This window comes from Dryobates pubescens, chromosome 28 (genome assembly GCF_014839835.1).
Source record: "Dryobates pubescens isolate bDryPub1 chromosome 28, bDryPub1.pri, whole genome shotgun sequence".
Taxonomy (NCBI): Eukaryota; Metazoa; Chordata; class Aves; order Piciformes; family Picidae; genus Dryobates; species Dryobates pubescens.
Genome location: NC_071639.1, coordinates 2,742,273 through 3,854,072, shown reverse-complemented (window position 1 = coordinate 3,854,072; position 1,111,800 = coordinate 2,742,273). Strand labels below are relative to the sequence as shown.

Below are 1,111,800 nucleotides of genomic sequence, written 5' to 3'. Positions count from 1 at the left end.
GGGGGAGAGAATCGTTACAGAGCTTCACAGGCAGAGAAGGGCACAACTGACACCCACCAGATGCACTCAGTGCAGTAGTATTTACGATGTCAGTGGACAGGAGGTGCAAACTTTTCTCCAACTTGACTTAAATTCTTCTTCAAGTTCTTAAAATCACAGAATCAGAAGCACAGAATGGCTTCAGTTGGAAGGGACCTTAAAGATCATCCAGTTCCAACCTCCAGGCCATGGGGCAGGGACACCTCCCACTAGACCACGTTGCTCAAAGCCTCATCCAGCCTGGTCTTAAACACTTCCAGGGATGAGGCATCCACAACTTCTCTGGGCAACCTGTTCCTATGTCTCACCAATCTCATAGTAAAGAACTGCTTTGTAATGGCCACTCTCAACTTACCCTGCTCTAGCTTCAAGCTAGAACCTCCCTTCAGGGAGCTGGAGAGAGCAAGAAGGTCTCCCCTGAGCCTCCTCTTCTCCAGGCTAAGCAACCCCAGCTCCCTCAGCCTCTCCTCACAGGGCTGTGCTCCAGACCCCTCCCCAGCCTCCTTGCCCTTCTCTGGACACCTTCAAGTCTCTCAATGTCCTTCTGAAACTGAGGAGCCCAGAACTGGACACAGGACTCAAGGTGTGGCCTAAGCAGTGCTGAGTACAGGGCACAATGACTTCCCTGCTCCTGCTAGCCACACTCTTCCTGGTGCAGGCCAGGATGTCATTGGCCTTCTTGGCCACCTGGGCACACTGCAGGCTCATGTTCTGCCAGCATCAAATCCCTTGGTATCCCCCTGGCTACATTAGTGCCCCACCAGTGAAGCCCAGGCTGTGCTATACACTGCCTCTCTGCCCAGAAATGGACTTACCCTTTCCAGAAGCATGCTGAGGAACCAGCATGCTTCACAACATGCATTTCACTGCCATGCTTTGCCCCAGAGCAGTTCTCAGAGGGGTAACATCCTGCTCAGTGTGATGCATAGACTGCAAAACATGGCAGGGAAACCTTCCCAGCCAGTTCCTGTCCCTGTTCACTCTTTCTGCTTCTTACACTGAGACTGATCTTAAAAAAGACTGCCCAGCCCTGCAGCCTGCCTCAGGCTGAGGAATTCTGAGCAGCAGGCTTCAGTGACTTTTGCAGAAGTATTTTGCAGGACAAACTTCCTACATTATGCACTGTAAGAATTTTGACTCTTAATCAGAGCATCATGGCTTGGAAGAGACCTTTGGGATCATCAAGTCCAAGCACTCACCCAGAGCTCACAATCCCACCACTGCTGCTAAGCCACTGCCACTAACCCACATCCCTCAGCACCTCATCCATGTGGCTTTTAAACACTCCATGGATGGGGACTCCACCACCTCCCTGGGCAACCTGTGCCAGTGCCTGACAACCCTTGCTGGGAAAACATTGCTACTAAGCATAGAATTGTTAAGGTTGGAAGGGACCTCAAAGCTCAGCCAGTTCCAGCCCCACTGCCATGGGCAGGGACACCTCACACTACAGCAGGTTGCTCACAGCCACCTCCAGCCTGGCTGCAAACAACTCCAGGCATGAGGCTTCCACCACCTCCCTGGGCAACCTGTGCCAGGTTCTCACCACCCTCATGGGGAACAACTTCTTCCTCACAGCCAATCTCAATCTCCCCATTTCTAGTTCTGCTCCATTCCTCCCAGTCCTATCACTCCCTGACACCCTCAAAAGTCCCTCCCCAGCATTCTGGAACTGGCTGAGCCTTGAGGTCCCTTCCAACCCTAACAATTCTATGATTAGGAACAATGTCTTCCCAGCAAGGGCTGTCAGGCACTGACACAAGCTGCCCAGGGAGGTGGTGGAGTCCCCATCTATGCTTCTGTGAACTCCTTAAGGCCACCCCCCTTGAGACTTCCACTTTCAAAACCAATCCCAGGGGAAAGAAAAGGACAATAATTAAAAGTGAGTACTTGAAAGTCAGCTGGGCACCTTAAGCTGAGATTCTGGAACACCTCTGGGGGGCCCATCTCAAGACAAGATCTTAAGTAAGAAGCTTTTAGCAAGACTTGGAAGCTTTCCTCAGCCCAGGCACACTTGCTCAGGGATAAGCAGGAATCCTTTGCAATTTTCCACATGGGTCCTGCAGAATCCTAGGAGCAATTTCACACCACCAGGCAATGCAGTCCCACTGCACTTGAGGGGCTGGCAGTGGGTGGTGGAAAAGCACCATGTCCATGTTGTACCTAGGCTGTAATGAAAGAGGTATCGACTATTTTTCAGTGTCAGGAAGCTTTGTCTCCTGACTGCAAGACTTTAACTAAGTCATGGCTCAGGAATGCTGGATAGTCATAATTTCAGGCCTATAAATCATCCTCAGAAGTGTTTTGCAACCAGCTTTTACTGAAATGTTATTACTTCACCCAAAATGACATCAGCAGCACCAGGCAGGGTGTCAGTTATTGCCACGAGTGGGAGCTGCAGAAGCATCCTCATCCTCCTTCAGCTAGCTCTCCCCACCCCACCAGGGGAGAGCAATAGCTGCCATGACTTGACAAAGAGCTGAGAGGATCAGAAGGAATTTCAGGATTCATCTGGCAAGTGGACTTGTTTTGCTTCCTACAAGGCACCAGGCCCTGCAGAGTACCCAGAGAAAGTGGCACTGACAGCACTGAGGGCTTCCTTGAACAGCTTTTCATGGGTTTCATAGAGTGGTTTGGGTTGGAAGGGACTTCAAAGATCATCTGCTTGTAAAATCCTGCCATGGACAGGGACACCTTCCACCAGCCCAGGCTGCTCAAAGTCTCATCCAGCCTGGTCTTCAACACTGTCAAGGATGAGGCATCCACACCTCCCATGGCAACCTGTTCCAGTGTCTCACCACCCTCACTGTCAAGAAGTTCTTACTAATCTCCAGTCTCAGTTTCCCCTCTCCCAGCTCAAAGCCATTGCCCCTTGCCCTCCTACTCCCAGCCCTTGTCAGAAGCCCCTCCCCAGCTCTTCTGTAGCCCCCTTCAGGTACAGGAAGGCTGCTCTGAGGTCTCCCTGGAGCCTTCTCAGCCCCAACTCTCACAGCCTATCCCCACAGGGGAGGTTCTCCAGCCTTGTTCCTTCAGTGCAGTGCTGCAGACCTGTCCTCAAGGTGCCTTTGCATGTCATTTCCTGTGGAAGCAGCAACAGTGACTTGCAGCTGCATAGAAAGCTGTCAGCACAAGCTTGTGTCCCCTTGCACAGGCTCTGCTGAAGCTGAAGCTCACACAGTCTCTGGTCAGCTAAGCACAAGGACAAGTCCCCCAGAAGGCTGCAGACAAAGGCTGCAGAAGGTTCCTGTGGGTTTCTGAAATTCAAAGTGGAGAATGCAGAGGAATCAAGGCAGGAATAGGCAAACTCCCAGGGTGATAAGAAAGGGACCCTTAGGCAGCAGCAGTGGTTCACAGCTGATCAAAAATTGTGCAGTAGTGTCACAAAGAAAGCAAACATCACACTGGGACACACAGTGTACCTCTAGTGGGAGGTGTACCTGCCCATGGCAAGAGGGTTGGAACTAGATGATCTTTAAGGTCCCTTCCAACCCTGTGGTCGTTTGAGGCTGTGCCTTTAAGAACAAACTCTGTGGAGGAGGGAGAGCTAAGCCCTCTCTCAACCTACCACAAACCCAAACCCTTCTATGATTCTATGACACAGCCTGTAATGTACACAAAGTAATTCTTCTTCAAGATCAAGCCCCACCATTAGCCCAGCTCTACCAGGATGGCATTCAACAAGTCCAAGTGCCAGGTGCTGCACTTTGGTCACAGCAACCCCATGCAGAGCTACAGGCTGGGGTCAGAGTGGCTGGAGAGCTCCCAAACAAAGAGGGACCTGGGGGTGCTGATTGACAGCTGCCTAAAAATGAGGCAGCAGTGTGCCCAGGGGGCCAAGAAGGCCAATGGCATCCTGGCCTGCATCAGGAACAGTGTGGCCAGCAGGAGCAGGGAAGTCATTGTGCCCCTGTACTCTGCACTGGTTAGGCCACACCTTGAGTCCTGTGTCCAGTTCTGGGCCCCTCAACCTAAGAAGGACATTGAGAGACTTGAAGGTGTCCAGAGAAGGGCAACGAGGCTGGGGAGAGGCCTCGAGCACAGCCCTGTGAGGAGAGGCTGAGGGAGTTGGGGTTGTTTAGCCTGGAGAAGAGGAGGCTCAGGGGTGACCTCATTGCCCTCTACAACTACCTGAAAGGAGGTTGTAGCCAGGTGGGGGTTGGTCTCTTCTCTCTAGCAACCAGCTCCAGAACAAGAGGACACAGTCTCAAGCTGTGCCAGGGGAAGTCTAGGCTCGAGGTGAGGAGAAAGTTCTTCACTGAGAGAGTCATTTGTCATTGGAACATGATGCCCAGGGAGGTGGTGGAGTCACCATCCCTGGAGGTGTTCAAAAGGGGATTGGATGTGGCACTTGGTGCCATGGTTTAGTCATGAGGTCTGTGGTGACAGGTTGGACTCGATGATCTTTGAGGTCTCTTCCAACCTTGATGATACTGTGACACTGTGTGAAGTCCACCACTAAGCCATATCCCCAAGCAGCATACCTCCAGGGACAGTGACCCAAGCTCCTCCCAGGCAGCCTGTTCCAAAACACTGTGGTATGGAAGTCAGAAACATAGGCATAGGGAAAGACCTGTACTCCCAACACCAAGATTCAGGACAGTGCCATTTCACAGAATCATAGAATCAATATGGTTGGAAAAGACCTCAAAGATCATCAAGTCCAACCTCTCACCCAAGACCTCATGACTACTAAACCATGGCACCAAGAGAATCATAGAATCAATAATTCACTTGCCCAATAGATGGTGTCCCAGTTTGGAGCAGAGATTGGCCCAGAGCAGCATTCCTACCCTGCAGCTGTCCCAGTTCAGGTCATGCACACTAAAGCAATAAGGATAACACAGCCAAGAAGCAAAGGAACATCTGTTGAAAACTTCCTTCTTTCAAGATCTCTTGGACACAGGGGTGGCCTCAGAACCTGAGCAGTGGACACTTCAGGACAAGAGGAAATGCTTTCAAGTTGTGCCAGGGGAGGTTTAGGTTGGAGATCAGGAAAAAATTGTTTGCTGCAAGAGTGGTCAGGGACTGGAACAGGCTGTCCAGGGAGGCCTGGGGCATGTGGGGACATAGCACTTAGGGACATGGTTTGGTGGGCAGGGTGGTGTTGGGCTGATAGTTGGGCTCAATGGTCTTAGAGGTCTTTTCCAACCTTAATGATTCTAGTTTGTGGTGCTATATGTTCACTGGCAAAAGAAGGGTGCAGGCAGAAAGCAAGATGGCTGGAGAACTGACCTGGGTAGAAGGAAGGAGCAGGTTTGAGGAAGGCAGAAGGAAGGAGCAGGTTTGAGGAAGGCAGAAGGAAGGAGCAGGTTTGATCAAGGCAGAAGGAAGGAGCAGGTTTGAGGAAGGTAGAAGGAAGGAGCAGGGTTGAGGAAGGTAGAAGGAGCAGGTCTGAGAAAGGCTGAAGGAAGGAGAATGTCTGAGGAAGGCAGAAGGAAGGAGCAGGTTTGAGGAAGGGAGAAGGAAGGAGCAGGTTTGAGGAAGGTAGAAAGAAGGAGAAGGTCTGAGGAAAGTAGAAGGAAGGAGCAGGTCTGAGGAAGGCAGAAGGAAGGAGCAGGTTTGAGGAAGGCAGAAGGAAGGAGCAGGTTTGATGAAGGGAGAAGGAAGGAGCAGGTTTGAGGAAGGTAGAAGGAAGGAGCAGGTCTGAGGAAGGCAGAAGGAAGGAGAAGGTTTGGGGAAGGTAGAAGGAAGGAGCAGGTCTGAGGAAGGCAGAAGGAAGGAGCAGGTTTGAGGAAGGCAGAAGGAAGGAAGAGGTTTGAGGAAGGCAGAAGGAAGGAGCAGGTTTGAGGAAGGCGGAAGGAAGGAGCAGGTTTGAGGAAGGCAGAAGGAAGGAGCAGGTCTGAGGAAGGCAGAAGGAAGGAGCAGGTTTGAGGAAGGCAGAAGGAAGGAGCAGGTCTGGGGAAGGCAGAAGGAGGGAGCAGGTCTGAGGAAGGCAGAAGGAAGGAGCAGGTTTGAGGAAGGCAGAAGGAAGGAGCAGGTTTGAGCAAGGCAGTGGTTACAGGAACCACTTCAAAGGCGCCACAAGGAGGCAAAAAAGAGCCTGGTTACTGGTTTCAGGGCTGTGCTGCTCACAGCTCGCTGGCAGTGAGCTGTGCTGGTGCGAGGCTGGAGCTGAGGGATGGACGTGTTTATGCACTTGAGCAATCACTGACTTTTCACAGCACTCTGAAAAGATTACAACTGCTCGAGCACAGCAAACTTCCTGGCAATGCAGCCTCTGCCAAAAGCCATTTCCTTGCATCATAGCTGAAGCCTAGGAATCACAGGAGAGAGCCAGGGTCCCAGATCAATATTTATCAGCTCTTGGGCTGGAGGAAGTATTGAGAAAGAGTGAAGCCACATGAGTAACAGATGGAATAGAGATTCTGGTGATGACTGTGGGCCAGTAAAATACATTTTTCCTGGGAACTCCTTTGCTACTTGCTTCATGTTTTTCCCCCTCAAAGTTTCTATTACAAAAGCCAAGAAAGAAGAGAGAAATCCACAGTCATCTTGCTTTTGTTTTGATCCCAGCCAGGCAGGGTCTTCCAGGCTCCTTGCTCAATCAGTTTCAGACTTGAACCTGCAGATAGGATGGGACTGAGTCGCATTAATGTGGTTCTCTGTATTTTCTGGCTCACTGCAGTTCTGGGTCTCAAAATCTGAAGTGGTTTCTGCACCATCAGTCATCTTAGATAAGACAGTAAATTCTTTAGTTCCAGTGCTCTCACTCATTTCTTAGGAGCTCTGAGCAAGCTGATCCAGCTGGGGATGTCGCTGCTAGCTGCAGGGGGGATGGACTGGATGGCCACTGGGGGTCCCTTCCAACCCAGTGCTTTCTATGAACCAGTGTGTCCATGCTTCTGTGATTCTGTTTTCTACAGAATGCAGAATACAGAATTAACCAGGTTGAAAAAGACCTTTGAGATCATTGAGTCCAACCTATCGCCCAGCACCATCTGATCAACTAAACCATGGCACCAACCGCCTCGTCCAGGCTCTTTTCACACACTTCCAATGATGGGGACTCCACCACCTCCCTGGGCAGCACATCCCAATGGCCAATCTCTCTTGCTGGGAAGAACTTTCTCCTCACCTCCAGCCTAAACTTCCCCTGGCACAGCTTGAGACTGTGTCCTCTTGTTCTGGTGCTGGCTGCCTGGGAGAAGAGACCAACCCCCACCAGGCTACAACCCCCCTTCAGGGAGTTGTAGGCAGCAAGAAGGTCTCCTCTGAGCCTCCTCTTCTGCAGGCTAAGCAACCCCAGCTCCCTCAGCCTCTCCTCACAGGGCTGTGCTCCAGACCCCTCCCCAGCCTCCTTGCCCTTCTCTGGATACCTTCAAGTCTCTCAATGTCCTTCTTAGGTTGAGGGGCCCAGAACTGAGGACACAGGACTCAAGGTGTGGCCTAACCAGTGCTGTGTACAGGGGCAGAATGACCTCCCTGCTCCTGCTGGCCACACTATTCTTGATGCATGCCAGGATGCCCTTGGCCTTCTTGGCCACCTGGGCACACTGCAGGCTCATGTTCAGCCTACTATCAACCAGTACCCCCAGGTCCCTTTCTGCCTGGCTGCTCTCCAGCCACTCTGACCCCAGCCTGTAGCTCTGCATGGGGTTGCTCTGGCCAATGTGTAGAACCTGGCACTTAGATGTGTTCAGTCTCATGCCCTTGGACTCTGCCCATCTGTCCAGCCTGGCAAGGTCCCTCTGCAGAGCTCTCCTACCCACTAACAGAAGGGCATGAGAAGTGATTTCAGCTTATTAGTTAAATAACCCAAACCAAAACAATTCTGTGACCACTGTTTACCAGTCCTGTGTAGTTTTCTGGTTTCCAGTCACTAACAGAGACTAAATCACCTCCTGGGGTAGAATAAGTCACTTCCTGGGGTAGACTAAGTCACCCCCCGGGGTAGACTAAGTCACCTCCCAGGATAGACTAAGTCACCTCATGAAGTAGACTAAGTCACCTCCCAGGGCAGACTAAGTCACCCCCTGGGGTAGACTAAGTCACCTCTCAGGATAGACTAAGTCACCTCGTGAAGCAGACTAAGTCACCTTCCAGGGTAGACTAAGTCACCTCCCGTAGTAGACTAAGTCACCTCCTGGGGTATCTGCAGCACATCCCAACTGGACTTTGTCCTTCTTTTGTTGGCAATGTCCTGCTTGGCAGGTGGGCAAGGAGAGGAGCACCACAGTGCCTCAGCTGTGGCCCGTGGGGGTGATGCCTTCCAGAGCTGACAGAAAGTCAGGCACAACAATTCCTACGTGGGAAAAATGTGAAGCGCCGCTCCAGGGGTTGCTAATTGGGGATCTGAGGCTCAGAGGGGCCCAATGCTATCATTTTCTTCATTCTTGTGTTGTGGACTCACAATAATGGCTTAATTATGGTTTTAATTCTGGAAATACAAGTGATTGCTCTGCAATGCACAGGCCCAGAGAGAGAATGCTGCCTTTGTTGCAAGTCTGGCAGGACACAATGCTTCTTGTTTATAACAGCAACTGCATAATTTATTTGCATGCAGGGGACAGTTTGCTCCACTGGGTAGCCTTTAGCCTTCCCTTCCCTGCTGTTTTGAAGGCCCAGGGTATTACAACTGCAATTATATTGCAATAAGCCTTCAATTATCAGGCAAACCAATTGAATCAAACAAGAGCATGGCTCATACATAGCTGCAATTACCTGGGAGGTTATGGCTGCTGGCAGTTAACAGTGCTGCCTTTTACTGCAGCATGAGAAACAGCATCTCCTCATTTAAATATGCTCAAGTATCAGCAAGAATTCCATTGTTCAGGAATATGATGGTAATTATTCTATTATGGTCTTCTTCCACCATACCACCCACAGAGCAGGGGGGAAATGAAGAGTTTGCTGTTCCTTGGGTAGTTGTGCAGTCCCCCTTGCTGCCATCCTGCAGCAGGAATGTTTATACAGAGAGAAGAGAAGAGAAGAGAAGAGAAGAGAAGAGAAGAGAAGAGAAGAGAAGAGAAGAGAAGAGAAGAGAAGAGAAGAGAAGAGAAGAGAAGAGAAGAGAAGAGAAGAGAAGAGAAGAGAAGAGAAGAGAAGAGAAGAGAAGAGAAGAGAAGAGAAGAGAAGAGAAGAGAAGAGAAGAGAAGAGAAGAGAAGAGAAGAGAAGAGAAGAGAAGAGAAGAGAAGAGAAGAGGAGAGGAGAGGTGAGAAGAAAAGAGAAGAGGAGAGAAGAGAAGAGAAGAGAAGAGAAGAGAAGAGAAGAGAAGAGAAGAGAAGAGAAGAGAAGAGAAGAGAAGAGAAGAGAAGAGAAGAGAAGAGAAGAGAAGAGAAGAGAAGAGAAGAGAAGAGAAGAGAAGAGAAGAGAAGAGAAGAGAAGGAGAAGAGAAGAGAAGGAGAAGAGAGAAGAGAAGGCTCCAGGGAGGCCTTCCAGTACCTTAAGGTGGCTGGGATGGTCTTTTTTATAAGGGTTTGTAGTGACAGGGTGAGGGGCAGTGGCTTTGAGCTGGAAGAGGAGGGATTTAGATCAGAGATTAGGAAGAAATTCCTTCTTGTAAGGGTGGTGAGACACTGGAACAGGCTGCCCAGGGAGGTTGTGGATGCCCCTGCTGTGGAAATCCTCAAAGCCAGGTTGGATGAGGCCTTGAGCAACCTGGGCTGGTGGGAGGTGTCGCTGCCCATTGGCAGGGGCATGGAACTTGAAGATCTTTAAGCTCCCTTCCAACCCAAACCATTCTATGATTCTATGAGCCCTCGTGGATTTTATCAGTACCACTGGAAATCAAGAAGCAAGAACACCTTATTCCATTGCTCTTCCCCCACCCCCAGATTTCAATGTTCCACATGAATAGAAGACTTCCAGAAAAGCAGCTGAAGAAAGCATTTAGATGGAGTAAGAAAATGCCTAATCTATTTACCTCAGCCCTTGAAAGCACTGCACCTCCTTGCAAATTAACAATGCACTAATAAATCACAAGCTTTTCAGGGTTATTAAAGCAGACCTAAACCACAACCAATCTCCAAGGGAACATTAGAGATGCACTAAGAGACCTCATCCCCAGGGGAAGCCCTAGAATAGCAATTACAAACTCATGCACACAGAGGCTGAGGCTCAGGTGTAGCCCTCTCCAGGGGAGCATCACCACAAACTGAAGAGATTGATTTCACCTTGAGATCCTTATCAACCAAACTGAAGAGGAAATAAAATCCAGAAAGGAGGTAAAGCAATTCCATGAAGGTGTCCAGAGAAGGCAATGAGGCTGGGGAGAGGCCTTGAGCACAAGCCCTATGAGGAGAGGCTGAGGGAGCTGGGGTTGCTTAGCCTGGAGAAGAGGAAGCTCAGGGGAGACCTTCTTGCTGTCTACAACTCCCTGAAGGGAGATTGTAACCAGAAGGGGGTTGGTCTCTTCTCCCAGGCACCCAGCACCACAACAAGAGGACACAGTCTCAAGTTGTGCCAGGGGAAGTTTAGACTCGAGGTGAGGAGAAAGTTCTTCACTCAGAGAGTTGTTAGCCATTGGAATGTGCTGCCCAGGGAGGTGGCGGAGTCCCCATCCCTGGAGGTGTTTAAGAGGGGATTGGATGTGGCACTTGGTGCCATGGTTTAGCCATGAGGTCTGTGGTGACAGGTTGGACTTGATGACCTTTGAGGTCTCTTCCAACCTTGGTGATTCTGTGATGCTGTAAGATCAGTTTCAAAACAACTGCCTGCTTCAGAGGCTCCCCTGATGACATTTAGGAACCTGGAGGGGATAATGGTGTCAGTAGAATACTATCAACTTGTGCTTTCCATCTTCAAAGGGTTATAACTTATGACTCCTCACAAGGCCCTGGTGAGACAGGTGAGTATCTTATTCCATCTCACAGGTAGATAAACTGATCATTGATCTGGTAAAATTCATGCCAGAGCAGAGGTTAGAAAGCTGTCCTTGCTGACTCTGGACAATCAAATGGAGCCTAAGTCTTTTGTGAACTTTTCTTCCCTGCTTTCCACTTTCTTTTGCCTGCTCCCTTCTTTTGGCTCCAGAGAGGGAACACAGAGTCACAGAATGGGGTTTTTTGGAAGAGACTTTTAAGGTCATTGAGTCCAACCATTCTCTAACTCAAGCAGGGCTAGTACTAAACCATGGCCCTCAGCATCACATCTCTGCCTCTTTGAAACTCCTCCAGGGATGGGGATTTGACCACCTCCCTGGGCAGCCTCTTCCAGTCTTTGAGAACCCTTTCAGGGAAGAAGTTTCTTCTAACATCCAATTTAAACCTCCCCTGGTGCAGCTTGAGGCCATTTCTTCTCATCCTATCACTTGTTACTAGGGAGAAGAGACCAACCCCCACCTGGCTCCAACCTCCTTTCAAGCAGTTGTAGAGAGCAATGAGGTCTCCCCTCAGCCTACTCTTCTCCAGATTAAACACCCCTAGGTCCCTTAGCTGCTCCTCACCAGCCCTATTCTCCAGACCCTTCACCAGCTTCATTACCCTTCTCTGGACCTGTTCCATCAGCTCAATGTCCCTCTTGCAGTGAGGGTCCCAAAACTGAAGCCACAATTGGAGGTGCAGCCTCACCAGAGCCAAGCACAGGGGGAGAACCACTGCTCTGTTCCTGATATAGACCTGGTGCTGCTGCAGCTAATCTTTGTCATCCTGTGAAATGCACAGAAGTGATGTGCACTCAGTCAGAACAATTAGGACTCCAAAGAGCTGACAGGATGAGCAGGAAATGGCTAAAGTTAAGGCCTGAAGCACACAGAAGGAAAGGGTATTGCACTCTGGGTGCATCCCCTCTCTCGAGATTACGAGTCATTTCTCTTCTGCTGAAGCACCTCTTCTGATAGCTGCTGCCAGCAGGGCAGCCTGCTCATGCCATTGCCAAACTAGCTTGTCAGCAAAGCCACCCAGGATGTAGTTTTGTGCCTCTCTTCCCCTTGGAGAAGATCTCTACACAGAGGCTGATTGAACTTTCCTGTTTCCAAGCCCTTCGTTGTTTCCTTCTGTAGCAGAAGGCTATAACTAAACTCTTCATATGTGCCCTGGGTCAACCCAAGAGTATTTCAAGGCAGCAGGCAGTTAAGTCCACACAGATACATAGAATTACTTGAGTTGGAAGGGACCTTAGAGATCATCTACTTCAAACCCCCTTGCCATGGACAGAGATACCTCCCACCAGACCAGAGCAGTCTGCTCTCCTGGGTCTACTGAAACCTGTTGCCAAATCACAGTATCACAGAATCAATAAGGTTGGAAAAGATCTCAGAGACTGTCAAGTCCAACCTATTATCTAACACCTCCTGACAACTAAACCATGGCTCCAAGTGCCACAACCAACCCTCTATTGAACACCTCCAGGGATGGGGACTCCACCACCTCCCTGGGCAGCACATTCCAGTGGCCAATCTCCCTCTCTGGGAAGAACTTTCTCCTCACCTCCAGCCTAAACTTCCCCTGGCACAGCTTGAGACTGTGTGCTCTTGTTCTGCTGCTGGGTGCCTGGGAGAAGAGACCAACCACCACCTGGCTACAACCTCCCTGCAGGGAGTTGCAGAGAGCAAGAAGGTCTCCCCTGAGCCTCCTCTTCTCCAGGCTAAACACCCCCAGCTCCCTCAGCCTCTCCTCACAGGGCTGTGCTCCAGACCCCTCCCCAGCCTCCTTGCCCTTCTCTGGACACCTTCAAGTCTCTCAATGTCCTTCTTACACTGAGGAGCCCAAAAGTGGACACAGGACTACAGGTGTGGCCCAACCAGTGCTGAGCACAGGGCAGAATGACCTCCCTGCTCCTGCTGGCCACACTCTTCCTGCTGCAGGCCAGGATGCCATTGGCCTTCTTGGCCACCTGGGCACACTGCTGGCTCATGCTCAGCTGACTGTCAACCAGTATCCCCAGGTCCCTTTCTGCTTGGCTGCTCTCCAGCCACTCTGACCCCAGCCTGTAGCACTGCATGGGGTTGTTGTGGCCAATATGTAGAACACAGCACTTAGATGTGTTAAATCTCATGCCCTTGGAATCAGCCCATCTGTAAGGCTGTGTGTGAGCAATGGCCTGGGGGCTGTGGGGGTCATTAGAAAGTGTGGATGAGCAGAATTAGCAGCTTCAGACCGTATTCTTTTTGACATTCAAATGGCTGTTTTGCAAGCTACACTGAACCTTCCTTTATCAGTGCTTACAGATGGCTATTTCCCTTGATTAAACTAAGACACAAGAGGCAGTGCAGCAGTGCTGCTCAATGCATGCCTCAAGCCATCAGTGAGCTCCTGTCCACCCAGGGCTCATGCCACTAAGAAATGCATCTTTCTGCTCTGTGCTGACATCACGTCTGAGAACACTTTGCATACAAGATGTCAAAGCAAGTGACACTGTGCTGTACCCATCTGAATGGTTTGCCATGGGCAGGGAAGGGCAACCCAGCTGGGGAGGGGTCTGGAGAAGAGGGCTGGGGAGGGGCAGCTGAGGGAACTGCCTTTTGGAGACTTTGCCACTTTTCCAATCATTTCAGTACAGAGTTCCTCTCTTTTTTTAGCTACAACCCTGAGTTACAGACCTAACTCATGTGCAGCTGCCCAAAAAAGCACAAGCACAGAACCACTCTGCAAGTTCTGCCACTGACTGCAACAGGACCATGGCTTTGGTGCAACAAGAAGCGGCTTCAGTTGCCAAGAACAGCTTTGTGTGCTCTTACTTTGTTTTCCAAGTCGAGAGTCTGGGCAGTGCAATAGCTGGACCAGAGGAGACAGCAGTACCTACCCTCCAAGAACAAAAAGATGAAGAGCTCTGCTTCCCTGCAGTTACCATATACCATCTAGTGATGCAAAAGGAAATTGCAATTCCTAATTTATCATGATGGCATTCACCGAGTCCAAGTGCTGGGTGCTGCTCTTTGGCCACAGCAACCCCATGCAGTGCTACAGGCTGGGGTCAGAGTGGCTGAGAGCAGCCAAACAGAAAGGGACCTGGGGGTAGTGGTTGATGGCAGCTGAACAGGAGCCTGCAGTGTGCCCAGGTGGCCACAAAGGCCAATGGCATCCTGGCCTGCAGCAGGAAGAGTGTGGCCAGCAGGAGCAGGGAAGTCATTCTGCCCTGTGCTCAGCACTGCTTAGGCCACACCTGGAATCCTGTGTCCAGTTCTGGGGTTCTCAGTTTCAGAAGGACATTGAGAGACTTGAAGGTGTCCAGAGAAGGGCAAGGAGGCTGGGGAGGGGTCTGGAGCACAGCCCTGTGAGGAGAGGCTGAGGGAGCTGGGGTTGCTGAGCCTGGAGAAGAGGAGGCTCAGGGGAGACCTTCTTGATCTCTCCAACTCCCTGAAGGGAGGTTGTAGCCAGGTGGGGGTTGGTCTCTTCTCCCAGGCACCCAGCAGCAGAACAAGAGGACACAGTCTCAAGCTGTGCCAGGGGAAGTTTAGGCTGGAGGTGAGGAGAAAGTTCTTCACAGAGAGAGTGATTTGCCACTGGAATGCGCTGCCCAGGGAGGTGGTGGAGTCCCCATCCCTGAAGGTGTTCAGGAGGGGATTGGATGTGGCACTTGGAGCCATGGTTTAGTAGTCCTGAAGTGTTGGGTGACAGGTTGGACTTGGATCCTTGAGGTCTTTTCCAACCTTACTGATTCTGGGATTCTATGATCATTTAAATGAAAGATGGGAATGGTAACAACAGATTGTTGATGTTTTGCTTTCCCTCCACTATAATAAAACCTCGTCCTGGGTCCAGTGGCTGTGGCTTTGCCATCAAGAAACTTGAGACTCCAGCTAGCATTCAAGCTGTTGTTTCTGAAGGTATATGATTATACATAAATTTGAGCTTCAGAGAAGTTGAAGTCTGCTTTATATACTCACAGCATGGTTTGGGTTAGGATGGACCTTAAAGGTGACCTAGTTCCAATCACCTGCCATGGGCAGGGACACCTCCCACCAGCTCAGGTTGCTCAAGGCCTTATCCTGCCTGGCCTTGAACAGCTCCAGGGAGGGGACACCAACAGCCTCCCTGGGCAACCTGTTCCAGTGTCTCACCACCCTCACTGGGAAGAATTTCTTCCTCATCTCCAGTCTCAGTCTCCCCTTGTCCAGCTCAAAGCCATTGCCCCTTGTCCTGTCACTCCCAGCCTTGTCAAGATGTCCCTCTCTAGCTTGCTTTCAGGCCCTCTTCGGGCACTGCACATACAGAGTATGGTTCATGTGTGGGTTTAAGTTAATATAAGTCCTGCAGATTTTAAACTCAGGGCCAAACTCAAAATAAACCCAAAATGTCATCTTGTAGTTTAGGTAAACTTTATGATCTTGAAGATCCCAGAGATTTTCCTTTTCCTCTTTTTTCCTTCACTCATTTTATTTTCATTTTTCTTCCCTTTTTTGTTTTCCTTTTTTCTTCTTCTTTTACTTTTTTCCTTTGTCTTTTCTTCTTTTTTTCTTTTTTCCTACTGTTTTCTTTTTTTATTTTATTTTTCTTTTTTCTTCTTCTTTTTATTCTTTTTAGTTTTCTTTCTTTTTCCTTTTTTTAAACTTTTTTTCTTTTTACTTTTCCTTTTTCTTGATTTTATTTTCATTTTTTCCTTCTTTTATTTTTTTCTTCTTTTTCCTTTTTCTCTTTTCTGTTTATTTTTCTTTCTTTTTCATTTTTCTTTTTTCCTTTTTTCTTTTTTTTCTTGTGCTTTTTGCTTTTCCTTTTCCTTTTGCTCTTTTTCTTTTTTTCCTTTTCCTTTTCTTTTTCTTTATTCCTGTTCCTTTTTCATTTTTTCTTTTTCTTTTTCTTTTTCTTTTTCTTTTTCTTTTTCTTTTTCTTTTTCTTTTTCTTTTTCTTTTTCTTTTCCTTTTTCTTTTTTCCTTTTCCTTTTCTTTTTCTTTATTCCTTTTCCTTTTTCATTTTTTCTTTTTCCTTTCTTTTTCTATTTTTCTTTTTATTTCCCTTTTTCTCTTTTCCTTTTTCTTTTCCTTTTTCTTTTTTCCTTTTCCTTTTTCATTCTTTTTTTTCTTTTTCTTTTTCTGTTTCTGTTTCTTTTTCTGTTTATTTTTCCTTTTTATTTTTTTCTTTTTTTCTTTTTAATTTTTCTTTTCATTTTTTCTTTCTGTTTCTTTTTCATTTGCTTTCCCCTTCCCTTTTCTTTTTTTTTTTTTTTAATTTTATTTTTACTTTTCAAATGCAAGATTAATATTCCCTGTAGATGGAGAGGAAGTCCAACAGGAAGGGATTCTAGCAGCCTTGAGACTAAGGCACAAGATTCACTGTTGGGAAAAGAGTGACAGGAAGGGATTCTAGCAGCCTTGAGACTAAGGCACAACATTCACTATTGGGAAAAGAATGACAGGAAGGGATTCTAGCAGCCTGGAGACTAAGGCACAAGATTCACTGTTGGGCAAAGAGTGACAGGAAGGGATTCTAGCAGCCTTGAGACTAAGGCTCAAGATTCACTGTTGGGAAAAGAATGTTTCAGTCATGGAAACTCTCTGCCTGGAAGGCTAAAAGATTTAAACACACTGCATTGTAAGGCAGTAACCCTTCTGTGGTAGGTTTTTCTTTCTTCTTGTCTGCATGACCATATGGATGCCCTCAATTCAAGAGCAGCACACACTGTGATATGCTTCTGACAGCTGGGGTAATGGAAAAAGTCAATGTTGACTTATTGGCAGAAGCAAATTTTACCTTGCCTGCCAACTGGGGCAATAAAATAAATTTGGTTTGTATGCTGTGTGGAATTTTTTTACTGCCACTAAATGAAAGCAAAACAATCAGACTCTCTCCCTGGGAGTTCACAGGCAGAATGGGTCCAGCTCCAGCAAAAGGAACAGACTGAGAGAACTGAGAAGGAGACCTCACCCTCAGCTCCTCTTCTCCCACGTCTCCTCCTCAGCATCATTCAATGCTCTGTTTTCAAAGGAAAATGGGATGGGTCTCATGATGAAGCAGCACAGCCCTTCCAAAACTGTTAAATAATAGCTTTTTTATTTGGCAGAAGTTGCTACACACATAGATTATGTAAGCAAAAGACTATTATATGAGGTATAGCTGCATTTTCATAGCCAGTTCAGGCCTTAACTAACACTTTTGTGTGCTGGCCACAGCAACCCCATGCAATGCTACAGGCTGGGGTCAGAGTGGCTGGAGAGCGGCCAGGCAGAGAGGGACCTGGGGGTACTGGTCAATGGTAGGCTGAACATGAGCCTGCAGTGTGCCCAGGCAACCAAGAGGGCCAATGGCATCCTGGCCTGCATCAGGAACAGTGTGGCCAGCAGGAGCAGGGAAGTCATTCTGCCCCTGTACACTGCACTGGTTAGGCCACTCCTTGAGTTCTGTGTCCAGTTCTGGGCCCTTCAGTTTAGGAAGGAGGTTGACTTGCTGGAAGGTGTCCAGAGAAGGGCAACAAAGCTGGGGAGGGGTCTGGAGCCCTATGAGGAGAGGCTGAGGGAGCTGGGGCTGCTTAGCCTGGAGAAGAGGAGGCTCAGGGGAGACCTTCTTGCTCTCTATAACTACCTGAAGGGAGGTTGTAGACAGGCAGAGGTTGGTCTCTTCTCCCAGGCACCCAGCACCAGAACAATAGGACACAGTCTCAAGTTGTGCCAGGGGAGGTCTAGGCTGGAGGTTAGGAAGAAATTCTACACAGAGAGAGTGATTGCCCATTGGAATGTGCTGCCCAGGGAGGTGGTGGAGTTACCATCACTGGAGGTGTTCAGGAGGAGACTTGATAGGGTGCTTGGTTGCATTGTTTAGTTGATTAGATGGTGTTGGACGATGGGTTGGATGCAATGGTCTCGAAGGTCTCTTCCAACCTGGTTTATTCTATTCTATCCTTTTCTATTCTAGTCTAGTCTAGTCTAGTCTGAGTCTGCAAATAGTGACTGCAAATCAGTTCAGCCACAGTGCAGCAGGGTTGTCAGTGCTGACTGCTGAAGCAGACATGGATCTCAACACTTTCCAGCTAGTCAGAAGTTAAAAACTCAAGATGAGGCTCTGGACTCAACTTACCTTTTGTACAGGGCTGAAACAACTTCAACTGCCTCTCAGGAGAGTTGCAGCAAAGGTTACTTTGGTTGCTTGACATCATCTTGGGCACTGCACTTGCAGTCTTTGCCTGGCTATAGAGCCAGGACTACCATGGCCAGAGAATTAGGTAGGAACTGGGGTAAAGACATGGCATTAATCAGACAGCCTCCTCTGGCTGTCAGCATGGAAGAGCCCAGAGTACCTCTCCACTTGGAGGGCACATAGTCAACTTGACACCTTCTCTGTTGGGTACAGAGGCTTTGCTGAAGGTGCAGGCAGGAGTGTGGAAAGGGGCAGCATGATACCACACACCATCAACTCCTTTACTGCTTGCTGCAGCCCTGAGGATTCTCCATACTGCCTCCCTAAATTGCTTTGAGATGAGATAAACTCAAAACCACAGCAGAAGGAAAAGAGCTTTCTCTCCTCCCTCCTTAACAGTGCCAAGTGCAGCAAGGATTGAGCTCTTGGTGAATATAAGGCATTGGCATATCTGCAAAGGGTTTATATAGTACCACATACATCTGAAGAAGCAGGGGGGGTGGGGAAAGGCTTTATAAATAGAAACACTGAAATATGGATCAACAGCAATCTGTTGGCAAAGCATCAGCAAAATATTAATGGTGGCACTGCAGACAACAGGGGAAGTGGTGTCTGGTGAGGATTGGTCTGGTGAATCTCCACTTTTTAATCCACTCTATTCATTAATAATTCAGTGGCAAGCAGCAGACATGAATGCCAGATTGATGATACTGTAGACAACAGCAAAAACAAACAAGGAGAAACAGAAGCCAGCAGAGGTAGGGAAGATATAAATGAGGTGGTTTCAGTTGCAGTCAGACAGGTAGGAAGTAATGCATACAAAAGGAGCCATCACTGAAATAGATTGGATGTGTTCATGACAAAACCAGATGCACACACACACAAAAAGAGGATATGTGAGTAACTCCCATTCTGAGTGCAACAAGAGCTGGTAATAAGGACTGACAGTAGTGCAGGCAACATTCTGGAAGATAGAATCTTACTGGAACTTCAGCAGATATTCCAATCTAGTCAGCTGGATATCTAGAGCAGGGTAGATTCAGGTTAGACCTAAGGAGGAAGCTCTTGCAGTAAGAGGGTTGGAACATTGGCACAGGGTGCCCAGAGATGTGGGAGAGGCCCCATGTGGGAGAGGCCCCATTCCTGGAGACATTTAAGGTCAGGCTTGATGGGACCCTCAGCAACCTGATCTACTTAAAGACATCCCTGAACACTGCATGGGGGTTGGACAAGGTGACTTTCCAGGGTCCCTTCCAACCCAACACATTCTGTGGCTCTGTGATATACCTGTGGGCTTCTGACAGCTGTAGTCCAGCAAGGTGCAATGCATTGCACTCTTTGGTTTCTTGCTTTGGTGCTCCCAGATAGAATCATAGAATCAATCAGGTTGGAAAAGACCTCAGAGATCATTAAGTCCAACCTGGCACCCAACACCTCATGACTACTAAACCATGGCTCCAAGTGCCACATCCAGTCCCTTTTTGAACACCTCCTGGGATGGGGACTCCACCACCTCCCTGGGCAGCACATTCCAGTGGCCAATCTCTCTCTCTGGGAAGAACTTTCTCCTCACCTCCAGCCTAAACCTCCCCTGGCACAGCTTGAGACTGTGTTCTATTGTTCTGCTGCTGGGTGCCTGGGAGAAGAGATCAACCACCACCTGGCTCCAACCTCCCTGCAGGGAGTTGCAGAGAGCAAGAAGGTCTCCCCTGAGCTTGGTGGTCTTTGACCAGGGGAAGCTGCTAGCCTCTCCTTCCCTGCCTTCCCCTGACTCCCCCTGTGCAAAAGGGAGAAGAGACAGAAAGCAAAGAAGTTAATGTCAAAACAATGCAGCAAGCACAAGCAAGTTAGTATCTCTCCGGAGAAAGGAGAAGGAGAAGGAGAAGGAGAAGGAGAAGGAGAAGGAGAAGGAGAAGGAGAAGGAGAAGGAGAAGGAGAAGGAGAAGGAGGAGAGAGGAGAGAGGAGAGAGGAGAGAGGAGAGAGGAGAGAGGAGAGGAGGGGAGGGGTTCAGAGAGGGAAGGGAAGGGAAGGGAAGGGGGAAGGGAAGGGAAAAGGAGGAAAGGGGGAAAGGGCAGGGAAGGGAAAAGGAGGAAGGGGCGAAAGGGCAGGGAAACGCAAGGCTGCGTGCAGGCCTCGTCGCCATGGCAGCGGCGCAAAGGGGGCGGGGCAAGGCGGTGTCACGCACTGGCGTCAGGCACGAGCCCCCCCGCCGCGGTGAGCTCCGCCCCTTCGCCCCTCCCCCTGCGTAGCGTCACGGCGCCGCGTTTGTCTCGCGCGTGACGTCAGCGCGTCCCCGCTGTCCCGGCGGCGGGGCCGGAGGAGGCGGCAGGTGACGGCTGCGGCTAGAGCGGCGCGGGCCGGCCCGGCGGGTGAGTGCTTGGCGCCACGGCGGGCGGGGAGAGGCAGCTACCATCACCGCAACCACCACCGGCCCCCTTCCGCGGCCGCCCGGGTCTGGGACCGGCGTCGCCACTTTCCCCCCTCCCCGCCCCCCCCTTCACTGCCGGCGAAGGGGAACGGGCGGCCGAGCTGTGCCGGTTGCCGAGGCCTCGCCCCACGGGTGTGCGCCCTGAACAAAAGGTCGGCGGTCAGCGCGGTGCGGCGAGGGCCTCAACCGAGGCGCCCCGGCGAGGAGCCGTGCCCCGTATTGTTTTGGTGAGGGGAAGCAGGGAGCGGAGCGAGGCGGGGGGGAATCGCCGGCAGCCGCCCCGCCCGCCGGGTCACATGACGGGTGTGGGGGGTGTGGGGGCCGCGGCGGCGCTGGGCGCTGCCCGCCGCCCCTGTGCTCCGCCGGGGGGGCTCGTCCCCGCCCCGCGGCCCTCAGCGCTCCGGGGAGCCGCGACCGGCGGCCGCTCGGCCGGCGGCCATCAGCTCTCGGGGCAGCCGCCGCCGGCCTCCGCTCGGCCCTCGCCTCGCCGGCAGCACAGAACCTGCCGGCGCTTCCCGTAGGCCCTCGCCAAGTCCCTTCTGCCGCGCTGGGGCTCGCCTCCCTTTGCCCGGCTGGAGCTGGCTGGGCGCTGCGTGTCGGGTCGGGGCCCAGGTTTGCAGGTTGGATTTTGCTGGGCGGTAAAAATAGGTCAGGAGCGGTGGCCGCGGCGGCGTCACGCGTGGCAGAATCCCCGTGCCGAACCAGCGCCCCGCTTCCACTCCGCGAGTGATGTGTGCGCTTCCAAACGCCACAGCCGGCTTGCTTCGCTTACCGGTGTGCGGAGCTAGAGTGGAAGTCGTGCGAGCAGCCCTAGGAGCGCAGCACCGGGCGCGTAAAACAGAGGTAACTGCCGTTTGTCGTGCTGCTGTTGCATTGTGCTTCGTGGTCTCGGCTCAGGCGCTGGGATTGCATCCCTTCGGAGCGTTAAAACGGGACGCGAAGACAGGGCTGCCCCTTTGGCGCAGTGCGTGTCGCCGCCGCTGGAAAGATCGTGCCAAAGAGACGAGTTTTTAATGCAGGTGGAAACGGTTGAAGCCAAATTCTGCTCAGGAGAACAGGTCCGGGGAGGAGAGGCAGAGGGAACTGGGTTCTGGAGAAGAAGGAGGCTGAGGGGAGACCTCATTGCTTTCAACAACTCCCTGAAAGGAGGTTGCAGTGAGGTGGGGCTTGGTCTCTTCTCCCTAGTAACAAGTGATGGGATGAGAGGAAATGGCCTCAAGCTGCACCAGGGGAGGTTTAGGTTTAATAGTAGAAGAAACTTCTTCACTGAAAGGTTTCTCAAAAGCCTGGCACAGGCTTCCCAGGCAGGTGGTTGAATCCCGCTCCCTGGAGGTGTTTCCAAGAGGCAGAGGTGTGGTGCTGAGGGACATGGCTTAGCAGCAGCCTCGGCAGAGCTAGAGAATGGTTGGACTGAATTATCTTAAAGGTCTTTCCCAACCGAACTGACTCCAGGATTGTATGAAATGAAAAGTGTGAGGTTTTAAATGTTAGTGTGACTTTTCAGTGCTAAGAACTAAAGCTAGCAGAGGTTTTGTTACTGTTGCATAAACGATGTGTGCTTACACTTCTGCACTGAACAAACAGGCTGAAGGGCAGGGAGCAGAGCATTCAAAACCTTGTGCTTCTGTCACCTTCTGTGATGCCAACAATAGACTCCTGTTTAGTTTTGTGAGCTGCTGCCCCTGGGTAGTGGGCTACTTAAATAATTCCTAAAGATGTTGATGTGCTGGAAGGTGTCAGGGGAGGGTAACAAGGCTGGGGAGGGGTCTGGAGCACAGCCCTGTGAGGAGAGGCTGAGGGAGCTGGGGTTGCTTAGCCTGCAGAAGAGGAGGCTCAGGGGAGACCTTCTTGCTCTCTACAACTACCCAAAGGGAGGTTGTAGCCAGGTAGGGGTTGGTCTCTTCTCCCAGGCAAGCAGCACCAGAACAAGAGGACACAGTCTCAAGCTGTGCCAGGGGAGGTTTAGGCTGGATGTTAGGAAGAAGTTCTTCATAGAAGGAGAGATTGGCCACGGGAATGGGCTGCCCAGGGAGGTGGTGGAGTCACCATCACTGGAGGTGCTTAGGAAGAGACTGGATGGGGTGTTTGGTGCCATGGTTTAGTTGATTAGATAGTGTTGGATGATAGGTTGGACTTGATCTCAAAGCTCTCTTCCAACCTGGTTTATTCTATTCTATTCTAAAGCACCTCTCAACAATGACAGTGTGATACTAATGACCACACAGTGAAGCCTGATTATTGATTTGCTCATTTTGAGTAAGTCTTAAATATTGAATGTTTGCAGGCACTTGCTTTTATATTCTGGTGTGGTTAGTACTGCAATTTCTTTTCAAGTGAATCAACAAGCCAATTGTTTAAACTGCTCTGCTGCAGAATCTGTACTGAGGGAGGGAGAGTTCTGTTCCTGTTTTCTTCCAAATGCACTGCCCTGGTTTAGATGGAGTGGAGTTGTTTGTTTAGAGAGCTGGAATTGCAGTATTGTTAAAGGCTGTTGAACAGTGGACTCATGGAACTGGGAGTGGAAAAGGCTTTTTGTTGGAATAGATTCATTGTTTTTCTCTCTTCTGTGCATGTTAACCACATCTCCATGTACGGAATGGGAGGTGGTGGAGTGACCATCCCTGGAGGTGTTCAAGAGGGGACTGGATGTGGCACTTGTTGCCATGGTCTAGTCATGAGGTGTTGGGTGACAGGTTGGACTGGATGATCTTTGAGGTCTCTTCCAACCTTGGTGATACTGTGAATCATAGAATCAACCAGGTTGGAAAAGATCTCAGAGTTCATCAAGTCCAAGCTATTACCTAATACCCAACACCTCCTGACAACTAAACCATGGCTCCAAGTGCCACATCCAAGCCCCTCTTGAACACCTCCAGGGATGGGGACTCCACCATCTCCCTGGGCAGCACATTCCAATGCCTAACAACTCTCTGGGAAGAACTTTCTCTGCACCTTGAACCTAAACTTTCCCTGGCACAGCTTGAGACTGTGTCCTCTTGTTCTGCTGCTGGGTGCCTGGGAGATGAGACCAACCCCCACCTGGCTACAACCTCCCTTCAGGGAGTTGGAGAGAGCAAGAAGGTCTCCCCTGAGCCTCCTCTTCTGCAGGCTAAGCAACCCCAGCTCCCTCAGCCTCTCCTCACAGGGCTGTGCCCCAGACCCCTCCCCAGCCTCCTTGCCCTTCTCTGGACACCTTCAAGGGATGTTCTTGTCCTTAATTTTTCTTAAGCATTGATAACTTGAGCCGAGTTGTGCTTCATTTCCCCCACACAATGTCCTGGCCCTTGAGTGAGGAGCTAACATTTTGGTGTGTTAACTGAATTGGAATGCTCAGAGCACAGATTCAGTGCTGCAGTGCTGTAGGAGAGCAGCCTCATTTTGCATAACCATGGAGCAGTTCAGCCCCAAAATGGGTGACTGCTCTGCACTTGCCTATGCTTCTGTGGTGCACTTCCAGATCTACCCCAAACAGAAAGGTTATTTTCCTGTGACTGTGTAATAGCAAAGGATAAGGAGTTATAGGGCAGCCTGAAGCATCATCACAGTCAGCGATTATTGCCTATATTCTAAGGTTAAGGAGTAGAAAGGTAGGTAAGGACAGGGAACAGTGAGGGGTTTTTGTCTGTTGTGCTACCCAATGCCCAGGGACTGCTAATAAAAACTCCCCAATAGGCTCAGTGCCCTGAGCTCAGCCTATATTGCCACAGCAGCACTGTCAGACAGGAGGGACATCATTTTCCTGTTTAAACACAACCAGCCACCTTCCTTCTTTCCACACAAGAGTGTCTGCTTTGTGGCAAGTTCTAGGGAAGGGCAGAACCCTCTCTTTTCCTTTCCTTTCACCCTTCTCTTCCTCTCTCTCTCACCCATCCTTCCTCTCCTTTCACCCTTCTCTTTCTCCCTCTCTCACCCATCCTTCCTCTCCTTTCACCCTTCTCTTTCTCCCTCTCTCACCCATCCTTCCTCTCCTTTCACCCTTCTCTTCCTCCCTCTCTCACCCATCCTTCCTCTCCTTTCACCCTTCTCTTCCTCTCTCTCTCACCCATCCTTCCTCTCCTTTCACCCTTCTCTTCCTCCCTCTCTCACCCATCCTTCCTCTCCTTTCACCCTTCTCTTCCTCCCTCTCTCACCCATCCTTCCTCTCCTTTCACCCTTCTCTTCCTCTCTCTCTCACCCATCCTTCCTCTCCTTTCACCCTTCTCTTCCTCCCTCTCTCACCCATCCTTCCTCTCCTTTCACCCTTCTTTCTCCCTCTCTCACCCATCCTTCCTCTCCTTTCACCCTTCTCTTCCTCTCTCTCACCCATCCTTCCTCTCCTTTCACCCTTCTCTTCCTCCCTCTCTCACCCATCCTTCCTCTCCTTTCACCCTTCTTTCTCCCTCTCTCACCCATCCTTCCTCTCCTTTCACCCTTCTCTTCCTCCCTCTCTCACCCATCCTTCCTCTCCTTTCACCCTTCTCTTCCTCTCTCTCTCACCCATCCTTCCTCTCCTTTCACCCTTCTTTCTCCCTCTCACCCATCCTTCCTCTCCTTTCACCCTTCTCTTCCTCTCTCTCTCACCCATCCTTCCTCTCCTTTCACCCTTCTCTTCCTCTCTCTCTCACCCATCCTTCCTCTCCTTTCACCCTTCTCTTCCTCTCTCTCTCACCCATCTTTCCTCTCCTTTCACCCTTCTCTTTCTCCCTCTCTCACCCATCCTTCCTCTCCTTTCACCCTTCTCTTTCTCCCTCTCTCACCCATCCTTCCTCTCCTTTCACCCTTCTCTTTCTCCCTCTCTCACCCATCCTTCCTCTCCTTTCACCCTTCTTTCTCCCTCTCTCACCCATCCTTCCTCTCCTTTCACCCTTCTTTCTCCCTCTCTCACCCATCCTTCCTCTCCTTTCACCCTTCTCTTCCTCTCTCTCACCCATCCTTCCTCTCCTTTCACCCTTCTCTTCCTCTCTCTCTCACCCATCTTTCCTCTCCTTTCACCCTTCTCTTTCTCCCTCTCTCACCCATCCTTCCTCTCCTTTCACCCTTCTCTTTCTCCCTCTCTCACCCATCCTTCCTCTCCTTTCACCCTTCTCTTTCTCTCTCACCCATCTTTCCTCTCCTTTCACCCCAATCATTGAGTTATGAGTTAGGGAGCTTGATGGAAAAGCCCCAGTATTTAGTGACAGAAGGGTTATTTGCTCTTCTGCAGTAATGCTGTAGGTGCTGAGCTTTCAGCCTGTGACAGGGGAAAAGGATGATTTGTGATAGCTGCTTCAAAGTAATCTGTACAGAGTTGCAGGAGTTGAGATCATCTTCATTTGAGGCAGAGCTCAAATGTGGCTGTTGATCTCTTCTCCCTAGTGACAGCATGAGAAGGAATGGTCTCAAGCTGCACCAGGAGAGCTTAGGTTTAATATTAGAGGAAACTTTGTCCCTGAAAGGTTTCTCACAGACTGGCACAGGTGCCCAGGGAGGTGGTTGAATCCCCATCCCTGGAGGTGTTTTAAATAGAATAGAATTAACCAGATTGGAAAAGATCTTTGAGATCATCAAGTCCAACCTATCACTCAACACTGTCTAATCAACTAAACCATGGCACCAAGCACCCCATCCAGTCTCCTCCCAAACACTTCCAGGGATGGTGACTCCACCACCTCCCTGGGCAGCACATTCCAATGGCCAGTCTCTCTTGCTGGGAAGAACTTTCTCCTCACCTCCAGCCTAAATGTCCCCTGGCACAGCTTGAGACTGTGTCCTCTTGTTCTGCTGCTGGGTGCCTGGGAGAAGAGACCAACCCCCACCTGGCTACAGCCTCCCTTCAGGGAGTTGCAGAGAGCAAGAAGGTCTCCCCTGAGCCTCCTCTTCTGCAGGCTAAGCAACCCCAGCTCCCTCAGCCTCTCCTCACAGGGCTGTGCTCCAGACCCCTCCCCAGCCTCCTTGCCCTTCTCTGGACACCTTCCAGCAACTCAACATCTTTCCTAACTGAGGAGCCCAGAACTGGACATAGGACTCAAGGTGTGGCCTCAGCAGTGCTGAGCACAGGGCACAAGGACTTCCCTGCTCCTGCTGGCCACACTGTTCCTGATGCAGGCCAGGATGCCCTTGGCCTTCTTGGCCCCCTGGGCACACTGCTGGCTCATGTTCAGCCTGCTGTCAACCAGTCCCCCCATCATCCTGGTAGGAAGTCCACCATGTGAACATCTTAAAGCTGGATTAAAGGAGCAGATGTGGCTTCTCCCAGCAAGCATCCTGAGAGGCTTTCTAGGGGACAGACAGAGCAGTTACATGCTGAGTGAGGAGATGTTCCCCACTGTCACCTCATGCTCCTGATCAGTGGAGTCGTCCTCCTGCTGCTGCTGCATCTTGACTGAGGTTCAGAATCAGTGTGTGATGGGATGCCTGGATCTGGGGAGTGTGCAGAAGGAAGGGATGCTTGCAGGCTGCTGCAGATAGCTCTCACTATGCACACTCCCTGCTCTTCTAGCACAGCAAAGTAATTTCTGGCTATAGAACACGGCTCTTAGCCACTTTCCAGGAGGAGTCATCATCCAGAGCAGGCTGGGGGGGGTGTGTAGTTAACCACAAGGGCCTTTTGTCCTGTTCAGTACAAGTTCCAAGCCTGGCTTATTAAATAACAATGTCAGGAAATGCAGAGGTTAGCTGAAGTCACTTTGTGAACTGCTTCTTTTGAAGAGCTTTGCAGCAGTTAGAAAGTTGCCTCAGCATCATCATCCCATAATTATGCCCTTTGTGGATTCTTCCAGCTATAATTACACACCTTGAATCTGTGCATTTTGATTGCCTAAACCATCTGCCAGAACTGACCCTACCTTTTTCTCCCCTCTCTACAGCACAGTCAAGTGTCTTACAGAATGGTCTGGGTTGGAAAGGACCTCCAGAGGTCATCTAGTCCAAGCCCCTCTGCAGTCAGCAGGGGCATCCTCAACTAGATCAGGTAGCCCAGAGCCCTGTGGAGCCTCACCTTGAATATAACTAAGGGCAGCAAAGCTGGGGAGAGTTCTGGAGCACAGCCCTGTGAGGAGAGGCTGAGGGAGCTGGGGTTGCTTAGCCTGGAGAAGAGGAGGCTCAGGGGAGACCTCATTGCTCTCTCCACCTCCCTGAAGGGAGGTTGTAGCCAGGTGGGGTTTGGTCTCTTCCCCCAGGCAACAAGCAGCAGAACAAGAGGACACAGTCTCAAGCTGCATCAGGGGAGGTTTAGGCTGGAGGTGAGGAGAAAGTTCTTCACTGAGAGAGTTGTTAGCCATTGGGATGTGCTGCCCAGGGAGGTGGTGGAGTCCCCATCCCTGGAGGTGTTCAGGAGGGGATTGGATGAGGCCCTTGGTGCCATGGTTTAGTTGATTAGATGGTGCTGGGTGATAGTTGGACTTGATGATCTCAAAGGTCTTTTCCAACCTGGTCTGGTCTGGTCTATCCTATTCTATCCTATCCTATTGTATCTCCAGGGCTGGGGACTCAGCCACCTCCCTGGGCAGCCTCTAGATGTGTAGTGTTGTACAATGATGTTGTGAGTGTGCTGCCTCTGGTAGTGGATTGCAAGAGGTAGTAGATAAAAGGCTTCAAGTGATAGCTGCTGAAGTAACAAGAAGGCAGCTCCTAAGATGAAGGCTGGAACACCACACCCACGGCATCAAGCTTGTTGCAAGTGTCTCTTTGATCATAGCACACATAGTATCTTGTCTTCAGTGGATCAGAGGAGCCCAAAACCGAATGTGATTCCAGCTGGTGGCTTCAGATTGATGTGTGAAGAAGGGGGAAGCTGCCAGAAGGATGAGGGCAGAGAAGGTGTGGATAGGCTTGGTCATGTCTGTGTTTTTCCCTTGGGAGCTCTCTCTAAAAATAGCTGCATGGGATGGTACAGGCAGCTCAGCTACAATGAGAAGAACGTGCTTGAGCAATGTGTCTGCCTGCAGTCATCTGCACCTTGCACTCTGATGCTGCTCAGCAGAGCTGGGTGCTTTGATGAAGGGCTCCAGCACAGCAGGTGGAATGCTGAAGGCTCCAGGGCCTTTCAGGGGCTTACCACTCCTTGGCTGGGCTTGACTTTGCTGATTGACAGCTGCCTAAACATGAGCCAGCAGTGTGCCCAGGTGGCCAAGAAGGCCAAGGGCATCCTGGCCTGCATCAGGAACAGTGTGGCCAGCAGGAGCAGGGAAGTCCTTGTGCCCTGTGCTCAGCACTGGTTAGGCCACACCTTGAGTCCTGTGTCCAGTTCTGGGCCCCTCAGTTTCAGAAGGACATTGAGAGACTTGAAGGTGTCCAGAGAAGGGCAAGGAGGCTGGGGAGGGGTCTGGAGCACAGCCCTGTGAGGAGAGGCTGAGGGAGCTGGGGTTGCTCAGCCTGGAGAAGAGGAGGCTCAGGGGAGACCTTCTTGCTCTCTGCAACTCCCTGAAGGGAGGTTGTAGCCAGGAGGGGGTTGGTCTCTTCTCCCAGGCAGCCAGCAGCAGAACAAGAGGACACAGTCTCAAGCTGTGCCAGGGGAAGTTTAGGCTAGCGGTGAGGAGGAAGTTCTTCCCAGAGAGAGTTGTTAGGCATTGGAATGTGCTGCCCAGGGAGGTGGTGGAGTCCCCATCCCTGGAGGTGTTCAAGAGGGGATTGGATGTGGCACTTGGTGAGTCTTGAGGTCTGTGGTGCCAGGTTGGACTTGATGATCTTTGTGATCTCTTCCAGCCTTGGTGATACTGTGACTCTGTTCATGTCTGATCTGCACTCTGTACTGAGATGGTTCTTCCCTTCAGCAAATTAAAGCACAGGATTGTTTCAGCTGGAGAAGGCCTCCAAGCTGATAAGAGTCCAACCTCCAGCCCGACAGCGGCGTGGCCATCGAGCCGCGGCTGCCATGGCTGCAGGTTTATTGAAGGGCTTCAGGGACTGTGACTCCATCACTTCCTGGGCAGCCTGGTCCAAGGCCTGACCACTCCCCCAGTAATGTTTCCTAATCTCCAACCTGACCCTCCCCTGGCACACTTCCAGGCAGTTTCCTCTCATTCTGCCACTTCATACTGGGGAGAAAAGACCAACCCCCACCTGGCTCCAGCCTCCTGTCAGGGAGCTGTGGGGTGCAGTGGGGTCTCCTGACAGCCTCCTCCAGGCTAAACAACCCCAATTTCCTCAGTTGCTCCTCACCAGGCAGGCTCTCCAGACCCTTCACTGTCTTTGTTGCCCTTCTCTGGACATGTCCTCCTTGGAGTGAGGGGCCCTACAAAACATTCTCAAGCCTGCTTTGTATCATTTGTGTGTAGTGTTCTGCAGCAGCTGCAATCCCTTGCTCAAAATGCTTAAGGATCACAGAATCATTTTGTTGGAAAAGACCTTTAAGATCCTTGAGTCCAATCACTCTCTGACCAAGCCTGGTGCCAAACCATGTCTGTCAGCAGAGGAGGCTCAGGGGAGACCTCCTTGCTCTCTACAACTCCCTGAAGGGAGGTTGTAGCCAGCTGGGAGTTGGTCTCTTCTCCCAGGCAAGCAGCACCAGAACAAGAGGACACAGTCTCAAGCTGTGCCAGGGGAGGTTTAGGCTGGAGGTGAGGAAGAAGTTCTTCCTAGAGAGAGAGATTGGCCACTGGGATGTGCTGCCCAGGGAGGTGGTGGAGTCCCCATCCCTGGAGGTGTTTAAGAATAGCCTGGATGAGGTCCTTGGTGCCATGGTTGAGTTTATTAGATGGTGTTAGGTGACAGGTTGGACTTGATGATCTCTGAGGTCTTTTCCAACCTGGTTCATTCTATTCTAAGAACTCTAGGGCTGGTCAGTCTTTTACAGAGGATTCCCAGGTGCTTTCTGTAACCAGGGGTGGCTCTTTTTGGTCAAGACCTTCCTGTTAAGGGTATAAGGCCCCTCAGCCCTCTCTGAGTTTGCAGATTGCTGCTTCCCCACTGTAGAGTCCCCTAGGTGTTTGTTAGAGGCTCCTGGTTTCCAGTGCTGATTGTGTATCTGTGAAATGACTCAGCTCAGGTCCTGGTTGGTGCCATCTGCTAAGTGTATTGTGACTGCCATTACCTGCTGGGCTGCAGAGGGGCATGTTGAGGTGTGAAGGTTGAGCTGCATCCCTGCTATCTCTGTAGAAGAGGGCATGAATTTATTCCAGAGCCCATCCACACTTTATGAAGAAAGGAGGGAAGAGCCTAATTAATCCTTTGTTTGTTTACCCTCAGTATCAAATCTGGGTCATAGAGTTTGTTTCTAAGCTGCTATGAGGACACACAGATGTAGGTTAGTAAAGAGGAGTGGTGAAGGATTCTGAGCTTCATTCATGAGATGAATAGAATAGGATTAACCAGCTTGGAAAAGACCTCAGAGATCAAGTCCAACCTATCACCCAACACCAGCTAGTCAACTAAACCATGGCACCAAGCACCCCATCCAGGCTCTTCTTAAACACCTCCAGTGATGGTGACTCCACCACCTCCCTGGGCAGCACATTCCAATGGCCAATCTCTCTCTCTGGGAAGAACTTCTTCCTAACATCCAGCCTAAACCTCTCCTGGTGCAGCTTGAGACTGTGTCCTCTTGTTCTGGTGCTGGGTGCCTGGGAGAAGAGACCAACCCCCACCTGTCTACAACCTCTCTTCAGGGAGTTGGAGAGAGCAAGAAGGTCTCCCCTGAGCCTCCTCTTCTCCAGGCTAAGCAACCCCAGCTCCCTCAGCCTCTCCTCACAGGGCTGTGCTCCAGACCCCCTGTGATCTCAGAAAAAGAGGGCAGGGATGCAAGGCTCTGAGCTACAGAGTGCTTGAGTAGTCAAAGCCACATTGGATGAGCAACCTGGTCCCTGCCCATGGCAGGGGGGGTTGAAACTAGATGATCTTTAAGTTCCCTTCCAACCCAGACTGTTCCATGACTATGAAATATGGAGAGGACCTCAGGGAAATCAGTTGTTTGCATGCACTGTTTTCTCCTGGATGATCTGATACCAGCCCCTGTTGAGAGGCAGCACAGAAGCCTAGGTAGTCCTGTGGAACTCTTGAGATGAATGTTGTATCCAGAGGGTGAGGAAGGCATTGTGACTTTTTAAACTCTCTGCCTGTAAGGAGTCACTTAGGAAAGGTTACATTTGCATGAACACAACATGCTCCTGACTTTGGGCTTGTTTCTCCTCCTGTCTACATGGTTCCTATATGGAAATGAGCCCTCAGCTCCTTTTGGTTTGAGGTAATTGCCTTTTGTAATACTTCAGACAAAGATCAACCAGGTTGAGGGGGAGGTGTCCCTGCCCAAAGCAGGGAGGGGGTGAACTGGATGATTAGGGTTAGGAACTGGCTGGAGGCTGAGCCCAGAGAGTGGTGGTGAATGGTGCCACAGCCAGCTGGCAGCCAGGCACCAGTGGTATGCCCCAGGGAGCAGTGCTGGGCCCCATCCTCTTTAACATCTTCAGTGATGATCTGGATGAGGGCATTGAGTCCATCAGCAGTAAATTTGCAGATGACACCAAGCTGGGGGCAGGACTTGATCTGTTAGAGGGCAGAAGGGCTCTGCAGAGGGACCTTGCCAGGCTGCACAGATGGGCAGAGGCCAACAGGATGGCATTCAACAAGTCCAAGTGCCAGGTGCTGCACTTTGGCCACAACAACCCCAGGCAGAGCTACAGGCTGGGGTCAGAGTGGCTGAGAGCAGCCAGAGAGAGACCTGGGGGTGCTGATTGCCAGCTGCCTAAGCATGAACCAGCAGTGTGCCCAGGGGGCCAAGAAGGCCAATGGCATCCTGGCCTGCATCAGGAACAGTGTGGCCAGCAGCAGCAGGGAAGTCCTTGTGCCCTGTGCTCAGCACTGGTTAGGCCACACCTTGAGTCCTGTGTCCAGTTCTGGGCTCCTCAGTTTAAGAAGGACATTGAGAGACTTGAAGGTGTCCAGAGAAGGGCAAGGAGGCTGGGGAGGGGTCTGGAGCACAGCCCTGTGAGGAGAGGCTGAGGGAGCTGGGGTTGCTTAGCCTGCAGAAGAGGAGGCTCAGGGGAGACCTCATTGCTCTCTACAACTCCCTGAAGGGAGGTTGTAGCCAGGAGGGGGTTGATCTCTTCTCCCAGGCACCCAGCAGCAGAACAAGAAGACACAGTCTCAAGCTGTGCCAGGGGAGGTTTAGACTCGAGGTGAGGAGAAAGTTCTTCACTGAGAGAGTTGTTAGCCTTTGGAATGTGCTGCCCAGGGAGGTGGTGGAGTCCCCATCCCTGGAGGTGTTCAAGAGGGGATTGGATGTGGCACTTGGAGCCATGGTTTACTCATGGGGTCTGTGGTGACAGGCTGGACTTGATGATCTTTGAGGTCTCTTCCAACCTTGGTGGCTCTGTGATCTTTAAGGTCCCTTGCAACCCAAACCGCTCTGTGATGCAGTCACAGGAAACTGTGGGCCATGATTGATCATTGCAAAACACAAACCCAACCCCAGCCCAGAATCTGAGGATCTTGAACAGCACCCAGCCTGCATCAGGTACAGCAGGACCATGGCATTGCAAGGTGTTTGCTGGTACCTCTGTGCAGCACTGTGATGGTGGTGTCCTTTGTTCCCCATCAGTGTGCAGGGAAGCTGAAAGGCTGCAGAGTGCTGTTGAGCAAGACAAGTGAGGAATGAGCCAGCCCTGGGACAGAGGCCCTGCCACCCTAGCTGCAGACATCTGAAGAGAGCACCTTCCAGTCTTGTGGCATGCTCCAGTAGCCATTCTTCAGAGGAGGTAAGAGTTTGATGAAGTTTTACCCTAACTGTTCAATCATATAATATTTCCACCTCCAGAGGTTACTCAAGGGAACCCAGCTCTCCTAAGCCAGCCTTGTTTAACATCTCTGTTGGCAGCATGGACAGAGGCACTGAGTGCTCTCTCAGCAGGGTTGCTGATGACACCAAGGTGTGTGGTGCTGCTGACAGCTGGAGGGAAGGGATCCATCCAGAGGGACCTGGACAGGCTGCAGAGCTGAGCCCATGACAGCCTCATGAGGTTCAGCAAGACCAAGGGCAAGGTCCTGCAGCTGGCTCAGGGCAATCCCAAGCACTGATACAGGCTGGGCAGGGACTGGCTGGAGAGCAGCCCTGAAGAAAAGAACTTGGGGGTGCTGGGGGATGAGAAGCTCAACAGGAGCCAGCAGGGAGCACTTGCAGCCCAGAAAGCAAATCACATCCTGGGCTGCAACAAGAGAAGCATAGCCAGCAGGGCCAGGGAGGGGATTCTCCCCCTCTACACCGCTCTGGTGAGACCAAACCTGGAGTACTGTGTCCTGTTCTGGAGCCTCTGTGCCAGGAAGGATCTGGAGGTGCTGGAAGGTGTCCAGAGAAGGGCCACGAGGATGAGCAGAGGGCTGGAGCTGCTCTGCTATGAGGACAGACTGAGGGAGTTGGGGCTGTTCAGTCTGGAGAGGAGAAGGCTCCAAGGAGACCTAATTGTGGCCTTCCAGGATCTGAAGGGGACTCCAAGAAAGCTGGGCAGGGACTGTTGAGGGTGTCAGGGAGTGACAGGACTTGGGGGGATGGAGCAAAACTAGAAATGGGTAGATTGAGTTTGGAAGTTAGGAAGAAGTTGCTCCCCATGAGGGTGGTGAGAGCCTGGCACAGGCTGCCCAGGGAGGTGGTGGCAGCCTCCTGCCTGGAGGTGTTTGCAGCCAGGCTGGAGGTGGCTGTGAGCAACCTGCTGTAGTGTGAGGTGTCCCTGGCCATGGCAGGGGGGTTGGAAGTGGCTGAGCCTTGAGGTCCCTTCCACCCCTGACAATTCTATGCTTCTATGAAAACCCAGAGCTTTGCTGTTAGATAAGAGTTACAGTGTGAAGCCTTCCTTGATACCAGTGACCATGTGAAGCCTTCCTTGATGAGAGCTTGTTATAACATCCTGCCCCTGATTTCAGGAGCAGCAGCCTGTGGTCCATTTTGTTTCACTCTTACCACCACAGAGTTGTAATGAAAGTGCTTCCAGGGCCATAACACAGCAGACTGAGCACTCCCTAGATGGTTTCCTTCCTTTCTGAAGGAGCAGCTCTTCAATAAAAATCTGTGTGTCCATCCTCAACTTGCAACCAAGCCAAGGCCCTAGATTTGATACCTAAAAAGGTAAAGCAAAGAAGTATTAATTAGGCTCTCCCTTTCACGCCCAAACTTGAGACAGCATCCCTTGAGCTGACAGGGATCTTCAAGTGCATGATTGTCCTGCATTCTGAGCACATGCAGCTGCAGTTGTGCTTATCTTGGAAGAGTTTTATGTTGCAGGGCAGCACTTGCTCAGAGATAAGGGTTTGCTCCTCCAGCTCTATTCATTTCACACAGACATTTTTCCTCCAAGTCATTAAAAACCACAGAGGGATGAAGAGAGAAGGCATTCCCTCCTTTCTGTTCATGGCCTGTCTAGAAAGGACTCTCAGAGCCCTCCAATGAATGTGTGACCTGTTGATGCCCAGCTCAAACCTTGGCATTTCTCTGCTTGCAGCATGGTGTCAGCATTTGCTTTGCCAGGCTGCCTTGCATTTGTGATCCCAGCACTGCATTCTGATCCCCTCCAGAATCCTGGCCTGCAAGAGGCAGCTTGGATCAAAGTTACTTATCTGCAGGTTGCTTTAATCTTTTGACTCTGGAAAGGGGAACCTCCCAGAGTGCATTCAGGGACAAGCAGCCCTTTGTAAAACTGGAGCATGGGAGTGCAAATCTCTGCTGCCTGTCAGCCTCTTTGCACAGGAGGAGCTCAGTGTCAGGGCACCTGAGCATTCAGAGCCTTTCCCTCAGCCTCAGGTTAGTGCAGGCTGATCAATACCTGAATTCCCTGCACTCTGAACCCTCAGTAGCTTCTCCTCCCCCCTCTTTTCTGATAAGCTTCTCATCATTAACCTCTAGTTTTGGTGTAAAAATCCTGCTGCTAGGTGTGCCCTGTGCAGTGCAAAGACAAAAGTTCCCAGGAGGCAGGCAGGGCTGTGGCTGGTGTGCTGCTCTGAGAGCCACTGTGCAGATCTGTCTGCAAGCCCCAGAGGAAGGAATTCAGATGTCAACCAAACATAGGGGGGCACAGCTGTGTGCTGCTGCAGTGTGGTGGGCTTGTGTCTGGCAGGGGGTTGTTAGCACAGGGGGCAGCCACGTGGGTGGCTCCTGCAAGAAGCTTCTGGAGACATCCCCAGCTCCCAAGTGGGACCCACCTCTGGGGACAAGGCTGAACCAGTCAGCAGTGGTGAGAGTGGCTCAGTGAGAACATACTGAAGAGGGTTACAACCTGCTGGACAACTTCTTTTGTCTTGGAGAGGTGGGGGATGTGAGAGAAACCACTCTGTGGACATCAGGGTCAGTGGAGGAAGGTGGGGGAGGTGATGTTGCAGAGATTTCCTCCCCAGGAATGAGCAGGCTAAGGTCTTGCAGCCCATGGAGGTTAATGGTGGGGCACCTGCCCACCTGCAGCCTGTGGAGGACCCAGAGCAGGTGGATGTGCCTGGGGAAGGCCCTGACTCCAAGGGAAGCCCACACTGGAGCAGTTTGTCACAGGGTAGACTACACCCTGTGGAAGGGACCCACACTTGGGTAGGGGAAGAGTGTGAGGAGTCCTCCCCCTGAGGAGCAAGGAGCAGAGCCAAGTGACAAACTTGACTGAAACCCCCATCCACATCTGCCTGTGCCTCTGGTGAGGAGGAAGTAGAGAACTGGAGAGCAGAGCTGAGCCCCTGAAGAAGGGAGGGGTGAGAGGAAGGTGGGTTTAAGGTCTAGTTGTACCTCTCATCATTGTACTCTATTCAATTGGTTAAGTTGGTGGTGGTTTCAAGTCAATTGAGCCTTTTTCTCTAAGTCAGGTCTGGCTTCTGCCCATGACCTTAAGGACCAAGAGGTCCTTTTGCCTCAGCTCTTCATCCTCCTGCTGTATTTTTATCTCCCCATCCCACCAGAGGGGCAGGGGATAGAGTGAGTGAATGGCTGTGTTTGATTGCCAGCTGGGTTGGTCTGAACTGTGACAGGAAAAAAGTATTCCCTCCCTGCCAGCAGGAGCAGAGAGGTCATTCTGCCCTGTGCTCAGCACTGGTTAGGCCACACCTGGAGTCCTGTGTCCAGTTCTGGGCTCCTCAGGTTAGGAAGGATGTTGAGTTGCTGGAAGGTGTCCAGAGAAGGGCAACAAAGCTGGGGAGGGGTCTGGAGCACAGCCCTGGGAGGAGAGGCTGAGGGAGCTGGGGTTGCTTAGCCTGCAGAAGAGGAGGCTCAGGGGAGACCTTCTTGCTCTCTCCAACTCCCTGAAGGGAGGTTGTAGCCAGCTGGGGGTTGGTCTCTTCTCCCAGGCACCCAGCAGCAGAACAAGAGGACACAGTCTCAAGCTGTGCCAGGGGGAGTTTAGGCTGGAGGTGAGGAGAAAGTTCTTCCCAGCAAGAGAGACTGGCCACTGGAATGTGCTGCCCAGGGAGGTGGTGGAGTCCCCATCCCTGGAGGTGTTTAGGAGGAGAATGGATGGGGTGCTTGGTGCCAGGGTTGAGTTGATGAGATGGTGCTGGGTGATAGGTTGGACTGGATGATCTCTGAGGTCTTTCCCAGCCTGGTCAGTTCTGTTCTATTCTCTTTGAGCTGTAGAGCTTTCAAAAGAGTCATTTGATAAAAAATGGATTAGGAAGGGCCTTGGCCTTTGGAGAGGAAGTTGCAGTGGTGGAAGGGAACAGACAGCACACAGAAATACATTTTTAAGTAAACAGCACTTACTACATGATTGTGAAGAGAAATACAGACACTGAAGCACTAAATCTCTTTGGTTTTCATCCCAGCACGTCTTGATGTGATGTGTGAAGCAGCAGAGGCGTTGGCAGTAACACCAGGCATGCTCTCCTGAGGTAACACTTTCTGCTAGCAATGGGTATGACACCACAGCAGGCTCTGCACAGAACCATAGCATTGGCTTAGCTGGCAAAGCTCTCTAAGCTCATCCAGTCCAACCAGCCACCCAACACCACCATGGCCACTAAACCATGCCCCTGAGTGCCATGGCCACAGGTTTCTTGACCACCTCCAGGGCTGGGGACCCCACCACCTCCCTGGGCAACCTGTTCCAGTCCCTGACCACTCTTGCAGTGAAGGTGTTCAAGAGGGGATTGGATGTGGCCCTTGGTGCCATGGTTTAGTCAGGAGGTGTTGGGTGCCAGGTTGGACTCGATGATCTTTGAGGTCTCTTCCAACCTTGGTGATTCTGTGAAAGACATTTTTCCTCATCTCCAGCCTAACCCTCCCCTGGGCACCATTTGAGGCCATGGCCTCTTGTTCTATCACCTGATCCTAGGGCCAAGAGGCCAACCCTTACCTCACTCCAACCTCCTTTCAAGGATCTGTAGAGAGCAAAATAACTGAGCTAGACAAAGCCAGGGCTGATCTGATGCAGTGTTGGTGGTAGTGCCCTGGAGCAGGTGGCTGGGCTTCCTGACATCTAAAGGGTGATGGTTTTGCAGGGGCTGTTCCTAGCTGCTTGTACAGCAATGCCCAGCTCCACTGCAAGGCTGTTTTGCTGACTGTCAGCATCAGAGTTCCTTGGGGATAGAAATGGCAAAAAAGGCACTTTTTTAGGCCCCATCCCTCCAAGCTGGTTCTTCACCCTCATTTGAGATCTGCTCTGAGGCTTTGCTTGCTAACAAGCAAGAACATAAAGGGAACATGAGCGTGCAGCAGAGTGTGAGAGATTGCCATGGCAAAAATGCAGTTGAGAAGGCATTTGCATATTTAGGGTAGGGTTTTGCAGCAGCTGAAATCCTGCACAGTGCCCAAGTGACACAGTTTTGTCGTCTTCTGCTTTCTCACCATGGGTTACAGGGCCCCTTCATGACAGAACTGAAATACAGCCAGGGAAGACAGAGGCAATGACTGCTCAAGCCGTGGTTTGTGTGCCTTCTGTGGCACTCCTGCTGCTGAGCTGCAGTGGGTCCCCCTGAGCTGCACTCAGCACTAGCAGGGAGCTCACTTGGTGTGTAGGGAAAAAAAGCAGCCAGGCTCTCTTGTGCAAAAGCCACCTCAGCTTTCAGACCTGCTTCTGTCTGCAGCATTCTGGCTGTTCCTGAGCTCAGTTGGAGGGATGGGGTGCCAGGGGGTGTGGGGACTGAAAAATGACTAGAATAGAATTAACCAGGTTGGAAAAGGCCTTTGAGATCATCCAAGTCCAACCTATCACCCAGCACCATCTGATCAACTAAACCAAGGCACCAAGTGCCTCAGCCAGGCTCTTCTTAAACACCTCCAGGGATGGTGACTCCACCACCTCCCTGGGCAGCACATCCCAAGGGCCAATCTCTCTCTCTGGGAAGAACTTCTTCCTCACCTCCAGCCTAAACTGCCCCTGGCATAGCTTGAGTCTGTGTCTTCTTGTTCTAGTGCTGCTTGCCTGGGAGAAGAGCCCAACCCCCAGCTGGCTACAGCCTCCCTTCAGGGAGTTGTACACAGCAAGAAGGTCTCCCCTGAGCCTCCTCAAGAGTAAACATCCCCATCTCCCTGTCCTCACAGGGCTGTGCTCCAAACCCCTCCCCAGCCTCCTTGCCCTTCCCTGGACACCTTCCAGCATCTCAAAATCTTTCCTAAACTGAGGAGCCCAGAACTGGACACAGGACTCCAGGTGTGGGCTAACCAGAGCTGAGTCCAGGGCAGAATGACTTCCCTGCTCCTGCTGGCCACACTGTTCCTGATGCAGGCCAGGTTGCCATTGGCCTTTGTGGCCACCTGGGCACGCTGCTGGCTCATGTTCAGCTGCTGTCAACCAGTACCCCCAGGTCCCTGCAGCCAGGTGCTGCTGCCAGGCATCATTTCTGCTGTGAACACCTAGTCTGAGGCCCTGTCCAGGCAGTCCCTTCAGCAGACGATCACCAGTGGTGTGAAGAGAGACTGTTCTCAAGTCAGTGTTTGCAGCTAGATCAGCTCTTGGGGAGAGAGCTGTAGCTGCTTTAAATCTCCTGAGGAGGCTCCAGAGGGCCTGGCTGGCTGAGGTTCATTAATCAGCACTGCTTCAGGGAAAGAACAGAGGAGATGCCAACATTTGTTTTCTAACTTGGCCTGATAATGTGCTGAAAATTCAGCTGATAAAGATTGGTGCTTAGCAAAAGCAACTCTCCCCACAGTGGATGTACTTTTATCTATCCCTGTGGGGACAGGCTGGGAGAGTTGGGGCTGTTCAGCCTGAAGAAGGCTCCAGGGAGGCCTCAGAGCAGCCTTCCAGTACCTGAAGGAGGACACAGGAGAGCTGGGGAGGGACTTTTTACAGGGGCTTGTAGGGACAGGCTGAGGGGCAATGGCTTTGAGCTGGGAGAGGGGAGATTGAGTGGAGATGAGGAAGAAATTCTTTCCAGTGAGGGTGGGGAGACACTGGCACAGGTTGCCCTGGGAGGTTGTGGATGTTCCCTCCCTGGGGAGGTTCAGTGCCAGGTTGGATGAGGCCCTGAGCAAGCTGGGCTGGTGGGAGGTGTCCCTGCCCATGGCAGGGGGGCTGGAACTAGGTATCTTCAAGGTCCCTTCCAACCCAACCCATTCTCTGGTTGTATGAGTCTCAGAAGAGGTTGTGCAGGTTAGGGCTGCAGTGGTCACTTTAAGGAAGGCAGCTGCTCCGGCCGCTGAGGTCAGAGGTGCTGCTAGGCGGCAGCTGAGCTTGCTCAACACACTGATGTCGGTCTGTTCGACCCGCAGGATGGCCGGCTGCGGGGAAATCGATCACTCCGTCAACATGCTGCCCACCAACAGGAAGGCCAACGAGCCGTGCGCCGGCGCGGCGCCGGCGCTGGCCGTGCCCGAGTGCGCCATCTGCCTGCAGACCTGCGTGCACCCCGTCAGCCTGCCCTGCCGCCACGTCTTCTGCTACCTGTGCGTCAAGGGAGCCTCCTGGCTGGGCAAGCGCTGCGCCCTCTGCAGGCAGGAGATCCCGGAGGACTTTCTGGACAAGCCCACCTTGCTGTCCCCGGAGGAGCTCAAGGCGGCCAGCAGAGGCAACGGAGAATACGCTTGGTACTACGAGGGGCGGAACGGTTGGTGGCAGTACGACGAACGCACCAGCAGGGAGCTGGAGGACGCCTTCTCCAAGGGCAAGAAGAGCACCGAGATGCTGATCGCCGGCTTCCTCTACGTGGCAGACCTGGAGAACATGGTGCAGTACCGCCGGAACGAGCACGGCCGCCGGCGGAAGATCAAAAGGGACATCATAGACATACCAAAGAAGGGGGTGGCCGGGCTGAGGCTGGACTGCGACGCCGTCAACCTGGCCCGGGAGAGCTCCGCCGACGGCGCCGACAGCACGGCCGCGCCGGGGGCCGCGGCTCTGCAGCCCCTGGCGGCCGTTCCCGCCCGGCCTCTGCCCTCGCTGGACGGGCAGCCGCTGAGCCCGGCCAGCCCCTCGCCGGACGCCAGCGACTCCCTGGAGAACTCTTTTGCCCACTTGCAGCTCAATGGAGACAGTATGGCTGAAAGGAGTCACAGGGGAGAGGGAGAAGAAGACCACGAGTCCTCCTCTTCCGGCAGGGTGCCGGCCCCCGACACCTCGGTGGAGGAGACCGAGTCGGATGCCAGCAGCGACAGCGAGGAGGCCTCTGCCCCGCTGCGGCAGCGCCTGCCCTCGGGCCAGCAGAGACACTCCGGCGCGAGCCAGGCGGCGGCGGGCGGCGGGGTGGGCAGCACCAGGTCTAGGAGGCCGGATGGACAGTGCACGGTCACTGAGGTGTAAAGCCAGAGCCCTCCCAGCCCCCGGCCTCGCCCTGCGAATCCTCTGCCGGCAGCGCACTCGAACCTAGCGGCGGCTCTGGTGGGAGGGGTGGGGGGAAGGGGAGAAGCAGATTTGGCCCTCTTCAACCTTAAAGTCTCTTAACGTGTCTCAGCTGGAAGACTCTCTAACTGTAGGGAACTGGGTCGTGCTGTGAGTGGTTTGAAAGCTGCTTAGCAATGCTCAGTTTCCTTGGCAATGTCTCGTGTTTCTTTTGTAGCATTTCCTTCCCCCCCCATCCCCAATGCCCCCCAGGATACTCAGCCCCCTTTTGGCCAATGTATATCTGCTGTACAACTTGGAATTGTCTCCATTACCTGACTGTTGCATTAAGTGTCTTAACTGCTTTCTGCATGGATTGGTGTCTGAAGACTGAAGCAGCGTGGGAGAAGGCAGGAGGTTGGGTGTGAGCGGGATGCTTCATTTAAATGTGAGGAAAACCCCCCCCAATAGATGTGGAGTTTGGAGTTTAAAGCCAATGTGTTTCTACTAGACAAGAGCAGTCATTCACCTTCCCTCAGTGGACATGACAAAGAAATGCTGTTGAACTTGTGTGGCAGGCTCTTCCCTAGACGCTCTTGGTGGCACCCTGGCTGGCTTTGGCCATCTAGTCCCCTGTAGGTTTGGGTTTGGAGCTCCTCCTGGATCTGTCTCGGTTTTGTTACGGAGTTTCTAATTTAATAAAACTACCTTTTATCAGGAACAGCCTCGGCTCTGGCCCCGCCCTGCCTGCCCCCCGCGCTGCGGGGACCCCAGGGGAAACACAGCCTGAGCCCCCGGGGCAGGAGAGGGGATCCTGCCCCTCTGTTCTGCTCTGCAGAGCCCCCAGGGCAGGAGAGGGCACTCTGCCCCTCTGTTCCGCTCTGCGGGGGCAGGAGAGGGCACTCTGCCCCTCTGTTCCGCTCTGCGGGGGCAGGAGAGGGCACTCTGCCCCTCTGTTCCGCTCTGCGCAGCCCCCAGGGCAGGAGAGGGCACTCTGCCCCTCTGTTCCGCTCTGCGGGGGCAGGAGAGGGCACTCTGCCCCTCTGTTCCGCTCTGCACAGCCCCCGGGGCAGGAGAGGGCACTCTGCCCCTCTGTTCCGCTCTGCAGGGGCAGGAGAGGGCACTCTGCTCCTCTGTTCCGCTCTGCAGGGGCAGGAGAGGGTACTCTGCTCCTCTGTTCCGCTCTGCGGAGCCCCCAGGGCAGGAGAGGGCACTGCCCCTCTGTTCCGCTCTGCACAGCCCCCGGGGCAGGAGAGGGCACTCTGCCCCTCTGTTCCGCTCTGCACAGCCCCCGGGGCAGGAGAGGGCACTCTGCCCCTCTGTTCCGCTCTGCACAGCCCCCAGGGCAGGAGAGGGCACTGCCCCTCTGTTCCGCTCTGCACAGCCCCCGGGGCAGGAGAGGGCACTCTGCCCCTCTGTTCCGCTCTGCAGGGGCAGGAGAGGGCACTCTGCCCCTCTGTTCCGCTCTGCGGGGGCAGGAGAGGGCACTCTGCCCCTCTGTTCCGCTCTGCGGGGGCAGGAGAGGGCACTCTGCCCCTCTGTTCCGCTCTGCGGGGGCAGGAGAGGGCACTCTGCCCCTCTGTTCCGCTCTGCGGAGCCCCCAGGGCAGGAGAGGGCACTCTGCCCCTCTGTTCCGCTCTGCAGGGGCAGGAGAGGGCACTCTGCTCCTCTGTTCCGCTCTGCGGAGCCCCCAGGGCAGGAGAGGGCACTCTGCCCCTCTGTTCCGCTCCGCAGGGGCAGGAGAGGGCACTCTGCCCCTCTGTTCCGCTCTGCGGGGGCAGGAGAGGGCACTCTGCCCCTCTGTTCCGCTCTGCGGGGGCAGGAGAGGGCACTCTGCCCCTCTGTTCCGCTCTGCGGGGGCAGGAGAGGGCACTCTGCCCCTCTGTTCCGCTCTGCAGGGGCAGGAGAGGGCACTCTGCTCCTCTGTTCCGCTCTGCGGAGCCCCCAGGGCAGGAGAGGGCACTGCCCCTCTGTTCCGCTCTGCGGGGGCAGGAGAGGGCACTCTGCCCCTCTGTTCCGCTCTGCGGGGGCAGGAGAGGGCACTCTGCCCCTCTGTTCCGCTCCGCAGGGGCAGGAGAGGGCACTCTGCCCCTCTGTTCCGCTCCGTAGGGGCAGGAGAGGGGATCCTGCCCCTCTGTTCCGCTCTGCGGAGCCCCCCGCCCGCCAGTCCCACCCCCAGTGCTGGGCTCCCTGGCAGGAGGCGGACGCATAGCTGTTGGAGCGAGGCTGGAGGAGAGCCACGAAGATGAGCCAAGGGTTGGAGCACCTCTGCTGTGAGGACAGGCTGAGGGAGCTGGGGGTGCTCAGCCTGGAGGGGTGACTCTGGGGGGACCTTGGAGCTGCCTTCCAACACCTGAAGGGATCACAGTCACCAAGGTTGGAAGAGACCTCAAAGATCATCAAGTCCAACCTGTCACCACAGACCTCATGACTAAACCATGGCACCAAGTGCCACATCCAATCCCCTCTTGAACACCTCCAGGGATGGGGACTCCACCACCTCCCTGGACAGCACATTCCAATGGCTAACAACTCTCAGTGAAGAACTTTCTCCTCACCTCGCAGCCCAAACGTCCCCTGGCACAGCTTGAGACTGTGTCCTCTTGTTGTGGATCCTGCAGGAAGGCTGCAGAGGGATTTTTCATCAGGGTGTCTAGGGACAGGACAAGGAGGAATGGTTTGAGAGCAGGCTTAGACTGGAGCTGAGGAGGAAGTTCAGTAGGAGGGTGGTGAGACTCTGGACTAGGTTGTCCGGGAAGGTTGTGGCTACCTCCTCCCTGGAGGTGTTCAAGCTCAGGCTGGATGAGGCCTTGAGCAGCTAAGTCTAGTTGAGAGGTGTTTCCACAGCAGGAGGGCTGGAGTGGGTGATCTACTAGGTGGTGGAGTCACCATCACTGGAGGTGTTTAGGAGGAGACTGGCTGGGTGCTTGGTGCCATGGTTTAGTTGATTAGATGGTGTTGGATGGTAGGTTGGACTTGATGATCTTGAAGGTCTCTTCCAACCTGGTTTATTCTGTCTCTGAGGTCCCCTCCAACCTAAGCCATTCCATGAAAACAGCTTCCTGTGCTTACCAAAAGAGAGGACTGGCTCTGAGGGGTACTTCTGGAAGTTGTTTCCCTGCCTGCCTTGTCTCCCAAACACAGCACTGCTGGAGTGTGTCTTCGTGCTGCCAAATCATCAGGAGTAGGCCGAACCCTCATCTTTAGGTCGCACTCACCAGGCCTTGCTCTCATCTGATCGACTCACCTCACTCTTCCTTCTGGGCAGAAGAATCCTGCAGCCTGGTTTTTACAGCAGAAATGTTGGAACAAGAGTGTAAATTATGTGTAAGTTCTGTTGAATACCTGCATCAGTGGTCTGAGTGAAAGTCTGCAGGTGACAGCGAGCTGGGAGGGAGTATTGAGCTGCTGGAGGGGAGGGAGGCTCTGCAGAGGGACCTGGCCAGGCTGGATCCGTGGGATGAGGACAACTGCATGAGATGCAGTAAGGCCAAGGGCTGGGTTCTGCACTTGGGTCACAACAACCCCGTGAAGGCTCCAGGCTTGGGGCACAGTGGCTGGAAATTGCCCTGCAGAAAAGGACCTGGAGCAGCAGTGGTGTGGCCAGCAGGAGCAGGGCAGGGATCTTGCCCCTGTACTCAGCACTGGCGAGGCCACACCTTGAGTCCTGGGGGCAGGTTTGGGCCCTTCACTACAAGAAGGGCATTGAGCTGATGGAGCAGGTCCAGAGAAGGGCAACAAAGCTGGGGAAGGGTCTGGAGAACAGGGCTGGGGAGGAGCAGCTGAGGGAGCTGGGGTTGGTTAGTCTGGAGGAAAGGAGAGTTGGGGGGACATCATTACAGCTCCCTGAAAGGAGGCTGGGGTTTGTCTCTTCTCCCTTCTAACAAGTGATAAGAAAGGGCCTCCAGCTGCCCCAGGAGGGGTTGAGGCTGGGCATTAGAAGAAAAGTCTTCCTTGAAAGGGTTCTCAAAGACTGGACCAGGCTCTCCAGGGAGGTGGTGGAATCCCATCCCTGGAGGTGTTCCAAAGAGGCAGAGATGTGGTGCTGAGGGCCATGGTTCAGCAGCAGCCTTGGGAGAAGCAGAGAATGGTTGCACTCGGTGATCTTAAAGGTCCTTTCCAACCAGCTCTGATTCCACATTGCTGTTGATGTGTTCCTCACAGCACAGCTCGTGGCAGCACACAGGAGCTGGCTCCATGCCTGCATTAGCTTAGCACACAGTGCCTCCAGTCCAAGTCTGACTTGGTGCTCCAAACCCCTTCAGTCAGAACACCTCCATGTGCCCACATTTCCCTTCAGGGGAGGGGAGCTACTGCTGCAGAAAGCAAGGAGCAAAACCCAACCTCTCATTCTAGACTTAATTCAGGCCCTTCAGCCCAAACCAGTCTACAAATCATTTCATCAGTGATTATCCATCCCGGGGGGTTCTTGACCAAAGTGGAGAAGCAGATCTCTGTTCAGGCAGGATGCTGCTTGTGGCCCCTGGCTGGCTGCAGCTGTGAAGCACTGCAAGCAGTGAGGCTGGTGAGAGCTCAGTAAGCAGTCAGCAAGTTGTGAGCACACTCTTGAGATGAAGCTAGGAGCAAGCAGTAAGTGGCAATTCCCTTCTCTGCTTTAAGCCATTGCCTGCAGCAGGAGATGTGACCTATGACACACTGCATGAGGAGGTTTGCTCCCCGCAGTGAGTGATTTGCCATTTGCACAGCACAGGCAGAGAGAGGCCCAGGGGGGCAGAAGGAAATCACACTGCTGTAAAACCTACAGCATGGCTTCATTCCCACCACTGATAACCAAAGACCCACTAACAGAGCACACCCAGCCTGCAGGGCAGGGAAGTGCATTTCTCTCAGCAGCAAAGCTCATCAAGGCAACCTGGAGAGGAAAAGGCTCTGGGGACACCTCAGAGTAGCTTTCCAGTACCTGAAGGGGGCTATAGGAGAGCTGGGGAGAGACTATTCATGAGGGTTTGTTGTGACAGGCCAAGGGGCAATGGCTTTGAGCTGGGAGAGGGGATTGAGACTGGAGATAGAAGCAATTCTTGACAGTGAGGCTGGGGAGACACTGGAAGAGTGCTCAGGGAGGTTGTGGATGTCCCCTCCCAGGAGGTGCTCGAGGCCAGGCTGGATGAGACCTTGAGCAGCCCGGGCTGAGGGGGAAGCCCTGCCCATGGCAGGGGGTTGGACCTGGATGATGTTTAGGGTCCTTCCACCACAAACCCCTCTGTGATTAGGACTGTTAGAGCTACTGTGCTGTGTGCAAGGGTTTTTAATGAGCACCACACTGCTTCGGTGACTGCATGATTCGGAGTCTTTAAACAAGTCATTGCTCTTCAAGTTAAGAGAACCAAAATTAACTGCTGACAAAATCATCTTCAGCTTTGTTGCAGGAGAGTTCTCCTCCTGCTCTCAGCACCTCCCCAGGCTGCTTCCATGGCTCTCCCCTCAGCGGGTGGTGAGGACAGGGAGGAATCTGCTGGGGCTGCCCCCGTGGCTGCAGCAGGGCAGGGCAGGGACCTTGCCGCCGATGGGAATTAACAAGTCCCGCAGTGATTCCATTCAAGGCCTGGGTTAGGGAAAGCTTTGTCTGCAAAAGGCTCAAGGCAAGCACATTTCCACCCTCATTTGTGCTTTGGTCTTCTAAGCAGCGCCTCCAGATTGGCAGGGCCGCCCCACAGGGTCCCGAAAACCTCCTTCTCTGTCCGGAGGGCAGCCTGCAGGGGCAGCTCTCCGCCGGCCGTCACCACCCTTTTCGCCGCCCGAACGACGCTGGCCGGCCCCGCTGTGTACTGACTCAGCCAGGCTTGGGCTTCCTCTAAGGCTTGGGTTCCTTCTGCCGAGGCCAAGGTCTGCTCCGAGAGCCCCAGGCGCAGAGCCGTCTGGGGGTCCACCGCGGTGGCCCCGCTGAGGAGGCGCAGGGCAGCCCCGCTGCCGACGATGCGCACCAGGCGGGCGCCCCCGCCCCAGCCCGGCGCCAGCCCCATCAGCCTGTGCACGAAGCGAAGCTCGCTCCCCGGGCTCATCAACCTGCGCGCCGACAACGAACGGGCAGAGGTCAAGCTGTGCACCCAGGGCTGCTGCCAGCTCACCCCCACACACTGCCCAGGGCGTGGAGCGCGGGGCTGGGGAGGAGGAGGAGCAGCTGAGGGAGGTCAGTCTGGAGAAGAGGAGGCTGAGAGATCTCACTGCTCTCTGCAGCTCCCTGACAGGAGGCTGCAGTGAGGCTGAGCCCTAGGATCAGGTGTGATAGGATGAGAGGAAATGGCCTGAAACTGTGCCAGGGGAGGGTTAGGTTGGAGAGGAGGAAAAATGTCTTTGCTGCAGGAGTGGTCAGGGATTGGCACAGGCTGCCCAGGGAGGTGGTGCAGTTCCCAGCCCTGCAGGTGTTCAAGAAACCTGTGGCCATGGCACCTGGGGCCATGGTTTGGTGGCCATGGTGGTGTTGGGTTGGACTGGATGATCTTACAGGGCTTTTCCAACCAAAACGAGTCTGATTGTTTGAGTCTCTATTTTCTCTTTCTCTCTGCCTCCAGAGACTGATCCAAGCTGACAGCCGGAGCTTAACTGTTCCCTCACTGCCTTAGCTGCAGCTTTGGAACCTTCTGGCACTGAGAGAGGTAGCCTGGCAGAAGGAAAGGTGCTTGGTGCCCACCCTGATAGCTGCAGCTGGTTCTGAAAAGGGTTTGAGAAGGGCACTGCAGATGGAGGGCAGGTGGCACTCATTCACAGTGCCTTCCCACGTCATGCCTGAAGCCACTGTATGGCAGATCATCTGGGGTTTACCCCAAAACATTGCTGAGAGGGCCAGTGGCATCTGGGCTTGCAGCAGGAAGAGTGTGGCCAGCAGGAGCAGGGAGGTCATTCTGCCCTGGACTCAGCACTGGTTAGGCCACACCTTGAGTCCTGTGTCCAGTTCTGGGCCCCTCAGTTTCAGAAGGACACTGAGAGACTTGAAGGTGTCCAGAGAAGGGCAAGGAGGCTGGGGAGGGGTCTGGAGCACAGCCCTGTGAGGAGAGGCTGAGGGAGCTGGGGTTGCTTAGCCTGCAGAAGAGGAGGCTCAGGGGAGACCTCATTGCTCTGTACAACTCCCTGCAGGGAGGTTGTAGCCAGGTGGGGGTTGGTCTCTTCTCCCAGGCAACCAGCACCAGAAGAAGAGGACACAGTCTCAAGCTGTGCCAAGGGAGGTTCAGGCTGGAGGTGAGGAACAAATTCTTCATAGAAAGAGTGATTTGCCACTGGAATGTGCTGCCCAGGGAGGTGGTGGAGTCCCCATCCCTGGAGGTGTTCAAGAGGGGATTGGATGTGGCACTTGGAGCCATGGTTTAGCAGCCATGAGGTGTTGGGTGGCTGGTTGGACTTGATGATCTCTGAGGTCTCTTCCAACCTTAGTGATTCTATGATTCTCTGATTGTGGTGGTCTTAGCATTGACCTGGAGAGGGGAGGTTCTGCCAGCACCCTGCTGCTTGGTTATAGCACAGTTGGGCTGGTTTCTGTCCCATGCTCCAGAAGGTCCCTAGGAGTTGGATTTCTAACTGCTCACTACAGCAAGGGATGTCAGGCTGGACATTCACTTCTGGCTCACAACAGAGCTGCCTCCTGTTGATGCTGAGGGTGCAACAGCACTGCTCCTCTGCAGAAGGCAGAGTTCATACTGCTCTTTGCAAAGACTTCACAGCTCTGCAGCTTTTCTGGAGCCTGTCACCTCCCCTGCTGCAGAACTCACCCTGGGGCTGACAAAGCCATCTCCCTGGAGCAGCTCTGCCCCAGCAGACTCTGCTGTCTCCACCCAGTGCTCAGCCTGACACACATCAGAGCAGGGGGAAAGCCTCCAGGAACAGAAACATGCAGGAGAGAGCATAAAATCACAGAATGGTTTGGAAGGGACCTTAAAGATCATCTGGTTCCAACCTCCCACCGTGGGCAGGGACACCTCCCACCAGCCCAGGCTGCTCAAGGCCTCATCCAGCCTGGCCTTGAACACCCCCAGGGAGCAGGCAGCCACAGGCTCCCTGGGCAGCCTGTGCCAGTGTCAGAGGTACAGGAGCAGTGCCTGCTCTCCAGAGGATGCTGTGCAGTGTGGGTGCTTACTGCAGTTCAGAAGACAAGGGATGGAAATGACACTTGTGAAGCAGATCAGCTTCTGCCTCAAGCACTAATTGGCTTTCTGAAGGTCAGTCTTGTAACAGCAGGAGCTGCACACCAGCCTGCTCCCTAACAATGAAACCACAGTGGTGAACAGCTTCCTAAAGGGGCAAGGAAAGGACAGCCCTACAAAACCCACCAACCAACCAACAATGCAGCTGCTTGCAGGCCCTCACAGATCCCAGCTCTGCTGCTCTTCACTGGCAGCCTGCTTGCTTGCTTTGTTCTCAAGCAGGGCACCACCAGCATGCATGCCATGCTGCAAAGCACCAGGGCTGAAGAGCTTAGGCTTTATCCCAGCCCCAACACAATGCACAAAGGCAACAGCTGACACACCAGATTGCATGAAAGCCTTTCTGTAGAGACAGTGCAGGGAGGTGGGGTGACCAAAGGAAGACAGAGGAGTGGTGCAGGGGAGGAAAGGCTTTTAGCTAACATTAGCCTGCCAAATCCAGCAGATCCCAGGGAGCTCAGGTCTCCTCTCCAAAGGAAACCACAGAGTCACAGAACATTAGGGGTTGGAAGGGACTTCTGGAGATCAAATCCACTCCCACTGCCACAGCAGCACTACCCAGGGCAGCTCACACAGTAACACATCCAGGCTGGTTTTGAAAGTCTCCAGAGCAGGAGACTCTCTGGGCAGCCTGCTCCAGGGCTCCAGCACCCTCACAGTAAAGTATTTCCTCATGTTGAGGTGGAACTTTCTGGCTTCCAGCTTATCCCCATTGTTCATTGCCCTGTTACTGGGCACCACTAAAAAGAGGCTGGGCCCTTCCTCTTGACACCCACCCCTCAGATATTTATGGCCATGGATCAGATCCCCTCTCAGCCTTCCCTTCTCCAGGCTAAACAGCCCCAGGGCTCTCTCTCAGCCTCTCCTCATCACTCAGATGTTCCAGTCCTCAGCATCCTCATGGCCTCTGTTAGACTCTCATTCCCAGTCCCTCTTGACCTGGGGAGCCCAGAACTGGACACAATACTGCAGGTGAGGTCTCACCAGGGCAGAGCAGAAGAGGAAGAGAACCTCCCTTGACCTGCTGGCCACACTCTTCTTAATGCACCCCAGGATGCCACTGGACTTCTTGGTCACCAGGGCTCATTGCTCTCTCATGGTCAGCTTACTGCCCACCAGCACTCCCAGGTCCTTCTCTGTGGAGCTGCTTTGCAGAGGACAGCCACTAACCTGTGCTGGTGGGTCCAGAGGAGGCCACAAAGATGATCAGAGGGCTGGAGGACCTCCCACATGGGGACAAGAAGGGAGAGCTGGGGCTGTTCAGCCTGGAGAAGAGAAGGCTGCAGGGAGATCTTAGAGCAGCTGGCTGAGTTTACACAGCAATGTGCTGACAGCCACTGTCCCCTGGGAAAGCAGCAGGGAAAACATTACCAAGGGCTTCACTCCAGCTGTGCTCAGCCATGTGGAGCTCCAAACCCAGGAGTGGTCACAGAGAGCCAGGCCTCTGCCTGCAGGAGGTCTCATAAGAGGGGTCAGTAAGACAGTGCTGGGTTTGTTGAATCTGAGACTGTCCCAAGCTCCACACAAAATCCTGAGACAAGTAGGAGCAGGGCACAAAGCTGGGGAAGGGTCTGGAGAAGAGGGCTGGTGAGGAGCAGCTGAGGGACTTGGGGTTGTTTAGTGGGGAGGAGAGGAGGCTGAGGGGAGACCTCACTGCCCACTACACCTCCCTGAAAGGAGGCTGGAGCCAGGTGGGAGTTGCTCTCTTCTTCCTAGCAACAACTGCCAAGATGTGAGGAAATGGCCTCAAGTTGCACCAGGGGAGGCTGAGGTTGGATGTTAGGGAGATTTTCTTACCCAAAAGCTTCTGGCATCATCCCTGCCCTAGGTGATCCTGCTTTGGCAGGGGGTTGGACTTGATGATCTCTGGAGGTGCCTTCCAAGCCTGCTGTGATTCTGTGCTTGTGCTCCTGAAAGCCAGGATGTCACAAAAAGGCTGCCCAACACCCTGGCCGTGCTGCCAGCACCCTGGATTTTGTTGCCATCCCTGCCTGACTCCAGGTGCCACATGAGGACACAGTTCCTGACTTCCAGCCTTCCCCTCGGAGCTGGCACAAGAGACTGGCACAGCGTGGAGGGAGGCAGCACCTGCTCCTGGGCTGTGGGCACAGGGAGAGGGCAGCCAGAACTGCAGGACATGACTCTTACCTCACAGAATGACAGAGCCCTGAGTGCACTGCAGGCCACAGAGGGTGGTGTTTGGCCACCCCCAGCACATTTCCTCAGTGCCTTTGGCTTGACAGAATGCTGAGCATCATCCAAACCCCAGGGTCCAGCAGATGAGGAGGTTGCTAGGAACAAGTTCTGCACCATGAGGGTGGTGGAACACTGGCACAGGTTGCTCAGGGTGGTGGTTGAGGCTCCATCCCTGGAGATATTCAAGGTGAGGCTCAACAAGACTCTGAGCAGCCTGATCTAGTTGAGGATGTCCCTGCTGACTGCAGAGGGGGTTGGACTGGATGAGCTTTGGAGGTCCCTTCCAACCCAGACCTTTCCAGGATTATTGTGTGAGCCTCACCACCCTGACATCCTCCCAAAGGCAAGGAATTGGCCATTGGAATCATAGAATCAATAAGCTTGGAAAAGACCTCAGAGATCATGAAGTCCAACCTGGCACCCAACACCTCCTAACTACTAGACCATGGCACCAAGTGCCACATCCAATCCCCTCTTCAACACCTCCAAGGATGGGGACTCCACCACCTCCCTGGGCAGCACATTCCAAAGGCTAACAACTCTCTATGGGAAGAACTTTCTCCTCACCTCCAGCCTCAACCTCCCCTGGCACAGTGAGACTGTGTCCTCTTGTTCTGGTTGCCTGGGAGAAGAGACCAACCCCCACCTGGCTACAACCTCCCTTCAGGGAGTTGCAGAGAGCAAGAAGGTCTCCCCTGAGCCTCCTCTTCTGCAGGCTAAGCAACCCCAGCTCCCTCAGCCTCTCCTCACAGGGCTGTGCTCCAGACCCCTCCCCAGCCTCCTTGCCCTTCTCTGGACACCTTCAAGTCTCTCAATGTCCTTCTTGACCTGAGGAGCCCAGAATTGGACACAGGACTCAAGGTGTGGCCTAAGCAGTGCTGAGCACAGGGCACAAGGACTTCCCTGCTCCTGCTGGCCACACTGTTCCTGATGCAGGCCAGGAAGCCATTGGCCTTCTCGGCCACCTGGGCACACTGCTGGCTCACGTTCAGCCAGCTCTCAATCAGCTCCCCCAGGTCCCTTTCTGTTTGGCTGCTCTCCAGACACTCTGACCCCAGCCTGGGAATGTGCTGCCCAGGGAGGTGGTGGAGTCCCTGTCCCTGGAGGTGTTCAAGAGAGGCTTGGATGTGGCACTTGGAGCCATGGTTTAGTTGTCAGGAGGTGTTAGGTATTAGGCACTAGGTTGGACTTGATGAGCTCTGAGGTCTTTTCCAACCTGCTTGATTCCATGACTCTATAAGTTAAGAGACTTAAGCACAGGCTGCAGCTCCTGCCTGTGGAGACTTAACCTGGAAACCTACATACTGGCAGTTCCAACATGCCAAGACTGTGACCTAGTAATGGCAACTCAGGCTCGTAACTCCTCCTAGAAAAGACAAGGCAGGAACACTTCCATCAGTGCTCAGGTGCAGAGGGTACAGAGGTTTGGTTTTAATTAAAGAAACCTCCTTCCAGGCTTGTTCACTGTTCCCACACACAAGCAGCAGCAGTATCTCACCTGAAAGCAGCTGCATGAGCCAGGCTTTTGGGCTGTTGTTGCTGTGTTTTGCAATAAGAATCACAGAATGGTCAGGGATGAAAGGGACCTCAAGGATCAGCCAGTCCCAACCCCCCTGCCATGGGCAGGGACACCTCACACCACAGCAGGTTGCTCACAGCCACCTCCAGCCTGGCTGCAAACACCTCCAGGCAGGAGGCTGCCACCACCTCCCTGGGCAGCCTGTGCCAGGCTCTCACCACCCTCCTGGGGAACAACTTCTTCCTGACAGCCAATCTCAATCTCCCCATTTCTAGTTCTGCTCCACCCCCCCCAGTCCTATCCCTCCCTGACACTCTCAAAAGTCCCTCCCCAGCTTTCTTGTAGTCCCCTGCAGATCCTGCAAGGCCACAATGAGGTCTCCTCAGAGCCTTCTCCTCTCCAGCCTGCACAACCCCAACTCCCTCAGCCTGTCCTCATGGCAGAGCAGCTCCAGCCCTCTGCTCCTCCTCGTGGCCCTGCTCTGGACACCTTCCAGCCCCTCCAGATCCTTCCTGGCACAGAGGACCAGACCTGGCCCCAGAGCTGCAGCTGTGGTCTCAGCAGAGTGGAGCAGAGGGGCAGAATCCCCTCCCTGGCCCTGCTGGCCACACTTCTCTTGCTGCAGCCCAGGCTCTGCTTGGCTCTCTGGGCTGCAAGTGCTCCCTGCTGGCTCCTGCTGAGCTTCTCCTCCCCCAGCACCCCCAAGGCCTTTTCTTCAGGGCTGCTCTCCAGCCAGTCCCTGCCCAGCCACCTCTCATGTTTTGGACACCTCCAGGGACAGCAGCTCCACTCTGGGCAGCCTGTTCCTGTGCCACCTCCTGTTCAATTCATTGGGTTAATTGGGTAGGTTTTAAAGGCTAGAAAAGCCCCAATTAAACATGTAACCAATAACCCCTTGCTCATTCTACTCAGCAGCTTTTTGAGCTGCAGCAATGCAGTGAGCATCAGCCAGCCACAGCTGTTCCATGCTTGCCCACACAGCTTGCTAGCACTTCATTCCTCCTGCCCCCCTCTCATATCTGCTCCCTCATGGAGAGCTTCTCAGGTTTCTGTCCCACAGAATAAAGCCATCAGGCCCTGCAGCAGTTGCTGCTTCAGAGTTGGGGCAACAAGAAGTGAGGCTTCCAAAGTGAAACTTCTGCAAGCCTGCTAAAGCCAGGAATTGGTCCTGCTTTTGGGGGCTGGCCTGGGATCAGCCCAACAGCCCAGCACAAAGCTGCTCTCTCTGCAAACCCCTCAGGCACTGATCCTCACCTGACAGCTGCCTGAGTGGCAACCACTGAGGGATATAAAAATGAAGGCAAAGTGATAGAGGCACAGAATGGTTTGGGTTAGAAGAGACTGGGCTGGGACACCTTCCACTACACCAAGCCACCCAAAGCCCCATCCAGCCTGACCTTGAATGCTTCCAGGGAAGGGGCACCCACAGCCTCCCTGGGCAGCCTGTTCCTGTGTCTCACCACCCTCCCAGTAAAGAGTTTCTCCTTCTATCTCTCTTCCCCTACCCTCTCTTGCTGAGGGATATAAAAATGAAGGCAAAGTGATAGAGGCACAGAATGGTTTGGGGAAACCTGTTCCTGTGTCTCACCACCCTCCCAGTAAAGAGTTTCTCCTTCTATCTCTCTTCCCCTACCCTCTCTCTTGCTGAGGGGTATAAAAATGAAGGCAAAGTGACAGAGGCACAGAATGGTTTGGGTTAGAAGAGACCTCAAAGACTATCCCATGGGCTGGGACACCTTCCACTACACCAAGCCACCTAAAGCCCCAAACAGCCTGACCTTGAATGCCTCCAGGGAAGGGGCACTACAACCTCCCTGGGCAGCCTGTTCCTGTGTCTCACCACCCTTCCAGTAAAGAGTTTCTCCTTTCTCTGGCTGAGAGGGCATCTGATCAATGCCTATCAACATCTGAGGGGTGGGGGGCAAGTGGAGGGGGCCAAGCTCTTTTTGGTGGGGCACAGTAGTGAGACAAGAAACACCAGGTACAAACTTGAACACAGAAGGTTTCACCTTGACATGAGGAGAAACTTCCTTCCAGTGAGGGTGAGAGAGCCCTGGGGCAGGCTGCCCAGAGAGGTTGTGGAGTCTCCTTCTTTGGACACATCCAAACCCCACCTGGATGCATTCCTGTGCAGACTACCCTGGGTGATGCTGCTCTGGGAGGGAGGTTGGACCTGCTGATCTCTGGAGGTCTCTTCCAGCCTCTAATGTGCTGTGACACTTGAGGTTTGAAGCAAATCCATGGTACCCAAAATTAAACCCACCAAACCCCCTGCTGAGCCTCCCAGGCACAGAGTGTTCCAGGCACAGGCTGAAACTTGGTGTCACAGGAGCAGGCTTGATGCCAGCCTGAGAAAGCTCCCCCCCCACTTTTCTCCCAGCTCTCTGCAGATGACACAGGACTTTATTTAGAGTCACTGAATCATTCTGTGACACTCTCAGTGCATCCAGTCCCCATCCCCCAACAAGAGCAGCCAAGTCTCAGGCTTCACAGAAAGCAGCCTAGAAAAGCAGCTCAGCTCTTCCCAGCACACACTGCCTCCTCCAAGGCACTTTGGGGCACCCTTCATGACCAGGCTCAAAATCAGGTCCAAAAGCAGTTCCAGTTCCAGATCCAGCCAGTTCCAGAGATACTTTCTTGAACAGGAGTCACTCCTCTGCTGGGAGCCCCCAGGCTTCCTGAGGATGCCTCAATCCTCCTGGCCCAGCTCTTTGATGAAGAGAACTGGGGCCAGCACCACTTGGGACTGGCCACCAACTGGCATTAACCCCATTGCCCACCACTCTCTGGGCCTGGCCTGCTCCAGGTGAGGTGGCTGCTCCATCAGGTTCATGTCTTAGCCACAAAGCAGCCTTAAGCTGTTCTGTGCAGGCTGCAAAATTCTCCATAGAATCATAGTATCAGTCAGGGTTGGAAGGGACCACAAGGATCAGCTAGTTCCAACCCCCCTGCCATGGGCAGGGACACCCCACACTAGATCAGCCTGGCCAGAGCCTCATCCAGCCTGGGCTTAAACACCTCCAGGGCTGGGGCCTCAACCACCTCCCTGGACAACCCATCCCAGGGCTTCACCACTCTCATGGGGAAGAACTTCCTCCTCACCTCCAGCCTGAATCTCCCCACCTCCAGCTTCATTCCATTCCCCCTAGTCCTATCACTGCCTGAGATCCTGAGCAGTCCCTCCCCAGCCTTCTTGGAGCCCCCTTCAGATACTGGAAGGCCACAATTAGGTCACCTCAGAGCTTTCTCCTCTCCAGCCTGCACAGCCCCAACTCCCTCAGTCTGTCCTCACAGCAGAGCAGCTCCAGCCCTCTGCTCCTCCTCGTGGCCCTTCTCTGGACACCTTCCAGCACCTCCAGATCCCTCTTGCAACAGGGGCTCCATGCAGCAGCGAGCTGCCCCCAGAATAATGCTCACACCAAAATGACTCATGCTGGGGATCTCAAATGCTACATGAGTCTTGCCTTCCAAAAAAAAAAAGGAGCTGCAGCTTCTTGGATTTAGTTCCAGCAAACATTTCCATGAGCAAAGACCCAGGCATATTTTACCAGCTGATCTGATGAAGAAAAGACCACTTACAGGTAAAAGGGGGCTGAGACCTGCAATGATCAGGGAAACCTGCCTGCCAGTGTTCAGAATCACAGAATCAGAGAATCAATAAGATTGGAAAAGACCTCAAAGACCACCAAGTCCAACCTGTCACCCAACACCTCCTGACTAACTAACCCATGGCACCAAGTGCCACATCCAATCCTCTTTTGAACACCTCCAGGGATGGGGACTCCACCACCTCCCTGGGCAGCACATTCCAGTGGCTAACAACTCTCTCTGGGAAGAACTTTCTCCTCACCTCCAGCCTAAACCTCCCCTGGCACAGCTTGAGACTGTGTCCTCTTGTTCTGCTGCTGGCTGCCTGGGAGAAGAGACCAACCCCCCCCTGGCTCCAACCTGAAAATATGAAGGAAAAGAAAAGAAAGGATCCAAGTGGTTTATTCAAGGCAGAACCCCAAACCTCTCTCATTTGTGTTCTCCAGCTCCTCTTCACAGAATCATAGAATGGGTTGGGTTGGAAGGAACCTTAGAGATCACAGCTTGCATCAGGTTGGGAGGGACCCTCAAAAGTCACCTTGCCCAACTCCCCCTGCAGTCAGCAGGGACACCTCCAACTAGGTTAGGTTGCTCTGGGCCATATTATGTTTGACCTTGAATGTCTGCTGGGATGGAGCCACCATCACCCCCCCAGGCAACCTGTTCCAGTATTTCACCACTCTCATTCTGCAGAGCTTCCTCCTGATGCCCACCCTCAGTCTCCCCTGCTGCAGTTTCAAACCACTGCCCCTTGTCCTATCCCCACAGTCCCTCCCCAGCCTGCCTGTAGGACTTCTTCAGATATTGAAATGCAGCTCTTAGGTCTCTGCAGAACCTTCTCCTCTGCAGGCTGAACAGCCCCAACTCACTCAGCCTGTAACAGGAGAAGTGCTGCAGCCCACTGGTCATTTCTATAGCCCTCCTTTGGACCACTGTGTAGTTCCATTCTCCCTGCCATGGGCAGGGACACCTCCCACCAGCCCAGCTTGCTCAAGGCCTCATGCAACCTACTCTTGAATGCCTTCAGGGAGGAGGCATCCACAACCTCCCTGGGCAACCTGTTCCAGTGTCTCACCACCCTCACTGGAAAGAACTTCTTCATTACCAGTCCCAGTCTCCCCTTTCCCAGCTCAAAGCCATTGCCTCCCATCCTGTCACTGCAAGCCCTTGTCAAAGGTCACAGAATCATAGAATCAATAAGGTTGGAAAAGACCTCAGAGATCATCAAGCCCAGCCTGTCACCCAACACCTCATGACAGCTAAACCATGGCTCCAAGTGCCACATCAGAGCCTTTTTTGAACACCTCCAGGGATGGGGACTCCACCACCTCCCTGGGCAGCACATCCCAGTGGCAAATCTCTCTTGCTGGGAAGAACTTTCTCCTCACCTCCAGCCTAAACTTCCCCTGGCACAGCTTGAGACTGTGTCCTCTTGTTCTGGTGCTGCTTGCCTGGGAGAAGAGACCAAGCCCCTCCTGGCTACAACCTCCCTTCAGGGAGCTGTAGAGAGCAAGAAGGTCTCCCCTGAGCCTCCTCTTCTCCAGGCTAAACACCCCAAGCTCCCTCAGCCTTTTGAACCCCTCCAGGGATGGGGACTCCACCACCTCCCTGGGCAGCACATTCCAGTGGCCAATTCCTCTTGCTGGGAAGAACTTTCCCCTCAAACCCTAGTGACTCAGGACAGAATCTGTTCCACTCTGAGGACCTACTCCTAGTTCTCAAAGGGAAAAAACAAAGCCCACCCATCCAGATCTTGTCCCCCAGCATTATCAAATTGAGGAGCAATAGCAGCAGAGAGTGTGTTTCCCTCTCTTGTTGGTGTTATTAATTAAGTCCCATTTGGAGCTCCTGAATTGCTGTAATTTGGCTGCACTGGCTGGGTGTGTTAGCAAGTAATGGAAGATGGATCAACAGCTGCAGTTATGATGAAAAGGATGGCAGCACATCAGAGGGATTGCAGCTGCTCTCAGCTCATGCAAATAGGAGTTGCTCCACAATGACTGTAATTACACAGCATGTCACACAACAGAGCTGCACTGAAAGGAGAGAGCCTGGATTTCCAGCCAGCCAAAAGCCTGCCAAGGTTGTGCTGTTCACAGGCCCTGAACTCCTGGTTAGGGATAGGAGGCATGGAAGGACAGGGACCTGTTGGAGTGGCACCAGAGGAGGGCCACCAAACTGAACAAGGGGCTGGAGCACCTCTGCTCTGAGGACAGGCTGAGGGAGCTGGGGGGGTTCAGCCTGGAGAAGAGAAGGCTCTGGGGAGAGCTTAGAGCAACCTTCCAGTACCTGAAGTGGGGAATGGAATGGAATGGAAAGGAATGGAAAGGAATGGAATGGAATGGAATGGAATGGAATGGAATGGAATGGAATGGAATGGAATGGGATAGGATAGGATAGGATAGGATAGGATAGGATAGGGTAGGATAGGATAGGATAGGATAGGATAGGATAGGATAGGATAGGATAGGATAGGATAGGATAGGATAGAATTAACCAGGTTGGAAGAGACCTTTGAGATCATCAAGTCCAACCTATCACCCAGCACCAGCTAATCAACTCAACCATGGCATCAAGCACCCCATCCATTCTCCTCCTAAACACCTCCAGTGATGGTGACTCCACCACCCCCCTGAGCATCACATTCCAGTGGCCAATCACTCTCTCTGTGTAGAACTTCTTCCTAACCTCCAGCCTAAACCTACCCTGGCACAGCCTGAGACTGTGTCCTCTTGTTCTGGTGCTGGTTGCCTGGGAGAAGAGACCAACCCCCACCTGGCTACAACCTCCCTTCAGGGAGTTGGAGAGAGCAAGAAGGTCTCCCCTGAGCCTCCTCTTCTCCAGGCTAAGCAACCCCAGCTCCCTCAGCCTCTCCTCACAGGGCTGTGCTCCAGACCACTAGTTGTAGAGAAGAGCTTACAAGGGCCTGTAGTGACAGGATGAGAGACAATGGCTTGGAACTGGAAGAGGAGAGATTGAGACTGGAGATGAGGAAGAAATTCCTTCCAGTGAGGGTGGTGAGACACTGGCACAGGTTGCCCTGGGAGGTTGTGGATGTCCCCTCCCTGGAGGTGTCCAGGGGCAGGCTGGTGGAGGCCTTGAGCCACCTGGGCTGGTGGGAGGTGTCCCTGCTCATGGCAGGGTGTTGGAACCAGATAATCTTTAAGGCCCCTTCCAAGCCAAACCATTTGATGAATCCATGAGTTCAGGGCCATGACTCCTGGCAGAAACAGCACCTCAAAAGCTTCCCACATCTCACAGGTGCCATCATTAAAAGTCACTGACCCAGCATAGCAGCTCCTCAAACTGCTGATCTTACCTGAAATCACAGGCTGTAGCAAGCTCTGCTCCTCCTCCAAAAGCTTTCCCTTGGACTAGGGCAACACTGATCAAAGGCAATCTAGACAAGAGAGTTTGGGGAGCAAAATTCATCCTTTTTGTACTCTTTTTTTTTTTTCATCCCTTAGAAATGACAAAAGAATTCAATCAAAGCATCTCTAACAGTGAAACTTGAGAAAAAGACTCTGTTCCAGTTCATTCCAAGAGAAGAGAAGAGAAGAGAAGAGAAGAGAAGAGAAGAGAAGAGAAGAGAAGAGAAGAGAAGAGAAGAGAAGAGAAGAGAAGAGAAGAGAAGAGAAGAGAAGAGAAGAGAAGAGAAGAGAAGAGAAGAGAAGAGAAGAGAAGAGAGAAGAGAAAAGAGAAGAGAAGAGAAGAGACGAGAAGAGTTGAGACCAGGTTGGAAGAGACCTTCAAGATCATCAAGTCCAACCTATCATCCAGCACCATCTAATCAACTAACCCATGGCACCAAGCACCCCATCCAGTCTCCTCCTAAACACCTCCAGTGATGGTGACTCCACCACCTCCCTGGGCAGCACATTCCAATGGCCAATCTCTCTTTCTGTGTAGAACTTCCTCCTAACCTCCAGTCTAAACCTCCCCTGGCACAGCTTGAAACTGTGTCCTCTTGTTCTGGTGTTGGTTGTCTGGGAGAAGAGACCAACCCCCACCTGGCTACAACCTCCCTTCACAGAGTTGGAGAGAACAAGAAGGTCTCCCCTGAGCCTCCTCTTCTGCAGGCTAAGCAACCCCAGCTCCCTCAGCCTCTCCTCACAGGGCTGTGCTCCAGACCCCTCCCCAGCTTTGTTGCCCTTCTCTGGACACCTTCCAGCAACTCAACATCTTTCCTAAACTGAGGAACCCAGAACTGGACACAGGACTCAAGGTGTGGCCTAACCAGTGCTGAGCACAGGGCACAATGACTTCCCTGCTCCTGCTGGCCACCCTGTTCCTGATGGAGGCCAGGATGCCATTGGCCTTCTTGGCCACCTGGGCACACTGCTGGCTCATGTTCAGCTGCTATCCACCAGTACCCCCAGGTCCCTCTCTACCTGGCCGCTCTCAGCCACTCTGACCCCAGCCTGTAGCTCTGCATGGGGTTGTTGTGGCCAATGTGCAGCCCCTGGCACTTGGATGTGTTCAATCTCCTGCCCTTGGACTCTGCCCATCTGCCCAGCCTGGCAAGGTCCCTCTGCAGAGCCTCTCTACCCTCCAGCAGATCAACTCCTGCCCCCAGCTTGGTGTCCTCTGCAAATTTACTGCTGATGTCCTCAATGCCCTCATCCAGATCATCAATAAGGATGTTAAAGAGCATGGGGCCCAGCACTGATCCCTGGGGCACACCACTGGTGACTGGCTGCCAGCTAGGTGAGCAAGGAGCACAAAAGCAATTCCCCTTCTAATGTAACTGAGTCCCCAAATGAAACTGCAAGAACAGATATTAAATGGAAGCAAAGTAAAGAAGGAGCACAGAATCACAGCATGTTAAGGGCTGGAAGGGGCCTCCAAAGCTCATCCAGTCCCAACCCCCCTGCCAGAGCAGGGTCACCCAGAGCAGGTCACACAGGGACACATCCAGGTGGGTCTTGAATATCTCCAGAGAGGGAGACTCCACAGCCCCCCTGGGCAGCCTGCTCCAGGGCTCTGTCACCCTCACAGGGAAAAAATCCTTCCTGCTGTTTCCATGGCACTTCCTCTGCCTCAGCTTCCACCACTGCCCCTTGTGCTGGCATTGTCCATAGCACTTTGAGACATGGTTTGATGGCCATGGTGGGGTTGGGTTGATGGTTGGATTTGATGACCTTAGAGATCTTCTCCAAGTGAAACAATTCTGTGATCAATTTGAGTTGGGGCTGTTCAGTCTGGAGAAGAGAAGGTTCCCAGGTGACCTAATTGTGGCCTTCCAGGGGGCTCCAAGAAGGCTGGGGAGGGACTGCTCAGGATCTCAGGGAGTGATAGGACTAGGGGGAATGGAATGAAGCTGGGGGTGGGGAGATTCAGGCTGGAGGTGAGGAGGAAGTTCTTCCCCATGAGAGTGGTGAAGCCCTGGAATGGGTTGTCCAGGGAGGTGGTTGGGGCCCTGTCCCTGGAGGTGTTTAAGCCCAGGCTGGATGAGGCTCTGGCCAGGCTGATCTGGTGTGGGCTGTCCCTGCCCATGGCAGGGGGGTTGGAACTGGATGATCCTTGTGGTCCCTTCCAACCCTGACTGATTCTATGATACTGTTATACAGAGATCAACTTATACAAATGGATTCTAATGCTGAGCCTGAGGGCTCCTTACAGAACTCCCAGGCAAGCAGCACCAGAACAAGAGGACACAGTCCCAAGCAGTGCCAGGGGAGATTTAGGCTGGAGGTGAGGAAGAAGTTCTTCCCAGCAAGAGAGACTGGCCATTGGAATGTGCTGCCCAGGGAGGTGGTGGAGTCCCCATCCCTGGAGGTGTTTAGGAAGAGACTGGATGGGGTGCTTGGTGCCATGGTTGAGTTGATCAGATGCTGCTGGGTGATAGGTTGGACTTGATGATCTCAAAGGTCTTTTCCAACCTGGTTTATTCTGTATTCTGTAACTATTCTGTAACCATCACTGGAAGAGTTTAAGAAGAGCCTGGCTGAGGCCCTTGGTGCCATGGTTTAGTTGATCAGATGGTGCTGGGTGATAGGTTGGACTGGATGACCTCAAAGGTTTTTCCCAACCTGCTTAATTCTGTATTCTGTACTGCTCCTAGCAGTAGGTCTCCAACCTCCTGGGCAGCTTTGCAGAACAAAGCTAACTCCCTAACACTTCCTCTCATAGATGATTTGGGGGGGAAAATAGGGGAATCAAATGAAAAGAGAATATTTCTCTTCAAAGAGCTGTGAGCAGCCAAGAAGGATCCTATCACACAGGGATTTAACAAATGGGATTACTTAAGGGAAGCTAAATCTGAAGGGAAGGGGGGGAAAAGCCTGTTTTTCAGCAGTACCAGATGGCAGAACTGAATGAAGTCCTCTTAACAAGTGGGAAGATTAAATAAATGTATTAAATACATGTTACCTGTGTGGGCTGCAGAAGCTGCTCCTGCTTGCTTTTTAAGAGCTACCAATTCCCACTGAGTCACAGAAGTTGGCCATGAAAATGATCAGGGGCTTGGAGCACCTCAGCTAGGAGGCCAGGCTGAGGGAGCTGGGGGTGGTTCAGCCTGGAGAAGAGAAGGCTCTGGGGTGACCTAATAGCAGCCTGCCAGTACCTGAAGGGGGCTACAGGAGGGGTGGAGAGAGACTGTTTGCAAAAGCCTGCAGGGACAGGTTGGGGTCAGAGTGGCTGGAGGGCAGAAAGGGACCTGGGGGTAGTGGTTGACAGCAGCTGAACAGGAGCCTGCAGTGTGCCCAGCTGGCCAAGAAGGCCAAGGGCATCCTGGCCTGCATCAAGAAGAGTGTGGCCAGCAGGAGCAGGGAAGTCCTTGTGCCCTGTGCTCAGCACTGCTTAGGCCACACCTTGAGTCCTGTGTCCAGTTCTGGGCTCCTCAGTTTAAGAAGGACATTGAGAGACTTGAAGGTGTCCAGAGAAGGGCAAGGAGGCTGGGGAGGGGTCTGGAGCACAGCCCTGTGAGGAGAGGCTGAGGGAGCTGGGGTTGCTTAGCCTGCAGAAGAGGAGGCTCAGGGGAGACCTTCTTGCTCTCTGCAGCTCCCTGAAGGGAGGTTGTAGCCAGGTGGGGGTTGGTCTCTTCTCTCTACCAACCAGCAGCAGAACAAGAGGACACAGTCTCAAGCTGTGCCAGGGGCAGTTTAGGCTGGATGTTAGGAAGAAGTTCTTCATAGAAAGAGAGATTGGCCATTGGAATGTGCTGCCCAGGGAGGTGGTGGAGTCCCCATCCCTGGAGGTGTTCAGGAGGGGATTGGATGTGGCACTGGGTGTCATGGTTTAGTTGTCAGGAGGTGTTGGGTGACAGGTTGGACTTGATGGTCTCTGAGGTCTTCTCCAACCTTATTGATTCTGTGATTCTATGACAGGACTAGGGGCTGTGGCTTCAAATTGGAGCAGAGCAGATTTAGACTGGCTGCACCATGAGGGTGATGGAACACTGGATCAGGTTGCCCAGGGAGGTGGTTGAGGCTCCATCCCTGAAGATATTCAAGGTGAGACTCAGCAGGGCTCAGGGCAACCTGATCTAACTGGGGATGTCCCTGCTGACTGCAGGGGGGTTGGAGTGGATGAGCTCTGGAGGTCCCTTCCAACCCAGACCATGCCATGATTCTATGACTCAAACTTGGCAGGCCAAATTTCCTTCACTCCAGCTGTCTCCTGGCCCTCCACATGTAAGTCTGTAGAGTTCCTTTGTTTCAGTCTCTGGAAAGCCATAGAATTATGGAATGGTTTGGCTTGGAAGGGAACTTAAAGATCCTCTGGTTCCAACCCCCCTGCCATGGGCAGGGACACCTCTCAGCTAGTCTTGGTTGCTCAAGGCCTCATCCAAGCTGGCTTTCAACACCCCAGGGAGGAGGCTTCCACAACCACTCTGGGCAACCTGTAGCAGAGTCCCAGCCCCCTGCTACTGCAGAACTTCTTCCTCAGCTCCAGTCTCACCCTGCTCTCCCTCACATCCAAGCATTCCCCCTGTCCTGTCTCTGGACACCTCAGGAAAAGTCCCTCTGCAGCCTTCTTGTAGGATCACTTTCAGCTATTGGAAGGCAGCTCTAAGGTCCCCCCCAGAGCCTTCTCTTCTCCAGGCTGCACAACCCCAGCTCCCTCTGCCTGTCCTCCTAGCAGAGGTGCCCCAGCCCTTGCATCATCTTTATGGCCCTTAATCTAACAGTTGCAAAATGTCAAGCTCTAATTTAAGGCCATGAATACTTAGCTACCACATGTTGAGCACAAGGGCCAGGATGAAACATGCCTCCTTCAAAGTGTGTCTTTCACTCCAAAGAGCTTGTCCCAGAGTTAGCCAAAGCAGATTGCAATCCTAATCACTGCTTCATAAAGAAAGGTAAATAACATTTGTTACCTCATCAGCCTGGTTAAGGTGTTCTGCATAAACATGCACATATTCATCCCATCCTGCAACAAAGAGGAAATGAAAACCTTAAGTGAGCCTCAAGGGAAGCAATTAAAGGCACCAGATGGAGCAGACAGAAGAATTCATTGTATGTACTCTAGCTGGGGTTTGACTCTCTCCCTCAGCCTCCTCTCCTCCAGACTAAACACCCCCAGCTGCTCCTCACCAGCCCTGAACTCCAGACCCTTCCCCATCAGCTTTGTTGCCCTTCTCTGGGTCCTCCCCAGCCCCTCAATGTCCTTCCCAAAGCTCAGCCCAGTGTTCTAGGTGCAGCCTCACCAGTGCCAAGCCCAATGGGGCAAGCACTGTCAGGCCACCATCAAGCCATGTCCCTCAGCACCACATCTCCACAGGGTTTGAAACCTCCCCTATGGGGACAGACTGAGGGAGCTGGGGCTGTTCAGCCTGGAGAAGAGAAGGCTCCAGGGAGACCTTAGAGCAGCCTTCCAGTACCTGAAGGGGCTCCAGGAGAGCTGGGAAAGGGACTGTCTGCAAGGGCTTGTAGCACAAGGACAAGAGACAATGCTTTGAAGCTAGAGCAGGGTAGATTTGGCTTGGACAATAGGAAGAAGTTCTTTACTGTGAGGGTGGTGGAAGACTGGAACAGGTGGTGGAGGCCCCATCCCTGGAGACATTCAAGGTCAGGCTTGATGGGGCTCTGAACAATTTGATCTACAGTGCTACAGGCTGGGGTCAGAGTGGCTGAGAGCTGCCAGGCAGAAAGGGACCTGGGGGTACTGGTTGATGGTAGGCTGAACATGAGCCTGCAGTGTGCCCAGGTGGCCAAGAGGGCCAATGGCATCCTGGCCTGCATCAGGAACAGTGTGGCCAGCAGGAGCAGGGAGGTCATTCTGCCCTGTGCTCAGCACTGGTTAGGCCACACCTTGAGTCCTGTGTCCAGTATCTCCAGGGATGGAGCCTCAGCCACCTCCCTGGGCAACCTGTTCCAGTCTTCCACCACCCTCATGGTGTAGAACTTGTTCCTAACATCCAAACTAAATCTGCTCTCCTCTAGTTTGAAGCCATTGCTCCTTGTCCTGTCCCTGCAGGCCTTTGCAAACAGTCTCTCTCCATCCTTCCTGTAGCCCGCTTCAGGTCCTGGCAGGCTGCTATTAGGTCTCCCTGGAGCCTTCTCTTCTCCAGGCTGAACACCCCCAGCTCCCTCAGGCTGGCCTTGTAGCAGAGCTGCTCCAACCCCCTGATCATTCTCCTGCCCCTCCTCTGGACCCTCTCCATCAGGTCCATGTCCTTCCTACACTGAGGGGTCCTGCACACAGTACTCCAGTCATCCTGTCCCTGCAGGCCTCTGCAAACACTCCCTCTGCAGCCTTCTTGTAGCCCCCTTCAGGTGCTGGCAGGCTGCTATTAGGTCTCCCCAGAGCCTTCTCTTCTCCTCAGATCTGCTTCTAAAGGTCAAAGTAGTGAAGCAGAGTTTATGTGATGTGTAAATCCACCAGCCCCTCCTCTGAGAGACTGAACTGACATTTGTAAGAGCCAAGGCTGAAGAGCCTAAGTCATGCAGGAGTTCAGAGTCAGGAGCCAATTCCCACAACACTGAAGCCATGCCTCCAAGGGGCTGCCAGCAGGGGTTTTACTCACCCATTACCAGCTCCACTCTGTGACTTGCCTGTGCAATTGTAACAGAAGCAAACTGCACCATCCCTGGCTGAAGAACCACAGACTCACCAAGCTTGGAAGAGACCTCCAAGATCACCAAGTCCAACCTGGCACCCAACACCTCATGACTAAACCATGGCACCAAGTGCCACCTCCAATCCCCTCTTGAACCCCTCCAGGGATGGGGGCTCCCCCTCCTCCCTGGGCAGCCCATTCCAATGGCTAACAAGATCTCAGAAAGCTCATTTCTCTCCCCAAACTACTTGCCTGGGGGTTGGATATGGCTTTGACAGCATTCAGGTCAGAGCCTGAGCAAAAGGTGTTTCCTGCACCACAGATGATGAGGCCTTTGCCATCCTTCCAGCTCTCCAGCTCAGTTACCTTCTCCTGGAGCTCCAGCATCATAGTGCCTGTCACAAGAGAGGAGAAGCAACGTTGTTCACAGGAAATTATCATCACTATCACATTTTTCACCACCAGAAGTAAGTTATCACTGATCAGTGGGCAGCCTGCTGGAAAGCAGCTCCACAGAGCAGGACCCTGGAGTCCTGGTGGGCAGTAAGCTCCCCATGGGACAGCAATGTGCTCCTGTGGCCAAAGAGGCAAATGATATCCTGCAGTGCATCAAGAGCAGAGTCTCCAGCAGGGCTAGGGAGGCTCTGCTCCCCTCTGCTGAGACCACACCTGGAATATTATATCCAGTTTGGGGCTCCCCAGTTCAGGAGAGACAGAGACCTGCTGAAGAGAGTCCCATGGAGGCTACAAGGATGATGAAAGGACTGGAGCATCCCTCCTGTGAAGGAAGGCTGAGAGCCCTGGGGCTGTTTAGCCTGGAGGAGAGAAGGCTGAGAGGGGAATCTTATTAATGCCTGGTTAAGAGGTGTCCCTGCTCATGGCATGGCTTGGAACTGGATGACCTTTAAGATCCCTTCCAACCCCTATCATTCTGTGAATCCAGATCTGGCCATTTTGAGGTTCCCACCATTTCACACTGCTCAGAGAGCCCCCAGAAACCAAAACACAATCATGGGCAGGGTGGGCTCAAGGTACAGCCACCACTTCACATTAATGAAAGGTTCTTGGAGGTGAGAGAGTAAATTATGGTGGAGGACAAAGACATTTAGCTACATCCATCCAAAAGGCACTGGAAAATAGGAGCAAAGTATCTGCTGTCCTTCAGCAGCACAAGGGAAAAAGAGGTAAGAATATGTAAGCCTAAAGCATCTTTGATTCTCTCCCTGGGACCTTTCTAGCAAGGCTGTCCTTGGCTCCAAGGATGTGGATTATGCAGGAGTGGCTTTTTATTGCAGGCTTAAACATAACCAGAGAATGCTAGGGGTTGGAAGGCACTCCTGGAGATCATTGGGTCCAACCCCCCTCCCCAGCAGGGCCACTCAGGGCAGGTCACACAGGAATGGATCCCAGCAGGTTTTGAAGGTCTCCAGAGGAGGAGTCTGAAGAACTTCTTCCTAAGACCCAGTCTGAATCTACCCTCCCTCAGCTTCAAACCATTCCCCTTTGGCCTATCTCTAGACACCCTTAGGAAAAGTCCTTCTCCAGCCTTCCTGTAGGATCCCTGCAGGTATTAGAAGGTAGCTCTAAGGTCCCCCTGGAGTCTTGTCCAGGCTGAACAACCCCCCAGCTCCCTTAGCCTGTCCTCAGAGCAGAGCTGCTCCAGCCCTTGGATCATCTTTGTGGCCTCCTCTGGACCCACCCCAACAGCTCTGGGTCCTTCTTATGCTGAGGACACAAGTCTGCCCTCTTCACAAACTCAAGCTCCTTGGGCTAACAACCTGCTTGAATCTTCAGTATAACCTGAGACTTCCTACTTCAAAACCCAACTCTAGGAAATAAAATTATCACCATTATAATCTAATTCCTGCAGGCTGGCTTCCTTCTCTTCTGTATGAAGCTCAGCTCTAGTCCAGCAAGAGCTGAAACAGGCTCCACCAGGCTTGAACTGCCACCATCAGCATTTGGTTTCCAACAGGGGCTGGCAATTAAGAACAGGGGGAAAAAAGGCCCTAACAGCCTCCACACTGCCCCTCAGCAATTTGCCAGGCACTAGTGCTGTCCCCCAGGGATCAGTGCTGGGTCCCAGCCTGTTCAAGATCTTTATTGATGAGCTGGAGGAGGGCATTGAGTCCAGCAGCAGTCAATGTCCAGATGACACCAAGCTGGGGGCAGGAGTTGATCTGTTAGAGGGAAGAAGGGCTCTGCAGAGGGACCTGGACAGGCTGCACAGATGGCAGAGTGCAACAGGATGGCATTCAACAAGTCCAAGTGCCAGGGGCTGCACTTTGGCCACAACAACCCCAGGCAGAGCTACAGGCTGGGGTCAGAGTGGCTGAGAGCAGCCAAACAGAGAGGGACCTGGGGGTACTGGTTGACAGCAGCTGAACATGAGCCTGCAGTGTGCCCAGGGGGCTAAGAAGGCCAATGGCATCCTGGCCTGCATCAGGAACAGTGTGGCCAGCAGGAGCAGGGAAGTCCTTGTGCCCTGTGCTCAGCACTGCTTAGGCCACACCTTGAGTTTTGTGGCTGCTCTTTGCTCCTAGAGCTCCTAGAGCACTTTAATTTCACAGCAGCTCTCTCAGGAGAGAGAATTTTACAGATCACTAACTGGGTGAGAGAAAATATCTGCTAAATTTGGGTGCCCAGCTTGAGATGTGAGATAGGATTTCAGCACATGAACATTAGGCAGCACTTTGCAGAGTCAAAGCACAGCCACCAGGAGCTTAAATAGCTGCTGCAACTGCTCAGCACTTGCAGCAGCTGAGTTCTGAGCCCCTTCTGTCAAGCAGAGAACACAGGTTGCTATGAAAGCTCAAGTTGTGACTTGTGTTACATCTGAGCCCCACAGCAGACTGGGCTTGCTTTGTTCTTTCTCCTTTTGCCATTGCATCTCCTTTCCCATGCCCCTTTGAACTTGCACAGCTCTATTGTGAGCCAACAATGAAAAGCAATCTCTAGGGAAAGAGGAAACAATGCAGTTAGGACAGATAATCACAGTGTCACAGTATCACTAAGGTTGGAAGAGACCTCAAAGATCATCGAGTCCAACCTGGCACCACAGACCTCAGGACTAGACCATGGCACCAAGTGCCACGTCCAATCCCCTCTTGAACACCTCCAGGGATGGGGACTCCACCACCTCCCTGGGCAGCACATCCCAATGGCTAACAACTCTCTCTGGGAAGAACTTTCTCCTCACCTCCAGCCTAAACCTCCCCTGGCACAGCTTGAGACTGTGTCCTCTTGTTCTGCTGCTGGGTGCCTGGGAGAAGAGACCAACCCCCTCCTGGCTACAACCTCCCTTCAGGGAGTTGCAGAGAGCAAGAAGGTCTCCCCTGAGCCTCCTCTTCTGCAGGCTAAGCAACCCCAGCTCCCTCAGCCTCTCCTCACAGGGCTGTGCTCCAGACCCCTCCCCAGCCTCCTTGCCCTTCTCTGGACACCTTCAAGTCTCTCAATGTCCTTCTGAAACTGAGGGGCCCAGAACTGGACACAGGACTCAAGGTGTGGCCTAAGTAGTGCTGAGCACAGGGCACAAGGACTTCCCTGCTCCTGCTGGCCACACTGTTCCTGATGCAGGCCAGGATGCCATTGGCCTTCTTGGCCCCCTGGGCACACTGCTGGCTCATGTTTAGGCAGCTGTCAATCAGCACCCCCAGGTCCCTCTCTGTTTGGCTGCTGTCAGCCACTCTGACCCCAGCCTGTAGCTCTGCCTGGGGTTGTTGTGGCCAAAGTGTAGCCCCTGGCACTAGGACTTGTTGAATGCCATCCTGTTGGCCTCTGCCCATCTGTCCAGCCTGGCAAGGTCCCTCTGCAGAGCCCTTCTGCCCTCTAACTGACCAACATCTGCTCCCAGCTTGGTGTCATCTGCAAATGTGCTGCTGACTGACTCAATGCCCTCATCCAGATCATCAATGAAGATGTTAAAGAGGCTGGGGCCCAGCACTGATCCCTGGGGGACACCACATAATAATGTGTGTGTGCTGACAGGGAGGCCCTCAGAAAGACAGTCCCTGTGCTGAGAGTGTTTAGCCACAACTTCCTGCTTTAGGTAATGAGTTTATGCACCAGGTTGTAAAAGGGAAACAATCTCAGGTTCCTTCCTCTGAGTAAGAGAGGAGCTGCAGACACATCCAGGTGCACCACCACCAGGTCTGTCCTCCTGTTGGGTTCCCTTCCCCTCAGCTGCCAATCATTAGTGCATGGAGCAGACTGGCATTTTTCACACCAACAGCTCCAGCCTTTGCCAGTGGGCTGTAAACAGATTTGCTGACAGCAATGGAACAGGGAGAGCTGGGCAGGAAGTCAAAAACACCCAGCAAAAAGGGAACAAAGCAGGTGAGACATGAGCAAGAGAACACAAATGTAGCCCTTCCACAGGCACAGAGTGGGCTTGGGTGGAAGGGACCCCAGAGATCATATTCTATTCTATTCTATTCTATTCTATTCTATTCTATTCTATTCTATTCTATTCTACTCTACTCTACTCTACTCTACTCTACTCTACTCTATTCTACTCTATTCTATTCTACCTGCTCCAACCCCCCCTGCCATGGGCAAGGACACCTCTCAGCTAGACTTGGCTGCTCAAGGCCTCATCCAACCTGGCCTTGACCACCTCCAGGGAGGGGGGCATCCAAAAGCCTCCCTGGACAACCTGTTCCATTGTGTCACCACCCTCATACTGAGGAGCTTCTTCCCAAGATTCAGTCTAAACCTCAGCTTAAACCCATTCCCCTGTGTCCTATTGCTGGACACCCTTATAAAAAGACCCTCTCCAGCCTTCCTGCAGGTTCCTTTTAGGTACTGGAAGGCAGCTACAAGGTCCCCCAGGAGCCTTCTCTTCTCTAGGCTGAACAACCCCAGCTCCCTCAGCCTATCCTCACAGCAGAGGTGCTGCAGCTCTCTGCCTGTTAAGAGATCACAGAATCATAGAAACAATAAGGTTGGAAAAGACCTCAGAGATCATCAAGTTCCAACCTGGCACCCAACACCTCCTGACAACTAAACCATGGCACCAAGTACCACATCCAAGCCTTTTTTGAACACCTCTAGTGATGGTGACTCCACCACCTCCCTGGGCAGCACATTCCAATGGCCAATCTCTCTTTCTGGGAAGAATTTCTTCCTAACATCCAGCCTAAACCTCCCCTGGTGCAGCTTGAGACTGTGTCCTCTTGTTCTGGTGCTGGGTGCCTGGGAGAAGAGACCAACCCCCTCCTGGCTACAGCCTCCCTTCAGGGAGCTGTAGGGAGCAGGTAATGGCATTCTTACAGCAAATGCTCATGCACAGCTCCAGCCCTGGCAGATGCAGAGCCTGAACCTGTGCCACCTATGCAGGAAGAGTATTCTAGAAAGTTAAGGAGAGACAGCAAGCACACCTCTCTTGGGGAGCTGAAGCCTCTCACAATCCAAGATTAATAAAGCAAGGCACTTGGTTTTCACAGCTAAGTGTTATCCAGCACATTAAACAGACCCCTGAGCTGCAGCAGCAGAGAATGCCCTGCTCAGGTGATACTCAATCAACCAGCCACTGGCACTGAAGACATAAGGCAAGTGAAGAAGCAATGGAAGCCTATCTGTGTGACTGGAAGAGACCAAATTACAGAAGCTTAAGTTACAGGCATGGCTTTAGATAAAGAACAAAGAAATCATCTCCCACTTGCTGCACAAAGCTGGCATCTTCCCACTCCCCTCAAAACAGCCTTTATGGTTCCAGAGCAAAATGAAAGGAGATACAAGAGAGAGCACAGGAGCAGGACTGTGCTCAGCAGGGCAAGGGAGGGGATTCTTCCCCTCCACTGTGGTGAGATCCCACCTGGAGTACTGTGTCCAGTTCTGGAGCCTCTATTAGAGGAAGGATGTGGAGGTGCTGGAACTCATCTAGAGAAGGGCCACGAGGATGAGCAGAGGGCTGGAGCTGCTCTGCTGTGAGGACAGACTGAGGGAGTTGGGGTTGTGCAGTCTGGAAAAGACTCTGAGGAGATCTTCTTGTGGCCTTCCAGGATGTGCAGGGGGCTACAAGAAGGCTGGGGAGGGACTTCTGAGGGTGTCAGGGCTGGGGAGAATGGAGCAAAACTAGAAATGGGGAGATTGAGATTGGATGTGAGGAAGAAGTTGTTGCCCATGAGGGTGGTGAGAGCCTGGCACAGGTTGCCCAGGGAGGTGGTGGAAGCCTCCTGCCTGGAGGATTTTACAGCCAGGCTGGATGTGGCTGTGAGCAACCTGCTGCAGTGTGAGGTGTCCCTGCCCATGGCAGAGGGGCTGGAACTGGCTGATCCTTGAGGTCCCTTCCAACCCTGACAGTTCTGTGTAAGACAGGTAACTTAAGGAATAAAAACCCCACAAGGAACCAGCAATCCCATCAACCAATTAATACCTGTAAAGGCATTCATTAGCTTTGGGTTGTTCAAAGTCAGTATTGCAATGCCATTGTCTTCCTTGGAAAGGTTGATGGATCCACCAGCAAGCTGCTGAAGTTTCTTCTGTATTGATCCCTCCTCATAGCCATCAGCACTGCTGTACAGGGACAGCCTTCTCTGCTGCAGAAGCCTTTTCTTTGTAGCCTGAAGCAAGTTCTTCCAGAGTGAAATGGCCATTTCTGAAAAGAAATGGGAGGGGGAAGGGATAATAAATAAAGAAAAGGTGAGGGAATTTCCTTTGAAATGCACCTCAGGGCTCTGCCAGTGAGAGAAGCAGGGCAGCAGGAACTGATACAAAGGGGATGCCACCAACACATTCTGGAGAAATCACTGCAGAGTGTGTTTACAAAACTATGGCCTTGAATCTGCTCCCACAAGGTTAACAGGAGTTGTATAAGGAGAAGAAGAGAAGAGAAGAGAAGAGAAGAGAAGAGAAGAGAAGAGAAGAGAAGAGAAGAGAAGAGAAGAGAAGAGAAGAGAAGAGAAGAGAAGAGAAGAGAAGAGAAGAGAAGAGAAGAGAAGAGAAGAGAAGAGAAGAGAAGAGAAGAGAAGAGAAGAGAAGAGAAGAGAAGAGAAGAGAAGAGAAGAGAAGAGAAGAGAAGAGAAGAGAAGAGAAGAGAAGAGAAGAGAAGAGAAGAGAAGAGAGAAGAGAAGAGAGAAGAGAGGAGAGAGGAGAGAGGAGAAGAGAGGAGAGAAGAGAGGAGAGAAGAGAGAAGAGACCTTTGAGATCATCAAGTCCAACCTATCACCCAGCACCATCTAATCAACTAAACCATGGCACCAAGCATCCCATCCAGTTTCTTCCTGAACACCTCCAGGGATGGTGACTCCACCACCTCCCTCTGGGCAGCACATGCCAATGGGCAATAACTCTTTCTATGAAGAACTTCTTCCTCACCTCCAGCCTGATCTCAGTAGCTGAGCCTAAACATTAACATCTCACCATCTTTTCATGTCAGAAATACCCAAAAGTATTTCTGTGCAGAACATAAAAGAGACTGAAGAAATGCATTAAGCACCTTATGTATTCATAGATTCACAGAATGGTTTGAGTTGGAAGGGACCTTAAAGGCCACCTAGTTCCAACCCTCCTGCCATGAACCTCCCACCAGCCCAGGCTGCTCAAGGCCTCATCCAAACTGGCCCTGAACACCTCCAGAGAAGGGGCATCCACAGCCTCCCTGGGCAACCTGTGCCAGTGTCTCCCCACCCTCACTGGAAAGGATTTCTTCCCCATCTCCAGTCTCAGTCTCCCCTCTCCCAGCTCAAAGCCATTGCCCCTCATCCCATCACAACAAGCCTCTGTAAAAGAATCATGGAAATGTTAAGGTTGAAAGAGCCCTTTGGGATCATCAAGTCCAAGCACTCACCCAGAGCTCACAACCCCACCACTGCTGCTGAGCCACTGCCACTGAACCACATCCACCTGGCTTTTAAACCCCTCCAGGGATGGTGACTCCACCACCTCCTGGGCAGCCTGTGCCAGCACTTGAGAAACCTTGCTGGGAAGGCATTTTTGCCAATACCCAACCTGAACCTCCCTTGGCACAGCTGGAGGCTGTTCCCTCTTGTCCTGTCACTGCTTGCATGTGAGAAGAGCCCAACCTTGCCCTCACTCCAACCTCCTTTCAGGCAGCTGTAGAGAGCAATGAGGTCTCCTCTCAGCCTCCTCTTCTCCAGACTAACCAACCCCAGCTCCCTCAGCTGCTCCTCCTAAGACCTGTGTTCATGGAATCATAGAATCAATAAGGTGGGGAGAGGCCTCAGAGCAGCCAGGTAGAGAGGGACCTGGGGGTGCTGGTTGATAGTAGGCTGAACATGAGTCTGCAGTGTGCCCAGGCAGCCAGGAAGGCCAATGGCATCCTGGCCTGCATCAGGAACTGTGTGGCCAGCAAGAGCAGGGAAGTCCTTGTGCCCTGTGCTCAGCACTGCTTAGGCCACACCTTGAGTCCTGTGTCCAGTTCTGGGCTCCTCAGCTCAAGAAGGACATTGAGAGACTTGAAGGTGTCCAGAGAAGGGCAAGGAGGCTGGGGAGGGGTCTGGAGCACAGCCCTGTGAGGAGAGGCTGAGGGAGCTGGGGTTGCTTAGCCTGGAGAAGAGGAGGCTCAGGGGAGACTACCTTGCTCTCTGCAACTCCCTGAAGGGAGGTTGTAGCCAGGAGGGGGTTGGTCTCTTCTCCCAGGCACCCAGCAGCAGAACAAGAGGACACAGTCTCAGGCTGTGCCAGGGGAGGTTTAGGCTGAATGTTAGGAAGAAATTCTACACAGAGAGAGTGATTGCCCATTGGAATGGGCTGCCTGGGGAGGTGGTGGAGTCACCATCACTGGAGGTGTTCAGGAGGAGACTTGATAAGGTGCTTGGTGCCATGGTTTAGTTGATTAGGTGGTGCTGGATGACAGGTTGGACACAATGATCTTGAAGGTCTCTTCCAACCTGGTTTATTCTATTCTATCCTATTCTATTCTATTCTGTTCTGTTCTGGTTACATCACTCTCCTACCACCTACATGTCTCATGTCAAGCAAAAAAATCATGCACAGAGCAAACCAGATTTAAAATATGGAAATCTTATTCCACACACACACCAAACAATACCATCCAAGGCTGTCATGTTCAGCTGTGTGGCTCCCTGCATTAAGAGCTCTTTAATATTATCACTATGGCAATAAAGAGCATCAGCAAGTGCAGGAGCAGAAAACAAATTGGCCAGCACTGCCTGCTGATCATGACTCATGATTAATGACTCATCCCAGGGTATTAGCATCGAATTATCTGCTTTAAAACCAGCTCCTGCAGTACTGGGCAGTGCTCAGGGATGGATTGCTTGATTGATTTCACTTTTAGAATAGAATTAACCAGGTTGGAAAAGACCTTCGAGATCATTGAGTCCAACCTAGCAGCCAACACCATCAAATCAACTAAACCATGGCACCAAGGGCCTCAGCCAGGCTCCTCAACACCTCCAGGGATGGGGACTCCACCACCTCCCTGGGCAGCACATTCCAAAGGCCAATCTCTCTTTCTATAAAGAACTTCTTCCTAACCTCCAGCCTAAACTGCTCCTGGCACAGCTTGAGACTGTGTCTTCTTGTTCTGCTGCTGGTTGCCTGGGAGAAGAGACCAACCCCCAGCTGGCTACAACCTTTCTTCAGGTAGTTGGAGAGAGCAATAAGGTCTGTCCTGAGCCTCCTCTTCTGCAGGCTAAGCAACCCCAGCTCCCTCAGCCTCTCCTCCCAGGGCTGTGCTCCAGACCCCTCCCCAGCCTCCTTGCCCTTCTCTGGACACCTTCAAGTCTCTCAATGTCCTTCTGAAACTGAGGAGCCCAGAACTGGACACAGGACTCAAGGTGTGGCCTAAGCAGTGCTGAGTACAGGGCTCAATGACTTCCCTGCTCCTGCTGGCCACACAGTTCCTGATGCAGGCCAGGATGCCATTGGCCTTCTTGTCCCCCTGGGCACACTGCTGGGCCCCTCAGTTTAGGAAAGATGTTGAGTTGCTGGAAGGTATCCAGAGAAGGGCAACTAAGCTGGGGAGGGGTCTGGAGCACAGCCCTGTGAGGAGAGGCTGAGGGAGCTGGGGTTGCTTAGCCTGGAGAAGAGGAGGCTCAGGGGAGACCTCATTGCTACAACTACCTGAAGGGAGGTTGTAGCAAGAAGGTGATTTGAGCAGCTCAGCCTGAGAAAGCTAAGCACTTAGGAAAAGCAGGAGATTTGAGCTGCAGCTCTCTCAAACTAAAAGGATTTTCTGCTGATCTCTGACAAACCACATCCAAAATTGCAATCAGTATGCAGCACTCTCAATCCATGGCATGACTGTGATTGATTTCCTCCCCCCCTCACTGCCAGTGAAAGCAGGGCACACACACAAAAAAAGACACTGCAGTAACCTACAAAATGATGTAGGACAAGCCAAGCCATGCTTGTTACAGCAAAATGTTCAGCCTGTCAGTTTAATACCATTACATACATTCAGAGATAGAATCATAGGGATTGGAAAGGACCTCCTGGAGATCATTGAGTCCAACCCCCCTGCCAAAGCAGGCTCACCCAGGGCAGGTCACACAGAAACACATCCAGATGGGGCTTGAAAGTCTCCACAGAAGGAGACTCCACAGCCTCTCTGGACAGCCTGCCCCAGGGCTCTGTCACCCTCACAGCAAAGAAGTCTTGTCTCCTGTTGAGGTGGAACTTCCTGGGTTCCAGTTTGTGCCCACTGCCACTGGACCTACCACAGGACACCAGTGAAAAGAGCCTGGCTCCTTCTCCTTGACACCCACCCTTCAGATATTTATAGACAGCAAGATCCCCTCTCTTCTCCAGGCTAAGCAGCCCCAGCTCTCAGCCTCTCCTCAGCAGAGAGATGTTCCAGTTCCTTTACCACCCTTGTAGCCCCTCCTGGACTCTCTCCAGTAGTTCCTTGTCCCTCCTGAACTGTGGAATGCAGAAGTGGACAGAATACTGCAGATGTGGTCTCACCAGGGCAGAGCAGAGGGAGGAAGAGAAGCTCCCTCAACCTGCTGGCTATACTCTTCTTAATGCCCCTCAGGAGACCACTGGCCTCCCTGGCTAGGAGGGCACACTGCTGGAATGCAATCTTAGTCTGATTTAAACACCTCAGACATGCTGCACCCACTAACATCTGCAGCACAGGTTAGGCACAGTGAAAAAAAACCCCAACCTGTCAAGCTAGATATAACCAAAGCTGCAGGCAATTAGAGCCTTCCAAGTGCTTTAAGTGCTCCAGCTTTCCTTACCACTGGTGACAAATAAGAGGTAAGCTTCTAGTAGGGACATCAATAGGAGTTCATCCCACAGTTATTGTACCCCTTACATAAACCAGCAGCTGAGAGCCCATTAGGCACTGATTGTATAACTCTGTGGGCTAGCAGTGTGGGTTAAAACAAGCACCACTTGAGCAACAAAGGAATGACAGCCACCAGGCAGCAGCCATCTATGTGCCTGCTTGCAGACACTCCAGACACAGCAGATGCATTGCTCTGTAGGCATCAGGCACCTTTGTACAATACAGAATAGAATTAACCAGGTTGGAAGAGACCTCAGAGATCATCAACTCCAACCTACCATCCAACACCATCTCATCAACTAAACCATGGCACCAAGGGCCTCGTCCAGAGAATCACAGCATCACCAAGGTTGGAAGAGACCTCAAAGATCATCGAATCCAAGCTGTCACCACAGACCTCATGACTAAACCATGGCTCCAAGTGCCACATCCAATCCCCTCTTGAAGACCTCCAGGCTCTTCTTAAACACCTCCAGTAATGGTGACTCCACCACCTCCCTGGGCAGCACATTCCAATGGCCAACAGCTCTCTGTGGGAAGAACTTTCTCCTCACCTCCAGCCTAAACTTCCCCTGGTGCAGCTTGAGACTGTGTCCTCTTGTTCTGCTGCTGGGTGCCTGGGAGAAGAGACCAACCCCCACCTGGCTACAACTTCCCTTCAGGGAGTTGGAGAGAGCAAGAAGGTCTCCCCTGAGCCTCCTCTTCTCCAGGCTAAGCAACCCCAGCTCCCTCAGCCTCTCCTCACAGGGCTGTGCTCAAGGCCTCTCCCCAGCCTCCTTGCCCTTCTCTGGACACCTTCAAGTCTCTCAATGTCCTTCTTAAACTGAGGGGCCAAATAGAGTTCATTAGCAACAGAGACAATTCACATCTGAACCTTAAGCCTGCAGGGACCATTAAAAAAACTATTAAACTGAACAAAGGGCAAGGGATTTGGAAAACACACAGCTTGCTATCCCCAGAGTTGAGGGGAAGGTGAAGGAAAGGGAAGGAAAGAAGAGGTGTTAAGGCTAAGCCTGCTTCAGCTTTAACCACAGGCAAGAGGAGGTTTTGCTTACAACATTCAAAGATTCGATTTCTTTCACATTTGCATGGCTTGAGGCCACTTGAGGCACTGGTTAGGCCACACCTGGAGTCCTGTGTCCAGTTCTGGGCTCCTCAGTTTAGGAAAGATGTTGAGATGCTGGAAGGTGTCCAGAGAAGGGCAACAAGGCTGGGGAGGGGTCTGGAGCACAGCCCTGTGAGGAGAGGCTGAGGGAGCTGGGGTTGCTTAGCCTGCAGAAGAGGAGGCTCAGGGGAGACCTTCTTGCTCTCTACAACTCCGCGAAGGGAGGTTGTAGCCAGGTGGGGGTTGGTCTCTTCTCCCAGGCAACCAGCACCAGAACAAGAGGACACAGTCTCAAGCTGTGCCAGGGGAGGTTTAGGCTGGAGGTGAGGAGAAAGTTCTTCCCAGCAAGAGAGATTGGCCACTGGAATGTGCTGCCCAGGGAGGTGGTGGAGTCACTGTCCCTGGTGATTTTCAAGAGGGGATTGGATGTGGCACTTGGTGTCATGGTTTAACAGTCATGAGGTGTTGGGTGACAGGTTGGACTTGATGATCTCTGAGGTCTTTTCCAACCCTACTGATTCTATGATTCTAAGTTTGAGAGCCACAGCTCACAAGCCTGAGCTGGGGGCAGGCTGCTGTTGCACATGGCAGGAGTTCCCTGCCTCGTGTGGAGATGTCCTGAGAGGAGGGCTCTTTTCTTCTTGGGGAGGCAGAATGTAACAGGCTTTGTTTAGTTTCTCTCTGGGTGAATCATGTTTTGTCAGAGTGTTTTCTGCTGCCTTCCCCTTGGCATGCTCAAGATCTGCCTGCTGCTTTCTCTTGGCTGCAGGAGAGGGGCCTGCCCTCAGCTTGCTTCAGCTGGTGATTATTAGAGTGGGAAGAACCTGTCAGGTGAGCTGCTTAAGTTAACCCAACCCACGCATCGCTGCGGGAAAGAGGAATGCATAAGTGGCTGAGGTCGATGAGGGCTCTGCAGCCTTCAGGTGGAGGGTGGTGACAAGCAGCTGGCAGCAGTGACCTGTTCACACAGTGCTGGGGGCAAACCCTGCAGCTCAGACCTGCCTCCTGCATCTATTTTTCTGTCTGAAGACAGGGTCCAGTGACTCCTCTTCGCTCTGAGACCCATGCTGCTGTCTTGATTTGCATCCAGGCTGGCCCCCTTTGATCTCACTGCTTGTGAATTCCTCCTCAGTCCAACACTGGGATTTATTTTCTTGCCTTTTTCCTTTCCCCACTGTCTCAGGTTCCAGTCAGTTGGTGCTAAGGATTTTCAGTCATTTTCAACCTTCCTTATTTGTGTGTGTGTGTGTGTGTACAGATGGACTATTGTCATGCTTTGGTTAAGTTTCTCCTTCACTCTCTGCTCTTTCATCTGCTTTTACATTGCAGGGTCACTTCTGCCAGCCCTCAGTGTTGGGTTACCACTCACTTTCCATTCATGAGTCACTGGGAGAACTCAGTGAAGCATCCAACAGCTACAGTCACTGCTCTCGAGTACAGTGACTGGTGAGGCACACACAGGGTTCAACAGTGAATCATATCAGCAGCAGCAGCTTGAAGGACATGCAACTGTTAGAGCAGGTCCAGAGGAGGCCACCAAGATGATCAGAGAGCTGGAGAGCCTCCCCTGTGGGGACAGGCTGGGAGAGTTGAGGCTGCTCAGCCTGGAGAAGGCTTCAGGGAGACCTTAGAGCAGCCTCCCAGTACCTGAAGGGGGCTACAGGGGAAGGGACTTTTGACAAGGGCCTGTAGTGATAGGATGAGTGGCAATGGCATTTAGCTGGAACAGGGGAGATTGAGACTGGAGATTAGGGAGTTCTTTCCAGTGATGGTGGTGAGACACTGGAACAGGTTGCCCAGGGAGGTAGTGGGTACCTCCTCTCTGGAGGTGTTCAGAGCCAGGCTGAATGAGACCTTGAGCAACCTGGGCTGGTGAAAGGTGTCCCTGCCCATGGCAAGGAGCTTGGGCCTAGATTATCTTTAAGGTCCTCTCCAACCTAAACCATTCTGCAATTCAGTTCACATCTTCAGTGCCTTTCTCCATGGTTTTTCTTTGCACTTTAGTGCTTGTCACTGAAATGACAGCTGCAGGAGGTCTTCATCTAGTCAAGACCTTCTGTGCTCCTTGACCCATCAGCTTGCACTTGATGCCTTTGGCAGTGTCACAGAATGCTTTTCTAGCTGTCTTCTTGTCATCTCATTTGAATGTTCTCTCCTCCCTCATCCTTCTCTGTGGATTTTGTGTGTTGGATGCTTGTGTGTTGTGCTTTATCTCAGGCTACCTTCACCCAAACCCAGCAGTTCAGCTGCTTTCTTTTTGTGCAGGTGACTCACAAGTCTGTCCCTGCACATCACACCTGCTGCTTCCTGCCCCATGGGATGTACCAAAAGCACATCACTCCAGCCTTTTCTACCCATTTTCTTTCTTCCCTGGCTTGTGTCCACAATTCAGGTGCTGTCTTTTGAGTCACAGTTTTCTCTGCTTGGGTCTTTTACCTTGCTGATTATTTAGAATCATAGAATTGTTAGGGGTTGGAAGGGACCTCAAGGATCAGCCAGTTCCAACCCCCCTGCCATGGGCAGGGACACCTCACACTACAGCAGGTTGCTCAGAGCCACATCCAGCTCTGTAGTGCAGTGTTTCTGGTTTGTGCCTGCAGCTCAGATGCTTCTCTGGGCTCCCAGTGCCCACTTCCCTGGTTTGCCTTAATTATTCCACTTTTTCAGGTAGGCACTACCCAACCATTGCTCTGGGCAACTGTTCTTGTACTGCAGCTGCAACACTGCTGCAGGCTGGGTGCTGGGTCCTGCACCTGGGTCCCCATTCAGTGCCACTGGCTTGGGGCAGAGTGGCTGGAGAGTTGCTGGGCAGAGAGGCATCTGGGGGTGCTGGTCAACAGCTGGCTGAGCTTGAGCTGGCTGGGTAGACAAGAAGACCACCACCATCCTGGCCTGGATCAGTAATACTGTGGCCAGCAGGACCAGGGCAGGGATTGTGCCCCTGTGCTGGGCTCTGGTGAAGCCACACCTCGAATAATGGGTACAGTTTTGGGACCCTCACTCCAAGAAGGACATTGAGGTGCTGGAATGTGTCCAGAGAATGGCAGCAAAGCTGGGGAAGGGTCTCAAACACAAATCCTGTCAGGAACAGCTGAGGGACCTGGGGTCAAGTTTGCAGCAGAGGAGGCTGAGGGGGAAACCTCAGAGAATCACAGAATCAATAAGGTTGGTCTCTTCTCCCAGGCACCCAGCACCAGAACAAGAGGACACAGTCTCAAGCTGCACCAGGGGAAGTTTAGGCTGGATGTTAGGAAGAAATTCCTCACAGAAAGAGAGATTGGCCATTGGAATGTGCTGCCCAGGGAGGTGGTGGAGTCACCATCACTGGAGGTGTTCAAGAGGGGATTGGATGTGGCACTTGGTGCCATGTTTAGTCATGAGGTCTGTGGTGACAGGTTGGACTTGATGATCTTTGAGGTCTCTTCCAACCTTGGTGACTCTGTGATTCTGATTTTCTTCCTCAAACACACTTGAATTACTTTGAAGGCCCAGTAAAGAAATCAAACAGAAACATACCCAAGCCCAGTGAACCATGATGGCAGGCAGGGATGCAAAAGAGCTTGACAGAAGCAGCCTTTCCAGAAACACACATGGCCCTACCTAAAAACAGTTGATTTTTGGTCACATGGTGAGTACAAGATCTCGAGTTTCACAGCAGAGGGTGAGAGCAACAATTCATCACCTTCTGCAAGGCACTATGCAGAGCCTTTACTTTGTTCAGTGCTTTGATCTGAAGAGGTCCTCTTTGCTTGTGTGAGCAAAGGACCCGACTCTTAACAGTGAGACAAACCATTTTTAGCTTCACAGGAAGCCCACCAGGTGTATTTTAAACACTTTTAAAATACACAGATGCACAGCTTCACAGCAATGGGAACAACCACAGCCAACTCACTGCCTGCTTTTGAGTCACCAACTCCTAAACCATCAAAAGCATAAGCATCATAAAATGGTTTGGGCTGGGAGGGGCCTTAAAGACCATCCAGTTCCAAGCCCCCTGCCCTGGGCAGGGACACCTCCCACTAGAGCAGGGTGAACTCATTCTAGCTGTAACTGCAAACACTGATGCTGTCACAATGATTAGTGTGCCCTGAACACTGTGAATTCAGTGCTCTGAATTCCACTTAGTACCTCAAGGCTCAGCCAGTTCCAACCCCACTGCCATGGCCAGCGACACCTCACACTACAGCAGGTTGCTCACAGCCACCTCCAGCCTGGCTGCAAACACCTCCAGGCAGGAGGCTTCCACCACCTTCCTGGGCAACCTGTGCCAGGCTCTCACCACCCTCATGGGGAACAACTTCTTCCTCACAGCCAATCTCAATCTCCCCATTTCTAGTTTTGCTCCATCCTCCCCAGTCCTATCACTCCCTGACACCCTCAAAAGTCCCTCCCCAGCTTTCTTGGAGCCCTCTTCAGATACTGGAAGGCCACAATTAGGTCTCCTCAGAGCCTTCTCTCCAGCCTGCACAACCCCAACTCCCTCAGTCTGTCCTCACAGCAGAGCAGCTCCAGCCCTCTGCTCCTCCTCATGGCCCTGCTCTGGACACCTTCCAGCACCTCCAGATCCTTCCTGTAACAGGGGCTCCAGAACTGTGTGAAGCACTCCAGGACAGTGTGACACCTGGCTCCTTGCCTCTATACCCTGAACTTCGGGAAGCAAAGGCAGCCTGCACGGGATCACCCCGGGAAGAATGCACCAACTACAGGGGAAGGGGCAGGGTTAGCCGCTTCCCCAGCAGAGGTTTCTTGCAATACCCACATCCTGGCAAGAGCACTGTAGCACTTGGTCTGACCTAGGAAAGTGGTTCCGGCATGGCCTATTTACAAAACATCTATCATTTTAAACCAGTCGGCAAGAAAGGGCTCCGTGGGGCTGGCAGGGGGCAGTACCCAGCTGCAGCCGGAGTAAGACCCAAAGTCTGCGGGCTGGGGCTGAGCCAGCAATGGGAGCGCTCAGCGCAGGACGTCTCCAGGCACAAGCACCGCCGGCCGGCCCGGCACGGCCTCGCCTCGCCTCAGCCGCAGCACCCCGCGGCGCATCCCTTCCCCTCCGCTGCACCGGCTGCCCCCGGGCCCGGGCCCCGCCTCGGCGCGAAGCTCCGACCGGACCCCGCTCGGGGCCACCGACAGCCGCAGGGCTCGGCAGCAGCCCCGGCAGCAGCCCCGAGCCCCTCCGCAGCCCCGGCCCTCGGTGTCCCGGCAGCCGCCAGGCTTGCCGAGAAGGGCAGCGGAGGCCCGCGGCCGGGAACTGACCTGGCCCCGCGGCTCCCCTTCCCGGCGCCGGTCGGTGCTGCGGGGAAAGCGGCCCCGCCGGGAACCGGCGCCGCGCCGGGACGGGCCGGCCCGGAGTGAGGGCCCAGCTCCGCGCCGGGCCTGCCCTGCCCTGCCCGGGCAGCGGGGAGCAGCGGGCGCTGGGGCAGCGGGTGCGGAGCCTGTCCTGCTCAGCCCTGCCCGGGCAGCCGGGAGCAGCGGGTGCTGGGGCAGCGGGTGCGGAGCCTGTCCTGCTCAGCCCTGCCCGGGCAGCCGGGAGCAGTGGGTGCTGGGGCAGCGGGTGCGGAGCCTGTCCTGCTCAGCCCTGCCCGGGCAGCCGGGAGCAGCGGGCGCTGGGGCAGCGGGTGCGGAGCCTGTCCTGCTCAGCCCTGCCCGGGCAGCGGGGAGCAGCGGGCGCTGAGCCTGTCCTGCTCAGCCCTGCCGCAGGGAGCAGCGGGTGCTGGGGCAGCGGGTGCGGAGCCTGTCCTGCTCAGCCCTGCCCGGGCAGCGGGGAGCAGCGGGCGCTGGGGCAGCGGGTGCGGAGCCTGTCCTGCTCAGCCCTGCCCGGGCAGCGGGGAGCAGCGGGCGCTGAGCCTGTCCTGCTCAGCCCTGCCCGGGCAGCCGGGAGCAGTGGGTGCTGGGGCAGCGGGTGCTGAGCCTGTCCTGCTCAGCCCGGCAGCGGGGAGCAGCGGGCGCTGGGGCAGCCGGTGCTGAGCCTGTCCTGCTCAGCCCTGCCCGGGCAGCGGGGAGCAGCGGGCGCGGAGCCTGTCCTGCTCAGCCCTGCCCGGGCAGCCGGGAGCAGCGGGCGCTGGGGCAGCCGGTGCTGAGCCTGTCCTGCTCAGCCCTGCCCGGGCAGCGGGGAGCAGCGGGCGCTGGGGCAGCGGGTGCGGAGCCTGTCCTGCTCGGCCCTGCCCGGGCAGCGGGGAGCAGCGGGCGCTGGGGCAGCCGGTGCTGAGCCTGTCCTGCTCAGCCCTGCCCGGGCAGCCGGGAGCAGCGGGCGCTGGGGCAGCCGGTGCTGAGCCTGTCCTGCTCAGCCCTGCCCGGGCAGCCGGGAGCAGCGGGCGCTGGGGCAGCCGGTGCTGAGCCTGTCCTGCTCAGCCCTGCCCAGGCAGTGGGGAGCAGCGGGCGCTGGGGCAGCGGGTGCGGAGCCTGTCCTGCTCGGCCCTGCCCGGGCAGCGGGGAGCAGTGGGTGCTGGGGCAGCGGGTGCTGAGCCTGTCCTGCTCAGCCCTGCCCAGGCAGTGGGGAGCAGCGGGCACTGGGGCAGCGGGTGCGGAGCCTGTCCTGCTCTGCCCTGCCCGGGCAGCGGGGAGCAGTGGGTGCTGGGGCAGCGGGTGCTGAGCCTGTCCTGCTCAGCCCTGCCCAGGCAGTGGGGAGCAGCGGGCACTGGGGCAGCGGGTGCGGAGCCTGTCCTGCTCAGCCCTGCCCAGGCAGTGGGGAGCAGCGGGTGCTGGGGCAGCGGGTGCGGAGCCTGTCCTGCTCAGCCCTGCCCGGGCAGCGGGGAGCAGCGGGCGCTGGGGCAGCGGGTGCTGAGCCTGTCCTGCTCAGCCCTGCCCGGGCAGCCGGGAGCAGCGGGCGCTGGGGCAGCGGGTGCTGAGCCTGTCCTGCTCAGCCCTGCCCGGGCAGCTGGGAGCAGCGGGCACTGGGGCAGCGGGTGCGGAGCCTGTCCTGCTCAGCCCTGCCCGGGCAGCAGGGAGCAGCGGGCGCTGGGGCAGCAGGTGCGGAGCCTGTCCTGCTCAGCCCTGCCGCAGGGAGCAGCGGGCGCTGGGGCAGCAGGTGCGGAGCCTGTCCTGCTCAGCCCTGCCCGGGCAGCGGGGAGCAGCGGGCACTGGGGCAGCGGGTGCGGAGCCTGTCCTGCTCAGCCCTGCCGCAGGGAGCAGCGGGCGCTGGGGCAGCGGGTGCGGAGCCTGTCCTGCTCTGCCCTGCCCGGGCAGCGGGGAGCAGCGGGCGCTGGGGCAGCAGGTGCTGAGCCTGTCCTGCTCGGCCCTGCCGGGGCAGCGGGGAGCAGCGGGCGCTGGAGCAGCGGGTGCGGAGCCTGTCCTGCTCAGCCCTGCCCGGGCAGCAGGGAGCAGCGGGCGCTGGGGCAGCAGGTGCTGAGCCTGTCCTGCTCAGCCCTGCCCAGGCAGTGGGGAGCAGCGGGCACTGGGGCAGCGGGTGCGGAGCCTGTCCTGCTGTGCTCTGCCCTGCCACGGGGAGCAGCGGGCGCTGGGCAGTCCCCCAGGCAAGACCTGGGGCAGACTTGTCTGCCTGCAAGTGCTGGTGGACAACGAGTTCACCTAGGCCCTTGCGGCCCAGAGGGCCTGTGGCATCCTGAAGTGCATTAAGAAGAGTGTGGTCAGCAGGTCAGGGGAGGTTCTCTTCCCCCTCTGCTCTGCCCCGATGAGGCCTCTGCTGCAGTATTGTGTCCAGTTCTGTGCTCCCCATTTCAAGAGATCCTAAAGGGGAGCCACAAAGATGCTGAGGGAGCTGGAGAGCCTACCTTACAAACATGGGCAGAGAGCCCTGGGGCTGTTTAGCATGGAAAAGAGTAGCCTGAGAGGGGACTTTATGAATGCTGATCAACAGCTAAAAGGTAGAGATGGTGAGGACGGGGCTGGGCTCTTTTCATTGGTGTCCAATGATAGGACAAGGGGCAGCAGGAGTGAACTAGAAGACAGGAGCTTTCACTTGACCTTAAGGAAGAACTTTACACTGAGGGTGGCAGAACAAGAGGACACAGTCTCAAGCTGTGCCAGGGGAAGTTTAGGCTGGAGGTGAGGAGAAAGTTCTTCACAGAGTTGTTAGCCATTGGAATGTGCTGCCCAGGGAGGTGGTGGAGTCCCCATCCCTGGAGGTGTTCAAGAGGGGATTGGACGTGGCACTTGGTGCCATGGTCTAGTAGTCATGAGGTGTTGGGTGACAGGTTGGACTTGATGATCCTTGAGGTCTTTTCCAACCTTGTTGAGTCTATGATTCTATGGCAGAGCCCTGGAGCAGGCTGCTCAGAGATGTGGAATCTTCTCTGGACACACTCAAAACTCACCTGGGCAAGTTTCTGTGCAAGCTGCTCTAGCAGGGAGGTTGGATGAGCTGATCTCTAGAGGTCCCTTCCACTCCCACTGTACTGGGATTCTGTGAGAGAGGGCAGCCTGAGCAGGGAAGCAGTGCTCTTTTCTCCACCCTACATCCACTTATAGGTGACCCCAGGCACCAAACACTCAGTCTAAACTCAAGTACTTTTGCCACAGAAGATTCTCGTTACCCCCAGGGTTGCCAAATACCACACAAGCAGGTCATTGTGTCCTGCAGTGGTCACCTTCATCACTGAGAAAACAAGCCCAGAATGACTTCCCTGGCCAGTGTAATTAAAGATGCTAATTTCCCTGCCATCCCAGAACATCGTCTGCCCTGAGGTTGCTCAAGTTAAGATGCACATCTCTGTTAGGAGGATTCAGCCTGGAGCACAGAGGCTGCTCTCTGACCTCCTGCACTGCTTGTCCTTCCAGGTGATGCACTGTCAACACAAGGGACAGCAGAGAAGAGCCATTAATGCTCTACTGGTGCTGCCAGCCTGAGACCCAGGCTCCCCATTGAACCACAGAATGATTTGGGTTGAAAGGATCTTAAAGATCATCCAGTTACAACCCCCCCTGCTCTGGGCAGGGACACCTTCCACTTAGACCAGGTTCCTAAAGGCCTCCTCCAACCTGGCCTTGAAGATCTCCAGGGAAGGAGCGTCTACAACCTCCCTGGGTAACCTGTTCCAGTGTCTCACCACCTTCGCTGGAAAGAATTTCTGCTTCATCTCCAGTCTCAATCTCCCCTCTTCCAGCTCAAAGCCATTGCCCCTCATCCTGTCCCTACAAACCCTTGCAAAAAGTCCCTCCCCAGCTCTTCTGTAGCCCCCTTTAGGTACTGGAAGGCTTCTCTAAGGTCTCCCTGGAGCCTTTTCTTCTGTAGACTGAGCAGCCTCAAGTGTCCCAGCCTATCCCCACAGGGGAGGTGCTTCAGCCCTCTGATGTATGTACACATGTTTCTATTTAACCTACCAGCCCAAATCTGAGCCTTTTCCAGCAGGCATGATCCTGGCTACTGCCTCCCCAGCTTCACTTTCACCTGCAGCTGGGCTCTGGCTGCTGGGCCAAAGTGCCATGCCAGCTGTAAGCTATCTCAGCATCAAAAGGGAGGAATCCTTAAGGTGGAATTTGGTGTACATTTCCAGCTGGCATACAACGGCAGCCTTGCCCTCTCTGTCCTTCCCCTGGCTGTTGGTTTCCCCCTCCTGCAAGAAGGTGTTGCTGACATGCCAGGCTCCAGATGAAGGGCAGTAAACAAACTCTTTGTTTCAATGCAGATCATTTTGTGTGTTCAAAGCTAAATGTAAATCTGAGCCAGGCTTTGTTGCTCTGTCCTTGGTAGTGTACAGAAGATGGTTCAGTTCTTAAGCATGGCTGAAAGATGTCTCTGGAGATAAATCTTCTCCACCTTTATTAAAGCTCTTTTCCACAGAATCACAGAGTCACCAAGGTTGGAAGAGACCTCAAAGATCATCAAGTCCAACCTGGCACCCAACACCTCATGACTAAAACATGGCACCAAGTTCCACATCCAGTCCCCTCTGGAACACCTCCAGGGATGGGGACTCCACCACCTCCCTGAGCAGCACATTCCAATGGCTAACAACTCTCTCAGTGAAGAACTTTCTCCTCACCTCCAGCCTAAACTTCCCCTGGTACAGCTTGAGACTGTGTCCTCTTGTACTGGTGCTGGTTGCTTGAGAGAAGAGACCAACCTCCTCCTGGCTACAACCTCCCTTCAGGGAGTTGCAGAGAGCAAGAAGGTCTCCCCTGAGCCTCCTCTACTGCAGGCTAAGCAACCCCAGCTCCCTCAGCCTCTCCTCACAGGGCTGTGCTCCAGACCCCTCCCCAGCCTCCTTGCCCTTCTCTGGACACCTTCAAGTCTCTCAATGTCCTTCTTAAACTGAGGGGCCCAGAACTGGACGCAGGACTCAAGGTGTGGCCTAACCAGAGCTGAGTCCAGGGCAGAATGACTTCCCTGCTCCTGCTGGCCACACTGTTCCTGATGCAGGCCAGGATGCCATTGGCCTTCTTGGCCCCCTGGGCACACTGCTGGCTCATGTTTAGGCAGCTGTCAATCAGCACCCCCAGGTCCCTTTCTGCCTGGCTGCTCTCAGCCACTCTGACCTCAGCCTGTAGCTCTGCCTGGGGTTGTTGTGGCCAAAGTGCAGCACCTGGCACTTGGATTTGTTGAATGTCATCCTGTTGGCCTCTGCCCATCTGTCCAGCCTGGCAAGGTCCCTCTGCAGAGCCCTTCTGCCCTCTAACAGATCAACATCTGCTCCCATTGTGGAGAGAATCCTCTGAGAACAGAAAATGCTCTGCTCCCAGGTGGCAGAAAGAAGGATTCATTCCCAGATGAAAATGCTCCCAGTAGCAGCAGAAATACAGTAACAGAGAGGTTGCCTCTTATTTTTCCTCTTAGGTTTCCAGAGGAGGGATTTCTCTGGTAGGATTCCATCTTGCAAGTGTTTCTGGACAACCTCAGTGACTGAAGATCCTGCCCGAAGGTCTTGTCCCCTTTTGACACTGCTCAGCAGGTCCCAGCCAGGTCTGAAGCAGAGGAGTGTGATGGGGGTGTGAGGATGGTGGTTTTCTAGGTAGCACATTGCCACCTAGCAGCACGGAGCGAAAGGAGCACAAACCTGACCTCCAGCTCCGTAAAAAGCAGTTTGCCTCACTTCTGCTTTTGCTGGGTTGTGTCCTACAGGACACGATTAGCACAGGAAGCACTGAATCACAGAATCAATAAGGCTGGAAAAGACCTCAGAGTTCATCAAGTCCACCCTATCACCCAACACCTCAGGACTAACTAAGCCACGGCACCAAATGCCATGTCCAATCCCCTCTTGAACACCTCCAGGCCAGCACATTCCAGTGGCAAATTACTCTTTCTGGGAAGAACATTCTCCTCACCTCCAGCCTAAACCTCCCTTGGCACAGCTTGAAACTGTGTCCTCTTGTTCTGCTGCTGGTTGCCTGGGAGAAGAGACCAACCCTCACCTGGCTACAGCCTCCTTTCAGGTAGTTGTGGAGAGCAAGAAGGTCTCCCCTGAACCTCCTCTTCTCCAGGCTAAGCAACCCCAGCTCCTTCAGCCTCTCCTCATAGGGCTTATGCTCCAATATAGTTAGTTGTGCTCCAGTATAGTGTTGGATGATAGGCTGGACTCGATCTCTGAGGTCTTTTCCAACCTGGTTAATTCTATCCTATCCTATCCTATCCTATCCTATCCTATCCTATCCTATCCTATCCTATCCTATCCTATCCTATCCTATCCTATCCTATCCTATCCTATCCTATCCTATCCTATCCTATCCTATCCCTATCCTATTCTATCCTATTCTATTCTATTTCTCTTCTACTTCTATTCCTATTCCTATTCTATTCTATTCTATTCTTTTCTACTTATCTTCTACTTCTATTCTATTCCTATTCCTATTCCTATTCCTATTCCTATTCCTATTCCTATTCCTATTCCTATTCCTATTCTATTCTATTCTATTCTATTCTATTCTATTCTATTCTATTCTATTCTATTCTAAACAGGAGGTTGCACTTAACCATAAAGAAAAACTACTTTGAGGGTGCTGGAGCCCTGGAGCAGGCAGCTCAGAGAGCTTGTGGAGTCTGCTTCTCTGGAGAGAGGCCTGCTTCTCTGGAGAGAGGTCCGCTTCTCTGGGGAGATTCAAAACCCACCTGGATGTGTTCCTGTACAGCCTGACTTAGGAGACCTTGCTTCAGCAGGGGGGTTGGGCTAGGTGGCCTCCAGAGGTTCCTTCTGCCCCCTACCATTCTGTGACTGTGGGCTGTAACTTGGAGCAGGATGTCCCTGCGTGTTTGAGTGTACAGGAAGACTTAAAAAAGAGCAAGAAAAAGAAAAATAAATGAGGGAGGGAAAAAAAATAAAGGAAGAAAAAGTTAAAAAGAAAAGAAGAAAAAGACAAATTCACAATCCTGCAGAGTTTCTTTTTCCTGCAAAGAATTCCTCTGCTGTCAGGAATATCCTCTGCTCGCAGCGCTGCCCTAGGGCTGTCAGGTCACCCAGTGAATTATTGAGCGTCTTCCCGTCCCCTCTCCCTGCCCCAGCAGCTGGTGGTGGTGCTCTGGCTAACAGAGCAGTGCTTCACCCTGGGCTCCAAGGCTGCCAGACTGAAATATTGAATTCCAATAGATGCAGAGTTCCCTGCTGCTATTTTTGCAAACTCTTTCCAGAGCCAGGGAACAAAGCAATGTCAAATCCAGGCTTAGGTCTCAGGAATTATTGGCTACCAACCAACGCATAACCCCACAGCCAGTTCACGCAGGGTCCCTGAACTGCAGTTTTAGGAGGCAGATGTCAGCAGCTCTGTGTGGAAGTGTGAGAGGCTGCAAGATTCATAGAATGGTTTGGATTGAAAGGGACCTTAAAGATCATCTCATTCCAAGCCCCCCGCCATGGTGGGGAGTTGGGGCTATAACCTCATACTGTATCAGGTTGCTCAAAGCCACATCCAGCCTGGCTGCAAAAACCTTCAGGCATGAGGCTTCCACCACCTCCCTGGACAACCTGTGCCAGTCTCTCACCACCCTCATGGGGAACAACTTCTTCCTAACATCCAATCTGAATCTACCCATTGCTGGTTTTGCTCCATTCCTCCCAGTCCTATCACTCCCTGACACCCTCAACAGTCCCTCCCCAGCTTTCTTGTAGCCCCCTTCAGATACTGGAAGGCCACAAGAAGGTCTCCTCAGAGCCTTCTCTTCTCCAGACTGAACAGCAAATCACATCCTGGGCTGCATCAAGGGAAACACAGCCAGCAGTTCAAGGGAGGCTATTCTCCCCCTGTATGCCTCTCTGGGCTCAGGCCAGCCCAAAGAGCCTGCAAGTCTCTGCCATGTGCTCCTGCCTTTCACTTTACTGGCACTGCCATTTGAGCAGGCATTGATTTTCTGGTGGGGAGTGTACACAGTACCAAAATATGTCATGTGTACTTTGCTTTCCTACACAAGATAAGATCTGACTTCACAAGAGTGCTCAGTTTCCAGGACAGCTTAAAATGCCAGCTCATCTGCCCTGAGGGGGGGCTGGACCCCACATTTGCTGCTCCTTCCTGGGGCTGAGCTCCCTGACTTGGTAGGAAACTGGTTTAGCACAACAATTAGTTTGAATTTTGATTCCAGGGCTAAGGAACTGTTACCAGGTGAGCCTTGGGGACATAAAATAGGGGAAGAGAAGATGGAGAAATCCTTCAGAAGAAGCCCATCCTGGTTTAGTGGCACTGAGCTGTCGATTGGGCTTGGTTGTATTGCCCTTACTGACTCTCCTGTTGGAATCATAGAATAGAATCATGGGGTGGTTTGGGGTGGAAGGGACCCTTGAAGGTTGCCTTGTCCAACCCCTCTGCAGTCAGCAGAGACATCTCCAACTAGATCAGGCTGCACAGGGCCACATCAGGTCTGATCTTGAGTATCTGCAGGGATGGGGCCTCAACCACCACCATGGGCAACCTGTTTCAGTGGTCCACCACCTTCCTAGTAAAGAACTTCCTCCTAATGTCCAACCTATATCTCCCCTGTTCCAGTTTCAAACCATTGCCCCTTGTCCTGTCACTGCAGGCCCTTCTAAACAGTCCCTCCCCAGCTCTCCTGTAGCTCCAAGAATGCAGACAGAATCACAGAACTAATCAGGTTGGAAAAGACCTTTGAGATCAGCAAATCCAACCTATCACTCAACACCATCTAATCAACTAAACCATGGCACTAAGTGCCTCATCTAGTCTCTTCTTAAACACTTCCAGTGATGGTGACTCCACCACCTCCCTGGGCATCACATTCCAGTGGCCAATCTCTCTTTCTGGGAAGAATTTCTTCCTAGCATCCAGCCTAAACCTGTGTTGTGGGCCCCAGGGCTGGACACAGTACTCCAGGTGAGGTCTTCCTAGAGGAGAGCAGACTGGCAGAATCATCTCCCTCCATCTGCTGGCCACTCTTCTTTTGATGCACAGGGAGTAGGTTAGAAATGTGTGGCCCAGGGCAAAGCTAAGTGATGCATGAACATCTTTTGAAGGGGAAGCTTGTCCCAGGGTCAGGCTACTTGGACTGGAAATTTGCAGATGACACCAAGCTGGAGCAGGAGTTGATCTGTTAGAGTGTAGGAGAGCTCTGCAGAGGGACCTTGCCAGGCTGGACAGATGGGCAGAGTCCAACAGGATGACATTCAACAAGTCCAAGTGCCAGGGGCTGCACTTTGGTCACAGCAACCCCATGCAGAGCTACAGGCTGGGGTCACAGTGGCTGAGAGCTGCCAGGCACAAAGGGACTGGGGGGTAGTGGTTGACAGCAGCTGAACATGAGCCAGCAGTGTGCCCAGGGGGCCAAGAAGGCCAAGGGCATTCTGGCCTGCATCAGGAAGAATGTGGCCAGCAGGAGCAGGGAAGTCATTGTGCCCTGTACTCAGCACTGCTTAGGCCACACCTTGAGTCCTGTGGCCAGTTCTGGGCTCCTCAGTTTAAGAAGGACATTGAGAGACTTGAAAGTGTCCAGAGAAGAGCAAGGAGGCTGGGGAGGGGTCTGGAGCACAACCCTGTGAGGAGAGGCTGAGGGAGCTGGGGTTGCTTAGCCTGCAGAAGAGGAAGCTCAGAGGAGACCTCATTGCTCTCTCCAACTCCCTGAAGGGAGGTTGTAGCCAGGTGGGGGTTGGTCTCTTCTCCCAGGCAACCAGCAGCAGAACAAGGAGACACAGTCTCAAGCTGTGCCAGGGGAGGTTTAGGCTTGAGGTGAGGAGAAAGTTCTTCACTGAGAGAGTTGTTAGCCACTGAGAATGTGCTGCCCAGGGAGGTGGTGGAGTCCCCATCCCTGGAGGTGTTCAAGAGGGGATTGGATGTGGCACTTGGTGCCATGGTCTAGTAGTCATGAGGTGGTGGGTGACAGGTTGGACCTGATGGTCTGTGAGGTCTTTTCCAACCCTATTGATTCTATGAATACTCCACCCTAAAATCCCTTTGAAGTCCTGGCCCTCTTTCCTCTCTCTTCCTCAGTTCTCTGCCACCACTCTCTTCCGTCAAACTTGCAGGCAAGAAAGGCCTCATGCCTTGTTCTCCAAGAGCATTTGAATCACACAGAAGTAGGCCAGGTGATAATTGTGCTGCACATTGTAGTGCTGCTTAAATGCCAGCTGTTAATTAAAGCCTTTCCTGGAAAACTAGGCCACTAATTAGGGCAGAGGCAGCCGTTCTCTGTGGGCTCTGATGAAGCAGTGAGTTAGAAACATTGCTTCAGCATGCTTCACTTGGATGTGTCTGAGGTGTGTTTTGCTAGTGAGAGAGAAACAACTGCAAAAAATTAGAAGTCCCTGAACTTATTGTTCTTTCCTTCAAAGAGAGGTTGAGGCAAAAGCTCTGGCAGAGGAATATTCACACGCACACGGATTGCAGCAGGGAACATTGCAGTATTAGGTCCAGATGTCTCCTAGCAGTTGTATAACCTTGCAAGTAATGCTTCAGTGTTCACAGAACCACAGAATCACCAAGGCTGGAAGAGACCTCAAAGATCATCAAGTCCAACCTGTCCCCACAGACCTCATGGCTAAACCATGGCACCAAGTGCCACATCCAATCCCCTCTTGAACACCTCCGGGGATGGGGACTCCACCACCTCCCTGGGCAGCACATTCCAATGGCCAATTCCTCTTGCTGGGAAGAACTTTCTCCTCATCTCCAGCCTAAACCTCCCCTGGCACAGCTTGAGACTGTGTCCTCTTGTTCTGGTGCTGGTTGTAGATATTTGAAATACAAAACACCAACAAACCCACCAAAACCTGCAACAAACCAAATAAAATCCCAACTCTGACCTGCAGAAATGGCACTCCACTCCTCTTCCTGCCCTCAAGAAAAAGGCTCCCCCAGGGAGGTGGTGGAGTCACCATCACTGGAGGTGTTTAGGAAGAGACTGGACGGGGTACTTGGTGCCATGGTTTAGTTGATTAGATGGTGTTGGGTGATAGGTTGGGCTTGATGATCTCAAAGGACTTTTCCAACCTGGTTAATTATGTAACTCTTCATTCAAATGATTTTAGTGTTGAGAAGAGAAGGTTGAAAGGGGATCTCATCAATGTGTATAAATATCTTAGGGGTGGGTGCCAAGTGGAGGGGGCCAAGCTCTTTTTGGTGGTGCACAGTAGTAAGACATGAAACACCTGGTTAATTCTGTATTCTGTAAAATGGCAGCATCTGCATCAACAACAATCTAAATCTCCCCCCACACCCCAAATCTTACAATAGAATAGAATAGAATAGAATAGAATAGAATAGAATAGAATAGAATAGAATAGAATAGAATAGAATAGACCAGGTTGGAAGAGACCTTTGAGATCATCAAGTCCAACCTATCACTCAACACCATCTAATCAACTAAACCATGGCACCAAGCACCCCATGCAGTCTCCTCCCAAACACTTCCAGGGATGGTGACTCCACCACCTCCCTGGGCAGCACGTTCCAATGGCCAGTCTCTCTTGCTGGGAAGAACTTTCTCCTCACCTCCAGCCTAAATGTCCCCTGGCACAGCTTGAGACTGTGTTCTCTTGTTCTGGTGCTGGTTGCCTGGGAGATGAGTCCAACCCCCACCTGGCTACAACTTCCCTTCAGGGAGTCGTAGAGAGCAAGAAGGTCTCCCCTGAGCCTCCTCTTCTGCAGGCTAAGCAACCCCAGCTCCCTCAGCCTCTCCTCACAGGGCTGTGCTCCAGACCCCTTCCAGCCTCGTTGCCCTTCTTTGCTAAACCAGGGCCAGCAGGTGAGCTTTGAGTTTGCTTTAAAACTTTCTAAACCACCATGAATTATTAGGGGGAAAATGACAATAGTGATAAAGGCTCTAAGTGTTCCAGGCCAAAGGTACTGAGTCCTGCAGCTTAGCCATCTTGCTTTTTCTTGCTTTGGCCTGGGTTCAGCAAAGCAATTAAGCTCCTTAATGGTGCCATTCATTTCAGTGACACATAAGCACTTGGCTGAATCAGGTCCACTCTTGAATTACTTCTTGCCTCACAGTGTGTTAGAGAGTTTGAGAGAGCAGCTCCAGTTGTTATCAGTGGCTGTAATGTGAGGTCATGGTACATGTAAGTTCATTAAGGGAAGGCTTAGGGACTGGGATGTGCTGCCCAGGGAGGTGGTGGAGTCACCATCACTGGAGGTGTTTAAGAGGAGACTGGTTGAGGCACTTGGTGCCATGGTTTAGTTGATTAGATGGTGCTGGGTGATAGGTTGGACTTGATGATCTCAAAGGTCTTTTCCAACCTGGTTAATTGTGTTGTCTGCATTCTCACCTGGCTGTGGTACTCGGTGAGATACACATTCTTAATTTGACAAGACTGCAGGACTGCTCTTCAGGTGAAATTAAGACTATCAAGAAAGAGGTGACAAAGGAAAAGCCAATTTGTCAGGGTCCAGCATATGAGATGCAGTGAGGACATGAGTGCATTAAGGACTTGAGCTGCCTCTCTGCCTCTCCCAGGAAGACAATGGCAGGGTGAGAGCCTGCAGCCTGGGAGCAGTGGAGTTTTCATGCTCTCATAGCAATAACATTTATGTTTCCCAAGGGGGCTGCTCCTCTCTTCTTGCCTTATAAAGTCAAGGCAGGAAGGAGCAAGGAGCAAGGCATTAATAACAGTGGCAAGTTTATACAGTGAAGGCAGGAGGAAATTGTCAGGAGAGGAACAAAAATGAAGAGGAGGGGAGGAAGATGGGTGAGGTGCTGCTCATGGAGAGCTTACTTGGCTGCACCAAGACAGGAGACAATCAGATCTGTTTGCAAGGACAGTATTGGCAGGTCAACACTTCTGACATGGCACAGAAGGACCCCTTGCTGTGGCCTTGCTTTGGAGCTTTGCCACTGCAGGGCTTGTACTGCTGTGTGACACTGTGACAGAGCAACCCCCAGGTGTCATCCTCTCTGGGTGGCTGCATGACACAGGTCATAATCCACTTACTGAGGTCTGAGTGAGAAAACTCCTGGTGAATTTCCCTAGCAGGTACCCTGGCGTGGTGACACAGCTGGAGAAGAAACTAGGGAGAAATCTTTGTGATTGATAGGCAGGCAGATTAGAGAGGTAGATAGATAGAGAGGTAGATAGATAGATAGATAGACAAAATGAAGAGGAAGGAAGGAAGGAAGGAAGGAAGGAAGGAAGGAAGGAAGGAAGGAAGGAAGGAAGGAAGGAAGGAAGGAAGGAAGGAAGGAAGGAAGGAAGGAAGGAAGGAAGGAAGGAAGGAAGGAAGGAAGGAAGGAAGGAAGGAAGGAAGGAAGGAAGGAAGGAAGGAAGGAAGGAAGGAAGGAAGGAAGGAAATAGATGATAGACAGACAGGTGTGTGCATACACACCTCTTCTCCTCCTATCACTTGATACTGTGGAGGGGAGACCAAGCCCCACCTGACTCCAAACTCCTTTCAAGGAGTTGTTTCTTCGTGCTTCAGTAATCTCAGCTCACAGCCCTCAGCCGGTCTGGCCTCACCCCTGCCCTCACAGGTAGGCAGCAGCAGCTCTACCACTGTCCCTACAGAGCAGCCTGGACACACTCACCAGGCAGGGGCAGATGTGTGCCCATCTCTCAGTGATACCAACCAACACCTGCTCCATGAAATGTGTTTTCAGCTGTCTTGCAGGAAACTGTTTCCCAGTCCCTGTGGTGGGAAGGAAGCAGCTGCCTGCTGCAGGAGCTGCTTTTCAAAGCATGGAGGTGACCAGCTCTGATCAATCAAGGGAAAAGGGTGCTGTGTAACCCTGCCTGAGTTGGCTCTGCATGGTCATGCATGACCATGGATTAAGCAGCTGTCTTAACCCTTTCCTTCTGGGCTGCATCAAGAGAAGCACAGCCAGCAGGGCAAGGGAGGGGATTCTGCCCCTCTGGTCTGCTCTGGTGAGATCCCACCTGGAGCTCTGGGTCCAGTTGTGGAGCCTCTGTTACAAGAAAGATCAGGAGGTGCTGGAAGGTGTTCAGAGAAGGGCCACGAGGATGAGCAGAGGGCTGGAGCTGCTCTGCTATGGAGACAGACTGAGAGGGTTGGGGCTGTTCAGTCTGGAGAGAAGGCTCTGAGGAGACCTTCTTGTGACCCTCCAGTATCTGAAGGGGGCTCCAAGAAAGCTGGGGAGGGACTTTTGAGGGTGTCAGGGAGGGATAGGACTGGGGGGAATGGAGCAAAATTAGAAATGGGGAGATTGAGATTGGATGTGAGGAAGAAGTTGTTCCCCAGGAGGGTGGTGAGAGCCTGGCTCAGGTTGCCCAGGGAGGTGGTGGCAGCCTCCTGCCTGGAGGTGTTTGCAGCCAGGCTGGAGGTGGCTGTGAGCAACCTGCTGTAGTGTGAGGTGTCCCTGGCCATGGCAGGGGGGTTGGGACTGGATGATCCTTGAGGTGCCATTAACCATGGGGTTAAATGGTGTCTCTGGAAGAGGCCAAGACCTCAGAAAACAGAGCAGCCTTTTGGGAGAGGCAGCCAATGTCACAGCCATAGCTGGAGGTGCAGCCCTGCTGTACCCTGAGCTTACATCAAAAGTGACACAAGTCCTCTCCAAATGCTGCTTCAGACCTCTGCTCTCCTCCTGCATCTCCCTGCCCGTAGCTACAAACGAAACACAAAGGTTTGTGCCTGTCAGCTTTGCAGAACGTTGGCTGTAAGCATCACGGATCGTGGCTTGAGCCAGAAATGCCACCAGGGGGAAGAAAAGTGTTATGTACAGGGCAGCGCCGGCTTTGGCCAGGCGAGCTGGGACCGAGATTCTCCTACAGACCCTTTGGTGGCAGGGGAGGAAAGAGGAGAAACGATAGGGTCAAACAAATGCCTAAGGTCAGGGAAAACTCTCCAGAGAAATCTGATTTTGCATCCAGGTTGTTGCAGTTTGAAGAGGGAACTTCAGCCTAGTCCCTGACTGCAAAGACTGAAAGGAAAGTAAATTCCAATTGGATGCAAAAGGAAACCAATGCTAAGGTCTCTGGAAATCATTGGATTGCTAATGGGATGTAAAGAAGAGGCACAAAGAGGTCTTGATCTCTCTTCTGTTGCTTCTGCTTGCAACTTTCCTCTGTCTCTCCTGTGGCCTTGCCAGGGGTATCTCTGTTTTGACTCCTGTGTGAGGGAGGGAGAAGGGGAGGAGATGAACAGGTCCCTGGATCCACCCAGGGGGGCTGAGGAGTTTCTGTGTTGTTTATAAATTATAAATCACAGAATCACCAAGGCTGGAAGAGACCTCGAAGATATCAAGTCCAACCTGTCACCACAGAGCTCATGACTAAACCATGGCTCCAAGTGCCACATCCAATCCCCTCTTGAACACCTCCAGGGATGGGGACTCCACCACCTCCCTGGGCAGCACATTCCAATGGCCAATTACTCTCTCTGGGAAGAACTTTCTCCTCACCTACAGCCTAAACCTCCCCTGGCACTGCTTGAGACTGTGTCCTCTTGTTCTGGTGCTGCTTGCCTGGGAGAAGACACCAACTCCCTCCTGGCTACAACCTCCCTTCAGGGAGTTGCAGAGAGCAAGAAGGTCTCCCCTGAGCCTCCTCTTCTCCAGGCTCAGCAACCCCAGCTCCCTCAGCCTCTCCTCACAGGGCTGTGCTCCAGACCCCTCCCCAGCCTCCTTGCCCTTCTCTGGACACCTTCAAGTCTCTCAATGTCCTTCTTCAACTGAGGGGCCCAGAACTGGACACAGGACTCATAAATATATAAGCTAATATTTATGACAATAATGTATAATATACAAATGTATAAAAACCCATTATATATTTAAATATATTATATAAATAATTATATAAATTATGTAGTAATGGTGGTGAAGTCCCCATCCCTGGAGGTGTTCAAGAGGGGATTGGTTGTGGCACTTGGAGCCATGGTTTAGCAGTCAGGAGGTGTTGGGTGACAGGTTGGACTTGATGATCTCTGAGGTCTCTTCCAACCTTATTGATTCTATGGTTCTGTGATACATAGTGCACAAGTTGTACATTTGTTGCATTTCATATTTCTGGAGTGTAGGTTGCTTGTACATGGAGCTTCATTTTGCTTGTACATAGAGCTTCATTTTGCTTGTAAATAGAGTTCCATTTTGCTTGTATATAGAGCTTCATTTTCCTTGTAAATAGAGCTTCATTTTGCTTCCAAAACCTTCTGAGCTAGTCTGGAAGGGGTTATTTTTGAAGGGTAATTCCCCAAATTAGTTGGGGGCTTGGAAGGGTAATTTCAACCCAGGCAGACTGAAAGGTTTACATTTACTGCTGCTGGAAGGTGTCCCTGCCTGTAGCAGGGGGCTGGAACTAGATGATCTTTAAGGTCCCTTCCATCCCAAACCATTCTATGATTCTATGACATCACCAGCAGGAAGCTGTTAGATAGCTGAGCAGTTCAGTGAGGCAGAACAACAAAATGCAGGTTGGGAATTGCTCTAAACTCATCTTAAATCTTGGGGGTGCTGGTGGAGGAGAAGCTCAACAGGAGCCAGCAGTGAGCACTTGCAGCCCAGAGAGCCAAGCAGAGCCTGGGCTGCAGCAAAAGCAGCATAGCCATCAGGGTGAGGTCTCACCACTCTCACTCCAACTCTGTCCAGTTCTGGAGCCCCTGTTACAAGAATGATGTGGAGGTGGCCCCAGAGAAGGGCCACGAGGATGAGCAGAGGGCTGGAACTCCTCTGCTATGAGGACAGACTGAGAGAGCTGGGGTTGTGCAGGCTGGAGAAGAGAAGGCTCCCAGAAGACTTTATTGTGGCCTTCCAGTATCTGCAGGGGGCTCCAAGGAAGCTGGGGAGGGACTTTTCAGGGTGTCAGGGAGGGATAGGACTGGGGGGGATGGAGCAAAACTAGAAATGGGGAGATTCAGATTGGATGTTGAGGAAGAAGTTGTTGCCCATGAGGGTGTTGAGAGCCTGGCACAGGTTGCCCAGGGAGGTGGTGGAAGCCTCATGCCTGGAGGTGTTTGCAGCCAGGTGGCTGTGAGCAACCTGCTGCAGTGTGAGGTGTCCCTGCCCATGGCAGGGGGGTTGGAACTGGCTGAGCCTTGAGGATCCCTTCCAGCCCTGACGATTCTGTGATCCTGTGATTCTAAACTGCTTTAAAATCATCTTAGATGTTCCCAACCCTTTTCCTGAGTGGTTTGACTCAGAAAGAGGAGAGCATTCCTGGGAGCTGAATAAACTGCTGCAGCCAGCTCAGGAAGGGAGTCAGGACCTGTTCTCTCCTCAGGAAGCGAAGAAAGCTGAGCTCATGCTGCAAAGCATAACGGAGGCTGTTTGTCACCAGTTAGAACCCAATGAAATGAGCCCCAGCTGTTCCCAGAGCTCTAGAAGGTTCACTCTTCAAGGAAGAAACATTTATTCTTGCAAGAGCATTCCAGAAACCAGACCTCACCCTCAGTGACAGTGTGGAAAACCACCCTGGATGGCACACAGCTTTCCAAGCTGGTAGAGAAGATGTCTGATGAGAGAGTATAGTATTAATGAAAGAAAAGAATGAGCATTGCCAAATGAGGAGTTTGGCCTCCTTTGTACAACTGGAAAATCAGCAGGATGAGACTTGCTCTTCTTCTCTTCAACAGAGAGAGGCTCAGCCTCAACTTGAAAGCTGTCTCCTGGCTTGCTACGGAGCACTTTCTAGTGCTGATCCACCATGCAGAGCCAGAGAGGGGATGCTGCCACTTTGCTCTGCTGAGGCCTCATAGAATCATAGAAGCAACAAGGTTGGAAAAGACCTCAAAGATCATCAAGTCCAACCTGTCACACCAGACCTCATGACTACTAAACCATGGAGTACTGTGTGCAGGTCTGGAGCCCTCAATATAGAATCAACCAGGTTGGAAAAGACCTCAGAGATCATCAAGTCCAACCTATGACCTAACTGTGGTGGGTTGATACCTAACACCTCCTGACAACTAAACCATGGCTCCAAGTGCCACATCCAAGCCTTTTTTGAACACCTGCAGGGACAGGGACTCCACCACCTCCCTGGGCAGCTCATTGGAAGGACATGGACCTGATGGAGAGGGTACAGAGGAGGGCCACAAGAATGATCAGGGGGTTGGAGCAGCTCTGCTATGAGGCCAGGCTGAGGGAGCTGGGGGTGTTCAGCCTGGAGAGGAGAAGGCTCCAGGGACATCTTAGAGCAGCCTTCCAGTACCTGAAGGAGCTACAGGAGGGATGGAGAGAGACTGTTTGCAAAGGCCTGCAGGGACAGAAGGAGCAATGGCTTCAAACTAGAGCAGAGCAGATTTAGTTTGGATGTTAGGAAGAAGTTCTGCACCATGAGGGTGGTGGAAGACTGGAACAGGTTGCCCAGGGAGGTGGTTGAGGCTCCATCCCTGGCAATATTCAAGGTGAGACTTGATGAGGCTCTGGGCAGCCTGATCTAATTTGGGGATGTCCCTGCTGACTGTGGGGAGCTCAGACTGAATGAATCACCTGAAGGGTAGTGGTAGCCAGGTGGGGGTTGGTCTCTTCTCCCAGGCAAGCAGCACCAGTGCCACGTCCAGTCCTCTCTTGAACATCTCCAGGGATGGGGACTCCACCACCTCCCTGGGCAGCACATTCCAATGGCCAACAACTCTCTGGGAAGAACTTCTCCCTAACATCCAGCCTAAACCTCCCCTGGCACAGCTTGAGACTGTGTCCTCTTGTTCTGGTGCTGCTTGCCTGGGAGGAAAGACCAACCCCCACCTGGCTACAGCCTCCCTTCAGGGAGCTGGAGAGAGCAAGAAGGTCTCCCCTGAGCCTCCTCTTCTCCAGGCTAAGCAACCCCAGCTCCCTCAGCCTCTCCTCACAGGGCTGTGCTCCAGACCCCTCCCCAGCTTTGTTGCCCTTCTCTGGACACCTTCCAGCACCTCAACATCTTTCCTAAACTGAGGGGCCCAGAACTGGACACAGGACTCAAGCTGTGGCCTAACCAGTGCTGAGCACAGGAGCAGAATGACTTCTGTATCTCCACTTCTTCTCTTTATTCCATACAGACAAGGCAGCAAAGCTGTGGGCTGGTGAGGAGGGACAATTAAATGCAGACTGCACCCAGGCAATAAATATTGCAGAACCCTTTTTAAAGTTGGGAAAATGTCCCCCAGAGAGCCTGGTTGGGTGGAAAAGAAATGATATCATAGCTTCTGGAGTTCCTCATGCCTTTTTAATGCCACTTTATCCCAGGAAAACAAACCACACCCAAGAGAAGTCTGGCCACTTGCTGATGAACCTTAGCATACTGGAGAAAATCCCAGGCCTGGAAGTATTCAGGGAGGCTTAGGTGGTCACAGGTTGTCTGTGCTGTCATCACATTGCACACAGGATGTGTGGAGAGTGTCAAAGCAAATAGGCAGTCAGCACAACTGCTCACGTTTTGCACTGCTGCCCCAGAGTTATTCTCTGGAGTAATCACCACAGAGATCCCAGCCATGTGTTCAGGGAGCCTTGCATCCTCTCAGGGCTTGGACTAGATGGCCTTTGGAGGTCACTTCCAACCCAGAGCATTCTCTGATTCTATGACTCATGGATCTGCCATCCTTTTCTTTTCTGGTGATGTGTCCTTTTTATTAGTTCTGGGCCCCTCAGTTGAAGAAGGACATTGAGAGACTTGAAGGTGTCCAGAGAAGGGCAAGGAGGCTGGGGAGGGGTCTGGAGCACAGCCCTGTGAGGAGAGGCTGAGGGAGCTGGGGTTGCTTAGCCTGCAGAAGAGGAGGCTCAGGGGAGACCTTCTTGCTCTCTCCAACTCCCTGAAGGGAGGTTGTAGCCAGGTGGGGGTTGGAGTCTTCTCCCAGGCAACCAGCACCAGAACAAGAGGACACAGTCTCAAGCTGTGCCAGGGGAGGTTTAGGCTGGAGGTGAGGAGAAAGTTCTTCCCAGAGAGAGTTGTTAGCCACTGGAATGTGCTGCCCAGGGAGGTGGTGGAGTCCCCATCCCTGGAGGTGTTCAGGAGGGGATTGGATGTGGCACTTGGAGCCATGGTTTAGTTAGTCAGGAGGTGTTGGGTGCCAGGTTGGACTTGATGATCTCTGAGGTCTTTTCCAGCCTTATTGATTCTATGATTCTCCTGGGGCTTCTGAAGTGGCTTGAGGAGGCATTGGCCTTGCAGAGGGGGAGGGGGAAGAAAGGAAAAGACAGAGGTAGGACCCTGAGGGATGCAATTTTGGTCCAAGAGTGCTTCAGGTTTTCTGGGGGTACCCAGCCTATGATAGCAACATTTGAAGGAAGGCTTTAGCAGGGCAGGAGATGAATGGGCAGGGAGAGCCCAGGGTCGAAGCTGGGTTTCAGAGGCAGACAGTAAAAGCCAGCAGCCAGCAGACAGGACAAATTCCAAGCCTGCTTCTGAGTGCCCTGCTTTTGCTGGCTGCAGGAGCAGTGCTAGGGAGGGAGCTCATCTAGCCCTTCCAGGCAGAAAGGAGCACTTTGGGCTGTGATGAAGCACAGAGACACAGTGGAAGTGTCGAACTTCACTGGGGCTGCTCCACTTCCACCAAGCCCCATCTATTCTTGTGTTCCCCTTTGCAGCACACACAAGCTCACTATCCCCTTCCAAACCTCACACTTCTGGGGGCCTCCCTCCTCTGAGGTCATTTTCTGCAGCCCATGTAAATGTCAGCTGCCAGTTGTAAATACTGTTATTGGGCTGGAGCTGTCAGGCAGTGAGGGGGGAAATGATGCAGGCAGCTCCCTTCTGTCTGCTCAGCTCTCAGGAAAGGTCAGCAGAGCCCTCCAAAAAGGACACCCTGTCAAAGGTGAGCCATCCTCCAACACCCATTCTGCAGGAACAGGGGGAGAAAGCAGATGCTGTGGAGCTAGCCAAGAGAGCACTAAAGTGCCAGGGTTTATTCTGGTGCAGAGAAGCTCCATTAGTGACTGCTTGTGGTGTCCAAACCCAAAGTGGCCAGAGAAGGGACACAGCTCACGCTGGCTAATTGCATCCAGCTGCATTTTGTTTGCTTTGGGCCTTGCTTTTTTTAGCCTTCTGTTTGATCTGACTTCCCTCTGAGCAGATTTCATCCTCTGGTGAACATCCCCAGGGATTCCATTTCATCCTCCCTGAGCTGCCAGTGCACAGAGCAAGCAGCTCTCCAGCCCATGAGCTGGATGGGGGTAAAGTTGATGTGCAAGAAGTGTCTCAAGTACACATTTGGCTCGAGAGATTTGGGATCTTTATGATAAACCTAAAACATCCCCTGCCCCTGCAGAATTGAACCAGCCTCACCAGGGAGTCCTCTTGACTTTAAGAGGGTTGCACTTCTCTTCAGTCAAGGTTTCAGGGAGCTGGCAGCTTGAAGCACAGAATCAACCAGGTTGGAAAAGACCTCAGAGATCATCAAGTCCAACCTGTTACCTAATACCTAACACCTCCTGACAACTAAACCATGGCTCCAAGTGCCACATCCAATCCTTTATGAGCACCTCCAGGGATGGGGACTCCACCACCTCCCTGGGCAGCACATTCCAGTGGCCAATTCCTCTTTCTGGGAAGAATTTCTTCCTCACCTCCAGCCTAAACCTCCCCTGGCACAGCTTGAGACTGTGTCCTCTTGTTCTGGTGCTGGGTGCCTGGGAGAAGAGACCAACCCCCTCCTGGCTACAACCTCCCTTCAGGGAGTTGTGGACAGCAATAAGGTCACCCCTGAGCCTCCTCTTCTCCAGGCTAAGCAACCCCAGCTCCCTCAGCCTCTCCTCACAGGGCTGTGCTCCAGACCCCTCCCCAGCCTCCTTGCCCTTCTCTGGACACCTTCAAGTCTCTCAATGTCCTTCTTATATGCAGGAGCCCAGAACTGGACACAGGACTCAAGGTGTGGCCTGACCAGTAAGGAAGGTTGTTCTGCTCGCGCAACCAAGCTGTGACTCTGAGGGTCTATTCTGGCCTTGCAACAGAGGAATCTGGGACCTGTGGCTGAGGACTCTGAGGTTCAGGGCAGATTGTGGCACTTAGCTGACCTACAGTGCAAAAAGACCACAGTATCACAGTATCACCAAGGTTGGAAGGGACCTCAAAGATCATCCAGTCCAAGCTGTCACCACAGACCTCATGACTAGGCCATGGCACCAAGTGCCACATCCAATCCCCTTTTGATCATCTCCAGGGATGGGGACTCCACCACCTCCCTGGGCAGCACATTCCAATGGCTAACAACTCTCTCTGGGAAGAACTTTCTCCTCACCTCCAGCCTAAACCTCCCCTGGCACAGCTTGAGACTGTGTCCTCTTGTTCTGGTGCTGCTTGCCTGGGAGAAGAGACCAACTCCCTCCTGGCTACAGCCTCCCTTCAGGGAGTTGGAGAGAGCAAGAAGGTCTCCCCTGAGCCTCCTCCAGGCTAAGCAACCCCAGCTCCCTCAGCCTCTCCTTGTAGGGCTCATGCTCGAGGCCTCTCTTCACAGAGCTTTGCCTCAAATCCCCCAAATATTTAGGTGCCTAAATTCCCCAAGGGGATCAATACCAATCAGTGGCTGCCTGTTATATAAGAGAGGCAGAGATCATTACTTTAGCTCTGCTCTCAGAGTTCCTGATGCAGTTGTGAAAGAAATAAAACCATCTCCCCAAAGGGGACAAGATTGAAGGGGGAAGGCCACGGAGAGCCTTGCATCCAGAGATGCTCTCCCAAGAACCTCCCAGCCCAGGAACAGAATGATGGAATTGTTAGGGTTGGAAGGGACCTCAAGGATCATCCAGTTCCAACCCCCCTGAGTAGTTTCAGTTTTTTACCTCACTCTATTAAAACATCTCACACAGAATCACAGACAGTATTAAGGGCTGGAAGGGACCTCAAGAGATCATGTAGTCCAACCCCCCTGCCAGAGCAGGATCACCTACAGCAGATCACATCCAGACAGGTTTTGAATATCTCCACAGAGGGGGACTCCCCAGCCTCCCTGGGCAGCCTGTTCCAGTGTTCAGTCATCCTCACAGGGAAATAATTCTTCCTCCTCTTTCCATGGCACTTCCTATGGCTCAACCCACTGCCCCTAGTCCTGTCACTGGGCAGCACTGAGCAGAGCCTGGCTGCACCCTCCTGGCACTCACCCTTTATGCATTTATAAACATACATCCAAGTGCCAGGGGCTGCACACTGGCCACAGCAACCCCAGGCAGAGCTACAGGCTGGGGTCACAGTGGCTGAGAGCAGCCAGGCAGAGAGGGACCTGGGGGTACTGGTTGACAGTAGGCTGAACATGAGCCAGCAGTGTGCCCAGGGGGCCAAGAAGGCTAAGGGCATCCTGGCCTGCATCAGGAACAGTGTGGCCAGCAGGAGCAGGGAAGTCCTTGTGCCTTGTGCTCAGCACTGCTTAGGCCACACCTTGAGTCCTGTGTCCAGTTCTGGGCTCCTCAATTTAAGAAGGACATTGAGAGACTTGAAGGTGTCCAGAGAAGGGCAAGGAGGCTGGGGAGGGGTCTGGAGCACAGCCCTGTGAGGAGAGGCTGAGGGAGCTGGGGTTGCTTAGCCTGGAGAAGAGGAGGCTCAGGGGAGACCTTCTTGCTCTCTCCAACTCCCTGCAGGGAGGTTGTAGCCAGGTGGGGGTTGGTCTCTTCTCCCAGGCACCCAGCAGCAGAACAAGAGGACACAGTCCCAAGCTGTGCTAGGGGAGGTTCAGGCTGGATGTTAGGAAGAAATTCTTCATAGAGAGAGAGATTGGCCATTGGAATGTGCTGCCCAGGGAGGTGGTGGAGTCATCATCACTGGAGGTATTTAGGAGGAGACTTAGATGGTGCTGGGTGATAGGTTGGACTTGATGATCTCAAAGGTCTTTTCCAACCTGGTCTATTCTATGCTATGCTATGCTATGCTATGCTATGCTATTCTATTCTATTCTATTCTATTCTATTCTATTCTATTCTATTCTATTCTATTCTATTCTATTCTATTCTATTCTATAATCAGAACCCCCTCACCTTTCCCTGAGGACAGAGCCACTTCCTGTTCCTGCAGGACAACACTTGAAGCAAGCCCAAGTGAGCAGGGCCTTATGAACCCTGCCTACACCAATATTTGCTGTTCTGAGTCCCAAACCCACACTCTCAGAGAAGTGTGGCCTTTCCCCAGCAGGATGTGGCTGAAGCCATAAAGGAAGAGTGAGTCTCTCCCTCCTGCTGCCTCTTTTCTGATCCAAGGGCAGTGCTGAGCTGGGCTGCAGGGCTGCAGAGCCTTGCCCCTCTTGGCATGGGGCTGCTGTGTCTATTTTTATTTCACTGGTGTGCTCAGCTGGGTTTTTTTTCCTCCCCTTGGCCCAAGCCATGCTGGGACCTTAGCTTCTGAGCCCTGCCTACAAGATTCACAGAGAGAAGGCACTGGGATGGAGAAGCATTAGACTGAGAAGCAGCTCCATGTGCTCTCAGGGCTCCTGTTCCCATGGAGCCAGGTGCTTGAGCACCAGGCTGCACTCCAAGCAGAGACTCCAGCAGCCTGCTGGCACTGCTGTTTCTGATGCTGCCATCAGAGGTCCCCCGGAGCAGAAGCATGGGAAGAAAAGCCCAAAGCTCACTGCCAGAGTGCGTTTTGGCTGAGGTTCCCCTGGCTTGAGCCACGCCATGCTTGTTTACCCGGGAGGCTGCTCTCCCTCCCAGCTTGCCTTTGCTAGCACATACTGACAGCTCCCTGGCAGGGCTTGCCAAAAGCTGTGCTCGTGAGGGAGAGTCAGACTCTTGTTCTGTGCTTCCTCCAACTCTTCACCCGTGGCCATGGCCCCTCCAGCCACCCCAGCAAGCTGGACACCTTCCTGTGGGAAGTGGAAGCTGCTCACCACAGCTCCCTAGCTCCGGACCAGAGAGGAGGAACCAGCAGCTGCTACAGCTTGAGAATGTTCCCTGGGCTTTGCCAAGGTTCCCTGTGAGGTGCTGGGCAAAGCCACCACCCACACAGAGAACCATGGAATGGTCAGGGTTGGAAGGGACCTCAAGGAGCATCCAGTTGGCAGGGACCTCAAGGCTCAGCCAGTTCCAACCCCCCTGCCATGGCCAGGGACACCTCACACTGCAGCAGGTTGCTCACAGCCACCTCCAGCCTGGCTGCAAACACCTCCAGGCAGGAGGCTGCCACCACCTCCCTGGGCAACCTGTGCCAGGCTCTCACCACCCTCCTGGGGAACAATTTCTGCCTAACATCCAATCTGAATCTCCCCATTTCTAGTTTTGCTCCATCCCCCCCTGTCCTATCCCTCCCTGACACCCTCAAAAGTCCCTCCCCAGCTTTCTTGTAGCCCTCTGCAGATCCTGGAAGGCCACAATTAGGTCTCCTTGGAGCCTTCTCTCCTCCAGCCTGCACAACCCCAACTCTCTCAGTCTGTCTCCATGGCAGAGCAGCTCCAGCCCTCTGCTCATCCTCATGGCCCTTCTCTGGACACCTTTTAGCACATCCTTATTTTCCCATCCTTACCTCCCCACCTGCAGAATGGGAAGAGAGTGTTTGCCTATCTCCCATGCTGCCTCTTTTCAAGGCAGTGATGTCTGGGAAGTGCTTTGGATGAAGGGTTCATCGAAGGATCAGGCCTTATCAGACCCCTCACCATATCTGTTTTGTCTACTTCTCCCCAGATATTTTTACCTGGAGCTTTTTGTGGCTCTGATTTTGCTTATTGCCCAGGGATTTGCATTCTCTGCAATCCCCTCTTATTCCCTGATTCTCTGTTTCAGTTAGCTTCTCCTCTAACTCTCAGACACCTGCCTGTGCCTTCCCTCAAGACAAGTTTCATGATCATAGGTGGAAATTCCTTGCAGTGAGGGTGGTGAGACACTGGCACAGGTTGCCCAGGGAGGCTGTGGATGCTCCATCCCAGGAGGTGTTCAGGGCCAGGCTGGATGAGACCTTGAGCAAGCTGGGCTGGTGGGAGGTGTCCCTGCCCATGGCAGGGGGTTGGATGCAGATGACCTTTAAGGTCCCTTCCAACCCCAAACCCACTCCATGGTGTTACAATCAGCAGACCTGGGCACTACCTGTCCTGACAGGACAGATGAGATCAAGCAGTCACATTCCTGCCAGATCAACCCAAGCCCTCAGCACCAGCCCTGGCAGCCTGAAGCTTTCACAGGAGCTGCAGGAGAACAGGCAGTGCCCGGTGTGGTGTGAAGTTAAAAGAGTGATGCAAAAGCAGCTGATAAACACTGAACCTGACCATGCTCTTTGTCAGGCTGCTGTCAGGGGGCTGGGGAGCTTTTGCTCCAGTGCTGGGAGCCTGAACTTGCCTAGTTTTTAAGGGCTTGTGTTATCTAAGTGCAGCCTTAGTAAACACAGCAGCTCCTCCAGCTCCTCTCCATCTTCCTCACCACTGGTGGGCTCTGCCCTTTCCCACATCCTGCCTGCCTTTGCTGGTGCCTGGATGAGAATGGGGCTGAAGAATCACAGCATTGTTTTGGTTGGAAAAGAGCTTTAAGATCAAGTCCAACCATTCACTTCCTCTACTGAGGGTGGTGCTGAACCATGTCCCTCAGCACCACATCTCTGCCTCTTTGAAACATCTCTGGGGATGGGGATTTGACCACCTCCCTGGGCAGCCTGTGCCAGTCTCTGAGAACCCTTTCAGGGAAGAAGTTTTATCTCCTATTCAACCTAAGCCTTCCCTGGTAGAACCTAAGGCCATTTCCTCTTGTTGTAGCACTTTTGGGGAGAAGAAACCACCCCCCACCTGGCTCCAACTCCTTGCAGGGAGTTGTAGAGAGCAATGAGGTCTCTCCTCAGCCTCCTCTTCTCCAGACTAAACACCTCCAGCTCCCTCAGCTGTTCCTCACCAGCCCTGCTCTCCAGACCCTTCCCCAGCTTTGTTGCCCTTCTCTGGATGTACTCCAGCACCTCAATGTCCTTCTTGGAGTGAGAATGGAATGGAATGGAATGGAATGGAATGGAATGGAATGGAATGGAATGGAATAAAATAGAATGGAATAGAATAGAATAGAATAAACTAGGTTGCCAGAGACCTTCAAGATCATTGCATCCAACCCATCATCCAACACCATCTAATCAACTAAACCATGTCACCAAGCACCCCATCAACCCAGGACTCAAGGTGTGGCCTCACCAGTGCCAGTACAGGGTGGCAATCACTGTCCTGATCCTGCTGGCCACGCTGTTCCAAATCCAGGCCGGGCTGCTGGTGCACCAGGCCAGGCACCTGGGCACACACTGCCTCATGTTCAGCTGCTGCCAACCAGCACCCCCAGGTCTGTCTCTGCTGGGTGGTTTCCAGCCACTCTGCCCCAAGCCTGGAGCCTTCATGGGGTTGTTGTGACCCAAGTGCAGGAGCCAGCACTTGTTGAACCCCATGCAATTGTCCTCATCCCATGGATCCAGCCTGGCCAGGTCCCTCTGCAGAGCCTCCCTACCCTCCAGCAGCTCAACACTCCCACCCAGCTGGCTCTAGCCTGGAAACTGCCTGAGGGTGCCTTGAGACTAAAGAGCACTGCCCCCAGCACTGAGCCCTGGGGAACATCACCATTTGAGGCCATGCAGCCATGTTTTGACCCAGCAAAGTCTCCACTCATCCTCTGTTTTCAGAGCACCAGGCATTTCTCAGAGAAGAAGCAGGCCTTTTTTTCCACCCCCACCCCCCTCACTTCAGTTAGGTTTGTTGACTTCTCTGAACCTCTCAGGAGCCAAGAGTCTGTGCCCACAGATGCTGCTGTGGGCCACAGCTAGGTCAGGCTTCATTTCTGAGCTGCTTGGAAAGGCACAGGATGCACAAAAGGGAAGAAAGGGCACTGGTGGTTTCCATGGCAATCCACTACCCTATTAAGAATAATCAATATAATGAAGGTAAGCAGCAGCAATTTGTTCCCACAGAGCAGGGAGCAGGAAAGCAGGGAGCAGGTTCATGCTGTCCACATCCTAACAACAGAGACTCACAGAATCATTGGGGTTGGAAAAGACCTCTGGGATCATCAAGTTCATCAACTCCATGCTCTGTTTTCCCCTTTGGAGTGATTCTCAGTACATCCTGGTGGTACAAATGCCATTTCAAGGCCAGGCTTGGTCTTGTGGAAGGTGTCCCTGCCCATGGCAGTGGGGCTGGAACTAGATGATCTTTAAGGTCCCTTCCCATTCAAGCCATTCTATGGTGAAATCCATTTTAATGCCAGCCTGTGGTGTGCTCTTCTGGCTTTCTGCTGCTTCCCCTTCTCTTTGGGGAGTCAAAAGGCACCACAGAATCACAGAATCACAGACTGCTAGGGATTGGAAGGGACCTCCAAAGCTCATCCAGTCCAACCCCACTGTCAGGGCAGGATCACCCAGGGCAGCTCACAGAGGAAAACATCCAGGCAGGTCTTGAATGTCTCCAGAGAGGGAGACTCCACAGCCCCCCTGGGCAGCCTGTTCCAGGGCTCTCCCACCCTCACAGGGAAATAATTCTTCCCCCTGTTTCCATGGCACTTCCTCTGCCTCAGCTTCCACCATTGCCCCTTGTGCTGGCACTGGGCATAATGATTCTGTGATTTTCCCTGTGGGGTGGCTCTCAGCTGGGCCCCTTTAGCAGAGCACTCTCTGCAGTGTGAGTCAGCAGCACTGGCTGATGCCACTGGCAGGGAAGGGCCACGCTGCTGTTAACCATCCTGGGCTGTGTGTGCCTGAGCTGAGCATCTGTTGTGAGCACTGTGGCCTTCCAGTATCTGAAGGGGGCTACAGGAAGGCTGGGGAGGGACTGCTCAGGATCTCAGGACTAGGGGGAATGGAATGAAGCTGGAGGTGGGGAGATTCAGGCTGGAGGTGAGGAGGAAGTTCTTCCCCATGAGAGTGGTGAAGCCCTGGAATGGGTTGTCCAGGGAGGTGGTTGAGGCCCCAGCCCTGGAGGTGTTTAAGCCCAGGCTGGATGAGGCTCTGGCCAGCCTGCTGCAGTGTGGGGTGTCCCTGCCCATGGCAGGGGGGTTGGAACCAGATGATCCTTGTGGTCCCTTCCAACCCTGACTGATTCTATGATTCTATGATCTGCATTTGTAGATGTGGCCATGGCAGCTCCTTCCTCAGAGCCACAGCAGAGCTGCCTTCAGGGGCCTGGGAGCTGGTACACACATGATTTCTGGCCTGCCTTGGCAAGGCTTCCTCAGCTCCCTGCCATTAGCACATTTTTTCCTTTCAGTGGTCCAACCCTGGAGACCACCCTGAGTTCTTTGTGAGATTTGCTTGGCAGCTCCAAGGCTTTGCATGCCACTTGGATTGTAGTCTATGGATCAGCAGCAGTGCCTGGAACAGTGCCTGATCTTTTGGCTTCCTTTGCTGGTGACCTTCTCTTTCGCTCATCCTCTGCGTGCTCTGATGTCCATCAGGTGCCAGGGAAGCAGCAGCAGCAGGACAGAAACCCTCCAGGGTCCTATTTGCCCTTTCCACATGAGATCAGACACTATAAGGAGGTCTGTGAGGAGAGCAGCTCAGGAACAGTTCAGCTTGGTTGGACACTGTCCTCTGTGTCAAGCAGTGGGCCAGGAGGAGTTCCTGGGGGTTGACAGCTTTGGCTTGTCTGAGCTAACAGCCACGCAGCCAGCCCAGCTCTGGCCCACAATGAAAACAATGAGAGCTCTTGTCAGCCCTTGGAGATGATGTGTCCTTTGGCTGGTGGCCCTCTGAAAGTTCATGTTTGGTGCAGCTCCTGCCCTTGCTGCACAGCAGCCTGGGGGTGCTCCCTAGCACGCTCCTACCCTGCTGCAGGCCACCTCTTCACTCTGCCTGGTGCTCAAGAAAAGACACATCCCACCCCACCCAGCCCAGAGGCTGCTGCCCACCTTCTCACACACCACAAGACCTTGCTAGCAGCAAACTCTTCCCTGCAGGCACAGCAGATGCTGATCCTTCACAGGGCTCTGCAAGCTGCTCAACAGAGCTTCACAGGCCACAGGTGGTGAGGAGTAAGATCCTCCTAGGACTCACAGGACTCTGACAGGAGATGATCCATCAGGCACCCCTTCCTGTGCACTGAGGACATGTTCTTTCCCATGGAGATAGTCATTTATTTGTTTGCTTGCTTATTTTCCCCCTGGAGACACCATGACACTTAGAAGCTCATGATGGACCATGGTGACCTAAGGCATGGGCTGCAGCAAGAGAAGCACAGCCAGCAGGGCCAGGGAGGGGATTCTGCCCCTCTGCTCTGCTCTGCTGAGACCACAGCTGCAGCTCTGGGGCCAGTTCTGGAGCCTCTGTGCCAGGAAGGATCTGGAGGTGCTGGAAGGTGTTCAGAGAAGGGCCATGAGGAGGAGCAGAGGGCTGGAGCTGCTCTGCTGTGAGCACAGACTGAGGGAGTTGGGGTTGTGCAGTCTGGAGAAGAGAAGGCTCCAAGGAGACCTAATTGTGGCCTTCCAGGATGTGCAGGGGGCTACAAGAAAACTGGGGAGGGACTTTTGAGGGTGTCAGGGAGTGATAGGACTGGGGGGGATGAAACAAAACTAGAAATGGGGAGATTGAGATTGGATGTCAGGAAGAAGTTGTTCCCCATGAGGGTGGTGAGAGCCTGGCACAGGTTGCCCAGGGAGGTGGTGGAAGCCTCCTGCCTGGAGGTGTTTGCAGCCAGGCTGGAGGTGGCTGTGAGCAACCTGCTGGAGTGTGAGGTGTCCCTGGCCATGGCAGGGGGGTTGGAACTGGCTGAGCCTTGAGCTCCCTTCCAGTCCTGACAATTGTGTGATTCCATGATTCTATGAATGCTCCTTCACTCTGGAGATACCACAAGAGCTAGCAGCTCATGATGGAGCATGGTGACTTAAGGCATGGGATGAAAGCTCCTGCAGGGAGGAGGCAAGAGCACTGCTTCATGGTCCTGCTTACAGGCACCACTGTAGCCAGAGGGGACTCAGAGCTCATCCCTCAGGAGTGTAGCTGCCTGTGGCACACCTCACATGATGCAGAAAGTGTGAAAGACCTGGAAGGAGACATCAATTCTCTGTCAACTTGATTGGTGCCTTTACTGCCTACTTTGTTCCAAATGTCAGCCAGGCCCTAAAGACACAAAGCAATAAATCACAGCAACAGGACTTGGGGTTGTGTCCTACCACGAAGGACAAATGGAAGGCCTGGCCCTGCAGAACTATTTAGTACCTTCAGGGCACTCTAAAACAGCCCTGGGTGGCTATTCACAGCAGGGGCACACTGCTCTGTGCTGCTCTGGGTTCTGCTGGAGCAGGAGGACCCACAACCTGGAGCAAGCACAGTGTGTAGAAAGCACAACCTGGAGCAAGAACAACCTGGAGCCAGCACAACCTGGAGCCAGCACAACCTGGAGCAAGCAGTGTGGAGCAAGCACAACCTGGAGCAAGCACAACCTGGAGCAAGCAGTGTGGAGCAAGCACAACCTGGAGCAAGCAGTGTGGAGCAAGCAGTATGGAGCAAGCACAACCTGGAGCAAGCAGTGTGGAGCAAGCAGTGTGGAGCAAGCACAACCTGGAGCAAGCAGTGTGGAGCAAGCAGTGTGGAGCAAGCACAACCTGGAGCAAGCAGTGTGGAGCAAGCAGTATGGAGCAAGCAGTGTGGAGCAAGCACAACCTGGAGCAAGCAGTGTGGAGCAAGCAGTATGGAGCAAGCACAACCTGGAGCAAGCAGTGTGGAGCAAGCAGTATGGAGCAAGCACAACCTGGAGCAAGCAGTGTGGAGCAAGCACAACCTGGAGCAAGCAGTGTGGAGCAAGCAGCATGGAGCAAGCACAACCTGGAGCAAGCAGTGTGGAGCAAGCACAACCTGGAGCAAGCAGTGTGGAGCAAGCAGTGTGGAGCAAGCAGTGTGGAGCAAGCAGTGTGGAGCCAGCACAACCTGGAGCCAGCACAACCTGGAGCCAGCACAACCTGGAGCCAGCACAGCCTGGAGCAAGCAGTGTGGAGCAAGCACAACCTGGAGCAAGCTCAGTCTGGAGCAAGCAGTGTGGAGCAAGCACAACGTGGAGCAAGCACAGCCTGGAGCCAGCACAGCCTGGAGCAAGCAGTGTGGAGCAAGCACAACCTGGAGCAAGCTCAGTCTGGAGCAAGCTGTGTTGGCTCAAGGCTAGTGAACAAGAGTTTATTGCAGGTCTTCTCCACTTCTAAGTGCTCACTTTTAAATCCTCTCCCCTGTCTCTGCCAGCAAATGACACAATTACTGCCTGCAATCAGCATTAATTGCACTCCCAAAGTAATTTGCACCAAAACAGAGCCTCCCCCCCAGGGTGAGTCACTTCCAGGTTAGCTCCAGGCAGGGACAAAGCAAAGGAACTGGAAAGGGTTGTCAGAAGTGTGTCAGCTGCATGTTTCTTCTCTTCTTCAGTTGAATGTTCTCTGCTCTCACCTTTGCCATCTTCTGGCTCCAGTTGCATGAATCATTTGGGCCATGTTTGGCTCCCTGCATTAATCATGTGCTTATGTCCTTTGCTCAGGTGGGAGCCTGATTAACCTGCTCTGTATCACACAGGAGGGCTCTGATGAGAGTGAGCATCTGCTGACCTCACCTCTGGGGCTCTGTGAGGTTCCTGCAGGTGTTAGACCAATGGCCTTGCTCAAGAATCACAAATGACAGCACTTGGAAAGGACCTCAGGAGCTCAGCCAGTCCAACCCCCCTGCTAGAGCAGGATCACCCGGGGCAGGTTGCACAGGAACACATCCAGGTGGGTTTGGAATGACTCCAGAGGAGGAGACTCCACCACCTCTCTGGGCAGCTTGCTCCAGGACTCCAGCACCCTTAAAGTAAGGAATTTCCTCCTTAAGTCCAAGTGAAAGCTCCTGTGTTCTAGTTTGCACCCACTGCCCCTTGTCCTCTCACCACTGGAAAGAGCCCAGCCCCATCCTCATGACCACCCTTTGGCCATTGATCAGCACTGGTAAGATCCCTTCCCAGTCTGCTTCTCTCCAGGCTAAAAAGCCCCAAGGGTCTCATCCTTTCCTCATGGGAGAGGTGTTCTGCTCCCCAGATCACCTTCATTGCTGAAGTCAAGGCAGACAATGTCCATTACAGAGAGCCCTGCAGCTGCTCTCATAGCATCAGTCTTGGCCTGTGTGCCCTCATTCCTGAGCCAGAAACTTTCTGTGTCCTCTGCAGAAGGCTGAGGGAGCTGGGGTTGCTTAGGCTGGAGAAGAGGAGGCTCAGAGGAGACCTTCTTGCTCTCTGCAACTCCCTGAAGGGAGGCTGGAGCCAGGTGGGGGTTGGTCTCTTCTCCCAGGCAACCAGCAGCAGAACAAGAGGACACAGTCTCCAGCTGTGCCAGGGGAAGTTTGGGCTGGAGGTGAGGAGAAAGTTCTTCCCAGAGAGAGAGATTGGCCACTGGAATGTGCTGCCCAGGGAGGTGGTGGAGTCCCCAGCCCTGGAAGTGTTCAAAAAGGGGATTGGATGTGCCACTTGGAGCCATGGTTTAGTAGTCAGGAGGTGTTGGGTGGCAGGTTGGACTTGATGATCTCTGAGGTCTTTTCCAACCTTACTGATTCTATGACCCTAACTCAGAGGCTCTGTGGGGCACTGCACTGTCAGCACCCTGCAGCAACAGCTCTGAAGGCACCAGGCTCTGTGTCAAACCCACCAGGGTATCCCAAGGAGGGCTAGGGAGAGTGCTTTGGCTGCACCTGGGTTTGTCTTTAGTGCTGCAGCTGCACTGCCAGAGTCTGAAGGTGCTTAAGTGCTGCTCATGCAGCTCTCATTCAGCTGACTTCAGCTTGATGTGATTTGGCCCTGGCAGAGCACCAGCCTTGCTCTCCTCTGCAAGCCTCTTAAGGGAAGGCTCTCCTGGGAATGCAGGTTCCTGGAGGGTGTGGAGGGAAAGCTGCAGAGCTGGGCACAGAGCCACTCTGCAGGGAGGAAAGACTCAGGGAGGTGCCATCTGCCCTAAAAACCGGGTTTGGCAGTGTAAGCATGCATAGCATGGCTCTAGCTTTTCTGCAGAGGGACCTGGCCAGGCTGGATCCGTGGGATGAGGACAATTGCATGAGGTTCAACAAGTGCTGGCTCCTGCACTTGGGTCACAACAACCCCATGAAGGCTCCAGGCTTGGGGCAGAGTGGCTGGAAACCACCCAGCAGAGACAGACCTGGGGGTGCTGCTTGGCAGCAGCTGAACATGAGGCAGTGTGTGCCCAGGTGCCTGGCCTGGTGCACCAGCAGCCTGGCCTGGATTTGAACAGCATGGCCAGCAGGATCAGGACAGTGATTGCCACCCTGTACTGGCACTGGTGAGGCCACACCTTGAGTCCTGGGTTCAGTTTTGGGCCCCTCACTCCAAGAAGGACATTGAGGTGCTGGAGTAGATCCAGAGAAGGGCAACAAAGCTGGGGAAGGGTCTGGAGAACAGGGCTGGGGAGGAGCAGCTGAGGGAGCTGGGGGGGTTTGGTGTGGAGAGGAGGAGGCTGAGGGGAGACCTCATTGCTCTCTACAACTCCCTGAGAGGTTGGAGCCAGGTGGGGGTTGGTCTCTTCTCCCTAGTAGCAAGTGACAGAATGAGGGCAAATGGCCTCAGGTTGCACTGGGGAAGGAATGGGATGGAATGGGATGGGATGAACCAGGTTGGAAAAGACCTTTGAGATCATCAAGTCCAACCTATCACCCAGCACCATCTAATCAACTAAACCATGGCACCAAATGCTCCATCCAGTCTCTTCCAGTGATAGGTTGGATCTTAGAAGAAACCTCTTCCCTGGAAGGCTTCTCAGCCTCTGGCACAGGCTGTCCAGGGAGCTTCCTGAATCCCCACCCCTGGAGGTGTTTCAAAGAGGCAGAGATGTGGTGCTGAGGGCCTTGGCAGAGCTGGAGAAGAGTTGGACTCGGTGATCACAAAGACCTTTTCTAAGCAAAACCATTCTGTGCTTCAAGATGCAGCACACCCCTTGCAGATAAAGCTGACCTGCCTCTCTGCCTCACTCCTCTTTTCTCCTGGATTCCACTCTGCTTGGAGAGGTTCTCCCAGAGGTGCTAAATGCTGAGTGGGTTCAGCCCCTGTCAGGGCTGGCAGCCCCAGGGCAGCGTGCTGGCAGGACGCTCAATGCTTTGTTCCTGCTTGTGCAGTGAGGATGGGGAAGCTGTAAGGACTGTTCCATGCTGCAGGCACTATAAATAGGGTATGGAAAGGATGCTCTCCAGTGCATGATGTTCCAGTCAATAGCAACAACCTGCCTCCAATTAGATCTGATTGTCTCTGAGCAAAGTATTTACGTTGCAGCGCTGCAGTGACTCACAGCACTGCTTTTGTTACCAGCCAGATGCCATCAGGAACCTTTCAGGCTAATGACTTTTGTCTTCTGCACTCAGGCACTGCACCCAGCACTGCTCTTGATGCAGCCAACATCCAAGCCCCTTGTTCAGCTTACACACTGGACCTGAGCACAGCCTTTGGCACTGTCCCGCACCACATCCCACGCTCCAGGCTGCTGCAGGAGGGGTTCCATGGATGCACCATTCAGTGGGTACAGAACTGGCTTGGTGGCTGCACCCAAAGGGTGGCTGCCAATGGCTCCATGGCCAAGTGGAGGCCCGGGACAAGTGGAGTCCCTCAGGGATCAGTACTGAGACCAGTCCTGTTTAACATCTTTGTTGGCAGCATGGACAGTGGCACTGAGTGCACCCTCAGCAGGTTTGCTGATGACACCAAGCTGTGTGGTGCTGCTGACAGCTGGAGGGAAGGATCCATCCAGAAGGACCTGCACAGGCTGGAGAGGTGGGCCCATAACAATCTCATGAGGTTCAACAAGGCCAAGGGCAAGGTCCTGCAGCTGGGTCAGAGCAGTCCCAAGCACTGCTATAGGCTGGGCAGGGAATGGCTTGAGAGCAGCCCTGAAGAAAAGGCCTTGGGGGTGCAGGTGGATGAGAAGCTCAACAGGAGCCAGCAGGGAGCACTTGCAGCCCAGAGAGCCAAGCAGAGCCTGGGCTGCAGCAAGAGAAGCATAGCCAGCAGGGCAAGGGAGGGGATTCTGCCCCTCTGCTCCACTCTGCTGAGACCACAGCTGCAGCTCTGGGGCCAGGTCTGGAGCCTCTGTGCCAGGAAGGATCTGGAGGTGCTGGAAGGTGTCCAGAGCAGGGCCACGAGGAGGAGCAGAGGGCTGGAGCTGCTCTGCTATGAGGACAGGCTGGAAAACAAGGACACAGAATGCTTTTGGTGTTCAGGGATAGCATTCCCATCTGTGTAGAGGTTGCCTACAGCAGCTGATAGCATAAAGCTCCTTTTGTCACCCTGAAGTGGCAAAGTTGTTTCTATTGGAAGAGACCTCCAAGATCTTCAAATTCAACCATCAACCCCACCCCACCATGGCCATTAAACCATGTCCCCAAGTGCCATGGCCACACATTTCTTGAACACCTGCAGGGATGGAGGCTCCACCACCTCCCTGGGCAGCCTGTGCCAATCCCTGACCACTCCTGCTGCAAAGAATTTTTTCCTCATCCCCAACCTAACCCTCCCCTGGCACAATTTCAGGCCATTTCCTCTCCTTCTATCACCTGAGACTAAGAAGAGCCCAACCCCCACCTCACTCCTACCTCCTCTCAGGGAGCTGTAGAGAGCAATGAGGTCTCCCCTCAGCCTCCTCTTCTCCTGACTAAAGAATCTCAGCTCCCTCAACCACTGAGGTAACCTCAGAGATAAACCAATGCCCCTTTGGTGAGAAGCAGCTCCCTGCTCTCAGTGAGCCACAGATGTCAGAAGCCAGCAGCTAAAAATACTCATCAGTGTGTTACTGGAAAGCTGCATCCCCAAATACCTCTGCTCCTAGTCTGTACCTCCTGGGCACTGAGATTGTGGATTGTGATTGTGTCCTGGGGAGGTGATGATGCCTGGAGCCTGATTCCCACAGCAGTTGTATATCTTGCTGGAAATGGAATTTAGAAAGGACACTGAAAGACTTGAACATGGCCAGAGAAGGGCAAGGAGGCTGGGGAGGGGTCTGGAGCCCTGTGAGGAGAGGCTGAGGGAGCTGGGGTTGCTTAGCCTGCAGAAGAGGAGGCTCAGGGGAGACCTTCTTGCTCTCTCCAACTCCCTGAAGGGAGGTTGTAGACAAGTGGGGGTTGGTCTCTTCTCCCAGGCAGCCAGCACCAGAACAAGAGGACGCAGTCTCAAGCTGTGCCAGGGGAGGTTTGGGCTGGAGGTGAGGAGAAAGTTCTTCCCGGAAAGAGGAATTGGCCACTGGAATGTGCTGCCCAGGGAGGTGGTGGAGTCCCCATCCCTGGAGGTGTTCAAGAGGGGATTGGACGTGGCACTTGGAGCCATGGTTTAGTAGTCATGAGGTGTTGGGTGATAGGTTGGACTTGATGATCTCAAAGGTCTTTTCCAACCTGGTTAATTCTATTCCATTCCATTCCATTCCATTCCATTCTATTCTATTCTATTCTATTCTATTCCATTCCATTCCATTCCATTCTACCCTATCCTACCCTATCCTACCCTATCCTATCCTACCCTACCCTATCCTATCCTACTCTATGTGAGGTTGGAAGGGACCTTAGAGGTCATCTACTCCAACCTCCCCACCACGGGCAGGCTGTTAATAAGTTAATTAAGGAGCCAGAAAACGACTCTGTGTTTTGCATCTATCAAGGACTAGCTTTTGTATCTATTCAAGTGCAGCTCTCAGCTAGAATTTTCCCTCTAGAGTTCCACTCTTTGCCTGGCCCTGAGGAGCTTCCAGGATTTCTGCTAGTCCTTGGCAAAGCTCCCATGGACTGCAGTGCAAGCTAAATTTGGCTGCAGAAGGAGACGTGGCATTTAGTCTGTGTGGTGGTTTGGGGTCTCTCATCAGCACTGGCTGCCCACTGCTGTGCAAAGCCAAATGACAGGGTGCTAAAAGGGAAGATTCTCCTTTTGTTTGCCTCTTTTCTACCCACACAAGTGACAAACAGGCAGGGCAATTTGCCTGCCTGCAGATGGACATCTGGAGCTGCCCAAAAACCCCTCTGGCACAGGCAGCATGTGAGCCTGCAGGGCTCACTAGCTAGGATCCAGGTGTTAATTCCATGACTAAGCTGTGCTGAAGTGATTCAGAGATGACCACTGAGTGACATTTGGTGGTTTAGCATCTCTCAGGTCAGTGTGTGCCCCAGTGGATCTGCCCCAGGGCATCTGCAACCCATGTTGGGAATTCATAGGATCATAGAATTGTCAGGGTTGGAAGGGACCTCAAGGCTCAGCCAGTCCCAACCCCCCTGCCCTGGGCAGGGACACCTCACACTGCAGCAGGTTGCTCACAGCCACCTTCAGCCTGGCTGCAAACACCTCCAGGCACCACCTCCCTGGGCATCCTGTGCCAGTCTCTCACCACCCTCATGGGGAACAACTTCTTCCTCACATCCAATCTCAATCTACCCATTTCTAGTTCTTTTCCATCCTGCCCCAGTCCTATCCCTCCCTGACACCCTCAGAAGTCCCTCCCCAGCTTTCTTGGAGCCCCCTGCAGATCCTGCAAGGCCACAATTAGGTCTCCTTGGAGCCTTCTCTTCTCCAGCCTGCACAGCCCCAACTCCCTCAGTCTGTGCTCACAGCAGAGCAGCTCCAGCCCTCTGCTCCTCCTCGTGGCCCTGCTCTGGACACCTTCCAGCCCCTCCAGATCCTTCCTGTAATAGAAGCTCCAGCACTGGCCCCAGAGCTCCAGCTGTGGTCTCAGCAGAGCAGACTAGAGGGGGAGAATCCCCTCCCTTGCCCTGCTGGCCACACTTCTCTTGCTGCAGCCCAGGCTCTGCTTGGCTCTGCCCAGTTTGCAGCAGTGGTGAAAAGTGCTGGTGAGTGTCTGAGTACAAAAAGCAAGGGCTGGGGAACAGGGTGAAATACACAAGTGTCTGCTCCCTGGAGGTGTTCAAGCCCAGGTTGGATGGGACCTTGAGCAACCTGGGCTGGTGTGAGGTGTCCCTGCCCATGGCAGGGGGTTGGAACTGGATGATCTCGAAGGTCTCTTCCAAGCCAAAGCACTCTGTGATTCTATGACTGGGTAATCCAGGGAGTTACTTATCCAAAACACATTGTTTACTCCTGCCTATTTGGAGAGGACAGAATGGTATTGCAGGCAATTCCAAAGCGTAGTTTGAGGTCAGGCAAATTCCCCTTAGAGGGGGTTGGAAAAGTTTGGGATAATTTTGTTAGCCTGCATCAAAACAAAAACCCAAAGCAAGCAAAAGCAAACCAAAACAAACCCAACCCAACCAAACCAACAAAAAAAACCCCACCCCAAGACTAAAAGCACACAAAATGACCCAGGGAGAGACAGTGAAGCAGGAAGTTGCATCCACAGAATCACAGAATGGGAGGGGTTGGAAGGGACCTCTGGAGATCATAGAATCAGTAAAGGTGGAAAAGACCTCAGAGATCATCAAGTCCAACCTGGCACCCAACACCTCATGGCTACCAAACCATGGCACCAAGTGCCACATCCAATGCCCTCTTGAACACCTCCAGGGATGGGGACTCCACCACCTCCCTGGGCAGTACATTCCAATGGCTAACAACCCTCTCTGGGATGAACTTTCTCCTCACCTCCAGCCTCAACCTCCCCTGGCACAGCTTGAGACTGTGTCCTCTTGTTCTGGTGCTGGTTGCCGGGGAGAAGAGACCAACCCCCACCTGGCTACAACCTCCCTTCAGGGAGTTGGAGAGAGCAAGAAGGTCTCCCCTGAGCCTCCTCTTCTGCAGGCTAAGCAACCCCAGCTCCCTCAGCCTCTCCTTGCCATCCAGTCTAACGCCCCTGCCTGAACAGGATCACCTAGAGTAGGTCACACAGGAACACATCCAGGTGGGGCTTGAAAGTCTCCAGAGCAGGAGACTCCACAACCTCTCTGGGCAGCCTGCTCCAGGGCTCCAGCACCCTCAAAATGAAACAGTTTCTCCTCATTTTAGAGGGGAAGGGAAGGGAGGGGAAGGGAGGGGAAGGGAAGGGAAGGGAAGGGAAGGGAAGGGAAGGGAAGGGAAGGGAAGGGAAGGGAAGGGAAGGGAAGGGAAGGGAAGGGAAGGGAAGGGAAGGGAAGGGAAGGGAAGGGAAGGGAAGGGAAGGGAAGGGAAGGGAAGGGAAGGGAAGGGAAGGGAAGGGAAGGGAAGGGAAGGGAAGGGAAGGGAAGGGAAGGGAAGGGAATTAACCAGGATGGAAGAGACCTTTGAGATCATCGAGTCCAACCTATCACCCACCTCCATATAGTCAACTAAACCATGGCACCAAGTGCCTCATCCAGTCTGTTTTTAAACACCTCCAGTGATGGTGACTCCACCACCTCCCTGGGCAGCACATTCCAATGGCCAATCTCTCTTTCTATGAAGAACTTCTTCCTAACATCCAGCCTAAAATGTGGAACTTCCTGGGGTCCAGCTTGTATCTGTTGTTCCTTGTCCTGTTCCTGGGCACCACCAAAAAGATCCTGGCACCTTCACCCTGACACCCCCCAATCAGATATTGATAGAGAAAGTTCTTCCCAGAGAGAGTTGTTAGCCATTGGAATGTGCTGCCCAGGGAGGTGGTGGAGTCCCCATCCCTGGAGGTGTTCAAGAGGGGATCGGATGTGGCACTTGGTGCCATGGTTTAGTCCTGAGGTCTGTGGTGCCAGGTTGGACTTGATGACCTTCGAGGTCTCTTCCAACCTTGGTGACTCTGTGACATTGATCAGATCCACCACCCCCCACCCCCACACACACCTCCTCTTCTCCAGACTAAACATCCCCAGGGCTCTCAGCCTTTCCTCATGGGAGAGATGTTGAAGTCATCAGGTTGAAAGCACCAAAAAGCCACTAGACCCAGCTGAGAGGAGCCCAGGAGGGAGGCAGCCCTTCGTGGCTGGGTTCTGTGGGATCTCCTGCAGCCTGAATCGCACAGCAAGCATCAGGAGATGCATTTGGCATCGTGTCCAACCATGCCTGAATAATCAGGTCAGTCTTATTTGTTGCTGTTCCAATCTCTCCTACAAATACTGACTTCCTTGTCTGATTCTGACTCACTCAGGCCCCACAGCCATCTGCGATCTGGCAGCTTCTGCCGAGTTCAGAACTGCCAGCAGGAGAGGGGAGGGCTGCTGGGAGAGAGGAGGCAGAAGCTTTTCCAGCCCTCAGCCTGCCTGTCTCTGCAGCATGCTTCGTGTGAGCTCTGCTGGCAGCACCCACAACTTCTCTTGCTTTCAGTGGAAGCTCTGCCTGTGCTCTCTGGGCCTGCCCAGCTCTTGATTAAAGAGGTGTCTTGAAATGAGAGGAGGGCTATTAAATGTGAGGCTTGTGTGGATCCAAGACCTTAACCAAGGGCAGGAGGATGAAGTATTGCAGATACTGGAGCTGGGGGTGTTCAGCCTGGAGAAGAGGAGGCTGAGGGGAGACTTCATTGCTCTCTGTGACTCCCTGAAAGGAGGACGGAGTGAGGTGGGGGTTGGGCTCTTGTGCCTAATTTCAAGTGATAGAATGAGAAGAAATGGCCTCAAAACGTCCTTCTTAAATGAAATTCCATTTCCAGCAAGATATACAACTGCTGTGGGAACAGGCTCCAGGCATCATCACCTCCCCAGGACACAATCACAATCCATAAGCTCGGGGCTCAAGAGGTACAGACTAAGAGCAGAGGCCGGGGACCTCACCACCTCCCTGGCCAACACATTCCAGTGGCCAATTCCTCTTTCCAGGAAAAACTTTCTCCTCACCTCCAGCCCAAACCTCCCCTGGCACAGCTTCAGTCTGTGTCCTCTTGTTCTGGTGCTGGCTGCCTGGGAGAAGAGACCAACCCCCACCTGGCTACAACCTCCCTTCAGGGAGTTGCAGAGAGCAAGAAGGTCTCCCCTGAGCCTCCTCCTCTCCAGGCTAAGCAATCCCAGCTCCCTCAGCCTCTCCTCACAGGGCTCCAGACCCCTCCCCAGCATCCTTGCCCTTCTCTGGCCATGTTCAAGTCTTTCAGTGTCCTTTCTAAATTCCATTTCCAGCAAGATATACAACTGCTGTGGGAATCAGGCTCCAGGCATCATCACCTTCCCAGGACACAATCACAATCCACAATCTCAGTGCCCAGGAGGTACAGACTAGGAGCAGAGGTATGTTGGGATGCAGCTTTCCAGTAACACACTGATGAGTATTTTTAGCTGCTGGCTTCTGACATCTGTGGCTCACTGAGAGCAGGGAGCTGCTTCTCACCAAAGGGGCATTGGTTTATCTCTGAGGTTACCTCAGTGGTTGAGGGAGCTGAGATTCTTTAGTCAGGAGAAGAGGAGGCTGAGGGGAGACCTCATTGCTCTCTACAGCTCCCTGAGAGGAGGTAGGAGTGAGGTGGGGGTTGGGCTCTTCTCCCAAGTCTCAGGTGATAGAAGGAGAGGAAATGGCCTGAAATTGTGCCAGGGGAGGGTTAGGTTGGGGATGAGGGAAAAACTCTTTGCAGCAGGAGTGGTCAGGGATTGGCACAGGCTGCCCAGGGAGGTGGTGGAGCCTCCATGCCTGGAGGTGTTTAAGAAATGTGTGTCCATGGCACTTGGGGACATGGTTTGATGGCCATGGTGGGGTGGGGTTGGGTTGATTCCTTGACTCAGTGGTCTCAGAGAGCTTTCCCAACCCAAACACTTCTGCGATTTGGAACCTGCTGCAGAGAGTCTGTGAAGTGCTGCTGCCAGTCACAGAGCAGGCTGGGCTGCAATCCAGCAGGGCTGCTACGGGAAATACAGCAAGCCTCTCTTAACTTTCTCCACTGCCTTGAAGCTCCCTTGATGACAACCTGCAAGGCAATCAGCTGGCCTTTGGGATGCCCACACCTTCTCCCAGCTAGGACTCACACTCAGCAAACCTTGCCCAAGTGTAGCTGGGAGAGATTTGTTCGTCAAAGAGAAGATTTTTCCTTGGGTCTGCTCAGGTCCTTCTTTCGTGGCTCTGATTCTCAGTGCTCTCCCAAATTCAGGGATGTGAATCATGGAACACTAAGGCTGGAAAAGACCTCTGAGACCATTAAGTCCAACCTCCTACCCAACACCTCCATGACCACTAGACGACATCTACTCCAGGGCCACCTCCAGGGACAGTGACTCCACCACCTCCCTGGGCAGCCTGACCACTCTTGCAGGAAAGAAATTGCTCCTCCCCTGGCACAATTTTAGGCCATTTCCTCTTGTTCTATCTAGGAAGAAAAGACCAACCTTCACCTCACTCCAACCTCCTGTCAGGGAGTTGTAAAGGTCTCCCCTCAGCCTCTTCTTCTCCAGACTAAACACTCCCAGTTCCCTCAGCTGCTCCTCACCATTCCTGTTCTCCAGACCCCTCACCAGCTTTGCCTGAACAAGCTGCAGCCCCTCAATGTTCTTCCTGTAGTGAGGGGCCCAAAACTGAACTCAGCACTCAAGGTGTGGCCTCACCAGTGCTCAGTACAGGGGCACAATCCATTCCCTGCTCCTGCTGACCACACTGTTCCCAATCCAGGCCAGGATGCTGGTGGCCTCCTTGGGCACTGGACAAGTCTGTCACCCACTTCAATGCACAAGCAGCTGGCTTTTCCCTTCCCCAGCATTAGGTGAGATTACATCCATCTGAACATTTGGCTTGGAGGGTGGTGGAGTCTTCATTCTTTCCCACTTGAGAGGGCAGTAGAATAAACCCACACAACCCATCTTACACAGAGCCACTTCTGCTCTGATCTTCTCATAGCATCAGAGAATCAACCAGGTTGGAAAAGACCTCAGAGATCATCAAGTCCAACCTATTGCCTAATACCTAACACCTCCTGGCAACTAAACCATGACTCCAAGTGCCACATGCAAGCCTTTTATGAACACCTCCAGGGATGGTGACTCCACCACCTCCCTGGGCAGCACATTCCAGTGGCCAATTCCTCTTGCTGGTCAGAACTTTCTCCTCACCTCCAGCCTAAACCTCCCCTGGCACAGCTTGAGACTGTGTCCTCTTGTTCTGGTGCTGGTTGCCTGGGAGAAGAGACCAACCCCCACCTGGCTACAACCTCCCTTCAGGGAGTTGGAGAGAGCAAAAGGTCTCCCCTGAGCCTCCTCTTCTGCAGGCTAAGCAACCCCAGCTCCCTCAGCCTCTCCTCACAGGGCTGTGCTCCAGACCCCTCCCCAGCTTTGTTGCCCTTCTCTGGACACCTTCCAGCATCTCAACATCTTTCCTAAACTGAGGGGCCCAGAACTGGACACAGGACTCAAGGTGTGGCCTAACCAGTGCTGAGCACAGGACAGAATGATCTCCCTGCTCCTGCTGGCCACACTGTTCCTGATGCAGGCCAGGATGCCCTTGGCCTTCTTGGCCACCTGGGCACACTGCTGGCTCATGTTCAGCCTACTATCAACCAGTACCCCCAGGTCCCTCCAGACCTCTCACTCTGCCTCCACTTCCCCCCAGAAAGTCAAGAGTTTCCTGCTGTTTCTTTGCCTGCCTCATTGTCCTTCACTTCAAACCCAAGGATGCTAATGCCTGCTCCACAGGGCTGCAGATAAAAACACAGCTGGAAGACAACCAAGGACCAGGGCAGAGCTTTAAGGTCCTAACATCTCACCTCCAGCATGATCTCACGCTGCAGGCTTCCCGTGGGGAGAAGAGTGGTGTTCCCAACCCCCCCAGTTTCATGACTGAGCTGCTCCCCAGTCATTTATGATGCTGCCAAACCAAGCCTAGTGATCAGAAGTTCTCCTTGTGTGACTGCATTAAAGAGCTCTGGGGCTCAAAGCCTCACTGAAGCGACGGAGGTGGACGAATTCCCTCTCCTCTCCCAGCTCCTTTTCATCCAGCTGCAAGCTGCAAGCTGTGGGTGTAATGAAAACCAAATTCTCAGTGTGTCTGCCAAGGAACTTGGAAATTCAAGAATGGCATTTCCTTGTTCCTGACCTGCTGCAGCTGGCCTCTTTCTGTGATGCTCAATTAGTCAGCAGTGGGCAAGAGCATTGTTGTGAGGCACATTTTCAGTGCACAGAGAGTGGGTGTCTCCACGTGGCATTTCAGAAGGAGCAGAAGTTGAGAAGGTTGAGGGGGGTTTTTTTGCTGTGTTGAGGAAAAGAAATGGGGCAAGATTCACCAAAACCTGCTGGGGGTGGCAAGAAGAGCCTTCCTCCCTCCTTGCCTTTCTTGGTCAGGACTCACAGCAAGGAGTTCTGCTACCAAGATGATGAGGCTGGGGAGACCGTGGCCCAGGTTGCCCAGAGAGGTGAGAGATGCCCCATGGAATCATAGAATCATAGAGTCAGGGTTGGAAGGGACCACAAGGATCATCTAGTTCCAACCCCCCTGCCATGGGCAGGGACACCTCACACTACAGCAGGCTGGCCAGAGCCTCATCCAGCCTGGGCTTAAACACTTCCAGGGCTGGGGCCCCAATCACCTCCCTGGACAACCCATTCCAGGGCTTCACCACTCTCATGGGGAAGAACTTCCTCCTCCCCTCCAGCCTGAATCTCCCCACCTCCAGCTTCATTCCATTCCCCCTAGTCCTATCACTCCCTGAGATCCTGAGCAGTCCCTCCCCAGCCTTCTTGGAGCCCCCTTCAGATACTGGAAGGCCACAATGAGGTCACCTCAGAGCCTTCTCCTCTCCAGCCTGCACAACCCCAACTCCCTCAGTCTGTGCTCACAGCAGAGCAGCTCCAGCCCTCTGCTCATCCTCCTGGCCCTTCCTGGACACCTTCCAGCACCTCCAGATCCTTCTCATAACAGGGCTCTGGCACTGGATGCAGTACTCCAGGAGGGGTCTCAGCAGAGTAGAGGGACACAGAAAACCTTGACAAAATGGACTTGTCCTTGACCTCTTAGTTTATTTCCAAAGCCTCCTATTTCATTAAGCTTACACACACGAGGGAATGCTGTGAAGATTTGCTCCTTTCTCTGGTACTCAACAAGGGGACAGACATCGAAGGAAGCGAAGGGGACTGCAGCAGCACCTTCACTGACTGACCAAGGGAAACCATTTCATCCTCACAGACTTCAAACAAAAGAGGCACCACCGGTTTTTCAGAACAAACCTGCTTACAAACTTGGCCCTGGAGGCAATTTGAAGTTTCCCTGCAGTCAGCACCGACTTTTGTTTCACACCTCTCTGCTCGCAGCCTTTCGGCAGCCTTCGGCAGTTGAAGCTGCTGGGCTCCTCCAGGCTCTCAGGGCCACCTCAAAGGGCCATGTGCAAGGCACTGTGGTTTGCCTGTTGTCACAGCTAGAATCTGAAGCCACCTTCCAAATTCTCTTGTGAATCAGCTCAATTGTTTTTCAGATTCTAAGGAGGTTAATGCAGCTCAATCCCTGAATTAGGGGGGACAGGCAACTTCACAGCACTCCTGATTTCCTCACTCAAGCACACAGAGGTTTCTTCCTCTGTGTAAGGATTTTCTGGCCTTTCACCTTTTCCACTGACAACATCTGAAATTGTTGATCTGTTTGAAGCCTTCATATATGCTTGTGGGACCTTCCCCACCACTCACACCTAGAAAGGACCAGAAGCCTAAGAGTGGGCAAGCTGCTCTGAGCCCGGGTTTGCCACGCAGGCAGCAGCAGTGGCATGGGAAGGTGGTTCCAAAGCCTGCTTGCTCCCAACGCTGGCATGCTCAGAACACATGGCCTCCTGTTCCCTCCCTCTGCCAAAGGAAAGCTGTGCAGAGGAAAGAAGAAGAAGGCCCTGAAAGGAAGGCAAAAGGCATGGATTTCCACATGACTGGAGCAGGACAAGAGATCACTATGAAATGAAACACAATTAACTCTCCCTATTGCCATGGGTACACTTCACTAGGACAACAGCCTGTGCTCTCTCTGAAACCCTTTTTACACTCACATGAGATGTGCACAGCAATGGATGAGTTTTGAACAGGCTGTGTGTCTCCAAGGAGGAGAAGAAGAAAAGTTGCAAGCCAAGATCAGGCTGATGTTGAAGCAGAGCCTCTTCACCTCTTTCACCTAGATGCTGCTGTTGCGAGGTACTGTCTCTCCTCACTGCCACACTGTGCATCCAGCAGCAGCCTAGGGAGGGGTGACACCATTCCAAGGGTGCAGGACAGTGTCTGTCTGAGAGGTCAGCATGAGTCTGGGTAGCATCCATCTTTCTTTCAGGCTGTGGGAAGGAACAAGCCAGGCTCTCTGCACGTCATTCAGGTGGCAAAACATCCCTCCAGTGCCACATGCCTACTAGGGTTTGGGGCACCACAGTGATCCTACCTCAAAGCAGGATCTCTGTACTAGATGCAGCTTGTTGCCAGAGTGCAAGCAAACATCAGAAGGGACTGCCAGGAGCCAGGCCAGGAACAGTGGATTAAGCTCAGGCACTCAAGTCTAGGAAAAGAGGCAAAATAAAAAGGAGTGTGGCTGCAGCACTGGGAACAATGGTCCTTGTTCTCCTGCCCTGAGTGGGAGTCAAACCAGTCCACTGTGATCTGAGTTTGCCAAACCTCAAAGTATAATGCTAGAAGGTAAAAAACCAAAGCCCCAAACCATTCAGTTTTACAGAGCTGAGCATGCCCAACCCCTTCCTGCCCTTCAGAAATGGTTATGTTACAGCAGTTGAAACCACTGCAGTGTTTACAGTGCTCTCTATACAGAATGGCACACTGAAGCCTTGCAAAGGGACTGGAAGGTTCTCAGGAATGCTGCAAAAGGCTCAGGTGTTACAAATGAGCAAAGACCTTCATTCAGAAAAAGAGAAATAGGGTGGGGTATTTCCACCTGGGTTGGTAGGGGGCTGGAAGGAGGATGCCAGGAAGCATGACTGAGGAGGCAGCCGAGGGAGCCTGCTGCAGGCACACAACTGTGCAAGGCAACTTCTCTCTGCAGTCACACAATCACAGAATGATAAAATCACCAAGGTTGGAAAAGACCTCAGAGATCATCAGGTCCAACCTGTCACCACAGACCTCATGCCTACTAGACCATGGCACCAAGTGCCAGGTCCAATCCCCTCTTGAGCACCTCCAGGGACGGCGACTCAGCCACAAGAAGGCAGGTTTAGGCTTTTGTGCATTGAGTGCTAGAGCTGTGGGGCCATGTAAAAGCTGTACAAAATAGAACTGTGATCAGGACTGTGCATTTCAAACCTCTGCCTCAAAGAAAGCCCAGGAATAGAATAGAATATATATATCTATATATATATATATTTATAGATAGAGATGTAGGCATATAGGTTGCGGATTCAATGTCGACACTTAGCACAGTTTTGTCTCCTCTAAATACAGACCTGGGACACTTCCTAGCCCAACACATGCACCTACAAAACACAGGGAGCATGCACACAGCTTCCCCTTCTGCCCTCTGCAGAAGGCTCAGGATATACAGCACTATACATTGAGTTCAACTCAAACCCCAGTGGCGAATTAAGGATGGAATCCAAAAGAAACTCCACGTGAGCTATTACCGACCTCCCACCCCCCCCCCCCAAAAGAAAACCCCAACAAAACAAAAGCCCAAAACCCAGAGAGAAAAAAAAAAATCCAGGGATGTAATTATTTCATCTCAATAAAAACACTGAAGACCATGGTGATGATGCTCTAAGATTCAGATGATCTAAGATTCAAAAGGCTTTGTCCGGCACGGCGGTGGTGGATCTCTCCCGGGCGAGAGGCAGCAGCGGGGAACTGCTTGCTCTGAGACATCCCAAAGAGGGTAAGGATGAGGTGTGGAGCTTGCCCAAGGCCATCCAAGCTGGCTGGGGGCTCAGACTACAGAGGTCTCTGCCCGAAAGGACACAGGGCAGTTGTGAGCTGCTCTCCTGACGGCCGGCGGCGCGGAGGGCGACCTGGATGCCCATCGGGAAGGCAAGCGGCGGTTGGCTGGTCGAGCAGGCCGGGAGAAACCTTTCCCACTGGAACACTTGGCTGCCACAGACATCTAGAACAGAACAGAATGGAACACAATAGCATAGAATAGAATAGGATAGAATAGAATAGAATAGAATAGGATAGGATAGGATAGGATAGGATAGGATAGGATAGGATAGGATAGAATAGGATAGAATAGGATAGGATAGGATAGAACAGGATAGGATAGGATAGGATAGGATAGGATAGAACAGGATAGGATAGGATAGGATAGGATAGGATAGGATAGGATAGGATAGGATAGGATAGAACAGGATAGGATAGGATAGGATAGGATAGGATAGAATAAAATTAACCAGGTTGGAAGAGACCTTTGAGATCATCAAGTCCAACCTATCGCCCAGCACCATCTAATCAACTAAACCATGGCACCAAGAACCCCATGCAGTCTCCTCCTAAATACCTCCAGTGATGGTGACTCCACCACCTCCCTGGGCAGCACATTCCAATGGCCAATCTCTCTTGCTGGGAAGAACTTTCTCCTCACCTCCAGCCTAAACCTCCCCTGGCACAGCTTGAGACTGTGTCCTCTTGTTCTGGTGCTGCTTGCCTGGGAGAAGAGACCAACCCCCACCTGGCTACAACCTCCCTGCAGGGAGTTGCAGAGAGCAAGAAGGTCTCCCCTGAGCCTCCTCTTCTCCAGGCTAAGCAACCCCAGCTCCCTCAGCCTCTCCTCACAGGGCTGTGCTCCAGACCCCTCCCCAGCTTTGTTGCCCTTCCCTGGACACCTTCCAGCATCTCAACATCTTTCCTAATCTGAGGGGCCCAGAACTGGACACAGGACTGAAGGTGTGGCCTAACCAGTGCTGGGTACAGGGGCACAATGACCCTACACACAGAAGGCAATTCCTTGCTTGAACAAGTTAGGGCTTTTGTGGAACGCAGCAGGAATGTAGGAAAATATTTGGGATGAGCTCAGAACAGGTGGTGTGAAGCTATTAAAAGGAGCAGAGCCATGCAGAGAATGCACAAGAACAGCCATGGCCATGCACAGGGACTCCCACAGGGGTGGCTGGGGTTTAGCATACATGGAGACAGGTGTCAGACACCAGGAGAGGTACAAAGGGTTAGTGCAAGCCAAGGCTGACCTTCACTTCTCGTTGCTTTTCATATTTGGAAGGGGTTTTTGTCAATGAATGATCACAGAACTGCAGAATTGTTTGGCTTGGCAAAGCCCTCCAAGATCATCCAGTCCAAGCAGCAAGCCAACACCACCATGGCCATTAAACCATGGCCCAAAGTGCCATGGCCACAGGTTTCTTGGTACACCTGCAGGGATGGGGACTCCACCACCACCCTGGGCAGCCTGTGCCAATCCCTGGCCACTCTTGCAGCAAAGAAAGTTTTCCTAATCTCCAACCTAACCCTCCCCTGGCACAATGTCAGGCCATGGCCTCTCCTACTATCATATGAGACTAGAGAGAAGAAAACCAACTCCCACCTCACTGCAACCTCCTTTCAGGGAGCCATAGAGGGCAATGAGGTCTCAACTTCAGCCTCCTCTTCTCCAGGTTAAACAGCCCCAGTCCCCTGTAGCTACACTGAGGAGCTGGAGCTTGTCCAGAGAAGGACAGAAACGATGGGGAAGGGTCTGGAGAACAGGGCTGGGGAGGAGCAGCTGAGGAAGCTGGGGGTGTTTAGTCTGGAAAACAGGAGGCTGAGGGGAAACAAGCTCTCTACAACTACCTGAAAGGAAGGTGTAGCCAGGTGGGGTTGGTCTCTTCTCCCAGGCAACCAGCACCAGAACAAGAGGACAAAGTCTCAAGCTGTGCCAGGGGAGGTTTAGGCTAGAAGTTAGGAGGAAATTGTTCCCAGAAAGAGAGATTGGCCATTGGAATGTGCTGCCCAGGGAGGTGGTGGAGTCCCCATCCCTGGAGGTGTTTAGAAGAGCCTGGATGAGGCCCTTGGTGCCTTGGTTGAGTTGATCAGATGGCGCTGGGTGATAGGTTGGACTTGATGATCTCAAAGGTCTTTTCCAACCTGGTCAATTCAATTCAATTCAATTCAATTCAATTCAATTCAATTCAATTCAATTCAATTCAATTCAATTCTATTCTACTCTATTCTACTCTATTCTATTCTATTCCATTCCATTCCATCCCATCCCATTCCATTCCATTCCATTCCATCCCATCCCATCCCATCCCATTCCATTCCATTCCAATGATACCTCCTCACCAGGCAACATTCTCCACTTTGTACAGGTGAAAATGACAACATAAAATGTGAGATTATGGAGTAAAACACCCAGCAGAGTCATTTTGGGCTTTGCTGTGAACTCAGTCCTTGCCTGGTTATTATTTCTTCTCTCCACACTCACTGATGAAAAGAAACCAGAAGCTTCCTGGGTTTGTGTGTCTGTGCTGCAGTGAGGATGTGTCTGCTAAGCAACACATTGCTGCATCACTGCAGGGCTGTCAGAGAGCCATGCAGCAGCAAATCTGCATGGTCAGATCCTCAGCTGTTGCAATCCACAGAGCTCCACTGCAGCCTGTGAGTTTGTGCCAGTTGAAGGCACACCAGCTGACAGCCTGAACCCACTGCAGCTTCTCAGCCCCAAAGACATTTGCCTTCTCTTTTCTGAGACACCAAGGAGCACATCTCTTTGTGTTCCTGGCCCAGCAGATCTTCAGGATAAAGGGTTTTTTGGTGGCCTTTTACTGAACCTACACCTTGCAGTCTCTTTTCACAGGATCACAGGATCATAGGATGTTAGGGGTTGGAAGAGCATCAAGTCCAACCCCCCTGCCACAGCAGGACCATAGAATCCAGCACAGGTTGCATAGGAACACATCCATAGAATCTACCAGGTTGGAAAAGACCTCAGAGATCATCAAGTCCAACCTGTTGCCTAATACCTAACACCTCCTGACAACTAAACCATGGCTCCAAGTGCCACATCCAAGCCTTTTATGAACACCTCCAGGGGTGGGGACTCCACCACCTCCCTGGGCAGCACATCCCAGTGGCCAATTCCTCTTGCTGGGAAGAACTTCTTCCTAACATCCAGTCTAAACCTCCCCTGGCACAGCTTGAGACTGTGTCCTCTTGTTCTGGTGCTGGCTGCCTGAGAGAAGAGACCAACCCCCACCTGGCTACAACCTCCCTTCAGGGAGTTGGAGAGAGCAAGAAGGTCTCCCCTGAGCCTCCTCTTCTCCAGGCTAAGCAACCCCAGCTCCCTCAGCCTCTCCTCACAGGGCTGTGCTCCAGACCCCTCCCCAGCATCATTGCCCTTCTCTGGACACCTTCCAGCAACTCAACATCTTTCCTAAACTGAGGAGCCCAGAACTGGACACAAACCCTATGGACACAAACCCTATGGACACAAATCCAGATGGGTTTTGAAAGCCTCCAGAGAAGGAGACTCCCCAACCCCTCTGGGGAGCCTGTGACCCTCACAGCGAAGAAGCTGCCCCTTGTGTTGAGGTGGAGCCTCCTGTGCTGCAGCTTACATCCATTGCCCTGTTTCTAAAGCAATCTGTTTCCCTTTTCAGCAAGAAAGAATGGGGGCAAAGGCAACATTTCTGATCTGCTGCAAATGAAATGCAGCCAAACAGAAATTAATTAGGCATGCCAGAATCTCCCTGTATATTCTGCTTGAACATACAGGGAGAAGCCTGCAACTGAGCCATGACTGTGAGGAGACTGCTGCATGACTGGATCCATTATGGAGCTACAATATCCCTTTTCATAGGCAGTTCCAAGGATATCTTGAAACAAGCAGCACCCTGCATGCTGCAGAAAGCAATCTAAGCCCTCTAGGATTTTGACATGGCCAAGTGTGCTCTGGGGAGCCTTAAGAAACAACCTCAGCAAAAGGAAGGAGGGAGGGAGTTAAGACCTGGCTGCAGTCCCCTGAAGAACTGCACTGCAGTTAAAATCCAGCTTTACACAACTGCAGCAGACATCAGAATCTGGCACATGTCTCCACTGGTCATTCTTAGTTCCATGCTTCCACCCTCCCACAACTCTTGATAGCTCCAGAGGAAGTCACAGAATGGCAGAATATTAGGGGTTGGAAGGAGCCTTGAAAGATCCTTGAGTGCAACCTCCCTGCCAGAGCAGGATCACCTAGGGCAGGTCACACAGGAACACAGCCAGGTGGATTTTGAATGTCTCTAGAGAAGGAGACTCCACAAGCTCTCTGGTCAGCCTGCTCCAGCCTCCAGCACCCTTACAGTGAAAAAGTTTTTCCTTACATTCATGTGGAATCTCCTCTGCTCCAGCTTGCACCCTGATTCATACTGATTCATAGTCCTGATTCCTGATTCCAGTTCAAGAGGCACAGGGATCTGCTGGAGAGAGTCCAGTGCAGGGCTACGAGGATGACTACCTGCATCAGGAAGAGTGTGGCCAGCAGGAGCAGGGAAGTCATTCTGCCCTGTGCTCAGCACTGCTCAGGCCACACCTGTAGTCCTGTGTCCAGTTCTGGGCTCTTCAGTTTAAGAAGGACATTGAGAGACTTGAAGGTGTCCAGAGAAGGGCAAGGAGGCTGGGGAGGGGTCTGGAGCACAGCCCTGTGAGGAGAGGCTGAGGGAGCTGGGGTTGCTTAGCCTGGAGAAGAGGAGGCTCAGGGGAGACCTTCTTGCTCTCTCCAACTCCCTGAAGGGAGGTTGGAGCCAGGTGGGGGTTGGTCTCTTCTCCCAGGCAAGCAGCACCAGAACAAGAGGACACAGTCTCAAGCTGTGCCAGGGGCAGTTTAGGCTGGAGGTGAGGAGAAAGTTCTTCCCAGCAAGAGCAATTGTCCATTGGAATGTGCTGCCCAGGGAGGTGGTGGAGTCCCCATCCCTGGAGGTGTTCAAGAGGAGATTGGATGTGGCACTTGGAGCCATGGCTTAGTAGTCATGAGGTGTTGGGTGCCAGGTCGGACTTGATGATCTCTGATGTCTTTTCCAACCTTATTGATTCTGTGAGTCTATGACTAGGGGACTGGAGCACTGCCTGGTGAGGAGAGGGCTGCCTGATGGGGCTTTTTGGTCTGGAAAAGAGAAGACTGAGAGGGGATTTAATAACTGTTTATACACATCTGAGGGCTGGGGGTCAGGAGGGAGGGGACAGGCTCTGCTCACTTGCTCCCTGGGATAGGACAAGGGGCAATGGATGTAAGCTGCAGCACAGGAGGTTGCACCTCAACACAAGGAGGATCTCAGAGCACTGGAACAGGCTGCCCAGAGAGCTTGTGGGGTCTCCTTCTCTGGTGACTTTCAAGGCCTGTGTGGATGTGTTCCTGTGTGACCTGAGCTAGATTGCATGGTCCTGCCCTGGCAGTGGGGGTTGGACTGGATGATCTCTTTGGGTCCCTTCCAACCCCTGCCATCCTGGGAGCTGTGAGCCTGTGTGATTCATCCGGATCCTGCCCTAAAGGATCTATTTCTGCAGAGCTCTTTCCAAGATCCTTTTAGCCTGCCTCATTTGACAATCTTGGAGCTTCCTATCAAACTGAGTTATTTTGGTTTTGTTTTTTTTTCCATGATGAACCTTACCTCTGGTAACTTCTGCCTCTCCTTTCCTTGCTTGAGCTGCTGCCCAGTCTGCCTGGCTGCACTCCTGGGCGATTCTTGCTTTCCTTGCTCAATCTGGAACGCTTCTAAGCACTGACTCAAGGCCTCACAAGCCCCATCTGTGAATTCAGAGTTTGCCCTTGTCCACCTCTCCTTGCAGCACTTCAGAGGGCAGGCAGAAGCCACTGTTGCCTTTTCATAGTTTTTCAAGAGCTTCTCAACCACTCCATAGTTTGACCTTGAGTCGGCGGAACGCGGCCGGCCGGAGAAGTCGCTCGGCCTCCACTCGTGCTCGTGGAGCACCTGCCTGTAACCACTGCCACTTGCAAGTCCATTTGTTTGCTTTTGTGGCCCTGCTGTTGTTGCTGCTCTGACAGCTTTGCTGGGGTGGCTGGTTTCTTGCTCCTTGGCTGCAGGCAGTCTGGGATTGGAAACACAAGGTGGATTTCCAGTCTCTGTCCTGCTAACAGCGGAGTCGCACAAGGGGCCGCAGGGGCTGTGCTCTACTGCTGCTGCTGGGGGCACCTGGTTTGCCTGCAGAGCGTTGTTCCCTTTATCTGTGTGAAACACAGCCCTGTTAAACTCAACAATCTTGGCTGCTAAAGTCTCATTTCTGGAAGACCTGGAGTCTTCCAGAAGGTCAGTGTGCAGGGTGGCAGGGACGTGAAAGTCAGCGCGGTAATAAGGGCTGCTGTGAGGCTTGGGAGTTTGTTTCTGCTGCAGCCTGCTGCTTTGGGCCATATTTCCATCTGAACAACTCTTCTGGGCTGACAGGGGGGAAGGGTCACTTCTGTTGTCTTTGCCCACCTCACAGGCCCATGTGTTGTGACAGAAACCTGTCAGGGCATGGCACTCATTTCTGCTTCCAGCCGTGGCAGCAGCTACCATCACAGGACCCCTCCCGGCCTGCCCCTCGCTTGCACAGGCTGCTGCTGCGTCACTCTGGGTGACAGGTGAAGGATTCCCCAGCTTCCTTCCACTCCTGCAGTCCTGAGCCTTGCCACTGCTTTTGCTGCCTGGCTCTCTCAGTGGTGCTTCAGAAAGCTGTATGATTGCAGAAAGGGAGTTGGTTAGGTGCCGAGAGGTGCTCCGGGGAGGAACTGGTGGAGCTTCTTTCTTCTGCCAGGGTCTGCAGTCTGCTCCTCTGTCCCTGGTGAGACTGCCATGGGACATGTCCCTCAGAGCCTTGCTGGAGCTCATCAGGTTCTTCCTGTTATGATGCTCCTCTGTTTCGAAAGCCTGTGATTCATTGCTGGACACATGATTCATCTGAGGCAGGATAACTGTGCCTTGGGATTCCTCAAAGTCCCCCAGGAAAGGAAGTGACTTCATTCTGGAAAGGAGAGGAGAGGTGCTTTAGGGATGAGCAAGGAGAGAATTCCCCCCATGGGGGCAGGGATTCACTTTTTTCCCCCATGAGCAGGTGTTTTAACACTGCCTGCCTTAAAAAGCTTTGGGAGCAGCCTAGCTGCAGCCCCAGGGTATTTGTAACATAAATGAAGGCTCTGAAGACAAAGTTCCTTCCCTGCATTCCTTTCCATTGCCACTGAAATTCTTTCCTTCTGCTTTCTTTCTCTCAGCTTTTCTGGAGGTTTGCTTGTTTTCTCCCTTACCCTACAGTAAGGACCCAAAGTGGAGCTTGTGAGTTCTGCTGATTCCAGCTAGGAACTGAATGAAGCAAGGCCCCAGTGAATCCCTTGTGTAGGTTACACATGACAGCACAAATCTTCCCTTGAGAGCTGTTCCAGAATCACCTTTCTCAGCCAGGACTTAGAAACAGTGCAGCAGCTCTGACTCTGTTTGCTTTAAAGGTACAAACACTGAGGCAGCTGCAGTAATGCATCAGGGACATGCAGCTGCCTGACTGCCTGGGGCAGGGGAAGAATCACAGACTCACAAAGTGCCAGGCCCTCTCTGCCTGGCTGCTCTCCAGCCACTCTGACCTCAGCCTGTAGCACTGCCTGGGGTTGCTGTGGCCAATGTGCAGCACCTGGCACTTGGATGTGTTCAATCTGCTGCCCTTGGACTCTGCCCATCCGTCCAGCCTGTTGAGGTCCCTCTGCAGAGCCTCTCTACCCTCCAGCAGATCAACTCCTGCCCCCAGCTTGCTGTCATCTGCACATTTACTGCTGATGGACTCAATGCCCTCCTCCAGATCATCAATAAAGATGCTAAAGAGCATGGGGCCCAGCACTGATCCTTGGGATGCCATCCTTAGGATGGCATCTGCCCAGCTCCTCAGAAACCCAACAGCAAAGCCCCCTTCAAAGAAGCAGAGTCTCAAGGGTCATTTTCCTCCTCTCACATGAAGAGTCAAAATGTGGTTTTTTACCTTCTGTGGTTGGACTTCTTTCTAATTTCTTCTTGATAGCTGCACAACTCTTCACTGACCCTGGCAAGTTCTTTCAGAGCCTTTGTGAAAGAGAAAAACAAGCCCTCAGCATAAGCCTTGCACATGGTTACCTCCAGAGTCATTCTGGGGTGGATTTGCATTTAAGAGGCACAGCAGCAGAAAGCAGCACAAGGAAAGATATCAAACTGTCCCCAGGCTGTGAGGAGGGGTAAAGAACATGCTGGTAAAACATTTATGCAGTGAGAAGACAACCAGCAGCAGCAAACCCAGGAGGAAGTAGAATAGAATAGAATAGAATAGAATAGAATAGAATAGAATAGAATAGAATAGAATAGAATAGAATAGAATAGAATAGAATAGACCAGACCAGGTTGGTAGAGACCTTCAAGATCATCATGTCCAACCTATCATCCAACACCACCCAATCAACTAAACCATGCAACCAAGCATAGTAGAGGTGTTGCCCTGCTGGGAAGCTGAAATCAGGGACATGGGCTCACAGAATGCACTGGGTTAGAAGGGACCTCTAGAGGTCATCAAGTCCAATCCCCCCAGCAGCATGCAAGGACATCCCCAACTAGATCAGGTTGCTCAGAGCCCCATCAAGCCTGACCTTGAATGTCTCCATGGCTCTCAACCACCTCCCTGGGCAACCTGTTGCAGTGTTCCACCACCCTCTGAGTAAAGAATTTCCTCAGTTGCTTAGGTTCACGTGGCAGGCCAAAGCCCTCAGCATTTCCCTCACCCTTGTAACTGAAGCATGCTGCTACTTTACTTACTACATTGAGGTCACCAATGTAATTCTTGGTATTTTTCTGGGAAGTTTTGCTGCTGAGGCAGTCTGCAGGCTCCTCATGGTTCTGAAAGGCCAGGCTGTCCATCAACAGGGTGTTGTTTCTGCCCTTGGCTCTGGTTTCTTTACAATCCTGTCCTGGTTTACTGAGCAAGCTCTGTTTTTCCATCCTGTCATTTGTCACGTTGTGTTGATAGCTCATCTCCACAGTGTCCCTCTCATCCAACGTAGGGGAATGCATGGACAGCTGCAGCATCTTGCTCTGGATGGCCTTATTGTCATGGACATTCATGTTGCTCTCCCTTCTAAGTCTTACCTCCTGGTAAAGCTGAAAAACCAACAGAACCTTCTGTTAAATCATGGTACTGGGATGAACCTCAGAGTGAAAGAATACAGGCATCCTGTGCTTGGGATGAGGCTTCACTCCAAGCAGAAAGATGGACATGTGTCAGTAGAAAAGCAGGATACTTCTCAGACCATTACTGTCACAGGATGAGGAAAGAGCTCTTAGCATTCATAAACTCACCATGAGCACAGACACTGCAATCACAGAATCCCAGAATCATAGAATCAGTAAGGTTGGAAAAGACCTCAGAGCTCATCAAGTCCAACCTGGCACCCAACACCTCCTGACTAACTAAACCATGGCTCCAAGTGCCACATCCAATCCCCTCTTGAACACCTCCAGAGACAGTGACTCCACCACCTCCCTGGGCAGCACATCCCAGTGGCAAATTACTCTTTCTGGGAAGAATTTTCTCCTCACCTCCAGCTTAAACTTCCCCTGGCACATGTTGAGACTGTGTCCTCTTGTTCTGCTGCTGGTTGCCTGGGAGAAGAGACCAACTCCCTCCTGGCTACAACCACCCTTCAGGGAGTTGTAGAGAGCAACCTGAGCCTCCTCTTCTCCAGGCTCAGCAACCCCAGCTCCCTCAGCCTCTCCTCATAGAGCTTGTGCTCCAGACCCCTCCCCAGCCTCGCTGCCCTTCATCTCCCAAGGGAAGCAGTGGATTCCCCTACACTGCACAGGAATAGTACTCAGCGTGCCAGGCTGCTGGGCAAGCTCATTTCAACTCCACTATCACCTAGAAAGGTTGGACCAGGTGATCCTTGGGGGCCCTTCCAACCTGGCATTCTGGGATTCTGTAGAACTGTGAAGTCTTTGCCGTGGTTTTACAGCATGGCTTCCACACCCAGGATGAGCTTGGAAGGGATCTCTTGAGGTCAATGGCTCTGCCTTGAGCCAGAAGCTGTATGGTTGGCTTCCAAGAAATAGCAGCACACTATGCAGTAGACACAGTCCTGATGTGATGGATGGGGAGTGTGAGGGAATAGGAGGGAGGGAGAAGGCTCTGGCTGTCCTACAGCCTGTTAAAGGATGTTAGTTTAAGGAGAGGAAGTGAATTCTCAGCCCATACCCCACCACCTGCACTGGAATAGACTCTTCTGGCTGTCAGAGAAGTGGAATTCCTCCCTCTGACTGCAGTGGTAAACCAGTATGGCACAATGGTTGGCATTCAGCAATGTGCTGTCACCTTCTTTCATGCCACCTGCTGAGATCCAGTGGCTTCACTCGTAAATGGAAAGGTGTCAAGAAATGTCACCCAGCACATTCCAAGCAGGAAACTGGGATAAACTATAACCTAGAAAAAACCCAGTGACACCACAAAAGCCTCTTCTGCTTACAGTATCATTTCCAGTGCCAAAAATCCCCTGGCTCTTTATAAACATTCATGCTGAGAGTTGCTCTTCTGAAGAAGAGCACAGAGCAGGCACCTCTGCAGAGCCTTCTGCCGGCTCCCTCACAGAGCCTGAGGCCACCACAGCAGCTTTTGGAAGGAGGCTGCAAGAGAGTAACAGCTTGAAGAACATGTGGCCATTGCAGGGGTAGTGCTGGGGGTTAGAAGCATTCCCATGTTCAAAGACTTGACATCTGACCTCATCCTGGGCTTTCAGATTTCACTCCCAAAGCCCAGCTGCTCATGGAACCTGAGGGCTGAACTTCGCTGTTTCCAAGCAATGAGGGCCACAGATGGAGTCAGCAGAGCAGTAAGAAGGGAGGATGCCTCCTCAGAACTCAACAGTATCATCTCCTGAACCAAAGAAGCCTTCCTGGAGTAATCACAGATTGCTTCAGGTTGTAAGGGACATGTTGTCAATCCCCCCACCTGCAGTGAGCAGGGACAGCTCCAATTAGATCAGGCAGCTCAGGGCCACACCAAGTCTGATCTTGAGCATCTCCAGGGATGAGGCTTTAACCATCCCCCTGGGCAACCTGTTCCAGTATTTCACCACCCTCATTCTGAAGAACTTCCTCCTGAGGTCCAACCTAAATCTGTCCTGCTCCAGTTTCAAACTGTTGCCTCTCTTCCTGTCACTACAGCACCTCCCCCTTGCCTTATAGAGTCACAGAATCATAGAATTGTTAGGGTTGGAAGGGACCTCAAGGATCAGCCAGTTCCAAGCCCCCTGCCATGGGCAGGGACACCTCACACTAGATCTGGCTGCTCATAGCCACATCCAACCTAGCTGCAAAAACCTCCAGGCATGAGGCTGCCACCACCTCCCAGGGCAACCTGTGCCAGTCTCTCACCACCCTCATGGGGAACAACTTCTTCCTCACATCCAATCTGAATCTATCCATTTCTAGTTTTGCTCCATCCCCCCCAGTCCTATCACTCCCTGATGCCCTCAAAAGTCCCTCCCTAGCTTTCTTGTAGCCCACTTCACATACTGCAAGGCCACAATTAGGTCTCCTCAGAGCCTTCTCTTCTCCAGACTGCACAACCCCAACTCCCTCAGTCTGTCCTCATAGCAGAGCAGCTCCAGCCCTCTGCTCATCCTCGTGGCCCTTCTCTGGAGGCAAAAACAGTAGACCTGAAGTGACCTCCAGTCACTTCACCCTGAGTGAGAATGCTCAGAGCTTTGTTTAAAAGTACCTCTTCTATTTTCTTCTGCATGACTTTCCACTGGCATTCCCACTCTTTCCTTTCATTGTCAAATCTCTCCAGCAATTCCATCTTCTCTCTATTCCAGTTCCTCTCGGTGCTCTCCAGTTGCTGACGCAGGTCCATGGTCACAGTCTGTGCAACAGCAAGAAGACAGCTCTGCTTGCTTCCTTTCTGCCCTGGATGTTTCCTGGAAGTTGAGCAGAGACAATCTTACTTGGGTTTGAGTCTAGCTGTCAGGGGAAAAAAACCCAAAATATCCAAGCAAAATTCACCTTCCACTGCACTCAAAACCTTTTGCAATCTAAACATCCACTGCTAATGAACTTGGAAACCATCTCAATGCCTTCTTAGAACAGAACAGAATGGAACAGAATGGAACGGAACAGAATGGAATGGAACGGAACAGAATGGAATGGAATGGAATGGAATGGAATGGAATGGAATGGAATGGAATAGAATAGAATAGAATAGAATAGAATAGAATAGAATAGACCAGACCAGGTTGGAAGAGACCTTTGAGATCATCAAGTCCAACCTATCACCCAACACCATCTAATCAACTCAACCATGGCACCAAGCACCCCATGCAGTCTCTTCCTAACCACCTCCAGGGATGGTGACTCCACCACCTCCCTGGGCAGCACATCCCAATGGCCAATCTCTCTATGAAGAACTTCTTCCTAACCTCCAGCCTAAACCTCCCCTGGTGCAGCTTGAGATTTTGTCCTCTTGTTCTGGTGCTGGTTGCCTGGGAGAAGAGACCAACCCCCTCCTGGCTACAACCTCCCTTCAGGGAGTTGTTTGATAAGGGGCTCTGATTATATAAAAAAGTGATTGAAGGCCTTCAAAATTAACTCAAACCTGGGATGAAGTTAATTACACAAGTTGCAAAGAGTCACTTATAGCTCTGAGATCCACCCCCCAACTTGTGTTGCTCCTTATGATTCTCTGATTTCCTCCTGACATAACTTCTGAGAGGAAAACTCAACCTTCATTGACATCAGCAGCTGGCTGGCTCCAGAGTTTTGCTGCTGTTGTACTGTTGAATTGTCAGGGTTGGAAGGGACCTCAAGGATCATCCAGCTCCAACCCCCCTGCCATGGGCAGGGACCCCTCACGCTAGATCAGGTTGCCAGAGAGTTTTAACTCCTCTTTCTGTGACTCTTTTCTTCCTTCTTTTTCACGCTGTTTGGCTTGGGGGTTTGGTTTTGTTGGGTTGGGTTTTTGTTTGGCTGTTTCTGTGCCTTTGTTTGTGTGGGCTTTTATTTGTTTGGCTGGGGGCTTCCTGCTTTTGTGTGTTTCGCTGGGTGTCGGTTGGTTGGGTTTTGGAGGGGTTTCTGCTTGTCTGCTTTTCCCCCCCCTTACCAAATCTGGAGCCCTGGTGGCATACCCTCGGTCTGCCTAGTGCACTGAGACATCCCCACGGGTATTTCATACACAAGCAGCCCAGGGGGATGGCAAATGCCACGTTCTAATGTGCTGTCTGGATCAGAGCAGTGTCTGTGCTCTTTCTGCATGTCCTAGTCAAGGTCAGAAGCTCATTACAGCAATCAAATTCAAGCAAATAATCAATTTTGTCTCTGTCATCTGCATTTTCACAGCCCTCTCTCCTCTCAAGTGAAAACTGGTTTACACAACTACTTGAGGTTAACATTATTATTCCCCCCCATGTCTTGCCCATGCCCTTTCTACCCACATACTGCAAAACCAGAGGAGTTTGCAGCCAACCTCTAGCAATGTCTGAAATGAATCTGTGGTGACATCAGCTGAGAAGCTGTTTTTCAGCAGAGATTAATTAGATTGGATGTGCACAACCATTCAGATGCACAAACCTACCCTTGATTTCGCAGGGTGTGGTGGGGAAAGAGGGATTGCATTGTATTTCCAATACAGTTTGTAATTTGGATGACTTCAGGAAATGCTAAAGGTGTTTGTTCTGCTGTATGTCACAGGAGTGTGCACTTGGTACAGGAAAAGAAGTGACAATTGAGTGAGTGAAAGAGAGGGGGAAAGAAAAAGGAAAGGGAAATGACAGGGAGAAAGAGTGAAAGAAAGAGGAAAGAAGGACAGAAGGAGAGAAAGGGAAGGAGGGAGGGAGAAAGGGAAGGAGGGAGGGAGGAAGGGAAGGATGAAGGGAGGAAGGGAGGAAGAGAGGGAGGAAGGGAGGAAGAGAGGGAGGGAGGGAGGAAGAGAGGGAGGGAGGGAGGAAGAGAGGGAGGGAGGGAGGAAGAGAGGGAGGGAGGGAGGAAGAGAGGGAGGGAGGGAGGGAGGAGGAAGGAGGGAAAAGAAAGAGAAGGAAAGAAGGAAAGAAGGAAAGAAGGAAAGAAGGAAAGAAGGAAAGAAAGAAAGAAAGAAAGAAGAAAGAAAGAAAGAAAGAAAGAAAGAAAGAAAGAAAGAAAGAAAGAAAGAGAAAAAGAAAGAAAGAAAGAAAGAAAGAAAGAAAGAAAGAAAGAAAGAAAGAAAGAAAGAAAGAAAGAAAGAAAGAAAGAAAGAAAGAAAGGAAGAAAGAAAGAAAGAAAGAAAGAAAGAAAGAAAGAAAGAAAGAAAGAAAGAAAGAAAGAAAGAAAGAAAGAAAGAGAAAGAAAGAAAGAAAGAAAGAAAGAAAGAAAGAAAGAAAGAAAGAAAGAGAAAGAAAGAAAGAAAGAAAGAAAGAAAGAAAGAAAGAAAGAAAGAAAGAAAGAAAGAAAGAAAGAAAGAAAGAAAGAAAGAAAGAAAGAAAGAAAGAAAGAAAGGAAGAAAGAAAGAAAGAAAGAAAGAAAGAAAGAAAGAAAGAAAGAAAGGAAGAAAGAGAAAGGAAGAAAGAAAGAGAAAGGAAGAAAGAGAAAGGAAGAAAGGAAGAAAGAGAAAGGAAGAAAGGAAGAAAGAGAAAGGAAGAAAGGAAGAAAGGAAGAAAGGAAGAAAGGAAGAAAGGAAGAGAAAGGAAGAGAAAGGAAGAGAAAGGAAGAAAGGAAGAAAGGAAGAAAGAAAGGGAAAGAGAGAGAAAGAAAAGGAGAGAGACAAGAGAAAGAAAGAAAAATAGAGAGAAAGGGAGGGAGAGAGAAGGAAGGAAAGCGCCTCGAGTGCTCCCAGTGCTGTCATCCCTGTTCAGTTGATTTATCTGATGCCTGCTCTGAAGAAAGTGACCCAACAAAGTTTTTCTCTTAACTTCCACGAACGCCACACTGCACACAAACACCACTGGAGAGCTATTTAAATAGCTGTCTGCCACCTTAGCCACTTCCCTTCCTCTTTAAGCCTTAGCTGTTCAAAGCCACTGGTTCACCACAAGTCACGACTGTACCTTGCACGGAGTAAGAAACCCTCCCGAAGTTTTTCAGTCCGTTTCTAAGCAGCAGCAGCAGCAGCAGCAGCAATGAAATGCATAGCTAGCTGGGATCCAGTCCTGTGAATCTTGATCTTTTAAGAGAAAGAAGAAAGCTCAGCAAGGCACAGCCTGTCCACGGGGGCAAGCATTTGCAACCCCCCCTTTGACTTAACGCCGCAGCTCTCGCAGGCTGCAGACCAGTTCCCTCCAGCAGCATCCCAGCAGCTGGCTTCCCCGTGACGTCAGCGCTCAGAGGATGGGTTTCAAGCCATCTCCTCTTCCAACCCCCAGCCCTTGTAACTTTAGATCTCTCCTCCTATTTTGTGTAAACAACTCGCAAGCCCAGGACATTTTTAGGTTTCCATAGTGCAGCCCAGTCTTTGCAGCCTGCCAAAGCAGCCAGGGTGAATAGTGAAGCCATGACAATAGGCAATTGGAGGTTGCTTTTATTAGCACCCACCCTGCGCAGGAAGAGTCTCTGCTGCCTTCCACACCCCTTTGATTTGCAGGCTTCTGGTTGTCAGGATGATCACTTGGGGCTGTGCAACTGGGTTGTAAAAAAGGGGAGCTTGTCCCAAGCAGCAGTTTGGTTGTTTGACAGCAATCTTAATGAGCTCAAAGCAAACCTCTCCCCCGCCTAAAATCATTTCCTGCGTTCCAACTATGCTGCCACTTATCACAGAATCACAGAATCAATCACCCAGAATCACCAAGGTTGGAAGAGACCTCAAAGATCATCAAGTCCAATCCATAAGGTTGGGAAAGACCTCGAGGGTCATCAAGCTCAACCTGTCACCCAAGTGTGATGCACAGAACATTGGATGCTGTGTAGTCCTCCTCTCCTGCATTCTGGGAAATGGTGAGAATTCTCTCCCTGGGATATGGTGAGAATTATTTCTCTGGGATATACCCAAACCTTCCTGCTATTTTATAAGGTGTCTGGATCAGATTCTCCACTCTGGTAAGATAATTTGTGTTCACAGCGAAGCAAAGCGCTTCAGGTTGAATGGAGAATGTCCCCTGCACAGGAAACTCATCCCTGGCATAAGGCTAGCAAGGAAGGGCCAAAATCACCTCAGCCTGGATGGGAGGATCCATAGCAAGTGCTGGCATGGGGTGAGGGAAGGCAGCTTATGAAACAGAAATGATCCAGCAAGTGAAAGTCCACGGGAGGCTCTGAAGCCAGCAAAGTGAAATTTAGCTGCTCCCCCTGCTGAGCTGCAAGCAGGAGGAGCTCCACTGGCTCCCTGCAGCTCTGCTCACCACAGGAACTCTTGCACCCTGGGTTCAAAGTGCTTCCAGCTGGCATGCTGAGGGAGACCCCTGGGCAGGAGGTTCATGCCCTGCAGGGAACTTGTGCTTGGATGTGTGTGTGGGCAGTGATTTGACACCCTCCAGGGGAAACTGGTACTTCAGGGAACTTTTGCCCCGCATGGACCTGGAGAAGGGCCACAAAGTATTTGACTCATGCAACAGAAAGCTCTGGGCAAAACCTGCTGTCAGATGGGTGTCTTCAAATGCACTTAGCAGGAGTGACAGATTTTTGTGGGCAGAGCAGCTGATGACAAGAGGATCAGCGAGATGGAGGGCACGGTATGAGGATTCACACGTCCTCTGCCCAGTCAGCACTCTCCTCTTTGGAACAATAAAGCCTGAGCTGTGATAAAATCCATGCACAGCATCAAGATCTTAGCTCTGGGTGCATTTTATAGTAAATACCAAAGCAGGTTTCAGGGCAAAACCATTTTTTCTCCTTATATGGTCTAGCTGCAAGTCTCAGTGTGAATGCATTCCTGGGGGTGCTCATTCTGCTCCCACGTAACACAAATAACAGGCCTGGGCTATTTGTGAAAGTCCCAGAGATGAGCTAAAAATTGAGCAAAGATGCCTGCCCTACAAGACTACCCTGGGTGATCCTGCTTGTGGCAGGGGGGTTGGACTCAATGATCTCTGCAGGTCCCTTCCAACTTCCACCATTCTGTGAAACACACAACTGAATGCTTCTGAAGGAGTTGCCCAGGCTCCAGGCTCTGAGGATTTACAGATTGCCTGCTCACAAAGCGTGAAGTGTGACTCTCTTTTGGGCCAGCTGACACAGCTGGGAGCAGAAGGGAGCCCACAGCTGCAGGCTGGGTGTCACAGCACAGCCTCCTCCCCAAAGCCAGCACAGCTGCATGACAAGTGAAGACAGCCTCTGGACATGTTGGTTTAGTCTCACCCACCGGCGCAAGCTAACTCAGTGTCCCTCATCCTGGTATGCAAACTCTTTGAAGTAAAGCACAGTAAAATGAAAGAAAACAATGGGACTCAATCCCAGGCTGGAGTTCTGACTTGGGCAAAGCTTTCCACGCCTGTCAGCATGAGGAATGAGAAATGTGTGAGACTGAGGGCCTCATCAGGAGACAAGAGCTGGCCCCTCACTCCTAGGTCAAAGGGCCATGTTAAAATCATCCTGTTCTGTGTGGTCTGCCCTAGGTCAACCTGCTCAGGCAAGGGGGTTGGACTTTATGATCTCCAGAGGTCCCTTCCAGCCCCCACTCCATTCTGTGACTTCATAATATGTGAAACTGGACCAGATGATCCTTGGGGTCACAGGCTCACAGCATGTTGGGAGGTTGGAAAGGACCTCTGGAGATCTTGGAGTCCAATCCCCCTGCCAGAGCAGGAACACAGCATGTTGGAGGTTGGAAGGGACCTCTGGAGATCATGGAGTCCAACCCCCCTGCCAGAGCAGGAGCAGAGAATCCAGCACAGGTCACACAGGAACACATCCAGACAGGGCTGGAAATTCTCCAGAGAAAGAGGCTCTACAACCTCTCTGGGGAGCCTGCTCCAGTGCTCTGTGACCCTCACAGTGAAGAAGTTCCTCCTCATGTTGTTAGGTGGAACCTCCTGTGCTGGAGTTCATATCCACTGTCCCTTGTCCCAGTGCAACTTGGTTTATTGCTTAGGACACCCTGGAGAGTAGCAGCAGTGACTTTTGCATTTGAGGAAGAAAGGTTATCCAGCAGAGATGTTCCCTGCCCTGTAGCAGCAGCACACAAAGCAGCAAGTGTGGCTTTCAGGCCTCTGGCACAGGCAAAAAATGCTGGAAGGCTGTTAGAATCATAGGCATTTAGGTTGGAAAAGACATTCAAGAACATCAAGTCCAACCATTAATCCTACTCTACCAAGTCCACCACTAAGCCATATCCCCAAGCACCACATCTACACAGCTTTTAAACACCTCCCTGGGCAGCCTGATCCAATGCCTGACAACCCCTCCAGTGAAAAGATTTGCCCTATTGTCCAGCCCAAACCTCCCCTGGTGCAACTTGAGGCCATTCCTTCTTCTTCTATCACTAGTTACTTGGGAGTTACAGGCTTCCTCCACCTGACAGGCTGCTTCCATACCTGCTGCCAGGATAGGATAGGATAGGATAGGATAGGATAGGATAGGATAGGATAGGATAGGATAGGATAGGATAGGATAGGATGGAATAGCATAGCATAGCATAGCATAGCATAGCATAGAATAGCATAGCATAGCATAGCATAGCATAGAATAGAATAGAATTAACCAGGTTGGAAAAGACCTTCAAGATCATCAAGTCCAACCTATCACCCAACACCATCTAACCAACTAAACCATGGCACCAAAATGCCTCATCCAGTCTCTTCTTAAACACCTCCAGGGATGGTGACTCCACCACCTCCCTGGGCAGCACATTCCAGTGGGCAATCTCTCCTTCTGGGAACAATTTCATCCTAACATCTAGCCTAAACCTCCCCTGCTGCAGCTTGAGACTGCAGACAGACCTTTTGTTCTGTTGGTGAGAAGAGACCCACCTGGCTACAACCTCCCTTCAGGTAGTTGTAGACAGCAATAAGGTCTCCTCTGCACCTTGGTAACCTGGGCAAATCCATCAGGAGTGCAAAGCCATCCCCTGGGAAATAAGCAGAAGGGAAGAGAAAGTCTGTTGTGCACTTCTGAAATGGCAGATGACTTCAGTGGAGAAACAGAGCCAACAAAGTGTTATGTCATGTCCCTTCTCCAAGGTTACATTGGAAATCAGTGGCAGATACTTTAGATGTTTACTTTAAATAGAGCCACTGCAATATTCCCCATAGGCAACTGCATGTGTAATGGCAAAAGTTGGGGTTTGAATATCACTTCCCCTGGCATTCAATCAGAGACAGAAATGTAAGCCAATGGGAATTACGTCCCCGACACTGATGCCTTTGGAAGTCTCCTACTCACCTATCAAATTCTGGGGTGACTAAGGAGAAGGGCATCAAATATCCTAAAGCTCTGCTTGGTTTTGTAAACAACTGGCCAGGTTCATGTGCAGTTCAGCGCTATTTAGAATGCATGCAGCCAGCCATGATTTTGGCACTTTGCTATTTTCCAGCTGCCAGGCATGTTGCTGCACCACAGCACCTGCTCCCCTCTGGTTTGGAGTCTGAGCCACTGGTGACATGTGTCAGCAGACACTTACTCTGTCTCTACACTGCAGCTTCAGGCAAGGATATTTTGGGTTGAAAGAAATATCTCTGCTCCTGGAGAAGATGAGCATTCTGCTATCAAGGGAGTATTTGTAGTGCTTATTTTGCCAGGGAATTCAGAGCAAACTCTGAATAGGAAATGAATTTCATTGACTTTACCTGGCTGCATTCATAGAATCAATAAGGTTGGAAAAGACCTCAGAGATCATCAAGCCCAACTTGTCCCCCAACACCTCCTGACTAACTGGCTTCAAGTGCCACATCCAATCCCCATTTGAACACCTGCAGGGATGGTGACTCCACCACCTGCCTGGGCAGCACATTCCAATGACTAACAACTCTCAGTGAAGAACTTTCTCCTCACCTCCAGCCTAAACTTCCCCTGGCACAGCTTGAGACTGTGTCCTCTTGTTCTGCTGCTGCTTGCCTGGGAGAAGAGACCAACCCCCACCTGGCTACAACCTCCCTTCAGGGAGCTGTAGAGAGCAAGAAGGTCTCCCCTGAGCCTCCTCTTCTCCAGGCTAAACAAACCCAGCTCCCTCAGCCTCTCCTTGTAGGGCTTGTGCTCAAGGCCTCTCCCCAGCCTCGTTGCCCTTCTCTGGACACCTTCAAGTGTCTCAATGCCCTTCTTAAACTGAGGGGCCCAGAACTGCACACAGAACCCTAGAATTGCTTGGGTTGGAAAAGCCTTCTAAGATCATCCTAAAACCACCACGGCCATTAAACCGTGTGCCAAAGCGCCATGTCCACACGTCAGGGATGCTGGCTCCACCACCTTCCTGGGCAGCCTGTTCCAATACCTGACCACATTTGCAGCTAAGAGATTTTTCCTACTCTCCAACCTAACCCTCCCCTGGCACAAATTCAGGCCACTTTCTCTCCTTCTATCACCTGATCCTAGGGAGAAGAGCCCAACCTCCACCTCACTTCAACCTCCTTTCGGGGTACTGTAGAGAGCAATGAGGTCTTCCCTCAACCTCCTCTTCTCCAAATTCAATGAAACCAATGTAGTTAAATTCCTCTGGCAGCATTAGAGGACAAAGCTGCACCTGGTTTCTAAATGGCTCAAAAATTGGCTGGCAACACTGCTGCTGATTCACACAAGTGTAAAACTGGAAGTTGCATGAAAATGGAACACGTATAGAAGTGGATCTGTAGATCCAATAACAAATTGGATCCAGTAAAAATGGGAACAACAGATGCAGGACCTCTTCTTTCTGAAAGAACCTGGGATGAACTCCCTGGCAACACAGGAGAGCAGAAATTTCCTCTTTCAGAAAAGCAGACTCGAGGCTGTCTCAGGGTTCAAATTCAGTAACACTTGGGAGGGAAGATGAATAATTTGCCAAAGTGGGAACTGTGGATCTGCTGTTGGCTTAAAAAGTGAGGTCTGAACTGGTAGGGAAGCTGGCATCACCCAGCTGGTTACCAACATGAAAGCAAAACCTTGCATTCTCCTGGCTCTTCAGAAGGAGCAGCTCTGCTGCAGACAGAACCCAGCGAATCAGCAGTGCTCTGCCCGCCTCCCACGCGCTCCTGCGACAGGATCTGGCTGTGTCCAGCTGCGTTTACTCACTCACCTGTGAGCTGGACTTTGCCTCCCCGTGGGGAGACTCTGCCTCCCCTCTTGGCAAGTCAAATTATTTCATTGCTTGCTGAGACCAAGGTAGCTCAGCTTGGCAAGGCACAGAACACTTATTACGTTGGCTAGAGGTTATCTTCTGCTATGGAGAGATGTCCACGATTAGCTTTCTTGGCAGCTTTCAGACCAGTGAAAAATGGAGAGCTGTGAATTTCCCTGGGGGTGCACAACAGAGAAGCAGCTCCAATCACTCCCTTCAAGCTGAAGGCAGAAGGACATGAGAAACATCTCATCCCTTATGGACATTTCTCTTTACTGAGGTTTGCAGGGAGTGTTCACTATTCTCCTTGCTCATCAAAGGCTGTGGGGAGCTTCTCAAGCCATTTTGGACGCTTTCATTCCTGATTTTCAGAAGCTGCCTGTGCAAGAGCTCCCTAAATGTCCCAAAATGTTTCTCAGCTTTGCTTTGCTGATTTCTGACAATTAGGAGAAGTAAAAACCCAACTCTATCCATGAGACATCACCGTGAGAAATCAGTGGGTTTCTAACTGCCCATCCTGTGCAGATGTTGTCTCCACCTTTTGGCTCAAGAGGTTCACCCTCACCTTTTCTGACTTCTGAGAAAGAAGCAACCCTTTCCCAGTTCCTTTCAAGGTCACAGAATCCTAGAAGGGCTCAGGTTGGAAGGGACCTCAGAGATCATCTACTCCAACCTCCTCACCATGGGCAGGGACACCTCTCAACAAGACTTGGCCAATCAAGGCCTCATTCAACCTGGCCTTGGACACCCCCAGGGAGGAGGCATCCCCAGCCTCCCTGGGCAGCCTATCCTAGTGTCTCACCACCCTTGTACTGAAGAACTTCCTAAGATCCAGTCTAATCCTGCTCTCCCTCAGCTTCAAACCATCCCCCCTTGTCCTGTCTCTAGACACTCTGATGAAAAGTCCCTCTGCAGCCTTCCTGTAGGATCCCTTCAGGCATTGGAAGGCAGCTCTAAAGTCCCCCAGGGTCCTCTCTTCTTCAGGCTGAACAACCCCAGCTCCCTCAGCCTATCCTCATTCAATGTCTGAATTCAGTGTATTAAACTTTCCTACTACTCTACCTTATACTATTACTGATACACTCAGTGTAACCCAAACTCTCCCAACTCATCTTTATTACACACAAGGGTGAGGAAGGTATAAGCAAGTGTGGGTTAAAATCTGTAAGCTTAGAACTTCAGCTCAGATTGAAGCAGGGTTGGTTTTTTTTTCCTCTTAATGGGATTGTGCCAGCAACATTTAAGACAACTCAGATGATCTTTCCTTCCCCTAAGGGGGAGAGCAAAACAAAAATAAACTCCAAACTTCTCCTGCTAAGATCTGATACGACAAGTTTCAGCCTCAAATTATTGTACTTTTGATGTCCAAACTGCCAGCTCCTAAGGGGGAGTTGGGGGAGGGGGGGGAATTGCTCACAGCAGTGACTGAGAGAAAAGCAGCAAAAGGATCTTGGCCCAGTGGTTTGAGAAATATCTTTACAGTTACAGGAATCCACTGTGAAGGACGGTCTGCTTGAAGATGTCTTGGCATAACCTTGCAATAGAAGCTGAGGGAAGAGCTCTGCTCTCTACAACTACCTGAAAGGAAGTTGGACTCAGGTCGGGGTTGGTCTCTTCTCCCTGGTAACAAGCAATAGGACAAGAGGAAATGGCCTTAGATTGCACAAGGGGAGGTTTAGGTTGAATAGGAGAAGAAAATTCTTGACTGAAAGGGTTCTTAAAGACTGGAACTGGCTGTCCATGGAGGTGGTTGAATCCCCATCCTTGGAGGTGTTTCAAAGAGGCAGAGATGTGGTGCTGTTCTGGGCCCCTCAGTTTAGGAAGGAGGTTGACTTGCTGGAACGAGTCCAGAGAAGAGCAACAAAGTTGGTGAGGGGTTTGGAACATAAGCCCTATGAGGAGAGGCTGAGGGAGCTGGGGTTGCTTAGCCTGGAGAAGAGGAGACTCAGGGGTGACCTTATTACTCTCTACAACTACCTGAAGGGAGGTTGTAGACAGACGGATGTTGGTCTCTTCTCCCAGGCAAGCAGTACCAGAACAAGAGGACACAGCCTCAGGCTGCGCCAGGGGAGGTTCAGGCTGGATGTTAGAAAAAAGTTCTATACAGAAAGAGTGATTGCACATTGGAATGGGCTGCCTGGGGAGGTGGTGGAGTCGCCATCACTGGAGGTTTTCAGGAGAAGACTTGATGGGGTGCTTGGTGCCGTGGGTTAGTTGCTTGGGCGGTGTTGGATTGGTTGATGGGTTGGACACGATGATCTTGAAGGTCTCTTCCAACCTGGTTTATTCTATGTATTCTATGTATGTATTCTATGGTTTAGCAGCAGCCTTGGTAGAGTTAGAGAATGGCTGGACTCAATGACCTTGAAAGCCTTTTCCAACCAAAACAATTCTGTGATTCTAACTGGGTTTCATGTGGCCATTTGCCTGGAGCAGAGGGTGCAGCCAGCCTACATCTCTCAGAACTCTTTACCTACTCAGATACCTCCCCCTCATGCCTCTCACTCACAGGGGCTCTGGCTCCTTGCCACGTTTCTGGATACAGAGCTCTTTATCCCAACCACTCTGATGTTGTCCCCTCTGTGGTGTCTAATCCACACAATGCAGTGCTGAAAACCATTCTGACCACAACCATGCACAAAATAGACAAAAGCTGTGACATACAACTGCAGGCTGCACATCAAATGTGGGTTTACAACTCAGCTCTGGCTAGAACACAAATTCTTTTTCTGGGAGTAGGAAGAGGAAAGGAAAAGGCTCCTCACACCCACTCTGCATATTTCTGGCCTGCTTCAGATTTGGTGCAAATCAATTGAATATTAAACTGGTTTCTTATTAAAAATAATCACAGAATGTTAGGGGCTGGAAGGGACCTCCAAAGCTCATCCAGTCCAACCCCCGTGCCAGAGCAGGATCACCTAGAGCAGGTCACACAGGAACACAGCCAAGGCAGGTCTTGAATATCCCCCGAGAGGGAGACTCCACAACCCCCCTGGGCAGCCTGTTCCAGGCCTCTGTCACTCTTATAGGGGAAAAATCTTTCCCCCTGTTTCCATGGAACTTCCTCTGCCTCAGCTTCCACCACTGCCCCTTGTGCTGGCATTGGGCATCACCCAGCAGAGCCTGGCTCCAGCCTCTTGGCACTCACCCTGCACATCCTCATAAACACGAATGAGGTCACCCTCAGGCTCCTCCTCTCCAGGCTACAGCACCCTCAGCTCCCTAGGACTCTCCTCATAAGGAAGATGTTCCACTGGAGGAGAAAGTCCTTCACAGAGAGAGTTGTTAGCTGTTGGAATGGGCTACCCAGGGAGGTGGTGGAGTCCCCATCCCTGGAGGTGCTCAAGAGGGGATTGGATGTGGCACTTAGTGCCACGGTTTAGTAGTCATGAGGTTTTGGGTGCCAAGTTGGACTTCATGATCTTTGAGGTCTTTTCCAACCTTATTGGTTCTATGATTCTATGATTCATCATTTTTGTGTCTCTGTGCTGGACTCTCTCAAGCAGTTCCTTGAGGTCCTTCTTGACCTGAGGAGCCCAGAACTGGACACAGCACTCCAGATGTGGCCTCACCAGGGTAGAATAGAGGGGGAGGAGAACCTCTCCCGACCTATTAACCACAGCCCAGGATGGCATTGGCCTTCTTGGCCATAAGAGCACATTGCTGGCTCATAATCCATGCACTAGGACCCCCAGGTCCTTTTCCCTTTCACTGCTCTCCAGCAGGTCAGTCCCCAACCTATACTGGTCCATGGGGTTGTTCTTTCCCAGATGCAAGACTCTGCACTTGCCCTTAATAAAAGCAGACCAAGTGAGAAGCATCCTTCTCTGTTTGCTTACCTGGAACACCGTGGTGAGCAGGTGTCCTGTTCAGCTGGGTGACTTTTGGGGTGGTTTTCTTCTTGCAGGTCGGTTTGGGGTTTTTTGGGTTGGTTTTGGTAAACAAGTAGTCTTCAGTGTTTTTACAGCAGTGTCTATGACAGAAACTATGTCTCTTGCACTTCTTATCTTGGAGGGTGGACAAAATAAACAAACTGAAAATAATACTACAATGAACAGTAAATGATGAATGGCTTACAGTACAAAAAACAGTGTAAAAAGGAAGACAAGTTTAAATATTGTTGTGTATGAAAGGGATGAAAATAATACAAGGATGAGGATAAGTAAAATGATAGGCTGGAACATCTGGGAAAGTAAATACAAAGACAAAGAGAACAGTCAATTAATGGAATAGCCAGTCCAAAGTCTCAACAAAACAGTGAATCAGGCTAAGCTTGTGGAGGCACCAAGTGCCCATCTCCCATTGACTTCAGTAGGAGCTCTGCATGGTCAGGCCCTGGGACATCCAATTTCACTATGGCTCTGATGTGTTTGGAGAAAACACTAATTACTTTGCTTTAAATTTGTGTCAGCCCATGCAGTGCTCTGCCTTGAAGCTAATGGGAGCTCCACAAGCTCAGAGCTATTGCTAGATCAGAAAGTGAGCATGCCAAATGCCATTTCTCTTTGATTTCATGCAGTACATGGACAGGAAGGAATTGATTAGCTTCAAACTCACTGCGTCTGTGACTTTCTGATACAAGGAAACAAAAGACTAATTAGTCAGCATAGGAGGAAAAAATAATAGCTTTCAGCTTCATCTGGCAACTACTTTAACTGTCAATTAGCAGTGCAGCACAAAGTAAATGAACACAGCAAGAGATTTACTAAACCACTGGATAACACCATGAGCAATAACAAGATTAGGCAGCTACAGGATAGCACAGGAAGATGATGGTAGGTCATTGAGGGCTTTTTTTTAACAGCAAAATATCTTGAGCCAGCAAAGAACTTGCTCCTCAAAACCTCTCTGGAATAATCCTGCCTAAAAATGACCTTTAGTCACTGCTGCATGTCAGCAGAGACCCCCCCCCAGGCCTCCAACTAGATAGAATCAGTTAAAGCAACGCCGATATTCAGGCTGCCATATGGCTCTGTGGTTCTGGGAAGCAGATTTGCTTGGGTTGTTTGTCTCTGAGGTTTGCCATATTGTCTGTGATTTTGGAAAGTCAAGGTGTCCTCTTGTTTAAAATGAGTGAGGTTTTTTCCTTTGTATTCATTTAACAGGACCCCAACTAGTAAGGATATGATCACGGTCATTTACTTGCCCAAAGTGCTGCCTGCACTGCCCTTCCCGGCAACGAAGGCACAACTCTGGCAAACGCAGCTGCAAACTCTGAAAGGCAGAAAACCTTCTGCCTCCTAGAGCAGAATCCTCTGAAATTCCAGGAGTCCAAACTCACTCACTGTGGAACCCCCACCCCTGGAGGTGTTTCAGAGAGGCAGAGACAGGGTGCTGAGGGCCAAGGTTTGGCACCAGCCTCGGCAGAGTGAGAGAATGGTCGGACTGGATGACCTTGAAGGTCCTTTCCAACCCAAAGGGCTCTCTGGTTCTAACAAGGATCAAAAATCACGCAAGGAACAGCTCTTTTTCTCTAGAACGAAGGCTCGTCATGGGCCACACAGCAAACCTGAGGCCTAATTCCCTGGGCAGAGCCTCTTTACCTGCGCGCCGTAAGAAGTAAAAGTCTACCTGACTCACTGACAAAGGTTCGTCTGTGCTGCGGTCATCCGAAGACTTTGGGACTTCCAGTCTGTCGATGAAAGCCTGGAGCTCTTTCCTGAAGGCCTTCATCTGGGCGTTGATCCTGTAAAGAAGCTCATGCTCGCGTATCCTGCTGCCATCATCTTCCTCATCCATCAGTCCAAAGAGGTCCCCATTAGCTACATAAATTCTGGCCTCTGTTATGATGGTGCTCGTGTCAGCAATTAAGCGATCTATTGTCTTGCCCAGCCGCTCGGCCTCGGAGCGAATGTCCTTCATCTGCTGCCTGTCAGTGAAGCTTTTCTGCCACCCCGCCGGGGTGGGGTAAAAGGACCTGGTGGGTGTCAGGCAGCGGATGTTGCGTACCTCCTCGGAGTCGCTCTCCCCTCCGATGGGGCCCTCCCTCTTGCGGTGCGGGGGGCGCGAGTCGTCGTCGCTCTCTTTCTTGCCCGCGTCGCTTTCGGCGTCGCTGTCCCGGGGGCTGCCCCGGATGCCCAGGTGAGAGGCCAAGTCGTAGCGCTGCATGTTGGACATCAGGACCCTGTTCTCGTACTGGAGCTGCATGACCTTGCCGCTCAGCTCGTTGATCTGCATGCGCGCGGCTTTGAGCTCCTCCTGCAGCGCCTCCGTCTTGGCGCTGTCGTGGTGCCTGGAGCTCTCGTGGGCCCCGGACTTGTACTTGTACTTGTTCAGCTCGGCCGTGATGCGCTTGTTTTGCTCCTCCAAGTCGGCCACGTTCCTCCTCAGCAGCTCGGTCTCGTCTTCCACCAGCTGCAAGTGCTGCCGCAACTCTGACAGGGACTCGCTCTGCTCTCCCAGGAGGGGGTTCGCGGTCCCTGAGAAATCGTCTCCTCTGAGATCGTCAAGCTCCGCTTTCAGCCCTCTGTTTTCTACTTCTAGTTCCACTATTTTTCTCCCCAGGATGTTAGCTTCCTCCTCTACAAGCCTCAACCGAAGCTTGAGCTCAGCTTCTCTTGTGGTAGGTGGCCCACCTGCTTCTCCTTTTGGCAAGGGGCTGTCCAAATCCCCGTAAAAGGATCTGTACTTTTGCAGCTCGTGTTCAAATCTGTCTTTCTCTTTATCTATCTTAGCCATCTTCTTCCTCATCAAGGCTGCTTCTTCTTTGACAAACTGTAGCTGGCATTTCAGGTCTTCATTGTCCTCCTGGGACAAAAAGAAAAAGCAGCCTGTGAAGAAACTTGCTGTAAAGCAGGAGGCCTCCAGTGGATGGTCTTAAGTCACAAGGTTAACCATCACAGGTGCACAGCTCTAGAAACTAAGAGATTTTCCTGCACTGATCAATAAATAGATAGAAATAAACACTTAGGGGGAGATGACTTCTTCACTGGTGACTAAAAGTTTGCACAGCCCCCAGAAAACACTTGGAGGGTGGGGGGGGGAGGGGAGGTTGGGGGCACTCATAAAAAGAGCCTTATTTGTTTCTAGGCTTGCAACACTGTGATAGAATTGACAGTGCTCACGAGGCCAGAAGCCAGCACACAAAGGCTCTAGAATCTTGGGTCACTGCTGCTCCCACTCAATTCTTTTGCTCAGAACACAGAGTGGATGAGCACTGGTGGGCTCCACAGCAGCAGTTTGTTCAGGTGGGCTGACTGCAGATGTGGGCTAAGAGCTCTCTGTTTCACAGCACACAGGAAAGAGCAAAGCAAGCAGGCAAGCAAAATGCAAATCTACCAACCGTGAGCACAGTTTCTTTTACAAGGGCTTGTAGTGACAGGACGAGGGGCAAGGACCACAAAGATGATCAGAGGGCTGAGAGAGTTGGAGGTGCTTAGCCTGGAGAAGAGAAGGTTCCAGGGAGGCCTTAAAGCAGCCTTCCAGCACCTGAAAGCATCCACAGCAGAGCTGGGGAGGGATTTTGACAAGGGCTGGGAGTGACAGGATGAGAGACAATGGCTTTGAGCTGGAAAACGGGAGATTGAGACTGGAGATTAGGAAGAAATTCTTTCCAGTGAAGGTGGGGAGACACTGGAACAGGTTGCCCAGGGAGGCTGTGGATACCACCTCCCTTGAGGTGCTCAAGGCCAGGCTGGATGAGGCCTTGAGCAACCTGGGCTGGTGGGAGGTGTTGCTGCCCACAGCAGGGGGGCTGGAACTGGATGGTCTTTAAGGTCGCTTCCAACCCAAACCGCTCTATGATTCCATGATTTCCACCGTGTCCCTGAAGCCCCCACACGAGAATCCAGGCTACTGCTATTGCAACTTACCTCTGTTGGTGTCTGCTGTGACTTTTTTTCTGACTTTGGCAGGTCTTTGCTCCCTCTTCTCTTCAGTGACTGCTGCAATAACAATACAATGAGATACAGTGAGTATTTCATTAAGAGGTATGTAATGCAGCCACTCTTTTAAAACACAGCAAGTCAAACACAACCATAAGAGAATTAATTCCTTGTAATCCTTGAGCTACAAAGTACAGAGGTGAGACAGAGCTGCCCCAAAATGACCCAGCAATGTTACATGAGCATTGGTTTAATCACTCCTGTTACCTGTTTTCTTCATTTGAATACATTAATACGTTTTAAGACTAGCACATAAGCATAGAATTGTTTGGGCTGGAAAAGACCTCCAAGATCATCAAGCCCAAACATCAAACCAACACCACCAAGTGCCATGTCACACATTTCTTGAACACCTCCAGGGATGGGGACTCCACCCTGGGCAGCCTGTCCCAGTCCCTGACCATTCTTGCTGCAAAGAACCTAACCCTCCCCTGGCACTATTTGAGGCCGTTTCTTCTCATTCTATCACTTGATATTAGGGACAGGAGCCCAACCCCCACCTCACTCCATCCTCCTTTCAGGGAGTCACAGAGAGCAATGAAGTCTCCCCTCAGCCTCCTCTTCTCCAGGCTGAACACCCCCAGCTCCAGTATCTGCAATACTTTATTCTCCTGCCCTTGGTTAAGATCTTGGATCCACACAAGTCTCACATTTAATAGCCCTCTTCTCATTTCAAAAGACCTCTTTAATCAAGTGCTGGGCAGGCCCAGAGAGCACAGGCAGAGCTTCCACTCAAAGAAAGAAAAGTTGTAGGTGCTGCCAACCCCCACTGCATTCCAACCTCATTTCAGGCAGCTGTAGAATAGAATAGAATAGAATTAACCAGGTTGGAAGAGACCTTTGAGATCATCAAGTCCAACCTATCACTCAACACCATCTAATCAACTAAGCCATGGCACCAAGCACCCCATCCAGTCTCTTCTTAGACACTTCCAGTGATGGTGACTCCACCACCTCCCTGGGCAGCACATTCCAATGGCCAATCTCTCTTTCTATGGAGAGCTTCTTCCTAACATCCAACCTAAACGTCCCCTGGCACAGCTTGAGACTGTGTCCTCTTGTTCTGGTGCTGGTTGCCTGGGGAACAACTTCTTCCTAACATCCAATTTCAGTCTACCCATTTCTAGTTTTATTCCATCCCCCCCAGTCCTATCACTCCCTGACACCCTCAAAAGTCCCTCCCCAGCTTTCTTGGAGCCCCCTGCAGATACTGGAAGGCCACAATAAGGTCTCCTCAGAGCCTTCTCTTCTCCAGACTGAGCAGCCCCAACTCCCTCAGTCTGTCCTCATAGCAGAGGTGCTCCAGCCCTCTAAAGAGCACACTTTGCAGTGCATAAAATGAAGCAGCATATTTCTGCTTCCATTACATTTGGTTCTTTCTTTCTCTTCTTTGGAAACCCCCCCTGAGCAGTAAAAGCTGAAAGCTGACATTTCAAAGCTCTCCATATGCCCTGCTCATGCAGCCGGCCAAACTCTGGCACTTCGCTTTCTGTGATTGCAGCACACTCCTTCATCCACCAGGACACCATGAAACAGTGGAAGCAGCTGCTCTGAAGAGGAAAAGGTCTCCTGCCATTTGAACTTTTCAAAAGATGGAAGAGCTAAGGATGCTTTGTTCCCCAGCACTCTCCAGCCAGGCCTCATTACAGCTGCAGAGTGCACAGTCAGCTTACACTCAGCCGAGGCACAAATCCTGAGACACAAAAGCAAACCTCAGAACACTGCAGCAATAAGGTATTTGGCTGCAAAGTGATGCCAGTTAAACCTATTTCCTAGGGCTTGCTAGGCTGCTGTTTATTTGCCAGCTCAGCTATTTAGATTGAACACATCCAAGTGCCAGGTTCTACACATTGGCCACAACAACCCCAGGCAGTGCTACAGGCTGGGGTCAGAGTGGCTGGAGAGCAGCCAGGCAGAAAGGGACCTGGGGGTAGTGGTGGACAGTGGGCTGAACATGAGCCAGCAGTGTGCCCAGGGGGCCATGAAGGCCAGTGGCATCCTGGCCTGCATCAGGAACAGTGTGGCCAGCAGGAGCAGGGAAGTCATTCTGCCCTGTGCTCAGCACTGGTTAGGCCACACCTTGAGTCCTGTGTCCAGTTCTGGGCTCCTCAGTTTAGGAAAGATGTTGAGTTGCTGGAAGGTGTCCAGAGAAGGGCAGGGAGGCTGGGCAGGGGTCTGGAGCACAACCCTGTGAAGAGAGGCTGAGGGAGCTGGGGTTGCTTAGCCTGGAGAAGAGGAGGCTCAGGGGAGACCTTCTTGCTCTCTCCAACTCCCTGAAGGGAGGCTGGAGCCAGGTGGGGGTTGGGCTCTTGTCCCAGGCACCCAGCACCAGAACAAGAGGACACAAGCTGCGCAGGGGAGGTTTAGGTTGGATGTTAGGAAGAAGTTCTTCACAGAAAGAGAGATTGCCCATTGGAATGTGAAAAGTCCCTCTGCAGCCTTCCTGGAGGCTCCCTTGAGGGATTGGAAGGCAGCTCTAACATCCCCCTGGGTTCTTCTTTTCTCCAGGCTGAACAATGCCAGCTCCCTCAGCCCATCCTCACAGCAGAGGTGCTCCAGCCAGCAGCCTCTCAAGACCCTCACTGTACCAGAAGTCTCCCTCCTGTTCAGTTGCCTGTTTTACCACCTTCATTCTCAGGGAACAGCTGCACGAAAAGCTGTGTAAGCTGTGCTGCTTAAACTCACTTCAGACCTTCACTCTGAGACAAAGTTTGGCAGCCCTGAGCTCATTATAAATATTTGATCACTGGGATGCATTTTTAAGTAGCTACCCTGAACAAACACCTGACTCCTCAGCACTTAGCACAAATGCCACTGAGCCAGCAAATCACCTGCAGGTTAATGCACAGCAACCCTGATGGGGTTATGCAAGAGTCAGTTCTTGGTCCTACACTAATGAACTAATGCTTCTGCCTGGGAAAACAAAACCAACCAAACCAAACCATATTGGATAAAGGATGGTCAGTGACACAAGCCTTGGGGCAATCAGAGAATATCTGGTTTGATATGACTAAATACATGTTGAACATAGGAAGTTCCATCTGAACATGAGGAGGAACTTCAGGGTGATGGAGCAGGCTGTCCAGAGAGGTGGTGGAGTCTCCTTCTCTGGAGACATTCAAAACCTGCCTGGATGTGTTCCTGCGTGACCTTCTCTAGGTAAACCTGCACTGGCAAAGGGGTTGCACTCAATGATCTCCAGAGGTCACTTCCAATCCCTAACATTCCCTGATTCTGTGAAATATGAAGACATATATCTTCATATGGGTTGCATCAAAGGCAGTGTGACCAGCAGGTCAAGAGAAGTGATTCTGCCACTCTGCTCTGCCCTGGTGAGACCTCATCCAGAGTGCTGTGCCCAGCTCTGGGGCCCCCAGCACAGGAGAGACCATGAAGGAGGCCAGGAAGATGATCAGAGGCTGGAGCATCTGTCCTATAAAGACAGGCTGGGAAAATTTGGGCTGGTCAGCCTGGAGCAGAGAAGGCTCCAGGGGGACCTTAGAAGGCTCCAGGGAGACCTCAGAGCTATGTTTCAATATCTTGTCCAACCCTGCTGCAGTCAGCAGGGAAACCTCCAACCAGATCAGGTTGCTCAGGGCCCCATCAAGTTTGACCTTGAATGTCATCAGGGATGGGGCCTCAACCACATCTCTGGGCAGCCTGTTCCAGTGTTCCACCACCCTCATTGTGAAGAACTTCCTCCTGAAGCCCAACCTGAATCTCCCCTGCTTTGAATGCATGAAACCTGACCAGAGGTTGGGGAACCCAGCAGCAATACTCCTAGAAGTGCCCCACAAGGCAAATGAAGCTCTGAGTGTATTTATGAGTGGCACCAAGGCAATGCTCCAGTTCCAAGCACTTTCTGGGGCACTGCTGCAGGTGCTTCTAATTAATCATTTAATCAAAGAGCTGAACTGCCAGCATCTGTAAAGAATAAAATAATTCAGGCAAGCCTGCAACATAAAACACTCCTGGTAATTAGGCCAGCTGGATGGCTTCATCACTCATGCTTTAGAGGCATGTAGAAGCCTCTCATTGCACACAACACTGATGGAAACAGATGCGTGGCAAATACCTTCTAACTGCAAGCACTCAGCTGTGACCTAAACCTAACCTGGATCTGTTGCTGAGAGAGCCAAAGTCAATTAACACCATCACACAACTGGGATCCAACAAAGCAAACCAGAACTGATAGCCACAGGCCTCATGCTACACATCTGGATGGATGCTGTGGCTAACAGCAGCGACGGAGACAGCCAGATACCACGTGTCACAACATGCCAGCACAAACACACACTTAGAAAGGCTCCATGGACCCCTGAAAGGTTATCTTGGGCTGGAAAGGACCTCAGAGATCATCCAGTTCCACCCTCCTGCCCATCATGGGCAAGGACACCTTCCACTATCCCAGGTTGCTCAAGGTCTCATCAAGCCTGGCCTTGAGCACCCCCAGGGAGGAGGCAGCCACAGGCTCTCTGGGCAACCTGTGCCAGTGTCTCACCACTCTCATACTGAGTAACTTCTTCCTCAGATCCAGTCTAAACCTACTCTCCATCAGCTTAAAACCATTCCTCCTTGTCCTGTCTCTAGACACCCTCATGAAAAGTCCCTCTGCAGCCTTCCTGTAGGATCCCTTCAGGTATTGGAAGGCTGCTCCAAGGTCCCCCCAGAGTCTTCTCCTGTCCTAACTGAACCCCAGCTCCCTCAGCCTATCCTCATAGCAGGGGTGCTCCAGCCCTTGAACCATCTTTGTGGCCTCCTCTGGACTCTCTCCAGCAGCTCTGTGTCCTTCTTCTGCTGGGGACACCAGAACTGGAGGCAGGATTGGAGGTGAGGTCTCAGCAGAGCAGAGTCAAGGGGCAGAATCCCTGCTGCCCACACTCCTCTGGCTGCAGCCCAGCACACCTGCTGGGCTGTAGGAGGGCACTGCTGGCTCCTGGGGAGCTTCTCAGCAACCAACACCCCCAAGTCTCTTTCTTCAGAGCTGCTCTCAACCCACTCTGCACCCAGCCTGGATTTTGTGCCTGGGGTTGGCCTGATCCAGCTGCAGGACCTTGCACTTTGACTTGTTGAACCTCATACAGCTGTCACTGGCCCACTTCTCAAATGAGAATGAGAAGTCTCTGAGCCTTCCTCAACAAGTTAGAGCTCATATTGTGCTCTTCTTTGTTCACCCTGCAGTATTTCACAGCAACACACTGCAGTGTCTCAGTTATAATTTAGTGATTCCCTTGGTAATTTTGGGATGAGAGCTTCTGATGAATGTGTGAACATTCCTGAAGCACAAACCAAAAGAAAACCCACCCCAAACTTCTGCCTGATCAATCAGCACGCTTCCCAAGCTGGAGAGCTGAAGGGGGAAAGCTGAAGAGCTGCACACAAGTGAGTAAAGCCCATGGAGAACATCATCAGCTCATCAAGCTGATCCCAAGGTGCTCTCTCTGTCAAGTGACTCATCTCTCTTTACTGCACAGTGACACACATCACAGGATGGGGCTATAAATGAGTGCAAGGGAGCAAGTGCAAGAAGGAGGTGACTCAAAACATGCAGTTCTGCTCTTTGCAGTGTAGCACTTCCAGGGCAGTTCAGAGGTGGAGCACAACTGTCCAGAGAAGGGCAACAAAGTTGGTGAGGGGCTTGGAACACAGCCCTGTGAGGAGAGGCTGAGGGAGCTGGGGTTGCTTAGCCTGGAGAAGAGGAGGCTCAGGGGAGACCTTATTGCTCTCTACAACTAACTTAAGGGAGGTTGTAGCCAGGCAGAGGTTGGTCTCTTCTCCCAGGCAGCCAGCACCAGAACAAGAGGACACAGTCTCCAGCTGCACCAGGGGAGGTTTAGGCTGGAGGTTAGGAGGAAGTTTTACACAGAGAGAGTGATTGCCCATTGGAATGGGCTGCCTGGGGAGGTGGTGGAGTTACCATCACTGGAGGTGTTCAGGAGGAGACTTGATAGGGTGCTTGGTGCCATGGTTTAGTTGATTAGGTGGTGTTGGATGATAGGTTGGACTCGATGATCTTGAAGGTCTCTTCCAACCTGCTTTATTCCATTCTATTCAAACTGGCACCCTGGTGGCCAACAAAGAACCAGCTGCCTGCCTTGCACAATCATGTAGCCTCTCCTCCTGTCCAGCCTGGCCACAGTAGCCATTTGTTGAGCATTATTCCCCATGGATAATGCTTCCTTTGTTGTACTTTGTGCATCATCCCCTGCATGTGATCTGTCAGCCTGAGGGAAGGTTTGGTGCTCTGCAGACACAGCCCTTGTGCAGCTGTGCTGCACAGGGTAAAAAAGAGTTGTACAAAACACCTGCAAAGTGTCCTGCTTCACAGGACCCAACAGGATCACAGAATGGTGGTGGCTGGAAGGATTATTGAGTCCAAACCCTAATGCCAGAGCAGGATCACCCAGAGAAAATCACACTGAAATATGTCCAGGTGGGTTTGGAATGCCTCCAGAGGTGGAGACCCCACAGCCTCTCTGAGCAGCCTGCTCCAGGGTTCTGCCACCCTCACAGTGAAGAATGTTTCCCTTATGTCTAGGTGGAATCTCCTGTGTTCCAGTTTGTGTCCATTGCCCCTTTTCCTGTCACTGGACACCACTGAGAAGAGCCTGGCTCCATCCTTCTGACACACATGATGAGAAGCTCAACAGGAGCCAGCAGTGTGCACTTGCTGCTCAGAAAGCAAATCACATCCTGGGCTGCAGCAAGAGAAGCAGAGCCTGCAGGGCAAGGGAGGTGAATCTCCCCCTCTGCTCCACTCTGGTGAGACCACAACTCTGTCCAGCTCTGGAGCCACTATTACAGGAAGGATCTGGAGGTGCTGGAAGGTGTCCAGAGAAGGTCCATGAGGGTGAGCAGAGGGCTGGAGCACCTCTCCTATGAGGACAGACTGAGGGAGTTGGGGCTGTTCAGTCTGGAGAAGAGAAGGCTCTGAGGACAACTTATTATGGCCTTCCAGTATCTGAAGGAGGCTACAGGAAAGCTGGAGAGGGACTTTTGAGGGTGTCAGGGAGGGATAGGACTGGGGGGGATGGAGCAAAACTAGAAATGGGGAGATTGAGATTGGATGTCAGGAAGAAGTTGCTCCCCAGGAGGGTGGTGAGAGCCTGGCACAGGTTGCCCAGGGAGGTGGTGGAAGCCTCCTGCCTGGAGGTGTTTGCAGCCAGGCTGGAGGTGGCTGTGAGCAACCTGCTGTAGTGTGAGGTGTCCCTGCCCATGGCAGGGGGGTTGGAACTGGCTGAGCCTTGAGGTCCCTTCCAACCCTGACAATTCTGTGGTTCTATGGCTCACCCTTTAGCTATTGATCAGCACTAATGAGATTCCCCCTTAGGCTGCTCTTCTGCAGGCTGAACAGCCCCAGCTCCCCCAGCCTCTCCTTGCAAGGCAGATGTACCAGTCCCCAAATGTTCAGTTTTGCTACATTCCCATGGAGCAAATGGCTCCTGTGAATGGCTGACAGTTGATACATCATTAAAAAGCAATTTCAGAAGACTTAAGTGCAAACAACCTCTCCAATGCACTTTGGGGGTTTTTTTCTCCCCCCCCCCCCCCCCCCCCCCATTTATGGCAGGATATTTTCAGTGAACTATTACAACAGATTTTTGCACCAAGCTAATTTCTTTCTGCATGATGATTCTCTTCTGAGCTGCAGCAAACTCTGCCTAGTTGGCTCCCTCTGCAATCTGTGCAAGCCCTGGCAGCGTGTTCTGAGCCAAGATGTCAGAAGCACCCCCTCACAGATGATAAATAGCATCCCTGCTGAGGACTATTTTTAAAGGAACCAAATATTTGGGCAGGGTACCAAAGGTAACAGAATTTCACACAAGCAAGTCTGACAGAAGTAACTAAGGGAGGGGATGGGGGGGTGTTACATCTGCAGGGATGCAGCTCTTGGAGAACCAAAGAGACAGAGGAATTTTTGACCTTTTTTCCCCTTGTGTGAGCAGAGTCCTACAGGATGGCATTCAACAAGTCCAAGTGCTGGGTGCTGCATTTTGGCCACAACAACCCCATGCAGTGCTACAGGCTGGGGTCAGAGTGGCTGAGAGCAGCCAGGCAGAGAGGGACCTGGGGGTGCTGGTTGATAGTAGGCTGAACATGAGCCTGCAGTGTGCCCAGGTGGCCAAGAAGGCCAATGGCATCCTGGCCTGAATCAGGAACAGTGTGGCCAGCAGGAGCAGGGAAGTCCTTGTGCCCTGTGCTCAGCACTGATTAGGCCACACCTTGAGTCCTGTGTCCAGTTCTGGGCCCCTCAGTTTAGGAAAGATGTTGGGATGCTGGAAGGTGTCCAGAGAAGGGCAACAAAGCTGGGGAGGGGTCTGGAGCACAGCCCTGTGAGGAGAGGCTGAGGGAGCTGGGGTTGCTTAGCCTGGAGAAGAGGAGGCTCAGGGGAGACCTCAGTGCTCTCTCCAACTCCCTGAAGGGAGGCTGTAGCCAGGTGGGGGTTGGTCTCTTCTCCCAGGCACCCAGCACCAGAACAAGAGAACACAGTCTCAAGCTGCGCCAGGGGAGGTTTAGGCTGGAGGTGAGGAGAAAGTTCTTCCCAGAGAGAGTTGTTAGCCACTGGAATGTGCTGCCCAGGGAGGTGGTGGAGTCCCCATCCCTGGAGGTGTTCAGGAGGGGATTGGATGTGGCACTTGGAGCCATGGTTTAGTTAGTCATGAGGTGTTGGTTGACAGGTTGGACTTGATGGTCTCTGAGGTCTTTTCCAGCGTTATTGATTCCATGATTCTAACTCAGGCTGAGCCCTGTCTCTCATCTCTTTTGTGTAATCTCCTCTCTTTTTGTAAAGAGATGAGATTTTTTCCCCCCTCATTATCCTGCTGTTCTTTTTCATCAAAGCAAACTGAACCTTCCTCAGGTAACAAAATGAGATTCCAGATCACAGAAACCCTTTGCTTAAAGGTACTTTTAGTGAAAGCGTTGCCGGTAAGAGCTGGGCTTTGGGTCGTTCAAACGACCTCGGAAGCAATGAGGCTTGTGAGAGCCCTGTAAAAGCCTCCCCTGCTGCCATCTGGTGCCAGGAGCAAGTAAATCACTTTAAGACTTGGAAGAGCACCACTGATGGGTGAGGATGGCTGTGGCTCATCTGCAGACGTGGTTTTCTACCTATGTTTCTGTTTATATAGATAAAGCACCAATCATCCTATCTATTAACATTCCTTGGAACCACTCTGAGGCACAGACACATAGCTACAAGGGTTTGGGTTGGAAGGGACCTTAAAGATCATCTAGTTAGTGATACTGTGATACTGTGATAGTTCCTACCCCTGTACCGTTGGCAGGGACACTTCCCACTCACCCAGGTTGCTCAAGGCCTCATCCAACCTGCCTTTGAACACTTGCAGGCTTGGAGCCTCTACAGCTCTGGGTAACCTATTTCAGTGCCTCAGCAGCCTCACAGGGGAAAAAATTTCTCCCAATGTCTAATCTAACTGGAGCTGGTGTCAGTCAGAAGCCATTCCCCCTCAGCCTGTCACTCTATGCTTTTGTCAGAAGTCACAGAGTCACAGTATCACCAAGGTTGGAAGAGACCTCAAAGATCATCAAGTCCAGCCTGTCACCACAGACCTCATGACTAGACCATGGCACCAAGTGCACATCCAAACCCCTCTTGAACACCTTCCCCAGCTGTCCTGTAGCCCCCTTCCAATACTAGAAGGCTGCTCTAAGGTCTCCTCAGAGCCTTCTCTTCTCCAGACTGAACAACCCCAGCTCTCTCAGCCAGTATTCACAGGAGAAGCTCTCCAGCCCTCTGATCATTTTTGCAGCCCTCCTCTGGACCTGCTCCAACAGTTCCACATCCCTCTTGCACAGGGAGCTCCAAAGCTGGACACAGCACTGCAGGTGGAGTCTCACCAGAGTGGAGTAGACCTTAAACACCCTAAAATTAACAGCAGCTTACCTCAACCTTGTCCCTGCTCTCTCCATTACCACCTGTTTGAAACAAGGCTCAAACTCTGACATGAAATGAAAAGGAGCTGCAGTCAGGCTGTGCTTGGGGATGGTCTGATGTCAGAGACTCAAACTTCCCCCTTTCAAAGCAGCACAACCAAATAGCCATCTCCAGTGCCCTGCATGCCTGCAGCACAGGCAACAAAGAGAAAGTAGAAATGCATGACCTCAGTAGGATCACAGAGACAAGATGGGAGAGCTCACATGCCTGGAGTGCAGCCATGGATTGATAAAGACTCCAAAAGAGAAGGAGAAGAGTTGTGCTCCACACAACAGAGCAGTGCAGCTGCACACAGCAGTGCTTTGTAACAGGTGATGGCCAGCTGGCAGCTATGGGTAAGGACCAGAGATAAGCATGGGTGGCAGCATTTGGAATATCAGCTACAGACATAGAATCATAAAATCAGTAAGGTTGGAAAAGACCTCAAAGATCATCAAGTCCAACCTGTCACCCAAGACCTCATGACTACTAAGCCATGGCTCCAAGTGCCACATCAAATCCTTTTTCCAACACCTCCAGGGATGGTGACTCCTCTATCTTAGGATGGGAGGGAGTGCTGATCTGATGGAGGGGAGGAAGGTTCTACAGAGGGACCTGGACAGTTTGGATCAATGAGCCAGCTGTATGAGGTTTAACAAGGCCAAGTGCCGAGTCCTGCACTTGGGTCACAACAACCCCATGAAGGCTCCAGGCTTGGGGCAGAGTGGCTGGAAACTGCCCAGCAGAGAAAGACCTGGGGGTGCCTCTTGACAGCTCACTGAAGATGAGCCAATGTGTCCTCAGGTGGCCAAGAAGGCCACCAGCATCCTGGCCTGGATCAGCAACAGTGCGGCCAGCAGGAGCAGGGAAGTGATTGTCACCCTGCACTCAGCATTGGTGAGGCCTCACCTTGAGTGCTGGGGTCAGATTTGGGGCCCTCAGTACAAGAAAGACATTGAAAAGTTGGAGCAGGTCCAGAGATGGCCAACAAAGCTGGGGAAGGGTCTGGGGAACAGGGCTGGGGAGGAGCAGCTGAGGGACCTGCTCCCAGTCCTGATGCAAAAGTGAAGAGCTAGGGAACAAGGAAAGGAACAGAACAAACCAAGGAAGCTGACAGATTTGTATGAGGGGGTGGAAGAATCAGGGGAAAAGGACAAATTTGGCAGAAGAAAGAAGCTGTAACTAAGATATGGAGAGAAGACACTTAGGGAAGGGAAGGGAAGGGAAGGGAAGGGAAGGGAAGGGAAGGGAAGGGAAGGGAAGGGAAGGGAAGGGAAGGGAAGGGAAGGGAAGGGAAGGGAAGGGAAGGGAAGGGAAGGGAAGGGAAGGGAAGGGAAGGGAAGGGAAGGGAAGGGAAGGGAAGGGAAGGGAAGGGAAGGGAAGGGAAGGGAAGGGATAAGGCTGAGAGAGAGAATAAGTGATTATGGTTAAATGGGAGAAGGGTCTTAAAGAGCAAAAGGGCTGTGAGAGAGCCACTGGATTTTTATCCAAGAGACAGAGGGGTAGCTGATGTAGCTGATCAAAGGAACTGGGATGGGATCATCCCTTACCAGTTCTTGACACAGCTCTCCAGGGGTTTGGGGTGTTGGGAGTTTGTTGTTTAACAGCAGTTTTTCTTGTGAAATTTTCAGCTACCCTACTGATTTCTGTGCTGTCTCAGCACTCAGAGATGCATGGAGAGCTAATCTGTGCATAAACAGGGCAGGCAAAGGTTGCAAGGACAAGCAGAAAAGTGTCATTTCTTTCCTGTAGTGCCACAGCAGGTTAGTCCCAAAATTAGGAAAAGAATTCAGTTCCCTTCTTCCAGCTCCAGTGCCCACACCCCCAGACCCTGCTGCCTTCTTTCAGCTCCAGTGCCCACACCCCCAGACCCTGCTGCCTTCTTCCAGCTCCAGTGCCCACACCCCCAGACCCTGCTGCCTTCTTCCAGCTCCAGTGCCCACACCCCCAGACCCTGCTGCCTTCTTCCAGCTCCAGTGCCCACACCCCCAGACCCTGCTGCCTTCTTCCAGCTCCAGTGTCCACACCCCCAGACCCTGCTGCCTTCTTCCCTTTCCATGCAGAGAACAAACCAGACTGACTGACAAGGCAGGCACCATTCCTGAAAACACAAATCCATGCAGGCAGCTATAAACTCCTGAACTGAAGGGGCAGAAGACATCTCAGTTGATGCCAAACTCCCCAGGAGGCAGCAATGGTCCCTGGCAGCCCAGCAGGCAGCTGTGTGCTGAGCTGCAGCCAGAGCAGGGAGAGCAGCAGCACAGGGAGGGGATTCTGCCCCTCTGCTCTGCTCAGACCCCACCTGCAGCACTGCCTCCAGCTCTGGTGCCCCCAGTACAAAAAAGACCTGGAGCTGTGGGAAAGGGTCCAGAAGAGGCCATGAAGATGATCAGAGGGCTGGAGAACCTTCACTATGGAGATGGGCTGGGACACTTGGGGCTGTTCAGCCTGGAGAAGATAAAGGTCTGGGGAGACCCTGGAGCAGCCTTCTGGCAGGGGGTGGGGATGCTACAGGAGAGCTGGGGAGAGACTTTTGACAAGGGCTCATAGTGACAGGAGAAGGGGCAATGGCTTTGAGCTGGGAGAGGGGAGACTGAGACTGGAGATTAGGAAGAAGTTCTTTGCAGTGAGGGTGGTGAGACACTGGCACAGGTTGCCCAGGGAGGTTGGGGATGTCTCCTTCCTGGAGGTGTTCAAGGCCAGGCTGGATGAGGCCTTGAGCAATGTAGCCTAGTGGAAGGTGTCCCTACCCCTGGCAGGGCTTTGGAACTGGATGATCTTTGAGGTCCCTTCCAACCCAACCCATTCTGTGGCTCTGTGGCAGTACAAGAAACATGGAACATCCACACTTTGCTGGAACCCCTTCCAAATGCTGGATGCTTGCAAGCTTCTGCTGCTGTCAGCAACAACTCTTTGTCATGGAAAAGATCCTAACTGTCTGGGTGTTTATTTCCACAGCTCTAAATCAAGAATTCAGACACTCTCTGTATTAAAGGGCAAAGAGATCCCCAAGTCTATAATAATTCACCCAACTGCTCACTGGAGAACTCTGGCTTAGTCTTTATGCAAACACATCTGCAGGCATTTAACTTCTAGAGATGTCTCCAGTCAAGTCTACCATCTTTGGGGCCGTTTTTAAACACAAAGAGAGCTTTGGCTTTGGTCTTGCTCTAGAGATTACCTAACAAAAAATTAAGCTTCTGCCTCCCAACACTTTTAAGTCTTTTAACCATTCTCTGCTCTTGTTCACTACAAAAGAAGAATGAACTTCCCATGGCAGTTACATGAAAGGTTTGTGGGTTTGCAGTACATTTGATGACATTAAAGGAGAGAAATCAGTCATTACATAGTCTGAGAACTGTTATCACACTGGGAAACTAAACTGCTTCATTGTCTTTGGAGATCAACTGTCCCATTGCTTTTAAACTCAGTGAAGTGCAGACCACAACCCAGCCAACAGGCTTTAAGTCACAGTATCACAAAGGTTGGAAGAGACCTCAAAGATCATCAAGTCCAACCTGGCACCACAGACCTAAGGACTAGACCATGGCACCAAGTGCCACATCCAATCCCCTCTTGAACACTTCCAGGGATGGGGACTCCACCACCTCCCTGGGCAGCACATTCCAATGGCTAACAACTCTCTCTGGGAAGAACTTTCTCCTCACCTCCAGCCTAAACTTCCCCTGGCACAGCTGGAGACTGTGTCCCCTTGTTCTGCTGCTGGTTGCCTGGGAGAAGAGACCAACCCCCACCTGGCTACAACCTCCCTGCAGGGAGCTGCAGAGAGCACTGAGGTCTCCCCTGAGCCTCCTCTTCTCCAGGCTAAGCAACCCCAGCTCCCTCAGCCTCTCCTCACAGGGCTGTGCTCCAGACCCCTCCCCAGCCTCCTTGCCCTTCTCTGGACACCTTCAAGTCTCTCAATGTCCTTCTTCAACTGAGGAGCCCAGAACTGGACACAGGACTCAAGGTGTGGCCTAAGCAGTGCTGAGCACAGGGGCACAATGACTTCCCTGGATGCATTTCTGATTCTTTGTCCACTCCACCTCTACTCTGGTACATTTTCCTTCACTTATTTTGTCTCACTGCATTTCTCCATTCTAACTCAGCGCCTCTATTCTGGGCCAGTGGGCATTATCCATCTGTTTCAGCTTCATGAAAACAGCATTGTGTAGACGAGCCCCTAGCTTAAACAGTATCCCTCTACTGACACCAACAGCAAAGACAGAAAGGGGCAAACACCTATGCCAAAGAAAGAAATGGAAACCAGTATGAAAGCAGCACAGCAGGCCAGAGGGAATGATCAGGATAAAGAGAAAGCAACTGCTGATGGCAGAGATCAGAAGCCTTTTAATCGAGAGCAGCCCTGAAGGAAAGGACCTGGGGGTGGTGGTGGATCAGAAGCTCAACAGGAGCAACCAGTGTGAACTTGCAGCCCACAAAGCCAGCCAGAGCCTGGGCTGTAGCAAGAGAAACATAGCCAGCAGGGCAAGGGAGGTGATTCTCTCCCTCTATTCCACTCTGGTGAGACCACAGCTGGAGCTCTGGGTCCAGTTCTGGAGCCTCTATTACAGGAAGGCTCTGAAGGTGCTGGAAGGTGTCCAGAGAAGGTCCATGAGGGTGAGCAGAGGGCTGAAGCTGCTCTGCTATGAGGACAGACTGAGAGAGTTGGGGCTGTTCAGTCTGGAGAAGAGAAGGCTCCCAGGAGACCTAATTGTGGCCTTCCAGGAACTGAAGGGGGCTACAAGAAAGCTGGGGAGGGACTTTTGAGGGTGTCAGGGAGGGATAGGACTGGGGGGAATGGAGCAAAACTAGAAATGGGGAGATTGAGGTTGGATGTTAGGAAGTTCTTCTCCATGAGGGTGGTGAGAGCCTGGCACAGGTTGCCCAGGGAGGTGGTGGAAGCCTCCTGCCTGGAGGTGTTTGCAGCCAGGCTGGATGTGGCTGTGAGCAACCTGCTGTAGTGTGAGGTGTCCCTGCCCATGGCAGGGGGTTGGAGCTGGCTGATCCTTGAGGTCCCTGCCAACCCTAGCAAATTCTATGATTCTAGGATTCTGTGATCCTGCTCTAGCAGTGGGGGCTGGCCTGGATGATCTCCAGAGGTGCCTTCCTACCCCCACTGTGCTGTGATTCTGTGACTCACTATTTACCTTCTTAAAACCTAATTAAGCAGTGACAAAATGGAGTCTGCAGGGAGATGTTTGAAAGCCACAAAATAACAACTTTGGGATTATCTCTTGAGGCAGGCTGGATGTGGCTGTGAGCAAGCTGATGCAGTGTGAGGTGTCCCTGCCCAGGGCAGGGGGGTTGGAACTGGCTGATCCTTCAAGTTCCTTCCAACCCTAACAATCCTATGACTGGGTTCATTTCCTACAGCTGCAGAGCTCCTGATGACCAACAGCTATTAAATTGCCACTATGCTTCACTGTTATCTGAAGATGCCTAAGAAGCAGCAAGGTAACAGCAGCCTACAGTGGTGATCCAACCCATCGGGGGGCAGGAGGAAAGGATCCACACATGGGAAGCTAGAAGAAAGTAGAGCCTAAATGGACAAGAATAATCAAAAAACTGGAGTAAAGGCAAGCTTAACAACAGGTTGTAAGGGTAATCAGAGAGAGATCATGGTCTCATGAACAGGATGAGTGACTCAGAGACTGACACTGAGTTTTACTTGATTCACAGATTGCATCACATTGGAAGGGACCCTCAAAGGTCATCTTGTCCAATGTCCCTGCAGTGAGCAAGGGACACTTCCAACTAGATCAGGCAGCCCAGGACAACATTAAGTCTGACCTTAAATGTCTCCAGGGATGGGGCCTCAACCACATCCCTGGGCAGCCTGTTCCAGTGTTTCACCACCCTCACAGTGAACAACTTCCTCCTGATGTCCAACCTAAGGCTCCCCCACTTCAGTTTCCAACCATTGCTCCTCATTCCATGACTCCAAGCCCTTCTAAACAGTCCCTCCCCAGCCTTCCTGTAGGTCCCCTTCAGATATTGAAATGCTGCCATAGTGTCTCCCTGGAACCTTCTCTCCTCCAGGCTGAACAGCCCCAACTCTCCCAGCCTGTTTTCACAGGAGAGGGTCTGCAGCCCTCTGATCATCTCCGTGCCCTCCTTTGGACCTGCTGCAGCAGGTTCATGTCTCTCTTGTGTTGGGGCACAAACCAGAGTGAAAACAGAAGATGAAAGCCTCAGCCAGAGGGGAAGGAAGCTGTCTAAGGCTCAGATTTCATGCCCATTTCAAACCTGCAATTATCTGGAAAAGCAGCAGACAGTGGAAATAAAACCCCCACCCGTTTCTCCCCTGCTACCACGTCTGAAACTCAGTTCCACTCAATACTACATCATTTACAGCAAGCACTAAAGCAAGTTCCTAAACCCCCTGTAACTTACCATGGAACTGAAACGTCCCTGCCTGTCTTAGCAACTGAAATACACCACTTCTGCTGCATACAAGATCAAAGCAGGCACTGGCACTCCTGCTAGGGAATGGCAGTACAACTGACATTGGTGGCATTCACTGCATTCCAAATGCTGAACTGGAGAGCTGTTTCTACAACCTGAGCTTGCTTATCCTTAGTCAACAGTTTCTCTTTTTACTGCATGCTTTGTTATCTCTGTCAGCCAGGCCATTACTGCTGCAGCACAATTTTCTGCTCACTTAATAGCACAACATCTTGCATCTCTCCAGCAGCAAGTGGAGTCATTTTGAAGATGAATTAGATATAACACAAAATCATGCTTAGACTGGAAGGCCAGGTGCAGCCTCTCACTTCCCAGCACTCCAAAGAACATGACTGAACAAGGAGCAGCTAGATTCCCAGTGTTTGCTTGTCCCTAGCAGCAGCCAGCAAGGGAGGTATAGTGGTCTTTGTAAAAACCTGTGGGGAACACCAACTGCAAAGCCAGATCCCTCTGAGTCCCTGCAGCACTCTTCCTGCAAATACAGAACCATAAATTCCAGTAGTTCAATGTCCAGCATAGAAAGGACATTGAACTGCTGGAGTAGGTCCAGAGGAGGCCATGAAGATGATCAGGGGGCTGGAGCACCCCCACTATGGGGACAGGCTGAGAGAGTTGGGGCTGTTGAGCCTGGAGAAGAGAAGGCTCCAGAGAGACCTCAGAGTGGCCTTCCAGTACCTGAAGGGGGCTACAAGAGAACTGAGGAAGGACGTTTTATTAAGATCTTGTAGTGACTGGACAAGGGACAATGGCTTTGGCTAAAGAGGGGAGATTGAGACTGGAGATCAGCAAAAAGTTCTTGACAGTGAGAGTGGTGAGACACTGGAACAGATTGCCCAGAGAGGCTGTGGGTGCTCCCTGACTGGAAGTGTTCAAGGTCCAGCTGGGGAAGGCCTTGAGCAGCCTGATGTAGTGAAAGGTGTCCCTGCCCATGGCAGGGGGGTTGGAAGTAGATGACCTTTAAGGTTCCTTCCAACCCAAACACTTCCATGATTCTATCAATCTATGAATTGGTTTGGTTGAAAGAGACCTCTAAGATCATCCAGTCCAACCATCAAACCAACACCACCATGGCCATTAAACCATGTCCCAGAGTGCCATGGCCACACATTCCATGAACACTTCCAGGGATGGTGATTCCATCACCTCCCTGGACATGCCTGTATCTTAATGTAAATACAACATCCCAAAGCCTCTGAACTCTGTTACCATCACCTCCACATTTCCCTCCTTCTACAAGAAAACCAAAGTCAGAGTTTGGCTTCTGTTTTGCTTAGGAAACACCAAATCCCCTTCAGACTCTTCTCAGCTTAGTATCATAGTATCAGTCAGGGTTGGAAGGCACCACAAGGATCATCAACCCCCCTGCCATGGGCAGGGACACCCCACACTAGATCAGGCTGGCCAGAGCCAGCTTCCCAATCCCCAAGCTGCACTTCAGCATTCTTTGGAAACACCAACTTTTGCCTGCCATACTTTGCACACCCTGAGTAAGCCCTGGAAGGAAAAGCAGTGAGTTCAGCAGTAAGACTTTGAAACCCTCCAACACCCTGAGCAGGAGGAAACAGCACCACTAACCTCCTTCATCTTCTCCAGCTCGTTCTGCAGTGCTTGCTTGGCAATTTCAACTTCTATAAGCTGCTGCCTCAGTTTCTCATTTTCATCTTCTGTTATGGTACGTTTCTCTTCCACGTTCTCCAGCTCATGATGAAGCCTCACCGACACATCCTTTGCAACCTAAGTGAAATGGAGTTTCAGAAGAAAGATTACACCCCAGAATTACTGCTGCAGCACTTGGTGCCTAAGCAACCTAACCAGAAAGGGCCCTTCTGGATGTTTTCATGTAAGCTGCATGAAAGGAGACAGACAGACAGGGACATACAATCATCGCAGTATCACCAAGGTTGGAAGAGACCTCAAAGATCATCAAGTCCAACCTGTCACCACAGACCTCATGACTACTAAACCATGGTAAGGGTTGGAATGGACCCCTGAGATCATTGAGTCCAACCTCCCTGGGAAGGCAGGATCACCTTAGAGTAGGTCACTGTGGTGACCTACTACTCTACTCTTAAAGGCACAGCCTCAAACGATCACAGTCACACAAGAACTACTAAACCATGGTAAGGGTTGGAATGGACCCCTGAGATCATGGAGTCCAACCTCCCTGGGAAGGCAGGAGCACCTTAGAGTAGGTCACAGAAGAAGTACTAAACCATGGTAAGGGTTGGAATGGACCCCCTGAGATCATGGAGTCCAACCTCCCTGGGAGGGCAGGATCACCTAGAGTAGGTCACACAGGAACACATCCAGGTGGGTCTTGAAAGTCTCCAGAGAAGGAGACTCCACAACCTCTCTGGGCAGCCTGCTCCAGGGCTCCAGCACCCTCACACCAAAGGAGTTTTTCCTCATGTTGAGGCAGAACTTCCTGAGTTCCAGCTTGTGTCCACTGCCCCTGGTCCTATCACAGGACACCACTAAAAAGAGCCTGTCCCCTTCTTCTTGACACCCACCCTCCAGATATTAATAAACATGAATAAGATCTCCTCCCAGTCTTCTCTTTTGTTGGAATGATGTCAAATACATCAAATGAAGATGAACACCAAGCTCTTTGGGGGCTTCTTTCAATGCATCCTCACAGGAAGAGAGTTAAAAAGCACACCCCAAGATGTAATTTCTCTTTGTCATGGAAAGCAATGAGAATGTTGCCATTCAAGCCACTTGCATTGTGTCCTGGGAAACCAGGAGGAACCATAATCAGGCAGCAACAATATTTAAACACACACTAATCACTGTCATGCTGGTGATTTAGACACAGAGCTTGAAGAGCCTAATTTCCTGCTTTTCTTAGAACATGGGAAAGTCTAGTTAATCCTTCTCAGCATTAAGCTAGGGGAGCTCAGGGAGATAGCCTTTATGGCTTTCACTAGCCCCATCTATGAAAAGTATAAAAGCATCAGCACAGGTTCTTTGGGTCTTACCACTGTTTCTCTCCAAGCCATGGTTCTCTTTGGGGAGAGTGCAGAGGGCAACCAAGCTGGGGAAGGGCCTGGAGAATAAATCTGATGAAGAGTGACTGAAGGAGCTGGGGCTGTTCAGTTTGGAAAAGAGGAGGCTGAGGGGAGACCTCTTTGCTCTCTACAGCTACCTGAAAGGATGTTGTAGAGAGGCTGGTGCTGGTCTCTTCTCACAGGTAATTAGTGACAGAACAAGAGGGAATGGCCTCAAGCTGTGACTTGGGTAGGCTTAAACTGGACTTGAGGTAGGCTTAAACTGGACATTAGGAAACATTTTTTCAGGATCAGACTGGTCAGGCATTGGAATATGCTGCTCAGGGAGATGGTTGGAGACTGCCCTGGATGTGTTTAAAGGTGGTTTGGACGTGGTGCTTGGGGATATGGTTAAGGGGTGAACCTTGCAGAGTAGGGTTCTCAGTTGGACTTGGTGATCCTGAGGGTCTTTTCCAACCTGAATGTTTCTGTGATTCTGATCTCAATGTTACTATGCCAAAGAACTCTTCTTGACACACTAAAAATCTAAAGAGCAGAAAAAAAAGAAGAGAGGGGGGATTGCAAGCAAGCAGTCTAGAAGGATCCAACCTCAGAAAACAGCAGCAGCTAGTGACTCAGCCTCTCCTGACAAGAAACCCAGTGTGTGAATTACAGATACAACGCTGCAGTGTAGCCCAGAATCATTCAGCAACCTCCCCCCACCACACAGGCAGCACTCAAGGCACATAATGCCTCACAGAAAGAGGGAGTGGAGGGGAATTTCAATTATAACCACGCTCCAAAGAGACTGCAGGATGAGCTGAGAATCACACCACAGGGCTACAGCTCGATGGCTTTGCCCACGCTCAGTATTGAACTGCTCATCTGGTTGCCCAAGCAAAGGAAATGGAAATCATGGGGGACAGATTTTGGAACAGCATCCTATCAGAATCTGTCCTGGCTCCATAGATACAGGCTGACAGCAGTAAACACAGCCAAGCAACGAGATCATTACTGGCAGTGGGTCTTCCAGCACAAAATTTGGAGGAGCAGCAAACAATGCAGGGAAACGCTACAGAGCATTCTAGATGAGGTGGGGAATGGCACTCACTTATGCAAGAGGCATTTGGCCACAGCTAGATGCACGACTGCAGCTCTGAAAGATTCAGCCCCCCTAGTATTTTACTCATGCAAAATGAACAGCACTGTTTTAGAATCACAGAATCACCCAGGTTGGAAGAGACCTCAAAGATCATCAAGTCCACAGAAGTGTAGTGTCACTAAGGTTGGGAAAAGCCTCTGAGTCCAACCATCACTCCACCACCACCACAGCCATCAAACCATGTCCCCAGGTGCCATGGCCAGGCATTTCATTAACACCTCCAGAGCTGGTGACTCCACCACCTCCCTGGGCAGCCTGTTCCAATCCCTGACCACTCTTGCAGCAAAGAATTCTTTCCTAATATCCAACCTAAACCTCCCCTAGCACAGCTTGAGGCCATTTTGGACAGAAATTCCCCAGAAGTGGACTTGGGAACAGGCCAGAGAACTGCAGATGAGTTAGAATTACAGTTAGCCAGCACCCAGAATTTAATTAGGTAGAAATCTGGCCTTAGGCATCCATCCCTACTCCAGAGCTGAACACCTTCATCAGCTGTGGGAACACCCTGCAAAAACACCCTTCCCCTTCCAAAGAGTCACCTGTAAGGTGATTGGGAAAGATGTGGGAGGAAACATCATTGAAGTGAGCCCTTTGTCCAGCTCAAACTCCAGCCTCAGCTGCTACAGCACTTACAGGATGGCCAAGGGATCAGGCCTAGCCAGCACTGATTTAGGAAGGGCAGGTCCTGCCTCACCAGCGTTGGTGGTAGCCTGAACAGGAGGCTGCAGTGTGCCCAGGCAGCCAAGAGCTCCAATGGCATCCTGGCTTGGATCAGGAACAGTGTGGCCAGAAGGAGCAGGGAAGTCATTCTGCCCTGTACACTGCACTGGTTAGGCCACACCTTGAGTCCCGTGTCCAGTTCTGGGCCACTCAGTTTAGGGAGGAGGTTGAGTTGCTGGAAGGTGTCCAGAGAAGGGCAACAAAGTTGGTGAGGGGCTTGGAGCACAGCCCTGTGAGGAGAGGCTGAGGGAGCTGGGGTTGCTTAGCCTGCAGAAGAGAAGGCTCAGGGGAGACCTTCTTGCTCTCTACAGCTACCTGAAGGGAGGTTGTAGCCAGGTGGGGGTTGGTCTTTTCTCCCAGGCACCCAGCACCAGAATAAGAGGACACAGTCTCAAGCTGTGCCAGGGGAGGTTTAGGCTGGAGGTGAGGAAGAAATTCTAAACAGAGAGAGTGATTGCCCATTGGAATGTGCTGCCCAGGGAGGTGGTGGAGTCACCATCGTTGAAGGTGTTTAGGAGGAGACTTGATAGGGTGCTCAGCTGCATGGTGTAGTTGATAGATGGTGTTGGATAATAGGTTGGATGTGATGATCTTGAAGGTCTGTTCCAACCTGGTCTAGTGTAGCCTATTCTATTCTGTTCTATCTCCTACACTGCAGGCAAGCACCTCACCAGAGATGCCCCACCAACTTCCCCCCAAACCCTGCACACTTGTTAACATCAAGTAACACAGAGCCAACAACAAAATCAGCTCTGGAAGCTGGAACAACAACGTTGCCTTGGGGCAGGAAGGTTCCTGTTCAAATTCTGCCTGCAACAAATGAGCTGCTCACCTCAACAGCATTCTGTGTGGGCCAAAGGTCCCTTGTTTCAACTAGAAATTCCCCTGAGGAAGGGGTTGTTTTGCTTCTTCTGACCAAGAAGACCATTTTGTCAAGAGCCACACAGACAGCTGGACTTAGAGAACTGTCATGGCCACAACAGCCAACATGGGGTTTCATAGAGTCACAGAACACTCTTGGTTGGAAAAGACCTCTAAGATCATCCAGTCCAACCATGGACACAACACCACCATGGCCATTAAACCATGTCCCCAAGTGCTGTGTCCACCTGATTCTTGAACATTTCCATGGGCTGTGACTCCACCACCTCCCTGGGCAGCCCTTTCCAATGCCTGGCCACTCTTGCAGCAAAGAAATTGCTCCCAATAGCCAATCCAAACTCCCCCCTAGCAAAACTTGAAGCAATTTCCTTTCATTCTATCACCTGGAGAAGAGGAGGCTCAGGGGAGACCTTAGTGCTGTCTACAACTACCTGAAGGGTGGTTGTGGCCTGGAGGGGGTTGGTCTCTTCTCCCAGGCAAGCAGCACCAGAACAAGAGGACACAGTCTCAGGCTGTGCCAGTGGAGGCTTAAGCTGGAGGTAAGGAAGAAGTTCTTCATAGAAAGAGATTAGCCATTGGAATGTGCTGCCCAGGGAGGTGGTGGAATCACCATCCCTGGAGGTGTTCAGGAGGGGACTGGACGTGGCACTTGGTGCCATGGTTTAGTAGTCATGAGGTGGTGGGTGACAGGCTCGACTTGATGATCTTTCAGGTCTTTTCCAACCTTATTGATTCAATGATTCTATGATCACTTGATACTAGGGAGAAGAATATGTACAGAGAAGGAATATCAAACAGAAATCAAGAGAAGGGTATTAGCATTTTAGATGGCATTAGTGAGAAAATGACTAGAATGTGTCTTGGACTGGTTCCTACATTTTAATAAGAATGATGACAAGCTGGAAAATGTCCAGCAGAGATGATCCAAGTCTGAAAACCAGGCCTGGGAATAACAGACTCTTATTCCATTAGACTGATCAGACACAAGTTTAAAAACCACCTTGTTCCTGACCATGCATGAAATGGACATTTTCAGCTGCACCCACAGAATCCAATGAGCCTCAAGTAGCTGCAGTCACAGGCTCAAGTGTGGTCAATAAGCTCACCCTTGCTACCCAGAGCTCTGTGATGCCGTGGGAAATGGCAGGATAGAGGAATCCTGATTCAGTAAGAATCACAGAATCAATAAGGTTGGAAAAGACCTCAGAGATCATCAAGTCCAACCTGTCACCCAACACCTCATGACTACTAAACCATGGTTCCACGTGCCACATCCAATCCCTTTTTGAACACCTCCAGGGATGGGGACTCCACCACCTCCCTGGGCAGCACATCCCAATGGCTAACAACTCTTTCTGTGAAGAACTTTCTCCTCACCTCAAGCCTAAATTCAACAACTTCCAACTAGCATAAGGAAGTGGCTTTTCTTCTGTAACTGGACCAACCTAGAATGGAGATGATGGACACTTTACCAATGGTAATCCTGAAATGAGGACTCAAAGTCCCCCTCAACAACAGGCCGTAGCTCATTCCGATGTCATGGATGGACTAGAGCTGATGAGACATGGAAATCTCCTGGGTTGTGTCTATGGTTGCAGGGGCATGTGGAAAATCCCAGCCTCAGGATTTTCAGAAGTCCTGAAAACAGCAGTTTTGTTTGCTGACATCAGTGGAGTCAAGGTTTTTTGTTCTGACTCTGCCAGTATTCGACGAGGCAGAGTGAGAGGTCTGGAGCACAGCCCTGTGAGGAGAGGCTGAGGGAGCTGGGGTTGCTTAGCCTGCAGAAGAGGAGGCTCAGGGGAGACCTTCTTGCTCTCTGCAACTCCCTGAAGGGAGGTTGGAGCCAGGTGGGGGTTGGTCTCTTCTCCCAGGCAGCCAGCACCAGAACAAGAGGACACAGTCTCAAGCTGTGCCAGGGGAGGTTTAGACTCGAGGTGAGGAGAAAGTTCTTCACAGAAAGAGTAATTTGCCACTGGAACGTGCTGCCCAGGGAGGTGGTGGAGTCACCGTCCCTGGAGGTGCTCATAAAGGACTGGATGTGGCACTTGGAGCCATGGTTTAGTTGTCAGGAGGTGTTAGGTATTAGGTAACAGGTTGGACTTGATGATCTCTGAGGTCTTTTCCAACCTGGTTGATTCTGTGATTCAAGCTGCCAGCTCTCTGAGACCTTGACTGAAGAGAACTGTAACCCTCTTAAAGTCACGAGGACTATCTGGTGAGGCTGGTTCAATTTTGCAGGGGTAGGCTGTATTTTGCTGTATTTTAGGTTCATCATAAAGATCCCAAGTCTCTAGAGCCAAATTTGTACTTGAGACACTACTTGCACCACAACTTTACCACAACTGATAGGACTAAAGGTGCAGCCAGGCTAAGTAAACAAACCCTGAAGGGCCACAGTATGCTTGGCCACTGCTACCCCATGAGCTGCACTGGCAGAACAGATAGAAACAGCTGCTCCCAGTATCTGAATGGGCCTGCAGGAGAGCTGGGGAGGGACCTTTTATGAGAGGTTTTGTAAGGATGGAGGATCCAAGTCAGCAGATACCTTAAGAAACTTCAACCTTTGCCTGCTTGCAGCATTCCTGACCCACTTCCCTGCAACCTCTGATGCCAAGTTGCTGTCATTCATCCCCAATATGTATGGGATCAGCACTTGGGTCTGAGTGTGCCAGGCATGCAGATGGTGCAAAAGCATCTCCTCCTGGTTCAGCTCCAGGGAGACCTTAGAGCAGCCTTCCAGTACCTGAAGGAGGCTACAGGAAAGCTGGGGAGGGACTGTTTAGAACAGCTTGTAGTGACAGAACAAGGGTGAACCTTTTGAAACTAGAGCAGGGTAGATTTAGATTCAGGTGTAGATGTAGATTTAGATTAGATTAGATTTAGATTAGGTTTAGGTTTAGATTTAGATTTGGGAGAAGTTATTCATGATTAGATTAGATTAGATTTAAATTTAGATTTAGATTAGGTTTAGATTTAGATTTGGAAGAAGTTATTCATGATTAGATTAGATTAGATTTAAATTTAGATTTAGATTAGGTTTAGATTTAGATTTGGAAGAAGTTATTCATGATTAGATTAGATTAGATTTAAATTTAGATTTAGATTAGGTTTAGATTTAGATTTAGATTTGGAAGAAGTTATTCATAATGAAGGTGGTGAGGCACTGGAATGGGTTGCCCAGATTAGATTAGTTTTAGACTTAGATTTAGATTCAGATTCAGATTTAGATTTAGATTCGAAAGAAGTTCTTCATAAGGAAGGTGGTGAGGCACTGGAATGGGTTGCCCAGATTAGATTAGTTTTAGACTTAAGACTTAGATTTTAGATTCAGATTCAGATTTAGATTCAGATGTAGATTTAGATTCGAAAGAAGTTCTTCATAAGGAAGGTGGTGAGGCACTGGAATGGCTTGCCTAGATTAGATTCAGATTTAGACTAGATTTCATTAGAATTAGATTTAGATTAGGTTTAGATTTAGATTTAGATTCAGATGATTTAGATTTAGGATTTAGATTTAGATTTGGAAGGAGTTTTCATTATGAAGGTGCTGAAGCACTGGAATGGGTTGCCCAGAGAAGCTGTGCATGCCTCATCCCTGGAGGTGTTTAAGACCAGGCTGGATGAGGCTTTGGAGCAACCTGGGCTCGTGGGAGGTGTCCCTGCCCGTGGCAGGAGGGCTGGAACGAGATGATCTCTGAGATCCCTTCCAACTCAAGCCATTCCATGATTCACGAGGAGCAAGCACACAGCGATGTCTTGGTCTGAGGCACTGCCTCCCACTGACAGCCGCCCAGGGGCATACCTTGAGGTCCTGCTCCATGCTGCGCAGGAGCTCGCCGTCGATCTCGCCGGTCTGGGCGTAGCGCAGCCTCTTGCGCTCGGCCTTGCGCAGCCGGTACTGGAGGATCCGGCAGTTCTTGTTGGCTCGCTCCAGCTCGTGCCGCATCTCCTGGAGCTGGCAAGCGTCCTCCTCGAAGAAACTGTCCCTCATCTCGTCCATCTCCGTCCTCAGCTCGTCTATCTCATTCTGGCAGTGGGGCAACAAGGGGACAGGGATGCAACAGGTGGGTCAGAAGCACAAATATCAGCACGGGTTAAGAGAAGGCTGCCAAAATGGAGCTCCTCCCCGCAGGGCCGCCACAGCTAAATACCACCCAGCTCATTAAAAGCTCCGCACCGAAGCGATTACCCCTGCCTGCACCCCCACCACAGGGCCACCTTAACCCTGCCTCCAGCGGCAGTGCCGGGGAAAAGGGCTTTGGGGAAACCCCCGCCCAGGTGTGGGGGTGGGAGGCGGCCCGGTCCCTATTCCCCCGACCCCTGGTAGCCCCCTCCCGCTGCCCCCGCCGCCCCGGCCCCTTACCTTGAGGGTCTCGTTTTCCTCCCGCAGCTTCTCCATCTCTTCCTGCATCTCCTCCTGCAGCTGCGGGCTCAGGGAGCCCTCGGGGGTGCCACTCCTGCCGCCGCCGCCCGCCTCCTCCTGCCGCAGCCCCTCCGCCCCGGCGGCCGCCATGGCAGAGGGCGAGGAGGCGGAGGCGGTCGGGGGAGGCTCGACCGGGGCGGCGGCCGCGGAGGAGGAGGAGGCGGCGGAGGAAGCGCTGCCGCTGCTGCTGTGGTTGCTGCCCTTGGTTTGCATTTGGGCTGCCGCCGCCAACCCCTTTCTGAGGTGGAACTGGATGAGCTCACTCTGCAGGCATCCCTCCTTCCAGTACCCACCGCCGCCCGCCGCCCCGCGGCCCTTCCCTGCGCCCGAGGAAGATGGAGGCGCCGGGGCCGCCTCCCCCGCGCCCTTCAGCGGAGACCGCCCCGCTTTCCCCCGCCACTGCTTGGGCGGCGGCGGCTGCGGCGCCCCCGCCCCCTCCCGCTCCCCCCCGCCGCCGCCGCCTCCTGCAGGGGGCGCCTCCTCGGCGGGCTCGGCGGCGCGCAGCGGCGGCGACTCCTCGGCAGCGGCTTTTCCACCGGCGGCGGGCGGCGGTTCAGCACCGGCGCCGGGCTGGACAGCTCCCGCAGGCCCCACGCCGCGCGGTGCCTTGTCAGCGGCGCGGCCGCGGGCGGCTCTGGGGACCTGGCCCGGCGGCGGGCGCGTCGAGGCGGCCTTGGCGGCGGCGGCGGCAGCGGCCGGGGCGCGGGAGGCGCTGGCGGGCGGCGGGCGCGGGGCGGCGTCGCGGGCGCGGGCCGGGGAGGAGGCGCGCGGCGGCGGCTTCCGGCCGCTGCTGCCCTCGGGGTGCAGGCGAGGCTCCGCGGCGGCGCCCCCTGCCGGCGGCTGGCTCATGGCGGCGCTATCTGCCAGACACGTCCATCACCGGCGGCCTCCTCCTCCGCCGCCGCCGCCGCCCCGGGAGCTGCGGGAGGAGAAGATGGTTGGGGTGGGGACAAGGGAGGATAGCGCCGGGGAGGCGGGGGGACGGGAGCTCCGGCAACCAGCGTGCCAGCTGCTTACCGCCGCAGTGCCCCGGCTGCTCCCCGGGCACTCCCCACCCCGCGGGCAGGGCGGCGGCCCGGGAAGCGCCGGCTGGGGATGCAGCCCAGCGCCGGGCCGCGGGTGCTTCTGAGAGGGACTGCCCACCGCTTGGCTGGGGACGAGCTCGGGTCCCACTCAGCTTGCATCGTGGGCCATTCCCCACCACCACCACCCCCCGCGATGCCCAGCCCACCCCCCTGAGGTCTGCCCCACCACAGCTGAATTTCCATCCACATTCCCCTCTTCCTTCTGCCTTGGCATCGCTGCCCAGCTCAGTGCCAGTCTGGGCTGTACCACATCTGCCTGTCTCCTCAGAGGCCCCTTCCAGCTGTCTGTGACAGCCGACGGGGAAAGAAAGGCTTCTGTACAAAGGGCTGCACACGTGGAAGCAACAATAGATTTCCCTTCAGCTTGGACAGGGACTCTTCCACAGCAAGCTTAGGCCTCCAAACGTCAGGAATTGGGGGGGGTGTCATAAAGGAAAGGGGCCCTTCAATCACCTTCTAGAGATTGGTAGAGTTAGATGATGGTTGGGACTCAATGATCGTAAAGGTCTTTTCCAACCAAAACGCTTCTGTGATTCCATCATTTGTCCCATTTTATTCTCCAGAGACATTGTCAGGGCTAAAGACTGATACAGGTTTGTGACATAGGGCTGAGGCACAATCACTCCAGCAGGTTTTCAGAGCTGAGGAAGCACGGAACACACCCTCACCCAGTACACGATGTGATGTGGTCACCTAAGGTTGCAAGGGCAATTTTACCACCCCCACGCCCCCCATAGTGACTAAAGCAGAGTTTTCATGGCCCCAGCAGCTTGTTAGGGCTGTTAAAAGCCACATCATGCTGCTGATAATGTTCCTTAATATATCCTGCAAATAAAACATGAGACAAAGTAGAAATGGCAGCGTTCCTAACACAGCCTAATGATTCCTTCCCAGAACAAGGCATAACCATTTGTTAATAGCACAGGGAAGAAAGACACAGGACTGGGTGAAGTCTGATATTATACCATTCCCTGACAATTGGTTTACTCCCTAGAACATACTAGACAATGAGACTGTGTTTGCTCAGCTCTCCCTGGCAGGAGCGCAGGGTTTCCTCTCAAATGCACTGTCATTATCACCCTGGTTTTAACCAATACACTGGAAATTAATGCTCAAAAGGACACCATTTGGCAGAAACTTCCCAGACATTAATTAGTCAAAAAGGGGGCATGGGAGTGTAAAACTTAACCGCTTGCTTTGCCTCTCTGTTGAACCACCACAACCAGAATATCCACGCTGCTGCTGTTCAGAGCCACACAGGTACAAAATGTCACTCTTGGAATCCAAACCTACAGAAACTGCAGGAGTATAAAACCCCAGGACTTAGCTTAGATCCTGCATCTTACCCATTGCTACAAACAAACCCAGCAAGGCTTAGATCCTGCATCTTACCCATTGCTACAAACAAACCCAACAAGGCTTAGATCCTGCATCTTGCTCCTTACTACAAAGACAAACAAACCCAACAAGGCTTAGATCCAGCATCTTACTACTACAAACAAAACCAGCAAGACTTCATTGCCTCTTTTTTTTTTGTTACCTATAGCCCAAACCCCTAATTGAAATAAATAATAGCGTGAGGTTCCTGAGGCTTTTTATCTGGATCCTTTCGGGAAGTTTCACTGCAGCAAAGTCACCCGGCTCGGCCGCGCTCTGTCGGGAACACGTCTCACCGTGCATGCCCCCGATTCCAGGACTATGGCTCAGGTGCTTCATTTTTAAGGTTATTTTTCATTCAGCTGGCACAGGGAAAGCCCCGTTTCAGCCGAAGCCCGACATCTCCATCCCTCCCGCCCCCCCCAAACTCCGCCACACAACCTCCACCCCAGCAGCAAACCCACGTGGCGCCGGGACGGAGGTTTTCCCGTCGGGAACGGCAGCCCGAGTGGGAAAATAAATAAATAAAGAAAGAAAGGGCAGCAACAAAAGGGAGGGATGTAGTGGTTCCACCCTTCAGCTTGGGCATCCCCCCTGCCCAAGGCTTCGCCCAGGGCTTCCCCCAGCCGCCCCGGCCCCTCGCCGGCCGCCCGCCTCTCCCTGATCCCAAAGGGAAAGGTTGGGAACGCTCCTGCCTTTTTGTCCTGGATTTAAAGGAGCAGCAGGATTTTCCGCGTTTCTCCTTTACACCCGGGCGGGTTTATTGCACCTGGATCCCGAGCGACGTTCCGGTGTCGGGGACACAAAAGGGCTGGCGTAAGGCAGCCTCGGTACTCACCACCACCCTGTCTGCTCCGGGCTGGCCGAATGCATGCGGCGGGGGGGGCACAGGCAGCGCACACGAGGTTCTCTCAGCAAAATGAGATATTCATGAGCTGACCTCACTGGGCCTGGGAGATGGAGAAGGGGGGAGGGAGAGGGAGGGAGAGAGGAAAGCGGCGAAGGGAAGAGAAAAGAAAAGCTGAAGCGGCAAGAACCCCGCCCAGGCCTGGAGGCTGAGCCGCGTCCCCCCCACCCCCCAGCGCACACGGAGGAGCGGGATTAGAGCGGGGCGGGGGGCACAGCCTGCGCTGCCCCTGCCCGCCGCATCCCGGCCGGCCACCCGGAGCGGTTACCCAGCACCCCGCGCTGCCCGGGAGGCGCCGGCTGCCCTCGGCACCCTCGGCGGGATGCTGACGGGACTGTCCTTTGTTCGCCGCCGGGTCCACGCTGCGCCCTCTCACCGCGGCCCGACCTTGCCGAGACGGGGGAGGCGAACACCCCCTGGGCTCCCGGGAGCGTCCCCCGGCGCGGTTCGGTCATGTGGGCACAGGGAGTAAGGGGCCGTTAACCGTTTACCTGCACCCTGGGTTTCACCGCTTTTGTCATGAGGTGAATTCACCTGTGCTCTGGAGAACCCTGAGATTCCACACCTGAAGTCTCGGAATTGCAGACAAAGAACCTTCCCTTCCCTTCCCTTCCCTTCCCTTCCCTTCCCTTCCCTTCCCTTCCCTTCCCTTCCCTTCCCTTCCCTTCCCTTCCCTTCCCTTCCCTTCCCTTCCCTTCCCTTCCCTTCCCTTCCCTTCCCTTCCCTTCCCTTCCCTTCCCTTCCCTTCCCTTCCCTTCCCTTCCCTTCCCTTCCCTTCCCTTCCCTTCCCTTCCCTTCCCTTCCCTTCCCTTCCCTTCCCTTCCCTTCCCTTCTTTTCTCTTTCCTATCTCTTTCTCTCCCCTTCTCCCTTTTCCCATTATCTTTTCCCCTTTCTGTTTTCACTTTCCCTTTCATCTCCCCTTTCCTTGCCCTCTCAGGAGGAAGTATTTCCCTCTGCGCTGTGTGCACAGTAGGGTTTCATGCCCACAAGTATACCAGGGTATATATGTACATGCACAGATCTATACATACCTCTATATACTAAACCTATACACCCAAATACACTGTGCCTACAGAGACAGTGTGTGCATACATCCATGTGAACACCTCAAATACTCTACATGTGCATGGCTTCAGATACTGATCATAGGAGGTTAAATCCAAACATGAGGAGGAACTTCTCTGTGTTGAAGGTGGTAGAGCACCGGAGCAGACTGCCCAGAGAGGTGGTGGAGTCTTCTCTGAAGTCATTCAAAGCCCACCTAGACACCATCCTGTGCTATCTGCTCTAGGTGAACCTGCTCTGGCAGGGAGGGTGGGACTGAATGATCTCCAAAGGTGCCTTCCAACCCCCACCACTCTGTGATTGCATATACATACATTTATAGAAAGGTATTTGTGAGGTCCTGGTGCAGCCCTTGTGGGAGAGCAAGCTCAGGGGAGACCTCCAGCTGCTTCTGCCCTGCAATCCTCTCCTCCTCTTCTGATATGACAAGCAGGACCCAACACATCTGAAACAGCATATCCTGGAAAGGTACACCCCCACCACACAGCTGCATGTTCTCCAAGCCTTGAGCCCAGGGACTGCAGGAACTGAATATTTATAGATGGGATGAGTTGAGGACAATCAGAAAATAGGAAATGGAACATTTATGCTGAAGATGAAAAATGCTGAGGTGATGAGAAGCTACTTTTAAGATTCATAACATTTAATGATTACTTGAGCCTTTGAAGCTCATAAATATTGACTGCAGTCTTAGCAACTAAACAGAAAAATTGACTGAAAACACGAGGAGTGAAAATACAAAACCTTTCTGAAGTTGGAGGGGAGAGAATCCCCTGTGAAAGGCCGGGGGCTGAATTCTGCTAGAACACCACCTAGGGTCCTTGCCCCTGGGTATGCAGAATAGCAGAGATGAGATCATCACAGTGACATAACACTTTGCCATCTACACAGGAGGACAAGCACAGCAGTGCCTCCCCTTAAGCACTGGACAGCAATTCCAATGGTTCTGCTCCTTCAGTGGCTGAGGTCCCTGACCAGACTTCCCACAGCAAAGCATGACAGCTAGGTTGGATGTTAGGAAAAACTTCATTCCTGCCAGAGTGGTCAGGGGTTGGAACAGGCTGCCCACGGAGGTGTTGGAGTTCCCATCCCTCGAGGTGTTCAAGAAATGTGTGGCCATGGCACTTGGGGCCATGGTTTAGTGGCCATGGTGGTGTTGGGTTGATGGTTAGACTGGATGATCTCAGAGATCTTTTCCAACCCAAACAATTCTATGAAACACTTGCTAATTCCTCTGTACAGAGCACTTCCTACTCTCCTACTACTGCAAATCTTTTTAGACCATTAAATGAGCTTTTTTTAACCTTGCACTTGGGGATAAGGTTTAGTGGCCATGGTGGTGTTGGGTTGAAGGTTGGACAAGAGATGAAACATCACCAGACTGAAAGAGGAGAGGAAAAGAAAAGAGAGGGAGATGATCAGAGGGCTGGAGCACCTCTGCTATGAGCACAGGCAGAGATTGTTGGGGCTGTTCAGCATGGAGAAGAGAAGGGTCCATGGAGACCATAAAGCAGCATTTCAATACCTGGAAGTGACCTACAGAAAGGCTGGAGAGGGACTGTTTACAAAGAAGAGGGACAATGGTTTGAAACTGGAGCAGGGGAAATTTAGATTAGACATTAGGAGGAAGTTCTTTACTAGGAGGATAGTGAAAAACTGGAACAGGTTGCCCAGGGATGTGGTGGAGGAACCATCCTGGAAACAATTCAAGGTCAAACTAGATGGGGCTCTGAGCAACCTGATCTAGTTGGAGATGTCCCTTCTGACTGCAGGGGCATTGGACATGACAATGTTTGAGGGTCCCTTGCAACCATAGAATGACAGAATGATTTAGGTTGGAAGGGAACTCAGAGATCGTCTACTCCAACCTCCCTGCCACAGGCAGGGACATTTAGTCTGGAGAAGAGAAGACTGAGAGGGGATCTGATCAATGCCTATCAATATCTGAGGGGTGGGTGCCAAGTGGAGGGGACCAAGTTCTTTTCAGTGGTGCATAGCAATAAGACAAGAAACAACAGGTTCAAGCTTGAACATAGAAGGTTTCATCTCAACCTGAGGAGAAACTTCTTTACAGTGAGGGTGACAGAGCCCTGGGGCAAGCTGCCCAGAGAGGCTGTGGAGTCTCCTTCTCTGGAGACATTCAAAACTCATCTGGATGTATTCCTGTGCAGGCTACCCTAAGGGATAATGCTTTGGCAGGGGGGGTGGACTAGATAATCTCTTGAGGTCCCTTCCAACCTCTAATGTACTGTGATGCTGTGATGCTGTGATACTTCTCAACTAGACTTGGTTGCTCAAGGCCTTATCCAACCTGGCCTTGCATACCTCCAGGGAAGGGGCATCCACAACCTCTCTGGGCAACCTATTGCCAGCCTCATACTGAAGAACTTCTTCCTGACATCCACTCTAAACCTACTCTCCCTCAGCTTCAAATCGTTCCCCCTGTGATACTGTGAATTTCTCCTCCACCTACAGTTCCAGTTTAAGTCATATAGCAAAGGTTTCCTTCAGTAAGTTAAGACAGGACCCCCTTTACATAACACCCTGAAAGTATGACCCAAGCCTGACCTCCTAGCTTTCAGCAGAGAACACTTTAATAACAGCTTTCAGTAGGCATTTGGAAAGGACACTTCACCAGAAGGTTGCCTGGGTGGCATGCACTTGGTGTGCTGGGGCCACATTGCTTACTCACCTCCTCTGCCCTTTTGGGAATCTGCTGGCTTGTGCTGGGGCAGAACAAGGAGCTGCTGGAGCGTGCTGTGCTAGTTCATGATGCTGGCACTGCCCCAGCTGGCACAGGCTGCAGCTTATCTCCCTGCACAAGGAGATGAGCTGGACATGACTAGTTATACACCAGACCAGAGCCATTTTTCCTCAGATTGGATTAGCCCTCCTTTAGACTGGCCATTAGGAGAGAAATATCTCCTGTAAGAGTGGTCAGGGATTGGCACAGGCTGCCCAGGGAGGTGGTGGAGTCCCCATGCCTGGAGGTGTTCAAGAAACCTGTGGCCATGGCACTTTGGGGACATGGTTTGATGGCCACGGTGGGGTTGGGTTGCTGGTTGGACTCAATGAGCTTGGAGGTCTTTTCCAACCAAAATGATTCTGTGGTTCTATGATTGGTGTTTTTTTTATCCATGGAACATTTCTGATCCAGTGGCTAAATGGCCCTGATGGTTATTGTACCAGGCAGGAGTCTAAGAATAAACACTGAATGCTTCACCACTGCTCACCTTTGCTATTTCCTTGGAAATGGAAGAGCTTTCCAGATGTTGTGAGCAGCAGAATTGCACAGCAGCACAGAATGCTGCTTCAGAAGAGAAGAAAGCTTTATGTGAAAGAGGATCCCACGGGTGAGGGAGCAAAGCTAAGTACCAAATAGCATTTTAAGCTGACACATCTCATCAGACAGAACCATGTTAACAGCGCCCAACAGCTTGTTAACCCAGGCATGTTTTGGCACACACATTTGACCATATCATCACAGAAAATAGTGGTGAGGCTGCTTGTCATGCCTCTCTCCTTTTTATTTCCTCCTCCTCCTCTCCAACAGCTGCTCCTCAGCTAGAGACAGCTACAGCATGGCACATTGAGGCTGCACCTTCTGTTCATTCATGTCCTCATACCTACCGACGCCACCAAGGGGACAGGATGCCCCAGCAAAGGGACGGTGATGCCATCTGTGCCCTCCCTGCCAGCTCATCCCAATGGCCAGGGAACCAGCTTCAGCCTTCATATCCATAAGGAACCTCCTGTATCCCAGTTCAGGATGTCTGTATATTCATGCACTGGCTCATAGCAGCAGCATCCAGCAGGAGCAGGGAGGTCATTCTCCCCTGCACACTGCGCTGGTTAGGCTGCACCTTGAGTCCTGTGTCCAGTTCTGGGCCCCTCAGTTTAGGAAGGAGGTTGAGTTGCTGGAGCGTGTCCAGAGAAGGGTAACAAAGCTGGGGAGGGGTCTGGAGCACAGCCCTGTGAGGAGAGGCTGAGGGAGCTGGGGTTGCTTAGCCTGGAGAAGAGGAGGCTCAGGGGAGACCTTCTTGCTCTCTACAACTACCTGAAGGGAGGTTGTAGACAGGCAGAGGTTGGTCTCTTCTCCCAGGCAAGCAGCACCAGAACAAGAGGACACAGTCTCAAGCTGCACCAGGCTGGAGGTTAGGAAGAAGTTCTACACAGAGAGAGTGATTGCCCATTGGAATGTGCTACCCGGGGAGGTGGTGGAGTCACCATCACTGAAGGTGTTCAGGAGGAAACTTGATAGGGTGCTTGGTTTAGTTGGTTAGGTGGTGTTGGATTACAGGTGGGACATGATGATCTTGAAGGTCTCTTCCATCCTGATCTATTCTATTCTATTCTATTCTATTCTATTCTATTCTATTCTATTCTATTCTATTCTATTCTATTCTATTCTATTCTATTCTATAGAATCCTAGAATGGTTTGTGTTGGAAGGGACCTTAAAGATCACCTAGCTCCACCTCCCCCACCATGGGCAGGGACCCCTCCCACTAGACCAGGTTGCTCAAATTCATACCTGGCTTGGATTGTGTTCCCAAAGGCTGCCATTGGCCTTCTGGGCTGCCAGTGCCCATTGCAGGCTCTCATGTCCACCAAGTCTCATCCACCCCAAGTCCTTCTCTGCAGGGCTGCTCTCAATTTAATTATCCCCCCAGCCTGGATTGATAATGAGGATTATCCCAACTGAGGTGCAGGAGCTTGCACTTGGCCTTTTGGAACCTCATGATGTTCACTTCTCCAGCTTGTCCAGGTCCCTCTGGATGCTATCCTGTCCTTCTGGCATATCACCCACACCACTCAGCTTGGTGTCATCTGTAAACCTGCTGAGGGGGGGAAAAAGTCAGGTATCTGCATGTCTTGTCTTCTGCAACATAGACACTGAGTGAAAAGGAGCTGCAAGAACAGGGTATAAATAGAGCCCAAAATGAGGACTCAGAAGGGATGAGTTAGCTCTGTGCATGTGGAGGTTATAGCCAGGTGGGGGCTGGTCTCTTCTTCCAGGCACCCAGTGACAAGAGAGCACAGTCTCAAGCTGCACCAGGGGAGGTTTAGGCTGGATGGTAGGAAGAAATTCTTCATAGAAAGAGAGATTGGCCATTGGAATGTGCTGCCCAGGGAGGTGGTGGAGTCACCATCCCTGGAGGTGTTTAGGAAGAGCCTGGATGAGGCCCTTGGTGCCATGGTTTAGTTGATTAGATGGTGCTGGGGGATAGGTTGGACTCAATGATCTCGAAGGTCTTTTCCAGCCTGGTTAATTCTGTATTAGGGGAGACAATTACACCCATGTTCCACTTCTGCTCTTTTGCTTGTTAAGCAGCTCTCCTACACTGGCTACCTTGCACCTCCTGCAAACAACACACCAGCTCTGTCTGTGTTCATGGCCCTGCATGGATTTATATACCCATTAAAAGATCACCCTGATGGCCTACTTTCAGATGGTTCCATAGGTTCTCTTCCACAGCATCCTCCTGGAGAAACTGACTGCTCATGGCTTGGAATGTGCTGCCCAGGGAGGTGGTGGAGTCACCAGCCCTGGAAGTGCTTAAAAAGAGACTGGATGAGGCCCTTGGTGCCATGGTTGAGTTGATGAGATGCTGTTGGGTGCTAGGTTGGACTTGATGATCTCAAAGGTCTTTTCCAACCTGGTTAATTCTGTATAAAAGACAGAAAACCTTCTGTAAAACAAACAGAATTCCTCTGCCTTTCCCCCCTCTCCCCCTTTCCATTTCAGGTGGTGTTCAGTAAGATGTCTTTTGTTTTTCCCCCTCAGACACTACAAATGCTGCATTTTGTCTCTTTGTTGTTGTTGTTGTTGCTGTTTTTAGATCAGAATTAAGTGAATGCTGTGCTTGCCAGGCCTGGAGTTAATGAACTGCCAGAAGACTTTCATCATTTGCAAAGACAGCCACAACTGTTTCCTGACATGGGAAGCCACAGAAAAATGCAGATGGATATTGGAGTGGGAACACCTGTCATTCCCCTGTAAAGTATCAGTGGTGTGAAGGAATGTTTTTATTAACATTATGCTGCAATTGATATTATTGATACATTGGGCAGGGTTTGGGTTGGGTTTTAACACAGCTACAGAAGACTCAGGATCAGAGAATCACCAAGGCTGGAAGAGACCTCAAAGATCATCGAGTCCAACCTGGCACCACAGACCTCATGACTAAACCATGGCACCAAGTGCCACATCCAGTCCCCTCTTGAACACCTCCAGGAATGGGGACTCCACCACCTCCCTGGCTCAGGACATCTGTCAGATAGAATCAGACTCATAGAATCATGCAGCTGTTTTGGCTGGAAAAGCCCTCCAAGATCATCCAGTCCAACCATGAACCCAACACTATCATGGCCATCAAACCATGTCCCTAAGGGCCATGGCCACAGGTTTCTTGAACACCTCCAGGGATGGGGACTCCCTGGGCAGCCTGTTCCAATCCCTGACCACTCATTCAGTAAAGGGACTTTTCCTAATCTTCAATCTAATCCTCTCCTTGCACAATTTCAGGCCATTTCCTCTCCTTCTATCAGTGGATCCTAGGGAGAAGAGGCCAACCCCCACCTCACTGCACCCTCCTTTCAGGGAGCTGTAGCGAGCAGTAAGGTCTCCCCTCAGCCTCCTCTTCCCCAGACTAACCAACCCCAGCTCCCTCAGCTGTTCCTCCCCAGCCCTGCTCTCCAGACCCTTCCCCAGCTTTGTTGCCTTTCTCTGGACACGCTCCAGCTCCACAATGTCCTTTTGTGATCGTTTGAGGCTGTGCCTTTAAGACTCCTCTGTGGAGGAGAGAGAGCTAGGTCCTCTCTCAACCTACCACACCTTTTCGTAGCGAGGGGCCCGAAACTGAAGGCAGGACTGGAGGTGTGGGCTCCCACATCCATTTCTGAGGCAGCCTTTGTTTGTTTGTTTCCGTTCCATGTGGCAGCAACCGCTCGAGCGGTTCCAGAGCACCACCTAGTGGCCATGGGCGAGTTTGCAGGCGCCTGCGGTTTCCCCACCCTTACTGCTTCACGTTACACAGGATCAATCGCAGCACCCCGGCGTGGTAGGGCTTGGAAGGGACCTCCGCAAGCGCAGAATGTTAAGGGTTGGAAGGGACCTCCAGAGATCAAGTCCAACCCCGCTGGCCAAAGCAGGATCATCAAGGGCAGGCGGCACAGGAATGGCTGTTACTGAAGGTGTTTAGGAAGAGACTGGATGGGGTGCTTGGTGCCATGGTTTAGTTGTTTAGATGGTGTTGGGTGATAGGTAGGACTCAATGATCTCAAAGATCTATTCCAACCTGGTCTCGTCTCGTCTCGTCTCGTCTCTTCTCTTCTCTTCTCTTCTCTTCTCTTCTCTTCTCTTCTCTTCTCTTCCCTTCTCTTCCCTTCCCTTCCCTTCCCTTCCCTTCCCTTCCCTTCCCTTCCCTTCCCTTCCCTTCCCTTCCCTTCCCTTCCCTTCCCTTCCCTTCCCTTCCCTTCCCTTCCCTTCCCTTCCCTTCCCTTCCCTTCCCTTCCCTTCCCTTCCCTTCCCTTCCCTTCCCTTCCCTTCCCTTCCCTTCCCTTCCCTTCCCTTCCCTTCCCTTCCCTTCCCTTCCCTTCCCTTCCCTTCCCTTCCCTTCCCTTCCCTTCCCTTCCCTTCATTCCATAACCTCTCTGGGCAGCCTGCTCCAGTGTTTCATCACCCTCACTGTAAAGAAATGTCTAGCCATGCCAAGGTGGCACCTCCTGTGTTACAGCCTTACCCATTTGGCCATTGGAATGTGCTGCCCAGGGAGGTGGTGGAGTCACCATCACTGGAGGTGTTTAGGAGGACACTGGATGGGGTGCTTGGTGAGTTGATTAGATGGTTTTGGGTGATAGGTTGGACTAGATGATCTCAAAGGTCTTTTCCAACCTGGTTAATTCTGTTCTATTCTATTCTATTCTATTCTATTCTATTCTATTCTATTCTATTCCTTGTCCTACCTGTGGGCACCACTGAAAAGAGACTGACACCTTCATCTTGAATAGACTAGAAACCAGGTTGGAAAAGCCCAGGAGAGGAGCCTGATGTGTGTATTCCAATTTGACAAAAGAGTCTATAATCCATTCATTTGCAGCTGCCTGTGCAAAGGCAGAGAATCAGATCAAGATGGCAAATCTTCTGGCTCCCTGGCTGAGCTTTTGGAGTTAGTCTGACAAAAATGCAACAGAAATCCAGGAGGAAGTCACAGATTTCAGAAAGCTGCTCTCTGTGAAGCTTGGCTGCTCATATTCGCTGCTCTGGAGGGGCTTTGTCTTCTACTCATTATTGCAGAGCCATAGAATGGTTTGGGTTGGAAGGGACCCTAAAGATCATCCAGTTCCAACTCCCCTGCCATGGGCAGGGACACCTCCCACCAGCCCAGCTTGCTCAAGGCCTCATCCTACCTGGCCTTGAGCACCTCCAGGGAGGGGACATCCACAACCTCCCTGGGCAACCTGTGCCAGTGTCTCACCACCCTCACTGGAAAGAATTTCTTCCTCATCTCCAGTCTCAGTCTCCTCTCTCCCAGCTCAAAGCCATTGCCTCTCATCCTGTCACTCCCAGCCCTTGTCAAAAGTCCCTCCCCAGCTGCCCCTTCAGGGACTGGAAGACATCTCTAAGGTCTCCCTGGAGCCTTCTCTTGTGCAGTCTGAACAGCCCCAACTCTCATCCTGTCCCCATAGGAGAGGTGCTCCAACCCTCTGATCATCTTCGTGGCTTCCTCTGGGTACTCTCCAGCAGTTCTATGTCCTTTTGCTGGGCACTTTCTCCCTTTCCATACCTGCCACTCTCCAGCACTTCCATGTCCTTTTGCTGGGCACTTTCTCCCTTTCCATACCTGCCACTCTCCAGCAGTTCTATGTCCTTTTGCTGGGCACTTTCTCCCTTTCCATACCTGCCACTCTCCAGCACTTCCAGGTCCTTTTGCTGGGCACTTTCTCCCTTTCCATACCTGCCACTCTCCAGCAGTTCCATATCCTTGTGCTGGGCACTTTCTCCCTTTCCATACCTGCCACTCTCCAGCACTTCCATGTCCTTTGGCTGGGCACTTTCTCCCTTTCCATACCTGCCACTCTCCAGCACTTCCATGTCCTTGTGCTGGGCACTTTCTCCCTTTCCATACCTGCCCCTGCAATGTTTCTCCTCACACACCTGTCCTAGGTCTGCAGCATCACAGTTGTCTTTCACAAGTGGCTGCCTGGCTGTGGGAGGTGTGTGCCCAACACACACCTTCCCTTCATCCAGCAGGTTTGGAATTCCTTTCTAATGAGTCCTCCACAGTCCTCTAAACCAAACTGAAAGCTGTTTCTCTTGCAAATCAGCCTGACTCCCTCTGCCGTTGTGAGTGAGGGAGCAGAATCCAATGGCTGTGCTGTACTCCAACTCGGCATAGCAATTAGAACCAACAAGGCTCTCATTCTTGCCCACCACAGAGGCAAAATCAGGCCAGAAATGGAAGGATGATTTACAGCCTCCTATCTTTTCTTTTACTGCCTTTCTTTCCAGTTGTCTGGTACCAGAATTTATTTCCCCTGCTTGCCCAGCAAGGACTCATTTGTTTCTGTGACAAACATATTTTTTCCCCAGCTCTCCTTTCCTTTCCTTGTGAGGAATCTTCTCCCCTCCCCCCTGCCTCTTTCTTATCTTTTTCAGTCTCAGGGAAATGGCTGCAGCTGGAAGAAGATGGAGCACAGCCCTCTCTCCACATGGTCTCTGCAGTCTCTAAGTTGCAAGAGGTGAAAAGATCTCCTGATTGATGTTTCTGAATTGGTTATTCCTTCAAAAAATTAATTAAAAACAATAGAATAATTAAAAAGCTGCTTTAGAATAGGATAGAATAGGATAGAATAGGATAGAATAGAATAGAATAGAGCAGGTTGGAAGAGACCTCCAGGATCATTGCATCCAACCTATTATCCAACACCACCTAATCAACTAACCCATGGCACCAAGCACCTTATCAAGTCTCTTCCTGAATACCTCCAGTGATGGTGACTCCACCACCTCCCCAGGCAGCCCATTCCAATGGGCAATCACTCTCTCTGTGCAGAACTTCTTTCTAACCTCCAGCCTAAACCTCCCCTGGTGCAGCTTGAGACTGTGTCCTCTTGTTCTGGTGCAGGCTGCCTGGGAGAAGAGACCAACCTCCGCCTGGCTACAGCCTCCCTTCAGGGAGTTGGAGAGAGCAAGAAGGTCTCCCCTGAGTCTCCTTTTCTCCAGGCTAAGCAACCCCAGCTCCCTCAGCCTCTCCTCACAGGGCTGTGCTCCAGACCCCTCCCCAGCTTTGTTGCCCTTCTCTGGACCCCTTCCAGCAGCTCAACATCTTTCCTAAACTGAGGGGCCCAGAACTGGACACAGGACTCAAGGTGTGGCCTAACCAGTGCTGAGCACAGGGCACAATGACTTCCCTGCTCCTGCTGGCCACACTGTTCCTGATGCAGGCCAGGATGCCATTGGCCCTTCTGGCCCCCTGGGCACACTGCAGGCTCATGTTCAAGTCCAAGTTTCTAACTGCTGCTGGGATTTGCCATGCTTCACATCACAGAATCACAGAATCACAGAATCAATAAGGTTGGAAAAGACCTCAAAGATCATCAAGTCCAACCTGTCAACCAATACCTCATGACTAACTAAACCATGGCACCAAGTGCCACATCCAATCCCCTCTTGAACACCTCCAGGGATGGGGACTCCACCACCTCCCTGGGCAGCACATTCCAGTGGCTAACAGCTCTCTCTGGGAAGAACTTTCTCCTCACCTCCAGTCTGAACTTCCCCTGGTACAGCCTGAGACTGTGTCCTCTTGTTCTGCTGCTGGTTTCAGTGGTGCCCAGAAGTAGGGCAAGGAACAAAGGGGATAAGCTGGAAGCCAGGAGATTCAACCTGAACATGAAGAGAAACTTCTTTACTGTGAGGCTGACAGGAGCCCTGGAGCAGGCTGCCCAGAGAGGTTGTGGAGTCCTTCTCTGGTGACTTTCAAAACCTACCTGGATGTGTTCCTGTGTGACCTGCCCTGGGTGAACCTGCTTTAGCAAGGGGTTTGGAATGGATCATCTCCAGAAGTCCCTTCCAAACCCTAACATTCTGAGAGTCCATGATTCTATGATCTTTCTATGCTCCTTTAGACAAAACAGATTCCACACCAGCCAGTGTCCTGTAAACACATGAGATGAGCAGCAAGTCTGCAGAGACACCTGCCAGCCTTGCTGTATCATACAAAGCCTAACATTCTTGATTAGTAAGTATTCAGGATGATCAATTACTTTGCACTAGCATCTAGCTGCAGATTTCCTGCTTGGGATGCTTGTGCCATTCTTTTAATGAATCTTTGCCATGATGCTGGTTTTCACAGGCTCACAGCTCACAGGATGTCAGGGGTTGGAAGGGACCCAAAGAGATCATCCAGTCCAACCCCCCTGCCAGAGCAGGACCATGCAATCTAGCTCAGGTCACACAGGAACACATCCACACAGGCCTTCAACATCTTCAGAGAAGGAGACTCCACAACCCCCCTGGGGAGCCTGTCCCAGTGCTCTGTGACCCTTACAGTAAAGAAGTTGCTCCTTGTGTTGAGGTGGAACCTCCTGTGATGCAGCTTGCATCCAGTGCTCCTTGTTCCTATCCCAGGGAGCAAGTGAGCAGAGCCTGTCCCCTCCCTCCTGACCCCCAGCCCTCAGATATTGATAAGCATTTATTAAACCCCCTCTAAGTCTTCTCTTTTCCAGACTAAAAAGCCTTAGGTCCCTCAACCTCTCCTCATCAGGCAGTGCTCCTTCCTTCCTTCCTTCCTTCCTTCCTTCCTTCCTTCCTTCCTTCCTTCCTTCCTTCCTTCCTTCCTTCCTTCCTTCCTTCCTTCCTTCCTTCCTTCCTTCCTTCCTTCCTTCCTTCCTTCCTTCCTTCCTTCCTTCCTTCCTTCCTTCCTTCCTTCCTTCCTTCCTTCCTTCCTTCCTTCCTTCCTTCCCTCCTTCCTTCCCTCCTTCCTTCCCTCCTTCCCTCCTCCCTTCCCTCCTCCCTTCCCTCCTCCCTTCCCTCCTCCCTTCCCTCCTTCCTCCCTTCCCTCCTTCCTCCCTTCCCTCCTTCCTTCCCTCCTCCCTCCCTTCCCTCCTTCCTCCCTCCCTTCCTCCCTCCCTTCCTCCCTTCCTCCCTAGTTATTCCCACTTATTCTCATGCTCACGTTCATCTGCTTGAAATGCCATGCTAAAAATACAAGTGAAGATTTGCTTCATCTGCCTTAGAAAGGGATGCATAATTAATGACAAATTGAAATAAAGCCAACTCTCAGTGTGAGCCTGGTGGGTGGGTTGGTTGGTTGGTTGGTTGTGGGGTTTTTCTTTGCTCTTTCCCAAGCAATGTTCAAACAGCCAACAATTTTCCCCAGTTTCCTAAGCAGGCTTAGGGCTGCATTTGGGTAACTCTCTCTCAGGACAATTAATAGAGATTGCATTAAAGATGTGCTGCCATCTCAGAATCATAGAATCAATAAGGTTGGAAAAGACCTCAGAGATCATCAAGTCCAACCTGGCACCCAACACCTCCTGACTACTAGACCATGGCACCAAGTGCCACATCCAAGCCCCTCTTGAACACCTCTGGGGATGGGGACTCCACCACCTCCCTGGGCAGCACATTCCAATGGCTAACAACTCTCCCTGGGAAGAACTTTCTCCTCACCTCCAGCCTAAACCTCCCCTGGCACAGCCTGAGACTGTGTCCTCTTGTTCTGGAGCTGGTTGCCTGAGAGAAGAGACCAACTCCCTCCTGGCTACAACCTCCCTTCAGGGAGTTGGAGAGAGCAATGAGGTCTCCCCTGAGCCTCCTCTTCTCCAGGCTAAGCAACCCCAGCTCCCTCAGCCTCTCCTCACAGGGCTGTGCTCCAGACCCCTCCCCAGCCTCCTTGCCCTTCTCTGGACACCTTCAAGTCTCTCAATGTTCTTCTTGAACTGAGAAGCCCAGAAGTGGACACAGGACTCCAGGTGTGGCCTAACCAGTGCAGTGTACAGGGGCAGAATGACCTCCCTGCTCCTGCTGGCCACACTGTTCCTGATGCAGGCCAGGATGCCAATGGCCCTCTTAGCTGCCTGGGCACACTGCAGGCTCATGTTCAGTCTACCTTCAACCAACACCCCCAGGTCCCTCAGCCTGACTGCTCTCCAGACATCCAAACATTCCTAACATCCAAACTAAATCTGCTCTGCTCTAGCTTGAAACAACTGCCCCTCATCCTATCACTGCAGCCCTTTGCAAACAGTCCCTCTGCAGCCTTCTTGCAGCCCCCTTCAGGTACTGGAATAACAAGTGGCAGGTTGCTATTAGGTCTCCCTGGAGCCTTCTCTTCTCCACCCCAGCTCCCTCAGCCTGTCCTCACAGCAGAGCTGTGATCATTTCCATGGCTCTCCTCTGGTCCTGCTCCATCAGGTCCACGTCCTTCCAAATCTATCTGCACACCTATCTGTAGGTGCTCAGCTCTACAAATACCTAACTCCATGATCAGCTTAACCTTCACCTTCTGAGCTGAAGATAACAAAAAGTGGTGAAGCTTAGGGTACCACCTTTCAAAGAATAGAATAGAATAGAATAGAATAGAATAGAATAGAATAGAATAGAATAGAATAGAATAGAATAGAATAGAATAGAATAGAATAGAATTAACCAGGTTGGAAGATACCTTTGAGATCATCAAGTCCAACCTATCATCCAACTCCACCTAATCAACTAAACCATGGCACCAAGCACCCCATCCAGTCTCCTTCTAAAGAATTATAGAATTGAATTGAATTGAATTGAATTGAATTGAATTGAATTGAATTGAATTGAATTGAACTGAATTGAACTGAATTGAATTCCACCACCTCCCTGGGCAACCTGTGCCAGTCTCTCACCAGCCTCATGGGGAACAACTTCTTCCTCACATCCAATCTCAGTCTACCCATTTCTAGTTTTGTTCCATCCCCCCTAGTCCTATCACTCCCTGACACCCTCAACAGTCCCTCCCCAGCTTTCTTGGAGCCCCCTGCAGATACTGGAAGGCTGCAGTTAGGTCTCCTCAGAGCCTTCTCTTCCCCAGACTGCACAACCCCAACTCCCTCAGTCTGCCTCCATAGCAGAGCAGCTCCAGCCCTCTGCTCATCCTCGTGGCCCTTCTCTGGACACCTTCCAGCACCTCCAGATCCTTCCTGTAATAGAGGCTCTACAACTGGACACAGTGCTCCAGGTGTAGTCTCAGCAGAGTGGAGCAGAGGGGCAGAATCCCCTCCCTGGCCCTGCTGGCCACACTTCTCTTGCTGCAGCCCAGCCTCTGCTTGGCTCTCTGGGCTGCAAGTGCTCCCTGCTGGCTCCTGCTGAGCTTCTCCTCCCCCAGCACCCCCAAGGCCTTTTCTTCAGGGCTGCTCTCAAGCCAGTCCCTGCCCAGCCTCTATCGGTGCTTGGGATTGCCCTGACCCAGCTGCAGGACCTTGCCCTTGGTCTTGTTGAACTTCATGAGGTTGTCCCGGGCCCAGCTCTGCAGCCTGTCCAGGTCCCTCTGGATCTACCACAGTGTCTACATCCTCCCTGCAATAGAGGCTCCAGAACTGGACACAGTGCTCCATGTGTGGTCTCACCAGAGTGGAGCAGAGGGGGAGAATCAGCTCCCTTGCCCTGCTGGCTGTGCTTCTCTCGCTGCATCCCAGGCTCTGGTTTCCCCTCTTGGGCTGCAAGCACACACTGCCGGTACTTCAAGCACAAAAGCTCCACCAAACTTCACAGGTATCCTTCAAAGGAACTGGGCATTTGCAGCTTTTCTCAGGCAAGGGCCAGCCTGCTGAGAACAAACGCTGGCTGTGTTTGCTGAGTGCTCTTTTGTAACCATTGCTTACCTGAGAAAAAAGCAGCTGAAGATTAGAAAATCCCAGAAGTAGGTGAGGTGAAGGTTGCTGGACAGTTTCATTTTTCTGGGAGTGTAACTTCAAGCCAGACACTGATTTTATCAGTGGTGGGATGGCCTTCACATTCTCTTTGGACTCTACAAATCCTGTGGCTGTGAGCAGCCTGATTCAGTGTGAGGTGTCCCTGCCCATGGCAGGGAGGGTTGGAACTGGATGATCCCTGAGGTCCCTTCCAACCCTAACACTTCTATGATTCTTTGATAGAATAGATTCTCTCCCTGGTATCAAGTGATAGGACAAAAGGAAATGACCTCAGGTTGCACCAGGGGAGGTTTAGTTTGGATGTTAGGAAATGGTTCTTTGCTGCAAGAGTGGTCAGGGATTGGGTCAGGCTGCCCAGGGAGGTGGTGCAGTCCTCATCCCTGCATGTGTTCAAGAAATGTGTGGCCATGGCACTTGGGGACATGGTTTAATGGCCATGGTGGTGTTGGGTTGATGGTTGGACTGGCTGAGCTTAGTGGTGTTTTCCAACTGAAACAATGGTATGATTCTGTGATGGCTTAGCAGGAGACATGAGGTCTTTATGCTGACCATTCATGGAGTAGAATCACAGAACCATTTTGCTTGGGAAAGATCTTCAATATCATTGAGTCCAACCATTCTCCAGCTCTACCAAGGCTGGTGCTAAACCATGGCCCAAAGTACCACATTCTTGCCTCTTTGAAACACCATTTCCACACAGGACAAACACTAAAACCAGAGCTAGCCAGGTGCTGCATGGCCTGCAGACAGGCTGATTTGGCTGCTTCCACTGCTGTTCTGACCTGAAGGGTGCAGGCATTTGTCCCAAAGCCAAAAGACAAAGCTGCCAATGGCAGCACCTGCCTTTTGTCACTGCTGCTCCTCCATCAGCACCTGGAGCCCTCCCTAGAGCACCTCAGCCCCAACCTAACCTTGCCTGTGCCTGTTTGGGGGTGAGCTCTGTGGCATTGTTGTCCCTTTACCAAAAGGAACCAGGCAGGGAACAGGAAGGTGACAGCTAGGAGGAAGCACAGGGACAATAAGGTTAATGGGGAGATCTAGTTGATGTTTACAAACATCTGCAGGGTGGGTGGCAAGGAGAAGGGGCCAGCCTCTTTTCAAAGGTGCCCAGTGATAGGACAAGGGACAATGGACACAAACTGCAACCCAGGAGGTTCCACCTCAACATGAGGGGAAAAAAAATCTTTGCCATGAGGGTGCTGGAGCCCTGGAGCAGGCTGCCCAGAGAGGTTGTGCAGTCTCCTTCTCTGGAGACTTTCAAAACCCATCTGGATGCTTTCCTGTGTGACCTGCCCTAGGTGATCCTGCTTTAGCAAGGGGATTGGAGAGGATGATCTCCAAAGGTCCCCTCCAACCCCTACCATCCTGTGACTCTGTGATTCTGGGACTATGCAATCAGCATTTCATCACCTCAGCCTTTTGGAAGGGTAAGTGCCTGCCATGGGCAGCGCAGGTGTGGACATTTTCTGGTCACACTGCTCCCTCTTAGGCATCTGCTGCTGCTCCCCAGGTGCCACCCGGAGGACAGACCATGACTCACAGCCTGCTCATCTGGCAACTCCACTTCGAGGTCACCAGAAAGAGGGAAGGGAGATAGAGACCTCTGTGTGTGAGTCACCTCCTTGTGCCCAGCCCTCCCCTTTCATTATATAAAGCCACAAAGGGCTGGCTGATGACCATTCACAATGCAGCCCTCCTTTGTCATACCTGCTCTCCTCCTGGCGACTGCTGCCCTGAGCCCAGGGGCTGCCGCGGCGCAGGGTGACAATGAAGCCACCGGGGAAGACGCCTATCCCCCTCTCTGGGAGCGTGCCCCTGGCAACCTGATGGATTTCCCAGTGAAGGCCAACAAAATCCTCATCAATGCTTGGAACTACCTGCAGCGACTAGGAATGTACAAGACCTTGATAAATTCCTCAAGCAAGTATTTTGCAGCCTCTCGGTCCCAGAACGCCGGCAACATCCTCTGGGGATTGCCACTGCAGCACGGGTGGCAGTTTAGGACAGGTAGGAGTCATGTCCTTAAGCCTCTGGAGCAGCACAATGTCTGCCAGACCCACCCTGGGGCATTACTGACAAGGTTTCTGCCTCCTAAATGAGCTGTTAATCTGCTGTGTTCTAACTCTATCCAACTACCAGATTGTAGCTGGGTAATGGTAGTCAGAGGCTGGTTGGCCTCAATGATCTTAAAGGGCAGAATATGCCAAATTAATTGCTAATTTGGGGTATCCTAACTCTATCTAACTATTAAATTGTAGTTGGATAATGGTAGTTAGATGATGCTTGGACTCAATGATCTTGAAGGTCAGAATATGCCAAATTAATTGCTAATTTGGGGTATCCTAACTCTATCTCACTATTAAATTGCAGTTGGATAATGGTAGTTACAGAATGGTTGGACTCAATGATCTTAAAGGTCAGAATATGCCAAATTAATTGCTAATTTGGGGTATCCTAACTCTATCTCACTACCAAATTGTAGCTGGATAATGGTTGTTAGAGACTGGTTGGACTCAGCAATCCTAAAGGTCAGAATATACCAAAGTAAATACTAGTTTGATGTATCCTAACTCTATCTAACTATTAAATTGCAGTTGGATAATGGTAGTTAGAGAATGGTTGGACTCAGCAATCCTAAAGGTCAGAATATACCTAATTAATTACTAATTTGCTGTATTCTACCTCTATCTAACTATTAAATTGTAGCTGGACAATGGTAGTCAGATGATGGTTGGACTCAATGATCTTAAAGGAGGAACATGCCAAATTAATTACTGATTTGCACCAGCTCTAACTACCAAATTGTAGTTAAAAAATGATAGCTAAAGAATGGTTGGACTCAATGACCTTAAAGGACAGAACATACCAAATGAATTACTAATTTGGTGTATTCTAACTCTATCTAACTGCCAAATTGTAGCTGGATAATGGTAGTTAGAGACTGGTTGGACTCAATGATCTTAAAGGTCAGAATATGCCAAATTAATTGCTAATTTGCTATATTCTAACTCTATCTCAGTACCAGATTGTAGTTGGATAATGGTAGTTAGAGAATGGTTGGACTCAATGATCTTAAAGGACAGAATACACTAAATTAGTTACTAATTTGGAGTATTCTAACTCTATCTAACTATTAAATTGTAGTTGGATAATGGTAGTTAGATAATGATTGGACTCAACTGTCCTAAAGGTCAGAATATAGTAAATTAATTACTGATTTGCCATATTCTAACTCTATCTCACTACCACATTGTAGCTGGAGAATGGTAGTTAGAGAATGGTTGGACTCAGCAATCCTAAAGGTCAGAATATACCTAATTAATTACTAATTTGCTGTATTCTACCTCTATCTAACTATTAAATTGTAGTTGGATAATGGTAGTCAGATGATGGTTGGACTCAATGATCTTAAAGGTCAGAATATGCCAAATTAATTGCTAATTTGCTATATTCTAACTCTATCTAACTATTAAATTGTAGTTGGATAATGGTAGTTAGAGACTGGTTGGACTCAATGATCTTAAAGGACAGAATACACTAAATTAATTACTAATTTGGTGTATTCTAACTCTATCTAACTGGATAATGGTAGTTAGAGACTGGTTGGACTCAACAACCCTAAAGCTCAGAGTCTACCAAATTAATTGCTAATTTGGTGTATGCTAGCTCTATCTCACTACTAAATTGTAAGTTGGATAATGGTAGCCAGGTTGGACTCAATGATCTTCAAGTTGTTTGTCCAACCAAAAATCTGGATTCTGGGGTTGTGTGAAGAGCCTCAGACAGTGTGAATTGTGAGCTGAGCTGCCAGTTTGAAGAAGAAATTGTCACTGAAGGGAACAGCCTTGTCTTGTTGAGCAACAGCCATTAAGTTTCCTAATGAGAATAGGTGTTGCTCACAGAGGACTGCTCAGAACCCAGGAGAGCTGGGGTTCAGATGGGCAGGATGGTGCCTCCCTTTTATGGTTGGGCTTGATGGTCTGAGAGGTCTCTTCCAACCTTAATAATTCTGTGATTCTTAATGATTCCCTATTTCAGTTGCTCCTGGCTGTGGTAGGTAGGTTGCATGGCCTGCAGTTGTCTTCTCTTGGTGGCTGGAGTTTCATTCCTTACACAGCTAGGTGGTGTCACCCCACCCTCTGGGGGCTTGTTTCTATTCAATCAGTTTAGGAGTTGTCTCATTGCTTTCTTCAATGTATTTCTTTCATGTTACAGCAATTAAAGTTTGTTCTGTTTGCAGTTTGGTTTGGCTTTGTTTGGCTTTTGATGTCCAAACCCTAATGGCTCATCCTCCAGAAGCTGGCTGTTATCTGAGGCAATCACTCTTGTTTGCTCGTTGGCAGACACAGAAACACCTCTGAATTATCCCCTGAGGCTAAGGCTGCAATATCTGATCAAAGGCTTTACCAGGGAACTTGTTCTTGCACATTCTGCTTCACATGCAGCAGGCAGTGAAGCTTTCCTTTCCGAGCCAGAGTTGACTTGCCTTGATCTAACCCTTACCATTCTATGGCTCTATGAAACCCAGGAGCAAGAGCTCACAGATTCAGGTAGTGTTGTATGTCCAAAGAGTGAGAAATCATAGAATCAATAAGGCTGGAAAAGACCTCAGAGATCATCAATCCAGCCTGTCACCCAACACCTCATGACTACTAAACCATGGCACCAAGTGCCACATCCAGTCCCCTCTTGAACACCTCCAGGGATGGGGACTCCACCACCTCCCTGGGCAAAAATTGTTTAGACTGTGTATGGCTTTCTGATTCTTCTCCTAAGGACAGTTAGCTGTTGCAATTGTTTCTTCCCAACATCATTCCTTTATTATATGTCAACCACAGTTCAGGCCTCTTGATGCTATTGTCACACATCAAACCCAACATCACTTGGCAACAGGCAAGGGCAGGTTGCATCTGTATTTAAGAGGGAGGAAAAATGGGATAAGGATACAAAAGTGTTTATTTTTGCACTAGCAGTAGATGAGACATTCAGTATGGAGGAAAGAATAGGGAAAGAGTCTATGATCCTGTTGGACAGAGACTGTTTACAAAGCCCTGTGGGGATAGGATGAGGGACAATGGCTTCAAACTAGAGAAGAGCAGATTTAGAGTGGAGGTTAGGAGCAAGTTCTTTGCTCTGAGGGTAGTGGAACACTGGAACAGGTTGCCCAGGGAGGTAGCTGAGGCCCCATCCCTGGAGATATTTGAGGTGAGGCTTCACAGGGGTCTGAGCAGCCTGATCCAGTGGAGGATGTCCCTGCTGAGTGCAGAGGGGGTTGGACTGGATGACCTTCAGAGGTCCCTCCCAGCCCAGACCATATCTCCCTCTCTGGAGATATTCAAAACTCACCTGGATGTGTTCCTGTATAACCTGGTGTAGGTGACCCTGCTCTGGCAGGGGGGTTGGGCTGGATGAGCTATCAAGGTCCCTTTCAGCCCCTGTGATCCTGTGATATGGAGCTAAGTGTAAAAAGGGATAAAGCAGAGCTCCTGTGAAGCAAAGGTAGATTGTGCCAGATTAAACCAGTATCTTCAGAGGACACAGTCTCAAGCTGCGCCAGGGGAAGTTTAGGCTGGAGGTGAGGAGAAAGTTCTTCCCAGAGAGAGTTGTTAGCCATTGGAATGTGCTGCCCAGGGAGGTGGTGGAGTCCCCATCCCTGGAGGTGTTCAAGAGGGGACTGGATGTGGCACTTGGTGCCATGGCTTAGTTAGTTCTGAGGTGTTGGATGAGAGGTTGGACTTGATGATGTTTGAGGTCTTTTCCAGCCTTATTGATTCTGTGATTCTGTTCTGACAGAAGGGCTGTTTTGGCAGAGTCCGGCAGTGCATCTCCTCCCTTTGCAAATGCAAAGCATGGAAGGAATGTTTTTAATGACAATTTATAAAATAAGAATGAGAGAGAGAACAGCATATCTGGGGGAAAGAACATCTGAAGGAGGGGACTCGGAGACAAGTGTTGCTAAGGGCTGTTTACAGCCAAGTGGAGGATAGGCTCAGAGATCTGAAATCCTCATTCTTGAGAACGACTGCATTTAGCTTTTTTGTCATTAACAGCCTTGCCAGAGAGACAGCAAAGGGATCTTGCTGATGAGGTTGCAAATAGCTGCTAATGACATACAGCTGGGAGGCACTGTCAAGGCAGAAAGACAGGTAGCTGGGGCAGACGTGAAGGCTGCAAGAACAACGGTGTTAAGCACGGGGAATAGGAGGGAGCAGAGAGAACAAAACTGGAGTGCAGGCCTGGAAGTGGGGTTAGTGCCTCCAGCTCCAAGTAATTTATACAAGTCTTACAATTATCATTCATGCTGCTCAGGCCTCCCCATCGGCCCAAAGCACCTGAGCTCCCAGCCTCTGGGACATCTCGCATGCAGTTCTTCTGCCACGTTTTGTCTTCTTTTTCTTCTCCTCTTTGCACACCAAGGGGGAGTCCTGCCATACAGGGAGAGGATGAGAGAGCTGGGGTTGTTCAACCTGGAGAAGAGAAGGCTAGGGGGAGACCTTATCACCATGGACTAATACATAAAAAGGGGCTACCAGGACAATGAGGACTCCCTTTGTACAAGCAGTGCCATGGGAAAGGCAATAGGTGATGGGGACAAGGTACTGCTGGGGACATTCCCATTGGACTGCAGAAGGAAAAGTTTCTCCATGAGCACAGTCAGACACTGGAATTATCCCCCAAGGGAAACAGTGGAGTCCCTACACTGGTCAGTGCTAAGATGCACCTTGCCAGGCTGCTGGGCCAGCTCATTTCAACTCCACCATCACCTAGAAGAGTTGGACCAGATGATCCCTAGGGTCCCTTCCAGCCTGGCACTCCATGATACTGTGAACTACTGCTGCCTATTGCACACCCTGTGTGAAAGTACAATGCTGGGGGGGGGAAGTCTTTCTGTAAATGTTAATAAATACAATTTTTCATGCAACAAACCCACCCTGTTGGACTGCATTCCACTGCCAGGTCATGCTCTCAGTGCTATCCTTCTCTGGAGGCTTTCGAGACCCATCTGGGTGTGTTCCTGTGCAACCTGTGTCTGATTCTATGGTCCTGCTCTGGCAGGGGGGTTGGACTTGATGATCACCAAGGTTGGAAGAGACCTCAAAGGTCATTCAGTCCAACCTGTCACCACAGACCTCATGACTAAACCATGGCACCAAGCGCCATGTCCAATCCCCTCTTGAACCCCTCCAGGGACGGGGACTCCACCACCTCCCCTCCCCTCTTCAGAGGTCCCTTCCAACCCCTGATCCTGTGATCTTGTGATCCTCTGCTACTGAAGGCTGCAGGCTCGAGCAGCCAACATGCCACAAGGCACAAGTCAGCTGGGGAGGATAATGAGGGTAATCAGCATGCACGTGGCTCCTGACCAGCTCTTCTTCTTGACCAAAATCTGTCAGAAGGTTTGGGGTTTCAAGGGTGTAATGAGATTTAGTCCAGGCCTGACACTGTCATTATTCAGCTGATTCATCAGTGTAAGCATGCTGCAGGGCAGAGCTGGGGAGCTTCTGGAAGGGCTCAAGTCATTGGACCTGACACTTCAAGGAGGCTTCTTGCCTCACTCCATGACTAATTACCACAGACAGTGTCTGTCCATTGTGCTTCTGGGAATGAGGCTGTCTCTACATGTCATGTGCTTAAGGCCAAGCATGCCTTACATGCTGCCAGCAGGAATTGTGACAGCTCTTGTGCTCGCTACACAGAGGCCTGAAAACCCTACTCATCAGGTACACCAAGGTTTGCATGCTCAGCTCCACAGCCAGCCCATGCACCATTAACCTGTAAGGGATTCTGCAGCACACAGCCCAATTAGGGGAGACAATTACAACCATGTTTAATTGGTGCTCTTCTGCTCATTAAGCAGCTCTCCTGCACTGGCAGCCTTGCACCTACTGAAAACAACACACCAGCTCTGAGTGTTCATGGTCCTGCATGTCTACAACTACCTGAAGGGAGGCTGTAGCCAGGTGGGGGTTGGTCTCTTCTCCCAAGCAAGCAGTGCCAGAAGGAGAGGACACAGTCTCAGGCTGTGCCAGAGGAAGTTTAGGCTGGATGTTAGGAAGAAATTCTTCCCAGCAAGAGAGATTTGCCACTGGAATGTGCTGCCCAGGGAGGTGGTGGAGTCACCATCACGGGAGGTTGTTTAGCCTGGAGAAGAGGAGGCTGAGGGGAGAATTCATTGCTCTCTACAACTCCCTGAAAGAAGGTTGAATTGAGGTGGGGGTCATGCTCCTCTGAAAGAGAAGTACCAGGAGATGGAACAAGAGGAAATGGCCTGAAATTGTGCCAGAGGAGGGTTAGGTTGGAGATTAGGAAACATGCCTTTGCTGCAAGAGTGGTCGGGGATTGGCACAGGCTGCCCAGGGAGGTGGTGGAGCCCCCAGCCCTGGAGGTGTTCAGGAAACCTGAACATGGGGACATGGTTTGATGGCCATGGTGGTGTTAGGTGGATGAATAGGATAGGATAGAATAGAATAGAATTAACCAGGTTGGAAAAGACCTTTGAGATCATCTAATCACCTAAACCATGGCACCAAGGGCCTCATCCAGGCTCTTCCTAAACACCTCCAGGGATGGTGACTCCAGCACCTCCCTGGGCAGCACATCCCAAAGGACAGTCTCTCTTGCTGGGAAGAACTTCTTCCTAACATCCAGTCTGAAACTCCCCTGGCACAGTTTGAGACTGTGTCCTCTTGTTCTGGTGCTGGTTGCATGGGAGAAGAGACCAACCCCCACCTGTCTACAACCTCCCTTCAGGTAGTTGGAGAGAGCAAGAAGGTCTCCCCTGAGCCTCCTCTTCTCCAGGCTAAGCAACCCCAGCTCCCTCAGCCTCTCTACACTTCTGTGACTCTCTAATGTATTTACAGTGAAGAATAAATCCAAGTGTAAAGCCCAATCCCTTTACTACACGCTGCAGGAATGCTGACAGAGAAATACAACTGCTCTAAGGAGAAGCAGTTTATGGAGCAAAACAGCAGCAATTGCTGTGCTCCTCTGAGCACAGTTCTGCATGCTTGGTTCCTGTGCATTTTGGGGTTTGTCTCCGTGGGATTTGTGTGTGTGTGTGAAAAAGACTGAGAAACAGTTGCTGTATTATTTCATTTGATGCAGGGAGACTGGCAGATCCTTCCAGTGCAACCTCCTGTGGCTATGAAGATGGAGACCTCCTGTGCATATCTGTAAGGAGCTGGTGGTCCTGTAAGTAAATGCTGTTATTCTTCTCCAGTGTATGATCAGTATCCCAGAAGGCAATTCAGAACCTTTCTTCCCCTTAGGCTTCTACATGACATTTAACAAGTCCGGGTGCTGGGTGCTGCACTTTGGCCACAACAACCCCATGCAGAGCTACAGGCTGGGATCAGAGTGGCTGGAGAGCTGCTGAACAGAAAGGGACCTGGGGGTACTGGTGGACAGCAGCTGAACACGAGCCAGCAGTGTTCCCAGGTGGCCAAGAGGGCCAATGGCATCCTGGCCTGGATCAAGAATAGTGTGGCCAGCAGAAGCAGGGAAGTCCTTGTGCCCTGTGCTCAGCACTGGTTAGGCCACACCTGGAGTCCTGTGCCCAGTTCTGGGCCCCTCAATCTAAGAAGGACATTGAGAGACTTGAAGGTGTCCAGAGAAGGGCAAGGAGGCTGGGGAGGGGTCTGGAGCACAGCCCTGTGAGGAGAGGCTGAGGGAGCTGGGGTTGCTTAGCCTGGAGAAGAGGAGGCTCAGGGGAGATCTTATTGCTGTCTGCAAGTACTTGAAGGGAGGTGGGGGTTGGTCTCTTTTCCCAGACACCCAGCACCAGAACAAGAGGACACAGGCTCAAGCTGTGCCAAGGGAAGTTTAGGCTGGATGTTAGGAAGAAATTCTTCCCAGCAAGAGAGATTGGCCATTGGAATGTGCTGCCCAGGGAGGTGGTGGAGTCTCCATCCCTGGAAGTGTTTAGGAAGAGCCTGGGTGAGGCACTTGGTGCCATGGCTTAGTTGATTAGATGGTGCTGGGTGATAGGTTGGACTCGATGATCTCTGAGCTCTTTTCTAACCTGGTTTATTCTATTCTATTCTGCTCTATTCTATTCTATTCTACTCTATTCTAGTCTGCTCTATTCTACCCTGCTCTATTCTATTCTGTTCTGTTCTGCTCTATTCTAATCTATTCTAGTCTATTCTGCTCTATTCTAGTCTATTCTGTTCTATTCTGCTCTATTCTACTCCATTCTATTCTAATTCTGTATTCTGTTTGGTTTGGTTTTTTGTGGTCGACACCTCTTCTGTTTTTTCACTCCTTGCTGCAGGTATGAACTACTACCTGGCTGCCATACCCTTCCTGGGGGCAGTGGATGCTGGCCTCTTTGGGCAGCTGCCCCATGAGGTAGAACTATTGCCGCCAGCGGAGCGAGAGGCTGATTTCTGCTACAGCGTTGCCGGCTGCCGCGCTCGCTTCCCCGAGCTGATGGATGGCTGGAAGGCCTATTTTGAAGTAAACCTTTTCCCTTCTCTCTTCTTCTTCTTTTGTTTTTTTATTTATTCACATTTTGCAGGAAATTATTCCAGAATATTACCCTTTCCAAGCTGTTCTTGCTGTGATTTGCAAGATTTAGAGAGGCTGCTTTGCCATTAGTAACAGCTTGGTCGAGCGGTAACGGGCGGCAGGAATGGGAAGCGCGGCGCGAAGCGAGTCGGAGATGCAAACTAAGGTCCAGGGTTTGTGCAGGTTGTGAATTGTCTTCCTTCCTTTGAGATGGTTCTGTGGTTTGGAGCGTGGCCCAAGAGGCTGTTTGGTTAAGAGTTACATTTGTGTTCTTCCTGTGCTGCTAATGTTAGCAATGCAAAGTAAGCGTGCAGGACAGAGCGTTACCCTCGAGAGATGGCTTTGTGCTGGCTTCATAGACTAGACTAGACTAGACTAGAATAAACCAGATTGGAAGAGACCTTCAAGATCATCATGTCCCTGCTCACTGCAGGAGGGTTGGACTAGATGATCTTTAAAGGTCCCTTCCAAGCCAAAACATTCTCTGGCTCCATGTAATCACTTTACCAGTCTAAAGGAATCGTCTTGCCAGGGACATTAGGGTGGTGGAACACTGGAACAGGTTGCCCAGGGAGGTAGTTGAGGCTCCATCCCTGGAGACATTCAAGGTCAGGCTCAACAAGGCTCTGAGCAACCTCCCTGCAGGAGGGTTGGACTAGGTGACCTTTGGAGGTCCTTTCCAACCCAAACCATTCTATGGGGCTGTGCTTACACTTAGCTTCAGAGCAGCACATTCCAACAACTCCAAAGCTTACAGGCTCACTGTTTTGTGAGGTATCTGCATAAACCTAAAAGTTTCCTTGGGTTTGAACCTGCCTCCTGTTTTCCTGCCTGTCTCTGCAGTACCTGTTATCTACAGACCACAGAGCCATGAGCCCTGCAGCCTTCTCCTCCTTCAACATGGATGATGCCCTGAGTCTCATGTGGAAGGCACACGTCACCTCCATTGCTTATGCACTGCCCAAGTTCCAGGACAGGTATGGATGGGGATGAGAGAGGTTCCCACCTGCCTGCCTCTCCATCCCAGCACAGGACAAAAGAGTGTCTTAGTTTAGGAGCTCTACTCTTCCCTCTTAGAATCATAGAATCAATGAGGTTGGAAGAGACCTCAGAGATCATCAAGTCCAACCTGTCAACCAACACCTCATGACTGCTAAACCATGGCTTCAAGTGCCACGTCCAATCCCCTCTTGAACACCTCCAGGGATGGTGACTCCACCACCTCCCTGGGCAGCACATCCCAAAGGCAAATCTCCCTTTCTGGGAAGAACTTTCTCCTCACCTCCAGCCTAAACCTCCCCTGGCACAGCTTGAGACTGTGTCCTCTTGTTCTGGTGCTGGTTGCCTGGGAGAAGAGACCAACCCCTTCCTGTATACAACCTCCCTTCAGGGAGTTGTAGAGAGCACTAAGGTCTCCCCTGAGCCTCCTCTTCTGCAGGCTCTGGTCTCTCAGAGCATGGGCTGGCCAGTAGGGGAGGGCTGGCCAGTGGGGGAGGGCTGGCCAGTGGGGGAGGGCTGGCCAGGCTGTGAGAGCACAATGAGTTGCTGGGAGTCGGGGCCTGAGGCAGGAGCTGTCTTTAGTTGGGTCAAAGGCAAGGATGTCAGGAGAAATTAGGTGTGAAGTGCAGAAGAAGGCCCTGAGTGACTGTGGCAGGGCACCACTCAGGATTTGCTACTGAAACCCCCCACGTTTGGGATTAGTGCTTGCCTGCTGTGTCCTGCAGGGCGTTTCAACGATCTGCTACCCTGTGATTCTGGTCTCTTTCAGCTTGAAGTATCTCCCTGAGCCAGAAGCAACTTTTGGAGAAGACTGGGCTAACGCTGTAGATTTCATTGCAGCCACACACTTCTCTACAGACCTGGTGAACACAAACAGCTTCCAGGCTTTCCTGCCCCAGAGGATGCTCGTTGAAGGGGATGTGCCCCCAGGCATAAGTGACTTCACTCCACAGCAAAACCGAGTCCTGCTCTACCTGAGAGTTCTTCACAAAGCAAATAGGCTATCAGGTATGAGCCCAACCTCCCTCCTACTGCCTGCAGTCCATAGGTGTTCCATATCTTGTTCTCTCTTTCTTCTCCACAGGAACCCACACAGGGGTTTGGGGATAGGCAATAGCACAGACACTTCCTAGAGTCTGAATTCAACCAGTGCAGCCAAAAATCCAACCCTCAGCAAAGAGCAGACCAGAGAGCAGATGCAGCAAAGGCATAGCACCACTGATGTGGGGTCACAGAATTGCTTCACCTGGATGAGAGCTGTGAGGTTATCCAGTCCACCATGGCCATCAAACCCTGGCCCCATGTGCCATGGCCACAGGTTCATTGAACCCCTCCAGGGATGGGGACTCTACCACCTCCCTGGGCAGCCTCTTCCAATCCCTGACCACTCTTGCAGCAGAGAAATTTTCCCTAATCTCCAATTTAAACCTTTCTTGGTTCAGCTTGAGGCCATTTCCTCTATGTATCACCTGATCCTAGGGAGAAGAGACCAACTACCACCTGGCACAGAACTCCTTGTCAGGGAGTTGTGGAGAGCAATGAGGTCTCCCCTCAGCCTCCTCTTCTCCAGACTGAACACCCCCAGTTCCCTCACCAGCTTCTCCTCACCAGCCCTGTGCTCCAGACCCTTCACCAACTTTAGTGCCCTTCTCTGGATGCATTTCAGCACCTCAAGGTCTTTCTTGTAGTGAGTGGCCCAAAACTGAACTCAGGACAATTACTTTCCTGGTCCTGCTGGTTACACTTTTCCTGATCCAGGCCAGGATGCTGGTGGCCTTCTTGGCCACCTGGGCACTCCCTGGCTCATGTTCAGCTGCTGTCATCCAGCACCCCCAGGTCTTTCTCTGCTGGGCAGTTTCCAGCCACTCTGCCCCAAGCCTGGAGTGTTCACGGGGTTGTTGTGACCCAAGCTCAGGAGCCAGCACTTGGCCTTGTTGAATCTCATACCGTTGGCCTCAGCACATCAATCCAGCCTGGGCAGATCGCTTTGCAGAGCCTCTCTCCCCTCCAGCAGTTACATGCTTGCTCCCAGCTTGGTGAGGCTGCAAACTTGGTGAGGCTGCACTGAATTCCCTCATCCAGGTGATTGATAAAGATATACAGTGAGGGTTTCACCTGAGACAAATCCATCCTTGTTGGAGCAGATGATATTGGTGGGGTTTTTGTTCCCCCCCTCTGTTTTTCACGGGAACTTTTAAACCCCAGATGGTTTGTGTTAAACTCCAGATGGTTTGTGTTAAACCCCTGAGCCACACCTGAAACTCCCGTAGCTTTAAATGAAGTTATTCGCTCAGGCCCAGATGAGCAAAGAGCTGGTGTGCCTACAAGCGTTCAGGCTGTGGGGCTTGGGTTTCGTCTCTGATTTAAGAGGGCATCTCCGTCCCCGCCGCGCCGCAGCCTCAGGGGATGCCGGCCGCTCACCAGCCCTATACTAAGTTGTGCGTCGCCACCTAGCGGTGAGATTTAGAACCGCACCCTGCTGAGGCCGCTCCGGGGGGCTGCGCGTTCCTCTTTGTGCTTTCTGAGTGAAGGTTCTTTTGACTCTTTGAGTGAAAACACACTCTAAAAATAGACCGGGAAGCCAGGATCCTATGGCATTATCTTTTTTTCCTGCCATAGGACATTCTGTCCTAATGAGGTCTCATCTGGAGGATTGTGTCCAGTTCCCACCTCAAGAGGGACAGGGATAGACTGCAGAGGCTAAGAGAATGCTGAAGGGACTAGAATGTCTGTCTGATGAGGGAAGGATGAGAGCCCCGGGGCTGTTTAGCCTGGAGAAGTGAAGGCTGAGAGGGGATTGGATCGGTGCTTACAAACTCCCTAAGACAAGAAGGGGCTGGAGTCAGGGCTGACCTCATTAATCTTTATAAATATGTGAAGGGTGAGTGTCAGAGGGCAGAGGCAGGCTCTGCTCACTGATGTGCAAGGACAAGGGGCAATGAGTGCAGGCTGGAGCAGAGGAGGTTCCATGTGAATACAAGGAAAAAAGAGGGTGACAAAACAATGGAGCAGGCTGCCCAGAGAGGCTGTAGGAGAGAATCCCACAGGCAAATCTCACAGAATTAACCAGGTTGGAAAAGACCTCAGAGATCATCAAGTCCAACCTACTACCTAATACCTAACACCTCCTGACAACTAAACCATGGCTTCAAGTGCCACATCCAAGCCTTTTCTGAACACCTCCAGGGATGGGGACTCCACCACCTCCCTGGGCAGCACATTCCAATGGTCAATTACTCTTTCTGTGAAGAACTTTCTCCTCACCTCAAGCCTAAAATTCCCCTGGTGTGGCTTGAGACTGTGTCCTCTTGTTCTGGTGCTGGTTGCCTGGGAGAAAAGACCAACCTCCACCTGGCTGCAACCTCCCTTCAGGTAGTTGTAGAGAGGAAGGAATATCTCCTCCTCTGGAGCTATTCAAAACCTGCCTGGAGGTGTTCCTGTGTGACTTACCCTAGGTGATCCTGCTTTGGCAGGGGGGATGGACTGCATGATCCTTTAAGATCCCTGAGGTTGTGTGAGTCTGTGACAAGGGGCAGTGCACACAAACTGGAACACAGGAAGCTCCACCTCAACAGGAGGAAAATCTTCTGGGCTGAATGAAAGCCTTGTGTATCCCTACCCATTGGTAGGCAATTCCTACCCTACCAGCATAGAATCATAGAATCATAGAATTGTTAAGGTTGGAAGGGACCTCAAGGCTCAGCCAGTCCCAACCCCCCTGCCATGGCCAGGGACACCTCACACTACAGCAGGTTGCTCACAGCCACCTCCAGCCTGGCTGCAAACACCTCCAGGCAGGAGGCTTCCACTACCTCCCTGGGCAACCTGTGCCAGGCTCTCACCACCCTCCTGGGGAACAACTTCTTCCTCACATCCAAACTCAATCTCCCCATTTCTAGTTTTGCTCCATCCCCCCAGTCCTATCCCTCCCTGACACCCTCAAAAGTCCCTCCCCAGCTTTCTTGGAGCCCCCTGCAGATATCGGAAGGCCACAAGAAGCTCTCCTGGGAGCCTTCTCTTCTCTAAACTGAACAGCTCCAAGCCTCTCAGTCTGTCCTCACAGCAGAGCAGCTCCAGCCCTCTGCTCATCCTTGTGGCCCTTTTCTGGACGCCTTCCAGCACCTCCAGATCCTTCCTGGCACAGAGGCTCCAGAACTGGACACAGAGCTCCAGCTGTGGTCTCACCAGAGCAGAGCAGAGGGGGAGAATCAGCTCGCTCTTGGGTGGTGCTTCCACTTGAGTCTGCATGAGGGGGGTGGGTGTCTGTTGCCAGACACACTCCCTGTGTGCTGTGTGCTCCCTGCCCATCTGACCCTGTCCCGTTGTGTCTCTCCCCCAGGAGGGCTGTTACTGAAGCTCTGGCGAAGGGCGATGTCTACCGAAGCAGGGAGGGAAATAGGCAGAGAGCTGATTGAAAACTTGGCTTCCAGCGCGATGTTCGACCCAGTGGGGATGGCTGATGACTTGAAAGGAGCAGATCTGACAGTGCTGCTTCTGGAGAAGGAACAGTTCCAGCATTGATTGATCTGTGATCTTTCAGCAGCTGGGTGCCTGCGAATCTGCTCGTGGTGATTTCTTCCAGCAGGGCTTCCTGAGGAGCCCCCTGTGTAGCTCTTTCACATTGAATCAATGTTTTTCAGCCTTCTTTCCCCCTAATCAGCTCATTCTATTTGTTTAACTAATTTCCTTAACAAATAAAGTGCCTTGCAGAAGAATCTGACCTCAGTGTTTTCATAGGATTGTTAGGGTTGGAAGCGACCTCAAGGATCAGCCAGTTCCAACCCCCTGCCATGGGCAGGGACACAGAATCACAGAATCACCAAGGCTGGAAGAGACCTCAAAGGTCATCAAGTCCAACCTGGCACCACAGACCTCATGACTAAACCATGGCACCAAGTGCCACATCCAATCCCCTCTTGAACACCTCCAGGGATGGGGACTCCACCACCTCCCTGGGCAGTACATTCTGATGGCTAACAGCTCTCTCTGGGAAGAACTTTCTCCTCACCTCAGGCTTAAACTTCCCCTGGCACAGCTTGAGACTGTGTCCTCTTGTTCTGCTGCTGGTTGCTTAAGAGAAGAGACCAACTCCCTCCTGGTTACAACCTCCCTTCAGGGAGTTGGAGAGAGCAAGAAGGTCTCCCCTGAGCCTCCTCTTCTCCAGGCTAAGCAACCCCAGCTCCCTCAGCCTCTCCTCACAGGGCTTGTGGCACCTCACACCACAGCAGGTTGCTCACAGCCACATCCAGCCTGGCTGCAAAAACCTCCAGGGATGAGGCTTCCACCACCTCCCTGGGCAGCCCAGCACAGATCTGGGGCACTGTCTTCAGCTTTTGTCGCCACTATATAGAAAAAAGATGTGGACAGGCTGGAAAGTGTTCAGAGAAGGGCCAGGAGAATGATCAGAGGCCTGGCAGCTCTGCCATGTGAGGGGAGGCTGAGAGAGCTGGGCTTGTTCAGCCTGGAGAAGAGAAAGCTTAGGGGAGACCTTATTACCATGGACCAATACAAAAAGGGTGGCTGCCAGGACAAGGGAGACTCCCTTTTTGCAAAGGGTCCCATGGCAAAGACAAGAGGTGATGGGGACAAGGTCTGCTGGGGAGATTCCCATTGGACTGCAGAAGGAAATGTTTCCCCATGAGCACAGTCAGACACTGGAATCATCTCTCAAGGGAGTGGAGACTCTTACACTGGTCAGTTTGAGGACTCAATTGCCAGGCTGCTGGGCCAGCTCATTTCAGCTCCACCATCACCTAGAAAGGTTGGGTCAGATGATCCCTGGGGTCCCTCCCAACCTGGCACTCTGTGGTTCTCTGAGCAACTTGTGCTGCTGGTCCAGCTCCAGGCGGTGGGATTAACACCAGCTCCTTGGGAGTCTCCTCCACACCTCCTGAATTATTCACCAGCTACTAAGTAAATGATGGAAAAGAAAATCATTAGTGTCTTTCCATGCCACTTTCCCAGTCTGATTGGCCCTTTCTCCCCAAACTCAGGGGATATTTGCACTGCAAATGAAGAAATAATTACCAGGACATTGAGCAGTTAAACACTGCTCTGTCCCTTAATGCCCTGGGACAAAGGGGGTTTAATTATTCATTGTCATTTTATGGCTAAACCCTTAATGTACCACCATTAGCTACCAATTTTCAAAGGAAATAACATTAATGAGGTCTGAGAAGATGGGGGAGGTTTTTACCTTAATTACCTGGTTCAGGGATCAGAGTAATTAGATTCCACCAGGCTTTAGGTACAATCTAGACGTAATTACCAGGGACACCAGCTGTTAAAATATTCAGGTAGCTGTGCTCCATGAAAAGTTTGGGAGAAGAATTTGACCTTTGCTGTGATTAGCTTGGGTTTAACCTCAGGTGGGCTTGGAGGCAACGCAAAAAGAGAGCTGTGAAGGCAAACAGGGGAAACAAACTTCCACTTTGCAGACTGCTGCACTGAAGGAGCAAGTATTTCCTTCCCTGGATTTATCATGACCTTAGGATAGGATAGGATAGGATAGGATAGGATAGGATAGGATAGGATAGGGTAGAATAGAATAGAATAGAATAGGATAAGATAGGATAGGATAGGATAGAATAGAATAGAATAGAATAGAATAGAATAGAATAGAATAGAATAGAATAGAATAGAATGGAATAGAATGGAATAGAATAGGATAGGATAGGATAGGATAGGATAGGATAGGATAGGATAGGATAGGATAGGATAGGATAGAATAGGTTAGGATAGGATAGGATAGGATAGAATAGAATAGGGTAGAATAGAATAGGGTAGGGTAGGATAGGATAGGACAGGATTGAATAGAACAGGATAGGATAGGATAGAATAGAATAGAATAGAATAGAATAGAATAGAATAGAATAGAATGGGATGGGATAGGATAGGATAAGATAGGGTAGGATAGGATAGGATAGGATAGGATAGGATAGGATAGAATAGAATAGAATAGAATAGAATAGAATAGAATAGAATAGACCAACCAGGTTGGAAGAGACCTTTGAGATCATCAAGTCCAACCTATCACCCAGCACCATCTAATCAACTAAACCATGGCACCAAGCACCCCATCCAGTCTCTTCCTAAACATCTCCAGGGATGGTGACTCCACCACCTCCCTGGGCAGCACATCCCAGTGGCCAATCTCTCTTGCTAGGAAGAAAGGAAATCCTGCAGCTTTTGGGAACCATCTTTCTCTAGGCAGCATTAGAGAGTTATGGATTTCATCCCATTTGTCCTAACCCAGCAGGCCATGCAGCCAGGTAAAAGCCTCAGAAAGTGGCCAGCAGTTGCACTTTGGAGGTTGATGTGCATTGAAAATGTAGAGCAAACAGGGGATAGTGGATTCTTAGAAAATCCAGGGAAAGTAAGAAAACATATCACAGAAATCCATAACCACCAAATGGTAGGGGCTGGAAGGGACCTCTGCAGATCACCTACTCCAAATTCCTTGTGCCAGAGGAGGTCATACAGGAACCCACACAGGTGGGTTTTGAAAGTCTCCAGGAAAGACTCCACAACCTCTCCAGACAGCCTGATCCCTGGGACCCTCAAAGTAAAGAGGTTTTCCCTTATGTTGAGGTGGAACTCTCTGTGTTCTGGTTTGTACCCATTGCCCCTTGTCTTGTCACTGGGCACCACTGAAAAGATCCCAGCCCCATCCTCTTGCCTCCCCATCCTTTAGCTCTTGTGGGGCATTGATCAGATCCCCTCTCAGGCTGCTGCTCCCCAGGCTAAACAGCTCCAGGTCTCTCAGCCTCTTCTTAGCAGAGTTACCCTTTTACACATTAGGAATTTAAAGTTCCATGAGAACAGAAAGGCAGCCAGGCTGAGCCATGCATCTCTCAGCACTTCTGCCAGACTGAGCTCTCCATCCCAGCATTTGCTCTCTGGTGGTGGCCAGCAGCAGACTGGGGCAACATCAACAGCATCAGGAACAGCAGCAATAAGACAGAGGCAGCTTAATCCCCTGCACAGAATCACAGATTCAACCAGGTTGGAAAAGACCTCAGAGATCATCAAGTCCAACCTATTACCTAATACCTAACACCTCCTGACAACTAAACCATGGCTCCAAGTGCCACATCCAAGCCTTCTTTGAACACCTCCAGGGATGGGGACTCCACCACTCCCTGGGCAGCACATCCCAGTGGCCAATTCCTCTTTCTGGGAAGAACTTTCTCCTCACCTCCAGCCTAAACTTCCCCTGGCACTGCTTGAGACTGTGTCCTCTTGTTCTGGTGCTGGTTGCCCTTCTTGCCCAGCCCTCCATCAGCTGGCAGCCTGCACCTAGATCAGTCTGTACTTAGATCAGACCCAAAGGGTTTGCCAGTCCCAGAGCTGTTTGGCTACCCTAGATAATAAGGGGGGTGGGGGTGGGTGGAAACAGACTAAACCAAACCAAACAAACCCAAGCCAACCCCAAACAAACCAACAAACCAAACCAAATAAAACCAAAACCAACAAACCAAACAAACCAAACTAAACCAACAAACCAAAACAAACCAACAACCAAACCAAACCAAACCCAAAGCAAACCATCAAACAGACCAAACCAACAAACCAAGCCAAACCAAACCGAACCTAACCAAAACCCAAACCAAGCCAAACCGAACCAAAACCCAAACCAAACCAACAACCAAACCAACAACCAAACCAAAGCAAAAATCAAACCAAACTAATCAAAGCAAAGCAAAGCAAACCAAGCCAAAATCCAAACCAACCAACAAACCAAACCAAACCAACAAACAAACCAACAAACCAAAATACAACAAACCAAAGCAAACTAAACCAAACAGAAACTAACAAACCAAACCAAACACCAAACCAAACCAACCAACCAAACCAAAACAAAGCAAACCAACAGCCAAACCAAACCCCACCAACAACCAAACCAAACCAAACCGAAAGAAAACAAAAACAAACCAACAAACCAAAACAAACCAAATCAAAACAAACCAAAAGAAGCCAAACCAAACCAACAAACCAAACCAAACCAAACCATAAAAAACTTAAACCAAACCCAACCAAACCCAACCAAACCAAATCAAATCAAACCAAACCTAACCAACAAACTAAACCAAACCAACAACCAAACCAAACCAACAAACAAACTAAACCAAACCAAACCAACAACCAAACCAAACCAAACCAAACCAAATCAAACCAACAAACTAAACCAAACCAAACCAACAACCAAACCAACAAACTAAACCAAACCAAATCAACAACCAAACCAAACCAAATAAAACCAAACCAAACCAGCAAACAAACTAAACCAAACCAAATCAACAACCAAACCAACAAACTAAACCAAACCAACAATCAAACCAAATAAAACCAAACCAACAAACTAAACCAAACCAAATCAACAACCAAACCAAACCAAATCAAACCAAACCAAACCAGCAAACAAACTAAACCAAACCAAATCAACAACCAAACCAAACCAACAAACTAAACCAAACCAACAACCAAACCAAATAAAACCAAACCAACAAACTAAACCAAACCAAATCAACAACCAAACCAACAAACTAAACCAAACCAACAACCGAACCAAATCAAATCAAACCAAACCAACAAACTAAACCAAACCAAACCAACAACCAAACCAAATAAAACCAAACCAAACCAACAAACAAACCAAACCACACCAAACCCACAACCAAACCAAACCAAACCAACAAACTAAACCAAACCAAACCAAACCAACCAAAACAGATCAAACCAAACCAACAACCAAACTAAACCAAACCAAATCAAATGAAACCAAATCAAACCAACATCCAAACTAAACCAAACCAAATCAAATGAAACCAAATCAAACCAACAACCAAACTAAACCAAACCAAATCAAATGAAACCAAATCAAACCAACATCCAAACTAAACCAAACCAAATCAAATGAAAACAAATCAAACCAACAACTAAACTAAACCAAACCAAATCAACACACGAACCAACAACCATCAAACAACCAAACCCCCCAAACCAAACAAAGCACAGCAGAAAAGAGACAGAGGAAGCTCATCCAAGTGATGCATTGCTGCAAAGCAAAAGAAGACTCCCAGCAGACAGGAACATTGAATAAAGGAGGGAGCAGAATGAAAGCAAAGCAAAACAAGCAGCGACAACCTGCCACTAACACAGGAAGCAGAAGCAACAAAAGTCTTTTTCCTTGGAAACTCTCATTTAATATAGTGTCAGGGATAGATTTCATATAGTGTCAGGGAGTTGAAAGTTAAGATAGGATGAGAGGAAATGACCTCAAGTTGCACCAAATTGCACATTAGAAGAAACTTCTTCATTGGAAAGGTTCTCAAAGCCTGGCACAGGCTGCCCAGGGAGGTGGTTGAATCCTCACGCCCAGAGGTGTTTCAAAGAGGCAGAGCTGGGGTGCGGAGGGGCATGGCTTAGCACCAGCCTTGGTAGAGTGAGAGAATGGCTGGGCTGGATGATCTTCAACACTTTTTCCAAGCAAAATGATTCTGTGATTCTAATATTCTCTAATTCTGTAGTGCAAGTGCCTCAAATAACAATGAAACAAGTGTTAGGGAGACATTCAGGCAGTCAGGAGAGGTAGAGAAAAGCATTACATGCATTAAATGAAGAGAGGGCAAGAATCAAGAGCAGCTTCTTATTGAGAAGAGAGCTTCTGGCCTTTAAAGGGGAGTGCAAGGCAAAGCTGCCTCTTATCTTCCCAGGCACAGAGGCTGGCTGGCTGTGCATGTTGATCATCCAAACAGAAAATGCCATCTCACTCAGGGCTTATGTACACACAGAGTGCTGCAGAAGCAGCTGCTCTTGAGCAGGCCTTCAGTGAGAGCACCCTGGAAATACTTCTTAGGCTCAGAAGAGCTAAGCCTTTAAGCTAACAGGTCTGTGCGGGAGCTTGTGCCAATCTCCTGCAAAGCAAACACCTCGTTATGTGAACACACTTGTGCTCTCCTCAGGCACTGCTGAAGCTGCCTTGCCCCTCTCCAATGAAGCCTTCCTCAGCATTAAGGTCAGGGAATGATAACCAGGTCCCTCAAGGACCCCGGTGATGAGAGTGCAGCTTTGTCAAACACGTGTGAGCAAACAGTGGGAAATCACTCTGGGCAGAAGGGAATCACAACACTTATTAAAGTATTAACCAGTGAACACAAGCCCTTTGCTAGGGTCCTATTCCATGCCTCCTCCCCATCTCCACTTTCCCAGCAAGACTGAGTGTCCTTCCTTTGCAGCACAGCACCATGGCCTCTCCTCCAGGCCAAGAACTGAATAGAATAGAATAGAAATAGAATAGAATTAACCAGGTTGGAAGAGACCTTCGAGATCATCATGTCCAGCCTATCATCCAACACTACCCAATCAACTAAACCATACAACCAAGCATCCTGTCAAGCCTCGCCCTGAACACCCCCAGCGACGGCGACCCCACCACCTCCTCGGGCAGCCCATTCCAGTGGGCAATCACTCTCTCTGTGTAAAACTTCCTCCTAACCTCCAGCCTAAACCTCCCCTGACGCAGCCTGAGACTGTGTCCTCTTGTTCTGGTACTGCTTGCCTGGGAGAAGAGACCAACCTCCGCCTCACTACAACCCCCCTTCAGGTAGTTGTAGAGAGCAATAAGGTCACCCCTGAGTCTCCTCTTCTCCAGACTAAGCAACAGCAAATGCCACTGTCCCTCTCCATCATCTGAAGTGCACAGCCAAGGTTTGCTCTCCTTGCTGTGACAGGGCAGGATGTTGGCTCATAGAATCATAGAATTGTCAGGGTTGGAAGGGACCCCAAAGATCATCTGCCATGGGCAGGGACACCTCACACCACAGCAGGTTGCTCACAGCCACCTCCAGCCTGGCTGCAAACACCTCCAGGCAGGAGGCTTCCACCACCTCCCTGGGCAACCTGTGCCAGGCTCTCACCACCGTCATGGGGAACAACTTCTTCCTAACATCTAATCTGGATCTACCCATTTCTAGTTTTGCTCCATCCCCCTCTCTTTGTCCTCCTTCCTGATGTCTAACCCAAATCTCCAGTGATCTAGTCTAAAAGGAAGCAACCAGTGAAAGCTTTGCCATTTCTAAGCTCTCTCAGCCAGATACTCAAAGTCCTCAATCTCCTTCACAGCCTTTTAAGGGTGGACTCACTCCAGTCTGTCCACATCCTTCTTGTACTGGGGAACCCAAAACTGGGCACAGCAGTTCAGATATTAAGGGCAGCAAAGCTGGGGAGGGGTTTGGAGCACAGCCTTGTGAGGCTGTGAGGGGAGGCTTGTGAGGAGAGGCTGAGGGAGCTGGGGTTGCTTAGCCTGCAGAAGAGGAGGCTCAGAGGAGACCTTCTTGCTCTCTCCAACTCCCTGAAGGGAGGTTGTAGACAGGCAGAGGTTGGTCTCTTCTCCCAGGCACCCAGCACCAGAACAAGAGCACATAGTCTGAAGCTGTGCCAGGGGAAGTTTAGGCTGGAGGTGAGGAGAAAGTTCTTCCCAGAGAGAGGAATTGGCCACTGGAATGTGCTGCCCAGGGAGGTGGTGGAGTCCCCATCCCTGGAGATGTTCAAGAGAGGATTGGATGTGGCACTTGGAGCCATGGTTTAGTTGTCAGGAGGTGTTGGGTGCCAGGTTGGACTTGATGATCTCTGAGATCTTTTCCAACCTTATTGATTCCAGGATTCTATGATTCTATATGGCCTTGCCAGCACTGAGTGAAGTCACCTTCCTTGAGCTGCTGGCAGGAGGCTGTTGGCTTCTTTCTCCTTTCAAGCTACTGAAGTCAGGTGTCTGGCCCTCCAGTGAAGGAAAAGTGTGACAGTCATATACCACATCATCCAGATATCCAGCAGAGGACACCACCACACTCAGCAGAGAAAGAGAATAGAATAAAAAAAGAAGTCAGTAAACTAGACAACAAAAATCTTTTAATTCAAATATCAGCCTGAACTTGCTGGCCTCACAAAACCAAGGCTGCTTTTGAGCTGCTCCAAGGAGAAACACAGATTTAGTGATTATTGGGGTGGGCTAGGGAGGGGGAATGTTGAAAAATGCTTACAGAGTATTTCAGGCATGCTGGGAGCTGTCCAGAGCAGGGCCACGAGGAGGAGCAGAGGGCTGGAGCTGCTCTGCTGTGAGGACAGACTGAGGGAGTTGGGGTTGTGCAGGCTGGAGAAGAGAAGGCTCTGAGGAGACCTTCTTGTGGCCTTCCAGTATCTGCAGGGGGCTCCAAGAAAGATGGGGAGGGACTTTTGAGGGTGTCAGGCAGTAGTCCTCCTTGGGGAGAGACTCAATGTGACAGGGTCAGATGGGCAGGGAGCGCACAGCACACAGGGAGTGTGTCTGGCAACAGACACCCACCCCCCTCATGCAGACACACAGGTGCAGAACAAGTGGAAGCACCACCCAAGAGGGAGCTGATTCTCCTCCTCTGCTCTGCTCTGGTGAGACCACATCTGGAGCACTGTGTCCAGTTCTGGAGCCTCTGCTCCAGGAAGGATCTGGAGGTGCTAGAAGGTGTCCAGGGGAGAGCCATGAGGATGAGCAGAGGGCTGGAGATCCTCGCCTATGAGGACAGACTGAGAGAGTTGGCTCTGAGAAGACCTTCTTGTGGCCTTCCAGTATCTGCGGGGGGCTCCAAGAAAGCTAGGAAGGGACTTTTGAGGGTGTCAGGGAGTGATAGGACTGGGGGGGATGGAGCAAAACTAGAAATGGGGAGATTGAGATTGGCTGTGAGGAAGAAGTTGTTCCCCAGGAGGGTGGTGAGAGCCTGGCACAGGTTGCCCAGGGAGGTGGTGGAAGCTTCATCCCTGGAGGTGTTTGCAGCCAGGCTGGAGGTGGCTGTGGGCAACCTGCTGCAGTGTGAGGTGTCCCTGGCCATGGCAGGGGGGTTGGAACTGGCTGATCCTTGAGCTCCCTTCCAACCCTAACAATTCCATGATTCTATGACACCCACAAGTGATGTAAGCTCTGTAGGCACCTGCAAGCCTCTGCACTAACTCCTGATGCACAAAGTGCTGCATGCTCCACATGCATGGAATGAGAGCAGGCTGAGCAAGATCCTTGATGCTTCAGCTGGAGCTGATTTTAATGAGGATGAGCATTTATCTTGCATAAATGAATGTGAGAGAGTATTGAGACATGCCAAATTAATTAGTGAAAATTAATCAGCCAGTGTCATTTTCAGAGGCAAGCCTGAAGATAACCATTAATATCTGCTTGGAAAGAGCTTTGCTTTTAAGTACATTAAGGGACTGGGGGTTTGTTGGGGGTGTTTTTTTGGGTGAGCATTTGGTTTTTAACTCCTCAGGAGGACTAAACATTTGGTAGGTCTTAGGCTTTCTAAGCATCTTCCCTTTCTCCACCCTGCTGGCTGTGGTTTCTTGGTGTGCCACCTCTGATGGAGCTGCTGTTGAGCCTGCAAGCTCTTGGCACATCAGCTGTGTACTTGCACATCAGTTCTCAGGGTTTCTTCCCTCTGAGCCTAAGCACTGCCAGAGGGATGTGCACTTGTCCTAGATCTCACACTTCTTCAGACACAGCACTTGCTGTGCCTGCACTGCCCAGACTCTCACCTCCAACCTCTGTCCTTCCTTCTTGGCTCAGTTTTGAAGATCATAGCAAAAGCTACAGCTCTAGTGTGTTTCTAGACACCTCAGGCTGTGCAGGGGGTTATGGAGATGGCAATACAGCCCAATTTAGGTACACCCCACCCCTCCACCCCCCACCCTGTCCTTCTGAGTAGCTTTTGTCTCTGGAAGGAGTGGCTTTACTCCCCAGGGTGAATTCCTTGTGGTGCAACCATTGTGTCTGTGCAATAAAGTGCTGCTGAGCATCTAGAGAGACTGGCAGAATCTTATTGTTCATTTGCCAGTTCTGAGCCTTAACCTGAAATACCTGTGGATAACAGAATGCCAGGTTGGAAGGGACCCCAAGGATCAGCCTGTCCAACCTTTACTGAGTCCAGTTCTGGCCTCCTCAGTTTAGGAAAGATGTTGAGTTGCTGGAAGGTGTCCAGAGAAGGGCAACAAAGCTGGGGAGGGGTCTGGAGCACAGCCCTGTGAGGAGAGGCTGAGGGAGCTGGGGTTGCTTAGCCTGGAGAAGAGGAGGCTCAGGGGAGACCTTCTTGCTCTCTCCAACTCCCTGAAGGGAGGTTGTAGCCAGGTGGGGGTTGGTCTCTTTTCCCAGGCAACCAGCACCAGAAGAAGAGGACACAGTCTCAAGCTGTGCCAGGGGAGGTTTAGGCTGGAGGTGAGGAGAAAGTTCTTCCCAGATAGAATAATTTGCCATTGGAATTTGCTGCCCAGGGAGGTGGTGGAGACCCCATCCCTGGAGGTGATTAGGAAGAGACTGGATGGGGTGCTTGGTGCCATGGTTTAGTTGATCAGATGGTGCTGGGTGATAGGTTGGGCTTGATGATCTCAAAGGTCTCTTCCAACCTGGTTAATTCTATTCTATTCTATTCTATTCTATTCTATTCTATTCTATTCTATTCTATTCTATTCTATTCTATTCTATTCTATTCTATTCTATTCTGTTCTATTCTATTCTATTCTATTCTATTCTATTCTATTCTATTCTCTTCTCTTCTCTTCTATTCTATTCTATTCTGTTCTGTTCTGTTCTGTTCTGTTCTGTTCTGTTCTGTTCTGTTCCGTTCCGTTCCGTTCCGTTCCGTTCTGGCTGATAAAGCCATGTGGCTGGGTGAAGAAATGGATGCTCACCTCAGACAACTTCTCATTGCCCTCTCTACCTGTCCCTCTTCCAAAACCCCAAGGAAGCCCCCACCCAGCTGTTTCAGCAGGGAATATCCTTCTGCATATGTCCTACAGAGGTTCAGCAAATCAGCTGGCACCTCAGGTGCCATAAGAATGAGGGCTTGGGGCTGGCATCATTAGCTGAATCCACGAATAAATATGTACAGAAGAACTTCATCTCCTCAAAGGCTCACGAGACATTAGCTGGTCTGGCTTCTTATTTTAGGACAAGTAAGCAGTTTAGTTTCTCAGGGGATTATTATAGTGAAATTGCAGCCTCCTCTGCCCTTCATGAGACGAGAAGGACACATCCAGGAGCAGCTTTTTTTCTTGCAGTCACAGTGGGTCTCAGCATGCGAAGGACACAGCTTCCTGTTTGTTTCAGGTTCGTTTCAGAGCTCTTTTGCTTCAGCTGTCTCTGGAGACAAACAACCCAAAAGGACAGGGTGAAACGGGCAACCCTCACACTTGGATGGGAAAGCCACACAGGGAGAGCGCCGGGGAGCCAGCTCCTGGAGTCCAATTAATGGCTGCGAGTCAGGGTTTGTCTGTGCCATGCGATGGTTTGTCACTGCAATGACACCAGCAAACCCAGAGCTAATGTGAGGCTCCCACACAGCCATGCCTCAGTGCATGACACTCACACCAGTACATTTCTCTTCTGCTGGTGTAGCCTGTGCAGGGAAGGGAAATGTGTGACCCGCACAGGGCGACAGAGCTCATTTAGGCAGTGTAAGAAAAAGTTTTCCTGGTAGTTCTGTGCCTGTGTGGTATTGCTGCTCTGGTAGTCATGGCAGAAGACATCACAGAATCACAGAATGTTAAGGGCTGGAATGGACCTCCAAAGCTCACCCAATCCAAGCCCCCTGCCTGAGAGAGTTGTTAGCCACTGGGATGTGCTGCCCAGGGAGGTGGTGGAGTCCCCATCCCTGGAGGTGTTCAAAAAAGGCTTGGATGTGGCACTTGGAGCCATGGTTTAGTTGTCAGGAGGTGTTAGTATCAGTCAATACATTGGACTTGATGATCTCTGAGGTCTTTTCTCAACCTGGTTGATTCTGTGACTCTGATTCTTTTCTACTTTGCCTTTTCTTGGCTTCTGTTTAAAAGCACCCAGGCTCAGTCAGCTGAGACCATTCCTTTTCCAGCACTTCTGTGAAGTTCAAGGCCAGAAAGCAGCATCCTGACACAGCCTGACACCAGTCCTTGTTCTCAGCTCTCCAGGTGGCTGGAGCGTGTTGTTTCTGTCCTTTTCCAGCCAGGAGCTTACAAGCAGCTATCAGAACTGCAGACAGAAGCTGCCTGCTCTGGTTTTACTGCTGGGTTTTGTTGTTGTTGCTGTTGCTGTTGATGCTGCTCCTCCATGCCTCCATCTCATTTTTGTTTGCAGGGATGTGGGGAGAGACATCACGGCAGCACCAGGGCTGTTCCAGTCCATGGCAATGAACTTCTTCCCCCATTTTTCTTAGAGAGAGAGAGAGAAAAAGGCACAATCAACATCACAGAATCATCACAGACTTTCAGGGGCTGGAAGGGACCTTGAAAGCTCATCCAGTCCTGCCCCCCCTGCCACAGCAGGGTCATCTACACCACAGAATCACAGAATCCACCAGGTTGGAAAAGACCTCACAGATCATCAAGTCCAACCTGGCACCCAACAGCTCATGACTGCTAAACCATGGCTCCAAGTGCCACATCCAATCCCCTCTTCAACACCTCCAGGGACAGGGATTCCACTACCTCCCTGGGCAGCACATTCCAATGGCTAACAACTCTTTCTGGGAAGAACTTTCTCCTCACCTCCAGCCTAAACCTCCCCTGACACAGCTTGAGACTGTGTCATCTTGTTCTGGTGCTGCTTGCCTGGGAGAAGAGACCAACCCCCACTTGGCTACAAACTCCCTTCAGGGAGATGTAGAGAGCTATGAGGTCTCCCCTGAGCCTCTTCTTCTGCAGGCTAAGCACCCCCAGCTCCCTCAGCCTCTCCTCACAGGGCTGTGCTCCAGACCCCTCCCCAGCCTCCTTGCCCTTCTCTGGACACCTTCAAGTCTCTCAATGTCCTTCTTAAACTGAGGAGCCCAGAACTGGACACAGGACTCAAGGTGTGGCCTAACCAGAGTTGAGTACCAGATCACAGAGGACCAGAATCACATCCTGAATGCCACCTGAAAAGCCTGCCAGGCTGAGGCCTTTCCTCATGAAAAACAACCCCAAAAAATCCTCCCCCAAAGCGAGTGATGGAAGTAAAAGGAAAGAAACTTGTGCTGGTAAAAAGCAAGCCCCAGATTTTAAGTGCTTTCAGGGCTTTTTTATTAGCTACTCTCTCTCCAACCATAACAAAAGCTGTAAGTATGTTAATGGTGGCTGTTGCTATAGCAAGCTCAGGCATCTGTAGTCAAGTCCCTGCTTATTGTCCTGGAATGATGAGGTCATGTTAACATCACTGACCCTCTGGCCACACTCAATCAAACTGAACATAGCAATGCACTGAGGCAAGTCTCTCTTCTTTCTTTTCCCTTCCTGCTCTTACCAAGTACCACCCTGGCAGGCTTTGGCCCCTGCTCAGGGAAAGATCTGGGTGGGTGTTGCACAAAGGAAAGGCTGCACATAAGAAATCCTGATTTTCTCCAGGTGCTGCTGGCTGTTGAGCTTCACTTCTGTGTTTCAGCAGAGACAATTTTCCCCCATAGTGACTGAATTTGGATCAACAGATTACAAATGAAATCTGTTCTTATGATGTGATCAAGTTTGTTTTTCATGATAGATCCATATATTATCACAGAGTTGTATGCTATGCATTTCCTTTAGGTGATAGAGCAGCCTGGGCTGCATCAGAAGCTGTGTGGCCAGCAGATGGAGAGAGGTTGTTCTGCCTCTCTGCTCTCCTCTGCTGAGAGCTCACCTGCAGTCCTGCATCCAGCTCTGGAGCCCTCAACACAGGAAGGACAGAGATCTGTAGTGGTGGTGAATGGTGCCACAGCCAGCTGGCAGCCAGGCACTAGTGCTGTCCCCCAGGGATCAGTGCTGGGCCCCAGCCTGTTCAATATCTTTATTGATGATCTGGAGGAGGGGATTGAGTCCAGCAGCAGTAAGTTTGCAGATGGGTGCAGGAGTTGATCTGTTAGAGGGTAGGAGAGCTCTGCAGAGGGACCTTGCCAGGCTGGGCAAGAGTCCAAGGGCAGGAGATTGAACACATCCAAGTGCCAGGGGCTGCACATTGGCCACAACAGCCCCATGCAGTGTTTCAGGCTGGGGTCAGAGTGGCTGAGAGCTGCCAGGCAGAAAGGGACCTGGGGGTAGTGGTTGATAGTAGGCTGAACATGAGGCAGCAGTGTGCCCAGGTGGCCAAGAAGGCCAAGGGCATCCTGGCCTGGATCAGGTTAGGCCACACCTTGAGTCCTGTGTCCAGTTCTGGACTCCTCAGGTTAGGAAAGATGTTGAGATGCTGGAAGGTGTCCAGAGAAGGGCAACAAAGCTGGGGAGGGGTCTGGAGCACAGCCCTGTGAGGAGAGGCTGAGGGAGCTGGGGTTGCTTAGCCTGCAGAAGAGGAGGCTCAGGGGAGACCTTCTTGCTCTCTCCAACTCCCTGAAGAGAGGCTGTAGCCAGGTGGGGGTTGGTCTCTTGTCCCAGGCAAGCAGCACCAGAACAAGAGGACACAGTCTCAAGCTGCTCCAGGGGAGGTTTAGGCTGGATGTTAGGAAGAAATTCTTCATAGAAAGAGAGATTGGCCATGGGAATGTGCTGCCCAGGGAGGTGGTGGAGTCACCATCACTGGAAGTGTTTAAGAGGGGACTGGAGAGGCCCTTGGTGCCATGGTTTAGTTGATCAGATGATGCTGGGTGATAGGTTGGACTTGATGATCTCAAAAGTCTTTTCCAACCTGGTCAATTCAATTCAAATCTATTCTATTCTATTCTATTCTATTCTATTCTATTCTATTCTATTCTATTCTATTCTATTCTATTCTATTCTATTCTATTCTATTCTAGCAGGTCCTGAGGAGGGCAATAAAAATGCTCAGGGGGTTGCAGCACCTCTGCTACTGAGGCTGAAGGAGCTGGGGTTGTGCAGTCTGGAGCAAAGAAGGCTCCAGGGGAACCTAATAGCAGCCTTCTAGTACCCGAAGGAGGCTACAAGAAGGTTGCAGAGAGACTGTATCCAAAGGCCTGCAGAGACAGGGCAAGGGGCAGTGATTTGTAATGGGAGAAGAGCAGATTTAGATTGGATGCTAGGAATAAGTTCTGCACCATGAGGGTGCAGAACACTGGAAGAGGTTGCCCAGGGAGGTAGTTGTGGCCCCAGCCCTGAAGATCTTCAAGATCAGGCTAGATAAGGCTCTGAGCAACCTGATTTAGTGGAGGGTGTCCCTGCTGACTGCAGGAGATGAACCTTAGAGGTCCCTTCCAACCCAACCCATTCTCTGTGTCCATGACTCTAGGATATATTAGCACTTACAGGCCATATTTTTTAATCATGTACATCAAATAATTCGAAGTGGATCATGCTAAAACAGCAGAAATGTCCTGAGGAAGGGAGGGACCATGGGAAATTGTTGATTGATGGGTTCTTGAACTAGAGCTAACACGATCAGATGTTAGGCATTTGGCACAGAGGCAAGAGACAACAGATTTTTGGGCCTGATTTGCCTGCAAGCCAAGCCTAAAGCAGCTAATTTGTTTATTTTGAATAGCCCCTTCCACCAGCTGTGCAGCACACATGCTGCAAAGCCAATGGCTTGAGCTCCATCAAGGATTTTACCTGGCTAGAAACTTCTGCAGGGCTTTTGCCCACATTCAAGGGGAATTTCCCGGGCTTGCATCACATCCATCATTCTCCAAGTGCTCACAGCTACAGGCATGGAAGCTTAAGAGAAATTTTCAGTGCTAGATAAAAGCCACAGCAGAGCACTTCTGATGGTTGCAGGAAGACCATCATTATTACTGTTCATCTGGGAAGGAAGAATAAACTGCAGCAGTGCAGGTTGGGAGGGGATCTGCTGGAGAGCAGTCCCAAGGAGAAGGAGCTGGGAGTGCTGGTGGGCAGCAAGTTCTGCATGGGACAGCAACGTGCCCTGAGGGCCAAGAAGGCCAATGGGATCCTGGGGGGCATGCAGAGGAGTGTGGCCAGCAGATTCAGGGAGGTTCTCCTCCTCCTCTGCTCTGCCCTGGTGAGACCACGCCTGGAATATTGCATCCAGTTCCAGGCTCCCCAGTTCAAGAGGGACAGGGAGCTGCTAGAACTTTCTCCTCACCTCCACCACCTAAACTTCCCCTGGCACAGCTTGAGACTGTGTCCTCTTGTTCTGGTGCTGAGTGCCTGGGAGAAGAGACCAACCCCCACCTGGCTACAACCTCCCTTCAGGGAGTTGGAGAGAGCAAGAAGGTCTCCCCTGAGCCTCCTCTTCTCCAGGCTAAGCAACCCCAGCTCCCTCAGCCTCTCCTCCCAGGGCTGTGCTCCAGACCCCTCCCCAGCTTTGTTGCCCTTCTCTGGACACCTTCCAGCAACTCAACATCTTTCCTAACCTGAGGGGCCCAAATATCACCCTGCCCACACTAGTTTGCATCCATAAGTGATCAGAGGTGACACTCACCTTCCTCCTTCAGAGAGCAGGGGTTTATTTCCAATGCTTGTGCCTTGAAATGCTTTCCTTATGTCTTCAATGACGTTTTCATCCACGTATTCGTAGTCATGCTCTTCTTCACGTTCATTTTCTGCCTCACAATTTGCCTTGCTTGGTAGACCTGAGCAATTAGCAGATAAAAAAATAACTGTAAGGAAATGGGAGACTCTGCCCTTGTCCTGGAAAGGTTGTACAGCTCAGGCAGACAACCACAAAAGCCCAAATCAAAGCCAGCAAAGTTCTCCTCACTTTCCTCATGTTTACAGGGATCTTACATCACAGAACCATAGAATGGTTATGGGTTGGAAGGGACCTTAAAGATCATCCAGTTCCAACCCCCCTGCCATGGGCAGGGACACCTCCCACAGCCCAGGTTGCTCAAGGCCTCATCCAACCTGGCCTTGAGCACCTCCAGGCAGGAGGCAGCCACAACCTCCCTGGGCAACCTGTGCCAGTGTCTCACCACCCTCACTGGAAAGGATTTCTTCCTCATCTCCAGTGTCAATCTCCCCTCTTCCAGCTCAAAGCCATTGTCCCTCCCCCTGTCACTTCCAGCCCTTGTCCAAAGTCCCTCCCCAGCTGTCCTTTAGCCCCCTTCAGGTACTGGAAAGCTGCTCTAAGGTCTCCCTGGAGCCTTCTCTTCTCCAGGCTGAACAGCAGCAACTCTCCCAGCCTGTCCCTACAGGAGCTGCTCCACCCTCTGACCATCTTTGTGCCATTCTCTGGACCCTTCTCTGTTGGGAGCCCCAGAACTGGACAGGGTACAATTTCTTTCTGAAGTTGTGATCCTCTCCTGCAGAGATTTCTTAAGGCCAGAACTAGCACTGCAGGCTGGGGTCAGAGTGGCTGAGAGCAGCCAGGAAGAAAGGGACCTGGGGGTGCTGGTTGACAGCAGCTGAACATGAGCCAGCAGTGCACCCAGGGGGCCAAGAAGGCCAAGGGCATCCTGGCCTGTACTAGGAAGAGTGTGGCCAGCAGGAGCAGGGAAGTCATTGTGCCCTGTGCTCAGCACTGGTTAGGCCACACCTTGAGTCCTGTGTCCAGTTCTGGGCTCCTCAGTTTAGGAAAGATGTTGAGATGCTGGAAGGTGTCCAGAGAAGGGCAAGGAGGCTGGGCAGGGGTCTGGAGCACAGCCCTGTGAGGAGAGGCTGAGGGAGCTGGGGTTGCTTAGCCTGGAGAAGAAGAGGCTCAGGGGAGACCTTCTTGCTCTCTACAACTACCTGAAGGGAGGCTGTAGCCAGGAGGGAGTTGGTCTCTTCTCCCAGGCAGCCAGCACCAGAGCAAGAGGACACAGTCTCAAGCTGTGCCAGGGGAGGTTTAGGCTGATGTTAGGAAGAAGTTCTTCCCATAAAGAGAGATTGGCCATTGGAATGTGCTGCCCAGGGAGGTGGTGGAGTCACCATCCCTGGAGGTGTTTAGGAGGAGACTGGATGGGGTGCTTGGTGCCATGGTTTAGTTGATCAGATGGTGCTGGGTGATAGGTTGGACTTGATGATCTCAAAGGTCTCTTCCAACCTGGTTAATTCTAGCTTTCTATTCTATTCTATTCTATTCTATTCTATTCTATTCTATTCTATTCTATTCTATTCTATTCCATTCCATTCCATTCCATTCCATTCCATTCCATTCCAACCATCAAGTTCATCCAACAGCTGGCTGGCCACACAGAGTTTATCACAGACCAATTTACCTGCAAGTACCTCCTGATACTTTTTAGGCAACTAAATTAGCAAAATACTTCCAGATCTGGGCATCAAAAGGGAAAACCAAAAATAATCCCAAACCCCCATCCCCATGGTGAGAAATGTAATGAAGACCTCACTCACACATGTGGCCACTCTCTTGTTAAGGAGTGCTTGCAGGTTTGCACTTCATTTGCAAGCTGGTTGTGCTTGGTATCAGTAAAAGTAAACTAATGAATAAGAGGCAGTGAAAGGAGCAGCTAATCCCTGTGATTCAGCAAGGGAAATACTGTTTGTGTGCTTAGACTTGCTAATATGGATATAAAGCAGAGATTGCTCATGGATGGCAGAGCAGGACTGCCTTCTTTCCCAAACACAGGCAGACTAAATGATATGCTTCAAAGCAAGACAGCTCAAGGAGAGAGGAAATTAATGTCACCAGGCCAGACTAAAGCACAGCTGTCCCCAGTCCCAAACCTGTGCAGGATGCTGCCTGAAATGTATACATTTACACTTCAATAAAGCATTAAGCAAGGAATGGGCCAAGCTGAACGATCCCAGGGGGATTCTGAAGAGTGAAACCAATGCAATTTGCTTCCCTGTTGGAAAAACAATCTATTAGCCTCAACATGGAATTACCAAATCAGAAGTGCCAGCCCAGCCTGCTAAGGAAGCAAGGCTTCTGTCATCATGCCATCCACCCAGCTGCCATTCTCTTCAGCACTTTAAAAAGTGGGGTTTGGGTTGGGTTGGTTTTTTTCCCCATTTGCAGGCAGATTTGAAAAGGAGGCAGAAGACATAGCATGGTTAGAATAGAATAGAATAGAGTAGAGTAGAGTAGAGTAGAATAGAATAGAATAGAATAGAATAGAATAGAATAGAATAGAATAGAATAGAATAGAATAGAATTAACCAGGTTGGAAAAGACCTTTGAGATCACTGAGTCCAACTATCACCCATCACCATCCAATCAACTAAACCATGGCACCAAGTGCCTCATCCAGGCTCTTCCAAAACCCCTCCACTGATGGTGACTCCACCACCTCCCTGGGCAGCACATTCCAGTGGCCAATCTCTCCTGCTGGAAAGAACTTCTTCCTAACAGCCAGCCTAAACCTCCCTTGGCACAACTTGAGACTGTGGCCTCTTGTTCTGGTGCTGCTTGCCTAGGAGAAGAGACCAACCCCCACCTGGCTACAACCTCCCTTCAGGGAGTTGTAGAGAGCAAGAAAGTCTCCCCTGAGCCTCCTCTTCTGCAGGCTAAGCAACCCCAGCTCCCTCAGCCTCTCCTCACAGGGCTGTGCTCCAGACCCCTCTCCAGCTTTGTTGCCCTTCTCTGGACACTTTCCAATGAGTGAGGGTGGAAGGAGTGTGTATAAATATCTGAGAGGTCAGTGTCTAGTGGAGTGGGCCAAGACCTTTTTGGTAGTGCACAATAATGGGACAAGGAACAACAGGTTCAAGCTTGAACATAGAAGATTTCACCTCAACATGAGGAGAAACTTCTTTCCAGTGAGGGTGACAGAGCCGTGGAGCAGGCTGCCCAGAGAGGTTGTGGAGTCTCCTTCTCTGGACACATCCAAACCCCACCTGGATGCATTCCTGTGCAGACTACCCTGGGTGATCCTGCTATTGCAGGGGGGGTTGGACCTGATGATCTCTGGAGGTCCCTTCCAACCTCTAATGTGCTGTGACACTGTGAGTCCCTCCTCTGCAAGGTGAGTGTGCAGAGGGCAGCTGCTGCACACTGCACTTGGCAGCAGGCAGCAGCAGCAGTCAGTGGCTGCAGGTTGCTTGGCCGCTCAACACACACAGAGCTCCAGACCTGCTCTTTGTCATTTGCTAGCAGTGCCATAAGGAGAGTTTTGGTTATTATCAGGGAAGAGGGAGAGGAGCAGCAGGGGACAACAGGCCTGAATGCTTATTAAAGCAAATTTCATTAATTCTGCTCTTCCTGGAACAATTTGGATAATTGCATTTGCCTTCAGAGTAGAAGGGGAGTGCTCTGCAGACTAAAACTTACCATTAATCTCAGTTGTATTCTCAAGTTGGCAGGACTTTGTTGCTTGGGTGTTTTTTTTCCCTCAGAGGTTTTTGGGTTTTGGTGAATTTTTTTTTCCTTCCAGCAGTGTGCCCAGGGGGCCAAGAGGGCCAAGGGCATCCTGGCCTGTACTAGGAAGAGTGTGGCCAGCAGGAGCAGGGAGGTCATTCTGCCCTGTGCTCAGCACTGGTTAGGCTACACCTTGAGTCCTGTGTCCAGTTCTGGGCTCCTCAGGTCAAGAAGGACATTGAGAGACTTGAAGGTGTCCAGAGAAGGGCAAGGAGGCTGGGGAGGGGTCTGGAGCGCAGTCCTGGCCAATCTCTCTTGCTGGGAGATTGCTAACAACCCCAGCTCCCTCAGCCTCTCCTCACAGGGCTGTGCTCCAGAACCCTCCTCAGCTTTGTTGCCCTTCTCTGGACACCTTCAAGTCTCTCAATGTCTTTCTTAAACTGAGGAGCCCAGAACTGGACACAGGACTCAAGGTGTGGCCTAATCAGTGCTGAGCACAGGGCAGAATGACCTCCCTGCTCCTGCTGGCCACACTATTTCTGTTGCAGCCCAGGATGCCATTGGCTTTCTGGGACACCTGGGCACACTGCTGGCTCATGTTCAGCTGCTGTCCACCAGTATCACCAGGTCCTTTTCTGCCTGGCTGCTCTCTATCCACTCTGTCCCCAGCCTGTAGCACTGCATAAAGTTGGTGTGGCCAAAGTGCAGCACCTGACACTTGGACTTGTTGAATGCCATCCTGTTGGCCTCTGCCCATCTGTCCAGCCTGGCAAGGTCCCTCTGCAGAGCTCTCCAACCCTCTAACAGATCAACTCCTGCTCCCAACTTGGTGTCATCTGCATGTTGCTTTTCTCCTCAGAACCACCTGGCCTTTGATAAGAAACAGGAGTTTTCTCTGTAACTGTTTGGGTTCATTTTCAGAGGAGAGATTTCAACATCCTTATCAGGAATTGGGGTGTTAGCTTGGTCTAGATGCTCTCAAAGGTCTTTTCCAAGCTGCTTAATTCTGTATTCTGAATTTGAAGCAGGATTGGTGCTTTGGAGGGTGGCAGTAGAAGTTTAAAGATCTGTCAGTGAATGGTGCATCTGCTCCCACTCCAAATCCACAGGAGTGTGTCTGTGTTATTAGTGCTGACATATTTTCTAATCCATTATCTTGTGATTTAGCAGAGCAGAGTACACTGCCTGGAACAGACAAGCCTGGTGCATGCCACAGTGGGCTCCAGGGGATCCCTTGGCTGGCCAGGAAGAACTGCTACATCATCTAATCCAATCTTCTGTGCAGTTCTGCAGTTCCCTTTGAATGAAGCCAAATAATTTTGGCCTCTACTAGCACACATCTGTCAGAAAAACCTTGAGCTCTGGTTGGGGGATGTTGGTGTTCAATCCATCACTGCTCTTTAGGGCCAATCTGCCCAGCTCAGACTCACACTGCACTCGAACTGAGACACCAAACTGTACTCCAAGGCAATGAAAGAAGCCATTTCCATGCCAAAAGATGAAACAGTATGATACTACCTCTTTATTTTCATGGAATCACAGAAGATTGGAAGAGAGCTCTGAAATCATCAAGCTCAACTGCTTGCCTAGAGCTCACAACCCCACCACTGCTGCTAAGCCACTGCCACTAAACCACATCCCTCAGCACCCTCAGGGTGGGTGTCAAGAAGAAGGGGCCAGGCTGTTTGCAGTGGTGCCCAGTGATGGGACAAGGGGCAACAGACACAAAGTGAAACACAGGAGGTGCCCCCTCAGTTTAAGAAAGACGTTGACTTGCTGGGACATGTGCAGAGAAGGGCAACAATGTTGGTGAGGGGTCTGGAGCACAGCCCTGTGAGGAGAGGCTGAGGGAGCTGGGGTTGCTTAGCCTGCAGAAGAGGAGGCTCAGGGGTGACCTTATTGCTCTCTACAACTACCTGATGGGAGGTTGTAGACAGGTGGGGGTTGGTCTATTCTCCCAGGCAGCCAGTACCAGAACAAGAGGACACAGTCTCAAGCTGTGCCAGGGGAGGTTCAGACTGGATGTTAGGAAGAAATTCTACACAGAGAGAGAGACTGGCCATTGGAATGTGCTGCCCAGGGAGGTGGTGGAGTCCCCATCACTGGAGGTGTTTAGAAGGAGACTGGATGGGGTGCTTGGTGCCATGGTTTAGTTGATTAGATGGTGTTGGGTGATAGGTTGGATGTCTTGAAGGTCTATTCCAAGTTGGTCTATTCCATTCTATTCTATTCTATTCTATTCTATTCTATTCTATTCTATTCTATTCTATTCTATTCTATTCTAAACATAAGGAAAACCTTTGAAGGAGGCAGAGTCCTGGACTAGGCTGCCCAGAGAGGCTGTGGAATCTTCATCTCTGTAGGCATTGCAAACCCACCTGGACATGTTCCTGTGTGATTTACTATGGGTAGTTGGGGCTATCCAGCCTGGAGAAGAGAAGGCTCCAAGGAGACCTAACTGTGGCCTTCCAGTATGTGAAGGAGGCTCCAAGAAAGCTGGGGAGGGACTTTTGAGGGTGTCAGGGAGTGATAGGGCTGGGGGAGATGGAGCAAAACTAGGAATGGGTAGATGCAGATTGGATGTTAGGAAGAAGTTGTTCCCCATGAGAGTGGTGAGAGCCTGGCACAGGTTGCCCAGGGAGGTGGTAGAAGCCTCCTGCCTGGAGGTGTTTGCAGCCAGGCTGGATGTGGCTGTGAGCAACCTGCTGTAGTGTGAGGTGTCCCTGCCCATGGCAGGGGGCTTGGAACTAGCTGATCCTTGAGGCCCCTTCCATCCCTAACAAATTCTGATTCTGTGATCCTGCTCTAGCAGTGGGGGCTGGCCTGGATGATCTCCAGAGGTGCCTTCCTACCCCCACCCTTCTGTGATTCTGTGACTCACTATTTGCCCCCATAAAACCTCATTAAGCAGTGACAAAATGCAGCCTGCAGGGAGATGTTTGAAAGCCACAAAATGACAACTTTGGCATTATCTCTTGAAGCAGGCTGATCTCAAAATACCTCTCCAAAAACCAGTCCACAAGGAATCAGCTTCCACAGCCATAAGGATTAGTGAATATTCAACACAGCACAGCAATTCTTCACTGCAACTGTTGATTTGGTTACATTTGGAAGTTTCACTATATGTAGTTTCAGATAAGCAGCCCTTTGGTAGGACTCATACACTGACAACATCACAGGATCACAGCTCACAGGATGTCAGGGGTTGGAAGGGACCCAAAGAGATCATCCAGTCCAACCCCCCTGCCAGAGCAGGACCATACAATCTAGCTCAGGTCACAGAGGAGCACCTCCAGACAGGCCTTGAAAGTCTCCAGAGAAGGAGACTCCACAACCTCTCTGGGCAGCCTGCTCCAGGGCTCTGTCAGCCTCATTGTAAAGAAGTGTCTCCTCATGTTGAGGTGAAACCTTACATGTTCAAGCTTGAACCTGTTGTTTCTTGTCTTATTATTGCACACCACTGAAAAGAGCTTGGCTGCCTCCACTTGACCCCCTCCCCTCAGCTATTGATAGACATTGATCAGATCCCTCTCAGCCTTCTCTTCTCCAGACTGAACAGCCCCAGGGCTCTCAGTCTCTCTTCACAGGGGAGATGCTCAAGTCACCTAATCACCTTTGTGGCTCTCTGCTGGACTCTCTCCAGCAGCTCTCTGTCACTCTTGAACTGGGGAGCCCAAAACTGGACACAGTATTGAAGGTGTGGTCTCAGCAGGGCAGAGCAGAGAGGGAGAAGAACATCCCTAGCCCTGCTGGCCACACTGCTCTTGATCACAGAATCATAGATTCAAAAAGGTTGGAAAAGACCTCAGAGATTATCAAGTCCAACCTGGCACCCAACACCTCATGACTACTAAACCATGGCACCAAGTGCCACATCCAAACCCTTTTTGAACACCTCCAGGGACAGGGACTCCACCACCTCCCTGGGCAGCACATTCCAGTGGCCAATTCCTCTTTCTGGGAAGAACTTTCTCCTCACCTCCAGCCTAAACCTCCCCTGGCACTGCTTGAGACTGTGTCCTCTTGTTCTGCTGCTGGGTGCCCAGGAGCAATAAGGTCTCCCCTGAGCCTCCTCTTCTCCAGGCTAAACACCCACAACTCCCTCAGCCTCTCCTCACAGGGCTGTGCTCCAGACCCCTCCCCAGCCTCCTTGCCCTTCTCTGGACACCTTCAAGTCTCTCAAAGTCCTTCTTAAAATGAGGAGGCCAGAACTGGACACAAGACTCAAGGTGTGGCCTAAGCAGTGCTGAGTACAGGGGCAGAATGACCTCCCTGCTCCTGCTGGCCACACTATTTCTGATGCAGGCCAGGATGCCTTCTTGGCCCCCTGGGCACACTGCTGGCTCCTGTTCAGCTGCTGTCAACCTTTACCCCCAGGTCCCTCTCTGGCAGCTCTCCAGCCACTCTGTCCCCAGCCTGTAGCAGTGCCTGGGGTTGTTGTGACCAAAGTGCAGGTGAAAGACATTTGCAAACTGTGTCTTTAAAACCAGTTGTCCATCCAGCATTTTGCCCCATGCTATTTTTCTCCTCAAAACACAGGAAAAACAAGTGTGGCTCGACGACGACATCTTGATGGCTTTCACGTCAGTCACTCGCTCGCCTTCAAAACCTGTTGGAACCAGTGGGTTTTGTAGCAGATGAGGTGTGAGCATCCTCCTAAAGCAAAAGGGAAGCTCATCTTTTCCACATGCCTGTTGCTAAAAAGATGGAATATTCATGCTGCAGTGGAAGAGTTTAACACCACCCCGCTGCCTGGATGAGTTTGCCTTGCGGCGTTTCTGGAGGAAGAGCAGAAACATTCACTTCCCAGTATCACACAGTATCACAGTATCACAGTAACTAAGGTTGGAAGAGACCCCAAGGATCATCAAGTCCAACCTGTTCCAACAGACCTCACAACTAGACCATGGCACCAAGTGCCACGTCCAATCTCCCCTTGAACACCTCCAGGGACGGCGACTCCACCACCTCCCTGGGCAGCACATTCCAATGACGAATGACTCGCTCAGTGAAGAACTTCTTCCTCACCTCGAGTCTAAACCTCCCCTGACACAACTTGAGACTGTGTCCCCTTGTTCTGGTGCTGGTTGCCTGGGAGAAGAGACCAACCCCCTCCTGTCTACAACCACCCTTCAGGTAGTTGTAGAGGGCAATGAGGTCGCCTCTGATCCTTCTCTTCTCCAGGCTAAACAATCCCAGCTCCCTCAGCCTCTCCTCACAGGGCTGTGCTCAAGGCCTCTCCCCAGCCTTGTTGCCCTTCTCTGGACAAGTTCAAGTGTCTCGATGTCCTTCCTAAACTGAGGGGCCCAGAACTGGACACAGTACTCAAGGTGTGGCCTAACCAATGCAGAGTACAGGGGCACAATGACCTCCCTGCTCCTGCTGGCCACACTATTCCTAATACAGGCCAGGATGCCATTGGCCTTCTTGGCCACCTGGGCACACTGCTGGCTCATGTTTAGGCGGGTGTCAATCAGCACCCCCAGGTCCCTCTCCGTTTGGCAGCTCTCAGCCACTCTGACCCCAGCCTGTAGCTCTGCATGGGGTTACCGTGGCCAAAGTGCAGCACCCGGCACTTCTGACGAAGCCACAGAGCCCATCGCTTCTGACGAAGCCACAGAGTTCCAAGTGAAATCAGGCAAGATAATCCTGCATGCAAATTGTTTACCAGAGCTGGGATGAGGCTTTGTCACATTAACAACTCCAGAGCATGAAGCTGAACTGACCTTTGAGCACCCCGGTCTCCGCCAACGGAGCTCTCCTGGTCGCGCCCTCACGGTGCGCCAAAGCCTTTGGGCAAGGGACTTGCCATCCTGAAACAGCAGCAGCTTGATCTGAGCACCACTTCTTGGTGGTGTCTGCAGAGAAGTTCTGAAATTACACAGGAAAAAGACAGAGACTTGATGGGTAACTTGTTACTCCAAGCAGGATGGGTAAGAGCAGCCTCCTGTTGTCCACGCCACCAAGCAGGGTTGCCAGAACATTCAGGCAGGAAAATCCCCCAATACTATAAAAATATTTTAAAATATGAAAAATAGGAAGAATATTTTTAAAGTAGTATTAAGAATATTTGAAAAGTTAGAGGGCAGAAGGGCTCTGCAGAGGGACCTCGACCGACTGGACAGATGGGCAGAGGCCAACAGGATGGCATTCAACAAGTCCAAGTGCCAGGTGCTGCACTTTGGCCACAACAACCCCAGGCAGAGCTACAGGCTGGGGTCAGAGTGGCTGAGAGCTGCCAACAGAAAGGGACCTGGGGGTACTGATTGACACCTGCCTAAACATGAGCCAGCAGTGTGCCCAGGTGGCCAAGAAGGCCAAGGGCATCCTGGCCTGCATTAGGAACAGTGTGGCCAGCAGGAGCAGGGAAGTCCTTGTGCCCTGTGCTCAGCACTGGTTAGGCCACACCTTGAGTCCTGTGTCCAGTTCTGGGCCCCTCAGTTTAAGAAGGACATCAAGACACTTGAACATGTCCAGAGGAGGGCAACAAGGCTGGGGAGAGGCCTTGAGCACAAGCCCTGTGAGGAGAGGCTGAGGGAGCTGGGGTTGCTTAGCCTGGAGAAGAGGAGGCTCAGGGGAGACCTCATTGCTCTCTACAACTACCTGAATGGTGGTTGTGACCAGGAAGGGGTTGGTCTCTTCTCCCAGGCAAGCAGCACCAGAACAAGAGGACACAGTCTCAAGCTGCACCAGGGGAGGTTTAGACTCAAGGTGAGGAGAAAGTTCTTCACCGAGCGAGTCGTTCGTCATTGGAATGTGCTGCCCAGGGAGGTGGTGGAGTCCCCATCCCTGGAGGTGTTCAAGAGGGGATTGGATGTGGCACTTGGAGCCATGGTTTAGTCATGAGGTCTGTGGTGCCGGGTTGGACTTGATGATCCTCGAGGTCTCTTCCAACCTTAGTGATACTGTGATACTGTGAGGACACAGTCTCAGGCTGCGTCAGGGGAGGTTTAGGCTGGAGGTTAGGAGGAAGTTTTACACAGAGAGAGTGATTGCCCACTGGAATGGGCTGCCTGGGGAGGTGGTGGGGTCGCTGTCACTGGGGGTGTTCAGGACGAGGCTTGACAGGACGCTTGGTTGCATGGGTTAGTTGATTAGGTGGTGTTGGATGATAGGTTGGACATGATGATCTCAAAGGTCTCTTCCAACCTGGTTAATTCTATTCTATTCTATTCTATTCTATTCTATTCTATTCTATTCTATTCTATTCTATTCTATTCTATCAGCCAGGACCAAAGCTTGCCCTGTGCAGAGAGAGGACGTGCTGGTGCAGCTGAGAGCAGCTCTGGTGGTGTCTGATCTTTGCAGAATCAAGCCACAACAGCACAATGTGAGCCCCCACTTCATGACAGCCTGCCCCTTTTTAAGGGGGGGGAAAAAAAGTGATAATATATCAGCTAGCAACCAGAAAATCACTGGTAATTGAATCAGAAAAATTGAGGGAGTATATTTGAGAGGAAATCTCATCCCATGGACGTGAAACATAGGGATGATTTTCCTCGGCGTGGGGGTCACGACGTGACAGGAGTGGAAGAGCTTCATTTTTCACCTACAGGCATCCATGGCAATTCCCTCCATTTTCCATGCTAAATACTGCAAGTTTGATCTGCAGGGGCCGAGGGAGGATATTCAGTGCACATTTCTGCAGCTGCTGCTCCTCTCCATGCTTGCTAAAGAGCCCCTGAGGTCAAGCAGAGCTTTAAGCAGTGATGTGATTCACAGAAACCTCAGGGATCTGGACAGAAAGAAACAGGGCTGAGGACTGCTTTGCAGAGAGGACAGAAATGTCAGAAGAATGGTAGAATTGTTAAGGTTGGAAGGGACCTCAAGGATCAGCCAGTTCCAACCCCCCTGCCATGGGCAGGGACACCTCACACTACAGCAGGTTGCTCACAGGCACCTCCAGCATGGCTGCCAAAACCTTCAGGCAGGAGGCTTCCACCACCTGCCTGGGCAACCTGTGCCAGGCTCTCACCACCCTCATGGGGAACAACATCTTCCTGACATCCAATCTGAATCTACCCATTTCTAGTTTTGTTCCATTTGGTGCCTTAACAGAATACATAATACAGACAGAACACAGAACTGTCCATGTTGGAAAAGACCTTTGAGATCATCAAGTCCAAGCTATCACCCAGCACCATCTAACTGACCAAACCATGGCACCAAGTGCCTCATCCAGTCTCTCACCACCCTCATGGGGAACAACTTCTTCCTAACATCCAGTCTGAATCTCCCCACTTCTATTTTTATTCCATTCCCCCCAGTCCTATCCCTCCCTGACACCCTCAAAAGTCTCTCCCCAGCTTTCCTGGAGCCCCCTGCAGATACTGGAAGGCCACAAGAAGGTTCTCTTTTGTACAGGGGGGTCAGGAGGGGTCAGGGAAGGAGAAGATAGTAACTTCCCCTGGTCCTTTGACCAGGGGGGTTCCTGTGCTGTTTATTAATTGCAAATACCTGTCAATCCTGTGTATTTTGTGCACATGCATTGCATTCCATTGTGGATTGTAGTTTTGCCTGTAAATACAGCTTCCATTTGCTTCCAGCTGAGCTGGTCTGGCAAAGCCAATGTTGGGGAGGAAATTTCAACCCACCACAGATTCTAAGAAACAGAACCACTGAAGGCAGCCCATATACCACATATACATCAGACAGCAGGGTTTGACCCCAGCTGCTCAGTAAGCCAAGAAAATACCACAGGAGGTATTACAATTAATAAAACCCAACCAACTTTGGAGGTGCCCAGCAAAAGTAGTGTCACCTCTGAGGCAGACTAGGAGAGAATAGAAGAGAACAGACCAGGTTGGAAAAGACATTCGAGATCATCCAGTCCAACCTATCACAGCCCATTCCAGTGGCCAATCTCTTTCTATGAAGAACTTCTTCCTAACAGCCAGCCTGAACCTCCCCTGGCACAGCTTGAGACTGTGTCCTCTTGTTCTGCTGCTGGTTGCCTGGAAGAAGAGACCAACCCCCTCCTGGCTACAACCTCCCCCTTCAGGGAGTTGTAGACAGCAAAGAGGTCTCATCTGAGCTTCTTTTTCTCCAGGCTAACAACCCCAGCTCCCTCAGCCTCTCCTCACAGGGCTGTGCTCCAGACCCCTCCCCAGCTTTGTTGCCCTTCTCTGGACACCTTCCAGCATCTCAACATCTTTCCTAAACTGAGGAGCCCAGAACTGGACACAGGGCTCAAGGTGTGGTCTAAGCAGTGCTGAGCACAGGGCACAATGACCTCCCTGCTCCTGCTGGCCACACTCTTCCTGATGCAGGCCAGGATGCCCTTGGCCTTCTTGGCCACCTGGGCACACTGCTGGCTCATGTTCAGCCTACTATCAACCACTACCCCCAGGTCCCTTTCTGCCTGGCTGCTCTCAGCCACTCTGACCCCAGCCTGTAGCACTGCATGGGGTTGTTGTGGCAAATGTGCAGCCCCTGGCACTTGGATGTGTTCAATCTCATGCCCTTGGACTCTGCCCATCTGTCCAGCCTGGCAAGGTCCCTCTGCAGAGCTCTCCCACCCTCTAACAGATCAACTCCTGCCCCCAGCTTGCTGTCATCTGCAAACTTACTGCTGATGGACTCAATGCCCTCATCCAGATCATCAATAAAGATACTGAACTGGATGGGGCCCAGCACTGATCCCTGGGGCACACCACTGGTGCCTGGCTGCCAGCTGGCTGTGGCACCATTCACCACCACTCTCTGGGCTCAGCCTCCAGCCAGTTCCTAACCCAGCTCAGAGAGCTGCTGTCCAAGCCAGGGGCTGCCAGCTTGGCCAGGAGTTTGCTATGGGGGATGGTGTCAAAGGCCTTGCTGCAGTCCAGGCAGACTCCATCCACAGCCTGCCCCACATCTACCAGGCAGTCACCTGGGCATGGAAGGAGGTCAGGTTGGTCAGGCAGGACCTGCCCTTCCTAAATCCATGCTGGCTGGGCCTGATCCCTTGGCCATGCTGTAAGTGCTGTGTGATTGCACTCAAACCACTGGAGGGTTTCCCCTGGGAGCTGCTGCTGTTGCTGCCCTGCTGCCCTGGGGGATGGTGTCAAAGGGCTTGCTGTAAGCCCAGGTAGACTACACCACAGCCTGCCCCACATCCACCAGGAGAGAAGCTCTTTGAGCAAGTAAAACCCAAAAAGGCTGTTCAACCTGCTTTGAAAAGAAACAGGAGGAGGAGACAATATATGTGTTCACAATACACAGTATTGGTTTGGCTGCTTTTCTTCTTCTTTGCTTTTCCATTTTGTTGGGGTTTTTAAAGGCAAGATAGCCTCAACAGCATCTCTAGAACATTCTGAGGCAAGAAGGAGGGACAACATTTGTTTAAAGCAGCACAAAAAACCGTGGGAGTAGATATGAAACCAACAGCTGTCACCGTCCCTGCAAATGATGTGAGAGATGTAGTGGCATAAACCAATCTGACCAAACTCAGCTTTTCCAGACAGAAAGTCAAGCTGTTATGTGATTACAAATTACTCTAGTGAAGAGGAGTGCTCATTTGCTGCAGCAATCAGGGCTGGACATGGCACTACACCTTTAGAGTACATCTGTTATGAGTCACCCTTGCTAGTAGATACAGATCATAAACCTTTTTACTGCACTCTTTAAAGGCAGTGTGGAGTGGCTCTCTTTGCTGTGTTTAGAGGCTCAAGCCAAAGCTCTGGATGTGTATCTTTGCTTTGGCATATGCTGCATGGGCCTGGAACAGAGGACATCCAGCTGCTGGAGTGGGTCCAAAGGAGGCCATGAAGATGACCCAGAGGGTTGGAGCACCTCTGCTATGGGGATAGGCTGAGGGAGTTAGGGCTGTTCAGCCTGGAGAGGAGAAGGCTCCAGGGGCACCTTAGAACAGCCTTCCAGTACCTGAAGGAGGCTACAGCAGAGCTGGGAAGGGACTTCAGACAACAGCTTGCACTGCTAGGATGAGAGGCAATAGTTGTGAGAACAAAGAGGGGAGATTTAGACTGGAGATTAGAAAGAAACTGCTTATAGTGAGGGTGGTGAGACACAGGAACAGGGAGGTTGTGGATGCCACCTCCCTGGAAGTGTTCAAGGCCAGGCTGGATGAGGCCTTGAGGACCTGGGCTGTTGGGAGGTGTCCCTGCCCATAGCAGGGGGGTTGGAACTGGATGAGCTTTAAGGTACCTTCCAACCCAAACCATTCTGTGATTCTATGATCTGCAAAATGCTTAATTTGCACTAGAAAACAAAACAAAACCAATTAACACAAACCAAACCAAGACAGACAGACACAAAACCACAAACTATATACAGAGAATGAAAGTGGGATGAACAATTTAGCCCCCAAGCTACAGCTGAAGGTTGTGTAAGAGAGTCATCCAGCACTCTGTTGATGAGGTAGCCCAGAGCAGGTTGAATGAAGATTTAGCTTTAAGTATTTTGGAGAGTATCCTAAGAACATTCTGAGAGAGAGGTAGGGAGAGATGCATCAGCCTAAATGCAACAGAGTATTCATAGTTACTGATTTATAGAGAAGGCTTCATGAGCTTCAGAGCAGCCTACAGCATGACAACCTCTCTCTATCATTTTGCTTCAAGCCTTCATCATGTCTACATGACTTTCTGCAGGAGCAGTTTGGAACTGCAGTGAATCAGAGGCATGACTCACGTTGCATCAGTCATAGAATTGCCAGGGCTGGAAGGGACCTCAAGGATCAGCCAGTTCCAAGCCCCCTGCCATGGGCAGGGACACCTCACACTGCAGCAGGTTGCTCACAGCCACCTCCAGCCTGGCTGCAAACACCTCCAGGCAGGAGGCTGCCACCACCTCCCTGGGCAACCTGTGCCAGGCTCTCACCACCCTCATGGGGAACAACTTCTTCCTCACTTCCAATCTGAATCTACCCATTTCTAGTTTTGTTCCATCCCCCCCAGTCCCTCCCCAGCTTCTTGGAGCCCCCTTCAGATACTGCAAGGCCATGATGAAGTCTCCTTGGAGCCTTCTCTTCTCCAGACTGAACAGCCCTGATTCCCTCAGTCTGTCCTCACAACAGAGCAGCTCCAGCCCTCTGCTCATCCTTGTGGCCCTTCTCTGGACACCTTCCAGCACCTCCAGATCCTTCTTGTAATACATACATACATGGAAACTGCTGACTCCCCTCAGGAAATCTGCTTTATTATGGGAGACTATTAGGACTGATTTATTCCACCTGAAAAGAAACAATCACCTTTGGATTATGACTCATTTGTATCCCAAGGTAGCCTTCTTGCATGATCTATTGGCAAGCCAGCTTATCTTGCACATCAAGGCAATTTTTGCAAGGGCACAGTGTACCCACAGTGAAGGGTACTGACAAGGGTCTGTGGTTTTGTACTGCAGACTTTTAACAGTCTTCCCCACTGCACTGACTCCAGCCCATGACATCAAGCCTTCATTTTCCACAGCCCATTGGAGTGTGGAAAAGGAGAGGAGCTAGTTACAAGATGCGTCGGAAAGGCCGTGGGCAATAAAAAGAGGATCCTCATTTAGCCTCATTAGCATACAGGATGGGAGCCCTTTGGAGAATTACTTGCCTGCAGAACTCCTGAGGCCCTATAAACCACAAATGAACTGCTATTGCCAAAGGAGAGGTCAAGGTTACATCGTTTCAAAGACAGGCTTTAAATCACGTTAGTTCAGGAGTTCATCTCTGCCTAAAAGGGTGCACCAAACATCTGATCACATTAAGCTCTTTTGATCAGGGGTCAAGCCCTTAACAGGTTGCTCCCTCACAAGGTGCTTTTAGAATAGAATAGAATAGAATAGAATAGAATGGAATAGAATTGAATAGAATAGACCAGGTTGGAAGAGGCCTTTGAGAGCATCAAGTCCAACCTATCACCCAGCACCATCTAATCAACTAAACCACGGCACCAAGGGCCTCATCCAGTCTCCTCTTAAACACCTCCACGGATGGTGACTCTACCACCTCCCTGGGCAGCACATTCCAATGGCCAATCTCTCTTTCTGGGAAGAAGTTCTTCCTAAGATCCAGCCTAAACCTCCCCTGGCACAGCTTGAGACTGTGTCTTCTTGTGCTGGTTGCCTGGGAGAAGAGACCAACCCCCTCCTGGCTACAACCTCCCTTCAGGTAGTTGTAGACAGCAAGAAGGTCTCCCCTGAGCCTCCTCTTCTGCAGGCTAAGCAACCCCAGCTCCCTCAGCCTCTCCTCCCAGGGCTGTGCTCCAGACCCCTCCCCAGCTTTGTTACCCTTCTCTGGTCACCTTCCAGCAACTCAACATCCTTCTTAAATTGAGGAGCCCAGAACTGAACACAGGACTCAAGGTGTAGTCTAACCACACCTTTTTGTTGTTGTGGTCCCAAATCTGAGTTCTTTACCACTCAAGGCACAGAGCTGAGATGTTTTAGCACAGTTGTGCACAGAGAAGGAAGGGTGTGAAGAGGTAACTCTTGAGAAATAGGCTGGGGTTTATACACCACATAGCCACAGTGAACAAAAGCAAGTGATTCGGTTACTCAGTGGTCACTCACAACTTTACACATGACAGCAGAAGTTTATTACTCTCTTATCTCAATGGCTACTTTTGCACAGCCAAGGTCTGATGGTTTCCCTACCACCACAATCAACCACACAAAGCCACCTGGTTTGGAAACCTTTCTCTTCTGTGAATGTTAACCGTTTCCTTTCCACATCCCGTTCTGCACCTGCCCACGATGTCACGATTGCTTTGATTTCCATTGCCAGCAGCCTGGGTTCTCCCCAGGATTAAGCAGGGGGAGGCTGGGTGATGAAGCTGTGAGAGATTGCACAGGCAGATGCCACTGCAGGCTCACTTTTGGGCTTCAAACCTTGCATTTAAAAAGTGGCATTTTCTTGAACAGCAGGGACGGGATCGGCTAGTCCTCGTTCAGAGCCGGAGGAAGAACATTTGGACTGCACAGAGCAGCGCGGAGCAGGATGTCACGATCGAGCTCCACACATCGCGACAGAAACGAAAGGCGCCAAGGAACGAAGCCGAGCGGGCTGAGCGGCCAGCAGCAGGTGTCGCTCTGCGCCGCTAGGTGGCGCTAAACCCCGCAACATCCCTGAGCACCTTTGGGCTGCCGAGAGGTGGGGGGGAACCCTGAAATCCTGGGACCAGGGGATCCTCTGATCCTGAAATCCTGGGCCCAGGGGCCCCTTGGATGAGGGAATCCTCTCATCCTTAAATCCTGGGATCAGGGGATCCTAGGATCCTGAAATCCTGGGACCAGGGGATCCTCTGATCCTGAAATCCTGGGCCCAGGGGCCCCTTGGATGAGGGAATCCTCTCATCCTTAAATCCTGGGATCAGGGGATCCTGGGATCTGAAAATCCTGGAATAAGAGGTCCTGAAATCATAGGATCCTGGAATTGTTATGGTTGGAAAAGACCTTTGAGTTCATTGAGTCCAACCATTCTCTAACTCTGCCAAGGTTGGAGCCATACCATGGCCCTCAGCACCACATCTCTGCCTCTTTGAAACACCTCCAGGGATGGGAATCAACCACCTCCGTGGGCAGCCTGTGCCAGTGGTTGAGAATTCTTTCAGTGACGTTTATTCACCTCTTTGAAACCCCGAGCAGCCTGATGGAATTGCAAGGAGCTGGCCATGCTGGATCAAGGCCAATTGTATGAGATTCAATAAGGCCAAGTACTGGACCAAGCACTTGGGTCACAACAACCACATGAATGCTCCAGGCTTGGGGCAGAGTGACTGAAAACTGCCCAGCAGAGAGAGACCCGGGGGTGCTGGGTGACAGCAGCTGAACATGAGCCCAGGTGGGTGGGAAGTGCAACAGCATCCTGGCCTTGATCAGAAACTGAGTCCAGCAGGTCCAGGGAAGCAATTGTCTCCCTGTACTCAGCACTGGTTGAGTTCTGGCTTCAGTTTTAGGGTCTTCAGTCCATGAAGGACATTGAAGAGCTGGAGCAGGCCAAAAGAAGGGCAAAGAAGCTGGTGAAGGGTCTGGAGAACAGGGCTTGTGAGGAGCAGCTGAGGGAGCTGGAGGTGTTCAGTCTGGAGAAGAGGAGGCTGAGGGCAGACCTCATCGATCTCTACAGCTCTCTGAAAGGAGGCTGGAGCCAGTTGGGGGAGTTGGTCTCTTCTCCCTGGTAACAAGTGATAGGACAAGAGGAAATGGCCTCAAGCAACAACAGGGAAGGTCTGGGTCAGATAAGAGAAGAAATTTCTTCACTGAAATGTTTCTCAAAGCCTGGCACAGGCTGCCCAGGGAGGTGGTTGAATCCCCATCCCCAGAGGTGTTTCAAAGAGGCAGAGATGTGGTGCTGAGGGACATGGTTTAGCATCACTTTGGTAGAGGTAGAGAATGCTTGGGTTGGATGATCTTAAAGGGCTTTCCCAAGCAAAATGATTCTATGAACTTTGAGGTTGTATCTGGGACTAAGCAGAGGTAAAATGACCAGATTTGGTGATGTGGTGAAACTTCAAAATGTGATCATTAAACAGGCTTAGGCTTAACTGGGGTGGGAGGTGGGGAGAGGCAAGGGATCAGCCAGCAGGCTGACCTTTAACGAAGGGCCATTATATAGGCACAGTAGGTGCTTTCCAAGAGCATTTCAGGAGTGCTTCAAGAAGGTGATGAAATACTGACCCTCTTCACTGACAGTTCACAGTATCACAGAATCACCAAGGTTGGAAGAGACCTCAAAGATCATCAAGTCCAACCTGGCACCACAGACCTCATGACTAAACCATGGCACCAAGTGCCACATCCAATCCCCTCTTGAACACCTCCAGGGATGGGGACTCCACCACCTCCCTGGGCAGCACATTCCGATGGCTAACAACTCTCTCTGGGAAGAACTTTCTCCTCACTTCCAGCCTAAACCTCCCCTGGCACAGCTTGAGACTGTGTCCTCTTGTTCTGCTGCTGGGTGCCTGGGAGAAGAGACCAACCCCTTCCTGGCTACAACCACCTTTCAGGTAATTGTAGAGAGCAATGAGGTCTCCCCTGAGCCTCCTCTTCTCCAGGCTAAGCAACCCCAGCTCCCTCAGCCTCTCCTCACAGGGCTGTGCTCCAGACCCCTCCCCAGCCTCCTTGCCCTTCTCTGGACACCTTCAGGTGTCTCAATGTCCTTCTTAAACTGAGGGGCCCAGAACTGGACACAGGACTCAAGGTGTGGCCTAAGCAGTGCTGAGCATAGGGCACAATGACTTCCCTGCTCCTGCTGGCCACACCATTCCTAATGCAGGCCAGGATGCCCTTGGCCTTCTTGGCCACTTGGGCACACTGCTGGCTCATGTTTAGGCAGCTGTCAACCAGCCCCGCCAGGTCCCTCTCTGTTTGGCAGCTCTCAGCCACTCTGACCCCAGCCTGTAGCTCTGCCTGGGGTTGTTGTGGCCAAAGTGCAGTTCCCACAGCCCAGGTGAATTTTCTACAAGTGATTGAGACAAATCAAGTTGCATTATGTCATCCACAAGGAAAAGAAAAGGAGCCAAACCACCCAAACAGGCAAGAGTGTCCTGCTAGTCCATCCCACTAAAATCCTTTGCCTGCTTCAGACATTGAGTCCCAAGCTTTTTGTTCTCAGCCCAATGAGTTTCGTGCAGTCATTCCCTGCTCACAGTGCTCACTGAATCATTTATTGGTGAATGAGATCTTTTTTGCTTCCCCCAAATCTGTCCCAGAATAACACAGGGGATGCCTCAAGAGACTTCAAAATGAAGCTTTGCTACCAAAGGGGCTTTTATGTCACCGGGTAACTAGAGCTGTCAGCCTCTTTTCCCAGACATTTTTCTCCTGTTCCCTGTGTGTACAAGCGAAAGAGAACAGAAAATGATGTTGGGCACCCTCGAGTGGCCTGGGACAAACAATGCTGCATGAAATCATCAGGCTTACACCAGCTATTAAGTGTTACAAATCAAGAAGGAGGGAGGTGGGGAGAGGGAAAGGGTGTTTTAAAACCTTTTTTAGCACTAGTTCAAATGCAAAGCACAGAAGTGCACAGTGTCCTCCCAAGCTCCTTCTCTCCCTGCTAAATTCATGAAGGTGGGGGGGGGAGGGGGGAGTGCTTGCTCCCCAGAGCCTCAGAGCAGAGAGCAGTGCTTTAATCTCTGCTGTGATGTATGGGATGTTTGCATTACATTTCATTTTGCAGATTTGTCTTTCTCTTAAGGCCTCTTCTTTCAGGCTCTAACAGCACTCGCTTCACCCGGCACACTGTGCAGTGAAAGCTAAGCATTGTTTGCTGCCTTTCACATGCTGGCAAATGGAAACGTGCTCTTTGCCACATAGCTTCCAAAAAATAAAGCAGGCAGGAGGCAGTGAAGGTCTCCCCCCCCCCCCCCCGGCTCCCCACCCCCAGCTGTCACCTTTCAGTACACCCTGCCTCGTCACCACCCTGCTTTGGCTGCCAGCAGCACTGCCTGCCCACCCTGCCTGGCAGCTGCAGCCACGTTTCTGAGCACTCAGCTGACAGAAATTAGGCCTGGGCTCGCTCAGGCTGGGCAACGAAGCACAGTTAGTAGCCACCTGTGAAAATCCTGGTTTCCATGGCATTTACAGCAGGGGAAGGCAACTGTGGAAAGAAGCGAGAACAGGACCCTGTGGTTTGACGTTGAGTCACAGAATCATAGGATCATAGAACTGTTAGGCTTGGAAGGGACCTCAGGGATCAGCCAGTTCCAACCCCACTGCCATGGCCAGGGACACCTCACACTGCAGCAGGTTGCTCACAGCCACATCCAGCCTGGCTGCAAATACCTCCAGGGATGAAGCTTCCACCACCTCCCTGGGCAACCTGTGCCAGGCTCTCACCACCCTCATGGGGAACAACTTCTTCCTGACATTCAATCTACCCATTTCTAGTTTTGCTCCATTTGGTGCCTTAACAGAATACATAATACAGACAGAAAACAGAACTGCCCACGTTGGAAAAGACCTTTGAGATCATCAAGTCCAACATACCAGCCAGCACCATCTAATTGACCAAACCATGGCACCAAGGGCCTCATGCAGTCTCTTCTTAAACACCTCCAGGGATGGTGACTCCACCACCTCCCTGGGCAGCACATTCCAATGCCCAATCTCTGTTTCTGGGAAGAATTTCTTCCTAACATCCAGCCTAAACCTCCCCTGGCACAGCTTGAGACTGTGTCCTCTTGTTCTGCTGCTGGTTGCCTGGGAGAAGAGACCAACCCTCACCTGGCTGCAACCTCCCTTCAGGGAGTTGTAAACAGCAGGTCTCCCCTGACCCTCCTCCTCTTCTCCAGGCTGAGCAACCTCAGCTCCCTCAGCCTCTCTTCACAGGGCTATGCTCCAAACCCCTCTCCAGCTTTGTTGCCCTTCTCTGGACACCTTCAAGTGTCTTGATGTCCTTCTTAAGCTGAGAAGCCCAGAACTGGGCACAGGACTCAAGGCATGGGGAAGGTTTGCTCTCCTTCTAGGCTACTCCCTAAGCACTGATGTCCTCAGGAGAGTAAAACTGTGCATCTGAAGAGGTGAGTTATGAAGATCTGCTTCTGCATCACAAATCCACCTCACCTTGGCAAAGGGAAGTGCCTGCTTGCTCAAAGACTACGAGGTGCTGCTGGGCGAGATCAGCGCTTAAGCGCGAGACGCGAGCTCCTCTCATTCGCCTTAATGGGACATTAACTGGAAATTTAATTACAAGGGAGAGCTAATTATCTGCAGGTTTGCCAAACTGCAGATGGAATCTACTCAACAGAACGAAATCTGACTGCTGAAACCGATGTGAACCTAAGTGCAGCTGAGCGTGGGGGAAATCTGAGCTGCAACCAAATGAGAAGAACCAAATTCCCTGTAGCTCCCCACGCAAAACCCCAAGCAAGACACCCCCTGCTGCACCACTCCCCCAGGGGTCTCTCCTTCAGTCCTCAGATCCTCTCTGCCCCTAAGAAAAGAAGTAGTCCAAATCACAGAATGTTAAGTGTTGGAACAGATTTCCAGGGAACATAAAGTCTAACTCCCCTGCCAAAGAGGACCACCTAGGGCAGGTCACACAGGAATGCATTCAGGTGGGTCTCACAGTGGGACTCACAATCCCTCTGGGCAGCCTGCTCCAGGGCTTCAACACTCTCACACCAAAGATGTCTCTCCTCATGCTGAGTTGGAAGTTCCTGGGTTCCATCTTACAGCTTACAGTTCCTTGTCCTATCACAGGACACCACTGAAAAGAGCCTGGCCCCTTCCTCTTGGCTCTCACCCCTCAGATATTTATAGATGTTAGTAAGATCCCTTCTCAACCTTCACTTCTCCAGACTAAACAGCCCCAGCTCTCTCATTCTTTCTACATAGCAGAGCTGATCATGTCCTGGGCAGCACATTCCAATGGACAATCTCTCTTGCTGGGAAGAATTTCTTCCTAACATCCAGCCTAAACCTCCCCTGGCACAGCTTGAGACTGTGTCCTCTTGTTCTGGAGCTGGGTGCCTGGGACAAGAGACCAACCCCCACCTGGCTACAACCTCCCTTCAGGGAGTTGGAGAGAGCAAGAAGGTCTCCCCTGAGCCTCCTCTTCTGCAGGCTAAGCAACCCCAGCTCCCTCAGCCTCTCCTCACAGGGCTGTGCTCCAGACCCCTCCCCAGCCTTGTTACCCTTCTCTGGACACGTTCTAACATATCAACATCTTTCTTGAATTGAGGGGCCCAGAACTGGACACAGCACTCAAGGTGTGGCAGGACCAGTGCTGAGCACAGGGCAGAATAACTTCCCATGTTTCCTTAAACCTCTCTTGGCACAGCTTGAGACTGTCTCCGTTGTTTTTGCAGACCTTCCCAGCCCAATCTCCCCTTGAACTCATGATCCACTTCCAGCCTTATAGAATCATGGAATCACTAGGGTTGGAAAAGACCTCAAAGATCATCAAGTCCAACCTGGCACCCAACACCTCATGACTACTAAACCATGGCTTCAAGTGCCACATCCAAACCCTTTTTGAACACTGCCAGGGACAGGGACTCCACCACCTTCCTGAGCAGCACATTCCAGTGCCAAATTACTCTCCCTGTGAAGAACTTTCTGCTCACCTCCAGCCTAACCCTCCCCTGGCACAGCTGGAGACTGTGTCCTCTTGTTCTGGTGCTGCTTGCCTGGAAGAAGAGACCAATCCCCACCTGGTTACAACCTCCCTTCAGGTTTGCTCTGGTTCCCCTCGCTCTGAACGCATCCTGCCCCGCTTCCTCGAACTGTGGCCAGGCAGACCACAGAGGGGGCAGGGAGAAGAGGAGGAGGGAGCAAGATTTGTAACCCAAATTGTTTTCAAGTTCTTGCTGCTGTTCTGCCCTTCCTAGCACCAGCCTGCAAGTCCAGCTGCAGAGCTCCCACTGTGCCTCCTCTTAGCGCACGCCAGCAGCCGCTGTGCGCGGCAGACAGCAGCCCGAGGGAAGCAGCAGGGCACCGCCTCGCCGCGAATTAAATGCTTCAGAACACGCTCAGCTCTCAGAAACTCAGCCTAAACCTGCTCCCTGCAGTTCAGCAGGCATTATTCTGGATTTTCTGAGTTATGGCTGAGAATTCAGCATCAGGCCTCTTTATTTTTCAAACATCATCTGGTTTCCCAGGCCGCAGTGGGGAAGGGGACAGCAGGAGTGGAAGGGGAAAGGAATTGGGTTATAAGTAAAATGCATTCCTCTTGCAACAGGTATGTCTGCAGGCTTGGGAGACATCCCAGAATTTTGCCTTCTCTGATGTGTCCATATATCACAGAGTCATAAATTGTCAGGTTTGGAAAGGACCTCAAGGATCAGCCAGTTCCAACCCCGATGCCATGGCCAGGGACACCTCACACTACAGCAGGTTGCTCACAGCCACATCCAGCCTGGCTGCAAACACCTCCAGGCAGGAGGCTGCCACCACCTCCCTGGGCAACCTGTGCCAGGCTCTCACCACCCTCATGGGGAACAACTTCTTCCTCACATCCAATCTCAATCTACCCATTTCTAGCTTTATTCCATCCTCCCCAGTTCTGTCACTCCCTGACACCCTAAGAAGTCCCTCCCCAGCTTTCTTGGAGCTCTCTTCAGATCCTGGAAGGCCACAATTAGGTCTCCTCAGAGCCTTCTCCTCTCCAGACTGCACAATTCCAACTCCCTCAGTCTGCCTGCATAGCAGAGCAGCTCCAGCCCTCTGCTCATCCTCGTGGCCCTTCTCTGGACACCTTCCAGCACCTCCAGATCCTTCCTGTAACAGAGGCTCCAGAACTGGATGCAGTACTGCAGGTGTGGTCTCACCAGAGCAGAGCAGAGGGGGAGGTACACAGAGGTATGAGGGTATAAATATTTCAGCCTGCCCACTAGAAGCTAGTCTGCTTTGGCAGAAAGAAGCTCTTCTGCCCCATTTTTTTCCACTTGCCTCTTTGTTCTGTATTCTCTGACATAATTTGAAGCTCTGGCAGAGAATTCCCTCGCAGCTGTTTTCAACTGCACACTGCTGGTTAGCAAACCTGGCCGAGGCACAGAGGGGTTCAGTTTGTTGTCCATAATGAGAAATGTCCTAGGGAAGAGCTGGATTCTTCCTCATCAGAAAGCATCACAGAATGTTAGGGGCTGAAAGGGACCTTGAAAGCTCATCCAGTCCAACCCCCCCTGCCAGAGCAGGATCACCTAGAGCAGGTCACACTGCAACACATCCAGGTGGCTCTTGAATACCTCCAGAGAGGGAGACTCCAGAACCCCCCTGGGCAGACTGTTCCATCCTGAAACTTGTGGCAAATTGGGAAGTACCTACTCCCACCAAAAAGATTCTCTCCTAATTACAAGTTCTTATCAAGGCTATTAAAAGGGGACTTTTCAGTCTTGTTCAATTCAGTGCAGGGAATAAAAAGTAAGAAGAGGAGAAGCAAGCAAAAGCAGTTGCTCCTCGGTATCAAAATGAAACCATGCAATACAGCATGCCTGCTTCTGCCCCCCTCCTAGAACCACCTTTTCTCCTTGGCACTGGAGCTGGCTGGAGCTACAGGAGGTCTGAGAGCTCTCCCCAGGTTATCTCCATGGCAAACTACAGGCCCTGACCACCAGCCCACCTCAAGCCAGGTTCTAGATTCAAAATCCTGAGCTGCCTCAATACCAAGCATTCAGGATGGGAATGAAATGTCCTCTTCTACTCATCACTGTTTTCCACCCTCACTGGAAAGTGTTTCTTCCTAATCACAATCTCCACTTTTCCAGCTCAAAGCCATTGCCCTTAGAATAGAATTTAGAATAGAATAAACCAGGTTGGAAGAGACCTTCAAGATCATCGTGTCCAACATACCAATTAATCCCACACCACCTAATCAACTAACCCATGGCACCAAGCACCCTATCAAGTCTCCTCCTGAACACCTCCAATGATGGTGACTCCACCACCTCCATCCAGCCATTGCAAGACCTTGTCAGTAGTTCCTCCCCAGCAGCCCCTTCAGGTACTGGAAGGCTGCCCTAAGGTGTCCCTAGAGCCTTTTCTTCTCCAGGCTGAACAGCCCCAACTCTCTCAGCCTGTTGCCATAAGGGAGATTCTCCAAGATCAAGAACAGTGTGGCCAGCAGGAGCAGGGAAGTCCTTGTGCCCTGTACTCAGCACTGGGCAGGCCACACCTTGAGTCCTGTGTCCAGTTCTGGGCCCCTCAATTTAAGAAGGACATTGAGAGACTTGAAGGTGTCCAGAGAAGGGCAAGGAGGCTGGGGAGGGGTCTGGAGCACAGCCCTGTGAGGAGAGGCTGAGGGAGCTGGGGTTGCTTAGCCTGCAGAAGAGGAGGCTCAGGGGTGACCTCATTGCTCTCTACAGCTACTTGAGGAGAGGTTGTAGCTAGTTGGGGCTTCTCCCAGGCAACCAGCAGCAGAACAAGAGGACACAGTCTCAAGCTGTGCCAGGGGAGGTTCAGGCTGGAGGTGAGGAGAAAGTTCTTCCCAGAGAGAGTTGTTAGCCATTGGAATGTGCTGCCCAGGGAGGTGGTGGAGTCCCCATCCCTGGAGGTGTTCAAGAGGGGATTAGATGTGGCACTTGAAGCCATGGTTTAGTAGTCATGAGGTGTTGGGTGCCAGGTTGGACTTGATGATCTTTGAGGTCTTTTCCAACCTTGTTGATTCTATGATTCTATGATCTTCATGGCCTCCTGTGGACCCTCTCCAAGAGTTCTGTTTTCTTCTCATGTTTGGGGCACCAAAACTGGATGCAGTACCTCCATGTGGGAGGTCACATGTGCAGACTAGATGGGGAGAATCACCTCATGACAGTACTGAGATGGATGTGTCATAGCAAAGGGTTCTCCTAACACAGCTCCTCCTGTATCATCATAGAATGGCTTAGAGTGGAAGGGACCTTAATGACCATCTACTCCAACCTCCCCATGTCTTCTTCCCAGTTGGTTATGTGGCAATGGTGTGTTTTCTTCCCTGGCAGGGACTGTGATGTTCTCCTTGACACTCCTTTCTGTGGCTCCTCCAGGAGCTATTCTGGAGGCAGCAGTTACTCATTTCCAGAGTGCTCTGTTTATTTAGGACACCTTTAAAGAGTCAAGCATAAAAATGCACCTGTACTGCAGAGCTATGCTTTGAATTGCAGCTGAAGTAAATTAAAGCTGGGCAAGTCCATGAAATTTTTACTGGCTTTCCCACTGAAACCTGAGCTCAAGCAGATGAGAAAGGATTAAGCACAGCCTATAATTATTTCACAGCTAAACCTCACATTTAAAACAAGAATGGGAGAGCTGCATATGGGAGAGAGGAAAGGGGAAGTCAGTCAGGAAAGAGAAGTCATTTCCTTCTACACAGTTCCTCAAAGTCATTTCAAATGGGAAATGAATTTTCAAACCAGGTTATGAACATCAACACTCTTGGCTCAACCAAGTGCACAGACTGCTCCATGTCTGGCATAGAACACAGAATCATCACAGATGCACACAATGTTAGGGGCTGGAAGGGACCTCAAAAGCTCATCCAGTCCAGAGCATCATCACCTAGAGCAGATCACACAAGAACACATCCAGGCAAGTCTTGAATATCTCCAGAGAGGGAGACTCCACAACCCTCCTAGGCAGCCTGTTCCAGGCCTCTGTCACCCTCACAGGGAAAAAAATGTTTCCTCCTGTTTCCATGGAACTTCCACCCCTGCCCCTTGTGCTGCCATTGGGCATCACCCAGCAGAGCCTGGCTCTAGCCTCTGGGCACTCACCCATTGATGAGGTCAGCTCTCAGGCTCCTCTTCTCTAAGTTATAGAGCCCCAGCAGCTTTGAAAGGGAGCAGAAAATGAGCAAAGCTTTTACTCCCTCCTTCATCCTCCACCCCTTGCAAATGCCACATTTGCATTGTGTGATCAGTAAGCAGCAACACCTAACAAGGAAACCACACTGAGCCTCATCAGACACACCACACTGCCCCCTCCCAGCTCACAGGGACAAGCCAGGTCTGTGCTCACCCCAAGGGATAGCCAACATGGGATCTCAGAGAGAGCAAGATCCCTCAGCACATCTGGGAGGACACATGCCAGCACCTCAGGTGGACTGGCTAAAGTGGAGTGATGTATTGATAACCCCCAGTTCCCTCAGCTGCTCCTCACCAGCCCTGTTCTCCAGGCTCTCTTCACAGAGAGAGCTGTTAGCCACTGGAATGTGCTGCCCAGGGAGGTGGTGGAGTCATCATCCCTGGAGGTGTTCAAGAGGGGATTGAATGTGGCACTTGGTGCCATGGTTTAGTAGGCATGAGGTGTTGGGTGACAGGTTGGACTTGATGATCTCTGAGATCATTTCCAACCTTATTGATTCTAAGATTCACAGAATCAAAGGTCCCAGATCTTAAGCAGAAAGAAGTAGAATGTAAATAAATCTCTATCTGAGATAATGATAAGGTCTAAATCATAGAATCAGAATTGTCAGAGTTGGAAGAGACCTCAAGGCTCAGCCAGTTCCAACCCCCCTGCCATGGGCAGGGACACCTCACACCACAGCAGGTTGCTCACAGCCACCTCCAGCCTGGCTGCAAACACCTCCAGGCAGGAGGCTTCCACCACCTCCCTGGGCAACCTGTGCCAGGCTCTCACCACCCTCATGGGGAACAACTTCTTCCTCACATCCAATCTCAATCTCCCCATTTCTAGTTCTGCTCCATCCCCCTTAGTCCTATCCCTCCCTGACAGCCTCAAAAGTCCCTCCCCAGCTTTCTTGGAGCCCCCTGCAGACACTGGAAGGCCACAATTAGGTCTCCTCAGAGCCTTCTCTTCCCCAGACTAACAACCCCAACTCCCTCAGTCTGCTTCCATAGCAAAGCAGCTCCAGCCCTCTGCTCATCCTCGTGGCCCTTCTCTGGACACCTTCCAGGACCTCCAGATCCTTTCTGGCACAGAGGCTCCACAACTGGATACAGTGCTCCAGCTGTGGTCTCAGCAGAGTGGAGCAGAGGGGCAGAATCACCTCCCTTGCCCTGCTGGCTATGCTTCTCTTGCTGCAGCCCAGGCTCCACGTGGCTCTCTGGGCTGCAAGTGCTCCCTGCTGGCTCCTGTTGAGCTTCTCATCCACCTGCACCCCCAGGTCCTTTTCTTCAGGGCTGCTCTCAAGTCCAATAATCCCATTGGAGAGATAACAGACATAAAAGTGAGCTGTGCATACTAACTTTCTGTCTTTTTGCTTCCTTCACTCTAGCAGATGCCAGCTCTGGCTTCTGCTGGCTTTGCTGACCTCGGCTGCACTGCTTTGTTGTGGCTGAGTATTAACTCTCTGCTCTTCTCTCACCTCTGTTGTGCACAGGGAGGAAGGGAGCAGGGAGGGGGAAGGTATTAAGAGCCCCCTGGCTTTTCCAGGGGGGGTTCTTGTGCTGTTTGTAGATTGTAAATACCTGTAAATATTGTGTGTGTCTATTTGGTACATAGTCATTGCATTCTGTGTTTCAGATTGCAGTTTTGCTTCTAAATACAGCTGCATTTGCTTTCTAACTGAGCTAGTCTGGAGATTTTATGTTGGGGGATAGTTTTCAACCCAGCACAGTCACACATCAAGACTATTAGCAGAGCTTTCATGTCCCACACTGCAGAGGAGCCTGGAAGCATTGTCACAGGCTGGTCTCCCACATCCCCCAACTCAGCTCTCGTGCTTTGGCTCCAGGAGCAAGAGAGACAGTGTCTGATCAAGCTGGCAGCACTGCAGCTGCAGCAGGAGGATTTTTTTCCTCAGCTGAAATGACTCCATCCTCCCCTCATTTCCTTTGTCTGGCTTGCAAAAGGCAGCAGGCAGGAGAGGAGGAGGCCTGGCTCTTGGCTGAAGTGGCAGTTGGTGCTGCATCAGGAAATGCCTGGCACAGGCAGCCAGGAATGTGGGGACTGGGAAAGACAGACTCACCACAGCCAGCTATGAGATGGCATTCCTAGCTCTGCAGCTGCTCTCTTCTGTGTTTTTCACCAAAAAAACCCAACAAACCGAACCCACAAAACCAGATTGTGAAAGTACAGTGCTGCAGAGGGGCAGGGCACTTCAGCCCCAGCACCAGAGGGACTGTGCTGTGCCCCAGCCATGCCTTGGGCCATCCACCATGAGCAGATCAGAGCTGTTGTAGATGATGAGAACAAAGAGGCATGGGGCAGGAGTGAAGACAGAACAGAACAGAACAGAACAGAACAGAGTAGAATAGAATAGAATAGAATAGAATAGAATAGAATAGAATAGAATAGAATAGAATAGAATAGAATAGAATAGAATATACCAGGTTGGAAGAGACCTTCAAGATCATTGCGTCCAACCTATCATCCAACACCACCTAATCAACTAACCCCTGGCACCAAGCACCCCATCCAGTCTCCTCCTGAACACCTCCAATGATGGTGACTCCACCACCTCCCTGGGCAGCACATTCCAATGGCAATCACTCTCTCTGAGCTGAAACAAAAGAGCAAACGTGAACTGACCACCCCCCAGCCAAGTCACAGAAAGATAACTGAAGAATAAATCATAGAATCATAGAATCAGTAAGGTTGGAAAAGACCTCAAAGATCATCAAGTCCAACCTGTCACCCAACACCTCATGACTACTAAACCATGGCACCAAGTGCCACATCCAATCCCCTCTTGAACACCTCCAGGGATGGGGACTCCACCACCTCCCTGGGCAGCACATTCCAGTGGCTAACAACTCTCTCAGTGAAGAACTTTCTCCTCACCTCCAGCCTAAACCTCCCCTGGCACAGCTTGAGACTGTGTCCTCTTGTTCTGGTGCTGCTTGCCTGGGAGAAGAGACCAACCCCCTCCTGGCTACAACCTCCCTGCAGGGAGTTGCAGAGAGCAAGAGCCTCCTCTTCTCCAGGCTAAGCAACCCCAGCTCCCTCAGCCTCTCCTCACAGGGCTGTGCTCCAGACCCTTCCCCAGCTTTGTTGCCCTTCTCTTGGACACATTCAAGTGTCTCAATGTCCTTCCAGCAACTCAAAATCTTTCCTAAACTGAGGAGCCCAGAACTGGACACAGGACTCAAGGTGTGGCCTAACCAGTGCTGAGCACAGGGCAGAATGACCTCCCTGCTGCTGCTGGCCACACTATTGCTGATGCAGGCCAGGATGCCACTGGCCTTCTTGGCCACCTGGGAAATCTGCAGCTAATTTTGAAGGCATAGCCTAAAACTTCCACAATGTCCTTCTCTGGACACACTCCAGCACCTCAATGTCCTTCTTGGATTGATGGCCCAAAACCAGAACCCAGGACTCAAGCTGTAGCCTCCCCAGTGCTGAGCACAGGAACATGATCCCTTCCCTACTCTGCTGATCCCATTGTCCCTGATACAGGACTCTTATTTACTTAGGTGTAGGAAACATCAAATCACACACAACCATCTAATATTCTGGGTGCCTGGGTCACATTCAAAAGTTTATCTAAATGCTGCAGACCTCAGTTTAGCCTCACCCTCCAACACTGCTTTCTGCTACTTGGATAACTAATAAGATCAACAGCAGGTGACACTGCATGTGACAATGGCTCTGGGGAGAAAACTCTCTAGCCTACCTGGAGCTGGACTGAAGTCTCTCATTAATTTCACATGGATGATCAGAGAGCATCTGTGAGGTAGCAACAGTTTGTGGATAACAGCCCCCCACTTGCCAGCAGAAGCCTTCCCTCCAGCATCACTCATTCCCTAAGAAATACAATGTCACATTCCTCCTCCTTGCCTGGAATCATGGAGGCCAAATGCTGTGAATTCAAAAGCAGTGTCATAGGCAACCTGAGGATATCTCCAATGCCCTTCTGAGCCAGTGCATATCAGGTCAGCAGCTTGTGACTCCTCCCAGCCCATTTGGCCACCTCTAGAACCAGCATGCTAGCAACAGGGTAACAAGACCTTCTATGACAGTAACTGGCTCCCTGTGGAGACCCCATTTTACCCTGGCATAGCAAAGTCAGGCTTCAGTGCAAGTGAGACCTGGAGCAGGGAAGAAGCAGCAGCCACACTCGCAGTGCAGAGCTTTTTGAAGCTGATGAGTTTCATCACAGAATGGATTTGGTTGGAAAAGACCCCCTAAGGCCCTTAAGTCCAACCATCAACCCAACACCACCATGGTCACTAAACCATGTCACCAAGGGCCATGGCCACAGGTTTCTTGAACACCTCCAGGGATGGGGACTCCACCACCTCCCTGGGCAGCCTGTGCCAATCCTTGACCACCGTTGCACTGAAGAAATTGTTCCTAATCTCCAACCTGAACCTCCCCTGGCACAATTTCAGGCCATTTCCTCTTGTTCTTTTGTTCCTTAGGAGAAGAGGACAACCCCCACCTCAGTCCAGCCTCCTTTCAGGGAGTTGCAGAGAGCAATGAGGTCTCCCCTCAGCATCCCCTTCTCCAGACTAACCAACCCCAGTTCTCTCAGCTGCTCCTCCCCAGTCTTGCTCTCCAGACCCTTCCCCAGCTTTGTTACTGTTCTCTAGGCACAGTCCAGCAACTCATGCTCTAGTTTTAGCAGACCTTTGCAAGAGGTGGTCTGTGTGGCTTTGGCACCCAAACCTTTCATTTTCAGTTTTGGGGGGGTTGAGTGAAAGCAGACATTTAGGAAGAAACTGGCTGAAAGACCTTTGAATATCCTTGGAAGCGTCACAAAATCTTCACTGAACTGCCTGGTTTCTGGTCTTAGAATCACAGAATGGCTTAGCTTGGAAGGGACCCTAGAAATGATCTACTCCAACCCCCCTGCCATGGGCAGGGACACCTCCCACCAGCCCAGCTTGCTCAAGGCCTCATCCAACCTGGCCTTGAACACCCCCAGGCAGAAGGCATCCATGACCTCCCTGGCAACCTATTCCAGAGTCTCACCACCCTGACACTGAAGAACTTCTTCCTCAGCTCCAGTCTAACCCTGCCCTGCCTCAGCTTCAAACCATCCCCCCTCATCCTGTCTCTAGACACCCTCATGAAAAGTCCCTCTGCAGCCTTCCTGCAGGATCTCTTCAGGTATTGGAAGGCAGCTCTAAGGTCCCCATGGAGTCTTCTCTTCTCCAAGCTGAACAACCCCAGCTCCCTCAGCCTATCCTCATAGCAGAGGTAGGATTCCCTGGAATTCTCAGAGCATGGATTTTGATCCATTGTACTTATAGTTGAGATTCAAAAAGAAAAAACCCAAACCACCAAACCCAAGGAGAAATAAAAGATCTTGCCTTTAAAATCAGCTTATTCCAATACTTCAGTAGTCTACCCACTTTGCAGATTCACTTGGTGAACACTGCATAAACAGTTTCTAGCATTCAGCCTGGAGAAGAGGAGGCTCAGGGGAGACCTTACTGCTCTCTACAACTCCCTGAAGGGAGGTTGTAGCCAGGTGGGGGTTGGTCTCTTCTCCCAGGCAGCCAGCACCAGAACAAGAGGACACAGTCTCAGGCTGTGCCAGGGGAAGTTTAGGCTGGATGTTAGGGAGAAATCCTTCATAGAGAGAGAGATTGGCCATTGGAATGTGCTGCCCAGGGAGATGGTGGAGTCACCATCACTGGAGGTGTTCAGGAGGAGACTTGATAGGGTGCTTGGTTGCATGGTTTAGTTGATCAGATGGTGTTGGATGATGGGTTGGATGCAATGATCTCAAAGGTCTCTTCCAACCTGGTCTGGTCTGGTCTGGTCTGGTCTATTCTATTCTATTCTATTCTATTCAACACTATTCTATTCAACACTATTCTATTCTATTCTATTCTATTCTATTCTATTCTATTCTATTCTATTCTATTCTATTCTATTCTATTCTATTCTATTCCATTCCATTCCATTCCATTCCATTCCATTCCATTCCATTCCATCCCATTCCATTCCAATGTCTTAGAATCCCAGTTACAAAGTCCCCTCTCTTGTTTCAGCCAACCTGCTCTGAAACCTTCCTGTAGTAAGAGGAAGAAAGCAGAGGCAGTCCAACACTCTGCTGATAAAAAGTGCCACTACTGGGAGAATTTTCTAGGTTTCAATAGCCCTCAGCACACTTCTCTCACAAACTTGAGCATATTCTTTATAGCACTTTCATAATGCAGCCATCTAAAACTTCTATATTAAGCCTTGGATTCAAGCAGGTATTCATTTTTTGGGGGGGGTGACTTTACAGGTACAATTGGTACATTGCTCCCAGCAGACTGGCAAGATAGCATGCAGGAATTATCTCATTTAACTGTAGATCAATGCCATGCCTGCAACTATAAAATTGTAGGCAAATTGTACAGTAACTACAAGGTTATTATCAATCACTTTTAGCTCTGCAGTGCCACAGGAGAGAGGACAGATACTGTAATAGGCTCTCTGCTGAATAGATGGCATTAATAGACCCTGTTTTCTTCCAGAGCCTTGCACATCACTTGCCCTTGATGGCTACTTTAGTCTTGCTAGTGCTAAAAGCAGGGAAATCATAGAAGAGTTTCAGCTGCAAAAGGCCTCTAAGATCATCAAGTCCAACCTTCTACCCAACACCTCCATGACCACCAGACCATGTCCTGAAGTACACAGAATCACAGAATCACCAAGGTTGGAAGAGACCTCAAAGATCATCAAGTCCAACCTGGCACCACAGACCTCATGACTAGACCATGGCACCAAGTGCCACATCCAATCCCCTCTTGAACACCTCCAGGGATGGGGACTCCACCACCTCCCTGGGCAGCACATTCCAATGGCTAACAACTCTCTCTGGGAAGAACTTTCTCCTCACCTCCAGCCTAAACCTCCCCTGGCACAGCTTGAGACTGTGTCCTCTTGTTCTGCTGCTGGTTGCCTGAGAGAAGACAACACCCCCCACCTGGCTACAACCTCCCTTCAGGGAGTTGGAGAGGGCAAGAAGGTCTCCCCTGAGCCTCCTCTTCTCCAAGCTAAACACCCCCAGCTCCCTCAGCCTCTTCTCATAGGGCTGTGCTCAAGGCATCTACTCATTTCTTAAACACCTCCAGGGCTGGGGCCCCAACCACCTCCCTGGACAACCCATCCCAGGGCTTCACCACTCTCATGGGGAAGAACTTCCTCCTCACCTCCAGCCTCAATCTCCCCACCTCCAGCTTCATTCCATTCCCCCTTGTCCTATCACTACCTGAGATCCTAATAAGTCTCATGGCCATGGTGGAATTTAATCTTCTGGGCCAGGGAAACAGTAGTAATACAACGTGTCACAAAAGAGTCTCTTGAGGATTTTACTTCAGAGGAGAATTGAGTGCAGGAGTCACTTGCTCCAGGATTTTTTTCTTGCATGCCTGTATTTCATCTTTCCACCACAAAGAAAGGAAGAGGAGGGTCTTCCAGGAGAGTTAGGTGGCAGAGATGGGCACCATTCAAGAAAGAGGTGTCTGGAGATGATCTCCCATTGCTTCACAATCATTTGGTAAAACTAATGCTTAACAGTATTTCAGAACTACTCACCAGGCTTTGATGTCTGTGTGTAGAGATCTGTGTCTACATCCTCTTGACAAGTTCATTCTTCCAAGGACATTATTAGAATCATAGAAGCACAGAATTTGTTAAGGTTGGAAGGAACCTGAAGGCTCAGCCAGTTCCAACCCCCTGCCATGGGCAGGGACACCTCACACTGCAGCAGGTTGCTCACAGCCACCTCCAGCCTGGCTGCAAACACCTCCAGGCAGGAGGCTTCCACCACCTCCCTGGGCAGCCTGTGCCAGGCTCTCACCACCCTCCTGGGGAACAACTTCTTCCTCACATCCAATCTCAATCTCCCCTTTTCTAGTTTTGTTCCATCCCTCCCACTCTCATGGGGAAGGCTTCTTCCTAACATCCGATCTCAATCTCCCCATTCCTAGTTTTGCTCCATCCCCCCCCAGTCCTATCACTCCCTGACACCCTCAAAAGTCCCTCCCCAGCTTTCTTGTAGCCCTCTTCAGATACTGGAAGGCCACAAGGAGGTCTCTACAGAGCCTTCTCCTCTCGAGACTAAACATCCCCAACTCCCTCAGTCTGTCCTCATGGGAGAGGTGCTCCACCCCTCTAATCATTAACTCAACCTAAGCAACACACCATCAACTTAAAAAGATCCTGGGCTTGTTGTGAATGCAATGTGTAAGCTGATCATGGAATCATAGAATTGGTCAGGTTAGCAAAGGCCTCCTGGATCCTCGAGTCTACCACCATGACCATCAGACCACATCCCCAGGTGCCACGTCCCTGCTTTCCTAGGCCACCACCAGGGATGGTGTTTCCACTACCAACCTGGGCAGCCTGTTCCAGGAAAGAAATGTTCATGCAGGAGAACTATTTTAAAGACTTGGCAGAAAATGGGGGTGGGTGGTGGGGGGAACCCCTGCTCCCTTCCAAAATCAGAGGCTGAGGAGTGCTAAAAGTGAGCAATAATACCACAGAATCACCAAGGTTGGAAGAGACCTCAAAGATTCTGAGATTCACAGATTCAAAGGTCACCAAGTCCAACCTGTCACCACAGACCCCATGACTAAACCATGGCACCAGGTGCCACGTCCAACCCCCTCTTGAACCCCTCCAGGGATGGGGACTCCACCACCTCCCTGGGCAGCCCATTTGACATAGTAATTTTTGCTGGTTTGATCTAGGATTTCACTCTTTTCCTTTTCTATTCTGGGTTTTTTTTCCCCCCCCAACAACAGAAAAATAAACTGCAGAGAAAAATTCCTGCTTAGAGATTTAGTTCAGGACAAAACAGGTTTGCCAGCCAAGAAACCTAACCACCAACCTGCTGAGTGACTGCAGGCAAGTCATCTGCTGTCTATCCCCTCTGCCATGCCTTCTCCATCTATTTAGAGCAGAAGGATGTCTGCTGGGACTGGCACTCACTGCATGCTTCTGCAGGGCTCAGAGACCCCCAAGACCTCCCCTCCACATGGGCCTGTGGGTGATACAATGACTGTAAACATCTGTGCAAGGGATATTTGCCATCACACCATTTCCCAATGGCATTTCATTGCAGCCAAATATCCCACTCTGATTTTCCAGTGATTGGCCAAAGCAAGTCCCCAGGTGTGAGGAGCCCTCCAGCTGCCTAGAAACTGAAGCTCCAGACAGCTGCAATAGCAGTAAATACCTCCCCAGGATCTTCAGAGCCAGCAGTAGTCTTTTGTTCTCATCTCTTTGTATTACCCCTCTCCAGTCATCTTGTACAGCCAATACAAGCATGAAAAATGTGGATAAAAGAATATAATTCCAGCTTGCCTTAGCTCATTTTTCATGGCATAACAAAGAGAAGCACACACACACACACACACATATCTCGAGTGTTGTGTCCAGTGCTGGGCTCCCCAGTTCAAGAGAGACAGAGGTGTACTAGAGAGAGTCCAATGGAGCTAGGAGGATGCTAAAGGGCCTGGAACATCTCTGTGATGGGGAAAGGCTGAGAGCCCTGGGGCTGGTTAGTATGGAGAATAGAATAGAATAGAATAGAATAGAATAGAATAGAATAGAATAGAATAGAATAGAATAGAATAGAATAGAATAGAATAGAATAGGACCAGGTTGGAAGAGACCTTCGAGATCATCAAGTCCAACCTATCACCCAACACCACCTAATCAACCAAACCATGGCACCAAGCACCCCATCCAGTCTCCTCCCAAACACCTCCAGTGATGGTGACTCCACCACCTCCCTGGGCAGAACATTCCAGTGGCCAATCATTCTCTCTGTGTAGAATTTCTTCCTAACCTCCAGCCTAAACCTCCCCTGGTGCAGCTTGAGACTGTGGCCTCTTGTTCTGGTTCTGGTTGCCTGGGAGAAGAGACCAACCCCCACCTGGCTACAACCTCCCTTTAGGGAGCTGTAGAGAGCAGTAAGGTCTCCCCTGAGCCTCCTCTTCTCCAGGCTAAGCAACCCCAGCTCCCTCAGCCTCTCCTCACAGGGCTGTGCTCCAAACTCCTCACCAACTTTGTTGCCCTTCTCTGGACATGTTCCAGCAAGTCAACCTCCTTCCTAAACTGAGATGCCCAGAACTGGACCCTGAGAAGGCTCAGAGGGGACCTCATTATTGTTTATAAATATCTGAAGGGTGGGTGTCAAGAAGGAGGGGCCAGGCTCTTTGCAGTGGTGTCCTGGGACAGGATGAGGGGCAATGGATACAAACTGGAGGTTCCACCTCAACAGGAGGGAAGCCACCTTTGGGGTGAGGGTGCTGGAGCTCTGGAGCAGGCTGCCCAGAGAGGTTGTGGAGTCTCCTTCTCTGGAGACTTTCAAGAGCCATCTGAATGCATTCCTGTGTGACCTGCCCTGGATGACCCTGCTTTGGCAGGGGGGTTGACCTCTGTTTGCAGGGCTCCCTTTCAACCCCTACCATTCTGTGGTTCTTTGAATACTGAATGCTGGAAGCCTTCTAAACGAAGCAGAGGTCTGAGGCCAGACAGCTGCCACTAAGTTAGGGTGAAGGGTGCAAAGAAGAGTTGATTTAAATGTAGTCTGCCAATGATGAAAATGTTTTCATCTCTCTGGATACTACTGAAAGAATCTCCTCCAGCAACTGCCTTGTCTAGCATCAAAACCACAGCGTCCTTGCAGAACTGTGTTCAGCTGAACCTTCATGTATTAAAGCTTCTGAGAAGAGGTAAAACTGCTTCCCCAAGACAAAGAGCTGCCTTTTGTACAGGGTTCACTGTATATTCTGGTCACCATGACAATCACCACCAGCCAGCTCGTGGTGTCATCTGAGACGCCAGAGGGACCTGACTTCCGTGAAATCAAAGCAGAATGCAGCACGCTGTATTCCACAGGGCTGTAAGGCAGCTGAGCACTGATGAATAGCAAGATGAAATGGCAGGCACAGAACCACATGCTAGTAAGGGATAGAATAGAACAGGGAAGGGAAGGTTTGGGAAGGGAAGGTTTGGGAAGGTTTGGGAAGAGAAGAGAAGAGAAGAGAAGAGAAGAGAAGAGAAGAGAAGAGAAGAGAAGAGAAGAGAAGAGAAGAGAAGAGAAGAGAAGAGAAGAGAAGAGAAGAGAAGAGAAGAGAAGAGAAGAGAAGAGAAGAGAAGAGAAGAGAAGAGAAGAGAAGAGAAGAGAAGAGAAGAGAAGAGAAGAGAAGAGAAGAGAAGAGAAGAGAAGAGAAGAGAAGAGAGGGAAGAGAAGAGAAGAGAAGAGAATAAAGCAGGTTGGAAAATCATCAAGTCCAACCTACCACCCAGCACCATCTAATCAACTCAACCATGGCACCAAGGGCCTCATCCAGTCTCCTCTTAAACACTTGCAGTGATGGTGACTCCACCACCCCCCTGGGCAGCACATCCCCATGGCCAATCTCTCTTTCTGGGAAAGACTTCTTCCTAACACCCAGCCTAAACATCCCCTGGCACAGCTTGAGACTGTGGCCTCTTGTTCTGGTGCTGATTGCCTGGGAGAAGAGACCAACTCCCACCTGGCTACAACCTCCCTTCAGGTAGTTGTAGAGAGCAGTAAGGTCTCCCCTGAGCCTCCTCTTCTCCAGGCTAAGCAACCCCAGCTCCCTCAGCCTCTCCTCATAGGGCCTGTGCTCCAAATCTCCGATAGCTTCTCCCACTGCCCATAATCTCTTCACATTACATATAAGCTTCCCATTCCTGTTACATCAACTATCACACCACCTTTCACCTTGGTACAGCATCCTGCAGCCTTTTTCCCCCCTCCCCAGCCACCATAGAAACATAGAATGGTAGGGGTTGGAAGGGATCTCTGGAGATGTGGTCCACCCCCAGTGCCAAAGCAGGATCACCCAGGGCAGGTCACACAGGAACACATCCAGATAGGTCTTGACACTCTCCAGAGGAGGAGACTCCACAACCTCTCTAGGCAGCCTACTCCAGGGCTCCAGCACCCTCACATCCCCTCATGATGAGAGGGAACCTTCTGGGTTCCAGTTTCTGTCCATTGCCCTTCATCCTATGACAGGACACCACTGCAAAGAGCCTGCCCCCTCCTTCTTGACACCCACCCTTCAGATATTTATTCATATGGATAAGATCCCCTCTCAACCTTCTCCAGGCTAAACAACCCCAGGTCTCTCAGCCTATCTTCATCAGACAGACATTCCAGTCCCTTCAGCATCCTCCTAGCCTCCATTTGACACTCTCTAGTATATCCCTGTGCCCTCTTGAACTGAGGAGCCCAGAACTGGACACAGTGCTCCAGATGTGGTCTCACCAGAGCAGAGTAGAAGGGGAGGAGAACCTTCCTTGACCTTCTGGCCACGCTATTCTTAGTGTACTGAAGAATACCATTGGCCTTCTTGGCCACAAGGGCATATTGCTGTGCCATGGATCACAGAGTGGCTTGAGTTGGAAGGGACCTTAAAGGTCATCTAGTTCTAATGCCCCTGCCAGGGGCAGGGACACCTTCCACTAGATCAGGTTGCACAAAGCCTCATCCAGCCTGGTCTGAAACACTTCAAGCTGTTCCAGCAAGGATCAGCTCCTCTTTGCTGTTTGCACACAAGGCAGCCCTCTCCTCTTTAGCAGTGTTGCCATACACACAAGGCTGCCCTGCTGACTCCATCTGCATTTTGTCACAAGGAGAGGCTAATGTGCAAGAATGGCAGCATCAGATCTTGACCAGAGCTATGCAGCAGCATTCCTCAGGTACCACTGGGGCAAATACTCCAGCAATTAATGCTGACAAGACCACTGACCACTGAAACCAGCCCACAGCCTGTATGAAATCACTGACATGAGACTCAAAAAGTAGAAGCAATCAGTTGGCTTCATTGAGGCTGTTCAGTCTGGAGAAGAGAAGGTTCTGAAGAGACCTAATTGTGGCCTTCCAGTATCTGAAAGCTGGGGAGGGACTTCTGAGGGTGTCAGGGAGTGATAGGGCTTGGGGGGAATGGAACAAAACTAGAAGTGGGGAGATTGAGATTGGGTGTTAGGAAGAAGTTGTTCCCCATGAGGGTGGTGAGAGCCTGGCACAGGTTGCCCAGGGAGGTGGTGGCAGCCTCCTGCCTGGAGGTGTTTGCAGCCAGGCTGGATGTGGCTGTGAGCAACCTGCTGTAGTGTGAGGTGTCCCTGGCCATGGCAGGGGGGTTGGAACTGGCTGATCCTTGAGGTCCCTTCCAACCCTGAACAATTCTATGAATCTATGATTCATTGCACAGTTCCTCTGAAATAAAATGTCCCATTAATGGTTACATGTCCAGTGTGCAGGTGAGACTGTCATCAAATCCATCACTACCCAGCCAAAAAACCCGAGGGTGAAATTCCATGCAGTGCAACAGAAAACTTACAGCTGAGGAAGACGAAGTTTTGATGGCCTAAAACAGTCTCAGCAGCCAAATTTCAGCTGCCCCAGGAGCTATAGCTGACATCAACCACTTTTATACCCTACTACCTCATTTTTTAACCAAGGCCCTTCAGAACAGAGGGAACATAGCACAAGCTCTATGAGGAGCAACTAAGGGAGCTGGGAGTGTTTAGCCTGGAGAAGAGGAGGTTCAGGGGAGACCACCTTGCTCTCTACAACTCCCTGAAGGGAGGTTGTAGCCAGGTGGGGGTTGGTCTCTTCTCCCAGGCAACCAGCACCAGAACAAGAGGCCACAGTCTCAAGCTGTGCCAGGGGATGTTTAGGCTGGAGGTGAGGAAGAAATTCTTCCCAGCAAGAGAGATTGGCCATTGGAATGTGCTGCCCAGGGAGGTGGTGGAGTCACCTGCACTGGAGATGTTTAAGCAGAGCCTGGATGAGGCACTTGGTGCCATGGTTTAGTTGATTTGATGGTGTTGGGTGATAGCTTGGACTCAATGATCTCTGAGATCTTTTCCAACCTGGTTAATTCTGTATTCTGTGTTGCCATGAAGTCTGTGAGCTACTGTCCAAGGACGTGTTTATTTCAGTAGTGAGAAGAGGGCAGGCTCAGCAGAGGAGAGATGGAAGGGAGAGCACAAAAATTAGGGTAGTGAAGAGGAGCTGTTCAAAATTAACTCATTGCATCTGTCTTAAGTCATCCAAAAAGAGATAATTTTACCCAAGAGCAAGCCTTCCAAATGGCAATTCATTTCCTGGAGATAATTTAATGACACACCACTCCTTGAGTGCCTGGTACTTTACATACAAATAAAAATGGCAAGTCCTTGCACTTCAGTCTTGTCATCTAAATTAGACTTTGGAGACTAAGTCCTCTGTGGGCATAAATTAGCATAGCTCCACTAATGCTGGAGGAATTATTTATGCAACAGAAAGGGAAATAGTATGGGGGGGGAAGACATTTTTTGACTGTAAAACACCAACTCGGCCCTGGTTGGTTTTATCTAAATTATTAATCCTCTGGGCATCTCCAGTGACTCAGAGATTGTACAAGGTTTGGGGATCTGAAGAATCCACACACAGATTCCTAAAGTGATAGGAACAGGCCTTTCAGCTCTCAGGCAGAGGAAACACAGGCATGAGCTGTGCAGAACAAGGGAACTCTTAGCGCTAAGGCTTGCAGGCTGCTTACATAAAACTCTGGCTTTAAAAGGGCCACGAATGCCAGCAGGGAAATTGGTCATGAAAATGAGATTTATGCTCACATTTAAAGCACAAAAAAATTCCTTGACTATTAATGATTGTCAGAGGCACTGCATTCTCTGAGCTTGCAGCTCCCTCAGTGGAGAGCTTAAATCATAGCATTACAGTATCACAGTATCACAGCATCACTAAGGTTGGAAGAGACCTCAAAGATCATCAAGCCCAGCCTGTCACCACAGACCTCATGACTAAACCATGGCACCAAGTGCCACATCCAATCCCCTCTTGAACACCTCCAGGGATGGGGACTCCACCACCTCCCTGGGCAGCACATTCCAATGACGAACGACTCGCTTGGTGAAGAACTTTCTCTTCACCTCGAGTCTAAACCTCCCCTGGTGCAGCTTGAGAGAGAGCAATGAGGTCTCCCCTGAGCCTCCTCTTCTCCAGGCTAAACAACCCCAGCTCCCTCAGCCTCTCCTCACAGGGCTGTGCTCAAGGCCTCTCCCCAGCCTTCTTGCCCTTCTCTGGACACCTTCAAGTCTCTCAATGTCCTTCTGAAACTGAGGAGCCCAGAACTGGACACAGGACTCAAGGTGTGACCTAACCAATGCAGAGTACAGGGACACAAGGACTTCCCTGCTCCTGCTGGCCACACTATTCCTAATGCAGGCCAGGATGCCATTGGCCTTCTTGGCCACCTGGGCACACTGACCAACATCTGCTCCCAACTTGGTGTCATCTGCAAATTTGCTGATGACTGACTCATGTTCCTTAGAAATGTTGGAAGCCAATAACTACCCTCCTATTTCTTCCCTGCTAATTCCATGTGTTTCAAAATACTGCAGATGAATTCTGCCTTCTTAAAACAAAATTAAATATATATCCAAATGGGACCACAAAATGCAAATTAAGATGAAAGCAAGAAGTGTGCAAGGTTAAAAAAGCTCATGTAATGGTCTGAAAAGATTTGCAGTAGTAGGAGAGTAGCAAGTGCTCTAGACAGAGGAATTAACAAGTGTTTTTTAGAATTAGGATGGAATGGAATGGAATGGAATGGAATGGAATGGAATGGAATGGAATGGAATGGAATGGAATGGAATGGAATAGAATAGAATAGAATAGAATAGAATAGAATAGAATAGAATTAACCAGGTTGGAAAAGACCCTTGAGATCATCCAGTCCAACCTACCACCCAGCACCATCTAATCAACTAAACCATGGCACCAATTGTTTGGGTTGGAAAAGATCTCTGAGATCATCCAGTCCAACCATCAACCCAACACCACCATGGCCATCAAACCAAGTCCCAAAATGCCATGGCCACATACTTTTGGAAGCCATGGTTTAGTTAGTCAGGAGGTGATGGGTGACAGGTTGGACTTGATGAGCTCTGAGGTCTTTTCCAACCTTATTGATGCTATGATTCTTGAACACCTCCAGAGATGGTGACTCCACCACCTCCCTGGGCAGCCTGTGCCAATCCCTGACCACTCTTGCAATAAAGAAACCTGTTCAAATTTCCACCCTAAACCTCCCCTGGCACAATTTCAGGACATTCCCTCTCCTATCTCCTGATACTAGGAAGACCAACCCCCACCTCCCTGCAAAGTCCTTTTAGGGAGCTGTAGAGACCAGTGAGGTCTCCCCTCAGCCTCCTCTTCTCCAGGCTAAACAAGCCCAACTCATTAAGCTTTAGGCAAGGGTGCCCCTGAGGGTGTGGTGCTTTGTAAATCACAATTCTCAGTGAATCATAGAATCACTCAGGGTTGGAAGGGACCACAAGGATCATCCAGTTCCAACCCCCCTGCCATAGGCAGGGACACCCCACACTAGATCAGGCTGGCCAGAGCCTCATCCAGCCTGCTCTTAAACACCTCCAGGGACAGGGCCTCAACCACCTCCCTGGACAACCCATTCCAGGGCTTCACCAGATGAAAGACAGATGTTAGTGAAATAACTGGCAGGAAGTAACATGAAAGACAAAGAGATTTACTTTCTAGCACATCTTAATGAAAATATGGCCCCTGTGTGATTAGTGGCTGGGGAGGCATTCATTAAATCCCAAAGAACAAGAAAGAAACTCAGGGCACAAATCATCCTGCAGACCATTTCTTTTATCTGCCATTGAAAAATTATCTAGGACAGAAGTTCAATGCAGGGAGATGCTTCTGTAATAGGCATGAATGAAATGCAGTGATAATCTTCAAACAGAAAAAGGAAAGCTCAAAAATAGGCTTCAGCCACGCTACATTTGCTGACATCCAGGGAGGGAGAGGGAGGAAAGGACCCCTTCAGTTATACAGCCTGACATGTGAGGGGCAAAATGACAGCACATTGTTACACAGAATCACAGAATGGGATGGGATGGGTTGGACCTCTGAAGATCATCCAGTTCCACCCCCCAGCTGGCCAACTGCTGGACATAGCTGTAGCAGCAGCGATGGAAACCATCGAACCATGGAATGGTTTTGGTTGGAAGGGTCATAGACCTCTACCACCTCCCTGGGCAGCACATTCCAGTGGCCAGTTAGAATCATAGAATCAATAAGGTTGGAAAAGACCTCAGAGATCAGCAAGTCCAACCTGGCACCCAACACCTCATGACTACTAAACCACAGTACCAAGTGCCACATCCAGTCCCCTCTTGAACACCTCCAGGGATGGGGACTCCACCACCTCCCTGGGCAGCACATCCCAATGGCAAATGACTCTCATGACTCTCTCAGTGAAGAACTTTCTCCTCACCTCCAGCCCAAACCTCCCTGGCACAGCTTGAGACTGTGTCCTCTTGTTCTGGTGCTGGTTTCCTGGGAGTAGAGACCAATCCCCTCCTGGCTACAACCTCCCTCCAGGTAAGAAGGGAGTAAGAAGGTCTCCCCTGAGCCTCCTCTTCTCCAGGCTAAACAACCCCAGCTCCTATTTCATGCTTTCTGCATACTGAGTGACCACAAGGGAGGCCATGCAGACACCCAAATTAATTGTGAATTTACAGCCTAGCCCACTTCTCTACATAGCCAAGAGCCATTTATTGCAGTTCATTCTTTGCAGCTAGGCACTAGTGCTGACACCAACATCCCAGAGAAAGTTTCATTTGCTCCTCCAGTCTTCACATTCACTGTCATGACTCCAGTGCTGGTGTCTAGTCAGGGAGAGAATCTTATTATAGCAACATCCAAATGCGACACACAGCAAGGATTAAAGTGTTATCCAACTTGTAGATGCATAAGCAGGCTCCCTGGAAACAGAATCCAGGATGAGATTTTCATTTCAAACCTGTATTTTCCTCCATCTGAGCAGTCAATGGAGCATCTTCCTTTCTAAGTGAGATCCAATTATAATGAGAGCTTGGATTGACAGGAAACATTATTATAACTGAATGAGCTGTCAAATTCATGATTAATAAGGTTTTTCATTTAGGTTCAACAATAGCAGCATCAGACCAGGGGCATATTATTATTCAATAACTCAGAACATTCATAAGAGAGTTTACTTTCCATATTGGAGGGCAGGAGGAGAGCTCTTCCATCTCATCCAGATGTTCATATGAGGCAGAAGTGGTTTCAATATTTCAGCAGGAGATTTTTATCTCTGCTTTCTGCAGATGCAAACCAACCAAAGGCCTCATGCAAAAGCTTAGCCTGCTGGCTAAGGACTGACACAGAATCACACAACATCAGGGGTTGGAAGGGACCTCAAAATGCCATTGAGTCCAAACCCCCCCTGCCAGGGCAGGATCACCTAGAGTAGGTGACACAGGAACATGTCCAGAGAAGGGCAACAAAGCTGGGGAGGGGTTTGGAGCACAGCCCTGTGAGGAGAGGCTGAGGGAGCTGGGGTTGCTTAGCCTGGAGAAGAGGAGGTTCAGGGGAGACCACCTTGCTCTCTACAACTCCCTGAAGGGAGGTTGTAGCCAGGTGGGGGTTGGTCTCTTCTCCCAGGCACCCAACACCAGAACAAGAGGACACAGTCTCAAGCTGTGCCAGGGGAGGTTTGGGCTGGATGTAAGGAAGAAATTCTTCATAGAGAGAAAGATTGGCCACTGGAATGTGCTGCCCAGGGAGGTGGTGGAGTCCTCATCCCTGGAGGTGTTTAGGAAGAGCCTGGATGGGGCACTTGGTGCCATGGTTTAGTCATGGGGTCTGTGGTGACAGGTTGGACTTGATGATCTTTGAGGTCTCTTCCAAGCTTGGTGATTCTGTGATAAGTGGGAGGCAAACCAAGACCTCTGTGGTCTGCCTCTTCACAGCGAGGTGCAACGCAGCAGATCAGCAGCAGGTAGCTCATTGTGCATCCACACATGTTAAAATCATTCTGTGTGCTTCAAGCAGAGCAGATTTTTTTTTTCCCTGCAGTCCATTACTACTCATTTTTATGGGAGAGACAATGAGGGCAAGAGAGTTATGGATTAGGGTAGTCACAGGGGGAAAAGAATGTCTTTGGAAAGAAAAATCCTCCCCCTCACAAGGCCTTTTTATAACAAAGCCACAATTCCCTCCATCCTACATAAATTCTGCTTTCCCACCCCATTTCACAGTTTGATAGAAGATAACTGGATTTCCCATTTTTCTGTCTCACTGGTTCTCAATTTCACCTTCTTAGCCTGTCTCCTTAATCCACTCTTCCATCCAAGCAGGCCTGCTGCTCCGTCACTGCCAGCAGCGTGAATGATTTAGCTGTAAAAACTGTGAGCTAGGGCTGCCTTCAAAAATGACCTTTTAGTCCAGTGTTCACAGAATCAATAAGGTTGGAAAAGACCTCAGGGATCATCAAGTCCAACCTATCACCCAACACCTCGTGACTAACTAAACCATGGCTCCAAGTGTTAGAATGGAATGGAATGGAATGGAATGGAATGGAATGGAATAGAATAGCATAGAATAGCATAGAATAGAATAGAATAGAATAGAATAGAATAGAATAGAATAGAATAGAATAGAATAGAATAGAGTAGAATAGAATAGATCAGGTTGGAAGAGACCCTTGAGATCATCGAGTCCAACCTGTCACCCAACACCTCATGACTACTAAACCATGGCTCCAAATGTCACATCCAATTCCTTTTTGAACACCTCCAGGGATGATGACTCCACCACCTCCCTGGGCAGCACATTCCAGCGGCCAATCTCTCTTTCTAGGAAGAATTTCTTCCCAACATCCAGCCTAAACCTCCCCTGGCACAGCTTGAGACTGTGTCCTCTTGTTCTGGTGCTGGCTGTCTGGGAGAAGAGACCAACCCCCACCTGGCTACAACCTCCCTGCAGGGAGTTGTAGAGAGCAAGAAGGTCTCCCCTGAGCCTCCTCTTCTGCAGGCTAAGCAACCCCAGCTCCCTCAGCCTCTCCTCACAGGGCTGTGCTCCAGACCCCTCCCCAGCCTCCTTGCCCTTCTCTGGACACCTTCAAGTCTCTCAATGTCCTTCTTAAACTGAGGAGCCCAGAACTGGACACAGGACTCAAGGTGTGGCCTAACCAGTGCTGAGCACAGGGCACAAGGACTTCCCTGCTCCTGCTGGCCACACTGTTCCTGATGCAGGCCAGGATGCCATTGGCCTTCTTGGCCACCTGGGCACACTGCTGGCTCACGTTCAGCTGCTGTCAGCCACTACCCCCAGGTCCCTCTCTGCCTGGCTGTTCTCCAGGCACTCTGACCCAGCCTGTAGCACTGCCTGGGGTTGTTGTGGCCAATGTGTAGAACTTGGCACTTGGATGTGTTCAATCTCATGCCCTTGGACTCTGCCCATCAGCCCAACCTGGCAAGGTCCCTCTGCAGAGCTCTCCCACCCTCTAACTTATCAACTCCTGCCCCCAGCTTGCTGTCATCTGCAAATTTACTGATGATGGACTCGATGCCCTCCTCCAGATCATCAACAAAGACATTGAACAGGCTGGGGCCCAGCACTGATCCCTGGGGGACACCACTGGTGCCTGGCTGCCAGCTGGCTGTGGCACCATTCACCACCACTCTCTGGGCTCAGCCTCCAGCCAGTTCCTAACCCAGCTCAGAGAGCTGCTGTCCAAGCCAGGGGCTGCCAGCTTGGCCAGGAGTTTGCTGTGGGGGACGGTGTCAAACGTGACAAGTCCACACCTCTCTTCTTTCCTGTTTCTTCCTCTTTCAGATATCCACACTTCAGGATCTGGCTGTCCTGGACAAGGGTCACCTGCCCTTTGCACCTCTTCAATCAATCAACATTCAGCTGAAAACTTTTAAGCCAGGTTAAAACCTACCTAGGGTCCAGAAACTTCACTGCTGTGCTTTTTATGCTCTTCCTGGTGCAGTCAAAGCACAAAAATGCTGCACACAGACAAAAGTGTGAGGCTTGTCTCTATAAATATCCAAGATGGGAAAATGAAGCATTGTGTCCCAGTTCATAGACAGAAGAGACAGCCACCTGAACAAGTTGCCACCAAGTAAATGAGCGTGGATTTACAGCTCATTAACTACTCCATGGCAACTGTCTGCCTGGTTATTGCTCCCCAAGTGAATGTGAGGTAGCTCTGACCCTTGCTGGAAGTGCAGCAATGGATCTTGCATTTACCTGAGATTTAAGCACCCGTGGAAAGTAACTAATAAGCTGCAAATCCACACTCCTTCTTCACACATGGGAGTTCCTTCAGCTGTCTCGAGGCAATGATATCTCTCTGAGTTGTTTGGTGTCACTAAAGCAGCCTGTCACAGAAGTGGGGAGGTAAACCAGACCTACTGAGCTCTAGCAAACCCCACTCCTTGCAAGGCCAGGCAGAGTGGTTGGGGAACAGCCAGGCAGAGAGGGACCTGGGGGTAGTGGCTGACAGCAGCTGAACATGAGCCATCAGTGTGCCCAGGTGGCCAAGAAGGCCAATGGCATCCTGGCCTGCATCAGGAACAGTGTGGCCAGCAGGAGCAGGGAAGTCCTTGTGCCCTGTGCTCAGCACTGGTTAGGTCACACCTTGAGTCCTCTGTCTAGTTCTGGGCTCCTCAGTTTCAGAAGGACATTGAGAGACTTGAAGGTGTCCAGAGAAGGGCAAGGAGGCTGGGGAGGGGTCTGGAGCACAGCCCTGTGAGGAGAGGCTGAGGGAGCTGGGGTTGCTTAGCCTGGAGAAGAGGAGGCTCAGGGGAGACCTTCTTGCTCTCTACAACTCCCTGAAGGGAGGTTGTAGCCAGGTGGGGTTTGGTCTCTTCTCCCAGACAGCCAGCACCAGAACAAGAGGACACAGTCTCCAGCTGTGCCAGGGGAAGTTTAGGCTGGAGGTGAGGAGAAGGCTCTTCCCAGAATGAGTAATTTGCCCCTGGAATGTGCTGCCCAGGGAGGTGGTGGAGTCTCCATCCCTGGAGGTGTTCATAAAAGGCTTGGATGTGGCACTTGGAGCCGTGGTTTAGTTAGTCGTGAGGTGTTGGGTGCCAGGTTGGACTTGATGATCTTTGAGGTCTTTTTGTACCTTATTGATTCTGTGATTCTTGCAGAGCTGCTGTTGGACTGCCTGGCACATCTCCCTTCGAGGCAGAGCAATGCACAAGCAAACTCAGCTACCCCTCTCCTCATTAACACTGCAGAGCCTGCACATACCACTTATGCAAAACAGATGGATGGGTAAAAGCAGCTTCCAGATAGAGTTTTCTTCAGTTCACACTAAATATTATTTACATTTTCAACCAGTCTGGAATTTAAAGTTTAAAATACTGCAGTGTTTTGGGAATAGCTTTATTCTGCTTTATTCATCAGACTTTGACTCTCTGATCTAGAGACCAAACCAGCACAGACTCTAAGCAGTCTTTCACCACTGTCTTGTCCATCAGGGTGGTGGACATCATGCCACAAACCAGCCAAGAGGCTGACACAATCACAGAATGGTGGGGGGTTGGAAGGGTCCTCTGGAGATCATCCAGTCCAACCCCCCTGCTAAAGCAGCTTCACCTAGACCAGGTTGCCCAGGATCACAATGTCCAGGTAGGTTTGGAATCTCTTCAGAGACAAAGACCTCAAGGTGAGGAGAAAGTTCTTCCCAGAAAGAGTAATTGGCCACTGGAATGTGCTGCCCAGGGAGGTGGTGGAGGTGTTCAAGAAAGGCTTGGATGTTGCACTGGAAGCCATGGTTCAGTTGTCAGGAGGTGTTGGGTGTTAGTTACTAGGTTGGACTTGAGGATCTCTGAGGTCTTTTCCAGCCTGGTGGATTCTGTGATTCTGGGCAGCCTGGTCCAGTGCTCTGCCACTCTCACAGCAAAGAATTTGTTCCTTATGTTTAAGTGAAACTTTCTGTGTTCTAGTTAGTACCAGTTGCCCCTTGTGCCCTCACTAGGCACTACTGAAAAGAGCCCTGTCCCATCCTCATGGCTTCCATCCTTTAGATGTTAATAAACATTGAGAGGATCTCCCCTCAATAGTCTCCTTTCCAGGCCAGACAGCCTCAGATCTCTCAGCCTCTCCTCATACAAGAGATGCTCCAGGCTCCTAATCATCTTCATTTCTCTCCATTGGGCTCTCTGGTAGCTCACTGTTATTTGCTCCCTTTATCTCTCCAGAGTCTCCTATCAAGTGATGCTCTATCAAGACTCCAATCACACTACTTCAGGTGAACCACTGATAAAAGTCACTGCTTACAGTCGTTGCAAGGCTGGCATCATTGTCCCAATTTTTCAGTGGCACCAAGGAAATCAGAATAGAAAAGAATTAACCAGGTTGGAAAAGACCCCAGAGATCATCAAGTCCAACCTATCACCCAGCACCATCTAATCAACTAAACCAGGGCACCAAGGGCCTCATCGAGTCCCCTCTTAAACACTTCCAGTGATGGTGACTCCACTACCTCCCTAGGCAGCACATTCCAGTGGCCAATCTCTCTTTCTATGAAGAACTTCTTCCTAACATCCAGCCTAACCCTCCCCTGGCACAGCTTGAGACTGTGTCCTCTTGTTCTGGTGCTGGGTGCCTGGGAGAAGAGACCAACCCCCACCTGGCTACAACCTCCCTTCAGGTAGTTGTAGAGAGCAAGAAGGTCTCCCCTGAGCCTCCTCTTCTCCAGGCTAAACACCCCCAGCTCACTCAGCTTCTCCTCATGGGGCTTGTGTTCCAAACCTTTCCCCAGCCTCCTTGCCCTTCTCTGGACACCTTCCAGCAAGTCAACCTCCTTCCTAAACTGAGGAGCCCAGAGCTGGACACAGTATTCGAGGTGTGGCCTAACCAGTGCAGTGTACAGGGGCAGAATGACCTCCCTGCTCCTGCTGGCCACACTGCTCCTGATGCAGGCCAGGATGCTATTGGCCCTCTTGGCTACCTGGGCACACTGCAGGCTCCTGTTCAGCCTACCATCAACCAGCACCCCCAGGTCCCTCTACTGCCTAGCTGCTCTCAGCCACTCTGCCCCCAGCCTGTAGCACTGCTTGGCGTTGCTGTGTCCAACGTGCAGAACCCGGCACTTGGATGTGTTAGAACGTTCCCCTCTTCTCCTCAAGGGTTCCAGATTTTCATGGGGTCACTTTTTCAACTTTATTTTAATTTCATTTCCTCTGGGCCATCCTTTTATTTATTTTGCTGTTGCTTTTCCTCTTCGTTTCCCCCAGTAATTGATTGGTTTAGCTCTAAATGAAGCAATTTGCTTAGAACCGTTTCCATCCGTCAGCATATCCAAATGTTCATCTGCACCTTCCTTAATTCCATGTCCTGTAGCAGCAGTAATGGCTTTCTGCAACGAGACTTGCACCTCAGATTGCCTGGAAAACTAGCAGGGCAATTATCTCCTGCCTGTCATTCTGGCAGGCACATTGCTGTCTTCCCCACTGCATTTCGGTTTTGAGAGCAACATCAATCCACAGTAAGTGTCTATTACTCACTTGATGCTTCCCTGGAAATGTTAAGCTTTCAGTATTGTTTAAAAGATAAAGAGGCCTTAATGCCAGCTCTCCATGCTGAGAATATCAGGAAAACTCCACTCATTTACTGGCTGGGGTGTCTACCTCCAGCCCATAGCTGGGACTGAATTCTAGCCTGCAGTGTGCCCAGGCGGCCAAGAAGGCCAATGGCATCCTGGCCTGTAACAGGAAGAGTGTGGCCAGTAGGAGCAGGGAAGTCATTGTGCCCTGTGCTCAGCACTGGTCAGGCCACACCTTGAGTACTGTGTCCAGTTCTGGGCTCCTCAGTTTAAGGAAAGATGTTGAGTTGCTGGAAGGTGTCCAGAGAAGGGCAACAAAGCTGGGGAGGGGTCTGGAGCACAGCCCTGTGAGGAGAGGCTGAGGGAGCTGGGGTTGCTTAGCCTGCAGAAGAGGAGGCTCAGGGGAGACCTTCTTGCTCTCTCCAACTCCCTGAAGGGAGCTTGTAGCCAGGTGGGGGTTGGTCTCTCCTCCCAGGCAACCAGCACCAGAACAAGAGGACACAGTCTCAAGCTGCACCAGAGGAGGTTCAGACTGGATGTTACGAAGAAATTTTTCATAGATTGAGTGCTTGCCTGTTGGAATGTGCTGCCCAGGGAGGTGGTGGAGTCACCATCATTGGGGGTGTTTAGGAGGAGACTTGATGGGGTGCTTGCTGCCATGGGTTAGTTGATTGGATGGTGTTGGATGATAGGTTGGACTTGATGATCTTGAAGGTCTCTTCCAACCTGGTCTGGTCTGGTCTGGTCTATTCTATTCTATTCTATTCTATTCGTTGCTCTATCACCTGCTGGCCCTTCCCAAGCAGAGAAAGGAAACAAGCTTATGAGTTTTCAGCCAAATGAATACCAATATCAATACAAGGGATAAAATAATTATACTCTGCCCAGCAGCAATGCAGCAGCCACAGCATCCAGGAAGGCATCCCTTGAGAGCAGCAGAAGGAGGAAGGAGAGCAGCAGAAGAAGGAAGGAGAGCAAGCAGAAGGAAGAAGAAGAGCAAGCAGAAGGAAGAAGAAGAGCAGCAGAAGGAAGGAGAGCAGCAGAAGCCCAAGCAAGACCTTCCAGCAGGACCTGACCTTCTAGCAGGAAGTTCCCTTCTCAACAAACTTCCCCCTTTATCATGATTGGGATGCTCATGGTCTGGGATACACCTGGAGCCCATTCGAGTCAGCTGTCCTGACTCAGAGCTGCTGGTGGCCTGCAGCCCTTGGCTGACCTGGAAGTCTGGCCCAGCAAAACCAGGACTTGGGGCTTTGAGGTTTCCTGCTCCTCTGACTCCTTGCTGTTGGTTCTGTGTGACTTACAAAGCAATTGGAAAGTGAGAGGGAGAAACAGCATATGGGATGTGGGAAAGGATGTGGGGAGAGAGGGGGGTGGGAGGTGAGACTCCAGAGACAGGGAAATCACCTCCTAAGTAGGGTTGGAGGAAAAGAGAGGAAGAGGAAGCACAGCTTCTGCCTCAGCAGCAACAATGCTGTGCCTGTCAGAGAGAAGCTCTCTCTCTTACATTTGCACACAGGCATTTCTGCATCTGCTAATGAACCACGCTTCCCTCCCCGAAAGATTCTTCATTCCTAAAGCCTACCCTTACCCCTTTCCTTCCTGCCTATCCTGCATGCATTTTCTAATCAGGACTTATTTAGGAAGGTTAGTTCCTTGCCACACAGCAGAGATATTTGTGTTCAATTTACTCTGTAAAGGCTCTAAAACCATGACAAAAAATGCTCTGGAAGCAGGAGAGGAAAAAAGTAATAGGGAGAAGGAAAGGGAGGCGCTGCAGGAAAACTCATTTGCTGGAGAGTGCAGCTTCTGTCTTATCAATTTAATTCCAGATAAGTCTTCATTTTGCTGGGAAGACAGATGTGATAAATATGTTAATGACAGATCTGGGCAGTTCAGTTTGTAGGGCTGCAGAGCCCAGATGGAAGTGATAATTTTTCTTTCCTTTTTCATTTGTGAAATAAAAAGCAAGGAAGTGAGAAAGTTCCTGAATCGTAACCCTGGGATGACTCCTGGAAGGATAATGGGCCTGAGCAGAGAGTGACAATTAACTACCATGCCCCAGTACTTGCTGCTTTATTAAATTCCTAAGCAGACCACTGAAAAGAGCCTTGGATGAACCCAGCTTTCCTTATGGTTTGTCAGGAGTCCAAACAGACTTTGCAGAGTTAGCTAATAATTGGACTCAGCTGTCATCGAGTCCTAGCATCACAGCCTCACAGAATTTCAGGGGCTGGAAGGGACCTCCAAAGTTCATCCAGTCCAACCCCCCTGCCAGAGCAGGATCACCTAGAGCAGGTCACACAGGAACATATCCAGGAGGGTTCTGAATATTTCCAGAGAGGGAGACTCCACAACCCCCGCCATGGCAGCCTGTTCCAGGGTAAAAATCTTTCCTCCTGTTTCCATGCAACTTCCTCTGCCTCAGCTTCCACCACTGCCCCTTGTGCTGGCACTGGGCACCACCCAGCAGAGCCTGGCTCCAACCCCTCAGGACTCACCCTTTGCATATTTATAAGCATTGATGAGGTCACCTCTCAGTCTCCTCTAAGCTGCAGAGCCCTCAGCTCACTCAGTCTCTCCTCATATGGAAGATGTTTTGCACTGGGTAAGAAGAGACCTCTAAAGGTCATTTAGTCCAACCCCACTGCAGTCCCCTGAGCAGGGACATCCCCAACTAGAGCAACTAGGTTTCTCAGAGCCCCATTGAGCCTGATCTTGAAGGTCTCCAGGGATGGGGCATCCACCACATCTCTGGGCAACCTGTGATCCAACACCCTCATAGTAAAGAGCCTCCAATCTAAATCCACTCTACCCTAGCTTCAAACCAATGCTCCTTGTCCAAGTGCTACAAGCCCTTGGCAAAAATCCCTCCCCAGCTTTCTTGTAGCCCTCTTGAGGTACTGGGAAGCTGCTTTAAGGTCTTCCCATCTCCAGGCTGAGCAACCCCCAACCTCTTAAATCTGAAGGATATTTCCTGCTGGAGCTGTTGGTGATGATTTCTTTTGACCATTCTGTCAGCCTGAAAAGTCTTGCTCAGCCTCTCAGCTAGAAAAAAGTTCTGCTGCTTGAATCCCCTTAAAGGGAAGGAAACCAAGCAGGAGACAAAAGGCCTAAGGAAATGGCAGCAAGCCATTTTCAAGCCTTTTCTTTCTTTCAGACTCCTAGCTGAACCATTCCTCTGAAGTCACCAAGTGGAAACTCGGTGTGCTGTGCTCACTGTGGTGGTTCTAACCGTGAAGAGCACATCTGGCTCCGTCGTGTCAGGTGCATTTTCATTTCCAGACGGTGAGGTCCTGATTTGTTCCTCCCACAGGGACTTCTTTCCAGGAACAGCTTGGCAAGAGACTGAGGTGCTTCAGCCTCAAATCAGTGGCATTAACTTCTAGGGGTTTATTAGGTCATTCTCATTATCTAGCTAAGCTCACAAATCAGAAACTGAATGGCTTCAACTATTTAATTTAACAGGGCAGTTAGAGGACCCTGAGGGCTTTATTCCAATCATTTCAGGGAGGACAATGGGGATTTCTTGTGTGTGTGAGAGAGAAATAGCTGCTTGTAGCCCAAGTTTTACCACTGAGCAAAGAGTACCGTTGTTGTTTATCACTGTCCTCAGGTGGGGGGTGCAAGGGCAGTATGATTTATGGGTAGGGAGGATATTGGTTATTAGATAGAAATCTGATATCTAAAATAGCTGTCTGGCCTTCTTCAGGGGACCCTGCTTTAGCAAGGGGGTTGGACTCAATGATCTCCAGAGGTCTTTTCCATCCCTTGTTATTCTGTGGCTCTGGAATGTCATCATCCAACACAGGCAGTTTTGGTTTCCTTTGTTTACTTTGCATGAATTTTCTCTGAGTCTGTCTGTCTTCCTTTCTTTCTTCCTTCATTTCTTTCTTCCTCCCTTCCTTTCTCTCTCCCTTTCTCCCTTTGTTTCCCCCTTTCTCCCTTTGTTTCCCCCTTTCCCCCCTTCTTTCTTCCCCCCTTCTTCCTTTCCTCCTTTCTTTCCACCCTTCTTTCTTTCCACCCTTCTTTCTTCCCCCTGTTCTTTCTTCCCCCTTCTTTCTTTCCCCCCATTTTTCCCCCTTCTTTCTTTCCCCCCTTCTTTTTTCCCCCCCTTCTTTCTTTCCCCCTTCTTTCTTCCCCCCATTTTTCCCCCTTCTTTCTTTCCCCTTCTTTCTTTCCCCCATTCCCCCCCTTCTTTCTTTCCCCTGTCTTTCTTTCCCCCTTCTTTCTTTCCCCCCTCTTTCTTTTCCCCCTTCTCTCTTCCCCCCTTCTCTCTTTCCCCTCTTTCTTTCTTTCCCCCTCCCTCCTTCCTCCCTTCCTTCCTCCATTCCTTTCTTTCCCCCTCCCTCCTTCCTCCCTTCCTCCCTCTCTCCCTCCCTCCCTCTCTCCCTCCCTTCCTTCCTTCCTTCCTTCCTCCCTTCCTTCCTTCCCTCCTTCCTTCCTTCCTTCCTTCCCTCCCTCCTTCCTTCCTTCCTTCCCTCCCTCCTTCCTTCCTTCCTTCCCTCTCTTTCTCTCATTTTTCCTTCCTTTCCTCAATTAACAACTAATACAAAATTACCAACATGTGTGGCCTGGATATTTCTTATCCAAACAAAATGAGCACCTGAGAGGGAAAGGGAAAAGCTAGACTGCAGCGTGGAGGGGAGAGGAGCGATCCCCAGGCTCTGGCAGTGGAAGCTGTGTCAGCAGGAGTCGAGCCAACTTAATTAGCCCTGTGAAGAGGCTGGGCAGAGTGCTTGGTTACTGCAGCTGTATTCTGTTTGACAATTCATCTGATGGCTCTGCACTTTGCTGAACTGTGCAGACGTGTGTCCCTGCAGCGTTGCACCTTGCTCACAAGTGGAAGCAGTTCACAGAATCATAGGATACACAGAATGGGAGGGGTTGGAAGGCAACTCCTGAGATCACCCAGTCCAAACCCCCTGCCAAGGCAGGTTCACCCAGAGAGGGTCCCAGAGGAACACATCCAGGAGGGGTTTGAATGTCTTCCACAACCTCTCTGGGCAGCTTGTTCCAAGGCTCTACCACCCTTAAATTAAAGAAGTTCCTCCTCAGGTTAAGATGAAACTTCTTGCATTCAAGTTTGTGCCTCTTACCCCTTGTCCTGTCACTGGGCACCACTGGAAACAGACTGGTTCCATTCTCCTGACACCCACCCTTGAGCTATTTGTAACCACTGATGAGATTCCCCCCTCAGTCTTCTATTTTCCAGAATAAGAGTCCCAATTCTTCCAGCCCTTCCTCATAAGAGAGATGTTCTGATCCCCTAATCATCTTTCTGGCCCTTTTCTATACCCTCTCAGCAGGTCTCTGTCCTTCTTGAGCAGTTCTGGCACTCATTTGAGGTTCCAGTCCATGCTGGCTGCTAACCTCATACCATCCAGTGAATAACATGGCCAAAAGCACCCAGTCCTGCTGCTGGCCCCAGCGCTCCCTTACCAAGGTCAGAGAACAGCAGGCAGAGACAGCAGGAGCTTCTCTGCCCTCACAGCCCTGCTGTGAGCTAAGAGGCAATCAAAGCACAAGTTGTAGCTAGAGGTGACCCAGCCTTGCAGGAACATTCTCAGGGACTGGCACAAAACAGCTGGGTCTGGGTCCTCTGTGGGTTCATGCAGAAGCAGCATTTGATCCTGAAACACAAAGCCAAGCAGAGCTTCCCAGCTGGGGGCCAAGGAAGCCATTCTTCACCCTCCAGCAAGCAGCCAGAGCTCCCTGAGCCCCAGGCAGGGAGCTGCTTGTGGGAGGAGCAGTGCAATTCATGGGGCACTAAGGCTTCCTTGGGGCTGCCACCTTCTCAGGCTTAAATTCAGCTTGTTAGGACATTTGTTATTCATGCAAATAAGTCCATGAATAGTCACACCATGAAAGGACCTTATTGCTCTCTACAACTCCCTGAAGGGAGGTTGTAGCCAGGTGGGGGTTGGTCTCTTCTCCCAGACAACCAGCAGCAGAACAAGAGGACACAGTCTCAAGCTGCACCAGGGGAAGTTTAGGCTGGAGGTGAAGAGAAAGTTCTTCCCAGCATGAGGAATTGGCCACTGGAATGTGCTGCCCAGGGAGGTGGTGGAGTCACCATCCCTGGAGGTGTTCAGGAGGGGATTGGATGTGACACTTGGAGCCATGGTTTAGTTAGTCATGAGGCGTTGGGTGACAGGTTGGACTTGATGATCTATGAAGTCTTTTCCAAACTTATTGATTCTACAAAAATAGGCAAAGAGCACCAGGTATCAGTTTGGCACAAGTTCTACCTTGTTGAACCCTTAGATGTTCCTGATGTAGATGAAAGAAGAAGAAAAGGGCAACAAGGGCAACAAGGCTGGTGAGGGTTGTGGAACATAGCCCTGTGAGGAGTAGTTGAGGAGCTGGGGTTGTTTAGCCTGGAGAAGAGGAGGCTCAGGGGAGACCTCATTGCTGTCTACAACTACCTGAAGGGAGGTCGTAGCCAGGAGGGGGTTGGTCTCTTCTCCCAGGCAACCAGCACCAGAACAAGAGGACACAGTCTCAAGCTGTGCCAGGGGAGGTTTAGGCTGGATGTTAGGAAGAAATTCTTCCCAGAAAGAGAGATTTGCTATTGGAATGTGCTGCCCAGGGAGGTGGTGGAGTCACCATCACTGGAATTGTTTTAAAAGAGCCTGGATGAGGCCCTTGGTGCCATGGTTTGGTCGATTAGATGGTGCTGGGTGGTAGGTTGGACTTCATGATCTCAAAGGCCTTTTCCAACCTGGTTAATTCTGCAATTCTGTTAAAATGCAGTCTCCCTTGTTGCCATCACAGGCTTCTCCTCTACCACCCATGCCCTCTCAGAGGACTCATGGTGCTCAAGGTAGGAAAGACAATGTGTCCTGTGCAACTTGAAACCTACTGTGTTCCAGCTCAGGATGATTAATCTTATGAATAAGGGATCTCCACGTGTTTCACCTTTCCAGGGAAGGAGACTTACAAGCCTGTAAAACTCAAAGCATTCTGACTGCAGTTCATTATTTATTTATAACAAGTATGTGACCAAACAAATGTCCCCTGGAACAGCCTGCTGAAATTGTACCTCCTTGCCTGGACAGCTGTGGTCTGAGGTTGGTCTCACTCATGAATGTGCAAATCAAGCTCAGATCATTCCTCTCTTGCCCTTATTGCTCTTTCCTCACTTCAGGATAACATTATCTTCTGCATGAGTCTAGTCATCATAGAATGATAGAATGGTAGAAGAGAATCATAGAAGAGACTTTAAAGATCATCCAGTTCCAACCCCACCACCATGGGCAGGGACACCTCCCACCAGCCCAGGTTGCTCGAAGCCTCATCCAGCCTGGCCTTGAACACCTCCAGGCAGGAGACATCCACACCCCCCCTGGGCAACCAGTTCCAGAGTCTCACCACCCTCATTCTGAAGAACTTCTTCCTCAGCTCCAGTCTCAGTCTCCCCTCTGCCAGCTCAAAGCAATTACCCTTCATCCTATCACTACAAGCCCTTGTTGAAGGTCTCTTACCAGCCTTGTTCTCCAGACCCTTCATCAGCTTTGTTCATAGAATCACAGAGTCAACCAGGTTGGAAAAGACCTCAGAGACCATCCAGTCCAACCCCCCTGCCAGAGCAGCATCACCCAAGGCAGGTCACACAGGAGCACATCCAGGCAAGTCTTGAATATCTCCAGAGAGGGCAAACTCCACAACCCCCCTGGGCAGCCTGCTCCAGGCCTCTGTCACCCTCAAAGGGAAAAAATCTTTCCCCCTGTTTCCATGGCACTTCCTCTGCCTCAGCTTCCACCACTGCCCCTTGTGCTGGCATTGGGCAGAGCCTGGCTCCAGCCTCTTGGCACTCACCCTTTGCATCTTTATAAACATTAATGAGGCCACCTCTTAGTCTCCTCTTCTGAGGGAGCCCCACCTCCCTCAGGCTCTCCTCACATGGAAGATGTTCCACTGCCTTCATCATCTTTGTGGCTCTGTGCTGGACTCTCTCAAGCAGTTCCCTGAGCTCCTTCTTGAACTGAGGGGCCCAGAACTGGACACAGTACTCCAGATGTGGCCTCACCAGGGCAGAGCAGAGGGGGAGGAGAACCTCTCTCGACCTACTGACCACAGCCCTCCTAATCCACCCCAGGATGCCATTGACCTTCTTGGCCACAAGAGCACACTGCTGGCTCACGGTTAACCTCCATTCCACCAGGACCCCCAGGTCCTTTTCCCCTTCACTGCTCTCCAGCAGGTCAGTCCCCAACCTGTACTGATACATGGGGGTTGTTCTTACCTTTGGAACCTGTAGTACATCAGACAGCCCTTGCTCTGGTACTGCCATGAGAGGACTGGGTGTGAGTGTTGGCTTTTTGGGAGGCCTGGGTGGTGGCTGGAGGGTTTGGTTCTCGTATCTTCGCACCATGTAGTACTGCTCTTGGCTGATCTCTTCCACCGCCGCCTTAGTCCCGGGCACTACAGCTGGCTGGATGTCTTTGTTCACCAAGTGGACCAACATGTTCAAGCGATAGACAGGGATCTCCCAGCTCTCCATGGGGCTGCTGGCACTGCTGATCAGCAAATAGGAGTCTGTGATTTCCTCTTCCAACTGCAGCCCAGGCACAGCAGCCAAGACGTCCTCTTTGACGGAGAGGTCCCTGACGGACACTTTGACGTTGAAAGGCAAATGGAACTCCCTGCAGATCTCAGGCAGCTGGTACTGCTTGTTGTCATGGATCACCTCCACAAAGCCACCTTCCATGTACATAGGGAGGAGCACGCTCTTGTACCCATCGCTCAGTATTAGTTCGCAGGCTAAAGCATCGATGAGCTCCTTTCCTCCCTCGCGCCGGACCGCGCTAGCCTGGCGCTGCTGGACGAGGAACTGATCCCCAACGCAAACGGAGAAGAGCTCTCTGTGAGGGGAATCAAAGGCTTTTGTGGCCACTACATGAAGCTGCTCCTTTTCACTTCGTGCTAGTTCTAAGTCATAGGCAGTTGGCAGCTCCCGAGGCCTTCTCTTGAACTTGCCTTTGTAGCTCGCAGGGATTAAAAAATGTCTCTTGGGGCAGTCCCTCCTGGTCTCGGAGGCGAGGACTCTTGCTGCCTGGTACTTCTTGTGGATGATGATCTCTTTCCCTGTAGACAGCAAGTTAGTTGGGTATTGGCTTCCTGATGGCCCTTCCATTATCTCAGCAACCATAGGGAATTCTTTGCTCGTTCTCTCGAACACATCTTCCAAAGAGAGTGGCTGAAGGAAAGCCCTCGCGTCGCAGCAGTCTGTTATATCCTTCACCTCAACATCCAGATCTGAGAGGAGGTGAACTATGTCCTTGCGAGCTGAAAAGGAAGAGAAACAGCATTGAGTTGTGTTTTCAAAGGGACACTGGAGTAAAATAGACATGTCCTGGTGGGCAGGCACTAAAAGGGCCTCCCCCAGGGTGTGCACCTCCATATGTTAACATGCACAATGAAAGAGGCCACTCGAAGCCTAAGTGGTTGGAGATACAGGGCTGCCAGATATGCAGGAGACCTCACAGAGGAAGAGAGAAGCAAGAGGTGATAAGGGCAAGAAGTGAAAGGGGGAAGGGGGAAGGGGGAAGGAAAAGGGGGAAGGGGGAAAGGAAAAGGGGGAAGGGGGAAAGGAAAAGGGGGAAGGGGGAAAGGAAAAGGGGGAAGGGGGAAAGGAAAAGGGGGAAGGGGGAAGGGGGAAGAGAGAAGGGGGAAAGGAGAAGGGGAAGGGAGAAGGGGGAAGGGAGAAGGGGGGAAGGGAGAAGGGGGGAAGGGAGAAGGGGGGAAGGGAGAAGGGGGAAGGGGGAAGGGGGAAGGGGGGAAGGGAGAAGGGGGGAAGGGAGAAGGGGGGAAGGGAGAAGGGGGGAAGGGAGAAGGGGGGAAGGGAGAAGGGGGTAAGGGAGAAGGGGGGAAGGGAGAAGGGGGGAAGGGAGAAGGGGGGAAGGGAGAAGGGGGGAAGGGAGAAGGGGGGAAGGGAGAAGGGGGGAAGGGGAAAAAGGAAAGGGAAAAAGGGAAAGGAAAGGGGAAAGGGAAGGGAAGGGGAAAGGGCAGGAAAATGGAAGGGAAATTATTAATGAAATTAATATCACCCCAAAAAAAGGGAGGGTCAATATCTTGGTGTGAAAAAGCCCAAGCTGATTGTTAATGAATGAAGACATTTCTCCCATAACGATCCTGTGTAGAAGCCTTGCATCTTTCTCCTGGCCATCTGCTTTTATGCACTATCAGAACCAAGCCATTGCATTTAACAGTCTGACAGGGACCAACTAACTCTTTTATCACAGCTGAACTTGTAAAATTGTGGGGGCTAAAATTCCAAGCACAAAGCTGACTCTGCAATTAAGGCTTGTTTAAGGATTTGGCTGCAGGTCAGTGCCACCACAGATCACTGACCAGGGCAGTAAAATTTAACAAGCAAATAATATTTAATGACTCCCTTAAATAAGACTTACTCTGCACAGACCTGCACACGAGGATGGTGCAGCCTGGATTCACTCTTCCTTGCAGCAGGGCAGACTGCTTAAAAGTCAGGCTCAGATGTATTTTAGATGAGAGGGTTTTATGACAGTGATTCAGGATCCATTTATTCCAGCTCAGCTGTTGTCACATTGACACCTTCAGGTGACAAATGTCCCAAGCACCACAAGGAAAAGTCATTGAAGGAGAAATGACTTGTGAGAAATGGAGGGGTTTTTTTCCTGTGAGCATGTGGGTGAGGTCCACATATACAGTTTGTGCATTACTAAGAATTGGAAGTGCAGAGGATTCCTGCCCATGGCCTGTGGAAATGCAACTTGCTGTCCCTCTGAGCAAGAAACCTTTAAAATTATTATTATTGATTGGGTTTTTAAAAAATTATTATTATGTAGAATCATAGAATCAGTCAGGGTTGGAAGGGACCACAAGGATCAGCCAGTTCCAACCCCCTGCCATGGGCAGGGACACCCCACACTAGATCAGGCTGCCCAGAGCCTCATCCAGCCTGGGCTTAAACACCTCCAGGAATGGGGCCCCAACCACCTCCCTGGACAACCCATTCCAGGGCTTCACCACTCTCATGGGGAAGAACTTCCTCCTCACCTCCAGCCTGAATCTCCCCACCTCCAGCTTCATTCCATTCCCCCCCAGTCCTATCACTCCCTGAGATCCTGAGCAGTCCCTCCCCAGCCTTCTTGGAGGCCCCTGCAGATCCTGAAAGGCCACAATGAGGTCTCCTTGGAGCCTTCTCCTCTCCAGACTGAACAGCCCCAACTCCCTCAGTCTGTCCTCACAGCAGAGCAGCTCCAGCCCTCTGCTCCTCCTTGTGGCCCTTCTCTGGACACCTTCCAGCACCTCCAGATCCCTCTTGTCATAGGGGCTCCAGAACTGCAGGCAGTACTCGAGGTGGGGTCTCCCCAGAGCAGAGCAGAGGGGGAGAACCCCCTCCCTTGCCCTGCTGGCCACACTTCTCTTGCTGCAGCCCAGGCTCTGCTTGGCTTTCTGGGCTGCAAGTACACACTGAGAGCTCCTGGTGAGCTTCTTGTCCCCCAGCACCCCCAAGTCTCTCTCCTTAGGGTTGCTTTCTAGCCAGTCCCTACCCAGCCTGCATTTGTGCCTGGGATTGCCTCCACCCAGCTGCAGGACCCTGCCCTTGGTCTTGCTGAACCTCCTGAGGTTGGCTTGTGCCCACCTCTCCAGCCTGTCCAGGTCCCTCTGGATGGATCCCTTCCCTCCAGCCTGTCTGCTGGACCACACACATGCTTTATCTTGTGCCTGTTTATAGTTCTTCTAAAAATAGTGAAAATCCATTTTGCATGGCCCCCAAGAAAGGAGTTAATCATGTACCATGAAGCCTGCTCCCCAAATCTGTGTTAAACAGTTAGTTAGGACACATTTAATGCTTCTTCACTGTTGGGTATGATGAGAGACAGAAGTGGGCATGAAATGCAATCAACACATACAAGTCTCCCTGGAATACATGATTAGAAGAGAAACATAGAATCCACCAGGTTGGAAAAGACCTCAGGCATCATCAAGTCCAGCCTATTAACTAATACCTAACACCTCCTGACAACTAAATCATGGCTCCAGGTGCCACATCCAATCCCTTTTTGAACACCTCCAGTGATGGTGACTCCACCACCTCCCTGGGCAGCACATTCCAATGGGCAATCTCTCTTTCTGGGGAAGAACTTTCTCCTCACCTCCAGCCTAAACCTCCCCTGGCACAGCTGGAGACTGTGTCCTCTTGTTCTGCTGCTGGGTGCCTGGGAGAAGAGACCAACCCCCACCTGGCTACAACCTCCCTTCAGGGAGTTGGAGAGAGCAAGAAGGTCTCCCCTGAGCCTCCTCTTCTCCAGGCTAAGCAACCCCAGCTCCCTCAGCCTCTCCTCACAGGGCTTGTACCAAATATTTCTGCACCATTGGCAAGCTGTTGAGAAACATTAACTTTTCAGTGATTCACAATATTCATACAAACTCACATATTTTTACTGCACATATGTCTGAGTGGGCAAAGGAGCACACCTAAGTGAATCCAGCACTGGGAGATGGGCTAGATTCCTGAGCCTAGATGGAGTTGGAGAGAATGAAGCATTTTATGTTGTGAAGATGTGCTTCCCAGCACACACTAAATCACACAGCAAGCACAGCTGAATGGCTCATAATAAACATTGAACAAGTGTATATTGTGCTAACAGTCCAAACCCACTTCAATTTCATTCTCTTTTATCCATTTACTAACATCATTCATCAGAGAAAGCTCAACTGTGGAAAAAAATTGCTGCTTAATCTCCTCATGAATGACATCTGTTAGGATTTCATTTCTATGGAGCTCACTGGTTTGCTTCTAGTAGAATCACAGAATAATGGGATTGTTTTGGTTGGAAAAGCCCTCTAAGACCATTAAATCCAACCAACAACTAACACTACCATGGCCATTAAACAACAAGCAATACAATCTTCCCCAAAGCTAAGCTCTTCTTGTGCAAACTGCAGCAGGATGGCTGCATCAACAAGCAGAATTACAGCAAGGTTCCATCTACTGCCTGGGCTGCCTCCAAGCAAGGTCAAAGAGAATCACAGAAACACCTGGAGATGTTCAAGGCCAGGTTGGATAAAGCCTTAGGCAACCTGGGCTAGTGGGAGGTGTCCCTGGCCATGGCAGGGGGGTTGGAAGTAGATCATAGAATCACAGAATTGTCAGGGTTGGAAGGGAGCTCAAGGCTCAGCCAGTCCCAGCCCCCCTGCCATGGGCAGGGACACCTCACACTCCAGCAGGTTGCTCACAGCCACCTCCAGCCTGGCTGCAAACACCTCCAGGCATGAGGCTTCCACCACCTCCCTGGGCAACCTGTGCCAGGCTCTCACCACCCTCATGGGCAAAACTTCTTCCTAACATCCAATCTGAATCTACCCATTTCTAGTTTTGTTCCATTCCCCCCAGTCCTATCACTCCCTGACACCCTCAGAAGTCCCTCCCCAGCTTTCTTCAGATACTCAAAGGCCACAGTTAGGTCTCCTTGGAGACCTCTTCTCCAGTCTGAACAGCCCCAACTCCTTCAGTTTGTTGTCATAGTAGAGGAGCTCCAGCCCTCTGCTTATCCTCGTGGCCTTCTCTTCTCCAGATGATCTTAAAGGTTCCTTCCACCCCAAAGCATTCTATGATACTATAAATCCATGTGCTGTCTGAATCAACAACTGAGAAAGGAATAAAAAGGCCAATAATATTTTGTTTGTCTTGAAAATGCTAAATATGGGTCAGGGATTCCTGACCAAACCAAATCCTTCCTGCCTATTTCAAACAAATGTTGTGTGCCTAAATTCACACAGTCACAGAACCACAGAATCACAGAATCACAGAACCAGAGAATCACAGAATCAATAAGGTTGGAAAAGACCTCAGAGATCATCAAGTCCAACCTATCACCCAACACCTCATGACTAACTAAACCATGGTTCCAAGTGCCATGTCCAATCCCTTTCTGAACACCTCCAGGGATGATAACTCCACCACCTCCCTGGGCAGCTCATGTTAGGGGTTAGAAGAGACCTCAGAAGATCATCCAGTCCAAGCCCCCTGCCAGAACAGGATCAGTAGAGTAGGTCACACAGGACACTTTGCCATGCTGAGACAAGGAGAACAATGACTTTGATTGCTACTTACATCTCATTACTGCCTGCACTTCATAGACAGGTGTGAGAATCAGGCAGCCCTCAAAATTCTGAGGCAGTGGATTGCAGGAGTCCCAGGCCTGTAAAGTGTGGGAAAGCTTGACAATCCTGTTCCTGCACCTGGGGATCTTCCACTCTGCAATCTCTTTCAGGGTGTACATCTGGTGGTCTTCACACTCATAGAACTCTCCTTCTTGTGAAAGGGGCAAGGTAAAGGAATGAGCCTGGTTGTTTCTGACCACACCACAGGTCACAGCCATCGTCCCGTTTACCTCTGCCACCGAGTTGAAGGTGATCTGCTCATTGTGTTTGATAGTGAGGTTTGCCAGCTGTATATCCTCAGGGCTGTAGAAGCATGGATGGCCAAATCTTGTTGGCCCAATAGAGACTTTTCTTGTAATTTCTTCAATGCTGGCATATGGAGTTCTGTCTGCCACAACCTTGTAAAGACCTGAGAGCAGAAAACTTGCATTATTAAAAGGGGAAATGTCTATAAAGGAAGCCATGGCAAATTTTTAGGTGGATATCTATAAAGGAAGCCATGGCAAATTTTAGGTGGAAATATGTAAAGGAAGCCATGGCAAATTGTAGGTGGTGAATGCAATAAAAACATGGGGACCAAACCACCCAGAATTCTAGAATTGGGGTTAAGTTGTGCATTGGGAGGTTGAGGTTGGATATTAGAAGAGGTTTCTTTCCTGCAGGACTACACAGGGATTGGAAGAGGTGGCCCAGGGAGGTGGTGGAGTCACCATCTCTGGAGGTTTTCAAGCCAGGGAGCTGTTTAGCCAGGAAGGGATTGGTCTCTTCTCTCTAGCAACCAGCACCAGAACAAGAGGACACAGTCTCAAGTTGCACCAGGGGAAGTTTAGGCTGGAGGTGAGGAGAAAGTTCTTCATCATTGGAATGTGCTGCCTGGGGAGGTGGTGGAGTCCACATCCCTGGAGGTGTTCAAGAGGGGATTGGATGTGGCACTTGGTTTAGTCATGAGGTCTGTGGTGACAGGTTGGACTTGATGATCTTTGAGGTCTCTTCCAACCTTGGTGATACTGTGATACTGAAGAAGTGTGTAGATCACAGAATCACAGAATATTAGGAGCTGGAAGGGACTTCTAGAGGTCATCCAGTCCAACCCCTCCCCCCTGCCAAAGCAGGATCATCACTTCAGGATGCAGTTTAGTGGTCACAGTAGTTGGGTTCCAGTTGGACTCACTGACCTTAAAGGTTTTTCCCAACCTTAATGAGCCTTTGGTTCTATAATTGTTTCAGTTGGAAGAGACCTCTAAGGTCAGTGAGTCCAACCATCAACCCAACACCACCACAGCTATTAAACCATGTCCCAAAGTGGCATGGCCACACATTTCTTGAACACAAAGATGGTGACTCCACCACCTCCCTGGCCAGCCTGCTCCAGTGCCTGACTACTCTTTCAGTAAAGAAATCAAACAACTAATATTTGGGTGTCTCAATAAAGATAGCATCAACTAGATGATACAAATCACAGGTGGCTGGAATTAGACTTCTCTGCTCTGCAGGTAATTTCTGACACACAACATTGGAATGTCCATGGTAAAAATGGGGGGGGGGGAAGTTCCTTTCTTTGCCACAGAAAAATAAAATACAAACATCTTAAATTCTTATCTCTCTTCACAGGAAAACGCTGCTTAAGAAACAAACAAACAGACAAAACCCCAGCCATGGTAAGAGGAAGAGCAACAGTAATGTGATTGGTGAAATGCAGGATAGAGAAGAGAAGAGGAAGAAAAGAAGAAGGGCAGAGGAAAAGGAAGAGAAAGAGAAGAGAGAAGAGAAGAAGAGAAGAAGAGAAGAGAAGAAGAGAGGAGAGAGGAGAGAGGAGAGAGGAGAGAGGAGAGAGGAGAGAGGAGAGAGGAGAGAGGAGAGAGGAGAGAGGAGAGAGGAGAGAGGAGAGAGGAGAGAGGAGAGAGGAGAGAGGAGAGAGGAGAGAGGAGAGAGGAGAGAGGAGAGAGGAGAGAGGAGAGAGGAGAGAGGAGAGAAGAGAAGAGAAGAGAAGAGAAGAGAAGAGAAGAGAAGAGAAGAGAAGAGAAGAGAAGAGAAGAGAAGAGAAGAGAAGAGAAGAGAAGAGAAGAACTAACCAGGTTGGAAAAGACCTTTGAGATCATCGAGTCCAACCCAAGCTTTGTATGGTGCATTCTTCTACAAGCAGCCTGGGGATTCCTGGAGCAAATATGCTTAAAGACACAGCACAAATGAAAAAGCAGCAGCTACAGTTCAGAATGAGCTAAGGAAATTGGTTTTAGTTTATCCTAGAATCACAGGAACATTCAGGATGGAAAAGACCCTCAGGAGCACCAAGGCCAACCCAAAACCCTACTCTAGAAGGTTCACCCCTAAACCAGATCCCCAAGCACCACATCCAAACCACCTTGAAACACATCCAGGGTTGGTGACTCAACCACCTCCCTGGGCAGCACATTCCAACTCCTGACCACTCTTTCCATGATTACTTTTTCCCTACTGTCCAGTCTACACCTACCCAGCCATAGCTTGAGGCCATTCCCTCTTGTTCTATCACTAATTACCTGTGAGAAGAGACCAGCAGCAACCTCTCCACAACCTCCTTTCAGGGAGTTGTAGACAGCAATGAGCTCTCCCCTCAGCCTCCTCTGTTTCACACTATCCATCCCCAGCTCCTTCAGTTGCTCCTCATCAGATTTATTCTCCAGGCCCTTCACAGCTTCCTTGCCCTCCTCTGCACTGGCTCCAGCACCTCCCCATCTCTCTTGTACTGAGGTGCCCAAAACTGAACACAGCACTCAAGTTGTGGCCTCTGACAGCACAGACCACCAAATGAAGTAACTCAGAGTTTGGGTGTTGTAGAGCTGTGCCCATCACAAGGCAATTGCAGAGCTGAAGTAGCGTGAGCCATGAGCCACATCTGAGCTCCCCTATCCCCTAGGGACATCATTATTCCACGTTAATCATGCCCTGTGGAGCTGTCTCATTAGGAGTCCACAGCACAAGAAGAATCTGAAGATCTGCACAGCTCTCTATTTGCCTGGGACTTGAGGGCTTAGAAGACTAAACAGTGGGGTTTAGCTGAACTCTGTGATGCAGCTTTCTTCTTCCCCAGACACAGCAGTGGGAAATCCTCATGGAGTTATATTGCAGCTTCCTGAGACAGGCACTGACTGAGGCTCCCTTCCAAGTGAATATAATGGAATGCAGAGGTTATTCCTAGGCCAAGTCTGCAAGCCAGGGGACCCAGGTAAATTAGCTGGTAGCTACAGTGACAAAATAACCAAGCTTCCTTTCTTTCTCTCCTATGAGGACAGACTGAGGGAGTTGGGGCTGTTCAGTCTGGAGAAGAGAAGGCTCCCAGGAGACCTCATTGTGGCCTTCCAGTATCTGCAGGGAGCTACAGGAGAGCTGGGGAGGGACTTTTGAGGGTGTCAGGGAGGGATAGGACTGTGGGGGTGGAGCAAAACTAGAAATGGGGAGACTGAGATTGGCTGTGAGGAAGAAGTTGTTCCCCAGGAGGGTGGTGAGAGCCTGGCACAGGTTGCCCAGGGAGGTGGTGGCAGCCTCCTGCCTGGAGGTGTTTGCAGCCAGGCTGGAGGTGGCTGTGAGCAACCTGCTGTAGTGTGAGGTGTCCCTGCCCATGGCAGGGGGGTTGGAGCTGGCTGATCCTTGAGGTCTCTCCCAACCCTGACAATTCTATGATTCTATGATATTGTCCCATAAATGCTCCCCTTTACTATGATATCTGATCTCAGAGGCCTTTTCCAGCTGAAGCAATTCTATGGTTCTATCTATTTGAAATAAAACTAAGCCCCCAAAGCCAAACATCATTGCCTGGAACCATTTGGAACCTTACTGGAATCACTCTGAATCACGTTACAAACCCAAATGCTTTCCAAACCTAAGATGGCCAGGAAATCTCCACAGCAGGGGACATATGGGAAGTTTGAGAAGCTGAAGTTTGAGAAGCTGAAGTTTGGACATTTTGAGGTCAAACAAAAATATTTCTGCACTTTCTCATAAATCATTAGACTTTGCTGAGAGAGCTTGGTGGGCTACTGAGGGAGGGAACAACAGATGGAAACAGCAAAGCTGGAAAAAACTCCAGCTGGTTTAGCAAGAGCTGGCTCTAGTGCTCCTGGAGGCTGACTCTCTAAATGTAATCTGCTCTGCAAGCAAAGTGCACTGATGACAAACAGTTTGGGGGGAAATTGCAGAGACAAGAGGGACTCCACGTGCTGAACAACTGCAGAAATGCAGATCCACTGTCACACTCCATCAACCATCTGCACCTCCTGGCACCTCACTAGGTGAAGTGCCTGCCTAGCCATAGCAGAACCTCCTGGTTCAGAGCCACGAGCTGCTCAGGCCACAAGGACAGAAAAGATCACAGAACCACAGAATGTTAGGGGCTGGAAGGGACCTCCAAAGCTCATCCAGTCCAACCCCCCTGCCAGAGCAGGATCACCCAGAGCAGCTCACACAGGAACACATCCAGGCAGGTCTTGAATATCTCCAGAGAGGGAGACTCCACAACACCCCCTGGGCAGCCTGCTCCAGGGCTCTGTCACCCTCACAGGGAAAAAAATTATCCTCCTGTTTCCATGTATCTTATCACAGAGTCATAGAATCCATAAGGTTGGAAAAGACCTCAAAGATCAGCAAGTCCAACCTGTCACCCAACACCTCATGACTACTAAACCATGGCACCAAGTGCCACATCCAATCCCCTCTTGAACACCTCCAGGGACAGGGACTCCACCACCTCCCTGGGCAGCACATTCCAACGGCTAACGACGCTCTCTGGGAAGAACTTTCTCCTCACCTCCAGCCTAAACCTCCCCTGGCACAGCTTGAGACTGTGTCCTCTTGTTCTGCTGCTGGTTGCCTGGGAGAAGAGACCAACCCCCACCTGGCTACAACCTCCCTTCAGGGAGTTGCAGAGAGCATGAAGGTCTCCCCTCAGCCTCCTCTTCTCCAGGCTAAGCAACCCCAGCTCCCTCAGCCTCTCCTCACAGGGCTTGTACCAAATATTTCTGCACCATTGGCAAGCTCAACTTCTACCATTGCCCCTTGTGCTGGCATTGGGCAACCCCCAGCAGAGCCTGCTCCTGCATCTTCCTCTATCCATCATGCCCCAAAAGCCATCTCTCTAATCACTCCTTTATTCCATACCAAGATGAGCCTAGAAGTGCCTAACTCTTGTTCCTCCATGCATGTGCTGTGTGGACACAGATAAGACTTCTGCCCTGTGACTTGCAGATGTTGAGAGCTCAGTGGGACAGTTGTGATCAGCTGCATGTGGGGATTGAACGTGGCACTTGGTGCCATGGTTTAGTAGTCATGAGGTGTTGGGTGACAGGTTGGACTTGATGATCTCTGAGGTCTTTTCCAGCCTTATTGATTCTATGTCTGTCAGACCTCATAGGAAGCATCAAATCACAGAATCATAGATTGCAGTGCATTGGAAAGGACCATCCAAGCTCATCATGTCCAACCCCCCTACAATGAGCAGGGACATCTCCAAATAGAGCAGGTTGCTCAGTATGCCATCAAGTCTGTCTCTGAACATTTCCAGGGATGGGGCCTCCACTGCAATCATGGGCAACCTGTTCCAGTATTTCACCACTCTCATTGTGCAGAACTTCCTCCTGATGTCCAACCTTAATCTCCCCTGCTCCAGTTTCAAGCCATTGCCATTGTCACAACAGGCCCTTCTAAACAGTCCCTCCCCAGCCTTCTTGTAGGTCCCCTTCAGATGTTGAAATGCTGCTCTAAGGTCTCCCTGAAGCCTTCCCTTCTCCAGGCTGAACAATCCTATTCTCTCAGCCTGTCTTCACAGGGGAAGTGCTCCAGCCCTCTGGTCCTCTTCATGGCCCTCCTGTGGATTCTCTCCATCAGGTCCATAGCCTCCACATGAGCAGCAGCAACTGCCAGGGACCTGCTGAGGATTGCCCAGCAATATGTTTGCAGAAGGTATGCAGCAGGAGAAAATGAAATCATTTGTGCTGGCACCCAGGGCCAGGTATTGTGCAAATTACCTGCCTCTGCCAGCTTGTCAGTGCTGAAAGGTGTGGTTTAAAATGCTGTTAGATGCAGCCATTGAAGTGTCTGGAGTAACAGGAGACATCTTTGTTTAGTCAGTGTAGGAGCATGGGAAGAACAGCCCTGCCCTCTGAGGCATGGAAAAGAACAAATTAGGATGAGGGTAAAATGAAATAACACAGAGAGTGGGCTTGTGGTTGCAGCAGTTTCTCCCATGCAAAGGGCTGATGAGGGCTTTCTCAAGGATCTGGTTTGTCAGAGCAGAAAAAGAGCACTCTGTAGACTGCAAATATGTTCAGAAAGACAGAGAGCAAGGCTCATTTAAAGCCAATGAACCCAGTGCTCCAGTCACAGAGATGCTAGCCCTGGAGTAACCTAAATAGGAGAGTTTCTGCCAGCATGCACAGGGCGGAAGGATGCACAAACCCATCCTGTGCTAATGGTAACTCACAAGGGAGGAACTAGAAAATAACAACAGAGAAACACAGAATGTTAGGGGTTGGAAGGGACCTCTGGAAATCATCAAGTCCAATCCCCCTGAGAAGCAGCATCCCCTAGGCCAGCTCACACAGGGGCACATCCAGATGGGTCTTGAAAGCCTCCAGAGAAGGAGGCTCCACCACCTCGCTGGCAACCTGCTCCAGGGCTCCAGCACCCTCACAGTAGTTTCTCCTCATGTTGAAGTGAAACCTTCTGTGTTCAAGTTTGTATCCATTGTCTTATTACTGGGCACCTCCAAAAAGAGCTTGGCCCCCTCCACTTGACCCCTACCCCTCAGATATTGATAGACATTGATCAGATCCCTCTCAGCCTTCTCTTCTCCACACTAAACAGCCCCAGGGTTCTCAGTGTCTCTTCACAGGGGAGATGCTCAAGTCCCCTAATCACCCTTGTGGCTCTCTGTTGGACTCTTTCCAGCAGGTCTCTGTCTCTCTTGAACTGGGGAGCCCAAAACTGGACACAGGATTGCAGCTGTGGCTTCAGCAGGGCAGAGCAGAGGGAGAGAAGAACCTCCCTAGACCTGCTGGCCATGTTTCAATCCCATGGGGCAGTCAAGGTTTCAAATATGATTTCCTTCATATAGCTATATTTTAGGGAGAGAAGAAATTTTAAAAACACTAAAGAAGCTTGGATTTGATGAAAAATAGGAAGTATCTTGAGAGTTCACAGTGCAGCAGTACTTCAATATGTCTAGATAGCCACAGATAATGAAGTTCTCGTTGATCACCACAATTGGGCCCCACCAGGACTTGAAAATGGCATTCCAATGAAAAAGGCTTCTAATAAATGGTCACACAAATGGTTCTGATTCAGTGGGTAAGAAAAACATGAAAGGAAATTGAGGACCTAATGGGGAAAAGAGAATGATATGTGAGGACTATACCAGAGAGAAATGTGTATTTCAGAGATGGAAAACGAATCACAGAATGGTTTGGGTTGGAAGAGACCTTAAAGATCATCCAGCTCCAACTCCCCTGCCATGGGCAGGGACACCTCCCACCAGCCCAGGTTGCTGAAGGCCTCATCCAGCCTGGCCTTGAACACCTCTAGGGAAAAGGCATCCACAACCTCCCTGGGCAACCTGTTCCAGTGTCTCACCACCCTCACTGTGAATAAAAGTAAATGAAAGTCATGGCAGAAGATCTTTTCCTGTGGAATTTGGATGAATCTTTGTGTTCCCATTCACTACTACATTTTCTTAGCTTCAGGAAGTGTGTCTTGCCTCCCTCTGCAGAAAAATCACAACCCAGTTTGGGCACTGCTGTCACCTAAACCATATATATGCAGGTGCAAACACTACAGAATCAACCAGGTTGGAAAAGACTTCAGAGATCATAAAGTCCGAGCTATTACCTAATACCTAAACATCTCCTGACAACTAAACCATGTCTCCAAGTGCCACATCCAAGCCTTTCGTGAACACCTCCAGGGATGGGGACTCCACCACCTCCCTGGGCAGCACATTCCAGTGGCTAACAACTCTCTCTGGGAAGAACTTTCTCCTCACCTCCAGTCTCAACTTCCCCTGGCACAGCTTGAGATTGTGTCCTCTTGTTCTGGTGCTGGGTGCCTGGGAGAAGAGACCAACCCCCACCTGGCTACAGCCTCCCTTCAGGGAGTTGCAGAGAGCAAGAAGGTCTCCCCTGAGCCTCCTCTTCTCCAGGCTAAGCAACCCCAGCTCCCTCAGCCTCTCCTCACAGGGCTGTGCTCCAGACTCCTCCCCAGCCTCCTTGCCCTTCTCTGGACACCTTCAAGTGTCTCAGTGTCCCTTCCTAAGTTGAGGAGCCCAAAGAAGGAAGCTGGAAACAAAGAAAACATCCTTTACAAACAAAATAAACATGCAAGCTCCTCTAGTATGCAAAGATTGATTTGGCTTAAAGATTTCATTTATATATACACGCACATAGAATCATAGACTCATAGAATCAATGAGGTTGGAAATGACCTCAAAGATCATTAAGTCCAACCTGTCATCCAACACCTCATGACAACTAAACCATGGCTCCAAGTGCCACATCCAATCCCCTCTTGAACACCTCCAGGGATGGGGACTCCACCACCTCCCTGGGCAGCCGAATTCTGCTTCTATGCTATTGTGTGCATCTCTTTTCATGTATATTTTTATTATTATCTACATATGGATTAGAGATTAAATGTGAAATTCTCTGGAAAAAAAAGCAGACAGGCAAAAGAAGATGCTAAGAAAAAAATTCTCACATGCTCAGCAACACATCAGAGGGGCATCAATGAGGTTACTAAGTCAAGCACTCAAACACTAGGAAACACTCTGAGAATAGAATAGAATAGAATAGAATAGAATAGAATAGAATAGAATAGAATAGAATAGAATAGAATAGAATAGAATAGATCAGGTTGGAAGAGACCTTTGAGATCGCTGAGTCCAACCTATCAACCAATCCAACACCACCTAATCAACTAACCCATGGAACCAAGCACCCTATCAAGTCTCCTCCTGAACACCTCTAGTGATGGTGACTTCACCACCTCCTCTGGCAGCACATTCCAATGGGCAATCACTCTCTCTGTGTAGAACTTCTTCCTAACCTCCAGCCTAAACCTCCCCTGGCACAGCTTGAGACTGTGTCCTCTTGTTCTGGTGCTGGTAGCCTGGGAGAAGAGACCAACCCCCACCTGGCTACAACCTCCCTTAAGGTAGTTGTAGAGAGCAAGAAGGTCTCCCCTGAGCCTCCTCTTCTGCAGGCTAAGCAACCCCAGCTCCCTCAGCCTCTCCTCACAGGGCTGTGCTCCAAACCCCTCACCAACTTTATTGCCCTTCCATGGACTCGTTCCAGCAAGTCAACCTCCTTCCTAAACTGAGGGTCCCAGAACTGGACACAGGGCTCAAGGTGTGGCCTAACCAGTGCAGTGTACAGGGGCAGAATGACCTCCCTGCTCCTGCTGGCCACACTGATCCTGAAGCAGGCCAGGATGCCATTGGCCCTCTTGGCTGCCAGGAGGGGGTTGGTCTCTCCTCCCAGGCAACCAGCACCAAAACAAGAGGACATAGTCTCAAGCTGTGCCAGGGGAGGTTTAGGCTGATGTTAGGAAGAAGTGCTTCACAGACAGAGAGATTGGCCATTGGGATGTGCTGCCCAGGGAGGTGGTGGAGTCACCATCACTGGAGGTGTTTAAGAAGAGTCTGGATGGGGTTCTTGGTGCCATGGTTTAGTTGCTTAGATGGTGCTGAGTGATAGGTTTGACTTGATGATCTTGAAGGTCTTTTCCAACCTGGTTAATTCTATTCTCTATTCTATTCTAAGCAATTGAACAGAAGATTTTGGTAGTAATTCTCAGCCTTGAGTAACCTCAAGAACAGAAAACATTACTACCAAACATTATAGCACTAATAATTTGTATTCAGGCTTGGGGAAAAAAAGGTAAAAGCACTCTTAAGAGCTGAAATTTCAAAATGAGTTGATTATGTCTGGTGCCATCTGATAAAGTTTCATCCTTGACAGTGGAGCTGTAGCCTCAAAGAAAGATCAATCCAGGCAGCAAAATCAATACGAGCGACCAGAAGCGATTACTTGGGTTCTAATTCCTCCATAACATGCATCCACAAAACACCATACCAGGAAAATTTAATGGTAATTCCACTTTGGCTGGAAACTGCCTGACTTCATTATTCTCACAGATCCTTGCTATGAGCTTATTAATTTTGAAGCCAATAACTTTAATGACTTCTCCCGTCGACAGGCAGCATTCGTTGCCAAACATTTCGTAGATGGAGCCTGAAAGGAAACACAAAGGGAGAGGAAAATGTTAGCCAGCCTTTTCTCTCCTTGACAAGTGCCTTAACTTCTTTGAAGGAAAGCAGAAATACTTAAACCAAGTCACTTGAGGTAATACTTGTCCTGTGACTAACTGGCCTACTGCTGATTGTCTTCCTTGGTGTCACCAGAAAATCCACCTTGTGACTGCAGTCATCTCTAGGTCAGCTCTATGTGTGCACTGCTCTCAGATGCAAAGGAAACTGATTTTACTTTATCATAGAACCACAGGAACATTCAGGGTGGAAAAGACCCTCAGGAGCACCAAGGCCAACCCAGAACCCTACTCACAGGAACACAGGAACATTCAGGGTGGAAAAGACCCTCAGGAGCACCAAGGCCAACCCAGAACCCTACTCTAGAAGGTTCACCCCTAAACCAGATCCCCAAGCACCACATCCAAACCACCTTGAAACACAGCCAGGGTTGGTGACTCAACCACCTCCCTGGGCAGCACATTCCAGTTCCTGACCACTCATTCCATGAATTTTTTTCCCCCCTAATGTCCAGTCTAAACCTACCCAGTCATAGCTTGAGGCCATTCCCTCTTGCTCTATCACTAATTACCTGTGAGAAGAGATCAGCACCAGCCTCTCTACAACATCTTTTCAGGGAGTTGCAGACAGCAATGAGCTCTGCCCTCAGCCTCCTCTGTTTCACACTATCCATCCCCAGCTCCTTCAGTTGCTCTTCATCAGATTTATTCCCCAGGCACTTCCCAGCTTCCTTGCCCTCCTCTGCACTGGCTCCAGCATCTCCACATCTCTCTAGTATTTTGTTGCCCACAATACTGGAGGTGTGGCCTCCCCAGAGCTGAGTCTGGTCAGAAGAACCTACATTTGCAATAGATTAGGCCAAACCAGAACGAGGTAGAGCCTAGGATGGGGTAGGTCACCAGCAGCTGCCTCAGCTGACAGTGAAGCTCAGGCAGAAAACGTGCTTTAGCAGGGCACAGAACATAGCATAGCCCACAGGAAACAACAGGCTACAGCAGAAGACAAAACAATACACACCCTAGATGGTGAATAGGGAGAGGCTTGGAGACATCAAAGTGCAACCAGCATTTGAGATTTCTGCAGTAAGAGAACACCTGAAGAAAGTACAAGACACTGGAAGACTGGCAAATTACCAAGGGTAACCCTCACCCCATGCTGGAACAAGCCAACTGATTCTGACTTGGCAGCACAGAAAAAAACACCCCAAACTTCCCTTTTTTTGGCTATGATGCTCAGAACTTTGAAAGCAGGAACAAGGCAATCCACCCAAACCTCTCAGAACTTCCTCAGCAAAACCTGGAAGTGCAGCCTGCCCTGCCAAACCCAGGAACAAACCCTGGAACAAAACTAGAAATGGGGAGATTGAGATTGGATGTTAGGAAGAAGTCTTCCCCCTGAGGGTGGTGAGAGCCTGGCACAGGTTGCCCAGGGAGGTGGTGGCAGCCTCCTGCCTGGAGGTGTTTGCAGCCAGGCTGGATGTGGCTGTGAGCAGCCTGCTGTAGTGTGAGGTGTCCCTGCCCATGGCAGGGGGATCAGAACTAGATGATCCTCGAGGTCCCTTCCAACCCTGACAATTCTATGATTCTATGATCTCTTGTACCAGGCAGAAGAGCAGGAGAGCTGCTGTCCTTTAACCAAACAAGAACAATCTGGCTCTGTTGCAAAGATTTGCTCTCCCTTAGTCCATGCTGCATTGCTCAGAGGCTACAGCCAGATGTCTCTACTGGATACTGCTAGAGACTCCCCCCAGCAGGCTCACTGCTGCTCTAATAAACACATGAAGGATCATCCTAGCACTCATTGCTTTAGCTGGGCTCCATGGGATGCTTTGTGACAGACAGCAAAGTATATGTGCAACACTGCTTTCATATTGGAGTGGGGGGGGAGAGAAAGATTGAACAGCTGTGGAGAGGGTAAGATTATTTTTGTGCTGAACCACCTCCCTGCCCACATCAGACCCAGCAGAGATCACAATCAGCCATGATATGATTAGATATAGGGAATCCCAGAGGACCCAGCATGATGAGCTCTGCATTTCAGGAACACAGAAAGATGAGCCAAGGATTCCAATACTCTCACCTCTGAACAAATATTTGAGCAAACCTGTTCAGAATGTTCATGGCTTCCAGAGGCTTTTTCTTCCCTTCAGTGCATATTTAGACCCAGCCTCTCCAGATCTATGAAAGCAGACTCCTAGAAACCATGTAACTTCTGGAAGCAACTACACTGGTTAGGGGCTTTGAGCACATTTGCTTTCATCTCTGCTAGACAGTCTTTGCAAGCACCTTCCTCAGTGCAAACAGCCCCTGCTCCATACCAGCACAGACACCATGTCATACAGTTAGAATTGATCTTCATTGATGATCTGGATGAGGGGTTTGAGACAGTCATCAGCAAATTTGCAGATGACAGCAAGCTGGGAGCAGATGTTGGTCAGTTAGAGGGCAGAAGGGCTCTGCAGAGGGACCTCGACCGACTGGACAGATGGGCAGAGGCCAACAGGATGGCATTCAACAAGTGCCAGGTGCTGCACTTTGGCCACAACAACCCCAGGCAATGCTACAGGCTGGGGTCAGAGTGGCTAGTGAGCTCTCAAACAGAGAGGGACCTGGGGATGCTGATTGACAGCCGCCTAAACATGAGCCAGCAGTGTGCCCAGGTGACCAAGAAGGCCAATGGCATCCTGGCTTGGATCAGGAATAGTGTGGCCAGCAGGAGCAGGGAAGTCATTGTGCCCCTGTGCTCAGCACTGCTTAGGCCACACCTTGAGTCCTGTGTCCAGTTCTGGGCTCCTCAGTTGAAGAAGGACATTGAGAGACTTGAAGGTGTCCAGAGAAGGGCAAGGAGGCTGGGGAGGGGTCTGGAGCACAGCCCTGTGAGGAGAGGCTGAGGGAGCTGGGGTTGCTTAGCCTGCAGAAGAGGAGGCTCAGGGGAGACCTTCTTGCTCTCTACAACTACCCGAAAGGTGGTTGTAGCCAGGTGGGGGCTGGTCTCTTCCCCCAGGCAACCAGCACCAGAACAAGAGGACACAGTCTCAAGCTGTGCCAGGGGAGATTTAGGCTGGAGGTGAGGAGAAAGTTCTTCACGGAGAGAGTTGTTCGTCATTGGAATGTGCTGCCCAGGGAGGTGGTGGAGTCCCCATCCCTGGAGGTGTTCAAGAGGGGCTTGGATGTGGCACTTGGAGCCATGGTTTAGTCATGAGGTCTGTGGTGACAGGTTGGACTCGATGATCCTCGAGGTCTCTTCCAGCCTTAGTGATACTGTGATTCTGTGATACTGAAATTGCAGAACCCATCAGGTTGGAAGGGAATCTCAAAGGTCACCTTGTCCAACCCCCTGTAGTAAGCAGGGCTATCTCCAACTAAATCAGGCTGCTCAGGAACCCCAACAAGTTTGACCTTGAATGTCTCCAGGGATGGGGCCTCCACCACCTCTCTGGGCAGCCTGTTCCAGTGTTTCACCACTTTCATTGTGAAGAACTTCCTCCTAATGTCTAACCTAAATCTCCCCTGCTCCAGTCTCAAACCATTGCCCCTTGTCCTATACATAGAAGATACATGGTTACATACATAGAATAAACCAGGTTGGAAGAGACCTTCAAGATCACCGCGTCCAACCCATCAACCAATCCAACACCGCCCAAGCAACTAACCCACGGCACCAAGCACCCCGTCAAGTCTCCTCCTGAAAACCTCCAGTGATGGCGACTCCACCACCTCCCCAGGCAGCCCATTCCAATGTGCAATCACTCTTTCTGTATAGAACTTTTTTCTAACATCCAGCCTGAACCTCCCCTGGCACAGCCTGAGACTGTGTCCTCTTGTTCTGGTACTGCTTGCCTGGGAGAAGAGACCAACATCCGTCTGTCTACAACCTCCCTTCAGGTAGTTGTAGAGAGTAATAAGGTCACCCCTGAGCCTCCTCTTCTCCAGGCTAAGCAACCCCAGCTCCCTCAGCCTCTCCTCGTAGGGCTTATGTTCCAAACCCCTCACCAACTTTGTTGCTCTTCTCTGGACTCGTTCCAGCAAGTCAACCTCCTTCCTAAACTGAGGGGCCCAGAACTGGACACAGTACTCAAGGTGCGGCCTAACCAGTGCAGCGTACAGGGGCAGAATGACCTCCCTGCTCCTGCTGGCCACACTGTTCCTGATGCAGGCCAGGATGCCATTGGCCCTCTTAGCTGCCTGGGCACACTGCAGGCTCATGTTCAGTCTACCGTCGACCAGCACCCCCAGGTCCCTCTCAGCCTGGCTGCTCTCAGCCACTCTGACCCCAGCCTGTAGCACTGCCTGGGGTTGCTGTGGCCAATGTGCAGAACCTGGCACTTGGATGTGTTCAATCTCCTGCCCTTGGCCTCTGCCCATCTGCCCAGCCTGTCGAGGTCCCTCTGCAGAGCCTCTCTACCCTCCAGCAGATCAACTCCTGCCCCCAGCTTGGTGTCGTCAGCAAATTTACATCATACATGCCCTTGTAGACAGTCCCTCCCCAGCTCTGATGGCCTCACTGCCTGGGGCTGGTTTCCACAACACAGAGAAGGTAGAGTAGAGCAAACCAAGCCAGAGCCCTAAGGGAAAGAATGGAGCAGTTAAGAGGCTGCCCCTCATGAAAAACCATACAAGTGAAGTAGCAACTACTGCTTCAGAGCAGAGTGCTGCCACCAGGACACAGAGTCAAGGACTAGACAGGACTAGGGGGGATGGAACAAAACTAGAAATGGGGAGATTGAGATTGGATGTTAGGAAGAAGTTGTTCCCCAGGAGGGTGGTGAGAGCCTGGCACAGGTTGCCCAGGGAGGTGGTGGCAGCCTCCTGCCTGGAGGTGTTTGCAGCCAGGCTGGATATGGCTGTGAGCAACCTGCTGCAGTGTGAGGTGTCCCTGGCCATGGCAGGGGGCTTGGAACTGGATGATCTTTAAGGGCCCTTCTAATCCTAACAATGATTCTAAGAGGAAGGTCCCATTTCTCACCATGGGTGGTTCTGAAGCATTTTTATATGGTTTGCTTTTCCTCTGACACAATCACTTACTAGCACATTACCCTACAGAGAGCTGCAGAAGTCTGCATCAGGAACACTGTGACCAGCAGGACCAGGGAAGTGACTGTGCTCCTGTACTCAGTGCTGGTGATGCTTGCACCTCCCATCCTGGGTTCAGTTTTGGGGCCCTCACTCCAAGAAGGACTCTGAGGTGCTGGAGCAGGTCCAGAGACAGGCAATGAATCTGGTGAAGGGTTTGGAGAAGAGGTCTGGTGAGGAGCAGCTGAGGGAACTGGAGCCATGGTTTAGTTGTCAGGAGGTGCTGGGTGATAGGTTGGACTTGATGATCTCTGAGGTCTTTTCCAACCTGGTTGATTCTGTGACTTCGTAGAATGGCTTAGAAAAGAGCTGAGATGTCATCTCCTCCAACCCCCCCACCATGGACAGGGACACTTCTCAACTAGACTCAGCTGCTCAAAGCCTCATCCAACCTGGCCTTGAACACCCCCAGGGAGGAGGCATCCAAAACATCCCTGGACTTCCATCACCTCCTCCTTTATCAGCTCCATTTGTGACAGCAGCAAGGGGCTGGAAGATGATGAGGGTGAGAGGCTGGGAGGAGGGTGGCTAACAGACCAAGGCTGTGATTACAGAAGCCTCATTTGTAATGATACCATAATAAGAATAATTAAAAGGCAAAAAAAAAATAAGGCATTAAAAAAAACACCATGAAACCCTGCCAGCCATGCAAGAAGAAATTCATCTGGGGGGGCAGGGAGGGCTGCAGTTGCACACACAGTATTGATTGTAATTACAGATTTGTCTGCAGCTAGATTGCCTCAGCTGTGATTTTAGCCCTCACTTGGCCATTTGCCTGGAGCAGTACAATGAAGATTACGTTCAGACAAGAAAAATGTTACCTGTGTGATTTGTCATCTAGGCATGTGCAGCAAATATTTGTGCTGCTAAAAGAGAGGGGGGAGACAAACTGCATGGTGGGTTTGGGGGGGAGAAGGAACAAAAAACAAAACCCCAGGCTAATAAAAATCCTGGGTTTCTCTTAAAAGCCATGGCAATTAAAAACCTTGGGAGCACACCTTCGGGGTGACAGCGTGACCCTGGAAGGTTTTGCTGGCAGCTCTGAGGTGTGGAGCCACATCCACAACACAGTGATAAATAAATGTGGAATTCAAATGGCATTTTTCACACAATCACAGAATGTTAGGGGCTGGAAGGGACCTCCAAAGCTCATCCAGTCCAACCCCCCCCCCGCCAGAGCAGGATCACCTAGAGCAGGTCACACAGGAACACATCCAGGCAGGTCTCCAGAGAGGGAGACTCCACAGCCCCCCTGGGCAGCCTGTTCCACTCTTCCGTCACCCTCACAGGGGAAAAAATTCTTCCTCCTGTTTCCATGGAACTTAGAATCATAGAATCAGTAAGGTTGGAAAAGACCTCAAAGATCATCCAGTCCAACCTGGCACCCAACACCTCATGACTACTAGACCATGGCACCAAGTGCCACAACCAATCCCATCTTAAATACCTCCAGGGATGGGGACTCCACCACCTCCCTGGGCAGCACATTCCCATGGCAAATCTCTCTTTCTATGAAGAATTTCTTCCTAATATCCAGCCTAAAACTCTCCTGGCACAGCCTGAGACTGTGTCCTACTGTTCTGGTGCTGCAGGTTGCCTGGGAGAAGAGACCAACCCCCACCTGGCTACAAGCTCCCTTCAGGGAGTTGTAGAGAGCAAGAAGGTCTCCCCTGAGCCTCCTCTTCTCCAGGCTAAGCAACCCCAGCTCCCTCAGCCTCTCCTCACAGGGGTGTGCTCCAGACCCCTCCCCAGCTTTGTTGCCCTTCTCTGGACACCTTGCAGCAAGTCAACATCTTTCTACACTGAGGGACCCAGGACTCAAGGTGTGGCCTAACCAGCGCTGAGCACAGGGCAGTGACACTCACTGCTGGCTTCTGCTGGCCTTGGCTGCATTGTTTTGGCTAAGTTCTAACAACCCTCTGCTCTTTTCTCTTGTACCTTTGTCTGCAGGGGGGTAAGAAGGGGGGCAGGGAGTGGGAAGCTATTAGCAGCTCCCCTGGTTTTTAGCCAGGGGGGGTTCTTGTGCTGCTTATCAATTGTAAATACCTGTAAACACCGTGTATCTTGTACACATTCATTGCATTCCATTGTAGATTGGAGTATTGCTTGTAAATACAGCTTCATTTGTTTCCAGCTGGGCTAGCCTGGCAATTGAATGTTGGGGGGAATTTTCAACCCACCACACAGCTCAGTAATATTTCTCCTCTTCCTTTGCAGCAGCTCAGAGCTCTGAGCTGCATTCAGTGGCTGCTCTCAAAGGTAACACTTGGCTGCTGCTGGTGAGACCCCACCTGGAGTACTGCATCCAGTTCTGGAGCACCTATTACAAGAAGGATCTGCAGGTGCTGGAAGGTGTCCAGAGAAGGGTCACAATGATGAGCAGAGGGCTGGAGCTGCTCTGCTGTGAGGACAGACTGAGGGAGTTGGGGTTGTGCAGGCTGGAGAAGAGAGGGCTCCAAGGAGACCTCATTGTGGCCTTGCAGGATCTGAAGGGGGCTCCAAGAAAGCTGGGGAGGGACTTTTGAGGGTGTCAGGGAGTGATAGGACTGGGGGAATGGAACAAAACTAGAAATGGGTAAATTGAGATTGGATGTTAGGAAGAAGTTGTTGCCCATGAGGGTGGTGAGAGCCTGGCACAGGTTGCCCAGGGAGGTGGTGGCAGCCTCCTGCCTGGAGGTGTTTGCAGCCAGGCTGGAGGTGGCTGTGAGCAACCTGCTGTAGTGTGAGGTGTCCCTGCCCATGGCAGGGGGGTTGGAACTGGCTGATCCTTGAGGTCCCTTCCAACCCTGACAATTCTATGATAGGAATTGTGAGTCAGGTCCAGGACTGCACAGCAGCAGGACATCACCTCCAATGTAACTCCCTCTTGCCACACACCCTTGGGCAGTTTAGCAAGGAGGGCTTAGGAAGAAAATGCAAACAAGACAAAGGGCTTCACTAGGCTGGCACAGAGCAGCATTCAGCAGGGCTGGAGCTCAAGCCCAGGCTGGCTGACTCCCAGTCTAGCTGTCTGTCTGCTACACAGGGTTGCTGCTGAGCACTTCCAAATATCAGACCTCTTTTTCTTTTTTTGTGAAACAAAGCCCAAGCTTTTTCCTGAACAAAATCAAATTACTTTGCAGAGCAAGCTCCAGGCATTACCTCCCCAGCCCCATGAGCCTGAATCCTCGAAGGGAAACAAAAATCCTCCCTTTCATCTCTCAGTAGCACCCACTGAATTCACTGAGCTGGCAGCCTGAGCCCTCTTTGAAAGAAGATCCAAAGCACCAAGAACCTGGCTGCTTTGCAAGGAGATGAAAGATCTCCTGACATGTCCTAAAAGAGGAGAACTTTGTCCTGGTGTCCTTTTCCCAGTGCTCCTTGCTTCGCTATTATGTTGTCATCGGCTGCCCATATGGGTGCTGCCTTCCTGAATCAGAGGTGACTCTGTTCTGCTGTCACACAAATGGACAAGCCCCTGGTGCAGCCATTCAGCCAGAATTCCAATAGCCTGCATTCCCACCCCCACACAGCTCAGCTGAAATCACACTTTTAATCAGGCTGCTGCAGCCTCTTAAAGCGACACGAAGGGCACCGTGTATCTGTCATTAGTGTCAAGAGAGAAAAAGAGATCATTCTTTATGGGCACTGTTTGGGGGTTAGCCAAGTGCTCAGGGTTTATGCTCTTTGGAATTGAGAGAGAGCTATTTTAAAGTTGTGGGGAGGAGAGTTGTGCTTTCACGAGATCATGCTTTGATTAAGCAGTTGGGAAAAGCAACTGATGTCTGAGGGTGAGAAACAGGAGCACCCCCCCTATGGAGACAGACTCAGAGAGCTGGGGCTGCTCAGTCTGGAGAGAAGGCTCCAAGGAGCCTCCTGGGCTATTCTATTCTATTCTATGCTATGCTATGCTATGCTATGCTATGCTATTCCATTCCATTCCATTCCATTCCATTCCATCCCATCCCATTCCATCCCATCCCATTCCATCCCATCCCATTCCATTCCATTCTATTCCATTCCATTCTAAACATAAGGAAAACCTTTGAGGGAGGCAGTCCTGGACCAGGCTGCCCAGAGAGGCTGTGGAGTCTCCATCTCTGTAAGCACTGCAAACCCACCTGGACAAGTTCCTGTGTGATTTACTATGGGTAGCTGGGGCTGTTCAGTCTGGACAAGAGAAGGCTCCTAGGAGACCTTATTGTGGCCTTCCAGTATGTGAAGGAGGCTCCAAGAAAGCTGGGGAGGGACTTTTGAGGGTGTCAGGGAGTGATAGGATTGGGGGGATGGAGCAAAACTGGAAATGGGTAGATTGAGATTGGATGTGAGGAAGAAGTTGTTCCCCAGGTGGGTGGTGAGAGACTGGCACAGGTTGCCCAGGGAGGTGGTGGCAGCCTCATGCCTGGAAGTGTTTGCAGCCAGGTCTGGAGCACAGAGGCTGAGGGAGTTGGGGTTGCTAAGCCTGCAGAAGAGGAGGCTCAGGGGAGACCTCATTGCTCTCTCCAACTCCCTGAAGGGAGGTTGTAGCCAGGCGGGGGTTGGTCTCTTCTCCCAGGCAACCAGCACCAGAACAAGAGGACACAGTCTCAAGCTGTGCCAGGGGAAGCTTAGACTGGAGGTGAGGAGAAAGTTCTTCCCAGAGAGAGTTGTTAGCCATTGGAATGTGCTGCCCAGGGAGGTGACAGAGTCCCCATCCCTGGAGGGGTTCAAGAGGGGATTGGATGTGGCACTTGGTGCCATGGTTTAGTCATGGGGTCTGTGCTGACAGGTTGGACTTGGTGATCTTTGAGGTCTCTTCCAACCTTGGTGATTCTGTGATTCTGTGCATTTGTCACAATCAAAGTCTGACTCTTTTCCCCTGCTCTGCCACTGGTGAAATTAAGCCTGCAGGACAGGAAATTCAATTACCCAGAAAATAATTGCATCAGTATTAAAACAGAGATGATTTTTGCAACATCAAGAGGGAAGCCCCTCCTTGCTGCATGCTCCCTGTGAAACAAAGCCAGTGGTCAGACAGGACTTAGCTTGCTCTGAGCATCAACATTTACTCAACTGTTCAAAGGAAGAATATTCAATCCAATCAGCTGCCAGTGGAGTTTCTGGGGGTTTACTTGTTCCAAGAACATGTTTTAATGAGCTATTGAGTTGTCTTATACTTCAGACTGCAGTGTAGCTCCCTTCTAATCAGGGACTCCACCTGGAGTACTGCATCCAGTTCTGGAGCACCTATTACAGGAAGGCTCTGGAGGTGCTGGAAGATGTCCAGAGAAGGGCCATGAGGATGAGCAGAGGGCTGGAGCTGCTCTGCTGTGAGGACAGACTGAGGGAGTTGGGGCTGTTCAGTCTGGGGAAGAGAAGGCTCCAAGGTGACCTAAGTGTGGCGTTCCAGGATCTGAAGGGGGCTCCAAGAAAGCTGGGGAGGGACTTTTGAGGGTGCCAGGGAGGGATAGGACTGGGGGAATGGAACAAAACTAGAAATGGGTAAATTGAGATTGGATGTTAGGAAGAAGTTGTTGCCCATGAGGGTGGTGAGAGCCTGGCACAGGTTGCCCAGGGAGGTGGTGGAAGCCTCCTGCCTGGAGGTGTTTGCAGCCAGGCTGGATGTGGCTGTGAGCAACCTGCTGTAGTGTGAGGTGTCCCTGCCCATGGCAGGGGGGTTGGAACTGGCTGATCCTTGAGGTCCCTTCCAACCCTGACAATTCTGTGATTCTATGGTTAGGTATTTCCAGGCTGATACATTCCCAGCTCCCTCAGCCTCTCCTCACAGGGCTGTGCTCCAGACCCCTCCCCAGCTTTGTTGCCCTTCTCTGGACACCTTCCAGCATCTCAACATCTTTCCTAAACGGAGTGGCCCAGAACTGGACACAGGACTCAAGGAGTGGCCTAACCAATCACCCCTCATGAGTGACCAATTTCAAACCCTCCCAAGTGAAGCTTTCCCCATAAATCTCCCTTCCTATCTGCATGTTGTGTGAGAATGATTCCAGGTTCCTATGAAACCCAGCTCCATCAAGCTGCTAATCCAAGCAGGACACAGCTGACCTGGCTGACTGTGGAGGCAGCTGGGAGTCTCTACAATCAGAGCATGAATGCTCTGATTTGGTGCCTGCAAGCACTGCAACACAGCCATGCTCCTTCTCATCAGAGCTGCCATTAGCCAGCAAGTGACTTGCTGGTGTACTGCATGTGGTAAAGCAGAAATCAAAAGGGTTGCTGGGAGCAACCTGCCTGAGGAAGGGCTGAAGAATGCTTGCCCTAATGGAATCTCAAGGTGGTCAAAGTGGTCCACTCTCCAGTTTAGCAGGGTAACAGGGGTTACCTCAGGCTCCTTGAAGCACTACTTTTGCCTTTACTAAATGCACAAAAAATGGTAATGCAATCACAGAACAGTGTGCTCTCTGCTGTCAGGTGTGGAGGGGAGCAAAATGTTCAAGAGAGATCCAGCACAGACAGAGAGCTCAGAGAGGGAGGGAGGAAGTGAGTCTCTAGCCCATGAAGATAGAATGGAATAGAATAGAATAGAATAGACCAGGTTGGATCTTTGGCAGCCCTAGATCCTACAGACATCCCAGGCACAGAGCATCTCAAGCACTTCAAGACTCCCCTGAAGCAAGGAAGAATCACAGAATGGTGGGGCACAGGGTTGTGTCCAAATGGGCTTTGAATGACTCCAGAGAGGGACACTCCACAACCTCTCTGGCAGGCTTGGTTCAGTGCCCCAGCACTCTCAACATCCTGCCATTGTTTAGATGGAATTTCTTATGTTCAGGTTTGTGCCCATTGCCCCTTGACCTGTCACTGGGCACTACTGAAAAGAGACTGATGCCATCCTCCTGACACCCACCCTTGAAGTATTGAGGAGGGGAAGGAGGGGAAGGAGGGGAAGGAGGGGAAGGAGGGGAAGGAGGGGAAGGAGGGGAAGGAGGGGAAGGAGGGGAAGGAGGGGAAGGAGGGGAAGGAGGGGAAGGAGGGGAAGGAGGGGAAGGAGGACACAATCCTGATAGTGGACATGGGTGTTACTAACTAACTGTAGACAGGTGCCAGCTGTGAGGGGCAGGAGCCAAGCAGCACATCTGTATCAGTCTGTGTGAGCAAGAAACACCTGTGTGTGTGTGCTGCTGCCGTGTCGGGCCTGTGAGGAAGCCAGCAGGAGCAGAGGCTAGAACGAGGTGGTGCTGCTGAAGCCTGGCTTGCTTTCAGTGCAAAAGTTCCCAGGTCACTATAGCACAAACCATCCCCTGCCAAGGCTGTGCAGCCTCTTTCAGTACCGGCAGTCACCAGCTAAGAGCCTTTTCCACTCACGTGCAAGGACATTGCTGCAGAGTGGCCTGGGGACCATTTCTCCTCCTCTGGGAGGATCTACACAGTAAATGGAAGCACCTGCTGAAATACCCTGGCTCCAGAAGTCCTTCCACTCTGTTTTGTGCAGAAGCAGGGCCCAGCAATAAAAACACCATGACAAGATCTGCAGCAGGAGAACCCAGCAGAACCTTGTCCCCGTGGTGCTCCTGTCTGGCTCTCAACCATCCCTTTGTGCTGTGGCACTACCTGAAGTAGCCTTAAACGTGAGGCAGGGCTTCTCATGGTGACTTTCCAGACTTTGTCAGCCTCTGCTTCTGAGGCAGGGAGCCACCTCTCCATGCCAACCCCAGAAGAGCAGAGCTAGGTTTGAGCAATTAACCTCTGGGAGGTGATTTGTGTTTGCTGGGTTGCTGGCTCTGTGTGAGTGGAAAGCAAATCCATGACTCATTCCAGTTCTCTTCCCAGGATATAACAAGGACTAACTACAGTTCCTTCTTCACCACCTGTGAGAAGCATAGCATCATAGGGTGACTTGAGCTGGAAGCAACCTTAAAGATCATCTACTTCCAAGCCCCCTGCCATGGGCAGGGACACCTCCCATGAGTCAAGGTTGCTCAAAGGCTCATCCAGCCTGATCTTAAACACTTCCAGGGATGAGGCATCCACAGCTTCCCTGGGCAATCTGCTCCAGTGTCTCACCACCCTGGTAGTAAAGAACACCTTTCCTAATGTCCAATCTAAATCTACCCTGCTCTAGTTTCAAACCATTGCTCCTTGTCCTATCACCACATGCCCTTATCAAAAGTCCTGCTCCAGCTTTCCTGTAGCTACTGCAGAGGACCAGATGCACACCATCCCAAAGACCTTTGGAAGCCATTGATCATTAGACTGGTTCATCAAAGGGACAAATTGCAGCTGATGAGAAACTGCTGGGAGCCAACTCTGCCAGCATCCTCTCTCTGCCCCCTGCACATCCTGGTCCCAAGGGGGACCCTGATGCCAAAGACAGGCTTGCCAAGCCCTGCCAGAAAGCACACAATGCTCACCTTGGAAATAGATGCCTGACTGGATTTGGAGGACTCTGGGAAGGGCTCTGGGATCCAGAGAATGAATGAACTTCTCCAGAGTGGATGCCATGGTCCGCAGCAAGGCAGCATGTGGGTGTGACACGGAAGCTTTCAAGGCAGCAGCACTTGCAGCCTGGTGCATGCTGCACCCAGGAGAGCTGTGAGGCTGAGGGGAGGAGCAGCACGGGGAGGTCCTTCTGCTTCCTCCCCCTCTGTGGCTGCTTCCTCCCCCAGCTGCAGCTGCAGTGGGGTGAGTCAGGGCGATGCTGATTTGGTGGCCATGCCACCAGGCTGGGCACCTGCACCCACCAAGGGTCTGCAGCAGGCTAGGGGAGGTGCCAGGGGTGCTGTGGGGCCTGAACTTTGGAGGGGGCAAGAGGAGCTGCCAGTCTCCACCTGGCTGCTGGTGGTTATTGGCCCTGGGAAGAGAAAGCATTGAGTATCAGCCCTGTCTGGCAAAAACTGTCATGCCTGGATGGGGTTGGGTTGGGCTTTTTACTTGGAGCACATCAAAACAGTTTGCTGTTTGTTCTCTTCAAACCCACAAACAGCCTTTGAAGAGCAGAAATGAAACCTTTTTTTTTTCCCCATCTGTTTTTTCCCCTCTTCTTTTGCATGTTTTTTTGCTGCCTTAAATATTGAACCTGTAGTTAAGACCCAGGAATAGAACATCAATGGCTTTGTGAAGTAGATGGACACTAAACCACAACGATGTCATGCACAACAGCCATGAGTTTTTAATGTGCTGATGACTTGGGGGGCTTTGAAGCATAGAATCACCTGGGTTGGAAGGGATCCCTAAAGGTCATCCAGTCCAACCCCCCTGCAGTGAGCAGGGACATGCTCAACCAGATCAGGTCACCCAGAGCCTTATTGAGCCTCACCCTGAATATCTCCTCAGCCACCTCCCTGGGCAACCTGTGCCAATGTCTCACCACCCTCACTGGAAAGAATGTCTTCCTCATGTCCAGTCTCAATCTCTCCTCTTCCAGCTCAAAGCCATTGCCCCTCATCCTATCACCACATGCCCTTGTAAGAAATCCCTCCCCAGCTCTCCTGGAGCCTCTTCAGGTACTGGAAGGCTGCTCTAAGGTCTCCCTGGAGCCTTCTCTTCCCCAGGCTGAACAGCCCCAACTCTGTCAGGCTGTCTCTATGAGGGAGATGCTCCAGCTCTCTGATCACCTTCACAAAATCATAGAATCAACAAGGTTGGAAAAAGACCTCAAAGATCATCAAGTCCAGCCTGTCACACAACACCTCATGACTACTAGACTATGGTACCAAGTGCCACATCCAATCCCCTCTTGAACACCTCCAGGGATGGGGACTCCACCACCTCCCTGGGCAGCACATTCCAATGGCTAACAACTCTCTCTGGGAAGAACTTTCTCCTCACCTCCAGCCTAAACCTCCCCTGGCACTGCTTGAGACTGTGTCCTCTTGTTCTGGTGCTGGTTGCCTGGGAGAAGAGACAAACCCCTACCTGGCTACAGCCTCCCTTCAGGTAGTTGTAGAGAGCAATGAGGTCTCCCCTGAGCCTCCTCTTCTCCAGGCTAAACAATCCCAGCTCCCTTCATGACCTCTCCTAGACCTGCTCCTGCAGTTCCATGTCCTCCTTGTGCTGGGGACACCAGAGCTGGATACAGTACTGTGTGTGGGGTCTCATGAGAACAGAGGGGAAGAATCACTTTGTGCTTGTACAGATGCCACCTTGCTCTCCTCCAAGTTTCTTTGGCTTGGTTCAGAAATGACTGTGCTGCAAACTCCTGACACCCTCACAAAGCACGTGGGCACCCAAGTGAATCGGGGTGGCTCCTGGCTTTGGAATCCTGGAACATTTTAATGCCCTCTGGTTGCATTGTTCTGTTTCCATGAAGGAAGCTTTTGGGTTCCTTGACATTTCCTTAGGGCAGAGAGATCTCTTAGATGTGCTATTCCTATGGCATTTAGGTGGCTTAGCAGGTGTGAACAAAAGGCTGTTAGTAAAACCTGCTGAGAGGGTTGTTTGCCAGTGTCTGGCTCCAGTGAACAAGCTGCTGAAGAACCAGGTTCCCCTGGTGCTTTGGAAAGAGCTGAAGCCCAGGTACACAGAGTCTAAACACCAGTGAAGGGTTGGGCTGACTGTGTGGATGAACAATAAGAACCTGGGGGTATTTTCTATGGTTTATCGAGCCATTTGGTACCATCTGGAGGCACAAAGGCCATCCCATTGATTCTAGTAGGGGTTGGAGGAGATTTTTAATAAGGAGGAGCTTCCAGGTGGTTGTGGCCTCTTGTGGTGGTTTGAGCCTTAAGGGGGACTTAAGAGCTCAGATGGGGGCAAGGCTGAGAATCCCTCCCCTGCTCCCCCCTCCTCTTTCCCAATAGAGAGGAAAAAGAAAGGGAAGGAGCAAATCCACCAAGAAATAATTTGGAGTCAGCTTGGAAGTAGAGAGGTAAAGAATTTTCATTAAACAATATACATGTAACAATAACAGGTAGGGTTCACAAGGGTGAGGAACAAGGGAGGATGGGGAAAGTGTATACAAAACCAGGCCTCTGGAGTCCTTTGAAGAAGTGTGGATGTAGCAGGGAGAGGACCAGGCCTGACCACCTGGCAGAGAAGCAGGAAGGCAGCTGCAGTAGCTCTCATCCAGGCAAGGCAGGAGCCAAAAGAGAGCTAATGGCTGCAGTGTCTTCCTTTTTATAGGCTTGCTGGACAGGGAGGGGGAGTGGAACAGGCCAACTCGGTTCCCCAGGGAGAAAACACCCTCCAGGGAAGGCAAAGCACTCACAAGCCCTCCCCCTCCTGCTTTCAGGGTGGCTGTAACCCATCACAGCCTCCTTTGCTGATAATGGCATTCTGAGTTGCAGGCACACAAAGGCCATTGACAGGCATTTGTCCAAAGTTTCTTCCAGAGTACTTGCTTTGCATACACCAGGAAACTACAGGAAACAAATCTCCAGAACTCCCTCTCCACCTCTTGGTGTGTTTGAGCAACCTGATCTTGTCAGAGGTATCCCTGCTCGCTGCAGGGGGGGTTGGACTTAGATGACCTTCAAGGGTGCCTGAAGCATTCTGTGATTAGCATTGTGTGGCCTTAAATCAAATCTCTTTAATTTTAGCACTGGGTATGAGTTGGACACTCAAGCCTCTGGAAGGTCCAAGTGCTGCCTAGGCAGGCAGCTCCCAGTAATGTAGGGTATTTGTTCAGCCACAGAGTGGACATGAGCTGAGATTTCTAAGCTCTGCACTGGGATGGACTCAAAATCTCAAGCTAAAAATTCTTATCCACTGGCAGGGGTTAATTAGCACTGCCTATCTTCAGCTAGCAAAATGAGTGGTTCCTAAGTGTTTATAAAACATTGTGAAGAGCAAGCAGAGAGCAAATGTGGTTTAATGGCCAGGGGGGTGTTGGGTTGATGGTTGGACTCGATCTTAGAGATCACAACAACCCCAGGCAGTGCTACAGCCTGGGGTCAGAGTGGCTGAGGAGCAGCCAGGCAGAGAGGGACCTGGGGGTAGTGGTTGACAGCAGCTGAACATGAGCCAGCAGTGTGCCCAGGTGGCCAAGAAGGCCAGTGGCATCCTGGCCTGCATCAAGAATAGCGTGGCCAGCAGGAGTAGGGAAGTCATTGTGCCCTGTGCTCAGCACTGGTTAGGCCACCCCTTGAGTCCTGTGTCCAGTTCTGGGCTCCTCAGTTTAGGAAAGATGTTGAGATGCTGGAAGGTGTCCAGACAAGGGCAACAAAGTTGGTGAGGGGTCTGGAGCACAGCCCTGTGAGGAGAGGCTGAGGGAGCTGGGGTTGCTTAGCCTGCAGAAGAGGAGGCTCAGGGGAGACCTTCTTGCTCTCTCCAACTCCCTGAAGAGAGGTTGTAGCCAGGTGGGGGTTGGTCTCTTCTCCCAGGCATCCAGCAGCAGAACAAGAGGACACAGTCTCAAGCTGTGCCAGGGGAGGTTTAGACTGGAGGTGAGGAGAAAGTTCTTCCCAGAAAGAGGAACTGGCCATTGGAATGTGCTGCCCAGGGAGGTGGTGGAGTCCTCATCCCTGGAGGTGTTCAAAAAAGGCTTGGATATGGCACTTGGAGCCATGGTTTAGTTGTCATGAGGTGTTGGGTGATAGGTTGGACTATACCTGGCTACAAGTCTCTCAAAGTCCTTCTTAACCTGAGGGGCCCAGAACTGGACACAGGACTCCAGGTGTGGCCTAACCAGTGCTGAGCATAGGGCACAAGGACTTCCCTGCTCCTGCTGGCCACACTCTTCCTGATGTACAGATCCATTGAAGATTTACACTGGGAAGAAGAATTACTTGAGCTCTCTTCAAACTACAAAAATAGAGTGTTTTGAAATATGTTTGGCACATCTTCAGTGCCTCTGTGACAGCTGGAGACATGTTGGGGAGAGCTTTTTGGGATTAATTTTGACTATCACTCTCCCTCTCTCTCTCTTTCTCTCTCCTTTTATGATTCCTTGAGTGGGACCTGCTTTAATTTATTTTTGAAGAGGCAATGTAGGTTTCTAGATGCTGTTAAAAGAACTCAAATAGTTATTTATGTATTTATTTTAGGAAGAAGTTGTTCCCCATGAGGGTGGTGAGAGACTGGCACAGGTCCCTCCCCATCTTCCTTGTAGCCCCCTTCAGGTACTGGAAGGCCACAACGAGGTCTCCTTGGAGCCTTCTTCTCTCCAGCCTGCACAACCCCAACTCCCTCAGTCTGTCCTCACAGCAGAGCAGCTCCAGCCCTCTGCTCATCTTCATGCCCCCCACCCCCCCACCCCGCTTTCTGTATCCACTTCTTCTTGTAGGCAGCCTTGCTCGATGGAACATATGTTATGATCCAGCCAAGGCTCTTTCACCTTGCCCTTCTCCACAAACCTCATTGAAATTATCCAGGGTTTCCAACAGCCTGTGAAGAAACATCCTGGGGCTCTCACTTTGGAGTTTAAGTCTTTCTGCCAGTCTTTCATCTCGCTTTCAGTTCGCTGCATCTACATTTATTTGACATTCGAGAGCATTTGTGACCCTTGGGCATCTCCTTCAATGTGTTCCCAGCACATGTTCTCCTGGGTGAAGCATACAGTGCAGCAGTTGGACCCTTCTCCTTCCCCTCACCATACTGTGAGAGACACCAAGCCACGGGGTGCTGAGAGCCTGGGGGTGGGGGGGTGCTCTACAGCATCCTGGACCTTCTGGTGCTGAGCATGTTGTGAGAGAGAGCGAGCATCCAGCACAAACAGAAAGATACAGCTCGGAAAGTGAAAGTCTGCAGCTCCCTGCACTTCTCTCTGAGGAATGCATTTACAATTGCTCTTGGAGAATTATGCCAACAAGTTCATTCAAACAGGCTCCCCACAGCTGGAGGATGAAATCTGGAATCTGCAAAGCCACCTCTCATGCCAAGGTCCGCTTTACAAACAACACACTTTGCTCACTTGCGGTTTTGGGCTCCCCAGTTCCAGAGGGACAGGGGTCTGCTGGAAAGAGCCCAACAGAGGGCTACCAGGGTGATGGAGGGACTGCAGCACTGCCCTATGAGGAGAGGCTGAGAGCCCTGGGGCTGTTTAGGCTGGAGAAGAGAAGACTGAGAGGGGATCTAATAAATGTGTATAAATATCTGAGGGCTGAGAGTCAGGAAGAAAGGGCATCATAGAATCACTAAGGTTGGAAAAGATCTCAGAGATCATCAAGACCAACCTGGCACCTAACACCTCCTGACTACTAAACCATGGCTCCAAGTGCCACATCCAATCCCCTCTTGAACACCTCCAGGGATGGGGACTCCACCATCTGAGAGAGTTGGGGTTGTGCAGTCTGGAGAGGAGAAGGTTCCCAGGAGACCTAATTGTGGCCTTGCAGTATCTGAAGGGGGCTCCAAGAAAGCTGGGGAGGGACTTTTGAGGGTATCAGGGAGTGATAGGACTGGGGGGGATGGAGCAAAACTAGAAATGGGGAGATTGAGATTGGATGTGAGGAAGAAGTTGTTCCCCATGAGGGTGGTGAGAGCCTGGCACAGGTTGCCCAGGGAGGGGGTGGAAGCCTCCTGCCTGGAGGTGTTTGCAGCCAGGCTGGAGGTGGCTGTGAGCAACCTGCTGCAGTGTGAGGTGTCCCTGGCCATGGCAGGGGGGCTGGAACTGGCTGATCCTTGAGGTCCCTTCCAACCCTAACAATCCTGTGATTCTATGCTCATGAGACTGTGATGAGTCTTTGCATGACCAAGATGGTGTTACTTAAAGTGAAGATGTGGGAAATGCAGGCTTGAATGTGTCTCTCATCAAAGGAGTTGTTATTCTCTTCTTTTCCCAGGGCTGTCTGCTAAGGAATTTTTTCACCTTGGCATGCTGGACTGCAAGCACAGATAACAACTGGCAGACTGTGTGTGTCCCAGCCCAATTTTGGCTCTTTTCTCCCAAGTGCTGCAGGATGTGGGGCTCTGAAGCTATTTCACTGATCAAACTGGATCGTGTTTTCAAGAGTCAGAATTCTTCTCAGCCTGCAACAATCCTCCTTGACAGTGGCTCCCTCAAGGCCATCATCAAGCAGTTAGATCTCTGAGTGCTTCCTGTTTCACCCCCCCCTGCCTCACCCAGCCCAGTCTCAAACGTTGCTTTTCTTGCTAAAAGTTTTCTTCTTCTAGGAAAAGAAAACCAAAACCAAACCATAACCATGGTCCAACCCCAAGCATCCAGGTGAAGCCTGCAAAGCAGCATTTGGCTCTCAGCTAACAGGGGAGCAGGGGCTGAGGTCATAGAATCACAGAATCAATAAGGTTGGTAAAGACCTCAGAGATCATCAAGTCCAACCTGGCACCCAACACCTCCTGACTACTAATCCATGGCTCCAAGTGCCACATCCAATCCCCTCTTGAACACCTCCAGGGCAGGGACTCCTCCAGTCTCTTCCTAAACATCTCCAGGGATGGTGCCTCCACCACCTCCCTGGGCAGCACATCCCAATGGCCAATCTCTCTTGCTGGGAAGAACTTTCTCCTCACCTCCAGCCTAAACCTCTCCTGGCACATCTTGAGACTGTGTCCTCTTGTTCTGGTGCTGCTTGCCTGGGCGAAGAGACCAACCCCCACCTGGCTGCAGCCTCCCTTCAGGGAGCTGGACCTCTGCCTACTGCAGTTCCCCACTGACTGCACCATCACAGTACCTGCTACCTGCAATCCACATCCCAACAGCTGACTTGGATTTAAGGACAGAGCCTGCTGCAGGCTGTGACTGACTGCTTGAAGGACCCTCTTCAGAAAAGAAAAGGCCTTTGTTCAGCAAGGCTATCATTTGGGGTAAACAAGTGCCTGAAAGGAAGGCACACTGAAGCATAAAAACAAAGCCCTGCACTTCTTCCCTTAGTTTTGTGTTTCTTTTAAGACATTTTAGAAAGCCTTTTGCCACAGCTAAAACCCACACAGCTCTTTTCTCACAGCTGCAATTACAGCTCATTGTCACACCAGCTGAACCAGCTCCTCTGGCTGAAGATGTATGAGAAGAACCTCCACTACATTGAATACTTTTATGCTCCATTTTTATCCTCATCCCAGAAGTTATCTGACCTATGACAACCACAGCTTCTGGGCTGAAGATAGTTTCAACTGGAGGTGCTCAAGGTGTTGAAGGCCAGGTTGGATGAGGCCTTGGGCAACCTCATCTAGTGGAAAGAGTGCCTGCTCATGGCTGGGGGCTTGGAACCTAAACCATTCTGTGAATCTGTTAGGGTTGGAAGGGACCTCAAGGAGCAGCCAGTTCCAACCCCCCTGCCATGGCCAGGGACACCTCACACTACAGCAGGTTGCTCACAGCCACCTCCAGCCTGGCTGCAAACACCTCCAGGCAGGAGGCTGCCACCACCTCCCTGGGCAGCCTGTGCCAGGCTCTCACCACCCTCATGGGGAACAACTTCTTCCTAACACCCAATCTCAATCTACCCATTTCTAGTTGTGCTCCATCCCCCCCAGTCCTATCACTCCCTGACACACTCAAAAGCCCCTCCCCAGCTTTTCTGTAGCCCTCTTCAGATACTGGAAGGCCACAAGAAGATCTCCTCAGAGCCTTCTCTTCTCCAGCCTGCACAACCCCAACTCCCTCAGTCTGTGCTCACAGCAGAGCAGCTCCAGCCCTCTGCTCCTCCTCGTGGCCCTTCTCTGGACACCTTCCAGCACCTCCAGATCCTTCCTGTCTATTACAAGCTCCAGAACTGGACACAGTATTCCAGGTAGGATTTCACCAGAGTGGAGCAGAGAGGCAGAATCCCCTCCCTTGCCCTGCTGGCCACACTTCTCTTGCTGCAGCCCAGGCTCTGCTTGGCTCTCTGGGCTACAAGTGCTCCCTGCTGGCTCCTGCTGAGCTTCCCCTCCCCCAGCATCCCCAAGTTCTTTTCTTCAGGGCTGCTCTCAAGTCAGTCCCTGCCCAGCCTGTATCAGTGCTTGGGATTGCCCTGACCCAGCTGCAGGACCTTGCCCTTGGTCTTGCTGAACCTCATGAGGCTGTCATGGGCTCAGCTCTGCAGCCTGTCCAGGTCCCTCTGGATGGATCCTTCCCTCCAGCTGTTTGCTGCACCACACAGCTTGGTGTCAGCAGCAAACCTGCTGAGAGAGCACTCAATGCCTCTGTCCATGCTGCCAACAAAGACATTGAACAAGCCTGGTCCCAGTGCTGATCCCTGAGGGCCTCCACTCATCACTGGCCTCCATTTGGAGGAGTACCCTCAACCACTTCTCATAGAGGTGCTCCAGCCCTTGGCTCATCTTTGTGGCCCTGTAAAGATGCTATAGTATAGAAAAGAATAGAATTAACCAGGTTGGAAAACACCTTAGAGATCATCAAGTCCAATCTATCACCCAGCACCATCTAATCTACTAAACCATGGCACCAAGGGCCTCATCCAGTCTCTTCCTAAACATCTCCAGTAATGGTGACTCCACCACCTCCCTGGGCAGCACATTCCAATGGCCAATCTCTCTTTCTATGAAGAACTTCTTCCTAACATCCAGCCTAAACTTCCCCTGGCACAGCTTGAGACTGTGTCCTCTTGTTCTGCTGCTGGGTGCCTGGGAGAAGAGACCAACCCCCACCTGGCTACCACCTCCTTTCAGGGAGCTGTAGAGAGCAAGAAGGTCTCCCCTGAGCCTCCTCTTCTGCAGGCTAAGCAACCCCAGCTCCCTCAGCCTCTCCTCACAGGGCTGTGCTCCAGACCCCTCCCCAGCTTTGCTGCTATATTCCACAGGCACTCCAATTTCTGGTTGCACCTCTACTGTCCAGAGAGCAATAAGAAGAAGGTAACTTCCATCAGAGCATCAGCACTTGGCAGAACCGTGTCTCTGCAGCTACTGTTCTACAACAGATTAGCTACAGAGGAGGGAGAGCAAAGTTTTGCACCGTGAAATGGGCAAAGCTCACCCTGGTGTGCACCTGGCAGGGAAACAGATGCAGATCAGCACAATCTGGAGCCACTCTCTGGTGCCAGATGCCATTTTTTGTGCTCATTCCCAAAAGGCTCCAGGGGATTCTTAGGCTTGCAGGAAGATCAGCTTTTAGTTCTGTGTCCAGATGAAAGGATTTGTGCCTTTTTCCCCCCTTTTTTTTCCTTTTTAAACAAGACTGAAGACTTCAGTTTTGAATATCTAGTATTTTTTTCCCCTGCTTGCTTGGTGAGATCTGGGGGGGGGGTGTGTGTGGAAATCTCTTGAGCACAAGGGGATTTCAAATTCATCTTGCTGTAATTTGTGAAGTCAGGACTGGTTTGGTTTGGGTTTTTGTTCTCTTTCCCTCTTTTGATCCAGATGGAAGCTAGGAGGGGCTACAAAAGCCTTTTGAAAGCAAGCTTTTGTATCTCGACAGGGCACAGAAACATCTGTTCTTTGTTGGCCAAGACACTGTTAATAAACATTATTATTAGGTAAGCATCCCAGTGTGCCTGTCATCACACATGTCAATCTCTGCATAAATTAGGGCTCCACACTCAACAGCAGGGAAAGAATTCAGTCCTGGGAAGCGTGAGCCAAAAGAACCTTTCTGCCTGTCAGCCCCCCCCATCCCCCCCCATCAGTCTCTGCCTGAAAGAAAAAGCATCACAGAATCACAGAACCACAGAATCACCAAGGTTGGAAGAGACCTCAAAGATCATTGAGTCCAACCTGGCACCACAGAGCTCATGACTAAACCATGGCACCAAGTGCCACATCCAATCCCCTCTTGAACACCTCCAGGGACGGGGACTCCACCACCTCCCTGGGCAGCACATTCCAATGGCTAACAACTCTCTCTGGGAAGAACTTTCTCCTCACCTCCAGCCTGAACCTCCCCTGGCACAGCTTGAGACTGTGTCCTCTTGTTCTGGTGCTGCTTGCCTGGGAGAAGAGGCCAACTCCCACCTGGCTACAACCTCCCTTCAGGGAGTTGGAGAGAGCAAGAAGGTCTCCCCTGAGCCTCCTCTTCTGCAGGCTAAGCAACCCCAGCTCCCTCAGCCTCTCCTCACAGGGCTTACAGAAAGGCCCCAGAGGGACTCTTCATAAGGGTGTCCAGGAACAGGACAAGGGGGAATGGTTTTAGCTTGAAGGAGAGTAGGTTTAGACAGGATCTTAGGAAGAAGTTCTTCATTATGAGAGCAGTGAGACTCTGGAATGGGCTGCACAGGGAGCTTGTGGATGCCTCCTGCCTGGGGCTGTTCAGGCCATGTCAGATGAGGCCATGAGCAGCCTGGGCTAGTTGAGAGGTGTCCCTGCCCACAGCAGGGAGGCTGGAGTAGATGATCTCTGAAGTCTCTTCTAATCTAAACCATTCTATGTTGTCAGCATCCCAAATTTTGCTCAAACAAAATCTCTAGTAAAAAAACCAAACCAAACCAACCCCAAGCCCCCAAAGCAACAAAAAGCATTAAACAACAACCACCAACCCCCACCCCCCCACTCCCCCTCCACCCCCAAACCACCCCAACACCCAAATAACCCAAGTCAGACCCAAAGACAAGATGTTGCTGCAAAAAAAAAACAAGTTGAAGGGAAGTGGCTGGGGCTAAAACTCTGCTTGTTGACTAAACCTCTCCATGTCCTGAGTGTCTCATCCTCAGCACACAGGAGCTGCTCCTAGCAGCTTAGGACTGTTCACAGCTGCCCTTGGCCTTTCTGCATCTGCAGAGGTTACAAGAACTTTGACTGTTTAAGAAAGGAAAAGCAGCAGCAATAAACCACCACAAAGGTTCTTTGTGAGATTAGGATCACTTACCTCCATTCAGACCTCTACATGACACAGGAAAGTACAGCAGAAAATGAGTTACTTTTCTGTTTGGTACAGAGCAGGGCACTATAAAAGCAGCTTTTAGATTGATTTCAGGATCCCAGGGTTTCTTCTGACACAGCAGCAGAATAAAGCCTAAGAGAGGCCCTTTATGAAGTCGTTTGGCACTCCAGGTGGCCTGGCCATGCAATGATTCTGCAGCCTTTTTTTTTTCCCAGGCTCCCTCTTCCTTGTCCTTTAAGATCTCAGCTCACATTGGAGGCTCCATGACACAGCACTTTCCTACCATTGCTGCTCCAGCTTGCTTCTCACAGCCTTGGGTTTGGAAATGGTCAGCCCATTGGGAAATGGTCAGCCCATTGGGAAATGGTTAGCCCATTTGGAAGAGCACACTCCTGCACCAGCTTCTGCTTTCCTCTTCCTCTCAGGGCTGTTGTGCACCTTGGGCAAGGCAAGGACACACACACACACACACACAAACTACATAGTTCCCTTAGCTGAGTGCCCTCCTGAATGAAACAAATCCCAGTCACTGCTTGCATATGCTGAGGACATTAAGCTTTTCAAACTCATGCCTCTGTTTCCCAGGAAGGCAAAGCCTCCTTCAGAGCTGTTGTTTCCTGAGGGCAGCACTTACCCAGCAAGCAGGAAATGTGCATTCTAGGATCTCACCCACCACCTGGGCTTGGATCTCTCAGGACCTGCATGAAAGCTCAAACTCTGGGCCTCTTCTGCTGGAGCTGGGTCACTATCATAGAATCACAGACTCCATCTGGCTGGGGGAGACCTCAAATATCCTCCAGTCCAACCCTCAAGCCAGCACTGAAGGGTTGACACTAAACCATGTCCCCAAGTGCCAGATCCACGCTGCTTGAACACCCCCCAGGGATGGTGACTCCAGCACCGCCCTGAGCAGACCATTCCAATGTTTGAGAGCCCCTTTCAGTGAAGAAATAGTTCCTAACATCCAGCCTGACCCTCCCCTGGTGCAGCTTGGAACCATATGAATCATAGAATGGTCCAGGCCGGAAGGGACCTCCAAAGGTCACCCAGTCCAACCTCCCCACAGACAGCAGGGACATCCCCGGCCAGACCAGGCTGCCCAGAGCAGGGAAGGTAGATGCAGAGGGCTTCATAAAGAACCCCAAATCCTTCTCTCCTTACAGGGTACTGAGGTTTACCTGCTTTTGTTTTAGCAAACTTGACAGTGCTTTAGACCCTTCCAAGGATTTAAGGTGCCTGGTGTGATCCTTCAGTGTTGGATCCCAAGCTCTGGCTTTTCAGGGAAAATTCAGACCTCATCCTCCTTGGTTACTGTTCTACAGGGCATGAACCAAAACCATGAAAGCAACACTCACAAGCAGCTATGGAGATGAAGATGTTGGAGTCATCACCATTTTAGAGCTCTATTGCTTAGAAGGATGCCTTCAACCACAGGCAGCTTGTACCTTCCTTTGGTTCCCTTCATTATGTGACATGAAAGCAGTTTCACCTTCATGCCTGTCGTGCCTCTTCTTTGCATTCCAGCTTGGTGCCCATATTTACTGTGTTGGTCCAGCCCTCATGTTCTGCTCATGAGGAAAGCAGAGCCTGTGTGGGCCCAGGCTGCAGCTGCTTGACCAGGTCTGTGCTAACATTCCAGCAAGGCCGGCAGCCAGAACAAGTACTTTGAGTAGGAATCTTGCAGCCTGTGGACTGTTGCAGGGCTGGGGCTGATGACACATCACAGTACTGGTGCTGATGACACATCACAGTAGTGGTGCTGGTGGCTTTTTGCTGCCTCAGGGAGGAAAACATTTCCTTCTTCAAGCCCCCAAGGTCAGGAATACTTCTGTCCCCTCACTGCACACTGCACCTTGTGAGAAATCTCTGTTCTGTCTCTGGGGCAGGGTCTCAAAGCCCACCCACTCTCTTCTGCCTTGCACAGGTTTAAGGGAAGGATACTGGAGCAACATCAGCCCAGGGGAACAGAGCTGCTGATCTCACAAAGCAAAACTGGCATTTGCTGCCACTGGGTCAGATAAGAGAGGGGGAAGAGCTGCCCCAAGGAAAGCAAACTGTCTCTTCCTGATTTTATACCAATATATTACACTAATATTTTATACTAACATTGCCCAAGAGAACCCCAAGAGATACCATGCCTGCAGAATGCTGTTTCTGATCTGCTTCTTACACACCATATTCCCTCTGCACACTGTTTCCTGACCTTGCAAGAAAGACTCTCCCACAAGGTTTTCAATCACAAGCAATTGCCAAGGCTCATCAGATCACCTCAGTCAGCTGCAGGCACAGCACTGACATGACTCCCAGAGCAGCTGAACAGCACAGGCAGAGTTCCCATCTGCACAGCAACCACTGGCACCTATCACACTTCCTGCCTGATGGACTCCTGTGTAGGCACAGCGAGCCAGGATTCAGACTGGCATTTACAGCAGGGATGCTCACAGGGCAAACTGGACACAAAGATCTTATAGAATGGCCTGAGTTGGAAGGGACCTCCAAAGCTCACCCAGTCCAACCCCCTCTGCAGTCAGCAGGGACCTCCCCAACTAGATCAGGCTGCCCAGATTCCTGTTGACCCTCACCTTGAATATCTCCAGGGATGGAGCCTCAACCACCTCCCTGGGCAGCCTGGTGTAGAGAGCAAGAAGGTCTCCCCTGAGCCTCCTCTTCTCCAGGCTGAACAACCCCAGCTCCCTCAGCCTCTCCTCACAGGGCTTGCTCTCGAGGCCTCTCCCCAGCCTTGTTGCCCTACTCTGGACACATTCAAGAGTCTCAATGTCCTCAATGACTCAGGGCAAGATGACATGGAGCCTTCCAAATACTCCCTGAAACACTGAGGTGAAAACCAGCACTGTGCAATGATTCTGCAGCTTTTTTTTTCTTAGGCTCCCCCTTCCTTGTCCTTTAAGATCTCAGCTCACATTGGAGGCTCCATGACACAGCACTTTCCTACCATTGCTGCTCCAGCTTGCTTCTCACAGCCTTGGGTTTGGAAATGGTCAGCCCATTGGGAAATGGTTAGCCCATTTGGAAGAGCACACTCCTGCAGCAGCTTCTGCTTTCCTCTTCCTCTCAGGGCTGTTGTGCACCTTGGGCAAGGCAAGGACACACACACAAACTACATAGTTCCCTTAGCTGAGTGCCCTCCTGAATGAAACAAATCCCAGTCACTGCTTGCATATGCTGAGGACATTAAGCTTTTCAAGCTCATGCCTCTGTTTCCCAGGAAGGCAAAGCCTCCTTCAGAGCTGTTGTTTCCTGATGGCAGCACTTACCCAGCAAGCAGGAAATGTGCATTCTAGGATCTCACCCAGCACCTGGGCTTGGATCTCTCAGGACCTGCATGAAAGCTCAAACTCTGGGTCTCTTCTGCTGGAGCTGGGTCACTATCATAGAATCACAGACTCCATCTGGCTGGGGGAGACCTCAAATATCCTCCAGTCCAACCCTCAAGCCAGCACTGAAGGGTCGACACTAAAGCATGTCCTCAAGTGCCAGGTCCACGCTGCTTGAACACCCCCAGGGACAGGGGTGAAAACCAGCACTGTTTTGAGTGTCTTCCCAGGATCACAGCTCACAGCATGTTAGGAGTTGGATGGGACCCGAAGAGATCATCAAGTCCAAGCCCCCTGCCAGAGCAGGAGCATAGAACCCAGCACAGGTCACACAGGAACACATCCAGACAGGGCTGGGAAGGCTCCAGAGGAGACTCCACAACCTCTCCGGGCAGCCTGCTCCAGGGCTCTGTGACCTGCACAAAGTTCTTCCTCATGTTGAGGTGGAACCTTCTGTGCTGCAGCTTCCACCCATTGCCCCTTGTCCTATCACAGGATGCCAGTGAGCAGAGCCTGCCCCTGTCCCTTCTTGACCCCCAGCCCTCAGATATTGATAGGCATCGATCAGATTCCCCTCTCAGTCTTCTCCTCTCCAGACTAACCAGCCCCAGGGCTCTCAGCCTCTCCTCATCCAAACATCTGGGTCTGCTGGCCAAGAACGACTCCTCAACAAGGAGAGCAATGCAGAGGGCATCGAAATAGGAATTCACCTAAAGTAATCTTTAAATAAAAGTTTAATTCACTCTTACTTTACAGATTATTTAAAAGCACCTTATCATTTTACTGTCAGTTCTAGAAACAAAACCAAACCGAAACAAAAACCAAACCAAGAAGAAGACCAACAAGAGACTGGAACCATCACAGCTGGCAAGGTGTAGGAAACCTCAGGAGCGAATGGACAGGAGCTCAGCCCAAGCGCCGCCACCACCTTGTACAAACTCCACTCGGCATCTGGCACCGGTTTATTCAAGGCTTGCTTCCTTGGAAGCCAAGCTTACATGGCTGTAAACACCAAAAGAAACATTGCTTCATTTTACAGTGTGCTGAGCAAACCCTCCTGCTGCTGCTGCTGCTGGTGGTTTCATTGTGTGCCCTCTGTCTGGCAGCTCTCCTGCTGACCTGGGCTTCGGCGCTCCGCTCAAGCCATCGGTTCCCTTCCGACGTGAACGACGCTGACAGGACTGTGCCAGCCACAGCCAAGGCCATTTCGATGTGTGCCTCGCCTTGTGGCGTGTGCCCTTCCTTACAGAGCTTCTTTGTGGGTTTTGATCGGTACAGAACTGATGCAACTGGGGAAAAACTCAGGGAAATGCTGTGATTTGTTGAGGGGGGAGGGCCTGCAGTCCAAGACCCTTCCATGGGGCAGAGCTGCTTACACCGGGCTGCAATCACAAGCATGTACACAGCAAACAGCAACCCCCAGACCCACTCTACCAATGCTTCTCGGCCTGGGCATGAAAGGGAAGTCTCCTGCTCACACTGAAACATACAAAAACTCAACTACAAAAAAATTGCTTACACTTGATTTCAGCCCAAAAAAAGAGATCATTCTTCTTTGCTTCCTTTTGTGTGGTTCCTTCTTTTGTCTTCCAGCCATCAACAACCTCTCCCCACCCCCCCAAAAAAAAGTAATGCAAGTAAACAATAAATACACTGTGCTTTCTCCATATAGACATATTTACACTTGAGTCTTTGGCTTCTGGTTTTAAGTTTTCTTTATAAAGGTCTTTTTGTTGCTTTTTTTTTGTTTTTTCTTCTCTCTGTGATCCAGCCATCATTGCACAGCAAACCAAAAAATAAGCCAGGTTCTTTTAACTATATATAGAATATATATATATATATATATATATATTTATATGCAACACTGGGAGAAAGGAGGGAACCCCACTAGCATTTTGCACTCTCCTTGTACTTGAATACAGCAAAGAATGGAACCTTGCTAGCATTTTGCTCTCTTATAGTACTTGAACAGAGCAAAGGATGGAGCCTTGCTACCATTTTACACTCTTAATGTACTTGAACAGAGCAAAGGATGGAACCTTGCTAGCATTTTGCACTCTTACTGTATCAAAGGATGGAACCTTGCTAGCATTTTGCTCTCTTATAGTACTTGAACAGAGCAAAGGATGGAGCCTTGCTACCATTTTACACTCTTAATGTACTTGAACAGAGCAAAGGATGGAACCTTGCTAGCATTTTGCACTCTTACTGTATCAAAGGATGGAACCTTGCTAGCATTTTGCTCTCTTATAGTACTTGAACAGAGCAAAGGATGGAGCCTTGCTACCATTTTACACTCTTAATGTACTTGAACAGAGCAAAGGATGGAACCTTGCTAGCATTTTGCACTCTTATTGTATCAAAGGATGGAATCTTGCTAGCATTTTGCACTCTTATTGTATCAAAGGATGGAACCTTGCTAGCATTTTGCTCTCTTATAGTACTTGAACACAGCAAAGGATGGAATCTCCCCAGTAATTTACACTCTTATTGTACTTGAACACAGCAAAGGATGGAACCTTGCTACCATTTTACACTCTTAATGTACTTGAACAGAGCAAAGGATGGAACCTTGCAAGCATTTTGCTCTCTTACTGTACTTGAACACAGCAAAGGATGGAATCTTGCTAGCATTTTGCACTCTTATTGTATCAAAGGATGGAACCTTGCTAGCATTTTGCTCTCTTATAGTACTTGAACACAGCAAAGGATGGAATCTCCCCAGTAATTTACACTCTCATTGTACTTGAACACAGCAAAGGATGGAACCTTGCTACCATTTTACACTCTTAATGTACTTGAACAGAGCAAAGGATGGAACCTTGCAAGCATTTTGCTCTCTTATTGTACTTGAACACAGCAAAGGATGGAGTCTTGCTAGCATTTTGCACTCTTGTTGTATCGAAGGATGGAACCTTGCTAGCATTTTGCTCTCTTACTGAACTTGAACAGAGCAAAGGATGGAACCTCACTCCCATTTTATACTCTTAAGGTACTTGAACAGAGCAAAGGATGGAGCCTTGCTAACATTTTGCTCTCTTACTGAACTTGAACAGAGCAAAGGATGGAACCTCACTACCATTCCACACTCTTATTGTACTTGAACAGAGCAAAGGATGGAACCTCCCTAGCATTTTACACTCTTGCTGTACCAAAGGATAGACCTCCCAAGCATTTTACACTCTTACTGTACTTGAACAGAGAAAAGAATGAACCTTGCTAGCATTTTGCTCTCTTACTGTACCTGAACAGAGCAAAGGATGGAAGCTCACTAGCATTTTACACTCTTAATGTACCAAAGGATGGAACCTTGCTAGCATTTTGCACTCTTATTGTACTTGAACAGGGCAAAGGATGGAACCTTGCTAGTGTTTTACACTCTTACTGTACCAAAGGATAGAACCTCCCTAGCATTTACACTCTTACTGTACTTGAACAGAGAAAAGGATGAACCTTGCTAGCATTTTGCTCTCTTACTGTACCTGAACAGAGCAAAGGATGGAAGCTCACTAGCATTTTACACTCTTAATGTACCAAAGGATAGAACCTCCCTAGCATTTGACACTCTTATAGTACTTGAACAGAGAAAAGGATGAACCTTGCTACCATTTTGCACTCTTACAGCAGTTGAACAGAGCAAAGGATGGAACCTTGCTAGCACTTTGCTCTCTTATAGTACTTGAACAGAGCAAAGGATGGAATCTCCCCAGCATTTTACACTCTTATTGTACTTGAACAGAGCAAAGGATGGAACCTTGCTAGCATTTTGCTCTCTTACTGTACTTGAACAGAGCAAAGGATAGAAGCTCACTAGCATTTTACACTCTTACAGTACTTGAACAGAGAAAAGGATGAACCTTGCTACCATTTTGCACTCTTACAGCAGTTGAACAGAGCAAAGGATGGAACCTTGCTAGCATTTAGCTCTCTTACAGTACTTGAACAGAGCAAAGGATGGAACCTTGCTAGCACTTTGCTCTCTTATAGTACTTGAACAGAGCAAAGGATTGAATCTCCCCAGCATTTTATACTCTTATAGTACTCGAACAGAGCAAAGGATGGAACCTCACTCCCATTTTACACTCTTCTAGTACTCAAACAGAGCACAGGATGGAACCTCCCTAGCATTTTACACTCTTGCTGCACTTGAATGCTGCAGGAAAAGATTAAAATTAACCCCCAAAAGCTAAAAGAAGTAACCAAGGCAGAAGAAAAATGAGATTGGAGCTATTGATAACATGCAAGAGGAGGTCGCTGGATGGTGATGGAGGGAAGGCTGCAGCTACAACCACTGAGCACTCCTACTTTGCCCAAATCTCTTCTGACTCTGCTCTTCATTAAATAGTAGTGGTGGTGGTGGTGGTGGTGGTTGTGGCACTAAATGCTGATACTGTATACAAGCATAGAAACAGATTGAGTTCTTTTATTAAGATACACAACTTCATAAGAAAAATACTTTGCATTTTAAAATTTCCACTCCCTCCCACCCCTCCCCACACCCCCACTCCCCCTACCCCTTTTTTTTTCCCCTCCCACCCCCCCTCCCCTAAATTCTTTCTTCACAGGATCAAGAACTGTTGTCAAAACAGTGTGTTCAGACTCAGCTGCTTGGTGAGCTTGGTCACAGCCATTCCAGCTAAGAGGATTCCAAGTACTCCAGTGCAACGTCGTAGCAGAAGCGGTACTGCTCCTTTAAAGGGGGAAAGAAGAGACAGAGACAAAAAGGTAAATGAAGATCCAAAAGCATTAAGCTCATTGAGTTGTTTTGGTTGGAAATACTGAAAGGTGTGGCAGCAGGATCTGCAAACAAGAACAGGCTCTGCTAAGCTAGTGTGCAATTTGAACTTCAAGCCTGACGTGCTTGTGGTTTCTTTCAGGTGCCTGGGGGCTCTTTTATTCAGTTATTTATTTTCTCCCTCCTCTGCAAGTATTTCACAGAACCACAGAATGTTAGGGGCTGGAAGGGACCTCCAAAGCTCATCCAGTGCATCCCCCCTGCCAGAGCAGGGTCACCTAGAACACATCCAGGCAGGGTTTGAGTACCTCCGGAGAGGGAGACTCCACAACCCCCCTGGGCAGCCTGCTCCAGGCCTCTGTCACCCTTACAGGGAAAAAATGTTTCCTCCTGTTTCCATGGAACTTCCACCTCTGCCCCTTGTGCTGTCATTAGGCATCACCCAGCAGAGCCTGGCTCCAGCCTCTTGGCATTCATCCTGCACATCTTTATCAGCATTAATGAGGTCACTTCTCAGGCTCCTCCTAAAGAGCCCTCAGCTCCCTCAGGCTCTCCTCACAAGGAAGATGTTCCACTCCATCATTTTTGTGGCTCTGTGCTGGACTCTCTCAAGCAGTTCCCTGAGGTCCTTCTTGAACTGAGGGGCTCAGAACTGGACACAAAACTCCAGATGTGGCCTCACCAGGGCACTCAGCAACAGCTTTAGCTTAAAAACTCACCTTAATCAGTGAACTGGGAAGGAGCCTGCCATGAAATGCAATGACTTGCTGCTCTGAGCTGGTTTATCAAACATGAGAAGCTCTCCTATCAGTCAGAGAACTCTTGCAGTGAAAGCACCTTGACTGATACATTTCTGCTTCAGTTAGCTGCTGCTGAGCAGTCACCCAGTGCCTGCTGCTTGGACAGCATGGGAACGGCATGGGAACACCCAGCTGGGGGACACAGCTGCTCAGGGCCCATGGCCCACTTTGCACACTCATGCTGGTAGCAAGTGAGCAGATGCACATTTAAAAGAGAAAGTGAAGCGCCAAATGCCACCATACTTAGTGTTTCTCCTTAGCAAGGCTGCTGTTCAGAGCTGAGACTTGGACCCTCAACAAGTTTGCAGCTGAGATCAAGCTGCATGGTGGGACTGATAGGACTGAAAGGATGGAATGCCATCCAGAGGGACCAGGACAGAGTGGAAAGGTGAGACAAGAGAACTTCATGAGGGTCTATAAAGTGAAGTGCAAGGTCCTGCACCTGGGACAGGGCAATCCTCGATATCAGTTCATGCTGGGGGATGATGAGATTGAGAGCAGCCCTGCAGGAAGACTTGGGGGTGGTGGTGGATGAGAAGCTGGACAGCAATGGGCACTGGCAGCCCTGAAGGCCAGTGGCAGCCTGGGCTGCATCCAAAGCAGTGTGGCCAGAGATGGAGAGAGGGGATCCTGCCCCTCTGTTCTGGGGAGACCTCACCTGCAGTGCTGTGTCCAACTCTGGGGCCCTCAGCCCTGATGGAGTGGTTCTAGAGCAGGGCCACAATGATCACAAAGGCTGGGATGGGATGAGGATGGGATGAAAGAGCTGTGGCTGTTCAGCCTGGAGAAGAGAAGGCTCTGGGGACAACTTAGAGCAGCCTCTCAGTACCTGAAGGGGGCTACAGGAAGGCTCAGGAGGGACCTTATGGAAGGGCTTGTAATGATAGGATGAGGGGCAATGGTTTGAAACTGGAGCAGGAGAGATTTAAGTTGGACAGTAGGAGCAACTCCTTTACTATGACAGTGGTGAAGTACTGGAACAGGTTGTCCAGGGATGTGGTTGACAGCTCATCACTGGAGACATTCACTGTCAGGCTTGATGGGGCTCTGAGCAACCTGATCTCACTGGGGATGTCCCTGCTGACTGCAGGGGCTTTAGACAAGATGACCTCTGAGGGTCCCTTCCAACCTGATGAATTCTGTGAGAGGAAGGAGGGAGAAGGAAGGAGAGAAAGCAAGGAAATGAATTCCTTCTCTGCTGTCCTCTTGAGCACACCAAACAAATCTGCCTTTGTGATTTATTTGCTTGCAAAGGAAGCTGGCATGATCCCTGAGCAGGAAGTGGTGAGGCTATCTTCAAAGCTTTACTGCACTCCTTGTTTCTGTTATCTGATCATGTTGCTGAATGCAGGGCACATGACAGGGTTATATATTGTTCTTCCTGGTTTGTTTTCTAACTACTGACTCCACAGCTGCCACTGCTGCTCAAGAGCTGTGAATAAAAACCCTTTCTGCTGTGTGCAGAAACACCCAGCTATGGAAATTCAGCAAGTGGAGGTTAAAGCTACACTTGGAATCCAGGACTGCTTTGAAAGGAGAGATAAGCTTACAGACCACTTATCAGAAACACACACACAATCTACCTTGGCCTCCCTTGACAGTGACACAAGTCATTTTCCATGTGATCTGACCTGTTTTCTTCACAGCAGTGAACTGAAACCCAGGCAGCAGAGCTCTGTGTTGTGTCTCAGAGGTCTATGGCACAGCAAACTGCTAACTACTTATGGCAAAATAAGCAACATGCAGCCCAGTGCTGCTGCTGTCCAGGCTGTGCTGCTAGCAACCATCTCCTTGATGTCTGTGCTGGCAAGTGATGCACAATAATTAGGCAACTCATAGAGTCATAGATTAAAGATGATCCAGTTCCAACCCCCCTGCAGTCAGCAGGGACAGCTCCCACCAGCCCAGGTTGCTCAAAGTTTCATCCAACCTAGCCTTGAACACCTTCAGATACAGGGCATCCACAGCCTCCCTGGGCAACCTGTGCCAGTGTCTCACCACCCTCACTGCAAAGAATGTATTGCTTCCTAATCTCCAGTCTCAGTCTCCCCTCTCCCAGCTCAAAGCCATTGTCCCTCCTCGTCCTGTCACCACAAACCCTTGTCAAAAGCTCCTCCCCAGCTCTCTTGGAGCCCCTTCAGGTACTGGAAGGATGCTCTAAGGTCTTCCTGGAGCCTTCTCTTCTCCAGGCTAAACAGCCCCAGCTCTCCCAGCCTGTCCCCATAGGAGGGTGCTCCAGCTCCCTGATCATCTTTGTGGCCTCCTCTAAGAGCTCCATCTTGTACTGGGGGCACCAGAACTGGAAGCAGTGCTGCAGGTGTGGTCTCAGCAGAGCAGAGCAGAGGGGCAGAATCCCCTCCCTGTGCTGCTGCTCTCCCTGCTCTGGCTGCAGCTCAGCACACAGCTGCCTGCTGGGCTGCCAGGGACCAGTGCTAGCTGCTGGGGAGTTTGGCATCAACTGACACCCCCAAGACCTTCTCCTCCATACTGCTCTTGAGCTACTCCTCAGCCAGCCTGGATTTGTGCTTGGAATCAAGCACAAGCCATCAGAGAAGCTACTTGATACAAAGCAGACACTGGCACCTGGCAAGAAAAGGGCAATATGGGAAGAGGCAGCTCCAGCCATTTTGCAGGCTCAGGAGGTCAGAAGCAATTTTCACTAGTCATAAACTGGAAAAGGTTTTTAATTTCACTTGGCATCCCTGATTTTGGTGCTGCAGGCAGCCATCTGGCTGCAAAGTGAGACTGGCAGCACGAGAGGCAAATGGCAGAGCCTCCCAAACAGTGCCTAACCTGCTTTCACAGGCACCTATGGGAAGCAAAAGAAATCCACTGGGCAGAATTCTTGTTGAGGACTTGCTGCTGTGTTCAGTGTTTGTGACTGAAGGACAAGCACTCCAACTGGACACACAAACACTGACCTGAGGAGGGAGCTGGTTTGGTGAGCTCTGGCAGTGTACACACTGTTCAGTCCTGTGGTTTTGCCCACCCAGGCTCACATTGCTGACACCAGCTTGTCACTCCTATTGTTTATTAGTGAGGTTACCATTTGGATGTGAAGATCCCATGGCTCTTTCAGAATCAAAACAATGTCTTCATTTCATGGACTCAGAATGGTTGGGGTTGGAAGGGACCTCCAAAGGTCATCCAGTCCAACCCCCTCTGCAGTCAGCAGGGACATCCTCCACTGGATCAGGCTGCCCAGAGCCCTGTTGAGCCTTGAATATCTCACTTTATCACAGCAGCACCAAGGTTGGAAGAGACTTCGAGGATCATCGAGTCCAACCTGTCTCCACAGACCTCATGACTAAACCATGGCACCAAGTGCCACATCCAATCCCCTCTTGAACACCTCTAGGGATGGGGACTCCACCACCTCCCTGGGCAGCACATTCCAGTGGCCAATCTCTCTCTCTGGGAAGAACTTTCTCCTCACCTCCAGCCCTGGCACAGCTTGAGACTGTGTCCTCTTGTTCTGGTGCTGGTTGCCTGGGAGAAGAGACCAGCCCCCACCTGGCTACAACCTCCTTTCAGGGAGGTGTAAAGAGCAAGCAGGTCTCCCCTGAGCCTCCTCTCCTCCACGATGTGACATTTGCCAGTCTTACGCTCACACCACGAACCAGCCCAGCCCCGGCCCGGTCTTCGCTATGAGGGGAGTCCAAGCCCCAAACTCCATGTCCCTTTCTTCTTGTGGTCCAAACTAAGTCTTGTGAGCACAGAAGTGAGAAGGCAGCTCACTGCAGAGAGCCTCTGGCTCCACAGTTGGTTGCAGCACCCCTGGGGAGCTGGTGCTTACCGGAGTTTCTACCATGTTGGGTTTGCTGTTGCGCAAAGTCTTCACGGCGTGGAAAACGTCCACCACGTTCTGCCTTTTGACCATCTCCACCACAATGCCAATGGCACAGAACATCCCACTGCGGCCACCACCATTCCTGTGTGCAAGGAGAAGAGCTGGTTACACATCACAGCAGCTTGCAAGAGCCTCCAAAACACCCTTCTGTTCCTGCACCCTTTCTGGGATCCATGAGTCCCAACGGCCGCTTGAGCAATCTCCTGGCAGCTCCAGTGGGTTTGAATCATGGAACTCTCAGGGTTGGAAGGGACCTCAAGGAGCAGCCAGTTCCAGCCCCCCTGCCATGGCCAGGGACACCTCACACTACAGCAGGTTGCTCACAGCCACCTCCAGCCTGGCTGCAAACACCTCCAGGTAGGAGGCTTCCACCACCTCCCTGGGCAACCTGTGCCAGTCTCTCACCACCCTCATGGGGAACAACTTCTTCCTGATGTCTAATCTAACTTGGATCCATTCCCCCAATCCTACCACTACCTGACACCCTAAAAAGTTCCTCCCCAGCTTTCTTGTAGGCCCCCTTCAGATTGTGGAAAGCCACAATTAGGTCTCCTCAGAGCCTTGTCTTCTCCAGCCTGCACAACCCCAACTCCCTCAGTCTGTCCTCACAGCAGAGCAGCTCCAGCCCTCTGCTCCTCCTCGTGGCCCTTCTCTGGACACCTTCAGATCCTTCCTGTAATACAGGCTCCAGAACTGGACACAGTGCTCCAGACGTGGTCTCAGCAGAGTGAGGCAGAGGGGGAGAATCCTCTCCCTTGCCCTGCTGGCTATGCTTCTCTTGCTGCAGCCCAGGCTCTGCTTGGCTCTCTGGGCAGCAAGTGCTCACTGAAATATTTGCTGCTTTTGACCTTCCTCTCCATTACTGCTTTTGAATTTTGCCCTTACAGCCCAGCCCACCACCCAGCCATATAAAACCCAATTTAGAGAGGCCTAAGAAATAAAAAGCTGAGTTCTGTGGCAGGTACAACACTTCCCATTTAGTTCTGGAAAGAGACTCACATAAATTATCTGGTGGCATGAGGATTATCCAGGCAGAGCAATGTCAGGGCATTGCTCATTCACTATCTTGGTGTCCCCCTTGGGGATGCTCCTGAACTATTTTAACCTTAATTTCAAAGAAATTAAGGTAGGCTGTACCTCTTAAATTTAAATTAGCCAGAAGGGTTCCAGGGATGATAAGGAGGGCTGGGCAGAAAGGAGCCACAAGGTAATTGTGAACATTGAAACAGAAGCCTTTTTTTTTTCCAGAAGTAAAGAGAATTATTCAATTTCTGAGTTTCAAACTTTGTATTTCAGTAAGAGGAGAGAGAGAGAGAGAGATTGGTCACTGTCTGCTCAGGAAAAGAAAAAAAACTCAACCATAGGATAGAATAAACCAGGTTGGAAGAGACCTTCAAGATAATCAAGTCCAACCCATCATCCAACACCACCTAATCAACTCAACCATGGCACCAAGCACCCTATCAAGTCTCCTCCTAAACACCTCCAGTGATGGTGACTCCACCACCTCCCTGGGCAGCCCATTCCAACGGGCAATCACTCTCTCTGTGTAGAACTTCTTCCTAACATCCAGGCTGAACCTCCCCTGGCACAGCTTGAGACTGTGTCCTCTTCTTCTGCTGCTGGGTGCCTGGAAGAAGAGACCAACCCCCACCTGGCTACAACCTCCCTTCAGGAAGTTGTAGAGAGCAAGAAGGTCACCCCTGAGCCTCCTCTTCTCCAGGCTAAGCAACCCCAGCTCCCTCAGCCTCTCCTCACAGGGCTGTGCTCCAGACCCCTCCCCAGCTTTGTTGCCCTTCTCTGGACACCCTCCAGCAACTCAACATCTTTCCTAAACTGAGAAGCTCAGAACTGGGCACAGGACTCAAGGTGTGGCCTCAGCAGTGCTGAGCACAGGGCACAAGGACTTCCCTGCTGGCCACACTCTTCCTGATGCAGGCCAGGACGCCATTGGCCTTCTTGGCCACCTGGGCACACTGCAGGCTCATGTTCAGCCTACCATTGACCAGTACCCCCAGGTCCCTCTCTGCCTGGCTGCTCTCTAGCCACTCTGACCCCAGCCTGTTCCTTTTCCAGCCCCCTAGAGCAGTTCCCATTTAAATATCAGGCTCAGAGAAGCAGCCAGTGGTCATTTACCACCAAGTGTTAGGATCACTGTGCTGTGTTGCAGAACTTTCCTCTGATTTCACGTCTCCAGCTTTCAGTCTGGAACTCTCAAAATGAAGTAGGTCTTGGGAAACAAAAAATGCAAGACACAACATGCAAGAGACACAAAAATACCCATTTTGGCACTCAGCATAAAATATTTGCTCACTGAAGCCATCCAGAAATGGATCTGCACACATTTGGTGCCTGAAAAAGATGCTGCTGTGTACAGAAGGAGGCAACACCTCTCACATCCAAAATACTCATTCCCAAGGTACCTTCACCTGCCAGACAAGTCTGAAAGTTGCTGAGATGCCATCACACAGGGCCAGTGATGTTCTCTTTCTTTCTGGTACTCTTTGTTTGTTCAATAAGAGAGCCAAGGGGATGTGCAAGAGGATGCAGTCATAGGAACACTGCCAGCACTCAGACCAAGAACTGCTTTGGAAGCATTCACCTGAAGAGCAGCACAGTCAAAACCATGGGGCTTTCCTTCCCAGTTACTCACAGGCAGTGGATGATGGTCCTTCCCTCCCCTTCTTCACATTCCTCTTGCCATTTCTCAACCTGGAGAATTAACTTCAAGAAGGATCTCTTGGAAGCTGGAACATCTCTGTGAGAAGCCCATCCCAAATACTGGAACTGTTGCACCATCAGGTAGCCCTCCTGTGGCTGAAGGAAACCAAAGAGCTTTAGGTGAGTATGGCATCTCTACATAGAACCACAGAAACATTCAGCTTGGACAAGACCCTCGGGATCACCAAGCCCAACCATTAACCCTACTCTGCAAGGTTTACCCTTAAACCATAGCCCCAAGCACCACATCCAAACCACCTTTAAACACAGCCAGGGCTGGTGACTCAACCACCTCCTTGGGCAGCTCCTTCCAACCCCTGACCACTCTTGGTGGGGAAAAAATTTTTCCATGTCCAGTCTAAACCTACCCAGTGGCAGCTGGAGGCTGTTCCCTCTTGTTCTATCACTAACTACCTGTGAGAAGAGACCAGCACCAACCCCTCCACAACCTCCTTTCAGGTAGTTGCAGACAGCAATGAGGTCTCCCCTCAGCCTCCTCTTTTTCAAACTAAACAGCCCCAGCTCCTTCAGTTGCCCTTCATCAGATTTCTTCTCCATGGTGTGGGTTGGAAGGCACCTTAAAGATCCTCTGGTTCCAACCCCCCTGGTGTGGGCAGGGACACCTCCCACTAGACCAGGTTGCTCAAGGCCTCTTCCAATCTGGCCATGACACAATGGATGAGAAAACCCAAACTAGAAAACATGAAACCTGACTGTTTAGAATCACAGAATCAACCAGGTTGGAAAAGACCTCAGAGATCATCAAGTCCAACCTATCACCCAGCACCTCCTGACAACTAAACCATGGCTCCAAGTGCCACATCCAAGCCTTTTTTGAACACCTCCAGGGATGAGGACTCCACCACCTCCCTGGGCAGCACATTCCAGTGACCAATTACTCCTTCTGGGAAGAACTTTCTCCTCACCTCCAGCCTAAACTTCCCCTGGTGCAGCTTGAGAGCGTGTCCTCTTGTTCTGCTGCTGGGTGCCTGGGAGAAGAGACCAACCCCCACCTGGCTACAACCTCCCTTCAGGGAGTTGCAGAGAGCAAGAAGGTCTCCCCTGAGCCTCCTCTTCTCCAGGCTAAGCAACCCCAGCTCCCTCAGCCTCTCCTCACAGGGCTGTGCTCCAGACCCCTCCCCAGCTTTGTTGCCCTTCTCTGGACACCTTCCAGCAGCTCAACATCTTTCCTAAACTGAGGGGCCCAGAACTGGACACAGGACTCAAGGTGTGGCCTAAGCAGTGCTGAGCACAGGGCACAGTGACCTCCCTGCTCCTGCTGGCCACACTATTCCTGGTGCAGGCCTTCTTGGCCACCTGGGCACACTGCTGGCTCATGTTCAGCCTACTATCAACCAGTAGTTCTTCCCAGAAAGAGAGACTGGCCACTGGAATGTGCTGCCCAGGGAGGTGGTGGAGTCACCATCAGTGGAGGTGTTTAGGAAGAGACTGGATGAGGCCCTTGGTGCCATGGTTTAGCTGATCAGATGGTGCTGGGTGATAGGTTGGACTTGATGATCTCTGAGGTCTTTTCCAACCTGGTTAATTCTATTCTCGTCTTAAAAACTGAAGTTTGCAGTCTTCATGCAGACTGCTTCCCCTTTCTGCTGGCTGTTGAGTACTGGTGGTGTGTAAGCTCAGTGTTGGATGGAAGATGCAAAGCAGTAACAGCAGGTAAAACAGGGGTTGGTGGTTAATTCTACATGTAAGGGTGGCAGAGGCAGCTGTAAATTCTCCTGTGTAAAGGCAAAAATAAGTGATTCATGGAGGTGAGCTAAAGGAGGAGACACTGTGAGGGAGCAAGGGTTTGAGAAGATGCTGTGGTAGCATGAAACAGCACAGCACAGCAAAAAGCCATGGTGCTGCAAGGTGTGAAAGAGCCCACGAGAACACAGGACTTGGAGTGCTGCTGGAGTGGAGACAAAGATGATAAATGCACAACAGTGCAGAAGCCTCCAGGGGCAGAGGAGCTTTCAGAGGTTTCTCACACCCTGCTCTGCAGGATGCCACAATCCTCCCTTTTCTGTTGTGGTTCTCACATTCAGGTTGAGAAGGTGCTGGTTGCATAACCAGCTTCAGTGCTCCTGCTCTTGATTCAGCACAGGAAGCACCTCACAGAAGTCACTGAGTGAAACATCTGCCACTGTAAGTAGCTTACAGACAGAGCTGTTTCCTTCACTGCACACCAAGCAAACAGAATACCTCTTGCACATCCTCTGCTCACATGGACATCACATTGCTCACACAGGTTCACATTAGCTTATTGTGTGGACTCAGAAGCAGCTTTTCCTGCCTTGCCTGAGGAGTCCAGAGTGGCAGCGCAGGATGAGAGGGTGCAGTGAAGTAACAAGTGTGGGGAAGAGAAGTTGAAAGCATCAGAACATTGCCTTTGCACCAAAGCTGTGCTTCATGACACTGTCCTGAGGAAATGTGGTGTTCTAGCTACACATTTCAGAGATCCTTAGACACTATCTGAAGCAGCTTTTTCTCTGTTGTGGTATTTTCAGTTCAATTCTCAAGGGGATTTCCAGAGCTACAAGTCAAGCCACACACAAGCTCCTGGAAAACTTGAAATTACCTCTTCTAAACTACTCCCATGCTGATGAGGGGGAACAAAGGGGATCTGAAGATGAGGGGGGGACAAAAGGGATCTGAAGATGGGGGGGGAACAAAAGGGATATGAAGATGAGGGGAGAAAAAAGGGGATATGAAGATGAGGGGAGGGAAAAGGGATAGGAAGATGGGGGAGGGAAAAGGGATAGGAAGATGGGGGAGGGAAAAGGGATAGGAAGATGGGGGAGGGAAAAGGGATAGGAAGATGGGGGAGGGAAAAGGGATAGGAAGATGGGGGAGGGAAAAGGGATAGGAAGATGGGGGAGGGAAAAGGGATAGGAAGATGGGGGAGGGAAAAGGGATAGGAAGATGGGGGAGGGAAAAGGGATAGGAAGATGGGGGAGGGAAAAGGGATAGGAAGATGGGGGAGGGAAAAGGGATATGAAGATGGGGGAGGGAAAAGGGATATGAAGATGAGGGAAAAAGGATTTCTCCTTTATAGGAAATCATAGAGTCACAGAATGGTGGGGGTTGGAAGGGGCCTCTGGAGATCATCTAGTCCAACCCCCCTGACAACAAAAGGTTCACCTACATCAGGCTGCACAGGAACATATCCAGGTGGGTTATGAAAGACTCCAGAGAAGGAGACTCCACAACCTCTCTGAGGCCCTCAAAGTTTTTCCTTAAGTTCAAGTGAAACCTCCTGTGTTGTAGTTCTGCTCCTCAGGGAAAAGACCCCAGAGCAACAACCCTTAGAATAACAGAATTGTCATGGTTGGAAGGGACCTCAAGGATCATCCAGTCCCAACCCCCCTGCCATGGGCAGGGACACCTCACATTACAGCAGGTTGCTTAGAGCCACATCCAGCCTAGACTTAAAATCCTCCAGGCATGAGGCTTCCACCACTTCCCTGGGCAACCTGTGCCAGTCTCTCACCACCCCCATGGGGAAGAACTTCCTCCCATACTGCTGTCTCTGCTAGAGAAAACGACTTGAGATTAGCACTAGGTAGTGACGCCTGACTGATTTCTTCTGGCTGATCTCTGAAGAACTACTATTATTCAAAGCCTACTGAGCGTGATTTCTCCTGGCTGATGTCCTAGGAAGGTGAGTCAGAGCCTCCTGAGTGCAGAGAGGAGCCCCTTCCCCCGGCACCTGGCTGTGCCCACACTTACCCTGGTGAGGTTGCATATCCTGAAGATGCGGTTGATGACGTCGCAGTCCATGGAGCAGGACATGCACTCCACCTGGATGGGGCCGTAGCGCAGGATCCCCTCCTCGGGCCAGTACTGGGGGCAGCCCTGCCAGAGCAAAGCAGGCAGCACTCACCAGGCAGTCACAGAATTGCCAGGGTTGGAAGGGACCTCAAGGCTCAGCCAGTCCCGACCCCCCTGCCATGGCCAGGGACACCTCACACTGCAGCAGGTTGCTCACAGCCACCTCCAGCCTGGCTGCAAAATCCTTCCACCACCTCCCTGGGCAACCTGTGCCAGTGTCTCACCACCCTCATGGGGAACAACTTCTTTCTCATTTCCAATCTGAATCTACCCATTTCTAGTTGTGCTCCATTTCCCCCAGTTCTATCACTCCCTGACACCCTCAAAAGTCCCTCCCCAGCTTTTTGGAGCCCCCTACACATACTGGAAGGCCACAAGAAGGTCTCCTCAGAGCCTTCTCTTCTCCAGACTGAACAGCCCCAACTCCCTCAGTCTGTCCTCATAGCAGAGGAGCTCCAGCCCTCTTATCATCCTCGTGGCCCTTCTCTGGACAGCCTGTTGCCCTGCAGACAGCTCACTGAACCTTGACCAAGTGACTAGTGTTAATTATCACATCATTACAGGGTTGTTTGAGTTGGAAAAGCTCTCTAAGGTCATCCAGTCCAACTGCCAGCCCAGCACCACCATGGCTGTTAAACCACAACCCCCAGTGCCATGTCTACACGTTTCATAGAATCATAGAATGGTCCAGTCCAGAAGGGATCTCCAAAGCTCATCCAGTCCAACCTCCCTGCAGTCAGAAGGGGCATCCCCAACTAGACCAGGCTGCCCAGGGGATTTCTTTAACACTTCCAAGGATGGTGACTCCACCACCCCCCTGGGCAGCATGTCCCAGTCCCTGACCACTCATGCAGCAAAGAAAGTTCTCCCTCATCTCCAACCTAACCCTCCCCTGACACAATTTCAGGCCATTTCCTCTCCTTCTATCACCTGATACCAGAGTTAAAGGAGAGAATGGCTGTCAGGTCACTGCCCTGCTCCACGTTTTGCCCACACAGTGGATCCAAAGGGCTTGCAGCATGTGATGGTACATGGAAAACTTGAGCCCCAAACCAACCTGTGCCAAGTCGACTTCATTTAGCATCACAAGAGAAGTGCAGCCATAGTCATAGACTAATCTCCAGAAGTCTTTCACAGTGTTTGGTAACGGATGTTGTGTGACAATAAAGGCTGCTGGCTGCCTGTAGCTCTGCAAAGGCAAAGCATTGTATTAGCACCAGTGCAGGAAGGGCTAAAATCACTTCCATTCCAACACTGCAACAGAAAAAGCAGTAGAACAAAGCTGCCACATCAACTACCCTGGATTTCACCAAAGCTGCTGTCAAAAATGCATTGGGGTCTGCAGTAAGAACAAAGAGGTTGCTCTGCTTGGGTCTGCCTTCTCTTTTGTTACAGCCCAAGCCCTGCTTCAGCTCAGACATGGAGAAGCAGCTCAGCTGTGCAGGAGGCAGTTCAGAGGTGCACAAAGCAGTTCAGATGTGCACAGTCCTCAGGGCTCTGCTGAGCTGAGGCAACTCTGCTCCAGGTACTGCATCCAGGAGACCAAGCAGGAAAGCTCCCCATGTAGCAGAGAGGGGTGCAGAGGTCTCAGAGGGTCACTCCATCCACAGCAGGTTACATGTGAGCTCTGTGATAGAACATGCAGACTAAGCTAGATCCCAGGTTCTGGTTAGGTGCCACAGGGTCTCCCATAGAACTGACTCTCAGGATTACTGGGCCCCATTTCCAGCAGAAAGCAGAAGTTAAGCAGCAAAATGCTACCTCCAGATTCCATCTTCTGTATGCTGCATTACACACAGCTGCACACAGGCATTTCCAGCCTTGCCCAGGTTAGCTGGGATGCAGCTGGTAGCAGAGGGGCTAGTTCCTTGCAGCACAGGTACTACCAGCAGCAGGCAGAAGAGGAGAGAGCAGGAGGGGTTTTTGTAAGTGAATTTGCAGCTACAGAGGGAAGGGTTCTGCAGTGAAGGAATACAGACAGGAGCTCTCAAGGAAGCACCAGCAGGTTAATATGAGAAACTGTAAGATGGTGAACATTCTTGTAGGTGGGTAAGATTGTGAGTCACCAGCCAGAGCATGAAGTGCTGGGACTGCTGTGTGCCAGGCAGAGATCCCTGTGGTTAGCATCCATGCTGGTACCACACACAGCTTGGCTGGTTTTATACCACAAGAAGTAAATTAAGCTAGGAGAAAGACCTGGCAGGGTAGCTAAGCCACTTTTGGTAGGGCAGGTTGCCTGTTCAAAGGCTGATATGATGGATCTTCATGTGCAATCACACACAGAATGGTAGGGGTAGGAAGATCATTAAGTCCAACCCCACTGCCAGAGCAGGATCACCTAGAGCAGGTCACGCAGGAATGCATCCAGGCGGACTTTGAACATCTCCAGAGATGGAGATTCCACCTCCTCTTTGGGCAGCCTGCTCCAGTGCTCCACCATCCTTAAACTACAGAAGCTCCTCCTCATGTTTAGATGGAACTTACTCTGTTCAAGTCTGTGCCCTTTACCCCTTGTCCTGTCACTGGGCACCACTGAAAAAGGCCTGGCCCCATGCTCCTGCCACCCACCCTTGAAGTATTGATCAGCAATATATCAACACATCCTTGGAGAGCACACTGTGAGGCCCAGAGGGGGCCTTCCTCTTGCTGTAAATTGTGTAAGTAACAAATTAATGTCCCTAGCACCTTATCTGACTGCAGAATAAGGAGGCTCCCCAGTTTTTCATCTGTTTGGCAGCTTCTTTCTAATGCACAAAGCATGTTGGGGTAGCAGCACTTTGTGTCCTACTTCTGAGGTCTTCCCAGGGAGCACAGAGGAGCAACCAACACTGATTCTTCCTTTGTGTTTTTAAGCACTAAACCACGTCCCAGCTGATGTTTTCCTAGCCCTCTTCCCCAGCATTCCTGGTCTTTCCTGAGACAAGAGCAGAAGCTGAGTCTGAGCTGATCACACTGTCAAAAAGAACAGGCAGGAGAGCTGCTGTCACGCTGGGAAGCAGACACATTTTGGTGGGAACACAGGGACAAGCACAATGCAGAGAGAGGAAAGCTTCCATTTCTGTTTTGCTCTCCAAAGTCCCCTTTTCTTGCCCAGCAGTGGGGTTCCCCTTGCTGAATAAATCAATCTTATATATATATAAAAGAGAAAGGGCAAGAAAAAGCTTTTATTACTCAAAGGTTTAGCTCTGTACTTATAGCCTTGTTACATGTCTTCAATGAAAAACATTACCTTTATTTCTTGCTGCTGCTTTTTCCCCCCCACTTTATTACTGTCATTTCTGCCTTCCCTTACTTGCCTCTCATTGCTCCTCCATTAATACACTGCTTGCTTCCTGTCCCTGCCTGCCACACGCTGTTCCACACCCGGAGTCCTCCTGCCACCCAGCCCTTCAGCCTGCCCTTGTCCTCCTCTCTCCTCAAACCACACTGCTCTCTATGCAGTTGGTTGGTCCTCAGCACATCACTTTTATCCAGCTGCTTAAGTGCAATTCAAAACAATTTTGGTTGCCACCAAAATTCTGCTCACTGCTTTAATTCATCCACTCAGCCCCAGTGACTCCCTAACAGGTTGGTCTCACATTCGGCTCCTCCATTTCCCTGGCACAATAGCTAATGGGGAGAGCAGGGAACTTGCAGTTCAAATGTTTCCTGCACTAGGTCAGGCAGGACTCTGGGATGAATCAGCCCTGATGCTTTCTGTGGCTGTTTGCCATTTTCTTCCAGCATCTCTTCTTGACACTGCAGTTTCTGACAGCACTTCATTTCCGAGGAGCCGAGGATGCTCCTGGAAATCAGGCCACTGATTTATTTACTGTAAAGGTGGCTTTAGGGGCCTAACTGTGGACATGCTACTGGCAGGAACAGGCAGACATCTGACAGCAGAAGTGATGTGCTGCTGTATCATTCAGGCATCTAGGAGCAGGGTTTTCCCGTTATTTTACCTTTTTCTCTGATGATTATAGAATCCTTGAATGGTTCGGGTTGAAAGGGACATTGAAGATGTCCAACCCCACTGCAGTCAGCAAGAACACCTCCCACCAGCCCAGGTTACTCAAGGCCTCATCCAACCTGGCCTTGAACACCTCCAGGGAGGGGACATCCACAAGCTCCTTGGGTGACCTGTTCCGGTGTCTCACCACCCTCACTCTGCAGAATTTCTTCTTCAGCTCCAGTCTCAATCTCCCCTCTTCCAGCTTAAAGCCATTGTCCCTCATCCTGTCACTCCCAGCCCTTGTCAAAAGTCCCTCCCCAGCTCTCCTGTAGCCCCTTTCAAGTACTGCAAGGCTGCTCTAAGGCCTTCCTGGAGCCTTCTCTTCTCCAGGCTGAACAGCCCCAACTCTCTCAGCCTCTCCCCACAGGAGAGTGCTCCATCCCTCTGATCATCTTTGCGGCTTCCTCTGGACCTTCTGTCCCTCAAACTTCCAACTTTAAAGAGCAGCAACTCAAAGCATGAACAACAAAGCCCCCCCAATGCTATCCCCCAATATCCCAAAGAGACAGAGTGTTTTCCTTACTCCCCTGTCTCTCCTGCTTTAATATAGCCTCACCACAAAACAGCAGTGGTAACCTCAGGGCCAGGCAGGTAATGTTTGCTTCCCAACAAGCAGCAGACTGTGGAGATCCTGCTGAGATTTGAAATTTCAAGGCCTGGGGACTAGAACTTAATAATAATCACAGAGTGCTAGGGGCTGGAAGGGACCTGTAAAGATCATCTAGTTCAACCTCCCTGCTAGAGCAAGGATCACCCAGAGTAAACCACAGAGGAACACTGCTAATAAAGGGGAGAATCCCGGGGATGCAGAAGACTGAAGATAACAAAGGGGAGAATCCAGGGGATGCAAAAGACTAAAGACAACAAATCTTATGAAACAGCAAGAGAAGCTGGTGGGGTTTCTTCCCCATTCCCCCCACCCTTCTTTGCTGGGGCTGTTTTAGTGAGCCCCACAGCAAGGAAGAATGACCCTTTCTTAAACCAGCCCGGGCTCCCTCTCGCATTACACATCTTCTCAGGGCACGCGGTGCAGACAAAGGAGATAGTCTCTTACGTCCATAAGAGCAGCATTGATGTAGTTGCTGCTCTCCCCATCAATAGTAATTAAGAAAGGCAGACATCTGTCAGGTGGCAGCATATCCATGAAGCGGTTCTTGTCGTGGTTCCTTGGCAAGCAGGCTATGCTGCAGTCCTCCGCTTGCAGGCGCGGGGTCACGGAATTCAGGGTCTGAGGGAGAGAGGAGGCTGGCTTTAGCATGCTGAGCTAACAGGCAAAGGACTCCAGATTCCCCAAGTTTTCACTGGAAGCATTGCATCAGGGGGAAAATGTGGGGTATAACAGGATCACAGGAGGTTAGGGGTTGGAAGGGACCTCTGGAGATCTTCAAGTCCAACCCCCCTGCCAGAGCAGGAGCATAGAATCCAGCACAGGTCAACACAGGAACACATCCAGATGGGTCTTGAAACTCTCTAGAGCAGATGACTCCACAACCCCTCTGGGGAGCCTGTTCCCATGCTCTGTGACCTTCACAGAGTGAAGAAGTTCCTCCTCATGTTGAGGTGGAACCTCCTGTGCTGGAGTTTCTATCCATTGGCCCTTGTCCTATCACAGGGTGCAACTGAGCAGAGCCTGTCCCCTCCCTCTTGATACTCATCCCTCAGATACTTAGAAACATTTATTACATCCCCTCTCAGTCTTCTCCAGCCTAAAAAGCCCCAGGGCTCTCAGTCTCTCCTCACAGGGCAGTGCTCCAGTCCCTTCATCATCCATGTAGCCCTCAGCTGGACTCTCTCCAGCAGATCCCTGTCCCTCTGGCACTGGGGAGCCCAGAACTGGACACAGCTAGCAAGAAGGCATCAGCAAGGAAAGAGTTCCCAGCTGCTGGGTGGGACAGACTGGGGCTTTTCAAGGTGTGTGGGGGTTCAGCTGCAGGCGTAGAAGGTGCTACGTGCACCACTGAACAGATTCTGCATGACACCAACCCCTCTGAAAGAAATCAAAGACAGAGGATCCTTTGGAGCTCTGCAGAACTCTGAGCTGTGCAAATGCATGCCAAAACTCCCTGTGGTTCCTAGTCAGTGCTTTTATTCCCAGCAGATACTCACTGCCATTCTATTCAAAGGAAGATAGTCCATACTGAAAACAACTTTGCAAAGCACATAAAGAGCAGAGCTTTGTTTTGTGGAGTAAAAGTAAGGGACCAAATGCTATAAACATGATATGAAACCCATTCTCCCTTAAAAGAAATGTACCTAGAGGCAAAAAAAAAAACCAGGGAGAAGTGCTGTCACTAGTTGTGTTAGCAGGAACTGTGAATACCTGAAACTCATCTTTGAGATGTGAAGAGTTTGTCTGAGAGTCTATTCTAATCATATCAAAATAAGCAGCTTTGAATTCGCAGACAGGAATGGCAGTTTCTCCACACAGGCAAGCTTCTAGAATGGCATCATGAATAAAGATGTACTGCTCCTACCAGATCAGGGGGAGAAACAACAAATTAGAACCATTTACAGGCAACAGATCTTCCCTTCTTGCAGGGTAAACAGATCTCCTGCACGCTGTAAAAGTCATTCAAGGCGGTGTCCATCAATCCATTAAACACCACTTTAATACAAACACAATCTTGTTCTAGCTGGGAAGCAGTTGGCAAGGGAGCTTTCTTCAGAAGCAAATGAAATGCAGTAAAACTTCACAGAACAGGCAGAGCAATTCATTTAAGCAGAGGTTTTCAGCTGGCTTGTGGGTTTCTGCGTGCATGGCAGCGACTTGTCGGCTCTGCTCGGTTTGGTGTGCTCAGAATGCCTTTCAGTTTTCCAGTCCCAGCAGGAAGTGCACACTGCTTCAAGCATTACCTGTGTGATTAGCAGTTAGCACAGGATCACACATCACAGGATGTTAGGGGTTGGAAGAGACCCAAAGAGATCATCCAGTCCAACCCCCCCCTGCCAGAGCAGGACCATAGAATCCAGCACAGGTCACACAGGAACACATCCAGATAGGGCTGGAAAGTCTCCAGAGAAGGAGACTCCACAACCCCTCTGGAGAGACTGTTCCAGTGCTCTATGACCCTCACAGCGAAGAAGTTCCTCCTCATGTTCAGGTGGAAGCTCCTGTGCTGTAGTTTCCATCCATTGCCCCTTGTTCTATCACAGAGCACTAGTGAGCAGAGCCTGACCCCTCCTTCTTGACCCCCAGCCCTCAGATATTGATAAACATTGATTAAATCCCCTCTCAGTCTTCTCCAGACTAACCAGCCCCAGGGCTCTCAGCCTCTCCTCACCAGTGCTCCAGTCCCTTCATCACCCTTGCAGCCCTCCACTGGACTCTCTCCAGTAGACCCCTGTCCCTCTCAAACTAGCAAGGCCACAACTGGATGCAATATTCCAGGTGGGGTCTCACTAGGGCAGAGTAGAGGAGGAGGAGAGCCTCCCTTGACCTGCTGGACACACTCCTCTTAATGCACCCCAGGATCCCATTGGCCTTCTTGTCCACCAGGGCACATTGGTGACCCATGGAGAACTTCTTCCACCTGGCATACTGCATTCCCCTTATGTATGCCTGTGCAAGCCAGTACCCCAGCTGTGTGACAGCTGGCTCCAGGCCAGTAAGAAATTCAAGTGTATCCCAACAGAAACAGCATTGCTTCCTGTTGTTTGTTTGTTTGTTTTCTGACTTGCCTTGAGCTATCCTGAGCCCCAGCCACCTGCATTGCCACTTCAATCAAGCCTCCAGTCAATTTCCAGACAATGCCTGGTACATTCACTCACCCCAAGAGTAAGAGATGCAAACGGTGTCTAACAAGCAAAGCGTGAGAACTGTGCCAGCCTCACCCACCATGTGTGGCTGCCCATGAGGTTATTGGCAGCACAAGCATTCACATGTGCCTGTAACAACAGCATGACCATGGCCACAGGGACCATATACCTATTGCCATCCCTGTTTTCTAGATGACCAGCACAAGAACTTCCTGCAATGCCCAGCTTTCTGTTGCTGTGCCAGTATGAACCTCAGAGAAAGTGAGAGGTATGAAGCAAAAGGGAGAGAAAGGAGCAGCAGCAGGAATATTAATTCACATGCAAGAGTAGTTGGAACTGGAATGGCTGAAGCAGCCCCACTGACACACTCCATCCTGCATGCTTCCCAGAGGTTAATGACCTTCCAGAAGGGAGCTTTTATTTGTTCAAGAGGTTGCAGCACGCCATAAAAGTTACACCAAATCACACTGATATGGCTGGCTGCCAGCTGCAGGGATTTGCACGTGGTCAAATACCTCCTCAGGCAGGTGTCCACCTGAAGGACAGGAGAGAGAAGTACTAAACCACTTCAGGCTAGTAGTAAACCACTTCAGGTAGCCTGTCTTAATGGAGGTCAATAAAGATCTGTTCTGTGGAAGCTCAGCGACACTCAGGTGGCAGGATGGGAGCTGTTACAGCTTCATCACTGAGGGCTGTGGAGTTGCTGAAGGCATGATGAAAGACAAAAAGGGCAGAAAAGGGAAAAAGGCTTTGCAATGAGGTTAATAAAGCAGATAACAATAGAGTTGAAAACAAACAAAAGGCAAAGGGAGTGAAATGGATGTGAAATTCCACAGGTAAGTCCAATCATGGAGCAAGTGACTGGAGGTTGTCTAAAACCAGTGGCAACATGATGAATGAATTCCAGCTTTGGGTTCCTGGAATTGCTGATACCAGAGCCAGGAAGAGATGTGACAGACAGTTCCACCATAACATCTTCCTCACCTTCTTTTATCACAAAGCTAGGCAGGCACTTGTTTGTGTGAAGACTGAAAGAGCTGCCAGCCCTGGTCCTGGGCTCTGTTTGTACTGAGCAATGCTCCCCAGGGGAGACAACCCCTGAACAGGGCTGCTGCCTGCTCTTTCCAGAGCAACAGCTCTGACCTGGAATGCTCCAGAAAGCATCAGGGGCTCTGAAGGTAAGCTTGCATACCTCTGTCTGTACCATGTTGATGCGGCGGGACCGCAAGGCTTTGACACAGTTGTAGATATCCACCACACCTTCCCTCTCGGCCATGTCCAGCATGATATCGATCACAATGTAACAGCCTGTCCGCCCTGCACCAGCACTGCAACAACACAAGCAGCAAACACTGTCAGCAGCAGCCCCAGGCAAACACCTGCAGGCTCCACACACCCATTACTGACAGCATTTTGATCGAGTCATTCATTCACAGAAACACAGAATCAGCCAGGTTGGAAGAGACCCCCAAGATCACCAAGTCCAACCTGTCACCCAACCCTATCTAATCAACTAGACCATGGCACTAAGGGCCTCATCCAGGCTCTTCCTAAACACCTCCAGGGATATTGACCCCACCACCTCCCTGGGCAGCACATTCCAGGGGCTAATCTCTCTTTCTGGGAAGAGCTTCTTTCTAAGACCAAGCCTAAACATCCCCCTGCACAGCTTGAGACTGTATCCTCTTGTTCTGCTGCTGGCTGCCTGGGAGAAGAGACCAACCCCCACCTGGCTACAGCCTCCCTTCAGGGAGTTGGAGAGAGCAAGAAGGTCTCCCCCGAGCCTCCTCTTCTCCAGGCTAAGCAACCCCAGCTCCCTCAGCCTCTCCTCACAGGGCTGTGCTCCAGACCCCTCCCCAGCCTCCTTGCCCTTCTCTGGGCATGTTCAAGTCTCTCAATGTCCTTCTTAAATGGAGGAGCCCAGAACTGGACACAGGACTCGAGGTGTGGCCTAACCAGTGCTGAGCACAGGGCCCAAGGACTTCCCTGCTCCTGCTGGCCACACTATTCCTAATGCAGGCCAGTATGCCATTGGCCTTCTTGGCCACCTGGGCACACTGCTGGCTCCTGTTCAGCCTACTATCAACCACTACCCCCAGGTCCCTTTCTGCCTGTCTGCTTTCCAGCCACTCTGACCCCAGCCTGTAGCACTGCATGGGGTTGCTGTGGCCGAAGTGCAGCACCTGGCAGTTCAGACTTGTTCAATCTCATGCCATTGGACTCTGCCCATCTGTCTAGCCTGGCAAGGTCCCTCTGCAGAGCCCTTCTACCCTCTGACAGAACTCCTGCCCCCAGCTTGGTGTTATCTGCAAATTTCCTGATGAGGGACTCAATCCCCTCCTCCAGATCATCAATAATGATAGTGAACAGGATTGGGCCCAATACTGATTCCTTTCATCACAACCACTATCTAACTTTTATCTCTTCTCCTTCCCTTCATCAATGTTCTTTAAATGTTTTTATGTGCCCAAAGCAACCTCCCCCTCCAGTCAGCTTTGTCCCACTAATTAACAGCAAAAAACCACCAACCAAATTTAATTTGTTCCCTTCTTTTATCACCCAGATCAATACTTAAAGTAGAAAATGAGAAGAGAGTTCAATTGAAATCTGGAGGATGATTAAGCTCATGCATCCCAAAATATGACAGATCTTGGGTTTATTTAATAAGATTAGGGAGGATTTTAAAGTTATACAGTACAATAAGAAAGTCCAATGTCTGTTTTAGCAGCCAAGCTCTAAGCTGGTTGAGGCAGCACATTTCACACAGGATCACACAGGATGTTAGGGGTTGGAAGGGACCTCTGGAGATCTTCAAGTCCAACCCCCCTGCCAGAGCAGGAGCATAAAATCTAGCACAGGTCACACAGGAATGCATCCAGATGGCTCTTGAAAGTCTGCAGACAAGGAGACTCCACAGCCTCTCTGGGCAGCCTGTTCCAGTGCTCTGTGACTCTTACAGTAAAGAAGTTCCTCCTTGTGTTGAGGTGGAACCTCCTGTGCTACAGCTTACATAGAGGATCTCTCCTGCTCTAAACCAAGGACACTGAGACTATTGAACGTGTCCAGAGAAGGGCAACAAAGCTGGGGAGGGGTCTGGAGCACAGCCCTGTGAGGAGAGGCTGAGGGAGCTGGGGTTGCTTAGCCTGCAGAAGAGGAGGCTCAGGGGTGACCGCATTGCTCTCTACAACTCCCTGAAGGGAGGTTGTAGCCAGGTGGGGGTTGGTCTCCTCTCCCAGGCACCCAACATCAGAACAAGAGGACACAGTCTCAAGCTGCACCAGGGGAAGTTTAGGCTGGAGGTGAGGAGAAAGTTCTTCCCAAAGAGAATTGTTAGCCCTTGGAATGTGCTGCCCAGGGAGGTGGTGGAGTCACCGTCCCTGGAGTTGTCCAAGAGGGGATTGGATGTGGCACTTGGTGCCATGGCTTAGTAGTCATGAAGTGCTGGGTGACAGGTTGGACCTGATGATCTTTGAAGTCTTTTCCAACCTTATTGATTCTGTGACTAAAGAACCACACAGCCAGATGTGGAAAAGAGCAGTCTGCCTCTTCTGCACCTACCTGCAATGGACAACGATGGGCCCTGCACTCGGGGGGTTAGACAGCTTGACCCTGCGTATGAAGGAGAGCAGGCCTGTGGCGTTGTAAGGAACTCCATGGTCTGGCCAGCCAGTGAAGTGGAACTGCTTGACTTCACGGATTTCATTGTAGCCCCTCTGTAAAGAGAAGAAAACAAACAGGTAATGAAGTTCCAACTGTTTCACAGACCAGATGACCCCAGGACTAACCTCCCCACTCGCTGGAAATGTTCAAGGTCAGGTTAGACAGAGCCAAGGGAGGTTTAGGTTGGATATTAGGAAGCTCTTCCTCACAGAGAGGCTGATTAGGCACTGGGATGCACTGCCCAGGGAGGTGGTGGAGTCACCATCACTGGAGATCTTTAAGAAAAGATTGAATGTGGCACTTGGTGGCAGGGTTTAGCTGATGTGGTGGTGTTAGGTCGTAGGATGGATCTCTCAGGTCTTTTCCAGCCTCAATAATTCTGTGATTCTGAGCCTTGAGACAGTGTAGTCTCTGCCCATGGCATGGGGGTTGGAACTAGGTGGCCTTTAAGGTCTCTTCCAACCCAAACCATTTTATAACACACACCAATGGAACTTATGGTTTTCATCCTCTCACCAATTATTTAAAGCAAACAAAGCTTAAAGATGTCCTTTTTTTCCCCTCTTCATTTAGAGCTTCCTCATTTTCACTTTTGCCATTACCTTTTGTTTCATCGCTGCAACTAAGTTAGATTTATTTTATTTTTCTAACTTAAGATTTTAAATTAGACTTTTTTTAATGACTTTGATGCACCATAAGTGTCTAGAGAACATATCCTATGAAGAGAAGCTGAGGGAACTGGGGATGTTTAGTCTGGAGATGAGAAAGCTGAGGGGAGACCTCATTGCTCTCTACAGCTCCCTGAAAGGAGGTTGGTCTCTTCTCCCTCCTATCAGGTGACAGAAGGAGAGGAAATGGCCTGAAGCTGTGCCAGGAGAGGTTTAGGTTGGAGACTAGGAAAATGTCTTTGCTGCATGATGGTCAGGGATTGGGAGAGGCTGCCCAGGGAGGTGGTGGAGTCCCCATCCCTGGAGGTGATCAAGAAACCTGTGGCCATGGCACTTTGGGACACGGTTTAATGTCCATGGTGGTGTTGGGTTGATGGTTGGATTGAATGATCTTGGAAGCCTTTTCCAACTCAAATAATTTTATGATTCTAACTCTCAGATTTTCAGAAGTTTTGCTAATAAAGCCAAGGGCCTGCTACATTTGCAGGCAAATACCAGGATTAGCCATAATACCACAACTGCTGCTTGCATGTGGCATACAGAGTCTGTGTGCGAGACTGACCTAGCAGCATGAGGATGAGAGTGACTGGAGAGAAATGGGCATGACTCATAACCATGTACTTAAGCTCAGCCAAGAAGTGTGGCTACAGTGGAGAGGTGACTCTCAGAGAGGGGAAGGGTAACTGTCAGCATTTCTGGGGGAATTCCAAATCCCACAGCGAGATGCATGTTTGGATGGCACCAGTGCATTACTGCCAGGGTGAGGTAAGGCTGCCTGCACTACAGACCTGCTAAACAGGGAGGGGGATTTGGTGTTGTAAAGGAACACCTGCAAGCAGAGCTTCCTCCATACTCCCTGCTACCAGGGAACAGTATTTTGCTGAGCCCTTCCAAAAAGTGCTCACCCTTCCCAAAGTGAAGGTCCTGACGACGTACTCGGCGAGGGGCTCCATCTCGACACAAGTCACTTTGAAGTCCCCATAAACTTCTGTGTCATCAGGCCAGTACTTATAACACTTGACCTAAATACAGAAGAGGAAAGCATTTTACAGCAAAGGAAAGGAAAAGCTTGAGGATGCCTTCCTGCATTGATGATCTGGATGAGGGGATTGAGTCCATCATCAGTAAGTTTGCAGATGACACCAAGCTGGGGGCAGGTGTTGATCTGTTAGAAGGTAGAAGGGCTCTGCAGAGGGACCTTGCCAGGCTAAACAGATGGGCAGAGTCCAACAGGATGGCATTCAACAATTTCAAGAGCCAGGTGCTGCACTTTGGCCACAGCAACCCCAGGCAGAGCTACAGGCTGGGGTCAGAGTGGCTGGAGAGCAGCCAGGCAGAGAGGGACCTGGGGTACTGGTTGACAGCAGCTGAACACAAGCCAGCAGTGTGCCCAGGGGGCCAAGAAGGCCAATGGCATTCTGGCCTGCATTAGGAAGAGTGTGGCCAGCAGGAGCAGGGAAGTCATTGTGCCCTGTACTCAGCACTGCTTAGGCCACACCTTGAGTCCTGTGTCCAGTTCTGGGCCCCTCCATTTAAGAAGGACACTGAGACACTTGAATGTGTCCAGAGAAGGGCAATGAGGCTGGGGAGGGGTCTGGAGCACAGCCCAACCTTATTGATTGTATGATTACTATGGACTGCACTGCATCAACCTGTTTACTTCCAAGCTGACCGGGCCCTCACGGCTAGCTGCTGCTCTGTCAAGCTCAGCACCAGCTCCTAGAAGTTCCCTCTGCTTTGCACAGCTCTACTTAGATGCCAAATTAATTTCTAAATGAGCATTTATATGTTGATGTTTTTTTTTCAGTGCTGAGCTATGGAATACATTTCCACTTATGTTAAACAGAGATGCATTTCACATCAGTAAGTAATCCCAGGTACTTTATATTACTCCCTGAGGGATGTGTTACTGCTAGAGTGTAAATAACTTGCTGACTTCCAGCCACTGGTGTTGAAGCACATTTGCTCACAAGTCCCCTTTACTCTGTCCATGTGAGTGTCAAGATACAAATCTATATTGCTGAAATCTGAGTTTTGGCTCCAGACAACTTGACAGTAAGACAGCATCAGCCTTCTTCAGAAGTTAGCTTTGGTTTTACACAATACTGTAACCACAACAACGCCTGGACTTTCCCTTCCCCCCTCCCCTCAGGGTGCAGGGTCTTCCTTCTCAAGACTCTTCTACATCCTGCTGATGGCATGCCTTGTCAGGAGCTTTATCTTGAGGCTGGTAGCATCAAAAGAGAAACCAAACAGAAACTCACTCTCCCAACTTCCACTAAATTTGTGACCATCACCACGCAAGCCGATTGCTCCTGCCAGATCATCCTCCAGAAGTCATACACGGTCTCATGAACTGGACCTGCAAGGAAAAAAACCCCTCCAGGTAAGGCTCTGCAAAAAGAGAACACTGTCAAAGCAAACGCTAAAAATAAACCCCGGTGCTCTTCAGAGCATGAAGACACAGGGCTCAAAGATGAAAGCTTCGGAAACCACACCATGATACCATCCCGCCAGTTCCCAGCCTGCATTGTTATTTCTAGCCAGGGCTGAAGCTTCTCAGTTTAACTGAATTACCACTTGAAAGACATTAACAGCAGGTGGTGAGATGCCAGAGGTTGCTTGCAAGCTGCAAGGACACAGCAAGGTGCGACTATATCTACAGTCACATTTCTAGGCTTGCTTTCCAGCTGTTAAATATGATGTGGTGAATGTGAGCGTCTTCAGATGTTGATGGAGGAGAGACCCATGCTGGAGAGAAGCATCACCCAGGAGGGCTGGTGGTGCAGGCCCTGGGCACTTGAGCACCTAGCTCCTGGCACCGTGTGCAAGTACAGTAGGTGCTGAGCCATGAAGTGCCCACTGAAAGGCATTTGAACTATTGAACTAAACTTGATTACTTTGCAGTGAGGCAAACGAGCAACACTTGCTAGAAAGCTTTGCCCCAGAACCTGACACCTTCAACTGAGGGACAGAGGCTTTGCCACTGTTACAGTGAGCTCAGAAACAGCTCCCTGACCACAGCCCAGTACCACTAAAACACTACTCTATATTTAACACACAGCTGAAGACTCAGCCATAGCCCTTCCTATGCTAGATCTGCATACTAGAGCAGCAGTAAATGTTGGTGCCCTTTAAAACACGACTGTGTGCAACGATTTACATAGTGAAGCAGAAAATAAAACACAAATGCAGATTTAACTGCCAGAGAGAGACCTTTTTGGCTGCACTCACACCAAAGCAACAAAAACTGTGAACAGAAATGGGGGTATCTTGCTTTAAAACAAGCCTAAACGTGGACAGGAATTCGAGCATCCTGCTTTAAAACGAGCCTTTGGTTTGTCTTTTCTGTGTGCAGCTACAACCCAGGGCACAAATAACAAGGTATTTGCAGCCAGCTCTCTGATTACACTCACAGATCAAATAATGACACATCTAAATCTAATTATTTTCCCTTTAATTCATAGCCTCTGATATTTCAGTGCAATCTTAGGCTAATCTATTTGTTTCTCCTCATTGCGAGGAGTTTTATCAGGGACACAAAATGAATCATTTCCATAGAAATGCAATTCTCCACCCCCCCCCCCAACTCCCCTTTTATTAGCAGGGTGTTATATGATAAAGATTTCCCTCACTTCTCCCTGCAAAGAGGTTTTGTCCTTCTCTGGCTTTGCTTTACCCAGATTTGCTGAGATAGCATTTGATTTATTACCACTATCTTCGCTGCCTGCATCCTGGACTAAATCCTGGGCAGTAAAAGAATACATTGGAAATGTGTTATTATACATTTCCAGTAAAATAATGCATGAGGAAAGGAAAAAAAGCCTGGAGGCAGGCTGAAACTGTTCTCCTCCCTGTCCACGTGCCTCTCTTCTCTATTCATCTTCCTAATTGGAAATCACGGCAGTGGCTTCTGACTCTATCAGCTGAATTTATCACCCAAAGAGTTGCTCAATAGCCAATTAACATGATAAATTAGTGCAATTCTTGCATTTATTCACATTCCACCTGAATATGCTATATTCATTTCCCACAAGACAAGATGACAGCTTGCAATAGTGGAGATGCTTTGCTGTCACTCGCTGCCATTATACCGAACCACTGCTGGACACCACAGAGAACACTTGGTCAGTTTGTGTGATTAATGCTGCCAGAGTCTTACCTTGGGTTGCAATGTAGTGACTTGGTCTCTGATATCCCTAAAACAGCAATATAAGTTGGTTTGAGTGCCATGTTACTTAACAGAGAGGGCAAAATAAAAGCATAAGGGCACTACAGTTATCTCTAGACAATGTTTTCAGAACAGACCTAATATGCAAGAGCAACGTGAAGCTCAAAACCTAACAAACCAGTTCATACTGCAAAGATTCAAAGAGACAACAGATAAAATGGAAGTAAGGACACCTGACTTGAACAGACATTGGAGTGTACTGGGAGGGGGCATTCTAGACAGGTCCCTTTGGGTCCAGAAATGAGTCCTCTGGTGACATTGTCTTACCAGAGACATACATTGGGATGCTCATTGAAATTTTAGTGAGAATTTGGTGAAGATTCAGCAACAATCTGGTAAAAATCTTTGCCACCAGATTATCTGTGCTTCCAGCTACTCCAGTATGAGAAAACACAGACCTTTTGTCTTTGTCCAAACAGAGGAGGACTGGAAGGCACAAAGACTTTGTGCCTGAGCCCTAACAGGGACAGAGCTGAGGACTGTGGTGTCTGCACAGAATCAAGGGCCTGCTGCAGTGGAGTCTTCTGCAATAGTATATACACATACACACATATATCTATTTAGGTAGGTAGATAAGCCTACATAATTAGCTTGACCATGAATGAGCAATGTGCTCTTGTGGCCAAGAAGGCCACTGCCATGCTGGGCTGTGGTTAGCAGGTTGAGGGAGGTTCTCCTCCCCCTCTACTCTGCTCTGGTGAGGCTACATCTGCAATATTGTTTCCAGCTCTGGGCCCCTGAGGTCAAGAGGGACCTCAGGGAACTGCTTGTAAGAGTCCAGCACAGCGCCACAAAAATGCTTAGGGAGTGGAACATCTTCCTTACAAGGAGAGCCTGAGTGAGCTGAGGGCTGTCTAGCTTGGAGAGGAGGAGCCTGAGGGTGACCTCATTAATGCTGATAAAGGTGTGGAGGATGAGTGCCAAGAGGCTGGAGCCAGGCTCTGCTGGGTGATGCCCAGTGCCAGCACAAGGGGCAATGGTGGAAGCTGAGGCATAGCAAGTTCCATGGGAACAGGAGGAAGATTTTTATCCCTGTGAGGGTGACAGAGCACTGGAGCAGGCTGCCCAGGGGGGCTGTGAAGTCTCCCTCTCTGGAGATATTCAAGACCCACCTGGATGTATTCCTGTGTGACCTGCTCTAGGTGACCCTGCTCTGGCAGGGGGATTGGACTGGATGAGCTTTGGAGGTCCCTTCCAGCCCCTAACACTCTGTGATTCTGTAAGTAAGCCTTTCCAGCTGGCTGGGCTCATGCCAGAGCTGGGGCTACCGTACAGCTTTCATCAGCTGCATGCAAACAAGAGCTGCTGCTCTTAAGGCAGTCATTCAGAACATATTTTGACGGGTGCCAGCAGCATTAGCGACAAAGAGGAAGGAAACTTAAGTACTGCTGGGGAGGTGACAATGCAGAATCACACAATGTGCAAATGTGAAAGTGGAACTCCAATTATTTTCTAGGTTATGGTTTTATTAGGCTGCTTGACTGAAGTGCTGCATGACAGGGAAGTCCTTGGATTCCTGCTATTCACAAGGTTCTATAAAGAAGGGAAGCATTTCAGTGTACCCAAGGAGTTTATCTCCTTTTCCACTGACTGCTTCATTGTCCTGTCCAGAGTGAAAGCACCTTCCTCTGAGGTTTATGGAAAAAAAAACTTCTGAGTATCTCACTCCTGGCTTTACAGGAGACCAAGATTGCATCAAAGGACTAGAAATAAATAAATAAATCCTGGAGTCCTTAATATCAAAGTCCCAGCTTCAAATGAGGAAAGTGGAACCTGTGCTGTGCTGCTTTCCACTCAGCAATGCTTTCCTACAGAAGGTAAAGGTGCCACTTTAAAATTGCCATGTGCCAGTTTTAATTTGGAGCTTTCCTGTCTGGTTATAACATGATTCAATTTACTCCTAAATAAGAGAAACAACCTCCTGAGGGAGCTGGAATTATTGCAAATCTGAGAGAGCTCTCTTGCACAAGGCCTCAGGCAAAATATCACAGGGCCTAATACTTCACAGAGACTGACACCTTCAAAATACCACAATAAAAAGACAGCAAGACACCTGGAGCTAAAGCTTTATATCCTTGGAAAGCCTTAGATAATTTAGCAGCCAACACTGGACAGGAAAAATTAGTAAGGTGCAATTGTAAAACAAAAGGAACCACAACCATGTATTAAAAAAAATAATGGGCTGACTATTCCAGGGTCTTTGGAATTACTTTGAATACAACAACTTGTTTATTCTCAGGTTAAAAAGCTGTATTTTGTTCATCACAACACCTGGCAGTAGTTGTTTCATTTTCCTATATAGAATAGAATAGAATAGAATAGAATAGAATAGAATAGAATAGAATAGAATAGAATAGAATAGAATAGAATAGAATAGAATAGACCAGGTTGGAGGAGAGAGGAGGAGGAGAGAGGAGGAGGAGGAGAGAGGAGGAGGAGGAGAGAGGAAGAGGAGGAGAGAGGACGAGGAGGAGAGAGGAGGAGGAGGAGAGTGGAGGAGGAGGAGAGAGGAGGAGGAGGAGAGAGGAGGAGGAGGAGAGAGGAGGAGGAGGAGAGAGGAGGAGGAGGAGAGAGGAGGAGGAGGAGAGAGGAGGAGGAGGAGAGAGGAGGAGGAGGAGAGAGGAGGAGGAGGAGAGAATTAACCAGGTTGGAAGAGACCTTTGAGATCAGGTATTATTTAATTTTCATTTTAATCAAAGCATGGAATTTCAAGCTTTAGAGGTTTTTTTTGTAGCAGTGAGAGGTTTTCCTCAGGTGAGAATTTCTCCTACATTAATATATATATATATATATATATATATGTGGATGTGCATATACTTTGCAATGCCTAAATTAGCACCTTAAGACAAAGGCCAGCTAAATGCTGTTTGCCTAAATAGTTGCTAAAACCAAACCAACTACCAAACCAACCCCCACCAAAGGCCATTACCCCTCCCTTTTTGCCAGACATCTATTACAGCTACTTCACAGGTACACTTTCAGACAACTACGGTACACCATCCTCCCCCAGCTTCTCACATCTAAAGGGGGGGTAGGGGAAAAGCACAGCTAGTGGCCAAAATCATCATCGTTAAACCCAAACAAGCAGTGCCCAGAAAATTCTCTTTAACAGATAGGTTCACCTGACCTGACTACCAATATTCAGAACTATGTTTACATTATCTCTTCAAAAACAGGTACCAAACTAAAAACCAGAGTCACACAAAAGGAAAGAACAGATGAGGTAAATCAGATGAAGCATGCACAGTTATCCACTGATAAACAGAAAAAAAAGTAGAAGGGGAAAGCAATTAATAACAAGGTCTATATTAAATATTTACAAGAGGATGCTGTTATTCACATATAGTGGTACTTACATCCCTGTACAGCCAAATCTACAGCCCAAACCAAAGTCAGATGTGAAAGAAAGCACAACAATGTCAGTGAGTACTAGGACGCAGAACAAGGAAAGTGTACATTTTTGTTCTTAATTAAAAGAAAGCTTTCAATAAATTCGTAGGCATAACATGCAATAGTTTCACATAGAGAGGCTGGCAAATCGAGAGGGAGAAAGCTGTGCGGTCCACTCACATCTATGTAGTTGGCATTAATGTAATCTGAAGATGGGTCATCCTCAACGGGTTGCAAAATCACCCTGGAGTGGTCATCTGTAAAAACCAAGCGGTTACGGTGCCTTTCTGAAGTGGGATTCTTTGGAAGTCAGATACTACGGTAAATCATCATCTAGAAAACCCCAAATCAGCTGTAAGGTGTGAAGTGCCTCGCAATTTACAGCCCTCAAAAGGTCAGTGTTTGCACAGAATTACAAAGAACCGTTTAGCCTCAGGTCTCCGATTACTACCCAAACACTCATTAAACGTCATTAAGTGTAGCTGAAAGGTATCACACTCTCAACACGTGGCTAAAAAGGGCACAAAGAAAGCAGGCTGCTCGCTCAAAGTCCCTTTCAGCATCAGCTCCTGCTGATGGCAATCTATGAAAACCAGAAATCCTGATGACTGCTTCCTTCTTTCCACCCCCAACCTGCATAAGCTTACATCAAAAAAATAAGGCAGTCAGGCGAGCAGGGGTTAGCAATGCCTTTGGGATTCAATGAAGAGGGAACTCTACCCGTTCAGGGGCTTCTCCTCCTCCGGTAGCTTCACTCCTGCGTGCTCAATTGCATTTGTAAAGCAGTAACAAAGTGCAAATTAAAGGCATTAACATCCAAATGAGCGCTATCTTGTCGCTGTTATATGCTCGCCACAGCTTGCACAACAGAGAGGCAAACACGAAATTCAGCCTGAGCTACGGAAAGGAAGAAAGTTGAAGTGTGAAGGCCATCCAAAAAAAAAAAAAACAGAAAAAAAGGAAAAAGAAAAGAAAACCAAACCGACCAAGCCAAAAAAAAAACAAACCCAACCCCACAGAGGCTGGAAAAGGCACTGTCCTTCTTCTCCACTTGGGGTACAAAGCAGCTGCGCCCCCACCGGGGAGTTGTAAAGAGAGAGCACAGCACGAGTAGCACATGAGTACAGCTACCACCCAAACCGAGCACACCAATACTCACATGCTATAATGTTGCCATAGCGGTTCTTTGTTCTGTTTTGATCCTTCTTAGCGACATCCCAAGAAGCTGACTGCCCCTCAAAGAAACTCTATAAATAAAAATGTTCCGAAAAGAAAAACATTCTGACCATTAATTTATCTCCAAAAGTAACAGCTTTTAAAAGAACTGCCCTACCACAAAGAAAGCTCAGTGTTGCCCAGCTGCTCTGGTCACCGTGAGGCTGTCAGCGGAGCCTCCTGGTGCCACGGCACAGAAACGTAGCTAGGGAAAGGAAGCTCTCTCCCTCTGACTGCTACAGGTCAGTGGCTTTGGTCACTGAAGGGCTCCAGAGGGACTTCATACCCTGGACATGCTGGAAGGCTAAACTTGCTCAGACATCCTTGCTATAGAGGAACAACAGCAAGCTGAGAAAGCACAGGGAGCCAGCTCACCCTTCTTACAAGATCCAGTAAGATACAGCCTGCCCACTACAGCACTGCATTGCTTTCCTTCTATTTCTTAGTAAAATGGCTTTTCTTCCTACAAAGCCACCAGGAAACCTCCTCTGCCAGTGTTCACTCTTCATGATTTTCCTCACAGCCCTCCCTCGAGCCACTAGCAAAATGATTCTATTTTTTTCTTAACTCTTCTTAAGAGTTTGATCTCTCAGCAGTGACAGAATCAGCTTTTATTCCTCCTTGGCTCTTTCTTCATTGCCCGTAGATACCTTACAGCTGTTGCAAGTCTATGCTAGTCTTTCCTTCCAGATGTTCTCTCATCCTGATCTGGGTAAGTTACCTCCAGAAAGTACACAGTAGCCATGGAAACAAAACTTTTAATGCACATTCAGAAGCTCAAGCCAGGGAAAAGTTGTTGTTGGAGGGTTAGCAGGAGAAGCAGCAAGCAGGCAAACACCTGATGTGGCACCAGGAACCACCCTCCCCCCCAGCAGCGGTTGACACTTGGGCTTAGGCCTGAAGTTAGGCAGAGCATAACGAAGCGTATTTAAGGAAAAGAGAGGAAAAGAGAATAATATTCTTTTAAAAACCACACATTTATTTATTCCAGTTCTTATGTTACAGGAGAGACAGCTGCAGAAAGGAGAGAAGGTTGAAAACTGAGTCAGAAGAGATTACTTACTCAGAGAAAACTCATTTTAAACCTATCTGCATTGCGAGAGAGACCTTGGCAGCACCATTCGCATCTTTCCTGTGTGTCCTGCCTGATGCTATCTAACCCTAAAGGATCACAACAGATTCAGAGATCAGAAGTGAAATGAATCTGTACTCATCTTCTACCTCCAGTGCTGGGAATTTTGTGCTTCCATATGAACATTAAAGCTGTAAGTAGACATGCTCAGGCAGGTCTAATTAGAACTTCAAGATGTTACTACCCTCAGCACGTCTTTACTGCTTCTCAGCTGGAGTTTAGTCCCAGTATTGCCCTAGCAAGCTGCTAGAATAAATCATGAGAGTGCTTCCATCCAGTCACTGCTTCTTGCAAAACCAGCCAGCTGAAATCTTTAGTTAAGCCTAATCCAGACCCACACTGAAGCTGGCTCAGGAAGCTCACACATAACTAATTACAGCATTTCAACTAAAAAGCAGCAATTAAAGGGTGGCAGCTTCTTACAAGGTGTTGAAAAGATTCAGCAGGGCATGTCTTCTTACAGCCTAAGGAACACACAAGGGGAGCTTTTTTCCAGGCACTTGCAAAGGCTCAAACCATTCACCCCCATGTATTTCACTCTGGGGTTAAGTAGAGAGGAATCTTGCATCTGATTATCTTCGCTGAAACCCACGACCTTTAGCCGCATCCTTTTGCAGCGCAACACAAACTAAAGGCTGCCCCTCTCAAGGGGCCTTTCCTAGCAAACACCCACCACTGAAGGTCTCACCTCATACTCCTCTTTAAATCCATAGCTGTCAGAGGTCTTCATTAGGTTAATATGCTGCAGGAGATCAGCCACCCTGATGGCAGGGTGCAGCTGCCCGGTCTGGTAGGGCGACTCCGTGCCTTCGCAGAGGTAGCGAGGGACATCCAGGAGCCGGCTGGACTCCGCTGTGGCGCTGTGATTTTCATCTGCATTCACAAGAAATCGATGCATTAGGGACCTGCAGAGCAGCAACACCTGCTTGCTGTACATCTCAACATCTATCTTCAACCTCTTCCTTCAAAACCATGCCTAATTTCTGAGCAGGCAGAGCACTTAGTCCCCAGCACATAAATACTGCGGAGTCCATAAAGGCATCTTACTGCAAACACATAACAAAAGTTTGCAATCCTTCATCCCGCAGTAAAGATGTCTGAAGGGCATTTTATTTGAAGCCACAAAACTTTATGACATTAATGGACTTGGGAACTCCAGCCTCTATCACCCAAAGTAACTTCTCTTTTTTTTTTTTCTTGGTTTGATTTTTGGTGGGGGTTTTTTTTTAATGGCTAATATGTACCAGCGGCAATGCTACAGCTTAAACGATAAATTAGAACAAGTGGGATCAGCACATCATTTGTCTAAAGCCCAGCACACAGCGAATTGAGATCCCAGTAAAAAGAGGAGCAATTATGCTGCCACTTCAGAGCACCACCTCCGTTTGGGAGGATGAATCAGCGCTTCAGAGTGGTCACTTTTAACTCAGGTCTTTCAGCAGAGAAACCGAAACTGCTGAGTGCGCCGATTCCAGCCCCAGCCTTTGCTCTGTGTAAACAAAGACGTCTCCTCTAATGACCTGTGCTGCACCAATCCTCTTATCAAAACCAACCGTCAAACTGATTACATTTTGGCAGGTCCCTGCTGTGAAATGTTTTATCTTCAAATTAGCAATCAGCAGGCCAAATGGATTGACAGAGGAAGGGAGAAGAAAATCGAATTGAAACCTTTTATTGGAAGGCTCTACCAAAAGGAGAAGCTTGCAGCTGACCCCCTCCCACACGGCTTTGAAATCAGCGTACCATTTTCCCCGCAAAGCACCCAGATTAGGAAGCAAAACACTCCCGGAGAAAATGCACACCCCAAGGGCTGGATTTTCTACAGCTCCACCAAAATGCAGACCCCCCCTTCAATGCCTCCCGAAATGAGATCGCCTATTAAGGATCCAGATCCTTCCAACTGTCACCCAAGTTGCTAATTTCAGTAGGTTTCTGCCTCACTAAACTGCCTAATAATGCGACATGCAGCAGTCACTTTTTACTGTGGTGTTACCTACATTAAATCACACACACTTCAAACCACCTCAGGATTTGCAGTTCTCCTCCTTCCTCGCGGTATACTTACCAGTAATAGGCACTTTAACCCATTGAAGCAGCAAAAAACAATGAGTGAACAGAACATAAGAAATTTATTTCAGGACTGTATTAGAAAATGACTAAGAGAAAACGACATTAAAAGTTGTTAAAGCTTCACAATAGGCAACAATGAAAGCCATTTAAAAAAACCATATCTAAGGGCCACATTATTATGCCATCAAATGTAAGGATAGGGACTTGAGGGAAGCAAAATTGTCATCCTAACTTAGTGCTAATGTACACAGAATGGAGAGCAGCATTAATAGCCTATACATGAAGAAAAAGCAACCTAGTGCAGCTACAAACCAGTAAAAGCTTCATCCAAAACAACATGGTTGATAATTTAGAGCCCATAAAATTTTGCTCATCTCTAAATAAAAGAGAAGGGGGGGAAAAAAGCCTGCTTTGTGATGCTGGGCCAAGCAAGGGCTATGTGGAGACAGAGCAGGCCAAAGTAACAATTGTAGAATCACAGAACTGTTAGGGGTTGGAAGGGACCACAAGGATCACCTAGTTCCAACCCCCCTGCCATGGGCAGGGACACCTCACACTTGATGAAGCTTATGGGTGCCCAACTCCTTCTACATGCTGTGCCCCATAGCTTGTCTACTGCTCTCTGCTATTTCAGCCCACACAATGAAAACAAGTACCTCCTCCAACTAGCATTGCAAGACAATTAATGCCCCAAACACCCTCACCAGTAGATGGAAATGCAGACAGCAACTGTTAAACTGGTCTTCATCTAACTCTTTGTCCTTGCTGTTCACAGCTGCTCCTATCTGTGTCTGCTGCCATGCAGTGACAGCACACTCACCTTTGGAATGTGCTTATAGCCTAAATGAGCTATTAGAAATAGCTTGACAAGTATCACCAGGTAGCACCTATGTAAGTGCTTGAAATACAGCTGAAAGAGACAAGCTTTTAGAAGAATTTCAGCAAAAGACTCATTTTCTCTGAGTCCTTCGATCTACTTTCAGGAAGCAGTCAGAATTACAGCGCCTAACCCTTTGCTTTTTCAGTCAGAGGTGCTATTTTACCACCCTTCATGCTTCTTAAACTAGCTGGTTAGGTCTCCTAGGGCCCAAAGTGGAAGGCTCCAGCATCTAAGTGCTCTGAATGGTTATCAACTTTCCAAAGCACTGCTGCAGGCAAGAGGATGGCATTTGCAGCCTCATCAAAAGGAAACGAGCAGAATATGACTTGATACATCTCCCACGCAGCTTGATGAAGACCAGAGACTACTCACAAACAGTGATTTGCTGTCAGCCTCACAGGACACCTTACATGAAGCTCTCCAAGGGCTCCTCCTGGGTATAACTCCTCCCAGTGTTATTACCCACAACATGCATAATGGGACAGAGACCACCCTGGCAGCTTGGGCAGAGGGCACCACAAGCATAGGATCACAAGGATCACAAGGATCACAAGTATAGGATCAGAGGACAAAGTTGTCTCTGTTATTTGGGAGGTAATGCAAAAAACCAACAAGGTGAACCAAAGAGGGAATGCAACATACTGTGTGTAGGAAATATGTAAGGGCAGGATGGAGTAATGGCCTGGGGAAGAATGGAGTAATGGCCTGGGTAGTGGTAACTGGGACTCTAAGCAGGGAACTCAATGCAAGACAGCACAGGAGCGCAATAAAAAAGACAAAATACAGCAGGAAAGCTAGAAGTAGGGCATGGGTTACCTATTCCACTTAGCTCAGCACTGAGGCTTCCAACAACTGTACCTGACTTGGGGAACCTCTATTTAAAAGTTTGACCTATGAGTTGGAGAAGTGCTCAGAGGGAAGAGAATGACAGTAAGTTTAGACAACGTCAGCCACAAGCTGACAAGTGAGAGAACTGGGTTTAAGTCAACTCAGGAGAGACAGCTGAGGACATGTGAGCCTTTCAACAGGTAAAAGAGTGATTCAGAGGCCAGGAGTGTCCTTCATATTTTCTGTGTGTCTCTCAAAAGTAAATGGCTCAAGCCTCAGCAATGAAGATTTAGTCTAGATAGGTCTAATCAGGACAAACTAGGAGTGAGAAGCAGTAACACTTAGTAGTAACACCCAGATAGTAGTAACTAATACCAAGAAAATGGAGCTTTGGGTTCCAAACAATGCTAATGTGGTTCTGAATTTCATTTTCATTCAGGGGGCACTGGAACATGCTACTTGCAAGGGCAGAAGTCTCTTCATTACAAAGTTTTAGAACAAAACAGACAATCAGTTGCCAGAAAGAGTCTATGCTGAAGGTATCATCATACAATCAACCAGGTTAGAAAAGACCTCAGAGAGCAGCATGTCCCATCCCAAAACAGAGGAGGGACTAAGCAGCCTCTAGGTCCCCTTAAGCATTACTTCTAGGACTTCAATTTTCAACAGCCTATGTTCATGTCCACTTCCTGCTATTTATCTTTTATCCTAAACTAACCTCAGTAGCTGACACAACAACCCCATGCAGAGCTACAGGCTGGGGTTAGAGTGGCTGGAGAGCAGCCAGGTAGAGTCCTGTGTCCAGTTCTGGGCTCCTCAGTTTAAGAAGGACATTGAGAGACTTGAAGGTGTCCAGAGAAGGGCAACAAAGCTGGGGAGGGGTCTGGAGCACAGCCCTGTGAGGAGAGGCTGAGGGAGCTGGGGTTGCTTAGCCTGGAGAAGAGGAGGCTCAGGGGAGACCTTCTTGCTCTCTCCAACTCCCTGAAGAGAGGTTGTAGCCAGGAGGGGGTTGGTCTCTTCTCCCAGGCACCCAGCACCAGAACAAGAGGACACAGTCTCAAGCTGTGCCAGGGGAGATTTAGGCTGGAGGTGAGGAGAAAGTTCTTCCCAGAGGGAGTTGTCAGCCATTGGAATGTGCTGCCCAGAGAGGTGGTGGAGTCCCCATCCCTGGACATGTTCAAGAGGGGATTGGATGTGGCACTTGGTGCCATGGTTTAGTAGTCATGAGGTTCGTGGTGACAGGTTGGACTTGCTGATCTTTGAGGTCTTTTCCAACCTTATTGATTCTATGATTCTAAGATTTATTCCTCAGTTAGCACTGACTAGCATGGACTTCTGAAGGAGACTATAACATCATTCCTACTCCTAAAGCAGTGTCAGTTTAATTCTGAGTGGATGAACCGAGTGCAGAGCCCCTTTCTGACAACAGCACAGCTATCTTTTGCATCAACCAAGCTCTTGCAACGTTCAACCATGCAAGGAAATGAAACTCATGCAGGAACAGACAAGGAAGGACTGGGGGTCCTCACCTAACACAGCTGTCGGCACAAGTGGATCATTGGGCACTGCGGGAAAACAAAGCTCATGAAGAAACACATCAGCCTCCATTTGGGTATTTTCAAGACAAAACAATATACTTCAGAGCATGAGCAAGAGGTAACTGAACCCCCTTCACGTTGTTACCACAGGAAATCAGAAGGAATACACAGTTCCCGAAGGCATCTCGAATAAAAGCCGAGCGAAAGGCAGCGATTTGGGACCTCAGAAATGCAGTGATAAAGGCAGAGAGATTCTTAACAGAAATGAAATAAAGAAGACATTCCATGCAATTTAGTTTCTGAAAGGGCTCCTCCTTCACCATTGTTCCTTTGCCTCACAACAAAGGTTCACTTTCACAGAACCGACTCCCTTCCTTTCAGACCCAGCCTCTCATGTAATAGCTCATCTCCAACTGAAATGGGGGGGGGGGGGGTTCTTTGAAGTCTTCCAGGTCATTAGGATGAAAAAAATAATTATATACATATGTACAGTTAATAGCTTGCTTTCTGTGAAGTGCCAAAGATACTGCTCTTAATGAGCTCAGGAAAATCACAGATACAGAGATGCAGATGTCTGAATAAAATCCCCAGCCATTTTATTCTCTGTTATCAAAAGCTAGGACTGTGCAGACACCGTTGTGCTGCTTTTAGATGGCAATGGTGGCACCTAGAATTTGGGGTTGTTCCATTCTGGAACAAAAAACAACATAATGAAAATATCCCCAGCTCTGTGGCATAACTGAGCTGCAGTTCTCAAGCAATCTGCCTATAAAGGTTTGCTGCATGGCAGGAACCTCATGGAAGGTTCTTTGCCTCCATGTGGATGACTGCCAGGAAAAATGAACCCTCCAACAGCCAAAAAAAACCCCAGCCCCCCAAAATCACATACCTAGGACACTGGAAAACAGTGAAGCCAAATGTCTTTGCCAAGCAGCCAGCCAGCTGTGGTGGCAGGGACTGGTGGGCTCCTGGCATCGCGTTAGTCCATCTGGATGGCTGCCCGAGCGCCTGGCGGCCCCAGCTCACTAACAGCCATGTAGGTTCCTGATGGATACCTCGTCCGAGATCCACCACAGCTTAGTCCAAATGGAGCTGCCTTTGCAAAACTGCCTCCACAAATTTCTGTGCCAGCAAGACATCAAACTTTGGAGAATTTCAAAGCAGTTCCAGCCCAAACTGTGTGGGACTACTCACAGGCTGGTACTTAACTCCCATTTATAATTGGTTATGAGACACTTAAAATGTTAGCACTCTGCAGTTTGGTAGGCTTCAATAAATTGAGCAATAAACTCTCCTTCAAAATCCATTTCCTTTACAACAATCAGGAAGGAACTTAAGAGCCTTAAGGGATGTATTTAGCTCAAGCATGGTGAGCAGTAAGGGAAGCAAGAGAAGAGAGGAGGAGAGCCATTCCCCAAAGATGGCAATTTAGAAACAGCTCGGGCTGCTCAGATCTGTTTAAAGCCAAGCTGCAGGTCCACGTGGCCCTGAGAAGGTCAGGATCCTGCCAGCTCCATGGCAGAACTGTCCCTCTTTGGTAATCTACTCATTAGTCTTGAGGTACTCTGGGTCTGCCAGTGGAGTGATCTTGCTTTTGTGCAAGGTGTGGTGCAGATGCTGGGAGGCAGAGGTGCTGGACAGTGGTAGCTATAACCCAGGCACTTAATAGTCAGCAACCAAAACTGCCAAACTTTGTCAAAACCAGACAGCTGGCAAGACTACAAAGAAGGAATATAAATAGAGAGCAAATTTGCAGATATATTAACAAGCTTGCTCCCAAACTTCACAAACAGCAATGAACACTGTCAGTTTCCTTCTGTTGTAACCTTCTCGCTGCCAAAAGGAAGAAATTAATGTGGACCCTGCATGATTATTCATTACAGACATGGTGCTATGCAGTAATGCTTCACATGTTGGTATTAGAGATCCTCATGAGGGAAAACTCAATTTCAGATTCTCATTGAGATACCCTAGAAGTGTAGCATCCTCCCTAGAACAAGTACCAGTGCCTACTGGAATGGCCACTGGAATGTGCTGCCCAGGGAGGTGGTGGAGTCACCATCCCTGAAGGTGTTTAGGAAGAGACTGGATGGGGTGCTTGGTGCCATGGTTTAGTTGATTAGGTGGTGCTGGGTGATAGGTTGGACTTGATGATCTCAAAGGTCTCTTCCAACCTGGTCTATTCTATTCTATTCTATTCTATTCTATTCTATTCTATTCTATTCTATTCTATTCTATTCTATTCTATTCTATTCTATTCTATTCTACTCTATTCTATCCTATCCTATTCTACTCTATTCTATCCTATCCTATCCTATTCTACTCCATTCTATCCTATCCTATCCTACTCTATTCTATCCTATTCTACTCTATTCTATCCTATCCTGTCCTATCCTATCCTATCCTATCCTATCCTGCTCTATCCTATCCTATCCTATCCTGTCCTATCCTATCCTATCCTATCCTATCCTGCTCTATTCTATCCTATCCTATCCTATCCTATCCTATCCCATCCCATCCCATCTGTAAATATTTCAAGAACTGGCCATGTACCACCAAGGACAAGCCCTGCAGTAGTTTTAGGCTATGCCTTTAAAGTTTTGCTGCAGGTTTTGAGCAGAAAAGTAGAAAAAAAAAATGTAAATAAATCACTGTTGGGTGTGAAAAGGGAAATCAAGATAATTCTAAATGAGTCCATTGGAGAGACATCTATCCTGAGACTTGCTTGTAACCAAAAACATTCTGGGGGCTTCTCTTCTCATCTCTTCTCTGCTCAGTTTGTTGCTCTGACACTGCCCACATTCAGATACTGGATACTAATCTGCTTCTGCTTGACCTTGGCTGCGTTGTTTTGGGGGTAGGTCTAACACCAGCTGTTTCTCTGCTCCTTTCTCCTCTTGGGAGAAAAGGGGTGGGGGTGGGGGGCAGAGACTGCTTCCCTGGTCTCTGACCAGGGAGGGGTTCTCATGCTGTTTGTTAATCGCAAATATTGTAACTCCTGGATATTTTGTACATATTCATTGCAGTCCATTGTAGATTGTAGTTTTGCCTGTGGATACAGCTTTCATCTGCTTCCAGCTGAGTTAGTCTGGCAAAGTTAGTGGTGGGGTGTGTGTGTGTGTGTCTGTGTGTGAATTTCAAGCCACCACAACACCCAAAGAGGTCTACTCAACCTTGGGTTTGTCACTCTGTGGCATTTTTAGGCTATGCCTTAAAAAAATTTGCCACAGATCTTGAAGAGAAGGTGGTAGAATGCCAACAAATCACTCTTGGGTGTGAAAAGGAAAATAAGGATAGGTCTAAACTGTGCCACTGGAGAGATCTCTACCATAAGATTTAGTTTGGGAAACAATCATTCTCTCTTTTGGCTTCTTTGGCTCTGGGTGATGCTTCTCCTGACCTTGGCTGCACTGCTTTCTTGTGACTGGTGTTGACCACAACTTCTCTGCTACTTGCTCTTTTCTCTTCACAGTATCACAGTATAATTAAAGTTGGAAGAGACCTCAAGGATCATCAAGTCCAACCTGTCTCCACAGACCTCTTGTCCCTGTTTCTGTACAGGGGTGTAGGGAGAGGAGCAGAGTGGGGGAAGAAGCTGCTGCAGCTCCCCTGGTGTATGGCCAGGGGAGTTCTTGTGCTGTTTATCTATTGTAAATACCTGTAACCATTGTGAATATTGTCCATTTCATACATATCCATTGCATTTCATTGTAGGTTGTAGTTTTGCTTGAAAACACAGCTTCACTTGCTTCCAACTGAGCTGGTCTGGCAAAATTTAATGGTGGAGGGGAGGGAATTTCAGCCCACCACACACTGGTACCACAACACCCGAAGCGACAACAATTTCCCTTAAAGAGCAGAGCTGATTCCCATGTTTCTCCATTGGTGTGTCCACCACTGCTGTACTTACATCTGGGGCTGAAGTTGTGAGAGTCCATGAAGGTGATAGAGAGGGGATCCTCTGCGTGCAGCGTGCTCTGGTCGGCGTAGCTGCGGTCCATGGCGTTCACCATGTGGGTCATCTCCTGCCGGGTGGTCCCCATGGCGTCCTTGCGCTTCTTCGCGAGTTTGCTGCCCAGCCAGAGGTGGGGGGAAAAAAAACAACCCAAAACCAAACCACCTTAATATTGGCTGAACATGAACACCTGGAGCAATCATTATCTACGCTCCGCAGTGGCCGAGCACAACTTGTCTGCCGTGACATTGATAGGAGTTGCCTCCTGCTATGAAGCTGTGAAGGGCCTGGAGAATAAAGTGACTGAAGGAGCTGGGGATGGTTAGCCTAGGAAAGAGGAGGCTGAGGGGAGACCTCTTTGCTCTCTACAACTACCTGAAAGGAGGTTGTGGAGAGGCTGCTGCTTGTCTCTTCTCACAGGTAATTAGTGATAGAGCAAGAGGGAATGGCCTTCAGGTGTGACTGGGTAGGTTTAGACTGGACTCTACAACTGCCTGAAAGGAGGTTGTGGAGAGGCTGCTGCTGGGCTCTTCTCACAGGTAATTAGTGATAGAACAAGAGGCAATGGCCTCAAGCTGTGACTGGGGAGGTTTAGACTGGACATTGGGGAAAGAGTGGTCAGGCACTGGAATGTGCTGCCCAGGGAGGTGATTGAGTCATCAACCCTGGATGTGTTTGCATGTGGTGCTTGGGGCTATGGTTTGGGGATGAACCTTGTAGAGGAGGGTTCTGGGTTGGGCTTGGTGATCCTGAGGGTCTTTTGCAACCTGAATGTTTCTATGATTCTGTGAAAGAGTTGCTGGGTGTGTGCTCGCTGTGCACACACAAATGCTGGGAGGGAAGTGCTAACTTCTCTAGCCTGCTAATATTTCTCTTTTTTTACCCTGTAGAGTAATTATCCTAATACAAACAAATTGGAGAATAGAATTACATTTCAGCTGAAATGATAAATAAGAAGCATCTGTGCATGCAGTTTTATCAACCAGCTCCATTTAGATCTGTGCTTTGATTTTATAAATGGGTTAATTCATTCCCCTTGCTTGCCTGCCTTGTTAGGAAGAAATAATTTAACCTTCTAAACTGCATTGTTAGCCAAAAACCCCTACAAAAAAACAAAGCAAACAAAAGAAACATAATTATTCAATATGGTTTCATATTACCTTACATGTTCACAGTTGTTCTCCCCATTCAGTACACAAGATAAGAAGATGATTCCACACTTTGTTCCTCAACTTTGGCTCTTTAAGAAGCAAACCAAACCTCCCTCACTGCTCTTCCCCTGCTTGCAGTCTGGGAAGGTCTTAAATTCTGCCATTGATGGTCTCACACCGAATGCATCACAGTTAAACAGGACCCTGATTGTACAAGCAGCCCCCCTCACATGAACAGCCTTAAAGTGCACACCTCAGAAACAGCCTTCAATTCTTTCCCTTTGATGAAGAACTGGAAGTGGTTTTCACTCTCTCCAGAAGTCAAGCAGAAGCAGGTAATATGTTTTAATTATCTCTGAAAGCTTACTGCTCTAAAAGCTTGCATCTCAAGTAGGCAGAAGTATGCAGAGCAGCATGAAGTGCACCTTGGCTCTGCAGGAACCTGTGACACACATTAGACTGTTCTGCAGTCATAGAATCAGAATTGTCAGGGTTGGAAGGGACCTCAAGGAGCAGCCAGTTCCAACCCCCCTGCCATGGGCAGGGACACCTCACACTACAGCAGGTTGCTCACAGCCACCTCCAGCCTGGCTGCAAAATCCTCCAGGCAGGAGGCTTCCACCACCTCCCTGGGCAACCTGTGCCAGGCTCTCACCACCCTCATGGGGAACAACTGCTTCCTAACATCCAATCTCAATCTACCAATTTCTAGTTTTGCTCCATTTCCCCCAGTCCTATCACTCCCTGACACCCTTAAAAGTCCCTCCCCAGCTTTCCTGTAACCCCCTTAAGATACTGGGAGGTGACAATAAGGTCTCCTGGGAGCCTTCTCCTCTCCAGACTGGACAGCCTCAACTCTCTCAGTCTGTCCTCATAGCAGAGCAGCTCCAGCCCTCTGCTCATCCTCGTGGCCCTTCTCTAGACATGTTTCAGCACCTCCAGATCCTTCTCATAATAGGGCCTCCAGAACTGGACACAGTGCTCCAGGTGGAGTCTCACCAGAGTGGAGTAAAGGGGGGGGAAACACCTCCCTCAACCTGCTTCCCTGTTTCCATCTGAAGCTATGATGTAATAGGTGGGCAACCTGCTTCTTTGGTTAGATCTGACACCATGGGGGAGAGACACAACTATCACTGAGAATACTGGCTTCTTAGAAATGTATGTTTAAAGCACAGCTTAGCCTCACCAACTCTTTTCCTACATAAAATAGCACCAAGCATCCTGTGAACTGTTGAGTCAGTGGTTATCTTGTATTGCTTCCACTACAAGGACTGCTTGCTCTTCCTGTATGCTTTTTAACACTCTGTGCTGTGCTCAAACAGACAGAAAGACTGTTGGTGTAAATCATCCATCCTGGGAACATCCACCAGAAAGGACCCACACCATTCTCTAGGGCTGGAAGGACTTCATGTTTCTGCATATCTAAGAAGATGTTGGAGGGCTGTTTCTTAAGGTCACAAAGTGGACAAAGCATTCCTGAGAACAAAGCTTCTCTCCCTGAGCAGACTCATCTCCTGCAGGGACAGGATGAGGGGCAATGGCTTCGAACTAGAGAAGGGCAGATTTAGATTGGATATCAGGAAGAACTTCTTCACTATGAGGGTGGTGGAACACTGGAACAGGTTGCCCAGGGAGGTGGTTGAGGCTCCTTCCCTGCAGATATTCAAGGTGAGGCTTGATGAGGCCCTGGGCAACCTGATCTAGCTGGGGATGTCCCTGCTGACTGCAGGGAGGTCAGACTGGATGAGTTTCAGAGGTCCCTTCCAGCCTGGACCATTCCTGGCCTGTATCAGGAACAGTGTGGGCAGCAGGAGCAGGGAAGTCCTTGTGCCCTGTGCTCAGCACTGCTGAGGCCACACCTTGAGTCCTGTGTCCAGTTCTGGGCCCCTCAGTTTAGGAAAGATGTGGAGTTGCTGGAAGGTGTCCAGAGAAGGGCAACAAAGCTGGGGAGGGGTTTGGAACACAAGCCCTATGAAGAGAGACTGAAGGAGCTGGGGTTGCTTAGCCTGGAGGAGGCTCAGGGGAGACCTTCTTGCTTTCTACAATTACCTGAAGGGAGGTTGTAGCCAGGTGGGGGCCTGGTCTTTTCTCCCAGGCAAGCAGCACCAGAAAAAGAGGACACAGTCTCAAGCTGTGCCAGGGGAGGTTTAGGCTGGATGTAAGGAAGAAATTATTCACAGAGAGAGTGATTGCCCATTGGAATGGGCTGCCCAGGGAGGTGGTGGAGTCGCCATCATTGGAGGTGTTTAGGAGGAGACTGGATGGGGTACTTGGTGCCATGGTTGAGTTGATTAGGTGGTGCTGGGTGATAGGTTGGACACGATGATCTTGAAGGTCTCTTCCAACCTGGTCTATTCTATTCTATTCTATTCTATTCTATCCTATCCTATTCTATCCTATCCTATCCTACCTCCCTCCTCTCCCTTCTGACAGATCACAATAGTTGCAATATTGCCACTCAGTAACTCCCTTACCACAAAATCCTAAAGCTGGTCTCTAAAGGTGCTTTTTCCATCCAGCTCCTGTGGTGTACAGGAGGCCTCTGTGTGTATCAGTTGTTCAGTGAAAACTAAACAACCAGCACCAGTTGGATGCCCCCTTGTAGCACTTTATTCTATGCACTACCTCCATGCTTTCCTATTTCCTGAAGGAAAGCTGGTTTCAGTGATGCTCTTGGTAGAAGAAGTGAAGACCATCAGAACTTGCAGAAAGGAAAGTGCTGCAGCTGTATAACTGGTTACCAGCATCATCAAAGCTTTCACAAAACTGGCATTTCTAGTTCAGACTGTTCCAAAGCCTTTCACTGTACACTGAAGATCTCCTTTTTCTAATGCCACCTCAGAAAGGGAACAAAAAGACTATTACATCTCATCTCTTGACTATATTAAGCCCTTCTTTGAAGCATCACTTTGTAACAAAACTTGCAAGCTACGCTAAATAAATCAACAGCTATTAAGGCTTTCAAGTTATTAACTTATTACAGTAGCTACTTTCTAATTCTCGTGCTGTGCTTCAACTCCTAAAAAGGTCTATTGTGCTGTAGCACCGCAACCCAAAGCTGCTGGGAAATGGGAGGACAGCTTTATTGTTCCGCAGCTCCCAGCTCCCTCAGGGGTTTGAAGACTTCTTTCTCTCCTTCCCTCCCTGGGCTAAAGGCAGATGCAATCTGCGCTTCCTGAGAGCTAAGCAAATCGTTAGGTTAAAGTACTTGGGGCTGACAGAGAAGTGCAAATGATTCTCATTATCCGCTAAAGGATCCAGTTGGGTGAACCTGTGCAGGTGGGTGTTGCAGTGGGAGCTGGAGGGGGGGAAAGTGCTCCATCCTAGGATGGTTAATTACCTTGAGCCGAAGCCATTGTTATTTAACAAGGAAATGATAATTTGTCACAATAAAGCAGAGAATGGCAGCTGGCTAAGCCAGCTTAGCTGTTTCTTCATTTTCAGTTTGTTTAACGAAATGAACTAATCTGCTTAAAACTGCGGAAGAGCATCGCTATCAGACACCGCTGCTTCAGTCATCAAAGCACTTGAGAGCATCCTCAGATCCCCTCCGAAGTCAAAGGCTTTAAGCAGTTAGGTAAAATTAAGAAGGGCTCCAACCGCTTTGCTCCAAAAGTGCCGCGGCCCTCCCGCGAAAGAAAAGTCATTTGGTCAACCCACGGCAAAAAAACATCTCCTGCACACCAAGGTCAAACAGGAAGAGCCATGTTTCAAAATGGCTATGCAAAGCACCTCACAAGCAATGGGAGACCACAAAAAAATACCCCTGCAACATCCTGCAACCTGACACAGTCTCAGGCTGTACCAGGGGAAGTTTAGGCTGGAGGTGAGGAGAAAGTTCTTCCCAGAAAGAGGAATTTGCCACTGGAATGTGCTGCCCAGGGAGGTGGTGGAGTCCCCATCCCTGGAGGTGTTCAAGAGGGGATTGGATGTGGCACTTGGAGCCACGGTGTAGCTGTCAGGAGGTGTTGGGTATCACAGTATCACAGTGCCACATCCAATCCTGACAGGTGCCAGGTTGGACTTGATGATCTCTGAGGTCTTTTCCAACCTTATTGATTCTATGATTGACTATTGATTCCATGACAAGTGTCACATCCAATCCTGACAGGTGCCAGGTTGGACTTGATGATCTCTGAGGTCTTTTCCAACCTTATTGATTCTATGATTGACTACTGATTCTATGACAAGTGCCACATCCAATCCTGACAGGTGCCAGGTTGGACTTGATGATCTCTGAGGTCTTTTCCAACCTTATTGATTCTATGATTCCCCCCCACTCCTGGTTAGTATGGAAGAAGCCACTGGTAGAGCAGAGACTTATTCATGAAGGTTTGGCATTTGCCTATGATCTGAGTAAGGAAAGTGGTGCACAGGATCAACTGCTGGCAACTGATAGGAGCAATTTGTGTTCTAGAAGCACAATTTCTAGCTAAGACATGGGGAAAGAGGAGTTGTTTGCATTGTTTTTTTCTCTTAGTGCGATGTGTCACTGCGAATCATATTGCAAATTAAATCATGATTACAACAAACTAAAATGACAGAAATGGGGGGGGGGGGGGGGAGGGGGAGGAAGAAACAACAACCCAAAACTGTAGCAAAAAGCAAAAGTCTCCATATACAGTTAGAAATACAATATCCCTTTAAAAAAACCCCCAAACCACAGGGTAAGAGTAACAGGAACAATGAGAGACAAGCCTGGGAATAAAGAAAAGGGAACAATCAGCAAAACAACAAGGAATCAAAGTTTAGGCAAATTACAGAGGCTGCTTTTCTTTTTTAAAAAGGGATACTGCATCTTTAAAACATGTAAAATAGTAAGTCACCCATATTCTACTTACAGATAGTAGGAGTAAGAATAGTAGCTCCTCCTGGCAAGCAAATCACAGACAGTGGAAAAAGAGAAGCAATGGTGAATGAGAAGCGTGACTCTGTCACATTCAATAAAGCAGAGCAATGTGCGTTTCAAAAGGAAGCAAACAAACCAAAACCAAACCAAAACACCAACTGAAAGAAAAGGAAAAACCAAAGCAAACCAAAGCAAACCAAACAAACCCTCGTGTTCCTTTGGTTAGCATTTCAACTCGCTCATGCACAAAACCAGCCTTTGCTTTTGCCATGCGATACAAGAAACAACACCGAACGGCCAACCAAAGAGAAAGAATCCAGACCCACCCCAGCCTCCCCCCCCCTCAAAAAACCAAACCAAACAACCAAACCAAAAGCCAAGCCCCCAGTCTAGCTTTATCCAAAAAAAAACAAACAACAACAATGATTTGATTTCCCAGGAAGGATCACTTGAGAAAAATTCCATGCTTGAGATTTCACTCCTCGCCAGAAAGGAATAAACAAACAGAGAGATAAATAACCAACTAAGCAGACAGAGAAATAAATAAAGAAGCAGACAGGTAAACAAACAAACAAACAAATAAATAACTAACCAAACAGACAGATAAAGAAAGGAAGAGAGCAATAAATAAGCAAACCAACACACAAATCAATGTTGGGAAATTAAATGGAGTTGTTTCTCTTTTCAGCATGCAGTTCAGCAGGAGAGGATGATCACCACCTGGATGTCATGAGAGAAATGAACAGCTGTGTACAAATGGTGTGCAGTAAAATGTGCCCTTTTTGTGTGTTGTTTCTTTTCTTTTGGACTTTTGGGTTACACAAGCGAAACAATTCCAGGGTCACAGGATGATAGGGGTTGGAAGGGACCTCTGGAGATGATTGAGCCCAAACTGACAGAGCAGGAGCATAGAATCTAGGGCAGGTCGCACAGGAACGCATCCAGACCGGACCTGAAAGTCTCCAGAGAAGTCTTTGTGAATTGCATTCATAAAGAGATTCAATGAAAAGGAAACCAAAACCAACCCAAGAGATTTCATGTCCTTGACTTTACCACCTTTAGCAGTACACAGGTGTCTGGGTATATGTTTGTCTGGTTACTGTATGGAGCTATATGAGTACACACGCTGGAAAGGCAGAGGTGTGTGTACTGACATACGCACCCCACAGCTCCTCAGTGCAAACATATGCTCTCTATTTGCTTTTACAACTGGAGATGCTTGGGGTAATCATGCTACAGCATTAAAAATATGGAAGGTAAACAAATGGAAGGAAATGAAAGACATCTGGAAATAGTCCAACAATGACTTGGGGGGGGGGGAGGGGGAGGATAAAAAACCCCAAACAAACAACAACAACAAAGAAACCAACAAACCAACCCAAAATGGCATTGCTTGTTAAAGATGCAGTATCCCTTTTCTTAGCTGGTTTGATTACCCCACGAAAAGGACGAGCTGTTAAGAGCTTCATTCAGGGGAAAGCTTCAATCCAATTTGTACCCAATGAGCAGGCAAAGCCTAAACCACCTCGAGCTCATCAACCAAGCTGTTTAGCACTCCATATTTCAGTCCAATGTGATGCTGCAGTTCAATCAGATGGGGATAGCCATGGCTGTGCGTACAGTGACTCAGTAACCCAATGCAAACGCAGGAACCATTTGTTTTAGGGACTTGCCCGTGCAAATAAGCCGTGGTCAATTCAGGCACCAAAAGGGATACTACATAAAGCATCACTGAAGATGTACACTACGGAAGATGATTCAAACAGATTGGTTTCCAGTCCCACCACAACTAAGTGAAGTGTTGTTGCTGTCGGTGTGAATGTGTCAGGCTTTTTACAGCTGCTCCTGGCTTTGTTCAGAGGACTGCCCTGGCTCCCTAGATGGGCTGAGCTCTCTAAGGTGGTACAAAGCTTTTCTTCTCTACACCTTTTGGTAAGAGGTCTTGACTAAAGGTGGTATAAAAACCACCCTAAGCAGGGGGAGGGAATGTAACATACGCCACAGACAACGAATTAAACTATCAGGATGAAAAACTGCCAAAGATTAACAAGTCATTAAACAGGTTAGTTTCTCACCTGTTTGGAATACAAACTGGTACAGGAGCTGAGAAATGTTAAGTGCTTTAGAATAATGAGCAAGTATCATTCCTAAGAGGGTACTGACTGCACAGGGTCAGAAAAGGGGAAGGGGGAAAAAGGAGAGAGGAGGGGAAAGGGGGAAGAAGAGAGAGAAGGGGAAAGGGGGAAAAAGGAGAGAGAAGAGGAAAGGGGGAAAAAGGAGAGAGAAGGGGAAAGGGGGAAAAAGAGAGAGAAGGGGAAAGGGGGAAAAAGAGAGAGAAGGGGAAAGGGGGAAAAAGAGAGAGAAGGGGAAAGGGGGAAAAAGAGAGAGAAGGGGAAAGGGGGGGAAAAGAGAGAGAAGGGGAAAGGGGGAAAAAGAGAGAGAAGGGAAAAGGGGGAAAAAAGAGAGAGAAGGGGAAAGGGGGAAAAGGAGAGAGAAGGGGAAAGGGGGAAAAAGGGGGGGATTTTAAAGCATTGTTTCATGGACAAGACTAACTTGACTTCTGTCAAACAATACAACAGGGAAACTATGAGTCTGAAAGGACTCCGAATGCAAGAGGTAAGAAGGATAGGAAAAATGAACACATTGAAATGGAAGCTTATTTTCTTTTCCTGCAAATCTAGTCAATCCCATCTGGAAGTGACTGACAATACCGCATGGCAGACAGTCTCTCTCTCTCTTTCTCACACACAAACATGCACACAGAGAGGCTTCTCTCAGACATCAGGGGGATCACTGCAACATGCACTGAGAAGCTGACACTCCCCAGCACATACCTTGCAAGAAAGCTACAAACTAGAGCTCTCTTCTCTGCGAGCTGAAAAACAACTCTTTGGGGTCGCTTGTTTGTTTTTCAACCCTTGTGGAACTCAAGACAGGTTGGCTGGCTGCATGTCTTGCGTGCATATTATGAGGAGTCAGAGCTTTTGCACATGTTTAAAGTCTCAACCACAGAGGTAAACGACAGAGAAAAGTAAAAGCACTTTGGGGGGGAGGGGAGGGGAGGGGAGGAAAGAAAAGATCACATATGTAGCTAACTAACACAGAACACTAGTATGCATACCTAATGTTTCTAATGCAGACGTTCCTTCTCCAAGTTATATATCTCCAGGGACAATTGTAAAGAGGCAATACATTAAAAAAACTCTGATGCAAACCAGGAAATTATAACAGATAGAATGATCTTAGCCACAACTCTAGCACTGTTGGGTTTTGCTTTTTTTCTCTCTTAAATCTCTAAAAACAACAGCAAGCTGCATTTCAGAGGAACATTTGCGACATTTACAAGCACACTTTTCATTAGGGCTTCTGCAAAAGGCAAGGGAAAGCAATGCACACGACCACTGGAAGACAAAGGTCTCCTTCTACTCGGGAGGAATCGGCTTGTGCCCCGCAAAGCAGATCCACCAGGGAGGGGGTGCACGGGAAGAGAGGAACTGGGTTTGCTGCTATTAACTAGGGGTTCGCTACGGGCTTCTAGAGCAGATTAAGAGAGTTGCAACTACTGGAAGCTGAGGCTTTTAAAAAAGCCAAGGAGCGATAGGGCAGCACAACCGCCTTAGAGGTAGGAGCGTCGGGATGCGGCGCTAGCGCCGTGCAAGGCCAGGAGATGGCGCTATTGCTTACTGGCTAAGAGAGGGCTGCGAAAAGAATTAACATTCATCCAAATTAATGCACTTTTAAACAATTTCATGCACTGAGGACTCGCTAGATAATTTTTACAGTGATGCAGTAAGAGTTTTAAGGGGGGGGGCAGGGGGGGGGGAGTGGGCGAAAAATAAAAGTCAAGTTCACAAGAGCATGACCAGAGGTATAAAACTACATTATTCTGCAAGTTGGATAACACACAGATACAAATAACTCATTAGAGCTGCATACAGAAAATCAAATTCATTAGATGATAACAACACGAAAAGTGCAGTAAGTTATTCTTGTTTGGGTTTGGGTGGGGGTTTTTTTTTCCCCCCTTCTTATTTGCTTTTTCAAATAATAACACAAACGAAAGGCTGCCTGGATTTCAGTTCCACCCGTTTCAATCCGCTGCACACCCCTCCAGTGGCAACAAGGCACATCCCTCCCAACTGTAACTTAAAGCTACCTGGAAATAATTCAGGCTGAGCAAGCATACAACCTAAATGTAGAGCAACCCTCTCTTTCCTATAAAGAAATCCTCTCCCTAACCCCCATCCTAAAAGACACAGCGAAATCAACGAGAAACACAGAGCACTCATCCAAAAACTGTTTGTGAGCTACTGGTTCTGAAACCTCCTTTGTTGTTTTAAAGATCTGTAAAATATTGATAGGGAGTGGGGGGAAAAATACCCAGAAAGATCAGCAAAGATCCCTTCCTTACCTCTTTTTGACTATCAGTATGACAACAAGGAGAAGCAGGATGAATACCAGGATCCCAGCACTGATTCCTGCTATTTTCACCACTCGATCTGTTTGTTTAGCTGGATCAGGAATCACCTCAGGTTCTTCTGTTGCTGCTGCTAAAGGGATGAAGGAAAAAACAAACAACAAGTTGCTTAAACGTGTAAGCACTAGAAAGAAGAAAAGCACACAGGCTGGACCTGATCTCAGAGGTCCTTTCCAGCCTGGATGATTCGGTGATAATTGGTGCTAATTGCCAAGTATGTGTTTTGATACAGCAGCCAGGGTACAGCCACAGGCATCCACACACAGGCATGCAGACCCATTCTAGTTATCTCAGTGCTTCCTTTCAATCTATGTCTCTCATCTGTTTGCAACACCAAGGGTGGGTTTACTCTTTGCTTTTCCCCTGCTCACAGGCAGGGATGGGTACGTGCATACATATAGGTGTGTACATACACATGGCTATAAATATATACAGGTATAAATCTAGAGATAAATATAGATAGAGCTATAAATAGACATATGACTATAGATATAAATATAAAGAGATAAATACAGAGATATGGATAGAAATAAAGCTCTAAATACAAACACAGACACAACTATGAACACAGATACAAATATAAATAGGTACAAATACATAGCTAGAGGTACAAATACATAGCTATAGATACAAATATATAGATATAGACACTATATATATAGCTGTAGGTAGAAATAGCAATACAAATATATAGATATAGATACAAATATAATTAAATGCATATCTATATCCAATGTCATGTACACAGACATGCATTTGCATCTACATTCCCAGTTGTGCTACCTGCATCACCCAGCAGAAGACAAAGCAGAGAGAATCTAGCAACTAAATCACCACTGCTCCCTTCAATGTTATTTTTTGCCCCCTCCCCAGATATTAAATATGGAACACTGAACATTGCCCAGGGAGGTGGCATTAACTCCCAAACAGCAAATGAAACTCTTCTATTCCAAGACACAGCTGGCATCCTAAACTCTATTCCTTCAGACAATTTCAGTCCACCTTGGGATAGGAATTCACCTTACAGCACCTGGCCTGAGCTCTGCGTTCCACTGGGAACTTTGATTCTTCAAACAAAGTCACCTACAAAGCCAAGCCTGAAGTCAGTAGCACCTTTATTTCCAGTTAGAGGCCCTGGAAAATAAATAAATAACTGAATACACTAAAATCAAATCACTGCTCTACAGAGAGATGAAACCACTCCACAGCACAGCTGTGTGGGCTGAGGCCACAGGTTACAGGAAAGCAGAATGCGTCTGAAGTGGCACAGCCCTCCAGCCTGCGCCTCTCTGCATCGCGGCCCGGTGCACAAAGGATCAGGAACGTGAGGTTTTCCAGCCTGGCAGAAGTATCAGAAAATGTAAATAGGTTTCAGCCAGGGGTAAAATCCCATGAGATGTTTACTTGTAAAATAGGAAACGGCTCTTCAGCGCTCCGCTGCTTCCTTTCCAAGGCTGTGGCTCTGCACTTTGCCTTCCCCCTGCTCACAGGCAAGGTTTGTGCACGTCCTTGCTCTCCCTCTGGCCTTTCTTCACCCACACATGCAGCAGATGCCACTTAACTACTTCCTCCTCACAGCAGCTGCACGTAGTTACAAACTGTTGGTATCATCCTGGTTATGTCATTACACAGATGTCCTTCACCCTGAAACTAGGACGCTTCTCAACAGACCACCAAAACCGTCCCTGGAGGTGCTCAAGACAGGCTTGGACGTGGCACTTGGAGCCATGGTTTAGTTGTCAGGAGGTGTTAGGTATTAGGTACTAGGTTGGACTTGATGATCTCTGAGGTCTTTCCCAACCTGGCTGATTCTGTGATTCTGAAGATCACCAAAAAAATCCCAGGCACAAATCCAGGCTGGGCAGGGACTGGCTGGAAAGCAGCCCCGAGGAGAGAGCCTTGGGGGTGCTGGGGGAGGAGAAGCTCAACAGGAGCTCTCAGTGTGCACTTGCAGCCCAGAAAGCCAGTCGAAGAGAGGGCTTCGAGGTGACCTCATTGTGGCCTTCCAGAATCTGCAGGGGGCTACAAGAAGGCTGGGGAGGGACTTCTCAGGATCTCAGGGAGTGACAGGACTAGGGGGAATGGAATGAAGCTGGAGGTGGGGAGATTCAGGCTGGAGGTGAGGAGGAAGTTCTTCCCCATGAGAGTGGTGAAGCCCTGGAATGGGTTGTCCAGGGAGGTGGTTGGGGGGCCATCCCTGAAGGTGTTTAAGCCCAGGCTGGATGAGGCTCTGGCCAGCCTGATCTAGTGTGGGGTGTCCCTGCCCATGGCAGGGGGTTGGAACTGGCTGATCCTTGTGGTCCCTTCCAACCCTGACTGATACTATGATACTATGAAAACAGGCAGAACAAAAACCAAGGCGAAACCACACCTGAGAAATCCTATTGCTCCATGGGCCTTTCAGAAAGCCAGTGCCAGGGCTTGTTGTTTACTATTTCCATTCAGGTGCCATGGGCAGGACCCCAGATAATCTTTGGAGGCTGTTTAAAATGAGTCTTTATTACCAACTTCTGTAAGCTCCATCTCAGCAGCATCTGAACCACTTACAAACAACTTACCCTGAGAACAGCCTTCCAGACACCCATGTAGGAGCTGGGCAGGCAGTGAGAGCTCTGGCAGAGCTTTAATCTTCAAACTTAATTATCATTCTAAGACATCATCATCATAATCATTTCACTCTCTTAGAGCTTGAACTCTATCTGCTGAGAAATACTAAATGCTTCCTCCTCTGTGTAAATCAAGCCTGCATGCACACCTGCATGCACAACCTGCAGGACTCAACACTATTTGTTTTGTTTGCATTCTGTGTGTTGCTGAAGTGTTTAGGAGTAAGGGTTGGGGTCAGGTGTGTGGTGTTTGCATGGGTGGCTGCCTGCACACAACTCATATTCATACTCAAGGATTAATTATAGAACTGCTTTGGTTGGACTCTAAGAGATCTCTGCAGAGGGACCTTGCCAGGCTGGGCAGATGGGCAGAGTCCAAGGACATGAGATTGAACACATCCAAGTGCTGAGTTCTACACATTGGCCACAACAACCCCATGCAGTGCTACAGGCTGGGGTCTGAGTGGCTGGAGAGCAGCCAGGCAGAAAGGGATCTGGGGGTACTGGTTGACAGTAGGCTGAACATGAGCCAGCAGTGTGCCCAGGTGGCCAAGAAGGCCAATGGCATCCTGGCCTGCATCAGGAAGAGTGTGGCCAGCAGGAGCAAGGAGATAATTCTGCCCTGGGCTCAGCACTGGTTAGGCCACACCTTGAGTCCTGTGTCCAGTTCTGGGCTCCTCAGTTTAAGAAGGACATTGAGACACTTTTTTTAATAGAATAGAATAGAATAGAATAGAATAGAATAGAATAGAATAGAATAGAATAGAATGGAATGGAATAGAATGGAATAGACCAGGTTGGAAGAGACCTTCAAGATCATCGTGTCCAACCCATCAACCAATCCAACCCACCTAAACAACTAAACCATGGCACCAAGCACCCCACCAAGTCTCCTCCTGAACACCTCCAATGATGGTGACTCCACCACCTCCCCGGGCAGCACATTCCAATGGGCAATCACTCTCTCTGTATAGAACTTCTTCCTAACATCCGACCTTAAACTTCCCGAGGACACAGCCTGAGACTGTGTCCTCTTGTTCTGGTACTGGCTGCCTGGGAGAAGAGACCAACATCCAGAGAAGAGCAACAAGGCTGGGGAGGGATCTGGAGCACAGCCCTGTGAGGAGAGGCTGAGGGAGCTGGGGTTGCTTAGCCTGGAGAAGAGGAGGCTCAGGGGAGACCTTATTGCTCTCTCCAACTCCCTGAAGGGAGGTTGCAGCCAGGTGGGGATTGGTCTCTTCTCTCAGGCACCCAGCAGCAGAACAAGAGGACACAGTCTCAAGCTGTGCCAGGGGAGGTTTAGGCTGGATGTTAGGAAGAAGTTATTCATAGAAAGAGAGATTGGCCTTTGGAATGTGCTGCCCAGGGAATTGATGCAGTCACCATCACTGGAGGTGTTTAAGAAGAGACTGGATGAGGCCCTTGGTGACATGGTTTATTTGATTAGATGGTGTTGGGTGACAGGTTGGACTTAATGACCTCAAAGGTCTTTTCCAATATGGTTCATTCCATTCTATTCTATTCTATTCTATTCTATTCTATTCTATTCTATTCTATTCTAACCATCAATCTAAGATCACCATGGCCATAAAACCACATCCCATAGTACCGTGTCCACATGAATGGGTACACATAAGATACAAACAAGGGGGAAGACATCTGAGGGGGAACTGGAAGGTGTTTGAGATTCTCAGTGCTTAAAATGAACTGATTCCCAGTCTGCTGTTAGCTGGGCTGGATGTGACAAATCTGAATGAACATTTGATAAGCAGCTGAGTCAAAAGGCCAATCAGGAGAGTCAAAAGACCAACCAAAGCTGAAACATAAATGGGTTTTTATGCCCACAGGAAAAAACCAGCAAGATTGTTCCATAGGGTACTGAGAAATAGCAAGGGCTTGGGAAGGGTAGAAGGGTATTCCATGAATGTAATGCTGCTTATGAGATGAAGTTGGTGCCCACTAGAAGTGTACCACAGACTCCTAAATAAGTGGAGGCTGAAGGAGCTGGGGTTGTTCATCCTGTAGAAGGCCTGGGAGGCCTTCTTCCAGTACCTGAAAGGGGCTACAGAAGAGCTGGGGAGGGACTTCTGACAAGGACTTGTAGCAACAGGATGAGCAGCAGGCAGGAGTGGGGTAGGCACTGTGTTTGGAACCACTGTGAGTGCACCTGGGTAGCTCTAACCCAGAAAGGTGAACTCAGGCTGCAAAATAACTAAAGCAAGAGATTTAGTTGTGTGGATGGAGATTTAAGGCTAGGTCTTTGAGAGAGATTAAAATATGGATCACAAGGATTGGATGTGACCTGAAGATGCACTTCAAAAATGGAAGGCTCAAAACCACATGCAAAGGCAGAGGGTTTGAAGCCTGGGGCAGCACAGTGGTATTGCCACTGGAGTGTTAGTGAGAGATAAGAGAGCAGAAGGGAAAGAATGAGAGAACTGTCTTACATTTCCCTGGAGAAAGACAGGACACTGAGTGCTTGACAGATTAAGCTGCAATGGAGGTGCTTTTCAGAGCCATGCTTAGAAGTCTTGCTTGGCTACTCCCATGGTCATTTCATTCAGAAAAGTTATCCTAGAGGAACATCTACACCCTTCTCAGAAAATCACAGGGAACTGCTGAGACTGGAAGAGAGCCCTGAGATCAGCAAGTCCAACCACTTACCTAGAGCTCACAATCCCACCACTACTGCCAATCCACTACCCCTCAACCATGTCCCTCGGCACCACACCACATCGCTAAGCCTCACAACATGTGAAGGAAAGGTTGCTGAGGGAGTTTACTTATTCACCTAACTTAGGCACTGATGCTGTTGATGAGTTGGGATCATCAGTAACTGTTCAAAATGCAGCTCTCTGCCCAAGTTTTCAGAACAGTGCTGTGGTAGTTTTAGGCTATGCCTTTAAAATGGGAGGGGGGGTGGAATTTCAACCCACCACAAGTGCAAGGCCAGAAGGATGTCAACTGCTTGTCCATTTATTCTGGTTTCCTTATCCCAAAGGCTTTGGTGTAAGAGACAGCAACTTCATGAATTTAATGCTGCTTATGAGATAAAGTTGGTTCCCACTAGAAGTGCACTACAGAGCCCTAAATCAGTGGAGGCTGAGGGAGCTGGGGCTGTTCTTCCTGTAGAAAGGCTTGGGAGACCTTAGAGCAGTCTTCCAGTACCTGAAAGGGGTTACAGGAGAGCTGGGGAGGGACTTTTGACAAGGACTTGCAGTGACAGGATGAGGGACAATGGTTTGAAATTAGAAAAGAGGAGATTTAGATTGGATGTTAGGAGTAAGTTCTTTACCATGAGGGTGCTGGAACAGTGGAACAGGTTGCCCAGGGAGGTGGTGGAGGCCTCATCCCTGGGCATATTAAAAGTCAGGCTTGACAAGGCTCTGAGCAGCCTGATCTAGTGGAAGACATCCCTGCTCACTGCAGAAGGGTTGGTCTAGATGACCTTGGGAGGTTCCTTCCAACCCAACCCATTCTATGATTCTGCAGAGTAAAAAGACACTGAATGGTCATAGACTAAGTGAGAGTATAACCAGCAGCTGAGACTCCTACATCCAAAATGCTCCCATCCATGGGCAAAACACACAGGAAAACTGCCTTTGGCTTCAATGAAGCCAGGATTATTAGATGCATGCTTCCAGCAAGGGATAATATAGAGTAAATGCTACACTTGGGGACTATATGAAAGCAATTATAGTTATAAATCACACTGCAGTCTGTTATTTATGTCTGTGTGAGCAGTATGCAAGGAAGGACAGCATTTCGTGGAAGCCACTGCAGGTGGAAAAGAATCCTTGAATGAAACTTAGGGATTTGAAATGATTTCTCACTCCTCATGCTTGAATTCTGATAGCTCCAAGTGTACCCTACTAAGCAGGAGTGACCTTACACAAAGACAACCAAAGGACAAACCCACAGGAACCTTGTGCCTCGGGGTCAAACTTCTGTGTACAAGTCAGTGTCTCCTGGCTGCTGATCTCACAAGACTACAGAGTGAGAGAAGTTCTGCTTACTCTGAGGATTTGCTCTCTCTGTCCTCTAGGTTGTAACACTGTCAGGATTTTCTCTTCCCCACAGGCTTACCTGCTGCTTTTGCCAAACAAAGCAACTCAGCCAACTAAGGCTTCACCAGAGGTAAATCTTGCCTAACCAACCTAGGGGCCTCCTGTAACGGAATGACCACATGAGATCATAAGGGAAGAGCTATGGATGTCACCTGTAAGCCTTGACAGGGTGCCTCACAATATCCTTCTCTCTAAATGAGAGAGCTATGATATCACAGAATCATAGACTGGATTGTGTTGGAAGGGACCTTGAAGATGATCTACTTCACAACAACCCCATGCAGAGCTACAGGCTGGGGTTGGAGTGGCTGAAGAGCTGCCAAACAGAAAGGGACCTGGGGGTGCTGATTGACAGCTGCCTAAACATGAGCCAGCAGTGTGCCCAGGTGGCCAAGAAGGTCAATGGCATTCTGGCCTGCATTAGGAATAGTGTGGCAAGCAGGGAAGTCATTGTGCCCCTGTACTCAGCACTGGTTACGCCACACCTTGAGTCCTGTGTCCAGTTCTGGGCCCCTCAGTTTAAGAAGGACATTGAGAGACTTGAAGGTGTCCAGAGAAGGGCAAGGAGGCTGGGGAGGGGTCTGGAGCACAGCCCTGGGAGGAGAAGCTGAGGGAGCTGGAGGTGTTTAGCCTGCAGAAGAGGAGGCTCAGGGGAGACCTTCTTGCTCTCTCCAACTCCCTGAAGGGAGGTTGTAGCCAGGAGGGGGTTGGTCTCTTCTCCCAGGCACTCAGCACCAGAACAAGAGGACACAGTCTCAAGCTGTGCCAGGGGAGGTTTAGGCTGGAGGTGAGGAGAAATTTCTTCCCAGAGAGAGTTGTTAGCCACTGGATTGTGCTGCCCAGGGAGATAGTGGAGTCACCTTCCCTGGAGGTGTTCAAGAGGGGACTGGATGTGGCACATTGTGCCATGGTTTAGTAGCCATGAGGTCTTGGTTGACAGGTTGGACTTGATGATCTCTGAGGTTTTTTCCAACCTTGTTGATTCTATGATTCAAATCCCTATGGGCAGGGACACTTCCCACTAGATCAGGTTGATCAAAGCCTCATCCAGCTTGGTCTTAAATACTTCCAGGGATGAGGTAGCCACAGCTTCTTTGGGCAACTTGCTCCTGTGTCTCACCACCCTCATAGTAAAGAGCTTCCTAATGTCCAGTTGATCTACCTTGCTCTAGTTTCAAACCATTGCCCCCAGTTAAAAGTGGAATTACTTTGATAATTGGACTTAACTGCTGCATATTTCTAAATCAGGTAAAACTGATGGAAAATGATGGGCTATAAAACCACCTGATTCACTAATTCCCAACATTCCCTTTTAGTGACCCAGTCCTCCAGTCCCTTCCTTTATCTTCCAACAGCAGACCATACTAAAAGGTAATTAATTGATCTGAAGAAGAACCTTAACTGGCAAGCAGAGCGATAACCACATGAAAATGGACTCTCTTGGGTACTAATTCCTTTGGTCAGCCTTGCTTTAATAGACCTGCAGTTAAGTGCTAATTTTTACAATATCCTTGCATGGTGCTGCATTTTGACTGGGAGTTTGAGAAGATCCTTGCATGGTGCTGTATTTTGACTGGGAGTTTGAGAAGATCCTTGCATGGTGCTGTATTTTGACTGGGAGTTTGAGAAGGTCCTTGCATGGTGCTGTATTTTGACTGGGAGTTTGAGAAGATCCTTGCATGGTGCTGTATCTTGACTGGGAGTTTGAGAAGATCCTTGCATGGTGCTGTATCTTGACTGGGAGTTTGAGAAGATCCTTGCATGGTGCTGCATTTTGACTGGGAGTTTGAGAAGATCCTTGCATGGTGCTGTATCTTGACTGGGAGTTTGAGAAGATCCTTGCATGGTGCTGCATTTTGACTGGGAGTTTGAGAAGATCCTTGAATGGTGCTGTATTTTGACTGGGAGTTTGAGAAGATCCTTGAATGGTGCTGTATTTTGACTGGGAGTTTGAGAAGATCCTTGCATGGTGCTGTATCTTGACTGGGAGTTTGAGAAGATCCTTGCATGGTGCTGTATCTTGACTGGGAGTTTGAGAAGATCCTTGCATGGTGCTGTATCTTGACTGGGAGTTTGAGAAGATCCTTGAATGGTGCTGTATTTTGACTGGGAGTTTGAGAAGATCCTTGCATGGTGCTGTATCTTGACTGGGAGTTTGAGAAGATGCATGGTGCTATGTCTTGACTGTAAGTTTGAGAAGAGACAACCCCACAGTTTTCAACAAGTGCAAAATCACCTTGTGTAGACTTTGCAGGAAGCTTTCTGATCTGAAATGGAGAGATGCCTACATTTGATCTTCCCTACAAGGAGAGCTGCCTACACACAAGATTTATGAGCTAGCCTGGGAGAAGAACACTGGATTTAGCAACCTTTCCACTCACCTTCCATCTGAACTAACAAACAGCAACAGCAATCCCATCCCCATCCCCACAGGTCCCATTCACAAAGTTCATAACCTAACTCCATCTAGTGACTCTGGCTCTGCACACTGCCAATAAGAGACACCCAAGAAGCTGTTTTCCTTGGTTTTGTAGATACATAAAGACAATAATCAATCAGCTGACTTCTCTAATCAATAATCAGCAGCAAGTTCAACTGTGAACAGCACAAATGAGGTTAGGATTGCTAATGCTCTCAGGGACAGAACGATTCTAAAGGAAGAGTCCATTTTATACTCTCACAACTCCCTGATGTACTTAATTCCTCTAAGTAGTTTATCACATGGTGTCCTGGGCTCTATCAGAAGAAGTGTGACCAGCAGGACAAGAGAGGTGATTCTCCCCTTACACTCTGTTCTGTTGACATCCCACCTGCAGTACTGCATCCAGTTATGGTGCTCCCAGCACAAGGACATGGAACTGTTGGAGAGGGTCCAGAGGAGGCCACAAAGATGGTCAAAGGGTTGGAGCACCTCCCCTATTGGGACGGGGTGGGAGAGCTGAGGCTGTTCAGCCTGGAGAAGGGAAGGCTCTGGGAAGATCCCAGAGCAGCCCTCCAGTACTGGAAGGGGGCTAGAGGAGCGCTGGGGAGGGACTTCTGACAAGGGCTGGGAGTGACAGGATGAGGGACAATGGATTGAAGTTTGAGGAGAGTAGATTTAGACTGCATATTGGGAAGAAAATTTTCAGAGTGAGGGTGGTGAGGCACTGGAACAGGTTGCCCAGGGAGGTCACGAATGACTCCTCCCTGGAGGTGTTCAGGGCCAGGCTGGATGAGGCTTCAAGCAGCCGGGGCTAGTGTGAAGTGTCCCTGCCTGTGGCAGGGGGGTTGGATCTGGATGACCTTCAAGGTGCCTTCCAACCCAACCCATTCTATGACTCTCATTTTTAATGACCTACAAATCTAGCATCCACTTCTTCTTATACTGTGATACTGTGATACTGTGAGGTGAGGAGAAAGTTCTTCACAGAAAGAGTTGTTCACCATTGGAATGGGATGCCGATGGAGGTGGTGGAGTCCCCATCCCTGGAGGTGTTCAAGAGGGGATTGGACATGGCACTTGGTGCCATGGTCTAGTAGTCATGAGGTCTGTGGTGACAGGTTGGACTTGATGACCTTTGAGGTCTTTTCCAACCTTGTTGATTCTATGATTCTATGATACAAGCGAGTCCATGCAGAGTCTGTATGCTCATTTCTCCAGGCACGGCGTGCATAAGGAATCCAGGCACGGCACATCTCGCTTTGCTGCCTTCTCCTTCCCCCTTCTGTGCTCCACAATTTACACACAGCCTTGCAAAATTGCCAGGGAATTTACGAGACTCAGCGCAAAATCTATTCACCTCCATCTCTCCTAAGGAGACGGTGCTGGAGCCGAGATAATGACATTCCACTCGCTCAGCCAACCCAAATCACTCAAGCAGAAAGCCCTGCTAGGAGTTCCCAGGGCTGCTTGGATGGAACTGGGCAGAGAACAGGCAGGCTTTGAGCAGGCAGCTTTTAAATCAGAGGGTTTGAATGAGGTTTTGTAGGTAACCTTCTCACCACACCATACAAGAAGGCTGGGGAGGGACTTCTTGGGGCTGTTCAGTCTGGAGAAGAGAAGGCTCCGAGGTGACCTAATTGTGGCCTTCCAGTATCTGAAGGGGGCTCCAAGAAGGCTGGGGAGGGACTTCTGGAGAAGAGGAGGCTCAGGGGAGACATCATTGCTGTCTACAACTAGCTGAAGGGAGGTTGTAGCCAGGAGGGAGTTGGTCTCTTGTCCCAGGCAAGCAGCACCAGAACAAGAGGACACAGTCTCAAGCTGCCCCAGGGGAAGTTTAGGCTGGAGGTGAGGAGAAAGTTCTTCACGGAGAGAGTCATTAGCCATTGGAATGTGCTGCCCAGGGAGGTGGTGGAGTCCCCATCCCTGGAGGTGCTCAAAAAAGGAATGGACATGGCACTTGGTGTCATGGTTTAGTCATGAGGTCTGTAGTGACAGGTTGGACTCGATGATCTTTGAGGTCTCTTCCAACCTTGGTGATACTGTGATACTGTGACTTCTCAGGATCTCAGGTAGTGATAGGACTAGGGCGAATGGAATGAAGCTGGAGGTGGGGAGATTCAGGCTGGAAGCCCTGGAATGGGTTGTCCAGGGAGGTGGTTGAGGCCCCGTCCCTGGGAGTGTTTAAGCCCAGGCTGGATGAGGCTCTGGCCAGCCTGATCTAGTGTGGGCTGTCCCTGCCCATGGCAGGGGGCTTGGAACTAGACGATCCTTGTGGTCCCTTCCAACCCTGACCTATGATTCTACGATTCACAGCACTCTGTGTTGGGTTTCCTGTGTGTGAGGCGAGGGGAGAAACTCTCTTTTGATGCATTATTAATGCTTCTATTTCATTACACTGCATTTTTCCTGTGAATGTTAATTCCTGTGGGTGGCAGATCTTTGCATCCTCACAAGCCAGTGCTATTGCTGCAGAGCTTGGTATTCAAAAGAGCTCTGCTCCAAGATAATCTGTTCTGCACCTTTGTTAAAACTTTTAATTAAAAGCAGGAGTGCCATCTGAATGCATTCAACAAGGTAACATCAGGATAGCATCAAATGAAAGCTGGAATCCCAGCCAGCTCTGGAGATATGTCAGTCTAGCACCTGAGAAAAGGGCTCTTGGAGAAATTAAAAAGACACTCTCTGATGAATATTTCCTTTCAGATTGCTCTGCCCTGTGTTTTAATCATCTTCCCAGAAAGATCATTCTGCCCCCATCAGTTTTGTTTTCCTACTGCTTTGCTGGAATAATAATCATCATGCAATTAAGGCAATTTTTAGGAGCCTTGCAGTTAATTAATAAATTCCAGCTCAAAGGGAGAGGATCTGTAACCCCTTTTACCTTAATTACACCTTAAACCCCAAAGTTTCAGCTGGTTCTCTTTCATGGAAACACTTGAATGCTCTTTTGCAGGGTTAAGGGAGGTGGCATCGGCAGCTTGCTCCAGCAAACCATGCATATGAAGGGGGGTTGTAGCCAAGTGGGGGTTGGTCTCTTCTCCCAGGCAGCCAGCACCAGAACAAGAGGACACAGTCTCAAACTGCGCCAGTTTAGGCTCAAGGTGAGGAGAAAGTTCTTCCCAGAGAGAGTTGTTGGCCGTTGGGATGTGCTGCCCAGGGAGGTGGTGGAGTCCCCATCCCTGGAGGTGTTCAAGAGGGGATTGGATGTGGCACTTGGTGCCATGGTTTAGTAGTCATGAGGTGTTGGGTGGTAGGTTGGACTTGATGATCCTTGAGGTCTTTTCCAACCTTATTGATTCTATGATTCATGAAGTCCTACAGATTTCCTCATCTGCACTGATCTGGTGCTGAGGGACATGATTCAGCACCAGACTTGGTAGTTAATGGTTAGACTCCATGATCTTAAAGATCTTTTGATCCATGAGTCCACCATGGAATCATGATTCCATGATTCTCTGTGAGTCAGTTTGTTGCATCACACCTTGAGTGTTGTGTCCAGTTTTGGGCACCTCAATACAAGAGAGATGTGGAGGTGCTGGAGCCAGTGCAGAGGAGGGCAAGGAAGCTGTGAAGGGCCTGGAGGATAAACCTGATGAAGAGCAACTGAAGGAGCTGGGGATGGATAGTGTGAAACAGGAGGCTGAGGGGAGAGCTCATTGCTGTCTACAACTCCCTGAAAGGAGGTTGTGGAGAGGTTGGTGCTGGCCTCTTCTCGCAAGTAATTAGTGATGGAACAAGAGGCAATGGCCTCAAGCTGCCACTGGGTAGGTGTAGACTGGTCATTTGGGAAAATTTTTTCCCAGCAAGGTTGATCAGGGACTGGGATGTGCTGCCCAGGGAGGTGGTGGAGTCACTAGCCCTGGATGTGTTGCAAGGTGGTTTGGATGTCGTGCTTGGGGCTATAGTTTAGGGGTGACCCTCGTAGAGTAGGGTTCTTGGGTTGGACTTGGTGATCCTGAGGGTCTTCTTCAACCTGAATGTTTCTGTGATTTCTGTCCTCACTGTCCTCTAGTTAGGATTTTTCTTTGTCAGGATGAAACCTGGAGATACATTTACTGGGAAGGGTATCCCCACAATTGTCCCTTCTCTATGCTTTCCAAAGAGCTGCTCTCTTGGAGCACGGCTTTGGGGAGATAAAGGCATGCCAGGACATCACTAGGGTTTGGGTACATCTAAGCTGTTGCTACCAGGACTCTACCTCACAGCTTTTTAGGGTTGCACTATGAAAACCAAAAACTGTATTTGATTATGAACCAAAAATGTGACTCCCTGAGCTGTGCTTTGAAGTATCACCATAGTAACCAGAGTCCACAGCTGCCCCATGGAAAAGCCTGAAGCCTAGGCTCTGCTGGTCGAAAGGAAGGTGTCTGGCATTGCCAGCCTCTTCTCCACACCCCTCCTGAAAGAGAAGGGTTGTGAGATGATGCTGAGATAAAAGCTGCTGCCTCACTTTGTGTTGCAACATACTGTGCCCATCTCTGTCCTCAAGTGTGTCCCTTGTTGGGGGAAAGTGGGAGGCATCACAGATGCTACCAGCTCTGCCTGACAGAGGGGGTCCTCAACACCCCAAGCCTTTGTGATATTAAAAGCTGGAGGATGGCTTATCTGCAAAAATGAAATAAATACAGCTCCAGCCTAACCTCTGGTCAGATTGGGATGGCAGCCCTGGAAGAAGGACCTGGGAGTCCTGGTGGACAACAAGTTATCCAAGGGACAGCTATGTGCCCTGGTGGCCAGGACCACCAATGGGATCCTGGGGTGCATTAGGAGGAGTGTGTCCAGCAGATCCAGGGAGGTTCTCCTCCACCACTCTGCCCTAATGAGACCACACCTGGAATATTGCACCCAGTTCTGGGCTCCCCAGTTCAGGAGGGACAGGGGTCTGCTGGAGAGAGTCCAACAGAGGGCTACAACAATACTGAAGGGACTGGAGCATTGCCCTATGAGGAGAGGCTGAGAGCCCTGGGGCTGTTTAGTCTGGAGAAGAGAAGACTGAGAGGGGATCTGATCAAGGTCTATCAATATTGGAGTACTGGTGGTCAAGAAGGAGGTGACAGGCTCTGCTCAGCTGCACCCTGGGATAAGACAAGAGGCAATGGATGTCAATTACAGCACAGGAGGTTCCACCTCAACGTGAGGAGGAACTGCTTCACTGTGAGGGTCACAGAGCACTGGAGCAGGCTGCCCAGAGAGGTTGTGGAGTCTCCTTCTCTGGAAGCCTTTCCAGTCCAGGATGTGTTCCTATGTGACCTGTGCTGGATTGTATGGTCCTGCTCTGGCAGAGGGGGTGGACTTCATGATCTCCAGAGACCCCTTCCAGCCCCTAACATCCTGTGAGCCTGTGATGAGCCACTGCAGAAGTTAAGCACAGGAAGTGCCAAAGTGGCTTTGCATACAAATGTGTGGCCATGGCACTTTGGGACAAGTTTAATGGCCATGGTGGTGTTGGGCTGATGGTTGGACTCAAATATCTTAGAGGGCTTTTCCAACCAGAATGATTGCATGAAATATGGCATGAGGTACACAGGTGACCACCTGCTTACACATTCTGCTTCCAGACAGTGCAGAGAAACATCCTGAGCAATGAAGGAAATGAGGCTGGTGAGAGGCCTCAAGCACAAACCCTACAAGGAGAGGCTGAGGGAGCTGGGATTGTTTAGCCTGGAGGAGGCTCAGGGCAGACCTTATTGCTCTCTACAACTACTTGAGGGAAGGTTGTAGCCAGGTGGGGGTTGGTCTCTTCTCCCAGGCACCCAGAACCAGAACAAGAGGACACAGTCTCAGGCTGCACCAGGGGAGGTTTAGGCTGGAGGTGAGGAGAAAGTTCTTCCCAGAGAGAGTTGTTAGCCATTGGAATGTGCTGCCCAGGGAGGCGGTGGAGTCCCTGTCCCTGGAGGTGCTCAAGAGGGGACTGGACATGGCACTTGGTGCCATGGTTTAATCATGAGGTCTGTGGTGACAGGTTGGGCTCGATGATCTTTGAGGTCTCTTCCAGCCTTGGTGATTCTAATGCTGTGGAATGCTTTTTAAAATGCTGAGCATGCAGCTTATAAATATTTACATGCATTTTAGCTAATTAAACAAACTAGCACAGCATATCTTGCCACACAACAACGAGAACGCTGCCTGGAAATCCCTGTGTGTTACACACACCGAGATACAGAATACCTGACTGGCATGGCTAAGCCCTCACAAGTGCACATACATACACAGAGCTCTGGCAAGGCAGATGCAATAAAGAAAATCAACCCCCATCTTTACTACTCTCCAGGACGTTCAGAGCAGTCCATTAACTGCTAGTACATTGGCAGGAAACTACAAGGAAAACAGAATTAGGGGAACCAAATGTCTGCTGCTACCAGGGACTGAAGCTGAAATTAATGAGGACTTACTCTTGCGGTGTTCCACTGAGAAGCAATTTAAATTCACAACGACTGCCCTGAAAACAGCAATGCCCACGAATTTATAACCAATTATGAAAGAGTTGACCTTAAAAGATTCAGAAGGATCAAGTGAGGAATGTGCTGAATCTGTTTGCCTCTCTGGCTGTGAAACCTTGGGCCACGTGCAGACGAGGTGAGCAGCAGCAAGAACAATGCTGAGAAGACAATGTTCCAGCAGCACTCTGCCCAGCTCTCCACAGGTCACATTGAAGGTGCAGACTGGTGCCTTTGATGCATTTCTGCTACATCTGCCACTAAGTTGTGCCACTTCCATTTGTACTCTGCAGACACTTCAGTATCTTTCAAAGCACAGGCAGGATAGGTGTGGCAGTTCAGGCTGGGTGCCCCCTATTACTGCCACGAAAGTTACACCTCTGGTGTCCTGAGTGTCCAGCCCAGTCAGGTGAACACAGGAAACAGCCTATTTCATACCCATAAACCCTGCACCCTATAAATCCCTCTGCAAAGTCATTCTCTGCCTCTTCCTTCCCTCTCTGCTCCTGTGGGAGATGCTCCCTATCAGGTAATGCTGGGGGAGTATCTCAAGGCTAGAACAGAACAGAATAGAATAGAATAGACCAGGTTGGAAAAGACCACTGAGATCACTGAGTCCAACCTATTACCCAGCACCATCTAATCAACTAAACCACGGCACCAAGCACCCCATCAAGTCTCTTCCTAAACACCTCCAGGGATGGTGACTCCACCACCTCCCTGGGCAGCACATTCCAATGGACAATCACTTTTTCTATGAAGAACTTCCCCCTAACATCCAGCCTAAACCTCCCCTGGCACAGCTTGAGACTATGTCCTCCTGTTCTGGTGCTGGAGAAGGGGTTGGGGCAGTCTCAGACCTGGCCAGCTTGAGACAAGCCTAGCAGGGAGAAGGGGAAGAAAGAGCCCTGGGGGTTTTGGGTACACCCTCAGGTGGGGAGAAGGGAAGTGTTGGGAGGCCTTTGGGTGTGCTGTAAGGGATTCTGTAGGCTTTGGGATTCTTTGCCACTATGCTTTGGAGCTTCTGTAAAACACCCATTCCTTTTCCATTTCACCTTTCCATCCCTTTCCAATCCATTGTGAGTGTCATTCTTTCACCCCTTTCAGGGGCAACAGAGGATCTCTCCAGCCTCAAACCAGGACAATAGGATTCAGTTGGAGTGAACTGTGGCAGTTTTAGGCTGATGGCCAGGAAATGTTCCACAGATTGAGTAGAAAGTCATAGAATGTAAATAAATTACCATTGCAAAAGCAATATAATGACAATCCCATTGGTCTGATAACTAACATAAAGTTAGTTATGAAAAGCAACTTTCTCTCTTTCTCAGTCTCTTCACCAGCAGATGCAAGCTGGTTGCTTCTGCAGGCTTGCTGACCTTGGCTGCATCTCTTCGCTGTGGCTAAGTACTAACAGCTTCTGTCTGTGTTTCTCCTCTTTCCTTTGTTCAGCAGTGGGGGGAGAGCAGGAAGCTACTGGTAAACCCCTGGGTTGTTTGTAAACTGTAAATACCTGCAAATATTGTCTCTCTTGGACATATTGATTGCATTTCATAGTTCTAGATTGTAGTTTACAGCTCAATTTGCTTCCAGTTGAGCTGGTCTGGATTTTGGGGAGGGTAATCATAGAATCATAGAATCAATAAGGTTGCAAAAGACCTCAGAGATCATCAAGTCCAACCTGTCACCACAGACTTCATGACTACTAAACCATGGCACCAAGTGCCACATCCAATCCCCTCTTGAACACCTCCAGGGATGGGGACTCCACCACCCACCACAGGAATGAAGAGGTTCAGAGCATCTTATAAACTACAGTTTGGACAGCTTTTGGTTTGCAACTTCTCAGCATCACAGCATGGTGGAGGTTGTACTTCCTAAGCACAATGAGTCTGTTGTAAGATCTGTTGCAACATCTTTCCCCCCCCCCCGAGAACATATGAAGGCAGCAAGTCTATAGGCAATGAGATCACAGAATCAAAGAGTGTTAGGGGTTGGAAGGGACCTCCAAAGCTCATCCAGTACAACTCCCCTGCCAGAGCAATATCACCTAGGGCAGGTCACACAGGAATGCACCCAGAACTGAGTCTCTCCAGAGTTCCCAGAAAGAGAGATTGACCATTGGAATGTGCTGCCCAGGGAGGTGGTGGAGTCCCCATCCCTGGAGGTGTATAAGAGGAGACTGGATGAGGCACTTAGTGCCATGATCTAGTGGGTTAGATGGTGTTGGGTGACAGGTTGGACTTGATGATCTCTGAGGTCTTTTCCAACCTGGTTAATTGTGTATTCTGTATTTATGAAGGTGGTTTTGTTTTTAAGGAAGAACACAGAGAGTGTTAAGTGTGTGACCAGAGGGGCAATTAATCAATGCTCAAGTTGCAGTCTGCACAAAGAGCCTACCTTCAAACACCACTCCAAACCAAACCCTGGCCTGATGCTGGCTGTCAAATTCCAGCGATGCAAAACACTGCATTAAGAAGTGATCTGCTTTTGACAATGACTCCTGGATGACCTGCCAGTTCAGAATGAAGCCTGACAATTGCACCCAAAGCCACGTTTGCTAACAAATGCACCAAGCACCACCTCAGCTTTATGTGCCTCTCCAGCAGGTAACACTGAGGAAGTTCAGCAAGGGAAAGCACATTACAACAATGGTTATCATTTAGCTGCTCACACAATGTGCTTTATGGGGGAAAAAAAACACACATTACCTTCAAATGTCTGAGGTTCCATTTGGCTGTATTTATGGAAAATAACATTCTTTGCATAACTCCTGCTAATTTCAGCCACTATAAAATTGTAAGTGAGAATTTACTGGCAGTGTGGGGCTTCGGAGAGTTATTGCAGGCCTGTGCAATTACACCGGGGAAAGCAAGGACAGCTTCACGCTCCTCCAGCACAGCACTGCAAATTCTCAACCCAAACTGCACTCACAACACATCACAGAATCACAGAATGGGTTGGGTTGGAAGGGACCTTCAAGATCATCCAGTTCCAACCTCCCTGCCATGGGCAGGGACACCTCCCACCAGCACAGCTTGCTCAAAGCCTCATCCAGCCTGGCCTTGAACACCTCCAGGGAAGAGGCAGCCACAACCTCCCTGGGCAACCTGTGCCAGTGTCTCACCACCCTCACTGTCAAGAATTTCTTCCTCATCTCCACTCTCAATCTCCCCTCTTCCAGCCCAAAGCCATTGTCCCTCATCCTGTCACTCCCAGCCCCTGTCAAAAGTCCCTCCCCAGCTCTCCTGTAGCCCCCTTCAGGTACTGGAAGGCTGCTGCAAGGTCTCCCCAGGGCCTTATCTAAAGATCTAAATATAGGAATTCCCAAGATGAAGAATTATCTTAGATCAAATACAGTGCCATTACCCTAATTATGCACTGGCTCCCAAATCTGCTTATCCAGATCCATCTGTAAGGTCTTACATCACCACTTTAAGCTAGGCCACCTCCCTCTGCACTGAAACCCCAAAGCAATGGTAGTCAACAGCTGTGATGAGAGGGCAACAGCCCTTAGCTGACTGTAAGCTTTGACATCCCATGCATGCCAACGATTTGCCATTGGAATGTGCTGCCCAGGGAGGTGGTGGAGTCACCACCCCTGGAGGTGTTTAGGAAGAGACTGGATGAGGCACTTGGTACCATGGTTTAGTTGATTAAATGGTGCTGGGTGATAGGTTGGACTTGATGATCTCAAAGGTCTTTTCCAACCTGGTTAATTCTATTCTGTTCTACTCTACTCTTCCACTACATCACCTATCTGCACCCCAAACACCTTCCCTCAGTGTGCAACCCTGTGCAGGGAGGCACAGGCCTGTTTCTAGCCTTGCTTACTGAATTTGGCATCAAGAAAGGTGCCAGAATAGAGAGAAAAAACATTTGCAGGTGGCCAAGATGGCCAACAGAATCCTGGCCTGAATCAGCAATAGTGTGGCCAGCAGGACAAGGGAAGAGATTGCCTGCCTGTACTTAGCACTGGTGAGGCTACACCTTGAGTTCTGGGTTCAGTTTTGGGCTCCTTACTCCAAGAAGGACATTGAAGGTCTGGAGCATATCCAGAGAAGGACAACAGTGCTGGTGACACATATGGGGAACAGGGCAAGGAGCAGCTGAGGGAACTGGGGTTGCTTACTCTGCAGAAGAGTAGGCTGAGGGGAGACCTCATTGCTCTCTACAACTCCCTGAAAGGAGGCTGCAGTGAGGTGGGGGATGGTCTCTTCTCCCTAGACTCAGGTGATAGAATGAGAGGAAATGACCTGAAATTGTGCCAGGGGAAGGATAGGTTGGAGATTAGGAATAATTTCTTTGGTGCAAGAGTGGTCAGGGGTTGGAAGAGGCTGCCCATGGAGGTGGTGGAGTCCCCATCCCATCCCAATGGCTAACAACTCTCTCAGTGAAGAGCTTCCTCCTCAACTCCAGCCTAAACCTCCCCTGGCACAGCTGGAGACTATGTCCTCTTGTTCTGGTGCTGGGTGCCTGGGAGAAGAGACCAACTCCCACCTGGCTACAACCTCCCTGCAGGGAGTTGGAGAGAGCAAGAAGGTCTCCCCTGAGCCTCCTCTTCTCCAGGCTAAGCAACCCCAGCTCCCTCAGCCTCTCCTCACAGGGCTGTGCCCCAGACCCCTCCCCAGTTTTGTTGCCCTTCTCTGGACACCTTCAAGTGTCTCAATGTCCTTCTTAAATTAGCTGCTCTGTATTGGATACACCTTGGGCTGTTGCTTTCCCAGCTAGCTTCTCCACACACACACAAAACTACAACTATACCAAAGGAAAGAAAAGAAAAGAATATACCCAGCAACAGCTCCAAACTCACATGGAAGGCAAAATAAATGAAGCCAACTATAACATGCAAATATTGTATTATGATTTATGTAATGGGTTGCTAGCAAAGAAGATTACTGTACTGGTATTTATGCCTCAAATCTGGGTTTAGAGTTTTCAATCAGTTGTGATCTGATTAAAATGGGACTGATTTGGAGGAGGAAAATCACCTCAAGCTGAAGGAGATGCCAAGCAGCTCTCACAGAGGAGGTGGCAAAAATAACGGCACCGAGGCCCTGAGCTTTGCCAAACAAGGAGCAAAACCCAAGCTGCATTTTAGACTAAGAATAAAAATTCAATTAAACCAGGACTGACACAAAAAACAATGCTCAGAGACACAGGCTAAGGCACACCTGGGTGTATCTCATTTAAATTGTCCCCTTGGCAAAATGGGATGTGAAACACGCAGGGTACCCCATGCTGCGAGCTCCCACTTACAAGCAAGTGCCAAACACCCACAGAGAATGAGCCCTTCTCCTCATCAAGGAAGGGAAACAAAGGCTTTGGTCAGTGACAGACCTGATAGGACTTTAGTGAATCATAGAATCATTAGGGCTGGAAAAGACCTCTAAGATCATCCAGTCCAACCCTCTATCCAGCTCCTCCATGACCACTAGACCGTGTCTCACAGTGCCACATCTACTTGTTTCTTGAACACCTCCAGGGATGGGGACTCCACCACCTCCCTGGGCAGCCTGTGCCGATCCTCCTTAGAACAGAAGACTAGAATAGAATTAACCAGGTTGTAAGAGACCTCTGAGATCATCAAGTCCAACCTATCACCCAACACCATCTCATCAAATAAACTATGGCACCCAGTGCCTCATCCAGTCTCTTCTTGAACACCTCCAGGGATGGTGACTCCACCATCTCCCTGGGCAGCGCATTCCAATGGGTAATCACTTTTTCTATGAAGAACTTCTTCCTAACATCCAGCCTAAACCTGCCCTGGCACAGCTGGAGACTGTGTTCTCTTGTTCTGGTGCTGGGTGCCTGGGAGAAGAGACCAACCCCCACCTGGCTGCAACCTCCCTTCAGATAGCTGTAGACAGCAATAAGGTCTCCCCTTAGCCTCCTCTTCTCCAGGCTAAACAATCCCAGCTCCCTCAGCCTCTCCTTGTAGGGCTTGTGCTCAAGGCTTCTCTCCAGCCTCGTTGCCCCTCTCTGGACATGTTCAAGTGTCTCAATGTCCTTCTTGAACTGAGGGGCCCAGAACTGGACACAGGACTCAAGGTGTGGCCTAACCAGTGCTGAGCACAGGGCACAATGACTTCCCTGCTCCTGCTGGCCACACTGTTCCTGATGCAGGCCAGGCTGCCTAACTGGTCAAAAAACAAATGTTCAGCTCTTGTGCTCCCAGTCTTGCACTAAGGCTGAGAGATTTCCACTCAGCTACCCAGGATATTCTGCCTCGAAAATGATTCCACCTTCTTCCACTCACAAATACAAATGCTACACCTTGTACTTCACACCATGGTACAGCCCGGGGGGCAGAAAGCAGCTTTGCAGAAAACAAGGCAGGAGAGAACTGATCTTACAGTCATCTTCAGCTGCCTCAGGGATGGATGGATGTAGAGAAGGCACAGCAGACTCTTCTCAGAGACACACACAGCAAAAGGACTTGGGGCAACAGCCAGGACTTGAAACAAGAGAAATCTCAAAACACAGAGCATGGAAAAAACCTCACCCCACAACTGCGTGAGTGTGGTCAGACAGTGGGACAGGCACTCAAAGAGGGATCTCCAGCCTCAGAGACAATCAAGGCTCAGCATGAGGCAGCCCTGAGCAATCTAATGTAATTACCAACTTAGATCCAATTAAGCTGCACCTGCTTCTGAGGCAGGGTTTGACCAGGTGTCCTCCAGAGGTCCCTTCCAGCTTGAATTATTCTTACTTCCTATGTGAAGGCAACCACTGAGACTGTTTATCTCACTGCTTTAGGTAGTCATTATTGCCTTGCTCCCCAAAATCACTGAATGCATGAGACAGTGCTCTCTGATATACAGCTCTAACTTTGCATCTCCTCCACTATTTCACTGAAGAGTCACATCTGAGGCTTTTTTTGAAAGCCTGTTGCAATTTCAAATCCAATCCTGGAAGATTCAATCAGAGCTGGCTCCCAGGCACCTTTTAAAGCTGGCTCCAGCTTTAACCAGTTGGCCCTGAGTACTTAAGGAAAAAAAAACAACCAAAAACAAAGCTCCTGCTTTGCTCTGCTGAAATATTCCAGTGGCCACTGATTGATTGCCTGTGAAGGTGAAGACTGCTCTTCAGGTCCTGCTTCTCAAGCCAGCAGAGAAGAGACATCAGGTAAGCCTGTCTTTGCCCACCAGAAATCATCCTGAGCAGCTGAACTTTCATCAAGTGAGAATGGGGACAGAAAGCTTCCTTTCAGGCTGCTATTGATGTGGCTGCATTGTGGGTAAAAGAGCTCACTGCCTACAGCAGGTGATTGCTTTCCTCCTTGAAACACTCTCCTCCTCTCCTTGTGGACCTCTCCCCAGGGCTAGAGAAACCCTGCAGTAAGAAAGAATGTGGGGATAAAAGGAGGGTGACTCACAGGGTTTAGTGGCAGAAAGACAGCTCTTGGTTAAAGAAGCTGCCCTAGGTCTGACAAGAGAGTGGAAATGCAGAGGCATGGCAAGGGAAATGAGAAATGAAAATAAAAGAAACAGGCTGGAAAACAGATATGCAGAACAAAGGCAAAAAGGTGAAGAAAATAATTGGAGCATTAGAAAAAGAGCAAAACAAAGAAGAAAACAGCAAAAAAGAGTAGCAAAAAAAAAAAAGAGAAAATATCAGAAAAGAGAAAACATCACTAAATACCTGAAACATTGGACTGCAGAGCAATACAGAATCACAGAATCACCAAGGTTGGAAGAGACCTCAAAGATCATCAAGTCCAACCTGTCACCACAGACCCCATGACTAAACCATGGCACCAAGTGCCACATCCAAACCCCTCTTGAACACCTCCAGGGATGGGGACTCCACCACCTGTGTCCAGTTCTGGGCCCCTCAGTTTAGGAAGGACATCGAGACACTTGAACGTGTCCAGAGAAGGGCAACAAGGCTGGTGAGAGGCCTTGAGCACAGCCCTATGAGGAGAGGCTGAGGGAGCTGGGATTGTTTAGCCTGGAGAAGAGAAGGATCAGAGGTGACCTCATTGCCCTCTACAACTACCTGAAGGGTGGTTGTAGCCAGGTGGGGGTTGGTCTCTTCTCCCAGGCAACCAGCACCAGAACAAGGGGACACAGTCTCAAGTTGTGTCAGGGGAGGTTTAGACTCGAGGTGAGGAAGAAGTTCTTCACTGAGCGAGTCGTTCGTCATTGGGATGTGCTGCCCAGGGAGGTGGTGGAGTCGCCGTCCCTGGAGGTGTTCAGGGGGAGATTGGACGTGGCACTTGGTGCCATGATCTAGTTGTGAGGTCTGTTGGAACAGGTTGGACTTGATGATCCTTGGGGTCTCTTCCAACCTTAGTTACTGTGATACTGTGATACTGTGATACCTCCCTGGGCAGCACATTCCAATGGCTAACAACTCTCTCTGGGAAGAACTTTCTCCTCACCTCCAGCCTAAACCTTCCCCTGGCACAGCTTGAGACTGTTTCTATCCCCCTCCATTTTTTCCTCACCATTTCAGGCCCTTTGGGATTAAATGACTTAAATTACAGACTTGGAAAGGTAAAACATTACTTCACACTTCTCCTTTTTTTTTTTTTGCCATACCTCTCCTTCCTCCTTTTTTCTGTTTCTTGTTACTGCTTATTGGTGGTTCTTATTGTTGCTGTTGTTCTGTGTGGGGTCAGGGGTTTGCTTGTGGCTTTGGTTTTGTGTTGGTTTTTTGGTTGGTTGTCTTTTGGGGGATGGTTTTTGCTTGCTTGCCTCCCCTCCATTTTTTTACTCACTATTTCAGGCAGTTTGGGATTAAGTGATTTGAATTAGAGACTTGGAAAGGTAAACCACTACATTTTTGGACACGATGATCTTGAAGGTCTCTTCCAACCTGGTTTATTCTATTCTATTCTATTTTACTACTCTTCCCCCCCTGCCCCCCTCTATACATATTGAGAGAGGATGAAGGAAAAAAGAATAAATGACATAGCAGTCCTTTCACACCCCCTTCTTCTTCCAAGAGCATTCCTTTTTACTCCCCTCACTTTCAATTCAAGCCATTCACAAAGGATTAGCATAACACATCCCTTTCTGCTTGCAAGGGTTACAGCTGTAATCGCTTCACCTCATCACTTCACTTCCAAATCCCTGTCTCCAGAGGAGTAATTCGATTACTCCCCACCATCTCCAACTTTTTGCCTAACCAAACAGAAACTCATTAGAATGCTGGGCTGGTGCATCAGTTTACCCTGAGTGGATGGGAAAATAATACCCAGCAACATGAATAGTTGGTGTGAAAGAAAGCAAGCAATTGTTACCTGGCACAAAGCTCCCCACAAAGGCCAGGATGGCTAGCAGGAATTCTTCGTCCCAAGGGCAGGCTAGCCTCCAATCTAGCAGTGACCCACGGCTTTCAAAAGTCTTGGGTTTCAAACAGCCATGGGAAGGCTAGAAATTGATGAGAACATCCATCTCACTGGCCTTTAGCAGGTGTGTGAAAAACAGAGTTTTAGCACAGGCTGAGGAATGAAGGGTATCTCCTCTTGGTGGAAAACACCTGCACAGGCTAGTCCTTAATTGGCTTCAAATGGACACACAGAAGCACACAGCTGCCTAGATTGGAAAAGACCCTTTAAGGTCAAGTCTAATCATTAGCCTAACACTGACAGGTCCTTGACTAAACCATGTCTCTCAGCATTACATCTACACCACTCTTAAACACCTCCAAGGACAGAGACTCTGCCACCCCCCTGGGCAGCCTGTTCCAGTGCCTGAGAACCCTTTCAGTGAAGAAATGCTTCCTAACACAGAGCAATCTGACTGCACACTGCTTCAGAGTAAACCCAGAATTCTTACAGAGTGGTTTGGGTTGGAAAAGACCATCAAGATCATCTAGTTCCAACCCCCCTGCCACGGGCAGGGATACCTCCTACTATAGACCAGGTTGCTCAAGGCACCATCCCACCTGGCTTGGAACAATTCCAGGCTTGAAGCCACCACAGCTTCCCTGGGCAACCTGTTTCAGATCCTCACCACCCTCATAGGGAAGAATTTCCTCCTAATATGAAATCTGTATTGAGCTTCTTCCAGTTTGCAGCCATTCCCCCTGCTCCTGTCACTCCCTGACTTTGTAGAAAGTCCCTCTCCAGCTCTTCTCTAGCCCCCTTCAGACACTGGAAGGCTGTTCTAAAGCATCCTGGAAGCCTTCTCTAGGCTGAACAACCCCAACTCTCTTAGCCTGGCTTCACAGCAGAGGGCTTCCAGCCCTCCCATCATCGCTGTGGCCTCCTCTGGCCTCACTCCAACACATTCCTGTCTCTCCTGTGCTGAGGACTTGAGACCTGGCCCCAGCACTGCAGATGGAGTTGCAGCAGAGCAGAGGGGCAGAATCCCCTCCCTACACCTGCTAGCCAGACATCTTTTGATGCAGCTGAGGACATGGCTGGCTTCTGAGCTGCAAGCACATGTTGTTCACATTGAGCTTCTCATCACCCAGCACCCTAAAGTCCTCCTCAGGACTTCTTTCTATTCATTCTCCACCCAGCCTGCATTTGTGCTTGAGGTTGCCCCAACCCACAACCATCTTAGCAGCTTTGCAGTGAGGGTAGTGAGACACTGGAACAGGTTGCCCAGGGAGGTCATGGATGTCTCCTCCCTGGAGGTATTCAAGACCAGGTTGGATGAGACCTTGAGCAACCTGGGCTGGTGGGCAGCGTCCCTTGCCTATGGCAGGAGCGTTGGAACTGGATGATCTTTAAGGTCCCTTCCAACCCAAACCATTCTATGAACCTATGAACTGAGAGTGGATGAGGATAAAGGTTTAAAGCACAAAACCAAATGAGGACAACTGCCATCTCCAAATGACTTCCAGGTGCCCATTATGCCCACAGGCATAAATCTGAGAAAAAGCTCAGGCTGATTGTGGCACAGAAGGACAGCACTGGGGGCAGGAGCACAGATGCCAGCATCATGCCTTCTCTTTAGAATGAGAGCATTTCATTTCCCTCCATTTCCTGGCATTTCTGTGGAGTGATTTCAGATGCCCAGATATAAGGGGGTAGCTTCTCAAAGGCAACATTTGTTACGCCAAAGGTTTAGGAGCATTAGGATCCAGCTGACAAATCTTTAGCTGTTAGACTGGCTTAGGCCTGGTTTCAGCTTTTGGAGCCCCTAACTCCCTCCTTGATTTGTATTTTTTGACAGCTCCCTGAGGATTTCAGAACAACATATGGGCAGCATTAAGGGTATTAAGGATTTACAAGTTGGTATCATCGCTGTAGAAACAGCCCAGGTCTGAAATACACTTGGGGTTGAATGCAATGTATATACTACTTGTGGTCACATCAAATATTGATGTGCTCAGGGTCTGGGTTAAGAACAAAAAGGAAAAATGCCCTCTTTACAGTAGCCATGTGAAGAAAATCTTTCAGACTCCTACAGAAAGCAGTTCACTGCATTTTCTGTAGCTTGATTTCTGTTTCCAGACTCCTACAGAAAGCAGCTCACTGCATTCACTCTGGTCTGATTTCATTTTCCAGACTCCTACAGAAAGCAGCTCACTGCATTCACTCTGGTCTGATTTCATTTTCCAGACTCCTACAGAAAGCAGCTCACTGCATTCACTCTGGTCTGATTTCATTTTCCAGACTCCTACAGAAAGCAGCTCACTGCATTTACTCTGCTCTGATTTCATTTTGCAGACTCCTACAGAAAGCAATTCACTGCATTTAGAATCACAGAATTGTCAGGGTTGGAAGGGACCTCAAGGCTCAGCCAGTTCCAACCCCCCTGCCATGGCCAGGGACACCTCACACTAGCTAAGGTTGCTCACAGCCACATCCAGCCTGGCTGCAGCAACCTCCAGGCATGAGGCTTCCACCACCTCACTGGGCAACCTGAGCCAGTGTTTCACTGCCCTCATGGGGAAGAACTTCCTCCTAACATCCAATCTCAATCTCCCCATTTCTAGTTTTGTTCCATCCCCCCCAGTCCTATCCCTCCCTGACACCCTCAAAAGTCCCTCCCCAGCCTTCCTGTAGCCCCCTTCAGATCCTGGAAGGCCCCAAGGAGGTCTCCTGGGAGCCTTCTCTTCTCCAGACTGAACAGCCCCAACTCCCTTTACTTTGCCCTGGTATCTTCTCCCAGACTCCTACAGAAAGCAGTTCACTGCATTTACTTCAGTCTGACTCCCTTTTCCTCTGGTATTTCTCTTTTACTCAAAGCTGCTGCTCTTTTACATTCTTCTAGGCACTTAACATTTATGGTGATGTGTTTGTACTTTACAGTGACTGGAAATCAATAACAATTCTGATACCAAGTCCTTTTTGTCTTGAAAAAACCCTAAAATATCCCTAAGCCAGCATCTTTCTGTCACACTGCTCCTGGGGGAATGAACTAATAAACACATTGTTAGGTGTGAGGGGAGAAACCTGGTACATGGAAGAAAAGCCAGACTTTGAAATGATGGAAAGTCCTTAGAGTACAGGAGGGAAAAAAACCCCAAACCCCAAACAGCTGGTTTTTGTTATTTGGCAAATTACTGCTCAGCACAGACAAAGCTGCAAGAAGCTTGAGGAGGGTTGGTTTAGACTGGAGGTTAGGAAGACATTCTTTAGAGTGAGGGTGGTGAGACTCTGGAACAGGTTGCCCAGGGAGGTTGTGGATGAGGTGTTCAAGGCCAGGCTGGATGAGGCCTTGAGCAACCTGGGCTGGTGGGAGGTGTCCCTGCCCATGGCAGAGGGGCTGGAACTAGATCATAGAATCAAAGAATCAGTCAGGGTTGGAAGGGACCACAAGGATCAGCTAGTTCCAACCCCCCTGCCATGGGCAGGGACACCTCACACTAGATCAGGCTGGCCAGAGCCTCAGCCAGCCTGGGCTTAAACACCTCCAGGGATGGGGCCTCAACCACCTCCCTGGACAACCCATTCCAGGGCTTCACCACTCTCATGGGGAAGAACTTCCTCCTCACCTCCAGCCTGAATCTCCCCACCTTCAGCTTCATTCCATTCCCCCTAGTCCTATCACTCCCTGAGATCCTGAGCAGTCCCTCCCCAGCCTTCTTGGAGCCCCCTGCAGATCCTGGAAGGCCACAATTAGGTCACCTGGGAGCCTTCTCTTCTCCAGACTGCACAACCCCAACTCCCTCAGGCTGTGCTCACAGCAGAGCAGCTCCAGCCCTCTGCTCATCCTCGTGGCCCTTCTCTGGACACCTTCCAGCACCTCCAGATCCCTCTTGTAATAGGGGCTCCAGAACTGGAGGCAGTACTCCTGGTTGTTTAACCAAGTTAAAAAGACACTGTGGGTCTGTAACTCTCCCCAGCTACCCATCATGCTTACAAATAAAGTAAAATTGGGGTTCTAGTGTTCATTGGGATACCTTTCTTTTTTTTCACTTTTCCACTTTGATGTAAAACATTCAACCAGGAGTCAAAGTTCCCCAAATTAACAAACACCAGCAGGACAGGAGAATGTCTGAGAGTGGAGGCCAGTGATGAGTGGAGTCCCTCACAGATCAGCACTGGGACCAGACTTGTTCAACGTCTTTGTTGGCACCATGGACAGAGGCATTGAGTGCACCCTCAGCAGGTTTGCTGATCACACCAAGCTCTGTGGTGCAGCAGATAGCTGGAGGGAAAGGATCCATCCAGAGGGACCTGGACAGGCTGCAGAGCTGAGCCCATGACAACCTCATGAGGTTCAACAAGACCAAGGGCAAGGTCCTGCAGCTGGGCTGGGACAATCCCAGGTACTGATAGAAGCTGAGCAGGGACTGGCTTGAGAGCAGCCCTGAAGAAAAGGCCTTGGGGATCCTGGTGGATGAGAAGCTCAACAGGAGCCAGCAGTGAGCACTTGCAGCCCAGAGAGCCAAGCAGAGCCTGGGCTGCAGCAACAGAAGCATAGCCAGCAGGTCGAGGGAGGTGATTCTCCCCCTCTGCTCCGCTCTGGTGAGACCACAGCTGGAGCACTGTGTCCAGTTTTGGAGCCTCTGCTCCAGGAAGGATCTGGAGGTGCTGGGAGGTGTCCAGAGAAGGGCCATGAGGATGAGCAGAGGGCTGGAGCTGCTCTGCTATGAGGACAGACTGAGAGAGTTGGGGCTGTTCAGTCTGGAGAAGAGAAGGCTCTGAGGAGACCTCCTTGTGGCCTTCCAGTATCTGCAGGGGGTTCCAAGAAAGCTGGGGAGGAACTTCTGAGGGTGTCAGGGAATGATAGGACTGGGGGGAATGGAATAAAACTAGAAGTGGAGAGATTATGCCTCTGCTCTATATTCCCATTAGCCACCCAATGAATCCTGTAGACCTTAGCATTATTTTCCTTTTACATCCAATGGTAATTTATTTTCAGTCTTTGCAATCAGGGACTAGGCTGAAGTTCTCCCTTCCAACTGTAACACCCCTTCAGGTACTGGAAGGCTGCTCTAAGGTCTCCCTGGAGCCTTCTCTTCTCCAGGCTGAACAGTCCCAACTGCCTCAGCCTGCCCCCACAGGGGGATGCTGCAGCCCTTCGACCATCTTTGTGGCCTCCTCTGGACCTGCTCCAGCAGGCCCACATCCCTGTTGTGTTGGAGGGTCCCACAGCTGGACACAGTACTCCAAGTGAGGTCTCACCAATGCCTTAAACTTTTTGAGTGCCTTGAATGTGTCCAATAACCATCTCATGATGCTGCCTCTGAGCTTTCCCCTGCATCCCAACTGCTTTGGGCAGCCTGTTGTGCAAGCTGAGAGGCAGGTCTGGCGTTACTGGACGCCCTGTACTCTTGCTTCAGTGCTGACAACCTGACAGCCATTTAGGAGTGCAGCATCAAGGTGACACCCCACAGCTTTGGGGCAGCAAAGGCATGAGTGCAGTGCACTGGAAACAGTTTGGATGCTCCATGCCCAGTCCATGTTTTGCAGCCAAGGATGGCAGCAACTAATACCCCATAGCTGTTTACTTTTAGTCCATGCCAGATGTCTCTTGTTTCAGACACTTTGCTTTCATATCCTAAGTACTGGACTGGCTTTTGCTATTCCCTGCATGACTTTGCCACTAACTGTGGTGTTCAGCATGCTGCTGCAGTAACATTGCTATCCTCACAACTTTCAGGAGGGTATTATCAGTGCAGGCTACTGCCTCCAGATATTTTCCACCCCAGCGAGGTTAGAGCGGGACCTCTGCTAATGGCCTGGCCAAATCACTTGGCAGAGGGGCTGAAACAGTCAATAATATGTAGCCTGCCTCCATATGTGTGAATAACCAATATTCAGTCATCAGCAAACAGCAAGTAACACAAGCCAGCAGATATGGGGCCTCTGATTTAATGCTCAGGTCAAATATTCTGGCATCGATGCGGTATTAATGTGGTTACCTTTCCTGCACATGCTAATCAGATGTGGCAAAGAATGCAACCTGATTCGTGACCTCTTTGACAGTGAAGGGTTGTGGAAGCCCATCCTGATCAAGAGCCTTCATTACCATCTCACTGAAAAGCACAGAGAATATTCACACTCCTCTCCAGACTCCTAAGTGTGCACAAAAGGCTCCACACCCTTCCAAAGTCAAAGGTGGAATTCTGTCCCCTTTTGAATTTAGCTGGCTACAAAAAATGGCTTTAGCAGTGCCTGTAACTGTCTCCTGGACATGCACTTTGGGACATGGTTTAATGGCCATGGTGGTGTTAGGCTGATGGTTGGACTCGATGATCTTAGAAGGCCTTTCCAACCCAAACAACTCTGGATTCTATGATTCCTGCTCTGACAGACAGATGTGTGATAACCACAGCATTCTCAAAGAGTTTCTCTCTCCTGTGTGGTCCATCTGCATTGCCTTTTGGTCAGCACACTCCCAGAAATAGTGTGGTTAGCACAGAGCTTCCCATCAGAGCAGAAAGCAGTTTGCACTCCTGAACTTCAAAGCCAGTCTGCTGACACAGCTTCAGTCTCTGTGTTCAGGTAGCCTGGTAGCAGTGCCAATCACCATACTGCAAAGCTTCAGTCTCTGTGTTTAGGTAGCCTGGCAGCAGTGCCAATCACCATACTGCAAAGCTTCAGTCTCTGTGTTCAGGTAGCCTGGCAGCAGTGCCAATCACCATACTGCAAAGCTTCAGTCTCTGTGTTTAGGTAGCCTGGCAGCAGTGCCAATCACCATACTGCAAAGCTTCAGTCTCTGTGTTCAGGTAGCCTGGCAGCAGTGCCAATCAGCCCTACTGCAAAGCTTCAGTCTCTGTGTTCAGGTAGCCTGGCAGCAGTGCCAATCACCATACTGCAAAGCTTCAGTCTCTGTGTTTAGGTAGCCTGGCAGCAGTGCCAATCACCATACTGCAAAGCTTCAGTCTCTGTGTTCAGGTAACCTGGCAGCAGTGCCAATCAGCCCTACTGCAAAGCTTCAGTCTCTGTGTTCAGGTAGCCTGGCAGCAGTGCCAATCAGCCCTACTGCAAAGCTTCAGTCTCTGTGTTCAGGTAACCTGGCAGCAGTGCCAATCAGCCCTACTGCAAAGCTTCAGTCTCTGTGTTCAGGTAGCCTGGCAGCAGTGCCAATCAGCCCTACTGCAAAGCTTCAGTCTCTGTGTTCAGGTAACCTGGCAGCAGTGCCAATCAGCCATACTGCAAAGCTTCAGTCTCTGTGTTCAGGTAGCCTGGCAGCAGTGCCAATCAGCCCTACTGCAAAGCTTCAGTCTCTGTGTTCAGGTAGCCTGGCAGCAGTGCCAATCAGCCATACTGCAACACCTCTGGCAGTGTTTAGGAAGCACCACTATGCTTGGCAATGATGCTCCATGTTTCCAGATGACTAGGAAGAGGTTGTTTACCATGAGGGTAGTGGAACACTGGAACAGATTGCCTGTCCCTGGAGCTATTCAAGGTGAGGCTGGACAGAGCTCTGGGCAACCTGATCTGCAGAGGGGTTTGGACTGGATGACCTTTGGAGGCCCCTTCCAACCCACACCATTCTATGATTCTAGGATTCTATGACCAGCTGTAGAACTTCACTTAGCACTTTTGCCAGTGATGACAAGCAAAGAGTTTAATAAATCCCTAATGAGAAGGAGGAGGAACTTCTTTTCCTTTAGTTAGAAATGTTTGATTAGCTACAGAGATACCCAGCAATGCTGATTTTAGGACCCCAAGTGGTTTTCATATCACCCAAGAAGCACAGTTCTGATTGAGAGGTTGCTGAAGCTCTGTGTTCTTTGGGCATCACTCTTTCCTGAGATCAAGTCCTGCTTGTCCTTCCTGTCCAGGTACACTGTGAACACCATTGCTCAAACCTACTTTGGCTTCTATCCAAAATATCACCATGAAAGGTAGTTGTTAATACAAGGATGGATTATTGAAGGGGTTCTCACCACTGTGCTAATGTGTGGTCTATTGATCATAGAGTCACAGAATGGTAGGGGCTGGAAAGGACCTCCAGATATCATCCAGACCAACCTCCCTGCCAAAACAGGGCCATCCAAGGCAGGTCACACAAGAACACATCCAGATGGGTCTTGAAAGTCTCCAGAGAAAGAGACTCCACAACCTCTCTGGGCAGCCTGCTCCAGGGCTCCAGCACCCTCACACCAAAGAAGTTTTTCCACATGTTGAGGTGGAACCTTCTGTGTTCCAGTTTGTGTCCACTGCCCCTTGTCCTATCACAGGACACCACTGCAAAGAGCCTGGCCCTTCCTCTTGACACTCACCCTTTGGATATCTGTAAACATTGATCAGATCCCCTCTCAGCCTTCTCTTCTCCAGGCTGAACAGCCCCAGGGCTCTCAGCCTTTCACAGGATCACCAAGGTTGGAAGAGACCTCAAAGATCATCGAGTCCAACCTGTCACCACAGAGCTCATGACTAAACCATGGCACCAAGTGCCACATCCAATCCCCTCTTGAACACCTCCAGGGATGGGGACTCCACCACCTCCCGGGGCAGCACATCCCAGTGGCTAACAACTCACTCAGTGAAGAGCTTTCTCCTCACCTCAAGCCTAAACCTTCCCCTGGCACAGTTTGAGACTGTGTCCTCTTGTTCTGGTGCTGGCTGCCTAGGAGAAGAGACCAAGCCCCTCCTAACTACAACCTGCCTTCAGGTAGTTATAGACAGTAATAAGGTCTCCCCTGAGTCTCCTCTTCTCCAGGCTAAACAGCCCCAGGGCTCTCAGCCTTTCTTCCTCAGGCAGATAGATTAGAATAGAATAGAATAGAATAGGATAGGATAGGATAGGATAGGATAGAATAGAATAGAATAGGATAGAATAGAATAGAATAGAATAGAATAGAATAGAATAGAATAGAATAGAATAGAATAGAATAGACCAGACCAGGTTGGAAGAGACCTTCAAGATCATCATGTCCAACCTATCATCCAACACCTGCATCACCCTCAGAGCCTGTTGGACACTCTCTAGTAGATCCCTGTCCTTGTACTGAGGAGCCCAGAACTGGACACAATGCTCCAGATGTGATCTCAGCAGGGCAAAGCAGCAGAGTAGGAAAGCCTCCCTTGACCTACTGGCCACAACCCCACTAAATTCAATAAGAGAATGTCTGCATGTAATGATTCCCTAAGCAGTAGGGCAAGTGATTAGATGAATTGCATTTACTAGATTTCCTCATCCATGAGACTTTTCTGACCAGAAGCAGTCGACTGCTCTTTCAAAACGTAGCAATAACTTCCTGGGAAAGGGGCTGGAGACTAGAGAATATTTGTGATCAAAATGATTCCCAATCAGTGAAAACCAAATTAGTCTTAACCAAAATAATTCTTAAACAGTGAATAAAAAAAGAAGAGAGAAAATGGCTTGACTCAGGCAGTGTCATAAGTGCTAAACATCAAAATCACTAAGTGATTGAGAGGAACCTTTACTTCTTAGAGCTGTCAAGCAACAAGCAGAAAAGAGTACTTCTTTTTAGGACCTTATAATAAAGAGCAGAATAGAGAATTAACCAGGCTGGAAAAGACCTTTGAGATCATCAAGTCCAACCTATCACCCAACACCATCTGATCAACTAAACCATGGCACCAAGGGCCTCATCCAGTCTCTTTCTAAACAATTCCAGGGATGGTGACTCTACCAGCTCCCTGGGCAGCACATTCCAAAGGCCAATCTCTCTTGCTGGGAAGAACTTCTTCCTAACATCCAGTCTAAACCTCCCCTGGCACAGCTTGAGACTGTGTCCTCTTGTTCTGCTGCTGGTTGCCTGGGAGAACAGACCAACCCCCTCCTGGCCACAACCTCCCTTCAGGTAGTTGTAGAGAGCAATAAGGTCTCCCCTGAGCCTCCTCTTCTCCAGGCTAAGCAACCCCAGCTCCCTCAGCCTCTCCTCACAGGGCTGTGCTCCAGACCCCTCACCTACTTTGCTGCCCTTCTCTGGACACCTTCAAGTCTCTCAATGTCTTTCTGAAACTGAGGAGCCCAGAACTGGACACAGGACTCAACGTGTGGGACAAAGAATATATAAGCTAGAACCCAGGAAGTTCCACCTCAACATGAGGAGTAACTTCTTTACTGGGATGGTGCTGGAACAGGCTGCCCAGAGAGGTTGTGGAGTCTACTTCTCTGGAGGCCTTGAAAGCCAACCTGGACATGGTCCTGTGTGGCCTGCCCCAGGTCATCCTGCTTTGGCAGGGGGTTGGATGCAATGATTTCTGGAGGTCCCTTCCAACCCCTAACATTCTATGATTCTATGGTAGGTGCTGTGGCTGGAAATCTGGACATGTGCCTCAGGTAACTACCTTTTTTCCCCTTTCCTTTCTTTTTTTCTAATGGCTATCATCAAGTATTCCATCAAAGGATCATTCAATGTGTTGTTTACAACCACGGGTAGGACTTATCAGAACTGGCAGATGTGGCTGCTCGGGGAGCTACTGCAATTTCCCAGACAAAAGAGGGAAAATCTGCCAGGCTAATATTCTGCTTCCATCTTCAGGTAGCTCAGCAAGGCAGTGAAAACCTCCTCTTTGTCTGGTAGGACATTATGCAAAAGATCAGTGAAGTTTAAACACATCAAAAGCAGCTCATTTCCCACCAACAGGTGAAAAGCAAGACGTCACTTAGGCAACATCTTCTCTCAGTTTTCATTGCCACTTTGGTCTCCAGGGCCTGTTAGGATGGTGCAGCTCAAAGCCATTGCAGGAGCATTGATCCAACCATAAAAACAACAGGGAGAGGAGCCTGGGTTCACAGGCATTTAGCAGCTGACATCTTGCCCTGTTGGTGCATTAATCAGCAGCAGACGTTGCTGAGCATCCTGCTACAGGAGGTGATGTGACTTTCACAAATTTCCCTCAGAGCAGAAACATCATCAGGAACCATTTCAAGGCAATAATTGTGCTCCAGACAGATTTATGACTTCTAAAGACCTAATCCAAAGCACATTAATGTCAGTGGAAGGACTCCCATTGACATCAAAGGCCTTTGGATCAATCCCCAAGTGCTGTGGGAATGAATTCAGAGCAATAATGATGGCGGACTAAACGCACGCTTGCCGGTGAAATGTTACCACCCAGACCTTTTGATTCCTCAAATCAGATTAAAAACTCATTTTCTGCTCCTTCACAATTACTTCCAGATGCCCACCCTCTCCAGTGGCGTTTTCACCCATCTGTAGGAACCGAACATGCACAGAGAGAGAGAAGTCTTGCACTGCCTCAACTGATAACGCAAATGAAAGCCACGAGGGGAAACGACTTTGGAGGTGAAGGAGTTCTTGTTTCAAATGCGGGCAGAGGAGCCTTGGACTTCATTTCTTTCTTCTAACTACTTTGGGACAGAGCTGCCACGGGAACCCATATTACAAGAAGGATCTGGAGGTGCTGGAAAGTGTCCAGAGAAGGGCCACGAGGATGAGCAGAGGGCTGGAGCACCTCTCCTATGAGGACAGATTGAAGGAGTTGGGGCTGTTCAGTCTGGAGAAGAGAAGGCTCCGAGGTGACCTCATTGTGGCCTTCCAGTATCTGAGAGGGGCCTACAAGAAGGCTGGGGAGGGACATCTCAGGATCTCAGGGAGTGATAGGACTAGGGGGAATGGAATGAAGCTGGAGGTGGGGAGATTCAGGCTGGAGGTGAGGAGGAAGTTCTTCCCCATGAGAGTGGTGAAGCCCTGGAATGGGTTGTCCAGGGAGGTGGTTGGGGCCCCATCCCTGGAGGTGTTTAAGCCCAGGCTGGATGAGGCTCTGGGCAGCCTGATCTAGTGTGGGGTGTCCCTGCCCATGGCAGGGGGGTTGGAACTAGCTGATCCTTGTGGTCCCTTCCAACCCTGACTGATACTGTGATACTTTCTGATTTCCTGCCACAGTAGATTTCTTCTAATTAAATTGCCAATGTTGTTTTTTTCTCTAGTCCCCTGAACAAAACAAACAAACAAACCCCCCTCCATGTAAACCAGTGTTAGCCTCAAACTTGGCAGCCTAAAGCCTGTCAGAAATGTCAGCTTCATGTACTCCCTGCTTAATAACAGCTCTGCTGTCCCTTCTGTCCTCTTAAATGTCTATTTACATGCTCACTAATTTGAAGTGTCACTCTTCTCTGACCATGTTAATCTGGTTTTGTTCCCTCAGCAGTTAGCTGATAGCATTTTAGGCTGTAAAATGAAATGGGAAACGAAAACCTCAGCTCCAAGATGTGACTGATCAGTCAGCAGCATCCTGTGCTGCTCTGCAAGTGTGTGCCATGAGAACCACGCAGCTCTTACTGGCTCCTCCAGCGATGCTTTGGTTAGGCAGGTTCAGTGATCACATAGTCACTGTGCTATGACCATGACAAGGACTGGATGAACTCTGCCTTCCCAAATCAGTTTTGGGAAGTTTGAGAACTTTTTGTAGGAAATGAGAAGTAACATTTGTTTGTTTGTTTGTTCTGTCAAGAGACCTTACTGTGGCTTCCTGGAGCCTCTATTACAGGAAGGATCTGGAGGTGCTGGAAGGTATCCAGAGAAGGGCCACGAGGATGAGCAGAGGGCTGGAGCTGCTCTGCTGTGAGGACAGACTGAGGGAGTTGGGGTTGTGCAGGCTGGAGAAGAGAAGGCTCCAAGGAGACCTAATTGTGACCTTCCAGTATCTGAAGGAGGCTACATGAAAGCTGGGGAGGGACTTTTGAGGGTGTCAGGGAGTGACAGGACTGGAGCAATGGAGCAAAACTAGAAATGGGTAGATTTGGATTGGATGTTAGGAAGAAGTTTTTCCCTATGAGGGTGGTGAGAGCCTGGCACAGGTTGCCCAGGGAGGTGGTGGCAGCCTCCTGCCTGGAGGTGTTTGCAGCCAGGCTGGAGGTGGCTGTGAGCAACCTGCTGCAGTGTGAGGTGTCCCTGCCCATGGCAGGGGGTTGGGACTGGCTGATCCTTGAGGTCCCTTCCAACCCTGCCAATTCTATGACTCTATGATTCTATGTAACACATTCCCTACCATAATTCCATCTTTCTGCTACTAATGACCTACCACCTCAGTCTCCATGCTCTTCTCTGTACTTCAGAAAACAAGATTCCTTTTCTCCTGTGGTTACTGTGTGTAGGAAACAGATTATTAGTGACTGGGAAATGCTACTAACTAGATTAGAAAAATAAAGAGGCAGAGAATAATTAACTGTTTAGTTTGGGCTTTTAATTGATGCTGAAAACAAGAGAGACAAGGTCATCTTGTCCAGCTTCCCTGAAGTGAGAAGGGACATCTCTAACTAGATCAGGCTGCACAGGGCCACATCAAGTCTGATCCTGAATGTCTCCAGGCACATTCCTGGGCAACCTGTTCCAGTATTTCACCACTCTCCCTGTGCAGAACTTCCTCCTGATGTCCAGTCTAAATCTTCCCTGCTCCAGTTTCAAACCACTGCACCTCACCCTGTCACCTCAAGTCCCTCCCCAGCCTTCCTGTAGGTCCCCTTCAGAACACTGCTTTGAGACTGGGGGGACTGGGTACTGTTAAGCATTCCCTCCCAAACCAGGTGAATTCCTTCCCTGTTTTGTTATTACTAGCCAGAGAATTCATGAGAGCCACCACTGCTTTCCCCTTCCTCACTCCTGCAGTATTTAAAGTCACTTCTGAGGCTTTCAGGCCTCTCCCTTGACTCAAATCCCAGCAACACATGCTTGTGGTACATAAACATTTGTTTATGCAAATATATTTTAATTCAAACACATAATCTTGCCAGGTAAACATGAGAGAGATAATGCTGATGTACTTTTCACAGAAGACTTAGTTCATGGGTTTAATTTCCTGGCTTTATTAGCTTCACTTGGTGAAAAACATGAAGGTGTCTTGAGAAGCAGACTTTCTTTCCTGATTTCTCAAGGAGACATTGGCTTGGTACAACCTCATTAGAGGCATCTGCTCTTACTTGGAAAAAGGTTTTAAAGTCAAAGAAGGGATGGAAAAAACGGTGCTGATGTGGCACCACAGTACTTTCAAATGGCAGCTTGCTCATGGAATCATAGACTCGTAAGAATGGCTTGGGTTGGAAGGGATCACAGAATCACAGAACTGTTAGGGTTGAAAGGGACCTCAAGGATCATCTAGGTCCAACCCCCGCCTGCCATGGGCAGGGACACTTCACACTAGATCAGGTTGCTCAGAGTCACATCCAGCCTGGCCTTATTCAGCTGTAGATGATGGAGATCAGGAGTGTTCTGCACCAAGGCCACTTCTAGATGCATGAACTTTCAGTCCTGGGGCATATTATTCCTGTTTTGCAAACCAGTTACTAAGCATAAATCAGAAGTTTTGCACATTGGTAGCACTCACTGAGAAATTCTTGTGGTCCCCAGCCTCACTTGTGGGGCTCTTGGCTCTGTTGATATTCTGGCACTATGAGATGCCTGGCAAGAGAACCATCCTAAGATGGAACCATCTTTAAGAAACTATGGACCCCAGGTGGTAAATTCAGCCTGGTTTAGTTTTACTGGGGCAAAATGCAATGGAGACATATCTATGCTGTGACAGAAGTGGTTGTGCTGTCATTGCTTTGAAGATACCTGCAGGGAAAAAAAAGGCTTGGATGTGGCACTTGGAGCCATGGTTTAGTTGTCAGGAGGTGTTAGGAATTAGATCTTAAAGATCATCCAGTTCCAACCCCCTGCCATGGTGAGGGACACCTTCCCCCAGACCAGGTTGCTCAAGGACCCATCCAGCCTGGCCTTGAACACTTCCAGGGATGAGGTATCCACAGCCTCCCTGGGCAACCTGTGCCAGTGTCTCACCACCCTCCCTGCAAAGAATTTCTTCCTCATCTCCAGCCTCAATCTCCCCTCTTCCAGCTCAAAGCCATTGTCCCTCATCCTGTCACTCCCAGCCCTTCTCAAAAGTCCCTCCTCAGCTCTCCTGTAGCCAGGTACTGGAAAGCTGCTCTAAGGTCTCCATGGAACCTTCCCTTCCCCAGGCTGAACAGCCCCATGACTGCAGTTGGTTTTATGCTGAGTATCAATATGCAATTAGAAAGAGACAATGCAGTGAGCACTGTTGGGTCTCTGCAGAGTACTCTTCCGGCATTTGTAAGCTCCTTTCTTATTTGTTCTGTTGGAGCCTATCAAACAACTCTCACATTGAGACAATCAAGCAACCAAAATGAGTGGATCTGAAACTAGTCAAAGGAAGAGATAACAATAAGCAGAACCAGCAAGTCCCCATTTGAAGATGAATCAGCATTTTGGAGTGAGCAGTCTGTGATTAACCCCCAGTTCTGTGGGGTCAATGTGATTTATTCCCACTGCTATGCAGCCACTCTTAGCTCTGCAATCAACCCTCCCCAACATCTAGCTAACAGTTGGAGCTCTTCCTTGGGAAAATTAACTATCATGTCCTTCATTTAAATGATATTCCCCCCCTGCTTGGAAATAATTGCCAGCATAACAGACAGTTTAACCAAGTGTGCTTTCTAGTCTCCAGTCCAGCTATCAGCCTCCTGCAGCCTAAAAGCAGGTCTAGAAAACCACAGACAGGGGACAAAAACCTGAGGGCTTGCTTTGCTACCCTTCTGAGTAATGCTGCCTGTGATAGTTTCAGGCTATGCCTTTAAAATGCTTCCCAGATCTTGAGCAGAAAAGTAGTAAAATGTAAAGAAATCACTGCTGAGTGTAAAAAGGAAAATAAAGACCATTCTGAACAATCTGATGGGAGGGATATGGAGGGCCGAGCCCAGAGAGTGGTGGTGAATGGTGCCACAGCCAGCTGGCGGCCAGGCACCAGTGGTGTGCCCCAGGGATCAGTGCTGGGCCCTGTGCTCTCTAACATCTTTATTGATGATCTAGATGAGGGCATTGAGTCCATCATCAGTGAGTTTGCTGACAACACAAAGCTGGGGGCAGGAGTTGATCTGCTGGAGGGGAGAGAGGCTCTGCAGAGGGACCTCGACAGGCTGGACAGATGGGCAGAGGCCAAGGGCAGGAGATTGAACACGTGCGCACATTGGCCACAACAACCCCAGGCAGTGCTACAGGCTGGGGTCAGAGTGGCTGGAGAGCAGCCAGGGAGAGAGGGACCTGGGGGTACTGGTTGATGGTAGGCTGAACATGAGCCTGCAGTGTGCCCAGGCAGCCAGGAGGGCCAATGGCATCCTGGCTTGCATCAAGAACAGTGTGGCCAGCAGGAGCAGAGAGGCCATTGTGCTCTGTGCTCAGCACTGGTTAGGCTGCACCTCGAGTCCTGTGTCCAGTTCTGGGCCCCTCAGTTTAGGAAGGAGGTTGACTTGCTGGAACGAGTCCAGAGAAGGGTAACAAAGGTGGGGAGGGGTTTGGAACACAGCCCTGTGAGGAGAGGCTGAGGGAGCTGGGGTTGCTTAGCCTGGAGGAGACTCAGGGGTGACCTTATTACTCTCTACAACTACCTGAAGGGAGGTTGTAGACAGATGGATGTTGGTCTTTTCTCCCAGGCAGCCAGTACCAGAACAAGAGGACACAGTCTCAGGCTGCACCAGGGGAGGTTCAGGCTGGAGGTTAGGAAGAAGTTCTATACAGAGAGAGTGATTGCCCATTGGAATGGGCTGCCTGGGGAGGTGGTGGAGTCACCATCCCTGGAGGTGTTCAGGAGGAGACTTGATGGGGTGCTTGGTGCCATGGGTTAGTTGATTAGGTGGTGTTGGATTGGTTGATGGGTTGGACACGATGATCTTGAAGGTCTCTTCCAACCTGGTTTATTCTATGATATTTATATCTACCAGAAGATGTAGTTCTCAAACCCATCCTTCCCTTCTCAGTTCTTCACTCTGGGAGAGATACTAACTGGCTTCTGCTTGACCTTGGCTGCATTGTTTTGGCTAAGTCTAACTTTTCTGCTCCTTTCTGTACAGGGGTCTATAGGGGAAGGCAGAGAAGGAGAACCTGGTAACTTCCCCTGGTCTTTGACCAGGGGGGGTCCTTGTGCTGTTTATTAATTGTAAACACCTGTAAATACTGTCAATCCTGTGTATTTTGTACACATTCATTGCATTCCATTGTAGGTTGTAGTTTTGCTTGTAAATACAGCTTGCATTTGCTTCCAACTGAGCTGGCCTGGCAAATTTAACACTGCGGGGGAGGGAGGGGAATTTCAACCCACCACATTACACTGCACCAAGCCTCTCTTGGCCCAACACCACCAAATGAAAACAAGTAGCTCAGTAAATTGTAAAGACAATCCAGTGGTTTAAGGCTGAGGGCTAGTGCTGGTTCTGGCTCAAACACTGGAGAGAAACACACACTTCAGCAGGAGAGTTCATCTGCATGCACAGCAGGCCTCTTACCTTTCGTAGCTATTCGGACACACTGGGTTTTGGTTTCCTGTCAAGGAGAGAAAAGGAAAGGAAACAGTCAGACCAAGTTGCTTTTTCTTGCCCTCCCACACTCCACACCTTGTGGCAGTTTCAACCCACCACACACCTTCAGCCTAGATCTGCTCAACCAGCTAGGACAGCCCAACAAGGTGGCTCAGGGCTCTGGAGGGCTGTGTTCAGGTTTGGTCCCTGCTACACAAAAAACAGGTGGACAGGCTGGGGCTGGGGTGTGTGTGTGTTGGATTAGATGACCTTTGGAGGTCCCTTCCAACCCAGACCATTCTGTGATTCTATGAAAGTGACCAGAGAAGGGCCACCAGAATGATCAGAAGACTGGCAGTCCTGCCATGTGAGGAAGGGCTGAGAGAGCTGGGGTTGTTCAGCCTGGAGAAGAGAAGGCTGATGGAAGACCCTGTTGCTGTGGACCAGGACATGAAGGGTAGCTATCAGGAGACTGGAGACTCCCTTTGTACAAGGAGTCCCATGGGAAAGACAAGAGGTGATGGGGACAAGTTACTGCTGGGGACATTCCCATTGCACTCCAGAAGGAAATGTTTCCCCATGAGCACAGTCAGACACTGGAATCATCTCCCAAGGGAAGCAGTGGAGTCCCCTACACTGGACAGTTTGAAGACTCAATCTGACAGGCTGCTGGGCCAGCTCATTTCATCTCCACTATCACCTAGAAAGGTTGGGTCAGATGCCCCTTGGGGTCCCTTTTAAGCTGGCATTCTGTGACTAATTCTCTGGGGAGAAGCCTGGGTGTCTGTGCCTTTAAAAAGGCTGAATGAAACCTTGATGTTGGTCTTAACGATACAGGATCATGATGGGGAAAAGAAGTGCAGGGCAACCCAAATGTAGCCAAGTTTCAGATGATTCAATTTGTATGGAAGTCATGCCAGAAGAATTCAGAGAGAGGGTGCAGTGGAAGAAAGGGTGGGGTGAGTAATGCTGTCATGGCACAGAAACCCTGAGCCACTGTTGACCTCTAACAGTGCCATGCAGCAAAGAAGGTACATTTCCTTTGTACTCTGTCCAAACATAGGTCTTGATACATCATGAGAGTCTTCAGCAGATTCACCTGATGCAAATCAGTTCCCTGAGGAGCAGCTGAGGGAACTGGGGTTGTTCAGCCTAGAGGAGGGGAGGCTGAGGGGAGACCTCACTGCACTCCCTGAAAGGAGGTTGGAGTGAGGTGCGGGATGGTCTCTTAGAATCAATAAGGTTGGAAAAGACCTCAGAGATCATCAAGTCCAACCTATCACCCAACACCTCATGACTACTACACCATGGCTCCAAGTGCCACATCTAACCCCCTCTTGAACACCTCCAGGGATGGGGACTCCACCACCTCCCTGGGCAGCACATTCCAATGGCCAATTACTCTCTCAGTGAAGAACTTTCTCCTCACCTCCACCCGAAACTTCCCCTGGCACAGCTTGAGACTGTGTCCTCTTGTTCTGCTGCTGGCTGCCTGGGAGAAGAGACCAACCCCCACCTGGCTACAACCTCCTTTCAGGTAGTTGTAGAGAGCAGTAAGGTCCCCCCTGAGCCTCCTCTTCTCCAGGCTAAGCAACCCCAGCTCCCTCAGCCTCTCCTCACAGGGCTGTACTTGAGGCTTCTCCCCAGCCTCACTGCCCTTTCTCTGGACATGTTGAAGAGTCTCAATGTCCTTCTTAAATTCATGGGCCCAGAACTTCTCCCTAGTCTCAGGTGACAGAAGGAGAGGAAATGGCCTGAAATTGTGCCAGGGGAGGATTGGGTTGGAGATTAGGAAACAATTTCTTTGCTGCAAGAGTGGTCAGGGATTGGAACAGGCTGCCCAGGGAGGTGATGGAGTTGCCCTCCCTGGAGGTGTTCAGGAAACCTGTGGCCATGGCACTCTGGGACTTGATTTAATAGGTATGATGGGGGTGGGTTGATGCCTGGACTCAAAGATCATGGAGATCTTTTCCTGCCCAAACAGTTCTGTGATTCTCTGACCAGCAACATGCTCCCTCCTGCTAGAGGATGGAGGGAGCACAGCAGCAGCCCAGGTATCCTATGAGACAGTTAAACTACAACCTGTACCATCTGCCCAGGAAAGATGGGAGCCTTGCCAGCCACATGCTCCAGAAGAAGTTGCACATGCAGAGACAATTTGTATGCACTTCACTCTTTTTAGGTGTGTGTGTGTTTTGGTTTGGTTTTGGCCAGCGACTGAAATGAACAGAGGGATGACTTGGTTATCTGCACAGTTTGGACAAGTTGAAGAGATGAGGGTCAGTCCTAAATGGGTTTTCTGACCTTGCTGCACAATGTGCAGTCATTTTAAAAGCAAACAGTCTGAACCAGCAGAAGGTTGCGTGAGAGGATGCAGCTGCTGCTCGGTGAGATCACTCCAAACAATATTAGCATGTAATTAGAAAATATAATAATGACAGTTTCAATCCATAAAATATGCTCCCTCTAGTCCAGCACTCCAGCCCTGAATGCATCCCCTGGGACCTCCCTCCTCCACAAGATTGCCCAGCACCAGGTAAAACACACTGACGCTGCTTTGCAAACACAGCTTGGAAAGAATGAGCCTGCAGTGTGCCCAGGCAGCCAAGAGGGCCAATGGCATCCTGGCCTGCATCAGGAAGAGTGTGGCCAGCAGCAGCAGGGAGGTCATTCTGCCCCTGTACACTGCACTGGTTAGGCCACACCTTGAGTCCTGTGTCCAGTTCTGGGCTCCTCAGTTTAGGCAGGATGTTGACTTGCTGGAAGGTGTCCAGAGAAGGGAAATGAAGTTGGTGAGGGGTTTGGAGCACAGCCCTGTGAGGAGAGGCTGAGGGAGCTAGGGTTGCTTAGCCTGGAGAAGAGGAGGCTCAGGGGAGACCTTCTTGCTCTCTACAACTCCCTGAAGGGAGGTTGTAGACAGACAGATGTTGGTCTCTTCTCCCAGGCAACCAGCACCAGAACAAGAGGACACAGTCTCAAGCTGTGCCAGGGAAGGTTCAGGCTGGATGTTAGGAAGAAGTTCTACACAGAGAGAGAGATTGCCCATTGGAATGGGCTGCTTGGGGAGGTGGTGGAGTCACCATCACTGGAGGTGTTCAGGAGGAGAGTTGATGGGGTGCTTGGTGCCATGGGTTAGTTGATTAGGTGGTGTTGGATTGGTTGATGGGTTGGACACAATGATCTTGAAGGTCTCTTCCAACCTGGTCTGGTCTGGTCTGGTCTATTCTATTCTATTAGCTGAGGATTCCCCGTCAGGTGTTCCACAAGTCAAGCCTTCCAGCTAAATGAAAGCCCCACAAGGTTCATCAGGATCATCTCACTAATTAGCATTCTCCCCAGGTACTGGATTCACTTAGCCACTTCTGTTCAAAATGTCTGGGAGGATCACAGAGTAACCCTCACCCCAGCTCTACAGTCCATTTCCGAGCGTACCATGGCCACAGGTGCCATGGCCACAGGTTTCCTGAACACCTCCAGGCATGGGGATTGGATGTGGCACTTGGTGCCATGGTTTAGTACTCACAGGGTCTTGGGTGAGAGGATGGACTTGACGATCTTTGAGGTCTTTTCCAACCTTACTGATTCTATGATCCTATGATGCTATGGTGACTCCACCACCTCCCTGGGCAGCCTCTCCCAATCCCTGACCACTCTTGCAGCAAAGAAATTGTTTCCTAATCTACAACCTAATCCTCCCCTGGGACAATTTCAGGCCATTTCTTCTCATCCTATCACCTGAGACTAGGGTGAAGAGACCAACCCCCACCTCACTGCAACCTCCTGTCAAGTAGTTGTAGAGAGCTATGAGGTTTCCTCTTACCCTCCTCTTCTCCAGACTAAAGACCCCCAGTTCCCTCAGCTGCTCCTCCCCAGCCCTGTTCTCCAGACCCTTCCCCAGCTTTGTTGCCCTTCCCTGGACATGCTCCAGCAGCTCAATTTCTTTCCCATAGTGAGGGGCCTAAAACTGAACCCAGCAATGACTTTCCTCAGACAATTACTACAAGATGTAGCAAACTCTCCCCAGGTAGCAGTTACTACAACACAACACAAGAGCAGCTGTTGTCACAGCATGGAAGGGGTTACAGCCACTGCCAACACCTAACTTCACCCACGTCCAGCAGTGCCAGTTGTTACCATGGGCACCACCTTGACTCTTTCCAGGAGCAAGGACAAGTGGCACCAGGCACAAGCTTGAACATAGGAAGTTCCATCTAAACATGAGGAGGAGCTTCTTTACATTGAGCACTGGACCAGGCTGCCCAGGGAGGTGCTGGAGTCTCTCTCTGGAGAGCATGTTGACTTGCTGGAGCGTGTCCAGAGAAGGGCGACAAGGTTGGTGAGGGGCTTGGAGCTGTGCCTGTGAGGAGAGGCTGAGGGAGCTGGGGTTGCTTAGCCTGGAGAAGAGGAGACTCAGGGGTGACCTTATTGCTCTCTACAACTACCTGAAGGGGGGTTGTGGTGAGGCAGAGGTTGGTCTCTTCTCCCAGGCGACCAGTACCAGAACAAGAGGACACAGTCTCAGGCTGCATCAGGGGAGGTTTAGGCTGGAGGTTAGGAGGAAGTTTTACACAGAGAGAGTGATTGCCCATTGGAATGGGCTGCCTGGGGAGGTGGTGGGGTCGCCGTCGCTGGGGGTGTTCAGGGCGAGGCTTGACAGGATGCTTGGTTCCATGGGTTAGTTGATTAGGTGGTGTTGGATGATAGGTTGGACTTGATGATCTTGAAGGTCTCTTCCAACCTGGTTTATTCTATTAAGGGCAACAAAGCTGGGGAGGGGTCTGGAGCACAGCCCTGTGAGGAGAGGCTGAGGGAGCTGGGGTTGCTCAGCCTGGAGGAGGCTCAGGGGAGACCTTCTTGCTCTCTACAACTCCCTAAAGGGAGGTTGTAGCCAGGAGGGGGTTGGTCTCTTCTCCCAGGCCCCCAGCAGCAGAACAAGAGGACACAGTCTCAAGCTGTGCCAGGGGAAGTTTAGGCTGGATGTTAGGAATAAATTCTTCACAGAGAGAGTGATTGCCCATTGGAATGTGCTGCCCAGGGAGGTGGTGGAGTCACCATCTCTAGAGGTGTTTAGGAAGAGACTTGATGAGGCCCTTGGTGCCATGGTTTAGTTGATTAGATGGTGTTGGGTGATAGGTTGGACTTGATGATCTCAAAGGTCTCTTCCAACCTGGTTAATTCTATTCTATTCTCTTCCACATGGGTGCTGTCCCTCTGTAACTTCTTGTATGTGAACCTGCCCTGGCATGGGCTTGGAGTAGGTGATCTCCAGTGGTGCCTGCTACCTGCCACCCTTCTGTGGCTCTGTGCAAGGTGTGGGTGGCACTTACCTTCTCAACGCTGCTCATGGCCTGGAAATAGATGTTGTAGCCCTTCCGAGGAGCCAGTGGTGGGTTCCAGAAGCCCTGGTAAGTCCTGTTGTCACCCACAGTGAAGGGGGCTGGCTCTGGCAGGTTGCCTGGGGGCAGCTCAGCTGCAAAGTAATAGGGTGACCCCCCGCTAAGAGCCGTCTGGTAGGTGACAGGGATTTGGTAGCACTCCATGGCTCCTGTTTCTCGCTTGGTCCGGTGTGGGTGCAGCTCCTCCACAACGATCTGGTAGGCACTAGAGAGACAGAGGAAAATCAGCAAAGCTTTAAGGTCAGTGGCTAAGGTCAGCCCTCTGGTCTCATGACAATATTAACTCAATTGCTTTGTGCAAAGTGAAGCAGAAAAGAAAGGAAGAAAAGGGGAGAGGACAGCAGATGCATGGATGCGGAGCAGGAACAAAGGCTGGAAATCCAGCAAGGCTTTCTCAGGCAGTCATTGGGAAGCAGCAGAATCCATTTCCTTCAGGAAAAACATTACAAATCTATACACAGCCTCCTAACAATGAGGGATTTTTTCCACTTATCTTTTTTTCTTTTAGGCTCTTGTCTTTTGTAGAAAGCCAGGAATGACTCTGGCTTTAAACTACAACTGATGAAACCCTTGGCTAATCAGAAGCAGCTGAAGTTAGCATTTCCCTTTGAAATGATATTAGAGACAACTGAGCTTCAAGGCCCAACATAATGACTGCCTCTAGGCTATGCTTGAAGCACCGATTTCCAGTTGTCACATCGTTAGAGACAGAATGTGCTGACAAGCTTCTCCACCTCTTGACCTTGCCGTGGCTTCTCTCTTGGCTCAGAGCTATGTAGATCTAAAGCACAAGTGACATGCTGCAATCCAAGCACAGATGGACAGAAATCTGTCCATTCCACCAAAATAGACTGCCTCATTCCTCCACAGTTCTCAATGATGAAACACCCCAAGTTGCTGAAGCAGATGGCTTTTGGCCTATTAAAATGTTAAGCCAACCTCCCAATACCTCCCTTGAAAGTGGCCAAGGCTTGGTCACTTTTCCAAACCCCCTGCCCAAACCAGCAGAGGTAATTAGAATTCTTTCTCCCTTAGGGGAGCTGCCTGACTGCAGGGTGGTACCAACTCATTATCAGCCTCCTCTGCTCTGCAGAAGTAGAGAGCTTCCATACTGAGAGGAGGAGGCAATTCTTCAGTTTTTACCCCCAAAAAATAAAGGGGAAAAAAAATGGGTTTGGCATTTGAAGAGTTCTTAAGAAGGGTTATTAAGAATTATTAAGCATTATTAAGAATCACTAAGAAGGCAAATTATTAAGAAGGCCAATGGCATCCTGGGGTGCATTAAGAAGTGCGTCCAGCAGATTGAGGGAGGTTTTCCTCCCCTTCTACTCTGTCCTGGTGAGGCCCCACCTGGAATAGTGCAACCAGTTCTGGGCTCCCCAGTTCAGGAGGGACAGGGATCTGCTGGAGAGAGTCCAACAGAGGGCTACAAGGATGATGAAGGGACTGCAGCACTGTCCTATGAGGAGAGGCTGAGAGCCCTGGGGCTGTTTAGGCTGGAGTGGAGAAGACTGAGAGGGGATCTGATCAATGTCTATCAATATCTAAGGGCTGGGGGTCAGGAAAGAAGGGACAGGGACAGGCAAACTGAGCAGAGCCCTGTGATAGAACAAGGGGCAATGGATGGAAACTCCAGCACAGGAGGTTCCACCTTAACATGAGGAAGGACTTCTTCACTGTGAGGGTCACAGAGCCCTGGAGCAGGCTGCCCAGAGAGGTTGTGGAGTCTCCTTCTCTAGAGACTTTCCGGCCCTGTCTGGATGTGTTCCTGTGTGACCTGTGCTGGATTCTCTGCTCCTGCTCTGGCAGGGGGCTTGGACTCAAAGATCTCCAGAGGTGCCTTCCAACCCCTAACATCCTCTGATCTGTGATATGCACACACCTGCACCCAGACACACACCTGCATGCACACAATCTCTCATTCATACCCAGCCACATGTGAGGACCTTAGGAAAGGTTACTAAGGAAATATGCCGAAGCATGCAGACAAGACCTGAAGCTATTCCATTAAGCTGGCAGAATTGCCTGTCTTGGTTTTGTTTTAAAGCTCTCTAAACAGAACAAGCAAAATTGAACAGGCTTCTCGAAGCAGCACTGCATTGCTGCAGGGGCTCCAAAAAGCAAAGGCAATCCTCCTTCCTTCAGAACTTAGGGAGCAGCATTAAATTATTTTGTCCATTTTCTCTGCTCCTGCTGCCCAGAAAACCCAATAACTGCAGTGGCAGAGATGAAGTATGATACTGGGGAATGGAAGGAAGGAGAGAAGGAAAAATAAGAAATTAGTTCCATGCCTTTCCTGAGCTGAAATGACCAAAAAAGCTAGCAACTCCTTCTCCCAGCACCTGAAAAATGAAGGAGGGAAGTCTCTTCCCTCCCCTTCAGCATCCAAGAGGAATGCACAGAGTCACTTCATTTTTAAAGCTCTGGGTGAAAGGAAGAATGTAAACAAACCAAAAAGAGATGAGTTGGTTCCAGGGACCTCTGCTCCTCATAAACTGCTTGTGAGCTGAGCTTGGTTATAAATCACTTGGTGTGATGAGGTCGAGCTGTTAACCATGTCCATTTAATGCAGCCTGCACCAACAAATCCCCTCCACGAGACCTCTGGGCATCCAGAATCGTTCTTGAGCCTTCCAAATTAATGTACTAGCAAACAAAAAACCAACCCAAACCCCAAACCTGCAAGCATCAGTGTTTTACAAACTCCACAGGATGTAAGACACTAAAAAGCATTTTTGTTTATAATGTTCCAAGGCCAAAAACCAAAATTACTACTGGAGTTCACTCCCTCCCTGGCCTGGCCCTGGACCCAGGCAGGGTTAAAATCACCCACCCCAAACCAGCCAGCCAACCAAGTGGAGAAGAGTGGGAAGCACAGACACCACGTCTCTGCTCCCTCCATCCTGCCAGTCCTCTCTTCATGAGCTGCCAAAGGACTGAGACAGACACAAATTCTGCTCTCTGAAGTGTCAGAAGAGCAGGAAATTTGTCATCCCTGACACCCTGCCAGCCCGGGAGGAGAAAGCCAGCAGGGAGAGGGGAAGGGGAGCGCAATGCCTGCATGAGATGGAGGCGACCATCCCCTGGGACAGCCTTGCTTGTCAAGATCCACCACAGCTACCAAATTAACAACCTTCCCTTCCACCTCCCCCCTGCTTCTCCCTATTTTATAGAATAAAGGGTAGATGAGATGACTTTGTTTTGGGTTTGGAGGTTTTGGTTTGTCTGTTTTTATTATTTTAAGGCACATCTCTCTTTTTTTTTCAGGGCTGGGTCTCTTCAGAGACCAAAACTCCTCCAAAATCAAAGATGCAGGGGCATGAGAGCTAAATACTAGGACTAAAGTATTATTTCCTTGAATGGCACAAGCCCTATGAGGAGAGGCTGAGGGAGCTGGGGTTGTTTAGCTTGGAGAAGAGGAGGCTCAGGGGAGACCTTCTTGCCCTCTGCAACTGCCTGAGGGGAGGCTGTAGCCAGGAGGCGGTTGGTCTCTTCTCCCAGGCAAGCAGCACCAGAACAAGAGGACACAGTCTCAAGCAGTGCCAGGGGAAGTTTAGGTTGGAGGTGAGGAGAAAGTTCTTCACTGAGAGAGTCATTTGTCATTGGAATGTGCTGCCCAGGGAGGTGGTGGAGTCCCCATCCCTGGAGATGTTAAAAAAGGGATTGGATGTGGCACTTGGTGCCATGGTTTAGTTGATTAGATGGTGCTGGGTGATAGGTTGGACTTGATGATCTCAAAGGTCTTTTCCAACCTTATTGATTCTATGATTCTATGAAAACCACCAGGTGATCTTGGAATGTCAGAGAAAAGGGAGGGCAATTTTTTTACTGAGATCACAAACATAGAATACATAGAATAGAATAGAATAAACCAGGTTGGAAGAGACCTTCAAGATCATCGTGTCCAACCCATCAACCAATCCAACACCACCCAAACAACTAACCCACGGCACCAAGCACCCTATCAAGTCTCCTCCTGAACACCTCCAGTGATGGTGACTCCACCACCTCCCCAGGCAGCCCATCCCAATGGGCAATCACTCTCTCTGTATAGAACTTCTTCCTAACATCCAGCCTGAACCTCCCCTGGCGCAGCCTGAGACTGTGTCCTCTTGTCCTGGTACTGGCCGCCAAAGAAACAGGAAGGCTCTGAAGTGCTTTCAAATAAAGTCATTTGTATAAATCAGAGCATCACAAAATGCATCAAGCTGGAAGAGACCCTCAAACATCATCTTATGTCCAACCCCCCTGCAGTCAGCAGGGACATCCCCAACTAGATCAGGTTGCTCAGAGCCCCATCAAGTTTAACCTTGAATTGTCTCCAGGCTGGGGCCTCCCCCACACCCTGAGCAACCTGTTCCAGTACTGCATCGCCCTCATCGTGAGGAACTCCCTCCTTATGTCCTGTGCTTCCAGTAATCATGCTTTGTGTGCTCCTACCTCTGATTAGACATGGAAAAGAAGAAATAGGCACACACATTGCAGCCATTTATTCAATTACTTGTAGTCAAAGAAAGAACAGCAAATGGCAGGAAGCCTTAAAAGACTCCAACAAGGCTCTCTTTTGTTTTATTTGCTTTATTGTATTTATTTTGCTTATTTATTTTGATTGATTTTATTGATTTTTCTTGATTTTATTCAGGTAAAAATGTTATTTATTTTCTTTATTAACCAAAAAAAAAACCCATTTTATTAATTTTATTGTCCTCATTTTAAATTTTATTGCTTTTCTTTTATTTATTTGAATTTTTTATTCATTCCCTTTTTAAAAAAAAATTATTTGTAGCTTGGTTTGAATTTTTGGGGCATTTTATTTACTTCAGCATTTTTTGAAATTTTATGTCTGTGACTTTGTTTATTTGAAAAGTTTATTTATTTTATTTTTTTTTAATTGTTTTGGAAATTTTATTTTATTTCATTTCTTTTAAAGTTTATTTTAGTTTGATTTTTTATTTTATTTTCTTGACATTTTTATTTATTTCCTTTTCTTCATTTTAATTTTGGTTTTAATTTTTTTAAAAAAATTATTTATTTTACTATTGTAAAAAAATGAATTTATGTAATTTTATTTACTTTAAAAGTGTATTTATTTTATTTTTTATTGTTTTGGAAATGTTATTTTATTTCATTTTTTTTAAAGTTTATTTTAGTTTGATTTTTTATTTTATTTTCTTGACATTTTTATTTATTTCCTTTTCTTTTTATTTTGGTTTTAATTTTTTAAAAAAAATTAATTTATTTTACTATTGTAAAAAAATGAATTTATGTAATTTTATTTACTTTAAAAGTGTATTTATTTTATTTTTTTATTGTTTTGGAAATGTTATTTAGTTTATTTTATTTATTTTAAAATTTTATTTATTTTATTTTATTTTAAATTTTTATTTTATTTATTTTAAAATTTCATTTATTTAATTTCTTTTTTATTTTATTTTTTAATTTTTTTTTAAATTTTATTGACCTTATTTTTTCTTTATTTTTTAATTTTTTTGGGAAATTTTATTTTATTTTACTTATTTTACAATTTTATTTATTTTCTTTATTTTTATTTTCTTTATTACTTTTTGGAATTTTTATTTTATTTTTTAATTTAATTTCATTTCATTTTATTAATTTCATTTTTATTTTTAAAAAAATATTTAATTTTATTTATTTAAAATTTTTATTTCTTTAAAATTTTTATTGATTTAAAAATTTTATCCAATTTAATTTTATTTATTTTATTTTTTAAATTTTCTTTTCCTTTCCTTTAATTTTATTTATTTTAAAATTTTCACAAGTAATTTCTTTTTTTTCCCCAATAAGAGACGTGCCTTTCCTCTTTGGAAAGGGAATCTGGCAGGAGTTTTCATGCAACACTTTTAGGCTAAGAAGGCACAGAGGGATACAGCCATTTACCTTTGGGTGCTCTGTGATACCACCATCTGTTTAAACCTACTGACTAAACACTGCAGTGGCTCCAAAGCAGCACTGTTACCCTGTGCACACATTGCAGTGGTGGGAAAGGACACCTTGCTGCGAGATAGAATAGAATAGAATAGAATAGAATAGAATAGAATAGACCAGACCACGTTGGAAGAGACCTACGAGATCATCGCGTCCAACCTATCATCCAACACCATCTAATCAATTAAACCATGCAACCAAGCACCCTATCACGTCTCCTCCTAAATACCTCCAGTGATGGTGACTCCACCACCTCCCCAGGCAGCCCATTCCAATGGGCAATCTCTCTCTCTGTGTAGAACTTCTTCCTAACCTCCAGCCTAAACCTCCCCTGGTGCAGCTTGAGACTGTGTGCTCTTGTTCTGGTACTGGTTGCCTGGGAGAAGAGACCAACCCCCACCTGGCTACAACCTCCCTTCAAGTAGTTGTAGAGAGCAAGAAGGTCTCCCCTGAGCCTCCTCTTCTCCAGGCTAAGCAACCCCAGCTCCCTCAGCCTCTCCTCACAGGGCTGTGTTCCTAACCCCTCCCCAGCTTTGTTGCCCTTCTCTGGACACCTTCCAGCACCTCAACATCTTTCCTAAACGGAGGAGCCCAGAACTGGACACAGGACTCAAGGTGTGGCCTAAGCAGTGCTGAGCACAGGGCACAAGGACTTCCCTGCTCCTGCTGGCCACACTCTTCCTGATGCAGGCCAGGATGCCTTTGGCACTCTTGGCGACCTGGGCACACTGCAGGCTCATGTTCAGCCTACCATCAATCAGTACCCCCAGGTCCCTCTCTGCTTGGCCATTCTCCAGCCCCCCGATGTGAAGAATAAAATCACACAGACTGGCAGGGACTGGAGGGGATGTCTGGAGATCATTGAGTCCAACCCCCACTGCTGAAGCAGCATCATGGAGGGCAGATTGTGCAGGAACCAGGAGGGTTTTGCGTGACTCCAGCGATGGAGACTTCACCACCTCTCTGGGCAGCCTGCTCCAGGGCTCCATCACTCTTAAAGAAGTTCCTGCTGATGTTTAGCTGGAACCTCTGACGTGCAAGTTTGTGCCTGGTACCCCTCGTCCTGACACTGGGCACCACTGAAAGAAGCCTGGTCCCATCCTCCTGGCACCCACCCTTGAAGTATTGATCAGCACTGATGAGATCCCCCACTTAGTCTCCAGGCTAAAAAGCTCCAAGTCCCTCAGCCTTTCTTCATCAGACAGATGTTCTAACCTCCTTATCATCTTCCTAGCCCTTTGCTGTACTCTCTCAAGCAGTTCCCTGCCCTTTTTGAAGCAGGGAGCCCAGAACTAGACATGATACTCCAGAGGTGAGCTCAACAGTGCAGGGGGGTTTGGAATGCCTCCAGAGAAGGAGACTCCACACCATCTCTGGGCAGCCTGCTCCAGTGCTCTGCCACCCTCAAAGGGAAGAACGTTCCCTATGTCTAGATGGAACTTCCCGTGTGCCAGTTTGTGTCTGCTACACTGCTGAGAAGAGTTTGGCTCCATCCTTCTGTAGCTATTGATCAGCATTAATGAGATCCTTCCTCAGTCTGCTCTTCTCCAGGCTAAACAGCCCCAGGTCTCTCAGCACTGCCTCCCAAGGCAGATGTTCCAGCCTTTAAAGAAGCCAAAGTTAAACTGGCAACTTGAACCATGGGGCTGTAAATGTGGCCTGACAGCAGGCTGGAAGAGAAAGTTTAAAGGCTGTGGACTCTGCCTGTCCTTGCATTTTGATGTATTACTAATCCCAGCTTCAATTATCTACCTTTTCTACACATTTTTTTTGGGGGTATGTAAAGATGGGAGTTCAATTATTGAGAGAGCTTTCTTCTGACTGGAGCTGAGGGAATTCCTACAATAGCAAAGGGTTTTTTTCCCCCTCCAATCTCACCATGCAGTAAAGAATGAACAAAAGACAAAAATAAAGAGGGAGGAGTGGGAAACCTAGCTGACAATATTCTGTCTCCCTGATGACTAGAATAAATTCTGAGCTGTTCTGAAGACTAATTCAAATTTCAGAACCTGCTACATCACTCATCAGGATCATAAAAGGCCAACAAGTTGTCTGAGAGCAGGGAAATTGTTGAAGATACAGCTGCTCAGCTGAGCTTTTCCATGAAGAAATTACTTTTCCACATCAAATTCTTCCTTTTTTCCTCCCTTTTTATTTTTTCTTCACTGAAGCAAACCTACCCAGACCAAGACAAACAGCCAGAAGAGACCTTCCTCTTCACCCCCCCCTAAACATTCAGGTTCCCAATCAGCCTGTGAGGAGAAGCAGTGGGGAACACAGTCCTACCCACCTCCCTGGGCAGCACATTCCAGTGGCCAATCTCTCTTTCTGGGAAGAACTTCTTCCTAACATCCAGCCTAAACCTCCCCTGGCACAGCTTAAGACTGTGTCCTCTTGTTCTGGTGCTGGCTGCCTGGGAGAAGAGACCAACCCCCAGCTGGCTACAACCTCCTTCCATATAGCTGTAGAGAGCAAGAAGGTTTGCCCTGAGCCTTCCCTTCTTCAGGCTAAGCAACCCCAGCTCCCTCAGACCTCCCTCCAGACCCCTCCCCAGCTTTGTTGCCCTTCTCTGGACACCTTCCAGCATCTCAACATCTTTCCTAAACTGAGGAGCCCAGAACTGGACACAGGACTCAAGGTGTGGCCTAACCAGTGCTGAGCACAGGGCACAAGGACTTCCCTGCTCCTGCTGGCCACACTCTTCCTGATGCAGGCCAGGAGGCCATTGGGCTTCTTGGCCACCTGGGCACACTGCTGGCTCATGTTCAGATGCTGTTAACCACTACCCCCAGGTCCCTTTCTGCCTGGCTGCTCTCAGCCACTCTGACCCCAGCCTGTAGCACTGCATGGGGTTGCTGTGGCCAAAGTGCAGCACCTGGCACTTGGATGTGTTCAATCTCCTGCCCTTGGACTCTGCCCATCTGCCCAGCCTGGCAAGGTCCCTCTGCAGAGCTCTTCTACCCTCTAACAGATCAACTCCTGCCCCCAGCTTGCTGTCATCTGCAAATTTACTGCTGATGGACTCAATGCCCTCATCCAGATTATCAGTAAAGATACTGAACAGGCTGGGGCCCAGCACTGCTCCCTGGGGCACACCACTGGTGCCTGGCTGCCAGCTGGCTGTGGCACCATTCACCACCACTCTCTGGGCTCAGCCTCCAGCCAGTTCCTAACCCAGCTCAGAGAGCTGCTGTCCAAGCCAGGGGCTGACAGCTTGGCCAGGAGTTTGCTATGGGGGATGGTGTCAAAGGCTTTGTTGAAGTCCAGGCAGACTCCATCCACAGCCTGCCCCACATCTACCAGGCAGTCACCTGATCATAGAAGGAGATCAGGTTGGTCAGGCTGGACCTGCCCTTCCTAAATCCATGCTGGCTGGGCCTGATCCCTTGGCCATGCTGTAAGTGCTGAGTGATCACACTCAAGATGACCTGTTCCATAATCTTGCCTGGCACTGAGGTCAGACTGACAGGTCTGATTAGATAGTGTTGGGTGATAGGTTGGACTTCATGATCTCAAAGGTCTTTTCCAACCTGATTATTCCATTCCGTTCCGTTCCATTCCATTCTGGCTAGGCTTTAACACTAACTAGAGATTCTTCTACACATCTAGTGGAGACACTGTGTCCTCTCACTGCACAGCTGCCAGAGGTGCTGACAGCCCAAGCTACAACCCCAGCTCTTGGAATTCCAGCCAACAACTAAGTCTGATCAGCTCCCTGCCATGGTCCACTTCATTATTCCTTGCAAAATGGAAGAAAAACAACCAACCAAAGAAAAAAGGTTCAACAAGAACAAGTGTAGAGCCCTGCACCTGGGGAGGAGTAACCCCTTGCACCAGTACAGGTTAGGGGTTGACTTGCTAGGGGCAGTTCCATGGAGAAGGAGCTTGCAGTCCTGGTGGACAGTAAGTTATCTATGGGACACCAATGAGCCCTTGTAGCCAAGAAGGCAAATAGCATCCTGGGGTGCATTAAGAAGAGTGTGGGCAGCAGGTCGAGGGAGGTTCTCCTCCCACCTCTACTCTGCCCTGCTGAGACCACATCTGGAGTATTAAGACCCCAGTTAAAGAGGGACAGGGAGGGACTGGAGAATCTGTGTGATGAGGAAAGGTTGAGAGCCCTGAGGCTGTTTACTCTGTAAAAGAGAAGGCTGAGAGGGGATCTAATCAATAGCTGAAGGCTGGGTGTCAGGATGAAGGTGCCAAGCTCTTTTCAGTAGTGCCCAGTAACAGGACAAGGAACAGTAAGTGTAAGCTGGAACCCAGGAAGTTCCACCTCAACTTGAGGAGAAGCTTCTTTCCTGTGAGGGTGCTGGAGCCCTGGAGCAGGCTGCCCAGAGAGGCTGTGGAGTCTCCTTCTCTGGAGACTTTCAAAAGTCAACTGGATGTGTTCCTGTGTGACCTGCCCTGGGTGATCCTGCTTTGCTAGGGGGTTGGGACTTGATCTCTGGATGCTCCTTCCAACCCCTAACATTCTGTGACTCTAGGATTATGCTTCCTGTAGAATTCTCTTTTTTTCTTAGTCTTCTTGTAACTGGAAGCTCTTCAGCTGCAGCTTCAAAGAGACAGGAGTGCTCTATGACTTTTACAAGCCCTATGAGGAGTGGCTGAGGGAACTGGGAGTGTTTAGCCTGGGGAGGAGGCTCAGAGGAGACCTCCTTGCTCTCTCCAACTCCCTGAAGGGAGGTTGTAGCAAGGTGGGGGTTGGTCTCTTCTCCCAGACAAGCAGCACCAGAACAAGAGGACACAGACTCAAGCTGTGCCAGGGGAGGTTTAGGCTGCTAGGAAGAAAGAGAGATTGGCCATTGGAATGTGCTGCTCAGGGAGGCAATGGAGTCTCCATTGCTGGAAATATTTAAGAGGAGTCTGGATGAGGCACTTGGTGCCATGGTTTAGTTGATTAGATGGTGCTGGGTGATAGGTTGGGCTTGATGATCTCTGAGGTCTTTTCCAACCTGGTTAATCCTGTATTCTGTGATTTACCACATGGGTCTATGAGAAAAGCACCTTGCCAACCTAATCAAACAAATGTTAGCATTGAAAATTTCTCTATGCTGATTCTCCATCCTTCAGAATCCTCATCTGCAGCAGGATTTGAAGGCAAAAGATTGCTTTGCTGGTGCTCAGTTAGCATCCCTCAGAAAGACTCCAGTGATAAATCACATCTCCAGCTGCATCAGTGAAGCAGCAGCCATGCCACCAACCGGGATCTCATCCACAAGATTGATGGTGAAAGCGCTGCACGCTTCACAGGCAGCCCCAGCCACCCAGACCTGCCTCCCCCCTTTGCATTTTGAGTTTGTAATTTGGTTTAAAACTTCAGGAGGCCATAAAGAACGCCAGGGATTACATGATAAGGCTTGACAGGGGAGCCGTGATTAGAGTCCTGTGTAAAGCGTGATGGCTGCGGCACGTAGTGGCTCCAAGACATGACTGACAGCCACACATGGATTTCACTTGAGTTAAGGAACAGCTGCCTCCTGGGGGGCTGCACTGATGGAGAGGCTGAGGCACAACTAGATCTGCTCATGGTGTAATTCTGTTTGGAAAAGCAAAAGGGTGTCACGGATTCACAGACTGCAGCGGGTTGGAAGGGAGCCTCAAAGGCCATCCTGTCCAAACCCCCCCGCAGGCAGCAGGGGCATCTCAAACTAGATCAGGCTGCTCAGGGCCACATCAAGTCTGATCTTGAATGCCTCCAGGGATGGGGCTTCAACCACATCCTTGGGCAACCTGTTCCAGGATTTCACCTCACTCACTGTGAAAAAATTCCTCCTGATGTCCTCTGCTCCAGCTTTAACCATTGCCCCTCTCCCTTTCACTCTAAGCCCTTCTAATCTGTCCCTCCTCAGCCTTCCTGTAGCTCTCCTGGAGATATTGAAATGCAGGTCCAAGGTCTCTCCAGAGCTTTCTCTTGTCCAGGCTGAACAACTCCAATTCTTTCAGCCAACAGAGAGCCACGAGGGTGATTAGGGGACTTGAGCATCTCCCCTGTGAAGAGAGACTGAGAGCCCTGGGGCTGTTTAGTCTGGAGAAGAGAAGGCTGAGAAGGATCTGATCAATGTCCAGCAATAGCTGAGGGGTGGGTGTCAAGTGGAGGGGGCCAAGCTCTTTTTGGTGGTGCACAGTAATAAGACAAGGAACAGCAGGTACAAGTAGAACAGAGAAGATTTCACCTCAACATGAGGCAAAACTTCTTTACTGTGAGGGTGATGGAGCCCTGAGCAGGCTGCCCAGGGAGGTTGTGCAGTCTCTTTCTCTGGACACATTCAAAACCCACCTGGATGCATTCCTGTGTAGACTACCCTGAATGATCCTGCTCTGGCAGGGGGGTTGGATTCAATGATCTCTGAAGGTCCCTTCCAACCTCTAATGTACTGTGATACTGTGAAATAGTGCAGAGCAACCAGAGCTCCTTGATCTAGCCACTGGTAATCCCCCAGCCACTGCTGTCATGATGCAAGGTCAGGAAAACCCCCAGGAGAGGAACCTGGGATGTGAGACTGACCCCCCTCAGGGTGCCTGCTGCTACCTGCACAGATATGCCACAGAGCAGCTGCAGCACAGGGATGAGCACCACCCCCAGCAGCCCCCAGTGGTGTCTGGCAGGTATGCTCTGGGCCAGCCTAGGCATCAGCCCCCTTGGGGCAGCAGGCACAAGTCTGAAAGGATTTGGCATGGATGAGAGGAGGGACAGATACCACACTTCTCAAACAGGGAGAGCTTTGGATGTGGCCAGCAGCAGGACACCTGGAAGGCTTTAGAAGCACCTACCAAGGCAGGCAGTGAGTTTAAGCACCTGCCTAATCAGGAGCATTTTCAGCTCATGGGTCTGGTTTCCACTGGCTCCATTCACTGCAAGCCCTGTTTGAGGGATCCAAGTCCTGTGCTGAGTGCAGTGCTGCAGAGTTGATCATTTTTCACACCTCAAAAATTTGCTAGGTTTGCTTCAGGGTAATCCTTCATCTCTCAGAAATTAATGATATATGGGGGTTACAATTTTATGTATGAACATAACACATCAATATCTTCTACCAAGGAGATGACTCTGGACCATCTTCTGTGACAGAATATAAATAACTTGGTCCTAGCAGCCATATGGGTGACTTTATAATGAGCAGATAAAAATGCTCACAGCTACATGACTTATGCCCACACTAAATTGGGAGGCAGAACGGATCTGCTTGAGGGTAGGAAGGTTCTGCAGAGGGACCTGAACAGGCTGGATCAATGAGCCAAGGCTCACTGTGTGAGATTCAATAAGGTCAAGCGCTGGGTCCAGCACCTGGGTTGCAACAGCCCTGTGTAGGCTCCAGGATTGGGGCAGAGTAGCTGAATACTGCCCAGCAGAGAAAGACCTGGGGGTGCTGGTGACAGCTGGCTAAATGTGAGCCAACACATGCCCAGGTGGCCAAGAAAGCCACCAGCATCCTGGCCTGGATCAGCAGTGGTGTGGCCAGCAAGAGCAGGGGAACAATTGTGCCCCTGTGCTGGGCACTGGTGAGGCATTATCTCTAATGTTGGGTTCAGTTCTGGACCTCTCACTGCAAGAAGGACATTGAGGTGCTGGAGCAGGTCCAGAGAGTTGCAGCAAAGCTGGGGAAGGGTCTGGAGAACAGGGCTGGTGAAGAGCAGCTGAGGGAAGTGGGGGTTAGTGTGGAGAAGAGGAGGCTGAGGAGAGACCTCCTTGCTCTTTACAAGTCCCTGAAAGGAAGCTGGAGTGAGGTGGGTGTTGGGCTCTTCTCCCTAGCATCAGGTGACAGAAGGAGATGAAATGGCCTGGAAAAGGGCCAGGGGAGGGTTAGGTTGGAGATTAGGAACAATTTATTTGTGCAAGAGTGGTCAGGGATTGGAACAAGCTGCCCAGGGAGGTGGTGGAGTCACCATCCCTGGAGGTGTTCAGGAAACCTGTGGCCATGGTACTTGGGGACATGGTTTAATGGCCAAGGTGGTGTTGGGTTGATGGTTGGATTGGATCATCTTAGAGGGCTTTTCCAAGACAAACAACTCTATGATTCTAGGATTCCTCTTAATGCAAACAGACTCAAGGAATGGTTAATTCCCCTCTGCTTTCAGGGCTCAGGCACATTACTTGACACGGGCAGAGCCACACTCACTGACTTCATGTACTACAGAATGAAAAGCATTGCCCTGTGCTTCTCTCAAATGTCACAAGGGTAAGAGCATGAAAAGGTGGTGATGCTCAGCAGCTAATTAACCCCCAATTAGTCAACCCTGTCCCTGAATGTCGCTGATGCAGCCACGTCAGTGCCACACAACATGGAATCAAATAATACCACAAGCTTATTTCTTTTCTTTTTTTTTGCACTAACAAGCAGAAGTAGAGAGCAGGATGTGGACTAATCTTTGCAAACAGAATCAAATTATCTCTCACTGGAGAGCAGAAAGGGAAAGACCTCCCCCTCAAAGGTAACATCAGTGAAACATTTTAATGCGATCACAGGACACGCCGAATCAATTTAATAGCTCGCTCCGTAAGTCCTGGTAAGGAGCACTCTGAGAGGAAAAAAAAGGTCAAATAGTTTATATTCATCACTGTTATTCCCCCATTTCCTCTGAGCTTCCAATTTTCCAATCATATATATTCTCTCTGGAGCAGCTGATCTGCAGCAGTGCTGAGGAGGCAAGTGTTATTCTCAAATCCACTTTCTGACAAACACCTTTCACCCTCCCGTTTCAGAGGCGCTGGGAGAAAATGAGATGAAATGATAATGGCTAGGAGGTGGGCCCAGGGACCCTAAATCAAACAGGACAGACAGCTGGATGACTCAGGTCATGGCCAAACAACAAACCCAGGAAGGTTTCCTTTTTAATTACAGCTCTATTGGCAAGCTCAGTCTAGCTAGGAAAAGCAACGGCAATGCGACACGAGTACCACTTGCCAGCGAAGAGTCCTGTGAGCTGTCACAGCACAGATTCACAGAATCAATAAGGTTGGAAAAGAGCTCAGAGATCATCAAGTCCAACCTGGCACCCAACTACATGACTACTAAACCATGGCACCAAGTGCCACATCCATTCCTTTTTTGAGCACCTCCAGGGATGGGGACTCCACCATCTCCCTGGGCAGCACATTCCAATGGCTAACAACTCTCTCTGGGAAGAACTTTCTCCTCACCTCCATTCTCACCTCATCCTCACATTCCAATGGCCAATCTCTCTTGCTGGGAAGAACTTCTTCCTAACCTCCAGCCTAAACCTCCCCTGGTGCAGCTTGAGACTGTGTCCTCTTGTTCTGGTGCTGCTTGCCTGGGAGAAGAGACCAACCCCCTCCTGGCTACAACCTTCTTCCAGATAGTTAGAGAGAGCAAGAAGGTCTCCCCTGAGCCTCCTCTTCTCCAGGCTGAGCAACCCCAGCTCCCTCAGCCTCTCCTCACAGGGCTGTGCTCCAGACCCCTCCCCAGCCTCCTTGCCCTTCTCTGGACACCTTCAAGTGTCTCAATGTCCTTCTTAAATTGAGGAGCCCAGAACTGGACACAGGACTCAAGTTGTGGCCTAAGCAGTGCAGTGTACAGGGCACAAGGACTTCCCTGCTCCTGCTGGCCACACCGTTCCTGATGCAGGCCAGGATGCCACTGGCCTTCTTGGCCACCTGGGCACACTGCATAAAATCTACAAACACCCTCCCCACTCCAAATCTTGATTCTGAAATGATTTCTTGTTTACCTGATAGGTGCACCTTTGGCCTGGGCTGGTCTCAAGAGGACAGTTATGGTGGTAGCAGTTTCATTGAGAGATGCATCGACTCCTTCGTAGTCCGGTAAAGTGGGAGCTGATGAATGTTGAGAGGGAAGGAAGAGAGCAAGAAACCAGTCAGCAAACACATAATGAGTTTTCAGGAGCTTGTGGCTGTCTATAATATAGCAGAAAGCACGATGTCACGTGGTGGCACACTTTTATTCCTCCTAAAAGGCATTAGAACCCAAGGCTGCAAGCACTATGCCAGCAGTATCTCTGAAACTTGGTGAATGATGGTTGTGAAGAAACACAGGGACCTCAAAACTGGCTAAAATGTTAGAGTTCAAACCAGCCTAAGAAGCAGATAAACACAACAGAACATGTCACTGGCCAGTACCTGGAGGGGGTCTACAGAAAGCTGGGGAGGGACTTTTGACAAGGGCTTGTAGTGATGGCACAAGAGCCAGTGCATTGGAGCTTTAAAGGAAGAGAGATTTAGACTGGAGATCAGCAAGAAATGCTTCACAGGGAGGGTGGTGAGACACTGGAACAGGTTGCCCAGGGAGGTCTTGGATGCCTGCTCCCTGAAGGTGTTCATGGCCAGGCTGGATGAGGCCTTGAGTAACCTGGGCTGGTGGGAGATGTCCCTCCCCAAGGCAGGGGGGTTGGAACTGGATGAAATTCAAGGTCCCTTCCAACCCAACCCATTCTATGAATCCATGACTTGGGTCTTTTTGTGGTGGTCTGGCCAGTTTTGTTTTGCAGGGGCTGGGGAATCAGGAGTGGTAGTGGTTATGAGCTGGGATGGGATTGAACAGATCATTCCAGCCTAGCTACAGCATTTCACCTGCTCCACAATTCAAGGAGCTGTGCCTTGAGTTTCCTAACAATTTCATTTAATCTGCATGGTGTTGGGAACTGGGTGAGGAGCCTAGAGGAAAAGTTCCCACAGAAATGGTTAGTGCATTCCAATGCATTATTAACCTCACCTTACAGCACACTAGGAGTTTCATTATGGCAGTTAATAAGGGAAATAGCCTGCTTTGTGCTGGTTACACTTCTGAATGACTGACTCCTTTGATCTCTGCCAAGCTCTCAACTCACCACATCATCAAATCAACAGCACTGAGTTTTTTGCTATCAACTGCATAAGCTAGAATAGAATAGAATAAACCAGGTTGGAAGAGACCTTCAAGATCACTGTGTCCAACCCATCATCCAACACCACCCAATCAACTAACCCATGGCACCAAGCACCCTATCAGGTCTCCTCCTGAACACCTCCAGTGATGGTGACTCCACCATCTCCCCAGGCAGCACATTCCAATGGGCAATCACTCTCTCTGTGTAAAACTTCCTCCTAACCTCCAGCCTAAACCTCCCCTGGTGCAGCCTGAGACTGTGTCCTCTTGTTCTGGTGCTGGCTGCCTGGGAGAAGAGACCAACCCCCACCTGGCTACAACCTCCCTTCAGGTAGTTGTAGAGAGCAATAAGTTCACCCCTGAGTCTCCTCCAGGCTAAGCAACCCCAGCTCCCTCAGCCTCTCCTCACAGGGCTGTGCTCCAAGCCCCTCACCAACTTCATTGCCCTTCTCTGGACATGCTCCAGCAAGTCAACCTCCTTCCTAAACTGAGGGGCCCAGAACTGGGCACAGGACTCAAGGTGTGGCCTAACCAGTGCTGAGCACAGGGCACAATGACCTCCCTGCTCCTGCTGGCCACACTCTTCCTGATGCAGGCCAGGATGCCATTGGCCCTCTTGGCTGCCTGGGCACACTGCAGGCTCATGTTCAGCCTACCATCAACCAGCACCCCCAGGTCCCTCTCTGCCTGGGACCTGGGGGTGCTGGTTGATGGTAGGCTGAACATGAGCCTGCAGCTACTACTCTGACTTTGGAGAACAATGCTGAAATGTAGGAAAACAGAAACACTGAAGCATCCCAGGTGACACCACTTGCCCCTGGATTTTGCAGCACGGTATTAGGATGAATCATGTCAACCCTGGTGCATTGCAGCGAGCAAATAAAGGCCTGAGGAAGCAGAACTGTATGGACCTGGCAAAAGAAATCCACCCTTCCTCCCAGCCACCTCATTTCTGTCATAGCTGGGTGCTGCTGAGTGGTGTCACCTTGAGCAAATCAGCTCATTTCCTGCATCTGACTTGACTAATCTGCAAAACAAATACAGGACTTAGCGACCTGAGAGAGTGCTGTAAGGCTTAAGCGGTTCAGGTGTACACAGCACTTCAAAACCTTGAGATGGAAGGGCAGGATTACACACAATCAAGCAGTTAACAACTACAGGTGTGCAATTGCCACCTCACAGGTTACTCTTGGGCAAATCCACACATAAATGTTGTCAGTAATAGAGTGTCACAACAGGAGAGGGCTCTTTAGGAGGGACTCGTTTCCCTTTCCATTATTCTTCCAGTCTTACAAAAAACCCACACACACAAACCCAAAAGACAGGCAACAAAAAACCCCAAGAAGAACAACAATGAAGCAACCAAATAATAAAAGAAACAATAAAAAATCCCCCCCAAAGCAGCAGCACCCAAACTAAACAAAATCAAACCCAATCAAACCAAAACAAATCAAACTAAACCCAAACCGAATCAAACCAAACCAAATCAAACTAAACCCAAACCCAATCAAACCAAACCAAACCAAAATAGACCCAAACCAAATCAAACCAAACTAAACTAAACCCAACCCTAAACCAAACCAAACCCAAACCCAATCAAACCAAACCTAAATAGACCCAAACCAAATCAAACCAAACCAAATCAAACTAAACCCAAACCCAAACAAACCAAAACCAAACCCAACCCCAAACCAAGATAAAGCCAAACCCAATCAAACCAAAACTAAACTAAACCCAACCCCAAACCAAATTAAACCCAAACCCAATCAAACCAAACCAAATCAAACTAAACCCAAACCAAATCAAACTAAACCCAAACCCAATCAAACCAAACCAAATAAAACTAAACCCAAACCCAATCAAACCAAACCAAAATAGACCCAAACCAAATCAAACCAAACCAAACTAAACCCAACCCTAAACCAAACCAAACCCAAACCCAATCAAACCAAACCTAAATAGACCCAAACCAAATCAAACCAAACCAAACTAAACCCAAACCCAATCAAACCAAAAGCAAACCCAACCCCAAACCAAGATAAAGCCAAACCCAATCAAACCAAAACTAAACTAAACCCAACCCCAAACCAAATTAAACCCAAACCCAATCAAACCAAACCCAAACTAAACCCAACCCCAAACCAAACTAAACCCAAACCCAATCAAACCAAACCAAATCAAACCAAACCCAAACCAAATCAAACCAAACCCAAACCCCATCAAACCAAACCAAATCAAACTAAACCCAACCCCAATCAAACCAAAACCAAACTAAACCCAACCCCAAACCAAAATAAACCCAAACCAAATCAAACCAAAACCAAACTAAACCCAACCCCAAATCAAACTAAACCCAACCCCAATCAAACCAAAACCAAACTAAACCCAACCCCAAACCAAACCAAACCCAAACCAAATCACACCAAAACCAAACTAAACCCAACCCCAAACCAAATCAAATCAAACCAAACCAAATCAAACCTAATCAAAACCAAATCAAACCAAACCAAATCAAACCAAATAAAAACCAAATCAAACCAAAACAAATCAAACCAAAGGACACCCAAACCAAACCACACCAAACCCAAACCCAAACCAAACCCATATCAAGCCAAACCAAATGCAAATCAAAACAAATCAAAACCAAATCAAACCAAACCAAAACCCCAAATCAAACCAAACCAAACCAAACCCCCAAATCAAACCAAACCAAACCCCCAAATCAAGCCAAAACAAAGGAAAACAAAGCAAATCAAAACCCAAACAGCAACAAAATACCCCAAACAAAATGAAAACAAAACCCCAACCCAACCTCCAGCCCCTGCTCCCACTCTTCTCATTTCCTACCTGAGATGTTGGTTGTTACATTGATTGTGGTCGCTGGTCCAAACCCTTTCACAGTGCTTGCACGGATAAAGAACTGGTAAGTAGTACCAGGATGGAGGTGTGAGAAGACGTGGTGTGTGCTGTTCCACAGCTTGGACACCGTTTGTGGAGGTCCTGCAACTGGAACTGCAGGATCAAAGGAGCGTATGCTGCTGTAGCTGACCTGTGGAAAGAGTCACTGCTGTAACAATGGCTACAGGCTTGGGCGCAAAGGGATTAGGTTAGTTTGGCTAGAAAGGAAACAAAAGATAGATGGAGGAGCACAAGTCTTGTGAGGAGCAGCTGAGGGAGCTGGAATTTTTTAGTATGGAGAAGAGGAGGCTGAGGAGAGATCTCATTGCTCTCTACAGCTCCCTGGAAAGAGATTTGAGCCAGGTGGGGGTCGGTATCTTCTCCCTAGGATCAGGTGCTACAACGAGAGGAAATGGCCTGAAATTTTGCCAGGGGAGGGTTAATTAGGAGATTAGAAACAATTTCTTTGGTGCAAGAGTGGTCAGGGATTGGAGGAGGCTGCCCAGGGAGGTGGTGGAGTCACCATCCCTGGAGGAGTTCAAGAAACCTGTGGCCATGGCACTTGGGGACATGGTTTAATGGCCACAGTGGTGTTGGGTTGATGGTTGGACTGGATGAGCTTAGAGGTGTTTTCCAAGACAAATGATTCTATGATTCTAGGATTCCTCTTAATGCAAACAGACTCAAGGAATTATTAATTCCCCTCTATTTTTAGGGCTCAGGCACATTATTTGACATGGGCAGACCCACACTCACTAACTGCATGTACTACAGAATGAAAAGCATTGCCCTGTGCTTCTCTCAAATGTCACAAGGGTAAGAGCATGAAAAGGTTCTGATGCTCAGCAGCTAAGTAACCCCCAATTAGTCAATCCTGGTAGAGTCCCCATCCCTGGAGGGATTTAAAAGCCATGTAGATGTGATGCTGAGGGACATGGCTTAATGGTGACCTGGGCAGTGCTGGGTTACCAGTTGGACTTGATGATCTTGAAGATCTCTCCTATCCACCTGTCTTGGGGACAACATGAGGACTTGATGTGTATATTATAAAGCCTGTTTCACTTGACAAGCTATGCAGGTGCCCTTCACCTCTCTTGCTCTGAGATTATAGTTCATGTATGCAAAATGTCACTGTTACATTTAAATTAGGGCACCCCCCCATCATCCCCTGCCTTCACCAAACCCCTTTACTTTTCACTTCTGGTGACACATTTCCCTCTCCTCTACTAAGAATTCCATTTAAATGCTGTCCAAACTAAGGCAATATATTTAAAGCCAGCAATGATATCTTAATGCACTGGTTTAGACTGGGATGAAGTTCATTTTCTTCCCAGCACCTAATGTGGTGCTGTGGTTTTGGATTTGAGGTGCCCTTCCGACCCTCCTCCCTCCCCTCCACGGAGCAGTGACCAAGCAGCTGAGTGGGGCTGAGCTGCCCACCAGGGTCAGCCCACACTATGGAAGAAACTGTGTCAGCACTGAAGAGATAAACAAACAGATTAAATGGGGTTTGTTTGGTTAGTTGGTTTGTCTTCCTCCTATAATTCACTAGTACACAAAACCACATCCTTTGTTGCTCTTAAAAAGGAGTGCTGGAGAGGATGGTGTTTGTACCTCAAATCAGCTCATTGTTCCCTGCCAACCTCCTGGGGAGGCCTCCTGCTTAAAATACACTTTAAACACAGTACCTGTGGAAATGGCCTTGAAGGGTGGTATCTGAAGATCTGACAAAGCTAAAACAACACTGCTCCAAACTGAACAACTATCTTACTCTTCTCTTCCAGCAAAGAAGATGTCACACACCGCAGCTCTCAGGGCTTTGGGAAGGTGCACGGTAATTCATACATTCATGGATTCAAGATCACATAATCCCAACCCCCTGCCTTGGGCAGGGACACCTCCCACCAGCCCAGGTTGCTCAAGGCCTCATCCAACCTGGCCTTGAACACCTCCAGGGAGGGGGCAGCCACAAATTCCCTGGGCAACCTGTGCCAGTGTCTCACCATCCTCACTGGAAAGAATTTCTTCCTCATCTCCAGTCTTAATCTCCCCTCTTCCAGCTCAAAGTATTGCCCTCTCATCCTGTCAATACAATCCCTTGTCAAAAGTCCTTCCCCAGCTCTCCTGTAGCCCCCATCAGGTACAGGAAGGCTGCTCTAAAGTCTCCCAGGAGCCTTCTCTTCTCCAGGCTGAACAGCCCCAATTCTTTCATCCTATCCCTATGGGGGAGGTTCTCCAACCCTCTGATCATCTTTGGGGCCTCCTCTGGACTTGCTCCAACAGTTCCATGTCCCTGTTGTGCTGGGGGCCCTAGAACCAGACACAGTACTCCAGGTGGAGTCTCAGGAGGGCAGAGCAGAGGCAGGGGGCAGAATCATGAAGCTTCCTTCATTTAAAACCAACACTTTGCATGTGGACTGTGGTATTGTTCCACTCACATGCCAAAGCCACTTGACAGGGCTGGACAGCCAACATTTCCATCATAATTATGATTTTTTAATGTCTAATCATTGCCTGAAATCCCACATTTGAGTCTGGAGAGAAGAATCATAGAATCAGTAAGGTTAGAAAAGACCTCAAAGATCATCAAGTCCAACCTGTCACCCAACACCTCATAAAAAGAAGACTCAGAGGGGATCTGATCAATGTCTATAAATATCTGAGAGCTGAGGGTCAGAAAGGGACAGGGACAGCCTCTGCTCACTTGTGCCCTGTGATAGGACAAGGGGCAATGTATGAACTGCAGCACAGGAAGTTGACCTCATTGTGGCCTTTCAGTATCTGAAGGGGGGCTACAAGAAGGCTGGGGAGAGACTGCTCAGGATCTCAGGCAGTGATAGGACTAGGGGGAATGGAATGAAGCTGGAGGTGGGGAGATTCAGGCTGGAGGTGAGGAGGAAGTTCTTCACCATGAGAGTGGTGAAGCCCTGGGATGGGTTGTCCAGGGAGGTGGTTGGGGCCCTGTCCCTGGAGGTGTTTAAGCCCAGGCTGGCTGAGGCTGTGGCCAACCTGATCTAGTGTGAGGTGTCCCTGCCCATGGCAGGGGGGTTGGAACTAGATGATCCTTGTGGTCCCTTCCAACCCTGACTGATACTATGAAGTTCCACCTCAACATGAGGAGGAACTTCTTTACTGTAAGGGTCACAGAGCACTGGAGCAGGCTGCCCAGAGAGACTGTGGAGTCTCCAGAGCCCCATCTGGATGTGTTCCTGTGCGACCTGTGCTGGATTCTATGATCCTGCTGTGGCAGGGGGGTTGGCCAAGTTCTTCATAGAGAGAGCGATTGCCCATTGGAATGGGCTGCCCGGGGACATGGTGGAGTTGCCATCATTGGAGGAGAAGACCTGATGGGGTGCTTGGTGCCATGGTTTAGTTGATTAGGTGGTGTTGGATGATAGGCTGGATGCGATGATCTTGAAGGTCTCTTCCAACCTGGTCTATTCTATTATATTCTTTTCTTTTCTATTCTATTCTATTCTATTCTATTCTATTCTATTCTATTCTATTCTATCCTATTCCATTCTATTCTATTCTATCCTATCCTATTCTATTCTATTCTATCCTATTCCATTCTATTCTATTCTATTCTATTCTATTCTATTCTATTCTATTCTATTCTATTCTATCCTATTCCATTCTATTCTATTCTATTCTATCCTATTCTATTCTATTCTATTCTATTCTATCCTATCCTATTCCATTCTATTCTATTCTATTCTATTCTATCCTATCCTATTCCATTCTATTCTATTCTATTCTATCCTATTCCATTCTATTCTATTCTATTCTATTCTATTCTATTCTATTCTATTCTATTCTATTCTATTCTATTCCATTCTATTCCATTCCATTCTATTCCATTCCATTCCATCCTATTCTATTCCATTCCATTCTATTCTATCCTATTCTATTCTATTCTATTTCTATTCTATTCCATTCCATTCCATCCTATTCCATCCTATTCTATTCTATTCTATTCTATTCTATTCTATTCTATTCTATCCTATCCTATTCTATTCTATTCTATTCCATTCCATTCCATTCCACGCCATTCCATTCCATTCCATTCCATTCCATTCCATTCTCTCTTGGGAGGTCCCACCCAACCCCTAACATCCTGTGACACTCTGCACAGGAAAGCAGCACAGCACTGCAGAGCTGCCTGCAGAGCACAGACTCCCCCCCCATCAGCCACCCCTCTTGTCACATGCCCCAGCCCTGCCTGCTGCTCGTTAGCTGCTCGCTGATTACCTCGTACTGCGTGATGATGCCATTGGGATCCACTGGCTCCTTCCAGTTGAGGAAGATCTTATCTTCAAAAGGAGTTCCTTTCACCGACTTGGCAGGGATAGGACCTGGCACTACAAACAAAACACAGCTCTTAAACATAGGAAACCCAAGAGAGAGGAAAATGAAAGGGATGACAGAACAGCCTATTAAAAACCCAGAGCGAGCACAGGTCTGCTTCTATTAATATTCATTCACATGCCAAAGGAGAGCAGAGTATGGGAAAGCACTTCAAAGGGTACTTTTTGCCATCTGCAGAGCAGAAAAGAGCATGAAGTTGAAACATTATCCCTACATAAGGCTTTCAAAACTTCATCCAAAGTCAAATTGTCTCTTAGTATAGCCAGAGGAAGCAGTTCGAGCTAGATTATGTCTTCAGGGAACATCACTGAACTCTGTAAGAAGCATATCTTGGGACAAGGACTACATGGGTTTAAAATCCTTTTAAAAAAGAAAAAAAATCAAAGGCAAGGAAGAGTCTCTGCTATGCAGCACCTTCTGAGTGAGAGAAGTGTTTACAACATAATTTTCAGCCACCCCTTGTTATGGAGAAATCCACATCTAAAGAGGGGCTTGGGCACAGGGCAACCCCCCCCCAGCTCAGCTGCCTCTTAGCATCATAGAATCAACCAGGTTGGAAAAGACCTCAAAGATCATCAAGTCCAACCTGTCACCCAAGACCTCATGACTACCAGACCATGGCTCTTACACACAGAATAACCACAGAATAAACCAGGTTGGAAGAGACCTTCAAAATCATCGAGTCCAGCCTATCATCCAACACCACCTATTCAAATAACCCATGGTACCAAGCACCCCATCAAGTCTCCTCCTGAACACCTCCAATGATGGTGACTCCACCACCTCCTTGGGCAGCACATTCCAATGGGCAATCACTCTCTCTGTGTAGAACTTCCTCCTAACCTCCAGCCTAAACCTCCCCTGGCACAGCTTGAGACTGTGTCCTCTTGTTCTGGTGTTGGTTGCCTGGAAGAAGAGATCAACCTCTTCCTCCAGCCATGACATGCACGAGCTGCAGAAGGATCAAACCTGCTTCCTTCCCATCTTGCCAAAGAGAGCCATTTTCACAGCCTTGAACTGAACCACACCAAGATCACAGAATCACCAAGGTTGGACGAGACCTCAGAGATCATCAAGTCCAACCTGGCACCACAGACCTCATGACTAAACCATGGCACCAAGTGCCACAGCCAATCCCCTCTTGAACACCTCCAGGGATGGGGACTCTACCACCTCCCTGGGCAGCACATTCCAACGGCTAACAACTCTCTGGGAAGAATTTTCTCCTCACCTCCAGCCTAAACCTCCCCTGGCACAGCTTGAGACTGTGTCCTCTTGTTCTGGTGCTGGTTGCTTGATAGAAGAGACCAACCCCCTCCTGGCTTCAACCTCCCTTCAGGTAGTTGTAGACAGCAGTAAGGTCTACTTCTTTTTTTTCTCCTTTTTTTTAATGAAATGGACCCAATATCCCTGGTGTAACAGCAAGTCAGATGTGTCACCCCAGGCCTCTTTGCCTGGGTGATTCACGGCACAAGGTAATCCCATCAATGCCAGGCAGGAGCACTTGCTTATCTCCCATTTCAGCTCACAAGACTTGCTACATATACAGTGCCTTACTAACCACAGAAGCTCACCCAGCTTTGAACACTTATCTGCTGAAAGAAGGGGATGAGGATAAGGAACAGGCTGCCCAGGGAGGTTGTGGATGACCTCTCCTTGGAAGTGTTCAAGGTCAGGCTGGATGTGGCTCTGAGCAACCTGGGAGGTGTGTCCCTACCCATGGCAGGGGCCTGGAACTAGGTCATCTTTAAGGCCCTTTCCAATCTAAACTCTTCTGTGATGATTATATACTGTAAGAGAGTGCCCAAAAGAACTCTGACACTAAACAAACACTCCCTCCCCTCAGAAAGCCAAAGTTGCCCAAATTTGCAGTCTTTCAAGCCAAAATCATAGAATCATAGAATTGTCAGGGTTGGAAGGGACCTCAAGGATCAGCCAGTCCCAACCCTCCTGCCATGGCCAGGGACACCTCACACCACAGCAGGTTGCTCACAGCCACCTCCAGCCTGGCTGCAAACACCTCCAGGCAGGAGGCTGCCACCACCTCCCTGGGCAACCTGTGCCAGGCTCTCACCACCCTCCTGGGCAACAACTTCTTCCTCACATCCAATCTGAATCTCCCCATTTCTAGTTTTTTTCCATCCCCCCCCAGTCCTATCACTCCCTGACACCCTCAAAAGTCCTTCCCCAGCTCTCTTGCAGCCTCCTGCAGATACTGGAAGGCCACAATAATTTCTCCTGGGAGCCTTCTCTCCAGCCTGCACAACCCCAACTCCCTCAGTCTGTCCTCACAGCAGAGCAGCTCCAGCCCTCTGCTCCTCCTCGTGGCCCTTCTCTGGACACCTTCCAGCACCTCCAGATCCTTCCTGGCACAGAGGCTCCAGAACTGGACACAGTGCTCCAGGTGGGGTGTTACTTCAATGTAAATATATTGCTATACACTTCTGTTCCTTTCTTAATCAGCCACTTCCCTTCAATGCCCCACTTCCAGTGAGCCTCCTGCATGCCATTTCTTGGCTATTAATTATCAAAGCAGACTGAGAGTTGTATAAAGAGCAAAACTAAATTAAAAGCCCCTGGATCAAAGGAAGCAGCAGGCACTGTGCTAGCAGCACCAAGGAGCCACTGCTCCGTCCCAACAGTGGGAGTTTAGTTCAGTCTGCACAGAAGCTACAAATGATGATCTAAACTCTTGGTACAAACAACACCAGTTGGCAAATTAGTAAGGATTTCAGGGAGTTGAAAAGCCTGCAAGTGAGCAGAGGAGAGCCTCACAGAAACTGTGCCTCCCTCTGCCAAACAACGCCCCTTCTCCTTCCTAAGTGAGCTCTTGCTCTTCCCCTGGACTTGGGGACAGCCTACACTACATCAAAGCACTCCAGCCCATTACAAGTGTATAATAAGGTCAAGTACATTAGTTAAGATTCCCTGAGAATGGCCAGGTATGTGAATAATTCAAAGAGTTTAAGTAGCTGTTAGAGGAGCTGGACTCAGACCCTTTGGCCTCTGCACCCTCCCTTTATAAAAGATTCTGCTCCCATTGATTTTCTTTCCATCTACTGACCTTGTGAAGTGTGACCCAACCACCTCTCAGCCAACAACTCTAAACACTTCCCTTCACATGCATTATTCTATGCTCAGCTTCCAAGGTCTACACTCATCTGAACAAGTGAAATCCTAGAAGTGGCTTTAACTGCCTGGGTTTCTGAAGAGGTGATGGTCTCTTTTGGCTGGTGCCCAGTGACAGGGCAAGGAACAACAGGTGCAAGCTGGAACACAGGAGGTTCCACCTCAACATGAGGAGATAATAGTGAGGGTCTGGAGCCAACTGCCCAGAGAGGCTGGGGAGTCTTCTTCTCTTGACACTTTCAAGACCCATTCTGGATGTGTTCCTTTGTGGCCTGCCCTGGGTGCTCCTGCTTTGGCAGGGGGGTTTGACTCGATCTCTAGAGGTCCCTTCCAACCCTATCATTCTGGATATGTTCATTTGTAGCCTGCCCTGAGTGATCCTGCTTTGGCAAGGGGTCCCTTCTAACCCTACCATTCTGGATATGTTCCTTTGTGACCTGCCCTGGGTGCTCCTGCTTTGGCAGGGGGGTTGGACTCAATCATCTCTAGAGGTCCCTTCCAACCCTATCACTCTGAGTCTGTTCCTTTGTGGCCTGCCCTGGGTGCTCCTGCTTTGGCAGTGGGTTGGACTCAATGCTCTCTAGAGGTCCCTTCCAACCCTATCACTCTGAGTCTGTTCCTTTGTGGCCTGCCCTGGGTGCTCCTGCTTTGGCAGGGGGTTTGGACTCAATCATCTCTAGAGGTCCCTTCCAACCCTACCATTCTGGATGTGTTCCTTTGTGGCCTGCCCTGGGTGCTCCTGCTTTGGCAGGGGGGGTGGATTCAATGGTCCCTTCCAACCCCTGCTCTTCTATGATTCTGTGTGATTGAACTGAAGTAAAACAAAAAGGCCTATACAAATATAAAGTGCAGATGTGTATGGTGGTGGAGTCCCCATCCCTGGAGGTGTTCAAGGAACCTGTGGCCATGGCACTTTGGGACATGGCTTAACGGCCCTGGTGGTGTTGGGTGGGTTGATGGCTGGACTTGATGATCTCAGAGGTCTTTCCCAACTGCAACAGTTCTATGATTCCACAAAAGCAACATGAAACAAATTGAAAGGGAATTTCAGGAAGGTTTTATGGTGGAAACATCACAAGCCCTTCCATCAGGATTTACAGGCATCTTCAGAGCCCTTTTAATGAAGCTATATATTCATCTAGTGAATAGCTGATGATCTTCTCTCCTAGGTGTGTGGAGGAGGGTGGACTTTTCTACACACTGTGCATAATGAAAGTACAAACCATCAATCTGACATCAGATCAATTCATTTTAGAGCAGGAGAGCTGTAGTAAACAATGTCCCAGCCACAAATAGATTGCTGTTCACAAACAGTGTCACCTAAACCTTGTCCTACCCTAACTCCATGGGAAAATTCCATTATAATTCATTACTTCTGGAAGAACAACCTATTAACTGACACCAAGCACCATAAAAGTGAATTGATATTGCTTCAGTTTTCCTGCTGCAAAATAATGGAAGTGCATGTAAACAGAGGACTTTTATTATTATTGCTATGATTACCCTCCATGAGACTTGTGCAGAGGATTATTATGCTCTATGGTAAAGACTGTGTACAGACACATGCATGGTTATGCTGGGAAGAATTCCTTTGTGGTGCTCCAGAAGTCTATCACCAACAAACCCACAGCCTTCCTCCAAAGGTAGATGCTCATTCTCGAGAGGAGGTGACAGTCAGTCTCTTCTGCTATCTAAATCACTGAATCACCACAATCACTCACTGAATCCCCCCAAGCACTGCATCCCACAATCACTGAATCCCCACAATCACTGAATCCCCCCCAGCACTGAATCCCCCAAGCACTGAATCCCCCCATCACTGAATCCCCCCCATCACTGAATCCCCCATCACTGCATCCCACAATCACTGAATCCCCGCATCACTGAATCCCCCCATCACTGAATCCCCCCATTAATGAATCCCCCAGTCACTGAATCCCCCCAATCACTGAATCCCCCCATCACTGAATCCCCCCATCACTGAATCCCCCAGTCACTGAATCCCCCCCATCACTGAATCCCCCATCACTGCATCCCACAATCACTGAATCCCCCCATCACTGAATCCCCCCAATCACTGAATCCCCCCATCACTGAATCCCCCCCATCACTGAATCCCCCCATCACTGAATCCCCCCATTAATGAATCCCCCAATCACTGAATCCCCCCAATCACTGAATCCCCCCATCACTGAATCCCCCCCATCACTGAATCCCCCCATCACTGAATCCCCCCCATCACTGAATCCCCCCATCACTGAATCCCCCCATCACTGAATCCCCCAATCACTGAATCCCCCAATCACTGAATCTCCCCCATCACTGAATCCCCCCATCACTGAATCCCCCCAATCACTGAATCCCCCAATCACTGAATCCCCCCATTAATGAATCCCCCAGTCACTGAATCCCCCCATCACTGAATCCCCCCCAGCACTGAATCCCCCCATCACTGAATCCCCCCATCACTGAATCCCCCCCATCACTGAATCCCACAATCACTGAATCCCCCAGTCACTGAATCTCCCCCATCACTGAATCCCCCCATCACTGAATCCCCCCCATCACTGAATCCCCCCATCACTGAATCCCCCCATCACTGAATCCCCCCATCACTGAATCCCCCAATCACTGAATCCCCGAATCACTGAATCTCCCCCATCACTGAATCTCCCCCATCACTGAATCCCCCCATCACTGAATCCCCCCCAGCACTGAATCCCCCCATCACTGAATCCCCCCCATCACTGAATCCCCCAATCACTGAATCCCCCCATTAATGAATCCCCCAGTCACTGAATCCCCCCATCACTGAATCCCCCCCAGCACTGAATCCCTCCATCACAGGCTTTGGAAAAGCTCTTTAAGAGCATCTAGCCCAACCCTTCTCTAGCTTGCCAAGGCTGGTGCTAATCCACATCCCTCAGCCCCACTTCTCTGTCCCTTTGAAACACCTCCAGGGATGGGGATTCAACCACCCCCCCTGGGCAGCCTGTGCCAGTGACTTGAGAACCCTTTCAGTGAAGAATTTTCTTACCCAATCTAAACCTCCCCTGGTGCAACTTGAGGCCATTTTCTCCTGTCACCTGATACTAAGGAGAAGAGAACACCACTGCCCTCGCTGCAGCCTCCTTTCAGGGAGCTGCAGAGATGAATGAGGTCTTTGCCTCAGCTTCCATTTCTCCAAGGCCGTACAACCTCAGTTCCCTCAGCTGCTGTTCTCCTTCTTAAGGAGCAGGGCTGGTGTGTGGCTTCTAAACAGTCCCTCCCCAACCTTCCTGCAGGTACCCTTCAGATACTGAAATGCTGCTCTAAGGTCTCCCTGGAGCCTTCTCCTCTCCAGGCTGAAGAGCCTCAACTTTTTCCACCTGTCTTCAGAAGAGAGGGGCTCCATCACTCTGATATCTTGGTTGCCCCTCCTCTGGACCTGTCCTCTAACCATGGCAGGGAGTTGGAACTAGAGGACACAGTCTCAAGCTGTGCCAGGGGAAGTTTAGGCTTGAGGTGAGGAGAAAGTTCTTCCCAGAGAGAGTTGTTAGCCACTGCAATGTGCTGCCCAGGGAGGTGGTGGAGTCCCCATCCCTGGAGGTGTTCAAGAGGGGATTGGATGTGGCACTTGAAGCCATGGTCTAGTCATGAGGTCTGTGGTGACAGGTTGGACTTGATGATCTTTGAGGTCTCTTCCAACCTTGGTGATACTGTGATACTCTGTGATACTTGGTGCCATGGTTTAGTCATGAGGTCTGCGGTGACAGGTTGGACTTGATGATCCTTGAGGTCCCTTCCAACTCCAGCAATTGTGTGATTCTCCTGTGTTGGGAGCCCCAGAGCTGGACACAGCTGACAAACACAGCATTGCAACAAAGACCCTCAATGCAGGATCACTTCTTTGGCTACAAACCTCCTACTTAGAGGCATCCAAGAGAAATGAAAGTAGGAAAACTAAATAGGTGAACAATTCTCTGCTTCCAGGGCCAAGTTTTTCCTGAGCTATTAATATAAAGCCTATCTTGCATCTCCAGTCTCTGCAAGACCTTCCAACAGCTGACTTCACTTCTCATTTGTCCAGCAGGAGCTTAAGAAAAAGGTAAATCTCTGCTAAGACTGTCAATATTTTTCTCACTTTCTCCCAAATTAACTTTTCTGAGGTCTTTAATAAAAAGTGCCCAGCTGCCCTGCTGCAAGCACTTTCCCCTCCCCCATTCTAGATGATGTGCTGATAGCAAATCTTACCTGCCATCTGAAAACCAGAACTGGGGCTATCTTCCCAAGCTGGAGGACAAATAGGTCATCCCAGGCTCCTCTCACCAATGGCAGTAGGTCAGCTAGAATCACTTTCAGCTCACTGCTGCTAAAGACATAAATGTTCCTCCCTTCTCTGACTATTTAACACCACATTTTCTCCCTGCTCATGGACATGCAGGTCACCAGCTTCCCTTTTTGGTCAAAGACTGAGGGTCAATACCTTCAGCAGTGCCACTTATGGACAACTTCCCATTTCAGCTTCTCTCTCTTAGTCATGGGCTATGAGGATGAGCAGAGGGCTGGAGCACCTCTCCTATGAGGACAGACTGAGAGAGCTGGGGTTTTTCAGTCTGGAGAAGGGAAGGCTCTGAGGAGACCTTCTTGTGGCCTTCCAGGATCTGAAGGGGGCTACAAGAAAGCTGGGGAGGGACTTTTGAGGGTGTCACAGAGTGATAGGACTGGGGGGGATGGAGCAAAACTAGAAATGGGGAGATTGAGATTGGCTGTGAGGAAGAAGTTGTTCCCCATGAGGGTGGTGAGAGCCTGGCACAGGCTGCCCAGGGAGGTGGTGGAAGCCTCATGCCTGGAGGTGTTTGCAGCCAGGCTGGATGTGGCTGTGAGCAACCTGCTGCAGTGTGAGGTGTCCCTGGCCATGGCAGGGGGGTTGGAACTGGATGCTCCTTGAGGTCCCTTCCAACCCTGACAGTTCCATGATTCTACAATTCCCAAAGTGCTGAGCCTGCTGGAATGTTCCCACAAGCCTGGGTTTGGTTTGTTTGGGTTTGGTGTCTTAACCCTGCAGTGCAGCTCTAGATACCTCTGCATGAAGCTGATTGAGGCATTCTCTGAAGGATCAGGGGACCTTGTTTCTGTTCACTGAGCATGTCCTTCGGCTCAGACCAAAGCCTTTGTGTCCTGGTTTGAGCAGAAATTGAACTAATTCTGGTCAGTGACTTTTACTTCTCAGCTCAGTCTCTTAATTGTACTTTCTGCAGCTCATGACAGGTTTGCAGAGGCAGTGGCTGCTTCCAGCTGGGATAACACTCAGTGTTCCTAGTCAGTACTAAGGGTTGGTGCAGAGCAAGGTCACAGCTAAATCTTGTGGGCTAGGCTGAAGAGCAGAAAGTAAAAGTCCACACCTGTAGGGAGGAGTGGACAGTTGAGGTGACCCTAAGCTGACTGAAGAATTCCATCCCATAGATGCCACACTGAGGATAAAGCTGAGGGATCACCAGGGTCAAGCCTCCTCTTCAATGTCTGGTGTCCCAGAAGGGCTCTGTCCAGTCTGCCTACAACCTCAATCCATGAGTTCCTGAATCCAGTTCCAGAATCCAGCTGATGAATCTGGTTCCTGCCTGTTGCTGAGTCCAGGCTGGGACTTCTCCAGTGCTTGCCCACAGCATCAGTGGTGACAGTGATGTAACTGCCACCAGCAGGGCTGGGTTGGACATTGGCTTTGTCCCTATCTGTCTGTATTTCATTTTACTGGTACTGTTTTCATTAAAGCTGGTTTCATTTCCTTGTCCAGCCTTTAAGTCTCTCTGCCTTACTTCCTTTCTCTCCCACTTGGGGAGGGGAGAGGGGCTAGTAGAAAGTGTCTGTCACCCACTTAGTGGCCAGTCCAGCCCTAGCCCTTAACACTGCTATACTTTAAGCCCCCAAATGAGGATTTAGCCAATTCCAAGTGATCTTTCCCAATGAGCTGTTTGCCTGCTGCCACACTCCCTCACAGTTCTAAAGTCACCATCAAACACTTGGAGCTTCACTCTGCTTTCCCCTCAGCTGCTGTCTCAGAGCTAATGTCACCGTTCCCCCTAATCCAGTCTTGTGCATCTGTTTCCAATTAAGAATTAAGGAAGCATTTAGCTGCTTTAATCCCATTCTCCCTCCACTGCTCTTCCAAGGGTCGCTCTGAGCTGGCAGAGCCCTTGGGAAGAGGCAGCTCGGAGCTCGCCTGCTCGCTGCTGAGTCACACCGAGGGAGAAAGCCACTGCTGCTGCTTCTGCTTTGTTCAAAATGCAAGCACCAGCTCTGCCCAGCATGGAGGCACCCCCAGGCTGTCTGAGCCTTCCTCTCATGCCTTTACCTAGGAAGCTGGGATGTTAGGAAGAAGTTCTTGCCCATGAGGGTGGTGAGACACTGGCACAGGTTGCCCAGGGAGGTGGTGGAAGCCTCATCCCTGGAGCCAGGCTGGATGTGGCTGTGAGCAACCTGCTGTAGTGTGAGGTGTCCCTGCCCATGGCAGGGGTGCTGGAACTGGCTGATCCTCGAGGTCCCTTCCAACCCTGACAGTTCTATGATTCTATGATTCAAGCTCTCTGGCCCTTTCTTCTCTTTTATTTTTGGAGGTGAGGAGAAAGTTCTTCCCAGAGAGAGCTGTTAGCCACTGGAATGTGCTGCCCAGGGAGGTGGTGGAGTCCCCATCCCTGGAGGTGTTCAAGAGGGGATTGGATGTGGCACTTGGTGCCATGGTTTAGTAGCCATGAGGTGTTGGGTGCCAGGTTGGACTTGATGATCTTTGAGGTCTTTTCCAACCTTATTGATTCTATGAGATGAGGGCAAAATGGTAAAGACAAAGAGAGACAATGGAGCAGACACTTGAGCTGCAAGAGCCTACAAAGTTTTCAGCTGCTAAGCAGATCCTCAGGAGGAAGAATGGCAGCAGAAAACGTTCTGCCCTACAGAAAATCTACCAGGAAGTTAATTATCTGCTGTTGGCATCTGGCTTTCAAAGGTTCTGTTTATGAAAAGCACACAACATCAATGCCCATTTCAGATAATTATGTAATCAGTGGCTACTCCTGATTAATGCTATTTGCAACAATACAGGAGAATGCTGTGATCCCTCTGTTTACCTTCCCCTAAATGAGTCACTGATAATGCCCCCATTATGGAGTTAACATCAGGCTCATTCTGCAAAACCTGCAAAAACCACACAAGTGTTTGGGTTGGAAAAGCCCTTTGAGAGCATCCAGCCCGACCCTTCTCCAGCTCTGCCAAGGCTGGTGCCAAACCATGGCCCTCAGCACCACATCTCTGCCTCTCTGAAACACCTCCAGGGATGGGGATTCAACCACCATCGCGGGCAGCCTGTGCCAGGCTTTGAGAACCACTTCAGTGCAGGAGCAGGGAAGGCATTGTGCCCCTGAACTCTGCACTGGTTAGGCCTCACCTTGAGTCCTGTGTCCAGTTCTGGGCCCCTCAGTTGAAGAAGGACATTGAGAGACTTGAAGGTGTCCAGAGAAGGGCAAGGAGGCTGGGGAGGGGTCTGGAGCACAGCCCTGTGAGGAGAGGCTGAGGGAGCTGGGGTTGCTTAGCCTGGAGAAGAGGAGGCTCAGGGGAGACCTTCTTGCTGTCTACAACTACCTGAAGGGAGGTTGTAGCCATGTTGGGGTTGGTCTCTTCTCCCAGGCACCCAGTACCAGAACAAGTGGACATAGTCTCAAGCTGTGCCAGGGAAGGTGAGGAGAAAGTTCTTCCCAGAGAGAGTTGTTAGCCATTGGAATGTGCTGCCCAGGGAGGTGGTGGAGTCCCCTTCCCTGGAGGTGTTCAAGAGGGGATTGGATGTGGCACTTGGTGCCATGGTTTAGTCATGAGGCCTCTGGTGGCAGGTTGGACTTGATGATCTTTGAGGTCTCTTCCAGCCTTGGTGATGCTGTGATTCTGTGAAGCAGTTTCTTCTAATAATCAACCTAAACCTCCCCTGGTGCAACCTGAGGCCATTTCCTCTTGTTCTATCACTTGTTACTAGTGAGAAGAGACCAACCCCCACCTGACTCTATCCTCCTGTCTGGGAGCTGTAGAGAGCAATGAGGTCTCCTCTCAGCCTCCTTTTCTCTACACCAAACACCCCCAGTTCCCTCAGCTGCTCCTCACCAGACCTGTACTGCAGACCCTTCTTCAGCTTTGTTGCCCTTCATCTGGACATGCTCCAGCACCTCAGTGCCCAAACCTGAACACAGTATTGGAGGTGCAGCCTCCCCAGTGCCAAGCACAAAGGGACAGTGACTTCCCAGGTTTTGCTGGCCACACTACTCTTGGTACAGATCAAACCTCAAATGACAAAATATGTGCCCTTGACTCTGCTCTTGGAAAGCACCACTACAGCCACCACCTCCACACATCCAACTAGACAGAGGCTATCAGAAAGCACAACCTTTCTTGATAGCTCAGTTAATAGGAAAAAGAGAATCACAGAACTGTTTGGGTAGGAAGGGAACTTAAAGATCATCCAGTTCCAACCCCCTGCCATGGGCAGGGACACCTCCCACCAGCCCAGGTTGCTCAAAGTCTCATCCAACTTGGCCTTGAGCACCTCCAAAGGCAAGGCAGCCACAGCCTTCCTGGGCAACCTGTTCCAGTGTCCCACCACCCTCACTGGAAAGAATTTCTCCTTAATCTCCAGTCTCAATCTGCCCTACTCAAGCTTCAGTCCATTGCCTCTCATCATAGAAACATAGAATCAACCAGGTTGGAAAAGACCTCAGAGATCAAGTCCAACCTATTACCGAATAGCTAACACCTCCTGACAACTAAACCATGGCTCCAAGCACCACATCCAATACCAAAGAGGTTTGGGAAAGAAGGGAACTTAAAGATCAACCAGTTCCAACCCCCCTGCCATGGGCAGGGACACTTCACACCAGCCCAGGCAGGTCTCATCCAACCTGGCCCTGAACACCTTCAGGGCAGAGGCATCCACAACCTCCCTGGGCAACCTGTTCCAGTGCCTCACCACCCTCACTCCAAACAATTTCCTTCTAATCTTGTCTCAATCTCTCCTCTTCCAGCTCAAAACCATTGTCCCTCATCCTGTCACTCCCAGCCCCTGTCAAAAGTCCCTCCCTAGCTCTCTCCTAGACTCCTTCAGCTCCTGGAAGGCTGCTCTAAGGTCTCCCTGGAGCCTTCTCTTCTCCAGGCTGAGCAGCCCCAACTCAGCCTGTCCTCACAGGGGAGGTGCTCCAGCCCTCTGATCATCTCCAAGGACATAGCAGTGGCACTACTATTACTGCTTTCCTCTGGTTTTGTCACCTCAAGGAAAGTTGCAATCACAAACATCTCTAAAGTAAACACAGGTGGAGAGACAATTCATCATGGATTATATTCTAATGCTGGACTTGCCAATAAATTTTCCTGGGATGCACCTCTGCCTGCACAGTTCTCTGCAATTCCTACTACCTCTTAAATAAGCGTCTTTATTGCACCAGTAAACACATTCCTGCTTTATTTCCTGCAAAATTGAAAATAGATGGCCAAAAAAGTGCTGCCAGATTGCAATCTTAATTGCTCTCTCTATATAAAGCCATCCTGTTCCCTCCACTTCATAGAATCAGTCAGGGTTGGAAGGGACCACAAGGATCATCTAGTTCCAACCCCCCTGCCATGGGCAGGGACACCCCACACGAGAGCAGGCTGGCCAGAGCCTCATCCAGCCTGGGCTTAAACACCTCCCACTTCCCAGGCAAGCACACTACCACAGTGTCACAGTATCACTAAGGCTGGAAGAGACCTCAAAGATCACCAAGTCCAACCTGTCACCACAGACCTCATGACTAGACCATGGCTCCATGTGCCACATCCAATCCCCTCTTGAACACCTCCAGGGATGGGGACTCCACCACCTCCCTGGGCAGCACATTCCAATGGCTAACAACTCTCTCTGGGAAGAACTTTCTCCTCACCTCCAGCCTAAACTTCCCCTGACACAGCTTGAGACTGTGGCCTCTTGTTCTGGTGCTGGTTACCTGGGAGAAGAGACCAACCCCCTCCTGGCTACAACCTCCCTTCAGGGAGTTGTAGACAGCAAGAAGGTCTCCCCTGAGCCTCCTCTTCTCCAGGCTAAGCAACCCCAGCTCCCTCAGCCTCTCCTCACAGGGCTGTGCTCCAGACCCCTCTCCAGCCTTGTTGCCCTTCTCTGGACACCTTCCAGCAACTCAACATCTTTCCTAAACTGAGGAGCCCAGAACTGGACACAGGACTCAAGGTGTGGCCTCAGCAGTGCTGAGCACAGGGCACAATGACTTCCCTGCTCCTGCTGGCCACACCATTCCTGATGCAGGCCAGGATGCCATTGGCCTTCTCGGCCACCTGGGCACACTGCTGGCTGTCAATCAGCACCCCCAGGTCCCTCTCTGCCTGGCTGCTCTCAGCCACTCTGACCCCAGCCTGTAGCTCTGCCTGGGGTTGCTGTGGCCAAAGTGCAGCAGCTGGCACTTGGATTTGTTGAATGCCATCCCATTGGACTCCCCCTATCTGTCCAGTCGGTCGAGGTCCCTCTGCAGAGCACTTCCTGGTTCCATATGATGATCTTATGTACCTACATTCTTACATGAGCCCAAGTACTCTTTCCTTGCTGCTGATGGCAGTTATCTATTCTCATGTTGGTGTTGTCAATGTTTTAATGGACAGCTGGGCAGGGAGAAAGGTGATGAAGTTCAACAAGGGCAACTGTACAGTCCTGCACCTGGGAAAGAACAACTCCATGCACCAGGACAGGCTGGGGACAGACCTGCTGGAGAGCAGTGAAGGGGAAAGGGTCCTGGGGGGTCCTGGTGGATAGAAGGATGACCATGAGCCAGCAGTGTGCTCTTGTGGCCAGGTAGGCCAATGACATTCTGGGGTGGATTAGAAGGGCTGTGGCCAGTAGGTCAAGAGAGGTTCTCCTCCTCCTCTGCTCTGCCCTGGTGAGGCCACATCTGGAATACTGTGTCCAGTTCTGGGCCCCTCAGGGCAAGAAAGACAGAGAGCTGCTTGAGAGAGTCCAGCACAGAGCCAGGAGGATGATGAAGGGAGTGGAACATCTTCTGTACAGGGAGAGACTGAGGGAGCTGAGGGCTCTCTAGCTTAGAGAAGAGGAGACTGAGAGGTGAACTCATCAACGTTTATAAGTATGTATAGGGTGAGTGCCCAGAGGCTGGAGCCAGGCTCTGCTGGGTGATGCCCAATGCCAGCACAAGGGGCAGTGCTGGAAGCTGAGGCAGAGGAAGTTTCATGTAAATATAAGGAAAATTTTTTTCCCTGTGAGGGTGACAGAGCCCTGGAGCAGGCTGCCCAGGGGGGCTGTGGAGTCTCCCTCTCTGGAGATACTCAAAATCCACCTGGATGTGTACCTGTGTGATCTGCTCCAGGTGACCCTGCTCTGGCAGGGGGGTTGGACTGGAGGAGCTTTTGAGGTCTCTTCCAGCCCCTGAAATTCTGTGATCTAAATACTAGAAAAGGAAACTAAAATTGCTCTTTGCTACCACATTTTACTAGGCATAAACAGAACTGGGAGCACAGAACTGGATTTGATATTCCAGGTGAGGTCTCACCAGGGCAGAGTAGAGGGGGAGGAGAAACTCCCTCAATCTGCTGGACACACTCCTCTGAATGTACCCTAGGACCCCATTGGCCTTCTTGGCCACCAGGGCACATTGCTGTCCCATGCAGAACTTGTTATCCACCAGGACTCTCAGGCCCTTTTCCACAGGGCTGCTCTCCAGCAGATCACCTCCTAACCTGCACTGGTGCAGTTTATTCTTCCTTCCCAGATGCAGGACTCTGCACTTATCCTTGCTGAACCTCATTAGGTCCTTCTCTGCCCAGCTCTCCAGTCTGTCAGCACATCTTTTGAATGACTGGGCAAGGCACCCTCTCCTCTTCCTTGCCAGAGAGATTGAGTTTGACTTGCACTACACGGACAGTTTGAGCCATGTATGCAGGGTGACAGCTGAAACACTTCCTAAGCTGCTGGATTAGGGCTAATTAATGCATGAACAGAAGAGACCTTCCATCCTTTGAGCACATACTGGGACACACAAAGTCATTTCCTTCCACCTGGCTAGGCTGGACATGGATGTGATTGATGTGCACGTACCGTCTTCGTCTGTCTGGATAATGGTCTCCTCGCTCTCCTTCCTCCCTTCTGGGTTGGTTAAGATCATCTTGAGGCTGACATTGGTGTAGGGGGGCAGGTGATCCACCACGTGCTGAGGTGCTTTGGGGTCCATGTCCAAGCAGTCTGCCCTGCTCTCGTTGTGCCCACAGAAGTAGTGGTAGCAAATAGTGACGTTGAAAGTGTGGCACCGAGTGATGTTGTAGCCCAGGGATTCCCAGTCCACAGCGATGTGCCTGGCCTGGATCTCAGCAATCTTCAGCGTTTTAGGTGTTCTCATAGGCTCTACAAAACAGAACATAAGGAAGAAAAACCTCATTAATGTTCTCTGTCCTTGCATTGGACACTGTGGGGGGGTGGTGAACTGAACTTTCTCTCACCACCACACCGGTCGATGAGTCACCAGCCCTGGAGGTGCTCGAAAAGCAGCTAGATGTGGATTGGATGCCAGGAAGATTGGATGTGAGGAAGAAGTTGTTCCCCAGGAGGGTGGTGAGAGACTGGCACAGGCTGCCCAGGGAGGTGGTGGAAGCCTCCTACCTGGAGGTGTTTGCAGCCAGGCTGGAGGTGGCTGTGAGCAACCTGCTGTGGTGTGAGGTGTCCCTGGCCATGGCAGGGGGTTGGGACTGGCTGAGCCTCGAGGTCCCTTCCAACCCTAATAATTCTGTGATTCTATGTGTTCTAGAGGTCATAGAGTTGTTGGGCAGAAGGTTGGACTTGATGATCTCAGAAGCCTTTTAAAACCTTAATGACTCTATGATGTCTGCAGACGTGTGAAAGCAAAGGAGATGCCCAGCAAACCCTGGGTTACTACTGGAGGGAGTTAGCATCCTTTGTACAAGTACCCTGAAGGGGGAAATAAAACCTGCCAGTCTCTCAGGTTTTAGTTTACTTTTCTTGGGCCTCTCTTTGCAGTTTGCAATCAGGGGTAACATTCACAGTATCACCAAGGTTGGAAGAGACCTCAAACACCATCAAGTCCAACCTGTCACCACAGACCCCATGACCAGACCATTCAGCCAGAGTAAGAAAAAGAATTGTCCCTTGACAGTGCAGCAAAGCAATTGAGAACACAGGCAGCAGATGCAGGAAGAGTGACCAAAAGGCCTCCCTGCTGCCACCACTGGCTTCCTTCCCCTCTTGGTTTCCTCCTTACCTTTTTTTTCCCCCCCTTCCCCTGCATAAATTAGATAATATATCACAGTGGGAAAAGTCAACATCCACCACACTACCATTTATCATGCTACCAAGCAGGGCTGTATACTAATTACACTAATTACCTTACTGAGCTAGCAGTTTGCAAAACGATGCAGATATTAATTAGTGTTTATTATTTCAGTAATGGAGCTATTCATTCAAGCACAAACCCTCAGAAACATTCCCAACAACGCTTTTGGAGCTCACTGCTTTTGTGCTCTCTGTCCCTCGCAGCTCACTCCTTTTGCATCCCCCACAAACCTCGCCTGGACCTTGCTGGGGGAGGCTCTGCCCTGCTGCCCACCAAGCTCAGCTGCTCTCCACATGTGCACTTCCACCAGCAGGGTCCACCAGGCTCCCCAAGCTGTCATCAGTCTCTCACTGTCTCTCCAGAGCATTCATTCCTCATGCAAGGCTGACTTTTATCGTTGAGCATAATTGAAATGATTACCCAATGAAAATCACGACCATGACTGTATACACTGGAGCTTCCCTGCAAATAGACCAAGGGGATCTTTAGGATGGTGGCTTGCTGGAAGGTGTCCAGAGAAGGGCAACAAAGCTGGGGAGTGGTTTGGAACACAAGCCCAATGAGGAGAGACTGAGGGAGCTGGGGTTGCTTGGCCTGGAGAAGAGGAGGCTCAGGGGAGTCCTCATTGCTCTCTACAACTCCCTGAAGGGAGGTTGTGGACAGGCAGAGGTTGGTCTCTTCTCCTAGGCAACCAGCACCAGAACAAGAGGACACAGTCTCAAGCTGTGCCAGGGGAGGTTTAGGCTGGAGGTGAGGAAGAAATTCTTCCCAGCAAGAAAGATTGGCCATTGGAATGTGCTGCCCAGGGAGGCGGTGGAGTCATCATCATTGGAGGTGTTTAGGAGGAGACCTGATAGGGTGCTTGGTGCCATGGGTTAGTTGATTAGGTGGTGTTGGATAATAGGCTGGATGCCATGATCTTGAAGGTCTCTTCCAACCTGGTTTATTCTATTCTATTCTATTCTATTCTATTCTATTCTATTCTAGTCTAGTCTAGTCTAGTCTAGTCTAGTCTAGTTTAGTCTAGTCTAGTCTATCCTAGTCTATCCTAGTCTAGTCCGGTCTATTCTATTCTATTCTATTCTATCCTATCCTATCCTGTCCTAGTCTAGTCTATTCTGTCCTGTCCTATCCTATCCTATCCTATCCTATCCTATCCTATCCTATCCTATCCTATCCTATCCTATCCTATCCTATCCTATCCTATTCTACAGGGAAAATAAAGCCTGCTGCACTTCCAGCTTCAGCCTGGTGTCCTTGCTGGTGTAAGGTCAAAGCAGCTGAGATTGCTCAAGGAAGGGACAGATAGGATTTCTCTTTCTGGGCAGAACAGCTCTTAGCAACTTGCATTTATGCAACGAGTCCCAACCAGGCTAAGAAGCAGCCAACAGCACAGATGGTGGCACTGAAATCAGGAGATGTGAATTCAGGGTAATCTATTCAGCACACAGTTTGCCAGACAAACTGCAAACATTTAGTTTCAAACATCAAAACAACCCAGCTCTAAATATAACACCAAGGTATTCCTAGTAGCAGGCTGAGTGGTAAGGATGACAAATCCATTTCCATGACCCAGCCTCCCCTCTCTGGATTTTGAACACAGCCCGGTCCCTCTGCCCCCCAGTGCTGATTTATCATCTACATGGCACGAAACACAAGTGAAAGAGCAGACTTCCTGGGCAGCAGCTTTCGGAACACATTGTCTGCTCTGACAATAGAGATCTGAAGCTGCAAGATAGCATTGAAAAGGTCCTTGAAAGATAAGAGCCTTGAAGAGAAAGAAGAAGAAAGGGGGGGTTTATCCAGTAAACAATGGCTGGAGCTTTAGCAAGTACAAGCAGGTGTGAGGCAGTGGCTAGGTACCAAAAAAAAGAAGCCACAGCAGATCTACTGAAGGAGCTGGCAAGAGTCTTCAGGGAATCAGCATCTCCTGGGCTACTGCAGGCACTCAGAAAAAGCCTCCACACAGTCAGGTGCCACAGAGGACGAGACGTGACAAAAGAGACAAAAATACCTATTATCAGCCTTCTCTTCATATGAATGACAGTGAAGCACCTACTTAGCCATGCTCAGGTACTCAATTCACATACTTACAAACATATACATTGACAAGTCTGCGGGCCAGAAGAAGCTACATACCCTTCACCAAGGCTTATTTTGCCCTATCAATGCAATTTTAACCATTTCATAGAACCATAGAATCAAGCAGGTTGGAAAAGACCTCAGAGATCATCAAGTCCAACCTGTTACCCAACACCTCCTGACAACTAAACCATGGCTCCAATGGCATCCCTCTTAAGCACCTCCAGTGATGGGGACTCCACCACCTCCCTGGGCAGCACATTCCAGAGGCCAATCTCTCTTTCAGGGAAGAACTTTCTCCTCACCTCCAGCCTAAACCTGCCCTGGTGCAACTTGAGACTGTGTCCTCTTGTTCTGGTGCTGGTTGCCTGGGAGAAGAGACCAACCCCCACGTGGCTACAACCTCCCTTCAGGTAGTTGTAGAGAGCAATAAGGTCTCCCCTGTTTGAAGCCCACTAATCAGCAGCAGTAAACACAGTCCACTTCCATCTTGCTTCTTTCAGAGAAGCACAGAATTGTTTGGGTTGCAAAAGACTTCTATGATCATCAGTTCCAACCATCGACCCAACACCACCCTGGCCATTAAACCACATCCCCAACTGCCATGTCTGCACATGTTTTTTAACACCTCCAGGGATGGGGACTCCACCACCTCCCTGGGCAGCACATTCCAATCCCTGACCACTCTTGCAGCAAAGACATTCTTCCTCGTCTCCAACCTTACCCTCCCCTGGCACAATTTCAGGCCATTTCCTCTTCTATTACATGAGGCTAGGAGAAGAGACCAACCCCCACCTCACTGCAACCTCCTTTCAGGGAGTTGTAGAAAGCAATGAGGTCTCCCCTGAGCCTCCTCTTCTCCAGGCTAAACAATCCCAGTTCCCTCAAGCAAGTTCCCAGTTCTTCCATGAACAGAATTACATAGAATCCATAGAATAAACCAGGTTGGAAGAGACCTTCAAGATCATTGCTTCCAGCCCATCAACCAATCCACCACCACCTAAACAAGTAAACCATGGCACCAAGCACCCCATCAAGTCTCCAGCTGCACTCCATCCACACCGTGCTGTCCAGCACTTTCAAAGGAGAGGAGAAACAAGTCAATGAAAGCTAAAGAAAAGTCCTTAAAGCAAAATGACTTTGCAATTCGATGCAAATCCTACAAATGTGTCCCAGCATCAGAGGAGCTGCTGAGAAGCCTTCCTCATTCACCTGTCAAGAAGGGAAGAATGAAAGACAAGAGTGTGATCTCGCTTTCTCACAACCATTCCCTCCCTTGGCAGAACTGAAACAACTGCTGCAATCCTGAGATGCTAATTAAAGCCTGCAGAGTCTCTCAACAGCTTTGGTAAAGTCTGCCAACTGTCCCACTGCTCCTGAAAGGATGCTGTGAAAAAAAAAACCACACACACTCTGACTCTGGCTTCTGGGCAGCATTTGCCTGGAAGATCTCTAGAGGTAAGGAGCAACTGCCCCGGCACAAAGCCTCCACCTGGAAGCCCACGGCAGAGAGCAGTCTTTGAGTAATGTTTTATTTCTCAGATGAAAGGCTGCTGAATTTTTGAGTAGGCCTCCCAACAACCTCAGCATCTCATTAATCACAGATTCACAGCATGCATCAGCTTGGAGGGGAACCTCAAAGGTCATCTTGTCCAACTCCCCTGCAGCCAGCAGACGTCTCCAGCTGGAGCAGGTTCCCACGAGCAGGGCCCCATGGTGTTTGACCTTAAATGACTACAGAGATGGTGCTTCAACCACCTCCCTGGGCAACCTCTTCCAGTATTTCACCACTCTCACTGTGAAGAATTTCCTCCTGATGCCCAACCAAAATCTCCCCTGCTCTAGTTTCAAACCATTGCCCCTTGTCCTATCCCCTTCTAAACAGTCCCTCTCCAGCATTCCTCTAGGCCCCATTCAGATAGTGAAATGCAGCTCTGAGGTCTCAGGCTGGGACCCATCCTGTTCAATATCTTTATTGCTGATCTGGGTGAGGGGATTGAGTCCATCATCAGTCAATTTGCAGATGACATCAAGCTGGGGGCAGGAGTTGATCTGTTAGAGGGTGGGAGAGCTCTGCAGAGGGACCTTGCTAGGCAGAAAGGGACCTGGGGGTGCTGTTTGACAGCTGGCTGAACATGAGCCAGCAGTGTGCCCAGGTGGCCAAGAAGGCCAATGACATCCTGGCCTGCATCAGGAAGAGTGTGGCCAGCAGGAGCAGGGAAGTCCTTGTGCCCTGTGCTCAGCACTGCTTAGGTCACACCTTGAGTCCTGTGTCCAGTTCTGGGCCCCTCAATTTAAGAAGGACATTGAGAGACTTGAAGGTGTCCAGAGAAGGGCAAGGAGGCTGGGGAGGGGTCTGGAGCACAGCCCTGTGAGGAGAGGCTGAGGGAGCTGGGGTTGCCTAGCCTGGAGAGGAGGAGGCTCAGGGGAGACCTTCTTGCTGTCTACAACTCCCTGAAGGGAGGTTGTAGCCAGGAGGGGGGTTATCTGTTCTCCCAGGCAACCAGCACCAGAACAAGAGGACACAGTCTCCAGCTGCACCAGGGGAGGCTTAGGCTGGAGGTGAGGAGAAAGTTCTTCCCAGAAAGAGAGATTGGCCATTGGGATGTGCTGCCCAGGGAGGTGGTGGAGTCCCCATCCCTGGAGGTGTTCAAAGGGGTTTGGATGTGGCACTTGGAGCCATGGTTTAGTTAGTCATGAGGTGTTGGGTGGTAGGTTGGACTGATGATCTTTGAGATCTTTTCCAGCCTTACTGATTCTATGATTCTATGAAACTCTTGCCCTTACACTCATTCACTCAATGTCTGGCCACTGCTGGGCTCATTCAAGCTGGCTCTGAGAAAAATCTGAAGAAACCCTTTAATAAAAAATCAGTTGTGGAGAGGAATTAGCCTTTCTGTGGAAGCCATGGCAAACAAGCTGAAAATGAGCTCTCTGAATTGCTGCTGCTTGCTGGTGCTGTCTGGTGGCCAGAGTATCAGTGACCTGGGAGCTGGGAACTGTTCAGTTTTCTTATCACCCTGGCAGTAAATCACCTTCTAGCTTTGAACAAGCTATTAACCTTTTTTTTGTGTCTTTCTCCTTGCAGAAAAGGATTAACACCACTTACCTGTCTCACAGGAGTAATTGCTAGATTAATGTTTGGGAAATACTAAGTGCTTCCTGCCATCATTATTGAGACTCCAGCTGATAGCTTAAGAAATGAACAGAGATTTGGAAGGGAGTCTTATTTCTTCTCCTTTTGCCACAGAGTGCTGATTTGAGACAAGCAATTTGTTGTGGGTGTAAGACTAGATGTCTTAACCATGGAGCTGAAAGTCCTCCCAGTACCAGAAAGGGGCAGGGAGGTAAAGCACCTCTCCTGTGAGGACAGGCTGAGGGAGTTGGGGCTGTTCAGCCTGGAGAATAGAACAGAATAGAATTAACCAGGTTGGAAAAGACCTTCTAGATCATCAAGTCCAACCTATCACCCAGCACCATCTAATCAACTGAACCATGGCACCAAGCACCCCATCCAGTCTCTTCTCAAACATTTCCAGTGATGGTGACTCCACCACCTCCCTGGGCAGCACATTCCAATGGCCAATCTCTCTTTCTTTCTCCTCACCTCCAGCCTAAACCTCCCCTGGTGCAGCTTGAGACTGTGTCCTCTTGTTCTGGTGCTGGTTGCCTGGGAGAACAGACCACCCCCCTCCTGGCTACAACCTCCCTTCAGGGAGTTGTAGGCAGCAAGAAGGTCTCCCCTGAGCCTCCTCTTCTGCAGGCTAAGCAACCCCAGCTCCCTCAGCCTCTCCTCACAGGGCTGTGCTCCAGACCCCTCCCCAGCCTCCTTGCCCTTCTCTGGACACCTTCAAGTCTCTCAATGTCCTTCTTAAATTGAGAAGCCCAGAACTGGACACAGGACTCAAGGTGTGGTCTAACCAGTGCTGACTTCCCTGTTCCTGCTGGCCACACTATTCTTGATACAGGCCAGGGTGCCATTGGCCTTCTTTGCTGCCTGGGCACATTGCTGGCTCATGTTCAGCCAGCTGTCCACCACTACCCCCAGGTCCCTTTCTGCCTGGCTGCTCTCCAGACACTCTGACATAGCTGTTGCTATGTCCTCTACCCCATTCCCAACTCTGAACAGAATAGAATTAACCAGGTTGAAAAACACCTTTGAGATCATCGAGTCCAACCTACCATCCAGCCCCATCTAATCAACTAAACCATGGCACCAAGCCCCCCATCCAGTCTCTTCTTATACACCTCCAGTGATGGTGACTCCACCACCTCCCTCTGCTTCCAGCCAGCCCTTTGCTGTCAATGCCAGGTCCATAATCTTTCTCTTCCCCACTCTTACTTTATCTAGTGGCAAGCAAATGCTACCCAGTGCTTGCTGACTCAGACCCATCTGACCAGTTTTAGTCTCATTGAGCCAACTCAATGACAAACAGGAAGAGATCTCTACACTTACACAACTTACTGAATCCTTACTCCTTACCCAGAAGCTGCATGAAGTGAAGGACTGCCATGCACATGGCACTGCCTCACCATGATTTATGGGTCAAGAAGACTTAACCCAACTATTTATGGGTTAAAATAAGAAACACTTTTAGTCATCCTCCAAAGGTTAATAATCCAGGGGTAGAGGGCAGAAGAGACAGAACCTGTTCACCCCATGCTGCCTCTCAGCTATAGGATATTTAATAAGATGCTCCAGATAATAGAGAAAATTAAATGAAATTTCTGTGGTGCTTGATAAGCAACATGTGAGATGACAGGTCAGTATCAAAACCTCTTTGTAGAAATTATCTTCACTTACACAGAGATGGTGGAGAAAACCAAAGCCCTCAGAGCTGCAGAGGCAGCAAGGTGAGAGCATTCATTTCCCCAGAAACTACTCTTAATGATAATAGTCACTACCCTGCTGTCAGTCAGAAACAAACAGGTAGCCTGGAGCTCTGGCAAACAGTCCCTGCGGGGACAGGCTGAGGGAGCTGGGGCTGTTCAGCACAGAAGAGAAGGCTCCAGGCAGACCTTAGAGCAACCTTGCAGTAGCTGAAGGGGGCTGCAGGAGAGCTGAGGAGGGACTTTTGACAAGGGCTGGGAGTGACAGGACAAGGGGCAATGGCTTTGAGCTGGAAGAGGGGAGATTGAGACTGGAGATTAAGAAGAAATTCTTTAGACTGAGGGTGGTGAGACACTGGAATGTTGGCTGTGGATGCCCCCTGCCTGAAGGTGTTCAGGGCCAGGATGGATGAGGCTTTGAGCAGCCTGGTCTAGTGGGAGATGTCCCTGCCCATGGCAGTGGGGCTGGAACTTCCAACCCAAACTATCCTGTGAACCCCACAAAAGGAGACTAGGAAAGTATGACAAGCCCTTTGCTTTTGCCTCCTCTCATCAGCAATCCTAAATGCTGATTGCAAGACAGTTTCACTTCCATTTACCTGGCAGGCTAGGGGGAATTAGGTCTTTCTCTCCAGCAGATAGGAAAACACTTTTGTTGCCATGAAATGGAAAACAATCAGAGCAATTTTAAAGCACCAATACTCCAGGTACAGACTGTGCTTCTGGACCATCACCATATGCTGTCTGTCTCTGTAAGTCTTTAATTGGGGTTGGCTTTTGGATCTTGCCTCTCTGCCCCCACCTTGCACTCCTCCTGCTATGGCATTACACTGAGGAGCTGACTGCAAACTCCTGCTTTAACCACACTGGCTGAAATTCATATCAAGCTTAAGAGTAGTATCATAGAATCAGTCAGGGTTGGAAGGGACCACAAGGATCATCTAGTTCCAACCCCCCTGCCACTGGTGGCACAGGAGGTGAAAACCAACTGGACTTGGAGGGTGAGATAATGCATACATTTGCATAAGGTTTGAGGGAAATGCAGAGAGCTGTGGGGCTTGTATCAAATCAGACCTCTGAGATACAACAGCAAATGCAGGATGATTAGTAAAGAATCAGAGTAAGTTTGGGTCTAGACAGGAAAGCTGTCATTCAAAACACAGAGGCTCTCACAGAGGCTCCTTTAATTACCCTGCCCTTATATTTTAAACCAAAAGTGAAGGAAAGGAAGGAAGGAAGAACTGTCCTCATTTTTCTGCTAGTACTCAGCCTGAGCAGCCACTGGAATTCCCCAGACTTTGCCTCTAACAGAACACCAGCCTCTCTGTCCTGTGGCCTCTCCTGACCTTTCCAGGTTAGGTCTCTCCTTGGCACACAGGAAATTAAAGAGGATTAGTCTAAGATGTCACTGTGGTTCCTGCTGCTTCCCCAGTTCATGCAAGGTCTTCAAACCCAAAATGTTCCCTAAACTCAAAAAAAAAGGAGAAGAAAAAGTTACAGTCCTGCTGCTGTAAAGAATTCTTCTATAAAGACCCTTGACAAGGTCATGGAGGAATGGTATGAGTGATAAACACAGGGGAACCAGAGAATGGTCTGAGTTGGAAGGGGCCTCCAAAGGTCATCCAGTCCAACCCCCTCTGCAGTCAGCAGAGATAGCCCCAACTAGATCAGCTTGCTCAGAGCTCTGTTGAGTCTCACCTTGAGTATCTCCAGGGATGGGGCCCCAACCACTTCCCTAAGCAATCTGTTCCAGTGTTCCACCACCCTCACAGTAAAGAACTTGCTCCTAACATCCAATCTAAATCTGCTCTTCCCCAGTTTGAAGCCATTGTTCCTCATCCTATCCTTACAGGCCTTTGCAGACAGTCTCTTCATCCTTCTTGTAGCCCCCTTTAGGTCTTGGAAGGCTGCTATTAGGTCTTCACAGAAAGAGAGATTGGCCATTGGAATGTGCTGCCCAGGGAGGTGGTGGAGTCACCATCCCTGGAGGTGTTTAAGAGGAGACTGGATGAGGCCCTTGGTGCCATGGTTTAGTTGATTAGATGGTGCTGGGTGATAGGTTGGACTTGATGATCTTGAAGGTCTTTTCCAACCTGGTTAATGTTAATTCTATTCTGTTCTGTTCTGTTCTATTCTATTCTATTCTATTCTATTCTATTCTATTCTATTCTATTCTATTCTATTCTATTCTATTCTATTCCTCTTCTCCAGGCTGAACCAGCCCAGCTCCCTCAGCCTGTCCTTAGAGCACAGGTGTTGCAATCCCTTGATTTGGCTCTGGCTTTTGGGAAGCTGGCATTTCAGTGCCATTTCCTTGAACCATCTGTCTTCATGGCCAAACCACTCTTGTAAATACCCTCCAAGCTTCGTGTCTGGATCTCTGGCAGCTTTCTGACTGTCTCTATGTGGAGTTAAAGGCAAGCTCAGAGTTAAAGACAAAAATCAATTAGCAGCACTGGCCTCATTCCTTTAGTATTTCTTTAGATTTGACATTAGGAAGAATGGAGATGAGGAAGAATTTCTTTGCTGCAAGAGTGGTCAGGGAGTGGCACAGGCTGCCCAGGGAGGTGGTGGAGTCCCCATCCCTGGAGGTGTTCCACAAACCTGTGGCCATGGCACTTGGGGACAGGGTTTGATGGCCATGGTGGTGTTGGATTGATGGTTGGACAGGATGATCATTAAGGTCTTTTCCAAGTGAAACAACTCCATGATTCTCTGAAATATGGCTACAAAGACACAAAGAACCCACTTTGTGTGCACACTCACCTATTGGCCACCTGAACTACGAGGCCGAGAGGAAATGAAGCAATGCATTTACCCTGTATTAGCACCACAGAAGCATCTTGTTGCAGATGGAGGCCATAATGCAGCTGCATGAAAACCCATGAGCTTCTCCTCTGGGCACTTCATCTAGTGACTGCCCTATTAAGCTAGCTTACAAATTCCTTATTGACCACATTCCTCAGGGAGCTGAAGAAATCACCTGAATTATTAGACAGATAATCAGCTCTACTACAGTAGCTGCAGCAGCAATGAGAGGATATCCAATATAACTGAGGGCATAACTTCTGGGATGCAAAATGCAGCTGTCCCTGCTTCAAAGGGATGGTAAAGAGGTGACTACAGCTGCACTGCTGACAATTCTTTGCCATTCCCTCCTGGCAGTATGTTTATTCTATTGCCTCCATGCATGACTAACAGTTTGTGCATCCTTAGCATGTAATCAATAGCTGTGAAGTCTGGTATTAGCTTTAGAGATTAGATGTCCCTTGAGAATAAATTCCATTGATTTCTCCACTGTAGCTTTGCTGCAGGGCTTTTCCCCCCCCCTTTCTTTTTCCTTTTTTCCCCCTCAGTTTACATTAAAAGGAGATCTATAGCCCAGGAAGAGTGAGGAAAAGCTGGCATGATCTCTTCCAGCTCACTCCTCCAGATGGACACAATCCATTTGGTGCTGTGAAACATGAATCAGCATGTCAACAAGCATCAGACTCCAAGAGGAAACAAAGAGAAATCCTTATGTTACAAAACTCCTTGGAAACCTGTCCAGGACTGCAGTGAAGTTTGATTGTGTCATCAGAATAGCTCAAGCTGGAAGAGAAGGGAAGAGAAGGGAAGAGAAGGAAAGAGAAGGGAAGAGAAGGAAAGAGAAGGGAAGAGAAGGGAAGAGAAGGGAAGAGAAGAGAAGAGAAGAGAAGAGAAGAGAAGAGAAGAGAAGAGAAGAGAAGAGAAGAGAAGAGAAGAGAAGAGAAGAGAAGAGAAGAGAAGAGAAGAGAAGAGAAGAGAAGAGAAGAGAAGAGAAGAGAAGAGAAGAGACGAGACGAGACGAGACGAGGTTGGAAGAGACCTTCAAGATCATTGCATCCAACCCATCATCCAACACCACCTAATCAACTAAACCAAGCACCCTATCAAGTCTCCTCCTAAACACCTCCAATGATGGTGACTCCACCATCTCCCTGGGCAGCACATTCCAATGGGCAGTCACTCTCTCTGTGGAGAATTTCTTCCTAACATCCAGTCTGAACCTCCCCAATCATCTACTCCAACCTCTCAGCCATGGGTAGGGATGCCTCTCAGCTAGACTTGCTTGCCCAAGGTCTCATCCAACCTGGCCTTGAACACCTCCAGAGAGGGGGCCTCCACAATCTCCCTGGGCAGCCTATTCCAGAGACTCACCAGCCTCATACTTCAGTATATACTTCTTCCTCAGCTCCAGTCTAACCCTGCTCTCCCTCAGCTTCAAACCATTCCCCCTTGTCCTGTCTCTAGACACCCTCATGAGAAGTTGCTCTCCAGCCTGCCTGTAAGATCCCTTCAGGTGCTGGAAGGCAGCTCTAAGGTGCCCCTGGAGTCTTCTCTTTTCCAGGCTGAACACCCCCAGCTCCCTCAGCCTATCCTCACAGCAGAGCTGCTCCAGCCCTTGGATCATCTTTGTGACCCTCTGCACTTGCTGTAAAGTCAATTACAAAGTTAATAATGCTGGGAGAAAACAATTAATATTAAACTTTGCCTTCAATATTGGTGACACAAACATGTTACATGAAAATGGAAAGCCCATCAGCTACCCCAGCAACAATCATATTATAAAGACTGTATTACATACAGATCACAGAATCACTCAGGGTTGGAAGGAACCACAAGGATCAGCTAGTTCCAACCCCCCTGCCATGGGCAGGGACACCCCACACTAGATCAGGCTGGTCAGAGCCTCATCCAGCCTGGGCTTAAACACCTCCAGGGCTGGGGCCTCAACCACCTCCCTGCACAACCCATTCCAAGGCTTCACCACTCTCATGGGGAAGAACTTCCTCCCCACGTCCAGCCTGAATCTCCCCACCTCCAGCTTCATTCCATTCCCCCTAGTTCTAGCACTACCTGAGATCCTGAGAAGTCCCTCCCCAGCCTTCTTGTAGCCCCCTTCAGTGCACACTGAGAGCTCATGTTGAGCTTCTCCTCCACCAGCACCCCCAAATCTCTCTCCTTAGGGCTGCTTTCCAGCCAGTCCCTGCCCAGCCTGCATTTGTGCCTGGGATTGCCTCCACCCAGCTGCAGGACCCTGCCCTTGGTCTTGTTGACCCTCCTGAGGTTGGCTTGTGCCCAGCTCTCCAGCCTGTCCAGGTCCCTCTGGATGGATCCCTTCCCTCCAGCCTGTCTGCTGGACCACACAGCTTGGTGTCATCAGCAACCCTGCTGAGGGTGCACTTAGTGCCACTGTCCATGGCACCCACAAAGATGTTGAACAAGCCTGGTCCCAGCATTGATCCCTGAGGGACTCTGCTTGTCCCTGGCCTCCACTGGGACCTGGACCCATTGACAGCCACTCTTTGGGTGCAGCCATCAAGCCAGTTCTGTATCCATCTGGTGGTCACCCATCAAAGCCATGTGTCACCAGCCTGGAGACCAGGCTGTGGTGCGGGACAGAGTCGAAGGCTTTGCTCAGGGCCAGGCAAACGACAGCAGTTGCTGCCCCTCAGCTATGGATGGATCCATGATCCACATTTACACCCAGACAGCTCACTTCTTTAACCCACCTTGGCAGTGAACCTAACCATTCAACACCTGGAAGAAAGCCTTTACAGACCTTTATTTCAGTATAAATCATCAGCTTCCTTAGATGCCACATTTTTCATCCCTCTCCAATGCACCTTCATAAACAAACTTTTATGGGCTTGTTTACAAACAATCTATCTGGGAGCTGAGGATGTTATGCAAAATGCCTGTGTTGGAGGAGTGTGAACAAGCAAAATGAGTTTTCTATGGACATCACTAAAGCTTTAGGTCCTCTCTCCTGTACATCAAAATTTCAGTCCTCCAAGCCAGGCAGCATAAATATCCCTGTGGGAAATGGGCTGACCAAACGTGGAGCACAGGCCCTGATAAATAACCAGTGAGTGGAGGAGAGAGATTCAGGCTGTGCAGAAAGCTAGTGCCACATTCACCTCTGATGAGTGAGAACTGAAAACTGCAAGCAGTCATCAGAGGACTCACTTCAAACTGTCACTGAAGCTGGGTTTGAATGGAGGTCTGCGGTGACAGATGGGACTTGATGATCTTTTGAGGTCTCTTCCAACCTGGGTGATTCTGTGACCTCGAAAGATCACCCAGTCCAACCCCACTGCCAGAGCAGGATCACCCAGGGCAGGTCACACAGGAACACATCCAGATGGGTTTGGAAAGTCTTCAGAGCAGGAGACTCCACAACCTCTCTGGGCAGCCTGCTCCAGGGCTCCAGCACCCTCACTGTGACGAAGTTTTCCCTCCTGTTCCCCTGGCTCCTCCTCTGCTCCAGCTTGCCCCCAGCGCCCTTTGCCCTGTCCTTGGACATCCCTGAGGAGAGCCTTTAGAGTGAGACACTGAAACAGGCTGCCCAGGGAGGCTGCGGCTGCCCCCTCCCTGGAGGTGTTCAAGACCAGGTTTGGATGAGGCCCTGAGCAAGCTGGGCTGGTGGGAAGTGTCCCTGCCCATGGCAGGGGGGTTGGCAGAAGGTGATCCTTAAGGTCCCTTCCAGCCGAAACCACTCCGTGATTCACCGATTTCACTTCTAAAGGACCACAGCAGCACACAAGCCCAGAATGTAAATATCACCCATGTGCAGTGCTGCACCTCAGGACCTTGCTTTTGCTTCTTAATGAAATGAAGATCAGGATGGGAAAGGTCAGCAGTTTCCATCTGAATGAACACAGCACAGAAACCAGCGACTTGACACCCAGACAGTACCATGCCCCTCAGAGTCCTCTGAGAAACCGCCTAACCCGGTGGCACTGCTGAGATCTGCACTGCCACTGGCATTAGCAGCATGATTAATGAATGGCTGCTCTGGGGCTCTCCCAAGCACCGTGGCAGTGCAGTGCTCTTTTCAGCATGACAGAATCTAAGGCTGTAATCTGGATTAACGGGGTTTGAGCAAAGGCCTGATGCAGCGATTGAAGAGGCTGATAGAATACACACTTTTCACAGCTAAGCACTTAAATCAAGGCAGTTACTGAGAGGGGGGAAGTAGTTCTATTTGATTATGAGGTCTAGCATCAGCTATTTCTGATGCAGCCAGGGCTGCAGGACTGGTTTGCCTGAGTGACACACAGCCTGCAGGAGGGGGGCCATATACTCTGAAAGGAGAGAGTATTTATTCCAGGCATAACTCTTGAATAGCTCCAGAGAAAAAGGCACCAGAGCTATAGGAATATAGCTGTGTAGAACTGCTTCCTAACCTCCAGCCTAAACCTCCCCTGGCACAGCTTGAGACTGTGTCCTCTTGTTCTGGTGCTGGATGCCTGGGAGAAGAGACCAACCTACACCTGTCCACAACTACCCTTCAGGATTTGTAGAGAGCAATAGGATAGAATAGAATAGGCCAGGTTGAAAGAGACCTTCGAGATCATCAAGTCCAACCTACCACCCAGCACCACCTAATCAACTAAACCATGGCACCAAGCACCCCATCCAGTGTATTCCTAAACACCTCCAGGGATGGTGACTCCACCACCTCCCTGGGCAGCACATTCCAGTGGCCAATCTCTCTCTCTATGAAGAATTTCTTCCTACCATCCAGCCTAAACCTCCCCTGGCACAGCTTGAGACTGTGTCCCCTTGTTCTGCTGCTGGTTGCCTGGGAGAAGAGACCAACCCCCACCTGGCTGCAACCTCCCTTCAGGGAGTTGGAGAGAGCAAGAAGGTCTCCCCTGAGCCTCCTCTTCTGCAGGCTAAGCAACCCCAGCTCCCTCAGCCTCTCCTCACAGAGCTGTGCTCCAGACCCCTCACCAACTTTGTTGCCCTTCTCTGGACACCTTCCAGCAAGTCAACCTCCTTCCTAAACTGAAGGGCCCAGAACTGGACACAGGACTCAAGGTGTGGCCTAACCAGTGCTGAGCACAGGGCACAATGACCTCCCTGCTCCTGCTGGCCACACTGTTCCTGAAGCAGGCCAGGATGCCATTTGCCCTCCTGGCTGCCTGGGCACACTACAGGCTCATGTTCAGCCTACCATCGACCAGCACCCCCAGGTCCCTCTCTGCCTGGCTGCTCTCAGCCACTCTGACCCCAGCCTGTAGCACTGCCTGGGGTTGCTGTGGCCAATGTGCAGCCCCTGGCACTTGGATGTGTTCAATCTCCTGCCGTTGGGATTCTGCCCCAGCCTGTCGAGGTCCCTCTGCAGAGCCTCTCTCTGCCAGCCTCTCTTCTCCATTGGAGTACACAAATCCAACAACTCTGGTTCCCTTCACACCACTTGCAAGGAGACAAGAGGGCAAGAAATCATTTCAATGATACTGTTATGAAGTGCAAACAAATGATGGAGCAGTAGCTATGATTACAATTACCACTCTGTTTGCACTGCACCACTGATACTATCCCAGCATTACGTGCCTGGTGCTGCTGCATGAATTCAATTTCCTCCAGATAATGTATTTGGATTCCATAATGTGCCTCTTTGGTGAAACCAATAACTGAATCCCCTGGTAATTCCTCAAGGAGTTATAATTTATGGCAATTGTCTGTTCCCACCACTTTTCTCAGTAATTTGTTCCAAAGATTAATAGCCTCCTTGCTAGAGATAAATAAGTGTGCCCTGCTCCTAATGTGGCTGAGCCTGACCTCAGCACGCAGCCATCCAAGGTTCTTCCATTTCTCCTCCTCTAGAGGGAAGAGGCCATTTGTACCTCCTACTGTTTTCCCCTTACATACACACTCCCTATTCACCTCCCACCTTCGGACAGATTGAAATGATGGAGATCACAGACTCATAGGATGGTTTGGGGTGGAAGGGACCTTCAAGATCATCCATTTCCAATCACCCTGCCATGGGAAGTGACACCTCCCACTAGCCCAGGTTGCTCAAGGCCTCATCCAGCCTGGCCTGGAAGACCTCCAGGGAGGGAGCATCCACAGCTTCCCTGGGCAACCTGATCTCCAGTGCGCATGGGGAGGTTCAGGCTAGATGTTAGGAAAAAGTTCTGTACAGAAAGAGTGATTGCCCATTGGAATGGGCTGCCTGGGGAGGTGGTGGAGTCACCATCACTGGAGGTTTTCAGGAGGAGACTTGATGGGGTGCTTGGTGCCGTGGGTTAGTTGTTTGGGTGGTGTTTGATTGGTTGATGGGTTGGACGCGGTGATCTTGAAGGTCTCTTCCAACCTGGTTTATTCTATGTATTCTATGTATTCTAATCTCTCCTCTTCCAGCTCTAAGCCATTGTCCCTCATCCTGTCACTCCCAGCCCTTGTCAAAAGTCTCTCCCCAGCTCTCCTGGAGCCCCTTCAGATAGTGGAAGGATGCTCTAAGGTCTCCCTGGAGCCCTCTCTTCTCCAGGTTGAATAGAACTAACTCTCCCAGCCTGCCCCCCATAAGGGAGATTCTCCAGCCCTCAGGTCATCTTTATCACTTCCTCTGCTCCCACTCCAACACTTCAGTGCCCTTTTTGTGATGGGAGCACCAGAACTGGAAGATGCTGAACTCCTTTACTGTAAGACTATACTTTTCTCCCTTCCCCTCTGTTTTTCCTGAGTGTGTTGAAAGCATCAAGACCAGATGTTCACACAGTGTATTAACCAGGTTGGAAAAGACCTTTAACCAGGTTGGAAAAGACCTTTGAGATCATCAAGTCCAACCTATCACCCAGCACCATCTAATCAACTAAACCATGGCACCAAGGGCCTCATCCAGTCTCTTCTTAAACACCTCCAGTGATGGTGACTCCACCACCTCCCTGGGCAGCACATTCCAATGGCCAATCTCTCTTTCTGGGAAGAGCTTCTTTCTCACATCCAGCCAAAACCTCCCCTGGCACAGCTGGAGACTGTGTCCTCTTGTTCTGGTGCTGGTTGCCTGGGAGAAGAGACCAACCCCCACCTGGCTACAACCTCCCTTCAGGTAGTTGTAGAGAGCAATGAGGTCTCCCCTGAGCCTCCTCTTCTCCAGGCTAAGCAACCCCAGCTCCCTCAGCCTCTCCTCACAGGGCTGTGCTCCAGACCCCTCCCCAGCCTCCTTGCCCTTCTCTGGACACCTTCCAGCAACTCAACATCTTTCCTAACCTGAGGGGCCCAAAAAATAACTCAAATAGGTATCCACAGAACTAAAAGCAGGTGGGTTCAGCTAAGCTTCTCCTCTTGCCACCCTTATAGCAGGTATTTCCCTTCCAAAATACCATCTACTGACCTTACCAACAGCAGAGGGTTTAAAAGGCAAATTCTAAACTGAAGTGTTAGTTGTGTGGGTGTGAATGAAAGGGGATACCTAGCTGCTTGTTTCTCCAGCTTTCTCTGAGGTCTGCCTAAATCCATGTCTGGACAGCTAAGAATGAGGTCCATGTCTTTTCAGACTTAGGCTGACTCTTGAAAGCTTCCTTAATCCCTCTGCTCCCCAAATGCTCCACCTTAAAGGCTCAGGTGTGCTGGGTTCTCCTGCTACAGCTGAGGAAATATTTCCTTGCTCTTGATTTTGATCTAACAGTGTCATCAGCAACCCCAAACACAGGCACAGCAATCCCAGACACTTGTGTTCCACACAAAGGCCAAATCTGAGGTAGTTTGCATTCTATTAGCTGCACACAAGAGATGCAGAACTGAGGCACTCTTTGTGAATAGCAAAATATCACTAAATGTGTTTGCAAGCTTCACAACAATAAGAGAAGTGGTTTTAAAACAGGGATTAATACATTTCAGATTCTCCAGCTTCTGAACTTCACCAGTGCCAGGACCTCTCCAACCTTCTCCTGTCTACAACTGCTTGAAGGGAGGTTGTAGCCAGGTGGGGGTTGGTCCTCACCTCCAGCCTAAAATTCCCCTGGTGCAGTTTGAGACTGTGTCCTCTTGTTCTGCTGCTGGTTGCTTGGGAGAAGAAACCAACCCCCTCCTGGCCACAACCTCCCTTCAGGCCCCAAACCTGAAGCTTTCATGGGCTTGTTGTGACTCAAGTGTAGGATGCAGCACTTGGTTTTGTTAAACCTCATACAATTGACCTCAGCACATTGATGCAGGCTGGCCAGGTCCCTCTGCAGAGCCTTTTGTGCTCTGCACAAGCCCCCCATCCAGTCTCTTCCTAAACACCTTTTCCTTTTAAAACAGACAGAACAAACCAATACCTTCTAAAATGAGCATTTTAGCATCATGGAATCACAGAGAATGATAAAATTGTTAGTGTTAGAAGGGAGCTCAAGAGTCATCCAGTCCCAACCCCCTGCCGTGGCCAGGGACACCTCACACTACAGCAGGTTGCTCACAGCCACATCCAGCCTGGCTGCAAACACCTCCAGGCAGGAGGCTTCCACCACCTCCCTGGGCAAGCTGTGCCAGGCTCTCACCACCCTCCTGGGGAACAACTTCTTCCTCACAGCCAATCTCAATCTCCCCATTTCTAGTTTTGCTCCATCCCCCCCCAGTCCTATCCCTCCCTGACCCCCTCAAAAGTCCCTCCCCAGCTTTCTTGTAGCCCTCTTCAGATCCTGGAAGAAATCTTTCCTTATCTTTAGATAAGAAACAATCTATAGCTTTGGTTTTGTTGGCTTTTTTTTTTTCCACAGATGTAAGCAGGTCAGAAATTTTGCAACAGCAATAAAGCAGAGCCCAGACACTGCAATCCACGTTAAGTGATCGTTAGAGAAAATTCATTAATTCCCTGTAGCAGTGCCAGGATTCATAAATCACTGCTGCAGCCCTGACACTGTGCTCCTAAACCTGGCTATGTGCTGCTAGCTACTTCTGGCTCCGAACAGCAGCCTCATATAAATAAACCTCACTACAAGAGAGGTGTTGAGGTGTTGGAATGTGGCCAGAGCAGGGCTGGGGAAGGGTCTGGAGAACAGGGCTGGGGAGGAGCAGGTGAGGGAGCTGGAGGTGTTTAAGTCTGGAGAAGAGGAGGCTGAGGGGAGACCTCACTGCTCTCTGCAGGTCCCTGTGAAAGGAAGTTGGAATGAAATGGGGCTTGGACTCTTCTCCTTAGTAATAAATAGCAGGATTAGAGGAAACGGCCTCCAGTTGGAACAGGGGGAGTTTTGATTGGAGAGAAGAGAAGAGAAGAGAAGAGAAGAGAAGAGAAGAGAAGAGAAGAGAAGAGAAGAGAAGAGAAGAGAAGAGAAGAGAAGAGAAGAGAAGAGAAGAGAAGAGAAGAGAAGAGAAGAGAAGAGAAGAGAAGAGAAGAGAAGAGAAGAGAAGAGAAGAGAAGAGAAGAGAAGAGAAGAGAAGAGAAGAGAAGAGAAGAGAAGAGAAGAGAAGAGAAGAGAAGAGAAATTAACCAGGTTGGAAAAGACCTTCAAGACCATCGAATCCAACCTATCACCCAGCACCATCTAATCAGCTAAACCATGGCACCAAGGGCCTCATCCAGTCTCTTCTTAAACACCTCCAGTGATGGTGACTCCACCACCTCCCTGGGCAGCACATTCCAATGGCAAATCTCTCTTTCTATGAAGAACTTCTTCCTCACATCCAGCCTAAACCTCCCCTGGCACAGCTTGAGACTGTGTCCTCTTGTTCTGGTGCTGGGTGCCTGGGAGAAGAGACCAACCCCCACCTGGCTACAACCTCCCCTCAGGAAGCTGTAGAGAGCAAGAAGGTCTCCCCTGAGCCTCCTCTTCTCCAGGCTAAGCAACCCCAGCTCCCTCAGCCTCTCCTCATAGGGCTTGTGCATGACACAAATAGCTCCAGTTCAGGACACACCTCATTCAAAATCAGTGAAGTGCTTCCTCACCCTGCTAATGGGCTCAGGAAACCACTCCATGCTAAACCACCAGGAAACAATTTCCCCTGAGAACTGCAGCACACAGCAATCCAAACTGCTTCAGCCAAGCTTCAACTGGTTAGCTCTACTACGTACTCACTGCATAATGAACCAGCTGCCCTCACTGGTTTATTATCAGTTAGGATGACACATGAATACATTTCAAAGGCAAATCATTTGGTTTCATACTCTCTTGAAAAACTGAACAGATTTTTTTAATTTTCTGGACTCTGGAATCAGAGAATTGCTTGGGTTGGAATAGCCCTCTGAGATCACTGAGGCCAGCCATCACCCCAACACCACCAAGGCCATTAAACCATCTCCCAAAGTGCCATGGCCAAAGGTTTCTTGAACACCTCCAGGGATTGGGACTCCACCACCTCCATGACCACTCCTGCACAAAGGAATTTGTCCTAAACTCCAACCCAAACCTCCCCTGGCACAATTTCAGGCCAGCACTTCTTATTCTATCACCTGATACTGGGGAGAAGAGACCAACCTCCACTTCACTGCAACCTCTTTTCAGAGAGCTGTAGAGAGCAATGAGGTTTCCCCTCAGCCTCCCCTTTTCCACACTAAACCACCCCAGCTCCCTCAGCCCTGTTCTCCAGACCCCTCTGGACAAGCTGCAGCACCTCAAAGTCTTTCCTGTAGTGAGAGGCCCAAAACTGAAACCAGTACTCAAGGTGTGGCCTCACCGGTGCTGAGTACAAGGGCATGATCAGGTCCCTGGTCCTGCTGGCCACACTGTTCCTGATGCAGGTCAGGATGCTGTTGGTGTTCTTGGCCACCTGAGCACACCTAGCATATTTTGTTTCAAATGAATGTCTTAGTTGTTCTCTGTCCTTCCACAGTGCTCTATGACACACCATAGTGCACACAACACAGCATTCCTACCCTTCCCTCAACCACAGGGGATCAAGTCCACAGCAGCCTTTGACCACTGCATCTATGACACGAAAGAAAACAGCAAACCCTGTGTGCCTCTTGGCAGAAGTGCTTCAAGAAGATCTAATTCTGTATGCTCAGGACAGACTTTCACTTTGGAAGAGGGAGGTTCTCCTCCCCCTCTACTCTGCCCTAGTGAGGCCCCATCTGAAATATTGCATCCAGTTCTGGGTGCCTCAGTTCAAGAGGGACAGGGATCTGGGGGAGAGAGTCCAATGGAGGGCTACAAGGATGATGAAGGGACTGAAGCACTGCATGGTGAGGAGAGGCTGAGAGCCCTGGGGCTGCTTAGTCTGGAGAGGAGAAGACTGGTCAATGTCTATCAATATCTGAGGGGTGGGGTCAGGAAGGAAGGGGCAGGGACAATCTCTGCTCAGTTGCACCCTAGGACAAGGGGCAATGGATGGAAACTCCAGCACAGGAGGTTCCACCTCAACATGAGGAGGAACTTCTTCACTGTGAGGGTCACAGAGCACTGGAGCAGGCTGCCCAGAGAGGTTGTGGAGTCTCCTTCTTTGGAGATTTTCAACACCCATCTGGATGTGTTCCTGTGTGACCTGTGCTGGATGGTCTGGTCCTGCTCTGGCAGAGGGGTTGGACTCAAAGCTCTCCAGAGGTCCCTTCCAACCCCTACCATCCTGTGAGCTGTGAAGATCCAGCATTATAAACCCATTGCAGTATAGAAAATCTTTCAGCTGAAATGGTGCATTTCCAGGCTCTTCACTCAGAAACATAATTGAAACAAACAAACAAAAAAAAATAATGGGTTTTTTTTGATGGCCAGAAAAGAAAGAAATTAAGATCTAATCAGCTCACACATACAGAAGATTCAGAGCTGCCAAAAATACACAATCAGAGATGGAGGAGATGGAACATCTGCTGCGGCGATAGAGGGACTCAAAATGAATGGTGAATGGTGCCCCAGCCAGCTGGCAGTCAGGCACCAGTGGCATCCCCCAGGGATCAGTGCTGGGCCCCATCCTCTTTAACATCTTCATTGATGATCTGGATGAGGGGATTGAGACAGTCATCAGCAAGTTTGCAGATGACACCAAGCTGGGAGCAGATGTTGGTCAGTTAGAGGGCGGAAGGGCTGTGCAGAGGGACCTCGACCGACTGGACAGATGGGCAGAGGCCAACAGGATGGCATTCAACAAGTCCAAGTGCCAGGGGCTGCACTTTGGCCACAGCAACCCCATGCAGAGCTACAGGCTGGGGTCAGAGTGGCTGGAGAGCTGCCAAACAGAGAGGGACCTGGGGGTGCTGAGTGACAGCTGCCTGAACATGAGCCAGCAGTGTGCCCAGGTGGCCAAGAAGGCCAATAGCATCCTGGCCTGCATTAGGAATAGTGTGGCCAGCAGGAGCAGGGAAGGCATTGTGCCCTATGCTCAGCAGTGGTTAGGCCACACCTTGAGTCCTCTGTTCAGTTCTGGGCCCCTCAGTTTAGGAAGGACATTGAGAGACTTGAAGGTGTCCAGAGAAGGGCAACAAGGCTGGGGAGAGGCCTTGAGCACAGCCCTGTGAGGAGAGGCTGAGGGAGCTGGGGTTGCTTAGCCTGGAGAAGAGGAGGCTCAGGGAAGACCTTATTGCTCTCTACAACTACCTAAAGGGAGGTTGTAGCCAGGTGGGGGTTGGTCTCTTCTCTCTAGCAACCAGCAGCAGAACAAGAGGACACAGTCTCAAGCTGCACCAGGGGAAGTTTAGGCTGGAGGTGAGGAGAAAGTTCTTCACTGAGAGAGTCATTCATCACTGGAATGTGCTGCCCAGGGAGGTGGTGGAGTCCCCATCCCTGGAGGTGTTCAAGAGGGGATTGGATGTGGCACTTGGTGCCATGGTCTAGTCATGAGGTCTGTGCTGACAGGTTGGACTTGATGATCTTTGAGGTCTTTTCCAACCTTGGTGATACTGTGATCGAGAGAGCAGGAGCAACAAACCTACAATGGGAAAGAAATAAACCTCCCACATTCCCACTGCAGAGCATTGGCTTTGCATCCCATATTGACTTCCCAGCTACTCCATGGGAACTATTACCAAATCAAAAAGAAACCCCTCCTCACCTGATCTGCCACGGAGCTGCCACAATTACTCCCTGATGATCTTGACAGCTCCTGTGGACCTTTGGCCACTTGCTTGGGGTTTTGCATAAGAGGAATAATGCACCTGATATTTTTACTACAGGACAGCTTCCCAAGCAGAGAAACATTGTATTGATTGGGAAGGTGGCTTTATGCTCCAGGTTGGAGATTTGAGCACCTGTAATGAGGGACATGACTATGGCTGTGCAGGCATGACTACGGCCAGGGCAGGCAGCAGGGGCTGTGGCTGCAGGGCTGCACACCACCCAGTTGGAATGGAATGGAATGGAATGGAATGGAATGGAATGGAATGGAATGGAATGGAATGGAGTGGAATGGAATGGAATAGAATAGAATAGAATAGAATAGAATAGAATAGAATAGAATAGAATAGAATAGAATAGAATTAATCAGGTTGGAAAAGACCGTTGAGATCATCAAGTCCAACCTATCACCCAGCACCATCTGATCAACTAAACCATGGCACCAAGCACCCCATCAAGTCTCTGCCTAAACACCTCCAGTGATGGTGACTCCACCACCTCCCTGGGCAGCACATTCCAATGGCCAATCTCTCTTTCTATGAAGAACTTCTTCCTAACCTCCAGCCTAACCCTCCCCTGGCACAGCTTGAGACTGTGTCTTCTTGCTCTCGTGCTGGCTGCCTGAGAGAAGAGCCCAACCCCCACCTGGCTACAAGCTCCCTTCAGGGAGTTGTAGAGAGCAATAAAGTCTCCCCTGAGCCTGCTCTTCTCCAGGCTAATATAGATAGATATAGATAGATATAGATATTGATAGATGTAGTTACAGATATTGATAGATGTAGTTATAGCTATTGATAGATATGGATAGAGATAGAGATAGAGAGATAGAGAGATAGAGATATAGAGATAGATAGAAATAGATATGGAGCAGGTCCAGAGGAGGCCACAAAAATGATCAGGGGGTTGGAGGAGCTCTACTATGGGTACAGGCTGAGGGAGTTGTGTTTGTGCAGCCTGCAGAAGAGAAGGCTCCATGGAGACCTCAGAGCAGCCTTCCAGCACCTAAAGAGGCAACAACAAGGCTGCAGAGAGACTGTTTGCAAGGGCCTGCAGAGATGGAATGAGGGTCAGTGGCTTCAAGCTGAAGAAGAGCAGGATGTTAGGAACAAGCTCTTCACCATGAGGGTGGTGGAACAGGTTGCCCAGAGAGGTGGTTGGGGTCCCATCCCTGGAGATAGTCAAGGTGAGGCTCAACAGGGCTTGGGCAATGTGATTTAGTGAAGGATGTCCTTGCTGACTGCAGAGGGGTTGGACTGGATGAGCTTTGGAGCTCCCTTCCAACCCAACCCATTCTATGACTCTCTCCCTCTCTCTCTCTCTTTATATATATATATATATATATATATATACACACACACATAAAATCAGTTACAAAATGAGCATAAACTTAAAACCTGCTTATTCATTTTTGCTCTTCTGGCCACCAGTCCTCACAATCTGTACCAGAATCCAATCCAAACTGCATGCAATTTACTCTTCTACATAGGAGGAAAAAAAGAAAAAGGGGGAAAAAAACCAACCCCAACCCCACCACCACCAAAACAGAATAAATCAAAACAAACAAAAAAAACCCTCAAAGCAGCAATTTTGTTACAAAATCAAAAGAGTTCTTCCTGCCAGCTGTCTGCTCCCCCGCTGAATGCCTGCCTGAGCTGGACTTTGCATCTCTCAAAGGTCAAAGCGAAGCTGAAACCCGCCGCAACGCTGGGTTTCCTTTCCCCAGCAATCAGCTTATCCACCACCTGCTCCTTTCTTCCCTTCCACTTGCTTGGGTTTGAGAGTGACCCAAAGAGCTGAATGCAGCTTGCCAGCCTCCAATGAAGAGGGAGGGCTGCTTAACCTCCTTGTAAGTTCACAGGCAGGAGTGACTTTGCGGAGTACCTGCAGCGTTCAGAGCCACCTCGCTCCAGCACGGAGGGCAGTTAACACCTGTACAGTAATTATAGCTACCAAATGTTGTTGGCCTGAAATGGGAATCTGTAATTGTTCCTGCCATCTGTTAATTATACCACTGAATCACTTAGTTCATCATATACATTTGCTTGACATCTACCAACTTTTTAATAGCTTCCACAAACGCTCTCCTGGTGCGCAGGCAGAGCTAAAAAGGCATCGTTTATGTGTCCCTCGAGGAAATGACAGCAGTTGTGCAGGAGGACGGGTTCTGTGGCAGCTCAACAAGATGAGGAGACCGTGCCAGGCATGGCCCCGGCCTCTCTGTGCCAGCAAACAGCCACAGGGACCAACAGGAGGTTACCAGGAGAGGTGGGAGCTCCTTCGGCAGCAATGTCTGCAGTGAAGACCCAAAGGAAAAAGGAGGAAGGTGGTGGGGTGGGATGTGGAGGGAGTGACAATACAGCCTGGCTTACCAAGAGATGAGAGGAGGCTGGAGGGACAGGGAGGGAGTGACAATACAGCCTGGCTTACCAGGGGATAGGAGGAGGCTGGAGGGACATGGAGGGAGTGACAATATAGCCTGGCTTACCAGGGGATAGGAGGAGGCTGGAGGGACAGGGAGGGAGTGACAATACAGCCTGGCTTACCAGGGGATAGGAGGAGGCTGGAGGGACAGGGAGGGAGTGACAATACAGCCTGGCTTACCAGGGGATAGGAGGAGGCTGGAGGGACATGGAGGGAGTGACAATATAGCATGGTTTACCAAGGGATGGGAGGAGGCTGGAGGGACATGGAGGGAGTGACAATATAGCCTGGTTTACCAAGGGATGGGAGGAGGCTGGAGGGACATGGAGGGAGTGACAGTACAACCTGGCTTGCCAAGGGATGGGAGGAGGCTGGTGGGACATGGAGGGAGTGACAGTACAACCTGGCTTACTAAGAAATCCATCCCAGTGTTCCTCAGGTTGACTGCTTGTACTGAACATCTGAAAATAAGGATTCCAGGGAATCATAGAATCATAGAGAATCATAGAATTGTCAGGGTTGGAAGGGACCTCAAGGATCAGCCAGTCCCAACCCCCTGCCATGGGCAGGGACACCTCACACCACAGCAGGTTGCTCACAGCCACCTCCAGCCTGGCTGCAAACACCTCCAGGCAGGAGGCTTCCACCACCTCCCTGGGCAACCTGTGCCAGGCTCTCACCACGCTCCTGGGGAACAACTTCTTCCTCACATCCAATCTCAATCTACACATTTCTAGTTTTGTTCCATTCCTCCCTGTCCTATCACTGCCTGACACCCTCAAAAGTCCCTCCCCAGCTTTCCTGTAGCCCCCTTCAGATCCTGGAAGGCCACAAGGACGTCTCCTTCAGACCTTCTCCAGCCTGAACAGCCCTGACTCTCTCAGTCTGTCCTCATAGGAGAGGTGCTCCAGCTGTAGCCTCAGAACCCTGGGAAACACTGGGACAGGTACAGCTCACGGTCATCTCTACCCTACAAAGCCAGCAGCTCTGCCTAGCAGGGAAATCATTCCATTTGTGATGTGATAAAGGCAAACACAGCTTGCAGAAAATCAGCAGCACTCTTCTGCTGCACACAAGCTGAGATGTTCTTGGAAGATAAAAGTGGATTTTTTCCCCCCCTAACAATTCAATTCAAAACCCAAAGAAATGAATTCAGAGAAATCTACTTACTCTCACTTGCAGCTGCTTTGCATATCCCCTGCTTGATGAATAATACCTATTGAGTCCTCTAGATAGAGACTGCAGTGAGCTATTATTGTCCATTATGTCTAGAAATGGGCTACAAAAACCAGAAGCTTGCTTAGATCAGGACTGCAAGTGTAATTTTTTTTGCTAGAAAAGGCAAAAGCCATGTGGTTTGTCCTCTATCAATAGTGCAGATCCTGGTCTTCTCCAGGTTCTCCTAGGAAGCAGCTGCCATGCACCATGGGGTTGCTTAGCCTGCAGAAGTGGAGGCTCAGGGGAGACCTTCTTGCTCTCTCCAACTCCCTGAAGGGAGGTTGTAGCCAGGTGGGGGTTGGTCTCTTCTTCCAGGCACCCAGCACCAGAACAAGACGCAGTCTCAAGCTGTGCCAGGGGAGTTTAGGCTGGATGTTAGGAAGAAATTCTTCCCAGCAAGAGAGATTGGCCATTGGAATGTGCTGCCCAGGGAGGTGGTGGAGTCCCCATCCCTGGAGGTGTTCAAAGGGGGATTGGATGTGGCACTTGGAGCCATGGTTTAGTAGTCATGAGGTGTTGGGTGACAGGTTGGATTTGATGATCTTTGAGGTCTTTTCCAGCCTTATTGATTCTAAGATACTGAAGATCACCCAGTGATTATAGATTATAGATTGGCTTGGGGTGGAAGGGACCTTAAAGCTCAGCCAGTTTGAACCCCCCTGTGAAGGGCAGGGACACTTCCCACTAGCCCAGGCTGCTCATCTCATCCACACAACTTGCTAAAACTATCTCTAGAGAAATGAGAAATGAATGGAAGTCCCAGACTGTGACCTTTTCAGCAATGATTCAACAAATGAAGAGGATTTCATGGGGTGCCACAAACACATCCCCAAGAGCTATGGGCTCCAGGTCTAGCATTGTGGCTCCGCCTGTATCGATCCCACAGTCTATTTGGATGCTATCTTCCCCTTTTTCTCCAGCAAGTGTCACTCGAAATGCCAGTGAGAAGCATTTGGTGAGGACAAGCACTGCTGGGCACCCTGCCAAGGACTCTGAATGCTCAGAGGCAGCTGAGAAAGAGAAGAAGGCAACAGGTGAACGTTGATTCACAAGGAGAAGAAAGGAATCTAGCTGGAAACTGGAGATTCGGGGCAGACAGCGGCAAAAGCCAGCGTGGCACAGCTAGAGGGGAGGGATGCCTTCAGACACAGCACACACAGGTGGCTGCAGGGAGAGCAGACAAGTGTTCATTTGCAATCAGCACAGGAATTTCTCACATTGTTGAGGGCAAAGCTGTAAATGAATTCAGGAGCAGTTACTGAGCTTCCAACTGAACTGCATTCTCTGCTCAGACAACTTGGTAATTAATAGCTGAGTTGGATGCTAAACTGCTTACTGCCCTTTTATTTTCCCTCCCATATGCCAAAGCAGCTAACTATGCACTCTTCTCCCAGTTGTAAGGCAGGTAGGGACATGACTAACCCTACCAACCGTGTACTGACCACACCAGAGCAAAGCCTTTACGTTTCTGTGCTGAGAACAGTCCTGGCAGCGAGGTGAAGTCCCTGGAAGGAAGGCAACATCACGCCTTGACACGGGTAGAAAGGAGGACCCTGGGGACTACTGACCTGTCAGCCTCACCTCTGTGCCTGGGAAGGTCACAGAACAGATCACAGAATGGTTTGGGTTGGAAAGGACCTTAAAGTCTCAAACTGTGCCAGGGGAGGTTTAGGCTGGAGGTGAGGAGAAAGTTCTTCCCAGAGAGTTGTTACCATTGGAATGTGCTGCCCAGGGAGGTGGCGGAGTCCCCATCCCTGGAGGTGTTCAAGAGGGGATTGGATGTGGCACTTGGTGCCATGGTTTAGTTAGTCATGAGGTGTTGAGTGACAGGTTGGACTTGATGATCTTTGAGGTCTTTTCCAACCTTATTGATTCAATGATTCATGAAGTCCTACAGATTTCCTCATCTGCACTGACCTGGCACTGAGGGACATGATTCAGATCTTTTGAGCCATGATTCCACCATGGAATCATGATTCCATGATTCTATGTGAGTCAGTTTGTTGCATCACACCTTGAGTATTGTGTCCAGTTTTGGGCAACTCAGTACAAGAGAGATGTGGAGGTGCTGGAGCCAGTGCAGAGGAGGGCAAGGAAGCTGTGTGTGTGGCCCAACCAGTGCTGAGCACAGGGCACAATGACTTCCCTGCTCCTGCTGGCCACACTCTTCTTGATGCAGGTCAGGATGCCATTGGCCTTCTTGGCCACCTGGCACCTCACACTACAGCAGGTTGCTCACAGCCATATCCAGCCTGCCCTTAAAAGCCTCCAGGGACGAGGCTGCCACCACCTCCCTGGGCAACCTGTAAGTAGCTCTGTAGGATTCTCCAGCAGACTGCAGTGTGGGGGCCCAGGTTAAATTCTATCAATGGCCACTTGTCAAACTCTCTGGTTTAATAAGAGCTCCATAGAACCACTCTGAAATTTCCAGACAATCTAAGTTTGTGAGAGCAGAGCTCAATTTCTTTCATCAAAAAGGGATTCTTTCTCCTCCTGCAGCTTTCTGCCTTGTTTGCCAAGCAGTATCAGCTTTCTGCAAATCTAGCAGGGGTCTCCTTGCCAAGAGACCCCTTTATTCAATAACTGCTTCTTTATGAGACACCCCAGAGCACAATCACCCTCTCCACTGAAGGAGCTGAAGATTACTGCTAATGAGACAATTGCACATTATCTCAGCACGTCCCCTAAGAGCAACAAAGAAGAGATTGCTCTGGCAATCAGAACCTGGCACTTCCTGACTGACAGAGGCCTGACTTTGACACCTGTGTGCAGCTTCATTTCCTTCTCAGAACAATCTGGGCTATTATGCAGATATCCACCAGAATCAGATAGAGTTTTGGAGCTTTCAAGCCAGCAGAGGCACCTACAGCTTTGAGGCAATGGGGCAACAGGGAGGGAATGACAACCTGCAGATGCATGGAACATCCCAGCTCAAGAGGGACAGGGATACACTAGAGAGAGTCCAAAGGAGGCTATGAGGATGATGAAGGGACTGGAACATCTGTCTGATAAGGAGGGGCTGAGAGACCTGAGGCTGTTTAGTCTGGAGAAGAGAAGGCTGAGAGGGGATCTTGTTAATGCCTATAAATATGTGGAGAGTGAGTGCCAAGAAGGAGCCAAGCTCTTTGCAGTGGTGTCCTGGGATAGCACAGGGGGCAATGGGCACAGACTGGAAGCCAGGAAGTTCCACCTCAGCATGAGGAGAAAATTCTTTGCTGTGATGGTGCTGGAGCCCTGGAGCAGGCTGCCCAAAGGGGTTGTGGAGTCTCCTTCTGTGGAGACTTTCAAGCCCCATCTGGAGGCATTCCTGTGTGACCCTGCTTTGGCAGAGGGGTTGGAGTGGATGATCTCTGGAGGTCCCTGCCAACCCCTAGCACTGTGTGATTGTGTCCCTTTGGAGGAGGCCACACTTTGTAGCCAGCTTTGCAGATTTATGCTGGCATTTAAAAACTCGTGACATGCAGTGTTCCTGAACTGCATTTAAGGCTCACTTCTCAGCTTTCTCCAAATCTTATCCTTTCTTATCTATCCTCTAGGCTCTCCATGACCCACATCTAATCTTGCCCTGACTTCACTCCTCTTGCCAGTATTACTTCTCCCACATAGACTCTTTTGTTTTGACTCCAGGCTTCTCATCACAGTGCTCGCTTTCCAGCCTGCCCTACTTGCAGAATCACACAACAGCTGAGGGCAGAAACCACCTCTGGAGATTGTCTAGACCAACCCCTCTGGCGAAGATAAGGTCAGCTGGAGCAAGCTGCTCAGGGCACTGTCCAGTCAGGTGTTGAATATCTCCATGGACGGGAACTCCAGAGCCCCTCCGGGCAGCGTTATCCAGTCCTCAACCACCCTCACAGCAAAGTTTCTTTGCATCTCTCTCCCTTACTGCAGCTTGTGCCCACTGCCTCTTGCACTTCCCATCCATACCCCTAAAAAGAGCATGGCTCCAGCTTATTTCTTCCCTCCATGAGGTATCTGTACAGAGGGATTAGATCTACCTGAACCTCCTCTTCTTCAGATTAAACAGTACCTGGCTCCAGCTCATTTCTTCCCTCCATGAGGCATCTGTACAGAGGGATTAGATCCACTTGAACCTTCTCCCCTCCAGATTAAACAGTGCCTGGCTCCAGCTTACTTCTTCCCTCCATGAGGTATCTGCACAGATGGATTAGATCTACCTGAACCTCCTCTTCTCCAGATTAAACAGTGCCTGGCTCCAGCTTATTTCTTCCCTCCATGAGGTATCTGTATAGATGGATTAGATCTACCTGAACCTTCTCCCCTCCAGATTAAACAGTGCCTGGCTCCAGCTTATTTCTTCCCTCCATGAGGTATCTGTACAGATGGATTAGATCTACCTGAACCTCCTCTTCTCCAGATTAAACAGTGCCTGGCTCCAGCTTATTTCTTCCCTCCATGAGGTATCTGCACAGATGGATTAGATCTACCTGAACCTTCTCCCCTCCAGATTAAACAGTGCCTGGCTCCAGCTTATTTCTTCCCTCCATGAGGTATCTGCAAAGATGGATTAGATCTACCTGAACCTTCTCCTCTCCAGACTATACCAGCTCCCTCAGCTCTGATGACAAGCACACCATTCTTCATGGCCTCAGTCATCCCATGAGCACCCTTTCTCTAGTCCTATCTTTGCTGTCTCCCCAGCTCTATGACCTTTTTTCCTTCCTTAGCAGACCCTGCTCCCTGTGGGTCTTGCCCAGCTATTTCCAGGCCCTACCCTCGGCTCCTCTGCACAGATGCTTTCCACATCTCATTCAACCTACGCTCTGCTGAACTGACCTTCAGTGCCTCTTCTCTCTCTCTCTCCTACAGACTTTCTGCCAAGTTTTTCTTCCTCATTTTGCAAGTTCAACTCTTTTAATCTCTTTTTTTTTTAAACCTTTTATTTCCCACCCCACACACACTGTTCTTGTGCCTAGATGGAAACTGCTTTAACAGCCCAGAACCAGAGCAATAAAGATCTGCTCAGCCTCATCCAGCCCTGGTCAGCAATGTGCTAATGTGGACAGGATCTATGGGGAATTACTTTGGGTTCCTAACAAGTCCCTGCTGAGATGTGACATTTGAAAGGATCACAAGCCTGACAGCATCCTCAGAGGAAGAGAAAAAACAACTCCCCTGACACAAACTCCTTGCAAAGAGCCAAGTCCTTGCTTGAAAGCTGAGGGACATTATAGTGTTTCTGTATTTCTCATGCAGGCAAAAGATGTCTCCCTCATTCCTCACTTGCAGAAGTCTTTGGGCTGAGTTGTTGGCCATGCAGAAGACAAATTAAACATCTGGCACTGAAAAGTTCAACCCATTGTGACATGCAACTGAGGACAGCTACCTGAAAGGAGGTTGTGGTGAGGCTGCTGTTGGCCTCTTCTCTCAAGTAACAAACAGGATAAGAGGTTCTGGCCTCAAGTTGTGCCAGGGGAGGTTTAGGCTGGATGTTAGGAGAAATTTCTTTGCTGCAAGAGCGGTCAGGCACTGGAACAGGCTGTCCAGGGAGGTGGTGGAGTCACCATCACCAAAAGAAGCAGATGTGGCACTTGGGGTCATGGGGGTGCTGGGTAGAAGGCTGGGCTTGATCATCTTTCAGGACTTTTCCAGCCTTAATGACTCTGTGATTTCTGCAACTAATGCGAGGTGGCAGCCAGCTTGGTAACCAGAGCCAAATTTGCACACTCTTAATGTGCTTCCATTTATAACCTGGAGTTTTATCAAGTTCAGTCAAGACTGCAGCTGTCTCAAGCACAGATACTACCAAATATCATCCTACACTTAATTTCATCATCTTTAGTAAAAGGTTAGGAAGTCTGTATATTTTTGTAGCATCTCTTCCACCTCTTTTGCTCACAGCTACCTTCCCTTCAGGCTTTGTGTTTTCTGATGCAAGACAAGTTAGTTGATTCCTTTATCAGGCTCACACTCTGTAAGAAAAATTAAACCCCACCAAGGGACCCAATGAAGCATCTCTTCATGGCTTTTTAGGTGTAAGGGTTTACTGAGTGCCATCAGATGCCATATCCAGACAAAGGTGATCATAGAATCACAGAATGGTCTGGGACAGAAGGGACATCCGAAGGTCAACCCCCCTGCAGTCAGCAGGGACATCCCCAACTAGATCAGCTTGCCCAGAGCCCTGTCCAGCCTCACCTTGAATACCTCCAGGGATGGGGCCCCAACCACCTCCCTGGGCAACCTGCTCCAGTATTCCTCATAGTAAAGAACTTGTCCCTAACATCCAATCTAAATCTGCTCTGCTCCAGTTTGAAGCCATTGCCCCTGTCCCTGCAGGCCTTTGCAGACAGTCTCTCTCCATCCTTCCTGTACCCTCCATCAGGTACTGGAAGGCTGCTCTAAGGTCTCCCTGGAGCCTTCTCTTCTCCAGGCTGAACAGCCCCAGCTCCCTCAGTCTGTCCTCATAGCAGAGCTGCTCCAATCATTTTCATGGCCCTCCTCTGGGCCCTCTCCGTCAGCTCCAGGTCCTTCCTGTGCTGAGGGCTCCAGCCCTGGGTGCAGTACTCCAGGTGACATCTCAGCAGAGCAGAGCAAAGTGGCAGAATCACCTCTTTGGATCTGCTGGCAATGCTGCTTTGGATACAGCCCAGCATGTGATTTGCCTTCTGGGCTGCAAGCTCACACTGCTCATGCCCAGCTTCTTGTCCAGCAGCATCCCCAAAAGTCCTTTTCCTCAGGGCTGCTTTCCATCCCCTCCTCCCCCAGCCTGTATTGCTAGTGAGGATTGTTCTGGCCAGTCCTGAATGCACAGCTGCAGACCAACTGAACTGTGAGAGGGTGTACCAGTTCAGTACTTCTTCCTCAACACACTGCTTTACATAGCAACTTCCTGGAATATCTTTAGGAGGATAAAAATGTCTTTTTTGTTGTTTTTTTTCAGGAGGATAGGAACTTCTTTTCTCTGCTTTCCAGCACCACTGAGGAGCCATTTCTGACTAACATCACAACCCAGACTGCTGCTCACTGTGACTATAACTGGATCAGCAGAGAGATATTTTCCACCACAACCATGTAAAGAAAGGTGCAAAATGAGCTACCCCACAAGTGATTTTCTTACTGTAGAGTCAGAATAAACTGCAGGGAGTAAATGAAAGGGGAAATTTTAGAAGTGTGAGGCTACAGCCCTAAGAAATAGCAAAGGGTTTATTATTAGTTCCTGTTTTACATCATCTTGCAGACTGATAAATTGAGATTGCAGAGATTTAAGAGCAATGCTGGACTAACTCTCAGTTTTCAGCTTCCTCCAAACTTCCATAATTAAACGCATTTATACTCTTCACTAAAATGGCCCTCAGTAGAATCTTACTCACTTGAGCTACCTTATGGGGGATTCAGTCCTAAAATCATAGAATTATAGCATTGTCAGGGTTGGAAGGGACCTCAAGGATCAGCCAGTGCCAACCCCCCTGCCATGGGCAGGGACACCTCACACTGCAGCAGGTTGCTCACAGCCACATCCAGCCTGGCTGCAAACACCTCCAGGCAGGAGGCTGCCACCACCTCCCTGGGCAACCTGTGCCAGGCTCTCACCACCCTCCTGGGGAACAACTTCTTCCTCACAGCCAATCTCAATCTCCCCATTTCTAGTTCTGCTCCATCCCCCATAGTCCTATCACTCCCTGACACCCTCAAAAGTCCCTCCCCAGCTTTCTTTGAGCCCTCTTCAGATCCTAGAAGGCTACAATGAGGTCTCCTTGGAGCCTTCTCTTCTCCAGACTGCACAATCCCAACTCCCTCAGTCTGTCCTCATAGCAGAGCAGCTCCAGCCCTCTGCTCATCCTTGTGGCCCTTCTCTGGACACCTTCCAGCACTTCCAGATCCTTCCTGTAACAGAGGCTCCAGAACTGGACACAGAGCTCCAGCTGTGGTCTCACCAGAGTGGAGCAGAGGGGGAGAATCCCCTCCCTTTGCCCCGCTGGCTATGCTTCTCTTGATGAAGCCTAGGAGGTGATTGCCTTTCTGGGCTGCAAGTGCTCACTGCTGGCTCCTGTTGAGATTCTCCTCCACCAGCATCCCCAAGGCCTTTTCTTCAGGGCTGTTCTCAAGCCAGCCCCTGCCCAGCCTATATTGGTGCTTGGGATTGCCCTGAGCCAGCTGCAGGACCTTGCCCTTGGCCTTGTTGAACCTCATGAGGTTGTCATGGTCCCAGCTCTGCAGCCTGTCCAGGTCCTTCTCGATGGATCCCTTCCCTCCAGCTGTCAGCTGCACCACACAGCTTGGTGCCATCAGCAAACCTGCTGAGGCTGCACTCAGTGCCACTGTCCATGGCACCAACAAAGCTGTTAAACAAGACTCTTAAACAAGAAAGAGCAGGGATAATGTATCATAAAAGAATACTGTTCTCACGGGGCAAATACAGCACAGCTCCAAATGCCTAAGACAGTCTGCAGCATATTTTGGAAGAGCCAGGAAAATCTTGCAATAATGGGAACTTTCCTGCCCATCATCCACTGCTAAATCTTTGCTCAGAGGTAAGGACAGACTGCTACTCCTCATGGATAAATCAGGAAATCCAGGGATGAGTAAGACCTCCTCCTCTTTGGAGAAAGTCCAGGCTGCTTTAATGTAGAAATCTACAATGGCTATGCTGTGCTAAAGATCAAGTAACCAGAGCAGCCTTTGTCTAATTAAAAGCAGTTCTCATCCTGGCCTTCTTTCAAGCACTGGAAGAGAAGCAAGTGTCTGTAATTGTGGCAGGCTTCCAAACCTGAGATGTGCCTGATGGGAGCAGCTCCTTGCTGTGGTAACTAAACATGAACTACTAATGGCAGGGGCTTGGAAAGAGAACCTGACCTACTGGAGATCAATAGGAAGCTCTGGCAGATTAGGCCTGCATTGTGCTCTGTCTGCCCACAGCATGGAGAGCCATTTAGATGCACATCAGCAATTAGTTAGGTATCACTAGTGAAATTCACTGCTTTTTTTTTCCCCATGAAAGCCTCTCTCCACTGACCTCTGAAATAGATAACAGCATTCCTACCTCCTTGTAAGAGATAACAGCATTCCTGTCCCCTTGCAAGAGATAACAGCATTCCTGTCCCCTTGTGAGAGATAGCAGCATTCCTATCTCCTTGAAACTATAGCTGCAGAGCTTCCACTTACCAGGGGATTTAAAATAAGGAATAACATGGAAAAAAAGATGGTAGAGGAATTCTCCAGGAAGCAGAATCACAGAATCAAGGAATCACAGAATGCTAGAGGCTGGAAGGGAGATCCAGAGATCAGTGAGTCCAACCCCCCTCCCAGAGCAGGGTCACCCGGGGCAGGTCACACAGGAATGCATCCAGGTGGATCTTGAGAGGCTTCAGGATCATTGAGTCCAACACAACACAACTACCATGACCACTGAACTATAGCCTGGAGCTCCACAGCTACAGCTTCTTAAACATCCCCACCACACTGAGCCCCAGCTCTCAGATGTTTACAAACATTTATTAGATCCCACTCAGTCTCTTCTCCAAACTCAACAGCCCCAGGGCTCACAGCCTCTCCTCACAGGGGAGGGCTCCACTCCCTTCATCATTCTTGTAGCCCTCCCTTGGACTCTCTCCAGCAGATCCCTGACCCTCCTGAATTGGCAAGCCTGAAACTGAATGCAGTATTCCAGGTGAAGTCTCACCAGGGCAGTGTAGAGAGGGAGGAGAACCTCCCTCAATCTGCTGGACACACTTATCTGAATGCACCCCAGGATCCCATTGGCCTTCTTGGGCACCAGGGCACATTGCTGGCCCATGGACAACTTATTGTCCACCAGGACTCCCAGGTCCTTCTCCATAGGGCTGGTCGGGCTGCCCGGGGAGGTGGTGGAGTCACCATCATTGGAGGTGTTCAGGAGGAGACTTGATGGGGTGCTTGGTGCCATGGTTTAGTTGATTAGTTGGTGTTGGATTGGTTGATGGGTTGGATGCAATGATCTTGAAGGTCTCTTCCAACCTGGTCTATTCTATTCTATTCTATTCTATTCTATTCTATTCTATTCTATTCTATTCTATTCTATTCCTATTCCTATTCCTATTTCTATTTCTATTCTATTCTATTCTATTCTATTCTATTCTATTCTATTCTCTAGCAGATCAGGTCAGGTTGTTTGAGCAGAAGAATGAAAAAGAAGGAAAATCTAAGAAATTAAGATGACAAATCCAAAACTACATCCACAGTAGATAAAATCTGGAGTGAAGACTCAAAAGCAGCAAGAAAGAATTTGTAACAACTGACAAGCAAAGTATTTTCTTCCACCTTTCATACAATCATAGAATCAATAAGGTTGTAAAAAGACCTCAGAGATCATCAAGGCCAACCTGTCACCCAACATCTCATGACTACTACACCATGGCTCCAAGTGCCACATCCAAGCCTTTCTTGAACACCTCCAGGGATGGGGACTCCACCACCTCCCTGGGCAGCACATTCCAGTGGCCAATTACTCTCTCTGGGAAGAACTTTCTCCTCACCTCCAGTCTAAACTTCCCTTGGCACAGCTTGAGACTGTGTCCTCTTGTTCTGTTGGTGGTTGCCTGGGAGATGAGACCAACCCCCACCTGGCTACAACCTCCCTTCAGGGAGTTGGAGAGAGCAAGAAGGTCTCCCCTTAGCCTCCTCTTCTGCAGGCTAAGCAACCCCAGCTCCCTCAGCCACTCCTACAGTCACAGGTAAGAGAACAATTGTACTCATTCCACTAGTCCCAATCAAAGCAGCATTAAGTCACCCTTCATGCTGAGCACCTTAGGCCACAGCCAGATCTGTGTTTAACAGACAGCTTTAGGTGTGTTCAAGAAAAGAAAATCAACAGAGAGAACAGAAAAACACAAAAGGAGATTTCAACATCATGGGAGCTGCTATTTAAGAGAAGTGGAGCTAGAAAGCCATGAATTTCAGAGTGTCAAAACACTGGCCAGAATATTTGAAGATAATAATCACTGCTAGTTATATGATTAAAACCCCCCCAATCCTCTCTATCTCTGTGTTTCATCAAGACATTACAGCTTGCTGTGAAAAGAGCCAGATGCTAACCCTGCACCTTTCCCTCCTCGTGGTTCACCTTCTCACTGCTTCTCTCTGCCCACAGTTTCACAAACAATCTCCTAAGAGTTTTGAAGACTGAAAAATCACAACATGAGACTACAGGAACATTGCCTGCTTCAGCACTATCTTCCTCTAGGTTACTTCCAATATCCTTGGGAAGAAAGGCAGCACCAAGGAGCAACACTGTGTCCAGTTCTGGGCTCCTCAGATTAGGAAAGATGTTGAGCTGCTGGAAGGTGTCCAGAGGAGGGCAACAAAGCTGGGGAGGGGTCTGGAGCACAGCCCTGTGAGGAGAGGCTGAGGGAGCTGGGGTTGCTTAGCCTGGAGAAGAGGAGGATCAGGGAGACCCTTCTTGCTCTCTACAACTCCCTGAAGGGAGGTTGTAGCTAGGAGGCAGTTGGTCTCTTCTCCCAGGCACCCAGCAGCAGAACAAGAGAACACAGTCTCAAGCTGTGCCAGGAGAGGCTTAGGCTGGAGGTAAGGAGAAAGTTCTTCATAGAAAGAGAGATTGGCCACTGGGATGTGCTGCCCAGGGAGGTGGTGGAGTCCCCATCCCTGGAGGAAGAAACTGGATGGGGTGCTTGGTGCTATGGTTCAGTTGATTAGATGGCGCTGGGTGATAGGTTGGACTTGATGATCTCAAAGGTGTTTTCCAACCTGGTTAATTCTATTCTATTCTATTCTATTCTATTCTATTCTATTCTGTTCTGTTCTATTCTATTCCTATTGTATTCTAAATACTTTGCAAATACTCTCAATATTGAAAGGGTGGTGAGACACTGGAACAGGCAGCCCAGAGAAATTGTGGGTGCTCCATCCCTAGAAGTTTTCAGGTCCTGGTTGGATAGGCCTTTCAGCAACCTGATACATTAGAAGGAGTCCCTGCCGTGTTCAGCCTGGACAAGAGAAGGCTCCAAGGAGACCTAATTGTGGCCTTCCAGTATTTGAAGGGGGCTCCAAGAAAGCTGGGGAGGGACTTTTGAGGGTGTCAGGGACTGGTAGGACTGGGGGGAATGGAGCAAAACTAGAAATGGGTAAACTGAGATTGGCTGTTAGGAAGAAGTTGTTCCCCATGAGGGTGGTGAGAGCCTGGCACAGGTTGCCCAGGGAGGTGGTGGCAGCCTCCTGCCTGGAGGTGTTTGCAGCCAGGCTGGATGTGGCTGTGAGCAACCTGCTGTAGTGTGAGGTGTCCCTGGCCGTGGTAGGGGGCTTGGAACTGGCTGAGCCTTGAGGTCCCTTCCAACCCTATTAATTCTGTGACTCTAGATGATCTTGCTGAACAACCATCAAGGTGCTGAACAACACCTCAAGAAGCACCTGCCCTCTAAGGCCAAGGAAGCTGCTGAAGGGCCTGGAGAACAAGTCTTATGAGGAGCATTTGAGGGAACTTGGGCTGTTCATGCTGGAGAAGAGACTCAGGGAAGTCCTCACTGACAGCTCCCTGAAAGGAGGTTGCAGTGGGGTGGGGGTTGGTATCTTCTCCCTAGCACCAGGTGAGAAAAGGAGAAGGGGAGGTTTAGGTCGGAGATAAGGAAACATTTCTTTGCTGCAACCTCTGAAACACCCATTTGACTTGGAAGCCATGCACAAGGGAACATTTTGCTTCCATGATAACAAAGCAAATGGTCGACCTGAACACTATTTGTACACTTGGGCCTGGACTTTGGTTCTGTCCACAAGCAAAAGCACCAATGGCTCTTTGTTTTCCTCCTGATGTCTTTATCCCAGCCAACAAATCTCACTTTCTCCTAAGGTGAAAGAGAAGGGGGGGGGGGGGGGGGGAAATAGTAATTGTAGAAGTAGTTGCTGATCAGAAGCAACTCACAAAGCCCTCAGCCAAAATCAACAACCACCTCCAAGCTTGATATCCTCCAGTTATCACACCAATAGGAGGGTGCAAGAGTAGCTCTGTGCAGAAGCTCAAGAAGCAGCACAAATTCATTCATTTTCAGTTTTAAAATTCAAATTGAGCTGCCTGCAGAGAGGCTGATAAGCTCTCTAGTAGAGTATAAAGTATACACAGACCTTAAGATCTAGCACAGGTGGATTATGTGTAATGAAGTAAAAGGAATAAATATCATCTGGGGTGAACGAATCCATCACAGCTCTTACCCATGCAAGCAAAACAAAGCACAGAACACAGCCAGACTTATGAATATAAATATCTCAAAGAGGATAGGTTACATTTAGCAGAGTGTGCCTTAGAATTCAGAGTGAAATGGGAGTTCTACAGGACACATCATCACAGAATGCCAGCTTGGAAGGGCCCCTGAGGATCAGCTGGTCCAACCTTTCTAGGTAACACACTAGTTGAAATGAGCTGGCCCAGCAGCCTGGCAAGCTGGGTCTTAGCACTGTCCAGTGGAGGGGATTCCACTGCTTTCCTTGGGAGATGATTCCAATGCCTTGATTGTCTCATGGGGAAATACTTCTGGAGTCACAGAATCACCAAGGTTGGAAGAGACCTCAAAGATCATCAAGTCCAACCTGTCACCACAGAACTCATTCAGGGATGGGGACTCCACCACATCCCTGGGCAGCACATTCCAATGGCTAACACTCTCAGTGAAGAACTTTCTCCTCACCTCCAGCCTAAACCTCCCCTGGTGCAGTTTGAGACTGTGTCCTCTTGTTCTGGTGCTGGGTGCCTGGGAGGAGAGACCAACCCCCTCCTGGCTACAACCTCCCTTCAGGGAGTTGGAGAGAGCAATGAGGTCTCCCCTGAGCCTCCTCTTCTCCAGAAGCTTCGTTCTTTGGCTGTGGGGTTAACAAAGAATGACCAGAAGGAAGAAGGAAATCCTTAGGAGGTGAAGTTGAGGAGCTTGAACTGTTCACAATACTCACTATATCTTTTAAGGAAAAAAACCCAATCACCCAAATGAGGAAGAGATGGTAATCATGCCTCTGTCTACAAAAGGTTTACTGGCCAATCAGCCACAACACCAAGGACTCAGAACTTCTGCACAGCACTTCTCTTCAGAGCTGTCATAGAATCACAGAATTGTCAGGGTTGGAAGGGAACTCAAGGAGCATCCAGTCCCAACCCCCCTGCCATGGGCAGGGACACCTCACACTACAGCAGGTTGCTCACAGCCACCTCCAGCCTGGCTGCAAACACCTCCAGGCAGGAGGCTGCCACCACCTCCCTGGGCAACCTGTGCCAGGCTCTCACCACCCTCCTGAGGAACAACTTCTTCCTCACATCCAATCTGAATCTACCCATTTCTAGTTTTGTTCCATCCCCCCCAGTCCTATCACTGCCTGACACCCTCAAAAGTCCCTCCCCAGCTTTCTTGTAGCCCTCTTCAGATACTGGAAGGCCACAATGAGGTCTCCTCAGAGCCTTCATCTCTCCAGATTGAACAGCCCCAACTCTCTCAGTCTGTCCTCATAGGAGAGGTGCTTCAGCCCTCTGCCAATCCTCATGGCCCTTCTCTGTCTAATCCAAATCTCCCCTCCTCTAGCTTGGATCCACAGGCAACTTTTCCTGAGACATCTCCTCCAAACTAACAGAAGCTTCCATCCCACTCTGGCCTGCTGAATAAACATTTGCTGCAGTTCATGTAGGCATTGAAGGTATCTCCTGCTTCCTTTCATGTCACACCTTGATCTCTGATGGGGACACAGCTGTGAAGCAGGTAACAATCCAAGTTCCTGGGTGCTTTCTCCCTCTGGCTTTGTTCCAGCTGCTTCTGATGATATAGAAAGCTCCTTAATCCTTCTCTAAAACCTTTCCTGACCACACTGCCTCCCAAAACCCCAAGACAATCATTCACCTAAGGTGGCTGAGCAAACAGTGCTTAATGTTTCCTTGCATTTTGACCTCTATCTCTGTCAGTCCTTTGTTTTAATCTTGGTTTCTAAATTATTTACAGCAAGGATTGCTTTCTTTTCCCCTCCCTCACACTTGGTCTGGGAACACCAGAGAGGAGCCCTGTGCTGCTTCAGAGGAGAAGTGATGATTTTCTGCAACAAGGAGGCAATTTTATCACCTCATGACACTGGAAGCAAATGAGTTAAAAAGGACCTAACAAAGTCCCCCCTCCCCCCCCAAATTAGTTGGAATAAACACTAGTGGATGTTGTTCACCAAAATCATTCACAGCATGTCAGCAAACATCCCAGGCACAAATGCAGGCTGGGCAGGGACTGTCTGGAAAGCAGCCCTGAGGAGAGAGACTTGGGGGTGCTGGGGGACAAGAAGCTCACCAGGAGCTCTCAGTGTGCACTTGCAGCCCAGAGAGCCAAGCAGAGCCTGGGCTGCAGCAAGAGAAGTGTGGCCAGCAGGGCCAGGGAGGGGATTCTCCCCCTCTGCTCAGCTCTGCTGAGACCACACCTGGAGTACTGCCTCCAGTTCTGGAGCCCCTATTACAAGAGGGATCTGGAGGTGCTGGAAGGTGTCCAGAGAAGGGCCAGGAGGATGAGCAGAGGGCTGGAGCTGCTCTGCTGTGAGGACAGACTGAAGGAGTTGGGGTTGTGCAGGCTGGAGAAGAGAAGGCTCTGAGGTGACCTCATTGTGGCCTTCCAGGATCTGAAGGGGGCTACAAGAAGGCTGGGGAAGGACTGCTCAGGATCTCAGGGAGTGATAGGACTAGGGGGAATGGAATGAAGCTGGAGGTGGGCAGATTCAGGCTGGAGGTGAGGAGGAAGTTCTTCCCCATGAGAGTGGTGAAGCCCTGGAATGGGTTGTGCAGGGAGGTGGTTGGGGCCCTGTCCCTGGAGGGGTTTAAGGCCAGGCTGGATGAGGCTCTGGCCAGCCTGATCTAGTGTGGGGTGTCCCTGCCCATGGCAGGGGGTTGGAACTAGGTGATCCTTGTGGTCCCTTCCAACCCTGACTGATTCTGTGATTCTATGAAACATCCTAAAGTATTTTGACACTCTTCTAGAGTATTAAAAAAAAAAAAGAACAAAATAGGAGGAATAGATTTCAGGAAGGGGAAAACCAAACCCTGAAATTATATGGTGAGGCAGAGTGCAAATTAGCACTGGCTGGAATCCTCCTCCATTCAATTTGTTATTTTGGGCTGGCTACATATGGGCAAATTCTCAGCAAACTCAGTGCTGCTTTCCTGCTGCCTTTGCAAATGTGTAATGAGGCACTGACAAATGGCAGCATTAATGCCTTAATGTCCTTCCTTGAGCAGTGTGGAGCTGGTTTCAGATCTTGTTTGCAAAAGCCACAGGCAACGTGCAGTGGCTTCAAATATTTACCCCGTGCAAATGAACAGCCTTAAACCCAGCCATTGACAGGGCAAACTGGGAACATTCCCCCTCCTTTGTTGTAATTAGCAAATCATTTACTTGAGCTCAGCCCCACTGTTATCTTTGGAGAGACAGCTTCCATTTCTCCTTCAGTCCAAAGCTGAATTTTAGCTCTTGCACGCAAATGAGCGACCACGGCTCCAGTTCAGCGCCAGAGCAGAGCTGGCTGGCAGATTCCCAGCTCTGGCACAGCTCTCTTTTAGACTCACAGAATCAACCAGGTTGGAAAATACCTCAGAGATCATCAAGTCCAACCTGTTACCTAATACCTAACACCTGAACCCTGGCTCCAAGTGCCACAGCCAATCCCCTCTTGAACACCTCCAGGGATGGGGACTCCACCACCTCCCTGAGCAGCACATTCCAGTGGCTAACAACACTCTTAGTGAAGAACTTTCTCCTCACCTCCAGCCTAAACCTCCCCTGGCACAGCTTGAGACTGTGTCCTCTTGTTCTGGTGCTGCTTGCCTGGGAGAAGAGACCAACCCCCACCTGGCTACAACCTCCCTTCAGATAGTTGTAGAGAGCAATAAAGTCTCCTTTGAGCCTCCTCTTCTCCAGGCTAAGCAGCCCCAGCTGTCAGGCAACCAGCACCAGAACAAGAGGACACAGTCTCAAGCTGTGGGAGGTTTAGGACACAGTCTCAAGCCAGGGGAGGTTTAGGCTGGAGGTTAGGAAGAAATTCTTCCCAGCAAGAGAGATTGGCCATTGGGATGTGCTGCCCAGGGAAGTGGTGGAGTCACCATCACTGGAGGTGTTTAAGAAGTGCCTGGGTAAGGCCCTTGGTGCCATGGTTTAGTTGATTAGATGGTGCTGGGTGATAGGTTGGACTCAATGATCTCAAAAGTCTTTTCCAGCCTGGTCAATTCAATTCCATTCCATTCCATTCCATTCCATTCCATTCCATTCCATTCCATTCCATTCCATTCCATTCCATTCCAACTCAATGATCTCAGAGGGCTTTTCCAACCAGATCAATTCTGTGATTCTTAAGCTGGCAGCACAGGCAGGAGCAGAGGTGAGGCAGCTTTGAGCTTGCCCAGACCCCAAGATAGGTTTCACAGACTGGCAGAGCTCTCTGCTGCTTTAGCAGTGCTCCTCCCAGTGGGGAAGGAGGCCAGCTTAAAACCTGCCCCAAGGTTTATAGAAGTCTCAACAAGACCATGCATGTCTGCCAGGCTGATACAACCTGAATGGGAAGTCAGAGAACCCCCTGGAGGAATGGCAATCATACTTAAGTCTGTATATTACCTGATCATACTTAAGTAAACATTCCTTTTAGCATGTTAGAGTTTCCTTTAAGATAAAGGTTGAGAACCTGTCTCTACTTATCAGTCCATGCTTGTAAGCATGCCCAAGCCTTTCCTAAGTTGGTGTGATCAGTAGATAAAGATATAGTTAGACATATTATACTCATGCCCTGGATCCAGCCTTAGCTTTTCTCTTCTTTCCCAGTGAGTTTGGTGTTCCAATGTACTTTCTTTTTGGCCCAGGGTTTTGGCTAACCAGCTCCAGTGACGGTGAGCAGAGCTCTGCAGCTCAAGCAGCAAGTGCTGAGGGATGCATCCCCTTCAAGGAAGCAAACACCTCACAGCTGCCTGTATTCTGCAGAGGGGCACAGGGGTGGTGCTGACTACCTGGCACAGCCTTTCCTAGCAGGACAAGTCCAGACTCCTACCTCCACATCTCACACGGGGTGAGGGTATCCAAAACACCACTCCAAGACATAAGCCCTGCTTGGTGCCAGCTGTCTGTGTATGCTGTGTATCCTTCTCCATGAGGTGACCTTGGTCTGTGCTTCTGCTCTTTCTCTGAAGAGTTCAGGTCAGAAGACACTGATCAAATAACTTGAATTGTAAAGCCAACAAGAGGGTGACACAAAGCTAAGGGAGTCACCAGGCCTGGTTGTGATGGAGAGGCAAGACAGAGGGGCTGCAGACTAGGGAGATCAAAAAGCTGTGCTGGCCAACAGACACAGACCATGGGAGGTCTGGCCAAAGTTGGGCTGCATGGTGGTCTGACCTCTGGTGCCTAGCTAGCTGAGGTTAGTTATGCACAGCCACACAGAAAAGGGTTACTCAGAGTACAGGGAAGGACAAGAAAGAATGCAAGAGGTCAGGAAATAATGTGGTAGCTCCCCAAATGTTATAAACTTAACAAAACAGAAAGACAAAGGCTGTGGTGGAAAGGGTGCCTTTTGGAAGGGATAATGAGAAGAAACAAGGAGAGCCCACCCTGCCTCAGAGCTTTCTGCAGTTGTGGCAATCATCCTGAAACCCACCAATGCTCCTGAACAAAGACTGTGCCTGACTCCTCCCTGCTTGCACCTATAGAGTGCAGAGCAGGACCCTAAACCATGGTCTAAAGCAACAAAAAAATGCAGAAGTGAAGATGGCCTCAAATCACAGATCTCTGATCCAGAGAGAACAAACCAACCAGCTTCAATAGCCTAAATATTGGTAGGCTGAAGGAGCTGGGGGTTGTTCAGCCTGGAGAAAAGAAGGGTCTGGGGAGACCTTAGAGCTGCTTTCCAGTACCTGAAGGGATCCTACAGGAAGGCTGCAGAGGGACTTTTCCTGAGGGTGTTTAAGCAATAGGACAAGGGACAATGGTTCAGAGCTCAGGGAGAGTAGGTTTAGACTGGATCTTAGGAAGAAGTTCTTCAGTACAGGGGTGCTGAAACTCTGGAACATGTCGCTTGGAGTGGCAGTGGATGCCTCCTCCATGGAGGTGTTCGAGGCCAGACTGGAAGAGTCCTTAGGCAACCATATCACAGGATCACAGAATCACCAAGGTTGAAGAGACCTCAAAGATCAGCAAGTCCAACCTGTCACCACAGACCTCACGACTAAACCATGGCACCAAGTGCCACATCCAATCCCCTCTTGGACACCTCCAGGGATGGGGACTCCACCACCTCCCTGGGCAGCACATTCCAATGGTAAACAACTCTCTCAGTGAAGAACTTTCTCCTCACCTCCAGCCTAAACCTCCCCTGGCACAGCTTGAGACTGTGTCTTCTTGTTCTGCTGCTGGTTGCTAGAGAGAAGAGACCAACCCCTTCCTGGCTACAACCTCCCTTCAGGGAGTTGGAGAGAGCAATGAGGTCTCCCCTGAGCCTCCTCTTCTCCAGGCTAAGCAACCCCAGCTCCCTCAGCCTCTCCTCACAGGGCTGTGCTCCAGACCCCTCCCCAGCTTTGTTGCCCTTCTCTGGACACCTTCAAGTCTCTCAATGTCCTTCTTGACCTGAGGAGCCCAGAACTGGACACAGAACTCAAGGTGTGGCCTAACCAGTGCTGAGCACAGGGCACAATGACTTCCCTGCTCCTGCTGGCCACACTCTTCCTGATGCAGGCCAGGATGCCCTTGGCCTTCTTGGCCACCTGGGCACACTGCTGGCTCATGTTTAGGTGGCTGTCAATCAGCACCCCCAGGTCCCTCTCTGTTTGGCAACTCTCCAGCCACTCTGACCCCAGCCTGTAGCTCTGCATGGGGTTGTTGTGGCCAAAGTGCAGCACCTGGCACTTGGACTTGTTGAATGCCATCCTGTTGGCCTCTGCCCATCTGTCCAGCCTGGCAAGGTCCCTCTGCAGAGTCCTTCTGCCCTCTAACTGACCAACATCTGCTCCCAACTTGTGTCATCTGCAAATTTGCTGATGCCTGACTCAACCCCCTCATCCAGATCATCAATGAAGATATTAAAGAGGTGTCCCTACCCATGGCAGGGAGGTTGGCACAGGTGATGTCTAAGGTCCCTTCCAACCTAGGGTGCTTCATGCTTCTATGATCATCCATTAAGCTCCACACTTCTTTACTAAATTCCTCTTTCTGTTCTTTAAGCAGAGAAATTGAGATATTCAAAGTAAAACACCATGTTGAATGCCTTTATGTGATGCCTTGCTTCTGTGCCAAGTGCTATCTGAATGTACTCAAATGCTCAGGAACAACTACCCATTAAGAAGGTTGTTGGGATTTTATGTCTGGAAAGCTCCAATTCTATCCTTTATGGATCATTCAACCTCTGTAACACGACATTTCATTCTGTTTTCCAACTCTACTGGACCAGAAACTACTAAGCCTCCTGAACCTTAAGCCTGATCTACAGGACTGTTAAACTCAAACATGTAATCCAAGTCAGGCATGACTCCAGTGCAGGAAGCTCAGCCCTCCCTTGGGCCTCATTTCCCCCTCTCTTGCCACAACAGAAGCAGCTTGCTCGCTCTCCTGACTCACTTCACAGACTCGTTAGCTTGTTAACCAGCTGGATCTCATCAACAGGCTCAAAACCACAAGACAGTCAAGGGCACTCTGAAGCAGGGAGGTACATTTTGCCATGCCCCTGGCAGCACAGCACAGCACAGCTTTTGCCAGCATCCCCTGCAAAGGACACGGGGTGCTGTGTCACGGATGCCGGGCAGGTGGGGTGGATTGGAGGGGAGCTTCCCTCCTAACTCCACACTCTGTTCAGTGCCCCCAGAGCCTGACACTGGTGCTTTGAGCTTACCTGGGTTGCTCCAACCAGGCTAGGAATGTTCAAAAGGCATTTTCACAGAAGCACAGAATTATTGAGGCTGGAAAAGGCCTCTGAGATCATCAAGTCCAGCCTGTGACCTAACACCACCACACCAGCTAAACCCTGCCACCAGGTGCCACATCCAAGCTTTGCTTAAAGACCTCCAGTGATGGTGACTCCACCACCTCCCTGGGCAGTCCATCCCAGTGCCTAATCAGCCTCTCTGTGAGGAGGTGCTTCCTACTATCCTACCTAAACCTCCCCTGGCACAGCTTCACACCATGTGCCAGGGGAGGTTTAGGCTGGATGTTAGGAAGAAGTTCTTCACAGAAAGAGAGATTGGCCTTTGGAATGTGCTGCCCAGGGAGGTGGTGGAGTCCCCATCCCTGGAGGTGTTCAAGAGGGGATTGGATGTGGCACTTGGTGCCATGGTTTAGTCATGAGGCCTGTGCTGACAGGTTGGACTCGATGATCTTTGAGGTCTCTTCCAACCTTGGCGATTCTGTTACACTGTGATTATGAAAGGTTAGCTTGAGTGGGATGTGTTTTTGACAGCCTTCAGGAGAATCTTGCAAAAAGCCACCCCAAAGCCCCTGTGTGAGCGTGGTGCAGGCTTGCAAGGATGTGACAGCTCTTTTGTGGTGTTTGTTATTGAATCTCTCCCCCTCCTCTGACTGATCCTGGTTTGCACGACGCAGGCAGCTTTGATGTGCTCTTTGTCACATGAAACAAAAGTCTGGAGTGTAACACAAAAGCTGTAGGATAGCTGCAAGTGCACCTGAGTGACTCTGCAGCCCCAAGTGTCTGAACTGCTTTTGGAATCTCTTTTTTCCCCCTGCATTTGTCAGAACTTCTCCAGCGCTGCCTCTGCTGGCTGTAAGAATTCAGGTGGCGTTATCGTTACCTCCCAGCCCTGCAAAGAAAACTCTCTGGAGCTGTTCGCTGCTGTGCTCCCAGCAGCATTGCAGCAATCCAGCTGAACACTGTTTGCATGCCAGGCTAAGACCAAAGAGGCCAAAGATGTTGCTAGCCACTCCAAAGAGTGTATTTTGTGGGCCAAGGAATGCATTCTGAAAGGGCAAAGCTTTGTCGGGGATCCCCTCAGGGTTGTCTGAATGACAGCCTGGGTAAAGAAGGAAACACAGACCTGCCAAACAATGCAAAAGAAGGAAAGGTAGATATCAACAATATTTATTAGTTCCTGATCTGTTTGCCATGCTGCAGCACTGCTTGCCCTGCTCCCTGGCCATCCCTCCATGCCCAACCACCAAGCTGTGGCATAGTTCTGCTTTGCACGTGAAATGGTGACCGAAGTGACCTGAAATGCTGACTGATCAGTAGCATCTTGCACGAGATCACAGAATCTCAGAACACACAGGGTTGGAAGAGAACCTCCAAAGTCATCTTGTTGAACCCCTCTGCAGTCAGCAAGGACACCTCCAACTAGATCAGGCTGCCACATTGAGTCTGACCTTCACCATCTGCAGGGATGGGGCCTCCACCACATCCCTGGGCAACCTGTTGCAGTATTTCACTACCCTCATTGTGAAGATCTTCCTCCTGATATCCAGCCTAAATCTAGCCTGTTATAGTTTCAAGGCATTTCCCCTCATCCTAGTGCTAGAAGATCTTCTAAACAATCTCTCCCCAGATTTAGAATAGAATAGAATAGAATAGAATAGAATAGAATAGAATAGAATAGAATAGACCAGGTTGGAAGAGATCTTCAAGATCATTGTGTCCAACCTATCATCCAACACCACCTAATCAACTCAACCATGGCACCAAGCACCCCATCCAGTCTCCTCCTAAACACCTCCAGTGATGGTGACTCCACCACCTCCCTGGGCAGCACATTCCAATGGGCAATCACTCTCTCTATGAAGAATTTCTTCCTAACATCCAACCTAAACCTTCTCTGGCACAGCTGGAGACTGTGTCCTCTTGTTCTGCTGCTGGGTGCCTGGGAGAAGAGACCAGCCCCCACCTGGCTCCAACCTCCCTTCAGGGAGATGGAGAGAGCCAGAAGGTCTCCCCTGAGCCTCCTCTTCTGCAGGCTAAGCAACCCCAGCTCCCTCAGCCTCTCCTCACAGGGCTGTGCTCCAGACCCCTCCCCAGCCTCCTTGCCCTTCTCTGGACACCTTCCAGCAAGTCAACACCTTTCCTAAACTGAGGGGCCCAGAACTGGACTTTCTCAAGTAGAAAGTGTTTCTGTATCCCACCTCAACGTCACAGTGTTTCAAAGCCTCCTGAAACAATTCAGCACAGAAGCAGTTACAGATTTTTTTGCACCTCTCTACGAGTCTGACTGCTCCGAGCCAGAGGGGAAGCAAGCAGCGAGGAATTACAGGGCAATCACCCTTAATAAAGTTACAGATGGGAAGATAACAGAAACATGTTGGAAATGAACAGTCAGAGGAAGATTTGTAATTAAATTTGCTGGGGGATGTTAAGGGTTTGAAGTGGCTGACAACCTGACAAAGGAAGATCTACCACTAGAACCACATTTTCCAGACACCACCTTTTAATTTTCACCAGGGCAGGCTGCTGAGAGCGACAGCAGCCCAAACTCACATCCCAGCAGCCCAAACTCACATCCCAGCAGCCCAAACTCGCATCCCAGCAGCCCAAACTCGCATCCCAGCAGCCCAAACTCGCATCCTAGCAGCCCAAACTCGCATCCCAGCAGCCCAAACTCGCATCCCAGCAGCCCAAACTCACATCCCAGCAGCCCAAACTCGCATCCCAGCAGCCCAAACTCGCATCCCAGCAGCCCAAACTCACATCCCAGCAGCCCAAACTCGCATCCCAGCAGCCCAAACTCACATCCCAGCAGCCCAAACTCACATCCCAGCAGCCCAAACTCACATCCCAGCAGCCTGCCTGGATGTGTTCCTGTGTGATCTGGTGTAGGTGATCCTGCTCTGCAGGGGGGGTTGGACTGGAAGAGCTTTTGAGGTCCATTTCCAGTCCCTAACATTCTGTGATGCTGTGATCCTGTTGGGGATGGAGCCAGGCTCTGCTGGGTGATGCCCAAGACAGCACAAGGGGCAATGATGGAAGCTGAGGCAGAGGAAGTTCCATGGAAACAGGAGGAGGATTTTTTTTTCCCCTGTGAGGTTGACAGTACACTGGAGCAGGCTGCCCAGGGGGGTTGTGGAGTCTCCCTCTCTGGAGATACTCAGAACCTGCCTGGATGTGGTCCTGTGTGACCTGCTCTAGGTGATGCTGCTCTGGCAAGGGGGGGTTGGACTGGATGAGCACACAGGAACACACAATTTACCTCCTGTTCCCATGGAACTTCCTCTGCCTCAGCTTCCACCACTGCCCCTTGTGCTGTCTTGGGAATCACCCAGCAGAGCCTGGCTCCATCCCCATCAGGATCACAGCATCACAGAAGGTTAGGGGCTGGAATGGACCTCATCCAGTCCAACCCCCTGCAGAGCAGGATCACCTGTACCAGATCACACCCAGGCAGATCTTGAATATCTCCAGAGATGGAGACTTTAGAGCCCCCCTGGGCAGCCTGTTCCAGTCTCTGTCACCCTCACAGGGAAAAAATTCTTCCTCCTGTTCCCATGGCACTTCCTCTGCCTCAGCTTCCACCACTGCCCCTTGTGCTGCCATTGGGCATCACTGAGCAGAGCCTGGCTCCATCCCCAACAGGATATAATTAAGCAATAAGAGATGCCAGGCATTAGCCTCTGAGCAGTCAGAAGAGAGTACAGATTTCAGTAAAACACAAACTAAACCAAACCAACCCCCCCCACCCATGGCTTCCTTGTTACTTATCACAGTTTGTACAGCTTTCCTGCAGCCACAATGCACATTCACTCTGCTGTAGAGCTGCACAACGCTCTGCCCAATCATGTCCTATAAATCCTTAATGACTCCTTGTGCGTGCATCCAGGCCAGCTCTGCAGATGATCCAAGAGGCAGAACCTTCCCTGCACTCCTTGCATTAAATGAAGTGCTATGGGTGATAAAAGCCAACCTTAGCATTGGCTAAACATGGACTGACACATTTTTATGGTTGAGAAGTCCTCTGTCCCATCCCATAAGCATTTTGTGACTCTCCTAACAGCAGATGGCCACAACATGCCACAGGGGGGACACACAAAAAACCCACCACAGGGTTTTTCTCCATGGGTCCAACTGCAGGAAGGAGAGAACAAGGAGATACTTTCTCCTCCAAACACGCTGGGTGCTATGCCTTGGGAGTTTCATTTGTCACAGGCGAGCTGCAATTGTTCATTTGAACTCAGACAATTTCTGTTCTGCTGCAAAGTTATGGCTCTGTATGCTGGGATTTAGAGGGAACTTTCCATAGCTCTGGCATATTCCTGGGGAAAAAAAAAAAGACCCAAGAAAGAAAAAGTAGCTTCTAAACAGATTGAGATCAAGTGGCAACAATACTCCAGCAACGACAGCTGAACACCCGCTGGTCTCTTTTCCCAGGCACCCAGCAGCAGAACAAGAGGACACAGTCTCAAGCTGCACCAGGGGAAGTCTAGGCTGGAGGTGAGGAGAAAGTTTTTCCCAGAGAGAGTTGTTAGCCATTGGAATGTGCTGCTCAGGGAGGTGGTGGAGTCCCCAGCCCTGGAGGTGTTCAAGAGGGGATTGGATGTAGCACTTGGAGCCATGGTTTAGTCATGAGGTCTGTGGTGACAGCTTGGACTTGCTGATCTTTGAGGTCTCTTCCAACCTTAGTGACACTGTGAACCCATCTGGCTTTCAAAAACCAGTGAGCAAAGACTTCCACTCCCATACACAGTCTCAGGCTGCGTCAGGGGAGGTTTAGGCTGGAGGTTAGGAGGAAGTTTTACACAGAGAGAGTGATTGCCCTTTGGAATGGGCTGCCCAGGGAGGTGGTGGGGTCGCCGTCGCTGGGGGTGTTCAGGGCGAGGCTTGACAGGATGCTTGGTGCCATGGGTTAGTTGATTAGGTGGTGTTGGATGATAGGTTGGACATGATGATCTTGAAGGTCTCTTCCAACCTGGTCTATTCTATTCTATTCTATTCTATTCTATTCTATTCTATTCTATTCTATTCTATTCTATTCTATTCTATACCTGAAACAGAATTGACATCAAACACTTTGTATTATGGAACTGCACCACCAGGATACCTCCCCTTCTGCATATTTGTCCTTCAGGTAAGCTGTGCTCAGATGGCTGGGATTACTGAGCATAGGCAGAACTGGGATGCTTTCCAATTTATGAGCTTCCAACATATGAGTTTTGAAGCCAACAGATGTTTGGGACATTCAAATCCCTCAACAACCCTGCACAGTATCTATACCACCTGAGAGATTCATAGACTCTTTTGGTTAGGAAGGGACCTTGAGAATCCTCTGGTGATGGGGGAGGGATTGGTCTCTTCTCCCAGGCAACCAGCACCAGAACAAGAGGACACAGTCTCAAGCTGTGCCAAGGGAGGTTTCATGCTGGAGGTGAGGAGAAAGTAATTCCCAGAAGGAGGAATTGGCCACTGGAATGTGCTGCCCAGGGAGGTGGTGGAGTCCCCATCCCTGGAGGTGTTCAAAAAAGGATTGGATGTGGCACTTGGAACCATGGTTTAGTTGTCATGAGGTGTTGGACTGATGATCACTGAGGTGTTTTCCAACCTTATTGATTCTATGTTTCCATGATGAGAGGGATCAGACTGAAGCTTGAGTGGGGCAGATTTAGACTGGAGATTAAGGAGAAATTCCTTCCAGTGAGGGTGGGGAGACACTGGAACAGCTTGTCCAGGGAGGTTGTGGATGTCCCCTCCCTGAAGGTGTTCAAGGACAGGTTGGATGAAGCCTTGAGCAAGCTGTGCTGGTGGGAGGTGTCCCTGCCCATGGCAGAGGGGTTGGAACTGTATGATCTTTAAGGTCCCTTTCAACCCAAACCATTCTATGAATCCATGAATTATTGTGGCACTCAAGGAAGCTACAGGCAGCCTAAGTGGTATTGTACAGCATGGGCTGGGAGCTCTCTAGAAGTCACCACCACTTTTATAATGGTGCCAGCTTAGATGATATTTAAACCACTGGCTAGCCCCTCACTTCTGCTCCTGAGAAACATTTCCTCCTGAAAACCATGATGCCGTCAGAGTTCTGCAGACTTGTCAAAGAGTAATCATTTAAGAAGCAGCTGCACAGGACAAGGGACAATGGATGGAAACTAAAGCACAGAAGCTTCCACCTGAACATGAGGAAGAACTTCACTTTGAGGGTTACAGAGCACTGGAACAGGCTCTCCAGAGAGGTTGTGGACTCTCCTCTGGAGCCTTCCCAGCCCTGTCTGGATGTGTTCCTGTGTGACCTGTGCTGGATTGTATGGTCCTACTCTGGCAGGGGGCTTGGACTGGATGATCTCTTTGGGTCCCTTCCAACCCCTAACATCCTGTGAGCTGTGCAATATTTGGTAAAGTAATTTTTCTTCTGCTGATCTTCTCAGCACTTTGCACCAGTATAGAACCCATTAAGTTTGGAAAAGATCTTAATTTAGGTATCAATTGGTTCTTTATTTGTGTATCAATTGGTTCTTAATTTGTGTATCAATTGGTTCTTAATTTGTGTATCAATTGGTTTGAGGTCAAATCTCCTTTGGCAGGGGCAGAAGTCCAATCCAATATACAGTGATGGATGCTAAGAAGCAGCCTGTGTTGACAGCTGTACAGCATTAATTCTTTAGCCATGCAATAACTGGTCCCAGTGCTCACTACTAACATATTGCAGCTTCACAAAACTCCATCCCTGTGCCAAACCCACCAACAAATAGGTATCACAGTATCACAGTATCACAAATGTTGGAAGAGACCTCAAAGATCATCAAGTCCTAGCTGTCACCACAGACCTCATGACTAGACCATGGCACCAAGTGCCACATCCAATCCCCTCTTGAACCCCTCCAGGGATGGGGACTCCACCACCTCCCTGGGCAGCACATTCCAACAACGAACGACTCTCTCAGTGAAGAACTTTCTCCTCACCTCCAGCCTAAACATGCCCTGGCACAGCTTGAGACTGTGTCCCCTTGTTCTGGTGCTGGTTGCTAGAGAGAAGAGACCAACCCCCACCTGGCTACAACCCCAGCTCCCTCAGCCTCTCCTCACAGGGCTGTGCTCCAGACCCCTCCCCAGCCTCCTTGCCCTTCTCTGGACACCTTCAAGTCTCTCTTAAACCGAGGAGCCCAGAACTGGACACAGGACTCAAGGTGTGGCCTAACCAGTGCTGAGCACAGGGCACAAGGACTTCCCTGCTCCTGCTGGCCACACTATTCTTGATACAGGCCAGGATGCCATTGGCCTTCTTGGCCAGCTGGGCACACTGCTGGCTCATGTTTAGGTGGTCTCCCCCTTCCTCCTCAGTGGAGGAACAAGGCTTGGCAGTCTTCAAGGCAGTTCCACTTGGACAAGCATGTGTGGCTGTGAGCAACTGCCCTGCCTTTGATCCTGCCTTATGCACAGGTCCAAGGTGCTCTTTCCCTGCTCTCTGCTGAAAACAGGAGATTTCCAGAGCAACTGCTGGGGGAGGGGACACCTAACAGACAATTCAAATACTATCCCCATCTAAGGAATCTGTTGGAAAGAGATAAGCTGAAAACATCAGACAGATCAGCTAAGGGAGCAGCCAATGCATGCTTAGAAATTACAAAAGCCACTTTAAAAAAGACCATGGCTGTGAGCCAGGAATTCACCACAAGCTCAGCTCAACGTCAGCAGCCTTCCAAACAGTAAAACACCTACCCAGGGCACTGCACAACTTGGTAACAAACCCCCCAGTTCCACAAGGCAACCTCAGAACCAAACCCACAAAGCTAGGCAAAAGCCCCTCACAGAAACCTGGAGGTGTTCAAGAGGGGATTGGATGTGGCACTTGGTGCCATGGTTTAGTCATGAGGTGTTGGGTGACAGGTTGGACTTGATGATCTTTGAGGTCTCTTCCAACCTTGGTGATTCTGTGCTGAGGAAAGTGACTTGTTCTGTGCTGAAGCACCCCATCCAGTCTCTTCCTAAACAATTCCAGGGATGGTGACTCCACCACCTCCCTGGGCAGCACATTCCAAAGGCCAATCTCTCTTTCTATGAAGAACTTCTCCCTAGCATCCAGCCTAAACCTTCTCTGGCACAGCTGGAGACTGTGTCCTCTTGTGCTGGTGCTGGGTGCCTGGGAGAAGAGACCAACCCCCACCTGGCTACAACCTCCCTTCAGGGAGTTGCAGAGAGCAAGAAGGTCTCCCCTGAGCCTCCTCTTCTGCAGGCTAAGCAACCCCAGCTCCCTCAGCCTCTCCTCACAGGGCTGTGCTCCAGACCCCTCCCCAGCTTTGTTGCCCTTCTCTGGACACCTTCCAATAACTCAACATGTATATAAAACATACAATGTGCCTACTGTTCATGGCTGGACTAGGAACAGAAAGTGTGTTCTATGATGCACAAGTCTTGCAGCAAGTTAAATTCATTTCCTTCCTTTTTTAATTTTGAAAGCAAGTAATTCAGTGGTCAAAAAAGGTTTGGATGTGGCACTTGAGAGCCATGGCTTAGTTGTCAGGAGGTGTTAGGTTATTAGGTACTAGGTTGGACTTAATCTCTGAGGTCTTTTCCAACCTGGTTGATTCTCTGATTCCAGTGCCAAATACTTGAGATCTGTGGAAAATGTATTTTAAAGTCTCAGACAGAAGGTTTCTGGAGTCACAGGAAGCCAGGCAGCATTGAAGAAGAAGGTCCAGGGAGACAGAGGAGTCACCATCCCTGGAAGTGTTCAAGAAACACAATCATGGCACTCTGGGACATGGTTTAATGGCCATTGTGCTGTTGGTTTGGTGGTTGGACTCAAGGATCTTGGAAGCCTTTTCCAACCAAACAATTCCATGATTCTAAGAGCTGGAGGAAAAGCTTTGTGGCAGAATACTAGCTCAAAAGCTGTTCCAAGTTCCTCCAAATAGCCACCATCACTTATGGCTGCAAGACAGCAGCTGAGATAAAACTTGATGGGGTGCCATGGTTTAGTTGATTAGATGGTGCTGGATGATAGGTTGGCCACGATGATCTCGAAGGTCTCGTCTCTTCTCGTCTCTTCTCTTCTCTTCTCTTCTCTTCTCTTCTCTTCTCTTCTCTTCTCTTCTCTTCTCTTCTCTTCTCTTCTCTTCTCTTCTCTCTTCTCTTCTCTTCTCTTCTCTTCTCTTCTGTTCTCTTCTCTTCTCGTCTCTTCTCTGTTCTCTTCTCTTCTCTTCTCCTTCTCTTCTCTTCTCCTTCTCTTCTCTTCTCTTCTCTTCTCTTCTCTTCTCTTCTCTTCTCTTCTCTTCTCTTCTCTTCTCTTCTCTTCTCTTCTCTTCTCTTCTCTTCTCTTCTCTTCTCTTCTCTTCTCTCTTCTCTTCTCTTCTCTTCTCTCTTCTCTTCTCTTCTCTTCTCTCTTCTCTTCTCTTCTCTCTTCTCTTCTCTTCTCTTCTCTTCTCTTCTCCTTCTCTTCTCTTCTCCTTCTCTTCTCTTCTCTTCTCTTCTCTTCTCTTCTCTTCTCTTCTCTTCTCTTCTCTTCTCTTCTCTTCTCTTCTCTTCTCTTCTCTTCTCTTCTCTTCTCTTTTCTCTTCTCTTCTCTTCTCTTCTCTCTTCTCTTCTCTTCTCTTCTCTCTTCTCGTCTCTTCTCTTCTCTTCTCTTCTCTCTTCTCTTCTCTTCTCTTCTCTTCTCTTCTCTCTTCTCTTCTCTTCTCTTCTCTTCTCTTCTCTTCTCTTCTCTTCTCTTCTCCTTCTCTTCTCTTCTCTTCTCTTCTCTTCTCTTCTCTTCTCTTCTCTTCTCTTCTCTTCTCTTCTCTTCTCTTCTCTTCTCTTCTCTTCTCTTCTCTTCTCTTCTCTTCTCTTCTCTTCTCTTCTCTTCTCTTCTCTCTTCTCTTCTCTTCTCTCTTCTCTTCTCTTCTCTCTGAACGAGGTTTGGATTGGTCTTTTCCAATGTGGTTGATTCTGCAATTCTGTAACTCAGCCACTAACTTTCAAGTGAATTTTCCTCCCTCCCCACCAAAAGAAGCAGAAGTGTCACACACCTAACTTTAGTCAAAAGCAAGGAATCTGAGGAGGACTTTTTCTTGCGAGGAAGAAAGGCAGGAGGCCTCTGGATCCCCCTGTCCAGCCAGGCAGCTGCAGTCCCCAAGCACACACTGCAGATTGTGATCTCTGGCTGAAAAAGAGCATCCACTTGCCAAGTTCTATTATTAACCTGTGCTTTTATGCTTGAAACTTGCTCTGAGCTCCATTTCTGCTACATTTAGCCTTTATGTATCCTCACTGAGTAAGGCAAGAGGCAGGAAATAGATACTTGAGATGATGAAACAAAAGCAGCAGACTCCTGCACTGCACTGCCTCTGACTGCAAGTTCCCCACTCATTTCTTGCCCCTCAACAATTCCTCTGAAGCACAAGACATACAATTTGGGGGAGACACACACACACACAAAAGCACTAGCTTAACCCAAACAGCACTTTTCCAGGGCTTAATAATGACAGTTTCCCAAAGGATTATGCTCCAGGCTTCCTCACCTCTAGAACTAAATAGGGGAGGTGGGGGGGGGGAATAAATAATTAAGCACCCAAAGAAGGGAATCTGGGAGAGCCTCTCTCAGATGGCATCCCTGCCTTCCCACACAAGGAAAAGATGATTAGTCACTGTCACCAAATTCTCTTTCAAATCCTGGCTGTGCCTCCACCCTTGAGTCACTCACATTAACTTTTCAGGACAGAAGGTGGTTTTCCATCATCTCTCTTTATTTACACAGGACATCTCTCGTGGGCAGAGCAAATTAGGTTCTCTTCTCCTTTATGACCTTTTATTCACAGCAATTCCCTGGCTGGGTAGCAAAAGAGATACACAAAGACAAAAAGCACAGAGAGGGAGAGAGACCTCCCAGACAGCTCACGCCGGGCACTGCCTCAGGATGAAGCTGCCCACTGAACAAAGTCTGCTCAGGAATCCCACAGGTTCCTGCCCCACACTACCAACGCCCCAGTGAAGGCAGCTGGGATCTATCTCCCTATCTCCTTACAAGTTAGTTCCACCACAGACCTCAGGGTGTGTTCATCACCCTGAGAGCAGCTTCCCACAGCCTGCAAATTCCCCCAGGGATTCCTAACTGCAGAGCTGGCATGAGGAAATAGCACCCCAGGGGCAGCACAGCTGTGGGGACCACCTTCTGCATCTGATGGGCTAAGCTCTGCCTCTGTGGTGTTCAGCTCCAGCCTCCACTTGCCTGCACCTTTATCAAATGTTTGAGACTAAGAGCAAAAGTTTTCAGATCAGATTATCCAAAGAATCCCTGGGACTCTTGCAGAGCAGAGATGGGAGTGAGGGAAGAGACTACAGACAGCTTTGCTCAGTGGTGCTGCTCATTGGAATGTGCTGCCCAGGGAGGTGGTGGAGTCACCATCCCTGGAGGTGTTCAGGAAGTGCCTGGATGAGGCCCTTGGTGCCATGGTTTAGTTGATTAGATGGTGCTGGGTGATAGGTTGGACTTGATGATCTCTGAGGTCTTTTCCAACCTGGTTAATTCTATTCTATTCTATTCTATTCTATTCTATTCTATTCTATTCTATTCTATTCTATTCTATTCTATTCTATTCTATTCCATTCCATTCCATTCCATTCCATTCCATTCCATTCCATTCCATTCCATTCCATTCCACCCTATCCTATCCTATCCTATCCTATCCTATCCTATCCTATCCTATCCTATCCTATCCTATCCTATCCTATCCTATCCTATCCTACCCTATCCTATCCTATCCTAATGCAAAGTGCAGTGCCAGGCTCAGGAGCCTGCCTTGCTTCATGCTTAGCCAAACACCTCAGTGTTTAAGAACAAAACGACAGTGAGCACAAAAACAAACAGAGAGATGGAAGAAGTCAGGAGAAAAGAAACAATATTTAGCAAACAAGCCATGTGTCTGGTGTCATTTAGCAAGTAATGGATCTGCTGCCTTTTTTCTTCCTTTCTTTCTTTCTTTTTCCACTGGCTGAAACTAAGCTAAATAATTGCAGCACAGCCCAGTAAGCAATGAGGACACTCTATCATTTTGAATGAAAATATAGTAGGGGTTTACATTCCTTCCTGCTAGAAGCACAACACACATCATTATCTGGTAGGTGGGGGCAGTGGAGCAGCTTCCCTGGTCTCTTTTTTTGACCATGGAGGGTTTGTGTTGTAGATATCTGTACAATACTGTAAATCCTGGGGAGTTTGTACAATCATAGAATCAGTAAGGTTGGAAAAGACTTCAAGGATCATCAAGTCCAACCTGTCACCCAACCTTTCATGACAACTAAACCATGGCACCAAGTGCCACATCCTCTCTTGAACACCTCCAGATATGTTGACTCCACCACCTCCCTGGGCAGCACATTCCAAGGGCCAATCTCTCTTTCTATGAAGAATTTCTTCCTCACCTCCAGCCTAAACCTCCCCTGGCACAGCTTGAGACTGTGTCCTCTTGTTCTGCTGCTGGGTGCCTGGGAGAAGAGACCAACCCCCACCTGGCTACAACCTTCCTTCAGGGAGTTGTAAAGAGCAATAAGGTCACCCCTGAGCCTCCTCTTCTCCAGGCTAAGCAACCCCAGCTCCCTCAGCCTCTCCTCACAGGGCTGTGCTCCAGACCCCTCCCCAGCCTCAATCCAGTGTGACCTGCCCTGGGTGACCCTACTCTGGCAGTGGGGTTGGACTGGATGATCTCTGGAGCTCCTGAGGTGGGTTTGGAAAGTCTCCAGAGCAGCTCCACAACCTCTCTGGGCAGCCTGCTCCAGGCTCCAGCACCCTCACAGAGACCAAGTTTTCCCTTCTATTCCCATGGAACATCCTGCACTCCTGCTTGCCCCCAGTGCCCCTTGTGCTGTCCTTGGCCATCCCTGAGCAGAGCCTGGCTCCAGCCCTGCACATCTTTATCCCCAGCCATGAGGGCAGCCCTCAGGCTCCTCTGCTCCAAGCTCCAAGCCCCAGCTCCCTCAGCCTGGCCTCGCAGGGAGATGTTCCACTGCCTGCAGCAGCTCTGTGCCTCTGGGATGGACTTTCAGGCAGTTTCCTGAGGTCCTTCCTGAACTGAAGGACCCAGAACTGGACACAACATTCCAGATGTGGCCTCACCAGGGCAGAGTAAAAGGGGAGGAGAGGCACACACTGTTTAAAAGTCCTGATTTCCTTTCAGCTGATACAGAGACAATTTTGGCAGAATCAAATCACAGGGGAGAAGCAGATTTGAGTTTTATGATAGATTTCCTTTCTGATGGCTACCACTTGGACAATGAGCCCTCACTTTTCCTGGTTCACATGGCCTGTTGTTCTTTTAGCAGCCCTTAAAATACCTGCACTGAAAGGTATGGCTTCTCTCTAGCAAGCAGCATTCTGCCACAACAATATAAAGGTCTCAGAGTTCAAACAAAATGGCTCCACCAAAAGGGTTTTAAATCACACTCACTGGCCAGATGGTCTTCAGGTTGTTGCAGAGGGTAGCTGCAAAGGTTAAGATCAAATTTCCCTCTGCTCAGAGTCCCTTATCTCACCTGCCAGGCTCTTCACACTGATGTAATAAAATGTCCTCAGAGGTGTGTCAGCTGAAGCTATCAATTCATTAATTATTAGCCAGAAAGTGATAGGAGATCTTCATGGATGCACCAGCTCTGTACCAACAGTCAAAGTAGCACAAAGGGGGAGGTTTAGATAGGATAGGCTGGAGGAGAGGAGGCTCAGGGGAGACCTTACTGCTCTCTACAACTACCTGAAGGGAGGCTGTAGCCAGGATGGGGTTGGTCTCTTCTCCCAGGCAACCAGCACCAGACACAGTCTCAAGCTGTGCCAGGGGAAGTTTAGGCTGGAGGTGAGGAGAAAGTTCTTCCCAGAGAGAGGAATTGGCCACTGGAATGTGCTGCCCAGGGAGGTGGTGGAGTCACCATCCCTGGAGGTGTTCAAGAGGGGATTGGATGTGGCACTTGGAGCCATGGTTTAGTAGTCATGAAGTGTTGGGTGCCAGTTTGGACTTGATGATCTCTGAGGTCTTTCCCAACCTTATTGATACTATGAAAAAATTCTTCACTGAAAGGGTCATTGGGCCCTGGAACAGGCTGCCAGGGTGGTGGTGGAGTCACCATCCCTGGAGGGGTTTAAAGGATGTTTGGATGAAGAGCTTAAGGACATGGGCTGAGAGCTGAGTACAGGGAGATGTTAATTTATGGTTGGACTTGATGTTCTTAAGGGCTTTTCCAACCAGGTGATTCTGTGATTCAAACACTGCTTTGGTGGCCGAAGACCACTGATGGAGCATCTCCAGTGAGTTAGCCTGGATGCAGCCTCTGCAACTCCACTGAAGTTTATTAACACAGTGCTGTGAGGGCAGTGAGCCAGCTGGCTGGCAGCACCCTTCCCCCAGGCACACCACCTCTGCTGCTGAGAAACCTTTTCAGGTTTTGAATCCACCCCACTGCCCCTCCTGCTGCCCCAGGGTCTTCCTTTTCCTGGAAAGCCAGGCTCAGGCAGGCAGCAGCAGGCACCACAAGCACATGGCAACAGCAGAAGCAAGCAGGATGCCATTTTAGAGGCAGGATCAAGTTCAATGCCAAATCACAACTTCCCAGGCAAGGAACAGTGTTGCAGAAGAGGGATGGACTAACTGGGAGAGGTGTTCTGCACTGACAGAGCTCCACAGGGAGAATAACCCTTGCAGGGCTCACGGCAGAATGAGCCAGGCACAGTGAGAAGCTGGATCTGGGGGGGAAGGCAGCAACCCTGTGAAGCAGTTCCTCAGTATTTTTGTGAAACTCAACAGGGGATTTCCCCCTTGCCTTTCAAGAGAGAAGCACTCCACATAATCTCACAGAATCAACCAGGTTGGAAAAGACCTCAGAGATCCAACCTATTACCTAATACCTAAGACCTCCTGACAACTAAACCATGGCTCACACAGAATCACAGTATCACCAAGGTTGGAAGAGACCACAAAGATCGTTGAGTCCAACCTGGCACCACAGACCTCATGACTAAACCATGGCACCAAGTGCCACGTCCAATCCCCTCTTGAACACCTCCAGGGATGGGGACTCCACCACCTCCCTGGGCAGCACATTCCAACGACAAACGACTCTCTCAGTGAAGAACTTTCTCCTCACCTCCAGCTTAAACTTCCCCTGGTGCAGCTTGAGACTGTGTCCTCTTGTTCTGGTGCTGGTTCCCTTGGAGGAGAGACTAAACCCCATCTGGCTACAACCTCCTTTCAGGTAGTTTTAGAGAGCAAGAAGGTCTCCCCTGAGCCTCCTCTTCTGCAGGCTAAGCAACCCCAGCTCCCTCAGCCTCTCCTCACAGGGCTGTGCTCCAGACCTCTCCCCAACCTCCCTGCCCCCAGGGCTTCTAGTACTAAGTGCCAGGTGAGAGTTTCAGTTAGAAACATGGAGAGTCAGAGAAGCCTTCCCCCAGAAACAAGTGCTTATTCCAAGAAGGCCAAGGAACTACTGGAGAGACTCCAGCAGAGAGCCACTAAGATGCAGATGGCACTGAAACACCTACCTTGTGGGGGAAGGCTGAGAGACCTGGGGCTGTTTAGCCTGGAGAAGAGCAGACTGAGGGGGGGATCACATTCATGTTGATCAATAGCTAAAGGGTGAGTGGGGTCAGACTCTACTCAGTGGTAGGACAAGGGACAATGGACACAAACTTTAGCACAGGAGGTTCAATAATAGGCATAAGGAAAAAAATTCTTCCCTGTGTGTGTGGCAGAGCCCTGGAGCAGGCTGCCCAGAGAGGGTGTGGAGACTCCATCTCTGGAGGCATTCTGAGCCCACTTGGATGTGTTCCTGTGTGATTTACTCTGGGTGATCCTTCTCTAGCAGGGGGGTTGTATTCAGTGGTTTTCAGAGGTCCTTCCCAACCCCCACCATTCTGGGCTGCTCTGTGTGTGTGATTCTCCTCCTTTGTGTTTTCAGATGCTCTGAAAAACTCCCAGGGGCGGTGAACTACTCCCTGGCTCTGAAACACAGGGGAACGAAGCAAGGTAGTGAGATGCAAAATGAAACAACTCTCTCTATGACCCAAAGGAATGCTCCCATACAGAGCTGGGAGTTATTTTCAGTTCAGAATGAAAAATAGAAAGAAAAAAGGGGGGTTGGGGGTGGGTGTGGAAGGGGAAGGAAAACCAGCCAAAGGTAAAATTACTGCAGTGGAACTGCAGGAAAACTTTTTTCCTCTGGATGCCTCACAACAGAACTGCTACCAGCTAGTATTTAGTCCTCTAAAATATTGAGCTAAGCTCAATTTCAAAACAAAACACTGTGTGTCAAAAGCAGAGCAGCAGAGTCATTTCATTTGGAAACCACTGCAATGAAATATTTAGGCTTCCAATGTTTCTCCTCAGCTGCAAAACTACTGTATGGATTGCACCAAAGCAAGAAGAGAGCTCTGATCAATACAGCCCCTTGCATTTCAGTTCATACAGTACTGGCATAAACAAGTTCATTAAGCAGAGAATCACAGAATTGTCAGGCTTGGAAGGGACCTCCAGGATCAGCCAGTCCCAACCCCCCTGCCATGGGCAGGGACACCTCACACTGCAGCAGGTTGCTCACAGCCACCTCCAGCCTGGCTGCAAACACCTCCAGGCAGGAGGCTGCCACCACCTCCCTGGGCAACCTGTGCCAGTCTCTCACCACCCTCCTGGGGAACAACTTCTTCCTCACATCCAATCTCAATCTACCCATTACTAGGTTTTCTTTTCCACCCCCCCAATCCTATCACTCCCTGACACCCTCAAAAGTCCCTCCCCAGCTTTCTTGTAGCCCCCTTCAGATACTGCAAGGCCACAATGAGGTCTCCTTGGAGCCTTCTCTTCTCCAGACTGCACAACCCCAACTCCCTCAGTCTGTCCTCATAGCAGAGCAGCTCCAGCCCTCTGCTCATCCTCGTGGCCCTTCTCTCCAGGCTGAATAGCCCCAACTCACTCAGCCTGTCCCCACAGGGCAGATGCTCCAGCCCTCTGATCATCACAGTATCACTAAGGTTGGAAGAGACCTCAAAGATCATCAAGTCCAACCTGTCACCACAGACCTCATGACTAAACCATGGCACCAAGTGCCACATCCAATCCCCTCTTGAACACCTCCAGGGCTGGGGACTCCACCACCTCCCTGGGCAGCACATTCCAGTGGCCAATTACTCTCTCTGTGAAGAACTTTCTCCTCACCTCCAGTCTAAACTTCCCTTGGCACAGCTTGAGACTGTGTCCTCTTGTTCTGGTGCTGGTTCCCTTGGAGGAGAGACTAAACCCCACCTGGCTACAACCTCCTTTCAGGTAGTTCACATTGATTGTCTCAGATGCAGAACACCACGGTTTGGAACCAACAAACCAAGTTCTTGTGCCCTGCAGACACACACCAAGCCTGTGGTAAGGACCTGCCGGGGGGCTCCTGGGGGCGAGCAGCAGGGAGCTCAAATGCCCAGGTCCTGGCAACCAAGGGAAGGGGGTTTTGCAGCAATTGGGTCTCAAATATTTGTGCAGAATAACAAATGGTGGCTGGCTTCATAATTAACAGTTTCAGAGACCTCCTAGAATGTGAATTGGAAGGAAACAAAATTTGAATAATGCATTAGTGAGAGTTCATGTTCCAGTAGCCCTATGTGGGTTGTCAGTGTGCATTCCAGCAGCTCGTTATGATTTATCTTCATCAGCCATGGGGCTGAAAATTACCAGACTCCAATTACTTTGCTTCCCAGTGTTCAAGAGGAAGGAAAAAGAAAAAAAAAAACCCAACAAAACCAACCTAACAAAAAAGAAACAACCAAAAAACCTAATGTCAGACCTACCACAGGAGATGGTTTAAAATGCCTGAGGTAAAGAAAGTAATCTACTGTTCTCTGACATTCGCTGCCTGAAAGTCATTCACATTAACAGCCATTCAAACTTGTTTAGTGCAAACCAATTGCTTCTATTTTCCTCTTGTCAGGAGCATTAGCTTCAATTCAAATTTAACTCTTGGAAGATTTCAAAACCCAAAATGAAATTCAGCCAGGCTTGACAGGGAGATGTGAGGGGTCCTGACAGAACATACTGCTCCTGAATTTATCTCCTTTCATCCCTTTGAGTCTTGAAGTTTCTATTCTCCAGGAGGGGGGAAAGGGGAAAAAAAATAATGACAGGGGGAAAAAAAAAGTGCTGGTGATCTGCACTTCTTCCACCCTCTGATTGATGCTGATGGCTCCCAGACTCACATTTTAATACTAATCCTAACACAACAAGGTCCAAGGAGGCTGGGGGGGGGGGGGAGGGAGGAAAGGAGATAGATGTGCTCAATTTCAACTAACAAATTAAGTGATTATTTACAGGCACGACTTGAGGTTTAGTTAGGCAGCAAAATACATTTAATAACTTCATATCCTGCCATAATGAACACTTAGACTTGTAGAACAGGTCGTTAACTTCTAAATACTTTGGGTTTATAAGGGCTGCAGTGATGCTTAAGCAGCAGGAGCTGTCAGAGGCTGCTCTGGACGCGGCGGAGTCTGGCGCTCAGCAGGACTCCTTCCTCACATGGCAGGTGCTGCTTAAATGCACTCCACAAGCAGGCCATGGAGCTGCTGGGGCTGGTCCAGAGGAGGCCACAAAAATGATCAGAACACCTCTCCTTTGAAGACAGGCTGAGAGATTCAGGGTTGTTCAGACTGGAGAAGAGAAGGCTCCCGGGAGACCTTAGAGCAGCCTTCCAGTACCTGAAGGGGGCTACAGAAGAGCTGGGGAGGGACTTTTGACGAGGGCTGGGAGTGACAGAACAAGGGGCAACGGCTTTAAACTAGAGCTGGGGAGATTTAGACTGGAGACTAGGAAGAAATTCTTGACAGTGAGGGTGGTGAGATACTGGAACAGGTTGCCCAGGGAGGTGTTCCTGCCTTCTCCCTGAAGGTGTTCAAAGTCATGTTGGAAGAGGCTTTGAGCAACCTGTGCTGGTGGGAGGTGTCTCTGCCTATTGTGGGGCCAGGCTGGAACTGGATGATCTCTAAGGTCCCTTCCAACCCAAAGCTGAAGGGGGCTACAGGAGAACTGGGGAGGGACATTTTAAAAGGACTTGTAGTGATGGGACAAGGAGCAATGGAATGAAACCAGAGCAGAACCTATTTAGATTGGACATTAGGAGGGAGTTCTTCACTATGAAGGTGGGAGGAACATTGCAATGGGCTGCACAGGGAGGTGGTGGAGGCCTCATCCCTGGAGACACTCAAGGCCAGGCAATGTGATCTAGCTGGGGACGTCCCTGCCTACTGCAGAGGGGTTGGACAAGGTGACCTCTAGAGGTCCCTTCCAACCCAAGGCACTCTATGACTCTATGGCTTTACAGCTCCTCTTTGCAGTTAAACAAAAATAAGCAAAAATAACCCCTCACAAGACACCCACACAGCTTCACATTCTGGGGGGGGTGGGGTGGAAATACATTGAAGAATAAACCACACAGCAAGCCTTGTTCCCAATGTGAATTCAAACTATGCTCTGAGGGCTGACTTTTGTATGGGCTGGAGAGAGGGGTACTGCAAGCACCAGGGTAGCAAAGCCATTTCTGCTTTCTTTGGTACCAGTGAATTCAGACAGGAAATAAGCCACACACAAATCTATGCTTGCTGTGATAAATTCCACCACATTTAAGCAAATTGGTGCTGTTCCACTCCTTTATGGCACAGCATAATTCAGCCCAAGATAAAGAGCCAAATCATCTCCTGCATGCTCCAGGAATAAAAGCAGCAAGGCTTGGTATTACACAGCTAATTGCTTCCAAGCACTGCACAGCACTTATTTTTAAACTAGCAGTAAAATAGAAAAAATATGCAGAAAATAATTAACTTTGAACAGTTTGGGGAGCAAGGGCTGGTTTACAGGCTGGGTTGAGATGAGCCTGGTGTCTGCAGCTTCGACACGGGGCCCTGTACTGCAAATGTGACCTCTCTGCAGCCAGCCAAAGAAGATTCTCCTTTCTGCAGCACATGTTAGAATAGAATAGGATAGAATAGAATAGAATAGAGTAGAATAGAATAAAATGGAATGGAATGGAATGGAATGGAATGGAATGGAATGGAATGGAATGGAATGGAATGGAATAGACCAGACCAGGTTGGAAGAGACCTTTGAGATCATCGCGTCCAACCTATCAACCAAACCGACACCACCTAATCAACTAACCCATGGCACCAAGAACCTCATCAAGCTCCTCCTGAACACCTCCAACGATGGTGACTCCACCATCTCCCTGGGCAGCACATTCCAATGGGCAATCACTCTCTCTGTGTAGAACTTCTTCCTAACCTCCAGCATAAACCTCCTCTGGTGCAACCTGAGGCTGTGTCCTCTTGTTCTGGTGCTGCTTGCCTGGGAGAAGAGACCAACCTCTGCCTGTCTACAACCTCCCTTCAGGGAGTTGGAGAGAGCAAGAAGGTCACCCCTGAGTCTCCTCCTCTCCAGGCTAAGCAACCCCAGCTCCCTCAGCCTCTCCTCACAGGGCTGTGTTCCAAACCCCTCACCAACTTCGTTGCCCTTCTCTGGACTCGTTCCAGCAAGTCAACCTCCTTCCTAAACTGAGGGGCCCAGAACTGGATACAGGACTCAAGGTGTGGCCTAACCAGTGCAGAGCACAGGGCAGAATGACCTCCCTGCTCCTGCTGGCCACACTGTTCCTGATGCAGGCCAGGATGTCATTGGCCCTCTTGGCTGCCTGGGCACACTGCAGGCTTATGTTCAGCCTACCATCAACCAGCATCCCCAGGTCCCTTTCTGCCTGGCTACTCTCAAGCCACTCTGACTCCAGCCTGTAGCTCTGCATGGGGTTGTTGTGGCCAATGTGCAGAACCTGGCTCTTGGATGTGTTCAATCTGCTGCCCTTGGACTCTGCCCATCTGTCCAGCCTGTCGAGGTCCCTCTGCAGAGCCTCTCTACCCTCCAACAGATCAACTCCTGCCCCCAGCTTGGTGTGGTCAGCAAATTTAAGACACCAGCTCCTGTGGGAAGACTCCACTCTCACTTTAAGACTTGGCATCACCACAGCACACAGAAAACACCTCTGAGATCATTAAGTCAACCCAACACCACCATGACCATTAAACCACATCCCACAGTGCCATGTCCACAGGTTTCTGGAACACCTCCAGGGATGGGGACTCCACCACCTCCCTGGGCAGCCTCTTCCAATCCCTGACCACTCCTGCAGCAAAGAAATTTTTCCTCATCTCCAACCTAACCCTCCCCAAGCACAATTTCAGGCCATTTCCACTCCTTCTGTCACCTGAGACTAGGGAGAAGAGCCCAACCCCCACCTCACTGCAACCTCCTTTCAGAGAGCTGCAGAGAGCAATGAGGTCTCTCCTCAGCCTCCTCTTCTCCAAAACCAACACAGTAGTTAATGGTTATGAAAGATTTTGCTTTAGTGCCTGACAAGAACACTAATATATCTATTTTTTACTGGTGGGTGCCGCAGAAAGCTGGGAACTAGGAAGCTGACTTAATGATTCCAGTTGTAGTGTATGTGCTGCTGCCCTGTGCTGCTCTCTCTAGGCAGCTCCACCACTGATCATTTAAAACTATTCTCATTTCATGGTCTAGGCAGAATCTACTGTTGCAGACTTATGTCCAAGGAAAGCAGAAAGAGATAATCAAGACTCTAGCACTGCCCCCAAAGCATTAGCACTCCAGCAGTTAGTTAATTAATGCCTGTCAGCCAGCAATTCTCTCCTTCTAAAGCTCCACCAGTACAATGAGCAGATCTCATTTTCTTCACTGGAAAAGTCAAGCAGCTTTCATTAAGTTACCAACAAGGGGGATTCAAGATGATGTGCACGGCTGGCTTTGCGTGGCAGCAGCCAAAGAGGCTTGGTGGGAGCTTGCCTGCAGTGTGCCCAGGTGGCCAAGAAGGCCAATGGCATCCTTGCCTGCATCAAGAATAGTGTGGCCAGCAGGAGCAGGGAAGTCATTAGGGAAGTTTAGCCTTGAGGTGAGGAGAAAGTTCTTCACAGAGAGTTGTTAGCCATTGGAATGTGCTGCCCAGGGAGGTGGTGGAGTCCCCATCCCTGGAGGTGTTCGAGAGGGGATTGGATGTGGCACCTGGTGCCATGTTTTAGTCATGAGGTCTATGGTGACAGGTTGGACTTGATGATCTTGAGGTCTCTTCCAGCCTTGGAGATTCTGTGATTCTGTGATGAGGCCTTGACTAACCTGGGCTGGTGGGAGGTGTCCCTGCCCATGGCAGGGGGGTGGAACTGGATGATCTTTAAGATTCCCTCCAACCTAACCCATTCTATGATTCTGTGCTTCTAAGTGTTAAGAGAAATCATTCCAATTACATCCACCCAACTGATATAACTCCACCCTTCAGAAAAATCCCTCTCTGGAGGCCCCTGGACTGCTGTGATTGCCTCATTCCTCTGAAGCCAGCTATCTCCAGCACTCGTGTGGCCAGCTCCACAGAGCTTCTTGCGCTACAGAACTCGGGGACCTTGTGAGGTGGCATAGATCACGCTGCTGCCACAGAGCTTTGGAAATGCTCCAGCTCTTTGGCATTGGAAACAGAGAAAATGAGAAGAAAATCTTTTAGATTAACAAGCTCCCAATATGAGAGCATTTCAACTCTCTGGCAGCAGATGCATGGGTACAATAATGTTTTACAGCACTTTATTGCTGGTTCCCTGTCCTTTCCAGGCATCAAATATTACTTGGTATTTGCTGCTGGCAATAACTTGGGAGTTGATTATTCTAATTTAGTTTTATGACACTTGATTATTTATTTATTTATTTATTTATTTATTCATTAATTTCTGGCAGAAGGGAATACAGCTCACTGAATTTCTGCTGCTTTCTCTTTTGAAGGAGCAAACTTTGTCTCTTAAAAGGCATCTTTCTTACAAAGCAAATGAGTGAAGCAGCTGAAGGAACTGGGATTGTTTAGCCTTCACAAGAAGAGGCTGAGGGGAGATCTCATTGCTCTCTGCAGCTCCCTGAAAGGAGGTTGCAGTGAGGTGGGGGTTGGGCTCTTCCCCCTAGTCTCACGTGACAGAAGGGAGAGGAAATGGCCTGAAATTGTGTCAGGGGAGGGTTAGGTTGGAGATGAGGAAAGATTTCTTTGCAAGAGTGGTCAGGGATTGGAATGTGCTGCCCAGGGAGGTGGTGGAGTCCCCATCCCTGGCGGTGTTCAATAAAGCTGTGGCCATGGCACTTCGGGAGATGGTTTAATGGCCATGGTGGTGTTGGGTTGGTAGCTGGAGGGGATGACCTTAGAGGTCTTTTCCAACCAAACCAACTGTGTGAGTCCCTGAATCAATTATTACCTATATCACATTTGCCTGAACTGAGTTGTTTACCAAAATAAAAAAGGCAGCAAATGGCTTTTTGGAACTTATCAATCTTAGAATAGAATAGAATAGAATAGAATAGAATAGAATAGAATAGAATAGAATAGAATAGAATAGAATAGAATAGAATAGAATAGAATAAACTAGGTTGGAAGAGACCTTTGAGATCATTGTGTCCAACCTATCATCCAACACCACCTAATCAACTAAACCATGCAACCAAGCACCCTATCAAGTTTCCTCCTGAACACCTCCAGGGATGGTGACTCCACCACCTCCCTGGGCAGCACATTCCAATGGGCAATCACTCTCTCTGTGTAGAATTTCTTCCTAACCTCCAGCCTAAACCTCCCCTGGTGCAGCCTGAGACTGTGTCCTCTTGTTCTGCTGCTGGGTGCCTGGGAGAAGAGACCAACCCCCACCTGGCTACAACCTCCTTTCAGGTAGTTGTAGAGAGCAAGAAGGCCTCCCCTGAGCCTCCTCTTCTCCAGGCTAAGCAACTCCAGCTCCCTCAGCCTGTCCTCATAGGGCTTGTGTTCCAAATCTGACACAAAGACTTTCCAATTGCAAGGAGCCAATGGTTTCCAGAAAGCAAAGGTTGTCACTGTGTATATATGGAAACAACACCCAAGGAAGATTCATACTATTGTAGAGTATCTTCTTCCTAACAGGAAACGTAGGATAATACCTCTCAAGAACAATCTCAGACATGCAGTCTCTGTTTCAGGAAGGCATGCAATTTCCTGAGCATTTCCTGAGCCACGGTTTGCATGCTGAATGCTGAGCATTTTTATGACATTAATAATAAACCTTAGTCATCAGCTGAACTTTCTACCCAAGGAATGCAATATTCTGCAAATACTCAGTTTCCTACTGAGTCCCTGGAGGTGTTCAAGGCCAGGCTGGATGAGGCCTTGAGCAGCCTGGGCTGGAAGGAGGTGTCCCACCCCGTCACAGGGGGGGGTTGGAACTGGATGATCTTTCAGGTCCCTTCCAACCCAAACCATTCTATGGCCCTAAGAATATGAATTTATATGCATGAGGTAGTCACAGAATCATAGAATGGTCTGGGTTGGAAGGAAACTTTAAAGGTGTGATGGGTTATGCCCATCCTGAAAGCAGGAAGGGGAGGGCTTGTGAGAGCTTTGCCCTCCCTGGAGGGGGTTTCCCCCCCTGGGAAACTGAGTTAGTCTGTTCCACTCTCCCTCCCTGTCCAGCAAGCCTATAAAAAGGAAGATACTGCAGCCATTAGCTGTCTTTTGGCTCCTGCCTTGCCTGGATGAGAAGACTGCTGCTGGCTTCCTGCTTCTCTGCCAGGTGGTCAGGTCTGGTCCTCCTCCCTGCAACATCCATGCTTCTTCAAAGGACTCCAAAGGACTGGTTCTGTATAGGTATTTTCCCCATCCATCCTTGTTCCTCACCCTTGTGAACCCTTCCTGTTGTTTTATTATATAGTCATATATAGATATAGATACTTCCAAGCTGACTCCAAATTATTTCTTGGTGGATTTGCTCCTTCCCTTTCTTTTCCTCTCTATTGGGAAAGAAGAGGGGGAAGCCGGGGAGGGATTCTCAGCCTTGCCCCCATCTGAGCCCTTAAATCCCAGTTAAGGCTCAAAGCACCAGAAATGGTCACCTAGTCCAACCCCCCTGCAGAAGGCAGGGACATCCTCTGATGCTGAGGTGCTATTTCCAAATAATATTTCAAATGAGAGGGATCATACCTGATGGCACTGCTACATACTGAGCTGTGCCCAGTTAGAATAGAATAGAATAGAATAAAATAGAATAGAATAGAATAGAATAGAATAGAATAGAACAGAATAGAATAGAACAGAATAGAATTAACCAGGTTGGAAGAGACCTTCAAGATCATCAAGTCCAACCCATCATCCAACACCACCTAATCAACTAAACCATGGCACCAAGCACCCCATCCAGTCTCCTCCTAAACACCTCCAGGGATGGTTACTCCACCACCTCCCTGGGCAGCACATTCCAATGGCCAGTCGCTCTTTCTGGGAAGAATTTCTTCCTCACCTCCAGCCTAAACCTCCCCTGGCACAGCTTGAGACTGTGTCCTCTTGTTCTGCTGCTGGGTGCCTGGGACAGCAAGAAGGTCTCCCCTGAGCCTCCTCTTCTCCAGGCTAAGCAACCCCAGCTCCCTCAGCCTCTCCTCACAGGGCTTGTGCTCCAAATCCCTCTCCAGCTTAGTTGCCCTTCTTGGGATACACCAAGAATTCTGTGGCCATGACAGAGCACAGAGTGTCTGACAGGTTTATACCACATTTTCAGCATGTGGTTTCAGCCTGTGGGAGTCAAATTCACCTTACTGAAAGCTCAGGAAGTTGTGCCTTGAGTAGCCCTTTCTCCATTTTCAGCAAGTGCTGAACACATCCTTTAAAACTCAGGCACATATTAAGGTGCTCTGCCTGAGCAATAAACTGAAGCAGTCAAAGACTGTTTGTTGTTTGAGCTTGAATATGGCCACTTCCTTATTTCACAGAATGGTAGGGGTTAGAAGGGACCTCAAAAAATCATCCAGTCCAACTCCCCTGCCTAGGATCACCTGGGGCAGGTCACACAGGGATGCATCCAGGTGGGTTTTCAAAGCCTCCAAAGGAGGAAAGGAGGCCACAACCTCTCTGGGCAGCCTGCTCCAGGCCTCCAGCACCCTCACAGAGAGAAACTTTTTCCTTATATTATTCCTTTTGCATCAGAAGTTTAGTAACGAGAAATTAAAAAGGTTGACCCCCCCATATTCTTCCAGTAATTTGTTTCTTCTGCCTTGTCAGCAGAGGACAAAAAAAACCCCTATAAAGCCATGAAAACCAGAATGTAATTGAATTGTAGCTAAGGAGAGATGCTGCAGGGAAGAGCGAATGCAAGGGGAGCAAAAGCAGCTGCTGCTGGAGGTAGGACAGAGCTCCAGCCCTGCTTTGATTCACAGTAGTCTACATACATGGAGGTATTTCAATTTCCAGGTTGAGTATCAGCTACTTAACTGGAAATTGAAATCCTGATGCAACAGAAAGGTGGAAAGTGAACACCAGAGGGTTGGCCAAGTTGCTGTGAAAAACATGTGAAGTGGTAAAGCACATCCAAGGCATTGCCAGCAGCGCTGGGGGGAAATGGCTGAAAGGAAGAAAATGAAGCACAACAGCCTTGCATCCTCTGCTCAGGTTTGTATCTTCAGAGCAAAACCAAACAGACAAAAACACAACCTCCCCCACCTTAACTTTGCACTTCCAGAGCAAACAGAAAAAGGCAATACTGGGAGTTTGGGATAAGACTTGCACAGAGAAGTATTTCTGTAACTCACTTTGAAAAGTGGACACTAGATATATGAAATTTATACATCTGCTCTCAAAAGGGATAGGATAGGATAGGATAGGATAGGATAGGATAGGATAGGATAGGATAGCATAGGATAGGATAGGATAGGATAGGATAGACCAGACCAGGTTGGAAAAGACCTCTGAGATGATCAAGTCCAACTGATCACCCAGCAGCATCTAATCAACCAAACCATGGCACCAAGGGCCTCATCCAGTCTCTTGCTAAACACTTCCAGGGATGGTGACTCCACCACCTCCCTGGGCAGCACATTCCAATGGCAACTTCCTCTTTCTGGGAAGAACTTTCTCCTCACCTCCAGCCTAAATCTCCCCTGCACAGCTTGAGACTGTGTCGATGATCTTAAAGGTCTTTTCCAAGCTGGTCTGGTCTATTCTATTCTATTCTATTCTATTCTATTCTATTCTATTCTATTCTATTCTATTCTATTCTATTCTATTCTATTCTTCTGGTGCTGGTTGCCTGGGAGAAGAGACCAACCCCTGCCTGGTAACAACTTCCCTTCAGGGAGTTGGAGAGAGCAAGAAGGTCTCCCCTGAGCCTCCTCTTCTGCAGGCTAAGCAACCCCAGCTCTCTCAGCCTCTCTTCACAGGGCTGTGCTCCAGACCCCTCCCCAGCTTTGTTGCCCTTCTCTGGACACCTTCCAGCATCTCAACATTTTTCTGAAACTGAGGAGCCCAGAACTGGACACAGGACTCAAGGTGTGGCCTAACCAGTGCTGAGCAGGGCACAATGACTTCCCTGCTCCTGTTGGCCGCACCATTCCTGATGCAAGCCAGGATGCCATTGGCCTTCTTGGCCACCTGGGCACACTGCTGGCTCAGCAGTGAGGAGGAAGGGGAACAGGCTGTGTGGTTACATAAATGCTGGACAGCAAGACAGGCTGAAACAAAATGTAGATGGTCTTATCTTGCATCCCTTCACTGTGCATCAGATCACATTGAGCCATGTCTCAACTAGAGGTTATTCCCAATGCTGCAATTAAAGCCATAGCAAGGAGGAAACAAAACCTATACAGAATTACTTCTACTTGATAATAAAAATGCATGCACTGAAGTTACTTTAGTGCCAGTGACATTAGCAGAGCTGGCAGGAGACATTTTGAAGATGAAATGTGCTTTCCAGCTTTAAACAAGGAACAGAAGAGTACAGAACAACCTCTACAGCCTTCTGGGCTGCCACAAGAAACAGCTCAAAGTTAGCACTTCACTTAATTATGCAAAAGTGTAATATGAAATCGATTTCTTGCATGCTGTATTAGTGCCTTGCTTATTGCAAACTTCTTTTGTATTGCCTTTGTCAACATAAATTAGCAGCAGGGTTGTTTGTTTTTTTTTTTTCCAAGGAAGCAGTTAAATGAAATTTTCAAGGCATGCAAAATTGGTATTGGGCTTGTGTGCTTTATGAGGAGAGGCTGAGGGAGCTGGGGGTGTTTAGCCTGGAGAAGAGGAGGCTCAGGGGAGACCTTGCTGTCTGCAACTACCTGAAGGGAGGTTGTAGCCAGGTGGGGGTTGGTCTCTTCTCCCAGGCAACTAACACCAGAACAAGGGGACACAGACTCAAGCTGTGCCAGGGGAGGTTTAGGCTGAATGTTAGGAGGAAGTTCTTCACAGAAAGAGAGATTGGCCATTGGAATGTGCTGCCCAGGGAAGTGGTAGAGTCACCATCCCTGGAGGTGTTTAAGAAGAGCCTGGATGAGGCCATTGGTGCCATGGTTTAGTTGATTAGATGGTGCTGGGTGATAGGTCGGACTCAATGGTCTTAAAGGTCTTTTCCAACCTGGTTAATTCTATTCTATTCTATTCTATTCTATTCTATTCTATTCTATTCTATTCTATTCTATTCCTATTCTTATTCTTATTCTTATTCTATTCTATTCTATTCCTATTCTTATTCCTATTCTTATTCTATTCTATTCTATTCTATTCTATTCTATTCTATTCTATTCTATTCTATTCTATTCTATTCTATTCTATTCTATTCTATTCTATTCTATTCTATTCAACTCTACACTATTCAATTCAGTTCAATTCAATTCAATTCAATGCAATTCAATTCAATTCAATGCAATTCAATTCAATTCAATTCAATTCAATTCAATTCAATTCTATTCTTTGCAAGTGTAATACTAAACTGGTGCAGGAAGCTCCCCAATGCCATTAAAGCATTCTATTTCCTTTTTAGTTTATGCTGAGACTTGAAAAAAGCAAGCTGTCTTGATAATCACAATCATAATCAAGGTCATTGAAGACAGCAAAAAGAAGTGTGGCCAACTGTTTGAGAAAGGTGATTCTGCCCCTTTACTATGCTCTGCTGAGACCTCCCCTGGAGCACTGTGTTCAGCTATGGGATCCTCAACACAGGAGAGACATAGACCTGTTGCAATATGTCCAGAGGAGGGACACAAGGATGATCAGAGGGCTGGAGCACCTTTCCTGTGGGGACAGGCTGAAGGAGTTGGGTCTGTTCAGCCTGGATAAGAGAAGGAGACTTTAGAGAAGCCTTCCAGTACCTGAAGAGACCTACAGGAGACCTGGGGAGGGACTTTTTGGAAGGGCTTGCAGTGACAGGATGAGGAACAATGGTTTGAAACTGGAGCAGGGGAGATAGGTTGGAAATCAGGAAGTTCTTCACAGAGAGGCTGGCAAAAATAATGGCACAGGTTCGCCAGGGATGTGGTTAAGACCCCACCCTAGAAGACATTCAAGATCAGACTTGACGTGGCCCTGGGCATCCTGATCCAGCTGGAGATGTCCCTGCAGAGGGGTTGTACAAGATGACCCTTAAGGGTCCCTTCCAACCCAGTGCAGCCTGTGAATCTGTACTGATATCTTCAACACTCTGCCACCAAGAGCACCTGAATGACCAGCTTGAAAATGAAATCAAACACACAAAAAAAGAGGAAATCTGAATCCTGTCTATACCAACTTGAGAACTTGCAGCAACTCTTTATTCATGAAACACCAAACAGCAGACAGGAAGCTACCAGCAATTAATTTTCAGCACGGCTCGCATGAGCGTTTCAAGGTCAGGTTCCGCCGGCCATGCCTCAGTGGGAGCTTGGGCTTTGAGATCACTACACAGTGCTCACAAGGGAAACATCATTAAGCATGTACTTGGAAAACAGACATTACTTGTAAAAGCAACAACTGAAAAACTCTGCTAGGCTGCCCTCACCAATTTATCCTGCAGGCACAGGCAGATGCCTTCCAGCTACACCACCAGCACAATGCCGGAGTCTGCGCTTCAGAAACGTTTGACCTTCTGAACGCAGACCCAAAGACTGGCCCAGTCCCAGGCATGTCAGATGGCAGCACAAAACCAGTGGTCAGTACTTCTGGAACATATGAAAAGCAGAACACCTAAAATGTGGTTGAGACCCCATGCTGGGAGACATTTAAGGTCAGACTTGATGTGGCACTGCGCAGCCGCATCTAGTTGGGGGGTTGGACAAGATGAGAGACCTCCCCTGGAGCACTGTGTTCAGCTATGGGACCCTCAACACCAGAGAGACACAAGGATGATCAGAGGGCTGGAGCACCTCTCCTATGGAGACAGGCTGAAGAAGCTGGGTGTGTTCAAGGCCTGTCTGGATGTGTTCCTGCATGACCTGAGCTAGTCCTGCTCTGGCAAGGGGGTTGGACTGGGTGATCTCTTTGGGTCCCTTCCAACCCCTGCCATCCTGTGAGCCTGTGAACAAACAACAACAGCAACAACAAGCCTTAAAAATGGAGCAGGTTTCTGCCCTCCTCCCTCATTGTTAACTGGATAAACATAGCTCAAATTCCACTTCCAGGATGCTCATGGAAATGTTGTCTAATTCCCAATTGCATTTCTTTGTAACCCAGATGACTTTTCCTGTTGTTTTAGAATAGATTAGGATAGGATAGGATAGGATAGGATAGGATAGGATAGGATAGGATAGGATAGGATAGGATAGGATAGGATAGGATAGGATAGGATAGGATAGGATAGGATGGAATGGAATGGAATGGAACGGAACGGAACGGAACCGAACCGAATAGAATAGAATAAGAATAGAATAGAATAGAATTAAACCAGGTTGGAAAAGACCTTTGAGATCGAGTCCAACCCATCATCCAACACCATCTATTCAACTAAACCATGGCACCAAGCACCCCAACCAGTCTCTTCCTAAACACCTCCAGTGATGGTGACTCCACCATCTCCCTGGGCAGCACATTCCAATGGCCAGTCTCTCCTTCTGGGAAGAACTTTCTCCTCACCTCCAGCCTAAACCTCCCCTGGCGCAGCTTGAGACTGTGTCCTCTTGTTCTGGTGCTGGTTGCCAGGCAGAAGAGACCAACCCCTGCCTGTCTACAACCTCCCTTCAGGGAGTTGCAGACAGCAACAAGGTCTCCCCTGATTTTCCCTCCTAAAGCAACTCTCCCCCACAACCGACGCAGCCGCTCTTCCTCTCCCCCCAGCCTCCCCTCACAGGGGTGTCTAACCAAGCAGGTGGTTTCAGTTTGCTGCAGACATCCAGACAGCTGCTGTAATTCGTGCAAGCCCTCTTCCCACCACTGACTCAGACCATGCCACGACTGTGATGCAGAGACAACCATTGGGGGGGGGGGAGGAGGGAAAAAAAGGCACTCAAAACAAGTGACCACTTGTGTGCAAATGACACCTGGCAAGAACGTGGAGCTTGCTCTGTGCTTTCCAATGCACCAAATACTCAGGCTATGGATTTTTCTCCTTTCCTGTCTATTGAAATACACTGGAGGGGAGATGGGGGGTGTGTGTGTGTTAGAAAATAGCTGCAGCCATCTGAGTAGCTATTAAAGCCAGACTAACAATGGAGAGAAGAAGGTTTCAGTGCGCTGGCCCCAGCGTTTGGATTGTTTTTTTACAAAGCTATCAGAATATTTCTCCTGACATCAATACCTCCTTCAACTTGTCTGTGTCTCTGTGTGCACAGAGTTTTAAATCCCAGACCAAACAGTTCACATATTCCTTTGCAGAAAATCTTGCCAGCAGCACCTATGGAGCAGTGATGGACATTTGCAAGCAGTTGCTGGAAGCAATTAGGGACCCTCAAGGTTTCGCTTCGGCACTGAAGTCCAAGCAGAGTGAGATCTTTTCATGTCCTTGAACACAGCAGAGAATGTTGCTCTGCCTCCTTTTGTTTTGTTTTCAAAAGCAGCCAAGTGAGAATGGCTGAGTTTTAAGCATGCATTTCACCATCAGCTCAACCTGGTCTACTTGGAGGTGCCCCTGGCTTCTGCAGGTTGGGTTGGGCTAGATGACCTTTAAAGGTTCCTTCCACCCCAAAGCATTCTATGATTCTATGACTGCTTCATGCACATAAATTCGTATTCATAGGGCCATAGAATGGTTTGGGTTGGAAGGATCATCCAGTTCCAACCCCCCTGCCATGGGGACGGATACCTCCCACCAGCCCAGCTTGCTCAAGGCCTCATCCAGCCTGGCCTTGAACACCTCCAGGGAGGGGGCATCCACAACCTCCCTGGGCAACCTGTGCCAGTGTCTCATTACCCTCACAGGAAAGAATCTCTTCCTAATTCCCAGTCTCAATCTCCCCTCTTCTAGCTCTAAGCCATTGCTCCTCGTTCTGTCACTAAAACCCCTTGTCAAAAGTCCCTCCCCAGATTCCCTGTACCCTTCAGGTACTGGGAGGCTGCTCTGAGGTCTCCCTGGAGCCTTTTATTCTCCAGTCTGAACAGCCCCAACTCCCACTGTCCCCACAGGGAAGTGCTTCAGCCCTCTGGTTGTTCCCTCTATGCCTTGGGCAATTTCCATGCAGAAGGCAGATGAGAAAACACACTTTCCTCACTGCCACATCCTGTTTCCTGGCTCCAGCCTTCAAGGATGAGCTGCCCCTTGTCCACTCCTGCCACTCAGTTAGAACAGTGTATCTCACACTTCCAGCAGCCCAAGAGCTGCAAAGACTTGCAAAGAACAGGTCAGTTCTCTTACCTGCATCTCTTCCCCAAGCTTTCCAACACCACAGATCTCACCTTCCCAGTCTAGGTCTCACCACCTTCACCTCCTGTGGTCCTTTCAGCCCATATGCTCAACCTAAGTCTCACCACCTTGACCTCCTCTAGTCCCTTCAGCCCATAGAACTCTACCCTATGCATCCTCCTCTGAGGACCTAGGAAGCCAGGAGCTGCCTCCTCAGGGAGAAAGAAACAGTCCACCACTTGCCAGACAACATGGGCTGAACTCCATGGCCTAGAAGCAGCTGGGACAGGAGAGGTTCAGCAGCTTTGTCATGGTGAAGTCTATCAACTAGTTAATTTCTAAGAAAACCTAAGACTCCCATTTCTCTCCCTCTCTTTTTTGTTTGTTGTTTTAATAGGAAATGCTGTCCTCTTGTATAAGGCCTCCAGCTGATGCTGACACAGTAGAGGATGGGTTTTGGTAAGCAAATGCTGGCCTCACCACTTCTGAGATTTGCTCTGTCAGTGTGCAACTGTCAACAGAGCAGAAGGAGCCTTCAGACAAAGCAAAAGGCCTGAGGGCCAGCAGCTACACTGCCACCAATACCAATCCAGGGATCACTGCCTGCTGCAAAGAAATGGCCTTGTAGATGCTGCAAGAGCACCACAAAAACAGCAACCAAAGAAAAGGAAGGATCAGAGAGGTGGATGCTGAATATGAAAGCCCAAAAGGGGAACAGACTTGGCTGTGCCTGGCTTGACATTCATTGATGATGTGGATGAGGGGATTGAGACAGTCATCAGCAAATTTGCACATGGCACCAAGCTGGGGGCAGATGTTGGTCAGTTAGAGGGCAGAAGGGCTCTGCAGAGGGACCTTGACCGACTGGACAGATGGGCAGAGGCCAACAGGATGGCATTCAACAGTTTCAAGAGCCAGGTGCTGCACTTTGGCCAGAACAACCTCATGCAGAGCTACAGGCTGGGGTCAGAGTGGCTGAGAGCAGCCAAACAGAGAGGGACCTGGGGGTGCTGAACATGAGCCACAAGGGTGCCCAGGTGGCCAAGAAGGCCAATGGCATCCTGGCCTGTATCAAGAAGAGTGTGGCCAGCAGGAGCAGGGAAGTCATTGTGCCCTGTACTCTGCATTGGTTAGGCCACACCTTGAGTCCTGTGTCCAGTTCTGGGCTCCTCAGTTTCAGAATGACATTGAGAGACTTGAAGGTGTCCAGAGAAGGGCAAGGAGGCTGGGGAGGGGTCTGGAGCACAGCCCTGTGAGGAGAGGCTGAGGGAGCTGGGGTTGCTTAGCCTGCAGAAGAGGAAGCTCAGAGGAGACCTCATTGCTCTCTACAACTCCCTGAAGGGAGGTTGTAGCCAGGTGGGGGTTGGTCTCTTCTCCCAGGCACCCAGCACCAGAACAAGAGGACACAGTCTCAAGCTGTGCCAGGGGAAGTTTAGGCTCAAAGTGAGGAGAAAGTTCTTCACTGAGAGAGTCATTCACCATTCACCATGTCCAGGGAGGTGGTGGAGTCCCCATCCCTGGAGGTGTTCAAGAGGGGATTGGATGTGGCACTTGGTGCCATGGTTTAGTCATGAGGTCTGTGGTGACAGGTTGGACTTGATGATCTTTGAGGTCTCTTCCAACCTTGGTGATTCTGTGATACTGTGACCTAAATAGGATGGGTGAAGGTGGTGATGACAAAACCACCTCTGCAGCCTTCTCAGAGTTGGAAGGGCAGCTCTTCTGATGGGATTTAACTTCTGAAACAGAGGTGAGGTTTGCTGCATGCAAGCCTGCTCCAGATGCTTCAACTTGGCTCATAAATGTCAGTCAGCATAATGCTCTCAAATCTGCAACTCAAGCAGATTAAGTGCTTGCATGTTTTATGCATTTTTAGGCAAATAATTCTCTTTTAAACATCAAAACACATTTTTTATTAATATTCTTTGTTGCTAACAGCCAGAAACTCTTGAATTTGAAGGATATTCTTGTCTGCCATTGTTCACAGCAAGTTCTAAGCACAAAAGCTGTATTACAGGGGGGGAAAGGGAGCAAAAGCAAGCACTCACAAGCTAAGAAATGCTACCTTTGAGAGATCAGTAACAAGCTTAATTAAGTTACTTTCTGCATATGCATTCTGTTTAAACACATGATTCTCCTCAAGGCAACACAGAATAAAATCCCTATATGTATAAAAAACCTACTGTCAACTAATGTAGGCAGGCACAGGCTGAAAGAATAAAGGCAATAAATACAACTGTGCATGCATTTGGCCTGCATTCCTGGTGTACAGCTTTTCAATAACCAAACTGGATCACAAACAGAGAGCACACAGGACTGACAGCTGGAGGAAAAGTCTGTCACCAGCTGATCTTGTCACTGCAGCAAAGAAAAGCTGGACCCACTGCTCCAGCATGAAAAGAATGGAAACACAGGCATAATAAACAGATATGTGGGAGGCAGAATAGTTACTCTGCTTAGATAAGATAGTGATTTTCATATATATATAGAGAGAGATAGACAGAGAGATAAACAGACAGATAGATAGATAGACAGATAGACAAATAAACAGATAGATGGACAGATAAATGGATGGCTAGATAGATAAATGGATAGATAGATAGATACATACATACATACATAGATATAGATACAGATATATAGTGGCAATTTAAGGCTGTGGGTGCCTGTGCCTTTCAGAAGCACAAAGTGCAGCCCTCCAGAGGGGCCAGAGTGTCCTGGAGGTGGATCACAAGATGTGTTTCATTCCCATAACTCCTGCATCCCTATAAATCTGGCTGCAAAATCCATTTTCTTGCCTCTTCCCTCCCTCTCTCTTCCCAGGAAGGACACCCAGGCTCTTATCTCTCTTGGCAGGGGAGTGAGGCCTGGTGTAACCCTTGGCAGCGCTGCCAATTAGGCTTGAGGATGCCTAATTGGGGCTTGGAGCTGCCAAGCTGAATTTTGTGCTGCATCACACAGGTGTTGGTATGGAGGGTAGAGAGGCTTGGTAGGGACAGCTTGGGTTTTGTTAGCCTGGTTGAAAGGAGGTTTGCACAAAGCTTTGGTTTAATGAGCTTCTGTGTTAAGCCCAGGCTATGGATTTTGGTGTATTTTATATGCTTTGCTATGCTTGGTGCTGTTGTATATAGTTGTGAATAGCACTTCCATTTAAACTTTCCCATCCTGTCCAATCTTTTCTGTGAGCCAATTTTCTTTTGCCCCTTTTAGAAGAGGTAGAAGAGCAAACTGTCTTGCTCTGGACCATGACAACATATATCTGTAGAAAGATAGATAGAGAGATAGATAGATAGATAGATAGATAGAGATATATAAAACCATCTTGTATCTGATTTAGATCAAGTCTTTAAGGTTTTCAAACCCTTCAAACACCAAATCACAGAATGCCAGCTTGTAAGGGACCCCAAGGGGTCCAACCTGTTTAGGTAATAGACTAGTTGAAATGAGCTGGCCCAGCACCCTGGCAAGCTGAGTCTTAAAACTGACCAGTGCAGGGGAATCCACTGTTTCCCTTGGGAGATGATTAAAATCTCATAGTGTTCTCATGTGGAAACATTTTATTCTGGAGTCCTGCTTGTAGCAGGAGCTCCAAGGCTGGAAGTTGTGGGTTGTTTCAGCACACAGAATAATGGAATCACCTGGCTGAAAAAGACCTTAAGGTTGATTCCAGCCATAACCTAACATCTCCCTGTACACAACTCTTAGGCTGCATCCCTAAGCTTCTCATCCAAATGCCTTAGCCTGCAGAAGAGAAGGCTCAGGGGAGACCTCATTGCTCTCTACAACTACCTGAAGGGAGATTGTAGCCAGCTGGGGGTTGGTCTCTTCTCCCAGGCAACCAGCACCAGAACAAGAGGACACAGTCTCAAGCTGCCCCAGGGGAGGTTTAGGCTGGAGGTTAGGAAGAAATTCTACACAGAGAGAGTGATTGCCCATTGGAATGTGCTGCCCAGGGAGGTGGTGGAGTCACCATCATTGGAGGTGTTCAGGAGGAAACTTGATAGGGTGCTTGGTGCCATGGTTTAGTTGATTAGATGGTGTTGGATGATAGGTTGGACTCAATGATCTTGAAGGTCTTTTCTAACCTGGTTAATGCTATTCTATTCTATTCTATTCCATTCCATTCCATTCCATTCCATTCTTTTAAGCATGTCCAGGGACAGTGACTTGACCACCTCCCTGGGTAGCCTTTTCCAGTGTCCACCCTAAGCTAAGAAAAAGCAGCGAGTTGCAGGATGGCTCCAGCAGTTAGTGGAGGATTTTATTACTTTTGTGTCCTCATTTTTAGGGATGACAACTTATTTTCTCCACCCATAGAGAGAACTCTAACAGTTGCAACAGCAGCACCTTAGTTCAGACTTAAAGCAAGTTTAGATTTAGACTGGAGATTAAGAAGAAATTCTTTCCAATGAGGGTGGTGAACACTGGAACAGAGAAGCTGTGGACTCCTCCTCCCTGGAAGCTGTTTAAAACCAGGCTGGATGAGGCTTTGAGCCTTTGGGCTAGTGGAAGGTGTCCCTGTCAATGGCAGGGGTGTTGGAACTGGATGATCTTTAGGTCCCCTTCTAACCCATTCTATGAATCTGTGAATCAACATGCAGAATATGATGGCAGTGAATATTGTCATCAAAAGGCAGGACTTGAGTGATGAAGAAGATGCAGATGGGAAGGCCCATCAGCTATTGCAGAAACAGGTTCCTACTGAGGAGTGAAAAACCCAACAGAAAAATGAACTTCTGCTGGGAAGACAGCAGAAAAAGAATGACTGCCTCTCTGCAAGCTGTTCTGGGAATCAGCACACAGCTACAGGCTGCTTGGCTCAGACTGGAGAAGGGCCTCCAAAAGAGGAGCCAGTCTGAAGAAGGGCTTGAGGTGCCACAGCTTTCCTAACGGACCAGAACTCACAGAAACAAAGCCTCTAGCTTCTAGCAAATTCCAGGCAGCTGTGCAGCCAGCTTCAAAGGCAACTGGGTAACTATTTCCCCATTGCAGTCAGTACACAAAGCCCACTCACTACGTATTAGCTGAGCTCCAGCAGGGAAACAACTTGACAAGCCAGAAGCTGAAGCGGTAGGTGTCAAAGAGATTGAATTCCACTTTCATATTAGTACAGCAGAAGACAGTGCACAATTATTGCTTGGAGCATCTGGTTGTTTAGGGGATAATGCTAGCACCTTAACACTGAGGAGTAATGGAAATTGTCTGTCTTGTTCTCATTCTTTCTGAGACAGTCACTTGTGATATGTCTTGTTACGCTGCCAGGTCATTTCTCTCTCCGGGCTCCTTAAATATCACCTGTCCAAGTTGACAATACATCTCTCCAGTGATGACATTATGCTTTGTCCCTTGCTAAACAGCTAGGCACTCACTTTACCAAGGATGAAAAGTTACACTTGCAGATATTAAAACATTAGAGACTGGCCACTGTGTTAGAGCTCTGCTTCCCAACACTGCCCATCTGCAAGCACACTTAGACCTCAGCATCGTGGAATCCTGCTCTGCAGCATCCCAGGCTCATGTCCTCTTTTATGCTCTTGTTCACAGAATCATAGAATCAGCAAGGTTGGAAAAGACCTCAGAGATCACCAAGCCCAACCTGTCACCCAACACCTCATGACTAACTAAACCATGGCTCCAAGTGCCACATCCAATCCCCTCTTGAACACCTCCAAGGATGGGGACTCCACCACCTCCCTGGGCAGCACATTCCAATGGCCAATTCCTCTTTTTGGGAAGAACTTTCCTCTCACCTCTAGCATAAACCTCCCCTGGCACAGCTTGATACTGTGTCCTCTTGTTCTGGGGCTGGTTGCCTGGGAGAAGAGACCAACCTCTGCCTGGCTACAACCTCCCTTCAGGGAGTTGGAGAGAGCAAGGAGGTCTCCCCTGAGCCTCCTCTTCTCCAGGCTCAGCAACCCCAGCTCACTCAGCCTCTCCTCACAGGGCTGTGCTCCAGACCCCTCCTCAGCCTTGTTGCCCTTCTCTGGACACCTTCAAGTCTCTCAATGTCGTTCTGAAACTGAGGAGCCCAGATCTGGACACAGGACTCAAGGTGTGTCCTAACCAATGCAGAGTACAGGGCACAATGACTTCCCTGCTCCTGCTGGCCACACTCTTCTTGATACAGGCCAGGATGCCATTGGCCTTCTTGGCCACCTGGGCACACTGCTGGCTCATGTTTAGGCAGCTGTCAATCAGCACCCCCAGGTCCCTTTCTGTTTGGCTGCTCTCCAGCCACTCTGACCCCAGCCTGTAGCTCTGCATGAGGTTGTTGTGGCCAAAGTGCAGCACCTGGCTCTTGAAATTGTTGAATGCCATCCTGTTGGACTCTGCCCATCTGTCCAGCCTGGCAAGGTCCCTCTGCAGAGCCCTTCTACCTGCCAACAGATCAACTCCTACCCCCAGCTTGGTGCCATGTGCAAATTTACTGCTGATGGACTCAATGCCCTCCTCCAGATCATCAATGAAGATATTAAAGAGGATGGGGCCCAGAACTGATCCCTGGGGGACACCTCCACATAAAGGAGGCTACTGACAGGACTAAATTCACAGAACCACAGAATATTAGAGGTTGGAAAGGATCTCCAGAGATCCTTGAGTCTGATCCCCCTGCCAGAGCAGGATCACCCAGGGTAGTCCACAAAGGAACACATCCAGGTGGGTTTTGAATGGCCCCATAGGAGGACACTCCACAACCAGAATATCTTTGGTTGGAAGAGACCTTCAAGATCGTCCAGTCCAGCCTTCAACTCAGTACTGCAGGTAACCACTAAACTATGTCCCTAAGTACCAGGTCCACCTGGCATTTAAATACCTCCAAGAGCAGTGACTGCACTATTGCCCTGGGCAGACTATTGCAATGTTTGACAACCCTTGCAGAAAATACTTCCTAGCATCCAGCCTGAATTCAAAGAGATTAATTATTAAGATTTGAAACCAAAGAGAAACTAAAATAGCACACAGAGTTGCCTTCCACATTCTTTTAAATGCCATCTCATCAACTGAGAGGAATTCTATCCCAGAAGCTGCACTGCTTTGAGTACCCTTCATCTCTCACCAGCAATTATCCTGTGCAGAAAACAACCCAGCAACCCCCACTCAAAAACGAGACCTTCAGCAGCAGAGACAAGAGCTCCTTCAGGAGCTGTCAGTGCTGCACCACACTTAACCCCCACTACAATCCCACACCAGCTGGAGGAGGGCATCAGCTGAAATACCAAGAGAAGGATGGTGAGACTAAGAGCAGGACATTTAAAATCAGATTTTTGCAATCCAAGGCTGAAAAAGCCCCATTGTAAAGGCTGCTTTGTCTTTGTTCTCTTCCCAGTTGTTATTCTTTATTACAATAGCTGCATGTTTGTTTCCTGGCCTGAGTTAACTGTCTGGACAGGTAGCAGGAAGCATGTCCATCACATAGAATCACAGAATTGCTAGGGTTGGAAGGGGAGCTCAAGGATCAGCCAGTTCCAACCCCCCTGCCATGGCCAGGGACACCTCACACTACAGCAGGTTGCTCACAGTCACAGCCAGCCTGGCTCCAGGCAGGAGGCTTCCACCACCTCCCTGGGCAACCTGTGCCAGGCTCTCACCACCCTCATGGGGAACAACTTCTTCCTCACAGCCAATCTGAGTCTACCCATTTCTAGTTTTGCTCCATCCCCCCCAGTCCTATCACTTCCTGACACCCTCAAAAGTCCCTCCCCAGCCTTCTTGGAGCCCCCTGCAGATACTGGAAGGCCACAATTAGGTCACTGTGACCGTTTGACGCTGTGCCTTTAAGGAAGGGGCACACTGGCTAAATGTTTATAAAATATTTTGGTATTCTAAATGAATTTCATTGGCCAAGGAGCTGGGAGGTGAGATTGGACCCAGGGGAGCTGGGAACTTTCTCTCAGTCTTCCTTCCTTCGCTGTCCCTCTTGGCTGGATCTGCTTCTGGGATTCTGGCCAACTAAGATAAGATACTAACTCCCTGTGCCAGGCCTTTCTTCCTTTCCTGCCCTGTTAACCGTCCACATCTCTTTTCTACCTCTTTTGGGGGAGAAGGGAGGTAGGGGGGTGAAGGGGGCACAGGGGGAAGCCCCCTCTGTGGGGGGTCTGGTTTCTGGTTGAGTTCATTTGCTGTATATTCCTGTATATATTGTAAAATACCTGTGTTTGTTGTGTTGCATCTAATCTGTTTCCTTGTAAAATATACTCTCATTTCTCCGACTGGGTTTAGCCGTGGTCTCTTTCTCAGTGGGGGAGGGAAAGCAGAGCCTTTCCTTTCAAACCACCACAGTCACCTTGAAGCCTTCTCTTCTCCAGCCTGCACAACCCCAACTCCCTCAGTCTGTCCTCATAGCAGAGCAGCTCCAGCCCTCTGCTCCTCCTCCTGGCCCTTCTCTGGACACCTTCCAGCACCTCCAGATCCTTCCTGTAACAGAGGCTCCAGAACTGGACACAGTGCTCCAGGTGGAGTCTCACCAGAGCGGTGTAGAGGGGGAACAGAGTTCTACCAAGTTACCTAGAGCCATCACAGGCATCACTGTACAGACTCCCTACCTTAAACCTGTGAATCCTTTCTTAAAGACAGGGACAGGGAGCTGATTTGTGAGGGCAATATCCAAGAGTGGCAGCACTTCTGCTTCCATGGTGGGAACCAGATCAAACTAACAGGGGAAAAAAGTTTGTGATCTGACTTTATTTAAAACACACAGCAACTAGTAAATCCAGACCTAAATAATTCACAGTAAGAGCTACAGATCATGGTTATATATGCTTATTGATTGCTACACAATATTACTCTTGTATATATTTTCCTCTCACAGTATGATCTATGGGTACATGACCTGACTGTGCCCATCAGTAAAGTGACAATGAAAAACATCTGCTGTCTCCTTCAGTATGAGTGTGGTGAGACTCTGGAATAGCTTGCCCAGAGAAGGTGGTGGATGCCCTTTCCCTGGAGGTGTTCAAGGCAAGGCTGGATGAGGCCTTCAGCAACCTGGGCTAGCTGAGAGGCATCCCTGCCCATAGCAGGGGGGTTGGAGTATCATAGTCAGGGTTGGAAGGGACCACAAGGATCATCCAGTTCCAACCCCCCTGCCATGGGCAGGGACACCCCACACTAGATCAGGCTGCCCAGAGCCTCATCCAGCCTGGGCTTAAACACCTCCAGGGCTGGGGCCTCAACCACCTCCCTGGACAACCCATTCCAGGGCTTCACCACTCTCATGGGGAAGAACTTCCTCCTCACCTCCAGCCTGAATCTCCCCACCTCCAGCTTCATTCCATTCCCCCTAGTCCTAACACACCCTGAGATCCTGAGCAGTCCCTCCCCAGCCTTCTTGGAGCCCCCTGCAGATACTGGAAGGCCACAATGAGGTCACCTCAGAGCCTTCTCTTCTCCAGCCTGCACAACCCCAACTCCTTCAGTCTGTCCTCACAGCAGAGCAGCTCCAGCCCTCTGCTCATCCTCCTGGCCCTGCTCTGGACACCTTCCAGCCCCTCCAGATCCCTCTTGTCATAGGGGCTCCAGAACTGGAGGCAGTACTCTAGGTGGGGTCTCACCAGAGCTGAGCAGAGGGGGAGAATCCCCTCCCTTGCCCTGCTGGCTGTGCTTCTCTTGATGCAGCCCAGGATCTGAGTCTCTAAGGTCCCTTCCACCCTAAGCCATTCTATGGTTCCTGCCCCTCAGATATGCATTCACCTCCTTTTCCAATTACACCCAGACCAGATAACTCCTATCTCTTCATATCTATCAATTTTTTTACTTACTTCTCTTTTCTTTCTGTATAGGTTCTCATCATCACCCTATAATCTGCAAACCTTCTCCCCTTCTCCTTATCTGATGTGAATAAGTTCTACACTATATTATTCATTCCCTCATCCATTGTCTAGACAGAAGCATCTCCTTTTTTGCTTCTAACTTTTACATTGTGGTTCACAGCTGAAGGGAAAGGAATAGCTGGGGCTGGAGGGGTGGTATGGTTGGGTCCCCCCAAAAATAGTAAGCTGAGTAACAAAAACTTAGTAATGACAAGGTAAGAGGTCTCAGAGGTGAAGGGACACACAGGCACAAAAAAGGACCTGCTGGTCACTCTCTTCTTGATGCACCCCAGGATGCCCTTGGCCTTCTTGGCCACAAGGGCACATTGCTGCCCCACAGTCACCCTGTTTGTCTACAAGAACTCTCAGGTCCTTTTCCCTAGAGCAGCTCTCCAAGTCTTCAGAGGTTGTTACCTTAAGCTAATGTGGTGCAAGTATCACAGTATCACCAAGGTTGGAAGAGACCTCAAAGACCATCAAGTCCAACCTGTCACCACAGACCTCATGACTAAACCATGGCACCAAGTGCCACATCCAATCCCCTCTTGAACGCCTCCAGGGATGGGGACTCCACCACCTCCCTGGGCAGCACACTCCGATGGTGAACGACTCTCTCAGTGAAGAACTTTCTCCTCACCTCCAGCCTAAACCTCCCCTGGCACAGCTTGAGACTGTGTCCTCTTGTTCTGGTGCTGGTTGCTTGAGAGAAGAGACCAACCCCTTCCTGGCTACAACCACCTTTCAGGTAGCTGTAAAGAGCAATGAGGTCTCCCCTGAGCCTCCTCTTCTCCAGGCTAAGCAACCCCAGCTCCCTCAGCCTCTCCTCACAGGGCTGTGCTCAAGGTTTGCTGCTCTTCTCTGGACACCTTCAAGTGTCTCTCAATGTCCTTCTTAAACTGAGGGGCCCAGAACTGGACACAGGACTCAAGGTGTGGCCTAACCAATGCAGTGCACAGGGGCACAATGACTTCCCTGCTCCTGCTGGCCACACTCTTCCTGCTGCAGGCCAGGATGCCATTGGCCTTCTTGTCCACCTGGGCACACTGCTGGCTCATGTTTAGGCAGCTGGCAATCAGCACCCCCAGCTCCCTCTCTGCCTGGCTGCTCGCCAACCACTCTGACCCCAGCCTGTAGCTCTGCCTGGGGTTGCTGTGGCCAAAGTGCAGCACCCAGCGCTTGGATTTGTTGAATGCCATCATACTGGCCTCTGCCCAAGTGAACCAGTTTACTTATTTACAACCACCTAAGCTGCTCTGAGTTGTAAACTGTGAGCTCAGCACGTCGTACTCACAGCGGGGGCTCCCGCTCTGACACTTCAGCCTAATTGGCAGAGTTTATTTCGCAGACAAAGGAAGGTCTGTTGGCAAATACATGTTCACCAGTCCCCCACAGTGGGCATCACTCTCTAAAATAAAGGTAATAAAGTGCAAAGCTGTGTGCTGCTGGTGGTGCAGTAGCCAAAACTGTTTAATTATCTGAGCGATAATTAAATTTGTTGCCATTTCCAAGAGCAATGAAATTGCTTTCAGCAATTAATGACCTGGAAAACAACACGTGTAAAATGCAAGCCTTTGAAAAGGAGATATGAAAGGAAAAAATACCAGGCTGCAAACCACAGTGGTAAGGCTCCTGAGGCAGTGGGGTTTGGAGATTTGGAAGCAAAGGAAATCGGTTTCAAACCCCAGGAGGAGCCAGTACTGGGACCAGTCTTGGCTGGTGCCATGGCAGTCAGTGCACCCTCAGTAGGTTTGCACTGAAGAAATGGACCTGAGGCTGCTGGTGGATGAGAAGCTCCACAGGAGCCAGCAGGGAGCACTTGCAGCCCAGAGAGCCAAGCAGAGCCTGGGCTGCAGCAAGAGAAGTGTGGCCAGCAGGTCAAAGGAGGTGATTCCCGCCCTGTGCTCCACTCTGGTGAGACCATAGCTGGAGCTCTGGGTCCACTTCTGGAGCCTCTGTGCCAGGAAGGATCTGGAGGGGCTGGAAGGTGTCCAGAGAAGGGCCACAAGGATGAGCAGAGGGCTGGAGCTGCTCTGCTGTGAGGACAGACTGAGGGAGCTGGGGTTGTGCAGGCTGGAGAGGAGAAGACTCTGAGGAGACCTAATTGTGGCCTTCCAGGATCTGCAGGGGGCTCCAAGAAAGCTGGGGAGGGACTTTTGAAGGTGTCAGGGAGGGATAGGACTGGGGGGGATGGAGCAAATCTGGAAATGAGGAGATTGGGATTGGATGTGAGGAAGAAGTTGTTCCTCATGAGGGTGGTGAGAGCCTGGCACAGGTTGCCCAGGGAGGTGGTGGCAGCCTCCTGCCTGGAGGTGTTTGCAGCCAGGCTGGAGGTGGCTGTGAGCAACCTGCTGTAGTGTGAGGTCCCTGCCCGTGGCAGGGGAGTTGGAACTGGATGCTCCTTGTGATCCCTTCCAACCCTGCCAGTTCTATGATTCTATGATTGCCTAAATAGACAACTAAATTCTGGTCACCTCACATCTGAACAACAAGATTTTGTATCCAGATTTTAAATCTCTGCCAGAATCCTTTGAGTTGAAATCCTCTTGACAATAACATCTTGTGCATCAGGTCTTTGAGGGTACAGAACAGTACAAAACAGATCTGGTGAGGGGCAGGAAAACTTTGGATAAGAGGGCTTGGGCCTGAAGGAAATTAATTTAGTGAGCCATGTATAATATGCAAGTTCAAAGCTTTAAAACGTTCTCCAACACTAAGGAAATTCAATTAAAGTAAGGAATTTCTTTAACTAAAGGGTGGCAGAGCACTGGAGCAGGCTGCCCAGAGAGGTTGTGTAGGTTCCATCTCCGAAGACATTCAAAACCTGCCTGGATGTGTTCCTGTGTGACCTTCTCTAGGCAAACCTGCACTGCCAGGGGAGTTGGACTCAGGTCTCCAAAGGTCACTTCCAATATCCACCATTCTGTGAAATGAAATCCAGATCACTGTAAATCAGCCTCTCAAGTCTGTTTGGGAGGGAATTTTTTCATAGATTCATAGAATGGCTTACGTTGGAAGGGACCTTCAAGATCACTCAGTTCCAAGCCCCTGCCATGGGCAGGGACACCTCCCACCAGCACAGCTTGCTCAAAGCCTCATCCAACCTGGCTTTGAACACCTCCAGGGAGGAGGTAGCCACAGCCTCCCTGGGCAACCTGTGCCAGTGTCTCACCACCCTCACGAGAAAGAATTTCTTCCTCATCTCCAGTCTCAATCTCCCTTCTTCCAGCTCAAAGCCATTGCAACTTATCCTACTACCACAAGCCCTTGCAAAAAGTCCCTCCCAAGCTCCTCTGCACCCTTCAGATACAGGGAGGCTTCTCTAAGGTCACCTGGGAGCCTTCTCTTCCCCAGCCTGAGCAGCCCCAACTCCCCCAGCCCGTCCCCATAGCGAAGCGCTCCAGCCCTCTGATCATCTCAGCTCCAGATCCTTCTTGTGCTGGGGGCACCAGACCTGGAGGCAGTGCTGCAGGTGGGGTCTCTCCAGAGCAGAGCAGAGGGGCAGAATCCCCTCCCTGTGCTGCTGGTCTCTACCCCAACCCTTTGCAAGTTGCCAGCCTCCTCATAGCTCCATTTTCCTCCTAAATGAATGGATCTGCTCCTGACAGGAGCCAAACAGAGAGGTTTGTTCAATTACTCCACACAAAGAGCTTTAGCTACACCAGCCAGTTCTTCTCCATGTTGAGTTTGCTTTTACTCTGGTTTCTTAATCAAAATGTTTTCTATCAAATTATCTGCATTAGAGAAGAACAATTTTGCCCTTTATTAACCAAATCTGTAATCTAATTTTCCAAAAATGAAGTTATTCTGACAAGATCAGGATTCCATAAACCTGTTGCCTGCCTCTAATTGCATTACTTGCTTAATTCTTAATTAATCAACCCCTGCATTGGCTGTTCCATAATTCTGTTTAGAATTAAAGTCAAGATGACAAGATTTTAATTAATTGGCTGATCCTGATCCTTCATACCAGCATTTTGAATGCCTCTTCTCAAGTCATCTGGATCTTGCTGGGACTGCTCCAGCACCTTTTTCTCCTTTTAATCCCCAGTACACTGACAGCCCTTACAAGGAGAGGCTGAGGCAGCTGGGGGTGTTTAGCCTGGAGAAGAGGAGGCTCAGGGGAGACCTCATTGCTCTCTACAACTACCTGCAGGGAGGTTGTAGCCAGGTGGGGGTTGGTCTCTTCTCTCAGGCAACCAGCACCAGAACAAGAGGACACAGTCTCCAGCTGTGCCAAGGCAGGTTCAGGCTGGATGTTAGGAAGAAGTTCTTCATAGAAAGAGAGATTGGCCATTGGAATGGGCTGCCCAGGGAGGTGGTGGCAGTGGTGGAGTCCCCATCCCATGGCACTTTGGGACATGGCCATGGTGGGGTTGGGTTGACAGCTGGACTTAATGATCTTGAAGACCTTTTCCTAACAAACCAATTCTATTAATCTATGTTATGATTAATCTGATGCAGCTCTCACACTGGCATGACTGATGCTGTGCTTCTCTGCAGTGGCTTTGGAGGAGAAAAACATATGAGAGAGAGAGAAAGAATCACAGAATCACAGTAGGGTTGGAAAGGACCTCAAGGATCAGCCAGTTCCAACCCCCCTGCCATGGGCAGGGACACCTCACACTACAGCAGGTTGCTCACAGCCACATCCAGCCTGGCTGCAAACACCTCCAGGCAAGAGGCTTCCACCACCTCCCTGGGCAACCTGTGCCAGTCTCTCACCACCCTCAGGGGGAAGAACAATGATTGCATTTGGGAAATCTCACCAACATCCCTCTCTTTCCCTTTCCTCTTCCACCTTTCTGCATCACCACTCTTGCCCCTCACAGCCCTCTCTCCCTACTCCACCGATAGCACCAGGACAGCAGTGACAAATCAGTGTGCTCCCAGAACTGTTCACATCAGTGCTGCAAGGACCAGAGTAACTGTCAGGAAGTTATTAACTTCTTCCCCTGCTTAATTTTTAATAGAGTCCAATAAAAGCCTATAAAAGTTTGTTCTATTTAAGTCCTTGATGATTCTCCAATGCTATAATAGTTGCATCCCCCAACAGTTGAGAGACCTTAATCATGGAAGCAAACTCAACTGAAATACCAAGCACAGGAATGAATCATACCAAAATTTTCCTCATTGCAAGTGAAACTAAAAATAGAAGCCACAGTTTAACAAAGAGCTTCAGGCTTCTGAAAGGGTAACATTATCTCACAGCATCATGGAATGGCTTGAGTTGGAAGGGACCTTAAAGATCATCCAGTTTCAACGCCCCTGCCATGGGCAGGGACACCTCCCAGTAGCCCAGGTTGGTCTTGAAGACCTCCAGGGATGAGGCTCTCTCCAGCAGCACCCTGTTCCTCTTGAACTGCGGAGCCCAGAAGTAGACACAATAGTCTAGATGCGGTTTCACCACAGCAGATTAAAAGGGGAGGAGAACCTCCCTTCAACTGCTTGCCACAGCCTTCTTAATGCACCCCAGGAGACCACTGGCCTTCTTGCCTACAAGAGCACATTGCTGTTACATGGATAATGCCAGGACTCCAAGATCCTTCTCCATGGAGCTGCTTTCCATCAGGTCAACCCTTAATCTGTAGTGGTGCAGGGGTTGTTCCCCTCCAGGTGCAGGACTCCACACTTGTTTTTGTTGAACCCCATCAGGTTCCCCTTTCCCCAGCGCTCCATCCTGTCCAGGTCTCACTGAATGTCCTTGCAGCCTGACCAGGCTGCAGCCACTGCTCCCAGTTTTGACCAAGCCATGGACAGAGTTCATCCCAAAGATCACACAGGATCACCAAGCTTGGAAGAGACCTCAAAGATCATCAAGTCCAACCTGGCACCACAGACCTCATGACTAAAGCATGGCACCAAGTGCCACGTCCAATCCCCTCTTGAACACCTCCAGGGATAGGATAGGGTAGGGTAGGGTAGGGTGGGATGGAATGGGATGGAATGGGATGGACCAGGTTGGAAGAGACCTTCAAGATCAAGTAAGCATCTCTAGACAGCAGAAGTTGCGAGAAGGGAAGAGGAAGAGGAAGAGGAAGAGGAAGAGGAAGAGGAAGAGGAAGAGGAAGAGGAAGAGGAAGAGGAAGAGGAAGAGGAAGAGGAAGAGGAAGAGGAAGAGGAAGAGGAAGAGGAAGAGGAAGAGGAAGAGGAAGAGGAAGAGGAAGAGGAAGAGGAAGAGGAAGAGGAAGAGGAAGAGGAAGAGGAAGAGGAAGAGGAAGAGGAAGAGGAAGAGGAAGAGACCAGGTTGGGATGAAGCAGAGGAGAAGCCAGGACGCCCACATCTCCACACAGGCACCAGCGCGCTGATGCAGGAAGAAAGTTTCCATGAGTGCAGAGGGAGCCTGCAGCTGCAAATACCAAAAAGGAAGAGATTAAAAAAAATAAGAATAAAAAAAAATACTGTGCAAGGCTGAACATAGCAAACAAAAAAAGCTAAAACTCGGTGCAGAGGAGGTCAGTGTCTGAACTTGCAGTTTCCTGCCAATCCAACTGAGTCATCAGCGCTGCGCTCCTTTGAAAGAGAGGACACCGCGCTCAATTTACACCATCTGAGGAGAGCTCGGCCAGGCAGCCTGCCTGCTCTCCTGCTAGGTAACCCAGCTGTGCCACAGCCCTTTCTTATGGATATCAGCATCATTAGGATTCCATATGTGCTGGGGCTATCTCAGCAGCAGCAAGCAGCACAATAAGCAGAGGAGGGAAGCCTGTGCCAGCCCACGGTCCAAATCAGATAGCTCTGCTACAGGATGCTCTCTCCAAAAACAACCCTGGTATTCAGTCAGAAAGGGAGCATGACGAACTGCCTTAGTCCAGACTTTCTCCATTGTTTAACCACCTTTTTTTCCTCCTTTTTTTCATAGCATAGCCAACTGGTAAACCTATATGGAACAAGAGACTGGTGCATTTGGTATCTGAGAGCGAGATCTTAAATGTTTCCCATTACTACCTGGCCAAAAGCCCAGAAACAGTCACAAGTGCCAACCACATTTGTAAAACCAGTCACTTCTAAATATTGGTGGAACATGGGCCCTTCTGCACTGACAAATGGAAAATAACTTTTGAAAGGCCCACATTAATTCAGTTTCAAGTTGTTCATCCCTAGCTCTTTCACAAAGCAAAAAGTGTTCAACTCCTAAGCAACAGAACCACAAGTAATAAACCCAGGCAAGCGAAGAGCTCTAAACATACCTACTCTCCTCTTGAAGCTTGCATTGCACATCTCTACTAACATCTACATGGAGGAGGGAAAAGACAATCATGGAATTGTTTAGGTTGGAAAAGACCTCTGAGATCACTGAGTCCAACCATCAACCCAACACCACCATGGCCATTAAACCTTGTCCCCAGGTGCCACGGCCACAGGCTTCTTGAACTCCTCCAGGGATGGTGACTCCACCACCTCCCTGGGCAGCCTGTGCCAATCCCTGACCACTCTTGCAGCAAAGAAATTTTTACCTATCTCCCAAGGAGGTGGAGGAGTCACCATCACTGGAGATGGTTAGGAGGAGACTTGATGGGGTGCTTGGTGCCATGGGTTAGTTGATTAGGTGGTGTTGGATGATAAGTTGGATGTGATGATCTCGTAGGTCTCTTCCAACCTGGTCTATTCTATTCTATTCTATTCTATTCTATTCTATTCTACCCTATCCTATTCTATCCTAACCTAACCCTCCCCTGGCACAATTTTAGACCATTTCCTCTCTTTTCATCACCTGAACCTAGGGAGATGAGAATCAATCCCACCTCCCTGGGCAGCCTGTGCCAGGCTTTGAGAACCTTTTCAGGGAATTAATATCTTCTAATGTCCAACCCAAACCTCTCCTGGTGCAACTTGAGGCCATTTCCTCTTGTCCTATCATTTGTTACAAGGGAGAAGATACCAATCCCCTCCTCACTTCAGCCTCCTCTCAGGGAGCTGTACAGAGCAATGAGGTCTCCCCTCAGCCTCCTCTTCTCCAGACTAAACACCCCTAGCTCCCTCAGCTGCTCCTCCCCTGCCCTGTTCTCCAAACCCTTTAGCTGCTTTGTTGTCCTGCTGTGGAAATAATGCTTCTGCTTGAGATATTAAACTAACTGCTTTGCAGGTAAATATTTTCCATCTGCCCACATGCAAAAATAAAATCTGCTGATTGCAAATTGCACCTTTACCTGCACTTTCATTAGTGTTCAAAAGGGTCAGTGATTTCTGATGCACTACAGCAAGAGACACAAAAAAAGAGCAAGGCTTAGCCACTCACTGCCAGGCTTTCCAGAACCCTCCTCTGATGCTGACTGGACCAGATGTTAGAAGCCCACAGCCTCACATAGACTCAGAGGAGACCTTCTTGCTGTCTACAAGTACCTGAAGGGAGGTTGTAGCCAGGTGGGGGGTGGTCTCTTCTCCCAGGCAGCCAGCACCAGAACAAGAGGACACAGTCTCAAGCTGTGCCAGGGGGGGTTTGGGCTGGAGGTGAGGAAGAAGTTCTTCATAGAAAGAGAGATTGGCCACTGGAATGTGCTGCCCAGGGAGGTGGTAGGACCGTGTTCCCCACTGCTTCTCCTCACAGGCTGTGAGAAGTTCTTCCCTGAGAGAGTTGTTAGCCATTGGAATGTGCTGCCCAGGGAGGTGGTGGAGTCCCCATCCCTGGAGGTGTTCAAGAGGGGACTGGATGTGGCACTTGGTGCCATGGTCTAGTCATGAGGTCTGTGGTGACAGGTTGGACTTGATGATCTTTGAGGTCTCTTCCAACCTAATTAATTCTATTCTATTCTTATTTTTGTTTTCAAAGCTTCCACATGTTTTGCCTTTTTGTGGGATGTTTGCTAGAGGTGACTTGATAGAACCATAGCCCTGAAAACAGCCTTGACTCCTTCTAATTCTTCATCTTTTCCTGAAAAACAAAACCACACTGCTGCACGGAACTTCAGCCAAGCAGCAGTGAGCAATTCCACTGTCTACATACATTAAGCTCTGGACAGGCTGAACTATCGAACTCCCCTGCCACCAAAATATCAGTTAAACATAAAACTGAGCTGTGAGCTGTTACTCAGAAGCAGCAGCTAATGTACAGGATACAGAATTAACCAGGTTGGAAAAGACCTGAGAGATCACCAAATCCAACCTATCACCCAGCACCATCTGATCAACTCAACCATGGCCCCAAGGGCCTCAGCCAGGCTCTTTTTAAACACCTCCAGGGATGGTGACTCCACCACCTCCCTGGGCAGCACATTCCAATGGCCAATCTCTCTTGCTGGGAAGAATTTCTTCCTAACATCCAGCCTAAACCTCCCCTGGCACAGCTGGAGACTGTGTCCTCTTGTTCCGCTGCTGGGTGCCTGGGAGAAGAGACCAACCCCCACCTGGCTACAACCTCCTTTCAGGTAGCTGTAGAGAGCAAGAAGGTCTCCCCTGAGCCTCCTCCTCTCCAGGCTAAACAACCCCAGCTCCCTCAGCCTCTCCTCACAGGGGTTGTGAGAGTCATAGAGCACTCCTGCAGCTGAAGAGGTTCCAGTTACTAGGAGAATAACTTCTCACTTCCAGTTAGCTAAATGGAAACCTTCAGCTGAAGGCCTACTTTCTAGCCCCCCCCAAAAAGAAAAGGCAACCACAACTCAGAGGGCATGCTCAGGAAAACACACCCCTGAGCCCCAGAGAACAGCCTGAAGCATTACTTCTGACTCAAATGCTACCCTCTGCCTTTCAGCTCCCTTTTAAAATGCTGGAGAGGCAAATAATTTGAGCAATGACACCAAGCAAGAGGTGCAATCAAATTGAAATAAAGCCCAGGTGCCCTGTGAGGATTGATGGGGAGGAAGGAGCCTTCAGCACCAGCAGCTTGAGGTTATTGGTGCCTGAACAGACAGGCAGCAGGGAACACCCCACTGCCCAGCACCAGCTTCAGCTGTGCTTAGAAATGGAAGTACAAAACATAAACCTGGAGGACGATGTCAGGAACTTATGTTTTGCTTCACATGTTTTAGTCTTACTTCAGTCACTTAAAACCAGTCAGCAGTCTCAGATATTTGACTGCTCAGCACTATCAGTAGCCACAGACTGATCACAGAACCACAGTGTGGTAGGGGTTGGAAGGGATCTCTGGAGTCCAACCTCCCCCTGCCAAAGCAGGGTCACCTAGAGGGGTCACACAGGACACATTTCCAGGCAGGTTTTGAATGTCTCCAGAGATGGAGACTCCACCACCTCTCTGGGCAGCCTGATCCAGTGCTCCATCATCCTTCAAGATGTTTGGATGTTAGGAACAAGTTCTTTATCAAAAAGGTGGTGGAACACTGGAACAGGTTGCCCAGGGAGGTGGCTGAGGCCCCATCCCTGGTGATAGTTAAGGTGAAGCTGGACAAGGCTCTGGACCACCTGATCTAGAGGAGGATGTCCCTGCTGACTGCAGAGGGGGTTGGACTGGATGAGGTTTGGAGGTCAGTTCCAACTCAGACTATTCTATGATTCTCTGAATGTTTGACAATTAGGCAGCCTGGTCCAGGGCTCTGTCACCCTTAAATTAAAGAAATTCCACCTTATGTTTAGATGCAAGTTCTTATGTCCAGGTGTGTGACTGCCTGCTACCCCTTATCCTGTCACTGGGCACCACTGAAAATAAGCCTGGTCCCATCCTCCTGACATCCATCCTTTCAGTATTGATCAGCATTGAGGAGACCCCACTCAGTCTGCTCTTTTCTAGACCACAAAGCCCCTATTCTCTCAGTCCTCCTAAGAGGGATGTTCCAGTCCCCTCAACTTCCTTGTAGCCCTTTGCTGTACACTCTCAAGCAGTTCCCTGTCCTTCTTGAACTGGGGAACCCAGAACTGGACACAATACTCCAGATGAGGCAGGGTAGAGCAGAGAGGGAGGACAACCTCTCTCGACCTGCAGGCCACACTCTTCTTGATGCAGCCCAGGATGCAATTTACCTTCTTGGCCACCAAGGCACATTGCTGGCTCATGGTCAGCCTCTTCTCCTGATACCACAACACTCAAGTGTTCCAGCAAAACATCAGCACTCTGCCAGACTCCCTGGGAAATGCTGGACACACAACAACTTTATCTGAGGACTTTTAACTAGTGGAAGAATTATCTCTTCATTAGGAAACAATTTTGTTTATCATTAGTGGAAACATTTACTAAATGAGTCACCAGACACCAGTTTTGCCATGAGGAAGATGGAAAATTATGCAAATACCTAATCAGAGAATCACAGAATGCATCAGGTTGGAAGGGACCCTCAAAGGTCATCTTGTCCAACCTCCCTGCAGTCAGCAGAGACATCTCCAACTAGATCAGGCTGCCCAGGGCCACATTAAGTTTGACCTTGAATGTCTTCAGGGATGGGGCCTCAACCACATCTCTGGGCAACCTGTTCCAGTGTTTTACCACCCTTGTTCTGCAGAACTTCCTCCTGATGTCCAACCTAAACCTACCCTGCTTCAGCTTCAAACCACTGCCTCTCATCCTATCACCACAAGCCCTTCTAAACAGTCCCTCCCCAGCCTTCCTGTAGGAGCCCTTCAGATACTGAAATGCAGCTCAAAGGTTTCCCTGGAGCCTTCTCTTCTCCAGGCTCAACAATACAAACTCTTCCACAGCCTGTCCCTGTAAGTGAGGTGCTCCAGCCCCATGAACATCCTTGTGTGTCTCCTCTGGACCCACTCCAAGAGGTCCAGGTCTGTCTTCTGTTTGGGGTCCCACAGCTGGACAGAGGTTTCACCAGAGCAGAGTGGCAGAATCACCTCTGCTGATACCAAGGCAAGTCCAGCAAGCCCCGTGAGGAGAGGCTGAGGGAGCTGGGGTTGCTTAGCCTGGAGAAGAGGAGGCTCAGGGGAGACCTCATTGCTCTCTCCAGCTCCCTGAAGGGACGTTGTAGCCAGGTGGGGGTTGGTGTCTTGTCCCAGGCACCCAGCACCAGAACAAGAGGACACAGCCTCAAGCTGTGCAAGGGGAAGTTTAGGCTGGAGGTGAGGAGAAAGTTCTTCACAGAGAGAGTTGTTAGCCATTGGAATGTGCTGCCCAGGGAGACAGCCTGGTGGTGTTCAAGAGGGGATTGGATGTGGCACTTGGTGCCATGGATTAGTCATGAGGTCTGTGGTGACAGTTTGGACTTGCTGATCTTTGAGGTCTCTTCCAACCTTGGTGAATCTGTGATCCCTCAAATCCTTCAGCAGTGGTGTGCACCTCCAGCAGAGCACAGGCCAGCTGACCAATAATGTGTTGTTAAGAAAAAGCCATGAAATGATAAATGCTGAATGAATTATGGAAACAATCACTCCCAACCCTCATTTCAAAACAGTGCTAATGTTTGCTTAGATGTTAAATAATCAGCCAGCAGGATGCTCACCTATTCTTATTGATGTGTCAGTCAGTTTGGTTCTGCTGCTGCTTGGAATGCAAGCACTCAGAAGCCACCGGATCAGCGTTCCCTAATGTGTGCTTTTGAACCCATCCATACAGGGAGGGGCAGGCAAACTTCCCCCTGCACATTCATCTCTTTCCCACCACTCCAGCTGGCACTGAGCAGTTAATCAATTACCATTTGTTTCAGAATCAGAACTAATCCGTACAGAACTTGTGGAAAGACAAACCTGACAGAGAACACCGACAGGGAAGAGAGCATCTGTCTGGGAAATAAGTGATCTTGTCAGAAACAAGAATTAGGAATAATTGAAGAATCTCCAGGAAGAAGAAACTGCTGCAAAGATGTCACCTCATCCAGCACAGTAAATCACCTGCCAGTCACTCCTACAGCAGCAGCAGCAGCAGGGACTGCAGGGAGAGCAGCTCCATCATTAGCTGTGCCTTTGCTTATAAATCTTCTCTTTGGGCAAGACTCATTTTTTGACTTCATAGGTTAGCTTTTAAAAGCAAAATAGGGGAAAAAATACATAAATAATATAAATTCATATTGAGTCAGGCTTGCACTCCTCACACAAAAGCCCTGGGGAATGCTGCAGGAAAGACAGGGCTGTCTGCATTTTCCAGACAGGTGAGGAAGGAGCAGAGAGACCTGCACCTCAACCTGCTGCCATCCCTGACTCATCCCCCATGCTGGGCACAGTCCTCCAGCCTCCACAAAGCCTCCCTGACTCACCTTCTCCTGATTGGAGCTGGGGAACAACAACATTTATTCATAGTATCATAGTATCAGTCAGGGTTGGAAGGGACCACAAGGATCATCTAGTTCCAACCCCCCTGCCATGGGCAGGGACACCCCACACTAGATCAGCCTGGCCAGAGCCTCATCCAGCCTGGGCTTAAACACCTCCAGGGCTGGGGCCTCAACCACCTCCCTGGACAACCCATTCCAAGGCTTCACCACTCTCATGGGGAAGAATTCCTTCTCACATCCAGCCTGAATCTCCCCACCTCCAGCTTCATTCCATTCCCCCCAGTCCTATCACTGCCTGAGATCCTGAGCAGTCCCTCCCCAGCCTTCTTGGAGCCCCCTTCAGATACTGGAAGGCCACAATGAGGTCACCTCAGAGCCTTCTCTTCTCCACACTGAGCAGCCCCAACTCCCTCAGTCTGTCCTCACAGCAGAGCAGCTCCAGCCCTCTGCTCCTCCTCATGGCCCTTCTCTGGACACCTTCCAGCCCCTCCAGATCCCTCTTGTCATAGGGGCTCCAGAACTGGAGGCAGAGCAGAGGGGCAGAATCCCCTCCCTGGCCCTGCTGGCCACACTTCTCTTGATGCAGCCCAGGCTCTGCTTGGCTCTCTGGGCTGCAAGTGCACACTGAGAGCTCCTGCTGAGCTTCTCCTCCCCCAGCACCCCCAAGTCTCTCTCCTCAGGGCTGCTTTCCAGCCAGTCCCTGCCCAGCCTGCATTTGTGCCTGGGATTGCCTCCACCCAGCTGCAGGACCCTGCCCTTGGTCTTGTTGAACCTCCTGAGGTTTATTTGCCTTTGCTTTCCTGGGATACAAAGAACCAATCTGACTGCAAGGTAAACAGCCCTGAATTTTATTATTATTAAACTAAAACTGCCAGGGAAGTTCAGATGTTTCTTTTGAAGTATTTCCCCCTTCCCCCCTCCCCCCCTTGCTCTGGTTCATTTCACAGCAGATTAAATGGAGTGGAAAATGTGTCTCAAGTCGGACTAGATTTTGATGCCTTCCATGTGAGTGTGAAGTTAAAAACAAATTAACAATAAACTCACCCCCACAGCAGCACCAAATAATAACACATTCTAAAAACACCCCACAGAAATCAGGGCTCCCTTCTCTGCTTCTATGACTTCCTTTCTTCTCCTTTCCCCATCAAAAAGCTTTAGCCTGTCACAACATGGGTAAATTAAATTACTTTTATGAAAGTGCTAGGAGAAGGAGCCTGAAGATTGTTAAAACTTGATGGCCTTAAAGGTCTTTCCCAGTGGAAATAATTCTGTGGTTCTAGGATTTGGGACTAGTCTCAGCTGAGGCTTTTCCAAAGAGAAGCTTCATTATGAGAGCAATGCCCAAATTCAGTACAATCAGTCACCTCTCCTTAGATCTGCACAACTGCCAGTGATGCACACACAGAGCTGTTTGCTTCACAGGAAAGTCAGATTAAGTTATAAACAGAATCACAGCATGGTAGAGGTTGGAAAGGTCTTCTGAGGTTCAAGTCCAACACCCCCTGCCAAAGCAGGATCACCCAGGGCAGGTCACACAGCAACACACCCAGGTGGGGCTGGAAAGCCTCCAGAGAAGAAAACTCCACAACCTCTCTGGGCAGCCTGCTCCAGGGCTCCAGCACCCTCACAGTAAAGAAGTTTCTCCTCACACTGAGGTGGAACTTCCTGGGGTCCAGTTTGTATCCATTGCCCCTTTTTCTCTCACAGGACACCACTGCAAAGAGCCTGGCCCCTGCTTCTTGACATTCACCCTTCAGGTATTTACAGACATCAGTAAGATTTCCTCTCAGTCCTCTCCTCTCAAGGTCAAACAGCCCCAGGTCTTTCTTCACATGAGAGATGTTCCAGCCCCTTCATCATCCTCATAGCCTCCAGGGACTCTCTCCAGTAGTTCCCTGCCTCTCCTGAACTGGGGAGCCCAAAACTGGACACAGGATTGCAGCTGTGGTCTCAGCAGGACAGAGTACTGGGGGAGAAGAACCTCCCTAGCCCTGCTGGCCACACTTGATGCACCCCAGATACACAGACCTCCAACCTCCAGAGAGCTAAGGAGATGGAGATATTGACTGCACACATAGCCACTCCCCATGGCTCTGTTTCAGAAGTCAGCCCCACAAAGGTGCCACAACCTCCCAGGGCAATCTAGCATTTGTCAGACGTTCAGCTTCAGCTTCACAGAACCACAGAATGGTTTGGTTTGGAAGGAACCTTAAAGAACCTCTACTTCCAACACCTTGCAACAACTTCCCTCCTTTCTTAGCAAAGCTGAGATTAAAAGAACTTGAAGTAGCTTTAGAAGGACCAGCAGAAGCCACAAATTGGCAGAGCTTGATCATCCTGCTGCTGGCCAGGTAGGGGCAGGCTGAAAAACCAGAAGCAGACTGCAGGGTTCAGCAGCACAGCACTTTGGTGGCTGGAGTCAAAAGCAGAAGAAACACCCTCTAGCCATACTTGAAACTGTATTTAAGGAATTAGAGAATTAAGGAGTTGTGGTTTAGCTCTTGGAGGTTCTGGCAGGCCATGCAGATCTGTTGGAAAAAGTCATAGAATCAGAGAATTGTTAGGGTTGGAAGGGAGCTCAAGGATCAGCCAGTTCAAACCCCCCTGCCATGGGCAGGGACACCTCACACTGCAGCAGGTTGCTCACAGCCACATCCAGCCTGGCTGCAAACACCTCCAGGCAGGAGGCTTCCACCACCTCCCTGGGTAACCTGTGCCAGGCTCTCACCACCCTCATGGGGAACAACTTCTTCCTCACATCCAATCTCAATCTCCCCATTTCTAGATTTGTTCCATTCCCCCTAGTCCTGACACCCTAAAAGGTCCCTCCCTTGCTCTCTTGTAGGCCTGCTTAAGCTACTGTCAAATTCCACCACACTCTTTGTAAAACTCTGTTTCTCAAACAGATTTTTTTCCTGTGCAAGTTTCTTTATGTGTGAGCTTGCTTAAAATGGAAGTGAAAAGAAGAAGGTGGAAAAACAGGTGGTTTGGCCTTTCCTGAAATGAGAAGGTCTCCCTTCCTGCCTGAGGTGAAGCAAAATGTTTTCTCAGCTTTCTAACATCCTGTCTCCCAAGCCACCCTCCCAGGGTTAGCAAACAGCAACCTGGAGAGCGAACAGGCAAAGCAAGGAACACAGCAAATCTTTCTCAGCCCAGAAACTTGGGGTCCTCTGGGTGTCAAGAGGACCCTCTGTCCTCTTGTCACAAGTTAGTTCTGTCACAAGTTAGTTAGAGACAGCAAGCCCATCAACCAATTACATCATGGAACACAATCACAGAACCATTTTGGTTGGAAAAGATCTTTGATCATGGAGTCCAACCATTCTTTAACTCTGCCAAGCCTGGTGCTAAGCCATGTCCCTCAGCACCACACATCTGCCTCTCTGAAACACCTCCAAGGATGGGGATTCAACCACCTCCCTGGGCAGCCTGAGCCAGGCTTTGAGAACCTTTTCAGGGAATAAATTTCATAGAATCATAGAAACAATAAGGTTGGAAAAGACCTCAAAGATCATCAAATCCAACCTGGCACCCAAGACTTAATGACTACTAAACCATGGCACCAAGGGCCACATCCAATCCCCTCTTGAACACCTCCAGGGTTGGGGACTCCACCACCTCCCTGGGCAGCACATTCCAATGGCTAACAACTCTCTCTGGGAAGAACTTTCTCCTCACCTCCAGCCTAAACTTCCCCTGGTGCAGCTTGAGACTGTTTTGTGTTTCTTCTAATGTCCAACGCTAACCTCTTCTGGTGCAACTTGAGGCCATTTCCTCTTGTCCTATCATTTGTTACAAGGAAGAAGATACCAATCTCCACCTCACTCCAGCCTCCTTTCAGGGAGCTGTAGAGAACACTGAGGTCTCCCCTCAGCCTCCTCTTCTCCAGGCTAAATAACCCCAGTTCTCTCAGCTGCTCCTCACCAGCCCTGTTCTCCAGAACCTTCACCAGATTTGTTGCCCTTCTCTGGACACAGTCCAGCACCTCAGTATCCTTGTAGAGAAAGCCCCAAATCTGAACTCATCACTCAAGGTGTGGCCTGACCTGTGCTGAGTAGAGCGGGATAATGACTACCCTTGTCCTGCTCCCCACAGTATTCCTGATCCAATCCAGGATGCTGGTGGCCTTCTTGGCCACCTGGGCACGCTGCTGGCTGATGCTCAGCCAGCTGTCAATAAGTCATTGAATCAATGGTTCTGTTTGATTGTTTTTCCAAAGCAGCACTCACCAGCACATTTGGTCCTGGTGATGAGCGGTGGTCCTGGCTGCCCAGTCCCACCTTCGCCTGGTCTGGTGAGCAGGACTCGAATCTCGTATTCGGTGTCGGGGTCCAGGTGCCAGAGCTTGTAAGTGGGTGCATTGACAGCATGGGTTTCGGTCCAGGTGCCAGAGGTCATCCTGTACTCCACTTCTTTCAGGATAATAGGCCCATCCCCAATGATGGAGTTGGCGTTGAGCTGGATGAGCAGGTAGGTCGGCCCGACGCCCAGCAGCTGCGGGGGAGCGATCGGCCGAGGAGGCTCTGTAGTGGAGACAAAAGAGAAAGCCACCAATAAAGCAAAAGCTGGAACACTCACTGTGAAGAGGGCTCTTTCCCTTGGAGGTTGTCAGGTTTTGGCCAGCCAAGACTTTCAAACTCCCAAGCAAAATCAGGCTGACATCAGTGAAGAAGGGAGGAGGAAAATTTCAGGTGATGGAAGCGAGTAGTACACCACTGGCATCTGCCCAAAGCTTGTGTGTGTCTGCTGAAAAACCTCAGTTAGAGACCAGAAAATCCTCATTTGTAGATTGTTACCTCTTAATGTTTCTTCTGGGGGGGGGGAAGGGAATTATATATATATATAATTTAATGATCAGAGGGATGGAGCACCTCCCCTATGGCGACAAGCTGGGAGATTTGGGGCTGTTCAGCCTGAAGAAGGCTCCAAGGAGACCTTAGAGCAGCCTTCCAGTACCTGAAGGGGCTACAGGAGAGCTGGGGAAGAACTTTTGACAAGGGCTGGGAGTGACAGCATGAAGGACAATGGCTTTAAGATGGAAGAGTGGGGATTGAGACTGGAGATGAGGAAGAAATTCTTTCTAGTGAGGGTGGGGAGACACTGGAACAGGTTGCCCAGGGAGGTTGTGGATGCCCCCTCCCTGGAGGTGTCCAAGGCCAGGTTGGATGAGGCCTTGAGCAAGCTGAGCTGGTGAGAGAGGCATGGCAGGGGGGGTGGAACTGGATGATCTTTCAGGTCCCTTCCATTCCAATCCAGTCTGCAACTCTATGATACCATGGGAATAACTGGAGATTTTCAGCGACACAACTGGTTTGCTTTTATCCACAGAAGCCACGTGGTACTTTCCTAGAGAACAGTTGCAACAGTTGATATAAAATGGCCCTGGCACAGAATGCTGTCCAGAATGACCATCACTGCAGATCACTTGAAACCCTCCAGATGCAATGAGGGTAAAGGATGTTCCTACAGGCATTCACAATACTCAGAGCTGAGCCGAGCTGCCATGAGGACGACAAAAAGAAGATGTATAGAAACCACAGATGATATTTTATTCTTACTACTGATTTAGAAACATAAACAATGAGTTGTGAGGTGCCTTTTGTCTTCCTCTGCTCCTATCAGATTCTGCCTGCAACAGTATTTCAGCCCAGCTGAAAAATGAGAAGGTGACCATGGACCAAAGCGGGAGGTGAGGTCCCCCCTGCCCTGAGAAGCGTTCACGTAGAGAAGCAGCACACTCGCCTAGGTGTGGGGCATTTGAAGAAGCAAATCACAAGCAACATGCACTTTGCTAATCAAATGAATCCACTGCTAAACAGGGAAGGTTCATTTTCATTGCAGATGGCTCCTATTTCAACTCATTTGTTTCAGTTAATTAGGCAACAATGCTGAATTCAGTGTGCACAGCGCCTGAGCGCAGCAGCCATGCAGAACGAACGCCACGGCAGCTCTGAGCAGGTAGAGAGGATCGAATGGCCAGCACACGAAAAAAGAACTTTAACCCCTTCTCAGCACTGCTCCCCCAACCACTCTGCACAGGAAAAGTTAAGGCACAGAAGCACTGCACAGATCCTGCCTGCTGGGAATGTCGGTTCTGTAGGTAAGTATTGGAATACTGTAAGATAGGGACTGGAAGGAACCTCTGGAGATTTGAGTCCAAGCCCCATGACAGAGCTGGATCACCCAGAGTAAATCACACAGGAACACAGCCAAGCAGGTTTTGAATGCCTCCAGAGATGGAGACTCCACCACCTATCTGGGCAGCTTCCTCTTAGGTGGGGGTTGGTCTCTTTGAGGCCCCTTTTTAGGTGGGGGTTGGTCTCTTCTCCCAGGTAACCAGCACCAGAACAAGAGGACACAGTCTCAAGCTGCCCCAGGGGAGGTTTAGGCTGGAAGTTAGGAAGAAGTTCTTCATAGAAAGAGAGATTGGCTGTTGGAATGTGCTGCCCAGGGAGGTGGTGGAGTCACCATCACTGGAAGTGTTTAGGAAGAGACTGGATGGGATGCTTGGTGCCATGGTTTAGTTGATTAGATGGTGCTGGGTGATAGGTTGGACTCGATGATCTCAAAGGTCTTTTCCAACCTGGTCTGGTCTATTCTATTCCATTGTATTCCATTGTATTCCATTCCATTCTATTCTATTCTTTAGATGGAAATTCCTATGTTCAAGTTTGTGCCTGTTACCCCTTGTCCTGTCACTGGGCACTGCTGACAAAAGACAGGCCTCATCCTCCTGACACCCACCCTTTAAGTCTTTAGAAGCACTGCTGAGATCCCCTTCAGTATGCTCCAGCTTTAAAAGTCCCTCAGCCTTTCTTCATCAGACAGATTGTACAGTCCTCTTACCATCTTCATAACCTTTTGCTGTACCCTCTCAAGCAGTTCCCTCTCCTTCTCAAACTGGGGAGCCCACAATTGTACTCCAGTCCTGGATATCCAGATCCAGTACTCCAGATGACCCTACCCTCACAGAAGGCCTCCAGATCTCCTTTGACATCCCACCCACCTCACACAATGAAGTCTGGCTAGTGACCCCTTGGTTCACTAGGTCCAGCAGTGAAGTTTCCCCTCCAGACACCAGAGCTGGCCCCTGTCAGTATACTGACCAGCTTTGTAAGCAACACAGGTTCCTGCATTTTGGTGCAGACAGATCTCTTGCAGACCTTTTGTTAAACTAGCTGTGTCTCAAGCCACTCGGTTTGGAAAGGCTTCTCAACCACTGGAACAGGCTGCTCAGGGAGGTGGTTGAATCCCCATCCCTAGAGGTGTTCCAAAGAGACAGAGATGTGGTGCTGAGGGATGTGAGTTAGCACCAGGCTTGGTAGAGTTAGAAAATGGTTGGACTTGATGATCTTAAAGGGCTTTCCCAAGCAAAACCATTCTGTGATTCAGAGAATGAATCACATGAGTCATAGAATCATAGATTCCTAGAATGGGAGAGGTTGGAAGGAACCAGTGACAGAATGAGAGGACACAGTTTCACGCTGTGCCAGGGGAGGTTTGGGCTGGATGTTAGGAAGCAATTCTTCCCCAGCAAGAGAGATTGGCCACTGGAATGTGCTGCCCAGGGAGGTGGTGGAGTCACCATCCCTTGGAGGTGTTTCAGAGGAGACTGGATGGGGTGCTTGGTGCCATGGTTTAGTTGATTAGATGGTGCTGGGTAGTAGGTTTGACTCAATGATCTCTGAGGTCTTTTCCAACCTGGTTAATTCTGTATTCTGTGATTCCAGAGATCGAGTCCAAGGCCCCTGCACAGCAGGGCACTCAGGGCAGGTCACAGAGGGGATGATTCTGTGAACCTGTGCTGCTTTTGCAGTGGCTGCAAGCGGAGCTGGTTTTCCCCTGCTGGAGTGGAAAGGTGACCGCTGCGCAGCGTTCCTGCTTCCCGCTTCGAGACAGAGCAAACTCCAGAAGGATCCCCATTGATGATTAACAGATTTTACCCTGCTTTGGCAAGAAATGTGCCTGCAAACCAATTTAGCTCCCCACCTGCATCACAGCTCAGCAATGCAGCCCGGGCTTAATGAGGGCAGTTTATTTGCCGTGGAACTACCACATGAGATGTCAAGCTAATGGATTCGGAGGTCAGCGGACGTTAGAGCAGCAAGCATAAATGTTGATGAGCATGATGCACTGCTCACTCCCAGCCACAAATCTCCACACCAAGAGGCCACATTCAGGACTATCCCCTTTGATTAAGAGCCTGGTTACCACAAATAAAACCTCACATTAATGAGGCTAATATACCACTGCATAGTAACGTTTGATGTGAAGAGATAAAGCACACTCAGACATCAGCAGAGGCATTTTGTTTTTGCAGCTCTGGAGGACAAGGGAGTCTTACTTTCTAGAGGCTCTCCCAGTTCCAATAAATTATGCATGGCTTTTAATCAGTTAGTAAATGAACAAGCAATTGTTCTGCAGCATTATTAATATTCTTCATAACACAACAGACTATCAGAACCAGGGGTGAGGTGCAACCAGAAATCCCCAAAGTACACCAAGGATCAACTGAAGCATGCAGTCCCAGCACACCAGCATAAACTTCAGAGATGTTACCCAATTAACTTTCTATTAGTTATTCTCATTCATTATTCCATAAGCAGATCCAACAAACAGGCCCCAATTACAGATTCATGGAATGGGTTGGGTTGAAAGGGACCTTAAACATCCTCTAGTTTCAATCCCCCTGCCAAAGGCAGGGACATCTTCCCCCAGCCCAGGTTGCTCAAGGCCTCATCCAACCTGGCCTTGAACACTTCCAAAGAAGGGACATCTACAGTAAATTTGCTGATGACACCAAACTGGGGGCAGGAGTTGATCTGCTGGAGGGTAGAGAGGCTCTGCAGAGGGAACTCGACAGGCTGGACAGATGGGCAGAGTCCAAGGGCATGAGATTGAACACATCCAAGTGCCAGGTTCTGCACATTGGCCACAGCAGCCCCAGGCAGTGCTACAGGCTGGGGTCAGAGTGGCTGGAGAGTGGCCAGGTAGAGAGGGACCGGGGGGTACTGGTCGATGGTAGGCTGAACATGAGCCTGCAGTGTGCCCAGGCAGCCAAGAGGGCCAATGGCATCCTGGCCTGCATCAGGAACAGTGTGGCCTCATCTCCATCTCAGTCTCCCCTCTTCTAGCTCAAAGACATTGTCCTTTGTCCTGTCACTCCCAGCCCTTGTCACAAGTCCCTCTCCAGCTCTCCGATAGCTTCCTTCAGGTACTGGAAGGCTGCTCTAAGCTCTCCTCAGAGCCTTCTCTTCTCCAGGCTGAACAGCTCCAGCTCTCCCAGCCTGTCCCCATAAGGGAGGTGCTCCAACCCTCTGATCATCTCTGAAGAGGTAGCTGGGTTGCTGATACCTCACTCTCCTCACAGATCTCCCTGAACCCACAACATTTCCTTTCACATACACAGCAGTCTGAAAACTTCCACATGGGCTAAAAATTGCCATTGGAATGGAACAAAATGCATTATGAATGTTTGGGTTGGAGTCCCTGGAGCAGCTATTAGGTGTACCAACAATACTCCTCTTTCAGTGGGTTTTTAAACACAAACTAAATCCTTCAAGTTAGTGATGTTGCTAGCTTTCATTCCAGCAGTCTGAGCTGCTGGAGGGACTCCACAGGAGAGCCACAAATATGAACCAAGGGCTCGGGCACCTCTGTTATGAGGACAGGCTGAGACAGCTGGGGTTGCTCAGCCTGGAGAAGACAAGACTCCAGGAGAACCTCAGAGCAGCCTTCCAGGACCTGAAGGAAGTCTACAGAAAGGCTGGTGAGGGATTTTTCATAAAGGTGTCTAGCAATAGGACAAGGGGGAATGGTTTGAAGCTGAGGGAGAGTAGAATCATAGAATCAAAGAATCATAAAATCATAGAATCAATTAAGGTTGGAAAAGACCTCAAAGATCATCAAGTCCAACCTGTCACCCAACACCTCATGACAACTAAACCATGGCACCAAGTGCCACATCCAGTCCCCTCTTGAACACCTCCAGGGATGGGGACTCCACCACCTCCATGGGCAGCAAATTCCAGTGGCTAATTACTCTTTCTGGGAAGAACTTTCTCCTCACCTTCAGCCTAAACTTCCCCTGGCACAGCTGAAGACTGTGTCCTCTTGTTCTGGTGCTGGGTGCCTGGGAGAAGAGACCAACCCCCTCCTGGCTCCAACCTCCCTTCAGGGAGTTGCAGAGAGCAAGAAGGTCTCCCCTGAGCCTCCTCTTCTCCAGGCTAAGCAACCCCAGCTCCCTCAGCCTCTCTTCACAGGGCTGTGCTCCAGACCCCTCCCCAGCCTCCTTGCCCTTCTCTGGACACCTTCAAGTCTCTCAATGTCATTCTTAAACTGAGGGGCCCAGAACTGGACACAGGACTCAAGATGTGGCCTAACCAGTGCTGAGTACAGGGCACAAGGACTTCCCTGCTCCTGCTGGCCACACTCTTCCTGATGCAGGCCATGGGATAGTATGTTGACACTGGATATTAGGAAGAAGTTCTTCAGTACAAGACACTGGAACAGGTTACTCATGGAGGTTGTGGATGCCTCCACCCTGGAGGTACACAAGGCCAGGCTGGATGAGCAGGCAAGGCATGTTGTGAGGATTCTCTGCCCATATGATCCTATGAGTCCACCTAGCAGTAAACAACACAGAGTGCTCTGAGAAGGCAGCCTGCCAGAAATGAAAACCCTCTTATAGAAGGAATGAGAAAGCCAAGGAAAGGTATGAAAGAGAACTCCAAAGAAAATGACCCTCTCAGAAGTCTGGTCTGGTTTCTTTGCTGCCAGAGTGGTCAGGGATTGGAACAGGCTGCCCAGGGAAGCAGTGGAGTCACTTGGGGACATGGTTTAATGGCCATGCTGGGGTTGGGCTGATGCTTGGGCTTGATGATCTTAGAGGTCTCTTCCAACCTAAACAATTCTATGCCAAGTGACAGCTATGGAATTCAGAGCCTGGAGCAGGCAGAGGCTCACCAACTGCCCATCTCCTGCCTGGCTCTGGCACTGGCCAGCCACTCTGTCTGCAGATGGCTGCTACTTAAATGCATTTTGTGGCTTTCAGCCATCTAGACCCACAGCCAGGTCAGGCAGCATGGGGACCTGCCTCCACCTCCCTGCTGCAGCAGTCACTGTCACCATGCCAGGGCCTTCCATCCTCTGTTTCTGCCAACCACCAACCCTCTCCCCTCAGCTGCTGTGAGCAGATGTGGCCAAGGCAGAGGCCATTGCTAGCAAGTTGTTTTCACTCAGCATTTATTTTTATGACAAGATGTTTCAATCCAGGGATGGTTTAGGAGCTCCTCAGTAGAATCATGATCTCCATCAGTGTTTAAGACACTCAGAAGGAATAGTTTGAACAAAGATCCTGTATAAAGAGTTTCATTTCTTTCTATGCTAAGAAGAGAATTTAGAACTCCTCTGCCAGTGTTCCTACTTTAATTACTGACTCTTGGTTTTCACTGTATGTTTTAGCCACTGATTAAGGATGTTAAATCTGATTTGCCCAGAAAGCAAATCACATCCTGGGTTGCAGCAAGAGAAGCATAGCCAGCAGGTCGAGAGAGGTGATTTTCCCCCTCTGCTCCGCTCTGCTGAGACCCCACCTGGAGCTCTGTGTCCAGTTCTGGAGCCACTGTGCCAGGAAGGATCTGGAGGTGCTGGGAGGTGGCCAGAGAAGGGCCACGAGGAGGAGCAGAGGGCTGGAGCTGCTCTGCTGTGAGGACAGACTGAGGGAGTTGGGGCTGTGCAGGCTGGAGAAGAGAAGGCTCTGAGGAGACCTAATTGTCGCCTTGCAAGATCTGCAGGGGGCTCCAAGAAAGCTGGGGAGGGACTTTTGAGGGTGTCAGGGAGGGATAGGACTAGGGGGAATGGAGCAAAACTAGAAATGGGGAGATTCAGATTGGCTGTGAGGAAGAAGTTGTTCCCCAGGAGGGTGATGAGAGCCTGGCACAGGTTGCCCAGGGAGGTGGTGGCAGCCTCCTGCCTGGAGGTGTTTGCAGCCAGGCTGGAGGTGGCTGTGAGCAACCTGCTGTAGTGTGAGGTGTCCCTGGCCATGGCAGGGGGGTTGGAACTGGCTGATCCTTGAGCTCCCTTCCAACCCTAACAATTCTATGATTCTATGATGCAATCCCTTCCAGTGTGCAGGCTCACCAACATCTCTGAGAGCCTATTAAAAAACCCAAAAGGATCACTTGTGCATCTGGAAGGCATTAAAAACCAAGAGGATTTTCCTGCAGAGTACTTTGCAGTACTTGGTCAGATATGGTTTTGACACAAAATGCCCACAGCTAAGTTAATCACAAATGAGGACTGACATCTCATCAGTACAAAGTTCCCTTTCTGCTGAGCTCCTAGTAGTACCCTGTGCTCACATCACTCTGTGTGTGACATGAGGTATTAACTAGCCTGTGATATTTAGGCACCAATGACTAGAGTAAGCATGAAGCATCAACCTCACCTGGAAGGTTTCCTATGGTTAAGCAGTTCTGGCATGTTCTTAAGACTCAGTATTGTGTGCAAATAATTAACACCTTCACAGACAGACCAAAAACCCCAACCAACCAAAAACAACCAGGAAAGGGCACCAGTGCAATATAGTAATAAGTAACTAATAGAAACTAACTGATCACACTAGTTTTATAGCCACAGGAACTATTCATAGATTCATAGAATGGTTTAGGATGGGAGGGACCTTAAGGATCACCCAGTTCCAACTCCCCTGCCATGGGCAGGGACACCTCCCACCAGCACAGGTTGCTCAAGGCCTCATCCAGCCTGGCCTTGAACACTTCCAGGGAGGAGGCATCCACAGCCTCCCTGGGCAACCTGTTACTGCAAAGGTACTGAATGGACCTAAATCCAGTTGGTGGCTGGTCACAAGTGGTGTCCCCCAGCGCTCAGGACAGGAGCCAGTTCTCTTTCATATCTTTATCAATACTCTGGATGTTGGTCACTTCTCCCAGGCACCCAGCAGCAGAACAAGAGGACACAGTCTCAAGCTGCGCCGGGGGAGGTTTAGGCTGGATGTTAGGAAGAAGTTCTTCATAGAAAGAGAGATTGGACATTGGAATGTGCTGCCCAGGGAGGTGGTGGAGTCACCATCACTGGAGGTGTTTAGGAAGAGACTGGATGGGGTGCTTGGTGTCTTGCTTTAGTTGATTAGATGGTGCTGAGTGATAGGTTGGACTTGATGATCTCTGAGGTCTTTTCCAACCTGGTCTATTCTGTTCTATTCTATTCTTTCTATGAAGAATTTCTTCCTAACATGCAGCCTAAACCTCCCCTGGCACAGCCTGAGACTGTGTCCTCTTGTTCTGGTGTTGGGTGCCTGGGAGAAGAGACCAACCCTCACCTGGCTACAACCTCCCTTCAGGGAGTTGTAGAGAGCAAGAAGGTCTCCCCTGAGCCTCCTCTTCTGCAGGCTAAGCAACCCCAGCTCCCTCAGCCTCTCCTCACAGGGCTGTGCTCCAGACCCCTCCCCAGCTTTGTTGCCCTTCTCTGGACACCTTCCAGCAACTCAACATCTTTCCTAAACTGAGGAGCCCAGATCTGGACACAGGACTAAATCATCCATCATTCACCCTTGGTTGGGCTTCCAGCTTGCTCCAGGCCCGGAGGTGCTAATCTACCCCAGAAAAACCCAAAGAATCCACTTGAACCAGCATTCAAAATGAGTATCTGCAGTGAAGACAGTGAAGTTGAGGTTTTTACACAGAGAATCACTTCCTGGAGGAAATAAACCCCAGCAACAAACAGAAAGAGCAAACTGAGCAGCAAGCTCACAGTGCTGGCTTAGGTAGGACGCTGACATATTTCACTGCAGCAGCATCTCCAATTTGGGGTCTGCAACAGGGACACTGTGTCACAGGCTCACCTCAAGCTACTGATTTAGCTTTGAGCACCTGCCCAATACATCAAGCCTGTGTGGTTAAGCACAGCAAAACCTGCAAGCTCCTGCAGCTAAAAATGGGTTTAATTTAAGTGACGTGGCAGCTACTGACCACTTGGAAGTGCTGAAAAGAAGAATTATTTCAACAGGGAAAACTGCTAACTTCTGCACAGTGATTTTATATCCTATGCATCACTGTGGCATTTTATTCACCTTGATTTGAAACACTGCTGCATTCATTTTATTATCTTCCTTTAAATAAAAGGCACAGTGTGCAGCTTTAGCACTGTCAGCAAACCATAAACAAGGTTAAGCTCTCAGCTCACATGCTGAAAACAAAACAACAACCCCCCCCCAAAAAAGGTCTTTCTGAAAAGTGGAGGATGGCAGCCCCCTGATGAACAGGACACACTGACAGGGGGGCATCTTGCTCTGGGAAGCAGCTAGAAGGGTATGAGCCACCAGTGTGCACTTGCAGCCCAGAAAGCCAATCACATCCTGGGCAGCAAGAGCATAGCCAGCAGGTTGAGAGAGGTGATTCGCCCTCTCTACTCCATTCTACTGAGACCTCGCCTGGAGCTCTGTTCTGCAGCTTCTATTACAGGGAGGATCTGGAGGTGCTGCAAGGTGTCCAGAGAAGGGCCATGAGGATGAGCAGAGGGCTGGAGCTGCTCTGCTCTGAGGACAGACTGAGGGAGTTGGGGCTGTTCAGTCTGGAGAGATGAAGGCTTAGAGGAGACCTAATTGTGGCCTTCCGGTATCTGAAGGGGGCTCCAAGAAAGCTGGGGAGGGACTTTTGAGGGTGTCAGGGAGGGATAGGATTGGAAGGAACAGAGCAAAATTAGAAGTGGGTAGATGCAGATTGGAGTCACCATCCCTAGAGGTGTTCAAGAGGGGATTGGATGTGGCACTTGGTGCCATGGTTTAGTCATGAGCTCTGTGGTGACAGGTTGGACTTGATGATCTTTGAGGTCTCTTCCAACCTTGGTGATTCTGTGATTCTGTGTGATGTGAGGAAGAAGTTGTTCCCCATGAGGGTGATGAGAGCCTGGCACAGGTTGCCCAGGGAGGTGATGGAAGCCTCCTGCCTGGAGGTGTTTGCAGCCAGGCTGGATGTGGCTGTGAGCAACCTGCTGTAGTGTGAGGTGTCCCTGGCCATGGCAGGGGGGCTGGAACTGGCTGCTCCTTGAGCTCCCTTCCAGCCCTAACAATTCTGTGATTCTGTGACATATTTTGTCAAAAAGATGGCATGGTGCTCCAGACATTTATGCAGCACACTCCTGCAGGAAAAGTGAACAAATGCAGGACAAAGAAAGGAGAAACCACCTGAAAAGAAGTAAAAATCCAACCCAAAGTAAATCAAAGTAAAGAAAGCCCTCTCAGGATAAATGAGTCAGCTATAGAAATGTCTCAGGCAAAGGCTTGATCAGAAGGACTTCATTATCCACATGTATCAGTAACTCCCTTGAGATCTCAAGGCTGAGGTTGCTGTTGGAAAGCAATATTCTGCCTGCTTCCCTGTCAGGAAGAACAAAATTGAATGCCTTCAACAAAAATTGGCACTTCCTTAGACAGGATTATCCTCAGACACTTGCCAATGCTGCACTCCACCTGCACATCCCCATGCTCTCAGGGCTGAGAAGGAATAAAACTAAAGATTAAAGGCACCTGCAGAAAGACAAAATCATTGGAGGGACTCTCAAGATTTTCCTTTACATTGTTAGTGCAATGAGAAGATCCTTTTTTTCTTGTTGTTGCCTCTTCTCAATGGATTCATTTATTGCTTTCACGTTTTCCGTTCACAGAGATTGCATCCTACAGAATGCAGAATTAACCAGGAGGGAAAAGACCTTGGAGATCATTGAGTCCAACCTAGCACCCAAAACCATCTTGTCAACTAAAACATGGCACTGGTTAGGCCACACCTGGAGTCCTGTGTCCAGCTCTGGGCTCCTCAGTTCAAGAAGGACATTGAGAGACTTGAATGTGTCCAGAGAAGGGCAAGGAGGCTGGGGAGGGGTCTGGAGCACAGCCCTGTGAGGAGAGGCTGAGGGAGCTGGGGTTGCTTAGCCTGCAGAAGAGGAGGCTCAGGGGAGACCTTCTTGCTCTCTCCAACTACCTGAAGGGAGGTTGTAGCCAGGAGGGGGTTGGTCTCTTCTTCCAGGCACCCAGCACCAGAACAAGAGGACACAGTCTCAAGCTGTGCCAGGGGAGGTTTAGGCTGGGTGTTGGGAAGAAGTTCTTCCCAGAAAGAGTAATTGCCCATTGGAATGTGCTGCCCAGGGAGGTGGTGGAGTCACCATCCCTGGAGGTGTTTAGGAGGAGACTGGATGAGGCACTTGGTGCCATGGTTTAGTTGATTAGATGGTGTTGGGTGATAGGTTGGAGTTAATCTGAGAGGTCTTTTCCAACCTGGTTAATTCTATTCTATTCTATTCTATTCTATTCTATTCTATTCTATTCTATTCTATTCTATGCCTCATCCAGTTTCTTTTTAAACACCTCCAGTGATGGTGACTCCACCACCTCCCTAGGCAGCACATTCCAATGGCAAATTAGTCTTTCTGGGAATAATTTCTTCCTAACATATAGCCTAAACCTTTCCTGGTGCAGCTTGAGACTGTGTCCTCTTGTTCTGCTGCTGGCTGCCTGGGAGAAGAGACCAACCCCCATCTGCCTACAGCCTCCCTTCAGGCAGTTGTAGAAAGGAACCTCTGAGCCTCCTCTTCTCCAGTCTCTTCCGGTTGGAAGAGACCTCAAAGATTGGAATGGAATGGAATGGAATAGGATAGGATAGGATAGGATAGGATAGGATAGGATAGGATAGGATAGGATAGGATAGAATGGAATAGAATAGAATTAACCAGGTTGGAAAAGATCTTTGAGATCATCAAGTCCAACCTATCACCCAGCACCATCTGATCAACTAAACCATGGCACCAAGCATCCTATGCAGTCTCTTCCTAAACACCTCCAGTGATGCTGAGTCCAACCCTTGACCTAGCATTGAAGAGTCAACACTAAACCATGTCCCTAAAACTGGCATTTGAATGCCAATCAACTGATACTGCAAAGGGTTTTGTGCTGTTGGTCCTGTTGATTCCATAGCCACACTCACATCCACCTTCCTGCCTAAGCAAAGCAAGTGCAGCAACTTGGGCAAACATTGCAGGGATATACTGCAGAGTCAAAGTCAAATATTGCCAACACCCTGCAACAAACCCAGAGCATTTCAGTAAAATTCAGTGACAAAGAGAAAAAGAAGAAAGCACATGCAGGGCTGGTGACTCCACCACCTCCTTGGGCAGCTCATTCCCACCACCTCCTTGGGCAGCTCATTCCCACCACCTCCTTGGGCAGCTCATTCCCACCACCTCCTTGGGCAGCTCATTCCAATGTCTGACCAGTCTTGCTGGGAATATGTTTTCCTACTGTCCAGGCTAAACATACCCAGTGGCAGCTTGAGGCCATTCCTTCTTGTTCTGTCACTAATTCTCTGTGAGAAGAGACCAGTAGCAGCCTCTCCACAACCTCCTTTCAGCGAGTTGTAGACAGCAATGAGGTCTCCCCTCAGCCTCTTCTTTTTAACACTAACCATCCCCAGCTCCTTCAGTCATTCACAGTATCACAGTATCACCAAGGTTGGAAGAGACCTCAAAGATCATCAAGTCCAACCTGTCACCACAGACCTCATGACTAAGATTTATTCTCCAGGCCTTTCCCAGCTTCCTTGCCCTCCTCTGTGCTGGCTCCAGCACCTCTACATCTCTCCTGCATTGAGGTGCCCAAAATTAGACACAATACTCAAGGTGTGGCCTCCCCAGAGCTGAGTCCCAGGGGACAATCCCCTCCCTGCTCCTGCTGGACACAGCACTTTTAATAGAGGATTCCTTTGGCTCTCTTGGCCACCTGGGCACAGTGCTGGCTCCCATTCAGTTGCCTGAGCAACTCTGGAGCAAACTTCTTTTGGAGGGACTCATTCCTTGCTCAAATCTCCTCTATCTCTCTTCGTAACCTTTTCCAAGACACTTTTAGCTGTTCCCACCAGCACTCTCTTCACTTTCCTTATTATAGCACGCCCAAATATTTCTTGCCAAGAATGCCAGAAGGCAGCCCACTGGAATGACAGGGAAGGGGGCTAATTTTAGGAGGCAGTGAGACACTTTCCCTCCATCCGCGCAACGAAGCAACAGCAAACAAAATGGAAACCCACTTGGTTCATTTTTCCACCGCAGTTTTATGTCACAGATGTGAATTACACATCCCCTAACGCCCACCTGACAGGGCAACCCTGCTCCTCCACCTCCCACCATCAGTGTCACTCTCAAGTGCCACCCATCTACTCTACATTCCAGGCAGTTTAGGTTTCAAATTGATCTTGAGGGGGTTGTACACAGAGCTTTCCTGCTTTCCCGGGTTCCTGCTTTCCTGGGTTCCTTTCCTGGGAGGTGAGGAGAAAGTTCGACCCAGAAAGAGTAATTGGCCCCTGGAATGTGCTGCCCATTGACTTTTGAGGGTGCCAGGGAGTGATAGGATTGGAGGGAAGGGAGCAAAACTAGAAGTGGGTAGATTCAGATTAGAGTCCCCATCCCTGGAGGTGTTCCAAGAGGGGACTGGATGTGGCACTTCCTGTTTAGGGACTGACAGGGAGAAGAGGAAGCTCAGGGGAGACCTTATTGCTCTCTACCACAACCTGAAGGGAGGTTGTAGCCAGGAGGAGGCTGGTCTCTTCTCCCAGGCAACCAGCACCAGAACAAGAGGACACAGTCTCAAGCTGTGCCAGGGGAAGTTTAGGCTGGAGGTGAGGAGAAAGTTCTACCCAGAAAGAGGAATTGGCCACTAGAATGTGCTGCCCATGGAGGTGGTGGAGTCCCCGTCCCTGGAGGTGTTCAAGAGGGGATTGGATGTGGCACTTGGTGCCATGGTTTAGTTAGTCATGAGGTGTTGGGTGACAGGTTGGACTTGATGATCTCTGAGGTCTTTTCCAACCTGGTTGATTACAGATTCTACTCTATTAAATGATCGCAGCAGCTCCCAGTGGCTTCAGACCAAAGCCAGTGTCAGCACAGGCACAGGAGCTTAAAACCAGGTGCTTAGCAGAGGAACAGGGAGGTCAGGGATAGAGACTGCCCTTTCAGCAGGGGCTGCCCATTTTCTTTTTAGCTCTGCCATGAAAACCACATTCAGAAAGGGGCAGGAGGAGGCAGGAGTAGCCAAAAGGAACCAACATCCTTGCCACAGCACCTAGACAGATGGTAAGAAATCCCTAAGAAATGAAGGGAATAACTAACAAAGCAGCTGCCCACCTTCTTGTTGCCAAATGGGTTTGGAGTGTGATGGAAAGCCTGGGAGAGCTTTCTAGAAAAACAAACCAGAACAAAAACCCCTCAGCACTGCTTCTGCATACTAATATGGAACACATGATGACAGATGTTTCTTTAAAGGAATGAGCAGAATGTAATCAGGTATTAAGAGTTCTGACAGTGCAGCATTGTGAAGTGCACATGGAAAAGGGAAGGTGGTGAGGGGAGACCATTTCAATTCTATCATGAGGACAGCTTCAGTCTTGAAAGGAGGTTGGAGGTAGGTGGGGATTGGTCTCTTCTCCCTAGTGACAGGAGGAGAGGAAATGGCCTGAAATTGTGCCAGGGGAGGTTCAGGTTGGAGATGGCCAGCCTGATCTAGTGTGGGGTGTCCCTGCCCATGGCAGGGGGGTTGGAACTAGATGATCCTTGTGGTCCCTTCCAGCCCTGACTGATTCTATGATACTATGATGAGGAAGTATTTCTTCACTGCAAGAGCGGTCAGGGGTTGTCACAGGCTGCCCAGGGAGGTGGTGGAGTCCCCACCCCTGGAGGTGTTCAAGGACTGTGTGGCCATGGCACTTGGGGACATGGTTTAACAGACAGGGTGAGGTTGGCTGTATGGTTGGACTAGATGATTTTATAGAGCATTTGCAACCAAAACCATTCTATGATTCTGTGAGTCAATAAGTCAAGGGGAGTTAGTCATGAGACCTTATTGCTGTCTACAACTACCTGAAGGGAGGTTGTAGCCAGGAGGGAGTTAGTCTCTTCTCTCATGCAACCAGCACCAGAACAAGAGGGCACAGTCTCAAGGGCAACAAGGCTGGTGAGAGGCCTTGAGCACAAGCCCTATGAGGAGAGGCTGAGGGAGCTGGGATTGTTTAGCCTGGAGAACAGAAGGATCAGGGGTGACCTCATTGCCCTCTACAACTACCTGAAGGGTGGTTGTAGACAGGAAGGGGTTGGTCTCTTCTCTTAAGCAACCAGCAGCAGAACAAGGGGACACAGTCTCAAGCTGTGCCAGGGGAGGTTTAGACTCGAAGTGAGGAAAAAGTTCTTCACCGAGCGAGTCATTCGTCATTGGAATGTGCTGCCCAGGGAGGTGGTGGAGCCACCATCCCTGGAGGTGTTCAAGGGGAGATTGGACGTGGCACTTGGTGCCATGGTCTAGTTGTGAGGTTTGTTGGGACAGGTTGGACTTGATGATCCTTGGGGTCTCTTCCAACCTTAGTTATACTGTGATACTGTGATACTGTGATGAGATCTGTGGTGACAGGTTGGACTCGATGATCTTTGAGGTCTCTTCCAACCTTGGTGATTCTGTGAAATAAAACATCTGTCTTTGAAAGAGAGAGAGCAGCAGATGAGATTAATGGAAAACTGGGTAGCTTTCTGACCTAAATACTGTTTAGGCTGGCTTTGTTGGGGTATTTTCCTAATTTCCTCTTCAGGTGGGGCTGCTCTGCTGAAGACTTGGAATCTGCATTGTCAGGTATGGTATGAAGAGGGGATGCTGGTAATTAAATTGACAGTGCATTGAATACCAGATTCCCCACAGGACATAAAAGCCCAGACAGCTTTAAAAAAATGAGTATGTGTGTTAGATGATTTGGATTATGAAAACACATTCTGAGGAACAGTTCAAGGAAGCTTTTCATGAGTTGATAATATCCTATTATCTCTGCTTTGTCGCAACAAAGAGTCAAGAGTATCAATATGACAAAACTACCAATCATTTGCTGTGGAACAGCAGCTCCCTGAGTGCAGTAACTGAGTCTAAATTTTGCATCTTATTTCTGCTCACACAAACATTTGCTTCTCTGCAGCACCATTTCTGTGATTAGTGTGACTGCTTCCACTGGGGGAAAAAAACAACTGGCTAGGAAGCCACTGGTTCTCCTTCTGCTCTTTGGAGAAGGATACCTGTCCAGCTCTAACCTATCTGGGCAACCAAAGAAGGACACCTCAAGAGTCAGTAGAATAGAATAGAATAGAATAGAATAGAATAGAATAGAATAGAATAGAACAGAACAGACTAGACTAGACTAGAACAGAATAGAATAGAATAGACCAGGTTGGAAGAGACCTTCAAGATCATCACGTCCAACCCATCAACCAATCCAATACCACCTAAACAACTAAACCACAGCACCAAGCACCCCATCAAGTCTCCTCCTGAACACCTCCAACAATGGAGGTGTACAGCAAAAGTCATCCAAAGTGCTTGATGTTCACACCTCCACAGAATCACTGAATTATTGAGGTTGGAAAAGGTCTCTGAGAGATTATCAAGTCCAGCCTGTCACCTAACACCACTGTATCAGCTAAACCCTGCCACTAAGGGCCACATCCAAGCTTTTCTCAGGCACCTCCAGTGATGGCAACTCCACCACCTCCCTGGGTGGAATGGAATGGAATGGAATGGAATGGAATGGAATGGAATGGAATGGAATGGAATGGAATGGAATGGAATGGAATGGAATAGACCAGGTTGGAAAAGACTTTCAAGATCACTGAGTCCAACCTGTTACCCAGCACCATCTAATCAACTAAACCATGGCACCAATGGCCTCATCCAGTCTCTTCCTAAACACCTCCAGAGATGGTGACTCCATCACCTCCCTGGGCAGCACATTCCAGTGGCCAATCTCTCTTGCTGGGAAGAATTTCTTCCTAACATCCAGCCTGAACCTTCCCTGTAGCCTATCCCAGTGTCTAATCAGCCGCTCTGTAAGGAAGAGCTTCCTAATACCCAACCTAAACCTCCCCTGGCACAACCTCATACCATGCCCTCTTGTCCTGTCACTGGTTGCCTGGGAGAAGAGCCTGACCCCCACCTGACTATAACTTCCTTTTAGGTAGTTGTAGAAAGTGATAAGGTCCCCTCTAAATCTTCTCATCTCCAGGCTGAACACCCCCAGCTTCCTCAGCCTCTCCTCATCAGCCTTTCCCTCCAGCCCCCTCAACCAGTCTTGTTGCTCTCCTCTGGACCTGCTCCAGCACTTCTGTATCCCTCCTTAGCAATCAAGAGCTAACTGTACCTATGAGCTGCATGCCATACCCATACAACCCATCTGAGAGGCAGAACCTCTTCCACTTGAATTGGCAGAAATTTTCCCACAGAACAAATGGGCAGCAGGATGGTGGAGCACTGGGAATCACAGAATTGCCAGGGTTGGAAGGGACCTCAAGGATCAGCCAGTTCCAGCCCCCCTGCCATGGGCAGGGACACCTCACACTGCAGCAGGTTGCTCACAGCCACATCCAGCCTGGCTGCAAACACCTCCAGGGATGAGGCTGCCACCACCTCCCTGGGCAGCCTGTGCCAGGCTCTCACCACCCTCATGGGGAAGGACTTCCTAATGTCTAAACTCTCTTTCACCTCCACTAGCTTGGATCCACTCCCCTCCATGCTATCACTCCCTGACACCCTCAGAAGTCCCTCCCCAGCTTTCTTGTAGCCTCCTTCAGATACTGAAAGGCCACAGAATCACAGAACCATAGAATGGTTTGGGTTGGAAGGGACCTCCAAAGGTCATCCAGTCCAATCCCCCCTGCATTCAGCAGGGACATCCTCAACTAGATCAGGTTGCCCAGAGCCCTCTTGAGCCTCACTTTGAATATCTCCAGGCACAGGGCTCCAACCACCTTCCCAGGCAACCTGTTCCAGTATTCCACCACCCTCATGTCATTTTCCTTTGCCTGATCTGGAGGATCTCATCCCAACTTTTCTCATATCTGTAGTGTGTGCTTGCAGCAGTCCCTGCCCCAGGGAAGGGAGAAGGGTGAGATTTGGTGTCTGAGCCTTGCTGAACGGTGAGCTGTCTCCAGGCTGGCTAATATCCCTCAACCCTGCAGCCCCAGGGTCAGAACTGGTGGCTCTGTTATTGCCATGGCATCAGTGGGCACTGTCATAGAATCACACAATAAGGTCTCCTCAAATGCCTGGCATTGAAAGCCAGTCTGTACTTCCACTGGGTGGGAGGATGGGGCAACACTGTTGGTAAATACAGTGCTCATCACCTAAGGAGTGCTGGCCTGAACAGCCCCCCAGATCTGCCTGCTTAGGACGAGACTAAAGTGCTCCTGTGTGAACTCAACATGTTCTCTCACCTCAAAATAAAAGCTGCAGATCTGATCTTCCTATCTCTTGCTGGATAGGCTAAAGAGACAAGACACAGAAAAGGCCACAGAGAAGTCATCAAAGACCTAGGACAACTTCCATATGTGGAGATATGAAGTAAGCCTGGATTAGTCTCCATGAAAGAATGATGACTGAAGGAACACATGCCAGATGCTCATGAAATGACAAGTGGCATGGAAAAGACAAATGCAGAATGACTTTTGCTGTTTCTTCCAGTGCAAACAGAGATGATACACAACCATTTGAACAACAGAGTAGCCTGCAGCTTCAGAGGGAGGCATTGTCTTCTCTAACTCAAGTTAACTGTGGGAATTCATTGCTGGAGGATGGTGGGGCAAAAACAAGTTCAAAATGATTTGACAAATTCATAGACAGCTGACCAAGGACCTCACACACATCATGATAGAGTCTCTGGCTTGAGAAATCCTAAGCTGCAGACTAGATACAACAATGATGTATTAAGGGAGTGCATCACTGTGTGCCTCTCCCATTCTTACATCTTCCCCTAAGCTCTCATAAAAGAGGAAGATGTTTGGCCAAGTAGCAGCATTTTCCCTCTCCAGAGGCAAAAAAACCAGGAGTGTCAGAGTCATAGAATGGTTTGGGTTGGAAGGGACCTTAAAGACCATCTTTTTCTAACCGCCCTGCCATGGGCAGGGACACCTTGAATGCTGGACAAAGAGACAAACATAGAATCATAGAATTGTTAGGGTTGGAAGAGATCAGCCAATTCCAACTCCCCTGCCATGGGCAGGGACACCTCACACTGCAGCAGGCTGCTCACAGCCACCTCCAGCCTGGCTGCAAACACCTCCAGGCAGGAGGCTGCCACCACCTCCCTGGGCAACCTGTGCCAGGCTCTCACCACCCTCCTGGGGAACAACTTCTTCCTCACAGCCAATCTCAATCTCCCCATTTCTAGTTGTGCTCCATCCCCCCAGTCCTATCCCTCCCTGACACCCTCAAAAGTCCCTCCCCAGCTTCCTTGGAGCCCCCTGCAGATCCTGGAAGGCCACAATTAGGTCTCAGAGCCTTCTCTTCTCCAGAATGCACAACCCCAACTCCCTCAGTCTGTCCTCACAGCAAAGCAGCTCCAGCCCTCTGCTGATCCCCGTGGCCCTGCTCTGGACACCTTCCAGCACCTCCAGATCCTTCCTGTAATAGAGACTCCAAAACTGGACACAGTGCTCCAGGTGGGGTCTCACCAGAGCAGAGCAGAGGGGCAGAATCCCCTCCCTGGCCCTGCTGGCCACACTTCTCTTGCTGCAGCCCAGACTCGGGTTGGCTCTCTGGGCTGCAAGTGCACACTGGTGGCTCATGTTGAGCTTCTCATCCACCACCAGCAGGCTTCAGCCCATTCTAGGTGCTGGGCCAACTCATTTCAACTCCACTATCACCTGGAAAGTCTGGACCAGATGAAGTGTGGGGTCCCTTCCAGCCTGGAATTCTGTGATTCTGGGTGATTCTGGGTGAGTGACCTCTGTCTAAACCTATAAATGCTTCTCACTGCCCTTTTCTTTCAGGATGTAAATGGCTGTAGGGCCACATCTCCTTCCCACTTCATTATCAGTGATCAAGAGGGTTTTTTTACTGATGCTTGAATGCAAAGCTCTTGGGTTTAAAACAAGTATGCTGCTCTGCAGAACTAAAGCAGTATGAGCTCATCAAGTGAAAAAGCCCCAACCAAGCAACATTTTCTGTTCATTTACATCCCTGAATGGTTCACAAAATACAGATGCAGGAAGGAGAGCACAATTGCACTGCACCTCCACTAAGACATTCCATGTACAACACAGCTCATGAAAAACTTTCTCCCACCCCATCATCACTTTAATCACAGACTGCCAGCTTGGAAGGGACCCCAAGGATCATCTAGTCCAGCCTTCCTAGGTGATAGTGGAGTTGAAATGAGCTGGCCCAGCACCCTGTCAAGCTGAGTCTTCAAACTGACCAACTCAAGCTTCTTGGCATTAGCAGCTCCACGTAAGAGCACCAACTTTCTGTCCTGAAGTCCTCATGAAGACAGTGATCTAGACAGGCACTGTCATGCAGAATCACATCCGAGAACCACCTAATTCAACACATGCTCAGTATCAGATCCTTTCAATTACTAAAACTACTACATGACACTACTATCAGCCTACTTATGATCTTCTCACACTTGGGAAGGTAAATAAAGTCAGCCAGTGAAAAAATTTGCCTGAACTCCTTTAGCCCTTCACAGAATTGCAGAATGTGAGGGGTTGGAAGAGGCCTCTGGAGATTATGGAGTCCAGCCCCCCTGCCAAGGCAGGATCACCCAGGGGAGGCCACACAGGAACACATTCAGTTGGGTTTTGAATGTTTCCAGAGAAGGAGACTCCACCACCTCTCTGGGCAGCCTGCTCCAGGGCTCTGTCACCCTTATATCAAAGTAGTTCTTCCTTATGTTTAGATGGAACTAGTTCATGCCTGTTACCCCTTGTCCTGTTGCTGAGAACCACTGAACAAAGCCTGGCCCCATCCTCCTGACACCCACGCTTTAAATATTGACCAGCACTGATGAGACCCCCCCCCCCCACCATCAGCTCTTTTCCAGGCTAAAGAACACAAATTCTCTCAGTCTTTCTCACCAGAGAGATGTTCCAGCCCCCTCAGCATCTTTGTATGCCTTTGCTGTACCCTCTCCAGCAAATCCCTGTCCTTCTTGAACTGAGGAACCCAGAACTGGACACAGTATTCCAGATGTGGCCTCACCAGGGCATAATACTATGGAATGGAATGGAATGGAATGGAATGGAATGGAATGGAATGGAATGGAATGGAATGGAATGGAATGGAATGGAATGGAATGGAATGGAATAGAATAGACAAGGTTGGAGAATACCTCTGAGATCATCAAGTCCAACTTATCACCCAGAACCATCTAATCAACTAAACCATGGCACCAAGGGCCTCATCCAGTCTCTTCCTAAACACCTTCAGGGATGGGGACTCCACCACCTCCCTGGGCAGCACATCCCAATGGCCAATCTCTCTTTCTGGGAAGAGCTTCTTCCTAACATCAGCCTAAACCTACCCTGGCACAGCTGGAGACTGTGTCCTCTTGTTCTGGTGCTGGGTGCCTGGGAGAAGAGACCAACCCTCACCTGGGTACAACCTCCCTTCAGGGAGTTGGAGAGAGCAAGAAGGTCTCCCCTGAGCCTCCTCTTCTGCAGGCTAAGCAACCCCAGCTCCCTCAGCCTCTCCTCACAGGGCTGTGCTCCAGACCCCTCCCCAGCTTTGTTGCCCTTCTCTGGACACCTTCCAGCAACTCAACATCTTTCCTAAACTGAGGGGCCCAGAACTGGACACAGAGATCCTCCCTCAACCTGCTGGCCGCACTCAAGGATTGCATTGGCCTTCTTGGCCACCAGGGCACATTGCTGGCTCGAGGCCATGCTGTTGTCCACCAGTGCTCCCAAGTCCTTTTCCCCAGAGCTGCTCTCTAACAGCTCAGCCCCCAACCTGCTCCGATCCGTGGGGCTGTTCTCCCCCAGGTGCAGGACTTCTCTCACTGCAGTGCAACCCAGGAGCATTACTGGGGCTTTCTCCAGTGAAATACCTGAAAAGAAGACAAAATTGCCACCTGTCTACACAACCTTTCCTGCCAAGGCAAAATGGTTTGCCCTGCTGTCTGCCTTTGTTTCACAGCCAGTACAAACAGTACCCCCACTAGGAAGGATTCCAATCCTGGGCTGTTTATACTTTCCTGGGCCTGAATTATTTATCATTTCTTTCTCTGCCACACATCAAAAGAAGAAATGGGAAATGTAAAGGAGCCACTAACACTGCTGAGGCTCAAAGTACCCTCTGCAAACACTGAAGGCATTCAGATCCTTTCCCTGTGGTATCTATTTCTCAGTTTATTTAATAAAGTGTTTCTGTTCATGCCCTGCACCGTTTCCACCACACATTAACTCACTGTTACTCACCTCAAATTCCACCTGAGTGTCTTCAGCAACACTTTCCTTCATCAGAGTTCATAATCCTCTGCTCTTCAGTAAAATACTTTCCATAGAATCACAGAGTGATTGGAGGATAGGGGTTGGAGGGGATCTCTGGAGGTCATTGAGTCCAACCCCCCTGCTGGAGCAGGACCACCTAGGGCAGGTCACACAGGAACACATCCAGATGGGTCTTGAAAGCCTCCAGAGAAAGAGACTCTACAAGCTCTCTGGGCAGCCTGCTCCAGGGCTCCAGAAGCCTCACAGTAAAGAAGTTTCTCCACAAGCTGAGGTGGAAATTCCTGGGTACCAGCTCATGCCCTTTGTTGCTTGTCTGATTACTGGGCACCACTGCAAAGAGCCCAGCACCTTCATCCTGACACCCACCCCTCAGATATTTGCAAGCATTGATCAGCAGCCCTCTTAGCCTTCTCCAGGCTAAACAGCCCCAAGGCTCTCAGCATTTCCTCATCACACAGATGTTCCAGGCCTTTCAGCATCTCTGTGGCCTCTGTTGCACACTCTCTGTCCCTCTTGAACTGGGGTGCCCAGAACTGGACACAATATTTCAGATGTGATCTCACCAGGGCAGAGTAGAGGGGGAGGATTTTGTCTTTGTCTTGCTTTCTCTTTTCTTCTCCCAATTGCCAACGCCTTAGCAGTTGCTTCTAGTTGCCTCTCTCCTTTTAATTGTCTTTTTGAGCAGCTTGAATCACATCTAATATTGCAGCAAGTCACTTTTTCTTCAGCACAGAATCACAGAATCACCAAGGTTGGAAGAGACCTCAAAGATCATCAAGTCCAACCTGTCACCACAGACCTCATGACTAAACCATGGCACCAAGTGCCACATCCAATCCCCTCTTGAACACCTCCAGGGATGGGGACTCCACCACCTCCCTGGGCAGCACATTCCAATGGCTAACAACTCTCTCTGGGAAGAACTTTCTCCTCACCTCCAGCCTAAACTTCCCCTGGCACAGATTGAGACTGAGTCCTCTTGTTCTGCTGCTCAGTGCCTGGGAGAAGAGCCCAACCCCTTCCTGGCTACAACCACCTTTCAGGTAGTTGTAGAGAGCAAGAAGGTCTCCCCTGAGCCTCCTCTTCTGCAGGCTAAGCAACCCCAGCTCCCTCAGCCTCTCCTCACAGGGCTGTGCTCCAGACCCCTCCCCAGCCTCCCTGCCTTTCTCTGGACACCTTCAAGAGTCTCAATGTGCTTCCTAAACTGAGGAGCCCAGAACTAGACACAGTCTGCCACAGACTATGCAGAAGCATAGTTTGAATTTGGACTCAACACATCTCTTGACAAGAATGCATTCCTCCCCCCCCTCCATGTTGTTTCTTTTTAAAGGTTTACTCTGTGTGAGTATTATTTTTTTTGGCTTTTGCTTCACTTTTTGGGACATTTTTTTCCTTTCTCTTGGTATGGGAGAGGAGGGAATCTACCAAGCCCAGCTCTTCTTCTTCTTCTTCACAACTGAAGGATAAGGCATTTCCTTACTATTCCAAAGAATGAGGTTTACTGTGGGTTTTTCTACCCAGGGCTATTACACCAAGGCCCATCATTCTGGTATCTGGTTATCTCCTCTGCTCTGACAAGATAATGTGGGCTTGAGGGAACATAGTAGTATCTCCTGACAGTCCCCTTCTGTTACACCAACTCCTCTAGGGGCACATTCATAGCAGGAAGCTGTCACAGAGGGGAAAAAGAAACCCCAACAACCCAAGACAACGGTGTTTATCTCAGGAACCATTCCAGACCACACTTCCCTGCAGGCACACAGATCTTTGCAGTGCAGTGTAAGACACTTGCAAAGCAGACTGAGAGTGCAGTTTCACAGCACAGCTAAGCTAACCTAAAATGACCACTTTGTCATGGGGAGTGAACTACCACCTCATCCTTGGTCTTCCCATCTTTTCCAGACCAGTGGTTCTGCTGTTAGAGAGCTCTTCTGACATAAAAACACCCACTTCTCTCTGGGGTTTGTTACTTTTGCTCCCAAACCAGCTCACTGCAGAGAGGGGTGAGTATGGTTCTGATGGAAAGAAGCAGAAATAGCTTCTGGGAGTGGCAGAAAGAAAGTAGAATGGCTTAGGTTAGAAGGGACCTCAGAGATCCTCTGCTCCAACCCCACTGCCACAGGCAGGGACAGAAAGTGGAGTGGCAGAAACAAAAGAGGAATCATAGAATGGCTTAGGTTAGAAGGGACCTCAGAGATCCTCTGCTCCAACCCCACTGCCACAGGCAGGGACAGAAAGTGGAGTGGCAGAAACAAAAGAGGAATCATAGAATGGCTTAGGTTAGAAGGGACCTCAGAGATCCTCTGCTCCAACCCCACTGCCACAGGCAGGGACAGAAAGTGGAGTGGCAGAAACAAAAGAGGAATCATAGAATGGCTTAGGTTAGAAGGGACCTCAGAGATCCTCTACTCCAACCCCACTGCCACTGGCAGGGACAGCTTTCCACCAGAATTGGTTGCCCAAGGCCTCATCCTTGCTCCAGGAAGGGAGCATCCACAACCTCTCTGAGAAACTGATTCCAGAGTCTCAGCACCCTCATACTGAAGAGCTCCCTAAGATTCAGTCTAAACCTACTCTCCCTCAGCTTAAACCCATTTCCCCTTGTCGTGTCTCTAGACTCCCCAGTGAGAAGTCCTTCTCCAGCCCTCCTGTAGGATCCCTTCAGGTATTGCACCATTCCTTTTACAACTGCTGTAACACCAGACACCAGCACATAGATACAGCCCTTCTCCATAGAATCATACCATTCTCTGGGTTGGACAATCCCTCTAAGAGCATCCAGTCCAACCATCCACCTAACACCACCGTGGCCATTAAACCATGTCCCAAAGTGCCACAGCCACACCTTTCTTGAACACCTCATACTTGACCTCTGCCTACACATACATGTCAGGACAGGTCCAACTAATAAATACCCAAATAAATAATGGAGGTGTGAACCTGCTCATGAGGCACAGAATCAAGCCAAATCAGAACATGCAAAAAACCCCTTCCTGGATTAGGGAGCTTGGTTAATTCTGGCAGCACGGAGAGGCATCTTTCAGAACTCAAGCTGGAACCAGACCAAAAGGTGACTGACAGGCTTCATCTCCTCACTGAGGGCAAGTCCCTCTGGGAGGTGTCCTCTGTACCCCAATGCTGTGAGTGGAACCAGGATTCTTGCCACCACAGGACTGCTTCAGTGGATGCTGGGGAATGAGAAGCTCACCAGGAGCTCTCAGTGTGCACTTGCAGCCCAGAAGGCCAATCAGATCCTGGGCTGCATCAAGAGAAGTGTGGCCAGCAGGGCAAGGGAGGGGATTCTGCCCCTCTGCTCAGCTCTGGGGAGACCCTACCTGGAGTACTGCCTCCAGTTCTGGAGCCCCTATGACAAGAGGGATCTGGAGGGGCTGGAAGGTGTCCAGAAGGGCCACATGGATGAGCAGAGGGCTGGAGCTGCTCTGCTGTGAGCACAGACTGAAGGAGCTGGGGCTGTTCAGTCTGGAGGAGAAGGCTCTGAGGTGACCTTATTGTGGCCTTCCAGCATCTGAAGGGGGCTCCAAGAAGGCTGGGGAGGGACTGCTCAGGATCTCAGGGAGTGATAGGACTAGGGGGAATGGAATGAAGCTGGAGGTGGGGAGATTCAGGCTGGAGGGGAGGAGGAAGTTCTTCCCCATGAGAGTGGTGAAGCCCTGGAATGGGTTGTCCAGGGAGCTGGTTGGGGCCCTGTCCCTGGAAGTGTTTAAGCCCAGGCTGGCTGAGGCTCTGGGCAGCCTGATCTAGTGTGAGGTGTCCCTGCCCATGGCAGGGGCGTTGGAACTAGATGATCCTTGTGGTCCCTTCCAACCCTGACTGATTCTATGATTCCCTCACAACAGCTTAAGAATACAGAATCCCATGAAATGTTTAACCCACACTCCTCCAGGAACCCTTTCAGCTCTGCTAAGAAGGTGACTAATGCCAGCATATTTCAATAAGGAAACCTCAGGTGCCAGAGCCCTGGAAGTCAGCAGGGCTGGAAGTGCAGGAAGCACAAGGACAGAGAGCTGACACCCACCAGAAACAGACTGCAGGTACCTGCTCCATTAATTTCTGTTAATTGCCTGAGAGCTCAACTTTGCTTCCTCTTGGCATCTGCTTAGCCAGTTGGCCAGCAGGCTGTTTTCTTGCTGCAGTAGAGTTCATCTTCATTATCAGAAGTCCTAATGGTGCAAATGTCTTCGGGGACAGTCTCCTTAATAAGAGGACAGTTTGCATGTTCCATGTACTGCTTGGCAAAGGCTTCTCCCCCTCTTCCTTTTCTGATGTAAGCAGTAGCAGCTGTACAAAATGTTCAGCTTCAAAGCAAGAACATTTCCCCCCTTCCAGGACACATTTGTAAGACATTCTTTTTTCCAGCCTGGCAGCACTGACATACCACTGAATTCCTGCTCCAGGGTTTGGTTTGGTTTTCCAGAAAGGGCAAGAAAATTTGGGTGAAACAAAACAGGTATGAAACCATTCTCATCTGGGGTCAGAGTGGCTGAGAGAGGCCAGGTAGAGAGGGACCTGGGGGTGCTGGTCCATGGTAGGCTGAACATGAGCCTGCAGTGTGCCCAGCCAGCCAAGAGGGCCAATGGCATCCTGGCCTGCATCAGGAACAGTGTGGCCAGCAGGAGCAAGGAAGTCACTCTGCCCTGTGCTCAGCACTGGTTAGGCCACACCTTGAGTCCTGTGTCCAGTTCTGGGCTCCTCAGTTCAAGAAGGACATTGAGAGACTTGAAGGTGTCCAGAGAAGGGCAAGGAGGCTGGGGAGGGGTCTGGAGCACAGCCCTGTGAGGAGAGGCTGAGGGAGCTGGGGTTGCTTAGCCTGCAGAAGAGGAGGCTCAGGGGAGACCTTCTTGCTCTCTACAACTCCCTGAAGGGAGGCTGTAGCCAGGTGGGGATTGGTCTCTTCTCCCAGGCAACCAGCAGCAGAACAAGAGGACACAGTCTCAATCTGCACCAGGGGAGGTTTAGGCTGGAGGTTATGAAGAAATTCTACACAGAGAGAGTGATTGCCCATTGGAATGTGCTGCCCAGGGAGGTGGTGGAGTCACCATCCCTGGAGGTGTTTAGGAGAAGACTTGATAGGGTGCTTGGTGCCATGGGTTAGTTGATTAGGTGGTGTTGGGTGATAGGTTGGATGCAATGATCTTGAAGGTCTCTTCCAACCTGGTTAGTTCTATCCTATCCTATCCTATCCTATCCTATCCTATCCTATCCTATCCTATCCTATCCTATCCTATCCTATTCTATCCTGTCTTATCCTATCCTATCCTATCCTATCCTATCCTATCCTATCCTATCCTATCCTATCCTATCCTATCCTATCCTATTCTATCCTGTCTTATCCTATCCTATCCTATCCTATTCTATCCTATTCTATTCTATCCTATCCTATCCTATTCTATCCTATCCTATCCTATCCTATCCTATCCTATCCTTTCCTATTCTATTCTATTCTATCCTATTCTATTCCATTCCATTCCATTCCATTCCATTCCATTCCATTCCATTCCATGTTATTCCATTCCCTTCCATTCCCTTCCATTCTTCAGGAGAGGCAGCTAGGGCTCTCAGCCTTTCCTATCAAATCCTGCAGGCACACTCTCTTCCAGCAGTTAACACTGCAGGATAATGCTGCCCTGTAAATTATTAAACAGGCAAATATTTAAAACTCTTTAGGACAGAAAAAAAAAAAAAAGAAAGAAGAAAAACCACCACCAAAAAAAAACAAACCACCAACTTCTCTCCCAACTATTCCAAGCAAACTTTTAGTAATCTCTTTAAAATTATCCCCAAATCTCTCCCCAGCCAGGATGATTAAAGGTCACTGGCACACTGCAAAGCACATTTTAATGAGATAAATGCCATTATAATTGCAACAACTATTCCAGCCACAATTTAGACATAGAATCCAATTATCCATTTCATTTTCATTTACACCTCATGGGCTAGATCATTTATCATGTTTCATGATAATGATCAGAAGGCACATGGAAAGTGATTTCTGGGGGTAACAAATTACCTCCCACATTAGCATAGCTTTACAAGATCCTGTCAACAAGTGCGAGGCACAAATACGAGGTAATTAAATTTACAATGTGCAGCAGCATTTGATATGCTCCTTGCTTTCCCAGCAGCTGCCAAAAAAATCTGGGTTGCAGAAATCCACACACCAGTTTAGCTGCTCGAGTAGAGTCATTTAGCTCTGCCCAGCACATCAGCCGTCGTTACGCCAGCGGGACGTCAACGGGCGGGCTCGGGATCTGCAGGTGGATCTCTCATCGGCTGGCGTTCTCACTTCTTGCCAGGGAACCATCCATCATGTCCCCAAGACAGCTTGGAATGATAGTGCTGGACCCTCACATCGCTGCTCCTTGAACTCTGTCTCATCCGTCTTTTGCATCGCTCCCCATCCGCAGCTAAGCATCATCTCCCCGCTGCAAAGCTGCGAGTGAACCTGTGCTGCCTTTAACCTGCGCTGCCACTCGCAGAGTAATTGATTTCTTTCTACTGCAGACAGGAAGGCTGGAGCCAGGAGATGGTCAGGGTAATGCTACAGCTCCACTGTCTCCTGCCTTTAGCAACAGGACCCATTTCCAAGGAAATAATGCTGGATTCCCAAAGCTGGCTGCTTTAGAAGGCATGTATATTTATCAGTATACAAAAGCCAGCACAGGAATAGATCTCTGCAGCTTCTGCTCCTGCACTTCATCGCCAGTTTCAGAGAATCACAGAATCAACCAGGCTGGAAAAGACCTCAGAGATCAGCAAGTCCAACCTAGTACCTAATACCTAACACCTCCTGACTACTAAACCATGGCTACAAGTGCCACATCCAAGCCTTTTCTAAACACCTCCAGGGATGGGAACTCCACCACCTCCCTGGGCAGCACATTCCAATGGCTAACAGCTCTCTCTGTGAAGAACTTTCTCCTCACCTCCAGCCTAAACTTCCCCTGGCACAGCTTGAGACTGTGTCCTCTTGTTCTGGTGCTGGTTGCTGGAAGGAGAGACCAACCCCCACCTGGCTACAACCTCCCTTCAGGGAGTTGTAGAGAGCAAGAAGGTCTCCCCTGAGCCTTCTCATAGCAGCATCTTAAGGGGACCTATAAGAAAGCTGGGGAGGGACTTCTGAGGGTGTCAGGGAGTGACAGGAATGGGGGGATGGAGCAGAAATAGAAATGGGGAGATTGAGATTGGATGTGAGGAAGAAGTTGTTCCCCAGAAGGGTGGTGAGAGCCTGGCACAGGCTGCCCAGGGAGGTGGTGGAAGCCTCATGCCTGGAGGTGTTTGCAGCCAGGCTGGATGTGGCTGTGAGCAACCTGCTGTAGTGTGAGGTGTCCCTGGCTATGGCAGGGGGCTTGGAACTGGCTGATCCTTGAGGTCCCTTCCAACCCTGACAATTCTATATTCTAAGACTCACTCAAATGCAGCTGGAAATGAACGTCAGGGGTGGCTTCACTTTGTATTTTTGCTAAGTGCTTCAGTATTAAAACACTGCCATGTTTTTAAACACCTCCTAAAGCACACAGACACACAGACACAGAGAGGTGCAGCTGCATTCACCAAAAGGCAGCCCAGGCAGCTGGACTGTGCATCGATCAGGCTGCGGTGCCCCGCTAGGGCTTGTGTACCAGAAACCACCCAAGACGAAGTGGTTTTAATTCAGCCTCATCTGAATGCCGTTATAAAAGTTTAATAAATCAAAATGATCAAAATGCCCCCAGTGGCAGGCTGGGATTCAGTTTCCAATTCAAATTCCCTTTAATATATGGCTGCTCTGACACCCTGCCTTTCCTCCCCTCTACGCTGAATTCCAAATGCTCTCCTTTTCATCACTGCCACGCACCCGCTCGTCAGCAGGCCTTTTAACAGCCCTCCACGATGCACGGAGATGTCAAACCCACAGGGCTCTCTCCCCTCCCCCAGGCTTGGAGAGGGATGGCAGGGAAGGCAGCTTTGTCTACCCTGGGGTAAATATTGCCTGAACCCGCGTGCTGCCGTCGGTGGCTGAGGCAGCCCCTCCTGAGCTGCACCGCCTGCCTGAAACCTGGATTGAAACAAACGGCGAGGCGCAGCAAAGGAAATCATCCCGGTGAAATGCAGCACTGACGTGGTGGGGCAGGCTGGAGGCATCTCTAATTTAGATGGGGAAAATCACATTACTGCCAATGAGCTTCAGGTCTTTCACCCTTGGATAAAACACAGATCTAAGAAAGCAAGCTCCTTCCTTCCTCCCTCCCTTCCTTCCCTTCTTCCCTCATTCCCTCCTTCCTTCCTCCGTTTCCTTCCTTCCCTTCCTTCCTCCGTTTCCTTCCTTCCTCCATTTCCTCCCTCCCTTTCTTCCTTCCTTCCTCCCTCCCTTTCTTCCTTCCCTCCCTTCCTCCCTCCCTTTCTTTCTTCCTTCCTTCTTCCCTCCCTTTCTTTCTTCCCTCCCTTCCTCCCTTCCCTCCCTTCCTCCCTCCCTTTCTTTCTTCCTTTCTTCTTCCCTTTCTTCCTTCCTTCCTTCCTCCCTCCCTTTCTTCCTTCCTTCCTTCTTCCCTCCCTTTCTTCCTTCCTTCCTTCTCCCTCCCTTTCTTCCTTCCTTCCTTCTTCCCTCCCTTTCTTCCTTCCTTCTTCCCTCCTTCCCTTCCTTCCTTCCCTCCTTTCCTTCCTCCCTCTCTCCTCCCTTCCTCCCTCTCTCCTCCCTTCCTCCCTCTCTCCTTCCCTCCTTCCTTCCCTCCCTTCCTTCCTCCCTTTCTTTCTTCCTTGCTTCTTCCCTCCCGCCCTTCCTTCTTCCCTCCTTCCCTTCCTCCCTCCCTGTCACCTGCCAAGAGCTTCCTCCTTGCCCCTTTCTTCCCTTTGCACAGACTCCCATCAGCTCTAGAGGTAAACAGCGCTCTCACTACTCAAAGTGAGTAGCTTCAGAGTAACTTCACAAGGGCTTTATTTGCCTTTTGGATTCACCCCTGTACTTTCCTAATAACAACTGAAGAATCATACAATCACTTGGGTTGGAGAAGACCTTTAAGATCTTTGATTCCAACCATTCTTTAACTCTATCAAGGCTGGTGCTGAGCCATGTCCCTCAGCACCACAACGCTGCCTCTTGGAAGAGAGGCTAATTCAGTTGAGATGAGGGAAGTTTCATTCAGCAGGAATTCAGCTTGCATGCTGAGTTGGGTTTTCTCTCTTGGTTGTAAAGTCTTGCCTGGCATCTTATGTCACAGAGCTGTGTTTGTGGGGGTTCAGCCACTAGGTGGTACCTGCTGTGGAACTGTCACTCCTGAAGAAATGAAGCTGCTCAGGGGCTGGGATAGATCATAGCATCACAGAATCATTTTGGCTGGTAAAGACCTTCAAGATCATTGAGTCCAACCATTCTCTAGCTCTGCCAAGGCTGGTGCTAAGCCATGTCCCTCAGCACCACATCTCTGCCTCTTTGAAACACCTCCAGGGATGGGGATTCAAACACCTCCCTGGGCAGCCTGTGCCAGGCTTTGGCCTTTCAGTCAAGAGGTTTCTACTAATGTCTGACTTAAACCTCCCCTGGTGCAACTTGAGGCCATTTGCTCTCATCCTGTCACTTGTTACTAGGGAGAAGAGACCAACTCCAGGCATGCTACAGCTTCCTTTCAGGCAGATGTAGAGAGTGACAAGGTCTCCCCTGGATTTGCCAGGGACATGAAGCAAATTCCCTACTGGAAGTACGAATCAAGGAGCAGCAAGGTCCCTTGCTTTGGCCCCACCACAGGAAAGCTGTTTGGTTTGGATGAAGAGATGACAAAAGTCACATTCACCTAGTACAACCATCGAAATTTGTTCCCATTTATGACTCAAATACAACTTAACAACATTAGTAGATGCAAACACATGGCAGAGCTGGGCCCAGGTTATTAGCACACACACATCAAGCTGGTTCATACATTCTGAGGTCCTTTCCCATTATTTTTCTTTTGCCTTTAATACTAACCTACATTGATCCTGGGCTGCATCAAGAGGAGTGTGGCTGGCAGGGCAAAAGAGGCACTGGAGTACTGCCTTGTAAGGACAGCCTGAGAGCCCTGGGGCTGTTCAGCCTAGGGAAGAGAAGGCTGAGAGGGGATCTGATCCATGGTTACAAATATATGGGCTTGGAGATCCAGAAGAAGGGGCCAGGCTCTTTGCAGTGGTGTCCTGGGATAGAACAAGGGGCAATGGACACAAACTGGAACACAGGCACCCAGCACCAGAACAAGGGGACACAGTCTCAAGCTGTGCCAGGGGAAGTTTAGGCTGGAGGTGAGGAGAAAGTTCTTCCCAGAGAGAGTTGTTAGCTATTGGAATGTGCTGCCCAGGGAGGTGGTGGAGTCCCCATCACTGGAGGTGTTCAAGAGGGGATTGGATGTGGCACTTGGTGCCATGGTCTAGTCATGAGGTCTGTGGTGACAGGTTGGACTTGATGATCTTTGAGGTCTCTTCCAGCCTTAGTGATACTGTGATACAGGAAGTCTCACCTCAATGTGAGAAGAGACTTCCTTACTGTGAGGGTGCTGGAGCCCTGGAACAGGCTACCCAGAGAGGTTATGGAATCTCCTTCTCTGGAAACATTCAAGACCTGTCTGGATGCATTCCTATGTGACCTGCCCTGGGAGGTGCTGCTCTAGCGCGGGGGTTGGACTCAGAGATCTCCAGAGGTCCCTTCCAACCTTTACCATTCTGTGATTCTTGTTCACTCTGACTTTGCATATCACAGCTACTGTTTCTCCCAGCCTCTCCCTCAAGTCCCAGTGCAGACAGCCCTGGAGACTTCATGAAATTACCTTCCCAGACACTGCCAATTTAGGGGCCATCAAGGGAAAACATAAACAGAGAATTAATCATATGAACCCACTGAGAGAGAATAAATCAACCAACAGTAAGGACAGCACCAAGATTCCTGTAAGAGGAAGAGGATAGGAAGACCTCCTTTGACATGTACCCAAGAATGTCAGCAATGCCATAAGCCATGTGAAAACGTCAATACAGGGCAGGCAGTGAGCTGGGAGCTGAAGATCAGCTCCAAGCCAAGGTGAGGGCACTACACCATTGACTGGAGCTGCTTTGGGTAAAATGGCATCAGTGATATGCAATTCTGTAATAGCCAGGGGTTTTACTTCCAAAAATTAATCAGAGTAACTGACTTATCCCTTCCAGGGTCCCTACATGTAGAGCAGCTCTCCCAGGTAACTACAGCTATGGAAAGCTTAAAACTCCACTGAATGACATTCTTCTGTCAAAGAAGAATCACAAAGCCATAGAATGGTTTGGGTTGGAAGGAACCTTGAAGATCATCTAGTTCAAATCAATCCCCTTTCCATGGGCAGGGAAACCTCCCACCAGCTCAGGGTGCTCAAGGCCTCATCCAGCCTGGCCTTGAACACCTCCAGGGATGGGGCAGCCACAACCTCCCTGGGCAACCTGTTTCAGTGTTTCCCTACCCTCACTGGAAAGGATTTCTTCCTAATCTCCAGTCTAAATGTTTCAGTGTGATGTAAGTTATACAACTGGAAATGTCCATTACCAAGACAAGCTTATGGACTGTCAATCAGAAAAAGTATCAAAGGCTTCTACATTTATATTATGGAACCACCACCTGGAAGGATGTCGGGGATGTAAGGATCTTGGCCACACAGCTAAGCTTCCAGTTTTCCCTGAAACATAAGGAAAAGCTGCACTTTGAGGATTCTGGAGCAGGCTGCCCAGAGAGGTTGTGGAGTCTCCTTCTCTGGAGGTTTGCAGGACCCACCTGGATGTGATCCTGTGCAAGGTGATCTAAATGAACCTGCTCTATCAAGGGGGTGGACTTGATAGAAGGGGAGGGGAGGGGAGGGGAGGGGAAGGGAGGGGAGGGGATGGGAGGGGAGGGGAGGGGAGGGGAGGGGAGGGGAGGGGAGGGGAGGTGAGGGGAGGTCAGGGGAGGGGAGGGGAGGGGAGGGGAGGGGAGGGGAGGGGAGGGGAGGGGAGGGGAGGGGAGGGGAGGGGAGGGAGAGGGAGAGGGAGGGAGAGGGAGAGGGAGGGAGAGGGAGAGTGGAAATTAACCAGGTTGGAAAAGACCTTTGAGATCATCAAGTCCAACCTATCACCCAGCACCATCTAATCAACTATACCATGGCACCAAGTGCCCCATCCAGTCTCTTCCTAAACACCTCCAGGGATGGTGACTCCACCACCTCCCTGGGCAGCACATTCCAGTGGCCAATCTCTCTCTCTATGAAGAATTTCTTCCTAACCTCCAGCCTAAACCTCCCCTGGCACAGCTTGAGACTGATCTCCAGCACTCCCTTCCAACTCTGCGATTCTGTGACTGTCTTCTGAGCTACTGGGCGCCCGCTTGCGCTCCTCACCTCTCACACTCTCTACCAACCAGTGCTGCCAAGAAAGTTTGGCTTCTACAAACCAAAGACCTTAGCATTCCTCAACGCGATCTGGAAGCAATACCAAAGCCACGGGCGAGCAAACGGTGTTTCACGGAGGGTTTCCCTCCCCCCCAACCCCCTTTCCCCCCCTACTTCCTCTGGCTGTGAAAACACACAGATCAATACTCTTCAGCATGAGAATTCTGCAGTGCAATTTTCATTTGCTGCAAACAGCAACAAAAGGGCCCCAAGCATGCCCTGTCACTTCCAGTTTAGGAGGAAACGCACTAATAAACTCTTCCCCCTGGGTCATCTTTGACAATGGGCAATACTATGCCAGCTCTTATTAAAGGCAATTCGTATCAGTGGCCCAAAAATTTCCTTTAAAATTATCATCTTTTGTATCCATGCAGCAGGATGTCAGCTTTAAAGTGCCACTGAGATATAGGACCTGTCATTCTGGTTAATTTTCAGTCCAGTTTTAACACCAGGCCAGCTGATCCCTAAGGGTCTGCTTTTTTGGCTAACAAGATTTATTTAGTGGTTACCCAGACAAACAAGAAAATGCATTACAGTAGATTGCTTCTCAAATAGAACAGCAAGCAATAAATCCTGCTCTGAAGCATAAATCTTGGGTTTCTACCACGATGTCAAATAGATGAAAATGTTTTTTTAGGAGATTAATCTTTTTCTTTTCCCTGTTTTTTTAATTATATATCTGTCTCGCTTTCTCTCTTTCTCTCTCTCTTTCTCTCTCTCTTTATCTCTCTCTATATATCTCTATCTATCTCTATCTCTATCTCTATCTATATCTGTATCTATATATCTTGGGGAGATTCAGGTTGGACACGAGGAAGAAGTTCTTCACCATGAGAGTGGTGAAGCCCTGGAATGGGTTGTCCAGGGAAATGGTTGAGGCCCCAGCCCTGGAGGTCACAGTATCACAGAATCACCAAGGTTGGAAGAGACCTCAAAGATCATCAAGTCCAAGCTGTCACCACAGACCTCAGGACTGAACCATAGCACCAAGTGTCATGTCCAATCCCCTCTTGAACACCTCCAGGGAATCTCAGAGCACTCCCTGTGCTCTGGAGGTGGGGAGATTCAGGCTGGAGGGGAGGAGGAAGTTCTTCCCCATGAGAGTGGTGAAGCCCTGGAATGGGTTGTCCAGGGAGGTGGTTGAGGGTCCAGCCCTGGAGGTGTTTAAGCCCAGGCTGGATGAGGCTCTGGCCAGCCTGATCTAGTGTGGGGTGTCCCTGCCCATGGCAGGGGGGTTGGAACTAGATGATCCTTGTGGTCCCTTCCAACCTTGACTGATTCTATGATCTACAGATATATATATAGAGAGATAGATATAGATACAGATATATAGATATGTATACATATATAGAATAGAATCACTGAATGGGTTGGGTTGGAAGGGATGTCCAAAGCTCATCTACTCCAACCCCCCTGCAGTCAGCAAGGACATCCTCCACTAGATCAGGTTGCTCAGAGCCTTACTGACCCTCACCTTGAATATCTCCATCCCTCACCTTGACTATCTCCTTGAATAGGGCCTCAACTACCTCCCTGGGCAACCTGTTCCAGTGTTCCACCACCTTCATGGTGAAGAACTTGTTGCTAACAGCCAATCTGGATCTCCTCTTCTCTACTTTCAAACCATTACCCCTTGCCCTATCACTGCAGACCTTTGTAAACAGTCCCTCTGCAGCTTTCTTGTAGCCTCCTTCAGGTACTAGAAGGCTGCTATTAGGTCTCCCTGGAGCCTTCTCTTCTCCAGGTTGAACAATCCCAGCTCCCTCAGCCTGCCCTCTTAGGAGACATTCTCTAGCCCATCTTCATGGCCCTCCTCTGGACCCACATTATCAAGTTCATGTTTTCTTCCTGTATTGAGGGCTCCAGAGCTGGATGCTCTCTCTCTCTCTCTATATATATATATAAATTATACACACACATATATCTGTATCATATCTCTCTCTCTCTCTCTCCACCTCTATCTCACTCTCTCACTCTCTCCCTCACTCTCCCCATCTCTTTCTAGCTCTCTCCATCTCTCTCTCTCCACCTCTATCTCACTCTCTCCCTCACTCTCCATCCCTATCTCTCTCTGTATCTCTATCTCTATCTCTTCCCCTCTATCTCACTCTCTCCCTCTCCCTCTCTTCTATTTCTGTATCTCTCTCCACCTCTATCTCCCTCTCTCACTCTCTCCCTCACTGTCCCTCTCTTTCTCTGTATCTCTATATCTCTCTCTCCACCTCTATCTCACTTTCTCCCTCAATTTCCCTCTCTCTCTCTCCACCTCTTACTCTCTCCCTCACTCTCCCTCTCTATCTCTTTCTCTGTATCTCTCTCTCTCTCTCTCCACCTCTATCTCACACTCTCTCTCTCTCTCTCCACATATACATAAAGAGTTTAAACTCTTGAAGAGTTAAAACTCTTGGGCTTCCAATTCAATAAGCAGCCAAAAAGTAAAATTAACCTTCAAATATCAAACCTGCCTAGCATTTCTATCCATAGCTCAGACATCAAGTTCTATGTTGAAAGCCATAAAGATGTTGTTCTCTGCTCAATGACCTCAGCCTCTCAGCAGGACAATATGCTGCATTCCAAGAACAAACAACCAAAACAAGGAGACTCCAATGAAGTTTGATATTGTCACCTCATTTTTTTGGAGATAAATAGTGGTTTAAAGACCATTTTATTGCTCTATTATCCTGGAGGAAAAAAAACAGGCAAGCTTCATTTATTGGAAGAATCCATCAATTTGCCCTGCTTTTCTAGCCCCAGAAGAAGAAGTCTGTTCTCATGCTGTAAGAGGACTAATTTCATTTTATTAGGATGAAGGCCCAGCTAGCACTTTGCTAGACAAAAAGTAATCTAACAGAAGAAAGCAAAGCTGTTAATATGTTGTCTAAACCCTCATATGGTCAGCAAGCTCATTTCTGTTGATGTTATAGAGAAGGCATAAAATCCAGTTGACCTCAGTTGATTGGTCTCCCAGGGAGAAGACCTCTGCCAGCAAATGCCAGACACCAAATATTGCACACACAATCACCAATCAGTAATCAGTATCACTAAGGTTGGAAGAGACCTCAAAGATCATCGAGTCCAACCTGTCACCACAGACCTCATGACTAGAGTAGGGAGGACACTAGTGCCCACTGCAGGCTTGAACTCACGACCTTCCCCATTAAAGGTCTTATGTGCTGTTGGAAGAGACCTCAAAGAGCATCAAGTCCAACCTGTCACCACAGACCTCATGACTAAACCATGGCACCAAGCAGAATAGAATAGAATAGAATAGAATAGAATAGAATAGAATAGAATAGAATAGAATAGAATAGAATAGACCAGGTTGGAAGAGACCTTAAGATCTCCAACCTATCACCCAGCACCACGTAATCAACTAAACCATGGCACCAAGCACCCCATCAAGTCTCCTCCTGAACACCTCCAGTGATGGTGAGTCCAGTGCCATGTCCAATCCCCTCTTGAACATCTCCAGGGAATCTCAGAGCACCTTCTGTTTTCACAAGCTGAGGATGAACTTGATCTCCATGTACCAGCTCCAGACACAGTGGAGCTGACTCCCAGCTGCCAGCTGACCAAGCAAGCCATTGCTGGACCAACAAGTCCAACAGCAAGTGACTTTTGGAAGTGAAACCTCACCTGCTACCTTGAACATTACAATCACAGAATGGTTTGGGACCTTCTAGATCATCTGGTGCAAATGCCCCTGCCATGGGCAAAGACACCTCCCACCAGACCAGGCTGATCAATGCCTTGTCAAACACCTCCCAGCAGGGAGGGGGCATCCACAGCCTCCCTGGGCAACCTGATCCAGTGTCACTGGAGAGAATTTCCTCCTCATCTCCACTCTCAGTCTCCCCTCTCCCAGCTCAAAGCCATTGCCCCTCAGCCTGTCACTACAAGCCCTTGTCAAAAGTCCTTGTGAAACCTTGTCAAAACCATGCTCTTTGCCAGCCAAGACTCCATGATTCCACAACACAAAACACTTGGATAAAACAAACCCAAATCCCCAGCCCAGCATTGCCAGGCACGAGCTCTGGCTGCACTCCAGCAGGCAGCTGAATGAATTACAACAACAAAATGCATTTCAAGTGGAAAAAGCAAGATCTTCTCCTCTTTCTTCCTACCACTTCAGAGGATGGAAATTGTCACAGAACATCTCCACAATGCTCCCAGTCCTTGAGGAGGTGAAAGTTTACAACTATTTTTATACACGTGTCTCCTAGGGAACAGAACAATGGATTATTTGCTGTTCTACCTGTCTGCTCAAGGTAACAGCTTTTAAAAGGGAATGTTAACTAAGCACAAAGGAGCCTCTCCTGCCTGTAAAAGCAGTTATGAGAAGTCAAGCCCCTTAAGTTCAACAAACAGCATCCACAAGGGAAGCAGGCAGTCAGGTTAAACACGCTGCAGGATCAGGATTTGCACACAGACGTTCTGGGGAAAGCAGCTGCGAGAGGTTGTGCAGAGCAGCCTTTATGCAGTGCTACAGGCTGGGATTGGAGTGGCTGGAGAGCAGCCAGGCAGCCTCTTCCTCATCAGACAGATGTCCCAGCACCAGGTGGGTTAGGAACTGGCTGGAGGACTGTGCCCAGAGAGTGGTGGTGTAATGGTGCCACATCCAGCTGGCAGCCAGGCACTAGTGGTGGGCCCCAAGGATCAGTGCTGGGCCCCAGCCTGTTCAATATCTTCACTGATGATCTGGAGGAGGGGATTGAGTCAGCCATCAGTAAATTTGCAGATGACACCAAGTTAGGAGCAGATGTTGATCAGTTAGAGGGCAGAAGGGCTCTGCAGAGGGATCTTGACCGGCTGGACAGATGCGCAGAGTCCAACAGGATGGCATTCAACAAGTCCAAGTGCCAGGGGCTGCACTTTGGCCACAACAACCCCAGGCAGAGCTACAGGCTGGGGTCAGAGTGGATGGAGAGCTGCCAGGCAGAAAGGGAGCTGGGGGTAGTGGTTGACAGCAGCTGAACAGGAGCCAGTAGTGTGCCCAGGTGGCCAAGAAGGCCAATGGCATCCTGGCCTGCATCAGGAACAGTGTGGCCAGCAGGAGCAGGGAAGTCCTTGTGCCCTGTGCTCAGCACTGCTTAGGCCAAACCTTGAGTACTGTGTCCAGTTCTGGGCCCCTCAGTTTAAGAGGGACATTGAGAGATTTGAATGTGTCCAGAGAAGGGCAAGGAGGCTGGGGAGGGGTCTGGAGCACAGCCCTGTGAGGAGAGGCTGAGGGAGCTGGGGTTGTTTAGCCTGGAGAAGAGGAGGCTCAAGGGAGACCTTCTTGCTCTCTCCAACTCCCTGAAGGGAGGTTGGAGCCAGGTGGGGGTTGGTCTCTTCTCCCAGGCACCCAGCAGCAGAACAAGAGGACACAGTCTCAAGATGTGCCAGGGGAGGTTTAGGCTGGGTGTTAGGAAGAAGTTCTTCCCAGAAAGAGGAATTGGCCATTGGAATGTGCTGCCCAGGGAGGTGGTAGAGTCCCTGTCCCTGGAGGTGTTCAGGAGGGGACTGGGTATGGCACTTGGAGCCATGGTTTAGTTGTCAGGAGGGGTTAGGTACTAGGTTGGACTTGATGATCTCTGAGGCCTTTTCCAACCCGGTTGACTCATTTTAGGACCATTTCAGAAGCTTCACAGGGCTGTCTAGCTTTGTATGATCATTTCAGATCAAGACACCTGCCAGCTAAACCAAAGGTGTCAGCAGAAAGCAGTGCTATGAAGAACATGTCACCAGAAAGCACTAAAAGCCTTACCTCGAACAATCAGCTGAGCAAAATTGGAGACTCCGGAGCCTCGCTCTGACTGCGTCACGCAGCGGTACAAATCCTGGTCTGTCTTGGTCACTTCTTGCAATTTAAAGGTGGCAGCAAATCTTCTGTGATTGATATTTTTGGTCTGAGCAACTGGAATATCCTCCCCATTTCTTCTCTGAAAAGAAGAGCAAGCAAGGCAGAGTTACCCCCTGACAACACAGCCGACGTTTCTCACGGCCGTCACACAACGGAGAGGTAAAACAAACCCCGCATCTCACCTGCATTCAGCCCACACTGCACCCCCATGGTAGAAAAGCTTAGTGCTGAGGTGTCACAAGAAGGAAAATCAGCTCAGAATCGAGGTTAGGGGGGAAAACCACCATGAGGCATTGGCACTGCCGCCAAACATGCCCACGGCATACTCAGCAGCCGCTGCTTCGTGGCTGGAAGCATCCTAGGAGAGCCCAGCAGCAGCAGTTGCACTCCTAAGAGAATTCAGTCAATTTTAACCAGGATTCGAAGGGAGGCACTGGGTGCATTGTAAGAAACATTTAAACAAACAGAATCACAGAATCACCAAGGTTGGAAGAGATCTCAAAATCATCAAGTCCAAGCTGTCACCACAGACCTCATGACTAGACCATGGCACCAAGTGCCACATCCAATCCCCTCTTGAACACCTCCAGGGATGAGGACTCCACCACCTCCCTGGGCAGCATATTCCAATGGCCAACAACTCTCTCTGGGAAGAACTTTCTCCTCATCTCCAGCCTAAACCTCCCCTGGCACAGCTTGAAACTGTGGCCTCTTGTTCTGCTGCTGGTTGCTAGAGAGAAGAGACCAACCCCCTCCTGGCTACAACCTCCCTTCAGGTAGTTGTAGACAGCAAGGTCTCCCCTGAGCCTCCTCTTCTCCAGGCTAAGCACCCCCAGCTCCCTCAGCCTCTCCTTGTAGGGCTTAGCTCAAGGCCTCTCCCCAGCCTCATTGCCCTTCTATGGACACCTTCAAGTCTCTCAATATCCTTCTTAAACTGAGGGGCCCAGAACTGGACATAGGACTCCAGGTGTGGCCTAAGCAGTGCAGAGTACAGGGGCACAATGACTTCCCTGCTAACCTGGCATGCAGGCATCTCACAGGTTTTCAACAGCTCTTTTTTCCCCATCAACCTGCCAATGTTTTCTTTTTAATGCCTCCTTTTCACTCAGCCCAAATTCGATGCCTTCTAAAGCTGTACCTTTGTTATACTAAGCACCACCTATCTCCCTAAACCCCGCTGAAATTAAATTATAAGGAAGAAAGGAAGAAAGAAGCTGCTAAAAGAGGAGTAACTTTAACCTCTAATCTCATTTAGAAGAAGGAGCTTAAAGAGCTCGGGGGGGGGAGGGGGGAAACCATAATCACAGCTACCAGAAATCAGTGAAAAATTGAATCTGTCTGGAGCTGTCGGGGAGGGTGACAGGTCAGCCAGGTAGGAACAGCTTGAGCTCTTTTGTGACCCTTTTCCCTCATTGCCATTCACATTAAATGCTCACTCTTGATTTTAATTGAAAACCAGGCCCCCCACCAAAAGCTGGCATTAGAAACACTCCCAGAAGCATGCACCAAGAGAACAAAGGATGTCACTGCTTACTCCTCCAGAGTCCTGTGTTTTCCAGATCAAGGATAATGCTTCTGATCACCCAGGTTTGCTCAGCCCTTCAGAAAGACATCATCACTGCCTTCTAACTGCAGCTCCTGCTCTGCTCCATACCTAACAAAACATGACCTCTGTGGACGTTTTTAGCTCTAATCAACCCCTTTGCTGAAGTCTTAAGCTCCAAGCTTTCTGCCTAGCACAAGAAGTGCTGCTGCTGAGCCACAGAAGTTAATAACCTGAAAGCCTGTGGCAAAGCACAAAGGACAGGAAAAGGAGCTGAGTTAAAGCTGCATGTGTACATCAGCACTTCATAACACTCCAGCACTTCATTTTAGGTCTACCCTTCCTGATCTTTGAATGGCTCAGACACTCCCTGAAGAGTTTTGCAGTAGATTAGCCAGGTGATCAGCACTGCTTCAAACTCCCTGGCACAAGTATGTGTTTAGTGCCCAGGCACTGGCACAGGCTGCCCAGGCAGGTGGTGGAGTCGCCATCCCTGGAGGTGTTCAAGAAACAGTGGCCATGGCACTCTGGGCCAAGGTTTAGTGTCCATGGTGGGGATGGTTGGGCTCAGTGATCTTAGAGCCCTTTTCCAACTGAAACAATTCTATCAATCTGTGATTTGAAACTAGTGATACATTTGAACAGATTGATTTTAGTTCCTGCCATCATTCTTACAGCAGTCAAGTCCCCATCCCATGGTTCACTGCAAGTGAAGTAGCCAAAATAAACAGATCTGCTGCTATCTTCCTCTTGTGCTGGTTTGTACCCTGCCTCAGAGACCGCTCTCACTGCCCAACCACAGCCAAAGGGCAGTCAGGCTCCCCCACCAGCACTGGCCATGGAGTAGTTGAAAGGACCAAGCAGCAGATAATCATTGAATGGTCCAGACCTCCAAAGGTCCTTCAGTCCAACCTTCCCACAGTCAGCAGGGACATCCTCCACTAGATCAGGCTGCCCAGGGCCTCGTTGAGCCTCACCCTGAATATCTCCAGGGATGGGGCCTCAACCACCTCCCTGGGCAACCTGTTCCAGTGTTCCACCACCCTCACAGTGAAGAACTTCTTCCTGATTTAATAAACAGGAGCCATATTCTTACTTAAGCCTTAGATGATAGCAGACTTGACAAGAAACCCACAATATGCAGCCACCCTTGCTCTGCTAGGAGAGGAAAAGTAAATATTAGAGTTTCCTCAAATGAAGGAATCCCTTCATTAAGTCCACTGCTTGAAAAGTGAATGCCAAACACTCAGCCTGCAGCAGAGCAGCACATCCAAGCTGGCTGTGCAAAATACCCTACCTTCCCCCAGCTCAGAACTCGCTTCTTGAAGCTTGTCTACACACTCATTGTTGAGACACAAACTGAGTTGGGCCCCAGCTTAAAACTGAAACACTAATGCACTACAATCACAGAATGGTGAGGGATGGAAGGGACCTCTGGAGATCACTGAGCCTAACCCCCACTCCCAAAGCAGGATCACCCAGGGCAGGTCACACAGGAACCCACCCAGATGGGTCCTGAAAGCCTCCAGAGAAGGAGACTCCACAACCTCTCTGGGCAGCCTGCTCCAGGGCTCCAGCAGCCTCACAATAAAATTCTTTTCCCTCATGTGGAGGTGCAACCTCCTGGTTTCCATTTTGTACCCATCATGTCAGTCATGCTGAGCCTTGAGGCATGCTTGAACAGCAGAGTGAAAGGAGTCACTTGGTGAGAAGATGCTTCTTCTATCCCTCACACCCAACAGTTTGTTCTCCAAAGCAAGAAAAGAAGCATTATATTAATCCTAGAATCACAGAATGGTCTGGGTTGGAAGGGACCTCCAAAGGTCATCCAGCCCAACCCCCTCTGCAGTCAGCAGGGACATCCTCAACTAGATCAGGTTGCCCAGAGCTGTGTCAAACCTCACCCTGAATACCTCCAGGGATGGAGCCTCAAATACCATTAAACCCCCTTACTTCTTCTTAGAGTTCTACTCCAACACCAAACTTCAGCTCCAAAGGATGTTCTCTGTTTACATCATCCTGCCACTTTACCTCACAAGGCTCTGAGTAGTTGTTCAAATGTCTCTGCTAGGATTTGTTTCTTGGGAATCCAACTGCACCATTCCATCTGCAAGGCCCATCTTCATGCTCAGTTTAGGAGAGATGTTGAGTAGCTGGAAGGTGTCCAGAGAAGGGCAACAAAGCTGGGGAGGGGTCTGGAGCACAGCCCTGTGAGGAGAGGCTGAGGGAGCTGGGGGTGTTTAGCCTGGAGAAGAGGAGGCTCAGGGGAGACCTCATTGCTCTCTACAACTCCCTGAAGGGAGGTTGTAGCCAGGTGGGGGTTGGTCTCTTCTCCCAGGCACCAGAACAAGAGGACACAGTCTCAAGCTGTGCTAGGGGAGGTTTAGGCTGGAGGTGAGAAGAAAGTTCTTCCCAGAAAGAGTAATTGGCCATTGGAATGTGCTGCCCAGGGAGGTGGTGGAGTCCCCATCCCTGGAGGTGTTTAGGAAGAGACTGGATGAGGCCCTGGGTGCCATGGTTGAGTTGATCAGATGGTGCTGGGTGATAGGTTGGACTTGAGGTATTTTCCAACCTGGTCTAGTCTATTCTATTCTATTCTATTCTATTCTATTCTATTCTATTCTATTCTATTCTATTCTATTCCATTCCATTCCATTCCATTCCATTCCATTCCATTCCATTCCATTCCATTCCATTTTAGTAGGAAACAACATCCTTACAGATGGGAATAGAGAGGAGGTTTGGGGAGAAATTATGACTGTGCTTATCCCAAGAAAGGTTGGACCAGATGATCCTTGAGGTCCCTTCCAACCTGTGTTCAAGGATTCAAGGATTCTATTCTATTCTATTCTATCCCATCCCATCCCTTCCCATTCCATTCCATCCCATCCCATTCCATCCCATTCCATTCCATCCCATCCCATTCCATTCCATTCCATTCCATCCCATGCCATCCCATCCCATCCCATCCCATCCCATCCCATCCCATTCCATTCCATTCCATTCCTATCCTATCCACATATTTTCCTGTCTATAAAATGATGAAACAGCAGAGAGTCCTCCCTTGAAAAACGACTCCTAAAACACAATCCCCTGCCCTCACTCCAGTGGCTATCTCTTGCACCAGTAAGCCATTAGCCAGTCAGAGTTCAGCTGCACTGCCACAATCCCTTAATTAAATTCTTCTTTTTAATGTCAGGGCATTACCACTGATTTTAAAGGAGAGGAAAGCAAGGCAGCAGTGCTCTCTGCTTATTAGACAGCTCCTGGTACATACTGCTTCAATTTATGTCCTGCTCACACTGAACAGAGCTTCAAAATGCTGCTCAATTAGGTTTTAAAAATTCAATTTAAAATTAATGTGGAGTTATCCTAATAGGCAATGGCTGTGCCCTGTGCAAGCCTTGGTTCCTCCAGTCCCTTGCTGTCTGGTTTGATAACCCTGAATTGTTCATTTAGGAGAGGTCACCACCAGGCAGTCCCCCTCCTTTGGTGAGAATAACTCTGGGCTTCACAAAGAGCTACACTCTGTAAACACTTGATTAGAAGAAACATAAGCATGTGGGGGAATAGCCTTAAAGCTGGCATTTAAATTACTTAAGCATGTGGGGAAATGTCCTCAAACCTGGCATTTCGAGCATTTCAAACTGTGACCTCAAAGAGGTCTCTCTGACTTCAAGGCTCTTTTTAATTGGCTAGCAACGTGATTGCATTAATATCTATTTCAAGGCAGTTCATTGAGACCATCTCTGCTTTAACCCAAGTCAACAGTAAAGCCTGCACAGCCTCAAAAAACCCCCCAACCATAGGCAAATTAACAACTAGCCCTCAACCCCTCCTCCCTGCCTCGTGAAAGAAAGCAAGCATGAAAGACACACAGAATTACATTGCAATGCACATTGCACAGCCTGAAAGGAACCAGAAGCAGCTAACCCCTGACATCTTATTTAACTGGCAGAACTCAGTGCTCGTTAGGCCACACCTTGAGTCCTGTGTCCAGTTCTGGGCCCCTCAGGTCAAGAAGGACATTGAGAGACTTGAAGGTGTCCAGAGAAGGGCAAGGAGGCTGGGGAGGGGTCTGGAGCACAGCCCTGTGAGGAGAAGCTGAGGGAGCTGGGGTTGCTTAGCCTGCAGAAGAGGAGGCTCAGGGGAGACCTTCTTGCTCTCTGCAACTCCCTGAAGGGAGGCTGTAGCCAGGTGGGGGTTGGTCTCTTCTCCCAGGCAACCAGCACCAGAACAAGAGGACACAGTCTCAGGCTGTACCAAGGGAAATTTAGGCTGGAGGTGAGGAGAAAGTTCTTCCCAGGGAGAGTTGTTAGTCATTGGAATGTGCTGCCCAGGGAGGTGCTGGAGTCCCCATCCCTGGAGGTGTTCAAGAGGGAATTGGATGTGGCACTTGGTGCCATGGTTTAGTAGTCATGAGGTGTTGGGTGACAGGTTGGCCTTGATGATCTTTGAGGTCTTTTCCAACCTTATTGATTCTATGACTCTATGATTTAGACTCCTAGAATAATTTAGGTTGGACAAGACCTTCAAGATCATCCTGTCCAACCATCAGCCCTACTCTACCAAGTCCACCACTAAGCCATATCCCCCAAGCACCACAACAACACAGCTTTTAAACACCTCCAGGGAAGGTGACTCCACCTGGGCAGCCTGTTCCAGTGCCTGAGAGCCCTTTCGAGTGAAATGATTTCTCCTGATCTCAGAATTGGTTTGGTGGGAAGAGACCTCTAAGATCATCACATGAGGAGGAAGTTCTTCCTCATGAGAGTGGTGAAGCCCTGGGATGGGTTGTCCAGGGAGGTGGTTGAGGCCCTGTCCCTGGAGGTGTTTAAGCCCAGGCTGGATGAGGCTCTGGCCAGCCTGCTCTAGTGTGGGGTGTCCCTGCCCATGGCAGGGGGGTTGGAACTGGATGATCCTTGTGGTCCCTTCCAACCCTGACTGATATAATGATAAGTCCAGCCATTGAATGTGCAGCCTAAACCTCCACTGGTGCAGCTTGAGGCCATTCCCTCTTGTTCCATCACTAGTTACTTGGGAGAAGCTAACGCCCATTTGACAGCAACCTCATTTTAAGTAGCTGTGGGGGGAGGAAACACACATAATCCAAAGACAAAACCTGTCTGCATTTCCCTCTCAACTTCTCAGGTTCAAAAGTGTTATTTTTGCTTTTGCTGTGCAAGCAGAGTCATAGAATCATAGAATTGCTAGGGTTGGAAGGGAGCTCAAGGCTCAGCCAGTCCCAACCCCCTGCCATGGCCAGGGACACCTCACACCACAGCAGGTTGCTCACAGCCACCTCCAGCCTGGCTGCAAACACCTCCAGGCAGGAGGCTGCCACCACCTCCCTGGGCAACCTGTGCCAGGCTCTCACCACCCTCCTGGGGAACAACTTCTTCCTCACATCCAATCTCAATCTCCCCATTTCTAGTTTTGCTCCACCCCCCCCAGTCCTATCACTGCCTGACACCCTCAAAAGTCGCTCCCCAGCTTTCCTGTAGCACTCTGCAGACGCTGGAAGGCCACAATTAGGTCATCACTTTCTGTGGTGATGCTCCCTCTAAATTTTCCTGGACTCCTTTTTCCTTTCTTCTCCCCACAGCAGTGATTTTGATCAGCCTGGACAGCTTAACCTTACACATCCCTTTGCCTTCCTCAGTGTAAACACCTCAAACTGCATTTGCTGCATTGCTAATAATTAAAGTCAAGTCTGGTTTCCTTCTCAGGCTCTCAGCTGGGTGCTGGGGTGCCTCCAGAGATCAGAAGATGTCAACACTTCAGCTGGAGTGACACAGAGATGACTCTGGCAGCAGCAGCCACTGCAGCTGGCCCCTGCTCACTCCCTTCTCGCCTTCACTCCTGAGCTCCTGCAGACAACTGACTCGGAATGACAAAAGCCCTTTCTGGAAAACACACTCCCTCCTTAGGGACTAGCATCACCAAAGGGTGGCCATGATCACAGGATCATAGGATCACAGGATATCAGGGGTTGGAAGGGACCCAAAGACATCATGGAGTCCAACCCCCCAGCCAGGGCAGGACCATACAGTCCAGCTCAGGTCAATCTAGCATCCAGATGGGCCTTGAAAGTCTCCAGAGAAGGAGACTCCACAACCTCTTTGGGCAGCCTGTTCCAGTGCTCTGTGACCCCTACAATAATGAAGTTGCCCCTTGTGTTGAGGTGGAACCTCCTGGGCTGCAGCTTACATCCATTGCTCCTTGTCCTGTCCCAGGGAGCAAGTGAGCAGAGCCTGTCCCCTCCCTCCTGACCCCCAGCCCTCAGATATTGATAAACATTTATTAAATCCCCTCTAAGCCCTTTCTTTTCCAGACTAAAGAGCCCCAGGTCCCTCAACCTCTCCTCCCCAGGCAGTGCTCCAGTCCCCTAATCATCCTCACAGCCCTCCCCTGGACCCCCTCCAGCAGATCCCTGTCCCTCCTGCACCAGGGAGCCCAAACCTGAACACAGTACTCAGATTCACTGCACGGCCAGAGAAGTTGAGGAGAGGGCAGGATTTGTGTGGAGAGCAGGGCATGACCCAAGAGACTGTCCAAGGAGCTTGGGTGCAACAAAACCTGCCCTGGAGAGCAGAAGGGCTGGAGGGGTGCCCACAGCAGCCCTTGGTGCCCCAAGGCTAAAATGGAATTTGTAAAGCATGTGCTGCAAAATGTTCCTTTTTGCCTCACTGTGTGAAGTGTCCTATTTTGCAAGGAGGGGGGGAAAAGGCTGAATAATGCCAGCAATATCTCCAGATGCTCTGGGAGAGCTAAAACAACATGAGGGGAGCGAGTTTAGAACACAAGCCCTATGAGGAGAGGCTGAGGGAGCTGGGGTTGCTTAGCCTGGAGACCTTCTTGCTCTCTACAACTACCTGAAGGGAGGTTGTAGCCAGGTGGGAGCTGGTCTCTTCTCCCAGGCACCCAGCACCAGAACAAGAGGACACAGTCTCAAGCTGTGCCAGGGGAGGTTCAGACTGGATGTTAGGAAGAAATTCTACACAGAGAGAGTGATTGCCCATTGGAATGGGCTGCCCAGGGAGGTGGTGGAGTCACCATCACTGGAGGTATCATAGTATCAGTCAGGGTTGGAAGGGACCACAAGGATCAGCTAGTTCCAACCCCCTGCCATGGGCAGGGACACCCCACACTAGATCAGGCTGGCCAGAGCCTCATCCAGCTTAAACACCTCCAGGGATGGGGCCTCAACCACCTCCCTGGACAACCCATTCCAGGGCTTCACCACTCTCATGGGGAAGAACTTCCTCCTCCCCTCCAGCCTGAATCTCCCCACCTCCAGCTTCATTCCATTCCCCCTAGTCCTATCACTCCCTGAGATCCTGAGCAGTCCCTCCCCAGCCTTCTGGTAGCCCCCTTCAGATACTGGAAGGCCACAATGAGGTCACCTCAGAGCCTTCTCTTCTCCAGACTGAACAGCCCCAACTCCTTCAGTCTGTCCTCACAGCAGAGCAGCTCCAGCCCTCTGCTCATCCTCCTGGCCCTTCTCTGGACACCTTCCAGCACCTCCAGATCCCTCTTGTCATAGGGGCTCCAGAACTGGAGGCAGTACTCCAGGTGGGGTCTCAGCAGAGCTGAGCAGAGGGGGAGAATCCCCTCCCTGGCCCTGCTGGCCACACTTCTCTTGCTGCAGCCCAGGCTCTGCTTGGCTCTCTGGGCTGCAAGTGCACACTGAGAGCTCCTGCTGAGCTTCTCCTCCCCCAGCACCCCCAAGTCTCTCTCCTCAGGGCTGCTTTCCAGCCAGTCCCTGCCCAGCCTGGATTTGTGCCTGGGATTGCCAGGGTGTTTAGGAGGAGACTTGATAGGGTGCTTAGTGCCATGGTTTAGTTGATTAGGTGGTGTTGGATGATAGGTTGGACGTGATGACCTTGAAGGTCTCTTCCAACCTGGTCTATTCTTTCTATTCTATTCTATTCTATTTCTCTTCTCTCTTCTCTTCTCTTCCCTTCTCTTCCCTTCTCTTCTCTTCTCTTCTCTTCTCTTCTCTTCTCTTCTCTTCTCTTCTCTTCTCTTCTCTTCTCTTCTCTTCTCTTCTCTTCTCTTCTCTTCTCTTCTCTTCTCTTCTCTTCTCTTCTCTTCTCTTCTCTTCTCTTCTCTTCTCTTCTCTTCTCTTCTCTTCTCTTCTCTCTTCTCTTCCTGCCTGCATGGATCTGCCTGCCCCTTTCCAGCACACACACACAGCACTGAGGACACCGCTTCCAAAGGAAGAAAGCTCCAGAAAAAAATTACAGCTTTATCATTATTTTTATTGGCTTCATTTAGATTCCTTTAGCCAATTTATTTATTAAACTTATTAAACATGCCAGCAACTTAATAAAGCATGACAGCTATTTGTCATAAGGAATGAGAAACAGCTGTCATGCTTTATCTTAGAGGTCTTTTCTAACAGAAATAATTCTAGGATAACAAAAATATGATGTCATTTTCTTCCCCCTCCCCACCTAAATTGATGCAAATGATAGAGCAAGTGGATTTTTCCCCCCCCTCTGTCAGTTTAATTCACAAATACATGATTGAAGACTATGAATTATATTGTTTGGGGCCTTTTTTCTTGGTTTTTCATGCAGAATATGAATTGGAACTGCAGTTTCAATGCTATGCCTAGATAGACCTAGCTGCTTCTTAGGGCAGAATTGTCTGGAAAGAGCTTATTCACATTTTAGACACAGAATTACTGAGTGCTTCTTGCCAGAGTGCAGCCCCTCATGAGCAGCTCCCCTGGAGTCCCCAGCACATGACTTTTCACTTCTCAGGGTCAGACCAGAAGATGATAAAGTAATTAAGACTCCTGAGGGGGCTGGGTATGGAGAAAGTTCAGCTGCTGCCTCCATACTCCTAGAAGGCAACTGAATAAACTCATCTGAGCAGGGCAGGGAGGACAGCAGTAGAAGTCAGACATGAGATGGAAGTAGCAGTGTGGCCCCAGAGTGAGTCCCTCTGCTGCAACTCACACTTCACAGAATCACAGAACTGTTTTGGTTGGGAGAGACCTCCAGGATCATCCAGGCCAACCATCAACCCAGCCCCACCATGGCCACTAAACCATGACCCACAGTGCCATGGCCACAGGTTTCTTGAACACCTCCAGGGATGGGGACTCCACCACCTCCCTGGGCAGCCTCTCCCAATGTCTGACATACAGATGAAGGTGAAGCAGCAGTTTCTTTTGTTTGATTTTTTATTGGAAAGCATCCAGTGAAGCATTTCCTTCAGGAGGAACTGCATACAACTTACTTTACCCTGCTGGCCTCCCTACATGCACAAGAAGGCAGATTAAGAATTTACTCTGCAATGAACTGTACCAAAAGAAGTGAACCCTATCAAAAGCAGCATGGAAAGCAGGTAAGGAGAGGTGATTCTGCCACTCTGCTCTGTGCTCCTGAAGCACTGTGTCCAGCTATGGGACCCCAAACACAAGAAGGGCATGGACCTCCTGCACAGGGTCCAGAGGAGGCCACAAAGATGATCAGAGGGCTGGAGCATCTCTCCTATGAAGACAGGCTGAGAGAGTTGGGGCAGTGCAGCCTGGAGAAGAGAAGGGAGACCATAAAGCTGCATTTCAATATCTGAAGGGGACCTACAGGAAGGCTGCAGAGGGACTGTTTAGAAGGGATTGAAGTGATAGGATGAGGGGCAATGGTTTGAAACTGGAGCAGGGGAGATTTAGGTTGGACATCAGGAGGAAGCTCTTCACTATGAGGGTGGTGAAATACTGGAACAGGCTGCCCAGGGATGTGGTTGAGGCCCCATCCCTGAAGAAAATCAAGGTCAAACTTGCTTGGGCCCAGAGCAACCTGCTCTAGTTGGAGGTGTCCCTGCTGATTGCAGGGGGTTGGACAAGATGACCTTTGAGGGTCCCTTCCAACCTGATGCATTCTGTGATTCTTGGATATATGTTCATTTATCAGAAGAAAAAGCAATACATGCAAGCCCCTACTGAAGATCTTGACTCCACCTGACAAGCCAAGTTCTTACCTGCACACTGCCCTGCAGCACAGAGCAGCCCAAGATTACTGTTAGACATCCTGGTTGCCTGCACTGCTGTAACTTCCCCCTGTTCTCAGCTCTGGGGAGGCCACACCTTGAGTGTTGTGTCCAGTTTTGGTCACCTCAATACAAGAGAGATGTGGAGGTGCTGGAGCCAGTGTGGAGGAGGGCAAGGAAGCTGTGAAGGGCCTGGAGAATAAATCTGATGAAGAGCAACTGAAGGAGCTGGGGATGGTTAGTGTGAAACAGAGGAGGCTGAGGGGAGACCTCACTGCTGTCTATAACTACCTGGAAGGAGGTTGTGGAGAGGCTGCTGCTGGTCTCTCCTCACAGGTAATTAGTGACAGAACAAGAGGGAACAGTCTCAGACTGCAACAGGGCAGGTTTAGCCTGGACATCAGGAAAAACTTCTCACAGGAGGAGTGGTCAGATGTTGGAATGAGCTGCCCAGGGAGGTGGTGGAGTCACCAACCCTGGATGAGTTCAAAGGTTGTTTAAATGCGATGCTGGGGAGATGGTTTATGGGTGAACCTTGTAGAGCAGGGTTAATGGTTGGACTGGAGGCTCCCAGGGCTTTTTTTCCAACCTGAATGATTCCATGATTCTATGAATCCAAAGCTATACACTTTGCAGCAGCTGAGTCTCTCTCACAAGCCACTGAATACCCTAACTGAAGAAAGCAAGAGTTCTCATGAGGTAATCTCATTGTGAGCCATCTGGCCCTTCAGAGGTGGCAACCCTAATTTATTTCACTGTAATGAAATCCACCAGCAGCAAAGTAGCAAAAGTCAAACTACAGCATCCCTGATCATCCTACTACACAAACCAAAAGAACATTTGCTTTCTCTTGGGACAAAATCCAAAACTACAGCTCCTCCTGTTCTGAATTTAATCTAACACAGACACACAAAAAAGCTAGAATATAAATAAATAAAACAGAAATAGACTTTAAAATAGAATCATAGAACTGGTAGGGTTGGAAGGGACCTCAAGGATCAGCCAGTCCCAACCCCCCTGCCATGGGCAGGGACACCTCACACCACAGCAGGTTGCTCACAGCCACCTCCAGCCTGGCTGCAAACACCTCCAGGCAGGAGGCTGCCACCACCTCCCTGGGCAACCTGTGCCAGGCTCTCACCACCCTCCTGGGGAACAACTTCTTCCTCACATCCAAACTCAATCTCCCCATTTCTAGTTCTACTCCATTCCCCCCAGTCCTATCCCTCCCTGACAGCCTCAAAAGTCCCTCCCCAGCTTTCTTGGAGCCCCCTGCAGGTACTGGAAGGCCACAATTAGGTCTCCTCAGAGCCTTCTCTTCTCCAGACTGAACAGCCCCAACTCCCTCAGTGTGTCCTCACAGGAGAGGTGTTCCAGCCCCCTGCTCATCCTCATGGCCCTTCTCTGGACATGCTCCAAGCAGGAACCTTTCCCAGGTTGGCACAAGGTGAGCTGTGCCGACACGAAGGGCCCGGGCGCAGAGCGCGGCGCCGCACGGCCGCGCAGCCCCGCCAAGCCGCTTTCCCTAATCCGAGGCTGCCCTAATGCAAAGCTCAGCAGTGATGGATGGAGTCATTAGTGCTGCAGTTACCAGCACCCCAGCCAGGTGCCAGGACATATGGTTTACCAGCTGTTCCAGCAGAAAGCTCTATTCTGCGCAGCGCGCCGGGGGCCGCCTCAACCGGACATCGCTAAGACACTGCAAATCGTCCTGGGCTTCGGGGAGCCACAGTGCTTCCCAGCTCGGGAGGCTGTTAAACACAGCCTGATTATGCACAAAACCCCATGCCTCTGATAGCCCAATTAGAGCCACAGAACAAATGCTGGCCAGCACACGGCTCTCTGCAGCCTTTGTGTACCCAAAGGCTATCTGTTCTGCTCAGCTCATTCTGCTTCTCCGCCATCTGAGCAAAGAAACGAAGTTTCCAACAAGGGAAGCTTTCTCCACATAGAAAGCTCCACATTAAATGGGCAAACAGGGACACACTCTCCCCTCCCCATTTCCCCCCACCTCATTTCCCCCCACCTCACTTCCCCCATGTTTTCAGGCTTCAAAATGCCCTGTGGGCACTGTTCTGCCAAATATGTAATACTTCACACATATCCATCCTGTGCATGGGATTAATGCACAGGAGTGACTTGTTTGCAAGGTTATTTACTGACAGAACTCCACTGGAATGTGTGGTGGGGTCTCACAGGAGACAGAAAATAAAGCTCAGAGCATTAACAGGGGTCCTATTTGTACTAATTCAGCAAGCCCATGTGCACAAAGCAGCAAGGTGCATCTCGAGGTGGTAACAGAGCCCCTCAGTTTAGGAAAGATGTTGAGCTGCTGGAAGATGTCCAGAGAAGGGCAACAAAGTTGGGGAGGGGTTTGGAGCACAGCCCTGTGAGGAAAGGCTGAGGGAGCTGGGGTTGCTTAGCCTGGAGAAGAGGAGGCTCAGGGGAGACCTCATTGCTATCTACAACTCCCTGAAGGAAGGTTGTAGCCAGGTGGGGGTTGGTCTCTTCTCCCAGGCAACCAGCACCAGAACAAGAGGACACAGCTTCAAGCTGCACCAGGGGAGGTTTAGGCTGGAGGTTAGGAAGAAACTCTTCCCAGCAAGAGAGATTGGCCATTGGAATGTGCTGCCCAGGGAGGTGGTGGAGTCCCCATCCCTGGAGGTGTTTAGGAAGAGACTGGATGAGGCACTTGGTGCCATGGTTTAGTTGATTAGATGGTGTTGGGTGATAGGTTGGACTTGATGATCTCAAAGGTCTTTTCCAAGCAGGTTAATTCTACTCTATTCTAAAAGGGGTCCTATTTATACTAATTCAGCAAGCCCATGTGCACAAAGCAGCAAGGTGCATCTCGAGCTGATAACAGAGCCTGGAGACCACACTGCCTCAGGTCTCACCATCTTTCTTCATAGGGGAGATGTTCAAGCCCATTCATCATCCTCACAGCCTTCTGCTGGACTCTCTCCAGCAGGTCCCTGTCTCTCTTGAATTGGGTAGCCCAAAATTTGATACAGCCTTCCAGGAGTGGTTTCACCAGGGCAGAGTAAAGGGGGAGGAGAACCTCCCTCAGCCTGCTGGCTACACTCTTCTTGATGCACCCCCATCTTTTAAACTAAAACATCCACATATGTATGTTGACTTCCTGCAAGAGAGAACTGTTTGGCAAGAACTTCTACTGTGTCCACAAGTTATGGTTGGAAGAGCCCTCTAATTCCTAAGATAGAGCACAGAATCTTAGAATGCACCCAAGTACAGCAAATGGCAAAGTTCTGTTATCACCTCGAGTCCTACCAAACAACCCAGCTGCTTCAGTGGCACCAAGCTACAGCTGCTGGTGTGAGACACAGGACTCTGCCCTGGTGAGGCTGCATCTGGAGTATTGCATCCAGTTCTGGGCCCCTCAGGTCAAGAAGGACCTGAAGGAACTGCTAAGAGTCCAACACAGAGCCACAAAGATGATTAAAGGAGTGGAACATCTTCCTTATGAGGAGAGCCTGAGGGAGCTGAGGGCTCTTGAGCTTGGATAGGAGGAACCTGAGAGGTGACCTCATTCATGTTGATAAAGATGCAAAGGGTGAGTGCCAAGAGGCTGGAGCCAGGCTCTGCTGGGGGATGCCCAATGCCAGCACAAGGGGCAGTGGTGGAAGCTGAGGCAGAGAAAGTGCCATGGAAAAATGAGGAAGCATTTTTCCCTGTGAGGGTGACAGAACCCTGGAACAGGCTGCCCAGGGGGGTTGTGGAGTCTCCCTCTCTGGAAACCTCACAAGAAACCTGCCTGGAGGTGTTCCTGTGTGATCTGCTCTAGGTGATCCTGCTCTGGCAGGGGGGTTGGATTGGATGATCTCTGGAGGTCCCTTCCAGCCCCTGGCATTGAATGAAATTTTAAGAGAAGAGGGGAAATAACAAGAAAAAACAACCAATCAACCAAACAAACCCACAACAACCAAACCCCCAGAGCATTACATCCAGGAGGGCAAAAGAAGATCATCCCCACCTAAACTGAATGTAGCTCAGAACCACCATCAATGCTCACTTAAAACAAAAACAAAGGACTCTGAAACTCATCCAGAGTTTGCTGATGACTGAATCCTTCAGCTCACAACTGTAATAGGTTCAGGAGCAGATGAGGTTGAAAAGGTGAAGAAGAACAAGGTTTGAGAGCTGCATCGCTGCCCTGCTCCCACACCTGCTGCTGTTCACTGACTCACAAAAGGTGTGCTCACATCACCTTGTTCAACCAGTTCAATCTCTGCCTGAGCAAATATTTGTTTCATATTAATGCAGCTGCAGCTCCTAAAGACTTCTGTTATCTTTAGAGCTCCTCTTTCAATGCCAGAGCTCTGACCGTCCCACACCTTGGTCCAGTGGGGCTGCAAAATGCAGGGGAGGAGGAAAGGAGCTGTGAAAGGGGACAAGACACCAGATACAACCTGCAAACAAACAAGAGCAGAACCTTCAGCCATGGGAGTCAGGAGAAGATCAACTCAATGTTAATTCCTATCTGTCTGAAATGTTTACAAGTGTCCTTTGATGGAAAAGGAGCTGGTGAGAAGCCTGTCACTGCAGCAGCAGACACAAAGCTATGTGCACTTAATTATATATACACTGAGAGAAACACCAGTATGGAAACGTGCACACACACAGATCATCTCCCAGAGGAACAGGAAGGTTACACAGAACTCAACAAGGAGATGTGCTACCAAGATCCACTTTTACTTCTGGGACAGCAAAGTGCCCTTGCAGCCAAGAGAGCCAATGGCATCCGGGGGTGCATCAAGAAGAGTGGGGCCAGCAGGGCTAGGGAGGCTCTCTTCCTGATCTACTCTGCCCTGGTGAGACCATACCCGGAGTACTGTGCCTAGTTTTGGGCTCCCCAATTCAACAGAGGCAAGGATCTCTCTGCACAAAGCTCTGCTGCCCCACACTGCACCTTGGATCTCTCTGCACAAAGCTCTGCTGCCCCACACTGCACCTTGGATCTCTCTGCACAAAGCTCTGCTGCCCCACACTGCACCTTGGATCTCTCTGCACAAAGCTCTGCTGTGCCACACTGCACCTTGGATCTCTCTGCACAAAGCTCTGCTGCCCCACACTGCACCTTGGATCTCTCTGCACAAAGCTCTGCTGCCCCACACTGCACCTTGGATCTCTCTGCACAAAGCTCTGCTGCCCCACACTGCACCTTGGATCTCTCTGCACAAAGCTCTGCTGTGCCACACTGCACCTTGGATCTCTCTGCACAAAGCTCTGCTGTGCCACACTGCACCTTGGATCTCTCTGCACAAAGCTCTGCTGTGCCACACTGCACCTTGGATCTCTCTGCACAAAGCTCTGCTGTGCCACACTGCACCTTGGATCTCTCTGCACAAAGCTCTGCTGTGCCACACTGCACCTTGGATCACTCTGCACAAAGCTCTGCTGCCCCACACTGCACCTTGGATCTCTCTGCACAAAGCTCTGCTGCCCCACACTGCACCTTGGATCTCTCTGCACAAAGCTCTGCTGCCCCACACTGCACCTTGGATCTCTCTGCACAAAGCTCTGCTGTGCCACACTGCACCTTGGATCTCTCTGCACAAAGCTCTGCTGTGCCACACTGCACCTTGGATCTCTCTGCACAAAGCTCTGCTGTGCCACACTGCACCTTGGATCTCTCTGCACAAAGCTCTGCTGTGCCACACTGCACCTTGGATCTCTCTGCACAAAGCTCTGCTGTGCCACACTGCACCTTGGATCTCTCTGCACAAAGCTCTGCTGCGCCACACTGCACCTTGGATCTCTCTGCACAAAGCTCTGCTGCCCCACACTGCACCTTGGATCTCTCTGCACAAAGCTCTGCTGTGCCACACTGCACCTTGGATCTCTCTGCACTAAGCTCTGCTGTGCCACACTGCACCTTGGATCTCTCTGCACAAAGCTCTACTGCCCCACACTGCACCTTGGATCTCTCTGCACAAAGCTCTGCTGTGCCACACTGCACCTTGGATCTCTCTGCACAAAGCTCTGCTGTGCCACACTGCACCTTGGATCACTCTGCACAAAGCTCTGCTGTGCCACACTGCACCTTGGATCTCTCTGCACAAAGCTCTGCTGTGCCACACTGCACCTTGGATCTCTCTGCACAAAGCTCTGCTGCCCCACACTGCACCTTGGATCTCTCTGCACAAAGCTCTGCTGTGCCACACTGCACCTTGGATCTCTCTGCACATAGCTCTGCTGTGCCACACTGCACCTTGGATCTCTCTGCACAAAGCTCTGCTGTGCCACACTGCACCTTGGATCTCTCTGCACAAAGCTCTGCTGCCCCACACTGCACCTTGGATCTCTCTGCACAAAGCTCTGCTGTGCCACACTGCACCTTGGATCTCTCTGCACAAAGCTCTGCTGCCCCACACTGCACCTTGGATCTCTCTGCACAAAGCTCTGCTGCCCCACACTGCACCTTGGATCTCTCTGCACTAAGCTCTGCTGCCCCACACTGCACCTTGGATCTCTCTGCACAAAGCTCTGCTGTGCCACACTGCACCTTGGATCTCTCTGCACAAAGCTCTGCTGCCCCACACTGCACCTTGGATCTCTCTGCACATAGCTCTGCTGCCCCACACTGCACCTTGGATCACTCTGCACAAAGCTCTGCTGCCCCACACTGCACCTTGGATCTCTCTGCACAAAGCTCTGCTGCCCCACACTGCACCTTGGATCTCTCTGCACATAGCTCTGCTGCCCCACACTGCACCTTGGATCTCTCTGCACAAAGCTCTGCTGTGCCACACTGCACCTTGGATCTCTCTGCACATAGCTCTGCTGCCCCACACTGCACCTTGGATCTCTCTGCACAAAGCTCTGCTGCCCCACACTGCACCTTGGATCTCTCTGCACATAGCTCTGCTGCCCCACACTGCACCTTGGATCTCTCTGCACAAAGCTCTGCTGTGCCACACTGCACCTTGGATCTCTCTGCACAGAGCTCTGCTGTGCCACACTGCACCTTGGATCTCTCTGCACAAAGCTCTGCTGTGCCACACTGCACCTTGGATCTCTCTGCACAAAGCTCTGCTGTGCCACACTGCACCTTGGATCTCTCTGCACAAAGCTCTGCTGTGCCACACTGCACCTTGGATCACTCTGCACAAAGCTCTGCTGTGCCACACTGCACCTTGGATCTCTCTGCACAAAGCTCTGCTGCCCCACACTGCACCTTGGATCTCTCTGCACAAAGCTCTGCTGTGCCACACTGCACCTTGGATCTCTCTGCACAAAGCTCTGCTGTGCCACACTGCACCTTGGATCTCTCTGCACAAAGCTCTGCTGTGCCACACTGCACCTTGGATCTCTCTGCACAAAGCTCTGCTGCCCCACACTGCACCTTGGATCTCTCTGCACAAAGCTCTGCTGCCCCACACTGCACCTTGGATCACTCTGCACAAAGCTCTGCTGCCCCACACTGCACCTTGGATCTCTCTGCACAAAGCTCTGCTGCGCCACACTGCACCTTGGATCTCTCTGCACAAAGCTCTGCTGTGCCACACTGCACCTTGGATCTCTCTGCACAAAGCTCTGCTGTGCCACACTGCACCTTGGATCTCTCTGCACAAAGCTCTGCTGTGCCACACTGCACCTTGGATCTCTCTGCACAAAGCTCTGCTGTGCCACACTGCACCTTGGATCTCTCTGCACAAAGCTCTGCTGTGCCACACTGCACCTTGGATCTCTCTGCACAAAGCTCTGCTGTGCCACACTGCACCTTGGATCTCTCTACACAAAGCTCTGCTGTGCCACACTGCACCCTGGATCTCTCCTCCTCAAAGAATTTGTTTTCATAGCAAACTTTGCTGCTTTTTCTTTTCCCAAGGAAGTATCTTTTCTCTTTCAATAAGGACATAACCAAAAGCTATTTTCTCTAACCCACAGTACTTGCAGAGTGCCTTATTCCCTACCTTGCCCCCCCTTCATTCTTCATTTTTGCCCTTTTTTGTATTATTTTATTTCTTTCCATTGGCCCTTTTTTTTTGTTAGGAGAAAAATACATTCCTGGAATGTTTCAGCTCAGGGCTCTCAAAACCAATTACTTAGGCATTTGATTTGATCTGCTGGTTCTTCCTTTCTGGGTATTGGGGCTTTATGAATCTCTGGTTTGGTCAAAGGTTAAGGCAAAGCTTTTCCAAGCCTCACTCCAGAGCCTCACAAAGCCCATATGTATCCAGCCCAGGTCTTAAGCAGAAGGATAACTTCAGTATTAGCTGTGCACACCAGCAGTGATTTGTTCTCCTGCCTAAGGAAGAGAACTCAGAGGGGAAAAGTTGCTGATCCACACTTCTGTGGAGCAAGCAGGATGAGGGAAGAAGAAAGTAATTGGGTCAGCCTTAAATTGGTGACAATTTGGCACTCCTAAAGGGAAAACAAGAAGGGGAAGAGGAGTTCAAGTGTATAATTTTAGAAGCAAGGTACCTTCAAGAATATTAAGGCACTTGACAAGCACAAGCTAGCAGAATTGTACCCTCAAAGGGAACTTACCTTTCATTACCACAACTGTGAGCCACACACACATAAAAGAAAGAACCCAACCACCCATGAAGTATATGGAGGGACAAAACAGGTATCCTCAGTTGCTCTGGCTACAAAACTGAAGGAAGGTTGTAGCCAGGTGGGTTTTGGTCTCTTCTCCCAGGCACCCAGCACCAGAACAAGAGGACACAGTCTTAAACTGCACCAGGGGAGGTTTAGGCTGGATGTTAGGAAGAAGTTCTTCATAGAAAGAGAGATTGGCCACTGGAATGTGCTGCCCAGGGAGGTGGTGGAGTCACCATCCCTGGAGGTGTTGAGGAAGAGACTGGATGAGGCACTTAGTGCCATGGTTTAGTTGATTAGATGGTGTTGGATAATACTTTGGACTTGATGATCTCAAAGGTCTTTTCCAACCTGGCTTATTCTATTCTATTCTATTCTATTCTATTCTATTCTATTCTATTCTATTCTATTCTATTCTATTCTAGCTGGGCTGCTCAGGGTATGAAAGTTATAAAGGACAACCTGTCAGAGTTGTCTGACTGTGGAGTGAGCAATGGGGAAGATTCAACATTGAGGTGCTGGAGTGTATCCAGGGAAAGGCAATGGAGGGGCTGAAGGGTCTGGAGAACAGAGCTGGTGAGGAGCAGCTGAGGGAACTGGGGGTGTTTAGTTTGGAGAAGAGAAGGCTGAGGGGAGACCTCATTGCTCTCTACAGCTCCCTGAAAGGAGGCTGCAGTGAGGTGGGGTTGGTTCTCTTCTCCCTCGGATCAGGTGATAGAAGGAGAGGAAATGGCCTAAAATGGTGCCAGGGGAGGGTTAGGTTGGAGATGAGGAAATATTTCTTCACTGCAGGAGTGGTCAGGGATTGGAACATGGCACTTTGGGACATGGTTTAATGGCCATGGTGGTGCTGGGTTGATGGTTGAACTGGATGATCTCGGAGGCCTTTTCCAACCAAAACAATTCTATGGTTTCCAGCTGGCTGCCTGCATCAGGCTGTGCTGACCCATGATCAGCTGGAAGTGGTGCCTCACAGGCCTGCAGGAATGCTCCTCCCATCGCTGCACTCCTGCCTTTGAGATAGCCAAACCTGGCTCGGTTCCACTGTGTACTGTGTGCTCTCTGTTTGACAAGCCTGGAAGCAAACTCCTCTTCCTCACTGAACACATTATCCATCTGCTTAATTTAAACTACTCCAAATTAAATCACTCAGGTTCTTAGTCAAAGGCATGGAGTACAAATCATTCCCCATTGCTCTGCCTTCTGCCTCCGTGCAGCGCAGCCACTGCCACATTCGTGCTCCTGCTTTAATCTTGTGCCACAGCCAGAGACTTAGCAGGCTGGAGCCTTTTTTCCTAATCTCATTCCACCTTTTTAAAAACCCAGTTAAAATCTGAAGTTCATCACATGCCTACATGCAGCTGGTTACTCATGGTTAGTCAGCTCCACTCGCTATTAAGAGGAGAATCAAACAGATTGAAGCAACTGATTTTAGTTCCTTTTCAAGCGCAGCGTTTGCCAAAAGCCAGATATTTTAAAGCCCTGATTGTACTTCAATCCAAAGCACAATGTCTCCCATAAAGAATATCCTTTACAGTCCTGAAAACCTAACAGAAATACACATGCAAACCCCAAAGAATGAAGGTTTAAAGGGCGTATTTAGAAGCCATTCCAAAGGGAGTGTGGGTGCTGAAGGTTTCGGTATGTATAAAGGGACACAGAGCTAGAGGAGGTTTAATAAAGGTTTATCAATATCTGAGGGCTGGGGGTCAGGAGGGAGGGGACAGGCTCTGCTCTCTTGCTCCCTGGGGTAGGACAAGGAGCAATGGATGCAAGCTGCAGCATAGGAGGTTCCACCTCAACACAAGGAGGAACTTCTTTACTGCAAGGGTCACAGAGCACTGGAGCAGGCTCCTTAGTACCATAGTATCAGTCAGGGTTGGAAAGGACCACAAGGATCATCTAGTTCCAACCCCCCTGCCATGGGCAGGGACACCTCACACTAGATCAGCCTGGCCAGAGCCTCATCCAGCCTGGGCTTCAACACCTCCAGGGATGGCGCCCTAACCACCTCCCTGGACAACCCAGTCCAGGGCTTCACCACTCTCATGGGGAAGAACTTCCTCCTCACCTCCAGCCTGAATCTCCCCACCTCCAGCTTCATTCCATTCCCCCTAGTCCTATCACTCCCTGAGATCCTGAGCAGTCCCTCCCCAGCCTTCTTGGAGCCCCCTTCAGATACTGGAAGGCCACAATTAGGTCACCTCAGAGCCTTCTCTTCTCCAGACTAAACCCCAACTCCCTCAGTCTGTCCTCACAGGAGAGGTGCTCCAGGCCTCTACTCATCCTCATGGCCCTTCTCTGGACACCTTCCAGCCCCTCCAGATCCCTCTTGTAATAGGGGCTCCAGAACTGGAGGCAGTACTCCAGGTGGGGGGTTGTGGAGTCTCCTTCCCTGGAGACTTTCAAGGCCCTGTCTGGATGTGTTCCTGTGTGACCTGAGCTACATTGTATGGTCCTGCTCTGGTGGGGGGGGGGTTGGATTGGATGATCTCTTTGGGTCCCTTCCAACCCCTGACATCCTGTGATGCTGTGCCCAATCCTCCTGACTGCTCACACCAGTTGTTCTCATTTTTAATGCAAGCTTTTCCAGCATTACACAAAAGTGATGACGAGTTTCTCCATTTCAACTGTATTTGAACTAAACATTTTGCATGCAGAAGGGGGAGGGAAAAAATAAAAACAAAGCCTTAGGAATATCAACACTTCACCTCCAGAAAGCAGCTTGTTCTCTAGCCAAATAGACTTGCATGAGTTGGCCTTACCTGGAGCCACAGCTTGTTATTCACTGCATCTCTCCCTGTGGCAATGCATTGAAATGTAGCATTCTGCCCTGCGTTGACCTCTACATCCCCCAGCCTCAAGAAGTGTGGAGATTTGTCTGCAGAGAGGGAAAACAAAAAATTACCAATCAGGCTTCTGGCTTAAAAGAAAAAAAAACAAAAACAAGAAGAGGTGCCACAGCACCATTGTCATCCCTGCAGATGAATATTGTAACAACCTTTGCCTAAAGACCACAAACAGAAAGTGATTTGTTTCATCTCCGCTCCAGACGAGAGAAGGCTTTCAGTCCTTTTCCCTTCTCCCCCGCTGATTCTGCTAACTTTATTATAACTCATGTAGAACACAAAGTCTTTCAAAAATCAAAGCCCAGAGAAGGAGATCAAATGGCAGAACGTCAGCAGCTCTTTGCAAAGAATTATCCCCGAGCCCTTCTGATTGCGGGAAACTCATCGCGTCCAGCACAGCCCCAGCAGCTGCCCGCGGCTCAGGCAAGCACGGGGAGGCTGCTCACGTTAGCTGCAATGAAGCTTGGAGCTCTGCTGCTCTAGAATGGAATAGGATAGGATAGGATAGGATAGGATAGGATAGGATAGGATAGAATACAACTCAACACAACACAATAGACCAGGTTGGAAGAGACCTTCAAGATCATGGTATCCAACCTATCACCCAACACCATCTAATCAACTAAACCATAGCACCAAGCACCCCAGCCAGTCTCCTCCTGAACACCTCCAGTGATGGTGACTCCACCACCTCCCTGGGCAGCACATTCCAATGGGCAATCACTCTCTCTATGAAGAATTTCTTCCTAACCTCCAGCCTAAACCTCCCCTGGCACAGCTTGAGACTGTGTTTTGGTGCTAGGTGCCTGGGAGAAGAGACCAACCCCCACCTGGCTACAACCTCCCTTCAGGGAGTTGGAGAGAGCAAGAAGGTCTCCCCTGAGCCTCCTCTTCTGCAGGCTAAGCAACCCCAGCTCCCTCAGCCTCTCCTCACAGGGCTGTGCTCCAGACCCCTCCCCAGCTTTGTTGCCCTTCTCTGGACAACTTCCAGCAAGTCAACCTCCTTCCTAAACTGAGTTGCCCAGAATTGGACACAGTTCTCAAGGTGTGGCCTAACCAGTGCTGAGTACAGGGCAGAATGACCTCCCTGCTCCTGCTGGCCACACTCTTCCTGATGCAGGCCAGGATGCCATTGGCCTTCTTGGCCACCTGGGCACACTGCTGGCTCATGTTCAGCCAGCTGTCAACCAGTACCCCGACGTCCATTTCTGCCTGGCTGCTCTCAGCCACTCTGACCCCAGCCTGTAGCACTGCCTGGGGTTGTTGTGGCCAATGTGTAGAACCCTGCACTTGGATGTACTAAATCTCATGCCATTTACTACATGAAATCTTTTGTGCCACTGAACACAGAGCTTCAGGAGGCAACAAATCTGTTTTCTGTTCTGAGCAAGACCACAGGAAATCTCACCTGAAGTACGCAAACTTGAGCATAAAAGACTTCACTTCAAGATGAGGAGAAACTTCTTTACATTGAGGGTGCCAGAGCCCTGGAGCAGGCTGCCCAGAGAGGTTGTGGTGTCTCCTTCTGTGGAGACTTTCAAACCTAGCCTGGATGCTTTCCTGTGTGGAATACCCTAAGTGATTCTGCTTTTGGCAGGGAGGGTTGGACACACTGATTACTGGAGGTCCCTTCCAACCTGTAATACATTGTGATACTGTGAGTCCCCTTGGTGATCCTGCTTTTGGCAGGGGGGGTTGGACTCATTGATCACTGGAGCTCCCTTCCACCCTCTAACATCCTATGATTCTATGATTTATGAGACATAAGAAAGCTGACAGACAGATGTGAGCAATGGGTACCTTACTGAGCTCTCACTCAATCCCTTTCTCAAGAGCTACTGGGGAAAAAAGGGATTTGGATGTGGCACTTGAAGCCATGGTTGAGTAGTCATGAGGTGCTGGCTGACAGGTTGGACTTGATGATCTTTGAGGTCTTTTCCAACCTTATTGATTCTATGACAAAATGGCACTCAGAGTGTTATTTCTTTGTGCTTACTGGAAAGAATCTAAACCAAAAACAACACAGAGGGAAAAAAAACACCAACCCCCCCCAGGTTTAAGCATCAACAACAACAACAAAGAGCTTATCTGAATCCTGTATCGTGCTGATAATCAGCCCTCAGGGCCATACCTAAAGTGCCTTTTGTTTTGGCACCTCAAAAAATCAAAACACATAGGAGAAAAAGCAAAAAGAAGGAATGAAAGCCACAGAGTGAATTTGAGCAGAGCCTTGGCAAGCACAGGCAGCTGCCTTGGCTGAAAGAGGTTACTCACTCAAACACCCTGTAAGCTGGGCAGCCCCCCCCCCGGCAGCTCTGGTAGCAACAGGCTTGGGGGGCAGAAGAAAGCAGGGTGTGAGGCTGCCATTGTGACTTCATGATCTGGCATCGTTTGGGGAGTTTGGGAGGGGGTTGTGAGATCTGCTCAATTCAGGAAGCACTCAAAACGATGAGCCATAAGGTTCATTACAGCGGCATCACATTTCAGACAGGAGATGGGGCGGGGAAGATCAAGAGAGTTGAGCAGAACACAATCACCCCTGCCAACAAAAAAAGTGACAAAAAGTGACAAAAGTCCACGTTAAGATTTTTTTGTTTCCCTCACAACTTATTCTTTGTGGAGTGCTCTCATTACCACAGCTGCTGTTTGCATGCCTGCAACTCTTCCCCAGCGTTAAGCAGGGAAAAGGCAAACAGAAGTATCTGAAGTCTGGCCACAAAACAACAAAAGCCAAACCCTCAGCAGTTCAGTAGCCAGAAGCTTCTTTTTTTTCCCAACATTGTCTGAGTCTGTTTAAAGGGGGAGGGAAGGGGGGAGAAAAAAGAACAAGGGCATGAAATGTGATAAACCTCCTACTACAGGCATCTGTCAATTCAGTTCTCTTTACCCAGTGAGTGCACACACTCACATTAAAACCTGCCTTGATTACCTACACCAACTCTGAGAGGACTAAAAAGGCAAGGAAGAATTTCTGCTCTTTGTACTCCTCTATGCTTCAGGCAGACAAAGATTGTAGCCAGGTAAAGCGCTCTTGCCACACTACATTTTCCCCTGGAAGCTGCAACAAAAATGCTATTGAAGGAACAAAGAACATCAGTGATCAAGTGATGAAAACTCAGCAGTCTGCAGCAATATCAAATGTGTCCTGAAAAGGCAGAGAAAAATGCAGCTCTTAATCATTACTTACCACAAGGGTAACTCAGAACCTGGATGTCATCGATGGCAATGTAGCCATTTCTCCCATCTGAGACTTCAGCTTCAAATATTACCTGTCAAAATGAAAGAAGAAATGTTTACAGCACTCATTCCTACACAATTCCCACAGTGGCAAGCAGGGAGATACAAGACACATTGCCTTTTTCATTTACTTGAAGTCCCTACAAGGTTTGATGGCTGAAAGGAACAGATATTACTGACAGGAGTGCAGCTCCAGCTCCACAACTTGCTTTGGCTGTGCTGCTTGCAGCGCACCGGCAAAGCACCTTTATTATCTCAATTAACAGCAGACAGCTTCCACACTGCTACATGCATGCACATGATTCAGCTTGGAAAAACACCATCGCTTCCAGCCAGCTTCAACTTCCCAGCACACAGCTGATCAACCAGTTTGAGCAAAATTGATGTTCCTGGTGGGGTCACAGTACAGTCTCCAGCCTCCTGCAACCTTCTGCAGAGTAATTGCAGAAGAGAAAAGGCAGCAGCACAAAAACAGTGCAGCACTCCCCAGTGGCAATGGAAAGAGCAAGCCAGAGCTTGAGATTTATGCAGCAGCCCTTAACTTCATCCATTCTTGCAAGGCAATGGGGAAATCACTCTGCACGAAGGAAATGAAGGTATGGTCTTCACATCCAACTTCTTGGCCCACCTGTGCATAGAATCAGAGGACTGTTTTGGTTGGAAAAGTCCTCTAAGAGCATCCAGTCCAACCACCAACCCAACACCACCATGGCCATCAAACCATGTCCCAAAGTGCCACGGCCACAGCTCTCTGGAATACCTCCAGATGGGGACTCCACCACCTCCCTGGGCAGCCTGTGCCAATCCCTGACCACTCTTGCAGCGAAGAAATGTTTCCCAATATCCAACTTAAACCTCTCCAGGCACAATCTCAGGCCATTTCCACTCCCACCCAGCCTCAGCCTCCTTTCATGGAGCTGTAAAGAGCAATGAGGTCTCCCCTCAGCTTCCTCTTCTCCAGACTAAACAACCCCAGTTCCCAGCAACAACAGAAAAATGTCTCTTGGACTGCTCCAGAGCACAGAGCTGGCTATGCAACATAGATGGTACAGATGTGTTGGCATTGTCTGATCATTCCCTACCTCTTCTCCTTCCCTAGACACACCACACTGGCTGCAGTCTTTATTACAGAAGTTAAGAGTTTGTTTGCTGGACTTGGTAGACCTGAGACCAACCCAAGCAAGGGAACTACACTATTGCTGTCCACTAGTGCCCCAAGATACACCAGCTTGTATCAGCTTCATTTCTGTGGTGCACATTACTGTAGGTATCTAAGAAAAAATTATTTGCTGTAACAATAGTCAGGGATTGGCACAGGCTGCCCAGGGAGGTGGTGGAGTCACCATCCCTGGAGGTGGTCAAGAAATGTGTGGCCATGGCACTGTGGGACATGGCTTAGTGGGCCTTGTGGCATTTGGTTGATGGTTGGACTGGAGGATCTCAGAGGGCTTTTCCAACCCAAACAATTCTGTGATTCTATGGTTAATTAATTCCCATCCTCCAGGAGTAGGATGTAATCAAAAGAGAATGGAATGGAATGGAATGGAATGGAATGGAATGGAATGGAATGGAATAGACCAGACCAGACCAGACCAGACCAGGTTGGAAGAGACCTTCAAGATCATCGTGTCCAACCTATCATCCAACACCACCTAATCAACTAAACCATGCAACCAAGCACCCTATCAAGTCTCCTCCTAAACACCTCCAGGGATGGTGACTCCACCACCTCCCTGGGCAGCACATTCCAATGGGCAATCTCTCTCTCTCTATGAAGAATTTCTTCCTAACATCCAGCCTGAACCTCCCCTGATGCAGCTTGAGACTGTGTCCTCTTGTTCTGGTGCTGGTTGCCTGGGAGAAGAGACCAACCCCCACCTGTCCACAGCCTCCCTTCAGGTAGTTGTAGAGAGCACAGGAAAGAGTGGAACATGGACCTGATGGAACATGTCCAAATGAGAGCCATGGAGATGATCAGAGGGCTGGAACACCAAACCCCTGAGGACATGCTGGGGGAGCTGGGGTTGTTCAGCCTGGAGAAGAGAAGGCTCCAGGGAGACCTTAGAGTGGCCTTCCAGTATCTGAAGGGAGCTGCAAGAAGACTGCAGAGGGACTGTTTACAAAGGCCTGCAGTGACAGGACAAGGGGCAACAGTCTGAAAGGAGAGGAGATGTAGATTGGATGTTAGCAACAAGTGCTGTACCATGATCCTCGAGGTCTCTTCCAACCTTATTGTGATACTGTGATGAGGGTGGTGAAACACTGGAACAGGTTGCCCAGGGAGGTGGTTGAGGTCCCATGCCTGGAGATCCTCAAGGTCAGGCTTAACAAGGCTCTGAGCAACCTGATCTAGCGAGGGATGTTCCTGCTTATTGCAGGGAGGTTGCACAAGATGACCTTTGGAGGTCCCTTCCAACCCAAACCACTCTGTGCTTCTATGATCGTGGAGGATTACATGGATTTAGGAAGGGCAGGTCCTGCCTCTCCAACCTGATCTCCTTCTATGATCAGGTGACCCGTCTGGTGGACGTGGGGAGGCCTGTGGATGTAGTCTATCTGGACTTCAGCAAGGCCTTTGACACCGTCCCCCACAGTAAACTGCTGGCTAAGCTGTCAGCTCGTGGTTTGGACCACAACACTCTGTGCTGGGTTAGGAACTGGCTGGAGGCTGAGCCCAGAGAGTGGTGGTGAATGGTGCCACAGCCAGCTGGCAGCCAGGCACCAGTGGCGTCCCCCAGGGATCAGTGCTGGGCCCCATCCTCTTTAACATCTTCATTGATGATCTGGATGAGGGGGTTGAGTCAGTCATCAGCAAGTTTGCAGATGACACCAAGTTGGGAACAGATGTTAGTCAGTTAGAGGGTAGAAAGGCTCTGCAGAGGGTCCTTGACCGACTGGACAGATGGGCAGAGGCCAATGGGATGGCATTTAATAAGTCTAAGTGCTGGGTGCTGCACTTTGGCCACGGCAACCCCATGCAGAGCTACAGGCTGGGGTCAGAGTGGCTGGAGAGCTGCCAAACGGAGAGGGACCTGGGGGTGCTGATTGACACCCGCCTAAACATGAGCCAGCAGTGTGCCCAGGTGGCCAAGAAGGCCAATGGCATCCTGGCCTGTATTAGGAATAGTGTGGCCAGCAGGAGCAGGGAGGTCATTGTGCCCCTGTACTCTGCATTGGTTAGGCCACACCTTGAGTACTGTGTCCAGTTCTGGGCCCCTCAGTTTAGGAAGGACATCGAGACACTTGAACGTGTCCAGAGAAGGGCAACAAGGCTGGGGAGAGGCCTTGAGCACAAGCCCTATGAGGAGAGGCTGAGGGAGCTGGGATTGTTTAGCCTGGAGAAGAGAAGGATCAGAGGCGACCTCATTGCCCTCTACAACTACCTGAAGGGTGGTTGTAGACAGGAGGGGGTTGGTCTCTTCTCCCAGGCAACCAGCACCAGAACAAGGGGACACAGTCTCAAGTTGTGTCAGGGGAGGTTTAGACTCGAGGTGAGGAAAAAGTTCTTCACTGAGCGAGTCGTTCGTCATTGGAATGTGCTGCCCAGGGAGGTGGTGGAGTCACCGTCCCTGGAGGTGTTCAAGGGGAGATTGGACGTGGCGCTTGGTGCTATGATCTAGTTGTGAGGTCTGTTGGGACAGGTTGGACTTGATGATCCTTGGGGTCTCTTCCAACCTTAGTTACTGTGATACTGTGATACTGTGTGATAGGAGAAAAAGACATGAGACAGCCAAAACCCATCAAGAAACACCAAAATGTGAGAGACCCACAAAGTGTTATGGGGAGCAATGTTTATGAGGTAAGTAAAGGAAAAATGAAGTGATTAAAAAGACAGAGAGATGAGAGAGCTGAGATTTCACACACACAGCACTCCATTATTTTTTATTTACATTCATAATGGGTATAAACACAGCCATAAAACATTCACAACTGTAGGCACTGTTCAGCTACAGGCACAGCTCCATTAGCAAATTCTCATCAGGCTTTCATTTGGTAACATCTGTTCACAGCTGAAATGGGAAATGGAAATGGGGAGTGGGATAGGTGTAGGTGAAACCAGCAATTTAAAAGCCAGAGCAGGGCCTGAGGAAGTCCTTTCCCGCACACACACACACATACACAGACTGCTGAGCTCTTCCTCTCACCAGAGAAGCTTTATCCTAATCAGCCCCCAGTGCTTTGGGAGCAGATCCTGCTGCTAGCTGGAAGTGCTGCTCAGTTTACAACCCCAGGAAGAATGGCTTAGCCACTTCTCATTTCAGCTGGTAAAAAAAAACCCCATGCAGATGATCACTCTAGCCAGAAAACATTAGCTGCCTCTGCAGCTATAAATGTCCTTCCACTTATCACAATTTAATTGTGTGCTCATCTAGTGCTCTTCTGAGAGATGCTGGCTGCCTCTAATAGAGAGGAGAGGCTGTTTGCAGGGGATGAATCAGCCTTGCAAAGAGCAGGGCTGTGGAGACAGCTCTCCTGGCTGGTTTGTACCAGTGTCACCCCACTGAATGGAAAGTGGAAATGCTGAATAGCTCAGGTAATTCAAATGCCACTCAAGGGAATTCAGAGTTGACCCCTGAATTTTCCAGACAGTTCCAATGTGATGCTCAGTCCTCCCAATAAAGTGGCATCTCCTTGCTTATGAAGTGGCTGCATTCAGATGCTAATGAAGGTACAGTGTCAGAATTCCCTGAACTGGATGTGCTCTACACATTTAGCCATCCCTAATGCACCTCCTGTCTTTCTATCAGTCCATTTCCCCCCTAAACCCATGTAAGCTTCCAGTGAACACAGTCTCATTTGGCACAAGGTGTGGGTTTACCCCTGCCAGCATCAAGAGCCATTTCCATTTGTCTGGTTTGTACCTGGCCTCCTTTAATGACCCAATTCAGGGGCAAATTGACCCCAACTGTCTTGCTGCATTATTCACAACTTTGTAGACCTCTATTATATGTCCCCAAGTAATTCTGTCTCACATTTGAAGAGTCCCAGATTACTCAGCCTATCTTGTACAGAAGCCATTCCCTTTTCTCTGATTATCCTCCTCATCCTTCTCTCAAGCTCTAACTGAACTCACACTCTTTGAAGATAAGGAGAGCAGAGCTGGCACGCAGCAATCAAGATGTGAGTGACTCATCATTTGTAAAACAGCACAAGATCATTATCTAATTTATGCTTAACCACCCAGAACACTTTCTTTTGGCCTTTTCCTTTTTGACCCATCACTGGGCTCTAAGCTGACAACTTCATGGAGCCCACGGTGAGGGTCAATGGCAAGCCCCCAGTCCAGGGCTGTGAGTGTGAAAGGAGGGGTTTCTGCAGCCTGCATTGCTTTATCTCTTGTTATCTACACCAAAATATCCCTATTGTTTCAGTGCTCAAGCACTCACAGTTGGAGATGCTGTGACAGACCTTCTACAGCCCCTCACAACCATATATTGAGGCCTGTGTCCAGTTCTGGGCCTCTCAGTTTAGGAAAGATGTTGACTTGCTGGAAGATGTCCAGAAAAGGGCAACAAAGCTGGGGAGGGGTTTGGAGCAGAGGCCTTTGAGGAGAGGCTGAGGGAGCTGGGGTTGCTTAGTCTGGAGAAGAGGAGGCTCAGGGGAGACCTTCTTGCTCTCTACAACTCCCTGAATGGAGGTTGTAGCCAGGTGGGGGTTGGTCTCTTCTCCCAGGCAACCAGCACCAGAACAAGAGGACACAGTCTCAAGCTGTGCCAGGGCAGGTTTAGGCTGGATGTTAGGAAGAAGTTCTTCATAGAAAGAGAGATTGGCCATTGGAATGTGCTGCCCAGGGAGGTGGTGGAGTCACTATCACTGGAGGTTTTTAGGAAGGGACTGGATGGGGTGCTTGGTGCCGTGGTCTAGTAATGAGGTCTGTGGTGACAGGTTGGACTTGATGATCTTTGAGGTCTCTTCCAACCTTGGTGATTCTGTGATGCATCCATGGAACTATCTTTCTTCTCAAAGAATGGCAGCTTAGGTTCACTACAAGCTTTAGTAGTCATGGTCAAAAGCCCTTTGGAAATCCACCTAGACTGCATCAATCAGCTCAGCCTTATCCATAGGCTTCCTCATGCCTCTCAAAGGTCTCCATGGTTGAAGATGAACCATCTGACCTCCAACATACAGTAAAAAAGAGGGGGGAGAAAAACCCTAGGATTTGGAGGGGTTTGTGTATGCCAGGAACTGCAAAATAGCACACCCTTTGTTCTCATATCCCAGCTCTGAAATGCAGATGATGAAAAATCACTCTTCACCTAATACTATTCCAGAAAGAAAAGGTTGTGTAGTACTCAACAATATTAGAATGCAATGGAAAGAGCAGCAATTATTACAGCAGAGACCACTAAAGAGATTTCGGTTGCTGAAGTTTAATGCTTAAGGAATACTCAAAGCTTCCCATTTCCACACAGCCCTAACATTGCATCCCATAACGACCAAGAAGGCTAAGCCTCCACTTGCAGGACTACACAAAATATTTGACTTGAGGACTGGGCATACCAAATGTTTAACTCATAGAACCACAGAACTGGTTTGATTGGAAAAGGCCTCTAAGGTTACCTACTCCAACCACCAACACAGCACCGCCATCCCCACTAGACCACATCCCACGGTGCCACGGCCACACATCTCTTGAACACCTCCTGGGATGGGGACTCCACCACTTCCCTGGGCAGCCTCTTCCAACCCCTGACCACTCCTGCAGCAAAGAAATTGTTCCTAATCTCCAACCTCACCCTCTTCTGGCACAATTTCAGGCCATTTCCTCTCCTTCCATCACCTGATATCAGGGAGAAGAGCCCAACCCCCACCTCACTGCAACCTCCTTTCAGGGAGCTTTAGAGAGCAATGAGGTCTCCCCTCAGCCTCCTCTTCTCCAAACTGAACACCCCCAGTTCCCTCAGCACCCCTCATAAAACCTGTTCTTCAGACCCTGACTCTTGTCAGGATACACAATTTAGCCACCCTCCTAACGATCCCATTTGAGAGCCTGATCAGAATGAGCAATCCCAAAGGGCACAGTCAATGAAACGCAAAGGAAGGAGGGCAAACAACTCTGCAGCCCAAACCCTACCCTCAGTACACAATTCTCCCTAGGTTTTTGAGAAGCTCTTTCCTGGTAACCTCTACAGCACCCTCACCAAGCTGGGGATTGCCAACACACTTCCAGACCTTCCTTGTCCTCCCCTGAGCTTGCCCAGGTCTGACTCACAGCAGCAAAGAAGAGGAGAACCTCCCAGTGTTGACAGCAGGCCTGTCAGAGCAGCCTATATATGAAGCAAGCATTCATACCTCCATACATCAATTAGATAAAAGTGACTCCTAAAAGGCTTAGTTACACCAGGAATGGAGTGTTTCATCGACTGCTTTGTTCCCTGCAAGGCTCTAATACAAATCACCTGCCAGAGCTGAAAAGGAATTTGAGATGGAAATAGGGAAATAAGAAATAAAACTATCAGCTCACAACATGGTTTGTTTTTACCTTCAGCTATAGGAGGGCTTCTACTTGCTTCATTATCTGCAATCAAATTTGTCCAGAGATCAATTGCAGTGCTTGCTGAAGAGCAAACAGGAGGCATCAGCTCTGGGATAAATCACAGTACCAAAAGTGAAAATAAGAACAACTTCAATCAGAGGCCAGAACTGCTGAAAACTTTCACAGAATCATAAGATGACAGGGGATGGAAGGGACTGGTTCAGTGTGCCTGTCCTGATGGTGTGCAGTCTGATCTCTTTGTGACACCTCCTACATCATTTCAATTCAATTTGTGAACCAAATAAATGAGCAAACTTGCTGGGAACCAAAGGAAGCAGAGGAGTTAGGAAGAAGTTCTTCAGAGACAGAGAGATTGGCCACTGGAATGTGATGCCCAGGGAGGTGGTGGAGTCACCATCCCTGGAGGTGTTTAAAAAGAGCTTGGGTGAGGCTCCATGAGGGAACCAAAGGAAGCAGAAGAGTTAGGAAGTTAGGAGTTAGGAAGTTAGGAGTTAGGAAGAAGTTCTTCACAGACAGAGAGACTGGCCACTGGAATGTGCTGCCCAGGGAGGTGGGGGACTTACCATCACTGGAGGTGTTTAAGAAGAGCCTGGATGAGGCTCCATGAGGGACCCAAAGGAAGCAGAGGAGTTAGGAAGTTAGGAGTTAGGAAGAAGTTCTTCCCAGCAAGAGAGATTTGCCGTTGGAATTTGCTGTCCAGGGAGGTGGTGGAGTCACCATCCCTGGAGGTATTTAAGAAGAGCCTGGATGAGGCCCTTGGTGCCATGGTTTAGTTGATTAGATGGTGCTGGGTGATAGGTTGGACTCGATGATCTTGAAGGTCTTTTCCAACCTGCTTGATTCTGTAACTGCTGAGATCTATTAATTAACCTCACCAGATACAGAGCCTTAACATCATGAGAGCATAAAACCAAACTTTTAAATTGTTTAGCTGTCTTCTGCTTCATACACATTTCCTTCTCTCTTCTAAATGTCTGCAAAAGCACAGAAAGGGTGACTCAAGCTTTCAAACTATGTAGGTGTGGTGCTGGGGGGCACAGGTAAGTGGTGACCTGGCAGTGCTGAGTTAATGGCTAAACTTGATGCTCTTAAAGGTCTCTTCCAACCCAAAGAGTTAAAGGACACAGTTCCATGATTCTATGACTCCAGATATACTCTAATCTAGTATTTGCACGAGAGCTGGTTAAGAAAACCAGCACAGAGGAGCAATGAAATAACTTTTGTCAGGAGCAGGTGTCCCTGACCTCAGCACTGGTGAGGCCATAACTTGAGGCCTGGGTTTGGTTCTGGAGCTCTCACTACAAGAAGGACATTGAGGTGCTGGAGCAGGCCCACAGAAGGGCAACCAAGCTGGGGAAGGGTCTGGAGAACAGGGCTGGGGAGGAGCAGCTGAGGGAGCTGGGGGTGTTTAGTGTGGAGAAGAGGAGGGCTGAGAGGAGATCTCATTGCTCTCTACAACTCCCTGGAAGGAGGTTGGAGCCAGGTGAATAGAATAGATAGAATGAAATTGCCTGAAATTGTGCCAGGGGAGGGTGAGGTTGTAGATGAAGAGAAATGTCTTTGCTGCAAGAGTGGTCAGGGATCGGAAGAGGCTGCCCAGGGAGGTGGTGGAGTCCCCATCCCTGGAGGTGTTCAAGAAACCTGTGGCCATGGCACTTGGGGACATGGTTAAGTGGGGATGGTGGTGATGGGTTGATGGTTGGACTCAATGACCTTAGAAGTCTTTTCCAACCAAAACAATTCTGTAATTTCATGAAAGCCATGAAGAGCCAGACCAGATGTACATGAAACACTAACACATCCCACCCAGTTCCAAGCCCCTAGCTCTATAGAGTAGAATAGAGTAGAATAGAATAGAATAGAATAGAATAGAATAGAATAGAATAGAATAGAATAGAATAGAATAGAATAGAATAGAATAGAATAGAATAGAATAGAATAGAATAGAATGGAATAGAATGGAATAGAATGGAATGGAATAGAATAAACCAGGTTGGAAGAGACCTTCAAGATCATCATGTCCAACCTATCATCCAACACCACCTAATCAACTAAAACACCACCTAATCAACTAAAATCAACTATCCAGTGTTTTTGCAGCACTAAAGGCATTTTAAAAGACTAAAGATTTTAATTACCAAAAAGCTCCAAATGAACATGAATGTGAAAATCAGTCCATGTTACAAGGAAAAATAAATCAACCCCTGACTTGCCAGAAGCTGTGTGAAAGAAGGGGGCAGCTACCCAAATGTTTACCTGACATACAGAATTGTTGACATAATAAAAAGCATTTCCCCTCCTGAAAGTTACAGACAGCTTCACCAAGCTCATTTAGAAATGAGGACAACATAATTGCCTCCATTTCTGTGCCTAAGTGGTGCAGCCTTTGCTACCCACAGGACCCAGGAGAATTCCCAGGACAGCAAATCAATGGGTGAAACGGTTCTGCCAAGGCAGTGAAGTTTCTGCCACCCCCCCCTCCAGAGACTGAAACCCAAGTGAGTTCAGTTTGTCTTCTCTCTAGCATCCACACCTGCACAGCTATTAGACTGTGGAGAACTGCAATAAAATCAAACCAAGCAGAGACTGAAACCACCAAGCAACATTTGTAGAATCACAGAATGGTAGGGGTTGGAACAGGACCTCTGGAGACCACCTAGTCCAACCCCCTGCTAGAGCAGGGTCACCTGAATCAGGCTGCACAGGAACATACAGAAACACGAAGTAACACAGAATTAAGAAGGGTGGAAAAGACCTCAGAGATCCTCAAGTCCAACCTATCATACAACACCATCTAATCAACTAAACCATGGCACCAAGGGCCTCATCCTGTCTCTCCCTAAACACCTCCAGTGATGGTGACTCCACCACCTCCCTGGGCAGCACATTCCAATGGCAAATCTCTCTCCAGCCTAAACCTCCCCTGGCACAGCCTGAGACAGTCCAGCTGTGTTTCAAAAGTCTCCAGAGAAGGAGACTCCACAACCTCTCTGAGCAGCCTGCTCCAGGGCTTCAGCACTCCCACAGGAAAAGAAGTTTCTCCTTAAGTCCAAGTGAAGCCTCCTGTGCTCTAGTTCGTACCTGCTGGCCCTCGTCCCAGCACTGGCCACACTGACAAGAGCCTGGTCCCACCCTCATGTCCCACACCCTTTACATATTGATCAGAATTGACCAGTTCCCCTCTCAGGATGCTCTTCTCCAGGCTAAACAGCCCCAGGTCCCTCAGAATCTCCTCGGAAAGATGCTCCAGTCCCCTCAGCATCTCCATGGCTCTCCATTAGACTCTCTCCATTACTTCACTTTATTGTAGCACCCTTCAGGTACTGGAAGGCTTCTGTAAGATGCTCCCACAAACTTCCTTCTCACAGAATCAGTTAGGATGGAAAAGACCTTTGAGATCAAGTCCAACCTATCACCTAACACCATCTAATCAACTCAACCATGGCACTAAGTGCCTCATCCAGTCTCTTTTTAAGCACCTCCAGGGATGGGGACTCCACCACCTCCCTGGGCAGCACATCCCAATGGCCAATCTCTTTTGCTGGGAAGAATTTCTTCTCCTCACATCAGCCTAAACCTTCCCTGGCACAGCTTGAGACTGTGTCCTCTTGTTCTGGTGCTGGTTGTCTGGGACAAGACACCAATCCCCACCTGGCTACAACCTCCCTGAAGGAAGCTATAGACAGCAATAAGGTCTCCTCTGAGCCTCCTCTTCTGCAGGCTAAGCAACCCCAGCTCCCTCAGCCTCTCCTCACAGGGCTGTGCTTCAGACCCCTCCCCAGCCTCGGTGCCCTTCTCTTGACACATTCCAGCATCTCAACACCTTTCTTAAACTGAGGGGCCCAGAACTGGACACAGGACTCAAGGTGTGGCCTAAGCAGTGCTGAGCACAGGGCACAAGGACTTCCCCGCTCCTGCTGGCCACACTGTTCCTGATGCAGGCCAGGATGCCATTGGCCTCCTTGACCACCTGAGCACCCTGAACAGCATCAACCCCCACACCCTGCCTCCCTAGGGATCCTCCAGATACTCAAGATTTCATTTCACTAAATCTGTCTGAACATTATCTCTCTCCTGCTGGAAACATTAGCAGAGGCACGCCGCAGCCATTCCAGCTGTCAGCCTCTCTCGGCTCCCTGCGCTCTCACCTGCCCTGCTTAATGCAACCAGACAAGGCAGATTAATATCCTCGTTTCCCAGTTAAAGCAGAAACTAGAAGTTGAGATTGGTGACAGTAAAATATTTCTTCTATTTTTTTTTTCTTCACCCCCCCCCCCCCCCCCAACCTCCCCCAAGGATTTCCACATCAGAAATGTGTAGTGGAGATGATGAAGCACCTCGAGCAGCGGCTGCGGCATTCTGGCTGGGAAATTATCAGTCAGGAACGATACAGAGCTACCACTGGCCAAGGCCAAGATGCTACATTAATTTAAAAGGGATTTTCCAGACCTTTTGTATTTTTTTTCCTGGGGAATTTTTTTAGAGCTTTCAGGAATTACATCACTAATAATGAAAGAATTAAGCACGAGGATCTTTGTCACTCCTTGCATTTACTCGGAGCAGAAAGCTGTAGCTGTTCCCGGGGTGTTCTCAGCTTGCAGGGAGAAGCACAAAGAGTGAGCTGCTGTTAAGGAGCTGAACAAATGGAACTGGATCAGAGCAGACAAGTTACTGACAAGTGGAGCCAGGCACATCACAGGTAGACAAAAATCAACAAGACAGAGACTTGGGGGCAAAGAACATCCTCTGCCCCTTCAAATCCTTACCTTGAACATACCTACAAAAGTCTTATTAGCCCTTTTCCCTTCTACATTTCCTCTCCTGGTCCATCTGCAAAGACATCTGCTGCATTGACTGACATTGCAAGAACAAAGTCAAGTGGTCTTGACACCAGTAGGACAAGGGAGATGATTCTGCCTCTATCTTCTGCTCTGGTGAGACCCTACCTGCAGCACTGCATCCACTTCTGTGCCATGTGGTGCTGAGGGACATGACTTAGCACCAGCCTTGGCAGAGTTAGAGAATGGTTGGACTCAATGATTTTAAAGGTCTTCTCCAACCATAGAATCACTGAACCAGCCAGGTTGGAAAAGAATTCAGAGATCATCGAGTTCAACCTATTACCCAATACCAAACACCTCCTGACAACTAAACCATGGCTCCAAGTGCCACATCCAATCTCTTTTTGAACATCTCCAGGGATGGGGACTCCACCACCTCCCTGGGCAGCACATCCCAATGGCCAATCTCTCTTTCTATGAAGAACTTCTTCCTAACATTCAGCCTAAACTTCCCCTGGCACAGCTTGAGACTGTGTCCTCTTGTTCTGGTGCTGGTTGCCTGGCAGAGGAGACCAACCCCTACCTGGCTACAACCTCCCTTCAGGAAGCTGCAGCCAAACCAGTTCTGTGATTCTATGACTCTGGATACCAAATCCCACAACTGCTCAATAAAATCCCAAGCCTAAGCCATAAGGCAAAGTTCAAGGACATAACATCACACATCCATGTACTGGAAGAGAACTAGAAGGCATCTAAGGATAGCACACCAAGCCAGTTCTGCATCTAGCAGCTGATAGCCAGCTGTTTGCCTACATGTGCTGCTAACTTCTTTGCATTTCAACAAGGACTTGGTCACACAGAGTGAACAGGATGTTGTGTGCCAGCAAACACTAAGTAGGTTTATCCAAAGAATGCTGATCAATGGTCAAAGTGGTCCAGGCCATCTTTAAGTAGCAACTTTGACAGATATTCTCTTCTGTCTTCAGGGACACAGCATTTGGAGCTAGTAATCTGGGTTGAATAAAAGCCCTTTGTAAAGAGGTGTCACAATCAGGCTTTCTCTAATCCCTCAACTGATCCACATGGAATTATCAGATTCACAGAATCACTCAATTGTATCATTGGGAAAAGACCTCTGAGGTAATCAATTCCAACCACCAACCCAACACCATCATGGCCATTAAACCATGGCCCCTCTCCCCTCTCCCTCAGTTTCAGCAGACCCAGTTCTTTTCCTCCTAACTCTGGGCTCTGCTCCTCAGGCTTCCTGACAGTCTTGGATTAATTCCTCTTCATCACATCCCCATGCTGGGGACCAGTGCTGTTTAGCATCTTCATTAATGATATAAACAATGGGACTGAGGGCACCCTCAGCAAGGTTTTAGATGACACCAAGCTGAGTGGTGAGACCAATATGCCAGAGGAACAGGATGGCATCCAGAGGGACTTGGACAGGCTGAACTGGGCCCAGGTGAACCTCATGATGTTCAACAAGGCCAAGTGCAAGGTCCTGCACGTGGCTTGAAGCAATCCTCATCATCAATCCATGCTGGGGGAGGATGTAAGGGAGAGCAGCCTTGCAGGAAAGGACTTGGGGTTGCTGGTGGAGGAGAAGCAGGACATGAGCCTGCAATGTGCACTTGCAGCCCAGAAGACCAATGGCAGCCTGGTCTGCATCAAAAGAAGTGTGGCCAGCAGATAAGGAGGAGTGATTCTGCCACTCTGCTCTGCTCTGGTGAGACCTCACCTGGAGTTCTGTGTCCAGCTCTGGAGTCCCCAGCACAAGAAGGACATGGACCTGCAGGAGCAGGTCTAGAGGAGGTGACAAAGATGATCAGAGGGCTGGGGAACCTCTGCTATGGAGACAGGCTGAGGAAGATAGGGCTGGTCAGGAAAGAAGGCTCTGGAGAGACCTTAGAGCATGATTCCAGTATCTGAAGGAAGGCTGGGCAGGGACTGTTTGCCAGGGCTTGCAGTGATAGGACAAGGGGCAGTGGTTTGAAAGTACAACAGGGCAGATTTAGGTTGGACTTCAGGAAGAAGTTCTTTACCATGAGGGTGGCAGAGGCTCCATCCCTGGAGATGTTCAAAAGACATTTGGATGAGGATCTTAGGGACATGGTCTAACAGTTGTGTACAGGGAGATGTTAGGTTATGGTTGGACACATCAATCTCAGAGGCTTTTCCAACCATTCCATCCCATCCCATCCCATCCCATCCCATCCCATCCCATCCCATCCCATTTTATCCCATTCCATTCCATTCCATATAATTTCATTCCATCCTATTTGATGCCATTCCATTTAATTTCATTCCATCCCATTTCATCCCATTCCATTCCATCCCATCCTATCCCATTTCATCCCATTCCATTTCATCCCATCCCATCCCATCTGCACTTGGGAGATTCAATTTAGAAGGACTTTTCCAACTGAAACACCTCTATGATTCCATGATTTGAGCAAACTGGAGTGATTAGACCTTCTGACTCCTGGTGCAATGCTCCAGAGAGGCTCAGTCACTCATGTGTCAGCTCCAGCATCAAGACTTTATTACTTCTGAAAAGCAACCTGGAGCTGTAAACCTGAACTGCAGATCTAGCTCACTGCCCAGGTTTACTTCAGACCTCAGCCTCTGACATTTTCAACGCAGAGGCTCTCCCCAGATCTCATTCTTTTCACACAAACCCCACACCAAACACAGCCTTTTCAATTGGTGTCATAACATTTGCCAACATTAGTTGTGCACACCTTGCTTAGAGAGCCCTAAACATGACTCAGGAGCTTTCATGCCAGCTCCTTGTAAAGAAAATAATGTTTCCTTAACACCCCAAAATGCCACAAAAGAGTCAAAGATCACCTTCACATTGTCAGCATTTGTGGGCAGCTATAATGCACTGAGGTTCCAGAGGATCACAGAAGTGCTTTGGTGAGAAAATATCTCCAAGTCCAGCCCTCAACCCAACACCACCATGGCCATTAAACCACATCCCAAAGGTGTTTCTTGAACACCTCCAGGGATGGAGACTCCACCACCTCCCTGGGGTAGCCTCTTCCAATCCCTGATCATTTTTTTCCCCCCTAATCTCCAACCTCACCTTCCCCTGCCACAATTTCAGGACATTTGCTCTTCTTCTATCACCAGGGGAGAGAGCCCAACCCCCACCTCACTGCAACCTCCTTTCAGGGAGCTGTAGAACGCCATGAGGTCTCCCCTCAGCCTCCTCTTCTCCAGGCTAAGCAACCCCAGCTCCCTTAGATGCTCCTCATAAGACTTGTTCCAACTTGTGACCAACTCCTGCAGCTTGTTCTTTGCTAAACACCCCCAGCTCCCTCAGCTGCTCCTCCCCAGCCCTGTTCTCCAGTTCCTTCCCCAGCTTTGTTGCCCTTCCCTGGACATGCTCCAGCACCTGAATGTCCTTCTTGGAGTGAGGGTCCCAAAACTGACCCCAGGTCTCAAGGATCTCAAGGTCCACCTGACATGGAAAGATACCAGGAGAACCTGAACAGAATAGTGCTGAGCAAGGAGAGTATCAGAAAGGTGGTGAAGAACTGAGTGTGCTCCATGGCCATCATCCTTCAGAGAACATCATCTTCCTGGCAGCTGGAGACAGGAATGGGCACATTGGTCTGTGGAACGTGGTGAGCTGGCTCTTAATCTGGCAGAGCTGTGCTGGGTGGGGTGGACACAGTCTCAGGCTGCACCAGGGGAAGTTTAGGCTGGAGGTGAGGAGAAAGTTCTTCACGGAGAGAGTCGTTCATCATTGGGATGTGCTGCCCAGGGAGGTGGTGGAGTCCCCATGCCTGGAGGTGTTCAAGAGGGGATTGGATGTGGCACTTGGTGCCATGGTCTAGTCCTGAGGTCTGTGGTGACAGGTTGGACTCGATGATCTTTGAGGTCTCTTCCAACCTTGGTGATACAGTGATACAGTGCCCAGCAGCAGTGCCCATCTCCAGAGCATGATCACTTCCCTCCTCCTGCTGGCCACACTCTTGGCCACCCAGGCCAGGATGCTTGTGGCCTTCTTGGCCACCTGTGCACTCTGCTGGCTCAGCTTTCTCCTCTAAATTTCGAATGGGAACACACTAGTGTACCTTGGCATAAGCTGACCTTCAGTTAGATCATGGCACACAGGGACAGGACAGGGCATTTCTGTTCCCCTCCCCTACAGTGATTCGTGTTTAATAATGGCAAGCATTGAGTAATAGCCATTTTGTCCTTGGGCACACCCCAGCCACCCTTGGCTGAAGCTCATTCAATCCTCTGCACAAAACCAAAGTCAAACATCACAGTCCTGACAAAGGCAAGTGATGAATAAGAACAATACAAACAAAAAGAAGAAGGGGGGGTGGGAAATGTATGATCCATCTCTGTGCTGTGAACAGGTCTTTGGGTGTGAAAAAATGGAAGGTATTTGCAGATCATTAAATTCCTAGCATGTCAGCCTACCTAGGCAGCTCAGGTGCCATTCATCTCCTGCTTGATAGCAAAGCAGACCAATCCCTGCCTCCTTCCTCTTTATCTTTTACTGCCTGACTGCAAAGTTGTTGAACACCTCAATTCCTGAAGCCAGGATGCATTTCCATGAAAAATGCTTCCAGTGTGAGCTCAGCAATTCATTGTGTCTGTGTCCAGGTCTTCACACACACACAACACACGTGTGCATGCACACACAGCTTTTGTTCCCTGTACTGCCTTAGTACCATCAGCTCAGGAAACAGCAAAGATATCAAGATACTGTGACAGACCTTGAAGAAAGAAGGGCAATGAGGCTGGGGAGAGGGTCTGGAGCACAGCCCTGTGAGGAGAGGCTGAGAGAGCTGGGGTGTTTAGCTTGGAGGAGGTTCAGAGGAGACCTTCTTGCTCTCCACAACTACCTGAAGGGAGGTTGTAGCCAGGTGGGGGTTGGTCTCTTCTCCCAGGCACCCAGCAGCAGAACAAGAGGACACAGTCTCAAGCTGCACCAGGGGAGGTTTAGGCTGGGGTTGAGGAAGAAGTTCTTCATAGAAAGAGAGATTGGCCACTGGAATGTGCTGCCCAGGGAGGTGGTGGAGTCAATATCCCTGGAAATGCTTAAAAAGAGACTGGATGAGGCACTTAGTGCCCCTTGTCCTGTCCTTGGACATCTCTGAGCAGAGCCTGGCTCCAGCCCTGCACATCTTTATCACCAGTGAAGGCAATGTGAAGGCTGCCAATGAAGGCAGCCCTCAGGCTCCTCTGCTCCAAGCCTCAGCTTCCTCAGCCTGGCCTCACAGGGAGATGTTCCACTGCCCTCATCTTTGTGGCTCTGTGCTGGACTCTTTCAAGCAGTTCCCTGAGGTCATTCTTGACCTGAGGTGCCCAGAACTGGACACAATACTCCAGATGTGGCCTCACTAGGGCACAGTAGAGTGGGAGGAGAACCTCTCTCAACCTACTAATCACTCCCCTTCTAATGCACCCCAAGATACAGACTGAGGAACTGAAAGGTCCAACAGCATTTCAGTGTCAGTGCCCTGAGCTTTCAGCTGGGAGATTGAGCTGATGTAGAAGATGGAAGATTGAGGTGATGTAGAAGTTGGGAGAGTGAGCTGATGTAGATGTAGAAGATGATGTAGAAGACTGAGCTAATGCAGATGATTTAGGAGATGGGAGATTGAGCTGATGCAGAATACTATTGCCTGTAATATAAAGGATTTTTAAAAGAGCTGCTTTGTGTCCTGGTTTGAGGCCAGGCAGATCCCCTCTTGCCCCTGAAAGGTACAAAAGAATGACTCTCACACCAGTGGATTGCAGAGTGGTGGAAAGTTTGAATGGAAAAGCAATTGGTGTTGTACAGAAGCTCCAAAGCATAGTGGCAAAGAATCCCAAAGCACACAGAGTCCCTTCCAGCACACCCAAAGGTCCCCAACACTTTTCCTTCTCCCCACCTGATGGTATACTCAAAACCCCCAGGGTTCTTTCTTCCCCCCCACTGCTAGGCTGGTCTCAGGCTGGCCAGGGCTGAGCCTGCCCCAACCCCTTCTCCTCCTGGCATTAGGCCCAGACAGACCTGAGAGGCCTTGAGATCCTCCCCCAGCATTCCCCACTAGGGAGCATCTCCCACGGGAGCAGAGAGGGAAGGAAGAGGCAGAGAAGGACTTTGCAGAGGGGTTTACAGGGTGCAGGATATTATGGGTATGCCATAGGCTGTTCCCTGTGCACACCTGGCTGGGTTGGACACTCAGAGGTGTAACTGCTGTGGCAGGGACAGGAGGCAGCCAGCCTGAGCTGCCACACTTTGTAATTATCAAATATTGTGATTTCAAAGGGGGAAAACCCAGAACTATCCTTCAAGGGAATTCTCCTGGCACAGGCACAGGCTGCTTATTTCCACTCAGCTTTTCTTCAGCAGCCCATTGTGCCTCTGTGTGACTAAGACACTCCAGCATCTCTTCTTCTACCAGAGCTCTAACAGAAGCCATTACACCAAGCAGCGTGCAAAGCCCAGCTCATTCACACTGAAGAGACTCCCTGAGCTTCTTCCTCCAGTGCATCCTAAACCATATGGCTCTCAGACACCCACACATCCAAACCTGTAAATATTTACTAAGTAATCTCTGTTGTTCAGTTTACATTTAGTTTTAAAGCTCTTCTATATTCAATGAACAGAGGAGGAGCTAATCAAAGCATAAACGAGAAGAAAACCAGGCAGAGAAGGACCTGGAGGTACTGGTTGACAGCTGGCTGAACATGAGCCAACAGTGTGTCCAGGTGGCATCCTGGCCTGTATCAGGAACAGTGTAGCCAGCAGGAGCAGAGAAGTCCTTGTGCCCTGTGCTTAGCACTGCTTAGGCCACACCTTGAGTCCTGTGTCCAGTTCTTCTGGATCTGAACTCTGGGCTCCTCAGTTTAAGAAAGATGTTGAGATGCTTGAAGGTGTCCAGAGAAGGGCAAGGAGGCTGGGGAGGGGTCTGGAGCACAGCCCTGTGAGGAGAGGCTGAGGGAGCTGGGGTTGCTTAGCCTGGAGAAGAGGAGGCTCAGGGGAGACCTTCTTGCTCTCTCCAACTCCCTGAAGGGAGGTTGTAGCAAGGTGGGGGTTGGTCTCTTCTCCCAGGCAACCAGCAGCAGAACAAGAGGACACAGTCTCAAGCTGTGCCAGGGGAGGTTTAGGCTGGAGGTGAGGAGAAAGTTCTTCCCAGAAAGAGTAATTTGCCACTAGAATGTGCTGCCCAGGGAGGTGGTGGAGTCCCTGTCCCTGGAGGTGTTCAAGAGGGGATTGGATGTGGCACTTGGAGCCATGGTTTAGTTAGCCATGAGGTGTTGGGTGACAGGTTGGACTTGATGATCTCTGAGGTCTTTTCCAACCTTATTGATTCTATAATTCTATGAAAAGGGGGAAAACAACCAGATTTTGAGCTTTTGTGAGGTTAGAGGTCTTTTTTTTGGCTTGGTTGGGTTTTTTTAACTCTCATTTTCTGTCAGAGCTTTTACTGGGGGGAAAAAAAAAAGGAAGGAAGAAAAGAAAAACAGATAATGACACAATTGGCTAAAAGCTGTCACTGCAGCAACAGTTCTTCATATTGATGCAATGTGCAATCAAGCTCTCAGCAGTTAGCTGAAATTAAGGGTTTTTTTCTGGTGCACATGGCCTGAGGAAAGTGAAATGAAAGGAGAAATGGACTGGTACACCTACAGAGATTTTCATGTCACCTCTGAAAGCTAGCCAATCAAGAGTGCATCCCAATACTCACCTGGGAGTAAGACATAGAACACAGAAGAACATAGAATAAAACAGGTTGGAAGAGACCTTCAAGATCATTGTGTCCAACCTATCATCCAACACCACCTAATCAACTAAACCATGGCACCAAGCACCCCATCAAGTCTTCTCCTGCACACCTCCAGTGATGGGGACTCCACCACCTCCCTGGGCAGCACATTCCAATGGGCAATCACTCTCTCTGTGGAGAACTTCCTCTTAACCTCCAGCCTAAGCCTCCCCTGGTGCAGCTCGAGTCTGTGTCCTCTTGTTCTGATGCTGGTTGCCTGGGAGAAGAGACCAACCTCTGCCTGTCTACAACCTCCCTTCAGGTAGTTGTAGAGAGCAATAAGGTCACCCCTGAGTCTCCTTCTCTCCAGGCTAAGCAGCCCCAGCTCCCTCAGCCTCTCCTCATAGGGCTTGTGTTCCAAGCCCCTCACCAACTCTGTTGCCCTTCTATCTATCTTTCACCTTCTATCTATCCCTTATATGCCAGGGAAGATCAGCCAGCACTTTACATGATGAGTAGGACCTGTGAACAACACCACGTTAACAGCCACGTTTGGAACAAGGGCCACCACTGCTGCCCCAGCCATCTCACACCTAAACTAACCTACCCAACAGTAGCTGAGTACAAGACCAACCCACAGATTCACAGTGTTCTGCTAAACTTTAAACTAGATCAAACACACTCAAAAATGAATGTTGCATCCAGTTCTAGGCTCCCCAGTTCAGAAGAATCACAGAATCAATAAGGTTGGAAGAGACCTCAAGTCCAGCCTACCACCCAAGACCTCATGACTACTAAACTGGGACAGGGATCTGCTGGAGAGAGTCCAATGAAGGGCTCCAAGGATGCTGAAGGGACTGCAGCACTGCCTGGGGAGGAGAGGCTGAGAGCCCTGGGGCTGTTTAGTCTGGAGAAGAGAAGACTGAGAGGGATCTGATCAATGTCTATCAATATCTGAGGGCTGGGGGTCAGGAAGGAAGGGACAGGCTCTGCTCACTTGTGTCCTATGTTTGGACAAGGAGCAATGGATGCAAGCTGCAGCACAGGAGGTTCCACCTTAACACAAGGGGCAACTTCTTTACTGTAAGGGTCCCAGAGCCCTGGAGCAGGCTGCCCAGAGAGGTTGTGGAGTCTCCTTGTCTGGAGCCTTTCCAGCCCTGTCTGGATGTGTTCCTGTGTGACCTGTGCTGGATTGTACGCTCCTGCTCTGGCAGGGGGCTTGGACTGGAAGATCTCCAGAGGTCCCTTCCAACCCCTAACATCCTGTGATGCTGTGAATCATAGAATTGTTGGGATTGGAAAAGCCCTCTAAGATCATCCAGTCTTCCTTTAATGTCTCTGCTTCACTGAGGCTGGAGCCTGCACATGAAAGTTAAGCATCTTGGCTGAAAACAAACATGAAACCCTACTTCTCAGCTACTCCTCCAGATTTTCCTCCTTCTGAGGTGAGGAAGTCTTGCAGTTCACCATTTGTGGCTGTCCTTGCCAGCAAAGCACATGTTTCACCTGGTCTAACCAGTAAGACCAATTTACCTTAAAGCCACTTCTCAAGGACACATGTTGCTAAAGGCTCCACTGAGACAAAAAAAGGTCTTCAATGTTTGCTGGGCAAATTTCTAACTGAGCCACCACCACTTCACGATGGGACTGCAGCAAATCCAGCAATTACATACACCTCCATGAACAAAGCCCTTAATCCACTTCCAAAAGGCAAAATAAAACACCTGTGAAACAAAAAGCACACGTGCACACAGCAGGCCTGAACTGGGCTGCCAAGAAAACATCTTGCTAAGCACAGCAAACTTGTGCAACCACAGCTAGGATTTAAAGTCTTCCCCCCCCCCATATTGTTGCTGACCACATTCTCCACCTCTTTCTCCATGTTACACAGCTGCTTATTCAAAACCTCCATGCACAATCAAATCATGAAAATCATAGCCCTGAAGCTGGGCAGGAGCCAGCAATGGGCACTTGTAGCCCACAAGGCCAAGGGCAGCCTGGGCTGCGTCCAAAGAAGTGTGGCCAGAGATGGAGAGAGAGGATCCTGCCCCTCTGCTCTGTTCTGGTGAGACATCACATGCAGTGCTGTGTCCAGCCCCAAACACAATAGAGACAAGGAACTGCTGGAGCTGGTACAGAGGAGGCCAACAGGGATGATCAGAGGGCTGGAGCACCTCTCCTAGGAGGACAGGCTGGGAGAGTTGGGGCTGTTCAGTGTGGAGAAGAGAAGGCTCTTGAAGCAAGCTGTTAACCTCACATGTGTGTGCTAATTGCTAGCATGCACTTAAGCCTTGTTGTGACAAATGAGCAGTGCTCACAGAAATATTTCAGCCTATGCTTAAAAAACAAGCATCACACTGCAGGCAAGGAACTAAGACTTTGTCAGCCTGGATCTGGCCCATCTTGCCAGCTTCAGATAAATGTACTGAACTCAGCTCTGGCATATAAGGACACTGAGACACTTGAAGGTGTCCAGAGAAGGGCAAGGAGGCTGGGGAGAGGCCTTGAGCACAGCCCTGTGAGGGGAGGCTGAGGGAGCTGGGGTTGCTTAGCCTGCAGAAGAGGAGGCTCAGGGGTGACCTCATTGCTCTCTACGGCTACCTGAAAGGAGGCTGTAGCCAAGTGGGGGTTGGTCTCTTCTCCCAGGCACCCAGCAGCAGAACAAGAGCACACAGTCTCAAGCTGTGCCAGGGGAAGTTTAGGCTCAAGGTGAGGAGAAAGTTCTTCACCGAGAGAGTAATTTGTCATTGGAATGTGCTGCCCAGGGAGGTGGTGGAGTCCCCATCCCTGCAGGTGCTCAAAAGGGGACTGGACATGGCCCTTGGTGCCATGGTCTAGTCATGAGGACTGTGGAGACAGGTTGGACTCAATGATGGACTCAGGTTGCGTCAGGGGAGGTTTAGGCTGGAGGTTAGGAGGAAGTTTTACACAGAGAGAGTGATTGCCCTTTGGAATGGGCTGCCCGGGGAGGTGGTGGGGTCGCCGTCGCTGGGGGTGTTCAGGGCGAGGCTTGACAGGATGCTTGGTGCCATGGGTTAGTTGATTAGGTGGTGTTGGATGATAGGTTGGACTCGATGATCTTGAAGGTCTCTTCCAACCTGGTTTATTCTATTCTATTCTATTCTGTTCTATTCTATTCTAGTCTATTCTATTCTAGTCTATTCTAGTCTATTCTATTCTACTGTGATACTGAAATACATCCAGGCTTGCTGTACCAAATCAGCTGAAGCACATGATTCTTCTCAAAAATAAAGAGTATTTTTAACAGGAAAGAATTCAGCAGGCCTGGGTCTGAGTGAGCAATTATTTCATCTGGTAAGATGGAGCTGTAAGTGATGGAGTTCTTGCAGTACTATAAATACACATATGCATATTAATGGCCACACTATCAACTAAGTGACTGAAGTCTGCTCAGTTGGGGGATTTGCTCTTCTTGCTTTTCACAGAATCATAGAATTGTCAGGGCTGGAAGGAACCTCAAGGATCAGCCAGTCCCAACCCCCCTGCCATGGGCAGGGACACCTCACACTACAGCAGGTTGCTCACAGCCACAGCCAGCCTGGATGCAAACACTTCCAGGCAGGAGGCTTCTACCACCTCCCTGGACAACCTGTGCCAGGCTCTCACCACCCTCATGGGGAACAACTTCTTTTTAATATCCAATCTCAGTCTCCCCATTTCTAGTTTTGCTCCATCACCCCCAGTCCTATCACTCCCTGACACCCTCAAAAGTCCCTCCCCAGCTTTCTTGGAGCCCCCTGCAGATACTGGAAGGCCACAAGAAGGTCTCTTCGAAGCCTTCTCTTCTCCAGACTGCACAGCCCCAACTCCCTCAGTCTGTCCGCAGAGCAGAGCAGCTCCAGCCCTCTGCTCATCCTCCTGGCCCTTCTCTGGACACCTTCCAGCACCTCCAGATCCTTCCTGGCACAGAGGCTCCAGAACTGGACAGGTGTGGTCTCACTAGAGTGGAGCAGATGGGGAGAATCAGCTCCCTCAACCTGCTGGCTATGCTTCTCTTGCTGCAGCCCAGGATAAGATTGGCTTTCTGGGCTGCAAGTGCTCACTGAGAGCTCCTGTTGAGCTTCTCATCCACCAGTACCTGCAGGTCCTTTTCTCCACGGCTGCTCTCAAGCCAGTCCCTGTCCAGCCTATATTGGTGCTTGGGATTGCCCCAACCCAGCTGCAGGACCTTTTCAATCCCAGAATTTGTGTTCTCTTAAAAACAGTTTGGTAACAAAGCTGGTGGAGGGTCTGGCAAACTGGGCTGGTGAGGAGCAGCTAAGGGACCTGGGGTTGCTTAATGTGGAGAAGAGGAGGCTGAGGGGAGACCTCATTGCTCTCTACAGCTCCCTGATTGGAGGCTGGAGCCAGGTGGGGATTGGTCTCTTTTACCTATTACCAAGTGACAGGATAAGAGCAAATGGCATCAAGTTGCACAAGGGAGGTTTAGGTTGGATGTTAGGAGAAACTTCTTGACTGAAAGGTTTTTCATATACTGGAACAGGCTCCTCAGGAAAGTGGCTAAATCCCCATCCCTGGAGGTCTTCAAGAAACTTGTGGCCATGCTACTTGGGGACACAGTTTAATGGCCATGGTGGTGCTGGGTTGATGGTTGGACTTCAGAAACTTAGAGGTCTTTTCCAACCAAAACAGTTCTATGATTTCACCACACACCCACCACAATTCCTCCTTACCAAAGAAGGTCCACTGCTTGTGCTCCAGAACACACTGCCCAGCACACAAAGCAGTGTCTGCTTTAGTGGCATCCTCGTGTCGCAGCCTTTCCTTCCTTAGCAGGCTCAGGCTGCTCACAGCTCTGCAATGCTGCTTTGGATTCAGTCATTTACATTAAATATTTTCCCTTTGTAAATATGCTGCTTGCTGTTAGAGCAACATGCCTGCTAGGAAGCAGTAACACAGAAATCTATTGCACACAAACCCAAGAGCCATCAGCACATGCCAACAACTGTGAGGAGCGCTGCCTAGCACTTCTGGGTTTGACCCACCCATGAAGATCACGCAGAGCTTCCACTCTGCAACCTCAGTTCAAACATGTTTGCCATAAAGCACTGCTTTTCAGGAGCCACTGAGTGCTCTGCATCTCTTTTTTTCAATCTTCACATCCCATACTTAGAAGGCTTTTTGCCTTTGTTTCTCTTGCCAGTTTTTCACTCCAGCATGCAAGGAGGAACCTGTTCAGTCATTTCTACCCTGAAAGCTGCTTTGAAAGCTCCAAGTCCTTCCCCAGCAAGTAAGGGCAGCTGTTTTGCCCAGGTGTTGAAAGCTGCCTTTTGCTTTTACAGCACAAGTTGTGCTTGTGAAGCAGTTCCCTGAGCGGTGCACTGCATGGTCAGGGTGGTGTGCAAAGAACAAACCGGGAAAGCAATGAAGCTGAATAGCCAAACGTTGGCAAGAGTGTAAGACAAGTCTAGACCCAGCTCATTCTGATGTTAACAGTTCCATAAAGAAATGAGCAGGATTCTTTCTGTATGTAATAATGCCATAAAGATTTCCTCCACTGCTCCAGATCACACAACCCTATAAACCCTGATGAACCTGGAGATATCCCTGCTCACTGCAGGGGGGTGGACCAGATGAGCTTTAAAGGTCCCCTCCAACCCAATGCATTCTATGATTCTATGACTCTAACAGCCAATCTAGGTCAATTCATGTCTACTTTTGTTCTATTCCCCCCAGTCCCATCACTCCCTGACACCCTCAAAAGTCCCTCCCCAGCTTTCTTGTCACTCCCTTCAGATCGTGGAAGGCCACAATAGGTCTCCTGGGAGCCTTCTCTTCTCCAGACTGAACAGCCCCAACTCTCTCAATCTATCTGCATAGGAGAGGAGCTCCAGACCTCCTATCCTCCTCATGGCCCTTCTCTGGACATGTTCCAGCACCTCCAGATCCTTCTTCTAACTCTAACCTTTCCCATTCACCCAAAATAGGGCAGCTTAAGTTTTCTGTGGCAAGGAGATGTGCTTGGGTGACTACAGGAGATTCCAGAGAGGAAGGAAGCTTGAGGAGGGGCAGATTTAGACTGGCTATTAAGGAGAAATTCTTGAGAGTGAGGGTGCTGAGACACTCCACAAAGCAGAGAGATTACTGCAATGTTCCCTCAAGAGTTTACTTTTTTTTCCCCCTTCTTCTGCATGTCTTACCCTGTGTTGAAAGTTTACTGAAGGAAACAAACCATAGAACTGATCTTACAGATTCCACAGAACAGAAGAGTCTGAGCTTGTCAGAACTCAGGGAAGGAAAAAAAAACAACAAACCAACCCAAACCCCAAACCAACCTCTCATGTAAAGTCACACTAATTAAAAAAAAACCCTCCCCAATTAAGTGTAGTCTGCTTCACTTCAGCAAAACCCTTAGCAACCAAAGACTGGGAGACTTGGTTGCCATGACAAAGTTTATTATAATTAATATGGTTGGAAACAAAGTCAAAACTGCTGTGCAGTGGAGGAGGTATCATAGCAGGCCACAGTGATAAAAGGCCATTAGGCACTGCAGCTAGTCATAATTAATTCCTCTAAAAGGTCCCAAGTGAAGATGCTTTTCAGTTGATCCTCTAACATTCCTGGAATCACAAGTGAAGCTTAAATGAAACTCTGGACTCAACACCTCGCCCACCACAAGCGAGACAAACCAGCTGCCTACTGCACAGCTCCAGGTTTCAGTCCTTCAGGTGTTCCTCAAAGAGCAGGGATGTACATTCCCTCATACTTAACAAGTTGGCTTCGTCAGTGAGAGTTGTGCCTCCCCACATCATAAGAAGAAAAACAGTTTCAAAGCTGTCTTCTGAAAGCCTTCAGGAGAAACTCTTCATTACAGCTTGTTCCACCTCAACCCTCCCATCTTTACTACAAGGCAAGCACTATTTCCAAATGCTTTAAAAGCTTTTCAAGCTCATAAAAACCCATTTGAAATAATTAAAATACTCTTTTCAAGTAAGCATCTCTAGACAGCAGAAGTTGCTATTAGAGAATAGAATAGAATAGAATAGAATAGAATAGAATAGAATAGAATAGAATAGAATAGAATAGAATAGAATGGAACAGAACAGAACAGAACAGAACAGGTTGGAAAAGACCTTTGAGATCATCAAGTCCAACCTATCACCCAGCACCATCTAATCAACATAACCATGGCACCAAGCACCCCATCCAGTCTCCTCCTAAACACCTCCAGTGATGGTGACTCTACCACCTCCCTGGGCAGCACATTCCAATGGCCAATCTCTCTTTCTATGAAGAATTTCTTCCTAACATCCAGCCTAAACCCCCCCTGGCACAGCTTGAGACTGTGTCCTCTTGTTCTGGTGCTGGTTGCCTGGGAGAAGAGACCAAACCCCACCTGGCTACAGCCTCCCTTCAAGCAGTTGTTTCTGACCCCCAAAACCAGATCTTTACTTGTTCAACAAACACTGTAAAGAAGTGGTAAAAATTACAGATGCTATTCATAGCTGGAGAGGCTGGAGCACCTCTCCTATGAGGACAGTCTGAGAGAGTTGGGGCTGCTCAGTCTGGAGAAGAGAAGGCTCTGAAGAGACCTTCTTGTGGCCTTCCAGGATCTGAAGGGGGCTCCAAGAAAGCTGGGGAGGGACTTTTGAGGGTGTCAGGGAGTGATAGGACTGGGGGGTGATGGAGCAGAACTAGAAATGGGGAGATTCAGATTGGATATTAAAAAGAAGTTGTTGCCCATGAGGGTGGTGAGAGACTGGCACAGGTTGCCCAGGGAGGTAGTGGAAGCCTCCTGCCTGGAGGTTTTTGCAGCCAGGTTGGATGTGGCTGTGAGCAACCTACTGTAGTGGCCACAATGAAGTCACCTCGGAGCCTTCTCTTCTCCAGACTGAACAGCCCCAACTCTTTCCGTCTGTCTTCACAGGAGAGGTGCTCCAGCCCTCTGCTCATAGAACTGTCAAGGCTAGAAGAGACCTTTGAGATGAAGACATCATCTGCCAGGATAACAGGTTAAATTAGCTGTTGGTAAAAGGAGTCCCAAAGCATGCAGAGTGGGAGCAGCTCTGCACAGCTCCAAACAGGAGATGGGGCTGGCAGAAGTGCCCTCTCCTCCTCTCCAGCCCTGATTCCTTCCAGTGCTAATGCAGTACAGGTCTATGCATGAAGAAAACACCCAGGCTAGAATGAGTTGCAAGAAGCTCACCTTTTCTGGTCAATAACAAATGTGAACTCACAGAGGAAGCAGGTCCATGCTTCCCTGTGAGACCAGGTAGCATTTTCCCCTACTAAATGCTGGGAGGTTTTCCAGGGCCAAAAAGATTCCAGCTGATCCACACTGAGGATGCTGGAGAGGGGAATATACTCCTAAACAGCAGTGAAACTGCAAGCAGGCTTGACCACCTCATTTTACAGCCATGCCCCAAGGGTGTTCCCACTCCTCCAGCAAGAGAAGTGATTTCATTCTCTGCACTTTCAACTGCAGCTCTTGGCATTTCCAAATTTCACTCTTCTGTCAGTTTTAATCTGTCTGTGCTGCTCTCCTGTTGATCCTACCCTAAAAGGTGTGCTGCTTTGCAGGTGAGGAAGGGAATGAAGTCTTCCAGTGGAAACAACAGAAGTACTTCTCTGAAAATGTGCTGCAATTGAGGCCAGAAGCTGAGCGACCACTGAATGCTTCCTACTGTTCCTACCCAGAACAGCATGCTGAACACACTGCTAACCCTCACTTCAAATGGAAAAGAGTTATCATGGGGAGAGATCAATAAGAGATCAATAAAACTGAAACACTCCACAAAAACCCCACAAACAAATCCTCAGGGAATCCAGGCTGCCCAGGAAGGTCATAGAGTCCCCATCCCCTGGAGCTGTTCAAGAACTACGTGGCCGTGGCACTTGGGGACATGGTTTAATGGCCATGGTGGTGTTGGGTTGAATGTTGGACTCCATTTGAGAGGTGGTTTTTTTTCCCCAACCCTAACTATTCTATGAAACAGAAAAAGAAAACCTACATGGAAGCCCCAGGGCTCCCATGCCTGACCTCTGGCAGGTAATGCCATGCAACTTGATTCAGAGTAAACGCAGCTCCACAAAAGAGATGGTAACAAACGTCAGAAGGCTTTGTCCTTTCAAATCACTCTTGCCCTCAATCCCTCCCAGATGTTTCTTATTAAAGAAAGAAGGAAAAAAAAAGTAATCATTGATACAGGGAAATGACCAAGGGCTTAGAAATACTCTGGAAACAAGATCACTGGCTCACAGGATGTCAGGGGCTGGAAGGGACCCAAAGAGTCCAACCCCTCTGCCAGAGCAGGACCATACAACCCAGCTCAGGTCACACAGGAACACATCCAGGCAGGCCTTCAAAGTCTCCAGAGAAGGAGACTCCACAACCTCTCTGGGCAGCCTGCTCCAGTGCTCTGTGACCCTTACAGTGAAGAAGGGTCCTTGTGTTGAGGTGGAGGTTTTGGTAGTTCTTTGCTGAGACAAATGTTTAAAACCAAACCACAGGCAAGCTTCCAGAACTGTAGCACTTCATTCAGTTCTTGAGAGGAACAGAAATGACCCTTTGGGCAGAGTAACTGAGGAGGAGGTGGATTGCTCAGTACACTTCAAGGAAGGAAACCTTCCTTGTCTTCTTCCAGAAGCTATTAGAGGTTCAAGATTCTGTAACTCCCTCAAAATTGTCTAAACCCCACTGTTCTGCACAGCAAGTTAAGTGTGAGTTAAGTATTTTAAGGTCTTTACAACATCTGTAGAACCACTTATCTATTCAAATGGCCCCAAAAAAGCAATCACTTCAGATGCTGATTGACATTCTGTCTTGCAAATGTCTCCATTCTGCTCCAGGGAGATGACAAGGAGTTGCTTTTTCTCAGAACAGTTATTTAACATTTCCCAGCTCTGCAAAGGCATGAGAACATTAAAACTCTTTTGTTGGAAGCAGAGTGTTTGAAAGCTCATTGGCAGAGCAGTTACATCCACTTTTCAAGAACACAGGATAATTCTCCCTCTGCTTTCCCCAAACAGAGGGGAGAGGGATGCAGGAAGGAGGAGCAGCACATGCACTGTGTTTTTACTTCCATCTGCCATCTGTTAACAGCTTCATCTGCTGGGATAAGTATGTATTTGTGCTCCTCAGGAAGGACTGCAGGCCTGTCTGCATGTGTTACTCAGGACACCTGATCACAAACAGGAGCAACAGAGCTGGGGAAGGGTCTGGAGTACAGGTCTGGTGAGGAGCAGCTGGGGAACTGGCATTGGTTTGTCTGCAGCAAAGCAGGCTGAGAGGAGAGCTCATTGCTCTCACAATGCTCTGAAAGGAGGTTGTTGGTTCAGGGCTCTGCCACCCTCAATACAAAGTTACTCCTTATGCTTCCATGGAATCTCCTGAGGTCCAATTTGTGTGCATTACCCCTTGTCCTGTCACCGGACACCACTGAGAAGAGTCTGGCTCCATCCCCCTGACACTCACCCTCTAGGTATTGATCAGCATTGAAGAATAGAATAGAATAGAGTAGAGTAGAGTAGAGTAGAGTAGAGTAGAGTAGAGTAGAGTAGAGTAGAGTAGAGTAGAATAGAATAGACCAGGTTGGAAGAGACCTTTGAGATCATCAAGTCCAACATATTATCCAACCCATCTAATCAACTAAACCATGCAACCAAGCACCTCATCAAGTCTCCTCCTAAACACCTCCAGTGATGGTGACTCCACCACCTCCCTGGACAGCACATTCCAATGGGCAATCACTCTCTCTGTGTAGAATTTCTTCCTAACATCCAGCCTAAACCTCCCCTGGTGCAGCTGGAGACTGTGTCCTCTTGTTCTGGTGCTGGGTGCCTGGGAGAAGAGACCAACCTCTGCCTGGCTACAACCTCCCTTCAGGAAGTTGTAGAGAGCAAGAAGGTCTCCCCTGAGCCTCCTCTTCTGCAGGCTAAGCAACCCCAGCTCCCTCTGCCTCTCCTCATAGAGCTTGTATACCAAGCCCCTCACCAATCTTGTTGCCCTTGTTGCCCTGCTGGACATGTTCCAGCAAGTCAACATCTTTCCTAAACTGAGAGGCCCAGAACTGGACACAGGACTCAAAGTGTGGCCTAACCAGTGCAGTGTACAGGGGCAGAATGACCTCACTCTGCTCTTCTCCAAGCTTTTGATGGACTAATATGGGTGTAGCATGGACCAGATCTCCATATCCACTGTGGCACTAAGTGATCTGCAGCTGCTGACTGCCTTACAAATTTGAGCAGGAACATGGTCAGCATGGTGGACTTCAGGGACTCCTTGAACTTGCAGTTCCACCTTGTGACTGTAGTTTGGCTTTACACATGCTGAAGCTGCCAAGCTTGATTTACAGGGCAGGTGAGGGTAGGTCACTTAAAGCACATGGCTGTAAAATTAAAGATAACTTGTGCCAAGTGCTCACTACCAGACCTTGTCCTCTTTTCTGTGTACCACTGACAACCTACAGCTGCTACACTGACACAAAGAGGTGGGGGAGTCACCATCCCTGGATGTATTCCAGAACTGCTTGGACATGGCACTTGGGGACATGGTTTAATGGCCATGGTGGTGATGGACTAAAGGTTGGACTCAATCTCAGAGGTCTTTCTAAGACACTGTGCCACTTGTAGGTACTGAATCTGTGCTAGCAAACACCCTGCACAGGCTGTTTTCAGTGATGAACAAAGATTTAATGGTGCACAAAATCTCTACATCAGTTATCAAGGACCAGTTCTTCAAAACTCTTCACATTTCCCTTCAGGAAATGCACATCCAGGGATGCTGCAGCTCACCAGAAGAGACAGTCCAATTCATGCTCAAACTGAGTTGCTGTTCAGGACCACAGTTTTCTTTGGCCTGCCCCAGCCCCAGCACATTGGCTCAGTATCAACCACTGTTAGAAAAGACAGCTTACAACCAGCACCATGCCAACAGCTGCTTCACAGGGCAGGCAATCAGTCTGAAGGAATAAATGACCCCTTTGAGAAAAAAAAACAAAACAGCAAAGATTCCTTGTAAAATTAAGTCACTGAATGCTGAAGTATGGGTGGGGAGCTTGCAAGCTCAGTAGGTGATGATGAGGAAGGCAAGGTAAAAGAAAGCTATGAGAAGTTTGATTCTTCTGCAGTTTGGCAGAAGAGATGACACAGGCTGCCTACAAAGCTACCACCAAGTGTCACAGAATGATAGACCTGTTTGGGTTAGAAAAGGCCTCTCAGATCATCAGCCCAACAGCACCAAGGCCATTAAACCGTGCCCCACAGCGCCACCGCCACAGGTTTCTGGAACACCTCCAGGCATGGGGACTCCACCACCTCCCTAGGCAGCCTCTGCCAATCCCTGACCGCTCTTGCAGCAAGGAATTTTTTCCTAATCTCTAACCTAACCTTTCCCTGGCACAATTCCAGGCCACTTCATCTCCTTCTACCACCTGAGACTAAGGAGAAGAGACCAACCCCCACCTGGCTCCAACCTCCCTTCCGGGAGCTGTAGAGAGCAACGAGGTCTCCCCTCAGCCTCCTCATCTCCAGACTAAGCAATTCCAAGGATCATTTGGTGCAAGAGAAGAGATAACACAGCAACTCCTGGATGGCAGCTGGAGGGGAGGGTGAGGATTTCTTAATTGTAATTGGCTTGGGAAAGAAAATATGAAAGCAAACTAAGCCACCTGCCAGCCACCATCTTTAGAGCTGGCTGTAACTACTGCTACCTGCCATGGCAATGAGGGTAAGGAACTAGGAATTACTACTCCCATGGCTGTGTGGGAACATTCAACAGCAGCCACTTGATAGAGCTGCATAACATTGAGTAAATCAAAGCTTAAGTCCATGAGCTAGCAAAAGAAACAACACTATGTGAAAATGCATCAAAGCTGATTAATAACCACACCTGGATTTACTAACAAAGGCTGCAGATCCCAGCTCTGTTTTAAACAGGGTGTGTGAAAACTCTCCCTGGACAAGGGCAGAACAGCAATCCCTCCCTGACAAAACCATACAGTCAGAGAAAGGACCTCCAGAGATCATCATCCAACCCCCTGCCAGAGCAGGGTCACCCAGGGCAGGTCACACAGGAACTCATCCAGATAGGTCTTGAAAGTCTCCAGAGCAGGAGACTCCACAACCTCTCTGGGCAGCCTGCTCCAGGGCTCCAGCACCCACACACCAAAGAAGCTTCTCCCCATGTTGAGGTGGAAATTTCTGGGCTGCAGGTTGTGTCCACTGTCCCTTGCCCCAACCCAGGAGACCACTGTAAAGAGCCTGGCCCCTTCTTCTTGACAGCCCCCCTTCAGATATTTGCTAGCATTGATCAAATCCCCTCTCAGCCTTCTCTTCTCCTCTCCAGACCAAACAGCTCCAGGTGTCTCAGCCTCTCTTCATCAGACAGATGTCCCAGCCCCAGTGGGTTAGGAACTGGCTGGAGGCTGAGCCCAGAGAGTGGTGGTGAATGGTGCCACAGCCAGCTGGCAGCCAGGCACCAGTGGTGTGCCCCAGGGAGCAGTGCTGGGCCCCAGCCTGTTCAATATCTTCACTGATGATCTGGATGAGGGGGTTGAGTCAGTCATCAGTAAATTTGCAGATGACACCAAGCTGGGAGCAAATGTTCCTCAGTTAGAGGGCAGAAGGGCTCTGCAGAGGGATCTTGCCAGGCTGGACAGATGGGCAGAGTCCAACAGGATGGCATTCAACAAGTCCAAGTGCCAGGGGCTGCACTTTGGCCACAACAACCCCAGGCAGAGCTACAGGCTGGGGTCAGAGTGGCTGGAGAGGAGCCAGGCAGAAAGGGACCTGGGGGTGCTGGTTGACAGCAGCTGAACAGGAGCCAGCAGTGTGCCCAGGTGGCCAAGAAGAAGGCCAAGGGCATCCTGGCCTGCAGCAGGAAGAGTGTGGCCAGCAGGAGCAGGGAGGTCATTGTGCCCTGTGCTCAGCACTGGTTAGGCCACACCTTGAGTCCTGTGTCCAGTTCTGGGCTCCTCAGTTTAAGAAGGACATTGAGAGACTTGAAGGTGTCCAGAGAAGGGCAAGGAGGCTGGGGAGGGGTCTGGAGCACAGCCCTGTGAGGAGAGGCTGAGGGAGCTGGGGTTGCTTAGCCTGGAGAAGAGGAGGCTCAGGGGAGACCTTCTTGCTCTCTCCAACTCCCTGAAGGGAGGTTGTAGCCAGGTGGGGGTTGGGCTCTTCTCCCAGGCAACCAGCACCAGAACAAGAGGACACAGTCTCAAGCTGTGCCAGGGGAGGTTTAGGCTGGAGGTGAGGAGAAAGTTCTTCACAGAGAGAGTTGTTAGCCACTGGAATGTGCTGCCCAGGGAGGTGGTGGAGTCCCTGTCCCTGGAAGTGTTCAAGAGGGGACTGGATGTGGCACTTGGTGCCATGGTTTAGTTAGTCATGAGGTCTGTGGTGACAGCTTGGACTTGATGATCTCTGAGGTCCTCTCCAACCTCGTTGATTCTATGATTCTATTGCCCTTCTAGCCCTACACCAGATCAGCATCTGGACTACAGGCTCATGGAGCACACCTTTGCATCACTTGGTGGAAAATACTGTACCCAAAAAAAGAAATACCAACTTCCACCAAACTTTCCTTTCCTGAGCACTGCCTGCATTTCCTCAGGCAATCTGTGTCAGCTTTGCAACTGAATTTTAGTCTCTACCCAGGCAACTTAATTTTCCAAGGCAATGAGAGCAGAGATAAAACAGCTCCTACAGCTCTAAATTAGCAACTTTAATTATATCTTAAATATCAGCACTGTGCAAGTGAAGGGGGAAACACTGGGAGAAAAGAGGAAAGCTCCCCATGAAATAATACAGGTAAAAAAAATTACTTATCAACTTGTATCACAATATTTATATGAAGCCAAAGAATTGAGGAAAGCAATTAAGATCTGCTATAAGGCTCCTTTGTACACCATGAAAATTGACTGGATGTAAAATTACAGCAATTGAGCTGAAAAAAAAAAAGGGAAGCAGTGAAAGGAAGTCTCATTTTCACTTCAACATCAGCTGTGTCATTTCCTGGAATACATTCATCTGGTTTTAAGCTGCCTGAGTGATGCCAAGGGAGAAGAGGAAGTCCAGTTTCTGTCACTGGTAACTTTTCTTGGATCACAGAGTCACAGAATGGTTTGGGTTGAAAGGGACCTTAAAGATTACCCAGCTCCAAACCCCCTGTCTTGGGCAGGGACACCTCCCACCAGCCCAGGTTGCTCAAGGCCTCACCCAGCCTGGCCTTGAACATGTTTGGGGAGGAGGCATCCACAGCCTCCCTGTTCCAGTGTCTTCCTAGTCCCCAGCCTCAACTCCCCTCATCCAGATCAAAGCCATTGTCCCTCATACTGTCACTACAAACCCCTGTCAAAAGTCCCTCCCCAGCTCTCCTTCAGATACCAGAAGGCTGTTCTAAGGTCTCCTTGGAGCCTTTTCTTATCCAAGTGCTTCAGAGACTCACAGAAACATTCAAGATGGAAAAGACCCTCAGGATCATCAAGGCCAACCCAGAACCCTACTCTACAAGGGTCACCACTGAACCATAGCCCCAAGCACCACATCCAAACTACCTCTAAACACATGCAGGGTTGGTGACTCCACCACCTCCCTGGGCAGCACATTCCAATCCCTGACCACTCTTGCTGAGGAAATTTTTTTCCTAGTGTCCAGTCTAAGCCTACCCAGTTGTAGCTTCAGATCATTCCCTCTTGTTCTGTCACTAATTACCTGTGAGAAGAGACCAGCAGCAGCCTCTCCACAACCTCCTTTCAGGGAGTTGCAGAGAGCCAAGAGGTCTCCCCTCAGCCTCCTCTGTTTCATATTAACCATCCCCAGCTCCTTCACTCATCTGATTGATTCACCAGGCCCTTCACAGCTTCCTTGCCCTCCTCTGGCTCCAGCACCTCCACATCTCTCTTGTATTGAGGTGCCCAAACTGGACACAACACTCAAGGTGAGGCCTCCCCAGAACTGAGTACTTCCATAGAAGTTCTAGAGCAAAATAAATTACAATTACACATATATTAGTATACTGCCAGCTTAAGGCTTTTACACAGACACAACCCACTTGCAGGTTCTCACCTCTACATGATCATTGGAGGCACTGAACTATCTGGCCACCCTGGAATAAACCCACTCCACCAAACAACACTCAAATTACTACATTTAGAATTATAGAATGGTTTGAGCTGGACCAGGCCATCAAGATCACCTAATCCCACACCCCCCACCATGGGCAGGGACAACTTCCCAACTTCTATGGCTTGAGCTAGGACAACTTCCCTCTTCACCTGGTTTGAAACTGATCTGGTTTCCATTTTTGTACAAGCTGTACTTGGTTTGCTATGATGCTGGGGTTCTGTGAGCCTTTGAAAAGACCCTTATGGGGTGCCAGCAGCTGAACAGGAGCCAGCAGTGTGCCCAGGTGGCCAAGAAGGCCAATGGCATCCTGGCCTGCATCAGGAACAGTGTGGCCAGCAGGAGCAGGGAGGTCATTCTGCCCTGTGCTCAGCACTGGTTAGGCCACACCTTGAGTCCTGTGTCCAGTTCTTCTGGATCTGAACTCTTCTCCTGGAACTGGGCCCCTCAATTCAAGAAGGACATTGAGACACTTGAACATGTCCAGAGAATGGCAATGAAGCTGGGGAAGAAGTCATGATCACAGCCCTGTGAGGAGAGGCTGAGGGAGCTGGGGTTGCTTAGCCTGCAGAAGAGGAGGCTCAGGGGAGACCTTCTTGCTGCCTACAACTCCCTGAAGGGAGGTTGTAGCCAGGTGGGGGTTGGTCTCTTCTCCCAGGCAATCAGCACCAGAACAAGAGGACACATTCTCAAGCTGTGCCAGGGGAAGTTAGGCTGGAGGTGAGGAGAAAGTTCTTGAGTAACTGGCCACTGGAATGTGCTGCCCAGGGAGGTGGTGGAGTCCCCGTCCCTGGAGGTGTTCAAGAAAGGCTTGGATGTGGCACTTGGAGCCATGGTTTAGTTGTCAGGAGGTGTTAGGTATTAGGTAATTAGGTTGGACATGATGATCTCTGAGGTCTTTTCCAACCTGCTTGATTCTATGATTCTATCAATGCACAGGGATTTGATAGGTGCTAGGTGAAGCAACCAAGGTGGCTTCCACAGAGCCAGTGCTGCAGCAAGGAGCTTGCTCTGCAGTCTCAGCCATACCAAAGCACAAGAGCCAGGCTTTAAACCACGCTAGAATTACTGCAGCAAAAACTGCTATGGATTTTGAAGAAGGAGAAGCTTCTTTTCCCAATTTAATTAACAATCTAATTAAACTGGGGAAGAAAATTACTTGCCTTCGTTATGACTTTACTTTTGAGCAAAATGATAACCCTCTCTGTGCGTATTAAGAATATCTCTAGCTGAATTACACTGACATTTTCATATTCACAGGAAAAGAAGCCAAGCTTCTGGCCTCAGGTTGCACCAGGGGAGGTTTAGGTTGGACATCAGAAGAAGTCTTTTCCCTGAAAGGGTTCTGAAAGACTGGGACAGGCTGCCCAGGAAGGTGCTTGAGTCCCCATCCCTGGAGGTGTTTCAGCGTGGCAGAGATGTGGTGCTGAGGGACACAGTTCAGCACCACACTTGGTAGAAAGTTCTTCCCAGCAAGAGAGATTGGCCATTGGAATGTGCTGCCCAGGGAGGTGGTGGAGTCACCATCACTGGAGGTGTTTAAGAAAAGCCTGGATGAGGCACTTAGTGCCATGGCCTAGTTGATTAGAAAGGGTTGGGTGATCGGTTGGACTTGATGATCTTGGAGGTCTCTTCCAACCTGGCTGATTCTGTAATGGTTGGACTGGAGGGGACACAGTCTCAAGCTGTGCCAGGGGAGGTTTAGACTCGAAGTGAGGAAAAAGTTCTTCACCGAGCGAGTCGTTCGTCATTGGGATGTGCTGCCCAGGGAGGTGGTGGAGTCGCCGTCCCTGGAGGTGTTCAAGGGGAGATTGGACGTGGCACTTGGTGCCATGGTCTAGTTGTGGGGTCTATTGGGACAGGTTGGACTTGATGATCCTTGGGGTCTCTTCCAACCTTAGTTATACTGTGATACTGTGATACTGTGGATGTTCTTAAAGGGCTTTTCCAACCAAAAGAGTTCTGTGATTCTGTGCTTGCTGTACTACTGATCCTGCCACTCCTTTTTGAGCACATGCTCCAAATAAAACAGTCACCATGAAGACATCTGTGTTTCAGCAGCCCTCTCCATTACAGGTCTGACCACACAAAGTATGATCCTCAACACAGAGGTTTTTCAGCACTGTCATCACAAAATCTACCTTTGCCCAGAAAATAAAAAAAGAAGGGAAAAAAACCCCAACAAAAAGGGGCATTGCTAGAAAAGAAAAGCTCTACAACTACAAATTTGAAACAGGGAGAGAAGGAAAACAAAACAGGGGCAGAGAATCCCTTTCTAATTTGGGGGACAGTCCTTCTATCAAATACATTGAACCCAACTGGAGTGAGTGTCCAGAGAAGGGCAAGGAGGATGGGGAGAGGCCTGGAGCACAGCCCTGTGAGGAGAGGCTGAGGGAGCTGGGGTTGCTTAGCCTGGAGAAGAGGAGGCTCAGGGGAGACCTCAACGCTCTCTACAACTACCTGAAAGGTAGTTGTAGCCAGGTGGGGGTTGGTCTCTTCTCTCTAGCAACCAGCAGCAGAACAAGAGGGCACAGTCTCAAGCTGCACCAGGGGAAGTTTAGGCTGGAGGTGAGGAGAAAGTTCTTCCCAGAAAGAGGAATTTGCCACTGGAATGTGCTGCCCAGGGAGGTGGTGGAGTCCCCATCCCTGGAGGCGTTCAAGAGGGGATTGGATGTGGCACTTGGTGCCATGGTTTAGTCATGGGGTCTGTGCTGACAGGTTGGACTTGATGATCTTTGAGGTCTCTTCCAACCTTGGTGATTCTGTCATTCTGTGTGAGTGCAGAGAGGAGGGCAACAAAGCTGGGAAAGGGCCTGGAGAATAAATCTTCTGAGGAGCAACTGAGGGAGCTTAGGATGGTTAATGTGAAACAGAGGAGGCTGAGGGGAGACCTCACTGCTGTCTACAACTCCCTGAAAGGTGGCTGTGGAGAGGTTGGTGCTGGTCTCTTCTCACAGGGAATGAGTGACAGAACAAGAGGGAATGGCCTCAAGCTGCCCCTGGGTAGGTTTAGACTGGACACTGGGGAAAAAAATAACCCAGCAAGAGTGGTCAGGAATTGGAATGTGCTGCCCAGGGAGGTGGTTGAGTCACCAACCCTGGATGTGTTTAAAGGTGGTTTGCATGTGGTGCTTGGGGCTATGGTTTAGGGGTGACCCTTGTAGAGCAGGGTTCTGGGTTGGACTTGGTGATCCTGAGGGTCTCTTCCATCCTGAATGTTTCTGTGAGTCTGTGACAGCTCTGAAAAACTGCAGCCAAAGGAAGCTGTGTCTGGTTTAACTGTTGTGACAAAAAAAACCCCACCACTTTACACTGTTGGGTTTTTTTGTGGTTCAACACACCATGGAAACCAACACATGTAAACAAATGATATATTGAGATGCCTGCCATGCTCTCTTTCACTAGGGTTTGAGAATTGAGACAAACAGAAAAGTAAACCTACTCACAGCATTTTGAGAAACATTGGTTATGACAGAAGGAAAGGAGATGGCCTCAAACTGGGGCAGCAGAGGCTTAGGTTGGAGGTTAGGAATAAGTTTCTTTGGTGCAAGAGTGGTCAAGGATTGGCACAGGCTGCCCAGGGAGGTGGTGGAGTCCCCACCCCTGGAGGTGTTCAAGGAACCTGTGGCCATGGCACTTTGGGACATGGTTTAATGGGCATGGTGGTGGTGGGTTGAAGGCTGGGATCAATGATCTGTGAGGTCTTTTCCAATCCAAACAATTCCCTGGCTCTATGCTATACTGTGAACAAATCAGCAGTAAATCAATACCTGGGCAATGCACTTCAGACTGAAGTCAGTGCTACTGAGATAAGTGTGTCTGATGCTCCTGCTCTTTATGGAAAACCACACAGCTGCTGTTAAACTTCATTCCCTTTCATGCTCACAATATATATGGTGTTTAGATCTCAAAATGACACCCAGGACTAAAGATGAGACTTTAGTTTAGGATTCATTTCCTACCTTCCAAAAACTGAAAGAGCAAACACCCAGCCCTAGGCACATGCAAACACACACTGACACACACACAGAGCTCATCACATCTACACCCATCACCACTTCTGGTAATGTTTTTGGTCAAAACACAACCAAGCAAGCAAGTTCCAGCTCTGTGCTATGATTTCTATGTTAAGTTGCATGCAAAAAAACTCCTTCACAGCTGGTCTCCTGTCAAGATCTATGACAGAAAATACTTCCATAATCCTGCAAGGTTTGGAGCACAGCCCTGTGAGGAGAGGCTGAGGGAGCTGGGGTTGCTTAGCCTGGAGAAGAGGAGGCTCAGGGGAGACCTCATTGCTCTCTCCAACTCCCTGAAGGGAGGTTGTAGCCAGGGGGGGTTGGTCTCTTCTCCCAGGCACCCAGCAAAAGAACAAGAGGACACAGTCTCCGGCTGTGCCAGGGGAGGTTTAGGCTGGATGTTAGGAAGAAATTCTTCCCAGCAAGAGAGATTGGCCATTGGCAATGTGCTGCCCAGGGAGGTGGTGGAGTCCCCATCCCTGGAAGTGTTTAAAAAGAGCCTGGCTGAGGCCCTTGGTGCCATGGTTGAGTTGATCAGATGGTGCTGGGTGATAGGTTGGGATTGATGATCTTGAAGGTCTTTTCCAACCTGGTTAATTCTGTAATTCTGTACCCTGTACATTTTACTACAAAGTATTGCAAGTTGCTTGGTATTTTAACCTGTATCCAAACCCCCACAAGGCCACACTGATCACTTCTCCTGGTCGCCAGGATATTACAAAATGGTTTAATAATTCAGCTCATGTAGGAGAGAAATTTGTTCAGCACGGTGTGCTCACTCTTCTCTCATTAAGGAGCAGTAAAAAAATCCAACTGCAGATTGCTACCCTCCTTTTAAGAGCTGCATTAAAACCTGTTGGAAATGTGGTAAGAGGAACTTCTCTCTCCCTTGGCTTAACCCTTATGGAAACAGGGAAGCCTGCTGGGGTTTGTTGGTGGCAATGTTCTTCAGTGTTATTAGTTATTTGCCATTGGAATGGGCTGCCCAGGGAGGTGGTGGAGTCACCATCCCTGGAAGTGTTTAAAAAGAGACTGGATGAGGCCCTTGGTGCCATGGTTTAGTTGATTAGATGGTGCTGGGTGATAGGTTGGACTTGATGATCTTGAAGGACTTTTCCAACCTGGTTAATTCTATTCTATTCTATTCTATTCTATTCTATTCTATTCCATTCCATTCCATTCCATTCCATTCTATTCCATTCCATTCCATTCCATTCCATTCCATTCCATTCCATTCCATTCCGTTCTATTCTACTCTGTTCTATTCTATTCTACTCTATCCTATCCTATCCTATCCTATTCTATCCTATCCTATCCTATCCTATCCTATCCTACTCCATTCCATTCCATTCCATTCCATTCATTTTATTTCTTCATAAGAATGATCTGGCTCTGTGTGAACTTCACAAGCCCAAGCACAGCATAAAGGGCAGAACTTAATTCACCCTGCCAAAGGAGAAGACCAAACCACACCCTGGAAGTCAGTGATTAAACAGCAGAGAAGGGATTGAGCCAGGGCAGAGGAAGACTGAAATGCTCCCAGTACAAGAGTGACATTGGAGCAGGTCCAGAGGAGGCAATGAAGGTGATGAGGGGGCTGGAGAACCTCCACTATGGAGATAGGCTGTTAGAGCTGGGGCTGTTCTGCCTTGAGAAGAGAAGGAAGGCTCTTGGGAGACCTTAGAGCAGCCTTCCACTACCTGAAGGGGGGCTACAGGAGAGCTGGGAAGGGACCGAGGAGGTGGTGGAGTCACCATCACTGGAGGTGTTCATGAGGTGACTTGATAGGGTGCTTGCTGCCATGGGTTAGTTGATTAGGTGGTGTTGGATGATAGGTTGAACACAATGATCATGAAGGTCTCTTTCAACCTGGCTTATTCTATTCTATTCTATTTTGACAAGGGCTGGGAGTGACAGGACGAGGGGCAATGGCTTTGAGCTGGCTTTGAGGGCAGATGGAGACTGGGGATTAGGAAGAAATTCTTGACAATCCTTTCTTCTCTGCTGTTTCTTTTCTTGCTTTCTCTTACATGACCACTTGAGTGCCACATCAGATCCATTTTGATTCCTATTCCAGAATTTGGGAAGTGCACCAGGAAGGTGAGGATTCTAGGGTGGTTTTGAGGCTTATTAAGCTTATCATAACAGCACTGCAATTGAGTGAATATGATTTCCTTGCTTGTAAATCATTTTACTCCCTAAATAGACACAAACCTCTACTACCCCCCAGGCAACAGATGTATGTCTCCTGTACCTGAGCAGCTCCAAACCTGCAGCACTGACATCTTGTGCTGTGCAACAGTAATTATTGGAGATGTTCAAATGCAAAAGACTTGGCAAGTTGTTTTCTTCCAACAGATAGCACCTAGTGAAGAATACACAACCTGCAAGATAAATTCATTGCCTAACAAGCTCAGCAAAGGTTTCATTTTGCCCTAGTTATCAATTTAGTTATCCAAGCCAAAAGGATGAACACTCAAGACTAGGAGGGCAGGAAAAAGAAGAGGGTATTGGACATGCCACTTGGTGCCATGGTCTAGTAGTCATGAGGTCTTGGGTGACAGGTTGGACTTGATGATCTTTGAGGTCTTTTTCAACCTTATTGATTCTATGATTCTATAAACGATAAATCAATCTATGTCCTTGAATTTCTAAAGGCATCAAACAGGCACACATCAGTGCCCCTGCTAAAGGAAACCACTGCCACACTGCAAGGGACCTCAAGGATCAGCCAGTTCCAACCCCCCTGCCATGGGCAGGGACACCTCACACTGCAGCAGGTTGCTCACAGCCACCTCCAGCCTGGCTGCAAACACCTCCAGGCAGGAGGCTTCCACCACCTCCCTGGGCAGCCTGTGCCAGGCTCTCACCACCCTCCTGGGGAACAACTTCTTCCTCACATCCAATCTGAATCTCCCCATTTCTAGTTTTGTTCCATTCCCCCCAGTCCTATCCCTCCCTGACACCCTCAAGAGTCCCTCCCTCAGGCTTCTTCACCATTTAGCATTAGAAAACCAGAAAACATTTCCCAAAGAAACCCCATCAAAACAGGCAACAAACTGCAGCAAGGTGTGCAGAGACTGAATAAAAAGCAATTCTCCTACAGCATTTTGTCTTGCTCTAAATCATAAAAGGCAGGAAGCAACAAAAAGAAAGCTAAGTGGCTGTGTAATTCCCAGGCTGTTGGGGTTTGGGGTTGGCATTCCTGGGAGAGGGGAGCTGTAAGAGGTAATTCAGACATCTAGCACCAGACAAAGCTCCACAGCAAAAATTACCTACCAGTACATTTCATCAGTGATGAACTGATGAGGTCACACTCCCTGACCCTTCATGGCCCCTGTGCTTGACAGCTCACTGCTGTCCAATTCTTGATTGCAGAGATTTCAGTGACCTCTTTCAGAAGAAAATCATAGAATTGTTTCAGCTGGAAAAGATCTCTAAGCTCATCCAGCCCAACCATCGACCCAACACCACCATGGCCAGCAAACCATGTCCCAAAGAGCCATGGAACACCTCCAGGGATGGTGACTCCAGCATCTCCCTGGGCAGCCTGTTCTAATCCCTGACTACTCCTGCAGCAAAGAATTGTTTTCCTAATCTCCAGCCTAAGCCTCTGCTGTCACAATTTTCAGGCCATTTCCCCTTGTTCTATCACTTGATACTTGAGAGACCAATCCAAACCTGGCTCCAAACTACTTTCATGGAGATGCAGAGAGCAGTAAGGTCTCCCCTCAGCCTCCCCTTCTCCAATCTAAACAACCCCAGTTCCCTCAGCTGCTCCTTACCAGCCCTGTTCTCCAGACCCTTCCCCAGCTTGGCTACTTTTCTCTGGACACACTCCAGCACCTCAGTGCCCTTCTTGGAGTGAAGGGCCCAAAACTGAGCTCAGTATTTGAGATACAGCCTGACCAGTGCTGGGGTAAGGGAGACAATCAGTCTTCTGGTCCTGCCGGTTACAGTGCCAGGATACACAGTGACTCAACACTGCACCATTATCCTTGTATTTATTTGCAGAGGAGTAGCCTCTGGAAACCCCTTGCAGAGCACAAACCATTACTTAATCTTTCCAGACTGAGAAATGAGATCAAGTAGAAGGAGCTCAAGCATTATCAATTTCTGCTTTCCTTTTAACCACCTACTTCAAGCACATATCCCTCATTTCTGCCATAACCCTCTCTCATTCATTGCACTTTTCCTGTGAATAGAAGGGTATTTTCAGAGCAGCTGAGTGGCAGAGTCTATCATTGCCAGCTCCTTGATAGCGTGAGAGTCACAATTTTTCTTAGAAAGGGACAGGGACTTGCAGAAGCTGATAAAAAAATATGCTCAAATCTGAGTTTCTTACATAACAAGCAATTATGCTGCCCAACCACAGACAGAAATCAGGAAAAAAAAGATAAAGCTTGTACAACAGGAACCACCCAGAACTTCTGTAGTTGCACACAAGTCATAGAATTGTCTTGGTTGGAAAAGATCTCTAAGCTCATCCAGTCCAACCATCAACCCAACCCCACCATGGCCATTAATCCATGGCCCCAGGTGCCGTGGCCACAGGATTCGTGCACACCTCCAGGATGGTGACTCCACCACCTCCCTGGCCAGCCTGTTCCAATCCCTGAGCAATCCTGCAGGAAAGAAAAGCCATTCCTAATATCCAAACTGAACCTTCCCTGGCACAATCTGAGGCCATGTTGGTAGGGTTCTGTTTTGCAGAGGTCTTTTCCAACCAAAGCAATTCTCTGATCCTGTGATGCCGTGGACCTCAACTACCAGTCAAACCCAGCACTGTCATTGCTGAGGAAAACAAAAGCACTTCCATGAAATCTCCAGTCCTGATGGTGAGACTGATTACTTGGAGACTGGCATCTCAATCCTGACTTGGCTTGTCTGAGCAATGCCCACTTTGACTCTGTTTGAAGACTGGAATGACATGTGTAGAAGTGTGACCAGCAGGACAAGGGAGGTGATTCTCCCCCTCTGCTCTGCTCTGCTCTGCTCTGGAGAGACCTCACCTGGACCACTGCATGGAGCTCTGGGTCCCCCAAGACAAGAAGGACACAGAACTGCTGGAGAGGGTCCAGAGGAGGCCATGATGATCACATGGCTGGAGAACCAACCCAGACTGCGAGAGCTGGCTCTGTTCAGCCTGGAAAAGGCTCCAGAAAGTCCTTAGCACAGCCATCCAGTACCTGAAAGAAGTACAGGACAGGTGCAGATGGACTTCTCACAAGGCCTTGGAGTGACAGGATGAGCAATGGCTTTGAGCTGGAAGAGAGCACATATAGACTGGAAATTAGGAAGGAATTCTTGACAGTGAGGGTGGTGAGACACTGAAACAGGTTGCCCAGGGAGGTTGTGGATGATGCCTACATGGAGGTGCTCAAGACCAGGTTGGATGGGGCCCTGAACAACCTGGGCTGGTGGGAGGTGGTTCAGAGGTGCCATGTGCCCAAGGGCTGTATCCAAACAGAGTGGCCCTGGTGTCATGGGAAGTGCAGGTCTAGGTTGCTGGAGTCTGACTGCAGGTTCCTAGACAGACTAGAGAATACAGAATTAACCAGGTTGGAAAAGACCTTTGAGATCATCAAGTCCAACCTATCACCCAGCACCATCTCATCAACTAAACCATGGCACCAAGGGCCTCATCCAGGCTCTTTTTAAACACCTCCAGTGATGGTGACTCCACCACCTCCCTGGGCAGCTCATTGCCAATGGCCAATCTCTTTCTGTGAAGAATTTCCTCCAGCCTAAACCTCCCATGGCACAGCTTGAGACTGCTGTCCCTGTCCATGACAGGGGAACCAGAAGATCTTCAAGGTCTCTCCCAAGCCAAGCCATTTCAGGAGTGTAGGAAAGCCCTGTGAGAGCTGTGAGTGTTTTGCTATCTGGCACTGCTAAATCATTACAACGTTGCTGGCAATCAGTCTGCTGCAACTTAAATCTTTGTCCTCACTAAATCTATAAACATCTTGGAAGCAATGAGACAGAAATGTGACAGATAGGATAAACATGGACGTGTGCAAGCCTAACAGTTCCAAAGAGCTGGGGTTTTGTTGGTACCCACAAGGGCCTGGAGAAGCAATAAGAAAGTTCATTACAAAAAGCATTTCTTTGAGTAACTCTTCAATAAACTGTAGAAAGAAAGAAAGTGTTTTGATTAAGTGCTGTCTAGCAAGTCACAGCCAGGAGAACACTTAGGGCCTTACAAAGCCTTACTGACAAGAAAGCACATCTTGCCTGTTTGGAGATATTCCCAAAGGGATCCAATTTTCAATCATTAGTGATAGTGCTAAGGGGTGAGGGACAGCTAAAAGTGCTTTTAGCTGATAAAAAGTAGGGAGGAAAGAAGGGAAGAGAAAGAAAGGAATGGATGAGCAAGGCATTGCATTGTGTGCCACTGAACGAGGAACAAAACAGCTCATGGCCAGTCACCTGAAAGTCTTCACAGCCACAAAGAGTCTGTCCACAAGGGGAGTGCTAAAGAATGGGTGAGGGACCTCTGCAAGGAGTATCTTGGCTATTAGGAGGAGATTCCTGCCAGTGAGGCTGGTGACACAGCAACAGGCTGCCCAGGGAGGTATAAAAGACTTGAGCAACTACTGGCTCCAGAGAAGGAAATGGTAGAAGTAAAACTCAGAAGGACAGTGCTGCTGAGAAGGAAAACAGGAGAGAAGGAAAAGCCTGGGGCAAAGCTGCCCTGAAGAAAAACAGAGAGAATACCAGGAGAGGAAAAATGACAGAGACATCCCCATAGAGCCTGGAAGAAGCAGACCAAGAGGAACCTTCTCTCTGTGCCCTAAGTTCTGCCTGCTGCAACTCATGGAGCTGAAGAGGCTGCCCAGAGGACAACATCTCTTCTACAGCCAAAGCTGCAGCACCCTTGCTCTACAGACCCAGCATCTCCTGCAGCACCTTTCCTCCAGACTCAAACTGCCTTGGGGGGGTGAGGGCTGTGGTAATATAATTCCTTTCCTCTTCTCTCTCTCCCTCTCTATTCTCTCTCTCTCCCCTTCTGATCCATCCACTTTATTTATGTAATAAATAGCCTAGCTGTCAATATCTTGGCCTGGTTTGTGCCTCTCATTTCATAACATGGGAATATTCAGAAGAACTGAGGACTTTCCCTCTCTGGACTGAGACAATGAACACAAATGAAGCACACAGCCATTCAGGAGGAATGAGGAGAGGAAAAAAACCATAAAAGATAAATTAAAAAGAGAAGTCTTTGCCCTTTGAACATCACTTTTTAGGCCCTCCCCAAACATTCTCCTCCCCCAGCTACTTTTCCGCTCATGAGACTTACTGGATTTGTTTGCCTAATTAGTGATTTCTCATAGTTATCTCCCAAGAACCTGTCCAGCCTCTCATTAAGCCTCTATGCTACACTCCTCTAGCATCCACAAGAGCTACTTCGGACAGAGATTTTCAGGAGCCTACAGCCTGCTGTGTGACCACACCTCTGCTTGCTGCTTTTCAATCATAGCTTCCCAAACTGAAAGAGGGTTTCTCATTCTGGCACTGATGGTTTTGCAAACTCTTCCACATTTCCTTGAACCGTGTCTTTTGGAATCACAGAATTGGTTTGGTTGGAAAAAACATCTAAGATCATGGAATGGTCTGAATTGGAAGAGACCTCCAAAGGTCATCCAGTCCAGCCCCCCTCTGTGGTAAGCAGGGGCAGCCTCAACCATATGAGGTTGCCCAGAGCCCTCTCGAGCCTCACTTTGAATATCTTCAGGGATGAGGCCCCAACCACCTCCCTGGGCAACCTGTTCCAGTGTTCCACCATGCTCATGATAAAGAACCTGTTCCTAACATCCAATCTACATCTGCTCTTCTTTATCTAGTTTGAAGCCATTAGCCCTCGTCCTGTCACTGCAGGCCTTTGTAAACAGTCTCCCTCCATCCATCATGAACTCCATCCATCATCACCTCCATCCATCATCTGAACACCACCATGGCCATGAAACTATGTCCCAAAGTGCCATGCCCAAGGCCATTCCAGGCCAGAGAATGAATGAAATTCTGCTTGGTGCAGTTCAGTATTTTCCCTTTCCTAGCTGTATTTCCAAGTGGAACCATCACTCCTTTCCAGCTGCTATCCCAGCCACTCTATTTCTCCAAGTACAGAGCAGCAGTAATGCATCATAGAATTGACAGGGTTGGAAAGGACCTCAAGGATCATCTAGTTCCACCCCCCCTGCCATGGGCAGGGGCACCCCACACTACAGCAGGTTGCTCACAGCCACATCCAGCCTGGCTGCAAAAACCTCCAGGCAGGAGGCTTCCATCACCTCCCTGGGCAACCTGTGCCAGGCTCTCACCACCCTCATGGGGAACAACTTCTTCCTAACATCCAATTTCAATCTCCCCATTTCTAGTTTTGCTCCATTCCCTCCAGTGCTATCACTATCTGGCACCCTCAAAAGTCCCTCCCCAGCTTTCCTGTAGCCCCTTTCAGATACTGGAAGGCCACAAGAAGGTCTTCTTAGAGCCTTCTCCTCTCCAAACTGAACAGCACCAACTCTATGAATTGAACAGCACCAAGTCTCTCAGTCTGTCCTCACAGCAGAGCAGCTCCAGCCCTCTGCTCATCCTCATGGCCCTTCCTTGGACACCTTCCAGCACCTCCAGATCCTTCCTGGCACAGAGGCTCCAGAACTGGACACAGAGCTCCAGCTGTGGTCTCAGCGCAGCGGAGTAGAGGGAGAAGTTTTAAACAACCACAAAGAACCTAAATAATTGATTTATGTTTCATTACAAGTTTGAGATTTGCAGTTACAAGTCAAGAGTTTATCAGGTTTTGATCAAAGGTTCCAAAAAAACAACAACCCCAAACCAAACCAGAGAGCTGCAACATAAACCCAAAGCAGAGAGCCCAGGGTTCTCAGTGCAGAGTGGATCTCACTTGCCTCAAGCAAGGATGTGAGCCTGTGGGAGCAAGGCAAACTTGCTGGGGCAGGGAAACACGCACACAGACAGACAAAAACACAAACCAAGGGACTGTTGGGACACAGTGTTCAAAAACAAACAAAGAAGCAAACCCAAAAAGGCAGGTTCAAAAGGGATGAGATAAACAGCAAAGGAAATGGAAAATGACTGTGTCAGAAGCTGAAGAGACAGCCCTCAGCAGTTGGTGGTGAACAGAAGCTTCAGACAAAACAAGGCATCCAGACAGGAATAAACATCTCAACTGAAACAAATTCAGGAGGTACAGCAGTAGCCAACACAAAGCCAAACCTGCAGACACTTACAAAGTTTAGATGAGAGAAATCCCCAAATAGATTTCCTTTGAAGCAAACTCGAGGCAGGTCAAAGGTGGCCTATTTCCAATGGGATGCTTAAAAAAGGGTTCCAGAACTAACAAGGACCAAAATCAAATCATATTCTTGATCCCAAGGGACTCTGCAACTAAATCCTTTCCCTTGACAGTTCATCCACATGTTAAAGGAGGACAGCTGAAGATGCAGATGCCTTGCTAGTAGAAGACAAATTCATAGACTCATAGAATTGTTAGGGTTGGAAGGGATCTCAAGGAGCAGCCAGTTCCAACCCCCCTGCCATGGGCAGGGACACCTCACACTACAGCAGGTTGCTCACAGCCACCTCCAGCCTGGCTGCAAACACCTCCAGGCAGGAGGCTGCCACCACCTCCCTGGGCAACCTGTGCCAGGCTCTCACCACCCCCATGGGGAAGAACTTCTTCCTCACATCCGATCTCAATCTCCCCATTTCTAGTTTTGCTCCATCCCCCCCAGTCCTATCCCTCCCTGACACCCTCAAAAGTCCCTCCCCAGCTTTCTTGGAGCCCCCTGCAGATCCTGGAAGGCCACAATAAGGTCACCTCAGAACCTTCTCTTCTCCAGACTGAACAGCCCCAACTCCCTCAGTCTGTCCTCACAGCAGAGCAGCTCCAGCCCTCTGCTCATCCTCCTGGCCCTTCTCTGGACACCTTCCAGCACCTCCAGATCCTTCTTGAAACAGAGGCTCCAGAACTGGACACAGTGCTCCAGGTGGGGTCTCAGCAGAGCAGAGCAGAGCAGAGCAGAGCAGAGCAGAGCAGAGCAGAGCAGAGCAGAGGGGGAGAATCCCCTCCCTGGCCCTGCTGGTCACAGGCCTGTCAAAACTCCCCACACAAAATACAACAGTTAGAGGCCCCATGGCTGCATAAAGCCGCAGGACAGGTCCTAACAAGGAATTAGCGTTAGGATTTCATGTCATGGACACGTTCCTGTGTGACCTACTCTAGGTGATCCTGCTTTGGCATGGGGGTTGGACTCAATGACCTCCAGAGGTCCATTCCAAGCCCTGCCATTACATGACACACTGTAGACACCAGAAGCTCACATCATGCAACAAATCCCTACGGGCTGAGAGGAATATAGAAAGGCACTGCTTTGCTTTTTAAACTCAAAGCTCTTCAGACCCAAACAAGCTGAAGGAGTATTCAGGGAGGGGTCTGACCATGAGTTTGTCCTGTGCATGACCTCCTCTACAAGCTTCCACAGTTATCTGCCAGCAGAGACAGGATATGAATCTAAGCAACAACTCAAGTTTGATCCTGCAAAGCTACTGCAATAAACTGGGCAATGTTTTGTTACAAAATAAGTGGCTTCTTTTTAACTGCTCTACAGGCTATGGTAAAAAAACCCAGGGAAGTACATCCATTATTAAAAAGACAGAAGTCCCTTAATAATAAAAATCCCATAAACCCCATCCAAAAGGAACTGTCATGTCCATCCAAAAATCATAGAGTGGCCTGGGTTGGAAAGGACCTCTAAAGCTCATCCAGTCCAACCCCCTCTGCAGTCAGCAGGGACATCCTCAACTAGATCAGGTTGTCCAGAGCCCTGTCAATCAGCACTTTTAATATCTCCACAACCACCTTCTTGGGTAACCCTAACCTAAGCTGTGTCTGTACCACAGAATCACTGAATCATAGAATCATCAAGATTGGAATAGACCTTTAAGATGATTGAGTCCAACCATAACCCAACTACCATGACCACTAACCTATTTCCTCAAGCACCACACAAAACCACTCTCAGTTTTGACCAGAAGCAAGAAAGCTGGTCAGAAATGCTGGTCAGGAGCTCATCAGCCAAGGTGCAGCACTTCATTAGTGCCACTATTAACTCATGACCACCCTGCCTACCTCCAGGTCACCACAGCAACCTTCTCTGAGACATAACCTGTGCTGCTCAGCCCCTGCTGATCTCTGCTCTCTTCCCTCACTCAGAAGTGAAGGAGATGGCAGTGGACTCGACCTGAATAACAACATGCAAACAGTTGTGCACCACAATGACCTGCAGCAGTGACCTTGCTTGTACAGGCAGGGATCCAATTCCCAGCATAGAAAAGAACCACTTCCATCTCATTATAACAAACACTGCCCATTCCCCATGGTGCCAGCTAACCTCACTGACCAACAGGTAGACCAAAGTGCCCAAATCATGAGGTAGAGCTCTACAGCTAAGAACTCCTATGAGAAAAAATGAACAAAATACAGAGACTTTCTTGCTGAGGAGTAACTCACTCAAAACTAACATTAAAGAGGAAAACCATCACCACCAACAAAGAACAATGAAGAGTGATGCTGACTTTGAGACCTCAAAGCACCACTTGAAACCACAAACACACCAACCCAAGCAGGTGTGCGTGGACAGCATGCAGATTTCCCCTCTGCTTTGATGAGTCCCACACAAATCACAGCAGGATACATCAACAGCTGTCCAGCCCTACCCCAGATCTATTCTGGATTCAAAAATCAACTGTGCTGCACACGTGATTTCAATGTGCTGCTGGATGACCAAGCAAGGGAAAGCATGAATTTAAGTGCAGTCTACAGAGAGAGAATGTGAAGGCTGTAATGTGAGTGAAAAATGGCCATGTTGCTAAGATAAGGCCCCAACCACCAATCTCATTGTCAAGCCTGGCCATCTGTCAGCACAAACCTGATTTACTGCATATAATACTGCTAGACTTGATTACTACTCTGTTGTTATAAAAGGCTCCTGGTTCTGAGCACACCAGAAGCTACTTTCTAGCAACACAAAAAGGGTTAACAAACCACCCCCTCAGAAGCCAAGCTTTATGAGACTGGGTTTCAGAACTTGAAACTGAATTTCTCCCAGTTTCAGTGTCACTGACAGATTAAATCCCTTTACAAATAAATATTAAAACCAGGGAAACACACACACACAAAATGAAGAATCAGGTAAAATTATAGCAAGTGACATCAGTTGCACCCTGTAAGCAAGGCTGCTTGCACTGCTGGATGCTCATTTTTTTATGGAGGATGGTTTTGATGGTGGGCAATTTCAAAGAAGGTTAGAAAAGGCACTTCAGGAAGCATTCATCCAATAGTCATTAAAAAAAAACCCCACAACCACTAATAAAGAGGCCACTTTGCTTCCTTTGCTATCACCTGGACATGCAAACTGTGTGCAAGAAAGGGACCTGGGGGAGCTGACTGACAACTGCCTAAACATGAGCCAGCAGTGTGCCCAGGTGGCCAAGAAGGCCAAGGGCATCCTGGCCTGCATCAGGAACAGCGTGGCCAGCAGGAGCAGGGAAGTCCTTGTGCCCTGTGCTCAGCACTGCTTAGGCCACACCTTGAGTCCTGTGTCCAGTTCTGGGCTTCTCAATTTGAGAAGGACATTGAGAGAATTGAAGGTGTCCAGAGAAGGGCAACAAGGCTGGGGAGGGGTCTGGAGCACAGCCCTGTGAGGAGAGGCTGAGGGAGCTGGGGTTGCTTAGCCTGCAGAAGAGGAGGCTCAGGGGAGACCTTCTTGCTCTCTACAATTACCTGAAAGGTGGTTGTAGCCAGGAGGGGGTTGGTCTCTTCTCCCAGGCACCCAGCAGCAGAACAAGAGGACACAGTCTCAAGCTGTGCCAAGGGAAGTTTAGGCTGGAGGTGAGAAGAAAGTTCTTCCCAGAAAGTGTATTTGGCCACTGGGATGTGCTGCCCAGGGAGGTGGTGGAGTCCCCATCCCTGGAGGTGTTCAAGAGGGGATTGGATGTGGCACTTGGTGCCATGGTTTAGTCATGAGCTCTGTGGTGACAGGTTGGACTCGATGATCTTTGAGGTCTCTTCCAACCTTGGTGATTGTGGGAGTCTGTAATGACCTGAAGCATCCTTAGAGGAAGGGCTGCAAGCAAGACAAACAGCAATGCCACAAAGCCTCGTGGTGCAACACCTCAGGTGAGTGCACCTAATCCAACTCTCCCTCCCTCCCACAAGCCAGGAGAGAAATGTCTGTGTATGAGATTCATCCTTCACATCAAATACCCACTGAGCACACCAGCTGCAGGTACTTTCTCAGGTTAATCAAACAAATCAAATAACAGCATCCAGTAACAACAAGATGATTTTTTCCCTCTAAACAACAGTCCTACACTGCAGGTGGTTTTGTCCCATAGTGAGCAAGCAGCAGAAAAAAACCCCCACATCCTGAGCAGCTGCTCATTAGGTGAGCACCAGTCTGCCTGCACAGCAAATGTCAGCTGGAGAAAACCACAGTTAACCATCATGTAATTAGAGACAGTAACACAGGCACACCAGAAAAAAAAAAGGAGGGAAGACAGCTACAAATTACCCTGGCACAGGCAATTTATTTCTAGGAGTTTATCATTTTAGATGCTCCTGGACTTTAACCTCACTCTTTCTTCTAATGAGGCTTTATTTTCCAGCTTATTTTTTCCCTATTAACCACTAACAGATCACTTTGAACCCTCACCTCCTGCTGAAATCCCCATCCCCAGGTAATTACTTATTCTCAATGAATTCATCGATTCACAGAACTGTTTGGGTTGGAAGGGACCTCGAAGATCTTCCCATGCCAAACCCCCTGCCATGGGCAGGGACACCTCCCACCAGCCCAGCTTGCTCAAAACCTCATCCAACCTGGTCCTGAACACCACTAGGGAGGGGGCAGCCACAACCTCCCTGGGCAACCTGTTTCACCCTCACTGGAAAGAAATTCTTCCTCATCTCCAGTCTCATTCTCCCCTCTCCCAGCTCAAAGCCATTGCCTCTTGTCCTGTCACTCTCAGCCCTTGTCAAAAGTCCCCCCCCAGCTCTTCTGTAGCCCCTTCAGGTACTGGAAGGCTGCTCTAAGGTCTCCCTGGAGCCTTCTCTTCTCCAGGCTGAAGAGAGCCAACTCTCTCAGTCTTTCCCTATAGGGCAGGTGCTGCAGCCCGCTGATCACCTTAGTGACCTCCTCTGGGCCCTCTCCAGCAATTCAATGGATCACTTCATTTAAAAAGACACTGGGAAAGCTCTTTCTCAGCACAAACCAAAACAAACACAAGCTGTCCAGGACCTCACCACAAACCTCCAAAGCAGTGAGACTTCCTTGCAACTTACCTGGTACTCGTTGGGCCAGAAAGTGCTGACAGCCAGCTCCGCTCGCAGCCAGTCCTTGCCGGTGGAGCCGGTGACGTTCCAGATGGGATTAGCCAGCGGCCCTTTGTTCACCCTCACCAGGATGTTCAGAGTGCCTGGGTTTGCTCCGTTCTTGCTGTACAGAAGGTAGCTGAAATCAATGCAGTGAGTGTCATTTTCTTTCATGGTGGGAAGCTGCAGTCGAGTCTTTTCTCCGGGGTCGTGGTCTGAGGAAATCACTATCATGTATGATCCTACAGAGGGGAAGAGTGGGAGAGGGGAACAGAAGAAAAGCAAAACAGCAGTGAGGGAAAAGATAAATGAGAAATGGAGCATTCACTGTGAAACAGACTGGAGTTACACAGGGTCTCACGTCCCAGATTCTCACAATCCCTGCAGCAGGAAATCCAGCAAGCTAGAAAAATGCCCACAAACCACCAGAGAAGCAGGAGCTACCTGGATCTCGGAGCATCCATCGAGAGGCTTCCACCTGCAAACTTTCTGTCTCTCCCATTTCAGGATCAGATAATTGGAAATGGGATCATGGATGGACTGAGTAAGAACAACGAGAAGAGCAAAGGCTCATCATTATTCTGAGGGCACTGAGGTCACAATTCTCTCAACCTGCTCCACCAAGCTTCCAGAAAATGAAAAATACAATCATATAGAATCAGTCAGGGTTGGAAGGGACCACAAGGAGCATCCAGTTCCAACCCCCCTGCAATGGGCAGGGACACCCCACACTAGATCAGGCTGGCCAGAGCCTCATCCAGCCTGGCCTTAAACACCTCCAGGGATGGCGCCCCAACCACCTCCCTGGACAACCCATCCCAGGGCTTCACCACTCTCATGGGGAAGAACTTCCTCCTCACCTCCAGCCTGAATCTCCCCACCTCCAGCTTCATTCCATTCCCCCTAGTCCTATCACTGCCTGAGATCCTGAGCAGTCCCTCCCCAGCCTTCTTGGAGCCCCCTTCAGATCCTGGAAGGCCACAATGAGGTCACCTCAGAGCCTTCTCTTCTCCAGACTGCACAACCCCAACTCCCTCAGTCTGTGCTCACAGCAGAGCAGCTCCAGCCCTCTGCTCATCCTCGTGGCCCTGCTCTGGACACCTTCCAGCACCTCCAGATCCCTCTTGCAATAGGGGCTCCAGAACTGGAGGCAGTGCTCCAGGTGGGGTCTCAGCAGAGCTGAGCAGAGGGGGAGAATCCCCTCCCTTGCCCTGCTGGCCACACTTCTCTTGCTGCAGCCCAGGCTCTGCTTGGCTCTCTGGGCTGCAAGTGCACACTGAGAGCTCCTGCTGAGCTTCTCCTCCCCCAGCACCCCCAAGTCTCTCTCCTCAGGGCTGCTTTCCAGCCAGTCCCTGCCCAGCCTGCATTTGTGCCTGGGATTGCCTCCACCCAGCTGCAGAACCCTGCACTTGGTCTTGTTGAACCTCCTGAGGTTGGCTTGTGCCCACCTCTCCAGCCTGTCCAGGTCCCTCTGGATGGATCCCTTCCCTCCAGCCTGTCTGCTGCCCCACACAGCTTGGTGTCATCAGCAACCCTGCTGAGGGTGCACTCAGTGCCACTGTCCCTGGCACCCACAAAGATGTTGAACAATCCTGGTCCCAGGACTGATCCCAGAGGGACTCTGCTTGTCCCTGGCCTCCACTGGGACCTGGAGCCATTGACAGCCACTCTTTGGGTGCAGCCATCAAGCCAGTTCTGTATCCATCTGGTGGTCACCCATCAAACCCATGTGTCACCAGCTTGGAGACCAAGATGTGGTGCGGGACAGTGCCGAAGGCTTTGCTCAGTGCCAGGCAAATGACAGCAGTTGCTGCCCCTCAGCTGGCATAACAAAAGCCACATTCTTCAGTGCAGCACTTTTTCCAACCCAGAAAAAGAGGCACAGTTTAATTTTAGATACCCTGGCAATGGAAATAGCTCACTTAGAACACCAAGCCACGTTTGGCCTGAAAAGTCAGGTTTCCTGCTCCGTTTGCCGGTGGATTTGAGGGAATAACAGAAGTTTCTATAGCTGGAAGAAAGCCCATCTTGTAAATTCATTTTGTGCATACCACAGAAGACAGAACAAGCTGAGCCTGCCTGTCTAGCTACAAAGGCAGAAAGCAGAAGTTAAAGCAGGTGACACAGGATGTAAAGCCGGGACGGTTTGTCCTGCTGCACTGCAGAATGAACAGCAAAGACAGGGCTACCACCTAAAGAGGTGAGGTGGGGGTTGGGCTCTTCTCACTAGAAACAACTAATAGGACAAGAGGAAATGGCCTCAACCTGCACCAGGGGAGGTTGAAGTTGGATATGAGAAGAAACTTCTTCACTGAAAGGGTTCTCAGGGACAGGCAGAGGCTGCCCAGGGAGGTGTTTGAATCCCCATCCCTGGAGGTGCTTCTAACAGGCGGAGATGTGCAGAGCTAGAGAATGGTTGGACTACTGATCTTGAAGGTCTTTACCAAGCAAAATGATTCTATGATGCTATGATCTATCCCAAGCTCTGAGCAGCTTCATTTCTTCAAGAGTGACAGTTCCACAGCAGGTACAACCTAGTTACTGAACCCCCACAAACACAGCTCTGTGACATAAGATGCCAGGCAAGACTTTACAACCAAGAGAGAAAACCCAACTCAGCATGCAAGCTGAATTCCTGCTGAATGAAACCTCCCTAATCTCAACTGAATTAGCCTCCCTGCTCAATGGCCTGCATCACAAATAGTGTGGCCAGCAGGAGCAGGAAGTCATTCTGCCCTATGCTCAGCACTGGTTAGGCCACACCTGGAGTCCTGTGTCCAGCTCTGGGCTCCTCAGCTCAAGAAGGACATTGAGAGACTTGAAGGTGTCCAGAGAAGGGCAAGGAGGCTGGGGAGGGGTCTGGAGCACAGCCCTGTGAGGAGAGGCTGAGGGAGCTGGGGTTGCTTAGCCTGCAGAAGAGGAGGCTCAGGGGAGACCTTCTTGCTCTCTCCAACTCCCTGAAGGGAGGTTGTAGCCAGGTGGGGGTTGGTCTCTTCTCCCAGGCACCCAGCACCAGAACAAGAAGACAGAGTCTCAAGCTGCACCAGGGGAAGTTTAGGCTGAAGGTGAGGAGAAAGTCCTTCCCAGAGAGAGTAATTGGCCACTGGGATGTGCTGCCCAGGGAGGTGGTGGAGTCACCATCCCTGGAGGTGTTCAAGAGGGGACTGGATGTGGCACTTGGAGCCGTGGTTTAGTTGTCAGGAGGTGTTAGGTATTAGAGGTACTAGGTTGGACTTGATGATCTCTGAGGTCTTTTCCAACCTGGTTGATTCTATGATTCTAGAAGCTTCACATTCACAGATTTTGTTTCTGCTTTTCACCTGAGGAGTACCACAGTAAAGAGCCTGAAGGAAGTCCAGATCAAATCCAGCAAAAATACAGCTCAAAAATTATGCTAAGTCCAAAAAACCCAAACCACCACCACCACCAAAACCCCAACCCACAGAACTCACAGACTTACTAACATTTACCTGAATGAGTACTCCCATAACTGCCCTTCAGTGAATGACAATTCACTGGTGAAAAACCTTCTCTGAAGATTTGCACAAATTATTATTACTGGCATAAAATATTAAAGGTATTATCCTGGGATGCATTGAGTGTGGCCAGCAGGCCAAGGGAGGTTCTCCTCACCTTTTACTCTGCCCTGGTTAGGCCACATCTGCAGTATTGTGTTCAGTTCTGGAGCCTCCAGTTCAAGACAAGGAACTACTGGAGGGAGTCCAGCAGGCTATGAGGATGCTGAAGGGAGTGGAAGATCTGTGTGATGAGGGAAGGCTGAGAGCCCTGGGGCTGTTTAGCCTAGAGAGGGGAAGGCTGAGAGGGGATCTGATCAGTCTGGAGAAGAGAAGGCTCTGAGGTGACGTAATTGTGGCCTTCCAGGATCTGAAGAGGGCTCCAGGAAGGCTGGGGAGGGACTGCTCAGGATCTCAGGGAGTGATAGGACTAGGGGGAATGGAATGAAGCTGGAGGTGGGGAGATTCAGGCTGGAGGTGAGGAGGAAGTTCTTCCCCATGAGAGTGGTGAAGCCCTGGAATGGGTTGTCCAGGGAGGTGGTTGAGGCCCCAGCCCTGGAGGTGTTTAAGCCCAGGCTGGATGAGGCTCTGGGCAGCCTGATCTAGTGTGAGGTGTCCCTGCCCATGGCAGGGGGGTTGGAACTAGATGATCCTTGTGGTCCCTTCCAACCCTGACTGATGATACTATGATACTATATGTGATGGGTGGGTTTCAAGATGAAGGGGCCAGGCTCTTTTTGGTGGTGCCCAGTGCCAGGACAAAGAGCAACAGGTCCAAGCTGGAGCATAGGAGCTTCCACCTCAACACGAGGAAAACCTTCTCTGCTGTGAGGGTGCTGGATCCCTGGAGCAGGCTGCCCAGAGAGCTTGTGGAGTCTCCCTCTCTGAAGACTTTCAAGACCCTTCTAGATGTGTTCCTGTGTGACCTGCCCTAGGTGATCCTGCTTTGGCATGGGGGCTGGACTGGATGGTTACCAGAGGTCCATTCCAAGCCCCACCAGGCTGTGATTCTACGATGACTGTTCTGTACACCACTTTGTCCTTCGATTTTCAGGCGACAAGGAGCCACTGTGCTCTAATAAATCCTTAGCAGTTGTCTGAACCAGTTAGAAAATTGTTGCCAAGCTGCTGCTCAGGAAAAACTCAACATTTATGTATCTGGATGAAGTCACTTTTGTGACATGCTAATTTCCCAGCCTGTAAAACAGTTCTGTGCTGCCACACAAAAATATATCTCCTCACAAAAGAGAAATCAACGTCGTGGAATGGAAGCAGCTTGGCCTGCAGTACAGTGCTGAGATCTCTGGGTTTAATACTTCTCTTCAAGGAAACTCAAACACTGTACCACAAGCAACTAATTCATATTTACAGCTGCATGCAGAACCTGGCCTTGGCTTATTTTATTTACTAGAGATTTTGGCAGCATCTCGGTTGTGGATGATTTCTTCCTGGCTACTACTCCTTTACAAAGACACCAAGTGATCATGCTATGCTCTCTTCATGTGCTGTTATTACAAGGCCTTGCTGATTACAGTCCAGAATCAACTGACAATTGCATAGCAGGAAATTATTGCTGCTAATCCTGGCAAGGTAGAAAATCAGGAGGCGGCATGCAAAGCTCAGCAAACTTTTTCCAAGCACCAGGGAACAATGACCCAGATATTTAATGCTAAAGCAGAGAGAAATAACGAGAGGACAAGGGCATAGCAAGCTAGACAGTAAGGTACTATTTGCCTTGGCAGAAATAGGAGGTGATCTGCTGGAGAGCAGCCCTGTGGAGAAGGACCTGGTGGATAAAAAGTTCTGTGTCCAAGTGCCACATCCAATCCCCTCTTGAACACCTCCAGGGACGGGGACTCCACCACCTCCCTGGGCAGCACATTCCAGTGGCCAATTCCTCTTTCTGGGAAGAGCTTTCTCCCCACCTTGAACCTAAACCTCCCCTGGCACAGCTTGAGACTGTGTCCTCTTGTTCTGGTGCTGGTTGCCTGGGAGAAGAGACCAACCCCCACCTGGCTACAACCTCCCTTGTTGTAGAGAGCAAGAAGGTCTCCCCTGAGCCTCCTCTTCTCCAGGCTAAGCAACCCCAGCTCCCTCAGCCTCTCTTCACAGGGCTGTGCTCCAGACCTTGCAGGTTATGGAAGTATTTTCTATCATAGATCTTGACAGGAGACCAGCTGTGAAGGGGTTTTTTTTTGCATGCAACTTAACATAGAAATCATAGCACAGAGCTGGAACTTGCTTGGTTGCTCAAGGCCTGATCATGAGGGGCAATGGATACAAACTGGAACACCACAGACTTCAGTGCCTTTATTTTTAGCTATTTTTTGTTGGAAAGAGTCTAAATTCCCTTTTCTTGACCTGTCTGTTGTGGATTTCCATTCTGTGTAGGGAAGGTTTTGGTTAGCCCTTGACTTGGCTCAGGAGGAGTGATAAGTAAAGTGTGAAACAAGTATTTTTTCTCTTTCTGTAACTCTTTCTTTGGAAACCACTTTGTCATGATCCCATGAACACAGGAAGTCCACCTGAACATGAGGAAAACCATCTTTGGTGTGAGGGTGCTGGAGCCCTGGAGCAGGCTGCCCAGAGAGCTTTTGGAGCCTCGTTCTCCGGACGCTTTCAAGATCCACCTGAACATGTTCCTGGGTGATCCAGCTTTGACAGTGGGGGTTGGACTCAATGATCTCCAGAGGTTCCTTTCAACCCCCATAACTCTGTGATGACTTGTTTCTTCCATAACAAGGCAATATTTGTCAATTAGAAGGAAGAAGAGGGGGGGAGAAAAAGAGACAGAAAGACACCACCCCGTGTTTCAACGGCATGCCAGCACTTGGAGCAAAGGCTGTGATGAAGCTCTGCCTGCAAATCATTCCTCAAGCTAGAAAAGCAGCTACAGAAGTTCTGTTTCCCTTATCAACATCTTTACATATGAATAAACATGAAAAACACACACACTTCTGAAGTGCCTGAGCTCCTCACCCATTCATACCACCAGCTTCCTGGGGATGTGTTTGTAGTGCTGCAGAGAAAGAAAACACGATGAGATACCAGTTTCTGAGGTGGGATAATTTAAGCCTTTTCACCCTGGATTTTCTTGTGATGGATCTTTAGCAAACACACAGGCTTTAAGCACTCCTAAATCCAGAGACAGAAAAATGTCAGCAACTGGAATTTGTAATGCCAGCTTGCAGAGGCTGTACAAAAGAGCATTTATCTCGCAACGAGCTCCTCTGAACAGCCCTCTACCAACAAAGCATTCAGGAAATGACATTTGGTAGGGAGGTGCATCAGGGAAGCTTCTGAAAAGGACAGTGGCACTGAACAGTGAGCTGTATGTAAGCAACCAGGAGGCAGGGGGAGAAGTCTCACATTTATTTGGGAATTAAGCAAAGCACTGGGTGGTGGATTTGGAGCATCGGCAGCCATGAACGGCCGGCGAAGATGAAAGGAACGGCCCGGAGCTGGCACAAATTCTGGTGGAAACCCATAGATGCATCATGGGTGGTGGCACAGCATCTGCAGGGTGTCTCACAAAGCACTGTTTACAAAGGCCTGCAGTGACAGGACCAGGAGGCAATGGTTTGAAGTCAGAGCAGAGCAGATTTAGACTGGATGTCAAGAACAAGTTGAACGTGTCCAGAGAAGGACAAGGAGGCTGGGGAGGGGTCCGGAGCATAGCCCTGTGAGGAGAGGCTGAGGGAGCTGGGGTTGCTTAGCCTGGAGAGGAGGAGGCTCAGAGGAGACCTTCTTGCTCTCTCCAACTCCCTGAAGAGAGGTTGTAGCCAGGTGGGGGTTGGTATCTTCTCCCAAGGAACCACCAACAGAACAAGAGGACACAGTCTCAAGCTGTGCCAGGGGAAGTTTAGGCTGGAGGTGAGGAGAAAGTTCTTCCCAGAGAGATTTGTTAACCACTAGAATGTGCTGCCCAGGGAGGTGGTGGAGTTCCTCTCCCTGGACAGGGGATTGTATATGGCACTTGAAGCCATGGTTTAGTCATCATGAGGTGTTGGGTGACAGGTTGGACTTAGAATATACATAGCATATACATAGAATAAACCAGGTTGGAAGAGACCTTCAAGATCATCGTGTCCAACCCATCAACCAATCCAACACCACCCAAACAACTAACCCACGGCACCAAGCACCCCATCAAGTCTCCTCCTGAAAACCTCCAATGATGGCGACTCCACCACCTTGATGATCTTTAAGGTCTTTTCCAACCCTGTTGATTCTAAGATTCTCTGATTCTATGGCCCTAATTAGCATAGAAAGGGTTGGCCTAGATGACTGTTACAGTCATGGTGGTGGTGTTGGGTTAACATTTGGACTGGATCTTAGAGGTCTTTTCCAACCACCACAATCCTCTGATTCATGCTTTAGCTGAGAATAGCCAGGAGTCATGTCTCTATCCATACAGCTGCAATGCTATTTAGCAAACTGAAGTACTTGCTGAAGGAAAAAAAAACCAGAAGCTGGAAACCTTCCCAAGCAAGTCTTCAAGCTGTCTTCAGCCTGTCAACCACACAGTTGAGCATATTTGTAAAAGAAAATCTTAAGCAATTTAGCAAGCATGGTCCATTAACACTGAACACCCCACAACGCTCCGAGTTTCACAGAAATGGAAAGAGAGAAGCCTAAAGCAGGAACGTCTACAGACAGCTGCCTCTGGGGTTGCTTCTGACCATCCAGGTGCTGCCTGTGATGTTCACCCAGCAAGTGCAAGCAGCCCTGTGATGCAGCTCTGGGATAACTACAGCAGTTCCCTCAGCTGCTCCTCACCAGTCCTGTTCTCCAGACCCCTCACAGCAGCTTCATTGAGCTTCTATGGACCTCCAGCCCCTCACAGAATCACCAAGGTTGGAAGAGACCTCAAGGATCATCGAGTCCAACCTGTCACCACAGACCTCATGACTAGACCATGGCACCAAGTGCCACATCCAATCCCCTCTTGAACACCTCCAGAGATGGGGACTCCACCACCTCCCTGGGCAGCACATTCCAATGGCTAACAACTCTCTCTGGGAAGAACTTACTCATCACCTCCAGCCTAAACCTCCCCTGGCACAGCTTGAGAATGTGTCCTCTTGTTCTGCTGCTGGGTGCCTGGGAGAAGAGACCAACCCCCACCTGGCTACAGCCTCCCTTCAGGGAGTTGGAGAGAGCAAGAAGGTCTCCCCTGAGCCTCCTCTTCTGCAGGCTAAGCAACCCCAGCTCCCTCAGCCTCTCCTCACAGGGCTGTGCTCCAGACCCCTCCCCAGCCTTGTTGCCCTTCTCTGGACACCTTCAAGTCTCTCAATGTCCTTCTTCAACTGAGGAGCCCAGAACTGGACACAGGACTCAAGGTGTGGCCTAACCAGTGTCCTTCTTGGAGGGAAGAGCCCAAAACTGAACCCGGTGCTCACGGTGAGGCCTCAGCAGTGGTGTGTACAGGGGCACCATCACTTCCCTGCTGCTGCTGGGCACACCATTGTTGATCCAGGCCAGGATACTGGTAGCCTTCTTGGCCACCTGGGCACACCCTGGCTCGTGTTCAGATGGCTGCCAACCAGCACCCTGAGATTCCTTTTCCACTGGACAGTTTCCAGCCACTCTGCCCCAAGCCTGGAGCATTCACAGGGCTGTTGTGACCCAAGTGCAGGACCCAGCATTTGTTCTTACTAAACCTCATCTAATCACCATCACTGGAGGTGTTTAGGAGGAGACTTGATGGGGGGCTTGATGCCATGGTTTAGTTGATTAGGTGGTGTTGGATGACAGGTTGGACATGATGATCTTGAAGGTCTCTTCCAACCTGGTTAATTCTATTCTATTCCATTCTATTCTATTCTATTCTATTCCATTCCATTCTATTCTGTTCCTCTCTACTCTACTCTACTCTACTCTGCTCTATTCTATTCTCATACAACTGGCCCTGGCCATCCATCCAGCCTGTCCAGGTCCCTCTAGAGAGCCTTCCTATCCTCCAGCAGATCAATACAGCCACTCAGCTTGCTCTAATCTGCAAACCTACTGAGAGTGCCTCCATCCCCTTCCCCAGATCATTGATAAAAGATACTAAAGAGCACTGGGCCCAGTCCTGATGGAGGATATATGGAAGATCTCATAGCTGAACAGACACATGGGGTTTATGGTCTGTGACAGCTCTGGTCATGGTTCACCTCCTCCCAACACCCTTCATTCCACAGACATCAACTACTTTTCTCTCCCCAACACTTAAACCCATCAGTGTTAATACTCATCCAAGAGTCATGTTTATAACCTGCCCTTCTACTTTGATGTTTGCTGCATCTCCATCAGGCAGGATGGAGGCTAGGATGCCTGAGAGGTCATCCTATTTTCCATCTGAATTAGTTGTTTTATATTAAATGAATAGAAAAATAAACAAATAGGCTCTCCCTCTAAGCCCTTGCCTCTCAAATTATATTAGCAGCTCAATTGGTTTTACACTCTAGTTCACACCATCTTTCTTCTACTGGGAAATACTTCTGAGATGGATAGGAGCAGCCCTATCTATTATCAAAATCACCCATGCTAACACACCAGCACTTTCCTTTTTATGCTGTTTGGAAAGAAATAATTTGGCTCAGTGTTCAGCAATGGGAGGAGCAGCAAGGAGCAAGACTGCATATAAACTCAGACTGCTGGTTTGGGAAAACTTGTGGGCAGCAGGAACAGGACTTTCATGGGCTGGCTGCTCTGCTGCCCTTCCCTACACAGCCTAGTGGCCAGCTGGAGACAACATGCTGAAGATGCAGAGTCCTCCTCTACCTCCTGGGGTGGGTGAGCCCCAGAGCCACCTCTCAGCTCCTCTCAGTTTCCAGCCCCTCTGCCCCAAGCCTGAAGCCTTCAGCACTTGGTCTTGCTGAATCTCGTCTTTGACCTCAGCCCATTGTTGCAGCCTGGCCAGGTCCCTCTGCAGAGCCTTCCTACCCTCCAGCAGACCACACACAGAATCACAGAATCACCAAGGTTGGAAGAGACCTCAAAGATCACCAAGTCCAACCTGGCACCACAGACCTCATGACTAAACCAAGACCAACACTGCCACACAAGCTGGTCTAGTCTGCAGTCTTACTGAGGGTGCCTCCATCCCCTCATAGAATTGTCAGGTTGGAAGGGACTTCAAGGATCAGCCAGTTCCTACCACCCTGCCATGGGCAGGGACACCTCACACTACAGCAGGTTGCTCACAGCCACCTCCAGCCTGGCTGCAAACACCTCCAGGCAGGAGGCTGCCACCACCTCCCTGGGCAACCTGTGCCAGGCTCTCACCACCCTCATGGGGAACAACTTCTTCCTCACAGCCAATCTCAATCTACCCATTCCTAGTGTTTTTTTTCCCTTCCCCCTAGTCCTATCATTACCTGACACCTTAAAAAGTCCCTCACCAGCTTTCTTGTAGATCCCTGATAAAGATATTAAAGAAAATTGGCCCCAGCAGTGAGCCCTGAGGAGCACCACATGTTTCCTTTTATATAACAAGGTGATTTTGTAATACCAAACCCAGGCAGGGCAAGGGCAGGCTGGCAGCACCATCCAGCTCAGCCATTCAGCAGAGGAAGAGCTGAGCAGTGCAGGTGCCTATGGAAACACTCAGTGAAGTTCCATTTTAATGAACCAATTTGAACAATGTGTGAGAAAGCCAGCATACAAAATGATGCAGATTGCTAACACTAGCAAGAGAAATGCCTCTCTCCTGCAAAGCTCAACAGCTCCAGACAAAAGGCACCCTCAGAGACTGTGGGTGTGCAGGGATATGACACCAACAGAGGCAAAAGAAAGTGTCTACTGAGTGCACATCCCATCTACATCTGTGTCATGCCAGACACCTGGAGTCTAAACCAATCACTCCAATCTCTCTCTCCAATGGTACACTTCTCCTTTACCAGAGCTTAGTTCTCAATGTCTCACAGCAACCTAGCTATTGCTATAGTTTATCTCTGTAATTTCTATTCACAGGATGTCATCATTCAGGGCAAACCAGCATTTCCCTGAGAATGCTGTTTCACATTACATGAGGTCACAGGCTCACAGGATGTCAGGGGTTGGAAGGGACCCAAAGACATCATGGAGTCCAACCCCCCTGCCAGAGCAGGACCATACAAGCTCAGATCACAGAGGAACACATCCAGATGGGCCTTGAATGTCTCCAGAGAAGGAGACTCCACAACCTCTCTGGGCAGCCTGTTCCAGTGCTCTGAGATCCTCCTTGTGTTGAGGTGGAACCTCCTGTGCTGCAGCTTACATCCATTGCCCCCTGTCCTATCCCAGGGAGCAAGTGAGCAGAGCCTGTCCCCTCCCTCCTGACCCCCAGCCCTCAGATATTGATAAACATTGATTAAATGCCCTCTAAGTCTTCTCTTTTCCAGACTAAACAGCCCCAGGGCTCTCAGCCTCTCCTCCCCAGGCAGTGCTCCAGGCCCCTAATGAACCTCGTAGCCCTCTGCTGGACCCTCTCCAGCAGATCCCTGTCCCTTTTAAACTGGGTCAATGAAAAAAAAGAGTGATAATGACATCTACACCGTGCTACTCAAGTTCAAAGTCATCACCAGGTGCAACTTTTGGGCAGCAAAACTGCCAACAGACCATGATTTTTAATACCTGCCACAACTTCTCCTTCAATTCAAAGGTCAGCAAGCACATTTGCAACTCGGAGCGATCAGGGCCTTACTCTCTTTGATAAGGTGCAATTACTTGGACAGCTATTTATCATCTCCAACAATTAAAAAATTGCTCTTGTCTTCAAAGAAGCAAAGGTTGTAAAGTTTCACCTCCAGTCAAAGCCCTCAGAATGTGATTACTGGCTCCAGACTAGCAGGGGCACCACGGAGTTATGGTAAGAAGGTTCTCCGTGGGTGAATCATCACGCGATTGGAAGCGCTGCCAGAGAGACTCAAGTCCAGCACCACACTGGAGAATTTCCAGTCAATGTCCTAGTGAGTCCCAGAACAAGGCTTTTAATCTTAGCCCTTCCAGTCTCTGTCCATTGTCTCTTTGTCCTATTCACAGGACACCACTGAGAAGAGTCTGGCTCCATCCCTCTGACACTCGCCCTTTAGCTATTGATCAGCCTTAATAAGGTGCCCCCTTCAGGCTGCTCTTCTCCAGGCTGAACAGCCCCAGGTCTCCCAGCCCTTCATAGAATTAGAATCATAGAATTCAGATTTTTAGGATTGGAAGGGACCTCAAGGATCAGCCCAACCCCCCTGCCATGGGCAGGGACACCTCACACTACAGCAGGTTGCTCACAGCCACAGCCAGCCTGGCTACAAAAACCTCCAGGCATGAGGCTGCCACCACCTCCCTGGGCAACCTGTGCCAGGCTCTCACCACCTTCATGGGGAAGGAACAACTTCCTCCTAACATGCAATCTCAATCTACCCATTTCTTTTTTTTTTTCCATTCCCCCCAGCCCTATCCCTCCCTGGCAGCCTCAAAAGTCCCTCCCCAGCTTCCTTGTAGCCCTCTTCAGATACTGGAAGGTCACAATGAGGTCTCCTTAGAGCCTTCTCTTCTCCAGACTGAACAGCCCCAACTCAGTCTGCCCTCACAGGAGAGGTGGAAGGTTTCACTTCCTCACAAGCTAGATGTTCCAGTCCCATCAGCATCACAGTGGCTCTCTGATCAACCCTCTGCAGTAGTTCTTGGTCCTTCTTGAACTGGGGAACTTAGAAACGGACACAGTAGTTCATATGTGGCCTCACCAGGGCAGAGCAGAAGGGTAAAAGAACCTCCCTCAGCCTGCTGGCCACACTCTTGATGCATCCCAGTCTCAAGTTATACAGGTAGTTGAAAGGTGATGCTTTATGATCCTAAAGTCCTCTGAAAAAAAGGACTGTAATGAAGCACAGAATCACAGAAAGTTAGATGTTGGAAGTGACCTCCAGAGATCATTGAGCCCAAGCCCCCTGCCAGAGCAGCATCACCCAGGGCAGTCTGCACAGGAACGCATCCAGGTGGGGTTTGGAAAGTCTCCACAGAAGGAGACTCCACAACCTCTCTGGGCAGCCTGCTCCAGGGCTCTGTCACCCTCACAGTAAAGTTTCTCCTCATGTTGAGGTGAAACACTCTATATTCCAGTTTGTATCCACTGGTCCTTGTCTTATCATTGTGCACCACCAAACAGAGCTTGGCCCCCTCCACTTGACCCCCACCCCTCAGATATTGATAGACATCGATCAGATCCCCTCTCAGCCTTCTCTTCTCCAGATCAAACAGCCCCAGGGCTCTCAGGGGAGATGCTCAAATCCCCTAATCATCCTCATGGCTCTCTGTTGCACTCTCTCCAGCAGGTCTCTGTCTCTGTTGAAGTGGGGAGCCCAGAACTGGACACACCATTCTAGGTGTGAAATGATTTTGCACATTGAAGCTGGGGGAGGGTTTTTCCCCCTAGAGGAATGCACCCTTGGAACATCACTTCAGGAGTTCCAGGATATGTTTGTTCTCATGCACAGATGTCACTCATGTTTAGAAAGCAAAACCTTCCACTTCCAAGAAAAGGATTGCTGCTGTAGCAAATATCTGGCAATATAATCCTTCAGTAGACAACATCAATTTTGTGCCTTCAATACACTTAAGGCCAGTATCTGCCTCACAAAACCCACTCTCTATTACTTTAATTTCAGCAGAGATGTCATTAAGTGAATAAGCAATAAAAACAAAGTACTTAAGGGTTGTTGTTCCACCCAAGCAGGCACACAAGCAACCCATGAAGACTAGACTGGGGAATACTCTTCCAGTCCTTGCCTGCTGATAGGTAGATAATTAGGCCTCCAGACTACATAAAAACTTCAAATGCTTCACAAGCAGCAAAAGAGCCTCAAAAAGAAGCAAATAACAATCCAAACAACAAATGAGCTCTCCTTAAGCTTCCCTGAAGAAGGTGTGGATGGAGGAGAACACACGTGGAGGCTGCTGCAGGTTTTCTGAAGCTCTCCATCCTTTGCCAAATCCTTAAGGCAAGGCTGTGGAAGCAAACACTGAAGGGCTGCCAAGATGCCCTTGCAGCAACTCATTTAGAGATTAAAAGGACACTTAGTGATTTTAATTTTGTGCTCTTTTCCTTCTCACTAAACTGCTTCTACTACTTAGATCAATTTCTGAGCTGCATCTTCAGATATACAGAAGCAAAACTTTCAGCATTTCTGTGACTCAGAGGCACACCTGGAAGTGAAGCAATTTATTACTTGTTCCACTTTTAGTTTCATTACGGGAAGAATCATAAAATCATGGAATCTCAGAATGGTAGGGGGTGGAAGGGACCTCTGGAGATCAAGTTCAATTCCCCCTGCCAAAGCGGGTCACACAGAAACACATCCAGATGGGTCCTGAAAGTCTCCAGGGAAAGAGACTCCACAGCCTCTCAGAGCAGCCAGCTCCAGGGCTCCAGCACCCTCACACCAAAGTTTTCCCTCGCGCTGAGGTGGGACGTTCTGGGTTCCAGTTTGTGTCCACTGCCTCTCCTGCTATCACAGGGCACCACTGAAAAGAGCCTGGCCCCTTCCTCTTGAAACCCACCCTTCAGATATTTGTAAACATTAATCAGATCCCCTCTCAGCCTTCTCTTCAGGCTAAACAGCCCCAGGGCTCTCAGCCTTTCCTCATCACACAGGTGTTCCAGGCCCTTCACCCTCCATTGCACTCTCTCTGTCGTTCTCTGTCATTCTTGAATAGGGGAAGCCCAGAACTAAACTCAATATTCCAGATGTGGTCAGACCATGACAGAGTAGAGGGGGAAGAGAACCTCCCTTGACCTGCTGGGCACACTCTTCTTAATCACAGAGTCATAGAATCAATAAGGTTGGAAAAGACCTCAGAGATCATCAAGCCCAACCTGTCACCCAACACCTCATGAAGACTAAACTCCAAGCTCCGCATCCAATCCCCTCTTGAGTACCTCCAGGGATTGGGACTCCACCACCTCCCTGGGCAGCACATTCCAGAGGCTAACAACTCCCTCTGGGAAGAACTTTCTCCTCACCTCCAGCTTAGACTTCCCCTGGTGCAGCTTGAGACTGTGTCCTCTTGTTCTGCTGCTGGGTGCCTGGGAGAAGAGACCAACCCCCACCTGGCTACAACCTCCCTTCAGGTAGCTGTAGAAAGCAATAAGGTCTCCCCTGAGCTTCCTCTTCTCCAGGCTAAACAATCCCAGCACCCCAATACACCCCAGCAATCCCAATGCACCCCAGGAAACCATAACCTCCCTGGGCAACCTGTTCCAATGTCTCAACACCCTCAAGTTTTTCCAGTACTCACTGAATTCAGAAAGCTATGTTTTAATTTACTTTGTCATCAAAGTCAGTACTCCCAATTGACTGATCAATGTCTTTTAATAAGGTCAGACATGAGACAAATCCTCCAGAGCACCCATCCCTGCATGTACCTACAAAGCAAGGAGCTGCAGGAGCTCATGTCACAGCACAGACTTGCTACTAGAGATTCACCTGCAGCCAGTTACTATTCAGGTTGCTAGTTCTGAGCTTCAGATGGTTGCTCACAGCTTCCCACATTTTATCCAGGCATCCTCCCCATTTCCTGCAACTCAGCTTCAAAGCCTTTCTTCAGAAGGATCTCTTGAGGATCTGAGTGGATGTGCTATTTCTGCACACACAAACATCTTCCTCACCCTAAAGATTCTATGGTCTAAATTTAGGGGGAAATGTAGTAGCAGAAAAGCCATGGATGGACACAAAGAGAGAAAAACTTTCTTCGGGAAGACTTCCAAGGGAAAGACACAAACACCACTCTTGGTTTTCACAGCAAAAAAGATACATCAAGAAAAGACTTCACTGCTTTTGAAAGCCAAGAAAGGGAGATGCCTGGGATAGGAAAAGTTTCTTTGATGCAAGAGTGGTCAGGGATTGGAATCACAGAATCACCAAGGTTGGAAGAGACCTCAAAGGTCAGCAAGTCCAACTTGTCACCACAGACCTCATGACTAAACCATGGCTCCAAGGGCCACATCCAATCCCCTCTTGAACACCTCCAGGGATGGGGACTCCACCACCTCCCTGGGCAGCACATCCCAGTGGCCAATTACTCTTTCTGGGAAGAACTTCTTCCGCACCTCCAGCCTAAACCTCCCCTGGTGCAGCTTGAGACTGTGTCCTCTTGTTCTGCTGCTGGGTGCCTGGGAGAAGAGACCAACCCTCACGTGGCTGCAACCTCCCTTCAGGGAGTTGGAGAGAGCAATGAGGTCTCCCCTGAGCCTCCTCTTCTCCAGGCTAAGCAACCCCAGCTCCCTCAGCCTCTCCTCACAGGGCTGTGCTCCAGACCCCTCCCCAGCCTCCTTGCCCTTCTCTGGACACCTTCAAGTCTCTCAATGTCCTGCTCAAATTGAGGGACCCAGAACTGGACTCATTTTACTACTTTTCTGCTGAAGATCAGTGAACATTTTAAAGGCATAGCCTATATACTACCACAATACTTCTGGGCAGAAAAACACCAGCCAGGGATTACTTTTTTCCCCCCCCATAACCTTTTGAGAAGGCCATCAAATCAAATCTTCTGTGCAGTGGCAAGGGATGCAAAACCCCCACCGCTGTCCATTCGCTGCCAGGCAGCTTGTCAACACTTCCAACTGTAATTTTCTGGGGGTTTTTAGCAGAATGTATTTCTCTGAATGAAAACAAATCACACCTTAAATGACCAAAAAAACCCCAACCCCCAAACCAACCCAAAACCAACCCAAAAGCCCCAAAGCTCACTGTGGCTTTCCTGCTTTCCAGTGCAGAGAGAGAGGAAAAGAGGGGCAAAAAGTGAATGCTTTCAAATGCACTTCAAACCACTAATTCCATTTTGTTTCAATTACATCCTGTTACCATAATATCTTTTTAATCAGTTCTAGACAGAAAACAGTACTCTTGACTACATAAAGATGCTAATGAGTGATTCAGGCTTTTTTTTTTTGCTGATTGCTCAACAAGATTTCTCCTAATTTGCAGATAGCACAGAGCTACAGCACATATCAGCACTGGGAAAAGAAATGGCAGGTTGCTTGATAGGATGAATGAAGCCTCACTGTGCCTTGCTGGGCTGCTTCCAATCCAAGATGCAGAAGCTCTAAGGAGACCTAATTGTGGCCTTCCGGGATCTGAAGGGGGTTACAAGAAAGCTGGGGAGGGACTTTTGAGGGTGTCAGGGAGGGATAGGACTGGGGGGGATGGAGCAGAACTAGAAATGGGGAGATTGAGATTGGCTGTGAGGAAGAAGTTGTTCCCCATGAGGGTGGTGAGAGCCTGGCACAGGTTGCCCAGAGAGGTGGTGGCAGCCTCCTGCCTGGAGGGTTTTGCAGCCAGGCTGTGAGAAACCTGCTGCAGTGTGAGGTGTCCCTGGCCATGGCAGGGGGCTTGGAACTGGATGATCCTTGAGGTCCCTTCCAACCCTGACAATTCTATGATTCTAAGTTGTTATGCTGGTGCCAGGTGCTGCACATGGGCCACAACCACCCCATGAATGCTTCAGATTTGGGGCATATTGGCTGGAAACTGCCCAGCAGAGAAACACCTGGGGTGCTGTTCAACAGCTGTCTGAACTTCACATGGGAGTTTCTTCCATATGTGTGGGAAGTTACTCCCTGCTACAAGTGATTCCCTGAAATGGACTATCTGCACAATAGGGACTTCACAGACACACAGAGATGTTCTCCTACCAATCACAGAATCATAGAATCAATCAGACTGGAAAAGACCTCAGAGATCATCAAGTCCAACCTAGTACCTAACACCTCCTGACAACTAAACCATGGCTCCAAGTGCCACATCCAAGCCTTTCTTGAACACCTCCAGGGATGGGGACTCCACCACCTCCCTGGGCAGCACATTCCAGTGGCCAATTACTCCTTCTGGGAAGAACATTCTCCTCACCTCCAGCCTAAACATCCCCTGGCACAGCTTGAGACTGTGTCCTCTTGTTCTGCTGCTGGCTGCCTGGGAGAAGAGACCAACCCCCACCTGGCTCCAACCTCCCTTCAGGGAGTTGGAGAGAGCAAGAAGGTCTCCCCTGAGCCTCCTCTTCTGCAGGCTAAGCAACCCCAGCTCCCTCAGCCTCTCCTCACAGGGCTGTGCTCCAGACCCCTCCCCAGCCTCCTTGCCCTTCTCTGGACACATTCAAGCCTCTCAATGTCCTTCTTGAACTGAGGAGCCCAGAACTGGACACAGGACTCAAGGTGTGGCCTAAGCAGTGCTGAGCACAGGGCAGAATGACTTCCCTGCTCCTGCTGGCCACACTCTTCCTGGTGCAGGCCAGGATGCCCTTGGCCTTCTTGGCCACCTGGGCACACTGCTGGCAAGGACCACAGCTGGCAAGGACCACAGAGTTCATCAAGTCCAAGCTATTACCTATTACACCAAAGGGTTCCACCCCTCTGCAGAGATGGTTCAACATGTGCACCCTCCCTCTCACGAGGCGAGCTGGAATGTTCTTCTAAACCGTTCACTCTCCGTCCTCCCCAACAGCCCCTCCAACCTCTTAGCTTCAGATGACTCACAACAAGTTCAGGTTTTAATTAAATTCTAAGCTTTTAGCAAGTTCCTACTAAAAATCTGTCTGGAACAGCCCTGTTTTTGATGTTGCATTTCGTGTTCCAGGCTTTGTGCTCTTTCCTGTTTTCCTCCCTGGGCTGTAATCCACACTCCTAATACATTCGATGTTATAAAATGAAAATACAAATGTAAAATACATTTTAACAAAAGGCCTTCAGCATTACCAGTAACCTCATTCTTCCAAGCTTGAAGCTGCAGCTCCAGCCCTCTGTCAGGCTGGCAGCTTGCTGTTCCCTGCTTTCCAAGTGATCAGAATACCTCTTAGCACCGACTTGATGCACACGTAGCCGTGGCGTATCAGCCCCCACCCTAACCAAGAGCGACTCTCTTCATCTCTTCAATGTGCCCCTACTAGAAAGACAGAGAATAAATAGTTTGCACTAAGTAATGCTTGGGAATCTGAGCTCAGGAGGGTTAAGCAATTGGTTGTCCTGGCCCCAGAAAAGCAAAGAATCCTTTGGGCTGCAAAACGCCTTAAAGATCATCCAGCCCAACCACCTTCTAGCTCTACCAAGGCTGCTGTTAAGCCATGTCCCTCAGCACCACATCTCTGCCTCCTGGAAAAACCTCCAGGGATGGGGTTTCAACCACTTCCCTGGGCAGCCTGTGCCAGGCTTTGAGAACCCTTTTAGTGAAGAAGTTTCCTCCTATGTCTGGCCTAAACCTCCACGGGTGCAGACTTAAGACCAGCTACACCCATGCCACATAATGACCACTGCAATATGAGCTCTAAAGAGTAACTGTGCCAGCCACTATGTCAGTCACTATTACTGTTATTATTTGATCAAACTTAGCAATGTTTATCACAAATCTTAGGAGTGCTGTGGCACAGGAAGATCTTAAAAGACAAGAAATAGTCATAAAATCATTCAGTTTGGAAAAGACCTTTAAAACAGACTCCAAGCATTAACCCAGCACGGCCAAGGGCACCACTAAACTGCATCCCCAAGTGCAACATCAGCTGTTAAACAGTCCCAGGGATGGTGACTCCACCACTTCCCTCAGCACCCTGTTCCAGTGCTTGACAATCCTTTTGCTGAAGAATGTTTTTCCTAACATCCAACCTAAATCTCCTCTGGTGCAAGCTGAGGACATTGCCTCTCATCCTACCTCTTCTTAGTTGGGAGAAGAGACCAAACCCCACCAGGCTCCAACCTTCCTTCTGGGAGTTATAGAGAGCAGTAAGGTCTCTTCTCCCAGGCACCCAGCACCAGAACAACAGGACACAGTCTCAAGCTATGCCAGGGGAGGTTCAGACTGGGTGTTAGGAAGAAATTCTTCACAGAGAGAGTGATTGCCCATTGGAATGTGCTGCCCATGGAGGTGGTGGAGTCACCATCATTGGAGGTGTTCAGGAGGAGACTTGATAGGGTGCTTGGTTGCATGGTTTAGTTGATTAGGTGGTGTTGGGTAATAGGTTGGATGTGATGATCTTGAAGCTCTCTTCCAACCTGGTCTGGTCTGGTCTGGTCTATTCTATTCTATTCCCCTCACCCTCCTCTTCTCCAGGCTGAACACCCTCAATTCCCTCAGCTGCTCCTCACCAGCCCTGTTCTCCAGACCCTTCAGCTGCTTCATTGCCCTTCTCTGGATGTACAAATCCTGCTATAAATAAAAGCTCCTACTTAAGTTGTTTTTTCTTCACTTTTGTAAGAGCTGCAGCTCTAACTCTTCTAGGTTTAATTTGCCATACCATTATGTAGACTTTCTGCCAAACTTGGCTTCAAGAGGTGGCAGGAACAAAATCCATTTGTTCTCCCTTCTGGGACAATTAGGGCAAATTACACTTTGCATTTGGGTTATTATTTCTGCATGTTTTCCTAAGGGTTTCCTCCCAAGAGATTAAACAGCATTATTAGCTTGATTTTAAAGAAGTTAAGGGGAAAAAAAAAGCCATGCTTGAAGTTTGAGCTAACAAAGAGCACTGGGATTTCTGTCATTTCTATCTGGGCTCCTCAATTTAAGAAGGACACTGAGATACTTGAACGGGGCAGAGTCCAAGGACAGGAGATTGAACACATCCAAATGCCAGGTGCTGCACTTTGGCCACAATAGCCCCATGCAGAGCTACAGGCTGGGGTCAGAGTGGCTGGAGAGCAGCCAGGCAGAAAGGGACCTGGGGGTAGTGGTGGACAGCTGACTGAACATGAGCCAGCAGTGTGCCCAGGTGGCCAAGAAGGCCAATGGCATCCTGGCCTGCATCAGGAACAGTGTGGCCAGCAGGAGCAGGAAAGTTGTTCTGCCCTGTGCTCAGCACTGGTTAGGCCACACCTGGAGTCCTGTGTCCAGTTCTGGGCTCCTCAGATTAGGAAAGATATTGAGCTGCTGGAAGGTGTCCAGAGAAGGGCAACAAAGCTGGGGAGGGGTCTGGAGCACAGCCCTGTGAGGAGAGGCTGAGGGAGCTGGGGTTGCTTAGCCTGCAGAAGAGGAGGCTCAGGGGAGACCTTCTTGCTCTCTCCAACTCCCTGAAGGGAGGTTGTAGCCAGGTGGGGGTTGGTCTCTTCTCCCAGGCACCCAGCAGCAGAACAAGAGGACACAGTCTCAAGCTGTGCCAAAGGAAGTTTAGGCTGGATGTGAGGAGAAAGTTCTTCCCAGAAAGAGGAATTGGCCACTGGAATGTGCTGCCCAGGGAGGTGGTGGAGTCCCCATCCCCAGAGGTGTTCAGGAAAGGCTTGGATGTGACACTTGGAGCCATGGTTCAATTGTCAGGAGGTGTTAGGTATTGGGTGACAGGTTGGCCTTGATGATCTCTGAGGTCTTTTCCAACCTGTTTGATTCTATATCTGGTTTAGGTTTTCAAAGCAAAACAGTTCTGAGCAAAAAAAAAATAACAATAATAAAAGCAAATTGCTTCAGTATCACAACCACAGACAGCTTCCCCCTCTATTTTAGTTCTCAGATGTATGCCATTAAGTTTGATTCTTTGTTGTTCACTGTTAGCTCTCTTGGCAATGAAAATATCTGGGCCTTGCATAAGCGCCGACGGAGCGTTGCGAATCTGGAACGGTTCAGGAAATGCTTCAAGATTTTCCCCAAAATCACTGAAGGAAAAACAACACACAATAAAAACTCAATCTACTCGGGATTGCCAGCCTTGTTATTATGCAATTATGGGCCTTAAAGAAATGTTAGTTGCCATAACAACTTGGAACACTTCGACAGCCATTAGAAATCTTTCGCTCTCTCTCTTTCTCTCTCTCTCTCTTTCTTCGTATCCATTGCTTATTTTTAACCCTGACTTCCTCTTGATGCCCTTTTTGCTAGGCAACCTTATTAGCTAAACCCCTCCTGTGGTGGCATTGACAGATACAATTGTAGGCATCCCCACAGCCAAACAAATAGATTATCTGCACAAAAGCTTCCAGATGGGCCACAGACCTTAGAGACATAAAATTGTCAGGGCTCGAAGGGACCTCAAGGATCAGCCAGTCCCGACCCTCCTGCCATGGGCAGGGACACCTCACACTACAGCAGGTTGCTCACAGCCACAGCCAGCCTGGCTGCAAACACCTCCAGGCAGGAGGCTGCCACCACCTCCCTGGGCAACCTGTGCCAATCTCTCAGCACCCTCATGGGGAACAACTTCTTCCTCACATCCAAGCTGAATCTACCCACTTCTATGGTTTTTCCATTCCCCTAGTCCTGCTCTTCGGTTTTAATGAAAAAGTTGTACAAAGCCATATTGGTGTAGGGGTGGGGGAGCACACAGGCACCTGATGCTGTTTTCTGCTGGAAGCTCTACAAGTGATGTAGAAATCATACAGATGATCAGAAGGATGGAGAACCTCCCCTATGGGGATGGGCTGAGGGAGCTGGCATTCACAGAATCACCAAAGTTTGAAGAGACCTCAGAGATCAAGTCCAACCCATCACCACAGACCTCATGATTAAACCGTGGCACCAAGTGCCACATTCAATCCCCTCTTGAACACCTCCAGGGATGATGACTCCACCACCTCCCTGGGCAGCACATTCCAATGGCTAACAACTCTCTCTGGGAAGAACTTTCTCCTCACCTCCAGCCTAAACTTCCCCTGGCACAGCTTGAGAATGTGTCCTCTTGTTCTGCTGCTGGGTGCCTGGGAGAAGAGACCAACCCCCTCTTGGCTACAACCTCCCTTCTGGGAGTTGCAGAGAGCAATGAGGTCTCCCCTGAGCCTCCTCTTCTCCAGGCTAAGCAACCCCAGCTCCCTCAGCTTCTCATTGTAGTGCTTATGCTCAAGGCATTGTTCAGCCTGAAGAGAAGATGACTCCAGGGATACCTTAGAGCTGCCTTCAGCACCTTTAGGGGCTGCAGGAGAGCTGGGGAGGGACTTTTGACAAGGGCTGGGTGTGACAGGATGAGGGGCAATGGCTTTGAGACTAGAGCAGGGTAGACTTTAGGTTGGACATTGCTCAGACCTTATAAAAAAGTTGCTCAGATCTTAGAATCATAGAATCAGTCAGGGTTGGAAGGCACCACAAGGATCAGCCAGTTCCAACCCCCCTGCCATGGGCAGGGACACCTCACACTAGATCAGCCTGGCCAGAGCCTCATCCAGCCTGGGCTTAAACACCTCCAGGGACAGGGCCCCAACCACCTCCCTGGACAACCCATTCCAGGGCTTCACCACTCTCATGGGGAAGAACTTCCTCCTCACCTCCAGCCTGAATCTCCCCACCTCCAGCTTCATTCCATTCCCCCTAGTCCTATCACTCCCTGAGATCCTGAGCAGTCCCTCCCCAGCCTTCTTGTAGCCCCCTGCAGATACTGGAAGGCCACAATTAGGTCACCTCAGAGCCTTCTCTTCTCCAGCCTGTACAACCCCAACTCCCTCAGTCTGTCCTCACAGCAGAGCAGCTCCAGCCCTCTGCTCATCCTCGTGGCCCTTAGTGTGGGCTTGAGCCTCCTTTAATTATCATCATACCAAAAAAAGAATAAATCTCCAATTTCTCCATCCCTCCACAAAGTGCTTAAAGACCTGAAACCACTGCATCCTGCCAGCTAATGGCATGGAGCGCTGCAGTTTATGCATGCACTTAATGCACTATGGCAAGCCATAAACCTCCAGCTTTGGGGGGAAAAAAAAAACACCCCACTGAAATAAAATTATACCTACCTCCTGCAATTTTTACCAACTTCTGCTACCTCAGAGCAGATTAAATCTTTGCAGGTGATTTATTTTACAGCAGCCCTTCACTCAAATCAAAACAAAAATGCTCCCCCTCCCTCCCCCCCCCCCCAAAAGGAAAAAGAATGAGACAAAGATTGAAGAAAATATGAACAAATCTGCTCTTCCCTCCTCTCTCTCTGCCTCTCATAAATCTCCTATATTGACATTCATGCTACTTATTTGTCGAGTTTTCATTATAATGAAAAGCTGTAAGAGTAATAAACCTGTCTGTGCTGCCCCAGGAAACGGTGTGGAAATTAACAGAGCCAACAGGAGAAAGCCAGCAGGGGAAAATCGTCCCCAAGTTGGGATCATTACAAAAAAAAAACCATTAAAAACTAGTATGAGCTGAAGATTTGGGGTTTGAGTGGCTGAGATCAGTAGAGTCTGGCATTGAGTCAGGCGTCAGCAAATTTGCAGATGACACCAAGCTGGGAGCAGGAGTTGATAAGTTAGAGGGCAGAAGGGCTCTGGAGAGAGACCTTGACTGGCTGGACAGATGGGCAGAGGCCAACAGGATGGCATTCAACAAATCTTTGAGGGCTCTTCCAACCCTGGTGATACTGTGAAATCCAAGTGCCAGGTGCTGCACTTTGGCCACAACAACCCCAGGCAGAGCTACCAAACAGAAAGGGACCTGGGGGTGCTGACAGACAACTGCCTAAACATGAGCCAGCAGTGTGCCCAGGTGGCCAAGAAGGCCAATGGCATCCTGGCCTGCATCAGGAACAGTGTGGCCAGCAGGAGCAGGGAAGTCATTGTGCCCTGTACTGGTTAGGCCACACCTTGAGTCCTGTGTCCAGTTCTGGGCTCCTCAGTTAAAGAAGGACATTGAGAGACTTGAAGGTGTCCAGAGAAGGGCAAGGAGGCTGGGGAGGGGTCTGGAGCACAGCCCTGTGAGGAGAGGCTGAGGGAGCTGGGGTTGCTTAGCCTGCAGAAGAGGAGGCTCAGGGGAGACCTCATTGCTCTCTACAACTCCCTGAAGGGAGGTTGTAGCCAGGTGAGGGTTGGCCATGTGGTCTGTGGTGACAGGTTGGACTTGATGATCTTTGAGGTCTCTTCCAACCTTGGTGATTCTGTGATACTAGGGAGAAGAGACCACTCTCCACCTTTCTCCAACCTCTTTTCAGGGAGCTGTAGAGAGCAATGAGGTCTTTCCTCATCTTTTTCTTCTCCACCACTTCCCTCAGCTGCTCCTCAGCGGCCCTGTTCTCCAGGCCCTTCCCCAGCATTGTTGCCCTTCTCTGGACACAGTCCAGCACCTCAGAGTCTCTTGTAGTGAAGGACCCCAAAACTGAACACAGGATTCTGCAAATAAAAAGCAAACAATTCATCCAGAGGTCTCTGGGTCATTTTACACTCTTTTTTTTCAGACTCTGCTTCAAGATGCCCACCTAGTCATGAAGAGTTTCATCTTCAGGTCTTCTCTTTGAGAAGAATTAATGTGGTGGATAATTCCTTGATTTCTCTTTCAAAGGTCAATTAAGAGCTCTGCCAATGGCTGGCTTTTCATCCATTTGAGAGAAGATTAAAACTCAAGTCATTACTCTCTCTTTTTTTGATAAGCAGTGCAAATATGTATGAAAAATGCTTGCTGGCTCTTTTGCCTCCAGCTTCCTCAGCACACCACTCAGCACAGAAGAAAGAACGTGGGAGAGGGAAAGCCATGAAGAGAATAGCAGAATCCACTGGACGTTGTGCGCGTGTATTGATGAGTGGCTTGGACAGCAGCTCTCTGAGCTGGGTTAGGAACTGGCTGGAGGCTGAGCCCAGAGAGTGGTGGTGAATGGTGCCACAGACAGCTGGCAGCCAGGCACCAGCGGTGTGCCCCAGGGAGCAGTGCTGGGCCCATTCCTCTTTAATATCTTCATTGATGATCTGGATGAGGGCATTGAGTCAGTCATCAGCAAATTTGCAGATGACACCAAGTTGGGAGCAGATGTTGGTCAGTTAGAGGGCAGAAGGGCTCTCCGGAGGTCTAGTCATGAGGTCTGTGGTGACAGGTTGGACTCAATGATCTTTGAGGTCTCTTCCAACCTTGGTGATACTGTGATACTGTTTCTTTACATTCATTAACCCCCTGTGGCAGGGGGACTGGAACTGGATGATCCTTGAGGTCCCTTCTAACCCTAACAATTCCCTGGTCCTAGGACTGTAAAGCACTGATGTTGCTGCAGCTTTGGATGTCTTTTTAATGTCCAACCATGTCCCTGCAAGATAGCTTAAAGCATTTCAGGAGTAGGGGAGGGAGAATCATAGAACTGTCTAATTTGGAAAATACTTCTAAGATCACTGACTCCAACCAGCAATCCAACACCACCAAGGCCATTAAACCCTGTCCCCAAGTGCCATGGCCACAGGTTTCTTGAACACCTCCAGGGATGGGAATTCCACCACCCCCCTGGGCAGCCTGTGCCAATCCCTGACCACTCTTGCAGCAAACACCTAACCCTCTCCTGGCACAATTTCAGGCCATGTCCTCTCCTTCTATCACCTGATCCTACGGAGAGGAGACCAACCCAACCTCACTTCTCCTCAGCAGCTGAGGGAAGTGGTGGAGAAGAAAAAGATGAGGAAAGACCTCATTGCTCTCTACAGCTCCCTGAAAAGAGGTTGGAGAAAGGTGGGGGGTGGTCTCTTCTTCCTAGTATCACAGAATCACCAAGGTTGGAAGAGACCTCAAAGATCATCAAGTCCAACCTGTCACCACACATCTCATGGCTACAACCTCCCTTCAGGGAGCTGTAGAGAGCAATGAGGTCTCCCCTCAGCTTTCTCTTCTCCAAACTAAACCACCCCCAGTTCCCTCAGCTGCTCTCCATAATAGAGGAGAGTCAGAAGACAAAGGGGGAAGAGATGGGAAGGAAAAGACAAAGCACAAAATCAGCATTTTTCATCACTTAGGCGATGGAACAGAACTAGAGACAGTTACCATGTTAATTAACAGGGAAGGTCAAAGACAAACATCATTATAGGTAATTTTTCTTCCTATTGCAAATTTCAATCAAGCACAGAGGCATTAGGGAAGCATGCAAATTACCCTAAGTCTTTTAAGCACATGAAAATTAACTTGCTTACTTAATGCAAAAAAATAAATGTTCACTGTCCTATCAGCTCCAAACAAGGAGAAGAATTAGCATCAGTCTCAGTATTTCAGGTTCAGATCTTTTGATCAGAGTTGGGTTATTATTCAAGATCTTCAGTGGTTTAGATCTTACAGGGGGGGAAAAAAAAAGTAATATACTGATGACAGTACAGAATGAAGACTTTGGGTTTTTTTTTTTGTGGTAAATGATGAATTAAAAGCAACTTTCTGTTAATGTTTAGCATAAAACAGTCCCTAATCTGCTTGGAAATGATCTCAGAGCAGACTGCTGTAGAAGCTGAAGTTAGTAAGGGGACTTACTAAAGTGTAGCAGTCTGTGTTCAAAACTAGCCTCATAGAATTGTTAGGGCTGGAAGGGACCTCAAGGATCAGCCAGCTCCAACCCCCCTGCCATGGCCAGGGACACCTCACACCACAGCAGGTTGCTCACAGCCACCTCCAGCCTGGCTGCAAACACCTCCAGGCAGGAGGCTGTCACCACCTCCCTGGGCAACCTGTGCCAGGCTCTCACCACCCTCATGGGGAACAACTTCTTCCTCACATCCAATCTCAATCTACTAATTTCTAGCTTTGTTCCATCCCCCCCCCCCCCAAGTCCTATCTCTCTCTGACACCCTCAAAAGTCCCTCCCCAGCTTTCTTGTAGTCCCCTGCAGATACTGCAAGGCCACAATTAGGTCTCCTGGGAGCCTTCTCCAGGCTAAACACCCCCAGCTCCCTCAGCCTCTCCTCACAGGGCTGTGCTCCAGACCCCTCCCCAGCTTTGTTGCCCTTCTCTGGACACCTTCCAGCATCTCAACATCTTTCTGAAACTGAGAGGCCCAGAACTGGACCCAGGGCTCAAGGTGGAGACTCCTTCTCCAGAGATCTTCAAAACCCACCTGGATGTTTTCCTTTGTGACCTTCTCTAGGTGATCCTGCTTTGACAGGGGGTTGGACTCAATCTCCAGAGGTCCCTTCCCCTCCATACCTCTCTGTGATTCTGTGTAACTTACTCCACACTGTAAGAATGTTAAGATTTGCAACAATCAAACCTCTTCAGCTGTTCAATTCAGTCCCTACTCATTATGCCAACCAAGCAGCAGATGACATCCATGTCCAGCTCAGCTAAGTGCAGCTGAACAGAAGTGAATGCTGAATAAATACTGTTCCATTCCCCACTCACTCTTAAACACAAAACCTGGTCCCTTGTACAGATGAATTTTTGATTAACCCCCACCACACACAGCTGAGTAAGACTTCAGCTTTTCAAGTGGTGCTGTAGTGAGGTCAGATTCTTTCTGAGGAGCACCACAGCTCACTGGGGGAACAATCATAAATGCTCTCCCGATTAGGATCTCAGTTAAGGATCACAGAGATGGAGCAGATGGGATGCAAGAGATAAACATTTAAATGCAAATATCTTTGTTAACAGGAAACTTGTTAAAGGGAGTTATGAAAGCACATGGAAGGGAAGTGTTCATCCATTTAAATCAGACACATTTCAAAGTTTCTCCCAGCAGGAGAGTCAGATGAAGTCTCCAAGCAATCCAGGAACAGTCAGCACATCGACTTGGGGAAAAAAAAAAAAGAGAAGAAAAGAGCAGCAAAGATTTTTCCCCAGTTGCCTTTTCAGAAGTCAATAGGAAACACTTGGCAAAGCTCTGCAGCAATACCACTTCCCTCTTCTCCTTAATGCTCTTGCCATTTGCTGCTCGCATTCAGCAGGCAACGCTGAGTGCTGTATTGCAACATCTCGCTCTGCCCCCAGAGCTGCTCTTCCTGATTTATTCAAGACAAAATGACAACCCTCCCCAAGACAGACAAGGACAGGCCTAGCTGCCTGCAGGCTCTGCCATTCCAGCTCCTTATTCATTTTGCACCTTCAGGGCACACATCCCTGCAATCACTTCTCCACTTCAGGCTGCACAGATAGCGCTGGGGGTTGATTGCAGACGCGGAAAGGGAACGAATATATAAGCAAGCCACAAAAACAAGGCCTGAAGTAGGCCAATTACAGTCAGTGAAAACTAAGAAGTGACAAAACAAGCCACCAAAGGAACCCCTAAACTAATCAAAATTGGTTTAATGTTAACTTGGCTCACTGGGGAAATAAATGTTTAAAATAGGGCTGAGGAGAATTTCTATCACTTCTGCTTAAAACTGCTAGATGCTAGGCTGCCATTGTTAAACAGCTCTCCCCAATTACACCTTCTCCTCAGGCAGCCACTTTCTGGCCATCCTCACAAGAGCTGAAATTTCTTTCTGATCCAGCAAAGGGACCATCACTCTTCACTCTCACCAAGAGGCACTTCCCAAACCCTTAACCTTGTTCACTGCTCCGTTCTCTCCCCATTTGTCAGCACCTGGTTTGGAAATGGACAGCGCTGCAAGGGCCAATGTTCACTGCACCTGCTCACCTACAACTGGTATTCCAATTGCACTTACTGTCTGTTTGTGGCTAGAAGACTGCCTGTGACAACTGAGATCTTTTGACTCATTGCTTTTCAAGCTGCAGTCATGGAATCACAAAATGGTTTGGGTTGGAAGGGGTCATCCAGATCCAATCCCCTTGCTGTGGGGGCAGGGACACCTCCCACTAGATCACAGAATCAACCAGGTTGGAAAAGACCTCAGATATCATCAGGTCCAACCTATTACCTAACATCTCCTCACAACTAAACCATGGCTCCAAGTGCCACATCCAATCCCCTCTTGAACACCTCCAGGGATGGGGACTCCACCACCTCCCTGGACAGCACATTCCAGTGGCCAATTCCTCTTGCTGGGAAGAACTTTCTCCTCACCTGCAGCCTAAACTTCCCCTGGCACAGCTTGAGACTGTGTCCTCATATTCTGGTGCTGCTTTCCTGGGAGAACAGACCAACCCCCACCTGGCTACAACCTCCTTTCAAGTAGTTGTAGGCAGCAAGAAGGTCTCCCCTGAGCCTCCTCTTCCCCAGGCTAAGCAACCCCAGAGCTCCCTCAGCCTCTCCTCACAAGGCTGTGCTCCAGACCTCTCCCCAGCCTCCTTGCCCTTCTCTGGACACCTTCAAGCATCTCAGTGTCAGGGTGCTAAAAGCCTCATCCAGACTGGTTGTGGTAGTTTTAAGCTGGAACACCCTGGAGGTGTTCAAGGAATGTGTGGCCATAGCACTTTGGGACATGGTTTGATGGCCTTGGTGGTGGTGGATTGATGGTGGGGCTCGATCTTAGAGGTCTTTTCCAGTTCTGTGATTCTCTGATTTGGAGAGGACATTTACACACAGATGCACCTATCCCTTGGTGGGCTCACAAGATGAGCAGGCTCATTCCTTGTTTCTACACAAGATGCAATACAAGGGCATTGGCAAGACCATGCAATGACAAACTTGGGGGTGGAAACTCAAATTATCACCAAACTCAACACGTAAGCTGCTGTTTACAGCTTACATTTGGCATGACCTAACAGCTCCCTGCCCACCTCTCCTCCCCCTTCCAGCTCCTTCACCCCCTAGTGCTGCTGGCTGTGATGTTTGACAGACCTTTCCCTGACTCAACTCAATTCACTAAGCCAGCTGAATCCAGAAAAACAGCAACTTTTTTTTTTCCCTGGGATAATGAATTGTAACAGCTCTCAGTAAGCTCTGGTGGTTAAAGCCAGCTAAGGAAGCCAGCTGAAGCATGAAGGCAAGGGAGGAGATGCCGTAAAGAGAAGAATCCCTCTCATCAACATTAAAGTATTAGGCTGGCTCAGTGCAACCTGTGAGGCTACAGCATAACAGGAAACTAAAAATAGCTCAATATCTACCTGCAGCTGCAGTTGAAGTAGAAGGCAGAGCTGTCATTGCCAGTCAGGAACATGGTATGAGCCCATCTACAAAACCTGCAGCCAGAACAAGCTGCTCCAAGTCACTGCCACTGCTACCACAAAGAGCATGGCAAGCTACCTGTACTGTCTGCACGAGGGGCATTCAGTGCTGGCACTTCAGATGTCACTCAGTTGCTTGTTTCCTTTACTTCATTTAAGGAAGTCTGGTCCCATCCTCCTGACACCCACCTTTAAGTATCTGTAGGCACTGATGAGATCCACCCTTGCTCTTCTCTTAGGTGAACCTTGCCAGGCTGGACAGATGGGCAGAATTCAAGGGCAGGAGATTGAACACATCTAAGTGCAGGGTTCTGCACATTGGCCACAACAACCCCAGGCAGTGCTACAGGCTGGGGTCAGAGTGGCTGAGAGCAGCCTGGCAGAGAGGGACCTAGGGGGACTGGCTGACAGCAGCTGAACAGGAGCCAGCAGTGTGCCCAGTTGGCCAAGAAGGCCAATGGCATCCTGGCCTGCAGGCTGGGGAGGGGTCTGGAGCACAGCCCTGTGGGGAGAGGCTGAGGGAGCTGGGAGTGTTTAGCCTGGAGAAGAGGGGAGGGACTTTTTAGGGTGTCAGGGAGTGATAGGACTAGTGGGGGGATGGAGCAAAACTAGAAATGGGGAGATTCAGATTGGATGTTAGGAAGAAGTTGTTCCCCATGAGGGTGGTGAGAGCCTGGCACAGGTTGCCCAGGGAGGTGGTGGCAGCCTCCTGCCTGGAGGTGTTTGCAGCCAGGCTGGAGGTGGCTGTGAGCAACCTGCTGTAGTGTGAGGTGTCCCTGCCCATGGCAGGGGGGTTGGAACTGGCTGAGCCTTGAGGTCCCTTCCAACCTTAACAATTTTATGCTTCTATGATCCTTTACAGTGCAGCAACATGGAAGGTCTCATGCAAGTTCTGCAAGGTAAGAAATGTACATGGGAGGATATTACAGAAATGAAGGCTTTCACTTGCAAGAGGCACTGCCTGGCACACCTTTAGGGATTTCATCTGGTCTCCTTTAGTCATGCCAGATGACAAATGCTTCTAAGGGCTTCCTCCACTACTGTTGATTTATTTCCCTCAGATTTCTAGAAACCCAATTAAAACAAAATGAGCACTGCTGCAATCCAGCTACATTACCCATCCTGGAGATCAGCAACAAGATGTCCATCTCAGCACCTCACTATGATTTAGACACTCTCCCAATTGCATTTGTAGCCAGGAGGGTAATGGCCTTTACATTAAAAAGGCCTTCATTAAGTGGCTCCCTGTCACACAGCCCATTACAGCCTCTCATACCCTGACCCTGCCTAGCCTCAGCATGGCACTGCTGTTAACAGGCAAGCTAAACAAGGTAACCACACTATCTTCTCTATCTGAATGTAAGCACATCCCTAAATGTACTCTAAACATGGATCAACCCTGTGCACCCCCCCAAAGAAACCATTACTATTTACTTTTCTTCTGCAAAACAAAGTTATCCACACACAGTGAAGAGTTCTTTGAAATAACTGGGATGGATCCTGGGCCAAAATTGGATTTCATCTTCTTAGCTTCTCCAGTTTCCATCTTGCTTGAATATAATGTGTAAAAATCATCCTCCTGGAAACACAGAACTGCTTTGGTTGGAAAAGGCCTCCAAGATTGAGTGCAGTCATCAGTGTAAGACACCATGGCCATTAAACCATGCCCCAAAATGCCATGCCCACACTTTTCTGGAACACCCCCAGGGATGGTTACTCCCTCACCTCCCTGGGAAGCCTGTTCCAATCCCTGACAAAAAGAAAATTTCCTCATCTCCAGCCTAACCCTCCCCTGGCCATTTCCTCTCCTTCCATCACCTCATGCTAGGGAGAAGAGACCAACCCCCACCTGGCTGCAACCTCCTCTCAGGGAGCTGTAGAGAGCAATGAGGTCTCCCCTCAGCCTCCTCTTCTCCACACTAAACAGCCCCAGTTCCCTCAGCTGCTCCTCACCTCCTGAGTTAGTCATGCTGAGTTAATGTTGATGGGAAACTTCAACCCACCACACCAGCCCTGTTCTCCAGACCCTTTACCACTTCTATTGCCCTTCTCTAGATACATTCCAGTATCTCAATGTCCTTCTTGCAGTGAGAGGCCCCAAACTGAGCCTAGTATTCAAGGTGCAGCCTCACCAATACAAAGGTAAATTCACTTTCCTGGTGCTGCTGGCCACACCACTGCTGATCCAGACCAGGATGCTGGTGGCCTTCTTGCCCACCTGGACACATCCTGGCTCATGTTCAGCTGCTGTCACCCAGCACCCCCAGGTCTGTCTCTGCTGGGCAGTTTCCAGCCACTGTGCCCCAAGCCTGGAGTGTTCTTGGGGCTGTTGTGACCCAAGTGCAGGTACCCAGCACTTGGCCTTGTTGAGCCTCATACAGTTGACCTTGGTCCATCAATGCAGCCTAGCCAGATCCCTCTGCAGAGCCTTCCTACCTTCTAGCAGATCAAGACTCCCACCCAACTCAGTGTCATCTGCATGCTCTAAAGGGTTTGCTTCAACACACAGAAGATGTCTTTCTTCAGAAATACAGAGACCATCAGGTAAATATTTTGACACTGTTTCTGTCACCATGTCTACAAAAATATAACACTTGGTTACCTTGCCACACAAAATGCAAATCCAGTGCTGCAGAACCACTTCTATATAAGGAACAACTTGGTACCCTTGGACCATTCCACCCAGAGTGATACCAGGGGAAGGGGGCACATTTTATTTAAAAGGTGTTTTAAAACACTGGATGGGTTGGAGAAAGTGACATGGAACCAGCTGTACCATCACAAAATCCTATCATAGAATGGGTTGGGTTGGAAGGGACCTGTCATGGGCAGGAACAATTTTCCACCAGCACAGCTTGCTCAAGGCCTCATCCAACCTGGCCTTCAACACCTCCAGGGAGGGGACATCCATACCCTCCTTGGGCAACCTGTTCCAGTGTCTCACCACCCTCACTGGAACCAACTTCTTCCTAATCTCCAGTCTCAGTCTCTCCTCTTCCAGTTCAAAGCCATTGTCCTGCTCATCCTGTCACTCCCAGCCCTTGTCAAAAGTCCCTCCCCAGCTCTCCTGTAGCCCCTTCAGGTGCTGGAAGGCTGCTCTGAGGTCTTTAAGCACTTTATCAAGGGATGGAGAAATTGGAGATTTTGGGGTGGGTTTTTTTGCTATTCAAAGGAAAAAAGGAAGATAATCAAAGGAGGCTCAAGCCCATGAGTGTAAGATCTGAGCAATGTCCAACCTAAATCTACCCTGCTCTAGTCTCAAAGCCATGGTCCTTCATCCTGTCACACCCAGCCCTTGTCAAAAGTCCCTCCCCAGCTCTCCTGCAGCCCCCTTCAGGTACTGGAAAGCTGCTCTAAGGTATCCCTGAAGCCTTCTTTTCTCCAGGCTGGACAGTCCCAAGTCTTGCAGCCTGACAAGAGGCCCACATGTATCTTGGACAAGAGGCCAAGATGTACCAAGACAGAAGTCATGTGTCAGTTCAGAACAATTAAGAGCAGCTGCACTTTCCCATGATTTAGAGGGAAAACTGTCACTCACAGGATAGGGCAGGCACTGGAAGGCTGCAAGGAGCCCACACACAGTAAGACAAAGGTACTTGAGTTAAAATGTCCTTAATTTGGAACATCACAAATAAAGTCCATTTCTATTTGGGGAAAGTTCCCAAATGCTAAGCAGCTGGCAAGTAGAAGAACATTCAGGGCATGAGCACCACTCAGTTGCCCTACCTCTGAGGTCTTACCAAGGCAACTGCTAATGGCTGCTCTCCAAGCCAGCAGACCTTCAGCTTGATCTAACACAGCTGCTTTCATATGCTCTTAGAAACCTCATGCTGGACATCAGGTGTTTTCCAAGGCTTTAATAAGTAATCCAAAGGCTGCAGTTCAAACAGCTCACAAGTTGGTATTTATAGCTGTACACAAGCACCTGCTCTAAGTGTTCCCTTTCTTCCCAAATTAATCATCATGGACTGCATTTATTTTTCCCCTAGCAAAAGGTAAGTGCCTTTTGCCTCTGTTCACAATTTGAGGAATACAATGTAGGGCAGTATAGAAAAAAACAACCCTCTGAAGCTGCATTAATTGCCCAGAGATAACTGCAGAAGCTTTACCAAGAGCATTTACCACTGCTACCTCTGCAAAATGCTTTCCATTAGGGCAGGTTTTCACATTTTCATAGCACTCCAAACCCTGTGCCATTAGGTCTGAACCTGCCCATGGTGTGTCCTCCTCCAAAGCACAACACTCAGCTGTCAGAGCCCTGAAAGCCAGGTAGTACCTTTTGAACAAGCTAGGAAAACACTGCTCCTGAGACAAAGCTCTACTGGAGTACACATTTCCCTCACTAAGGCCAAGACACGGCATTGGCTTCCACAGAAATGTGAGAGACAAGGTCTCCAAGCACTACAAAAGCTGTCCAAGAGGAGGACAGGGAGCTGATAACCTTGCAGCTTTAATTTGGTAAGTTTCATAGCTATTGAAAACTCCAGCTGATCCATCCTCCCACCACTGCTCATGTCAGCTAGAGCCCATAGCTGTGCTAAAAGAGGTTGAGGTAACCCAGATGGAAAGAAACAGTTTCTAGCTTGATCACCAGTAATAAATCCAGATGCTGGTTTCAGACTATGGAACTGCTGATCATGTTTAGCTCTCTCTTCCACAGTAATAGCCCAGGGAGGTGGTGGAGTCCCCATCCCTGGAGACGTTCAGGAGGGGATTGGATGTGGCACTTGGTGCCATGGTTTACTCATGAGGTCTGTGGTGACAGGTTGGACTTGATGATCTTTGAGGGCTCTTCCAAACTTGGTGATACTGTGATAGCCAGGTTGCCCCCAAAAGGTGTTGGAAACTGAGCCATGGTTCTGTCACTTTTAGCTTGTTAACAGATGCCTCATATCTGCACGGGCTGGGGGGCGCTGCTCAAACCCACGGTGACAGCAGGAGGGATGGAGGAGCCGGACCGGCGGCCACCACCGCCTCCGCCAAACGCACCATCCCCTCCTGCTGCCTCCTCAGCCTCCATCTGCATTGCATTCTGCTTGTGAAAATACAGCCTTACCCATTTTGCTTCCCTGACTGAGTTGGCTGTGGTTTTTTTGGGGGGGGGGGAATCACAGAATAACCAAGGTTGGAAGAGACCTCAAAGGTCAGCAAGTCCAACCTGTCACCCAACCCCTCATGACTAAATCATGGCATCAAGTGCCACGTCCAATCCCCTCTTGGACACCTCCAGGGATGGGGACTCCACCATCTCCCTGGACAGCACATTCCAGTGGCCAATTACTCGTTCTGGGAAGAACCTCTTCCTCACCTCCAGCCTAAACCTCCCCTGGCACAGCTTGAGACTGTGTCCTCTTGTTCTGGTGCTGGCTGCCTGGGAGAAGAGACCAACCCCTGCCTGGTTACAACCTCCCTTCAGGGAGTTGCAGAGAGCAAGAAGGTCTCCCCTGAGCCTCCTCTTCTCCAGGTTAAGCAACCCCAGCTCCCTCAGCCTCTCCTCACAGGGCTGTGCTCCAGACCCCTCCCCAGCCTCCTTGCCCTTCTCTGGACACATTCAAGGGTCTCAATGTCCTTCTCAAATTGAGGATTGAGGGGCCCAGAACTGGACTCATTTTACTACTTTTCTGCTGAATATCTGGTGAGAGGCCTTGCACACAAGCCCTACGAGGAGAGGCTGAGGGAGCTGGGGTTGCTTAGCCTGGAAAAGAGAAGGCTCAGAGGAGACCTTCTTGCTCTCTGCAACTATCTGAAAGGAGATTGTAGCCAGAAGGGAGTTGGTCTCTTCTCTCAGGCAACCAGCACCAGAGCAAGAGGACACAGTCTCAAGCTGCACCAGGGGAGGTTTAGGCTGGAGGCGAGGAGGAAGTTCTTCCCTGAGAGAGTTGTTAGCTATTGGAATGTGCTGCCCAGGGAGGTGGTGGAGTCCCCATCCCTGGAGGGGTTCAAGAGGGGATTGGACGTGGCACTTGGTGCCATGATCTAGTCATGAGGTCTGTGGTGACAGGTTGGATCTTTGAGGGCTCTTCCAACCTTGGTGATACTGTGAACTTCTCTCACTACCACAACCAGGCACCAAAGTCAGAGAGCACTGTGTCATTTAAGCCTGAAAACCACCTCAGGGTGGCAGGTGGGTAATTTGGGAGGAGCAAGGAGCTCTCCTGTCATTTAAGCCTGAAAAACCACCTCAGGTTGGCAGGTGGGTAATTTGGGAGGAGCAAGGAGCCCTCTTGTCATTCAGATGGCTTAAACCCCCCGCCCCCAACTCCTCAGACTGCATAACCTGTACAAGGTGTGCCTCAGGTCTGACAACACCAAATCGCACACAAAGCGCTGCTTTCATCACAATTAAGAGACCTCCAAGCAGCTCAACAAACCATGCAGACTCTGAAAAACATAAACTGCAAAGCACCTAACCTGGGCAGCATTCCTGAGGGAGATAACTGGTTTGAATGTGTTAATAGAAGACCACCAGGAATGAGCGCTGAGGCTTCAGGGCTTGCATTTCCTCGTCACTATGCAAACGTGAAGCACCAAGCAGCTCATTAAATAAAGTGTGGATCTGGCTTAATTAACCTATTTTGTACAAATATGGAGGATGGTAACAGCTGCTCACATCAGTGACTCCAAAGCAGAGGGAAACCAGGTAGGCAGCAGCTGAGGAGTCAAATTCCATACCCCAACTACCACCACAACACACCAAAAGGAAGGGAAAGGAAGGGTGCAGAGGTTGGGTTGCTTCTGTGTGGCAACACCTCCCACTCCTTCCCCACACACAGTTCACAAAAAAAACCCACCCTTTTAGATACAAATAAAATAGCCATGACCTTTTTTCCTCCTCTGCATGATTAATTACTTAATGTATTATTAATTGGAAAATGTAGCTGCATTTCAAATGCTTTCATTTTCTCAGCACATCATGCTGTCTGGGAAGCGCCGATTAAGCTGTTCATCAAAGGTGAGCAGGCAAGGTCATGTAGGCTGCACCTCTTCAGTTATTCATTACCTGTCCTAAATAGTAATTAACAACAGCAATATTTCCATAAATCAAAGCTTTTCTGATTACCTTTAGATGATGAGCAGCTGGGGGGAGGGGAAGGAAAAAGTGTGTGCGCGTGTGTGTGGCTTTCTGCATCTATCCTTTATTTCACCGTTTCTCCTGGGGTGCACCTGAGTCATTCCATCACTCCATTAGCTGTCATTTAAGACACAGAACTCCACTGCAAGTCAACAGCAATTCCACACAGAGTGACAAAAAGGTCATGGCTTCCTTTCTCCCTTCCCTATGCCCCTCCAAAATGAAAGGAGGATTGGATCTAAGAACACTTCTCAATTACCCAGACTGTAACATTCCTTTGCTGGACTCTATTTATTATGTCCATTATCAAACCTTCATAGAATCACAGAATCATAGAATCAACCAGGTTGGAAAAGACCTCAGAGATCAAGTCCAACCTATGATCTAATACCTAACACCTCCTGACAACTAAACCATGGCTCCAAGTGCCACAGCCAAGCCTTTCCTGAACACCTCCAGGGACGGAGACTCCACCACCTCCCTGGGCAGCACATTCCAGTGGCCAATTCCTCTTGCTGGGAAGAACTTTCTCCTCACCTCCAGCCTAAACCTCCCCTGGCACAGCTTGAGACTGTGTCCTCTTGTTCTGCTGCAGGTTGCTAGAGAGAAGAGACCAACCCCTGCCTGGCTACAACCTCCCTTCAGGGAGTTGGAGAGAGCAAGAAGGACTCCCCTGAGCCTCCTCTTCTGCAGGCTAAGCAACCCCAGCTCCCTCAGCCTCTCCTCACAGGGCTGTGCTCCAGACCCCTCCCCAGCTTTGTTGCCCTTCTCTGGACACCTTCCAGCATCTCAACATCTTTCCTAAACTGAGGAGCCCAGAACTGGACACAGGACTCAAGGTGTGGCCTAAGCAGTGCTGAGCACAGGGCACAAGGACTTTCCTGCTCCTGCTGGCTGCACTATTCCAGATGCAGGCCAGGATGCCATTGGTCTTCTTGGCCAGCTGGGCACACTGCTGGCTCATGTTCAGCTGCTGTCAACCACTACCCCCGGTCCGTTTCTGCCTGGCAGCTCTCAGCCACTCTGACCCCAGCCTGTAGCTCTGCCTGGGGTTGTTGTGGCCAAAGTGCAGAACCTGGCACTTGGACTTGTTGAATGCCATCCTGTTGGATTCTGCCCATCTGCCCAGCCTGGCAAGGTCCCTCTGCAGAGCTCTCCTATCCTCTAACAGATCAACTCCTGCCCCCAGCTTGGTGTCATCTGCAAACTTACTGCTGATGGACTCAATCCCCTAATCCAGATCATCAGTAAAGACACTGAATAGGATCAGGCCCAACACTGATCCCCGGGGGACACCACAGGTGACTGGATGTGACACCTGAAAGTGGAGATCACCAAGTATGGCCTTGAGGTCATATTTGGTGAGGCTCCAAACTTTTTAACAGACTTCTGCCTTCAGAATGTGTGGAGCTTCTCACCTTGAGGCATCTCAGGTGGCAAATAGTGAGGCTCTTGGGCGCTGACGTGTACCCAGTCAAAGTCATCGTACAAGTCTTGGTGGTAGTCACAGGGCCCAGGACCGTCGTCAAACGTGCATCCTCCTAGGGAAAAAGACATTTGTTGTTAGTTTATTTCAAACCAGAGCTCTTCTAAGTGTCAAGCAGAACTGTTTCTTCTGCCACAGGTTGCCCAGGGAGGCTGTGGATGCCCTGGAGATCATAGAATCAAGGTGTTCAAGGCCAGGCTGGATGAGACCTTGAGCAGCCTGGGCTGGTGGGAGGTGTCATGGAAAGAGGGTTGGAACTGGATGATCTTTAATGTCCCTTCCAACCCAAACCATTCTATAAATGAATAGGTTGCCCAGGGAAGTGGTTGGGGTCCCCATCCCTGGACATATTCAAGGTGAGGCTTGACAGGGCTCTGGGCCACTTGATCCAGTGGAGGATGTCCCTGCTGACTGCAGAGGGGGTTGGACTGGATGAGCTTTGGAGGTCCCTTCCAACCCAGACCGTTCTATGAATCTATGAAACATTCCTCTGCTGTCACAGCACAAGATCATAGGCTGAGTCACTGAGCCCAGTGTCCACATGGGAAAACCCAACCTGCAATCCAAACCCAGGGGAAACCAAATCTAACAGGTTAGGCTCAAAACCTAGACGTGTGAATCAACAACTCAGATGCACTGCAAGCAACAGCAGTCCAAAGACTGAGGAGGAGAAGCACTGTGCCCAAACCAAAAACAATCAGACAAAATAATTAAAGTTCCTTGAAAGGAAATAATTGCTGCAGAACGAATTGGATCATCTTTGCTTTATTAAATCAATCCAGCAGAGCAGAGCACAAATTAAAGTCACTTTCCCAGGGTCAGACGAGCAAGGGATGTGAAAACCTCACGACAAGTTATGAGGAAAAGTGACAGAGGGGAAGAAGAAGAAGGGGGAATAGGATAGGATAGGATAGGATAGGATAGGATAGGATAGGATAGGATAGGATAGGATAGGATAGGATAGGATAGGATAGGATAGGATAGGATAGGATAGGATAGGATAGGATAGGATAGGATAGGACAGACCAAACCAGGTTGGAAGAGACCTTCAAGATCATTGTGTCCAACCTATTATCCAACACCACCTAATCAACTAAAGATGTTAAAGAGCACAAGGCCCAGCACTGATCCCTGGGGGACAGCACTAGTGCCTGGCTGCCAGCTGGCTGTGGCACCATTCACCACCACTCTCTGGGCTCAGCCTCCAGCCAGTTCCTAACCCAGCTCAGAGAGCTGCTGTCCAAGCCAGGGGCTGCCAGCTTGGCCAGGAGTTTGCTGTGGGAAACAGTGTCAAAAGCCTTGCTGAGGTCCAGGTAGACTACATCCACAGGCCTCCCCACAACCACCAGCTGGTCACTGGATCATGGAAGGAGATCAGGTTGGTCAGGCAGGACCTGCCCTTCCTAAATCCACGCTGGCTGGGCCTGATCCCTTGGCCATCCTGTAAGTGCTGTGTGAAGGGTATGTGAGGATGAGGGTATGGAGGGGATGTGAAGGATGAGGTGAGGAAAAAAAACCAGCAAAGTCCCAGGCAACCAGCACCAGAACAAGAGTACACAGTCTCAAGCTGTGCCAGGGGAAGTTTAGGCTGGAGGTGAGGAGAAAGTTCTTCCCAGAGAGAGTAATTGGCCATTGGAATCTGCTGCCCAAGGAGGTGGTGGAGTCCCCATCCCTGGAGGTGTTCAAGAGAGGCTTGGCTGTGGCACTTGGAGCCATGGTTTAGTTGCCAGGAGGTGTTAGGTATTAGGTACTAGGTTGGACTTAATGATCTCTGAGGACTTTTCCAAGCTGGTTGATTCTGTGGTTCTATGAAAATCGCTGTATAACACAGCAATATCTGCCCTCTCTCCTTCATTCTCTCTCTCCTTACATTCTTCACTCAAAGCCACTGAGTAGGTTGAATTAAAAAGAGAGAAGAGAAGCGTGATGATCACGGAAATAGCTCAGGGTTTCATGTGGGAGAAACAAAGGACTCCAAAGAGCCTGGGCGAAGAAAAAGCAGAGCGTCAAAGCAAGCAAATCCAAAGGCCATGCACACAGCTCCACAGCATCTGTTGTCTCCATTCATGGCACACAGGCCTCCAGTTCGCTCCTCCTGCTCAAATGGGGAAAAAAGGCAAGGAGCAAAAGAGCAAACAGTGTGCATTCAGCTTCATTCAGGCAGCATTTTTCAGTCCAGAAAAGAAGTTACATAAGAACTCAAGAATTCAGCGGTAAACAACTCTTGGAATTCAGGGGAGAGATTTCTTGCATCCACTTCTCCCTGTCCTCAGCACTCAGGGCATGTGGAACAACAGAATCATTAAGGCTGGAAAAGACCTCTAAGTTCTGGAGCCCCTATTACAAGAGGGATATGGACGTGCTGGAAGGTGTCCAGAGAAGGGCCAGGAGGATGAGCAGAGGGCTGGAGCTGCTCTGCTGTGAGGACAGACTGAAGGAGTTGGGGCTGTTCAGTCTGGAGAAGAGAAGGCTCTGAGGAGACCTCATTGTGGCCTTCCAGGATCTGAAGGGGGCTACAAGAAGGCTGGAGAGGGACTGCTCAGGATCTCAGGGAGTGATAGGACTAGGGGGGATGGAATGAAGCTGGAGGTAGGGAGATTCAGGCTGGAGGTGAGGAGGAAGTTCTTCCCCATGAGAGTGGTGAAGCCCTGGAATGGGTTGTCCAGGGAGGTGGTTGAGGCACTGTCCCTGGAGGTGTTTAAGCCCAGGCTGGCTGAGGCTCTGGCCAGCCTGATCTAGTGTGAGGTTATCTCAACCTCCTTTTCAGGTACAGAGCAATGAGGTCTCCTTTCAGCCTCCTCTTCTTTAGACTAAACAATCCCAGCTCCCTCAGCCTGGGAGTCATAAGAAATGCCTCCAAATTCCCATCAATCCAAATTATTATCAATCCAATTAGCAACTGTTATTACAGCAAAAACCCTTCCTGCTAAGAACACATCTCTAGAACAACCACAGCATGTGTTAACTTCATTGTCTTGACTTCTTGAATACAAAACATGGAGCAAGTGCTGTGACTACAAAGAACAAACAAACAAACAAATGGCCATGGGGTTGGACTCCATCTCCAGAGGTCCCTTCCAGCCTCCACCATCCTGTGACTCTGTCAGCTGGTTGCAATGTCAGTGTCACTGTCAATGACTGCAAGCAAGCAAACAGTCCTGGCCTGTACCAGTCCCAACTCCAATGCCCTAATACCAAGAGACTTTTCTAACTAACATAGAATCATAGAATTGTCAGGCTTGGAAAGGAACTCAAGGATCATCCAGTTCCAACCCCCCTGCCATGGCCAGGGACACCTTACACTACAGCAGGTTGCTCACAGCCACCTCCAGCCTGGCTGCAAACACCTCCAGGCAGGAGGCTTCCACCACCTCCCTGGGCAACCTGTGCCAGGCTCTCACCACCCTCATGGGCAACAACTTCTTCCTCACATCCAATCTGAATCTCCCCATTTCTAGTTATGCTCCATTCCCCCCAGCCCTATCATTACCTGACACCCTAAAAGTCCCTCTCTCATAATAAATCCAGAAAGGCTTAGAACATAAATCCTGGGGGTTGCTTTAACTTACAGTACACTGCTGTGATCACTCCACAGCACAAATGTACATTTCCTTGCATGTTGAAGTGATGAATGAACAGCAGTTTCCCTCCAAGGGGAGTCCTCCCTGCCTGCTGTCCCAGCCCCAAGATGACATATGGCTCTCAAGCACATGCCTGCAGGGCACCCATTACCCTTTCTAATGGTTTAAGTGCCCTCGGTATATAAATTTAAACTACCAATGAATCTTGCAGACTCATTTGGAAGATGAATGTCCTTAATTGCTCATCTTCATGCCCACTATTAATTTGAGTTACCAGAATTCTGATTAGCAATAGCCAGGTGCCTGCTGATACACAGCAAGCAGCCCAAACCTCCCTGCACACAGCACATTGTGGCTGCATTCACCAAGCAAGCAAGTGTCCACTTATCACACAGGCATGATGAAACCATCAGGAGAGATCACCAACTCACCACAACACCCACTCTGTAACATCTGCTTAAACCAGTGGCTTGCCTTCCTGGAGCAAACCACCTCCTCTTACCAACATGTCATGACATGCAAGAAAAGGAAAAGCCAAGGCTGCAGTGGTGTACCCAGAGTAACACCAGGAGACAGACTGAGCATCTCATCATAGCATCACAGAACAGTTTAGGTTGGAAGAGACCTTCAAGCTCATCTAGTGCAACACCCTTGCCATGGGCAGGGACACCCCTCATTAGATCAGGTTGCTTAAGGGCCCATCCAACCTGGCTTTCAACACTTCCAGGCTCAGAGCATCTGCAAGTCCTCTAGGCAGCCTATTCCAGTACCTCACCACCCTCATGGGGAAGAATTTCTTCCTGATGTCTAATCTAAATCGAGCTTCTTCCCATTTGAAGCCATTGTCCCTCAAGCTGTCACTCCCAGCCTTTGGACAAAGTCCCTCCCCAGCTCTCCTGTATCCCCCTTCAAATACTGGAAGGCTGCACTGAGGTCTCACTGAAGCCTTCTCCTCTCCAGACTGAACAACTCCAGCTCTTTCAGGCTAACTCCTTATGACATGAAATGACAAGGGGCAGTGGGGGCAATCTGGAGCAGAGGAGGTTCCATGTGAACAGAAGGGAAAACTTTTTCACTGTGAGGGTGACAAAATACTGCAGCAGGCTGCCCAGAGAGTTTGTGAAGTCTCCTTCTCTGGAGACATTCAAAACCCATCTGGATGCATTCCTGTGTAACCTGCCCCAGGTGATCTTGGGAGTTGGACTGGATGGTCTTTTGAGGTCCTTTCCAACCTGTAATGTGATTCTTTGATTGCAATATCATGCCTCAGAAAAAGGTGGCAGCAGCAGTTATAAAAACAACACACCAACCTGGTCCCCCTGATGTGGTAGGCTTGGTGACACACAGCAGCCAGCACCTCCTCCCTTCACATGATGGGACATGGCCCAGAAGGTCTGGATGGGTGAGGAGAGGCTGAGGGAGCTGGGGTTGCTTAGCCTGGAGAAGAGGAGGCTCAGGAGAGACCTTCTTGCTCTCTACAACTACCTAAAGAGAGGCTGTAGCCAGGTGGGGGTTGGTCTCTTCTCCTAGGCTACCAGAACAAGAGGACACAGTCTCAAGCTGTGCCAGGGGAGGTTTAGGCTGGAGGTGAGGAGAAAGTTCTTCCCAGCAAGAGAGATTGGCCATTGGAATGTGCTGCCCAGGGAGGTGGTGGAGTCCCTGTCCCTGGAGGTGTTCAAAGTCTTGGTTGTGGCACTTGGAGCCATGGTTTAGTTATCAGGAGGTGTTAGGTATTAGGTACTAGGTTGGACTTGATGATCTCTGAGGTCTTTTCCAGCCTGGTTGATTCTAAGTGATAAATCAATGCTAGCCTCAAAGAGCTCCGGTGTGTCCATTTGCATTTATAAAAGATAAGGAATCTTAAGCATTCATTAAAAAAAAAGAAAAGCTATTAATATCCCACAATGAACTCAGAGAAATTAAAGCTCCACTAAATTACAAGCTCACCAAGATTAACTCCAATTTAATCAGGAAATTAATCTCAATGACTATCCTAACTTTAATACAGATCTCCAGGTCCAAGTTTACACAGACCCTGTTGTGGTGGGCCTCTGTTGGAGTGTTGCTAGTATCTCCCTGTCCCTCTTGAACTGGGGAGCCCAGAACTGCACACAACACTCCCAAATGCAGAGCAGAGGGGAGAATACTCTTTCCTCATCCAGCTCCAATGCCTACTTGAAGCAATCTGCTCCGTCTACCATACTTCTCTTTTCCTCCAGCACCTGCTGTAGAAGCACAATGACTCGCTCTAATCCATCACAGTAGACAGCTCCATGGGAAGAACCCAGCACACAGTTGTGTTTATCTGGGATGTCAGGCTAAAAGTTCCAGGAAAACTTAATTTTCCTCCTCACACTGAAAGGTGAATTCCAAGCATGAGCTGTGTAAAGGCAGCAGAGCAGGTCTCTTGTCAGTCATCTATCCAGCACAGGTTCTGCTTTTAGAATCACCCACCTACCACATTCATTTACCTGTTTCTATCACAGCATGCCCCCAAGCACAGGGTGTTTTCATCTTCTAAAGGCACTCCAGCACCCCTGTTCTGAGCATTTTAACACACACTGACTGCAGAGCATTCAGACATCTATTAAGAACACGCTATGAGCTGCTGTGAATGCAGCTGGAGGAGAGATTTTAATGACTTATGTTAAAATGCCTCTGCTCAGTATCACCTACTGAAATGCAGCTCTGAAATCACCTTAATTAACCTATGGCATCTAAACAGGCAGGTCAGGGGCACTACTTAATTGCTTTTATAAAGAAATAGCTGTGAAAACAGCAGCACTCCAGGAAAATGACAGATTCTTCTCCACTCCAGGGAGAAGTCCTGCTAAATACTAAGAGTATTTATCCTCTTTGTAGTGGCCTCTTCTTTGCTAGTAGTAGAACTCATTGCACAAAGCAACCAATTACAGTTAAGAGCAGTAAAACCCAAGTAAACTCAACTACATACTAATGCCTTTTAAAGTTTCCCTACCTTTCTTCCCATTCTCAGGCTGTTTTAATCAGCCTCTTAGCTGATTATTGGCTTGAGCTTGGAATTCCAAGTCTCATCCAAAAGCGCTAACAGCTTAATGGGAAACGTGGCCAATTATTGCTAAGTCAAGGTTGCTTTACTTCCATTGCAAGGCTTTTGTCAGGGCTGTTGGAGCAGACAAATAATCCAAATATCCCTAGAGATGGAAAACTCTTCTGAACAGGAAGTGGACACAACCCCTCCCAAAGGACTAGATGCTATGAATCACTTTGACATGAAATCCAATCCCACCTCCCCAAAGCCATCAATTAGTACCATAACCAAGGGAAGGGGGAGAGGGGGAAAGGCTAAACAGGTCATAACCAAGTCTAAACTATACTGCTGGGTTGGTTTTTTCCAGTTTGGGGAAAGATAAGAGAGAATTTGGTCTTCATAGTCTGGAGAAGAGAAGGCTATGGGGGCAGAATCTCATCGATGCTGATCAGTGCTTAAAGGGTGATTGCTGGGAGGATGGGACAGAACTTTGTTCAGTGGTGCTCAGTGATAGGGCAAGGGGTACCAGGCACAAACTGGAACATTACAGAATCACAGAATTGTTAGGGCTGGAAGGGACCTCAAGGATCATCCAGTTCCAACCCCCCTGCCATGGGCAGGGACACCTCACACCAGATCAGGTTGCTCACAGCCACCTCCAGCCTGGCTGCAAAAGCCCCCAGGGAAATTCCATTTCAACATGAGGAGGAACTTCTTTAATTAAAGGGTGACAGAGCCCTGGAGTAGGCTGCCCAGAAAGGTGATGAAGTGTCTGTCTCTGGAAACACTCCAAACCTACCTGGATGGGTCCCTGTGTAACCTTCTCTAGGTGAACCTGGCATGGTAGGGAGGTTGGACTGGATGATCTCCAAAGGTCCCTTCCAACCCCTACCCTTCTGTCATTCTGTGGTTAATAAAACATAGTAGCTTGTTACAGACAGGAAAGATGGGAACTTGAAAATTAGCAGGTGTAAGTTACCAAGAATGCAGGAAGCCTCATGTGGACATCCTCTGCTGCTGTCTTCAGGGCAAGATCTCACTATTGGTCCTAAACCCACATGAAGACTCACAACTAGATGCAGTCTACCTGGCCATGCCGTTCATTAAGAGTTCTTCTGTCAAATTAAGCTCTTTCCTTCCATAGCAGGCCTTGAAATGTCTTCCTCTCCTCTGATTTCACAAAGCTTCATACTGACAGGCAAGAGGAAACTTTTCCAAGCATTACCAGCAGTGAACAGGACAGAGAAAGGGAAGAGATGAAGGAGGAAGAAGAAGATCAGTCTCTATTACACTATCTGTCCTTCAATTTCCAAACTAACCAAAATCCAATCTAAACAAAACTCTCTTTACATTTCCTCCTGTTCTCCAGGGAAAGAGGCTTTCTGGTCTTTACTGGAGAGGTGACAACAGGTAGCTGTGAAGAGTCAGAGTTGCTAAATGTCTTTTTCATGTTTTCTTCATCTTTCATAGATTCATGGAATGGTTTGGGTTGGAGGGGACCTCAAAGATGGAGATCCAACCTGTTCTAGTGGCTCATCACACTCACTGTAAAGAATTTCTTCCTAAGCTTCTGTCTCAATCTGCCCTCTTCTACCTCAAAGCCATTGCCCCTCACCCTAGCACTAAAAGACCTCATAAAAAGTCCCTCCTCAGCTCTCCTGTAGCCCCCTTCAGGTACTGGAAGGGTGCTCTAAGATCTTCCTGAAGCCTTCTCTTCTCCAGGCTGAACAGCCCCAACTCTCCCTGCCTTTCCCCCTAGAGGAGGCTCTCCAGCCCTCTGATTATATTTGTGCCCTTCTCTGGACCCTCTCCAACAGTTCCATGTCCTTCCTGTGCTGAGGGCATCAGAAATGTGGTCTCAGCAGAGCAGAAGGTCAGAATCCCCTCCCTGTGCTGCTGCTCTCCATGCTTTGGATGCAGCTCAGCACACAGCTGCCTGCTGGGCTGCCAGTGACCATTGCTGGCTCCTGGGGAGTTTGGCATCAACTGACACTCCAACAAGCCACTCGACATCCATGGGCAAGGCAACAGAGTTCAAAGAGCCCCTCATATACAGATCGTGCCCAACTGAAGCTAGCAAGGCAGTTATCAGTTCACAAGGTAGTTCTCGGCCTCTCCTCACAGGGCTGTGCTCCAGACCCCTCCCCAGCTTTGTTGCCCTTCTCTGGACACCTTCCAGCATCTCAACATCTTTCCTAAACTGAGAAGCCCAGAACTGGACACAGGACTCAAGGTGTGGCCTAACCACACTGAGCACAGGGCACAATGACCTCCCTGCTCCTGCTGGCCACACTCTTCCTGATGCAGGCCAGGATGCCATTGGCCTTCTGGGCCACCTGGGCACACTCCTGGCTCATGTTCAGCCTACTATCAACCAGTACCCACAGGTCCCTCTCTACCTGGCTGCTCTCAGCCACTCTGACCCCAGCCTGTAGCACTGCATGGGGTTGTTGTGGCCAATGTGCAGCACCTGGCACTTGGATGTGTTCAATCTCATGCCCTTAGACTCTGCCATCTGTCCAGCCTGGCAAGGTCCCTCTGCAAGAGCTCTCCTACCCTCTAACAGCTCAACACCTGTCCCCAGCTTGGTGTCATCTGCAAACTTACTGATGATGGACTCAGTCCCCTCCTCCAGATCATCAATAAAGATATTAAAGATATTAAATTAACCACTTGATTTATGGCCATGTGTTCTTACAGGGCTGCTCCTAAAAATAACTCTTTTTAAGCAAGCTGCTGTAAGTGCTTATTTATAGAAAATCTCATGCAGATAGCACAGGCCCTGGCATTTCTCCTAAAAGCTCTCCCAATATGTTGTTGAAAGGTAGTGGCTAAGAATGTGACTGAACTCGGTGGGAGAGGTGAATGAAGGCAGCTCCACAACCAGACAAGCTCCCGTTGAATCTCATTTTGTATGGAGGCAGAGCGTTTCCAAAGGCCTCTGGAGCCAGGGCGAGGGGCAATGGCTTGAAATTGGAGGAGATTTAGCTTGGATGTTAAGAACAAGTTCTGCACCATGGGGGTGGTGAGACACTGGAACAGGTTACCCAGGGAGGTGGTGGATGCTCTGTCCCTAGCGGTGTTCAGGGCCAGGCTGGATGAGGCCTTGAGGAACCTGGGCTGGCGTGAGGTGTCCCTGCCCATGGCAGGGGGGTTGCAACTGGATGACCTTTAAGATCCCTTCAAACCCAAAGCATTCTATGATTCTAAGCTAACCACTTTCTTTCTTCCTTTACATTCTCTCAGGCACCCAGCACCAGAACAAGAGGACATAGTCTCAAGCTGTGCCAGGGAAAGTTTAGGCTGGAGGTGAGGAGAAAGTCCTTCCCAGAGAGAGTTGTTAGCCATTGGAATGTGCTGCCCAGGGAGGTGGTGGAGTCCCCATCCCTGGAGGTGTTCAAGAGGGAACTGGATGTGGCACTTGGTGCCATGGTTTAGCCATGAGGTCTGTGGTGCCAGGTTGGACTTGATGATCTTTGAGGTCTCTTCCAACCTGTGATCCTGTGTGTAAATCCCTGCTTACTGCAGAAGTGATTTCACATCATTTGTACACCTAAGCATAAAAGGAGCTTCTTCCCTTCATCACAATTAGGACTCAGCAGGACCTCTGATGGACACACAAGCCATGACATCACTTGGGGCAAAGCTCCCTGACCCAACTTGTACTTCATTGCACAAATAAATGCCCAATACCCTCTCCAGACAAACTGCATTAAGTCTGTAAAGGCTCTAAGCAAGAAACCACTGTTCTAGGGTGGAAATATTTACAATCAGAATTCTGTTTCTACTGCAATTTAACAAAGGAAATGTTAGTTTGTGGATCCCCAGGGAACTCAACACAAAGACTTGAAACTGGTGTTTTTATCTGCAAATCTGCACTTTAGCTTCAATGGGAGCAACTATTACAAGAATACTTAGCTGTATCATAGCATTTTTCAAACAGATTTGAGTTGTATTTAATCCTTCCACTTCTTAAAGGGAGAAAGACTCTCACTGGGGTGGCTTTGTGAAACGCTCTAACAGATAAGCCTGAAGGTTAGATTAATCCTACTTTAGACCCTGCAATGAAGTGGTAGTATTTCAGAGCCAATCACCCATCCATGTCCTGAAGGCACACTGCCCAAAGCACAGCAAGGAGATAGAGAAATACCATTCCTACAATCTCACCACTTCAGCACACAAGTGAGGATGTATCCCTTGATCTTGTACACTGCATGCTGGAGCAAAGGGAAACATCCAGAGGGACTTGGGCAGGCTTGAGAGGTAGGTCCAAGACAACAGGATCAACAAGGCCTAGTGCAAGGTCCTGGGTTGGGGCAAGGACAAATCCCGGCTGGGAGAGGAGTGGCTCAAGAGCAGTCTGGAGGAGAAGGCCTTGGGGGTGTCAGTTGGTGATAAACTCCCCAAGAGCCAGCAATGGTCCCTGGCAGCCCAGAGCCAGCTGTGTGCTGAGCTGCATCCAGAACAGGGAGAGCAGCAGCACAGGGAGGGGATTCTGACCCTCTGCTCTGCTCAGACCCCACCTGCAGCACTGCCTCCAGTTCTGGTGCCCCCACCACAAAAAGGACCAGAGGAGAGGCTCCAGAGAAAGGCACAAAGATAATCAGAGGGCTGAAGCACCACTGCTATGGGGACAGGGTAGTAGAGTTGGAGCTGTTCAGCCTAGGGAAGAGAAGGCTGGAGATGTTCAAGAAAGGTGTGGACATGGCACTTTGGGACCTGGTTTAATGGCCATGGTGGTGTTGGGTTGATGGTTGGACTCCTTGATGGTTGGACTCCTCCCAGCTTTCCTGGAGCCCCCTTCAGATACTGGAAGGTCTCCTTAGAAGAAGAAAGGATCTAAGGAGTTTCATGTTTGGGGTTTGTTATGGTGCTTTTTAAAGCCAGAATGAAAACAATGTGAATTGTGTCAGTGGGCCATGAGCGTCCACTTGTCAGCAAAAAGGAAAAAACCAGACTAAATACAGATGAAACAACAAAATAAAACCACAAAAACCTCCCAAAATTATCAGAAACACCCCACAAAAGAATTCTTCTAAGTTATAGCTTAAAGAAAAGTCCTTCTCCTCAAGACTGCTCTTGAGCCACTCCTCTACCAGCCTGGATATGTCCTTGCCCCAACCCAGGACCTTGCACTGGGCCTTGCTGAACTTCTTGTCTTGGACCTACCTCTCAAGCCTGCCCAAGTTATAACAACTTCAAGAAGAGAAGCTTTTGAGCCCCAACCCTTGAAGAAGAGAAGCTTTTGAGCCCCAACCCTTGAAGAAGAGAAGCTTTTAAGCCCCAACCCTTGAAGAAACTTTTGAGCCCCAACCCTTGAAGAAGAGAAACGTTTAAGCGCCAACCCTTGAAGAAGAGAAACCTTTGAGCCCCAACCCTTGAAGAAGAGAAACTTTTAAGCGCCAACCCTTGAAGAAGAGAAACCTTTGAGCCCCAACCCTTGAAGAAGAGAAACTTTTGAGCCCCAACCCTTGAAGAAGAGAAACTTTTGAGCCCCAACCCTTGAAGAAGAGAAACTTTTGAGCCCCAACCCTTGAAGAGAAGCTTTTGAGCCCCAACCCTTGAAGAAGAGAAACCTTTGAGCCCCAACCCTTGAAGAAGAGAAACTTTTGAGCCCCAACCCTTGAAGAAGAGAAGCTTTTGAGCCCCAACCCTTGAAGAAGAGAAACTTTTAAGTCATAACTTTTAAGTCACAACTTAAAGAAGAGAAACTTTTGAGTCATAACTTAAAGCTAAAAATTGGCTCTGCACCATCAAGTTACCATCTTAAAATGAAAATGCAGAACACAGTGCAGGGCAATCCAGACAGGGGGGGAAAAAAAACCCAACCTTCATAAAGACTAAAAGCCAAAAAAAGAAGTAGAAAAATGTTTAATACAATCTAAAAAAAAAATCAATATTTAATAACCAAGGCATAATCTGGATGCAATGAATACAGCAACAAGTGTAATAAAATTGGGTTCATTTTACACTGAAACACCTGAGGCCCACGGGGATGCAAGCAATTTGTAATAAAACACCAGCCTCAAGGTGTGACCAAAAGCTGCTCCTCAGCCCCAATGTTTTTGCCTGCCTTTATTTTTGTGCACCCCACAGAAGCAGGAGGCAGTGGAAAAGCAGAACTGTTTTGTTCCTACCACCCACGCCAGTAGGTCAGCCACAATTGCCTGAGGAAACAAGAAGTGACAGGAATGGACTACTGAGACCACCTGGTTTAAGTCACACCTCCTAGTGGTCATGGAGGTGATGGGTAGAAGGTTGAACCTGATGATCTTAGAACCTTAATGATTCTAGGATAATTTCAAGTACAAATCAGTGCAGGGCATTGAGACACTTGAGGGTGTCCAGAGAAGGACAATGAGGCTGGGGAGGGGTCTGGAGCACAGCCCTGTGAGGAGAGGCTGAGGGAGCTGGGGTTGCTTAGCCTGCAGAAGAGGAGGCTCAGGGGAGACCTTACTGCTCTCTACAACTCCCTGAAAGGAGGTTGTAGCCAGGTGGGGGTTGGTCTCTTCTCCCAGGCACCCAGCACCAGAACAAGAGGACACAGTCTCAAGCTGTGCCAGGTGAGGTTTAGGCTGGAGGTGAGGAGAAAGTTCTTCAGTGAGAGAGTCATTCACCATTGGAATGTGCTGCCCAGAGAGGTGGTGGAGTCCCTGTCCCTGGAGGTGTTCTGGATTGGATGTGGCACTTGGAGCCATGGTTCAGTTGTCAGGAGGTGTTAGGTATTAGGTAATAGGCTGGACTTGATCTCTGAGGTCTTTTCCAACCTGGCTGATTCTATGAGATCCATGTCACCCCCTGGCACAGTGAGGTTCGATCCTCTTTGGATCCCTGCATACATTTCAGAGGGATAAAGACAGACTCCAGGTCTTCCAGAGTTGAATCAGATGATCCCTTTCCAATCTGGCATTCTGTGATTCTTGTCTCCATCTCATCTCAGGGTGTCCTTACCGACAAATCTCTACACTTGCAAATGCTTTCTCTTGGAGGCTGACTCCATCATGAAGTGGTCTAAAGGGCCCCCAGGCTGCCTTTCTGGACTGCTGGCTACCATGAGCAGCGCAACGCAGTCACAGCCACCACTTACTCTTTGACTCCAGTCTTGAGCTCAGGTCACCAACTCTTTGCTCAAGTACTGCAGACACCACCACCCATTGTTCACATCTGGATTCCAGCCTCTTCCTGTGTGATTCTCCCCAGCCATGTCTGATTTTTAAAGCTTAACTCAAAAGCTTCTCCATGACACTTTTCTCTGCAACTCTTTCGGCGTTCACCTCCCCTTAACCTAATCACTTCAGCATCTCCTCTCTTCCCCTGACAAATGCATCTTCTCCCACTCTTATCTATTCACAGTACTGCTGAAAAGGTTCTCTTTACAGCCCATCACGTTGGCTGCCTTCCACTTTCACTTCCTCTCTCCATGTTCACAGAACACACTTATTTTTGTGCCCATTTACAGAAAGCCAGTCAAGGGAACTCAGCAGAACTCGGGCAGCAATTGGCAGGAACCTGCTCTGTTGTTGTTGGGTTTGCTTTCCTCTGGTTCAGCTACCTCAAGCAATCCAGATGGTTATGGGGGAGGGGGGCTGAGGGGGGTCAAACAAGCACCAAGAAAAAGATGACAAGAGCCTACTGTTAGAATAAGGCAGATGTGTGCAGAGGGAGAAGAGAAAGCATGGAGTGCTGAGCATGGGCAAGCAAACTGTTTGGTTGGAAAGCCTACAGCTGCCTGTAGGTCTCCAATGTAAACCCCTCTCAACCAACCCATCAACCAAAAAATCCCAATCAACCAAAAAAATCCCCAAACCAACCAGAAACACTCCAACCAACCCAAAAAACAAGCCCCCCCAAAAAAACCCCAAACAAAAACACACACCAAAAACTCAACCAAAACAAACCACTAGACCAAACCAAACAAAACCAAATCACAACCCCAACAACCAAGTAAAAAACCCCACAGACCATCTCACTCATCTAACTCACCACCAACAGCAACTTCAGAGTCAGAAAGGCTGACCTGGCAAAGGCACAAGGACTGTAGGGAGCTAACAAGGTGCAACTCCTCTTTGAAGAAAGACTTTAAGTCAAGCTGTCCTGATAGCACCTCTGGAGTTGAGCATGATGAGAGATGGTCTCTCTCTCAGACCTCAGCCAAACTGAGAGGCCAGCAGCATTACCCTGCAGCCCTGCACTGCTTCCATCTCCTACCAGCTTCAGAGCAAAAGGAACTGAAAAAGACCAACTTTGGCAGCCCATTTTTCACTAGGCCAGGAATGGAGACATCACTTCACTGCTCTTCATTCAGTCTGCAGAAGAGGAGGCTGAGGGGAGACATCATTGCTCTCTACAGCTCCCTGAGGGGGGAGATTAGAGTGAGGTGGGGGTTGGGCTCTTCTCCCTAGTATCAGGTGAGAGAATGATAGGAAATTACCTAAAACTGTGCCAGGGGAGGTTTAGATTGGAGATGAGGAAAAATTTCTTTGCTGCAAGAGTGGTCAGGGATTGGCACAGGCTGCCCAGGGAGGTGGTGGAGTCCCAGTCCCCGAAGGTGTTCAAGAAATGTGTGGCCATGGCTCTCTGGGACATGGTTTGATGGCCATGGAGGGGTTGGGTTGATGGTTGAACCCAACCTCACAAGTTTTTTTCCCCAACTGAAACAGTCCTGTGATTCTGTGAACTTCTTGCTTGCCCATAGCCCTCTCACTGAGGTGAGCAATCCCCTCCTGGTGACAGAAATAATCCGCTGCTAATCACAACAAAGATCAGTTCTATTTTATAGAACTGAATCACCACTCAGAACTTGCTGCAAGGTCCCCTTATCAATCCATCTCACAGACCAGTCAGCAGCAAGACCGAGCTGGTTTTTGCACTGGCTTTGTTCTGAAGGTCTCCATTTGACACTCCATTTTACAGCAGCCACTCCAATTTAATAGTAGGAAACAGTGATCATAAAATGGCTTGAGTTGGAAGGGACCTTAAAGATCTTCTAGTTCCAACCTCCTGCTAGATCAGGCTGTTCCAAGCTTCATCCAGCCTGCTAAAGGCTGATGACTGCTGCCATGTTCAGCTTAGAAGGTACACTAAGACAGTCTACTAACAAACCCATCCAGAATAACCCTTAAGTCATCTGTTCCTACTGTGCAATGTCCTTGTCACCAGTTCCAGGACGCAGAGGAACAGCTCAGCTGAACAGACCATCAGGGCCGGTGTGAGTGCTAGCGTTTTCAAAGCCCTCATCAGTGCTACCCTTCAACCCATACAGTGCAATTATCCATGCTGATGGCATCTGCCTAGGTACCTGATCTCAATCCTTCTCCCATCCTGGGGGACCCAGCAATTGCAAACTGGCAGTTAGGGCAGACTCCAAGTGCAGCTGGCAGGTTTTCCATCCCTAGTAATGCTTTTGTGACTCGGCAGCAGAGCGCTTCCAGAAAAGAGCTCTACCAAAACAATCCACATCTGTTCCCTCTCAGCATCACTCTCAGTAGGTCTCTGACTTACTGCAGCCATCTGATAGAATTGGATGCAACACCCTCCTCTCAAGCCCCAAAGCCACAGTAATAGTCTGCAGAGCAGCAATATGGGATCTACCCGGGGATCACTCCTACTCTCCCGACATCTGCTCTCGAGTGCTGTTACTCCACAGCCTGCACACCACGTACCACAGGGCCCACCTACCTTCCACGTAGTTTAGCACTACTAAGAGTGTCATTTCAGACTACAGATGGCATCTCCACCCCAGCTGCCACTGCTGACTCACACTGCTCACCATTTGCTCACTCTGAATACGTGTTTGCTAAATTAGTCCCAAAGACTGAAAGCTCATCTGACTTACTGCACACCCAGATCTGCCTTGGTAGCAAACATCACTTTCCCCTGACTGCCAGCTTTGGTGTGGTCTGTTTGTCAGAGGCAACTCACTCACCAGAAGGAAAAAAACAGGGGGCTAAAGGAGAGCTAGGGAAGAACTTTTGACAAGGGCTTCTAGTGGTAGAAGGAAGAAGCTTTGAGCTGGAAGAGGGGAGATTGAGACTGGAGATTAGGAAGAAATTCATTCCAATGACAGTGATGAGACACTGAAACAGGTTGCCCAGGGAGGTTGTGGATGCTCCCTGCCTGGAGGTGTTCAAAGCCAGGCTGGAGAGGACCTTGAGCAACCAGGTTTAGTGGGAGGTGCCCATGGCAGAGGGATTGGAACTGGATGATGTTTAAGGTCCCCTACAAGCCAATTAGGAAGAAGTTCTATACAGAGAGAGTGATTGCCCATTGGAATGGGTTGCCCAGGGAGGTGGTGGAGTTACCATCATTGAGGGTGTTCAGGAGGAGATTTGATGGGGTGCTTGGTGCCATGGTTGAGTTGATTAGGTGGTGTTGGATTGGTTGATGGGTTGGACACGATGATCTTGAAGGTCTCTTCCAACCTATTCTATTCTATTCTATTCTATTCTATTCTATTCTATTCTATTCTATTCTATTCTTCTATAAGACACCAGCTCAGCAGCCAGGTTTCCTGCCTCACTGCTCCCCAATGGCCTGTGTGCTGACCCTGGGTGCAAGAAGGCCAGCATGAGGCTCAGGCAGGCTGCATCTGAGGTGGTGGCAGAAGACCTCTCCATGCAGACAGCAAGCAGCAGCCTCACAGGGGACAGGCTTCAAGCCAAAGCAGTCACAGACCAACACAAGAAATTTCATGTCCACGACTGCTGCAGCTTGCCTTTTGTACATACATCAAGAGCAGCAATGAAAGTTGAACTTTGATTCCAGTAAGTATTTCAGCACCTCCTCTCTGGCCCATCTATTTCAACCCACCACCTTCAACTCAAAGTGGAGAACTATAAAAATTCCACAGGAGTGCTAGAAATAAAAATCCTCACTTTGGTGGTTAGCAGGGGACACAAAATGAAGGAGACTGACTGCCAGAAAACATTTTAACTCCTTCAGCATTCAGTCAGAAAGAGGAACCTATGTCCCAATTCAGCACCATAGGTCACAAAGAAAATGTCAGGCAATAGAAGTGTTCTCAAGTGCCATGCAATGAATAATGCTAAACATGAGAGATAAAGTCTTTACTGACACAGAATAAAGCTGCAAGTGACAGCAATTAGAAGTTAAGACACCAAATCATAAATACATAGAAGTGTGTTGAGGGTGGGAGGGACCTTTGAGATCACCAAGTCTGAGCACTCACCCAGAACTCACAAGCCCACCACTGCTGAGCCACTGCCATTAACCCATGTCCCTCAGCATCACATCCATGCAGCTCTGAAACCCCTCCAGGGATGGTGACTGCAGCACCTCCCTGGGCAGCCTGGGACAGTGCATGAATAGAACAGAATAGAATAGAATAAACCAGGTTGGAAAAGATCTTTGAGATCTTTGAGATCATCAAGTCCAACCTATCATCCAGCACCATCTAATCAACTAAACCATGGCACCAAGCACCCCATCCAGTCTCTTCCTAAACACCTCCAGGGATGGTGACTCCACCACCTGCCTGGGCAGCACATTCCAGTGGCCAATCTCTCTTTCTATGAAGAGCTTCTTCCTAACATGCAGTCTAAATCTCCCCTGGCACAGCTTGTGACTGTGTCCTCTTGTTCTGGTGCTAGGTGCCTGGGAGAAGAGACCAACCCCCTCCTGGCTACAATCTCCCTTCAGGTAGTTGTAGACAGCAATAAGGTTCCCTCTGAGCCTCCTCTTCCCTTGCTGGGAAGAAATTGTTCCTAATATCCAACCTGAACCTCCCCTGGTGCAACCTGAGGCCCTTTCCTCTTGTCACAAGTGACAGGAGACCAACCCCCACCTGGCAGCAGCCGCCTTTGAGGTAGAGGTTGATGAGGTCTCCCTTCAACCTCCTCTGCTGGAAGTTTAACACCCCCAGTTTCCTCAGGTGCTGGCTCATAGGACTTGTGTTCAAATAACCCTCCCAACTCCTTAGTCTCAGCAGGGACAGCACTACTAGGATACAGCAGGGTTTATGAAAAGCAACTTTCCCCAGGATGAAGAGGCAAGGCAATTCCCCCAGCTCACCCCACCCCAACACCTTCATATTTGCACATGGTAGAGAAGAAATGGCCTCAAGTTGCACCAGGAGAGGTTTGGGTTGGATCTCAAAAGAAACAACTTCAGTGTCAGGGTTCTCCACCACTGGAAAAAGCTCCCCAGGGAGGTGGCTGAATCCCCATCCCTTGAGGTGCTTCAAAGAGGCAGAGATGTGGTGCTGAGGGCCATGGCTTAGCACCAGCCTTGGTAGACTTAGAGAATGCTTGGATTGGAGGATCTTGAAGGGCTTTTCCAAACAAAGCAATTCTATGAACATACTGGCTCTACAACACCAAAACCCATCCCACCCTTTAGAAACATTAAAAGACAATTGGAAACAGTGAAGATGGCAGCAGAGAGGAGGAAGAAGTGGGGACATTTTTCCTCAAGCCAAAGAGAGGGGGTTCAGAATCTTGTGTTTCCTTCCCTTGTAAACAAGCAGACATTGCCATGCAGTTTTTAGGACTAGCAAACCAGAAATTCACAACTCCAGATTCAGCATGTAAGCAGAGGAGGATCTAATTTGGAGTTGGGGAAATGAATTAAGATCATTTATTCAACATTTTCAAGTCATCTTTAACCCTCTTGCTACCAATTCAAGGCCACACCTTGGGTCCTGTGTCCAGTTCTGGGCTCCTCAGATCAAGAAGGACATTGAGAGACTTGAAGGTGTCCAGAGAGGGCAACAAAGCTGGGGAGGGGTCTGGAGCACAGCCCTGTGAGGAGAGGCTGAGGGAGCTGGGGTTGCTTAGCCTGGAGAAGAGGAGGCTCAGGGGAGACCTTCTTGCTCTCCCCAACTCCCTGCAGGGAGGTTGTAGCCAGGTGGGGGTTGGTCTCTTCTCCCAGGCACCCAGCACCAGAACAAGAGGACACAGTCTCAAGCTGTGCCAGGGGAAGTTTAGGCTGGAGGTGAGGAGAAAGTTCTTCCCAGAAAGAGGAATTGGCCACTGGAATGTGCTGCCCAGGGAGGTGGTGGAGTCCCCATCCCTGGAGGTGTTCAAGAGGGGCTTGGATGTGGCACTTGGAGCCATGGTTTTTTTGTCAGGAGGGGTTAGGTGTTAGGTTGGACTTGATGATCACTGAGGTCTTTTCCAAGCTGGTTGATTCTGTGATATGCTGATTCATAGCTTCAGTTTCAACTTCCTTTCCTCTAAAGAAAAAAAAATCCTATTTCTTTCTTCTTGAAGAGCAGAGGGACAATGAACTCACTCTTCTGCTTCTTCTAAAGCATCAGAACAGTGTTCAGTTTGTGCTGGTTTGAGGGGGGGGGGAAGCAAAGCTAGGACTTTAGCTTTCTCCTTTTCCTATTCAATCCACAAGCTGCCACTTAAAGATTTGTTTTATACTTAAACACAATCTGCACTTTTAAACATTTTTAAATATTAGACAAGATGGAGATCAGAAATCTGATGGGAAAATGAAAACCTATTAAGGAGCCTGTCATTCACAACTGCACATGACATCATCATCATCAAAGCCCACACAGTAAGTGCTGACAGGGAAAGGATTTCAATTGGCCAGTGACTAGAGAAGCACAGAATTGTCTTGGTCTGAATTGTTGTGGTTAGTAGGTTGGAAGAGGTTCTCCCCCCACCCCTCCTCTGCCCTGATGAGGCCATACCTGGAGTATTGTGCCCAGTTCTGGGCCCCTCAGTTCAAGAAGGACCTCAGGGAACTTCTTGAGAGAGTCCAGCACAGAGCCACAAAGATGATTAAAGGAGTGGAACATCTTCTTTATGAGGAGAGCCTGAGGGAGCTGAGGGCTCTGTTGCTTGGAGAAGAGGAGCCTGAGAGTGACCTCATTCATGTTCATAAAGCTGTGCAGGGTGAGTGCCCAGAGGCTGGAGCCAGGCTCTGCTGGGTGATGCCCAATGCCAGCACAAGGGGCAGTGGTGGAAGCTGAGGCAGAGGAAGTGCCATGGAAACAGAAGGAAAATGTTTTCCCTGTGAGGGTGACAGAGCCCTGGAACTGGCTACCCAGGGGGGGGTTGTGGAGTCTCCCTCTCTGGACATATTTAAAGCCCTCCTGGATTTGATTCTGTGTGACCTGCTCTAGGTGACCCTGCTCCGGCAGGGGCTGGGACTGGATGAGCTTTTCAGGTCCTTGCCAACCCCTAACATTCTGTGATTCTGTGAAAAGATCTTTAAGATCACAGAGTCCAGCCGTTCTCTACCTCTGCCAAGGCTGCTGCTAAACCCTGTCCCCCAGCACCACACCTGTGTGACTGTGCAAGCCCCTGTACACTGCACTGGTTAGGCCGCACCTTGAGTCCTGTGTCCAGTTCTGGGCCCCTCAGTTTAGGAAGGAGGTTGACTTGCTGGAGCGTGTCCAGAGAAGGGCAACAAGGTTGGTGAGGGGCTTGGAGCACAAGCCCTATGAGGAGAGATTGAGGGAGCTGGGGTTGCTTAGCCTGGAGAAGAGGAGACTCAGGGGTGACCTTATTGCTCTCTACAACTACCTGAAGGGGGCTTGTAGACAGGCAGAGGTTGGTCTCTTCTCCCAGGCAACCAGTACCAGAACAAGAGGACACAGTCTCAGGCTGCGCCAGGGGAGGTTTAGGCTGGAGGTTAGGAGGAAGTTTTACACAGAGAGAGTGATTGCCCATTGGAATGGGCTGCCTGAGGAGGTGGTGGGGTCGCCGACGCTGGGGGTGTTCAGGGCGAGGCTTGACAGGATGCTTGGTTGTATGGTTTAGTTGATTGGGTGGTGTCGGATGATGGGTTGGACACGATGATCTCGAAGGTCTCTTCCAACCTGGTTAATTCTATTCTATTCTATTCAAACTGCCAGCTCACTGACACCCCAGCCTCACCAGGGAATTACCACGCAGCAGCCACAAACTGAGGCAACCACAGGCACACCTCTGGCTTAGACCCTTTATTATCTGACATTCCACAGCCCAATAATTCCACAGTCCAATGCTGTTACATGGCTACACACTGGCTCTCCAATGTGTAAGCAAACAGCTGAGGAAGTGGTCAGAATATTGGACGCGGTGTATGGGAAGCAGTGCTGAAGATGGCTGTCATGTAAAGAACTCAGGAAGGAGAAAGTGTCAGGTCCAAGAAGAGGAGCAGCAGCACTGGAGTGACACAGTTCTGCCCTAGGACAGAAGCCTGCCACAGAGTCTTCTCGTCAGCTCTGCCTGAAGTATGCAAAAGCAGCATGAAGTCAGCCTGAACTGTTACTCAGACTTCAAGACAGAAGGAATGCATAAGTGCAGAGTGCTGCTAAATTTACAAGAGCTTTTGAACACAGATCTTTTTCTGAGTCAAGATATTTGCACACATGGCACTGCTTATACCACAGCAGCCTTCTTCAAGGCTGTTAAAGATAGAAGGGAAAGGGTAGGAGAAGAGGTTCTCCTCTCTATCATCAAATCATAAAAGTTGGTAAAGGCCTCTAAGAATGGCTTAGGTTGGAAGGGAATTCAAAGATCATCTATTCCAACCTCCCTGCTATAGGCAGGGACACCTCCCACCAGCCCAGGTTGCTCAAGGCCTCATCCAGCCTGGCCTTCAACACATCAAGGGAGGTGGCATCCACAGCCTCCATGGGCAACCTGTTCCAGAGTCTCACCACCCTTGTACTGAAGAACTTCTTCCTCAGCTCCAGTCTAACCCTGCTCTTCCCCAGCTTCAGCCCATTCCCCCTTGCCCTGTCTCTAGACACCCTCATGAAAAGTCCCTCTGCAGCCTTCCTGCAGGATCCCTTCAGGTACTGGAATCACAGAATCATAGAATGGTTTAGGTTGGAAATGACCTCAGAGATCATCTGCTGCAACCTCCCTGCCATGGCAGGGACACCCCTCACCTAGACTCAGCTGCTCAAGGCCTCACCCAACTTGGCCTTAAAGACTCCCAGGGAGGAGGCATCCCCAGCCTCCCTGGGCAGTCTAAGGTGCCCCTGGAGTCTTCTCTTCTCCAGGCTGAACACCCCCAGCTCCCTCAGCCTATCCTCATAGCAGAGGTGCTCCAGCCCTTGGATCATCTTTGTGGCCATGTCTTCTCCCAGGCAACCAGCACCAGAACAAGAGGACACAGTCTCAAGCTGCACCAGGGGAAGTTTAGGCTGGAGGTGAGGAGAAAGTTCTTCACAGAGACAGTTGTCAGCCATTGGAATGTGCTGCCCAGGGAGGTGGTGGAAGCCTCCCATGTTGCAATCTGAACTTCAAGCCCAAGTGATTTCTCACCCTACAGGACACCAGGAGCTGGCATCAGCTTTGAGTAAGAGGTTAAGGCTCCAGCATACTGCTCAAACTGCTCACCATTCCATAAGAAGACCCTCTCAAGAGCCAAGGATGGTGGTCATATTGCAATGCAGGCTGCGGGGAGACCTTGCAGCAGCCTTCTAGTACCTGAAGGGGCCCACCAGAAAGCTGGGGAGAGACTTTTCACAAGGGCTTGTAGTGACTGGATGAGAGGGAATGGATTGAAGCTTGAAGAAGGTAGATTGAGACTGAAGATAAGGAAGAAATTTAGGCTCAAGGTGAGGAGAAAGTTCTTCACAGAAAGAGTTATTGGCCATTGGAATTGGCTGCCCAGGGAGGTGGTGGAGTCCCCATCCCTGGAGGTGTTCAAGAGGGGATTGGATGTGGTACTTGGTGCCATGGTTTAGTTAGTCATTTGTTGGGTGACAGGTTGGACTTGCTGATCTCTGAGGTCTTTTCCAAAGTTATTGATCCTATGATTCTAAGAAATTCTTTAGAGAGAGGGTAGGGAGAGACTGGCACAGGTTGCCCAGGGAGGCTGTGGCTGCCTCCTCCCCGGAGGTATTCAAGGCCAGGCTGGATGAGGCCTTGAGCAACCTGGGCTGGTGGGAGGTGTCCCTAGTTGGAACTAGAGAATTGTTAAGGTCCCTTCCTACCCAAACCATCCTATGATTCCATGACAGATTCAGCCTAGGAGTGAAGATACCTTGACCTACTCAAGCAGCAACAACCAAGAGTCCTCATGTGTGACAAAAGAGAGACCCTTTGTGAAGTCTGGAAGTGTTCCCTGACACTGATCTCTCCCCTCCAGAAGGTACTTCTGCGCTTTGTCCTGCGAGCAAAAAGCAAACTCAACCTCTCAGCAGCTCCACATCAGTGTTTCTCCCATTGTAAAAGTAAAGCTGAAAACTCTGTGAGTTTTGAAGTGAAGTGGTGAGGGTTTGGTGTTGCTTGTGGGTGGCTGTGTTCTAAAAATCAACCAAGGGGTGGGGGGGGGGGGAGGGAATAATAATTAGAATTCTCAATCCACAAACTAAAAGCAACAAGAATAAAAATGTCCAGCACAAGAATTGTAGCTAGGACTTGTTCCTGGGGTGTTTTTTTCCCCTGCTCTTTAATAATTTTTCAGGCCTGAGACAGTCTGGACAGTTTAGCCCTTCAGGTTCCTGAGGCTGCAACTTGGCTAATGGGGTACAGAACACTGAGCCTAATTATCTCCTGTCTTAATTCCAATGCATATGCAGATAAAGGGCTGCCACCCTTACCTGCAAAGTGTCTGCAGCATGCAAATCCCACTAATTGCTGAAAGCTAAGGTCTTTGCTGAAGAAAGCAAGCCAAGCCCAGGGAGGACTGAAATCTTTCCCTAATGAGCATGAACCTAGAAGGTTCCTCTCTCCAAGATAAGAAGAAACTGGCTGCCCACCCTCACCTGAGTGCCCCCCACTTACTGCAGCACAAAATTAATCCCTGCTTCTCCAAAACTGGGTGTGCTCCTCCTTAGCTACTAATTAGGGGGATGGGATTATTAGAGAGGTTGTTGAAAAGGAATGTTTATAAGAGTGTCTATAAAGGTCTGTGGTGATAGAATAAGGGGCAACAGTTTTGAACTACAGCAGGGGAGGTTTTGATTGAAGCTTAGGAAGAAATTATTTCCAGTGAGGGTGGTGAGACACTGGAACAGGTTGCCCAGGGAGGCTGTGGATGCTTCATCCCTGGAAGTGTTTAAGAGCAGGCTGCATAAAGCTTCGAGCAACCTGGGCTAGTGGGAGGTGTCCCAGCCCATGGCAGGGGAGTTGGAACTGGATGATGTTTAAGGCCCTTTGCAGCCCAAACCATTCTGTGATCCTCTGAAACTGCTGCTGTCACTTCAGCCACATGTCCACAGCCCTGCAGGCTGGCCTCCAGCTTCTGCCATTTGGTCCAACCACAGAGCATCAGGTGATGGAAAGCAGTGATTTGTCACACTGACTAAACACAGCCAGCACGTCCACATTGGGCAGACAGGGTTTTGCTGTGCCCTGGCTCCACAGCAGGTACAAGCTGGGCCTGCCAGCACTCTGAGTCACTGCAGAGCTTTGTAACCAAGTTAACATAGAATCTCAGAACAGCAGGGGGCTGAAAGGGACCTCCAGAGATTGTGTCCAAACCCTTGCCACAGCAAGGTCTCCCAGGGCAGGTCACACAGGAACACATCCAGGTGGGGCTTGAAAGTCTCCAGAGCAGGAGACTCCACAACCTCTCTGGGCAGCCTGCTCCAGGGCTGCAGCACCCTCACACCAAAGAAATTTCTCCTAATATTGAGGTGAACTTCCTGGGTTCCAGTTTGTGTTTACTGCCCCTTGTCCTATCACAGGACATCACTGAGAAGAGACTGACCCCTCTTGCCCCCCACCCTTGATATTTGTGTACATTGATCAGATCCCCTCTCAGCATTCTCTTCTCCAGACTAAACAGCCCCAGGGCTCTCAGCCTTTCCTCATCAGATGGTTTCTGTCCCTTCATCATCCCCATAGCCTCCCTCGGACTCTCTCCAGTAGTTCCCTGACCCTCTTGAACAGGGGAGCCCAGAACTGAACAAAATACTCCAGGTGTGGTCTCACCAGGGCACAGCAGAAGAGGAGGAGAACCACCCTTGACCTGCTAGCCCCATTCTTCCGAATGCACCTCAGGAGACCACTTGCCTTCTTGGCCACAACGGTACATGGCTGCCCCACTGATAACCTCTTGTCCACCAGAACTCCAAGGTCATTCTCCATGGAGCTGCTTTCTATGGTCTGAACTTAAAACAAAAAATCCTTTTAGTTTGGTCTGAGCACTGCACTGGGGTAGCACAGCCCCTGGATGAGCGCTAATGATGCTCCTCATGTTTGGAGCACGCTCTGTCATGTATGCTGCAGAACACTCCATGGCCATACCAGAGCCAGTCATCTGCCCGGGAAGAACTGCAGTGGGGAGCTGGCTGATGGGAACTGTCACCTTGTACAAGAAACGAAAGCAGGGAAAAGAAATGTTCAGCTGGGCTGCGATATTTCAAACAGCCCTATCAAAAGAAGAAAGCATTTTCAAGTGCTTAAGGATGCAACCAGCCAACAGCGATCGTTTTCTGCCAGAGCCAAACCCATTTCCAGTCACACTGACTTGCTGGGCTTTGTTTTTCATCGAGAAGGAATTAAGAGAAAGCCTCAGACAATAGTCCTGATGCTTCCCTGCCATGAGGGCTTAATGGTAAACATCCTTCCCTGTCAGCAGGAGACCCAAACTTCAAACACCCTGCTCAGTCATAAAACACTGCCATGCAGTTTGCCATTTGAGAAGTAAACCCTGGCCCCCTCGGTTCAGGGCACTGTGCTATCAGTTAAATACCAGAGCTATGAACAACTCTCTGGCAACTCTGCCCTAAATTTATACACAATTCGAGGCAACTCCACCTAAATTTAGTAGCAGATAAATGCCTCACAGAGACACCTTCCACATTCGTTACCCAAATTACCGCTCTCACATTTGTGCTCGCACCTACAAATCCTTCTGACCTTTAAGGAGGCAAGCCTGACAACAACAGACTGCTCTGAAACACGAAGGAATGAATGCAAAGGGGTTGTAAACCTGGAGTCCTGGGTGAGGAGCTCTAAGCAGAACAAGAAATGCCTAATGAGTTTGAAGAGCAACAAGCAGTGTGTTAACCACTGCAGTCTGGGAGCGCTTTCCTGAGCTATTTCAGCAGCAAACAGGTCAAGCCAGAGCTGTTTGACGACGAGAGAGCATGATCTACACACTACTGCTCCAACCAGTTTGAAAACTGGTTAGGAAACTCTCAATGTATACAGCCCCAAAGGCAAAATAATCCATTTTAAATGCCCTGTGAAGAAATTCAACTCAGATATTCAAGCTGCTGGCACCAGCCAGAGATTCCCAAAGCCGGCCCTGCTGGTACATGTCATGAAAATAAAGAGACAAAAGATTCTAATGACCAACAGCAACAACAAAAAAGGAAGAAGAAGAAGGAAAAAGAAACTATAAAAACCCAATAAATAGGGAAAAAAAGTCACCATATAAACAGATTGCAATGACCAACAGCAACAACCACAAAAACATTAAGGATGAAAATGTGAAAAACATGAGGCAAAAAGTCAGCATATAACAAATGGAGCCAGCAGTGAGCACTTGCAGCCCAGAGAGCCAAGCAGAGCCTGGGCTGCAGCAAGAGAAGCATAGCCAGCAGGGCAAGGGAGCTGATTCTCCCCCTCTGCTCCACTCTGCTGAGACCACAGCTGCAGCTCTGGGTCCAGTGCTGGAGCCTCTGCGCCAGGAAGGATCTGGAGGGGCTGGAAGGTGTCCAGAGCAGGGCCAGGAGGAGGAGCAGAGGGCTGGAGCTGCTCTGCTGTGAGCACAGCCTGAGGGAGTTGGGGTTGTGCAGGCTGGAGATGAGAAGGCTCTGAGGAGACCTAATTGTGGCCTTGCAGGATCCAAAGAGGGCTCCAAGAAAGCTGGGGAGGGACTTTTGAGGGTGTCAGGGAGTGATAGGACTGGGGGGGATGGAGCAGAACTAGAAGTGGGGAGATTGAGATTGGATGTGAGGAAGAAGTTGTTCCCCAGGAGGGTGGTGAGAGCCTGGCACAGGTTGCCCAGGGAGGTGGTGGCAGCCTCCTGCCTGGAGGTGTTTGCAGCCAGGCTGGAGGTGGCTGTGAGCAACCTGCTGCAGTGTGAGGTGTCCCTGCCCATGGCAGGGGGCTTGGAACTGGGTGAGCCCTGAGGTCCCTTCCAACCCTGACAATTCTATGAGTCTATGAAATTAAACACAGGGAAATAAAACTGTATCTGAAACCTCTCAAAAGACAGTACATTTCCTTTTCCACAACTGAAATCTCTACAGCACAGCATTTGTTCTTGCAGGAAAGGGAGAAGAGGGAACGTAGGGCAGGATATGGTCCTCCAGCAAGGCAGGGAGGGTGGAACTAGATGATCTGCATGGTCCCTTCCAACCCAAACCAGTCTGGGTTTCAAGAGAGGACTGACAGCTCTTTGCACAGAATCATAGAATGGTCTGGGTTGGAAGGGACCTCTGAAGCTCATCCAGTCCAACCCCCTCTGTACTCAGCAGGGACATCCTCCACTAGATCAGGTTGCTCAGAGCCCTGAGGAGCCTCACCTTGAGTATCTCAAAGGAAGGGACCCCAACCACCTCCCTGGGCAACCTCTTCCAGTGTTCCACTACCCTCATGGTAAAGAACTTGCTCCTAACATCCAATCTAAATCTGCTCTTCTCTAGTTTGAAGCCATTGCCCCTGGTCCTGTCCCTGCAGGGCTTTGCCAACAGTCTCTCCATCCTTCTTGTAGCCCCCTTCAGGTACTGCCAGGCTGCCGTTAGGTCTCATCAGAGCCTCCTCTTCTCCATGCTGGACAACCCCAGCTCCCTCAGCCTCTCTTCACAGCACAGAACATAGAAGAACTCCCTTAAAAGATTCACAAAGCTCTGCTGGCAGCAGAGAAAGTTGATGTGCATCATTTTGGGACTTGATCATGATTTCTGAACATTGCCTTTTCAGGCCTCTTCTAATGCTTAACTGACACACCTAGAAGTGCAGCACCCAAGGAAGACTTATTAAAGTGGAGCCTGCACAGCTGATGGCCTCCTGTCTGATGGACTGTCACTGCACAGCTCACAGCAGATTGTCTCAAAGTAAAGACCAATTCTACAGCAGCTAATCAAATCTCACAGAGCTGAAGGATTTTGATAGCCGTGGCATTGCTTGAAGGACACAGGGGGGGAAAAGGAGGCACAGCAGAAAATATCTCCTGAGCTTATTTCAACTTTTGCTTTGTGTCAAAATACTCTTCAAATATTAGAATAGAATAGAATAGAGCAGACCAGGTTGGAAGAGACCTTCGAGATCATTGAGTCCAACCCATTATCCAACACCATCTAATCAACTAACCCATGGCTCCAAGCACCTCATCGAGTCTCCCCCTGTACACCTCCAATGATGGTGACTCCACCACCTCCCTGGGCAGCACATTCCAACGGGCAATCACTCTCTCTGTGAAGAATTTCTTCCTAACATCCAGCCTAAACCTCCCCTGGCACAGCTGGAGACTGTGTCCTCTTGTTCTGGTGCTGGTTGCCTGGGAAAAGAGACCAACCCCCACCTGGCTACAACCTCCCTTCAGGGAGTTGGAGAGAGCAATGAGGTCTCCCCTGAGCCTCCTCTTCTGCAGGCTAAGCAACCCCAGCTCCCTCAGCCTCTCCTCACAGGGCTGTGCTCCAGACCCCTCCCCAGCTTTGTTGCCCTTCTCTGGACACCTTCCAGCCACTCAACATCTTTCCTTAACTGAGGGGCCCAGAGCTGGACACAGGACTCAAGGTGTGGCCTAACCAGTGCAGTCCACAGGGGCAGTCAATTAGTACTTAGGTACTGAGCAAGGTCCACTCCATCTCTGTCTTCAGAGTGACTGAACCTCCCCTGGTTAAACTTGAGGCCATTTCCTCTGGTCCTATCACTTGTTACTAGTGAGAAAAAAACCAAACAGCTCCCCTAGGCTCCAACCTATAGCTTTTACCATAGAATTACAGAATAACAGAAGTGTTTTGGCTGGAAAAAAGCCCTGAGTCCAACCATTCTCTAACTCTACCAAGGCTGGTGCTAAGCCATGTCCCTCAGTACCACATCTCTGCCTCTTTGAAACACCTCCAGGGATTCAAACACCTCCCTGGGCAGCCTCTGCCAGGCTTTGAGAACCCTTTCAGTGAAGAAGTTTCTTTTGATATCCAACCTAAACCTCTTGTAGGGCAACTTGAAGGACATGTGCATCACTTCTTACTAGGAAGAAGAGACCAACACCCACTACATTGCAACCTCCTTTCAGGGAGCTGTAGAGGGCAATGAGGTCTCCCCTCAGCCTCTTCTCCAGACTAAACACCCCCAGGTCCCTCAGCTGCTCCTCACCAGTCCTGTTCTCCAGACCCTCCACCAGCTTTGCTGCCCTTCTGTAAACCTGCTGCAGCATCTCAATGCCCTTCTTGTAATGAGGGGCCCAAAACAGAACTGGGGACTCTTCCCAATTCACAGTACTTTCAGAAGAACACAGCACTTCTTCTTAACTTAAAAGGTTGCCTAAACAGTGAAAGGAAACCATGAGTAACAAAAGCCCCACTAAATCCTGAAGGTCACTTTCTCTCTCCTAGCAGCAGGGAACAGCAGGGATTCAAGGAGACAGTTTGCCTGGAGGGGTAAAAATGCACTCCCTATCTGCCATTACCATTGCTGCAAAGCCTGCACTCTTATCAGCATCTCTTGATACTGGCTGTCTCCAAGGCCTGGAAAGAAGTGACTGGAAGCTATGTTGAAAGAGTCCTGTTGTGTCAGCCCTGTGATAAACTGACCAAGGGCAGAAAGAGCATTACACACACTGCACAGCATGGCTTGCAACCTATGACTCATTAAGGAGCTATTCAGCACTTCTAGAGCAATCCACATGAGAGGGGAAGAAAATGAGTGTCTTCTGAAAGCCAGGATTATGCTGCCTTACTGCTCTATTGTCCATCCAGCCTCGCACTCCAGCTAGCAATCGTCTTTCAAGTCTCTTTGAGCAGGAATTGTTGGGCTTTCTTTGGTGACTCCTAGCAGTGATTCATAACATTCTTGGCAATGACCAAAAGAAGCAGAAAGAAAGGCAGAAAGCAAGCGTTCAGCAACTGAATGTGAAACCCTCTCCATAAAACCCACACCTCTTTGGCCTGTGTGTGAGAGACTGGTTCCTCAGGTCACCTCAAGTTGCAGAATGTGCTGGAAGGTGTCCAGAGGAGGGCCAACAGGATGAGCAGAGGGCTGGAGCACCTCTCCTATGGAGACAGACTGAGGGAGTTGGGGTTGTTCAATCTGGAAAAGAGAAGGCTCCCAGGAGACCTAATTGTGACCTTCCAGTATCTGAAGGGGGCTACAGGAAAGCTGGGGAGGGACTGTTGAGGGTGTCGGGGAGTGATAGGACCAGGGGAAATGGATCCAAGCTAGATTAGGAGAGAGGTAGATCAGACATCAGGAAGAAGTTGTTCCCCATGAGGGTGGTGGGAGACTGGCAGAGGTTGCCCAGGGAGGTGGTGGAAGCCTCATCCCTGCAATTTTTTAAGGCCAAGCTGGATGTGGCTGTGGGCAACCTGATCTAGTGGAAAGGTGCAGGGACACCTCCCACTAGCCCAGCATGCTGAAGGCCTCGTTCAACCTGGTCTTGAACACTTCCAGGGAGGAGGTGTTCAACCTGTTATAGTGTCTCACCACCCTCACTGGAAAGAATTTCTTCCTCATCTCCAGTCTCAATCTCCCCTCTCCCAGCTTCAATCCATTCCACTTGTGCTGTCACTACAAGTCCTTGTCAAAAGTCCCTCCCCAGACTTCCTGCAGTTCCCTCCAGGTACTGGAGGGCTGCAATAACCTCTCCCCAGAGCCAATTTAAAACACATGTATTCTTTGTTTTTCCCTTTGATCCAGCTCAGCACTCAGAGATTTTCCAGCCAGACACCTGACCCAGAAGACTAATGAGCCAAAGAGGCTCACGGCAGGCAGCACACACACAGCAACCTCCCACTGCCCAAACCCTGGGACACACCAAGAACCTTTGGAAAGTGCTCAGGTTGCCCAGAGACGTGCTGGAGGCCCCATCCCTGGAGTCATTCAAGGTCAGACTTGATGGGGCCCTGAGCAACCTGACCTAGTTGGAGATGTCCCTGCTGACTGCAGGGGGGTTTGCACAAGATGACCTCTGGGGGTCCCTTCAAACCCGATGCACTGTGTGTGTGTGAAAAGACCACAGCTTTGGTATGCAAAGTCAAAAGCAGCACAGATTACTGTTTGTTATTGCTGTTTACAAGCCACACTATTAAGCTTCACATTGAATTTGAAGCTCTTCAATGAGCTTCCCCTTGCTGGGTGTCAGTTCCTGGAAGATGAGTTTTCAGCCTGGAATATATCCCAAGGGCTTAGGCAGGGAACAGCACTGAAAACAACAGCCTTGATCATGTCTTATTGCTAATGCTTCTAGCTAATTGGTTTCAATAAAACACTTCACACAACTGTTCTGCAGCTTTAATCCTGCTAGAAATGCAACACATTCTTGCCAAGTTGCAGATCTCACTGGAGTGAGAGATTTTAACAGGAATGCATAGAATAGAAGCATAGAATCAACAAGGTTGGAAAAGACCTCAAAGATCATCAAGTCCAACCTGTCACCCAACACCTCATGACTACTAAACCAGGGCACCAAGTGCCACATCCAATCCCCTCTTGAACACCTCCAGGGATGGGGACTCCACCACCTTCCAGTGGCTAACAACTCTCTCTGGGAAGAACTTTCTCCTCACCTCGAGCCCAATCCTCCCCTGGCACAGCTTGAGACTGTGTGCTCTGGTTCTGGTGCTGCTTGCCTGGGAGAAGAGACCAACCCCCTCCTGGCCACAGCACAAGAACATTTAAGGCCAGAGGCAAAAAAAATAAACAAACCTTTATTTATTAATGAGTCCCTTTATATATAAATGTGGTAGGTTGAGAGAGGGCCTAGCTCTCCCTCCCCCACCGAGTAAGAAACGACAGCTAAACTCAGTCGGAGAAGCAGACTATACTTACAAGCATATATAGGAAGCAGATTATATATAACACAATATATACAGGTATTTACAATATATATATACAGAAATATACAGCAAAGAAAAATAACAACAAAATTCCCTCCTCAGGGAGGGTTTCCCTCCGTGTAACCTCCTCTCTCCCCCTTCCAGCTCTGGAACACTGGAGGTCCTACCTCAACATGAGGAAAAACCCCTTTGGTGTGAGGGTGACAGAGCCCTGGAGCAGGCTGCCCAGAGACATTATGGAGCCTCCTTCTCTGGAGACTTTCAACATCCACCTGGATGTGTTGCTGTGTAACCTGCCCTGGGTGATCCTGCTCTGGCAGGGGCGTTGGACTCAATCCCCAAAGCTCCCTTCCAACTCCTACCCTTCCATGAGTCTATGAACCCACACTTTACCACACAGAACTTTAAGAGCGATGTGCCTGGACCAAATAAGGCTCTACTCATTCAACAACATCACCACCTCTAATTAGCATCAAAAAGAACAGCTAATGGTAAAAGAAATTACACTGAGTTAACTGACAAGATGCTTACCAGAGGTACCTCTACACAGCATTGAGCTGTGGCTAACATTCAGAAGACAGATTACCACAATCTCTCTGCTCTAAACAGCTAGGGCAGCTCAGAGAGTTCAAGATCCAACACACAAATCCAATCACTGAGTGACTAGTGCATGTGCAAAAGCACTCGGTTTAGTAATTAGAGTGGGAAGTCCATTAATATACTATCCATTAAATAATGATCTGCAAGCCTAATGGCTAATTGGGGAGGGGAAAAAAAAGCAAAGCTACACACACTAATGAAAGCTTTCTCGTGGAAAGCAATCAGAGGGCTGCAGCTCCTCTCCTGTGGAGACAGACTGAGGTTGGGGTTGTTCAGTCTGGAGAGGAGAAGGCTCTGAAAAGACCTTATTGTGGCCTTCCAGGATCTGAAGGGGGCTACAAGAAAGCTGGGGAGGGACTTTTGAGGGTGTCAGGGAGGGATAGGAATGGGGGGGGTGGAGCAAAACAAGAAATGGGGAGATTGAGATTGGATGTGAGGAAAAAGTGTCCCTGGAGGTGTTTAAGCCCAGGCTGGATGAGGCTCTGGCCAGCCTGATCTAGTGTGGGGTGTCCCTGCCCATGGCAGGGGGGTTGGAACTAGATGATCCTTGTGGTCCCAGTCCAACCCTGACTGATACTGTGATACTAAGTTCTTCCCCATGAGGGTGGTGAGACACTGGTACAGGTTGCCCAGGGAGGTGGTGGCAGCCTCCTGCCTGGAGGTGTTTGCAGCAAGGCTGGATGTGGCTGTGAGCAGCCTGCTGTAGTGTGAGGTGTTGGGGCAGGGGGGTTGGGACTGGCTGAGCCTTGAGGTCCCTTCCAACCCTGACAATTCTGTGATTCAAATGCAATAGAGCATCAGCAGGAAAAATCCTCACCATGTTACAGAGTCAAGGTACATCTCAGCACAGACAGATTAATCTGTAATTATTTGGGCTTACTTTTCTCCCTCAGACACATGCCTAGTGAAAAAAAAACCAACAGGTCCCACATTTCAAACTCAAGAGTTGCACTGACACCAGCTAAAGCTCTTCTGCAAAGCCAAACTCTCTTTAAATATTTAGGACACGTTTTCCCCAGGCACTGTTAAGATCACAAGCTCCCTTTGTGGGTATTTGCAGCACTTCCAACCCCCTCACCAAAGCAGCACCCAGAAGCACTGCTGTACAGATGTTCAGCACTCATTAAGCACATCAATGTCTTTCTGCACGCTGCATTATGGATGAGAATTGGCACCCACAAACCAAGTCAAGACAAAGCCAATAAACATTAACACTGTTCCCCGTGCTGGGGGGGTGGTTAGACATCAATACTCCTACACCAGCAGCATTCTGGATGTAAAGGACAGAGAGGATTCGCAGTGCTGCACTGCTCCTTCAAGCCCCTGGGTTGTGGGTTAGGATTGGACCACCCAACAGTTTGGAAACTTACCCCAAGGAGTAAACTGACCACCACTTGCTCAGGATTTTGGAAGTAAAATGAAATTACAGTTCCAAAAGGCAATAAACAGACACCAAACATATTTGCATATATTTACAGTTCAACATCACCACAACATCCCCTGGTACAAATAATCCAACCCTCTCTCCCCACTCTGTACAAATCTACCCACCTCTGGCCTCAAGTTGCACCAGAGGAGGTTTAGTTTGGATATTAGGATAGAATAGACCAGACCAGACCAGACCAGGTTGGAAGAGACCTTCAAGATCGTCGAGTCCAACCTATCACCCAACACCACCTAATCAACTAAGCCATGGCACCCAGCACCCTATCAAGTCTCCTCCTGAACACCCCCAGTCATGGTGACTCCACCACCTCCCCAGGCAGCCCATTCCAATGGGCAATCTCTCTTTCTGTATAGAACTTTTTTCTAACATCCAGCCTGAATCTCCCCTGGCGCAGCCTGAGACTGTGTCCTCTTGTTCTGGTACTGCTTGCCTGGGAGAAGAGACCAACATCCGTCTGTCTACAACCTCCCTTCAGGTAGTTGTAGAGAGTAATAAGGTCACCCCTGAGTCTCCTCTTCTCCAGGCTAAGCAACCCCAGCTCCCTCAGCCTCTCCTCGTAGGGCTTATGTTCCAAACCCCTCACCAACTTTGTTGCTCTTCTCTGGACTCGTTCCAGCAAGTCAACCTCCTTCCTAAACTGAGGGGCCCAGAACTGGACACAGGACTCGAGGTGCGGCCTAACCAGTGCAGTGTCCAGGGGCAGAATGACCTCCCTGCTCCTGCTGGCCACACTGTTCCTGATGCAGGCCAGGATGCCATTGGCCCTCTTAGCTGCCTGGGCACACTGCAGGCTCATGTTCAGTCTACCGTCGACCAGCACCCCCAGGTCCCTCTCAGCCTGACTGCTCTCCAGCCACTCTGACCCCAGCCTGTAGCTCTGCATGGGGTTGCTGTGGCCAATGTGCAGAACCCAGCACTTGGATGTGTTAAATCTCATGCCGTTGGACTCTGCCCATCTGTCCTCTTCCAACCTTAGTGATACTGTGATACATCATCTGCTCCTGTGATTGAATCACAGAATGGTTAGGTTTGGAAGGGACCTCCAAAGCTCACCCAATCCCACCCCACTGCAGTCAGCAGGGACATCCTACACTAGCACAGCTTGCTCAACCACTTCCCTGGGCAACCTGTTGCAGTGTTCCAGCACCCTCATGGTGCAGAACTTGTTCCTCACATCCAGTCTAAATCTGCTCTGCTCTCATCTCAAACCCTTGCCCCTTGTGCTGTCCCTGCAGGCCTTTGCAAACAGTCCCTCTGCAGCCTTCTTGTAGCCCCTTCAGGTACTGGCAGGCTGCTCTCAGGTCTGCCTGGACCTAATTCTACATTTAAATGTTACTCTGGCATGTAGCACAGGATAAACAAAGGTGCATTTCAGCCAACCTATTGTCTCTAAGCAAATTAACTGTCTTCAGGGAAAGGTTCATTCAAAGCCTACCTCACAATGGAAACCTTCCAAACAACTTCTGGCCATAAACATGTTCTCTTTGCAGCGGACTAGCATAGAGGGCCTCAGCAAAACACTTCATCCAGTACAAATACAATAAAGAAATCATTTTGTAAAGGAGGCAAAGCATTGAAAAAAAGGAAGCAAATGACTAAGAGGAGGGGGGAAAAATAACCAACATCTCCACTTGATTCCAATTACTGCCTTGCTTACTGAAGAAGGCTCCATCATTTTCAGCTCAGTAAGAAGTTGTAACTAGGAAGGGAAAGAAAAGCAAGGCTCATGGGAGTCTCCTGCTGCTCCTAAGCAAGGGGGAACTGGAAGCACACCTAGAGAAACAATGGCCTGGCTTCACCAGGAAGATACAAACCCAATCCATCTTTGACATGACAGACTGCCTTTTCCAGTCCAGCAGCTGAGCTCACGTGCCTGTGAAAGAGAGAGGTCTGTCTTTAAGGCTGGGGATGAAATTCAGACTGATGTTATTAACTCCAAACCAGACTTGGGCAGCTCCAGCTGCTTTCCATGTCACTGTGCACAGATCATGGAGCAACAAAGCAAGCTGCTTAAAACCTCCTGCACTCACCTTCAGTGAGTAACAAAGCTCTCCAGGGCCTACACAAGACTTTCCTAAGCTGAAATATGAGTGAAGGACTCACTGCTTCATCTTTCATCTGCATAGGACTAACACTCATTCAGCTCCTACATATTCAAACCTGGGAAGAAAGCCTTTTTAAGTCAGGAAGGTCAAGTCATAAGCAGAAGGTCATGTCATGGCACTTAGTGCCATGGTTTAGGTGATTAGATGGTGTTGGGTGATAGGTTGGAGTTGATGATCTCAAAGAGCACACACAAGCTGTGTTCCTCCTGACCCAGACAAGAAGACAACAACTTGGAGGGGTTTTTCTTTTTATATATATATATAAACCCAGTAAATTTTATAGAAGAGTGTGGTCAGCAGGGCAAGGGAGGTTCTCCTCCCCCTCTACTCTGCCCCAGTGAGATCTGCATGTAGTTCTGGGCTCCTCAGTTCAAAAGGGACAAGGATACACTGGAGAGAGTCCAACAGAGGCTACAAAGGATGCTGAAGGGATTGGAGCATTGCCTTAGGAGGAAAGGCTGAGAGCCTTGGGGCTGTTTAGCCTGCAGAAGAGAAGGCTGAGAGGGGATCTGATCAATGTGCACAAATATCCAAAGGATGGGTGTCAAGAGCAAGGGGCCAGGCTCTTTGCAGTGGTGTCCTGTGAATGGATAAGGGGCACTGGACACAAACTGGAGCACAGGAAGTTCCATCTCAGGATGAGGAAAAACTTCTTTACTGTTAGGTTACTGGAGCCCCAGAGCAGGCTGCTCAGAGAGATTGTAGTCTCCTCCTCTGGAGACTTTTGAGATCCACCTGGCTGTGTTGCTGTGTGACCTGCCCTGGGTGATCCTGCTTCGGACTGGATGATCTCTGGAGGTCCCTTCTAACCCCTACCACTCTATGATTCTGCAATTCATACAGTAAGTGATTAAACTTCATGGAGGATGTAGCCCTGAAACAAGGATCAACAGTACTTGAAATGCAACCCTCTTGGCTCTTAAGAAAAGTTTTTCTGTGTGATGAGGCACTCCTTCCCTCTAGCACAGCTTCAACTCCACTGCTTTCTTGAACATAAACAGCCTCTAGTGGAGCATTCTGCTTCCTATTTCCTCAGTGAACCTGAAGCCCTACTGCAGACCAGCACACATTGGCCACTTGCAGCTCTTCAGACATCACTGTGGGGGTGACACTCTGGTCTCTGCTGAGGCTACAGGTGCAGGAGCTGTGCCAGCAAGAGGACACAGTCTCAAGCTGCACCAGGGGAGGTTTAGGCTGGATGCTGGGAAGAGATTGGCCATTGGAATGGGCAGCCCGGGGAGGTGATGGAGTCCCCATCACTGGAGGTGTTTAAAAAGAGACTGGATGAGGCACTTGGTGCCATGGTTTAGTTGATCAGATGGTGTTGGGTGATAGGTTGGACTGGGTGATCTCAAAGGTCTTTTCCAACCTGGTTAATTCTGTAGCAGAGCATTGTGCAGAAATGCTCACACAGCAGCAGAGCATCTGCAGTCTCCCCGGATGGCCACACCTGATCTGAGAAAGGGAATCCACAAGGAATTTCTGACTACCCAGAAAAAAAATCCCCCCACAGGGCTTCAATAGCCTCTGCTGCTGCTGCTGCAGCCCCAGTGTGCAGCCTGGAATTCCCAAACACACCCCCCACCCCCCCCCAATCCTTTTCTCTGTGGTGGAAAGGTGGCTGCAGGTGCACAACATTCCCCTGGCCCTCTCCCCCATCCACATTCTGCACTAGGAGCTGGCACTGTGCACAAAGTGACAGAGACAACAGCAGATGTGCAGGGCTGAATTTGATCTCTGATGATCAATCCTACAGAAGGCAAATTCCAAGTTCCTCAACAGGCACAGAATCCTTCAGAGCTGCACAGAAAAGGCAGGCTTGTAACCAAGCACCGGTGCTCAATGCAGGTCACGAGCAAGCTGTCAGAATCAAGCCTGGAGAAGGCTTTAATACAGACAGTAAATAGCAGGAGGCTGCTGTGTCTGGGACAGAAAATAAATTGACAGCCCATCTATTTAAATGCAGTTAAGTTTCAATTGAAAACTAAATTACAAGGTTTGAAATAAGCCACTTTTCCTGACCCTGAAGTTCCTCCTTCCCTTCTCCCCATCAACTTTAATACCTTGCTCAACTTGTAAATAACCCAATGCAAAGCAAGAAGCCCACTAAGATCTTCAGGAAAGGCCTCATTTTACTTCCCAAGAACCTATTCTACATTCAGACAGTAACAAAATCACACAAAATTGGCAGAAGATTTTCCAAGTGACCTCAAATAACTAGGTTTGCAAATGCCACCTTCCACAGTAGCTATGACATGACATTTTATATGTACATTCCATGAGAGGAAGACTGAATGATGCACATTCTTTCTACACTGTACCCTAAAAGCTGTCTTAAAGCTGGACAGAATGGATCATAGAATCAGAATTGTCAGGGTTGGAAGGGACCTCAAGGCTCAGCCAGTCCCAACCCTCCTGCCATGGCCAGGGACACCTCACACTACAGCAGGTTGCTCACAGCCACCTCCAGCCTAGCTGCAAACACCTCCAGGCAGGAGGCTTCCACCACCTCCCTGGACAACCTGTGCCAGGCTCTCACCACCCTCCTGGGGAACAACTTCTTCCTCACATCCAATCTCAATCTCCCCATTTCTAGTTTTGCTCCACTCCCCCCAGTCCTGTCACTCCCTGACAACCTCAAAAGTCCTTCCCCAGCTTTCTTGTAGCCCTCTTCAGATCCTGGAAAGCCACAATTAGGTCTCCTCAGAGTCTTCTCTTCTGCAAACTGAACCACCCCAACTCCTTCAGTCTGTCCTCACAGGAGAGCAGCTCCAGCCCTCTGCTCATCCTCATGGCCCTTCTCTGTTGTCTACACCTTCCCTAACCCAACAGCAAGCTACCCAATTCCTAACAAGGAGCCCTGAAAAAGAGAGGGGGCAGGGGCTAACCCACTGCCACCTGCCATGGCAAAGTGGGGCTCGCTCTTGCTGCAAAAGCTGCTTTCCCTCAGCTGCTCTCATGAAATCAACCTCCTGAGCCTCTCATTACTTTCCACTTCTCTAAAAATGAGCTTCCATATTGACTCACAAATATCCCAGGAAAGAGTGCTGACCAGATAGCCCAGATGACTGTTTCTTCCCCCAGGGAAGCCAAATCAGCATCCTGGTGTGAAGGGCAGAAACGAGCCACCGTGCTGGGGCACGGAGCAAACTGCATCAGCAAACACACAATCTGCCTTTCCATCAGCAGTTCAAATGGAGAGTGAGGCTGAAGTGGCTGAGTGCTGGCCAACTCACTGAAATTACAGGCACTTAATGACATCCATCACTGCATACAGCTACTCCTCCTCTGTATTCAAACATTGGCTCAAGATGCAGAGAAAGCACTAAGAGCACTAAACCTTGCCAGCTAAAAGGAGCCTCACTCTCCTCCCCTGGTTAGAAACTGTGTTCTGAAACACTGCCAGAACACACCTAGAGATGAACTTCCATAATCTCTGCTATTAATTAAATCTCAATTGTTGTGAAATGGTTTCTGAAGGGACTACATCTTGTCCAAAAGGAGCACTATGGTCAGTTCCGGGGCCCCAGTACTAGAAGCTCGTGGAGTGGGTCCAGAGGAGGCCACAAGGATGGAACAGAGGGCTGGAGAGCCTCCCCTGTGGGGACAGGCTGAGAGAGTTGGGGTTGCTCAGCCTGGAGAAGGCTCCAGGGGGACCTTAGAGCAGCCTTCCAGTAACTGAAGAGGAGCTACAGGAGAGCTGGGGAGGGCCTTCAGACAAGGGCTGGGAGTGACAGGACAAAGATCAATAGCTTTGAGCTGGAAGAGGGGAGACAGACTGGAGATGAGGAAGGAATTGTTTCCAGGGAGGGTGGTGAGACACTGGAACAGGTTGCCCAGGGAAGCTGTGGCTGCATCATCCCTGGAAGCGTTCAAGGCCAGGTCAGAAGGGGTCTTGAGCAACCTGGGCTGGTGGGAGGTGTCCCTGCCCACAGCAGGGGGTTGGAACTGGAGGAAGTTCCCTTCCAACCTCAACCATTCTGTGATTCTAGGATTATTAAAGAAGAATAATCCTGCAGAATTGGGAACAGTTTTGTTTCCATGTTCCCTACAGAAAGGGAGGGGAAGGATCACCAGGAGGGTAGCGTTCAGCTCTCACTCACCAGGTGGGCAGTGTCTCACCTCTCATTGTAACAGCCTCTAATGTAAGTCAAGACAGCAGTGCCATGCTTGGACAATTTCAGGCTCTTCAAGAGAGCAGAAAGTGAGGTTCCTGAAGAGAATGTTTGAATGGAGCTGCTACTTACAGGTGATTAAAAATTTTCCTCCTTTATTGAGCTGAATTAAACACCAGCTTGCACTGCTGCCTCTCTTCCCACCTCCCCTTCTGCCACTTCTTCTCTGTTAATAAGAAAAACCAACAGATGGAAAAGAAGCTTTAAAAATAGTTTGTTGGGTTGTGGGTTTTGTGGTTTTTTTTTCCCCTTCTTTCTACATACTCTGGGAGAGGGAAAAAAAAAAGAAGAGTGAAGGCATTTGGGTTTTGCAAGATAGAAGAGGATATAAAAAGACTATGAAAAATGCAAACATCATTCAAAATGGGAACATATGCAAAGCTGTGCTTTTAAGCCACTCTTGGAGAAATCTGCCTCCAGCCAATAATAGCAAGAGCATCAGTGGTAAACCACAGCCATTCAAACCCAGATTACTATGCTCTGCCCACCCATCAAGCTGCTCTGATCCAGGGGGCTGTGGAAAATGGAATGCATCCTTCCAAACACACAGCTTAAATGAATCTGGACAGATGCTTCAAGGGGTTTACAGTGGCCCTTAGTTCAGGCATTCAAAACCTGGCTGAAGTCAGTTCAAGGAAGCCTGTTGGTACACACAAGGTTAAAGAGCTTCATTGGACCCCACTCTGGAACGGGGATTTTGTTTCTGGCTTTTCTGATGCTGTCAGGTGGCCATGGATGAGGAGATCCCACTGAAAAATACAAAAGGCAGCTGAAGGAATCACTCTGCCTGAACACAAGAAGCAGAGGAGATATAAAGTTAGAAAGGATCCCTTGCACTGCAGCTGTGTAAGGGCTTTGTTCTTCTGAAGTGTATGGCCTGCTGGGGGGTTGAAATTACCCATTGAGGAGAAAGCTCTTCACAGAGAGAGTTGTTAGCCATTGGGATGTGCTGCCCAGGGAGGTGGTAGAGTCCCCATCCCTGGAGGTGTTCAAGAGGGGATTGGATGTGGCACTTGGTGCTGTGGTCTAGTGGTCATGAGGTGTTGGGTGACAGGTTGGGCTTGATGATCTTTGAGGTCTTTTCCAACCTTATTGATTCTATGATTCTGTGATTGTTTGCTCAGCATGGAGCTGAAGTGAATAAATTAGATTACCAACTTCCCTCTGCCAAGCCTTCAGACTGTTTCCAAACTCCCACCAATAGCTATGGCTACTTTCAAGATGCTGTGCAACCACTATCAAAGCTCTTCAGGAAATCCTGACACCCTGCCAGTGAGCAAGGTGGGCTGGAAGCCCAGTGTACTACCTGCAAAGAAGAGGTGGTGAGGGAGAAGTGCTCGCTCTTCCCTGTGGGAAAGACACTTCACCTGAGTGCTTCAAGGCCAAATCATTCTATCTAGCTTCTGCTCATAGAACTGCTCAACATGAGCTCTCAATGTGCACTTGCAGCCCAGATCCTGGGCTGCAGCAAGAGAAGTGTGGCCAGCAGGGCAAGGGAGGGGATTCTCCCCCTCTACTCAGCTCTGGGGATACCCCACCTGGAGTACTGCCTCCAGTTCTGGAGCCCCTATGACAAGAGGGATCTGGAGGTGCTGGAAGGTGTCCAGAGAAGGGCCACCAGGATGAGCAGAGGGCTGGAGCACCTCTCCTGTGAGGACAGACTGAAAGAGTTGGGGCTGTTCAGGCTGGAGAAGGGAAGGCTCCAAGGAGACCTAATTGTGGCCTTCCAGGATCTGAAGGGGGCTCCAAGAAGGCTGGGGAGGGACTGCTCAGGATCTCAGGCAGTGATAGGACTGGGGGGAATGGAATGAAGCTGGAGGTGGGGAGATTCAGGCTGGAGGTGAGGAGGAAGTTCTTCCCCATGAGAGTGGTGAAGCCCTGGAATGGGTTGTCAAGGGAGGTGGTTGGGGCCCTGTCCCTGGAGGTGTTTAAGCCCAGGCTGGATGAGGCTCTGGCCAGCTTGATGTAGTGTGGGGTGTCCCTGCCCATGGCAGGGGGGTTGGAACTAGATGATCATTGTGGTCCCTTTGAGATCATTAAGTCACTCACAGCTCCACCACTGCTGCTAAGCCACTACCACTAAACCACATCCCTCAACACCACATCCACGTGGTTTTTAAACACCTCTAGAGACAGTGACTGCAGCACCTCCCTGGGCAGCCTGGGACAGTGCCTGAGAACCCTTGCTGGGAAGAAACTGTTCCTAATCTCCAACCTGAACCTTCCCTGGCACAGCTTGAGGCTGTTTCCTCTGGTTCTGGCACATGGGAGAAGAGACCAACCCCAACTTAGCTGCTGGTGAAGCAAATACCTGTTGGAGAGCCAATACCTGGCTCTCCTATGTAACTTCTTCTCCCTCCCAGCCCAAATTTCCTTCTAATCCCATTCACTCTTCCTGTAAAGCTGTGATCTCCGAGAACCTCGCAGCTTTGCTTTTTCCTGCCAATTCATCCCTTTCACTCTCTATTCTAGACACCCTCCCCTATGAATCATCCTCTATTTCTGTCTCACAAAAATCTTGTTGCCCCAGTTGTCCATATTTCTGGGGACTGCCCAAAATACCACATCCTTGCTCCCTCCCCTCAAGACACAGAGAGCACAGGCAGTACCTCACACACTCTCCCTGACACCCATCAGTTGTATTGTATTTAGCCAATCCCATTTTAGGGAGGTGGTTTAGTGGTGGTGCCTCAGAAGTAGTGGTGGGATTGCAAGGTCTAAGCAAGCAGTTGGGACTTGATCTGAAAGGTCTCTCCAACCTCAAGAGTTCAATCACTTCTATGGTAGTCTGTCAACACTTTAAAAGCTAATTCAGGCATTGGGATATACAGGTGTGTCCTGTGTGCCAAAGATTGTGCCAGGGGAGGTTCAAGTTGGATATTAGGAACAATTTCTTCATAGAATCAGTAAGGTTGGAAAAGACCTCAGAGATCATCAAGTCCAACCTGTCACCCAACACATCATGACAACTAAACCATGGCTCCAAGTGCCACATCCAATCCCCTCTTGAACACCTCCAGGGATGGGGACTCCACCACCTCCCTGGGCAGCACATGCCAATGACAAATGACTCTCTCAGTGAAGAACTTTCTCCTCACCTCCAGCCTAAACCTCCCCTGGCACAGTTTGAGACTGTGTCCTCTTGTTCTGCTGCTGGGTGCCTGGGAGAAGAGACCAACCCCCACCTGGCTACAACCTCCCTTCAGGGAGTTGGAGAGAGCAAGAAGGTCTCCCCTGAGCCTCCTCTTCTGCAGGCTAAGCAACCCCAGCTCCCTCAGCCTCTCCTCACAGGGCTGTGCTCCAGACCCCTCCCCAGCCTCCTTGCCCTTCTCTGGACACCTTCAAGTCTCTCAATGTCCTTCTTAAACTGAGGGGCCCAGAACTGGACACAGGACTCAAGGTGTGGCCTAACCAGCACAGGGCACAATGACTTTCCTGCTCCTGCTGGCCACACTCTTCCTGATGCAGGCCAGGATGCCACTGGGCTTCTTGGCCCCCTGGGCACACTGCTGGCTCATGCTCAGCTGCTGTCAACCACTACCCCCAGGTCCTTTTCTGCCTGGCTGCTCCCCAGCCACTCTGACTCCAGCCTGTAGCACTGCCAGGGTCCTCAGGCACCGGCACAGGCTGCCCAGGGAGGTGGTAGAGACACCATCCCTGGAGGTGCTTAAAAGACGCGTGGATGTGGTGCCGAGGGAGGTGGTTCAGTGGCAGCGGTGAGACTGTGAGCTGCAGGTGAGCAGTCGGACTTGATGACCTCCAAGGTCTCTTCCAACCTCAGGAGTTGTGGGATTCTATAAAAATCATTCACTGCAAGCCACTCCCTCAGCAGCACTGGGAAAAAGGAAGTGTTCAGTCTCATGAAGAGCTCCTTCCCCGCTGCTGTTGGCACCAGCAGGAATGCACATTACTGGCACCAGCATTTTCATTGAAGCCTTCACAAACTATGAATAAGAATGAAGTTCTCTGCTCCACAGCTGGTCTATCACATATGTTTTAAACAGGCCAGATGTTGCAGTGGAAGACTGTATTACCTTTATGTTCTTCAAAAAAAGCCAATGTCAAGGATGAAAGATCAGGCAGAATCCTACAATCAAAGCATTCTTTGGGCTGGAAAAAGACCTCTAAGGTTATTGAGTCCAGCCAGCAACCCGAACCCACCATGGCCATCAAACCATGTCCCCAAGTGCTGTGGCCACAGGTTTCTTGAATGCCTCCAGGGATGTGGACTCTAGCACCTCCCTGGGTAGCCTGTGCCAATCCCTGACCACTTTTGCAGCAAAGAAATGCTTCCTAATTTCCAGCCCAAAGCTCCCTAGCACAATTTGAGGCCATTTCTTCTTGCCTTATCACCTGATACTAGAGAGAGGAGACCAACCCCCACCTCACTGCAACCTCCCTTCAGAGAATTGTTGTAGAGAGCAGCCCTCAAGCCTCCTCTTCTGACTGAACACCCTCAGTTGCCTCAGCTGCTCCTCACTAGCCCCATTCTCTAGACCCTTCACGAGGTTTATTTCTCTTCTCTGGACACATTCCAGTGCCTCCATGTCCTTCTTGTAGTGAAAGGGCCCAAAACTGAACCCAGTAGAATTACAGAATCAATAAGATTGGAAGATACCTCAAAGATCATCAAGTCCAACCTCTACCTCCAACCTCAAGTCCAACCCAACACCTCATGACTACTAAACCATGGCACCAAGTGCCACATCCAATCCCCTCTTGAACACCTCCAGGGATGGGGACTCCACCACCTCCCTGGGCAGCACATTCCAGTGGCTAACAACTCTCTCTGGGAAGAACTTTCTCCTCACCTCCAGCCTAAACCTCCCCTGGCACAGTTTGAGACTGTGTCCTCTTGTTCTGCTGCTGGGTGCCTGGGAGAACAGACCAACCCCCACCTGGCTACAACCTCCCTGCAGGGAGTTGGAGAGAGCAATGAGGTCTCCCCTGAGCCTCCTCTTCTGCAGGCTAAGCAACCCCAGCTCCCTCAGCCTCTCCTCACAGGGCTGTGCTCCAGACCCCTCCCCAGCCTCCTTGCCCTTCTCTGGACACCTTCAAGTCTCTCAATGTCCTTCTTGACCTGAGGATCCCAGCACTGGACACAGGACTCAAGGTGTGGCCTAAGCAGTGCTGAGCACAGGGTACAAGGACTTCCCTGCTCCTGCTGGCCACACTCTTCCTGATGCAGGCCAGGATGCCCTTGGCCTTCTTGGCCACCTGGGCACACTGCTGGCTCAGTAGTGAAGGTGTGGCCTCTCCACCCATGCAGGTATGTCCCAGTCTGCTGGGGCATTTCTGCCAGGGGAGATCATTGTGGTGCACTTCTAGAGAGGGCATTTGCAAATTAAAACCTCCTGGACATTTTCTGCTGTCTGAATGCTGTCATAAAGCTGCTGTATGGTGTTAGCAAGAGCACATCCACACCTGCCAGCTGCAGCAGATGACCTCTAACATCTTGGGGCCATCCTGGCCTCCAAACACAGCTTCATTAACTTCAGCAAAGCTGTGTAAGGACAGAGTCATTTCAGTGCACTAAGCCAAGCATTATATGACAGACATTTATCACACTTAAATCAGTTCCTCTACAGGCAAACATCTTTAGCTAGGAAGTTGCTGTTGTGACTCTAGTTTTGTCCTCATGTTAAGAGGGGTGGGATGGAAGATTCAAGAAGAAAGTACAGCAAATATATCAAAACAGTAATTATGTGGAAACATTTGCTCCTAACCAGCTTGTATGCATACTTAATAGCAAGCTACAGCCACTATGGCCTAACACAGAATCAATCATTTGATGGCTTGGGTTGCAAGGGACCTCAAAGGTCATCCAGTTCCAACCTCCCTGCCATGGGCAGGGACACCTCACACCAGCCCAGGTTGCTCAAGGCCTCATCCAATCTGGACTTGAACACCTCCAGGGAGGAGGCAGCCACAGTCTCCCTGGGCAACCTGTGCCAGTGTCTCACCACCCTCACTTCTTTCTCATCTCCAGTCTCAATCTCCCCTTTCCCAGCTCAAAGCCATCGTCCCTCCTCCTGTCACTACAAACCCTCATCAAAAGTCTCTCCCCAGCATTCCTTGTAGCCGCTTCAGGTACTGGGATGCTGCTCTAAGGCCTCCCTGGAGCCTTCTCTTCTCCAACCTACTTCTCCCCCGGGACATCCTGAGGCCATTTCATCTCATTCTATTACAGTCTCACAGTATAACTAAGGTTGGAAGAGACCCCAAGGATCATCAAGTCCAACCTGTCTCAACAGACCTCACAACTAGACCATGGCACCAAGTGCCACATCCAATCCCCTCTTGAACACCTCCAGGGATGGGGACTCCACCACCTCCCTGGGCAGCACATTCCAATGGCCAACAACTCTCTCTGGGAAGAACTTTCTCCTCACTTTGAGTCTAAACCTCCCCTGGCACAGCTTGAGACTGTGTCCTCTTGTTCTGGTGCTGGTTGCCTGGGAGAAGAGACCAACCCCCACCTGGCTACAGTCACCTTTCAGGTAGTTGTAGAGGGCAATGATTCTCCTGATTCTATGGAGAAGAGACCAACCCTCACCCCACTGCCACCTCCTTTCAGGAAGCTACAGAAAGCAACAGTGTGAAGAAATGGAAAGGAGGACAGAAGGAAGGAAGAGTTCTTTCCCCATCACTCCAAAGCCAAATGAACACCCTCAGGCAAGGAGAGGGAGAGTCTATTTTTTATTTCCTCACTCTTTCCAGACAAGCTTGGTAAAAGTGTTGAAAAATACTTCAACAAAATATTTCTCCTTTGAGGAGCTACTCAATAAACAAAAATATAAAGCAAGGGGGGGGGGGGGGGGGGGGGGAGGAAAGAAAGAAAGAAAGAAAATAAAGGACTGCAGTTGGAAAGCAACCCATAATACCCATCCACTTCATACATTTGTATAAACACTTTGCAAGCCCTGCCAATTTAAGAGACTCTTCTTCTTCCACCACCCACAACTACTTCCTTTTATCTTATCAGAAAAATAGCTCCTCACCGCTGTGGGCTAATTGCACCATCTGTTTAGCCCCAGTACAGTAACACTAAGGCATGGCACATTAATTCCTTAACTTTCCCACATGGAACTGCTTTCTGTTGCCCTCAGACTCACAAAGGCATGGGCTGGGCAGATGGGGGGGCAGGGGGAGGAGGGAGAAGGAAAATAAAAAAGGAAGAGCAGGGGGGAAAAAAATAGAAGGAAGGAGGGAAATATGGAGGGGAGGCAAGGAGAAGGAAATAAAAACAGGGGGGGAAAGCAAGGAGAAGGAAACAAAAAGGGGGGGAGAAGCAAGGACAAGGAAATAAAAAGGGGGGGAGAAGCAAGGAGAGGAGAGGAAACAACGGGGGGGGAAGCAAGGAGAGGAGAGGAAACAACAGGGGGGGAAGCAAGGAGAGGAGAGGAAACAACAGGGGGAGAAGCAAGGAGAGGAGAGGAAACAACAGGGGGGGAAGCAAGGAGAGGAGAGGAAACAACAAGGGGGGGAAGCAAGGAGAAGGAAACCAAAAGGGGGGGGAAGCAAGGAGAAGGAAACCAAAAGGGGGGGGAAGCAAGGAGAAGGAAACCAAAAGGGGGGGGAAGCAAGGAGAAGGAAACCAAAAGGGGGGGGAAGCAAGGAGAAGGAAACCAAAAGGGGGGGGAAGCAAGGAGAAGGAAACCAAAAGGGGGGGGAAGCAAGGAGAAGGAAACCAAAAGGGGGGGGAAGCAAGGAGAAGGAAACCAAAAGGTGGGGGAAGCAAGGAGAAGGAAACCAAAAGGGGGGGGAAGCAAGGAGAAGGAAACAAAAAGGGGGGGGAAGCAAGGAGAAGGAAACAAAAAGGGGGGGGAAGCAAGGAGAAGGAAACCAAAAGGGGGGAGGGGAGGGAACCAGGAGCAGGGGGAAATAAAGGGGGAGGGGAAACAAGGAGCAGGAAATAAAGGGGGATAAAAATGAAAAAAAATAGGTGAAAGAGGAGAAGAGATAAAGGGGTGAAAACAGAAGAAAGAAAAAGATTGGGGGGGTGGAGAAGAGGAAAGAAGGGAAGGGAAGAAAAGAAAAAAGGGGGGGGGGAGAGCCAAACCAACCCAAACCCACACCACCACAGGCTCCCATGATTTGTATTCCCTCTTCCTCCTGCACAGCTCTGCTGCCAGGCTTCGGAGGGATTTCAGCAGGCTGACAACCCCTGTCTCGCTCAGCCCAGCCCAGCCGCGCCGGCTGCCAGCAGCAGCGATGGCAAACATCAATCAGGGGCGCGGCGGAGGAGCGGGCGGCGGCCGGGCCGGGCTGCGCCGCTGGGCGCGCCGAGGTGCCGGGACCTCACCGGGCAGCTTCCCTGCGCAACAGGAGAGGCACAGCCTTGCAATTCAAAGAAAGGGGTCTTTTTTTTTTTTTTCTGGAAAACAGACCACTCCCCACGGCCCTTCTGCCTCTCCGAAGTGCCCTGGCAAACCCACCCCGACTAGACAGCACAGTATCACAGTATCACTAAGGTTGGAAGAGACCTCAAAGATCATCGAGCCCAACCTGTCACCACAAACCCCACGACTAGACCATGGCTCCAAGCGCCACGTCCAATCCACTCTTGAACACCTCCATGGGCAGCACATCCCAATGACAAATGACTCTCTCCGTGAAGAACTTCTTCCTCACCTCCAGCCTAAACCTCCCCTGGCACAGCTGGAGACTGTGTCCTCTTGTTCTGGTGCTGGGTGCCTGGGAGAAGAGACCAACCCCCACCTGGCTACAACCTCCCTTCAGGGAGTTGTAGAGAGCAATGAGGTCTCCCCTGAGCCTCCTCTTCTGCAGGCTAAGCAACCCCAGCTCCCTCAGCCTCTCCTCACAGGGCTGTGCTCAAGGCTTCTCCCCAGCTTTGTTGCCCTTCTCTGGACACCTTCAAGTGTCTCGATGTCCTTCCTAAACCGATGGGCCCAGAACTGGACACAATACTCAAGGTGTGGCCTAACCAATGCAGAGTACAGGGGCACAATGACTTCCCTGCTCCTCCAGCACCAAGCTGCCAGGGGTGCCTGATGGGAGGGTATGCACCACATGGGCCGGGGTGTGCTGGCAGAGGTCTTCACGAACCCCACAAACACTTCATCCCTCTCTCCCAACTCCTTGAAATAAGCCAGAAGACTTCAGAACATGTCCACTTGGGATCCTTTCCTAGTCCCAAGCAGAACTCAAGTGATAGCTGTGGGGTGCAGACCACTGCAGGCTCAAGCACTAGCGCAGGAGTTTGGCCAAGCCCTGCTCGGTGTCAGCAGCCAGGGTTCAAGAGTTTGCACCTTTCCTCAAGTAAAATTGCTCAGAAAAACCTTTAGCTCGATTTGGAGGAGTGGACTGAACACTGAATACACAAAGACAGGGAACAGCAGGCATGAAAGGGCAGTCATCTTAGAACCACAGAATCATAAAGGTTGGAAAAGCCTAGAGAAGAGCAGGCTCCAGGCAGACCTAACAGTGTCCTTCCAGCACCTGAAGGCTACAAGGTGGCTGCAGAGGGACTGTTTCTGAAGGCACAGAATCAGGGACTGCTGGGCAGCAAGGTCCCTTCTAATCCAATGCAACTTGTGACTCTGCAAGGTCAGGGTTACACTGTGCAGGACACACTTGGTGCTCCACTGCACTTGTTCCTACTCTCTGAGGCACTTTCCTGTCATGGAATACAAATGTGGAGCCAAGCATCCAGTGCCAGGACACAGCTGCATCTGTCCTTCCAGCTAATGGAAAAGTACCAAACACCAACACCAGCCCACAGAGGAGGAGGATCTCACACTAGAGCTGTTGTCATCTAATATTTCTTCCCATTCACAGTCACCACCGAGGCCAGGGTAAGTCACTAGGTAACTTTATTAACCAGGCAATCCATTAACTTCACTTGTAAGCCAGAAACTACAGAAGTTGTGTATCTGGTCTGAAGGTGTTCAAGAGACTTTTTTCCCTTGTCAAAGTCACTTTGACACCATAAGCCTAAAAACTGTGCCATGTGACTCCTAACTGAAACACAGTAAGTGCAGAGACAAATGTGCTCCAGAATCATAGCATGGTTTGGGTTGGAAGGGTCCTTCAAGATCATCCACTTCCAACCCCCATGCCATGGGCAGGGACACCTCCCACCAGCCCAGCTTGCTCAAGGCCTCATCCAGCCTGGCCTTGAACACCTCCAGGGAGAGGGTATCCACAACCTCCCTGTACAACCTGTGCCAGTGTCTCACCACCCTCACTGGACAGAATTTCCTCCTCTCCCTGCAGAGAGATTCCAGTCCTCTAATGATCTTTGTAGCCTTTTCTGTATCCTCTCCAGCAAGTCCCTGGCCTTCTTTGCCTGAGGAACCCAGAACTGGACACAACACCCCAAATACAGCCTCACCAGGGGAGAGTAAATGGGAAGGAGAACCTCTCTCCACCTTCTGGCCACATTCTTCTTAATGCACCCCAGAACACCATCTGCCTTCTGGGCCAGCAGGGCACATTGCTGGCTCATGGCCATCCTGTTGTCCACCAGCACTCCCAAGTCACAGTATCACAGTAGCGCCAAGGCTGGAAGCGACCTCAAGGATCATCGAGTCCAAGCTGTCACCACAAACCCCACAACTAGACCATGGCTCCAAGTGCCACATCCAATCCTCTCTTGAACACCTCCAGGGATGGGGACCACCCACCACCCACCACCTCCCTGGGCAGCACATTCCAATGACTAATGACTCTCTTGGTGAAGAACTTTCTCCTCACCTCCAGCCTAAACCTCCCCTGGCACAGCTTGACACTGTGTCCTCTTGTTCTGGTGCTGGTTGCCTGGGAGAAGAGACCAACCCCTTCCTGGCTACAACCACCTTTCAGGTAGTTGTAGAGGGCAATGAGGCCACCCCTGAGCCTCCTCTTCTCCAGGCTAAACAATCCCAGCTCCCTTTTCCCCAGAGCTGCTCTCCAACAGCTTAGTCCCCCAACCTGTAGTGGTGCACGGGGTTGTTCTTCCCCAGATGCAGGACCTACACTTGTCCTGGTTGGATTCCATTCAATTTCTCGCTGCCCAGCTCTCCAGCCTGGCCAGGTCTGGCTGAAGGGCAGCACAGCCTGAGGGGGTGTCAGCCACGGCTCCCAGTTTGGTATCACCAGCTCCAAGAACAGGCAGAAGTGAACCACAGCCGTTCTGTTGCCTCCTAAGTGCAGCTTAGCAAAGCTAGCACCAGTTTCACAGAAAGAAAGGGATTTATGGCTTGATGAGAAACAGATTCCAAAAACCCCTCTGCAAACTTGCAGCCTAATTAAACACCTTCTGTTCCACCTGGCATGAGCACTGCCACCACTGCTTTGCACGCCCATAAAACCACTCTTCCTTCTCGCAGTTATTTACCTCCTGTTGACCAAATGGGGGGAAAAAAGTGCTGGCATGCACCCTCCAGGATTTCCAGAAGCTGCTGCAGACAGTACAGCTCTGTGTGCTGCCACTCTTAGCATCAGAGAATGGTTTGGGATGGAAGGGAGCACAGAGATCATCCAGTTCCAACCTGCTCCCTGCAACGGGCAGGGACAACATCCACCAGACTGGGCTGCTCAATGCCTTCTCCAACCTGGTCTTCAACACCTCCAGGGAGGGGGCATTCACAACCTCCCTGGGCAACCTGGTGCAGTGTCTCAACCACCCTCACTGCAAAGAATTTCAAAGAATCACAGAATTGTTTGGGTTGAAAAAACCCTCTGAGATCCTCCAGTCCAACCATCAACCCAACACCACCATGGCCATCAATCCATGTCCCAAAGAGCCATGGCCACAGGTTTCTTGAACACCTCCAGGGATGGGGACTCCACCACCTCCCTGGGCAGCCTGTGCCAATCCCTGACCACTCTAGCAGCCAATAAATTGTTCCTAATATCCCACCTAAACCTCTCCAGCACCATTTCAGGCTGTTGCCTCCTCTTGTGCCAGCTTGCAAAGACACAGATCTGCACCCCAAAGAGATGGGAGGTGACTGAATGATACCTAAAACCTCTCCAGCACCATTTCAGGCTGTTGCCTCCTCTTGTGCCAGCTTGCAAAGAAACAGATCTGCACCCCAAAGAGATGGGAGGTGACTGAGTGGTGCATATTTGACACTAAATACAAGCAGTCAGTAAGTTTAACTGCCTCATCATACCAAGAGTAACACACACCACCAAAGGTTACCAACACAGACCATTGCCCTCACCCCCAAAGCTCAAACTCTGGAAAGATGACTCCCTGGAAGCATTTGGCAGCCATGCAGTCAGATTAAGCAAGCATACATGGAATGCTAAGCACTTCTTCACTTCATTACCTCCCCAGCACATTGCACCACTCCATCCAACACTGCACTACATCTTCAGCCTTTTAATTTTGGAAGCAAGTATCCAGTAACATGTGAAATGGTTTAAAACAGAGCTCAAAAACTCTTGAAAGGAGACAAAATATTTCAGTGGCACATGAACACTGTGAAGTGTCACAAGTGTCTCAAACAGAAAACAGAAGAGAAGAGAAATACACTCAGCAGTCAAAGCACTGCAAGTCTTGATGCTCTTCAAGATCCTAGGAGCACTGAAAGTAAAATTCTGACTGCTTCAGTTGCAGATTTTTTACTCAATATGGACCTCAGAGCTGCCTTTCAGTACCTGAAGGAATCCTACAGGAAGGCTGGAGAGGGACTCCTCCTGAGGGTGCCTAGTAACAGGACTAGGGGGAATGGTTTTAAGCTGAGGTTAGGTTTAGCAGGGTTAGACTGGGTCTTAGGAAGAAGTTCTTCAGTATGAGGGTGGTGAGATTCTGGAACAGGCTGCCCATGGAGGCTGTGAATGCCTCCTCCCTGGAGGTGTTGCAGGCCAGGTTAGATGAGGCCTTGAGCAGCTGAGTCTAATTGAGAGGTGTCCCTGCCCATGGTGGGGAGGTTGGAGTAGATGACCTCTGAGGTCCCTTCCAAGCTAAGCCCTTCTATGATTCTGTGTACCTGGCAGCACAGCAGGAGTCTTTGTGGAAGATCCCTTCCCCAAAAAGGTACAATAATTAACTGCAGGGTTCATAGCAGAACACAGAAGAGCACTTCCCAAAACCTGAAGAGTCCTCAGCAGACTTCAAGAACCTGTTAAACAAATGCACACCAGCTACAGTTCAGCTCTGGAAAACAACAGTCAGCTTAGCCAGAAGTTCTGGTAAGCACTCAAGTAAGACAAGGCAGGAGACACTGTCTTTAGAATAGAACAGAACTGAATTAACCAGGTTGGAAGAGACCTTTGAGATCATCAAGTCCAACCTATCATCCAACACCATCTAATCAACTAAACCATGGCACCAAGCACCCCATCCAGTCTCTTTCTGACCCCCTCCAAGTGATGGTGACTCCACCACCTACCTGGGCAGCACATTCCAATGGGCAATCTCTCTTTCTATGAACAACTTCTTCCTAACCTCCAGCCTAAACCTCCCCTGGCACAGCTTGAGACTGTGTCCTCTTGTTCTGGTGCTGGTTGCCTGGGAGAAGAGACCAAGCCCCACCTGGCTACAACTTCCCCTCTAGGCATCCCTGTCAGGGGTGATTGCAGACCGATACAGAAGGGGAGGAGCACATGATCTCAGCAGGCTGGATGGACAGGCTGAGGTCAGCTGCATGAAGTTTAACAAGGCCAAGTGCTGGGTCCTGCCCATGGGTCACAACAACCCCATGAACGCTCCAGGCTTGGAGCAGAGTGGCTGGAAACTGCCCAGCAGAGAAAGACCTGGGGGTGCTGGTTGGCAGCAGGATGCAGATGAGCCAGGGTGTGCCCAGGTGGCCAAGAAGGACACCAGCATCCTGGTCAGCAATGGTGTGGCCAGCAGCACCAGGGCAGGGATCATACGCCTGGACTCAGCACTGGTGAGGTCACACCTTGAATCCTGGGGTCAGTTTTGGGCCTCTCACTGCAAGAAGGACACTGAGGGGCTGGAGCATGTCCAGAGAAAGGCAGCCAAGCTGGGGAAGGGTCTGGAGAATAGCGCTGGGGGAGAGCAGCTGAGGGAGCTGGGATTGTTTGGCCTGGAGAAGAGGAGGCTGAGGGGAGACCTCATTGCTCTCTACAACTCCCTGAAAGGAGGTTGCAGTGAGGTGGGGGTTGGTCTCTTCTCCCTAGCATGAGGTGAGAGAAGGGGAGGAAATGGCCTGAAACTGTGCCAGGGGAAGGTTAGGTTGGAGATGAGGAAAATTTTCTTCCCTGAGGAATCATAGAATCATAGAATCAGTCAGGGTTGGAAGGGACCACAAGGATCATCTAGGTCCAACCCCCCTGCCATGGGCAGGGACACCCCACACTACCATCAGGCTGGCCAGAGCCTCATCCAGCCTGGGCTTAAACACCTCCAGGGATGGGGCCCCAACCACCTCCCTGGACAACCCATTCCAGGACTTCACCACTCTCATGGGGAAGAACTTCCTCCTCACCTCCAGCTTCATTCCTGTCCCCCTAGTCCTATCACTCCCTGAGATCCTGAGAAGTCCCTCCCCAGCCTTTCTGCAGCCCCCCTCAGACACTGGAAGGCCACAGTTAGGTCACCTGGGAGCCTTCTCCTCTCCAGACTGCACAGCCCCACCTCTTTCAGTCTGTCCTCACAGGAGAGGTGCTACAGCCCTCTGCTCATCCTCGTGGCCCTTAAGAGCATATTCCTCATTTTCAGAATCACAGATTGTTAGGGGTTGGAGTGGTCAGGCATTGGTGCAGACGGCCCAGGGAGTCACCATCCCTAGATGCATTCAAGAAAGGTGTGGCCATGGCACTTGGGGACATGGTTTAATGGCCAGGGTGGTGTTGGGTTGATGGTTGGACTTGTTGATCTTGAAGGTTTTCACCAACCCAAACAATTCTGTAACTCTGTGATGTCTCTAACAAATGGCAACACAAAACATCCCTTTGCTGTTATTCTCTGAGGTTAGGCTAAGTTTCTAAGGAGTGTTCTCTAAACAGCTCCTAACACAAATTCCTAAGTATTAAAAGGCCATCTGAAAAAAAACAATGAACCTGACTCTATGAGCAGATTTGGGACCCCCAGCAAAAGCCAATCTAACACAGTAACTCCTCCTGGCCCAGAAAGGCCACCAGAAATGGTTGCCTTCAACGGCTCTGACAGATGAAACTGCAAGAATGAAAACAACCACCACAGAAAATCCCAGCAGCTAAGCACTGCTTCCAAGAAGCAGTCAAAATCCTCTTCCAGTAATCTGGTGGAAAACTAACTGCAAGTGTGACAGAAACATGAATTTACACTCTGAAAGCAAATCCTTGCATGAAACACTGTCCAGATACAAGGCTGCCTTAAATTACCTTCTGAGGAGTCTGGATTTGCTTCACAGGTGGAGCTCTTCAACTTTCTGCTACATCACAAGGCAGAAAACAGTTCCTCCTGCCTATAGAGTCAATAAGGTTGGAAAAGACCTCAGAGATGTTTCCTCAGTGATCCTCATTAAACCCTGGTTCCACCTGACCTAAGCACTAGGGTTCTTTCCACATGTACTGCAGAACACTGTTAGAGGGCAGAAGAGCTCTTCAGAGGGACCTTGCCAGGCTGGACAGATGGGCAGAGTCCAAGGGCAGCAGATTGAACACATCCAAGTGCCAGGTTCTACACATTGGCCACAACAACCCCATGCAGTGCTACAGGCTGGGGTCAGAGTGGCTGAGAGCAGCCAGGCAGAAAGGGACCTGGGGCTACTGGTTGAGATTAGGCTGAACATGAGCCAGCAGTGTGCCCAGGTGGCCAAGAAGGCCAATGGCATCCTGTGCATCAGGAAGAGTGTGGCCAGCAGGAGCAGGGAGGTCATTGTGCCCTGTGCTCAGCACTGGTTAGGCCACACCTTGAGTCCTGTGTCCAGTTCTGGGCCCCTCTGTTTAGGAAAGATGTTGAGATGCTGGAAGGTGTCCAGAGAAGGGCAACAAAGCAGAGGAGGGGTCTGGAGCACAGCCCTGTGAGGAGAGGCTGAGGGAGCTGGGGTTGCTTAGCCTGGAGAAGAGGAGGCTCAGGGGAGACCTCATTGCTCTCTCCAACTCCCTGAAGGGAGGTTGTAGCCAGGTGGGGGTTGGTCTCTTCTCCCAGGCACCCAGCACCAGAACAAGAGGACACAGTCTCAAGCTATGCCAGAGGAGGTTTAGGCTGGAGGTTAGGAAGAAATTCTTCATAGAGATTGGCCACTGGAATGTGCTGCCCAGGGAGGTGATGGAGTCCCCATCCCTGGAGGTGTTTAGGAAGAGACTGGGTGAGGCCCTTGGTGCCATGGTTTAGTTGATCAGTTGGTGTTGGATGATGGGTTGGACTCAATCTCAAAGGTCTCTTCCCACCTGGTTAATTCTATTCTATTCTAATACCCAGCTGCTACAGTCACTGGCATGCTTGAAGTTCATGCCCTGCCTCACCCTGTGCCAGCTTGTTCAAATGCCTAGACCTTTAGCCACACAGGGAAGTTGGAAACAAAGTGCTGCAAAGTTGAGATTTAAAAAGAAAGGAGGGGGGAAACCCACCACAATCCATTTTCCTTTTAGCTGAGGGAAGTCTCCCTCTCTGGAGCTATTCAAAACGTGCCTGGATGTGTTCCTGTGTGATCTGCTCTAGGTGGTCCTCCTCTGGCAGGGGGCTTGGACTGGATGAGGTCCCTTCCAGCCCCTGAAATTCTGTGATGATTCTGTGAAGTGTTGTAGGTTAAGGGAAATCAAGAGTTAGAGGTATAACCATACAGACAAGTCCTCCAGAGGCTAGAGAATCCTAGGGGGACAGGCAGTCTGTCCCAGGATATTGAAATCTGTTACTCTGCTCCATTTTCCTATAGCTCTCTATTTAAGGGAGTGTACAGCCAGTGCTCTCTCTCTTCTCTCTGGTTGGGATGTGTGTGCTTAGCCTGGAGAAGAGGAGGCTCAGGGGAGACCTTCCTGCTCTCTACAACTACCTGAAGGGAGGTTGTAGCCAGGTGGGGGTTGGTCTCTTCTCTCAAGCACCCAGCACCAGAACAAGAGGACACAGTCTCAAGCTGTGCCAGGGGAGGTTTAGGCTGGATGTTAGGAAGAAATTCTTCCCAGCAAGAGAGATTGGCCATTGGAATGGGCTGTCCAGGATGGTGGTGGAGTCACCATCATTGGAAGTGTTTAGGAAGAGACTGGATGGGGTGCTTGGTGCCATGGTTCAGTTGATTAGATGGTGCTGGATGATAGGTTGGACTTGATGATCTCAAAGGTCTCTTCCAACCTGGTTTATTCTGTTCTATATCTTATGGTTTGTGGGGGGAGGCTTTCTCCTGGCCTTTCCTGGCAGTGAATTTCCACATCCAGCCTAAACCTCCCCTGGCACAGCTTGAGACTGTGTCCTCTTGTTCTGCTGCTGGATGCCTGGGAGAACAGACCAACCCCCACCTGGCTACAGCCTCCCTTCAGGGAGTTGTAGACAGCAATGAGGTCACCCCTGAGCCTCCTCTTCTCCAGGCTAAGCAACCCCAGCTCCCTCAGCCTCTCTTCATAGGGCTGCTGCCCTTTCCCACCACAGAGCCCTCTCAACCTTTCAAACCACAAACACTTCACCCAGAACACTTCAGAATCTGAACAACTGTGGTTCCAAAAGCCTAAATGTCTCCACAGCATCTCAGACTGACTTTTGCCCTGAGAAAATCTTCTGTATGTTAAACCCCCTCAATTAACAAAGAATAAAACTGAAGCTCTCTGAATTTGTTTTGCAGTGTTTAGAGCTCAACTCTGATCTCTGTGGTTTTGGTTCACTGGTGGTGTCCCCTGATACCAGTGCAGCTCCCTGACATGGGATATTGCTTCTTAATAGCTCCATTAAACATGTTTGGAGATACAAAACAATTATGTGGGGCCTGAGGGAATTCCAAAAGAGAAACTAGGGAAGTTTTATGGTATCTGGGAGTCGACACAGAGCTCCTCTTCACTCCCGAAGCATCTCCATTGGAAATGGCTTTGGAACTGCCTTCTGCCTGGGACGTTTTCACAGAATCACAGAATGGTAGGGGTTGGAAGGGACCAGAGCAGGGTCACCCAGGGCAGGTCACACAGAACACATCCAGGTGGGTTTTGAATGTCTCCAGAGCAGGAGACTCCACAACCTCTCTGGGCAGCCTGATCCAGGCTCCAGCACCCTCACAGGGACAAAGTTTTCCCTTCTGTTCCCCTGGCAGCTCCTCTGCTCCAGCCTGATCCCAGTGCTCCTTGTGCTGTCCTTGGACATCCCTGGGCAGAGCCTGGCTCCAGCCCTGCACATCTTTATCCCCAGCTGTGAGGGCAGCCCTCAGGCTCCTCTGCTCTGAGCCCCAGCTCCCTCAGCCTGGCCTCAGAGGGAGATGTTCCACTGCCTGCAGCAGCTCTGTGCCTCTGGGCTGGACTCTTTCAAGCAGTTCCCTTCTTGACCTGAGGGGCCCAGAACTGGACACAATATTTGAGATGTGGCCTCACCAGGGCAGAGTGGGAGGAGAACCTCTCTCAACCTACTCACCACTCCCCTTCTAATCCACCCCAGGATGCCCTTGGCCTTCTTGGCCACTAGGGCACATTGCTGGCTCATGTCCATCCTGCTGTCCATCCAGACCTCCATGTCCTTTTCTCCAGAGCTGCTCTCCAACAGAACAGTCCCCAGCCTATCCTGGCCCATGAGGTTGTTCTTTCCCTTCACAGTATCACCAAGGTTGGAAGAGACCTCGAGGATCATCGAGTCCAACCTGTCACCACAGACCTCAGGACTAGACCATGGCACCAAGTGCCACATCCAATCCCCTCTTGAACACCTCCAGGGATGGGGACTCCACCACCTCCCTGGGCAGCCTGTTCCAGTGTCTGGGAACCCTTTCAGTGAAGAAGTTTCTTCTAATCTCCAACCTAAATGTCCCGTGGTGCAGCTTGAGACCATTTCCACTCCTCCTATCACTTGTTACCAAGGAGAAGAGGTCCCCAGAAGGTGTCCCCTCAGCCTCCCTTCCTCCAAGCTAAATACCCTCAGTTCCCACAGCTGCTCCTCACCAGATCTGTTCTTCAGACCCTTTAGTCTCAATCTGCCCACCTCAAGCTTCAATCCATTGCCTCTCACCCTGTCACTACAAGCCCTCCCAGCTTTCTTGTAGCCCCTTCAGGAACTGGAATGCTGCTCTAAGGTCTCCCTGGAACCTTCTTTTCCAGGCTGACCAGCCCCTGCTCTCTCAGCCTGTCCCCGTGGGCAGAGGTGTTCCAGCCCTCTCATCATCTTGGTGGCTTCCTTTGACCCCCCTCCAACAGTTTGATGTCCTTCTTATGCTGGGGGCACCAAAACCGACTGCAGCACTTGAGGTGGGATCTCACCCTTGTTGTATTCCATTCCATTTCTCCCCACCCAACTCTCCTCCTAGATCTGAAAGGAAGCAAAAACAAATCAGAGACAACCTCTCAGGGTTTAATAGTTGATGGTAGGTGGTATATGAAAACCCTAACATTTACTTGAAGACTCCTGATTTAATCTATGCTAAAAGTTGATGAGTTTGGAGAGCACATTATTCACTAGCACCTAAAGAGTTTTGTTTATGCAAGCAGCATTTCTTTAATTACAATTTAATATTCCTGAGAGCACCAGGGAGATTGATTCCTTGCAAGCTGAACCAACACAGCACCTCTGAGATGAGAGCTCCACGTGTGATCAAGCCAAGGCAGCTTCTGGGAAGAGATTTACTTCCAAAACCAGGAGGATGAGTCAGCCTCCCTTTTTGTATTTGCTCTTTCACTCTTCTGCTATTAAGCATAAATCTGGATTAACCATTCCAGCATTCCACATCATATGTTAAGGACTAATGAGGATGATTAGGGGACTGGAGCATGTGCTGTAGGAGAGGCTGAGGGACCCAGGGCTTTTCAGTCTGGAAAAGAGAAGATTTAGAGGGGATTTAATAAATGTTTATCAATATCTGAGGGCTGGGGGTCAGGAGGGAGGGGACAGGCTCTGCTCACTTGCTCCCTGGGACAGGACAAGGAGCAATGGATGTAAGCTGCAGCACAGGAGGCTCCACCTCAACACAAGGAGGAACTTCTTTACTCTAAGGGTCACAGAGCACTGAGACAAGCTGCCCAGAGAGGTTGTGGAGTCTCAATTTCTGGAGCCTTTCAAGACCCATCTGGATGCATTCCTCTGTGTCCTGAGCTAGATTGTATGGTCTTGCTCTGGCAGTGGGGTTGGACTTGGTGATCTTTTTGGGTCCCTCCCCAAGCCCTGACACCCTCTGATCCTGTGACTTCTGGACTACTGAACCAGGTCTACGACAGCAGCTGTGATCTTAAAGTGCAAAACCCAACAGCCCCCTACCTGCATCACAGAAATATAGTTTTCATGACAATTAACTACAAGCATACCTCCCAGAAATCCACAAGAGATTTATTTAGTTGTCTGTTGAAAAGTAAGCCTCAAATTTATATGGAGTAGCTTTCTACACTTTTGTCTTACACCCATGACTACTGAAAAACTACTTTCTGACAACATCCAAAGCAGGACAGCAAGTATCCTCTTTGTATCTCTGGAGAGAAGGCTCCAAGAAACACTTCCTGTGGCCTTCCAATAGGGGACTACAGGAAAGCTGGGGAGGGACTTTTGAGGGTGTTGGATAGTGATAGGGCTGGGGAAAATGGATCCAAGCCAGAGGAGGGAAGAGTTAGATTAGATGTTGGGAAGAAGTTGTTCCCCAGGAGGGTGGTGAGAGCCTGGCACAGGTTGCCCAGGGAGGTGGTGGCAGCCTCCTGCTTGGAGGTGTTTGCAGCCAGGCTGGAGGTGGCTCTGAGCACCCTGCTCTACTGTGAGGCGTCCCTGGCCATGGCAGGGGGGTTGGAACTGGCTGATCCTTGAGGTCCTTTACAGTCCTGATAATTCTATGATTCCACACAAACAGGAGGCTCTGTCTCCAAAGGTGCTTTCCCAGACTATTTGCCTTACTTCTCAAACAGTTCCCCAACTTCCCTGAAGCCACCAAACTGAAATGCAATTGGATCCATTTAGGCAGCATTCTGTGTTCTTACACACCATAAACAAAGCCATTAAAATCCTTCCATCTACCACTTCTAACTCCCAGTTGGCATCCTGAACACACAGTGCCCCAGTAGAAATGGCACAGGTTGAGCTTAACAGTGGCTACAGACCTGAATCATTAAATTGTCCATTTTGTCAGCAAAGTGCCAATATCTTCTTTTCAACTCCCTGCCTGAGATCATGGCTCAAATCCTTCTTAATCTGAGCTGGGACAAAAACACAGCAGTGTTTACAAATGCCCTGTGCACTCTTACAACTTGGCATTTAAACCACTGCTAACAGCTCCTCGCCCTCTAGGGCTGCAGCCAGCCTCTCACCCACCTCCTCTTCCAGCAAACCTTCTAACCAAGCAAACACAAAGCTCCCAAGGAGGAGATCTGCCACTCTCTCTCTAATGTATTAGCTGCCCAAGCTGAGTAAACAGCAAATGCCACAGAGAAGCATTCAGGGCCTAGCAGGGTTTGGAAGGGACCTCTCTGGAGACTTGAGTGCAAGCCCTTGGCCAGAGCAAGATCACTTAAGGCAGGAATGTATCCAAATGGGTTTTCAAAGCCTCTCGAGGAGGAGACTCCACAACCTCTCTGGGTATCCTGCTCCAGGGTTCTGACATCCTCACAGTAAGGAAGTTTCTCCTCCTGTTGAGGTGGAACCTTCTGGATTCCAGCTTATCCCCATTGCTCCTTGTCCTATTCCTGGGCACCACTGCAAAAAGCCTGACCCCTTCATCTTGCCACCCACCCCTCAGATATTTGTAGGCATTAATCAGCCTTCTCTTCTCCAGGCCAAACACCCACAGGGCTCTCAGCCTTTCCTCACTGAAGTTGCCTTCCTTTACACAAAACCAACACTTTGGATCTGCTGAAGCCAAGAAGCATGGACAGATAGGGTCCTGGAGGGGGTGGCACAGTCCTCAGACACTCATCCTTCCCCTGGCATCATAGAAACAAAACAAATGAGCAGGACAGAAGGCAAAGCCCTCCCCTCCTGGCAGCAATACACAGTACCTGCAGAAACCAAGTTTTTATGGCACAGTTAGCACAGAAAACATCCTTTGGGCTCCTTCTCCACAAGTACCACCATGTCCCCAGTAAATTTCCTGCTCCCATAAAACTTCCTGTGTTGGGTTTGTTGCTGTCATAAAGAGGAGAAATCCACTTCCAAACAACATAAATCTCTCCTTCTGTAACCCTGCAAGTTCTTTCATGCTCTTCATTAAGGGAAAAACACAAGCCCTGTGCAGGCCTGTACAGAACACTATCACAGAATGCTTTGGGTTGGAAGGGACCTTTAACATCATCCAGTTCCAACTCCCCTGCCATGGGCAGGGACACCTGGTGAGGAGTTATTGGCACAGAGAATTTCACAGTATCACAGTATAACTAAGGTTGGAAGAGACCCCAAGGATCATCAAGTCCAACCTGTCTCCACAGACCTCACAACTAGACCATGGCACCAAGTGCCACATCCAGTCCCCTCTTGAACACCTCCAGGGACAGTGACTCCACCACCTCCCTGGGCAGCACATCCCAATGACGAACGACTCGCTCGGTGAAGAACTTTCTCCTCGAGTCTAAACCTCCCCTGGCACAGCTTGAGACTGTGTCCCCTTGTTCTGCTGCTGGGTGCCTGGGAGAAGAGACCAACCCCTTCCTGTCTACAACCACCCTTCAGGTAGTTGTAGAGGGCAATGAGGTCACCTCAACAACCCCAGCTCCCTCAGCCTCTCCTCACAGGGCTGTGCTCAAGGCCTCTCCCCAGCCTTGTTGCCCTTCTCTGGACACCTTCAAGTCTCTCAATGTCCTTCTTAAACTGAGGAGCCCAGAACTGGACACAGGACTCAAGGTGTGGCCTAAGCAGTGCTGAGCACAGGGCACAAGGACTTCCCTGCTCCTGCTGGCCACACTATTCCTAATACAAGCCAGGACGCCATTGGCCCTCTTGGCCCCCTGGGCAACCTCCCACCAGCACAGCTTGCTCAAGGCCTCATCCAGCCTGGCCTTGAACACCTCCAGGGAAGGGACACCCACAGCCTTCCTAGGCAACCTGTGCCAGGGTCTCACCACCCTCACTGGAAACAATTTCTTTCACATCTCCAGTCTCAGTCTCCCCTCTTCCAGCTCAAAGCCATTGTCCCTTGTCCTGGCACTCCCAGCCCTTGTCACAAGTCCCTCCCCAGCTCTCCTGGAGCCCCTTTGGGTACTGGAAGGCTGCTCTAAGGTCTCCCCAGACGTTTCTCTTCTCCAGGCTGAAAAGCCCCAACTCTCCCTTCCTGTCCCCACTGGTGAGGTTCTCCAGCCCTCTGATCATCCTGCAGGCTTCACCTGGACCTGCTCGGCAGTTCCAGGTCCTTCTTTTGCTGGGGGCACCAGGACTGGAGGCAGTGCTGCAGGTGGGGTCTGAGCAGAGCAGAGGGGCAGAATCCCCTCCCTGCACTGCTGCTCTCCCTGCTTTGGGTGCAGCCCAGGATATAGCTGTCCTTCTGGGCTGCAAGGAGGACAACCACTGGGAGCAGACATCTCTTGGAGGAGACATGAGGACAGTGGCCTACACCACCAAAAAAAAGATGAAATCCAGCAGGCTTTTGTACTCCTGTTTCCAGTTTTGTATTGGAAGATGAAATCCAGCAGGCTTTTGAACTCTTGCTTCCAGTTTTGTATAGGAAGATGAAATCCATCAGGCTTTGGGACTCTTGCTTCCAGTTTTGCATAGGAAGATGAAATCCATCAGGCTTTGGGACTCTTGCTTCCAGTTTTGTATTGGAAGATGAAATCCATCAGGCTTTGGGACTCTTTGCTTCCAGTTTTGTATAGGAAGATGAAATCCATCAGGCTTTGGGACTCTTGCTTCCAGTTTTGCATAGGAAGATGAAATCCATCAGGCTTTGGGACTCTTGCTTCCAGTTTTGTATTGGAAGATGAAATCCATCAGGCTTTGGGACTCTTGCTTCCAGTTTTGCATAGGAAGATGAAATCCAGCAGGCTTTTGGACTCCTCTTTCCAGTTGTGCTGTGGTAGTTTCCTTTGGTGGGTTGGGTTGGTTCTGGGGGTTTTTTTTGCTTGCTTTTTGCTGTCATGGTGCTGGGGAGGTTTGGTTGGGTGTTGGGGTTTTGTGTTTCAGGTTTTTTGGGGGGGTTTTGTTTCTTTTGGGGGGGGGGGTTGATTGGTTGGTTTGGGGTTTTTTGTGGGGTTTTTGTTGGTTTCCCTCCTTTTTTTCCCCCTTTTATAAAATCTGTATTTCACAGCTTCACTGCAAGAGCAGCCAGGTAAAACCACAGGATTTGAGAGCTGAAAGGTGGAACTAACAGCTGGAGATTACATTCAGCCAACTGTGATAAGCAGCAGCCAAGACTGGCCTCTCTGACTCTTTCTTAATCCACCATGAGGGTGAGTGGACTTTAGCCTAGCTGAGGATTCCACCCGAAGCAAAGATGAATTCCTTCCAGCCAATATTAGGCGAGTATGGAAGGGCACAACAGAGCCTAATGCACAAAGAACTTTTAACCTTTCCCCAAAAGCCTTACCTTCAGTCACTGCTGGTTTACAAATGGAATCAGACAACTTCCTTGCTCAGACAAGCCAAGCATCAAAAGGCTTAACTGCACCAGCGACAGAAGGTGTGAAGCCTCCTAACTCCTGCTAAACAATCAGCTCAGCAGCAGCCAGGCTGTGTTAAAGATTCCATGAATTTTAAAGAGGCATTTTCAAAGCATCTGTAGGAAGGACAAGACCATTAATGGCACATTGAAAGATTACTTTTCAAGCTCCTAAGCTTTTAGCTCGAGCAAAGAAAGGGAATCTGATTCACTAACCAACAAGCTAACAAAAGGCTCAAAGATGAAGAGTATTCAGTATTCATGAGGACAACCAACACCACTCCTCAGTAGATGCTTCCTCCATTTTAAGCAGCCACATGCAATGTGGACACACAACCACAGAACTGTTTTGGCTGGAAAAGACCTCTAAGGTCATTGAGGCCAACCCTCAACCCAACACCACCATGGCCATGCTTCTTGAACACCTCCAAGAATGGGGACTCCACTACCTCCCTGGGCAGCTTCTTCCAATCCCTGACCGCTCTTGAAAAGAAATTTTTCCTCATCTCCAATCTATACCTCCCCTGGCACAATTTCAGGCCATTTCCTCTCTTTCTATCACCTCATGCTAGGGAGAAGAGTCCAACCTCCACCTCACTGCAACCTCCTTGCAGGAAGCTGTAGAGAGCAATGAGTTCTCCCTTCAGTCTCCTCTTCTCCAGACTAAACACCCCCAGCTCCCTCAGCTGCTCCTCCCTAGCTCTGCTCTTCAGACCCTTCCCCAGCTTGGTTGCCTTTCTCTGGACATGTTCCAGCCCCTCAATGTCCTTCTTGGAATGAGGGCCCCAAAACTGAACTCAGGATTCAAGCTGTTATCACTTTTACATCTCTCTAATCTTTGGCAGCTAGAGGCAGCTAAAACTATTTACAGACTGAATCACTGTGGGCATTTCAATCCCATAGGAGAACATTCTAATGAGTTGAGTCACACAATGTTGGAGGAGCAACTGTGGTTCTAGGTTTTGTTCACCATGTTCTAAGCATTGTATCTAAACACAGAGGCAAGTTAAGCACAGCCAGCAGCACACTGTGTGACACAAATACATTAGTATCATAGTATCAGTCAGGGTTGGAAGGGACCACAAGGATCAGCTAGTTCCACCTCCCCTGCCATGGGCAGGGACTCCCCACACTAGATCAGGCTGGCCAGAGCCTCATCCAGCCTGGGCTTAAACACCTCCAGGGATGGGGCCCCAACCACCTCCCTGGACAACCCATTCCAGGGCTTCACCACTCTCATGGGGAAGAACTTCCTCCTCACCTCCAGCCTGAATCTCCCCACCTCCAGCTTCATTCCATTCCCCCTAGTCCTATCACTCCCTGAGATCCTGAGCAGTCCCTCCCCAGCCTTCTTGGAGCCCCCTGCAGATACTGGAAGGCCACAATGAGGTCACCTCAGAGCCTTCTCTTCTCCAGACTGCACAACCCCAACTCCCTCAGTCTGTCCTCACAGGAGAGGTGCTCCAGCCCTCTGCTCATCCTCCTGGCCCTGCTCTGGACACCTTCCAGCCCCTCCAGATCCCTCTTGTCACAGGGGCTCCAGACCTGGAGGCAGTACTCCAGGTGGGGTCTCAGCAGAGCAGGGCAGAGGGGGAGAATCCCCTCCCTGGCCCTGCTGGCCACACTTCTCTTGCTGCAGCCCAGGCTCTGCTTGGCTCTCTGGGCTGCAAGTGCACACTGAGAGCTCCTGCTGAGCTTCTCCTCCCCCAGCACCCCCAAGGCTCTCTCCTCAGGGCTGCTTTCCAGCCAGTCCCTGCCCAGCCTGCATTTGTGCCTGGGGTTGCCTCCACCCAGCTGCAGGACCCTGCCCTTGGTCTTGTTGAACCTCCTGAGGTTGGCTTGTACCCAGCTCTCCAGCCTGTCCAGGTCCCTCTGGATGGATCCCTTCCTTCCAGCTGTCTGCTGCCCCACACAGCTTGGTGTCAGCAGCAAACCTGCTGAGGCTGCACTCTATGCCACTGTCCATGGCACCCACAAAGATGTTGAACAAGCCTGGTCCCAGGACTGATCCCTGAGGGACTCTGCTCGTCCCTGGCCTCCAATGGGCCATGGACCCTCTGACAGCCACTCTTTGGGTGCAGCAGTGCAGTGACTGGTAGGAAACACTTTACTCTGTTAGCTCCTTCAGCTAGAGAAGTAGTGCAAGAGAAGCCAGAGAAAAGAAACAGCTTGGCAAGAAGAAAAGGAAAAGTCCAGGAAGCTAACTGCTGTGTTAGCCCTCAGCTAGTCATAGAATAGCCATTAGGACAGCTTAATAGTTAGGGAGTTTGCAGCTAATCCTTGATTAACATCATTACATAAAATTCTGAGCAAATGATTAAAAACCTCAACCCACTTTGAAGCTGACTTGATTACAAAACTTAAACTTGAATGAAAGTGTTTTCCTTTCCAGGTCTTTTCCCTTCCACCTTTCACTTCTTCCCCCAGGTGAAACACATCCACTGCTTCATCCCAAGCAGAATGCTCTCTGCAAATCACATATCAAGATATTCACACAATGACTCATTTGGTGGTAGGGTGAGTGAGAGGGAGGCTAATCATGAGGGGAAAAAGAGATCTCCCAAGCACAAACCCAGGGTGGGTGAGGAGTGCCTCTAGAGCAGGCTGGAGGAGAAGGCCTTGGGGGTGTCAGTTGATGACAAACTCCCCATGAGGCAGCCATGGTCCCTGGCAGCCCAGAGCCAGCTGTGTGTTGAACTGCATCCAGAGCAGGGAGAGCAGCAGCACAGGGAGGGGATTCTGCCCCTCTGCTCTGCTCAGACCCCACCCACAGCATTGCCTCCAGTGCTGGTGCTCCCAGTGCAAGAAGGACCTGGAGCTGCTGCAGAGGGTCCAGATGAAGCCTCCAAGATGATCAGAGGACTGGAGAACCTCTACTATGGGAGAGCTGGGACTGCTCAGCCTGGAGAAGAGAAGACTCCAGGGAGACCTTACAGCAGCCTTCCAGTATCTGAAGGGGCTTCAGGAGAGCTGGGGAGGGACTTCAGACAAGGGTGGGCTGGGAGTGACAGGACAAAGATCAATAGCTTTAAGCTGGAAGAGGGGAGATTGAGACTGGAGATGAGGAAGAAATTGTTTCCAGTGAGGGTGGTGAGACAGTGGAACAGGTTGCCCAGGGAAATTGTGGCTGCCTCCTCATTGGAGATAGAATAGAATAGAACAGAATAGAACAGACCAGGTAGGAAGAGGCCTTCAAGATCATCACATCCAACCTATCAACCAATCCAACACCACCTAATCAACTAACCCATGGCACCAAGCACCCTATCAACTCTCCTCCTGAACACCACCAGTGATGGTGACTCCACCACCTCCCTGGGCAGCACATTCCAATGGGCAATCACTCTCTCTGTACAGAACTTCCTCCTAACATCCAATCTAAACCTCCCCTGGTGCAGCCTGAGACTGTGTCCTCTTGTTCTGGTGCTGGGTGCCTGGAAGAAGAGACCAACCCCCTCCTGGCTACAACCTCCCTTCAGGGAGTTGCAGAGAGCAAGAAGGTCTCCCCTGAGCCTCCTCTTCTCCATGCTAAGCAACCCCAGCTCCCTCAGCCTCTCCTCACAGGGCTGTGCTCCAAACCCCTCACCAACTTCATTGCCCTTCTCTGGACACGCTCCAGCCAGTCAACCTCCTTCCTAAACTGAGGATGTTCAAGGCCAGGCTGGATGAGGCCTTGAGCAACCTGGGCTGGTGGTGGGAGGTGTCCCTGCCTATAACAGGTGGTTGGAACTGGTCCCTTCCAACCCAAAGCACTCTATGAATCTTTTTTCTAAATGGAGGCATCAAGGGAACATCATTTTCCTTGCTTAGCACACCTGAGGATGGCAAAGATGTGCAGTCCAGAGTGATAAACACAACTGTTGAGGGACTTCCAAGTCATACAGGGCTGGGATTTCTTTTTTTTTTTTTTCCTTTTTGGCTGTGTCTTAAGGATTTTATTATAAAAATCCCTTTTCAGAGATGCAATTGAAATCAGCAATTGAAAGCCAAAGCCTTCCCCTACGGGCAACAAATTGCTGCAGCCTGCTCCAGCGCATCCACACCAACGCCTGATGCATTCAGGCCAGGGAAGGACGGGACACATTAAAAGAGCCAGGCCTGGAACACAGCACAGAAAGCTGTTTCTCAAGGCAAGATGGTTGTTTTGTTGCTGAAGGCTGCCTTCCAGCATCCCTCTAAAAATCCATATCCAGAGGTGTATCAGCCTTCAGCTTTTCAATAACACATCTGATACCGACACTGCGCAGGGGAAGTGACTGAATGAGGTCGCGTCAGGGCAGGGAGCGGTTCTGTTGTGGTGCTGCTTTGGAACTGCAATCAAAGTATGATGCCAGTTACATAAAAACTACTCCTTTTTTTTCCTCCCCCCACCCCCTTTCATTTCACTGATGAGCCCTCTGCTTTACCTTGAAAATACAGCACGACACAGCAGTTACATTGGTGATCTCATCACCTCTTTCACCTCCCAAGCAACGCACCGAGCAATCTTTGTGCCGTTGGTGCTGCTGAACACAAAACAGCAAACAGGTCATGGAAGGACCTGAAACATTAATTCATCATCATAATAAAAAAAAAAAAAGCAGTTATTTGCTCAAGGAGTGTTTCTGCACACTGCTCCCATCTCACTTGTTTAATAAAAGGATGGTTAAAAGCCGTAACTGGAAGAGCCTTCTCTCGAGTACAAAATCTCGAGCCCCCCTGCCATGGGCAGCGACACCTCCCACCAGCACAGGGGGCTCGAGGCCTCATCCAGCCTGGCCTTGAACACCTCCAGGGAGAGAGCATCCACAGCCTCCCTGGGCAACCTGTGCCAGTGTCTTGCCACCCTCACTGGAAAGAATGTCTTCCTAATCTCCAGTGTCAATCTCCCCTCTTCTACCTTGAAGCCATTGCCCCTTGTCCTGTCACTCCCAGCCCTTGTCAAAAGTCCCTCTCCAACTCTCCTGGAGCCCCTTTGGACACTGGAAGGCTGCTCTAAAGTTTCCCTTCTTTTCTCCTGGCTGAACAGCCCCAAACAGAAAGAGTGATTGCACATTGGAATGGGCTGCCTGGGGAGGTGGTGGAGTCACCATCACTGGAGGTTTTTAGGAGAAGACTTGACGGGGTGCTTGGTGCTGTGGGTTAGTTGCTTGGGCGGTGTTGGATTGGTTGATGGGTTGGACGCGATGATCTTGAAGGTCTCTTCCAACCTGGTTTATTCTATGTATTCTATGTATTCTAAATCTCCCAACCTGTCCCCACAGGAGAAGTGCTCCAGCCCTTTGATGATCTTTATGGTCTCCTCTGCACCTTTTCCAGCTAATTGGAGCATTGATAGAGCTTATTGAACCATCCCTCTGTATTTCCATATGCTCAGGACTGATGGAAGTCACAGTATCACACAGTATCACCAAGGTTGGAAGAGACCTCAAGGATCATCGAGTCCAACCTGGCACCACAGACCTCATGACTAAACCATGGCACCAAGTGCCACATCCAATCCCCTCTTGAACACCTCCAGGGATGGGGACTCCACCACCTCCCTGGGCAGCACATTCCAATGGCTAACAACTCTCTCTGTGAAGAACTTTCTCCTAACCTCCAGCCTAAACTTCCCCTGGCACAGCTTGAGACTGTGTCCTCTTGTTCTGCTGCTGGGTGCCTGGGAGAAGAGACCAACCCCTTCCTGGCTACAACCATCTTTCAGGTAGTTGTAGAGAGCAACGAGGTCACCCCTGAGCCTCCTCTTCTCCAGGCTAAGCAACCCCAGCTCCCTCAGCCTCTCCTCACAGGGCTGTGCTCCAGACCCCTCCCCAGCCTCCTTGCCCTTCTCTGGACACCTTCAAGTCTCTCAATGTCCTTCCTAAACTGAGGGGCCCAGAACTGGACACAGGACTCAAAGTCCTCACCTGTAACTCACAATCCAAAGTTTGCCACTCCATAGCACGTTCTGTTGTGCAGCATGTGACACCTTCTTTACTGAAAACAGCTGCTCCTGTTTTCCATTCAGCTGCAGACAGGACAGCATCACCTCAGCACTACATGGACATCTCCATCTGATTCTTTGTGCAAGTTCAAATGGTTCTATGACTCAAAGCATCTTAGGCTCCTTCTGTTTCTAAAAGTGAAGCAGATTGCTTGCCCTTTTCAACCAGGGTAGCAACACTGACACAAAGCTCTTGATATTTCCATGGTCTGAGGCATGACCGATCACAGAAACCCTCTTCAGCCATTTCATTACATGGCTTCCTCTGCCAGGTGACAAAAGCCAACATTGCTGGAAATCCTTCGAGATTGTCTGTGGAACATCTATGGGCTGGCTGGGATTAAGTCTTAAAGAACTCCACTTCATTTCCTTTACAATCAACTGATTTATATAAGAGATCAAAGTACAAACAACAGGATGTTAGCCTCATGTTGCTTGGCTACTAAGCACTGTGCTTTCTCATATTTTCACAGAGGCCAGCATCCAGAATGAATTCTTCAAATCGCTCTCCTGAGGCACAATACCAACCACCAGTGGAATGGACAAAGTAACCCAGCCTGCCTGCAGCTCCTGCTGCCTGCCACCAGCATTGGAAAGAAGTTCCATGGACTATGGTGAACTTCATCTGAAGGCTGGTGTCATTTCTCTCCCTTGACCCAGAAGGGCCTGCACAGGCTGCAGAAGTGGGTTAAGGAGAACCTCATCAGGTTCAATAAGGCAAAGGGCAAGGTCCTGCACCGGGGTCAGGGCAATCCTCAATACCAATCCAGGCTGAGGGAGCTGGGATTGTTTAGCCTGGAGAAGAGGAGGCTCAGGGGAGACCTCATTGCTCTCTACAATTACCTGAAAGGTGGTTGTAGCCAGGAAGGGGTTGGCCTCTTCTCCCAGGCACCCAGCAGCAGAACAAGAGGACACAGTCTCAAGCTGTGCCAGGGGAAGTTTAGGCTGGAGGTGAGGAGAAAGTTCTTCCCTGAGAGAGTTGTTAGCCATTGGAATGTGCTGCCCAGGGAGGTGGTGGAGTCGCCATCCCTGGAGGTGTTCAAGAGGGGATTGGATGTGGCACTTGGTGCCATGGTCTAGTCATGAGGTCTGTGGTGAAAGGTTGGACTTGATGATCTTTGAGGTCTCTTCCAACCTTGGTGATACTGTGATACTGTGACATTGAGAGCAGGCCTGCAGAGAAGAACTTGGGGGTGCTGGTAGATGAGAAGCTGGACATGAGCCAGCAATGGGCACTGGCAGCCCAGAAGGCCAAGGGCAGCCTGGGCTGCATCTAAAGAAGTGTGGACAGCAGATGAAGAGAGGGGATCCTGCCCCTCTGATCTGCTGAAACCCCACCTGGAGTACTGTGTCCAACTCTGTCATCCTCCACACCAGGACACAGAACTGCTGGAGAGGGTCCAAGATTGCCACCAACACGGTCAGAGGGCTGGGAGGGTTGGGGCTGCTCAGGCTGGGGAAGAGAAGGTTCCACAGAGACTTTATAACAACCTTCCAGTTCCTGAAGGGAGAGCTGGGGAAGGACTTTTGACAAGAGCTGGGAGTGACAGGATTAGGGGTACTGGCTTTAGAGGGAAGATTGAGACTGGAGATTAGGAAGAAATTTTTGACAGTGAAGGTGGTGAGACACTGGCACAGGTTGCCCAGGGAGACTGTGGATGCTCCCTGTCTGGAGGTGCTCCAGGCCAGGCAAAACACAAGCAATACCAGGGGAAAAAAAATCCAAATCAAAACCAAACCCAAAACAAATCAAACAAAAACCCCCACCAAAGCCACCACACAAAATCAACCAAAACCAAACAACCACCACCAAAACCCCAAACAGCAGAAAACTACCCAAGGTACAGTACCACAGTGTCACAGTATCACCAAGGTTGGAAGGGACCTCGAGGATCATCAAGTCCAACCTGTCTCCACAGACCTCATGACTAGACCATGGCACCAAGTGCCACATCCCATCCCTGGAGGTGTTCAAGAGGGGATTGGGACTCCACCACCTCCCTGGGCAGCACATCCCAATGACGAACGACTCGCTTGGTGAAGAACTTTCTCCTCACCTCCAGTCTAAACCTCCCCTGGCACAGCTTGAGACTGTGTCCTCTTGTTCTGCTGCTGGTTGCCTGGGAGAAGAGACCAACCCCTTCCTGGCTACAACCACCTTTCAGGTAGTTGTAGAGGGCAATGAGGGGTCACCCCTGATCCTTCTCTTCCTGATGACAGCAAAATAAAGACACTGAATACCCCAAGCCAACTTGAGTTCTTGCTCTACTCCTCTTCCCCATACTACCAAACCACTTCCCAGGCCATTCCAAACCAGGACAAACAAAAGCCTGCTGAGTATTTTTCTCCTTGCACTTTCTGAAGCATCCCTGCAGGGTAAACCTACCAGATCTCAGTCCACAGCCCACCCATCTCCGAAGTCCACGGGGTGTGAGTGTGGTGAACCCTGCTAGGCTACCTTTGGTTGAAAGCTTTTCCACCCCTCCCTGGCCCCAGCAGCACAGTTTGCAGTGCTCCAGCAGCAGCCTTCCAGCACACAGGGCAGCGCAGCATCACCCTCTGGTTCAAGCCCTCTGAAAGCATTCTGGACAAGCAGCTGCTCCTCGTGGCAACCACCTCCTTTGATTCACTGCTATGAAAGCCTCCATCAGTGGGCTATCTTTTTATCTCATCTCTTCCAACAAACTTTGAAAATCCTTTCAGAGTGGACTCTACCCTCCAGGTCTGAGTTTAAGCTGCACCCTCCTCGTTAAGGACGTTCTAATTGCTCTCGGGTCAAAACCTGTTTTTCCCCTAGCACCAGAGCTCCGCCAGACAATGCTGACGAGGCAGATGTGGACTGAAACATCCTGGCAGGCTCACTCCAAAAGTGCTATGCTTTAGAGGTCTGATTGCACAGAGCTGATCAGTTCAAAACACTGTGCCAGTGTCTGCAGTGCCTCCCTCCAGGCACCTCAGAAGTCACTGGAAAGGTGGTTCCGCGTCCAGGCTTGCCCTTCGCAGCACGCAGCTCCGTGTCTCAACACCACACACATCTGTTCTATTTATGCATTGCTGTTTGGGGGAGGCACTTCTGACAAGGGCTGGGAGTGACAGGACAAGGGGCAATGGCTTTGAGCTGGGAGAGGGGAGATTGAGACTGGAGATTAGGGAGAAATTCTTGCCAGTGAAAGTGGTGAGACACTGGCACAGGTTGCCCAGGGAGGCTGCAGATGCTCTCTCCCTAGAGGTGTTTAAGGCCAGGCTGGATGAGACCTTGAGCAAGCTGGGCTGGTGGGAGGTGTCCCTGCCCATGGCAGGGGGTTGGAACTGGATGATCTTGATGGTCCCTTCCAACCCAAACCAGTTTATACCACAGGAGCCTTTGATGAAATCCTCACCCAAGAGACCCAGCACTACCAGCACCAAGAAAAACGTTCCCAAATTGCTCATTGTGATGACCTCACCAGTGCTGAACCCAACAAATGCCCAGGGTACCCTCTTCCCCCTCCCCCCTCACACCAGGAATTCTCATGAGTTTTCCAGTCCCATCTCTATACATCCTCTTCCTTTTTGTGAGCAGTGTCTTAAGGCCCCAGCTCAAAAATCATTTCACTGGTAGCAATCCTCTAGGATTGTCCCAGCAGACAGCAAGTTCTCCATGGGACAGCAATGTGCCATTATGGCCAGGAAGGACAATGGGATCCTGGGGTATACCCAGGACAGTGTAGCCAGCAGCTCTGGGGAGGTTCTCCTTCCCTTCTACTCTGCACTGAAGAGACCACATCTGGATTACTGTGTCCAGTTTTGGGCTTTCCAGCTCAAGAGAGACAGAGACCCGCTGGAGAGAGTCCAATGGAGGCTTCAAGAATGCTGAAGGACTGGAACATCTGTGTGATGAGGAAAGGCTGAGAGCCCTGGGGCTGTTTAGCCTGGAGAAGAGAAGGCTGAGAGGGGATCTGCTCAGTGGTTACAAATATCTGAGGGGTGAGTGTCAAGATGAAGGGGCCAGGCTCCTCTCACAGAATCACAGAATCACAGAACAGAATCATAGAATCAATAAGGTTGGAAAAGACCTCAAAGATCATCAAGTCCAACCTGTCACCCAATACCTCATGACTAACTAAACCATGGCACCAAGTGCCACATCCAATCCCCTCTTGAACACCTCCAGGGATGGGGACTCCAGCACCTCCCTGGGCAGCACATTCCAGTGGCTAACAGCTCTCTCTGGGAAGAACTTTCTCCTCACCTCCAGTCTGAACTTCCCCTGGTGCAGCCTGAGACTGTGTCCTCTTGTTCTGCTGCTGGTTTCAGTGGTGCCCAGAAGTAGGGCAAGGAACAAAGGGGATAAGCTGGAAGCCAGGAGATTCAACCTGAACATGAAGAGAAACTTCTTTACTGTGAGGCTGACAGGAGCCCTGGAGCAGGCTGCCCAGAGAGGTTGTGGAGTCCTTCTCTGGTGACTTTCAAAACCTACCTGGATGTGTTCCTGTGTGACCTGCCCTGGGTGAACCTGCTTTAGCAAGGGGTTTGGCATGGATCATCTCCAGAAGTCCCTTCCAAACCCTAACATTTTGAGAGTCCATGATTCTATGATCTTCTCTTCCAACCTGGTTTATTCTATGTATTCTATTCTATGTATTCTTTGCTCCTTTAGACAAAACAGATTCCACACCAGCCAGTGTCCTGTAAACACATGAGATGAGCAGCAAGTCTGCAGAGACACCTGCCAGCCTTGCTGTATCATACAAAGCCTAACATTCTTGATTAGTAAGTATTCAGGATGATCAATTACTTTTCCTTGCAGTGTGGAAAAACAACCAACAGAAAGAAACCAAACTGCATTGCTCCATTTCCCCAATGACCAGCACAGTTCAACTGCTATCCCACTCCCAGCTCAGGCTCCACTGTAACACAGGGAGCAGGTAACAAAATGCTTCCTGGAAGTGGAATATCAAATTCACCCTCAAAGTGCAACATAGGAAATGTTGTACAGGGTCATCTTGAGCACTATGTTCAGTTTGGGGCTCCTCAGTTTAAGGAGGGACAGGGATCTGCTGGAGAGGGTCCAGCAAGCAGAGGGCTACAAGGATGAGTAGGGGACTGGAGCACTGCCTGGGGAGGAGAGGCTGAGGCACCTGGGGCTTTTTAGTCTGGAAAAGAGAAGACTGAAGAAAGGATTTAATAAATGTTTATCAATATCTGAGGGCTGGGGGTCAGGAGAGAGGGGACAGGCTCTGCTCACTTGCTCCCTGGGATAGGACAGGGGGCAATGGATGTAAGCTGCAGCACAGGAGGTTCCACCTCAACACAAGGAGAAACTTCTGTGTCCAGTTCTGGGCCCCTCAGTTTAGGAAGGAGGTTGACTTGCTGGAACAAGTCCAGAGAAGAGCAACAAAGTTGGTGAGGGGTTTGGAACATAAACCCTACGAGGAGAGGCTGAGGGAGCTGGGGTTGCTTAGCCTGGAGAAGAGGAGACTCAGGGGTGACCTTATTACTCTCTACAACTACCTGAAGGGAGGTTGTAGACAGATGGATGTTGGTCTCTTCTCCCAGGCAGCCAGTACCAGAACAAGAGGACACAGTCTCAGGCTGCGCCAGGGGACGTTCAGGCTAGATGTTAGGAAAAAGTTCTATACAGAGAGAGTGATTGCCCATTGGAATGGGCTGCCTGGGGAGGTGGTGGAGTCCCCATCACTGGAGGTTTTCAGGAGGAGACTTGATGGGGTGCTTGGTGCCATGGGTTAGTTGTTTGGGTGGTGTTGGATTGGTTGATGGGTTGGACACGATGATCTTGAAGGTCTCTTCCAACCTGGTTTATTCTATGTATTCTGTGTATTCTTTACTGTAAGGGTCACAAAGCAGGCTACCCAGAGAGGTTGTGGAGTCTCCTCTGGAGACTTTCAAGGCCTGTCTGGATGCTAGATTGACCTGAGCTAGATTGCATGGTCCTGCTCTGGCAGGGGGTTAGACTGGATGATCACTTTGGGTCCCTTCCAACCCCTGACATCCCGTGAGCCTGTGCATAAAACATTTGTGCACAGGACCTTGGACACAGTACTCTTAAAAATATAAACACTGGGACACAAAGCTAAATCCTTTCCTCCAGCCAGGAAGTTTCCCACTGTATTTAGCATGTCAGAAAACACACAAACCCTACTGCAACAGAGCATTCCACAGCTGCCTGTACAAAGGACACGCGGTGAGTGTTAAGCATTAAGCCAACACAAACAGCAAATCGATTTTCCAGAAGAGCCTTTTTAGAGCATTTCAGAACTTCAAAATGGAAGGAAAGAGGCAGGAAAGGGGAACTTCAAAAACCCAACTGCTTTGCTCTTCTGTAGCTAAGCACTTCAACACCAGGCACAGATGACAGAGAAAACAAAAGGCATTACAGGTATTAAATAAAAATGAGCTATGCTACTTACCACTTGGAATAGCAGATTATTTCCAAAGGCCCAGAACTCAGGCAGATAACACAGCTCAAAACACACAGCTGGCACTCCTGTGCAAGCTGTCAATGAAGTGCCTGTTCACACACCACCCACCCCATTTTCCACCTTTTTTTCCCCCCTCATTTTTTTCTGTTTCTTGAAGTAATTGTAAACCAAAGAACAGCAGGGGTTAAAGGAACCTCCAGAGACTGAGTCCAACACCGCTGCCAAAGCAGGGTCACCAAGGGCAGGTCATGCAGGATCTCGGCCAGAGGGGTCCTGAAAGTCTCCAGAGAAGGAGACTCCACAGATCTCTCTGAGCAGCCTGCTCCAGAGCTCAATCACCCTTACAGTGAAGCAGTTTCCCCCCTGCTGAGGTGGGAATCATATTGTTTGATATGCAAAACATTACAAAACAGAGTGCATGTGGTCCCAAAATGTAAGAATTAAGATGGTTAAGAAGTATCTGGACACAAATCCACCACCCAAGGGCGAATGGAATAGAATAGGAATGGAATAGACCTGGATAGGGTGAGCTCCAGCCTCCCTCACACTCTGGAGATGCTCCAGGGGTGTCACTCAGCCAACAGCAGCCCTATGCCACCAATGACTCCTCTGTCATGCAGCAAAACTCCAAAACTCAAATTAAGAGCAGGACAGTGTGATGCTCTCTTCTTCCAGCCACAAATCAAAAGGAAACCCTTGCCACTGGCTGGACACACTTCAGACACCCCTGCTGACTGCAGAGGGACATCTGGATGACCTTTGGAGGTCACTTCCAACCCAAACCATTCTGTGATTCTGTAGGTCTCCTGCCCTTAGCTGGGAAAACTGTGGGCAAAATGACCCTTCCCAAGCCAAACCAGGATGGGGTGCAAGAATCATTGCTTAGACCCTGCTGGAGAGGGCTATGAGGATGATTAGAGGACTGCAATATGTGCCTTATGAGGAGAGGCTCAGGGACCTGCGGCTTTTTAGTCTGGAAAAGAGAAGATTTAGAGGGGATTTAATAAATGTTTATAGGAGAGGGCTGGTGGTCAGGAGGGAGGGGAAGGCTCTGCTCACTTGCTCCCTGGGATAGGACAAGGAGCAATGGATGTAAGCTGCAGCACAGGAGGTTCCACCTCAACACAAGGAGGAAGTTCTTTACTGTAAATTCACAGAGCACTGGAACAGGCTGCCCAGAGAGGTTGTGGAGTCTCTTCTGGAGACTTTCAAGGCCCTGTCTGCATGCCAGATTGACCTGAGTGAGTTTGTATGGTCCTGCTCTGGCTGGGGGGTTGCACTGGATGATCTGTTTGGGTCCCTTCCAGCCCCTGACATCCTGTGATCCTCTGACAGCAAGGATTAGTTGCACAGCTTTGTAAAATGGTCAAACAAAAGGTAGGTTTTCATGACAAGAAGATAGTAGTGGAAGCTAAGGAGGTTATTTCACTGTTACATTTCTACATCCAAATTCCTGACAGTCTCAGCTCCATCAGCTCTCTGGCAGAGCTATCAGACTTTCCTTCATTTTTAATGTTCCTCCATTATTTTTTCTTTTACCTCAAATGCATGGATTTCTATAAACCTGTGGGAGAAGGGGGATGGCCGCTGAAATGAAATCCAAGAGGTTCTGATTCCACATGCGACAGGTGAGGAATTTATCAGCCCAAAGTTCCCAGGACCTCCAGTACATCAGCCTCTACACCACACTCCAGCTCGGAAGGAGTAAGTTTTATTACAACGTAGACGCAGGCATGGCTCAGGCATTCTCTCTCTTCGCCCAGGTCTGCCCTAGTGAAAGCACCAAGCAAACAAACGAGTCACGTTCACAGACACCATCTGAAACAGCAGGGCAAGCGCCCGGGCGCGGGGCGCCGCTGCCGGCGGGGCCGCTCCGCAGCCGCTGCCCGGGGAGCGGGGCAGCGCCGGGCCGCGATCCCTGCGCCTGTTCTCTACCGCCACCTGCTGGCCGCCTCCAGCCCAGCCCGCACCGGCTCGGCCGAGGCGGGGGACAGCCGGGGGCGCCCCGAGAGAGACTCGGCAGCGGAAAAACCAAAGCGAACAGCAAGGAAACGCGGAAAACACCCCACTCGCACAGAACACCCGGGACCGGGAAAGACACTGTCCCCCTGCACTCGGCACTGGTGAGGCAACGCCTCCAGTACTTGCCCTCGCTGCAAGAAGAGCATCGAAATGCTGGAGTGGGTACAAAGAAAGACAACAAAGTCAGGAAGGCTCCGGAGAACAGGGCTGGTGAGGAGCACCTGAGAGAACTGGGAGTGTTTCGACTTGACAAGAAGAGGCTGAGGGGAGACCTTCTTACTCTCGACAACTGCCTGAAAGGAGGCTGGAGCAGGTGGGTGTTTGTCCCTTCTCCCTAGTAACAAGTGAGAGGAGAAGAAGTGGCCTCAAGTTGCACCAGGGGAGGTTTAAGTTGGAGATTGAAATAAACCTCTTCACTGAAAGGTTTCTCAAAGAATGGAACAGGCTGCCCAGGGAGGTGGTTGAATCCCTGATCCCTGGAGGTGCTTCAGTGTGGCAGAGATGTGATGCTGGGGGACATGGCTTAGCAGCAGCCTTGGTAGTGTTAGAGAATGGCTGGACACAATTTCAAGGGGCTTCTCCAAATCAAACAATTCTACAATCCTAGAGCTCACACACCAGGACTTCAGGAAGTCTGAATATTCCTCCCCTCCCCTTTATTTTAAAGCTTATTTTGCTTACCCCAGAAAAGAGGGGAAAAAAACTTGATCAAGGCTGGAGGAGAAACTGTCATTCTAAGGATACACAGAGCCTAAGGAGACTGAAAACTGACAAGCCCAGGCCAATTCCCAACAGCTTGGTGAAGCACAGGACCACAAGACTTTCCCCCAGACTTGCATTAATTTCTATTGAAATGGGAAGCAAAGCAGCTTCATCTGTGCCAATAAAGCACCTCAAGCACCTACAAAAGTCCTGTTACACAACAAGCTTAAAGGCTAAGCTCCACAAGTTGGGTTGAGCACACCTGGGCATTTACTCATCTGCTGACTCTTCTTGCCACTTGCCTTCCTGAAGGCTCCAAAAGGGCCCTCAGAGTCTTTGTGGGCTGTGCTTATGCAACCAGCAGGAGATACCATACACCAACAACCTCTACAGCTTTCAATCACCTTCATGGCTGCATGAGTTCATCTGGCATAAAGTTTAAACCTCACTACAGCAGGCAATGTCTCCCCCATCCACCACTCCAACAGGTCCCAGCTAGCTGGAAGATGACAACCTGGAAACACCAGAAATCTCTTCAGGCCCAACTCAAATGGCTAGAGAAGGAAAAAGTGCTTTGGGGTGGTGTGGACAACCTCAAGGCTTTTCCTGAGGCTTTTGCTCCAATACTATGATATCATGCACTGGGGTCACTGAGGATTTTCCAAAGAATCATTGAAAGGTCAGGGTTGGAGGGGGCCTCAAGGATCATCCAGTTCCAAGCCTCCTGCCATGGCAGGGACACCTCACACCACAGCAGGTTGCTCACAGCCACCTCCAGCCTGGCTGCAAACACCTCCAGGCAGGAGGCTGCCACCACCTCCCTGGGCAGCCTGTGCCAGGCTCTCACCACCCTCCTGGGGAACAACTTCTTCCTCACATCCAATCTCAGTCTCCCCATTTCTAGTTTTGCTCCATCCCCCCCAGTCCTATCCCTCCCTGACACCCTCAAAAGTCCCTCCCCAGCTTTCTTGGAGCCCCCTGCAGATCCTGCAAGGCCACAATTAGGTCTCCTCAGAGCCTTCTCTTCTCCAGACTGCACAGCCCCAACTCTCTGTCCTCACAGGAGAGCAGCTCCAGCCCTCTGCTCATCCTTGTGGCCCTTCTCTGGACACACTCCAACACACAGAATTACCCAGAAGAGAGTTCCCCTCCCCCACCCACCCCCCTTTAGAACTTGAAAAAGATTTAGCTGCTACTCACACACAGACAAAATAAATAAACAAAAAGCAAACTCTGGGAATTTACAAACAAGCATCTGAAATTCTCTGATGTTTTCTATTACCTCCAATGCAGGCTGCTTGCAGAAGCAGATCTCCTACCAACAAGAGATGGGAAATCAAATGTGACCATTTGTTTGTTAGAGCAATCTCCGTGCACTTGCGTGACACCACGCTATGAGTGGCTCAGCTCTGCATTCCTGTCCAAACAAATCTAATCTCTTCCTTACAACCAGAGCTCCAGAGCCTTCAAGTTGATTTTCCCCAAGAGTATTGCTGGGCTATCTTTGGAATGCTTGTGGAAAAGGGTGGGGGAAGGGTGAGGGCCCAGGAGGGAGTGGAAGAAACACCACCAAGTAACACAGAATTGAGCAGGTTGGAAGAGATCATCGAGTCCACCCTATCACCCAGCACCATCTAATCAACTAAACCAGGGCAAGAAGCACCCCATCCGGTCTCTATTTAAACACCTCCAGGGATGGTGACTCCACCACCTCCCTGGGCAGCACACTCCAATGGCCAATCTCTCTTGCTGGGAAGAATTTCTTCCTAACATCAGCCTAAACCTCCCCTGGCACAGCTTGAGACTGTGTCCTCTTGTTCTGCTGCTGGCTGCCTGGGAGAAGAGACCAACCCCCACCTGGCTACAACCTCCCTTCAGGGAGTTGCAGAGAGCAAGAAGGTCTCCCTGAGCCTCCTCTCCTCCAGGCTAAGCAACCCCAGCTCCCTCAGCCTCTCCTCCCAGGGCTGTGCTCCAGACCCCTCCCCAGCCTCCTTGCCCTTCTCTGGACACATTCCAGCAGCTCAACATCTTTACTTAACTGAGGGGCCCAGAACTGGACACAGGTCCCAAGGTATGGCTTCATCAGTGCTGAGCACAGGGACAGAATGTCTTAATAAGCAATTATGGATGGAAGTTAAACCTTACTTTGGGTGCTGACCAAAACAAAGTGATGCCATTCCTTATAAATCACTGCCTGGCTAGCACTCACCTTCACTAAAATGTTTACCAAGTTAATGCTGTCCTGTAGATTCAACCCCCATGACAAATGGCACTTTCACCTCCTCCACTAACTTCTGGTTTTCCCTTCATATGTGCTTGCATGCTGGATAGTAAATTATGGACTCCTAACCTGCTGCATTTCCAGCTTTCCTATTGCTACTTAGAGAGGGCAGGCAGAGGTTTTCTGTGAAGCTTTGATTTAGAAAGGAAACTGAAATCTGAAAATAAAATCAGCACTTTTCATCTTTGAAATCACACAGACAGCATAGGGCTGCAAGGGACCTTCAAAGGTCATCTTGTGCAACCTCCCTGTAATCAGCAGGGATGTCTCCAACTGCATCAGGCTGCCCAGGTCTCCAAGGATGGGGACTCCATCACATCCTTGGGCAAACTCTTACCAGTATTTTGTCACTCATTGTGAGGAGCTTCCTCCTTATTTCCAACCTAAGTCTACCCTGCTCCAGTTTCAAGCCATTGCCCCTCATCCTGTCACTCCCAACCCTTGTTTAAAGCCCCTCCCCAGCTTTCCCATAGCCCCCTTCAGGTACCAGAAGGCTGCTCTAAGGCTGCCCTGGAGCCTGCTCTTCTCCATGCTGAACAAGCCCAACTCTCCCAGCCTGTACTCATAGGAGAGATGCTCCAGTCCTCTGATCATCTTTGTGGCCCACCCCCAGACTTGCTCCAGCCAGTACAATTCTCTCTTCTGTGGTGGGTCCCATAGATGGACTCCATGTGAGGCCTCGCTAGAGCAGAGGGGCAGGATCCCCTCTCTCCATCTCTGGCCATGCTGCTTTGGATGCAGCCCAGGCTGCCATTAGCTTTCTGGGCTGCCAGTGCCCATTGCTGTCCAGCTTCTCACCCACCAGCACCCCCCCAAGTCCTTCTCTGCAGGGCTGCTCTCAGTGTCATCATCCCTCACCCTGGATTGGTATTGAGGATTGCCCTGCCCCCCAGCCTGGATTGATACTGGAAGATTAACCCAACCTAGGTCACAGACCCTACCTTTCTTCCCTGCTCACACTCTTATCCCTCACCACTTTGCATCTCAGATCAGGAGCTTTCTAGAGAAGGGAAATTAGACTTTTCTCTCTAAAGGGAATAAAGAGCCACCCACATCCAGAGCACTGTACAAACAGCAAACAGGACACATACAAATTCCCTCTCACAGTGCTTTGCTAGAAACAGTCAAAAGCTTAAACTAGTTAGAAGTTGCCAGCTGTGCCCAAACTTAGCAGCAGTGCACTTTAAGTCCACCACTGCTCACAGTAGAAGTCTTCAGACTTCATACTACTGCTCAAAAGTGATGAAATTGGGTAACTTGAAAACTTTCCTCCTTTATCTTGCAAGAGCAGAAGTCAAAGGAGGCAAAAATCAAAGAGGAAGATAAAGAGCACGTTTTCAAAGGGTTTCTCCCACAGATAAAGTGGAGCAGTCAGTGAAGAGGAAGATTACTTCTTCACTGCTCTCAGCGAGAGGTTTTCCCGCTGCAGACCCTGCAGGGAAGCAGAGTCCCAACCTCATCAGCAGCATTAGCCATTTTGAAGTATCACAGTGTCACCAAGGTTGGAAGAGACCTCAAAGACCATCAAGTCCAACCTGTCACCACAGACCTCAGGACTAGACCATGGCACCAAGTGCCACATCCAATCCCCTCTTGAACACCTCCAGGGATGGGGACTCCACCACCTCCCTGGGCAGCACATTCCAACGATGAATGACTCTCAATGAGGAACTATCTCATCACCTCCAGCCTAAACTTCCCCTGGCACAGCTTGAGACTGTGTCCTCTTGTTCTGCTGCTGGTTGCTAGAGAGAAGAGACCAACCCCTTCCTGGCTACAACCTCCCTTCAGGGAGTTGGAGAGAGCAAGAAGGTCTCCCCTGAGCCTCCTCTTCTCCAGGCTGAACCACTCCAGCTCCCTCAGCCTCTCCTCGCAGGGCTGTGCTCAAGGCCTCTCCCCAGCCTTGTGATCCAAAGGGATAAGCTGCCACTCCTCCTCTCCATTCCCAAGTTAGTTTGTAACCACAGCTTGCGAGCACCTGCGATTTCATGTTTTCTGTTACCTCCAACACAGACACTTTGCATCTCCAAGGTGTGAGATTACAAAACGCTGGTGTGTTATGTAAAGTGAGATCTTTACTTATTTATTTGTGTTTTCTCAGCTGTGCATTCTGCTACTCATTTGCAGACAATCCCTGAGAGAAGGCACTAAAGCCCACAAACCTTATTTCAAGGCAGGGCAGTTATAACCTCAAACCTCCTGGCTTTCGTACAGCCTCCAGCTCTTATATGATGGGCAGGGGAACACACATCATTTCAGTAAATCCTCCTGGTCTTGTCCTCCTTCCATGATCTACATACACTTAATGACCAATAAAAATTAAATGGGATGGGTGAGAAAAGGCAGGCATCTAGTCTGAGATCTCCCAGAAGCATTAAAAGGAATACCTTACATACCATAAAGCTTGACTCTGGAGCACTGTGTCCAGAGTCCCTGGAGCCCCTATTACAGGAAGGATCTGGAGGTGCTGGAAGGTGTCCAGAGAAGGGCCACGAGGAGGAGCAGAGGGCTGGAGCTGCTCTGCTGTGAGGACAGACTGAGGGAGTTGGGGTTGTACAGTCTGGAGAGAAGTCTCCCAGGAGACCTAATTGTGGCCTTCCAGGATCTGAAGGGGGCTACAAGAAAGCTGGAGAGGGACTTTTGAAGGTGTCAGGGAGTGATAGGACCAGGGGGAATGGAACAAAACTAGAAATGGGGAGATTGAGATTGGCTGTGAGGAAGAAGTTGTTCCCCATGAGGGTGGTGAGAGCCTGGCACAGGTTGCCCGGGGAGGTGGTGCCTGGAGGTGTTTGCAGCCAGGCTGGCTGTGGCTGTGAGCAACCTGCTGCAGTGTGAGGTGTCCCTGGCCATGGCAGGGGGTTGGAACTGGCTGAGCCTTGAGAGGTCCCTTCCAACCCTAAGAATTCTATGATTGACTCTTACAAGAGAGCTAGAACCAACTTGGACCTTTTGACAAGATTCAAGATGAGGAGAGTTGGCAGCTTTCACCTCCAGAAGCAATTTTGTGGCCAAGTGTTAATTCAGAACGTCACATTTAAAATGTCTCCTGCTCTACCCACAGACCTCACCTCTCTCACAGCCCCGTTGCAATCATTCCCGAAGCTCAGAGACAGCACTGTCTTAACTGACAGGTAAAACAACTAATGTTCCAGTTAACTAACTCTGAGTTAGTATTAGGGAAGTGGTGGAAGCCTCATACCTGGAGGTGCTCAAGGCCAGGCTGGATGTGGCTCTGAGCAATCTGATCTAGTGTGTAGCATCCCTGCCCATGGCAGCGGTGTTTGGAACTAGATGATCCTTCAGGTCCCCTTGCAGCCCTAACAATTCTATGATTATAAGGACTAAAGAGCAACCACATGCTGTGTCTTGAGACAATGCTGAGCAAAACCATATTTAACATGGCATGAACACTGGCATGTGGAACAGACCATCAAACTCAACTAACACCTCTCAGACACCACAGAGCTCCCTGGCCCTCCTGGAACGCCAGCCAAAATCCAGCCCGTAGCATAGCAACCTCTCTAAGCTACATTTCTCTCCTCCCAGAGAACCCCTTTATTTTCCACAACTGCAAACTGGAGATGAATGACTCAACCATAAGAGTAAGTCACCACCACAGATTGCAGTTTGCCTGCACAATACAGAACAACAATATGCATTTCTCTCGACTGTTTCCTCTAGATATAGCCAACACTACTGAGACAACAAAAACAGTGACAATCTGTATCTTCAGTTCCACTTTCCTTGATTGCAATGAGATCACAGAATGTTAGGGGTTGGAAGGGACCTCAGAAGATTGAGTCCAACCCCCCTGTCAGAGCAGCACCACCTAGAGTAGATCAGCGGTGATCCCAGGGGTGCAGGGTTGAGCTCAGACCTCGGGAGCTCCAGATCTCTGCCTGTGTGGCTCAGGTGTGCACAGGTACCTTGGAGGCACAGGTACCTGCATGAAGGGGGAAGGCCCAAGTCAGTATCACAGCAAAGTATCACAGAACCACAGTGTGGCAGTGATTACAAAGGACCTTTGGAGAGCATTGAGTCCAATCTCCCTGCCAAAGCAGGATCACCCAGGGCAGGGCACACAGAACACATCCAGGTGGGTTTTGAATGTCTCCAGAGCAGGAGACTCCACAACCTCTCCGGGCAGCCTGATCCAGGCTCCAGCACCCTCACAGGAACAAAGGTTTCCCTTCTGTTCCCATAGCACCTCCTCTGCTCCAGCCTGATCCCAGTGCTCCTTGTGCTGTCCTTGGACATCCCTGAGCAGAGCCTGGCTCCAGCCCTGCACATCTTTATCCCCAGCAATGAGGGCAGCCCTCAGGCTCCTCTGCTCTGAGCCCCAGCACCCTCAGCCTGGCCTCAGAGGGAGATGTTCCACTGCCTGCAGCAGCTCTGTGCCTCTGGGATGGACTCTTTCAAGCAGTACCCTTCTTGACCTGAGGGACCCAGAACAGGACACAATATTCCAGATGTGACCTCAGCAGGGCAGAGTAGAGGGGGAGGAAGTTTCTATATGAGGATTTGTTTCCAAATGCCTTTGAAGCACAAACCCTGATTCTAAGCTTAGGCACAAGAACATAGAATGCCAAAATTTAAGTGATTTAATTCAGGAGAAGGAAAAACCCCAGACATGTAAAATATAATGTCTTCTAGGAGCAGTCTGTCAAAACCAAGTGCTTGTGTATTTACATCACAGAGTGGTGGGGGGGGGTAGGAGAGACCTCCAGAGATCATCTGTATTTCCTCCAATGTCACTCTTTTTTCCCCTTCTATTCTTGCTGTGTTCCTTTGTTTTTCCACTGTTCTCATTAGATGAAGTTTTCTTTTCCAAACAGTGCAAGCCAAATTTAATCTCCCAGGGAAGCTGTGGGTGTCCCATCCCTGGGGGTGATCAAGGCCAGGCTGGATAGAGCCTTGTGCAGCCAAGTCCTGTGGAGAGGCCTCCCTGCTCATGGCAGGAGGGTTGGAGCAGATGATCCCTAAGGTCCCTTCTAACTTGAGCCATTTTGTGATTCTTTTATTGCTTGTAACATTTATTTGTATTTGTTCCTGTCCTTTTGAAAACCTGGGGGGGGGGGAAACAATAAAACCAACCACACACACACAAACAATAAAACCACACCAAGTAAGGAGGAGCCAGAAACAGGGATGAAAAGTGAAGGAGCTCAATATCCAGAACGTGTGGGGTCAGTCAGAACAGCCCTCTACAGACCCTTGCCTCCCAACACTCATAGAATTGTTTCAGTTGGACAAAGCCCCTGAGATCATCCAGTCCAACCATCAACCCAACCCCACCATGGCCATTAAACCATGGCCCAAAGTTCCATGGCCACACTTTGCTGGAACACATCCAGGCCACGGTACCACAGAATCACCAAGGTTGGAAGAGACCTCAAAGATCATCCAACCTGTCACCACAGACCTCATGACTATACCATGGCACCAAGTGCCACATCCAATCCCCTCTTGAACACCTCCAGGGATGGGGACTCCACCATCTCCCTGGGCAGCACATTCCAGTGGCTAACAAATCTCTGTTACCAGAGCGTCCTCGAGGTCAGCATTGCATACGACACAAGTTATATCCCCACTGATTTTCAGCAAGGCAAACTTCAAAGGCCACAGCACCCACTGGCCAACAGCTTTTTTTTCTTACTTAAAGAAAAATGTGTAAAACAAACCACAAAAAGCCCCCACAGCTGCAGTGAATGCAAATGCAGGAGGATGTTAATGGGCAACACAGAGAGGCTGTATCCAGCATTCCCCAACTGTGTATTCCTGTTAACAGGACTACCAAAATTACCCCAATTAGCATCACTTGGCCACTTCAAACCCTTTCAAAACTACCAAAATATCACAGATAAAAAGCTCTGTGGTTGGAGACAGTCACACTGTCTGTACCATGCAGTTAATAAGCTCTGAGGTGTTGAATCACCTCACACTGTCTCCCCTCCAAGAAAAACACAGATCTGTTCCAAGTGTTGGTTAAGAGTCTGGTTGTATCTACATCAAATGGAACCCCTGAAATAAAATCCTGGGTGGAAGAAGCAGACTACAAGCTTCACACAGCACTGTCAGGAGCAACAGTTCAGAAAACAAGAGCCCTGGAACCACAATATTAAGAATAAATCAGCAAACAATAGACGTTGATCATTTGCATCTTTAATGCCACCTAATAACACTACACATATAATTAGAGTGGAAGGATATAATTAGGGTGATTTATCTAGAATAGGTATCATTTTCAGTGCTTTATGGAGAAAAAAAAAGAAGAAAAAGGTGGTACTAAACCTACAGAGGCAAAACACAGAGCCACAGAAATACTGCCTGGTTTGAGGTTTCTGAAGAGACATCACAGTACCACCAAGGTTGGAAGAGACCTCAAAGATCATCGAGTCCAACCTGGCACCACAGACCTCATGGCTAAACCATGGCACCAAGTGCCACATCCAATCCCCTCTTGAACACCTCCAGGGATGGGGACTCCACCACCTCCCTGGGCAGCACATCCCAATGGCTGACAACTCTCTCTGTGAAGAACTTTCTCCTCACCTCCAGCCTAAGCCTCCCCTGGCACAGCTTGAGACTGTGTCCTCTTGTTCTGCTGCTGGTTGCTTAAGAGAAGAGACCAACTCCCTCCTGGTTACAACCTCCCTTCAGGGAGTTGGAGAGAGCAAGAAGGTCTCCCCTGAGCCTCCTCTTCTCCAGGCTAAGCAACCCCAGCTCCCTCAGCCTCTCCTCACAGGGCTGTGCTCCAGACCCCTCCCCAGCCTCCTTGCCCTTCTCTGGACACCTTCAAGTCTCTCAATGTCCTTCTGAAACTGAGGAGCCCAGAACTGGACACAGGACTCAAGGTGTGGCCTAAGCAGTGCTGAGCACAGGGCACAAGGACTTCCCTGCTCCTGCTGGCCACACTCTTCCTGATGCAGGCCAGGATGCCCTTGGCCTTCTTGGCCACCTGGGCACACTGCTGGCTCATGTTTAGGCAGCTGTCAATCAGCACCCCCATGTCCCCCTCTGCCTGGCTGCTCTCAGCCACTCTGACCCCAGCCTGTAGCTCTGCCTGGGGTTGTTGTGGCCAAAGTGCAGCCCCTGGCACTTGGACTTGTTGAATGCCATCCTGTTGGCCTCTGCCCATCTGTCCAGCTGGTCGAGGTCCCTCTGCAGAGCCCTTCTGCCCTCTAACCGATCACTGCAGACCCCTTCAGGTGGGACTAAAGCCATCCCCAGAGGGATCTCAGCGTTACTTTGATTAAGAAAATGGAAATTGTTTCACTTCCACTCGTTCCCTTTTCAAGTCTTTCAGCATGAAATCAGGTAACATCAGGAGCAGGCTGCCTCCCTGTTTGCCTTAAGTCTGAAGGAGGACTGCTTCAAAACTAAGAAAAGGCAATAGGAAAGGAGCTTACAAAAAGGTTTCCACACGCTAGCCAGGAAAAGTTACAAACAGCCTCAGTGATAAATAATTTACAATAGGGCAAGAACACATTTTGAGACCAGAAAGGAACACAGATTTGATTAGCAATTCTGACCTTTTACCACTTCAGATCACAGTGGGGGGTGAAATAATATATATGGATATATACATATAACCTCACAACTACATCCACACAAAACCCTTTAAGGTAACATTACAGCCTGCCTGAGCAGTTAAAAACAGATATTAATAAAGTGTCAGAGGCTACAGGAGACACAGGAGCTGGGGATGTTTTCAAAGAGAAGGCTTACAGAGAGCACTGGCATTTGAGCTGGTCAAGCCAGCACACAGCTGAAGATGGGAGTGCAGAATTTATTGCTGTGTATCTAGGATGCAGTGGAGGATCCTGGAGCATTTCCAGCCTCTCAGCTGCAGCTGTAACTGTGGAGAGCAGGAGGAGTGGGCACCTCACCCTCGCTAGCCAACAGCAGGCAGTCAATACAAGCTGAAGCACTACATACAGCCTTAACTCTGAAACCCTAACAAAAATACATTACTCATTCATGTTTCATGGAGGAAAAAAAATGAAAGTTTGTCAGTAAACAGAATGACAGATGAAGGGAAAACCTAGGAGAGTGATTTAACATTTGGGGCTGTTCAGGCTGGAGAAGAGAAGGCTCCCAGGTGACCTAATTGTGGCCTTCCAGTATCTGAAGGGGGCTCCAAGAAGGCTGGGGAGGGACTGCTCAGGATCTCAGGGAGTGATAGGACTAGGGGGAATGGAATGAAGCTGGAGGTGGGGAGGAAGTTCTTCCCCATGAGAGTGGTGAAGCCCTGGAATGGGTTGTCCAGGGAGGTGGTTGAGGCCCCATCCCTGGAGGTGTTTAAGCCCAGGCTGGATGAGGCTCTGGCCAGCCTGATCTAGTGTGGGGTGTCCCTGCCCATGGCAGGGGGGTTGGACCTAGAGGATCCTTGTGGTCCCTTCCAACCCTGACTGATACTATGAACATTCATTATCTTTACTGCAAGAGCAGATACTTGCTGGAGAGGGTACAGCAAAGGGCTACAAGGAAGATGAGGGGACTGGAACATCTCTCTTAGGAGGACTGAGAGAATAGGGGCTTTTAGTCTAGAAAGGAGCAGACTGAGGGGGATCTCATCAATGCTGATCAATACTTAAAGGGTGGCTGTCAGGAGGATGGGGCCAGGCTTTGTTCAGAGGTGCCCAGTGACAGGACAAGGGGTACCAGGCACAAACTGGAACACCAGAAGTTCTAGCTAAACACGAGCAGGAATGCCTTTAAGGGTGACAGAGCCCTGGAGCAGGCTGCCCAGAGAGGTTGTGGAGTCTCCTCTGGAGACTTTCGAGGCCTGTCTGGATGTGTTCCTGTGTGACCTGCCCTAGGTGATCCTGCCTTGGCAGGGAGATTGGGTTCAATGCTCTCCAAAGGTCCTTTGTAAACCCTACCATACTGTGATTTCTGTGATACTCCATTGTCACACTGACTTGGGCTTCCACCCTTCATGCACCTGAGCCACCAAAGGCAGGAGTTCCAGATCTCTAAGACCTGAGCTCAACCCCGGGGATCACCGCTGGCCCCGCTACCTCCCTGCAGCACAGCACCGCTCCTGGCCCTCCCTTCCACCTGCACAGCACCTCCAGGAATAGTTTCCTGCTGGATTATCAGGCTGGACTGGCAAACCAGGAACAGGCAGCTTCATGCCAAGGAAAAGAAGAAGAGAGGCACCGGCGAAATGTCAATTCAGGTCGGCTGGCGAGAAACCGACTCCAAACCTTTCCTCACCAAAAACCAGAAGGAAAAACAACCTGCTTGCCATCCTAAAAATGTTAATAACACATTTGGGTTAAGTTATTTAGACAACAGTCAAAATCTACTCAGGCATGTGGGGAAGTAAAAAATACCCTTGCTTTCACATTCCATTCATAGAAATGAAGTAGTCTTGGAGACACAATTACCATAACCACCTACTTTCCAGAGCACTAAACCTGTATGTAAAGTTCAGCCTGAACCCATGACAGCCTAAAGCTACCATGAGTAATGCCACAGCTCACAAGTCAGCAGCTTCAGCCAGTCTCAGAATCATAGAATGGTAGGTAGGGGTTGGAAAGGACCTCTGGAGATCAAACCCCAGCCAGAGCAGGGTCACACAGGAACACAACCAGACAGAATGTGAAAGTCTCCAGAGAAGGAGGCTCCAAAACCTCTCTGGGCAGCCTGCTCCAGGCTCCAGCATCCTCACAAGAAATAAGCTTTGCTTCGTGTTGTGGTGGAACTTCCCAGGTTCCAGTCTCTTCCCACTTCTTTCCAGTCTTTGCAGGGAAGTTGATTACCATCCTCAGAGCAGGTTGTGCAGGAAGGTCAAAGAAACCCAGAAGGGAACAAGCAAAAGCACAGATCCCTGGTCCTAGGGCAGCCCTGTCCCTGTCTGGAGTTTCTGTTTCAGAGGAACCAAGACCAAACCAAGACCCTGAACAAGCACCTGCCTTCAGATGCTGGAAGTAACCCTCCAGCCAGGAAGGAAGCAACCCTCCAACCAATCCCCAAAAAACAGCTCCAAATTATACCTTAGGCCACACAAATCTACAACCACATGAGAGAGTCCAGCTTGCAGCTGATCATCTCCAAAAGCCCAGAAACACAGCCTCTGAACCAAAAGCTTGCAACTTGCCAGCATGAAAAATAACCTTTTCATCTTACTCAGTTTCTCTCCTATTTTCCCTTCTGTTTGCACTATCAGAAGCAATGGACTGCTCCTCCCTAAAGGTGTTCAAGGCCAGGCTGGATGAGGCCTTTCAGCAACCTGGGCTGGTGGGAGGTGTCCCTGCCCACAGCAGTAGGGTTAGAACTGGATAACCATTAAGGTCCCTTCCAACCCAAACCATCCTACCATTCTACAAATAGAAAAGAGAGGTACAATGATCAACTATGCAGAAAAAGACCCCCCCCAAAACCCCCTTTTATATAGGGGTAGATATATGCACAGGCAACTTTTAAAGTGGTCCTTGCCTCATGTAAAGAGGGGAGAGAGCAACACGATGTTTCCTTCACAAACATGCTACAGCAAGAGGCAGGCACTCCACTGAAATCAGGTAGAACAACCTTGCAGAATTGCTTCAGCACTGCTTGAGAGATTTCTTGTTTAATTAAGGTGTTCCTAGAAACACAGAGGCAAATAAAGCACCAATCTTCCTGAACGTAAGCAGATTTGAGTGGTTTTCAGCTCACAGTGCCAAATGCTCTGTAAAACCGCCCCTCTCTCTCTCTCTCTCTCTCTCTCCATTAGAAGCTTACATCAACCTAGCCTGCAAACAAAAATACTCACACTCCTCATTTCTTGCCTCCTCCTTGGAGCTAGCAGTATGTAATATCCATAACACATATGGCTCCGCAGTCAGCTGTGACTCCAGCCTACTAACTTGACAAGGAAGAAAGCCCCAAGGCCTGCATTTGTAAGAATAAAGCAGATCATACTAATCTGGCTCTAGGAATTTAAAGAATGGTATCATATTGCAAGTGGCTACCCACTTGAACATAATTTCTCCTCAGGTTTTTCCTGCTACTTGAATTGCCAGCAGCGTTAATCAACTCATTCAAGCAGCACATATTGCTACCACCGAAATCCAAGGAGAGCTCTAGGATCCTATACAGAGCGCTCTCCACCCCACAAAAAACCACACAGAACAGACATTTAATTGGTTTTGACATACTTCTAAACAAACCAGTTTCCACCAGCGAGAGGAAGCCCACACACTGTATTCAAAATCACTTTACAGATGCAGCCTGGAAAGCTGAAGAATTTGTGTTTTGTTCACAGTAGTCAGCACACACAAAAAATACATGGGATTGGAACTCCAGAAGGAAATGTTTCCCCATGAGAACAGCCAGACACTGGAATCATCTCCCAAGGGAAGGCTTCCCCTATGCTGGACAGTGTTAAGACTCATTTTGGGTCAGCTCATTTCAACTCCACCATCACCTGAGAAAGGTTGGAGCAGGTGATCCTTGGGGGTCCCTCCTATGACTCTTGGGAATGAGAAGTTTTAACTGGAAACCACAAAGTTTATGCTCATTGTTTTGGGTAGCCCTGAAACAGTCTCTGAACAGGGTTGCTTAACTTTTTGGAAGCACAGTCAGTTTCAAAAGAATGAAGCAAGAAGGGTCCTGTGGAGTTGAAGCATTTTCCCCAGGAATTCCAGGCCACTGTGAAAGCTCCAAGGGCGCTCAGCAAGACAGAACAATGCCAGTATTTAAAAGCAGGATTCAAAGGTCTAGGCCAGCAAATAATCTACCTTTGGGTTTTTTTTCCTCCCCACATCTGTCTTCCAGCACTACACCTCTATCTGATCAGAATTTGACCCCTGCCTAGTGTCAGACTTTTTACACTGTGGATAAGGGAGGGGGAAATAAAAGAGAATAAAATCACCACAACACCAGAATGAAAACATAACTAACTCAGCCACCTTACTAAACACAACCTCCTTGCTTTGATGCTTCCACTGTTTGTTGCCTTCTTTTTTTCCCCCCTTCATGTTCATTAACATTGTGGGTTTCCTATTTAAAAAGCCTTTCAGTCACCATTATCTCTGGAGTTTTTATGACAGGGAGTCATCAGGAGTGATCCACCAAAACAAATCTAGGTCAGCAGTACCAACACTTCAATGGGAGATACTACCAGCAGCCAAGTGGGAGAGAGAGAGAGGGCTTTTTCCACAGCAGAAGCTCCTGCTCTTTCTCAAGGCAGAACTGTAAAGCTAGCACTGAGTGACTAACCACATATTTGCCTTCAGAGTGTATTTTTTATGACAAAAAGCTGCTAGTCCTGTGTGATGTTTCCTGCACGAAAAACACAGCACGAAAACGAGGCACAGAGAGTGACAAAGCAAAACACCACACCATCACAGATTCATAGAATGATTTGGGCTGGAAGGGATCTTGAAGGTCATCCGGTTCCATTCCCACTGCCATGGGCAAGGACACCTCCCACCAGCCCGGGTTGCTCAAGGTCTCATCCAGCCTGGTCCTCAATACCTCCAAGGAAGAAGCATCCACAACCTCCCTGGGCAACCTGTTCCAGCGTCTCGCCTCCCTCACTGGAAAGAATTTCTTCCTCATCTCCAGTCTCAATTTCCCTTCTTCCAGCTCAGTCTTGGTCTTCTCCAACCTTAATGATTCTCTGCAAGTTTCATGCTTGGATATTAAATCTTTACAGCAGACCTACACCCTAACTGTCCATGCACCACAACACTTTGTACTTAAAGCATGAAGCTCTTGTTGCTTTAGGAACAGCTCGTGGTCTTTGGTACAAAGGTGGGATTTAAGGATCACAGGACAGTTAAAACTTGAATGTTTCTGACTGGAAAAAAAAGGGCATGAATTAATTAGCAGGCACCATTTAGAAAGGGGTAATGAGCCTCCATCTGAACTAGTGAATTAAGCCACTGGGCAGCTGAAGTCAGATAGAATCACAAAATCATTGTTAGGGTTGGAAGGGACCTCAAGGACCATCCAGTTCCAAGCCCCCTACCATGGGCAGGGACACCTCACATTACAGCAGGTTGCTCACAGCCACAGCCAGCCTGGCTGCAAACACCTCCAGGCATGAGGCTTCCACCACCTCCCTGGGCAACCTGTGCCAGTGACTCACCACCCTCAAGGCAGATGCCACTACCTTCAGACACACTCAAAGCCCAGGTAAAGACACACTCAAAGATGGAAATTAAAAACCAAAAGTTAAACCTTCTTTAAACAATACAACCCCTGCACTTCTGGAACATGAACTGCTTCTGCTTCCAATTCTAACTTCACCCAAAACAAACCAAACCAAACAGGCACTCAATTTACCATAAATTAAAACCAGCATCGACTGCTTTTTCCCAAACACCAAATATCCTGAATATATTAGCTCCAGCAGTTGTGCCAGTATGAGTGAAGCTTGTTGCCCAAATACATCGCACCAAATGCATCCCACACAAAGGTGCTGCTCTGTGGGCTGTTTGGTTTTGAGGGTTAGGGAGAGGGGCCATGTTTTCCTTGGTAAGCAGCAGCTTGTTTGCTGGTTTTGAAGCAAGAGAGGGTTGCCTGTAATAACTTCAGAGCACAGAGCTTCAAGGAGACTTAAACTAATCCCTTCCAGAATCTGCCGACGCAGCACGCTCGCAGCTCCAGCTCCCGCTGCATTTGCTTACAGCAGCTGAAGGAGTTAATTCCCCCTGCGCTGAGCAAATGCCCACAGAAACTGGGAATGGGAGCTGAGGAGGCCAGAGCTCAGCATGGCTTCTGCAACCATCACTCACCTCAGCCAACTGCAGCCACAAAGGGGCAGACACACTCCCCTCGCCATGATCTGCCTTTTGGTTTCAAGCTCTGATGGGGGTTACCGGAGCAGACAGCTGACAACTCCTTGTGTCACCCCAAAACACATCACAAGGTGCCTCAGGGACCTCAGCCATCTGAATTATTCCTGCTGCTAAAGCCAACCAAGGCTCAGTGAAAGCACTGCACAAACACGATGCACTCTGGCCAACATACCTTAAAGCCATTCCTTCAGTGAAGTGACTCCTGTCGTGCTGGGGACACCCCTTTACATGCAGCTCCTCCTTGATACCCTGAAAGCAGCCCTGGCCTGAAAGCTGCTCAAGTCTACAAAGATCAACATGGAGAAGCAAAATGTATCAGCTGAGTTACAGTTCTTCTGATGTATCCAGCTTGGAGAACACTGGAAGTGTACCTTGCTGACACATTCAGGAAGAAGGGTCAACAATGCCTTCAGAGGTTTCCCAGGTGAGGAAGGTAAAACAGGGGCTCCACATTACAAGTCCTGTAAGGAGCAGCTGAGGGAACTGGGGGTGTTTAGCCTGGAGAAGAGGAGGCTGAGGGAAGACTTCATTGCTTTCTACAGCTCCCTGAAAGGAGGTTGGAACCAGGTGGGGGCTGGTCTCTTCTCCCTAGTCTCAGGTGATAGGAGAGGAAATGGCCTGAAATTGTGTCAGGGGAGGGTTAGGTTGGAGATGAGGAACAATTTCTTTGGTGCAAGAGTGGTCAGGGATTGGAACAGGCTGCCCAGGGAGGTGGTGGAATCCCCATCCCTGGAGATGTTTAAGCACTTCATGGTTTAATGACCATGGTGGTCTTAGGCCAACAGTTGAACTTGATTATCCTTGAGGTCCTTAACAACCAAAACAATTCTGTGATCCTATGATTATGAAAAGCAGTTTGGGGATTATGTCCAGCAGAGCGAGGAAGGGTTGGGTCATAAACACTCTTCCACTGGGATTACAGTAAGGAACATGTGCCCTAGCACAACATATGGGCTATTAGTCTGCATTATCTCTGAAGTCATCACCTATTCCACTTTGTGGAACTTGTGCAGCTTCTTTTTTCTACTTTAATCCAATTTACCCTAATCCATTCCTAAGGTGAATTATACTAAACTGAATTTTCATACACCATTTTAATACTGAATGAAAGCAACCCACACACAAGTTTAACACAATTTATAACTGAACTCTTTGCAATTAAGTTTTAATTTGAATGTGACCTTTCTGTCACATCTGGAGAAGCTACCTTCACACTAATGCTTGAAACAGAGAAGCTGAGCCTCACAAGGCAGAGCCTCACAAGGCACAGAGACATTTCTGTGCCAGGCAGAAGCCTTTCCTCTTGCCAAGAAGGCCAATGCCATCCTGGGGTGGATAGGAAGGGCTGTGACCAGTAGGTCAAGAGAGGTTCTCCTCCCCCTCTACTCTGCCCTGCTGATGCTGCATCTGGAATATTGAGTCCAGTTCTGGGCCCCCTCAGGGCAAGAAAGACACAGAGCTGCTTGAAAGAGTCCAGCACAGAGCCAGGAAGATGATGAAGGGAGTGGAACATCTTCTGTATGAGGAGAGACTGAGGGAGCTGAGGGAGCTTAGAGAAGAGGAGACTGAGAGGTGACCTCATCAACATTTATGAATATGTAAAGGGTGAGTCCTGAGAGGCTGGAGCCAGGCTCTGCTCAGTGGTTCTCAAAGACAGTACAAGGGGCAGTGGTAGAAGCTGATGCATCAGAAGATTCATGGAAATATAAGGAATTCTTTTTTCCCCTGGGAGGGTGACAGAGCCCTGGAGCAGGCTGCCCAGGGGGGCTGTGGAGTCTCCCTCTCTGGAGATATTCAAGACCTGCCTGGATGTGTTTCTCTGTGATCTGCTCTAGGTGCTCTGGCAGGGGGATGTTGGACTGGATGAGCTTTGGAGGTCCCTTCCAGCCCCTGAAATTCTGGGATTCTGTGAAAGGCAGCTTCTAACTTGGTGACCTCCTTGAAAAGCCAAGGAATGAGTGGCTCCATCTCAACAGCTGTTGTTGAACACAACTGTAAGACCTTTTTCTGTGGAAGAGTGGAAATTGTATGGAAGATCCTGCAGAGAGCCTCTTCCCAGTAGAGCTATGCTTACTAAACAGTATCACACAGTATCACAGTATCACAGTAACTAAGGTTGGAAGAGACCCCAAGGATCATCAAGTCCAACCTGTTCCAACAGACCTCACAACTAGATCATGGCACCAAGTGCCACGTCCAATCTCCCCTTGAACACCTAAACAACAGAAGCAAGCAGTTCAACTCCAAACCCTAGCTGCCTTCATGCTTGACTTGCAGGGTACCTTAAGCTTATCAATGAGTCTACATTAAGAGCCATAAAACTTGGTCAATTCTCTGATTTAGAGAGAAGAGAAAAACAACCAACCAACAAATAGGGGTTTAGGTATTTCTGCAAATTCATTCCTCCCCTGCAACCAAACCTTATTGGAAGTGCATTGATACTGGGCTGGCTGGGAGCATGTCACATGTCCATCTGTTCAGAGGAGGAGCAAAGGTTATGAAAAAGCCTCTCTGGAGCAAAGATCACCCAGCCAGTGTGCCAGGCTGGAGCATTTTCAAACTGCATCAACCTGTTCCCAGACTCCATGAAATTGCAGGCTGCAGCTCCACTGGAATCAAAGAAGAGTTGCTTGCAAGGCACCTCTGGAGGCCATCTAGGCCAAGCACCCCCTTCAAAGCAGAGCTGTCACTAACACTAACATCAGCCACAGGTTTGTCTATCTCAGACTCGGCAGGCTCCATGGACAGGGCTTCCCTGGAGCAGTCTGTTCTGCTCCACCACCCTCCTCCACATGAGCCATGTTTCACAGCACCCAATCTGAGCCTCACAAGCTATTATTTGTGGCCTTGCTAGAGTGCTGGCTGCTATTACAAAGAGATCAGCTCTGTCATCTTCAGTTCTTGCAAGCTCCTGCTAAGATTATTCCCTTGAGACCAAACAAGTCCAGCTCCCTCCAGGTGCCCCCTGCAGGTTACACCACCCAGGCTCCAACCATCTCAGCTTCTCAAGCTCATCAGCTTCTCACATTTGAGTCTCTCCAGGTCTTTCTAGACATGGGAAGGGTGCATAAGCCCCAATACCCCACAAAGTACTCCAGACATCCTTCACCAACACTTAATCCAAGGGGACAAGAGCTTCCTCCAGTCTGCTGCCTACATTCTTACCAGCCCAGCCCAGCACGAGGTTCACTTTGTGGATGGAAAAAACAACCCAAAAGGCAAACACACAAAAAAAGCAACCAAACAAAACCCTGACTCATACTCAGCCAGGTGTGAATTCCAGGTGCCTTTCTGGCAGGACAGCCACTCAGCCACTCCCCAGCCTGCATCCAGGCATGCATCAAAAGAAGTGTGGCCAGCAGGTCTAGAGAGGGGATTCTGCCCCTTTGCTCTGGGGAGACCACACCTCAAATACTGCATCCACTCCTGGTGTCCCCAGCATTAAAAAAGGCACAGGGCTGTTGGAGAAAGTTCAGAGGGAGGGACACAAAGATGATCCAAGGCTAGAACATCCCTGCTGTGAGGATAGGCTGAGGGAGCTGAGGTTGTTTAGCCTGGAGAAGACTCCATGGGGACCTTAGAGCTGCCTTCCAATACCTCAAGGGATCCTACAGGCAGGCTGGAGAGAGACTTTTCATGAGGGTGTCTAGAGACAGGACAAGGGGGAATGGTTTGAAGCTGAAGGAGAACAGGGTTAGACTGGAGCTAAGGAAGAAGCTCTTCAGTACAAGGGTGGTGAAACTCCAGAATAGGTTGTCCAGAGAGGTTGTGGATGCTCCCTCCCTGCTGAAAGGTGTCCCAGCCCATGGCAGGGAGCCTGGAGGAGATGATCTCTAAGGTCCCTTCCATCCTAAGCCATTCCATGATATTTCTCCTGCTGAGCATGGTCCATGAACTCACGCTCTCGGTCCAGATGCCCTTTCTGACTCCATTCAAGTCCACCCCAAACTCTCCTAGTAACACACCACGTGTCACAAGTGCTGCAGAGGAATGAGACACCACCACTGACATCATTTCAGCCACAGACAGTCCCCATCATGAACATTCAGGAGCATTTCCTGGGCAGTGCAAATGAAAAGACAGCAGCAGGAGGTGGAGTTGGCATCGTTACTGTGACATGCATGACAATTGTGTTGTTCTCCTGAGGTCTGCCACGATGTACACCTTTGAGAGCTGGCATCTGTGTGACCTCCAGTAAAAGCAAAGCTACACACCTGAAAGATCTGCAGTGAAAAGTTAAGGGGAAGGGGATATTTTCATTTTTTCCCCCCATCATAAGGAAGTTCTTCACAATGAGAGCGGTGAAATACTAGAACAAAATTGCCCAGGGATGTGCTTGGGGCCCTGTCCTACAGACATTTAAGATCAGACTTGATGTGGCCCTGGAGAGCCTGATCTGGGTGGAAGTGTCCCTGCTGACTGCAAGGGGGTTGGACAAGATGAGCTTTGAGGGTCCCTTTAAACCTGTGAATCTTCAACGTGCAATCAAACATACCACATCGAGAACTGGACTTCAGGACTGGCTTGATATTGTAATACATCTCTGTCTTGAGTGAAAACATGCAGTAGGAAAACTTGAGGGGGGGAAAAAAAAGAGAGAGCAAGTGATCTCTGGAGCCTGGAATTACAAAAAGGTGCCTTTTAGCTACTCTGTATTGCTAACCTGATTCATCCATGAGGTGAACCATAATACTAATATTTTGAGTAAGAGTTGGCTCAAAGTCAATTCCTGCAGGCATTTAAAGTATCAAAGAAGCACATTCACTCTAATAAATCAGAATCAAGCTGAAGGAAAATTAAGCATGAGCACACCCCTGCCCTGCTCTCTCAGAAAGGAGAAAAAAAAAAGGTAGAAAAAGGTTAGGGTTTAATATTGAAGTGCTGAACAGAAAATGTATTACACAGGTTTCATAGAATGGCTTAAGTTGAAAGGGACCTTAGAGATCATCTACTCCTACCTCCCCCCATCATGGGCAGGGACACCTCTCACCTAGCCCACGTTGCTCAAGGCCTCATCCAACCTGGCCTTGAATACCCACAGGGAGGGATATCCTCAACCTCTCAGGGCAGCCTATTCCAGAGTCTCACCACCCTTGTACTGAAGAGATTCTTCCTCACCTCCAGTCCAACCCTGCTCTCCCTCAGCTGCAAACCATTCCCCCTTGGTCCTGTCTCTAGACACCCTCATGAAAAGTCCCTCTGCAGCCTTCCTGGAGGATCCCTTCAGGTACTGGAAAGCAGCTCTAAGGTCCCCATGAAGTCTTCTCTTCTCCAGGCTGAACAACCCCAACTCCCTCTGCTTATCCTAACAGCAGGGATGTTTGGGCCCTTGGGTAAACACTGACTCTGGAAGGTTTGGCCTTCCCTCCCCCCCGAGGGAGATCTACCTTCCAAAGCTCTGTGCTTTCAGGAGCTGTTGAAAGGACACAAGGTAGAAAGAACTGTTTGATATGTCAATAATGACATCGATCCTCTGTTGCTTAAGCAGAAACCTGATCTGCTTATTACTTACACTGTGTAAGGGAAGAGGATTAAATATGAGAAGAGTGAACTTGCCCTGATTTTGCTCTGCAGCATTAATGAAACGTCCAAGAGCAGCTTCGTCGTGGTGTCTGCCACAGGAAAATGTCCAAATGGCCTTGGAAGGAGCCATCTGACAACAAAGCATCAGTCTCTGAAACAGAGGCAAGGCTATTACCATGCAAGTGCTATCAGATCATCCCCTTGGTATGGAGCATGCATGTTTATCTTCTTTCCCCATCAGACTGTTGTTATTCTGTGTGATATTAATCTCCGTGGGGGTGGACACCTCTGCGAGGTGCAACAGTTCACCTCCCGGGTCTGGTCAATTCTTGTTTTAATCTCATTTCCAGATCCAAGTCTTCACACACAGCAAGATATCAATCTCCAGAGGGGCAGGCATCTCAGCTGGCCTTAGCACGCAGCTCTCCCTCTCCTGGTCAATTCTTGTTTTCATTCTAATGTCTGTGATTTATATTCCTCCAACAGATGTAACATATTCTGCTTGGCTCTTCTCAACAAGTCTCACCTCCCCTCCCCTCTTCTGCCTCTTTTCAGAGATCTTCAAGAGGAAAGCTGCTGCTTTGGTCCCCTTTGCCAAGGCTTACTCCCAGCACCCTTGTGGGTGTCACTGGTGTTGCTGGTGCCATCCACACTGCCTGCAAATGTACTGCTGCTGCTGCTCTCCTGGTGCAGGATGTGTTTTCCCAGCATGGGTTCAATTTTGTGCAGTCCTGCTTCATGTAAGATTTCATTTACCTGTGTCAGGATGGGATAACCCTACAGCTAGGTAATGAACTTGGATGGAAGGTAGAACACAAGAGATGAAAAATCTCATAATGCCTTATCAGAGCCTTTCTGATGGACAGCCAGGTCTCTGGGCATGCACCCCACCTCCTGGGAAATGAGGGGTGCAAGACAAACAGACCTCACAGAAAACCTAGAGACTTCTATGTAAGGGTGATAGGCCAAGAAGGAATGGCATTGAAGCTTGAGGAGGGCAAATTCAGACAGGAAATGAGGAAGAAATTCTCTCCAGTGAGGGTGGTGAGACACTGGAACTGGTTGTCTAGGGAGGTTGTGGCTGCCCCCTCCCTGGAGGTGTTCAGGGCCAGGTTGGATGAGGCCTTGAACTTGTCATACATAGAATACATACATAGAATAAACCAGGTTGGAAGAGACCTTCAAGATCATCGCGTCCAACCCATCAACCAATCCAACACCCCCCAAGCAACTAACCCACGGCACCAAGCACCCTGTCAAGTCTTCTCCTAAAAACCTCCAGTGATGGCGACTCCACCACCTCCCCAGGCAGCCCATTCCAATGTGCAATCACTCTTTCTGTATAGAACTTTTTTCTAACATCCAGCCTGAATCTCCCCTGGCGCAGCCTGAGACTGTGTCCTCTTGTTCTGGTACTGCTTGCCTGGGAGAAGAGCAAGCTGGGAGGTGTCTCTGCCCGTGGCAGGGGGTTGGAGCTGGATGATCTTCAAGGTCCCTTTCACCTCAAACCATCCTATGAACGGTTTTCACATCAACCATGAAGCTAATATGAAATTTTAGTTGCATAAAGGGGAAACAGAATCTCAGAGGGGGAAACAGAAGGAAGGTCTTTAGCCTGCATGATTACCCATCTAGCCTCAAACATTTGGAGACCACACCTCTCCTCTTCCCACTGCAAGCAGAGCATTGTCTGGATGTGGTATTTAACTGCACTACCTAAACAAGCTTTCCATTTTCCCTTCAAGGTTAGCTTCTCAGCCTCGAAAGCATAATCACTTTCTCATCATCAAATTAGCATATAATCACCATCCTCATCTCCCATTTGCTCACCACGTGGAAAAAAACCACACCACCCTATTACCCAAATGGTGAAATCCAACACACAGAGATTCATGTCTGTAAAAGGGGCAAGAGGCATTGTTTCCAAACCATCACTGCTCTAGCAGTGTCTTTCTCATCTATGCTTTGTCCCACTGATTTCTACACACTCTGGCAGGGAACCTTTGTGTTTAATTGTTATCTTTCTTTATTTTTGTTTTAAATAAGCTGAATTTGGCTCAAGAATTTGGCTCAAAACAGCAGGGAAAAAATAAAGTGATTGCCTCTGTTGGCCTGCATCAAGAATAGTGTGGCCAGCGGGAGCAGGGAAGTCATTCTGCCCTGTGCTCAGCACTGCTTAGGTCACACCTTGAGTCCTGTGTCCAGTTCTGGGCCCCTCAGCTCAAGAAGGACATTGAGAGACTTGAAGGTGTCCAGAGAAGGGCAAGGAGGCTGGGGAGGGGTCTGGAGCACAGCCCTGTGAGGAGAGGCTGAGGGAGCTGGGGTTGCTTAGCCTGGAGAAGAGGAGGCTCTCTCCAACTCCCTGAAGGGAGGTTGTAGCCAGGTGGGGGTTGGTCTCTTCTCCCAGGCAAGCAGCACCAGAACAAGAGGACACAGTCTCAAGCTCTGACAGGGGAGGTTTAGGCTGGAGGTGAGGAGAATGTTCTTCCCATAGAGAGTAATTGGCCACTGGAATGTGCTGCCCAGGGAGGTGCTGCAGTCACCATCCCCGGAGGGGTTTCAAAGCTGCATGGATGTGGTGCTGAGGGACATGGGTTAGTGGCAGTGGCTCAGCAGCAGTGGTTGGGTTGTGAGCTCTGGGTGAGTGTGTGGACTTAATCTCAAAGGTCTCTTCCAGCCTCAACAGCTCTATGATTCTACAACCAAAAACTTACTTTTACCTGCATTACCACATATTACTCTACTTGGGTAACATCTTCACGAGACTGCTTTCTAACCTCCAGTTTCAGCAGTAATCAGGCAGGGTCGGCAATGCCACAAAACCTCACAGTGCTCCAGTCAAAACCTTTTGGAAAGTCAACTCAAGTACACCTCAAAACATTGATGCAGGCTTTGACTTCATTTAATTCTCCTGTGCATTTTCATAGACGGTCCTTATGGTTGGGCTGGCTGCTGGACTACTAACATCCACAATCCATTAGCCAGCTGTCAAACACTGATTACTATCCCCCCACATTAAGAGTATCCTCTGTTCCCATGCACTTTACCCCCTGCTGTTACAACATTCCACCACGTCAGAACCTGTAAACTGTGCCTGGGAAACAAACTCCTCTACGGCTCAGCTAAACTGATCAATCATGGATGAAAGGAAGCCAAAAACACTCTGGAGAGCTCCGGAGTAGTTGTAGATTTTACTGTGTATAAATGTCTTGCTCAAACAGCCACTGGGTCCACTTAGGAGCTCTACAGCAATTAGTGAATATTTACAGAGAAGATACAATCACTGCTCCTTCATCTTAGACACTGCTAAAGGCAAAGCCTCTTAATTAGAACTTATTTAGACAAAACTTTTCAATGTATGCAACTCCTGTTAATTTTAGACTTGCTCTGCTTTTGCCCCTTCAAATTCTGCTTTCCCTTCCCCCTTTGTGGTTTTGGGTGGTTTGGGCTCTTTGGGGATTGTTGTTTCCCTTTTCAATCATAGAATCATAGAATTGTTAGGGTTGGAAGGGACCTCAAGGCTCAGCCAGTCCCAACCCCCCTGCCATGGGCAGGGACACCTCACACTGCAGCAGGTTGCTCACAGCCACATCCAGCCTGGCTGCAAACACCTCCAGGCAGAAGGCTTCCACCACCTCCCTGGGCAACCTGTGCCAGGCTCTCACCACCCTCATGGGCAACAACTTCTTCCTCACAGCCAATCTCAATCTCCCCATTTCTAGTTCTGCTCCATCCCCCCCAATCCTATCCCTCCCTGACACCCTCAAAAGTCCCTCCACAGCTATCTTGGAGCCCCCTTCAGATACTGGAAGGCCACAATGAGGTCTCCTGGGAGCCTTCTCTTCTCCAGCCTGCACAACCCCAACTCCCTCAGTCTGTGCTCACAGCAGAGCAGCTCCAGCCCTCTGCTCATCCTCATGGCCCTTCTCTGGACACCTTCCAGCACCTCCAGATCTTTTCTGGCACAGAGGCTCCAGAGCTGGCCCCAGAGCTGCAGCTGTGGTCTCAGCAGAGTGGAGCAGAGGGGCAGAATCCCCTCCCTGGCCCTGCTGGCCACACTTCTCTTGCTGCAGCCCAGGCTCTGCTTGGCTCTCTGGGCTGCAAGTACTCACAGCTGGCTCCTGTTGAGCTTCTCCGCCACCACCACCCCCAAGTCCTTTTCTTCAGGGCTACTCTCTTCAGGGGTTTCGCCATGTGGGGGGGAGGGGGTTGCCCATCTGTTTTTTTTCCCTCTTTTGGATTTTGAGGGGTTTTACCATTTGGGGGGTTGCCCTTTTGGACTTTTTTGGGGGGTGTTGTAATTTGCAGGGGTTCTGCCCTTCAGGATTTCAAGAAGAGCTTGCCCCTTTGGGGGAGGGGGGTTTTCCTTTTGGATTTGGAGGGGGGAGAGGGGTGCCATCCTGGGGTTCTGGAGCTTTTTAATGAGCCTCTGAACCTCAGAAGTGTAAGGAAATAGCAAGTTCTTAGGGCCTAAAGATAGCCTAAAGAAGGCTCCTTTCTGCTTAAACACCCAGGCCATGCACTGCCTTCTCTGTCTTAATTCTTGCACAAAGAAATGCAAATTTAATCAGATGCCTGCTGATGACTCTAGCCGGGGTAAGCAAGCAGGTGAGAGAGAATGTAAAGGAAGGGCAGGAGGGACACCGGCACAAAGAAGCCACAGCCATCTCCGATGCAGAATTCCTAAGGATTAGGCAGTAAACAGAAACCAGCTTTCCCTGGATTCCTCCTCGGCGAGGTCTTTTTAAGGCAGTAAACTGGAGGATAAAGATACTGTGATCTGGGATTTCTAAAACCCCACACCAATAAAACAAAGGCTTCAGCAGGAGCGAGGAAGAAACCAGAGAATTATCAGGGAAGTTACCAAAATCCCTTGACTGGCAGCTGGGAGCCTGCAGAACCAGGTCCAAAGCAAGGTGTTCAATCCCACGGGCAACTGTGCTGGGGCGGTTCTCTGTCCTGTTTGCTCTGTCAATAACCAACAGCAAATAGCCAGCAAGTCCAGAGGGGCTGGAATTGTAGGGGTGTGTGGGCAACAGCAAGTACAACTGCTAATGTAACAAGATCATGATCAAACAGGAGTTATTCCTGAAGTACCAAAAGCTGAAGAGCAGCAAAAAGTATGGGGCAACTGTGCCCTGGGCTGCCAGCTGCATCCTGGACTGCATCAAAAGCAGCGTGGGCCACCAGGTCAAGGGAGGGCATTCTGCCCCTCTGCTCTGCTGAGACTCCACTGCATCCAGTTCTGGGGCCCCCAGCACAAAAAGGGCATGGAACTGTTTGGGAGGGTCCAGAGAAGGATGATCAGAGGGCTGGAGAACCTCTCCTATGAAGACAAGCTGAGGGATGTGGGGTTATTCAGCCTGGAGAAGAGGAGGCTTAGAGCAGCATTTCAGTACCTGAAGGCAGGCTGGGAAGGGACTGTTTAGAAGGGTTTGCAGTGAGCAACAGGACAAGGGGCAATGGTTTGAAACTGGAGCAGGGCAGATTTAAGTTGGACATAAGGAAGTTCTTTACTTGAGGGTGGTGAGACACTGGATCAGGTTGCCCAGAGAAGTTGTGGATGCCTCATCCCCGGAACTGTTATAGACCAGGCTGGATGAGGCCTTAGGCAACCTGGGCTAGTGGGAGGTGTCCCTGTCCAAGGCAGGGGGGTTGGAACTAGATGGTCTTGAAGGTCCCTTCCAACCCAACCCATTCTATGATCTCATGTGTTTAACTTTGATTTTTCAATCCACCTGTTGAATCTTGAATTTTATCACACTCTACAACTACCTGAAGTGAAGTTGCAGTATGGTGGAGGTCAGGCTTTTCTCCCAGGCAACTTGGGACAAGAGGAGGTCATAGGCTGGACTTGATGACCTCAGAGGTCTATTCCAGCCTCAGTAATTCTGTGATTTTCTCTGGCATTTGCTTCAGTTCCCAGCTGCCTAACATTTTTAGCTGAGGGGTCACGATGCAAACACTTCACACTCAAGTGCAAGGGCTGTTCTGTGTGGGTTTTAAACACGCATTCATTCCCTTCAAACAGGTTTTCTTTCTAACTCTCTTCATTTCAACATCCCAGAATAAGACTGTCCTCTCAATTACTCAAAGCTGATTGCAGCTGACAGGTGAAGAATAGGTATTTCAAGTAATGGATGTCCAAACCCCCCTTCCCTGACACACAAGCTATCTATCCTTTTTTTCTCCCATTCCCATTCCCATGCTTAAGCAAACAGAGGGAGATGTTTATAGTTAACATCTGGACACTATCACCACCCAACAGATTACTTCAGTATTCCTATCCAAGGCTCCATACATTTCACTATTAATCACAAGTGCTACTCTTCCAGGTTCACAGCCTCATCCCCCAGCCCACAAAGCTCAGCCCCAATGATTTTCAAGTACATAGTTTCTGTCAAATTGAAAGTGATGCAGAGCCTCCCCTCTGCTGAAGGCTCGTAAAGAACATCTGTGCAGCCTCTCCAAACAAGAGTAAAATCCTACCCTTCCCAAATGCTGGTCACTTAAGGCAACTCCTTGTTGAACAGTTGACAGAAACACCAATAAATCAGCAGAAGAACTGCACATTTGGAGTACAAACTCAAGCAATACAGATAAGGAAGCCCGAGGGAACAGCCAACACCCCCAAGAAAACTGTTCAGTGTTTCTACTTCAGCGTGTTTAAAATAACCTATAAAGTGAGCCTGGTGGTTAACTGCTGCTGTGCAGGCACAGGACACAGAGCAGCGAGGAACTTGCTCATCCCTGGAAAGGGCTGCAGACCTGGAAGCACTTCATGCCTTCAAGATGACTCAGGTGGTGATGTGAACCTACCCTGCAGTGTTTAACCAAACTGGCACACAGGGATTTCAAAGGAAAGGAGAGGGGGAAGGGAAAAAAGAAAGGGGAAAAGTGCTGAGAACAACACAGCACCTCAGAATGCAACTCATTCCTGCTTAAGCAGCTCTTCAGTCTGGAGAGGAGAAGGCTCCCAGGAGACCTCATTGTGGCCTTCCAGGATCTGAAGGGGGCTACAGGAAAGCTGGGGAGGGACTTCTGAGAGTGCTAGGGAGTGATGGGACTGGGGGGGGATGGAGCCAAACTAGAAATGGGGAGACTGAGACTGGATGTGAGACAGAAGTTGTTCCCCATGAGGGTGGTGAGAGCCTGGCACAGGTTGCCCAGGGAGGTGGTGGAAGCCTGGAGGTGTTTGCAGCCAGGCTGGATGTGGCTGTGAGCAACCTGCTGTAGTGTGAGGTGTCCCTGCCCATGGCAGGGGGGTTGGAACTGGCTGAGCCTTGAGCTCCCTTCCAACCCTGACAATTCTGTGATTACACTGAGTTTACCACAGGAAAAAGCTGAACAGCTTGGCCATTAACAGCATCCAAACTCAGCAACTACTAACAGAACGAGAATCACAGAATCACCACAGGTAGTATGATGCTACAAGCCAATACTAAAAAAGTACATTTGGCTGACAATTTCTCACTGCCAGGTTCCAGCCAGAGAAGAAAAAAAACCCTCCTCTTTCCATTCCATGTCATTACACCCATCTCTTCAGCCTGTGTTTACCAGGGGAATTCTATTCCCTTTCATTACCAAGCTCTGTTTCAACCGATTTAGAAATCCAGATCATTACACTCTAAAGGTTTTGCTCTCACCTGGAGCCTGCCCTTACTCTGCACTTACATGTGTACACAAATTACAGCTTCATATATGTGTGTAGCAAGGAGATGCAGGAAGGCTTGTCTTGACTGGGGTTACTTTGCCACACTGCTGAAAGGGAAGGCAGCGAGGAGGAGGAAAGCCAACCCCACAGAGACTTACAAACTCAGGAAACACCTATACATATGTATCTATATATCTACCTATATGTTTATAGATATATATAAGGGGGTTTTTTGCACTGAACAAGGCTGCACATAGAAAGTATTCACACCCTGATGAGCTGGCAGGCCTGTGGAATTAGCTTGCAGTTTCTAATATCTTCACAGGTTCACTGAGAATGGATTACTAGTCAAAACTGAGCAAAAAACCAGAGCATTTGTGTGGCTCTTCTGGACTGCATAAGGGAAAGACTGAAAAGATTACATTTTGGTTGTGAAAAAGAGGAAAAGCCTCTCTGGCTGGAATGTTTTCTTAGTCTGAAAAACTGAACACTGAGTCACAGAATAGTTTGGGTTGGAAGGGACCTCTCCAAAGGTCATCCAGTCTATCCTCTCTGCAAGTCAGCAGGGACATCCTCCACTAGATCAGGTTGCTCAGAGCCTTGTCAAGCCTGACCTTGAATAGCTCAAGGGATGGGACCTCAACTGCATCACTGGGCAACCTGCTGCAGTGTTCCACCACCCTCATGGTGAAGAACTTGTTCCTAATATCCAAGCAAAATCTCCTCTGCTCTAATTTCAAGCAAAATCTGCTCTGCTCTAATTTCAACCCATTGCCCCTTGTCCCATCACTGCAGGCCTTTGGAAACAGCCCCTCTGAAGCCTTGCCTGGATGCTTTCTTGTATGACCTGCCCTAGGTGACCCTGCTTTGGCACAGGGGTCAGACTCACTGTACAGAGGTCCCTTCCAATCTCTACCATTCTGTGACTCCACGCATATTTTAAAAGCATTTCTTCCAGAGGAATCAGAAGCTGGACAAAACATAAAACTGCTTTTGGGATTGCAGATCATGAGGTTTTAACAAATTGTCCCCCTAAAGCACTTTAAGCAGACAGCACTGAGAACTTCTCTCTGCTGCAGGAACTCATGAACTCGGCCACATTTCCTCACTGCTCTCCTGGCTGCTAGGAGCTTTCAGATTTAAAAGGCCAGGTAAACAGGGTAATGCTGGGAAAAAGGAGGCAACTGATACTCCTCATTGTGCTTTTACTCCAATTTAATACCACACAGATAACACAAATATAATAATGTGACAAAACATCAAATGAGAGCATTTTCCCAATTAATGGCTAAGGGACAAGTCTCCTCTCTTGGAATAGAATCATAGAATCAGTCAGGGTTGGAAGGGACCACAAGGGTCATCTAGGTCCAACCCCCCTGCCATGGGCAGGGACACCCCACACTAGATCAGGCTGGCCAGAGCCTCATCCAGCCTGGGCTTAAACACCTCCAGGGATGGGGCCCCAACCACCTCCCTGGACAACCCATTCCAGGGCTTCACCACTCTCATGGGGAAGAACTTCCTCCTCACCTCCAGCTTCATTCCATTCCCCCTAGTCCTATCACTCCCTGAGATCCTGAGCAGTCCCTCCCCAGCCTTCCTGTAGCCCCCTTCAGATACTGGAAGGCCACAGTTAGGTCACCTGGGAGCCTTCTCTTCTCCAGACTGCACAGCCCCAACTCTTTCAGTCTGTCCTCATAGGAGAGGTGCTACAGCCCTCTGCTCATCCTCGTGGCCCTTAAGAGCATATTCCTCATTTTCAGAATCACAGATTGTTAGGGGTTGGAAGGGACCTCTAGAGATCATTGAGTCCAACCCCCCTGCCCTAAGCAGGATGACCCAGGGTAGTCTGCACAGGAATGCATCCAGGTGGCATTTGGAAGCCTCCAGAGAAGGAGACTCCACAACCCCTCTGGGCAGCCTTCACCAGGGCTCTGCCACCCTCACTGTATAGAAGTTTCTCCTCATGATAAGATGAAACCTTCTCTGTTCCAGTTTGTATCCATTGTTCCTTGTCCTATTGCTGTGCACCACCAAAAAGAGCTTGGCCCCCTCCACTTGACACCCACCCCTCAGCTATTGATAGATACTGATCAGATCCCCTCTCAGTGCCACGTGTCTGCATGTTTCAAACCACCTCATTGGCCCAAATATTGTGCTGAGAAATGTTACACCAACAAATTCTAACTAACTTACTCAACTGTAAGACAAACCATGGGTGACCTGATGACCTCTCAATAAACACCCAACGTGCCAAAACCTGAAGGGAACCCCTGAAGGCGTTCAAAAGACACAGAGATGTGTTTCGCTACGGGACACGGTTTAGCACCAGACTTGTTGGGTTAGAGAATGCTCGGACTTAATGATCTTAAAAGGTCTTTTCCAACCAAAACAATTCTGGGAATAAAACAATATTCAGGAGGTGAAATATATCCTGGCAAGACATTTGAAGCATGGCTGCAAGATATTTGAAGCACACGACCTCGGTTTCTAACCTGAGGGACTAAAACAGATAAATAAGCTGATAAAATGAAACCTGAAGCTTCAAACAGATAAATAAACTGAAATTAGGGGGATTAAAAGAAAAACTCAGAACTTAAATACTGTCTTTTTTCTTTATTCCTTGTATCCCTAAATCATTTGAAAAGCTACACCTAGGTATCCCAAAACGACACTAAAGGAGTCACAAATAAACACAACCTGCACTTTGAAACAACAAAAACCAAAACCCACACTTAAAAGAGGTTTACATAGAATACATAGAATAAACCAGGTTGGAAGAGACCTTCAAGATCATCGTGTCCAACCCATCAACCAATCCAACACCACCCAAACAACTAACCCATGGCACCAAGCACCCCATCAAGTCTTCTCCTGAAAGCCTCCAATGATGGTGACTCCACCACCTCCCCAGGCAGCACATTCCAATGTGCAATCACTCTCTCTGTATAGAACTTTTTCCTAACATCCAGCCTGAACCTCCCCTGGCGCAGCCTGAGACTGTGTCCTCTTGTTCTGGTACTGGCTGCCTGGGAGAAGAGACCAACATCCGTCTGTCTACAACCTCCCTTCAGGTAGTTGTAGAGAGTAATAAGGTCACCCCTGAGTCTCCTCTTCTGCAGGCTAAGCAACCCCAGCTCCCTCAGCCTCTCCTCACAGGGCTTATGTTCCAAACCCCTCACCAACTTTGTTGCCCTTCTCTGGACTCATTCCAGCAAGTCAACCTCCTTCCTAAACTGAGGGGCCCAGAACTGGACACAGGACTCGAGGTGCAGTGCAGTGTACAGGGGCAGAATGACCTCCCTGCTCCTGCTGGCCACACTGTTCCTGATGCAGGCCAGGATGCCATTGGCCCTCTTAGCTGCCTGGGCACACTGCAGGCTCATGTTCAGACTACCGTCAACCAGCACCCCCAGGTCCCTCTCTGCCTGGCTGCTCTCAGCCACTCTGACCCCAGCCTGTAGCTCTGCATGGGGTTGCTGTGGCCAATGTGCAGAACCTGGCACTTGGATGTGTTCAATCTCCTGCCCTTGGCCTCTGCCCATCTGTCCAGCCTGTCGAGGTCCCTCTGCAGAGCCTCTCTCCCCTCCAGCAGATCAACTCCTGCCCCCAGCTTGGTGTCGTCAGCAAATTTACTGATGATGGACTCAATGCCCTCCTCCAGATCATCAATAAAGATGTTAAAGAGCATGGGGCCCAGCACTGCTCCCTGGGGCACACCACTGGTGCCTGGCTGCCAGCTGGATGTGGCACCATTCACCACCACTCTCTGGGCTCAGCCTCCAGCCAGTTCCTAACCCATCGCAGTGTGCTCCCATCCAAGCCATGGGCTGACAGCTTGGCCAGGAGTTTGCTATGGGGAACGGTGTCAAAGGCCAAAAAAAAACCAAACACAAAACTAACAGAAGAGTAATCCAGGAAGTCAGGTATCCAGACAAAATAGATTTACAATAGATTTTAAATACTTAAATAGCTTTAAATAAACTTCAAATAAAATGGATTAAAAAAAAAACCCATACACAACCAAACAAACAGAAGAGTAATTCAAGAAGTCAGGTACCCAGTCAAAACAGATTTAAAGTACTTACATATATAGATTGAAATAAACTTAAAAGAGATTTAAAGCCCAAACACAGCACAACTAACAAAAGAGCAAGTCCAGAATTCAGGTATCACAGAATCACCAAGGTTGGAAGAGACCTCAAAGATCATCAAGTCCAACCTGGCACCCAACACCTCATGGCTGCTAAACCATGGCACCAAGTGCCACATGCAATCCCCTCCTGAACACCTCCCAGTCAAAACAGATTTAAAGCACTTAAAGAAATGGATTTAAATGAACTTAAAATAGATTTAAAACCCAAACACAGCACAACTAACAAGAGAGTAATTCCAGAGTTCAGGTGTCCAGTCAAAATAGCCTTAAAATAGATTTAAAACACTTAAATAGATTTAAATACACTTAAAATAAAGTAGATTTTGCACCCAAACACAGCACCAACTGACAACAGAGTAATTCCAGAATTCAAGTATCCAGTCAAAACAGATTTAAAGTACTTAAATAAGAAGATATAAATAAACTTAGAAGAGATTTAAAACCCAAACACAGCACAACTAACAAAAGACTAATTCAACAAGTAAGGTATCCAGTCAAAATAGACTTAAAATAAAACAGAGTTAAAATACTTAAATAAGAAGATTTAAATTAACTTAAAATAAAATGGATTTAATAAACCAAATACAGCACAACAAAAGAGTAATTCCAGGAGTTCAGGTATCTAGTCAACATAGATTTAAAATAAAATAGGTGTAAAACACTTAAATAAATAGATTTGGCCACAGCAACCCCAGGCAGTGCTACAGGCTGGGGTCAGAGTGGCTGAGAGCGGCCAGGCAGAGAGGGACCTGGGGGTGCTGGTCGATGGTAGGCTGAACATGAGCCTGCAGTGTGCCCAGGCAGCCAAGAGGGCCAATGGCATCCTGGCCTGCATCAGGAAGAGTGTGGCCAGGAGGAGCAGGGAGGTCATTCTGCCCCTGTGCACTGCACTGGTTAGGCCACACCTTGAGTCCTGTGTCCAGATCTGGGCTCCTCAGTTTAGGATGGAGGTTGACTTGCTGGAAGGTGTCCAGAGAAGGGCAACAAAGTTGGTGAGGGGTTTGGAACACAGCCCTGTGAGGAGAGGCTGAGGGAGCTGGGGTTGCTTAGCCTGGTGAGGAGGAGACTTAGGGGTGACCTTCTTGCTCTCTCCAACTCCCTGAAGGGAGGTTGTAGCCAGGTGGGGTTTGGTCTCTTCTCCCAGGCACCCAGCACCAGAACAAGAGGACTCAGTCTCAAGCTGTGCCAGGGGAGGTTTAGGCTGGAGGTTAGGAGGAAGTTCTCCACAGAGAGAGTGATTGCCCATTGGAATGTGCTGCCTGGGGAGGTGGTGGAGTCACCATCACTGGAGGTGTTCAGGAGGAGACTTGATGGGGTGCTTGGTTGCATGGTTTAGTTGGTTGGGTGGTGTTGGATGATAGGTTGGACTCAATGATCTTGAAGGTCTCTTCCAACCTGGTTTATTCTATTCTAAATGAACTTAAAATTAAATGGGTTTAATAAACCAAACACAGCAGAACAAAAGAGTAATCCCAGAGTTCAGCTATCCAGTCAACATAGATTTAAAATAAAACAGATATAAAACACTTAAATAGATTCAAATGACCTTAAAATTAAATGGGTTTAATAAACCAAACACATCACAACAAAAGAGTAATTCCAGAAGGCAGGTCTCCAGTCAAAATAGCTTTAAAGTAGTTAAGATAAAATAGATTTAAAAACCAAGCACAGCACAACTAACAAAAGCAATTCAAGCAGCCAGGTACCCAGTCAAACTAGATCTAAAATACTTCAATAAGAAGATTTAAATAAACATCAAGTAAAATAGATTTAAAAGCCAAACACAGCACAACTAACAAAAGCAATTCCAGAAGCCGGGTATCCAGTCAAAACAGATTTAAAGGACTTAAACAAATGGATTGAGATAAACATAACATAAACTAGATTTAAAATCCAAACACAACCAAACTAACAAAAGAGTAATTCCAGAAGTCAGGTATCCAGTCAAAATGTTTCCTCCTGAGGTGTTTTGAAGTCATTTGGACTCCAGCCATGATTGGTTTTTCATACCTTTTTTCTCCCCACCCCCCCTTCCTTCTGGTTAACATTCATCAGTCATTCTTCTTGTTCCAGAACAAGTGTTTACACACAAAAGCAGGCACACAGCTCCACCTCAATACATTGAGTAACCAGCATGTAATAATTAGAATGAACATACCATCACTTAATTGCAGCAGCACTTGGGTTGAAAGTATCCCACAACGTCTCATAAGGCAGGGGAATTAAGTTCATGACAGGGCAGTTGAGCAACGGCTCTCTTTTGCTAGTCAATTAATAATGTAATCACATGTTTTTAGTAAGTGGCAGCAGAAATAAATGACTTCCTGGCAAAGGCAAGGGGCTGATCTTTCACAGATTGGCTGGTAAAAAAATAAAACAGGAAAAAAAAGTAGCTTCCTATTACCTGTAGTAGTGAGCAAAGAATTTAATCATCACACAGCACCCATCTCCAAGAAATTCAGTCTCTCAGTTCTGGTACTGAGGCATGCTCTTGGTGCATCACCATAAGTATCAGCCAATCCCATGTATATTCACTCATCTGAGAAAGAGCTAACGCCTGGCAAGCCCATACACAGCACCTTCGAGCTTAAAACAAGTTTTTACATGTTAAAACCACTTAACATCCACAGAATCATAGAACTGTCAGGGCTGGAAGGGACCTCAAGGCTCAGCCAGTCCCAGCACCCCTGCCATGGACAAGGACACCTCACACTGCTGCAGGTTGCTCACAGCCACAGCCAGCTTGGATGCAAAAAACTCCAGGCAGGAGGCTGCCACCACCTTCCTGGGCAGCCTGTGCCAGGCTCTCACCACCCTCATGGGGAACAACTTCTTCCTCACATCCAATCTCAATCTACCCATTTCTAGTGTTTTTCCATTCCCCCCAGCCCTATCACTCCCTGACACCCTCAAAAGTCCCTCCCCAGCTTTCTTGTAGCCCCCTGCAGATATTTGAAGGCCACAATTAGGTCTCCTCAGAGCCTTCTCTTCTCCAGACAGAACAGCCCCAATTTCCGCAGTCTGTCCTCACAGCAGAGCAGCTCCAGCCCTCTGCTCATCCTCATGGCCCTTCTCTGGACACCTTCCAGCACCTCCAGATCCTTCCTGTAATAGAAGCTCCAGAACTGGATGCACTTCTCCAGGTGGGATTTCACCAGAACAGAGTAGAGGGGGAAGAAGATAACTGTTTGGGTCTTTTTTAACCCTGGACTATAACACCAGAGAATATCCTTCAGACCTCATCCACACTCAAAGGTTGGTTGGTTTGTTTCGCACACCTGCCATTGAGTAATTCAGGAGGTGGGGGGAAAAAAACCACCACCACCACACAAACCTATTAGCAAACACAGCTATGCCAGCAAAAAATCCTAATGCAGTGCCCAGTTTTAAGCCTGCAGGAAAAATAATTTACAGCCACGGCTTATTCTGCTTGAGAAAGTGATTCCATGTGAGCAGCCTAAGGTGGCCTTATTGCTGTAAGGTTTGCTGTTCAGCTTTGGGGGGTCCTCCTGCCTTTCAGCAGTGGCCAGCACTTCTCTCTCTGCTCCATAAGGATACTCCACGCAGTGCTTTAAGGATACATAGAATCAAAGGGTTGTTTTGGTTGGAAAAAGCCTCCAAGATCATCAAGTACAACAATCAACCTAACACCACCCTGGCCACTAAACCACATCCCAAAGTGCCACTGCCCCCCTGCTGAGGCTTCAGTCCAGCAGCCTCAGTTCTACAACCCCTTTATCTATCCAAAGCAGAAATGACATTGATTAATAACTCCACAGAATGTTTAGTCTGAGGTCCTTCAAATACAACAAATCACAGCACTGTGCCATTATTTCATGGAACCACAGAATGGTTTGGGTGGGAAAAGACCTCAAAGTTCCAGCCCCCTGCCATGGGCAGGAACACCTCCTACCAGCCCATGTTGCTCAAAGCCTCATCCAGCCTGGCCTTGAACACCTCCAGGAACAGAGCATCCACAAACTCCCTCCTGGGCAACCTGTTCCAGTGTCTCACTACCCTCACTGGAAAGAATTTCTTTGTCATCTCCAGGCTCAGTCTCCCCTCTTCCACCTCAAAGCCATTGCCCCTCAGCCTGTCACTCTCAGCCCTTGTCAAACGTCCCTCCCCAGCAATCCTGGAGGCCATTTCCGATACTGGAAGCCACTATAAGGTCTCCCACACGCCACCAATGTCAGCTTTTCAAGTCTGAGGGTACATGTGCAGGTACTTACAATAAACCCTACACCAAACAGCCATTTTTTTGGTTATATTTGGTGATTTAAATCCTGGGGCTGCCTGGGGCTTTTCTTTTCTTGCTTTGCTTAAACCCAGCACTGAGTTGACACAACTACTGCTAGCTTCTTGTTTAGGAGGAGATTTCAATGTTTCTGTTAGCTTCCAATATGTATAAAACATGACTTTCAACTACATAGCTTCCTGGAAAGAGTAGACTGTAAGTGACTTCTAACTACATGGCAAGCACACACTGTAAGGTGACTTCAAATAGGGTAGTTAGCATCGTTTTAACTACATGGTTTAAAGTCTAAGTCACCTATAGTCAAGGCTCACCAGGAAGCAGCATGAAGTAATGGCCTTTCTGACCTACAAAATGAGGTGCAACAGGACCTTATGCTCTGTCTCATGCTATGGAAATCTCAGCACCACCATTGAGGCCATACAGCTTTGAGCTGTACCAAGGGAGGTTCAGGTTGGGTGTTAGGAAAAAAGTTCTTCACAGGAAGGGTTATCAAGCACTGGAACAGGCTGCCCAGGGAGGTGGTAGAGTCACCATCCCTGGAGATGTTCAAAAGTTGTGTGGATGTGGTGCTGAGGGATGTGGTTTAGTGGCAGGGTTGTGAGCTCTGGATGAGTAGTTGGACTTGAGGACCTCAAAGGTCTCTTCCAACCTCAACAGTTCTATGATTCTGATTACCACTCCTCACCTGGCTCACCCTGGCCTTCAGAAACCACAGCCATTTTTCTTCTTCTACCCACATCCACATGGGCAATGCTATTTAACACCCCAAGGGCTGGGGAAGGGTGGATCATGCAGGGGAAAAGGTGAAACCGCAGGTGCCAGCTCTAAACCGGTTCCAGCTGCACCCCAAACTGGGTGTCACAACATCTTCTAATTCTAGCCTGGTATCTAGGTGCCACCTCCTCCAAGGCCTTTCCTGCTTGCCATCAGCCCTGCTGTCTACCAAGTGCCATGAGCAGGCCACTTCTTGCTCATACAGTCACATAACAAGTGCCCTGGCTACCCGCTGTGATGAAAGAGCATCTTTCAGCCCAGGCTACCCAAGGATGCATGGCACGGAAAGAGACACTAGCACCACGGCATTAGTTTGCATGCAGTCAACCACAACACAGCCTCAACCACCCTCACCCAGTCTAACCCCTCCAGCTCCAGAGGGATGGCCAAACCTCTCCTCCCACCCCTCCTTGTATCCTCCTGCCTCCTCTTTGCATTTCCTTGAGTGAGCAAGGCGCTGCACGGCGAGCAGAGCACACAGCCAACGTGACTCAGACCAACAGAGGTTCACCTTATGTGAGCTGGGCTGTAATTACAGCTTGCTGCCAAACCCAGCCAGCCCACCATCAGCCTTCATCCTCCTGTACATCACATTTATGTGACCACACATCTGCAAGGCAGCTAAACTCACCAACCAACAGGAAATGAATGCCAAGCCCCGGCTTTCCTCCAAGAAGATTCACCCAAAGCTAAACCAACTCACCCACAGGCCACACGGCAGCCAGATCCAGCTCTGGCAAAGACCTGAGAGCTACTCCAGCAATGGAGATGCCTCCCTCTGCAGCAGCAGTAACTTAAATTGGCTTCATGGCGTTGGTGGAGTGTAACTGAGGCTCCAAACCTGAGTGCACACTCCTGGCAGTAGCACTACAAAGGCTTCTTTCCATGACAATAACCAACGATGAGAGATGGGATCTCATCAGCACAAGAAAACACAAGGTGTGTCCTGACCGACCCTGTTATCAGGACTAAAGTAATGGTTTTGGAAGCTTCCTGTTACACATTCAAACAGCATCCCTGTCGCAAAAGGAAGAGCAGGGATTTCACCCAAACAGATGCTAATGCAAAGCAAAGTTAACACTTAGTGACAAATCCAACTCCCGAGAGGTAAGATGACCTAAAAGTCTTCCAGCTAAAGAGGTCATACCAAGACACCAGAAAGACTCCGGAGCAAGAAACCACCACACAGCAGCGTTTGCAGATCGCCGCATGTTGTTAATCCAGATACTGCCAATCTTTGCATGTAAGAGGATAAACTCCTTTTAACTCACTTGTAGTAAGAGCATTTCAGAAAGGGGAGACAGACCACGGTGGTAAGCATTAAAGAGGTTCTTTCTCTCAGACATGCAGCACGAGGTCATGAGTCCTTCCAGAGCCCTGCTCAAAAGTTCTCTGCCCGCCAGAAGGGCTGCTTAAAGGCTCTGCCCTTTCCAAGAACCCTGCTGTCCACTGACACAACCACTCCACAGACCACCCTTTCACCACAAGACCTCAGCTCTTCACTAAGGAAATCCTTCCAGAAATACATCAGCTCACAACCACGAGTGGGACAAATGGTCCAGCAAAGCAAAGCAAGTGCCAGAAACAATCACACTACAGAAATCGTTACGAAGCACTAAGTAAATCTATCAGCAGCTGTCTCTTGGATACTCAGCACAGAAGAACTGGGAAAGAGAGAAAGCTGATAAGGGATGATATTGGAATGGTAACTTCCTAGCAAGTGGCTGCAACTGGATTTCTCTGACAAGAAAAGGAATAGTTGAGAGAGGGTGGAAAAAAATTCCACATGGCTTGAGGAAGGTAAATGGAGATAAATTATTAACCACCTCTTAATACAAGAGCTAGGAGATACTAAATGCAATTAGCAATTTCAACTAATAAAGAGCCATAGCTTTTTTCCACACAACACAGAGATTCCTTGTCACAAAGCGAGGCTAATGCTAAAAGCAATCCAGGCTGAAGACGTCATTAGGCACAATCACAGTGACAAGAATCCACTTAAAACATTAAATACCAGCACACTGCCTCAGTGCACAGACAGTACTCAGAGGCACTCAACTCACCTTGCCAAAAGCCCTTCCCCCTTGAGAGCCCACCACCAGGGGCAGAGCCAGGAAAATTCCACCTTGAGCAGTTATTTACACTGTATAATTGCAATATTGCTTCCGAAAGCCATCTCTGAGCCAACGCTGCCAGGAGAGGAGCTGAATATACAAAGGGAAGGAAAACACCTGGGAAGCAGGGCGGGGGGAATGCAAGAAAATAACTTCACTTTTAATTCCACTCATCCTCCAGGTGATTTGTCAATACATTTTAACAGATTGGGGAGGGAAAAACCACCAAACCATTGGCAAGTGCCTTCTGCATGCACACCTACCGGCACCGCTGTCTCCTGTGCGCCACATGCAAACCGTAGCACATTCGAGCATTCAAAGACAGAAGGAAGAGACTTCTGCTGTTTTCTGACAGCAAAGGGCTAATCTGAGTTTAATGACTTCAAAGCATTTTACAAGATTATTTCCAAACCCCTTGATTTCTTCTACTACATGATAATGAATTTAAGACTCGAGATACTCGTAGTACGCTTTTCATTCGTTCCTCTGCAAGCTTAATTACACAGTTCTCAGAAAAGAAATAGTATCTTCTACTTCAGAGCCACAAAAATGGTTAGGGGAGGGGAAAAGACTGAGGGAGCTCAAGGCTTTTTAGCTTAGAGAAGAGGAGACTAAGGGGAGACCTCATTCATGTTGATAAAGATGTGCAGGGTGAGTGCCCAGAGGCCGGAGCCAGGCTCTGCTGGGTGATGCCCAATGCTATCACAAGGGGCAGTGGTGGAAGCTGAGGCAGAGGACGTTCCACGAGGAAAGAACATGAGGAAAGTGTGACAGAACACTGGAACAGGCTGCCCAGGGGGGTTGTGGAGTCTCCCTGTCTGGAGATATTAAAAACCTGCCTGGATGTGTTCCTCTGTGGCCTGCTCTAGGTGACCCTGCTCTGGCAGGGGGTTGAACTGGACGAGCTTTCAAGGTCCCTCTCAACCCCTAATATTCTGTGAAGATCAGATTTCTGAGTTAGATTCTCTCCTAAAGAGAGGCTAAAGGCGGGGGGAAATAGATTAATGCAGAAATATTTACCCTTGCCTACTCATTTGTGACACCACAGCTACTTTCTGCATGAGAATGGCTGAGGAATAACAACTCCAATGACTACTTTTATTTGTACTCTCATAAAGTACAGGCATAAAACAGAGGACTCTATGTTTGACATCACTATCAATATGAGCTGAAATACCACAACTGAACAGCTTCAGGTAGGCTGATGTGTTTCTAGAATGGTTATCCTTGCATTTTTAATTGAGTATTAAACCCACAGAGCATGGAAGGCAGGGCCATACAGCTTTCCATCAGCTGGCTCACAAGCCAGCATCACAAAGGTGGTGAGAGACTGGCACAGGTTGCCCAGGGAGGTGGTGGAAGCCTCATCCCTGGATGTTTTTAAGGCCAGGCTGGACGTGGCTCTGAACAACCTGATCCAGTGTGAGGTGTCCCTGCCCACGGCAGGGTTGGAACTAGATGATCCTTGAGGTCCCTTCCAACCCTGACAAGTCTGTCATTCTTTTTCCCCCCCTCCAAATCTGGAAAACATGCAAAGTGCTAAAAATAATGTTTAAAAAACTAAAATAATGAATCAATTTAAGTCTGAAGTGATGGAGTTGTGTGAAAAAAACAAGCTGAACTTGTTCTTTATCGAACTGTAGGAGTTGCAGATGAAAGGAGGTGCTATATAAGGAATAGCTAGACTTCAACAGAGAACAGGCTGCCAAAACATTTTGGCCTAGATTCTGACAGGCACGCTCCCAAGTTGAAGGGTCATGGAAAGCAGCGGTGTAAAGAAACCATCTACAGAGAGCAGCAAACATTACACTGTGGATTATGGCTGGGTTGGGGGGGGGGGGGGGGGGGGGAGCAGAGAGAAGCTGCTTGGGTTTGGGTTTATTTTTGTTGTTGTTTTGGTTGTGTTGGGTTCCCCCCCCCCCCTCCCCCCCCCCCCGTTTGACATCTGTAGGGAAATAGACAGCTGCCAAAATACGAAGTGTTTGAACTACGTGCAAAGGGGGTGGGGATGATATCCCAGCACAGTTTTTAAGAGAGCAACAAATCACAGAATGTGCCTTGTTCCTTCTTCTATCTTGATGCTGCTCCTCCCTCTTGCCTCTCGTTTGCTTGCCTGGAATATGCTATGAGGAAAAGCAGAGAACCACCGTGGCAGGCACGCTCCTGAGGAAAGCCAACTTGCAAGACGCTCCTACTCTGTAATTTGCCTCGACCCCTTCATAAACATATCAAAAGTTTTTAGGAAGCATTCTGCACCTAGGAAAGATTCACTCAGGGGCAGTACAAAGCATGATAAAAAGGGGGGTGGGGAGAAAGAGATTTATGAAAAATCCAGACTGATTTAACAGCTTCAGTAACGGTGAAGAAAAATGAACAGGTTTAAATTCCTACCATCCAGACAATAAGGACACATTAAAAAAGGGAAACTGAAAATTAATTAGGTGGAAAAGTACAGGTGAGAAGAGGGGAAGCCAGTCAAAGGAGGATGCTTGGAAACCAGTAACTCCAGGGAACAGAAGGGATGACCGTGAAGGAAACACAGTGTGCCCCAAACATCTCATTGGAGGCTACAGAGAGGCCCTGCTGGCACAGGCACACAAATGCCAACCTCTGTGTCCTGCATCCAGGATAAAAGGTCTCATCATCACCAGACACACCGTGGGGACTGGTTTGGAATAAGGCATGAACCCTAACTGTGGTAGTTACAAATCCAGACCCTTCAAACCAAGATGAACCACAAATGAGTGCTCAGCAGGGCACAGCTCCCTACCTGCGGATATCTGAGCCTATTTAGCAAGAGTCTGGGCACCATACCTTCAGCTGAGTATGCTGAAAGTACCAGCTGCTAACAATTGTGTCTCCAAACCTTCAAGAAGCTCCAATTAAAAAGCCTCTGAGCACTGCAAAACATCAGTAGTTTCGATGCTTGCCAATAGAAAAATAAGTCTGTAGCTGCTACCATGCTGTAAAAATAAATTAACCAAACACTTCCTAGATGCTATTGTTCAAACCCTTGACAAGCTTCACCTCCTCTCCTCAGAAGAATACCGAGCATTCTTCTCTGCTTACCTAACAGATGCTCCACGGAATCAAACTGGCTTCTGGTGCTTGCAATTCAAAAAACCAAACAACACAAAAAACCCAACCCAGGGCTGCCTGCCTGCCACATCGTCAGTGCAAAACACCACACACCCCGTGAGTTACCAGAACTTCCTACTCTTCTTACACCAGTGAGCAAGCTCGAGAAAGCAAAAACAAGAAAGAAAGGAAAGAAAAAAAATCAAAGGCAAATATCTTTACGTAAGAGTTACCTTTGGTGCTAACACTAGCCCGATGAGTTACAGCAAAGCAAGAAGCCGTCTGATTTCAAAGGTTGTTTTGAATGAGACAACGTTAACACCGGGGCATGTGTTACTGTACCTATTCCCACACCATCCGAGCTGCGTACACGGTACACTTCTCACCCTCTCGTAGAAAGCTTGTAGCTGCTTACATAACCTCACCATTCCGAGATGCAGACATGAAATTATACAGCCCAAAGTCAATCACATCGGAAGGGTGCAACCTGCTCAAACCAACACGGCTTCTCTTACTGCTTTATCTCAAACGTCTCGATTAAAAACTAATTTAGAGGAGGACCAGGGAAGGGGGGAGGGCAAAGCCACCTAACTACACATCAGTCCTCAAGGCACACTGCGCTTCCAAGTCTCCGGAGCGTAGATACTTTTATTAATGGCCGTTTTCAAGCCTGTACCCCACGATGAAGGCTTGAAACGCTTGCCCAGCTGATGCCCCTGCTGTAATTGCAAGCGCTAGTTCAAATAAATTAAAATAAAATAGAACAAAATGAAAGCCAAGAGCCCGAAGCCCACTTCAGCTCATCCCTCGCCGAACACCGCACACAATAAGAACCCGTTCACGGCACAGCTTCGCTCACCAGCAAACGAAGAGCGCTTCACAAACTACCGCGGAGGGGCCGGGGGAGATTCGGGGCCGGGGGAGATTCGGGGCCGGGGGAGGAGTCCCCGCTGCCCGTTGCCTGCCCCTCCCCAAACCCTCTCCAGCCACAGTCCCGCCGCGGGCTCTGCCCCGAGGCTCCCCACGGGCCAACACCTCCCCGCTGGCCGCAGGCTCCCCCCGCCCGGCCCCGAGGGTTTTCAGTCTGCAAACCACCACCCCCACCACCACCCCCCGAGGTGGAGCAGGAAGGGGCGAGAAATTGGCGGCTTTCAAACACAACAGACGCCGTTCCCCGTGCGATGCCTTCCCTCCCGTTTCTCGCCCACCACTTTTTGGGTTGGGGGTGAGTATCAGCAGCCCGGGCCGTGCCTCCAGCGCCCCGGGGCGACGGGAGCTGGGGAGAGAGGGAAACGGCCGTGAGCGCCCGAGGGCTGCACCCCCCGCGCCGGGCAGGGAAACGCCGGGAAAAGTTTGAGCGGGGGAAGGGGCGGCAGCAGCTCCGGCCCCCCCGCCAGCACCACCGACACCTAGGAGGCTGGCCAAGGGAGGAGGAGGGGAAGGAAGGGGAGTTTGAGAGGTGCCCCTGCAAGCCCCGCGCCGGCAGCCTGCGGACACGCGTGGATCTCGCCCCCCCGACCGCACCGGACCCTTCGCAGCTCCACCGCCGCTCCCCGCGGACGGGAGCGGGATCCCGGCGGGGCGCCACTCGCTCACCCCCGCCTCCCCCTCCCTACCTCCTTTCCCTGGGCACGACGCGACCCCGCCGCCCCGCCCGCCCCTCACCTGGGCGTCGAGCAACAACTCACCTGCGGAGAGCTGGGCCCGGGCCGCCCCCAGCAGAGCGGGCGAGCAGCCGGCCAGCAGGGCCAGCAGCGGTAGCGAGGCGGCGGCGCCGGCCCCCCTGCCCATGCCGACTTGCCGAGAAGTTTCCCAAAGAGGCCGGGGCCAGCCCGGCGGCGGCGGGCGGAGCTCTCCTCGCCCGGCCCTGCCGCCCCGGCGCCTCGCCAGGAGACCCCCTCCCTCCGCTTGCACCGAGGGGCGCCCGCTGGCCCCGGTGCCGCCCGCTGGGGCAGCCGTCTGCGGCGCGGCGAGCGCAGCGGCACCGGCTCCCCTCGTACTCCGGAGTTACTTTGCTCGCTGGGCGAGCGAGGAGGGAGGGAGGGAAGGAAGGAGGAGCTGAACGCGCAGGTCCAACCTCCACTCCCCGGCACTTGGCAGAGGGAATGTGGGACTCGGGCCCGCAGCCCGGCGCGGGCGGAGCGGCGCCCGGCAGCGCCTCCTGCTGCAGGCGCGGGGGCCAGCACCGCCTCGGCTCGGCACGGCGCTGCCTGCCTCCGATCGGGTCGGCTCGGCTCAGCTTAGCTCGGCACTGCCTGCCTCGACTCGGCGTGACTTTCATCGGCACTGATCGGTTCTTCTCCGCTCCCGCCGGCACGACACAGCCTGGCTCAGCGCGGATCCGCTCGGCTCGGCACGGCACGGCACAGCCTAGAAGCGGCTACTGACGGCTCTGCGAGACCACCGCCGCCCATGGGGAACCTGCCGCCTCCGGGGGAGAAGCGGGAGGCGAAGGGGGACCAGGAGGCAGCCGGCGCCAGGGGATCTCTCGATCGGGGCAGGAAGAACGTCCCGGGAGGCGGATGCTGGAGCTGCGTGCGGGGGGGAAAGTCCAGCGGCCCCGGTGCCATTTGCTGGCTGCTCGGCTGCTGGAAACGCGCTACAGAGCGGGGCGAGCCGGGCGTTAGCACCGCGCAGCCTGGCTGTGCCCTCGGAGCGGAGGGAGGTTGTCTGTGCTCCCCTGGCTTTCTCCGGCTCCTCACACAGTGAAACCTCCCTGATGGGAATCGGAACCGTAGTAACGGCAGTGCCACTCATGCTGCAGTTTCCTCGCCTGACAACCAGCCTCTGGGCAGGTCCTGCTCGCCAGAGCCAGACCCCAGCTATGCCCCAGGCCCCCTTCTCTACCTCTGAATGCACCGCAGGTCCGGATGCTTCCGGAGCCTGGGATCCTAGAATCCATGTGGAATCACAGATAAAGGCACTGGAATGGCCATTTAAAGCAGAGAATCACAGAACTGTTTTGATTGGAAAAATCCCTCTAAGATCGAGTCCAACTGTCAAAATCAGCATCATTTCCTCCGGATTTTTTTAACCATTATTATTATCATCATTAGTTTTTCTTCTTAGCACGGCACCTCGTAATTAGAGATGTTGTCTAATGATGACAACAGAACCTGAGACCACTGGAAACTCACCGGGGTTTATTGCAAACTGGAAATTCAATCCAGGTTCAGCAAAGGTCTGCTGTGATTCAAAATCCTTTCCTGCCAATTGATAGGTTTGCCTCTAAACAACACAAACCTTCGTGTTTTCACAGAAAAAAACAAACAAAACGAAGCAAAGCAAAACAATCAACCAAACCAAACAAACCCAAAAAGGTGAAACACAATAGTTTGCTTTGTTACACAAACTCACACGGACTTCCCCAAAAGAAAAACACCCAAACCAGAGTAAAACCGCACTATAAAACCTCTATACCTGGTAATTCGTTTAGGTGGAGTGGCTGTAAACCACCTCCCTGCTCACTGTGAGCTGTAAAATGCTGTGCTTCAGTGAACACTACCTCTTTGTTTGGACTTGGAGAGGGCTGGGGTGAGGCAGATCTCCTGACACCCAGGCTTTCAGGAAGGATGGGCCACGTCCTAGGTCCAGGTAAACAGAAGGAGTTCTTCTGGGCAAGGTGAAGGGAAATAGTATGTGGGCTGGGCTTCTGAGGTGTTAGGCTGCATCACCGGTTCATAGAATCACAGAGTGCCTTGAGTTGGAAGGCACCTTCAAGATCATCCAGTTCCAACCCCCCTGCCATGGGCAAGGACACCTCCCACTAGCCCAGGCTGCTCAAGGCTCGACCCAGCCTGCTCTTAGGTTTTAATGAAGAAGTTGTACAAAGTCATGTTGGTGTAAAGGTGGGGAGAGCACACAGGCACCTGGTGCTGGTTTATGTGCTGGGAGCTCTGGAGCTCATGTGGAAATGACAAAGATGATTAGAAGGATGGAGAACCTCCCCTATGGGGATGGGCTGAGGGAGTTGGCATTGTTCAGCCTGGAGAAGAGAAGGCTCCAGGGAGACCTTAGAACAGCCTTCCAGTGCCTGAAGAGTAAAGGAGAGCCAGGGAGGGACTTTTGACAAGGGCTGGGAGTGACAGGATAAGGGGCAATGGCTTTGAGCTAGAAGAGGGAAGATTGAGCCTGGAGATGACAAAGAAATTCTTGACAGTGAGAGTGGTGAAACACTGGAACAGGCTGCCCAGGGAGGGTGTGGATGGCCCCTTGCTGAAGGTGTTCAAGGCCAGGCTGGATGAGGCCTTGCGCAACTTGGGCTGGTGGGAGGTGTCCTTACCTTTCACAGGGGGGTTGAAACTGGGTGATCTTTAAGATCCTCTCCAACCCAAACCATTCTGTGAACCTAAGACTTCAAGCCAGCTAACTGGTGAATGGTTTGGGTAGGCAGGGGAGAGGAGGACTGATGCCTGCTTCTCCTTAACCTCTATGGCAGTCTGGCAGGTATCTCTGGTCACCAGCACTACAGGTTGCTACAACTTCAGTGTGAAATTGAAGGCTGTTAGGTGCTGATGGGTGTGCAGCATCAGGTCACAGCTCCGCTCCACTGCCATGAGGTGCTGGGTCCCACTGTCATACAGGCACGTGGGATTTATCCAGATAGTTTCCCTGTCTTCCAGTGGGAGTCTGCTGGGATTTCATCTTTTCCCCATTGCTCACATGCCTATTAAAAGCAACGCAGAGGGTTTGGATCGCTGTTCTTTGCTTGGCTGGAGGGTTTGAGCATGGGAGGCAGAGGCGAGGAGCGCGTGTGACGCCTCTTTTCCTGCAGGTGCGTGTCTGTCAATCTGCCGCGTGTAGTTCGCTCCATGTCCTTCTCCTGGGCTTGGCATCCTGACAAGTACTTCGACTTGGGCGTCAGGTTTGAGATCATTTTTATGTTCTGTGACATGAATGGGTTTATTTTTGTCCCAGCTCTCACATTTTTAGAGCCCTAAATGTTTTACAGTTTTCCGCGTTCCCAATTAAGAGCAAAGTGTATTTCTGTTGCCTCTTCCCCATCGTTTTCAACCTGCCTGGGCTAACAGCTCGTGTGCTAAATGGAAGCCAAATGTCACAGCAGAAAGGTGGAGAGACCCCACAGGAGTGTCTTTCCCCCCAGCCCAAGGGATATTTAAAACTTAAGGAAGATGCAGCCTTCAGCCTGATAATCACAGCCTCTAAATAGTGTCAGATAAATCATAGAATCATAGAATTGTCAGGGCTGGAAGGGACCTCAAGGATCAGCCAGCTCCAACCCCCCTGCCATGGCCAGGGACACCTCACACTACAGCAGGTTGCTCACAGCCACCTCCAGCCTGGCTGCAAAAACCTCCAGGCCTGAGGCTTCCACCACGTCCCAGGGCAACCTGTGCCAGGCTCTCACCACCCTCCTGGGGAACAACTTCTTCCTAACATCCAATCTCAATCTACCCATTTCTAGTTCTGCTCCATCCTCCCCAGTCCTATCCCTCCCTGACACCCTCGAAAGTCCCTCCCCAGCTTTCTTGTGGCCCCCTTAAGATACTGGAAGGCCACAATGAGGTCTCCTCAGAGCCTTCTCTTCTCCAGACTTCTCTGTACAACCCAAGAAAGTTTAATTCTGGGACTCTCAGAGATGTCTCCTTCCCTCTTTTCATGCCCTGGTAAAACTTTCCCATTGGTCTGGAGAAGACTAAAAGGAGATCATATTGCTGTTTACACATGTCTAAAGGGTGGGTGTCAAGAAAGGGCCAGGCTCTTGTCAGTGGTGCCCTGCAACGGGATGAGGGGCAGGTGACACAAACTACAACCCAAGAAGTTCCACCTGAAAATAAGGAAAAACTACTCTCATGTGAGGGTGCTGGAGCCCTGGAGCAGGTTGTGGAGTCTCCTTCTCTGGAGACTTTTAGGACCCATCTGGATGTGTTCCTGCTCCTGCCTTAGGTGACCCTGCTTTGGCAGGGTGGTTGGACTGGATGATCTCCAGAGCCCCTTCCAATCTCTACCATTCTGTGATTCTATGATTATACTTTTAGGTGTGGCTCAGCACATCATAAAAATATTTATTTAACACAGGCTATCATTTAATTGTGTTCATAATGACTGACAGATTTGTCTCATGTCTGACCTTATTAAAAGACATTGATCAGTCAATTGGGAGTACTGACTTTGATGACAAAGTAAATTAAAACATAGCTTTCTGAATTCAGTGAGTACTGGAAAAACTTGAGGGTGTTGAGACATTGGAACAGGTTGCCCAGGGAGGTTATGGTTTCCTGGGGTGCATTGGGATTGCTGGGGTGTATTGGGGTGCTGGGATTGTTTAGCCTGGAGAAGAGGAAGCTCAGGGGAGACCTTATTGCTTTCTACAGCTACCTGAAGGGAGGCTGTAGCCAGGAGGGAGTTGGTCTCTTCTCCCAGGCAACCAGCACCAGAACAAGAGGACACAGTCTCAAGCTGCACCAGGGGAAGTCTAAGCTGGAGGTGAGGAGAAAGTTCTTCCCAGAGAGAGTTGTTAGCCTCTGGAATGTGCTGCCCAGGGAGGTGGTGGAGTCCCAATCCCTGGAGGTACTCAAGAGGGGATTGGATGCAGAACTTGGAGCCATGGTTTAGTCTTCATGAGGTGTTGGGTGACAGGTTGGGCTTGATGATCTCTGAGGTCTTTTCCAACCTTATTGATTCTATGACTCTGTGATTCTATGACTCTATATCTCCCTTAACAGATAATCTCTCAGCAAAGTATCTTATATTAGCAGCATTCCAATGCTATAGAACAGGATTCATGCCTGACATGGTATTTTCCCAGGGTGTTTGAATAGGATGTAAAATATAGCTCTGTTATAATAAAGTCTATGTTCCCAACCCACAAAAATATTTCCCTCTTCCCTTTCTCTTCTTTAATTCTCTTTTTTTCCACAGGAAATTATAACCACCCTCCTTGAGCACCAGAGGGTTCTGAACCACAGAATCATTTTGCTTGAAGAAGGTCTTTAAGATCGTTGAGGCCGGCTATCGTCTCCCTCTCCCAAAGCTGCTGCCAAACCTCCTGCCTCAGTTTTAGGCTATGCCTTTAATTTTGTTTCACAGACCTTGAACAGAAAAGTAGTAAAATGTAAAGAAATCACTCCTGGGTGTAAAAAGGGAAATCAAGGTAATTCTAAACAATCCTGTTGGAGAGATGTCTACCATAAGTTTAGCTCCTAAAACACTTTTGTTCTCTTCTCACCTCTTCTTTCTGGGTGATACTAACTTGCTTCTGCTTGACCTTGGCTGCATTGTTTTGGCTAAGCCATAGAATCATAGATTCAATAAGGTTGAAAAAGACTTCAGAGATCATCAAGGCCCCCTCCCCTTCTCCTCAGTTTAGGAAGGACATCAAGACACTTGAAGGTGTCCAGAGAAGGGCAAGGAGGCTGGGGAGAGGCCTTGAGCACAGCCCTGTGAGGAGAGGCTGAGGGAGCTGGGGTTGTTTAGCCTGGAGAAGAGGATGCTCAGGGGTGACCTCATTGCTCTCTACAACTACCTGAAAGGTCGTTGTAGACATGAAGGGGTTGGTCTCTTCTCTCTAGCAACCAGCACCGGAACAAGAGGACACAGTCTCAAGCTGTGCCAAGGGAGCTTTAGGCTCAAGGTGAGGAGAAAGTTCTTCACCGAGAGAGTCGTTCGTCATTGGAATGTGCTGCCCAGGGAGGTGGTAGAGTCACCGTCCCTGGAGGTGTTCAAGAGGGGATAGGATGTGGCACTTGGTGCCATGGTTTAGTCATGAGGTCTGTGGTGACAGGTTGGACTCAATGATCTTTGAGGTCTCTTCCAACCTTGGTGATACTGTGAAGTCCAACTGTCACCCAGCACCTTGTGACTAACTAATCCATGGCTTTAAGTGCCACATCCAAGCCTTTCTTGAGCACCTCCAGGGACAGGGACTCCACTACCTCCTTGGGCAGCACATTCCAATGGCCAATTCCTCTTGCTGGGAAGAACTTTCTCCTCACCTCCAGCCCAAACCTCCCCTGGCACAGCTTGAGACTGTGTCCTCTTGTTCTGCTGCTGGGTGCCTGGCAGAAGAGACCAACCCCCACCTGGCTACAACCTCCCTTCAGGAATGCATTGAACTGCTCAGAACTGTTCAGTTTTAAGCAAGTTCTTGCAGTGCATGCTCTGCATATGTGACTTTAAGCACCTCTCCACATCCCCTAGAAGCCCTTTGCTAGTCATCTTTTACCACTATGCCATTTGTCTCAGACCTGTGCTTGTATTCCTCATTAGGAACATAGAAGGAAGTATCATTTTGTGCCATTGGTGGAGGATACCAACAGCTCTGGGGTTTATCATAGAATGACCTTAAAGAATGTCCAGTTCCAACTCCCCTGCTATGAGCAGGGGCACCTCCTGCTAGACCAGGGTGCCTAAAGCCTCACCCAGCCTGGTCTTCCAGGGATGAGGTGTCCACAGCTTCTCTGGGCAACCTGTTCCACTGTCTCACCACTCTCAGAGTAAATAACTTCATAGAATCATAGAATCAATAAGGTTGGAAAAGACCTCAAAGATCATCAAGTCCAACCTGTCACCACTTCTTCATGATCTCCAGTCTCAGTCTCCCCTCTTGCAGCTAAAGCCAATGTCCCTTGCCCTGGCACTCCCAGACCTTGCCAGAACTCCCTCCCCAGCTCTCCTGTAGCGCCTTCAGGTACTGGAAGGCTGCTCTAAGGTCTCCCTGGAGCCTTCTCTTCTCCAGGCTAAACAGGAATAACTCTAAGGCCATCCCCATAGCCCTCTGATCTCCTTCATGGCCCTTCTATCTACCTGGTGCAGCAGTTCCATGCCCTTGTGCTGGGGGCTCCAAAACTGAGTGTAGTGCTCCAGATTAGATCTCACCAGAGCAGTTTAGAGGAGCAGAATCACCTCCCTTGACCTGCTGGCCATGCTGCTGTTGATGCAGCCTAAGACTACATCTAAACAAGGACTTGCACAGGTGCCTTGCACTTCTATACTTAGTCAATTCTTTTTGCCTTGTGGTACCTGTACCTGCTGCTTGCAATGGTTGAAAGCTTGTAGAGCTTCAAAGTCCACAACACTAAAGCTGATCTTGAGCTCTGCTGAATGTGTTCATTCATGTTTTGCAACAGCTCCTAAAGGGCACTCGATGTGCCCTTCAAAGAGTCATGAGAAGCTGGGAATAAAATGGACAGCTGGCCTTAGGGCACGTGTTGGCACTGAAGTACAGCAGACAAAGAGATCCAGCCACAGAGAATGGGTGAGTTGGAGGAGGCCTTGCAGGTATTAATGCGATGCAGTGAAAACTGGAAGCAGAAAATTAAATGCAAAAGGGATAATATACAGATGGGCAACCAAGGGAGATCATTTTAGCATCAGTTTAATGGCTCTTGGGGTAAATGGTTGGCTGTGATCAGTAGGATAAATTACAGAGCGTTGCTTCTGTTCCCTTATTAGGTAAACCTGCTTATTATTTATGGCTTCCTTGGGCAAACATCCACATGGAAAATGCAGTGAGTAGAACGTTGGTAAAACTTTACTGGAGGAAAGAAATGAAATGAAAGTCAAGGGAACGTGATCCAAAGCCACACTGCACTTGGCATCCAGCTTTCACCCGGCCTCAGCACGTTGGGATTGGCACAAGGGGTGACCATTTCCTCTGGAGAGCACACACACTTTGTGATCACTGTCAAATGATAGTCCTGGAGACACTGAAATATCTCCTCCCTAAGCAGTTCTTAATTGTTTTTTAAAAGGTTTGAGCAATCTGAAGGTCAGAGAGGAGACACCTAGAAACCAGACCTCTGAAGGGCACTTGTGTCAAACCCTGACCCTGTTACCCACAACTTCCTTTGAATGGTGGCATTCATCTAGGGACAGGAATGACAGGCAAGTTGTCCATAGAATCTAGAATAAACCAGGTTGGAAGAGACCTTCAAGATCATTGAGTCCAACCTATCATCCAACACCATCTAATCAACTAACCCATGGCACCAAGCACCCTATCAAGTCTCCTCCTGAACACCTCCAGGGATGGGGACTCCACCACCTCCCTGGGCAGCACATTCCAGTGGCCAATTACTCTCTCTGTGTAGAACTTCCTCCTAACCTCCAGCCTAAACCTCCCCTGGCACAGCTTGAGCCTGTGTCCTCTTGTTCTGGTGCTGGTTGCCTGGGAGAAGAGACCAACCTCTGCCTGTCTACAACCTCCCTTCAGGTAGTTGTAGACAGCAAGAAGGTCTCCCCTGAGCCTCCTCTTCTCCAGGCCAAGCAACCCCAGCTCCCTCAGCCTCTCCTCATAGGGCTGTGCTCCAGACCCCTCCCCAGCTTTGTTGCCCTTCTCTGGACACCTTCCAGCAAGTCAACCTCCTTCCTAAACTGAGGGGCCCAGAACTGGACACAGGACTCAAGGTGTGGCCTTGAGCACAGGGCACAAGGACTTCCCTGCTCCTCCTGGCCACACTCTTCCTGATGTAGGCCAGGATGCCATTGGCCCTCCTGGCTGCCTGGGCACACTGCAGGCTCATGTTCAACCTACCATCGAACAGCACCCCCAGGTCTTTCACCTCCAGAGCTTTCACATTGCTGTAGCATCCACTTGTGCTACATCCAGTGAGAAGATGCAACCTTCCTGCCATGAGCAGGGACTCCTCTCAATTAGACTGAGTTGCTCAAGGCCTCATCCAACCTGGCCTTGAACACCTCCAGACAGGAGGTAAGCACAGCCTCCCTGGTTAAGCTGTTCCAGTGTCTCACCACCCTCATACTGGAGAACTTTCTCCCAAGATCCAGTCTAACCCTGCTCTCCCTCAGCTTCACACCATGCCCCCTTGTCCTGTCCCTAGACACCTTATAGCATCCTTCCTATAGGATCCCTTCAGGCAATGACAGGCAGCTCTGAGGTCCTCCTGGAGTCTTCTCTTCTCCAGGCTGAACACCCCCAGCTCCCTCAGCCTGTGCTCATAGCAGAGGTGCTCCATCCCTTGGATCATGCTCTGTGTCCTTCTTCTGCTGGGGACACCAGAACTGGACAGTATTTGAGGTGAGGTCTGAGCAGAGCAGAGCCAAGGGGCAGAATCCCCTCTCCTGCCCTGCTGCCCACACTACTCTGGCTGCAGCCCAGCACAGAGCTGCCTGCTGGGCTGCAGGAGGACACTGCTGCCTCACGGGGAGCTTCTCATCAATCAACAGCCTCAAGTCTTTCTCTTCAGGGCTGCTCTCAGTCCACTCTGCACCCAGCCTGGATTTGTGCTTGGAATTTGCCTGACCCAGATGCAGGTTATCAAGTTCCCTTATCAGGTTGCCTTGAGCAGCCTGGTCTAAGTGTGAGGTGTCCCTGCCCATGGCAGGGGGGTTGGAACTCTGTGATCTTTAAGGTCCCTTCCAACCCAACCCATTCTGTGAAGACCTCCTTGAGAAAACCTGGAAGTGAAGGAAATAGAGCTTGTAAATCAGAAAATGACTCCTAAGTAAGGCAGAGCTCCACAGTGCTTGGCAGGTCTGCTGGGGTAGGCAGTGACTTTGCTTGGCTTAACCAGGCATAAATATCCAATGCAGATGACTGGAGAGCCTCTTAGTGAAATGATAGGAAGCTAGGCTTGGCTTGAAGGAGAGCAATTACTCTTCCTGTTAGAATTGTTGGTGTTCCAGTGGCGTGCTCCAAACTTTTACGAGCTCCAAAGTCTTGCATGCTTCCACCTCTCCTTGTTAATTGGAAATTGATACGTGTGAGGGTAGCTGAGGAGCCTGCCTGCATAGCAACTGATCTGAAGAGAACAACCCTGAGCGTAAACAAGCAGGGGGAAGTGACAATATGAAACACATTCTCCCTTCCTCCAGCACATTTATCCATTAAAAGGGAATATATTCAGCTTCTTGCTGTAACCAGGAGATGGCTATGATTTGAATAAGAAAGAGGCTCAAGAAGCCCAGCCTATGATTCAACCCTACCTCCACAAATTTTAATGATAGCCAGGAATGAAAATTGGAATCTGCAATCAATCAGGCCCTACTCAAGGGAACAAGAATATGATTAAAGGCATTTCAAGTCCAGCACTATGCTCTCATTTGTTGTTGCAGACTCGCTGGTTACCAGCTGAGGCAAAAAACTGGGGCCCAGATGTGTGCACTTCCTACCTGCGGCCACGCTGCTGAGCAGTGACAGCCCAGCTGAAAAGGAAAGGTCACGGTTTGCAGAGGGGTTTCCAGCATTACCTTCAACAGGGCAGGGCAACCAAACCCAGCCCCCTCTTCTCCAGCCTACCATGTACCATACAATTACTTTCAGTGAACATGATGGTTTTTTTCAGTCATGCTTAAGGGGATGGTTATCAACAGCTTGTCTTCTAATTATAAGCCTTAAAAAAGGTTAAGCAGGGAGGTGGTGGAATCCTTGCCACCCCACTGCAAGAACATATTGAGCAGGTACATAAAACCATGGAACTTCTTCACTGTGAGGGTGCAGAGCCCTGGAGCAGCCTGCCCAGACAGGTTGTGGAGTCTCCTTCTCTGGAGACTTTACATCCCCACCTGGATATAGAATACATAGAATAAACCAGGTTGGAAGAGACCTTCAAGATCATCGTGTCCAACCCATCAACCAATCCAACACCACTCAAACAACTAACCCATGGCACCAAGCACCCCTTCAAGTCTTCTCCTGAAAGCCTCCAGTGATGGTGACTCCACCACCTCCCCGGGCAGCCCATTCCAATGGGCAATCACTCTTTCTGTATAGAACTTCTTCCTAACATCTAGCCTGAACCTCCCCTGGCGCAGCCTGAGACTGTGTCCTCTTGTCCTGGTACTGGCTGCCTGGGAGAAGAGACCAACACCAATGTGGGTGACCCTGCTCTGGCAGGAGGGGGGGTTGGACTGGATGATCTTTTGAGGTCCCTTCCAGCCCCTAACATTGTGTGATTCTGTGATTCACGTCAATCTGTCAGCTGGGGGGGAGGGACATACGACCTCTCGAAGAAGGAGGGATAGATATTGGATTATTTCCTCATCTCATGCATAACCCAGGAATTGCTAATGCTCTGAAGGCACTTTGGCAGAAACAATTGCTAAAAATTCATGGGTGCCACCTTGTCTGTAGCTTTAGATAGCAGATTTCATCCCCCAGGGAAATTAATCACCCCACATGAATATACACTCAGCGGGCTCCCAAGTCATAAGTGATGTGTGGAACAGTCATTGCTCATGTCATTCCCCCAAAGCATCCTCTATGGGAGCAGTCTTTCATAAGCCACTACTAAACTTCTCTTCCAGAGTGGAAGGTCTCATTGGATAAATCTTACAAACTCATAAGGATTGGGTCTCTAGGGTCCGACAGATATTTTCTGGTTGCTCTTAGAATATTACTGCCTCAGTTCTGTGTTCCTTAACTCTGAATTCCAGTGTGACTTTTAGATATCTGCCATGAAGGCCTGAGTTTCTCCTTTTGTGTTCATAGCATCACAGGACTGGGAAAGCCCTCTATGATCATGGAGTCCAACCATCAACCCAACACCACCATGGCCATTAAACCACGTCCCCAAGTGCCATGGCCACAGGTTTCTTGAACACCTCCAGGGATGGGGACTCCACCACCACCCTTGGCAGCCTGTTCCAATCCCTGACTACTCTTGCAGCAAAGAAATTTTCCCTCACCTCCAGCCTAAACACCCCCTGGCACAGCTAAAGCCCATTGCCTTTTGCCCTATTGCTAGTTACTTTGAGAAAGAGCCCAAACCCCACCTTACTGCAGCCTCCTTTCAGGGAGCTGTAGAGAGCAATGAGGTCTCCCCTCAGCCTCCTCTTCTCCAGACTAAACACCCCCAGTTCCCTCAGCTGCTCCTGGTATGATGCCCTCCAAAGCCCTCACCAGCCTTGTTGCTCTTCCCTGGACATGCTCCAGGACCTCAATTCTTTATTGCCAGAGCTATCACTTAACTCTGTCCATTTTATCTCAGCGATGTCAGACTAGAGGACAGGAGAACAGTCCAAGAGTGCTTGTGGCACAGGTAATGGCAACCTCCACCAGCTGTGAGAAGTGTACTGTGCTCCATTACCATCCTTTTACATCCTGTCAATAAGCCCACATCCTTTGTTTTGCCCAACTCCTTCCAGGTGCCACTTCCCTCCAACAAACCACAGTCCTCAGCTTCTCAGCAATGCTCACTGGCAGAGTGAAATGTGTTTATGGATCTTCCTTTAGCTCACAAGAAGGTAACTTCTACATGTTCAATAAGTGGATCAATACATCTTGCTGTTGCACTCCACGTTCCTGAGCTGCCATCTCTTCTGGGCTGGGGCCATTCAGTGAGATCTGGACAGGCTGGAGAGCTGGGCAAAGGGGAACCTCATGAGGTTCAACAAGAGTAAGTGCACAGTCCTGCACCTGGGGAAGGACAACCCCCTGCCCCAGTACAGCTTAGGGGTTGACCTGCTGGAAAGCAGCTGCATGGAGAAGGAGCTTGGAGTGCTGGTGGGCAGTAAGTTATCCATGGGACAGCAATGTGCCTTTGTGGCCAAGAAGGTCAATGGTCTCCTGGGGAACATTAAGAGTGTATCCAGTAGGTCAAGGGAGGTTCTCCTGCCACTCTACTCTGCCCTAGTGAGGGCATACCTGGAGTAGAGTAGAGTGGAGTAGAGTAGAGTAGAGTAGAGTAGAGTAGAGTAGAGTAGAGTAGAGTAGAGTAGAATAGAATAGAGCAGGTTGGAAGAGACCTCAGAGATCATCAAGTCCAACCTATCACCCAGCACCATCTAATCAACTAAAACATGGCACCAAGCACCTCATCCAGTCTCTTCCTAAACACCTCCAGTGATGGTGACTCCACCACCTCCCTGGGCAGCACATTCCAATGGCTAACAACTCTCTCTGTGAAGAACTTTCTCCTCACCTCCAGCCTAAACCTCCCCTGGCACAGCTTGAGACTGTGTCCTCTTGTTCTGGTGCTGGTTGCCTGGGAGAAGAGACCAACCCCCACCTGGCCACAACCTCCCTTCAGGGAGCTGGAGAGAGCAATGAAGTCTCCCTGGGAGACCTTCTTCTCCAGGCTAAGCAACCCCAGCTCCCTCAGCCTCTCCTCACAGGGCTGTGCTCCAGACCCCTCCCCAGCCTCCTTGCCCTTCTCTGGACACCTTCAAGTCTCTCAATGTCCTTCTTAAATTGAAGGGCCTAGATGCCTGATTCTTGATGCCTCAATGAGAGGCAGTGGCTGGATGTTTACTCCTCTTAGGGTGCCCACCCCAGCACCTGCACTGACTGACTGCTGACTCTGGCACCACTGTAATGATGGCAGCATCAATAGCACCACTAAGACAACATTAGCATGAAATCATTTTCCCAGAGGAGAGAACACACATCGATGGAGCAAAAGCAGGAAACTATAAATATAAATGATGTTAGTCTTGAGGAAAAATCACTCCTTTTATTCAGCAGGAGGGAAAAAGACAACAGTGATCAGCAAGCCTGCAGCCCCTGCAGGGGAAGGGTTAAGATTCCCACCAGCTTCCACCTAAACTACAGGCTTTATTTAGAGAAAAGGGAGATTCAGAGAGAAGCTGTCCTTGCACAGCCCAAATGCCCTTTCTCCTGTTTCCTTTCCCACTGGAATAATTAGCCATGGTAGGTAGTTCAAAAGTGGTTGCCTGGCATTCCTGATTAGAATTGTTAATTCCAAATTGCTGAATATTTCATTTAAGGAGGAGTTATGGCTTGCTGAAAATCTCACTCCTGTCTGCATTCTCCATCCCGGGTTACAAGTAACACCTACAAGTTGCTGTGCCTGAGATGTTCCTGATGCTGACATGAAGCATCTCAGAGCATTTCAGTTGGTTGTTTTCTCAACATAATCAGTGAGAGCCCCTTCGAACACCACTGGTACTTTGCACTGAGCTGTGGGTAGTCCCCCTGAAATGAGGGCCTCAGTCACAGAATCACAGTGTTGTCAGGGTTGGAAGGGAGCTCAAGACTCAGCCAGTTCCAACCCCCCTGCCATGGGCAGGGACACCTCACACTGCAGCAGGTTGCTCACAGCCACCTCCAGCCTGGCTGCAAACACCTCCAGGCAGGAGGCTGCCACCACCTCCCTGGGCAACCTGTGCCAGGCTCTCACCACCCTCCTGGGGAACAACTTCTTCCTCACATCCAATCCGAATCTACCCACTTCTGGTTTTGCTCCATTGCTCCTTGTCCTATTTTTCCCTAACACCCTCAAAAGTCCCTCCCCAGCTTCCTTGGAGCCCCCTGCAGATACTGGAAGGCCACAAGAAGGTCTTCTCAGAGCCTTCTCCAGACTGCACAACCCCAACTCCCTCAGTCTGTCCTCACAGCAGAGCAGCTCCAGCCCTCTGCTCATCCTCATGGCCCTTCTCTGGACACCTTCCAGCACCTCCAGATCCTTCCTGTAATAGAGGCTCCAGAACTGGACACAAGGCTCCAGGTGAGGTCTCAGCAGAGTGGAGCAGAGGGGCAGAATCCCTTCCCTGGCCCTGCTGGCCACACTTCTCTTGCTGCAGCCCAGGCTCTGCTTGGCTCTCTGGGCTGCAAGTACACACTGCTGGCTCATGTCATCATGCCTGATGATAATAGCTTGCTAGGTTGAGACCTCAGAGATCATCAAGTCCAACCTATCACCCAGCACCACCTAATCAACTAAACCATGGCACCAAGCACCCCATCAAGTCTCCTCCTAAACACCTCCAATGATGGTGACTCCACCACCTCCCTGGGCAGCATATTCCAATGGGCAATCACTCTCTCTGTGTAGAATTTCTTCTTAACTTCCAGCCTAAACCTCCCCTGGTGCACCAAGGGCCCCATCCAGGCTCCTTTTAAACACTTTCAGTGATGGTGACTCCACCACCTCCTTGGGCAGCACATTCCAATGGGCAATCACTCTCTCTGTGTAGAATTTGTTCTTAACCTCCAGCCTAAACCTCCCCTGGCACAGCTTGAGACTGTGTCCTCTTGTTCTAGTGCTAGTTGTCTGGGAGAAGAGACCAACCTCTGCCTGTCTACAGCCTCCCTTCAGGGAGTTGTAAAGAGCAATAAGGTCTCCCCAGGAGACATTCTTGATCTCTACAACTACCTGAAAGGAGGTTGGAGCCAAGTGAGGGTTGGTCTCTCCTCCCTAGGAACAGTGATAGAATGAGAGGAAAAGGCCTCAGTCTGTGCCAGAGGAGGTTTAGGTTAGATATTAGGAAAAATCTCTTTACTAAAAGAGTGTTCAGGCAGCGGAACAGGCTGCCCAAGGAGGTGGAGTCGCTGTCCCTGGAGGTGGAAGAAACATGCAGGAGAAGAGGAGGCTCAGAGGTGCCCTCATTGCCCTCCACAACTACCTGAAGCGTAGTTGTAGCCAGGAAGGGGTTGGTCTCTTCTCCCAGGCACCCAGCAGCAGAACAAGAGGACACAGTCTCAAGCTGTGCCAGGGGAGGTTTAGACTCGATGTGAGGATAAAGTTCTTCACCGAGTGAGTTGTTTGTCATTGGAATGTGCTGCCCAGGGAGGTGGTGGAGTCCCCATCCCTGGAGGTGTTCAAGAGGGGATTGGATGTGGCCCTTGGTGCCATGGTCTAGTCATGAGGTTTGTGATAACAGGTTGGACTCGATGATCCTTGAGATCTCTTCCAACCTTGGCAATATTGTGATACTGTGACAATGACAAATGACTCTCTCAGTGAAGAACTTTCTCCTCACCTCGAGTCTAAACCTCCCCTGGCACAGCTTGAGACTGTGTCCCCTTGTTCTGGTGCTGGTTGCCTGGGAGAAGAGGCCAACCCCTTCCTGGCTACAACCTCCCTTCAGGGAGTCCTAGAGGGCAATGAGGTCACCCCTGAGCCTTCTCTTCTCCACGCTAAGCAACCCCAGCTCCCTCACCTCTCCTCATAGGGCTGTGCTCAAGGCCCCTTCCAACCTTAGTGATACTGTGATACTGTGGTACTTTGGGACTTGGTGTAGTGGGCCTGGGGGTGTTGGGTTGCATGGTTGGACTTGCTGACCTCACAGGTCTTTCCCAACTGCAGTGATTCTGTGATTCTCTGATCTGCAGCAGTGCCATCCAGCAGCAACCCTCTGTGACTGCAAGTGACTGCAGCTGCGCTCAGCTCAGTCAGAGGCCCGACAAAGCACTCAGGCTTCATTTTTGAAGTGCCTAAGTCTTTACCCAACACTTTGCCTCCTAATGGATTTCAGTGACTAATCAACTTAATTCTGAAAATGTGTCAGCCTTTGAGTTCCACAAAAAAAAAAATTATGATTCCTGCCATCTCCCTCTCTCTCTCTCTCAATTAGTCTCTGCTTTTGCCTACACTAATTACTGTTTTATCTGTGTACTGTAGATCTCAGGGGGGGTTGTCAGTAATAAAGTGATTTTGGAAGAAATATTGTTAGCAAGCACTTAAGTTCAAATTATTTCGTGGGGTGGTTTGGGGTTTTTTTTGCTGTAATTTTTTAATCAGCAGCTGCCAGGGATTTGATGTACCGTGGAGCCTGCATTTCCAACACCTGGAGAGGCTGGGTTGCTCTCCAGCCTCCTGCGAACAAAAGGAGTCCTCCAGCCAGTCCGTGGGATCACGAGGTGGGAGCCTACCTATCCAGTCATAAATCAGCAGCAGCCTCATTGTTCTGCTCCAGGTTAGCACACAAAGAGGGTTTTATAACCGTGGCTGCTCTGAAGGCGGGTGGAGTGCCCGGCAGCACGCAGGGAATCCGGAGAGGTTTGTGATCCTCTCGTCCTGCTGCGCTCAGTGTCAGGCGTTGTCTTGGAGCGGCTGTGCGATGGACGGCACGCAGGGCTCCTGCGGCCAGCGCTGCGACTCGCAGCGCTCTGCATCGTGCCGCTGCATGCAGCTTCCGCACACCAGCCTGTCCCGCACGGAGACCCGAGTGCTCCTTTTCCCTTTCTCTGAGGACAAACTTTCTGCTTTTCCGTTCTGTTCTTTATCCACAGCTTGTGAAGTGGAACAGAGATGGTGGCTTGACTCTGGGGTTTTTTTAAATCTCTTTTTTTCCCCTTTGTCTTCCCCCCCCCTTTTTCCTTTTCTTTCCCCCTTTCCTTTCTTTGTCTATTTTTCCTTCCCCCTTCCCCCTTCCCCCTTCCCCCTTCCCCTTCCCCCTTCCCCCTTCCCCCTTCCCCCTTCCCCCTTCCCCCTTCCCCCTTCCCCCTTCCCCCTCCCCTTCCCCCTCACCCTTCCCCTTCCCAAACTTTCCCAAACCTTCCTTCCTGTCCCTTCCCAAACCTTCCCTTCCCCCTTTCCTTTCCCCTTTCCCCTTCTCCTTTCTCCTTTCCCCTTCCTTCCCTTCTCCTTTCCCCTTCCCCTCCTTCCCATTTCCCTTCTCTTTCCCTTTCCCCTTTCCTTTCCCTCTCCTTTCCTTTTTCCCGTGAAGAACGAGCCTTGATTAACGACGAGTTTCTGTTCACCAGTGTTCTTTCTTTTAAAAGGCAAAACCTGTTCTCTCTCTCCATGGAAGATGACAGATTGACAGCCCTGGGAGACTGAAAGCCCTCTGTTTATCCCCAGTACAGGCAGAGCACAACCAGTAAAAATGCACCTTTCAGGGAGCTGCCCTGCCAGGGTGTTCCAGCCATGATCTCCATGGCCAGGCAATCGCTCAGGACCCTGGAGGTGATTTCAGTCACCCAGGCTACGTGGTCCTTTGTCTTTGCCAAAGCTACCCACCACTGTGCCAGCAATCTCTGTCATCTGGATGTCTGGGAACATTAGCTTTCACTTCGTGGTCATCACATGGTAGTCACTTTCATTTAGGACTGATCTAGTCCAAATTCAAACTGCTTCAGAGCTTAAATGCTTTAAAGTCTGCCTGCCAGTCACCTGAGCCTTCCAGCTTACAATCACAGAATCACAGAATGCAGCAGGTTGGAAGGGACCCTCAAAGGTCATCTTGTCCACCCATCCTGTACTGAGCCCCAGCAAGTCTGACCTTGAATGTCCCCAGGGATGGGGCCTCCACCACCTCCCTGGGCAACCTGTTCCAGAGTTGAAATGCTGCTCTAAGGTCTTCCTGGAGCCTTCTCTTGTCTAGGCTGAACAGCCTCTACTCTCCCAGCCTGTCCCCATAGGAGAGGTGCTCCAGCCCTCTGATCATCTTCATGGCCTCCTCTGACCCTACTCCAACAGGACCATGTTCTTCTCATGTTGAGGACACAGCACTGCAGGTGATGTCTCACCAGAGCAGAGGGGCAGGATCCTCTCTCTCCAGCTCTGGCCACACTGCTTTGGATGCAGCTCAGGCTGCCCTTGACCTTCTGTGCTCCTGTCCAGCTACTCCCCCACCAGCACCCCCAAGTCCTTCTCTGCAGTGCTGCTCCCAACCTCATCATCCCCCAGCCTGGACTGGCTATGAGGATTGCCCTGACACAGGTGCAGGGCCTTGTTGAACCTCATGAGGTCCACCTGGGCACAAATTCACCTAATTCCTCAATGTCTTGTTTCCAGTCACCTGAGCCTTCCAGCCTCCCTGAGTGCCCCTTGTTTGAAAGAAAAAGAAAGGTTAGAGTTTGCTGTTGATGTCTGGGGAAAGAGACCTAAGCTGATGCTGCATGGAGGTGTTCAAAAAGGGATTGGTTGTGGCACTTGGTGCCATGGTTTAGTAGTCATGAGGTGCTGGGTGACAGGTTGGATTTGAGGATCTCTGAGGTCTTTTCCAACCTTATTGATTCTCTAGGGCTGAGCACATTGATTTCAGTGCTTTGGTGCCTCTTTGAAACTAATGGAGGCACACCCTGAGCTTTTTGTGACTCTTCTTGCATGGCTGTAAAATTCAGTGAGTTCAGAGGGGACAGCTGGGGGAGCAGCCTGGGGGGAGGTTAACAGCGATCTGCACCGTGGTTATTGCCAGAGATTTCCACAGATGAGGATGAGGAGGATTACAAAATGCTTCAGCACCATTTTGGGCAGTGGTACACAGGAAATGTACATGAGGAGGTGCTGCTAATGATCAGCCTCTCAGCACATTCCCCTTTCAAGGAAGCCCAAATGAAACCAACGCTGTGTGGTGGGGACAGGAGGGGGAACACATTGGTTGGAGGTACGTCTGTCTCAGGGCAGGCGTTGGTGAGGCAGAGGAGGAGACTGCAAAACAGAAAGAGACCTGGGGGTGCTGATTGACAGCCACTTAAACATGAGCCTGCAGTGTGCCCAGGGGGCCAAGAGGGCCAAGGGCATCCTGGCCTGCATCAGGAATAGTGTGGCCAGCAGGAGCAGGGAAGTCATTGTGCCCTGTACGCTGCACTGGTTAGGCCACACCTTGAGTCCTGTGTCCAGTTCTGGGCCCCTCAGTTTAGGAAGGACATTGAGAGACTTGAAGGTGTCCAGAGAAGGGCAACAAGGCTGGGGAGAGGCCTTGAGCACAGCCCTGTGAGGAGAGGCTGAGGGAGCTGGGGTTGCTTAGCCTGCAGAAGAGGAAGCTCAGGGGAGAACTCATTGCTGTCTACAACTCCCTGAAGGGAGGTAGTAGCCAGGTGGGGGTTGGTCTCTTCTCTCAAGCAACCAGCACCAGAACAAGAGGACACAGTCTCAAGCTGCACCAGGGGAAGTTTAGGCTGGAGGTGAGGAGGAAGATCTTCACAGAAAGAGAGAGTCATTGGCCATTGGAATGTGCTGCCCAGGGAAGTGGTGGAGTCCCCATCCCTGGAGGTGTTCAAGAGGGGATTGGATGTGGCACTTGGTGCCATGGTTTAGTCATGAGGTCTGTGGTGACAGGCTGGACTTGATGATCTTTGAGGTCTCTTCCAACCTTGGTGATTCTGTGATTCTGTGAGGCAGGAATACTCTTGTGATCAAAGAGAGGCAGAAAGCAAGCAAGCAAAAACATGCAGAAGAAAGAAAGGTGACCAGAGAAACACAGAATCACAGAGTGGTTTGGGTTGGAAGGGACCTTAGAGATCACCTAGCTCCAGCCTGATCTTTCTTTATGCCATTTAGAACTCAGAAAGTGAGTTTAGGTTTATGGGAGTGTGGTGAATTTTAGTCAGGGATCTGCATGCAGCTCAAGTGAATCACACTTCTGTTATTGAGGTTTTTTTGCTGGTTTTGGTTTTGTTTGGTGGTGGTTGTTGGCTTTTTTTACCCCTCTGAAAATAAGTTTCTGTAGAGGCTTGGCTGCAGAAATTACTGAGGGGACATTTGGTCTTTGGGAACATGTGGGGAAGTGCTACCTTGCAGTGCTGTGGTGGCAGCATATGATTAATATTGCAATTAATAGCTCATGTTTCTCCCCTGTGCACCCAGACACTGAGCTGTCTGAAACCTGATTCAAGAGATCTTGCTGCAGCTGCAGTCTTCTTGGTACAACTCCCCTGTGCTTTTACAACACCTCCACTAATATTTCAATGCTGTTTTATTCTCAAAGTCTCCAAATCTTGTGTTGGGATGGCTTGGTTGGTTGGTTTTCTCTTCCCCCTTCCCCCTTCCCCCTTCCCCCTTCCCCCTTCCCCCTTCCCCCTTCCCCCTTCCCCCTTCCCCCTTCCCCGTTTTCTACAAACAAGAATTCACAGGATGTTAGGGGTTGGAAGGGACATCCAGAAATCATTCAGTCCAACCCCCCTGCCAAAGCAGGGGCACCTAGGCCAGGTCACACAGGAATGCATCCAGATGGGGCTTGAAAGTCTCCAGAGAAGGAGGCTCCACAACCCCTCTGGGCAGCCTGCTCCAGAAGTGTCTCCTTGTGCTGAGATGGAATCTCCTGTCTTGTAGCTATTGTTCCTTGTCCTGAGCACCACTGCAAAGAGCCTGGCACCTTCTTCTTCACACCCACCCCTCAGATATTGATAGACATTGATCAGATCCACTCTCAGCCTTCTCTTCTCCAGGCTGAACAGCCCCAGGGCTCTCAGTCTCTCTTCACAGGAGAGATATTCAGGTCCCTTCATCATCCTCATAGCCTCCTCTGGACTCTCTCCAGCAGGTCTCTCCTGAACTGGGGTGCCCAAAACTGGACACAGTGTTCCAGGTGTGGTATCACCAGGACAGAGCAGGGCATTTGCTGCAAGGATGTGAATATTCTCTCCCCATTGATGCTGGTCTACCTAACACCCAGCTCTGCTATTTCTGAACAGCCAGACTGGATGCTGGAGCATGGCAGAGGTTCCCTCTGTCCTCCAAGGCAAGGTGGGAATTCATACCATGACACACTGAAAGGGAGGGCATTGAGGGAAGTGTTTAAGAAGGGACTGGATGGGGTGCTTGGTGCCATGGTTTAGTTGATTAGATGGTGCTGGGTGATAGGTTTGACTGGATGATCTCTGAGGTCTTTTCCAACCTGGTTAATTCAATTCCTGGTTAATGCAATCCAATGCAATTGCATTGCATTGCATTGCATTGCATTGCATTGCATTGCATTGCATTGCATTGCATTGCATTGCATTGCATTCCATTGCATTGCATTGCATTGCATTGCATTGCATTCCATTGCATTGCATTGCATTGCATTGCATTGCATTGCATTGCATTGCATTGCATTGCATTGCATTCCATTGCATTCCATTGCATTGCATTGCATCCATTGCATTGCATTCCATTGCATTGCATTGCATTGCATTGCATTGCATTCCATTGCATTGCATTGCATTCCATTCCATTCCATTCCATTCCATTCCATTCCATTCCATCCATTCCATTCCATTCCATTCCACTCTACTCTACCTCTATTCTTTGCAAAATCTTTCCACACAGTCCTGGAGCCTGCACAAGCTTAAACATTTCACATATATGGCTGATGGAGAATTTTGACACTGCTTTCATGTGCTGGAGCATTTTGACTATCATTGAGTCACAGAATGGCTTAGGTTGGGAGGGACCTCACTGATTATCAGGCGCTGGCACAGGTTGCCCAGGGAGGTGGTGGAAGCCTCCTGCCTGGAGGTGTTTGCAGCCAGGCTGGAGGTGGCTGTGAGCAACCTGCTGCAGTGTGAGGTGTCCCTGGCCATGGCAGGGGGGTTGGAACTGGCTGATCCTTGAGGTCCCTTCCAACCCTGACAATTCTGTGATCATCTACATCTACTGATCAGGCTGCCCAGGGAGGTTGTGGTGTCTCTTCCTCTGGAGATATTCAAAACTCACCTGGATGTGTTCCTGTGTGATCTGGTGTAGGTGACCCTGCTCTGGCAGGGGGGTTGGACTGGATGAGCTTTTGTGGTCCCTTCCAGCCCCTGAAATTCTGTGATGCTGTGAAATTCTGTGATACTCCAACCCCCCTGCCATGGGCACATGGGCAGGGACACTTCTTGAGTAGGCTCAGCTTCTCAAGGCCTCATCCAAGCTATTATAGGTTGGACTCGATGATGGAATGGAATGGAATGGAATGGAACACAATACAATGGAATGGAATGGAATGGATTGGCATGGAATGGAATAGAATCGAATAGAAAGGAATAGAATAGAATTGAATGGAATGGAATACAATACAATGGAATGGAATGGAATTGATTGGCATGAAATGGAATAGAATAGAAAGGAATAGAATGGAATGGAATGGAATGGATTGGCATGGAATGGAATAGAATAGAATAGAAAGGAATAGAATGGAATGGAATGGATTGGCATGGAATGGAATAGAATAGAAAGGAATAGAATGGAATGGAATGGATTGGCATGGAATGGAATAGAATAGAATAGAAAGGAATAGAATGGAATGGAATGGAATGGATTGGCATGGAATGGAATAGTAAGGAATAGAATAGAGTAGAATGGAATGGAGTGGAATGGAATGGAACCAACCAGGTTGGAAAAGACCTCAGAGATCATCAAGTCCAACCTATCACCCAACACCACCTAATCAACTAAACCATGGCACCAAGCACCCCATCCAGTCTCTTCCTGAACACCTCCAGGGATGGGGACTCCACCACCTCCCTGGGCAGCACATTCCAGTGGCCAATCTCTCTTGCTATGAAGAACTTCTTCCTCACCTCCAGCCTAAACGTCCCCTGGTGCAGCTTGAGACTGTGTCCTCTTGTTCTGCTGCTGGGTGCCTGGGAGAAGAGCCCAACCCCCACCTGGCCACAACCTCAAGGTCTTTTCCACCCTGGCTAATTCTGTATTCTGTATGAAGAACACGAAGGAGCTTTCTGGAAGGACATTTAATTACCAAGTAGTGCAGATTCAGGAGATCTGGGATTATTTTCTTTTTATTGAATTGATTTTTTTTTTTAGGGGGGGAGTAAGTTTGCTGAGGGTTTAGCTCATCAGCTGCAAGCTTTTTAAAGTGGCTCCCTGAGAAATATGCAAGATCCAGGCTGTGAATTTCCTCCTCCTCCTCCTCCTCCTCCTCTCCACCGCCGGGTGGGTTTTCTTCCTGCTCGAACGGGCAGCACAAATATCTCCATGGCTCATCTGTGAACACCATGTCCTACCAGGAGAGAAATCTCTCCTCTCAGTAACTGAGCAAAAAAAACAAGAAGAAAGAGAAAAAGGACTTGCTCTGTTTCCAGTTCCATGTGCTATCATGTGATCATGAGGCTGTTAGTTGGGGGAAAGCCCTGCTGGTTTTCAGTCTCCTAATCACAGTGCTTACTCAGTTGTCTGCTGAAATGTTCTTGGGTCCCCAGGGCCATTTTCATACACCACCAAACTCAGCAGCAAATATTTTCATGTCTTATTTAAATTGCCACCAGCACACACACAAGCTCTCTGGGTGGTGAGGGGTTTTTTTTGGGTGCTTGCTGCTGTTGTTGGCTATTTGGAACCTTCTCCATCGGCTCGCTTCGAATCCCAGCCATAAATTTAGTCCAAGCAGCAGCATCTGAAGTGTCTGCACCTCATCTTTCCCAGCCATTTTGGCAGCTATGCATCCCCCATACCATATGGCATGGCGCTCTCGACGTGAAGCTGCAGCTTTTCTTCCTCTGCCCAGTAATTGTTCTCCTTCCTATTGAAAGAGAAAGGCACAAAGAACAGGTAGGGCAGGGGCAAGCAGTCTTTGGCATGTCACTGAATCCTTGCTGTCTGTTCAAACCCCACCTAAACTTGCAGTTCCCTTGACAGAGCACGTAGGAAGGCCTCCCTCCATCTGCTGTTTGTGCTGATGAGATGCCAAATGTCTTTACAGATACTCTCAGAGAAAAGGAAGGAAATGCAATTACAGGAATCATGCTCTTAAAAGCACCATTTGGGGGGGGGTGGAATTAGAGTGAAGTGATTTTTGTAGGTACTAGATCACCTCAGAGAATGATTACAAATGATGTTCATTTCCAACAGGAAAGAGTGAGAACTGATTTTTCTATACCTATTTTTATATAGAAAAGATGCAAAGCAAGTTAAAAATCCAAGAGTGTGGCCAGCAGGAGCAGGGAAGTCCTTGTGCCCTGTGCTCAGCACTGCTGAGGCCACACCTTGAGTCCTGTGTCCAGTTCTGGGCTCCTCAGTTTAGGAAAGATGTTGAGATGCTGCAATGTGTCCATGAGTCAAAGAATCCATGAAGAGAAGGGACGAGAAGAGAAGGGACGAGACGAGGTTGGGAGAGACCTTCAAGATCATTGTGTCCAACCTATCAACTAATCCAACACCACCTAATCAACTAACCCATGGCACCAAGCACCCCATCCAATCTCCCCCTGAACACCTCCAATGATGGTGACTCCACCACCTCCCCGGGCATCCCATTCCAATGGGCAATCTCTCTGTGTAGAACTTCTTCCTAACCTCCAGCCTAAACCTCCTCTGGCCCAGCTTGAGACTGTGTCCTCTTGTTCTGGTGCTGGGTACTTGAGACCAACCTCCACCTGGCTACAACCTCCCTTAAGGTAGTTGTAGAGAGCAAGAAGGTCTCTCCTGGGCCTCCTCTTCTCCAGGCCAAGCAACCCCAGCTCCCTCAGCCTCTCCTCACAGGGCTGTGCTCCAGACCCCTCCCCAGCTTTGTTGCCCTTCTCTGGACTCGCTCCAGCAAGTCAACCTCCTTCCTAAACTGAGGAGCCCAGCACTGGACACAGGACTCAAGGTGTGGCCTAACCAGTGCAGTGTACAGGGGCACAATGACCTCCCTGCTCCTGCTGGCCACACTCTTCCTGATGCAGGCCAGGATGCCATTGGCCCTCTTGGCTGCCTGGGCACACTGCAGGCTCATGTTCAGCCTACCATCGACCAGTACCCTCAGGTCCCTCTCTGCTGATCTCCAGCCACTCTGACCCCAGTCTGTAGCACTGGTTCTGGTTGGAAAAGTCCTCTAAGATCACTGAGTCAAGTCATCATCCTAAGACCATGATGACCACTAAACCACATCCCACAGTGCCATGGCCACAGGTTTCTTTAACACCTCCAGGGATGGGGACTCCACCACCTCCCTGGGCAGCCTCTTCTGATCCCTGACCACTCCTGCAGCAAAGACATTTTTCCTAGTCTCCAACCTAACCTTCCCCTGGCACAATTTCAGGCATGCCCAGGGAGGTGGTGGAGTCACCGTCACTGGAGGTCTGTGAGAAAAGCTTGGATGTGGCACTTGGTGCCAGGGTTTAGCTGATGTGGTGGTGCTAAGTCATAAGCTGGACTTGATGATCTCAGAGGTCTTTTCCAGCCACAACAGTTCTGTGATTCTGTGATTCTGTGATTTTCTCTCCTTCTATCACCTAATACTAGGAAAAAGAGACCAACCCCCACTTCACTCCAACCTCCTTCCAGGGAGTTGTAGCGAGTCATGAGGTCTCCCCTCAGCCTCCTTGTCTCCTGACAACTGCCTCAGCTCCCTCAGCCACTCCTCACAAGAGCTGTTCTCTAAGTGTCCATCGTCCTCTGCTCATTCAGCTGTTGTCATTCTTGCCTTTAAACTGAAACAGCTTAGCACAGAGCAAGCAAATAGCTTTTATCAAGCCTAATTCAACCCAGCAGAGCCAACTGCCTTTACTTTAACGAGAGGAGCAGTGCTGGAAACGCTGCACAGAAGAGGAATCTTCAAATCATCTCAACTATTTGCCTCAGCCTGATCCAGGCCAGCTTTAGAGAGTGGCATTGTATTGTTAGCTGTATTCATGCAGATGTGCTTCCAAAACAACAGCAAATTGTTCCAAAGGCCACTTGGCTTGTCCTGCTTGTTTGTGATGTGCTGCTATGGGCTTAGAGCACTTCCTTAGGGGCTGCAGTGACAATCACACCATTTTTATCACTGCCTCCACACCAAAACAGCCAAAGCCAATCAGCTGACATCAGCTGGCATTTTGCTCGACCTTTTTATGTTTGTTTGTTACCACACAGAAATAAAGGGATCAGTATTGGGCCCTATCCTGTTCAATATCTTTATTGATGATCTGGAGGAGGGCATTGAGTCCATCATCAGTAAATTTCCAGCTGACAGCAAGCTGGGGGCAGGAGTTGATCTGTTAGAGGGTAGGAGAGCTCTGCAAGAGGGACCTTGCCAGGCTGGACAGATGGGCAGAGGCCAAGGGCAGGAGATTGAACACATCCAAGTGCCAGGTTCTGCACTTTGGCCACAACAACCTCATGCAGTGCTACAGGCTGGGGTCAGAGTGGCTGAGAGCAGCCAGGCAGAGACGGACCTGGGGGTGCTGGTTAACAGCAGCTGAACATGAGCCAGCAGTGTGACCAGGTGGCCATGAAGGGCAATGGCATCCTGGCCTGCATCAGGAACAGTGTGGCCAGCAGGAGCAGGGAAGTCATTGTGCCCTGTGCTCAGCACTGGTTAGGCCACACCTTGAGTCCTGTGTCCAGTTCTGGGCCCCTCAGATTAGGAAAGATGTTGAGCTGCTGGATGGTGTCCAGAGAAGGGCAAGGAGGCTGGGGAGGGGTCTGGAGCACAGCCCTGTGAGGAGAGGCTGAGGGAGCTGGGGTTGCTTAGCCTGGAGAAGAGGAGGCTCAGGGGAGACCTTCTTGCTCTCTCCAACTCCCTGAAGGGAGGTTGTAGCCAGGTGGGGGTTGGTCTCTTCTCCCAAGCACCAAGCAGCAGAACAAGAGGACACAGTCTCCAGCTGTGCCAGGGGAAGTTTAGGCTGGATGTTAGGAAGAAGTTCTTCCCAGTAAGAGAGATTGTCCACTGGAATGTGCTGCCCAGGAAGGTGATGGAGTTGCCATCACTGGAGATGTTTAGGAAGAGACTGGATGGGGCCCTTGGTGCCATGGTTTAGTTGGGTGCTGGGTGGTAGGTTGGACTTGATGATGCCAAAGGTCTTTCCCAACCTGGTGAATTCTGTATTCTGTATGAGAAGCAGGAGATTGATGGAGTTGTATAGAGAGGTTCCTTTCCCATTCACAACCCTGAAACACACTCTTAAAAGCATCAAGCTGAAGGAGAGCCTCTGAGAACCAAACTGGCTTTGTGAGGCATAGGTGAGGCATTTTCTGTGTTCTCAGATCTAGGTGTAAATTGAAACAGAGTTAAACTAGCAAGAGCAAACAGGAAAGAGAATTAAAACACTATGTCTTTGTTGTTTCATTTCCTTTACCACGGAGTGCAATCAATACTTTACAACAGGGTTAATATGGTCTCTTCAAACATGCTATTATTCTTTCAAAATAGCACAATAACTTTATTAGTTATGCTGTCTGCAGCCTTCTCCAGTGTGACAGGATTGTGTGGGTGTGCAGATTGGAAGTAATTTTCTTGGTGCCCTCTGTTGGGAGTATTATCCCCCGGCGCTGACAATAGCAGCTCGCACCACACAGCTGCACCAAATTGGAGTGGGGGAAGTTCTAATTCTAATTAGTATAATTAACACAAACAGCAACAACCAAAAAAAAAGGGTCCCACACTGGGAGACTGAGAGTCACTGTTTCTGCTTAGTAGCTACTCAATATTCAGATTCCACATCTGCTGATCTTTTGCTGTTCAAGCCAGGTTGTAGTGGTTGATTCATTAATTCCTCCCCCCCTCTGCCCTTAGCTTCAGGGACATTCAGGTGGCTCTGAAAGGTATTTTAAAACATAGCCTAGAGGCTGATCTGGTAGCTGTTTGTTTGTGTTCCTTCCTGTACCTTGCATCTGTTTCATAAGCAAATAGGTGTGAGTCAGTGCTGGCCCCCGTTTGGTGCAGCGGTGCCTCCTGCTTTTGGCTGCAGAGGAGTTGTGTGCTCATCAGGTGAGAGGAGACTGCTTCCTCTGCAAGGGAATCATAGAATCAGCCAGCTTGGAAAAGACCTCAGAGATCATCAAGTTCAACCTAGTACTTAATACCCAACACCTCCTGACAACTAAACCATGGCTCCAGGAGCCACATCCAAGCCCTTCTTGAGCACCTCCAGGGATGGGGACTCCACCACCTCCCTGGGCAGCACATTCCAGTGGCCAATCTCTCTTGTTGGGAAGAACTTTCTCCTCACCTCCAGCCTCAATTTCCCCTGGCACAGCTTGAGACTGTGTCTTCTTGTTCTGCTGCTGGGTGCCTGGGAGAAGAGACCAACCCCCACCTGGCTACAACCTCCCTTCTGAGCAGGTCTAGGAATAATCCATGTCACCACTGCTCCCAATGCCTCCAGCAAATCACAGAATTGTGTCAGTTGGAAAAGACCCCCAAGATCATCCAGTCCAGACACCAACCTGTGTCTAGTTTTGGGGCCCTCACTACTAAAGAGATATTGAGGTGCTGGAGGAGGTCCAGAGAAGGGCAATGAATCTGGGAAAGGATCTGGAGAACAGGGCTGTGGAGGAGCAGCTGAGGGAGCTGGGGTCATTTAGTCTTCAGAAGAGGAGGCTGAGGGGAGACCTCATTGCTCTCTACAGCTCCCTGCAAGGAGCTTGCAGTGAGGTGGAGGTTGGCCTCCTCTATCCAGTATCAGGTGATAGAAGGAGATGGAATGGCCTGAAATTGTGCCAGGGAAGGGTTAGGTTGGAGATTAGGAAAAATGTCTTTGCTGCAGGAGTGGTCAGGGACTGGCAGAGGCTGCCCAGGGAGGTGGTGGAGTCCCCAGCCCTGGAGGTGTTCAGGAAACCTGTGGCCATGGCAGTGTGGGACATGGCTGATGGTCAATGGTTGGTCTTTGGGAGGAGAAGAAGAATGCCTGAAAACTTCTTGTTTGAGAAGATTTGAATATCCCAGTGAGTCCCTCCAGAAGTGGCTTGGATCCCATGGTTTCAGGGACAATCATCCTGGCTAACTTGTCAATAGCTTAATCCTGGGCTGAATTTCTCTATCTTTATTAAGCTTGCTCCAGTCTCAATATTTCAACCATGACTATTTTCTGCAGACAACTATTTCTGCTGGCAATCCAGGGTGCCAGCATCCTGACAGAACAGTTCTTCATTTGTCTTTGATCATACACATCACCAAGGTAAACAGGCAGAAATGGGATGTGCTTGATCACAGTGAGAAGAACCTTAGCTGCAAGTAGTTCGTAGGATCACAGGTTGTCAGAGGTTGGAAGGGACCCAAAGAGATCATCAAGTCCAATCCCCTGCCAGGGCAGGACCATACAGTCTAGCTCAGGTCACAGAGGAACACATCCAGGCAGACTTTGACAGTCTCCAGAGAAGGAGACTCCACAGCCTCTCTGGGCAGCCTGTTCCAGTGCTCTGTGGCCCTTACATTAAAGAAGTTGCCCCTTGTGTTGAGGTGGAACCTCCTGTGCTGCAGCTTGCATCCATTGCTCCTTGTCCTACCCCAGGGAGCAAGTGAGCAGAGCCTGTCCCTTCCCTCCTGGCCCCCAGCCCTCAGATATTGATAAAGATTTATTAAATCCCCTCTCAGTCTTCTCTTTTCCACACTAAACAGCCCCATGTCCCTCAGCCTCTCCTTATAAGGCACATGCTCCAGTCCCCTAATCAATCCTCAGTCCCCTAATCAACCCTCCTAGCCCATCCTCATAGTTGCATCTGTGTAGCAAAGTGCTACTCAGCACCACTGCACTGTGCAAAGCCATAGCAGCATTCAGTGAACAAAGGTGCAAGCTGTAGACCTGGCCTTTGTGGACAAGATATGGCAGAAGTCATAATGTGAGGGGGGATTAGTGAACTGAGAAAGCAGAGCTGTGTTGCTGGTGCTTAGGAAAATGGCAAGAGTGGAGGGAAAAGTTATCTTTTGCAATTAGGTCTGTGTTGGGCAACCCAGGCTGCCTCACCTGCCAGAGTCAGAAGTGGTCATATCTGCACCAAGTGATAATTTTTCTATCCCTTTTCTTGTCAAGATTGAGTCAATCACCATGTGACAGACCACCCATGTGTAAAAAGATAGATGTCTGGTGGGAGCTGATATGGAACCTACAGATGGGCTTAGTGGCTTTGAAAAGCAAGTAATTTCCCATTAATACTTCCCAGAGAGGATAAGGTCCTGGTGCCTTCCAGAGGAGCTGTAGTTAGGTCATTACATGAGGCCTGAGATACTGCAGCTGATAACTGTGCCAGCTGCAGGCTTATACCAAATTGCCCTTTCATCTTTCAGTCTGCCTTTATGTCTGGATATGGAGCTGAATGGATCACTCCTGGCAATTAATTGTCAACATATTAGCTGCAGGAGATGCTCATCATTTCTTCTCCTTCCCTCAGCCTCTCTTCAGATGTCCATCATTAATAGTCAACTGGGTTATAGCATCATGCACTTACACTTAGGTGCTGTACAAACAAGACCACAAACCCACAAAGCATAGAAGCTAAACAAAGAGAGGATTAATGACCTCATTCCCCTGGTCTGATTCTCTGCAACTACAACTACTTTTCAGTGCAGGAATTTGGGTTCTGCAGCCTAACTCTTCCTCAGAGGTTTCTGCTTCAGGCTATGTGCCCCAAGCACATGTGTTTCCTCAGCTACTGTGGGATGAGGCAGGTGTAACATTTGCTGTCCAGAATCATAACATCATAGAATTGTTTCAGTTGGAAATTACCTACAAGCTCATCAAGTCCAGTGATCAACCTAAGACCACCATGGCCACTAAATCCAAACTGCTCTGCCTGCACATTCCTTCAACACCTCCAGGGATGGGGACTCCACCACCTCCCTGGGCAGCCTCTTCCAATCCCTGACCACTCTCACACCAAAGAATTTTTTGCTTCCTTAAGCTTTCCCTGGCACAATTTGAGGCCATTTCCTCTTGTTCTATCAGTTAATAACAAGGAGAAGAGACCATCCCCCAACTCACTGCAACCTCCTTTCAGGGAGCTGTAGAGAGCAATGAGGTCTCCCCTCAGCCTCCTCCTCTGAAGACTAAACAATCCCAGCTCCCTGTGCTGCTCCTCTCCAGCCCTGTTCTCCAGAGCCTTCCTCAGCTTTGTTGCCCTTCTCTGGACCTGCTCTAGCACCTCAAAGTCCTTCCTGGAGTGAGGGCCCCAAAACTGAATACAGGACTTAAGGTGTGGCCTCACCCATACAGAGTCCAGGGGCACCATCACTGCCCTGGTCCTGCTGGCCACACTCTTGCTGATCCAGACCAGGATGCTGTTGGCCTTCTTGGCCACCTGGGCACACCCTGGCTGATGTTCAGATGGCTGTAGCCCCTTTTTGTGTGAAAGGAGCAGATGTTGGTCAGTTAGAGGGCAGAAGGGATCTGCAGAGGGACCTCAACCGACTGGACAGATGGGCAGAGGCCAACAGGATGGCATTCAACAAGTCCAAGTGCCAGGGGTTGCACTTTGGCCACAGCAACCCCAGGCAGAGCTACAGGCTGGGGTCAGAGTGGCTGAGAGCTGCCAGGCAGAGAGGGACCTGGGGGTGCTGATTGACACTGCCTAAACATGAGCCAGCAGTGTGCCCAGGTGGCCAAGAAGGCCAAGGGCATCCTGGCCTGCATCAGGAATAGTGTGGCCAGCAGGAGCAGGGAAGTCCTTGTGCCCTGTGCTCAGCACTGCTTAGGCCACACCTTGAGTCCTGTGTCCAGTTCTGGGCTCCTCAGTTTAAGAAGGACATTGAGAGACTTGAAGGTGTCCAGAGAAGGGCAAAGAGGCTGGGGAGGGGTCTGGAGCACAGCCCTGTGAGGAGAGGCTGAGGGAGCTGGGGTTGCTTAGCCTGGAGAAGAGGAGGCTCAGGGGAGACCTTCTTGCTCTCTGCAACTCCCTGAAGGGAGGTTGTAGCCAGGTGGGGGTTGGTCTCTTCTCCCAAGCACCCAGCACCAGAACAAGAGGACACAGTCTCCAGCTGTGCCAGGGGAGGTTTAGGCTGGAGGTGAGGAGAAAGTTCTTCCCAGAGAGAGTTGTCAGCCACTGGAATGTGCTGCCCAGGGAGGTGGTGGAGTCCCCATCCCCGGAGGTGTTCAAGAGGGGATTGGATGTGGCACTTGGTGCCGTGGTCTAGTCATGAGGTCTGTGGTGACACGTTAGACTTGATGATCTTTGAAGTCTCTTCCAACCTTGGTGATTCTGTGTGATTCTGTGTGATGTGTCACAGATGAATATTGCTCAATGTCAAGAATCTGAAACCTTCATTTGAGGTCCAGTAGTTCATCTGTGGATTTTTTTCCCAAGTGTTTCTTGCATGAACCCTTGCCCTGAGTTAATGAGGAAGAATCAGCTGATCTGAAGCAGAATAACTGTGTGAAGTCCTCCTTGCTATGGATCTCATAATAAATGAATTGTTCCCTAGGAACTACAGAGAACAGAGAGAGAGCTGGTTCCACAAAAGGGAAGAATTGAGAATGTAGAAGAATTAAAGGTACACAGGCACCCATACACACATTTTCTTGCAGGAATTGTCAGGAACTTTGGAGTGAGAGACTGGGTTGTTTGCAGGAGTTGTAAATAGATAGGACACCATAAAAAGCTGGGAGCTGGAAGAAAAGGGAAAAAAAACTAACTAGGTTTTCCAAAGGGTTGGAAGGACATGAAACAGGAGTGAATAGCAAGACATGGGAATGAAGGAAGATGATGGCAGAAGTGCGGGGGTTGGGCTTTTCCCTGCTGTGGAACTGGACATAGACTAGAACAAAATAGACTAAACTACACTAGATTGGAATAGAATAGAATAGAATAGAATAGAATAGAATAGAATAGAATAGAATAGAATAGAATAGAATAGAATAGAATAGAATGGAATGGAATAGAATAGAATTAATCAGGTTGGAAAAGACCTTCGGCATCATCAAGTCCAACCTATCACCCAGCACCATCTAATCAACTAAACCATGGCACCAAGGGCCCCATCCAGGCTCTTCCTAAACACTTCCAGTGATGGTGACTCCACCACCTCCCTGGGCAGCACATTCCAATGGGCAATCACTCTCTCTGTGAAGAACTTCTTTCTAAGACCAAGCCTAAACCTCCCCTGGCACAGCTGGAGACTGTGTCCTCTTGTTCTGCTGCTGGGTGCCTGGGAGAAGAGACCAACCCCCACCTGGCTACAACCTCCCTTCAGGGAGTTGTAGACAGCAAGAAGGTCTCCCCTGAGCCTCCTCTTCTGCAGGCTAAGCAACCCCAGCTCCCTCAGCCTCTCCTCACAGGGCTGTGCTCCAGACCCCTCACCTACTTTGCTGCCCTTCTCTGGACACCTTCCAGCAAGTCAACATCTTTCCTAAACTGAGGGGCCCAGAACTGGACACAGGACTCAATGTGTCCTAAGCAGTGCTGAGCACAGGGCAGAATGACTTCCCTGCTCCTGCTGGCCACACTATTCTTGATGCCTTGATGCCAGGATGCCTTTGGGCTTCCTGGCCACCCGGGCACACTGCTGACTCATGTTCAGCCTACTATTGACATCCAGTAAGGACTGAGGGACTGGGAACAAGAAGAGAGGAATGAGATAACTGCTGAGGGGAGAGGTCTAGAGAACTTAATCTGGGATAAAGAGGAAAGCAAAAGGCTGCAAAGATCTGTTTTGACAGAGTACTTCCCAAATGGAACAGGGCATTTGGAGGTGCCTCACTATAGGAGTGACCTGAACAAGCTGACCTTTAAGGGTCCCTTCCAACACGATGCAATCTGTGACATGGGGACATGGAGAGTGCTCTGCACCTGGGGTGTACACTGTAGGGGGGTGGAGGGCACTGCCCTCTAAAAGCAGAGCACAAGAAGTTTGGGAAGAGAGAGTTTTGTTCATGATTAATGAAGCAAATTGCAAGCCAAGTTCTGCCTGATTAGTCCTGTCAGAAACCTGGCTCTGGGTGCCCAGTGTTTGCCCTGCCCTAACCTGAGTGCCCAGGCTTTGCTGGTTGCTTCCCCTTCAACTGGTGTAGAGGAAATCAAAGCATTAGGTGAGAAGTGTTAAAGTGCCTCTAATTACACTGCATTTACACCTCAGCCTGACAGAGGTCACACAGGTAATAAAAACCACCAAACATTCTTGTGGGATTTCTGTGGGTTTAATCTCCTGAAGTGGCTGCTTGCATGGCCCTCTGTCAGAACACAGCTGGCTGGAGCAGGAAGTTATCACCAGCTATTATCACAGAATCACAGAACTGTTAGGGTTGGAAGGGACCTCAAGAAGCTTCCAGTCCCAACCCCCCTGCCATAGGCAGGGACACCTCACACTGCAGCAGGTTGCTCACAGCCACATCACCAGTTCTCACTACCTGATGCTAGCAGAAGAGAAGCATGCCTTGTCTACCTCACTGCACCAAAGTCACTCAGAGGAGTCTCAGCTGATAGTCAGAGAATCACAGAATGATTTGGGTTGGAAGGGACTCCAAAGAACATCCAGTTTCAAACTCCCTGCCACGGACAGGGACACCTCCCACTAGAGCAGGCTGATCAAGACCTGACCTTGAATACTTCCAGGGAGGTGGCATCCACAACTTCTCTGTTGTAAAGACATAAAGAATATCTTCCTAATGTCCAATCTAAATCTAGTTTAAAACCATTGCCCCTCACACTGTCACTACAAGCCCTTGTCAAAAGTCCCACCCCAGCTCTCCTGTAGTCCCCTCCAAGCTGCTGTAAGTTCTTCCTGGAGTTTTCTCTTCTCCAGGCTGAACAGCCCCAGCTCCCTCACCTGGTCACCTGAAGCAGACTCAGTAGGTGAGGCATGTCAGGGCAATCCCAAGCACCAAAATAGTCTGTGCAGGGACTGGTTTGAGAGAAGCCCCGAAGATAAGGACTTGGGGATGCAGCTGGAGGAGAAGCTCAACAGGAGCCAGCAGGGAGCACTTGCAGCCCAGAGAGCCAAGCAGAGCCTGGGCTGCAGCAAGAGAAGTGTGGCCAGCAGGGTCAGGGAAGGGATTCTGCCCCTCTGCTCCACTCTGCTGAGACCACAGCTGCAGCTCTGGGGTCAGTGCTGGAGCCTCTGTGCCAGGAAGGATCTGGAGGGGCTGGAAGGTGTCCAGAGCAGGGCCATGAGGATGAGCAGAGGGCTGGAGCTGCTCTGCTGTGAGGACAGACAGAGAGTTGGGGTTGTTCAGTCTGGAGAAGAGCAGACTCTGAGGAGACATTATTGTGGCCTTCCAGTATCTGAAGGGGGCTGCAAGAAAGCTGGGGAGGGAATTTTGAGGGTGTCAGGGAGTGATAGGACTGGGGGGGATGGAACAGAACTAGAAATGGGGAGATTGAGATTGGATGTTAGGAAGTTGTTCCCCATGAGGGTGGTGAGAGCCTGGCACAGGTTGCCCAGGGAGGTGGTGGCAGCCTCCTGCCTGGAGGTGTTTGCAGCTAGGCTGGAGGTGGCTGTGAGCAACCTGCTGCAGTGTGAGGTGTCCCTGGCCATGGCAGGGGGGTTGGACCTGGCTGATCCTTGAGGTCTCTTCCAGCCCTGACAATTCTATGTCCCCTTGATCCATCCCACCAACTCTGGAGATTTCCAGGATGTGTAGTGAAATACTTCATCCATTTAGCAGCGTGTGTGTTCCTCTGTGTCTTACACAGTGGTGGTGGAATGCTTTCTGCTCTGTTCCTCTTGCAATGGACAGGAATAAATAACTGTAGTCAGGAGCAGTAAAGATAGAAAAATAAAACTGTAGCTGGTGTGCCATGTGTTGATTTGCAGCTAGGATGCAGACTCTGCCTTCAGGAACGTCTGTGGGCAACAGCTCTGCTCTCCAGCTGCCATCACAGTTTGCTCTAGGGAACAAAAGGAAAATACATTTCTGGATCTGAGTTCATCTCAGGTAGGTGCTCCAGAGGGGCCAGTTCATAGAGTCATAGAATGGTACAGGTTGGAAGGGACTTGTGCAGATCATTGAGTCCAAGCCCCCCTGCCAGAGCAGGATCACCTAGGGCAGCTCACCGTATTCTGGCATGATGTGTTCTAAACACTTGTGCCAGTCACCAGTAAGGCTTCAGATCACAGCATCACAGTATCACCAAGGTTGGAAGAGACCTCAAAGATCATCAAGTCCAACCTGTCACCACAGACCTCATGACTGAACCATGGCACCAAGTGCCACATCCAATCCCCTCTTGGACACCTCCAGGGATGGGGACTCCACCACCTCCCTGGGCAGCACATTCCAATGACGAACGACTCGCTCAGTGAAGAACTTTCTCCTCACCTCCAGCCTAAACCTCCCCTGGCACAGCTGGAGACTGTGTCCTCTTGTTCTGGTGCTGGGTGACAGGGAGAATAGACCAACCCCCATCAGGCTACAACCTCCCTTCAGGGAGTTGTAGAGGGCAATGAGGTCACCCCTGAGCCTCCTCTTCTGCAGGCTAAGCAACCCCAGCTCCCTCAGCCTCTCCTCCCAGGGCTGTGCTCCAGACCCCTCCCCAGCCTCCTTGCCCTTCTCTGGACACCTTCAAGTCTCTCAATGTCCTTCCTAAACTGAGGGGCCCAGAACTGGACACAGGACTCCAGATGTGGCCTAACCAGTGCAGAGTAAAGCTTGTTATGTAGAACGCCACCATGCCAAGTGTTTGGGGTGTGCTCCCCATGAAACACACCTGATTTCTGACCCCTTGGCTTTAGATGCAGTAGCCACATGCCCCTGAATTTGCTGTCCTCACTGGGTATTGACTGTCCTTTAAAACTGACCAGGGAGTACTTCATGAAAGGAAGAAAATATTGAAGGAGGTAAATTAAGTGGCAAAAATGGAGGGAAGAACTTCCCAGAAGAGAAACTTCTATGCTGAGATTCACTGTGTTATAGGAAGTAGATTTAGAATAACCATCATCATCATAATCATCACAGAATGGCTTGAGTGGAAAAGGACCTTAAAGATCATCTAGTTCCAACCACCCCATCATGGGCAGGGACATCTCCTTCTAGAGCAGGTTGCTCAAAGCCTCACCCAACCTGGTTTCAAACACTTCCAGGGATGTAGACCACAATCTCCTGGGCAACCTGTTCCAGTGTCTCCTTGCCCTCACTGAACAGACCTTCTTCCTAATCTGCAGTCTCAGTCTCCCATGGTCTAGTTTCAAACCACTGCCCTTCATCTTATCACTGCAAAACCTTGTGGGGGTCCCTCACCAGCTCTTCTGTAGCCCATGGAAGGCTGCTCTAAGATCTCCCTGGAGCCTTCCCTTCTCCAGGCTGAGCAGCCCCAACTCTCCCAGCCTGTCCCCACAGGAGAGATGCTCAGCCCTCTGACCAGCTTCAGGGCACCCTGAAAGTGGATGTCCTGGTTCTGCAGCTGAGCTCATCACAGCCTTTCAAACCAACACAACTTTTAACTCTGTTGAAAGGTATTTCACAAGTGTCCTGCTCCAACAGATCAGCTTGAGAGAGGCTGTCCTATCACCACTAGCAGAAGTGCCCATCATGGAGGGCCTGTAAGAGCAGGTCTGCTTCTCTGGTGACTCAAAGAAAAGGATTTAATGTGTCAGAGGAAAGGATTTCATTCCACCCATTCAGAAAGTCAGAGACTTCTGAATAACCTGAACATGAAGCATGTAGGGGAGATGTCCTTTGTCTCATGCTAATGTTACAGCAAATGGACCCAGGCCTGCTTCATGAACCAAAATGGCCCTTGGTAAGTCCAATGCAGTATCATTCACAGGAAAATGTTCACTTTTTAACCTGTAGGCCTGGAATCATATTGTTACAGAATACAGAATTAACCAGGTTGGGAAAGACCTCAGAGATCATCAAGTCCAACCTATCACCCAGCACCATCTAATCAACCAAACCATGGCACCAAGGGCCCCATCCAGGCTCCTTTTAAACACTTTCAGTGATGGTGACTCCACCAACCCCCTGGGCAGCACATTCCAATGGCAAATCTCTCTTTCTGTGAAGAACTTCTTCCTAATATCCAGCCTAAACCTCCCCTGGCACAGCTAGAGACTGTGTCCTCTTGTTCTGCTGCTGGCTGCCTGGGAGAAGAGACCAACCCCCACCTGGCTACAACCTCCCTTCAGGGAGTTGCAGAGAGCAAGAAGGTCTCCCCTGAGCCTCCTCTTCTGCAGGCTAAGCAACCCCAGTTCCCTCAGCCTCTCCTCACAGGGCTGTGCTCCAGACCCCTCCCCAGCCTCCTTGCCCTTCTCTGGACACCTTCAAGTCTCTCAATGTCCTTCTTGACCTGAGGAGCCCAGAACTGGCCACAGGACTCAAGGTGTGGCCTAAGCAGTGCTGAGCACAGGGCACAAGGACTTCCCTGCTCCTTCTGGCCACACTCTTCCTGCTGCAGGCCAGGTTGCCATTCACTACATGAAGGTGATTCTATCAACTCTAAGTGTTAGGCAAGTCATGGGGATGACTGGATTCCCTCTGTTCAAACCAGGAAAAGCTGCAGCAACAGAGCTACTGCCTCTTGTCCTTTTGCCCCATCCCTGGTGACATTCAAGGTCAAACCTGATGGGGCCCTGAGCTAGCTGTTCTAGTTGGAGCTGTCCCTGCTGACTGCAGGGAGGTTGCAAAGAGGACCTTTGATGGTCCCTTCCAACCCAATGCCATCTGTGATTCCACCTGCTGTAAAGGAGATGCTGGTGTGAAACCACTTTCCTGCATCACTGGGGCTGAGAACTTCAATCTCTACAACCCAGGCAAGCAAAATGAAAGTTGCAGTCACTTGCTGCCCCTGACATACAAAATATGGTCCTTCATTAGGTGTTTATTTTTAGTGCCTGTACAATGCAACATGAGGGACTTAATGTTGCCATGGGAACTAAAACTTTCAATTCCTGACTTTTTTTTCTGCCTTTTTATTTTTCCCCCACTGAATTTTATTTTAAAAAGAAGTGTACAGAAATAATCATGGGGGGGGGGGGGGGGGGAAGGATTGGACACAACTCCAGCTAGTGACAGGCTGAGAGCTCGGGGGCTGCTCAGCCTGGAGAAGAGAGGGGCTCCAGGGAGACCTTAGAGCAGCCTTCCACTACCTGAAGGGGGCTGCAGGAGGGCTGGGGATGGGCTTGCAGTGACAGATTGAGGGGCAAAGGTTTTCAGCTGGAAGAAGGCAGATTGGGAGTGGAGATTAGAAAGAAATTCTTGCCAGTGAGGGGGGTGAGACACTGGCACAGGTTGCCCAGGGAGGCTGTGGATGCTCTCCTCCTGGAGGCGTTTGAGGTAAACGTTGCTGGAGGGTTTACTGAAGTCTAGAAATATGTTCACAGACACTTTCAAAGTTGGTGTTTCTCCTTAAGAAGATGATTTCAGCTGCACATTCAGACTGCCTGGAACGTGGACCACACCACCTGGAATACTGCATCCAGTTCTGGAGCCTCCGTTCCAGGAAGGATCCGGAGGTGCTGGAAGGTGTCCAGAGAAGGGCCACGAGGAGGAGCAGAGGGCTGGAGCTGCTCTGCTATGAGGACACACTGAGAGAGTTGGGGCTGTTCAGTCTGGAGAAGAGAAGGCTTCCAGGAGAACTCATTGTGGCCTTGCAGTAGCTGAAGGGGGCTCCAAGAAAGCTGGGGAGGGACTTTTGAGGGTGTCAGGGAGTGATAGGACTGGGGGGCATGGAGCAAAACTAGAAATGGGGAGATTGAGATTGGAAGCTTGAGGGGCAATGGTTTTTGAGCTGGAAGAAGGCAGATTGTGACTGGAGATTAGAAAGAAATTCTTGCCAATGAAGGTGGTGAGAGCCTGGCACAGGCTGCCCAGGGAGGTGGTGGCAGCCTCCTGCCTGGAGGTGTTTGCAGCCAGGCTGGAGGTGGCTGTGAGCAACCTGCTGTAGTGTGAGGTGTCCCTGCCCATGGCAGGGGGCTTGGAACTGGCTGATCCTTGAGGTCCCTTCCAACCCTATCAATTCTCTGATTCTATGGAAGCCTACTACCATTATGTGGGCTCCAGGCAAAAAGTGCCTGAGATCTACAACTTGTCTCTAATCTCTCCAAAGGAGAGGGTTGATACTAGTGGAGAAGGTGCATTACTGTGTGTTTAATTTCCATCAGTGCTTGACTGAGCTCCATCCCTGGGAATTTTATGCCTTATACACTTCTAACATGGCACTTCAGGGCATGGTTTAATGGCCATGGTGGTGTTGGGTGGATGGTTGGACTCAATGATCTTAGGGGGGCTTGACCAGCTGAAACAGTTCTATGAAGAAGTCCAAGACAGTGTCTTGGAAGATATTTACAAACAGTGGCCCAGCAGTGACCTTGCTCTGCCTGTGATGCTTTGTCAGCTTTCTAAGAGCTTTTGAAACACTGTGGAGAACAATTTACAGTGAAGGAGCTGCTTTCCAGATGAAACAGACTATTTGATCCCTAGATGGGTGTAATAGACAGGTCAAAGTGCTTTTTCACTTCTGTGTTTTAATGGGTGGTGATCACAGAATGGCGAAGATTATGCATAAAGAAGAAGAATAGAATAGAATAGAATAGAATAGAATAGAATAGAATAGAATAGAATAGAATAGAATAGAATAGAATAGAATAGAATAGAATGGAATGGGATGGGATGGGATGGAATGGAATGGAATGGAATGGAATGGAATGGAATGGAATGGAATGGAATGGAATGGAAGAGAGGAGAAGAGAGGAGGAGAGGAGAAGAGAGGAGAAGAGAGGAGAAGAGAGGAGAAGAGAGGAGAAGAGAGGAGAAGAGAGGAGAAGGGAAGGGAAGGGAAGGGAAGGGAAGGGAAGGGAAGGGAAGGGAAGGGAAGGGAAGGGAAGGGAAGGGAAGGGAAGGGAAGGGAAGGGAAGGGAAGGGAAGGGAAGGGAAGGGAAGGGAAGGGAAGGGAAGGGAAGGGAAGGGAAGGGAAGGGAAGGGAAGGGAGGGGAAGGGAGGGGAAGGGAAGGGAAGGGAAGGGAAGGGAAGGGAAGGGAAGGGAAGGGAAGGGAAGGGAAGGGAAGGGAAGGGAAGGGAAGGGAAGGGAAGGGAAGGGAAGGGAAGGGAAGGGAAGGGAAGGGAAGGGAAGGGAAGGGAAGGGAAGGGAAGGGAAGGGAAGGGAAGGGAAGGGAAGGGAAGGGAAGGGAAGGGAAGGGAAGGGAAGGGAAGGGAAGGGAAGGGAAGGGAAGGGAAGGGAAGGGAAGGGAAGGGAAGGGAATTAACCAGGTTGGAAACAACCTTTGAGATCATCAAGTCCAACCTATCATCCAACACCATCTAATCAACTGAACCATGGCACCAAGGGCCTCATCCAGTTTCTTCTTAAACACCTCCAATGATGGTGACTCCACCACCTCCCTGGCCAGCACTTTCCAATGGCCAATCTCTCTTGCTGGGAAGAACTTCCTAACATCCAGCCTAAACCTCCCCTGGCACAGCTTGAGACTGTGTCCTCTTGTTCTGGTGCTGGGTGCCTGGGAGAAGAGACCAACCCCCACCTGGCTACAACCTCCCTGCAGGGAGTTGTAGACAGCAATAAATAAATAAATAAATAGTTGAGAGCACTAACTAACTAACTAACTAACTAACTAACTAACTAACTAATATATCATAATATAAATAATAAGACAATATAGATAAAAATAAAATAGAATAAGAATAAAATCAATAATAAATAAATAAGAATAAGAATATGAAGAAAATGGTGAATCACAGGATGGACCTCTGGAGACCATCAGCTTCAACCCCCCTGTCAAAGCGGGATCACCCAAGGCAGGTCACACAGGAACCCATCCAGCTAGGCCTTGAAAGTCTCTCGATGCCTCCAAAGAACATCCCTGGTGGAGATAAGCCCAACCTCCAATAGCAAAAGATGCAGAAATCAGATCTGCTTCAAAGTTACTGGCAAAGCTGGATGCTGTGTTTACAAAGCCCAGAGATGCATCACAACATCTTTCTGGGTAACAGCTTATTGGTATCAAAACAGCATCTGGTAGAATAATCAGATACTGCATGTCTGCACCAGATGCTCCTCTGAAGAGTTTTGGTCACTTGCAATAATATCTGCTGGGGCCTGAGTTCCTTTAGTGGCATCCCAGATCTGTTTGGGCAAGCACCTTTCAGGCTGAACCCAGAAATAAACCACAAATCATATCCGGAATGGTGCTTCTCTGTTCAGCTGTCTTCTCTAGGAACAGATTTGGATGTGGATGAGAAGGACTGTGCCAGCTTTATCTGGTGTAATGCTGAAGTAATCTACTGTAATCACTCAAATACCCACGAGCCACTGCCACCTTTGCTGTCTAATGCCCTTTCTTCCCCATCAAGCTGTGCTGCAGCCTCTCACCACAGCTAGCCATGTGGTCACCTTCTTGCCCTCTGAAGATCATCCATCTTAAGACTGTACTTAAACAAGCCTGCAAGATTTTAAACTCCCTCTTCCAAGAAGCACTTGTGATTGATCTGTTCTCTTACTCTTCCTGACTCTTGGACAGCAAAACGCTTCAGGCTTTGCTGTAAGCTGTCTTCAAAGGCAGTGAGAAGAGCAGGATGAGTGAGGTGATTCTCCTCCTCCACTCTTCTCTCCCGAGACCCCACACGGAGTGCTGCCTCCAGTTCTGGTGCCCCCAGCACAAGAAGGACCTGGAGCTGATGGAGAGAGTCCAGAGGAGGCCACAAAGATGATCAGAGGGCTGGAGAACCTCTTCTATGGAAACAGGCTGGGAGAGTTGGGGCCGTTCAACCTGGAGAGGAGAAGGGTCCAGGGAGATCTTAGAGAAGCCTTCCAGTGCCTGAAGAGGACTTACAGGAGAGCTGGGGAGGGACTTTGGACAAGGGCTGAAAGTGACAGGATGAGGGGCAATGGTTTGAACTGGAAGAGGAGAGATTGAGCCTGAAGATGAGGAAGAAATTCTTTGCAGTGAGGGTGGTGAGACACTGGCACAGGTTGCCCAGTGGGGTTGTGGATGCTTCCTCCCTGGAGATGTTCAAGGCCAGGCTGGATGAGACCTTGAGCAAGGTCCAAGCAATCTTAGTCTAGTGGGAGGTGTCCCAGCCCATGGCCAAGGGGGTTGGAACTAGATGGTCTCTAAGGTCCCCTCCAGCCCAAACCATTCTATAATATAAAGGCCTGTGTTGCAAAACAGAGCAAGAATAATTTGCAGGTGTTTTTCAATAGGTCTGTTGATAAATCTACCCTTGTGAAAACAGTGAGAGCCTCCCAGTCTCCCACTTCAGCCTGTGCTGCTCATGGCTTTATTAACTTCACTTCAGTGATGTCCAAGGGATGGAGGGCTGCCAATTGTCATGGGTGTTCTCCAGGAGCAGGGAATCCTGGCTAACAGGTACTGCTGCTGGAGGGCATGCTCTTGAACAGCTGCACTGAGTGCTGCTCTGCCGCTCTCTGGATGGTGCCAACGGTTTCCTTTATCCTTGCACACACCAAAATCATGTGAAGAAATCACATTATTACAATCTGATTACAAGCATCAGACCACTCAGGCCAGTTGCTGTTGATTAAAAAATGCAGGGTGGGGAAAAAAGGGGGGGGGGGGGAAGGCTGTACATTAGAGATTATCAGAGAGCTGAGAGCATTTGAAAGGGACACGAGGTTTTCTATGCACTGTGCATCCATAACCTCTCTGCTCCACTGCCAGGCTTAAGGGAAAGCTGAACAAAACACTTCTTTGTGCTCTCCTCCTCCAGCCCTGGCTCTGCCTTCTGTCCCAGGCTCCTGTTTGTACACAGAGGCACACAGATCATTCGCAGTGGCAGAGGCAGATCTGGAGGAGCCAGGTCCTGTGACGTGGTGCCAGAGGGCACGATCAAGCATGCAGATGCTGACTGATGGCCCCTTTGCACGATGGCAGTCGGGGGTAATTCTGCCTAGATTGTTAGATTGTTCAAAGGGAAGGGCCTGGGTTTTATTTGGGTGATGTGACTGCTGGAGGGGGTGTGCATGAAGGGTTTTTTTTCTCCATCTGAGAGCACTGAGATGCATAATATTAGTGTGATCCTGATGTTGTCTTATTAGTGAGGCAACTTGTCCTTTTTTTTGTCAGTGAATTGCAGAGATCTGTCAAGGCCCAATTTAATCTACTCCCTGTAATAGGATTTGTCTGTAGCTGGAGGAAACAGAAGCTTGTAATGCATAGGGTTATTAAGAGTGGGATGTAAGCTATTTGAGAGTCTTTAATAAAATATAATATCAGTATATTCAATGAATATGGAAAGAGGGATCTAAACATTCCTCGTTACAACCTTCAAATACCTTGGGAGATGGGGATGATAGCAATTAAAACGAGGGAGGAAAAGCAACAGTGCTCTGAATTCTAGCCTTCCTCAAAGTTAAATATTGATGCAAGCTAGAGCTCAATTCAAGAGTCTCATTGCCCCTGCTGTAACCATTAAACTAAATCCCTGCCCCGCTCCAAGACAAGGTTAATGTATTTAGGGGACCTGGCGAGCGGCAGCTTTAGCTGCTTTCATGTACACCCATGCGTAGCCCTTCTGCAAACAAGGCAGTTTCAGACAAGGAAAGATGCAGCTGCCAGGAGGTACAAAGTATTCTGCCCTCTGAATTGCCTCACTTCCCATGGAACAAGCTTGCAGGCAGGTTGAAGTATTTGCAGTCCCAAACCTCACTCACCTCCTCCCTGGGCGCCAGTGACTGGAGACACAAAAATCCCAACCTTTGATTGCCTCTCTTTAGAGGGAGTTCTGGTGTCCAGGGCAAGCAATCAGCAAGCAGTGATCGAGGGGGGCTGTGGATAGAGCCACTAGGAACAGGGCTCTGTTGCCTGTGCCCTGAGCATTAGGACATGTGGTAGGAAACAGCCTGCTCTGACGTAAGGCTGCTGATCCTCCACTGCAAACCACCCCATGTATAGTCCAGTTCTGGTGTCCCCAGCACCACAATGAGATGCAGCTGTTGGAGAGGGTCCAGGGAAGGCCACAAAGATGATCAGAAGGCTGGAGAACCTCTCCTATGGGGACAGGCTGGGAGAGTTGGGGCTGTTCAGCCTGGAGAAGAGAAGGCTCCAGGGAGACCTCAGAGCAGCCTTCCAGTATCTGAAGGGATCCTACAAGCAAGTCAGGAAAGGACTTCTGACAGGGGCTGGGAGTGACAGGATGAGGGACAACGGCTTTGAGCTGGAAAAGGGGAGATTGTGACTACAGATTAGGAAAAAATTCTTGACAGTGAGGGTGGGGAGACACTGGCACAGGTTGCCCAGGGAGGCTGTGGCTGCCTCCTCCCTGGAGGTGTTGAAGGCCAGGTTGGATGAGGCCTTGAGCAACCTGGACTGGTGGGAGGTGTCCCTGCCCATGGTAGAAGCATTAGAAATGGATGATCTTCAAGTTCCCTTCCAACCCAAACCATTCAGTGATTCTATGATGCCTCCTCTTCTGCAGGCTAAGCAACCCCAGCTCCCTCAGCCTCTCCTCACAGGGCTGTGCTCCAGACCCCTCCCCAGCCTTGCTGCCCTTCTCTGGACACCTTCCAGCAACTCAACATCTTTCCTAAACTGAGGAGCCCAGAACTGGACACAGGACTCAAGGTGTGGCCTAAGCAGTGCTGAGCACAGGGCACAAGGACTTCCCTGCTCCTGCTGGCCACACTCTTCCTGATGCAGGCCAGGATGCCATTGGCCTTCTTGGCCACCTGGGCACACTGCTGGCTCATGTTCAGCCAGCTGTCAACCACTACCCCCAGGTCCCTCTCTGCCTGGCTCCTCTCCAGCCACTCTGACCCCAGCCTGTAGCACTGCATAACTTGAGGTATTCTTCAAGCACTCCCTGGCTGTAGTCCTCCAAAAGTACTGTTGGGCAAAGTGTGTTTTGAAAGGCAACATCCTGATTGCCCTAGCTCATTGTCTCTGAATATGAAGTCTAGATCCAGCTCCCCAAACCCCTGGCTCTGCCAACACTTCTGGTACAAGCAGAAAAAGGGAAGGGAGGAAGCTTGTGTGAAAGGGACAAATTTCACCAAGAGAAACCTTGGGGCTGGCTTGAAGGCATTTTTGGGTACCTGCAGGGTTTTGCAGAAAGGGCAGGAGTGTGGGAATAAATGCAGCCAGGAATAAATACAGCCAGGAATAAATACAGCCAGGAATAAATGCCTCTCAGGAATAAATACAGCCAGGAATAAATGCAGTCAGGGTTGGGGTTTTTTTGGGTTTAATTGAAGGAGAATTACTTGAGGTTTGTGATTATGCAACAAAAATTCATTTTGGACAGTGATAAAAGAACAAGATGAAACAAAAGGGCACTTTTCCCTAAGGAATTATCCTTAGTTTAATGACTAAGAATTTGTTATTAATTAACCTGGGCTAATCTGGAGAACAAGGAAGTTGAGCTCCCTCTGTGAAGTTATTTGCTAAAGGAAATAGGCCTGGGTTTTATCTCAGATAGACAGAAGGGAGAAGGGGTACAGGTCATTTTATCCTTAATTATATTTGAGACAAAATCAGAGAGACATTTAGGCCAGTCAGGACTCAAGTATAGCCCACTGAGGCTTCCCCCAAGCCAGGAGGACTGTACTGTGCCTTCCAGGAGGCCAGGGCTCCCAAGAGGTTTAGGAATCTGGCTTGTGGAGAGACAGCAGGTGATTATTCTCATGGCCTCACTCATAGAATCATACAATCAGTCAGGGTTGGAAGGGACCACAAGGATCAGCTAGTTCCAACCCCCCTGCCATGGGCAGGGACACCCCACACTAGATCAGCCTGGCCAGAGCCTCATCCAGCTTGGGCTTAAACACATCCAGGGCTGGGGCCCCAACCACCTCCCTGGACAACCCATTCCAGGGCTTCACCACTCTCATGGGGAAGAACTTCCTCCTCACCTCCAGCCTGAATCTCCCCACCTCCAGCTTCATTCCATTCCCCCCAGTCCTATCACTCCCTGAGATCCTGAGCAGTCCCTCCCCAGCCTTCTTGTAGCCCCCTTCAGACACTGGAAGGCCACAATGAGGTCACCTCGGAGCCTTCTCTTCTCCAGACTGAACAGCCCCAACTCCCTCAGTCTGTCCTCATAGGAGAGGTGCTCCAGCCCTCTGCTCATCCTCATAGCCCTTCATCCTCTTTCAGGAAGTTTATCCACACTGGGAAGTGTGGCAGTGGTGAGAATGCTTTTGAGGCTTAAATTGGACCTCACCAAAGAGCAGCACGTCTCTATCTGCACTCCTTCCCCCAAGTGCCTCAGGTTACTCCTCTGAATCCTCCCTTCCAAAGAAGATATTACCTCTTTTTTATTAGAGAACATGGAACATAAACCATCTTTTTTATTGCTACTCTGGTTTGGGTCCCAAAGGTGTTGCTTATGATGAACAAGATGACATCCAAACCATTTCATAACTTCCTGAAGAAATTTGCAGGCTGTAATTCTCAGTGACTTGTAGTACAGCAGAGAATTGAGCAGAGCGAGAACCCAGCTCGCAGAGGGACTCGGGGAGCTCAGTGAGCCCCAGCAATAAAGGTTACCTGCCTACAACCCTGGGAAAACTGCAGCTCTGCGAAGCCCTCCTTCTCTGTGCAGTCAGAAAACCTAACTGGAAGGAAATCTCAAGGAGAGGAACATCATGTATTCTTTCCTCCCTTCACAGAGACGAGCATTTTTCTCCCAGCTGCAAATGCCTCTCAGTGGTAGGGACCTAGGAACCAAGCCCTTCCCTTTCCAAGCCAGGGAAAGCAGAGAGGGAGGGACTGCTCAGGATCTCAGGGAGTGATAGGACTAGGGGGAATGGAATGAAGCTGGAGGTGGGGAGATTCAGGCTGGAGGTGAGGAGGAAGTTCTTCCCCATGAGAGTGGTGAAGCCCTGGAATGGGTTGTCCAGGGAGGTGGTTGAGGCCCCAGCCCTGGAGGTGTTTAAGCCCAGGCTGGATGAGGCTCTGGCCAGCCTTATCTAGCGTGGGGTGTCCCTGCCCATGGCAGGGGGGTTGGGACTAGATGATCCTTGTGGACCCTTCCAACCCTGACTGATACTATGAGACTATGATACAATGTGTTGTTCCCTCTTCACTGCTTCTGACTGCTGATGGCCCAGCAGGTAAAGGAGTCATTTGGGGCAGCTAGCAGGGTATGGATTAGTCCTTGACCTGAGCTGAGGCAGGAACCTGAAGGTTGTTCCAGTTTCTTGGATAAATGCATTCACCACAGGCTATAGGGAAATCCAAGGAGCATCTGGAAGCCTTCCAGGCTTGGAGGTCTGGGCACTCTGTCAGGCAAGCTGCAGTTCACACTCTGACCCAGCAAATTTCCTTACCCCTGCACAAAGAAAATCTTCAAAGGAGGGAGCAGGAGAGATCAGCTTTAGAAACCACTACAGCCTGCTGAAAAGGGGGCTGAGTGACAAATAAAGAGCCCACCAGCCAAGCAAGGGTGTTGCAAGGAAAGGACCTTAGCCTGTGCACTTACATGTATTGACTTACTGGGTGTAAGGCAAGGAGTCAGCATTGCTGCCAGGGGTGTGGTGTGTACCCTGGCATTGCCAAGTGCCACAGCTGCCAGCTTCCCATGCAGATCAAGACTGTACCCAGGCCTGTGCCTACCTTCCAGGTAAATGCTCTAATGGTGTTAATGATGTCATCACAGGGATCTCTCCATCTCTTCTTTGCCTTCTGCTTGGACAGCACTCCAGCAGGCCAGTGTGATCAGGCTCTGGAAAAGACATCCTCAGGGGCAGGGAACACCTAACTCTCAAATTCTGCTGAGGGTTGTGGAAAACAGAAGGGTTTGCCAAAGGCTAAGAGTGGATAGGATGAGAGTGTGTTAATGATCTGAATGCCTAAAAGCTGACCTATGTGGCACCCTTGGGCATCCTTAGCTGAATTAACCTGACACCCTCAGGTCTTAATCATTAGATGGCAAGAGAGATGAAGGTCTAACACATGGCCATAAAAACACATTAAAAAGCTATGTTTGTTCAAAAGCAAAGTATCCCTAATCAATTAACTTCCCACTCAAAATCTGAAGTGTATCTCACCTCATAAACACTCATATTACTGACAAAAAAGGGAAAGTAATGAGTTCCAGTGGTGAGAGGAAAACCAAGGATGGAGAAGAGAAGGCACAAACAGGGTGGCAATGAAGTTCACCAAGTCACTGCTAAGCTTCCTGTGTCTTAATAGAGCTAGAGGCTGCTAAAAGATCATGGGACAACAGGATCACAGGACATTAGGGTTGGAAAGGACCTCTGGAAATCTTCAGATCCAATCCCCATGTCAGAGCAGGAGCATAGAATCCAGCACAGGTCACACAGGAACGCATCCAGACAGGGCTGGGAAGGCTCCAGAGAAGGAGACTCCACAACCTCTCTGGGCAGCCTGCTCCAGGGCTCTGGGACCCTCACAGTGAAGAAGTTCCTCCTCATGTTGAGGTGGAACCTCCTGTGCTGCAGTTTCCATCCATTGCCCCTTGTCCTATCCCAGGGTGCAACTGAGCAGAGCCTGTCCCCTCCCTCTTGACACTCAGCCCCAGATATTGATAGACATTGGTCTCTCTCAAGTATATCCCTGTCCATCCTGGACTGGGGAGCCCAGGACTGGATGCAATATTCTAGGTGAGATCTCAGTAGGGCAGAGTAGAGGGGGAGGAGAACCTCCCTCAATCTGCTGGACACACTCCTCTTGATGCATCCCAGGACCCCATTGGCCTTAACAGGGCACATTGCCGTCCCATGCAATGGATCCCTTGCTGCCTACCAGCACTCCCAGGTCCTTCTCCACAGGGCTGCTCTCCAGCAGATCACCTCCTAACCTGCACTGCTGCAGTTTTTTCTTCCTTCCCAGATGCAGGACTCTGGGGCTGAATCTTGTGTTCACCAAATCCTTGTGTGATCTCTACAGTAGGATTGCAGAGTGGTTCCAAGTGCAATCCCCTGCACTGGGTTAGGAACTGGCTGGAGGCTGAGCCGAGAGAGTGGTGGTGAGTGGTGCCACAGCCAGCTGGAGGCCAGTCACCAGTGGTGTGCCCCAAGGATCAGTGCTGGGCCCCATCCAGTTCAATATCTTTATTGATGATCTGGATGAGGGGATTGAGTCCCTCATCAGTAAATTTGGAGATGACAGCAAGCTGGGGGCAGGAGTTGATCTGTTAGAGGGTGGGAGAGCTCTGCAGAGGGACCTTGCCAGGCTGGGCAGATGGGCAGAGGCCAAGGGCAGGAGATTGAACACATCCAAGTGCCAGGTTCTGCACATTGGCCACAACAACCCCAGGCAGAGCTACAGGCTGGGGTCAGAATGGCTGAGAGCAGCCAGGCAGAGAGGGACCTGGGGGTAGTGGTTGACAGCAGCTGAACATGAGCCAGCAGTGTGCCCAGGTGGCCAAGAAGGCCAAGGGCATCCTGGCCTGCATCAGGAAGAGTGTGGCCAGCAGGAGCAGGGAAGTCATTTTGCCCTGTGCTCAGCACTGCTTAGACCACACCTTGAGTCCTGTGTGCAGTTCTGGGCTCCTCAGTTTAGGAAAGATGTTGAGGTGCTGGAAGGTGTCCAAAGAAGGGCAACAAAGCTGGGGAGGGGTCTGGAGCACAGCCCTGTGAGGAGAGGCTGAGGGATCTGGGGTTGCTTAGCCTGGAGAAGAGGAGGCTCAGGGGAGACCTTCTTGCTCTCTCCAACTCCCTGAAGGGAGGTTGTAGCCAGGTGGGGGTTGGTCTCTTCTCCCAGGCAAGCAGCAGCAGAACAAGAGGACACAGTCTTCAGCTGTGCCAGGGGAGGTTTAGGCTGGAGGTTAGGAAGAAATTCTACACAGAGAGAGTGATTGCCCATTGGAATGGGCTGCCCGGGGAGGTGGTGGAGTCACCATCACTGGAAGTGTGTGAGAAGAGACTGGATGAGGCCCTTGGTGCCATGGTTTAGTTGATTAGATGGTGTTGGGTGATAGGTTGGACTTGATGATCTCAAAGGTCTTTTCCAACCTGGTTAATTCTATTCTATTCTATTCTATTCCATTCCATTCCATTCCATTCCATTCCATTCCATTCCATTCCATTCCATTCTATTCTATTCTATTCTATTCTATTCTATTCTATTCTATTCTATTCTATTCTATTCTCTCTGTTTCAAACAGTTTCTAAGCAATAAGGCTGAGATATCAAGGTTTCTAACTTCAGAAGATCAAACCTTCTGCTGACTTCACCTTCTCAAAGGATTTAGGACTGCCTAAGAGTTTGTGGGCCACACAGCTGCCAGGGAAGCAAAGCTCCACGCTTACTGTTTAATGTTATTTGTGGTGGTAGTTAAACTAGACAATCCTCATGGACATGAGCACACAACAAGAAGTGCTCTGCTAGTGAGATGTCACAAACCATGCACCAGAGGCAGTGGGAACAATATTGAACAAGACTGAGCAAAACTAACCCAGAGGAGGAAAAAAAAACCCAGGCAAACAGCAACAAAAAAGGACAATCCTACACTGCAGCCTATTATTCTGTTGACTAATCTATCACAGGAAGGAGCACTTGCACCATCTGAAGCTACACTGGCCATTTTTCTTCCCATGTAGGATCAATATATATATAAATAGCCAAGTTACAGCTAGAAAATGGGTTTTAGATAACAAAGTTCAAGCTTGAAAGTTGGGTCGTTGAGGCAGCAAGAGCTGAGATTCCTTTAACTCCCAGAGGCAGGGAACACCACACAGACCTGCAGAAAACAGTAAAAGGGAGGAAAACATAAAAGAGAAACTTCTTCTCTCTGCCTTTGGATCCCTTTGGCAGCAGAGCTTTGCTTGCTGAGTGATGCCTGTGGGTGGATGAGGAGCAATTTCCTGCAGGATTGCTTCCTGAAAGCTTGAACCTTCCCTGTGGGAAGGTTTTGTACAGGCAGCAAATGCTTTGCAGGCCATTGTACACTGGCTTGCCAAATTCTTCCCTCTTCCCACCTGACAGGGATAAAAAGGTGGCTGTGGTGTTTTGAGAGAAGCAGTGGTAGCCCTTGTTCTCCCTCTGCATGAACGTCAGGAGATTTTCACCCTTATTTTGATCTTCCCCAGACTGCTGCAGTGAGGAGGCTGATTGTGTCCAGAGCAAGAAGAGTGTATTGTCTAGTGCACTGCACTGGGCAGCTGGTACCTTCCTGAGCTCTAGACAAAAATCTCTTTTGAACTCAGCATACTCTCTTCACAGCACTGGTGAGGCAATGCCTTGAATACTGGGTTCAGTCTGGGGCCCCTCGCTACAAGAAGAACATTGAGGGGGCTGGAGGATGTCCAGAGAAGAGCAACCAAGCTGGTGAAGGGCCTTGAACACAAGTCCTCTGAGGAAGGGCTGAGGGAACTGGGGGTGTTTGGTTTGAAGAAAACCAGGCTCTCCCTGAAAGGAGGCTGCAGTGAGGTGGGCTTGGTCTATTCTTGCATGCAACAAGCACCAGGACAAGAGGAAATGGCCTCAAGCTGTGCCAGGGGAGGTTCAGGTTGGATATTAGAAACAATTTCGTCCCAAAAAATGGTTGGCTGGCACTGGAACAGGCTGCCCAGAGAGTCACCATCCCTGGAGGGGTTTAAAAGCTGGGTGGATGTTGTGCTGAGGGATGTGGTGTAGTGGCAATGGTTTAGCAGCAGTGGTAGGGTTGTGACCTCTGGGTGAGTGGTTGGACTTGATGATCTCAAAGGTCTTTTCCATGTGATTCCATGTGATTCCATGATAATAATCTGCACTGCTGTTGGGAGGCCAGGCATAGCAGTGGTGCACAAAAGCAAGGTCTGCTTCCTCTCAGTGGTTCCAGTCTCCATTGCATCTCACACACATCATGGTAAAGAAACAGAAACCACATCAGTGACATGTGGTGTCAGGGAGAGGTTGCCGCAGTACAGGTGAGGTTGCTCAAAGGCAGCCAGTGCTGAATCTCTGGTGCTGGGTCTCTGGAGGCAACCAGTGTTGAAGCTCTGGTGCTGGGTCTCTGGAGGCAACCAGTGTTGAAGCTCTGGTGCTGGGTCTCTGGAGGCAACCAGTGTTGAAGCTCTGGTGCTGGGTCTCTGGAGGCAACCAGTGTTGAAGCTCTGGTGCTGGGTCTCTGGAGGCAACCAGTGTTGAAGCTCTGGTGCTGGATCTCTGAAGGCAGCCAGTGTTGAATCTCTGCTGATGGATCTCTGAAGGCAGCCAGTGTTGAAGCACTGGTGCTGGGTCTCTGAAGGCAGCCAGTGTTGAATCTCTGCTGATGGATCTCTGAAGGCAGCCAGTGTTGAAGCACTGGTGCTGGGTCTCTGAAGGCAGCCAGTGTTGAAGCACTGGTGCTGGGTCTCTGAAGGCAGCCAGTGTTGAATCTCTGCTGATGGATCTCTGAAGGCAGCCAGTGTTGAAGCACTGGTGCTAGGCTTCTGCTGTAGCTTAGAAGAACTTACTTAAAGGGCAAAAAAAAAAGCAGCACATTTGTCCCCAGAATCTGGGTGCACAGAGTGCCCATTTTGAGATGGACAGCAGGATCCTGGGCAGCCTGCATCACAGCTGTCCTCACCTTCATCCTGAAGGATTCAAAGGATGATGACAAAATTACATGGCAGGATGTGCTGGTCTGTTATCTTGTCAGTGAAAAGTGTGCACACAGCAGGTGAAGGACACTGTCTGAAGCTTGAAATGAGGAGATGGGGAGAGGGGAAAAAGAACCTGGGAATGTATGTTCTGGAGAGCAAACCTGATCTTTCATAACAATAAAACAGAAGTGATGAGCACAGTGAGCAGACTGAAAATAACCCAGTTCTTTGCACTTGACCTTAGACAAACTTTCAATGACTGCAAACTTTTTTCTTTTGAGTATATTTAATCTGTGTAATCCCATACACTAAAAATAAAAACCCCAGTGGTGAAAACAGCATATTCAGATATGAAGGTCGGCCTTGGAACCTCTTACACCTCCTCTGCAAACTGGGCTGTAGCTGAGGAGAAGTGAGAGATGAGCTAAGAAGACCATGACACCTCTGGTCCAGGCTCAGCATCATCTACCAGGGCAGCAACCTCCTCACTAAGCACCCTCCCCTCTGAGCCCTGTACTTGTTGAGCACATTCAGAGATCATAGAATTCATAGAATGGTTTGGGTTGGAAGGGACCTTTAAGATCATCCAGTTTCAACCCCCTCACCATGGGCAGGGACACCTCCTCACACCAGCCTGGGTTGCTCAAGGGCTCATCCAACCTGGTCCTGAACACCTCCAGGGAGAGAACATCCACCACTTCCCTGGGCAATCTGTTTCAGTGTCTCACCACCCTCAGAGTAAAGAATTTCTTCCTAATCTTCAATCTCAGTCTCCTCTCCTCCAGCTCAAAGCCATTGTCCCTCATCCTGTCACTTTGAGCCCTTGTCAGAAGTCCCTCCCCAGCTCTCCTGTAGCCCCTTCAGGTACTGGAAGTCTTCTCTAAGGCCTCCCTGGAGACTTCTCCAGACTGAACAGCCCCAACTCTCTCAGCCTGTCCCCAGAGGAGAAGTGCTCCAGCCCTCTGATCATCTCTGTGGCCTCCTCTGGACCCTCTCCAGCAGCTCCAGGTCCTTCCTGTGCTGGGCTCCCCAGAGCTGGATGCAGTACTGCAGGTGAGGTCTCACCAGAGTACAGCAGGATGGGAGAAGCACCTGCCTCATCCTGCAGGTTGGTCTGCACTGCAGGTGTTGGGGGAGTGCGCAGGGCTCTCAAGAGTGCAGTGCAGAACATCCCCATTAGCCTGCATTAATGCAAGCTCTTCCTTACCAAGCACTTATTTGTGCTGCTGTACATTGCTTTTGCTTTTCATTAGTGCAGAATAACAACAAAGAGGCATGTGGACTTCTGACACATTTCATCTTGGGAAGCCAGAGCACTTTGCAACTATTAATTAACCTAACACCCCATTTATTGATTAGGAGCCATTAAATGTCCTCAAGTCACAAATGGCTCTGCTCTGCCGGTGTGGTTTGTGTTGGTGATTCCAGCCAGTGTGCCTGGGATTAATCATTCTCTGCCAAGCAGACCATGGCACATCATTTCTTCTAACAGATATGGGACAGAGGTGACATAAATGAATGTTATTAATTATTTTAAGTGGCTTTACACCTCCTGAGTGCAAGAAGCTCCTGTGGAGGTTGTTGTTGGTTTCTGTCTCTTTATTTGTAGTAATGAAATGGCATTAAAGAAATGGAGAGTACAAATGACTTTTCATAATACCTTGGGTTTTAACATGTAAGGAAGGAGCTCTCTGGGTTTCTAAGGATTTACTGTGGAATTAAACACATCAGAGGGTTGGTTCCCCCTGCCCCAGCTTAATCTCAAAGCAGGGATGTTAACAGCCTAATCCAATAGTCCCTGCTCTTGGTGGTATCCTTTTGTGCTGCCTTCAACAAGATCAGGGTGGGATCTCAGGCAGCATATCCTCTTTCCAGGAAACATACACTTAAACCTTGTTGCTTAAGAGCATCTCTCAAGAGAGATTGCCTTCAGAGTATGCTTAAGGTTCACTGTGTGCACAGGTACTTGGGGTGTACTAAAAGGCTTTGACAGGAACCCAGAAATTAGAAGGATTGGGCAAGTAGATTTGTTGGCATCTTCTCCCAAGTGCCTCATGACAGGACAAAGGAAATAGCCTGAAATTGTGCCAGGGGAGGTTTAGGTTGGAGATTATGAACAGATTTCTTTGCTGCAAGAGTGGTCAGGGATTGGAAGAGGCTGCCCTGGGAGGTGGTGGAGTCCCCATCCCTGGAGGTGTTCAAGAAACCTGTGGCCACGGCACTTGGGGACATGGTCTAGTGGTCATGGAGGTATTAGTTAGAACTTGATGACCTTAGAGGTCTTTTCCAACATTAATGACTCTGAGTAATGAATAGCATTTGAGAAATGGTGCTCTCAGGAGTCAAGCACAGGTCAATAGAAAATAAACCACAGTCTATTCATGGAAGTGTGGCATCAAAGGTAGCACAATTGTGTGATGGCTAAAGAGCAAGCTTCAATCTAGATGATAAAACAAACAGAACAATTCCTGTGCAGCCTGCCTTCCAGTCTTGAAGGCACCCAAGACAGTGGAGCTTCCTGCCTTCCTGTTGGGCTTGGAAAGAGAGTGGAGTTCTATGCTTCTGCTCTGGAGCACTCATGCTCTGTGCCAAGCTACAGGACAGAGGGTGCCCAGTGTATGGCTCTGCTCTGGCTGCCTGGGAGTCCCTCACAAAATGCAGAATCAGAGAGGAGGGGAGTTCCCCAGAGCCTCTCCCACAGCTCCATGCCTTACCTCTGGATGCAGAGCAATGTATCCCTAGCCCCACCAGGAACCTGCATCCCTTCCTGGTGACCCACTCCCACCAGAAGCACAAGGGACACAAAGCCACATGAGCTGCTCGATCTGGGCTCTCTCCAGCCTGCTCAGAGCACCTGAGTGGTAGGAGATGTAGGTCTGAAACCAAAACCTGAGGAGGTGTTGAACCAAGTGTGTCCATTTCCTGAGCAAATGAATCATTTTAAAACCCTCCAAGTTCCTGCTGCTTCTGGAGGTTTTGTGCCTGTGAGCCCTGCTCAGACCCTGAGCATTAGAGAGATGCCTACTTCAGGTATCCCTTAGGACCCAGTGGCTGTGGGGCATAGGAAGCTTCCTATTCAGTGTCTGACATTTCTTGGTAATCCTTTGGGCTGCACAATCATGAAATCAGAAAATCATAGAACTAGAGAATCAAAGAATCATAGAATTGTTTTGTTGGCAAAAGACCTCTGAGATCATTGAGCCCAACAGTCGACCTAACGCTGGCAGGGTGTAGTGGTGTGATGCTTTAGCCCACACGCACTAGCAATGAAAGCACAGCTAAACTCAGCTGGAGAAGCAAAGGGACAGCTGTAGTTTACAAGCAAAACTGCACTCTACGATGGAATGCAATGAATATCTACAAAATATATAGTGGAATGGAATGGAATGGAATGGAATGGAATGGAATGGAATGGAATGGAATGGAATGGAATGGAATGGAATAGAATAGAATAGAATAGAATAGACCAGGTTGGAAGAGACCTTCGAGATCATCGAGTCCAACCTATCACCCAGCACCATCTAATCAACTAAACCATGGCACTAAGCACCCCATCCAGTCTCTTCCTAAACACCTCCAGTGATGGTGACTCCACCACCTCCCTGGGCAGCACATTCCAATGGGCAATCACTCTCTCTGTGTAGAATTTCTTCCTAACCTCCAGCCTAAACCTCCCCTGGTGCAGCTTGAGACTGTGTCCTCTTGTTCTGGGGCTGGGTGCCTGGGAGAAGAGACCAACCCCCACCTGGCTACAACTTCCCCTCAGGCAGTTGTAGAGAGCAAGAAGGTCTCCCCTGAGCCTCCTCTTCTCCAGGCTAAGCAACCCCAGCTCCCTCAGCCTCTCCTCACAGGGCTGTGTTCCAAACCCCTCCCCTGCTTTGTTGCCCTTCTCTGGACACCTTCCAGCACCTCAACATCCTTCCTGAACTGAGGGGCCCAGAACTGGACACAGGACTCAAGGTGCAGCCTAGCAGTGCAGTGTCCAGGGGCAGAATGACCTCCCTGCTCCTGCTGGCCACACTGCTCCTGATGCAGGCCAGGATGCCATTGTATTTACAACATTATACAAGAATGCACAGGAAATAACACAAACACAGATTCTCCTGAGGAGAATCCCCCCCAAACCACTCTCCCCCTCCTCCCCTTTCCCCTAGTTGTTAATTAGGTGAAAAAGGAGAAAGAGAGAAAAAAGGCTATTAAGGGAAGTTCATTAGCTCAAAGCAGTTGTTAAGAAAGATAGTAATTCTTATCTTATCAGTTTGCAGTTCAGGGTTGGCATGCATGCAGTGTGGCCAAGAGCAAAAGTCAGAACAGCCTGAAGCTGAAGTGAGTGAGAGAAAGAATGTTTGTGATAGTTGCTGTGGTCCATCTCACATCTGACCAATGAAATTCGTTTAGCATTAATCTTTGCTTCCCTTTTTACACCTGAACATTCAGCTAGAGAATTCTGCAGTTGTCCTTTTCTTAGAGGCCCAGCCCAACCTGTCACACATGGCCCTTAAACCATTTCCCATGGTCACACCTGCCTTGACCACCTCCAGGGATGGTGACTGCTCCCTGGGCAGCCTGTGCCAGGGTCTGAGAACCCTTTCTGGGAAGAAACCATTCTGTGTAATCTATAGGCAGTGCAGCTCTCACTCTGTGTGTTTCTTGCAGATACCTAAATCACATCTCTTTCTAAGTGCCTGAAGCAACCTCACTACCATGGCAAGTCACAGTCAGCTTCATATCAGAAAAACCAAGATCAACAAAACTAACTGCTAGAATAAGGGGGGCAAAGTAGGAAAGCACCTTTTGGAGAGCTGGGGAGTGCAAAACTAATTCTTGGCTGAAGGAGCTGAAAGCATTTAATAAAAGTGCTCTGATGTGTCTTTGAAACTCCATTTCACACAGAGAGAGCAATCTTAATTCTCAGCTGGTATAAACTGCCAGGGCTACTTTGAAGCCAATTTCCTCCAGCTTCTGACCTGGCCCCGAGATATCATCTGCTGCTATCCATACTGGTGTCATCTAGTATCATCTCTATTGGCATCAGGACAAACCCTACCCATGTGCATACAGCTTTGTGTCTAACAAAGACACAGAAGGGTGCTAGCACAGAAGAAAGAAATGCCTGGCACGGCATGAACGAACAGCCGTGGCTCACAAATGCTTTACACACAACCAGGCACTGCTTACTCTTCACTTTCTGCTCTCATTTTTTAAAGAGATGTGTCCTTCAAGCTGGCTGATAGGTACATTAGCTTCATAGAACCAAAGAATCATGGAAGTTGGAAAGGTCCTCTAAAATCATGGAGCCCAACCACCAACACAACGCCGCCATGGCCATCAAACCATGTCCCACAGTGCCATGGCCACAGGTTTCTTGAACCCCTCCAGGGATGGTGACTCCACCACCTCTCTGGGCAGCCTCTTCCAATGCCTAACCGCTCTTGCAGGAAAGAAACTTTTCCTCATATCCCATCTAAACTTCCCCTAGCACAATTCCAGTGCAGTACAAGGCCACATGCCCTCCTAGAGAAGCTAGATGTTGTAGTAGCACACCTAACGTCCTGCAGAGAGGATCAAACACAGGGGTGCAGGCAGGGAAAGGGCAGCTCAGTGTTGTCATTGCACTGTTTTCTGGCAGCACCCCCTGCTCTGCTTTTTCTCCTTTGGAAATCCTAATCCTGCAACCTGTCAGCCAGAATGGGAAGGCTGCTGTGGAGGTGTGACCAAGTTTATTCTGTGACATGCTGTTAGCAGGCTGGTAGAGCTTCACACCTTTTAAAGAGGCTTTGCACGGTGGTTTCCTCCTGTAGCAAGCACAAGTGTGTGCGAGTGTGAGTGTGCATGTCCCTGTCTGGCTGCTTCTCCAAGGGAGTTTTAGACTAGACTAGACTAGACTAGACTAGAATAAACCAGGTTGGAAGAGACCTTTGAGATCATTGAGTCCAACCTATTATCCAACACCACCTAATCAACTAAACCATGCAAACAAGCACCCTGTCAAGTCTCCTCCTGAACACCTCCAATGATGGTGACTCCACCACCTCCATGGGCAGCACATTCCAGTGGCCAGTTCCTCTCTCTGGGAAGAACTTTCTCCTCACCTCCAGCCTAAACCTCCCCTGGCACAGCTTGAGCCTGTGTCCTCTTGTTCTGGTGCTGGTTGCCTGGGAGAAGAGACCAACCCCCACCTGGCTACAACCTCACTTCAGGTCATTGTAAATATCAATAAGGACTCCCCTGAGCCTCCTCTTCTCCAGGCTAAGCAACCCCAGCTCCTTCAGCCTCTCCTCACAGGGCTGTGCTCCAGACCCCTCCCCAGCCTCCTTGCCCTTCCCTGGACACCTTCCAGCAAGTCAGCCTCCTTCCTAAACTGAGGAGCCCAGAACTGGACACAGGGCTCAAGGTGTGGCCTAACCAGTGCTGAGTACAGGGTACAATGACTTCCCTGCTCCTGCTGGCCACACTGTTCCTGATGCAGGCCAGGATGCCATTGGCCTTCTTGGCCACCTGGGCACACTGCAGGCTCATGTTCATCCTACTATCCACCACTACCCCCAGGTCCCTTTCTGCCTGGCTGCTCTCCAGCACTCTGACCCCATCCCGTAGCACTGCCTGGGGTTGCTGTGGCCAATGTGTAGAACCTGGCACTTAGATGTGTCGAATCTCAAGCTCTCCAAGAGCTCTCCATGTGGATGGAAGCTCAGTGATGCCAGCCTGCAGGAACGCAGGGCTGGGGGTGTGGGGTGTGCTGGTACCAGCCGCGTGACTGCCGCCTGAGATGAGAGATGGCAGTAATTTTCCCTGCTGTTCTGGGAAGTGCAGGCAGTGCCAGTTTTGACAGGTTTTTCTCTAATTGGTACTTGCCTACTGGACACACCTTCTGCTGGAGCAGGACCCTGCCCCTCAGGCTGTGATCTGGCAGGCTGCTGCTCCCCTGCTAATGCTGAGTCTGCACGGCTCTTGGTGGGAGCCGTGGTGGGAACTGACCTGCTTTAAAACAAAATCCACAATCAAAGCCTAGTTTGCTTGTTTTGTCAGTGGAGACTCCTGTGCTGGATCAGTGAATGGATATAGAAGTTCTTGTGCCAGCATGGTGGTGGGAGAAGCAAGAGGTCAAGAGTGTAGGCTTGGGGCAGAGCGGCTGTAAAGCTGCCCAGCAGCATTGAGGGCTGGTCAACAACTGGCTGAACATGAGCCACTGTGTGCCCAGGTGGCCAGGAAGGCCACCAGCATCCTGGCCTGCATCAGTAAATGTGGCCAGCAGGACCAGGGAAGTGATTGTCCCCTTGTACTCATCACTCAAGATGTGACTCCATACCTTGAGTCCTGGGTTCAGCATTGGAGCCCCCACTACAAGAAAGAGATTGAGTGTCTCCAAAGAAGGGAAACCAAGCTGGGGAGGGGTCTGGAGAACAGGGCTGGTGAGGAGCAGCTGAGGGAACTGGGGTGGTTTAGTGTGGAGAAGAGGAGGCTGAGGGGAGACCTCATTGCTCTCTGAAGCTCCCTGAAAGGAGGTTGGAGCCAGGTGGTGGTTGGTCTCTTCTCCCTGGTTCCAGGCGATAGGAAAAGATGGGCTCAGGGGCCCATCAGCTTTGACATTGGATGTCGCCAGGGATGAGGCTTCCAGCACATCTCTGGGCAACCTGTTCCAGTATTTCACCACCCTCATTGTGAGGAACTTCCTAATGTCCAACTTAAATCAACCCTGCTCCAGTTTTAAACCATTTCCCCTCATCCTACCACTAAAAGCCCTTCTGAACAGTCCCTCCCCAGCCTTCCTGTAGGTTCCCTTCAGACTTTGAGATGCTGCTATGAGGTCTCCCTTGATCATCCAGGCTGAACCACCCCTATTCTCCTAGCCAGTCTTTGTAGGAGAGGTGCTCCTGCCCTCTGATCATCTTTGTGGCCTCCTTTGGACCTGCTCCAGCAGCTCCATGTCCTTGTGCTGAGGACCCCAGGGGTGGGCACCTTCTTAAAAATGCTGAGCCTGGAATATGATTCAGTGTGCACTTCCTGTCATGTCTGATTTGGGGAGGCCCACTGCAGTCCCTGGAAGCAGGACAGCATGATTTCACACAGCACAGAGATTTAATTTCCACATATCTGCTGACAACCTACATTATTCCTCCAGTCATAATAAAAAAAAAAGGCAATTAAGTTTGGCAAACCTGAAATAATCTTTCTATTTGATCTCTAGACCTGCTGAAAACACTTTCCCAGGCAGAAATTCACCTTGTTTGAGTCTGCTGAGACAGTAGAGAGATAGTGGCCCTCCATCTCTGTCTGTTGTCCTCCCCCCACCCCCCCAAAAGGATTATTCACCCAGAATCACAGTGGTAGGGGTTGGAAGGGATGCCCAGAGATCACTGAGTCCAACCCCACTGCCAAAGCAGGGTCACCTAGGGCAGGTCACACAGGGATGTGTCCCTGTGGGTTTTGAAAGTCTCCAGAGAGGAGGGGTCTGGAGCACAGCCCTGTGAGGAGAGGCTGAGGGAGCTGGAGAAGAGGAGGCTCAGGGGAGACCTTCTTGCTCTCTCCAACTCCCTGAAGGGAGGCTGTAGCCAGGTGGGGGTTGGTCTCTTCTCCCAGACAGCCAGCACCAGAACAAGAGGACACAGTCTCAAGCTGTGCCAGGGGAAGTTTAGTCTGGAGGTGAGGAGAAAGTTCTTCCCAGAAAGAATGTGCTGCCCAGGGAGGTGGTGGAGTCACCATCACTGGAGGTATTTTAGAGGAGACTGGATGAGGCCCTTGGTGCCATGGTTCAGTTGATCAGATGGTGCTGGGTGGTAGGTTGGACTTGGTGATCTCTGAGGTCTTTTCCAACCTGGTTAATTCTGTATTCTGTCCTCTGAAAAGACCTTTAGCATCAAGTCCAGCTGTCAGCCCAGCAGTGCCAGTCCACCACCAAACCACCTCCCTCGGCACCACAGCTGCAAGGCCTTTAAACCCCCACCAGGGATGGAGCCTTCACCAGTGTGCTAGGCAGCCCTGCACATGCAGATCTTATAGCTACCTTTCCGTGCCTGAATGGGACCTGATGCAAGGCTGAGGAAGAACTGTTTAGAAGGGCTTTTCCTTGATTCCTGAGACAAAGGTTGTGGTCCCCAGGACTGCAGAGGTTGATGGGATGTGCCATCCTCTTTGGTTCCTCTCTCCATTAGTGGTCCCTGTCTTTGGTGCTTCACCCCACCAGTCTCCTCTGGGAGGCCAGAAGGGCAGAGAGTGAAGAGCTGAGTACCTCACCCACGAGATGCAGAAAAGGCAGCAGCAGATCCACTTTGGACCTGACTTCCAGTTGACTCTGCTTTGGATGGGAGATTGGACAAGAGAGCTTCCACAGGCCCCTTCCAGCCTGAGCTCTATAGAATAGAATAGAATAGAATAGACCAGACCAGACCAGTTTGGAAGGGACCTTTGAGATTGTCAAGTCCAACCTGTCACCCCACACCACCTAATCAACTAAACCATTCAACCAAGCACCCTATCAAGTCTCCTCCTAAACACCTCCAGTGATGGTGACTCCACCACCTGCCTGGGCAGCACATTCCAATGGGCAATCACTCTCCCTGTGAAGAACTTCTTCCTAACATCCAGCCTAAACCTCCTCTGGCACAGCTTGAGACTGTGTCCTCTTGTCCTGGTGCTGGCTGCTGGGAGAAGAGACCAACCCCTGTGTTCCAAACCCCTCACCAACTCTTTTGCCCTTCTCTGGACACCTTCCAGCAACTCAACATCTTTTTTGAACTGAGGAGCCCAGAACTGGACACAGGACTCAAGGTGTGGCCTAACCAGTGCTGAGCACATGGCAGAATGACCTCTCTGCTCCTGCTGGCCACACTGTTCCTGATACAGGCCAGGATGCCCTTGGCCCTCTTGGCTGCCTGGACACACTGCAGGCTCATGTTCAGCCTACCACTGACCAGTGTTTCTATGAAGGGAAAAAACAAATCAAACCAAATCAGAACAAACAAACACAAACAAACAAAAAGCAAAACCACAAACCAAACCAAACTGGCTCTGGCCAGCCTGATCTAGTGTGGGGTGTCCCTGCCCATGGCAGGGGGGTTGGAACTAGCTGATCCTTGTGGTCCCTTCCAACCCTGACTGAAACAAAAGGCCAAACCCAACTATTTTGCAGAGTGATTGATTTGAAAAGCTCAGGCAATTGCTCCTGTAGCAACTGCTGATAGTTGCTGGTTGTTCTCAGCAGCTGTAGGAAATCTCAGAGCATTTCTGCTGCTCAGTTCTTCAGCCTTGGATCAAAGCAAATATTTCTCTTCTGGCTTTGCCTCTGAAAATCTTTTTGTTCTATTGATATATGGAAATCAGCTCCTGATGGCTGAATGAGATGGAATAATGCATCTCCTCCATCACACTGCTCCTAAGGCTCCTGTGTAATTTTAGAACCATTTTTTTTCCCCCTGTTATGCCATTAGCAGAATAAATGTGACAAATAAAGAAATATTGAAGTGCTGCAATCTCTGGATTAGTTGTTCCAAGCAACCACTAAGAGTAATATTAAAAAGATGATTCTCCAACCCCTCTGCTCTGCCTTGGTGAGACCACAGCTGGAGTATGGTGTCCTGTTCTGGGCTCCTCAGTTTGAGGGGGGCAGGAAACCACTGGAGAGAGTTCAGTGAAGGCTACAAGGATGGTGAAGGGCCTGGAACATCTGTGTGAGGAGGAAAGGCTGAGAGCCCTGGGGGTGTTGAGCCTGGAGTAGGCTGAGAGGTGATCTGATCAATAGTTACAAATATCTGAGGGGTGGGGGGCAAGAAGGGGCCAGGCTTTGGGCAGTGGTGTCCTGGGAGAGGACAAGGGGCAATGGACACAAACTGGAAGCCAGGAAGTTCCATCTCAGCATGAGGAGAAATTTCTTTGGTGTGAGGATGATGGAGCCCTGGAGCAGGCTGCCCAGAGGGGTTGTGGAGTCTCCTGCTCTGGAGACTTTCAAGACTTGTCTGGATGCATTCCTGTGTGACTTGGCCTAGGTGACCCTGCTTTGGCAGTGGGGGTTGAACTCAATGATTTCTGGAAGTCCCTTCCAACCCCTACCACTCTGTGATGCTGTGATTCCCCTATAGCAGAGATACAGCAAGCACCTGGTAACAAATACACAGTGGTAATAAATGCATGACAAATACTCAAAGAATTGAAACAGTTTGAAAATGAATAATATATTTAAGGAGTCAAATCCAGCCCAGAAACAACAAGAATTGCTTCAGTTAGTCTTTTGAATTGCAGCTTAATAATAGATACAAAACCTGGCTGAGCTCAGGGAACAGCCTCTCAAGTCAAACTGTGATCCCTTCACTTTCAAGAAGCATGTTATTTCACAAACAGTTCTAGTAATTTGCTGGAACAGACAGGAGGATAGAATAGAGAAGGGAAGAGAAGGGAAGAGAAGGGAAGAGAAGGGAAGAGAAGGGAAGAGAAGGGAAGAGAAGGGAAGAGAAGGGAAGAGAAGGGAAGAGAAGAGAAGAGAAGAGAAGAGAAGGGAAGAGAAGAGAGAAGAAACCAGGATGGAAGAGACCTTTGAGATCATCGAGTCCAACCTATCATCCAACACCACCTAATCAACTAACCCATGGCACCAAGCACCCTATCAAGTCTCCTCCTAAATATCTCCAGTGATGGTGACTCCATCACCTCCCTGGGCAGCCCATTTCAATGGCCAATCACTCTCTCTGTGTAGAATTTCTTCCTAACCTCCAGCCTAAACCTCCCCTGGCACAGCCTGAGACTGTGTCCTCTTGTTCTGGTGCTGCTTGCCTGGGAGAAGAATCCAACCTCCACCTGTCTGCAACCTCCCTTCAGGTAGTCGTAGAGAGCAAGAAGCTCTCCCCTGAGCCTCCTCTTCTGCAGGCTAAGCAACCCCAGCTCCCTCAGCCTCTCCTCAGACGGCTGTGTTCCAAACCCTCTCACCAACTTTGTTGCCCTTCTCTGGACACCTTCCAGCAAGTCAGTATCACAGTTAAGCCTTGAGGTTGTGAGTGAAGACCTGAGGCAAGGTCTGCCTCAGCAGCACGGGTTGGGGTTTTTTTTTCAGCTGCTAAGTGGGAAATAAGCACTGTCTGCTCTCGACAGAAACAGTGAGGAGAGCAGGATGTTAAGTTTTATTGTGCATCCTGTTTTCTGGTCAGCTCGCTCGCACTTTAAAAAGCAACCAACTTGGAGAGTCTTCTGCAGGCTTTGTGTGAACAGAAAATAGCCACAGACAGCTATTCTTTGGCTCGCTGGAAATTAGTATCAAGCACTTCTACAATGCAGTCTAGACAGGAAATTGCCTTGTCCTTCAGCAGAAAATTGATCAGGTAATTCATTACATCAGTCATCTAAGACACTCCAGCCTCTGAGAGATCTGTTTTCCCTGCCTCCGATACAGGCAAGATCTATAGGTCTTGTAAGCAGGTGAGTCATCTTAGGCTGGACATTTCACACATGGATCCTGCAGACAGCAATTCTTCTCGGTGGCTAAGCCGATTGCAGAGAAGCACTAAACTTCCCCGGTGCTTATCTGTAGGGTGCTCAGGGTACAAGGAAAGAATAAGCCTCCTGTAAAGAAGTTCGGGTACTTCTGTTCCTCTTCATCTCTGCAATCAATGCCTTTTGTTCCTGTCTGAACTGTTTGCGCTCCCCCAGCAGAATGCTCTTGGTAGTTAGAACCTGAAGCTCCCCGAGGTATTTGCTTTTTATTGCTGCCTATCGATTTTCATTTAAGTGTGCAGATCACAGCATAGACTTTAAGTCTGTAGATCAGCTCAGGGAGGGGGGAAAACCTGGCTTACATTGCTGCATGCTTTTCCTGATGTCTTTGCCTGTTAATGACAATTATCTGACTTTTAGCATTTGCAGGCAGCATGGGGCACAGGTGAGCCTCAAAGCGTGCCCCATGGATTCCTGCCAACAGGAAAGAAAATAAATGGTAAGCCAGAGAGTAAAGAAATGCAGCAATTTACACCAAACTGTGATCAGGAAGAGCTGAGAGGTCAGGAAAGAATGAACAGCACAATAAATGAGCTGGGTGTGGGTGTATGACCGGGCAAAAAGGAAAATAATTCATAAATCAATCTTCAGAAAGTAGTGGGAGGGAAAAGACCCAACAACAACAACAAAGAAAGGCAATAAAATAAGCAATTTAAAGAATAGAATAGCATAACATAGCATAGCATAGCATAGAATAGAATAGAATAGGCAGCTGAGGTTGCTATTGTTGGCATTCTCTTCAGAATAGAATAGAATAGGAGTAGAATAGAATAGAATAGAATAGAATAGAATAGAATAGAATGGAATAGAATGGAATAGAATGGAATAGAATAGAATAAGCCAGATTGGAAGAGACCTTCAAGATCATTGAGTCCAACCTATCATCCAACACCACCTAATCAACTAAACCATGGCACCAAGCACCCTATCAAGTCTCCTCCTGAACACCTCCAGTGATGGGGACTCCACCACCTCCCCAGGCAGCACATTCCAATGGCCAATCTCTCTCTCTATGAAGAATTTCTTCCTCACCTCCAGCCTAAACCTCCCCTGGCACAGCTGGAGACTGTGTTCTCTTGTTCTGGTGCTGGTTGCTTGGGAGAAGAGGCCAACCCCCACCTGGCTACAGCCTTCCTTCAGGGAGTTGGAGAGAGCAAGAAGGTCTCTCCTGAGCCTCCTCTTCTGCAGGCTAAGCAACCCCAGCTCCCTCAGCCTCTCCTCACAGGGCTGTGCTCCAGACCCCTCCCCAGCCTCCTTGCCCTTCTCTGGACACCTTCAAGTCTCTCAATGTCCTTCTTGAGCTGAGGAGCCCAGAACTGGACACAGGACTCAAGGTGTGGCCTAACCAATGCTGAGCACAGGGCAGAATGATTTCCCTGCTCCTGCTGGCCACACTATTCTTGATGCAGGCCAGGTCCCTTCCAACCTAAACCATTCTATGAATCTGTGAGAATTAGATCTCCTCTAAAGTTTAGCATCTGTAGACAGGGCACAGTTATGAACTGCAGCAGGAAAGGGATTTATCAGTGCAAGTCTGTTGCCAAATTAGAGCTGGAATTTTGAATAAGAAAGAGGACCTCTTGTGTCCTAAGTTTAGCTGCTTTCTGTGCAGAGCTTCTGATGAAAAGAGCAGGAATAAACCCCTCCTTCCCAGCCTGCACTTTGCTGGTGAGTGCTTGACTTTCATGACACCCTTTGCCTTTTAAGGGCAGAAATGAATGCAAACTGTTGCCTTCAGGGTGATGCTGGAGACCTTATGGGAATTCATTATGAGCATTTTGGTTTCCAGAGTCAGTATTCAAACAAACAAACAAAAGCCATGCACAGAAACAAATGACTGGAGTCTGATTCTCAATTTTTCTCCTTGGAGACAGCTCATACAAAAAAACCCAACCCAAACCAAAACCATTGCAGGGACCAGTAGCTAGGGTCCTATTCATACAATTAAAACCATGTCTTGGTAGGAAGAGTGAAGAGGATGTTTGGGCAGGAAATAGGAAGGGATTTCTTTCTCCAGCCTTGGGCAAATGATTTTCTTACCTGCTCCTCTTTTTCTCTTACTCTTTTTGCCAGCTTTATGGAATTTTTTTCATCTGGAAGAGACCTCCAAGGTCATTGAGTCCAATCATCAACCTAAGACCACCATGGCCATCATACTATGTCCCAAAGTGCCATGGGCACAGGTTTCTTAACACTTCCAAGGATGGGGACTCCACCACCTCCCTGGGCAGCCTGTGCCAATCCCTGACCACTCTGGCAGAGAAGAAATTTTCCCTAATCTCTAACCTGACCCTACCCTGGCAGAATTTCAGGCCCTTGCCTCTCATCCTATCACCTGATACCAGGGAGAAGAGACCAACCTCCAATTAGTTGCAGGGGGTTGTAGAGAGCATTGAGGTCTCCCTTCTTTCTCCTCTTCTTCAGACTAAATGCCCCCAGCTCCCTCAGCTGCTCCTCCCCAGCCCTCTTCTCCAGAGCTTTCCCCAGCTTTGTTGCACTTCTCTGGACCTGCTCCAGCACCTCAATGTCCTGCTGGGAGTGAGGAGCCCAAAACTGAATCCAGGACAGGTCACACTCTTCCTGATCCAGCCCAGGATGCTGTTGGCCATCTTGGTCACCTGGGCACACTATGCCAGCAGATAGATATTACCAGCAGTGTAACTCCTTCCCTGCACTTCACAACCCCCTGATGGCTAGCAGAAAGCAGTGGCTCTAAATTAAGACAATAACCAATGTCTGTCTGGCAGGGCCTCACTGCCTCAGAGAGGTTTTACCCAGCCATGAGACACCAGCCAGTTACAACTTTGTACCCTATGGTGACACCAAACCCAGAAAGGTTGGAATCTTTCATTGTGGTTTGGGTACAACTGGTGGCAATAAACCTCAGTGTGGTAATGGGGAGAGAATTTCCACTCTGTTTTGCTGGCCATATGCTTTCTGATGCTCAAAGCAGGTAGACTGGGCAGGGTCATCCTGGCAGTTGGGATATTCAATCAATCAAAAAATCCAATCAATTTTCTGAAGAGTATCCTCAGTGTCATTTGTGGTTTTCTTTTCCACCCCCATTCAGCAGACTTAGCAACAAAGCTGGGGAGGGGTTTGAAAAACAGCCCTGTGAGGAGAGGCTGAGGGAGCTGGGGTTGCTTAGCCTGCAGAAGAGGAGGCTCAGGGGAGACCTTCTTGCTCTCTCCAACTCCCTGAAGGGAGGTTGTAGCCAGGTGGGGGTTGGTCTCTTCTCCCAGGCAACCACCAACAGAACAAGAGAACACAGTCTCCAGCTGTGCCAGGGGAGGTTTAGGCTGGATGTTAGGAAGAAATTCTTCCCAGAAAGGGAGATTGGCCATTGGAATGTGTTGCCCAGGGAGGTGGTGGAGTCCCCATCACTGGAGGTGTTTAGGAAGAGCCTGGATGGGGTGCTTGGTGCCATGGTTTAGTTGATTAGATGGTGCTGGGTGATAGGTTGGACTTGATGATCTCAAAGGTCTCTTCCAACCTGGTTAATTCTATTCTATCCTATTCTATCCTATCCTATTCTATTCTATTCTATTCTATTCTATTCTATTCTATCCTATCCTATCCTATCCTATTCTATCCTATCCTATTCCATTCCATGCCATTCCATCCCATCCCATTCCATTCCATTCCATGCCATTCCATCCCATCCCATCCCATTCCATTCCATTCCATGCCATTCCATTCCATTCCATTCCACTCCACTCCACTCCATTCTTAAGAGAATGCCAACCATAGCAACCTCAGCTGCCTTTTGCTGGGAACAAGCAGCCCCTCTGCGAAGGCAGGGGAGAGAAATTCTGTTTACTTGTTGTTGTTGTTTTTCTTCTCTGCCAACTGATGTCTGTGTGACCCAGGAGGCCTTAATTTCACAGAGCTGTTAGTTTGACTCGTTGCATGACAATTGGTTTGTTTTTTCCAGCTGGTTTTAAAAGGTGGAACATTCTCTGAAAGGTCCCCAGCTCTGGCAGCGAGCTAAGGGAGAGCAGCCTGCTGCAGCCCAAAGTGTGTGAGCCCTCACTTGCCAGTCTCACAGCAGTTCCCTGGTGGTGTGATTGGATTATTTCATTGGATTATTTCCCAGATGGGCATTAATGTGTTTGTAGGGCACGTTCAGTTAAAGGGTCAATGTTTGTTAAAGCTGCAGATATTGCATTTGCTCCCAGCCTGTAATTAAAGCAGAAGATGGCTCTGGTTTGCCTGGCATACCGCAAGTTGTATCAGAAATAAATGCTGGATGATTTTTCTCACCTTTTTTTTTTGTCAAGAGCTTTAAGGTAGAATGCATGACAGGCTTCTTATGTGAAGTGAAATGATGTGTTTCCATAAAGCTAAGGTTTTCAAAGATTATGATTTATACTGTAGGCAGGGCAATTCCAGATTCTCTCAAAGACCTCTGCCTTGGTTTACAGATTTGTTGTACCTTTCTGCCTCCAGAGCTCCCTGCTTGGGCTGCTTAATTTTGGGGGAGCAAGCTTTCAGTGAACTGAACAGGACTTAGTTCTATAATGGAAGGTGTCCAGAGAAGGGCAACAAAGCTGGGGAGGGGGTTGAAGCACAGCCCTGGGAGGAGAGGCTGAGGGAGCTGGGGTTGCTTAGCCTGGAGAAGAGGAGGCTCAGGGGAGACCTTATTGCTGTCTTCAACTACCTGAAGGGAGGTTGTAGCCAGGTGGGGGTTGGTTTCTTCTTCCAGGCACCCAGCACCAGAACAGGAGGACACAGTCTCAAGCTGTGCCAGGAGAGGTTTAGTCTGGAGGTGAGGAGAAAGTTCTTCCCAGAACGAGGAACTGGCCATTGGAATGTGCTTTCCAGGGAGATGGTGGAGTCCCCATCCCTGGAGGTGTTTAAAAAGAGTCTGGATGATGCCCTTGGAGCCATGGTTTAGTTGATTAGAAGGTGCTGGGTGATAGCTTGGACTTGATGATCTCGAAGGTCTTTTCCAACCTGACTAATTCTACTGTATAATTTCTCAACAGATGATGCTGTACATAGCCATCCTTCACAAGAGCAAGATTCTGAATGTACTGGGATTCAAACATACTTTCAAATGTGACCAGTAGTAGCAATACTGTATAGGAATACATAGAGTATATAGCAATGCTATATAGGAATACATAGAGTATATAGCAATACCATGTAGGAATACCTATAGTGTATAGCAATACCATATAGGAAGGACACGGACCTGATGGAAGGGTCCAGAGAAGGACCATGAAAATGGTCAGGGGGTTGGAGCACCTCTGCTCTGAGGACAGACTGAGGGAGCTGGGGTTGTTCAGCCTGGAGAAGAGGAGGCTCTGGGGAGACCTAATAGCAGCCTGGCAGTACCTGAGGGGGGGTATAGGAAGGATGGAGAGAGATTGTTTGAAAAGGCCTGCAGGGACAGGATGAGGGGAAATGGGTTCCAACGAGAGAAGAGCAGGTTTAGATTGGATGTTAGGAAGCAGTTCTTCACTATGAGGGTGGTGGAACACTGGAACAGGTTGCCCAGGGAGGTGGTTGAGGCCGCTGGAGATATTCAAGGTGAGCTGAACAGGGCTCTGGGCATCCTGATCAAGTTGGGGATGTCCCTGCTGAGTGCAGAGGTCAGACTGGATGAGCTTGGAGGTCCCTTCTGGCCTGGCCCTTTCTGTGATTCTATAATATTCATTGCCTTACAATTGCCCCTCCCTGAAGTCTGGATGGGGTCTGTCTTCACAAAGGTACTGAATTATGTGTTCTTGCCTATCATGTCTTAGCCAATTCCATTCTGCACTTTACAGTAGGTATCCTGAGATGGTTTCAGTTCAATGGTGAATGAAATTATGGCTCTTATATCTAACATATTATGTATTATGTTCTAGAAATTAACCATTGAGGTAAAGCAATCTTTTACCAGCAGGTTTAATAACATCAAGCAGTAAAACACAGTAGTTCCAGGCATTACAGTTTCATTGCTCCAATACATCATTTCTACCATACAAAGTCAGTATTCCAGAGCTTTGTTTCTCTTGTTTTATCTTTAGAAGCAAATCTGAGAGACACATCCCAACGTTCAGCCAAGAGGAAATCTGCAGACCTGAAGAAGCGGAGGCAGAAAGACTTCGTGGTTTTCAAAGGAACCTTTTGACCATATGTCATTAAGAGGCTAGATCTCTTCTAAGAGCTTCTTCCAATTGCACTGGCTTAGCACTATTCCAGGAGCTTATCATGTCCAATCACTCTAAAAGAATCCTAATCAGGCCTTAGGCTAAACTGCTGTGCTGACAGAAAAGCTGGATGGCACAGAAGGGGTTGCGTTCACTTCAGCTGATGGCCTTGTCCAGCAGCCACCTTGCCAGCTTCTGAAACTCAAACAGAGGAAGTGTCATTGACAAGGAAGGTCAGGATTTTGTTCCCAGGTAAGCAAAAACATTAGGCCTGCAAATAAGCCTTAGAGTGTAGCCTTGACTTATATTTGAGGGTCTGGATCTGCTGGATGATCCTGGACAGATGACATTCAGGGATGACGCTCTACACTAGACATTGGTTTAAGCAGTATCCTTCAGAGCTGCTCATATTGTCCAGTTCTTCAGGACTTTTGATCCATTTCTTCTCCCTTTGAGATCTGTGGCCTCACACAATAGCTGTGCTGTGCTCCTGAATCCATTGATGCATTGGTTTAAGCAGTATCCTTCAGAGCTGCTCATATTGTCCAGTTCTTCAGGACTTTTGATCCATTTCTTCCCCCTTTGAGATCTGTGGCCTCACACAATAGCTGTGCTGTGCTCCTGAATCCATTGATGCATCACACACCAGCCTGGAGCTCTCTGATCAGCTGTGTTACAGGAAGATCCATAATAAACCTTCCATGGTCTTGGGGTTTGTTATTATTTGGATGAGCAGCAGAGGTTGAGAGCACAAGAGTGAGGCTTCACTGAATGGCAACCAAGCTGGTGGAGGGCCTTGAACACAATTCTTGTTAGGAGCAGCTGAGGGAACTGGGGCAGTTTAGCCTTCAGAAGAGGAGGCTGAGAGGAGAGCTCAGTGCCCTCTATGGCTACCTCAAAGGAGGTTGGAGCCAGGTGGGGTTGGTCTCTTCTCACAAGTGACAGGATGAGGAAACAGCATTGAGTTGTGTCAGGGGAGGTTCAGGTTGGATATTAGAAACAGCTTCTAGAGAGAAAGGGCTCTCAGGCACTGTCCCAGGCTGCCCAGGGAGGTGCTGGAGTCACCATCCCTGGAGGAGTTTCAAAGCTGCATGGATATGGTGCTGAGGGACATGGGTTAGTGGCAGTGGCTCAGCAGCAGGGGTGGCATTGTGAGCTCTAGGTGAGCTGGTTGGACTTGATGATCTCAAGAGCCCCTTTCTACTGAATACATGCTATGATTCTATGATTTATGAAGACATTTCTCATCTAGTCCACCCCCCTGCAGTGAGCAGGGACATCGTCAACTAGATCAGGTTGCTCTTTTAAGCTCCTGTGCTACAGTCAGACAGCTTTTGGAAATCAGTGCTCCAGAAGTTCTGGGAACACTCCCAGGAAGACTGAGCTACCTTTGCTTTGGACTGATTGAGGTTGACCCACCTTTAAAATCCGACCCATTTGGGATTCCCATCACACCACTCATAGCAAAACTTTCACCTGAAGTGTAATTAGCAAGTCTGTACCAACGAGCTTAGTGGGCTCTAATAAAACTGATAACTTAATGCCTGCTCTGCGCTCCCATCTGATGCCTCAGCTGGCAAGCCATTCCTCTCCACAGCCATCACTCCTAGGATTAGTCAACAGCTGATTAAATCTGAGGAAAGCCCCTTGCAGCCCATGGCTTGGGTGCTGGCCACGCTCCCTGCAAGCAGGTGTGGGAGCAGATCTTCCCTGCCGACGGAGGGCTGGCTGTGCCTCCGCAACTGTGCAGATGGCCGCGAGCAGCAGCACCAGAGACGCACACCGCAGATGGCAGCGAGGGGGATGCAGCTGTCTGCACGAGGCTTAGTATCCCCCAAGCAGCTGCAGTGGGAATTTGGTAGATGTAGCATGGCTTATGTGTGCTGAGTGCTCTCCTTTAATCCTTCTGCCTCCCCCTTATCTTTGCTCATTACATTATTATCACAAATTATGATCATTACTGGAGCACCAACAATATGGCAACCAACCTGTTGACGTAGCCCCGTGTCCTGTGCTCTCTGGGTTCCCGGCCTGAGCAAGACCACACTCTGCATTTTCCATTAATTATTGCTTCTCTTCTCATTTCTCTTTTCCTTTTTATTTATTTTTTTCCTTTGGTGGGGGTTTGTTTTTGCTTTGCTTTCTATTTTGGGTAGGGACAATTTAATGGGTGTCAAGAGCCTTGGGTAGGAAGGGTGAATAGCATTTCACGTGGTAGCCCGTGACACAAGAGCATGATGAAAGGCTTAATTATTGAACTCAGTCCCTCCTGAATTTGTCACTGAAGCCAGAAGACAAGGGTAAAACATAACCTTGATGGAATCTTTACATCTAAGGCATTATTTAAATGATATAAATTTTGCAGAGAGTCAAATTAAATTAACCTTATACCTTTCAATTCTCTGCCCAGCTCCACGCTGTGGAGCTGGGGTTGCTTAGCCTGGAGAAGAGGAGGCTCAGGGGTGACCTTATTGCTCTCTACAACTACCTGAAGGGTGGTTGTACACAGGGGGAGGTTGGTCTCTTCTCCCAGGCAGCCAGCACCAGAACAAGAGGACACAGTCTCAAGCTGTACCAGGGGAGGTTTAGGCTGAATGTTCGGAAGAAGTTCTATACAGAGAGAGTGATTGCCCATTGGAATGGGCTGCCTGGGGAGGTGGTGGAGTCACCATCATTGGAGGTGCTCAGGAGGAGACTTGATGAGGTGCTTGGTGCCATGGTTTAGTTGATTAGGTGGTGTTGGATTGGTTGATGGGTTGGATGTGATGATCTTGAAGGTCTCTTCCAACCTGGTTAATTCTATCCTATCCTATCCTATCCTATCCTATCCTATCCTATCCTATCCTATCCTATCCTATCCTATCCTATCCTATCCTATTCTATTCTATTCTATTTTTTCCTCCTCTGCTTTGTGCCTCCAGTCACTTGCAGGTTTGTTCCTGAAGACCTTTGTCCCACCCTCCTGCCCATTGCATTTATTTATTAAGCTGTGAATAAATCCTTCTTCTCCCATCATTTCCTGTGAATAAATCCTTCCTCTCCCATCATTTTTTGTGAATAAATCCTTCCTCTCCAGTCATTCTCTGTGTCACCAGCAGCGCTTCAGCATTAGGGCAGAAATGTACAGTAAAACTCCTCTGCAGGATTTGGCTCAGGATTCACCACCTCTTGATGGTGGAGCAAATCTTTTTCTCTGATGCCCCTCAATTTAAGATGGACATCGAGACACTTGAAGGTGTTCAAAGAAGAGCAACAAGGCTGGGGAGGGGCCTCCAGTACAAGCCCTGTGAGGAGAGGCTGAGGGAGCTGTGGGTGTTTAGCCTGAGACCTTCTTGCTGCCTACAACTCCCTGAAGGGAGGTTGTAGCCAGGTGGGAGTTGGTCTCTTCTCCCAGGCAACCAGCACCAGAACAAGAGGACACAGTCTCAAGCTGCACCAGGGGAGGTTTAGGCTGGAGGTGAGGAGAAAGTTCTTCCCAGCAAGAGAGATTGGCCATTGGAATGTGCTGCCTGGGGAGGTGGTGGAGTCCCCATCCCTGGAGGTGTTCAAGAGGGGCTTGGATGTGGCACTTGGTGCCATGGTTTAGTAGTCATGAGGTCTTGGGTGACAGATTGGACTTGATGATCTTTGAGATCTTTTCCAACCTTATGGATTCTATGATTGTATGCATCCCTGCAGGCTTTAGATCAGGACTCCTGTCCATGGCCAGCCTCATCTCTTACTGGTGTGTTCCAGACTGAGAGGAGGAGTGGATCTTGCTCCCTCACACTCCTGGCTTGGGTGGAACTGCCAGGCTAGTTAGGGCCTTATTACTGTGTGAAGAAGCTTATAGGGACACTTTAATTTAGGTTGGACATTAGGAGTGTGTTCTTTACAATGAGGATAGAGCAATACTGGCATGGGTTGCCCAGAGATGTGGTGGAGGCCCCATCCCTGGAGACATTCAAAGTCAAGCGATGGGGCCCTGGGCAGTCTGCTCTAGTGGGCTCTTCTCCCAGGCAACTTGTGACAAGAGGAGAGGGCATGGCCTGAAGCTGTGCCAGGGGAGGGTTAGGTTGGATGTTGGGAAACACTTCCCCAAGGAATGGGCGACCATACACTGGGATGGACCACTCAGGGAGGTGGCCATCCCTGGAGGTGTTTAAGGAAAGATTGGATGTGGCACTTGGAGACAGGGTCTGATTGAGGTGGTGGTGATGGGCCATAGGCTGGATTTGATGATCTCAGAGCTCTGTTCCAGCCTCAACAGTTCTGTGGTTCTGTGATATCCCTGCTGACTGCAGGGGGGGTTGGTCAAGACGACCTTTGAGGGTCCCTTCCAATGCATTCTGTGATTCTGTGAAGCTGCCATTTTAGATGTGTCACCTGAGGAGCAGCAGAGGAACAGCACAGTGCCATCTCAGGCTTAGCTTTTCCTAGCTCCTGCCTGACTGGAGTTTGCTAGCAGGTACCTAAGTGGATTTAAGAGATACTAGCCTTGGTTCTGACCTGAGGTGCAAAAGACTCCTCTCTGAGGAGTTTTCCTATCTGAGCATCGTTTTGGACTGGCTTTGGGGATGAAGGGCAGTAACAAGTGCAGTGGCTTAGTGGTGGGATTATGAGCTCTAGGTGAGTGGTTGGACTTGATGATCTCCAAAGTCCCTTCAACCTCAACAGTTCCATGATTCTGTGAAGTGCTCAGGGGCAGTGCATATCTCAGAGCCAGTGCAAATGAACAGATAAGGATGCACAGAGAACCAGAATATCCTGAGAATATTATTTATTTATCTTCTTCCTTCTTTCAAATCCCTTTGGGTAACAGGAAACGTTAAACACAGGAAAAAAAATCCAGAGAAATGAGAAGGATTTTATTCAGAATGTTTTGCACTCATCAGAGGTTTGAGGAGGTGAAGGGAATGAGAACTGTTCACACACACAATATGTTGCTTGGCATCAGCTGGAGAACCTTGAATTCCTGCTTGTGCAAAGCTGGCAGATGTTTGGAGGCAGTGTGATTCTTACACCAGCTGATTTCCCACCCCCATTTGCTTCTCCTTCTCTCCTTCTGAACTTTTTCCTTTCTCTGATCTTGCTCTTTGTTTTTACATGCCCTCAACTTGTCACTCCAGTTTGCCATACTGCATTTGCTCTATCTTTAATATCTCTCCCATGTGCCTTTTTTATTCTTTCATATCACTTGCTTCCCTCTGTCTATACTTACTTAGAATCATAGAATCGACCAGGTTGGAAAAGACCACAAGGATCAAGTCCAACCTAGTACCTAATACCTAACACCTCCTGACAACTAAACCATGGCTCCAAGGGCCACATCCAAGCCTTTCTTGAACACCTCCAGGGATGGGGACTCCACCACCTCCCTGGGCAGCACATTCCTGTGGCAAATTCCTCTTTCTGGGAAGAACTTTCTCCTCACCACCAGCCTAAACCTCCCCTGGCACAGCTTGAGACTGTGGCCTCTTGTTCTGCTGCAGGGTGCCTGGGAGAAGAGACCAACCCCCACCTGGCTACAACCTCCCTTCAGGGAGTTGCAGAGAGCAAGAAGGTCTCCCCTGAGCCTCCTCTTCCCCAGGCTAAGCAACCCCAGCTCCCTCAGCCTCTCCTCCCAGGGCTGTGCTCCAGACCCCTCCCCAGCCTCCTTGCCCTTCTCTGGACACCTTCAAGTCTCTCAAAGTCCTTCTTAAACTGAGGGGCCCAGAACTGGACACAGGACTCAAGGTGTGGCCTAACCAGTGCTGAGCACAGGGCACAAGGACTTCCCTGCTCCTGCTGGCCACACTCTTCCTGATGCAGGCCAGGATGCCATTGGTCTTCTTGGCCACCTGGGCACACTGCTGGCTCATGTTTAGGCAGCTGTCAATCAGCACCCCCAGGTCCCTCTCTGCCTGGCTGCTCTCAGCCACTCCGACCCCAGCCTGTAGCACTGCCTGGGGTTGTTGTGGCCAAAGTGCAGCCCCTGGCACTTGGACTTGTTGAATGGCATCAAGTTGGACTCTGCCCATCTGTCCAGCCTGGCAAAGCCTCTCTGCAGAGCCTCTCTACCCTCTAACAGATCGCTACTGTTCCCTGAATCTCTTTATATTTCTATCTTAAAGGACAAACTAGTTACCTGGCAATGGCAGTTTTCAGTTAAATATTGATGCTGCATAATGGGCTTCTGTGTTATATACCTTCATGTTAGCCTGGCACATACTGACAGAGGAGATAAAATGAAGGATGTAGGAAACAAAACAAAAAACCCAGTGTTTGACTTTCAAGATCACCAGGAAGGTCTGATTTGGCCTTCCAGCATCTGAAGGGAGCTACAAGAAAGCTGGGGAGGGACTTCTGAAGGTGTCAGGGAGTGATAGGACTGGGGGGAATGGAACAAAACTAGAAGTGGGGAGATTGAGATTGGTTGTGAGGAAGAAGTTGTTCCCCATGAGGGTGGTGAGAGCCTGGCACAGGTTGCCCAGGGAGGTGGTGGCAGCCTCCTGCCTGGAGGTGTTTGCAGCCAGGCTGGAGGTGGCTGTGAGCAACCTGCTGTGGTGTGAGGTGTCCCTGCCCATGGCAGGGGGTTGGCACTGGCTGAGCCTTGAGCTCCCTTCCAGCCCTGACAATTCTGTGATTCTATTAACCTACAACTTCCTTGGGATTTCCTCTTGGGTTGATCTGTGCTCTTGAGTACTGGCTTGGCAACTGCAAAATGAAGGGTTTGGAATTTCCCTCCCTGAAAGAAGCACTTTGAAGACAAACATATCAGAAGTTTGCTGGGGGGTGACCACATCAAAACAGGAGAATGGAAGCCAGTCAACTGCAAAGTGGCAACAGCTTGCCAAATACTTCAGCAGTGGATAAAAAACACTGGATAGAAACCACTTAAGTGGTGTTCAAACTGTGGATTTTCAAATTCATTGCCAGCTACTACAGAACACAAGAAATTTGCCAACATTTTGTTTCCCCTCTGAGCTCCTGGGACAATTAAATCTCAGCACACTACCCAAATACTTTTTTCCCTCCCCCTGAGATGTTCTTTTCTGCTCAGATTGGGAAGAGCAACATCTCCTAAGATCAGCATATTAGCCAGGTAATTAATACTGATGCAGAAGCAGCAGACAAATGATTGCTACACATCAGCTCTCCTTTTTTTCAACTGTTGTAGCTCTGGAAAGGTCAACTGGGATGGAGTTTAGTTGAAGGCCTGCATCTAGTGGAGCCCCTCAGGGGTCAGTACTGGGACCAGAGCTGTTCAATATGTTCGTCAATGACCTGGATGAGGGAATAGAGAGCACTGTGAGCAAGCTTGCTGATGACACTAAGGTGGGTGGAGTGGCTGACACACCAGAAGGTTGTGCCAGACTTGGACAGGCTGAGAGCTGGGCAGGGTGAAACTGAATGAAATTTAACCAGGGCAAGGGTAGCATCTTGCACCTGGGAAAGAACAGCCCCATGGAGCAGGAGAGGTTGAGGACTGACCTGCTGGAGAGCAGTGAAGGGAGAAAGGGGTCCTGGTGGATGGAAGGATGACCATGAGCCAGCAATGTGCTCTTGTGGCCAAGAAGGCCAATGGCATCCTGGGGTGGATTAGAAGGGCTGTGGTCAGTAGGTTGAGAGAGGTTCTCCTCCCCCTCTACTCTGCCTTGGTGAGGCTGCATCTGGAGTATTGTGTCCAGTTCTGGTTCCCCAGTTCAGGAGGTACAGGGAACTGCTTGAAAGAGTCCAGCAAAGAGCCACTGAGATGATGGGGGAGTGGAATATCTTCCTTATGAGGAGAGCCTGAGGGAGCTGAGGCTCTGTAGCTTGGAGAGGAGGAACCTGAGGGGTGACCTCATTCATGTTTATGAGGATGTAAACATGAGTGCCAAGAGGCTGGAGCCAGGCTCTGCTGGGTGATGCCCAATGACAGCACAAGGGGCAATAGGAAGTTCCATGGAAAGAAACATGAGAATTTTTTTCCACCCTGTGGGGGTGACAGAGCCCTGGAGCAGGCTGCCCAGGGGGGTTGTGGAGTCTCCTTCTCTGGAGATATTCAAGACCTGCCTGGCTGTGTTCCTGTGTGATCTGCTCTAGGTGATCCTGCTCTGGCAGCAGGGCTGGAGTGGATGAGCTTTTGAGGTCCTTTCCAGCCTGTAACATCCTGGATGTGTGATTCTGCATGTGAAAATTGAAGCTTGATTTAATGGAGCATTCTGATTCCTTCCATTTTGGTACAATCACATTATCAGAGCCACCAGCTAATGCAGAGTGAATTTGGTACATGTAGTCCAGAATTCACTGGATAAAAATGAAGTGGAACAATCAAGGATGAAGAGTTAATGAGAGAGTGTTAGCCTCAAGAATTTCTTTCAATAGCTCTTCTGACATCTCTCTAACATTCTAGTAACATGGGCAGGGAAAACATTTATTCCACTGCTGGAAGAAGAGAAAGGATGTGATAATGTGGGGGGGAAAAAAAGCTGTGCAGTTGTGAAATAAAGTGATGACCAAGCTTTGGGTGTAAAAGCAAATGAAGCATTGCTAATGGGCTGCAGAGCCTTGGTCCACTGCACTCAGGGAACATGCTCCCTAGAGTAACCTAGAGGTTTTCACCCCAAGGGCAGATTTAAGCTTTTCAAGTTCTTCAGAAATGAACACCTCAAGTTCTTCAGCTTACCTGCAAAAGATACCTTAGTTGAGCCTGCATTTCCATTTTGGAGCTGACTAAGTCTGCATGACTACCAGTGATGGGATTAAAGGGGGTAGTGTCTTTACAAAGGAAGAAGTGGCTAAGAAGGAGTTGAAATAACAAAGAAAGAACCAGAGAGTTCACCTTATCTCTGTGTGTGTAAATCACAACTAGCCTCTGCTAAGGGCCTTGTCTGGGGTCTTGCTGTACATCAGTGAGGGGGCTGTCTGCATGGCCAGCAGGGCCACGGAGGGGATTCTCCCCCTCTGCTCCACTCTGCTGAGACCACAGCTGGAGCACTGTGTCCAGTTCTGGAGTCTCTATTACAGGAAGGATCTGGAGGTGCTGGAAGGTGTCCAGAGAAGGGCCATGAGGATGAGCAGAGGGCTGGAGCTGCTCTGCTGTGAGGACAGACTGAAGGAGTTGGGGTTGTGCAGGCTGGAGAAGAGAAGGCTCCCAGGAGACCTAATTGTGGCCTTGCAGTATCTGAAAGGGGCTCCAAGAAAGCTGGGGAGGGACTTTTGAGGGTGTCAGGCAGTGATAGGACTGGGGGGGATGGAATAAAACTAGAAGTGGGTAGATTGAGCTTGGATGTGAGGAAGAAGTTGTTCCCCATGAGGGTGGTGAGAGCCTGGCACAGGCTGCCCAGGGAGGTGGTGGAAGCCTCCTGCCTGGAGGTGTTTGCAGCCAGGCTGGAGGTGGCTGTGAGCAACCTGCTGCAGTGTGAGGTGTCCCTGCCCATGGCAGGGGACTTGGAACTGGCTGAGCCTTGAGGTCCCTTCCAACCCTGACAATTCTATGATTCTATGAATGCAGCAGACACAGAACACATGTTTTAACCTCTAATACAAAGAGCTCCAAAGCAGGAGCAGGGAAGTCATTCTGCCCTGGGCTCAGCACTGGTTAGGCCACACCTGGAGTCCTGTGTCCAGTTCTGGGCTCCTCAGGTCAAGAAGGACATTGAGAGACTTGAAGGTGTCCAGAGAAGGGCAAGGAGGCTGGGGAGGGGTCTGGAGCACAGCCCTGTGAGGAGAGGCTGAGGGAGCTGGGGTTGCTTAGCCTGCAGAAGAGGAGGCTCAGGGGAGTCCTTATTGATATCTCCAACTCCCTGAAGGGAGGTTGTAGCCAGGTAGGGGTTGGTCTCTTCTCCCAGGCACCCAGCAGCAGAACAAGAGGACACAGTCTCAAGCTGTGCCAGGGGAAATTTAGGCTGGTGGTGAGGAGAAAGTTCTTCCCAGAAAGAGGAATTTGCCACTGGAATGTGCTGCCCAGGGAGGTGGTGGAGTCCCCATCCCTGGAGGTGTTCAAGAAAGGCTTGGATGTGGCCCTTGGAGCCATGGTTTAGTTGTCAGGAGGTGTTAGGTATTAGGTGCTAGGCTGTAGTTGATGATCTCTGAGGTCTTTTCCAACCTGGGTGATTCTGGGATTCTGTGATTTAATGTAGATTATTAATAGACTTTTTCCTTTGGAAAGTCTTCAGAAATAAGTCTCTACCTAAAAACCTGCACTTGTGTGTCCTAGGAAATGAAATGCAGTGAGGCAGCCTGCTGGCATGTGCTGAGCACCACGGCCAGGCTGGCCCTGTAAGGTGAGTAGATGTATCTCTGCCTTTCTGAATTGGAAGGTTCATTTACTCTTGACCCCATCATGTGGATGTCTGGTCCTGGCTTTCAAGGGAGGCTGATGTAGCTTTTGTGTCCCACAACAATGACACTTCAGAACTGCTGAGTGTTGGCCACAAAAAATACCTGAATCTTGAACTAGGTTGTCTCTCTTGATCAAGTGACCTCTGCTAAGAGGCTTTCTGGAGGCCTCACACGTGGGTGACCTTCCTTTGGCTTTTGTGCATTTACAGTTGTATTTACTTGTCAGTCACAGCCCTTGCTGTTCCCTGATGTTATCTGAGATTATGTTCAAGTGCATGCCAGGGACAAGCAGAGTCCCTCAGGGATCAGCACTGGGACCAGTCTTGTTCAACATCTTTGTTGGCAGCAGGAACAGAGGCATTGAGTGCACCCTCAGCAGGGTTGCTGATGACACCAAGCTGTGTGGTGCTGCTGACAGCTGGAGGGAAGGGATCCATACAGAGGGACCTGGGCAGGCTGCAGAGCTGGGCCCAGGACAACCTCATGAGGTTCAACAAGACCAAGGGAAAGGTCCTGCAGCTGGCTCAGGGCAATCCCAAGCACTAATATTGGCTGGGCAGGGACTGGCTTGAGAGCAGACCTAGAGAAAAGGACTTGGGGATGCTGATGGATGAGAAGCTCAAGAGGAGCCAGCAGTGAGCACTTGCAGCCCAGAGAGCCAAGCAGAGCCTGGGCTGCAGCAAGTGAAGCATAGCCAGCAGGGCCAGGGAGGTAAGCAAGTTCATTTTTCCAGTGTCTACAGAGGTCAGTAGAACTTTAAAAATGTTTTTGAGAGAGCTCAAAATTGCAAGGGGAAAAAAAATCAAACAAACAAAGCAAGCAGCTTGTTTGGAACTGGATCTAAAGCACCGCTGGTGGCAGCAGTCAGGGCATGGCACAGAGCTGTATGATGTTTAGCACGGGGATGTTAGTGCTGATAAATGGTTATCCACACTGCAAAATCCTAAACACAGAATCATGGAGTGGTAGGGGCTGGAATAGGAGAGGATCTGAAGGTGCTGGAAGGTGTCCAGAGAAGGGCCACGAGGAGGAGCAGAGGGCTGGAGCTGCTCTGCTGTGAGCACAGACTGAAGGAGTTGGGGTGGTTCAGTCTGAAGAGGGGAAGGCTCTGAGGAGACTTAATTGTGCCCTTCCAGTACCTGAAGGGTGCTGCTCCAGCCCTCTGCTTATCTCTGGACACCTTCCAGCACCTCCAGATCCTTCCTGGCACAGAGGCTCCAGAACTGGACCCAGAGCTCCAGCTGTGGTCTCAGCAGAGTGGAGCAGAGGGGCAGAATCCCCTCCCTGGTCCTGCTGGCTGTGATTCTCTTGCTGCAGCCCAGGATGTGATTACCTTTCTGGGCTGCAAGTGCTGACTGCTGGCTCCTGTTGAGCTTCAAATCAAGTGCACACTGGTGGCTCATGTTGAGCAATCAAATGGCTTGTGGCCCCCTCTGATCAGAGACAACATGCCTGGGCCCAGCCAGTCCCTAATGGAGTTCAGTGCTTCTTGATGGTTTAATCAGGATTGTATCTAACATGACCCCTAGGCCTTGAGCCATTTCAGTGGTGAATCTGACCAGCAGAGCTGCCAGAAAGTCTGACTATTCCTTAGCCAAGGTTTAAAGTCAACATTCTCAACTGCTGCATGTTAGGAGATTTGTGTATGGAAAACTCCTGATGGGCCAAGGAATTCCTAAACCTGCTTATCCCATTTCCAAAGCTTTCCTCAACAGCACTGACTCAGTTCCAAGATGTTCTGAAGTCAGAGGTGCAACCCAAAATAAAAGTAGGAGATGGGGGGAGGGAAATGATGACATGTTTGTGGAGAATTGTGAAGCAGCTGAGGGAATTTTTACACAGCTCTTTGGACAGCCTTCCTCTGTGCCAGAGGATGTCTATAGGATAACCAGGACAAATACTGCTCCTGCACATTTGTTTGTCTGTGAAACTCCTCCACACACACACACACACATAAAATAAAGATACCCTTTCATTGTCATCATCCAAGTAATGATCTCCTTCTGGCTGTGTCACAGGGCTAATAACAAGCTTTCAAGTACTCCAGTTCCTAATGTACTCTCGAAATCCTGCACAAAAATGAAAGGACTCCTTAAAAGCACATAACCTCCTGTTATGCCAGCCCCAAATCCCATCACCCATAAATTAAGCTGCTGTGGATTTGAGTGCAGAATTCAATCCATTGTCAGAAAGTAACACAAGTTCTGAAAGGCTACTTACTGCCTCGGCTTTCTTGATCATTCACTTTGCAATTCATTTGTTTTAGCGAACTTTTCATCCCTATTTCACACAGGAAAAGCCTGCATTAGGAGGCAAAGAAAGGAAGAGGGTGAATATGAGGCAAAGAAAGGAAGAGGGTGACATATCAGGCTTATTAGAACTCCCCTCAAGTTTAATTGCCTGTTATTTCTCATTCAGCAAATTAGCCTTGAGAGGTCACTGTTGCTCACACAGGACAGAAGAGTTAGCACTGATGTGCTCTATAGAAAGCAGCTTAGTTAAGCAGTTAGTTACTACTAGGCTTTTACTCTATCCTCCAGACTGAATGTTGACAAGCAAAGCTGTCTCACATCTGATTCTACTAAATCCACGTTCTCTTTGGTAATTAATGATGTAAAAGGAGAAAGTTTGTGTTTTGTAGGAGGTTGTGTGGAAGCTTTGATAACAAAACATAAACTTTCTCCTTTTACATCATTAATTACCAAAGGGAATGGATTTAGTACAATGAGATGACAGAACTGTTAGGGTTGGAAGGGACCTCAAGGATCAGCCAGTTCCAACCCCACTGCCATGGGCAGGGACACCTCACACCGCAGCAGGTTGCTCACAGCCACCTCCAGCCTGGCTGCAAACACCTCCAGGCAGGAGGCTGCCACCACCTCCCTGGGCAACCTGTGCCAGGCTCTCACCACCCTCATGGGCAACAACTTCTTCCTCACATCCAATCTCAATCTCCCCATTTCTAGTTTTGTTCCATCCCCCCCAGTCCTATCACTCCCTGACAGCCTCTAAAGTCCTTTCCCAGCTTTCTTGCAGGCCCCCTTCAGATACTGGAAGGCCACAATAAGGTCTGCTTGGAGGCTTCCCTTCTCCAGACTGAACAGCCCCAACCCCTCAGCCTGTCCTCATAGGAGAGGAGCTGATGGTTGTGTTCATTAGAGCATTTTGATTAGATTGCTTCTTGTCAGCCCCTTGCATCCCTGCTGTGCAGTACATTGCCATGCTGATCTTCCTGTTAAGCCAACGTCTTGTAAAGCTAAAGATCTAACAAGTTGTGCAGGAAGCCAACTCTGTGACTGTTTATTGAATTTGATTTACATCACTGAGCTTTTAATATCACCAGATAAAATACAAAGATCAAAGCCATTTCTGGCCTAAGAGGGAAAGTGAACTGCATATTAACTTCTTCATGTTACCAGTGAGACTTCTGGTAACCCAACCAATGGATTAACTGCATTGCAGAGGTATGAATCTCAGGAATTAGACTTGCAGAAAAGCTGCAGTCATCAGCTATAGCTTCTTGCAGGAACAAAAAAACCCACCCAAACCACAATAAAAATTCCCTTTTCCACAACTGTGGGCTGTTAGAATGCCCATTTTACTCTGACTGCAGTCCCACTTGAACTCATGCTAAAAGCAGGCTCTCAGAGCTGCTGTAAAACTGAGCACTCTTTTTTTTGCCTGGGCATTTGAACAAACCAGGTGGCAGAACTTGTCCTAAGCAAGGAAATGGAATTCACTGATTTCTTCTGTTCACATGTCCCACTGCATTCTGCCAATAGCATGAAATCCTATCTTACCCATTTGCAATGACACTTCTCTCTGCCATATCCTGCAAGCCAGATCTCACAGAAATGTAGACTCAGCCAGGTTGGAAAAGACCTCAGAGATCATCAAGTCAAACCTAGCACCTAATACCTAACACGTCCTGCCAACTAAGCCATGGCTCCAAGTGCCACATCCAAGCCTCTCTTGAACACCTCCAGGGATGGGGACTCCACCACCTCCCTGGGCAGCACATTCCAATGGGCAATTCCTCTTGCTGGGAAGAACTTTCTCCTCACCTCCAGCCTAAACTTCCCCTGGCACAGCTTGAGACAGTGCCCTCTTGTTCTGCTGCTGGGTGCCTGGGAGAAGAGACCAACCCCCACCTGGCTACAACCTCCCTTCAGGGAGTTGGAGAGAGCAAGAAGGTCTCCCCTGAGCCTCCTCTTCTGCAGGCTAAGCAACCCCAGCTCCCTCAGCCTCTCCTCACAGGGCTGTGCTCCAGACCCCTCCCCAGCCTCCTTGCCCTTCTCTGGACACCTTCAAGTCTCTCAATGTCCTTCTTGACCTGAGGAGCCCAGAACTGGACACAGGACTCATAGCTTTCATTTCATAGCTTTGAGACCAACGAGTATCTAACCCTGCCACAAATGCTGGTTAAATTGGTAGATTCCCTGGCTGCAACCATTCAGGATGTGCATAACAAAACCATGCAGAATTAATTTAAAACCATTTCCATGCTAAGCCATCTCCAAATCCTTCTTTCCTCTCCATAAGTGTAGTTCTGTACTTTTCTTGGCTATAAAGGTTATTTTCCAATTAGGCTAAAGCCCTATACTTTGGCAGTTAAAACCCTGACCATGCAACCATTTAAGCATATGTTTAATTTTACCTCCTATATTCCAATGGGGTAAAGGCATTTATAAGATTAAAGCCATGTTTGGCTTGTAAGAAATCTTTTTTACACTCCTCCAAACACTTCAAGCAGCCCTTTTATTGAGCAAACTATGCCTGCAAGGCTACAGAGGAAGCCCAGAATGAAAACAGAGACATCTGCACATTTCTCCAAGCAGGAGAGGTTTCTCCATTTGAGATTTAAATGGAAGAGTGAAGGGAGAAGGAAAGTCATAGCAGCACCTGTTACACTGCCCGTTAAACCCATCAGCAGGGCAAAATGTGGGATGAAGGTGGCCATCAGCAGAGTTAGCAGCAGAAAGGAGCCTCTTACACCCAGAGCAAAGAGTGGGGAGCTGTAATTGGGGTGGTTACCTCTAGAAATACAAACATGCACAACTTCTGTGGCTGCAAAAAAGGGCAAAGGGTAAGAAAGAAGAGCCTTGTTTAAGAGGCACAGATTCACTAGGGCTTGAAGAAATGATGGCAGGTTGTCAGTTATAACTTCCTTTGTATCCTCACCCCAGGTCAAGAAGGCAGTCAGTGCAAAGGTGGTTTTCAAGACACAGGCAAGAAAGTGAGTCCAATTCAGCATGCATCTGAACTCCCCTGGGTTTTTCATGTTGCCTTCAAGGGTGGGAAGAAATATCTGTGAAGTGTAACTGAAAATGATCACCCCTACTGAGACCAGGAAGCCCTCAAACTCGGTGGAGAGCCTGAGTTTTGCCCAGGACCACTGCTGTGTCTGTGTGAGACAGTAAGTCATCACGACCAGGAGGATAATGAAATGCACCAAGGAGCAGAGCTGGCTGAGTTTGGAAACAGTTTTGAGAGTCTTGATAAACACACAAGGCAGCAGCGTAACAAACGCAATTACAGACCAAGTTCTCTCCGTCACCGGCACAGATGGAAAGCTGTGCGACAGCAAGTTGCCACTTACAACCAGATACAAAATGCATGTCATGAGCAGTTCCATCACTTGGGTCACACTGACAACTATGCCACCCAGTCTGGGAGAGAGCTTTTTGCAGCAGGCATTGGCAATGTCTTCATAGGTGTCTCTCACTCTCACCAGCTGCCCATCTTCGTTTTCTTCGTAGAGGCAAGCAATTAGGATTTTGCCTGTGTAACAGCACAGTGCTGCAGCCAGCATAATAAGAAACAGGCCACTGTATCCACTGTGGAGAAGAGCATATGGCAATCCTAGGACAAATACTCCCTGAAGAGGAAAAAGAGAAAGAAAAGATAGCACAAAATCCCCAAGGCACGATGTTTACCGGCAGCCACACTCCCAAACCTGCCATCCTCTGACTGCATGCTGGGTGTGCTGCTACCTCCAGACAGGTGAGTAGCAATCAGGAGGAATCTGTTTGTTTCTCATAAATGGTATGAGGGGTTTGGAGCACAGACCTCTGAGGAGAGGCTGAGGGAGCTGGGGTTGCTTAGCCTGGAGAAGAGGAGGCTCTGGGGAGACCTTCTTGCTCTCTCCAACTCCCTGAAGGGAGGTTGTAGCCAGCTGGGGGTTGGTCTCTTCTCCCAGGCAGCCAGCACCAGAACAAGAGGACACAGTCTCAAGCTGCACCAGGGGAGGTTTAGGCTGGATGTTAGGAAGAAATTCTTCATAGAGAGAGAGATTGGCCATTGGAATGTGCTGTCCAGAGAGGTGGTGGAGTCACCATCACTGGAGGTGTTTAGGAGGAGACTTGATGGGGTGCTTGGTGCCATGGTTTAGTTGATTAGATGGTGCTGGGTGATAGGTTGGATGCGATGATCTTGAAGGTCTCTTCCAACTTGGTCTATTCTATTCTATTCTATTCTAGTCTAGTCTAGTCTAGTCTAGTCTACTCTACTCTACTCTAGTCTAATCTATTCTACTCTATTCTATTCTATTCTATTCTATTCTATTCTATTCCATTATCAGCAAAAAGAGCTGCTCCTGTCTACAAGCATGCAATGATAAGCTAAGAAAAAAATGAATGCAACTGAGTGATGGAGTCAGGTTCCTGGTTGATATTCAGCACTGGTGTGATCAGAAGCACATTTCAGAAGGTTCATGAGCAGTAGTTCCAGCAATGTCCAAATTAATGAAACAGGTTCAACATCTGTGATGGGTTATGCCCATCCTGAAAGCAGGATGGGGGGAGGGCTTGTGAGAGCTTCTCCCTCCCTGGAGGGTGTTTTCCCCCTGGGAAACTAAGTCTGCTCCACTCCTCCTCCCTGTCCAGCAAGCCTATAAAAAGGAGGACACTGCAGCCATTAGCTCTCTTGGCCCCTGGCTTTGCCTGGACGAGGACTGCTGCTGGCTCCCTGCTTCTCTGCCACGTGGTCCTCCCTGCTACATCTCTGCCTTTGCAAAGGACTGGTTTTGTATTTCATAGTTTTTTCCATCCATCCTTGTTCCTTACCCTTGTGAACCCTACCTGTTATTATTACATATATATATATATATGTGTATATATATATGTGTATATATATATATATATATATATATATATATATACATACTGTTTAAAGAAACTTCTTTACCTCTACTTCCAAGCTGACTCCAAATTATTTCTTGGTAGACTTGCTCCTTCCCTTTCTTTTCCTCTCTATTGGGAAAGAGGAGGGGTGAGTGGGGAAGGGATTCTCAGCCTTTCCCCCATCTGAGCTCTTAAGTCCCAGTTAAGGCTCAAACCACCACAACATCATAGAAACACAGAATGGTTTAGGTTGGAAAGCATCTTGAAGACCATCCAGTTCCAACCTCCCTGCCATGGGCAGGGACACCTCCCACCAGCACAGCTTGCTCGAGGCCTCATCCAGCCTGGCCTTGAACACCTCCAAGGGAGGGGACATCCACAACCTTCCCGGGCAAACTATTCCAGTGTCTCACCACCCTCACTGGAATGAATTTCTTCCTCATCTCCAGTCCCAATCTCTCCTCTTCCAGTTGAGGTAAAATTAAGCAATGGTACCACCATCTGCCCAAGTTCCATTCAGATTAGAAGTAGCCCTGTAGAGAGGCCCAGCAATGACAGCTCATTTCAGTCTGAAAATTGGTGCAGCCTGTGCTCTTAAATCCATGGCTAAAGTGATTCTGTGAGCCTGCAAACTTCTGTAGGTGTTAGAAAATACATGTGAAACATACAGACATACTTTGCTCTAAATAGTTTCTGAAGGGAGCAGCATTAGACTTGTTTGATCCAGTGAAAAAGAAGTTATTTTAGTTTCACAGAACACTGTCTGCACTACTTTGTCTTTCCCCCCACCCCCCCTCTTTCTTCTCTATATTTAGGACAAATGGCACTTTTTATGTGGTTTAATTTCCATCAGCACAAACCCAACAAACCCCTTGAACAATAGTTATTCATCAAAGGACCCAATTTAGGAAAGATGCTTCCATGGCATTTTCTCTTTTCATGCTGCAGAGCTGAAATGGAGCTATGCTCATGAGTCACGCTGGTCAAGTGGGCTTCTTCTTGATGACTGAAGAAAGGTAGGGAGGAAACAAAACACAGTTACCTAGTCCTACAGAGGGATTTATTTCCATATGTCTTCCAGCACAGTGATGTGGTGAAATAGGAGCTTGAGACTTGATTTGGATCAAACTCCTTAACAGCTTTATTGATGATCTGGATGAGGGCATTGAGTCCATCATCAGTACATTTGCAGATGACACCAAACTGAGGGCAGGAGTTGATCTGCTGGAGGATAGAGAGGTTTTGCAGAGGCACCTGGACAGGCTGGACAGATGGGCAGAGTCCAAGGGCAGGAGATTGAACACATCCAAGTGCCAGGTTCTGCACATTGGCCACAGCAACCCCAGGCAGAGCTACAGGCTGGGGTCAGAGTGGCTGAGAGCAGCCAGGCAGAGAGGGACCTGGGGGTGCTGGTTGATGGTAGGCTGAACATGAGCCTGTAGTGTGCCCAGGCAGCCAAGAGGGCCAATGGCATCCTGGCCTGCATCAGGAAGAGTGTGGCCAGCAGGAGCAGGGAGGTCATTCTGCCCCTGTACACTGCACTGCTTAGGCCACATCTTGAGTCCTGTGTCCAGTTCTGGGCCCCTCAGTTTAGGAAGGAGGTTGACTTGCTGGAACGAGTCCAGAGAAGGGCAACGAAGTTGGTGAGGGGTTTGGAACACAGCCCTGTGAGGAGAGGCTGAGGGAGCTGGGGTTGCTTAGCCTGCAGAAGAGGAGGCTCAGGGGAGACCTTCTTGCTCTCTTCAACTACCTTAAGGGAGGTTGTAGACATGCAGAGGTTGGTCTCTTCTCCCAGGCAACCAGCACCAGAACAAGAGGACACAGTCTCAGGCTGCACCAGGGGAGGTTTAGGCTGGAGGTTAGGAAGAAGTTCTACACAGAGAGAGTGATTGCCCATTGGAATGTGCTGCCTGGGGAGGTGGTGGAGTCACCATCATTGGAGGTGTTTAGAAGGAGAGTTGATGGGGTGCTTGGTGCCATGGTTTGTTTGATTAGGTGGTGTTGGACGATAGGTTGGGCACGATGATCTTGAAGTTATCTTCCAACCTGGTCTATTCTATTCTATTCTATTCTATTCTATTCTATTCTATTCTATTCTATTCTATTCTATTCTATTCTATTCTATTCTATTCTAACTCAGCTTATGACCAAACCTGAGGAAGGCCAATGGGATCCTGGGGTGCATTCAGAGGAGTGTGTCCAGCAGATCCAGGGAGGTTCTCCTCCCCCTCTACTCTGCCCTGTTGAGGCCACACCTGGAATATTGCATCCAGTTCCGGGCTCCCCAGTTCAGGAGGGACAGGGAGCTGCTGGAGAGAGTCCAAGGGACCACCAGAAATTTCCAGTGCCCCCTCCTCACCAAACAAGCAGATCTGGATTTCCAAATGACAGCAGCAGATGAAGACATTTTGGCATTTGTGGTGGTTTGCAATATTTGAGCCACAAGGGAGTGGTTCCCACACCAGCAAGGCTGGCTGCTTGTTTAAAAACCCCAGATAGCTGCTGAGTAGAATACAAAGAGTGGGTCTCTGCTATCACACCACTGCCTGACACTACTTCACCTGAGGGCAAGAACCTCCCCAGAGACGAAAATGTGGTTAGAAAAATGCCTAAGTGAGCAGAGCCAAGCACTCTGAGAAAACATCCACATTCCTCAGTGCTCACTTAAAGAAAATGCCTTTAAGGACATAAAACAAAGTCTTTAAGAGAAGTTGTAGCCCCAGTTAAAATGCTTGGTTTCACAGGCTGCTGTAACTTCCAAGATGTTGGTAGAACACTGGAAAAGGTGGCCCAGGAAGGTTGTTGAGGCTCCTTCCCTGGAGATATTCAAGGTGAGGCTCCACAAGGTTCTGGGCAACCTGATCTAGCTGGGGATGTCCCTGCTGGCTGTGGGGAAATTGATGTAGATGACCTCTGGAGGTCCCTTCCAGCCCAGACTATTCTGTCACAGTATCACAGTATCACCAAGGTTGGAAGAGACCTCAAAGACCATCAAGTCCAACCTGTCACCACAGACCTCATGACTAAACCATGATTCTGTGGCACCTAAAACAAAGTGATTGTGAGGTGGTTATAAAGTAAAGACTGAACCATGTTCAGAGCTGAGGCATGCAAAAACAGGGAAATAAAATGGAGTTAAAAAGTGATGCTTAAAACAAAAAGAGAGAGAGAGATTTCATAGAATCATAGCACCATAGAATTGTCAGGGTTGGAAGGGACCTCAAGGATCAGCCAGTGCCAACCCTCCTGCCATGGCCAGGGACACCTCACACTGCAGCAGGTTGCTCACAGCCACCTCCAGCCTGGCTGCAAACACCTCCAGGCAGGAGGCTTCCACCACCTCCCTGGGCAACCTGTGCCAGGCTCTCACCACCCTCATGGGCAACAACTTCTTCCTCACAGCCAATCTCAATCTCCCCATTTCTAGTTCTGCTCCATCCCCCCCAGTCCTATCCCTCCCTGACACTCTCAAAAGTCCCTCCCCAGCTTTCTTGGAGCCCCCTTCAGATCCTGGAAGGCCACAATTAGGTCTCCTGGGAGCCTTCTCTTCTCCAGCCTGCACAACCCCAACTCCCTCAGTCTGTGCTCACAGCAGAGCAGCTCCAGCCCCCTGCTCATCCTCTTGGTCCTTGTCTGGACAGATGTTCAGCCCCTCCAGATCCCCTCAAGACTTCATCAGATGGAAAAATAAAATGAAGAAATGAAGAAGAATTTAAATGAAAATGCTTCAGTTAGTACAAGTCTGCTGCATGCAGAGCACAGCCTCATATGCCAGGCTGCTGAATTAGCCCTGATTGCCTTTCTCATCATCTGTAGTGAGTCTGCTGGAAGGCTATGGGGATGGGCTGAGAGAGTTATTCCTGTTTAGCCTGGAGAAGAGAAGGCTCCAGGGAGACCTCAGAGCAGCCTTCCAGTACCTGAAGGGGCTACAGGAGAGCTGGGGAGGGACTTCTGAGAAGGGTTGGGAGTGCCAGGATGAGGAACAATGGCTTTGAGCTGGGAGAGGGGAGACTCACACCGGACATTGTGAAGAAGTTAGTTACTCTGAGAGTGGTGAGACAGTGGAACAGGTTGCCCAAGAAGCTGTGGACACCTCATCCCTTGAAGTGTTTAAGACCAGGCTGGGTGAGGCTTTCAGCACCCTGGTCTAGCAGGAGATGCCCCTGCTCACAGCAGGGGAGTTGGAACTCGACATTCTTTAAGGTCATTCTATGATAAACCCCAGAACTGTTGGTATCCTCCACCAATGGCACAAAATGATACTTCCTTCTATGTTCCTAATGAGGAATACAAGCACAGGTCTGAGACAAATGGCATAGTGGTAAAAGATGACTAGCAAAGGGCTTCTAGGGGATGTGGAGAGGTGCTTAAAGTCACACATGCAGAGCATGCACTGCAAGAACTTGCTTAACGCTGAACAGTTCTGAGGAGTTCAATGCATTCCTGAAGGGAGGTTGGAGCCAGGTGGGGGCTGGTCTCTTCTGCCAAGCACCCAGCAGCAGAACAAGAGGACACAGTCTCAAGCTGTGTCAGGGGAGGTTTAGGCTGGAGGTGAGGAGAAAGTTCTTCCCAGCAAGAGGAATTGGCCACTGGAATGTGCTGCCCAGGGAGGTGGTAGAGTCCCCATCCCTGGAGGTGTTCAAGAAAGGCTTGGATGTGGCCCTTGGAGCCATGGTTTAGTTGTCAGGAGGTGTTAGGTATTAGGTGATAGGTTGGACTTGATGATCCCTGAGGTCTTTTCCAGCCTTATCGATTCTATGATTCTATGACTCTTTCTCCAAACCCATAATGATGGGCACCAATTACATCCCTAGCTTTTTATTCTCTATCAGTTAAAGGCTGTATAAACACTGCCATCCTTTGTTCTCTCAGAAGTGTTGCCAGGCTTTGCTAGCCAGGGTTCAACTGGCTTTCAACATATTGGAATGAGATCCACAATGTTCTGAGAACTCCATGATCAAACCAGAGCATTATCAGATCAGATCTACCTTTTGTTCTGGCTCCCAAGTGCAGACTTGCTGGGCCTCCTGCTTTCAAATTATTAACAAGCTGTGCTCTAACATTCATTTGAAATATTAACTGCAGTTAGCTGCTAGTTAACTGCCCAAGCCTAAGCTTGTCAAAAACAAGCACCTCGATTTCTAGTGCTGCTCTTGAGGTAGGTGGTGAGCAGAGCTGAGATGAATTTCCTTTCACAGATAACCTGTTTCTCTTGCTGGGCAAGAAATAGGCACACAATTGTCACAGTTGGAGGCTGGGTGCTTTTGAGAAACACAATAGAGCAGTGTGGTCCTTTTAGGCTGATGCCTAGGAAAATTTTCCACAGGTTGAGGAGAAAAGTGATAGAATGTAAATAAAGTACCAGGGGATGAGAAAGAAAAACAATGATAAGGTCTAAATCAGGGAATCACAGAATCACCCAGGTTGGAAAAGACCACAGAGATCATCAAGGCCAACCTAGTACCCAATACCTAACACCTCCTGACAACTAAGCCATGGCACCAAGTGCCACATCCAAGCCCTTCTTGAACACCTCCAGGAACAGGGATTCCACCACCTCCCTGGGCAGCACATTCCAGTGGCCAATCTCTCTTTCTGGGAAGAACTTTCTCCTCACCTCCAGCCTAAACCTCCCCTGGCACAGCTTGAGACTGTGTCCTCTTGTTCTGCTGCTGGGTGCCTGGGAGAAGAGACCAACCCCCACCTGGCTACAACCTCCCTTCAGGGAGTTGGAGAGAGCAAGAAGGTCTCCCCTGAGCCTCCTCTTCTGCAGGCTAAGCAACCCCAGCTCCCTCAGCCTCTCCTCACAGGGCTGTGCTCCAGACCCCTCCCCAGCCTCCTTGCCCTTCTCTGGACACCTTCAAGTCTCTCAATGTCCTTCTTGACCTGAGGAGCCCAGAACTGGACACAGGACTCCAGGTGTGGCCTAAGCAGTGCTGAGCACAGGGCACAAGGACTTCCCTGCTCCTGCTGGCCACTCTATTCCTGATGCTGGCCAAGATGCCATTGGCCTTCTTGGCCACCTGGGCACACTGCTGGCTCCTGTTCAGAGTAATAATCCCATTGATCTGATAACTACCACAAAGTTAGTTGTACAAACTAATTCTCTCTTTGGCTGCTTCGCTCTAGCAGATACCAGCTGGTGGTTTTTGCTTGGCTGTTGCTGATCTTGGCTGTGTTCTTGTTGTGGCTATGTACTAACAGCTACTCTTTACTCTTCTCCCTTTTCCTTGTACAGGGGGATGGGGGAAGGGTGTTGAGAGGGGGAACACCTCCAGGAATGGAGACTCCACCATCTCCCTGGGCTGCCTGTTCCAGTCTCTGACCACTCCTGCAGCAAAGAAATTTTTCCTCATCTCCAACCTAAACCTCCCTTGGCATAATTTCAGGCCATATCCTCTGATTCCATCACCTGATACTAAGGAGACGAGACCAACCTCCACCTCACTGCAACCTCCTTTCAGGGGATTGTAGAGAGCAATGAGGTCTCCCTTCAGCCTTCTCCCCTCCAGACTAAACAAATCCAGCTCCCTCAGCTGCTCTTCCCCAGCCCTGTTCTCCAGAGCCTTCCCCAGCTTTGTTGCCCTTCTCTGGACCTGCTCCAGTACCTGAATGCCTTTTTTGGAGTGAGGTCCCCAAAACTGTACCCAGGACTCAAGGAATGGCCTCAGCAGCGCTGAGTACAGGGGGACAATCTCCTCCATGGTCCTGCTGGCCACACCATTGCTGATCCAGACCAGTATGCCATTGGCCTTCTTGGCCACCTGGGCACACCCTGGCTCATGTTCATATGGCTGCACCCCCAGGCCTTTCTCTGCTGGGTAGTTTCCAGTCACTCTGCCCCAAGCCTGGAGTGTTCATGGGGTGTTTGTGACCCAAGTGTGATGCAATTTACACCACTATCAGTAGGTCTTTTTCCTAATTCCTTAAAGTTGTTTTCTTACTGCCTGTATCCCTGGAGAAGCTTTCTTTCCCCCCCGGTGTCTTTGTGTTCCTTTGCTATACTTCATCATTTATAATTGATGATTACTCTCACCCTCTCTTTTCACTAGTAGAAAAGGAATTTCATTGATACAGTCATTTCATACCTGAAGGAGGAGGGGTTCTGACACCTAGGTGTACTATTTCTTAATTAGGGGACACCTTTGGACACCTCATAAATTCCTGCTAAACAGCTTTCAGATTGCTTTCACAACTGCCTGTCTGTGTTTACTCTTCCCAAACAACTCTCTCTCACAGTATCACAGTATCACCAAGGTTGGAAGAGACCTCAAAGATCATCAAGTCCAACCTGTCACCACAGACCTCATGACTAAACCATGGCACCAAGTGCCACATCCAATCCCCTCTTGAACACCTCCAGGGATGGGGACTCCACCACCTCCCTGGGCAGCACATCCCAATGGCTAACAATTCTTTCAGTAAAGAACTTTCTCCTCACCTCCAATCTAAACTTCCCCTGGGAGAGCTTGAGACTGTGTCCTCTTGTTCTGGTGCTGGGTGCCTGAGAGAAGAGATCAACTCCCTGCTGGCTACAATCCCCTTTCAGGTAGTTGTAGAGAGCAAGAAGGTCTCCCCTGAGCCTCCTCTTCTCCAGGCTAAGCAACCCCAGCTCCCTCAGCCTCTCCTCACAGGGCTGTGCTCCAGACCCCTCCCCAGCCTCCTTGCCCTTCTCTGGACACCTTCCAGCATTTCAACATCATTCCTAAACTGAGGAGCCCAGAACTGGACACAGGACTCAAGGTGTGGCCTAAGCAGTGCTGAGCACAGGGGTACAATGACTTCCCTGCTGCTGCTGGCCACACTCTTCCTGATGCAGGCCAGGATGAATTGTAAAATTCTTAGTACCACAGTACATTAGAGGTTCAAAGAGAGCTCAAGAGATCATTGGGTCCAACCCCCCTGCCAGAGCAGGATCACTTAGGGTGGTCCACACAGGAATGCATCCAGGTGGGGTTTGAAAGTCTCCAGAGAAGACTCCACAACCTCTCTGGGCAGCCTGCTCCAGGGCAACAGCACCCTCACTGTAAAGAAGTTTCTCCTCATGTTGAGGTGAAGTCTATGTTCAACCTTGAACCTGTTGTTTCTTCTTATTGCTGTGCACCACCAAAACGAGCTTGGCCCCCTCCACTCGCTCCCCACCCCTCAGCTATTGATAGACATTGATCAGATCCCTCTCAGCCTTCTCTTCTCCAGACTAAACAGCCCCAGGGCTCTCAGCCTCTCTTCACAGGGGAGATGCTCAAGTCCCCTAAGCATCCTTGTGGCTCTGATATTAAACTTTCTTTTTAACTTGTGTAAAGCTGAAAGTGAAAGACCATTACCCAGATACTCATGGGCACATAGTGCTAAAGTAACCCCAAACATTATGTGGAGTTGAAATACTCTTAGGAGTCCTGGACACTTTGGAGATGCTTAATTTAAGGACAATGAATATTCTGACAATGAAGTGTAGGCTTTTCAATTTCATCAGGTCTTACATAGGCTCTGACTATCACACCTACACTGACCAGCAAAAGCTCCCTCTAGTGAAGTACCACCCTGCAGATACATGGATAGATAAAGAGAGAGAGATTACTGTCCCCTGTGCTCCCATGATGAATGTATTTAGATCTCCTGATCTGTTCATCTTTATTTGATGCAGTGAGGCTCAAAATAGAATTACCTTGTGCTGGGTTCAGTGTTTTCTGCCTTAGATAATTATCAGCTATCAGTTGTAGAAACTTTAATGATGTTTTCCTGCAGGCTGCATACAACCTCCACCACAGGGCTTGAAAAGCAAAGTCACCCAGAACTATATCATTTTTCTTGTCAGGATTGAGCTCTAACACAGGTAATCATCTCTCTAACAGAGTGCCAGCCTCCCTTCTCTTTTGGTAAACATCTTTTATCTGATTCTTTCTAAATGCCAGCCACAAAAACTGACCAGCCACATGGTCAGTTAATAAGACTGGATGAGGCCCTTGGTGCCGTGGTTTAGTTGATTAGATGGTGTTGGGTAATAGATTGGACTTGATGACCTCAGAGGTCTTTTCCAACCTGGTTAACTCTGTGGTTCTATGTTTGCAATGTCACAGACTCATAGAAAGGTTTGGGTTGGGAAGGACCTTTGAGATCATTCAGTTCCAACCCCCCTGCCATGGGCAGGGACACCTCCCACCAGCCCAGGTTGCTCAAGGCCCCATCCAGCCTGGCCTTGAACACTTCCAAGGCATCCACAGCCTCCCTGAGCAACCTGTTCCAGTGTCTCAGCATCCTCACTGTCAAGAATTTCTTCCTCATCTCCAGTCTCAATCTCCCCTCTCCCAGATCAAAGCCATTCCCCCTCGCCCTATCGCTGCAAGCCCTTGTCAAAAGTCCCTCCCCAGCTTTCTTAGATCACTTACATCCTGTTTATATCCTATTTCTTCTCAGCAGTAAGAATTTCTGGTTCTCTAGCTAGCTCCCCAGACTCCTGGCACCGCTCTACAGACATCAGGAAAAGAATTCATCTGCTTTCCCATTTGCTTCACAGTTTGTTCTCAGCCCAGCTGAGTTTGAACTTAAAAATGCTACAAGCTGTTCTGTGGAAAACTTCAAATATTATCCCTGGCCTGTATGACCTTAGCAGCAGATCTATCTCTTTTAATGTCAGTGAAAAACCTTCCTTTAACTTCAGGGATGGTTGAATTAGACCCCAGCAATCTTGTTGCTCCTGAGTTTTGTTATTCTTTCTGCCAATGCCAGCCCGTTCTGGCTGCAGGGAGGAAAGTGGCCGAGCAGCTTATCCTGTGATTAATGCCTGCAATCACCTCAGACACGGAGAGCAACTTTACAAGTGTTGTTTTGTCAATCCTTCAGGTCCCAGAAGCAGATGAGAAGGCAGATAGGCTGTTCAGGAGATGTTGTGATAAGATAAGCAAGTCCATGGTCTGCGCTGCAGAAGCTGTGTCCCTCTGAGTGACAGCAGCCACTGATTTCCTTCTCCTTTAAGTGGCCACCTTAGGTTTAAACATCTCTTGAAGATTAGGAAAGGGAATAAAGGAAAGGAGATATGTCAGGATAATGATACAAAACTGGGGGTGTGTGGGGGGGTGGCTGACAGCCCATCAGGCTGTGCTGCCATCCAGAGCGACCTGGACAGGCTGAGAGCTGGGTGCAGGCAAACCACATGAAGGTCAATAAGGACAAGTGCAGGGTCCTGCACCTGGGAAGGAGTAACAGCAGGCACCAGCACAGGTTGGAGGCTGCCCTGCTGGAAAGCAGCTCCACAGAGAAAAGCCTTGGAGTGCTGGGGGGCAGCAAGTTCTGCATGGGACAGGAATGTGCCCTTGCGGCCAAGAGAGCCAGTGGGATCCTGGGGTGCAGCAAGCAAAGTGTGGCCAGCAGGGCTGGGGAGGTTCTGCTCCCCCTCTGTTCTGCCCTGCTGAGACCACAGCTGCAATCCTGTGTCCAGTTCTGGGCTCCCCCAGTTCCAGAGAGACAGAGACCTGATGGATAGAGTCCAATAGAGAGCCATGAGAATGCTTAGGGGACTTGAGCATCTCCCCTGAGAAGAGAGATTGAGAGCCCTGGGGCTATTTAGTCTGGAGAAGAGAAGGCTGAGAGGGATCTGATCAATGTCTATCAGTGTCTGAGGGGTGGTTGTCAAGTAGAGTGGGCCAAGCTCTTTTTGGTGGTGCAGTGGACAAGGAACAATGGATACAAACTTGAACATAGAAGGTTTGACCTCAACATGAAGAGAAAGTTCTTTACAGGGAAGGTGCTGGAGCCCTGGAGCAGGCTGCCCAGAGAGGTTGTGGAGTCTCCTGCTCTGGAGACTTTCAAAGCCTGCCCGGATGCATTCCTGTGCAGACTGCCTTGGCTGATCCTCCCTTTGGAAGGCAGGCTTTGGTTTGATGATCTCTGGAGGTCCCTTCCAACCTCTGACATTCTGTGATTAAGAAAGAAAGAAAGAAAGAAAGAAAATGGCTGCTCTTCAGCATTACAGCTGATCCCACTGGCTTTGCTGCTGCCTGAAATATTTGTTCCAAAGCTGAAATAATAAGCTGGATGCTTAATTCTGCATGGTTTGATGGAAAAAAATGGTAGTTTGCATAAATTCAGAGCTGTCTGCAAGAGTGCATGGAATCACACAAAGTAAAATCTCCCAAGCAAATTATCTTTTAGCAAAACATATGATTTTGCTGGGTCCCAAAGGATAAAGCAGGCTTTGTTAAAAGAATGAGGGCTTTTGTTCTGTGTTATGTAGCTGACAGGGAGGGGGGAAAAAAAAGAGAAAAGATGAAAAAATAAAGCAGTCAAAACGAAATCAAACATTTCTGTCAGTGGTGGGGAGCAGCATGGACTCACTGGCTGCTAACCTGTTTAGAATCATAGAATTGTCAGTGTTAGAAAGGACCTCAAGGTTCAGCCAGTTCCAACCCCCCTGCCATGGGCAGGGACACCTCACACTGCAGCAGGTTGCTCACAGCCACCTCCAGCCTGGCTGCAAACACCTCCAGGCAGGAGGCTGCCACCACCTCCCTGGGCAACCTGTGCCAGGCTCTCACCACCCTCCTGGGGAACAACTTCTTCCTCACAGCCAATCTCAATCTCCCCATTTCTAGTTTTGCTCCATCTCCCCCAGTCCTATCCCTCCCTGACACCCTCAAAAGTCCCTCCCCAGCTTTCTTGGAGCTTCCATCAGATACTGCAAGGCCACAATTAGGTCTCCTCAGAGCCTTTTCTTCCCCATACTGAACAACCCCAAGTCCCTCAGTCTGTTCTCATAGCAGAGCAGCTCCAGCCCTCTGCTCATCCCCCTGACCCTTCTTTGGACACATTCCAGCACCTCCAGACCTTTACTTATAATAGGGGCTCCAGAACTGGACACAGTGCCCCAGGTATGGTCTCAGCAGAGTGGAGCAGATGGGGAGAATCCCCTCTCTGGCCCTGCTGGCTGTGCTTCTCTTGCTGCAGCCCAGGCTCTGCTTGGCTCTCTGGGCTGCAAGTGCACACTCTCCCATTAGAGCTCATCTTTGATTCTCAGGTTTTCAGCTGAAGGCAGGCAAATGCTCCAAACATCCACTACAGCAACATGCAAGTGAGTTTGCATGAAACTGTGGTCCAAAGAGCTTGAGAGGAGACAGAGAGGAGACTTTGGGTGACTAGAAGCAAAACAACACAGTGGGAATCCAAATAGCTTTATCTGAGTGTGCAGTGACATAACAAAAGGGAGAGCTGAAGTGCATAGAAAGTTCAGTCTCAGGCTGGGAGAAACCATTTGGCTTGTTAGAAGTTTTCCTTGACTGCTGCCTCGCTGGGACAAGGCACAGTTCTTGCAGCTTCCAACAAGGAAGGCTGAAGAGGAAATGGAAAATGACAAACCCAAAATAACAAAAATACAAAGAAGTTTGCACTGGAGCAAATCCTTTGCACTTGTGAGGGGTGAGAAGGAAGCCAGGTCACATCTTCTGGAAGCTGGGTTATATCTTCTGAACGCTGGCCTGGGGTTTGCCATGACTGCATGCAGGGTAAAAGGTGACTGAATCCTCCCCTGCCTAACATTACCCTGCTCTCTCCTCAGCACAGCCCCAACCAGCAATTGTTGGTAGGCTCTTACTCAAGCTCTAATGACACCCAGAGCTCAGCTTCCAAAGGGGGAATTTGTCTTAGAGCAGTGTCTGGAGATAATGCAGTTAACAGTCTGGATGGAAGACCTAAATGGTGGTGTACTATGAGTTCTGATCTCTAGGAATCACTAAACTAAGATGGAATATCACAGAATAATATATATATATAGAAGATCTCTGCAGAAGGATCTTGTCAGGCTGGCAGAGTCCAAGGGCATGAGATTGAACATATCTAAGTGCCAAGTTCTACACACTGGCCACAACAACCCCAGGCAGAGCTACAGGCTGGGATCAGAGTGGCTGAGAGCAGCCAGGCAGAGAGGGACCTGGTGGGTATTGGTTGATAGTATGCTGAACATGAGCCTGCAGTGTGCCCAGGTGGCCAAGAAGGCCAAGGGCATCCTGGCCTGCATCAGGAAGAGTGTGGCCAGCAGGAGCAGGGAAGTCATTGTGCCCTGTACTCAGCAGTGGTTAGGCCACACCTTGAGTCCTGTGTCCAGTTCTGGGCTCCTCAGGTCAAGAAGGACATTGAGAGACTTGAAGGTGTCCAGAGAAGGGCAACAAGGCTGGGGAGGGGTCTGGAGCACAGCCCTGTGAGGAGAGGCTGAGGGAGCTGGGGTTGCTTAGCCTGCAGAAGAGGAGGCTCAGGGCAGACCACCCAGCTACAACCTCCTTTCAGGTAGTTGTAGAGAGCAATAAGCTACAAAGCATAGTGACAAAAGAAACCCAAAGCATACAGAGCCCCTTACAGCACACCCAAAGGTCTCCAACACTTCCCTTCTCCCCACCTGAGGGTACACTCAAAACCCCCAGGGCTCCTTCTTCCCCCCCCCATTGCTAGGCTGGTCTCAGGCTGGCCAGGGCTGAGTCTGCCCCAACCCCTTCTCCTCCTGGCATTAGACCCAGACAGACCTGAGAGGCCTTGAGATCCTCCCCCAGCATTCCCCACTAGGGAGCATCTCCCACGGGAGCAGAGAGGGAAGGAAGAGGCAGAGAAGGACTTTGCAGATGGATTTATAGGGTGCAGGATATTATGGGTAGGAAATAGACAGCTTCCTGTGTCCACCTACTGGCCTGGACCCTTGGGACACCGGAGGCATAGCCTATGTGGCAGCAACAGGAGGAACCCAGCCTGAACTGCCACAAATATTTTCTTGGGCTGCAGCCACGCTGGGAAGGGCTTGGAGACAGGATGCTGGCTGGAAACAGCAGAAGATCTCCAGATGAATGAGCCAGCCAAGGAGCCTGATTATTCCTGACCCTTGACAAAGACCTGTCCTTAGATTTAGATCCAAATGCTGTCTGTACAGATAGCAATCTCTTCGTTCATGATGGAAACAAAGATAGGTAAGCAATGGCTGTTGAAGTTTAAATATATAGATGTAAAAATGAAGAAAGAAATTAATTATCCCTTGAAATTGTGCCAGGGGAGGGCTTAGGTTAGAGATCAGGACAAATTTCAAAGCTGCAAGGCCAATGGCATCCTGGCCTGCATCAGGAACAGTGTGGCCAGCAGGAGCAGGGAAGTCATTCTGCCCTGGGCTCAGCACTGCTTAGGCCACACCTGGAGTCCTGTGGCCAGTTCTGGGCTCCTCAGTTTCAGAAGGACATTGAGAGACTTGAAGGTGTCCAGAGAAGGGCAAGGAGGCTGGGGAGGGGTCTGGAGCACAGCCCTGTGAGGAGAGGCTGAGGGAGCTGGGGTTGCTTAGCCTGCAGAAGAGGAGGCTCAGGGGAGACCTCCTTGCTCTCTGCAGCTCCCTGAAGGGAGGTTGTAGCCAGGTGGGGGTTGGGCTCTCCTCCCAGGCACCTAGGCCCAGAACAAGAGGACACAGTCTCAAGCTGTGCCAGGGGAGGTTTAGGCTGGAGGTGAGGAGAAAGTTCTTCCCAGCAAGAGGAATTGGCCACTGGAATGTGCTGCCCAGGGAGGTGGTGGAGTCCCCATCCCCGGAGGTGTTAAGAAAGGCTTGGATGTGGCACTTGGAGCCATAGTTTAGTTGTCAGGAGGTGTTAGGTTATTAGGTGATAGGTTGGACTTGATGATCTCTGAGGTCTTTTCCAACCTGTTTGATTCTATGATTCTGTGATTCTAAGAGTGGTCAACAATTGGCACAGGCTGCCCAGGGAGGTGATGGAGTCACCACCCTTGGATGTGTTCAAGAAACCTGTGGCCATGGCACTTTGGGACATGGTTTAGTGGCCATGGTGGTGTTGGGCTGATGGTTGATGGTCTTAGAGGGCTTTTCCCACTGAATCAATTCTGTGATTCCATGAGAAAGCTTTTCATTTCCTTTTCTTCACCTGAGCCATCACAACAGTGCAAGGCCAACTTCTCTGCTCTGTGAGATCTCTCCCTTATTCATCTTGCAGCATTGAGAGCTGTAGTGATTTTCTATTGGAGAAATTGATTTTCAGCCTGTTTCCATTCCTTTCTCTTAAGTAACTTTCATTTCCCATGTTCCCATCTGTAGGCAAAATCCCAGTTTAGTCAGGAGGTGCAGTGAATGGGCACAACTGAGTGACTATTACTGAAATGACTAAAGTGACTACTTTCTGTAACCCTCCTTTGTACCCAAGGAAATTATCACTCCTTAGCATCTCTGGACTGGCTTAATCTCACCCAACATCCTCTGTCTAAAGCAGACATATAATGAATGAGTGCATGCAGCAGCAGCAAAGACACACGTGCTGCATCCCCCTTGCTTTGCTGCACACTGAGCTGAGTTCCTCGTTTCACCTATCCAAATAGAGCAGAAAGTAAAACTCATCTGCTAGCTCTAGAGAAGATTGACAGACATAAGGATGAGCAGAGGATTCTTCATGCCAACCCTGCAGGACACTTGGGTTAAGATTTGTGAATCTCTATCAGGGATGATTTTGTGACTCTCCATCAGAGATGCCTATCTCTCCATGGCATCTGTAGAGCCAGGTGAATGTCCTCTCCTAGGTTAGGAGTTGTGACTCTCCATCAAAGATGATTTTGTGACTCTCCAACACTCATGCCTAGCTCTCCATGCCATCTGTAGAGCCAGGTGAAAGTCCTCCCTTAGGTTAGGAGTTAGTTGTGACTCTCCATCAGAGATGCCTATCTCTCCATGCCAACTGCAGAGCCAGGTGAATGTCCTCCCCTAGGTTAAAAGTTGTGACTCTCCGTCAGAGATGCCTCTCTCTCTATGCCATCTGTAGAGCCAAGTGAATGTCCTCTCCTAGGTTAAGAGTTGTGACTCTCCATCAAAGATGATTTTGTAACTCTCCAACACTCATGCCTATCTCTCCATGCCATCTGTAGAGCCAGGTGAAAGTCCTCTCCTAGGTTAGGAGTTGTGACTCTCCATCAGAGATGGTTTTGTGACTCTCCATCAGAGATGCCTATCTCTCCATGGCATCTGTGGAGCCAGGTGAATGTCCACTCCTAGGTTAGGAGTTGTGACTCTCCTTCAGAGATTCCTGTCTCTCCATGGCATCTGTAGAGCCAGGTGAATGTCCTCTCCTAGGTTAGGAGTTGTGACTCTCCTTCAGAGATGCCTATCTCTCCATATACCATGTATACAGTGAGCTTAATGTCTTCACTGAGGTTAGGATTTGTGACTCTCCCAGAGAAGGGCAACAAAGCTGGGGAGGGCTCTGGAGCACAACCCTGTGAAGAGTGGCTGAGGGAGCTGGGGGTGTTTAGCCTGAAGAAGAGGAGGATCAGGAGAGACATTATAGAACCACAGAATCATAGAATCAATAAGATTGGAAAAGACCTCAAAGATCATCAAGTCCAACCTGACACCCAACACCTCATGACTACTAAACCATGGCACCAAGTGCCACGTCCAATCCCCACTTGAACACCTCCAGGGATGGGGACTCCACCACCTCCCTGGTTAGCACATTCCAATGGCTAACAACTCTCTCTGGGAAGAACTTTCTCCTCACCTCCAGCCTAAACCTCCCATGGCACAGCTTGAGACTGTGTCCTCTTGTTCTGGTGCTGATTGCCTGGGATTGCTCTCTACAACTCCCTGAAGGGAGGTTGCAGCCAGGTGGGGGTTGGTCTCTTCGCCTAGGCACCCAGCCCCAGAACAAGAGGACACAGTCTCAAGCTGTGCCAGGGGAAGTTTAGACTGGATGTTAGGAAGAAATTTCTTCCCAGCAAGAGAGATTGGCCATTGGAATGTGCTGCCCAAGGAGGTAGTGGGGTTCACATCCCTGGAGGTGTTTAAGAAAAGCCTGGAGGAGGCCCTTGGTGCCATGGTCTAGTTGATTAGATAGGGTTGGGTGATTGGTTGGACCTGGGGATCTTGGAGTTCTCTTCCAACCTGGGTGATTCTGTGATTTTGTGACTCCATCAGAGATGCCTCTCTCTCCATGCCATCTCTAGAGCCAGGTGAGTGTCCTCTCCTAGATTAGGGTTTGTGACTCTCCATCAGAGATGCCTATCCATAGAGCCAGGTGAATGTCCTCTCCTAGGTTAGGGTTTGTGACTCTCCATCAGAGATGCCTATCCATAGAGCCAGGTGAATGTCCTCTCCTAGGTTAGGGTTTGTGACTCTCCATCAGAGATGCCTATCCATAGAGCCAGGTGAATGCCCTCTCTTAGGTTAGGGTTTGTGACTCTCCATCAGAGATGCCTATCCATAGAGCCAGGTGAATGTCCTCTATTAGGTTAGGGTTTGTGACTCTCCATCAGAGATGCCTATCCATAGAGCCAGGTGAATGTCCTCTCCTAGGTTAGGGTTTGTGACTCTCCATCAGAGATGCCTATCCATAGAGCCAGGTGAATGCCCTCTCTTAGGTTAGGGTTTGTGACTCTCCATCAGAGATGCCTATCCATAGAGCCAGGTGAATGCCCTCTCTTAGGTTAGGGTTTGTGACTCTCCATCTGAGGTGCCTATCTCTCCATGTCATCTTGTTACAGCTTTAAGACTAATGTCTTAATTGGAAATAAGTATTCCCAGAGGGTTTGAGCCTGGGGCATGGGCAGTCTTTAGGGGCTGGACAGAACAGATAAATTGATCTCATCCCATTGGACTGCAGGATTTCTCACACTTTGCAGCTCAAGCTTGTTTTGTCTCTCCCTGGGCTGCCTCTGCCTTCCTGCTTGCTTCTCTGTTCTGCCTGTGACCTTGCATGCTGCCTGCCTGATCATCTTGTGTGGGTTTGCAAAGGCACAGGGTGGGAGAGGTAACTGGGACTGGCTGTATGCAACCCTCAGGGCTCTGTGTCCAGGGTGGAGGGAGAGGGCTGAGTTACTCTACTAGGGGATGTTGAGCTGTTGTTGAGCTGTAAATACATGTCAATATATTTTCTACCTGTTTATTGCCTTTTGTACTTCAACATTTATTCTACTTTTGTCAATGTAATTTTGTTTTACTTCCAAATTCTGAGCAAGTGGTGGCCAATGTACTCCTGGGGGTAAATTTCCAACCTCTAGGGTGGTGCAATCCAAACCCACAACACATCTGTAGAGTCAGGGGCATGCCTGCAAAAAGGCCATGAGTGCCCTCAGAGAGCAAAGGAAGGGCAGGAAGATGGGCAAGCTGGGGACAAAACTGCACCAGGGAAGGCAGGAGCAGGGGGAAGGAGGAGTTGAGAGGTATCACAATGTCAGAAAGGTTGGAAGAGACCTCAAAGATCATTGATTCCAACCTGTCACCACAGACCTCATGACAAAACCAAGGCACCAAGTGCCACATCCAAACCCCTCTTGAACACCTCCAGGGATGGGGACTCCACCACCTCCCTGGGCAGCACATTCCAATTATGAATGACTCTCTCAGTGAAAAGCTTTCTCCTCACCTCCAGCCTCAACTTCCCCTGGCACAGCTTGAGACTGTGTCCTCTTGTTCTGCTGCTGGTTGCTTAAGAGAAGAGACCAACCCCTTCCTGGCTACAAGCTCCTTTCAGGTAGTTGTAGAGAGCAATGAGGTCTCCCCTGAGCCTCCTCTTCTGCAGGCTAAGCAACCCCAGCTCCCTCAGCTTCTCCTCACAGGGCTGTGCTCCAGACCCCTCCCCAGCCTCCTTGCCCTTCTCTGGACACCTTCAAGTCTCTCAATGTCCTTCTTAAACTGAGAGGCCCAGAACTGGACACAGGACTCAAGGTGTGGCCTAAGCAGTGCTGAGCACAGGGCACAAGGACTTCCCTGCTCCTGCTGGCCACACTCTTCCTGCTGCAGGCCAGGATGCCCTTGGCCTTCTTGGCCCCCTGGGCACACTGCTGGCTCATGTTTAGGCAGCGTCAATCAGCACCCCCAGGTCCCTCTCTGCCTGGCTGCTCTCAGCCACTCTGACCCCAGCCTGTAGCTCTGCCTGGGGTTGCTGTGGCCAAAGTGCAGCCCCTGGCACTTGGACTTGTTGAATGCCATCCTGTTGGCCTCTGCCCATCTGTCCAGTCGGTCGAGGTCCCTCTGCAGAGCCCTTCTGCCCTCTAACTGACCAACATCTGAAACTGGAGAAGGCTAAAAGCTAGGGCTGTGAACCATGTGAGGCAGCAACGAGGGGTAGGAGAATATGACAGGCAAGAGGCTGTGAGTTAAGATGACTAATATGAGAAACACCTAACTACAGGCATAAGATAGGGATGAGTAAAAGGCTAGAGGGAAAGTATGAATTATGCAGCTGATTAGCCTCTCTGACTAGGAATGGAAACCTTCAGGGGTGGAATGGCAGCTCCTCACAATTTAGGGGAAGGCAAAGAGGCTCTGAAATCTCCTTGCAGCAGCAGAGGGAAGGCTACACTTTTGTGCAGGTATTTTATTTTTAACTTGAGGTGACAACAATAAAAAGCAGGAAAGGAAGAGCTCTGAGAGCAGGTGGCTTGCCAGCAGAAGTGGAAAGGGAAAAAAAAAGTCAGCAGGCAAGCAAAAGCAGCAAGGGCAGGAGTAGAGAACTCATTTTAAACTCCAGATCCCAATTAAAGCTGAGAAGAAGATTTTTAAGTCCCTTAAGGGAAGGTGGCTGGGGAGATGTCATTTGGAGCTGCAGAAATCAGGCAGGCAAGGAGACAAGAGGCTGGCTTTAAAATTTAGAGAGAAGAGACCTCAGTGGCAACTTCTAAATATGACACAAACTGTAAACAAGGCAAGGAAGAGTCATTACAAAAGAAAATCCCATCCTGGGCTGCAGCAAGAGAAGCACAGCCAGCAGGGCCAGGGAGGGGATTCTCCCCTTCTACACCACTCTGATAAGACCACATCTGGAGCTCTGGGTCCAGTTCTGGAGCCTCTGTGCCAGGAAGGATCTGGAGGTGCTGGAAGGTGTCCAGAGAAGGGCCACAAGGAGGAGCAGAGGGCTGGAGCTGCTCTGCCATGGAGAGAGACTGAGAGAGTTGGGTTTGGTCAGTTTGGAGAGGAGAAGGCTCTGAGGAGACCTCATTGTGGCCTTCCAGGACCTGAAGGGGGCTCCAAGAAAGCTGGGGAGGGACTTTTGAGGGTGTCAGGGAGGGATAGGACTGGGGAGGATGGAGCAAAACTAGAAATGGGGAGATTCAGATTGGATGTGAGGAAAAAGTTGCTGCCCAGGAGGGTGGTGAGAGCCTGGCACAGGTTGCCCAGGGAGGTGGTGGCAGCCTCCTGCCTGGAGGTGTTTGCAGCCAGGCTGGAGGTGGCTGTGAGCAACCTGCTGCAGTGTGAGGTGTCCCTGCCCATGGCAGGGGGTTTGGAACTGGCTGATCCTTAAGGTCCCTTCCAACCCTGACAATTCTATGATTAAAAGCAAAAAGAGGAGATAATTTCTTGCAGCCATAACTAACTCTCTTACCAAAGGGAAATCAAGCCTTGCACCACAACATTCTTGTACCCATCTTTATATTTCTTCTGTAGAACTATTAATCATACCAGAACTACCCAGATTTAGTTGCAAATAATCAAACCAGGATGGGTTTTAAAGCTCCCAAAACAACCCCCAATTCTGCTTGTCAGTGAGGGAGAAGCCTGAATGTCTCTAGAGGGGAAACCTGAGCAATAAAAACCCCCCAAACCCCTATCACCAATGGAAATACCCTGGTACAGCCAAGGCAAAAGCTGCAGCTCCCATTGCTCCTGATAACATAAAACAGCCTAAATTGCTTGCTCTAGGGAGCTACAAACCATAATCTGAGGCTTCTGTTACTTGTGTCTGCTCAGGAAATGGATGGAGTGAAATAGAAATGGATAGCAGGGAGCATGTGTGTGGTGTGTGTCTGTGGTGTGTGAGCTGAAGGCAGTGCTTCTGTGCTGTGACTCACACATTTGCACCTTTGGAGAAGCAAATACTCAATCTGGTTATTTTTGTAGGTGAGGGGCTTTTTGTTGTTGTTGTTATTTGCTAGCAGCCCTGAAGAAAAGGCCTTGGGGGTGCTGGTGGAGGAGAAGCTCAACAGGAGCACTTGCAGCCCAGAGAGCCAAGCAGAGCCTGGGCTGCAGCAAGAGAAGTGTGGCCAGCAGGGCCAGGGAGGGGATTCTGCCCCTCTGCTCCACTCTGCTGAGACCCCACCTGGAGTACTGCATCCAGTTCTGGAGACCCTATTATAAGTAAAGGTCTGGAGGTGCTGGAAGGTGTCCAGAGAAGGGCCATGAGGATGAGCAGAGGGCTGGAGCTGCTCTGCTGTGAGCACAGACTGAGGGAGTTGGGGTTGTGCAGGCTGGAGAGGAGAAGGCTCCCAGGAGACCTCATTGTGGCCTTCCAGGATCTGCAGGGGGCTGCAAGAAAGCTGGGGAGGGACTTTTGAGGGTGTCAGGGAGGGATAGGACTGGGGGGGATGGAGCAAAACTAGAAATGGGGAGATTCAGATTGGGTCAGTTGGTAGCACATAAGACCCTTAATGGGAAGCTTGTGAGTTCAAGCCTGCAGTGGGCACTATTGTCCTCCCTACTCTAGTCATGGGGTCTGTGGTGACAGGTTGGACTCGATGATCTTTGAGGTCTCTTCCAACCTTGGTAATACTGAAATGAGAATACTGAAATGGGTGTCAGGAAGAAGTTGTTACCCAGGAGGGTGGTGAGAGCCTGGCACAGGTTGCCCAGGGAGGTGGTGGCAGCCTCCTGCCTGGAGGTGTTTGCAGCCAGGCTGGAGGTGGCTGTGAGCAACCTGCTGTAGTGTGAGGTGTCCCTGGCCATGGCAGGGGGGTTGGGACTGGCTGATCCTTGAGGTCCCTTCCAGCCCTGACACTTCTATGATTGCAGAAGTGCTAGCCCAGAAGAGCTTCAGCTCCAGTTCTTGGAAGTAATAGATCATTGACACTGCTACAAATTGAGGGCCAGACACTTCCTTCAGATGTAAGGTTGCAATTGGAACTTCTGAAGAGAATTATTCTGATTTCTTTCAGCACAGCAGTCCTCCTGGCTACTGTTATCAAAAGGAGCTGATATTAGGCAGCTATGCCAGTAGAACTCAGGGAAAATTCAGTTAAAGATATGAAATAAAGGTATTGGTTAACAGCTAATGCTTAAAAATAGATCTATCCTACCCCCAGTGGAACAGAGATATTCAGATTAAAAGCTGAAGCTGTGTGTGAAATTCCATGTCTGTGTTCAGCAGTGCACTTTACAATCACAGAATGCATCAGGCTGGAAGGGACCCTCAGAGGTCATCTTGTCTAACCCCCTGCAGTCAGCAGGGACACCTCCAACTAGATCAGGCTGCCCAGAGCCACATCAAGTCTGACCGTGAATGTCTCCAGGGATGAGGCCTCAACCACATCTCTGGGTAACCTGTTCCACTATGAGAATGTCTCCTTCTCACCTCTTAGGAGAAAAATATGTTAATTAGCTTGAAGATAATTAGCTTAAAACATACTGACATCATAAATTGTTGGCCACCGTGTATAAGTGATAGCCAAGCTATTGATGCTATTAGAGTCATTGATGAAGATGACAGAGAGAGACACAACTCTCTTTCTACCCTGGGATAGGACAAGGAACAATGGATGGAAACTGCAGCACAGGAGCTTCCACCTCAACAGGAGGAGGAACTTCTTCACTGTGAGGGCCACAGAGCTCTGGAACAGGCTGCCCAGAGAGGTTGTGGGGTCTCCTTCTCTGGAGCCTTCCCAGCCCTGTCTGGATGTGTTCCTGTGTGACCTGTGCTGGGTTCTATGGTCCTGCTTTGGCAGGGGGCTTGGACTGGATGTTCTCCAGAGGTGCCTTCCAACCCCTAACATCCTGTGATCTTGAGGAACCTCATCTGCTCCTCCAAACCCATGAAACCCCAAGAGAAACAGGTCTCCTCGCAGAAGGGTGACCTGCTCTCCTCTCTTACCCTCAGCAAGTTTGCAGCTGACACTGAGCTGGGTGGCTGTGTTGATCTGATGGAGGGCAGGGAGGCTCTGCAGAGAGGACTGGACAGGCTGGATCAAGGGTCTGAGGCCAACAGTGTGAGACTGTATGAGTGGGTTAGTTGTTTGGGTGGTGTTGGATTGGTTGATGGGTTGGATGCGATGATCTTGAAGGTCTCTTCCAACCTGGTTTATTCTATGTATTCTATGAGTTCAAGTGTTGAGTGCTGCACTTAGACCACATCAACCTCATGAACATGGACTCAAAGATCTCCAGAGGTCCCTTCCAACCCCTTGCACCCTGGGATCCTGTGGACTCATCTATCAGGCTGAAGGTTGCACTCAATGCAATTTTGGGCTCAAGATGTGGGCAAGTGTGATCTAAGGACTGCTTGAGCTTCTGAAAGGTCTTTAATGCCTAGCTTATTATATTTTTTAATATCTATTTTAAACATTTTCACCATCTAGAAGGCTGCCAGAGCTGCAGTGCTTTGAGGCTCTCCTTGTGTATCCCATGCACTTGTTTCTGGGATGCCTCTACACCCAGTATGGTGCTTTCTGAACCAATTGTCCATATGCTGGGGACAGTCTGGATTCCAGGGAATAATTTGTGAAGCAGTTCAGTTCTATTACAGCATAGAACAGAACAGAACAGAATAGAATAAACCAGGTTGGAAAAGATCTTTGAGATCATCAAGTCCAACCAATCTCCCAGCACCATGTAATCAACTAAACCATGGCACCAAGTGCCTCATCCAGGCTCTTCTTAAACACAGTGATGGTGACTCCACCACCTCCCTGGGCAGCACATTCCAGTGGCCAATCTCTCTTGCTGGGAAGAAATTTCTTCCTACCATCCAGTCTAAACTTCCCCTGGCACAGCTTGAGACTGTGTCCTCTTGTTCTGCTGCTGGGTGCCTGGGAGAAGAGACCAACCCCCACCTGGCTACAACCTCCCTTCAGGGAGTTGTACACAAGAAGGTCTCCCCTGAGCCTCCTCTTCTCCAGGCTAAGCAACCCCAGCTCCCTCAGCCTCTCCTCACAGGGCTGTGCTCCAGACCCCTCCCCAGCCTCCTTGCCCTTCTCTGGACACCTTCAAGTCTCTCAATGTCCTTCTTGACCTGAGGAGCCCAGAACTGGACACAGGACTCAAGGTGTGGCCTAAGCAATGCTGAGCACAGGGCAGAAGGACTTCACTGCTCCTGCTGGCCACACTGTTCCTGATGCAGGCCAGGATGCCCTTGGCCTTCTTGGCCCCCATGGCACACTGCTGGCTCATGTTTAGGCAGCTGTCAATCAGCACCCCCAGGTTCCTCTCTGTTGGCAGCTCTCCAGCACTCTGACCCCAGCCTGTAGCTCTGCCTGGGGTTGCTGTGGCCAAAGTGCAGCACCTGGCACTTGGATTTGTTGAATGCCATCCTGTTGGCCTCTGCCCATCTGTCCAATCAGTCGAGGTCCCTCTGCAGAGCTCTTCTGCCCTCCAACAGCTCAACACCTGCTCCCAGCTTGGTGCCATCTGCAAATCTGCTGATGTGATTTGATGATGATGTGACAAATACCCAATGCAGAACCTACCAAAGAGCAACTTAAACCCCATGAGAACAACCCAAAGATTGCTTGCTGGAACAAGAAGCCACTTATTGATGAGCCACCTCTCTATATTTAGGAGCTGTGGCTTCATAACCTTTATAGTGGCTACAGCTGACCAAGGGAAAAGTAGACTGACAGAGTGCATCCTGGAATGAAATTGATGGGCATGGCAGCTAGCTAGGTCCAAACCAGTGCAGAGCACCAAGCCTACATCTCAAATAAAGACATCTCTGTGACAGAGATACAGTGCCACTGGTGCAAGATAACACATTTATGATAAAAAGCTTCTGTGATAAAAAGCTTCTGTGATAAAAAGTAGGGTTTGGAATAGAGAGAAGATAAATCTTTCTCTCTGCTGCATGGAGATGTGTCCAAAGCTAAAGGAATCTGCTGCAGGATCTGACCTGAAATGAAAGGTTATGTGCAGTGGTGATGTATGGCTGGATGGGGTTTGTTTCCCTAAAGGAAAATCCAAGGAGAAAAATCAGGGCATAAAAATTAGTTATGGAAGCTTCTTGCCTCAGATATATCCTTTGTCACTTGGATTGCAGAAGGGTGACAATTCTGTCACAGGAGGGACAGATCTGATGTCTCTCAGCAGGCTTCAGGCTGTTTGTGTGAGTCCCCAGTTGTGGCTGTGTGGGTTTGTGGTTGCAAACATAGGAAAAATAAATTTCATAGAATCAGAGAATTGTCAGGGCTGGAAGGGACCTCAAGGCTCATCCAGTTCCAACCCCCCTGCCATGGCCAGGGACACCTCACACTGCAGCAGGTTGCTCACAGCCACCTCCAGCCTGGCTGCAAACACCTCCAGGCAGGAGGCTGCCACCACCTCCCTGGGCAACCTGTGCCAGGCTCTCACCACCCTCATGGGCAAGAACTTCTTCCTCACATCCAACCTGAACCATTCCATTCCCCCCAGTAGTTTGATGTCCTGATGCTGTGGTGCCCAAAACTGCACAGAATCCTTGAGGTGGGGCCATAACAATGTGGTTAGGAGTGGGACAGTCACCTCCCAAGACCTGCTAGCAGTGCTGTGCTTGATGTACCCTGGGACATGGTTGGCCCTTTAGGCTGCCAGGGCAAACTCTTGCCTCACCTTCAGCTTGCTAATCAATCTGTTTCAGCTCCTAAACTTCCAAGACACCAGGTTATTTTGCAGGTTGTGTTTAGAAACAGTCTCTGGGTCCCTGCAGTGTGTAGAACACTTCTCCTGGCTCATTTCCACTTTGGCACAGTCTGGTCAGCAAAGTCATGCAAGATTTGCAAGTGCCTGTTCCATATGAGTGGAGACTTCTTGTTGATTGTGCACTTCTTGTACAGGCTGCAAACACCTCCAGGCAGGAGGCTTCCACCACCTCCCTGGGCAACCTGTGCCAGGCTCTCACCACCCTCCTGGGGAACAACTTCTTCCTCACAGCCAATCTCAATCTCCCCATTTCTAGTTTTGCTCCATCCTCCCCCAGTCCTATCCCTCCCTGACATCCTCAAAAGTCCCTCCCCAGCTTTCTTAGAGCCCCCTGCAGATCCTGGAAGGCCACAATGAGGTCTCCTCAGAGCCTTCTCTTCTCCAGACTGAACAACCCCATCTCCCTCAGTCTGTCCTCATAGGAGTGGAGCTCCAGCCCTCTGCTCATCCTCGTGGCCCTTCTCTGGACACCTTCCAGCACCTCCAGATCCTTCCTGGCACAGAGGCTCCAAAACTGGACCCAGAGCTCCAGCTGTGGTCTTATCAGAGTGGTGTAGAAGGGGAGAATCCCCTCCCTGGCCCTGCTGGCTGTGCTTCTCTTGCTGCAGCCTTTGGTGCCTTCCAGCTGAAATCTCTTAACTGGCTTTTTAATGTGAATTGGTCCTGCAGTCTTGGGATGTTACTTTGTGCTGTCATTTCTTTTACTGGCTCCATTTGGAAACTCAAACTACTTCCTGGTTCCATATCAGCATCAGGCATCTCCCTTTACTTCTCAGTACCACTTCTTAATATGAAACCATAGATTCACAGAATGCTTTGGCTTGAAAGGGGTCCTCAAGATCATCCACTTCCAATTTTCCTGCCCTGGGCAGGGACACCTCCCACCAGCCCAGGTCCCTCAAGGCCTTCCAGCTGCAACACAAACAACTAATATTTGTGTAAAAGCTCCAAGTTTGAGCCAGTTCAGCTTAGGGTCCTGCTTACAACAACTTCTGGCACAATAGGATCATTGTGCAGCATGGCAAGCAGCAGATCACATCCCATAAACATGGACTTCTAACAGCTCTCTGCCATGCAGGCACCAGCCTCATTTGGCCACTGTTCACAGAATCATTGAATGGTTTAGGTTGGAAGGGACTTTCAAGCTCATCCAGTTCCAACCCCCTGCCATGGGCAGGGACACCTCCCACCAGCACAGGTTGCTCAGGGCCACATCCAGCCTGGCCTTGAACACCTCCAGGGCTGAGGCATCCACAGCCTCCCTGGGCAACCTGTTCCAGTGTCTCACCACCCTCACTGGAAAGAATTTCTTCCTCATCTCCAGTCTCAGTTTCCTCTCTTCTCCTCTAAACTAATGTACAAAGAAGAGAACAGAAGTACAATGAGCATGCTTATGATCTGCACATATTCACTGCAACAACAATTAGTTCTTTTAAATTGTGTCAATAAATCATTAGCCTTACTAACTGCATTATTGTTATTCCTAGAAGCACTGGAAACAGAGGAGCAGCCTCTTGTGCTTTTCTGATCAGGCAACAAGAAGGTTGCCCCTGCCAGAGGTGTTTCTAAGTTTTGTATAGCCTGCACGAAAGGAGGAGACAAAAGATGGCTCCATGAGGATCAGAAGCACTGAATCCAGAGGCTCATTGGTTGTCTATGCTTTGATAAGTTGTCTGTCACCAAACATCCAGCCAAGAATCCTGTGCTTGTATTCTAGGGCTTGGAACTAGCTGATCTTCAAGGTCCTTTCCAGCCCACCCCATCCTGTGATTCTATGGGAATGGCTCTAAGCTGGAAGAGGGTAGGTTTACACTTGAGAGTAGCAACAGGGAGGGCAGTGAGACACTGGCACAGGTTGCCCAGGGAGGCTGTGGCTGCCTCCTCCCTGAAGGTGTTCAAGGCCAGGCTGGATGAGGCCTTGAGCAGCCTGGGCTGGTGGGAGGTGTCCCTGCCCATGGCAGGGGTTTGGAACTGGATGCTCTTGGAGGCTGTTTCCAGCCCAAACCATTCTATCATTCTATATTTCACTGTATTTTACAGATTGCACAAGCATCACAATACTGAAAGCAATTTGGAGCTGCCTGGTAAAGTGGCTGACTTTTATGCACAGTTAAATTCATTTATGTTCCTGGTACCTAAGTGGAGACAGACTTAGCATGGTGTCAACTCCAGTTACACTCCTCCTTGTTCTTTCTCCATTCTTTGTTGCCCTTCGTGACTCCACAGACTGAATGCCTTTCCCTTCAACTCTGGCTTTCTCTTTCTTAGACAGCAATGTGCCCTTGTGGCCAGAGAGCCAATGGGATCCTGGGGTGCAGCAAGAAAAGTGTGGCCAGCAGGGCTGGGGAGGTTCTGCTCCCCTTCTGCTCTGCCCTGCTGAGACCACAGCTGCAATCCTGTGTCCAGTTCTGGGCTCCCCAGTTCCAGAGAGACAGAGACCTGCTGGGAAGAGTCCAACAGAGAGCTATGAGGATGCTTAGGGGACTTGAGCATCTCCCCTGTGAGCAGAGACTGAGAGCCCTGGGGCTGTTTAGTCTGGAGAAGAGAAGGCTGAGAGGGATCTGATCAACGCCTATCAATATCTGGGGGTGGGTGGGTGTGTGTTAAGTGGAGGGGGGCAAGCTCTTTTCAGTGGTGCACAGTAATAAGACAAGGAACAACAGGTACAAACTCAAACATAGAAGGTTTCACTACAACATGAAGAGAAACTTCGTTCCAGTGAGGGTGCTGGAGCCCTGGAGCAGGCTGCTGAGAGTGGTTGTGGAGTCTCCTTCTCTGGAGACTTTCAAAGCCTGCCTGGATGCATTCTTGTGCAGACCACCCTGGGTCACCCTGCTGTGGCTTGGGGTTGGCCTGGATGATCTCTGGAGGTCCCTTCCAACCTCTAACACTCTATGATTCTATGACAAACACTCTCCATGCAGTTTGCAACAATCCTCCTTCACGTGGCTGGCAAAAAGCAGACTTTATTGTGCTTTGGTTCCCCTGTGAAGTGCTGTACCACTGGTATTTAACTACCTTCTTCCTTGCCACTATTGCTTTGCTTATCTCTCCAGCACAAGTCAGTACACAATTTTTTGTCCTTTTACAGCTCCATACAAAGGGATGTGAGTTGTGTCCCTCTGCCAGGTGATGCTGTTGGTTTTCCCTTTTGAATTAACTCAGCTTTATGGTCTCTGTCCTTACCCAGATTAACAGGACAGAGGTTTGCCTTTGCCTGTGCAGTGCTGGCATACCAAACATGTTTCCCTGGAAACTTTAAATCTCTCCTGCAACCATTTCCATGTACAGTACCCACACCAGACAAGCACACTGGAGGTTAAAATCACTATTAAGCTCTCTGCTTCTTTGTTGGAAAATGCATGGATTTAAAGCACTCCAGGAAAACCCTTTTGGGGGGAGCAGAGAATTGTTTCAGTTGGAAAAGACCTCCAACATCATCCAGTTCAACCATCAACCCAACACCACCATGGCTGTTAAACCATGTCCCCAGGTGCCACATCCACAGGTTTCTTGAACACTTCCAGGGATGGGGGCTCCACCACCTCCCTGGGCAGCCTCTGCCAATCCCTGACCACTCTTGCAGCAAAGAAATGTCCCCAATATCCAAACTAAACCTCCCCTGGCACAGTTTCAGGCCATTTCCCTTTTTTTAAAGGATCACAGGATGTTAGGTGTTGGAAGGGACCTCTGGAGATCTCTGAGTCCACCCCCCGTGCCAGAGCAGGAGCATAGAATCCAGTGCAGATCACACAGGAACACATCCAGGTGGGGCTTGAGAAGCTCCAGAGAAGGAGACTCCACAACCTCTCTGGGCAGCCTGCTCTAGGGCTGTGTGACTCTTACAGTGAAGGAGTTCTTCCTCATGTTGAGGTGGAACCTCCTGTGTTGGAGTTTCTATCCATTGCCCCTTGTCCTATCCCAGGGTGCAACTGAGCAGAGCCTGTCCCCTCCCTTCTGACCCCCAGCCCTCAGCTATTGATAGACATTGATCAGATCCCCTTTAAGTCTTCTCCTCTCCAGACTAAACCACTCCAGGGCTCTCAGCCTCTCCTCACCAGGCAGTTCTCCAGTCCCTTCATCATCCTTGTAGCCCTCAGTTGGACTCTCCAGCAGATCCCTGTCCCTCTTGAACTGGGGAGCCCAGAACTAGAATCAATATTGCAGGTGAGGTCTCAGCAGGGCAGAGTAGAGGGGGAGGAGAACTTCCCTCGTTCCTCTGGACACACTCCTCTTGATGCACCCCAGCACTGCAGTGACCAAACATTTCAGAGAGCAAAGAATTAATCATTCTTGTAATGAACCTGGCTTGTGAAATGATTTCACTTCTAGACTAATTGCATTCCCTGGAATACCTCTTTAGAACTCTTCAGAGTTCTGCTGAAATGTTTACCTCTAATTGCCATGCGAAACGCTCCTGCCCTTTCCTCTGGGTAGGGCAAACCCAGCTCTCACTTCAGCAGAGATTCTCTGCATCAGTCAAGAATATTTGGACTGCTTTCCTCCTGCTGTTCACAGCTCTGACTTTCTCTTCAAAGCTATTCATAGATATTTCCTCAGCCTATTTTTTACTGACAGATGCCCGTTCAATATTCCCCCCCTCTCTCCTCCCCTCCTGCCTTTACTCTTCCCTTTCTCTGCCTCTCTAACCTTGATCCTAAACCAAACACTAAGGTACTGGGAAACAGGAAACAGACAAGTGTGCATAGATGGGGTTGTTCAGTCTGCAGAAGAGGAGGCTGAGGGGAGACCTCATTGCTCTCTCCAGCTCCCTGTGAAAGGAGGTTGGAGCCAGGTAGGGGCTGGTCTCTTCTCCTTAGTATCAGGTGGTGGAATCAGGGGAAATGGCCTGAAATTGTGCCAGGAGAGATTCAGGTTGGAGATGAGGAATAATTTCTTTGCTCCAAGGGTGGTCAGGGATTGGAAGAGGCTGCCCAGGGAGGTGGTGGAGTCCCCATCCCTGGAGGTGGTCAAGAAATGTGTGGCCATGGCACTTGGGGACGTGGTTTAGTGGCCATGGTGGTGTTGGGTTGATGGTTGGCCTGGATGATCTCAGAGGGCTTTCCCAACCCAAACAATTCTCTGAAAAGGTTTTCTTAGAGAGTTTTAAATGCAAGTATGATTCTACATATGCTCACATATAAACAGCCTCACAAGTGTGGTTAGGACTCTTCAGCTGTGCTCTTCACAGAACCTGCACCTCCCAGGCTTTGCCATTCTTAGCCTGCCTTAGAAGGAAAGCTCAGCAAAGCTGCCAAAGCAGCATCACCTAGGGCAGGTCATGCAGGAACACATCCAGATGGGTCTTGACAGTCTCCAGAGACGGCTCTCTGGGCAGCCTGCTCCAGGGCTCCAGCACCCTCACAACAAAGAGGTTTCTCCTCATGTAGAGGTGGAACTTCCTGTGTGTCCAGGTCATCTAAGCTGTGGTTGATTCTCTTCCTGACCTTTACTCCAGCAGTGACTTCTAAAGGGCAAAACCAAAGCATCTGAAATCCCAACAACATGGCTTCCCTTTATTTGTAACCATGGATCAGATCTCCTCTCAAGCTTCTCCAGACTAAACAGCCCCAGGTCTCTCAGCCTTTCCTCATCACACAGATGTTCCAGGCCCTTCAGCATCCTTTTAGTCGTGCAATAGGCTGTCTCCAGTACTTCCCTCTCGAACCAGGGAGCCCAGGACTGGACACAATACTCCAGATGTGCTTTTACTGTGGCAGAGTAGAGGGGAAGGAGAACCTCCCTTGACCTGCTGGTCACATTCTTCTTAATGAACCCCAGGATGCCATTTGGCCTTCTTGGCTACAAGGGCACATTGCTGTCTCATGGAGAACTGATTGTCTACTAGGACTCCAAGATCCATTCCAGCAGGTCAATCCCTAGTCCATAGTGGTGCATGGGGCTGTTCTTCCCCAGGTGCAGGGCTCCATGCTTAGAGGCAGCTGCACATCTGGTAGTGTTTGTAGACTGTGTTTTCAGACTGGTTTTGAAGTGGAAGCTGGAATATAGAATCTTAGAATTGTTAGGGTTGGAAGGGAGCTCAAGGCTCAGCCAGTTCCAACCCCCTGCCATGGCCAGGGACACCTCACACTCCAGCAGGTTGCTCACAGCCACATCCAGCCTGGCTGCAAACACCTCCAGGCAGGAGGCTGCCACCACCTCCCTGGGCAACCTGTGCCAGGCTCTCACCACCCTCATGGGGAACAACTTCTTCCTGACATTCAATCTCCCCATTTCTAGTTTTGCTCCATTCCCCCCAGTCCTATCCCTCCCTGACTCCCTCAAAAGTCCCTCCCCAGCTTTCTTGGAGCCCCCTTCAGATCCTGGAAGGCCACAATTAGGTCTCCTGGGAGCCTTCTATTAATTATTGCTATTCACTCTGGAGAAGAGTTCTTGTGTACATAACGACATCAGGAATTTTTAGGCACTCTGAGGTATTTACAGAGGCACTATTACTTTTGCTTTTCAGAAAGGAAAACAATGGGTGAGAGAGAATGTGACTTGCCAAAAGGTCACAGAGTAAATATTGACAGAGCTGGCTTCCAGGATGGAATCTTGGCTTCTGGGAAACCAACAGCAAACCTCCCCGAGCCAGCAATGGGCTCTCCTCCCAGACTCCTGTCCTGCCTAGAGGCTGCTGAGGGGGACTGAAGAGAAAATGTGTTACTAGAAGGCAGCTGGGGTGTTTCAGGATGCGAGGCTCTTCCTCCCGGCTGAGCGCTCCCGGCGCGGTGCGGTGCGGTGCGGTGCCCTGGCTGTTACTGCGCTGGCTCTCGGGAGGGGGTGCTGACGGCCGAGACTCCAGCAGGGTTAGGAACGGGACCCTTCTCTCCCCCCTCTGCAGAGCTGAGGGGTGATCAGGATACGCGAGCAAACGCTCATCAGCACGACTGCAGGCTCGTGTGACACCGCAAGGATCACTCCTCCAGAACCAGAGTGCCGCAAAAGGGGTTCTCAGTCACAGCTAGCTGGGACTAGATGCGTCTGTGGGTACCGCTGTCTTCTCACCATGTCAGGCAGAGAGTTAGTGGTAGTGACAGAATTATGTAAGGAAGTGAATCATGAAGATGTGAGAAGGAGAAGCTGAAACATTTAATGCTAAATTTAAGGATTGAGAAAGAGACTCAGTTTCCACACACAGAGTGCTGAGCCCAAATGCTTTCACTCCTCCCAGCCTGCCTATTTTCCTCAGCACTGACACGTATTATTACACTTCTTGTGCTTCGTGCTCCAGTTTCCATCCAGCCTGACTTCCATGTCAGTAAATGCATGCCTGACACCAGCCTGCCTCTTGCCATCCTCTTTTTATTAGATGTTTGCCTCACTTTGCTACCAAACGTCTCTGTGAGAGGTCTGAATGCAAAGGCACTGGTTAATGTCTGCACTTCCAAACCAGGGGCAGTCACCACCGGCTCCTTTCCACCTAGTTTAAATGGCTCTTACATTTCAGCTGACATATCTCACTATTTTTACCACCTTTGGAACTTGATTTTTCTCCACAGAATCACAGAAACATTCAGGTTGGAACAGACCCTCAGGATCACCAAGTCCAACCCAGAACATTACTCTATGAGGTTCACCCCTAAACCATAGCCCCAAGCACCACACCCCAACCACCTTGAAGCGCATCCAGAGTTGGTGACTCCACCACCTCCCTGGGCAGCACATTCCAGTCCCTGACCACTCTTGATGGGGAAAAATGTTTCCCACTGTCCAGTCTGAAGCTACCCAGGGGCAGCTTGAGGCCATTGCCTCTTGTTCTGTCACTAATTCCCTGTGAGCAGAGACCAGCAGCAGCCTCTCCACAACCTGCTTGCAGGGAGCTGTAGACAGCCAGGAGGTCTCCCCTCAGCCTCCTCTGTTTCACACTATCCATCCCCAGCTCCTTCAGTTGCTCTCCATCACATTCCTTCCCAGGCCCTTCCCAGCTTCCTTGCCCTGCTCTGCCCTGGCTCCAGCACCTCCACATCTCTCTTGTGTTGAGCTGCCCAGAACTGGGCACAGCACTTGAGGTGTGACCTCCCCAGAGCTGAGCCCCAGGGGACAATCCCCTCCCTGCTCCTGCTGGACACAGCACTGCTGATCCCAGCCAAGATGCCTTTGGCTTTCTTGGCCACCTGGGCACTGCTGGCTCTTAACTAGCTGCTTGTCCCTTAGCACCCCCAGGTCCCTCTCTGGCAGGCAGTTTCCAGCCACACTGCCCCAAGCCTGCAGCATTGCTTGGGGTGGTTGTGACCCAAGGTCAGGACCTGTCACTTAGCCCTTGTTGAAGTTCATCCTGATAATATTGCCCATGGATCCAATCCATCCAAGTCCCTCTGCAGAGCCTCCCTACCCTCATGAAGATCAACTCTCCACCTAACTTGGTGTCATCTGCAAACTCACTGCTGACACACTCAGGATGCTCCTCTTGTGCAGAGGGGTTGGAATGCATTCGTAACAGACTCACAGAAACCTTTTGGCACCTTGCCAAATGATGGTGCAGGGAAGGCAAACCAAGCAGGCTACGTGATGATGACCATGCTTCAAGGGATGGTGGTAATGAGTGGGGAAGTAAAAGGTTACCTGAATGGCATTTGTCACATTCCATCCTGCTTCCCAGCTGGTGATCAGTTTGGCCTGGGCATGTGGCAGGGGAGCTGGGGACTTGTATTCTGCATCCTGGTGACAAACATCAAGCTCAAAGTTCAGGGGTCCATCTGGTGCCTCTCCCTCCTCACTGTGACTGCAGCCCAATTCATCTCTCCTAGCAAAATTCATCTGCTCTTCATCAGCACCTCGGCAGCTGCCCCATCGCCCCATTGCCAAGAAGAGAGATGGGGTCTCCCTGAAGCAGGTGAACAGGGATGAAGCAGTCTGCTTCAGGTGAGCCATCATGAATATTCCAGCAGAAGCCTCTCCTCACATGCCTTTATTTGTTTTCAGCAGCTGTACTTCGTTAATCCTGTTTGTTAGGCCGGCTTTGATGCTGGAGCTATGATTAATGAAGTTTCTTCTCCATAGTTCATTTATTTGTGCTGGTTTCAAATGCCAGGTAAAGAAGTGTCTCCAGGGTTTTCAACACACTGCCCAGAGCAGTCTGTGGCGAGATTTAGCAGTCTGCAAGCTGCAATTTACAATTCAAATCCTTTTGCCTTTTTACCTATGGTATCTACGATAGATCAGTCATTCATGAAGCATCTACAGGTGGCTGCAAGAAGCTTTTCCTGCAGATTATGCAGGTTTCCAAGACAAATAAATAGTTCTGCCAAAAGGAGGAGGGGGTGGGGGGGGAGGGGGAAAAAAGCTTCATTAAAAACTAGAGTTGATGGACTGACTGCTAAGCAGATGCATGTAAACAAGTTCATGTTGCCAGATGTGAGCATTTTCTGCTGTGTTTCAGTGTCTACAGAGGTCAGTAGAACTTTAAAAATGTTCTTGAGAGAGCTCAAAGTGGCAAGGGGGGGGGAAAAAACCCTCAACCACAACAAAGAAAGCAGCTTGTTCGGAACTGGATCTAACGCACCGCTGGTGGCAGCAGTCAGGGCACGGCACAGAGCTGTATGAGGTTTAGCATGGGGATGTTAGTGCTGATCAATGGTTGTCCACACTGCAAAATCCTAAACACAGAATCGTGGAGTGGTAGGGGCTGGAAGAAGAGAGGATCTGGGGGTGCTGGAAGGTGTCCAGAGAAGGGCCACGAGGAGGAGCAGAGGGCTGGAGCTGCTCTGCTGTGAGCACAGACTGAGGGAGTTGGGGTTGTGCAGGCTGGAGAAGAGAAGGCTCTGAGGAGACCTAATTGTGGCCTTCCAGGATCTGAAGGGGGCTCCAAGAAGGCTGGGGAGGGACTTTTGAGGGTGTCAGGGAGGGATAGGACTTGGAGCGATGGAGCAGAACTAGAAATGGGGAGATTGAGATTGGCTGTGAGGAAGAAGTTGTTCCCCATGAGGGTGGTGAGAGCCTGGCACAGGCTGCCCAGGGAGGTGGTGGAAGTCTCCTGCCTGAAGGAATCACAGTATCACAAAGGTTGGAAGAGACCTCGAGGATCATCAAGTCCAACCTGGCACCACAGACCTCACGACTAGACCATGGCACCAAGTGCCACATCCAATCCCCTCTTGAACACCTCCAGGGATGGGGACTCCACCACCTCCCTGGGCAGCACATTCCAATGGCTAACAACTCTATGAAGAACTTTCTCCTCACCTCCAGCCTAAACTTCCCCTGGTGCAGCCTGAGACTGTGTCCTCTTGTTCTGGTGCTGGTTGCCTGGGAGAAGAGACCAACCCTTTCCTGGCTACAACCTCCTTTCAGGTAGTTCACATGGATTGTCTCAGATGCAGAACACCACGGTTTGGAACCAACAAACCAAGTTCTTGTGCCCTGCAGACACACACCAAGCCTGTGGTAAGGACCTGCCGGGGGGCTCCTGGGGGCAAGCAGCAGGGAGCTCAAATGCCCAGGTGTTTGCAGCCAGGCTGGATGTGGCTGTGAGCAACCTGCTGCAGTGTGAGGTGTCCCTGCCCATGGCAGGGGGTTGGGACTGGCTGATCCTTGAGGTCCCTTCCACCCCTAACACATCTATGATTTTAAGGGCTTCTCCAAACAAGCAATTCTATGACTCTGTATGAGATCAGTGACGGTCCTTGCCTGCACCAGCAGGTCCTCCCTCTTGGCTGAGCTTTCAGGACTTCTCAACCCAAACACAGAAGTTTGTGTTCCTGAACTGATGACTTTTCTGCCAGCCACACCTGAACTGCAGTCCTCCCAGGAGCTCTCAGCTGTTGCTGACTTCCAGAGTGCATTATCCTTCACACAGAACTCATCATCTGGCCTGTCTTCTGTGCTCAGGATTAAGTAAACAGGCACAGGCTGCCCAGGGAGGTGGTTGAACCTCCATGCCTGGAGGTGTTTCAAAGAGCACAGCAAACATACCTTGCCTCAACACAAAGCATGAGCAGCTCTGTGGCCTGGAGTTTCTGTGTGTTAATGTAGAAATACACATGTTAAAACATGTGCCTAAACAGCTCCTGCTCCAGCACCATCATTGTTGCACCTACCTCAGGGCTGGGGGCAAGACCCACAGCTGGCCAAGATACCACACAGAGGAGCTCAGCCCCAGGGAGGAGGCCCAGCTAGCACCCAGGGATGATGTTGGAGTAGTCATCAATCCTGTTCCTAACAACCAGGGGGCCACCAGGCCCCCCAGCCTTTGTTGTCACCAGCACCCAGTGTGCACCATGGGCACTCACCAGTGATGGGAGGAGGATCCCTCAGCCCAGATGGGCTCAGCTTGGGGCTGCTGCCTTTCCTGGGGGAGGATTAAAAAGGGGAGTGGGTGGGGAGGGCCAAGTGGCCACACCTGGGGTGGAAGGAGACTCCAACAGAGCCCTGGTGCCCTGGGATTTGAGGGGAAAAAGGGGGTGGGTGGGGGTGAAAAGGGACAGAGAGTGAAACCAGTATTCTTGAGAAAGAATGGATATTAAAGTAACATTCAAGTAGGAATTATTGACTTCTAGTGGTTGCTAGATGCCTAATGTGGCTGGGTTCAGGGTGTTCCACTCCTCTTGGGTATTAGATAATTTGTTGAGAAACCCAAATGTGCTTTTGATAGGCCAGTATTAAGTTCAATAAACAACAAACCCACACAGCTTCTGCTAAGGTAACTGTACAGTGGCATCATCTCAGCAAACTCTTTATCTCAACCCAGAGGGGTTTCTGGGGGGTGGTTTTCCCACCCATCTGTGTGTGGGGAAGGGGGCTTGCTTCTGAGAGCAAGCTGTGTGAAGCCAGGACACTGCTGGGCTCCAGATGAGCCAATGGGTTTAGCTGGCAGAGTTGAACTCTCCTACAGCTAAACAGGAACAGCCCATGCCACAGTGAGCCCTGTGGGCTCTGCTGTGTGGGTATGGAGATAATAGGAGCGTGAGATGGAAACCTTTTGTTCTACAGGCACGAGTGCATGAGTTACAAAAGCTGTTCCAGAAGGAGAGCTGCACTGGTCTACCAGGAGAGGTTCTCTGGTCCTGGTACATGGGCATCACATCCAAATTAGAGTAGGGGAAGATCTGGATGAGGCCCTTGGTGCCATGGTTTAGTTGATCGGATGGTGCTGGGTGATAGGTTGGACTCGGTGATCTCAAAGGTCTTTTCCAACCTGGCTGATTCTGTGATTCTGTGGCAGTCATCACTGTTCTGTCTTTTATGGTCAGACACTGAAACTCCTCTTGTCCCCTCACACAGCTAATATTCTGAAGCTCTAGGCTTGGAAAGACATAGAATCATAGAATTGCCAAGGTCATCCAGTTCCAACCCCCCTGCCATGGGCAGGGACACCTCACACCGCAGCAGGTTGCTCACAGCCACCTCCAGCCTGGCTGCAAACACCTCCAGGCAGGAGGCTTCCACCACCTCCCTGGGCAGCCTGTGCCAGGCTCTCACCACCCTCCTGGGGAACAACTTCTTCCTCACAGCCAATCTCAATCTCCCCATTTCTAGTTTTGCTCCACCCCCCCAGTCCTATCCCTCCCTGACACCCTCAAAAGTCCCTCCCCAGCTTTCTTGTAACCCCCTTCAGATACTGGAAGGCCACAATGAGGTCTCCTCAGAGCCTTCTCTTCTCCATCTTTCTTGGTCAGTAGGATTTGGTAGTGCAGCTGCTGATTCCTGAGGGAATTAGGTCTCTTCACACTTTATCCATCTGTTCTAAAAGGCAGAAATATTTCAGACTCAGCAGCAGTACAGAATGATGAGGTGCCTGCCTTCTTCAAGCCTCCACTGACACCTGCATGAGCCATGTCCACAGCTTCACTGCTGGATGCTCTGCAGGATTTCTTTTGTTACGCTGTGAAATCTGCTAACGTTGACCTCAGCTGAACAACAAGTGGCTCTTGTTTGTCAGAACATCCATCTGCTGGTGTTTCTGAAGGCTGAAGTGAATGTCACTAGCCACCTGACCACCTCACCGTCATCCCCTGAAGTGACCTGGAGGGTGCTTGACAAAAATGTAACTGTGGGTTTTGCAGCACATTTGTGACCTTGGTTTTGTCCTCCTCTCATCAAAGCCACTTCCACAGCTAGCTTCAGGCAGCCTCCTTAGCGGCACTGCTCTGTGAGAGGTGCCATGAGAGGTGCCCATAGTGCTCCCATCAACCACACCTGCTAGCAAACACCTACAGAGGGAAAATACTAACAAGAACTCCAGTGTTCCTTCCCCTAGTGACTGGGAGAAGAGCAGACTGAGAGAGGATCTTATCAATGCTGATCAACATCCAGAGGGCAGAGGTCATGTGGATTGGGCTGGGTTCTTTTCAGTGGTGCCCAGTGACAGGATGAGGGGCAATGGGCACTTAGTGCCATGTTCTGGTTGATTGGATAGGACTGGGTGGTAGGTTGGACTGGATGGTCTTGGAGGTCTCTTCCAACCTGGCTGATTCTCTGGTTCTATCTGGGCTTGGTAAGAGCTCAGGTTAAAACTGAAAATGTCCAGGTCCTGCTGAGCCATAGAAGGTGCCAGCACTCAGTGCTGCTGTCCATCCTTAGAGTCTCTTGGTAATCATTTCATAGCCCCAAGAAATCTGGCAGCATTTTGCTCCTGTGTCTTTCATGGTAAGAACAAGGCCCAGGTGCAGCTTGACTGCTAGTGCAGGCTCTACAGTTGCTACTCCAGCTGCATTTGGCTCTTGGTGCTGTCTGGGTGAGAACAAGGCCAATTGCCTACGTTCTCAGCTGGTTTGAATACTGTCCCAAGACAATTAATGCCCTTTGGGAACACAGAACCCTGGTAACTGGACCTATAGGTCATGTGAATTGTGCTGGGTTCTTTTCAGTGGTGCCCAGTGAGAGGACAAGGGGCAATGGGCACAAACTTCAGCCCAGGTTTCACTTGAACCTAAGGGAAAGTTCTTCACTGTGAGGGTGCTAGAGCCCTGGAGCAGGCTGCCCAGAGAGGTTGTGGAGTCTCCTTCTTTGGAGACTTTCAAAACCCACCTGGACATGCTGCTGTGCAACCTGATCTAGGTGAACCTGCTGTAGCAGGGGGGTTGGACAGGATGCTCTCCTGAAGTCCCTTTCAATCCCTAATGCTCTGTGATTCTAATCGATGCAGAAATGCCTGAGGCACAGAAATGGAATATGGGAAGTGGTGAAAATCAATCAAGCCTTCAGCACCTGACCTAGCTGTGGATGTCCCTGCTCACTGCAGGGGGGTTGAACAAAATGACCTTTGAGGGTCCCTTCCTACCCAATGCATTCTGTGATTACTTCTGCTCCCTGGGATAGGACAAGGAGCAATGGATGTAAGATGCAGCACAGGAGGTTCCACCTCAACATGAGGAGGAACTTCTTTACTGTAAGGGTCACAGGGCACTGGAGCAGGCTGCCCAGAGAGGTTGTGGAGCCTCCTCTGGAGCCCTTCAAGGCCCTGTCTGGGTGTGTTCCTGTGTGACCTGAGCTAGATTGCATGGCCCTGCTCTGCTAAGGAGGTTGGACTCGATGATCTCTTTGGGTCCCCTCCAACCCCTGCCATCCTGTGATCCTGTAGATCTTCATGTTTCTGGACAAGAACATTTTCTTGCCTAAGACTTTATCTCATGTGAAATGTGTGACCTCATAGAACACCCCAGGAGCAATAAAAAAGCCATTTTTGACTAATGAAGCACACTTAAGAACACTTTCACCATCCAGAGGAATCGAATTGCAACACACACAGACACACACACAAAATCTGGTGGTTGTTCACTTAGAAATGATGCATTGCATAAGAAATTTCATGGTTTATTTTGTGTCTGGAGAAACAGTTGGTGTCTGACTAAAAGGATTCCTTCAGACAGCCATGAGTGCTGCTTGGGTTGGTTTCTGTTTCCATTCTGTTTCCTTTATATGGTTTTTGATACGGTTTGGTTTGAAGTTTGCTTGCTTTTCCTTGCCAATTCGTCAGGGTTTGATGCAGCTTCCTCCATCAAGGGAAGGCTAAGGAAGTTTAGGAAAAGAAAGATGTCTCTGGATATAAAACAATATCTTTTGCTGGTACACAGTAGACAAGAAGCTCAGCAGGAGCCAGCAGGGAGCACTTGCAGCCCAGAGAGCCAAGCAGAGCCTGGGCTGCAGCAAGAGAAGTGTGGCCAGCAGGGCCAGGGAGGGGATTCTGCCCCTCTGCTCCACTCTGCTGAGACCACAGCTGCAGCTCTGGGGCCAGTGCTGGAGCCTCTGTGCCAGGAAGGATCTGGAGGGGCTGGAAGGTGTCCAGAGAAGGGCCATGAGGATAATCAGGGTGTTGGAGCTGCTCTGCTATGGAGACAGACTGAGAGAGTTGGGGCTGTTCAGTCTGGAGAAGAGAAGGCTCCATGGAGACTTTATTCTTTTCTATTCCATTCCATTTCATTCCATTCCATTCCATTCCATTCCATTCCATTCCATTCCATTCTTTCTATTCTATTCTATTCCATTCCATTCCATTCCATTCCATTCCATTCCATTCCATTCTATTCTATTCTATTCCATTCCATTCCATTCCATTCCATTCCATTCCATTCCATTCTATTCTATTCCATTCCATTCCATTCTACTGTGTCTAACTTGGCCAGGGGCACACACAGTTCACATCTGTGTTACAAAGTTAATTACATGTGGTACATCTTCCTCTGGACCATTTGGACCCTGAGAAGAGTCCGTGTTCTCAGGTGCTTACAAGGCTGATCACATGTGCTACACTTTTGCCTGGACCATTTGGACCCCAGGAACTGTCCACGTTAGCATACTGGCAGGTTCTTAGCCCATGCACAGGATCATAGACCCATAGAGTCAGAGAATCAAGCTGGTTGGAAAAGACCCCAGAGATCATCAAGTCCAACCTATCACCTAATACCTAACCCCTTCTGACAACTAAACCATGGCTCCAAGTGCCACATCCAAGCATTTCTTGAACACCTCCAGTGATGGTGACTCCACCACCTCCCTGGGCAGCACATTCCAGTGGCAAATTCCTCTTTCTGGGAAGAACTTTCTCCTCACCTCCAGCCTAAACCTCCCCTGGCACAGCTTGAGACTGTGTCCTCTTGTTCTGGTGCTGGTTGCCTGGGAGAAGAGACCAACTCCCACCTGGCTACAAGCTTCCCTGAGCCTCCTTTTCTCCAGACTAGGCTGGGCTAGGGCATGTTTTGGGCCACCTTTTCCCCCACCTCTGTGTGTAAGGGCAGCCTGGTGTCCCAAACTCACAGATCTACCTGTACACAGGCAGGTGAACCCCACACTGCATCTCCTGAGTCCTCATTTCAATGTGTGAAGAGCTGCTGCTGCGAGGGGCCCATCTTAGTGCTCTTCCCAGAGGCTGATTAAATTTGCATTGGAATTCATCTCCACTTCTGACATTTTTGCTGCTAACCTGTGCTCCTCTTCAGACATGGAAATATATGGAAATGAAAATAATTGACCCTATTGCTAAATGTTACAGCAGAAAAAGCTTCACCCCCTTTGGAAAGAAACGAGGGCCAGGTTTTGAACACAACTTATTTGGAAGCAGTTTGCTCTCCTTGATTAAGAAAAGGAGGTGCTTACATTTCTGAAATGAGAGCCTTGGGGATAGCAGGAATTTGATGACTCCCTGCTGAAGGGGTGGTTTTGATGTCATGCACTCTGTTTTGTTTCATAGTGGGAATGAGGATGAAGAAGATCACAGAATGGTTTAGGTTGGAAGGGACCTTCAAGATCATCCAGTTCCAAGCCCCCTGCCATGGGCAGGGACACCTCCCACCAGCCCAGCTTGCTCAAGGCCTCATCCAGCCTGGCCTTGAACACCTCCAGTCAGGGGGCATCCTCAACCTCCCTGGGCAACCTGTTCCAGTGTCTCACCACCCTCAATGAAGAGAATGACTTCCAGTCTCAATCTCCCCTCTTCCAGCTTAAAGCTGAATAACTGTCTCTCATTTGAGACAGGATGAGCTTCAACAAGGCCAAGTGCCAGGTCCTGCAATTGGACCACAACAACTCCATGCAAGGTTACAGCCTTGGAGCAGTGTGGCTGGAAACTGCCTGGCAGAGAGGGACCTGGGGGCTCTAATCCCCAGACAGCTGCATATGAGCCAGCAGTGTGCCCAGGTGATCAAAAAAGCCAATGGAATCCTGGCTGGGATCAGAAATGCTGTGCCCAGCAGGGGCAGGGAGGTGATGGTGCCCATGTACTAGGCACTGGTGAGGCCATGCCGTGAGTACTGTGTCCAGTTCTGGGTATGTCAATACAAGAGAGGTATTGAGGTGCCTCTGCTGGATTCTCTCCAGTACAACCCTGTCCCTCCTGAACTGGGAACCCCAGAACTGGACACAATATTCCAGATGTGGTTTCACCAGGAGGGAGGAGAACCTCATCCTGCTGGCCACACTCTTCTTCATGCACCCCAGGAGACCATTTGCCTTCTTGGCCACAAAGGCACATTGCTGGCTCGTGGGTAACTTATTGTCCACCAGGACTTCACTGTTTTTCTCCATGGAGCTGCTTTCCAGCAGGTCAACCCCTCAGCTGTACAGGTGCATGGGTTTGTTCCTTCCCAGATGCAGGACTCTGCACTTAACTCTTGTTGAACCTCATGAGGATCCCCCCCTGTCCTGATCCCCAGCCTGTTCAGGTCTCACTGGCTGGCAGCAGAGCCTGAGGGGGTGCAGCCACTCCTCCCAGCCTCCTTTCACCAACAGACTTGCTGAGGGTCCACTCTGTCTCCTCATCCAGAACGAAGACCAGTGGACAACCAAATCCTTATGCAGCACCTGAAGTTATTATTTCCACTTCTTTTGTGTTAACCAAGGGCTGCAGTAGAAGCCTGGTAGATATTTTTGTAGGCACATTCCACAGCCTCATAGGTTTCTCACTTTGTCTTCAGGGATGGAAATGTGTCTCCATCAGAGCTGCAATTTCCTCTCTTTATTTGTAGTCCCCCCAGGCCCAGCTGTACTGCTTCACCAGCATGTTCTGCTCCCTCAGTTCTCATCTCCAGCCTCCTCTGTTCACAAATTCATTTTGTAGAAGAACCTCCTTCTCTTTTATGTCCCCATTATAGATATTGTCTTCAAGGAATCCTAGGCAGGAAGAGCCAGGTGTGATTTGTATGGATGGCATTGCTGTCATCTGTCTGTGCATTTCATTCGGGGTGATCTGTGGACACCTGCTTTCAGGTGCAGCCAACAGAGAAGATGATTTAGTGTTGTGATGGTTGCAGCCATTTAAGCAGTCATTGCAGTCATGAATGGGAGGAAATGGCCTGAAATTGTGCCAGAGGGAGGGTTAGGTTGGAGATTAGGAGAAATGTCTTTGCTGCAACAGAAGTCAGGGATTGGAAGAGGCTGCCCAGGGAGGTGGTGGAGTCACCTTCCCCAGAGGCGTTGAAGCAACGTGTGCAGGTAGCTCTTTGGGATCTGGTTTGGTGGGCATGGTGGTGTTGGATTGATGATCTTACAGGTTTAATGGCCATTGTGGTGAGTTGATGGTTGGACTTGATGATCTTAGAGGGCTTTTCCAACCAAAGGAATTCCATTATTTGCAAGGAAAATATTTTACTCTAATTCATGGTGAGATCTATTTTAGACCTAGAAGGATGATAAGGTGAAACATTAGTATCAGGAATAGTGTGGCCAACAGGAGCAGGGAAGTCATTCTGCCCTGTGCTCAGTGCTGGTTAGGCCACACCTTGAGTCCTGTGTCCAGTGCTGGGATCCTCAGTTTAGGAAAGATGTTGAGATGCTGGAAGGTGTCCAGAGAAGGGCAACAAAGCTGGGGAGGGGTCTGGAGCACAGCCCTGTGAGGAGAGGCTGAGGGAGCTGGGGTTGTATAGCCTGGAGAAGAGGAGGCTCAGGGGTGGCCTCATTGCTCACTACAAGAGAGGAGGTTGTAGCCAGGAAGGGATTGGTCTCTTCTCCCAGGCAACCAGCACCAGAACAAGGGGACACAGTCTCAAGCTGTGCCAGGAGAGATTTAGGCTGGAGGTGAGGAGAAAGTTCTTCACCAAGTGAGTTGTTTGTCATTGGAATGTGCTGCCCAGGGAGGTGGTGGAGTCCCCATCCCTGGAGGTGTTCAAGAGGGGATTGGATGTGGCACTTGGAGCCATGGTGTAGTCATGAGGTCTGTGGTGCCAGGTTGGACTTGATGATCCTCGAGGTCTCTTCCAACCTTAGTGATACTATGACAACTCAGCGATCTCTGGGGAGAAATCCAACCCCTAACATCCTGTGAGCTTGTGAACACCTGAACATTCTGCTTTTCTTAACACTGCTGTGGAAGTTGTGCAGAAGACAGGGCTGAGAAACTGCCTTCCCACTGGCACCAGCTGAAATGGTTTCTCTTAGGCAGGCCACGATGAAGGCTTTCCAGAACCGCCTCAGCAGACCGATCCGTGCCTCCGGGGGCGTTTAGTCAGGGATCTCAAGTTCCAGCCACTCTGCTTGTACATCAAAAATAAGAATAAGTAAATAAATAAATAAAAGCTTATAATTTTCTTCCTGAAGGAAGCTCTTTAATTGCACTGGAGCAAAGGAGTGGTATTTGTGCACCCCTTCTAATTACGTGCTAGCAAAACTGAAAAGCCCTTCGTTAAAGCCGCGCGGAGCCAGAAATCAGAGGCATGCCAGCACTTCATTACTGAGAACTTGAGGGGAATTGTGTGGTGGCTTATTATCAGCATTACATAAATAGAAGGGCACTCCACACACTGCATGTGTTGACACAGCCCTTTTAGATTGAAGGGGGGGAAAAAAACACGAGGCTGATTTGGAGGAAACAGGAGAGGCTGCAAATTAACTCGGTTAATTAAGCCGGCGCGATTGATTCTGCGGAGTGGTGACAGAGTCTTACTACCTGCTTAGCAGAGCAGCCAAAACAAACACCTTCTTCCCCACTTACATCTGTGTCTGTGCATCCATGCAGGCAGAGATGGAGGACAGAAGGTGAAAGGAGGAAAGGCTGAAGGAGCTGGGCCACATCTGGAGTATTGTGTCCAGTTCTGGACCCCTCAGGTCAAGAAGGACTTCAGGGAACTGCTTGAGAGAGTCCATCCCAGAGGCACAGAGCTGCTGCAGGCAGTGGAACGTCTCCTGTGAGGCCAGGCTGAGGCAGCTGGGGCTTGGGGCTTGGAGCAGAGGAGCCTGAGGGCTGCCCTCATGGCTGGGGATAAAGATGTGCAGGGCTGGAGCCAGGCTCTGCTCAGGGATGGCCAAGCACAGCACAAGGGGCACTGGGGGCAAGCTGGAGCAGAGGAGGTGCCAGGGGAACAGAAGGGAAAACTTTGTGACTGTGAGGGTGCTGAGCCCTGGAGCAGGCTGCCCAGAGAGGTTGTGGAGTCTCCTGCTCTGGAGAGATTCCAACCCCACCTGGATGTGTTCCTGTGTGCCCTGCCCTGGGTGATCCTGCTCTGGCAGGGGGGTTGGACTCAATGATCTTTTGAGGTCCCTTCCAACCCCTAGTACTCTGTGACTGAGTGATTCATTCAATCACAACCTAAGTGGTCACCAAACAGCCTATGGGCAGCTCATATAAATATTCATATGGTTAGTTTGAAAGAGAGGAGGCTGAGGGGAGACCTCATTGCTGTCTACAACTCCCTGAAAGGAGGTTGTGGAGAGGCTGCTGCTGGTCTCTTCTCACAGGGAATTATTGATAGAACAAGAGGGAATGGCCTCAAACTGTGACTGGATAAGTTTAGACTGGATATCAGGAAAAAAATTTTGCCAGCAAGAGTGGTCAGGGACTGGAATGTGCTGCCCAGGGAGGTGGTGGAGTCCCCAAGCCTGGCTGTGTTTCAAGGTGGTTTGGATGTGGTGCTTGGGGCTGTGGATTAGGGGCGACCCTTGTAGAGTAGGGTTCTGGGTGGTACTTGGTGATCCTGAGGCTCTGCTCCAACCTGAATGTTGCTGTGAGTCTGTGATTGATAAGAAGGCAGTGCTCAGCGCAGAAGCCATGCCATGCTTTCTGTTCAACCATGGTGAAGGGTTTTCTCCTGGTGTCAAGCAGAACAGCTGGAGCACAGGCTGCCTCACAGCACACTGCAGCAAGAACACAATAGGCTTACTGTTACTGCTCACATTGTCTATAAAGAACTTATTCACATTTTAGACACAGAATTACTGAGTGCTTCTTGCCAGAGTGCAGCCCCTCGTGAGCAGCTCCCCTGGAGTCCCCAGCACATGACTTTTCACTTCTCAGGGTCAGACCAGAGGATGATAAAGTAATTAAGACTCCTGAGGGGGCTGGGTATGGAGAAAGTTCAGCTGCTGCCTCCAATATTCCTGGAAGGCAACTGAATAAACTTATCTGAGCAGGCAGGGAGGATAGCAGTAGAAGTCAGACACGAGATGGAAGCAGCAGTGTGGCCCCAGAGTGAGTCCCTCTGCTGCAACTCACACTTCACAGAATCCCAGAATGGTTTAGTGGCCATGGGGTTGAATGGAATGGAATGGAATGGAATGGAATGGAATGGAATGGAATAGAATAGAATAGAATAGAATAGAATAGAATAGAATAGAATAGAATAGAATAGAATAGAATAGAATAGAATAGAATAGAATAGAATAGAATTAACCAGGTTGGAAAAGACCTTCAAGATCATCAAGTCCAACCTATCACCCAGCACCATCTAATCAACTAAACCATGGCACCAAGGGCCTCATCCAGGCTCTTAAACACCCCCAGGGATGGTGACTCCACCACCTCCCTGGGCAGCACATTCCAATGGGCAATCTCTCTTTCTATGGACATGGCACTTCGGGACATGGTTTAATGGCCATGGTGGGGTTGGGTTGATGATCTTAGAAGTCTTAGAAGATATTCTTTGACTCTGTTCTATCACCTGATACTAGGGAGAAGAGCCCAACCCCCACCTCACTCCAACCTCCTTTCAGGGAGCTGTGAAGAGCAATGAAGTCTCCCCTCAGCCTTCTCTTCTCCAGGCTAAACCACCCCAGTTCCCTCAGCTGCTCCTCATAAGACTTGTCCCAACTTGTGACCAACTCCTGCAGCTTGTTCTTTGCTCTCAAGCTCCTTTATTTTGCAATCTACCCATAAAAAGACCCAGGACATTACTGTGTATTCCAAGTGCAGCAGCTCATTAAATGTAAAGGGTTGACAGAGTGGTTTGATTATGGGGAAGATTTCTGGTGGCTGCGTGTGCAAAATGCCTCCCTCATTATTTGTTGGGTAAAAAAGCATCCTGAATTATGCATAGCACACACATCACTGCATGATTAAACACCATAAATAATCCCCTAATATTTGCACTATCTGGTTTCTGCCTCCACCAGGAAGCACTTGCAGTCAGAGCTAGGCCTGAGTTATTTTTAGGGTGACTTCAAAGTGGGACATGTATGGATGAGAGACTCCCAGTATCATCAGTCTTAGCCTTTGATATCTATGGGCAAATTTCACAGTATCACCAAGGTTGGAAGAGACCTCAAAGATCAGCAAGTCCAACCTGGCACCACAGACCTCATGACTACTAAACCATGGCACCAAGTGCCACATCCAATCCCCTCTTGGACACCTCCAGGGATGGGGACTCCACCACCTCCCTGGGCAGCACATTCCAATGGTGAATAACTTTCTCCTTACCTCCAGCCCAAACCTCCCCTGGCACAGATTGAGACTGTCCTCTTGTTCTGGTGCTGGGTGCCTGGGAGAAGAGACCAACCCCCACCTGGCTACAACCTCCCTTCAGGGAGTTGCAGAGAGCAAGAAGGTCTCCCCTGAGCCTCCTCTTCTGCAGGCTAAGCAACCCCAGCTCCCTCAGCCTCTCCTCACAGGGCTGTGCTCCAGACCTCTCCCCAACCTCCCTGCCCCCAGGGCTTCTAGTACTAAGTGCCAGGTGAGAGTTTCAGTTAGTAACATGGAGAGTCAGAGAAGCCTTCCCCCAGAAACAAGTGCTTATTCCAAGAAGGCCAAGGAACTACTGGAGAGACTCCAGCAGAGAGCCACTAAGATGCAGATGGCACTGAAACACCTACCTTGTGAGGGAAGGCTGAGAGACCTGGGGCTGTTTAGCCTGGAGAAGAGCAGACTGAGGGGGGGATCACATTCATGTTGATCAATAGCTAAAGGGTGAGTGGGGCCAGACTCTACTCAGTGGTAGGACAAGGGACAATGGACACAAACTTTAGCACAGGAGGTTCAATAATAGGCATAAGGAAAAAAATTCTTCCCTGTGTGTGTGGCAGAGCCCTGGAGCAGGCTGCCCAGAGAGGGTGTGGAGACTCCATCTCTGGAGGCATTCTGAGCCCACTTGGATGTGTTCCTGTGTGATTTACTCTGGGTGATCCTTCTCTAGCAGGGGGGTTGTATTTCTCAAGTTCTGGTCTAAAGTATTCCTCTGAGACGAGTCACAGAGTCCCAGGGTGATGGAGGCTGGGCAGGCTGGAGAGCTGGGCAAAGGAGAACCTCCTGAGGTTCAGCAGGATTAAGTATGGACTCCTGTATGTGGAGAGGAACACCACCATACACCAGCACAGGTTAGGGGTTGACTTGATGGAAAGCAGCTCCATTAAGGGCCTTGGAGTCCTGGTGGACAGCAAGCTATCCACGGGACAACAATGTGCCCTTGTGGCCAAGAAGGCAAATGGTCTCCTGGGGTCCATTAAGAAGAGTGTGGGCAGCAGGTCAAGGGAGGTTCTCCTCCCCATCTACTCAGCCCTGGTGAGATGACATATAGGGGTTTGTGTCCAGCTCTGAGCTCCCAAGTTCAAGAGGGACAGAGAACTACTGGAGAGAGACCAACTCTTCTACTAGTGATAGACCCTCCATGAGCAGCCTTCCTCCTCTGGGCTTCCTGAAGCCAGTCTTCCTGGGCAAGACTGAGGCAAAAGCACTCATCCATCCATTCATTCATTCATTCATTCATTCATTCATTCATTCATTCAGCCATTTCCATGCCCTGTGTTCCCAGGTCTCCAACAGGCCCATATGGTCCTGATCTCCCTTTTGCCTCCTGAGAAGAAGCTGTTTTCCATAGCAGTCCAGTCATGGAATTCAGAAGGAGGGGCAGCAACCCAAGGTGCAGCAGTGGTGCCTCACTCTCTCTTGGGGGCCTTCTGAAGAGGAAGAGAGTATTTACCTGCTTGCAAGACTCCTTTCAGGCTGGTGGCATTTGTGGGGATGTCACTGGAATGACACTGATTTAGAATCATAGAATCATTTAGGATGGAAAAGACCTTCAAGCTTGAGCCCAACTGTTAATCCTACTCCACTGAGTCCACCACTAAGCCACAGCCCCAAGCACCGCATGTCCATGGCTTTTAAACACCTCCAGGGATGGTGACTCCACCACCTCCCTGGGCATTAAAGACAGTGACAACTTCTAGAAGAGCTTTAGAGCAAGGAATTGATGGCTTCATGAAAGATCACAGCCAGAAACTTGAAACCTCTTCCCTGTGTGGAAACAAACAGGATCTCAGGGAGTGATAGGACTAGGGGGAATGGAATGAAGCTGGAGGTGGGGAGATTCAGGCTGGAGGTGAGGAGGAAGTTCTTCCCCATGAGAGTGGTGAAGCCCTGGAATGGGTTGTCCAGGGAGGTGGTTGAGGCCCCATCCCTGGAGGTGTTTAAGCCCAGGCTGGCTGAGGCTCTGGGCAGCCTGATCTAGTGTGGGGTGTCCCTGCCCATGGCAGGGGGGTTGGAACTGGCTGATCCTTGTGGTCCCTTCCAACCCTGACTGATTCTATGATATTGACCAAAAAGTAAAGGACATTTGGAAAGGCATTAATGGGGAAAGCAGAGTAGAAAGGAAGGAGATTAAGGAGTGATGATCATCTGTCACTCCACAAACCCCTTATAAGCTATTGTCATTGCTTGTCCTAACCTGAGATCTAGCTGCATCCAAGAGGGAAAAGGGTTGGGAAGCAATACTGTGCTCCACACAGTGTAAAGCAGGATTATGGGGGAGAATTCCCCACTGCTATTGTCAGGACATATGGCTGCTGTGTCTGGCAGACACTCCCAGGTTCTCAGATTTTTGATAAGAAGGGACTCCTCATTAATTGGCAATAAAGGAAGATTTCCTTGCCATATGCAGGAGAAGTTCTCCAAGTAAATTGCTGCTGATTGAAGGCAAGAGAGCCACAGCAGGGTGCAAGTGGTGTTATATGGGGCACGGGTTTTCACAACAAGCTATTAGAAGGAGTAAGTTCTGCATGCTCAGACCACAATGTGAATAACCCAACTCTCCTTCCCAATGTCAATAACCCAACCCTCCTTCCCTAGACTACACTCATAGAATCATAGAATTGTTAGGGTTGGAAGGCTCAGCCAGTTCCAACCCCCCTGCCATGGCCAGGGACACCTCACACTGCAGCAGGTTGCTCACAGCCACCTCCAGCCTGGCTGCAAACACCTCCAGGCAGGAGGCTGCCACCACCTCCCTGGGCAACCTGTGCCAGGCTCTCACCACCCCCATGGGGAACAACTTCTTCCTCACATCCAATCTCAATCTACCCACTTCTAGGTTTGCTCCATTCCCCCCAGTCCTATCCCTCCCTGACACCTTCAGAAGTCCCTCCCCACCTTTCTTGGAGCCCCCTGCAGATCCTGGAAGGCCACAATTAGGTCTCCTGGGAGCTTTCTCTTCCCCACACTGAACAGCCCCAATTCCCTCAGTCTGTCCTCATAGGAGAGGTGCTCCAGGCCTCTGATCAATAACCCAACTCTCCTCCCCTAGACAGACAGCAGGAAAATATTTCCTTTGACTAAACCCATTTGAGTTGGTACAGGTTGCAGTCTGTTATCCCTGCAGCCAAATCCAGTCATCTGAAGGGACTGTGCAAAGCAGCCCTCTCCCCCCACCCCCTCCAGCAATTTCTGTGTGTTCTGCTCTCACAAGGCACTCTCAGCAAGTCCTCTCCACCTGTGGTGCTCATTATGAAGACCTGGCCAAAGGTCTTTTTCTGAAGAGGGCTAAGGGTTAGAAACAAGATGTGCCCAGAGATATTTCTGGCTTCCCATGAAGCTGTGTGCATTGCATCTTGGCACAAAGGTTAGGTTCACTGTATCTTGGCACAGAGGTGAAGCTCACTTGCTTGCTTCCTTAAATCCAGTGATTGAGTGGCACTTAAATGTATTTTAAACTCTGTCATTGCAAGCAAAAGGGATAAAAACTTTGCTGTTGAAGGCAGGCTGAGTGTTCCCTTAGAAGTGCTGCTTCTACAGCCAGGCAGTGCTGGAGTGTGGTAAGCAAAGCCCAGGATGGTTCACTTCATTCAGCACATGGAAACAGTGTGGAAGCCAGAGACAAGCTAACAGCCTGAGATGTTCTTAGTCCACAGAATAAGGTCACAGAATCACAGAACTCTTTTTAAGATTGTGTCAAATCATCAACCCAACACCACCATGGCCACTAAACCCTGTCCCAAAGTGCCATGGCCACAGGTTTCTTGAATACTTCCAGGGATGGGGACTTCACCACCCCCCTGGGCAGCCTGTGCCAATCCCTGACCACTCTTGCAGCGAAGAAATCGCTCCTAATTTCCAACCTAACCTCCCCTGACACAATTTCAGGCCATTTTGTTCTATCACCTGGTAGTAGGGAGGAGAGCCCAACCCTCACCTGGCTCCAACCTCCTCTCAGGGAACTGTAGAGAGCAATGAGGTCTCCCCTCAGCCTCCTCTTCTCCACACCAAACACCCCCAGCTCCCTCAGCTGCTCCTCCCCAGCCCTGTTCTCCAGATCCTTCCCCAGCTTTGTTGCCCTTCTCTGGGCCTGCTCCAGCCCCTCAATGTCTTTATTGCACTGAGGACACTAAAACTGAACCCAGGCCTCGAGCTGCAGCCTCACCAGTGCCAGGCAGAGAGGGATGATTGCTGCCTCAAAGCCCATGTCTGACTCTCTTGGTCCCTTCCCCTTGTAGTCCCTGCAACAGCAGCCAAGTCTTCCATGGCTCTCTGCTGAGTGATGGAAACCTCTGCTTGTTCTAGCAGGTCCTAGCCTAGAAGTGGAGACCTCAGAGAAGTCAATAAAAGAATCACAGGTGGAGCAATTTGCCCTGACTCTAGGCTCCAGGTTCAGGATGGCAGCAGGGGAGCAAGGGAAACATTGGGGAAAGTGTGGGAAGCATCCTGCAGACAGATTTTTGTACTTGCTGCATGTGTGGGCAGCCACCCACTGTGCCTTATGTTAGGCACTCAACAGAGTGATGGTGTTCACTCAACTCTCACAGGACCTGGACTTCTCTAAAAAGCCTGAGGGATTGCAGAGGGACTTTGGACCTGGTGCTGTGAAACTTATTTGACAACTGAGAGTAGAGCAGAAAGTTCTCATTTAGGACTCCAGTGTTCTTCCCTTACTCTAGCCAGCCCAGTCCATCTGCTGCCTGTTACAAGCAGAAGAAAGAAATCAATCTAGTGTCTCCAGGAAGAGAGAGAGGGACAGAGGAGATGGATGGAAAAGATGGACCCCATCCTCTTTAATATCTTCATTGATGATCTGGAAGAGGGGATTGAGTCAGTCAGCAGCAAATGTGCAGATGACACCAAGTTGGGAGCAGATGTTGGTCAGTTAGAGGGCAGAAGGGCTCTGCAGAGGGACCTTGCCAGGCTGGACAGATGGGCAGAGGCCAACAGGATGGCATTCAACAAGTCCAAGTGCCAGGGGCTGCACTTTGGCCACAACAACCCCAGGCAGAGCTACAGGCTGGGGTCAGAGTGGCTGAGAGCAGCCAGGCAGAGAGGGACCTGGGGGTGCTGATTGACAGCTGCCTAAACATGAGCCAGCAGTGTGCCCAGGGGGCCAAGAAGGCCAAGGGCATCCTGGCCTGCATCAGGAGGAGTGTGGCCAGCAGGAGCAAGGAAGTCCTTGTGCCCTGTGCTTAGCACTGCTTAGGCCACACCTTGAGTCCTGTGTCCAGTTCTGGGCTCCTCAGGTCAAGAAGGACATTGAGAGACTTGAAGGTGTCCAGAGAAGGGCAAGGAGGCTGGGGAGGGGTCTGGAGCACAGCCCTGTGAGGAGAGGCTGAGGGAGCTGGGGTTGCTTAGCCTGCAGAAGAGGAGGCTCAGGGGAGACCTTCTTGCTCTCTGCAACTCCCTGAAGGGAGGTTGTAGCCAGGTGGGGGTTGGTCTCTTCTCCCAGGCACCCAGCACCAGAAGCTCCAGGCTGGGTGAGGAGTGGCTTGAGAGCAGTCTGGAGGAGGACTTGGGGGTGTCAGTTGAAGTGTGACCAGTGAGGTCATTCTCCCACTCTGGTCTGGTGAGACCCCACCTTGGGAACTGTGTCGATTCCTGGTGCCCCCAACACAAGGAGGACATGGATCTGTTGGGCAGGGTCCAGAGGAGACCACGAAGATGATCAGAGGTCTGGAGAACCTCCCCTTATGGGGGCAGACTGAGAAAATCGGGTCTGTTCAGCCTGGAGAAGAGAAGGCTCCAGGGAGAGCTTAGAGCAGCCTTCCAGTACCTGAAGGGGCTCCAGGAGATCTGGGGAGGCACTCTTGACAAGGGCACTCTTGAGAGGCAATGGCTTTGTGCTGGGAGAGGGGAGATTGAGACTGGAGATGGGGAAGAAATCCTTGGCAGTGAGGGTGGTGAGACACTGGAACAGGTTGCCCAAGGAGGTTGTGGATGGAAATGTTCAAGGCCAGGATGGGCAGAGACTTGAGCAACCTGGTTTGGAGGGAGATGTCCCTGCCTGTGGCATGGGGGGTTGGAACTGGATGATCTTTAATGTCTGTTCCAACCCAAACCATTCTCTGATTCCATGCAAGAGGAGGACTCTAGAGTAAGTCAGAAGTGGAATCAGTGTCCATGCAGATGATGTTGTGGATAATATTTCCCTCATGGAACCAGATCCACAAGGCTATTAATACAGCATCTGGTGGGCAAAGCCCAGGGCAGCATTCATTCCTGCTGGAACTATGTGAGTGAGAAAGAGTCCTCATTTGCTTCCTGTAGGTTGGGAAGGGCACATCTCAGCAAGTTGGTGTTGCATGCAGCTGTGGTGTACCTAAACACTTCAGAGTTTCAGCAGAGACAATAAATAGCAAGGCAAGAAGTGTCATGCAATGGGTATCACAGAATCATTGATCTGTCAGGGCTGGAAGGGACCTCAAGGCTCAGCCAGTCCCAACCCCCTGCCATGGGCAGGGACACCTCACACTGCAGCAGGTTGCTCACAGCCACCTCCAGCCTGGCTGCAAACACCTCCAGGCAGGAGGCTGCCACCACCTCCCTGGGCAGCCTGTGCCAGGCTCTTCACCACCCTCATGGTGAAGAACTTCCTAACATCCAATCTGAATGTACCCATTCCTAGTTTTTTTCCATTCCACACCCTGACAGCCTCAAAAGTCCTTCCCCAGCTTTCTTCAGATACTGGAAGGCTACAATTAGGTCTCCTCAGAGCCTTCTCTTCTCCAGACTGAACATCCCCAGCTCTCTCAGTCTGTCTCCAGCCCTCTCTGTTAGGAGTTTCAAAAGCCTTGGGCATCTTAAGTGTGGCTGCAGTACCTGATGCTGGTGGGATGTGACTGAGAGAGCCCAAAGTACAGCAAGCAGCTGTCTCTTCTTTCAGTGACTTATAGCAGGCATGGACTCTTTTCCATGGATGTTGGAAGGAATGTGTGTCTGCCTAAAGCTGAGAGCAGCTGGGCATGTTTGTCCCCTGGAACACGATAATGTTGTCTTAGGTTTCAAACAGGGGGACCAGAAATAACCAGACCTACTGTGAAGTCCTGGAAGAGGGACTGGGATGGATTGAAATGAGTGGTTCACTGTTGATCACCCCAGAATTTGGAAGATGAGATGGTGCCATCAGTAAAAATTAATGCTTGGGCTGCTCACAACCAGGACTCTAAGCTCATTTCAAACATCATAGTCAGAGATGCCCCAGGAATGTATAGCATGGATGTGAAAGAAGCTGTGAGTCCCCCAAAATGTTCTTGTTAGGACAGCCATTGGAACTGATCCAGGGGAAGATTGTAAATGTAGATATGGATCTCAGTGCTGCAGTTGTTCAAGTGCCATAATCTAGTTGCAAAGCACTCACAGCTCTTACAGGATGGCCAAGGGCTCAGGCCCAGCCAGCATGGAGTTAGGAAGGGCAGGTCCTGCCTGACCAACCTGATCTCCTTCTATGATCAGGTGACTGCCTGGTGGATGTGGGGCAGGCTGTGGATGGAGTCTGCCTGGACTGCAGCAAGGCCTTTGCCACCATCCCCCACAGCAAACTCCTGGCCAAGCTGTCAGCCCCTGGCTTGGGCAGCAGCTCTCTGAGCTGGGTTAGGAACTGGCTGGAGGCTGAGCCCAGAGAGTGGTGGTGAATGGTGCCACAGCCAGCTGGCAGCCAGGCACCAGTGGTGTGCCCCAGGGAGCAGTGCTGGGCCCCAGCCTCTTGAAAAACTTCATTGATGATCTGGATGAGGGCATTGAGGACATCAGCAGTAAATTTGCAGATGACACCAAGCTGGGGGCAGGAGTTGATCTGCTGGAGGGTAGAGAGGCTCTGCAGAGGGACCTCAACAGGCTGGGCAGATGGGCAGAGGCCAAGGGCAGGAGATTGAACACATCCAAGTGCCAGGTGCTGCACATTGGCCACAACAATCCCATGCAGTGCTACAGGCTGGGGTCAGAGTGGCTGAGAGCAGCCAGGTAGAGCAGGACCTGAAGGTGCTGGTTGATTGTAGGCAGAACATGAGCCTGTAGTGTGCCCAGGCAGCAAAGAAGGCCAATGGCATCCTGGCCTGCACCAGGAACAGTGTGGCCAGCAGGAGCAGGGAGGTCATTCTGCCCCTGTACACCACACTGGTTAGGCCACACCTTGAGTCCTGTGTCCAGTTCTGGGCTCCTCAGTTTAAGAAAGTTTTTGAGTTGCTGGAAGGTGTCCAGAGAAGGGCAAGGAGGCTGGGGAGGGGTCTGGAGCACAGCCCTGTGAGGAGAGGCTGAGGGAGCTGGGGTTGCTTAGCCTGCAGAAGAGGAGGCTCAGGGGAGACCTTCTTGCTCTCTGCAACTCCCTGAAGGGAGGTTGTAGCCAGGTGGGGGTTGGGCTCTTCATCCAGGCACCTAGCACCAGAACAAGAGGACACAGTCTCAAGCTGTGCCAGAGGGGAGGTTTAGGCTGGAGGTGAGGAGAAAGTTCTTCCCAGAGAGATTTGTTAGCCATTGGAATGTGCTGCCCAGGGAGGTGGTGGAGTCCTCATCCCTGGAGGTGTTCAAAGTCTTGGCAGTGGCACTTGGTGCCATGGTTTAGTTATCAGGAAGTGTTAGGTATTAGGCCACAGGTTGGACTTGCTGATCTCTGAGGTCTTTTCCAACCTGGCTGATTCTGTGATTCCATGATTGTGTGAAAATCAAAACACAGAGCTGGGACACAGTTGTCTGTCCTCATCCATCAGCCCCCTAAGGTCTGCAATTCCAGGTCAGCTTCAAACAATTTTGTGTGGGGTTTTTTTGGGGCCTGGTTTTGCTTGTTTGGGGCTTTGTTGCTGTTGTTATTGTTGCTGTTTGGGTTTTTCTTTGCTGGGGTTTGCTTGGTTTCATTTTGTTTCCTTGTTTGGTTTGGGCTGGGTTTTTCCCCATTTCCACTCAGGGAAACTTTCCACCAATGGCACTGCTGAAACTGTTAATGGCATGGATGGTGGTTATGAGAGCTGTATGTCATTCATTTGCATAGATTAATGGATGGGACTCATTAAAAAGTAGTATTTAACATACAGCAAGTGGGGGTGGGGGTGTATATATATATATATATATATATATATATATATACATGTAGAAAATTAAACCCATATATAGCAGCTGCTAGAAGGATATTTATATATCCATATATTTATTTCAGTGGTATACTGGATGCCATTAAAGCATCTGGAATATTAAAACCATGCATTATATGATTTTATGGAGTCTCACATTCCAGACTCAGCAAACAGTTTGTCAGGGGCCTCATTATCTGTTTGTAATAACAAGTCCTCCAGGGATGCAGTAATTGGCTAAGAAGATGCAGGAGTTGGCTAAGAAGATGCAAAGTTCAGGTTGGAAGTGGTGGCCCTCAGGGGTGGGTACTGCATGCAGTGCTGTTTAACATCTCTGTCAGTGGCAGGGATGTGGCATTGAGGGGCACCCTCAGCAGCTCTGCAGCTGACACCAAGCTGGGTGGTACAGCAGAATCATAGAATCATGGGATCATGGAATCAGTAAGGTTGGAAGAGACCTCAAAGATCATCAAGTCCAACCTGGCACCCAACACCTCATGACTACTAAACCATGGCACCAAGTGCCACATCCAGTCCCCTCTTGAACACCTCCAGGGATGGGGACTCCACCACCTCCCTGGGCAGCACATTCCAATGGGCAATCACTCTCTCTGTGAAGAGCTTTCTCCTCACCTCCAGCCTAAACCTCCCCTGGCACAGATTGAGACTGTGTCCTCTTGTTCTGCTGCTGGGTGCCTGGGAGAAGAGACCAACCCCCACCTGTCTACAGCCTCCCTTCAGGGAGTTGCAGAGAGCAAGAAGGTCTCCCCTGAGCCTCCTCTTCTGCAGGCTAAGCAACCCCAGCTCCCTCAGCCTCTCCTCACAGGGCTGTGCTCCAGACCCCTCCCCAGCCTCCTTGCCCTTCTCTGGACACCTTCCAGCATCTCAACATCTTTCCTAACCTGAGGAGCCCAGAACTGGACACAGGACTCAAGGTGTGGCCTAAGCAGTGCTGAGCACAGGGCACAAGGACTTCCCTGCTCCTGCTGGCCACACTCTTCCTGATGCAGGCCAGGATGTCCTTGGCCTTCTTGGGAGCCATTGGAGTGGCTCCAGAGGAGGGACAAAAGGATGATGATAAGGCTGGGAACCTCTCCTATGGGGACAGGCTGAGGGGACTGGGTCTGTTCAGCCTGGAGAAGAAAAGGCTCAAAGGAGAGCTTCGAGCAGCCTTCAAGTACCTGGAGGGGCTCCAGGAGATCTAGGGAGGGACTTTGTACAAGGGCTGGGAGTGACAGGATGAGGGCCAATGGCTTTGAGCTGGGAGAGGAGAGATTGAACCTGGAGATGGGGAAGAAATTGTTTCCAGTAAGGGTGGTGAGACACTGGCACAGGTTGCCCAGGGAGGCTGTGGCTGCCTCCTCCCTGGAGGTGTTCAAGGCCAGGCTGGATTAGGCTTTGAGCACCTTGGGCTGGTGGGAGTTGTCCCTGCCCATGGCAGGGGGTTGGAACTGGATGATCTTTAAGGTCCCTTCCAACCCAAACCTTTCTATGATCCCATGAAATGCAGTTATCTAAGGAGTGGTTTACCACTGATTCATCTGTCTTTTTTGGTTTTCAGCTGCTGAGACTCTCCCTATTCCCTTGCAGGCTCATTCACAATTAATAAAGGGCAGAACCATACTCTCTGAGCCACAGAAGGAGGCCATACACATGCCATAAAGAGATGTTGGTTGGATGAGATGTTGGGAGGTCCATCAGTCCAATGTTATATCATGGCTCTGCTCAGCTTTTACAGCATCATAGGATTATTTGGGTTGGAAAAGCCCTCTAAGATCAATTCAAACATTCAGCCTAAGACCACCATGGTCATTAAACCCTGTCCCAAAGTGCCATGGCCACAGGTTTCTTGAACACCTCTGGGATGGTGACTCCACCTGCCTGGGCAACCTATTTTTCTCCAGCTCTCTCTGAGCAGAGGCTGTTCTAGCTGTGGTGTCAGATGCTTCCTCTACTCTAGAGTCATCTGCAAATCTGTTATGAAGAATGAATGAAGCATTTTGTGCCCCACTTACAGCATCTTGGTTCGTTCGTTCCCGGATGCCATATGGACCTCAAGTCGCTGCTGATGATGTTGGGAGCCTGGCAGCCCAGCCAGTTCTCAGCCCATCCAACAGTTGATTCCCTCACATACACATCAACCACACATATGTCTTCAGGTTCCCAGTGAGAGCCCTGTAGGAGATGATGTCAAAAGTTCTGCTGAAGGAAAGAACATTGCATCCAACAGATGCCAGCAGAGAAGCCAAAAGGCCCTGCCTTTGCCCGCTGCATGGAGTCAGAGCTGATTGTGGTGCTCTGATAGGTGTCAAGACACTCCTGACAAGTTAAGAACCAAAACCAGATAGTGCTTACAACTGAAACAAATGCTTGAGCAAATGAGCTCTCCACAAGCCAGCTGGCCATGTCAAAGAAATGATATCATGCTAGCTCATCACAGAATCACAGAATTGTCAGGGTTGGAAGGGAGCTCAAGGCTCAGCCAGTCCCAACCCCCCTGCCATGGGCAGGGACACCTCACACTGCAGCATGTTGCTCACAGCCACCTCCAGCCTGGCTGCAAACACCTCCAGGCAGGAGGCTGCCACCACCTCCCTGGACAACCTGTGCCAGGCTCTCACCACCCTCATGGGGAACAACTTCTTCCTCACATCCAATCTCAATCTACCCACTTACAGTTTTGTTCCATTCCCCCCAGTCCTGTCACTGCCTGACACACTCAAAAGTCCCTCCCCAGCTCTCCTGGAGCCCCCTTCAGGTACTGCAAGGCCACAATTAGGTCTCCTTGGAGCCTTCTCTTCTCCAGCCTGCACAACCCCAACTCCCTCAGTCTGTGCTCACAGCAGAGCAGCTCCAGCCCTCTGCTCCTCCTCGTGGTCCTTCTCTGGACACCTTCCAGCACCTCCAGATCCTTCCTGGAACAGAGGCTCCAGCACTGGACACAATGCTCCAGGTGGGGTCTCAGCAGATCTTTGGGATAGTAACTTGAAAAGACAACAAAACTCATGTCTGATAAAAAGTAGACAGAACTTCATTGTCTAGATTAAGGTCAAAATGTTTTTCTTCTTGGGCTTATGTTTGGTTTGGTTGTTTTGTTTTCATGAAGAAAACAGAAGGCTTCATCCCTGGAGGCATTCAAGGTCAAACTTGATGGGGCCCTGAGCAACCTGAATAGTTGGAGGTGTCCCTGCTGGCTGCAGGGGGCTTGGACAAGATGATCTTGAGGCTCCCTTCCAACCTGATGCAGATTTTGAAGCAAGTTCTAGAAGGCTGCAGCTTTGGACTGAGGAAGAAAACCAGAATGAAGAGCCTTCTGTTCTGAACATCCAGTCACCAGCCTCATCCAAAACAGGCCTAGGAATGGGTCTTGCTGATCTTAGTCAAGTTGTCAAGCTGAAGCCTGATGAGAAATAATCTGTAAGACATTCAGCTTCTTGACTGTAGAGAAAGAATGAGACAAACTGTGTGGACAAAGCAGATGAAGCATACAGTGCTCATGACTCAAGTGCTGCCAGGAGGTTGGAGAGATTAGAACAGGCTGCCCAGGGAGGTGGTGGAGTCCCCATCCCTGGAAGGTGTTCAAGAAAGCTGTGACCATGGCACCTTGGTTTAATGGCCATGGTGGTGTTGGGTTGGTGGCTGGACTACATCCTAGAGAGCTTTTCCAGCAACTCTGTGATTCTCTAATTGATGAGGCTCTAAGTGGGCAATCATGCAGTGACCTGATCCTTGCTGTCGCATTATTCTATCAACCTGGCTGACAGTAGGCTGAACATGAGCCAGCAGTGTGCCCAGCTGGCCAAGGGCATCCTGGCCTGCATCAGGAATAGTGTGGCCAGCAGGAGCAGGGAGGTCATTCTCCCCCTGTACACCAGAGTAGTTAGGCCACACCTTGAGTCCTCTGTCCAGAGCTGGGCTCCTCAGTTTAGGAAAGATGTTCAGAGACTTGAAGGTGTCCAGAGAAGGGCAAGGAGGCTGGGGAGGGGTCTGGAGCACAGCCCTGTGAGGAGAGGCTGAGGGAGCTGGGGTTGCTTAGCCTGCAGAAGAAGAGGCTCAGGGGAGACCTTCTTGCTCTCTGCAACTCCCTGCAGGGAGGTTGTAGCCAGGTGGGGGTTGGTCTCTTCTCCCAGGCACCCAGCACCAGAACAAGAGGACACAGTCTCAAGCTGTGCCAGGGGAGGTTTAGGCTGGATGTTAGGAAGAAATTCTTCATAGAGAGAGAGATTGGCCACTGGGATGTGCTGCCCAGGGAGGTGGTGGAGTCACCATCCCTGGAGGTGTTTAGGAGGAGACTGGATGGGGTGCTTGGTGCCATGGTTTAGTCGATTAGGTGGTGTTAGACGATAGGTTGGACACCACGATCTCGAAGGTCTCTTCCAACCTGGTCTATTCTATTCTATTCTATTCTAGTCTAGTCTAGTCCATTCCATTCCATTCCATTCCATTCCATTCCATTCCATTCCAACCTGGTTCAGCTCTGGGTGTGATGTCACTGCAAGGAGGAAGATCACCTCAGCAACCCTGTAATGCTCAAAAGCTTACAGCTCAAACATGTAGAAGGCAACAGATGGGGCAGTATGTGGGACTTTTATTTGTCAGCTATCCCCCATCTGTTTCTCTCCCTGGCTGCATGTTCTGCAGCATTATCCAGTTTTAGGGAGGCAAGCCAATATAATTCTACTGAGTTGGTTTAATCTTCTGCTTTATTACTATTATTATTATTTCATTTTTGTTATTATTTTTTATTTTTATTGTGGCTTTTTTTTTTTTACAATTCATTAGTGGCTGGCAGGGAAACATCAAACCCACACCAATGATTGAGCCAAGCAATCCTCCTCTCCATTCTGCAAGAGGCAAAGTTGTATTTCAGGGCAAAATTAGACCTTAATTCTTGCTAATACATCCTGCAAATGCTGGTAGTTTCTCATATGGCTGGAAGCTGCAGCACAGGAGGTTCCAAAGAATCAGAGAGTCACAAAATCAACCAGGTTGGAAAAGACCTCAGAGATCAAGTCCAACCTATGACCTAATACCTAACACCTCCTGACAACTAAACCATGGCTCCAAGGGCCACATCCAAGCCTTTCTTGAACACCTCCAGGGATGGGGACTCCACCACCTCCCTGGGCAGCACATTCCAGTGGCCAATTCCTCTTGCTGGGAAGAACTTTCTCCTCACCTCCAGCCTAAATCTCCCCTGGCACAGCTTGAGACTGTGTCCTCTTGTTCTGCTGCTGGGTGCCTGGGAGAAGAGACCAACCCCCACCTGGCTACAACCTCCCTGCAGGGAGGTGCAGAGAGCAAGAAGGTCTCCCCTGAGCCTCCTCTTCTGCAGGCTAAGCAACCCCAGCTCCCTCAGCCTCTCCTCACAGGGCTGTGCTCCAGACCCCTCCCCAGCCTCCTTGCCCTTCTCTGGACACCTTCAAGTCTCTCAATGTCCTTCTTGAGCTGAGGAGCCCAGAACTGGACACAGGACTCAAGGTGTGGCCTAAGCAGTGCTGAATACAGGGGCAGAATGACTTCCCTGCTCCTGCTGGCCACACTCCTCCTGATGCAGGCCAGGCTGCCATTGGCTTTCTTGGTCACCTGGGCACACTGCTGGCTCATGTTCAGCTGCTGTCGACCACTGCTCCCACCTCAACAGAAGGAGGAACTTCTTTACTGTAAGGGTCACAGAACACTGGAACAGGCTCCCCAGAAAGGTTGTGGAGTCTCCTTCTTGGGAGACTTTCAAGGTCCATATGGATGTGTTCCTGTGTGACCTGTGCTAGATTGTATGGTCTGGCTCTGACAAGGGGATTGGAATTGATGATCTCTTGGGTCCCTTCCAACCCCTGACATCCTGTGAGCCTGTGATGTGCCACAGATCTCCTAAATAAGTGAGTGATAGAGACTATTTTTTAATGCATTCTAAAGCTGGAAGGTTTATGTGGAGTTTTGGAGTGAGTCCTGGGGGCTTTTGGGTTTGGTAATGAGTAGCTATTAGAATGAGGAAGTTGGTTTTGGTAGCTCTCCCATTCTCTGAAAGCAGAGCCACAAAATGCTTGCAGCAGGTATGCTATTTATGGGAAGTATACAAAGATTTTGGCTGCAACAGTTAATTGTGGGCTGAGCAACTCTGTTTGCTTTCTGCTTCACATTTTGAGCTCAAGAGGAGTTAACAATGTGGCTGCCATGGCTCTCCCAGCTGTTGCTTTCCCACAGGACCTAAACAAGAACAAAAGTAACTTAATCACAGCATCATAGAATCAATAAGGTTGGAAAAGACCTCAAAGATCATCGAGTCCAACCTGGCACCCAACACCTCCTGACTACTAAACCATGGCACCAAGTGCCACGTCCAATCCCCTCTCCACACCTCCAGGGATGGTGATTCCACCACCTCCTTGGGCAGCACATTCCAGTGGATAACAACTCTCTCTGGGAAGAGCTTTCTCCTCACCTCCAGCCTAAACTTCCCCTGGCACAGCTTGAGACTGTGTCTTCTTGTTCTGGTGCTGGCTGCCTGGGAGAAGAGACCAACCCCCACCTGGCTACAGCCTCCCTTCAGGGAGTTGTAGGCAGCAATAAGGTCTCCCCTGAGCCTCCTCTTCTCCAGGCTAAACGATCCAATGGTGGGAGGTGGAGGGGACCTCTGGAGGTCATCCAGTCCAACCTGTCTGCTAGAGCAGGATCACCCAGAGTAAATCACACAGGAGCACATCCAGGTGAGTTTTCAAAGTCTCCAGGGAAGGAGACTCCACAACCTCTCAGGGCAGCCTGCTCCAGTGCTCTGCACCCTCAAATGGGAGAATTTTCTCCTTATGTTTATGTGGAAGCTCCTGTGTTCCAGTTTGTGTCCATTGCCCCTTGTCCTCTCACTGGGCACCATTGAGAAGTTTGGCTCCATCCTTCTGACACTCACCCTCTAGATATTGATCAGTATTGATAATATCTCTCCTCAGTCTGCTCTTCTCCAGGCTAAACAGCCCCAGGTCTTTCAGCCTTCCCTCACAGGTAGATGTTTCAGTCCCATCAGCATCTTAGTGGCTCTCTGCTGGACTGCTTACAGCAGTTCCTTGTCCTTGATCTGGGGAGCCCACACTGGACACAGTTCCTTATGTGACCTCACCAGAATAGCAGCACAGTCAGAAAGACAATAAGTCAAGACAAGAAATGAGTGGCACTTACAAATGGCACACTGAATCCATGACTCCTGTGTGCTCCTTATGCAGAAGGGCCAATAGTGAGGTATCACCAGATGAGCATTTACAGAATTAACCAGGTTGGAAAAGACCTTTGAGATCATCGAGTCCAACCTCTCACCCAGCACCATCTACTCAACCAAACCATGGCACTAAGCACCCCATCCAGTCTCTTCCTAACCACTTCCAGTGATGGTGACTCCACCACCTCCCTGGGCAGCACATTCCAGTGGCCATTCTCTCTTGCTGGGAAGAATTTCTTAGCTTTGTAAGAGTTGAAACCCAATGGCAGTAGGTGGGTTGGATGCATGAAGTTCATAGTCTGGCCAGTTACAGGGGTAGTGAGCAAGGAAAACGGAGAGTTACAAACAAAATGAGCTCCATCCAGATGCCATTTGTAGCTCAGCAAGCTGTAACAACTCCTCACTTGGTTCTAGCCTCCTCGAGATGCAGTCACTGCTGTTGTTGCCATCCTTCTCTTCACAGCCTTGCCTGCCAAATTCTGTTCACCCTCCTTTACTTACTGTGGCAGTCTGAGGCTGGGTTTGGATCCCTATATGCCCTGTGCTGTTATATGCAGGTGTGGACAGCATTTCCATTTCATCTTTCCAATCCTATCCAAGTGGTGAGCACTTTTCTTTGAGAAGAGGTAAAAGAGCCATCTGTCTTGCTCTAAACTAAGACACTTACCTTGGCCCAGGTCTACCTTATTCTCCTCCTGTTCTTTTGATTATTCTTCCTTCCTTTCCCCCTTTAATTTTCCAGGGTTGCTTCCTGACCTGCAGTCTTCTGCATCTGCTACCATATCAGCCTTTCAGCTGACAACAGCCAGGGACCCCAGCACCAGAGGGTCTCACAAGAATGGCTTTCTGTCAGTGTTAGATTCTTCCTTTTCTCCACATCTCCTTTGTCTCCTTTCATCTTGACTTCTGTTCCCTGCTTTGATATTGATTCCTACTCACATATCTCAATTCTTTATCCCTGCTCTATCTTGCCTTTTGCCAGTCCCTTCCCTAACACCTGCTTTGGATGAACACAACCCTGGCATGAGGACATCTCTGGTTCCTCCTCTCCTGGGTCCAAATCACAGGCCATGGGTTAATTCTTTGCTTGTAGTGACTCACACATTTCAACTCATCCTGAGCGTGGTAGCTGACTCTTCTCTATCCTTTAAACTTCTTTTGTGTCTTTATTTGCTTTATCCTTTGGTTACAATCCTTATAAGAACATAGAACAGGGTTGCACAGGTCATCAAATTCATTCCTCCTGCCTTGTGCAGGCAAGTTTGTCATGGACCACTTCCATAGATCTGCCCAGCACTACTTTTTACTCAAATAAATCATCTCCTAGCAGAAGGCTGTTTCCACACCTACTGATTAGAAACCATCTTCCAACTTCCCAGCCTGTACTAATTTGTATTTTCCTGATGCTTGTTTCCTTTTGTGACAATTGCATCCATTAACATCCCTGATATGCTGAGAACTGTCTCACATCTTATTTTCTCAGGCTAAACAAACCAAACCCTTCTAATCTATGTGTCTCAGACAAGCTCTCCATTCCCCAGAGGCTTCTGCTCTGTTTCAGTCCAAATGAATTCCTCTTGAACATGTCTGATCCTAAACCCCTAGGATATCCTAGATGGGATGCAACAGGACAACAGTGTTAATTTTGGCATCTTCACTAGAAAGCTTTTATCTGATCCTTTGCTTATTTCACAGCTTCATCACTCTGAGAACTCAGAAATGCTCCTGGGAGAATAGAATCACAGTATCACCAAGGCTGGAAGAGACCTCAAAGATCATCGAGTCCAACAAAGTAGAGTAGAGTAGAGTAGAGTAGAGTAGAGTAGAGTAGAGTAGAATAGAATAGAATAGAATAGAATAGAATAGAATAGAATAGAATAGAATAGAATAGAATAGAATAGAATAGAATAGAATTTACCAGGTTGGAAAAGACCTCAGAGATCATCAAGTCCAACCTATTACCCAGCACCATCTGATCAACTCAACCATGGCACCAAGTGCCCCATCCAGTCTCTTAAACACCTCCAGTGATGGTGACTCCACCACCTCCCTGGGCAGCACATTCCAGTGGCCAGTATCTCTTGCTGAGAAGAATTTTCTCCTCACCTCCAGTCTAAACCTCCCCTGGCACAGCTTGAGACTGTGTCCTCTTGTTGTGGTGCTGGTTGCCTAGGAGAAGAGACCAACCCCCACCTGGCTACAACCTCCCTTCAGGTAAAGGGAGGGAGGGTGGAGGTCAGTGAGCCAGGAGGCATCAGCTTAACTGTTAGACCTTCTGTGTATGATCTTGTACCATTTAGTATCTTCTCATCTTCCATACTTCAGTCACTGAGAATAAAAAACTGCATATATTGACAGTTGGAAAAGCCCTCTGAAATTATTCAGTCCAACCATCAACCCAACACCACCATGGCCATTAAACCATGTTCCAAAGTGCCATGGCCACAGGTTTCTTGAACACCTCCAGGTCTGGGGACTCCACCACCTCCCTGGGCAGCCTGTGCCAATCCCTGCCCACTCTTGCAGCAAAGGAATTTTTCCTGATAGCCAAACTTGGTGCAACTTGAGGCCACTTCCTCTTGTCCTCATTAGGCTCTTGGGAGTAGAGGCCAACACCAGCCTTACTCCAACCTCCTTCCAATGCACAGATGTATATCTAAGTTCATAGCATATACATTGGTCTTTCCTAACCCTTTCTATCAGCAAAGGTCATTTAAAACCCCTATCATTTTCATGCAAAGGTCATGAAAACATGGTGATATTGGTTCCCAGATGAGTCCTTACCTGGTTCTACTGACACTCTTCTTCCAGCCCATCAGTTCTCATCTCAGTACACACTACCACAACTTCCCTTTCAGCCAGGGCTGTAGCTAAAAAGCTTCACACCTATCTTCACTTTGTCCAGCTTGTCATGGTCCTGAGTGCACCTACAGGCTCTGCAGTCTCTTCTCCTCACTCCTATGGGTTTGGCTGCCTGTTCTCAAGCCACCTCTGGCCTGGCACAGCCATGTAATCTATGTCATGCCTTGGTGACACATTTCATGCATGAAGAAGAAGAAGAGAAGCCTTGTTGGTGCCTCCCTGCATTTAAGGAGTGGATGCTACCTTTAAGATCAAGCTCTTGCCTTCAGTCTCTGCCTGTGCTGCATTGCAGCCTCACTTTTCATCTCACTGTCCCTGATTTGCAGACTCGACTTCCTGGCTGCAGGAAGTCCAACCTCTCTGCTAGAGCAGGATCACCCAGAGTAAATCACACAGGAGCACATCCAGGTGGGTTTTCAAAGTCTCCAGGGAAGGAGACTCCACAACCTCTCAGGGCAGCCTGCTCCAGTGCTCTGCACCCTCAAATGGGAGAATTTTCTCCTTATGTTTATGTGGAAGCTCCTGTGTTCCAGTTTGTGTCCATTGCCCCTTGTCCTCTCACTGGGCACCACTGAGAAGTCTGGCTCCATCCTTAGCCAGGGCTTGACCTCATATCTGTCTCCTCACTGTGAAGCCACCTGGAGGTATGGATTCTTGCTTGATCTTGGTAATCATCTCCAGACCTGCCCTTCCTGCATTCAGGTACCGTGGGATCAAGGGCTTTTGGTGAGGCCACTGCCCTGCCTGCCTTGGTGCTTTGTCTTCCAACTTGCCTTCCCCTCTGGAGCAGCCTCCTCTTGCTGCTTCTTGAGCACAGCCCAGCATTTTACATTATGAAATCATTTTCTGTGCTTCAGATGTGAGAAATGCTGTTGATTGAATAAGTCAGTAGGTTATCCTGGCATATCATCCCTCCATATCCCTAACCTATTAAAGTTTATAGCTCTGGCACACAGTTATGAGATGTCAGTGCTGGCTCTGAGTGGTGATTAGGTACTTGGCTAAGACAACAGTACAGGTGACCTGAAAGTAGCCTGAGCTCCTGCAGGGCCACCTCACATTGCAGACCAGCAGCAGGAAATCCAATCAGAAGAAAACAATGAGGTAAATAACATATGCAGGCCTTAATATTGGCCCAATATTGGTATTTGGGGAAGCAGGGACCCCAACCTCCTGCTGGCCTTAATGATTCACAAGTCATGGAGGTATTTTGCAGATACCTTAAAAGAGGAAAACATTCTGGGTCAGGCACTGGAAAAGTATGAGGTTTGGGGGGTTGAGACCTGAGCAACCTGAGAAGCTGCAGAGGCAAGGAAGGCTGTGACACAGAACAAAGCAGCACTGAAAAGTGTGAATTTGACTCATGCCCAGAGAGGTTGTGGAGTCTCCTTCTCTAGAGACTTCCCAGCCCTGGCTGGATGTGTTCCTGTGTGCCCTGTGCTGGATTCTATGGTCCTGCTCTGGCAGGGGGGTTGGACTGGATGATTTCCAGAGGTCACTTCCAACCCCTAACATCCTGTGATCTTTGGGTATAAATTGAAAGGTTATTCATAGAATCACAGAGTGGTAGGAGTTGGAAGGGACGCCCAGAGGTCAAGTCCAACCCCCCTGCCAAAGCAGGATCACCCAGGGCAGGTCACACAGGAGCACATTCAGAAGGGTCTCAAAAGTCTCCAGAGCAGGAGACTCCACAACCTCTCTGGGCAGCCTGCTCCAGGGCTCCAGCACCCTCACACCAAAGAAGTTTCTCCTCATGTTGAGGTGGAACTACCTGTGCTCCAGTTTGTGTTCATTGCCCCTCATTCTATCACAGGTAACCACTGAGAAGAGACTATAGGTTTGAACATAAAGGCAAAAGTTTAACCCATTTCAGCCCCAATAAGTGAGAAATCTGTATCTCAGACTACTCCCCAAGATGTGCTGAGACCTTCTTTACATGAAGCAGCAGTGGATCCTACCTTCAGGTCTCCCTTTCAGTTTCTACAGGGCTTCTGGATATGGCCTCAGACTCATCCATAGTGCTTACAGCTCTCAGAGCCCTGGGAAGAATTTCTCCAGCTGAGGGAGTCTGCAGCTCATGCTACTGTGGCTTTTGTGCAGCAGCTGCCACTATGTAATCCAACCAACAAATGTGCTTTTAGAATCAGACTGGTGTAGATGTGCTGAAAGGCTCCTTGACCACTGGCACAGGCTGCCCAGGGAGGTGGTTGAATCCCCACCCCTGGAGGTGGGCAAGAGCCCAGTTCCTGCCTGCTTCTCTTACAGGGGTGCTTCCTGCAGCCACATTAGCATCTTCCCCTCAAGTGTCTTTATGACTCCCACTGTCCCTGTTCCACCTGAGAGACAGAATAGTCAGAATAGTTGAAAGCCTCATCCCTGGATGGGTGATCAGGCTGGATGTGGCTGTGAGCAACCTGCTGCAGTGTGAGGTGTCCCTGGCCATGGCCTGGCCGTGGCCATGAACTGGATGAGCCTTGAGGTCCCCCCTGACAATTCTGTGAGTCTGTGTTTCAGAGGCAGAGGTGGGGTGCTGAGGGACATGGCTTAGCCCCAGCCTTGGTAGAGTCAGAGAATGGATGATCCTAAAGGGCTTTTTCAGCAAACATGCTTCTATGATGAGACTGCCACTGAGCTCTCCAAGTTACAGGCAGACACTTGGGATGGAGTGGTTTTATTTATGGGTGCACCTGTGACAGAGAGACAACTGTGGACAGTGCCATAGACATTGTCCCCCTCTCTGTCCCTCTCAACTCCCTGACTTTATACTTCCACAACAAAGCAAACAGTTGGCAAGCTGAAAACCACCCAGATGAACCTTGAACTTGGGGTTCCCAGTAAGATATGCAGAAGGCCACTACATCATCTCTTGGCAAGAGGACTGGAGTGTTTTCCATTGACTTAGGAGTGACAAATACCCAAGCTGTATAAGGGCATCATTGTTGCTGCCCTGTGCTGGGGGGAGCAGTTCCTAGGCGGCCCTGGAAGCGATGGGTGTGTGGCGACAGGAATCCCAGCAGCAGAGCCCAGGCCATCTGGGGTGAAACCTCCAAAGATCAGCAGTGTGAAGAGAAAGGAGGAGCCTGCTCAGGGTGGGATGACAGAGAGACAAACAAGCAGGCTGCACTGCTGGATGTAACAGGCTCTTGAAGGCAAAATGTCCTGCTCCTCAGGAAGTTCAACAGGGACAAGTGCAGGGGCCTGCAGATGGGGAGGAATAACAGCAGGCACCAGGACAGGTTAGAGGCTGCCCTGCTGGAAAGCAGCTCCATGGAGAAGGACCTTGGAGTGCTGGGGGGCAGCAAGTCCAGCAGAGGGACAGCAAGAGACACTGGAACAGGTTACAGGGAGGTGGTAGAAGGCATATCCCTGGAGGTGTTTGCAGCCAGGCTGGAGGTGGCTGTGAGCAACCTGCTGGAGTGTGAGGTGTCCCTGCCCATGGCAGGGGGTTGGGACTGGCTGAGCCTTGAGGTCCCTTCCAACCCTGACAATTCTGTGATTCTATAATTCTAAGTTCTGCATGGGACAGCAATGTGACCTTGTGGCCAAGAGAGCAGTGGTATCCTGAGCTGCAATCAAGGAAAGTGTGGCCAGCAGGGCTAGGGAGGTTCTTCTCCCTCTCTATTCTGCCCTGCTGAGACCACAGCTGCAATCCTGTGTCCAGTTCTGGGCTCCCAGTTCCAGAGAGAAAGAGACCTGCTGGAGAGAGTCCAAGGGAGAGCCAGGAGGATGCTTAGGGGACTTGAGCATCTCCCCTGTGAAGACAGGCTGAGAGCCCTGGGGCTGTTTAGTCTGGAGAGGAGAAGGCTCTGAGGAGACCTAATTGTGGCCTTCCAGTATCTGCAGGGGGCTACAAGAAAGCTGGGGAGGGACTGCTCAGGATCTCAGGGAGTGATAGGACTGGGGGGAATGGAATGAAACTGGAGGTGGGGAGATTCAGGCTGGAGGTGAGAGGGAAGTTCTTCCCCATGAGAGTGGTGAAGCCCTCGAATGGGTTGTCCAGGGAAGTGGTTGAGGCCCCATCCCTGGAGGTGTTTAAGCCCAGGCTGGATGAGGCTCTGGGCAGCCTGATCTAGTGTGGAGTGTCCCTGCCCATGGCAGGGGGGTTGGGACTAGATGATCTTTTTGGTCCCTTCCAACCCTGACTGATTCTATGATTGTGTGTTAGGAGATGTGTGAAGGTGCAGGGGTGACCATGCTGCCACCTCAGCCCTGCCTCTGTGTCTCTGTGCAGACACACTCTCAGCTCAGCCCAGCTCTTTTCCTCACAGTCCATTATGTCCTATTTCAATATGCTTCCCCAGGGGTTGGATGTTCACTTCCTCCCATCATCAAAATCATTTTTTATTGACTTTTTAGAAGAATTTTTTTTTGCTTTCTTTAGAAAAGAAAATGCAATAAATTGTGATCAGGGTTTTATTTTAATGCAGTGTTAATTTTTCCTTGAGGCAGCAATATGGATTTTTCCCTGCCATATGTGGCTAGCATTGCCATAATACTCCCAGACACATCAGGGGAAATGGATTTGGCTTATTGCAGAGCATCCTAGCATGCTGGGGGGTCTGAAGGAACCTGAAGAGATCATCTGGTCCAATCCCCCCTGCTCAAGCAGGTTTGCCTAGATCAGGTTGGACGGGATCACATCCAGGTGGGTTTTGAATCTCTCAAGGGAAGGAGACTTCACCACCTCTCTGGGCAGCCTGGCCAAGTGCTCCTGTCCTCCATATTTTTCCTCCTCTGACACCTCCTTGCCTCCTGGGTTTTTAGTTTGTACCTGTAGCCCTTTGTGCTATCACTGGCCACCACCAAAAAGAGCACAGCCCCATCCTCTTGACCTTCACCCTTTAGAATCATAGAATTGTTAGGGTTGGAAGGGACCTCAAGGCTCAGCCAGTTCCAACCCCCCTGCCATGGGCAGGGACACCTCACACTACAGCAGGTTGCTCACAGCCACCTCCAGCCTGGCTGCAAACACCTCCAGGGATGAGGCTGCCACCACCTCCCTGAGCAATCTGTTCCAGATAAGTTTTGATAAGACCTCCTCTCAGTCTGCTGGGCCAAAGAGCCCCAGGTGTCTCAGCTTCTCCATGTGAGAGAGATGTGTCAGTGCCCTAATCATGGACCTCCACTGGACTCTCTCCAGTAGTGCCCTCTCTTGAACTGGGAAGCCCAGATCTGGTCTTATCACAGCAGAGCAGAGGGGCAAGAGAACCTCCTTTGACCTGCTGGCCACACTCTTAGTGTGCCCCACAATGCCATTGGCCTTCTTGGCCACAACACATTGCTGGCTCACGGGTAACTTACTGTCCACCAGCACTCCCAGGTCCTTCCTCACAGAGATGCCTCACCTGCTGCAGGGGGTTGTTCCTCCCCAGATGCAAGACTCTACACTTGCCCTTGTTGAACTTCAGGAGTTTCCTCTCAGCCCAGCTCTGCAGCCTGTCCAGTTCTGGCTGAATGGCAGCACAGCCTGAGGCAGGGTCATCCACTCCTCCCAGCTCTGTACCATCAGCGAACCTGCTGGGGTCCACTCTGTCCCTTCTTCCACATGGTTGATGAAGATGTTGAACAAGACTGGACCCAGTGCTGACTCCTGGGGAGCACCACTAGCCCCAGGCATCCAACCCTGCACTGTTGATCACAACCCTCTGAGCTCTGTCCTTCTCAACCCACCTCACTTCCTAAGCTTAGTTGTGAGGATGCTGTGGGAGACTGTCAAAAGCCTTGCTGAAGCCAAGGCAGGTGACATCCACTGCCCTCCCTCGCCTGTCCATGCAGTCATGTCCTAGTGGAAAGCTATCAGCTTGGTGAAGCGTGACTGCCCTTGGTGTCCCCATGCTGCCTACTCCTGATCACCACCATCCTCCATGTGCTGTGCGATGGCACCAAGGACAAACGGCCCCACCACCCCTCCAGGATGGGGAGCCCCGCGGGAGCCCCTTGGGCAGTTAGCGGCGCCCCCGTCCCGTCCTTCGGCTGGGCTCCCCCGGGCACCACCGGTCCCTGCGGCTCTCGGGAGCGGCGGCAGGGCGGGGAGCGGCGGGGCGGGAGGGGCGGCAGGGGTGTGTCCTGCTCCCCCCCGGGGCCACCGGGGTCTCCTCGCCTGGCTGGGCGGCGGCGACTCACTCGGGCCCGGGCCGGGACGAGGCGGCAGCGGGGCTGCGCGGGGGCCATGGCGTGGAGAAGTTTGCCGCTGCTGCTGCTCCTGGCCGCGCTCGGGGGGCGAGCCCAGCCGCCGCCGCCGCCGCAAAGAGGTACAGGGGAGAGGGGAGCCCCAGTGGCCGGGGCCGCGGGGGTCGGTGGAGAGAGAGGCGACCTTGCCAACGGCTCGGGAGGGTCCAGGGGGGAAGAGAGACCGAGCGTGGCAAGCAACTTCCAGCCTGCAGAGGGGACTCGGCGGGGCAGCGTTGCCGGGACAGGGGCCGCGGAGAGCCCCGGTGGCGCTGGCCGCTAACTTCCGCCCCTCCGAACTGCGGTCCCGGGACAGGGAACCCGGGCAGGGGTCGGCGGCTCCGCGCACACTGCCCTCGTTACGGGGCCGAGTGGCGGCTCCGGGCCGGCAGAGGAGCTGCGGAGGAGCCGCTCGTACCTGTTGTAGCTCAGGGACGGCGGGACACGGCCCCGCAGCATCGCGGTGCCCCGCAGCATCGCGGTGCCCCGCAGCATCGCGGTGCCCCGCAGCATCGCGGTGCCCCGCAGCATCACGCTGTCTGCGGAGGCTGGCTGCCGGCACCCCGCGCTCTGCAACCACTGAGAGGTTTCGTTCCCTCCTGTGGCTGTTTTCAGTGACTTCATTTGCAGAAGTGCTCCTGTGTAAGTCACAGGTGTCACGGAGCAGCTGGGGCGTTCAACTACGTAGCTTACGGTGCTTTCAGTCACCCAGATCTCTCCACTCCAGTGGCTTAGCTCCGTTCTAATTAGAGGTCTTGTAACTCAATTACCTTGCAGTGCGATTGGCACTTCTGTAGAGTCACAGATTCACCGAATCGTTTTGGTTGGCAAAAACATTTAAGATCATCCAGCCCAGCCGTTCTCTAACTCTACCAAGTGTGATGCTAAACCGTGTCCCTCAGCACCACGTCTCTGCCTCTTTGATGTTGTGCCCTTTCTCCGGGCGTCTCTGCGCTAGGGGAAGCTCGGGAGGCTGCTTTGACACAACCTCGGGCTGCTGTTGCTTAAGGTGACAGGCGATTCGATGCATCTACCCAGTAACAAAGCTTTTCTCGGTGTTAAAAGCTAAGCACTGCTGGAATGGGAGCAGAATCAATCGTATCCTGCTCCAGGAGTCAATATCCTACAGACAGAACCATCTCCCCTCACACAGGGGTTGGGGATGTTGGCACTGCTGGGTCGGTTTGTTTGTTACTGTGGAACGATCCCAAAGGGTGATGTACAGATCGGGGAGAAATAAACTTGATTCAGTTTGTCAGCTGGCAGAAGGGAATCCTTAAAGCCTTTCTTCAGCTCACAGTTTTCCTTCTGCTGCTGCATTTGCTTGCTCTTTACATTTTTAGCCTTGCTAAAAAGAATTCTGTAAGGAGATACCCTGTGTGGGGGGTGGAGGGGTGTTAAACTAATTACAGCCGCTGGGATACCAGCGAGCTTCCATCTGACCTTGGTGGCACCCCATAGGCTGAGCACTTTGGATGGGGAGTTCTTAGGGTTCAGGGTTTACTTTGGAAAGCCTAGTGCTCTGTCATTTCCTGAGAGGGTCCAGCAGCCGAGCCAGGACTCGTTTTGCTCTGTGAGGACGAAGGGCAGTTGATCTGTGGTGTCTCAGGTTGGTTTATACCTTTAGGCTTGCATCACGATTTGTTTCTGTGCAGGTAAGCATTCACCCAGTGTTAGGCTGTGTTTAGATGGTGACTTCTGGGTGAGGACTGAGATGTCAAGATTTTCAGAGATTTAAGAGTAAAACACCTCATGCACTTTCCTCTAGCTATTCCCCCCTTTTCTTTCCCCCCTGCCAGTTGATTAATTTTTCAGCTAGAAATACACTGATAATATTCTCTCCCCCACACCTCTCTCTCTCTCACACACACACAGACACTATTGCAGAATATCCTTTCTGTAAGGGTTTTTTCTTACCCCCTGCACAGGAGGCATATTCTCATTACTTCCCTTTTAAATCAGCATCACCTGCCTTGGGTGTTCATGTGCTGCATTGTTGGTATTCCTGGTAGAACTGAGGTCTGGGAATTGAGTGAGGAGCACTAGGGCTTTTAAATGGAAGGAGGTGAGGGGAAAGTTCTTCACTGAGAGAGTTGTTAACTATTGGAATGTGCTGCCCAGGGAGGTGGTGGAATCCCCATCCCTGGAGGTGTTCAAGAGGGGATTGGATGTGGCACTTGATGCCATGGTTTAGTAGTCATGAGGTCTGTGGTGACAGGTTGGACTTGATGATCTTTGAGGTCTCTTCCAACCTTGGTGATTCTGTGATGATGGCACTTGCTGAACCTCACAGTTGAATTCAAGTGCTGACCAGCCAGAGTTTTAAGCCAGGTCTTCTAAACTTCTTTCTAAGAGCTGCTAGGAGGTGCTAACACTGTGTAGATATCACTGTGTCTTCTAGGCAGAGAGGCAATGAACTCCTCTCTAGTGCAACAAGTTGGAGCAGTCTGACTTCAGTGAAGTCTTGGGGGGATTTTTAACATGGACAAGAATGTTATTAGAGCCATGGCTTATACCTCTAGACTGACAGCTTTGGTTTTCTACTTAGTAGTGGTTTGGTCACAACCATAATGGTTGGATAGGGGAAGTATGCCCCGTGGCTTATACCTTTAGACTGACAGCTTTTGGTGTCCTACTTAGTAGTGGGATGGTCATGACCGTAAAGGTTGGGTGGGGGAAGTATACCCCATGGCTTATACCTTTAGACTGACAGCTTTTGGTTTTCTACTTAGTAGTAGTACTTACTTAACTTGCAGTTAAGGCAGATTATGTTCATTTTGAATCCTGAAGTCTTCTTTTTGTATCTTGAACTGAAGCTTATTCTTCTTCACAGTAGTAGTTTGGTCATGACCATAAAGGTTGGATGGGGGAAATATACCCTGTGGCTTATACCTTTAGACTAACAGCTTTTGGTTTTCTACTTAGTAGTGGTTTGGTCATGACCATAAAGGTTGGGTGGGGGAAGTATACCCCATGGCTTATACCTTTAGACTGACAGCTTTTGGTTTTCTGCTTAGTAGTGGTTTGGTCATGACCATAAAGGTTGGGTGGGGGAAGTATACCCTGCAGCTTATGCCTTTAGACTGACAGCTTTTGGTTTTCTACTAAGGGCAACAAAGTTGGTGAGGGGTTTGGAACACAAGCCCTGTGAGGAGAGGCTGAGGGAGCTGGGGTTGCTTAGCCTGGAGAAGAGGAGGCTCAGGGGAGACCTTCTTGCTGTGTACAACTACCTGAAGGGAGGTTGTAGACAGGCGGATCTTGGTCTCTTCTCCCAGGCAGCCAGAACCAGAACAAGAGGACACAGTCTCAGGCTGCGCCAGGGGAGGTTTAGGTTGGATGTTAGGAAGAAGTTCTATACAGAGAGAGTGGTTGCCCATTGGAATGTGCTGCCCAGGGACGTGGTGGAGTCACCATCTTTGCAGGTGTTCAGGAGGAGACTTGATAGGGTGCTTGGTGCCATGGTTTAGTTGATTAGGTGGTGTTGGATTGGTTGATGGGTTGGACGTGATGATCTTGAAGGTCTCTTCCAACCTGATCTATTCTATTCTATTCTATTCTATTCTATTCTATTCTATTCTATTCTATTCTATTCTATTCTATTCTACTTAGTAGTAGTACTTACTTAACTTGCACCTTATGTTCATTTTGAATCCTGAAGTCTTCTTTTTGTATCTTGAACTGAAGCTCCTTCTTCTTCACAGGTTGAGTGGGGGAAGTATACCCAGTGGCTTATACCTCTAGACTGACAGCTTTTGGTTTTCTACTTAGTAGTGGTTTGGTCATGACCATAAAGCTTGGGTGGGGGAAGTATACCCCGTGGCTTATGCCTTTAGACTGACAGCTTTTGGTTTTCTACTTAGTAGTAGTACTTACTTAACTTGCACCTTATGTTCATTTTGAATCCTGAAGTCTTCTTTTTGTACCTTAAATTGAAGCTTATTCTTCTTCACAGTAGTGGTTTGGTCATCACCATAAAGGTTGGGTGGGGGAAATACACCCCGTGGCTTATACCTCTAGACTGACAGCTTTTGGTTTTCTCCTTAGCAGCGGTTTGGTCATGACCATAAAGCTTGGGTGGGGGAAGTATTCCTCTCCAATTGTGAGCACCAGTCAGATGTCTGCAGAGGGAATTGTGTAAGAGAGCTGCAAGGCTCTTGAAAAACACTTTCTGAGACATCCCAATGAATTCCCACGTCGGGTTTTCCAGAACAGAACATTTTGCACCTCAAAGATGAGAACAGGCTGTAATTCTGGTTTGGGGTTTGTGTGTGTCTGTCTGTGTGTGTGTGTGTGGTTTGCTTTTTTATTATCTTGTTGTTATTTTCAAAGCTGGTTGAGAGTCTACTGTGGTCAGAAAGCTGGAGTTAATTTTAAGCACTTTGGTTGGGTTGTTTTTTGCTTTTCAGCTGTGTTTGCTATTTGTTCTTCTGTTGTTTGAACACTTAAGGAGGCATGTGGAATTTATCATCAAATGGAAGAAGCAGAAGCAGAAGCATAGAATAGTAGGGGTTGGGAGGGACTTCTGCAGATCACCCAGTCCAACCCCACTGTCAATGCAGGGTTACCTAGGGCAGGTCATGCAGGAACAAGAAGGCTGGGGAGGGACTGCTCAGGATCTCAGGGAGTGACAGGACTGGGGGGAATGGAATGAAGCTGGAGGTGGGGAGATTCAGGCTGGAGGGGAGGAGGAAGTTCTTCCCCATGAGAGTGGTGAAGCCCTGGAATGGGTTGTCCAGGGAGGTGGTTGGGGCCCCATCCCTGGAGGTGTTTAAGGCCAGGCTGGCTGAGGCTCTGGCCAGCCTGATCTAGTGTGAGGTGTCCCTGCCCATGGCAGGGGGGTTGGAACTGGATGATCCTTGTGGTCCCTTCCAACCCTGACTGATACTGTGATACTATGAACAGATCCAGATGGGGCTTGAAAGTCTCCAGAGAGGGAGACTCCACAACCTCTTTGGACAGCCTGCTCCAGGACTCCAGCACCCTCACCATAAAGAAGTGTCTCCTCATGTTGAACTGGAACCTCTTGTGTTCCAGCTCCTACCTCTTATATCTTGTCCTTCACCTTGACACCCACCCCTCAGATATTTGTAAACATGGAACAGATCCTCTCTCAGCCTTCTCTTCTCCAGGCTAAACAGCCCCAGGGCTCTCAGCCTTTCCTCATCACAGAGATGTTCCAGGCCCTTCAGCATCCTCATAGCATCTGTTGGTCTTTTCCCTGTCTCTCTTGAACCGGGGAGCCCAAAACTGGACACAGATCTCACCAGTGCAGAGTAGAGGGGAGGAGAACTTCCCTTGACTTGCTGGCCACACTCTTCTTGATGCACCCCAGTGGGGCATTTGCCTTCTTGGGCACAAGGGCACCTTGCAGTCCCAGGGGAAGCCATGCACATTCTGTACCAATGTTTCTTGAAGGTGTTGCATGACTTGCAGCTAAGGCAAATTATGTTCATTTTGAATCCTGAAGTCTTCTTTTTGTATCTTGAACTGAAGCTTTTTCTGCTTCCCAGAAAGAGTTGTTGGCCATTGGGATGGGCTGCCCAGGGAGGTGGTGGAGTCCCCAATCTCTGGTGGTGTTCAGAAAGGATGTGGCACTTGGAGCCCTGGTTTAGTAGGCATGAGGTGTTGGGTGACAGGTTGGACTTGATGATCTGTGAGGTCTTTTCCAACCTTATTGATGCTATGATTCTATGTGAGAGGAACAAAGTAGTAGTGGTTTAGAAGGAAATCAAACTTGCATTTGATCCTGAGGAATTAGTCCCTTAGTAGTAGTTTTAAATATCTATCATGGGAGAGGAGTGAAAGCTCTGTGTGTGTGAAAGGTGTGAATAGTAGGGGCAGGGCTGAGGAACATACATTGCAGGGGGACAGGAGTTGATCTGCTGGAGGGTAGAGAGGCTCTGCAGAGGCACCTGGACAGGCTGGGCAGATGGGCAGAGTCCAAGGGCATGAGATTGAACACATCTAAGTGCCAGGTTCTGCACATTGGCCACAGCAACCCCAGGCAGAGCTACAGGCTGGGGTCAGAGTGGCTGAGAGCAGCCAGGCAGAGAGGGACCTGGGGGTGCTGGTCGATGGTAGGCTGAACATGAGCCTGCAGTGTGCCCAGGCAGCCAAGAGGGCCAATGGCATCCTGGCCTGCATCAGGAAGAGTGTGGCCAGCAGGAGCAGGGAGGTCATTCTGCCCCTGTACACTGCACTGGTTAGGCCACACCTCGAGTCCTGTGTCCAGTTCTGGGCCCCTCAGTTTAGGAAGGAGGTTGACTTGCTGGAAGGTGTCCAGAGAAGGGCAACAAAGTTGGTGAGGGGTTTGGAACACAGCCCTGTGAGAAGAGGCTGAGGGAGCTGGGGTTGCTTAGCCTGGAGAAGAGGAGGCTCAGGGGTGACCTTATTGCTCTCTACAACTACCTGAAGGGAGGTTGTAGACAGGCAGAGGTTGGTCTCTTCTCCCAGGCACCCAGCAGCAGAACAAGAGGACACAGTCTCAGGCTGCACCAGGGGAGGTTTAGGTTGGATGTTAGAAGGAAGTTCTATACAGAGAGAGTGATTGCCCATTGGAATGTGCTGCCTGGGGAGGTGGTGGAGTCACCATCACTGGAGGTGTTCAGGAGGAGACTTGATGGGGTGCTTGGTGCCATGGGTTAGTTGTTTAGGTGGTGTTGGATTGGTTGATGGGTTGGATGCGATGATCTTGAAGGTCTCTTCCATCCTGGTTTATTCTATGTAATTCTATGTAACTTGATCTGTGGTGTCAGCTGCTGACATCAGTGGTGGTAGCTCTTGGAGCACAGGTGTTTGCATTTCACAACTCAGAAGGGTAAGTTGACTCCATAGGATGTTTATAAAGACAAACCCAAATGTCTCACTTGAAAGAGAAAGGAGGGGTGAACTTCAATCTGGTGTCATCAGAGTATACAATTGTTTTGGCTGGAAAAGGCCTTTCAGATCATCCAGTCCAACCATTCTCTAGCTCTACCAAGCCTGGTGCTAAGCCATGGCCCTCAGCACCACATCTCTGCCTCTTTGAAACACCTCCAGGGATGAGGAGTCAACCACCTCCCTGGGCAGCCTGTGGCAGGCTTTGAGAACCCTCTCTGAAGTTTCACAGTTGTTGTCCATATTATTTTCTTAAAGTTCAGTGGCTGGTTGAGAAGGTGAAAGCAGAGGATGTTAACATGTGTTTCAAGCTCAAGGTGTGAGGAAGGAAAACACAGTGATTAAAGGTCAACCTAAGGTGTTAGAAATAGGTAGAATGGCCCAGGCTGACTAGAGACATGAATTTCATAGAATCATAGGACCAATTTGGCTGAAAAGCCCTTTAAGATCCTCAAGTCCAACCATTCTCTAACTCTACCAAGGCTGGTGCTAAGCCATGGCCCTCAGCACCACATCTCTGCCTCTCTGAAATACCTCCAGGGATGGGGATTCAACCAGCTCCCTGGGCAGCCTGTGTCAGGCTTAGAGAACCCTTTCAGGGAAGAAGTTTCTTCTCATGTCCAAACTAAATGTCCCCTGGTGCAAATTGAGGCCATTTCCTCTTATCCTGTCGCTTGTTACTAGGGAACAGAGCCCAACCCCCACCTCACTGCAACCTCCTTTCAGGGAGCTGTAGAGAGCAATGAGGTCTCCCCTCAGCCTCCTCTGCTCCAGGCTAAACACCCCCAGCTCCCTCAGCCTCTCCTCACCAGCCCTGTTCTCCAGACCCTTCCCCTTGCCCTTCTCTGGACAGACTCCAGCACCTCACTGTCCTTCTTGGAGCGAGGGCTCCAAAAGTGAACCCAGTATTCAAGGAGTGATACCCCACCTTGAGTGCTGAGTACAGGGTGCTGAGTACAATCAGTTCCCTGCTCCTGCTGGCCACAGTGTTCCTGATCCAGGCCAGGATGCTGCTGTCCTCCTTGGCCATCTGAGCCCAGGCTGGCTGATGTTCAGCCACTGTTTTTTGTGTGCATTCTTTGACTTCAAGTAAGCACAGCCCAGGGGACTGAGGTTGGTGCTGTACAAGAAAGTGCAAATTTCTCCAAGCAACCACTGCAGGCTCAAGATGCACTTTGTGTTTAAACCCTTTATTATTAGTTGTTCCTCCTACAAGTATTTGTGTGTGTGTGTGTGTGTGTGTGTACAGGAATCTCTCTTCCTAGGCTTGACATACTGAAGTCAGAGCAGAGGGCCTTTAACCTGTTCCAAAAATCTGCTTTTAACCTAACACAGCAAACAATCAGCTTGAATTAATTCAGGCTGGAGGAAGGGATCCACCCACTCATGTTCTGATTTCTTATCCAGCTCCTTGGACTGACAGTTTTTGGAGGTGGAAGTGTTTTGCAATAAGAGGCAGCATGAATTCCTAGTGTGGGGTTAGCTGTTTGGGGTTTTTTTTTCCCCTCCCCTCCTGAAGTCCAGACTCCTTGTGTTTGGGTGTCAGAAATGGTGGTAGGACACAAACAACATGTCCTTAACTACTTTGTGTCTCCTGAATGAGATCTGTCTGAAATAACTAGGAGCTCATATCACAGGCTCACAGGATGTTAGGGGTTGGAAGGGACCTCTGGAGAGATTCCAGTCCAACGCCCCTGCCAGAGCAGGAGCATGGAATCCAGCACAGGTCACACAGGAACACATCCAGACAGGGCTGGGAAGGCTCCAAAGGAGACACCACAACCACTCTGGGCAGCCTGCTCCAGGGCTCTGGGACCCTCACAGTCAAGAAGTTCCTCCTGATGTTGAGGTGGAGCCTCCTGTGCTGCAGTTTCCATCCGTTGCCCCTTGTCACAGGGCACAAGTGAGCAGAGCCTGTCCCTGTCCCTTCCTTCCTGACACTCAGCCCTCAGATATTTATAAAGATTTATTAAATCCCCTCTCAGTCTTCCCATCTCCAGACCAAACAGCCCCAGGGCTCTGAGCCTCTCCTCCCCAGGCAGTGCTGCAGTCCCTTCAGCATCCTTGCAGCCCTCCCTTGGGCTCTCTTGAGTAGATCCTGAACAGCTCAGGCCACACTAACGACAGAACAGACCAAATCTTGCTTACAGATGTAAAACACAGACAAATATCTTGTGTTTGCTAAACTTTCTGTTGACTCCATCCAGGTCTTTGAAAGAGGGAAGGGAATTCTTTGATGCTTGCAAATAAAGCTTGGTTCATGAACTGCCTTCTGCTGATGACTGCATGTTAATTCATGTCTCTTAATGGCATTCGTATGGCATTCAACAAATCCAAGTGCCAGGGGCTGCACTTTGGCCACAGCAACCCCAGGCAGAGCTACAGGCTGGGGTCAGAGTGGCTGAGAGCAGCCAGGCAGAGAGGGACCTGGGGGTATTGGTTGACAGTTGGCTAAGCATGAGCCAGCAGTGTGCCCAGCTGGCCAAGAAGGCCAAGGGCATCCTGGCCTGCATCAGGAAGAGTGTGGCCAGCAGGAGCAGGGAGGTCATTGTGCCCTGTACTCTGCATTGGTTAGGCTACACCTTGAGTCCTGTGTCCAGTTCTGAGCTCCTCAGTTTCAGAAGGACATTGAGAGACTTGAAGGTGTCCAGAGAAGGGCAAGGAGGCTGGGGAGGGGTCTGGAGCACAGCCCTGTGAGGAGAGGCTGAGGGAGCTGGGGTTGCTTAGCCTGGAGAAGAGGAGGCTCAGGGGAGACCTTCTTGCACTCTCCAGCTCCCTGAAGGGAGGTTGTAGCCAGGAGGGACTTGGTCTCTTCTCTTAAGCAACCAGCACCAGAACAAGAGGACACAGTCTCAAGCTGTGCCAGGGCAGGTTTAGGCTGGAGGTGAGGAGAAAGTTCTTCACTGAGAGAGTTGTTAGCCATTGGAATGTGCTGCCCAGGGAGGTGGTGGAGTCCCCATCCCTGGAGGTGTTCAAGAGGGGATTGGATGTGGCACTTGGTGCCATGGTTTAGTCATGAGGTGACAGGTTGGACTGGATGATCTTTGAGGTCTCTTCCAACCTTGGTGATTCTGTGATAATGGCACTTGCTGAACCTCACAGTTCAATTCTGCAGTTGGGAGCTGATTCCCATCCTTGCTTTTTGGCAGCTTTGATGTTCTCAAATCTGAAACTGTAGGTAGGAGAGATACTGAAGAAAAAGGCAATGATTTTGGACCACTTCAGGACCATGCAGAAAGTAGAAATTATAGAATCATAGAATTGCTTTGGTTGGAAAGGACATCTAAACCCCTGTTTCTCCTGCCTCCTGTGGCAAGCATAAACAGCCACATCTGCAGACACCCTTCCATTCCTAATTAATCTCAGATTAATTAATTAATTAATTAATCTTGTTTTGGTTGGAAAGGAAATTTTAAGATCATTGAGTCCAACCTTCAACCTAACACCACCAAGGCCACTCAATCATGACCCCTGAGTTCCACGGCCACACATTTCATAGAATCATAGAATCAATAAGGTTGGAAAAGACCTCAAAGATCATCAAGTCCAACATAATGCCTAACACCTCATGACAACTAAACCATGGCTCCAAGTGCCACAGCCAAGCCTTTCTTGAACACCTCCAGTGATGGGGACTCCACCACCTCCCTGGGCAGCACATTCCAATGGCCAATTCCTCTTGCTGGGTAGAACTTTCTCCTCACCTCCAGCCTAAACCTCCCCTGGCACAGCTTGAGACTGTGTCCTCTTGTTCTGGTGCTGGGTGCCTGGGAGAAGAGACCAACCCCCAGCTGTCTACAACCTCCCTTCAGGGAGTTGCAGAGAGCAAGAAGGTCTCCCCTGAGCCTCCTCTTCTGCAGGCTAAGCAACCCCAGCTCCCTCAGCCTCTCCTCACAGGGCTTGTGCTCAAGGCCTCTCACCAGCCTTGTTGCCCCAGGGATGAGGATTCCACCACCTGCCTGGGCAGCCTCTTCCAGTCCCTGACAGCTCCTGCAGCAAAGAAATTTTTGTTATCCTAAGGATTATATCAGAAAATGGGGAAAGTGTCTCATGGAACAGAATCATGAAGGTTGGAAAAGACCTCTAAGATCAATTCCAACCATAACCCGGCTACCATGACCACTAAACCATATCCCAAAGCACCACATCTACACACTTCTGGAAGCCCTCCAGGGATGGGGACTCCACCACCTCCCTGGGCAGCCTGTGCCAATCCCTGACCCCTCCTGCAGCAAAGAAATCTTTCCTCATCTCCAACCTAACCCTTCCCTGGCACAACTGCAGGCCCTTTCCTCTTGTTCTATCCCCTGATACTGGGGAGAGGAGACCAACCCCCACCTCACTGCAACCTCCTTGCAGGGAGTTTAATTTTCTTCTGGTTTTCTTTTCTTTCTTTTCTTTTTCTTCTTCCCCCCACCCCAGTTAATTTTTATTAACAAAATGATAAAATGTCCAGAGAAAGCACTTGCAACTTCTGTGCATTTTTGTCCTGAGCTCTCTGGAGCCTTGCAGAACTCCAAACAAATAGCTGTTACTACCCAATATTCACCCACCCCACCCCCGAGCAGTTCAGCCCCCATTAGTCACACCTTAGCATCACAAGGCTTTTCCTAGCACTCTGCTCCCTGCCAGACTCCTCTCTTGCAGACATTATCTTTGCATCAGACCTTGTAATAACGTTAGGCTGGGAAGCAGCTGGAGCAGCCTCATGCCAGGGAACTCTTGTGAAACCTCAGGAAGAGTAATGAACATTCCTGCAGAGTGGATTAGCCAAATGCTATTACAACGCCTGCTTGTGTCCCAGCTGACCCTGGCTATCTCCTGCTGTCATAACTCATGGATTTAAGATTTAATAATGAAAAACCCCTTGAAAATCACCAAAACCAAAAAAAAAAAAGTGGACAAAATAGGCTTGAACCCCCCACCCCCACCCCTCACTTCTTTTTGTGGGTTTTTTAAATGGCAGATGGCTCTGTCTTGTCACTCTCCTGGCCCTGTGCTCAGCACTGCTTAGGCCACACCTGGAGTCCTCTGTCCAGTTCTGGGCTCCTCAGGTTAAGAAGGACATTGAGAGACTTGAAGGTGTCCAGAGAAGGGCAAGGAGGCTGGGGAGGGGTCTGGAGCACAGCCCTGTGAGGAGAGGCTGAGGGAGCTGGGGTTGCTTAGCCTGCAGAAGAGGAGGCTCAGGGGAGACCTTCTTGCTCTCTGCAACTCCCTGAAGGGAGGTTGTAGCCAGGTGGGGGTTGGTCTCTTCTCCCAGGCACCCAGCAGCAGAGCAAGAGGGCACAGTCTCAAGCTGTGCCAGGGGAGGTTTAGGCTGGAGGTGAGGAGAAAGTTCTTCCCAGAGAGAGTCATTCGCCATTGGAATGTGCTCCCCAGGGAGGTGGTGGAGTCTCCATCCCTGGAGGTGTTCAAGAGGGGATTGGATGTGGCACTTGGTGCCATGGTTTAGCCATTGGGTCTGTGGTGACAGCTTGGACTCGATGATCTTTGAGGTCTCTTCCAACATTGGTGATTCTGTGATTCTGCATCCCTGGCCATGGCAGGGGGGTTGGGACTGGCTGATCCTTGAGGTCCCTTCCAACCCTGACAGTTCTATGGTTCTCTGATAACAACGTGGCTGCCGTTGCTCTCCCAGTCGCTGCTTTCCCACAGCTCCTAAACAAGAGCAGAATTCAATTAACTACAGAATGGTGGGGGGTGGAAGGGACCTCTGGAGGCCATCCAGTCCAACCTCCCTGCCAGAGCAGGATCACCCTGGGTAAATCACACAGGAGCACATCCAGGTGGGTTTTTTAAGTCTCCAGAGAAGGAGACTCCACAGCCTCTCTGGGCAGCCTGCTCCAGTGCTCTGCACCCTCAAAGGGAAGACATTTTTCCTTATGTTTATATGGAACCTCCTGTGTTCCAGTTTGTGTCCATTGCCCCTTGTCCTGTCACTGGGCACCACTGAGAAGAGTCTGGCTCCATCCTCCTGACACCTTTTAGATCTTGATCAGCACTGGCAAGGATCCCCCTGGGTCTGCTCTTCTCCAGACTACAGTCCCAGGTCCCTCAGCTTCTCTTCATAATGTAGGTGTTCCTCAGTATCTTAGTGGCTCTCAGTTGGACTCTCTCCAGTAGTTCCTTGTCATTCTTGATCTGGGGAATCCATAACTGGACACAATACTCCACCTGTGGCCTCCACAGGGCAGAGTAGAGGGGCAGGAGAAACTCCCTCAACCTGCTGGCCCCACTCTTAATGCAACCCTGGACGGCAGTGGCCTTTTTGGTGCCCAAGAGGGCACATTGCTGGCTCACGGTACCAAGGATTCATTTTTTCAGGTAATATTAACAAATCCAGGCTTGTCACTGATGGCTCCAGGTTAAACACATGAAGTGCACTTCTGATGCTCTGCAATCATCTCTCTGTTGCCACTACAGAAGAGGCAATGCATAATTCACACAGCTCCATCAGATGTGCAACTGCAGCCCGCTCACACAAACAGCTCTGGGGTTGGCACAGAGCTGTGTTCTACTGGCAGTGTTTTCAAATAGCAACCTCCAAAGCTCTGCAGCTTTTGTTTAGCCTCCTTTACATTCTTTAAAAGGCATGGATTTCATCTTGGTTTGTGGAGCTCTCTGGCTCCCAGAGGAATCCACACTACTCATTCCCGCTCACAGAACCAATCAAGCAGGTTGGAAAAGACTTCAGAGAACATCAAGTCCAAACTATGAGAATCATAGAATGGTCAGGGTTGGAAGGGACCTCAAGGATCAGCCAGTTCCAACCCCCCTGCCTTGGGCAGGGACACCTCACACTCCAGCAGGTTGCTCACAGCCACATCCAGCCTGGCTGCAAACACCTCCAGGGATGAGGCTTCCACCACCTCCCTGGGCAACCTGTGCCAGTGCCTCTCCACCCCCATGGTAACTCCTCTTTAGCTGAGAATATGAAGTAGAGAGCAAACAGAGCTGCTCAGCCCTCAATTAATTGTTGCAGCCCAAATCTTTGTATCCTTTCCATAAAAGCCATGCCTGTTGCAGACCATTTTGTGGCTCTGTTGGCAGGGCCCCACCACCGTGCTGTGATTCTGTGATTTCATCCCTGTGGAGAAGTTTCTCAGTCACCTTTCAGGGCAGTTGTGCAAACCTCTGTGTTGTGACTGTGAGAACTGCCATACCCAGGATGTGGCATCAGAGAGAGTGTGCTTCTCACTGGCTTGTGATTTTGGTGTAACTGGGGGAGATTGGTCTGTGCATTTGTAATCTGCACACTGAACTCCTCTCTTGAGCACGGGGTCTTTATACAGCTGGGCGCAGCTTCTGAATCCCTTCCATTGCGTTAGGGCTGTGTGGGTTTGGGGTCTGTGCAGCTCTGCCTCTCCCTGCCAGCCACTTTTTGGTCTGCTTATGTAGTAAGTATGGCAAATATTTGCTAAATTCAGAGTGGGTGGGAAGCTTTTACATGCATACCCTGTAATCATTGATTATGCATGCAGCTGCAGCTTCATCCCCCCAGCTGCAGCTTTGACATGGAGAACAAGGCAGTCATTTGCCAGCAAAATTAATAGTTAAATGCTTGTATCAACTTCATAGCTTGTTAAGTAGAGGGGAAAATGCACCCAGCCTGCTTGCTGTGTTCGTGGGAGTTATTTACAAGTGATTCTGAAGCTCATAGCTTAATTGCTGAAAGGACTTCTGTGGCATAGAAAATTGATGGGAAGACCAACAAAACCAGTAGCAACAATCATCCTCAACACCATTATCAAGAGCTCCAGTCAGTTCTTGGGGAAATAAGACACTGGCCCTGGGGAACAAAATGGTACTGAAGTTGTTGCACTGAGTCATGGGTCTGTTTGTTGCAGATACCTTCTCCTTTCACAGAATCACAGAACATTAGGGGTTGCAAGGCAACACTGGAGATCATCCAGTCCAAACCCACTGCCAAAGCAGGATCACCCAGGGCAGGTCACCCAGGGACACATCCAGGCAGGTTTGGAATCTCTCCAGAGATGGAGACTCCACAACCTCTCTGGGCAGCCTGCTCCAGTGCTCCATCACTTCCAACCTGGTCTGGTCTATTCTGTTCTATTCTATTCTATTCTATTCTATTCTATTCTATTCTATTCTATTCTATTCTATTCTATCACCCTTAAATTAAAGAACTTCCTCTTCATGTTCAGATGGAGCTTCTGATGTTCAAATCTGTGCCTGTTACCCCTTGTCCTGTTACTGGACACCACTGAATAAAGCCTGGTCCCATCCTCCTGACAGCCACCCTTTAGGTATTGCTCAGCATTGATGAGATCCCCCTCAGTCTACTCTTCTCCAGACTGAGGTTTAGGCTGGATGTTAGGAAGACATTCTTCCCAGAAAGAGAGATTGACCACTGGAATGTGCTGCCCAGGGAGGTGGTGGAGTCACCATCCCTGGAGGTGTTTAGGAAGAGCCTGGCTGAGGCCCTTGGTGCCATGGTTTAGTTGATCAGATGGTGCTGGGTGATAGGTTGGACTTGATGATCCTGAAGGTCTTTTCCAACCTGGTTAATTCTGTGTTCTTGTGTAAACAGCTCAAATTCTCTCAGTCTTTCCTCACAAGAGAGATGTTCCAGACCCCTCAGCATCCCTGCAGCCCTTGTAGCATCTTGGTCAATGTTTTTGCTCTCATTATTTCACTTCTTGCTGTCCTTCTTGGACAACACCAGGATGTTTGGGACTAGGTGATCTTTAAGGTCCTTTCCAACCCAAACCATTCTGTGATTCTAAGAACCAGTTGCATGTTTCCAGTGGAAGGAATTCTGATGCTCTCCCTATTCCTTCATTTTAACTGTGAATCTTTTCCTGGGAAGCCTGGAAAAGGTGAAGAATCACAGCACAGAAAACTGCACTGGGCAGGCAGTTTGAGTGAGTCAGGAGCAGTGAGGTTTGAACAGCTACCCAGAAGCTGTGGCAGCAATGCAAAGTGCAAACAGCCCCTGCTAGAACCTGCAGAGTGTGGACTTTAAGCACCACCTCTCTTCCTCTGTTACTGCCAGTCTTTATTTGTGTGTGTGTGCAGCTGTAAGGGCACCAGGGAGTTTTCTTCCCAGGAGCTGCTGAATGGCTGTCAAATCTGTGCAAAGAAGCCCAAGAGTGGCTTGAAAGACCCCCAGGGTCAAATGTGACTGGAAGAGCTTTTTTACTGCTCAGGTGCATGCCTTTGATCATTGTGTGTGAAGAGTACTGCTTTAGGTTCTTGTCCCATGGACTAAGTCATAGCCTACAAGAAGGCCTACAAGAAGGCTGGGGAGGGACTTGTCAGGATCTCAGGGAGTGATAGGACTAAGGGGAGTGGAATGAAGCTGGAGGTGGGGAGATTCAGGCTGGAGGTGAGGAGGAAGTTCTTCCCCATGAGAGTGGTGAAGCCCTGGAATGGGTTGTCCAGGGAGGTGGTTGAGGCCCCATCCCTGGAGGTGCTTAAGACCAGGGTGGATGAGGCTCTGGCCAGCCTGATCTAGTGTGGGGTGTCCCTGCCTATGAACTAGATGATCCTCGTGGTCCCTTCCAACCCTGACTGATACTGTGATACTATGATTATACTATGGTTTAGGTTGGAAGGGACTTTAGAGACCATTACTGCCATGGGCAGGGATGCCTCCCAGTTAGACTTGGTTGCTTAAGGCTCCATCCAACCTGGCCTTAAACACCTCCAGGGAGGAGGCATCCACAACCTCTCTGGGCAACCTATTCCAGTGTATCACCACCCTCATACTTCTTCCTCAGCTCCAATCTAATCCTGCTCTTCCTCAGCTTCAAACCATTCCCCCTTGACCTGTCTCTAGACATCCTCTGCTTCCTTCCTGTAGGATCCCTTCAGGTACTGGAAGGCAGCTCTAAGGAGACCTAGAGAGAGAGTTGTATACAGAGTTATTTATGGAGTTGTTTCTAGGAATGAGAAAGAATTTTGGCTGCAGAGTGTGGAAATAAATATTTCCAATGAATTGAAAAATCCATTGATGAATGCCTCCATTAATTGATCTAAGTGCCTCTGTAATAGAGCAGTTGCTTTCCAAGTGAATCAACATTATTAAGGTAATCTGGAATGAGCTGAAACTACTCTGCTCAGTCTGTTTCATAAACTTGAGTAATTATTAAGTTCCCTGTTAAAAAGCCTTTCTGTTCTGCAGAGCAGCCCTTTAAATCACTCCTGGAATTGCTTTGAAAGGGTAGCATTCTGTCTCCAGTCTGACAGCTCCTGTACAATTATTTTCCAGAAGTGAAACAGAACTTCTGTCTGCCTGGCTAAAAATCCACAGAGAGCCCAGGGAAAGAATTTTCTCTCGTTGCTGAATCACAGCATCGCAGAATTTCAGGGGTTGGAAGGGACTTCAAAAGCTCATCCAGTCCAACCCCCTGCCAGAGCAGGATCGCCTACACCAGATCACACAGGAACACATCCAGGCAGGTCTTGAATATCTCCAGAGAAGGAGACTCCACAGCCCCCCTGGGCAGCCTGCTCCAGGGCTCTGTCACCCTCACAGGGGAAAAATTTCTTCCTCATGGCACTTCCTCTGCCTCAGCTTCCACCACTGCCCCTTGTGCTGGCATTGGGCATCCCCCAGCAGAGCCTGGCTCCAGCCTCTGGGCACTCACCCTTAACATATTGATAAACATCAATAAGGTCACCCCTCAGGCTCCTCCTCTCCAAGCTAAAGAGCTCTCAGCTCCCTCAGGCTCTCCTGGTACAGAAGATGTTCCACTGCCTTCATCATCCTCCTGGCTCTGTGCTGGACTGTCTCAAGCAGCTCTCTGTATTTCTTGAACTGAGGGGCCAAGAACTGGACACAATATTCCAGATGTGGCCTCAGGAGTGCAGGCTCATCACTGCCTGGTTTTCCTTTGTGTCTGAAGTTGAAGCAGCTGAGTGGAATGGCTTAGCACTGTGAGGTGTGCTCACTTAACTCTGGCTGTGCTTCTTACACTGAAGTTCTTCCTGACTGCCTCGTGGCAAGTATTTTATTGCCAGTCCTGACAAAGGGAGGATACAACCCAGAACATAACATTTTGTTCTGTCTTAATGTGCTGTTGAACATGTGGGATTAAGCAGTTTGTTTCTGCAATGAGTGGAAGAGCAAGGAGAGCCAGAAGGTCCCAGAGCTGTCAGAATGAATCATAGAATCACAGAATGGTTTTGGTTGGAAGAGACCTCTAAGCTCATCCAGTCCAACCACCAACCCAACACCACCATGGCCACTAAACCATGTCCCCAAGTGCCATGGCCACAGGTTTCTTGAACTCCTCCAGGGATGGGGACTCCACCACCCCCCTGGGCAGCCTGTGCCAATCCCTGGCCACTCTTGCAGTGAAGAAATTTCTCCTGACATCCAACCTACCCCTCCCCTGGTGCAACTTGAGGCCTCTTGTCCTATCACTTGATACTAGGGAGAAGAGACCAACCCTCACCTGGCTCCATCCTCCTCTCAGGGAGCTGTAGAGAGCAATGAGGTCTCCCCTGAGCCTCCTCATCTCCAGGCTGAACACTCCCCCAGTTCCCTCAGCTGCTCCTCCCCAGCCCTGTTCTCCAGACCCTTCCCCAGCTTTGTTGCCCTTCTCTGGGCCTGCTCCAGCCCCTCAATGTCTTTATTGCACTGAGGACACCAAAACTGAACCCAGGCCTCGAGTTGCAGCCTCACCAGTGCCAGGTACAGAGGGATGATTGCTGCCTCCAAGCCCATGTCTGACTCTCTTGGTCCCTTCCCCTTGTAGTCCCTGCAACAGGAGCCAAGTCTTCCATGGCTCTCTGCTGAGTGATGGAAACCTCTGCTTGTTCTAGCAGTTCCAGTTCCTCGTTTCTAGTGGTTACACTGAAGCAGGAGTTGAAAACTGGAGAGTAAGATGCTCAGAAAGATATTAAGAAGCATTTAGTGTTGTGTCCTCTTTAAATAAGGCTTTGCCTTTGTGTCATCTCCCTTGGCACTACAGCAGTGCCTAAAAAGTGAACACCACCAAGCAGCTTTTGGGGTAAGCTGAGTGTGGAAATGGCATGCAAGGGGAAGACCTTTAGCATGAGAAATACAGATCCACAGGCATCCCTTCTCCGAGGAGTGAAGCTCCTGTGTCCAAGCTGAGCTGTTTTCAGTGTATCAGCTGGGCTGAGGAAACAGCTGCTCTAAATCTCTGAGGATCCAAGTGTTGATTGGCATGTCATCAGATGGTGCTGGTAGAATGTTTCAGAGCATTAATCCCTCCTACACATGTACTTCATTATGGAAAACTTGACCAGTGGCAGTTTCCAAGAGGTACAGAATCCTTTATGTACAAATAAATAGCTCTTGTAATTGTTAGCAGTGCAAAGACCGTCACAGAGTCACAGAATGCCTTGGGTTGGAAGGGGCTCTCTTGTCCACCCCCTGTGCAGTGAACTGGGACATCTCTAACTAGATCAGGTTGCTCAGGGCCCCAGCAAGTTTGACCCTGAATGCCTCCAGGGATTGGGGCCACAACTGCCTCTCTGAGAAGCCTGTTCCAGTGTTTTGCTACCCTCATTGAGAAGAACTTCCTCCTCATGACCAACTTAAATCCACCCTGCTCCAGTGTCAAACCATTGCCCTTCATCCTAGCACTACCAACCCTTCTAAACAGTCCCTCCCCAGCCTTCTGTAGCCCCTTCCAGGCACTGCAAGGCCACTAGTAGGAAGCCCTGGAACCTTCTCTTCCCCAAGCTGAACAGCCCCAGCTCTCTCAACCTGTCCCCAGTAGGGGAGGTGCTCCAGCCCTCTGAACATTTTTGTGGCCCTCCCCTGGACCCACTCCAACAGTTCCATATCCTTCTTGTGTTGGGGCCCCGGCACTGGCTGCAGTACTCTCATGAGATCAAAGCAGAGGGGCAGAATCACCTCATTGATCCTGCTGGTCACACTTCTAATGCAGCCTAGGGCACGGTTGCCTTCTGGGCTGCCAGCAACCATTGCCAGCTTATTCCATCCCCTTCCTCTGTGGAAAGTCTCTGCATATCTTCCATCAAATGGGAATAAGCTGTACTTATCTAGGGTAGATGTGTGCTGAAAGGGGAGCTAAGCTGTACCCTGTGCTTTCCATGGGCAGAAATGCAGCCTGTACATTGCTGTTTGGAGAAGTGCTTTATGCTCTTGGTCCAGTGGATGTGTAGTGGAGGGCAGAATTCATGTCATTATTCTCTTAACATTATTAAATCTAGTGTAGGCTCAGGACTTAGCAGAGGATCATTGAATTGTTCCTATTGGCCTCTAAGAGCATTGAGTCCAAACAACTTCTACCCTCAGAGGTTGTCCATGCATCTAACTCTTTAACCAGTGCAAGACCTGAAGTGCAAAGGTGAACTGCATACACCTTGAGGGGGTTGTTCATGGTTCAATACTCAGCCTGATAAAAAGAATGACTCAAGAGGATTATTTCAGCAGGCCCAGAAACAGAAGCAGTGTTTCTCATGGAACTATGTTAACAGCATCCATTTGTGCACCAACCCCAGAAATAAGTGAGAGCTTTTAGGACATTTTATGTAGGAAGAGAAGAGAAGAGAAGAGAAGAGAAGAGAAGAGAGGAGAAGAGAAGAGAAGAGAAGAGAAGAGAAGAGAAGAGAAGAGAAGAGAAGAGAAGAGAAGAGAAGAGAAGAGAAGAGAAGAGAAGAGAGGAGAGGAGAGAAGAGAAGAGAAGAGAGAAGGGAAGGGAAGGGAAGGGAAGGGAAGGGAAGGGAAGGGAAGGGAAGGGAAGGGAAGGGAAGGGAAGGGAAGGGAAGGGAAGGGAAGGGAAGGGAAGGGAAGGGAAGGGAAGGGAAGGGAAGGGAAGGGAAGGGAAGGGAAGGGAAGGGAAGGGAAGGGAAGGGAAGGGAAGGGAAGGGAAGGGAAGGGAAGGGAAGGGAAGGGAAGGGAAGGGAAGGGAAGGGAAGGGAAGAGGAGGCTCAGGAGAGACCTTATTGCTTTCTACAACTCCCTGAAGGGAGGTTGTAGCCAGGTGGGGGTTGGTCTCTTCTCCCAGGCACCCAGCACCAGAACAAGAGGACACAGTCTCAAGCTGCACCAGGGGAGGTTTAGGCTGATGTTAGGAAGAAGTTCTTCCCAGTAAGAGAGATTGGCCATTGGAAAGTGCTGGCCAGGGAAGTGGTGGAGTCACCATCACTGGAGGTGTTTAGGAAGAGACTTGATGGGGTGCTTGGTGCCATGGTTTAGTTGATTAGATGGTGCTGGGTGATAGGTTGGACTTGATGATCTCCAAGGTGTTTTCCAACCTGGTCTATTGTATTGTATTGTATTGTATTGTATTGTATTCTAGTCTAGTCTAGTCTAGTCCTGTGCATTCCATTCCATTCCATTCCATTCCATTCCATTCCATTCCATTCCATTCCATTCCATTCTACTCCATTCCATTCCATTCCATTCCATTCCATTCCATTCCATTCCACTCTTTTCTACCCCATTCCACTCTATTCTATTTGCAGTCAGGCAATCCTCTGCGATGTGAGGAGGAAACTAGCTGCAGAAATTGGTGTGTAAATAGGGATCCCATCCTTTACTTAGGGCTTCCACACTTGCAGTGTTCTTATTCCACAGATCCTCAGATGCTCAGCAGGAGCTTTTGGCAAAATACTCAGTGACTGTTGTTAGTGGAAGGCTTTGTGTTTGCAGAGTCAGACCCTGGCAGGGCAAGTAATGCATGAAGGATGTGGAAGTTTAGTGTCCTCCTAAATGAGGTCACAAGCCATTTCCCCTCCCCCCCTTGATAACAACCTCTTGCAAACTCAATATTCAAACAGCATAAACAGGAAGCTATAAATTTAAATAAAGGTTAAAAAAAAACCCCAATCACATCCTAGATTTGCCTCTGCATTTTGTTGCCAGTCTTAAGATGCTACCCAGAGCCTGAGCAGGCAGCATGGGAAATCTGATAACGCTGTGAAGGTTTCAACCTTGTGCATTCTAATCTGAGCAGGGTTTCCTGTAGTGGTGCTGGTATGCCAGATAAAACAAGCTGGGATCCAAAATCAACCTCTGGGATCCTCTCTGTTGTCCCCATTTGTCCTGTGGTTAACTGTTCCCTGTCACACAAGGCAACAGATTGTTGTGTTCAGCTTTGTGTGCAGACTCCCTTCCAAATGGTAAGCAGTTATCACAGACTCACAGCAACATTCAGGTTAGAAAAGACCCTCAAGATCACCAAGTCCAACCCAGAACCCTACTCTGCAAAGGTCACTCCTAAACCATAGCCCCAAGCACCACATCCAAACCACCTTGAAACACATCCAGGCTTGGTGACTCCACCACCTCCCTGGGCAGCACGTTCCAGTCCCTGACCACTCTCAATGGGAAAAGTTATTTCCTAGTGTCCAGTCTAAGCCTACCCAGTTGTATCTTGAGATCATTCCCTCTTGTTCTGTCACTAATTACCTGTGAGAAGAGACCAGCACCAACCTCTCCACAACCTCCTTTCAGGGAGTTGTAGATGGCAATGAGGTCTCCCCTCAGTCTCCTCTCCTCCAAACTAACCATCCCCAGCTCCTTCAGTCTCACTTCATCATATTCATTCTCCAGGCCCTTCCCAGCTTCCTTGCTCTCCTGTGCCCTGGCTTCAGCACTGCCACATCTCTGCTTTATTGAGGTGCTCAAAACTGGACACAGCACTCGAGGTGTGGCCTCACCAGAGCAGTGTAAATGGGAACCATCACCTCCCTAATCCTAGTGGACACAGCATTGTTTGATACAAGCCAGGATGCCATAAATCCAGCACTGAGACAGCAGATTTATGTTGAGCTGCAGCACAGTTAAGTGGTTTATGCTGCATCTAAGTGTAGGAATCCTCTTCCTCAAAGCAGCATCTTCAAGGTGAGTGACATCTTCCATGTTTCTTCAGTGGCAGGAAAGCTTCTCCATGCTGATCAATTTACTGTGCTTTGGCTTCCTCAAAGGGAGCAGGGAAGTCATTCTGCCCTGTGCTCAGCACTGCTTAGGCCACACCTGGAGACTTGTGTGCTGGGCTCCTTAGTTTAAGAAGGACATTGAGAGACTTGAAGGTGTTCAGAGAAGGGCAAGGAGGCTGGGGAGGGGTCTGGAGCACAGCCCTGTGAGGAGAGGCTGAGGGAGCTGGGGTTGCTTAGCCTGCAGAAGAGGAGGCTCAGGGAAGACCTTCTTGCTCTCTCCAACTCCCTGAAGGGAGGTTGTAGCCAGCTGGGGGTTGGTCTCTTCTCCCAGGCAGCCAGCACCAGAACAAGAGGACACAGGCTCAAGCTGTGGCAGGGGAAGTTTAGGCTGAAGGTGAGGAGAAAGTTCTTCCCAGCAAGAGGAATTGGCCATTGGAATGTGCTGCCCAGGGAGGTGGTGGAGTCCCTCTCTCTGGAAGTGTTCAAGAAAGGCTTGGCTGTGGCACTTGGAGCCATGGTTTAGTTGCCAGGAGGTGCTAGGTATTAGGTGCTAGATTGGACTTGATGATCTCTGAGGTCTTTTCCAGCCTGGTTGGTTCTATGATTTAGTTGAAATGATGCACAGTAGACTGCATTGTAGAATTAAGCTCACAGCAAAATTTGGTGTGAACTAATAAGCTTCTCTATTCTGCTGTCTCAGTGCTGAACAGAATTTATGACTGAACCCATCAGGACTGAGTCCCTTCCTTTCTTCTTTTTTTTTACTGCCTGGGCAGACTTCCATCAGAAGTTCAGATGTGAATTCCAAAATCAACATTTCATAGTTCCACTGAGAGAGCTTTGGTGGCTTTCTGCTCTAAAATATGTCGAGTTACACAACAGGCCCCCAGCTCCCTGCAGAATTTTCCTGTTTGTAAAGAATCAAGAAGGTTTTGAGAGGAATGCTGCTCTCCCTTATGCCCTCAGTGTCTTCATGTTGTGTTTCTCTCACAGCTCAACAAGGCATTTCGGCATCAGAGAATGTTAGGGGTTGGAAGGCACCTCTGGAGGTTATCCAGTCCAACCCTGCTGCTAGAACAGGGCCACCTAGGGCAGGTCAGACAGGAACGCATCCAGGTGGGTTTTGAATGACTCCAGATACCGAGACTGCAACCTCTCTGGGAGGTCTGGTCCAGTGCTCCAGCACCCTCAAAGCAGAGAAGTTCCTCCACATGTTTAGATGGAACATCCTATGTTCAGGTTTGTGCCTATTGTCCTGTCACTGGGCACCACTGAACAAAGACTGTCCCTGTCCTCCTCACAGCCCTGTGAGGAGAGGCTGAGGGAGCTGGGGTTGCTTAGCCTGGAGAAGAGGAGGCTCAGGGGAGACCTTCTTGCTCTCTGCAGCTCCCTGAAGGGAGGTTGGAGCCAGGTGGGGGTTGGTCTCTTCTCCCAGGCCCCCAGCAGCAGAACAAGAGGACACAGTCTCAAGCTGTGCCAGGGGAGGTTTAGGCTGGAGGTGAGGAGAAAGTTCTTCCCAGCAAAAGGAATTGGCCACTGGAATGTGCTGCCCAGGGAGGTGGTGGAGTCCCCATCCCTGGAGGTGTTCAAGAGAGGCTTGGATGTGGCACTTGGAGCCATGGTTTAGTTGTCAGGAGGTGTTAGGTATTAGGTGCTAGATTGGACTTGATGGTCTCTGAGGTCTTTTCCAGCCTGGTTGATTCTATGTAGTTAGTAATTTGTGGGGTTGGATTAGATGAGCTCCAGAGGTCTCTTCCAACCCCTACCATTATGTGTGATCAAGACCAGTGCTACCTAGATCAAAAGGCAAAGAAAGAATAGCAGTGAGAAACATACCTCTCATGTTGAAAGACTGGACTGGGCTAATCTCCATTGCTGAGCAGTCAGTGCTTCATTTTATTCTCTGGACCAAATTAATATTCAAGAATTCACAAGGGAATAGTTTGGGTAAGAAAAGTAAATAGACCCTCTGTCCCCTTCTCAGCTGGTCTGGAATTTGGAGCAGTGTCCTAGGAGATGGCAAAGATGTCTTTAAATCCTTCTGGGGCAAATAGAGAGAAATTCTCTGTACTGCAGCTACTCAGTTTGGTTAAGCAGTGTATTTCTGCAGCCTTATTAGATGTGGAAGAGTGACAGAATTCACCAATCACCTAAGTGAAGTGTTAGAAAAGGAGAGTAGTGTAGTAGTGCTACAGCTGAAGCTGAAATAACCAAAACTGAGGCAATCCAGAAGCTGAGACCTACTTTTAAAATCCCAAATCTTGCTTTTTTCCCTCTGGAGCTGTCATGTTGCAGTAGTACAAGATGGCTACAAGTGCTGCAGGCACTCAGAGGTTTAGACAGACTCATGGAATCACAGAATTGTTTTGGTTGGAAAAGACCTCTAGGACCATCCAGTCCAACCATCAGCCCAACACCACCATGGCCACTAAACCACATCCCCAGGTGCCATGACCACAGGTTTCCTGAACATCTCCAGGGCTGGGGACTCCACCACCTCCCTGGGCAGCCTGTGCCAATCCCTGACCACTCCTGCAGTCAAGAAATTGCTCCTGATTTCCAACCTAAACCTCCCCTGGCATGAGAGGACATTTACTCTCTTTCTATCACCTGAGACTAGGGAGAAGAGCCCAACCCCCACCTCACTGCAGCCTCCTTTCAGAGCAGAGAGCAATGAGGTCTCCCCTCAGCCCCCTCCAGACTAAACACCCCCAACTCCCATGGCTGCTCCTCACCAGCCCTGATCTCCAGACCCTTCCCCAGCTTTGCTGCCTTTCTCATAGAATCACAGAATCACCAAGGTTGGAAGAGACCTCAAAGATCATCAAGTCCAAGCTGTCACCACAGACCTCATGACTAAACCATGGCACCAAGTGCCACATCCAATCCCCTCTTGAACACCTCCGGGGATGGTGACTCCACCACCTCCCTGGGCAGCACATCCCAATGGCCAATTCCCCTTTCTGGGAAGAACTTTCTCCTCACCTCCAGCCTAAACCTCCCCTGGCACAGCTTGAGCCTGTGTCCTCTTGTTCTGGTGCTGGATGCCTGGGGGAAGACACCAACCCCCACCTGGCTACAACTTCCCTTCAGGTAGTTGTAGAGAGCAATGAGGTCTGGACACACTCCAGCACCTCAGTGCCCTCAGAGTGGGTGGCCCAAAACTGAACCCAGCACTTGAGGTGTGACCTCAGCAGTGCTGAATACAGGGGCACCACCACTTCACTGGTCCTGCAGGCCACACTGTTGCTCATTCAGCTGAGGATGCTGGTGGCCTTGGCCCCCTGAGCACATCGCTCACATAGATGCATGGCACACAAAGGGAAGTAAAGTTGTCAGTGGGCAAACCGGTAATAGAAGCCAACTAGCAATGTCTTCTGTAGCCACTTTATTACCCAGCTGTGTTCACCCCGAGTGAGGGAGACAGGGTTTTAATTTGCTTTATGGCTCAGCTTTTCTGTAAAGAAATTGCATCAGTAAAATATGACTTGCAGCTGTAGTTACAGCTCAGTGATATTAAAGAGTGCTGTTATGAAGGGAGCATGGAGCATATTTCCAGCTCTCATTTTGCACCGCATGTAAGGCTGAAGTCAGGAAATAAGCCTGGTGGTGACTTTTTCATAAACCCAAGGGGAGATAAGAGCAGGAAATCCTTGTTCTCCTTGCAGTGGAATAGCCTCAAAAGGATAGTTCTCACCCTGTAATAATTGAATTTAATCTGATCTAGATACTTCTGCCTGCAGATAAAACAACTGAGGTCTGTAAAGTGCTCCATGTGCTGCAAGGGTGCAGTGTCAGGGAAGAGGGGATGAGAACAGCTCAGCTTTGATCTAGGACAAACCACATGTCTAGGAATTCAGGGTAGCAGAAATAAAAGGCTTTCAGATGATGCTGTGGGAAGTGTATTGGTTCATTTGCTTTCCCCAACTGCTTTTCATTTCTGCTGTTCTGGAAAAAAGGTTTTGCTAAATTAGCCCAAGAAATGAGAATAGAATAGAGTAGAGTAGAATAGAATAGAGTAGAATGGAATAGAATAGAATAGAATAGAATAGAGTAGAATAGAGTAGAATGGAATAGAGTGGAATGGAATGGAATGGAATAGAATAGAATAGAATAGAATAGAATAGAATAGAATAGAATAGAATAGAGTAGAATGGAATAGAATAGCGTAGAATAGAATAGAATAGAATAGAATAGAGTAGAATGGAATAGAATAGCATAGAATAGAATAGAATAGAATAGAGTAAACCAGGTTGAAAGAGACCTTTGAGATCATCGAGTCCAACCTATCACCCAGCACCATCTGATCAACTAAACCATGGCACCAAGCACCCCATCCAGTCTCTTCCTAAACACCTCCAGTGATGGTGACTCCACCACCTCCCTGGGCAGCACATTCCAGTGGCCAATCTCTCTTTCAATGAAGAACTTCTTCCTAACATCCAGCCTAAAGCTCCCCTGGCACAGCTTGAGACTGTGTCCTCTTGTTCTGCTGCTGGGCACCGGGGAGAAGAGACCAACCCCCACCTGGCTACAACCTCCCTTCAGGGAGTTGCAGAGAGCAAGAAGGTCTCCCCTGAGCCTCCTCTTCTGCAGGCTAAGCAACCCCAGCTCCCTCAGCCTCTCCTCACAGGGCTGTGCTCCAGACCCCTCCCCAGCCTCCTTGCCCTTCTCTGGACACCTTCAAGTCTCTCAATGTCCTTTCTAAACTGAGGAGCCCAGAACTGGCCACAGGACTCCAGGTGTGGCCTAAGCAGTGCTGAGCACAGGGCACAAGGACATCCCTGCTCCTGCTGGCCACCCTCTTCCTGATGCAGGCCAGGATGCCTTTTGCCTTCTTGGCCCCCTGGGCACACTGCTGGCTTATCTTCAGCCTACTATCAACCAGTGAAGAAAGAATGAGAATCATATGTGGAACTTAGCTTTTGCAAGGCAAACAAAGTTCCTAATGCCAAGCATCACGGAGAGAGTCGTTCACCATTGGAATGTGCTGCCCAGGGAGGTGGTGGAGTCCCCATCCCTGGAGGTGTTCAAGAGGGGATTGGATGTGGCACTTGGTGCCATGGATTGGTCATGAGGTCTGTGGTGACAGGTTGGACTCGATGATCTTTGAGGTCTCTTCCAGCCTTGGTGATTCTGTGATACTGAAGTAAAGAATGTCTTGAAATTCATTGAGATTTTCTGCCTTAAGGCATCCAAATTTGCATGAGCTGGGATGCAAACCAAGCCTGCTAGAAGACACATCCCCAGTGGACAACTTTATGGCTGTTCTCCTATTTTGTCTCTTTCCTTACTCTCCCAGTGGAGGGAAAACAACTTGCCTTAATAATTTGTTGTGGAGCAGGGGGAATGCTTTAAGACCTTAATAGGTTTCTTGCAGAGGCTGATTTTTAACCAGGGCTGGGTCACCCCTCCTGAAAGTCATGAAACTTTCTGGGGAGAAGTGGGAAAGGAGTCAGTTCCCTTCTCAAATCCCCAAGGGCAGAGGATGTGATCAGAATTGGTGGAAACCTGATTTTCTGTTGTAAAAAAAGAAAAGGGAAATGCTGTGTACAGAAAGTGGGGGGAAGGAAAAGCCCAGACTAAAAGGGCTGCGTTTGTGCAGCATGCCAACAGCTGAGTCCTGTGGTGAAAGGAGCAGCTGTGATGGTCATTACCTTCAGAGAGTAGGTGTGGTCCAGGCTTGCTACCTCACTGTAGGTTTGTGTAGCTGTGTTTGAAAGGAACTTGGCTCTCCTCTCGCTGCGCTTCGATAAACAAAGTATCGTGGAGCTGTTTTCCTTGGGGAGTTTCTTGTGCTTTCTATCTAGCCCCGAGCCAACAGAAGATTCTTGGCCTCAGCAGCACCAAGACACCACAAACAACTGGTGGTGGGAAGTCCACTTATCCTTTGGAGTATGTGAATTGCAGTCATGCATGACCTGGAGGTCGCTGCTGAGATCATGGCCACCGAGGAGGCTGCTTTTGGTGCATGTGGGCCAGCACAACCGAAAGCCTTTCCAGCATGCTGGAATGCTTAGCACGTAGATGGGAGGAAGGCTTTGAGAGCTGGGAGAGGCAGGGGTTGTGGAGACTGCCTTAAACCCCCTCTGCAGCTTAGGTCTTGAGCACAAGCCCTGTGAGGAGAGGCTGAGGGAGCTGGGGGTGTTTAGCCTGGACAAGAGGATGCTCAGGGGAGACCTTCTTGCTCTCTCCAACTCCCTGAAGGGAGGTTGTAGCCAGGAGGGGGTTGGTCTTTTCTCCCAGGCAAATGGCACCAGAACAAGAGGACACAGTCTCAAGCTGTGCCAGGGGAAGTTTAGGCTGGAGGTGAGGAGAAAGTTCTTCCCAGAAAGAGGAATTTGCCACTGGAATGTGCTGCCCAGGGAGGTGTTGGAGTCTCTGTGCCTGGAGGTGTTCAAAAAGGGATTGGCTGTGGCACTTGGAGCCATGGCTTAGTTGTCAGGAGGTGTTAGGTATTGGGTAATAGGTTGGACTTGATGATCTCTGAGGTCTTTTCCAACCTTATGGATTCTATGGAACATGTATAAAGTTAGCTGATGAGCAGAGAATTCTAAAACCATTTAAAAGTAATATCATGCAGGCCAGATGGACTCCAGATCCTTGGGTCCTCAAAGCCTCTTCTTAGAATGTAGTCCTTTTTAATTGGGTGTAGGAGCCACAGGAAGGTCACTACAAAAAAAACCCCAAGACCTAAACCACCACCAAACTATGTCCATAATGAGCAGCTGTGGAGACTTGATTTGTTACTTGCACTCAAAGGGTTTGGATGCTGTTTCAAGTGTTTGGAGGCTGCTGAGTTTCTGGAGCTGACCTCCTGATGTAGTCTCTTTTCTGGAATGAGGGAGGCCTTAGCTTACATAGAAATTTAGGCTCAGGATTTGGGAGCACGTGTGGCTTTCTTTGGCAGAGAAGGAGGATCTGGGCTTAAACATAGCAGTGATGGTCTTGGAGTCCCCCAAGCATTGCTCCACGAATGCTGTTCTGGTTCTTGGCACGAAGGAAAGAGCAGTGGAAAATAGTCTGTGTGTCTGTGTTGTGCTCACTTGCTGGAGAGAGTACAGCCAAGGACTGCAAAGATGTTTAGGAGACTAGAAAATCTCTGCTATGAGGAAGGAGTGAGAGAACTGGGCCTTTTTAGTCTGGAGAAGAGCAGACTGAGGGGCAAGATGTTTACAGAGGTGAATGGGTCCTAATCTCCAACCTAAACCTACCTCCCCTGGCACAATTTCAGGCCATTTCCTCTCCTTCTATCACGTAAGACTAGGGAGAAGAGCCCAACCCCCACCTCACTGCAGCCTCCTTCCAGGGAGTTGTAGAGAGCAATGAGGTCTCCCCTCAGCCTCCTCTTCCCCAGACTGAATCTGGAGTATCTAAAATCTTCCTTTAGGTACTAAACAAAACTATTTTCATAATGCCTTTCTCTGGTCAAAAGCCACAGAACAAAGAGTTGTAGCTGTCTGTAATAGTAGCCAGGTGAGGGTTGGTCTCTTCTCCCAGGCAACCAGCATCAGAACAAGAGGACATAGTCTCAAGCTGTGCCAGGGGAGGTTTAGGCTGGATGTTAGGAAGAAATTCTTCCCAGCAAGAGAGATTGGCCATTGGAATGTGCTGCCCAGGGAGGTGGTGGAGTCACCATCCCTGGAGGTGTTTAGGAAGAGACTGGATGGGGTGCTTGGTGCCATGGTTTAGTTGATTAGATGGTGCTGGGTGATAGGTTGCACTCAATGATCTCAAAGGTCTTTTTGAACTGGGTTAATTCTATTCTATTCTATTCTATTCTATTCTATTCTATTCTATTCTATTCTATTCTATTCCATTCCATCCCATCCCATTCTAATCTATTCTATTCTATTCTATTCTATTCTATTCTATTCTATTCTATGCTATGCTATGCTATGCTATGCTGTGCTATGCTACGCTGTGCTATTCTATTCTATTCCATGCTATTCTATATTATTCTATTCCATTCCATCCCATTCCATCCCATTCCATCCCATTCCATCCCATTCCATCCCATCCCATTCTATTCTATTCTATTCTATTCTATTCTATTCTATGCTATGCTATGCTATGCTATGCTATGCTATGCTGTGCTATGCTGTGCTATGCTACGCTGTGCTATTCTATTCTATTCCATGCTATTCTATATTATTCTATTCCATCCCATCCCATTCCATCCCATTCCATCCCATCCCATCCCATTCCATCCTATCCCATCCCATATTGCTTGCAGCCTCGGTAGCTGCTGCCAAAGTGCCGTTTGTGCTCTGCTAAAAGCCACTTTCCCCTTGCTGCAGAGCCCTGGTGAGGACAACGTGAGAAACGACCTGCAGGTTGGGGGAGGTGAAGCTTCCAGGGGCCTTTAACGAGATGAATGGGTGTAGTTTGGGGGAGAAGGAAAAAAATTCAGGGACATGAGCTGCTAAATCTTCTCAAGGGCTTGTGAATAATGGCACAGGTCTGGCAGGGACCGGAGTTCCCTTCAGTGCCTGCTGTGAGGCTGGCCAGGCACGTAAGCAGCGAGGATGTGTGATGGTTTGCCCTCTGGGTGCTCTTGCTGTATGTGCTATCCAGCATGTCCCCTGTATTTTTGTCTGGCTCTAAGACACTTGAAAAAAAACCCTCCTTCTTTTAACTACCAGGCACTCAACTCCACCTGCCTGGGGTGGGATTTAAAATAGCAAGAGGCCTGTTTGTGACCTCTGCAAAGACTTAGGTACTCGTGAGCTACGAGAAAATAACGTGGGCTTCAAAACTCCCAGTCTAGGCTAAAAGGGCTCAACTCTCCAGTCAGGGAGAGTGTTCTGCTACCTGTTGTGTTCCCTAAACTGCCTCTTTTTGGGAGCACAGAATGACTGCAATTACAGTCAATAATGTATTGAACATTATGGCTGAACTACAACCGAAGTTAAGCTGCATTTGACAAAGTCAACAACTCAATAGAGCACAGATAACTCCTTCCCTCCTGGCTTTTTGAGTAGTGGTAAGTGCAGACACGCTGTGAAAGTGCAGATAAAGTGTATTTCCCTGCAGGTAGACTCAGTGGTATTCCTATAGGGAAGGCAGTTAGGCTGGAGTGGTGATATATGGCAGCAGTGGCTTAAAGGAGGCATGGGCATTTGTAAGGTGATGCATACACAAGGAGTCTGTCTGGCCATGGATTCAGTCTTCAGCTGCTTGTGTTAAAAGCTGTGGTGGTGTCTGCAAAGCCATTGTTTGTGCAGGAATGCAATAAAATGAATGTATTGCAAAAATACCCCAAACAAAACACAGATGTGTTTATGCAATGATGGAAGAATCACAGCATCAGGGGTTGGGAGGAGGCTCTGGAGATCATCGACTTGTAATGGACTCAGTATCTGCAGGGGGCTCCAAGAAAGCTGGGGAGGGACTTTGGAGAGTGTCAGGGAGGGATAGAACTGGGGAGAATGGAGCAAAACTAGAAATGGGGAGATTGAGATTGGCTGTGAGGAAGAAGTTGTTCCCCAGGAGGGTGGTGAGAGCCTGGCACAGGCTGCCCAGGGAGGTGGTGGCAGCCTTCTGCCTGGAGGTGTTTGCAGCCAGGCTGGAGGTGGCTGTGAGCAACCTGCTGTAGTGTGAGGTGTCCCTGCCCATGGCAGGGGGGTTGGAACTGGCTGCTCCTTGAGGTCCCTTCCAACCCTGACAATTCTATGGTTCTATGACTCCAACCCCCCTGCCATGGGTGCAGCAGAACTGGGTGCAGGTGAACACTCTTGGCCTGGGATACCCCAAAGCCCCAGGGCTCTGCAGGCAGTCCCACTGGGGTGGGTTGAAATTACCCCCAAATAAAACTGCCAGACCAGCTCAGTTGGAAAGCAAATGGAGCCTCAGTTACAAGCAAAACTACAGTCTAGAAATATGAACTGCAATGAGTATGTACAAAATATGCAATATTCACATATATTTACAGCTTATAACCAGCACAAGAACCCCCCCTGGACAAAACCAGGGGGTTACCAACAGCTTCCTCCTCTTCTCCCCCTTCCACCCTGTACACAGGACAAGAGAAGAAAGGGCAAAAGCAGGGAGTAGCTTAGCCCCAACAAAGACTGCAGCCAAGGTCAGCAGCAGCCAGGCAAAAGCACCAGCTGGTATCTCCTAGAGCAGAGAAGCCAAAAAGAAAGAGAAGTTAGTTTCCACATCTAACTTTATGTTAGTTCTCAGACCAAAGGGAATGTTTAGACCTTATCATTATGTTCCCTTTTCCATCCAGTGGTGATTTACTTGCCTTCCTATCACTTTCACTCAAGAGCTGTGGAAAAGTTTCCTAGGCACAGCCTAAAACTGCCACCCCCGCGCTTGCAGCCTGGCTGGGATAACGCTGCTGAGGGGCTCAGCTCGCAGGGCTGGAGTGCTGTGTGGCAGGGCCACAAGCTCTGGAGGGGAGGGGAGGAGTGGGGCTGCCTCTCCTTCTCAGGAGACTTTCAAGAGCCATCTGGATGTGTTCCTGTGCAACCTGTGCTGGATTCTATGGTCCTGGTCTTGATGATTTTCAAAGGTCCTTTCCAACCCCTAACATCCTCTGATCCTGTGATCCTCTTGCATGCAGGAGGGTTCCTGCTGTGCTGTGAGCTCATAGTATCAGTCTGGGTTGGAAGGGACCACAAGGATCATCTAGTTCCAACCCCCCTGCCATGGGCAGGGACACCTCACACTAGATCAGGCTGGCCAGAGCCTCAGCCAGCCTGGGCTTAAACACCTCCAGGGCTGGGGCCTCAACCACCTCCCTGGACAACCCATTCCAGGGCTTCACCACTCTCATGGGGAAGAACTTCCTCCTCACCTCCAGCTTCATTCCATTCCCCCTAGTCCTATCACTCCCTGAGATCCTGAGCAGTCCCTCCCCAGCCTTCTTGTAGCCCCCTTCAGATACTGCAAGGCCACAATTAGGTCACTTCAGAGCCTTCTCTTCTCCAGACTGAACAGCCCCTCAGCTACATGAGATGGTCAGAAGTCTGAGAGAGAGTGTGTGGACCGTGAGCAGAGGGGAGCAAGTGGAGGTGGTGCCTCCACCAAATACAAGCAGGTTCCATCAGAGCACCCAGGAAGACAAGCAGCTGTGTTGGGTGCTGTCAGTGTGCAGAGGGATGCAGCCCACCGGAGCCTCTCTTAGGTTTTTGCTGACAATTGAATGCAAACAGGGAACAAAGAGCATCTAAAGCCACACAGCTGCTCTCTTCTTCCTTGAATGACATGAACAGGAGGAGCTCTCCTAGAAGTTTTCCAAGGATTGTGGTCTGGAGCTCTTCGTAGGAGGCACATCTGTCTCCTTTTGACCAGCCTAGGAAGGGAGGGAGAACAACAGAAGGGTTGAGGGCAGGCTCCTGGGGCCAGAGTTCTGAACCCAGGTGTGCCCAAGGCTAGATGCAGGCAGGTCAGTGCTTTGCTGGGCCCTGTGGGATCCATCTCCCAAAGCAGCAAGCTGGGCAGTGCCCCCATGCAGGGAAAGCTGCCAGGCCTGGACTCCCACCAGGTTCTGTGGGCAGAGCCACCTCACACAGGACTGGGGCTAGAGCTGGTCCCTGGCAGAGAGGGGACTGGGGAAAGAGACCCATGGGAAACAAAGGGCCTGAGACCCCACAGGCTGCCAGAGTGCCCAATCTGTGCCCAGGCTTGGCTTGTAGGCATCTTGGCACTGCAGGCTGCACCGGTGTGCAGGGAGCAGAAGATGGTCAGGTTGGTGGGTGCCTGGTCCTTACCTTCAGTGAGAGATGGCAGGCCAGCAGATGACTCCTCATCCTAGTCCTCCTCATGGCCCTGTGCCACACAACTGCTCTCTCAGAGCTGCTGAATTGCAGTGCCTCAGGGAAAGGAGAAGCTGCTGGTGTGCCCTGGGAGCTGTGGCAGAAGCAGCACTGTTCAGGTCCTGGGCTGGACTTACACAGTCTAGCAAGGCTTCCTCTGAGGGGTTCCTGGCCCTGGGGACCCTCATAGGCTTGGAACAAATCCCCTGGACCAACCTTTTGGCCAGGTAGGAAGGAGTTATATTACCAAACCCCTCAACCCCAAGACAGTTTGAGTCTGGAGGAAATGTGCTGCAGGAGATGCTGTGTCTGTAGAGCAAGGGTGCTGCAGCTTTGGCTGTAGAAGAGATGTTGTCCTCTGGGCAGCCTCTTCAGCTCCATGAGTTGCAGCAGACAGAACTTAGGGCACAGAGAGAAGGTTCCTCTTGGTCTGCTTCTTCCAGGCTCCATGGGGATGTCTCTGTCATTTGTTCTCTCCTGGTATTCTCTCTGTTCTTCTTCAGAGCAGCTTTGCCCCAGGCTTTTCCTTCTCTCCTGTTTTCCTTCTCAGCAGCATTGTCCTTCTCCTGTGTTTTTCTTCTCTTCAGCCAGTAGTTGCTCAGATCTTTTTATACAGTTTTTAGTCCTTAGGTATGTGTCCAAGCATTGTCCCCCAAGAAATCATCCTTAGATGAGTGTCCAGGTATTGTTCCCCAGGAAATCTTCCTGGGGATATTCCTTTGTGTTTGGACGGGGGGCTGGAGGAAGTGGAGGGGGGGAGGCCTCTGCCTCCTTCTCCATTGACCTGCCCACACACCCAATACACAGCAGGGGCCAGGTGGTGAATCCATTGTCTTTCCATCCTCCCTTTCCAGGGTACCTGATGGGTGGGGATGACCTTGTCTTATGCATATTCCTGAAGGTATCAATGGCAGTGGCTCTGGGTCCAGTGTCTGGGCCAGCAGCAAGGGTGAATTTATCTTTGTTGAGTCACATCAGGAAGGAGAAGATGTAGTCTCTCAGAGAGGTGTTCAAGAAACCTGTGGCCATGGCACTGTGGGAGATGGTTTGATGGCCGTGGTGGGGTTGGGTTGATGGTTGGGCTCGCTGATGGCCTTTCCCAACCCAAACAATTCCATGACTGTACCACAGCAGTGTGCCCAGGTGGCCAAGAGGGCCAATGGCATCCTGGCCTGCATTAGGAATAGTGTGGCCAGCAAGAGCAGGGAAGTCATTGTGCCCTGTACTCTGCATTGGTTAGGCCACACCTTGAGTCCTGTGTCCAGTTCTGGGCCCCTCAATTTAAGAAGGACATCGAGACACTTGAAGGTGTCCAGAGAAGGGCAACAAGGCTGGGGAGAGGTCTGGAGCATAGCCCTGTGAGGAGAGGCTGAGGGAGCTGGGGTTGCTTAGCCTGGAGAAGAGGAGGCTCAGGGGTGATCTCATTGCCCTCTACAACTACCTGAAAGGAGGTTGTATCCAGGAAGGGGTTGGTCTCTTCTCCCAGGCAACCAGCAGCAGAACAAGAGGACACAGTCTCAAGCTGTGCCAGGGAAAGTTTAGGCTGGAGGTGAGGAGAAAGTTCTTCACTGAGAGAGTCATTTGTCATTGGAATGTGCTGCCCAGGGAGGTGGTGGAGTCCCCATCCCTGGAGGTGTTCAAGAGGGGATTGGATGTGGCACTTGGTGCCATGGTTTAGTCATGAGGTCTGTGGTGACAGGTTGGACTCGATGATCCTCGAGGTCTCTTCCAACCTTGGTGATACTGTGATACAGTGTGCATTCATGACATTCAACAGACACAGCAAGAAAAATAGATCCTGGATCATAAAAGAATTAATGTCTGTGAAAGAAGTCAAGAGCAGCAGCAATTCAAAGCACGCTGTGTGGACAAAGCAGATGAAGCATACAGTGCTCATGACTCAAGTGCTGCCAGGAGGTTGGAGAGATTTGTGTACCCCCCATATGTCTTTACTCTTTACTAAGGGCTGTTATAATTTACAGTGCTGTGCAGGTGCAAAGCAGGAATCGATTGCTAAACAGTGGAAATAAGAATGAAGAAGGGCAGAAATAACATGAAGAGCATCTTATTGTCTGGTTCCATCCAGTCATTTGGATGAGAGGGGGGAAAAAAAGTGTGGTTTAAGAATCAATGTATTGAAGAAAGCAAGTAAAGCCAATACTGCTTGACTGCTATCCAAGTATATTAAGAAAGATTGTCACAGAATCACAGAATCACCAAGGTTGGAAGAGACCTCAAAGATCATCCAGTCCAAGCTGTCACCACAGACCTCATGACTAAACCATGGCACCAAGTGCCACATCCAATCCCCTCTTGAACACCTCCAGGGATGGGGACTCCACCATCTCCCTGGGCAGCACATTCCAAAGGCTGACAATAAAAAAATGATCAAATATCTCAATGCTGTCTAAATTTAGCTGTAATAATTTGTGTTCCTTGCCAGTTGTGGGTTCTGTTCACCCAGTGTTTTCATGTGCTCCCTACCAATGCAAGCGTTGAGCGTCCTGCGGTGCTGTCCCCAGGGCCTGCTCACTCTGCTCTGCAGATGGAGATACTTCACAGAATCACAGAATCACCAAGGCTGGAAGAGACCTCAAAGATCACCAAGTCCAACCTGTCACCACAGACCCCATGACCTATACAGGAGGCCTGCTTTCTGTTGCTGGAGGTTTGCCAGTGCTTTTCAGCATAGATTCTTAGATGCATAGAATGCTTTGGGTTGGAAGGGACCTTAAAGATCATCCAGTTCCAACCCCCCTGCTGTGGGCAGGGACACCTCCCACCAGCACAGCTTGCTCAAGGCTTCATCCAACCTCACCTTGAACACCTCCATGGAGGAGGCAGCCACAACCTCCCTGGGCAATGTTCCAGTGTCTCACCACCCTCACTGCAAAGAATTTCTTCCTCATCTCCAGTCTTAATCTCCCCTTTTCCAGCTCAAAACCATCACCCCTTGTCCTGTCACTCCCAGCCCTTGTAAAAAGTCATCCCTGTAGCCCCCTTCAGGTACTGGAAAACTGCTCTAAGGTCTCCTCAGATCATAGCCAGCAGTGTGCCCAGGTGGCCAAGAAGAACACCAGCAACCTGGCCTGGGTCAGCAATGGTGTGGCCAGCAGGAGCAGGGCAGTGTTCGTGCCCCTGTACTGGGCAATGGTGAAGCCATGCTTTGAGTCCTGGCTTCAGTTTTTGGACCCTCACTCCAAGAATGATATTGAGCTGCTGGAGCATGAATAGGGAAGGCCAAAGAAGCTGGCAAAGGGTCTGGAGGCCGGGGCTGGGGAGGAGCAGCTGAGGGACCTGGGGTTGTTTATTCTGGGGATATGGAGGCTGAGGGGAGACCTCATTTGCTCTCTACAGCTCCCTGAAAAGGGGTTGGAGCCAGGTTGGGGGTTGGTCTCTTCTCTCTAGGATCAGAAGCAGAGGAAATGGCCTGAAATTGTTCCAGGGAAGGTTCAGGTTGAATATTAGGAAAGATTTCTTCCCCAAAAGGGTCATCAGGCACTGGAACAGGCTGCCCAGAGAGGTGGTGGAGTCACCATCCCTGGAGGCGTTGAAAAGACATTTGGATGAGGAGCTTAGGGACATGGCCTAATAGTTGTGTGCAGGGAGATGTGAGGTTATGAGGTTATGGTTGCACTCCATCATTTCAAGGGCTTTTCCAGCAGAATCAGTTCTGTGGTTCTAAGAAGATTCCTTTACTAAAGAAAAATGGCAGGATTCTGACTGTTCTACAAGGGAAATACAGAAGAAATAAATGAAGGGTTTCAGGAAGGGCTGTCAGAATTTGGAAGGACTTTGATAGGACTTCTAGAGGAAAAGGGAGGTGGAACCTTGTTTGGTACTCAGAAGTAGAAGACAGAGGAAGGCAGGCAGGTGACAGACTCTGGGGCAGGTTCATCAAGGGAAGGCTTTTTTATTTCTTCTGTGTTGAACTCAGCAAAGTTTTAGCTGAGGTACACACTCTGTTAAGCTGGGCATTAGGCTCGAGGAGCATCCTGGCCTGCATCAGGAAGAGTGTGGCCAGCAGGAGCAGGGAAGTCCTTGTGCCCTGTGCTCAGCACTGCTTAGGCCACACCTTGAGTCCTGTGTCCAGTTCTGGGCCCCTCAGGTCAAGAAGGACATTGAGAGACTTGAAGGTGTCCAGAGAAGGGCAAGGAGGCTGGGGAGGGGTCTGGAGCACAGCCCTGTGAGGAGAGGCTGAGGGAGCTGGGGTTGCTTAGCCTGCAGAAGAGGAGGCTCAGGGACCTCATTGCTCTCTCCAACTCCCTGAAGGGGGGTTGTAGCCAGGTGGGGGTTGGTCTCTCCTCCTAGGCAGCCAGCAGCAGAACAAGAGGACACAGTCTCAAGCTGTGCCAGGGGAGGTTTAGGCTGGAGGTGAGGAGAGAGTTCTTCCCAGAAAGAGTTGTTAGCCATTGGAATGTGCTGCCCAGGGAGGTGGTGGAGTCCCCATCCTTGGAGGTGTTCAAGAAAGGCTTGGCTGTGGCACTTGGAGCCATGGTTTAGTAGTCATGAGGTGTTGAGTGACAGGTTGGACTTGATAATCTTTGAGGTCTCTTGCAGCCTTACTGATTCTTTGATCTCTTTGGGTCCCTTCTAACCCCTGCCATCCTGTGGCAGCACTCCTAAGGAGGCAGTTTGTGTTTGGACAGCTTTGTGGTAGCTGCCTCTGACTGGGTTGGTGAGTCAGGCTCCTGAGGAGCAGCAAGGGATCTGTAGCAGAGCTGCATTTCTCTGGTAGCTCCACTGAAAATGGGGCTGGTGCAGTCTGAGTGCACATCACTGTCAAGTTTCAAAGCTGTGTTGATTTCAGTTACCTTTGGCAGAGTAAAGAAAACTCCCTCCTTTCCTTTTTGTAATTCAGATAACTTGCCTTTAGTTCTTGCTTCTGATGATTGTCACGTTTGAGCTCTTCAGATCTGTGCTCCATGTGAAGATGTGGACACAGAATTGCCACTCCCAACAAGCAGTGACAGGGAGTAATTATTTTCAGACCTGACAGGCTGTTGAATGCTGTGAGAGCTTCTGAGAAGGGATTTTCAATTCATCCCCAGTGTTAGATCACTGGTCAATGGGTTTGTAAGAAAGCTGGAATTCATGTGAGGCTCCAGGTTTGTCTCTGTTGAAAGAGTCATGGAAGGGCAGGGGTTGCAAGGGCTGTTCTTATCTTCTCCAGCACATTGACTTCTTTTGGGGAACAATGTTGTATTCTGTTACCTTTTTTTTAAGTGTCTGAAGCATAGCTTCATTGCATGATCACGGGATGTTGTGCTTGGCAGCCAGGGGGCCAAGAAGGCCAAGGGCATCCTGGCCTGCAGCAGGAAGAGTGTGGCCAGCAGGAGCAGGGAAGTCCTTGTGCCCTGTGCTCAGCACTGCTTAGGCCACACCTTGAATCCTATGTCCAGTTCTGGGCTCCTCAGTTTCAGAAGGACATTGAGAGACTTGAAGGTGTCCAGAGAAGGGCAAGGAGGCTGGGGAGGGGTCTGGAGCACAGCCCTGGGAGGAGAGGCTGAGGGAGCTGGGGTTGCTTAGCCTGGAGAAGAGGAGGCTCAGGGGAGACCTTCTTGCTCTCTCCAACTCCCTGAAGGGAGGTTGTAGCCAGGTGGGGGTTGGTCTATTCTCTCTTGCACCCAGCAGCAGAAGAAGAGGACACAGTCTCAAGGTGTGCCAGGGGAAGTTTAGGCTGGAGGTGAGGAGAAAGTTCTTCCCAGAGAGAGGAATTGGCCACTGGAATGTGCTGCCCAGGGAGGTGGTGGAGTCCCTGTCCCTGTAAGTGTTCAAGAGGGGATTGGATGTGGCACTTGGAGCCATGGTTTAGTTGTCAGGAGGTGTTAAGCGATAGGCACTTGGTTGGACTTGATTATCTCTGAGGTCCTTTCCAACCTTATTGATTCTATGATTCTATGTTAGGGGTTTAAAGCCCTGTGAGGGGCTTAATGTGTGTGTTCGTGCCTCATAGAATGGTTTGGGTTGGAAGGGACCTCAGGGCTCAGCCAGTCCCAACCCCCTGCCATGGGCAGGGACACCTCACACTGCAGCAGGTTGCTCACAGCCACCTCCAGCCTGGCTGCAAACACCTCCAGGCAGGAGGCTGCCACCACCTCCCTGGGCAGCCTGTGCCAGGCTCTCACCACCCTCATGGGGAACAACTTCTTCCTCACATCCAATCTCAATCTGTTTCTAGTTTTGCTCCACCCCCCCCCAGTCCTGTCATTCCCTGACACCCTCAAAAGCCCCTCTCCAGCTTTCCTGTAGCCCCCTGCAGACACTGGAAGTCCACAATGAGGTCTCCTCAGAGCCTTCTCCTCTCCAGCCTGCACAACCCCAACTCCCTCAGTCTGTGCTCACGGCAGAGCAGCTCCAGCCCTCTGCTCATCCTCGTGGCCCTTCTCTGGACATGCTCCAGCACATCCAAATCCTTCTTGTAATGGAGGCTCCTGAACTGGGTGCAGTACTCCAGGTGGGGTCTCACCAGAATGCTGTGTAGTACATTTATACCTGAGAGGGAAGGATTTCTTATGTGACATCATTAGCTTGAAGGCCAAGGTTAGCATTGCTCTGAACCAATTCCTATTTACCCACCAACTGTAGTTTGAGTGAAGAAATGCTTTGAGCTTGGGCAGGCCAGCTGCTTGCAAGTTATCAGCTGCTGCTTCAGTTCACAGAATCCCAGCATGGTGAGGCTTGGAAGGGAGCTCTGAAGATCATCCAGTCCAACTCTCCTGCTGGAGCAGGGACACCCAGAGTAAATCCCATGGGAACATGGGAGGTTTGGAATGCCTCCAGAGGCTGGGGACAGTTCTGCTTGCTCTGACTGACTAATAGTGCAGTGAAAACACATCTGCAAGCCAGGATTAGCACACAACTGTTGACTGCTAATGAATTCAGGTCATTTATAAATTGGGAGCCTCTTGTTGGAGCTTGGCCTAGCTCCTAGTTGTGAGCCTTAAATTAAAGCTCTAAAGCACTCCAGTGGAGATAAGTGTGGCTGCTAATTTACAGTGTCATGTTTCTGGGTGCCTTTAGGGCGCTGGGAAAGGATCCATGATTACTCAGAAGTACCCTAATCAGTTTGTGGGGTGCTTCTCATGTCAAAGGCTGAGGCACACAGCAGTTAGCCTGGGGAATGCTGAAGCAAGGTAGGATTTCAGTTACCTCCTTTGCAGAGTCTTCTGTTGATGAAGTCATATATCATAGAATTGTCAGGGTTGGAAGGGACCTCAAGGAGCAGCCAGTTCCAACCCCCCTGCCATGGGCAGGGACACCTCACACCACAGCAGGTTGCCCAGGGACACATCCAGCCTGGCTGCAAACACCTCCAGGCAGGAGGCTGCCACCACCTCCCTGGGCAACCTGTGCCAGGCTCTCACCACCCTCATGGGGAACAACTTCTTCCTCATAGCCAATCTCAATCTCCCCATTTCTAGTTTTGCTCCATCCCCCCCAGTCCTATCCCTCCTTGACACCCTCAAAAGTCCCTCACCAAATTTCTTGTAGCCCCCCTTAAGATATATCTTTGTATACAACCAGTTCATGCACTTGGAACATCCCATGGCAGTCTGTTCTGCGTGCCCTCTGGAAAGGAAGGGACTCTGGTGTTCTGAGGAGTAGCTGGGGGAACTGGGGTTGTGTAGTCTGGAGAAGAGGAGGCTGAGGGGAGACCTCATTGCTCTCTGCAGCTCCCTGAAAGGAGGTTGCAGTGAGGTGGGGGGTGGTTTCTTCTCCATAGAATCAGGTGATAAAAGGTTGGGGAAATGACCTCAGGCTGTGCCAGGGGAGGTTTCAGTTGGAGATGAGGAAAAATATCTTTGCTGCAAGAGTGTTCAGGGATTGGAACAGTGGCTGCCCAGGGAGGTGGGTGCACACATCTCTGGATGTGTTCAAGAAATGTCAATGTGGCACTTTGCCTCATGATTTAATGGTCATGGTGGCATTAGGTCAATGGTTGGACTCGATCTTAGAGGTCTCTCCCAACCCTAATGATTCATAGGATCCTAGAATTGTCAGGGTTGGAAGGGACCTCAAGGAGCAGCCAGTCCCAACCCCCTGCCATGACCAGGGACACCTCACACTACAGCAGGTTGCTCACAGCCACCTCCAGCCTGGCTGCAAACACCTCCAGGCAGGAGGCTGCCACCACCTCCCTGGGCAACCTGTGCCAGGCTCTCACCACCCTCCTGGGGAACAACTTCTTCCTAAAGCTTCTATGAGCCTGATGAGGTTCAGTGTAGTCCTGCCTTTATTTGGTTTCTTACCTACATAGGTTAAGGCTGGAGCTTGTTAAGGACCTGGAGCTTGTTAAGGATCTGGAGCTTGTTAAGGACCTGGAGCTTGTTAAGGACCTGGAGCTTGTTAAGGATCTGGAGCTTGTCTCCAGATCTCTTCATGCCTGTCTTCTCTTTGGAAGGTACTGTATGGCAGGGTACTTCTGTCATGTTGTAGTCATTTTGTGTGCCTTGATGAACTTCACTTTCTTGGCTTATGGAGGCATGGGAACTTAGATGAAAAAGCTACCATGATCCTCTGGCTCCTGAGAGCTTCTGGCAACAATGCAGGTGTGGCAAATTCCTAGGTGACAAATTTTCCTGATCAGAAAATAGGGATCAATCTGACAGGCCAAATACCAGTCACCTGCAAGTTTCAGCAGGGAGTTACTTTTGGACCTTGTGCAGACTTTCCAGAGCTTAGGTTCCCTGCTTTGTTTCATTAATCACAGAATCAACCAGGTTGGAAAAGACCTCAGAGATCATCAAGTCCAACCTGTTACCTAACACCTCCTGACAAGTGTGGCTCCAAGTGCCACATCCAAGCCTTTTTTGAACACCTCCAGGGATGGGGACTCCACCACCTCCCTGGGCAGCACATTCCAGTGGCCAATTCCTCTTGCTGGGAAGAACTTTCTCCTCACCTCCAGCCTAAACCTCCCCTGGCACAGCTTGAGACTGTGTCCTCTTGTTCTGCTGCTGGCTGCCTGGGAGAAGAGACCAACCCCCACCTGGCTACAACCTCCCTTCAGGGAGTTGCAGAGAGCAAGAAGGTCTCCCCTGAGCCTCCTCTTCTGCAGGCTAAGCAACCCCAGCTCCCTCAGCCTCTCCTCACAGGGCTGTGCTCCAGACCCCTCCCCAGCCTCCTTGCCCTTCTCTGGACACCTTCAAGTCTCTCAATGTCCTTCCTGAACAGAGGGGCCCAGAACTGGACACAGGACTCAAGGTGTGGCCTAAGCAGTGCTGAGCACAGGGCACAAGGACTTCCCTGCTCCTGCTGGCCACACTCTTCCTGATGCAGGCCAGGATGCCATTGGCCTTCTTGGCCACCTGGGCACACTGCTGGCTCCTGTTCAGCTGCTGTCAATCAGCACCCCCAGGTCCCTCTCTGCCTGGCTGCTCTCAGCCACTCTGCCCCCAGCCTGTAGCTCTGCCTGGGGTTGTTGTGGCCAAAGTGCAGCCCCTGGCACTTGGACTTGTTGAATGCCATCCTGTTGGCCTCTTTCAATTTGTGATGGGTGCTCAGATGGGTTCTCCTCAGCTGGAGCTGGATAGAAATGCAGAAGTAAGGCTCTAAGGAAGTAATGAAAGCCTCTTAAACCCTCCATAACTCAAAAGTTTATAAGATTTCTTATCCATGCAAATTTTCCTTATGTTTTCCTTCATTTTTTTTCTTGTTGTTGTTGGTTTTTTTTTTCTTCAGGAAGTAGATTTCCCAAATTGCTTTGAGTGGGCTGTTAAGTTAAACTATGTCATTCCTCCAGGCTTCTTGGTTCATTTTGTACTGCATTTATGCCTTCACAGGGGTAATTTATGCACAAACTGTTGTTGTTACCATTCCATTTGAGTTTAAAGGCTTGTCCTGTGCACCAGTGTAGTGATGCCTGCTGATTACTCAAGAGGACAGAGACTGTGTTAAGTAAGCAGCATCTCAGGATCCATGGCATATGGACAGGAATGAAGAGAGGACAGCAGAAGCTTAGTTTGTGGGAAAACCCAGCCTCAGTGCTTTGGAATGACACTTGATTGATTTACCCTCAGCAAGGTTGTAGCTGATAGCAAGTTGAGTGGCGTGGTTGCCAAGGCTGAGGGACAGGATGCCACTCAGAAGGACCCAGACAGGCTGGAGAAGTGGGCACAGGAGAATCTCATGAGGCTCAGTAAGACAAAGTGCAAGAGCCTGAGCCTGGGTTGGGGCAATCCTTGATACCAGTCCAGGCTGGGGGTGGTGAGATTGAGAGCAGCCCTGCAGCAAAGGAATTGGGGATGCTGGTGGGGGAGAAGCTGGGCAGCAGCTAGCAATGGGCACTGGCAACACAGAAGGCCAAAGGCAGCCTGGGCTGCATCCAAAGCAGTGTGGCCAGAGATGGAGAGAGGGGATCCTGCCCCTCTGTTCTGGGGAGACCTCACCTGCAGGGCTGTGTCCAGCTCTGGAGTCATTAACACAGGAAGGCCATGGACCTGATGGAGCAGGTCCAGAGGAGGGCTGGAGCACATCTGCTGTGGGGAAAGGCTGAGGCAGATGGGGTTGTTCAGCCTGGAGAAGAGAAGGCTCTGGGTAGACCTCAGACCAGCCTTCCAGTACCTGAAGGGGACCTGCAGGAGGACTGGGAAGGGACTGTTTAGAAGGGTGTGGATTGCTAAGGCAAGGAGCAATGGTTTGAAACTGGAGCAGGGGAGATTCAGGTTGGACACGAGGTAGAAGCTCTGCATAATGAGAGGGGTGGAATACTGGAACAAGTTACCCAGAGAGGTGGTGGAGGCTCTACCCCTGGAGACATTCCAGGCCAAACTTGATGGATCCCTGAGCAACCTGATCTAATTGGAAATGTCCCTGCTGACTGCAGGGGGGTTGGACAAGATGACCTTTGAGGGTGCCTTCTGAGGGGATGCCTTCTGTGAGTTCTCCTCATTCTCGCTGCAGAGTGAGTCTGGGTTTTGCTGTTAGAAGACAAAGGCATTGACAAATGTTGAAATAATACCAGCACTTAATGTAACACACAGTTAAGTGATGTGAGGGCATGACATTCAGTTGGTGACTGTGCATAGTTTAAATTGCACTTTGGGCTTCTGGGGTATTAGATACCTTGACAGAAAAATTGTAAATGATGTGCTAATTCTCCCCAGAAGAAGAGAGCAGCTTTGGCACTTCTGGACACATAGGGCTGTGGTGTCAATCCAGCAGCACTCAGCAGGCCTGAACTTGCTAGGAGTATGTTTTGCTCAGCCCAGTTCAACAAGAAAGCCAAAGAACCAAATACTGAAAACCAGCAGAGTGGTCAGGCACTGGAAAGGCTGCCCAGGGAGGTGGTGGAGTCCCCATCCCTGGAGGTGTTCAAGAAACCTGTGGCCATGGCACTTGGGGACGCAGTTTAGTGGCCATGGTGGTGTTGGGTTGCTGGTTGGGTTCAACCTTATGTGTCTTTTCCAGCCAAGACAATTCTATGGTTCTATGCCATATGGAACAACAGCTCAACAGAGCTCATAGAATCATAGAATTGTTGGGGTTGGAGGGCACCTCAAGGCTCAGCCAGTCCCAACCCCCTGCCATGAGCAGGGACACCTCACACTACAGCAGGTTGCTCACAGCCACCTCCAGCCTGGCTTTAAGAACCTCCAGGGATGAGGCTTCTGGGCAGCCTGTTCCAGTGTCTCACCACCCTCCTGTGTGCAACTCTTCCCAGACTGCAGAAGTGCATTTTGTGTTCTTGGAGATTTCCTTGGTTTGCAATTAAGTTATTGATGGTTTAGTTAGTTTTGTATTATTAGGTAAGTTGTGGTGGAAGTGGTGAATTGCTGGTAGAAACCAGGTGAGGCTGATGTATAAATATCAATTCCATGGAATAATAGAATGCTTTGGTTGGAAGGGACCTTAAAGATCATCCAGTTCCAACCCCCTGCCATGGGCAGGGACACCTCCCACCAGCCCAGCTTGCTCAAAGCCTCATCCAGCCTGGCCTTGAACACCTCCACGGAGGGGGCACCCACAACCTTTCTGGGCAACCTGTTCCAGTGTCTCACATCCTCACTGCTGAAAATTCCTTCCTCATCTCCAGACTCTACCTTCCCTCCTCAAGCTTCAGTCCTCTCTGTCTCAGTGCAGAAAACATGAGCTGTCTCCTTGCCCTGAAGTATCCTGGTGTTATCCCTGTGGTGTATTCAGCAACATCCATGCAACAGCTTGCTCTTTCCAGGAAAATTCTTTTGGCTTCATACTTCACAGAAGCTCTCCTGCCAGATACTGCTGTGTTAGAAAGCACAAATGAAACAAACACCAGGTTTGGGTTTTTTTTTCCTTTATATTATGTGTTTCAGTTCATTTTATGCCTAAGTAGTTGAAGTTTCCATTCACTAACAGAATTTGGTGGGGGGGAAAGGAGTACAGAGAACTTTGGCTTCTCTTCAGGCAGATATTGTGCTGGGGGGGTCAGAGCCTGAATCACAGAATCACCAAGGTTGGAAGAGACCTCAAAGCTCATCGAGTCCAAGCTGTCACCACAGACCTCATGACTAAACCATGGCACCAAGTGCCACATCCAATCCCCTCTTGAACACCTCCAGGGATGGGGACTCCACCACCTCCCTGGGCAGCACATTCCAATGGCTAACAACTCTCTCAGTGAAGAACTTTCTCCTCACCTCCAGCCTAAACCTCCCCTGGCACAGCTTGAGACTGTGTCCTCTTGTTCTGGTGCTGGTTGCCTGAGAGAAGAGACCAAGCCCCACCTGGCTACAACCTCCCTTCAGGGAGTTGGAGAGAGCAAGAAGGTCTCCCCTGAGCCTCCTCTTCTACAGACTGATCACCACCAGTTCCCTCAGCTGCTCCTCACCAGCCCTGTTCAGACCCCTCCCCAGCATTGTTGCTCTTCTCTGTAGAGGGCAATAAGGTCTCCCTTGAGCCTCCTCTTCTCCAGGCTAAATTATGTTTGGTTTTAACAAGTGTAGCAAGGTTTCCACCCAATATGTGAGACAAAGGGACTGGGCTAAGTGATGTGAGGTGAAAAAGGCTTCAGAAGATTTTTCTCTGCATTGTTTTTGACCCTTCCTGGATTCCCCTTCCTGGATTCCCCTTCCTGGAAACGGTGCTGCCTCCCCCCTGCAGTCAGCAGGGACATCCCCAACTAGATCAGGCTGCTCAGAGCCCTGTCCAGCCTTACCTTGAATATCTCCAGGGATGGGGCCCCAACCACCTCCTTGGGCAGCCTGTTGCAGTGTGTCCACCACCCTCATGGTGCAGAACTTGTTCCTAGCATCCAATCTAAATCTGCTCTGCTCTAGTTTCAAGCCATTGCTCCTCATCCTATCACTGCTGCCTCCTTGCATTCCCTTACTATATGTTTATTTTTCTCCTGGGCTCACAATCCAGTCAAAACAAAAGGGGAAGCCCATATTTACATGAAGTCATCTGTGTTTGCCTTCAAACTAGCCCTGCCAGACTCTTAATCCTCATTGTCTTAGGGACTGTTGGAGAAAGGCTTTGCCCTTGTTTGATTTGTCTGCTGCTGCTTCAACAAATATACACTGCACAACTAGGACTCCTAAACAATAACCCTGTGCTTCCCACTGCCAGCCTCACAAGAGGGTAGGAAATCAATTCTGATGTGTTCTGATTTTCAAACCTGGTGAAATTATGTGGGAGGAAGTGTTAAAACACACAAAAAAACCTCTCAAAACCAGACCCCAAAGCAACCAACAGAAAACCCAAACCAAAACACCACCCCCCACAAACCCAGAGAAACAGCCTAAAAAGCAACCCCAAAATCCCCTAAAACAAACCAACCCCTCCCAAGAAGCTAAAAGCCAATCACTCCCCCCCACCAGTAAAGAACAACCCAGCCCTAACAGCAGCCTCCCACTACCTGAAGGGGGCTACAAGGAGGATAGAAAGAGACTGTTTAAAAGGGACTGCAGTGATAGGATGAGGAGCAATGGCTTGAAACTAGAGCAGAGCAGATTTAGATTGGATGTTAGGAACAAGTTCTGCACCATGAGGGTGGTGGAACACTGGAACAGGTTGCCCAGGGAGGTGGTTGGGGCCCTATCCCTGGAGATATTCAAGGTAAGGCTTGACAGGGCTCTGAGCAGCATGATCTAGTTGGGGATGTCCCTGCTGACTGCAGGGGGGATTGGATTGGATGACATTAGTAGGTCCTTTACAACCCAGACTATTCTATGATTCTAAAGCCCAGCCTAACCCCTCCAAAAAACCCAAACCCAATCCTGAAAAAAACAGACTCCCCCAAACAAGCAAAGCAGGATAAATCACAGAATTATAGAATCACAGAACTGTCAGGGTTGGAAGGGACCTCAAGGAGCAGCCAGTCCCAGCCCCCCTGCCATGGGCAGGGACACCTCACACTGCAGCAGGTTGCTCACAGCCACCTCCAGCCTGCCTGCAAACACCTCCAGGCAGGAGGCTGCCACCACCTCCCTGGGCAACCTGTGCCAGGCTCTCACCACCCTCATGAGGAACAACTTCTTCCTCACAGCCAATCTCAATCTCCCCACTTCTAGTTTTGCTCCATCCCCCCCCAGTCCTATCCCTCCCTGACACCCTCAAAAGTCCCTCCCCAGCTTTCCTGTAACCCTCTTCAGATACTAGAGGCCACAATAAGGTCTCCTTGGAGCCTTCTCTTCTCCAGACTGCACAGCCCAAACTCCTTCATTCTGTTCTGGTGACAAAAATTATTAGGCAGGTCCTCTTTAAACTGTTTTCAGCAATGAGTAGTGAGATGATTTTTCAGTAGTAAATTGAGTACACTTCTAATACAGAGTAAAACACAAGAGGGGAGAGTTCTTCCCAGAAAGAGTAATTGGCCACTGGGATGTGCTGCCCAGGGAGGTGGTGGAGTCCCCATCACTAGAGTTCAAAAAGGGATTGGATGTGGCACTTGGAGCCATGGTTTAGTAGTCATGAGGTGTTGGGTGACAGGTTGGACTTGTTGATCTTTGAGGTCTTTTCCAACCTTATTGATTCTATGATGCTCTGAATGAGTTCTAGCCTTTAAGGCATGGAGAAGCCATTCTCTTCTGGTCTGGTGACATGCAGTGCCTAGGCTCTTAGGCTGCAGACTGGTACCAAGAGCTGCCTCTAGCACATCACCTGGCAGAGCTAGGAAAGAGCATCCAAGGAAGTCTCCCTTCCCAGCCTCATTGCCCTTCTCTGGGCACATTCCAGCATTTCAACATCTTTCTTAAACTGAACTGGACACAGGACTCAAGGTACTGGTGCAGGTTCTGCCCTTTTGGACTTTAGTCTTTCTAGCATTGGAGTGTTCTAAAAGCCACTTAATAGAATCACAGAATGCTTTGGGTTGGAAGGGACCTTAAAGATCATGCAGTTCCAAACACCTCCCACTAGCCCAGGTTGCTCAAGGCCTCATCCAGCCTGGCCTTGAACACCTCCAGGGAGGAGGCAGCCACAGCCTTCCTGGGCAACCTGTGCCAGTGTCTCCCCACCCTCACTGAAAGGAATTTCTTCATCACAGATTACAGATTCATCACAGATTGCATTGGGTTGGAAGGGACCCTCAGAGGTCATCTTGTCCAACCCTCCTGCAGTCAGCAAGGACTTCTCCAACTAGGGCAGGCTGCCCAGGGCCACATCAAGGCTGATCTTGAGAGCCTCACACGCGGGGCCTCAAACACATCCTTGGGCAACATGTTGCAGTGTTTCACCATTCTCATTGTAGAACTTCCTCCTGATGCCCAAACTAAATCTGCTCTGCTCCAGTTTCAAACCTTGTCCCTCATCCTTTTACTTCAAGTCCTTCTAGTCCCTCCCCAGCCTTCCTGTAGGTTGCCTTCTGATATTGAAATGCTGCTCTAAAGTCTCCCTGGAGCCTTCTCTTCTCCAGGCTGAACAGCTCCAACTGTCCCAGCCTGTCTTAGTAGTAGAGATGCTCCAGCCCTCTGATCATCTTGGTGGCCTTCTCTTCACCCAGTCCAGCAGGTCCATGTCTCTTCTGCTGGGGGCACTAGAGCTGGGCACAACACTGCAGGTGAGGTCTCACTAGAGCACAGGAGAGTGGCAGAATCCCCTCTCTCCATCTTCCTCATCTCCAGTCTCAATCTCCCCTCCTCAAGCTTCAATCCCATCCTTAAACAATAAACCATCTCCATCATTCCACAGTGTTCTGTGGGCACTTTATTTTCTTAACCAATTCCTTCTGCCTTTACCCACAGCACTGAAAGATTATTCATCTTCCTCTGTGGATTTGTTTAGCTTCAATAGATCTGCCCAGAAATGTTAATTCAGACCACTTTTATTTTCCCTTGCATTTAGAATGCATTCTTTTGTTGGGATTGCCCCTTTAAAGCCTTTTAACTGGGCTCATGAGAAGCATGGAAATGCTCTGCTCCATGTGGAGGGTCCTGCTTCTGTGGCTCAGCAAGGAGGTTTTCCTTCAGCCAGCACCCAGCTGCTCACACTGTTGATGGGGAGTTTCTCTTTCACAGGATCACCAAGTTTGGAAGAGACCTCAAAGGTCATCAAGTCCAACCTACCACCACAGACCTCATGATTCATTTAGGTTTTGTTTGGTTGGTTGGTCTTGGTCTTTGGTTGGTTGGTTGGGGTTTTTTTTGGGGTGTGGTGGTGGTTATGCTTTGTGTTTGGTTTTTTTCCCCTCTTTCTTCTTGTTTCTTTTGCTTGTGGGTTTGGGGTTTTTATTGGGGGGGTGTCTTTTCTGCTTGTTTAGGGGGTTGCTTCTTTGCTTTGCAAGGCTGTTTGTTTACTTTGGGGATTTATTGTGGCCTTTCAGTATCTGAAGGGGGCTACAAGAAAGCTGGGGGGGGTGGGTGGGTGGGTGGGTGTAATAATTTTTGTCACCAGAATAGAATGAGGGAGTTGGGGCTGTTCAGTCTGGAGAAGAGAAGGCTCTGAAGAGACCTAATTGTGGCCTTCCAGGATCTGAAGGGGGCTACAGGAAAGCTGGGGAGGGACTTTTGAGGGTGTCAGGGAGGGATAGGACTGGGGGGGATGGAGCAAAACTAGAAATGGGGAGATTGAGATTGGCTGTGAGGAAGAAGTTGTTCCCCAGGAGGGTGGTGAGAGCCTGGCACAGGTTGCCCAGGGAGGTGGTGGCAGCCTCCTGCCTGGAGGTGTTTGCAGCCAGGCTGGAGGTGGCTGTGAGCAGCCTGCTGTAGTGTGAGGTGTCCCTGGCCATGGCAGGGGGGGTTGGGACTGGATGATCCCCCTTTTTTTCCTGCTTTTTGCTTTGTGTGTTTCCAAGTAAGCTGTCAAAATAATTCAAAGCGAGTTGCATTTGCTTCCCATGGAATTTGTAGAGCATGGAAATCCACTATGGCAGTTATTCATGGCTGGCACAAATCCTGGCAGGGTGGAGAATGGCTTCAAAGCAGTGTGGTGTAGAAGCACTTGGGGGTGTTGGTTGATAGAAAACTCCTCAGGAGCCAGCACTGGTCCCTGGCAGCCCATCAGGCAGCTGTGTGCTGAGCTGCATCCAGAGCAGGGAGAGCAGCAGCACAGGGAGGGGATTCTGAACCTGTGCTCTGCTCAGACCCCACCTGCAGCACTGCCTCCAGTTCTGGGGACCCCAGCACAGGAAGGACCTGGAGCTGCTGGACAGAGTCCAGGGGAGGCCACAAAGGTGATCACTATGTGGACAGGCTGAGAGAGTTGGGGCTATTCAGCCTGGAGAAGAGAAGGCTCCAGGGAGACCTTACAGCATCCTTCCAGTACCTGAAGGGGCTACAGAAGAACTGGGGAGAGACTTTTGACAAGGGCTGGGAGTGACAGGATGAGGGACAATGGCTTTGAGCTGGGAGAGGAGATTGAGACTGGAGATGAGGAAGAAATTCTTTCCAGTGAGGGTGGTGAGACAGTGGAGCAGGTTGCCCAGGGAGGCTGTGGATGCTCTCTCCCTGGAGGTGTTCAAGACCAGTCTGGATGAGGCCTTGAGCAAACTGTGCTGGTGGGAGGTGTCCCTGCCCATGGCAGGGGGGTGGAACTGGATGAGCTTTGAGGTTGTTTCCAACCCAAACCATTCAGTGATTGTGTGAACAGTGGCCAAATGCACCTGAATGAGGCTGGTGCCTGCATGGCAGAGAGCTGTTAGAAGTCCATGTTTATGGGATGTGATCTGCTGCTTGCCATGCTGCACAATGATCCTATTGTGCCAGCAGCTGTTGTAAGCAGGAGCCTAGGCTGAACTGGCTCAAACTTGGAGCTTTTACACAAATATTAGTTGTTTGTATTGCAGCTGGAAGGTGGTGAAGCTGCCACTCAGCCTCTGCTTAGCAATTGCCTATGAATTATGTATTGCTCTGACATCTCTGTTCTTCTCTGAGACACAGGAAGGCTGCTGGGGAAGTGTGAGTGTGTTTATGCAAACAGAAACTTGAGTTAGATGAACTGGGTGGGATGTGTGTTCCGGAGCAGCAGCGTGTTGGGTGGGTTTGTGTTGCCCTGTAAGACACAGCTTAATAGATTGTTCCTCCTGCATTCCCTTTCCTCTGTTCAGTAAGGCAGGTAGATAATATCTGTGGCCTTCTGTGAAATGCATGATGCAGTGAAGTAGACACAAAGAGATTTCTGGCACTTTCTATGGGAAATATTTTTTTCAGGTGCTCCTGGTGTAGTTTTCAGCCTGGCTGCTTCCTGCTGTTTAATATCTTCACTGATGAGGGGGTTGAGTCAGTCATCAGCAAATTTGCAGATGACACCAAGTTGGGAGCAGGAGTTGGTCTGTTAGAGAGTAGAAGGGCCCTCCAGAGGGACCTTGCCAGGCTGGACTGATGGGCAGAGGTCAACAGGATGGCATTCAACAAGTCCAAGTGCCAGGTGCTGCACTTTGGCCACAACAACCCCAGGCAGAGCTACAGGCTGGGGTCAGAGTGGCTGGAGAGGAGCCAGGCAGAAAGGGACCTGGGGGTGCTGGTCGATGGTAGGCTGAACATGAGCCAGCAGTGTGCCCAGGTGGCCAAGAGGGCCAAGGGCATCCTGGCCTGCATCAGGAAGAGTGTGGCCAGCAGGAGCAGGGAAGTCCTTGTGCCCTGTGCTCAGCACTGCTTAAGCCACACCTTGAGTCCTGTGCCCAGTTCTGGGCTCCTCAGTTTCAGAAGGACATTGAGAGACTTGAAGGTGTCCAGAGAAGGGCAAGGAGGCTGGGGAGGGGTCTGGAGCACAGCCCTGTGAGGAGAGGCTGAGGGAGCTGGGGTTGCTTAGCCTGCAGAAGAGGAGGCTCAGGGGAGACCTTCTTGCTCTCTCCAGCTCCCTGAAGGGAGGTTGTAGCCAGGTGGAGGTTGGTCTCTTCTCCCAAGCACCCAGCAGCAGAACAAGAGGACACAGTCTCAAGCTATGCCAGGGGAGGTTTAGGCTGGAGGTTAGGAAGAAGTTCTATACAGAGGTAGAGATTGCCCATTGGAATGTGCTGCCCAGGGAGGTGGTGGAGTCACCATCACTGGAGGTGTTCAGGAGGAGACTTGATGGGGTGCTTGGTGCCATGGGTTAGTTGATTAGGTGGTGTTGGATGATAGATTGGACGTGCTGATCTTGAAGGTCTCTTCCAACCTGGTCTATTCTATTCTATTCTATTCTATTCTATTCTATTCTATTCTATTCCATTCCATTCCATTCCATTCCATTCCATTTCTGTAGGTCCCCTTCAGACAGTGCACTCTAAAATGCTGGCATATTAATAGGGCAGCCATTTCATGTCACTTCCATGGTTCAGGAGGCTCAGAATGCTCATCTGGTTTGTAATCCATGCATGGTTTCAGCGTGGCTGGGATGTCTGCTGTTTTTTTAATGGGCAGTGGTTTAAAGACAAGGATAAAAATAGGACTTAAAGGATTGTCTGATGATGAAACATCCTTTGAAATGTTATCAATATGAGGCATTGGAAGGTCATCATTAGAATGTTGACTGCATTGAGTTAAAGGAGAGACCACAGTCCACTGGGATAGTTTAAATTCAACATTGCTGGAGCTTCATCTAGATAAACCCCAGATATTTGTAATTTTCAGGTGATTGTGAGAAAAAAAGGAAAGAAAACAAGAAATAGCACACTCTGCAGTTTAGCTTTTTGGCTGTGCTCTGAAGATTTCAGACCACAAACAGCTAAATTCAGAGCGGTTCAGTTCACAGCTGCTTTGAATATTTTGGTTTAGCTCAGAACCTGTGGATAATTGATAGTTAGGGGAATTAATTGCATGCAGATTAATGTTTACCTCTAAGGTAAACAACAACCACCCCCCTCCCCCTTGAAAATCACTTCCCTTCTGAAGGGGAATGTGCCAAATACAATTAGTGATTCGGGGGGAAAAATTGGATGTGATGCCAGGTAACAGTAAAGAGGCAAAAGTAAGTGTGTGCTGGAGAAGAGAAGGCTCCAGGGAGACCTCAGAGCAGCCTTCCAGTACCTGAAGGGGCTCCAGGAGAGCTGGGGAGGGACTTTTGACAAGGGCTGGGAGTGACTGGATGAGGAACAATGACTTTGAGCTGGGAGAGGAGAGATTGAGACTGGAGATGAGAGAGAAGTCCTTGAGAGTGAGGGTGGTGAGACACTGGCACAGGTTGCCCAGGGAGGCTGTGGATGCTCTGTCCCTGGAGGTGTTCAAGGCCAGGCTGGATGAAGCCTTGAGCAACCTGGCCCTTGGCAAGGTGTTGGAACAGGATGATCTTTAAGGTCCCTCCCAACCCAACCCATTCTCTGACTCTGTGAAATGCATATTTATACATCAGTCTCATCTGGTAAAACCTTGCTCTGAGTTCTTCGAGTACTTTCCAAGTATGCAAGTTGAGCTTCCATGTGAAATGACACAGACAGCTGTGCAATCACTCTGTAGTCCTTATTTTTGCTTTCTTCCATCAACATGCTCCTCACCCCCCACCCCCCCAAGAGCAGATTTTTGTGACACTGCAAACTGGAATGGAATGAAGCTGGAGGTGGGGAGATTCAGGCTGGAGGTGAGGAGGAAGTTCTTCCCCATGAGAGTGGTGAAGCCCTGGGATGGGTTGTCCAGGGAGGTGGTTGGGGCCCTGTTCCTGGAGGTATCACAGTATCACAGTATCACTAAGTTTGGAAGAGACCTCAAAGATCATCAAGTCCAATCTGTCACCACAGACCTCATGACTAGACCATGGCACCAAGTGCCACATCCAATCCCCTCTTGAGCACCTCCAGGGATGGGGACTCCACCACCTCCCTGGGCAGCACATTCCAATGGTGAACGACTCTCTCAGTGAAGAAATTTCTCCTCACCTCGAGTCTAAACCTCCCCTGGCACAGCTTGAGACTGTGTCCCCTTGTTCTGATGCAGGTTGCCTGGGAGAAGAGACCAACCCCCACCTGGCTACAACCTCCCTTCTGGGAGTTGGAGAGAGCAAGAAGGTCTCCCCTGAGCCTCCTCTTCTGCAGGCTAAGCAACCCCAGCTCCCTCAGCCTCTCCTCACAGGGCTGTGCTCCAGACCCCTCCCCAGCCTCCTTGCCCTTCTCTGGACACCTTCAAGTCTCTCAATGTCCTTCTTGACCTGAGGAGCCCAGAACTGGACACAGGACTCAAGGTGTGGCTTAAGCAGTGCTGAGCACAGGGCACAAGGACTTCCCTGCTCCTGCTGGTCACACTCTTCCTGATGCAGGCCAGGATGCCCTTGGCCTTCGTGGCCCCGTGGGCACACTGCTGGCTCATGTTCAGCCTACCATCGACCAGCACCCCCAGGTCCCTTTCTGCCTTGCTCCTCTCAGCCACTCTGACCCCAGCCTGTAGCTCTGCATGGGGTTGCTGTGGCCAAAGTGCAGCCCCTGGCACTTGGACTTGTTGAATGCCATCCTGTTGGCCTCTGCCCATCTGTCCAGTCGGTCAAGATCCCTCTGCAGAGCCCTTCTGCCCTCTAACTGACCAACATTTGTTCCTAACTTGGTGCCATCTGCAAATTTGCAGGTGACTGACTCAATCCCCTCATCCAGATCATCAGTGAGGATATTAAAGAGGATGGGGCCCAGTACTGATCCCTGGATGAGGCTCTGGCCAGCCTGATCTAGTGTGGGGTGTCCCTGCCCATGGCAGGGGGGGTTGGGACTAGATGATCTTTTTGGTCCCTTCCAACCCTGACTGATTCTATGATTCTGTGTTAGGAGATGTGTGAAGGTGCAGGGGTGACCATGCTGCCACCTCAGCCCTGCTTCTGTGTCTCTGTGCAGACACTCTCAGCTCAGCCCAGCTCTTTTCCTCACAGACCATTATGTCCTATTTCAATATGCTTCCCCAGGGGTTGGATGTTCACTGACCCTATGAAACTGGACCATTTCAAAGTTGGAGACTTCAGAAAAAGGCTGTGCCTTAACCTCCCTCCTCATCTGTTTGCAATAGCTGGTTGGTCACATCCTGTTTGGGATTTATGATGGGGGTGCTGTGAAAGGCTGAGAGTTTTTCCAGGCTTCTCTTAATCCTCAGATGTGGTCTTTTGTCTTTCTTGCTGCTTCCCTTTTGTGCCCTGCCTTGAACACAAAAGAATTGGTTTGCTTCTTGATGTTTTTGTGCTCTTGCAAATGCATTGCTCGAATTTCATGTGATACTGAAGAGTTTCAAAGCATTAAGTAATTAAAATGAGTGAGAACTCCCTGTCAAGTCAGGTGTTGCCTTCATTTTGTAGCCAGTAAATGGAGTTACAAAGGGGTTCTAGGGAAAAAATTCCTGGTAACTCCCAGTGCCCACATGAGATCTTTGGAGAACAGGCTGTGCTCCAAACACAGCAAACCACAGCACTCTCTGTTCTGCATGGCACAGATGCACAGGCAAAAGTGCACATGAGCAAGAAGGGCATGGATCTGTTGGAGAGGATCAAGAGAAGGGCCACAAAGAGGATCAGAGGGCTGGAGCACCTCTCCTATGAGAACAGGCTGAAGGAGTTGGGTCTAGTCAGCCTGGAGAAGAGAAGGCTCTGGGGAAAGCTTAGAGCAGCCTTCCAGTACCTGAAGCAGGCTACAGGAGAGCTGGGAAGTGAGGTTTTGTAAGGGCCTGTGGTGATAGAATGAGGGCCAGTGACTTTAAAATGGGAGAAAGGAGACACTGGAACAGGCTGCCCAGGGACATTGTGAATGTTTAAACCTTGGAAGAGTCTAAGATCAGGCTCGATGAGACTTTGAGCAACCTGCTGTAGTGAGAGGTGTCCCTGCCCGTGGCAGGGGGTTGGAACTGGGTGAGCTTTAAGGTCCTTTCCAACACCAACTGTTCTATGACTCTATGATAAATCCAGCCTGGCCTTGAATACCTCCAGGGAGGAGGCAGCCACCACCTCCCTGGGCAGCCTGTGCCAGTGTCTCACTGCCCTCAATCTAAAGAATTTCTTCCTCATCTCCAGTCACAATCTTCCTTCTTCCAGCTGAAAGCCATTACTCCTCGTCCTAGCACTATAAGCCCTTGTCAGAGGTCCCTTCCTGGCTTTCTTATAGGTCCTTTTCAGGTACTGCAAGGCTGCTGTAAGGTCTCCCTGGAGAGAGAATATGTATGTATATAAAATGTATGTATGCATGAGTGATTGGCCACTGAAATGTGCTGCCCAGGGAGGTGGTGGAGTCACCATCCCTGGAGGTGTTTAAGAAAAGACTGGATGAGACCCTTGGTGCCATGGTTTAGTTGATTAGATGGTGTTGGCTGATAGGTTGGACTTGATGATCTCTAAGGTCTTTTCCAACCTGGTTAGTTCTCTTCTCTTCTCTTCTCTTCTCTTCTCTTCTCTTCTCTTCTCTTCTCTTCTCTTCTCTTCTCTTCTCTTCTCTTCTCTTCTCTTCTCTTCTCTTCTCTTCTCTTCTCTTCTCTTCTCTTCTCTTCTCTTCTCTTCTCTTCTCTTCTCTTCTCTTCCCTTCCCTTCCCTTCCCTTCCCTTCCCTTCCCTTCCCTTCCCTTCCCTTCCCTTCCCTTCCCTTCCCTTCCCTTCCCTTCCCTTCCCTTCCCTTCCCTTCCCTTCCCTTCCCTTCCCTTCCCTTCCCTTCCCTTCCCTTCCCTTCCCTTCCCTTCCCTTCCCTTCCCTTCCCTTCCCTTCCCTTCCCTTCCCTTCCCTTCCCTTCCCTTCCCTTCCCTTCCCTTCCCTTCCCTTCCCTTCCCTTCCCTTCCCTTCCCTTCCCTTCCCTTCCCTTCCCTTCCCTTCCCTTCCCTTCCCCTCCCCTCCCCTCCTCTCCCCTCCCCTCCCCTCCCCTCCCCTCCCCTCCCCTCCATCACAGTGTATACACACACACACACATCTCAAACACAATTCAGTGTATCCTTGGTGTTGCACTGCATTTCTCACCTTTCCTTTGCACACAGGAAACTGCTGGGCTTGGCACCAAAAAAATGCATTGAACAAATGTCTGGTAATGCTTTGGCTGTGGCTGTCTGTAGCATAGACTGCCGGGAGAGGTGCCACACAGCTCCTTCCCTGCCTTTTGAAAGGCTTTGCTCTGGCTGAGGGAAATCTCTGCATAAGCTTTGTATTAGCTCCACTATCTCTTGAAAGATAATTAAGTCTTGGAGTTCTCCCTTCCTTCCTGTGCTGATTGACACCCGCCTAAACATGAGCCAGCAGTGTGCCCAGGTGGCCAAGAAGGCCAATGGCATCTTGGCCTGTATTAGGAATAGTGTGGCCAGCAGGAGCAGGGAGGTCATTGTGCCCTGTACTCTGCATTGGTTAGGCCACACCTTGAGTCCTGTGTCCAGTTCTGGGCCCCTCAGTTTAGGAAGGACATCGAGACACTTGAACGTGTCCAGAGAAGGGCAACAAGGCTGGGGAGAGGCCTTGAGCACAGCCCTGTGAGGAGAGGCTGAGGGAGCTGGGGTTGCTTAGCCTGCAGAAGAGAAGGATCAGGGGTGACCTCATTGCCCTCTACAACTGCCTGAAAGGTGGTTGTAGACAGGAGGGGGTTGGTCTCTTCTCCCAGGCAACCAGCACCAGAACAAGGGGACACAGTCTCAAGCTGTGCCAGGGGAGGTTTAGACTCGAGGTGAGGAAAAAGTTCTTCACCGAGCGAGTCGGTTGTCATTGGGATGTGCTGCCCAGGGAGGTGGTGGAGTCACCATCCCTGGAGGTGTTCAAGGGGAGATTGGACGTGGCACTTGGTGCCATGGTCTAGTCGTGAGGTCTGTTGGAACAGGTTGGACTTGATGATCCTTGGGGTCTCTTCCAACCTTAGTTACTGTGATACTGTGATACTGTTCATCCTTCCTAAATGTGTTGTACAGCCAGGAGAGTCCTGTGGCTGCTTTGTCATTTGTGGAGGTGGAAGCAAGCCCGGGACAAGAGTGCCACGAGCCCACATTGTTCAGCCTCTGGTGTAAGGGATTTGTGTGAGAGAGTGTGACAATCAGATGGAAAAAGCAGTGCAGATGAGTAATGGAGTTCTTGCTGTATCAGGAGGGAAAAAACCCCTCTCAGCTCCTTGAGGGAACAAGGCTGTGATTATCGTCCTGTCCTTGCTCACAGCACAGCAAACTAGGCTCGAATCCCCAGCAGAGACTCGGTGTCTGGGAGCAGATTGAGCTGCAAGTGGCAGCAGCGCTCTGAGAGGGCTCTGGGGTTCTGTGTTCGCTGCACGGTGTGGCAGGGGGAGCCCTGGCTGGCACAGCGTGGGGGGCGAGGCCCTATGGTGGTGTAGCATTGGGGGGGGCCTGAGCTGGAGTAGGGGGAGGTGGGGGAGGCCCTGTGTGGCATAACATAGCACGGGAGGGGGACTGCGTTGGCCTAGTGAGTGGGGGGGGGGGCTCCTGTGTAGTGTAGTGGGGGGCAGCCCTGTGTTGGCATAGCATGGGAGCCCTGCCCGGCATACTGTGCGTGGGGGGCCCTGTGTTGGCAGAGAGTAGCATGGGAAGGAGCCCTGCCTGGCTCAGTGTGTGTGTGGGGTCCCTGTGTGGCACAGCCCTGCCTGGCTCAGTGTGTGTGTGGGGTCCCTGTGTGGCACAGCCCTGCCTGGCTCAGTGTGTGTGTGGGGTCCCTGTGTGGCACAGCCCTGCCTGGCTCAGTGTGTGTGTGGGGTCCCTGTGTGGCACAGCCCTGCCTGGCTCAGTGTGTGTGTGGGGTCCCTGTGTGGCACAGCCCTGCCTGGCTCAGTGTGTGTGTGGGGTCCCTGTGTGGCACAGCCCTGCCTGGCTCAGTGTGTGTGTGGGGTCCCTGTGTGGCACAGCCCTGCCTGGCTCAGTGTGTGTGTGGGGTCCCTGTGTGGCACAGCCCTGCCTGGCTCAGTGTGTGTGGGGGGTCCCTGTGTGGCACAGCCCTGCCTGGCACAGTGTGTGTGTGGGGTCCCTGTGTGGCACAGCCCTGCCTGGCTCAGTGTGTGTGTGGGGTCCCTGTGTGGCACAGCCCTGCCTGGCTCAGTGTGTGTGGGGGGGGTCCCTGTGTGGCACAGCCCTGCCTGGCTCAGTGTGTGTGGGGTCCCTGTGTGGCACAGCCCTGCCTGGCTCAGTGTGTGTGTGGGGTCCCCTGTGTGGCACAGCCCTGCCTGGCTCAGTGTGTGTGTGGGGTCCCTGTGTGGCACAGCCCTGCCTGGCTCAGTGTGTGTGGGGGGTCCCTGTGTGGCACAGCCCTGCCTGGCTCAGTGTGTGTGTGGGGTCCCTGTGTGGCACAGCCCTGCCTGGCTCAGTGTGTGTGTGGGGTCCCTGTGTGGCACAGCCCTGCCTGGCTCAGTGTGTGTGTGGGGGGCCCGTGTGGCACAGCGCTGCCTGGCTCAGTGTGTGTGTGGGGTCCCTGTGTGGCACAGCCCTGCCTGGCTCAGTGTGTGTGGGGGGTCCCTGTGTGGCACAGCCCTGCCTGGCTACAGTGTGTGTGTGGGGTCCCTGTGTGGCACAGCCCTGCCTGGCTCAGTGTGTGTGTGGGGGTCCCTGTGTGGCACAGCCCTGCCTGGCTCAGTGTGTGTGTGGGGTCCCTGTGTGGCAACAGCCCTGCCTGGCTCAGTGTGTGTGTGGGGTCCCTGTGTGGCACAGCCCTGCCTGGCTCAGTGTGTGTGGGGTCCCTGTGTGGCACAGCCCTGCCTGGCTCAGTGTGTGTGGGGTCCCTGTGTGGCACAGCCCTGCCTGGCTCAGTGTGTGTGGGGTCCCTGTGTGGCACAGCCCTGCCTGGCTCAGTGTGTGTGTGGGGTCCCTGTGTGGCACAGCCCTGCCTGGCTCAGTGTGTGTGGGGGGTCCCTGTGTGGCACAGCCCTGCCTGGCTCAGTGTGTGTGTGGGGTCCCTGTGTGGCACAGCCCTGCCTGGCTCAGTGTGTGTGTGGGGTCCCTGTGTGGCACAGCCCTGCCTGGCTCAGTGTGTGTGTGTGGGGTCCCTGTGTGGCACAGCCCTGCCTGGCTCAGTGTGTGTGTGGGGTCCCTGTGTGGCACAGCCCTGCCTGGCTCAGTGTGTGTGTGGGGTCCCTGTGTGGCACAGCCCTGCCTGGCTCAGTGTGTGTGTGGGGTCCCTGTGTGGCACAGCCCTGCCTGGCTCAGTGTGTGTGTGGGGTCCCTGTGTGGCACAGCCCTGCCTGGCTCAGTGTGTGTGTGGGGTCCCTGTGTGGCACAGCCCTGCCTGGCTCAGTGTGTGTGTGGGGTCCCTGTGTGGCACAGCCCTGCCTGGCTCAGTGTGTGTGTGGGGTCCCTGTGTGGCACAGCCCTGCCTGGCTCAGTGTGTGTGTGGGGTCCCTGTGTGGCACAGCCCTGCCTGGCTCAGTGTGTGTGTGGGGTCCCTGTGTGGCACAGCCCTGCCTGGCTCAGTGTGTGTGTGGGGTCCCTGTGTGGCACAGCCCTGCCTGGCTCAGTGTGTGTGTGGGGTCCCTGTGTGGCACAGCCCTGCCTGGCTCAGTGTGTGTGGGGTCCCTGTGTGGCACAGCCCTGCCTGGCTCAGTGTGTGTGTGGGGTCCCTGTGTGGCACAGCCCTGCCTGGCTCAGTGTGTGTGGGGGGTCCCTGTGTGGCACAGCCCTGCCTGGCTCAGTGTGTGTGTGGGGTCCCTGTGTGGCACAGCCCTGCCTGGCTCAGTGTGTGTGTGGGGTCCCTGTGTGGCACAGCCCTGCCTGGCTCAGTGTGTGTGTGGGGTCCCTGTGTGGCACAGCCCTGCCTGGCTCAGTGTGTGTGTGGGGTCCCTGTGTGGCACAGCCCTGCCTGGCTCAGTGTGTGTGTGGGGTCCCTGTGTGGCACAGCCCTGCCTGGCTCAGTGTGTGTGGGGGTCCCTGTGTGGCACAGCCCTGCCTGGCTCAGTGTGTGTGTGGGGTCCCTGTGTGGCACAGCCCTGCCTGGCTCAGTGTGTGTGTGGGGTCCCTGTGTGGCACAGCCCTGCCTGGCTCAGTGTGTGTGTGGGGTCCCTGTGTGGCACAGCCCTGCCTGGCTCAGTGTGTGTGGGGTCCCTGTGTGGCACAGCCCTGCCTGGCTCAGTGTGTGTGTGGGGTCCCTGTGTGGCACAGCCCTGCCTGGCTCAGTGTGTGTGGGGGTCCCTGTGTGGCACAAGCCCTGCTGGCTCAGTGTGTGTGTGGGGTCCCTGTGTGGCACAGCCCTGCCTGGCTCAGTGTGTGTGTGGGGTCCTGTGTGGCACAGCCCTGCCTGGCTCAGTGTGTGTGTGGGGTTCCCTGTGTGGCACAGCCCTGCCTGGCTCAGTGGTGTGTGGGGGGGGTCCCTGTGTGGCACAGCCCTGCCTGGCTCAGTGTGGTGTGTGGGGTCCCTGTGTGGCACAGCCCTGGCCTGGCTCAGTGTGTGTGGTGGGGTCCCTGTGTGGCACATGCCCTGCCTGGCTCAGTGTGTGTGTGGGGTCCCTGTGTGGCACAGCCCTGCCTGGCC

The 1,111,800-nt window shown here is 49.9% G+C and overlaps 8 protein-coding genes across 14 annotated transcripts; 2 read left to right on the top strand and 6 right to left on the bottom strand.

Moving 5' to 3' along the window:
* Window positions 1-20,249: 20,249 nt before the first annotated feature.
* RNF146 (ring finger protein 146) lies at window positions 20,250-41,731 on the top strand. Of its 2 annotated transcripts, XM_054174095.1 has the most exons (4): window positions 20,250-20,355; window positions 32,905-33,061; window positions 37,086-37,151; window positions 39,973-41,731. In XM_054174095.1, exon 4 carries the CDS (start codon window positions 39,974-39,976, stop codon window positions 40,997-40,999), a length of 1,026 nt encoding a protein of 341 aa, XP_054030070.1. In that variant the 5' UTR covers window positions 20,250-20,355; window positions 32,905-33,061; window positions 37,086-37,151; window position 39,973; the 3' UTR covers window positions 41,000-41,731. The 2 variants fall into 2 exon arrangements, with proteins under 2 accessions (XP_054030070.1, XP_054030071.1); XM_054174096.1 differs by lacking the exon at window positions 37,086-37,151.
* Window positions 41,732-46,635: 4,904 nt separating this feature from the next.
* On the bottom strand, window positions 46,636-84,091 carry ECHDC1 (ethylmalonyl-CoA decarboxylase 1). Its single transcript, XM_054174051.1, has 6 exons — window positions 84,056-84,091; window positions 72,853-73,074; window positions 66,729-66,871; window positions 64,794-64,846; window positions 59,793-59,873; window positions 46,636-47,041 (listed from the first exon to the last, which is right to left on the bottom strand). The coding sequence occupies exons 2-6, from the start codon at window positions 73,070-73,072 to the stop codon at window positions 46,636-46,638; spliced, it is 903 nt and encodes a 300-aa protein (XP_054030026.1). The 5' UTR covers window positions 73,073-73,074; window positions 84,056-84,091.
* Window positions 84,092-132,523: 48,432 nt separating this feature from the next.
* On the bottom strand, window positions 132,524-143,502 carry KIAA0408 (KIAA0408 ortholog). Its single transcript, XM_054173985.1, has 5 exons — window positions 143,021-143,502; window positions 141,321-141,662; window positions 140,521-140,600; window positions 138,171-139,521; window positions 132,524-132,697 (listed from the first exon to the last, which is right to left on the bottom strand). The coding sequence occupies exons 1-5, from the start codon at window positions 143,063-143,065 to the stop codon at window positions 132,524-132,526; spliced, it is 1,992 nt and encodes a 663-aa protein (XP_054029960.1). The 5' UTR covers window positions 143,066-143,502.
* Window positions 143,503-144,357: 855 nt separating this feature from the next.
* Window positions 144,358-191,758, bottom strand: SOGA3 (SOGA family member 3). Of its 6 annotated transcripts, none has more exons than XM_054173955.1 (9): window positions 191,456-191,754; window positions 188,096-189,074; window positions 187,535-187,759; window positions 179,557-179,715; window positions 161,508-161,579; window positions 159,268-160,443; window positions 157,536-157,880; window positions 147,566-147,681; window positions 144,358-144,472 (listed from the first exon to the last, which is right to left on the bottom strand). In XM_054173955.1, exons 2-7 carry the CDS (start codon window positions 189,002-189,004, stop codon window positions 157,770-157,772), a joined length of 2,652 nt encoding a protein of 883 aa, XP_054029930.1. In that variant the 5' UTR covers window positions 189,005-189,074; window positions 191,456-191,754; the 3' UTR covers window positions 144,358-144,472; window positions 147,566-147,681; window positions 157,536-157,769. The 6 variants fall into 6 exon arrangements, with proteins under 6 accessions (XP_054029930.1, XP_054029932.1, XP_054029933.1 ...); XM_054173957.1 differs by having other exon boundaries at window positions 159,277-160,443; window positions 191,456-191,753; XM_054173958.1 differs by lacking the exons at window positions 144,358-144,472; window positions 147,566-147,681 and having other exon boundaries at window positions 157,767-157,880; window positions 159,277-159,382; window positions 159,646-160,443; window positions 191,456-191,757.
* A 17,429-nt stretch (window positions 191,759-209,187) lies between these two features.
* Window positions 209,188-223,531, top strand: C28H6orf58 (chromosome 28 C6orf58 homolog). Its single transcript, XM_009905058.2, has 6 exons — window positions 209,188-209,509; window positions 216,608-216,694; window positions 217,776-217,960; window positions 218,855-218,988; window positions 219,780-220,018; window positions 223,350-223,531. The coding sequence occupies exons 1-6, from the start codon at window positions 209,188-209,190 to the stop codon at window positions 223,529-223,531; spliced, it is 1,149 nt and encodes a 382-aa protein (XP_009903360.1).
* A 16,007-nt stretch (window positions 223,532-239,538) lies between these two features.
* Window positions 239,539-330,664, bottom strand: THEMIS (thymocyte selection associated). Its single transcript, XM_054173984.1, has 7 exons — window positions 330,574-330,664; window positions 316,981-317,139; window positions 306,834-307,292; window positions 300,975-302,017; window positions 249,820-249,968; window positions 240,336-240,476; window positions 239,539-239,593 (listed from the first exon to the last, which is right to left on the bottom strand). The coding sequence occupies exons 1-7, from the start codon at window positions 330,662-330,664 to the stop codon at window positions 239,539-239,541; spliced, it is 2,097 nt and encodes a 698-aa protein (XP_054029959.1).
* A 19,030-nt stretch (window positions 330,665-349,694) lies between these two features.
* On the bottom strand, window positions 349,695-885,703 carry PTPRK (protein tyrosine phosphatase receptor type K). The gene is made up of 35 exons (XM_054174148.1): window positions 885,385-885,703; window positions 759,509-759,631; window positions 719,845-720,116; window positions 665,322-665,403; window positions 662,051-662,166; window positions 639,077-639,251; window positions 597,844-598,137; window positions 489,692-489,994; window positions 474,346-474,455; window positions 470,044-470,245; window positions 466,043-466,148; window positions 450,345-450,618; window positions 445,006-445,042; window positions 402,811-402,949; window positions 401,521-401,562; window positions 398,392-398,421; window positions 392,355-392,515; window positions 388,436-388,471; window positions 385,194-385,205; window positions 383,817-384,001; window positions 381,941-382,028; window positions 380,962-381,038; window positions 380,748-380,765; window positions 377,323-377,359; window positions 375,425-375,522; window positions 374,066-374,182; window positions 372,391-372,545; window positions 370,025-370,160; window positions 367,397-367,546; window positions 366,131-366,304; window positions 362,143-362,274; window positions 360,984-361,109; window positions 357,187-357,350; window positions 354,480-354,615; window positions 349,695-349,838 (listed from the first exon to the last, which is right to left on the bottom strand). Exons 1-35 carry the CDS (start codon window positions 885,485-885,487, stop codon window positions 349,785-349,787), a joined length of 4,464 nt encoding a protein of 1,487 aa, XP_054030123.1. The 5' UTR covers window positions 885,488-885,703; the 3' UTR covers window positions 349,695-349,784.
* Window positions 885,704-972,692: 86,989 nt separating this feature from the next.
* LOC104304327 (vesicular inhibitory amino acid transporter) lies at window positions 972,693-1,009,567 on the bottom strand. Its single transcript, XM_009905055.2, has 2 exons — window positions 1,009,259-1,009,567; window positions 972,693-973,844 (listed from the first exon to the last, which is right to left on the bottom strand). Exons 1-2 carry the CDS (start codon window positions 1,009,565-1,009,567, stop codon window positions 972,693-972,695), a joined length of 1,461 nt encoding a protein of 486 aa, XP_009903357.2.
* Window positions 1,009,568-1,111,800: the final 102,233 nt, after the last annotated feature.

Bases quoted from the DNA above. Each gene is read 5' to 3' on its own strand.
- RNF146 (XM_054174096.1), top strand. From the start codon at position 39,974: ATGGCCGGCTGCGGGGAAATCGATCACTCCGTCAACATGCTGCCCACC.
- ECHDC1 (XM_054174051.1), bottom strand. From the start codon at position 73,072: ATGGCCATTTCACTCTGGAAGAACTTGCTTCAGGCTACAAAGAAAAGG. The intron at 66,872-72,852 runs GTATTAATTGGT...CTCTTGTGACAG, and splicing joins GCTAATGAATGCCTTTACAG to GCACTATGATGCTGGAGCTC. The intron at 59,874-64,793 runs GTAACAAATGTT...TCTCTTGTCTAG, and splicing joins ACCTTAACCAGGCTGATGAG to ATTGCCTTTGATCAGTGTTG.
- KIAA0408 (XM_054173985.1), bottom strand. From the start codon at position 143,065: ATGTTTATAAAGAGCCAGGGGATTTTTGGCACTGGAAATGATACT. The intron at 140,601-141,320 runs GTAAGTAAAGTA...TCTTTCACAAAG, and splicing joins ACATTGGTGACCTCAATGTA to GCTCTGAAAGAACTTGCCAG. The intron at 132,698-138,170 runs GTAAGGTTCATC...GTTCTGTTCTAG, and splicing joins AGAGGCAGAAGTTACCAGAG to ATGTCTGTGGCAGCCAAGTG.
- SOGA3 (XM_054173955.1), bottom strand. From the start codon at position 189,004: ATGAGCCAGCCGCCGGCAGGGGGCGCCGCCGCGGAGCCTCGCCTGCAC. The intron at 187,760-188,095 runs GTAAGGGGCCGG...CCCCACTGCCAG, and splicing joins AGGAAAACGAGACCCTCAAG to AATGAGATAGACGAGCTGAG. The intron at 179,716-187,534 runs GTATGCCCCTGG...CATTTCACTTAG, and splicing joins GCATGGAGCAGGACCTCAAG to GTTGCAAAGGATGTGTCGGT.
- C28H6orf58 (XM_009905058.2), top strand. From the start codon at position 209,188: ATGCAGCCCTCCTTTGTCATACCTGCTCTCCTCCTGGCGACTGCTGCC. The intron at 216,695-217,775 runs GTAAGTAAATGC...TCCTTGCTGCAG, and splicing joins TGTAAGGAGCTGGTGGTCCT to GTATGAACTACTACCTGGCT. The intron at 217,961-218,854 runs GTAAACCTTTTC...CTGTCTCTGCAG, and splicing joins GCTGGAAGGCCTATTTTGAA to TACCTGTTATCTACAGACCA.
- THEMIS (XM_054173984.1), bottom strand. From the start codon at position 330,664: ATGGCATCCACTCTGGAGAAGTTCATTCATTCTCTGGATCCCAGAGCC. The intron at 302,018-306,833 runs GTAAGTAGCAAT...CTTCCTTTTCAG, and splicing joins AGTGCAGGCAGTAATGAGAT to CTCGCAAGGACATAGTTCAC. The intron at 240,477-249,819 runs GTTCAGCTTCAT...AGGTCTACCAAG, and splicing joins ACCGGGGTGCTCAAAGGTCA to CAAGGCAAATTGTGAGGCAG.
- PTPRK (XM_054174148.1), bottom strand. From the start codon at position 885,487: ATGGGCAGGGGGGCCGGCGCCGCCGCCTCGCTACCGCTGCTGGCCCTG. The intron at 388,472-392,354 runs GTAAGTACAGCA...GTTTTCCCGCAG, and splicing joins TCACAACTTCAGCCCCAGAT to TGCCCAATGATCCACTTGTG. The intron at 367,547-370,024 runs GTATGCAAGCTT...CTGATCTGGTAG, and splicing joins TCAACATGGTACAGACAGAG to GAGCAGTACATCTTTATTCA.
- LOC104304327 (XM_009905055.2), bottom strand. From the start codon at position 1,009,567: ATGGCTCACCTGAAGCAGACTGCTTCATCCCTGTTCACCTGCTTCAGG. The intron at 973,845-1,009,258 runs GTAACCTTTTAC...TTTCCTCTTCAG, and splicing joins ATGTGACAAATGCCATTCAG to GGAGTATTTGTCCTAGGATT.